Raw genomic sequence first — 1,144,326 nt, forward strand, 5'->3', positions numbered from 1 at the left:
TGGAAGACAGACTTGGGTTCAAATGTAGGGTGGGCTTTCTCCCTTGTTTACCATGACAGAACGAGTTTAAGCCTGATGTCCCTTTTATTCTCAAGTGTCCCAAGTTACAGAATACATTACATGGTGACCCAATTTAAATGTCATCTATTACTCACTGTGAGAACCTGGGTGAGTTTCCAAGTCTCAGTTTCTTACTTTTAAAATGGGAATAATGAATAAAATAAAATAAAATGGGAATAATGATATCTAACTCTTAGGCATGTTGAGAGGTTTAAATGAGATAGAACTCAGAAAAGAACCTACTTGGGCCTGACTGGTTAGTTCACACCAAACTATTATTTCCTCATTGCCTGCAGCCTCCTCAGTAAGATAATTAAAGCCCTCAGTGATATGACCCCAGCATGCCTTTTTCCTTCATCTTTCTTAAACTCAAATTTCATCTGCCTGAAATTTCTCAACCTTTTCCATCTCTCAACTTGGGCATGTTATTTCTTAGCCTGAAATGCAATCCCCTTCTTTTCTTTCTCATTATCTTTAAATTCTCTTTACTCTTGATGGCTCACATTTTCTAAATATTTGTAGCTAGAAGTAATCCTACTTTCCTACACATAAGCACCTTTTCAAACTTTACTTTATGGGAGCTATTTTTCTTTTAAGTGATTTAAATATTTGATTAGGTGATAAAGTATTTTATATTATTTGAATCTACCCCAATTGTTTTTATTTAGATATACCACAACTTGTTTAACATATCTCCTACTGAATGATATTTAATTTGTTCCCAGTTTTAAATTATTATATTTTTTATAATTATATATAATTATATTTTAAATTAGTATTATATACAGTGTACATAGACCTATAAATATTTTCTTCATTGCTTTAATTTGTATGTATTTCAAGGCCAGGAAAGTTGAGAATGTTTCATATACTACTTTTTTGTTTTTCTTATGAAGCGTCCCTTTTTGTTCACTTACTATTTTGGGAGGGGCTATTTTTGTATTAGATTGTTCTCTATTTTAAAAATCAATTTCTAAGTTTTTTTTTTCAAAATTGACGAAATTAGTTCCTATCATATGTTTCTAGTTTGTTAAATGTCTTCTGTTCATGATGTTTTAGACCTTGCTGAAAGGTTTTTAAGTGTTGTTTAAATTACCAAATCTATGGTTTCTGAGTTTTGTGTCTGTCTAGAAAGTTCATCCCCATCCCAAGGGAGGAATATATTATTTATTTATTAATAAATTCAGTCACGTTTTCATCCAGTACTTTTATGGCTTCATTGTTTACTTTAAATCATTGATCCATCTGGAGATTATTTTTATGTAAGGAGTGACTTGAAGATGTGGCTTTATTTTTTTTTTCCAAATGACGATATAGTTACCACAGATTTATTAAAAAATTCATCTTTACTCCCACTGGTTTGAGATGCTCTCTTTATATTAATTCCCATAGGTACTTGGGCCTATTTCTGAACTCATTCTTTTCCACTGATATTTCTGTGTACTCCTGGGTGATTATTAAATTTATATAAATTAGAGCTATAGCATATGTTTTACTATCTGGTAGAGCTCTTTATTTTTCTTCTTTGGACTATTTCTAGCTAGTTTTATGTGTTTATTTTCCAGGCTACTCTAGTCACATGGTTTCATTTTGTAAATTTTACAGCATTTTTTGTTTGTTATTGTTTTTGTGTTTTTTTTTTTAATTGCTATCTTAATGATATTGAGTCCTTATTTCTAGTAACAGGATAGGCTGCATTTTAATGAAGGCTTTTATTATGTTTTTCAATTGATAATGAAAAATTTTCACCAGATTCCTTATAAAGTTATTGTTGCTTGGGACTATGATTGAAATATTTTCTTCCATTATGTTTTTATTGGTTATTACTTACATATAAGAATTTATATTTATTGACTATGTAAATATTATATGTCTTCATTTGTAATAACCTCCTAGTTCATTCTCTTGTTTCACATATGGAATCACATTATGTGCAAGTAATAATATTTTACTTCTTCTTTTCAAGTGTTGATACTCTGTTTCAGATTAGTATAATTGCTGATAGTAAACTGCTCATCGGAGTTCAAATGCAAACAGTGTCTAATTCGTTAAATGTTCTAACCCTCAGTTTTCTCATCTATAAAATGCAGAGAATAGCAGTACTTACCCTGTAAGGGCAATTTAAAGATCAAGTTGGTAATGCGTATAAAGCAATTAACAAAATACCTAGAACATAATATGCTCTCAAAAATGTTAATCAGTTTTGTTTTTCCTCAAAGTTATTGAATAATCTCGTATTTTACCATCATTAAATAATATTAATAGCCATTTTAAATGACTTTCAGTAATGACATGTGGAATGGCCTAATGATTTGTTTGCAGTGTATGGATTATAGCATAATAAACATACAGACCAGACTTAATGGGATTACAATATCATGCAATTTTACTATTTTAAATAAAGACTAAATTCTTGTGAAACTAAATGGCACTTAATTTACGTTTTTGGTGAAATATGAGTGAATTCACAGATTAGAGAAAGGGTGAGGGAAGTCTTGCATTATGTTAGATTCCTAAATTCAGTGGAAGTATTTATCACTTTACATTTGTATCATCTGTATTTACTTGTGTTTTCTCTCTTTCTTGATAAAAGAGGTAAGTGCCATGCTCCGCTGAATCATCTGCATGGTCAGTGTGGGCAACTGACAAACACTTTGTGGCACATTCAATAAAATCCTTTGGGTAAGGGCACAAATAAATAGACCATACTGTGAAGAAATAAACGGAATCACAAACCATATATTTTTCTAGGTTCCACAGGGTCCAAGCATATGCAATGGAAACATTGTGCTATCCCATCCTCAGCTGACAAGAGACGGTATCATACTTCATCTGTCCCTAATGCATGCAACATTCTTTAATAGGAGAAAGATATTTAATCAGGAGCCAGTATGTACAAAACATTGACTAGAGGTAAGAACTGTTAAACGCTCTTTCATCAAGGAAGATTTTTTTTCCCCCTTAATACGCATGCGCTACATCCTACTCTAATCAGCTAATTTTTTGTCTTTCACTCATAGTGAAAATTGCAGCGAGCTTGCTTTTACTGTAAAGTCTGATTTATATGCTTCTGCTAAACGCAGGGATTTCATTTATGAATGCTGCTCAGTGATTTATATCATTGTTTTCCTTTTTGGACAAGTCACTACAAAATAATTTTTTTCAAGCAAGGTGGTATTAACCTTCTCTGACTTCAAAGCCACTCTTCTAGCAGTATCAATATTCCTTTGTCATTTCTGTCACTTCATTACATTTGGTAAGCAAATAAATACAGCCCCACGTATCAAAAACTAAAATGACTATGTTGAGGAGTAGCCCTTTGATAATCATCTACAACAGATTACACAGCCTCTATAATATTTCAAAGAATTGGCCTTTTTCCAGTTGATACTGATACTGGGATTTGAGTTAATTGCCGGTGCATCTCCAACAACAGAGCAGGTGTTGGGAGAAAGAACGTTCCCCGTAGTTTCTTTGTTATTTATCGTCAGAGCTCTTTTGCACTAAACCCTTGAGCTGGCTTTTTAGAGCCCACTGTATAACAATTCCATTCACTTTCATGTCAACAAGCTTGGGCTTGATAAATTAAAACAGAAAAATGCTGGCGAAAGCACCACTGCCCTGCACGATTCATTTTGCGGCACGTTGCTGGCAGCTGTCCAAGTATGCCCACTATCTGCCTGGAGTCCTTATCATTTTCCTATCTGGAGAGGGCTGAACCTTACTTACACTGGGGACTTAAAGGCCTGTGCAGGCTGCATCCAAAGGCCATTAACAATCATAACTCTAAAAATCATCACCTTCTTTCAGGCAAGGTTAATGGTAGCCTATAGAATAGATAGGAAGGTCAATATTTTACCTTTATTTAAGTAAATACGAAGCAAATGGCAGGATTTCTTTAACGATGTGGAACGGTATGCTAACCTGAACCATTATATCTTTAGACTTTGTGATCTTCCTCAACATTATCTAAAAGTGATTTCGAAGAGCCCAGCCCAAATTAAGCAACTTCCTGTATTAGTTATCAGTTTACTATTAAGCAAAGTAATTCGTTCATTTATTCTTTCTTTATACAATGAGATTTCTCTTAAAGGGTCTTAGGTACGATGGTTATTTTATTTTTTTAGCAATTAATTATTTAAGCAATTATTTATTTTAGCAATTAACTACCAGGATGCAAAGGTCACTAAGGAAATCAAAATTTAAAAAAAATTAAATCTTTTCTTTGAGAAGAAAGGCTAAATAATAGCAGAACCAGTTTAAACTCTACTATTTAATTTTAGCAAAGTTTTGAAGTGTTTAAGTTGGTTTTCTTAACCAAGACTATACGTAGATTTAAAAGTAAATTAAATTTAAACCTGATACCAATTCAGCATTTATCACCCAAGAAATTTTCGAACGCTAAATATAAGGCCGTGAATTTTAAACAACTACAATCTTTAGAAAATGAAAGCTCCCTTATTACTGGATATTTAAAGTGACAACTTAAAGCTTTCATCAGCTAACTGACGATGCATGTTAGTGATTATTAGCCTTATCTCAGAAACAGAAAAAAATGCAGAGATGACCAGAATTCTTGACTGGTCACCGCTGCTGGGTCTAATGAGCAAGGACTGAGCAGAGTGGGCAAAGCCAGGCAAACGACTCTCTCTTTCAAAAAGGAGACAATATAGAGAGAAGTCAGATGGACTCCCCATCCCCCACCCCCAAATAGACCATTTGTTTAGGAAATGTCACCATTTACAGGGGCTACTTGGTGATGAGAGAAGGTCAGGAGCTTGGCCCTCAGACCCTGCCTAGTGATTGAAAACATTGGAACACCGTGAAGGGAGAGGGAGGAAGAAGCTGCAGTTCCAAAATCTGTTTTGTTGGGGCACCTGGGTAACTAGTCAGTTAAGTGTCCGACTCTTGGTTTTGGCTTGGGTTGTGATCTGAGGGTCGTGGGATTAAGCCTCCGCATGGGGCTCTGCTCTCAGTGTGGAGTCTGCTTAAGACTCTCTTTCTTCTGCCTCTGCCTCTCCCTCCCACATTCTCTTTCACACTCTAAAATAAATAAATCTGGGGCGCCTGGGTGGCTCAGTCGTTAAGCGTCTGCCTTTGGCTCAGGTCATGATCCCAGGGTCCTGGGATCGAGCCCCACGTCGGGCTCCCTGCTCCGCGGGAAGCCTGCTTCTCCCTCTCCCACTCCCCCTGCTTGTGTTCCCTCTCTCGCTGTGTCTCTCTCTGTCAAATAAATAAAATCTTTAAAAAAAAAAAAAAAAGAATAAATAAATAAATCTTTTAAAAAAATTTGTGTTGCTAAAGTTGAAAACTTGAATTCTGCTTAGTAAAATGCTTATATTTGGGAAGAAAAACGCCAAAAGGATTTTGTTTGTACAAAGGTAAAGCCTAGATCTAAACCTGGAATGGAAACTGAGAGTTAAATGCCTGTGAATAACAACACAAGAGGTTATCTTCACTGTGGGTGGATTTGAGCCAGTTGGGATAATAATACACCCTGGATGGCAGGTCTGATAATAGCCTATCAGTCTCTCCGTGAGTGTCAAGACTTTGGGGGTGGGAGCATTAACTCCAGGATAAGAAGAACATAGTCCAAGACTCTCCCATTGCATGGGAGATGGCCTGAATCATGCAACTTTTCTTTCAGTCTTTAAATTAATGTTCATTTGTTGGACACGTATCCTGTGCTGGCATTATCTAATGGGGTAAATTAAAGAAACCTTGAGGTTGGCGGCTCTAGGAGCAAGCATTCTTATATGAGTTTTCTTCCTCCCTTCCTCCCTCCCTCCCTTCCTTCCCTGCTTTCTCTTTTTCATTTACTCATTTGTTCCCCCATCTCTCTCTCTCTCTGTGCGTGTGTGTGTGTGTGTGTGTGTGCTGTAAGTTCCCTCACTATTCTCAAGCCATTACTGAAGTTTTATTAAGCCCCCAAACCACATCTTAGATTGTGATTAGAGATTTCAAGGAATGTTTTTCAGCTTAAAAACAAAGTGACTTGGCCGTATAAAATTGCCAACATTGAGAGAGAAGAGAATCATTTTGCATGATAATAATAGATGGCCTGGATTAATGGGGCAAGATGCCAGCTTGCTAGAGGGACCAACAACCAGAGAATAAAGTTATGGGACATATTATCCTTTCACAGGAAATTCTTAGAAATGCCTCCAGGGTAGTGCCTGATGGCCAATATTACCCTTAGTACCAAGCATGAGGGGTCCCTTGGGTGCCGATAACGCTGTCAGGCTGGGGCACCCTGAGCCTAGAACAGAAAAGCATGAGCTTTCTCTCTGTTTGTTTGTTTTTCTCTTTCAGGATTCTTTCCGACCTGTCTACCTCACCTTACCTTTAACAATGGTTGAGCAGATGCACCAAGAAGCTTCCTGATCCTAACCTATAGAATTTCCCTGGGCCCCGTGGCCAGGACCCAGTTCTCAGTTGGTGGCCTGGGAAGCAGATTATTCCCATGGCAAGCCTGGCATATCTTTGTGGGATCATGTAAAATTGAGCTTCGAGAAGGGTGCTGGCATGCTGACATGTCCCCACTCACGTGAAATACGGGATGATTTCAGGCCTCTGGGCTACTAACCATCTAGTACTGACTTCTGGGCTTGGACTACATGTGAGGGCCTATGGGCTGATTTTCTTCGAGTTTTCACCACCATGCCACCTCAAGTCTACTGAACCCAAGGGTGGCAAGGGGGGCCTATGGGTGTGATTCACTCTGGGTGCATCCCTGCCAGTAGCATCCAGGGTGGTCCCTCCATCTCATCATCAGGCAGTCCAGGGGAAGCAGGCTTATTGCCTCTGTGGGGAGACAGGTGCTGTGCAAAGCCAACAGGCCCTTCTATTGACATATTCCTATCTTCTGACTGATGTGGTTATATTTTAATCTCCATGGTCTGTCTTAAGCTGTGCCAAACAAAAGACAGACACTCCTTGTGAGAATGAGACTATTCTTTTCACTCCACCCAACAGGCCTTTTCCCTATTGTCCCTGTTAGTTGTGGTATAGGAAGTCAAAGGAGCAGTGAACATTGAAAGAAATCACATTATAGGAATGCTGTGATTACAGCCTACAAAGGCATTATGGGAGATGTGTTGTCCTATGTTTTTACACTAAAATTCTATATGGTAAATTTAACATGACCAGAAAACAAAGTGTTGTTTATGTTTCCTTGCATACTCTCGGTGCACATGCATTGGGGTCCTATCGGTGAAGCTCAGCAATAACCTTTGAAATGGTCATTTGGAAGCCACTGTTCATAGGCAGCAGATTGGACGATTCAGTGTCATGTGAAATGGCAGACCCAATAGCAAATAAATAGTATTAGGGAATTACAGAGACAGAAATTTTTCAATATAAACAAGTTCTGAAGAGCACAGCATTGTCTACAGTAACACTGTTGCTATATCTTTTCTCCCAGTGGGAAACAGGAAATTAGACAGGATGGTGCATTTACCAATAGAGGACAGGAAAGGTAGTTCCTGTGACCTATCTTATCTTAGACAACTGGTAGGGCTGAGGATTCTTTTTGTTTGGCTCAAATGGACCACAATCTTTGAATTAAAATCAGTCTCATTTGCATCTTTCCTCAGACCCATTTCTTATCATGGCCTTGAGGCTATCCAGTGGTTAGAAGAGAAGGGGAAGGAGAAGAAGGGAAGAAGTAAATGATGGAGGAGGAGGAGAAGTTGGAGAAGTGAAAAGCATACCAAGGGAAAGAATGGCTCTTCTTTTTTTTTTTTAAAGATTTTATTTATTTGACAGAGAGAGACACAGCGAGAGAGGGAACACAAGCAGGGGGAGTGGGAGAGGGAGAAGCAGGCTCCCTGCTGAGCAGGAAGCCCGATGCGGGGCTCGATCCCAGGACTCTGGGATCACGACCTGAGCCGAAGGTGGACGCTTAACGACTGAGCCACCCAGGCGCCCCAAGAATGGCTCTTCTTAATTCAGGAGTCCAACAACTGAGTGCATCTAAGGGACTTGATAGGTTATATAAATGAGTACAGCTTATGGGCTGAGACAGTCAGTAGTGGTAGAGGCTCTGGTATATGCAAGCCATGTCAACATGGGATAGCCACACTCAGCTCCAGGCAGTTATGACCATAAAAGAAGCTGGGCCCAATTTTGCTGGATCTTCTCATTTTTTGAGAGATGCCCCAAACCTTAAACCTTTATGTGAAATCTCCCTAGTTTTAAGTGTTGGCAATTAAATCAAATGTTAAATGTTCTGTGCAAACCACGGATCTGTGGCTTCCCTATAGTCAGCGTGCCAGCTCAGCTCCAAAACCTGGAGAACAGAATAGGCTGATAAACCAATGACACGTGAGCCTTCCAAGAATAAGAAAGCCCCTACCAAGCAGGAGATAGATCAACTCTGGGGAGAGGAAAGAAGAAATGCTATCAAGAGATGGAGTCCAAAGGGTATTGGAAATCAAACACTCTTGGTTAGTACTCTCATCTATTCTAAAACTCTGCTCCCCGGAACTGTTGCCCTAATCTGATGGCTCTTTGCTGCTTTCTGAAAGTAAAGTGGGAGAAGGGTGTGCTAGGGTTGGTCTCTTCCTGGATAGTAAAGATCAGCCTGTGACCTTCAGGATATGGATTGACGTGATATCATTAAGATAGTGACATATCTGGGTGGCTCAGTGGTTAAGCGTCTGCCTTCGGCTCAGGTCATGATCCCAGGGTCCTGGGATCGAGCCCCGCATCGGGCTCCCTGCTCCGCGGGAAGCCTGCTTCTCCCTCTCCCACTCCCCCTGCTTGTGTTCCCTCTCTCGCTCTCTATCTGTCAGATAAATAAATAAAATCTTAAAAAAAAAAAAAAGATAGTGACATAGGTCATTCTCAGTTTTAGCTCCCCTCAGAAGAAGAACAACTAGCAACAGTCTATGGACAAGACACCATTGTGAAAATCCCAGAACCTAGGGGTGAGGTTAGGCACCCTTCCAGACAACAAAGACTGAGAATGGCTGCATTCGAAGGGTAAGAAGAACAGCTACATTTTGGCTGCATCACCTCACCCCTCACCCTCTAAGCCATCATAGCACTACACCAAGAGGACCCCTCTGAGACTATGGTTTCTCCAGTGGGATTAAGAGAGTCCCAGGTGGACATCCAGCTCCCCTATTATGCAGGATGTGTCTAAGGAGGACTACGCAGATTTTGCCTCCTGAAAATTAATGAGAGAATTGGTGGGGCTCAATCACTAGGGATCAGATGGAGACAGAGAAAGGGGACAAGTCTTAGAGCACCCAGCAGTCAGATCTTGGTGCACTGCATTCCTGCTTGCAATGGAACCCAAACAGAGATCCCAGCCAGTGGATCTGCCTATCTGCAGAGCCAACTGGTGGCCATACCTGGCCAGGGAGCCCAGTTAGCAGCTCTACCTGACTGAGTCTCTGGTCAACGGACCTTATCCTCTGTGGAGACCATTCCACCTCCTCCCTAGGCAGAGACACAAGTTCAAAGCCCTACCCAACTTACGAGTGTAACCTACAGACCCAACCAGATAAGAAAGTTGCAGGATACAAAACCAACCTACAAAAATCAGTTGCATTTCTATACACTACCATCAAATTATCGGAAAACAAAATAAAGAAAACAACCCCATTTATGTTAGCATCAAATACTTAGGAATAAATTTAGCCAAGGAAGTTAAAGATCTCTATACTGAAAACTATAAGACTTTGATGAAAGAAATTGAAGATATCACAAACAAATGGAAAGATATCCCATGTTCATAGGTTGGAAGAATTAATATTGTTACAATGTCAACACTACCCAAAGTCATGTAGAGATTCAATGCAATCCCTATCAAGAGTCCAGTGGCACTTTTTTTTTTTTTTACAGAACTGGAAAAAACAATTCTAAAATTTGTAAGGAACCACAAAGGCCCCAAAGAGCCAAAACAATCCTGAAAAAGAAGGAAAAAGCTGGAGGCAACACACTTCCTAAATTCGAACTGTCTATAAAGGTATAATAATCAAAACATTATGATGTTGGCACAAAAACAGACACACAGACCAATGGAACAGAACTGAGAGTTCAGAAATAAACCTTCACATATATAGTCAAATAATATTTGACAAGGAGTACAGACAATTGGGAAGAGATGATCTCTTCAATAAATGGTAATAGGAAAACTGGATATTCATTGCAAACAAATGAAACTGGATCTCTATTTCATTAACAAAAATTAATTTAAAATAGATGAAGACTGAAATGTAAGACCTGAAACTATAAAACTCCTAGAACAAAACAGGGAAAAAGCTCCTTGACACTTGGTAATAATTTTTTTGGATATGGCACCAAAAGCACAAGCAATAAAAGCAAAAAGAAATAAACAGGGTGACATCAAATAAAAAGCTTCTGCACAGCAAAAGATATGATCCAACAAAATGAAAAGGCAACCAATGGAATGGGAGAAATATTTGCAAACCATATATCTGATAAGGGGTTAATATCCAGAATACATAAGGAACTCATACAACTCAGTAGCAAAAAGCCAAGAATAACCCAGTTAAAAATGGGCAAAGGACTTGAATAGACATTTTTCCAAAAAGATATTCAATTGACCAGCAGGAACATGTAAAGGTGCACAACAGAACTCATCATCAGGGAAATGCAAACCAAAACTACCATGGGATCTCACTTCACACCTGCTAGGATGGCTATTTCTAAAAAAGACAAGAAATAACAAGTGCTGGTGAGGATATGGAGTAAAGGGAATGCTTATAAACTGTTGGTGGGAATGTAAATGGTAGAGCCATTAGGGAAAATAACATAGAGATTCCTCAAAAAATTAAAAATAGAATGACTAAAATGATCCAGCAATCCCACTTCTGTTACATCTAAAGCAAATGAAATCACTATCTAGAAGAGACATCTGTACCCACATGTTCTTTGAAGCATTATTTACAATAGCCCAAGCATGAAAACAACCTAAGTGTCCACAGATGGACAGAACATGGTTTGGCCATAAAAAAGAAGAAAATCTTGTCATTTTCAATAACACTGATATCCTTGGAGTCATTATGCTAAGTGAAATAAGTCAGACAAATACTGTATGTTCTCACTCATGTGGAATCTAAAAAAAACAAACAAAAACACAAAAAAATCCCCAAACTGAACTCATAGCAACAGCAGATTGGTGGTTGCCAGGGTGGGGATGGTATGCAGGAAAACTGATGAAGATAGTCAAAGGGTACAAACTTCCAATTTTAAGAGAAAAACTTCTGGGGATATAATGTACAGACCGTGTGGTGACCATAGTTAACAATACTGACTTGTATATTTGAAAGTTGCTAAGAGAGTAGGTCTTGAAATTCTCTCTCTCTCTCTCTCTCTCTCTCACACACACACACACACACACACTGTAACTAAGTGAGGTGACAGCATGTTTGTTAACTAACCTTACTGTAATAATCATTTCACAATATACACATACATGAAATCATCACATTGCAACTCTTAAACTTATATGTTATATGCCAATTATATATCAATAAAACTGGAAAAAGAAAAGAGATATAGATTGAATTTTATTGCAAAGACATTATTTGGGCTTTTGGGGTGAAGAGGGATTGAGGAGAAAGCCCCCAAGGCAACCAGCCCAATGAAGAAAGAGACAGTTGAAGAATCACCCCTCTCCAAGCACATTCACTTTGTAGGTCCAGGCTGGCCGTGGAGACGGATGAAGGATTCAATTGCATTGCCAAGACTAAGTCAGCCAGGGCGCCTGGGTGGCTCAGTTGGTTAAGCGACTGCCTTCGGCTCAGGTCATGATCCTGGAGTCCCTGGATCGAGTCCCGCATCGGGCTCCCTGCTCGGCGGGGAGTCTGCTTCTCCCTCTGACCCTCCCCCCTCTCATGTGCTCTCTCTCATTCTCTCTCTCTCAAATAAATAAATAAAATCTTTAAAAAAAAAAAAAACACTAAGTCAGCCAGCTTAACTACACACCCTAATAGTTGAATATATATATAAAATAATATATTATATATATTGAACAAATTTCATAGTTATACATATATATATGTATGTATATATATATATATATATATATATATATATATATATATATATACTGTGAAATTAGTTCAATGGAACTCTCTTGGCAAATTATAGCCAACACTTACATGGCATTTACTATATGTTCTATGTTCTATGCTCTTTTGATATATTAACCCATTTAATTTTCACCACAATTCTAAAGGGTAGGTGCTATTTTTATACTTCTTTTTCAGGTAAGGCAAGTGAGGAAGAGAGAAATTAATCATTCATCCACAATCACACAGCCAACAAACAGGGAACCCAGGAGACCGAGGGTGGTTGGCTGCAGTGGGAGAGCTTATCTGGAAGAGTACATCTTTTCTTTCACTATTGATTTATCTATGTTGTAAAGTAAAATCAACTGCTAATCAAGAGTGAAGAATATTGACTGAGGTATGGTAATCAGAAGGAAAATAAGGTCACCAATTTTCTTTCTTGGATTCAGATTTTTAGCCAGGAGGCAGAAACACTGTGTAGGAGCTGAGAGGAAGACTAGTATGATTCTTGTTGTGGGAGATAATGCAGTCTTTCCTGTGCTGGGGAACAGTTCAAGGAAACGGTCACTTAGAGGTGTTCGATTGGCAGAGAGAATTGAACTCTTCCCTCTTCTAAGCAAAGAAGAACAAGCCAATAGATTGGAGTTAAGAAAAAGTTTAGGACAAGAAAGAGAGAGAAAGTCAATACTAGATAAGTAGATTTTGTATGCTTGGGATTAACATTTTCCTCTTGAGATCTCTTCTCTTCCATAGCACACTGTGATAAAAACTAAAAAAATACATATGTTTAGTTTACCAGAATAACTGTTTATTGGCAACTTCTGCACTGACTTTGCAAGTATTTTGCCCGCCCTCATATTATCATCCATCCATCTGACTGATGAGAAAGCTGACTCAATTTACATGACTTGTTTAAGATCATATAGCTAATAAGGAGCTGAGTTAGAACTTGCAACTCCTTCTTGCTTCCAAATCGGTACTCTTTCCACTGTACTCTTTCCAACCAACTCTTATTTATATGAAATGCACGGAGCAGATCAGCTTGCTCCAAAGTTATTCTTTAGATTCCTTTCTTTATGGCTGTAATTACTGGGCCCATTTATTTGTATTATGATCCTAAATTTTGTAGTGATAGGACGATTCCCCATCAAAATAACAGGTTGGGGGGGGGGTGACCTGGGGTTTAGATAGGGAATGAGACCTACCACTATCGAAGCTTTTATTTAGCAAGTCAGAATAATGGTTTTATAGTGGAAAACGACAGCAGATTTTTAAAAATTATTTTAAGATTGCAATTTCCCTCCTCTTGTCTATAAGAGATCAGCAGTTCCCTAAACATGGTGGCACTCAGAATCTCTCTTCCTTGGGCATTGACCAGCATGCCAAGCAATATGTAATAATATTTTTCTTAAAAATGATAGAATGAATATTTTAAAAGGGTACACACACAAAAAAACCTCTACCCAAACAAATAACTGCTGTGTTAAGAGACTTTACCTGTAGTGTCATACAGAGGAGATACTCTACCTAGAGTATCTTTACCTTTTGATTCTAAGATACTGTTTTATGCAATGGCTTTTTAGTGATTCTTCCAAGTAAAGCAAAGCTTAAGGCTCAGGGTTGTCTGTGAACTGATCCAACCCCCTAGAGAAATTTCCTGACTGCACAGAGTTGAAAACCCATTATGTCTGCTCCACAGCCAAACATTTGAGGGACCGATCAATGCTGGAAGTGCAAGAGAGGGAGAGCTGAGGGGTCTTAACACTGCCATGTGTTTTTCACCTCAATTCAGCTTTATCCGCATTAAAATAAATTTTAAAAAAAGAGGAAAAGAAAACATTGAGCCCCAAATTGAAAAACATACCTTTCCCCACAGCACTACCTCATCTGTCAGTAACCCATTTAGTTATTCTTCTTCTATACTTTTTTAAGATTTTATTTACTCATTGGAGATAGAGAGCAAGAGCAGGGGGCAGAGGTAGAAGCAGGCTCCCCGCTGAGCAGGGAACACCATTCGGGGCTTGATCCCAGGACCCTGGGATCATGATCTGAGCTGAAGGCAGACGCTTAACTGACTGAGGCTCCCAGGCGCCCCCCACCCCCACCCCGCCGTCCTGATTTAGTTCTTCTAAACTAACACATCAGAATAGCCTTGTGGATACAACCTATAGGTTCCTAGGGACAAATTATATGCCTTTAACTCTTTAAGGAAAAGAATGCTGCCTTGTAATTGTTACTGTGTGTCAGTTTTGTTATGAAGGAACACAAACCATCTTGCTTCCCACAAGGCACCTGGAAGATTAAGGCTCTCGGCCACCAAGGACAGGACAGAAGAGAAGGAAGAATCGGAGTTTTAAACAAAACAGAGACATCAGTATTTATTATCTGTGCATCGCTGAGATTTACAATTCTTAAAATATGCAAGCAAAAACATTTGTGAAGCAGATGAAGACTACAAAGCATCCGAAGAGATTGCTAATATTAGCATATAAAAGAAATATCACACCGAAGCACGTTAACGTTAATGATTTAAAATACTGCTTACGCTCTAAGTGGCTGGCCTATGAGGTATTTTCTCACAACCAGGGACAATTACTATAATTTTTTTTAAGCCCTTGTTAAATATGCAGTGTCAAGGGTTATGGAAACAGCACCAGGAATTTAATACCTTGCATACATTTAAGAATCTGAATTGAAAATACTTGGTATTTGGGATAAGGCTAATATAACACGAAGCTTAGGAAAAGCATGTTTGAAACAAAGAATGAACACCAACTGAAGCCACTGGAGGTACAAAAAAAGCCAAGGAGCAGGAAAAATAAAATAAAACACAGTAGGAGAAGTGTGCCTCACAAAAATACTAACACATGGGTTATTTTTCAGCTTTACTTATTTATTTATTTTTTGGCGGACCAAAATGTGAATATTTTGATTTTAAATTAAAGGAGATGCTAGTGGAGTGGTTACAAAAGGGAAAACAAATCTGGATACCTTTTCTTCCATGTAAAGCCTTACTGAAGTTTTTAATGCTGGTTTTTTAAAAAAGATTTTATTTCTTTATTTGAGAGAGAGAGAGAGCATGTGTGTGAGCGCACGAGCAGTGGGGAGGAGCAGAAGGAGAGGGAGAAGCGGACTCCCTGCTGAGCAGGAAGCCCAACGTGGGGCTCGATCCCAGGACCCTGGGATCTTGACCCGAGCCGAAGGTGGACGCTTAACCGACTGAGCCATCCAGGCACTCCAGTGCTGTTTTTTAAAGGATTTAATCAACTTCCAATTGTTCTTGTGCCGATTCTACCCAATCATCCAACCCGTGGCTTTGGGAGAAACTCCTTTGGAGAGAGATGATCTGCAGATCTATCACCGAAAGCAAGCTTGTTCTTCTTTCTCATGATTTGCTCTCCTTTCTCATGAGTTAGAGCGCTCTGGGATTGTCCAAAGGACAGAAGGAAGAACAGAGCACTGTTGAGCTGGCAGCAGACAGGTGGCAACCTACAGGAACAAAAATGGAAACCTTGCCGATAACAGGTTTGGTTTCCGGTGTGAGTTTCCAAGAAAGATAAGGATATAGATTCTTCTACTCTGGGGAGGGTTATTTTCCCACTTATTCAAAGATTCTCTATTATTGTCCAGATTCATAGTGCCAAGGTCAGGACTCTCTTTCCATGTGAGCACCACCCTACAGACAGACAATGCTTGCAGAAGTTATTGGCAGCCATTATTTTTCGGGACAAACTCTTATTTATTAGGAGGCAGGTACAGTGCCAGGGACTTCATGTGTTGTAGCAGTCAGGATCCTAAAAACAAACGGATGCCCTGCTCAAACAGGGCTAATTGAGCAAAACTGAGCAAAGGGGTAAGTTACAAAGAGGTCTTTAGCATTACAGAGAAACAAGCATGAGATGTTGCAGTGTATCAGGACTAGCAACAGTGGAGAGCCTTTCCCACCCCTACACTTAGAGCATCACAGTAGGGAGCCCCTCGCAGAACCCAGAGGGAAAAGGGGCTACTTAACTGAACTGCAGCCTTCAATAGATTGATGCAATTTGCCCCAGTGACGGAGCAGGGAGCCCAGCAGGGAGAAATGAGTACCCTGACCTCACTCTCTCATTTTCCTAAATTTTCTTTTGCTGCCTTCTATCCACCAAGCTAAGCCAGAAGGCAGAGGGCAAGGCTGTCCATAGATTTAGTTGATAAACGTCAACCAGGGCACAGAAAGGTGGGAAAGGTGGGAAAGTGGATGTGGAGGAGCAAATGGAGAATAGCCAACACACATCACATCTCTCTCACCTGCACCGCATCCTAATAAGCAATACATTACCAACATCTGCAATTTATGGTTAGGGAAAGTTCAGCTCAGAAGGTCAGGGGATTTTCACAAGAACGCACAGATAATAAATGACAGCACGAAGATAGAAACCTAGATCTTCTCAATCCAAACCTACTTTTTTTTTTTTTTTTAACAAGGAATAGGAGAACAAGAGCAGTGAAAGAAAGTAGCAGATGCCTACTGCGCACCTGCTATGTCCCAGCCATTGTTTCAAGCTTTAAAAAAAAATGTGCAGGATCCCATTAACTGTCTCATCAGCTTTATGAATGAGGTATTCTCATCTTATTTCTCAGAGGAGGAGGCAGACCCATAGGAGGACCAAGGAAGTTACCAGGATCGGCCAGCCAGCAAGTAGTAGAATTTTAACTTAGGCAGACTCTGGGCTCAAACTTTCAGCAATGAAACCAGAGGAATGGGGGTGGGGGTGGTGCAGGCAGAAATCAAGATGGAAGGAGTCCGAGTGTCTGGCATGATTGCCCCAAACTCTCAGGTGTCCTAAATGCTTTATCAGGATACAGGCAAATCACCTTTTTTGTTCTTGTCTCTTTTGCAATTCAAGTGCTCTAATGTCAAGGGTGATGACGGGGCATTTATGCCATTTATGATTTGGGGGACCCCTATGCAAATCTGACAGACACAGTCAGACCTGAGTTCACCACATCCCCTCTTCTTTTATATGCTCTCTCATTTAATGGCACAATCTTCTTTTCAAGATCTACAAAAACCAGGGCATCCTCCCGTACTATTGCCACTGTTAGTTACTGGCCTCCTCCTTGAGGGATTCTTGAAATTTCTATATGTTCTGTTCTCTGTGTCATTCTAAAAGCACTGCATCCTTTTTTTTGGAATATCTATTGCACTCCTTTGAAATCATGGAAATATGCATAAGTATATCTGTATAGATACAGAGATACGTGATACCTATTGTCCGCCCGTGTGCACAACGTATCTGTGTGTATGTATCAGTGATCAGGTACCTCTTTTGCACCTCTGTCCCAGTCTTCTGCGCTGGGTACATAGTGTGCCTCGATAAATGGTTCTTGAATGACCACATGGAAATCAGGCTTCCCTAACTTCTCGGTTGTGTATGAAAGCATCTGACCTGCTATGAACGTACTGAGAAATGGATGCCTCAGATTTTCCAGGTTTCCTTTCCAAGCAAAGGCCAGGTAAGGCTGCAATTGCCTGACTTCCTTTTTTGTTTTCTCTGATATCACACTTGATGTCAGCCCTGCTGTTCTTCAAATGTCAGCCTGACTTGGAGCCGATCCTTTGATTCGCTGTTTCATGGGGTTTGCAGCTACGGAGTTAGGTGCATTTGGGTTCTCTTTGTTTCTGTTTTCATGAACTCTTTTAGAGGATAGCAGTCAGAAAGTCCTCAAGGTTAACTGACACCTAAATGGCACTTTTCAACCAACAGGACTGTATTTTCAAACTCTCAAATGTTTGGGACACCCAGTCAAATGTTTTGACACTTGTCCCGATCATTAATGATTTCAAACCAGAGTGGCTGGCCAAGAATTCTCGAATCAAAGGTACCAAAGTGGAGTTTCTTTAAGGTCACCGAACATAAAGCAGTATCTTTCAGCTTCCAAAGGAGGTGGGCACAGCTTGCTCTGAAGGAAAAAAAAAAAAAAAAAAAAAAAAAGGCAGCATGTAGGCTCCACTCCTCGGGTTCGGAATGCTCCGTGCCATGTGTCTCTGGCCCGGGGACAGCAGCGGCCTCCACCCATCTCCCGCCCTCCCCGCACCCCCTTCGTCTCTCCTGTTCTGTCTCAGCAAAGCCAGCTCGCTGAGAGAAGCAGCTGGGTGCTAGGGCATCTGTGCACCCTTGGGGCGGCCTTTCCCCCTGCACGGTCCCTCCGCCGCACGTGGTCCCGGTGCCACCCACGCCCTCTGGCTGCGAAGGCTTCGGCGTCCTGCCTGGCGCACTGCTTCTGGCTGCGAAGGCTCCGTGCTCGCCTTGAAAGCGCCATTCCTCCGCCCCCCTCCATGTGCAGGCTCGCTCGGCAGGCAGTTCGTTTCCAGCTGCCCTCAAATGTATTCAGAATAAATGGTGCACGAAGGACGGTTGAAACTCCGCGAAGCGGTGGCATCTCCGTCCGTGTCCGCACCGGGCTGTTCTTCCCTAACAACCATGTCACGTTGTCATGTAAATGCGTTTCTGGCACAGGAGACCCTTGGCTGTGGCTCTGCTTTGGCGACTGAAGAAATGTCCCGTGGTTGCCAGGCAAAGAGAGGAGGGAAGAGTAGACGAAGAAGCGTAGACTCACCGGTTAAGGCAGGCTGCTTTCCCTTTGTTTTTCAGTCTCACCGCCCATCGTCAAGCTGGGCTTTACCAAGGCAAAAAAAAGCCTAGTAACGTCTCTCTTCCCTGCCCGGGTCTCTCTAAGGCATCCTTGCACCATGACCACGTTCGGTCTTGCTTGAGATTCTCAGGTTCGGTATTTGATCATTTTGGAAATGAGACTACCATAAAGCCATCGTTAGAGTGCGTGTGTGTGTGTGAGAAATACGAGTTAGCATGCAGGAAGCACACAAGCACCTCACCTAGAATTTCACTCTTACAATTCAAATATGGGCTCTTCCCCAGGCAGAAGAATAATGTAGCTCAATTTAGAATTTTTAAAGCATTAAATTCACTTATTAAAATGACATCACTGCCTCGCTGCCATTAGGGCATGACTTTGAATTATTTTTCTAGGGGCTAAATGATGAGTAATGCAGATCGGTTTCCACTGTGTGGTCGGCCTCCTTCATGATCCATTTGCCTCCTGGTTAGCGAGGGCCGAAGGCTCTGTCTGTGGCCAAGAGCAGGGTGAATCCGCGCGACCCACTTAGGCATTAAACCTATCACTTCAACCTCATTAGAAATAACTAACCACAAACATGGTCATTAGGAAGTAAAGTTTCCATCCTGTTAAGTTCAGTCCTAATTTTTGAGATTAAGAGAAACAAAAATCATTTTTTAAAGCCTAAATCACTCCATAAAAATTGTCCTTCTTCATTAGCTTCACTCACATGAGAAAATACTAGCCTGCTTTTTTATTGCTATAATCACAATAAACACTGTAAAGTTCTGGTTATGTTACTAACAGGTTTATTTAAAAATGGTAAATGGAGTGCCTGGGTGGCTCAGTCAGTTAAGTGTTCAACTCTTGGTTTTGGCTCAGGTCATGATCTCAGGGTCATGATCTCAGGGTCATCGGGTCCAACCCCATGTTAAGCCCCATAACAAGCCCCACTTTGGGCTCCACACTCAGTGGGGGATCTGCTTGAAGGTTTCTCTCTCTCCCTCTCCCTCTTCCCTTCCCCCTGCTCATGTTCTCTCTCCCTCTCTCTCTAAAATAAAAAAAAAAAAAAAGAAATCTTTTTAGAAAGTAGTAAATGTTGGGCACCTGGGTGGCTCAGTTGGTTAAGCATCTGCCTTCAGCTCAGGTCATGATCCTGGAGTCCCAGGATTGAGTCCCACATCGGGCTCCCTGCTCAGCAGGGAGTCTGCTTTTCCCTCTGACCCTCCCTGCTCTCTCTCTCATTCTCTCTCTCTCTCAAATAAATAAAATCTTTTAAAAAGTAGTAAATGTTAAATTAAAATTTAATCCTTCCCAAACTCTATGAAACAGCTGTTATTCTAGTATTACAGGTGGGGAAACTGAGGCACACAGTGATTACGTAGACTGCCCATTGACAGACGGTGAGTGGTAGAACTGGGATTTAAGCTGAGGCTGCAGGTGCAGAAACCATGCTCTTGAGCATCATGCTATCCTGTCTCTCCCCACCCCCCTGCCATGGATCTTGAACTACCAACAGGGGCAACAACAAACAATACAAGCTGTCTCTGACTTTTTGTTTTTGTTGTGATTCTAAGCATGTGTGGTCCAACTCAAATGTTAGCTTTTTCAATTCACTTTGCCTGACACCTTCACCCAAATAATAATTACTGCCTGTAGATCAGTATTTCTGTAGCACTTTATTCATGCTCTTATTTTGAAACTATATACTAATATAAGTATTTGTTTCTGTCTCTTTCTTTCTTCCTAGGCTTGGACCTTGCTGGGTTCATATTTGTATTTGTAGATTCTAAACAGATTCTAGCCTACAGTTAGAGCTCAATATTGATTTATTAAATTAATTGGATCTAAACAAAATAGTTAATACTGTGCCTTCATACGAATCTGGAAATTAAAAAAAATATTAAAGGAATTGATATATATATAGCTGAGTATTCCTGTATTGCAATACATAAACTATTTCTTTGGCTTATTTAATATATATTTAGTACCGAAATTTGAACAGGTATAAACATTAAGGGTCGGGGTGGCAAAAACTTCAAATCTTGATCTAAAAGGAATCTCGGGGGGCACGGAAGTGTCACTTTCTGCTAAAGGTGTTCTTGTAAAATATCCGCAAACTTTATTAAAACTTACTCCATTCTACTTTGCCAAATGCCAGTCTGGGTGCAAGCTGATATAGTTAGGTCATATAGTTTAAAGTTTAAAGTAAAATGATTATTTGCCCTCCCTGATTGTGGCTGCCTTACGAAACTGCTATGAAAAAGGCAGAGAGGGGCGCCTGGGTGGCTCAGATGGTTAAGTATCTGCCTTCAGCTCAGGTCATGATCCCAGGGTTCTGGGATTGAGCCCTGCTCAGTGGGGAGCCTGTTTCTCCCTCTTCTTCTGCCTCTCTCCCAAGCTTGTGCTCTCTCTCACTTTCAAATAAATAAATAAAATATTTAAAAAAGAAGAAGAAGAAAAAGGCAGAAAGTATGCTTTTAGGCTGGCCTCTCTCCTTCAATGCAGCACCATCATGTGCATAAAATGGATCATGATATTTTCTTTTCCGTATTGCTGGTATGCCTTGGGCATGGATCCGTACCATCTGGCGATCCATCATTATATCCTCACACGTCCCCCAGGGGGATCGACAATGAAGAAAACTAGCAAATCCTTCTCCTTAAAGAGAAGGCTGAGTTTACATTTGTGGATGTAATTGACAGTTACTCTATACTGGTCAATGATGAGTTTTCAATATTCTCTCTTTTCCTCATTTTCCACATACGTTCCACTAGCCAGCAAAACCCTCAAAATATATCCTAAACCCGATCACGATTTTACAACTATCACCCTGGTCCATCCCTTGCCTGAGCTTAGATTTACTATACAGTAACTACTCTAACTTGCCTTCTGGCTTTCACTTTTGAACGCTCTCCTCCAACTGCAGCCAAGTGTTAACTTAAAATTGTAAATCAAATCACGTCACTCCTCGGTTTTCATTGACTTTCTTCACTGGCTTCTTCACCCTTAGAATAAAATCCAAATTCATTACTATAGGCTTATATGATTTGAACCTGGCTGTCCCTTCAAACTCTTTTTTTTATCTCTCCAACTCTTAGTCTCTTAGTCTCTGCCCTGGAATTACACTACCTTCCTTGGTGTTCCTTGAATATGCCAGACACATCTTATTCCAGGGCCTCTGAACTTGCTTCCCAGATTCCTCTCTGCTTGGGATCCTCTTGCCCCATATATTCACGATGTTCATTCCGGTTTAATTCATCACCATGACAGAAAGCACCTTTTCTAAAAATACTCTACCCCAGTCACACTCTATTCCCTTACTCGCTTCATTTTTCTTGACAGTATTTTGATTTATTTGTTTATTGTATGTCTTCTACTGGAATGTAAGTTCTGAGATTAAGAACTGATGTTCATCATTTTATCTCTCACAGATAAATATGGTACATAGTAGGTTGTCAATACATATTTGTGGAATGAATGAAATTCAGTTTAGTTCTTGGCCTCAGATAAGAGTTTTTAGGAAGCATCTCTGAAATTTGAATGGTTCAATATCAATAACTACTAGTAACCTTTTAGGAAAATTCATGAAAACATTAATTTCTTTAGTCTTTGAGAACATTATTGATATAGAATAGAATAAAAATGATGTAGATATGGATTTAGAGACACAGCAATAGAAAGATAGCAACTGAAAGAGAGACAGAACTGAAGGATGGGGTCCTTCCAGTTTCCAACAACTTAAATGTGAATCCTGTATTGATACACTTGGCATGTCAAGATCTACCAAAAATCTTGTTAGTGTGACAGACATGAATGAGAAGATTAGATATTTAGATCTTTTTAAGCCTTATTTGGAAGTCAACAGATTTGCGGTAATGCTTTAGACTTCAAGCTCTGACAAGGTTTGCCAAACTGCAATCCTTCGGGTAAATGCCAGCCGAGCCTGGGCATCTGAGACAGAGCTATGGAAGAAGTTGAATGCTATGGGTAGGAGGAGTTCATTGCATTATCTGCGGGTTGCTACTGTGGTGTGCTGGAAGTTGGAGGTTCTCTAGTGTCTTTGACTTTAAAAACTGGGCTGCATTTAAACTCCATATGAACTGATTTGTACAAAAGTAACCAATGCTGATACAGCTTACACTCACAGAGCTCCAACCTTTATTCTGAATGATTTAATGAATGACTACTCAGTGATTTCCCAAAGGAACCTCTTCGGAATGCTTCTCTTACGGTACATTCCTAGGGTTATCTATCGTAAAAGCACAGCTCGTGGATAGGTTGGCAGCACCCTGATGATCGCACTGACAATAATAGTTCAGCACTTGGCTGAAAAAAATACAAGATGCATTTTGCACCACAGATCTGATAATCTTTCACTACTGGAGAAACAGAGTTATATAATTTTGGAGCAATGAGAGACTTTACATGGCATCTACTCAGACTCCTTCACGTTAAAATTACAAGAAACCAGTCCCTAAACAGGGCAGTGGCTACCCATCGACAAATTAGCTGACAGTAGAGAGGAAATTGGAACATGGTCTCCTGATTGTTACCCCAAAGATCTTTTTTGGGGGGAAGGGCTTTATTGCAAGATTATGAGTGGGGCAGGCAGAATTCTGGCCCCCATGACCTTATCCTCCTGGTATTATACACGTAAGTATGTTCTCTCACATAGCAAAAGAGTCTTTCCAGATGTAATTAAGGTTACTAATTCTCTGAAATTAACATAGGGACATTACCCTGGATTATCCAGTTGTGCCCAGTGTAAAAGGAGCCTTCAAAAGGAGAAGAGAATGTGGAGAGATTGAGAAGCTCAAGAAGGCTTAGATGTGCCATGAGGGGAGACACCTTGGAGATGGGGGGAGGTCATGAGTCAGAGCATGTGGACAGTAACTAGAAGTCTTAGCCAATAGCCAGCAAGGAAATGGGACCTCAATTCCTCCACCACACAGAACTACATTTAGCCAACAACCTGAAAGAGCCTGGAAGTGGATTTTCCCCAGAGCCTCCAGAAAGGAATGTAGTTCTGACAGCACCATGATTTCAGAACCTAGCCAAGTCATGGAACTAAAATAACAAATGAGTGTTATTTTAAGCCATAAGTTTTTTATAAAGCAGCAATAGAAAACTAATACATCCAGTTTGTCAAAATGCTTCTCCCAGTTTCTCAGTCTTTTGTAGAGTTTATAAGGTGCCCTCAATTCCGCTCTTTCTTTCTTTTTTTTTTTTTTTTTGTTCAATTCCTCAATTCCTTCTCTAAGCAGGAAATGTTTATGCAAATGTCCACTTGCAGTGTGACTTCTGCCCACACACTACGAGGCTTTCACCCATCTGAGTAAAAGCCCTCAGATCTTTGTGGAGGCGTCTAGTGGGACGGATCTCTTATGTCCTCAAAAAGTTGCCTCTAGCTCTTCTTCTCTGGCCCTGCTTGCTTGCCCATCTCCATTGCTTTGCCAATGCTGCAGCATATTCTGAGATCACTCATATCTAACATAAGGGAGGTTCTGCAAGATGCTCCCAAAGCTTTGACTCTCAGGAAGCAGGAGCTCTGCTGGTTCTGCACGGAAGCAGAGAGAATGGCTTGCTCAGTATCACCATTCCACTCATGGTTGCTGGGCTACAGAGCAGCTTTCTCTGGGCACGGGGGATTCACGAGGTCCTTTTCACTGGGTGTGAGGAATCACATGACCATTCATAGCCTCTGCTTTGTATCATCTCTTCTTAGAAGTAGAATGGAAACCACTCCATGGGAGGTGATAGAGCAATTCCACCCCCTTCCCCTTTACCTTGGCTTCTCACCCAGTGAAACATGTTTTCTCCCAATGACAAAAATAAAAACTCCTTCCCACTCTAATGGAGAAAAGCTGGTGGGTGGGCACATATGCATGTAATATTCCCTATAAACTTATCAATTACTTGCCCTTGGTTAAAATAAAATAGACAACTTTTATAATCATTCTCAGCATATTTTGGTAATAGACACTGCATGGGCTGAGTAGTATCCTTCAAAAAGATATGCCCACCTCTTAATCCCAGAACCTATGAGTCATACCTTACACGGCAAAAGACATGATTAAGCTAAGGGTTTTGAGAAGAGCTTATCCTAGATTATCCAGGTGGCCCTAAATCCAATGACAAGTATCCTAAGGAGAGCAAGGCGGGGGGGGGGGGGGGCGGATTTGACAGACAGACATACAGAGAGGAGGAGGCAGTATGGCTTTGGAGTCAGAGGCTGGAGTGAGGCCCTCACAAGCCAAAGAATGCCTGGAGCCAGCAGAAGCTGGAAGAGCAAGAAATAGGTTCTCCCCAAGCACGCCTTGAGAGAGTATGGCCCTCTTGGGATGTTGGTTTCAGTCTTGTTGGATTCCAGAACTAGGAGAAGATAAATTGCTGTTGTTTGAAGTCAAGGCTGTGGTCATTTGTCACAGCAGCTGTAAGAAACTAATACAGAAAACAAACCCTTAGATTCTAAAATCGTGTAGAATATGCAAAAGTCTGTCCATTCTCCATGCTTGCTTGTAAACAGAGGAGCTCCACTGCAGATAAATTAGTGTTCACTGTCATTTTGGTAGATGTTGAACTTATGGGAATATTTGCTCAAAGTATTTGTCAATGAACTAGTCCTCCCTGAATGCCTATAACATTGCACTGTACATTATTAATTTGTATTTACTGAAAGCTGACTCTGAATAAGTTAAATCAATATTCCAGGAACTCAGGGGGAAAGGGGAAACAGTACAGAAAATGAAATAGCAGTATAATAATAATTAATAATAATAACAATAGTACCTGACCCTTCTGGGCACTCACTATGTGTCAGACACTGTTCTAAGTATCCAGCATGTAATACATTTATATATTATGATATCTAACATCCCCACACGGCTTCAACTTTTATTTATCCCACCATATAGAGAATACTGAGGCAATGACAAGAGTCGGGTGATTTGCCCAAGGTCCCAGAGGAGGTGAGTGGCAGAGCTGGGATTCAAAGTCTGTGCTCAATGACTGCCTTAGGTGATGGAGAGAGTCATACCTCAGGGCCCGACAAACTGACGAGACAAAATTTCAGTTGCTGTGGAGCTCAGCTACAAATAAACTTCAACAAACATCACTACCATCTGATTATTTACTTCGATTTAGGATGATTTCCACGAGATGAGTTCAGCTTCTTATCAGACCTTGTAATGATAGCTTGCCCTAAGTATCCATGTTTCTCCTCAGGGCTGAATTCAGTCTCACCACTGGTGAGAGTGGGGAATACTACATCTACGTTCTTTTTTATTTTTATTTTTAAATTGATTTATTTATTTTAGAGAGGGAGAGACAGCATGAGTGGGAGGGGCAGAGGGAGAGAGAAAGAGGATCTCAAGCTCCACGCTGAGCGCAGAGCCCAATGTGGGGCTCGATCCCACGACCCTCACCTGAGCCAAAACCAAGAGTCAGACGCTTAACCGACTGTGGCTCCCAGGCACCCCTACAACATCTAAGTTCTAGTTGTTGTTTCTTTCCTTTTTTTTTTTTTTTTTTTAATTTGGTAAGCCCAGGCCCCAAAGTTCTCCACCCTTACTTAGGTCTCGTCTCTGACAATCAAGGCTCTGTTTCTACTAAATGGACTGCATGAAAGAGTCACACCCAGAACAAGATCTTTTTCACTGGAAGGATCCCTGGCCTGGGAGGTGCAGGGGGGAGGGCATGCTAAGAACTGTTTGTTTTACTTCCAGAGGCCCCTTATTTGGAGTGGTTTAGAATTTCCTGCCTGGGCTACACCATCACAGGCAGATGTTCGAAGCCCTTGTGCTCCATGGAGGTGAAGCTAACAAGTAGCCCCTTCGAGAGGCTTCTCTCTTTCATGGAGTTGATGGACAAGAGGCTGTGAACTTTGATAGACCCAACAGTCCTTGTGGGGGTTGAAACTGTGCCAAACAGCTGTCTCCTTTGAGAGAGGCAGGGAGCAGAGACGCCCCGCTGTCGGGGGGAAGGGGGGAAAGGGGAGGTGTGTGTGTGAAAGAAGGTGTGCCAAAACAGTGAACAGAAACCACGGAGAAATTTCAATTTATGTTGTTGCAGAAAGAGGAGGGAACCGCGGAAATTGAACTTTCACTGAAGTCGGATAATTAAACTCAGGAGTACTGACAGGGTAGCTGAACACAACAGATAAATAAGTACTTTCCCGTAATTATAAGCCAGGATGGTAACGTATTAGACAAGCTGGTTCACTTGGTATTTTCAAGTCTGACATTTCGATTCTAGGGGCTATTTGGATCTGTGCTAACAGATTTCTTTCTTTTTCTCCGCTCACTTTCCCTTTCCCACTCCCCATTGCCTGCTGAAAATGAAATATGATTCTAGGGCAGCACTTTCCAGCACATTCCAAACATACGCCTTATACGACAAAGCACACCTCAAAGAAAGCCCACTGGTCTGGGCACAGTTGCTGAGATGGTGCCTGCTTTTCTAAACATCATAAAATATTATGAAAAAGAGCCCAGGCGTCCCCTAATAGAAAAACATGCTGCAAATTACACATTCTATTTATAGGCTGTCCTTCATTAATCATAGACTGTGTAAGCTTTTAACAAATCATCTCATAGTACAAACACTTCATTTCACAAAGAAGAAACCGAGGCAAAGAGTTCTTTTCTAAGATGCACTGTTTTCAAATGGAATAAAACAGACACTTAAGTCAAGGGAACAAAACCATTCTCTTTTATGAATAGAAATGACACGGAGACACAATTTTCCTCCTCTCCTTGAGAGGAATGTTGGAATACTTTTAACAGCTGAATTTACATAATAGGATAAAGATTTTGTCCTTTTCTGTGTGTGGTGTGTGGACTGGATGGGTGCCACGGTCCCCAGGCAGAAATGAAAATGAATGCTTTTTCTGTGCGGGTCCCATCAGGAAACCACCCATGAAGAACTAAGAGGTGTCCCTGCGCACCTCCAGCTTGAGTGATCCGAAGTGTCCCGAGTCCAACTCCGGATGGTATAGATTTGACTTTGTTGAGCCTCAACCGCATGTTTTCTTTGCTTTTTTTAATTCACAGAGGCAGTGTCCTCATTTATTAATGTCTGTGGGGAAATCAAGTCCCAACAACGGCCCTCTAGCCTGGCAGGGAGACACTTCCCAGCTCTGTTTGAGAAGACTGTCCACCCCGCTTGGCACTTGAACAGGCTGAAAGGGAATGTCTTTTGTTGTAAACACCTAATTTGTTTATTTTGAACTGTCTGAGTAACTAGATCAAAGACCAATGTCAAATGCCCAAAGCAGTGTTTGTCAGCAGTGGGCTTTTTTTTTTTTTTTTTTTTTTTTTTTTTTTATTTCTCCTTGTCCTAAAGCAACTGAAAGGGGAAAAAAGACTCATACTGCATTTCCACAAAAGCGTAGGAAAAGTTCGCTTTGGCAGCCTCTTGGCAACAGCATGAATACATGCTACTGAGTATAGACCATTTGTCTCCTGATTACAACAGACCCCAGGGGACCTGGTGTTTAAGCTTTGAATTCCACCCCTCTTTCTCTGAGAGCCTCCTCGCTGGGACAGTCCCACCCCCAACCCTCACAGCCCCCCGAGCACGAGGGAGTCAGACCCCCTCTTCCCTGTGTGTTTTAGTCTGCTTTCTACATTAAAATAGGGCTTTCTTTTTGGCAACGTGTTGACTTGTCTTGAAAAAAACATATTTTTAAACCCTTCTCATTTAGAATTCATGAATGCAGTTTGTGTTCGTGTGAGTTTCCCACGCATGGCAACAAGGGTTACAATGTAGAGACCCCAAACACAGAAGCGGGGCCTGAAAAGGGCATCCGGTCCCTAATAAGAAACATGGCGGTAGCTAGAGATGCTTGAGCCCATTTGGACTGCTTGCTTGTTGGTTTATAAAGACTCAGGTTACGTTTTTCTCCTTGCAGGATTATTGTTTTAAAAGGGGACAGAATGTATCTTTATTATCCTCAAAGTGCAGTTTTATTGTTAGACAGCCCAGAGGGTGGCCAGGAATGCATTCCCCTCGGTGATACCCGTTTTCACCGATATCCCATAAGCCGGGCTCAGGCCACCACTGGGAGGTAGAGCTTAGGCAGAACTGTTCAGTTCACACTTAGCAGCACTTGCTGCTATTGGCATTTTTTTTTTTCCTTTTTCCTTTGGTTTTGTTGCTCATTTCCTTAAAAAGAAAAGTAAACCACAAAATATTTGCAAAGGCTTCCTCCATTTCAGATTATATAAATTTGGTTGATCCACGCGTCTCTGTCTTCTTTTATATTCCTACTCACTTTATTTTTCCCCCTTTGCAATTATTTTTCATATTATATATGCAATTATTTTTCATATATATATGAAGTATATACATATATATGTGCCATATATATATAATACATAGCAGCAGCAGAGAGCTGTCATTTGGCAATTTCTTCTCCATTATGTTTTCACTGCTGGGAAATGCTGGAACAAAGGCATCCAAAGTGTTACTGAATGGGGATCAACACACAGCCCTGCTGGTGAGGCTGTAATCAGCCTGTCTTGGATGAAAATGCAAGCTTTTCAGCGCTGGTTGGAGATTTTTGTATTTATCTTTGAAACGCACGCTTGGTCCATGTAGGCAAGCGATGTGTTGTTGCCATGTCCTTATGCAGCCCACCACTTCTCGGAGTGGGATGGAAGAAACGGAATGTGACCTGTCAACCCTCAGTTAGCATGAAGTGGTCCAACAGGCACTTTTAAAACACAAAGAGAGGCCCAGCTCATGTCAGTGTCAATTTCAAAAACACATTTTTATCAGCAACTTCGTTCCTGTCCTGTTCGGGCCAGATATGCATGTGGGGAAGCCGTGCAGCTGCTGCTGACGTGTGACTCATGAACAGTTCTGGAAGGGGGTCAGGAGCGAGTAGCAAGAATAGGAAGAACTGAGAAGGTAGTGGGCATCCTCAGCACTGGAGAAGGCACGGGAGTAGGGTGGGGGAGGGATGGTATCTAGGTCACACCCCAATCCCTATACCATGTACACCCCAATCTGGAGTAAGAGCACTTCTACGACCCAAAATAGTTCTCTTGTGCCCCTTTGGAGTCAACCCCCTCCCCAGCCCACCCACCGGTCACCACTCTTCTGATTTCTATCCCCATAGATTGGGTTTCCACATTGGCTTTCGAATGGCCAAGCCATAGAACATAATACGATGTATCAGAAAAACAAATCATGCTGCTTTGAGAGTTAAGTCTTATGTATAATTTATGTAATCCTTGGATTCATCTGACACTGTAAAATGTAATCTCTGCGTATGAAAGATTTGTTGAGAAATGTTCTGTAATTTCCCCCCTAAACTATTTAGTATTAATGATGCTTCCTGAAAAAGAGAGATTCCATGAATGATAGAAGTATTTGATTTACAAACTAAAGACACAGATCTCTCAAGTTCAAGTTTGAAATAGCACAAAGCCTCCAAGTATCTTAGGATGACAACTTCTCAGTAGAGTAGCAACTCTTTAACCTCTGGATTAGGCAAAGTTCTCATTCTCTCTGTGAAATATAGTGACGAATGCCCACTGTATTCTGCAAGCAGCTGGTTTCTGGGCTATTCTCAGGTGGGTCTGTTGACTTGCCCACACTTGCTGAATTGGTGCCCACCAAGCCCTTACTGTGTTTATACCACACAAGGTTTAGTTCTTATTGTTACTCTCTCATTTAGTAAGTATCACACCAACTGGCCAAATAATGTAAAGGATTGAGTTTCCACAAAGGGAAATTTTATGCTAAAGAAAGACTTGATAAAGTTGATTTGTTAAAATAACAACAAGAAAGTTGATATCAAATTAAACAGACTAGACCACTGTAAAAAAAGGGGGGGGGAGAAGATCTCTTGAAATTCACAGTCATCTGAAGAAACTAAACTAGAAGTCAAGGCTGATGCATTATAAAAGTTGTTTTGTTTTTATTTATTAAGTAAACACTAATGGCACTTGCAATGCACCAGGAACTGTTCTAAGTGTTCTAGAAATATTAATCCATTTAATCCTCCTAACTCTTCTGGGTGGTAGGTTATATTATGCCATTTGTCATATAAGGAAACTAGGGCACAGAGAGGCTATGCAACTTCCCACTTAGTCACACAGCTGCAAGGAGCAGAGCAGAGATTCAGAAGCCAGGCACTTTGTCCAGAGGCCATTCTCTTCCCACTGTGCTCCTTTAACTCTCTTTATCCATGACAGTTCTCTAATTGGCATATCCACTGGCAGAGGAAACAACAAAACTATAGTCCATCATCAGAAGACTGTGGAGATGAATGTTTAAACCTAATTCATGCTTTAGTTAAACAAAGAAGCTGACATTATCTGGGTTTCTTTCTTTTTGAATATCAGCTTTAACCTATTTTCATTCTTGGTCCAATGGGTTCATAGGCTAAATGGGCTTCTTCTCCTCAACCAATGGCTCAACATACTCATTTTCCATCAAGTCTTAAGAGAGCACAGCTGTTTACTGGATTTGGTAGTAAGCCAATACTACCTGTAAAATGAAACAAAGTTGGACTAAACGACTTATCAGACCCTCTCTAACATTAATGTTTTGTGATCACATGTATCTAGCTTCTGAGTGGCTTTGTTAGCTTTACTTTGTTTTATGAACACAGATGTACACACCCTTGACCTCACCCATCCATTTCGTAACTGAAAAACAGAGAAAGAGGGCGCTTAAGCCCAAACCATTCACTACTATTGGCAAAACAGTTGATAAGTCATTTTCTTATGCGAAGGAACAAAATCTCTGTCTCTCCTCTTTTTGTTCTTATTTTTATTAACTAAGGAGTAATTTACACCCAATGAAATGCTCAGATCATGAGAATACAGTGCTAAGAGTTTTAATAAATATATACACTCATGTAACCTATACTTCAATCAACTTCTAGATAATTTCCATCCCCCCAGGAAGTTCTCTCATTGCCTCTTTCCAGTCAGTACCCTCCCCACCCTACAGGTAACTGCTCTTCTGATTCCTATTGCCACAGATTAGTATTCCTATGAGCATATTTGCTTTTAAATTGCCAGCCAATATAGTTTAATACAACATATCAGAAAAACAAATAGTACTGTTGTCTGAAGTGTTAGGTCCAATTTATACAATACTAGGATTCATCTGACAATATGAAGTGTAATCTAGTAGTCAAATAATACCATGGTGATTTCACCATCTGCTGAAATACTGATTTTTAAGACAATATCTGAGAAAGGTTAAAAAATGAATCTAAAGACCTAAGGTTTCCAAGTTTTATCACTAAGTTTCTCTGAATCTCTGCAAATCATGAAATCTCTTATCCTCCCTTTCTCTTTGATGCTGCATTGTTCATTTAGAGTACTACGTTTATTTTTTAAAGACCTTTTTTTTAAAGATTTCATTTATTTATTTGAGAGAGAGACAGAGAGAGTGAGAGAGAGAGAACACAAGCAGCATGAGGGGCAGAGGGAGAAGAAGACTCTCTGCTGAGCAGAGAGCCCAACGCGGGGCTCCATCCTGGGACTTCGAGATCGTGATCTTAGCCGAAGGAAGATGCTTAACCAACTGAGCCACCCAGGAGCCCCCAGAGTACTACATTTAAAACACATTATAAATGCAAAATAAAGTCATTATTTAAAAAAGAAACTGTCCTGGGTGCCTGGGTGGCTCAGTTGGTTGGGCGACTGCCTTCGCTCAGGTCATGATCCTGGAGTCCCGGGATCGAGTCCCGCATCGGGCTCCCTGCTCGGCGGGGAGTCTGCTTCTCCTTCTGACCCTCCTCCCTCTCATGCTGTCTGTCTCTCATTCTCTCTGTCTCAAATAAATAAAAAAGAAAGAAAGAAAGAAACTGTCCTTTGATTATGTAGAAGTCCATGTCGATGTTGCAGAATGAGGGACCTATGGAAGAACAAACTACTTTCAAAGTCATTAGTAGGGTCAGTATCCATTTATTTATAATATTTTGTATTCCATCACGTCTCTTGAAAAGAATGAGTGTTCCAGTTGTTTATTTCTATGTATGAAACTTCCACAAAACTTGCACGCTTCAAATAATAATTTGTGAATATCTCTTATAGTTCTGTGGGTTGGTTGGATTCCACTGGGCAGTTCTCCCTGGGCTTCTTTCATGTGGTTGCTGTCTAATGGCAGCTCCACTGGAGTCCTCTGAAGGCCCCTTCACTCATGCATCTTGTGTTGGCGTTGGCATGGCTGCCACAGCTGGAGGTGGTTGGGTATCTCTCTCCAGGTAGTGTCTCCACATGGCTTATTTGGTCTTCCTTACGAGCATGGTGGTCTCTGGATACTTTGACTTTTTACTTGGTGGCTGGTTTCCCCCCACAGTGAGTCATGTAATCGGCACAGACAGAAACTTCTAGGTTCTGTAGGTTTAGCTTTGAAACTCATAGAGCATCACTTATCACTTTCTCTATAAGCTATTAGCAATTAAACATTTCACCTATTCGGATTCACTTGGAGGAGAATTAGACATCACTCCTCAATGGGAGCAGTAGGGAAGAATTTGCAGTGATCTATACCATACAGAGGTAAGGTACTTTCTTGGTTATCATTAAATTGATAATGAATCCATTTCTTCTGCAAAACAATGAAACAAAATAAATGTCTTCTTAAAGGTAGCTCAGTTCCCCAAGGCAGTTCTAAATACTTCAGTTTTTTTCCTATTGTCATGAGCACCTGGCTCACAGGGAGTCCTTCTCTGACCTCTGACTCTGTTGACCCTGCTGTATTTTTTTTAATAACATGAATGCTAATCTCCACCCGATATTATATTACACACTCATTCATCTACCGGTCTGGTTTTGTGTCTCCTCTGGAACATGAGTCCCTTGTGGGCAGAAACTCTGTTTCCTCAGTGCTCATAAGTAATTGGCATATATAGATGTCAGACACTTAACAAACATTTGTGGAATAAATGAATGAGCGAGTGAGTAAATGATTGGTGTAAATGACTGAGCAAACTGGCATCCTAGTTTTGAAGTCTCTCTACCTTTATAGCTCTAACAACTATCTATTTATCTATCATACAAACTTTATATGAATAAAGTCCTTCCTAAGTTGTAATATATACATACAATATATTACAGGGGTCATCTTGAAACTAGTCACTTCCTGAAGCAACTCCTTTTCTCCATCTCCCGTCTCTGAATATGGATTCTTACATCTGCGATAAAATCCCAGCAACTCTTTCTGAAATATTTCTCTGGAATATGTTTTATTCTTTCAGTGCTGACGACCATTGTCTCAAACCAGGGATTCATCATGATCTTTTACCTAAAATTTTATAAAAATCTAGCTAGTTTCCTTCTTCATCATTTTGCACAAGCATTAGCATCCTGAAACTTTGGTTTTGTAATGTTATTCTGCTCAGCAGAAAACCTCGGGTGGTCTACCATGCCTCTAGGATGATTTATGGTCTTGGTCTAGTTGGTCTGGTTGTGTCCCCATCTAGTTTCTGTCTACCTTTTTCCAACAGTTTCTGTCTACCTTTTTCCAACAGTCCAACAATGCAAGAGTTCTAAACTGGTAGGTATATTTCACTCTTTCGTGGGCATACAAATAACCTGGGGATACTGTTAAAATACAGATTCTGATTAAAAAAAAAAAAGTACAGATTCTGATTCAGAAGTTCAAGGATGGAGCTTAAGATTCTGCATTTCTAGCCAGCTCCCAGGGGGTCAAACTGCTCTTGGAGTAGCAAGGCTCCATCATGGATTGCATAGATCATGCACTTCCACGTTTCTGTGTCTTATTTTCTTCTCCTGCCCAGAACCTTCTTTCCTTATCTCACTGCCTGGTGAATTCCTCGATTCCAAAGACCTAGATCAAATAGCATTTCTTAAAGCCTTTCTTTCTACCTCGACCGGAAAGAATTAATTGAAATTTCATCTATTATTTTGTTTTGCTTTGATACTTGTTTAGTTGTAGATGTGCTTTTCTTCCTAACTTGTGAGTTCCTTGCAGGCTGTGACAATACCATTATTGCAATTTGGATGGGAATAAAAACTCATACCCAAAGTAATTATTTTGTGATGTATAACATACAGAGTATATAATATATAATGTAGAAAGTAGACAGTGTTCACAAAATCTATGTGAATACAGAGGTGTATGCAATAATTGCTGTGTGTCAGTTATGGGCTAGCCTACTATAAAATGCCACATGCAGGATGCCTGGGTGGCTCAGTTGATTAAGTATCTGCCTTCGGCTCAGGTCATGATCCCAGGGTCCTGGGATCGAGTCCCACGTCCGGCTCCCTGCTGAGCAGGGAGCCTGCTTCTCCCTTGCATGCCGCTCCCCCTGCTTGTGCTCTCCCTCTCTCTCTCTCTGTCAAATAAATAAATAAAATCTTTAAAAAAAATTTAAAATAAATAAATAAATAAATAAATAAATAAATAAATAAAATGCAGCATGCAGCAGGTGCACAATACATATCTCTTACATGGGTTTTAAAGAACGATTTTAAGTTCTAACACTTTACTACAGAAAATGCTGGTCTGGTCATCAGACGTTGTTACTCTCTGCTGGAGAATTTGTTAGCCCATAAATTACCTTCCTGAAAAATGTATAATATTTACTATCTAATTTAATGATCCAAAAATCTGTACTGAATCAGAAATAGAAATGTTAAAGTAATTACATTGAGAAGTCAATTTAATGAATGCCCAATATGTGAAAGCATTATTTCTGTAATCTTTTTTATTGCCCAATTTATCATTTTTATTGTTCATTTACTTATGCTATATAGTTCTAGAATGAATTATAATCTCGACCCCTTCCCATTTTTTTCAAGTAGGATCTCTTAGAAAGTCACAAAAAGCTTCTTTCTATCTGAATAGAATGTTTATCCTTGTTAAAGTGAATCTATTTGATTCTTATGTGCTTTGGATGATTTCCCTAGAGCCTTCCTTATATCATACATGTGTTTAAACAAGCATTTGCTTTTCTCACAGTCTAAATTCTTCCAACTTGATCGGGGTGGCCGCAAGATCCAAATGGTGCTGTTACAATCCCTTAATGGCCGTGGCCTTGTAAGCACAGAATTCTGAGTTAGGAAGGCAAAGGCTTTGCACCGTTTGAGTATATGCATCGCACAAACAGCAGAGGAGTATAACCTCAGGGCTAACACAAGTCATCACACGACTTCGGCCCGTCCCCACACCCACCCTGGTTGCAAAACAGGAAGTAACACACATCATGTCATTATCACAATGAAAGAGTTTTGTTTTGTTTTGTTTTTTCCTGTCAGAATATACAGAGAGGGCGCCTGGGTGGCTCAGATTGTTAAGCGTCTGCCTTCAGCTCAGGTCATGATCCCAGGGTCCTGAGATCGAGTCCCACATCGGGCTCCCGGCTCGGCGGGGAGCCTGCTTCTCCCTCTGACCCTCTCCCCTCTCATGCTGTTTCTCTCTCACTCGCTCTCTAAAAAATAAATAAAATCTTTAAAAAAAAAAAAAAGAATATACAGAGAAAAATCTTGTAAGAATGAAGCATCAGCTTTTTAAAAATCGATTCAGCTTTAGCTTCAGACCCTGTTAAGAATTTCTTGCATGATTTTGGCCTAAATTTTAGTACCTTACATATCTGTTATAAAAAGCTGTAACTGAAACTTTGCAAAATGCTTCCAAAGCATTTCTAGATCCTCTAACAAATCACAACGCAGAGTACTAACCACTATATGATCACGGCGCGCCACCCTCCCGGCGGCTCCTCTAACAGATCAGACATGCCAACAGAATAATGATACTTCTACCTTCAAGTTGATTGTGTTAGAGAACTTTAAGAATCAAACAAATGTAAATTTATAAAAGATACTAACAATTTTCTATTTTGCGTATGAACCAAATATTTTGAAAAGAAATAGAATAGTAATCCAAACATTGCCAGAGGTGTTCTTAAGACTATTAAGAATGATTGATGATGATTAAGAGAAGGGGAGGCTTTTAAAAGGTAAGCTCCAGAGAAGAGTAAAATCAATCATTTGAATTATTTGAGTTTGTTTTATAGCTTGTTTTACCCTAAAATAAATTTATTTTTCTAACAAATTACTATGATAATAAAAACAATACCTGCCATGCTACTTTATTTTAGAATTTGGGGGTGGTTGTGGGACACAGAACAAAGTTCTATGGTTGCCATGTTTTTAATGTGGGGGAAATTTTTCTTGGAGGTTTTAGTTGCCAAACCGATTTTGCTTCTGAAGAGAACTGACAAATGTGTCTTGGCTCATGAGTGCCTTGCTCACTGATACAAATCGCTGATACATCGATTTGGTTGGAATAGATCTAGAAAGGTCAAGCAAACCCTACTTGCTAAGTGTAACAGCTTGATGGTAGCTCAAATTATAGTTTGGACAGTCTTGTGTTTCCATAGGCAAAATGGACATTTTCTTTCATCAATCTGGACAGTGTAGACTAGAGTCATTTCAACCCCATCTGTGTATGGGTAGCTCAGTTTAACTGAAGCATGATTTTCTACGGGCCATAGAGATGGCCACTGTCTATACCATGTGGGTAGCTAGCTAGCTCCGGTGTTTACACAGTAATGAAATACCCCATTCCTGAATAACCATTCTAAAACTGTCCACAGTTGTTCTTTGCCAGGAACCAACAGAAAATTGTGGGCTAATCAGCATAACACAACTAGGCTTCTGTCTCTTGAGACTAAAAGCAATGTGCCATAATGAGGGTGGATTTCAGGCTTTATCTTTGCATCTAACAGGATAGTGATAGTAAACATTATGAGAATTATTCATGGAAATCACTGGAGATTTTGTTTCTCATGTTTAGATCCTTCTTTGGGTAATACATTGGGGGTGAGATACCTTAAAGCAAAGAAGATATATTCCTTCCCCACTAGGCAAAGTAGAGAGGAAAGCTTTACCGACTGCAACCAAAATGAGGTAGATAATTACAGTTTCATCTGGGATTGTGTATGCTGATGAGTGCATGTGACCAGTAACAAAAGAAAGGCTGAAGAGAAAAATGACCTGCCTGGGAGCAGGTTTTTTGTTTGTCTGTTTTATTCACTCATTTAGTAAAATAACCACAATATAGGAGAAAAAAAAAGTGCTGTTTTTCTCTGCTAAGATGACAAGTTTTGAAAGGGAACACTGTAGCTCTCTAAGAAACCGAGGGAAGGGCAGCAAGCAGAAATGCCCACATGAGCTATTACTACGGCACCAAGACAGTGGTCCAAGCCAGAGGGTAGCAGAAAGGTTCACAAGGCAGAAAGTAGCAAGGAGGCATAACTAGTGTAGGACAAGAATGTTCCCTGTTACCTCGAGTCACTCAGAGACCCAAGAAACTGGGACATCATGAGCCATTTACACAGCATATTTGGCCTGCATGGTTAATGCTTGTTGCCCTCTATTAAATTTCTTCCCACGGTACTGCATTGTGCTCTTTTAAATAGGAAGCTTTGGCTTATCTAATAGGAATGGTTTCCCAGTTGCTGAGTGGGACCTCATGTGAAGTGAAAAATCAAAGCCTCTTAAAAAAAGTAACCTAGTCCTCTGGGCCAGGGTCATCTTAACACTAGAATTAAATTATGCAAATATAAATTGAAATTCAAGGTGATTGCTCTGTATAATCCATTCATCATCCCTCTACTTCTCTTTGCCTGCAGAAACAGCTAGACAGTATCTTTTGTTATAGAACAAACTCAAATGGCAGGGTTCACTATAGAGTACTTCAACTCGATTACAGAAGAGATCTCATGATTTATATAAACCATTTGGTCTTAGAAGTTGTCACATTATAAATAGAAATGCTGTAGTCAAATTCCCTTGAGATGGAATTATATTAGATTTGATCTCCTTTTCCTGCCTTCACTTCCCTTCCTTTTCCTTCTCCCCTCCCCCCACCCTATGTATTATTGTAACGTCAAGCATCAAGGTAAACATTAGAGGTACTCCAGGTTATGGTGACTTTTTTTCATGATTTTCATCAATACCAGATGTAAGTGACAAAAGCCTCACATTAATACCTCTAGCTCAAGGTTGTATCAAAAAGCTAGTTCCAAGGCTGGTATGTCCTGGGACTTTGCATGTCCTGGGAGCCTAATACCACTGATGGCCTCCATATGGGTGCAGGGACCGAACTGTGGATCATCTTCAAAATTCCACCATCAATAGCCAGTGTAATCACTGAACACAAAACAATAGTAGATTCTAGCTTAGACTTCTATTTTGGGGGTCTAGTGTTGGAAAAGAGGACAGGATGATTTCTCTCTATACCTACCCTCTTTTCAGAGTAAGTAATAACTGGAAGACATTGCTTAAAGCTATTAAATTAAAAGAACGAAACAACATATAAAACCCCAGAAATATTATGAGTCAGTGGTAGGAATGTTCCTTGTCAATCACAGGATGTTGAGCTTCAACCATTTCAAGTGCATATAAATCCTTAGGGCTCTTTTTTGGGGGGTGGGGGTGGGGTTGCAGTCTCAATCCAAAAAAAAAAAGAACTCAAAACATTAATCCTGCCAGTTTAGATTTTACTAGGGATTTAAAGTCACCACTACCTTCCACAGGGTTCATTCACGCTCAGTTGGGACAAATAATGGCTTAGCAGGAATTGGTTTACAATCCTGGTGGACCCCTGTAGAGTTAATAAGTCCAGAAATACCACTTGGATGGAAACGTATGATAATCATATGATTATCTTTAAAAAAAATCCATTCCATAGTCTCATGTATAAAAATAAAAAATGCACAGGGCTTAGACATCCCTTTATTGTATCAAATTAAATCGGATTTAATGCCTGGTTGTGTGTCATCCAGCTCAGACCCATTTGTACAAGGCTGTGGAGTGACGAGCTGGTTCAGATGAATGAATAGCTTTCTCATTACTTCACCCCCATTCTGCTGTCTCTTTTCCTGTCCTTTGTATTATAATGGAGGACAGCTGTGGCAGTGAAGTGAATATTAAGTAACCCCAATGCCTCAGCAGATTGTGACTTTAATCCCTGCAAATACCGCTAAAATCAAAATTTAATTACACTCAGAGTAGCTCTGTTAATGCCTGAAAAATATTTAACAATTAGTGGTTGGCTTAATTAAGCAAACTGCCTTTCACAAAGCAACCTGAAAAGTCCTTCCAAACCCTTCCCCCATCCTTTTTTTTTTTTATCCCTTAGACTAATTAGTCTGATGTAAGCTCACAGCACTTCATTTACTGTTACTGAGTCTGCTGCTTAGCTGATCTAGGCTCTGAGCTTAACAGCCTGTAATAGAAGGGGAAGTTGTAAAAAGAAAGAAATTAGGTTCACTGCATACAGCTACTTAATAAAAAATAATCCTTTTAATAAACTGCTAATCATTGTTAGTCATTTCCTCATTCATATTCATATCTATATAACATGTATATATGTTAACATGTATGCAAAACAATGGCCATCTCTCATTTATAGTATTAGTTATGGAATACTCAGGAGAAGCCCATTAACAAATAACGCAAAAAAACTTCTTTCAAAAGAATTATTCTCTGTCCATATGAATTGGAAAACTCTACATTTAAATTTAGAAGGAAGGGACAATGTATGCTTCTGTTTGTAAACTAAACAAAGAATGACAGAAGAATGAAGAATGATGAAAAAGCTGTTAAAATGTAAATCCTATTCTCTGATTGATACATGACACTACCTGACCTACTTTGTTACATGTTCGTTCCCTCACCCAAGCATCAAATATTTATTGATGATTTAATGTGACTTGCTGGGGCAATACAAGTATATTATTGTAAATATTTGCATCAAGATTTATCCAATGTTTTAAAATGGCACAGAAGGATGGCCCATACGATCTATATTTAAACTTCATTTTCTACTAGGATTCTTAGGAAAGATCTTGCCACTAAATAATTGAGAGAATAAAATACAATAACACTTCAAAAGGAGATCACTTATTTGTCAAACTAAGAAGAGAACTAGGAATCAGAAAACAACAACAAAAAAAAAATTGTCTTGGAGAAACAAAACAAATCCCAGAACTATCAAAGAGCTTAGAGACCATGGAATCCAATCAACCATGTTCTACAGAAGAGAAAACTGAAATTCAGATTTGAAGTGATCATCCAGGGCCCTATGAAGAACTGTTACAGAGTTACTGTAGAACCTTCCAGACCCCCACTCCAGACCTATTTTCTTTCATCTGATATCAGACACAATTAGAGCAAGGTATATTATATGATTTCCCAAATCACAGCGGATTAGAAGCCACAAATCCGAGGCTGAAGGAGAGTTTCTAGAAGCTGAGAGTTCAGATTATGTGAAACCGTAGAACATATGATAAAATTTGGAAACTGTTAAGTAAAAATTTAAATAATCTGGAAAATATAGTCTCTTGGTAACACTCAAATGCAGGGTACGAATAAACATCACATTTTTAAATTTGATAATGCATATCAGTGCTGCCTCAGCTTATCTCATTTTATTGTGTATGCGTGTGCGTGCGTGCATACGTGTATATGTGTGAGATTCCCTCCTCTGTGGCTTTTAAGACAATACGACACGCACACACAAAAGATTAAGATAATAAGCTGATTTAGTTATTTTCTTTTTGAGAATATCAAAAAGAAAATACTTTCTCTGCTCCTAGTAAATTCCAAGAGTTTCAGCTTCAATGATATGTTAATTTGTCCAACAAGAAAAAAAAAGACCTATAGTCTCATTTTTAAGAGATGCTTTCACCTGTATGGAGTTCTTCCTCTAGGCCTTCCTGTTATTCCTTATTTAAGATGAGTTCCTGCATATTTTGGCTGTTGCTTAATTCAATAATTAAGGGAAAAAAAAGAAAGCAAGTATCATTCCTGTGTAAGTGTCCATATATGTGTTCTGTACATCCACACCTAACTCAGCCAGCCATCTCTAATCCCATACAATTCTGTACATCGCCACATAATTGGCAGGTTATGTTTCAAGTCTCATGGTTGGTTGAGGATGGAGATGAAATCACAGTTTATAATACAGAAGAAGGAGTGCATATGGGTTGTGATTGAGATACTTATATTTTGACTCAAGAATGGTGGAGCATCTGGATTAACCACTATAAATCCTCTAGTAGCAGCAATTTAACTTTTTAACAGCAAAGGAAATGGCATATTATATTTCAAAATTGGTATATTTGAAAAGAGAGTATTAACACGATGATATGAACTGATGGAAAATCTTCTTATGGGTTTTCCAGAAATAACCATGTTTTAATGCAACATGCAACTTGCATTTCAAATTCTTTTGTCTATTAGTCACATACACATATCTTTATTTCTTCTTGAATGTATGCTGCATAACTATTAACCAAATGTTCATTCACCATCAAATTCTGTTTCTTCAGTGTGTTTTCTCATTCAAAAGCACATAATCATTCTCCTTAATGATACAAATAATCCACTTCTAAGGGACTATTATACCTCTTTTCCATTCTTGAAAAGCATTATTGCTTTTAGGTTTTTAGTTAAATGTTATACAATTTCAACATAGTATAATATACTTAATTGAACTTTAAGTTTCTCTGTAAAAGAGCAGCAAGTATTAAAAGGCAAACAGAAAAATTGCCAAAGTCAATTAATTCACTTCATTTCAACTGTCAAAACTTTTCATGTGAGAAATGAATGGAAACATTCTATTTCAAGTAACCATATTTGTGGGTATGGTATTCTCTTTTGACTCTGCAAATCATTTGAAAAATAAAGTAGCCTGTCCGTGCTTGTTTTCAATTTGCAAAATGTCAGCTGTATCTACAAAATGGTCAGTGAGCCTCATCATCTTGACTAATAAGAAAAGAACGGTTCTCTTGGTACATACATTAAATCTTCCATGTTTCCAAAGTATCACTTCATGTTTTTCACCAAGAATTGATCTCACAGTGGGCTGGTGACATAAATATATAACATCACCTCTTCCCTACATCCTACATTGCTGCTCTGGCCACACACCCTCCACCACTGATGTCCTAAGAGAAGAGAAATAAACTCTTAACTAAGTTTAATATTTCTTGTGATTTTGATTTCAAGACAATTATGTTTAAATGTATGGATTTATTTATTCAATCATAACACAGGAGAAAGATCTTAAGCTCATTAAGCCCTGTAGCCTAAATAAAACCTCAACCTCAAATTCTGCCTATTACAAAGATATATAGAAGAATAATTTTGGGGGACACAAGGAGCCCAACCTCCCTCTTTCAGACAGATGGATTTTACTACTCTGAATAAGTAGTTTTCAACTTTTTCTTAAGTATGCCTAGAGCTGAGATTCTACAATTAACTAGCATTGTATCATCCAGATACTTAAATAGTGATTTCTTATTGCCATTTCCACTTCCTTCTATCAGATTTTCCATGGTGGTCAAGAGCTGTTTAGGACACAAATGGTCAAGACGCCATAATACAATAGCAATTGAGTTACCCCTTCCCTCTTGTAGGCTGAACATCTAAGGTTCACTAACTTCTTACTTTTAGAACTTAAATCCTTGAATGTTCTACCTTTAAGCGCTCATCCTTCCCCATAATGGCCAAATAGTATTTTGAGCTCCCATTCCAGGAAATACAAAAAGTCTGGTCTTTTACCAAGTGTTCTTCCCCACTGAGTTTCTGAATTTCTCTGAGGAATGGTTTCATTAACTCATTCTGAGTGATCACTTGTCATTTCTAAAAGCTTCTAGCTTTAGGCCACCGTCCTTCTGGAGTATACTATGCCAATAACTCCATGCTTCTAATCTTCATACAATAGCCCATCACCTTTAAAATAGAATGTATTTCCAAATAGTAGTATTTCCAAATTCCTGACAGACAACAATCTTCAAGATTCTGGAATGAGAAGCCAGAATTCCTGGAAATTCTCAGGCAGTCCTGAAATCGTAAGTTCTCCTATATTTTTATAACATTTTTTCTGTGATAATGAGTGATAATAAACTATAAGTCATTTTTATACTATACTTTCAGAGATTTTATGTAAAAAATGATCTAATAATGAAAGTATGGCTTTACAGGATTGTATCTTTCAATAACATGTAAAAATGATTCTCCATCTGATATGAAAATTTTATGATAGAAAACATTAAAGAAAATAACATTTATATAAAATAAATGACAAATAATTTAATTCACTGAAAGATAATGCCACACATATTCAATAACTAGAAATGATCTTCCTTAAAATGAAATTTTAAAACCCACAAAGCATTAATTGCCCTATTACATGATCTTGCTCTTATATTATGATCTTGCTCTTTTTTCAGTCCAGAAGAATTTCATTTTTCAGTCCAGAAAAATTTCATTTTTCAACAATGTTGATCAAATTGTTACAAATTTGTCCACAAGCTTAAGATTAGTATACCTGTGGTTCTATAAATCTCATTTCCTTTTTCATGATAAAAATAATTTGTTTCCTTACCCTGAATTGAATTTTGTCATTGAAATCAATATTGTTTTTTTAATAGAGATTTTAGACTTGTTTCTGAATTCCTGCTGAAAAACTCTACAATAACATCTTCTATTTACATTTTTCCTGTTCAGATATTTACAAAGAACCACAGCACACATCCAATCCCTGGGAAATGCCAGGGAATATTATTGGGAAGCATTCAAATAACATAACATTCAAATACCGTAGCAAGGTTGACAGCAATACACAGAATGCCATGTCAAAATTACTAACTTGAGGATAAATTTTGGTTCTAAAGCTTATTTCTTAGAACATCGCCTATAGGATTTATATAAAATACACTAATGTAAATAATCTTATTAATATTTATCTGCTGGAAAAAAAAAAAAAAAAACCTCTTAGCAAAAAAAAAATCTGTTTGCAAAATAACCTGTCAGGGTCAGGAACACACAACATGGCAACAACTACAAGTAAAATGGGTTAGATCAGAATTACTTCTCTCCAATGTGCATTTCAACTTTAACCTTTCACTTCTGTGTCCACATTTCCTCCTCTTGCTTTCAACTTGACATTGGCAATTTCTTCTACCAGTAATGTTTGTATGTTGATTGTTAAGCTTTAAATCTTATAGGAAAATTATGCTTTTTCCCTGTTTCCTTGATTTTTTTTTTCTCATGTCAGACAGGTAATAGGCTGAGTAACAAGGTTTGAGGGAAGTGCATGTCATCAAGCTTATGAACTACAGAAGGATCTATTTTCTTGATTTTTTTATTCTTTTTTCCTCAGGATTCAGGAATAGGAAAAATACATTTCCTGAGATATGCTGGGAAAGTATTTCCACATGGGACAGGTAAACCCAAGTTTCTCCCTTAATTCTCCCAGAGCTGTAATACTGTGGTGGTGGAGGTGGTTGCACTTTGCTCATTTTTTTTGTTATCAAAACTATAAAACATATAAATTAGGATGTGTAAAGAACCTCTGTGGATATATCACCCAGGCTCAACAATCACCAATATATGATCAGTGTTATTTAACTTGTATATCTACCCATTTCCATCACTCTCATCTCTTGGATTATTTTGAAGTAAATCCTATATATCATTTTATCTCTAATACACTTCAGTGCAAAACTATAGAACTATAAAAGATGAACACTTAAAAATATATAACTAAGAAAGAGTGGAACTGGACAGAAAGAGTGGAACAGACAAATAGATCAATGAACTAGAACTGAGAGTTTAGGGGAAAATCCCATATACATCTATTGTCACGAGATTTTGATTTTGAAAAAGATGCCAAGTCATTCAAAGGAAAGAGAGAAAAGGCTTTTCAACAAATGGGGTCAGACAACTGAATATCCACATGCAAAAAAATGAAGTTGGACCCTTAACTCACACCATATACAAAAATTTATTCAAAATGGATCAAAGATTTAAGTGTAAAAAAACTTAACACTATAAAACTCTTGGAAGAAAATGTTGTGACCTTAAATGAAATAATGGTTTCTTCATTATGACACCTAAAGCACAAGCAACCAAAGAAAAAATAGACAAACTGGACTTCATCACAATTAAAACTTTTATTCTTCAAAGGATATGCATAAAAAAATGAAAAAAAGTCTACCCATAGAATGGGGAAAAAATTTGCTAATCATTCATCTGATAAGAATCTAGTATCCAGAATATATAAAGAACTTTTTCTACTCAACCATAAAGACAGTACAATTAAAAATAGACAAAGGAGGGGGGCCTGGGTGGCTCAGTCTGTTAAGCAACCAATTTTGGCTCAGGTCATGATCTCAGGGTCCTGGGATCTGCCTGCAGGCCCCCTTTCTCCCTCTGCCCCTCCCCCTGCTTGTGCTCTCTCTCTCTCTCTCTCTAGTAAGTAAATAAAATCTTAAAAAAAATTGACAAAGGAATCAATACTTATCCAAAAAAGATACACAAATGACAAATAAGCCCATGAAAATATGTTCAAAATAATTAGTTATTAGATAAATACAAATCAAAGCCACAGTAAGATGCCACTTCACCTGCACTAGGATGGCTACAATAAAAAAGATGGACAATAGTAAGTGTTGGTGAGCATATGGAGAAATTGAAACCCTCATATATTGCTCTTGGGAATGTAAAATAGAGCAGATGCTTTGGAAAATATTTTGGCAGTTCTTCCAAAGGTTAAAGTAGTGTTACCATAAGATCCAACAATTCTACTCCTAGATATATAGCTGAAAACATATGTTCATCCAAAAACTTGTATATGAATATTCATAGTGACATTATTCGTAAGAGCCAAAAGGTAGAAAGAACCCAAATACCCCCCAACTAATGAATGGATAAATAAAATATGGTATACCTACAACGGAATATTATTCATGCATAAAAATGAGTGAAGCATTAACATACATTGTAATAAAGACAAATCTTCCAAACTTTACACTATGTGAAAAAAGCTATAATAAAAGGCCACATATTGTGTGATTCTGTTTTTATGGAATCCACAGAAACAAAAAGGAGATCAGTGGTCACCAGTGGCTGCAAGGAAGGAGGAATTGGAATTGGAGGGTTATTTGAAAGCAAGAGGTGACACAATGAGCCCATATCCATTTTCTCCTTGGGTCTGCGTATGCCTCCAGGAGCAGAAGAGAGTGAAGGCACCAGTTTCCAATTTCTCTTCGTGCTTCCGGCATGATTTGGTCCATGCCTTTCAGTGGTCTGAGGACCAGCTGTGTCATGCATCTCAGTGACTGAAATACCAGCTGTGCATCCTCCCGTTCCCCGCCTTCCAAAGACCAGCTGTGCCCTCACATGCTGTCTCCATGAGAAAGAGCGTCCCTGGCAAGACATCATCTCAGAAGTGTACATCTGACCTGGAGCACATCCTTCCGTGGTCTGAGCAAGAGCCAGGCCCACAAGAGCTTCTACTTCCACACTTCTCCCATTTAGTTCTCCGACACTGACAAGTGCTGTCTGCTCTCTACAATGTTAATCTCTTCAGATCAGCTTTCCTTCGTTGCTCTTTCAGACTTTCAACCCCTATGCAACTAATGCTCTCCATTAAACGCCCTCTGTTTGTAATACCTGGTGAGGCATCTGCTTCTCTGACTCATATATCTACACTGACTGTTACACTAAATGTTAGTAACAAGTCTGATATGTTGACGTTGAATTATAAATCCAGTTTTCTTTTGTACTTAGCCCACGGTTCTGTATTTTGGGTAATATTTTGGAAAATGGAGCCCTTCTGGTTTACTGTTTTGAACATAATGAAAATGTAAAAGTCATAGAAACCCTTTCTTTTCTCCCTAAATTTTAGTGATTCCAGAAAGCATTATTTTAGCAATATTATCAGGCCAAAAATTAAAATGGAAAGTTTTTGTTAGTCAAAAATATTTTCCTAAATGTCAAGTTAATTTTGTATCTTATCTTGGGGTAAGATAACTTAGAAAGTAGCTATTCCTTCCTTAGATCATGGTTTTAAGAGGTCTTTTTGGTTATTACCTACCAAGTAGACTACACTTTTACTTATACATATGTATGAGGAATGTGCTTTAAAAGTGAGAAAACAAGGTATCTATATGACTTAAATACTATTAAGGAAAATTGCTTTAAGTTTATATGAGAGCAGCTGGAAGATTCATGTGGTATTTTTGGACACAATTCTGGCACAAAGCAGAAACAGAGAAACAGGAAATAGGCCAAAAACTGGACCAAAACGTTAAAACAAAAAAATCATGGGTACTTCACAAATTCTAGTAGTTCTACAGAGGTAAATGACTTGAAATTAAAAGATACATACTATCATATAATCTATTTTTATGTATTCCCTCTGTATCTTAACATATAGATATATTTCCAATCGTGGGCTCAACAGATGTATTAGCATTTTTTGATGACTTATATGAAACATTAAGAAGTAATTAGGAAGGCATCCAAAGCTCATCAGCACATTAATAGGCCCAGAAAGTTCACATTGGATTTCCTTATATTTCCTAGGTACTCTCATTTTCTGGGAATGGGTCAGCTCTTTCAGTAGTTACAAATCAGCTTAATGTGTAAAATAATCACACAGTGTCATGAATACATGCAAAAAAGCACTGGCTTCACTCTTTTATTTTTACACTGTTCTAAGTATAGTCATTCCGTGCCACTTTTTTCATTTATTGACACTTTCACAAATAGGTGATTAATCCCATCAGTTGATTGTTTTAATTTGAGCCCCAATGAGTCCAAAATGATGCATTAATGCCCAAATCTTTTCTCTGTAATATAGGCTTGTGGCTTAAACCAACTTAGTTAACATTTTTTTTTCTACTTTGAATGAAAAACATTATTTTCCCTGGGAAAATGTAGCTATTAATAGACTAACAGTGGACTCTTCATTACACATAATTTGCACTTACTCACAGCACAAAACATGACCTCAGATGATTCCTGATATCATCATGAAACAGAAGGTACAAGACATGGGAGGACTTCTTGAAAATGATCAGTGTTTTAAACCCCTTGAGAGTGAAATGGAGCAATTCTCTGTGACCGCTATATTTATAAAGTCAGGACAATATTTTAAATTTGATTTAATTCTTTGAATTCCTGCTTAAAACCTGAACAAGGTGAAGTTTCAAAACAGGTGAGATAGATGCTGTCGAAAATCCCCATGCCAATCTCTAAATTTGTTGAGAGTGTTAGAGTCAAAATTGCGCATCAATATTAAAGTCACCTAGAACACTCAAGCCGAGTGGCATATTCTTATCATCAAAGTCAGACAGTTCATCAGAAAAACAGTTAAAATTCTGTTAAAATACATATTTTCTTGAGGTTTCTTGCAATTGTTTTACCTCTCAGTTGTTCACCAACTGTAGAGAAGGGTTTGAAAAGACCTGTGGCACCTATCAATTGTCTACAACACTGAAGAGTGAGCAGATCGTGGAACACAAGCGACATTGAGACGTGGTGATTGTCTGGCGGATGGTATCAATGTAGTCTGCACACAGCAATTCAGAAGAGGGGGAAAAAAGCCTTTAGGATTTAATATATTGAGCTTGTCTCTCTATTGATCATATTAATTGGATGATTTCCAAATCTCCACTTTACTGAGTATTTTATTGACATAACCTTTGACCAAGAAGCATATAGATTTCAAAATGTCTTTTCTCATAGACAGGAAATCAATTTGGTTATTTTAATAAATATAATTGTTTGAGCAAAATAGTTGGCTGAGCAATTAAAGGATATCTACTGTCATTACTGTCTACTACATACATTACTTCCCCACATTAGTTGTGGGGAAGGGAAGTGGCATTGAATGTGGAGAACAGAAGAGAAAACAGATTTTCAGCACTGAGAAATGAAGAAAGCTGTGAAAAAAACACTAGGAAGACAATTATCAAGAAATGGTATTGGAGCATCTGGGTGACTAAGTCAGTCGGGCGTCCAACTCTTGGTTTCGGTTTAGGTCATGATCTGAGGGTCATGAGATCACGCCCCGTGTCGGGCTCCAAGTTTAGTGCAGTGTCTGCTTGGGATTCTTTCCCTCTTCCTCTCCCTCCTTCTTTGCCCCTACCCCCTGCTCTTTCTTTCTCTCTCAAATAAATAAGTAAAATACTCAAAAAGACAAAAGAAATGGTATTAAAGCAAAAGAACCATTATGATAATTTTGACTTTATGTGGGAGTGTTGCATTAAAAAAACAGAGCAGACTTGGACATTGCTTATAAATTTTTTTATATAATTCAATCGCAGATAAGATAAAACATGCATTTTAGAATCTTAACTAGAAGAAATTTTGTCTTGAAAATACAATGGATAAATTGTCACTAAAAGATACTTTCGAGTTGGTGCCAACTTCTTAAAGATGAGTTAAGTCAGTCCTTAAGAGCCAGACTTCCACAGTTGGAATCTCAGCTTTTCCTCTTACTAGTCACTTAGCCTCTTGTGCCTCAGTTTCCTCTTTTGAGGAAATTTGGAAGATAATCACACTTCTCTATGAGGTTATTATAAGGATGTAGTAAGTTAACACAGAGGAGTAAATTAATATACAGGAACAAATGCTCAATAAATTTTAGTGATTTTTATGTCTTCATCTTGAAATAACAAATATATACTCCATTTCCTAATGAAATAAAATATCTTAAGATCAACTTTTAGGAAATTATTTTTAAAAGATGTCCATTTCGTGGTTTTGATCACTGTAGTGTTAATTTCTTTTCATTGATTGGAAGACTTTAATAATGACTGCCCCAATTAATGGTGTGATCACATGTGAGAAAAAGATGTATAGGGGTGCCTGGGTGGCTCAGTCGTTAGGTGTTTGCCTTCGGCTCAGGTCATGATCCCAGGGTCCTGGGATTGAGCCCCGCATCAGGCTCCCTGCTCAGTGGGAAGTCTGCTTCTCCCTCTCCCACTCCCCCTGCTTGTGTTCCCTCTCTCGCTCTCTCTCTCTGTCAAAAAATAAATAAAATCTTAAAAAAAAAATGTATAAACATCTCCACACAAGGGTAGAGAAGTAAATGCAATAAAAAAATCTTAAAACCACTCAGATTTAATTTACATTATCACAGCCCTTGAAATTACACTGCACACAGATGATAACAATGAACTATGAACTTACCCAAAAGCTCAACTTCAATTCACATCTTTAAAGGCTGCCTAAAAAGATTTAATGAATTTTCTGATTACTTCTACTCTTTTGTCGGATGTGATTCAACTACATTCAAGGGCAATAAAAAGAATACTTTAAGAGTAATACTTTGAGCAGAATCTGGAAATACTTGCTTCTGAGTGTAATCTGAGCATTCCTAAAATCCACAATTTAAGCATTCATATAAATGTGAACATTTATTTGAAAGCTTCGTTGATTAAAAGCAATAACACTAGAACTAAGCTGATGCTTTTAAAATCCATGTCTCCTCAAGAATATTAAGCATATTCGTTCCAATGATATTTGTTCTGGGTGTTCATATCATCAGGTAATTCTTTTAAAATGACCATATGGGGATAGAGTATAAACTGTTTGCTACTTAGTAATGATATTTTGCATAATTAAGTTTTCCTGACTTCAATCTTTCAACAAAGTAGGGAAAGCATACCTACACTCTGTAACAGATGACCAAACTGTATCAAATTGTGTCTCCAAATAGGCACAGAAGCATTGGTATGTGTACATTTCTAGTAGAACAGAAGTAAATCCAAAATACAATCTCTTGAGTTCAATTATAAAACCCGTATGCTTGAGTGAATGCATGGTAAAAATATGCAACTTCATTACATATTAGAAGCACTACAAATTTCAGCCTTGATTCAAAAAACATTCAGATTGCTAATGTGGTATATACTGCTAAAAGACTAATATCACTGCTGTGTGTAGTAATGGGCAAGTGGAAACATCTGTATTTTCTCTGCTTTAAGAACATGGCCTTTTAATACAAAGGCTTATCTGTGTGAAGGATAAAGGCTGTAATAACGAGGAACACTTCTATCATGGTACCTAGTTAAGAGTAATAGCAAAGAAAAACTACACAGGGCCATTGAAATTAAACAAGTTACACTTTACCACTTCTGCCAATGTAAACTTACTCTAAAGTCATGGAGAAGTATTCTTGCCCACCTTTTTGGATAAATTAAAGATAGAGCTGATCTCTGTATGAGGTTTTTGGGAAAAAAAAAATGTGTACTAAGTGATAAAGATACCTTTGAGTGCCTGCAAAAAAAAAAAAAAAAAAAAAGAGGCAAAGTCCACAAAACCTTTGGGTTTAGAAATGTGAAGACATGGTGATGTATCAAGGTATGTCTGGAAGAAAATGTATTTTAATGCATGCAAATGGAAACTATGGGCTTAATTAATTCTCAGTAATTCATCTTTGCCTAAAAGATATGTGTACTGAGTGATTCTGGTACTTAAAAGCTATCTCAAAAAACAGAAGTTTTAACTTTATAGTATTTCTAGGGGAAGTTACTATTACTGAGGGATCAACTAGATGTTGAAACTTAAGAAGTCCAATTATCTGGCTCTGAAATAGGAAAAAGTTAAAATTCTTGTTTGCTTATTTTCTGGAAAGCAAACACATATTACCTCATAGAGCTACTGAGACTGAGTGATAAATGCAAATTATTTTAAATTCACTAAACTTTTATTCTATATGATAAGTATTATTTTGTATTTTTCTTTATTCTTTTTTTTCTTTTTTTTAGAAGATTTTATTTATTTATTTATTTGACAGAGAGAGACACAGCGAGAGCAGGAACACAAGCAGGGGGAGTGGGAGAGGGAGAGCAGGCTTCCCACTGAGCAGGGAGCTCGATGCAGGACTCGATCCCAGGGCCCTAAGATCATGACCTGAGCTGAAGGCAGATGCTTAACGACTGAACCACCCAGGTACCCCTCTTTATCAATTCTTTAAGACTGACAATGGTAGGCACACTTTAAGATGGCTCCATGATTCTCACCTCCTGCTACTCATACCTTTATGTAATCCCCTCATCTTCATTATGGGCAGGGCATGTGACTTGCTTCTAACCAGTGGAATGCTACAAAGGTGATGGAATGAGTCATTATATGTATGAGATTACATTTCAGGGTAGCACCTGTCTTGTTAGATTTTCTCTCTGTTGCTGGCTTTGAAGAAGCTGGCTCCATGCACCCTACAGCTGCAAAGAAATGAATTCTGCGTGCAACTTTAGGGTTCTTGGAAGTGGATCTTTCCCCTGTTGAATCTCTGAGAAGAACCGAGTCTTGGGTGATGCTGAGTTCAGCTTGGTGAGACTATAAATAGAGAGCCCTGCTAGGTTGTGCCCAGACTCCTGATCCATGGGGACTATGAGATATGTTTTATGCTGTGAAAGTTGTGCTCATTTGTTACACAGCAATAGAAAAATATCTATACACATTGTATACATTTTATATTGGCATATAACACACTTAATGTATTTATTTATTTTGAATTTAGTGGGGTAATTTTAGGTAGTTTCCATACTCCTTTCTTGCATTGTTAAATTTTGCTGGCCATACCACTGTAGGAATGGCCTCCAGGAATGCTCCAGATGCCCACTATGTGAACTCACTCACACAGTATGACTGAAGTGGAAGAGACAGAGGGCTTATCATGATGCCTTGCACCTGAAGCAGAGGAGAAATAAGGTTTGAAATGTATGGAGTCAAAGTTAATCTGTGGAAAGCTCATCAAAATCTCGTATCTCCTATTTGCAATAAGCCTGACAAAAAATTCCTAAATTTGACAATTCTAACAATCTTTGATGAGCTGTTAAGCTGAAAGCAAATTCTCTACACTAAAAATAATAAAAGAGATTTCTTGATCAAAAACTCCAGAAGAGAAGCTAAATTATCTTTCTGTTATGACTACAGAAAATAATGTATCAAGATCATTATTATATGAAGAGGTAATAAAACAGTATGCAGCCAAAGCTATAAGAAAAAAAACCGTAGAGGAGTTGTGTTCTTTTCTGTTCCATTTTTGGTGTTGGTGGCATCTTTGAGTTTTTAACACTTCCACTTTTTTTGTGATTTATTTTTCATTCTAAATAAATACTTACTTTCATATCTAATATTATAATTGTAACTTTAAAATTCTTTTTCTTAAATGAAGTGTCCAAAATTGCATAAGCTTCAAGTCTCACAAAACCTAAATTCACCTCTGCATGTAAACCAAGAAAGGAACAGTATTTTTAAAATGCTGCTAACAGTCACCATAGGATGAAGGTAGATCAGGGTCCATTAGAATGTGTAATGGAAAATCATTGCTGATTTTGACAATAATTCTATTAGGGGAGTGGTGTGGCCAGAACATAGACGAAGGGATTCAAGAATGAGAAGTGCTGTAGCAAGGTGACAGTGGTTACTAAGTCCTGTGAAATGGGGGAAATGAGGTTTGGCAAATGGATTCGCTGGCAGATGGAGGGGAATGTGAGGACACGGGAGTTTTCTTTTTTGATAGAAGCAACTTCATGTGCTGATGGGAATGCTTCAACAAGAGAGATGTACAATTCAGGCTGTACAAGAGTAACCGCATGTGATAGTCATCCTCCAAAATGACTCCCAGTGATCCTACCTCTTGGTATTCACACCCTTGTGTAGACCCATCCGTTTGTATTACAGTTGGTTTATGTGACCAAGAGAAAAACAAAACAGAAGTGATGGGGGTGGTCCCTTCCAAAATTATTTTATAACAGACAACAGTTTCTACTTGGTCTGTCTCTGTCTCTCTCTTATATCACTTGCTCTTGGGGCAGCAAGCTGCCATATTGTGAGCAGCCATATGGTGAGGCCCTACCGGTGGGGAACTGAAGCCTCTAGCAAATAACCAGTGTCCCTATGAATGAGCTTGGAGGTGATCCTGCAGCCCTAGTTAGGCAGTGGGATGACTGCGGTTCCAGAGAGCTCACCAGCCAACTTGTGAGATTTACCTAGCTATGCAGCCACTCTTGGGTTCTTGACCCTCAGAAACTATGAGATAAAAAATGTTTCTTGTTTTTAGTTTCTATGTTTTGGAAGAATTTGTTATGCAACAATCGATAACTAATACACCCCAGTAGCAAAGTCCTTGAGAAGACAAAAGAAGAAGTGATATTCAGCATGAGTAGATACCTTGGCTATTAATAGAAACAGGGATATGTCTATCTTTTTAACAGGAGAAAAGATAAAGCATATGGGTGCAGATGTGCACTGGATTTGTAGATAGGTTTGCTGGACCATTAGGAAATTGTAATTTATTGGCTTTCTTTTCTCAATTAAGAATGAGGCAAGAATTTAATGCAAAGGGGAGGAGGAAGGGATGAGAAGCTTAAGAACCACTGAGAAAACTTAGAAAATAGTCACCTTGGAGAGTGAGAAAGAACACAGTAGGAAAATGTGAAAGAGGCAGGGTTAGTGTTGAATTCTGATGGAAGTTTGTATGTTGTATTTAAAGTGACTGGAGTCAAATTGTGTAATTTTTCTCTAGCAGTATTTAGTTGCTTGGGTTCAGCCACAGAGAAAACAGATGTCTGGGTTTAACCAGAATCAGTGTTTGCTAAGTGAGTGCAATGGAGGGAGAGAGGCCAGGGAATTGAGGGTATTTGCAAAGGAAGTATTTCAGTGAAGGCATCTGGAATCCCATCCAGGGAAGAGGAGTGAGAACAAGAGGTTATCAGCAGAGGAAAAGTGATGATGTAGTTAGTAAGCTGGAGCTCTTGCCTAAGAATGGTTGCACAAGACAGTACTTGAGTAAAAGAGGTGCATGAGGTAAGTTAATAGATAGTTCCTGTGAAGACAGAAAGTTAGGGTGCGGTAATGAAATGCATAGCTGAGGTGAGGTGGGTGGGGAAATGTATTGAGGGTGGCTAGGAAAGGTTGACTAGTGGAGTTAAGTAAATAAGTACAAGGGTGGGGGGGGAAGCCCTGCAAGTTCTTGAACTGAGAATACTTGTAGAACATGTGGGATGATGGACATTATTCAACCCCAAGAATGAAGAAGCCAAGGATATTTTAGTATTCTGAGGAAATGGAGCTCAAGGTCTCCGTGGAGGCCAAACCATGTATAAAATGATTCTGTCTTGGCACTGGAAACCAAACCTTATTTTAATGACCTTTTACTGAGGACACTCACAAACCAGTTAAGCAGAGAGTCTTTGGAGGCTGGGCCACACACTGCTTTCTTAGCTTCCCTTTGAGTGGCAGTGAAGAATGATGTTAGGAAGGGTAAGACTCTGAAGGATATATTCAAGGGTTATCACACGCCTGTGTACTTGAGAGTTCCAGAGGCTGCTGACCAAAGCTTTATCTTTGATTCTGAATAAGTCAGCAGCAGTCCTGAGCCCAGACTAACTTTGAGTTTGGACCAATCTGGCAACCAGCTGGTTAGATTGCTCTCCTGTCCTCTATGATTTCCCAGAAAGTTTGCGCTCCCCTAAAGTTTGGGGGATGAGTGGAAATGGTGGTCAACGCCATAAAGTAGTGTTGGTTAAGCTCATCGCTGACACTTAAAATTATGCTGGGTTATCAAATTAATGTAAGTATGGACTGTCAGAGCAATGATTCTCATTCTCGTTGGGGACATATCAGCGTCTAGGGAGAAAAATGTGGGTCATTGGAAACAACATACTGCATCTCATACTAGAATTTTATCTTTAGAAAATAAAATGGATTACTTTTATTATAAAATATTTAAGTCACACAAAAAAGTATAAACATAATATGACAAGTAACCATGTATACGTTACCCATTTGAGAATGAGAAGCAAGACCAAATTGACACTCTCTGCCTGATGAACCCCACTTGTAAGTTTTGAGTTATATATTCATAAGCAAAATATTCAGCTGTTTCACATGTTTTTAAACCAGTTAAATGGTTTCATACTGTATGTAGCATTCTACAACTTTTTTTTTTCAAGATCTTATTTATTTATTTATTTGAGAGAGAGATAGCATGAGCAGGGAGGAGGGGCAGAGGGGGAGAGAGAAGCAGACTCCCCACTGAGCAGGGAGCCAGATGTGGGGCTCGGTCCCCAGACCCCAAGATCATGACCTGAGCCCAAGTCAGATGCTTAACTGACTGAGCCACCCAGGCGTCCCTTGCAACTTGTTTTTGTTGTCCTTATTATTACACTTTCAGATTTATTCATGTTGTTACATGTGGCTCTGGTTCATTCATTTTGATTGATGAATAGTACTATTTGTCCCTAATCCAGTTCATGTATCTGCTCTTCTGCTGATGAACATTTACATTATTTAGTTTTTCCATATTACTAGTGATGCTACAGTGAACTCTTTTAGAATGAATCTGGGTGCACACGGATGATAGTGAAATTGCCGGGTCCTAAGACACGCATATCTCCTGATTTTCTGATATTTTGATAAATTGCTTTCTAAAGTGGTTGTACAAGTTTACCTTCCCCTCCACCAAGCAATTTATGACAATCTCTGTTGCCTGAAATCCTCCCCAGTACTTTCAAAATTTTAGTGTGATGGTTGTGAAATTGAATCTCATTTTTTTTTTAATTTGAAGTTCCCCGACAGCATGTGATTTTAATAAAAACAAACTCCAGAAAGTAAAGCTCAGCAAACTTTCTTGGCTAGTAGGAAAACTCAGTAGGCTCTCTCTGTGATTCCTGCAGGATGGGGGAAGAGTCGTGGCCCCCCAGGGAGATGTATGGAATCTTCTGCAATGGGACATCAGGTGTTTTTGCTCATCTTAAAGTAGCTTGGTTTTAAATGTGATAAAAAGCTGGGTAGCAGAAGGAAGGCCGAACGGTATTGTATTGGTTCTATCACTACAAGATGAAAAAAGGTCAAGGTTGGTACATTAAAAGTGATTCAGAATGAAAAGGGAGAGATTGAGAAATTTAAAAACTGCAGGAAATTAAGGATATGCCCTCTGTTTTCTTAGAATCTGCTTGTTTGAATCATATTCTTTTAGTTGACCCTCTCACACACCAGAGTCTCTAAATACGTTCTACTTAGAGCAAATAGCTTGTTGATAGTAATCACAGAGAATTACAAAGTGGGTAGAGATTTTAGGCATCATTTTCATTTTATTTTATTTTATTTTTAAAGATTTTATTTATTTATTTGACAGAGAGAGACACAGTGAGAAAGGGAACACAAGCAGGGGGAGTGGGAGAGGGAGAAGCAGGCTTCCCGCCGAGCAGGGAGCCCGATGCGAGGCTCGATCCCAGGACCCTGAGATCATGACTTGAGCCAAAGGCAGACGCTTAATGACTGAGCCACCCAGGCACCCCCATTTTCATTTTACACATGAGAAAAGTGAAGTACTAAAAGTTACACACTCACAATGGATAGATTTTAATGAAATGGTTGAAGAAGGAAACAATGGGGATCCTCTACTTACTTCTTTATGTTTACTGGACTATTAACTTGATCACCAATATAGATAAAACCTATCTCTTTTGTGCTCAACTATAACATGGTGGTTGAGAGTAGAGGCTTGGGATCAGAGGTCTGGGCATGACCCCAGCCCAGCAAATGGTATATGTTATCAACTTGATCAAGTGATTTGACTTCTCTAAGCTGTGTTCTTATTTACAAAATAAGGAAACTTTTAATTCCTACTTTTTCTTGTTTTGTAAGAGTGCAATGAGATAGTATTTTACTCTCTGGCTCATATCAAGCAATTAATGAATGGTATATATTATGGTTCTATTTTAACACCTCAGTGTTTGAGACACAATTTAGTCATTTAGAGTTCTGCCTTGAACTGCCAGTGGAACCGTGGGGAAGGTTTTGCTAGAGCCAAACAGATCAACAACAGTTGGGCTAGATCTCTAGCACAGCACGACATGAGGTGGCTTTGACTATGTTTTTACCTAAATTTAATAATCTTTTAATAATTCAATGCTTTAAAAGTTTATTTGCTGAGTTATGTGTTTTTCTTCTAAGGAATCTATATAACACTTTGGAGACTTCATAGGAAATGGAAATGAGTAGCTCATTTCTCTACTTTTTTAGATTATTTCTTTACAGCTTAATTGAAAAGACCTCTGTTTTCCTTCTATTCAAACCTTTCATTTTCAAATTCCAAAATATGCTCACCTCAAATTCTTCTAGTATTTTTGAAGGAAAAACAATGACCATTTAAAAAATAATTGAGTCTTTCACTTGTATTTCCTATATCTCTTATGTGTCTTTCCCTCCACCACCACATGCCTTGAGTTTAAATAATTTATTTTATCATTACTTTTCTCTTGTTTATATGTCTGTTTTCAGCTCCCATTTCACGATACCTGTCTGAGTACATGTATACACATAAGCTTTCATTTCCCCTCTCCTAAAATCCTACTTGGCAGGGGGCAGGGGGGAGAAAACCCAAAACAAAAAAATAAGACAAAATCTACAGCAATACAGAAAAATATTAAGTTCCATCAAGTGATCAGTAATATTGGGAAACTTGTAAAATCTCTAAAGCTGATAGACGAGACTTTTTTTACTTAACCCAACAAAGCCAAAGAAATGCTCACACAACACAGATATAATATAGAACTGCTGAAATGACAGGTTTTCCTAGAAGGGCTCTGGTCAAAGCTACAACTTCGCTGAGGTGAATGAGGAGTGAGGCAATTGTCCTGAATGCAAAATTTGAAGACACGCCCCAAAAAACTCGATAATTAAAATAAATAATGCCTTAAAAATAAAAATTTATGCAAAAATTCCCTGATTTAGAAGATAGCAGTATCACAGATTTTGTCTTTTTCCAGCATGGCATGTCAGTGATCCTGTCTTTAAAGATTTGATATTTTATCCATTTTAGGTTTTTATATTACTTTTGATTCCTTTTATATTGTACTAAAATACTATTTATCTTGATTATTGCTTCAATTTTGTACCTGAGGCAAGAGCCACATTCAACTTGCATATCTCACCTTAATCTTGTCTGTTCCTGGAGTAACCGTCACAGCAGAGGCAGGAAGGGTGGGCTCTGAGACAGTCTTTGGATATTATCTAAAGTATTGTGACTACTCAGCCCGACCCTACACTTAATATGCTGGCTCTGGTGTTCATCCTCAGAATAAAGCAGAGAGATAAGTTCTTTAAATAATATGGCTACTTTTCCATAGGGAACTTAGAGTAAACTTTAAGGTTAGGGAGGGAAACAGAGCAAGAGTCTAAATGACTTTCACACTATATAAGAATCATCTGTATGCAGAAGATAAGCTCCCAGCTACCTTAAAATAAAACCAATTGAACAATATATTTACTGCTCCCACACATCAGGCCCCTCCTAGTTACGTGACAGTGATTATTTGTTAGAGCCAGATGACCTGCAAACAGAACTTGCATTCCTTGCCTGGGAAACTGTGATATTTACTTGAACTATAATATACAGGTCAGTCACCAGGAACATGAGAAAAGCCAACATGTGATAAACATACACCTAAATTCTTACTGGAGAAAGTAAAGCGGACACCAGAAATAGGAGAAAACTTTAAAATAGGTGTTCATATCCCCAGGGATTTGACAGGATACAAATTTATAGAATAAGAATAGGCTGCTTTGCAAGAGTTTGGGAAATTTAGTGTAAATTCCACATAACTCCAGTATAAAACCAGAAGAGTAGAAGGGTAGGGAAGTCATAACCTGAACATAAATTTCATCAAAATAAGGACAGTTTTGTTTCTTACAGTATTCTTAGCATATAGACGAGTTCAGTAAATGTTGATGTTGTCTTAGAGCAACAGGCTAGTTAGTGTAGTAAAGTGGCCTGTCCTTTCCAGTTATTCTCTACCTTTTCTGTTGCCCTGTGACTTGTACCACCTTATTTGAAAAGCATACATCTCAATCCCCTTCATATCAGGAGCATGTGACATGTTTTGGCCAATGAAAGGTGAGCAGACATGAAATATACCATATCCAACCAGAAGTTTTGAGAGTCTTGAGTGCCTTAGTTCTTTTAATTTATTTTTCTGTTTGCCAAAAGAATGGCATATCCTAAAAAGGGACTGCTCCTTAGCCTAGATTCTGGAATGAGGAAGGTAAATGTCGTAGAGCCTTCACAGAAGACCTGAAATGTAAGAGAGAAATGAGCTTTCTGTGTGGTAAACTACTGAGGTTTGAAGATTGTCACTGAAGCAAAGCTAACACAGTTAACTAATTAATTTTGATGTTAGGAAAATTTATCCAAAATCTTTTTATTGCTAATATATGATAGTAATTAGTAAAATATTATTAAAGTTAGATTTACCTAACTGTTTGAAAAAATATTAGGACCAAATAAAATGTGACAAAGCAAACCGTAATCAAGAAAGAAATAATAAACAAGGAAAATAATAAGAAACAGAAAACACAGTGGAAGAAAAATATAACAGAGGATGGTATAAATAAGTGCACATACTTTAGTGATAACAATTATAATATTATACGTTAAAATCCCCTATTTAAAGACAAATAATTTCAGATTGGGTAATTACTATTGAGAAAGAAAATAATCTGGTAATGTAAGCACTGGATTACTTTGTGTGAGATTATAACTGTCAGTATTCCAAAATTAAATTTTATTCAGCATGTAAAGATATTTATGTAACATTTGAGTATTTAAGAAAGTACTCAACAGAGGCTGGAAAGATGGTGGAGTAGGCTCACCTTGTTTCCCAGGTACAACGAGATAACACTCACATCACTGTAAATAATCCAGATAATAACCTGGGTTGTTAACAACCTGAAGGCTAGCAAAACAAATTCCACAACTAAAGGTAGATAAGAGGCCACACTGAAGAGGGTAGGAAGGTCAGGGATGCAGTAGAGAGCTAAACCCTGTGGGTCTGGCTACTGGAGAGAGGGAGCTGTGGGCTTGTAGAGGAGAGGACACCTGGGAGACTCCACAGGGAATACGAATCCCCATAACATTTACTTTTGAAAAACAGAAGGGACAAATTTTGTGAGTTTTTATAACCAGCAGGACGTAAAACCCGGAATTTAAAAAAAATCAGTAGGCTCTCTTCTGGGAAAGACTGCAGAGCAATAAGAAACTAAGTCCCTGCCCTTAGATAGCAGGACAAACAGCCCATGCAGATATAGCATAGAAGCAGCATTTTGAAAAATGCCTGAGGCATACAGGCGGGAGAGTTATTTATTAATCTCAGAGCAGTTACTATAGAGACAGGGATCACTGGGCGGACTCTGCCAAGAACAAAGGAGCTGGCAGGTGCCATTTTTCTCCCTCACCTCCTAGCATAAACACTCGGCCACCTGTGAGAACCAGTGTGCAGTGCCAACATCCACTACCTAACTTGCTTACCCCAAGCCCTGCCCACCTGGTGACTGAGCACATCTGCCCTTTGTAGTCAGCTTGCCTCAGTCTGGGGTCCCTCCTCCAGAAGACCAACACAAACCTTGCCAACATCACAACTCACATATTTTGAGGGACCTCAGTCCCAGTAGCAGCAGCAGTGGTGGTGGTGCTGGGCCCCCTCCCACAGAAGACCAGTGCACACTCTGTTAAAAATGTGTCCCCGCCCTCTGGCAATCAGGTCTTAGTAATGGCTGCATGTTCCCTCTTGCTAGAATGCAGATTTTGTAAGCCCTGCATGTCCTGCCCCCTCCAATATTCTCTTGGCTGGAGCCCATTCAAAGCACAGCCACAAGCCTGGCAGTGTCCAAGCAGTCAAAACGGGAGCCAGCACCACTCCAAAGTAACTCCTGCCTGGGGAGAGGAGAAGGCAGCTACACCCACCAGTCAGACTGCAGCACCAGCAGGGGGCTGGGGCAGACAATAGGTCCGACTGCAGGCCCGCCCACCAATGAAAGCTTCTCAGGGGACAATACAGGGAAAGCACACTGAAGTTTGGTACTACTTCATTTCTGGCAAATGCCTAGTCTGACTAAATTCAAGCCCAAGTCAGCCCCAGACTGGTCCACTACCACCACGGGGACAGAGCACTGTTCACAACAGCCAAAGAGAGCCACTGCCGATGACTGGACTGAAGGAAAAAGCAGCCAACACTTAACAGTAGGGTGCATGTAACACACATAGGAGACACCCCTGAAGCATCAGGTCCTGGTGAACGGGGGACACTGCACTGTAGGTCACTACAGGACCTGTTCTTCATAAGGCCATTACTTTCAAGAGCAGGAGACGTAGCTGACTCTCCTAACACATAGAAACAGATGCAGAGAGTTAGACAAAATGAGGAGACAGAGGAATATGTTCCAGATGAAAGCAAAGGACAAAATCACAGGAAGAGACCTTAATGAAACAGAGATAAGTAATATTCCTAATAAAGAATTAAAGTAATGGTCATAAAGATACTCACTGGAGTTGAGAAAAGAGTGGAAGACACCATGAAACCTTTAACAAAGAGATGAAAAAAGAACCAATCAGAGATGAAAAATACAATAAATGAAATTAAAATTGCACCCGGGAGAATAAAGAGTAGACTAGAGGAAGCAGAAGAACTAATTAGCATCCTGTTGGACAGAGTAATGGAAAGTAATCAAGCTGAGCAGGTGAGAGAAAAAAAAATTATGCTACATGAGAATAGACTTAGGGAACTCAGCAACTCCATCAAGCATAATAACATTCACATTATAGGGATCCCAGAAGGAGAAGAGAGAGAAAAGGGGGTAGAAATTTTATTTGAAGAAATAATAGCTGAAAACTACCCTAACCTGGGGAAGGAAATGGATATCCACATCCAGGAGGCAGAGTGCTCCCAACAAAATCAATCCAAGGAGGTCCACACCAAGACACATAGTAATTAAAGTTGCAAAAAGTAACAACAAAGAGAATTTTTAAATCAGCAAGAGAAAAGAAGACAGTTACATACAAGGGAAACCCCATAAGCCTATCAGTGGATTTTTCAGCAGAAACTTCACAGGCCAGAAAGGAGTGGCATAATGTATTCAAAGTGCCAAAGGAAAAAATCTGCAGCCAAGAATACTCTATCCAGCAAGGTTATCATTCATAATAGAAGGAGGGATAAAGAGTTTCCCAGACAAACAAAAGCTGAAGGAGCTCATGACCACTAAACCAGCCCTACAAGAAATGTTAGAGGGATCTCTGTGAGTGGAAAGGAAAGACCATAAGTAAGAATAAGAAAAGTAGGAATCACAAAAGCAGTAAAAATAAATATATCTATAAAAATCAGTAAGGGACTTACAAAATAAAAGGATATAGAGTATGACACCATATATCTAAAAGGTGGGGAGTGGGAGTAAAGAATAGTTTCAAACTTAAGTGATCATCAACAATATACACTGCTATATGCAGAATATGTTAGATACAAACCTAATGGTAATTATAAATCAAAAACCAGTAACAGATATGCAAAAAATAAAAAGAAAGGAATCCAAGTATATCACTAAAGAAATCCAACAAACCGAGAAAACAAGAGAAGAAAGGATCAGAGAAGAACTACAAAAAACACAAAACAGGTAACAAAATCACAATGAATACATACCTATCAAAAATTACTTTGCATATAGTGGACTAAAGTCTCCAATTAAAAGACATAGGGTGACAGAATGTATAAAACAAAACAAGACCCATCTATATGCTGCCTACCAGAGACTCATTTCAGACAGAAAGACACATGCATATTGAAAGTGAATGGATGGAAAAGCATTTATCATGTAAACGGATGTAAAAAAAAAGCCAGAGTAGCAACACTTGTATTGGACAAAATAAATTTTAAAACAGACTATAACAAGAGACAAAGAAGGACACTATATAATAATAAATGGGGCAATCCAACAAGGAGATATAATAATTGTAAACATTTATGTACTCAACATAGGAGCAACCAAATACATAAAACAGTTAATAACAAATATAAAGGAACTAATTGATAGTAATGCCATAATAGTAGGAGACATTAACACCCCACTTACATTGATTGACAGATCATCCAAACACAAAATCAACAAGGAAACAGTGGCTTTGAATGATGCACTGGACCAGATGGATTTAACAGATATACTCTAAACATTCCATCCTAAAACAGCAACATACATATCCTGATCAAGTACACATGGAACATTCTCCAGAACAGATCACACATTAAGCCACAAAACAAGTCTCAACAAATTCAAAAAGATGTAAGTCATACCATGCATCTTTTCTGACCATAACACTATGAAACCAGAAGTCAGTCACAAGAAAAAATCGGGAAAGACCACAAATACATGGAGCTTAAGTAACATGCTACTAAACAATGAATGAATCGACCAACTAATCAAAGAAGAAATCAAAAAGTACATGGAAACAAATGAAAATGAAAACACAATGGTCCAAAACTTTGGGGATGCAGCAGAAGCTCTTCTAAGAAGGAAATTTATAGCAATACAGGCCTACATCAAGAAGCAAGAAAAATATCAAATAAACAACCTAAAGTAACACCCAAAGGAGCTAGAAAAAGAAGAACAAACAAAAGCCAAAACCAGCAGAAGGAAGAAAACAATAAAGATTAGGGCAGAAATAAATGATATAGAAACTAAAGAAAAAAAAAATAGAAAGACCAATGAAACCAGGAGCTGGTTCTTTGAAAAGATCAATAAAATGATAAACACCTGATCAGACTTATCAAAAACAAGCAAAAACCAAAAGAGAGGACTCAAATAAACAAAATCACAAGTGAAAGAGGAAAAATACCAATGGACACCACAGAAATACATTAAGATACAACTATGAAAAGTTATATGTCAACAAATTGGATAACCTAGAAGAAATGGATAAATTCCTAGAAACATACAACCTCCCAAAACTGAAGCAGGAATAGAAAATTTGAACACAACAATTACCAGCAATGAAATTGAATCAGTAATCAAAAAACTCCCAACAAACAAAAGTTAAGGACCAGATGGCTTCACAGGTGAATTCCACCAAACATTTAAAGGAGAGTTAATGCCTATTCTTCTCAAACTATTTTAAAAAAATAGAAGAGGAAGGGAAGCTCCCAAATTCATTCTATGAGGTCAGGATTATCCTGATGCCAAAACCAGATAAAGACACTACAAACAAGAACTATAGTATCTCTGATGAACACAGATGCAAAAATCCTCAACAAAGTATACTAAATCCAACAATACATTAAAAAATCATTCACCACGATCTTGTGGGATTTATTCCTGGGATGAAAGCGTGGTTCAGTATTTGTAAATCAGTCAACGTGATACATCACATCAACAAGAGAAAGGACAAAAACCATATGATCATTTCAATAGATGCAGAAAAAGCATTTCACAAAGTACAACATACATTCATGATAAAGACCTTCAACAAATACGTGTAGAGGGAACTTACCTAAACAAAATAAAGGCGATATATGAAAACCCACAGCTAACATCATACTCAATGATGGAAAACTGAGAGCTTTTCCCCTAAGAACAGGAAAAAGACAAAGGTGTCCATTCTCACCACTTTTATTCAACATCGTACTGGAAGTCCTAGCCACAGCAATCAGACAAGAAAAGGAAATGGAAGGCATACAATTTGGTAAGGAAGAAGTAAAAATTTCAGTATTTTCCAATGATATGATACTATATATAGAAAATCCTAAAGACTCCACCAAAAAACTACTAGAACTGATCAATGAATTCAGTAAGGTCACAGGATACAGAATCAATGCACAGAAATCCATTAGATTTCTATACACTAATAATAAAGTAGCAGAAAGAGAAATAAAAATAACAATCCCATTTACAATTGCACCAAAAATAATAAAATACCTAGTAATAAACTTAACCAAACAGGTGTAAGACCTGTACTCTGAAAACGATAAAATTTTGATGAAAGATGACACAAACAAATGGAAAGAGATTCCACACTCATGGATTGGAAAAACAAATATTGTTAAAATGCCTATACTACCCAAAGCAATATACAGATTTCATGCAATCCCTATCAAAATGCTAACAGTGTTTTCCACAGAACTAGAGCAAATAATCCTAAAATTTGTATGGAACCACAAAAAAAACAGAATAGCAAAAGTAATCTTGAAAAAGAAGAACAGTACTGGAGGCATCACAATTCCAGACTCCAAGTTATATTACAAAGTGTAATAATCTAAACAGTATGGTATTGGCACAAAAACAGATACACGGGTCAATGGAAGAGAATAGAAAACTCAGGAAATAAACCCCCAATTACATGGTCAATTAATGTTCAACAAAGGAGGCAAGAATATGCAATGGGAAACCAATAGCCTCTTCAACAAATGGTATTGGGAAAACCAGACAGCTATATGCAAAAGAATGAAACTGGACCACTTCCTTATACCACACACAAAAATAAACTGAAAATGCTTTAAGGATGTAAATATGAGACCTGAAACCATACAAATCCTAGAAGAAAGCACAGGCAGTAATTTCTCTGACAATAACAACATCTTTCTAGATATATCTCCTGAGGCAAGGGAAATAAAAGCAAAAGTAAACTATTGGGACTACATCAAAATAAAAAGCTTCTGCACAGTGAAGGAAAGATTCAAAACTAAAAGACAACCTACTGAATGGGAGAAGATATTTGCAAATGACATATCCAATAAAGGGTTATTATCCAAAATAGATAAACAACTTATACCACTCTATACCCAAAACCCCCCAAATAATCCAACTTAAAAATGGGCAGAAAACATGAACAGACATTTCTTCAAAGAAGACATACAGATGGCCAACAGACACATGAAAAGATGCTTAACATCATTCATCAGGGAAAGGCAAATCAAAACTACAAAGAGATATCACCTCACACCTGCCAGAATGGCTAAAATCAAAAACTTAAGAAACAACAAGTGTTGGTGAGGATGTGGAGAAAATGGAACCCTCATACCATCTTGGTGGTAATGCAATCTGGTGCAGCCACTGTAGGAAGACAGTATGGCAGTTCCTCAAATTAAAAATAGAACTACCCTGTGATCTAGCAATGCACTACTTGTGTATTTTCCCTAAGAATACAAAAACACTCTTCAAAGGGATATAAGCACTCTTATGTTTATTGCAGCATTATTTATTATAGCTAAATTATGGAACCAGCCCAAGTGTTCATGGATAAAGAAGTGGTAAATATATACACAGTGGAATATTATTCAGCCATAAAAAAGAACAAAATCTTGCCATTTGCAACAACATGGATGGATTTAGAGTGTATAATGCTAAATGAAATAAGCCAGTAAGAGAAAGACAAAGACCATATGATTTCATTCCTATGTGGAATTTAAGAAACAAAACAAATGAACAAAGGAAAAAAAAGAGACAAAGCAAAAACAGAGGGGAGGTGGATGGAGGGATGGGGAAATAGGGTGAAGGGGATTAAGAGTACACTTATCACACTGAGTAATGTACAGAATTTTTTAATGACTATATTGTACACCTGAAACTAACATAACAGTGTATGTCAGCTACATTGTAGATTTAAAAAAATTAAAAATTAAGAAAATATACTACTCAAAATTCATTTCCATTATTTCCATCTATCTTCTCAGGATAAGAAAAAAATATATGTGCAAATACATATATATACACACATGCATGCATACATATTCTGGAAAGTCTCTGAAGATAAAAATTTTCTTAATAATTATTATTTTGCATCACTGGCCTAAATATGTCTGACTAACCTGCATAATACCCTCAGATATTTTAAGAAGAGGGAACAAATGTCCCATCCAGATTAAGGGGAGAATTACTCTCCTCAACTACCTCCTACCCTAGCAAAAAATAAAAACCACACAAACAAAGCAAGGAACCAAAAAGCCTCACACACATAAGAAAAGGATTCTCACTCTTGTGGCAAAACCAAAAACTGAAAATTAAAAAAAAAAAAAAATATATATATATATATATATAAACTTTTTTTTGGTCAGTAGTTTTCCATCTGTACTCCTATTTGGAGAGATCACATAAGGTCCCAGCATAATGACTAGTACCATCCCCTTTCATTTCCCAAATTGCCCTGATTTGGTTGATATAAATTTATACTATTCATGTACCAGCCTCACTATGACTGATTACTGTATATATAGTAAATGGAAATATAACTACAAAGATTGCAGCCAGAGAGCTTTACTCCTCTTCATTATAGTGTGGTATGGAATCCTGAGAGATTCAGAAGAAAAATGGCAGGTACACAGGATGACTCATTACCTGCCCTGTAATCTAGATCCACCACCATCATTAAGTTTCTATTTTACTTTAGTCATCTGTAAAGTAGAGATAACACATAATTTTAGTAACTTCATAATATTTCTTTAAGACTTTGATAATACAAGATGGAACCATTTTGAGTGTTATAGAGTGCTTTAAATATCTTAATTATCTTCTTATTGGTAATCTAAACATTATCTACTTAGAGTATTTAGGATTATCTTTTTCCTCCTTGACTATGGTATATAGATTCATGAAGATCATAATATCTTCAGGCCATGATGTAATATACCATTTGAGAAGGATAATATTATCTTTAAAACTAATTTTTGAGCTTAGTTCATTTTTATAGTAGGAGGGATCGTGTGGTATTATTTTATTCCTATAATTTCCTTAGATACCTTTCTTCTGATATAATCTGAAGAAAAGTAAAAAATACCACTTTACTCTCTTCAAGTTCATTTCTCCCAACATGGAAATAGTTCCCAAATTGCTCAAAGTTTAGTTGCAAACAAAAGACATTCAGAAAGATGTCTCTAATTTTCCTGGAAATAAATGATTTATGTTACTCAATGACTTTTTATCATGATGAACTACACCTTGTTTATGAATGACTTAAATAAGAAAGATGCAATAAGTAGCAATGACAATAAGATTTTAGTTTTCCTCTCCCTACCATGACTAATCTCCCAAATCTTTAATTAGTCGTCAAAATTCTTACAGCCTAACTTTCCACCTACCAAAACAGTACGGCTCTCTAACCTGTTTTAGCAAGACTTTTTAATTACTTCTTAAACCCAGAACATTCACATCTGAGGTAAGAGTTGATTTCACTTGGCTGTTTGGCAAGGCCATCTCTTTTCCTCTTACTTTGAAGAGAACAATTCCTTTAGCTGTGTCTGATCCTGGATGACACTAGAAGAAAGTTAACAGGGAATAAATATGCAGAGATGAGGCATGTTTGCCTTGTTCTTGGCCCTGCATAAAGCACTGGTTTTAGTAGTTCCAAAACACTATTTGTATTATACAAAGATGCTACTTTTTCAACACGATTTTGAAGACTTTGATACAACAGTGCACTTTAAAAAATGTAGCAATTGCTGTCATGGTGTGCAACTGTAGGCAAGCTACGGGCATTGATAAAACTCTCCAGAAAGCCTGACTTAACCTTCTTGATTGTTGAGGAATACAGAGAAAGAGAAAAATCTTTCCATGTGGCCTCAGTTCCAAGGAACACAGAGCCAGATGGAAATATTGCTATCACAAGACAGGCATTGGCAACAGAAGGAAGGTCAGAGAAAAGACAACAAACCAGCCACCACCACCACCAAGGGATTCTTTTTAAAAGTAGTTAGCCTGCAAGAATAGTCGTACTGAGCAAACTGTCAAAAAATCTCAAGTCCTTCCCTGGTAGCTCTCTGGCTGAGAAAGAGATCTATACACTCTCTCGGGGAATGCTAGGGATCCCTTTAAACTATGGTAACCTCCACAATGAAGGGCATTATTACCTCATTATTGCTGCAGAGCATGTAATGAAAGGAAGGTAGATGTTACTCCTGAAAGAGTTAATTCTGCACCTCTCCTTACACCTAATTAACACCAGGAAGGCTTTAGGCAAAAGGGTAAATAGGACTCTTGGGATTAGGTAATCTCATCCCTGACTCCAAAGCAAACCCAAGGAATACCTGTCAACCAGATAGAAGGCAGCAGCATTTAGGATTTGCAATCTGATTTTTAAGTCCTTCTGTGGCAAAATAGATGTGGAGGCAGGAAAGGCATTTGCTTCAGCTAAGCTTCAGATTTCTAGAGGGCCATTAAATTAAATTCACAGTCTCTGAGAAATCTAACAAGTATTTGCTTTTGCATTGAGTCGAATCTCACTAATTTGGACTAAGGAAGAGAAAGACAAATTTTGATTTAAAAAGTATCTTTAAGGAAATGCAAATGCCTTGAAAGTAGGTAAATAGAATGTGGCCTCAAGAGATTTAAATAACGACTTATAATTAGAATATCAATTTGTAGTCAATCTACTCCCTGTTTATAAGGGCAAGAAATGACAGCTATCGATGTGAAGGGCTGTCACTCAGTAAAGGGTGCCAACCTGTTTTAAGGCGCTCAAGAGGGCAGAGTTAAGACCCATGGACTGATGTTTCAGAGGGCTGATGGTGGCTTCTTCTGGATATGGATTTACCATTTCCCATGAAGAAGTGAGCCTCCCATCATGCAACACCATCCATCTACGCAATGACCATCTCTAAGGGATGTTGCGTAAAGAATTCCGCACTTCGTAAGATTTTGAATTAGCTCAGTACTTTAAAAAAATTTTTTCTTCCAACCGGAAATTTTGAAAACTTGAAATTGTCCTCAGAATTTCAGTATATACAACAGATGGGAGAGCTGAAATGATTCCTTGGTGAGTCAGAATTTTCACTACTTGGGAAGAACATACCACGGTTCAATTAACTGCTCTAGTACTTTATTGAGGCCTTATGCTTCACAGAGAACAGAGGGAAAGCTTACTCCAAGCAGTGGCTTTCTGATGGAGAATAATGGTTTCGAAATACTAGGGATGATTATTCAATTGAAAACAGAGAAACAAAAAGCCCAGTCCCCCCTGAAAATTTGTACCTTAAATTTAATAGCTTCTTCTTATTTTTTTAACTAAAAGAACTGTTAACTTCAACTTATGAGTGAACTAACAACTATGTCACCAATTAGATTCAGAGATGCGGACATTTTCCAAAGACTTAGTAATTGCAGTAGCCAGCTTCCAAGATGGGCCCAATGAGTTCACCTCCTGGTATTCATTCCCTAGTGTGTGGTTCCCCCCGCCCCGCATTTAATTGAGGCTTGTTAATAGAACGCTGTGGATGGGATCATGTGTGTTATCTGAGGCAAGGTTATAAAAGGAGTCACAGCTTCCAATTTGGCCTGTTGGATCATTTGCTCTGGTGGAAACCAGTGCCATGTCCCGAGGTCACTCGAGCCTCCTTGTGGAGGAGCCCAGCGATGAGGAGCTGAGGCCCCCCACCATCAGTCCCATGTCTGAGAGATCTTGGAAGCAGAGCCTTCAGGCTAGCCTGATCTTCAGAAGACAGTCACCCAGCCAACATCTGACTGCAACTTCGTGACCGACACTGAGTCAGAGCAGCCCAGCAAAGCTGTTCCAAAGTTCCTGATCCAAAGAAATTGTGAGATAGTAACTGATGATTGTTGTTTTCAGGCACGAAATTTTGTGATAATTTGTTGTATAGCAGCAAAACAGAACAACACAGACAAACAAACAGTAATACATTACTCTTTCTTAGAGATTTTCTTCTAGACCCACTCACTGTTGAGGATGGTTAAGAAGATGGCCTCAAACATCTATAAGCATCATGAGAACATGAAACCACATCGATTTCCCACTCCTATATCCCCTATAGCTCCCACAGTTCTTGGAGAAGGTCATGTAGATTCAGTACCATTTTATTGACTAGATGAACAAATAAACAAGATTAAATATTGCCAAAAGTGAAAATGGATGAGATCACACTGAGCCACTGAAGAGCTGTTTTATGACAAATCTCAAATTTCCATTCCAAAAAAGTAAGTAGTTTTTTTGAAGGAGGAGGTAGGGGATTTCCCTAAATTATTAATTCTCTACAAAATATAAATAACATTTGTCTTATAGTCAGGACAGGCATTTCTAACATGGTCTGATTTAAACTCGAAGCTCAAGAACACTGTATGCTCTTCCCTCTGAAATGAATCTCGCGTTCAGGCTTCAGGCTAAATCCCCTTATCCTGCAAGACTCAGCAGAGTTGTAACATCGATCTGCAGGTAGCCTCTCCTGATTCCTTTAGTCTAGGTTTCATGGCACAATGCATTTGAAAGAATGGCACATCCAGTTTTCTTTTTTAAAAAAGCTTTGCTGTTTTTACAAAAAAGAATGCATGCTTATTTAAGCGGAGTAACAATATATGACAATGGCTACTAAATTATTCTCTTCCTGCTACTAAAATATCTAAGTGAGTGATGACCAAATGGTAAGTGCTCACACCAACGGGTCTAAAAGCAGAAGAAGGCACTGCTATATGTTCTTATATAGGTTTATGCAGAATATCACATTCTATATACAGAATAATAGTTTCAAAACCCTTCTAAATGCCAAGCTTCATTTCTTTATTTGTATATTATCATCTTCCCTTCTCCCCTGGCATATTGCTTTAACTCAACTAGTGTATTATTTTAATTGTACTTTAGGGAAATCATCATTTTTGCAATATGAATGACTTTTTAGCCTCTGAACTGGTGTCTAGGCTTAAGCAAATTCACAAACAGAATATTCTGTAAGTAGGAATGACATTTTCATATACATGTGAATTGTACGCACTGATGATTACATGACTTGTGCCTACCACCTTAGAAGAAAGAATGAATATTCAGGGTGCCATTAATTATTTAGGTCAACAAACATTTATTGGATGCTGACTAAAGGTGAGCCATTGTGCTGGGTTTCAGATTCGGAAGATGAGGCCAGTAAATTCTCTACTTTCTGAGAGTTTAGAGTTTAAGTAATTGAAAAGGAACAAATCAATTAAGGCCATGTGACCTTTATCTTAAACATTTTTAAATAGCTGGACATCCTCTGAGATCCAGCTCATGGAGGAGTTCCACCTGCTCAAAAAAGGGTACAGAATATTTTCCAACTAGATTAACTTGGCTAATTGACAATGGCAAGGAAGTTTCAACTCAGGAATGGCTAGATTATGTGTTAGAATATTTGAATTTTTAAAACTCTCTCAGCATAATGATGGGAAAACTTGCTTGAACTCTTGTAGGTTTTTAGGTGCAATAAACATGGAAGCTTGAGAGAGTAAAGGAGACCAAGTCTGTCTTGGTCTAAAGAGCCAGAGACAATAGACACCAGAGACATTTTACCCTCCCCAGTGTGTCAATACGGCCACAGTGAGCTACTCTACACACACTTCAGCTCTGAAGTGACTTCATTAGTCCTCTACACGTCTAGCCTGGAATAAGTGATTCCTTCTTTCAGGTAGAATATTCCTAGACATTGTGTTATAAGGTGGGGAGGTGAAAAGTAAAATCGTGACAGCATAGCTGTCTGTCTGGACAGGGGCAGAAATGGGCAAAGAAAACTGCAAAGCAGTGAGTAGTCAAATAGATATATTTTCTAGGAAGTACTAAATGTGTGGCCGTTGGCAAAGCTGATAAAAAGAGGCATTTGGTCTAACATCTAACATCTAAATTTTAAAATGAACCAACTCCCAAGACCCAGGACTAGCTAGAAAAACAAATTCTTTAAGTATAGTTTTTAAGTGTTTTTTAAATTAAAACATATGTAATTCAAACATATTTCTGTATGTTCTTTGGAACTGCACGTAGAACATATACAGTGGGTAAGAGAAATTTTGTGGGAGCACGTCTGCTTCTTACTTAGAAAACTGTGTTTAGCCCAGCAAAAGAACTGAATCAATCCTGTATTTGTCATTATAATAGAGCTGATAGTAATGGTTTTTAAATGGGCTTTTTGTACTCAAGAATTATAGTACCAATTTGTCATGAGTGATAACTTGAACCAATATCTAGAGAAGGGAAAATTTCAGATGGGGGGAAGCCTTCTGTCTTTATTTTCACAGGAATATATTGATGTGCACATTACTTTCATTATTTCACCTAAATTGAATTTAATATGTAAAGGAGAATATCTCAATAAATAGCTTATTAGGAAGAAAAAGGTAGTCTGAATCCTGATCACTAGAGGAGAGAGTATATTAAAAAAATTGGAAGTAATACGATTACCAACTATTTTAGAACTGAATCGTAGGACTTATGTGGTCTACTCAATGATAATACAGTCATTTATGGCTGCAAAGAATAGTCACTGAAGAAAGTGTACCTAATCTACATTAACTCTACAGAATTGGCAGTTAACAAGGAAACCACAGGTTTCCTTTTTCATATCCAAAATGGAAGGAAATAAAGAGCCTCCTACTTTTATCAACTAAACACCCTGTATTTATTTATAAATGCAAACAAGCAGCTAGAATTATGTACCACACGCATCCCAGAATTTCAGTTTCGGGAGAACAATGATGGTCATGCTGCCTCACGCTGCCAAGTCACAGACAAGGCTCCCAGAGGTTAAATGAAGTGTCCAGAATCACTGAGCTCGTCGGGGACAAATCCAGGGCTAGAACCTGGGGCGTTTTCCATTATCCCAGGCTTGATCTAAGGTCAGTGCTATCTAAGGCAATGCAGTTTTGTAGTTCTAGCAACAGAGCGAGATAAAGCTACAACACTTAACTCTGGTTCACACCAACAAGACCACCTGAGGTCATAATACGTCTAGCTCCAAAGCTTTGCAGATCAGCACATTACGGAAGCTCCATTAAACTGCAAGGGGAGGGAAAACCATAAAAAGCAAATAACTGTTTAGGAAAAAGAAAAAGGAGACAAAGCTCTCTGAGTCAGCTGGAACTTTAATCAGCCCGGGGCCGACTTTGTGAAGGCAAGTCACGTGCCCAGGGAGAGTGCTACATCATTTTCTTTCTGAACTGTGCTTCCTTTGAGGGATACAGAATGTAAAACTGCCTTATCCAAACATGGAGCTGTTCGGCACTGGCAGAAGTCTAAAAAAGGGAGCTGGGAATGAGCTACCTCACCATGTAATCTGCTCCCCTGTAACCGGATGCACCATATTTCCAGCCATTCCTGTGGCTTGAGCAAGGCAAGTGAATTTTTGTCAACCCCCTTTAATTAATCTTGCCGTAAGTCCTATGGTGGGGTGGGCGAACTCCTCACACATTAAACAGTGGCATTACTCACCGGGTGGCTTTTCCCAAACACCCCCAACCCCAATTAAAGAGCTGTATTTGGTTTGGATTTCCTCAAATGGCGCTCTTGTTAACACTCATCAAACACAGGAAAAATAAAACAGCAATTTAACTGCGTTCGCAGTGTGAAAGGCTTGTGCAAATAATCAGCACATTTCTAACTGGTTAGTAATAGGCAGAGTGCAAAAAACAAATGACCAGATTTATACCACTGGGCAGGTCTGAAAGCAACATTACAGCTGAAATATATTCATTGACAATTTAAAGCAAGCCTTTCAGTGAATAATTGTTTACATAATGGTGAAGAGCGCTTGCGCAGCATAACTGGGACCCATTTACAATGTGTTAACCAAATAACGCGTGTTTACAGAAGAGTTTGAGTTCGTTTTTTTTGGAGAAAAGAATCGTGGCGCTCATGCCAACAAAAGCAGAGCGGTATGTACAGTTAGTAAATCTCTTCTTAGCTGCAAAATCGGCGTTAAGATGTTTGGGCCCGTAAACTACGCCAGCCTAAGTCATTCTCATTAAATTGCTGTGTGAAGGTAGCATTCTCAGAGAGCAGGTTGCTCCATTCTCTCTCTCTTTTTTTTTTTTTTTGAAATCAGCCAAATAATGAGCTGGGGGTGAAGTTCCTTAACCAGACCAAGGGAAGAAGAAAGCGGAATCATCTTAAAACGGCCATCCTGGATTTAATAGCCTACCACAAAACCCTAAGCAGGTCAACTTCATGGTTCAGCAATTCCTAAAAGCCTTGTCTACTTCTCCAAAGCTTATCGGTGACGGCTGGTATATAAGAGCTCCCAATGAGGACTGATTTATAGCACGGGAGGGCTTTGCGGTGACAAAGGAGGGCCAGGGTCCTTGAGAGCTTTCTGTACTTTTTTAGATCCCAGAAGATGATGTGTTTCTGTGATAGGAATTTCATACACTTTACTGGTGACATAAACAGGTCACAGCGCCTGCAAAAGCTTATGCGGGAGTCAGGAGCAATCTCTCTCTCTCTCTCTCTCTCTTTTTTTTTTCTGGGTCACAGTCAGATATTATCGAGTCAAACTATCTAATTGAACACAAACCATGTGATAGGACCCAAACAACGTGCATTAAAAATGAAGCGGAATGGGGCCGGGTTTGTCTCAGGCTGGGGCTGTTACAGGGATATGTTTTCGGCGTCACCTGAATACAAATGAATTTTTTTTTTCTGCATTGACAAAAGTCAGGGAGGAAAAAGAAAGTTGAGAATTAAACAAAACAAAAAAACCAAACCACAAATCTAGTTCCATGCTGGATGTATCTGTTGTGAAGCAATATGTTGGCTAAATAGGAAAAGTCAGGTGAGTTAAAGTCTCGTGGCAGCTTGATTTAAACCATGGCTACACAAACCAGAGCCCTGTCCAGATCTCAGGAAAGTGAATTATATATAATAACACTTACAGTTTCCTAGTACTATTAGATTTGCCTTCTTACATAAATGCTTAAGTTATGATAAAAAACAGGGCCATGTCAGTTTCTTTCAGCCTCAGCATATTTGCTATTAGCATAAGAAATGCTGCTTATGGCAGAGCTAGTCGGGCTTGAAATTTCTGAATTAATGGATTTGATTTCCTCTCGAGACAAACCATCAGCCTTGCAGTAATGGAAATAGATATAGTTGGTAAAACAAATAAAAAGCTGGCATGCAGATAAAATGGGTTTCAGTTTAAAATAGTAATGTTGTAATTGAAGTGAACAATTACAGGGTTGCTCCTAGGCACAAAAGAAATACCATGAAAATGAAGTAATGTTTTTGTTAAGTATAGTCATTTCATGAAAATGTAGAGCTGCAGATGTCATTGTCTGCCAAAGGGAAAACTATACTTATTCTTCTATACAAAGAGCATTTAATAACATTGGGCTAATTTTAATAATAATTGCTAATATTAACCCTATATTTCACTGGGAGTTTGAAGACGAAGACTCCCTGCCCCCCACCCCCCCCCCCACCCCGCCGCCCGTTCTTTGCCTTCAATTTGGTAGAGAGCCAACAAGAGCAAGTTCCTGTAAAAAAGCTATTGGCAATGAACTATCAGAAATCCCTGGACCGGTAGCAGCCTTCTCCTTTTTAATGTCTTATTTCTCTTTGTCAAGCATCTGTTATCAGAAATGGAGCCTGTGAGCTAGCAATTGGAGTGGCAGGAGGGACTGAGAATAAAGGAGGGGGGTGGGGTGGGGTTGGGGAGTGGGAACCCAGGACAGGAAAGTCAGCTCTGGAATGTTCAAATCTGATTGAATCCCTTCAGAGAGAGAGAGAGAGAGAGAGAGAGAGTGTTTCAACTTGTCTGTGAACCATATGAAATTCAAAACAGAAACTTCCATTTTTAGAGCTTGAAATCTTTTCATGTTCCGACACACACACACACCCCGAGGCAGCCAAGGCCACAGGATGTCACAAGAAACGTAAGTGTCTCATTGAGCCTGAAAAGGCAGTGACACAAATTCGCTCTAACAAAATGCTCAGCTGGGTCCCAGCCCACCACCGGGCCCTCCCTTCCACTCCTTGGTTTCACTGCAATGCAGGAAGAGACACACACGCACTCTGTTTCCTCCTCAGGTTTTAGTAATTAAAGCAATATTGTAGCTCTGTGAAATTTTATTTGGGAATATGCTGTACTTTGTTCCCTACAATGCTGACTGCCGCACACAGCCTTTTTGGCTCGTTCGGCATCTTCTTTATCGGAAGGGAAGGAAGCCCTTCTCCCGGGGTTGGGTGGGTTTTTTTTTTTTTTGTTTGGTTTGGTTTTTTCTTTTTTCCTCTGTATCGCAATAGAGGAGTGAGAAAATGAAAGGCCCCCTAACAAAGGATTGAGCTGTGACTTCTTAAGAGAAAAGGTTAAATCGCCCGGCTGTGTGTCTTGGAGTGAGACAGCAAGAAGGGCCGCTTCCCTTTTTACTCGGTTAGAATAATTCATTTCCTAACGCAGCCTACCTGTGACAGTCACAGGTGACCTCCCAGCCTGCTAAGCTCGGATGATTCCCCTTTCCCGTTGTCCAAGTACAGCTCCTGCCAGAAGACAAATATACTGCAAGCCGGAGACGTATCTGTAGTGCCGAGGAAAAGGAGCCTGTCTACATATGTCATTTTAAAGCCTCGCGCGGAGATTTTACTGCTTTCTTCACACTCTCACACTTACATAAATACACCCACACAGTACAGGCAAGTCCCCGAGACTCCCGAGCGTTTCTCTTCCATTAGGAGACATTTTCAGACAAATTAGCACCCTCCCCCAAAGCCTATTGGCCTAAATGTGTTTATGACTTTGTTTGCTGTTTTAAAAGCTCTTCCTTTTAAAGGCTTCACAATGAGGCTGGGGAGTTCCTGCCGAATGGAGCACAACCCTGGTGTGTCGAGGAATACACACATCTGACAAAGACCTAAATCTTTCTTCTTCTTCTTTTTTCTTCTTTTTTTTCCTCCTGACACAGCGGCTGGTGACACATAAATGTACTTTTTTCTTTTGACAGAGTAATAAAAATCTCATTATCTCTGAATAGGCAGCAATTTCGTTATCTAATCTTTTTACCGAAAGGTTAGTTAATTAATCAGAAACAAATCCTGATTATTATTTCAATAGAATTAGAAAGACAAATCGCCAGAGTACCGCTAAATAGGGCGGGCCTGCGGTTTCACCTGCCTCATTGACATGCAGGCCCCGGGACTGTCAGGGCTCCGGGAAGCAGACAGCCTTCGGAACAGTAGCCAGCAGATGGCTGCTCTGAGCGGCCAGCCTGCCTCCCCCCTAATGCCGATGATCCCATTACCTCACTGAATCCGTTACCAGGGTAACTGTTAAATTGCTGTGAAAGGCATGGTAATAAAGTAACCTGTCACACTGGCAATAAAAGGAGCAGAATTTTCCTGTTCACTGAACTTTGCAGCTCATCAATACTCACTTGATGGAGAAATTCACCACTACTCCAGGGTCCGCTGCAGGAATCTTTCCATAAGGCTTCTGAAATGCAAACGAAAGTTCATGTAAACACAAGAAAGATATAATTAAAAGCTGGATTCTTAGCTGCACAGAGCCCACGCTTCCCTCTTTTCTGTGCAAGGTAATGGAAGCCCGAAGAACATCAGATCGCTTTCTTTGTTGTTGTTGTTTTAATTTAAAGCATGCTAGACAAAAATAACCTTTGCTGGTGAAAGACAGCTGTGATTAATTCAAGACTGGGAAAACAAAGCACAAAGAAAAAAAAATCCCTTGTTCCTAAAATCTGTCTTTTTCAGATCCTATCTTATTGGCTGTTTTCATTAAAGGGTCATGGTACTTAAAAAATGATTTGGATTTGAGCATTTAACAGTAAGAATGGAGAGCCTCGGTTCTAACAAGCGTGAGGAGTTGAAAACAAGTCTCCCACCTCCTCCCCTGCCCAGCAGTTAGGGTCCATCAGCTGTAGCTGTGAAGAGAGAAATATGCACGCTGAATGGATGCATAGAACTTTGTCCCCACCACCCCCCTCCTTCTGTAAATGCCCTTCAAGGGTTTCTGTGTCAAGGATTCTAGCGGTGGTGACACTATCAGATACAAGATTTGCTACAATTACCTGAGGTTCTTTAAGGTACAAAAAGAGAACAGCAAACACTCAGCATTAAAGAAGAAATAAGCAGAAACCCCCATTTATTTCAATTACATTTTGCAGCCAGCCCTATGAACATACATGGGAAGTGGGATATATCTATCTAGCCCTCATTATTAGCCATTTGCAGACTTCACGCTTTTGGCTCCATTTGGCGTTGTCATTAATTAGGTGGTATTAACCTTAGAATGCGTTAGAGCTTGCCTATTGAAATAACTTTGGGCACGCTTTTTTCTCCCTCCCTCCCTTTGACTTGCAAGTGCTTATAGCTCGCTATTAAAAAACCGACAGTATTTCTTTGACCAGGCGGCAGCAGATGTGAACCGTTCTTCTAGTGGTAGCTACAACCCATGAAGGAGTTGTCCTCCTTACACACAGCCGAACATCTCTGGCTGGCCACGTCAGGTAGGGCCTTGGATTGGTGCCTTAGAAATGATGGTGCTTTTCAGAATGAGGTCGCAATGTGCTGCACATGGAAAAGCAGATGAGATTTCAGCCAGAATCAGGCAAATAAAGGCTCTGGCTTCATGATACCCAAATTTGTTTAAAAAAAAAAAAAATGAAATCTTTTTTGTCCTGTCGAAAATAATTCTCAAACGTGGGGTCACGGCATACACATATACAAACACACACACACACAAACACGCATGACATAACTCGTAAAATGTGTATTTTACTGCTGATGCTAAGCAGGAGAGAGAGTAGAATTGCAGAGGTAACTGCTTGTGAACAACTTCAAGCCCACACACGGTATGCTGTCACCCCTTTGAAGGTTCCCATGGGTGTCAGGACGGGAGAAAGTCTTTTTTACTCCAGGGATTATCTAACTAAGTTTGGAAGAATAAGATATAAGTAATCACCAAATACAAACTAGGCCTTTAGATTAGATTCCATAAATACCAACGGAGCCAGCGCATTGGAAGTAGAAAATGAAAAATGGTAACCTTCTGGTCAACTGGATGATCCAGTCCCTCTCTAAAGATAACAGTATTTCTTACTCAACTGCTTTCCATTATTTCCACAAAGCTGAGGAGAGTTCACTGCTGTCAAAATATTTCAACTTTCAAGAAAATCCCCAATCAGAACTTTCACTAGAAAATTCCTATTTTTGAAATCCAATTGTGGTAGTTTGCTAGGACTGCCATGACAAAGGACCACAGACTTGGGTATTCTAAACAACAGAAATCGATTTTTTTTTTTTCATAATTCCGAAGGCTAGATGTTGGAGATCAAGGTGCCAGCAGAGTTGATTTCTTCTGAGGCCTCTCTCCTTGTTTCGCAAATGTCTGTCTTCTCCCTGTGTTTTCTTCACGTAATGGTTCTGTGTCTGTGTATTCGTGTCCTCTTCTTAAAGGATGACGGTCACATTGGATTAAGGCCCACCCTAATGACTTCATTTTAACTTAATTGTCTCTTTAAAGACCCTCTCTCCAAATACAGTCAAATTCTGAGGTTCTGAGTGTTAGGACTTCAATATATGATTTTTGTGGAGGACACAATTCAGCCCAAAACACCCATGTAGGTCCAAACACAACTTTACTGCAAGATGAATCTTGGCAATGACCATAATTATACAGTGCTTTCAATGGAAAAGGCACACTTATGGGCCATTTCAACTTACTGAATTCTCACAGTATCCCTATGAGGTAGGTAGTATTATGATCTCTCTTTTACAGATGAGACATGAAGGGAGAGAGGTTAACTCACTCATGCAGTACCTAGTGGAGCTAGGGTTGAAATCCAAGCAGTATCTGATGTTTCTGCTTGGACAGTCAGAGGTTTCCTGGTGAGAAATGCCCTACTTGGACTCTGGACCTGTAAAGTAGAAGCAGTTAACTAATAAGAGTCAGAGTCTTGTCACCCCTAGGAATGCAAACCATCCTCATAAGATCAGACTTATATAAATGTCCTATGGATACATACCTATTCTCCTACCAAAGGGTTTTGCCAGGCCTTTCTGTGAAACCACTTGGATTTGAAATAACAAAGCAGGCTTTATCATCTAGAGAAGGTCCAGGGACTGAAGGAAAGCAAAGTTTGAATAACTTCACACACTAGTGCAAAATAGATCAGCATGAGTCTCTGGGGATCTGGGATAATCAGCAAGACAAAGTTGGAAAACTTCTGGAAACACTGTAATTTGTTTGTTTTGGCCATGGTTGCTGTTTGTCCCTTCAGCCACCTTGAGCATGAAAAGTGAAACTGAAAAAAGTCTCAGTCTGTGTATTTTCCAGAGCTCTAAAGAAATGATAACTTGCAGATCACCTCCTATTTGGAAGCTACTCTTGGGAGACCAAGACCATAAGACTCAGTGGTAGCCCTAAGGAGTAAAACTCTGCCCAGGCGCTATACATAAAACTCAGAATTCTGTACGAAAGAAGTGAGGATTTTAGTACTGGTAGCTGAGGCTCAACCAAGGGAAGAAACCTTCGGGCATCTTCCTATTTGTTCTCTCTCTCTCTCTTTCTCTCTGTGGGTGTGAGTATCTCATAGCTTTGTGAAAGGGTAAAGCAATAGAAAAAAATATTTTTTTTTCACATTTTCTCTTCCTGTTCCAATGAAATGAAGTAGTTCCTCCACAGGGCCCATTATGCCTAGTTAATTGATTTTCCTAATCGGGCATTTTTAAAAACAATTGAGCTCTGTGAACTTCTGGATGTTTTTTTCACCGCAGACTTGAGAGGCACACACCCACTGATTTTTGTATTTTTAGGCTATGTTATTTGAACACAGATTAAGGCAATTTTTTTTCATGCCTTCTATTGACATATAATTTTCTACCCTGAGTAATTTTTCTTCACTTCTCATGTACTTGCATTTAGACCTAACGGGGAACTGTGGTTCTTTGTGGAGCATCTGAAACTTAGCAGTGCGAGGCTGTATGTCTAAAACCATTATCACACGTCCAAACTGGAACACCCTAACTGTGATACTTATCAACACAGAGCAAGCTCTCTTCTCCTGAATGTGCGAAAAGACATTTGACCTCCCAAACAGTTATTTGATCATCTAAATCAGCATTTGCTTCAACTTGGCTGAAATCATGTTAGGGCCTGAAGAGGAGGAAGCCTGAGGAAGGTAGGAGAGGACAAGTGGGGCAATTGTGATTTGGCATATTAACCCAAGATACAGAGGTGTTTTCTAAAACTGCATTTCTTCCCCTCAAATGCTCTTTGAAACAAGGTGTCCTTAAAAAAAACCCTTATTTACTAGCACTTAATATAGTGGAATTTTTTTTTTTAACATTTTTTTTATTCTTATGTTAATCCCCATACATTACATCATTAGTTTTAGATGAAGTGTTCCATGATTCATTGTTTGTGCATAACACCCAGTGCTCCATGCAGAATGTGCCCTCCTCAATACCCACCACCAGGTTAACCCATCCTCCCATCCCCCTCCCCTCTAGAACCCTGTTTGTTTTTCAGAGTCCATCGACTCTCATGGTTCGTCTACCCCTCCAATTTCCCCCGCTTCATTCTTCCCCTCCTGCTTTCTTCTTCTTCTTCTTCTTCTTCTTCTTTTTTTCTTAACATATATTGCATTATTTGTTTCAGAGGTACAGATCTGAGATTCAACAGTCTTGCACACTTCACAGCGCTTACCAGAGCACATACCCTCCCCAGTGTCTATCACCCAGTCACCCCATCCCTCCCACCCCACCCCCCACTCCAGCAACCCTCAGTTTGTTTCCTGCAATTAAGAATTCCTCATATCAGTGAGATCATATGATACATGTCTTTCTCTGTTAATATAGTGGAATTTGCATGGGTGTTCTCCTAGTCTATTATTTTTCCTTATCACAATTTGGTCACAAGGTAACAAGTCAATTCTATGGCTTTGGAACATTGCTGATGCTAAAACATCTGTGCTACCGGCTTACAAGTTTTCCAAACAGAATAGTTAGGCATGCAAGTGAGTGGCTGAAAAGCATATTCATGTATGTAGTGAAAAGGCTAGAAATGTATTATTATTATTATTATTATTATTATTATTATTATTATTATTATGTCATTTCTGGGTAGCAGGATTATAAGTAATGTTTTCATTTAATCTAGGTTCATTTCTCATTTTCAAGCAGTAGATATAGATGTGAATGTAGATGACGTCTACATCTGTATTTCCAGCCTCAACATCTTTTAAGTGGTTAGCTGTTTCCATCTCTCATCTAGCTATCCTAACCTGGAAAACTCAAAAGGTTCTAAGCTGGAGTCATTATAGGATCCAAAGATTCCTGTTTCCCTTATTTCTGCTCATCTAACCACATTCCTTTCGGCTACCCAAATCTACAGGCTGGCAAATCTGAGGTCATTGTTGGCTTCTGGTCTCTTGCTTCTCACAAGTGATCAGTCAAGGCTAGTGGGCAGTGTCACTGCGGGATCTATGTATTACAGTCCTGCCTTGTATCATCTGCAGGACTAATACCCCCAGTCTTTGTTGTTTCTTATCTGAACTCCCACATGAGCAATCAATTAGCCAACTGGCTCTATATTTTTTAAAACATATTTTCCCTCTCAAGTTATGATATCTGTAAAGGGTGTTATAAATAGCTCTGTCATAACCTCAATTAAACATATTATATAAAGTGTTCTTCTTAGATGTGCTAAATCATGATGAATAGTGCACCCAATCTATTTTTTTTTTTTGAGAATTATAGGCATTTTGAGCAGTAATCTTGATCCAGGATAATTAATTCTTTATAAAATTTAATTCCAGTTAGTTCTAGTTTCCTGTATCTGGTATTCTAAGACTTTTTTTTTTTTTGATTTCACACTTTTTACTAAAATTTTCTATTAAGATAGTTGAACAAAAGATTAAAGGAAGTTCATTCCATACAAAGTAAGTAACCATAGTAATTGAAATTACTTTAATTTTCAGTGGGTTTGATAAAAGAAGATGAATTTATTGAGAATCAACCACGGACATAAAATGGGTTATAACATGCCAACATGGTCCACATAAATTGTTAAGGCCATCTTGGTAGGAGAGTATCTGCTCAGTGTAAGTTTTATTTATGAAAAATTAAATGAGTAAAGTCATAGATAGCTATTCTTACCTTTAAGGAGTTAAGAACAAGGATTTTTAAAAAAAGTTATTTTATATTTGCCAAGCTGAAAACCTTTCTAATTAAGAAAAATTTTAAATTGTTGAATTATTTATAAGATTTCAATTTCTTATAAATCTTATAAATAATCTTATAAATAATCAAATACAGATATTCTGGTGACTTCCTGTGTCTCTAGGGGCTATTAAGCAGGCAAGGAGAAATATATCCTCCCTGTGGGATGCACGTCCAACTTTCCCAAGGAAAATATCAAAGGAACGTGTATCTATTTTCCTGCCTCGGAATCTGCTGACATCATCTGAATACAATGAAACCACAAAAGGCAGATCTTCTTCCACACTGATTAAAACTTAGCTAAAAAGGAGACTCTGTAATTACTGAATTCCATCCTACCTTAAATTTCCCACACTTTGCATTCGAATTTAAACATAAATATTATTTACAAAACCAGTGAACTGTTCCAATGCAACTTATCCCCCCCAGCCCAAAAACATAAAAACAAAAATCTTCAGAATTCTTCAAAATTCAATCTGGTACTGATTATTGGGTTGAAATCACACTCAGAACAATTTTTCATTGAGAAATGTTTCCTATTTCTACTTGACAATCCAGACGTCCAGAATGGGTGAATAAAACAAGCTGGAGAAAAAGAAAAAAAGCAACTCCGCAAAACATGATGCCGGTTTTGAGAAAATTGCCTCGGTATCCTTATTTATTTATTAAGAATTTTTTAGGGGCGCCTGGGTGGCTCAGTCGTTAAGCGTCTGCCTTCGGCTCAGGTCATGATCCCAGGGTCCTGAGTTTGAGCCCCACATCGGGCTCCCCGCTCTGCGGAAAACCTGCTTCTCCCTCTCCCACTCCCCCTGCTTGTGTTCCTGCTCTCGCTATCTCTCTCTCTGTCAAATAAATAAATAAAATCTTTAAAAAAAAGAATTTTTTAGAAAGAAAATGGTAGGAAACCCTAATTGATCATTTGCTCTTCAGGATGTCAGTGAATTCTGCCCAGACTATTTTCCATTAACTTACATTTTAAGTTGCACCTCTCAGGGATGCTGATAACAAGGCTTTTTATTTTCAGAAATAATGTTCTCTCACAGCAACCTCCCTTTAAAACTTGTGGAGATCCTGGCTGTGTCCAAATAGTTCTTTCTATGTGTTAACTTTGCAAATTATTGTGTGGCAGCTATGTTTTTTACTCTCTTATTTGTAATAAGAGAAGAATAAAAGAAGTAGAAGTCCACGGACATCTAGGCTTAGAGGTATCTCAACCTATATGGAGACATCTCACATATCCCCTCATATCTAAGGGTAACTGGTGTGGATTCTATATGCTAGTAAAGCAGCTTAAACATTATTTTTCTACTTTAGCTACTTTTTTTGAGAAGGTGCTGGAAATAATCAGGAGCAGGATCATAGAAGGAAAAAAAAACTAATAAAGCCTCTAATGGTTTCAAACACAAGTGGTGCCAAGTTTGTGTGTGTGTACAGAAAATTTGTATTTTTAAATCCTACATATATGCAAAAGCATCCATATTCTATGTTCACTATATGGTGTTAATTTATATTTGCATTATGCATTTTAGCAGCTAAAGTACATACAGTGCCTCGGGCTTGAAAGAATCCTGATTCTTAGTGATTCTAAGGGTTGCTCATAATAGTCAACATTGAGCAGAGAGAAAAAAGAAATCTTAGCTTTTTATGGGCTCTTCTGTTTTACATTCGCTTTTGAATGTGAATTCCAGCTCCCTAAAGAAATGAGATGTGTCAAGTAGTACTTTAAACACAGCCTCTTAAAAACATAGGGAATGATTATTTCAGCAAGTTTTACTTTTCAGCGGCAACATATGTAGCAGCAGATGTGTGCGGAGCCTGGAGACCAGGGATCCTTTGGAACCCAACAAGGAAACTGTGACTTGCATGCAAAGTGCAAGAGAATCGCTTTTGCCTCGTTCTAAATTATGCTGAGACTTCAGGGGGATAAAAAAGACAAAGAAACATACTGCAATTTCAATCTGATGATCTTCTACAGAAAGCTAAGCAAATTAAGATGAAATTAATTATATGGAAACTATCCCCCACCCCCACTTCCTGCGAGGATATTGGAAAAGCTTCCTTCCCTGCAGCAGGCTGTAGAGTGTCTAGCGACATTTCTTTGCTCATTAAATAGTATCATTTTTATTGTATCGTTTCAACATTATCAAAAAATTCAAGGCCATGGTGAAAGATCAAGGAGAAAACTTATTCTTCAGGTGTTGACTCTGTTCCAAAGTCACTCAGGCATTGCTCCATCGCTCTGCAGCCGCCTCGGAACATTCTATCCAATTACAGGCTGCGGCCATGGGGGATCGTGTTTTAATCTGTGTATAAACAAAGGGATAAAATAAAAACAGCACATTTACAAATTCTAAAGATGCTGCTTTTATAGTCTGATACCAGGAATTATTGCTGTCATATCACTTGCTTCCCATAATGGGAAGGAGTAGGGCACATATGCATGTAAGGTCAGGCATCCCCATTACAAATGACACACAATTAATGTGAAAATCACCACCCTCTCGTAGCAAAGGGAAGAAATCTACGAATACCATACAGCCGTGTATTTAATGCTAACTTTCATGTATTAAAAGATGCACATTTGCATTTTATTGCCTTTCATTCTGTTGCCTGGAAAGGGAAAAAGAATCAGAAAAAGGTGAGTTCCACTTTTTGCCCTCAGTCTAGTCCCATTTTAGGTAGGCTTCTGGAATCTAAATGAGAGCCTATAATTCAGCATGGTTTGTTTTTTTTTTTCAAAAATGAGAACTGCTTTGGGGAGGGAAGTTCACCACAGTGTGCTAGCATCTAGACACAAACAGGAGCCCATAAAATCCCCTCACAATTCTAATGACTTGTGGTAACCCACCTGCCAGCTACCTGAACCATTTAGCACACCTCAATAAAAACGGTATTACTTTAACATCAAATGTGATTAAGGCTTTATGCTGGCATTTAATTAAAGCTCTCTGCATTTTGTTGCCTTTGCATCTCCCGTGACCATCGGTTTTGCATGTTTTGAAAAGAACAACATGCTAATTTAAAACGTCCAGGAAAGGATACTAGAAATGGTATAACATAGCCTAAGAATGATTTTTTTTTTTCACATTTGTAGGGCAAAACCAAATCTTCTACTGGCCTCTATTTCCTCGCAATGTACCAAATGAAGGAGAATTCTTCCATCAGAAGATTTTCAGTCTCCGGTGTTGGCATACGCGTTTGACTGAAGAAGACTGAAGAGTCTGATTTTTCCATGACCTTTTTTTTTTCCCTCCACCAGGAGTGCTATATTAATTTAAATTCTCGTGAGGAAAAAAAAAAAGTCTATATAACGAGATAGATGCATGATTGGATGACCTTCCTCCCACTGTTCCCCTGGACAGGTCAAAAGCAGTGGTAATTCCTGTTACTGTGAAATAATCAATCAACCAGTTCCTTTGGAATAGGACCACTGTTACTGGGAACTTCCATCTCTAACAGAGAAGTGAGAATGCCTTCAGGTTTGGCAGACAGCTCATCAATGCTTAAATCAACAACTAGACAGATTGGAAGACATCAGCCATGCTGGGTGCAATCTTCCTACCTTTAGTACCCATCCTTTTTGGCTAAAGGAACAGAGGTATGCTGGGCTTAGGTCTCACGTAGGGTCTGTCAGAGTTGGATGATATTTGCTGAAGTCTAACAGGCAAGAAAATGAGATCAATGCATGTCAATACTTCACATGTGGAATGATCGCAGCCCTCACTGTGGCTTGCATTTGGTTCCTTTCCAACTGTAGGGAAGGGAACAGGTGGGGAGATTATCCAGAGATACACTTTGGTGTTCTATGGCCAAAACCTAAAGGGATGTACTTCAGACAACTGTATTGAAAAGAGGAGACAATCCAATTCTGTTCACAGTATACAAATGGAAAACATGTCATCTCAGTATCTATTTCTCTTATATATGTATGAAATAATGCTAATATCTATAGTTGATACATAATATGAATGACATAAATTAGTATAGGCATAAATGAATACTAATGCCTAGGCTGGATAGAGAAAATGAGTGATTTGACTTGCTTTATTGATTGGTTTTACAAATTATGTTTACTGTCGTATAGAGATTGTGACTGCCTTGAACACGGCTAGTTAATTTGCTACATTAATCTGATAGCAACAGAGCTTAATTTCCCTGAGCCCCATCCAAAGTAAATATGCCTGGATTCTCCACCACTGGTAGTTCTAAAATGTTTCCACTTCAGCAAAACTATTAATATCTACTGCCCTAAAACATAATTACTGCAATAACCCCCAACCAGGACATTTAATTAGTATTTCCAGGCAAAGGAGGGTATAACTTTAAGTATAACTTAACCCTTTCAGCATGGCTTTAAAATCTCAAAATTCACTGCTTAAAGAAAACTTGTAATTCAAAAGTACCTATTCAAGCTCTTGCTATAAATAAATTTTCTGTATCTGTCTTATCAGCCGATGGAGTTAGAGCAGAGGCATGTTGCTGGGGAAGTATGGCATAAAACTGACTCAAGTATATAAAAGACCACTTTTAAGAGAAGCTGGAGATAGCCTCCGAAAATCTTTACTTATAAGCAATCAGCAACCTCTGCCCTTCCCACCGAAAACCTCTGTCGTATATGCACCACAAAAGAAATACTGTCATCAAAAACCAAAACCCGTGAGCTTTGCTCCGTAAGTCCAGAAAATGCAATCCAACTTCTTTTGGCTGACGTATTGATAAAAATCGGAAAGTAAACCTTCCGTGAACTTGTAATTAGTTTACCATGCAAAGTGTTGACAAAAGCTTTCGTTCAACACCCTGGATTTCCCCCATGCTTGGCTGAATGACAACAGTTCCTAGTGGCAATCATGCTGGGTCATGAAACTAATTGTGCTTTGTGAGGGTGAAAATTCTCCATTTCCGAGCAGGGGCCACTGCTGCATGACGGATGAATGTTAGAAATGTGGTAAGCTGTGCTCTTTCATCTCTGTCACTGGATATTTATTCTGACTTGGCTTCTAAATTATTCATTTTCTTTAAGCAATCAATATTAATAATCTCATTTGCTCCCTGGCATTTTTAGTCACACTTCTGTTTAACTGACTGTAAATAAAGGTCACTTGGAGGCTTCCAGCTGCTGTTCAGAAGGTCCTTGCCTAATTAATTCCCAACACTTTTTTCCCTATGACTGTGATTAGCAGTTGCAATCAAGTTAGGCAATTAGCTACCTCCTTGCGCTGTGATTTGCTCAGTGCAGCCCCCAAGATGAGGCTCCATTTGGTCATTCAGTCATTACCCTCAAAAGGAACCTGAGTAGGGAGGATTTATCTTTCACTTCAAGGTTTACAAATGTGCAGATAATTATACAGGAGATTATCAAGCCCATCTGCCAGTTGCTTTAGTAACCTCCTTGTTTAGGGTCCTCAAATCCTGAGCACCTTGGGAGCGGCATAACCGGCTGATTCTCTGCAACCAGGAAGGTTGGGGTTCCAACCTGGGCTCCACCACTTCGGAGTTCTTCGATCTTGAGCAAGGTATTTACTACCTCTGTCAGTGAAAAGTAGTACTTCCTTAGGGTTTGTAGTCAAGATTCAAGAACACTAAATTCATGAATGGATTCTACAGATGTCTATTAAGAAATGGAAGAGTTCTAGGTGGACAGTTTTGAATAATGTAAATATGTGGTGGGCAAAGAGAATGCATATATAAACAAACAAGCAAATCCATAAATGTTCACAAGGAAAAGAAGAGGATGCTATGAGAGAGAGGCTTTCACTTTAGATTGGGTGGTCCAGAAAAGCCTTCCTGAGAAGGACATTACGATGTATGTGTTCCAGGGGCAGAACGTGAGCCTGGATGTTAGAGAGAGAAAGCAAAGTCTCCAATACACAGTAAGAGCTCAATAAATATTATTTATCATGACTCTGATCGTTTACTAGTCCACTGATTGCCCTTTTATGTACCTGCACCAGGTAATGACGGGTACTTCCTTAACACATAAGTATAATCATTCATCTAAATTATTAGGTTTAGATGAATTAGTTTACAGTGATCCTCATAGTATCAAATATAAAATAGCAAATGGGTTGTATGGTTATTCGTTTTGAGCAGGTTTCTAAAACTATGCCGGGAGGTAGCCTAAAAGGAATATTCTGTGTGTTATACCAGGTTCTGGCTGACAGTGAGGCAGACCAAAACTAGCAGAGCTGGAAGTGGGTCAGAGTTGGGGAGGTGTCAGGGCTTGACCCATCAAATGTGAGGTCTAAAGTAGCGAGGGACAGTGCTCCGGGTCGCAAGTGGGGCCGGACACATCAAGGTTAGGGGCAGGTAAGGCTGGGGAACCAGAGGGATAGCAAGATGAGGAGCAACCAACTCAAAGCAGTCAGGAGGGAGGACTCATTAATTAATTTACCCATTCACTCAACAATTATATATCAAATGCTTACTATATGTCCATTTACTCTTCTAGGAGCTGGAGCTTCAAAAAAGGGACAAAAATCTGTGGTCTCCTGCAGCTTACATTCCAGAATGGGAAAGCAGATAAATGGATGATAAATCAGTAAAGAATTATATTAGAAGATGATAAGGAAAACACAGAAAAATAAAGTAGGAATGGAGTACTCGCTGATAGCTTTTATATCAGCTCGTGAAATAGAAGCTACTAGAAGTTCCTGAGCAGAGGAATGATGTGATTTGTCTTTTAAAAGGATCCCTCTGGCTCACGATAAAATGTACGGAGCAAAGGAGATCAGTTAGGTGACTACTGCAAAACTGAGAGATGATGGGGACTTGACCGTGAATGGCACAGTGCAGGGGCTGAGAGCACGCTGCAGTCTGGATACGGTTTGCAGGTAGAGCCAACTGGATGGAGTGCTGAGCTAAATGTGATGTGTGAGAGAAAGAGGCAAGTGCCCAGGAGTGGGCCACAGTCCACGCACAGCAGCCTAGGAGAGGCGACTGTGTTATTACTTCTCTTTGCCCACAGTGAAGTCACAATGGTCACATTAAAACCAGCCACGAGGAGAACATTGACACCATGGAACTCAGGAAACTCAACAAAGATGCCCAGCTACACACATACACATATTTACACACTTATATAATACACACACATATGTACATATACATATACATACATATACATGTATACATTTGAATATGTATGTATACATATACAAATACAATTTTTTTTTTCCTGAAGAGTTGATTGTGAGACATTTACCAGCACCTCACTGGATGATGCAAAAATGACTCTACAGCTTTTGGCCCGAGCAATTGGAAGCTGGAGTTGCTATCAGCTGAGATGGGGAATGTTTCGGGTGGACCATGTTTATGTGGGGAACATCTGGAGTTAAATTTTGGATGTCATAAGGGGATGGAGATATGAATTTAGGAATCAGCAGCATATACATGGGACTTAAGGTCACGGGCCTGGATGAGATCACCTGAAGGAGGTGACCACCTGCGGGGAAGCTCAAGGACTGGTCTCCTGAGCATACAGACATTAAGAGATAGCAGATGAGGAGGGGCTGGTAAAAGAGAATGAGACGTAAGTGACTCTGAGGGATGCATGGTTTCAAAGGTGTGTCAATCCGATGATTCAGAACAAAATCATAGTTTGTGTCATCTTTTACAAACTTCTGCTGGGCCTGAGCAGGGGAGTGTACTTTGGGAGTTGGGGGTGGTTTTGAAGGTCATGGTCTTGGTCTGCAGACAGCACAGGAGACAATCACATCCTGATGGAGATACACACATCCACAGGTTGGCCCGAATAGTAAAGGGAGCAACCGTAAGAAGTAGGAGTTTCTGGAAAGCACTTTCTTGTTTAGAAGGGTTTGCGTTTTAACAGAAGCAATTCCAAGGCAAAGCAAATTCTTTTTGGTGAACTCTTCTCTCCAAAGTATGTAAATGGGCATGCCCAAGGAAACTGCCCTTTTCTAAGGAAATCCTGTCACGAAGTAGCTGAAGGAGGAGCTCATTTTTCCTGCTGGCACTGGAGCTCCCTCTCTTCCTGACAGCTGCAAGCCAAAGGGAGTGTGCCCCTGCATGAGCAGATTTCCTTTTGCCTTTCTGTTCTGGTGAGCTTGTTCATTTAATCTCACAGGGGATCTGACAGCTTTCTCCAGCTCCTAAAGCTTTTCTTTAGCACTCCCTGAAAAGCACACTGAGAGAGAAGAAAGATGCTGATGGCGGCTCACATGCAGAGACCTGCTATGGGCTATGTGAGCAAAGTCTGCCTGTTTCCCAAATGTCTAATGCTCAGAATTAGGACTAGAAGTAACAATTCCAGCACTCTGTCTTTATGACAGCTCAGCTAATGAATGCAAATGTTCAGCATAACCCATTTACTGGACAGTGGATGATTCATATCATTGGGATGTGTTATAGAAAATGTCAAGTGCTTTTAATTTATGGACTGCATCTACAGTTCATGTGGCTATATTCGCTTCTTCTTGACATACAGAACAGGTGATAGGTATCTTCCCTAGCATATTCTTTGTGGACGGGGAAGACAACTTGACAATCTACACAATTCTGCCATCAGATAAGCTCATTTTTGTGCTCACTAGATAATCAAAAGATTCTGTTCACCCAAATGGACGTTTTCTCTAGTGACAATGAAAGGCAGAAGACTTGATAGAGAAGTTGCTTCCACACAGCTCTCTGCAACTTAGGGAATTCATCACCTCACGAAGGCTGTCTGCCGAGCTCATCTCCAGGGGGCTCCTCCTCTTCTGTCCTAATAGTCCCAGTCACTGACTGCTCAAGTCTGGCCCCTTTAGCCTCTCCTGCTGGCAGGGATGTGCCAAGGACTTACCTCCCTATCTACTCACTTACCCTTCTTCATGAGACCCAAAACTGTCCAGACGAGCACAGGGAAATAAAAGGCTAACTGGAGATTCTGGATTTTAGGACTAATAGAAGTTCATGGTCCTATAGAATTTTCTGTGAGAAAGAAAATGCTCCATTTGCACTGCCTAATATGATAGCCACTAAGAACACGTGGCTATTGGGCAATTGAAATGTGCATAGTCTATGTGAAGATCTGATTTTTTTCTTTTACTTCATTAAAATTAATTTAAATTTTTAATTACCACATGTGCCTAGTGATTATCCTACTGGGCAACCAAATAGATGCAAAGTCTCCTAGCCCTCTGAGTCTGAAAAGTCAATTTCAGTTCTTAATGGAAAAATCTCAGGATTGAGGTGTCCCCAAATCATCCCCTTAGATAAGGCGTGCTTTGAGAGAGAAATGTGTGGTCCCAGCAGCTGGGCTCTAAGGACTTTGGGCCCAGTCCCTCTCCAAGGTGTCAGACCATTTATGCATCATAGTTGTCCTAATATTAGGTGCTTGGGACTTAAGGTTACATGACCCCAGGGATCCTCATTCTTGTCTTATTTTAGGTCAGTTCACCTCTTGGGGCACAAATCTGTAAAATGTGAATGCATGATGCCCTCTGGAATCATGCAACCTTGGTGTTAAAACATCTAACAAAATTTTCTAGACTCAAGAGAAAGAACTCTGCTGCTTTTTGGGACTCTGCTGTTGTCTCATGCAGTTCTCAGTGAGGGAAAGGGAAGCAGTGCTGGAGGAAGAGAGAAGGTGGGGGACCCAACCTGGACTAGGCCCCCACTTTATTTTGGATGTCACTTTCAAGCTGCTTTCTATGAGCACATCCTGTCTCTCAAGAGAAGACCTAGAAACTAGGTGTCACCTGCTATTTAACTCAGATCTTTTAAACCAGCTCCTCTCCCTCGCTGAGACAGCCTTGGTCCATGAGCTCACAGAAAAGTACATGCCTTGTTCTCTAGTCCCAGCTTTTCCATTTATGACATAACTCAGCTTCTCTGGACTTCAAGTGCAGAGAACCAAATAAAATGATGGGTGTACAATATTAAGGACGTAATTAAGAGCAGAAAAAAAAAATCTTCTTTTTTTCTGCTCATTTAGCCTTTTATTTCCCTGTGGTCATCAGGACAGCACTGGGTCTCATGAAGAAGGCTAAGTGAGGAGATAGGGAGGAGCAAGTCCTTGGCACATCCCTGCCAGCAGGAGAGACTGAAGGGGCCAGGGCAGACTTGGTCATATGCTGTCTCACTCTGTTTAGGAGCTGACGTTTGCTTCAGTAGGTCCATGATATGAGATCTAGGGCAGGATGAAGAGAATGGAAGAGAGCCAGGGTGAACTATACTGCCCTTCTGGGGCACCCTTTTCCCCCTAGAGATCAGCACCGATTTATCAGGTGGCTTTTGTGTCTCTTTTCAGTACAGCTTTCATGGGGACCCTTTCACCTCCTTTGCGTCCTTCTGTCAACCTCTTCCAAATCTTTCTCCACAGCTGTTCCACTTGATCCTTCATCTGCTTTAACTGCTTTGACCCAGATGACATGGGAGTGGTTGAGGATGAAGACTCATTTGGTGGCGTCGGCAACTTAGGCTTCAGTGGGCTGAGTAGAGGCTGAATCTTTGGCACAAGGTAAAGGACTCACCTGGGGAGCATGAGTTGTAGGTATCCCTGAAAGAGATCTGCTGCCCAGTCAATGAAGATCACAATGAGGTACCCCACTCTGATGGTTAAACTGTTTGTATTAAGGATAAAATCTGCACATTATCCTCAAGCAGGGCTGAACAGAAGTCATGTAAATTTCCTTCTCCAGGAAGAGCAATGCCATGCCTGAGGACATCCATGCAGATATTTTCTTTGTGCTCCAGGAAAAGTCCATGACTGCTTTTGCCAAGATGGCACCAATGTGCTCTATCGTGCCCTGATCACACCCAAGGATTTGAGGTTTGAGTCAGGGTTTGTGTATGTCTGTAGAGAAAAGAGGGATGATATGGATTATGGGAACATTTCTATTCCTTCCCACAACCTGGTCCATTCTTTCCTCTTTTCATTCTTTTGCTTTCCTTTCCCACTTACTCTACACCTGGCCTCTTCCTTACTGTTTGCCCTATTTCCCCCCCAGCACTGTGTGTCTTCACAATGAATGTTTCCACTTTTGATGGCTGAGACAATCTTGTGCGCTGCAATGATCTATCAAGGCAGGCCTAATGAAGAGACTCTGTGGAGGGGCTTCCCATCTTCAAGGTACCATGTGGGTGGGAAGAAATAATCGTCTCATTCAATTATTTCCCAGAAAGATTGATACAACAGATCTCTAAGCAGTATCTACCCTGTTCCTAGGCTCTGCCTTAGCTGGCTCAGTGTCCACCAAAGCAATGCCCCACCTCCCAACCTCCAACACATATATACCCCAACCAATGCCTACTCTATTCTATGGCTACTGGCCACTTACACCATTATAAGTATAAAAACTACGATTTTTAGGAGAATGTTTCTGTTCATGATTCTCTTTAGGGCTGGGATATCATGGGATGAGTTATCAAGGCCCTAGAGCTCTTAATCTAGTTGCCATCTACTAGCAAGAGAATAATCTGCATACTACTTGAAGACATAGTCCAGTCAAGTAAATAGCATGTTCTTCCCCTCCCATCTTTGCTAAAATCTTTTCTCTGCTCCTTTGTCCCTTAGGCTTCCCACATCCAGAAAAAGGAAAAGCAGAGAGGAGCCTTTCTTTTTTTTTTTTAAAAGATTTTATTTATTTATTTGAGAGAGAGAATGATAGAGAGAGAGCATGAGAGGGGGGAGGGTCAGAGGGAGAAGCAGGCTCCTCGCTGAGCAGGGAGCCCGAAGCGGGACTCGATCCCGGGACTCCAGGATCATGACCTGAGCCGAAGGCAGTCGCTTAACCAACTGAGCCACCCAGGCACCCGAGGAGGCTTTCTTTGATCCGTACTACCACCCCGGGTCCATAGCATCCAGCGGTCAGACAGGCACCCGGTCAGATGTGCTGCACACATATCCACACACAGAGCTGTCTGTATCCTTTCTGGGGTTGAGATAGCAGGGGAAGGAGAGCCTGTGATGAGGAGCACTGAGCATGAGTCACTTTCATTTGGTGTTGGGAAGTTGTTCACAAGTCCACAGAAGCATACCTAAGAGCTCTTTACCTCTACACACACAGCTCTGGACATTGTGAGCTCTCTACTGCTCTAGAGTACAAGGGTCGAAGACAGGCAAGTGGTAAACTACTGTGTATTTTTATTAAGGCTAGGCCAAGAGGTGGGGAGCAGGACCCATCTCCTAGCTTTGTCAGGAAGCAAAGGAGTTCTTGGGAGGGAGCGGTTATTTCTTACCATGAGATCCAGGGTCGTGGAGTTCTCTCCACCTTTCTGAACCCATGCCTGTCACCCCCAAACTTCTAGTTTCCACCTCTATGATGTGTGAAACTACTTGGTTTCTTACCCTTGCTAGAGTTTGAGTGGGGAATTTCTAACCCTGCCATGTTTATGGAACCCCAGCAACCTTCTAGAGCTGTATGGGAGGAGGGGAAAGATGGTTGAGCCAGGTCTTGGGATTAGGTCTTTTATGATTTTCTCATTTTGTTAAGCCCCTAGACACTTTTTATATTATGCTTTCAAAATAAGCTTTTTGGTGGGGGGGGAGGAATAACAGCATTATGGAAAAAAACTAAGTATTTAAGACATATGACATAACCAAGTGCAAAGAATTCCATGAAGCACATGACTGGGAAGGAAAATTCACAAAACTGTTATAGAGTAGGCAAAGTTCCATCTTAATGTGGAATTAAATGAATTGTGCATTGTAGGTATCACTGTAACTTGTGCTGTTTGCATAAAATATTTAAATCAACACATTTACAATGTTATATCTGGGCATAAAAAAAGAACCATTCACACTGAATCAGTCCACTGACACTGACTAGATCTGACTAGATCGGACTTGATTGGTGATGTATTTATATGTAAAACTAGAAACAAGTCTGACATGCACACCACAATGCCACAATAGCATCTTAAATGAAGCAAATGTTATTAAAAATGTTAAAGTTGCATTTAATAAAAACATATCATTCATCAGTAAAAACCTGTATTATTCCTCGTGCTTCAGTTTTTAAATTTATAAGAAATAAAATTTATAATTCAATTCCTCAGTCACACTGGCCACATTTTAAGTGCTCAGTAACCACCCATATGGCTAGTGGTTACCAAACTGAACAGCACAGGTAGAGAAGAGAGCTTGAAGACTAGATCGCCTCATGTATTCCTCTTCTCTGTGTGAGCTGGCGGGGGTGGTCATGGTGGCCAGATGGGAGAGGAACGATCTCGGAGTTGTGCCCCATGCTTTCATTCGTGATTTCTGATAAAGAGGAGAAAAGAAGAAGCATTCTCTTTGGTATCTAAAGGGATGGATGAGCTGGTGTCTTATTCCTTGGATTTCTTTCCTTCTAGTCACTTTTTTTTTTAAAGATTTTATTTATTTATTAATTTGAGAGAGAGAGAATGAGAGAGAGCACATGAGAGTGGGGAGGGTCAGAGGGAGAAGCAGACTCCCCGCTGAGCAGGGAGCCCGATGCGGGACTCGATCCTGGGACTCCAGGATCATGACCTGAGCCAAAGGCAGTCGCTTAACCAACTGAGCCACCCAGGCGCCCCCTTCTAGTCACTTTCTTATGTCCGATGTGTTTCGGGACTATTGTTAATGAGAAGAACGCTACTGTTAGCATCATTTGATAAGGCAACGAAAACTAGCTTATCAACAACTAATCACTGCAAGCCTTAGCAGCTTACTTGAACTCTCTCTTTCGGTTTGTTTATATGTAAAAATACTAAGCACTTGTCTTACCCACTTCCCAGGGCTGTGTATGTATGAGGTAAAAATTCTTTTAAACATTCAAGCTGCTCTAATTATTTTGGTAATTGTAACAGTAACATTGCACCACGACAGTTTTTATTTCATGGACATCTATCTTATCAGAGATGAAATCCCTTTCTTTCTAAAAGTATTTCAATTCATTGTATATTTTGAATAAATAGAAAATAAGGGAAATTGATATGAGATACTTGAGATAAAGTAAATTTTAATATCATGTCAGATTTGCTATAGGTCTTTCTTCTTCTTTCCTTTTAAGAAATAATATGCTATTCAAAGAATGAAAGTCCTACCAGTATAGCATGACATTGAAGAGCAAAGACTCTGGAGCCAGCTTTGCCATGTTTTAACTGGATGAGCTTAAACAAGTTATTCAAGTTCTCAGTTTCCTCATTTGAAAAATGAGCATAATAATTACAGTCTAACTCATATGGTTATTATGAGAATAAAATGCATCTTAAGAGTTTTATTTTATTTTTTTTTTAAAGATTTTACTTATTTATTTGACCAAGAGATAGAGAGAGCACAAGTAGGCAGAGTGGCAGGCAGAGGGAGAGGGAAAAGCAGGCTCCCTGCTGAGCAAGGAGTCCGAGGCGGGGCTCAATCACAGGACCCTGGGATCATGACCTGAGCTGAAGGCAGACACTTAACCGACTGAGCCACCCAGGCGCCCCGCATCTTAAGTGTTTTAAAGGGCCCATGTTAAGTTGTATATAAATATCAGCTATCATTATCAGTAGTACAAATGTTTGTGCATATGTGTGTGGTCAAGATTTATATAAAAGGTAACAATGTGTTTTTCCCAGTCAATGTGTCTCTGTGATGTGCCCATGAATGAATACATTCAAAGAGAAATGAATTAATTTTCATTTATCTGTACCGTTCCGATGAATGTTGATATCATGGATTATTCATTTTCCATTGACAGCCATTTTTACTGTTTCTATCTCTTTTGTTATTACATCCAGGTAATTCTTGTCCATCTTTCCTGGTATACATGTACATATCCTATTTGTCTTTGTATCACCGGAATTAATGTCATTCTAGACATAGCCGGTTTTAATGAGTTAAAGGGAACTGGCTTTTCAGGTACTCAGATCTTGACTCCCTAACATGACGGTGAACTCCTTGAAGCAAGAGTGATGGGCACATGGCAGACCCTCGGTAAGTTACCTTGGCCCTAGTAGAGTGAGATGGTGCCTGTGGCTAGTACAGCGTATCTCGCACACATCAGAGGTGAACACAGTGAGTGAGGGGCTGACAGCAACTGTTCCAGAAGGTTACGACACTGAGAGTCCACTTCAGAGAGACAGCAAGGGAGGAGTTTTTAAAAGAGAGCCTGCTAGTGAAACTCCTATTCATATGCTACTATCATGGCCTTCTTTAACGTAGGTTTTGATTCTCCAACTCGAAGAAAGGGATCTTCCTCAACCTTTCAGGACAGTTTGGAATCGGCAAGCCTCAGCGCTCAGAAGAAAGAGGGAAGCAAGAGAGGAGGAACTCTGCAGTTGTCCAGTGACCTCATGTCACATCGCCACTGCTTTGCCTGATTCCACCTGCCTAAAATGCCCTTTCGTCTCCCTCCCTCTCCAGCAAACCTCTCAACATCGACAGTGTTATCTCATGAAAGAAGCCTCCCAGCCTGGGTTCAGGCTTCCTCACATCACACTGTACTTTTCATATTATGAGTTAAATATGAGAAGGATTCTGCCTCTGGAATGCTGGACTTGCTCAAATGGAGCCCATTGTCCTATCAAGAACAACTAGAAGAGCTCGATAAAAACCAACCAAACAAAAGAAACTTCTGTTTGAAGGCACCGAGGAGCTCCTGAGGCAGCAAGGACTTCAAGGGTAAAGGTCCTCATGAGAAGGAAAACTCATTAAGGGGAACAAGACATTTTGCACCGCTTTTCCCTTTGGAACATTTGGAGCATTTGCCAATTTACTGTATTGGTAATAAAACTATTCAGAAAAGTAAGTAGATAATAAATACAAAATTCAGGCAACTGGTTACCCTAGAGGAGAAGGCAGGCTGTGTTGAGATAGGATGCATAGGTTTGGTTTTGTTTGTTCTTTTTTTTAAAAGAAACAGGCAGTATCCTATTTCTTAAACTAGAGTGTGGTTACATAGCTAATAAGTTTGTTATTTCTCTTCAAACTTATAGGCACATACAGATACATATTTATATATGTGATCTAGATCACATTATTTTGCATTATTTGCAATATTTATCACCAAAAAAAAAAAAAAAGGAAAGAAACTCCAAACTAATAGCTCTTATCCACAGAGAACATATTCCAGCCCCCAGCATGATTTTGTACTTCAGCAGTTTCCTCAGAGCTGCTAGAAAACCTGCTCTTCTCATCCATCTCTAGTAACTTCTGTTATTCCCAAGTGGTAATAAAAATCTCCAGGGCTGGAAGCTACAAAGCTGTTATTCAGAAATAAGAGTATTAAAGAAAGCTGGATGTGTGGCCTCATTCTAGGAGAGATTAAGAAAGAATACAAAGAAGGCAATGTTTACGTTAGGGGGATAGAAGAAAGTGTGAGAAATCAATTTGTTTACAGACTCAGCAGTATATAAAAATTCTTACACCTGTATACCTTTGTACATATACATATATAATAATGTGTATGAAGTTCAGAAAGAATGGATAAGAATAGGGTAAAATGAGATTAGGAAAAGGAGTAGAGATGGTAGCTACATTTGAGTTCAGAGATACAGTTTGTGAGCTCCTGACAGCAAAAAGAAGAGGATGGAAGCAAGAACAGGTGGGGAAGAAAATGTAAGAGAAGGAAAGAACCAAGGAACCAGTCAAGGTAACATCACTTTAGGTGAAGAAAAACCACAAACAGAGATTTCTACTGGAAATGAGAAGAGGAGAAGCTGTGAATCCACACCCCAAGTTTCATGGTGCTTCCAGATTTCCAAGCGGAGGGTTTCCCTTCATGCCCTGCCTTACAACATCTGTAAAGAATGGCCTTGGGAGAAAAGTATTTCCACAAGGCAATTGCCTTATAAGTGGGCACACACCTTTGCAGCCTCTAAGCTTCAACCAAGAGAAAGAGAAACTTGAAGTGCAAACACATGGCGGAATTCTGGAAATCAGCTCGCGTACAACTGTTAAGAAGGAAGATTGCTTAAACTTAAACAAATGCCTGGAAAAAAGCATACTATCTAATATTTCAGATATCTATCAGCAATCTCTAGGCAATTCAATTGACAAAATAGATATTATTCTCCAGAAAAATATTGTAATAGATCTCAGAAATATAAAAATCACCTGAACTGATTTTTTTTTCCTTGAAAAAAATTGGGGATGGTGGTTCTTTGAAGTGAAAATATCCCTGAGGATAATATAAAATACAACATTAAAATTAATTGTATGAGGGGAAGACAGAAAAGCAATGAGACTTTCTGATCAGTAGTAAAAATACAAGTACCTACAGCATATTTAAAATACACATATATACACACATGTGTATGTAAAGAAGTAGATTTGACATCTAATTTCTAAACAAAGGCAGGTCCACATCAGAAATCATTCTCATTATATTTGCCCCATCAGACCTTGCTGGCATTTTCTATCTGGAGGATTTATTATTACACACTATCATATATGCATTCTCCTTTGTTTCTTAGATACCTTACGCATGGTTGAAGAACTATTACCTACTCAATCAGTAATTCCTTATTTTGTTAATGATTTCAAGAAGTATTATGCATTTCTTTAGCAATCAGAAACAAAATTAATTACATTTGCTTTAATTTTTAAAAGCCTTTAAAATATTCACCATATAATTCTTTAGGCAAAAATAAATAAATAAATAAATCATGGAGTTAAATTATGACAGCAGAGAAAGCCTGTTGGAACCCACTAAACCACCCTCCCATCCCCACTCAGCAGCAATTCCAACAGCTATTTCCTGAATCCATGCGATCCATCCACTTCTCTTCCTATAGATTGCCACAAGCCTAACCCATGTCACGTTTTCTCCAGCCAGAGCTGAGCAAAACCTGCTAACTCATCTTCCTGTTTTTTCCTCCTATTCCCTCCAAAAGTATAAATTTGAATACATATAATTTCTATGAAATATATTTTATATAGTTTTAAAATTCTTCTCCACATAGTAGTGAATGATTGTCTAAAAGTAAAAATCAGATCTTAATACGTATCTGTTCAGAAACCTGGTGGTTATCCCCTGCAGAAGTTTCTTAACCTGCTTCCATCAATAGAATTTTGGGGGTTTTCTTTTTATTTTGTATTGTCTCTATCCATTACAGTTCCAGCTGTCAGTGTTTCTACCAATATAATAATTTTTACTCTGTGGTATACCTGTGAATCACGTTGGAGTTCAAACCTTTAGATAAAATCCACTTCTAGAAACTTCTTTAAGATAAATCTTTCTCTATGTTGGCCTTCCCTGGAGATAGCTGAGGGACAGGATCATTTTTTTTTTTAAGATTTTATTTATTTATTTGACAGAGAGAGACACAGCGAGAGAGGGAACACAAGCAGGGGGAGTGGGAGAGGGAGAAGCAGGCTTCCCGCTGAGCAGGGAGCCCGATGCAGGGCTCGATCCCAGGACCCTGGGATCATGACCTGAGCTGAAGGCAGATGCTTAACGACTGAGCCACCCAGGAGCCCCTGAGGGACAGTATCTTAAGTTTCTTAGAAACCCTACTATTTGATCGAAGGTTCTCTGAGGTGCCATGTTTGTATGGTCTTGACAGCCCTTTATATGGTCTTGACAAATAATCTTTACTGCCACCCCGTCCCCCTGACTATCATTAGACCATGATTTCTTAGCAAGGCTTTGGGTTTTATCTTTGCCTAGAAACCATTTCTTAATTTTAGCATTGTTTGCCAACTAAGAAGCTTAGGATTTTCATTAAGTCCTGTCTCTTTTTGTTTAACAGTGTTTCCTTTAGGTTGTCCCTTACGTCTTTTGTTTTGCTGTAATCAGGCAAATGTTTGGAAATCTTTTTTTTTTTACATTTTTTTAATTTTTATTTTTTATTGTTATGTTAATCCCCATACATTACATCATTAGTTTTAGATGAAGTGTTCCATGATTCATTGTTTGTGCACAACACCCAGTGCTCCATGCAGAATGTGCCCTCCTCAATACCCACCACCAGGCCAACCCATCCTCCCACCCCCCTCCCCTCTAGAACCCTCAGTTTGCTTTTCAGAGTCCATCGTCTCTCATGGTTCATCTCCCCCTCCAATTCCCCCCCCTTCATTCTTCCCCTCCCGCTACCTTCTTCTTCTTCTTTTTTTCTTAACATATATTGCATTATTTGTTTCAGAGGTACAGATCTGAGGTTCAGCAGTCTTGCACAATTCACAGCGCTTACCAGAGCACACACCCTCCCCAGTGTCTATCACCCAGTCCCCCCATCCCTCCCACCCCACCCGGAAATCTCTTTAACTAGATCACTTGATTCGCCACATTTTCTACTTTCCACACGACCGCAGATAACAGCGTTGCTAAACTTTCTGCCATATACACCAAGGATCCCTTTTCCTTCACTCTGCTTTGAGTCCCCACTATGAGCCTTTCAAAAGCCATCAGGCTTCTACCTAAAGTCTGTTCAAGGTACTTGAGGTTTTCACTCTCCTCTTCTCAAAGCCCTTCCATCTTCTCAGTGCCTGGTTCCAAAGCCTATTTAGGTATTTGTTACAGCAGCAGGCCATCTCCATTACCAAACTCATTAGTTACATTAGTGGCCTCTGGCTGTGTAACAAAGTATCCCAAACTTAGTGGTTTAAAACAACAAACACTTATTATTATCTCTCTCTCTTTCCTCTCTCTCTCTCTCTCTCTTTTTTTGGTGGCTCATGAATTTGGGAGTGGCTTAGCTGGTAAGTTCTGGCTTGAGGTCTCTCATGAAGTTGCTGTCAAGGAGTTGGTCTGGGCTGCCAATCATCTGGAAGCTTACCTGGTGGTAGATGATTCATTTCCTCTACAGCTAATTCACATGGCTGATGGCAGAGGGCCTCTCGTACTAACTGGCTCTTAGCAGAATGCATTTGTTCCTCACCACATGTTCCTATCCATGTTTGCATGAGTGTCCTCACAATATGGCAACTGGCTCCCCAAGAATGAGTGTTCCAGGGGAGCAAGATGGAAGCTTTAATATCTCTGATGACCTGGCTTCCTAAGTCACATACCATTATTTCTGAATTGTGTTTCTTATACAAGTTAGCACTATTCATTTGGACAGGATACTATTCAAAGGTATATGTGTCAAAAGAAAGGAATGATTACAGGCTTGTTAGCGCAAGGATATTGCTTTTTTGCTCTTGCTTTTACTTTCTGATTCTACCTGGGTCATTTTCAGATCTTTGCAAGGGTAACACCTAATCCTTTGAGTATCTGATCAAATGCCACCTTCTCAAACCATTCTTCCTTTCCCACCATATCTTGTATTTCCCCATACTTTCTTTCATGCTATTTTCTTCACACATTTTATTTTTTGAAATCATTATTCAAATGTATTTGCCTACTTATTTATTTAATTGTCATTGCTTTTTATTTTCCACTACAAGGATGTAAACTTTCTGAGGGCAGGAACCTTGTCTTTTGTTTTCATTGCTCTATCATCAGTGTTTCCAGTAAGGCTGATACTTAAGATTTATCCAATAAATATTTGTTCAGTCAATAAACAAAGGTATTCCATAAGAGTTATAAATGACTTACTATCTTTTTAGAATGGTCTATTTCAAAAAAGGATTTAAGTCAGTATGGAAAAACTATGGAAATATCCAATAAAGAAAGTATGTAATTAATAAGAAACATATTCTGAGCTTCTTCAGGGTTGAAATGTATCACAGTGTTAGACGATCCTCTGCTTTCAATGAAGAGCTCTCTGTTTTCCAAATGGAGCCACATAAGAAGGGATTTTTTTAGCCAAACAGGATTTAAAAGGCCCTACCTTTTCCTACATGAACACAGGACACATATTAGGGAACTAAGGTACAGAGTGCACAGATTACAAACTAACATGGAACTGCATGGGCAGAGTGACATGGACATGGCAGAAAGCCAACATTGTTCAGAAAATACTAGAAGGCCACCTGAGAGAGCCTCATTGCTTAAAGTAAATGTTTAGCAATTGGAAATGCAAAGGAAATGAAAACACTACAAACTACCACACAGCTGTGTGAAAAGATCAAGGACCTAATGAAGAGGACCAAGAGAACTGAGCAATATAAGTGTGAGAAAAATTCAAAATTGTCTTATTATTTACTTACTCTGCAGTGTGTCAGATAATTTCATTGACCTAGAGGTGGAGTAATTATGCATTAGTCAGGATGTTTTGAATATGAGTCACAGAAATACAATTAAAACTAGATTAAGCACACACACATATATTTTTTGACTATTGTAATCTGGAAAGATACCATGGTAGCTCATTACTGTAAAAAAAAAAAAAAGGAAAAAAGAAAGAAACCCTCAAAAAATACGCCCTTGGACTACACAACTTGAAGCCAAATGTCTCTTACGTCTGTTTGCCTTTCTTCTCTGTTCAATTCTGCTTCTTTTAAGTCGTATTATTCTCTTTCTTTGTTTCTTCAAGTCCCACTACCACTTCTTAGAGCATGTTTTTTTTCAAGTTCCCTGTAATTTAGGTAATAGGCTAAATGATACACCCCGGTGTCAGTGATAACACGCAAGCAACTAAATTTCATCTTGAAAATTTGCAACTGACACACGAAACTTACTTCAATGTTGAGTCTTGAACTTGGAAGTCATGAGGCTCCAGAGAAGCTATTTTCAGCCAAAACTGAGAAAAAGGAAAAAATGTTCATATATAGTGGAAGAGATCATGAAAGACAGGAATTCTGATACTCCTAGTGGTGGTGAATTGAATTGTAGCACACCAATCCTTGTAACAAAAACAACTGCAAAAACTGGACAAAACACAACAGTAATCTGTTTGAAATATTACTAAGCTATTAAACTAGCCAGTGCTTAATGGGTCACCATCTCTGGGAGAAGAGAGACTCACTGTGGTAAGCATGCCACTCCATACTGCTTTTGCCTCAATCCTTTTGCTGATTCATAAGCAGTGTTGGTGACATACTACTAAATCAAGCAGAAGGAGTTGACTAAAAAGGTGGAAGTTGAGTATAGCTGTTCAGTGTCTCATGGAACTGGAAGTAAAATTTAGATGTGCAGGGCTCGCAAGGCAGCTCAAGGTTGAAGGGCCAATATTTTGAAGAGAGGGGAAGCTCAGAGAAGTAAACCTGACATTCTAAGCTGCTTTCCCCAGAAGCATTTGTCATTTATAAATCAAACAGACTGAGACCTTGGGGGACCAAGCAGAAAACAGTTGCCAAGAGGCTGAAAGCCTTGGTTACCAGTAGTCTCATTGTGATGAGAGATAAAAATTGGAGCTAATAGCCTACCAAAGTCAAAAGATCCTAATAAACAGCTCAGCCTTCAGTTGGGACATCCGAACAACTAGATGGATCAGTCCTTTAATAAAGGCTAAAATGCAGTCCCAAACCAATTTAGGGTAAAATTGGATAAAGCTGACCTACTCCATTCTAACATTCTGCAAGAAGCTAAAGAAAATCTTCTCGTGGAGGAAGGCCATATTTGTTTCCAAACCCTCTCAATTTTTCTTAAAAATTCCAGCCTTCAATCAAAATTTACAAGGCACGACAAGAGATAGGACCAACAGAAAAAGCAGATAATAGAGCCATAGATTATCTAGACATTTGGGTTATCTCACAGGGACTTTAAAATAACTTACAAGGGTGCCTGGGTGGCTCAGTCAGTTAAGCATCTGCCTTCGGCTCGGGTCATGATCCTAGGGTCCTGGGATAGAGCCCCACATCCGGCTCCCTGCTCCGTGAGGCACCTGCTTCTCCCTCTCCCTCTGCCTGCCACTCCCCCTGCTTGTTCTCTCTCTGTCAAATAAATAAATAAAATCTTTAAAATAAAATAACTTATAGTTCTTTGCATATTTATCTATATTATGTAAATATTTATATATTTATATTTATAACTAAGGTAAGTTATTTTAAAGTCCAAAAAATAATGATTCAAAAAGTAGATGACAAGATGGAGACTTTCCTCTGAGAAAGGGAATCTGTATCAAAGAAATTAAGTGAAAATTTTGGACCTGAGAAACGCTATACTTAATATACAATATATAATACAATATAATACAATACAATATAATTTTATAGTATAGTAACATGTTATTGTGGTTTTAATTTGTGTTTCTCTTGCTGGGAGAATGTGGAGCAAGTAGAAAAGCCATACACTGTTTGTAGACCTACCTTGTAAATTTGTCTAGCAGGATCTACTAAAGTGGAATATGCACATAGCTTACGATCAAGGATTTCTACTCCAAAGTATATATCCAACAGATATGCACAAGTGTGTGCACTAGAGACAAGTTAAAGATTGTGTACAGGAGCAGTTTTTTTTAATAGGGAAAAATGAAAAACCAAATTTCCAACCACAGTAGAAAAGATAAAGTGTGGCATATTTGTACAAAAGAATACCATGTAGCAATGAAAACAAATGAAACTAAACATAACATTAAGGATGACTCCCACAAATATAATATTGGGTGACAAAGGTCAGGAATAAAAGACTACATATAACATAGTTTCATTTTTAGGACATTCAGAATCAAGCAGAACTAATTTATGATCAAAGTTCACCTTTGGAGAGGACAGCACTGTGGGTACAATCTTATTTACTAGTCTGGATGATGATTTCACTGGTGAGTTCATTTTGTGAAAACTTATTGAACTGTACGCTTAAGACTTTTATATGTCAATAAAATAATTTATATGGTGGGGGGGAGTGAAGATACAAGCCCATGCAAGCCCAGCATGAGATCCAGGGTGCATCCTGAGCTCCAACTGACTCTCCTGTTCATGCTCTGGTTTCTCTGAAGCCTAGTTGTTTTCTCTACCTTTGATTTTGTGAGATTCTTTTCCAATAATTTCCCTCTCCTGCACCACATCTTTTTTTGTAATAAGGTACCTAAATAAACCTTGAAAGTATTTCCTTAACATGGGACTCTTTTGAAAGAAAAATAGTAAAAAAAAAAAAAAAAAAAAAGATTTGCTAAGAATAACTGAACTCACACACTACTGAAATAGAGCCTATATATATTTTAATTCCATCTATTTAGTAACAAGAAGCTGAAAACTCTTTGAGCAAGATTCTGACCTACAATCCCTGAATAACACAATTTGTAAGAAACTTAAATGCAAACAAGCATCGAAATGAAATTTTTATAGAGCAATTTAATTGCTTTTTAAGAGCAGATTAACTAAAGTAAATTTAGTAAAAATGAATACATAATCTGAGCTTTTTTTTTTCATTCAGAGAATGAAAGCAAATGTTCTATTGCCCAAGCTCTAGAAAGAACCTCTGGAAATTCATTTCCAAAATAAAATGATGTTGATCAGAAAAGAGATAAATTAGGTAGAGATTGAAGTGTCTAGACTAATGTGTTCATGATGCAAGGTGATTAGCAATGACCATGAATGGGCCATAGTTCCTAAGGATTTTGAGAATCAAATGATCAACTACATTTGATTCTATTTGGTCCATATGTCCATCTGAAATAGTTTAATTCCAAAGATGTTTTCAACTGATCATGTTTACCTAAGGAGGCTTAACTTATATGGCCTCAATATAGGTGACTTTGTTGGAAACCCCCATTGATTCTTTTGGATGAGATAGTTATACCAATAAAGTAACTCCAGCAAGAAACCAAGGTAAGTGGAAACATTGCTAACTTGAAATTCCTGAACATCAGGTCTTTTACTTTGTAAAGGGATTAGACTGCTGAGTTGTAAGAGGCTTATTGCAGCTTGTTATTAATTTAACATTTCAAATTTAACATTTCAAAGCATCTATTCACGAAATTCTATTTAATTGAATATTAATGTGCAAATGTTTAAGACACCTCCACATAAAATATCTCTATTAACCCTCAAAAAATTGCTGTAAAAAGGGAAGAATAAATGTCAGGCTCATTTTTTCAGATTAAAGTTTGGGTACTTTCTCAAAGGACATGGTGTCCGTAATGGGCAGAACTAGAACTGGACCACAGGTTTCTTCCCTTCTAATAAAGTCTTCTTGTCAGTACTTTGTGTTGATAGGTATCAGCTAGATATTGTACAAATTCAGTTCAATCCAGTCTCTTTATAGGAATTGTCTTCTATGTAACCCACATCTGTAATCACCATTTAAAAAAACAAAACAGGGTGCCTGGGTGACTCAGTCGGTGAAGTACCTGCCTTCAGCTCAGGTCATGATCCATGGGTCCTGGGATCAAGTCCTGCATTAGGCTCCCTCCTCAGTGGGGAGTCTGCTTCTCCCTCTCCCCCTCGTGCTTTCTCTCTCTCTCAAATAAATAAATAAATAAAAACTTTAAAACAAAAAACAACAGTTTATATTAATACAAAAGCAAGTAAGTTGTTATATTAACTCCTTTGTTACTAGAATTTATAATTTCATGTCAATAAACTTACATCATAGATCTTTCCAGCCAGAAGGAGGAAAATTTAATATTTTTCATATCAATAGCGAACAGACGTTCTGTTTGATTTATTTTGGTTCCAACTGTGGAATTTCTGTGCATGTGCGGAATGACAGGACTCTAGGACACCCCTACACTAAGGTTTATGGAGTGAACCACTAGATCTCTGCACTTAGCTTCCATTTTCCATTGTTGGTTTGTCACTGACCTTCCCAGATCTGAGTTTCTCCTCTCCCTGCCTCTCACTGAGCACTTCCTTCCCTGGCCTGCACTGCAGTCTGCACACAACACAGGGAACAAGGAAAAGATGTTAAAAAAAAAAAAAAAAAACCTCATAATAAAGTAAAACCCCGTCTTGAATGCAAGGAACCCAATTTTGAAATCAATGTCTTGCTAAACCTTGCTACCAGTTGGATTTTCCACCTCCTCCAGGAAGTTTTTGACATTCTCTCGGCTAAGCTTGGTCCACCTTATATTTCAGTTATTTATATCCATCCCGTCTCAGTTGCTTGATGGTGCAGTGCCTGATGGCGGAGTTTTGTTTTTGCTCATTTTTATATCTAACAGAGGGCCTAAGAGAGAAGCTTTCACGCGAGCCTCCCTTTAAGCCTATGGCTCCAGGCCTGAGGAGGTAGACTTTGCCGTCCAAACATTTATTGGCCATCACCGCTCACTTTTTCTCATCTCTTTTTCAGGCATCTGGGTCAGTATTTCTCACTGGTCAATCCCAGGGGCTTGAACTCTTACTATTTAATCCTTCTCAACCAAAGAGTCTTCTTCGGGGAACTAGGGGTGGGGCTGGGGGTGGATACTGGCAGACAGAAAGCGTGCATCCAGAAAATGCTAAAAGGCTTGACGTGAACAGGAAATTATAACTATGCCATATTCAAGTGGATTTTTTAACCTCCTAAAATGTGTTTCTCCATTTCCCAATCACAAAAGCCAGTGTGAACTATTTCATTCTGCAATTACAGGATGAAGAACCAAAAACAGCATAGCCTTAGGCAAGAAGTGAGTATCCTCACACTGTACCCTCATTAGTGAGGATAAATGTGCCATCTCTGGGCAACCCATTATGTATCCTCTATTTGTGTATTAATTAAAAAGAAAGCTTGGTGGTATAGCATGAATCTATATGACAGAGAACCATACAATTCTCTACCTCCGAAAAATAGTGTTAAAAAAGCAATTTTAGGGTCTAATTAAAAAGGCCTCTATTTTCCTACTACATTACACAGCACATATGGTCCCCATGCTGCCTCTGGAACACGTTTTGTTTCATTCCGCAAAGATCGCTGCTGTTAAAACACTGGTTTTTGGATGGTGTTTGGAGAGCAGAGAGAGGAAGGGAGGGTTCTCAAGAAGAGGAGGGATTTCCATTGTTTCCAGAAAATCGCTACAATATGTGTATGTAGGTGTATGTTTTCTGAGTATTTCCCACACGTTTTCAAGACTCTTGTTTCCCACCTCTGATTTTTCCCCCCATTTTCTGCCTCGCCTGCTCATCGCTAACGTAAACAGATGGGACCCCCCAAATGTGAGGAACGTGATCAGACAGTGACTCCACAGGAAAAATGGAGAGCTTCTTTGCAAATGGCAGATGAAAGTGTTCCCAAACTCAGTTCAGAAAGCAAAGGCAGAACTTTTTGTTCTGATTTTTTTTTTTTTCAAATGACAGAAACGGACTTAAATACAAAATCTGGCCATGTTTTGTTCCTATGATGATGCATAAAAGATTGACTGACATACGCTTAAAGGAGGCTTTGAGACTGTTGTCCTCAGGACAATTGGAAAAACACTGAAAGGCAATTTGTTTGAAACAGTATATGTTGAAGTTATACTGACACAGATAGGAGGACACCCAGAATATCGGCTGTTGCCCACGGACTCAACTTGGATGCTTTCAGCTCCTCATCATTAATCTGGAAAGGTTTTCACTTTCATAGGGTGGATAGCTGGGCGTTGCGATGTGCGTTCTTTGAGAGACAAAGGACAAAGGGGGCTCCCCTTCTCCAAGTTTTATAAAAGAAACATTTCAAAATAAGATAAAGTGTGAAGTATTTGTCCTTATTCTTCCCAGACCCACTACTCACTTTCATCAGCACAAGCAATTTTGATTATGTCAGGATCTGAACCATTTTTGGCAAAGGAGAACTAAGTGTTTTTTAGGTTTAAGTACTTAAATAAATAAATGGAAATCAGGAAGGCATATTTTCCAAATAGATAAGATCATTTCTTAAAAATGTTGATCAACTCAGAGCTACAGCCTCATCTGTTAAACCTAGGCATTTTCAACTTTATGGCATCTTTTGAGCAAAATCACGTTGCTCGAATGTGCAGCTTGTATAGGTAATTAGAAACTTATCAGTCGGGCGCCTGGGTGGCTCAGTCGTTAAGCGGCTGCCTTCAGCTCAAGTCATGATCCCAGGGTCCTGGAATCAAGCCCCGCATCGGGCTCCCTGCTCAGCGGGAAGCCTGCTTTTCCCTCTCCTACTCCCCCTGCTTGTGTTCCCTCTCTCGCTGTCTCTCTCCCTCTGTTGAAAAATAAATAAAAAATCTTTAAAAAAAAAAAAAAAAGAAACTTAGGGGTCAAGAAATGGTGGTTTGCATCCATGACCTCCTGTTTAAGAATGGCACAGTCCACTCTCCCCGTACTGATTCCGTCTACCGTAGGGTAGAAGTAAAACTGGAACTGCCAGCCATCTTTGAGGTCCACAATTTCTGAGAACCAGCTTAGCTTCCAGTCTACACCAGCCTCAAGATTTTAGTCCCTAAGAAAGGCATTTATATATAATTACGTGTTGCAATTTTTGAAGGCATTCATGACATTTAATCTATATTCCCGGTCTCTTCCATCTAATACTGCTTTCAGACCAGTTATATGTGAATCAGCCACTGTAGATGATTTAGGAGCACGGGTTTTGGGTTCGAAAATAGATAGAAGGCTCGAAAGAAAGAGATTTTTCCCCCCACAAAATTATAGCTATTAGGGATCCTTAACCATGCTCAGCTCCACCTCCTGTACCCGTCCTCCACCCCACTTCCGCCTAAGGTGCTTTAATTTGATCTTTGTTGTACATGCTGCTTGAAAGACGAAGCCCTCTGGTGATAGCAATAATCACGATAAAAGAAAGAGAGAAAACCTGAAACCAGAGTGGGCTCTTTATTGTCCCTGGACCTGTGCAGAGAAAAGAACTATGATGTCAAGTGCACGATTAATCTTTCATATTTTCCTTTCTTTAAAACCCACCCTCATTCCCTTTCTGGAATTTCTTTGTAAGGAAAACACCCATGTCTTCTCAAGTACTGTTTTTAGGTAAACTCTTTTTAATCATAGTTATTAAAAAGAATTTTGCCCCCAGAGAAATGAGACGCTGAGTTTGAGTAGTTACCCTGGGTCCACTGAAACGGAGCCTTCTTTTGGTTCAAAAGATTGCTATGCTTTAAAAAATGGTAAAATCACTTGCTACAGATTGTATGCTGTAAAATAAAAGGTAATCAATACCATAGCCCCCTTCATCTCCGAGGCCCGTGTTGCCATTCTGGAAAAAAAGAACTCTTAGTAAGAGGTACCACATTGCCGTACTGAAAAGCGTGAGAACAGTTATTGTCTTTTTACCATTTATCTTCACTCCCAAAGGCTCTGAAGAACAAGCAGGCCTGATTTGATTTTGTATCTATCACCACATAACTATGGGGAAGGACGAAACTCAGCCACACAGTCTGTTCTTTTCCTTATGTAAGCTGTTTTATTGCCATCATAATCACTGAGAGTGACCCCCCTCTCCCATCTGTTGATTTTTTTTCCTTTGCTGAAACAGTGCTTAGGTTTCAAAAATACTGATCTCAAAATCATTAACCTAGAAAGAACCTGGCCTTCATCCACTCCATTTATGGGATGTTAAAGCAGTCTCAAGGGTTTGCTAAAATAAACTAACAGGCTGTAGAGGAGAGGAACACACCATCTGGCCAAGCCAGTGAGGCTAAGAATATATAGCCTAGGTAATTACTTTAGGTGAATCGATTACAACACATGGAAATGAGAGCAAGTTTGGATTTTTTTTTTTCTTCACCCTGTGAATCTTCTTACAGTCTGAACGATGGACTAATCAGCTGGAAGGAAGAGGAATCCAGAGCTGATGTAAAGAAATGATACGTGAGGGCTGGGACCTTGGTGACTTACGATTCCTAAAGACCTCTACTGTGCAGCGAAGATGGAAATTCTCGTGCTTTATGGACGGACTTGTCGGAGGGGCTGAGGGTAAATAACATTTTCGTACACTGAATCGTTCAGTCCACGAGGGAGTGTGAAAGGAAACCTGCATTGAAATCTCTTTATGCCCCATTCATTTACATTTTGTGAACATGGATAGCTTACTCTCTTTCCCTCTCTCTCAGATTTAAGAAGAAAACTTGCCCTGAGACCTAGATTTTATCAATTAAGAAATATTCCTCAAGGGAAAACAGCTTATAAATGGCCACTTTATTTCCACCGTTCAGAATCAGGACAAATCGCTTCACGTTTTCTTCATTTTCTCATCTCCCAGCTACCGATCAAGCCAAACTGATGGGGTTCTGCCCTTGTCATTCAACGGCAACAGGAGCTTCTTTTTTGCCAAATACAAATTCACACAACTTCACATCGAATTATGTAAGTTCTCAGGATCATCCAACGTCATTGTCTCCTCCTTCTCCTAACATGATCTTACCCTTGCTTTCAGGGCCAGCTTATGGGCCTTTCCATAAGCTAATCATCTTTTTTTTGATGACATTAGAAATCATCACTATGCAAGACAGAGAGGTTAAGTAAAAGCCCGGTGATCAATCTTTCTTTCTTCCTCTCTTCCTTTCTTTCTTCCTTCTTTCTTTGAGTATGCTTGACACACAGTGTTACACTAGTTTCAGGTGTACAACACAGTGATTGAATGACTGTATGTTATGCCATGTTCACCACAAGAGTAGCTACCATCTAAAAGCAAAAACCCAATAATCCTGAATTTAAAAGGACAATACCAGTATGAACATGGGATGCATCTCCTAGCTGTAACCACAGTGCCCAACCCAATAACAATGAGTACCCAGTCTGTGTTCTCTAAATATCATTTTCAACTAAAAGGGACTGGGGTTCCTAAGAGAAATGGTTGATTTCAGGTATAAAGCAAGAAATGTGTCCAAATTACCCAGAAACCAAACTGAAGAGGCTTTTTGCAACATTAAATGAAATAATGGATCTACACAGTGATCATCTGCGATTGTTAATATCAGAAAAAGCAAGACAGCCAGACATTTTGTGCCTCTTGATGGAAATATTGACCACCATGGGTGAAACATTTTGGGCCAAGAAAAAATAAATATTCGAAGTCTAGTAAAAACCTATAGATTCAACTACTAATTTACAGGAAACAACAGGGAAAGAGAAGATAATGGGGTAAATGACACCATGGAGATGCAATCAGAAAAATACAGATTGTGAGAATCTCCGTAAGACCATAAATTTAATTTATCAACAAATAAACTGTAAGGGGCAAAAAGGAGAGGAAAAGGAAAGAAACGTAAGAGAAAAGTCAACTAATTATAAAGTATGGACCTTATTCAGACCTTGATTGGTAACAAATTTATCGATAGGCAAGGAAATTGAAACACTGACTCAATATGGGATAATTTTAGAAATTTCTGTTGTTTTAGTTGTGATAATGGCATTGTGATTATATTTTTAGGAAGAGTTCTCCACTTTTAAAATTCCATATTGAGTAATGATGGAAATTATATGTGATCCGGGGTTTGCTTCGAAATAATCTAGTAGTGGTGGTGGTGGTGGTGGGGAGTGGGGGAGCAGGGAAGGGATGGATATGGTTGAAACAAGACTGGCCAGGAGTTAATGGTTGTAGAAGTTGGGTTAAGGGCACATAGGGATCCACTGTATTAGTCTCTACTTCTGTGCACATTTTAATCCCTAATAAAAAAAAAGTTTTAAAAAATCCATATGCTGATGTTGACCGAATCTGTATTAGCCCTGCCTCTCTTCTGCACAAAGGAGCTATATATCACTATTCATTGACATCTAAGGGCTTATAGGAAACTCAGACTTAATGTACACAAAACACAAGTCAAATACCATAAGTCCCGCTAAAATAATAACAACAACAAGAGCAATAAAGCCTGTTTTCTATTTGTGTTTCCCATCTCAGTAATTTTTGCAGCATACACCCAATTGCTCAACCCAGAAACCTGGGTGGAAGCGTTGAGTCTTCCCTCTTCCAAACCTCTTCATCCAGTCCATTACCACGACTTCTTAGTTCTTCCTCCAGCAATTATTAAAATGAATCCAAATCCATCTCCTCTGCCCCCTTCATAATCTAGGCTACCATCATCTCTCACACAGACTACAGCCACCCATATATTGGTTGTGGTGGATAGAGAAGTCAGTAAAAATAATTAAAAAATGCTCTCATTATCCATCCCTGGCCAGAAGACAGGAAAAGCTCACTGTCCTGGCATTCTTCACGCTGGAGGTGGGTCTTCACGCTGGTGTTAGGCTCTATGCTGTGATCTCCACTAGCCTCTGATTTGTCCAGTGTTGGATTCACATCACTAGTGGCTTGCTTTTCATAAGAGAAGACAAAGACGCTGAATCAGACCTCAAATGTAATCTGAGCAAACAAGATGAGCACTTTTGTGGTTCCATAACTTAACGAGGGCCCAGGGTTCCCACAGTGTCTAGTCCTGGCTCTTCTCCATCAGAATAGACCTTCACCAGTCCCTTCCTTTCACGTTTCATATTCTGAGAAGCAAAAACCCTAGTATTATTGTTTCAACTGCTTTATCTCACTTAAAGAAAATTTCATTTAATTAACACCAGATGTGAAAAAATATTTATGGCCTGATTACATGAACCAGCAAAAAAATTATCTAATTTCTTTATTCAAAAGAGCATATTAAAAACCCAAACCTATTCGACATCTCAACGTGTACAATTAGTACAATTGTAATTTTTTTCTTTTTTCAAGAGAAATAATCATAACTATTCATTAGGAAATTTCTTGTATAAAGAATTAAATAAAATCATGAGCCATTAATCTATAAAGGGCCATCTTGGGATAGTGAGAAGTCTTATAATTCTTAGGACACAGGATTGAAATCCCACTCGACCATCACCAGTTCCATGCATTTAGACAAGTTATATAAATGCTCTCTGCCTCCATTCCCTCATTTGGAAAATAAAAATAATAAAACCAATCCACAGGTTTACAGAGAGGATTAAATGAATTAATAAAAGTAGAATGGTTACAGCAGTGCCTGTCATCTCATGAGCACTCAATAAGTGGAAGCTATTATTAGTTGCAGTACAACCCTAAAAGTATTTAAGAAATTTATTAGAGAACAAACATGACAGTCCATAAACCATCTGTGTTACTGTCAAAGACAAAATAATTGATTGGGCCCAAGGTCTGATACGGTACAGTAACTCATGTGTTACTGAGTTTCCAGACTGGAGGTTTTACATAATTGGAGTGGTCGGGGCTTCTTGTCAAAGCAGAACTTGGTATTGTCCACCTATCTCAACAGCAGATACAGAGGACCCCCTACCTGGAAGACATGATTTGGGGATTTCAGACATAAAGATATCATAGTTTATATCCCTACAGGGACATGAATTCCCCTTTCAGGCCACTCTGATAATAAAGTGATACTTGCAGAAGCACTTTGCATAGCTTCTGATACATAGCAGGTGTAAAATACCACGGGACGCCTCCATTTTCCCACACAGTTAAATTTCTCAAAGCACCAATGCAAAAAAGAGCCTGAAGAGCCACCTGCCAAGAGTTTCCAAAATATGTTCTGTGGACCACTTCTCCTCTATTGCCTCAACCTCCACTTCAACCTTCACCCCTGCCAGCAAAGATTTCCAAGTTTGCTTAGCTTGGGAAGTATTGCATCTTTATGGGTAGGACAGAGTTTACAACACTCAGAAGCATATTAAATGAAGTGGGGAAGGAAACTGCTCCAATTTTAAGTTATCTATTTATCTCTTGGTAAACTGCGCTGTAGTAGTGGGAACCACATTTACAAATCTTCCTTGCCCAAGGGAAGAGCTGCTGGAAACTGGAGGATAGCAAGAGGGGAGAATCCAGTAGGTTCTCACTTCCCTTCCGTGATGTCTGCTTCAGGGGCTGTATCTCCACAGTGATTTCAGGGCCACTGGAAAAACCCTTCCTTTCATGATCCCATCTCTTGAAGACAGCCCCAGAATGGGTCCAGCTCCTGCCGAGTGGCCCAGGCTCTGGAAGTGCCACTTGGTTGGTGGTGGCACTTTCTGTTATATAGCTAATCTCTGCAATACTCCACAGTCCCGGTACATCTCTCAGCTCTTCTACAGCTTTGTTAACAAATCCCTACATTACAGTCCCTCTATTTGTTCTATTTTACTATTAGAACCCTGATAATGCCACGAGTATTTCCCAATGTACGTAACTCTGAAAAAGTTTTGTATTGTAAAAGCTGTTTCCATCCTTACTGGGGATACAGTCTGAGCTTTTGGGGAGTGTCCAAGCCACTCAAAAGGCAAAGCAGATTTGGACAGGTCAGATATTTTGAAAATACATATACCTTTAAATATTTATTGTATTTATTTATTTATTGTATATAATTTATATATAAATGTTTATTAAATATATATATGTGTGTATATATATGTACACCCCCCCCCACACATATATATATTCTGCTGTTCTCCCGTGATGAAATTAAGAAGTTGCTCAATAGATTCCACCCCACTTTGTCCTATGAAGTCAGAACCTTCATCTCATTTCAAATAATGGCTTTTCCCAAAGGAAGTGTCTCCTTTCAGGATATCATAATAAGCTAATGGACTGAGTGATCAATGTTGTGTGCAGTGGAACATTAGAAATGTGCCATAAAATATGGAAAACAATTTAGCCACTCTCTAATGCAGGCAATTCTTGTAAAAACTATACATGAAAAACATGTACCCAACCATTTTTTCATGCCTTACGACAAGATTAGATGCAATAAAAACCTTGTCTTAGCAAATCAGCACGTTAGAGGATGCTGTCAGCAATAACTTTGCAAAGACATGTCCATTACCAAAGAGGGGCATTATCCTAAATTTACTCTCATTGAAGATTGATGTCTGCTATAAGCCACCATCTGTCTCTAGATTCTGTGGTATTACAATGCTGTCACTCCACACCGTGTGAGCAGTTTGTGGCTTCTTGTTTTCTTTCCACTTTTTATCGTTTCAAATTGGAAGATGGACAGGCAATTGTCAGAACAAAACAACAAAGTATGACTGACCATGTGAAGGGTGAGGATCAAGTCCAAACATTTTTTTTCTCATAAGTAAGATGAACAATGCATAAAATGAATTGTTTGAAGGTGATTACCTAACAGTGATCTATCCTAGCGATTATCAGCTATTTTGAGGCAAGAAAGTATATTTTAGCACACTTGGTCAATTTCACAAATTCCCCAAACTAAATACCTGAGTGAGACTTTTACCAAGCAAGTAATAATCTTCTTGATTTGAGTATCTTTTTTTTAAAGGTAAAAGAAGAGATGTTCTTTGTCCCAATGCTGCTTATCTACTGAATACAACAGCTTTTCTATTTTTTGATTCCTCTCCCTTATCAGGAATAAATGTTTTTTGATTCCTTTTTTTTATTCCAACTTTCTTGATTCCTCTCCCTTATCAGGAATAAATGTTTGACTACTCAGTTCCAATAACTACTTATTTTTAAATTATATATAAATCATATACGTAGATATACTACTATACTACTACACTCTACACACTGTAGAATTACACAATATAAATATAAAATGATGGGATAAAAATAAATGTACAAATGACTTCAATTATTTTGACCCACATCCTTAAATCATTTCCACCAGACCACTAGATGAGAGCTCACAGCAGTCAGGCTACATTGAGAATTCAGTTTTGATGCCAACGTTCCACTTAAATCTTGTCTTTTGGAGGTAGGCTTGCCAGACAAAATACTGACCACCAAGTTAAATACTGATGGGATATACTTATACTAAAAAATTATTCATTATTTATTGCAATGCAAATTTAACTAGGCATCCAGAGTTGTTGGTTACTAAATCCTTTACCAATTCATCCAATGGTCTGAGGATCCACGTAATACTTTTCCTGCTTCCTCCTGTCTACGTCTCTCTCCAACTTCCTCACCAGGTCTGTGGTTATTGTCTATTAGCACAGAGCTGACAGGTATAAAGTTGTGTATTTTGCTATGATTTCTTTAAATGATCTGCAGTAGGTTCTATGTTTTCAGGTTTATCCTACACGGTACCTGTCTAAAGAGGACATCACAAAGCCAGTCTTTGTATATCATTTAATTGGTTGTATACGTGTACGTGTAGTGGTGACTAAGTAGGTTCATTCATCAATCATTTATTCAATGCCTAGCATGTTTCAGGCACTGGGCCCAGTACCTGTGGTATTAGGAAGCAAAAGACACGATTCCATTTCCCTCAGAGTAAATGCCAAGATCCTGAAAATGATCTATGTGGCCTTACACGGCTGGCCTTGTGGCAGCTGTGAAAATGTACCTCACAGCTCTGAGGATCTAACATTCTTCCCCAAATATCTCCATGGCCCATTCCCTCACTTCTTTCAGATCTTATTCTCAAATGCCTTTTGTGTGTGTGTGGCAGAGGCGGGCAGGGGAGCTTTAAATTGGCCAACTTCTAAAATTATACTTCTTCCTAAACTTATTATCCCTCTTTATGACTTCATTTTTTCTCCTTAGCATTTACCATTAACACACTCCATTTACATTTACATTACTGTCTTTCTACAGCATGGGTATACAAATTCCGTGACGGTAGGATTTTTGTTTGTTTTGTTCATAGCTAAGAACTGTGCCTGGAACAGACTAAATGCCCAATAAATACTTGTTAAATAAGTGAATCTCTGCTCTCAAGAAGTTAAGAGTCTCATGGGGGAGACATAAGCCAGTAAGATATCTTACTCTAACTTCTTGGGGATGGGAGGGTAGAAATATAAGGTAAGGTGTTACTTGTGCTGAATCATAATAGTTCAGTTTGTCTTAGGTATCCCTGTTCAGGCAGACCTGGGTGCCACAATCAGCAAACAGATCACAAGAGAGCCAAAGGCAGATAGGGAGTGTCAAGAGTAGGAGAAGAATGAAAGGGGGGAGGGACAAAGACTAGGGCAGAGTTTTTCAAAAGAGGAGATAAGAACAAATTGCCTACTAAACAGATTCATGTAGAACTAGTCTAGGTCTCATGGCTGCTGAAAGTATTAACAGCTAATAATAATAATAATAATAATAATAATAATACATATTATTATTTATTTAATGACTACTGTGTTCCAGGTTTATTGCTTTATACATATATCATGTAAGATAGATAAATTATGTAGATAAAATCAAACTTATAGATAAGGAAATTGCAACTTGGACAACCTCAAGACAAAAGCTTTCAAATCAGTGGTGAGGGACAGAAGTGGGATTTAGATCCCGAAATTGTCTGAGTATTTTCCTTTACACTAAGCCTTTTTCCTAGATTCCCACAGCACCTTATATGTACCTTGTTCATAATACCGAGCCCACCTTGTGACCTCTTTTTCACTTGCCCTCTAGGTATAAAATGCTGAAGACTTGAGTTTAGTTCTATAAAAAGCCAGTTGGTATGATTTGCTACAGGTCACCAACCTGGATGAGAACAGCAAAGCATGCTTCTGGAGTCCAACTCACTGGCTTAACTCTAAAAACAAACTGGGCCTCCAGCATCTATACTCAGCAGTGTTTGGGCCACCTCCCTAAGATCCTTCCCTAAAACCATGAGATTAAAAAAAAAATGTTGGCCCTAAGGAGTTTATCTATACGTTCTTTTCTTAATCCTTCTTCCATCCCACCTCTCACCTTGCAATTGGAAGCCATAGATATTAGGCATACCTGACTGGACACTATGGTCCTTGAAGGCTACAAACCACTATCATATCTAACATCTAAGATTTTCTTCAATCTCCAGGCCAATATTCACTCGTTTTGGAGGTGATACAGTCTTCTTTGACAATACGTGGTCTAGGGAAATACATGTTTCTCATAGTTGGCTTTCTAAACCTAAACACATCTTAAGAATACAAAGTCATCTTAGCTACTAATCATTGGTATAGTGGACAAGACTGAAGTCAGGAGCCCTGAGCTCTTGGCCTGGCTGTGCCTCTAACAAGCTATGTAATCTCAAATAATTTACATTTTCTGGTCTTCGGTCACCTTAATTCTAAAAAAAGAGGCTATAGTAAATTAATTCCAAAATTCCTTCCAGTTGAGAAACTTCATAAACTTACGTAATGAATCCTGCTTGTTGGCTATTTTTCCCACTTGCTTTTGGAAGCTATAGAGCTCATGGTGTTAAGATAATATGAATGGTTTCATTTGCTGGTGAGAGACATATAGTACTTTTCTCTTTTGTGTGACCTGCATTTGCCTTGTAGAACAGCAATAGTGGACTTCCATAGATGTCTTGGTGAATATCATAAACTTTTATTGCCTTGAGGGCTTCTGCAATCTCATTGACGGAGGCCTGAATGATATGGCAACATCAGAGAGACGGATTTCCTTCACAGTTCGGCGTCAGAGGTACAAATATTCATGGGATCTTAGCTGTGGCACTACATGAATTAAAATGAAGTAATGAATTTGCACTGTGTTCCATGGCTTTAAGTGAGACATGACCTTCGAATCACATTTAACAGAGTGCAATCATAGGTCACAAATCACAAAGGTTTCAGTAATGTTCTCTTCCATCAAGGAAAACTGATTTAATCAAATTTGATTTTATATGGTGCTCAGAATTTAGAGAACTTTAGAATGTCACTGTGAGTTACAGAAATCTATTAAAATATGGGAATGTTAGAGTTTGGAGTATTTCACAAAATTTTAATGTGCACATACACGCATGAGTTTTATTTGTACACATTATATAACATCCAGCTGTATTTCAGGTATAGCTTATCTTAGGTCCTGAAAATTGCAAGAATTAAATGATCAGAGCATGAATCACCAGGCATTTGTGAAAGCACCAGGGCACTTCTGTATTCAAGCGAACTCTGTTAGAAATTCTGTATAATGATGAATACTTTTGTATTATGAATAATCCTCTTTACTCCATTTATTTGTTTCAAAAATTTGCATTCTATGGCATTAGTTGTTGAAGAGTGGGATTCAAGCTCATATTTTTCCAGTTGTTTCTAACTCCTCCATTCTCTTCTTCACTCCCTGCCTCATTAGGAAGGGCAAGTAGCTTTTCGCAGTATTCGTTGGAGTGAGTTTAGGTTTTTTTAGACTATTTAGAGCAACATATCCATGAAACAAAGAAATCTTTATTTTAAAAATATGGACTATTACATATTTGCATAGTAACAGTCACTGTCTCTTTATTGTGTCTTAGCAAAATCCCCATCTCATCAGAGGTGAGAGGGGAAGGAATTAAGAGTGCAAAAGGCTTCATATCCTTCATTCTGCAACATGAATACAGAGTGATACTCACAATAAGACTATAGTATTTGGGATTAAAAAAAAATTATAGTACATTATTAATATGTTCTGCTCATTGCAGAAAAATTAATAGATTACAAAATATTTTAGAAGTCTATTTAGTCCACTCCCATTCTGCATAGCTGAATTTGGGAAGGAGGGTTACGAGTTATTTAACTGTGACATAAGGACAAAAATTTTCCTAGAAGATTCTTCTTAAACACAAGGAGATTAGACTAGATACATACATTCATCCATTAGATAGTATCAACTTTTTTGTTTTATTTTATATATTAGTTTCTATCAAATCTTAACCCATGCCTACTTTTGGAAATCTGTCAACTACTTGATTTATTTCAAATTCATAAAACAATATGCTAAACAGCACCTTCGCAGCTTATAAAAATTAATGCAAAACACAGATCAATTATACAAATCTACTTAGACAGTTTGACAGAGAAAGATGGCACAAGACTGTGTGGTTGTTTGGAAAGGAGTAAGGAAAAGAGGAGGCTTTATTTAATTTATTTTATTTTATGTGGTATAAGGTAGACCTGAGCAAATTCGTAAAGGAATCGGTACTGTAGAGGGAAGGCAATTAGGGATTCAAGTAAGAAAACAAGCAATAGTTGGATCAAGTCTCTTTACTAACTGTGGAGATGAAATCAAGGTTCAAGGTGGAGGGCTGGTCTTGAAAGGAGGATTCAGAAGGGGAGATAGCTAGATAGTGAAGAGAGGGATTTTGCATAAGTATTCCCAATAATGAGCTGATCTTGAGTGTAAAGGCTCATATTCTGCATAATCACCTAAGTGCTAAAGTAGGATCTATTGCAGAAGCTACAGGACACAGATTTCAGTGAATCCCAAGGAAGCTTTCCCTAGCAATAGGATCTGTCCATGAGTAGAAAGAGTGATCTCAGGAGGTACTGGGTTCCAATCTGTGCCACATGTCTGGGAAACCTACTTGGCAGATTGCTGCAGAGAAGATATAAAAATGGAATGAGGAAGGGACATGCCAAGCTGCATGAATGAAAGCTTTCAACTACCAGTAGAGACATTTGGAAGGCCCCGTTAAGGGGCATCCAGTCTTCTTGTGATGACTTTCTTCAGTCATTTGGAAAAAGGAGCCAGAAAGTAAGTAGAATTATAGGTACTTTAGCTAGAGGAATGACCAAGTGGGTATAGTAGCAATTGGAAGGGACAATAATAAAACTAGAAAGCAAAGGATGGCCTGGAAGAACCAGGTTGGAAGGGTTAAAAGACCATATGTTTCAAGGACAACAAGATCAGTGAAAATTTCCTCTCTAAAAGGATCTTTGTCCTCCCTGCACCTTGCAAGTCCTACTCCAAACCAGTTATTCCTTAACCTACCTAACCAGGTGTTGTCTAAGAACTAGCCTGGAATGACTATCTGGTCATAAACCAAGTCAGCTACATTTTATTTTTAGGAGCAAGGCTTTAGGGACAATGATCTCATAGTAGTATCATTTATAGTGTCAATAAGTTAAAAAGATATACTCCCTCCCATTCAAAAAAACCTTGCTACATTCCTTGATCGGCTCTTTAATTCAGGTTTCTCGTACTTCGCAAGTCAAATGTAAATCTCAAAACAAAACAAATCAAAAACCCAACAATCTAAAATTACTGCTATACTAAGTGGGCAGTTATGTAACACTTAAATTATAAATACACTTTGAACCACCTCCGAGTTTAAGCTCTTTTCCAACTGCCCTCATACCTAATTTTTCTCTTTAACACAAACTTATTAAGTTGGAATTAGAAGAAATGGATAAAAATGAATTTGTGTTGATTTTTTTTCATCATCGATGACCATTAAAAAGTATTTTGCATTTCAACTGAAGGCAAAAAACCATGAAACAAAGTGTGGTCAGGAGGCTGTTCCAAGAACACTCCACCAACACAAAAAGTACATCAAGGACTTTCATCAGAAGACTGTATTCCTCAAAATAGTTGCATGCTGAGTTGAGGTGTAATGTGGAAACAAAACTCAAGAAAAGACACACTCTCATCCGCTTAGATCATTAGTGAGTATTTACGTAGACATCCACCTAAGCGAGCTAGACTTTTACCCTATGGCTCTACAATTTGATGTTATACAGAACCCAAACAGTCAACTTTTGCAAATATAATGCCGTGGTCCATAAAACCCAAAGCTGTAGATAAATCATGCACCCTGTAATATATGACCCTTGCATCCATAGGTTTATAGATATCAATTGTCACTTTCAAAACAAACGCTTTAGAGGTTGGATGAGATAAGAGGAAACCCGATTTCCGTAAGAGCAAATGATTTATAAAACATGAGAGTAGGCAGGAGGGACGCTGCTAATATGTCTTGAAGAGTTGCAGAGATAAGCATGCATTTGAAGTACAAGGTGCCAGGATTTTAGCAAGACTACAAAATCATGGTCTTTCCCTCAGAAAATACACATGCCTGCATAAGAGATGAACATTTTGTAGTAAAAAAGAACAGTTGTCAGGGACATTCGGGTGTCACCCTTATTGAGCATCTTTGTTTCTTCTCTTCTTCTTTGACAATAAACCGTTAATCCAGAAAAAATAAGAGACTATTATTTACCTGATCAACTCAATAATAGGAACTTCCTGTGTTCCTAGGGGTAATGGGGGATTTGGGTGGAAGATGAAGACACAGAAAGGAAGGGAATGGTGCATCCAGGTGGCTTTTGTTCTCACCACATTTATCAGGCATCAGCAAGTGTCCATCTTACTAAATATTGTTTATATTCAATCACTGCCACAGTGATTTAAAGGAAGGCATTCCCTACAGTAAGAATTGACTCTGATAATTTGTCTAGGGGAAGCACACTTTACTTCTTCAACTAGATTATAAACCCTCCAAGGTGGAACATCTAATTATGCATTTCTCCCTATGGCCTAATACAGTCTTGCTTGTAAAAATAAAATTGCTTGAAAAACTCTTGTAAACAAGAATGGGAAAACTGCCAAGCTAAACTCTTCCTCCAGATCACTTCTAGCTCTTCGGTGTCATGTTTTAGTGAAAGTAAAAGCAAACAGTCAGCTTTTTATTTTGAGTAACTCAGATGAATTCTTTCGTTTCTTAGGAGGGATGCTTTATTAAATCCACACATAACCTATGAGCCCAATTTTCAAATGCTCGATGTCCTGCTAGTATGCTCCCTAGCCTGCTGGGTATGCCCATCACAAGTGAGAAACACCATTAAGGATCGTTATCTCTGACAGGGTAGAACAGCACACTTATTACTAAGATGGCTCTTTAGAGCTTCTCTCTCTCTCTCTCTCTTTTTTTTTTAAGATTTTATTTATTTATTTGACAGAGAGAGACAACACAAGCAGGGGGAGTGGGAGAGGGAGAAGCAGGCTCCCCGCTGAGCCGGGAGCCCGATGTGGGACTCGATCCCAGGACCCTGGGATCATGACCTGAGCCGAAGGCAGTTGCTTAACCAACTGAGCCACCCAGGCGCCCTCGAATTAATTTTTAAAATATTCAATCACATTTGGAATTCTTTCGTTAAATGGAGATTCCCACAGTGAATTCAGTAACCGTTCTTTAAGCTGGATATTGTTGTTGTTGTTGTTGTTTTTAAAGATTTTTTATTTATTTATTTGACAGAGAGAGAGACACAGCGAGAGAGGGAACATGAGCAGGGGGAGTGGGAGAGGGAGAAGCAGGCTCCCCGCAGAGCAGGGAGCCTGATGCGGGGCTCGATCCCAGGACCCTGGGATCAGGACCTGAGCCGAAGGCAGTCGCTTAACCGACTGAGCCACCCAGGCGCCCTAGAGCTTCTCTTTATGCTATACTTTCAAGGCCAGCTCTTTGCAATCCATTAGGAAATGCAGCTCCAGAAATCTTGGTATTTACCTTTCAGGTACAAGATCTTGCACGTATGCACAGGGAGTGAGCAGCACAGGTAAATCAGACTGATGTTTATTAATGAGAAAGTGTTTCCTCATCTGACTTAACACAGAGCCACAGTTCTTTCTAATATGTGATGTACTTTTGCATACATATAGACTTATTTTCCTTTCAAATGAATTATTTTCAAAATTCCCTCAGAATTTTTTCTGGTTGAAGGGCAGGCTGCACTGCAGTCTTATTCCTGGATTAAGTCAACGGAGTCATCTGAATTAGCCACTCATAAGAGCACTTCAATATGCTGTTTTTAAATGTATAACATTCTCTGTACTTTCTTCCTATATTATGTACATAATATCACTCTATGATTAACTTAGTTTAAGATGATTAACATATAAAACCATGACTAATTACCTCTTTGAGACCAGGCTAATTTGGGGTAATGAAATTGTTCTGAATTTGAATTTTGGTGAAGTTTGAACAATTTTGTAAAACTTTACTAAAAGTCATTGAATTGTATAATTTAAATGGTGAATTTAAAAATGGTTATGTAAATTCTATCTCAGTAAAAAAAATTTTTTTTAAGCCATTTGGCATTATTTCCTACTTGAATTGGAGATGAATGACGTTTTCCAAGCAGATTTTATGCTGGGCTAAAATACATGCCTGTTTGTAGATGTTCAGTAAGCGCTTCCTATAGCTGAGTTTCCTTTCACATACCTGATTTTATAACAGTTTGGGTAATTCCACCGAACACCCCCCAGAAAAACCAAACAAGTTCATGAGTTATCTGAAGCAACTCACATATCATGGAGAATAAATTAAAAGTTTTCAAATGAACTCTAGCTTTAGTGGTGAGCAGTCTTTCCCTATTTTAGCTGATAACCCCACAAAAGAAAATGAAGGGGAAAAATTAGGGTTTTAAAGGAAAGACTATGGATCATGCTATGTATTAAGATGTACAATCACCCATGCAAGAGGGAACCTAGATCAACAGGGAGACTCCAGTGAGTTGGAAGACCAGCTACAGCTCATAGAGAAACATCTGGACAGTTAGTGATCATGAGTAGAGTCTTGCCACAGGCAATAAGTGGTTAGTGTGAGGGTAGGCCCCAACTTTGGACTCAAAGCAGTACTCTGGGTATTCTGGAAAGAAACTCAAAGACTAACAAGATAGGCTACTAACATAGAGATATGGGCACAAGAATAAAAAATGGGAAGCCATTCCAAGTGGATTCAACTTAGAGGTTGACTACAAGGCACAGTGGCAGAGCCCAGCTTCTAATACTGAGGTAGAAGGTTAAAGTGAGCTAAGCCATAGGCTGACCTGAAGTGGATTTGCCTGAGAGACTTACCTAGACTCCTTAAATTTTCCTTGATTTGTTCCAGAACCCTGACTGGAGATTCAGGTAGGGGCTAAGTGGCCCTAGCTGTAGGGAATAGAGAGCTATAACCCGGGGAGCCCAACACATCATTACAGTGTGTTTAACTGGGATGCGCAACCACTCATTCATAGACTAGTAAAATATTTAGGCTGATTGAGACCTGCTTGTTTCTCTGCCCGCCCCTTTGGGCAGAAATTGCAACTTGACTCTTATCTCCCCTCCCTTCTTACACCTGCACTGTGGAGTCTGGAGAGGATACTTTCTAAGATTGATTTGCCTACAGGAAAATTTGGGTTCAGGGCCACTTGTTTGTAATATCCAACTGAATATGCTAAGATAATTGGAAAGGAACTTTCTAGAACATGGTGTTCCTATTTATGTCTAAAATCTAAATCTTCGGGCGCCTGGGTGGCTCAGTTGGTTAAGCGACTGCCTTCGGCTCAGGTCATGATCCTGGAGTCCCGGGATCGAGTCCCGCATCGGGCTCCCCCTGCTCGGCGAGGAGCCTGCTTCTCCCTCTAACCCTCCCCCCTCTCATGTACTCTCTCTCTCTCATTCTCGCTCTCTCAAATAAATAAATAAATCTTTAAAAAAAAACAGATATTAAAATCTAAATCTTCAACTGATGAATCACTGAACACTACATCAAAAACTAATGACGTACTATATGTTGGCTAATTGGATTTAAATTAAAAAAGAATAAAATCCAAATCTTAAAATTTAGAAAGCTATAACAGGAGGAAATCGTTTGTCAATTTATAGACTAAATTTTTAAAAATCGTCAATCTCTCTCCTTCACTCTGCTCACAAACCTTGGCAAGATGCTGATAATGAACTTCAACCCAGTACCACTTTTCAATCAGCCCTCTTCCTGCATACAACCCCACAGAATCTCATGCTTTCAATCACATTAACATGATGACTTCAATAGTTTACCATCCTACCAAAATAAGAAAAACACAGCAAAAAATAAATCACAGCAGAATGAAAATTCTACTTATTTATAGCCTGTGAGTCCCCCAAACCAGAATGAAAGTATATAGGGTGAGTGTCCAAAAACAATTTTGCAAGTCAATACAATAAATCAGGCCCAGATGTCACAAACACAATAAATCAATTGAAACTGCCAAACCACTTTTCTCAACCTACTGGATTTAATTAAAGCCACCACTCAGTTCATGAGAGGCCTTCTAATAGAGAAGATAATATCACTCAGGCTCAGCCATCCACCCAAACCTGATGTGGGAGATGCAGTATGTTAAATTTTCATCTACAGGCCTGTTGAACGTGGCAGAGTTTACTCCACGTCTGCAGCAATGCACGGCAGTCCCTTTTAGATACTCTTCTCAGCCTCCCAGAGCACTCATGGAGAATGCCATCCATCAGCCTTTGCCAGTGGAACACAGCAAGTGCCACATAAATGCTGCAGGAATATTGACTGTCTGGTCCTTGATTTTGTATTAAAAATACAGCACCATCACTGAAAATTAGACGAACATATTTAATCAAACGTGTAAGACAAGGGGCAACTCGGTGCTTGGTGTTTTAGATTCTTCAGGGAATCTTCCTAAGACAGCCCAACGATAGCTCATTGTCTATACAGATCTGTTCCCAAACAACCAGTAAATGCCACTCAGGAGAAAGGAAGAAGGAGGGGGGAGAAATGAAGCACTCACAAGCGGTTATGAATTCACAAGGCTGACAAAGGGCACAGGTTTCCAGGCATCTTCTAGGACTGGAGGATAGGAATCTCATTGGCCCTTAAATAGAAAAGATCCCTTGAGTTTAGTACAGAGAAGACACAGAGACACTCAACCAAGAGGTTGTTTTAACTTGAAGGCTCACGTTATTTATCAGGAACAATCTCTAAACTCAGTCAGCAGACGCCTTCCTGGCATTTTCCTTGTGTATACTTGGCTCCATTTTATAAAGACAGAACAGACTATGTTTGGCATTTTTGCCTTGAGTTATTGACATGTTTTAAATTATGCTGTTTTATGTCCATTCTTAATAGAACAGAAATCTGCTACAAACGATCTTTATTAACAGACTGCCTCAGGTGCTGAGACTCTCGATTTAACAATGTCTCCAAACAGACAGGCAGGGAGCTTGTTAATAGCCTTTTCCAACCCTTTGGCTTCTGTGAGACGTAAGTGGATTATGGAGGTTTGTTTGTCAGGCTATCTTTTTACATCGCTGTCTGAATAATTGCCACAAAGGCCTATTGCTTTGGCTAATTAACAAAATGTACAAAATCCTGAACATAGAACTTTTATTGATTAGCCATCTCCATGGGAAGCTTTTGAACCCCCATGACTGCTGGCCCCAGACAGATGGTCTTCACGATGTTACACACTGGACCATAGCCTGTTAATATAACAAGGACTTCTCTTAGCACTTTGGGCTGCTCAGAAAGTGCCACAAGAAATCACGTTTATTGGTTATAGCTTAAAAATCAATATCCTTGGGATGAGACAAATTCTTATGTAAATTTCACCATTTGTTTACTATAAAACAATACAATCTGTTCCATTTTTTTTTCATAGAAATGGATCCTTGAAGAGGTGGTTTCATTTATTAAAAAATATATGGTTAAGAAGCAAAGTAAGTTTCATCTGCATGAGGAAAAATAGGAGGATAAAACATGAAGGAAAAGTCAGAAACATGGAGTAGACATGAGTTAGTTTATTGTTTAAACAGTTTTCATTAACTAAATAATTATTTCAACAAATACTTCATGGCTTGTGTTCCAGAGGTCAGTTTTAGGCACTGGGACTAACCTGGGAGCAAGAAGACAGCATCCCTGCTCTTGTGGAACTTTTAATACCGAGGGTAACAGATTTTTTAAAAGCCCGGGTATTGAGGCTCAACAACTATATCCACCTTAGATTACACTTAACTTTTCTTAAAAAAAGCAAAAAATCCCATAAGATAAAAAATTCTGTTTGATGACACAGGAAGTTAGATTGGCCATGGGAAATTAATTAATTACAAGATTTTATGTAATATTCGGTAGGCATATACTGAAAAAGATGCTACAGACATTTTGGGGAGTTTGAAAAGACAAAGAACCCTGTGTTAAGGAAATTTTGGAGAAAAATTTATCCTGGACAAGTTTACATATGTGGTTATAAGCACATGCACATGGGCATTTGTCAACATGAAAGTGAACTGAACAAAAACGAGATGAGCACCTGTCATGCATGCATCAGCCTCTCTGCTCAATGCTAAGTATTAAGATGAGTATTTAAAAAAAAAAAAAATTTTTTTTTTAAAGATTTTATTTATTTGCGAGAGAGAGAATGAGAGACAGAGAGCATGAGAGGGAGGAGGGTCAGAGGGAGAAGCAGACTCCCTGCTGAGCAGGGAGCCCGATGCGGGACTCGATCCAGGGACTCCAGGATCATGACCTGAGCCGAAGGCAGTCGCTTAACCAACTGAGCCACCCAGGCGCCCTTAAGATGAGTATTATAGCAGCTATCTTCAAATATAACAAAAACAAAAACAAAACAAACATCACAGTGGAGGACCAAAAGGTTATGTAGGTCAAGATCAACGTGCTAACAGAATATGATAGCTTGAAAGTTCTTCAGGTGAGGATAGATAATGCCAGGAAATGGCAATCTCTACTGTACCAGCAGCTCCTTCTAAAAGCCACTAGGGGGGCGCCTGGGTGGCTCAGTCAGTTAAGCGTCTGCCTTCGGCTCAGGTCATGATCCCAGGGTCCTGGGATCGAGTCCCACATCAGGCTCCTGGCTCAGCAGGGAGCCTGCTTCTCCCTCTCCCTCTGCCTCTCCCCCTGCTCATGCTCTCTCTCTCTCTCTGTATCCCTGTGTCTCAAATGAATAAATAATATCTTTAAAAAAATAAAAAAATAAAATAAAAGCCACTAGGAAATTGACATAAAAGCAGAGACCTTTTTTTTTTTTAGATCAACTGCAATAATAATAGCAACACCAATAATTAATAGAAACTACAATTTGGGGCACCTGGGTGGCTCAGTCGGTTAAGCGTCCAACTCTTGATTTCGGCTCAGGTCATGATCTCAAGGTCATGAGATCAAGCCCCGAATCGGGCTCAGGCCTGGGCATGGAGCTTGCTTAAGAGTCTCTCTCTCCCTCTCCCTCTGCCCCTCCCCTCTACTCTCTCTCTCTGAAAAAAAAAAAAATTAGAAAGTATAATTTATTAAGAACTTACCCTGTTCCCCATTTACTTTGTTTATGGTTTACATTCATGAACGTCATTAATCTTAACACCACAGAAGTAAGTATTACTATCACTTCTATTTCACATGTGAGGACACAGAGAGCAGCAATTTGCGCAAGATCACAAAGTAAAGAAGAGGTAGAGTCAGTATTTAAACCTAGAACCAACTCCGAAGCCCATTCCTTCCTCTGAGCACTAAATTTGCCAGGGCCTTGATCGATGGATGCACAGGCATTTTTAGTGACTGTGGAGTGGGGTAGGCTGCGATTCATCACCCTGCCCACCCAGTTGTTTTCCCTGTGTTTTGCAAGAGATCATGTTTAAGGTAAACTGGCTGTCACGTGCCTAGACACCAGTGATTTACAATTACTTCTTTATTAAGAAAACGTTCGGCGTGTGAGTGGTCTCTCTCTGAAAAAATGCCAACAAAGAGGCCCTGTCAGTTTTTTGGCAGAGGCACATCTAAACACATAAAAACAAGTTTAAACACTATCATTTATGCATAATTCTTTCTTGGCATCATCTCTCACTTGCCGCAATTTGCAGCCAGAAAACACTTATTTCTACTTTTCTTACTCTAGAAATAATCCAGCCTTAAGTGGATCTAATTCCTCCCCAGAAAAGAAACAGCCCTGTCAGGACTTGGTTGTGTGTGCTGTGTTGGAGACATCAAGGTTCCCGTTTACCGAACAGCTGCAGGGACTCTCCCAAAGCTGGTGCAAAGCCAAAACTCTGTACACACCGAGACCTGGAGTCTGGAATGACAGACACACAGCTGCCTGTGGCCAGGGCCACAGGCATAAGAGATGGCCATGGCTCGACCAGAGTCAGGCAGCACCAACACCAATCCTTAATCCAACTGCTTCTATGTTAAATATCACAAAACGGGTCCAAAATGGCACGCTGTCTCAATGGAAGGCAGTGATGGGGCGGGGGGGGGGGGGAGGTGGCAGCAGTTTGAGGGGACAGGCAAGAGTAAGTGGCTCTAAGTCCTTTGTCAGGTCCTGCTACGGAGCTGATTTACTGCCATGAAGCCCTCTTGCTGCAAATAGTTCATAAAGCCTACGACCTGAGTACTTGCCCATGGGACCACAATAACATTTATCTAGCATAAATTAATGTGTTTCAACCACTAATTCGATTTGGCCGTCTCATTCCTCGGGTTTTGGCAAAGCCTCGCCTTGCTCTGAAGTCACTTGGTGACTCACACAAACGGCTGTGTTTGCTAAGGAGTCACACACACACTAGGAACAAAGCGTGCTATTAGTCGAGCAGTCATAAAAATATACCTCCAGAGCACGTTTGGAGCTGTGCTAATTGAAACTTCCTCTTTAGAGGAGCCTGATCAAAACCAGCTGTAGGAGTCAAGCAGGAGCCGATTTCAACATCACATTAAAAGCCCAGCGGATTCAGAAAGAGCTTCGGGTCTCAAAGAAGAGGGCATTCCGGCCCGGACACGGGTTCTAATGGGCTCCCGACGCGACATGCTTGCAGAGTGAGCTTGTGACCGGACCCTGGCGAGCGGTGGAGAGAAACTTCTCCGTGAGCAAATTCGAAAAAAAAAGAAACCCGTGGTGCAGTTCCCCTCCTAAAGCCAGCCTTCTTGAGGAACATGTGGGAAAAACCACAAAAGCCTAGTCAATTTAGGAAAATGAAGTGAGATATTGTTCGGAAAGGGGAAAAACAAGAAGTTAAGTATCTTCCTTGGCAATAGAGCCTCTTAAGAACATCCCATTTGTATTAAAAAAAAAACAAAAAAAACGCAGAACGTCCAACGCACAGAGGAGCAAACGAACAAAACCCAAATAAAAAGCAAAAACCTGGATGAAACACAAAAACACAGACTATATTTAAAGAGTAAAATGAGAACTATCTCATCCTCTCTGGCTGTATGTGAGTTTCTCATTCCAAGACAGAAGGAGTGCATTCTGCCAATGTGTGTAGAAGCAAAATCCATCCATAGGTTTGCAGAAGATGTGCAATAATCACGCATTTTCTGTGTTTGCTTTACTTGAGGTGGGTTAGCCATTTGTAAAGGGAGCTCTCACTGATACATAAATATAAATAACATATTCTGTCCATCAGATATGGGAATTTTATTTAAGTTAGATGAGTGGAGTGACTGGAAATATTAAAAGCAAGTTTTGTTTTATAACACCTTTAAGTAGCATATAAATTAGGAAGGACTGCTGGTCTTTTTAATTTATTTACTCATCACTTTAATGGAGTGTCTAGTTTGGGAGCTATGTCACAGTGATTTGTAAAGATAGAGGGTGGGGAGGTTTATTTATGTAGACGTGGAAAGGATCATTATGTTTTATGGCACAAAAGGATGAGAGTTAACTATATGTAATATATGAAATATAATGATTTTTCTGGGAGATATAATTATAGCCCCACAAGTAATAAACATAAAAGTTGAAAATTTGCTTCATTTCCACCCTCTTTTTGGAATGGATTAAGTGGCTAACCTCTTCTTATTATTTTTCCCTCTTATCACACATAAAACATATTAAACTGACTCACTGACTTTAAAAACAAAACAACCTCACAAAAGTAGAAGTGAGATAGTTATATAATTCTATCTGCATTCCTTTTTTGTGCGTAAAAATTTGCATCCAGAGTTTAACACTCACTGACATAAAATGTGGCCTCCAGTGTGGGTGATATGGTCTTCTGAATTTGTGCAGGTATGAGTAGAAAATAGTTCTAATGCTTCTTTATTATTCATATGACTTGTCAGATACTGAATCATTCTCAATGCATAATGCAATTCACAGTTGGAATGCTGTGCCCTTGATTTTATTTATCTTGTTTGTCCAAGTACTGTAGACGTTAGGGAGGCTTAAATTTAGTGCTCTTAAGCCTGATGAAGGAGGCTGAAGAATTTGGAAATTTTCCTAAAGATATATCAAGATTAAATGACGAAAAAAAATAGCATGTAAATAAGCCAAACACAACAATATTCAGATTTAAAAGGGGGTCTGGAAAGAAGTTATTGACCCAGCTTATCCCAATTTTCTCACTAAAATATTTTCTTTAAAATTCAGAAAGGATAAATCCTCATGTGTTGTCAGCACAACTCACCTTGAAGTTAACTAACACCAGAATCAAGAAGGTTCCAATTACATAAGAATTAAAACAACACAAAATAAAATGATTTACAGGTTCCGTACAATTAGAAACCGTGGAAGTCCACTCAGCAGTGATTTAAAGCTCCTCATTTCTTTCCTGCTTTTTCACCCCTGGCTCAGAAAACCTGTCTGTAGTAAAACCAAGCCAGGCAGCTCTTCTCAGACTGAGGGCGCTATGTTCTGAGGCCCCACATGCTGTCCTCTCCTTCCCTTCAGGTTAGCTGGCCTTTCTGACTGAAAGCAGAAAGAGACAGTCCACTGAAGCTCACAGAAACGCAGGCAGAGTCGGTGGGTTGCTCTGGGAGGTGGTGTTACCTATTCAAAAGTTAAAACGTAAATGCAGGGTCAGCACCCAGGGAAGGATTCCCCTCAGGCCAGCGGGACTGTAGTAGATAAAAAGCTGCTAAAGTCTGGAAATTAGGCTAGGAGTTGAGCATGCTCTTCTCCCTGAGAGGAGGAAGAGACCAGAAGCCACGAGAGTGTGTAAGGGTAAGCCCAGATAAATCTCTCTTCATTCTAGGATAATTTTTAAAAATTCATTATGAAGCATATGAAAAATAGTACGTAACAAGAAAAAAATATTTTTCGTTGTATATATTCAAATGAAGAGCAGATCTCTGAAATGATGAGTTACAAGAATCAAATATTAATTTAGACTATTATTTGGTAGCCTCATGTGGTAAAGCTGGCCGGTCTCCCATTTTTCCCGGGCTATGCAGCTATAGGTACATTATTTCTCAGACTCCCTTAGGGATGTGTGGTCAAGACTAAGGTTTCCTCAGTGGAAGGTGAGCAAATGGATGTCACTGGATGAAAAAAAAAAAAAAAAAACTAAACTAAAAACACTTGCTCTGAACATCTACTTTTTTCCTAGTGATCAGAAATTGTGATAACTGAGAAGGACAAAAATGGACCACCAAGGATTAGGAGACCCATGCATTTGTGTCAGGACCCTGAAAGCTACACTCCAGGAGTAAGACTGATTTGGATACAGACACTGTTGCAAAGATGGACACCAGCTTCAAGTCACTTTAATTCAGTTTTCGAGACTGAAATGACCCCAGATTGCTAGTGCCCGTAGTTGTCTACTAAAACCAAATGTAAAAATTACATCATATTCATCCTCAATTGACCGATTTTTCTCAAGTGAAGTTCACTGGGTACAATTTACATTCAGTTAAATTCTCTTGTTTTAGTGTATAGTTCTCTGAATTTTGACAAACACATCTGAGTAACTGCCTCCATGATAAGGATATAAAGTTGCCTCATGTCTCTTTGCCATCATTTCTCCCACCAACCCCTTGCCCACAGCAACTGATTTGATTTTTGTCACTGTGGTTTTGTCTTTTCCACAACGCCATATAAATAGAATCATGCAGTATGTTGGCTTTTGAGTCTGGATATTTTCACTTAGCATAATGCATTTGAAATTTATCTCTGTGTTTAAATGAATCATTTTTTTTTCAACTTTATTGCTAAGCAGTATTCCATTGTATGAATGTACCATAGTTTATCATTCATCAGTTCATGGGCATTTTAATGGTTTCCAATTTCTGGCATTTTAAAATAAAGCATATATATATATATATATATCTCCCATTTATATTTATAAATATCTCAAATTTATATTTATACATGGTAAATATACAGGTTTTTGTGTGGACATAAATTTTTATTTTTCCTGGATAAACTCCTAGATGTGGAACTGCATCTGGTAAATATGTATTTAATTTTTAAAGAAGCTACTTTTAATTAGTTTCCCAAAATGGCTGTAACCATTCTGCATTCCCTCCAACAATGTATGAGAATTCCAGTTGCTTCATGTACTACTCACTGCACTTGGTGTGGTCAAGTTTGTTTATCTGTTTGTTTTTCAATTAAAAAAAATTAATGATTCTAGGGCGCCTGGGTGGCTCAGTTGGTTAAGCGACTGCCTTCGGCTCAGGTCACGATCCTGGAGTCCCGGGATCGAGTCCCGCATCGGGCTCCCTGCTCGGCGAGGAGCCTGCTTCTCCCTCTGACCCTCCCCCCTCACATGCTCTCTCTCATTCTCTCTGTCTCAAATAAATAAATAAAAAATCTTAAAAAAAAAAAAATTAGTGATTCTAAATGTACATTGGTTTCTGTTAGTGGTTTTAATTTTTGACTTCTCCTCATGACTAATGATGTTGAATTTCTTTTCACGAGCTTATTTTCCATCACTTTATCTTCTTTGGTGTTCAAATCTTTTGTCCATATTTTTTATGGGTAATTCCTATTGAATTGTGAGAACTTTTCATATATTCTGGATACAAGCCCTTTATCAGATATACATTTTGCAATTATTTTATCTTATTCCATGACTTGTCTCTTCAGCATCTTTCAAAAAGTAGAAATGGTTAATTTTGATCAAGTCCAATCTATCACTTTTCTCTTTTATGGTTTGTGCTTTTTGTGCCCTAAGACATCTTCATCTAACCCAAGGTCAGTAAGACTTCCCCTGTGTTTTTTTAAAAAGTGTTATAGTTTTAGGTTTCACATTCAGGTCTATTCAAGTTATCTTTTGTTTATGGTGTGATGTATGGATTGACTTTCATTTGTTTCATGCGTCTCAATTATTCCAACAACAGTTACTGAAAATACTGATTTTTCCATTGAATTGACTTGAAACCTTTTTGAAAATCAACTGACCATATGTGTGTGGTCCTATCTATAGACTGCTTACTCTATTTCAGTGATACATACGTTGTCCCTTCTCTTTATCTCACTATATTGAGTGCTGTAGGTCTTACAGTTAGGTACCTTCAGTCTTGTAATTGATTTTTTCCCCCACTTTTTGGGGAGCTATTCTAGCTTCTTTGCTTTTTCTAAGTTTTATAATCAGCTTTTCGAATGTCACATGCACAAAAAGTTTCTTGCTATTATGCCTACCACTTTTGGTTTCTCCAAGCTATGAACATTGTTTTGTAGTTCTCAACAGACAAATCTTACACACATTTTGTTAGATTTGCCACAAAGTATTCATATTTTGGTGTTACTGTAAACGGTACTGTTTTATTTAAATTCAGTTTCTCATTTTTCATTACTAGTGTAGTGATAAGTGATTTTTGTATATTGGTTTTGTCCCCAGTGTTCTTGCTCAATTCACCCATTAGTTCCAGTAGCTGTTTTACAGAGTCTTTGTGATTTTTTTATGGCAGGCCATCATGTTATTTGTGAATAGAGACTGTTCTATTTTACATCTACTCGATGTAAATGAAAGGATTCAGAATTTTGGAGAGTGCCGAAGGAGGTGAATCTGTACCATTTCTTTCCATCAGCTCTTTACCCAGTAGGACTTTTGTGCTATCCTATTAATATCCCTCTAATGCAGACAGGGCTATCCTGATTTATATGGAGATGAGATGGCCAAAGACTGTTCTAAGAGAACGTTGGAAAGAGGCAAATGCCTCTCTGACAAATCTACTTCTGGCTGACTTCTACCCCAAGCTGCTCACCCTATCACACCCTGCCCCCATATACATAATCAACACATATAAACCAGTTCACTAATAGTATCCCCAAGGGAGAGCTTCAAGATTCTCAGATTTAGGGTATCTTTAGTTTCTCTTTTCTTTTCATTCAGAATCAGTTTTGGTGGAGATAGACAACAGTCCCTATTAGTACATATCTTGTTAGCACCTACACCTAGAGACTGGAATATTTTTTGTATGCTTTCTCTGAAAGCCAACAGAAGATAATAGATGCTTTATTATTATAATGATTCCTCTTCCCCACCACCCCCAAATCAATATCTTTTATACTTTTTTTTTAAAGATTTTATTTATTAATTCATGAGAGACAGAGAGAGAGACAGAGGCAGAGGGAGAAGCAGGCTCCCCGCGGAGCAGGGAGCCCGATGCGGGACTCGATCCCGGGACCCCAGGATCATGACCTGAGCCGAAGGCAGCCGCTTAACCGACTGAGCCACCCAGGCGTCCCAATATCTTTTATACTTGCAAATTATTTGCTGAGAGTTACTTTTCCATTTAATGAGATTTGGGTCGAATATACCTGATTGTAAGAACTCTATCTGAATGTTTACTTTTTATTTATTTTTACATCCTGAAAAAATTTTTTAAAAGTCTAGTATTTGCTGGTGAGAAAGAAAACAGGTGCTGCATTTATAAAGCTCCAGGAAATGTATAATGAATAAGGTATAGCAATATTAACAATGGATCAAATAGAAGTGAAGATAAAAAGAAATAAAAAGGAAAATGGTGTACCTAATAACCAAATAAAAATTCACTAACTGACTAGGCCAGACAATCAATAATCAGCAACCAGGTAACTAGTAGGGGTGTTAAGAGCAGTTATAACATCAAGTATGATACCAGCCATAGCAAGTACTGTATTCTTTTTTTCTTTTTTTTTTAAGATTTTATTTATTTTAGAGAGAGAGAATGAGAGACAGAGAACATGAGAGGGAGGAGGGTCAGAGGGAGAAGCAGGCTCCCGCAGAGCAGGGAGCCCGATGCGGGACTCGATCCAGGGACTCCAGGATCATGACCTGAGCTGAAGGCAGTCGCTCAACCAACTGAGCCACCCAGGCGTCCAGCAAGTACTGTATTCTATGTGGACAGAGATATGCCAATACTAATGGTAGACAAAATGGAATTTAGTGTCTCGGCAGTCAAGGAGCTGTGCCCCCCACATTTCCTTTTAAGAGCACTTGCTGCCAGGGCAAGCGGAGAGATTACTGGCTGACATCCTGCAGCTGCTGCATCTTCGGATTCCTCACGGGATTTGTTCGAAGGCCGTGCATCCCCTGAACGGCTCGCGGCAGCCTGAGTGTGATGGAGGTCGTGGAGGAGGGCTATTTCTGCCCAGGGCGGGACTCCTGGATACTGTACAGAATGCCACATTAGGCTACTTGGTCAATGACATCATACCCATCAGGGAGGAGGAGCCCGAGGTGGCTGGCACACCTGACGCCAGCTGCAGACACAGAGCTACGGTCTTGCTACTATGGCTCTGGATTTCTCAGTCTCTTTACACTTCTTTGTTTACCTCAGACTTCGAGACCCTGTGGCTTTATGACTAATTATCTAGATGATCTTCTAAGTGGATTCTTTCTTTGCTTAGTTGGCAGTGCCTGCCTTTTGCATTTTTAACGTCTCGATCCTGCGCTGGTACAGACTCCCTGAGAAGTAGATACCAAAACAAAATTTTTGTTGTTGTTGTTAAAGATTTTATTTATTTATTTGAGACAGAGAGAATGAGAGAGAGAGAGAGAGAGCACATGAGAGGGGGCAGGGTCAGAGGGAGAAGCAGACCCCCTGCCGAGCAGGGAGCCCGATGCGGGACTCGATCCAGGGACTCCAGGATCATGACCTGAGCCGAAGGCAGTCGCTTAACCAACTGAGCCACCCAGGTGCCCCCAAAACAAAATTTAACGTGTAAGAAGTTATTGGGGGAAATCTTAGGAAGGAACGAAGGAGGGGAAAGAGGAATAAGCCTGGAATGCCTTCAGTATATGATACTGGTCTGTCTCCTGTGAAAGTGGAGAGAGAAGGAAGGAGGATTAAGTAGACAGAGATTCTGACAACAGTAAAATTCTGAGCAAGTCTCAACCATGTCAAAAGAGAGTCCTTGACTAAAGGTTGACAGGATAATTCCATGCTGAACAGAAATAACTTGTCTCTAGCACTCTCATTGTGTTCCATTCTTGGCTGGGAGTAGTTTGGTTTAAGTGGATCCAAATGTGGCATCTGAAGGCTGTCAGTCAACTGTTTTCCCTGGCAGTTGCTTTTGAAGGAAGATATGAGCCGTATACTTCCTTGACTGCCACAGTCTACCCTACCTCTTAGACCATGCAGGTCTACATCATGTATGTTGAATAGGGACTCCATGGTTACTGTAAGCATCCTTTCCTGAGAAGGAAACTCAGAAGAGGGAGTTCGTGAGACAAACTGTTTAAGCTCAGAGGATTTACACAATATTGTTAACAAACCATTGAGGGACATATAATTCTTGAACAAATTATCTCAGGGACCAGAATAAAAGGAATAAAAATACTGTCAGTACTAATGAGCATTGGGTTCAGATGTGTATGACTGAAAACTTTAAAATAATTGGAGCTTTATAAGATAACATTTTGTCTCACACAGTTACACACACACACACAGACACACACAGTTTTTATGGCTGATATGTCAGGACAACTTCATAGCATCTTCACGAATCTACGTTCTCATCTTTCTCCACCACTATCCTCGGTATGGGGGTTTCCACTTTCAAGGTCATGTTATGATTCAATATGGCTGACAGAGCTCTAATGATCATGTTTTGTGTGCCAGATAGAAGAAAAGAAAAACAGTAAGAGTGCATACCTTTTCTTTTAGGAAAGCTTCCAGAAAATCTCATGTAACACTTCTGTTTGGATCTCCCTGCCTAGACCCAGAGCCATCATATAAGACTTCACTATTGTGCATACATAATACTATGAGAAACATTTCACATAGTAATGTGGCAGATCTACCAGAATTTATTACATGGTCACACCTAGGCAAGAGTGAAAAAGAAATATGCCAGAATATCATTAGACATCTGTTATCAAGGAAAAAAAAAAGAGGATAAGAAAGATTTAGAGAGAGATTGGGAGATAAGTAAATGTTTCTGCTGCACTAATCAAATTATCTTCTGAAACTAGTATATCTTTGATACAAAATCAAAACTGAACACAACAGTATCAGAAAATTACAGATATAGGGGCGCCTGGGTGGCTCAGTTGTTAAGCGTCTGCCTTCAGCTCTGGTCATGGTCCCGGGGTGCTGGGATCGAGCCCCGCATTGGCTCCCTGCTCCACAGGAAGCCTGCTTCTCCCTCTCTCACTCCCCTTGCTTGTGTTCCCTCTCTCACTGTGTCTCTCTCTGTCAAAGAAATAAAATAAAATCTTTTAAAAAAAAATTACAGATATAGTATACTGATGAAAATGCATGTAAATAAAATATTAGAAAAATAAATCTGTCATAGCATAAAAGGCAATAAATAATACAGCTTAACCAATCCAGATTTGTCTCAGGAATTCAAGTAAAAATCATGAAATTCACCATATTATGTGACTAAATGAGATGAAGTGATCATTTCAATACGCATAGAATTTTTTTGATAAAAACAAAACCTGATTAATCTTTATAAAATATTTACAAACTGTAAGTAGGGGATTATTAAAGAGTATCTATTAAAAACTTCAACACACATCATAATGGTTAAACTTGAAAAGCATTCTTATTTAAAAACAGACAAAAATTATATATGTCAATTGACACTATTTGGCATTTTTATGAAGTCCCTAGCCTATGCAAAAATACAAAAAACGTTATCAGGTTTTATAAGAGAAAATGTATGAACATTTGTGGATGATATGATTGCTTTACATATAAAATTCAAGAAGCTTTAGAGATGAACTGTTAGAACTAAAAACGAGGATTTAGTAACTCTGCCGGAATCTAAGACCAACATTCAAAAATTAAAATCATCCCTTTAGTAATCCATGAATACCCAATCTAATAATGTAACAAAGCCAAAATACCATTTATAGAACCAATAAATATTTAAAGATAAATATAAATAAATCTAATTAAGGATGCATAATTATAAGGAAAATTATAATATATTACTAAAAGAAATAATTTTTGAAAGCCTGAATTAATGAGATATATCATGTTCATGACAGCAAGATAATATTTAAAGATGAATATTTTCCCCCAACTTCATCTGTAAGCTTAAAAGCATTTTCAAAGAAAATCCCATATGTTTATTTCATTTTTATTAACATGGCAAGCTAATTCAAAAATTTAGGTGAAGAGTAAAAAGCCAAGAAAACTAAGGCCATTTTGTAGAACAATAAGAAGAGGTAATTTCCCTAGGGGATATCAAGAGTTATCAAAAAGTCATAGCAGTTATAATGTTACAACATAGTGACTTTTTGATACATTGCCATGTAAGTCACCTAGTCTGTGTGTGGTACTGTGTTAGGGAAGCCCTACAAAATGAACATACTGTGATAGAAAGAAAGCTCCCCTGCATTTCCCAGTGCTCCTGGGAGGAGCATCAATCACACCCATTTGAGAAACTCTGCTGTAAAGGATTCCTATCCCAGCACATACATGCGCACTAGCAAGCACGGGGAAGATTCTCACTTCAGCCACTAAAATGAACAAATCTGATTTTAATGGAGAAGTCATCCAAACATAATGTTGAGTAAAAAAATTAAGTTGCAGCAGCATATTATATATAGCATGTTATCATTTATATGACATTTAAACATGTAAAAATACTGGATATGTTGTAAATTTACAAACATCTCGCAAAGTACAAAAACCAGAGTTTTTGTGGAGAGTGTCTATACCAACTCCAGAATTTTGGTTACCTCTGGGGAGAGAGAGAAGAGAATGGGGGAGAGGGTTAGGATGGCTACAAAGGTACCTAATACTGCTTCTGTGAAGTTTTATTGCTTTCAGGAAAATCTACAGCAAATATGGCAACGTAGTGATATTTGTTAAACTTGAGTGGGAGACAATCAAGTATGTTAAATTATTCTCTTTAGTTTTCTAAATGTTTTAAGTCCCCCCCCCCCAAAATGGGTGAGGGGAGGGAGGTAAGGTAATCCTATATTATTATATGATAAAACAAGCCAAATATAGAAGCACAGTTTCCTTACCATCAAGGATTCACTTTTAAATTATAGGTAATAGCTGGTAAATTTTGGGAGCTATTTGGAAGATGCAATTCGTTGCATCTCCCTCATTTACTCCTTCCCCTTTGTATGGACTCCAGCTAATCCCCCAATTCATGTGCTTGCATTCTCTGCAGCTGTGTGCTAATTCTAGACTAAACCCCTCAAATTAGCAATGGATAATAATACACTAATTAAAACTGGAACACAAAGCAATTTTTCTAGAAGCAATGTGAAAAACCTCGTTGATTATTATCTGTATACTATAACAATTTTAGAGGTTCGTTACTGAAGCTTAAAAGAAAAATACACTAAGATAGACATACTCAAAGTTGCTTCTTGAGTAGTGTTGATTTTACTTCTCAGCTTTGGCACATGCACAGACATCACTAATTCTGAATCTCCTTCTTCCTCTTCCCCAAAAAGTTCCATAACAAATTCATCAAAACAACCACCACCACCAAAGCCAAGTAAGATAGCTCATATATTTAGAAAGAATTTTGTTACACTCGTAATACAAAATTACCTGCTCTAGCTATTTACTTTCTCTTTGTAAAGCTATTTGACAATTGCCTGATCCCAGATAGATGAAATAATATTGCTTCCTTTTTAAAATTAAGTAATTCTACATTGTATTATTCCTAAATTATTGAACAAAAAAGATAATTGAGAGGACACTGTTTTTCTCAGTCTTGACTAGATGTGTAACTCTGGAAGTCCTTCAATATTTAGAACTATTTAGGGCTTATAGCTTCATTAAAACAAAATAAAATGATACATAATTTAGCAATATAAATGTTATAATTAGCTACCTAATCATTACAACACAACAGACTTAAAAAGAATTAGAATTAACAGAGTATATGCTAGAGATTATGTTTCATAGAATGATTTCCAGATTCACTCAACTTCAATGAGTACGTAAGGCACTTTTTTATTCTCTGAGCTTGCATAATCTGCAAGATAAAAAATGTTAATATGCCATTTCCACTATTGTCTTTTTCTGTTTAAAGGGAGTTTAGGAAATTCTGACATTGTTCATTATAAAAGATACTCAGAGACTCTTGATTCTAGAAAGAAAGGAGAGGAGTAGGGAGGGAAGGAAAAAGAGTAGGTAGGACCAGACAGGAAGCTACTGAAGGAGTCCAGGTAAAAAAAAAAAAAAAAAAGGCTACAGTTGGCACCACAGTAGTTAGTAGTTAGTAGTAGAAATAAAAGTAGGAAAAAGGCGAGATAGGATGGAGACAGAACCAACAGGTGTGTTTTACGGATACGGTTGTGTCTGTTGGGAGGGCATGAAGAGAGGAAAAAGACTATACAATTATACTGAGATTTTTGCCTAGAATAACTGGATAGTTATTTACTGAATGGGGATGATGAGAAATGAAAAGTTGGGGTAAACTGTAGAGAGTTCTGTTTTGGCTACATTCATTTGAGATGTCTTTTGAGCAGTCAGGTAGGAAGGACAACCAAGAAGTTGGATATTTACATTTGGAGTTACAGGGACAGGAACGACTAGAATTCTAGATTTGGCCATCATGAATCTCAGGTGGTATTAAAGACATGCTACTCATTAGGTGACCCAGAAAGAGCCTGTAGATGGTGAAACGCTCATGCCTTAAAGAACCATTATGTGACTCATGTAGTGCCTACAAGAGAATTGATAAACTGGAAAGGAGTAAGACACTATGGATTATGTGGTGTGGTTTACCTACTTAGCAAGCGTCAGTGTCCAAACATGCTAACTTACTGTGGTTAATTCGAAAAGCATGACCTTTTCATAAGATAATATTTATGGCTTCTCGATACAGATGGAATTTTTTTCCAGTGGATTTTAACTTCCTTGAATCACATAAGACAAAGATTGGTGGTTTCTATCTTCAAATCAATTTTCGGCAATAATTTAGACAGATCTGTACTATTCCCTTTTTTAGCTTGCAGTAGACTTTGTTCCTTTTGAAGCTATATGGTTATTATTCCTCTCTTGTCAAGTGTGCAGTAGGTACTGCCACGCATTAGTGAACCACTAAACCTAACCCATTGTATCTTTTTGTCATATTGGTGCTAATGGCAAATGTGAGCAAGAACCATGAGGAGGACAGGCTTTGGGGACAATTTGGATTAATATGCTGAACTGTCTAAAATAAATACAGACTCCATGTGTACTTTTCATTTCCTAAGCTATGCAACAATTATAGTTATTCCACTCAAATGTCTGTAGCAATGAGATCAGTGACAAAAATAGTGCTTGAAAAACAAGAGAAGAAATGGCAAACATGTTATTTATTTGCTTAAATCTATTATAATGGGGCTGACAGTGTTCGTCTCATTAACAGAGGGACCTTTCTTTCCACAAGCCAGCTGGAATAATAAAGGCAGCTATGTGACATTTAAAATGCAATTGCTCTGCTATCTGTAGATTGTTTCTGATGCTTACTGATCACAGAGGAGAGTGATCTGAGTAGAATGCAAACCATCTTGTTCATCATCTGCATTCTCAACAAAGATAGCATTAGGGTTAAATGCTATAATATGGCAACAAGGATATGCTGAAAAATTATTCATGTCCAAGTGCTTGAACATTTATTTGAAGCATTTATTCAATTGTTCTTTTGCCATGTGACAGTCCAAGAGTTGGTAGAGATACATCTGTTGTGTTTTTCTTAAATAGGCAAAAGGAAATTATAATTAGGGGGATAGTGCCTTATGCATATAAATATACTGCATCTTTTGAAACAAGTTGTTCCAAACAAGTGAGAAGCATGCAGATTTCCCCCTTTGAATGGTTAGTAAACGTAAGCTTGTTTTGGTGCCTTTGTTTTAATGACAAAATAATAATCTTGAATAGAAACATGCCTTTAGATTTTAGGCATCATATGACAAAGTGAGTTTGAAGATAAATGCAAGAATCTGAGTTATGCAAAATTCTTTGCATAAGGATTTGTTTGAAACTTCAAATAGGCAAATATTACTCCGTGATTTTCAATCTCTCCTGAACTGAATTCCAAAATGAAGGGCTTCAGGGGAGGATTCTTGAACCTTCCATTTTCTTGGTCAGATGAAAAGTAGGAAATTCAGAAACAAATAATGGGCTATATAATATATCACTTGGGTGGCCAAGCTTCTCTATACCTCAAAGGTTCAGGCTGGAATTTTAATGGGTTCCAATTTTACTTGACCCAATTCATCCGTTTCCACTAGATATGCTTATCCTTCACACACTAAAACCATAGAATGAACTGTAAATCATCAGATTATAAAATTTTAGTCTGACACTTTTAGGAACTACATTTATTCCAGTTTCTGCCTATGTAATGAGGTCTTGCTACTTCCTTTTTTATTGTCGAGGTGAAGAGCTATGCAATTTTGACTCATTTGCATAGTACCTAAGTGAGAATATAAGTCTAGTTTTTTATTTGAAAATATTCAAGTCTAATACTATTAAGATTGTGGGGACTATATGGTTTTTCAGTCTCTCTCTCTCACACACACAAAACAACAATTATAGTCAGTACTGCTGAAATACAGAGTTTGATAAAATATCTCAAAGGTCGGATAAAAAAAGAAATGGAAAGTACTAAGAAATGAGCAGGAAAAGACTAGCTAAAAAATAAAGGGAAGTTCTCAAAAAATGTGTCTCCCTTCTCCTATTTCCATGTCAACAGTAAGTATAACTATCAGAAATCTTTAGGAAGTCCAGCACATCTCATCACCTTCTATGGACCAATTCCATTAGTCCAGCAAATGACACATATTTGACATTCAGAATAAAAAACAGGAGATGCACAGTACCAGACAAAAGCAGAAAGAGTACATCACTTTTGAATGGCATGATGAAGGAAGTCTTTATGATGGAGATGACATAGAAGTGGGCTTGATTTTAGCTAAGATGGAGTGTCTTCTAGGCCTAGGGCTATAGGAGAATACAGTGGGTACTGGAGGAAAATACTGCTCAGGGCTCATTTAGAATGATAGTAGATGTGAGAGAAGTCTGGAAAAGGAGTTTGATGGCAGTCAGATTGTAAAGAGGCGGTAACGGTCTCAGGAGTATTAGCTAGACAGTGTGGATTTGGTGGAAGATGAGATTTTAGGTCTCCATTGAGATCAATTTGAATACTGAATTTAAATACAGAGATTTATGAGAACTCTGAAGAGCATTCTGAATATAAAGGAGATAGTTATAATATGTGTTAGCACATAATGCTGTTCTTGCTGATTTTAAAGAACAAGCTGAGGAAAAGTTAGAATACTATTATTTTTCTATTCAGGTTTAAATGGTAAGGTTGTGGATTAAATAACCTCTTGAGAATCTTTCCATCTCAATGATCTATGAATAGCTATCTTTCTGATCTGGTTCTTTTTGAGGATGTGAAATGTTTCTGATATAGCAGAGATTAAATGTCCTATGAACATTTCTCTATTAAAAATCTGCATGTATAAAGAAAGAGATGCAATATAGACCTGCTATACTGTAGCAAATGACCAGCTAAGATTCATGCTCTTTAGTTTTAACAGCAATGAAGGGTTATATTATATTCTGTCGATTTTGTTGTAATTTTAGGACTGGATTGTTAATGCACTGAATTCTTTCACTGCCTGAATATAAAATTCAATGATATTCATGATATTCTGATTGTAAGGCCAAGATATAGAGGAAATGCAAAATATAATAAAGCTTGGTAGGAAAACAGAAACAAGGCCATTTACATGAATGAAGACACAGAGCTATAGATGCCCAAATATAAAGTATAATAACTAACTCAGCTGAGTGTACCAAAATTGAGAGTTGGTTAGACTAAACCATTACAAAATACACTGATATTTTTGCCAATAGGACATGACAGTTATAAAATTACAGATTTATTTCTCAGATATTAGCATACATACCTTCTAGATACCAAAAGAAGGCATTTTGCATCCTCTAAAATGAGCTTGTAATATCCTATTAAAATAATACTTATCAATGCAGCTCTAACTAAATGGCCAATAGATTTTAGCTATTGTGCAGTTCACTGTTGAGAAGTTGATTAGGTAATTGCTGAGTAAATCTAATTCCATTGTTGATTGAAATAATAAAATTGTTTCCTGAGCTGGTCATTGTGATCATCCCTTAACCAACCTGACTGGGATATGCATTAATTACAGAGTGGTTAGCATACCAAACTTCTACCCCCACCACATACACACAATAGAAACAATTGATCTTACAGATACAACCCTAATTCTTAGAAAACATGCTTTATCTTGAAAGAAACTTTGGGATAATATTTGAGAATATGGGTGGGCTTTGGAATCCTGCACAGCTAAGTGGGCTAGTGAACGGCACACATTTAGCTCAGTACCCACTACAGATTAAGAGTAATTGTTATTAGCTATTAGTACTAATATTTTCCTTAAAGAAAGTTACGTGACAAAACTATTAGTTGACATATAGAAATCTGATTTTAAGGAACTTTATGATTAGTGGCCAAACTCTAGGAAACCTGATTGGCTTCTTCACATTTATTTTCCTTCCACCTCCTTTTAAGGATACAAATAAGCAAAACTAATATAGGTCAAGATCAAAGAATTTAGCTAACATATCCAACCAGCACAACCAAACACGCTCAGCAAATATTTCTTCTCCTTCTTCGTGCAGTGGGCACTTGGTTAGTTGTTACTGGCTTATTCACAAAGTACTAGTGAGTAATGGGTTAAGGTGTGGACACTGGAATCAGTTTACTTGAAGTTGAACCCTGTCGTCTTTGTTTACCAGAAAATCACCTAATTCTTCTGGGTTTCAATTTGAAATAGAGATAACAAGGGTACCTTACAGGGTGGTGATGAGGATTGAATAAAATAATTCAACTGGAACACTCACGACAGTGCTTGTCCATAATAATCACTGATAAAATGTTATTATTATTACACTTTTTCTTCAGAAAATATATGTTTGTTGGATGTGATGAGATTATGAAACCATAGTATTCATGAATGTTCTCTTTGACCAAATAGGAGCATTTCTTACTCCAACTAGATTCTTCTCAAGGCCAAGGAGAGCTGGGGGACAAGGAAAATCGGTACAATTTTGGTTCCTACAACCCTTTAGAAGTGCTAATGTCAAAGGAATGTTTGAAAATTGGGGAATGAAATAAAAGTATTTTGAGAGGTCTTTATGTGGTATTTATGAAAGTCTCATGAAGGTGAGAAACAAATGACCAAACAAAAGATATGAAATAAATTACCAAATATCTGTAATTCAGAAAAAACAAAGCTTTTCATGACTAAAAAAATTGGCCTTTATTCATATTTTAAGTGTTAGAATAAATGTGATTTCAAAACATATTTTTCTAAGTTTCCTTTCACTCATGTGACTTTGGGGGCAGTTGCTTTGCTATATAGATGTCTGTGAATATAAGGATGATGAGGAGTATTTATCTGTAATAGTATTTGTCTATTTCATGTGGAATTTCAACATCTATGTTCTTTTCCTTTAAAATGCATTGATAAGGACTTCTGGGGAAGATAGCAGAGTGGGAGGATCCTAAACTCCCCTTCTCCCGAGGATACAAATAGATAACAGCCACATGAGTGCAAACAACCTAGAAAATGACCTGAAGATTAGCAGAACAAACTCTCTACAGCTAAATGTAAAGAAGCCCATATCAAAGAGAGTAAGAAGGGCAGAGAAGCAGTCAGGAGATAAACAGACCACAGGACTGTACCTGCGAGGGAGGGACGCTGTGGGCACAGAGAAGGGAAAGAAATAGACTCTCACATCAGGCACCCTAGGCATGGGGAGCCTACAAGGAGAGGATGAATACCCATAACATTTGGCTTTGAAAACCAGAAGGGCCACATTTCAGGAGTTCTTACAATCAGTGAGGTTTAAACCCCAGAACTTTCAAAATCAGCAGACTCATGGGAGAACCAGGGAAGAAACTGTGCTCTCATCCTTAAGGAGACAGCACAAAAAACAGCCCCATGGAGATACAGCATAGAAGCAGCAGTTTGAAAATCATCTGGGGTATATGGGAGAGAGATTTGTTTACTAAATTCAGAACATGTACTGGATCTGAGAATTGGTATTTCTCTCCCCTTCCCCTCAGAATAAACACAAAGACAACAGTAGTAAACAGCACAGCACCAATACTGGCTACTTAACTTGCTAAGAGTACACCTGCCCACGTGTTCTCCTGGAGGCATGCCCCCTTCAGCAGATCCCCACAGACCCTGCTAACACCAGACATCTGTGCATCTGTGCATCTGTGGACCCACCCCCTCCAACTGGCCTGTGGTCCAGCAGCTGCTGTTCCCCTCTGACCACTGCAGATCTTGCTGGCACTGTAAGCCCTGTCCCCACATCCTCCTGCAGTTCACTACTACTGCATCTCTGGCAAATGCCTGGTCTGACTCAACTCAAGCACAAGGCGAGCCCATATTGGCCCACTAACACCACAGGGATGAAATAATGTCCACAACAGGCAAAGACAGTCATTGCACATGACTGGGCTGAAGGCAAAAGTGGCTCACCACAGCAGCAGGGCACATTCAACATACAGGAAACATCATGAAGTGCCTGGTTCTGGTGAATAGGGGATATTGCACTGCAGGAAACTACATGACCCTTTCTTCATAAGGCCACTACCTTCGAGAGCCAGAGACACAGCTGACTTTCCTAACTCATAGAAACAGACACAGAGAGTTAGATGAAATGAGGAGACAGAGGAATATTTTCCAAATGAAAGAAAAGGACAAAATCACAGAAGGAAACCTTAATGAAACAGAGATAAGTAATATGCCTGATGGAGAATTTAAAGTAATGGTCATAAGGATACTCAGTGGATTTGAGAAAATAATGGAAGACCTCAGTAAGACCCTTAACAAAGAGATAGGAAACATGAAAAAGAACCAATCAGAGAAGAAATACTAAAGAAATAAAATTAAAAATATACTAGATGGAATAAACAGTAGACTAGAGAAAGGGGAAGAACAGATCAGTTACCTGGAGGACAGAGTAATAGAGAGCAATCAAGCTGAATGGGAGAAGGAAAAGTAATAATAAAAGTGAGAATAGGGGCACCTGAGTGGCTCAGTCGTTAGGCGTCTGCCTTCGGCTCAGGTCATGATCCCAGGTCCTGGGATAGAGCCCCGCATTGGGCTCCCTGCTTGGTGGGAAGCCTGCTTCTCCCTCTCCCACTCCCCCTGCTGTGTTCCCTCTCTCGCTGTGTCTCTCTCTGTCAAATAAATAAATAAAATCTTTAAAAAAAAAAAAGTGAGAATAGACATAGGAAACTGAGCAACACCATCAAGTGTAATAACATTTGCATTATAGGGATCTCAGAAAGAGAAGAGAGAGAAAAGAGGGCAGAAAATTTATTTAAATGAATAATAGCTAAAAACTTCTCAAGTCTGGAGAAGGAAACAAAAATCCAAAAGGCACAGAAAGCCCCCAACACAATCAACCCAAGGAAATGCACACCAAGACACATAGTAAATAAAATGGCAAAAAGGAGTAATAATAAGAGAATTTTCAAAACAGCAAAGAAAACAGTTACATACAAGGGAAACCCCATAGGCCTATCAGCAGATTTTTCAGCAGAAACTTTCCAGGCCAGAGGAAGTAGCATAATATAGTCAAAGTACTGAAAGAAAAAAAAAAAAAAAAAAACTGCAGCCAAAAACACTCTACCCAGCAAGGCTATTGTTCTGAATAGAAGGAGAGATAAAGAGTTTCCCAGACAAACAAAAGTTTAAAAAACTCATGACCACTAAATGAGCACTATAAGAAATGTAAAAGGGAACTCTTTGAGTGAAAAATAAAGATATAAGTAGGAGAAAGAAAAGTAGAAAACACAAAAGCAGTAAAAATAGGATATCTATAAAAATCAGTCAAAGGACTCACAAAATAAAAGAATGCAAAATATGACACCATACACCTAAAACATGGTGAAGGGAGACAGGAGTAAATTATGGATTCAAACTTACGTAACCATCAACTTAATATAGACTGCTATACGCAGAAGCTGTTATATGCAAACCCAATGGTCACCACAAATCAAAACCCAGTAATAGATATGCAAAATATAAAGAGAAAGGAATCCAAATATATCACTAAAGAGAGCCAACAAACCATGAGAGAGGAGAGCAAGGAAAGAAAGGAACAGAAAATAGCTTCAAAAACAATCATAAAATAAGTAACAAATGGCAATAAGTACATACTTATCAATAACTGCTTTGAATGTAAATGGACTAAGTGCACCAATCAAAAGACATGGGTGATGGAATGGATAAAAAAGGAAGACCCATCCAAATGCTGTCCACAAGAGACTCATTTCAGACCTGAAGATACATACAGATTGAAAGTGAAGGGAAGGAAAAGCCTTTATCATGCAAATGGCAGTGAAAAGAAAGCTGGGGTAGCAATATTTATATCAGACAAAATAGACTTTAAAACAGACTGAAGCAAGAAGCAACGGCATTATATAATCATAAAGGAAACAATCCAACAAGAAAATATAATAATTGTAAATATTTATATACCCAACACGGGAGCACCCAAATACATAAAGCAGCTAATAACAAGTATAAAGGAAGTAATTAATAGTAATATAATAATAGTAGGGGGCTTTAACACTCCACTTACATTGATGGAAAAATCATCCAAACACAAAATCAACAAGGAAACAGTGGCTTTGAATGACGCACTGAACCAGATGGCTCTAACAGATATATTCTAAACATTCCAACCTAAAATAGCAGAATACACATTCTTCTTATGTTCACATGAAACAGTCTCCTGAATAGATCACACATTAAGCCACAAGACAAGTCTCAATGAATTCAAAAAGATGCAAGTCATACCATGCCTCTTTTCTGACCACAATGCTAAGAAACTAGAAATCAACCACAAGGAAAAAAAACCTGGAAAAAAACACAAATGCATGGAGGTTAAATAACATGCTACTAAACAATGAATGGGTCATTTAAGAAATCAAAGAGGAAATCGAAAAATACATACAGACAAATGAAAATGAAAATACAACTGGTCCAAAATCTTTGGGATGCAGCAAAAGCTGTTCTAAGAGGGAAGTTTATAGCAATACAGGTCTATTTCAAGAAGCAAGAAAAGGGGTGCCTGGGTGGCTCAGTCGTTAAGTGTTTGCCTTCGGCTCAGGTCATGATCCCAGGGTCCTGGGATCAAGCCCAGCATTGGGCTCTCTGCTCTGCGGGAAGCCTGCTTCTCCCTCTCCCACTCCCCCTGCTTGTGTCCCTTTCTCGTTGTGTCTCTCTCTGTCAAATAAATAAATAAATAAATAAAAGAAGAAGAAGAAGCAAGAAAAATCTCAAATGAACAACCTAACCTTACACCTAAAGGAGCTAGAAAAAGAAGAACAAATAAAAGCCAAAACCCCCGGTAGAAAGAAAGGAAATAATAAAGATTAGAGCAGAAATAAGTGAAATAGAAACTGAAAAAATCAATAGAACAGACCAATGAAACCAGGAGCTGGTTCTTTGAAAAGATCAACAAAATTGATAAACTTTTAGCCAAACTCATCAAAAATAAAATAAATAAAAAAGAGAGAGAATTCAAATAAAATCATAAATGAAAGAGGAGAAATAACAACCAACAGCAAGAAATACAAAGGATTACAAGAGAATATTATGAAAAATTATATGCCAACAAATTGGACAATCTAGAAGAAATGGATAAATTCCTAGAAACATATAACCTCCCAAAACTGAAGCAGGAAGAAATAGAAAATTTGAACACAACAATTACCAGCAATGAAATTGAATCAGTAACCAAGAACTCCAACAAACAAAAGTTAAGGACCAGACGGCTTCACAGGTGAATTCCACTAAACATTTAGAGGAGAGTTAATTCCTATTCTTCCCAAACTATTCCAAAAAATAGAAGAGAAAGGAAAGCTTCCAAATTCATTTCATGAGGTCAGGATTATCCTGATGCCAAAACCAGATAAAGACACTACAAACAGGGAGAACTACAGGCCAGTATCTCTGATGAACACAGATGCAAAAATCCTCAGCAAACTCTTAGCAAATGAAATCCAACAATACGTTAAAAAATCATTCACCACGATTTAGTGGGATTTATTCCTGGGATGAAATGGTGGTTGAGTATTTGCAAATCAATCAACGTGATACATCACATCAATAAGAGAAAGGACAAAAACCATATGATCAATTCAATAGATGCAGAAAAAGCATTTCACAAAGTACAACATACATTCATGATAAAGACCTTCAACAAAGTGGGTGTAGAGGGAATATACCTAAACAAAATAAAGGTGATAATGAAAACCCATAGCTCATATCATATTCAATGATGGGAAATTGAGAGCTTTTCCCCTAAGATCAGAAACAAGACAAGGATGTCCATTCTCACCACTTTTATTCAACATCGTACTGGAAGTCCTAGCCACAGCAATCAGACATGAAAAAGAAATGGAAGGCATCCAATTTGGTAAGGAAGAAGTAAAAATTTCTGTATTTTCCAATGACATGATACTATATATGGAAAACTCTAAAGACGCCACAAAAAACTGCTAGAACTGATCAATGAATTCAGTAAGGTCACAGGATACAAAATCAATGCACAGAAATCCATTGTATTTCTATACACTAATAATAAAGTAGCAGAAAGAGAAATAAAAACAACAATCCCAATTAACATTGCACCCCCCCAGGGGCACCTGGGTGGCTCAGTCCTTAAGCGTCTGCCTTCAGCTCAGGTCATGATCCCAGGGTCCTGGGATCGAGCCCCACATCAGTCTCCCTGCTCAGCAGGAAGCCTGCTTCTCCCTCTCCCACTCCCCCTGCTTTTGTTTCCTCTCTTGCTGTGTCTCTGTCAAATAAATAAATAAAATCTTTAAAAAAAATTGTTAAAATAAATAAATAAATAAATAAATTTAAAAAAATAAAATTGCACCCCTCAAAAATAAAATACCTAGGAATAAACTTAACCAAGGAGGTGAAAGACCTGTATTAAAAAAACTATAAAATACTGATGAAAGAAACTGAAGTCAACACAAACAAATGGGAAGATAATCCACGTTGATGAATTGTGAGAATATTGTTAAAATGTTAAAACCACCCAAAGCCATCTACAGATTTAATGCAATCCCTGTCAAACTACCAACAGTGTTTTTCACAGAACTAGAGCAAACAATCCTAAAACTTGAATGGAACCACAGAAGACCCCAAATAGCCAAAGCAATCTTAAAAAAGAAGAACCGTACTGGAGGTATCACAATCCTAGATTTCCAGATATACTACAAAGATGTCATAATCAAAACAGTACAGTACTAGGACAAAAAAAGACACATAGATCAAGAGAACAGAATAGAGGTCCCAGAAATAAGCCCATGACCATATCATCAATCAATCTTCAACAAAGGAGGTGAGAATATGCAATGGGAAAAAGACAGTCTTTTCATGAAATGGCATTGGGAAACCTGGACAGCTACATGCAAAAGAATGAAACTGAACCACTTCTTACTCCACACACAAAACAAACTCAAAATGGATCAAGGACCTAAATGTGAGACCTGAAACCATAAAAATCCTAGAAGAAAGTATGGGCAGTAATATCTCTGACATCAGCCATAGCAACATTTTTCTTGATATGCCTCCTGAAGCAAGAGAACCAAAAGCAAAAATAAACTACTGGGACTACATCAAAATAAAAAGCTTCTGCGCAAAGGAAACAATCAATAAAACTAAAAGACAACCTACTGAATGGGAGAAGATATTTGCAAATGACATATCTGATAAAGGGTTAGTATCCAAAATAGATAAAGAACTTATGTAACTCAACACCCAAAAAACAAATAATCCAATTTAAAAATGGGCAGAAAACATGAACAGATATTTCTCCTAAAAAGACATACAGATGGCCAAGAGACATATGAAAAGATCCTCAGCAGCAGTCATTATTAGGGAAATGCAAATCAAAACCAAAATGAGGTATCACCTAACACCTGTCATAATGGCTAAAATAAAAACTCAAAAAACGAGGTGTTGTGAAGATGTGGAGAGAAAGGAACCCTCCTCATGCATTGTTGGTGGAAATGCAAACTGGTGCAGCCACTGTGGAAAACAGTATGGTGGTTCCTCAAACAATTAAAAATATAACTACTCTATAATCCATTAATTTCACTACTGGGTATTGACCCAAAGAATATGAAAACACATATTTGAAGGGATATATGCACCCCTATGTTTACTGCAGCATTATTTACAATAGTCAAATTATGGAAGAAGCCCAAGTATCCATCAGTAGATGAATGGATAAAGAAGAAGTGGTACAGGGCGCCTGGGTGGCTCAGTCGTTAAGCGTCTGCCTTCAGCTCAGGTCATGGTCCCAGGGTCCTGGGATTGAGTCCCACATCGGGCTCCCTGCTCGGCAAGAAGCCTGCTTCTCCCTCTCCCACTCCCCCTGCTTGTGTTCCCTCTTTCACTGTGTCTCTCTGTCAAATAAATAAATAAAATCCTTAAAAAAAAAATAAAGAAGTGGTATATTCACAAAATGGAGTATTACTCAGCCATAAAAAAGAAGGAAATATTACCTTTTGCAACAACATGGGTAAATCTAGAGTGTATAATGCTCAGTGAAATAATTCAGTCAGAAAAAGACAAATATATGATTTCACTCATATGTGGAATTGAATAAATAAAACAAATGAACAAAGAAAAAAAAAAAGCCAAACCAAGAAACACTCTTAACTGTAGAGAACAAACCAGTGGTTACCTGAGGGGAGGTGGGTGGGAGTATGGGTGGAACAGGTGAAGGGGATTAAGAGTACACTTACCACAATGAGCACTGAGTAACATACAGAATTGTTGAATCATGCTATTAAACACTTGAAACTAATATAACACTATATGTGAACTATACTGGAATTAAACTTAAAAAGGAAATAAAACACTGTGATGAAAATACAAGAAAGAAGTGTACAATTTTGTCCTACAAGGCCAGAAAAAAAAACCTACCTGGTGGCATGCTTTAAAATTTCTCGTTATTTTCTTATTTGACAACTAAATCAAACAACCAATACTCTTACTTTCTCCCATCTAAACAATTTTACAGGGACTACCTTGCAAATGTCCCAAGAGATAGGCCTGCTCACAGTGAAAAATGTATTCAGCAGGAAATTCACTTAATGATAATGATTATTCTCTATGTAATGGACATTTCATTGTCAGTAAAGTGTAATATTATTCTGCTGAAAGCTTTACATATGCGGCCAGCTACAAAGACATACTAGCTTAACCTGCATGTCTCACTTTCCAGTTTTATCATTTGTCTTTTTGCATATCAATGAAATCATTTCATGCTTGGTATGTGGACTGCTTTATGCTAGTGTCATTTGCTTTTATTGGGGGAAAAACCTCCATAGTTTGTATGGATACATGGATTCATGAATATATTTCACAAGGTGTCCTCAGATAGAAGTGGGCAGCTATCCTCCCTCCATGCATGAGTGTATAGCTAGAGATTATTTTTCTACTTTCAGTAAAGCAAAGACTTGCTATATATCCACCTTTTACAATAGCAACATTTTAACTTGGTCAGGATTTTCACTCAGTAGAGGTCAAAGTCAAGATATGGTAGTGTATTTGGAGGGCTCACTGAAAGCTCTCCCTTACACAAACACAAAATCTCTGTATAGGTTTCAAAGGGCCTGCAATGTCACAATCAGTTGTGGATTTAGTATTAGTGGCCTGTTTTCTCTTTAAAACATAAATACTTTTTGGACCTAAACTTATGTGACCTCTACTTTGAGATGATGTTCTTCCGAAGTAGGAATTTTGCTCTTCATCAGAGTCAGGGGCAATAAAATGTGGGAAGAGGCCAAAAAAGGACAAAGATGTGTTTGGGACCCCTGAACTCTGAAAATAAACTTAGAATTCTTCCTAACTAAAGTATTAAGCAGATGAAATACACTTAAAGACATATTAATAAATGGATAACTTATTCTTATATAAAGACAGACCAAGGAAAAATAGGCAATATATTAATATGTAAATATGCCACACAAATCAGGATTTTTGTATCAATCCCATCTAGCCTCATGGGAATGTACTTACATCATTCAAAGCAAAAATATGTTGTATGTCCTCACAAAAGCACATATTCTGCTATAACTTAGATATACCTATTTCTCATATTCATGTAATTACATTTAAAATCTCTTTAACATCATGTTATCATGATAGATAGATGATAGATAGATAGATAGATAGATAGATAGATAGATAGATAGATAGATAGATAGATAGATGTAGATGACCTATAAATGGACTATATATAGTCAGACAGATACAAAAAAAACCTTATTAAGCATGCAGTATCTTTTGAAGTATTTTTAATATCTGCTATACCCTAGGATCTAAGAGGGTAGGGTTCAGATGCAATTATTCCCAACTTTATAGGCTAGCATTTAGAACAATGAGTAACCCTAAAAGGTTTTACAACTTACTGATGTTGTATATAGAAGGAGATGGGCTCCATTTTCTAAGACACAGCTACCTAAATGCATTTCACTGTAGAATTACTTTAAAAACGTAATGCGTTGCTAGAATGCTAAAGGAGTTGAGATATAATCTACATTTGGTTCAAGATTGAGAGCAAAATCATGATTTGAGAGATAAATTTATTTCTGTAAGAAATGTCCCAAAGCATTTATTTTGATAACATCAAATATTACCAATATATGCTGACATAAAATAATTCCTATAATAGAGATTAGATCTAACCAATAAGATTAAAAAGTAAATGTTCCCTAAGTCATTAATACATAGATTGACTATCATGTATCATGTGCTTTCTTGTCCAATTTCCTGGCATTTAGGGGTTCAATACAAAATGTGTAAAAGCATAATTCACTACAATATATATAAAAATATAGTTAGTATTGTTCTTAAATTTATTCCAAAATAATGACTATTGTTTTTTTATGAAATGCTATATTATGAAGAATTCGACCAATACAATTAAAAAATAAATCCTCAAACTATGCCACCCAGAAAATGACCATTAGCCCTGAATAAACTTTATTAGTCATCTCTATGTATTTAAACATGAAATGTTAGGTAAATAGGGATAGGAAGACAAACAGAGTTATATAAAAATGATACCACGCTAAAAAAAAAAAAAGATACCATGCTTTTTTTTTTTTTAATTCTTATTAAGATGTAACTTACATAAAATAGAATTTTCCAACTTCATTCAATTGTATGTGCTTTGGCAAATACAAAGAGTGGCATAAACCCCACTACAGTCATGATATTGACTTTTATATACCTTTTATAGCCTAAAAATATTCTCTCATGCTCTTTGTTGCCAATTCTATCCACTGGCTACCATGGATCTGTTTTCTGCCACTAAATTTTTACCTTTATATAAATTCATATAAAAGAAATCAAACAGCATTTTGGCTTTGTGTCTGGGTTTTTCACTTAGCGTAATGCATTTGATAATCAGCCATGTTGTTGTGTGAATCCATAGTTCATTCCTTTGTATTGTGGAATATTGTTCTGAAGTATAGAGGCACCACACATCCATACATGGGCAGTTTGTTTTCAGTTCTTGCAGTTTTTATCAGTTTTAAATTATTATGAATAAAGCTGCATTTGAGAAGATGGTGTGTGTGTGCGCGCGCGTGTGTATGTGTTTGTGTGTGAGTATTGGGGGCATTGGTAATACTGAATATTGCTGAGTTATATGGTTTATATATTTAATTTCATAAGACACTGTCACATTGTTTTTCCAAGTGATTATAACATTTGGCATTTTAACCAGCAATGAGTGAATTCTATTCGCTCCACAGCTTTGATAATATTTAAATTCTTTTATTTTAGTAAGTATATAGTGGTTTCTCGCTGTGGTTTATTTTGTGTTTCCCCAATGACTAATAATTTTTAGCATCTTTACAAGTACTCATTTGTCATATGTATTTTTTTTGGTTGTGGCTATTTTGTTGTTGCTGCTGTTGAGTTGTATATTTGTGTTCTAGGGTTGCCATAACAAAGTACCACTAACTGTGTGGCTTAAAATATCAGAAATGTATGGTCTCACAGTTTGGAGGCTAGAAGTCCAAAATCAGGGTATGGGCAGTCACACTCCCTCTGGTCTGAAGGTGAGAATCCTTCCTTACCTCTTCTTAGCTTCTGATGGTTGGCTTATAGCTGCAACACAGTGGTCTCCACCTCTGTCATCATGGGGTTGCTCCCCACCCAGTGTCTTTGTCTCTTCTTCTTCTCTTAGAAGGATATTAGTAATATTGGATGAAAGACCCTCTCTACTCCAGTATGACTTCATCCTAACCATTCTACAAATAAGACCCTATTTCTTTTTTTAAAAGATTTTATTTGACAGAGAAAGACACAGCGAGAGAGGGAACACAAGCAGGGGGAGTGGGAGAGGGAGAAGCAGGCTTCCCGCCGAGCAGGGAGCCCAATGTGGGGCTCGATCCCAGAACCCTGGGATCATGACCTGAGCCGAAGGCAGTCGCTTAACCAACTGAGCCACCCAGGCGCCCCTATTTATTTATTTTTTAAAGATTTTATTTATTTGACAGAGAGAGAGAGACAGTGAGAGAGGGAACACAAGCAGGGGGAGTGGGAGAGGGAGAAGCAGGCTTCCCGCCGAGTAGGGAGCCCGATGCGGGGCTCGATCCCAGGACCCCGGGATCATGACCCGAGCCGAAGGCAGACGCTTAACGACTGAGCCACCCAGGCGCCCCAATAAGACCCTATTTCTAAATAAGGTTACATTTTGAGGTAGTAGGAGTTAGAACCTCAAAATATCTTTTGAGAAGACATAATTCAACTCATAAGAGTTTGAGGGTTTTTTCTTTTAATTAAGGTGTAGAAATTCTTCATAAATTATACATAAAAGTCCTTAATTCTTTTTTCATTTATCTATACATTTAACTTGACACCTATGGCATATGATCTTATTTACTGCTGCTTTATAGTAAGTCTTGAAATCAAGCACTAAGAGTCACCCAGTTTTGTTCTTCTTTTCGAAATTATTTTGACTATTCTAGAACCTTTGCATTTCTATGTAATTTTTAGAATCAGCTTGTCAGTTTCTATACACACACAACACTTCTTGAATTTTTATTGGGATTGCATTGAATCTATAGATCATTGTGGGAGATTAGATACTGTAACAACACTGACTTTTAAAATTCAAGACCAACATATATTTCTCCATTTATTTAGATCTTTAATCTCTTTCAGAAATATTTTAGCTTTAACGTAAAAGTCCTGCATACTTTTGTTAAACTTATTCCCATATATTTTATGTTCTTTGGTTATAGTCATAGGAGTGCTATTGGATTCAAAATTTCAATTTTCAACTAATTCTTCTGATCCATGAACATGGTATCCATTTCCACTCATTTAGGTCTTCTCTAATTTCTTTCAGCAATATTTTTTAGCTTTCCATTACAAGTATTACATATCTTTTGTTAAATTTGTCCCTTGGTATTTCATTGATGCTATTATAAACTGTATTGTTCTTTAATTTTATTTTCCTTTACTACTGATGTTACTTTTCTATTGCTGATTAACATATTACCACAACACTGGCAACTTAAGACAAAATTTATTGTACTATATTTCTGTAGGTCAGAAGTCCAACACATGTTCTCACAGTGTCAGGCTGTTCTAGGGAAGAATCCATTTTCTTGCCTTTTTTAGCTTTTACAGGTTGGTTGCGTTCTTTTCTTGTCTCCCATCTTCCTTCATCATCAAAGCCAATAATGTTGCATCTCTTTGACCTTTCTTCCATCCTCACGTCTCTCTGACCACAGTCAGGAAAGACTCTTAACTTTTAAAGATTTAGATCTTAATCCCACTTAGAGTGGGATTAGAGTGGGCTAACCCAGACAATCCAGGATAATTTTCCATCACATCTGTGAAGCTGCTTTTGTCATATAAGGTAACATAGTCACAAGTTCCAAGTATTGGGTGTGGTAATTTGGGGGGGAGTATTATTTTGCCTACCACAGAACTAAGATGGAGATGTAAATGGTTTTTGAATATTGAACTTGTACCCTAAGATGTTGTTAAACTCATCTCCTAGTTTCATAGCTCTCTTTTTTATAGATTCCTTAGGATTTCTGCATAGACAATCATATCATCTTCAAATAAACAGTTTTACTTCTTGCTTTCAAATATGTATAGCTTCCATTTCTTTTTCTTGTCTTATAGCACTGACTAGGATCACTATTAAAATGTTGAGTAGAAATGGTAAGAATAGACTTTCTACCCTAGTCTCATTTCCATTTTTAAGATAAAAGCTTTCAGTCCTTCAACATCAAGTACAATGGTAGCTCTAAGTCTGTGTAGATTCCCTTAACCACGTTTAGAAAATTCTCTTCTAATTCTAGTTTGTTGGTATTTTTCCCCTGAATAGATGTTGAATTTTGTGTACTTTTCCTTGTTTACAAAATAAGGACATCTAAAAACACCTTAGAATGGAGATTACAATAAGGTAATATATGTAAAAGAGTCTAACTTTTTTTGTGAGGCAAATAGGGCATAGACGCATATACTATTTGTGCCAATATGGTGTAAAGTAAAATCATACTTGTTATGAGAAAGTAGACAGAGAGACAGCAAAGCACACATATTTTCCTAGCTCTTACCCTAAATAAAGGATTGTTTCAGTGGGAAAATTAGACTGGCCTCACCATGTGAAAGGCTCTAAGAGGGACACTCAGCCTCTATACACCATCAACATACAGAATAATGGAAGGGAAGTGCAGTGTAGAGGATACCTAAATAACTGCCTCACAATGGAGTTTCCTGAGTAAAAAAGTATCCTTGTTGAAAGGGAACATGTCCATAGTTCAATGGCTGTTACCATTCTTTTCTTTTGATCTAACTCAAATGGCTATACCAGCCCCTTGCTAAGTTACTGAGAAAAAGGTGTAAAAAATAAATACCTCTTCCTGGGACACTCAAATTGGCTTCTGACATTTATACTATGCAGTCCATATTAATCTCTTTTTTCTCCCTCTTCATCTACTCCCAGAAGGCCAGGATCTCAAAGTCTACCAATCTTTTTCTTCATTTTTCCAGGATAATTGCAGAAAAACACAGTCAAATAGCGGTGAATGTATGTATAATCATCTTCCTCATATTATTAGTGTAACACCTACATAAAGCTAAGTAAACAGAGCCTTTCTAAAAAACAAAGTTATTTGACTGGTACCTTTTGTGCAATAACAAATGAATATGGCAATTCACAGCAATTAATAAAATTACCTGGTCTCTATACTTCTTTGGTAATGTTCCACACATGGAGCTCATTATTTCATTTTCCCAGTAAAAAGAATGGAGTCATGAAGGTCAAGATTTCATGCAGTTGTTAACTTGAGTTTAAGTTAATTAGGCATTTGGTGTTTATCATTTGACAGATTTCCTTTATCCTCACTCCCTTAATTTGACCTCTCATAGTTTCTTTTCACATGAAGCGCTTCTTTCAAATGAAAACATCTCAGGCAGAGGAGTGATAAATAGGGTGGGAAAGGAACTCTATTTCAGGGTCTCCAGATACCAACATTCTAAGTTTGTAGCCACTGTGATAGTGGAAGTTCATACAGGCTATGATGGTTAATTTTATGTATCAACTTGACTGACCGAAGGGCTGCCCAAATAACTGGTAAAACAGTATTTCTGAGTGTGTCCATAAGGATGATCCAAGAAGAAATTAGCAATTGAGTCAGAAGACTGAATAAAAGCTGCCCTCACCAATGTAGATGGGCATCATCCAATCCATTAAGGGTCCCAATAGAACCAAAATGCTGAGGAAGGGCGTGTTTGTTCTCTGCTTGAGCTGGGACATAGATATCCTGCCCTTGGACATTGACACCTCTGGTTCTCAGCCTTTGGACTATGATCAGCACTTATATCATTGGTCTTCCCAAATCTCAGGCTTTTGTACTCAGACAGGGACTTACATCATTGCTTGCCCTGGTTCTGAGGCCTTTGGACTAGCACTGAAATACATCACCAGCTTGCCTACTTTACCAGGTTTTCTGATTCTCCAGTTTATAGACAGCAGACTGTGGGACTTCTTGGCCTTTGTAATTGTATGCGCCAATCTCCCCATATATATGTATGCAAATACATGTATATACAAACATATACATATAGAGAGAGACAGACAGATAGATATCCTATTGCTTGTGCTTCTCTGGAAAAACTAATACACAGGCAAAATGAATATTACTGTTTAGGAGATACCAATAAAGCAAGAGAACCATCTCAAATCATAACTCTCTAGTTCTGTATCTCCTCAAAATTTCCGGTGGGTGAAAAAATTATTTCTCAACAGATTGAATTTAAAAATCTTTCCTTAGGATTAGGGAAATATTGCAAAGTTCTGTCCTTCCTTCATGCTCCCCTTCCTCCCTCTTCCTTTCTTTCCTCTTTCCTTTCTTTCTTCGTCTTAGCAGCTTTTTATTTTGATATTTAGGAGGACATATATTGTTCTAGTGGCTGTCTTGATACTAATAACCTAATATAATACCTCGGTTCCTTCTGTTATTTCTGAATAAAGCTGACACATACAGAATTAATTATTACCAAAGCATCAGTCACAGAGCATTTTTAAAAGTTATGATAATTGTTAAGCAGTCAAAAGTTTTTCTGAACAGAAGCCAACTTTGGAAATCTTTTTTTAACAGTTTTAAAATGTAATCACCGAAGAGTCATAATTACTATCTCTTGCTTTTTTGATGGATTTTTATGAGATGTTTATACATTGCAACAAACCATGTTAAAAATTATACCATTCTCCCCCTTTTACACTTAACTGCATAAAAATATTTCTTAGAAAAAGAACAACCTAATTTCAGGTATCACTTCACATGCCAAAAGAAACATTCCTGCCTGCCCACGTGATTGCGTATGTGTAGCTCATGTGATCATATTCATCGTGGTATAGCTACTAGCTACTCCCTCAAAGAGTATGTCATACTTTTTTTCATACAGTTTAGTATAAAACAATTTTCTGTATTTGAAGCATTACTTCCTATTGACTGTCTCGAACCATCATTGCAAAACAGAATTTTGTCATCTTAATGAATTAAATCATAATTGAGAGCACAACAATTCTAATTTTACAATCCTTTTATGGTGAATCTAATTAATAGCATTTAAAGGTCCTTGGGCTTGTATTATGCCTTTATTATTGCAATACTCCCAGACAGCAAGAGTAAGCCCCAAAGCTTTTGAAATACGATGGAGATTTCTACTGACCTCAGATTGCCTTAACACTTGTAATTTCATCTGCAAGGTAACTGCTTTCATGCTCTCTTTTTTAAAAGATTTGTTTATTTATTTGAGAGAGCGAGAATGAGAGAGAGAGAGAGAGAGTACATGAGAGGGGGGAGGGTTAGAGAGAGAAGCAGGCTCCTCGCCGAGCAGGGAGCCTGATGCGGGACTCGATCCAGGGACTCCAGGATCATGACCTGAGCCAAAGGCAGTCGCTTAACCGACTGAGCCACCCAGGCGCCCCCTTTTTTCCCTATCTTTAAAAAAAATGGTATTTTCTTTTTTGACCCTAAGGGCCCTGTGTTAGTTATATTTGTGCATGTTGTATATATGTTGTATATAATAGAATAATTCTGTGTGTGGAATAATTCTGTGCCACAAGGACCAAAGACAGGTCTCAGTGTCTTTATCAGGCATGATTCTAACATTTCATTATATCATGGATAATACCACCAAGTACTTTGATGTCATTTTCTAAGACATAAAGTTGAAATCATATTGGCTATCATTATTTGCTCCTTTGGAAATACATATAATCCCATGCAAATATGTTATTGCTTTTTTCTGCCTTTTGTACACTATTGATATTTAAGATAAATCATTTTTTCTTCTGTCTTTCAAAAAACTTGTTATAATCTCTGGGATAAAATTGGTTTGTTTAGTTTTTTGGGGTTTTATTTTGGTTTTCGTTGGTTTAATGTTCTCCCCCAGAAGACACTGTAGCACTGGATACAAAGAAGGTACTCCATGAAAGCTGTGACTTCCTGGGGATCCTAGGGCTCATGATGCTCTCTTAGACATCACAGAATTTGCAGAATTATATTCAAAACTGCTGCAAGAGTGAACATTTTCTTTTCATCCAGGGGTTCAAAACTTTTTAAATAAACTTTTTATGAAGTATAACATAGATAAGTATGCAAATATAAGCATCAAGCTCCACTAACTTTTATAAAGGAGACATACCAGGTAACCAACACTCAAAACTATAATATTATCTGTACAAATCCCTTTATGCCCTTACCAATCACTATCCCCACCAATCAAACCACTCTCCTGGCTTCTAACACTATAGATTTACATAAGTGAATCACGTTGTATATTCTCTTTTGCATCTGGCTTCTTTCACTCGACCCTACTTTTTTTTTGAGATTCATGTATGGTATATGTAGTAGTTTGTTTATTTTCAGTGCTGTGTAACATTCGATCATAATTTATTTATCCATTCCATTATATATGCATATTCAAATTGCTTACACTCTTTGGCTTTTATAAACAGTGGTGCTTTAAACATTTTTCTACATTTCTTTTGGGTATTTACTCTACAGTGAACTCACTGGGTCTTAGGGTATACCAAAGGTTGTCTCAAGTAAATACTGTCAAATTCTCTTCCAGAGTGATTTCATCAATTTACTCACCAGCAGTATAAGGTAATTCAAATTGCTCCACATGCTCACCAACACTTGATACTGGTCACTTTACACACTTTAGCCAATATGTTGTGTCTGCTGGGTTGTTGTCATTTTTACATTTAATTCTCATTTTTTTCAGATATAATTTAGATGCAATACAATTCACCCACTTAAAATGATATCAAATTTTATAAATGTATACATCTGTGTAATTTCCATCTCAATAAAAATAGTAAACATTTCCATCACCCCCAGAAAGTTCCCTTGTGCCCCTTTTCAGTCAATTCCCTCACCAACAGCTACAAGCAAACATGATGTGATTCCTGTCAGTATAGGAGAGTGTTACTTGATGTTGGACATCCTATAAATGCAACCATTGGTATGTACTATTTTGTGTATACTTCTTTTATTAAAACCAATGTTTTCTAGCTGATCTACGTTTTTATTTGTATCAATAATTCATTTCTTTTTATTACTGAACTGTATTTCATTAATACAGATGGATATTACAATTTGTTTCAACTTTTTTTTTTTTTTTGCGAGAGAGAGAATGAGAGACAGAGAGCATGAGAGGGAGGAGGGTCAGAGGGAGAAGCAGACTCCCTGCTGAGCAGGGAGCCCGATGTGGGACTCGATCCCGGGACTCCAGGATCATTACCTGAGCCGAAGGCAGTCGCTTAACCAACTGAGCCACCCAGGCGCCCCTGTTTCAACTTTTGATGAGTAAAGTTGCTTCAGGTTTTTGTTTGTTAGGAATAATGCTGCTGTGAACACTCACAAACAAGTCACTGTATGGTCATTCTTCCCTAGGTGTGTCGTATGACAAGTGAAACAACCTAACTGTCCATCAATACATGAGTGGATTAAAAAGGTGGTGTATATGTGTGTGTGTGTGCGTGTGTGTGTATACTGGAATATTACACAGCCATAAAAAAGAATGAGATCTTGCCATCTGCACCAGCATGGGTGAACCTAGAGTATGTTAGACTAAGTAAAGTCTGTCAAACAAAGAAAGACAAATACCATATGATTTCACTTATCTGTGGGATCTAAAAATCAAAACAAACACACAAACAAACAAAGCAGAAAGAGACCCATAAATGCAGAGAACAATATGGTTGCCAGAAGAGAGATGGGTGGGGGGAATGAGCAAAAAGAGTTGGACTCTTTCAGGTGTGGAATGAATAAGTCACAAGGATAGAAGGCACCCAAAAGGGAATAAAGCCAACAGTGTTGTATGGTGACAGATGGTAGCTACACTTGTGGTGAAAATAACGTGTAGAGCTGTCAAATCACTATGTTGTACATCTAATACTAATGTAACATTCTGTGTCAACTATACTTCAATAAATAAAAATTAAATTAATTAAATAAATAAAATACCTGTGAGGGAAAGGAAGTTTGGGGACTCAAAATAACATAATTTACCATTAATAGGATTACATTTATCAGACATTGGAAATATTCAGATTCCTTTTTGTTTTCAATTATTCAAAATCTTTTCTCCTTTCAGTTATATATGATTAACAATAAAACTATTTCAATATTCCTTCCTACAAAGGGGATATAATAATTTATTAATAATAAAGTCACATCTTGAGCGCCTGGGTGGCTCAGTTGGTTAAGCGACTGCCTTCAGCTCAGGTCATGATCCTGGAGTCCCAGCATCGAGTCCCGCATCGGGCTCCCTGCTCAGCGGGGGGTCTGCTTCTCCCTCTGACCCTCTTCCCTCTCGTGCTGTCTCTCATTCTCTCTCTCAAGTAAATAAATAAAATCTTTAAAAATAATAATAATAATAATAAAGTCACATCTTACCATTTCGTGGATGCCATAGTTTCTTTCCATTCTCACCGTCATGTTATCTGTGCAGACTGATTCCTAAATGGAAAATATTATCTATGAGTATTCATAGTGATAATAAGTTAGTTACATAGAAAAACTCAATAGAAATGAAGATAATAAAACTTCCATGATTGAGAAATGACAAAATATTTATGTCACACTGTGTTATTTCTTGAACAAAAAGGAAATGTAGGATCTTTATTCACACAATACATCCCAAGAATCATAACCACATATTACAAGGTAAATTGTTATTTTTTATTAACTCATATGAAAGTTAACATAAAAGTTCTTTAACTATATATATTACAAATCTTAACTTTAAATGAGGGGGGAAAGTTCTTTAAATATATTAAAGAATTTGTTTACTCTGGTAACTAATAATGGAAGACTATAAGTTATAATTCTGTAAATTTCAGAAGACAAACGATGTGGAAAAAACTGGCATTGTAAGAATATTCCAAGACTTATCTATAAATTAGAACCAGTAGAAATGTAGAGTTTTTGTACATCTTTACAGTGTGCATTATTTTTCATTTCATTTTTTAAAAGATTTCATTTATTTATTTGAGAGGGACAGAGAGAGAGAGAGTGCGCATGAGCAGTGGGAGGGGCAGAGGGAGAAAGAGAGAATCCCAAGCAGACTCTGTGCTGAGTGCAAAGCTCAAGGTGGAGCTAGATCTCACAACCTGGAGATCATGAGCCAAAATCAAGAATTGGACGCTTCACCAGCTGAGCCACCCAGGTGCCCCATTTTTCATTTCATTTTAATAATTCTCCACTACTAGGGCAGGGAAGAAAACAATTGCTGTTAACATCCTTATTAAAGTGCTGGGAAGAAAAGAATCCAATAAACATCTGCTTTTTTCAGTTGTTTTAGTCATGAAAGGTTTTTCCAATTTGTGCTATGCCATCTTAGAATAATTTTTCCTTTACCTACAAATCCTATTCAGCTGGGAAGACAGATGAATTAAAAGAGAAGTAAAGAAAATTTTTGACTCATGATAGTTAAAATTTTAATATTTTTTCTTAGAAAATAATATTTATTAGATATCAATGAATTCCAAACAAAGGTAAAACATTTTTAAAAATTTCAAACATTGCTCACATCCTTTAATAAATATTTTGATTTTTCCCTGTGCTCAGAAGAAAATATCTCTAAAGGTCACATTTGTTCTAACTCTGAAATATGCTACTAGATCTTAAGTCTATACTGCTTCATATCTTGTGGTTGATTGTTATTAAGGCTGTTTTCCTTAACAAGCAAGCAAACTCTCTTTTTATGTTGTCTAAATTGTGGTGCCATAAAGAACTGACATTCCTAAGCATTTTATTCCTTTGGTCTTGGCTTACTACCCCTAAGACATTTTGTCAAAGAAATATCATTTTGAAAACAAGGAAAAAGAGAGAAAAAATCCTGATACCGTTGTCTATTTAGGAATTCACAATGAACTTAATTCGGAAATATCTCACACGAAAACTTCACACACGCAACTTCTAAGGAGTATTTTAGGAGACATATGCAATACGTCCTAAAACTATCGCAGCTGCAAAAAATAGAAAGAATAACTTGGTTTTTAAGATTAAATGAAAGCAAATGCTTGGGCTGATGTTAGGGAAATGAGAGAAGTGTTTTATAATTATGACTCAGGTCTCTTTAGAAGTTAACCTCTTTTTCTAGTGGAGGAAATAATGGGTGTTACATTTACAAAGGACTTAAATGTCCATTCTTACAAGCATAAGCTTGGTATATCCAGTTGAAAGGATAGTCGTAAGTCAAATCACAAAGTTCAAACAAGTTTTAGTCATTCTTCTTGCATAGCTGAAGATCTCAGTAGTTTAATGTCAAGGCAGAAATTAAATTCAGGGGTGTAGAGTAAGATCAACTATATATGATTCTAAAAATTTAGAAAGATATAAACACAGCCTCTTGTTTCCAGTTCTAGGGCCAAAGAATATTTTCTTTCCCTCTGCTTCTTCAAATCTCACCACCAACAAAAACCAACTACTGGATAGAAGAAAACATTCCATCATAAGGGGAATATGAAATTTGTTGTGGCTCAAAGAACTTTTTAAGATCATCTGCTAAATACTCTTAAATGATAATCAAAATGAGAGATCAAGGGCAATGTTTAGATTTACCCATAGTTAAGATGGCATACAAAATGATCATGATTAATTATGAGATCTGGAGTTGTCTAGAAAGATTAAAAAAAAAAAAAAGGCCCAGTAGAGATCCAGTTTGCTATCTCATAATGGTGGAAAGATAGAGATAAAAACCAAAAAAGAAAAAAGAGGTATATACAAAAACATCAAAAACAAAATAGAGGCCATGGGTTACTTCAGATTCTGCTAGATCCTCTAGCCACCATATGCCCAGTTTGACCCCACACGATTTCCATTAGCAGTAATTAACATTCAAAGATAAATAATATCATGCAAGAGGGTCACAGGCACATGCCACAGCATCACGTGATCCCAATATAACATAATTTATTTAGGGAAATTTTATAAGCAGAGAAATAGTAGGGTGAATATAATCCTCCATACTTTCATTTTTCTATAACATAATATGGACAAAAATGTTCCATCTGCATCAAAACCAAAGTTCTAGGATAGAGGGTCTGGCTATCAGCATGTGGGACAGCAAGTAAGAACTCTAAGAGTGAGTATGTGCTTAATACCATGTTACATATTTACAGGTAAGCCTAACATGGGCAATGGGAAACACAGAGTTTCTCTAAGTCAGGGGTATTTTTTCCGTAAAGGGCCAAATAGTATGCATTTTATACAGAAATATGGGCCCTTTGTTCTCTCTTGTAAGGACTCTACTCTGTTTTGACCATACAAAAGCAGACATGGACAGTATATAAACCAGTGAGCAGGGCAGGTTTCAATGAAACTTCACTTATGGATATTAAAATTTGAATTTCATATAACTTTCATGTTTCACTCATTATTCTTCTTTGGATTTTTTCAACTCTATAAAAAAATTCTTAGCTCACAAGCCATTCAGAAACAGGAAGCAAGCTGGATTTGGCCCTTGGGTTGTAGTGTTTGCCACATGAAGCAACAAGAAATACATCAAGCGTTCTCTAGGCCCTGGGACAATGCTAGGGAATATGAATACCAAAGTCAAGATGTGCAAACCAACAGCCCTGGAAACAACCTTACATACCAGGAATGCCGACATGAGCTAAAGACCGTGGCTCTGTGCTGACCAGTTCAGTCCACTGAACCAGCTCGCAGCTAAACTATCAAACGGAGGAAAGCCACCAGGGCCATGTAGTTGTGTCTTTCATTAAGTAACCACAAAAGCTCTACCAGAAAAACCACACATTAAAGCATGCTTTTTATAGAAGATTGAAAACATTTAAAAAGGCCAGTTGAAGAAGAGACATCATAAAAAGAATTATTCAAAGAAACAGGGAATGTCAGGAACAGAAATGATAGATAGTATAATCACTTTAAGTTTTCAAAATGGAAAAAAGGAGTTACAAATGTTCAAATAAAGGAATATAAAAGACAGAAAGGGCTGGAAATTCCTAGAACTTACGGAAAAAAACGCAAGTGAAAAAGAAAAATATAATAGTTCTGCAAGTCACATTAAAAACATATAAAAATGAGCATAACTGAAAACAAAATCAAAAGTGTAGTGGATGGGCTGAAGTAAATCACATAAATAAAATAACAGAAAACAAAACAAAACATGAACAGGACTATGGGAAACATGGATACAACAAAAGATACTAAACTACAGATGTTCCCCACTTAACAATGGTTTGAGTTAGAATTTTTTCACTTTACAATGGTGTAAAAGTGATATGACTTTGATAGAAACTGTACTTCAAATTCTGAATTTTGATCTATTCCCAGGCTAGTGATAAGCGGTATGATCCTCTCTAAGGAAGCCACAGCTCCCAGTCAGCCACACAATCAAGAAGGTAAACAACCAATACACTTAAAACCATTCTGTACCCGTATAAGCATTCTGTTTTTCTACTCCCAGTACAGTCTTTAATAAATTACATGAGATATTCAACACTTCAATATTAAAAAGACTTAGTGTTAGATAATGTCCAACTGTAGGCTAATGTAAGTGTTCTGAGCAAGTTAAAGGTAGACTAAGTTAAGCTATGATGTTTCTGTAGGTGTAATAAAGGCATTTTCAGCTTCATGATCTATTCAACTTACGATGCATTTATCAGTATGTAATCCTATCATAAGTCAAGGGAGATCTGAATATATAAGAGAACAGAGCAAGTAACACAAAATTCAAGTACCCAGTTAACCTGTACTAAAATATGGCACCCTTGAATCTACAGACTGAGTATAACAGTGTTCCCAGGAAAAATGGATACAGAGGGATTGATATAAATACATGAATTCTGGTAAATTCCTCAGTTTTTAGAGATAAAGGAAGAATAATATAGGTATTCATGATTAAATGAAAGAGCAAGTCACATTCAAAGGGGATGTCAGGTAGTCGTTAGAAGTCTCCAAAGAAATATTCAGTTCCAGAAAAAGTGTAGAAATATCTGTAAATATCTAAGAAACACTGATATCCCAATTTTATATGCAGGAAGTTATCTTTTATGTTTAAAGTTAAAGATAGAACTTTTCACTCTTGCACACTGAAATGTAGCCAAACAAGAAATAACACATGATAAAGAGCTTAGGAAAATAGAAACTAGAGAAAAGAATGGTTAGTGAGAGTTACATCCATTTATGCCAAAACTAAAGATTAAAGAGCTAAAGGAATTTTAATTATATAATCTAATGTGAATGTTATACTTCTTAGAAATGTTAAAATGATAACATAATTAGAAATAGGGAAAAATGGAAGCTAAAAGGGCAAATGTGGGAGGGAGTGTGAGTGGTATTTTCCTCATATTTCTTAGCAGGGAGTCAAATATTTTTCAATCTTGAAATATATAGTTAAAAATAACTCTTTTTAGACATGCAAGTATCAAAATATTACCTCTCGAGTACAATTTCTCAGTAAGTATTACTGAGTATGCTCCATGAGAAGGAGGAATAATGAAAAAGGAAATTATGATTATCAGGAAACAAGAGATCTGGAATGGATAACTGTCATATATGGCCACCCAATCCTTCAAAAATGCCAACAACATGATAAAGTCTCATATCGTGAGTCCCATCTTCCTGGAGGTAAGACTAAGAACAGTTGCTTCTCTAGCCACCTTGCAGCTAGTTGCAGGCACATGGCCCAGGATCTGGTTGGCTTTCACATGAGTCTTCAATTTCAAGGCAAGAAATGTAAGAAACCCAGCTTTGTTTAATTTTGTTGTTGGATTTGGTGGGTTGGTTTGATTTGGTTTCCTTTTTGAAATGGCTGGCCAAGTATGTTCAGACTGTAGTAATGCTTGTCAAGCAACATCTCTACCATCTCAGATACGAATGATAGAAGTGGTGGTAGGGATGTCTTAATCACATTGGATCTTCGATGTGGTTCTGCATTTTCCTCACTGTATATTAGTCATGAACATAGTCCTCCAGCCCTCCCACTTACTGTGTAAGCTCCATAGTATTTTTTACTAAATTGGACATTTTCTCTAAAAATAAAAGACTTGATTTTTTAAATTCTCAATTTAAAAGCTATTTTTAGGAGGTATGTCTTACATACACACACAAGCTTCAGTAATTCTGTAAGTCTCACTTCAGGTCCTTTTCTTCAGTTAAAATCAAATAACATTAAGTTTAGTGTTAAGTTTAAAATACTTTGCATGATGCTATGTCACTGTATGAAACTATTCCTATCTTTTACACTGCTTGTGTGTGAATAAAGGGAGATGAAGTTGATAGTCACCAAAACTGATTATTGAGTGAAGAAGGGTGATGAGATTTACAGTAAATTTTTGTTTTCTTTTCTGGAACTTTCCACTTTGCTTCACTTTTTTTTTTTCTTTTTAAATATACAAGTAGGTATTTTTTTTTTAAAGGCCATAAAATAATTATAGCAAAAAATTGGTATAAATGAGTGGCTTCATTCAAAATATTTATTGCAAATTTAAGAAATATTTTTCCCTGTGTAGGCAATGGATCATATATAAGTGTACATAATGTGTGTATGAATGTGTTTGTGTGCATGTGTTATTTAAGGATCATTACAAACTAGTCCAGTTTTTAAATTTTTTTCTATTGTTTATTATGTATTCATACCTCCTTTATTACCTGAATAAAGACTGAGAAATGTAGAAGTCAGAGTTTCATAGAACTATTACTCATTACAGCAAAAATTAATATCTGTGTATACATATGTATTTCTATATGACATATATGCATTTCAGAAGGAAAATAAGACAATTTGACATTCCTTGTTCTAATGTGCCAAAGTTTCCTCTTCACAAAAAAGTCAGAAATAAGAAAAAATATACACACTTATTTTCTTTTCAGATCCAAAAAGTCATGAATATCTACAGAAGCTGATCTCCCGTAGTAATATGCAATGCTAAGTGCTCCATATCCACGAACAACCTGAAAGAGATTGCACTCGACATAATTATGCAAATAGATTTTTTAAGAAAAAGAAAAAAGCAGAAATGACAATATGCTAATACGGCAGCAGCATTGAATATGATGAGGATTATTAAAATACGAAGTGTTTGTTCATGCCCAGAGCCTTTTTTTACTTAATATTTTTTCATGGCACACAAATCTCCAAAGGAAATATTCAAGAAAGAAAGCCCTCAAATCATAATTACCATAATTATACTTTTTCATCTTAAAATCCTCTCCACACCCCTAGAATAAATATTATATGTAGTATATAGTATCATAATTAAAGTAAATGTTCAAAGAAATGATGCTTTAATTGCTGTTTGCTACATATTCTATCTAATGAGACAGAACTACACAGTGTATATGTGTGGTATGTGTCTATTTGTTATTATTATTAGCATGGTGGCTTTGACTAATCTTAATTAAAAATCTGCATAAAATGTTTCTATCCTATTGTATAGAATACACTAGAAATATATAACAAAAATTAATATTGGAAGCAGTGAATAATTTAGACTACTTGCCAAAGAAGTATTTCAAAAGAAAGCTTTCAAATGGAGATAAGCCTTATAAAGAACATCAGACATAAGCAGTAGCTGCAAGCTCTTTGCTCAGCCATGTGAATGTATTGTTTAATTATGGATCAAGTTAGTCTTTAGCTCCTTGACCACTGTGGATTATTCTTCCCATTTTCTTCTAGGAGATCATGCTGAGCTGGGTGATAACATAGATAAAACTTGATATTATTCACCAGACTATATTCTCTAAAGAACATCAAAAACGGGTAAGAGGTGGGGGGAGAGGGTGCAGAGAGGCCTTTAAAAGGCTTTGATTTTTGAGTAAAAAGAGAAATTCAGTTATTATTCTAAAACAAAATACAACTCACTCCAAGCAAAAGATTTAAGAACCAGAGATGATATTCTTTTGTGGGGTTAAGTCCATAAAAAAAAAAAAAAAGTGATCAAAATACAAAAATGAAATTGTCCTTTTGCCACCAGCATTCACAGTTCAAAGACTAGCGGAATATGGCATCTATGTAATGGTAACTAAGGGGCAAATCCCCCCTACCTCTCTGAAAAGGAGAGCGGTAATGAAAAAGGGAAGTGGGAAGTATTTTCCTGGGTTTTCGTCTTTTCCAGAATATCATAACCAAAATAATGGCCAGCTTCTTCTTGGACAAAGCAAAAATATTTTATTCCTAAAGTTCAGAATCTCTGTTTTTAAATAATAAATGGTAATCTACCTTTTTTTGTTCCAGAAGGAGGCAATCTTGTGTGACTGAAGGATATTTAAAATGAGGGTGAGAAAAGTGTGAGTGTTCGCTCCCTCATTGTCACTAACTAGCAATGTCTTTTGGTTAATTTCTTGAAATTTCCATTCCACACCTACAAAATGAAGGGGCTAGCTAAATAAGGTACTGGGGAAACCAAAAATATCACGATTCTAAGATCGCAAGTACTTGTTTGCAATTCATTTCTGAATCTCCCTTAACCTCTAGCCCTCTCACTTCATTAAAAGTGTTCTTGTCAAGATACACAACAATTTCCACATCGCCAGATACAATGATCCATTTTCAGTCCTTGTTTCCTGACTTGTAAACCTGTAAATTCTGTTTTCATTAGAGCAGTCAAGATGATCTTCCTCCCCGTCCTTCGCTTTTCTTTTCTTCTTCCTGTCCTTCTTTAACACTTTCTAAGAATTTTTTTCCCTAAACTTTTTATATTATTTTCAACCAACACTCTACAGATAGGACCTTTCCCACCAAGGGAGTCTGAGTCAGGTCAAATAGAGACAAATCCTTTAAAATGAGCATTTACAGAGAGCTGTCATGTAAGTCAAAGATAACAGTTCTTTAGTGATAGGGATTTTAGTGCGGCCCCAAACAGATTTTGTCCCTCCAGTGGCTGCTAGACTCTGGTTTTCACAGCTATCATGGTTGTGAGGCTAATAATTTTCAAGGCTTCCATGAAGCTGGAAAGAAGCGGATAGATATAAGGCAAGTTCACACACCATTATCTTGCTGTTCATACCAAGATTCATTCAGCCATTTTTCTTGAATAAATGTTCCTTGACTGTTGTAGGATTTTGGTTAATTTGCAGAGCCCAGAAAAATTCGTTGACTTTGGCCATTTTGCACTGTTGTTGGTGCTTTTATGGAGGAAAGGATTTTCAGAGGTTCTTAATCTGCCATTTGAAAGTGTTTCCCTATCACTGACTTTTATGGGATGTATCCCCCCAAACCTGATTTTAGCTCAAGTTTTCTAGATTGCTGAAATGGTGCAGAGAACCCCTAGCAGAAAAAGTAACAAAAGAACTGCACTTTGTTACATCATACTCAAGAAAGTGAAAAATCAAAGATAAAGTTCTAAAGGAAGCCAGAGAGAAAAAAGAAACTTTACCAAAAAAGAAACATTTTTTCATCAGAAAGTACAGTTGACCCATGAATAACACAAGGGTTAGGGGTGCCCACTCCCCCAACACAGTCGAAAATCCACAGATAACTTCTGCCTCCCCAAAAACATAATTATTGTTGACTTGAAATCTTACCGATAACATAAACACTGGATTAACACGTTTTGTACATTACATGTATTATATACTGTATTCTTATAGTAAAATAAGCTCAAGGAAAGAAAACGCTACTAAGAAAACCATAAGGAAGGGAAAATACATTTGTAGTACTCTACTGTAAAAATCTGCGTAGAAGTAGATGCCCACATTTCAAACCCATATTGCTTAAGGGTCAACCGTATACCAGCCAGAAGATGATACGATGACATCTTTAAGGCGGGGGGAAAAAAATCAAAAAGGTCATCCTAGCATTCTATTCCCAGTGAAAACATCCGTGAAAAACAAAGGATAAATAAAATCTTTTTATAACAAATTAAAGGTGAGAAAATGCATTATTAGGACCACTGATGAATATTCTTTCACCTATGAATTTTTTTCACAGTCTTTTTTAATTAAACTCTTTATTTTGAGATACATTCACCATACAGTTATAAGACACACCACAGAGAAATCCTATGTACCCTTTTGCAAGTTTCTCTTAATGGTAACATCTTGAAAACTATACTACATGTGAGATACAGACATGATATAATCAACATTTTAAAAGTTCCATTTCTATTTTTTTAAAAGATTTTATTTATTTATTTGAGAGAGAGAGAGAGATTGAGAGAACGAGTGGGAGGAGGGGCAGAGGGAGAAGCAGACTCCCCGCACAGCAGGGAACCCCATGCCGACCTTGATCCCAGGACCCTGGGATCATGACCTGAGCCGAAGGCAGACACTTAACTGATTGAGCCACCCAGGCACCCTAAAAAGATCCATTTCTAAAAGGATTCCTTATAATTCTATTTATAGCCACAGCCACCTCCTCCCACCATCCCCAACCCCTGATAACAAGTAATTTATTCTCCACTTCTATCATTTGGTCAGTGTAAGAAAGTTACATAAATGGAATCAAAAGACCTTTCAAGATGGCTGAGCATAATTTTCTCAAAATTCATCCAAGTTGTTTCATGTATCAATAGCTCGTATTTTTTTTTTTTTTTTTATCACCGGGTAACATTTCATGCGATAGGTGCATCACAGTTCATTTAACCAGTCATCTGTTGAAAGACATCTGGATTGTTTTCAGTTGGGGCTATGTTGAATAAAGCTGTTAAGAATATTTGTATACAGGCTTTTGTTTGAGCACAGATTTCATTTATCTGTGACAAACACCCAAGAGACTGTTTGCTGCTGCATTATATCGGAGTTGTAAGTCCAGTATTACAGGGTACCATCAAACTGTTTTCCAGATGGATTACCATTTTACATTTCCACTGACATTGTACGACGGACCTAGTTTCTCCAAATTTTACCAACATTTAGTGTTGTCATTATATTTTAGTTTAGCCATCGTCCTGTTCCATTTGGTCAAGGGGAGGAGTGAGCTGGGCTGCTAAATTAAAGGTTGGAATCTGCAAGAGTCACCCTCTTCTGTTGGTTGGTGAAGGGGAGGTCATTATGTTTTTCCTCCAGTTCTGGAGTCCCTAATCAGGTCTCCTTCCTCTTATCTATATTAGTTTCCTACTGAGCTGTAATCAACTACCAGAAATTTGGTGGCTTACAATAACACAAATTTATTCTCCTATAATTCTGGAGGTCAGAAGTCCAAAACTGTTTCATTTGGCTAAAATCCAAGTGTGGGCTGGGCTGGTTTTTTCTGGAAGCTCTCGGGGTGAATTTCTCCTGTCCAGTTTCCAGGGGCTGCCTGCATTCGTTGGCTTGTGGCCCCTTTTTCCATACTCAAAGATGGCAGCACAGCATCTTCAAACTCTTTCTGCTTCCCTCATGACACAGCCTTCCTTTCCTCTGGCCTCATTCTTAGAAGGATCCTTGTGATAACACCGGGCCCTTCTAGACAATCCAGGACAACCTCCTCATCTCCAGATGCTTAATGTAATCACATCTGCAAAATCCCTTTTGCCATGTCAGGCACATTTGGATTCCAGGTATTAGGATGTAGATATTTTGGGGGACATTATTCAGCAACCATACCACCTTTCAACCTATGTTGTTTCTAGCATACATTGTTGACTTAGCAGAAAGGAGAAGGAAGAGATTAGTGTTATGTACTCAAGGTGTGCGTCCTCTCAAATGGAGAAGAGTAAATCCTAACCTCCAAGGTTAATGATATTAGGAGGTGGAGACTTTTGAAGTGATTAAATTATGAGGGCTCTGTCCTCTTGAGTGAGATTAATACCCTACAAAGAGATCCCTGAGTGCTCCCTCACCCCTTTTACCATCAGGAAGAAGATGGCCATCTGCCACCTGGAAGAGAGAGGGTCCTCACCAGAATCTGAATGTGCTGGCACCCTGATCTCAGTCTGGGAGCCTCCAGAACTGTGAGAAATGTCTGTTGTTTATAAACCACCCATTCTATTGTACTTTGTTAACAACAACTTGAATTAAGACAAGCCATCTTGCTTGGACTAGCAGCATACTATTATTTGAGTCCCTAGCTTTGTGTCATATTCAAATTTTATTAAGTACCTTTTCTGTTTGTCTTTTATTCAAACCATCAACCAAAATACTGAACAAGACAAGGCCAAAACATAGAGTTCTATAGCACAGTTTGAGAATGTCTCATTTTGGTCCTATTGGAATACGGTTGGGAATTATGGATCCATTTGTTTGCATCATCACCAAGTTTACTCTTCTCCATCTTTTCTCTAAGTATAAAAAGAAATTTTGCAGGGTGCCCTAAGGAAATCACAATGATGATAGCATTTCTTTCATGAATAGATTAGGGAATCCTATAAAAAAAGAAGTGTACTGGTTTTCAGCACACTTTCCTTATTTAGTAGACTCTAAATATCATTTTTTAATTTAAATCATTCCAAGTTCCCTACTTCATAAGATGTTATAGAATTATGGCAGAAATAGTCCTATCACTGTTCTGAAATACCCCAAATCCATCTCTTTCCTTTTTTGAAATTTTGGATTAGTACTCTGATTGCATCTTTGAAACCTTTATACTTTGATCCTGAACATTGTTAATGACAGTTCTAACATCAGATCTGCAGAGTCTTGCCTTCTTGGGGTGTCATTCTTCTTGGTCTGTAGAGAGATCTCATTTAAAAATAACCAAGTCCCTTGATTAATTTCATGTTTTATCTTGGTATTGAAATCTCCTCTCTAAAACTCCTATTTCTTCCATGACTTTTTGATTTTCAAAATCACTGTTATCACCTGAACTCTTCATCCATCCTTTTCCTCCACATGTGTGGTACACTTGATAGGTGACAGGCACCGCTGTGCTCAGCTTAGGGCATGTAAAGATGAATAAATCAGTTACCTGGTAACATTTCGGTCATCTGTCACCAGTGTAACACTTCCCCCCAGCAGTGATCCTATCTATCCCTTCTCTGCTCACAATGTCTCTGAACATAGCTTGCACAGCCTTTTCTTTTCTTTTTTTTTAATTGACAAATCTGTAAAAGATTAAGTCTTTTTTTTTTTATTAACATATACTGTATTATTTGTTTCCGGGGTACAGGTCTGTGATTCATCAGTCTTACACAATCCGCAGCATACACAGCATTTTCTTATCTTTAGCAGTTCCTCAGGCCTCAGTAACTCTGGCCTCTAACCTCTGGACTGCGCTTCTAAGTCTACCCAGCTCTTTTATTTTCATTCCTTGCTATGTACCCCTCTTTCTCCCTCTTCCACATGTCCGTTTATATTTCCTACTCTTGGGAAACCCTCCTGTGCAGCTAAGGCAGTTCCCTGAGAAATATTTTCTTCTCCACGTGATTGGAAACTGTACAAACTGAAGTTCATTTTCCTACCGCACTCCCTGAGCAACATTCCCTTTTAAGGCTCACACAAAAGTCAAATCTGATTTCTTCCTTTAAGTGCTTTTGAAAACTGTTTTTTAAATATCTTCGTCCCATGTCTGGTTATGGTCAGTATTCATTTCCACTGAAGCACTTCCCAACGTGAATAATTTCTTGTTTCTTGATCAGAATTGCATTCACAGAAGCAGCATCTTAATTTCTTCATTTGTCTTCAGAAAAGTAAAGAGAATATTTTAGATGCTCTTTCTTCCACACAATCCCATTCCCAGATGGTTGAAACTTATCAGAACTCTACCTTAAGAGCGTTTCCCTTTTCTCTGCTGTTTATAGTAAAAAATCATGTTTAATGATAATCTTGATTATTTTCTCAAAATGCCTTCCCTAAACAAAGACATTGAAACCATTCTTCCACCAGTCCCTTCCCGAAATATTATAAAATTTCCACAAAGAGCCGTGTCTTTCTTTCTTTCTTTTTTTTTTTTTTTGGCTCTACTTAGAACAAACCAGCTGTCTGCAGAGCTATCAGCAGGGTTTATTTTTCTTGGCCTAAATGCAAACCTCTAGTTATTAATATGGGCGTGAGTTCTTCTTGCTGACAATTTAAGATAAAGTAAATTGGAAGTGACATAAAGGAGCGCGTGTGTGTTAATGTGCGTCACCGAGGTTCTTTCCTGACATCCTGAAAGGTCTCATCTGGATGGCCCACACCGGCAGCCACTGCAAGCAACCCCATGCTATTAAAGGGTGGGCATTCTCATTGATTTGTAAAAGTGACAGATGCAGCATGTGATTGTAAATTAGCAATGTGAAGTTAGTCCCAGGAGATCTCCCGGCGGGCTCCCCCAACCTCCCACCCCACCCCCCCAGCAATTATTTGGCTGTTTCTCAAGCTTTTTAACATTTCCTCTGACTTGCTGCAGTAAGTCCATTGGGTTTTGGCGTATCTTTTTCTTCCCTCTTTCTCCTTACTCTGCAGTCATTCAAACAAAAATAGTTAAAACATGGACAATTATCTTAGCATTATAATTGTTCTTATCTTTACCTTCTGTGGCTCTGGATAATAATATTGTTTTTGGACACTGTCCATATCATAGGGCTTCACAAACTTCACTGTGCCCAGAAATCACCTAGAGTGCTTATTAAAAATGCAGATTTCTAAGCCCCCTGCCCAGAGATTCTGATTCAGCAGGTCTGGCAGGCAGCCTGTGAGCCTCTATTTACTGCACTCTCCAGGTGTCCTTTAGGCAGGTGGTCCGTGGGCTGCGTTTAAGAAGCATGAGATTCAATCCTTAATCTCTTTTCAAGCTTAAATTAGGTGTTTCTTTCTATTTTTAGCTAGTTTACATTTTCTTTAGGCAATGCTTTTAATAGTGAAGACTGTCATCTTTACTTTCTGGGGTTCAGCTGGTTGAAATGGACTCTCCTGAGACCTGAAGCATTCCACCGTGTCACAGGGTACGAGAAGCCTGGGCCCTGGTTGTAGGCACTGCGCTTCATGCTCTCTCCTGTTCCGTCTCTGCTGGGGCTTGTTGAGAGTGCACCTCAGCCCACCCTTGATAATAGCAACATGTCACTCTTGAGAGATTCCTCGTTTAGGTATTTTATACCAAATTAGATAGTACCTTTATGGAGACACATTTTTTAAAAAAGAGCATGTTCGTATAAAATATTGAAACACTATTAAACTTATAAGGCAACTAATGCTATAGCACCTTAATCAAAAGCAAAATACCACATGATGAAATGTCATGACTTCAAAATGCGTAGGAACAAACTTTGGCCCAGACTAAATGTCAGCAGTAAAATACTTGGTAATGAAATGAGCGAGACCAAAGGTCAGGCTTCCATAAAAATCCCATTCTAGCTCCAGCTTCGTTTTAAATCATCGCAGATCATGTACGGTAAGCTGTCTATATTTTCAAGTGCGATGTCCTTCTCATGAACTTCAGGCTGGGTATTGCTCATGAGAGGAAAAGGGTCCAGCCTGGGAAGCTGTACTTGGCAGGCCTTTCTTTCCCTCTTTCTCTTCTTTTCAACTGGTAGAAGCCCGCCTTGGTGACTAGACCTGTTCTTTAAAGAAGAGCCTGTAGTATTTCATAGAATAAATGAGTAGCTTATGGCCTCTCATGTCCTGGTTTGACCTGGAAAATCTCACTCTATAATCTGTTGTAGATAAATTATAACCATTTTGTAGGACCCTTTTTACTCTCAAAAATGCCCCAATTATAATTGGTCAATTTCTACAAGTCTTAAGATAAATGACCAAGTTAGATCATGATGTCCTTTTGCTTGGAATCACCCATTGCTGTGGTTCTCCACCTTGAACATGCATCAGAACCACTTGGAAAACTGACTAAAACATAGAGTGTGGGGCCCCATCCCCAGAAATTCCGGTGTGGGTGGGATCTAAGAATTCATACTTCTTATAATTCCCCAGACGATGCTGGTGCTTCTGGTCCAGGCACCATGCTTCAAGAACCAATGACCTACCGGCTTCTCATTTTACTCAGAGTAAAAGCCAAAATCCTTAGCATGGCCTAAAAACTCAAATGATCTGGCTGACAGCTACCTTTCTGACCTACAACCTGCTAACCTGCTTTCTCCCTTCCAACCACACTGGCCTCCCTGCTGCAGCAGGAAGAAGCAGGTAGTCTTCTGCCTTGGCACAGTCCCTCCTGCCTGGAGGGGTCTTCCCAGCTATTCCCATGGTGCACTTCTGCAATTCCTGTCAGTATTTACTCAGCTTCTCAGTGAGTTTCCCCTGACCATCTTCGTCAATATTACAACCCAACTACCCAGCTCTCTTAGTTTACTCAAGTGTTCCTTTTTTTCATAGAACATATCAATTTATAACATTTTACTCCATTTACTGTCTACACCTCCACCCCAAATGTAAGCTCTGCGAAGGGACGTTCTCTGCTTTGTGGAATGATCCTGAACACTTTGATGAGAGCTTGGCACATGATAGGCATGTTACACGGGTTTACTGAAAGAAGGAATGCATCCCCAATTTTCGTTGTCCCTTTTTATATAAATTAGTAAAGCCTGTGATGGCTAGAAGACTACCACAGAATCCTAAGATACCATATACACGTAGATAAATGGAGGCATATAGTTTTAGGATCAGAATTTAATGCCCAAGGTTTGGCCTTGTGACTCTCTCATGTCCACCCTTCACTCATCGAGTCTGTAAAGCCTTATGCCACACCTGTGAAATCTTTGTTTTGTTCAATTAGCACATAAATGTCACACATCTTTAACTTTATTTTAACATATCTGCTGGTCATTCATTCCCAAACTACCTTCCTTGTTTTTCCACCTCATACCACTACAGTTTCAAAAGTCCAACACTAACTGTTTCTATGGAAACTATTAGAAAGGTAAAAGCTGTAATGCACGAGAAAAAGAGGTAAGAGGTAATAGGAAAAATTGATCCAAAAGTATCACTTGCATCACGCACTGTTTCAAACCTCGGCAAAAACTGATTCTGCAAACAACACTCTTTCTGAAGGTCAAAGTTAGAAGGTCAGAAAGATCACCATTTCAACAGAGGAAATGATTCACAAGTTTATAATGAATTACACTCTGTTCTCTTATAAGACTCTTCGTAATCGCGATATTTTTAAAAAACCTGTCCTTTGATTTGATTTAAAAATTATTTCTTTTTTATCTCAAAGTCTGTGTGGTGGTGGAGACTCTCATTATCCCACCATCACACCCAACCAACCCTCAGAGGAAAGTTGATCCTCCATCTCTGTTTCTCCTCTATTGTATACCTACATGTTGTATACCTGTTGTATGCCTACGTGTACAGCAAAATTGTGGGCTGGATTTTTTGAACCCAGTTCCGTTAACTTGGCCGCCTTTTTAAAGCATATGATTTTTCTATCCCTTCCATCAAAAACATGTCACTGGAGTTCCTCTTCATGTTTCAGAGGAAAGAAAATATTCCTGTGAGAAACTGTATCCAATCAGAGAAAATAAGCTTTGTAATTAGGGGCATATAGGCTTCCTAGAGGAAAGATACATTTTTCTTTAATAGTTGAGCTGCTGTCATCAATGATTCAAAGCCCAATTTAGATGTTGTTGTTCTTTAAACTCTACTGGTTAACCGATTTGGGATTAATGTGTTAGCACCGGCCATAAGCTCCCTCACCCTGCATTCTCTGTAAACTGCTCTCTGCTCCGTGGAACCGAGTTCCCTTGGCTCTTAATTAACTACTCTGACCATCCTGTAGGGCTGAGCAGACTGATTAGCCCCACAGATAGAGCAGCAAACACACTGATGGCTCATTTTTATTTGACACGGGGGTTTAGGGTTCTGTTTCAGGAGTCTCAGTGGTATTTTTCCCCCAAATCCATTTCGTAACAGTTAGAATGTTTTCTAAATGACTATTTCTCCTGGAAGAATAGAAATACAAATATGTCAAAGCTGTCAAAATCGTTGACTCCTAAGATAATCATTCAATGGGAACAAAACACATTAAAAATGAAACAAAATGGGGGACCTGGGTGGTTCAGTCGGTTAAGCGTCTGTCTTTGGCTCAGGTCATGATCTCAGGGTCCTGGGATCGAGTCCCGTGTCAGGCTCCCTGCTATGTGGCGAGTCTGCTTCTCCCTCTCCCTCTATGATCTCTCTAGCTCAAATAAATAAATAAAATCTTAAAAAAAATAATAAAACAAAATGGAGAGAACCCAAGAAATTCAAGTGACCCATGTCATCTGCACTATTTTGTCAGATTTCATGATTTCATACCTGTAAAGACCTATGCAAGATCTTTGAACTACACTGGGGGCCTGTCTCTAAAACCTTCCTTATTGTTTCACAGTCTTTTTTTTTTTTTTTTTCCCTCCACTTGGCAGCTGTCTGTTGCCTTACCTTAGCCTTTCCATCCAGATGCTGTGCTACCTTCCCAAATAGTAAACAAATTATTTAACTATAGTAATATTTTTTAATTTTTCCATCTGCTATTAAAAGGAAGTATTTTAACACATTCTAGTGGCCAGCACAGTGCCTAACACTACATACTGTGCAATAAGTTTTCAGTGAGTGAATAAAGAATTCTTTACATCTTTGGTCTCTCTTTGAAATTCCTTGTGACAATATAGCAAAATTGAGTATGACTTTTGGAATAAACCAGAGAAAATAATTAGGTTACTTCAATATCAATTATCGTGTGATTCTATGTAATGCTGGCTTGTTGTTTTGGTATAAAATCATTTATTTAAGTGATCCTTCTGATCAAAAAAGTCTTGTCAAAGAAGTCATGAAGAAAACAAATTAGAGGGAATTAAATCAAGTCCCTCCTGTCCAGATGTTTTCTGTAATATGTCCAGAGAAATCACTCTATATTTTCCAGAGAAATTTGGGCCTCACTGGCCTTCACTTTGAAAAGGTCGGCATGTCTCTGGGTTTTCAGTTCCTCACTACTTTCATCCTCTGTCTGCTTTCACTGCCAACATTCTTCCTTGAGTGTTTCATGGTCTAATACGAGTCCTTGACTATTTAGTTTTAGGGAGTACTGGTGATAAAGAGGTATCCACTACTCAGAAAGACATGGGTGATCTGTTCCAAATTAAAACATCTTTGAGAGTTTGAGGAGAAAAAAAAACGATGTGTCTCTTTCTCTTTGTTTTTGCTCTTCCCACCAACCAAGGTGGTATATTGTCCTGGAAACAAGGGATCACTTTTTACTCATTGGGTTGTGTTTTGTTTCATATCTCCACTTTTGAGATTCACCAAGTAGTTGTAGAGTAGTTTTGTTCAGATGATTATCATTATTGCATCTTCAACTCAGGACTCTGAAAGTTTTCTTCTAAACATGACTAGGGTCAACTTTAGTTTTTCTTACCATCTATCTTTCTAAAGGACCACTAGAACATTAATTACGCATTAAGGAACCACACATTTTCTGTTGATAAGCCTCCCAAAGAGGCACATGAGTAACCAAACTCCTCTGCCTTTATCACTTCTAATACTTTTACTCTTTCCCTCATTGAACCAATAAATGGCATGAAAACCAAGATCTTTGTTTCTTAGGTTTGTTTTTGTTTTTGAGAGAGAGTGCGCACACACTAGTGGGGGGAAGGGCAAAGGGAGAGGGAGAAGCAGACTCCCTGCTGAGCGGGGAACCCAAAGCGGGGCTCGATCCTAGGACCCTGAGATCATGACCTGAACCAAAGGCAGCCGCTTAACCGACTGAGCCACACAGGCGCCCTGGTTTGTTTTTTTTTTTTAATGATAGTTTGCGTAAGACAATAGATTTTGGTAAAATGAATTAAAATCCAATATAGGTAAGTAATAACAAACTTTATAAAATCCCTGGATGGGTGTCTTATTTCACTTTCTAAGTTAGAGCCCAGGAGCCAAACAACTCCTATATAATGAACTCAAACCTAAGCAGAAGTAGAGGGTAATCTTAACACAATGATGGGCAGAGAATCGAAATTGATAGGAAATTGAGAGATGTTCCATATCTACAGATGTAGTATAGATAAATCTATATCCTTCATATGGAGAGATGGAGGCCAGTAAGATTAGCTTTAAATTCCGATTACTAATTATCATGTGATTAATGAAATAAAAATTCTGCTCTATGGCTATTTTAAAAAATAAAATTCCCCTAATCTATGCACTGTTTAACTCTTGCTATTTTTAACTCAAATGGCTCAGTATCCAGTACATATTTTGTAGCAGCACTATTCTCAGCTCTCTATATGAACTAATTAATTCAATCTTTATAACACCCAATGTGATATAGGTCTACTCATCTTAAAGATAAGGAAACTTAGTCACAGAGACTCTATTTAAATTGCTCAAGATCACCCTACTGAGCCAAGATTCAAACCCAGACAGGGCAGATCTAGAGTATGTGATCTTAATCCCTACACCTCCCTTAATCATCATTAGTGAATATATTAGCCTCCCATTGTCATTATAACAGGTTACCCACAAACTAGGTGGCCTAAACAACACAGATTTATTATCTTAGAGTTCTAGAGGTCAGAAGTCCAAAATGGCTTTCACTGGGCAAAATCAAGATGTTGGCAAGTCTGCATTCCTTCGAGGCTCTAGGGGAGAAGCTGTTTCTTTGCTTTTACTAGTTTCAAATGGGCCATTTACATTCTTTGGCTTGTGGATTCTTCCTGCATCTTCAAAGTCAGCAGGGTAGCATCTTCAAGAACCTCTTTCTCTGTTTCAGTCATCACACCAGCTTCTTCCAATAACTCTGATTCTCTTTCCTCCCTCTTATAAGGGTGCCCTCAGATAACCCAGGAAAATCTCCCCATCACAAAATATTTAATCACACCTGAGAAGTCCTTCATACCATGTAATGTAACATGTTCACAAGTTCACGTGGACATATTTGGCAGGAAGACATTTTTCACCCTATCGCTGTGAGTCACAATTAATGTTGAAGAAAAGAACCTGAATTGTATATGGGAACTAGAAGTGACTGTTGTGACTCTTGATCCCATTCTCTAATACTTTTTCACATCTCAGTTATGAACTGTTTCTCAAATAAGACTAAATCAATACTAGCTCTTTGTTTCATACAGGACAAAATTGCTTTGAGGTCTTTCTAGTGTGTATATACCTGATGATTATGGCTGTAATTTTAAACAGACTGCTCTTTACTTGCTTCTAGAGACACACAGACACTAAGTCAAAAGGTATACAGCCAAAGGCCTGACTGTATGTGGAGTGTCTCCAATGTGAGAATAATCTGTTACCAGCCTACACTACATTGATATGGACCCAGGTGATGCTTAACTTGTAAACAGCCATGATTACAGAAGGCAGGCGGATAGGCTAAAGATAGCTCAAGACAGAAATTCCCTCTTTATCTCCTTACCATTTTCTTCTATTACATGCAGAAAATTTGAAAGATAAATTTAAGAGATGGGGTAGTGTGCCAAGTACTTAGCAAACGTCTACTGGAGAACAAAACTAAATTCAAATCTAAACCCAATAGATATTATTAGAAATTTCCTCCCTCGTATGTAAATTAAATATGATAATTACTTTCCTTCATGTTTCACTCTGCAGGGAATGGAACTGTAACAATTATCCAAGTGGAGGACGTAGCAAGAGATGACAAAGAGTTGCATTATTAGACATCCTCAGAAACATTTCATCTCAGTGGCTTCCACATAGACTCCTGCAAGCATTCTGTGCAAGAACAAGAGAACCAGGGCCACCTCAATATTACCAAGTCCTCTGCTAAATCTAAATCTGCTAAATCTGCTAACATCTAAAATTGTGCAACGTACTAGGACAAGACTAACTTTATATCTACATACTTAATATATGCACCAATCTCTGTTGTGCTTCCAGAACATCTGTCTGTCTTGCTCGTATACTTAGCATTTCAAAACATTATTTAAAAAAAAAATCGGGGGAGACCAGTCAATCAGTTTACGGAATGGACAATTTGAAATGTCCCCTGAAATCTTAACATGCCCATTTAGGAAACTGTACACAATTGCAATCAGAGCAAACAAAGACAATTTGCTTTTACAATGAAGTAGCTTAATGCTTTCCTTAAAGGTGTAACGTGATTAATTTCTTTTATGAGGCTAAGCAGGATGATCCAAGAAGAAAAATGTCATGTAGCTACAGAGTATTATGATTCATTATAATAAAGGCCAGGATAATAACAACCTAATAATAGAATATGAAAAGACTTTAAAGCAACAATGTAATGGAATTTATAGAAAGCAGCAGGCAGCTCTAAAGAAAACAGGATAGGGACTTCTCATGGCAAACAATGAAATCTTGTTTGTCCCAGGGAAAATGAAATTCAAACTGGCTATCTTTCAGTCTCTCTTCTAGCTTTACATTTACCTTGGCAGGAGAAGCTCCAGTCTACAGAACACCTGTGCCCTTTCCCAATGGATGCAGGAAGAAGTTACTCCTATCAGCTTTTGTTTAATGTTATAAATCTGACTTCTTTGTCAGCATCATGATTCATGACAGCAAACAGAAAGAGTGTGAAGCCCACATTTCTGTGGGTTGGGAATAGATTAGAGTATTTAGACAGCTTTCATGTCCAGTCTCAGCCAGTCTTGCTGGACATAAAAGAAACTTCAGAAAATTCTCTAGATCTACTACAGACTCAGAGTGAGATCCACGGAGATGAATCATTTCTTGCTGAAGGTAAGTGTCATGAATATATCATCGAAGCCTACACTAGCAACCTTAGGGAAAAATCTTGTTCTTGTGTGGGAATAAAAAATGCACATCAATCCTAACTAAAATTAGAGATATGTGTTGAGGAGCTTTTCTATGTCTTTATCCTCATGGGCTGGTGAAAAATTACCTGAAGGAGGGAGCATTTATATGTATGTGCATTATGCTTGCCGGTTGAAGTAGATGGTGGCTTTTCTCTGTTCAACAACAAAAGTCTCCACCGGTGGTATGCATTCCCCTCTTAGTGACCACACTTCATGCCTTAGCCCTTGATTTGCTCTCTCTCTGTGCTGTGTTACAGAGATACATATTTAAAAGACAACCTTAGTTTAAGAAAACTGGGTCAAAAATAATTCAGACATTCTCCCCCAAAAATGTTACCATAGGGTTTTATAAACATGCTTATGGAAAAAAGAAGGCATTTTCTGAGGCGGTCTGATGGTAAGAGTTAGAGGTTATTTCCTGAAGACATAACACATGGATTTAATTTTGTGGGATAATTAAGTACTTGACATTTTGGAGAAAAGGGGGAAAGGAAGAAGTATTTTGGTTAGAAGGAATAGTGTTAAAATCATGGAGCAAAAAAATGAAAATGTTATATTAGAAGAATCACTAGTATATCTAGAGTGTTGGAATATGGGGCTTCTTACTCAAGTGGGGGGGGAGGGCTGATGAACGTAAAAAGGCTGGTTAAATCTGCTACACAGATTTTAAAGTGCATTATGTATTTATTGTGTTTTCTGGTGCATTTAAGTTGGTTTGTGGGTTAGAAATAGAATGTTGGTGGAACATGGCTTGAGGAGATAATAGATGCAGGAAGCATCAATCAAATGAGAGGGAATGAGGGCAGTATGAGAGGGAGATTCAGAGGAGTAGATTGGAGATGAAATTCAAAGTATTTTGTGATATATGTAAACACACACACACACACACAGACCACGTGTTTATCTTGAATCACTGTGTAAACTCAGTCTTTTTAGGGAGGAACATAGTGAAGTAGTAGGAAGAAGGTAAAGAACCTGACCACGAGCAGATTGAGAGAGTATGTCCAGGTGGAGATGTCCAGGACCAAGCTGAACTTGGACTGAATATAAACTCTGGGCTGAATGTAACAGTTTGGGAGTCAGCATGGTGGTGCTGGTGTTTCATGCCAAGGCTATAAAACAGACTCCCTAGAAGGACATGTCGGAAGAGAGGAGTGTGGAACAGACACCAAGGTAATGCTAATGAAATATGTGTTCATTTTGCTCCTCTGAGAAAGTTTCACCTCCAGTGATTGAATGTGGAAAGATGGAGCATATGGATTTGACCCAGAGATGATGCTGAGTCCTCCAACTCTCTTGGGCTCCCCATGTGTCTTCTCCACTTATTCATTATAAAAGTCATACACGTATACCAGGCTTTACTGAGGTGTCCAAAAAAAAAAAAAAGAGAGAGAGATCACAATATGGAAAGACAAGATTTCAAATCTCTCATAATTCAAAGGAAAAGCAGTACAGAAGCTAAACCCCTCATGACATGTCTTCCCACGATTGCCCCCCAGTTCCTAACTTGGCTTCTTATCCTTTCCAAAAATCCAGCCCTAAGTCTGCTGTATGAATCAACAGCCATTTTTTAAGGATACAACACCCACTTCCCAAAGGGTATTCTAGGTTTCTTCCTTCCCCAGCAAAACATTTCTGTACATCTGGATTATTTCATCTAGCATAACATACCACATGGAGCTCTAGATAATGTAATTCAGGGTGGCTGTAAGGACTCCAGGTCTAGTCTCCTTAAGTTCTTCCTTGAGGATGCAAAAATATGTTTTTTGAGTGTCCATTAGATAACTGTTGGAGTACTAGTGCGCTTAATTCTCTACTGTAGTACTATTCATACTATGCCTATGAGAAATTGGTGTTTTTTAAATAAACCTGGTCCACATGGGGTGATTCAGGTTAGGCTCCCTGGATCTGGGGGTTCAGTCAAGCTTCCAACCACTCTAATAAGACTGTCTCTCATCTATAGACACAATCATCAGCAATTGTGTTCCACACAATAGGGAGCCAGAGGACTGCCCTATGTCTATGCCCGTAAATGTTTCTGGTCTTGTCACATATCCCAGTGGCACTGGGACTCCCTTCTGTTTCTGTAGAACAGATTTATCCACGTGGAGTGGGTGCCTTTCATCCACCCCAGCTTCTTGCTGACAATTGTTAATCCAGGGAAAGCCATATTAAATGGGGGTGGAGAGTCACTGGAACATGTAAACATGGGGACAGAAGGTGGCAGTCATGGGGAAGGGAGTGAGGGATACATTCAGGAAAAGGATTTTTAGGAGGAGAAAGATTTGAGAACATTTATGGTCTGAGAGAAAAGCCTAAGTAGGGAGGAAGATATGCGAGACACTTGAAGAGACCATGTAATTGACTGTTCAGGAGCCCAGAGAAGGCAGGAGGGTTTGGAATCAAAGACCAGAGTGGAAATATCTAAGATTGCAGGCTCCTCTTCCCTCAGATGGAAGAAATGGATGAGCATGATGAGAACATTTTTATGTTTGTCTATCACAGGTCCCAGACTAACTGAAAAGCCATGTAAGGACAGAAGCCTATTTTATCCCCCACAGGGTCTGTTGGTCTGTCCCCTTGCTTGCACAAGTGCAAACTGAAAAAAGGTGAATTGCTCGCCAACGAGAAGCCATGCTTCTGTTGGGGAGAGAGGACAGTAAGCAATTATGATAAATTAATATTCATAATGTTATAAGTTATTATAGCAATTTTGTCATCTTGCTCTTGTACTAAAACAGGAAGGGACTGAGAAGTCTCTTACAAATATGACAGCTTTTTATAAGAAAGAAAAATGTTTAACATAAAGAGACAAGAACTAACCTACAATAGGGCAGAATGGAAAACCTAATTTTGTAAGATTATAGAATTAGGAGTGTTTTGTTTCTGCTTTTATTTGGATCACTGCCTATCAACTTCATGAATTTAAGAGTTGTACAAACCAGGAAAAAAAAAAAAACTGCTAGAATGATTCTGAAACAAACTAACCAGTTTCAGAAATGTCTAGTTGGAATTGATTCTAGCATTAAACTCAACGGTAAATATGGCCATCATGCCAAAATCACAACCAGGAATCCATAAAATACCAGCACGTATTGGAGGATAGGTAGGAAGGCAAGAACTTTGAATCTCACATTGAAACTCAGGAGTTGAATCTTATTAATAGACATTGTACACCATCTATTTCTTCCCTCTCTGTCTCTCTCTCCCCCCCACCTCATCCCATCCTCACACACACATACACAGAGCAAGAGGATTTGATACAATTCCTCGCACAGAAAGAGACTGTGGGATGTCTCCCATGGAAGTTTGCATTCTGTTCTAACTGGCTGGAGAAGCTGGATCCCATTCCCAGCTCCAGCAGGACTCTGACTCCAAATTACCACACTGAGGAGTTGCCACCATAAATATTATCTTAAAAAACCCTTAAAGCTCCATGGAGAAGTATTTTATAATTACTCGGTGAGATGTTACTTAAATTGGCAAACCAGGACAGCAGTAATGCCATAAAGTACATAACAGCAAAATAACAAACGAAGGCCAAGAATGACACTGGAATGTTTCTGGGCAGGAATCTTTGTGATTATAGAACTTACTTGAGGGGCAACCACATGACACATTCTGTCTGAGACAAAATAAAGATAACTTTTCCAAATTTTAACCAGAAAATATATGTTTCTCAGATAAAAACAATCTCTATTACTTCCTAAGAGAATAATAACTTTGTACAGAGCAGAAATTGCCTAGCTCTGGTGATGTGATGTATAAGTTATTCATGGCAATTAGGGGTGACCTTGTGACCTGCTTCTAGCCAATGAGATCTGAGCTGAGAAACCTCGCTGAGAAAAGTGGCATCATAGAAACCTTTCTTTGTAAAAGACAACAGATGAGACAGGTTCTGTTTTTTGCTGCTTCTTTCTGTGTCCTTTGCAGATGTAATGGCTGGATCTGCAGCAGACATCTTGTGACCATGAGACAAGCATGGATATGAAAATCAACATTCCAAGATGACAAAGCAGAAAGGAAAAAAGATCCTAATGACATCCTTGAGTGAGGAAACCGACACTACCAACAGGGAAACTCTGGGTATCTTGTTATATAAATAAAGTACATCCCAATGTTAAAGCTAGTTTTTTTTTTTTTTTTAAGTTTATTCTTATGTTAATCCCCATACATTACATCATTAGTTTTAGATGAAGTGTTCCATGATTCATTGTTTGTGCACAACACCCAGTGCTCCATGCAGAATGTGCCCTCCTCAATACCCACCACCAGGCTAACCCATCCTCCCACCCCCCTCCCCTCTAGAACCCTCAGTTTGTTTTTCAGAGTCTATCGTCTCTCATGGTTCGTCTACCCCTCCGATTTCCCCCGCTTCATTCTTCCCCTCCCACTACCTTCTTCTTCTTCTTTTTTTTTTTCCTTAACATATATTGCATTATTTGTTTCAGAGGTACAGATCTGAGATTCAACAGTCTTGCACAATACCATTGGCTTCTCTGATTAGATTGTCCTTACTTTCTGACCACATTCTTGTTTTGTTTTTCTCTGGCATTTGGTTTGACAGAGAAGCCCAACCTAAAGTCCTCAACACATCCTGCCCCAAATCTTTATCCATTTTCTTGTCAATTATCAATATTACATTCTATTGTCTACTGCTTGCCTATGGCTTCTGTCCAAAAAACCAATCTCATCCCCCTTACCTCTGTCTACTCCAAAGTTGGGCATGCTTAAATGAGTCCATCTTCATATTACCTCTACCTCCCACAAAGCTCCCATCACAGAAGAAGGTACTTCTTACCCATGTCTACCACCACAGCCCCACCTCGGAACCCTTCCAACTCTATACCATGACTAATCTCACTTATCAATATTTACTGAGCTCATGCTGCACATACAGGCTGTAAACAGAAAATATCATCATTAAGTGTGTGGACTCCAGAGGTAAAGCATCTGGGTTCAAATCCTGTGACATCAGACAGTTTTTTAAACTCTTTTTTTTTTTAAGATTTTATTTATTTACTTGAGGGGTGGGCACGAGGAGTGGGGGGGTGCAGAGGTAGAGGGAGAAGCAGGCTCCCCACTGAGCAGGGAGCCTGACACGGGGCTCGATCCCAGGACCCCATGACCTGAGGTGAAGGCACACATTTAACCGACTGAGCCACCCAGGTGCCCTGAAAAGGAAATCCTTCTCTGTTATGTTTTAGTACCATGCTTCGATGTTACAGTTCAACCATTTTCATACATAGCCTCCAGCCAGGGAACACAGCGGATTAAGACTTGTTCCAGGATCCACTACAGGCTCCCTTTCTTTTCTATCATTAATCTCCCCATTATAGCTAAAGCTCTCTCTCTATGTATATACACACCCACACATACATGCACATTATATATATATAAAATATACACACACACACGCATTATATATATACACACATTTTATATATATACACACACATTTTACATATATGCATACATTATATATATACATATACACATATATACACACATATATATACACATACACACATACATTAAATATATGTACACACAGTATATATATATACACACATGTATACATACACACATATTTTATATATATACACAAACATACACATTATACATTTATACACACACATTATATACATACACACACTACACATATAGATATTAGCTAAATATTGGCTATGTATCTATCTATTTTTTTAATGTAAATATCCCAAATCTATGCATATGTTAAAGGAATGGTATAATGACTTTCCACATACACATGACCATGCTTCAACAATTATAATCAATAAACTCAAAATACGTTTGTCTTAATAGGCTAACACACATGACAACTTGTTCGATATTTATATAACTATTTAATATCTATGTAAATAAATACTTATAAATATTATAAATACTTAAATATTTGCTCTATATTTACATAAATGAGTGCCCTAGTGACCCTTCACAGAACAAGGAACATCTGTCTTAAGGTCATTTTCTGTCTCCTCCATCATCTAGAATAGGTAGGAACCTCTCCGGTGAGAGGGAACACAGACACACAGACACACACACACAAGGACGAAAATGTCATCTCTGGCAAGGCACCAGATTATGCTTCCATTGTTACTTGATGGCTCATATAGCTTCAGTATCCACCTGTATCCATTGGCTTATTTTACTCTTCAATCTCCTGACCTCTTCCATCATGCTCCTTTCACCTCTCTACCTGTGCTCTCTTTTGGACCCAAAACTGAGAAACTGCTTTCCCTGAGTCCAAGCCTCAGGGCAGCACTGAGTGACTGCGAAGTCTGCTCCCTTCAGTCCTCACCCTCCCTCTGCTCTTTTCCCTGCCCTTGGTCACCTCCTCATGTTAGTTAAGTCTGTATCTCCCACCCCCACAAGAGTGAATGTAGGAACACGACCTGTTCATCCACAAATCATCTAGAACAAGATGCATAGCGATAGTTGCCAATCTGTGTCCTAAAAAGCCTGGTTCAAAGATCCACTCTCCCTGCTGCCCACATTCCTACAGCCAGAGAAGCCTCTCTAGACACAAAATCGTAATTGCTCCCTGTTGTCTAGTATATCCAGTTGACACGCCTCAACTTGGTTATAGAGACCTTCTGCCCAGACTCCTGACTTTCTCACGGATGGCATTGCTTTTCCCACACAGAATCGACATCAGTTAAAACTCAGCCATTCCCTGTTCCTCATCCAGAACACGCCCCTTCCTCTGGCCTTAGCACATTGTGTTCCTGCTCTCCTGTTGTCTCTATCACCAGTCTTTGAGCTCCTTCCAAATACCCCCGCACGAAGAAGAAACCACTCACCTAACTTCCCATTCTCTTCTCAGGAGGGCTTCTGGCCCACACTTCCTTTAACCTTGACTTCTCTTTCTTCAGCAAAGATTTTGCTCGAGAAAGGACTCCCCTTCCTCACCTGCGTTCTTTGTTGCCTTTACTAGACCCAGACCCTTGCAGGCTGTTGCTTTTCCATGATGCCAGCTGAGCCTGGTGCAGGGCTCTTCACCAGGAACATACCTGATAAATGTCACTGATCAACAGCCAGCAATAAAGATTTTGTTTTGTGTTGATGATAGCAACTTCTCCCACAAAAAGAGGACAGACTTCCTAACCCCCAACTTGTTGTTATTGTCGTTGTTAAACATACAGCACAATAACATATCCCTAAGCTTGGTTTCCTCGATGTTTCATACCACTTAGACTAATGGAAAAAAATCATCCTTTAGGTACTTGTTTCAATCATGATATACTAGCAAGTGCTGCAGGAAAACAAAAAAAAAAACAGCAACAACAAAAATCTACGACTATAGGGTGCTTCTTGAAATAAAAATATCTGCCCTTCCTTTATGATGGAAAAACAAAACAGAAAAGAAAACTACTCTGCGCGGGCAAGGGGCAAGCTCAGGCATCTCGTGGATCTTTTTGTCAGCTGTCATTTGTTCCTACCGAGTGCTGCATACCCTTTAGCGGAGATGAATACTGCTCATGTCTACAGAAAGACCCAGGGTGGCTTGGGGTGGGTTGTAGGCATTTCAAAGTCATTCTTCTTCTACATCTCTGCCTATGTTGTTCAAGTGCCTATTTTCAATCTGCAGTGGTGCTGGGAAAACGTTTTGATTCTTGATTTAGAATATGCACTCCCAGAGGTTCCAAGGAGGTTTCAGGCAGAGAGATAAAGCCTGTCTCTTTATGCTTCTTTGCAGCATGTGTTCCGTGGCAATAATACATACCTCACACTGGGCTTAAATCCCTGGTTTTATGAAAGTCAGTCCAATTCCTATTTGGTGGGTCTTTTGACATGCAAGTACTGTTCCCTGAGGAAGGGAGCCAGTTGCAGGGCTTTCTCTCTTCCTTCCTTTGTCTCCCACACTATACACGATTCCTAGGAAAATTGTAGCGTGAGAGGCACAGGAGAAACTGAAACTGCAATGAAAAAGTCAGCTGTAAACATATACCCGACACTGCTGTCGGCAGTAAAAAGACCCTTTTTTTATGAAGATAATAAGGCTCAGGTTCTGTGCTGTGAGCAAGGGTGAGACCAACATTCAGGCACCAGCCAGCCGAGTACCAAATTACCCAAGCCAACTAAGGGCCTGCAAACTCTCTTTCCCAGGTAATATAATCTGCAAATAAATCAAGTCCAAGGAAGCTGAGTGAAAGTTCAAATACATTATAAGCTAAGACTCTTAAGCCAAGAACATACAATCAGACTCTGTCTGTAGCCAGAGGGGTTTGATCTCACCTCAGAAACAGCCTTCCATCTAACAAAATACTAAACAGGCTTCCAAAAATTGTACCGCTCTTGCCAAAATGTGTCTTTCATCGCGTTAGCAAAGTGCTGTAAGCTCCTTGGAGAGGAGAGTCTATATTTATGCAGAATGTTGTCATCTAGATGCTGGTATTTACTAGATTTTATTTCATAACATTTTTTCCCCCCAATCAAACTAGCTGGATTGAATTTCAAAACTGAGCTCTCCTTTTGGTGATGGTGGTGGTAGGGAACGGGGAGGTTGAAGAGCATCAAATCAAAATCTAATGAAGTTTCTAATGATCAAATAAATAATCGTTTGACATTTATTGCCATGCCCGGCAATCTGCAGAAATGGAGTAGAGCAGAGATGCCTAAAGCCCCATTTCCCATAGATTTACATTACGCTACCACACAGAATTAAGCTGACATAAGGTCTTTAAGACCCACTAAAGCAGCAGATTTTACACAACTTGTTTGGATTTTTTTTCCCCCTCCTCCATGATCCCATATTCCCTGAATAACTCTTTCTATCCATTTTCTATTCCTTGTTCTTTTGAGAGGCTTGCTGGAGCCTTCCCTTCATGTCATTTCGGGCTATAACCCTGCAGTTTGAGTTTATCTTTGCTGTAAAATGCAACAGTGATTTATATGCTCCCTTCCTCCAGCCCCATCTGAGGCACTGGCTGCCAGCTATCTAGCCAGCAGTTTAAAGAAAGAGTGGCGGGGGAGGGGCGGCGCCCCATCAGAGCGCTTTATTTCTGCTTCCTGAGCGAGCACTGGATCCACATAAATGGCTTTTCTGGTGCTGACTGACAGCAGCATAACCTCCTTCCTCCCTGGCAGCCCTGCCTCCCCCCTCCTGCCTCACACCAGCCTTATGGGGACAAGTTTGCTTGTTTCTTCCTTTCATTTCTGAGGCAAGGAGAACACAGTGAAAAGATGAGATGAAGCCTGGGGCGGCTGTGATGTGGCGTGGGGTGTGAGTTTTGAGTACAAACCTTGCCCCTCTGTAGCGCGAATATGCTCTTGGAGCTGTAAGACAAAGCTTCCCAGTGGCTTAATGCACTCGACACCGTTAGATTTTAGCTGGACTATTGTGGGGCTATTTTTTGATGTGATGCAGTTGAGGTTTCTTTTCTTTTTTAAAAGAATATTCCAGCAGTAGACTTATTCGCCTTGTATGTTTCATAAAAAATAGAGCACTGTCACTTTTGTCTAAAATTCCAAATCTACCCTCCCATACTCTCTCTCTCCTATTTTGGAGGGGAGGTAAAATATGCCCCCTTTCATGCATGGCAGCATAAAGCAGCCACAAAGGATTTTTCCCTTATACTGCTAAAATCATATGGTTCTCTTTTGCCAGTCCATTGGGGGAAAAAAAAAAAAAATCCCACTCCACAAAAGAGAAAGAAAAGGTTTGAAACTCTGTATATATGTTCAGTATTAAAGCCGCCACTGTGTAGAAGATAGAGATATGCCCTGGCATATCCAATTCCTTTTCTGTGATATTTCTGAATGTGTTGACTATTAACATCTCCAAGGAAGACCCTGTCACTTTAGGGTTCACATCTCTTACATCTCCCTTTAGCTTCATGTAATCTCAATTTTTGTCCAAAACTGATATATCTCGGCAGACACTGGCAAAGCAAAAGCTAGGAGCTGTGTTGAACAAGGCTGAGCTCCACATCAGTGGAGTGCAATATGAAGAAAGTGGGGAAGCAGTACTTAACTCTTGCAGGTGCTGGCCCTTTCTTGATTCAGTCATAACAGAAGGTCTTGTTGTATTATTTGTCTTTCTTTAGTTAAGTCCACTGGCCACAATTGTACTTTCTACTGAGAAATGATTCACCAGTCTGACAAAGACTTCAATATCTTGTGTGTGTGTGTGTGTGTGTGTGTGTGTGTGTGTGTGTGAGAGAGAGAGACTCTCATTATTTAGTCCTCTATAGCTGGAAAGTATAGGAAAGATTTCCATGTTTGGAAAATGTAAATTTCCCTGAGGTTTCAAAGTGAGGATGGGAATAGCTTCTTTCTGGCTGTTTAACATAATAGCTTTGTGATGTTTCATTATAACTATAATTTGGGAGGAACTTATAGAGAGAAAACAAGAGAAAGCTAACTGGAGGTTATTCTCCTTCTCTATGTATCCTTCCATAATTTCAGCAAAATATAAACTGGAGTCTCGCCAACATTTCTTCTTATTTCCCTTCCAAGTGGTACTAGCTTTCTCATGAAGGAAAGTAGATCAGAAAGACCAATGTATTTCCGATGTTTTCTAAATGCGTAACTCACACCCATTTTACTATCAAGGAATCGCAGCGTGAATGTACTTACTGGTTCTAAGGCCTCTGAAAAGTACAAGATTCCCAGAGGCTACTCCTACTATAAGAAGTTCTCCAAGACACAAACACTTTGGAAAGCCCAAAGGAATATACCCTATATCCTACTTATAGATTGGACTGGAATCAGAGCAGCTTTCTAAACCCAAAGCAATATGAAATATAGTGACTAGAAAAAATGTAGGGCAAAGAGAATGCAGACAGGCCAGATCCACTAGCTTTATGAAAATTCTGAGCATAAACCATTAGTCATAGAGCAATCACACCTCCCACTTTTTTGATATTGGTGGAGGTTTGGAGGAGTAAAATGGTAACAGTGGTGGGGAATCACTTCTCATTTAAACTAAGGCAGCAGATGAATCTTGAAGTTTCTGTACATGATGATATATTGCAAGGGGCATTTTAAGAACGCAGTGTTTTGAAACCTGGGATTGGTTGCTGATCCTTCTAAGTCAGCATTTGCTTTCAATGATATTCAAATAGGGCTGATTTACTTGAAAGAAATTATCTTTATACAGAATTAACTGTGCTTTTCAGTATATAAAAAGTTTAATCCACCTTTATATAATAGACTTGGATACACTATAGATTAAAGTATCCCAATTAAACAAAATCAAAACAAACATAAAATCTTCAGCTCCCTATAAAGGTGGAGATTAGCACAATCACTACTACTTCCTAGCAGAAGGACCTTGTGATAAGAACAAAAGTTAAAAAAGGAAAAGGATGCAGGATAAAAGAGCAGAAATGATTTAAAAAGATGTCAGGAGCAGACTCTGCTGGAGAGTGACTAGCAGAAGGCATGAATTTATCGTCTCTGAAGCATGCTCTTTCCTTTGGTTCCAAGCAGGATCCCTAGAGAAACTGAACAGATGAATCAAAGTAAAAGGCGTCAACCCTAGAAAATAATACATAAAGAATTACGGTGTAGAGGTTGGGCAATAATCGAGATGACTCATTTATATATCTTTTTTTTCAAATTCAATGTCCTTTGCCCTAACTGTGGTTTGAGGTTAATCTTAGGGTTTAAAAAGAAACTACCAACAATGTATAACATGGTAGGAGCCAAGTTTTTGCGCATTCCCAATCAGAAATTGCCCTTTGGATTAACAAGTCACTTTTAGCACCTTCTCACTATATTTAGTAGTGAATTACCCATTGTGATAGTTGACATAGTAAATGCTAGCATCTAGACTCAAATTTCACATCACTGAGGCTATTACCACCCTTCCCTAAATTACTAAGTACTAATTTGACCTGATGATGTAGCATTCAGCAAAAGCTTCTTTAAAAAATTCTGCAATTTTATTTTTTTTAAGTGTAATACATACACTCAGACTATTTACACACATACATACACACACAGCCTAACTTTCACCGAAAATGTTCTTCTCTAATATGGAAATTTCATTTTGCACCTGAGGTAACTGAACAGCCACATGGATCAAATGTTTTTCCTCCACACAGAAATGTAGCAGGTAATAAAGCTGTCTTTGTAGTAAACTGAAAACTCACTATGTAAAAAGCACTAATTTGGTGACTATGTTAAACACACATTTATATAAAATAGTTCTGGCCCTGAAGGAGCTTATAACTAGTGAGGAGGGTAAAAAAGCTTACAAACTTTGGAAAATTGCCAGCTACAGTCAGCAATAAGTGCCAAGTGAGTGGTGTAGAGAATAAAGGCTCTCAGATTTCAGAGGAGGAAGCATTGTTTTCCATGGAGGTGGCCTGGGAAGCATTTGTGTAGCTGAAAAGTTATGGGTTTAAGCTTGGAGAAGGAAAGGGTTAGGTGTACAAGAATAATGGGAAAGATTGCCAAGCAGGATAGAAGAGCATGAGAGCAGAGAATGCTATAGATAAAAGCAGGGATATGAACATGGGAGAAAACAATCTGTTAAAGTACATGGATGAACAAATGTTTATGAAGATACCACAGGTACGAAACACTGTCTTATGTGCTGGGGATATGAAAGTGATGAACTCTTTGACACTCATAACAAAGGCCAACCCTCTTGGGCAACGTGATGTAAGAGCCCTGTGTTCCATCCTGGCTGAGTATCAGCCGTAGCTGGTGTTACAACTCATCATGTCTCACAAAATAATAAATACACAACCACATACATCATAGGGACCAAATAAACTCAGTACTAATTCACTGAGTACCTACTATGTCCCAGGCACCATGCTGGGTTAGCTACAGAACTGAGAACATAGCTGGTGATTAGAACAAGGAAAAGTCTATTTTTTTTAAACAGGCCCCATGCGCAATGTGGGGTTTAAACTCATGACCCTGAAAGCAAGAGTTGCATGCTCTGCAGACTGAGGCAGGCAGGTGCCCCAAGAAGGCAGTATAGAAAAGCTCAGAGCTTTGGCCTTGAAAACTTCTGACCTAGGTTCCAGCTCTTTGACTTACTAATTTGCACCCATGGACAATTTAACTTCTTTCAACCTCAATTTCCTCATCTTTAAAATAAGAACGACAATAACACCTACTTCCTGGAGCTCTTGTGAGAAATCGATAATGAAATTCATGAAAAGCACACATAAGTGCTCAAAAAAAAAAAAAATGTTAGCTGTTATTAAGAATGCCCCATGAACCTAAATTCATTCTCTACAATCCATTCCCTCCAGTCTCCTCCCTCCTCTTTTATGGATTGGGCAGGCTGATTTCCATCTCGCTTTCTTGTTTGGAATGAGTAGGGTCTGGGGAGGTAGAGAGCATCAGGTTAATAGTAACAAAATACAACAAGAGTATCTAAAGTTATTAGAGGACACACTGTATGCCAGTCACTGTTCCGAGCACTTTACATGTATGAATTCAAAATAATGAATATATTATTCCAGTAAATTATTTACCGGTACAAACTGTCATTCTAATAAACTGCTATATGTCATTCTAAAAATTTCTAACCCCAAATAATACCGGCATAGAAAAAGTTTGACTGTGTGCAGTAAGGGCAGGGGAAGAAAACAAGAAGTAGAATCTACCTGTATTTTTAAGCTATATTTTTCCTTCTTGTGTGTGCCAGGTGAAAAATAAATAAATTAAATAAATAAATAAGACTGAGATACATATCCTCATTGTAAGAGAAACATTGTTATGCCCAGCAATCTCAGCCAGTGGTTTACCCAACAGACACAGGGAGCGTACAAACCAACAGAGATACCCAGACTCCTACTTTTAACACTGGGCATTCTCCACATTGTGATATGTAATTAGCCATGAGTTAAACAGCAATGAGGAGCGGCACTTTGAAGCTACTGTGGCAACCTTAAACTTGAAATGTTTGATGTGTGTAATGTTTACCTTCTTCAAAAAGTAATCAGAAATAAGGAACTTCATTCAGCAAAGTGCATGACGGCTGATCAAAACCACACAATTTTTTCTGAACTGAAGTTTTTGCAAAATGGAAATAAACACACTGGAGAAAATATTTCATCATATTCGTAAATATATGGTTTGGGGGAAGAGTTTTTTGGATTACCATAATAATTTTACTTAGAAATAACGTAGCATTTTAGATGTTTGAAATTACTTTTTTTTTTAATTTTTTTTTTTTAATTTATTTATTCATGAAAGTCAGAGAGAGAGAGAAAGGCAGAGGCAGAGGGAGAGAAGCAGGCTCCCCGCCGAGCAGGGACCCCGACGCGGGACTCGATCCCGGGACCCCGGGATCATGACCCGAGCCGAAGGCAGACGCTTAACCGTCTGAGCCACCCAGGCGCCCCATGAAATTACTTTTTTTAAAACAACTTTATAAATTTGGACTCACATCCCATACTGATCCTATAACTATTGTGCAAAACGGCAGGACACAATTTCCTATCTCTTGAGCTAGGACTAACGAAACTGTCTGAAATACCTCTGGACCTAAATATTTACCAAACAATCATACAACAAGTTAAAAGCAAATGAATGGGAAGTCTATCATTAGTAGTTTTTTTAAGAATATGGAGAGCTTTAAAAACAAGAACCAATTTGCTTGGAACAATGAGGTTTGCTCCACACCAACACCCTAAATCACAAAAGCTTGTTCTGTGATAATTGTGGAATTTAGAGAGTAATTCTAATTCAATGGTTATGTCATGTAAAGTGACTTTTGGAAAATACACTCATTGAATGATCTAAGTCTTACAGGTCCCAATACATTCCGTGTTTAACCAGTTACTCCTGGCAGCAAAGAAATGTGGTCTCCATTCTCAACAGGGAATTTTCTTTCTTGGACAGAACTTAAGAGTTCAGGGTCCAAACCAGAGAGAAATCAATAAAAGTCTCTACACTAGAATTTTCTTGTTAGAGAAAAAAAGTGGAGAGGAATGAGGTTGGGATTTTATTTCTTTTCTTCTTACAATTCTCTTGTCTTTTCTAGGCTATTCCTTCCTTCTCTTTTTTCTGTTTTCTCAAATTTCCATGTTCAACACCATGTCCAAAAGCCTCTCCGGTTTCATTAATTTCTGCATCATCATATTCTTCTTCAAATTCTCCTTTGAGTCCTCTCCCTTTCTAGATTCCAAGATCCACTTGGGGACTTAATGGATATGTGTATGTGTGTATGGACTTATACACACATAACAGAGATTTGCAATTAAGAGTAACTTTGAATGGCAGGAGTTGGGGCAGGATGACCAAGGGAGAGGGAGGTCATAGTTATGGTACCTCAGAGCTATAGTCTATTGATGAGGAATCAGAGACCCAGAGAGTTCTGTCAGTCTTAAGTCATCTGGGGGCTAATTGCAGACCCGTAAACTGACCCTAGGCCCTTGACTGCAAGGACCTGTCTGCTATTCGAAGCTTCAGAATATTTTCAAAAACATTAAGAAGCATTAGTAGGAAGTTCAACATGAGTTTTCAATGCTGTACTTCTTCCAACAGCAATTCACATGTAGCATGAATGCCTAAAGATATATGAGTTTACAAAGTTTGATGCTCAGAAGAAAAACAAAGTAAAGGAAATGGATACTTCAGAAGGAGTCCGATTATATTACCCTGGATGCTTAGCCTTAGGTTCAAGAAGTGAAGTCAGACAACACAGAGGAACCACTTGGTTTAGAATTCCTCTGAATTCCTTTAGTCCCTTAGGCCAGTTAAAGGGAAATGATCTGACTGTTCTGCATCTGCTAGTGATTGAAGGCAAATGGGAAGCATTGCACGAGTTCCTGCTCGAGAAATATATAGTGCACATGGCTATTGTGAAAGCAAACACTGCAAATCGCAGCGGACCCAGCCTGACTGATGAACGTGAGACACCTCCAACATATGGAAAACTACTGCTTGAACAGAAACAGAAGGAATTACCAAAAATGTGCCAGAGAGAAAAAAACAAAAATAATTTATTGCAAAGATATGTGTGTGTGTGTGTGCTAGTTTCTTATTTTACCCTCAATATTCAGTCTGCTCTAAAGTAGAGAGAGTTGTATTTCCAATGAAATGTTCTCGAGAACACCTCCCCACACCCCCTCTTTAGTTCCCTAAACATTCTTCCCGGGCAGTCTATGTGATGACATAATAGAAGTCTGATTATCTAGGGAAACTTCCCAGGCATTTCAACCAACATTACTGGCACGTAGCATTGGAAAGATTCCTGTATGGATGTAGAATGGTAAAAATAAAGTAAAAGTAAAATTTGTAAATTAAGTAAATTAAAGTGATTAAGTAAAAATAAAATTTGTGTTTATCAAGGGGTGTGATACCTTACAAAAGGAGGTAAAGTAAGGCCAAGCTGTTTGCACTTACCAGAGTAGATTAAAGTATAAATTACGGCAAAATGGCATTTACCCCTTCCCAGCATGCCCATTTTAATAATGCTTGCTCTTGACCTCTGTGAACTAGACATTCAGGGAACAAAAGTATGTAGGCGGCTGTGGTATTTGTTTTGGTCCAGCAGGATTTCTTGGATCCAAAGGTTGAATGGGAATCTTCTTTCTAAGCCAAATGCGTCCTAAGCCAGAAATTTCTCAGGCTCAGCTCAAACTTAACTCCAAACTTAGTTTTGCCAGAAGAGTTAGAAAGAGCCAGAGAGAGACAGAGAGAGCCAGGAGAGAGACAGACCTCCTTTAAGAAAAACAGGTTTAATCTAAAAAGAATGAAGACATAGATTGTAGCTTTTGCATTTCTCACATGCTAGGTAAAAATAACAGATTAACTTAAAATTATTTTGGTGTTGTCTCATTCACATGATTCTTCTCAAACCACCAAGTACCCAGCATACTCAAACAGCCCTCCTAATGTCCAAAGACAGACCAACTCCAACTTTTACTCTATTGGTACTGTTATTATTTTCTCTGTGATTAACCCTAAAAAAGCTTTTTGTTCAGAACAACAACAACAACAAAATTGGCTCATCTTCAACTCTGAACCTAGGAACCTCTGAGAGTTGACTGTTTTTGCACAATAATGCTGCCAGATTATATTTTAGATCATTTAATGAATAATGCCTAAATCACTTTTTTCTGGAAAAATGCTTATATTCTAATGCAAACCCATTCAAGTAATAAATACTTGAATATTAACTGTTCCAAAAATAGTGTTTTCAAAATGAATAGAGTGGATTAACCTTAAAGAGAATATAGAACTCTAGAGTGTTCTGGTGTGTTTTGCATTTTTCCCTAAACAATTTGAAAAACCGTGTCAAGTAAGTGAAGAAAGAGTAATAATAAAGGGATTTGTTGCATTCATGTTCGTGTCACATTCAAGAGCCTGTGAAATTATTTTGCATGGAAATCTAAAATGCTAGACTAATTCTTGGCATAACTCAAAAGCGAGCACTTACTTGTTCACACTCCTTGGTCTCGTCCAAATATAATAAGAGCAGCTTTGAAGATGCTTCTCCAAGCAAAATAGCTTTTGGAGAAAAAAAAATCTTCAATTTAGTTCTAGCTAGAGGACTTAGATTAGTTTGTCGATGTCTGAGTCTATTAGTAACAGTATATTCTTACCTGTGAACTAGAAATTTCACTTTGGAAAAAAGAAACATATGACATAGAAGTTTGTCTTGTTTTTAAGAGGAAGTGTAACAGAACAACCCTCTTCCTTACAATTTAGGATCTCCAATCCATGAGCAGTGAAAAGAACCTCTGTAGCCAAGAAGAACCCAGTTGTACTATACCCAATAAGTGTCAAAGCTAGCTCATTTAACAGTTAATAGTTAATAAGGGTTAACTTGGAGTTAAGAGTAAGACTGATAAGGCTTTGGTCATAATGCCCAAGGAAGCTGGAAAAGACAGTTCCCAGGCTTCAGATTTTGGCGCGGGAATTTCATCAAACATAGGAAGGGTAGTCAAATGGTTCTGGGCAACCAGCAAACATAACAAATATCAACTAGAGCCTAGGCTTTGGCTTTGCCAACATTAATATATTCCATCTTAAACATCCCAACATCATGCTAGTGCTTAACACAAATATGCTCTTCCTCTCCCGCAGAGGAACAAAATTCTCATCAGTTACCGCATCCAGCACTCTTCCTCCAGCTCTATCACTATGTAATGACAGACTTGCAACTGAGAGCTATTGTGATATTAATCATCTCCAATATACCCTGCATAAGACAGTGAGGAAATAAGAGAAAAGAGGTTGGGGGGCGGGGGTTGTTGGAGAATCACAGCGGTAAAAACAACCACCTTTGTTTCTGAAATTATTTGGGGCTTATAGCTGGCACTAATAAGTTCCCTCTTCCACTATCCATTCTATACTCATCTTCCTTCAGTAGCACCTCAGCTAATTTGGGAGTCTTTGCCCGGTGGGGTTATTTAAAACTTCATTCATAAGGAATCTTCCTGCATTGGATATTATATAATTTCTATAGCAGAGGCAGTCCCTGCCCAAGGAGATGTTCCCCTTTACCATTGTTTAGCAGTTAACCTATTTTTCTTGATAACTAGGAAAAAGAACCCCAGTAATTACAGGAACCCCCTTTTTTGCCGATTTATTCAATGGCATGAGGTACCTATAATGGCCAGGAGCAAGCAGACTCAGCTTCTAATTTGATGGAACCATTGTCCCCTGGTGGAAGCATGCGTACATTCAGTCTTAATATCTCCATATCAGTAGAGTCTAGGGAAAAGGTGATGCAGAACAAAAATGTGGAAAGTGTATCATTGATGGTAAGAGCGAAGAAGTCACTCTTGCTTCTTCTGTCCCTTCGTTGCCCAGACCCATGTTTTCCGGCCATGGGAGAATGATCACAAAATATCAGCCACTTGTTTGTTCTATACCAGATTCTATAGAACAGATGCCAAACTCACAAGGCCCTCCAGAAATTGCAGAAATTAAAGCTTCAAAAGATCTATCATCTTTTCTTCGGGGTCCCTGGGTGGCTCAGTCGGTTAAGCGTCTGCCTTTGGCTCAGGTCATGATCCCAGGGTCTTGGGATCAAGCCCCGCATTGGGCTCCCTGCTCTGCAGGGAGCCTACTTCTCCCTCTGCCTCTGCCTTTTTCTCTCTCTGCCTCTCATGAATAAATAAAAAAATTAAAATCTTAAAAAAAAGATCTATTATCTTTTCATAAGGCCAAATACTTCATATATGATGATAAACAAGGCATTTAATAAGTCCACAGACAGGTTCTTTGGCAGACAAGGAAAGGGAATTGAAATACAGATAGTCATCTATTCCAGAAGAAGAACTAGTGTCATGTGGCTGGGACTGACTATCTAAGGTATAGGACCATACCCAGTCTCAGTGCTGGTCCTTGTGGCTAGTAAACTAGTTCCCTGTGAATGATGGTAATCAGGTTAGCCTCAGTGAGAGTAAATAATCTCTTGGTGAGCTCATGCAAAATTTTGTCCTTCATACCATGGCTACATTGTTGATGACCCTACAAGAACACACTGAAGTGACTTCTCTGCCAGGGAAGGAAGCTGACCGATCGCCACACAGTAGAGTTGTGTGGATGTCACTCTCTACCTGAGTGTTGAAATTCTCTTCCACACCAGAGCCTCATCATGATCACTCACCTGGAAAAGACATATTTTCAAACTCAGAAGCTCACCCAGATAATTCTTATGCAACCTTCTTTTTCACAAAACAATACCCCTCCACCCCCCCAAATTCTTCTCCTCCCACAATTACACAATTAGCTGCTACTTCTGTATCAGTGAAGATCTGTAGCTGCACACATCTCTTTACCAGACAATGTGGATAATGAGATTCACCACCTGGAATTATGCCCACAGGGAGGATGACCCTTTCCAGTGTTCTTCAGACCTCCACAGCTACAAAAGTCACAGCAAGCTGCCTCTGGCTGCCAGCACGTAGTGCGACATTTTCTGTTATCCAAGTTCCAGCGACATCCCCTTCAGGTCATGGAAACCTACCTATGAAGCCTTAGGTATTGACTGGAGTAGGGATGGCAATCTGAGAGAAGTGTGCCCATTGGGAATGCTCACATTATTTATCTGTGCTTTCAAGCTGGGTCTCTGTATATCACTATAATTCATAATAACTGTTGCCAGCCCTCTGACTTTATAGCTTCCCGGAAAGTTCAAAATGGATACCTGAGATTACACAGGCAGCTGCAGGCTGATGACCAGGTATTCGGGCTATACGTGTGACCAGGGCAAAGCTAAGAGCTGTTTCTCAAAAGGAGAAGAGTTATAGGTGAAGATGCACGGCTTTGCTCCAAAATCATTGGGTGTCCATGGTAATTATCCTGCTGTGTCTTTCTACCAGTTCAAACAGCTTCCTCATCTGCTATAAACACTCCAGCACCATCGAGTCACTGGCAAAAAGGAGACAGTCCCTTGCTACTTGCCTTGCAGCCCAGGCCAGTGGGAAGCGTTTCCCAGACTCTGTTCATCTATCAGGTATAAACTGTTCCCAAACATCAAACAGGTCTACCAAACATTCTATTGTTTGCTTGTTTGCTTGAAAGGTAGAGGGCATAAGATGGAGCAACTACCTTTCACTTTAGAAAATGCAATTTTGACATAATCAGAGTCCAGAAACATCATCGAGGCCCCAGAACTCTGTATTACTTTAGTGGAATTTTCTACTCTCTGGCAGCCATGTTATCTTTCATGGCTTCTGGAAGACTCACTACTTTCTAGGTCCTATATGACTATACATATCACTACAGCTATCATGGCCTTAATGTAATTGACAAATCTAAATAGCCATTTGTCAGGTAAAAGCCAAGGCTTCTGATGTTCTCTCCTTATTGACATAAGTTTTAAAAAAGAAAAAAGATTTTCCAGCCCAGCAGCTGCATAACAGTTACCAGGGCCTGGGCTGATTTGCCCACATATATAATAATGGCTAGAAGCAGTGGAAGATAACACCTAATTAAGCTCACCATAACCACAGATGCACGTGTCTTTTGCACAGGTCCACCGTGTGAGTTAGATAGGCTTTTGATAGAAATCCTGACTCAGGCAAGCAAATCACTGCCTACACATAAGCCAGGACACAATCTATTCCATGATCTACTTTACGTGTACTTTCCAAAAACTTGACACTGATAGAAATCATGGTCCCCCTTCCCTCGGCCCATGTCCTCAGCACTCCTTGCCAAACACATTTTTCCAAATTTTTGCTGATGTCCGGAAGAGCAATCTCTCAATGGCTTTGATGTGCAAGCTATCTTCTCCCAAATTTGCACTGTGCCTGGTGTTACAAATTACAATCCCTCTAGAGCACTCTGTGTGATGTGACTTTTGATACCAGTCTGGAGGCAGTGAGGACTGGTGGAGGCGGCACCTGAGAAGTATTGGTTTTTACTTGAAAGGTCATGACCCCAGGTAAGGTCAATTCAAGGGCTTTAGGCACAAAAGGGACAGCCAGAGAGAGAGATGAGGGGAGTAGAGGGGGAGAGTTACTGCTACTTCTGACGAGGGATCATCAGTGGGATCCGAGGGCTTGGGGTATCCAATGGTCCCCTTATACGCTTTCATCCATTATTTAGGTTATATCATATCTCATTATTCAATTAATAGTGGCATTTCAGAGAGAAGAAGAAAAGAGTTAGCCACTTTTATCACTGAAGAAAGGGGTAACAAACAGTAAAAGTGACTAGTATCAGAAAACTCAGTTCTACTGAATGAAAAATTATTCCTCTACACACCTGACAATTTTTAAAAAAACATTTATGTAGTAGGCAAAACCCTCCTTTACTTTTCTGTTTCTATTTATGTAGCAAGTGTAGAAATATATAATATATTCACACCATGGAAGTTAAATGCTGCTGACTTTTTCCCCCTTGTATGGCAAATTAATTTGAAAAAGGATCCAACTGTAAGAACTATTTCATGCAGTGGAAGAATACAGAGTGTAAATTCACTGGAAAATAAGGTTTAAAAATAAAATTCCAAATTAAATAACCATTTTATAATGACACTAGGTGACTCTAGGGCATGCTTTACTAGGCTATTAATACATGCCTCAAGCAGTTGAAGGCACCCAAGGCGTGCATTAATAGACACTAAAACACGCCCTGTCATGCTTTAATGCTAAATTAATTAAGCAATAATGTGACCTGTATGAAGGTCTTTCTTGGTCCAGCAATTACTGAATGGAAAGAGATAAAGGTATTTTCAGACACTACTTGGCCAAACAATTGTTAGTTTGCATACACAAACAGAATAATGTTTTTATAAATTACAGTTTGTGGGGGTTTTTTGTCCTCAAAATAATTTCAAAGTTATATTTAGGACAAAGAAAGGCAATTTTTAGCTCTTTAAAGCCATAGCCCTATCTGTTGATTAAAGTATTTTCTTTGAGCTTACAAATACAAATACATATCTAATGACTTTGGTTTCACGTATTTCTTGTTTGAATATCATTTGATCAGTGAGTCATAAAAATAAAAACTTAACAGAAGCATATTCAAAGGCACATATCCTTGCTATAGGAAGCAAGTTTACAGTCAAGAGTTTCTCACTTCACTTACAAATTCTATCAAGCATTGTTTTCATCTAATTCCTTTGATGCCGGATTTTTCTTTTTTTTTATGCTGAATTTTTCTAAATTTAACTTCGGAATTACTACTAGTGAGAAAAAGCTCTTAAAACATTTTAAATGATAATTGCTTTGTAAATACAGATGCCACCGTTCACATGAAAAGAAGATAGGAAAATTATACATCAGGAAATACATTTAGCATATGGTACGGTATAATTCAGCTTTTCCCCTGATTGTGAACAGGGACTTTTGTCTATTTTGTACACTGATGTATCTCAAGTGCATAGAAAAATATTTGGTACACAGTAGATCTCAGTAGGCATTTGTTGTGTGAATGAATAAATGAAAGAATGTTTGCTCTACACCATGTAGTATATTAAGGAAACCAAAGCAAAAACATGTGGTTCTTCCTCTCAAATTGTTCACAACCTCTCAAGGAAAAAAAAGAATGCTTTTTAACTAGCTATGACGTAATTCTGGTTTTTTATCTTTATGTTTAAAAAGTCATCTTGAAGGCTATTTGGAAAGGGTTCACAGTGGCCATTTTGAAAGTACATGTTTTTACTAGGCTGGATGGGGAGCTGCTTCAGGCAGAAACACATGAATGGAAGTGCATTGTAACAGCAGTGTTAGGGCTGGAATGTGGATGGGGTGCCAGGGAATGCAGAGGAGGACAGACTGGAAGCTTGGACATGGATGGTAGAAGACCTTGAACACTTGCCAAGAGTTTCTTTTAAGAAGAAGAGAGCAGTCAACTTGTATTCAATGTCATTAGGGGTTCAATTAAGAAAATATAAAAAAAAAATCCATATTATCTAATAGGGATTCCTTGATGATTACTGCAAAAATGTGTTTAAAAAAATAATGGCTGGGTGCCTGGGTGGCTTAGTCGGTTAAGCGTCTGCCTTCAGCTCAAGTCATGATCCCAGGGTCCTGGGATCAAGCCCCACATCGGGGTCCCTGCTCAGTGGGGAGTCTGCTTCTCCCTCTCCTCCCTGCTTGTGCTCTCTGTTGCTATCTCTGTCTCTCTCTCTCAAATAAATGAAATCTTCAAAAAAATAAATAAATAATGGCCAAAGAAACAAGATCAGAGTGAATCAAAGAGTAAATGTAATGGCACAGATAATTTTTAAGAAGGAAAAGGATGATGGACCACTCCCTCATAATTAAAATCACAAAGCTATACCAATCAACTCAGTGAGGTATGTAGAATTAAAATGGAACTGGATTAAGGGCCAAGAAACAGACACACATATCATATAACAAAAAGTGATATATGAAGGAAATGGCATTCCAAATCATTTGGAAAGAATGGACAATTCAGTAAGTAATGCTGGAATAATATAAAGCCATAACCATATTTCACTCTATAAACACAAACACACATACACACAAATCTTAAAGGGATTAAAAGCTTAATGCTAACAAGTAAAACTTTTAGAGTAAAATGTATTTATTATATTGCTAAAGAAAAGTATTTCTTAAACAAGACATATAAACTGCAAATCCAAAGAAAAAATTATTTTACATTACAAATTAAAATTTAAAAATTCCTCATAACAAAGACACTATAAACCAAGTTCATTGACAAGTCAAAGTTACTTGCAATACAACTGATTTAGAGCTATACTCAGAATATATAAACAAATCCAAAAATCAATATAAAGAATCCAGTAGAAAAGAAGGATACTACATGAAAAGGTAGTTTATAGAAGAAGTAACCTAGATATGCCAATGATCATAAAGAGTGATTCATCCTGTGGATTTTCAGTACAAATTAAAACAAGGAAATACCATTTCATATTGATTTGATTGGAAAAACTGAATGTGTCCAATTGCCTATGGATATGTACAGCCACATGCAAAAGAAATTTGACAATACCTATTGAATTCAAGATGCACAAACCATAGTTCTCAGCAATTATACTTCTACTTCAATGTGGAAAATCCAACACAAGTACACAATGAATCATATGTAAGGAAGATAATTTTAGCACACATTTCAAGCAAAAAACTGGGAAGAATTGTTCATTTATAGAGAAATGAATAAATAAGCTACTGCTGATGCTTATGCAAAGGGGAATACTTTAGCGTAATTAAAATATATCAACATGGGGAAACCCAAAACATAACACTGAATGAACAGAGTAACTCATCAAAGACTATGGACAGGATGATATTATTTATGAAAAATTGTAACTGTAAGCAAACACCCTATATTTTTATGACTACATATGTGGTTAAAGTATATAATCACATTAGAATATAAAACACTCTAGATTTAGGACAGTAGTTATCGCCAAGAGAGGCAATAGTAATGGGAATGTAGAAAAATAGCTAAGACTACCGTTTTATGAATCAATAATGTCAAAATGATAACGTTTTACATCTACAAAAAGAGTACATGAGAAGTTGTCACAACATTTTTGAGTTAAATAATTCAGAAATAAAAATTAAAAATTAAATATACATAATTAGAGTTTAAAGTAATAAGTGGTATGTCAGATGTCAGCAAAATATTTGTAAGTAAGCATTTCATGATGTATTTTACATTATAGATATTTTATTTTTTTAATTTTACTTATTTATTTATTTTTTAGAGAGAGTGCACTCTTGGGGGCAGGGGGAGGAGAGGGGCTGAGAGAGAGAGAGAGAGAGGGACAAAGAGAATCTTAAGCCGACTCCATGCCCAGTGTGGAGCCTGACTCAGGGCTCTATCTCACAACGCTGAGATCATGACCTGAGCCAAAAACAAGAGTCAGATGCTTAACTGACTGAGCCACATGGGTATGCCAAAAATACAGATATTTTAAATTCCATGAAGGAAAGGGTCACTCTCTTAGATTACAGAGTAGATAGTACTTTTGTGCAGCTATGTGTGGATTCATGGCAGACCTGGCCAGACAAGTATACTTGCTCAATAGATAATTAGGGAAAAGATTTTATCTCATTATTCACTCATTTAACAATTACTTATTGAATATGTACCATGTTCTAAGCAACAATCCAGATGCTGAAGTTCTAAACAGACAAAAATGTTTGCCTTCATGGAACTTACCTATTAGTAGGTGGAGACAGAAAATAAGTATAATCAATAAGTAAATAGAAAATAATATGTGCAAGGAGAAGAAAGAAGAGTTGGACAAGTGGTCAGGTCTACCAGTGTTAGGGAACAGTGGTGGAAGAAAGTGTGGTATTAAAGAGGGAGTGGTAAGGTCAGTCTTGCTGAGAAGCTTATTTCTGAGCAAAAACTTAAAAAGTTGAATGGGAGAAGATACATAGGTATATGGAGGACTGTGCAGGGGAAACAGTCAGTTCAAATGGCAGGAATGTATCTGGTAAATTCAAGAAATAGTAAGGAAGCCAAAGTGGCTGAAGTAAGTGGAGTAGAGGGCAAAAACTGGGAGATGATGTGAAAGAGGAAACAGATGCAGACCATGTCTTCACAGACTTTTGTAAGGATTTTGGTTTAGTTTGGATGATTTTGAGCAGAAGAATGATGACTTTCATGTAAAAAGACATACTGGCTACTGTGTTGAGAAAACAAAGTATGGAGAGGACAGAATCAGGGATATCCTTTAGGAGGCTATTATAAAAATCCAGGCAGGAGATGATAATGGCTCAGATACATAGAAAGATAGATTGTGGATATATTTTGAATTTGGAACCAACAAGATTTGCTGAGGAAATACATGTGGGGAGTAAAATCAGGGTAAGAGTCAAGAATGACTGCAAGTTTTGTGGCCTGAGCAACAGAAAGGAGGAGAAACAGAAATTTACAGAGTTGGGGTTGAACAGGTAGAGCACATTTGTGAAGAAAGAAAAGTAGTTCAGTGTGTGACACAGAAATTCAAAATTATACCAAGAAAAAGGGGCTCAAGATTATGTGTTGCTTGGAAGTCAAAAGACAGTCTGTCAAGGAGGAAAAAGTGACACAGTGATCTCTGTTCAATAGATGTGGGTTCAAAGCCTGACTGGACTGTATTTAAGAGGTTAAGTGGTAATGAAGATTTGGAGAGGCTTCACATAGAGAACTATTTCAAAGAGTTGTGGGGTTTTGTTGTTGTAATTTTAAAAACTTTCTGCAAAGAGAAGCAGAGAAATGGAGAGATAGGCGGGGGGCGGGGAGGTGCAAGGGGAATCCACCCCCTAGTGACCTCTATTTGCTCAAGTCAAGAAAAGAAGATTTTAATAATGAGGGAAACTGGTTTGTTTATATGTCGATAGGAAGGATGGGAAGAGAGAGACAAAGAGAGAAGGAGAAAGGGAAAGAGAGAAAGATTGAGAGGAGACTGTGAATCCTAGTGGAGTGTCTGGCTTTGGATAAGAGAAGGCTGGTCTACCATAGTAACAGGAAAGGTGAAACGTGTAGGTGCATCTTCTGCTAAGAACGTAGTAGATGGGAAGATGGGACTTAGGCAAGTTCTCTTTCAAGTGCTTTATTTTCTTAATGAAATAGGATATGAAATCATTTCTCAACTGTGAATAAGAACAGGAAGATCTGAGATGAGAGGAAATTATGTGAATTATTCGCTTAGGAGAGTGGGTGAATGAATGCACTATGGAAATGTAAGATTGCTGGGCATTATTAGGGATCAACTGTTGAGTTGCTGATCATGAATTTAAAGTGAAACTATAGCTATGCATTATCCTCCAGTCACGCTCAGTTGTATGGGTGATGTTTATTTATTTAGGGTTGGTTTTGCTAAGAGGTTATGATGAAACAAAATACAGGAAATAGAATTGTAGATGTCTGCAAGAAAGTAGTTAAGATGATTGTGGAATTTAAGATGGCTAAGTGAGAAAGAGAAAATGAGATAGACACGGGATATTGAAAAGATGATAGGATCACAAGTTGTAGACACCAGTAGTCGGTATTGCTCAAGTTGGAGGATTAGAAATAGAGAAAGAATGAACTGGAAAGATGGAAGGTTTTAGATGGGGAGTAGATACTTGAGATTGTGAAGGGGAGTCAGTTATTAGCAATAACATGGCTAAGATATTGACATGAGAATTATTAGCATGTAGATTGAACACAAAACTATGACAATAAGGTACCCAAGAACAGCAAAGAGAAAGAGAAGTGCAGAAAAATGTTTGCTTCTGGGACACCTGGGTGGCACAGTCGGTTAAGCGCTTGGCTCTTGCTTTCGGCTCAGGTCATGATCTTGGGGTCATGAGATCGAGTGCCATGTTGAGCCCCAAATCAGGCTCTGTGCTCAGAGCAGAGTCTGCTTAAGATTCTCTCTCCCTCTCCCTCTGCCCCTACCCCCCATGTGCACGCTCTCTCTCACTCTCTCTCTCAAATAAATAAATAAATCTTTAAAAAAAGAAAAAGGAAAATGTTTGCTTCCTTTCATGTTTCTTCTGGGAAAATAGAAGTTCCTCTACTCATCCAACACTGTTTCTGATAGTTCTCTGTTCACATTTTCCTCTCTTTGATGGAGGTACAAAATAAAAGAAATGAAGCTTTCATACCCAAGAGAAGGGAGAGGCACAACAGTTGGAAGAATCAAAGTCAAAAGAACACTATTGCCTTATTTGTAATTTTTTCTTCCTGCCCTATCACTTCTGATGCCACAACTGTGCTAATTTTATAGCTATTGTAAAGGGCTGGTAAAATTGGGCTTGATCCATAAAATGTCCCTTCACAGGTGTCTTTTCAAGCACATGTATGTTAAAGTGGCCATAAAAAGAAAACTTTGGAATTTGTGTACTGGGAAGAGATCATTGCTTCATCCTTTAAAGAAACACTGTTTGATTTGGGGAACTTCAGACAAGCTCTTTTGAAATGACATGGCAACAACATTTCATGCTAGCTGATTAATCCGCATTCTTTTCTGCTCAGATACCAGTACCTTGAAGCTTCTGAAAAGGAAGATTGTAGTTCTGTCTGATATGACCACTACATTGGTGCACAAGCTTTAACCTTCCAATTTAAACTTTAGTTATAACTCCACTTTCTACAAGCATAGAAATGTCGGGTGCTGGGTTTTTGTTCACCTCTCTAGCATGCTCATTGAAGAGGCACTTGGGTACATTTTGTTCAAAGTCAATGGGACTTCCATCAGTGAAAGATTTCAGCAGAGTCTACAGAATGAACATTTGGTCTGATGTGGCGTGCTGTGACCCAGAGCCGTAACAACCAGCTGTGTCTGTTCAGACTTCAGCCATCAGCCAGCTCCATCGTGTGATGGAATCTCCGTCACAGAATGGCCACATAACAATGGGTTTCACAAGGTCATTCTATAAGAAAAACTATGGTTAGTATGAACAGTTGCTAAAAATACAAGGTTACAAGTATAACAAACACAAGAGATACAACTGATGTTTTACATAGACCGAACGCGTATGAAGCATAAAAAGGTAACCTTGCCTTGCAGTTTAATCAAATACTATTTTAAAAACATAATATGTAATTTTAATACATATTGCATTAATTGTGGTCTAGCAAATGGAATCACAATGGACCCAGGGAATAAAGATCAGGACTATAAAAAATAATGATATTCATATAGACTCCATTGGTTGGGAATCTCAAAATCTCACAAAGTGGATGAGATTTGTCACCTAAAGAAACTTCCAAGGATATGACCAAATAAGACAAAATTTGGCAATATGTTGAAAATGAAGATTTAATTCGTCTTAGAAAATATGATTATAAAGTCACTAAACACTAAACATAATATAATCTTTATATTTATAACATAATAACTATAATAAAGTATGAAGTAACTATGTTAATAAAAAAAGGTTTTGATGAGTAATGGGTAACCCTAAAAGAGAACCAGAGAGTACAAATTATTCAATATACAAAGGAGAGAGTGCTCTAATTCTAAATTACTAGTCCTGGTTTTTATGAAAAATATCCCAGAACTGGAGATATAATTTTTCATTGAAGGACCACACCTTACCAGCCTGGATATACAATAGCCTATTGAAACTGACCAAAGCTAATTTGTTCATTTTCCATTATTAGGTTCTTTTTGGTAGATAGCAGATTCTATAGTAGTAAGAGATAGCTAGGTGCTATAGGCCTCTCCCCCCACCACCTTGATGCCGAGTGAAGGGACTCAAGGAAAGTAAGTCTCAGTCCAAGTTTGGTATTCATGTAAACACTTATTAGTAAACAAAACAACAAAACAACAACAACACAGTCATATGGCAAGTTCCAGACGCTCAATGACATTTTTAAACTCTCTGATAGCAACTCTCAGGAAAGATTTAGAGGAGGCAGATTTGTCCTGTTTATTGCTGATGCCGTAGATCGATGCATTCTGCAGGATATCCAGATGGTCCTGATCTCTTTGGATTATGTTATGGCAGAGGGTGGGAGAGTTAACAGCACTAGGGCAAATCTACAATTGCATATTGTTTGCCTCTTCCAATGTAAACACAAATTGTAATCCTACTTTCCAATTGGAATAGATAAAAGAATTCATCAAATTATTATCCTCAGACCATGGACTTGAGGCCATGTTAAATGGCTCTACAAAAATAATACATCTGGAATAGCAGCTGCAATTACAGATACCACTTAGCTGAGTGTTTCATTTTTTAGGACACAACAGGGGGTTTTTTGTTGTTGTTTTTGTGGGGGTTTTTTGGTTTTTTGGTTTTTTTGAGAGAGAGAGAGAGCACACAAGGTGCGGGGGACAGAAGGAGAGAGAGAGAATGTTAAGCAGGCTCCACGCCCAGTGCAGAGCCCGATGTGGGGCTCGATCTCATGACCCTGAAAATAAGACCTGAACGGAAATCAAGAGCCAGAGGCTTAACTGACTGAGCCACCCAGGTGCCCCGGACTCAACAGGTTTTTTTCAGTGGCCAAACCAGTGAATTAAATAGAAACAAGATGAGACCTCCATCCTGTATCCCTTAAATCTGTGCTGTTCAATAAGATGGCCACTAAGTACATGTAGCTATTTACATTTGATTCAGCTAATTTACATTAAATGAATTTACAAATTCATTTTCATAGTCACCCTAACCATGTTTCAAGGGCTCAGTAACCATTTCTCATCATTACAGAAAGTTCTGTCAGACAGCACTGCTTTAGATCCTTAAAGGTAGCACTACTCTAATCCCCGCCGCCCCCACTCTGGGATGCTTGGTTTTGATTTACTATTTTGACAGGGGAAGGGGAGTAAAATTTCACAGGCTTCTATTTGGACTTCCCCACAATTAAGAGTCATATGTCACAGGCCAAGAACTCAATGTGAATATTAAGCCAACTATGACATATGTCAATCTCAATTGAATATTAAAGGCCAGGAAAATGACCACTGGATAGGTCAGCTGACCTAATGGACCCACTGTAAGCCAGACATTGGTCAAGAATGCTGCTATTACTTGGCCCCTAAATGCTACCACTCTTACAGGGGAGCCATGATACTTCATTTTTCAAGGTACTGATGTCAACTTGGACATGAAGCCCAACACTCTTAGAAATGTTTCGGTTCTTCCCTTTCCTCAGTGTGTAGTCAGCCAAGTAACTGAATGTAGATCTCTTTAAGAAATGGTTGAGGGGATTACCACAGTATATTCGTGCTACAGTGTTAGAGCATCCTTTCTTCGGTTCCCTGTCTGAAAACCAGTTTGATTCAGAAACTGAACAAGGGACCATGATTCCTTCTTAAGACAAGAACCCTCAAGTCTCTATCTTGCCTTTCTTCTGATGGTTCAAGCTGAGGAGTGCCCACGTTAGCTACACATATATTTTGTCTCTAGGGATGTTCCAAAGCATCTCTATAATTCTCGACGAATCAGGTCCCCTTGGCTGTCACTCCAATCTTGCAACTAGTCACAATAATTGCATTCACTTGGTTTTCTACATGTAAGAATTGCCCCTTGGCCTTTGCTATTTCAGGGTCCTATCTGTTCTGTAATGCCTAATCCTACTAGCAGTCTAACAAAAGAGAGCCACCATTAAGCTTTTTACTGGTATTTGTGCTCCTCTCACATATGGATTCCCTATGGACTTTTCCTGAAACATAATCATCTGATAGGTCTTCCAACTTTACATACCTCTAGTGTACCCACCTTCTTGAGTCTTTCCTTTCTTCACCATCTGTCAAGGCACTTCGGCATTTCCATAGCACTTAGTCTGGGCTATCATTTTTTTATGTTTTTAGGAATCATCCTAATCACTAGTTCACTACCCATCTCTTGGGATCTTCCTCAGGATATTTAAATCCTATGTATCTCAGAAGAGTGCGCCCATATAAACACTCCCCTACCCAATCTTATGATCTTGTCTCCTTAACCAAGGACCCTTAGAATATAATCCTTTCCATTATATGTTGGCTAATTATGACAGCTCCTTTGGGATATCGTCCCTTTCTTTCCTTATTAGACTCACATGACCCTCGCTGGATTATACAGTGACTTAATCCATGTTATAAGCCTATTAACCAAGAGACAGTCAGGAGACGGATCCTGAGATTGGTGTTGTCCTCAAGGAAGGGGGAGAGTGCTAGGGATTCCTCTCAGCCACAGAGAACTTCCTTGCCCAAAGGACTGCCCTCTTCTTGCATTCAAGAACTGGTTAAGTAAGGAATATCTGTAAAGAATCCTCATAACTGCAGAGCTTCTTGTGATCTTCTGAAGTCTCAGGGGCAGCTGTCTTGCAGTTTAACTTCTCTCTGTATAACCTGGCTCCCTTACACTGTCATAGACACTGTTCCCCAGGGCACTCTCCAGTAACCTTCCTACATGCATATTTTTGCCTCAGAGTCTGTTTTCCCAGGGAAACCTGAGCTAAGAAAGTGTGTGAATTTGATTTGTACTCTTATTGTCCATTGTGTACCCCTTTCATATAATCCCACCCAAATTACAGGCAAAAATGTTGGAATTCATTTGCAAGAAGTAACGTCAGAGGCCAAATAGGGGGAAAAATAATGCATGTTTAAAATACTGAAAGTGAGAAAAAAGAGTTATATAATGTTTCCAAGGAGATTAACACTAGCAGGCTGTGTTTCTTTGCAAAAAAGATGAAGGAGGGAGTTGGGGGCAGATAGTGCAGGAATGGAGGAGAGGAATATGGGAGGAGATTTGCCATCAAAAAGGTTTATGTGGGGTGCCTGGGTGGCTCAGTCGTTAAGCATCTGCCTTCGGCTCAGGTCATGATCCCAGGGTCCTGGGATCGAGTCCCACATCCGGCTTTCTGCTCTGCGGGAAGCCTGCTTCTTCCTCTCCCACTCCCCCTGCTTGTGTTCCTGCTCTCGCTGTGTCTCTCTCTGTCAAATAAATAAATAAAATCTTGGAGTGGGGGGTGGGGTGGGAGGGATGGGGTGACTGGGTGATAGACACTGGGGAGGGTATGTGCTCTGGTAAGCGCTGTGAATTGTGCAAGACTGTTGAATCTCAGATCTGTACCTCTGAAACAAATAATGCAATATATGTTAAGAAAAAAAAAAGAAGAAGGTAGCAGGAGGGGAAGAATGAAGGGGGGGAAATCGGAGGGGTAGACGAACCACGAGAGAAGATGGACTCTGAAAAACAAACTGAGGGTTCTAGAGGGGAGGGGGGTGGGAGGATGGGTTAGCCTGGTGGTGGGTATTGAGGAGGGCACGTTCTGCACGGAGCACTGGGTGTTGTGCCCAAACAATGAATCATGGAACACTTCATCTAAAACTAATGATGTAATGTATGGGGATTAACATAACAATAAAAAATTTTTAAAAAAAAGGTTTATGTGAAAGAACAACAGTAAAACTGAAGAGAATGCAATGGGAAGTACAATTAGAGGAGTAACACCCTATTCGAGGTCACCTGGGTGGCAACATGGTAGGACACTGTCAGTCAGGAAAGCTTATAGGTGTTGCACCATGGTATACTCCGCCGAGATGGGAGTGGACGGAACACCTGGTGCTTTATACTCTTGGCTGAGCTACATCACACCTCATTAATGGTGTATCTATTCCCTTTCTTCCCTCAGGAAAACATTAAAAACTTGAGATGAAAGCGTGTCATTCTAAAACATATTTGGCTCAAAGAAAAAGATGCTTCCCAGGACTACAAAAGATCTTTCTTTAATGAAACTTTAATTAAACTTTGCTTTAATTTGGATTACAATGAAGAAAATAAGGGACTTTTCATCTTGCCCCACATGGAAAATGTCAGTGTCTCCCATGAATACAATGCTGGCATTTAAATCCCTTGCAATCTTTTAGCAATTTTAGCTCCACTGCTAACTAACCATGACAACAAAACCAATGGTTCCCAATTTCATCTATAAATAGATATATCTTTAGGAGAGATGCAATATCAGAACTGTATTTTTGCATGCCCTCTAGCGTCATAAGAACAATGGTAATAAGATGGAACAAAGGCCAGGAGATAAAATTTGGAGGAAGCCACAGCTCCATCCTCTAGGGTTAATGAAATAATAATTGGCATCATTGACCCCTCTCAAAAGCAGCAGCCAAATGGCAACATACAGTTAGCATGAACAAATACTCTTCAGAAGAGTTCTTAGGTGATAGGTATTTTAAGTTATCTATAAAGAATACATACTGGAAAAATGTCAACTTCAGAAAAGACTCAAGCTCGGCGTTTGAATGTGTCATGTCTAGAATCTGGTCTGTTTCATAAAGAATGTTCTAACTGTCCATACTGGTGTCTGTCACCTCTCCACTGAAAAGGACTCCGTATGTCTCAGATCCACTCTTGACCACAGACACTTGCCAAAAAGAGGCAGGAAATGTGTCCTCCTTTGTACCAAGTCAAAGAAAGTTCATAATTTGGGGGGAAAAAAACTTAAATGCCTCCTATGTACTAAGCATTCTGCCAGGTATGTGAATTACAAAGTGAAACGAGAAATGAAGCCTGGTCCTGAGAAATGAGAAGTGTCATTAGCGGGTTCTCCCCAAACACACCTTGCTTAATCATTTTGCTACAGCAGGACAAAAACTGGGAAAGGACTGCTTTCACATCTAGGGCAGAGGTCTGCAAACCATAGTCACTGGGCCAGTGGCAGCCCTCTGTTTTTGTAAATAAAGTTTTATTGGAACATAGTCAGTTTTCTGTCTGGCCTTTTACAAAACAAGTTTGCAAATCCCTGATCTAGAGGAAGGAAAGCACATTTGAAAATAGATCCTTTCTATCTGCCCAGCACCTTGTACCAGTAGCAAAGCAACATAATAGCCAAAGCAGTTACTAAAAGGCCTGGGCACATGTTGCTTATAATTTAGCTTAAATTTATGCATGCTTTTGCTACGGAGTAATTCCTTCAAATGCATGTCCCATTCCTTTTGGTTTGGTTGTTGCATGTATATGCTGAATGTATAATTATAACGTGCAGTGAGATTAGTGTGCAATCAACTTACTGTCACCATGCTATTAATTTTCCAAACATTCTATTAACTCCCTAATGGCAGCCATGTTGGTTCTCTCCTATGCCCTAAGTAATTTGTTGAGCTTCAATATAATGAGCATCTAGCTGAACAGGAGAAAAAGGAGTTTCTAATAGAAGAGCAGAAGGTAAGGCAAGTTTAGAGTGCTTCTGCTCAGAATTCAAGAGCCATTCTGCTAAGTACAGCCTGTGTTCCCAGAACATCCTAACAACTAGCTTTCACTTAGAATGTTTCCCACTCCTTCCCTAGTTAAGAGGTAGGATCACTGAACTCCTGTCCCACAGACCTATAGCTGCCAGGTTTGGGAAAGAAGGGGCACTGGAACATCAGATGTGTAGTCGACACTGAATGATCAGTTCTTACAGGTGATGCACCTCAAGATGCCTATAGCTCGTAAAAGAGAGGGGATTTCATAGGACAGAGGGTCAAGTCTTAATGGCAAGTTAATTTATCTGCAAGAAATTTAATACCACTCCTCAACAGGATATTATTTTGAGGGATTAATCAATAAAATGCAGAATGTGTGGGCCTCATACTTGAGTAGTGGGAATGCCAGCAGAGAAATGAGGACCAAAAGAGATGAGTTACATCTTATGTAACATCCAGGGATTCAGAGAGTGACTGCGAGCAGCCTCTGCTCTGGAGGCCATGATCCACACAAGCCCCGTCTCCTCTCCCCTCTGAACTCCACTCCCCTCTGGCTGTGGAGGCCGCCACAGACAGAAGGGCCCGGGGGTGGTGGGGGTGGCGGTGGTAATCATGTTGCTGCTGAATATAAGCCCTGAAAAGCTTCTTAAAACTCCGAATTGACTGGATTTAAATGCATGTTTAAGTGAGTCTGAATGAGTGTATGCTTACCCTGAATGGACAAAGTTATGTTTTCCACCATCAGCTGAAACAATCTCAAGAGCTAAATTACATTAGAGAAATTTTGAAAGGTATGTTATTGCACATATGTTTGTGACTAAGACCTTTGTCCCAGCCCAGAGATAATATTCTTAAAGTTCTCTCTACTTTGACACTCTTGGCCCATTATGAGTAGCTCTAACATATGCTGAGCTTAAAGTGAAGCTAAGTCTGGGAGCAGATCTTGTAATGCTGCAGTGGGAAAGTGTTGGCTGAGGCATATGAATCTCAGTCACAGCATCCCTGCCCAACTGGCTAGGGTCCTGGGCCGCTGTGCTCAAGGGGCTCTTCCCTGAGCATGGACAGTAGACATCTTCAAAGGTGCCTCAGCCTAATCTTTTTTTTAAGCTTCCAAGACCCCAAAGTCCCCGAACAGAAAGCCAAGTTACTCAAAGTAACTTGTTAAAGGTATGCAGTGGAATATATATATTTTTAGACAAGGCAAATGTCAAGATGTCTTTTCTCCCATTCAATAGTTTTGTGCTTTCCAAAAGAATAGCCCGCATTAACCTTTTTTTTTAAATTGTCTGTCTTCTGCATACCCCCATGTCCAGTGAAAAATGAACTCCTTGAAGACACAAGTAGAAAACAGTTTCTTTAATCGCTATAGCATCAGTACCAAGCCAGCCCCTGGAATCATGCACAAAAAACAAGTAATTCTTTATGACCCTTCACGAATCCCCCAAAGCAAAGTCAATATGGTTTCTTCTGTCTTTTTCTCCCTCCCTCCCTCCCACCTTTCCATCTCTTTCCCTCTGCCTCTGTCTCTGTGATTTTTTTTTCCCTAGGAGACTGCACAGTCCCAATATGGAACCCACTATTGTAAACAGCATAGAGACAGAAAAATATTGTCCTCCAGTAGGGAAAATAAGTAAATTCATACTCTTACTTCCTTGTGTGAGTGGGGTAAAATGGTTTGACTAAGAAAGTACACAGTTCTGAGGGAGAATGAGCAGTTTTTCTTCACAGGGTAAAAGCTATCATACCAAAGAATAGGAGGCAAACCCTCAGAACATGCTATAGTTTCTGAGCCTAGTAAGATGCTAATATTTGGCAGATGGGCAGCTCATGGATCCTCTCAGCCCTTGGATGCCTGGGCAAGGCCAGAGGTACCTGTAGTCTTTGGATTGGTCTCCTCTGGCGAAGAGTGGCCTTTTCTGTTCAGCCATACAGATATTTTATGTGAGTTAAAATACGGACAAGGATAGGAAGCGCTGAGAGGTGATGGAGTTCCCATGACCTCTGAAGCTGCTTCTACATGGGTTTTCCTCAGCATCTGCGGCCCTTGAGAAACTGAGCTCCTACTCCATTACAACAGTGAGGATCACACACTCCAGCCTGGATAGAGTCTGTGGCCCCATGGAGCATTCCTTCCCTCTGTTCCTCTTTTCCTGTGCAGAAGGGGACATCTCGTGCTGCCACTGAAGAGAGTTCTTGCTCGCTGCAGTGTCCCTGACACACTCAGAGCAGATTGTGAACTGGCTTGTAAAAAAAGTATTCTGTCACTCTTAACACAACCTCACTGGCCCGTACAACCCAAGGGCTCTGATACAAAACAACCTGTGCAGGAAAGGGTTAACACAGCAGGCTTGGGTTGCTCAAACCCCGTACACGCCCCTAAAAAGGACCTGTTTTCACATCTGGCCCCTGGCCAGCTTCTGGGAAATGGGCTCTGAGCCTTGGAACATTCCGCCTTACAACAGCGCTTGTTCGCGGTGTACCTAAGAACTCGGGCCATGCTGCACCAGTTTGATAGCTCGCGCTAGCCGTGTGATTTACAGTGAATGCCTGTCTTGGCTGTGAGTCCTCAACACGGAGGTGAGCATTTCAGGTGAGTACCCTCGTTTGGTACCACTTCCTTTTATTACATTTTAACATAGATTCAACACCTGACTTGACATAACTTGATTTTTCTCCACTATCTCCTTTGCTTACTTCAGCTTTGGGATGATGAGTCTAAGCTTCCTAGATTTATTTATTTATTTATTTATTTATTTATTTATTTATTATTATTATTTATTTGAGACAGAGAGAATGAGAGAGAGAGAGCACATGAGAGGGGGGAGGGTCAGAGGGAGAAGCAGACTCCCCGCCGAGCAGGGAGCCCGATGCGGGACTCGATCCAGGGACTCCAGGATCATGACCTGAGCCGAAAACAGTCGCTTAACCAACTGAGCCACCCAGGCGCCCTTTTTTTTTTTTTTTTTAAAGATTTTATTTATTTGCGAGAGAGAATGAGAGACAGAGAGCATGAGAGGGGGGAGGGCCAGAGGGAGAAGCAGGCTCCCCGCCGAGCAGGGAGCCCGACGCGGGACTCGATCCCGGGACTCCAGGATCATGACCTGAGCCGAAGGCAGTCGCTTAACCAACTGAGCCACCCAGGCGCCCAGCTTCCTAGATTTTTATTTGTAGTTTCTGTTTAAATTCTTCCCCTCAAAGCTACCAAATCAGGCTGAGAGAGCTCATCTTCCTTTGGTTCTGCTCACTCCCTCTTCATCAACCTTTTTGCCTTGGAAATTTCCCCTGCCCAGGCCTTATGCTTGAGCCTCTGAGTCTTTTCTGATTAACTTGCCTCTGACCTGTTAATATGCTCAGTCATCCCTGCATCAAGTTCCAATGTCAAACCAGTGTGTTCCTTTTCTACATCTACCCTCTGTGTAGCTCACTTATTGTCAACCTGGGATGCAGTTTTTATTCTAAAGATATCTGCTTTTCTACCATAAAGATACAAACAAAAACTAACCGCAAGATCCTGAAAACCTAAATATAGTTCAGAATAAAGTTTCTATATAATTCCCAAGACCGTGGCTACTTTATACTCAAAATAAAACCTGATGTGTTTTCTTCCAATGTTGCAATATATTTGGGTCTAAAAATAATATATTCATCAAGACATTTTCATTTGTAACAGTAAAAAAATCCTACTTAGTAACTCTGTTGGTTTTCTATTGTTGCTGTAACAAGTGACCACAAATTTAGCAGCTTAAACAAACATGTTTCTGCATGTCAGAAGGTTGGGTTGTCTTGTCTAATTTCTCTGCTCTAGGTTTCACAGGCCAAACTCTTAGCCAGCTGGAATCGAACTGCAAGGCTCCAGAGGAGAATCACTTCAAGGCTGAGTCAGACTGTTGGCAGAATATTCCTTTTGGTTGTAGGACTGAGGTCCTTGCTTTTTTGGTAGATCTCAGCTGAGGGCCACTCTTACTTCCTAGAGGCCTCTCTCTCTGGTTCTTCCATGTGGGCATTCCAGCCACTGAATCCTTCTCACTCTTGGAATCCCTCTGACTTTCCCCTTCTGCTCCGTGAATCTTCTAACTGCAACCAGAGAAGTTTCTCTGTTTTTAAGAGCTCACGGGATTAGATTAGGTTCACATATTAAATGCAGGATAATCTCCCTATTTTAAGGTGTGAACTCTTAAATACATCTGCAAAGTCCCTTTTGCCACATAATATGTTCACAGGTCTGAGAATTAGGATGTGGGCCTCTGGAAGGGCCATTAATCTACCTTTGATGGTAAACATAACTCAACCCACGTAACTACTGAGTGGAGTGAACTTTAGGGGCAGCTAAATCTGTCAGCTCAAAAATATCCACAGGACTCTGTGACTCTCCCTCTTGTTAACACCCTTTTTTGATTTGGCCTCATTCCTAGGTCTTCCCCATGCAGCGGGGAAGTTGGCCACCATAAGCTCTTTGCTTATACAAGCTACGAGGTACATGTGGTGAGTGTTTGTGAGAGGAACATGGGCATCTTGTTTTTAGAAATATTCCCAGCAGGATGTGATTTCCTATCAAAGGAGTTTGAAACATCTATCTCATTACCACAGGCCTAGAAGCAACAGACCTGGATACCTGATATTAGAGCTAAAATTCTGTAAGAAGACAGGAGTTGGAAGAGTTTATAAAGTGGTACATGTGTAGCTGGAAACAAAACAGAGCACAGGTATGATATTAAAAGTGATCCATCTTGTTATTTACATTCTACTCAACCTAGGAAGGGAACACTTATGACAGGCATGTAGTCTCAGTTCTTACGCTGATATCAAATGATCAAAGTAAAAATATATTTCTTCCAAGTTCAAAGTTGGGTTGATTAAATCTTAGTCATGACATTCATTACACTTTAAAATCTCAAATATCTTTAAAGAAAGGTATGTGACTTGGCATATATTTTGACTCCTGTCAAAACATAACAGAAAACATAGCAAGCAAAGTAAACAGTAAGTGTATGTTGTATTATCTCATCTAACAAAATGTGTGGAAGTCGGGTAATTCCAGGGCTGAGTAAGCAAACGTATCTTCAAAGACACAGGTTCTCCTATGTCTTATTTAATTCTCCAGAGTTTGGGCATGTCTTAGGTTTGTTCTCTTCAAGGTCCTCAGATGCATATCTCAGTTCTGGGAATCATATGCTGGGAACAATGTCAAGAAAAAGAAAAGGAAATAGCCCTCTCATTTGTTTCTTTAACAAATCTGGAAAATCTTTCCAGAATTACCCTAACATTTCATTGGCCAGGATTATGTCACATGACCATACCTTGATCAATCAATTATCATGGGAAACAAGGCCATTAATTGGCTTGGACCAATCAAGATTCTCCCCCCGAGCTGCTTGTCCAGAGGTACACAGAGACTCATAAAATGGTGAATGAAACCTAAGGTTTGTCAGCAAGAAAGAAGAAGGAAATGACCACTGGCAAGATGACAAATAGGCCTTCACAGAGTGGGAGAAATAGGTATGCTTTCAAATGTCCTTGGATAATAAAATATTGAAAAACAATGGAAAAGCGAAATAGAGCAGCCGGTATTGGCCTGTCAACAATCACCCAGCAGTTTTAAATGTATTGGAAGAATTAATGCCTTTCTCTGCAATCAAATGACAAAGCCTTAGTTTAAACAAATGCAAAGAATGAAGCAGATCAAATGAGACCCTGGAGCAAGAATGATCATCCTAACAAAATAGGATGGGATGAGAGGGGTAGACCCACAAGATCCAAACAGCAAAGACATTATTGCCTGACGTGTTCCACCCAGGTCCACAGGGAGAATAAACTGCATATGAATATCAGAATGCATGTGCTTGGGTCTTTCCAAAAGGAAGAATAGTAAAATATATGTATTGTTCTCTTGGCAAAGTCTGGTTTAGTCGTGTTCCACACATTTTTAGAGTCCATATAAATTTTTTGGTTAAAGAATCCTTCCAAGTAATGTTCTCTACATGTATAATCACCTTCACTATGGGTAAATACTTAGAAACGATGAGACCATAAATTCAAGAAGCACAGAGGTGGCATATGTGTCAGTCAGTATTTTAATTCAGAGCCTAAATCAGAGCCTGGCCCTTATTGAAGAAATGCAGGGAGGGAGGGAGGGAAAAAGGGAGGGAGAGAGGAAGAGAGGGAGGGAGGGAAGGAGAAGAGAAGAGAAGAGAAGAGAAGAGAAGAGAAGAGAAGAGAAGAGAAGAGAAGAGAAGAGAAGAGAAGAGAAGAAAGAAGGAAAGAAAAAGCAATTCTTTTGCTCAAAGAGGATAAAAAACAAGAAGCATACCCATATACAGTTGACTTAACAAACATCTCTCTGAAGGGGAATGTTTTAACTTGTCCTTTTAACACACCAGTGAGGAACACATTGTCAAGACTAACATTCATCTTGCCTCAACTGATAAATGACTGATCCGATTGCAGATAGTTCTAGAAAATAGTTTAAGCCGTATTTTCATTACAACAGCACAAATCTTAGATTTGCATCTTTGCATATATCCCCGACTCAAGGTTTTTCACGGTAAAAGTTCTTTGACAGAAAAAACAAAAATACCCTTCAGTCACCGTGAACCACTGTTATTTTCCACGCGCTATGCGTGAATTCATTCAGTAAAAGTTGAGATTAAAAAAAAAAAACCCATAAGCATATGTAAGATCCAACCAACATAATAAAATCAATGCAATTCCAAGCATGTCTGCGGCTGCATCCTGAATTCATCTCAGATCCCAAGTGATACAATACAAATGAAATGGAACACTTCACCCCATTCTACAAATTCCCTCTGCAGCCTTTACAGCAGGGATGAGTTACGGTGCAGCTGAAAGACTCCAAAGCCCAGTGCTTTTGTGTGGTGCTTGTTTTGTTACACGTGACACGTTGGGTCTGCGAGAGTCTGGACTAAATTATGGTTTGCTCTAGGTTCGAAACAGCAAGCATTTTACATAGATCAGTCCTTCGTTGGGATGGGGTGGGGGTGGGGCAGACTGAATCTTTCCAGGAGCGATATAGCTTCCTACCAGGACCGAGGCTGAAACCACACTATGCATGTTGATACGCTGGGCACGTTGCCCACATCCATTCCGTAAATGTTCTCTTGGCCCCCTTCCTCACAAGCTGAATGCCAGGAAGTGACAGGTGCATGAGTAGACCAGGCTGGCTCAGTGTCTGACTGCTGGAACGGCTGGGACTTTCTGTCTGACAGGATTTACCCAGTCATGATGGATGGTGGCTCGAGCGCAGGAAAGAGAAAGGGAAGCAGGAAAGGAAACTAACTGTATTACACCATGGGGGTCTGGAAAATGCCCACCTATGAAATGATATGAGGAGCTCGGTATCTGACAAGAGTTGAGGGAATTAAGAGTAATTTGATTACAGGTGCTCAACTGGCATTCATTTTCCTCTTATTATCTGAGAACCCTCCCTCGAGAGAGAGCACTAACCTTCAAAAGGAGCAGATGAATGGCTCTATTAAAAGCACTATAGTTTGTTCATGGCTCTGTAGCAACTGACCATTTTATGAACCCAGTGGAATTGTAAATAGGAAACAGGAGAGAGGAAATGTCTTCCTCAAACAGTGTACAGACGACTCTATCTGTCTTTAGCCATTTGTAATCCTGAAAGAGAGTTCGCACATGGACAGGATGATGCAGCATAGTGCTATCTGCTCCCACCCCCTTCAGCCCCACTCTGAGTATATCTCTTAAAGGTCAGACATTTCAAACATTATGTTTTGTCAAACTGTGATGGTGTCTTATAAAAAATAAATAAACAAGATACCTAAGGTAGATGTGCTTGGCTTTAAATAATTTGCTGCTGGTATTATATTTACATTTAATCACAGTTAAGAATAAATCTGTAGCTATTTTTTTGATATCTTCTTGCAAGCACAATGTGTGTAACAGTAACATCTATGAATAAACCATATTTGACCCAAATAATTCATAAATAAATAAACCTCAGTGGTTTATCTCTTATGAAACCATACAACATCGACTTTTCTTCTGCTAGTAAAAAGCAGGATGAATAAAATTCATTACATTTTAGTATTACTCTTGACTCATTTAATCTTAGAAAAATAAACTAAATATTTCATTGGTGTTATGACTTGTTTAATAGCTTACTTCTAGTGTATCACTGAGGAAGATACACTCATACCTATAATCTTACCAAGAGGACTAAGAATTTGGATACCAATCTGTAACATGCAGAAGAATGTTCAAAGATTGGAGAAATTCAGGAACAAAAGTTTATGTGAGATATAAATAATTGTGTAAGCTCATTTATTCTTTTAAAGAAATCTGGGCTGGGGATAAAAACTAATGCATTAAATTCCTGATAATAGGAGTCTGAAGCTTTCTCTCTTTTATCAAAATGTATTAACTGTACATAAACTATAAAACATCACTTAAGTATATGAATTACAAAACCTGCTCTACATGTGTACCTTTATACACACCAAAAGTAGTAATACCAAAAGGTGGCAACTATATCAAAAATATTCAGCTTAAGTCTACTCAGTAAATTTTACTACTCCAAAAACAACTTTTGAAACTTCCTGGAACTTCTTAAGAATTTGTAATATTCCATTCAAAACATTATGGAAATATCCAAAAGCCAAAAATTAATAATTTTTTTACTCTAAGAATGAAATACGTCGCTTAGGAATAGGATCTGAATTCAATTTTGAAACAGCGGTAATGACACTATCTTTCATTAAGAATAATCTGTGTTGGGGCGCCTGGGTGGCTCAGTTGGTTGGGCGACTGCCTTCGGCTCAGGTCATGATCCTGGAGTCCCGGGATCGAGTCCCGCGTCGGGCTCCCTGCTCGGCAGGGAGTCTGCTCCTCCCTCTGACCCTCCTCCCTCTCATGCTCTCTGTCTCTCATTCTCTCTCTCAAATAAATAAATAAAATCTTTGAAAAAAAAAAAGAAATTGTTTTAGGGGCGCCTGGGTGGCTCAGTCGGTTAAGCGTCTGCCTTCAGCTCAGGTCATGATCCTGGAGTCCCGGGATCGAGTCCCGCGTGGGGCTCCCTGCTCGGCGGGGAGTCTGCTTCTCCCTCTGACTCTCCCCCCTCTCATGTGCTCTCTTTCATTCTCTCTCTCTCAAATAAATAAATAAAATCTTTAAAAAAAAAAAAAGGATAATCTGTGTTAACATATGAATCCAAAAGTATTTTCATCATTTAATAAAATCACAAACTACATAATAACCTTTAAATAATCATTACTTGTCACATTTGTATGACACACACATGTGAGTTTTCATGGTAACAAATACATAGTTAACTTTTTGATTCACACTAATAGGAGATTATAAGATAAATAGATAATTATTTAATTCAATAGGTCACATGATCTCAAAACTGTAAGTGTTAGATTATTTTTCCAGGCTAATGAAACATTTACTACCATAAATTCTAGCATAGAAATTTACTATGAACCAAATGGTGGTATTAGCCCTATATCTTCTTTACCATAACCACTCCTAATAAAAGTTAACTCACATTTAGTGATTATGTACTGCTGTGTCCGGCACCAGAGAATGGTTTTCCTCTCATTATCATATTTACTTCTCATAATATACTATCAATGCCTTCATTTTACAAGTGAAAAAAACGAGGCTTAAGAGATTAAGAAACTTGCCCAAGGGTTTAGGAGACTCTTTAACAACCATAAAGGCACTTCATCCTCACTGTACAACTGATGGTTCTCCATTTCTCATGGGAAACAAATGAAATTAATGCATGTGACTAGTCTTCTATTCTAAAGAAAGTTACACTAAGATCTGCATCTTTCTTAGAAGAGTAAATTTTCATTTTCATGACTGTGAATGGAACTTCTAAAGCTTGCAAATTTTCTGTAGAGGAAAAAAATCTCTGTTCCGAAAAAGCGGTAGTTTGTGGTTTAAGATTTTACTAAAAATTAGTGACTTGTCCATTAAACCTGCCTCAAATGAGGAAAAGGAGTGATTTGTTGTTATCACCACCATTCAGTTCAGTCCCAGGGGAGGTTTCAAAAGCGCCAGCAGGGGTGCCTGGGTGGCTCAGATGGTTAAGCGTCTGCCTTCAGCTCAGGTTGTGATCTCAGAGTCCTGGGATCGAGTCCCGCATCGGGCTCTCTGCTCCTTGGGAGCCTGCTTCTCCCTCTGCCTCTCTCTCTCTCTCTGTCTCTCATGAATAAATAAATAAAATCTTTAAAAAAAAAAAAAGCGCCAGCAGACCCTCTTCCTTGAAAGCAAGTGACCTACTGCAGGCAACATTCTGCATGTCCTCAAACCCCTAAGAGGTTGGTGGCACACACAAAATTGAAATGACTTCTCTCACAAGCACAGAGCTGAACCTAGAGGAGAAATATCTGAATGTTGCAGTGTATTTGGTGGTGGTGGTGGTGGTTGGCCCGAGGCAGGGGGCGGGGGGTGGAGGTGGCAAATAAAGTCTTGGTGTTCCAGAATGTCTACTTTGTTGCTCATTTAAAGGAAAGAAAGTAAAACCTTGCCCCCAGATGGAATCTCCCCACCTTAGTCCAGAACCTAAAAATCCAAGGTCATCGACAAGTTGGATGGCACATTTGGATGTGAACTTTGTAGTCTGACTCCAGGGCCACATTCCCCACGCCTCTGCTCCAGTGACTCTTCCCTGAGAGTATAGTCAGCCAGCCACTACTGTTCCAATTTCAGAGTAATACATGACATTTAGAAATACCAAATAACTTGTTATTCGTATCCATTCATTAAATGAGGAAACACGGATTCCAGACCAGTTCTTGAGGACTCTTTCTAATCTACCACACAGCAGTCTCTGGTTAGCAATCTGATAATAGAGAATTGACATTACTTTAGTGCCTATTATACATTAAGCTTTGTGTTATATATTATATATAGGTTACTGGTACCTGTTTAAAGCAAACAAATAAAACCATGGGGGGTGCCTGGGTGGCTCAGTTGGTTAAGCAACTGCCTTCGGCTCAGGTCATGATCCTGGAGTCCCGGGATCGAGTCCCGCATCGGGCTCCCTGCTTGGCGAGGAGCCTGTTTCTCCCTCTGACCCTGCCCCCTCTCATGTACTCTCTCTCATTCTCATTCTCTCAAATGAATAAATAAATTTAAAAAAAAAAAAAAACATGGGAAAGTTATTATAAATTCTTACATAAAAGAAAACTGAAAATCAAACATAAGAAAATTTTCAAGGTCACCCAACTAAAGTTACGAGGCCACATTACAAAAATAATACACAGAACAACACAGAGCAGTATCTGGTTACCCACAATCTTTGCTTTGCTTTATTACTCACCACAACTCCTGGCACATACTTGCAGAATGAAAAACAAAACTAAACAAAAGTTTTATACAAAAAAGAAAGGCTAATATAACAGTAAAGCCCCACAATAGTAAAACATTCCAGAGTAAGGAAGTAAAAATTTTAAAAATTAGCAAGATCTATAGAATTTTCAAGAATAAGAAAATTCAAGGAAATGTAACAAGATACCAAACAGTTGATAAAATTATGATCACTCTGATATGACCCTTGGAAAATTTCAGTTAGGCAAAACATAAGAGACCTAAGTTTGGAAATTAGTTTTTTGTTTTTTAAGATTTTATTTAGTTATTTGAGAGAGCAAGAGACAGAGATAGCAAGAGAGAGAGAGAGCACAAGCGAGGAGGAGAGGGGGAAGCAGGATCCCCGCTGAGCAGGGAGCCCCATGCGAGGCTCAATCCCAGGACCCTGGGATCATTACCTGACCAGAAGGCAGATGCTTAACCAACTGAGCCACCCAGATGCCCCTGGAAATTAGTTTTATCTACATTTTAGTGTCTTGTTCTGGAAGGAAAGTCAGTAAGTAGAGTATTAGTTTGTATCTGCATACACAGATACAGAGTAGATGAGCACTCAAGTTCATGTATACATTCCATTATACTTTGCTTACTATTTACTTGAAACATCTAAATTTAAATGATCAGTGAATAATTTACTTTAAGAATGAATACTGTGGCAGGGATAGTTGCTGCTCACCAAATATCCCTAGATCTCAAGCAGTTATGTGGACTTGTGTGGCTAGACTCAGCCAGTGAACTCTGAGCAGAATAAATGGGTGCCACTTCTAAGTCAAAGCATGGAAGAGTTGGTATGATTCCTGTATGCACTCTCTTCTCCTGCCATAGCCACTGGTAAAGGTACCAGGTGACAGATTTTCAGTCAGAGCACCCTGAAAATTAGTCTGGGCTTAGATTCTAATAGAAAATACAAGCTTTGCTGAAAAGGATGAAGCTCAGCATACTATTCTTTCTGTTTCTTGGAGGTGCCTAGTTGACTATAAGGTATTTTTGTCTAGATAGTCATTTTTACCAGAAGTTTTCTGTCAGCACTGACGACTTAAAGAGGTATGCTTAGGCTGACTTGAGTTTTGGTGAATTGGTAATGCCATGGAAGTAACACCATGATTTTGGACTCATGGAGAAGGAGATATAATCCTACCATACTACTTGGCCATTCCATGTACAAAATCGACATCATTTTAATAATGTAAATACTATTTGTGTTTTTAAGTTTTAAGAATATATCACCTAGAGATGTATAAACTACCAAAACTGAACCAGGAAGAAATATGAAACCTGAACTAGACCCATAACCACTAAGGAAATTGAAGCAGTCATCAAAAATCTCCCAATAAACAAAAGCCCAGGGCCAGATGGCTTCCAGGGGAATTCTAAAGAAGAAGAATGAATTTAAAGAAGAATGAATACCTATTCTTCTGAAACTGTTCCAAAAAATAGAAATGGAAGGAAAACTTACAAACTCATTTTATGAGGCCAGCATTACCTTGATCCCAAAACCAGACAAAGACCCCATCAAAAAGGAGAATGACAGACCAATATCCCTGATGAACATGGATGCAAAAATTCTCACCAAAATACTAGCCAATAGGATCCAACAGTACATTAAAAGGATTATTCACCACGACTAAGTGGGATTTATCCCTGGGCTGCAAGGTTGGTTCAACATCCGCAAATCAATCAACGTGATACAATACATTAACAAAAGAAAGAACAAGAACCATATGATCCTCTCAATAGATGCAGAAAAAGCATTTGACAAAGTACAGCATCCTTTCTTGATCAAAACTCTTCAGTGTATAGGGATAGATGGTACACACCTCAATATCATAAAAGCCATCTATGAAAAACCCACAGCGAATATCATTCTCCATGGGAAAAACTGAGAGTTTTCCCCCTAAGGTCAGGAACACGGCAGGGATGTCCACTATCACCACTGCTATTCAAGATAGTATTAGAAGTCCTAGCCACAGCAATCAGACAACAAAAAGAAATGAAAGGCATCAGAATCGGCAAAGAAGAAGTCAAACTCTCACTCTTTGTAGATGAAATGATACTTTATGTGGAAAACCCCAAAGACTCCACCCCAAAACTCCTAGAACTCATACAGGAATTCAGTAAAGTGGAAGGATATAAAATCAATGCACAGAAATCATTTCTAGACACCATCAACAAGACAGAAGAAAGAGAAATTAAGGAGTCGATCCCACTTACAACTGCACCCCAAACCATAAGATACCTAGGCATAAATCTAACCAAAGAGGCAAAGGATCTGTACACAGAAAACTACAAAATACTCATGAAAGAAATGGAGGAAGACACAAAGAAATGGAAAAACATTCCATGCTCATGGATTGGAAGAACAAATATTGTGAAGATGTCAATGCTACCTAGAGCAATCTACACATTCAATGCAATCCCCATCAAAATATCATCCACTTTTGTCAAAGAAATGGAACAAATAATCCTAAAATTTGTATGGAACCAGAAAAGACCCCGCATAGCCAGAAGAATGTTGAAAAAGAAAAGCAAAACTGGTGGCATCACAATTCCGGACTTCCAGCTCTATTACAAAGCTGTCATCATCAAGACAGTATGGTACTGGCACAAAAACAGACACATAGATCAATGGAACAGAATAGAGAGCCCAGAAATGGACCCTCAACTCTATGGTCAACTAATCTTTGACAAAGCAGGAAAGAATGTCCAATGGAAAAAAGACAGTCTCTTCAACAAATGGTGTTGGGAAAATTGGACAGCCACATGCAGAATGAAACTGGACCATTTCCTTACACCACACACAAAAATAGACTCAAAATGGATGAAAGACCTAAATGTGAGACAGGAACCCATCAAAATCCTAGAGGAGAACACAGGCAGCAACCTCTTCGACCTCAGCTGCAGCAACCTAGAAACATAGCCAAAGGCAAGGGAAGCAAGGGCAAAAATGAACTATTGGGACTTCATCAAGATAAAAAAGACAATCGACAGAATGGGAGAAGATATTTGCAAATGACATATCAGATAAAGGGCTAGTATCTAAAATCTATAAAGAACTTATCAAACTCAACACCCAAAGAACAAAGAATCCAATCAAGAAATGGGCAGAAGACATGAACAGACATTTTTCCAAAGAAGACATCCAAATGGCCAACAGACACATGAAAAAGTGCTCAATATCGCTCAGCATCAGGGAAATCCAAATCAAAACCTCAATGAGATACCACCTCACACCAGTCAGAATGGCTAAAATCAACAAGTTAGGAAACAATAGATGTTGGTGAAGATGTGGAGAAAGGGGAACCCTCCTATACTGTTGGTGGGAATGCAAGCTGGTGCAGCCACTCTGGAAAACAGTATGGAGATTCCTCGAAAAGTTGAAAATAGAGCTCCCGTACCACCCAGCAATTGCACTACTGGGTATTTACCCCAAAGATACAAATGTAGGGATCTGAGTATGTGCACCCCAATGTTTATAGCAGCAATGTCCACAATAGCCAAACTGTGGAAAGAGCCAAGATGTCCATCAACAGATGAATGGATAAAGAAGATGTGGTGTATACACACACACACACACACACACACACACTGGAATATTATGCAGCCATCAAAAAAACCAAAATCTTGCCATTTGCAATGACGTGGATGGAACTAGAGGGTATTATGCTAAGCGAAATAAGTCAATCAGAGAAAGACAAGTATCATATGACCTCACTGATATGAGGAATTCTTAATCTCAGGAAACAAACAGGGTTGCTGGAGTGGGGGGTGGGGTAGGAAGGATGGGGTGGCTGGGTGATAGACATTGGGGAGGGTATGTGCCATGGGGAGTGCTGTGAATTGTGTAAGACTAATGAATCACAGACCTGTACCTCTGAAACAAATAATACGTTATACGTTAAAAAAAGAAAAAAAAAAAAAAAGAAGAAGATAGTAGGAAAGGAAAAATGAAGAGGGGTGGAATCGGACAGGGAGACAAACCATGAGAGACTATGGACTCTGAGAAACAAACTGAGGGTTGTAGAATGGAGGCGGGTGAGGGGATGGGTCAGCCTGGTGATAGGTATTATAGAGGACATGTATTGAATGGAGCACTGGGTGTTATAGGCAAACAATGAATCATGGAACACTACATCAAAAACAAATGATGTAATGTATGGTGATTAACATAGCATAATAAAATAAAATTTAAAAAAAAGAATATATCACCAAAACATATATGACATAATTATGAGAATGTGAAAGTTATCAACTTTGATAATGAAGAAGACAGGAGATCTTATGTAGACACAGGAGGTAAAAGGGAAGGTACATGTTACAGTGTGGAGAGTAAGTAAATAATACCAGAATTTGTGCCTCAAGAGTCAGAGTCAATATATACAGATACAAATGGGATCATCAAAACATGTATCTATCAAAATAGGGTGGGTGGAGACAGAGTACTCAAGTCAAGATGAAGTTCTCCCATTCCATTCTGGACAGTCATTTTAAAAAAAAAAAACTAAGAAATTACATTTTGCATTTTATTTGAAATTCTCAAAGTAACCTGAAGCACCACAAACTGAAGTGGTTAAGATTGTTGACGGGAAAGAGACAAGAGCTGGGAAGTGACAGGACAGGGATTGTTTTCTTTCATTCTTGTCCTTTCATATAATTTGGGTTTTGCCATGTGCAGCAAGTATATTTTGATTAAATGACAAAACAACAAATATAAACTCCACCAGTGATTTTGAGTTTCACCCCCTCATTTAGGTATGCTTCACACCTCAAGAGGAGAATAAGTCAGAGAGTATGCAACAGATATGAGTAAATTAAGCTCTTTTTCATGGGGTACAGTTGTGTCCATGGGTCTCCAGAGCTGTGAAAAGGTAGCCCAGAGAAGGTGATGTCAAAAGTCAGAGAAACAGCAAGGACTATAGCATCAGTCTCCGAACCTCTCCTCCTTATGCTATCCACACATACACTTAAATCTCACAAATTCTTGGCTGTACATGTTAAGAAAACTACATTATTGAAAACTGCATAATTGTCTTGGTTTTGGCTCCCCAGAATGCAGAGCCTGAGACAGTCTATCCTGGAGGCAGGAGTAAGGAGGTGGAGGGGCCGGAGGTACAGAAGGGAGGAAAGGCCACCACTCACATGCACTCCTGAGCCTGCCATAGTGGACAACAAGGGCTCAGATCCAGTAGCTCTTCCCTGGACGTGAACCAAATGCTTTCCAGAATTGTTGGCCTCAAGTTCAGGGAGCTAGAGAATCTGTCCTCAGCTGACCTCTCTGATAATTGAGGGTTGTCGTGAGGCACTAACTCCCTTACTCCTCAGGGATGAGCTTGCACACTCAGGGCTGTGCTTGCACACTCAGGAAACTCCAGAGAAGGCCCTAGGTCAGAAATCACAAGGACAGATGGTGAATGTTTGGTGGGACTCTTGTCAGAGCACTGGAGAGTCCACGGTAGCTTTGGCTGAAATCAGAGGCTCAAGAGAGGGTGTAATGTGACATGGGGCAACAGAGACATCTGCTAGAGCACCATAGTAAATAAAAGCACTTGCCTTTGGCATGATTTAGAATGATTTATAGCCAATTCTGCCACATCTCTAGTCCAGCATATATGTCACAAAATAAATTGTCAGACATTTAAATTGCTCTTACATTTAAGTACTCCATTATAAGAAGAGGTGGCATCAGTCTTATGTTTGTCTACTAGTAATTTGAAATCTCTTGAGATATTACTTTTATACGTATATTGTAAACTGAATTTCACCTGCATGCCCATTACAGACATATGGCTATCCTGAAGACAAGCACACAAATTTCACAAGCTCGTATTTCTTTTTTGACACTCTACTCTTCCCACAGGCTATGTTAGTCTAGTAATAAAGCAAACAGTGCTTTACTAAATGTTATTCACACTGATTATATAGCTATCCACTAAGCGGCCTTTGACACACATTTTCGTACCTTTTATATTCATTGCATAGAATGTCACACACACACACACACATCACATATTTTATGGGCCAGTTTAATATGCTCACATAAGTGGATGTTCATATGGAAGTTAAACCTATCTGCAAATAGACCATAAAGCTATATATCGCACTCATATACAGGGCATTTTTTTAAAGCTTTTAGGAATTTTTTGTAAAGTCTGGGAGTGAATATGTTCTTTATCAGAAATAAATTCCTACGAAAGAAAATACCATTTCAATGAATATCTCTATATTTAAAAAAGTCCTTTTTGTGTATGTAGCAGGGGCAGGAGGAAGGCTACAATTACTGTGCTTTAGAAGTGTAATTAACAGATAATGAAGCCTGCTCTCCTGAATAGATGAGGCCATCAGTCATCAGTCTTTGCTATGTTTTCCTTTCTTCCTTCCTCACTCGTGCTGACACAAGGGCCAGATTTACCCAGCTCAGCTTCCTTTCCTATGACCAATAGCAAAAGCCACTGTCAGATAAGTGGGACCCTAAGCTCCTTTCCAGACTTAACATCCTATCCTTCAATTTTAGATTGATGAGGTGGTTGGAGAGCATCAGAGGCAAAACTCATGCTAACTGAATAGAGAAATATCAGTAGCCTACATAGTAACTGTATTTGTTACCTCGATACCATCACATCACCAACAACACAGAGTATCACAATAAAAGTTTTCAGTGGCTTCCCTGATTAACAGAACTTACTGGGTACCAAAGGGGGAAACATGAAAAACTTCCTCTTACTTATTTATTTGTACTTTAAGTATTTTGACATCAAATGTTATAGGAGTTTCATGTGTACAACATAGCAATCTGACGATCCTATACATTCCGCAATGCTCACCACAATAAGTATAGTTACTGTCTATCCCCATACAACATTATTACAATATTTTTGTATTACAATATTGCAATAATATTACAATATTATTGACTACATTCCCTTCGTAGGTTATTTGTTCTGCCACAGAGCCATCCGGACTCTTTCTCCAGTATGATTTGGGCAAATATAAGTTTCAAGTAGAGCAATATCATATGCTTATTTATCCTACCTAACTGTAATAATTTTGACTATAAAGTTTTAGTTTTCTTAGTTTTTTTTTTTAATTGTCACTTGTATTTGAAAATATTTATTGAATGTTGTGTAATGTAAGCTGCCACATACCAACTGTGGACTGACATGAAAATTAAATAAGTAAGTAAATAATAAATAAGAGAAAGAAATCTAGTGAGAAAGAAAGAGGGAGAGAGAAACAGAGGAAGGAAGGAAGGAAGGAAGGAAGGAAGGAAGGAAGGAAGGAAGGAAGGAGAAAGAAGAAAGAAAGAAAGAAAGAAAGAAAGAAAGAAAGAAAGAAAGAAAGAAAGAAAGAAAGAAAGAAAGAAAGAAAGAGAAAAGGAAGAAAGAAAAAGAAAGAAAAGGAAGAAAGAAAAAGAAAGAAAAAAGGAGAAAAGACACCACCACCAAAACTTCACTGCAGATCGCCCAAATGCTTAGAAAATATTACAACATCTTGGGATGCCTGGGTGGCTCAGTCAGTTAAGTGTCTGCCTTCAGCTCAGGTCATGATCCCAGGGTCCTGGGATTGAGCCCCATGTCCGGCTCCCTGCTCAGTGGGGAGCCTGCTTCTCCCTCTCCCTCTGCTCCTTCCCAACTCGTGCTCTCTCTCTCTCTCTCTCTGACAAATAAATAAATAAGATCTTAAAAAAAAAAAGAAAATATTACAAAATCCTATTAATGTAACAAAAGATAAAGAGAGTCAGGAGAAGAAATGGATAAAAACCTGGGATGGTAGACATCAAAGAAAGATTTCAGAACAACGAAAAGAGACTCCTTCTCTTCCTATAGACTAAAATGATGGGTTGTTTCTAGAGAAACTCTGCACACTGAAGAAACTGCACTGTAACAAACCATCATTTCTCTGTGAAGGCTATTATCATTAGATTTGACATGTATTACCAAAACGGACCTAGAGAAATGACGCCCACATTTAAATTCGGTTTCGAGAAATGGGACAGAAAGAGGAGAGGAGAAATAGTCCAGGGAAGACCACGTTGTGTCATGGGAAATGGCCCCAAAGAGCACTATGATCTCCCAGGCACCTGGGGAAAGTTTCCGGTAGGTTTGGGGTTTCAACTATCATTTCAGAGAACAGCCGGCCCCACGCTCTGCTCCTGCTCAGTAAGCACTCACCTGGGCCCTGGGGGCCAGAGCTACCTAAAGCACTGGGAAGGGGTGCTGCCCACCTACCCTCACTGCATTGCAGGCTGGAGTCCATGGCATCCATACAGCTGCACACTCTTTGAAAAGTACTTTCCTATCTGCAACCAGTGACTGTAAACTTAATAAGAGCCCCTGCTGCCCTTGTACTTATTAGTTAATTCATAGTGATCTGCCTGGACTAAAAAAAAAAAAAAATTTCCAGGAGAGCCTCTGTTCTTCAGTAATAAATTATCAGTCTCTACTTTGGCCTGAAGGGTCTTTGATTCATGTCATTTTACACTTAAACTAAGCACTGATGACAGTGGACACATTTAGTTTCTCTAAGTAGTGTTGGGGCTGGGGAAAAGGAAATGGCTACTAAGGTTAAATAAAATGAGAAGATCAATTGTCTGCCTGAATATTGACAACTGGGGGACTAGTCATCCTTGACCTCACACTGGAGGCATTTATTCACTGAGGAGTAAAAGCACCAGCAAATAAAATTTTTGCCATAGTGACTGGCAGAGTGAAAAAAGAAAAAAAAAGTTAACATCATTTATTTCTAAAAAATAATTTAAAGCATTACAATAGAGCAAAGGTAGTCTTTTCAACAAATGGTGCTGGAGCAACTGGACATGCACATGCGAAAAAATTCACCTAGATACAGACCTTACACACTTCACAAAGATGAACTCAAAATGGATTATAGATTGAAATGTACAATATAAGACCATAAAACTCCTACATGATAACATAGCAGAAAATCTAGAAAACCATGGCTTTAGGAGTGACTTTTTATATAAAACACCAAAGGCATAATCCATGGAAGAAATGATAAAACAGACTTTATTAAAATGAAAAATTCAGCTCTGTGAAGGACACTGTCAAGAAAATGAAAAGACAAATGACAGACTAGGAGAAAATATTTTCAAGAGACACTTCTGATAAAGGGTGTTTATCCAAAATACACAAATAACTCTTAAAACCCAACAATAAGAAACTGAACAACCCACTTAAAGAATAGGTCAAAGACCTTTAACAGACAGGTCATCAAAGAAGATACACAGATGGCAAATAAACATATGAAAAGATGCTCTAAAAAAAAGAAAGGAAGAAAGAAAAAGAAAAAGAAAGAAAGCAATGCTCCATGTCATATGTTAGTAGTGAAATGAAAATTAAAACAATGAGATATCACTACCCACCTATTAGAATAGCCCAAATGCAGAACACTGACAACACCAAATGCTGGAGAGGATGTAGAACAAGGACTCTCAGTACAAACTGGTACAGCCACTTTGGAATACAGTTTGGTGGTTTCCTATAAACTAAATATACTCCTACCATACAATCTAGCATTCATGCTCCTCGGTATTTATCTAAAGAGGCTGAAAACTTAACTCTACACAAAAGCCTGTGCACTGATGTTCCCAGCAGCTTTGGTCATAATTGCCAAAACGTAAAAGCAACCAAGATGTCCTTCAGTAGGTAAATGGATTAATAAACTGGGTTCATCCAGACAATGAAATACTTTTTAAAAAGAAGAAGTGAGCTATCAGGCCATGAAAAAACATGGAGGAAAAGTAAACACATATTACTAAATGAAAGAAGCCAGTTTGAAAAGGCTACATACTATGCGACTCCAACTATATGATATTCTGGAAAAGGCAAAACCATGGTGACAGTAAAAAGATGAGCAGGAGTGAGGGGTTGGAGGGTGGGGTGGCAAAGGAGTGAATAAGCAGAGCACAGAAGATTGTCAGGGCAGTGAAACTCTTTTGTATGAAGTTATAATAATGGATAAATGTCATTATAAATCTGACCAATCACACAGAAAGTACAACACCTAGAGTAAATCTTCATGTAACCTGTGCACTCTGGGTAATAAGCAGGTGTCAATGTAATTGATTCATTGATTATAACAATACACCACTTTGGTAGAGGATGTTAATAATGGGGGAGGCTATGTTCGTGTGCGGCTGAGGAATATTTGGGAATCTCTGTACCTTCCATTCAATTTTCCCGTTAATTTAAAACTGCTGTAAAAAAAAAAAAAAGTCTCTTTTTTTAAAAATTATGATTTATTGCTTCAAATTTCTTCTACTTTCCAAATAACTTTCTATAAGCTAAATATATTTATTTTTGCTTATCATGCTATCTTATCTCAGTATATTTGGACATGGTAAACAAGAATCATAAAAAATTACAGTTACATGTAGATACCACTTTTGTGCCTGTCAAAATATGCACTGAATGGAATCTTCAGCAAAAGTTGCACTAAACCTATCAGATTGAACCCATGTACTAGACTGTGGTTCTCAATATGAACTGTTACATTAAAAGGCCATTCAAAAATTCACACTAGGCACATGATACCCTTGCAGAGGTTTCATGGATACTGTATGTAGGATGCTTCCCAGAATTATTCTTTTCTCTTTTAACAGTGAGTGACTCATTAAAAACTTTATGAAAACTAGTAAGACAATGAGGAAAGGAGGTCAAGCTCAGTCATAGATCTTTATTTTATCCTTTCTTATTCAATTTTATTGAGATGTAATTTGCCCCTAAAACATAACTCAACCATTTATAGTGCATAGTTTGATAAGCTGTGATGCCCACATAATTACCTAGAAATCTAGAAATTCTAGAAAATCTATCCAGAAAAAGAACATTTTTCTCACTCCTAAAAGTTTCCTTTTGCTCTATCCCAGCTAATTCTTCCCCACCTGTACCCAAAGCACCAGCTGCCGGGCAACAACTGATCTGCTTTCTGTCATTATAGTCTCATTTTGCCTATTCTAGAATTTCATTTAAATGGATTATACACTACATATTCTTCATGTCTGGCTTCTTTCATTCACCATGTTTTTGAGATTCATCCATGTTGCTTCTTTACCAATACTTCATTCTTTTTTATTGCTATATAGCATTCCATTACATGGATATATCACAGTACATTTATCCATTCACTTGTTGATAACTACTTGGGCTGTTTATTGGTTTTCTTTTTTTCAGATTTATTTTTTAATTTTTTAATTTTTATTTATTTTTTTATTTAAATTCAAGTTAGCTAACCTACAGTGTAGTATTGGTTTCAGGAGTAGAATTTAGGGATTCATCACTTACATATAACACCAGTGTTCATTACGACAAGTGCCCTCCTTAATGGCCATCACCCATTCAGCCCATCCCTTCACCCATCTCCCCTCCAGCAACATTCTGTTCATTCTCTATAGTTAAGAGTCCCTTATGGTTTGCCTCCCTCTGTTTTTATCTTATTTTATTTTTCCTTCCATTCCCCTATGTTTATCTGCTTTGTTTCTTAAATTCCACATATAAGTGAAATCATACAGTATTTGTCTTTCTCTGACTGACTTATTTTGCTCAGCATAATACCCTCTAGTTCCATCCACGTCATTGCAGATGGCAGGATTTCATTCTTTTTAATGGCTGAGTAATATTCCACTGTAATATTCCACTGTATATATATATACCACTTCTTTATCCATTCATTAGTCAATGAACATTTGTGATCTTTCCATAATTTGGCTATTGTTGTGAGTGCTGCTATAAACACTGGGATGTGTGTGCCCCTTCAAACCAGCATTTTTTTATCCTTTGGATAAATACCTACTAGTGCAATTGCTGGATCATAGGGTAGTTCTATTTTTAACTTTTCTGAGAAACCTCCACACCATTTTCCAGTTTGGGAATGCACCAGTTTGCATTCCCACCAAAAGTGCAAAAGGGTTTCCCTTTCTCCACATCCTTGCCAACATCTGTTGTTTCCTGAGTTGTCAATTTTAGCCATTCTGACAGGTGTGAGGTGGTATCTCATTGTGGTTTTGATTTGTATCTCCAAGATGATGAGTGATATTGAGCATTTTTTCATGCGTCTATTAGCCCCTTGTATGTCTTCTTTGGAGAAATGTCTGTTCAAGTCTTCTGTCCATTTATTAACTGGATTATTTATTTTGGGGGTATTGAGTTTGATGAGTTCTTTATAGATTATGGATACTAGCTCTTTATCTGATATGTCATTTGCAGATATCTTCTCTGTTTCCATTGATTGCCTTTCCGTTTTGTTGTTTCCTTTGCTTGTGCAGAAGCTTTTCATCTTGATGAAGTCCCAATAGTTCATTTTTTCTTTTGTTTCCCTTGCCTCAGGAGATGTGTCTAACAAGAAGATGTTGAGGTCAAGGTCAAGCAGGCTGCTGTGTTCTTCTCTAGGATTTTGATGGTTTCCTGTGTCACATTTATGTCTTTCATCCATTTGGAATTTACTTTTCTGTATGGTGTAAGCAAATGGTCCAGTTTCATTCTTCTGCATGTTACTGTCCAGTTTTCCCAACACCATTTGTTGAAGAGACTACCTTTTTTCCATTGGATATTCTTTCCTGTTTTGTCAAAGATTAGTTGACCATAGAATTGAGGGTCCATTTCTGGGTTCTCTATTCTGTTCCATCAATCTATGTGTCTGTTTTTGTGCCAGTACCATACTGTCTTGATGGCTACAGCTTTGTAATACAGCTTGAAGTCTGGGATTGGGATTCCTCCCACTTTGCTTTTCTTTTTCAGTACTACTTTGTCTATTTGGGGTCTTTTCTGGTTCCATACAAATGTTAGGATTGTTTCTTCTAGCTCTGGGAAAAATGCTGGTGTTATTTTGATCAGGATTGCACTGACTATGTAGACTGCTTTGGGTAGTATAGACATTTTAACAATATTTGTTCTTCCAATCCATGAGCATGGACTGTTTTTCTTTCATAAGAATTCTATCAGCACACAGATCTTTTACTTCTTTGGTTAAGTTTATTCCTAGGTATCTTATGGTTTTTCGTGCAATTGTAAATGGGACCAATTCTTTGATTTATCCTTCTGCTACTTCATTATTGGTGTATAGAAATGCAGCTGATTTCTGTATGTTGATTTTATATCCTGCAAATTGCTGAATGCATGCATCAGTTCTAGCAATTTTTTGGTGGAGTCTTTTGGATTCTCTACATAGAGTATCATGCCATCTGTGAATAGTAAAAGTTTGACTTCTTTGAGTCTTTTGGATTTTCTACATACGGTATCATGCCATCTGTGAATAGTAAAAGTTTGACTTCTTCCTTGCCGATAAGGATGCCTTTTATTTCTTTTTGTTGTCTGATTGCTGCGGCTAGGGCTTCCAGCACTATGTTAAACAACAGTGATGAACATGGACGTCCCTGTCATGTTCCTGACCTTAGGGGAAAAGCTCTCAGTTTTTCCCCACTGAGGATGATATTAGCTGTGGGTCTTTTATATATGACCTTTATGATGTTGAGGTATGTTCCTTCTATCCTTACTTTCTTGAGGGATTTGTATCAAGAAAGTATGCTATATTTTGTAAGATGCTTTTTCATCTGTTGAGAGGATCATATAGTTCTTATCCTTTATTAATGTGATGTATCATGTTGATTGATTGGTGGATATTGAACCACCCCTGCAGCTCAGGAATAAATCCCACTTGATCATGCTGAATAACTCTTTTAATGTACTATTGGATTTAATATCCAGTATCTTGTTAAGAATTTTTGCATCCATGTCATCAGAGATATTCATCTGTAATTCTCCTTTTTATTGGGGTCTTTGTCTGGTTTTGGAATCAAGGTAATGCTAGCCTCATAGGATGAGTTTGGAAGTTTTCATTCCATTTCTATTTTTTGGAACAGTTTCAGAAAGATAGGTATTAACTCTTCTTTAAATGTCTGGTTGAATTCCCCTGGAAGGGCATCCAGCACTGGACTCTTGTTTGTTTGGAGATTTTTCATTACTGATTCAATTTCTTTGCTGGTTGTGGGTCTGTTCACATTTTCTATTTCTTCCTGTTTCAGTTTTGGTAGTTTATATGTTTCTAGGAATTTATCCATTTTTTCCCAGATTGCCCAATTTGTTGGCATGCAATTGCTCAAAATATTCTCTTATAATTGTTTGTATTTCTGCAGTGTTGGTTATGATCTCTCCTCTTTCTTTCATAATTTTATATATTTGGGTCCTTTCTCTTTTCATTTTGATAAGTCTGACTAGGGGTTTATTAATTTTCTTAATTCTTTCATAGAACCAGCTCCTAGTTTCATTGATCTGTTCTACTGTGTTTTTTTTTTAATTTCTATATCATTTATTTCTGCTCTAATCTTTATTATTTCCTTTCTTCTGCTGGTTTTAGGCTTTTTTCTTTTTCCAGCTCCTTTAGGTGTAAAGTTAGGTTGTATACTTGAGATTTTTCTTGCTTCTTGAGGAAGGCCTGTATTGCTATATACTTCCCTTTTATGACCACCTTTGCTGCATCCCAAAGGTTTTGGACTGTTGTGTTTTCGTTTTCATTTGCTTCTAGGTGTGTGTGGGGGGGTGGGGGGTTGCTTGGTGTTTTTTGTTTTGTTTTGTTTTGTTTTTTAGAGAGGGAGAGAGGTGGGGAGCAGAAGTACAGGGACAGAGAGAATTCCAAGCAGGCTCTACACCCAGCACAGAGCCCAAAGTGAGGCTCAGTCTCACAACCCTGATATCATGACCTGAGCTGATTATCAAGAGTTGGACATTTAACCAACTAAGCCACCCAGATGCCCTTGTTTCCATGTATTTTTTTTTTTTAACTTCTTCTTTAATTTTCTGGTTAACCCATTCATTCTTAAACAGGATGTTCTTTAACTTCCATGTATTTGTGGTCTTTCCAAATTTTTCTTGTGGTTGACTTCAAGTTTCATAGTGTTGTGGTCTGAAAATATGCATGGTATGATCTCAATCGTTTTGAACTGGTTGAGGCCTGATTTGTGACCCAGTATGTGATCTATCCTAGAGAATGTTCCATGTGCACTCGAAAAGAATGTGTATTCTGCTGCTTCAGGATGAAATGTTCTGAATATATCTGTGACGTCAATCTGGTCCAGTGTGTCATTCAAAGCTAATGTTTCCTTATTGATTTTCTGTTTAGATGATCTGTCCATTGCTGTAAGTGGGGTGTTAAAGACCCCTACTATTATTGTATTATTATCAGTGTATTTCTTTAAGTTTGCTATTAATTGATTTATATATTTGGCTGCTCCCAAGTTGGGGGCATAAATATTTACAATTGTTAGATCTTCTTGTTGGATAGACCCTTTCTTGTTTTTTGATATTATGAATAAAGTTACCATGAACATTTCTCTTGGGTAAATATCTAGAAGTGGAAATGTTAGATCATACTGTTAAGTCTTTTAAAAAAAATAATTGGCAAATTACACAAAATGTTTATATCACCATGAGTGTATGACAGGTCCAGTTGTTATACAATATCTCAAATATTTCATATCATCAAACTTTTTAATTTAAGCACTCTTGTGGATTTATAGATATGCTTCACTTTGATTTTAACTGTGATTTCCTGGATGACTAATAATGTTAAACATCTTTTTGAGTGCTTATGGGCCATCCTTATGAATTTTTTTGTGAATTAACAGCTCATATCCTTTGCCTATCTTTAAATTAGGCTGTCTTCTTATGATCTATTGCAATAGTTTTAAAAATATATTCTGGGTACAAGTACTTTGTTAGATATATGTTTTAAGAAAATATGCTTCCAGTCTATGGCTTGTCTGTGTATGTCTTTAACGGTGTCCTACGATGAAAGTTTTTAATTTGATAAAGTCAAATTTCTCCTTTTTTTCCCTTTATGATCTGTGTTTTTGTGTCTTCTGCAATGACACAAAGATTTTATCATAGGATTTTCTCTAGCATTTTTACAAATTTGTCTTTTGAGGTTAGGTCTAAAATCTATTTTGAGTTTCATTTTTTTCCATATGGAAATCAAATTGCTCAGCACAATTTGTAAAAAAAAAAAAAAAACAACCATACTTTTTCATTTGAATTACTTTGGTGGATGTATTAAAAATTAATTGACCATATGGTTGTAGTGAATTTCTGGACCCTATATAGCTGCATATAGCTTTTATATCCAGTCTGATTATCAATGACTATTAGTTAGACTTTTTAGATATGTACATTTAATGTAATTATTGATATGCCTGTGTTTAAGTCAACCATTTTGCTGTTTATTAAAAATATTTTCCCTGTTAGTTCTTTGATCCTTTTATTCCTCTTTTCCTGTTTTGTTTTAGAACATCTGAGTTCTTACTTTTCTATTTTCTCTATAGAATTGTCCTAGTAGCTATATTTTTAGATTTTATTTAGTAAGTCATTGTTCAAAAGTTTACAGTATGCATCTTTAACTTATCACAATATGCTTTCTAAGAATATTATACTAATTTAGATGTTATTTAAGAATCTTACAACATTATACTCTTCCCTTCCCTTCTTCTGTAGTATATAGTCATGCATTTAGCATAAGCCAGTATAAGTCAATAACATTTTTGTTTACAAAGATTTAGAATCACTTTTCAAAATTGTCCTTCTCTACATCAGTATAAACAAGTGTTCATCTCCAAAATAAAAGGGAAGAAAATATGATAAAAGATGCACTATTTAAAACTACAGAGTAACTCATCACATACTTTCTTACACTGAAAAATAATCTTTATATTTTTTAACAAAAAATTTTATTTATTTATTTATTTATTCATTCATTCATTTATTTATTTATTTATAATAAGTGGGACCAAGATATTACGGAAGATACAAAGATAAATCAAATATAAACCCTGCTTTCAAATAATTTATATCCAATTTTGAATGGAAAAAGACATGATTTTTTAAAAAGATTTCATTTATTTATTTGATATATATAGAGAGAGCAAGCACAGCAGGGGAAGCAGCAGGCAGAGGGAGAAGCAGACTCCCTGCTGAGCAGGGAGCCCGACGCGGGGCTCGATCCCAGGACCCTGAGATCATGACCCGAGCCGAAGGCAGATGCTTAACCGACTGAGTCACCCAGGCAAAAAGACAGGATTTTCAAAAGGGTACAACATAATTCAATATTTATAATAGACTCATGAGAGGACAAAATGCTTTGGTAACTCAAGTAACGGAGAAAAAAATGGTAGATAAGTCTAGAAGGGACCACTGACTTGCCTGTGGGGAAACTACTAACCATTTTAATCACATAAGAACTATGATTAGAATTTTCTTTCAAATATAAAACTGATAAATGCATCCAATGGCCAAGACAGACAAATTAGGAGACTTCAGCAATCCAGAGGAGAGAGTCAATGGAAAGCTGAAGCAAGATGGCAAAGGAAACAGGACAAAAATGTAAAGGATCAAGCAACTGATTTGATGAAAGAAATAACAAAAATGGCTGTAAAGTGATTGTACCCAAATATAAACTGAAGTAACTGAGAAGAAGGAAATTTTCATAGAAAGGTAACAGTGGGAACCATAGGGATTTGACAAGTTTAAGATGCCACTGAAGCATCCATATGAATATTGATCAGGCAGCAGGTGAATCTATAGGATTGAATTTTAGAGAAAGTTGGGATTTTATATGTAATTTTACCCAGAGGTCTGTACAGAGATGACAGTGGAAGTAGTTGGATAGGAGGAGATATTTAATGGAGAAAATGTAAGAAGAGAGTGGGCCAAGACAAACTTTGATGACAGGAATGATAACTTTAGGATATAAGAACAGAAAGAGAAGCTTAAGAAGAAGACATACGAGAAATCATTAAAGAGCTGGGAAGACATCCAGAATAGTGATTTTATAGTAAGTGGAGGGAAAAAAGATCTAAAAGAGGGAAAGGTCACCAGCAGTAATGTGACGTCAAAAGAATGAGAATTAAGAAAAAACCCTTGATTTGGAGACTGAGAGGCCACTTGGACCTGTATGACAGCAATCTCAGCTAAAGTATTTGAGGAAGTCAAATTGCACAGTGTTAGAAAATGAAACTATCTATAAACACAAAACAATTTTAAAAAAATGAAGTCTGGTAAGCAAAAAACAAAGAAACAAAAAGAACTGTAAGCTTAGCTTGAACACACAACTAGGCAAAGAAAAAATAATTATTGGTAAGAGAAGAGAAGGAGAAGGAAGTTGAAAGTCCAGGTTTTTCCAAAAGGAGAAGAGAAGCGGAAGAGGGAGTTTCATACTGAAAACATGTCATTATTCTGCAATAAGAGGGAAGAAAATGAGGAGTAAAGACAAAAGAAAATTAAATGTGACGAGAGAAAGCTTAATAGAGTTCTTGTCTGTTCTCCGTCTATTCTGTAAAGCAGGAATGTGAAAAGTGGGGAGAGCAAAAACGACAGAGGAGCAGGAAGGAGTGGTTATCACACCTGGGAGGATAAGGACCAGCAGGCAGATTGGACCGTCAGGCAGCGGTGAGGACAGCCAAGGTCAGATAGCATGCAAATAACTGGAACTCCATTTGGAGTAAAACTTTTGGATATCTATCTTGCAAAACTACCTCTTTTTTTTTTTAAGATTTTATTTTATTTATTTATTTGAGAGAGAGAGAATGAGAGAGAGAGAGAGAGAGGGTCAGAGGGAGAAGCAGACTCCCTGCCGAGCAGGGAGCCCGATGTGGGACTCGATCTCAGGACTCCAGGATCATGACCTGAGCCGAAGGCAGTCGCTTAACCAACTGAGCCACCCAGGCGCCCACTATCTACCTCTTTGAAGCTTTGCTAAAATGATGCTAACGCCTGCCCAGTAAATGAAGAAACTTAAATATCCTTTACTGGAGAAAACTATATTCCAAAGTGCCATTTTGCTGAAGTCATTCTAAACCTTCTTGCTTTTTGACCAGCATGCTTAAATCCTTACCTCATTCAAAATAAACATCCTCTTGTATTTTAAATATTGTTTTCCCTCATGCAAAGGAAATCATCTGGAATATTCAAAAGAAGTTGTTACAATAAAGGAGTTAAATTTACACGGATAAGGTTATATGTCTGTGTTTGGCAAAACCTTAATTTCTTGGATTATACAAAGTCTTTGTCCTGTCAAAACTTAGAATTTACTTCCCACTAAAATTTACATTTTACAAGAAATCAGAAAATATGTATTAAGCCTTCTGAACAAATGCTTACCAGAGATAGTTAACCTGCCGAACCTGTGAATAAACATTTCTTTGGGAGCACATGTTGGTATTCACACAACAATTGGGTTCCAAAATATGTTTCTTCAGTGTTATTTAAAAACATCCAGTTTGTGTAATGAACAACAATAGTGCCAGTAATCAAAGAAAATCAGGATTGTCAACAATGAGAAATAATGTCGCCTAGCAACCAAGTTTCAATTACTCTTTGTTTGCTAACAAGCCCTGAGATATTTTATGCTGGTAGCTTTATTCCAGAGAGTAATGTATCATCAAAGAGTGTAAGAGAGAGCTCCTGTTTTAACCAGCTCTGGTTTCCAATCAAACATCTTGCAATTAATTTTATTAGTGTTTTAGACATAATTTACTTTGAATAAGCCATAACTATGATTTGTTATTGTCATGTTCTAAAAGAAACTGTAATGTGGAATAATTATTTGTTTAAATAATGGAATCATTGGCATACAGATGATACTCCAACAAAGTAAAAATTTATTATCATTAATAATAAGATTAAACAAAATCATATCCCAGAATAGATCCCAGGAGGACCCTTTAGCTATTTTAGTTGAACTAGAAATACTACTACTAATTAAGATATAACACTGACTGTCATAGCAGTAATCACAAAGACCACTTATTAGTGCCTAATAAAAACCCTCTACTGCAACACGGATATAGTACGAAAGTACACCCTTAGCTGAAATCAATCCGCATTATGAACACCACCTATCAAACTCTGGGAACAGTTTTATTCAAGGCATCTGTACTAACCTCTTCATACTATTTAAATTTGGCAAATGACCATTGAAACTGAGCTGTTTCAGCTGTACCCCCTCTGCATTTGGTGGGTGGGACTTTTACCACTTGCTTCTTTACATAGAGACAATCCAGACCAAGGAGCTCAGTCTGTGAGTGGGGCTATGGTTGCCCCGCTGGTGCTACAACTATTCTCTCCCTGCTGGATTTTAGCAACTCATCTCATCTGAACTTGTTGTAGGCAAGAGACTCATGGGAAATACCACCCCCCAACACACACACACAAGCACACGCTGCTGAGGCCAGGAAGATAATTAGTCAAAATCTTTATCAAAGTAACCACAGCTACAGTTGTATAGCCACTTAAAAAATGTATCCAGACTGGTCCTCAGGAGACATATTTCTGCTTAATAATATCTCACTTTTTACTGAGTGGTATTGGTATTATTTAGGAAAAGACATTCTATGTTTTCAGTTTGATTCTAGGGCTATTTGGTGCTATTCAAATTAACTTTTGTAAATATTTTGAAGTAATCTACCTGTCTATTATTTGTATTATCATTTAGCTAAAACTGAAGAATGAGTGATCTGATTTAAACCTACCTCAATAAATAAAATTATTTATGTAAATGAGTAAAACTATCAAATTGAAACGCAATAATTTCTGCCTAAATGTTTCTTCAGTTTATCATAATTATAGTAAAAGAAATTTTTAAGACTTTTTTCATACTCTGCTTTCTTTGGCTAAAAATATCAAAATCTCTCCTATTTTGTAGACTTCCAAATATAAATATGTTCATCCATGTCTTAACAATATCTTTGGTTTTTGGCTTCTTATTACTTTGCAAATAAGAGCGACAAATCATAGATCTTATGGCAGTATTTTAGCCTGCTCTTAGCACTAAGTTACACACAAACGCCAAGACAGAAGTCTTACATATAGAGTCACATAAGCACACAAATAAGTGAGGCTACTTGTAGAAAATCATGAGATTGTCTATGTACTAGGAAGTCAACTCTTTTTTAAAATTATTATTATGGAATATAATGAACACTACCATGCAGAATACATGTTTTCAAAACAAATACGTGTTCTGGCAAACAAAATTATTTTTCTATCATCAGTAAAGAAGATTTAATTAATGAGAAAACAAGGATTTCAATAAAAAGTCCATTTTCAAAAGAAAGTCATAATTTACCACGTTCATTCAAATGTCCCTGTGGCAGGGGATACTGAAAAAAGATCAACTACAGTCTGCATTTGAACAATGAGTCAGAGTGAGAGTCTGAGCGTGCAAAGGCATCCTCTTTCAGAGGCAATTCCATAGCCACCATTTTTACGGTTTTAATATGACACTTTGCAAAAATATTTGCCAGCTGACCATGACAAATACAAAATGATTTGTCTCCCCATCCTTGAAACAGTAAACAAATGTGAAAAGAAACTTTTCTTTTAATACTTACACAAAACAGGAAAACACTAGTCATAAGAATGAAAATCAAGAGACTTGTATTCTAAACCCAGTAGAATGGAGTCTTAGGTAAACTGTATAACTTTTTTGGGTCTTGATTTTCATATTAGTGAGGGGTGTGTGTTGTGTGTTTATTTAAAACTAGATTTTCAAAGAATGCCTTTAAATTTCTCACAGACATGGAAATAATGTTTGAAGATAGGGGATAGGGACAGAAGCACGTTGTGACAGTGAATGCTGAATATCCTGCCGGCAGAAGTAGGGTGCTCATAAATGCGTCCCTGAGTAAGACAGAAATGCCTTGAGTGGTAATCTTTTCTTTCCACTGGGAATTCTGGTAAATATGGAAATCACTACTCTAGGTACTCCATTGGCCTGAAAGTTTTTTTACTCTCAGTATAAACCGACAAGTTCCTAATTGCACAGATTTATACATAAATATGTGCACAGGCCAGAGTGTAAAACAAATTTCTGCTGGGGAACTAGTACCTAGCATAGACTCAGCACACCAGGCTTCTTTCCAGAATCCCACTGTTCTGCTTTGAACCATTACCCATGCCTTTCAGCAGCGCTGTCAACAGAACTCAGATAGGGTCCTGAACTCCGGAGAATGAATGAGATGTGCCAAATGAAGCATAATTACTTTATTGACGTCATTCAGCTTTCAACTCACATTTAATGGGGGAGCTTCTACTGCTGGAAACAGTGGGCCGTTTGTAGCACATTATGCAAATGATAAGACTAATCTTTTGCATTATACATGAGAGCTGCTTATTGTGCATTAACTAATTTATCTGACTACACAGGGGCTATGAATGCTGATTTTTATTAAGCTCTTCATTAAGTGAAAACGTAGGCATGGCAAGTGCATATATTAGCATGTGCCTGTGTTGTGTGGATGAATAAATACATACACACATCTAGTTACCAAATGACGTTCTTTTGGTGGTAGAAGCCATCGAGTATGATATTCTGTTCAATCAAATCAGTAAGATGAGAAAGTGAGAATTAAGTAATCAGAGGCAAAGACTCCTGGATTGTTAATATTCATCATACTTATTTTTATCATGGTCATGAAATTATTTTAAAAAAGACAGAATGTGTAGTCTAAAGTCAATAGTTTCAATCTTACGTAAGTATCCTAGTGACTATTTTTGTGATTAGCATAAAAAGCAAATGAAGAACAAGTGAACACAAAGTCTAATTAAAGCAGTCACTCCAGTTTTAAGCTAAGTTTATTCATTTGAGAACAGAGGGAAAAGGATCAAAATGGTATTTTATTAAATATGCACTAATTAATTTGGTTCCAATCTAGGCACAGGCATGTCTAGACAGATATGTGAATAATGTTTTCTATAACACTCCAATAAGAAGCACATTTCATTAAGGCACACGTCTGAAACCAACACAGACTCTCCACACAGACCCTGCTCTTCTCAGCAAGTTGTTTAGAATGTGATCACGGAGTTGCACAAGAGATACCAAAAATGTCACACATTTTATTTTCCTGACGAAATGTATACAAATTTGATTTACTTTAATCAGCAATGTATACTGGGTAAACTACTGCAAATTAATACAAGTATTTTGAGCTTATTACTTTAAAAATATTTTAACAATGCAATTAACAGCTCGCTAATGGGTGAGTCAGTGATTACTTTTGTAACTAATTTTCAAGGTGAAAAGGTTAGAGGAAATGAAATGAGCCTCTTACTTTGAAGATACTAAATAGCAACAGTGACCAGTTCAACAGATGTGGAGGAGCAGAGAAACCTGGTACACCCTTCTGACTTCAAAATTGAGTTGTGAGTTTTAGTTCATTAAAATTAATGACCGATCACTGTGTATCATGCTTGAAAACAGCTCATTCCTTTATCAGCCAGGTAAACTAAAACACGTATTACTATACATGACACAAAACCAGCCCTGGGATTTGGCCATGAGCCCAACTTAACTGCAGAACGTTTATTAAATTATTAAAATTTATGGGTTGATAGCACTCTCAAGCAATTTATTACAGCTGTAAACCATTTTTAAGTTTTGAAAACACAATAAAGTTGATTTAATAATCCCCCTAATCTTATACACAACTTCCTCCAGAATTTTCTTCAATTATGGCTCATAAATTACAATTTATTGTGTATTAGAGAAACACTAAAAAACAAATACTTCATGAGAATTTCATCAGATTCATTTATTCTGAAACATTTGCCAGGAAGCATAACAAATTCACATGTGACCCCTGCACTCAGAAGAGCTGAAGTTCAAATCAAAGCCACAATGGAGAGTTCCTTTGCCAAAGATAATAACGAAAATCTTCCCTTAACTTAAGCCAGGAACTTGACTTTAATGAATGCAAGGGTGAGGGGGGTCAGGAAAGGGAGAGAGAGGCAGTTCTAGGGAAATTCTCACCACTCTAAAAACAGCTTGAATTGCAAAGCACAGATAGTCACATCACCTCTTTGTAGGACTTTGTTAGAGAACAAGCAACTGAAAAGAGGGACCACAAAGAGACAGTAATTATGAACACACACTGTGTTTTTCTCGGGGGCAGTAGGTCATCAGTGTAGACAAATTCACTTAGATTTAATGACTTTTAAGTGAACATTCCATACTTTTTAAAAATAGAATTGACAGTAGTTTAGGAAGAGCAATCCCTAATGGTGGAATAATCCCTAATGGTGGAATATTTTATAGTGACTTGATTAAGGCAGAATTTTTCTGCTGGATCGAGTGGGTCCTGTGACTTCTGTAACTGTGTTTTCAAAACTGAAATGAAATTCAGGGGGAAGTATCAGGGCCTCTTTCAATGGAACAAAATAATAATTTCCCTGGTTATATGGGGAAGGAGGGACATTACTATGCCCAGAGGATAGGCAACGTGCAATGAGAAGAAATACTGCATTGACATTCCTTAAAAATTTAGGTTTCTGTCCTCATGCTCACTTTAGGGGGCTGGAGGCTGAAACTCCTCTTCAAGCAATCACTGATCACTGATCACATCACTGATATAAAGTATGATAAATCTGCAGCAAGTAATTTCCTTGGCTTGCAGAACCAGACACTAGAGTGGAGCTGGCCCTGGGAAAACCTCTGAGGGGCAGAGGATTTCTTATAAAATGGTATTTCTTTCTACTTGGGACTTCCACAGAATCAATCTTCTTTAAAATGAGCAAGATCCTTCATGGGATTCAAGGGCAATGAGGAATGAGAGATGACACGACCGATGACTTAGTCATACTAAAGAGGCCTTAACATGATGAAGACCATGGTGGGCCATCAGTGTCAGTTTAAAGTCAGAACTCCATGGAAGACTCATTTGGGTTCTCATTTCCCTCTTTTCCTCTTTTTCTGCTCTAGGGGCCTGGTACTGTAAACATGTGACCATGATAAATATCATTAGAAGAGCATTCTCTATTCTCTTATGTGTGCATGTGGGTGTCTGTGTCTCTATTAAATGACTCACCCCCACCCCTGCCCATCTTGGCCACAGTAATGTCAGGTAGACACCTAGTCGAGTTTGGGCCAATCAAATTCCTCTCCCTGAAATATTAAGCCAATTGGGTCTACAGAGCTGAGCTGAAAGATCCTGCAGACCAGACTGAGGGTACTGTTTTGTAGTGACTATGATGTCCAAGAGCACAGGAAGATAATTCACAGAGGAAGAAGCACAGAATGGAGTTATAGAGACAAGCAGAGATAGGAAAATATAAGGCCACATAGAGAGTTAAAGAAGTTGTTGCCTTCTTTTTTCCCTATGACTTTAACACTTCCTGTGAGGTCTACATGTATTTCTAACTCTAGAATCCTTTATATGCTCCAGCTCCAACTACCCCATTTTAATTTGAGCTAGTGTACCTAGGCTTCTGTTCTTTAAACACCAACAACACCGGGTGCACATATGGGGAAGCAGAGTACTCTGTCTTCATTCTACTCGCAAATCTGCCATAAGCACTGACACCAGAGCAAACTCTTGCACAACCAACAGCATGCTGACCTCTGACCTCCGACCTCCATGTCCACTCACCCAGCAAGCCCCAGGCAACACTGCTGCACTCACTGTCAGAGACATCCTGGACTCCCAATGGTTCATGTCCTGCCCACATTCACCCCTCTACACTGCCCACGAGAGCACCTCTACACTCTCTTCCTCCAGGCTCTTCAAGTCCTTCTCGCATGTGGAGCTGAGTCAGAGGTTTTAAGTGGTCTACCTGGAAGCACTGTGTCATTTGTACTTTATCCAAGAAGATCAAATTAATGGATTGTCCACAAGTAAAGGCGGTAAGTCGTGGAGCATGTTCCAGAAGATTCATAAATGACCATAAAGTATTTTCAGATGGGTAACTATATAAATGTGGCAGTAATAATCACCAGTTTGGGGCGCCTGGGTGGCTCAGTTAGTTGGGCGGCTGCCTTCGGCTCAGGTCATGATCCTGGAGTCCCTGGATCGAGTCCCGTGTCGGGCTACCTGCTTGGCGAGGAGTCTGCTTCTCCCTCTGACCCTCCCCCCTCTCATGTGCTCTCTCTCATTCTCTCTCTCTCTCAAATAAATAAATAAAATCTAAAATAATAATAATAATAATAATCACCAGTTTGAGTTCAGGTCACTTTGGCCAAAATATCATATAGGTTCCACCTATTATGGAGTAACAAAGGCCAGATTTATCTTCTCACGTTGACAACTAAAAAACTAGAGTAAATATATCAACCAGTAGGTTTCAGACATGGGATCCTATGAAACACAGGGCAAAAATCATTGAGAAAAGGGAAACAGGTCATCCTTATAATTGTTCCAGCTTACTGCCAGAAGAAAGTATCCCAGCCATGCAAAGGGACAGGACACCCCAACAGACCCCTATGGTGTCTGTGAATAGAGAAGACAAAATTGAAAATTTGGGGAGTTTCTATGGGCTAGAATTTTCAGAGCAGAGTACCAGAGTCAAGAGAACTGCAAAGAAAGCTCCAGACATTTGCACAGGTTTTGTCTTTAGTCTTTTATTGAGGACTAAAAACTGCATTAATATAAGAAATTACCTGAGGCTGGGGAAACGATCACCATAAAGGAGCAGGAGGAAAAACCTCTGGGATCACACAAGGCCAGGAGTAGTTCATGTTCCTACCAGTCACAGTAGAAGTCCTTTGCAATACTTGAGACGTCAAGGAGAACACCCAGAAGGTTATAGTCTCACCACTAGGGAAAATTTGCCCTAGCATAAAGCCACTTAACAAAGCTTAAAAGCAACTCTTTTATAAAGAATAAAACTGTTTCCCAGTAACTTAACTGTATCCCAGAATACAGTTGAAAAATGTTTAAAGGAATTATAAAATATACCTAATACAGTAAAATTAAAATCCTGATATGTGATAAAAAACATATGAGCATGCAAAAAAAGAAAGAAAAGGATAAATATAAATCAATAGAAACAGACTCAGAAATTATACAAGTGATAGAATTAGCAGGCAAGGACATTAAAACAATTATAAATATATTCTATATGTTCAAAAACATAGAGCAAGAAATCATATTCATGTTAAAGAGATCATAATACAAATAAGAAATTATTTAAAAATCTTTAAAAATCAAACTTTCAGCTATATGTAAAATATACAATATATTATACATATATTATAATCTGTTTGTTTTTTTTAAGATTTTATTTATTTATTTGACAGAGAAAGACACAGCGAGAGAGGGAACACAAACGGGGAGTGGGAGAGGGTGAAGCAGACCCCCCGCTGAGCAGGGAGCCCGATGTGGGACTTGATCCCGGGACTCCAGGATCATGACCTGAGCCGAAGGCAGTCGCTTAACCAACTGAGCCACCCAGGCACCCTATATTGTAATCTTATAATGAATCTTATTGCCTTCATTGGCGATCTTTTCTTTCCATTGGGAAATATGATATGTACTTCAGATTATACACTGCAGAAAAACAGATTAGTGAATTTAAAAACAACAATAAAAACTATAAAAAAGGAAACACAGAAAAAAACTTTGGAAAAAATGATCATAACATCAGTGAGCTCTGAGATAAATTTAAGCAGCCTAATATTTGTATGATTGGAGTCCTTAAAAAGAGAGAAAAGTGAGACAGAATCAAATACTTGGAGTAAATGCTGAAATGCTCCAAATTTGGTAAAAACTACAAACCAACAGATCCAGGAAACACAATAAAGAAGTGCAAGATACATGAAGAAAACCACACCAGTGCAAAACATCATCAAAGTGCTTAAAACCAGTGATAAAGGGAAAATCTTAAAAGCAGCTAAAGAAGATGTGGTATATATATATATATATATATATATATATATATATATATACACAATGGAATATTATGCAGCCATCAAAAGGAATGAAATCTTGCCATTTGCAACGACGTGGATGGAACTGGAGGGTATTATGTTGAGTGAAATAAGTCAAAAAGAGAAAGACATGTATCATATGATCTCACTGATATGAAGAATTCTTAATCGCAGGAAACAAACTGAGGGTTGCTGGAGTGGGGGGTGGGGTGGGAGGGATGGGGTGACTGGGTGATAGACACTGGGGAGGGTATGTGCTCTGGTAAGCGCTGTGAATTGTGCAAGACTGTTGAATCTCAGATCTGTACCTCTGAAACAAATAATGCAATATATGTTAAGAAAAAAAAGAAGAAGAAGAAGAAAGCAGGAGGGGAAGAATGAAGGGGGGAAAATCGGAGGGGTAGACGAACCATGAGAGACAATGGACTCTGAAAAACAAACAGGGTTCTAGAGGGGAGGGGGGGGTCGGAGGACGGGTTAGCCTGGTGATGGGTATTGAGGAGGGCACGTTCTGCATGGAGCACGGGGTGTTATGCACAAACAATGAATCATGGAACACTACATCTAAAACTAATGATGTAATGTATGGTGATTAACATAACAATAAAAAATTTTTTTAAAAAAGCAGCTAAAGAATCCATCACTTACATAGAAACAAAGATAAGAATGACAGCTGATGCCCCTCAGAAACAATGCAAGTCAGAAGATCATAGAGCAACATCCATGAGAGGACTGCAAGAAAAAGTGGCAGCACAAGATTCTATAACCAGGGATAATATCTTTGAAAAACGAAAGTGAAATAAAAACTTTTGCAGACATAAAAAAAAAAAAACTGATAAAACTGATGATACACAGACCTACAATAAATATTAAAGGAAGTCCATCAGGCAGAAGAAACAATAACACCAAGCTGAAATTCTGCACTGACATGAGGGAAAGAAGAGAACAGACATGTTAAATAAGTCAGTGTAAAAAAGAATTTTTCTTAGATATCTTTTAAAAATAGCTAACTGTTTCAAGCAAAAATTATAAAACTGTATTGTGGGGGTTATAGCATGTAGAAAGGAAGTGAATAACAACAGCATAAAGTCTGGGAGAGTAGAACGAGAATATGTACTGTTGTAATATTCTTACAGAGTACCTGAAGGGGTGTAATAGTACTTGAATATATGTGATAGGTTAAATATAGTATACTAGAAAATTTAAAACAAACACATTTAAATTTAAATACACACACAATAAGAGTTATAGCTAATAAGTCAATAAGGGAGTACCTGGGTGACTTGGTCAGTTAAGCATCCACCTCTTGGTTTAGGCTCAGGTCATGATCTCAGGGTCATGAGATTGAGCCTCGCACAGGGATCCATGCCCTGCAAGAAGTCTGCTTGAGATTCTCTCTCTCCCTCTGCCCCTCTTCCCACTCGTGTGCACACACACACACATGCTCTCTCTCTCTTTCTATAAAATAAATAAATCTAAAAAAAAAAACAACAAGAAAGAAGCAAGGCAAGGATTACCATTCTCACTATTTCTATTCAACATTGAACTGGAAGGTTCTTAATCAGCACAACAAGGCAAGAACAAGGGAAACCATAAGGCACATTAGTTGGATATGTATATGTATGTACACACATGTGCAAACACACAAACACATTTTACAGTTCAATAATAGGAACCGATCATTGAATAACTGCATTTATCTGATTGTCCAAAATAGGCAAATCTATAGAAACTAACAGTAGATGACTGGTTGCCAGGGGCTGGGTGGGGAAGGAATGGGCAGTGAGGAAAGGGGAGAGACTGTTAAGAAGCACAGAATTTCTTTGGGGGTGATGAAGCATTTTAAAATGAGGCAGTCACGGTGGTTGCACAGCTCTGCAAATATAGCAAAAGCACTGAATTGTACACTGAATTTTATGCTGTGTAAATTATATCTTAAAAAGCTTCTATAAAAAAAATAAGTTACAGGGCGCCTGGGTGGCTCATTTGGTTGGGCGACTGCCTTCGGCTCGGGTCATGATCCTGGAGTCCCAGGATCGAGTCCCGCATCGGGCTACCTGCTCAGCGGGGAGTCTGCTTCTCCCTCTGACCCTCCCCCCTCTCATGCTCTCTCTCTATCTCATTCTCTCTCAAATGAATAAATAAAATCTTTAAAAAAAAAAAATAATAAGTTACAAACTCACGTTTAAACAAATTATATTAACAGCAAAGGTAAAAATACTCAAAACTCATCACTTCCTTATTCCTTCACCACATTTCAATATTATTTATGATCTTGTAGCTATTTATATCTTTTATCTGTGGGGTAGTAACACAGTATAATAGTGTTCTACTGCACACATCTTCTAAGCTCTGAATTCACTGTCATCATGTTGGCAGACTGAAATTGGACACTGGAGAATACTGACACCACGAAAATGGGCAACCACTACAAATCGGAGCTTACATCCTCCAGACAGCTGGCTGTTAATCTTTCATAAGTACATCACTGCCTGCTTCACTCCAGCCTCTGCAGCCCAGTGCCATGGGGACCAGAGAAGGTAGCCAGGAGTGACAAAATCCTGAGGGGAAATGCTTGAGACAATAAATTTCTGTTTGACCTTGTAATTATAGAATGATGTCCCTGAAAGGAAAGGAAGGAAGCTTGGTAAATACCTGGTTTGTACATGTGATTTGGGAAACATTACGTTTCAGGCTGGAAGCTATAGTCCAAGTGTACATTGTTGGTAGATTACATAGTACTTCGTTTCTCTTAAGTGGTCGCTCATAAAAAACGGCAGGCAAATAAGAACTACAACTTTTCTATTTATGTAGATACATACCTAGGTGTCTAACTACTACTTGCTCTGTAGCAAAGGCATGAGGTAATTAGGTCTACAATGACCTTTTTTTTTCCCTTTCCCTCAATGTTGCATTGAGTAAATGGTGGTATTTGTTCATTTTGAAACTTTAATATAAATAACACCACTTATAAAAGGTTTTCTGAGTCTGGAGGAAAAAAAATGTAAGGTATTTATTTCTATTACTGGAAGAGTTTATTTTAGGGGCGCCTGGGTGGCTCAGCCAGTTAAGCGTCTGCCTTCGGCTCAGGTCATGATCCCGGGGTCCTGGGACTGGGCCCGACATTGGGCTCCCCGCTCAGCAGGCAAGTCTGCTTCTCCCTCTCCCTCTGCTCCTCCCCCTGGTGTGCTCTCTCTCTCAAATAAATAAATAAAATCTTTTTTTAAAAAGAGTTTATTTTAGGGCGCCTGGGTGGCTCAGTTGGTTAAGCGACTGCCTTCGGCTCAGGTCATGATCCTGGAGTCCCAGGATCGAGTCCCGCATTGGGCTCCCTACTCGGCAGGGAGTCTGCTTCTCCCTCTGACCCTCCTCCCTCTCATGCTCTCTGTCTCTCATTCTCTCTCTCTCAAATAAATAAATAAAATCTTTTAAAAAAAAAGAGTTTATTTTAATAATTACAATATCTACTTGTATATACTGGAAAGGATTAGGAAATTTAAAAATAAGTATTAAATATGTGGTTCCATCAGTCACTAACAGTGAAAATAGAGTGTCCTAGCTATTTATACTTTCCGATTCTCATCTTCTCCATCTGTAAAATGGGGTTAATAATGGAACCTACCTTTCAGAATTATTTTGGAGAGTAAATGAGATGATCTGTCATAAAAAAAAAAAAAATTGCAGTACACTTCCTGGCACTTAATCAGCACTTAATAAATGTTTGCTCTTTACATATTTTACGGTCAAGATGTAAGTAGGCAATCATAATATTTACTGTGGAAATTCTTGGTGGGTTTCATTCCAGAAGTACATATCATATTTATTACCTAAGATTCATTATGTTAGTTTTCCCCCATGCAGTTTATTTGCACGTCTTGTGCATGTGTAGGCCGTATATTCAGACACGAGACCGTTGCATAACTAGGGGATTATTTGTACTTTAAGGCGTACTGAAAGGGACGGCTGTCCTACGAGGTGTATTTCCTCAAACGCTGTAAAATTGCAAAGGAAGCAGCTCTTCCTCTAGCAGGCTGCCTTTTATCTTCAGCTGCTTACAAGCCCTCAGAACTCTTCTGGGGTAATTGCAATGTAATGTGTTACAGATGCTTGCTAGGTAATTTACTCAGCTGCCACGACCTGGGGAGATTACACGGGATTTCCTCTCCTGACATGGGGCCCCAGGAATTTAGAGTCTTTTCCCTTTCTCTTCTCTGGTGGTATCACTCTTTCCCCCCACGGTTCACTAGGAAGTCAGCCATTTTAAAAGTATACAAGTAGTTTGCCTATATAAGGAAATACCAGCAAACAAACTATTCAGTCTGGGTAAATTTTAGAGCACAGTCCCTATTTCACCAGCCCAGCTAAACCTGAAATATTATCAGACTCCTCTGGACCTACCCAGCTTTAAAGCAGTGCCCTTATCTTTTTGTGTGCCATAGACACTTGGGAAGTGTTATGGGGTGAATTATGTCCTTGCAAGAATAGATGTTGAAGTCCTAAGTCCCATATATCAGAATATGACCTTTTTTGGAGATAGCATCTTTACAGAGGTAATCCAGATGAGGTCATTATGGTGGGCTCTCGTCCTTATAAAAAGGGGAAATTTGGAGACAGACATGCACACAGGAAGAACACTACATGAGGATGAAGGTAGAGATCAGAATGGTTCATCTAGAAGTCAAAGAATGGTAAAGATTTCCAGTAAACCACTAGAAGTTATGAGAGAGGGAACATCGAACAGTCTCCCTTATAGCCCACAAAAGAAACCAACCCTTCCAAGGTGTGGGACTTCTAGCCTCCAGAACTATGAGACAATAAATGTCTGCTGTTTAAGCCACCAAGTTTGTGATACTACATTATGGCAGCCCTAGCAAATAACTTTGGAAGCCTATGACAGCCTCTGGACCCCTTCTCAAATTAACCTTTTAAATGCATAAAATAATGTATACAAGATAACAAAGGAAATCAAACTACAATACTGTTTTTAATTTTTTTATTCAAAAATAACTCTGGGGTGTATTCAAATACGTACTTATCTATTAATGTGTTAAATACGAGATCTAGTGGTGGGTCAAAAACCCAGTGCAATTCTCAACTATGGTGAACATAAACGGTATTTTGAGGTCTGTAACATATCTAATGTGCAGATATCAAACCTCACCTGCAAAAATCTGTTCTTTTATTGGTTCATCCCATTCCCATATCCTTCCATGTACACTCAATCCCCTGTTCAGCAAGCCATGAGCCCCCTGTGATTTGGACATACCCCTACTCCAGCCAGAACAATGTATGAGGTCTCCAAGCTGAAGAAGATCTTGGCCTCACAGTCGAGGTATCTGGGGACACCATAAGAGCGTTCTTGACACCCATCTATCCAGTAATCTGACTTTGCTGTTCTTCTTTACCCTTTACTTCTGGGTATGTCCTACCATTATACTGTCCATGTGGCCTCTGTCCAAGCTCCTTCCTGTTCCCTTCCCTCAGGAATCTCCTCCAACCGGCATGCTGGCCTCCCTGGCATGACCCATTGACTTGCCCTGAATTATCACCGTCAAGTGCTCTGATTCCCGACTGCCTCTCTGACATAGCACTTCTGTAGCATATGATAGATTGGTCAGGGTAATTTCTTGGGCTCCTCATCTCCAGCGTTGCTCAATTACCAACTTCAAGATGCTGCTGTATTTCTATGTGCACATTTTCGGACTCTACGCATTCCTTCTGGTCGCGCCTCCGGCTTTGGACCCCAGGTGCTGCCTACGTACTACATGCACCTCATAAACACAATAAAAATCTCACGTTTGTATCTTGTCCCATCCATCCGTCCCCATATACCTAACGAATACGGTAAATTTAAAAAAAAATACACATACACGCACACAGATGAATTTAAAGAGGAGCAATTTGGTGTCAGTGTTTGGAATCACTGTGTTTGAGATCTACTATTCATTTTGATTTATATTCTTCCCTATACTATGCTGAACCTTTAAGTGGTGTTTAGTCATTCCTAAAGAATATGTCTCAGCTTTCCTGTTCTTGGATTATTCACATTTGTCCCTGCCAAATTTCCTACTCATGGGAGTCAAAATAACATAATTTTAATCTGTTATTTGTAACACAGTAAGGGCTCTCTTACTTACGTGTGCCCAAAACACCAGATCCATGGCTGCACTGGGAACTCTTATTTTCATTCTACCAGACACCATGCAGTTTTCTCTTCATTTTCTGCTTAATCCAGATTATATAAGATGTTTCTTCAACCTCTGGCTGTTTTAACAACATCCTTTTTCCTGTGCCCCTTCATCTACCCACCCACCTATGGAAGGCCCAACACAGAGTATCTATCTGCAAAGCCTATGCCAGCCTGATGTATTAATGCCTCTAGAGAAAAACCAAAATGATAATGACTGTTCTCAATGTGTCCTATAAAACTGCCCAGCAATTCAGTTTTGTTTTTATTATTTTGTTAGCTCTTTCCCTTCTCTGTAGCAGCTTTTAAAAATATTCTAATCTCCTCAAATCTTGAATATTCTTCTTCCCATGCTTTCACCATATTACATGAATATCTTTTCAAGGAGAAAGCAAAAATATCAGTTGACCTGACATCAAACCTATAAATGTGTCTGTATCTTCAGGAAGACTGCACTATTTAACTTTTGTTAACAATGTAAGAAACAGGGGCGCCTGGGTGGCTCAGTTGGTTAAGCGACTGCCTTCGGCTCAGGTCATGATCCTGGAGTCCCGGGATCGAGTCCCGCATCGGGCTCCCTGCTCGGCAGGGCGTCTGCTTCTCCCTCTGACCCTCCTCCCTCTCATGCTCTCTGTCTCTCATTGTCTCTCTCTCTCAAATAAATAAATAAAATCTTAAAAAAAAAAAAACAAAGAAACAACTGCTCCATGTAAAGATGATGCATTTATCTGTGTTCTGAAGGACTCTTCTCTTTCATCTCTTCATGGTTCTTGCTTCACCAATACCCTTGCTTAGAGCACACACTGTCCGTTTCCTATGCCTATCCCATTACCACGACTGCTTCTCATGGGAAGTACCTGGGACTCTGCCTGCATGTAGGTAGGTAGGTGGTCCTGGGGAGTTACCTTATGAGCAACCCTCATCCAATGGCTGCATGGCTTTATGCATAAATAGCCCATCTTCCACCCCACCCCTAGGGTGGGATAACTTTGAGGCAGTTTCTACAGAGAACCCTATAAAATGTAGTGTAATTGAGCCTCAAACAGCTATAGTGATAGCATGCTCAATAACATTCTTTGATTGGCTTCTTTGCCTTACTTTTTTATCTACCTACTGGTGGATTCTAATATTATCTCCCAGATAAAACACTTGCACTGAACTACTTGGCTCAGGGTCAGTGCTGGGGCCCAACTTAAGAAAGCTTAGATTCTAGGAAGCCGTCCTACAGAATAGGATTCTAGAATCGGATTAATTGCAAGCCAGGTCACTGCTAGTATTAAGTGGTAGGATGAGATAGCCTGGGGTCCTGCCGCATGATAACCTGTAGTGGTGTCAGATCGGGTATGAGTGGAAGGGGGTACAATGATGTATATACAGTAGCTCTAGAGCCTGATCCTTGACAACAGAGAGTTATTGGCTTTTGTTAATAGACATAGAAGCTCTAATGGAAGAATACAGATCAGCCAACTATGAACTCAGATTACAGTGTAAAAACTAAAGTCATCCATAGCAGTGTTTAAAGAGACCTTTATTCACACTAGTCAGAGGACAGGCTGAAAGTCAGGAATCAGATTTGATTGTGAGAGTTTTGGATTTAAAAGGGGTGCTTTTGGTAAAAAGACAGGGCCCAAATAGGAAGGCGCTGAGATTCCGAGACTGGAGTTGGGGACATAAGAGAGACTACAGTTAAAAGCATGAAATCTTCTGATTCCCCTACGCTCTCTGTGCTGGGTAAAAGTGGCCTCTTCTTCATAGAACACCTGCCCCCACAGCCTAGAGATTTTGCAAAGCTCTCAGCTGAATCAAATGCTTTGTAATATGGCACTTGTCTTCTCAAGATATGTCCCTATCTCTCCTCTTTGCTTTTAGAGCAATAAGAACAATCATGCCTCAACAGTGTTCAAGCAGGGGGGAACTGTCCTGAATACTCAAAGAAAGGAATTATTCAGCATACATAATGTACACTGGCAGAACCAGCCAAAAATACCTGGGGAGAATCTTGAGGGTGCTGGGGCAGGGAAGGTGGGATATAAGACTGGGCTGGACAGTTAAAGACAAGGAGTATGGGGTAGAAGAACATGGGTGCATCTATGGGAACAGAAGCTAAGTGTGCCGGTATGTGTCACGTCAAGTCAACTCTCAGCAGAGACCATCAACCAACAGGTGGCTCTGTACAACGGATGACTCATGCAGTGGGTATCAGCCACCCTGGGGTTGGCACAAGAGTTCTTGAAGAGAAAGATCATAATGGCAGGGACAGAGGCTATGCACATGTCCAGAATCACGGGTGCTTCTCATCACCACTAATCTAGCTGCTGCCACTGCTGAATGTCTCACGTATCAGCAGTAGAGACCAACACTGAGCCCTTGGTATAGTTCTATCCCTTGAGGAGACCAACTAGCCACTCGGTGGCAAAATGTTTGGAACAAACCTACTCCACCTGGGAGACACCAAGGATTCATACATATCTCCGGTATGAGTTTTCCTTCCCTGTCCACAGTAGATCAGCTGGCAGAATTGTCCAAGAGCTCACAGAACGTCTTGATTGAACAACACAGGCTCCCACCTAATATATTAAACCTCCTAGACTGTAAACACAGGTAAGAAAGGGATCAGGACTGCCATGGACACCATTCTGCTCCCCATGCCTTATAGAGTTCTAGACAGTATGTAGATATTTGACTGATAACTATTAAAAGAAAAGCATTTTGAAAAAAATCTCTCTTCAAGGACACGTAAAAGTATATCTCATGTCCTTCTGTATGAACTAACTATACACTAACTCCAGTGACAAACACACTAAATCTTTTAGATTATATTTTCCAAGAATAAGTAAAACAAGAATATTAGTGAACTTCCTTTAATTCTCAGACACACGAGTTAAAGCAACAGAGTTTTAACACAAACAGGTGAGAAAAAAATTGATTGTGAAAGAATTTATATCTTAAAAGAGAAAACAAGGACTTTAATTTCATCTTCTTAATTATGTATTTAGCTGGGTAATTCATAAAAGTGTGAGCTGATGCTAAGTTCAAGCAAGGAGTCAAGCTTAGGTATGCCACAATGGATTGTATTATAAAGTCTTACTATTTTTAATTTTTAAAAAAAGCCATTAAGAAGACTTTGGAGCTCAAAGGAATTGTACCCATTTAAGCAAAGCAATGTATAACTTCAAATCATTTTGCTACACATAGAAATTCAAGAAGCTCATGAAACACTGGATATTATGAACTACATTTTATCAGAAGAAAGTTCTGTTGTGGCAATTTATAAAGACAGTGCTTACTGATGACCCTCAAAGATATTTATAAAAATCTGGTCATATAAATTTATTAGAGCAACATAATTTCCATTATTTTAAATTCTATAATAAAACTAATTAGCTTTAGTAGTATGGCTATGACAAGCATTTTTCTTGTAGGCTGACCAGTCTTCAACTGCAATGGTGCTGCACCTACACAATCAGCCTGTCTGCATGTCATGGTCAAATGGCCAGAAATGGAAACATGCATGGACATACTAACTTGCTAGGTGATCCAAAAGTCATTCAGTAAACTGATTATCTGCAGGTTGGTATGGATACTTCTGAAAGCATGATTTTATAAATCACACGTGTAAACAATAATATATAAACAATATTCTGAAGACATTGCCAGTGAAAACAGTGTAAATGTATATAGTTGGAACACTGCCAGGCAGTTGGTACTCTGATTTTTCTAAATCTATAGACTCCCTTCTGAGAGTCTTCCCTTATTTTTTATCCAGCCTAGATCCCATAGACCATCAGTTCTACCACTCCTTACTTCCCTGTCCCTTGGCTGGGCCCACTTAACAAAACTATGTACATTCTCTGCTGGAAAAAAGATCACATGATCTGACAGATTACCATGAGCACAATTTGATGGTATTTGACATCCAATGGAGTCTTATTACTACCAGATTTCCTTCACAATCCACACTCAGCTCTCTTCTTTTCCTCAGAGTTGCTATTTCAAATAGTCTTCATTCTCCTCAAAACCGTATGGCATCTCCTCCATCCTTAGTTAGGCACAAAGCTCTGCCTCTACTTCAGAGAAATTAGAAAGTATAGGAAAGGGGCGAAGGGAGGTTAAGAGATAGACAAAATGGTCCCTCGGTTTTCTTGACCCAGTCCATAAACTGTGTCTTCATTTTTACAATCTCAGTTAACCTGGGTTTAGGTTGGGAATTGAAGAGTACCTTTAGATTCTAATTTCTATATGTTTGTATTTAAATTTTCTAAAGAAGGCAAAATAACATTTATAACCAGAAAAACATTTTTTTTTTTCATTTGTAAAAGTCTAAGGATAAAATTCTACTCTGAGGTTATGGTGGAAACCCTCAGCAATATTAGTTTATAAATTATGCCCTTTCTTTCCAAATTCACTATTGGTTGTTTACTCTTTCCAATTAGCAGCTAGACGTGCTCTAGTCTCTTTCATGTTATCCTTCTACAATTCCTTACACTTATAAGAACCCCGCATCCCACCTCAGCTTCACAGTCTGACATCCCGTTTCTATGTCCTCACTGCTCTCTTATTCAACAATCCACAGTGATGTGCTTTGCTTCTAGAAAACCGCAGACTTCGCTCTCACCAAAGTCAGCAAAGGCCTCCTTGTGGATAAACCCAACAGATAATTTTCTGTTGTCTTATTTGAATTTTCTGTGGTGCTTGCCTCTGTTAACTGCGTGAATTTCTTTTTTTCTATTAAATTTCATGATTTTAGTTTTCCTCTACCAATATAGCTCCTCCTTATCATCAACTTTCAGGGATTCCTTTCATCTGCCTGTCCCTTAAATGAATTTCATCTTCAACTTAACTACTTTTATCTTCGAAGAGAGCAAAATGGATGGAGAATATATTCTTGAATTAGGAAAAACCTGGGTTTGCCTCTTGGCTCCCTCACAAGCTTATTAGGGGACCCACAGAAAGCAGCTTAGTCCTCCAGGCCCTTGAGTTCTCTGTAATAAAATGGGAAGCAGTTTTCTTGTAAGGCTGTTTTTAGCATTAAACACTCACAACTAGGAATGGCACATAATAAATATTTAATAGCTGGTAGCTGTTATTACTCTGCTTTTATAATCTCTCCAGGGAAATTTCTACTCTCCAATTTTGACATATAAACTAATGACCACCACCTCTTTTCTCTCCAGCCCAAACTCTCTCCTAAATTTCTAATCCAAACTGACGATTGGACATTTCAACTAGATACCTCGTGTCATAAAAACCAACATCCAAATTTAATCTCCTTTAGCTCTCTGCCACTCCTCTTAAAAACCTGTGTTTCTCTTTGAGAATGCATGGTGTCACAGATACTCAGTTCTCTAAAATCAAAACCTGGAAGCCATCTCTCCTATTCCCCTTTTTATCTTTTACATGCCTAGTCACTAAACCTTACCAATTCTTCCTCCCAAATATTTGTCACCCATTCACCCACTTAGGCCTTTTCACCATCTCAGCTTATGACATGATCAACCCGTATGTTGGTGACAGCAAGAGGCTTTTAATTGATCTTTTCTACGTCCAGGTTCACATTTTTCCTTCTCGTTGCTCTTTTTCTTCGTCATCTATTCATATACTGGAGCTAGTAACTGTCCTTATGTGCCTAACTCTTTTGACAACTCCTACATTTTGGCCTCATCTGTTACCACTATGGTCCTTACTGCCTCCTCACTGCCAACCCCATCTCTGCTGCATCCATACCAAACGCTGCAAAATTTCTCCAACGAGTTGTATTATCTCCAACCTGCAATTGACTACTTCCTCTCTTCAGTCTACTTGCTGGACTTCTTCCTTGGCTGAATTGCACTTGCCTTTGAAACCTTACCACCTAAGGAAAGATCCATTCCCAAATCTTAGCTGGTTCCCCCCAACATCATTTGCTCCCATAGCAACCTATACACCTCTATGAAAGCACTTATTTCGGAAAACAGAATTTTCTGTTTCATGTCTATCGTTTTTCTCTGAACCAGTATTTCCCAATTCATGTCTGTTTCTCCTTTGAAGCAATTTTTTCAAACAAATGTGAAACGGAACCACCTAGGATGCTTATTAATTATCCATATTCCTGAGTCCCACTTCCAGTTTAATGTTGCAAAGGCATCGAAGATGTCAAGGGATCCCATCTTTTCTTCCCCCACAAGACCTAATAAAAAAGTAATATAATAATAAACAATGGCATTGTTAACATTATAAGTCAACAAGGACAGAAAAACAATAGAGAGGAAAATGGAAGATGAACTTATTTCGACCAATTTGCAGAAGATGGGAAGCAAATGGTGAAGTGGTAACTATCTTAGCACAGTGAAAGAACTTAACATTTTAGTGCCCGGAGAAGGAGAACACTGACCATAAATGACCCAGTTTTCTCTAAAAACTGCCTGAGAAGTCTAGCACTCTGACCATTAGACTGAGCTGAAAAGAGAGAATATTGGGAAACCTACAATAAAAGTAGTTGAATAAGTCTAACCCATTTGCACAGGGATAGATAACTAAGTTCTTTTCTCCTAATTCCACATGTTCCTCTTGAGTGGGGTACTGAGATTGGAGAATGTGAAAAGAGGAAGTTGGAGATTTAAGAACATCGTGCACCTTACAAAGAGGTTTTGGCATGTGGCTGAAAATAAGGATTAAATAAACATGTACGTATTATTTTACAGAGAGAATTCTGAGAAGATGGTAGAGTAGGAAACATGAGGAGTCTGTCTCCCCACCTAGACAGCAAGTGCGCTGGCAGAGTTGACCTAATGTGACTATTTTAGAACTCGGGAGTCTATAGAAGCCTTGTAACTTCCAAGGGGAAACTTGGGGATAAAGCTCCTCCATCAGCCCATTGCAGGCAAACTTGGTACATGTTGTGCTCAAACCCCACCCTCCTTTCCCCCCACCCCCCACCCCTTGGCTGAAGCAGCTTTGAGGGGATTTAAATGGGTGGCACCTTTCCCTACCCCCTACCCCCGCCTTGATTCTTTCCCCCTTTTCCTCCTTTTAGAAGCCAGATATTAATGACTAGGACATTCAAAAGCAATTGCATATACAGAGGAAATTAGAAAGTCACTGTGCACACTCTGGGAAAGGCACGGTCTCAGGAAAAAACCTGAGAAGATCTTAAGCTCACACCTCAGACTGATCCTTAGAATGCAGCTAGCCTACAACAACCGAATCAAAACAGAAACGAAACCCAGCAAGCCCTAGGGAAGGGGAGAGTCTGATTACCACAGCTAACCATGTTATTAGATGCAAATGACCAGTTATTGACCAAAAAGCAAAACAAAAATGAACAAATAAACAAAAGATATACAAAGAAATGAGAAAGTATGTCCCATCCAAAGGAAAAAAATAAATAAACAAACAATGCAAATCATCTGTAGGAAAGACCAGATAGAGGACCTCCTACACAAAGACTTTAAAATATCTATTGTAAATATCTTCAAAGAACTAAAGAAAGATGTGGAAAAAGTAAATGATGTATGAACAAAACTGAAATATCAATAGAGAGAAAACTTAAAAAGAAACCAAGAAACTCTAGAACTAAAAAATACAATAACAAATAAAAATTTTACTAGAGGGATTTAAAGGTAGCTTTAAGCAGTCAGAAGAAAGAACCCATGAACTTGAGGATATGACAATTGAAATTATTGAGTGTGAGGAACAAAAAGAAAGAAGATTTAAGAAAAGTGAATAGAGTGTAAAGGACTCATAGTAAGTACACTATCAAGAAGACCAACATATGCACTGTGGAAGCTCAGAAGAAGAGAGAGACATGGTCAGAGAAATTATTCAAAGAAATAATAACCAAAAATTTCCCATATGTGATGAAGGCATGAATATAAACACCTTGCCTTAATCCAAGAAGCTCAACAAGATTTAATTTTTTAAAGCTATAATAAATATCCTGAGTGAGAAAAAAATTGCATTAATAAAAAAAGAGCAAAAAAAAAAAAAAGCCACACAAAGAAATGTGAATCAGATTTTGAACAGCATCACAAAAGCTAGAAGATAGTAGAGCTGTGCTTTCAAAATTTTGTGAGAAAATTTTTTTTATCCTACAATTCTAAGCCATATCAAACTTTCAGTCAAGTACGCCTGGGTGGCTCAGTTGGTTGGGCGACTGACTTCAGCTCAGGTCATGATCCTGGAGTCCCAGGATCGAGTCCCGCATCGGGCTCCCTGCTCGGTGGGGAGCCTGCTTCTCCCTCTGACCCTCCTCCCTCTCATGCTCTCTGTCTCTCATTCTCTCTCTCCCAAATAAATAAATAAAAAAAATCTTAAAAAAAAAATACTATGAATGGGGCGCCTGGGTGGCTCAGTCAGTTAGGCGGCTGCCTTCGGCTCAGGTCATGATCCTGGAGTCCCGGGATGGAGTCCCACATCGGGCTCCCTGCTCGTCAGGGAGTCTGCTTCTCCCTCTGACCCTCCCCCCTCTCATGCTCTCTCTCTCTCAAATAAATAAAATCTTAAAAAAAAAAAAAAAGAAAGAAAAAACTTTTAATCAAGTGTGAAGGTAGAACAAAGATGCCTTTCAGCATACTAAGAATTCTTTGTCAGGAAGTTACTGAAAAATATACTTCAATAAAATAAGCATACAAACCAAGAAAGAGAAAAATCTCCTTCTCCGAAGCAAGAATCCGATTGACTCAGCTTGAGTCAGGAATGTACTTCTACTTCCATCACCCATGAAAATGGGAGGCAGGGTACACAATTTAGAGCAGAGTCCCTCACATGGATTTTTGGACAGAGAGTGTAAAAGAAAAAGCAGCTCTTTCTGGCCTAAGCAGGCACAACGACATCATTTTTAAGCAAAGAATCTGAATCCCAGAAATGGTAACTAACTTGGTCAAGGTATACAATTTGATAGTCGTGAAAACAGGGCTGGAATTCAAATTCTCTAATTCTTAATTCAATCTTCTTCCCACTTTGCTAGCAATGGAACAAGGAACTCCACCCAGTTGGAATTTGCAGCTACCAGTTAACACTGGTCCCACGTGGTACTAGGTAAGATACTAAGGAAATAAAACAGTACAAATTCAGCTATAACAAATGTTTGCCATGCCCTGTAGTATGACTCTTTCATGTACATTTGATCTAGAATATCATTATAACCTGGATACTATCCAGGACCAGATTAGGTAAACACAAGAGATAACGTAATCAGGGGCACCTGGGTGGCTCAGTCGGTTAAGCGTCTGCCTTCGGCTCAGGTCATGATCCCAGGGTCCTGGGATCGAGCCCCACGTCAGGCTTTCTGCTCAGCAGGAAGCCTGCTTCTCCCTCTCCCACTCCCCCTGCTTGTGTTCCCTCTCTTGCTGTGTCTCTCTCTGTCAAATAAATAAATAAAATCTTTAAAAAGAGAGAGATAGCGTAATTAAAAGTTAATGTTTATAGTGCTTACTTTACCATTAGAAGAATATAAAAGGAAAAATCACCAAGGACCAGAACAGTTTCACTGAGCTCCAGGGAGTAACTTAAAATTTGATTTAAGCTGTGAAGTGTGGGTAAGTTAGTGTAGCAAAAGAGGAAAGTGAGGGCATTCTAGGCAAGGAAATGTTCTAAAGCAACAGGAGAGAGATGGGGATTGGTGTATTTTGGGCTTCGGTGGGCGGAAATTTTGTAAATTATAATTGGATGAAGCAGAGAGATTCTGTCATAAATTTTTGGCTTAAGGGTAACAATTTAAAGTTATAAAATAGGTAACACACACTTTAGAATTCTTGGTGTTTAGCTAAATCATACTGCATTCAAGTCATGGTGATACGTGTTTTTCCCAGCTCCTTGTGGTTTTTCTAAAGTTTTGAACAGAATAAAAGGTCAAAATTTTCTAAAAGCTCCAAGATGTTATTGGAAACATATGGCAACATAAATGGCTGGAGCTACAAAGCATATTACCCTTTTCAACCTATTTATGGGTTAAAAATAGCAGAATCTGATTTTCAGATGAAGCAATAATCTTTACCAGGAAAGTAAGGAGGAGTAAGCACATCCTTATATGCCAGCTGTGTAAATTATTTCTGTGAAGATAGACCTTCAGTCTTGGACAAGAGGGAAAAAAAAATCAATTTTAATCCACTCATTCTTGTAATGGAAGGATGTGGTCATATAAAGTAATACTGGCTAGGCGGAGGATCACAGTCTGAATTCGAAGACAGATGCTATATGTTTGCTGTGGAAACAATAGACCGTAACATTGTATTTGATATGGAAAAATCAATCACAATGTTACCAGCTAGAAACTGCTCCCCTTCAAGGCAAGAATACAAAGGACCTCAAGCCCTTGTTAAACAAGAGGTTTCATGATTATTTAATCACTTGAGAGGCCAAACCAATTAAAATATCATCTGTCAATACTTTTTTCTAGGATTTGATTTCAGGAATAATAAATGTTTTCTCAACATCTATTGTCCTGAACTAAATGATGACATAGAGAAATAAAAACCATCAGGACCAGGTTCATATTTTCCAGCGGGAAGTGGTTTCAGATTTTACTTGGATATGGAAAAGGCCAGAGTTCCTTAAGGCATTTTTCTGGAATCTATCAGGTAAAACTCAGGGCTTACAAAGGTCTGGCAGCATGAATCTGAATCATCAAACAACAACCAGAGTGTACAAAGCCTTCAGGCTTCAGGGATCTGGTATGAATTCCTCTCCGGCTGTGACCACACACATGTGGTGAAGTGGTACTCTACCAGCAGGATTCAGACATTTAATTCCCAATTGCTCATGGACACGCCATTGCACAGCTTCAGTATGCCTGGAAAATGGGTGGCGTCAGCAGAGAAAGGTGGGAGTTTAGGCTGGACGGATACACTGAGGCAGTGAATTCCTTCCTAACTAGTCTAAACTCAGTCTAAGGAGGCTAAGAAGATCCTCCTAAGACTCTAAAATATGCAAATGATACAATCAAATGCATATTTTAGAAAAATAGCCATGGTGGCCATATGGATGATGAATTATAGAGGGAAGATTCTGGAAAGAGGAACCATGTTGGAGACTATAAAAATTTCTAAAGAATTTGAATTTAAGTAAGAGCAGTAAGTAAGAGAGAAGGCAAGTTTGGGGGTATGGAAAAAAGTAAACTAGAAAGTTAATTCTAGTAATTGAAAATGATGTTGAGGTTTTGTTCTTTGGCAGCCTGGTTAAATATTAAGGTCTTTTGTAGATTTGGAGAAGGCACAACACATTTCAAGACAAATAAAATTTAGGGTTCTTATAATGCTTATTGATTAGCACTGAATGAAGAAAGTTTAAGTTTCATTTGAATTTTGCATTAAATTCCTACTCATCTCTTATAGGCCTTTAAATGTAGGGAATATTACTTAATGTAACGGAACTCCATTCCTTCAGCAATTTTTAAAAGGGAGAAATGATTTCTGAAATTGTTACAGTGAAAACCAAGTGACACCACTAGTCACATGGCTGCCTTGTATTGAAGTAGAAGTTAAATAAATAGTACTAATACTCTTAGTATTTTTAAACCCCCAATTTAAAAAGTGAGTAAGGTACTGAATGCAACCTTTAAAAAAATGACGTAATTTTAAAATCCTGTAAATAGCATAACTTATTTTATTTTTATTTTTTTTTATTCTTATGTTAATCTCCATACATTACATCATTAGTTTTAGATGAAGTGTTCCATGATTCATTGTTTGTGCATAACACCCAGTGCTCCATGCAGAATGTGCCCTCCTCAATACCCACCACCAGGCTAAACCATCCTCCCAACACCCTCCCCTCTAGAACCCTGTTTGTTTTTCAGAGTCCATCGTCTCTCATGGTTCGTCTACCCCTCTGATTTCCCCCGCTTCATTCTTCCCCTCCCGCTACCTTCTTCTTTTTTTTTTTCTTAACATATATTGCATTATTTGTTTCAGAGGTACAGATCTGAGATTCAACAGTCTTGCACAATTCACAGCGCTTACCAGAGCACATACCCTCCCCAGTGTCTATCACCCAGTCACCCCATCCCTCCCACCCCAACCCTACTCCAACAACACTCAGTTGGTTTCCTGCGATTAAGAATTCCTCATATCAGTGAGATCATATGATACATGTCTTTCTCTGTTTGACTTATTTCACTCAACATAATACCCTCCAGTTCCATCCACATCGTTGCAAATGACAAGATTTCATTCCTTTTCATGGCTGCATAATATTCCATTGTATATATATACCACTCTTCTTTATCCATTCATCTGTCGATGGACATCTTGGCTCTTTCCACAGTTTGGCTATTGTGGACATTGCTGCTATAAACATCGGGGTGCACGTACCTCTTCGGATCCCTACTTTTGTATCTTTGGGGTAAATACCCAGTAGTGCAATTGCTGGATCATAGGGTAGCTCTATTTTCAACTTTTTGAGGAACCTCCATACAATTTTCCAGAGTGGCTGCACCAGCTTGCATTCCCACCAACAGTGTAGGAGGGTTCCCCTTTCTCCGCATCCCCGCCAACATCTGTCATTTCCTGACTTGTTAATTTTAGTCATTCTGACTGGTGTGAGGTGGTATCTCATTGAGGTTTTGATTTGGATTTCCCTGATGCCGAGCGATATTGAGCACTTTTTCATGTGTCTGTTGGCCATTTGGATGTCTTCTTTGGAAAAATGTCTGTTTATGTCTTCTGCCCATTTCTTGATTGGATTCTTTGTTCTTTGGGTGTTGAGTTTGATGAGTTCTTTATAGATTTTGGATACTAGTCCTTTATCTGATATGTCATTTGCAAATATCTTCTCCCATTCTGTCGGTTGTCTTTTGGTTTTGTTGACTGTTTCCTTTGCTTTGCAAAAGCTTTTTATCTTGATGAAGTCCCAATAGTTCATTTTTGCCCTTGCTTCCCTTGCCTTTGGCGATGTTTCTAGGAAGAAGTTGCTTTGGCTGAGGTCAAAGAGGTTGCTGCCTGTGTTCTCCTTTAGGATTTGGATGGACTCCTATCTCACATTGAGGTCTTTCAACCATTTGGGGTCTATTTTTGTGTGTGGTGTAAGGAAATGGTCCAGTTTCATTCTTCTGCATGTGGCTATCCAATTTTCCCAACACCATTTGTTGAGGAGACTGTCTTTGTTCCACTGGACATTCTTTCCTGCTTTGTCGAAGATTAGTTGACCATAGAGTTGAGGGTCCATTTCTGGGCTCTCTATTCTGTTCCATTGATCTATGTGTCTGTTTTTGTGCCAGTACCATGCTGTCTTGATGATGACAGCTTTGTAATAGAGCTTGAAGTCCGGAATTGTGATGCCGCCGGTTTTGCTTTTCTTTTTCAACATTCCTCTGGCTATGCAGGGTCTTTTCTGGTTCCATACAAATTTTAGGATTATTTGTTCCATTTCTTTGACAAAAGTGGATGGTATTTTGATGGGGATTGCATTGAATGTGTAGATTGCTCTAGGTAGCATTGACATCTTCACAATATTTGTTCTTCCAATCCATGAGCATGAAACGTTTTTCCATTTCTTTGTGTCTTCCTCAATTTCTTTCATGAGTATTTTATAGTTTTCTGAGTACAGATCCTTTGCCTCTTTGGTTAGATTTATTCCTAGGTATCTTATGGTTTTGGGTGCAATTGTAAATGGGATCGACTCCTTAATTTCTCTTTCTTCTGTCTTGTTGTTGGTGTATAGGAATACCACTGATTTCTGTGCATTGATTTTATATCCTGCCACTTGACTGAATTCCTGTATGAGTTCTAGCAGTTTTGGGGTGGAGTCTTTGGGGTTTTCCACATAAAGTATCATATCATCTGCAAACAGTGACAGTTTGACTTCTTCTTTGCCAATTTGGATGCCTTTGATTTCTTTTTGTTGTCTGATTGCTGTGGCTAGGACTTCTAGTACTATGTTGAATAGCAGTGGTGATAGTGGACATCCCTGCCGTGTTCCTGACCTTAGGGGGAAAGCTCTCAGTTTTTCCCCATTGAGAATGATATTCTCTGTAGGTTTTTCATAGATGGCTTTTATGATATTGAGGTATGTACCCTCTATCCCTATACTCTGAAGAGTTTTGATCAAGAAAGGATGCTGTACTTTGTCAAAAGCTTTTTCTGCATCTATTGAGAGGATCATATGATTCTTGTTCTTTCTTTTGTTAATGTATTGTATCACATTGATTGATTTGCGGATGTTGAACCAACCTTGCAGCCCAGGGATAAATCCCACTTGGTCGTGGTAAATAATCCTTTTAATGTACTGTTGGATCCTATTGGCTAGTATTTTGGTGAGAATTTTTGCATCCATGTTCATCAGGGATATTGGTCTGTAATTCTCCTTTTTGATGGGGTCTTTGTCTGGTTTTGGGATCAAGGTAATGCTGGCCTCATAAAATGAGTTTGGAAGTTCTCCTTCCGTTTCTATTTTTTGGAACAGTTTCAGAAGAATAGGTGTTAATTCTTCTTGAAATGTTTGGTAGAATTCCCCTGGGAAGCCATCTGGCCCTGGGCTTTTGTTTTTGGGGAGATTTTTGATGACTGCTTCAATTTCCTTAGTGGTTATAGGTCTGTTCAGGTTTTCTATTTCATCCTGGTTCAGTTTTGGTAGTTGATACATCTCTAGGAATGCATCCATCTCTTCCAGGTTATCTAATTTGCTGGCATAGAGTTGCTCATAATATGTTCTTATAATTGTTTGTATTTCTTTGGTGTTGGTTGTGATCTCTCCTCTTTCATTCATGATTTTGTTGATTTGGGTCATTTCTCTTCTCTTTTTGATGAGTCTGGCCAGGGGTTTATCAATCTTGTTAATTCTTTCAAAGAACCAGCTCCTAGTTTCGTTGATCTGTTTTACTGTTCTTTCAGTTTCTATTTCATTGATTTCTGCTCTGATCTTTATGATTTCTCTTCTCCTGCTGGGTTTAGGCTTTATTTGCTGTTCTTTCTCCAGCTCCTTTAGGTGGAGGGTTAGGTTGTCTACTTGAGACCTTTCTTGCTTCTTGAGAAAGGCTTGTATTGCTATATACTTTCCTCTTAGGACTGCCTTTGCTGCATCCCAAAGATTTTGAACAGTTGTGTTTTCATTTTCATTGGTTTCCATGAATTTTTTTAATTCTTCTTTAATTTCCTGGTTGACCCATTCATTCTTCAGTAGGATGCTCTTTAGCCTCCATGTATTTGAGTTCTTTCCGACTTTCCTCTTGTGATTGAGTTCTAGTTTCAAAGCATTGTGGTCTGAAAATAGGCAGGGAATGATCCCAATCTTTTGGTACCGGTTGAGACCTGATTTATGACCTAGGATGTGATCTATTCTGGAGAATGTTCCATGGGCACTAGAGAAGAATGTGTATTCCATTGCTTTGGGGTGGAATGTTCTGAATATGTCTGTGAAGTCCATTTGGTCCATTGTGTCATTTAAAGTCTTTATTTCCTTGTTGATCTTTTGCTTAGACGATCTGTCCATTTCAGTGAGGGGGGTGTTAAAGTCCCCCACTATTATTGTATTGTTGTTGATGTGTTTCTTTGCTTTTGTTATTAATTGCCTTATATAATTGGCTGCTCCCATGTTAGGGGCATAGATATTTACAATTGTTAGATCTTCTTGTTGGATAGACCCTTTAAGTAGGATATAGTGTCCTTCCTCATCTCTTATTACAGTCTTTGGTTTAAAATCTAATTTGTCTGATATAAGGATTGCCACCCCAGCTTCCTTTTGGTGTCCATTAGCATGGTAAATGGTTTTCCACCCCCTCACTTTCCATCTGGGGGTGTCTTTGGGTCTAAAATGAGTCTCTTGCAAACAGCATATCGATGGGTCTTGTTTTTTAATTCAGTCTGTTAGCCTGTGTCTTTTGATTGGGGCATTGAGCCCATTTACATTCAGGGTAACTATTGAAAGATAGCAATTTAGTGCCATTGTATTGCCTGTAAGGTGACTGTTACCGTATATTGTCTGTGTTCCTTTCTGGCCTATGTTGCTTTTAGGGTCTCTCTTTGCTTAGAGGACCCGTTTCAAGATTTCCTGTAGGGCTGGTTTTGTGTTTGCAAATTCCTTTAGTTTTTGTTTGTCCTGGAAGCTTTTTATCTCTCCTTCAATTTTCAATGACAGCGTAGCTGGATAGAGTATTCTTGGCTGCATATTTTTCTCATTTAGTGCTCTGAAGATATCCTGCCAGTCCTTTCTGGCCTGCCCGGTCTCTGTGGATAGGTCTGTTGCCAATCTAATGTTTCTACCCTTGTAGGTTACATATCTCTTCTCCCGAGCTGCTTTCAGGATTTTCTCTGTCTATGAGACTCGTAAGTTTTACTATTAGATGTCGGGGAGTTGACCTATTTTTATTGATTTTGAGAGGGGTTCTCTGTGCCTCCTGGATTTTCATGCCTGTTTCCTTCCCCAGATTAGGGAAGTTCTCTGCTATAATTTACCCCAATATACCTTCTGCCCCTCTCTCTCTTTCTTCTTCTTCTGGGATCCCAATTATTCTAATGTTGTTTCGTCTTATGGTATCGCTTATCTCTCGAATTCTGCCCTCGTGATCCAGTAGTTGTTTATCTCTCTTTTTCTCAGCTTCTTTATTTTCCATCATTTCATCTTCTATATTACTGATTCTCTCTTCTGCCTCATTTATTCTAGCAGTTAGCGCCCCCATATTTTATTGCACCTCATTAATAGCCTTTTTGATTTCTACTTGGTTGGATTTTAGCTCTTTTACTTCTCCAGAAAGGGTTTCTCTAATAACTTCCATATTTTTTTCAAGCCCAGCTAGTATCTTTAAAGTGATGATTCTGAACTCTAGATCTGACATCGTACTAATGTCGGTATTGAGTAGGTCCCTGGCAGTCGGTACTACCTCTTGTTGTTTTTGTTGAGGTGATTTTTTCCGTCTTGTCATTTTGTGCAGAGGAGAATAGATTAATGAGAGAACAAAATGCTAGCAGAGTAACCACGTCCCCAGAAAATATACTCTAAACAAATCAGAAAAGACCTGAAGCAGTCGGATAAGAAAGGGAAAGAGAGAAAGAAGAAAAAAAAGAAAAAGATAAAGATAAAAACAAAAACAAACAGGGGTGCCTGGGTGGCTCAGTTGGTTAAGCAACTGCCTTTGGCTCAGGTCATGATCCTGGAGTTCCAGGATCGAGTCCCGCATCGGGCTCCCTGCTCGGCAGGGAGTCTGCTTCTCCCTCTTATCCTCCCCCTCTCATGCTCTCTGTCTCCCATTCTCTCTCTCAGATAAATAAATAAATAAATAAATAAATAAATAAATAAATAAAACAAAAAAAAACCCACAAAAACAAAAACAAACAAAACAAAACAACAACAACAACAAAAAAAAAAAAACAGAATGTGATCAAATATGATCAGGCTGGTATATAGATCAGTGCCACACATAGATTTGGGGTGTATTTTGGTCTTTTAGAAGAAAGTGCCTCCCAAAATTTTAAAGAAAGAATAACTTATATATGTACAAAAATAAGGGTTGATATGATGAAGGGATGGAATATGACTATAAAGATGGAAATTATAAAAAATTTTATAAAAGGAATTGATAAGAAGTTGTTTGAAAAAAGAAAGAAGAGGATTTAAAAAAAGAAAAAAAAAGGGAGAGGATGTGATCAGGCAGGGGAGTAGAAAAAACCATACACTAGAGATTTAGGGTATATTTTGATCTGTTAGAAGAAACTATCTCAAAATTTTAAAGAGAGAACAACTTATATATATATATATGCCAAAAATACGGGTAACTACTATGAAAGAATAGAATATGACTCTAAAAATGAAAAATAAAAATGTTTTTTAAAAAAGGGATTGATAAGATGTTGGTTGAAAAAGGGAAAAAGAAAAATTCAAAAAAAAAAAAAGAAAAGAAAGAAAGACAGTTAAAAAAAATTAACTTTGAAAGACTAAAGAGTCATGGTAAAAAAGCCGTGAATTCTATGTGCAGTAGTCCCCTAGCGCTGGAGCTCTGCCGTTCTCATTGATCGGTAAACTTGGTCTTGGCCGGCTGTTCTCGCTGATCTTCAGGGGAGGGGCCTGTTGCCGTGGTTTCCAAATGTCTCTGCCGGAGGCGGAATTGCCCCGCCCTTGCCCCCTCCCGGCTAAGTCATCTGCTCGGGTTTGCTCTCTGGGGCTTTTGTTCCCTGCGAGCTTTCCGTACAGCTTTGGAGGCAGAGAGTGAAAACGGCGGCCTCCCAATCTCTGCCCCGGCGGAGCCGAGAACTCGGGGCCCCGCTCCCCAGTGAGCCCCAGAGAAAAGCCGTCAGCCACTCCCGTCTCCCCGGTCTCCGGCCACACTCCGTGCTCACCCGGCCTGTGACTGCGCGCCTCTATCTCTGGCACCCGACCCCGGGTGGAGTCTCCAAACCCAGCAGAGCCCTGCGGTGCACTCCCGCGCGGCTCCTCCCGGGGGAGGAAGGGGAGTCTCCCCGGATCTGCCGCTTGTGGGGTCCCTGCTGGAGGAGCAGGGGCCCGACTGTGCCGCGGATCCCGGTTTAGGGCGACCCCGAGCTGAGAGCCCGCGCCTGGGCTCCGCCTCTGCAGCCGGCTTCCCTGCTCCGTTACCTGGGAGCTCTGCCGCCCTCAGGCACCCCCGGTCTTTCTGTGACCCCGAGGGTCCTGAGACCACACTGTCCCGGAGGGTTCCACCCCCCGCTTAGCCACCAGAGTGACGTCCCTCGGCGGAGCAGACTTTTAAAAGTTCCGATTTTGTGCTCCGTGGTTCTATCACTTGCCAGAAGCGGCCGTCGGAGGCCCCCCCCCCCGCCGTCTATCCTCCCGAATATCGCCTCGGATTCACTTCTCCGCACGTCCTACCTTCCAGAAAGTGGTCGCTTTTCTGATGAGAGAGTTGTTGCTCTTCTTTTCTTCGATCTCCTGTTGAGTTTGTAGGTGTTCAGCATGTTTTGATCCCTATCCAGCTGAATTCCTGAGAGGAGACGAAATCCAGGTCTCCGACTCCTCCGCCATCTTGCTCCGCCCCCTCATCATAACTTATTTTAAAGAGGATGATTCTGACCTCCTAACTAATAAAAAAAAAAATCTTTCGTTAACGAATGAATTGTATAAACATGAACCAAAAATAAATACAAATGCACACAAAATAAACAATTTCATAGCAGCTATTTTCAACAGAATAAAGTTGAAAAATGGAACCATCTTCCTGCATGTGAAATTTTTTACAAGATGTAAAATGAGTCCAGTTGTTCCACACATCCTGCCCACGCACCACCCACCCCTGCCCCCCCCCCCAGAAGATCTCCTATTGTTCAGATGCTCATGAGATCTTATAGAAATAACCAGGCCTTAAAATTCAAGAATGTTCAGGTATCTCAAAACAGTTTCTTATGTTATCTTCCTTATTTTTTGTTCATGTTTTACAGTTGGCAGAAAATCAATTAAAAAAAGAAAAGTATTTTCCCTCTATTCCTTTACCTCCTCTCTTTTTACTACTTTGACTAAGAAACTTCTTTGGCCAATTAGTAAGCAGTCTTTTCTAATATTATTGTTAAGAGTTGTCACCTCTCACAGGTGGTATAAGGAGATAGTTAACAACAAGTCTTCATTCACCTCTCTGCCTAATTTGCTCATTCTCTCTGTCTCTCTCATTCTCTCTCTCTCCTCCTTTTCTTGATTCTGATTTTCCTCTTAACTTGACATGGCTGAGAAGAAGTATACTGTGTTCCACAAAATACTTCCAGTTCTGTGGGAAATGTAAGAGTTCTCTAGTTCTACAACTCCTATCCAAATCTCCCCAAACGAAGACAAACAGACTTTAAACCTTACATTTGAAATCAGAGTTCACTCTAAATTCAGTACTACTTGTCAATCTCTTTCATATAATGTCTTCTCTTCAAACTTTTCACAAATACAGATGCATTTAAATTATTTCCTGCCATGGAACATTAGGAATTTCCATGAGCACTTCAGTACTTTATCTACTAAAACCTAATACACCTAATTAAATAGAGTTTGCAAAAATTTATTTGGCATCTTTAATCCTTCCAAATCCACCCGCAGTTGCACTATACATATCAGAGAGTAATTAATTACAGTGCGTTACCCATGGATAGCACCGTGTCTTACACACAGTGGTGTGCAGTCAAAAATAATTAATTACTGAAGAAGAGTGAAATATTTTTATATAGTTGCATAATCTTTCCTAAACTTCCTTGTCTACAGAGAGGTAACAATAACATCTATCTCAATGAGATTATTAGATTACGCGAGATAATACATATCATGTATTTGGTTACAGCACACGTCATACAGCAAATTCTTAATAAATAGGGAATTTTACTGTTACCTAAAATAATACTTCCAATAGAGAGATAATGTGAGACACATATGTAATTTTAAATTTTCTAGTAGCTACACTTAAAAATCTTTTAATCATGTAAGATCATTTTTAATAATATATTTAACCCAATATATCAAATATACTAAACATGTAATCGATATAAAAAGTTATTACTGAGATATTTTATATTCTATTTTTCATAATACATCTATAAAAATCCAGTGTGTATTTCACACTTCCAGCACATCTCAATTCAGACTGACTACATTTCAAGTGTTCAATTGCTAGATGTAGTTAGTTAATGGACCCTGATTTAGATGCATAGATCTAGATGCTCATTAACTTTGGATGTGAGTGATCTATAACTCTGGCTGAATCACTTCTTTATAAATGGGTCCAAAACCTCACAAAATGGAGAAAAAGAAACAAAAAAAGCTCTAAGTATTGATGATTTTACTATTTTCTTACTAAGTGACCTTAATAAATACTGTATTTCAAGGAGCTAATAATAAGGACAGTACTCTTTGAATTTAGAAAAAATAATCACATCTTTTTAAGAAGTGTCGGAAGTCTGTCCTTGCTTTAGAAAAAACATATTTTGAAACTGGTAAACCTACACAGAATTCTGTAGTAAGCATGGTTATCACAGAGGCAAAAAGACCCACAGTGTTTAAAACGTTCTTAAAATATTTTAAAGAACGTTTCCATTCTCACTGTGCTAAAAGCACAAAAGCTCTCCTGGGGCCCACCCTAGGCTTGCCAGCTCAATGTACCATCTTTGGCAGTTAAAAAAAAAAAAAAAGAAAGTCCCTCCACCTTCTCCTCCCTTTACTACTTGAGCTGATTTCACAAGATCTTTACATGCTTTATTTACTATTCATTTTCATCCTTGGGAGAGAAACTTGAAATATTTATTCACAAGACATAATTCTTTAAAAATATTTCATAAGGCAAGGATTTGGTAAATGGCAGGAAAAAAAAGTGTCTGCAACAATCAGTGTAATTATTATCCCTGAAATTGCATTTTTAAATATTTTAATAAGTAAAAGAGTTTTCTGCAAAACCAGGCAAAGAACTAAGAGAATAAAAAGGCTCAAAAATCCCAGGTAAATAAGCCTCTCAGGCTGTGTGTGTGTGTATACATGCTTAATTCTTACATAAAACCCAACAACATTAATCATGTCTATAAAATGATAACCAAAACAACAGCTCTCGCTCTGCAGTCAGCCGTACAAGCAAGCATTTTCTAGCCATAACCCACCACTCTGAGCAAACAACTGATGGGCAGCGGTCCTTTTGTCAGATTCTGACAAGTGAATCAATAAAAAGACACAGCAAAAGTTCAATCAGAACAGACACCACTAATACGGCTGGCCTTTTGGGACCCACATAAGCGTGGAACTGCTTTTCCATGTTAATTTCTCTTCACTACCCCTTGGGGTTATCACCTTCTCTGGCCCCTGTTAATTAAAAACTGCCTCCTTCTAAAGTTCCTTGGCAGGCATTTCCCTCGTGTCAGACTATTCTGCTGACTGCTAAAAGAAATGGAGGAAGGCGTGTTCCCAAGCAGAGAATGCTAGGATGCCAGAAATCTGCTCCTTCCCCCCACCAAAAGACTGTGTATAATCAAATAATCTGATTGGATGGCATTCTTTATATTGCAATTAACTAACAAAAAACACATAGGAACAATTAAAAATAACACTCTGATTATCAAACAGTGAAATAAATAGCTAGGTAGGCAAATTAATACATCAGTAGACAGTCTTGGCATACTATTTTTTTGATTAGCCTTATTTTTGAACTTGCTGATTTAAAAATTTTAATTATGTACACATTTCTATTTGTTGGTTCTCCCTTGCACTTAGTTCTTGCATTCTTTCTTCTCCTATAACAGAGACAAATTTATTTCTACCTATTTGCTAATCTTCAATTAATATCAGGATTGACCCTAACAACCAGGTTACTTTGTGTTTGCGCCAAAATCTCTAAGAAAAAAAAAATGTTTAGATTTAAAAAATGGTAGCTAGGTCCTCTTAGCTGTGTTAATGACAAATATAAATTACCTATGTGGCTAGGTGGTCAGATTATTCCAAATTGATTGTTTGGTTAAACATGCTTTTATTTATTTTACACCAAAAAATATGGCAGTACATCCAAAAAGAAGCATATATACTAAAAGTGAGTCTCTCGGTTCACCGAGACCAACCCAATCGTATTCCTATCATTAACTATTAGTATAATTTAGATTTTCCCATGAATTTACAAATACATATACAAATACGTGATACTGTCTTGTTACTTATACAACAAATCATAATGTATACCTTTCCACTACTTGTGGGTTTTTTTTTACTTAATAATGCATCCTGGAGCAGTTTCTATGCCAATTGATCTTATTCTATTAAGCTGCTAAACAGTATTTCACAATATGCATTCACTAAAATCCAAAACAATTCATGTAATAGACATACAAGTCTCCTTTTATTTTTCACTTTACAAAAAAATATTTTAATAAAATATTCATATGTCTTTTTAGATAAAATATTAGGTACTTTTTACAAAAGTAGAATTGTTAGGCAAAAATTTACATATTTTAAAATTAGATAAATATTGCAAAATCATTCTCCAGAAAGACTTTAGCAATACCACTTTTACTAATAATATATAAGGTCACTGGTTTCACTTACCTTCTCCAACACTGAATATTACCATTTGTTTTAATATTCTGCTGGTTGTAATTTATATAGGATTTTTCTTGGAATCTGTGCTTGTAAACTCAATTATATAATCCCAGCCATATAATCTCTGCCAGACATATAAGCTTTTGTTATCAAAACCTACAATAAATTGCATCCACCATCCTGAACAACAAAACAATATGACAAGCCATCACTTTTCTCTGTTGCTCCAGTCTTCTTTGCAATCAACCACTAGAATTATTTTGAATTTTTATCCTAAATTATTGTTTTTCATTACTTATCAATATTTTAAAAAGAGTCATATGAGTCATATGTTTTCTGTTTTTTATTAATTTATGACTACTCTTTCATTTCTATTCCCCGAACAAGAGTAATAATAATAATAATAATAATATTTAAAGTTAGTATTAAAATTTTGTTGCAGTGTTTTTGATTTTTTTTTTCAGGAAGAAACTATGACTGGTAAACCTACTGAGTCTTTGGATGCCCAAAAGAGATTTCATTTTAAACTCACAATTAAATGTTTATTACACTACATATAAAGTATAAAGTTAAAATACCTTTCTTGGGGTGATGATAACAAGATGGCTGACTAGGAAGCTCCAGGCTCTCATCACCCTCTGGGAACATCAAGTAAACAGCTAGAGACTAACTAAAATAGCTTTGTAGGTGGTCTGAAAACCAGTTAAAAATCTGTAGCAACCTACAAACAGCTGATCATGAAAAAGCCACACTCAGAATGGTAGGAAATTTCATGGTGTTTTTGCCGGCCCTTACTACACTCCCTCCTTAAAGTGGCATGACACAATCAGGAGGAAATTGCCCATTTACAAGTTTCTTCCTTTAGGAAGGAAGGAAAAAAATGGAATTTGTGTGCAACATTGTGGCCTTTCTGTGGGCTATATGAAGGAAATGATTTCTATATTGCTTGACTCAGAGCTCAGAAAGGAATGGCAGCATATGTTGGATGTCAGGTTGAAAGCCATGGACAGCTGTGGCAGGCACTATGAGACATGAAAACTTCAGGGAGAATGAAGACCTGCAGATGTGTGGGGGTAAGAAATTATGAACAGAGAAATGCACTGGAACATCTAAGTCCCCAAAAAGTAGAAGGAATAAGACACGTAGGGAAATTAAAACACTTAAAAACAGAATTTGTATAGAATAATTGGAAGAATATACACACAGAGGCCCAGAGGAGACGCATACTCAGAAAAGGTCTGAGAAGACCTTAAGTCTTCATGCTGGGCTGATAAGTGAGGCTTCTCCCCTGCCAGTCTGCAAATAAAGAAGGAAACATGTCCAATTCAAAGGAACAAAATAAATCTCTGAAAACAAAACTAAAGAAACAGAGACCTCTGACTAGACAAAAATTTAAAACAAAAGTCTTAAATATGTTCAATGAGCTAAAAGACATGCTCAAATAGCAATTTATGTAAAATCAGGAAAATGATTTATGAACAGATATCAACAAAAAGTTAAGTGTGTCTGTGTGTATTAGAATTAAAGAATTTCCAGAGCTGAAAAATACAATTGAAACAAAAAACTCACTAGAGGGGTTCAAAAGTAGACTTAATCAGGCAGAAGAATCACTGAATATGAAGACAGGTCATCGGAAATCATTGAGTCTGAGGAGTAAAAAAAAACCCCACAAAATTATAAAGAAAAATTGGCAAAGCATAAGGGATTTATGGGACCCCAAAAAGTAGACCAGGATAGCATTTTGGAATTCCTGGAAGAAGTGAGAGAGAAAAGGGCACAGAGCTTATTGGAAGAAATAATGGCTGAAAACATCACAGACTTGAGGGGGATAAATGGATATACAAATACAAGAAGTTCAGTGAATTCCGAGTAGGATAAACCCAAAGTGACCTACACTGAGACACATTATAATCAAACTGTTGAAAGTCAAGGACAAAGAGAGAATCATGAAAGTGGCAAGAGAAAGTCAATACCAGAAAGTAATTTGAAACCATATGAAAATACAAATTTCTCTAATCAAAGTAAATATATGGACAAATGTACAAACCTGTAGTATTGTCATTTTAGCTCATAACTCCATTTCTAATTCTTTATAGCATTTAAAAGATATAAAAAGGTATAAAAATAATTTAAATCCATGTTAATAGATACATAATATGTAAAGGTGAAATTTATGACAATAATATAAAGAGGGGCTAAGGTAAAGAAAGGTTTTGGCATGAGATTGATGTTAAATTCGTATTAGTTTAAAATAGATGATTATAATTCTAAGATACTGTATGTGATATTCATGGTAAACACAAAGAAAATATCTATAGAATATAAGAATATACACAAGGAAGATGTTCTGCGTGTAGATGGTGTCAGCCGGAGCACAATGGCCAAGAACAAACTAAGAGGGCAGAAGTCCAGGAATGTATTTCATATAGCCAGCCAAAAAAACTTTAAGTCTAAAAACAAAGCAAAACCAGTTACTACTAATCTTAAGAAGATAAACATTGTGAATGATGAAAAAGTTAACAGAGTGAATAAAGCTTTTGTACATATACAAAAGGAACTTGCCCCTTTCTCAAAAGGCCTTTCCCTTGAACCTTTGCAGAAACAGCTGATTCCTCAGCAGTGTCATGAAAACGAACCAGTTAATGTTGATGAAGCGACAAGATTAATGGCTCAGTTGTAATACACTGGAGATACAGCAGATACCCCAAAAAGACCAATAAATTAAATGTTTTATACAGTTTTATTTTAAAAAAAAAAAGAATATACACAAAAGGAAATGAGAAGGGAATTAGAGTATCAACACAAAAAAATCAGCTAAACACAAAGGAAGGCAGTAAGGAAGGAAATGAAGGACAAAAAAGCTATAAGAAACAAAGGAAACAATTTTCAAAATGGAAATAGTATATCCTTCCCTATCAGTAATTACAGTAAATATAAATGGAATACCTTCCCCCTTCAATCAAAAGACATATATTGGCTGAATGAATTAAAAAAAAACATAATTCAACTATAGACTGTGTATAAGAAACTAACTTTAGATCTAAGGACATGCATAGCTTGAAAGTAAAAGGATAAAAAAGATATTCCAGGGGCGCCTGGGTGGCTCAGTTGTTAAGCGTCTGCCTTGGCTCAGATCCTGATCCCAGGGTCCTGGCATGGAGCCCCGCATCGGGCTCCCTGCTCCGCAGGAAGCCTGCCTCTCCCTCTCCCACTCCCCCTGCTTGTGTTCCCTCTCTTGCTGTGTCTCTCTCTGTCAAGAGAGAGTAGTAGTAGTAACCAAAAGAGAGCACGGGATAGTTATCCTCTTAACAGACAAAATAGGCTTTAAGTCAAAAATTTGTTACAAAATACAGAGAAGGGCATTCTGTAACGATAAATGGATCAATTCACCAAGATATAACAATTATAAACAAAGATGCACCAAACATAAGAGCCTCTAAATATACAAAGCAAATATCAACAGAATCAAAGAAAGAAATAAAAAGATCCACAGTAATAGTGGGATACTTCACTACCCCCACTTTCAATAAAGGAAAGAAAACCAAACAGAAGATTAATATGGAAATAGAGGACTTAACACTATAAACCAAATGGACCTACCAGACATAAACAGAACATTATATCCATCAACAGCTGAATATACATTTTTCTCAAGTTCATATGGAACATTCTCCAGGATAGATCATATATGTTAGGCCACAAAACAAGTCTTAATAAATTAAAAAAGGTTGAAATCATACAGAGTATCTTTTCACAAAAAATTAAACTAGAAATCAATAGAAGGAAAACTACAAGATCCACAAATATGTGAAAATTATACAACACATTCTTAAACAACCAAAGGGTCAAAGAAGAAATTTCAAGGAAAATTACAAAATATTTTAGGACAAATGAAAATTAAAATACAACAAAACAAAATTTGCGCAATGCTATTATGAAAACAGTTCTAAGAGGGAAATTCATAGCTCTAAACGCTTACATTAAAAAAGAAGCTCTCCAGTCAACAACCTAATTTTACAACTTAAATACATTGGGGGGGGGGTGGAAAGAATCTAAACACAAATCTACAAAGCAAAAACTAAACACAAAACTAGAAGAAGGAAGCAAACAATACAGATTAGAATAAAAATAAACAAAAAACACCTTTCTTGAACTTATTCTAGGATGTCTCCCATTATTTTCTATATATGGTATTGTATAAAAAGCATCTGATAATCACGTTGATTTATGTTTCTTTGTAAGTAAACTTAATTTCCTTTTCTCATTTCTATGAAAGCATTTAGGATTTTTTATTTATTGATGGAGTTCTGAAAAGTTCCAGGATATGTTTGATTTTCTTTCTTTTGCAGATTTTGCTAAACCACCCAGCAGACCCTTTTAAATGAAAGCTCAGAGTTTTGTTTTGTTTGTTTTTTTATCTTTGAAAAGTTTCCTTTTATTTTTATGTTTGATTATGTCTCTTCTTCAATTACTGTTGTATCCTTTTAAAACTGCTGTTACAAGGATCCTGGCCCTCACAGTTTCCATCATTTTGTCTTCTTGCTGCATACCTTGGGAGATTTCCTGAATTTCATTTTCTGCATTACTAATAAAAGTCTCCAGTAATATCAAATACTTTATTCAGCCCTTCTGTTGAATTGTATTTGCACTCATATGTTTGTTTTCCAACAAATATATTCTTTGATTTTTTTTGTTTTGCAAATTCCTGTTCCTGTTTTTAAATGGCATACCCTCTTGAATTTTTATGAGTTTACTTATTAGAATGTTCAGTTTTTGTTTCTTAAATTTTGTTCGTTTGCTCCAAACTAATTTGATCTCATTGCTTATCTTGGTGTTTTGATTCCATGTTGTTGATTTTCCTCAAATACCGTGGTAGTACATTTATATACGTGAAAGATGTTTGAGGTTAATTCGTGTAATAGCTGGTGTGGATTTTCTCTGCAAATGATTTTTATTTCCCCAGCATGCCTCTGCTATGTTCAGGATAGCAGTCTGCAAATGTGTTCAATGTGGTTTGACTTACTGATTGCTAACATTCACTGTAAAGTCAAGGGGCTTGTAGCAAGCAGACAATTTTTCTCCCCACTAGCTGCCAAAATAAGGAGAGATTGCCTCTGACACTGAGGAAATTGAGTCTTTTGCTTTTCCAAGGAAGTGCCTGGTTTTTGTTTATTTGTTTTTCCAATGTCAAGTCTTCATTGACTGTCCTGAGTTACCTCAAACTGCTCTGCTTCTCTGCTAGAATCTAATGCTAATACTAGGCATTCTTGTCAGTGAGGAAAGTCACCTCTGAAATGTGTGGTTCTCAAGTTTCAACCTGAAGTCCAATATTCAGTGTAGGATCGATGATAGGGCTGGCCATGGTTTTTCTCAATACCTGTAAGGCATTTAAATGATTATTCTGTCAAATGCTCTAGAGGCAGCTTTTGCTCCTTGTATTTATTCCTTTTTCTGATCTCTCCTGTAGTCTTCTTCTGAAGATACTTTCAGCTATAATTTTCTTATCATTGTCATCTCATTTGCTTAATGAGCCTGGTCCACTGATGGCACTGGAAAATAAATTCCAGTACTGAAGAAAATGTATGCCTTTGTTATTTGCCATTTGCAGGAATTTGGAGGTAACAATGGAGGTAAATGCACAGTCCTGACAAACTGGCTGTCTGGGAAGATGCTATGAATTGGAAGAGAAAAACTAGTGGATTCAAAATCATATTTAGCTCCAAACATCATGTGTCTAGTCAAATGCCTTACACATTTTATTGAATAGCAGAGTACTTTATATGGTGTGGGTGTGTGATCATGATCTAGCTAAAATATCTAGGATTACTGTTCTCTTTCCTACTAATAAATACTTCCAACAATTTTCTGTAATTAAACTATAATTCTTTGGTAAGATACAGATGGAAACAGAAGAGCTTAGGTTCATATTAATAGCTTATCAGCATTGATAATAAAAATGTGGATAGACTTAAAATACATAGACACAATTAGACAGGAAGAAAAACAACTTTATTTTTATTTTAGAAAGAGAAAGAGAGAGAGAGCATGCATGGTGGGGAGGGGCAAAGGGTAAGAGAATCTCAAGCAGACTCCCTGCTGAGTGCTGAGCCCCACGCAGGGCTGGATCTCACGACCCGGAGATCACAAACTGAGCCGAAACCAAGAGTCGGACGCTCAACAGACTGCACCACCCATGTGCCCCCAAAGCAACTTTATTTTGATACAGTTTAGCTTGCATGTGAGCCCCAACTTCTGGTCTGTGGAGAGAAGGCAGAAGTGTGTTTGCACGTCAGAGTGCGGGTGGACTATTAATTTCACACGTTAAAAACAACCTGGTTACTTCAGTTTTATTCAGTCATTTAATTCTTTTGGTAGATAACCAGCTTATCAAGATTTCTACTCATTCTGCTTCCTTTCTTCCAGGACATATCTTTGTGCAAGAATTCATCTATTCATTCATAGAGCCATTCAAGCAATATTAATTGAAACCTGTTATACGCTAGGTACTGGAGATATAAACATGAAGGAGACCTGCATCACTCTTGCCCTCATAGTCTGACATTCTAGTTGAGACACATACACACACACACACACACACACAATATGCACATAAATTATAATATAACTTTAGATAGTCATAAGCACTCTAAAGAAAATAAAGCAGGATAAAGGGACAGCAAGGAAGGTAGAGGAGGCTATTTTTGGAAAAGCAATCTGGGTAAAGTCTTTAAGACTAGAACCTTTGAGCTTTGAAGAAAAATTTGAATGAAGATTTGAGACCTGAATAGAATAAATTTGTGCAGATCTGAATGAAGAACATTTTCAGAAGAAAGAACACCCTGCCAAGGTGTGAGTCGGAATAACCTTCTTGTGTTTTAAGAAGAGTAAGGAAACTACAGGGCTAGAGTAGACTCAGGTGGGTAGTAGCAGATGGGGTTGGAGAACTTACTAGGAGCTCAGTCATACAGAGCTGAAAGTAACATGAGTAGTGGAGGACAGGTTCAGGATTCAAGCTGTCTTGACCTTCCTTGTGCTGGAGGGATGCAGCTTATGGCTCTGCCCTTAGTTCCTCTCCCTCTGGAACACTGGAACACAGATTACACATGGTAACAGGCTCCCACATCAGTTCTCACCTGCACTGCCGATCCTCTGAGACTCAACCACATCTGCCATATTTTCACAGACTCTGCTCTGGGAAAACCTGACTTCAGATACTGGCGACCAGCTAGGGATTTCTTCCCCTTCCCTGACAGCCATAGGTAGTTTTTTCTTAGTTCCTCTTAACTGCACTAAAACAAAGACTTAGTGGTTATCTCAGGCCCTCTTGTTCTGGAGGCCATTTACTCTCTTCTGAAGACTCCCATGGTGGTGCTGCTAGGAGCCACACAATTTTGGGTCCTCAGAGGGTTACAGTCAGGAAGCAGACCTCTGAGGCAGAGGCTCAAAACCCTTTTTCCTCAAATCACCCCCACCCCACTGCCTGCTAGGATGTCAATTCCAAGGAAAAGTATAGTTGAGATCTCTCAAACGTCCTAAGCTCTGTCTGATCCCGATGTTGCCCTCTCTAACTTTCCCTCTTAACATCTCTTCCAATTCTTACCTCATTCTAGGAGAGAAAAAAAAAATGAAGTGCTCTCTTGTCCTGTCCTACTTCCTTAATACTATATGCTTAATTTTCATAAGCTCTATATTCTTAGTACAGCAGACTTTGGTTCTTAGTATCAGAGATGATTTTGATATTTTATTTTTGGAATGTAGAAAGTTTCTCTCAAATTCCTGATTCTTAAGACTGAAAAGTATGGATTTCAAGACTTCTTTTTGTTTGTATGTTTACCCTGCTATACTAGAAGGAAAAGACTCTCCTGAAATCCAAAGCTGAGCTAGAGCAATGACTGACTTTTTTTTTTTTTTTTCAATTGTGCCAATCCTTTTTTTGAAGACAATGTGTAGAGAAAGCTGTCACTGATCCATAAGTGTTGGGGGAGAAACACATAATCCAAACATTAGTTAGGCACATGTACAAACTTCCTAGTGGGTGTTTTCCTCTCAACGGATAGACAGATAAGACAGCAACAGCTAGTCAGATTATAACAGAAATGGCAAAAGGAAGGAGGGGGATAAAACTCAAATTTTCTAGCATTTATACCAACAAAAATACTAGTGGATAGTTATCACTACCTTTATGTCTTAGTTGAAAATTGACGTTCAGAGATGTGTAGACAATTTGCTCACAGTCACACAGGAAATAAATGAGAGTTAAGATCAAAGCCCTTTGTCTTTCTCAGTTTGCTATATCACAATATGCATCAAATTAAGCCATTTTTGTTGAGTACTCAGGAAAATATTAGAAACAGGTGGTAGCTAAATGTAAATATTTCAGGTACTGAGGGGATTTTTAAAAATAATGTAAGTACTATTTTTATTTATAAAATTTATCAACTGGAAGACATCTGTGAAGAAGAATAATATTTGCCTATTGATAATAGCCAAAATTTGATACTTGGTCTTGACATACATAAATCGTCATCAAATTTTTGTATGCTTAAGTAAACTAACTTCCTACTCTTAATGAATCAGAGGCTCTCATGCAGCCTTGTCCTTAGCCCTAGATCTGATATCCAAATGGTCCTTTACGGGATATCACTGTGGACTTGTCAGGTCTCAGTGGCCTAGCACGATGGTGCTGGGGATCAGTGTCTTCCCCAAGAAAGAGTATGGTGCCTCAAGAGGCAAAGGAATTAGGAAAGGCAAGTCCTTTGAGGCAGAGTTTAGGCTGACCAAACATAAAGCCCAAATCCAAAGGGCAGGAGAAATCTGGAAATAGGAATTAGGGTTAAGCTGGGAAATGGGCAGAAACATGATTGAAAGTCAGCTTCGTTACTCCCAAAGGATGGGCTCTGGTTAAGGTAACTACAGGTTCTGATTTCATATTTTTTGCCTATTGTGTCAGTAGGATTATTAAGGGTGCCCCTTTTGCTCTCTCTGTGTTCTGGTTTAGGGAAATCTCAGTGGCAACTGATTTAAAGGCAAATTATATGGTCACCCTACCCCTGTTGAGAGCCAGAAGCCATGCAGAAGCATCTGCAAATATTCTACTTGATTGTAGTTTCAGGTTGAGTAGGCAAGCTTAATGACATGACCTAACGTGCATGACCATGTTGGACTCCCAGATAATATTAATACTGACTACTTGGATAGAAGTAAAAACAGGCAAAACAATTATCTGAATCCATTATATAGAAGTTAGATTATTCCATACTCAGCTGTTACTCAGTATCTCTCTCATTTATTAAATTGTTTATGTACATAGCTGTCTACACTACTAAATTAAATGGTTCTTGAGGTCAATGATGTTGACTTATTCATCTTTGTCTCTCTTAATTCCTAGCATGAAAGTTTAAACATTGTAGGTATTCGATAACAATTATAAAAATTTACCATAATTATGATAAAATAGCCTAGGGCTTGTCTTAGCCCTTTATATTCATCACATAACTGTGGTAGAAAAATAATAAGCAACCTATAATTACTGTTTAGGAGTTGATATTACCGACCTTATTTTATAGATGAGGAAACTGAGACTCAGAGATGTTATATGATTTTGCTCATGACAACCCAGATACTTACGAACAGATCTGAGATCCAACCTCCTAATATTCTATTGTAGACTTAAAATTTTATCTAGTGCACTGCCAATAAGTACTGAGATATTCATATATATGACTTTTTCTTTGTGTTTTGGGAAATCTGATGATTAATTTCATACATTCTCAACTTCCTAGCTCCAATTTCCATACTGTCTCTATCCATGAAATTTCTGCTAGGCTCTCTTCATTAAAGCACTATGTGTTCAAAAGCATTTTAGAATGGACACAACAATAAATCATTCATTCAGCATTGTGTGCTACTTTACAAGTTAAAAATGAACATTAGTTGGGCGCCTGGGTGGCTCAGTCGTTAAGCATCTGCCTTCAGCTCAGGTCATGATCCCAGGGTGCTGGGATCGAGCCCCGCATCGGGCTCCCTGCTCAGCAGGAAGCCTGCTTCTCCCTCTCCCACTCCTCCTGCTTGTGTTCCTGCCCTCGCTATCTCTCTCTCTGTCAAATAAACAAATAAAATCTTAAAAAAAAAAAGAACATTAGTTGATTTAAATATTTCACACCAACGTATGAGCCATGTAGGACTCTCCCTAGATATTTCTATGAATATCAGTCTCTTGAAGTTGATACAGACACAACACTGAATTCTTACAGACTCTGATATCTGTGTGTTATTAAAGCCTTACGTACTGGATGATATACTTAGTGAATCAGTCATTTCGCAAGAACAACAACACAGTATGTGTCATTAATAAAATAACACATTGAATGTTTACTTTTATAAAGAATTATACTAGATATTTGATTCTAAAATATGCAAGTATATACAAGGGACTGAAAAGAATAGTTGTACATACATCAATGAATGTAGATTTTATTTAATCAGTTTGATTTTATCCTCACTAATTTGGGGTCATGAAATAAATAAAGGAAGGAATAAAATAAATAAATAAATTATAAATAAATTCTCAGTTGGCTAGAGGCTACAGAAATTTGAAAAATACATTGCCCCTAATACTGTCTTTCGAAAATTACATCACCCAATAAACAACCCTATTGCATAACAAAATCTTAGAGGCTTTTGTTGTATGTAGACCCATGTAGGTGTCTGGATGTCTGACATGAGTCCTTCAATGACCCTTGTTGATTAGCCACATCTTTTTTTAACATACATTCAATTAGATTTAAATAACATTGGTTCAGGCAACCAATTCAGTGTATTTTAACAAGTGTCCAGTCAATTTAGTAAAATTAAGTAATCAGTCAATGTCAGTCAATTCAGACAACAGCTTATCTGGTAAACATTTTCCAAACCCTACCCAATTTCTGGATCCCTAACAGACACAGTCAAAACTCAGCCTGATTATTAATTTAGTTGGAAAATTTCTCAGGAAACCTCCCTTTCTAGGAAACTCATTTTCAAATACCTTTTGGATGCAATTGTATTTAACACTTCTAGGCCAGCTGGCATTAAAAATTTAACATCACAATTTTACTAAAGAAATCATACCACAAATTTCTCTTTGTTTTAAATATGGATTTCTAGTCCCTTAAATGTTTAATGAAGTTCTGAAAATCAAAGATTAAAAGGAAACACTTTCCGAAACAACATATCACAGCAACCAAGTCAAACCTTTGATGTTATACTTCATGTCACCCCATGAACGGTAAATTACGCTTGACATGAACAATTGTATAAAAGACTATTTTTACCAAAATACCTTTACCTACAGGAAAATAAAGCATATTGTTTAACCTTTAGGTGTTTAGAATTATTATAATGCCAAACAGTAACGTGTTATCTTGGCTAAAGTTTCATATTTTTAGGTAGGATGGGAAAACAAAATTCATTTGTCCTTCTATGACAACTAGCTTCTTTGTCTCATTTCCATTTGTTTCTTTGGCAGCTAAAACACCTTGAAATTACCTTCTCCAGCATAGAATTTTTTTTTTCTATTTCTAGCTGTCAGGGTGATTAGAATTTTAATTAGCCAGGTAGAGTGCAGAACGGAAAATGGATGAAAAAAAAAAGCACACAAAAGAACCCAAACTGGGCACCTGGGTGGCTCAGTTGGTTAAGCGACTGCCTTCAGCTCAGGTCATGATCCTGGAGTCCCAGGATCGAGTCCCGCATCAGGCTCCCTGCTCGGCGGGGGGTCTGCTTCTCCCTCTGACCCTCCCCCCTCTCATGTGCTCTCTCTCATTCTCTCTCTCAAATAAATAAATAAAATCTTTAAAAAAAAAAAAAAGAACCCAAACTGAAGGAGAAACAAAGGAGCAACCAACGCTGCCTCGCAGCTTGACGGTTACATCGTGATTTCCCTCTTTCTGGATTCCCTATGACTTGGCAGGGCACTGCCCTGCATCCCCACACCAGTGCAGGGTGGTCCATGCACTACTAACCATTATCCCTAGTTGACATTAAAAGTAAAGCAAGTCTCTTAAGGCACAGGAGCGGCTCTATCTCAATGCCAACGTCTGCCTCTTTAATTTACTCTTGGAAACCTACTGAGTCCAACCACAAAAGACGGAATCCACCAAGAATTCAGGGAATAAACACTCTCAGGATGGTGAGAACACTCTCAAGTTTCAGAGGACTTCACTCCTTCCTGGGTAATGTGAGGCACAGCGGGCACCTTTCATCAAGAAGGCATCAGGAAACATAGAAAATATGTTAGTTGTTAAATGGGCCATTAATGGGCTAAGAGTCAGAATATTTCTGAAAAGTCTAAAACAAACCAAGGTAATCTGAGTTTACTTCATAATAGTTATATCTATCATCTATCTATTATCTATATTGCTGTGTAGTACCGGATGTATGCATATGTATGGATACCTATCACCCAATTCTGTTATGGAAGTAGCTATGGAAAGCCCCACAATATCAGGGCCCTGTGGCTTTAGAGTCACCCAATGTAGCTTTGACCCTGGCTCTGTCAGTGCTGGCTATGTGACCTTGGGAAGCTATTTGAATTCTCAGTCTCAATTTATTATCTGTTTAAAATGGGAACATAAAATATATGCCATGGAGATAATAATAATAATAAATGCATACTAATAACTGGTAGTAGATTATAAGTAATATGATTTAACTGTTATGCAGGAAAGTAAGGCTAAACACTTAAAATGAGTCGTGAAATAAAGGAAAGATTTTAATGGGCAAAAATGGGAGCTGGTAATCTCAGAAACAAGCAAAACCACAAAACAGGAGCGCCTAACTTCAGGGTGATGAGTAACCTAAGCAATGCAAGAATCATGAGACTCAGTGGTTGGAAGAGAAATGTGGGATAATAGGCTGGAATGAGTATGCAGTATACCCTGAATTTATGCCAGGGTACTTGGGATTCCAGGCTCTGTGCAAAAGAATGTCGTGAGAAACGGCATGACAGGAATAGTCCTATGTCCCAGTAATCATATCTGATATGAACACGTATTGTGGACTGAAGGCAGGAAAAACCAGTTAATAGTCAAAATAAGAGAAAATAGAGCTCTGCTGTTGGTGAGTGGCATAAAACAGATGACAATGATGGGAGAGCCACCACCAGAGAAGTAGGACCTTGACATCACGTTGCATAATGGACAAGAAGAGGGAAGTCAATAATAGTACCATTTCAACTCCAGGAGAACAAAAATGGGACGTTATTTTTAGACAAAGGAGACAAAGGGGTTATTGTGGTTTTCAAAAGAGAACAAGAAAAATTTAAGGGAAGGACAAAAAGTCTTTGAGTTCACATTTGCAGAATGGAGTGATATCAAAATCATTTGATGAATATTGTTCCAAACAAGCTGCTGCCTGACAGGATATAGGTTTCGCCTTTGAAACTTAATTAGTTCATTTGTGCCATTTAAATCCCATCTTATTAGATTCATTTTTAATTGATTATAAGGGCCACTCAAGACACTGAGAGAATTCAGCTTAATTTTCAAGTTGCATAATGTGTAATATTTCATTATTTTAAGATAACAATAAGCTATTAGTATTCCTTTTACTAAACTTATAATTTAATATGATAAAATTAGCTTTTACACTGACAGGATTAATTTGGAATTGATATATTTGGGGATGTTGCAAAGTATCCTGTATTTATTCTCCCATCACAGAAAATTGAATTAAAAATTAATGTGTTACACTCAAAAACCAGTTTACCACTGCCTATTCAAAAATATGTAATTTTCCAGCTATTGTGGGTAACAGTGATTTAAATTCCATTCTACATACAATTTGTGTTTCAGTTGAAATCCAATCGAAAGAGTTAAAACTAGAAGGCTTTCAACAAACGGATCATTGTCCAAGCTCTAGTAAATGTGCTATTGGTGTAACAAATTGGTTTGCTGACCTTTTGTCTAGTAACATAACGCATGACATATTTGTAATTTATGGAAATCAATCCATTGAGAATTTTTAGTTTCATGTAATTATAGACCAGTGCAGGATCTAAATAAAGGTGAAGAAAAGGTCCTTAGGAAAGTAATGGTACACTGTTGATAAAAACTAAAAAGCAAAGTTCAAAGCACTGATCCATGCACTGCATCTTTAAATACTGGTAAGAGGCCAATAATTATAGTTAAAGTCAGTTACCAGCTGTGTTTTACTGCATACACTTTAAGGCACCCTTGAAACTGCAACCCTATACTCAAGAACATGGCAGGGGGTGCGGATCACAAGACCGAATCTTTCACCTAGTTACGAACTGTAATAGTGCTTGGCAATTTCCATCTGGTTTTCTTAAATGCTATTTTTAACAGGTAGTCACCAACCCATTTAGACCATCCCTTTCTAGCAGTAAGCCCAACCTCCCCCTGACTGAATAGTGCCACCTCTGCTTTCAGCAGATCTCTGTTCAAAGCCTGGCTCCATCACATAATAAAAATGCCACATTGGGCCAATGACTCAAATTCTGTGTGTACATTAGGATTTTGAGGTGTTCTGAGGACTAAATGTGGTAATAAGTTTAAGATGCTCAGAATGGTACCTGAGGCATACTAAGCTCTCAAAAAACGTTAGCATGCTTATCATCATCATGATCAGCATCTTTTATTTCAGAGGGAGAAATAGGAAGGGAATCTATTCACGTCCCTCTTCTTTCCTGTCTCCCACTCGCTAAAGTTTGTCCTGCAGTGAGTTAACTCCCTTGCACTTTGCACTTCTAGGTCAATTACTCAACCCCTCAGGCAGACTCTAGAAAGCCAGATTTTGTAGTCTGTAGTATGGCTAAAAGAGCCATGTTACACTTTTTTCTAGTTCCTAAGAAATGTCCACCTCTCTCCACTTATGGACCATCATCTTATGTCTAGCAGACCCCTCCTTCTCTTTGCTTAGCTAACTCCTAGAACTCCTGTCTCAGCCCAGACATTCTCTCTTCCAGAAATCCTTCATTGGTGCTACCATTTAAGATTAGACACCCTTGTCTACCTGATCCTTCCTTTATCCCCAGCACTTACTATTCTTCGGTGTAATTGCCTGTTGCCTTTCCTGCATGCTCCTAGGTGAGTCCTCTGAGTGTAGGGATCTTGTTTATTTTGCTTTCTGCTATCCCCTCGGCATCCAGCATAATGCCTAGCACACAGAAGGTACTCCACAGATATTTTTAGAGTGACTGTTTTGCAGGATTATTACGACTCTTCAATGTTATTAAAAGGTTTGCCACAGTCCAACATATATTAGCTCCCCAACTTTTCTGTCCCAATACCCAAAGTCGGTAGGGACTTAGTTACAAAGTATCCTCATTTTCTAATTCTCAGTAATTCTTCCTGTCACCAATTTGGCATCTATTTGTGCAACATGTTTCCAAATATAACTCCTTTATCTCACTGGCCATAACTTTACTCTTTTTTGCCCTATTCAAAAAAAGTATATGAAGACTCAAATCAATAAAACTAATTCCATTATTAAGCATAATCAAACTTGAATAAGGTATATCTTAATATGTGATATGGACTGAATGTTTGTGTCCCCTCCCCTCAAAATTCATATGCTGAAGCCCTAACCCCCAGTGTAATGGTATTTGGAGGGAGAGCCTTTGGGAAACAGTTAGGTTTAGATGAAGTCATGAGGGTGGGCCTCAATGATAGAATTATTATCTTTGTAAGAAGAGGAACAGAGACCAGAGCTTTCTCTCTCTTCCCACCATTGTGAGGACAGAGTGAGGAGGTAACCACCCACAAACCAGGAAGAGGGTTTTCACCAGGAAGTGAAGTTGCCAGCACCCTAATTTTGGACTTCCAACCTCCAGAACTGTGACAAGAAAATATCTATTGTTTAAGCCACCCAGTCTAGAGTATTTTGTTATGGCAGCCTGAGCTGGTTAGTACAGCATAAACTGATTAGGATAGCTTAAAACAAAAAACTTCTTACTCCCACTACATGAAATAAAAGTTGTTCAAAACTCCAATCCAGGTCATCTTTATTCTGGGACTTGGGTTGATGCATCAGGCACCATATGTAAATTTCTGATTATTGTTGTAAACTGAAAGAACTCTGAAGGATCCTCCACTGGCATTAAATGAGCCAGCCCCAATGGGACATCATCACTTCTGCTCACAAATTATTGAGCAGAAATAGTCACATTACCCCCTCCAATCACACGGGAACAAAATATAGAGTGGAAAAATAGAAAGTAGATCAGGAGAGGCAACCAGAAGACAGGCACAGCTTGTTAATTCTGTACCTCAATTACCAAAAAGGGACTCCCTTCACCTGCTATCCAGCTTCTAAAGTTCAGTATAGATGATTCATTTGGCATGAAAATTTGATGTCACATGGGTCTCAAAATATTTTTCTTGAGAACAAGAGGGTTCCTTTCAGGTGATATCTCCCTTGATTTCATAGCATTGCTTCTTGAGGTAGACCTCAATTTTCTAGATATATGTGACATTGATGTTGCCATTTTCAGTGATAAGGGGTGATGTTTTGTCAATAAATATCATTACTAAAAAAGGCAAACGTGCTATTATTCCCCATCTTTGCCAATAACAGAGAAAAAGAAGTTCGCCAACTCCCAACTGAAAATCTGGATCTGTAATAACTTGGCTCACTGAATTGGTCTGGTGGGCTTAAAGGCATAAGCCAACCTGGAGAGCCTACTTAGTCACAAACTAACTCAATAGCAAATAAAAATAACAGTGGTTGGAAGGAATTCAGTGCCAGGAAGTTGCAGCAGAAATGGATAAATAGCAAATAAATAATTCTTGCATAAATTTAAACCCTAGCCCCACCGCCAATAAAAAGTGGTTATAGATGCTACAGGCAGTCAGGAAGAGAACTCTAAATGACGAAACAAGTCCTTTACATTGTTGGGAAGAAAAGACATAATATTTTAAGACCAAATGATACCAACTTTGATTTTCTAAAATCTGAAAGGCCTTCCATGTTGCTAGTCCTACCCCACATTTCTTAACTGGGGAAAAAGATGCAGACAGATCTGACACATCTTCTGAGCATATCAATTAGGAAGAATGGTGTGCTGATAAGCCCATGTGCAAATACATAAAGATACAATCAGTTTGCTTTTCCAAGAAGACAGAAAATCTATATAATTTTTACTATAGTTGAGAAAGAAATGTGGAGAACTAGAACTCATGCATTTTATGCCAATATATAGCACAAGTTTTGAACCCTGACCGTTTTTAGAATTGCAATGAAAACCTTTAAAAATGCCCATGTCCTGGCTCGACTTCCAGAGATTCTGATGAAAATGGTGTAGTGTATGATCAGCCACTGGTATTTTCTAAAAGCTTTCCAGGTGATGCTAAAGTCATTCAAGCTTGCAAATCACTACATGGAGGAATGGGATTCTATCAAGTTCATTGGACTATTCTTTAGGTATTTGTTAAGAAGGCAAAGAGGAAGGCAAAGCTATTCACTAAGCAAGAGCCACGTCAAGGCTTGAAAAGATCTTCTAAAGAGGTGAATCCTGAAAAAGTTTCACAATGATTTATAGAAGGCAATAAAGGATAATGTTTAAGAGCATGTACTTTGGAATTAGAACAATTTGACTGTGATTTTCATCTTTGCTATTTACTAGCTTGGTAATTTGAGAAACTGTCCACATCTGTGAGAATGGATATAATACTACCTACCTTGTGGAGTGTCTGTGAGCTTGTGTATGAGCATTAAATGGAGTCAAGTATGTACATCATCATCATGTAGCCTTTGCTCAGTAACTGACATTTTCTTTTCACATCTAACCATACTCCAAGCCCAGTTCCTTTACAGAGATACCTGCATAATCCTGACCACCACCTAAAAACAAAAACAAAAAAAGTCCTAAAATAACCCAGGGGGCTTACCTAGAACTAAGACAAAAAAAAAAAAATTGTGATCTAAACAGAAAATTCCAGCCGAATTCATGCTATCATTTTCAAGATGCACTCAGTTCAAAAGCAAGTTTAGTCACCAACTTACATATTCCTAGAATATAGCACTTTGGTCTAGATTGAATTGCATATAGAGAAAAAAAGTTCAGAGAATTTACTGCAGTCTGGAAGTGTTAAAATAAGCCCACCCTGAAAGAAATGCAAAAGAAATACAAACCTCATCTAATGTATTGAAAGATTATCCCTGATCTGATTTTCACAATTTGAGTAGTTCAAAAAACTCTCAGGAGCAACTTCTTCCAAAGAAAAACATTCATTTTATAACCGTCCTTCCACAAACTAAATCCAAAGAGGCAGGGTCAAACTTTATTAAAACTGCGCTGCATGGGGATTCTTGCATAGAACTTGAGCCCTGCATATCAAACGAATAGTTTTTGTTATGTCAATAAAAGATCTCCTTGGCCATCGTCTTTCAAAAGTTACAGCTGGAGTGGGAGGCATGCTATCCATGTCTCCAGCCTCTAAAAATATTTCCTTACAGAACAGTCTCTCTGTAAGACAGATCAGTTTGCTTCAGTCCCCCCCTGCTCTATGCCTCACGTGGGAGTACTTGCAAATAGAGCGCCTGGAGGGATCAACACAGTTTTCTAAAGCAAACATAACACAAGTGCTATTCATGGGTTACACACTCCACAGCTGTAATATGAAATGTGTAGGAGCAACCCCTAATGGCATTCAAATCATGTACTAACAGTTCTCAAGTGTCAGGTGTTTTTCATTTTCTAGCAAGGGGAAGAGATATTCACGTGCTGATTTCCTACACTGAATAGCTTTGTAACCCCCCGCAGAGTGAAGGCGCACTGTGTTTCTGAGTCTCTATTATGTCAGATGAATGCCACAGTTAGAGTCCAGAAAGGACATGTGATCCCAGTTTAGATTCTTTTTTTTTTTTTCTCCCCCAGCCATCTCTCAGCATTTCAGTGGCATGGATTTTGTGTGTATGCAGGAAGAAAACTTACAGAGCATGTATCAATGTTAAATTTCACATAAAAGAATGAGGACACATATTTTTCTATCTGGGTATAATTTAATACTTCTGTATACACTTTGATCTTATTGAAGGTTTGCATTTTCAAAATGGCCTCTTGCAGGGCCCCAGATGGCTGCCTGTCAAACCCAAGCATCAAGCTCACTATAAATAGTGTGGGTTCTCACTACAACAATGAAGTTCACGTTATACATGCTGAGGGAATTAAGATACATTTTACTTATTTAAATATTTTCTCTTTTTTTCTTTACTTTAAATGTGACTGGGTCATAGAACATAACAAAGAATATTATAACATTTTAAGAACATGAAAAGGCACATTTTTTATATATGATGCGTCAATAATTTCAACTTAGGCAAGAATGTATGAAAAACTGGAGTATTCACCATTATAATATTATCTAAATATGTGAAATTCAATGAAATCTAAAACACATTTTACCACTTTTTCTATTACATTTGAAGCTGCGTGTTTCAAACTTGTTCACTCCATTTGTTGCAAAATCATTTACATTAACCTCATTAGGACAGTGTTTTGTAAACAAAAATCTTGATGTGTAAGAAGACTTATGGTCTCTTTTTTTTTTTTTTTTAAAGATTTTATTTATTTATTTGACAGAGAAAGACACAGCGAGAGGGAACACAAGCAGGGGGAGTGGGAGAGGGAGAAGCAGGCTCCCCAACGAGCAAGAAGCCAGATGGGGGGCTGAATCCCAAGACCCCGGGATCATGACCTGAGCTGAAGGCAGTCGCTTAACCAACTGAGCCACCCAGGCGCCCCAAAGACTTATGGTCTCTTTAAAACCATTTATCTAAACTTCTGAAGGTGACTGGAACTTTAGGTTAAAATAGAGTTCTCTTCCATGCTGAATTTTAAACATCTCCTTTAAGAGGAAATGGAAAAAAAAATCCTTTGTTGTCTGAATACAACATATGGGTATATATGTACTACAAAGTACATACAAATACCCGAATTCAATTAAACATATATGAAAGAAAGCATTTAACAGGATTTTGGAAAATTGCTGAGGCAAGCATGTGAAAAGTAGCTATAGAAAGATGCTGTGTCCACAATTTCAGTTAAAAATTATTTATTCAGATGGCAAAATAACCTACTTTCCAGGGTAAATGAAGAACTTGGCTTGTGATATTTTTTCTCTATAATCAATGTCACTGTCTTGTAGTTGTGTTCTCTAGGCTTAAGGAAGTTGGATCCCTGAGGAGTAGCCTAGAAATAAAACCTGTACTAAATAATCAACAGCTCTGCAAATGATATCTACATAAATACCTGCATCTTATAAACAGCTTCAGTCAAAGAGGTAGTAAAAATCTGAATGAGAGGGAAAAATAATATGTAAGTGCATTTAGGTGTCTTCATACAACTAAAATCCATATTCTGGGGCGAGAGAAACAGTGAATTTGGGGAGGACTGGCATACAATATGCCTGATATTTAAATAAGGACATAGATGCCAGTATGAGGAGAAACAGCAAGGGGTCCTCTTTTTTTTTTTAAGATTTATTTATTTATTTGAGAGAGAGAGAGAGAGAGACAGAGCATGAGCACAGCGGGAAGGGGCAGATAGGGAAAAAGAGAATCTCAGATTCCCCGCTGAGCGCGGAGCCCAACTTGGGACTTTATCTCATGACCCCGAGGTCATAACCTGAGCCTAAATCAAGAGTTGGACTCTTAACCAACTGAGTCATCCAGGATACCTGCGAGGGGTCCTCTTCTCTGCTGTGTCCCCATCCCAGGCCCACTTAACCCTGGCCCTCAAGAATAGAGAGGATACAGGATATCATAGAATCTCCAACCCCTGCCCTTTCCTAGCTTTGAAATCTCAAGCAAGTTAACTTTTTGAGCTGTTTCTTCCCACTTCAAGATAATAAGGTACATACCTACCTTTGCCACTTGATTGCAAAGATTGACATGGTGTATGCTTAAAGAGTCGAAAAAAATACATGGATATTATTATTATGAATTTAATAAGTCTGCCTCTCGGCAGTTACTTTACACATTATCACAGAATGTATCAGAAAGGAGGTAATCAGAGTCACCCATAAAGACATACTTGAGTGTAACTTTACTAAAGACAGTGACTTATTGAATAAAATAACACGTTAACATAAGGGAGATTGGTCAGAAGTGAACACTGTTCAAAGGGGATGAATTTTATTCAGCAGAAATTCCTCATAAGGAAACCTGGCTTTGAAAGCAGGAAGAGTACCACACACTTCCTTCTCTGAGAGCAAAGATGGACAGACAAGTGTGATTTAGCATGCTTTAGGACTTCAGGCAACCACAGGGTTCTAGTCAAGATCTGACTGCATTATGTACACTAATATGCACACTGCCATGTATCCGTGAATTACATTCTAAAACAACGTGCAATCATTTCCATCAGTACCGTGAATAATTTCCAACCACCACCAAAATCCCAAAGTACTTTCCAAAAAAACTGCTGAGTCAACAAGTCTTACTAGGACTGATATAAATACAGAACTAATTAATGTATTAGGGATGATCTAACTGGGTTCCAAGAAAACACATGAGGGACTGCTTTGGGAATAAGAAGAACTCAAAATCAATGGAGCTGAAAGTCTTTAATTCCCCTCTCCCACCCAACCAGAACATATATTGGAATTTGCGTAGGAGTGTATTCGATAAATTGGTTTTCATCTACAAAAAGAGTTTAAAAACCATCCACCTAATCCCACGTTTCATGCTACAGATGCCTAAACTGACCCTGGAGGTTAGGCGGTATCCTCAAACTCCTAGAGACAGTGAGTGGCAGACAGGATCCAATCCTGGTCTCATGCACTGGATTCAATCATCCTTGGTCTATACCACAATGTCTCTTTATCTCTTCCCTCCATATAGGAGCAAATATCTACATTTCTCTTAATAGCATTGAAATTATCCTGCCAGGCACCCAAGCTTAAAGCCTTAACTTCAATTCACCAAAGTTTTCTAACATTTCTTAGTAGTCTATTTTCACCCCAAATGTCAGATATGAATTAAACAAAAAGTAAATAAAGACTAAGAATGGTGGCTTCCTAAGAGGTGTTATTGCTTCTCCCTCCTCTTTCCATCCCTCAGACTCAAAGATATGAAAAGGGTAGGGGCATTCAAGAAGCAAAATGATATCTGTTGGTTCTCTGCTGGTTTACTTGATGCTAGGCTGGGGAAAAGTCCCTTTTAGAAGAGAGACATGTCCAAGAAACTTTGGGCTCACAATTCAAAGACGACTTCACACAAGCAATTTATTCATTATTTAGGAGGTTCATGGAAGTGGTAAGACAGCCAGAAGTTTGGACCACTGGTCCCAGATAGCAGACCCTCCACCCAGGCTGGAGGTCTTATTCCATATATGTCTACTGCGCCCCTCCTACCTACTATCTCTTTTCTTTGATTTCCTTGCGTTAACAGATGGTTCTTATGTACACTCTGGATTTTCTCTGGGTGCCATCTCAGTCTTCAACTTACGCTTCAAACTCATAACACATTTAACTAAAGACCTAGCTGTCTGGCTTAAATATTTCAGACATAAACGTATTTTCCTTTCTTATGTATGTGTGCTCTGATCACTATAGAGAGCTTCCTACTTTATACCCTTTGCCCATATCACTGTCCGTACTACTAACAAATACGATCACAGGGCCTATAAAAGAATGATGGAGCAGCTCATAATATTATACATATTTGAGGGTGGTGGGATATGAAGAGAAACTGACAAGAAAGCATCTCTTCCCAAATGCCTCACTACCTCCCCCTTTTCTCTCCTTCCCTGTACACATCCAGGCCCTGTGTACCTCAATGGCAGAGGCTCTCTCCACATATCCTTGTCTTTCTGTGCGTGGATGACCCCTCAACCAGAGCTTATCACAGTTTATCAGAACTAGTGCAACAGCTTCCTGCTTCCTCTCCTTCTTTTCTCTCTTCTAACAGTCATTTCCCAAATACCTCCATCATCTTTGTGAAGCTCAGTCTGACCTACCTTCCAGGCCAAACACAAATACGCTTCCTTCTTCCTAAAAGTAGCCCTTGTTCTCTTGGGCACCCGCAGCAATCTGCCTGCATTTCTGCTCTGACACTTGTGGGGAGTTGAATGAAAGCCATCTCAGGCACACTACCTGAAAAAAGCCTCCCTGATAGGCAATGCCCACGTCTAGAGTATAGTCTGTTATGGACTGAATTGTGCCCACCCCACCATGCACTCATATTTTGAAGTTTTCATCCCCAGTAGCTCAGAATGGGACCTCATTTGGAAATAGGGCTTTTGAAGATGTAACTAAGTACAGATGAAGTCATTAGAGCGGGCACTAATGCAGTAGGCCTGATACCATTATAAGGGGAAATTTGGACTCAGAGACATGCATAAAGGGAAGATGATGTGAAAAAAAAAAAAAATACAGGGAGAAAAAAGTCACCTGTGAGGCAAGCAGAGAAGCCTGGAATAGATCCTGGCCACAGAGCCCTCAGAAGGAATCAAGGTGGCCAACACTCTGACTCCAGAAGTCTAGCATCCAGAGCTGTGAGACAATAAATTTCTATTTTTTAAACCACCCAGTCTGTGTTACTTTGTTACTGCAGTCCTAGCAAACTAATATAGCCCTCATTCTTGCAGACTCAGAAGTTACATTTTTTTTTCAGGGTCTTTCATGTATTCAGATTCAGGGATGCGGACTCACATTAAAAAACAAAACAAAACACAAAACAAAAACCAAGAGACTAATGTATAAAGCCAAAATCTTAGTTCTTTGATTACACTAATAGCTAAAACTGTTAATGGGACCACATGCTTTCATCCGCTGGCCAGCACATACTCTTTGAGCCATCATACCACTAGGAATGCCTAATCCCAATCACTAAATTATACAGTAAACATCAACTCACAGCAAGTGCAATAAGCAATAGGATTCCAGAATTTAAGACGTTAAATTGCCACGCCCACTGCCTACACTCAAATGACATGCTTGTGGGCAAGAACAATCAAATTAAATCATTAAACTATGTTAACCTTCCCTTTATCCAGTGTTTCAAAAGGATACAACAGCCATCGATGTAGGAAATACAGTTGGCTCTCTGCCTAGCCCCCACTTCCCCCTTCCTCCTTTCTGATTTTGTTTTGGGGCCTGGGCTTTTCTCTGCACCAGGATAGTAACCATGCCGTCTCACTCTTCAGAGGTAGGCTCAATAATACAGACAGGTCAGTCCACCCGGGGTCGTTCCCAGGCTCCCTGGGAAAGTGAGCACCTTCCTCAGTGAGGCCAAACCAGTTGAAGGGAAGGATTGGAAGGAATGTATTCTTTGCTCTCTCTCCCACTGAATGTGAACAAGTAAGCATGCTACCCTCATTGTTCATGGGAACCTGATTTAAAATATACTGATATTGTAATAGGCAAAGATTATAAATAGAAAGAATCTGAGTCTCTGATGACATCACTGAAGCAATGAATCAACCAACTCTGCCCAATACCTTCTTTTGAGTTGAGATTTATGCTTCTTGCCATCAAAAGTATCCTAATTCCTAAAGAACCTTTTTTTTCCCGATACTTTCGGGAACTCTTCTAAAGTTTATACTTTCTTTCCTTGGTTTGCTAACATAACCAGGAAGTTTTATAGATCAGGAAACCATTCTTTTTATGGCGATTTTGCTCATCCTTGATCTCATCTGTTTTGTGGGGATTTATAGTAGAAATCTCACTAGGAAAATTGCTATGTGGGAGAAAACGTGCTGGAAATTTGACAGAAAAAGACAAGTAAGTTAAACTCATGGACTGTGCATCCTGAGATGATATATGAAAACACATAAGCCCATAAGCAAAATAGTAGATTGTAATTTATGGTATGGAGAAAATAAACATGGTGCTGGTATAGAGAATGAGGATAGATCTTCTCTAGACAGAGTGGTCACAAAGGCCTCTTGGAAAGACATTAAGCTAAAATCTTAAGTTTATAGAAACCACCGCAGTGTGACCCCCAGGAGCCACTCACGGACCTTTTGCTTTTTATCATGTATCATTTACAGAGTGTAGTGATACCTGTCATTATTTTAGATAATCCGAATTATGAACTCATCTACTCATTGTAATGGTTGAGGAGCTCCTCTTTTTAGGAAACGTAATGGTGGCTGCCACCCATCACAGAACCCCAAAACATTAGAAATCAACTCTCCCAAACTCCTATGCAGCTCTGCCAAATGACCCAGAATCCATGAATCAGAGGCACACACTTTGACCTGGAAGCTCATAGAGGAGCAACTTCTCTTTGGCAGTGGTGACTGCTCCAGTGTTAGGGCCAAAGGATTCCTTGATCACAAGAACACGGTGTTAAGGGAAACATCCAGTCCTGTTTCACACCAGGCCACTTATATGGTGTTAGAGGCATTATTTCCAGATAGTCCATCTCTATTCTGGTTCTTCAATTCCACCAAGGTTTCTATGAACTCCATAATATCCTTTAAGAAGACTCCTTTTCTCTTTAAAAGTTGGATTCTGTGGCTTGCAGTTAAGAGCCCTGACTGATACATAGGTCTTATTTCATATAGCTTAAATACCCATGTCACATTCACGAGAGCACTGTTTGAACTAGACTTTTCTTATTATTGTTTATCAAGCAGTCACACTGCCGGACATACTCTAGCTATTGAGTGCTTACTGAATGAATGACTTCTTGCATTTCAGTGTCCCTTTTAACATGAGGGGTAAAATATAAAGAGTGTTGATTGCATATTCCTTATCTTCTAGATATGGCTTTAATTGCTTCATGTGAACCTCAAAGAGTTAAACAGAATTATTTTTAAATAAGCCTTTTTGTATGTGCCTCAAAATCATATTTGGCAAAGTATCTCGGTCTCCTTGGAGAACACTATTGATACGTGTCTTTCTTTTTTTTTTTTTTTAATTTTTTTTTTTAATTTATTTATTTGAGACAGAGAGATACAGAGAGAGAGAGAGAGTAGGAGCAGTGGGGAGAGGCAGAGGGAGAGGGAGAAGCAGACTCCCCACTGAGCGGGGAGCCCGATGCGGGGCTCGATCCCAGGACCTGGAGATCAGGACCTGAGCCGAAGGCAGACGCTTAACGACTGAGCCACCCAGGCGCCCCTTGATACGTGTCTTTCTAAGAAAGAAATCTCTCTTGCATTCTTTGGTTCCCAGTGTAGAAACTTTTGAGCCGCTATTGCCTATCATCTGATAACCGTTCCTTTTTTCCTTCACTTAGGTGGAGAAGACCTGCAAACCGTACCAAGGGAACAGTAACCTATAGCATAAAAAAAAAAAACAATAAAATGGCATTCTGGACTTGAAAGTTCAGAAGTTAACTTAATTGAAAGTTAGCTTCATTAATGATATACATAATGAAAGTTAGAATCATTAGTGATAGAAAAGACGTAACACTAATTTTCGTCCAGCAATAGAATCTTTAGGTAAAAACTGACACGTTGGGGGCACACAATACATGCAGGCACTTGACATTTTATAATATCTCAGTTCTCACAACAGTCATGCAAATAGGAATTAGTATGGACATTTTACTACTGAATAGAGTTCCAGAGAAGCTAAGGATCTTGCCCAAGGTTATACTGTCAGAAGGTTACTGAGCAAGGATTTGAAAAATGGATTTATCTTAATCCATTCTCTACTACTACACTGCCTCCTTAGAGCAGCGGCAGGTAAAAACGGCATTTCTTTCACGAAAGCCCTCCCCCTTCCACAGACAGGGAAATAAAGCCGAGAGGGCCAGAGTCCTATCCCTCTCTTAGAACAATGCCAGGTACAAGGAAGAGAGCATTATGAATGGCTTGCTAGAAGATGATTACTGTTTTTATCATTTTAGTGTTCAAATTAATTATATATGTTTACAGCTGCTATTCCTATTCAGTTGTTTCTCAAGCTCCTAGCACAGTCCTCAATCATAAGTTCTTGATAATAATTCAGCACTATAACATACCATAGTGCAAACATTACTACTCCACAGCCATTAGCCTAAACAAATTGTAAGGTAATAAATATCTGAATGAAACACAAAATTAATTATTGGGCACACGTGGCAGAAGAGGCCATAGAACTCAAAGCCATGTGAAAGGTAAAAATAAACAAAAGCAAGTTACATATTTTATCTAACAATTTTTTTCTTTAAGATTTTATTTGTTTATTTGACAGAGAGAGACAGCGAGAGAGGGAACACAAGCAGGGGGAGCCGGAGAGGGAGAAGCAGGCTCCCCGCTGAGCAGGGAGCCCGATGTGGGGCTCAATCCCAGGACCCTGGGATCATGACCTGAGCCAAAGGCAGACGCTTAACGACTGAGCCACCCAGGTGCCCCTTATCTAACAATTTTGGGTGATGTTAACAGGAATGAAAATGTAAAGACTGGAAAGTGACAACTTGCACTCATTTACAGATCATGCCTCAAGATTATTATATCAGGATTATTTATTAAATCAGGATTTAATTTATCTAAGTCTGAGAGGATTTGGAAAAGCTAGACAGTCCAGAGAAGGAAACCAGAATGATTAAAAATAAAAAATATCCAGGGGCGCCTGGGTGGCTCAGACAGTTAAGCATCCGACTCTTGATCTCAGCTCAGGTCTTGATTTCATGGTTGAGTTTAAGCCCCGCATTGGGCTCCATGCTGGGCATGGAGACTACTTAAAAAAAAAAATTAAAAATATTCAGAGGAGGTGAAGTTGTATATCCAGAGGGAAATTAAGCTATGAAAGCGACTTTAAATACAGAAACCTTTACTAGGTGGCTGGTGTTGGCCAATTCAGAACACCCATCAGAGCAAAACCACCATGAACAATAGGAAGTAAGGGCCTGACTGATGACAAAAGTGACCCCTCTTCCCAGAAGTTTCCTTCATGCCTTTTACTATCCAGTCCCCCAAAAGGTAATCATTTCCAATGCCACAGATTGGTTTGTGTGTTCTTAAACTTCATGTAAATAGAATTACACATTATGTATACATAATGTGCCGTTTTTATCTTCGGATATAAAGCAGATTGTATTCATCAGCCTATCATAAGATGGATCTCCCATTCTACAATTCAGAATTCTCAGAACTTTCATGGTACTTAGAAGACCTGATTGCAGCTGGACTGCTAGCCATCAGCCTGAAAATCAAGGTCCTACACAGACACCAAGAGTTTACCATGTTGGAGCCAGAGCGCCATGCTGTCTGCAGGATCTAAGCAATTGGTTATGAAATCAGAACATGGCTCTTCACAGCCTAACTGCTGGGTTCAAATTCCATCTCTTTCTCTTACTGGCTGTGTGACCCTGGGCAACTGTCATGACTTTTCTGTTTGCCCTTCCAGTTCTACTCTCTACCCTGCTCCCCACTCTTTTTTTCCCCTGAGAAAACTGACCTTTATGCAAGGTGTGTGCTCAGGTTTGGCACTGGGTTCAGCCAATGGGGAATGTAGGACTGCAGAGGACAGAGAGAGAGTAGGGTCCAGATATTCACTCTTCTTCTAGCTCACTACACTAGGGTCTACCTTAGCTGGCTGTCACTGCTGAAATCATTCTACCTGAGCTCCTCCCTGGTAATACTCCTGCTCAGTGATTTTAGGCCCAGGCTACTGCACTACCCTTTATGATTCCGCTACTCTCCCTTCACACTTTTGTAAATCGTTGTTTGTTAAAAAACAAACTCACCTAAAACAGAAACAAAAGAAGAAGAAGAAGAAAGACAGTAACAACAATAGACTCAAATTATCCCAATTTGAGTGTGCTCTCTGTTTCTAATTTCTTCATCTGAAACAGTTTTTAATTCCTATTTTACTTATGAACATGAAACGGGTTAGTACACACGGTGCTTAGCGTGCCATTGGGTGGGAAGTAAATGCTCAGGGAGTGTTGGTAGTTTAGGCAGAGGAAAGCTGGAGAATGTCCTGCGGCCTCCGCCTTCCCACCACCGTTAAGGTCGGCCGCCCTGCCCAAGCGATGTCATCCCGCAGAAGCAGAGCCACACCTTCACTGCTGGTCTGGAAATAGTTCCTTTGGATAAAGCAGGAGAGAGAAAGGACTCCTCTCCCCAATATTATGCTAAGTTATGGCTACCTAAGGCCAATGTAGACCCTTACTCTCACTCTTGAGCACAGTGACTCCCTCCAAAGATACTCATTGTGCTTAGCATGACTGAGTCCAAGGACCTCGCCAGCATCAGCTATATGACTTGTCTTCAAACGGTGCGAAGTCAAGTGTGGCTAGCTGCACTGACTCCAGACCATTATTTAAGCTCTGTGTTAGTTTACTAAGGCTGCCATAACAAAGTACCCGACTGGGTGCCTTAAACAGCACAAATATGTCCTCTCACATCCAAGATCAAAGAGTTGACAGGTTTGGTTTCCCCTGAGGCCTCTCTCCTTGGCTTGCACATGGCTGCCTTCCCGTGCCTTCACCATGGTCTTCTCTCTGTAATTGTCTGTATACAAATTTCCTCTTCTTAAAAGGACACCAGTTATATTAGATTAGGACCTAACCTAATGACCCCCATTCTGACTTAATTACCTCTTTAAAGACTCTATCTCCAAATATGGCCATATTCTGGGACACTGAGTGTTATGAATGAATGAATTTGAAGCGGGCAGATGCAACTCAGCCCATAATAGGCTCTCTCCCTGTGCCCATGGCAATTTCTGTGCGGTGTGGAAAGACTATTTATTTCTGCCACCTGATCTCACTTGGGAAGATATGAATCTACCGGGAGTATTCCAATTACTGCTATTACTCCTACAAAAAACAAAAGTGAAGCAAGGCACCATGTGGTTCCCTTTTCAGCAGGTAGCTTCTCTGTTCCCTATGCATGGTTTCTCACTGCCACCAAGCAATGTGGGCAATACGTAAAGGACAACCAGTGCCTTATATTTACACAACTAAAGGGACCATTCAAATTCTTCTTCTTGATACTGGGAGATCCTCCCAGGCTGTGTGTGGTTGCCTCTCGGGATGGAGACAGACAAGACTAGCAACTCCTGAAAGGCAACTTTTCTGCCTTATAACTGAAACAATGATAACACCAACAGCAACAAAACAAAACAAAACAAAATTTAAAAACCCCAAAAACCTAAGAAACAAAATAAACAAACAAAAGATGCAATTTCCTTTACCAATCATCCTAGGCCACTACAATTACAAGACTTATTAAACACTGAAGCTGGCTACAAACTGGGATTACTATCCCACTAGCTATTTTTAAATGTAACAGAAACTCATTCACCTTCAACAGTTAACTATTGGTATGCCTGAGAGCAGGAGCCTGAACCAGGTGACCTCTGGAGATGACTTTGTTGTCCAATGATGTCATGAAATTAAATGGCCAGAAGCCTGGAGGAATACAAAATAAGTTCAACTCCAATCCTTAGGATGACATGGCGAGAGCAGGTGCAACTGTATTAATCAGCATGTGGCAAAGATGCTCATGCCTGCTAATGAGATGACAGTGCTGTGTTGTGCAAACTGTCAGGGTGAAGGCATCCCTGCCTGGCACCTATGCCCTGGGGCACTTGTCCAATCATCATGTGAACAGCAGCTGCTGAGCAGGCTGTAGAGACAGAATTCATGTGCATAAAAATCTCTCTCCACGACTATTACTTCCACTTGCTGACACACTAATTCTGCTAAACATACTAACGGAGAAAATTCCAGTTCATATTGAAATAACATTAAAACATTAAAAATGAGGACTTGCTTCTGTAGCCACAGAAGGGCTCCATTACAGTAGCCAAGAGAAAAAGAAATTAATGCTCAAGCCATCTCTTCCCTGCGGTGTTCTGTGACTTACAAAGCTTGGGCTGAGAGTTTTAAAATATTGCATATTAAATCTCACTGAACATTAGGAATAAAGTAATGGAAAGAGAACGCTGTATTTTATATCTATGATTTCTTTTCATAGAATACTGTCTTACTGATTTAGGAAGAAAGGGCAGAATAATCCTATAATGAAACTATTTATTACACCATTCTGTTTTCATAACATCCTTGTTCTCACTGCATTTTATATAAATGAGAACCAAATAAAATGCTAGTTAAAATATATATTTTGCTTTAATATATAAACAGATGAAACCATTCAATTCAATGAAGTAGGATGGAGCATTAACCTTAGGGGAACTAGGGTTCATGACTAAGGATTGATGGAATGATTCTATGTTTTATCAAATCACTTAAGTCAAAATGGAGTGTAAGTTAATTGTCTATTTCAAAGCACTGCAAAGACAGTTTCATGGTTTAAAAAGCATCCGTTCCCATTATCATCAATGCAATAAGTGTAAAGACATTTTACATTGTTTCTACATGCTTTTATTGTATAGAAAGGGAAATGCATTATATTATGTCAAGGTAGGTGGATTTTTTTTCTCAGCATTGCTTCTTAGTGAAAATTTACAACTTAGGGTAAATATTCCAAAAAAAAAAATTGCTCTAAAGAGTCATACAGATGAAATGATGCTGCTCTACTTTCATTGTAGGAAAAAATACAACTAAATAAGCCAAAATTCCATTTGTGCATATGATGAAAACAAGAATAACATAAAGAAAAAATGATGTGTAAGCATATGTAAGTAATAAGGCAAACTGATTTCTTTTATTAAAGTAACTTTTAAAAATTTACTAAATAAGTAATATCAATATAGAAATTTTAAAAAGTAGAATACAAAAGGGCTTACAATTACAAAGAGAAGTAATTCTGTTTCCCACACTTATCCCCCAGGTACTCTGCCCCTCTTACTATAACCAAATAGTCTCATTAGTTGTCTTTATCTTTACAAAGAAGTATATCATATGTACATAAAGATATATGTTTTTCCCAAGTTAAAGAATAATATACAGCTGTTTATACTCTGTTTTTGTTTTTTTACTGAGTAATATATCTAGGCAATAATTTTAGAGTAGCACACACATGCATGCATGCACACATAGACACACACACACATATATACCATTTTTTAATAGCTACATAATATCCCCTCTGGGAGTGGATCACTTTTTAGCCAGTCTTCTGCTGAAAGGCATTTGGTTTTTTGGGTTTTTTTTTTTAAGTCTGAGATGGAATTTTTTTTCACATTTTAACATCACATTAGGGTACATCTAACAATTGATAGCATGTCACAGTTTGATTGGCAGCTTTTCTTCTTTTTCATTTGTGCATAAAATAATGGTACATCTTAAATTGTTGATCCTTAGATTTGCTGAAATATTGTAACATATGGCATTATGTATACAATGTATATATACAGTGTATTAGAAAGTATATTAGAAAATATATGCAGTGTGTTATAAAGCATAGTCAAGTAGTTTTTAATGCGTTGTTCTTATAAACAATTACCGCAACAACTCTTGTAACTATACCAAATCTACATGTAGAAATAAATTCAATCCTAGATGTGGAATTAAGAATCAAGTTCAAGAACATTATCTACTTATACAAAAATTGAAAAGCTCTGCTGATGAAGGGATTTGGGGGGGATATTAACAATTTCCTATCTAATTAGGTTATATCAATTTATACTCCTTCCAACAATGTATGAGTTGGCCACTTTGCCCCATCAGAAAAAGGTGCATGGTATGATCTCAATCTTTTTATATTTCTTGAGGTCTGATTTGTGACCTAATATGTGATCTACTCTGGAGTATATTCCATGTGCACTTGAAAAGAATGTGTATTCTGCTGTTTTAGGAGGGAATGTCTAAATATATTTGTTAAATCCATCTGGTCCAATGTGTCATTCAAAGCCACTGTATCCTTGTTTATTTTCTGTTTAGAGGATGTGTCCATTGATATAAGTGTAGCGTTAAAGTATTCTACTATTATTGTATTATTATTACTTCCTCTATGTTTGTTATTGTTTTACATATTTGGGTGCTCCTCTGTTGGGTGCATAAATATTGTTAGATCTTCTTGTTAGATTGCCCCTTTATGGTTATATAATGCCCTTGTCTGTCTCTTTTTACAGTCTTTGTTTTAAAATCTAGGTTATCCAGTATATGTACTACTACTCCAGCTTTCTTTTGACATCCATTTGCATGATAAATGTTTCTCCACCCCTCATGTTCAATCTACAGGTGGCTTTAGGTCTAAAATGATCTCCTGCAAGCAGCATATGATGGGGGGGAAGGGGGATCTTGTTTTTTTCCATTCTGACACCCTGTATCTTTTGAATGGAGCATTGAGTCCATTTGTATTCAAAGTAATTATTGACAGATATGTATTTATTGCCATTTTATTATTCGTTTTGTCACTGTTTCTGGAGATTTTCTCTGATCCTTTATTGTCTTTGTCACTTTTGGTCTCTCCTTTGCACTTAAAGAGTCCCCTTTAATATTTCTTACAAAACTGGTTTACTGATCACAAACTACTTTAGTGTTTGTCTGGGATACTCTTTATCTCTCCTTCTATTCTGAATGATAGCCTTGCTGGATAGTGTAATCTTGGCTGCAGATATTTCCCCTTCAGCACTTTGAATATATTATGCCACTCCTTCTGGCTTGCTAAGTTTCTGTTGAGAAATCTCCAGCTAGTTTTATGGGTTTTCCCCTGTAAGTTAAGGACTTCTTTTGTCTTGGTGCCTTTAAGACTTTTTTCTTTATGGGGTGCCTGGGTAGCTCAGTCCATTAAGCATCTGCCTTCTGCTCAGGTCATGATCCCAGGTTCCTGGGATCGAGCCCCATGTCAGGCTCTCTGCTCAGCAGGAGCTTGCTTCTCCCTTTCCCTGCCACTCCCCCGCTTGTACTCTCCCTCTGTCAAATAAATAAATAAAATCTTTTTTTTTAAAGTCTTTATTTTATTTTATTTTTTTATTTGACAGAGAGAGACACAGCAAGAGAGGGAACACAAGCAGGGGGAGTGGGAGAGGGAGAAGCAGGCTTCCCGCCAAGCAGGGAGCCCGATGTGGGGCTCAATCCCAGGACCCTGAGATCATGACCTGAGCCGAAGGCAGACACTTAATGACTGAGCCACCCAGACGCCCCAAAAGTCTTTTTTTCTTTATCACTATATTTTCCAAATGTAATTACAATATGTCCTGGTGTTGGCCTGCTTTTATTGATTTTTGATGGGAGTTCTCTGTGCCTCCTGGATCTGGATGTCTGTTTCCTTCCCCAAATTAGGGAAGTTTTCTGCTATTATCTCTTGAAATGAATTTTCTGCCCCCTTTGCTCTCTTTTCTTCTTCTGGGACTCCTACAATACAAATGTTATTACATTGGATGGAGTCAATGAGTTCCCTAAATCTATTCTCATGTTCCATAATTCTTTTTTGCTTTTTGCCTCATCTTCTCCAATACTAAAAAGCTATTACACATTGATTCAAGGACAGAGAGTGCCTGCCCCATGCCAAGTCCCTGTTAGGTGGTGGAGCTACTGAAGGGAAGGACAGAAACATCAAACTCTGTGGAGTTTATGCATTCTTCATATTATATGAAAAAAACAACTCAACAATTACTAGAAAAGGGAACAGAGCATTGGGGTTGGGCTTCCTAATAGAATAGTCAAGGGAGGTCTGAGAAGATGATACTGCAGCTGATGCTGAATGAAATAAGGAAACAAAAAGATTTAGAAATGGCCATCTAGATGGAGGGAAAACACATAGAAAGGTCTAGAGATTCTTTGCAGGATGTGTTCAAGGCAAAGCAAGAAGACCAGTGGGCAAGAGCAGAGGGGAGGGCAGCTGCTTTTAAGAACATATCCTAATAGCTATAACATGACCACTTCTGCTTTACATCTTATCAGCCAGAACGTAGTCACATAGCCAAAACCAGCCGTAAAAAGGTACGGACAATAAAGCTTTGTGGATAGCCATGCATCTAGCTAAAAATTTGGGATCCTATTATCAAAAAAGCAGGAATTCTGCTAGTGGGCATAGGAAATATTGGTATCTGCTGTATATTTCTAATTTTCTCAGTATTAGAGGTTATTTTCTATTCTCATTAATTTTTTCTCTTTTCTTGTTATTAATTTTTACAAAGAACTAACTTCAGAGTATTCATTAATTATAATCTGTTTCTGTTTCTTAACCTATTCATTTTTTATATCATTAATATTACTTTCCACTTCTTAGGTAGTTATGGTTTTATTTATATGGTTATGGTTTTACAGACACTTGAATAACTTCCTATTACATTCCTTTGAGGGCAATATTGTGAGTATATCAATTGGAACCAACTTCTTAATTATGTTATTCTGTCCTGTATAGCCTTAGTAATTGGATCTGATCAGTTACTTTCAGTTATTTGAAGTGTTTACTACTTTTTCTTTCCCATGAAGTATAACCAGTTCAATTTTCTTCTCCATGTTCAGTTTTGTCATATCTTCTTTGAATCTCTGTACCATTTATTTTCCAATTTTTGGTCCCAGAGTGCGTATTTTCTTGAATTTCATTTATTTCTTAGAGAATTCTTTGTTCCTATTTACCTACATAATGGCATAATTGTGTTCTTACTCTGTCTTTTGAAGTCCGTATTTTCTTCCTCTCTTTTTCTTACAGCATCTTTGCTGGGTGTACAATTAATTTTTGAGCTGAGCAAGAAGCCACTTTGAATAGCAAGCAGTTGGAGTTTTTTGCCTTCAGTAATTTTCTCACCAACGTTTTGTCTATAGGTACAAATTTCTTTCAGACTACAGAGAGATCTTTAGCAAGAGGTGTTGGGTTTGTGTGTATGTGTGTGTCTTAATTTAGCCATTACTCATCCTTAAGGCTGACCAATATCAGTAGCCTCAGGGATGCTTGTCATCATGTTTTCTTTCTTCTAACACCTGTAGTATGCATGGCTCTTTGCTCAGCCCCAACATCCTTAACATTCCATCTGGTTCCCCAGATTTTAGGGAGCCTCCCACTTCTACTCCTCATACCTAAACATTGTTTCTAAGCGCCCCCCCCCCCAATTTGGAGAGCTCTTTATTTTGCAGAAAATCTACATATACAGCTATCCACCCCATGCTATCTATCATCCTGGTCCAATTACTAAGCATTTTCTTAATATATTGGTGTTTGGGGTTATGGGCGGTTCCTATTTTCCTGGAAGATTCATTCACCTTTATGTTTCTCAATCTCTTTTCATTGGGTTTGGCTTCAGAAAAAAGGGTAATTAGATCAAAGATAATTGTACCTTGCTTTCCTAGACTGGAAGTCCTAAATTTTTTTTCCTTAATGGGGCCCTGCCACACTGAGTGTAAAATTGGAGGAATCATGGTTCTCTCTGGCAGTTGGCATATTCATTAAAATATCTATAGGTATATCACATGATCAGTAAAAAAAAGGGGGGGGCATGATGTGCTTAAGTATGAAGGCAAATCTTGATCTAATTTGACAAAAAAATGACAAACAGTTCAACACGGAAAAGAAATGATTTTTTTCATGTGAGGAAATTCTATAGAATTTCTATAGGAAATTTATCATGTATTATACTCTAATACCCCAAAGATCATTTAGTGACCTAGCTATTCACACATACAGTCCTGTAGCCAAAATTTCACAGCTACTTAGGGCTTCAAATAAATTCAATTTAAGAATAAGCTGCTGCCTTAAACTACATTTCCATTTCATTTAAATAAATCTAATTCTTTAGACAGGTCATCTGATTTTGTTTTTACTGTGATATCATTGTTATCAGTGATAGTAGGTCTTACCAAGGGTGAAAAGGAATGCATAATCATTTTCATCTGAGCATACAGAGATCATTTATAAGCTTTGCCCCTATTATTGTCAATGAGAGTTAAAGATTTAAATAGCCATACCTAAAGTGCAGACTGTATTCCTATGTTTCTGAACTCGATATGACCTATATATGTAGGTGTACTGACACCACATAATTATGAGGAACAACACCATTATAATACAAGGAAGGCTAACTGGGGGGCTGCCTCTTTTATTCTTTAGCAACTCTCTCTCCAATTTCAAATGAAAAAAGGTCTTGCTTCAACTAAATTATTAATGTTGTAATAATCTGTCATTAGAATCAATAACTGCTTTATTATTCATAGTGCATATAGTGCTAAAATGGACCCTCTCTGAAATAAATTTAGTGCCTTGTCACAATACAATATGATTTTACAATATTGTTAATGTGCACAAAGCATTCAAATATAGAATATCGACATGTCAGAGATTTATGACAAATGTGAGGAGAAGAGGAATCTAGGTTAAGCTTTCATGTCACCTGACTGAGGTCAAAAAAAATCAATACTATTCATAATGTATCTTTCACCCACAGTTAAATGAAAAACCTTCAGAGCATAGAGAGACTTTTTTTTATTTATCCTTCATCTTAGCAGTAGAAATATTCCAGAATTGGAGTTAAAAGAGAAAATGAATGAAAACTAATTCTCAGGAAAGTAAGTCAATCACGTTTTTCCAAAGTACAGGACCAGGGAGCTGGATATATACCCAATATGTTTTCCCCATCTTGATCCTTACTTTTAACTGCAGGTATGTTTAATGTTTGTGAAATCTAAGAATGATGCAGGTAATAATCACACCTCTCTTCTTGACTTTGGCTTTTATGGATTTTATAACATAAAAATAGCCAGCAACTGTATTTTGATTTACTTTATAAATTTACTGTTTCCTAATTCCTTCAATGCAACATGGTTTTTAGGTATACACTGACCACAATGTTTGGATCTTCAAATCATTTCCATCCTTAACAACTAGAGCAAACCAAATGTTGGCACTCCCTTTCCCAGGTCACTGAGTGGTTTAGGAATGGGCAAATCACCACTACTCGTCAATGATACATAATGGGAAGTCAGTTAGGAGGTTTTGGGAAAAGACTCTTCCTTCTTCAAAAGAACACTCAGAAGTAAGAATGCCATTCTTCCTCCTCTGAATTTTATCTTGTGATTCAGGGAACTGCTCCAACCATCTTGCAGCTCAGAGGGAAGTCAGACTAGCTGATTTGCAAAGGATGCAGAGCAAAGAGATGAAAGAACCTGATTGCTTCATGAGGTGTCTTCAAATAAGTCTGGAGATCACTTTACCTTTAGGTTAATTTTATTTAAGATAAATGTCCTATTTTAAGCCAGTATGAGGCACAGTTCTATGTTGCAATCAAAACTACCTTAACTGATGCTGTCAGTCATCATTAGAAATTAAAGATTATTTTTCTTTTTTCATATTCTTCTTTGATGTGAAGAGACTGTAATCTGTAACTATCTCATTAATGGAATTAAAATGGCTAATAAACCTGATCACAAATAACTGAATCCATTTTTACTCAAAGAAATGATAGTAGTCCTGATTTTTGGATTCAATCTAAGTTAAATATTTCTAAAAAGTCTGTTTTTATCTCTGAAAGGCTTTCAAGTGTTGGGATAATTTCAAATCATTCTATTAATCAGCTGGTCTTAAGCAATGGTTTTCCTTGCGTCCTTTAACAAACATTTACTCACTGCATAGTAAGAAAGGCAGACACATACAGTTTGACAAGTACAGTGACAGACATTATCCTCAGGATATTCTGGGAACATGAAAGGCAAGTACTACCTAATCTAGCCTGAAAACAGAGGAAGTATCAGGAAAGGTTTTCTGGAAAACATTACGCCTGAGCCCAATCTTGAACAATGATCAGGGGCTTGCCAGATGAAAGAAAGATATAATGTGGGGATATAAAGAACAGAAAAGCAAACAGACCAATAAAAATGGCAAGGCATGTGTGTTAGAATTATGAGTCTAGGGACTGATGCAAGGAGTGACAAAAGATGAGGCTAAAGAAAGCAACATAATATAGTGGTTAAAAGCAAGGATTTTGGAATCACAAGGTTCTGAATGTTGATCACTCATTCAATCATTAATTACCAAGTTCCAATTATATATCTAGCTCTGTGATAAACATTAGTCATACAACAACAATTTCATTTTCATGGAGCGGACACTCTAGAGAACACCAATGACAAAACAAAACAAAGAGATAAAAACCTCCTTTAAATAGGATGGTCAGGGTTCATCTTGTAGGGAAGGTGGACAGGTTGAACTCAAAAGCTCACAAGGAGGGGGCGCCTGGCTGGTGCAGTTGATTAAGCATCCAACGCCTGGTTTCAGCTCAGGTTGTGATCTCGGAGTTGTGGAATTGAGCCCCATGTCAGGCTCCTGGATCAGCAGAGAGTCTGCTTGAGATTCTCTCCCTCTCCCTCTGCCCCTCCTACTCATGTTCTTGCTCTAAAATAAATAAGTAAATCTTAAAAAAAAAAAAAACTCACAAGGACACAGCTTTGTAAGAAGTAAGAATAAGCCTTTTCCAGGCATCTCAGAAGACTGTGCATGTATACCATCCAGTCACAAACCCCTCTCTCCACCAAAGGAAACTACTTTCCAAAGAGAAGAGGAATCATTTCCTTGATTTTCTTTATAACTGGATCACCCAAGTGTGCACCCCAAATCCTGTAGTTAAATTTTGCCCATTTCTTCTTTTTAGTTTATATTACTCGTTTCTTTTAATTTACAATTTTACCCTCAATCCAATATTTTTTTTCTTGCATTTAGCTATCAAAGAATCTTGGTCATTTAATCTATAAAGTGACCCATCAGGAGAGAAAAGGAAATAACTTTTTTTGTAAGATTTTACTTATTTATTTGTCAGAGAGAGAGAACACAAGCAGGGGGAAGCAGCAGGTGGAGAGAGAAGTAGGTTCCCCACTGAGCAAGAAGCCCAATGCAGGACTTGATCCCAGGACCCTGGGATCATGACCTGAGCCAAAGGCAGATGTTTAACCAACTGAGCCACCCAGGCATCCAAAGGAAGTCACTTTTATCAGTCTTCTTTTGAACAGCTCTTTTGTACATACTACTTATCTCCTCCTTTGCCCTTTTAGAAAGTTTAAAAATAATAATCTTAGAGGGCCCACTCATAATTTCCACAAGGAAAGATTTTCTCTCAATACATTCCCCTTTTCAGGGTGGAATGCCTTATTTGATTTGTGAACTAAGTAAGAAAAATTTGTGAGAGTGGGCTCAACTTCCTTTCTTCCTCTTGAGAGTAACTGGTCATAGAGAGTCAGTATCTACTTCTTCTGGGCATCTGCCAATAGGCAGGGGCTGGGCAGTGCAACTGGTGGAGATGTCTGCCCCAGTCCAGCCTAACTCTGATGAGCAATTCTAATAAGCCCACATTGCTGACTTCAAGCCCTGTCTTCCACTGAGCCTCCCCTAATAATAGTGGTTTTTTGGCCCCACTGCACTCCTTTGCTTCATTTTTCAAATTGTTCAAAGCTCTGCAGAAGACAAGTAGTGTTCACTTTCTCTCAAGATTCACTGTGTAAGCATGTGGAAATCATTATGAATTGTATCTTATTTGAATAACAAGCACATTTCTAAAAAATTGAGTTGAAATACAGACTTTGTAATTTGAGTCATTTAATATTTAAAAGGTATTAAAGTTGAGTAACACTTTTTAAAGTAATCCTTTAGGGAAATTATTTGTTACATTTCAGTGTATCTTATCAGGTTTGTTTGCTGAAATATTCACAGAGATTTCATGAGCACAAAGTCAGAGATCCAAAATGAACTCTTAAATGACAACAGTGAGTTCTGGAAACCAGCATTGCATATGGGGTTTTGGCAGGAATTCCACAGAATGTTGGAAACTTGAAATGTAGGAACACTGTATAGATAAGATACACCATTAAGGTACAATGTCTCCAGCACCCTATATTTCTACATGAATGAAGAACTCTACTGTGAGATGGATATCTCAGTCCAATATTAATGTGCAGCAAATAGAAACTGTCTTTCTTACTGTCTTTCCATGGTATGGTCATAATATGAAGCTTTATCAAAAAATTTTCAGGTATACTAAAATATGCTAAAGTTTAGCCAGAAAAGTCTCTATAATCCCATAAAATGAATTCAGAATAAATTTATCTTCATAGAAGTCCTATTATTTGCTGCTCTTTTCTTTTAGAGGTTTTAGATATTCAGAGTTTTATTCCCATGAATAGTGATTTATTTAATTTGAGAATTAAAAAAACAAAAGTTCTTTTAACTAAAGACCATTATGTAATCTATCACTTTATTACTTATCATATATAACTGTGAAGAATATTGCCACTCATAAATTTATAGGTAAGAAGAAATTATTTTACTTTTAACTACATTTATTGAAAATCTATGTTTCATAGTTGCAATGTAATCCCCTTGCTGGTAATTATAATTTAGAAAGTTCAAATCTAACTCTGTATATCATTACTTCTGCCAAAAATGCTTTGGTAAATCTTTGCTCTTTGACCTGAATATCCATAGTTAATCCTTAGAAGTCTTCAGCAGCCTCATAGGTTAAAAGCCTAATATCTCATCCTCATTTATAGATCTACCTCTCTGTTCTTAAGTATAACTATTTTACTTAACAAATTGAAGCATGATCCTTTAATGAAAAAAGAGGGTCTTATTTTTGTCAGTATCACAGTTCACCTCAATAGTTAGAAAAGTGATAGTATTAACAGTATATCTTTATCTGGAAGAGACAAAAAGCCCTATAGATTTCTCCTATATGATTATTACAAAGTAAAATGTGAAACTGGCAGACACAAATGCATTAGTGATTTTTCAGTGAAAAGAGCATTAGAAAGATGAGTAAAAAGAGCTTTATTCATTGCAATTCTATTTTTAGACAACATGTCAATTGCATTAACAGAAATAGTATCACCATGTCAACCGGCTTTCAAATTGCCCCTTGACCAGATAAAATAAATGGTTTGCATGGCAACCAGGTTGCTAAGCATAATTGATATGAATTCATAGACTGTTGGACATTTTTTAGCCAATCTGTATTAAATGTATTTTTACCTCAATATGAACATAGGAACTGACACATTCCTTTGAAATGTCATCAGGAAAACTACAAAGATAAAAGACATATATATATATGTATGTATATACATAGTGAAAGAGAGAGAAAGAGAAGAAGGAAAGGAGAGAGGAGAGAGAGATTGAGGGAGAGAGACAGACAGACACCAAAGTGAATTTTAAAAGAATTAATTATGGACGTTATTTTGTATACATTATTGATACCATCAACATGATCTTGGCTTTCAACCTTTTTTTCCCACTAGTAAGAGTGAATTTTGCAATAGACAAATCCATGATTATACTCAGAGATTTAAGTACTCATCTTTCAATAACTGATGGAACAAGTAGACAGAAAATCAGTAAACACGAGAAGATACACAATCAACTAACTTGCCCTGACTAATATTTACAGAACATTCCATCCAACAACAGCCAAATACACATTTTATTCAAATGCATCATAACATTTGCCAATATAGACCATATGCTGGACCAGAAAGCAAGTCTCAATAAACTAAAGTGGATTCAAGTCATACAGTCTATGTTCATTGACTATAATGGAATTAAAGCAAAAGTCAGTAACATACATATTTCTGGATAATTCCCAAATATTTGAAAATAATAATAATAATAATTAATAATCCATGGGTCAAATAAGAAATCAAAAGGGAAATAACAAAACATTTTTAATTCAATAAATATAAGAACACAAAATATCAAAATGCGTGGGAAGGTGATACACCAGCACTTAGGGATAAGAACACGGTCCTAACTGCCTACAGTAGAATAAAAATAAAGTTTTATATCAATGACCTCAGCTTCAACCTTAAGAGACTTTAAAAAAAAAAAAAAGAGTCTCAAAATAAGCAGAAGGAAGCAAATAATAAAGATCAGATCAATGAACTAGAAAACAAAAGACAATAGAGAAAATCAATGAAACCAAAAGTTGGTTCATTGAGAAAACACAACTGATAAACCTGCCAGATTGGCCTGGGAAGAGAGAGAGAGAGAGAGAGAGAGAGAGGAAGCATGTGAGCACAAGACACTAGTTATCAGCATCAAAAATGAGAACGTTGATACTTCTGAAACTAATATTACACTGTTAACTAACAAGAATTTAAATAAAAAGTTGAAACATAAAGAAATGAGAGAATCGATATGAACTGCAACTATTTAAAAACTACTTGATCACTTAATTTTCCTTACATTTTTCTGTCCTGCCCCCAAGTCTCTATGCAGTTTCTCAGAGCCTATTGCCATCCAGTTGCTTTCAAATTAGCCTTCATTCTTCCAATTTTGCTTCCATTTAAAAAATATGGTTTCTATGAAGATTTCATTGCTTTTCATTTTCCTTCTTGAATATTGTTTTTGGGCTTTGATCTCTTATTTTGTACAGAAAATTGCCCCTTCTGTCTCTGCACTCCTTCACCGACAGTTTACTTCCTGCAAATATGGCTGCAGGTGTTTTTTTCCTTCACTACTTGCCTCCCTGCTCCTTAAGATTTTGTGACAATCCTGGTTGAAAAAAGCTTTCAACATCAGCCCATGAAAACATTCTTACCGGTTTAAATAACTGAAGGTTAATTTTGAACCAAAGTGCCTCTTACTAGGTAGGCTTTGTCTAAATTCTATACCCAGGAGCATCCTGTTTCAGTAGACTTACTAATCTGTATTTGACCTTCACTGTATTTGGTAACTACTCCTCATATCTCCTCTTCTGGGGCTACTTACATCTCCTAACTTCACTGAAAATGGAGTCCAGATTTCTGGTTTGTGCTCACCTAGCTACTTTCAATAATCTTCAAGTGAAGAAATCATTTTAAAATGTGGTATTTCAAGTCAATCAGAGAAAGACATGTATCATATGACCTCACTGATATGAGGAATTCTTAATCTCAGGAAACAAACTGAGGATTGCTGGAGTGGTGGGGGGTGGGAGGGATGGGGTGGCTGGGTGATAGACACTGGGGAGGGTATGTGCTATGGTGAGGGCTGTGAATTGTGCAAGACTGTTGAATCACAGATCTATACCCCGGAAACAAATAATGCAATATACGCTAAGAAAAAAAAAAAAGAAGAAGGTAGCAGGAGGGGAAGAATGAAGGGGGAGAAATCGGAGGGGGAGATGAACCATGAGAGACGATGGACTCTGAAAAACAAACTGAGGGTTCTAGAGGGGAGGGGGGTGGGGGGATGGGTTAGCCTGGTGGTGGGTATTGAGGAGGGCACATTCTGCATGGAGCACTGGGTGTTATGCACAAACAATGAATCATGAAACACTATATCAAAAACTAATGATGTAATGTATGGTGATTAACATAACAATAAAAAATAAAAAATAAAATGTGTTATTTCATTTATTTTAAACTATCTTTTTAGTAAGAAATGTATAAAGAATATTAGTGTTATAAGAATAACATAGTTTATTTTGGAAGTATTATTGTAGTTTTTTTTAGATTTTATTTATCTGTTTGAGAGAGAGAGCGAGAGAGAGCATGAGCTGGCAGAGGGAGAAAAAGAAGCAGGCTTCCTGCTGAGCAAGGAGCCCAATGCAGGGCTCGACGCCAGGACCCTGAGATCATGACCTGAGCCGAAGGCAGACGCTTCACCGACTGAGCCACCCAGGCACCCCTGTAGTTTTAATCATAAAGAATTTAGAGATTAAAAAACCGTACAAGTTAATTGGCATTTCAGAAAAAATTTGGTGACACTTTGCTACACTACCACACTAGCAAATACAATTAATACAAATAGTCCCGAGAGTTAATTTTATTGTCCTATCATTTATTCCAATATGTAGTATTAAAGAGACATTTTATCATCCTATCAGAAAATGAACATAGGAAAAGTATGGATGTCTGGACTCTAAACACAACCTAAACAGAAGAAAAATAAAAGTTATATAGCACTATTCAGAAAATATATAAAATTCTAGACATAAAGCTTCACTCTAGAAAGCAATTAACCATTATAAACCAAAATTATTTACATTCTAGAAATCAATTGAAAATTTAACCACAATCTTGATCAAATATAAGTTTATTTTGCCATTCCCTCCCAATTCAGGGTAATCAGGGTTAAACTCATGGGTGTTCTGACTTGGTGACAGAACCCAGAGAATGGACATCAGCTTTTAGAATTCTCTCTTTTCCTATGTGAGCCTCAGCGAAAATTCTCAAACCAAATACATACTTCTGTGAGCTCCAGGAAATTCATTTTCACACTTACTTTAATCATTTCAGTATACTGGTACTCTTTTCTGTTTCAGCTGTAATTCAAAGAATGCTTTTAAAATTTGTATGAAAGCACCAAAGACCCTGAATAACCAAAGGGATATTGAGAAAGAAGAACAAAGCTGGAGGCAACATGCTCCCTGACTTCAAACTACATTACAAAGGTATAGTAATCAAAATAGTATAGTATTGGCATGAAAACAGACACACAGATCAATGGATCAGAACAGAGAGCCCAGAGATAACCACCCCCCCCACACACAAAGTCAATTACTTTATGACAAAGGAACCAAGAATATGCAATGGAAAAGGACAGTCTGTTCAATAAACGATGTTGGGAAAACTAGACAAGCACATGCAAAAAAAAAAAAAAAAAAAAAAACAACTGGACTACTAACTTACACAATACAAACAAAATTAACTCAAAAAGGATTCAACAACATGGATGGACTTCTTCGACATTATGCTTAGTGAAGTAAGTCAGACAGAGAAAAACAAAAACCATGTGATCTCATTTATATGTAGAATATAAGAGAAAAAAAACAGAAAACAAAAAGCAAACTCATAAATACAGAGAAAAGAGGGTGGTTGCCAGAGGTGGGGGGCAGGAGGGAGGGCAAAATGAGTGAAGGAGGTCAAAAGGTACAAACTTACAGCTGGGAAATGAGTAAGTACATCTTGGGGATGTAATGTACATCATAGTAACTACAGTTGATAATACTGTATTACATAATTAAAAGTCATTAAGAGAATAAATATTAAAAATCCTCATGACAAGAAGAAAAATATTGTAACTATATATGGTGGCGTTTGTTACGTAGACTTATTGTGGTGATCATTATATCAATATATATGCAAACAGCAAGTCATTATGTTGTATACCTAAAACTAATGTCATTTACACCTCAATAAAAAACAATACTTTAAATTTCAAATGGTTCCAAGATTTTTTTTTAAATAAAGGAACATTTTTATATAAAATGTTGAAACTTTTATACCGAATATTAAGTTTTATAAATATAAATTACTTAGGAATATTAGAAAGTCAAGTGGGGGCACCTGGGTGGCTCAGTCGGTTAAGCATCTGCCTCTGGCTCAGGTCATGATCCCAGGGTGCTGGGATCCAGGCCCGCATCAGGCTCCCTCCCTGCTCAGTGGGGGGTCTGTTTCTCCCTCTCCCTCTGCCCCTCTATCCACTTGGACTCCCTCCATGTCTACCTCTCTCTCTCTCTCTCTCACATAAATTAAAATCTTTAAAAAAAAAAAAAGTCATTTCAATTTACTATTATAATATAGCCTCTCTGATACTTAGCTAGCATGTTTGATTACATTATCTTTGTTCTTTCTGTATAATTCACTAAGAATAAATTTTAAAAGTGTTTTGGTTTTAAGTAAATAATGCAGGCTCAAGATACAAAATTCAAATGAAAGGGAAGATAATCAGTTCAACTCAACCTCTCAGTCACTTCATCTACCTTTCTAGAGACAACTCACTATCTCCAATGTGTCATAAAGGTTCCAGAGGTGATATACGTATATAAACTACACACACACATACACACACTTCCTTTTAAACACAAATGGTAGAAAGCTATATACATTTTTCTGTACATTTTCTTTTTTTTATTTAAATGCAATTAGCCAACATATAGTACATCTTTAGTTTCAGATGTAGTTCAGTAATTCATCAGTTGCATATAATACCCAGTGCCCACTCCAGAACAAATGGAAATGCCTTATCCTGCTGAATAGATGCAGAGTATTTTATTTTATGAGTGTGTCATGACTCAAATAACAGTACATTTAGATTGTTGTTCATTTAGATGATTTCTAATCATTTGCTAGTACTAGCATTATTGACATTAATCTTTTATACTTCACACATGTATGAGTATATTTGTAAGATAAACTACAAGTAAAACTGGGTAAGAGTTTGTTACAAATTTTGATAGGTATTAGGAAATGGCTTTCTTAGAAATACAGAGGATGTGTCAAATTTGACTTAAGATCAGGGCAAGCGAGTGCTTATTTCCCCTCCAAATCTCACCAATTTATTTTCAAATATCCTGAATTCTGTCTACCTAAAAGGTGAGAAAATATAGTTTTTTAATTTTAACTTGAATGTCACTTTTAAATAGAAGTAAATATAGTTTCCAGTGACTGCTCCCTTTACCCTTCACTTACATGAGGCACCCACCTCAACCTCAAAGACACCCTACCAACAATTTCTATGCTCTTTCTTATTTTTCATTATCCTCATATAATCTTACATAGAAATACATATGCACCTAAACATACGTCGGTATATGTACACATATGTATATGTTTTTGTCACTTTTGTTTTATAAAATTGTGATCATACTATTTATTTCTCTGTCTTGCTTTTCTTACCCAATTATAAACCTCAAGAAAATTAATCTAGCTTTAATTTATATTTTTTGCTTGCTATATAAAATATAAATATATTCTATTATCCCTCTATTGTTGAATATTTACTTTTTATATATTTATATGAATATTTACATTAATAATGATATACTAGTTCATATATTTTACATACTAAAGCAATTTTATTTATTACAACTTTGTAATATATAATTCACTTATATTGGGATCTATGCCTTAACTCTCTGTTTTGTTTAGGTGGATTACCTAATCATTTTTCTATACTACACTGATGTTAGCATCAGGGACCTTAGATTATATTCTAATTTTTGGGTAAGACAAGTCCTTCCTCCTGTTCTTTTACCTGTATTACTTGGTTTTTGGGGGGTATGTATTATTTCATATATATTCTATAATTTTATCTAGTTACAAAAAAATCCTATTAAAATTCTACTAAGAATTACTTTACATTTATATGATAATTTTAGGAAGGTTAAATCTTACACTGTGTCTTTTCATCAAAAACTGGGTTATGAATTTCCATTTGTTCAGATCTTGTTTTATGTTCTTTAACACACGTCATAATTTTAATCATAAAGGCCCCGTGACCTTCTAACCAAATTCGTCACAATCAATTTTATATCATGGTATTATTACATATAAAATATTTTAATTTAGATTTTCTACGTGCTAATTGCAAGAATAGAAAGTAAATATTGAGTTTTGTATATTTATCTTGTAGCCAGTCACTTTACTATATTGCTTATTAATGCTAAACTGAAACAAAAATAAAAACAACCTCCACAGAAACGCTCCAGTTTTGATGTGTAGCCACATGTCATAAAGAACTGAATTTGCCAACAAACATATGAGCTTAGATTAGAAGTCTTTGCTTCCCTAGCTGAGCCACTGCAGCATTGTCGAAGACCTAGATACTACCCACATTGCCTACTTTTGGAAATTTCCTGGTGTTTCCTTTGTGTCTTGATAAGCACACAACAAAAGTCATTTTCTTTAATATTCTATGAACATTTGAAAAAATATTTTTAAGATACAGATGTCACTGTATGCCAATTAGATGTAGGATGTTCATTATACTATTAAGGTTTTCTCTATGTTTACATATCTTTTTATCCACTTAGTTTACTGGACTGAAGGGGGTAAGTTAAAATCTGTTACTCAATATGGGTTTCTACTTTCTGTTGCATTTGATTTATGAATTTTCATGACATGCTATTTGCTGCAAGAATATTTATAACAGAAAAGCTTTATGTTGTCTTTCCTTTTATCATTATAAAGTTTCCTTTTTCTATTTTTTTAGAGATTTTTTATTTATTTATTGGTCAGAGAGAGAGAGCCCCAGCACCGGGAGCGGCAGGCAGAGCAGGTAGAACAGGCAGAGGGAGAAGCAGGCTCCCATTGAGCAGCCCCACAGGGGGCTCCATCCCAGGACCCAGCATCCTGACCTGAGCTGAAAGCAGTTGCTTAACCAACTGAGCCACCCAAGCATCCCTTTTTCTATTTTAATATTTTTGCTTCAACTTTCCAAATTTGTTATCTATTTAAATATGATTCTTGTCTTTTTAAGTATCCCTAGAATGCCCTTGCACATATTTTGCATATATTTCAGAGTTACTTTGAGATCAGTCACTTATGTGTGTGTATGTTTCTGAACACATGTATGTGTGTATACATGCATGTATGTGTACAACTTTTCGATTAATTTTTCTTTTAATAGAAGAATTTAGCTCATTTACACTTACTTGATACAGAAAGTAGGTTTGATCTTACAACTCGCAACTTATTTTCTTATATACTTCTGTTTTTATTGTATTCAGAAACAGTCTACTGCTAAATGACATTAATTTCCTATGGATTCTTTGTATATGTTTGTTCTGTAAAGGATAAACTTATAATCAATATTTTTTCATGATTCTGACATCCATTCCTAAACTAATCAAATGTAATTCTTCTTTTACTCTTATGGAAAAGAGGATTATAAAATTCAAGCAGATCCCACAGCATTTTTTAAATTAGAAATTAAGGATGACAATATAAACCAATAATATATAAATATAAGTAGTTTCCTTTTATGACACATGGATAATTCCATTTATGGAACGCTGGATCATTGATATTCCCAAAAAACAAACCACCCACTCTAAATAACTTCCTCTTCAGAGAGCAATAAACATATGTTTTCCTTTTGATCTCTTAGTATTTACTCACTTTATTTCTATACCTTTTAAAACTTTCTATGCATACTAACAATGTTCCACACTTTCAAACTCTAGGATCATATTTCTTTATCTCCAGAAAGTTTTCAATTACTTCTCTAATTAGACGTCAAAGTAGTCTTGATTTTTAATCTATATTGATATATTTCACATGGAATCAGATTTGTTCTTTAATTTCTTCACCACTTTAACAAGTACTCTTGAAGTTTTACTCTGTGCTCAGAATTGTGCTAGGATTTGAGGACAACAAGATAAAATATAACATAGTTACTGGCCTTGAAGAGCTCATATCAAATAGAATTTCTTAAGTAAGTTTAACTCCACTGCAAAAACCCCATTTTGAAGTGAATGTCAAATTGAAATCAGTTACAACATTTTACAATGACAGTTTTCTTGGCATTGCAAATAACACTCTTTGGTTACATTTCACATTACAGAAAGTGGGAAGAAAATATCAGCAAAAAAAACCCCTCTTAAATTCTTTAAAATTAAAAAAAAACCCTAAATTTCCAGTGTTTTTTTTTTTTTGAAAATAAAATCAATGAATATTCATCTTCATTCTCCTTTTCATACCAAAGATAATCTAAATTTTTAATGTTTTCATTGCAGCAGTAGCTCACCCTTCTCCCACTTCTCTTAAGAGCTGCTTGAGTGATTAGGAGTGACAAAGACAGACAGGCAGTACCTGTGTGCATAACAGGTGACTGACAGAAAAGGGGTAGTGTCACTGGTGTCACCCCTTCCTTTTATTTTTTCCAGAAAGTGGGGAGAGAGCAGTGATAAACAAGATAGTTCAGTTCATTCATACATTGGCTGACCACTTACCTAGGTTTGCCCAAATAGTCTCTGTTCACATCTGTTGGCTCAGCACAATTATTAGTAGTGTTCCATTTTGTTCTCCCAAGTGTCCCTATTTGGGCAACAAATTACACTGTTGCCCCATTAATATAGGGGTATATTAAGTTAATTATCTAGACTACATAGATTTTGACATTCATTAAGTATGCTAACGACTTTGAATAGCTTTTCAAAGAAACAAGTTCTAAATTAGAAAGAGAAATTCCTAAAGATCAAATTTGTCCACCAACTCCTAGCACTCATTTAATAGGGAAGCAGATAAGAGCCAAGAAAATTCCAGGCCAATTACACGCTAGTCCAATTCACTCTTATCTTAATGGAAGAATCCTGGATTCCATGTAATCCAGTGACAGCCCAGATGAGAGGTGGTTAATGAGGGCAATGTTAAATAGGAAAGTAAAAATAAAATCAGAATCTATCCCTTAAACCATTAATTCTAGCCATGACAAAAAATATCTGAGAAGCACTCACATTTGATCACTACCAGAGAAAAAAAAAATGATTCTTATTGACTATCAGATGGAATACACACTTTTTTTTTTGAATCATAAGAGTTGATACCAAGATTTGACAACAAGTTCCAGGTAGTACAGAATAAAGCCCAAATCTTTAACTTATTTTCACTGTTTCATTTAACTTTAGAATCCAATATAAACCTTCTTCTGTAGTCAGGATTCCCCATAGGCCACCCTCAAATGCCACTGCATTTATCAGCTTTCACTAGGCTATGCCACATAAGGAATGATCTCAAAATCTTAATAGCTTAAAACAATAAATGTTTATTTCTTGCTTGTTACATTTTGCTGCAGCTCCACTGTGGCTATTCTCTGGGCCAGGGGTCAGATAATGCAACTACCTATTTATTTCAGGGAAGAGCCAGAGATCAAACTGAACTGGTTACATTTAAAATTTTTGCTCAGGTGAAACATATGTCACACAAGTCATATTCCACTAGCCAAAATAAATCAGACAGGCAAGCCTAACATCAGCAGGGCAGAGAAATGTAATCTGACCACAAAATGAAGATAGAGAAGTATTTCACAAAAATCATAAAGTATATCACAGTCATGCTCGAACATTATTTCAGTAATGTGTGTGTGTGTGTGTGTGTGTGTGTGTGATCCTGGTTACTTGAAATGGTGTTCCTATGTTCCTAATCTTTTTACTGCCAAATTCTCCCACCTTTCAATTCTCACTTATGATTTAAGTCCATTCCTGTTGGTTTCTGTCCACCATATTTTTACCTCATTCACTCTTCTGTGCATTTATCACTTATTTTGACATAAAACTATGGCTTGTATCATAATACATTTCTTTCATGTCCTTATGCCTTATGTTAAGAACAGGCACCATACCCTCTTTTGATTAACTTATGTACTATGCACATATAAAATACAACAAAAACACTTGTTGAATTCATCATTCACTACTATTTGCCCCCCTTTCATTTCATTATAGGTTCTGAAGAGTAAAAGGCCAAGTGCCATTGATATTATTTCAATATTGATGTCATTTATTTATTCAACAGGCATTTATTTGAACATATATCTGTAACAGGTATAATCTCATATATGAAGATACTCTGCTGACTCAACAATAGTGCTCTATCAGCACTGATGATATTTGCAGTTTGGTTTAAAAGGGGAAAAAAAACATAGGATTTGGAAGCTTGCCTACTATGCCTTTGAGAAAGTAACTTAAACTCTCTCAGTCTTATGTATAAAATATGAGTAAAGAATTATGTGGTATATGTAACGTGCCCAGGACAATACCTAGCCCAAAACAGCCCAAAATAGGTGCTCAAAAAATAGTGGCTATCATTATTTCTAATACTGGCAGTGAGTTTTATGAATCTTGGCTCATTCTCCATTTGATCATTTGTATAATGCGAATTGGGGCTAGTATCAGTCTGCACCTGTGAACAGAATCAGTTAATTCTCCCGCAATATAATTTGTGCTGACATCCTCAAATGACAGAGGTCAAACCCAGTAAGAAAGGTTTTGTTTCCATAAAAGCTAGCAGATTCATTTCTAAAAATAATCTCAAGAGGTAAGAATAAAGGCAAGTAATAATAGCTTAGAGAATGGTAGGAATTCACATAACTGTATGCATAGAAAAAACATGAAAATTATCAAACCTTTCAAAATGACTATTTCATTACTTTACTAAGATGGAACATTTATCGTATGTCTTCTTGGGGAGTTTCATGACACCAATAAAATAAGAAATAATTTCTACCCAAACTGAGGGACCAAAAGAGCCTTGTATTTACTAATTATGGGACATATATAGAAATAACATTCAGATGCACAAACTCCTTAAGCTGTGTACCTATCTTTGTCCACTGGGATCAATCTCTCCCTCTAAAACATTTCAACTCCTTGAAACTAACATTAAAACACTCTGAAAATACTACAAATGACAATTTACCATATCCAACTTATGTTTGTATCTCTAAGTCTATAAGAAAGTTGTATCACATTGTGAGTATCAATAACTATGAGGTATATGGGGGAAAAACAGTAAATCAATGGATCAATACTGCTACCACCATAAAAATACTTTCCTATCCTTGCCTTATCCTGACATTTCCTCTGCCTTATCTTCACAGGCAATGAAGGAGAAGTCTGAAAGTCATTTAATAATATATTGTATGTGTGTGTGGGTGGGGGTGTTTGTGTGTGTGTGTGTTTGTATTTGCAGGCTGTTATCAGAGACTCCTCGGCAAAAATTATTTGGGGGGAAGGCTGAGATTCAGACATCATGTTAAAATAACATATTGTTCTCACAGAAACAGAAGTTTTTAATAAGCTATGACCAATATTCCAAAACAAGTTGTGCCAGGAATTTTGTACTCCTTCAGTAAAGGTTAAGACAGTATGACATCTGCAAAACATTTACTTTAAATTTCTTTTCCTTTAGAAATCACGACTCTTGCTTTTTATGTTTTGTAAAAGCCCAGGACTGTCTCTAAGTTAGTAGGAGAACTGTGATTTAATATCACCATGATCTCACAATTTCTGCCTTGAGCAGAGAAGTCTAAAGGTAGATAACTGTCTTAAAAGGTTTTCAAGATTTAATTATTGCTCATATCTTCATTCACAACAGGTTACTATAGCCATGGCAACAGTTTTAGAAAAGCACCATAGCCAAGTAAAGCCAAGTAACTCGATAAAAGTTTCTAATGGGTTTATAAACTAAAAGGCATTACCAAAGGGTCTGGCACCCTTTAGTGAGTAAAACTTCCTCCCAGCTGCTTGAAGTTATTTATGCCAGCATTATCAATGAAAATTTTGAGATTATAGGTACAGAAACAAAAATAAGATTTAAACAAAGGTACAAATCATTCTACGGAAACTAGGATTTACGCAATTTCAGTATCATCATGGTAGAGAGCAAGAGAGCGTGGTGCCCTCCTAGAGGTATAGCTAAGAAAAATTCTACTTCTTTGATGTTATTTTTTTTTCTTCTGGCAGCTTTTTTATTATTCAGGCCATATTAGACATTTTGAAGAAGACTGTGAATAGACTTAGTTCCAATAAGAAATGATCATCATTTCTGACTTTCAAAACACAATGGATGGTCCTACAGCATCCACTGGTATACTATTCAGACGTGCGTCTCTTTAGTAATAATAACTTGACACATCAGAGTTTCATTCTACTAATGCTCAATCAACAAATACCAAAGCACTGTTAATTTTATTGCTCACCACCTCCCATTCGGCCATGAGGATAACAGTCCCCTGTTATCTGTGGTTAAATTACATCTATTTTTCCCATTTGTTGGAAGCCTATATTCATACAAAAGTTCAAAATTAAATTCTAAAATGCCAAAAATTGATTGATAAGGTTAAAACTAAGCATCATAAATAATTGATGGGAAAATGTGGTAACAAGTAATTACCCACATCAATGGATGAGATTAGTCCTGAAGATGCCAGAAATTTTACTTTCGTTACTAAATTGATTCCGACCTTCCAATGCCAATACGTGGGAGTTTTTGCCCCACACCACCAAGCAATTCTCTGACATCAGCTGGGTGTCCTACAGTCAACTCAATTTTGAGACTATCTACATGGAGACAGCATCAGATCTCACAGGTTAAGGGCTGAGTCATACAAGCTGCCTCATACATGCACTCTTCAAATACCAGCTACAAATCCCGATTATTCAGCTGTGCTTCTGACCAAGTGCCTATAGGTGGGAGACTCCAACAACCCCCTTCTTGGGTTCACAGAACTCAGAGCAACATTTTACTTACTAGATCACCAGTTTATTGTAAAAGGATGTAACACAGAAACAGCCAGATGGAAGAGATACACAGATCGAGGTGTGAGGAAAGAGCATGCACTTCCATGCCCTCCCCATGTGTACCATTTTCCCTGTATCTTCACATGTTCAACATCCAAAAACTCTCCAAAACCTGTCTTTTCAGATTTTTATGGAGGCTGCATTACATAGGCAAGACTGATTAAATCACTGGCCACTGGTGATGGATTAACCTCCAGCTCGTCTCCCCCATCCCACCCACCACCCCAGTTCAGGGGTTTGGAAATTTCAGTTGGTTTCCCATGGTTTATTCTCTTGGCAACCAGCCACCATCCTTAGGTGGAGTACAGAAGTCACCGTGTTAACATAACAAAAGACACCTTTATTGTTCTCATCCCTTAGGAAATTCCAAGGGTTTTAGGAGCTCTGTGCCAGAAATGAAGACAAAGACCAAATATATATTTATTTATAAATCATAATATTACAGTTTCTAACATCAATAATTAGGTCTATATTTACATCAATTTTAGGCATTAATTAAAATAAATTTCTTTGCCAAAATAGATTTTTAATAGTTTTTTCAATAGTTTTTTTCCTAATCAAACTGACATCCCATTTCGAATCTTATAGCCGTACAGAAATTACATAGACTTGACAAAGGCAAAATTTTTTAATTGTTCATTCATTCATTCACACTTCTACTTATTGAATGCTTGTATACATCAATGTATTAGTTTCCTCTTTTCACTATAAAACAAATTATGACAAACTTAGTGGCTTAAAATAGAAATTTATTCTCAGACTTCTGCATATCAGAAGTCCAAAATGAGCCTTAAGGAATGAAAAGCAAGTATCAGCAGGTTGGTTCCTTCCAGAGCATCTCTTCCGCTTCTAAAGGCTGCTCCCATTCTGTGGCTCCTGGTCACATCACTCCCATCTCTGCTTCAATTTTCACATCATCTTCTCCACTGTAGCCAAATTTCCCTTTGCCTCCCTCTTATAAAGAGGTGGTATATATACACAGTGGAATATTACTCAGCCATAAAGAAGAATGAAATTTTGCCATCTGCAACCACATGGATAGAACTAGAGAGTATCATGCTAAGCAAAATAAGTCAGTCAGAACAAGACAAATAGCGTATGATCTCACGAATTTGTGGAATTTAAGAAACAAAACAAACGAACAAAAGAAAAGAAAAAGGGAGAGAGAGACAGACCGAGAAACAGACTCTTAGGTACAGAGAACAAACTGAGCTGAGGTGAGCAGAGGGATGGGTGAAATAGGGGAGGGGGATTAAGAGTACTCTCATCTGGATGAGCACTGAGTATATATGGAATTGTTGAATTACTGTTTTGTACACCTGAAACTACTGTACACCTGAAACATTGTATGTCAACTACATTAGAATTAAAATTAAAAACGTAATAAAAATGAAAAATAAATAAATAAAATGAAGTTAACAACAACAAAATCCATCTGGGCAAACTCCAACAGTTTTCCAAGCCTGGAAATAATTTGTGGCTCAGGGCTTCCTCTGGGCCAAAGGCTCTGCCCTTGGAGTCATCTTTCCTTTTTCTTAAAGGGTAGTACGTATTTTCAGCTCAGTAGTTTTATCAGTTTGTTTTATGCCTGTAGGGCTTTGGTAGTCTGAAAACTTTTCTTTCATTTTATCTGTCTGTGACCCTTTTAGTCCAGGCGAGCAGTATTTCTGCTGATTAAACAATCTCAACAACTTTGTGGGTCTCCTGTGTTTGTCTCAAGGATTCACTCTATTAGACAAGAAGCTCCTCCACAGATCTTTACGGAATAATCTAACCTCTATACCTGGCTTCTGCTGACATGCTGAGGGGATCAATGAGTCATGCACCCAACCCTTTTAGCACTAGCAAAACTTTGTCCAAACACACTCTTTGATCTTCTCTCCAGAGCACAAATTCCTGACAGTGAATCTTCTAATTTTAGCACCTTTTGCAATCCAGATAAGTTAGGAATTTCCTAAATGATCAAAGCTTAGTTCTCTTTTGCATAACCATTCTTCCCTCTATTTATCTCTTCCTCTCACATTTTACTATGAGCAGCAATTGGAAACCAGGCCGCACCTTCAACACTTTCTTCGAACTATGCTCAGCGAAATACCCAAATTCATTACTTGCAAGTCCCGCTGCCTACATAACTATAAGACAAATTCAGCTAAGCTTTCTGCCCCTATATAACAAGGTTCCTCTTTCCTCCAGTTTCTAGTAAGATGTTCCTCATTTCTTATGAGCCCTCGCCAGCATATTTTACTAACACTTTACTAATATTTGAATGCCATATTTCTAACAATCTGTTCAAGGAAATCTAGGCTTTTTCTATCATGTTCCCCAGAATTCTTGCAGATTCTATTCAATGCCCAATTTCAAAGTCACTTCCACATTTTTAGATACTTGTTACAGCAACAATCCACCTACAGGTACCAAAATCTGTGTTAGTTTTTTGCTGCAACTGTAACAAATCAGCACAAATGCAGTGGCCTGAAAAAACACAAATTTCTTCTCTTTCAGTTCTTCTGGCCAGAAGTCCAAAATTAACATTATGGGGCAAAAATTGAGGTGTCATCAGGAGTGGTTCCTTCTGGAGGCTTCAGAGAAGAGTCTGTTCTTTACCTCTTCCATTTGTAGAGCCTAATGCCATTCTTTGGATCCTGGCCATAACACTCCAATCTCAACTTCTGAGTCATATCACCTACTTCTATACTGTAGTCAAATCTCTTCTGCAACATTTTTATGAGAATACTTGTGATTACATTTGGGGTTAACTTGGATAATCCAGGGTAATTTTGCCATCTCAAGATACTTAACCATATTCATAAAGTTCCTTTGCCATAAAACATAACACATTCATAGTTCCACAGGTTATAATGATTAAGGCACAAATGCACTTAAGGGCCATTATTTTGCTTAGCACACTAAGCATTACTCTACATGTTTGTAAATAGCTAAGAACAAGATGGCCCTGAAACCAATTAATTTTCAAACTAATCCTAATTTTTTTTTTCTCTTCTAAACGTATTTCTCTTAAGGTTGCTCAGACAAAAAGAATGCCAAGTACAGGTGAGGCTGGGGCTGGAAGAAATAATCAGGACGTAAGCCAAACAAAAGCAAGCAGAAAGTATACAAACGTAGCCTGGTGTAAATATCCACATTGGTAATGAGGACCCTGAAATAGCAAAAAGCCAAAGACACAAGCAAGCACAGGAGTCAGAAGGTCAAGCAATAGGAGCCAGAAACAAGAAGACCCTGAAAGTGAAGAAATTTTATCAGGCAGCTAAACCTCTCATTGTTTTCCTCCCCGTAGCAGATGTAAATCCTAGTAACAATAAAGTCAACCACTGGATCAACAGCTGAAATGGAGAGTGCAAGCTTAGAAATTTAAAACAGGGGCACCTGGGTGGCTCAGTCGTTAAGCGTCTGCCTTCAGTTCAGGTCATGATCCCAGGGTGCTGGGATCGAGCCCCGCATCGGGCTCCCTGCTCCGCGGGAAGCCTACTTCTCCCTCTCCCACTCCCCCTGCTTGTGTTCCCTCTCTCACTGTGTCTCTCTGTCAAATAAATAAATAAATAAATAAATAAATAAATAAATGCATGAATGAAATTTAAAACAAATGAACAAAGACTATACTGCTTCATGCCTAAACTTTTAGAATATCAAAGATTTATTAACTTTCTTTTTGACCATTCTCTCAATTTACTTTCTTCTTGACTCAATGATAATAAAATTCTAGTTCTTACAGACCTCTACAAAGTACTACTTACCTGATTTAATAATCTCTAAACAAGATTCTATTTATAATTTGATAAAAATGTATAATCCCTTTTCTCCATCTGTACAACCTCTCTCCCTCTGCTTTTGAAGGGTTTTTGGATCTTGCATTTATATCTGATGGATTTCTATTTGAACATGAATTCTTAGTACTTTATGAGTGTTCCATCTTGGCTTTCCATATATGAATACAGATAGGCCATATTGTTTCTCAGAACAGATACTCACTCTCTTTATGTGAACATTTAGCATCTGTCTAGTGATGAGAGTACAATCTTTATGTGTCAGCCATAAAAACTTCAAACTGATGGAAAGTATCTGCCTATTCAAAATAGGTATTTTTACTACTTCTCCCCAAATCCCAAAGCACATATCTAAACAGTTTTGTAAACACTAACACTGTACCTCCATGGATTTTAAACTTGTAGAATTTGGGCATCATCTTATCATTCTATATTCTATTATAACATTATTGTGTGACTCCACGAGAATTAGCCAATACAGGGCCAGTCGTTGTCTGAGTTAATAGATTACTCTCATTGTTCAGCACAGCTATCAATTAGCACGGAGCACCATGAGGACTGAATCACTTCTAATACTGTTCTTGGGAGAGTATGAACTTTTGGGGTCAGCAGAGAATAAGAACAAAAACAAAACTTTGGTAGGGGTGGTGTGCGTGTGCGTGTGCATGTGCTTATGTATGTTCATGAAAGACAATTCTGCGGGAATTCATTTCTAGCATAAAAATTGATTGCAAGTAATAAAATATTTTCCAAAAGGAAAATGATGGCTAAATAACCTCAGGAGATACCCCAAGTGTATCACTCTGTCGTTCTCCAATTTCACCTTGATGATTTCACCCTGTATCAAAACCCTGAAAATGCAGACAAGGTTAAAATTACTAGGGAACTGGAAAGTTGCAATTTCCATTGCATACTTTTCTTTTTTCCCCTGAACTGCAGTCAGCTGAATAATACATATAATCTTTCATTTTTTATGAAAAGCCACAGCTGGCAAATTGTTAAACTGTTTGGAAAATTCTGGCAAAGTAATGTTAGTTTAAGACAACGTTAGCTGACATAAACTTGTCGCGTTAGGACAGATTAAAAAGACTAATGGAAATGTAAGGAAAGAAATAAAAAAGGTCATTGCACCACAGTAAGATCTTGCCCTGGGCCTGGACTCTAGACGACAGATCTGAAACTGCTGCTGACTGATGCCATTAAAAAGGGAAAAAAGAATCCATCTACATGGATCCATACGAATGCATCGCCCGACTTGTCATTCTATGGAACATCAGCACATATAGCTGTAAAAATGCAATTACTTCCTGTTTTCTCCAGTCACAATTGGAAATGTCAATCTACATAGACTGCAGAGCAAGCATAGCTTAGAGCATGCTTTTCAGCGCATTTTCATCATATCCCTTTGAGTTTATCCCATCATTTATATCACAGATGGCTTTTTTCCCCATTATTATGAGTGTATGTGTATCCTACCCAATAACCAGAATACCACTGCTGTTTCGATACATACAAATGAAAGGGATTTGTGAGATTTTCTTCATGTATATTATACACAGACTGCCTTTACACGAAAATATACACATATCAGAATTTAATGAACTTAAGATCAACAGCAGTTTTCGGTTAACCAGGGCATTTCATATAACATTAATTCCTATGGAAACACAATTCTTATTTACTTATTTGCCCAAATAAAACTGATATAATCATCTGGAATAAAACCATTTAGAATCTGCAAAAAACAAAAACAAAAAACTACTATCAAACCATAAATATCAGACTCTTCAATCTGTATTTGCAATAAATGATTCTAAATCACTATCGTTCACAACTAAATGTCCATGCAAAATTATTTTTTGTCATCCAGAGTGACTCCCTCTCTTCTGCGTTCTCTTTCTTGCTCCCTCTGTCATGCTGAAGTAAGTGTGTGTGCACGTGCACATGTATGTATGCATCCTTTCCCCCAAAGCTTTCCTGGTTACGTGTGTTTAATTCTGAATTTAAACTAAGTCAATTCCAGATTATCTCCTCCCCTGCCCCTTTTTCCCTTCCTCCTGAAGTTGGCTGAAGATTTTGAGAGCTTGCCACTGTCATTACTTGGGGAGGAAAGATCTGATTTAACCCAAATTCCCTCTCTTCCATGATGTATTTCATGCCATCTGTGCCTCCTCAGGATAAGCCAGCAATGTTGTCGGACGTCCACAGTCCTACCCTGTCCTACGGTGGCTAGGGTCACAGGCCATCTTCTCCATCTTCCTCTAAACAACCTACCAATCATTCCTCTGAGCCTTTCCACATTCCTTCTACAGGGTTTGGGAATACAGAGTTGTTTCCCACACTGCAATCACATCCTCACTTGGAATTTGCGAGGCTGCACTTGAGTCCCTACTGAATCGTATTTTGCACACTCAACTGCCTGCAACTGAAAGTCATGATGTTAAAAATTATCTTGTAGCTACAAATTTATAAACCATGCACTAATTATGGGGGCAAAACCTGGTATGTTCAAAATTAAATATGTATACCCACTCACATATACATATGCATAACTGTTTACTTGAAATACAGAAATAATTCAATCATATTAACAACCAAAGAGTATAGAAGTGCCTAAAATAACACTAGTAGTCTCTCATACCTCACTGCAAAACTCCCTTCCTTAGGTAACCAATAATGTGCATTTTTTTGTAATATTTTGTACATTTCTATTATTTACATATGTTATTCTATTACATGTATTCTTCAGTAATAAAAGTTGGTTGTTTAAATTAATAATATAACATTTATCCTCAAAATCAATATGGATCTGCCTGTGATTTTTTAAAAAAGGTTAACTGTTTCAGCCTTTTCCTTTTTCTGCCAGTGGCAACTTTTTTCTTACAGTCATCTTTGGTTCCTTTCTCCTATACACCTTATGCAATCCATCACCAAATCATCTGGTCTCAACCTTTTAAAAGCAAAGAGATTCCCTCTGCCTGTCCCCACTGTCACTCTTGTCTAAGCTACCACTGTAATAGTCTCTTATTGATTCCTCCTGCCTCCTGCCTTGGCACTGCAAAGAGTCTTATTTTCCACAGGGCAGACATAGTGATGTTTTAAAAATATTTCCAGCCATAATTTTTTTTAAAACTTATGTCAAAAAATTTTAAATAGGGGTGCCTGGGTGGCTCAGTTGGTTAAGCGACTGCCTTCGGCTCAGGTCATGATCCTGGAGTCCCGCATCGGGCTCCCTGCTTGGCGGGGAGTCTGCTTCTCCCTCTGACCCTCCTCCCTCTCATGCTCTCTGTCTCTCATTCTCTCTCTCTCAAATAAATAAATAAAATCTTTAAAAAAATTTTTTTAAATGGGAAACTAAACCATGATGTTTATGGGAAACCATGAAAAACACAAGAAGGTGATCACTCTAAAAAGCCAAGATAGTGGTTACTGTTACAAAATGGGATGGACGTATGGCAGGGCTTCTATGGTGGTTGACAAAGTTTGACTTCTTGACCTGGGTTCAAGGGTATCTCCATCATAATATTTCAGTAAGATATGCATTTTTTTGTGGAGCTGTTTTTGTGTTTAGTTGTTTATTATTAACTGACATTTTTTAACTGATATTATGTTTTTTAAGATTTATTCATTTATATCAGAAAGAGAGAGCATGCACAGGCAGGGGGAGGAGAAGATCTAGAGGGAAAGAGAGAGAATCTCCAGCAGACTCTCTGCTGAGCCCAGAGCTGGACCCCAGACTTGATATTAGGACCCTAAGGTCATGACTGAACCGATATTAAGAGTCATATGCCTAACCAACTGAGCCACCCAGGTACCCCTGACATCATTTTTTCAGAGCAGTTTTAGGTTTACAGAAAATTCACCAAAGAGCATAGAGAGAGTGCCCATTTATCTGCTCTCTTCCAGCCCAGGTTCCTCTACTATTAACATCTTGAGTTAGTGCGGGACATTGTTACAAATGATTAACCAATGTTGATGGATTATTATTAATTAAACTAAAGTTCATACAGTACACAGGGTCCACTCTGTGTTGTGCATTCTATGGGTTTTGACAAATTCATAATGCCAGGTATCCACCATTCAGTATCATACATAATAGATTCACTGCCCTAAGAATTCCCTGCATTTCACCTATTTATTCCTTCCTTCCCATTAACTCCCAACACCTACTGATCTTTTTTACTATCTCCATAACTTTGCCCTTTCCAAAATGTCACAAAGTTAGAATCGTACACCATGTAGGCTTTTCACACTGGCTTCTTTCATTTAGAAATATGTATTTAAGTTTGCTTCATGTCTTTTCTGAAGCCTAGTACCTAACAGTACTCAATAAATGCTTCTCAAATCTATAAATTCTCAGAATCTATTAATAAATTAATAAATTCAGAGTATTCCATGCCATTTCCATAATGCATTTAATCCTTTTATTATTAAGGGACACCGAGGTACATCCATTTTGCACTATTACAATCTGTACAGTAAGCCATATGTTTGAATCTGCAATTCTATAATTTCATTGTGTAAGGAAGTAAAACACAAAAATATGAACTAATGAAACCATCACTTCTAAAGATAGTCCTCTCTCAGATTTTCCTCACTATGCAGTACTGTCATCTTTCCCTTCCCACTACATCTTTATTGTCTGTCTCCTGTTCATTACTGGATGCTGCATTTGAATCTGTTCTTTTGGCATAGTATGTAATATTAATGCAAATTGATTTTTAACATGATATCACAAATTTCACAGAAGAAAGTGTGTTTCATGCTGTGAGATTGGGGAAATGCTAAAGTCACACAAATGATTACAATGGAGATATGGCATAGTTAAACCAGTTCACATGGGCAGAAGAGGAAAGTGACAACTATGATTGCATGATAGTTGTTTCAAAATAATTACTTTATTATTAAAGTAAGTAGAGAGGTTTTTAGAATGAATGAGGTTTTCTTAATGCTTTTGTTGCAAAAGTCATAAATGGGGGACTCAGTAACATGCTATCATAAAATATTATTGAAAATGCTACATGAAAAATGTCAAGTCTTGATCCACATTCTGTGCCAAGATGGCCAACAGAAGTAATTACAATCTAAATTTTATTATATACATTTCTTTTTATAATATTTAGCTTTATTTCTCAAGGAAACTTCCTGTATAAATTACATTTTGCCATTTTCTATGAAATTTGGTCCCCCATTTAAAATGGATTAACTTAGATACTTACTAGTTATTCTCAGATAATGAGGATTCTCTCATACGAACCGACCACTTTAAGAAACCAGCACTAATGTTTACAGTGTAAACTCATAAAACTAGAAACTCTAATAGTAGGAACATTTTAAGTTTTGACAGATATTAACAAGTATCTCAACAAAAACTCTTTATCAAACTACACTCTCATCAATAGTTTATAAGAACATATTTTTTTTCCTTTGCCAAAATCTTAGACCACAGATTTTTAAATCTTTTGTTAATATGTCACCAAAAAGAAAGATTTCATTTTGATTTGTATTTCCTTCACAACAAATGAAGCTGAATGTATTTTCTTATTTTTTTTATTCTTGTGAATCACTTCTTCCTCTTTTTTGGCTTCTGCTTTTTTTCCCAAATGGCTTCTCATTTTAAAGGTTGATTTGCATACATATTTTGTTAACTTGACCTCTGCCTCATATTGAGGATGCAAAAATATTGTATTAGTCATTCCTTCATCTTTCAATTTTGCTGATGGTGATTTTATTTTTTATCCCATGGAAAATTTGAATTTCTCCATAGTCAAATCTGTCAGTCTTTCAGTATAACTCTTGGGGTTAAAGATCCCATCCTATGTAAACACATTTTAGATCAAGATTACAAAACATTAATATCATGAGATTATTCCTCCATATTTCTTTCTAAAATCTTCATAAATTTCTTTGCTTATTTAGCTCTTAAAACAATCTGAATTTCATGTGAGTGTGTGTATTTGTGTGTTAGTGTGTATGTGGGATGAAATTTTCCTACTACTTCATTTTCAACTGTCCCAATACTGTTGTTTAAACAGTATAACATTTTTCATTAATTGGAGAAGCCACCTTTATTTCAAATGAAATTGTTACACATATATGGCACTATTTTGGGGGGTCTTCTATTTCAATGATCTGTTACTGCACCAATGTCATATTCTCTTAACTTAAACTAAGTTTTGTGGTTTATTTTATATCTGGAATGGCAAGGTCTGTCAAGTATTTTTGTTCCTTTTTTCTATTTTCAAAAACTAACTGGTTACTCTTCATGTTTTCCTTTTCAGATGCCAAATTCCATACAGTCCCACTGGGATTTTTATTAAGTGTCATTAAATTTATGGATTAAATTTTAGATTACTGGCATCTTTACAATGTATTTTTCCTAATTAAAAAATATTATGCATTTTTTATACTCAGGTCTTCCTTTACATCTGTCTTTTTTGAGTATTAAATGGTAGGGTTTTCAATATTTTACCATGAGGTATGATGTTTTCTATAGACTTTTAGGGATTCCCCTTCATTATGTTAATGGAAGCTCTTTCTATTTTTAGTTACTAGGAGTCAGGGATATAACCAAGATATCACTGACTTGAGTTTTGTGTTCTGTTTTCAATTTTTAAAAGGAGCTGAAATTATCTCATTTATTTACCTTTTTTTCCATTAAACTATAAGTTCAATGAGAAGAAAGACCTTGTCTTTATTAACTTTCACAATCCAGCACCAAGGACAGAGGCTCTCACTAAATGGTGAATGAATGAAACTACATTTGGGGAATTACCCAAGATTCCTAAGCTACTATAAGCATATGGTTCTCGGTTTTGGTGGAAAATCTTTGAGCTTTAGAGGCAGATCCATTTAATTTGAACCCTGGCTCTGCCTCTTAATATCAGTGTGACTGTGGACAATTTATTAACCCCTCTGAGTTTCTTCAGCTGAAACTGGAGGGGTTGAAATATAGAATCATTATGTTCTAGACATAGAACCATTTAATTCTCATTAAATAAAATGATGATAAAGTTCTTAATACAGTGTCAGATACATAATAAACAAAAGTAAATACTGCTGTCATTTTTCTTTCATCATAAGGTAAGAATACGATTTAAAATAACTGTCCAGTCGCCTGGGTGGCTCAGTCGTTAAGCGTCTGCCTTCGGCTCAGGTCATGATCCCAGGGTCTGGGGATCGAGCCCTACATCAGGCTCTCTGCTCCACGGGAAGCCAGCTTCTCCCTCTCCCACTCCCCTTGCTTGTGTTCCCTCTCTTGCTGTGTCTCTCTCTGTCAAATAAATAAATAAAATCTTAAAAAAAATATAACTGTCCAGCTATTATATATGCTATTGGTTTATATATGTTATTGAAATAGTCGAATGAATGTTTCATGTTTTATAATGGCTTTAGAGAATGAACATAGCTTGTGATTTTTTTAAGTTTTTTTTTTTTTTTTTGAGAGACAGAGACAGATTTGGGGGTAGGAGCTGAGTCTTAAGCAGATTCTGTACTAACTGCGGAGCCCAACAAGGGGCTTGATCTCATGACCTTGAGATCACAACCTGAGCCACCTGAGCCGAAACCAAGAGTCTGAGGCTTAACTGACTGCACCATCCAGGTGGCCCAGCTTGTGATTTATTTTATGACTGAGTCCATATATATGTCCAGTACCAAAGAAATCCCACCTTCAGTAAATATTTTCATAAGTAACCAACATGTGACACCTCTCATAATCCTTCTAGTTATACAGAATATTCAATCTGATTCCCCAAATGTTTAACACCTACTATAAAAGTATTTCCCCAGCAACCATGACACAAAACCCTCCCAATCCTTCTAGTGATAAAAATATACATTTCAATCCCACAGTGTTTGTTTAACATCCATTATATGACATATCGTAGGAAATAAAACATGAGTAGAATAGGACCACTGTCTCCAAAGGAATTCATATTATGAGCAGTTGATGAGAAATGGATTTCAGGTAAACATATAAGTAGATGTATATAATCTGCAGGACATCATAATATTGCTTTTGTATCTATTTGATGCTGAATATATGTCCATCAAACTTTTACAGACCTGGAACTAGTTATTTTTACTGCATAACCTTCTGAGAATAAACTGAATAAAATCATAGACTGAAAAATTTTGAGAGACTCATATCAGGTGAGAAATCTGAGAAACAGAGAAATTAAAGGAAGTCCAATGTTATCAAACAGGTACAAGTTAAAGACAGATTTCCTAATTGCCAACTAGTTACCTCTTTCACATAGAACATGTGATATATATTGAGAGGTTGCATTAATTCACTTACATAGTTATGCTGTTATTTAACTTTCTGGCATGGCAATTTATTTGGAAATCCTTACCTTAATGCCAAAACTATGTGCTAATTATAAAGCGTTTCTTCCAATTCTGCATAATCAATTCATTCATCCACTCATTCGAGAATCTGATAAAATAACTTTTAAATTGCCTGTCTCATTCCCAGAAGCTAGTTATTGCCTAAGAGCATATTCATTTTGAGTAATTGCGTTTTCTTAATCTACATTGTAAAATGCTCCTATTTTCCTAATTTTAAGACTCTAGACCTGCTTTTTTGTTAACTTTTTAAAAAGTGTCTCCAAATAATACAAAAGTTTCCATTTATCATTTGAAAAATCTTCAGAACTGTTACTACAAATTTAGTTTTTTTAAAGAAGAATTCTTAAGAGTCAAAAGCAGTTTTAAAATATGCAAGTCAGCTATTTTTTCCAAGTGGTCATGATTTATAAGATGAAATCAATGACCCAATTAAGCTAAATATAGCAGAGTCAAGACCACATATGACCCAATCCAGTCTAGTCTAGGTTCTTTGACATGGATCTCACTTCAAACAGAATATAATTAAGTCCTAAAATCTTGGGGTGAGTGGTGAACAAATTAATTTCAAATCAGGGGCACCTGGGTGGCTCAGTCGGTTAAGCGGCTGCCTTTGGCTCAGGTCATGATCCCAGGGTCCCCGGCGATCGAGCCCCGCATCGGGCTCCCTTCTCGGCGGGGAGCCTGCCTCTCCCTGTCCCTCTGCCTGCCTCTCTGCCTACCTGTTCTATCTCTCTGTCAAATAAATAAATAAATAATCTTTAAAAAAAATTTCAAATCAGTTTTGAGGATTTGGCTCTTCCTTCTGAGAGCCTCGGGTTATCAGAGCTGCCCTGGTTATCTATTAAACTTAGGTTGATATATATATCAGTTTAGGTCCTAAGAAGCAGGTACCAAGAGATGTATTAGGAGAAATGCCCACTAAGGGCAGAGGAGTAATCAGCAAGAGCAGGCTCAATCCATGGGAAAGGAATAAGGATGGAGGAATACTGGGGTGCAAGAGCACCAGACAGCAGTGCAGTCTGAGAAGATCTTCTCCAGGCCGATGAGCTGTCTGCAAGCAAAAGTTGCCTAGCAGAGAACCCTGAGCAGGAATGTTTGCAAGAGTGCCCACAATGTACTTTGTCAACAGGGGGGAATGGCCCAGGTGAGACTGCTCTCAACGCAGTGGTGGATTCAGGAGTGCAGCTGAGGCTGTCAGTCAAGCTGCTTCTTAAGGTAGGTTTCTCTTGCAAGAAATCTGAGTGGCACATTTCCACGGCTGCCACATTATGTGGACATAGTAGCGTATGATAAAACTCAGAAAAAAAAAATATCTCAAACAAATTTTCTTCCCTACTATCACTTTATCATGCTTAGTTACATTCTGAAGAAAAACGACATCCATAAGACTATGTTTTATGGATAAGAAAAACCAGGGGGGCGGGGAGAAGCATCTGTTTTTATACTTGCACTTCTACTTTGTCACCCTGCTTCCAGGGACAAGGAGAAATCTTGCTGATCTCCTGTCTCTCACAGAACTTTTTTGCCAGCTTTTCCAATCCCTCTCCCTGCTCTGCAAATGTGTATACTTCCCAAGGTCAGATTTCAGTCTCTCCTTCTCTGTCCACATCTCTCCTCAGTTAACTCTCATGCCATTCACATCTGTGCCTATGTGACCACTTCTTAAATCTATTTCCCACAGCTCTGACCATAAGGTACAATCCCAACTACCTCCTAGGAATACTGACTTTGATAGTTTAACATGACTTTGGCCATGTTAAAAAACAAAATAGCAAAAATCTCACTAATTCCATCTCCCAGCCGGCTCCCCCTTTGACTTCCTTAATGTCATCAGGAAACCATGCTTGAAAGATCTGAGTCACCTCTCCCTGCATCCAGAATTATCAACGTTTGTCAATTCCTTTTCACGGAAAAGCTTTTTAAATCCTTCATGTCTACCCATAGTACCATAGTCAACATCCTTATCATCCTAACACTGGTATTATTATAATAGTGTCCTGCCATTTACCTCACTCCCTGAAATAAGAAGTGTCAGAGCATCAGCTGGGGTCAGTGTCTTAGGGAGGGAGAAAAAAAAGGGGAGGGGGGATATGTGTGGCTCAGAGGCTAGGCAGCATTCAAGGGGCCAGGAGTTAGTCACCTGTCAGGAAGAAGGGAGTTCAGTTTCCATGTGTATAATAACATCCTCTGGATGGTGTTAGGAGTGGTGAGCAGTAGGGAGAAGCAGTTTGTTTTTTTTTTTAAAGATTTTATTTATTTGACAGAGACAGACATAGTAAGAGAGGGAACACAAGCAGGGGGAGTGGAAGAGGGAGAAGCAGGCTTCCCACAGAGCAGGGAGCCCAGATGCGGGGCTCGATCCCAGGACCCTGGCCGGGATCATGACCTGAGCCAAAGGCAGACGCTTAACGACTGAGCCACCCAGGTGCCCCAGGAGAAGCAGTTTAAACCTTTTGTGAGACAGTGGTTGCATTTTTTTTTTTTTTAATCCATGGGTAACTTCTACACAGAAAAAAAAAAAAATCCCTGCTATTGTTCTTATTATTGGGCTTTCATAGCTTTGAAATATAGCATGGGATTTTTGGATCACTTTGTATGTAATCACCTCCACATATAAGAGGGCACAGCTAGAAATTAAGTCGAAATTTCCATGTGTGAAACAAGGCCTAATCCTTTCTTCCATTTAAGGGAAACAGAACAAATTTAAAATATGGAATCCAACATCCCCCAGAGAACTGTTAAAAATATCACAACATACTTTCAGGGTCACATACAGATGACAACACTGGAACCACAGATACTCTTTTTGGATTAGGTAAAGCAATATTTCTCATTGCCAGCAGCCCAACAGGGTCGAGCCAGGGTTAGAACCATAGTCTTAGGGCTGCCACCTAAAAGTTATAGGCTCCAGAGTCAAATCAAAGAAAAACAAATAGATCCCCTCGCAGTCACATTCTTTTTCCTCTCCTCTGAGAATGTCCTTGCTTCTCCCTTAGAAGTAAATATAAGCAGGGCACATACCTGTCCACACAGCAAAAGAAATGAGCTGAGAATGCCTCCAAGGGACAAGTTTTTACCCTGAGAGAGCAGAGTGTAAGCCTTCCCTTTGGAATCTGCCTGTTACCCATATCAGACATCCTCCTCCCTCCCTGAGAAGGATGTCAACCTTCTCAGTTCTGTGTTGTATAAAACATACCTTCAACCCAAACACTAGGGACTTTACCTTCACCTGGCCCTTATCCTAGGAAAAGCAAGCACTGCCTCCAAAGAGATGGCGTGCTTCTCCACTCAGCCTGGTACTAAAAATGGTCTCTTCACTCTTCCTTCCAAAATTAGTGTGCAGCAATTTTTATTAAACATTTAGATATTTGGTGCTATAGAACTGCACATAGTGAAGCGGAGACAAAAAAAAGAATAGGCTTCCCTGTGCTTCTGTGTCTTGTTGTATCAAGCTGCCCAGAGTCCAGCTCCCCAAAAGAAATGCAACATAGGTCCTTAATTTTTTGTTGTTGTAATTTAGAAACATGTTGACAATTAAGCACAGGAGTGATCTGCTCTAAGCTTTTTGTCCTACTGTGACCCTCTGTCTACTGATGTGACCAAATCAGAACATCACTGCAATACATACCTTTTCCTCAGAACTTCCCCTCATCCTCTTGACCCATATTATCATTCCTTTAAGTGATAGTATCACATATTCTTTTTTGTTTATCCATTTAGCCATATGTCTTCTTTCTATCACATTGCTTTATAATAGCTGTGTCAGAGATTTTTGGTTTCTCATTTTGATAATTATTTTTGGCTCCACTCCTGTCTAAAAAGTTTTTAGAAAGATGTTTTCTTTCAAGCGACTCCTAATGTTTAGTAACAGGCTCCATTTAAAGTAAATATAATCTGGGTGCCTGGGTGGCTCAGTTGGTTAGGCGACTGCCTTCGGCTCAGGTCACGATCCTGGAGTCCCGGGATCGAGTCCCACATTGGGCTCCCTGCTCGGCAGGGGTCTGCTTCTCCCTCTGACCCTCCCCCTTCTCATGTGCTCTCTCTCTCATTCTCTCTCTCAAATAAATAAATAAAATCTTTAAAAAAAATAGATAAAGTAAATATAATCTTCTCTCCACAAGCACATGAAGGAAAACATGAGCAAAATATAGTTTACTGGTATAAAGCAAGTAGAAAAGCTCAGTGGTAAAGGTGGTGGCATACCCTGAGTTACAACAGAAATTTTTTTCCAGGTAGTTCCTCTAGCAAAATAAAATTTTCCTCAATACTTCTTTCTTTTATTGTATACGACAAAAATATTTACTAAGAATTGATTTTTTTAATATTGTACAGTGCTTTGTTTTGCATCTGAGAGACCGGTAGACAGTCATAAGAAATTAAAAATGATACACAAAATTATTTGTTTTAAAATCAAACATAATAAATTTTCTCCTTTTATTATCACTGAAACCAAATGCATTACTTAAAATATTCAACCAAATTAAATGGGCTGCTATACTATGAGCTGGTGTTAATTTTACCTCATTTATATTAATGTAAAGCAAATCATCAGAGCAGAAGTGAAAACCTAACAGCATTTGTTAGTAAATTCCACTTCATGCTCTAGCAGTGTTATAGACATATCATTAATTACACTGTGCTAGACACAGCACTCAATCACTTATTGAAAATCGTCTTCTTAATGTAGCCCTTAATTTCGGCCACTATCAAAAGAATGCTTCATCTTGAAGAACTATCAAAATATTGATCTGAAACTCCAAGTCTAATTGGATATTTCACAATTATATTGTCTCGGAAAAAAATAGTTGGCAACGTTTGTCATTTCTGGACAATTACTCTTATAAGAATAAAGAAGATAAAGCTGCAGATCAATTACCTGCTGGATATCCTGAGTACTGAGTGACTACCTGTTTTATCAACAATTTATTTTCCCCTCAGTAATGGTGTAAAGTTAATTCTTATGCCATACATATGTGATCACAATTGATAAGGGATTTATGATGGCAATCATAAATCAATTTTTGTATTCACTCTTCTCCTAAGATATATAATGAAAGAGAATACATCATTTGTAACACATCTTCAGTACCAAAAGTGTAGCTATATTGCTGTTTTATTATTGAACTTGGTATGTTAAAATATGCTAGGATTTGGGGAAAAGACTATGTTTTTGTGTTTTTCCTTCATTCCATATGGGACAGAAGTACTGTTTAAATAAATTCATAGCCTATTTGAAAGTTCAAATCAACCTGATTAAAATGAACACTTAATTATTAACCTTTTGAAATCCATATTAAGGTTTTTCCTTATACAGAACTATCTTCTTATGAAGAAATAGAGATGGCATTTGAACACAGGAGTACTCAAGGTGACAAAACAAAGCCAAAAATACTTACATGGTAAATTTGCAACTCATCCTATATAGATTAGCTGATAAGGGACAGGTAGGACAGGGTTTAGAGTGCAAAAATTGCGTTATCAGAGCTAACTGATCAATCCCTAGCTTTGGACTAATAGAGATGTTGTCTAAAGCAGATGGGAAAAGCCCGGTGAAGAAGACTCCAGTTTTCTTTTGTTATATGTATACTGGGATTTAGTGTCCTTGGGGGATACCACTGCTACTGTTTCCTTAGAGAATAAACATATGAGTATATCATCTCATAACTAACTTGCTTTTCTGAGTACACTGGGAGACAGAATCATGAGACTTGCCTCACAGCCTGTGAATTTTCTGACTGGAAAGTAATTTCCTGTTCATGACTCTCCACTAGCATAACAAAAATAAAAGAATTCTTATAGTGTTTATCCGGGGCTTGCCCTTTTAATGAGTGCAGGGACAATTCCTTAGCTGAGGTTTAGTTAACTCTAAATGAGTTCCTAAACAAACAATTAAGAGATTTTTAGTTTGTTGTTTGTAAAAGTATGAGTTAGAAGTGGGTTTGGCTACTTACAAATATATCTGTGTGTTTAAAAACCAAATAGAAATCTATTTCTTTCTCACATAAATGAAGCCTGATGTTTCTGATCCCAGACTTCCATAGGGTCTCCATCGCATGCATCAAGGTGCCCTCTAGCTCACTGCTGTGCTACCAGAGCATTACCTTTATTTACATGGTCCAAAACGGCTGCTTGAGCTCCAGCTGCTACATCTGCACTCCAGGTAGCAGGATGGAAGAAAAGGTGCAGAAATGCACACAACCTCTTTTAAGGAGACATCTTAGAAGTCCCACAGGGTAGTTCTCCTTGCTTCTCATTGTCCAGAACTTATCACATGACCATATCTAGATATAAGATGGGCTAGGAAATACAGTTTTAAAATGCTGTATTTAATGTGCCTAGCTAAACTTTAGGGTTCTGCTGGGGGAGAACTAATATTGAATGTCAACAAGTTCACTCTGCCACAATACCAATTTTTCCTTTAAAAAAAAAATTCCCAATAGGATGGAAAAAGGAGAACATGTCAAGACTGAAATTTAACACTGCTTCTCAGATGATGTATTAGAACTTAATGTTTGCCACTAAATAAGTATACAGTTGTAAGAAATACAACCATTGTATTTCTTCCTCATCACTACTTGCTGCAAATCAGGAATCAGGACTTCAAGCTCCTTAAGGACAGGGACTATACCTAGTTGACTTGAATGCTCAGTGCTTATTCATTATAAATGCAATGAATGCATACGAACATTTGAGTGGACAACTCGTTTAAGTAACTGACCCAAATAATGAAAAGAAAAATGTCAAACCTACCAAACACCTGGACATTAGATTGAGCTGTGACATGCAACTTCATAACTAGGGATGCCATGCAAGTCATCCAGACTTTCTAAGGCCAAGCTTCCTTCCTTCTGGAATGGAACCCATAATCATCCATGGATAACACTAAATCGTAAAATTGATCTAATAGTAATTAATGTGTCCAAAATTTGTAAATTGCACCACCATTCTCCTAGATGCCCTGGTAGGAATCTAGGTGCCATAAATGACTGGTTTTCCTTATTCAGCGCTCCCATTATAATTAACTACCAAATCCTCTGAAGTTTTACCTTCTGTCTCTGAATTTGTCCCAATCATTCCATCCATATTGCTACAATGCCAGCCTAAGGCACCATCATACCATTGTATCTTATGTGGATTACCACAAAAGATTGGTCAGTGCGCTCATTTCCTATAGCCTTGCTTCTTCCCAGCATATTTTCAATGCACAAACCTACTAAAGACAACACCTAATGAAACCATCCAGTGGCTTTCCATTCCCCTTAGGATCAAGTTTAAATACATTAAGGTGGCTATGAAGTCCTTCATTATCTGGTCTTGAACAGCTTGTGGTTTTGCTCCTGCTCTTCCCTAACTCACACCTTTCATCTAGCCATGGTTAACCACTTTCAGCCTTCTTGAATGTGTAATGCTCTCTCCTACAGGATTTGCACACGCTCTTTTCCCTATTTGAAACAATGTTCTTTCTCTTTCTACCTGTCTCAACTTTTCTATCTAGCTCCTTTTTTCATTTATTTATACACTAATCATTTCCTCTTAAACCTCACTGCACTTCCAGACTCAGTGACGTGCCCCTGCATTTATCAGTCTCTTTTTTAACTGGCTATTTAATAATCAGTCTCTTTTTTCCTGACTGCTAATTCCATCAGTGAATTAACCATGGTATGTTTTCACATTTATCACAGTACCTACTTGGTATATAGTAAGAACTTATTAAATATGAATGGTATATATTTCAATTAATCTCAATCAATAGATATAATTTCAGCTCTGAAATACAGACCAAGAGCAAAATAATGTAAACATCTATATAATTACAATAAAGATTTTTACATTAAACTTTACTTATTTTAGTAGATTTATATTTTGCTATAAACTGACATCTTTAGATTTCTATCCTATAAACTTTAGGGTCCAGATGTCACAGTCCTGGATCTGTTCCTGCTTCCCCTAAACCATAGATATGTGGTATGTTCTGGTCTCTTTGAACCTGTAGATCGGAACCAAAGTCTCAATTTTCAGTCTCCCATTTATAAAAGAAGGGCTTAGCTCTGGAGAACTCTGTTGACGTAACTCACAATTTTTGCTGAACCTTCTAATCATTTATTTCGACAGTCAACTGGCTTTCTCGATACGTGGATTTCTAAGAAATGTGTGACTTACTTCTGAAATGCTCTTTAGTTTTTCTCATTAGCTCTTCCTTTCATGGGAAATAAAGGAGAAAAAGTGCCAGAGGGTGATCAATGAAGTTTTTATCAAGTCTGATGATAATATCTATCCAATAAAAAAGTGATTCTTGTGACAACTGTACTTACCATCATTTCACTCTCCCTTTAATTTTCCTCTTCAATCACTATATTATTTAGATAGGAAAAACCTCACTGGGATGAGCCTTCCAGCAGTTTTTGTTTATAACTGAGGCTTTTATAAAAGATATCTTAAAATATTATTTTCTGCTTCAACATTTTAAAGATATTTTAAACACTTCAACATTAGTCCTTAAAATATAATTATATGTTATTTATCATACAAGAATTAAGCAATTCATTGGACAGGTTCATTTTTCCATGGAAAGAGCTCCAGAAAATTGAAGTGAAGGTAATTCTGAGAGCACGGGTTTTTAAAATTTACAGCTCAGAATGAAAACATAAACAGTACAAACTCATAGACATATAGTCACACAGATACAGCAAGGGATCATCTACATACACGAAAAATATGAAAACACTGCCATATCCAAACAGACATCCATATTTAACCTGAATAGTGTCTGAAATCGATGGAGGCAAGGAGTATGTATTTCAATATTTTTTATTAGCTTTATAAATAAATATCTTAGATATAATAGTTACAGCCAGGAATGATAGCTTAACTGTGACAATCAAAGTATATAATCTATCCTCCTCTCTCACCCTCTGCTGCCCCCCCAAAACACACACACACACACACACACACACAGAGGTACAAACACATTTACATTTACACATTTAAGCACACAGATAATATTCATTCCTATAGTAGGATATATGGAATAATATACACAGAAAACACAATCTTCATATAAGTCCACAGATAGATGCATAATAGTTTTTTATTAGAAACTATTTATTATTTATTATTAAACTGTATGTTTAAAATTGTTTGTAAGGCATATGAGGAATTCTTAATCTCAGGAAACAAATTGAGGGTTGCTGGAGTTGGGGGGTGGCTGGGTGATAGACATTGGGGAGGGTATGTGCTATGGTGAGCACTGTGAATTGTGCAAGACTATTGAATCACCGATCTATACCTCTGAAACAAATAATGCAATATATGCTAAGAAAAAAAAAAAGAAGAAGAAGATAGCAGGAGGGGGGGAATGGGGGGGAATCGGAGTGGGAGATGAAGCATGAGAGACGATGGACTCTGAGAAGCAAACTGAGGGTTCTAGAGGGGAGGGAGGGGAGGATGGGTTAGCCTGGTAATGGGTATTGAGGAGGGCACGTTCTGCATGGAGCACTGGGTATTGTGCACAGGCAGTGAATCATGGAACACTACATCTAAAACTAATGATGTATGGTGATTAACAATAAAAAAAAATTTTTAACAATTGTTTGTAAGGCATATTTGTATCAACATGGTGAACTGAAAAGACTTAGGTCTTACTTACAGAATGTCCCAACTAAAATCTAATAAAAAGTCTTTTAAGAAAATTAAGACATAACGGAGTTGACAAAACAGAAATAGGCATAAAGGGACCAGAAATGATAAGAAATTCCTGAAGAGGGGCACTGAGTGGCTCAGTTGGTTAAGCATCTGCCTTTGGCTCAGGTCATGATCTCAGGGTCCTGGGATTGAGCCCTGAATCAGGCTCCCTGCTCAGTGGAGAGCTTGCTTTTCCCTCTCTGTCTGCCTGCTCCCCCTGCTTATACTCTCCTTCTCTCTGTGTGTCAAATAAATAAATAAATAAAATCTTAAAAAAAAAAAAAAAGAAATTCCTGAAGACTAGATACAATCAAATTGAAATATGAGTACAAAAGGCTGCTAATAGCAGTAGAAGCAATCCAAGATTGTAAGTAATGGATAAAATGAATAGAAATGGGCACTGAGGAAAACACTGAGCAATTAATAGAGAACCCAAAGTCAGAGCCACTGGGTTGTTCTCCCTATTCCCTATTCTACTTGGACTGTGGAGATGACCACAATATTAATTACCAAAAACCTAGGTAAGAGAGAGAAAATCTTGACACTCTGAGCATTTCCCCAAGGAGTTACTGGACCCCTAGAATATACCAGAAGACCAAAACCAAAAAGAAAACAATGTCACATACAACCAATATACTTTTCCTCCAAAATTAATAGAGGGTAGATTCTGTCCTGAGGAGCTATATCCACAAAGAATAGTGTAAGAGTTCTGAAAACATAGTTCCCTGACCATACCATCCCAAAAAATCACCAAACTTTTGGAGAAAATTTTTAAAAACACCATGAAAGAAAGGCACTAAGTTACACTTCCAGAGAAATTCCCCATTGAGGAGACAATAAAGGATATGAAATCTATATATGAAAAGCTAGAGAGCCCATCATAAATCTTGGAAATTAAAAACCTCAAGTATTAATTTTTTTTTAAAGATTTTATTTATTTATTTGAGACAGAGAGAATGAGAGACAGAGGGCATGAAAGGGAGGAGGGTCAGAGGGAGAAGCAGACTCCCTGCTGAGCAGGGAGCCCGATGCGGGACTCGATCCTGGGACTCCAGGATCATGACCTGAGCTGAAGGCAGTCGCTTAACCAACTGAGCCACCCAGGTGCCCAAGTATTAATTTTTTAAATAGTATGGCATTTAATAGCACAAGAGAAATAACTGAGGGGTAAATAAAACACCTGGGATACTAAAAGGAGATAATCTCTTATCACACACAAAAAAGCAAAGGGATAGAGAGTATGAACAGAGAAAAATGTAAAGACATGAAAGATAAACCCATCTATTCCTAATGAATTGAGAATTCAGAAGCTACTTAACAGGGATTCCAAAAAGAGAAACAGAGTCAACAAAGTAAAGAAATAATAAAATAAAATACTAAGAAAAATTAATGGTTAAATAAAATGAAGAAATTGACAGACTGATCCTAAAATTCATTTGAAATTGTAAGGGACTCAGAATAATCTAGAAAAGGGAGAGGGAACTTTGAGTGATCACACTCTTGATTTGAAAACTTACTGCAAAGTTACACTTACTAAGACAGTGTGATACTGGCATATAAATAGGCAAATAGGTCAATGGAACAAAATTAAAATTCCAGAAATAAAACTTGACATTTATTTTTTTTATTATTTTTTATTTTTTTAAAGATTTTTCTTATCTATTTGACAGAGACAGAGATAGCGACAGCAGGAACACAAGCAGGGGGAGTGGGAGAGGGAGAAGCAGGCTTCCTGTGGAGCAGGGGGCCCGATGCAGGGCTCGATCCCAGGACCCTGGGATCATGACCTGAGCCGAAGGCAGACGCTTAACGACTGAGCCACCCAGGCGCCCCTAAACCTTGACATTTATGATCATTGATTTGCATCTAGAATGTCAAGACAGTTCAATGGAGGAAAGAACAGTCTTTCCAACAAATGGTGCTAGATATCTACATGCAAAACAATTAGTACTTATTCTTACCTCACACAATGCACAAAAATTAATTCAGTGTGAATTTCAAACCTAAAACGAAGAATTAAAACTACAGAACCAGCTCAACAACAATAACAACAGCAAAAAACAGAACCAACCAAATTTAAAAATGGGCAAATGACTTGAATAGACATTACTCCAATAAGATATACAAACGGTCAATAAGCACATCAAAATCAAAGCCATAGTGAGATACCACTTTGCATCCACTAAGGTGGTCATAATAAAACAAAAGCAAAAACTAGAAAATAACCAGTGTTGTCGAGAATGTGGAGATTGGAACACCCATGCACAGCTAGTGAGAATGTAAAATGGTACAGCCAATGAGGAAATCATCCTAATGTGTCCTCAAAACACTAAACACAGAATTACCACATGACCCAGCAATCCTACTCCTAGATATATAACCAAAAAAAAAAAAAAGAAAGAAAGAAAGAAAAAGTATGTTCAAAAAACTTTCATGCAAATGTTCAGCAGCACTATTCACAATAGCCAAAGACGGGTACAACCCAAGTACATCAATGGATGAACCGATAAACAAAATATGGTAACACCCATATGTAGAGGTTCAAGGGATTTGGAGGCTGATCTAGATAAAAGATACGGCCACAGGTTGGCAGAAACACACACAAGTATTATTAGGTGATGCTTTAACAGATTTTCTTGGAGGAAAGTCTCTCAGGGTAGTAGTCTGTCCAGAGGCTATCACATAGGTGTGGCCATTGATAAGGGAAGGAGGGAGAGGGAACTTTCAGGGGACAGAGTGGCTGGGGAGGGGGGCTTATTTATCTATATGATGTCAATAAACAGCACAGCAAGGAGTATCTGGGTCAGAGAACCATAAAATGGGGAGCAGCTTGGGGCCTTATGGTGACAAGGCCTTATCTTATCAATGAGAGTCAGCTTTCAGTGAGGTTTTGTGGAGCATATAAAACAGGTAGGCTCTACGTGTCCAAAAATCTGCCTGTTTAGATGATTTAGATGTAAAAATTTGAGTTTGGCTCTGGTAGGCTTTTGAGCTAACAGATTTCAGCCTGCTATAAAAAAAAATAAACACAAAGGATGTGTTTGGCTCTTTTGAGTAACACCATACAATGGAATATTATTCACACATAAAAAGGAATGAAATACTGACATGCCACAATATGGGTGTATCTTTAAAACATTATTCTAACAATGAATCATGGAACACCTCATCTAAAACTAATGATGTAATGTATGGGGATTAACATAAGAATAAAAAAAATAATAATAATAAAAAAATAAAACATTATTCTATGTGAAAGAAGCTAGATACAAAGGCCTCATCTTGTATGATTCCACTTATATAAAATATCCAGAATAGGCAAATCTATAGAGACAGAAAGTAGATATGTGGTTGCAATAGGAGAAGGGAATAGGGGAATGACTCTCTAATGAGTATGGGGCTCATGTTTGGAGTGATAAAAATGTTGTGGAACTAGATAGTGGTGATAGCTGCAGAACACTGTGATCGTAATTAATGTCATTGCCTTACTTTAATAAAATGGTTACAATGGTCAATTTTATATTATGTGTATTTTACCACACATGCACACACACACACACAACTATACAACTTTTAGATAAGAAATAGGAGTACCTCTATAATCTTGAGTTACACAATTTCTTAGATACAATACCAAAAGCACAAGTAACAAAAAAGAAGACTGAAAAAGTGGACTTCATCAAAATCAAAAATTTTGTCAGAGGACACCATTAAAAAATGGAAAGACAGCTCACAGAAGGGGAGAAAATAAGTGCAAATCACTTATTTGATAAGAGACTTGTTTCCAGGATATATAAAGAATTTTTGTAACTCAAAAATGAAAACAAATAATCCAATAAAATGGGCAAAAGATTTCAAAAGACATTTCTCCAAGAAGATATATGAATGGCTAATAAACACATGCATCAGTCATTAACGAAACAAAAATCAAAATCAAATAAATGACCACTACTTCATACCAACTAGGATGGCTATAATCAAAAAGAGATAAAAACCAGTGTCAGCAAGGATGTGGGGACATTTGAACCCTTGTACACTGCTAGTGATATGCAAAATTGTGCATCCACTTAGTGTGAAGTTCCTCAAAAAGTTAAATATAAAGTTACCATGTAACACAGCAATGTAATCCTAGGTAGATACCCAAGAGATCTGAAAACATATCAATGCAAACCTTACAAACAAATGTTCATAGCAGCACTATTCATAATAGCCAAAAGGTGGAAACAATCAAAATGTCTATCAATGGTTGGATGGATAGACAAAATGTGGTGTATCCCTACAATGGAATATTATTCAGCAATAAAAATAAATGACATACCAATACATGCTACAGCATGGATAAACTTCAAAAACATTATGATAAATGAAAGCAGCCAGTTACAAAAGACCACGCATTGCATGACCTTTTTTTACATGAAATGTGCAGGACAGGCAAATCTATAGGTACAGAAAGTGGATTACCAATTGCCTAAGGCTAGGGCCAGGGCATAGATGTGAATGAAGAGTGACTACTAATGGGTACAAGGGAAGATAAAAATATTCTAAAATTAGATAATTTTACAACTCTGTAAATATGTTTAAAATGAAGAGACATATTAAATGAGTGAGCTTTATGTATATGCATTAGATCTCAATAAACATTAAAAATGAGAGAATTCATATTAAAAAGACCAAATAATGACAAGCTATATCAGTGAAAACGATCCAAACCTAGACACAATATGGTGAAACTTAAAATGCTAGGAGGATTAAAAAATTATCCAATTTAGATGAAAAATTAAATAGCTACAACCACCACAGGTTTGTCACAACACAATGAGGATTAGATCAGAAGCAGATGTCTCATAATAAGATGCTTGAATGTAATTAAGCAATATAAACTAAGTGCTAAGGGGAAGTTATTTGGAATGTGTAAGTCCATTTGCCGTAAAAGGCAAGTTCAAGAGATAGAGCAAAAGTCAGAAGTCTTCAGACATGTGAAAACTGGGACAGTTTATCATCCATTTACTCTATGAGAAAAACATGTTGTTAGAAGATATGGAAGTAACCGTATGTATTTTGCCCTCACTAAAACCTATGAAATCTTGATCTTTTAGCTTCCCTTGTAGCTAGAATTCACCGTGTTACATAATTGTAACCAATGAAACTCAGGTGGAGTCTCTTCCACTGCCTCTTCCTGGAGTGCAGACACAAAGGCTACTCACAGAAGCAGAAAAGCTACATAGTAAAGGTGACAGAACAGGAAGAGGAGGCTAGATCCTTGAGGCACTGGCTAGTCGTTATAGCTATGAAATTTTTCTATTTTTAAGCAATCCCTACACCCAACACGGGGCTTGAACTCACAAGCCCCAGATCAAGAGTCGCACACTCCACCAACTGAGCCAGCCAGGCACCCCTAGCTGTAAAAATTTTAATGTACATGTATCCTCATGTCATTAAAGTACAATTAGATATTTGTTTTCTTATTTGCAGCCATCTGCATTCCAGAATGAGATATTCCTGCAAATGAAAATAAATTAATATAAAAAAAGAGATAATATGGAATACAAGTTATAACTACAATGGAAAATTCAACAAATGTGAAGAAATTTAGAATTAACTAAAGGAATATCCAAGGGATTGAATGCTTGGTAGATGACGATTGACAAAACTTATATGGCTCAAAGCACAATGTCGATAGGTCAAGTATAGCACATGACTTAATGGAGTATAAACCACTAGAAGAAAGTAAAATTATAATTATAAACCAGCCAGAAATTGGATAATGGGGAGAGGGAGGATACAGGAAGCTGTATGTGTTAAATTCCTCATCTTTTCCAAAGAACAGGTAATGCATATTTTCCAGAGTACATAAATCAAGAAAAAGAGCAAGTATGTAAATAATATAAATACAGCAAGTGAATTATATATACCATACACAGTATATAATTATAGTATATATAGTAGTATAATAATATATATAATTATATAATATATATAATACATAATAAATACATAAATTCTATAAAGCACATTATGGTAAGTACAGGCAACTAAAAAGAGAAGCTGCTGTGCTATTTGCCTAAAGGGAAATTTTTTCAGAAATAGGGAAATTACTTTCATTTTGTTTTGTTTTCTTTAAAAACATTTTTTACCACATACATCATTTTATAGAATTAAACACAAATCGATGAAGTACGTATTTTGGAAAAAGAAAACTCCAACTTCGTTTTGCATGAATAACAACAGGACAGAGTCCAGTTGTGACCATCAGTCTTGCCATAAATAGGCGTTCACGGAGCAACAAACATAAGTACATGGAAAATACCCCTACAAATTCAACTTCTTTTAGTAATTGCCCAAAGCTCATTCCTCAGTAACACTGTTTCTGAAGCTGATACTTCAGGGAGATGATTAAAAAATATGTTATGATAAATGTCCTTAAATAAGTGCATTTTAAACAATGGCATTTGTTTGAAGAGGACACTTGCGGCCCTTCCAGGCTTCCTTTCTGCAAGCTACTGAGGTTTAGTCTCATTTTTTTATGCATGTAATTCTACAAGAAAATTGAAACGCCAAACCAAAATGCACAGACTTCTAGAAAGAAGCCTGAGAAGCTCAGCACCTAAGTGCAATACTTGAAAAAATGACAAAGAAAAGCACTCAGACTTATAAAGAACAAGAGGCAGAACAAAACCAAACACACACAGAAGGCTGGACAACCACAAGCATTAAAAAAAAAAAAAAAAAAAGAGGTCTGAAAGAGTTGGATGGTGTTATCTTCAGATAACAAAAGTAAAGCCAAGAGGGTGTCAAACTGGACAGAAAACTTAAGACAAGCGCCAACAGTGATGAAATAATGGGCTAAAACTAATGAGCACGATTTGACAAGTCAACAGAAGGAATGATAAAAGAGAAAGAAACAAAATCAGCAATAAATACTAAAGTATAAATCAAGTCTAAAATTCAGAAATAAAAGTTAATACTATTACAAAGGGAAAAAGAAATGTGGATAGTAATGGAAAGATTTTCATGCTGATGCCAAAGACAAGCTTGAGGAGATTTTGAGCAAATGGCAATCCAACAAGTCAAGGAATTATAGGTAACACTAAACACAAATTCAATCTTGTTTATCAAGTCTAAAGGCATTAGTAGATTTACTTCCATATGCACAATTTTAATCTTGATTGTGGAAAGACAAAATTTCTTTGTTACACAATGCCATGTAATGTCTTGATATTTAGAACATGTTTATTATAGTCTTCAATATGCAAGACTATGTAGAATGCTAAACAGTTCAGGCCAGGATTTAAACATCTTAACAATACTGAAAGATCTAGAAAATATCCCATTTCTAAGGATTCTTGTCACCATGTCCCTCTTTTCCTGAATTTGTCATCTAAGAGTGAAACTGAGCTCCATGATAATTAATTCTCTGACAGTTTTATACTGAAAGAGAAAGATCATAATGATGAAGACTAATATAAATGTTGACATTTAACAAAATGCTGTAAAGGAAAATTTTATTATACTACAGTGGCTACTTACCAATTGATTTCTTAATAATCCAAAAGATTAAATGGACCTAACAAAAGTCCCTAAACTACTCTTAGAGAATAGCTTCCTTGGATATATCATGCTTTTAAAAATGATGAAATTGCTCAACTGCTATCCTTGGCTTCCCATGGATCATGGAAAATCATGAATTCAAGTTTCTCAAGCCCTTTATCCTTGGGTCAAAGGAGATTGAACAGGCTCCTGAGGTCATTACCACTTGCTCATTGTTAAGGTTAAAATATATTCAGAATATGAACAGAGTTCAGCTCAGATAAAAGAACATAAATGTATCTACAGAGCTTGTAATTTTAAATGCTTTAAAATCATTTAAAGATGCAACATTTGACTTAAATATTTTTCACACTTAGAATAAAAATCTAACTGTACAGCATTTTATTTTTGTAAGTGTAATCATGTCAAAATGATTCCTTAGATGTGTTGACCTATGAAATTCTCTTGACATGTGGTGGTATTCATTAACTGTAATGATTAAGTCTATAGTAAATAATCCATTTCTGCAGTTATTTTAAAAAGACATCCTGATAAAGCCTATAAAAGAATTATTCTGCCTGTATCTTGCACTAGAATAAGATATGCAATTAAAATTACCACTCAACAGTAATGACATCTTTATGAAGATGGTTTGATAAGAAATTCAGGTCAAGAAGGCTAGCCAGAAGAGCATTCCATTTGCTTTAGCTAGCATCCTTTTCAGACATTCTTTGCTACAAAAAGACAATAGATGAAAGAAGAAAAGGGGAAACAAAGATTCTTTGTAAATATTGGTGCTTAACTCTGGGCAGGAGATGACTAGTGACCCTGAGTACCCTGTAATTTCCTTGTTCAACATTCTGCCCCTTATAGCCTTGACAGGTTGTAAAATCAAAAGGTTCTCCAGGGTTGCTCTGAACATAAGTTTCTATGCTTGTTTGTACATGAATACTGAGCCAGTATTTCTTTGTAATCTATCCAGTTTTAGTTTGTCTTTTTCTGTTTACTTAACGTACTGCAATATTAAAGACTGAGGGAAAAAAATATCTGTGCTATCATTTTCATACTTTCCAAAATATTAAGAGCCACATTATCCCAATTTTTTTAATATACCATATCCAAGATAGCTTTGTTATTTTAAAACATATCTTTAAGGAAATCAACACGATTAACACACAGTTATGTTTTGGGATGCTGGGTACTGTTGCATTATTATCCAAGCTCATTTTTAAAATAACTTATCTACCTTTCACATAATTTTGTCTCTGCAGAGTGACCTAAGAATTAGACAAATTTATTTCACCCATCGTATGCTTGGTATTGATGTTTGGTTTCAAATGTTATAAAAATCAGCACCGAGCATGAGTAAGTTATTCATAATACAGCTTCTAATGAAGTATGGCTCTGACTTGAATAATAAATATCCTAGTCCTTTTAATAAGGTTCATCTCAGGCTCATAATAAAACTGTACTTTGTTTCTATAATCCAGGGGAATTTTACCAAAGTCAAATTAAGACACATAAGAGCACATTCTTAGAGTGTGAGTCATAATCCTTAGGAAATGACGATAATTGATTTACAACAAACCAGCTGTACTGAGAACTCAGCAACCCCAAGTGATTATAGCAGTTGTGCTTGGGTAAACCTGCATGCACAACACGCTATTCTGGAACTTTTTATTTGTCAGATTGTAAAATCCAAAGATAAAACACATGGTTAATGGAGAGAATAATCTTGCTTAGGTAAACACTGGCTTAAACACGTTAATAAAAATGTCAGACACATTTAAAAATCACAGAGATGTATAAAGCTACCGTGTGTTTCTAAAAAGGAAGAAGTTGGCTTTTTTTTTTTTCTCTTTCATCTTACAGATTCTGCCTCGTTCAAGCTTTCTCCTTTTTAGAAAACTCTGGCATATGCAGTGGACTGTATCTGAAAATGACAGAGTGTGCGTCTCTGGTACAGTCTTGTCAATTACATGTGCCTTGTTTCATTAGCTACAGCTAATTATTAGCCACAGTGTTCTAGGCTATGAATTTAAATTGAGTAAAATGAGTGGTCATTTTTTATGATTTCCTTCTCGTCATTTCAAATTCATCAGACTATTTTTATTACATATGAAAATACTAAAAGTATAATAATCCAAATCTTTCGTCGCCTTATTCAGTAACTGAGTAAGTGTACGTATTAAAGGTGACAGAGATAGATGGGATTAACTCCTTTTTTTGTTTGACAGCTTTTGCCCACAACATATGTTCAGTGCTATCAGGGTTATTACAAAGAACACGAACTAATCAGGTGGACAGTTTCACAAACAGTGCCTAGAACACATGGTGTCCTCCCAGTGTTAACAAGGAATGTCCCAATCACTTGCAAACATGGTCAAATAATGTGAAGATTTGTCATTTTTATTGTGGTTCTTAAAACTGTCATTAAAATAATCATGCTGTCTATGAGCTTCCGGATTGGAAGGTGAGATGCTAGGCCTTGACCTTATTTGTTGTTGAGTCATGAAAGGGGAAAATATTATGGGCTCTGTAATTTAATCTCTCATATTTATTCAACCATCTACCTATTTCACCTTTAAAAATAATTTGCGGTTGAGGTTTATTTTTGAGGCTCAATTTAAGGGGAATTAATATCAGACACCATCTGATCACAGAGATCATTTAGGAATTCTAATTCTAAGGTATTTGATGATTTTGCTCATCTAATTTTATAAGTATTGAAGTTTACTTGAAAACTGTCTCTAGTCTCCCATGCAGTAGCACATCTATAAATGTCTGGGTGTGTGTATTCTTCTTGTCTCATTTTTAATTATCACATATTTTCTGTAAATATGTCACTGAAAGTGGTCCCCTGGACAACTAACTGAAGAACATCATTCTTTGCTTGGGAAGAAAATCAGTATGGAAAAATTATAGCTAAATGTCGAGTTAAATGAAGTATTCTGGGAAATTACACAGAGAATGTTGCTGGAAAAAGAACTCAGAATTATAAGATTTCCAAGTAAAGAGTCCCATTAAGAAACTGGAGCAGTATGTAAGGGCAACAGCCAAATAGTAAGCCCTTCGGGCTCGGCATTTAATTCCACTGACTTCCCTCAGGTTTTAAAAAAGAAGAGACTTCTCTATTAAAAGTGTGTATCCTCAGGCTTATAGCTTTCTCTCACATTATTTTTTCCTCCACTTAGCCTTCTTCCCTCAACCTGTTTATCACACTCAGCGCCACAGGTCATCATTACTGAAGTATGAAAAAAATCTTAAAAATTAGAATTATATGAATTTGAAGTTAAAATAAATACTATCATATTACCCAATTAGCTTGGACAAAGTTTATAATACATGGTCTTCCCAGATAAAACAGATACTACTCAAAAGAACAGGTTTTGGAGACACAGGTGCTATTCTGGAAATGTTGACTATAATAATACTTCATAGATGTGTGAATTTGGGCAACTCATTTAACTATAATGAGCCTCAATTTTCTCATCAGGAAAACATAGTTAAAAAGACCTATTAAATAGGGTTTTTATGAGGACTAGAACAAAACCCATTTTGGCAAAGCATTTTGGAGAGTGGATGACACACAGAAAGTGCTTAGTTAAGTGGCCTCCATTCTATTTATGAGACAATAATCTTGGTTACTTCTATGTTGAGTTTTCAGGCCAAGCTCTGGGCTCCAACCTTGGGGGAAACTGTTCCTATTAGTTCTCTGTATTTCCATCAACTAGGTTAAGTTTCTTTTTCATCTCCTTAATAAGAAATACTGACCTTCTCTTTCTGGGACATTTCTTCTCTTCGACTGGTATCAATCACTTGAGTAGAGAACTACATCAACCCTCTACCATTTTCCCCAGCCCCGTTTCAAATTACCAACATAACTGCATTCAAATTCATACTTGCCCACCACAGAGAAGAGGTATCCTTCCCTTGGTGGGTAGTAACTTTCTCAAACTATCTTATGGACCCTACTTTATCCCACTTCTAAGTAAGTGCTCACTCCTTCAATTATCTTTTCCCCTTTATCTAGATTGTCTTTTATCTCCATCAGTCTATGTTTCAATGTATACCATCTTAAGAAAAAAAAAAATCCTCCTTCAACCCAAAACTTCCTTTTTTCCATTCATATTTAAGAGTCTTGAAAGTAAACACCCTGCTGTTCCTATTTATTCATTTTATTCATTCATTAAGTATTAAAACCTTGCTTTTGACCCTACCACTCCATTGAAAACATTGTTCCCCTGATCAACAATGAACTCTTATTTATAAAGCCCAGGGGGCACTTCGCAGTCTTTATTTGTAGCATTTGAAAATGCTGATCATCCCCTCCTGGAAGTTCTCCTCTCTGAGTTTCTAACAGCATCACTCTTCCTAGTTCTCCTCCTTCCTCTCTGGCTGTGTATTAAAATCCATGAGATCTTCTGACTGTTTCTGCATCTTAACTATTCTATTTTTAGTTCTCTTTCATTCAATAAAAGAACATCCGTTGGTCTGATATACACCCTGATCAAGTAGGATTTATCCCTGGAATGCAAGAATGCTTCAATATATGCGATCAATAAATGTGATATACCACATTAATAGAATGAAAGATAAAAATATGATTATCTCATTAGGTGCAGAAAAAAACAAACTTCCTCTCATGATAAACACTCTCAATAAATTAAGTAAAGAATCATTTAACAACATAATAAAGGAATAATAGGACAAATTCACAGCTTATCTCATACTCAACATCATAAGCCTAAAAGTTTTTCTTCTAAGATGAAAAACAAGGAAAGAATTCCCACTCTCACCACTACTATCCAACATAGTACCAGAAGTCCTAGCCAAAGCAATCAGACAAGAAAGAGGAATAAAAGACATTCAAAGCAAAAAGAGTTTTCAGGTGACATGATCTTATATACAGAAAATTATAAACACTCCACCAAAAACTATTAGAACTAACCAACAAATTCAGTAAAGTTGCAGGATATAAAACCAACAAACAGAAATTAGTTGCATTTCCATATTCTAACAACAAAATATGTGAAAAAAATAAAGAAAATAATCCCATTCAAATAGCATAAAAAACAGTAAAGTACTCAGGAATAAATTTAACTGAGGAACTGAAAGATCTATACACTGAAAACTGTAAGATTTGGATGAAAGACACTGAAGAAGACACAAATAAAGAAAAAGATATTCTGTGTTCATGGATCCAGAGAATTAATATTAAAATGTCCATTCTACATTAAGCAATTTACAGATTCATTGCCATTTGCAACAACATTGACAGATCTTGAGGACACAATTCTAAATGTAATAAATCAGAGAAAGACAAATATGGTTTGATACCACTTATTTGTGGAAACTAAAAAAACAAACTCATAGAAACAAAGAGTAAAATGGAGATGCTGGTTAAAGGGTACAAATTCCCAGTTATAAGATGAATAAGTTCTGGGGATCTAATGTACTGCATGGTAACTATGGTTAACCATACTGTATTATATACTTGAAAGTTGTTAATAGAGTCAATCTTAAATGTTCTCTCCTCACAAATGAAATGGTAATTATGTAAGGTGATGGAGGTGTTAACTAACCTTACTGCAGTAATTGTTTTACAATATTCAAATATATCAAATCATATTATATAACTTAAACATACACAATGTTATGTGTCACTTATATCCCAATAAAGCTGAAAAGAAAATGAACCATTTTTCCTTTGAGATATGGAAATAACAGGCATTTTGTTTAGATCAATGTGTTCTAAAAGGCAAGTATGCATTTTTTTCTTTATGTGAGGCCATTCTTTATGTAGACCTGAGATCTACAGTTAATCAGTACAAATTGTCATCATTTTCTAAATTATAGCTAAATGACTACATTCTTTTATATGTTTATGGTGACTTTAAAATGACATGTTTGATTTTTAAAGATCTATCCTTTTTACATAATCATAGAAAAAAGTCATTTTGCCAAATAAAGAGGTCATTCTTGATACTACTTAATTAATTATGGCTGTTCTTCGTGTGTGTGTGTGCGTGCGTGTGTGTGTGTAAATATACAGATATACATAACATGGAGAACTGCAAAAAAAATTACAATACAATTGAGGGAAAGGTAAAAATTGCATAAATATCATATATGTTGTCTACTCAATGTTCCCCCAAAAGTTGGATGTTTGCTTTATCCTTCATCCATCACAAATTGCCCAATTTCACTATATCATTTAGACCTTTTCCCTACAACTAAGAGAAATATACTACATGGAAATCATAGCTTAAAATTTATTGTATTGTCCAAAGAGTAAAACTACCTTCAGAGGTGTTACCTCCACCATTGCTCTAAATAGCCCTTCAAGATACTTCACAAAGGTATTACCTGTGTTTTATAATCATAGCATACTATAAATTACAGCAGACATATTTTTTGGTCAAGGTCATGAGACTAGAGAGTGTTTCATGGGTAAGCCTTTGTCAGATATAACTTGGTTTTGCAATTTCCACTAAAATAAATTAAAAGATCATAGTTCCGCAAAATCATAAACTAAATTATTTAGCCATAAGAAACTTAATACATATTATAACTTGAAAATCTATTCTTTTTTCCTGGAAGAGTATGCCATAACAGCACAACATATGAATATTTTCAAAATATATTTTAACCTCTAAACTAAGAACTGGGCAAAGAATATATATAGCAATTAATAAAGGAATATAAATAGCTTACTAGCATTAGAAAAATAATCAACTTCACAAAATAATCAAAGAAATGCCAATCTAAATCTAAAGAGCCAACATGTTGCTAAGATTTGGGGAAATATGCAATCCTTTACAAGACTGATGTAATTTAAATTGGTAAGAACTTTCATGCAGAGGAATTTGACAATAATTCAAAGAAAAGCATAAAAACATGTATTCTTTTTGATTATGAAATGCAGCGTATTAGAATCGATCCCAAGAAAAACAATCATATGTTTGCAAAATTTTACTTTCAAATACTTTCAGTCAAATTAAGTTTCAAGTAATATAGCATTACACCCATTTAAAAAAATGTTACAGGAGAATAAATAATGCCACGGGAAACATTCATGGTATGTTTTTAGGGTAAAAGGGAAGACTGAAATTGTATGTGTAATATGGTACTAGTGTGGAGGCAATATTCCATTTGTTCATCTATAAAATAGAGTGAAACATCCAAATTTGCAGGGCTTTTGCAAGACTTCAATGAGATAATCCATATTAAGCTTTTAGCACAATCCATGAGTATTATAAGTATTCAGGATATGTTACTTATTATCATAATTCTTATTATATAAGGTGTACATTTTGTGTGATATTTTATATGTATATAATATTTATACAGTAAATCAAATATGTTTATGACCAGACATTCATCAAAATTTTTCAAGGGACAGCTTCTCAGTGGTGGGATTGTAAACAGTTATTTTGTATATTGCTGGATTTTTCTTCAGTGAATTAACATAACTTTAATAATAAGAACAAAATAAAATTGCATAGGTCAGGTTAGGCTAGGCATTGCAGTAGTTATATCCAAATCCCAAAAGCTCAGGGACTTCTCACTTCTGCAGAGCCTGCATGCATCACAGGGCCCTCCAGGAAAGCAGATGCCAAGCAGTGATGACAGTCTACCTACATCATGAAGGTACGTGTGCCTTCCAGTGCATCACAGAGGGGAAGTGAGCTGGAGAGCTCTCTGGGGATTTTTAAGGTCTCTGCCCAAGGTGATACAGGTCTCTTCTACTCCTAATCCACTGGTCAAACCAATTATTTGGCCCTTCCAATCTGCAAAAGGGCTGGAAAGCATGGGGAAACACATAGATATGGGACAAAAAATTAAATGGCTCTCCCACAAAAAGTGTAACCACATGAAAAGTAAATAACAGATTTTACTAAATTTCGAAGTACATTTCATGAGTTCACTTGGCAACTTTGATTTTTCTAATCTCCAAAGAGAATACGAATTTCAGCATCTCTTTAACTTTTTCCCTAGATAGGCCTTCCTTAACAGCTCCAAAGGAAGATACCCAAGTTAGTTAAACTGGCACCCAAGAGAGACTTTTCTACGACTGGCCTCCCACTAACTTGTGGTATGACGCGAAAATAGAAGTCAATAAACATCTCTGGCCTCAGTTTCCTTATCTGTAAAATGAGTGAGTGAATACTCTTCTTTCAAATGTCCTATCCAGCTAAAACTATGCTGCCTTCTTAAATCAACACTCCTGTCAGCTGACAGCTTTGTTTTTACTCTGAGTTCAAATTATTTAAGCCATCACATCATTTCATTGCTAATATTAAGTGTCATAAACCTAAATTAACCATCATGTGATATTTATTTCTGTAGCTTTCTCGAGGAATTCTTGGTACCATAAAGACAAATACATCCACAGGATGAATTACAATTCCATGTCAACTCAGCGAATCATGCCTCTTAGAATGTGTGCGTGGCAGGAGTGTGTTTCAGTAGCTGATACTTAGAGATACCTTCCAAGACAAATATGGCTGTAGTCATTCTAGAGATAGAGATGAGACTTACCCAAGTTCACAGTTAGTAATTATACTAGGTTTTGAACTAACTCAGGTTCTCAATGTTCTTTTTGTACACAACCTTCCCACAACAAAGCTGGGGCTACAGAGGACCCACACTTTTACTTTTACCCTCTCAGGGTTCTTTTTGGTTGGACCTGAGAATTAATTCGACATAAGACAGGTCCGTATGACCTGTCAACAGGAGAAAAGCACACAAATGTATTTAATACAAGCTTTACTTGACATCAGAGCCTTCATAAGGAATTGAGACCCAAAGACATGGCAAAACCTACTTGCTTATAGATTAGGTTGAACAAGGAAACACAACTCAACTATGTGGATAAGCTACAGGAAGATAACAATTATTTTAACAAGTTCTTTTGTATAAAATGCTCTCAGTCTCAACTTCTTGTCCTTGATCATTAGAATGTTATTTGCTCTCTGGTACATGGAAGGCATCTGTCATATAGGAACTTCATCTTCTGCTTTTAAGAAGGAGAAAGTTGTTTTTCTTTCATTTGCTGTTTTTCCAGTGCCTTTAACTCAAAATAATCAATAAGCCAGATTGACATATTTGGGGGTGGCATGTTCCGAACTCCTTGTGGACCAGGTCAGGACAGCTGTTTCATTTTAATTAAAACAGAGATTTGGGAGCTCCTTTAACCGTTCTGGGAAAAACAGCCATGTTACTGCAGACAGTCTCACTCAGAAAAAAACTAAGAAAAATGCAATGTGGGAGTAACTGCAAAGGGAAAGAGTAACAATTCCTGCTCCTCCAGTTTATTTTACTTTTCAGCAAATGGGTTTATTATAAAAAGTGCAGTATTATATATATCTTCTCCAAGAACAGTGGCCGTTATCGATATCACTCGCTCTCACAAGCAATTAGTGTTTAGCATCTTAAGACCCATTTGAAGGAATGAAATCATGTAGGCTTTCCTCCAAATTCTCCCAGCATAACACAGCGTACTTTCTAGTAAACAGCTGAATTTTTACATAATAAATCCTAAGTATAGCTTTCTAGTGTGAAATGTATGACTTCTGTCACTAAAGGCAGAGAGAAAAATTAAAACTAGGGAGGCATCGTGCAAAGTTGTACCACTCTTAAGCATATAAAAAAGCAAAGCCATCCACTAATTAAATGAAAAATATCCTCCTCTGAGGGAAAGCAGATTGTAATATTGGCAAAGACTCCTATGTTAAATGATTATGGGATGTCACATAACATCACTGTTTTTGGAATGTTGAAAATCATACTCCTAGATACCCTCCTTTACATTTGGACAGAACTAATGTTCATATTATAAATAGCTCTGGGTTTAAGCGTGGTAGATAAGGGTAAGAAATACCTGGTAAACATCACTTTTGACACTTCCAAAAGCACATACCATGGAAGAAGACTTTTTCTTTAAGCTACCTGTTACTGTGAGTCAGGATACAGACTATGAAATGTACCCTGCAGTCAGCATCAATGAGGGGGTTACCTGCTAACAAAGCCAGGTGTTCTCCAGTAAATTATAAAGGGTTATGTCTAACATCAATCCTTACGCTATTTTATTGTTTTAGACAACAACATTCACCTTCTGGTATTAGTTTAGTATTGAACAAATGATGAAATTCAGAAGATGATAAAACCAAAGCCATTTAACCTACATTGTTTAGGAACTATGCAAAGCAACAACTGGCAGCAGCAATTGACATTTAAGAGTGTTTGGGATGAGCAGTAAATGATGAAAGCATTTCTTCATGATCATGATCATTCTGGTACCATTTCCATAATTTCAGTCGGCTGGATCAAGTGATGGGGATCAGCAATACAGTGGTATCTAACATGGTTTCAACGTGTAAGTTAAGTGCTAGAGCAAAACCTTTAATTTAATATGTAAGATTACAAGGTTCCTTAAGAAGATTGATCTGTGATGTAAATGTTTCAGTCATCTAGGGTTTGAATCCCAAGAATCCCAATATGAGCAATTTTCTCCACTTATCAGTGATGGAAATTAATAATAGTTTTGGGCAATATACAAACTACATTCGGCACATGAAGGAGTATGTTTCTAAGTGGTCTGTAACTGAGAAGTAAATCGAGAATCCATTTGCTGCTATTTTTCAAGTTAATAATATTCAACTTTCCATGTTTTTAATGTGGTATGAATGCTGAACTTAATATCTTTAGTGAGAAATCTCTTCATAATTTCAGATTAATGGCTTAATCTAAAAATATACATAAATGCCTTATAGAGTCACGATGCCTTTGCTGACAGTCTCAATGGCCTAGGAAAATGAATCACAATTTTCTAAGTTAAAAGAAATAACTTAAGAAAAAACAACATCTGGATTTGGGACTGAATCAAGCTATATATCATCAAGCAGAACATACATCAGTGAAAGCTTGCATATCATTTCATCCCTCTTCATGATTTATCACTTTTAAAGATTACATTTTATTTCACTAAATTGTGATAAACTTTGCTTTTCCCTGAACTTTATGTAAAACTGGGAGTCCCCATAACATATCAAAAACCCAAATTTGGAGGAAAAGAGAAATGCAAGTAGTTTGGTTGAAGTACTACAATGTGTCTTTGGCTTTTTTAAAAAAGTGTTATTTTTAGCAAAACGTAGTGAAATGCCCTTTCTAACTCATCACTCTGGTGACTAACTTTCCGCATTTAACGTGTTCACTCAATTCCCTGAGCTTGAGTTTACCAATTCTCTTAGATTCTTCTTGAAACTTCCATTCACCTCCTGATAAGCTTAAGACAGTAATCAGAATCTGATTAATGTTTCTTTGTGGGGAAAAAACAAGGATAGCATGCTGCTCAAGGTGGCAGAATCATTTCTTGTGAGAAGATAGTCAGGTTTGAAAAGAAAAGAGAAAATAGCAGAATCTCCGTCTCTAGTCTATGAAGTATTTCCTCCCTGTTAATTAGCCCAAAGTGTGTTCAATTTAATCTTTTCAAGGTGTGTTGACAATATGAATTATTTTAATGGTGAAGAGGAATACTTCCACAAAACATACCATTTCTAATTCAATAAACAGCCATTCACAGAAAACAAGTTTTATCAAATCAAATAATCCTCACATGATCTAACAACCCAAAAAGCAACACTGGGCATGTTATTATTAATGATGTTAATATATCAAAAGACCCTCCAGGCTGCTGCTGGGATAACGTTTTGTGACTACAGCTTCCATTTTTCTCCTACTAGGACAGCTAACTGAACTGTTTATGTAAGTCAATGCCAAGGAAGTGCTCATCTTATCACATTACCTTTTATTCTCGGACCTCACCAAATGGTCCCAGGGATTTTTTATAACGAAGAGGGATTTTCAACTGAAGCAGGCTGCACCAATGACTCTGACTGGGAAGACAAAGACCACAGCCACACAAACACCATAGGACCAACTATGCTGGATCACCACAACTTCCATATTTTCAAAGAATATGTTCCCATTATAATAAGTGGACAATGAGTTGGATTTCTGGTGGTCAAATATATTCAACTTCCTTCTCAAGGAAAAAACAAAACAAAACAAAAACCCAAACACTTTGTTTTATTACTTGAAAAAGGAAACATAGGAAAGAAAAAAGAAAAAATTGAACTAAAATTCATTTTCCTTATTTAACTTTCTTCTAACAGTCAAAACAAGTCGAAAGCTTTTCTGTTCAAAATGAGAATGCTTTTGGGGCGCCTGGGTGGCTCAGATGGTTAAGCATCTGCCTTCGGCTCGGGTCGTGATCCCAGGGTCCTGGGATGGAGCCCCACATCGGGCTCCTGGCTCGGCGGGGAGTCTGCTTCTCCCTCTCCTTCTGCCTCTCCCACTGCTCATGCTCTCTCTCTCTCTGTATCTGTGTCTCAAATGAATAAATAAAATCTTTAAAAAAAAAAAATTGAGAATGCTTTTGCTCCTAATACTGAGAAGGATTTTCTTGCTCTTTTTTTCCCTCCTCCCTTTACAGGACACTGACTCTGGGCCACTTCTCAGCTTCTGCTTGGTGTGCTCAGGCAATGACCTACACAAATCCAAGGTTAGGCTAGCAGGCTGGACAGAGGCTAAACTCCTACCCAACCACATAACGGGATTCCCCATTGTTTCATACAACCCCAGGCCATTCCATCTGGCCCCGCTCAGAGTTACATTCTTTCAGATCAACATAATCTGTTTCTAGGACTTTTATTTTCTTATATCTTAACCTTCTCTCCTCTTGACTTTGACACAGAGTTACAACCTTCACTCACTGCTTATTCTCTTCCCATCCTCAGAAGAAAGCAGTAGAGTCCCCCCAGATTCCAGAGCTGAAAGAGAGGACAGAAGAAAAGGGAACAGGCAGGATCCCACTTAGCCCTTAAAGCCCATGCGGTGTTCACAAGACAAAGAGAATGGAAGTCTCTTGCTACAAGCAGGCGTCCCTTCCCTCAGGCACTTTGGCAAAAAAAAAATGAAGAAACAAATAGACTATGAAAAATCTTTGTGGAGGAGAGGAAGTGAGGAAAATCTTTTGCATTTGTGTTATCCACATATTTCATGGCAATTGATTTGGCTTTGTCCCTGAAAAAGCTTTCTGTATAGCAGACAAGAAGCTTTTGGTGTTTTCTTTGTTCAAGGTTAACTTTTTACAAGTCTGATTTCCTCCCACTCACCTAGCTCTGCCACAGGCTTTGGCATATAAAGCATTCCAGAGCAAAATAAAATGAAATGAAATAAAGCTTCCATTGTCTGCTCCCAAGCTTGCCTTATTGGCATTTTAAAGCAGTATTCAACTCTTCTATACATGTAATTTTCCATCAGTTATTCTGCCCCAGGGTAGAACACCAAGTGCAGAGGAAAGAAAGGGGAAAAGCCTGCCTGCAATCATCTCTACCAGTATCAGTCAAGGTGCACTTATGAGCGTCCCTTCCTCCTTATACTGTGAGTACTTTTTTTTCTCCTTCTGCAAACCTGACATGAAGCCAAAAACTCCCAGTGAGGAAATATTTTCATTTAACTGTGCAAAGGTCAGACAAAAAATGTGCTAAGGGCATTTTATTTTTCAACGCATATTAATCTCAGTTTTGCTCCCCCACAGAGACTCCTGAAAAGCAGTGGGAGTCAGTGCAGTGCCTTAATGCGGATTTCTGGCAGGCACAGTTCAAGGTTCTGCGGGGCTGCAATGACTCGGGTGGCCAAGGATGGAATTGCACAGCTCTGAGACCTTAACTAGCTTCCTTGCTGCTATTTCCCTCTTAAGGTGTACTCTCAGTTTGGAAGGAATCTGTTAAGTGGTTAAGTTTCAGTTAGAAGCTACCTCTAATGTTAGCCCAGTATGAATGCTCCAAAACAACTCTATAGCTTGTATCAGTGACACCCGATGAAAATTAATGAACATAAGAATGATGGATGAAATGTCCAGGGAAGATGATGTTTATGGTTTTTCTCAGTTTAAAAAAAAAAAAAAAAACACCTTTTTAAAGCCATTTTCTCTTTCTTTTCTGGGATAAGAACAAGGATGTGCCATAATCTTTTGACAAAAATGCCACTAATTGTGGCATTTTCTGTTTTTCGTGCTTGCCTCAGATACATCTTACTAAAAAGCTTCTAAAGATATCCTTACTTTCCTAATTACAGCAAAAATCTACTTGGCGTTTTCCATATCAGACCTATTACTGTGTCTTCTCTGTTTTACCTTTATTATATGAAGGGTTCTTTCATTTAAAACCAGTTACTTCCTTTATTATGGGCAAAAGGGAATTTGGTTATACACTCCAGTGATTAAAGTACCAACCCCAAAGAACAGTCTCCAATCACCACTGGCTGAACATGCGTCCTGGGCAGAAATCAAACAATAAAGGACTTAAGCAAATTAAAAGGTTGTGCAGGTATTTGACAACAGAAGAATCACTTCAGTGCTGCTACAAAACAGTTTGTTTGCAATGTATTTTTTTTCTTTTTTTTTTATTCTTACGTTAATCCCCATACATTACATCATTAGTTTTAGATGAAGTGTTCCATGATTCATTGTTTGTGCATAACACCCAGTGCTCCATGCAGAATGTGCCCTCCTAAATACCCACCACCAGGCTAACCCATCCTCCCACCCCCTCCCCTCTAGAACCCTGTTTGTTTTTCCGAGTCCATCGTCTCTCATGGTTCGTCTACCCCTCTGATTTCCCCCACTTCACTCTTCCCCTCCCGCTACCTTCTTCTTCTTTTTTTTTTTCTTAACATATATTGCATTATTTGTTTCAGAGGTACAGATCTGAGATTCAACAGTCTTGCACACTTCACAGCGCTTACCAGAGCACATACCCTCCCCAGTTGTCTATCACCCAGTCACCCCATCCCTCCCACCCCACCCCCCACTCCACCAACACTCAGTTTGTTTCCTGCGATTAAGAATTCCTCATATCAGTGAGGTCATATGATACATGTCTTTCTCTGTTTGACTTATTTCGCTCAACATAATACCCTCCAGTTCCATCCACATCGTTGCAAATGGCAAGATCTCATTCCTTTTGATGGCTGCATAATATTCCATTGTATATATATACCACATCTTCTTTATCCATTCATCTGTCGATGGACATCTTGGCTCTTTCCACAGTTTGGCTATTGTGGACATTGCTGCTATAAACATCGGGGTTGTTTGCAATGTACTTTTAAGCAAACACTCTCCCAACACCCTCCAGCTACTTCAAGCAAATCCACCCACGTGGTGCTGGGAGTGGGGTAGGGACAGACGTTAGTATTAAGATGCACACACACTTATGTGGCCACTAAAGACTCAAGATACATTTGTAGAAGAATTCTGCTTTCTGTGAGCTACATTCTCATAGAGAAAATGGAAATCCGTTTTAGTGCTTTGAGGTTATGCTATTTTCAGATCACATGCAAAGCTGCTTTTTCAAAATCTTAGATAAAACTTTTCGATTAACGGCTACCATGTACAGTCTGGCCCTAAGGCAAAGAAGGATGGGAAGATTAGGATTTCTTTTTTATTTAAATCTTGCTGTTAAATCATGGAAGGCAACTGAGCTCTAGGGGGAAAAGTCAGGAAACAGTAGAGCAAGAAAAGTAAACACTTTAAATTGATATCCCTTCAAAAATTTCCCTAAACCTGCTTTTATCAGACATCAAAAGTAGTTGAAGTGCATTTACTAAGTTGTTTTTATTCTAGGATTTGGAGTATACTGAAGTCTTTCAAATGGCAGTTGAATCAAAGATACTTAAAGTAAGTTGCCAGGGTGCATATTTGAAAAAGAAAAAAGGCTTCTGAAATAAGGTAAGTAATGTTGAACTATTACACATCACTTCTACTTTATCTTAAAAAACACTTTAAATTCACAGCTCAATTTTGTCCCTAGGACAAAAACATGAAACGCTACTTATTATCTGTGGATTTTAAGTTTTGATTATGTCCTTATAGAAGAAATTTCGTATTTCATTATCATTATCAGCTATAGCAATAAATACATATTGAGAAATGACGGTTTTCTAAATTCTTTTCTTGCCTTCTAAGTGCTAATATAAAAAGGAAAAAAATACATAAGTGAGACTAGTCTTCCCTAGTTAAAATGAAATGTTCAAGTGTGACATGTTACATAGACAGGCTTCTTTCCATGCTTCCCACCCTCCAGAACTGGAAATGACTTTGTAGAAGAGCAAGATCTGAAGTCTACCATGATTTCTTTTTTAAATGACTCCCTTTTTTGTTATAACATTTAATTTATAAAGAAAGATGATGCTTGCTATCTTAGAATAAATTGTATCTTTCAATATTTATTTATGTATGTATTTATTTATGCCTTTCAAAGTTAAATTTTAAGAATTGATTCATGATCTTTAGAAGTCAGAGATTTGTAAGAAAAATACAAAAATTTAAGCAAACCTCATGCATTGAAACAATTAGCTTATTTAATAATCTTGAATTATTGCTATTGTTATCAACATAATACCAGGTTATCTTTTTTTTTTTTTTTGCTATCTTTAATTTTTAATGTTGAATGAATGTGTCCAATGACTAGAATAACAGGAGTTTTTTTGAACCATAGATATGGAAACTTTTTTCTATCCATTCTCTATCAACAGAAACCAGAAGTGATTTTAGCATGTATAATTTTTTATGTAGCACAAGGATTTTCCCCAATGTTTTGCAGCAGACCGCTAAGTTGCTTGACCTGCCTGAATGTGTCTCACTTGGCTAGAGATGGCCTGTGCAATCCATCACATACTGATTGGAGTAGATGACTGAGTTGATGGAGCACCAGGATTAGGCCCATCTTTCTGCAAGAGACTCTGTAATCACGATGAGAGGTTATCATTGCCTGTGAGCTCAAAAGAGACAAACCACACGGCAAGCAAGGATCAACTTGAGCTTTTTGTTATGCAACAGATACTGAAACACAATACTAGTCCAGGTCTGTGCCACCAAGCCCAGTGAACATCAGAATGGTATTTCAGCCTCATAAAAAGTACAGTCAGAACATATTAACAAAAATAATAAATTTACTTGGAAGGCTTCCAAATAAATTGTATCTCTTCTTGAAATGATGGGTCTGCTTAATTGAAATTCAATGTTTTATTTCTGGCTTCGCACAGAGAACATGGTATCTTTTAAGGCAATTTTCTAATTTGATTTAAAATATAAATTATATTATTCTACTCACAAAAAATAAATACATAAATATAGGAAAGTATATTATATAACTATATAATTATGTGAATTTGGGCTTGGGAAAACCAATATTCTTGGGAGTTCACTGGGTTAAAAAAACAATGACAGAAGCTTTTCATAAAACCAGGCTTCTTGAATGTTTTAATACAGGATGCAGATATAGTTCCCTTTAAGGATATATTGCTTGTATAAACTGTACCAACACTAAAATGCATGACATGGAGGATTTAAAATACACTTTCACTGAGTTATCTATCATTAATGTGGCATTTTTTTTTCTTTGACCTTTACTAAACTGATGTATCTGTTTTCTTTCAGTTCATAAATGAAGCAGGACCACTTTTTAAAATAAATTCAGGGGGCGCCTGGGTGGCTCAGATGGTTAAGCGCCTGCCTTCGGCTCAGGTCATGATCCCAGGGTCCTGGGATCGAGTCCCGCATCGGGCTCCCTGCTGGGCGGGGAGCCTGCTTCTCCCTCTGCCTCTGCCTCTCTCTTTCTCTCTCTCTCTAACTCTCATGAATAAATAAATAAAACATTTAAAAAATAAATAAATAAATAAATTCAGTTATACAGCAAGCCCTGTGTACGCTAATTAAATAGGTGAAATATGGTAAGTTTATATAGACATCTGATCTCTGAAAGGTATAGAGCATTACTAGTAAGTAACATCTCCTTGCCCAGTGTATTCTGATGACAGAAAAGCAAAGACGTTATTTTCCATACTGTCAGAACCACGGCATACACTAATAGAAAAGGTTCTCCTAAGCACAGGATTACATAACTGCATTTACCTTTAACACAAGAACCCTGATTTTCCTACTCATTCAAAGAACATCCACTTTTCTTGTGGAGCAGAAATCTGAGAGATTTGAGCATTATAAAAATGAAATATATTTTTTACAATCACCCACGGTCTGCAATTTCTAAATTTTAACATCTTGACATCATGGATAATGTGAAGTATAATAAACAGTACCTAGTTTGGAGTCTGTTAAATATATTCTAGGAGCTTTACATATATGTTTTCAAAATTATTCTTCCTAAAGTTTTTTTTTGAGGTAGACACATTATCTTTATTTCATAAATTGGGCAAACGAGGCTCAGAACACTTGTCTACAATCACAACTGATACAAAGGAGCCAAATTCAACCCCAAATCAGTGCAATTGAATTTAATTGGAAGAAAAGAGCCAGATTAGAAAAGTTACAGTGCTTCTCCTCAATGCACTCAGAGCCACTGCTTTCGTATGTGGCTAGATGTGACTGTCCAATAGACATTATTGAAAAAAAGAGAATGACATTATCCTTAGCTAAAGTTCTGGTCCTGCCCCACTTTGTACATATCATACTATATTGTGACTGACTTCATGTTAATTGCCCCCTTAAAATCTAAGACTAAACTATGCTTTTCAAAAGACTGGGTTATGTCTTATTCATTTTTGTATCTCCAGCACCTAACCGAATGCCTGGTTTACAGGAAAAAAAAAAGAAGTTATGCAAGTACATAAATGATTCATTGCATAAAAAATGACTGCTTCATCTTAGAAGACTGCAAAAGAGAACCTCAACAAAAATCCAATCCAAAGTTACGTATAAATATTGTTTATTTTTATAATAAAAATCCAATTTTATTTCTATAGCTATTAATAAGAAATCAGCCACAGACCAGTGACCACAGTGCTTGTTGGCTTGCCAGGTTCACTCAGCTCTCCTCTGTTCTTGCCAGGTATATATGTCACCTCTACTCTGATATACACACCAAGTAGTGTTCTATCACTGAATTTTGTTTCCTGGGATTATCTCTGAAGAATATAACTGAAATAACAATCATTTGAGGACCTTCATGGGTTCAAGAATTCATTTATTCACTCACTTCACACACACATACTTACTGGATACTCCCTGGGTAACAGGTGCTAAGGATACAAATACAAATAAACTATGGCTCTTACTAATTATATGCTCACAGTTTAACCACTGGTTGTCAAAAGATAAGGGAAGATTACGATATTCTAGGAAAGAAGTTAATGACATTTATGGCTACCCTCACAGGTGGGTACAGGAGCCTGACTGATAGGTGTGGACACGTCCCAACATGGATGGGACGACACTGTCTGCTATTTGTATGAACTAGTCCAGGCCATACTCCAATGCTTGATGCCTGTCTGCTCCTTCTGCTTCTTACCTTGCTTTCCTCTAGATTTCAAAACTTTATTTTCTCTTAGACCAGCTTCTGATTCTGTCAACTCTCATTACTGATGTCTCTGCAATTCTACTGTGTCAAAATCTCCTTGATTATGGATAAAAACTGGCCCATTGCCATGCAAGTCAGAAGCGTGTACAACACTCTGCTGGACAAAGTCTTTGTTCAAGTCCATGTAAAAGGCAGCAGATCTCAACTGGTCTTAGATAAACCATGTACTTTTCTGGACCTTCATTTCATTATCTTAAAAATCATTTGTTCCAACTCTTTGCTCAAATGTTACCTTTTCAATGAGCCTTATCCTGAACACTATATTCAGAAAGGCAAACTGTCCTTGCCCTCCCCTCTCGACACACACACTCCCGATTCCCCTTACCTTGCTTTATTTTTGAAAAAAAGTTTCCCTAGCACCTATTATCTTTTAGCATTCAATACTCAATAGAATTTACTTACATATTATGGTGTACTAAAGAATTTATCCTTGCCCAAAGAGAGATCTGGCCTTTGGCCTCAGTTCCTGGGAAATAATCTCTAAACCCTTGGAGTATCCTGCCTAATAAGTGTCTTTGTTTACCTGGGGTCTCTGTGCCATGCTAGAAAGTATAACAATGTGATTTACAGTGGGGACTTTGAGTCACACAGTACCAGTTCAGTCTCTATAGGGGCCAGAGACTGAGGTGAGCCATGTGGGCAGTTGACCATGTCTACGTGATGGAACTCCCTTAAAGACTCTGAACACCAAGTCTCAAATGAGCTTCCCTGGTTGGAAATACTCTGTGCTTATTACTACAGATCGCTGCCAGGAGGAGTTAACCCTGTCCATGACTCCACTGGGAGAGGCAACTAGAAGGTCCACATATAGAACCCTCCTGGACTCTGCCCAATGCATCATCTTCCCTTGGCTGATTTTAATTTTTTTTAAAGATTTTATATATTTATTTATTTATTTGAGAGAGAGGACAGAAGTAGGACGAGTGGCAGAGGGTGAGGGAGAGCAGGGAGCCTGACACAGGTCTCAATCCCAGGACCCTGGGATCGTGACCTCAGTCGAAGGCAGATGCTTAACCCACTGAACCACCCAAGGTGCCCCCCCCCTTGGCTAATTTAAATCTGTAATGAACCATAACCATGAGTATAACAGCTTTCAGTGAGTTCTGTGAGCTCTTCTAGTGACTTATCAAATCTGAGGGTATCATGATTCCCCCAAACCTGCAATTGGCATCAGAGGTGAGGGTGGTCTTGTGAACTGCTCTCTCACGTGACAGTGAGGTTCATCTGTTATGATCAGTGCCCCTCACTAGAATGTAAACTACATAAAGGCAGGGATCTTTGTATGTTTTGTTCACTCATCTACCCAAACAATTAGAAGAGGGCTTGCAGAGAATAGTTGCTCTACAAATATTTGTTGAATGACTGAATTGAATGTATTGTACCAGCTGACTTCTGCCCTAACTTTTACTCTATTATTAAATGACACAGAATTTTATGATACTGGCACATTACATCATCCAGTTTCCCATTTGAATCTTATTTTAAAATAGAGAAATGCAAAATGGATAAGAGACTTCTTCAAATATTTTTGGAGAATGTAGGCAGTTATAAAGAAGGCTTCTGAATTTTCCAATATTTATAGAAGCTGGACAAAAACAGTGGGCTTGAGAGAAGGCTTAATGCTCTTCGAGTCACCTTTGTCTGACTTGTTGCTAGGTCAATCTTTTTCCACATCTGGATCATAATGAATGAGCATAAATAAATACATAATTGTCAATAGGCAGAAAGATCTGCAAAAAGAGAATCAGAGAAAAGTAAGCAGGCATGGGCAGGACCATGTCACTCCAGCACCTAAACAAATGTTACTACCCAGAGAGACCACCGAGAATTTTTCCCAAGGAAGGCAGATGCTTTGGGCCTTTTGATAGTTTTAAATTGCCTTTCTTTGTGCAGGGATTTAGCTAAGCAGCTCTATAGAATTTCAAAAGAGGAAATGTGAACTTAAAGCCCAAATCAAAGATGCTTCACTTGTCTTGGTCTATTGATTTCATATGTTCATAGAAAGGAGATTTTTTTTAAAGCTGTTAATCTTGTTCATATTACATCAATAGTGTAAAGGCTGAGAGAGCACCAGGGATGTTTAGAAGCCAATTCTATGACTTCTAAATTACTCTGCCTTATAAAATGTCATAACATGTGTGCTTCTATGTGACCCCTGACCTCACCACTGCTGAGTCCATCTGTTTTCAGGTACATTTAAAACAATTTCCAAGCATCTATGCTCTCAATAATAATTTTAATGAGTTACTTAGATAGCTTATAGAGATGGAAGCATTCTAATTTGGCTTTTGCCACTATCTACACATGACTATGGTCCACAACTACCAACAGTGCATCTTTCTCTCATCTGACACATACCTACTCATACTTTGTGTTCCACTTCTTTGGTAATAATACTAATTTACACCTTATCAGTGAGGCTAAAAAAAAAATATATATATATATATATATATATACTTTTTTTTAAAAAGTCAACTTTCTATCTCATTATTCCTAGCCAATAAAAATCCTTCTGATTTTATCTTCTACTATTCCTTCTATTTCCATGCCCTCTACTCAATTTACACTGCCATTGTATTTTCTCTGGAAATCTTTCATTCACATCTGCCTGGATTATTGCCACAGAATCACATTATTGTGACACAGATGTTTTGAGCCTGGTCCTTTCAATGTAGCTATTTTGGCAGCTGTGAAGTTCTACTGTTACCACTCAGATATGGAGGTTTGGACATAAAACATTTTAGGTCTTCTCAGTAAACACAAGTAGCCAACAAGTGGAAATCGACTCGCAATGGGAGATGCAATGGCTAGGAACATAGCATGCAGCACTCTGGCAGAAATGTGGCATACCCAACCATAGGAGACTACTGAAATTACTGCTTATCCTGATACTCCTGAGCCCAACTGGAAGGCAACAAGGCAGGCAGTGGGCAATGAACCAGAAAGTGAAGAAAGGACACGGTAACACAGTTGACAGGGCAATCAGCCATTTCTTCCACACCCGAAGATCTGCAAACCATTTTACCCGCCATTAAACCCAATGAGGCTTTGGAGACGGGCTGGGGGCATGGACTGCTAGATAATTCTCTTTGAGGGCAGTTATTAACAATGCAGGTTGGGGGGAGGAGTTTTTCACTCGAAAAGAGTTCTGGTTGAAGTAAAGAAACTTCCAGAAGATCAAATGCAAAAATATACATGGAAAACTCGCTGATGCACACTGCTTCTGGAGTGTCAGAAGATGGAGCCTTATGCAAAACACAGGGCTGCAGTATATTAGAGTAAAAATCCCAATGTATTTAAAAGTCCTCTATTTTTCTTGTCAAGAAAGAACTATTGGACAATAGTGAGAGGTAAATACTACAAAGACTTCAGTGAGAGATTTCCATAAAATGGAACTGCCTTCTAGAAATAAAACTTTTTTTTTTTAAAGATTTTATTTATTTATTTGAGAAAGTCAGAGATAGTGACAGAGAGCATGAGTGAGGAGGAGAGGGAGAAGCAGGCTCCCCGCCGAGCAGGGAGCCCCATGTGGGACTCGATCCCAGGACCCTGGGATCACAACCCGAGCCGAAGGCAGACGCTTAACCGACTGAGCCACCCAGGTGCCCCTAGAAATAAGACTTTATGTCAATAATTGGGATTTGTACATTTAAGGACCTGAGGGCCATATTCCTTGTGCAGAAGAGAGGAAGCAGTCCTGAGTGAGCAGAGGGAGCAGCCCACAAAATAGCAGCAGCCCAAGAAAGCTTGGTCATGCCAAGAAAGAGTGGAGGCATCTAGAAAGCAGTCACTGAGGGGGTACAGGAGGTGGAGGTTAGTTTGCCAAGATCACAGTCATGTCATGAGGGGGTTAATGGTCCACTACATGGCCATTTCTACTTCAGAGCCCTTCTGCTTTCTCAATCACTACCTGGAAAATGAAGCATAGGCCCTCTCTGTACTTGCATTTTCCAATCTATCTGGAATTGCTGTTAATCTCAGTGCCAAGAGAGAGCCTAGGTGAGTGAAAGGCTCCCTTTCTCAAGAACCCTTGTCTGGGGCGCCTGGGTGGCTCAGTCATTAAGCGTCTGCCTTCAGCTCAGGTCATGATCCCAGGGCCCTGGGATAGAGCCCTGCATCGGGCTCCCTGCTCGGCAGAAGGCCTGCTTCTCCCTCTCCCACTCCCCCTGCTTGTGTTCCTTCTCTCGCTGGGTCTCTGTCAAATAAATAAAATCTTTAAAAAAAAAAAAAAAAAAAGAACCCTTGTCACCTATTCCCCGTTGGGTCTGCCTCTGACCCTCCAACTTCCCATAACCCAGGGAATCTATGGCACCTACAAGGGAAGGAAACCTTGCTCTGAGTTACCACATGTTTTCATAGCTTTGAGTTCCCTTGGGTCCTGTGATTTTGAAACCTAAACCTTCATTCCTCTTTTCAGCCACAACAAACCTTTCCTAAGGCATGGATGTGGCAAGTTCTGGCTCCTGACCAAGTGGGAAATAGGTCAGGTTTATAGAAAATACAAAAAGAACACATGCCTGGGTGGCTCAGTCAGTTAAGCATCTGTCTTTGGCTCAGGTCATGATCTCAGGGTCCTGGGATCGAGCCCCACATCAAGCTCCTTGCTCAGCAGAGGAGTCTGTTTGTCCCTCTCTCTTTGCCCTCCCCCACGCTCGCTCTCTTTCTCTCTCAAATAAGTAAAATCTTAAAAAAAAAAAAAAAAAGAAAAGAAAATACAGAGAGAAAAGCCACCAGTTACTATTTCAAAAATATTATCCCATCACAGTTAATGAACTCTTTCTGTCAAAGGGAAATTAAAGTACCTTTCCTATTATCATAAATTATCAGTAATTGTTATAATAAAAGAAAACTGGGGATAACTCAGCTGCCATTGAGAAAAAAAAGAATATGCACAGATTAGAAAGAAAGAGGCCTATATCATCTCATTGCACACCAAATTCTGTTATTTATTCATTCATTCCACAAATTGAGCACCTGAGTGCCTGCTCTGTATCAGGTTACAGAGTCTGAGGATACAGCAATGTGTAAAATAGACAAAATACTCCCTGCCCTCATAGAGCTCACATTATTGCAGTAGGAGACAAAAATTAAGCAATAAAAGTAAATGAAATGCAGTATAACAATGTTAAATATTATGGGGGAAAAAAGCGGGGAAGGGAAATAAAAAACTAAGAAATATTAAAGTTTTAAATAGGCAGCCAAAAAAAGGCTGCGACAAAAGTGAGGGAGACAGTCACATGGATTATAACAGTGATGACAACTCTGGGTCACAATTACTGATCATTTATTTACTACTCAATTATGCATTGTGCTGTAATTCTTACATACCTTGTGTACTTTGTATGACCCAAGTATTACTATTAATTCCATTTACAGATGAGAAAAAATTGAGAACACATTTTTAATTTCACAAAGCTAGCTCATGGCAGACTTTGTGAACACAATACAATCTGATATGAAGTCTCTGATCTTGACTGCAAAGCTCTGGACACAAATAGTAGTTATGCCACACAGATTCTAACAAATGTTCAGTCAATTCCTATATCGTGGTCCTTATACTATTCACTAACTTGCTTGAATTCAGATGACTGTGCTAAATGTCTTTATTGCTCTGTTGATTCACCTTTCAGTTTATACAAAGTATACCTAAAATCAGTATCCCAAAGTCCTTTATTTTGGCCTCCTTCTATTCTTGCTATTTTTAACTTAATGTGTAACAAGGGCCTTGATTTAACCTGCTACTACCTACTATTTTGAGGGCCAGACAGCTCCTTGACCTCCTTGTAATGAAAGATAAGAAAAACGTAGCATCGCTCTTTTACTCATACTGATCTGTTATAGCATAACTTCAGTTTATGATCAGAAGATTCCCTTTATGAATAAAGAGGCAATTATAGAAAGAACAAAGAGAAGAAAGGGGTCAAAGAACTAGATTTTTCCATATAGTGTAGGCAGCTAGCAATTTGACAAAAAACTGGAGGAAGTCAACACTGTCTATAAACAGGAAGTACCTTAACTACATTACAAACACCTAACATAGATTGTTGAATTGAATTCTATCCTTATTTGCTTCACATAGCCATGGCTTGGCTACCATCAATCCAAAACTTCTCTCTCTAGACCTAGGCTTCTCAATCTTGCCCTTATGGACATTTGGATCAGCTAATTCCTTATTCTGAGATCACTGTGCACACTGAAGCATGTTTACCAGCACCCCTGATATCTACCGACCAGATGCCAGTAACTCACCTCCTCTGACTCATGACAACAAAACAATCTCTGACATTGCCAAATGCTGCCTCACGGAAAAAATCTTCCTGGTTGAGAACCGCTGCTCTAGACTAAGAAAAGCACTGAGATTTGTAAACACAACAGTTTTGTGTGTGTGCGTGTGTGTGTGTGTGTGCATGTGACAAAAGGCCTTAAAGATGGAAAAGTTTTTAAAATAAGTTCATCTGAAAGCTATAATGACAAAATGCTTAGAGAAAAATCCTGTCATCACCATGTTTGGCAAATGGGTGATTTTGCCAACCTTCATAGCAGCTTTTTCATGTGTTAATTCATTTTATTTTATTAATTGCTATCAAACTAACCAGTCTAGAAGGGCAGGTCAATCATCAAATCCCCCGTTACCGTTAAAGTATTCATCCAGACTTATCCTGAACAGGAGTGTTGCTTGTCCACCAGCACTTACGTATAAAAACTCAGCAGGTAGGAGTAAGAGATTTATAAGACAGAGAGGAACTTCAGAGACCAAGTCCACTTCTTTTTTTTTTTTTTTAAGATTTATTTTATGTATTTATTTTTAGAGAGAGAGAAAGAGACAACACGCAAGCTTTGGGGGGGGGGGGCGGCAGGGAGAGTTACTAGGAGAGGAATTCAAGCCGACTCCGCACTGAGCATGGAGCCTGACACAGGGCTCGATCTCACAACACTGAGATCATAACCTGAGCCGAAATCAAAGTCGAACACTTAACCAACCGAGCTGCCAGGTGCCCCCAAGTCCACTTCCCATGGTTTACAGGACAAGACACTGAGGTCCAGAAAATAGAGTCTCAACACAATTTATTATGATAAACCTCAGTGATTCAGACACTAGCCTGAAATTTTCAACAATGTAAGTATAGAACAATACAGGCACAGACATTATTGAGTAAAATGTTAAAAGTATACTCATCAGTCAATTTTCAAGGCCTTAAAAATTAAGTAAGAGAAACCAGGGAAAAAATTTAAAATGTTTTTCAAATTGAATGCACAAAAAATTAAAGCTACTATCAATGTACCTTTTGCTTCAGAATTCAAAAATTTACATTTGTTTTCTCTTTATAATACATGATTACTTAATATCAACCAAATGGGAATGGTAGATTTCTATTAATCTGCCTTATCATACTTATAAACTACTACATAAATTACTTGGAACTTGAAAAAATAAATTGTTAAAAAGTATTCTGACTATATTACAAACAACCTAAAATATACTGTTGAATTGAATGGGCTCAAAGTAGGAACAACCAGATTGCCGTAACCACCTCCAGAATTCTGTTTTAACAAAGCTCACTCCTGAGACCAGTGCATGTTTCATTTTCACATGTATTATTTTAGATCCTCACAAGTCAATAAATATGATGTACATAGTACATTAAATAGTCCGAAGCAGCAGGGCAGAAATTTGGACTTGATATATTTTAATTCAATCACTGCTTTCTCGTGTCCTATTCCTTTTCATGTACAAATAGCCCAGAGACAGATCAGGCAATTCTACCTCCTAAGGAAATACCCAACCGAAGAATGAGTTACCAGTTTTTACTGTGTGTAGCCACTCCCAATCTCTGAGTGGTTCTTTTGAAATTTTCCTCCTTGATTGAAGAGTTATGCTACCCATATTAGGTCTGGTGAACATATGAAGATTATTTAGCATACACTGTCCTCAAGTTGGGAACTTTAACCACAATTCTGAGGCAACAGTAAAAATTCCATTCAAAATTCTATAACAAAAATATTAAAATTGTTCTGGTTTCAGGTAATGGCAGAGTAGCTTGTATCAGAAAACTCCCCTACCAAGAGCAACTTTAAATGCTATACAAAATATTACCAAACTACTGTTTGAAAGCACTGGAGACTAGGTTGTAACTACAGGTGTTAGGATACCTGAAAAAAGGGAACTATATAAGATGAGACCCAGATTTACATCCCTCCCCACCCCCTTGTGGGAAGTCTCCAGGTCTGCTGAGATAGGTAACAGAGCTTCTTCAGAACACACTAGTTTTACCAGGATGAGTAGTACAATGTCGGAGTTCAAGGCATCCAAAACAGAAGGAAATTAAAGGGGAAATCCTATAAAGAAGGGATCCACAGGGAAGATCCCAAAATCTGAGTACATACTCTGCTAAAATTATTAGCGGACTCTTGAACTCCACAGACCTGTAGAGAAATTCTAAGAGGTCCAGGAAAAACAACAGCTGAGAGTTTAAAGAAACTAGCTGGTGATTTCAGAAGCTGCCCACTACTTGGGACACAGAGTTAGGAATTCAATCCGTCAGGGTGATATAAAGGCTTGAGAAACACCTTGAGATATACACTGAAATCCTATTAAGACTAAACTTACAAGTGAAGATCATGTCCCAGAATTAAGGAATATATCCCAGTGGTAAAGGCAAAACTGAAATGAACAACATCTGTGACCAAGTGATCTACCAGTAACTTAACTGCCTGTCAAAACGAAATGTAGCATTCTTCAAAAAAAGATAAAGGAAAAACAACAGGTCTCTACAATGTATTATCCACAATGTCTATTAATCAGCTATTATAAGACATGAAGAGAAACAAAAAATATTATAATAGTTAAAAGAATACATAATAGAAACAGATCTAGAGATGACCCATATTTTGAAATTAATAGGCAAAAACATTAAAACAACTGTGATACATCTGCTAAAGAAAGCATAGGAAAATGAGATGTAAGAAGTGAAGAGATGAAAATTTAGGACAGAAATTAAAAATTTAAGAAAAAGAAAACAGTGGAAATCCTTGAACTGGAAAATGAAATATTTGAAATAAAAAATTCATTAGATACGATCAATAGTAGATTGGACACAAGAGGAAAAGAATCAATAAAGGTAGGATAATAGTAGTTATACAAATTGAAGCATAGTGAAAAAAAGCATTGAAAAGAAATAAAAAGTTCTCAATGGCTTATGGATAGTGACAAGTGATCTATCCTATGTGTAACTGAAGTCTCACAAAGAGGAAAGAGAGAATGAAGCAGAAAAACATATTTGAAGAAACATCAGCCAGGATTTTTCTATATATGACCAGAAGAGCAGACCACATATTTGGAGGAACTCATCAAAACCCAAAAACAAACACAGAGAAATACAATTAAGCTCTTCATAGTCAAATTGTGGAAACCTAAAAAAAGACAAAAAACATAAAAGCCCTGGAAAGGAGAAACATTATATTCAAGAGAAACACAATAAGAATAATAACTGATGTCATCACAAATAATGGAAGCCAGTGAACAATGAAATGACACCTTTAAAGTTCTGGAAATAAAATAAAACTGTCAACAAGAATTTTGTATCTAGTGAAAATATCTTTGACAAAATGAAAGCAAAGTCCTTTTTCAGGTAACAGAAGGCTAAGAATTCATCAGCAGACTCCTAAGAGATGCTAAGAAAATGTGTCATGGTGAAGGGAAATAATATCGGATGAGAATTCATTTGAACAAAAATGAATCAAGAAAACAAGGAACAGCAAATATATGGGTAAACTTAAAAGACTACATTTCTTTCTTATTTTTTAAAGAAAACGCACAAAACAAAGCTAACAATATGTTGTAGAGTTCATAGCATATATGACAACAGTGGATTAGAGAATGGGTGACAGTAAATAGAATTATTTTATTACAATATTCTTACATTATATGTGAGGAGGTAAAATATTCAACTAACTTGAAAAATTAAAGATAAATTTTAATACTCCAGCGATCATAAAGGAGAACACAGTTCACCCTTGAACATGATGTGAACTACATAGGTCCACTTATACACAGATTTATTTCAGTAAATATGATACTATACTGTAAATGTATTTTCCTTATGATTTTCTTATAACATTTTCTTTTCTCTAGCTTACTTTATTGTAAGAATACAGTATATAATGCATGTAACACAAAATATGTGTTAATCCACTGTTTATTTTACCAGGAAACCTTCTGGTCAACAGTAATTACATTTTGGGGAAGTCAAAATTATATGTAGATTTTTGACTTTGCAGGGGGTCAACACCTCTAACCCTCTCATTTTCAAGGGTCAACTATAAGAGGTGCTATGATTTAAAAAGCCACTAGAGAAGAGAGAATGAAATACTAAAATGTGTGTGTGTACTTATATGTGTGTATATATACATATATAGAGATAAAAGATGACAGGGAAAAGTAAATAAAAGAGCAGGAACAAAGGCATAAATAGAAAACAAATATTAACATTACAGATAAAGCCAATTATATACATCGTGAGTTTATTTATTAGTATGAATGGATTAAACACTCTAACTAAGAGGAAAAATTGATTTAAAAAGTTCGGGGCACCTGGATCGTGCAGTCGGTTGAGCGCCAGATTCTTGGTTTTGGCTCAGTTGTAATCTCAGGGTCCTGAGATAGAGCCCCCTTGTAAGGAGTCTGTTTGAGACTCTCTCTCTCTCTCCCTCAGCGCCCCCCCTCCATGCTCTCTTTCTAAAATAAATCTTTAAAAAAATCAATATCCAATTACATTTTTTTCCCAAATATGCACTTTAAGTATAAGCACAGAAATAGATTTAAAGTGAGTTGTGGGAAAAAGACATACCATGCAAGCAGTAAGCACAAGTAAACTCGTGTGTATCTACTAATCTCACAAAAGTATACTTCAAGACAAAAGAGTGATTACGACAGATAAAAAAAGGTTTACTTTATAATAACTTGTCAATTCATCAAGAAGATAGTAACTAGCTAAATGCTATTTACCTAATAAAAGAACTTCAAAATAAGAAAACTTTACAGAACCAAAGGGGGAAATAGATAAACCCACAATCATTACTGTAGATTTTAACACCCTTCTATCAGTGATATCTTGATATCTTGACCAAGTATCTTGATAGAAGTGGGAAAAAAATTAAGCTAGAATATCAAAGTTTTGAGTAAGACTATCATTAACTTGAACTAAGTGACATTTTATAGCACACAAAACTTTTATAATTCACACTTTTTACAACATACGTAACATCCACCAGGAGAAACTGTGCACTGAGCCATAAAACAAGTTTCAAAGGACTGCAATCACACAGAGGAGACTCTCTCACTAAAATGAGATTAAATTATAAATCAGTAATAAGACAGCTAGAAAATGGCCAAATATTTGGAAACCTATGGGTAAAGGAATAAATTGCAAAGAAAATCATACATATATCTAAATGAATGTTAATAACATACAATTTTTCAAAATTTGGGGAATGTTGTGAAAGCAATATTAGGAGAGAAATTCATATCTTTAAATGCTTATATTAAGAAAGAATAAAGCTACGTTCACAAGAAACTAGCAAAAGAAGAGTAAGTTAAAAATAAATAAATAGCAATAAGCAGAAAAATTAATCAAAAATGTCAAAATCACTAAAATAGAAAACATACTAAAAATAAAGGAAAAACAATAAAGCCAAAATCTGGTTCTTTTAAAAATAAAACAAAATTGATGAATTCCTAGGTAGATGTGATATATGACGTGTGTGTGTGTGTGTGTGTATCTATACACATAATCTGTAAAATTCAAAGTTACTTACAATGACCAAAACAAAACAAAATAAACTGGTATTTCCTAGAGCCACTCAGCATACTGAGATTTATCTGTGTTACTAGGTTCATCAGTAATTCATTTGTTTTTATTATTGAACAGTGCATGGAGAGCTCACATTTTGGTTAACCATTTACTTGCTTATGGATTTTTTTAAAAAGATTTTATTTATTTGACAGAGAGAGAGAGAGAGAGTGCCCACAAGCAGGGGGAGTGGCAGGCAGAGGGAGAAGCAGACTCCCCACTGAGCAGGGAGTCTGATACGGGACTCCATCCCAGGACTCTGGGATCATGAACTGAGCCGAAGGCAGAGGCTTAAGCAACTGCATGACCCAGGCACCCTACTTATGGATATTTGAGTTGTTTCAAGTTTTAGGCTATTATAGATAAAGGTATTATAAACATTTGTGCACAAGTATTTCTGGGAACTTTAATAAATACCTAGGAGTTGAATGGCTGAGTCCCAAAACTAGGTGTGTATTTAACTTCCCAAGAAATTGCAAAACAATTTAATGGAGTAACTATAGATGTTTATCCCCATGAGGAGTATGTAAGAGTCCCAGTTATGCCACATCTTTACCAACACTCACTTGAAACAGTTTTAAGATTTTAACCATTCTAGTGAGTGTACAGTGATATCTAATTGTGACTTTTTCTCTGGTGGATGATTTGAGCATCTTCTCTTATATAAATTGGCCATGTGTATATTTGCTTTTGTGAAGGGTCTGCTCAAATTTTTTGCCCATTTTTAATTTTTTTTTTTTTTGGTATTATTACTGAGTCATACAAGTTCTTTTTATGCTCTGGATAGGATTTCTTTGTAAAATATATGTAGAGCTAATATTGCTCCCTTTATATAGCTTTACCTTCATTTTTTAAGGGTTTTCTTTGAAGAACAAAAGTGTTTAATGACAGGGCAACTTTTTTTTTTTTTTTTTGGTAGTTAAGACTTGTGAGTTTGTACCTAGGAAATCTTTGCCTGTTACTCCAAGACAGCACAGATTTTTCTCCTACATATTTTCTTCATTTGTTACATTTAAATCTTGGTCCATTTCAAGGTAGTATTTTTTTTTTTAATATGAGGTAAATGTTAGTGTTATTTATTTTTATTCTGGTAAAATAAAAATATACAGCTGTTTAGCACTACTTGTGAAGAACTTTTTTTCTGATAGAATTGCCTTGGTATTTTCGTCAAAAATTAACTGATTTTTATCTGTGTCATTCTATTTCTAGATTCTCTATTTTGTTCTACTGACCCATATCTATGCTTTTACCAAAACTGTACTGTCTTAACTATTATAACTTTATAGTAATCTTTATTTTTTTTCTTCCAAGTTTTTATTTAAATTCAAGTTAGTTAACATATTGTGTAGTACTGGTTGCAAGAGGAGAATTCAGGGATTCATCACTTACATACAACACCCAGTGCTCATCACAAGTGCCCTCCTTAATACTCATCACCCACTTAGCCCATCCCCCCACACACCTCCCCTCCAGCAACCCTCAGTTTCTTCTCTATAGTTAAGAATCTCTTACTGTTTACCTCCCTGTTTTAATCTTATTTTATTTCCTTATCTTCCCCTATGTTCATTTGTTTGGTTTCTTAAATTCCACATGAGTGAAACCATATGGTATTTGTCTTTCTCTGACTTATTTTGCTTAGCATAATACACTCTAGTTCCATCCACGTCATTGCAAATGGCAAGATTTCATTCTTTTTTGATGGCTGAGTAATGGTAATATATATATAGAAGTAATTTATATACAGTATATATATAGTATATATAGAGAGAAGTGTATATATAGTATATATAGAGAAGTAATATATATATAGAAGTGGTGTACATGTGTGCATATATATATATGAACATATATATATATATATTCTTATTTATCTATTCATCAAGTCATTGGACATTTGGGCTCTTTCCATAATTTGGCTATTGCTGATAGTGCTGCTATAAACATTGGGGCACATGTGCCCCTTCAAATCAGCATTTTTATATCTTTTGGATAAATACTTACTAATGCAATTGCTGGGTTGTAAGGTAGTTCTATTTTTAACTTTATGAGGAACCGCCACACTGTTTTCCAGAGTGGCTGCACCAGTTTGCATTCCCACCAAAAGTGCAAAAGTGTTTCCCTTTCTCCACATCCTTGCCAACATCTGTTGTTTCTGGAGTTGTTAATTTTAGCCATGCTGACAGGCTTGAGGGGGTATCTCATTGTGGTTTTGATTTGTATCTCCAAGATGATGAGTGATATTGAGCATTTTTTTCATGTGTCTGTTAGCTTATTTGTATGTCTTCTTTGGAGAAATGTCTGTTCATGTCTTCTGCCCATTTATTAACTGGATTATTTATTTGATGAGTTCTTTATAGATTCTGGATACTAGCCCTTTTTCTGATATGTCATTTGCAGATATCTTCTCCCATTCCATTGGTTGCCTTTCCGTTCTGTTGTTTCCTTTGCTGTGCAGAAGCTTTTCACCTTGTTGAAGTCCCAATAGTTCATTGTTGGCTTTTGTTTCCTTTGCCTCAGGAGACATGTCTAACAAGAAGTTGTTGCGGCCAAGGTCAAAGAGGTTGCTGCCTGTGTTCTCTAGGATTTTGATGGTTTCCTGTCTCACATTTATGTCCTTCATCCATTTGGAATTTACTTCCGTGTATGGTGTAAGCAAATGGTCCAGTTTCATTCTTCTGTGTGTTACTGTCATTTTCACCTTGTTGAAGGTGAAACACCTTCACCATTTGTTGAAGAGACTTTTTTCCATTAGATACTTCCCTGTTTTGTCAAAGATTAGTTGACCATAGAGTTGAGGGTCCATTTCTGGGTTCTCTATTCTGTTCCCTCAATCTGTGTTTTTGTGCCAGTACCATATACTGTCTTGATGGTTACAGCTTTGTAATACAGCTTGAAGTCTGGGATTGTGATGCCTCCCACTTTGCTTTTTTTTTTTCAGTATTACTTTGTCTATCTGAGATCTTTTCTGGTTCCATACAAATGTTAGGATTGTTTCTTCTAGCTCTGTGAAAAACGCTGATGTTATTTTGATAAGGATTGTATTGAATGTGCAGATTGCTTTGGGTAGTATAAATATTTTAACAATATTTGTTCTTCTAATCCATGAGCATGGAATGTTTTTCCATTTCTTTGTGCCTTCATAAGTGTTCTATCATTTCTACAAATTTCAGTGTACAGATTTTTACCTCTTTGGTTAGGTTTATTCCTTAGGTATCTTACGGTTTTTGGTGCAGTTGTAAATGGGATCAATTCCTTGATTTCTCTTTCTGCTGCTTCATTATTGTGTAGAGAAATGCAACAGATTTCTGTACATTGATTTATATCTTGCAACTTTGCTGAATGCATGTATCAGTTCTAGCAATTTTTTGGTGAAATCTTTTGGATTTTCTACATAGAGTATCATGCCATCTGTGAATAGTAAAAGTTTCACTTCTTCCTTGCCGATACGGATGCCTTTTATTTCTTATTGTAGTCTGAATGCTGAGGCTCAGACTTCCAATACTGTTAAATAGTAATGGTGAGAGTGGACATCCCTGTCTTGCTCCTGACCTTGGAGGAAAAGCTCTCAGTTTTTCCCCACTGAGAATGATATTAGCTGTGTGTCTGTCACAATGCCCTTACGATGTTGAGGTACATTCCTTCTATCCCTACCTTCTTGAGGATTTTTATCAAGAATAGATGCTGTATTTTGTCAAATGCTTTTTCTGCATCTATTGAGAGGAACATTTGATTCTTATCCCTTCTTTTATTAATGTGGTGTATCATGTTGATTGATTGGAGGATATTGAACCACCCCTGCAACCCAGCAATAAATCCCACTTGATCATGGTGAATAATTCTTTTAATGTACTGTTGGATTTGATTTGTTGGTATCTTGTTGAGAATTTTTGTATCCATGTTCATCAGGAATATTGCTCTGTAGTTCTCCTTTTTAGTGGGGTCTCTGTCTGGTTTTGGAATCAAGGTAATGCTGGCCTCATATAGCAATCTTTAATTCGGGCAATGCAAATCTTCCTACTTTGTTGTTTTAAAAAGTTATTTGATTATTCTAGGTCACTTGCATTCCCATATAAATTTTAGAATTATCAAATTCTACCAGAAAATCTATGAGAATTTTCATTGGGATTGCATTTAATCTACAGATCAATTTGGGAAACTTGACATCTAATTCTTTTAATTTTCTGTAGTCTTCAATGAAAAGCTCTTGTACATCTTCTGTTAAATTGAAACCTACTTTATAATTTTAGTGTTATTTTGCATATAATTTTTTTTCATTTTCCAATTCTTCGCTTATAGTATGTAATAATACAATGGATTTTTATAACCTTTTATTTCTTTTGACAGTGCTAATTTCACTACTTCATGTAATTGTTTTTTAGATACCTTAGGTTTTTTCACTTAACCATCAGGTCATCTTCAAATAAAACTTTTCTCCTTCCTTCTTGACTTTTAAGGATTTTATTATTTACCGTATTTCAATAGCTAGGACCACTAGAGTACAATGTTGAATAGTAATATGACAGTGGGCATCCTTGCCTGGTTCCCCATCTTTGGAGGAAAGCATTCAACATTTCCTCATTGAGTATAATGCTAGCTATAGGTTTTTGAAATGCCTTTCATCTAGTTGCTGTTTGGTTTTTGGTGTTGTTTACCATAAATGAATGCTGAATTCTACCAAATGCTTTTTCTTCATTTTCTCCATACAGTATATAAACTCTTCATAAAATATTTTAACAGCTTGCCAACTTCTAGGGGAAAAAAAATTCTGTTGAAATCTTTATTGTGATTGCATTGGATGAATAGATAAATTTGTGAAGAACAATCATCTTAACAATACTGAGTGTTCCATTCTATGAATATATATTTCCACTGAGTGGAGAAGGCTTCCTTAATTCTTTTCTTCAGTGCTATAAATATGTGTGAAACTTATCAAATAATTTAATTGAAATTAGTAACTTCATAGTATGTAAATTCTATCTGTATTTAAATAATAAAAAAATATTACCTCTTTTCTTTTCATTTAGGAAATGAAGCCTCAGAGAGAATGATTAACCAAATACCTAACTCAAGGTTTTGAGTGTTTGGGTTTTTTAATACGTTTTTAAGACAAACTAAAATACAAAGTTAAGTTCTGTAGCTCTAAATAATAAGAGCATCCTTTCTACTACTGTCTCTTAATTATTTCTGAATGCTATGTAAAATGGTAAAATAAGCCTGGTGCAAGATGATCATTAAATATTCTGAAAGTAAGTACATACATGTGGGCTGATACAGGAATTTTTACAAGTTGAAAAAATCACTTTCCAAATTCTTATTCCCTTTATTGCAATTTTTGAAGTGCTTGCAAGAACACATTAATCAACACTTAATGCAGATCCTAATCCCATTAGCAACCTATTCATACAATATTTTTAAAGTAGCATGTTAATCTTAAAATATTAAGAGTATGCCATAGGAACAATATTGAAACAAACAATTTGAAAACTAAACTTTGATCTAGGTGTACTGGCAATATTTTGCTGAATACTATTCCTTGTAGCAGCCTGTAAATATGTGTTGAATAAAATAAATATAGAAGAGTTAAAATGCTTTCTTTTTATCATAAATTTTATGAAGCATTGTGGGGTTATAAAGTAAGAAGCAGCAATTACAATCCTGCATCTGAAACATAAAATTCTGACTATGCTTCCTCTAGTGCACACAGACCAGATGCATTACTAAAGCAAGGCTGATGCAGCACTCCACATCCTGAATGAGACTGAAAGTTAACGTATTTGAAGAACAAAGATGTTCTTCCAAGACTTTTTTTAAGATTTTTTTTTTTTAATTTATTTGACAGAGAGAGAGAGAGAGAGAGACAGGGGAGAGGGAACCCAAGCAGGGGCAAAGGGAGAGGGAGAAGCAGGCTCCCTGCTGAGTGAGGAGCCCGACGTGGGGCTCGATCCCAGGACCCCGGGATCATGACCTGAGCCAAAGGCAGCTGCTTAACCGACTGAGCCACCCAGGTGCCCCTTCTCCCAAGACATTTCAGAAATTATGAAGAGCAGTGGGATCATTTCAACCTTATTTTCAATATGAATCAGTAAATTAATACCAGGCTTATTTCTAAGGATAGAATGAGGGGCTCTGTCCTCAATTATATGAATTTCAAGAACCAGGGGGTAAATGAAGAAGTCTTACCTATTACCTATTACCTATGATACTTCCATGCGATCTCTCAGTCACCCTCTCTACAGCAAAGATCTTAATTTGCAGAAAGAAGAAATACATACATTCCAGTGGAAGAGACAGATAAGAAACAAGTATGTAAAATGCATAGATGATGATAAATACTTGGCAGAAAAAGAAAGCCCAGAAGGCCAGGAAGCTATTTATGATTTTTTTTAATGCTCCATAAATCTCAGTTTTTATATGAAATCTCCTGAATTTTGAGTACTGACAAGTGATTTTTTTTTAAAGTAAGCAAAATGGTAGGGGCCAGTACTGCACAAGCCAAACAAAACAAGGCATCTCAGGGCCAGATCTTGGCAAGCGCACCAGGGTGCAAATTCTACGGTGGCTGACAAGTCACATGACTTCACATTCTAAAGATTTACAGTACTATTAATTGGCCAAAAGAAGGAAATTCAACTTAAAATATTAAAAACAACACCACCACCACCAACAACAACAGTAGAGTTTGGAATTAGAGCAATCCTAGTTTAAAGTAACATAAAGAATCACAGATTCATGCTCAAGTGCTCAGAGAGTTGACTCGGGGTATGGGTGGCAGATATTCAACAATATATGGAACTTAAAGGGTACAAGCATTAACAATTTTACAAAAGGTTGAACGGTAGCAGAATACGCCACTCCAAATTATGCCACTTCGCATGTTGATTATTTTGAGATATAGGCACTTGAAAAACAGCAAATGCAAGGAGAAGCTTTCTCTGAACTCCTCTTACCCCCTTATGTTTGGAAGAGAAACCATCTAAGAGGAACCTAACTGTCATACATGTGCTCCCTGGTAGGTTCCTCACCAGGGAGGTTTGACTTCTCACAGAAGAGGAGACACACCTCAACTTCATCACAAATGATCACACCTCCCATCTGTTCTTCTAAGGGCCCATTTACCTTCCCTAAAACTCTCCCCTGGGAGGCCTACATGCCCCTTCCCTTTCCCTTGATAAGATGGTATTTAATGCTGACTTCTAAAGCCACCTCTTCGAGTCATTCATTTCTCCCGGGGTATCTCCCCTGCATATATGAGGTACACACGCTGCTCAACTTTTGTTTTTCTCATTAATCTGTCCATTAAGGGCTCTTAACCAAGAATTCAGGAGAGTAGAAGGAAAATTACTTTTCCTCCCCTACAAGGCCAAAGGAAGGATAAATTATATTGAGTCCACCTAAAGAAAAAGAAAGTCTTCACCTTTACCCAAATTATATCCTTGTTCACAGGGAAAATTAAAAAAAAAAAAAAATGGACTAAGAAAAAAGTAGGATGGTACTGGGATGTTAGTCCAACTACAGTTTAAATGGGTACACTTTAACAGGAATTTACCATCCATGGACTCTCCCTGTAGCTTCTTATTTATGTAAGAGCCAATATACTATTATTTTATCATTTTTGCCTATAAGTTTTTTTTTTTCATCATTTACATGTCTTAACTGTTAAATAAATACTGGGATTCATATCCATCAGAACTCAACCTAATCATCTGTCTCATCCACAAAGTTTTTCCAAAACTATTGCCTTCACCATGAAGATCCTCAAGTTTTACCATTTCACAGTTTACTTTTCTAATCAATGTGTCATGAAGAGGATAGATTACCAGCCAATGGTGTGTCATCCCCAATACCATTTGGAGTCACCACATTGACTACTTACTTCTTCAAGTCATTTGCTGCCTTCTCAGGTCATGATTTCCATCACCTTTTTCTGGATTTGGCAGACCTCTTGGGGAGCTCATCACAACTGGTTTTCTGGATTGGGTTGTTGAAGTTTTTTTATTAAAAAGCTACAGAGACTTCCTTTTTCTCCACATCCTCACCAACACTGTTATTCTTGTGCTTTTTATTTTAGCCATTCTGATAGGTGTAAGGTGGAGGTTCCTCAGGAAATTAAAAATAGAATTACCACATGATCCAGTAATATTGTGTATTTAACCAAAGAAAATGAAAACACAAATTTGAAAAGATATATGTATTCCTATGTTTCTTGAAGCATTATTTACAATTGCCAAATCATGGAAGCAACCCAAGTTTTCATCAACAGATGAATGGATAAGGAAGATGTGCTATACATATATATATACACACACACACATACATACACACACACAATGGAATATTACTCAGCCATAAAAAAGAATGAGATCTTGCCATTTGCAATGAATGGATGGAGCTAGAGTGTACTGAGCTAAGGAAAATAAGTCAGTCAGAGAAAGACAAATACTATATGGTTTCACTCACATGCGGAATTTAAGAAACAAACGAACAAAGAAAAAAGAGACAGACTTTTTTTTTTTTTAAGATTTTATTTATTTATTTGACAGAGAGAGACACAGCGAGAGAGGGAACACAAGCAGGGGGAGTGGGAGAGGGAGAAGCAGGCTTCCCGCGGAGCAGGGAGCCCGATGTGGGGCTCGATCCCAGGACCCTGGGATCATGACCTGAGCCAAAGGCAAACGCTCAACAACTGAGCTACCCAGGCACCCCCAAACAGACTCTTAAATACAGAGAACAGACAAGTGGTTGCTTGTGGAGGGAGGTAGGATGGGGGATTAGCAAAACAGATAAAAGGAATTAAGAGCACACTTATCTTGGTGAGCATGGAGTAATGTATACGATTGTTGAATCATTACACTGTACACCTGAAACTAATATAACACTGTATATTAATTATACTTCAGTTAAAAAAAAACATACACACAAAAAAGAAAAACCAAGTGGCCATCAGTAGTTTTGACAAAAGAAACTTCAAATACGGTCTTCCATTTTTTTCAATACTTTGGAATACTTCTGGTCAACAGCGAAATTCATTCAGTAGGAGTTATACAAGAGGTTTTTACCCAGAACATTAGCAATTATTTTCCATTTTCTAAAGGCAATTTGATTGTTCTGCAGATCAGTAAGGTTCACTTCAGAAATACAATCTTCAAGTCATCATTTATAATTTTGTTTCTCAAGTCCTTGTGACTAGTGTCTTCCCAACATCCCAGTATTTTTTCTATTGAACATAGCTGGTATTTCCCATCATCATATCAATCTTCCTGAGAAAATAAGTTTACCACTTCGGTCTTGGCTTCCTTTCTGTGATCTTTCCAGAAGTTGCTTTTCCTTCCCAACTGTCACAGTGCTGCTCAGAGACCCGAAGGGCTGCAAATGTATTTAAAAATAATTGTAGATATCCCAGCTACCAGAAAAACCATACCCAAAAAATAAAATGTGCTTGAAGAAAATAACATTTAAAATGTTCTCCTGAAGTGGTAGCACTTATGTTAAAACAGGATTTTTTTTTCCCCCTTTCTTAATCTCACTTGAAAATGTTATCCTTTTCAAATTTGATTTATGTGGCTGCTAAATGAAGGAGCTCTCTTAAATAATTGCCAAGAGAACAAAATAGGAATCAAAGTGTCAAATTCCCTTACGTTATTTTGTAGGTAGCCTTAAATACTTCTTTAATGCCTGTGAGAAATCAAATATTGGTAATCTGTCTGTCCATTTCTCTCTTCCCAGATAGCTAATGACATGCATTATACTTCCCTGACTGTGTGTACCTTTCATTTCACGCAAAGCCTTTAATCCTTCTCTTTTTAGATAAAATGCCATAACCATAGTGTAGTAGGTTAAGATTGATCGACAAGTGCATATAATTATGGCTTCAATAGTGGAGTATGTTTTACAGTTGAAAAAAAAATGCACAACCTTGAAAATAAAGAAGTTGTGCCCTTTCTCTGGGATAAAAGGATCATATCAAATTGGTTCATTTCTTTGCTGGAATGAAATAAAAGATGTCTTGTAACAAAGAACACCACCCAAAAGGCTGCTGGAGGATGTCTTTCTTGACTATATAACGCTCTGCCAATAAGAAAATCAAAAGAGATAAAAGTAGAATTTTAGGAATTTGTCCCTTTTACTTCATTTCCCATTCACAGTTCATACATAATTGGGAACAAAGAGAGACAATAGCAGAAAAATGTAACATTCAAAAATATAAATTTATAAAATGTATAAAAGGATAAAGTTTGTGAATTAAAACCAGGGGTTATACTAGTTAAACAAGCTTCCCTTATTTTGCTTCTGGCCTTAGATTCTACTAAAACCCACAATAAATTCATGTTCTATTCCTCTAGTTTTGGTATTCTGTTTCAAACAATTAAATACAAAAGTACTTATAGGTTTAGGATTTTGTTTTAAAATGGAAATGAATTCACCATTTGGGAACCTGAGATCTGGGCTATTGGTGGGAAAAGAGAAACGTCACCCACCCAACAGTGGGCATGGTAATTGTGTGTAGATTTGCAGGCAGGTGTGGTATTTGTTTATCTACCTTACTGAAGCATTACTTGAGCACCTACTATAGGCCAAGCATCACAAGACTGCCCTTCACCTCTCTGCACTCAGCAAACAAAACCTCATCATTTCTTCTTTTTGCCGGGCTAAGCACCGGGGTTTCACCGATAATATAATTTTAGATGATTCACCATTTTGAACCCCTGGATGTTGTCTGCCAAGCAAAGAATATATTAGGCCCAGGAGCACTTTTATCTTGGATACCATTCTTTTATCCATAATGTCTCAAAACCCATGAAAATGTAACTTAGCCACGTCCTGCCCTAAGAATTCTTTCAAGAAACAGGGAGCCTTCCATATAATAAGAGAAGGGGATGTGGGGATTGTAACAGAGGGAGAGAATCAGTAAAAATATTCGCAATTTCTAATACTTTAAGGATAATCTTATCAAAATACTTAGCTATCACTTTCAAAATAAAAAAAAAAAAAACAGCATTCAGAAGCAACTGGACACTGCTCAGGTTAATTTGAAAGGAGCAAAAGAAGAGCCCAGAACCGCAGACATAATCCCAGACAGTGAGGTCAAGACTTGGTAAAATCTATCAAGAAGATGTAGAGGACAGCTAGAGGTAAGAGGGAGGTCAGGGGAGTGGAGGATTTTGTTCATCCCTCTGGCATGAAATGTTTGCATGGAGAGACAGCCCAGGTAATGGGGAAAAGAGAAAGAATGTATTTAAAGACAAGAGAAAATAAATGTTGAATACGGCTCTAAGAAATGTATGAGCCACAACAGCAACGAAAGAAAAGATGACTTGGTATCCGTGGTTTTTTTTTTTTTTTTTTTTTTTTTTTTTTTGCATTAGCTTTCAGTATGTAATGGTGAAGAATACAATGCCTGCCAGTACAATATGGCACTGCTGCCTTGATTTAGCCAATGAGGGAGCAACCTCACCACCACTGCTTTTGTAAAATTAGTGCAAACCTCAACATAGTGAAAAAGACAAATGATGCCTTGGTATTTTTATTTTAAAAAGCTTTGGTATTTAAGATCCCCTCGAAGGGTCTCTCAGGCATTCCCAGGAGTCTGCAGACCTCACTTTGAGATGTACTGCACATACTTTACTTGATGACCCATAGAATAATCACCTTTTCAGTCTTCATTCAAAGATGGGATTTCTCACTCTCCCTCAATTATGGCCTGACACTAGGGTGAAAATGGCGAAGCAAGGGCCCATGGTGTCTTCCACGTTCTAGCTCACTACTTATCCCACTGAATAACAATTGTATCTGATACCTCCGGGGTTGGAGGTAGTTTAAGTGCTTTCTGGACCTGTTACAGATTTAAGGTTTTCATAGATGAGTGCAAGATTCCTCAGAGACCCAGGCCCCGTAGCCAAGGATTATTCATCCAGAGTTCCTTTGATGAACTGGATATGTCTCCATTCTTGCATATCATTTCTTCCTACTGCAATCTGTAAGATTCCAGTTAGTGTCAGCTTATCTCTGACCAGGATGTTTACCCCAGGAGGCAGTGACATTCCAGTCTGTTCCCTCTCCTAAAAAATCTATCTGTATTTCTGAAAATTTCCTCAATTATTGTATCCCACTGAAAGAGTTCTGAGTTACACAGTATAATTATTTAGCAAACCAAATGTCCATAATACCAATTACAAACTATGTAAGAACAATATCACTATGCTGAGCAAGAGATATTTTATTTAATCAATATAAGCACTCTCAGAGTAACCATGTTTATATGCAACCTCTGACCTGGCCTACAACATTATCAATTATTTTGACCATCTTTATAATCAATACAACTAATTATGACCAAATTAACCAGAGGGTAATCAAACTTGTTGTTACAGTGGCCAAAGTATTTCATGACTGTGTATGTTCTACTGTATTATAACAAAGCTTATTTACATTTACATGTGTGTGTATACATACATATATATACATGCATATACATATATGTTTTATCATAAGATTATATTTATAACTATACACCTATATATATTTCATGTTTCAGATTTTATGTTTGAAAGCCAAAAGATTTAGCCTATTTTCACAAAGTCTTCTCAAAAAAATTATCTATGTATTCAACTTGTACCAGAATAGCAAATAAATACTTTAGCAAGCTATAGGTAGGCAGTGATTTTACATATTTAAAGTGGATTAACCAACAATGTATATTCAATGAAGTTTAGCAACAATGTAGTATCTTTTATATTTCCAAATTTCAATGAAGAGTTTTAAATAATTAATTTTACTTTAATTTCTATAAATAACGCTGTTAATAAATTTAATTTTATGCCTACTTAAGATTTAATTTAAAGTACTGCCCTCTAAACTGTGTAGCCTGACCATACAAATGTTCTTCATGCCAGAAATGATTTGTACTTTAAAATCCTCAGGGAAAAAACAGATAAAAAGAAAAATGGATCAGCACATCCTTAGTAGCTAAACCATTATTTACTTACCAGGTTTAGTACAGGAGAGGGATATTGTCAGAGTGCTCACTGCTGCGATAAAATTAAATCACGTCAGCATTTTTCACACCCAACAAAAGAAATATGTAGTATATAGAGAATTGTACTTCCTTTTAAAGAAAAAAAATCACCTTCTCGGCTCAATAGCTACCTTAATCTGGTGATTAAATTCCAAGGATGAGTGATCTTGAGCTGCCATAAAAATACAAAGTGTATCCATATATTGGATTTTATTAATCTCCTGATTTTGACTGCCTTGGTTTCATTCTTGGAACAAACTAGCAAATTCCGTTTACGCTTATATTCTAAAGCATAATTACTATGATTAAAAAGTTGCAGTAACTTATGAGCTGTAAAACTAGTAAATTATATCCAGCCTGTAAGTAGAACTAATTATAAAGCTGTTGCTTGATTAAGGTGTTTATACTAAAGAGTATTAAAGGGATTAGTCCAAAGCTTTACATCCTGCAGCACAGAATTAATATGCAAGATTTAAACACTCAAATTAATTCAGGTACAGCAAACAATTATATGGAATAGGAACACTCGACCCAGCTAATGACCACACTAGTCCACCAAGCTAATTTATAATCATGCACTTATTGACCTCTCTGCATGTTCACAAAAGGACTGTTCTCATGCTAATTCCTGCCTGCAAGCCACCGTCACAGCCCTGTGTCTAGTCATCATAGTGATTAGTGCCCGACAGGAAGCACAGACTCTAGTCCCTACGATCATTGCGAGTTTTGTCGTAATGGAACATCTCCTCTTGCAAGAAGTTACATGTAAATGATAAACTCTATCATCACCACCATCAGGAAGAAGCACTTAGTAATAACTTACGGCAAACATTTCTAGTGTCTCCACTGAACAGTGTAGTTGTACTCCAAACTTGACCTCTGGGAGTTTGTCAGCTAATTGAAATAGATATATTGAAAGAAGGAAAGACTATGTCACAATAATAGGTAGTCTGGTTTAGGGTTTAGGATTTCTGTATTCAACAAGTAAGCTAGTCAAACCAAAGTGAAGTCCACTGCTAAGCCTTCTTCAGGATTTGTTCTGAGATAAATAAGTGCCATCCAGGTCCCCTCTGGTTCATTCATTCAAATTTTTTGGGAAACAATTATTTAACTCTACCTTGTGAAGTATGAAGGTTTTTTAAAAAGAAGAAATTGATAATACAGCCCTTGCTCCAAGAAATTAAGGAGTACACATTTTAGTAGAAAAAAATATAAACACACTATTAACAGATTAGAAAGAGTATCAGAATAAGAGGCACAAAGAATTACCTGAGCTCATACACAGGTAGTACCTGATCCCACACATAGTGCTAGTGTCCTATAAAAACACTAGACGGAGAGCCCAAAGACATGGGTTAGACATACAGTCTTGCTTGTCTTACTAGCTGCGTGGGTTTCAAAAAGTGCTTTAATGTACCTGTGCCTCATTGATGAAAAACTTTATACAGATATAACAGAATTGTTGAATTGGGATGAAAGATAGTATCTTGTATGCATGTAAAGGATCATTCCTGCTAACACTAAGTATCCCACCAAAGACATGGCTGGCAAAGGTGATCCACCAAGAGAGAATACAACTTGTCTCATTTCTTTTTTTTTTTTTTAAGATTTTATTTATTTGAGAGAGAGAGAATGAGAGAGAGCACATGAGAGGGGGGAGGGTCAGAGGGAGAAGCAGACTCCCTGCCGAGCAGGGAGCCTGATGCGGGACTCGATCCAGGGACTCCAGGATCATGACCTGAGCCGAAGGCAGTCACTTAACCAACTGAGCCACCCAGGTGCCCACTTGTCTCATTTCTTAATGTTTTTTCCTTAATATCTATAGATTTATCTATTTGTCTATTCATTCATTTCTTCATTCATTCATGGCTGCTTTGGTAAGAAACTCTTCTGAGTGAGAGTAACTCAGCAAGCAAGAATGAAACATTTATGTTCTCTCAGCATAATTTTTTTTTAATCATTAGGCTTTCTTTATTCTCCAGGAAGGGCAAAAAAGTATAGCAAAACCACAGAGGCTGTTTCTGATGAGTCATAAAAGTTCTGTTTGATGGGCCATATTGAAGTAACAAAATAAAAAATAATTTTTAAAAAGGCATAAAATAAGGATTTTGAGGATGTAGCCCTAAAGGGAGATTGGAGTAGATGTGAAAATGTAATGAGGGGAAGCAATAGAAACTAATTCTGCCTGGCAATGTTCAACAGACTAGAGGCAAAGAACATTTAGAAAAGATTCAGTAGATGTTTGAATTTCCTACCTGGAGAATGATTGCAAGATGTTAAGAAACCCTACATAGCTGATAAGGAAGATACACTTTTGTTGGTAGGAGATAAGGGGATTTTTATTTAACTTTTCAGAGGCTATTAAAACTAAAAATAATTGGGCAGCTGTTCTAATGAATAAAGGTTCTCTGAGAAAACCCTACAAGATGTGGGTTGTGCCAGAGTCACTCAGGAATTGAGCTGTCTGATGAACAACATGGCCCTGTGTATACTGCCTAACTTAATAAGTGATATGGAAACAAGAATTTACTTTTTTTAATATACCAAAAGTTTTCAATGAACAAGAGAGAAGCATAGAATTGTACTGATTATAAAAATGGGGAAGGAGAGTCTGATGATTTTAAAACTATATGCTTCTCAGAGCAGAAATGGAATTTTCTGATTTTCAAGGATCCTAAAACCTAGCATGAAATCTTGGGCATAGTCAACTACTAAATAATTACTTGTTTCTAATAAAACTGGTTATGACAATCAGTTGGAGAAGAGAAGACAAAATTTCAGGATATCTTTGAATGAAGGCAGAACCTGATATGAGAAGTGTGCGCTCAGGAGAATCCTGCAGGGGAAAGAGAAAAGCAGAACAGGGCAGGAGAAAAGGTAGTCAAAGTGGTGCCGCAAGAGAAGTCTATTCTTCACTTATTCCAATGGGGAGCTTTGGGGTGTAAATTTTAGCACTGAGGTTGTCCCACCAGAATCAAGGGAATGGGCTCTTACCTCCCACATCATTCAAGCGTTACCCAGGACCTGCTTTTGTGGGAGGAGGCATGACTAAAGACATCTCAAAATGACTCAGTCAAGGGCAAATGTAAAAAAAAAAAAAAAAAAAAAAAAAGGCTACAGGTGTGACCCAGCAGCAGTCAACACCCAATACAGATGGGGCATAGGCGCACCAGCCTAATCACAGGCTCTATTAGCAACCGCTGCAAAGCTACGTAAGCTATTCATTCTGTATCCCAGCTTGAACGGCATCTTAGAAAAAGAGATGAAATTGCTGGGCCAAGGGAAAGAAAAAAATTTTACCGCAAGTGTATGATTAAAAAAAATAGTTACAAAAAAACAAAGTTTTTCAACCACATTTGCCAACTCTGTGGCAGGCACTAGACTATACAGTTTATATAAGTTGTTTCTTTTAACCCTTATAAAAAAGCAATGAAGGAGATACCATTATCCCCATTTTGCAGATAAAAAATTGAGACTTATAAAAATCACATACTGTTAAGTTGTGGATGTGAGAGTCAAACTCAGGTCTGCCTGATTCCAAAATCCATTCCCTAAACATTAAGCCATTCTAACAGAGTGTTTTTTTATCAACGTTAAATATCATTACACCTATTATTATTACATTATTACATAAAATTCTGGTGAGTTCCCTCAATGAATATGAAATAATTTCCCTCTAAATATATTTATTTTTTGTATTTCAAGAAGATAGAAAAGAAACCCACAAAGGACCCAGAGATTGAGTTTTAATTAATGTAATGCCCACTGAAATTATAAAGTGTTTTCAGGATGTAATACTGTAAAACAATTGTTGTTCCCTAGAAAAGAGAGAATTCTCAAACTAATATATGAATTAGACACTATTAGAAGATTTCCCCGAAATGTGCACTATAGAAAACTGGGATCCTTAAATATTCCTCACAAAGAATTTTTAAGTGAAATAATCATGCCACTCGAGGCACAGCACATGAACCCACTAAATGTTCCAAGGAGTCCTGAATCAAAAATTCTGTTTAACTTTATCAGTGCAAGCTTTCCAAGCTGATGCCTACACAAAATTCTGTTTTGAAAAATCATGAAACACTTACTAACATTTCACAGAGTACTAGTAGTTCATAGACTATGTTTGAGGGACCGTCAGTATACTGTGTATGAGTGGATCTAAGAGCATCACAAAGAGGAAACCATAATAAAATGCATAAGGAGACTACCATTAGGAAGTGTTAGCAAAAAGAGCAAAGAGGCTGGACAGTAACCATTTCCATTCTGATGGGGGTGCTAGACAGAGGAAAAGACATTGAAAACATTTGGACAGCCCCTCCCTATGCACACTGACATGCCCATAATTTAGGGAGAATCTGTGCCTTGCACATACTAGGTATATATCAAATGTTTACTTAACAAATAGTCCAAAGGAGAAAATCAGGAGAATTACACAGAGATAGATGAAGTAAACAAATTTAACTATCATCACAAGAAAAAATTAAACCCATAGCACAGGGTCAAAAGTCTTTGGGTAAATCCTAACCCTATCACTCATTGAAATGTGACATTCTTTCCACTGTGCTTCTTTACATGCATGCTAAAAGAACTTGTCCTTATTCTACTCTTAGTGGATGTTTGGCAAATCATCTACATGAAAGTGATTTGAATACAAGTAAATGGTTTTATAAATATTAGGTCCTTATAAAAAGAAATGTTGTAAACTCTTTTTGGGAAAACATCAGAATGCCACTTTGTCTCCTAAAGGCATTTCTTCTTTACACTAATGAGCACAGGTGGGCAATCTTCAATGGACTATGAGATTCAGTTTAGGTAAGTATTATGTGAGCTCAAGTTATACAGTACTTTCAAGATGATATATCACCAACTTATGTATTGCTTTAACTTATTTTTTCCCCCGAGGAATGGATTCTCTGAGCATTTGTGTCTCCGTGAGTTGGTGTGTTTAAGGATAAATGTTCCTGGCTGGCCAGGATCCTGCCTATAAATATCTCTTTGAGTTAGGCATACTTTAGCAAAAGATCAAACCTTTAGGTTAGATAAGCAGGGTCAGTCATATATCAAGAAGATACACATCAGTGTGGAAGTTAATGAACTTGAAGGTGGACGTGCAGGATACAGCATTTGGATGAATATAAAATGAGTGCCGAACTTCAACAACATTCTTGTGAAACTAGTCAAATGTGCACCTGTACTTTAGAAATATAAACAGTGACTCCAGATTATCCAGACAGATGTGAGAAAAGTACATAGATTCCAAAGTACTCCCAGAAGTACAGTTTAGTAATTATAAAAAACTTTACCTTTTTTTTTTTTTCACAGCTAAACTCAAGCAAGGATGCTGTGTACAGAAATACAGATTTCTTTAGATTAGGCACCTTATCTTCTTTTTGTTTGCTTAAACCAGACCCTTGCCCAGCCATGGAATGGGACTACCACAATGACTGCTATGTGAGGGTATGTATATAGGAGCATGTTGAGGTGTTAGGCAATAGTGTCTTGGACTTGAACTGACTTTCATGATCTTTGACAAAGAGATTTAGGAATCACTGTGAAGGCTTCATATATTTATCATAATTTGGTTATTAAAGGAGTTCAAAGTTTATAATTAGGGACCAAGAGACCAAGATTTATCACGTTACATCCTAAGCAAAGGAATTATTTCAGACCCTGTATGTTTTCTCCCTTTTGTGTGTTTTCTCACTAAGTTTTGGATTATGTTGGCTATTATCTTTTGCTATTATTTTATACTTGTAAAATAGTGTGTTACTAGAATGTCTATTATGTCCATTATACACATGGTTTCTCTTATTACCCTTCTGAAACAATAAGATGGGCAAAAGACTTTTGTTTTATATTAATTGTACTGTCTTTTAAGAGTGTGTTTATACACACAATAAATAGGTTGTACCTAACATAAACCAGAGTCACAGCCAAAATACTCAAAATAAAACATACAGACAGCATTAATAGTTAAATGTGGATAAAATGAATAAAAAAAATAAAAGTATAGGGAACACTTCTAGGCAAAGAAAATGTCACTTGACAAGATTCCAGAAGAAAAAAAAACCAGAAAACTTTTCTGGCCTGTTGGGGACTTTTGCTTCCATACATTTCAAGCAGCCATCAGGCACTGGCTACAACTCCTGTGTTGAGCCCAGAGCACTGATCCTTGGCATTTTTCAGACACACAGAACTTGCTGTTGGATAAAATGTACTTCTGGACCGCTTGTCTTAATAGGCTGTAAGGTAAAATCATAGTTGCACATGACAGATCATGCATGACAAAATGAACATCGCATTTTATTTCAGTCATCTGTTAACATTTTCCCATAAATGACAGGGTTTCCCCCCTCCCCCAATATTTAAACTAAAAAATGAAGCCTTCTTAAGGTAGCTTGGGTTTCAAAGTACTTTATTCAGCCAGTAACTACACGGGACAGATGCGTTTATGAACCTAACTAGAAATGACGTTATTGCGAGAGTTAATGGCCACATATACTCTTCTGGCTGGCTGTCCTTCACAGGGTTGTCTGCTTTACTACTATTCATGAACCAGAAAGGGGGAGTGTGAATGGACAAGACAGAGCAAAAGGTTCTGTGGGTCAGCAGATAATCCCAGAATGATCAGTCTTGTAAATCTCTCTCTTGAACTCATTATTTGTGAAAAGGTCTCCTTTTGGCAATTTCTGTATATAAATACGTAAGGATCTTTTAGGCTATCTCAGTGAAACAAAGATGAACAAATCAGAGTCTCTTGCTCTAAGAATCACAAAACATACTGAGTTGGACCATCATATATATAATTATCTAAAAACAAAGAAGCGCCATAGAAGAAATACACAAAAACCTAGAGTAGAGAGAAAGGTGAGATTAAATTTCAACAAGAGAAGCTGGGATAGGTTTCATGCAAAAGATGACCTCCAGCTGAGTTTTGAGCAAGGGGAGGATTATAATAAGCAGCAAGAATGTAGAACATACTAGATAAAACCATGTAAGCAAATCTGCACTTGGATATTCTGAGGTAGGAGTATTTTAATGAAATTAGGAGTAACTCTGTGCAGTGTGCGGTGGGAGGCGGAGGAGGGATGGGAAACGGGATGTTTAAGACCAGCAAAACAGTTTAGACTACATCAGGAAGTAACTTGAATATCTGACAGTTTCAACTTTATTGTGCAGGCCACTGGGAATGTAGCAGGGCTTTGAGCAGGAGAATGTCTTGATTTCAAAAGGAAGACAAAAATATAGGCCAATGCAACTTTTTTTTTAATTAAGAAAACAAAAATACTATGGCCAACACTTAAGAAAATATGTTGTCTTTCTGCTTACAAGTAGATTACAATTAAAGTTTATATTCTTCCTCATTGAAGTAGAAGCAGTTTCTCTAAAGAATAAGTAAACCTTTCTCAGAGGATATCAATGATGCTTTTTATAGAGTAGTCTTTTTTTTTTTTAAGATTTTATTTATTTATTTTGACACCGAGAGAGAGACAGCGAGAGAGGGAACACAAGCAGGGGGAGTGGGAGAGGGAGAAGCAGGCTTCCTGCTGAGCAGAAAGCCCGACACGGGGGCTCAATCCCAGGACCTGGGATCCTGACCTGAGCCAAAGGCAGACGCTCAACTACTGAGCCACCCAGGCGCCCCAAGAGTAGTCTTTTTTTTTTTAATTTCAAATTCCAGTATAGCTACCGTACAGCGTTATATTAGTTTCAGGTGTACAATACAGTGATTCCGTAATTCTTATAGTCTTTGAAATGAACACCCTTGATTTCTAATCTATTCTTGAGGTGCTACCTAGTGAAAAAAACTACATACACTAGAGTTTCCCGGCAAAAGATTTTTCTATGCTAAAAACTTGTCATTTTCAAAGAAGGCTTAGGTTTCTAGCTCATCAAGTGTACCTTCTATGAACTTATCATTCGTATAAAAATTCATCAGCAGAGGATAGGAGATGGGATTGGGAGGGGAGGGGAAACTGACAGATTTAAAAATGGAGACACTTGGCCAAATGCTTGGCCCAGGAGACCCTATTTTATTAAAATAAAATGATTCCATTGTCACCTCTTCTGCGTGACAAACTGGCAAGAGCCAATGCATGATTTTTTTTCTATGTAAAGAACTGAACAGGCATATCTAGGACACAGAGGTTAGTGGTGGGGGCAGCTGGAGATGGAATTTGGAGACTGCACAGCTAAGGACTTTCAGGTGTGCAGGTCCCCCACTTGAGAGGTCTTTGGAATGGAGCCTCTATGTGCTTAATTTCTTACACTAGAGAGGATACCCTCAAAGTCTGTGTGTACTCATAGCTGTTCTTTTTCCTGAGAGTGGTTAATTTACTTCTTATTTGAGACACAGTTCTTTTTAAATCCTATACTGATTGCTAATAATATTCAAGGAAAGAGAGTTGGGAAGAGTATGCATCTACAGATCAAATACTAACTTGAGTAAGATTCTTTACTGATTCCTACAAAACCTTCTTGAGCCCACCTGTTTGGGGAGTGAGATTACATTTCTGTGGAAGTTTTACCTTTATCATGGGTTTTATCACCATTGTTTTATCTTCCTAGCAATATAGTCAAGTCAAAAGGGAAGGTGCTCTCACTCCCAATTTCCTCTGCTTGGTAAACTGGAGCTGAGATGTTCAGTAACTTCTCAGAAGTCACACCATAATAGAGCCATAGAAAGAACTTAAATCTTTTAACTGTAATCCTGTGTTTTCTCATTATAAGGATGTGTGATTAGCTGCATTTGATTTCTTCAGATATTATCATGTGAATAGTCCTCTCTGTCTGGTCCTTCATCTCCCTCCTTGTCTGCTGGCCTGAGACTAAAATGCAGTCTTTCCATATAGGACAAAAACTAGTGTCATTCCTTTAGTTTCTGATGTGGAGCATTGAGTTATGGTGTCCTACTCGTATATTTATCAGATTTGTAAGATGCAGAATCTGTATGAATGATGGTCTTTCTGGGGAATTATTTCCTTGCAATGATTTTCAACAATGTCAGAGGTTCCCTAGGGGACTAATAAAGATCACTGAATCAATGCGCCTGGACTCTCAGTTATGCATTAGTTACTGCGTTTAGGTGTTTCAACTGGGTCCTCCTGAGGCCACTGAATAGCTCTCAAAGGAAAAAAATATGCTCCCGATTTGTCCCTTGGGGCCAGTATGAAAGGCTCACCCTTTTAGCAGATGTGGTGGTTTTTCCTCAAATGATTTCATTCTTCTAAAATGTCTATTTTTGTCTATTATTACAATATGTATAGAGGTAGTTAACCTATTCTATAGTAAATGTGGAACAATTCACTACTTCCAGGATTAAGTTGGACAATAATACTTACTTTGGGTTGGACTTGGGCCTGAATCTTGGGAAGATTTACATTTAATTCACACAAATTAACTTTGGCTAGGAAACTGGGATGCATGCTATTTTTAATGACCACTCAAAGATCATCATTTCGTGCAGTTTGGTTGGAAATGCAGCTAATGAATATTAAAAAATAAAAGGTGGGGGGGTGTCTAGCTGCCTCAGTGGGTAGAGCCTGCAATTCTCCATCTCAAGGTTATAAGTTTGAGCCCCATGTTGGGCATGGCACCTACTTTAAAAAATTCTTTTTTAAATACTAAAATAGAAACGGTGGGTTTTTTTCCTAAAATAAACTTAATGGCATACAAGGGCAATAATGGTCACTGTGCTTGTTGGAATGTGTGGCTTATGAACTAGGGACAGTACAAAATGAGAGAAACAGCTACTCATATACAATACAGTACAGTAAACTTGGATATTAATAGTCATTCTTGCAATCTATGACCTTAGATTACCAGTTTAAATAAGATGAGGGGCACCTGGGTGGCTCAGTCGTTAAGCGTCTGCCTTCGGCTCAGGTCATGGTCCCAGGGTCCTGGGATCGAGCCCCACATCGGGCTCCCTGCTCAGTGGGAAGCCTGCCTCTCCCTCTCCCACTCCCCCTGCTTGTGTTCCCTCTCTCGCTGTGTCTCTCTCTGTCAAATAAATAAATAAAATCTTTAATAAATAAATAAATAAATAAATAAATAAATAAATAAATAAATAAATTTTAAAAATGAGGAATATAAAAGGAAAACATCTTAATCAAATATTCTCTCTGCATCTGTGCTTTTTCTTTGGGTTTTCTTATCTCTTCAATTTATTCTTCATCTGCACTGGGTATTACGGAAGTCTTATTGATAGAGTGTGAAACAGCTGTTAGATCCTATTTTTTACATGTCTTATAATGGTTTTGATATCTGTGCTTCTAGTTACTGCCTTCAAAAGTAGAAACATACACTGGCACAATGACATTTTAAATGCCCTAACAATGCACCTGCCCTAGCCAGCACAGGCCTTGGGCTGCACTCACTGTCAGGGGCTATTCAGAACTTCCCTGCTAAATAACCTTAGACAAATCCTGACTTGTTGACCCAGGTAAGCTTCTGAGAATGCTTTCCCTGTAGTCAGAAGTTGTATGAAACTTGGAGACACAAGTGCTCTTTCAATATCACTTATTATACAATGAAATTATTTTATTTTTTAACTAATGTGTCTCTCTTCCTACTAGAATGTAAACTCCACAGAAGCATCTTAAAAAGTGCCTGCCACAGTCGTCCTTATGCATATATGCTGGATGACACAACGGATACACGAACAAGTAACAGAACAAATCTTGCCATATTTCTGGACATTCTCAATCATCACAGAAGAATGAATGGAAAAGGGAAACGCAGCTGTTTTAAGTGAGTTACTCATTACTATTGGTCAATTTCCTTTGACAGTATCTTATGTTCTGCTTCAATTTTTATAATTTTTCCTTAACACTGCACCAATTATGTCTTATTTCCACCTGTCCTAGAATGTCTGCCTTATGTTTTTATTGTTTTTTAGTAATGCTATTTTTTTTTTACCTTTAATTGTTCTAAATAAAAATATTTTAAATCTTGGCCTGACTCTTCTTTATCAATAACTTTATCTGGAGTGAACTTAAGTCCCAATTGTTATTTCTTCTTTCTTTCTTAGCATTACATGATTTAATGGATTTTGGAATTTGGGTTTACAGACTCGTTTTGAAGAGGGAAATTTTGTTTGGTTGTTCTATTTTTGGTTTTTATTGTTATGTCTTGGGTGATGATTTTTTTCCTATCTTTTTAAATTTTTAAGGCCTTTTTATGGCATACCATATGGTCTAGAGAATGTTTCATGTGCACTTGAGAAGATACGTATTCTGCTGTGGTTGGAACAGATCATTCTTTAGATGTCAAATAGGTCAAGTATTTTTCAAGACTTCTACATCCTTGCTGTTTTTCTGTCTAGCTGTTCTTTCCATTACTAAGAATGGGTATCAAAACTTCTATTATTGTTGAATAGTCTATTTCTCCTTTCAATTCCTTCACTTTTTGCTCCACGTATTATGACTCTGGTGCTAAGTGCTGTATACATCCATAATTGCTACATATTCCTGATGTGCTGATACTCTTATCACTGTGAAATGGCTCTCCTTGTTTCAAGTAGTATTTCTCGTCTCAAAACCATTTTTGTCCAGATTAATGCAGCCAGTATACCTACTACAGTACCACACAGAAAACATTTTAAGAAAATGTTTAAAACATTTAAAACTGTTAAACAGTTTACCCAAAATATTTTCTCTACTTTTGTTCTGGGGTTCTTTATAAGAAGCTGCCATCAAACACTTGACCAGTACATGGATTCAGGGATGTAAATACTCTAAAGAAAAGAACTGCACAGCCCATACTTTGACACAAGGCTACTATAGTAATATATGTAAGTAATTAATCTTCCCATCTGAAAATCTCTGAAGATCATTTTTAATATCTCCCTGTGATAAAGCTTAACTCTCTGAAATCAGTTACAGTGTTCATGAAAATAAAGTCTCATATAAGCTTCTATTAGGTCAGTCACTTTCACAGGCAAATCCATAACAATTCCTTCAATTAGGTAGTAGCATTACACAGTAAAGTATTTAACTTTATTATTCTTTGGCAAAGCCTCTAAGCTCAGAAAAATAACTATTTTGGTGAAAATTTTAAATATATAGAGTAAAGACCATTCAGCAGATTTTTTTCCCATGTAATCAACTAACTGGTCAGATCCTTGAAAAGAAACTCTATTAAACACTATAGCAAATCTAGAATAAAATACTTAATGTATCTTCCCTTACTACTTCTAAGATATATCTATGCTAAACTACAATAAACATTAGAATAGAATCTACTTCTTTTTTGACAATATTAGGACTGGAGATATTTTTTGCCAAAATAATATTTCATTGGCTTTGGATGCAATAACATAGAAACTGAGAATATTAGCCTTCTTTAAAAATATAACAAATATTTACTAAGTGTCTACTATGTGCAAGACCCTGTACAAAGCACAGGATATATATGGATGTATTCAAAGAGCTTTCTGGCTGGTGAGGCTATCTGCAGGTAAAACATGCCGTAAGTGTTGTGATGGGAACATGCACAAGGAGGAAATGTCACCCTTGGGGGGCGTCTGAGAAGGCCTCCTGAATGACTAGTAATAGAAGTACTGAACGGTAAATGGCAGCTTTTCAGGTGAAGAAAAAGAAACACAAAAGCCATCCCAGGCAGCAATAATAGCATACATAAAACATTTTAAGACAAAGAAGGTATCTTCTAAGTTTCTAAATAAAGTTTACTTTATTGCACAGTGGCAAACTGGTGTAAAGAGAGGTAATAAAAATCTTACCATAAACCAAAGTGAGAAGGAAGATGGCTTGTTTTTAAGTAGTGTGAAGGGAGATAAAGAGAGACGGGTAAATTACATAGCTTTAGAGGGAAAAATTGACATGAATGTGCAGACAGAAAGAGAGGGAAGTGAGAATTATTTCTAGAGAAGTGGCTTGAGTAAGAAGGTGAATACAGTGCCACTTACTGAAATCAAAACTCAAGAATCGTATGTAGTTAAATTGGGTTAGGAGAGAACAGCAGGGGTGTTCAGGTTGAGCCCATACAACAAGGTAATAAATCTGGTTGTTAACATGTTTAAGTGGAGATACCTAGATGTCAGATAAATTCATTCTAAATCTTAGGAGAGGGATCCCTGGTAATTTTTACATCATCAGATTATTGCCTAAACCTATGGACTTATCCATAGACAGCATATAGGAGAGTCAATGACACCTTGAAAAATCTATTGGCAGTCTTATGGAGAGGATCCAGTCATGACATTCTAAGTATAGAAAATCAGGAAGGGCTAATATCCCAGAACAAAAATGAGTTAGCTACCAACTCTGGGAAAATAAACTCTGTGCTTTGTCTTTAGATATTTTGGTGACTAATAAAAACAGAATCCTTGGAGGGATTCTGACTACTACCATCCTGCACATGGGGAATTGAGAGGTCACACAAAGCTGGCATAGGAATTTCTCCTTCCTGTTTGAAATAACAATACAGAGTAAAATAACTGAATATGGAAAAGTAGTGGAATATGCCACCCCAATATAAGCCACTTTGGCATACTGATTATTTCCAGCTGTACATACTTGAAAAACAGCAAAGGCAAGGAAAGGCTTTCTTGGAACTCCCCTCATCTGCCTAAAGACAGATCCTCCAGAAGGAACTCAGTTGTCATAAGTTCTTCCCCAGAACTTTCATCGAACAAGAAAGATTGATTCTTAATCACAGGAAGGAAGACTAGAAGTCAACATCACTCCAATACACTTTGTTACAAACTATCCTATATCCCATCAATTCTCTAAGGGCCCATTCACCTTTCCTAAAAATCATTTACTCTCCCCTGAGAGGCCCATGTCTTCTCTCCCCTCTCCCTATTAAGATGGTATGTAAGCCTGAATTCTAAAGCCATTTCTTTGAGTTACTCATTTTCCCCTTGGTATCTCCTATGTATACATGAAGTATACATGCTATTTGTTTTTCTCTTCTATTTGTTTTTCTGTTGTTAATCTGTGTTTTATCACAGGAGGTCTCAGCTAAGAACTCAGAATGGTAGAGGAAATAATTTTTCCGCTCCTACAACAACAAATTTAAATATATGGCCAAACTTTCAAAAACAAAAAAATCTTTATGTGCCAAGACTGAAGGGGCAACTCAAAGGCAGAGAGAAGAATGCTCCCACTCTAAATGCAAGTAAGGAGTCTAAAGGGATACTGGAAACCAAGATGCAAAATAAAGGCTGCTACTTTAATGCCTGCTGGAGAATGTGAGACAAGGCGTTAGGCCCACACATAATGTGGTTATTTATTATGAACAGAACTTTCTGCATAAATCCATTACCACCCATCACTGGATGGAAATTCACTGTCCGGAAGTAAAACTTCACTGGACTGTGAATTTCTTAAAAGTGACATAAAGAATTGTAATACCAAACCTGCAACATATGCAAAATGAGAATTGCACAATCTATCAGATAATTCCTGAAACCCAAAATAGGTCTTGCTTTTCAGAAGCTCTTAGGTTCCCAGGAGAGAAGAAGGTAAATCTACCCTCTAAAGATGCTTCCATAACTCAGTGTACTTACGATGAAAACATACTTCACTGAAGAAGAGTATCCTCTAAAAATTATGAACCACACGAGGACATGAGCCATTGTAGTGGGATTCAGGAGATAATAAATAATAACACTATTTTTAAGAGTGTGAAGTAAATTCTTCATCTGCTTTATGAAGCTGGGCTGTGAAGCGAAGGGGAAAAAAGGATATAAAATGTACTGCAATATGGATTTAAGAATGAGAGGAATTTAATGATATTTATGTGCTGATAAGAAGCAGCAGCTTTTAGGGGCGCCTGGGTGACTCAGTTGGTTAAATACTGCCTTGAGCTCAGGTTATGATTTCAGGGTCCTGGGACAGAACTCCGCATCGGGCTCCCTGCTCAGCGGGGAGTCTGCTTCTCCCTCTCCCTCTGCTGCTCCCCCTGCTTGTGCTCGCTCTCTCTCTGACATATAAATAAATAAAAATCTTTAAAAAGAAAACCTTTAAAAAAAGGCTTTTAGAAAAGTGAAATTAAAATCATTGAAAATTGGAAAATAGTCATTTGCTAAAATGTTTCTGAAGAAATACTTAAGCATAGAGAAATTAGCCTTAAACAACAGAAGAACAATTATTTTAAAAAGAAAGGAAATAACATGTAAGAGAGTAAGACTAAATTTGTAGGAAAGAGGAACAAAAAGTAGAGAAGTTTTAAATTTCATAAAACTGGAGTGCCTGGGTGGCTCAGTCGTTAAGCGTCTGCCTTCAGCTCAGGTCATGATCCCAGGGTCCTGGGATCAAGTCCCACATCAGGGTCCCGGCTCATTGGGTAGCCCGCTTCTCCCTCTGACCCTCTCCCTTCTCATGCTGTTTCTCACTCTCTCTCTCTGTCTCAAATAAATAAATAAAATCTTTAAAAAAATAAATTTCATAACATTATCTTACTTAATTCTTGCAACAATGGTGAGATTCTGATATTGTTACTATTCTCAGAGAAAATGTAACATTGCATTATTTGCTCAATTTTTCTGCTATTAAGAGCAAAGCTGTGATTCAAATCCAGGTACTTTGTCTTCATAATACTATGCAAGCCTCGTACAATAAAAATTTTAGTGAAGCTCAAACACTACAGAGATGACAATAACATCCTAGGAAGAAAAAGACCGGTTCTTTCCGAATCCCTTATTTCAAAGATGAGGGCATTATCATGCCCTTTTCCCAAGATGGGCCAGTGTGCTGCAAAAGCCATAAAATAAAAGCAATCCACTAAAAATACATAGATTGTACTTACAGGATAGTACAACTACATAAACTAAAATCACTAATTTACACATTAACTGTTTAACAGCAAGTTGAATAATGTGTCATTGAACTGACCATTTGTATTGAATCATCTGAAGATATACAATTGTACATGTACACACAGTCTAGTTTATAAAAATTACATGGGTTCCTATCTCTTCCTTTAGCTTTCAGTTTAAGCTCTCTTAGAGAGACCCACCTTTACATCCAATTGAAAATGGGTTCCCTGTGTACGTGCACCCCGATGTTTATAGCAGCAATGTCCACAATAGCCAAACTGTGGAAAGAGCCAAGATGTCCATCGACAGATGAATGGATAAAGAAGAGGTGGTATATATATACAATGGAATATTATGCAGCCATCAAAAAAAATGAAATCTTGCCATTTGCAACAACGTGGATGGAACTGGAGGGTGTTATGCTGAGCGAAATAAGTCAATCAGAGAAAGACATGTATCATATGACCTCACTGATATGAGGAATTCTTAATCTCAGGAAACAAACTGAGCGTTGCTAGAGTTTGGGGGGGGGAGGGATGGGGTGGCTGGGTAATAGACATTGGGGAGGGTATGTGCTATGGTGAGCGCTGTGAATTGTGTAAGACTATTGAATCACAGACCTGTGATTTCTCTGAAACAAATAATACATTATATGTTAAAAAAAAAAAAAAGATAGCAGGAGGGGAAGAATGAAGGGGGGGAAATCGGAGGGGTAGACGAACCATGAGAGACGATGGACTCTGAAAAACAAACTGAGGATTCTAGAAGGGGGTGGGAGGATGGGTTAGCCTGGTGATGGGTATTAAAGAGGGCACTTTCTGCACTAACTGGGTGTTATAGGCAAACAATGAATCATGGAACACTGCATCAAAAACTAATGATGTAATGTATGGTGATTAACATAACATAATAATAAAAAGAAAGAAAGAAAATGGGTTCCCCTTGTTAAATTCTGTCACTGTATCTCTTTCCATAATATCTACCAGATGAAACCTTTTAATCTTCCAGAACAACTTCTAACACACTTATATTTATAAAGCACAAATTTAATATATCAAAAATTAGCTCAGGACATTCATTAAATAACTAAACAAATATTTATTTGAGTGCCTACTATCAACTAGATATTGTTAGAGGCATAAGGAAACAGCAATGAATATGGGCACTAAGTCTCTGCGTACACAGAGCTTCATTCTAGAGGAAAATAAAATGAGTATAATGTAATATTACAAATATTATAAATATATTATTTTAATAGAAAAAGCAGAAGAATTTGTGGAAATTCCTCATGTTCCCAGCAACCAGAGTTGAGAAACCTTATAGTATATGGGTTTGAGTACTCAGAGTGTATTTCCTCAACACTGGACCCAAATATTCCCAAAATAAATGTTGCTCTAGTTCCACCTAACCAAGATTTAAGGTAATATTTTAAAGAATCAAAATGTTTCCAAGTAATTAAACTGCATCTCTGATAAAAACACAAAAATATATAAAGAAGTACAAAAAAATACCCAGAACCAACTTCATAAAACTAACAATGCTTGTATCAAATAAAATGTTACCAGGCATGTAAAGAAGCATAAAGATGTCACCTGTAATAAGGAAAAAATCAATGAACAGAAACAGACTTAGAAATCAGAAATGATAGAGATAATAGAATCAGGAACAACAAGATTATAAACAAATATTACAAATATATTTCCTATGTTTAAAAAGATAGAGAAAAGCATGAGCATACTAAGAAGATTCGTTAAAAAATAACTGAGATATGCATGAGATAGGATTAGCAGCCAATTAGTATTGCAGAAGATAAGATTAGTGACCTTAAAGATATAAAATAGAAAACACCCAAAATAAAATACAGAAAAAGAAGAATGAAAAAAAATAAACACAGTAGAATGAGCTTCGAAATGATATTGAGAGTACTGTATGTGCAACTCAAAAAAAAAAAATGGCTGAAATTTTTCCAAATTCAATGAATAATAAACCCACAGATTCTAGAAGCTGAAGAAACATCAAGCCCAATAACATATTTTTTTTAAAAATACCAAAACATCTTATAATCAAATTGTTTAAATTAGCCATAAAGAGAAAACACTGAAAAGAGTTACAGGGGTGGGAGTGGAGAGGAAAGACACACTACATACAGAAGAACAAAGAATTATATCACACATCTTGGCAGAAACAATGCAAGCCAGAAAACAATGGATTTTCCTAATTTATTTAAAGGAAATTATTATCAACTTGGAATTCTATATACAAATAAATTTTTCTCAAACTCAAGGCAAGTTAAAGATTATTTCAGGCTTTCCAAAAATTAAAGAATTCATTAACAGTGTATCTGTACTACAAGGAATGTTAACTGAACTCCTTCAGGCAGAAGGAAAATGATGGAAATCTGGATCTACACAAAAGAATGAAGAACACCTTTGTAACTCTGTGGGTAATTACAAAACACCTTTTCTCACAGGTGTAAAACTCTTTAAAATGATTTATTATTTGAAGCAAAAATATTAGCAGTATATTGTATAGTTGAGTTAACAGCACATGTAGAAGTAAAATGCATGACAACAGTGGCCTACAGGGCAGAAGTGAAATGGAAACTCAATATTGTTAGCTTTCTTTACTATTTTTGAAATGGTATAATAGTATAATATTCCTTGAAGTTACACTGTGATTAGAGATGCATTATACAAACCTTAAAGAATTACACTCAAAAAACATAGCTAATAAACTAATAAAATAGGTAAAATGGGTCATAAAAAATACCTAATTATCTCAAAAGAAAGTAAAGTAAGGAGAAAAAATGAGCAAAGAACAGATGCACCAAATAGAAAACAAACAGCAAGATGGAAGATTTACATGCAACTATATCAATAATCATATTAAGTATAAATGGTCCAAATGCCTCAATTAAAAAGCAGAAATCATCAGGTTGCATTAAAAAGCCAGAGACAGCTATATGCTGCCTATAAGAAACCCACTTTAAATATAAAGACACAAATATATATATATATATATATATATATATATATATATATATATATATATATTTATAAAGACACAACGAAGTAAAAAGTAAAAGAATGTAAGTACATACATGAAAAATGGATCTCACCCAGAATTTGGCGAATCTCAAAATTGCAAATATCAAGATAGAAAGCCAAATAGCTAAGAATATCTAAGATAAGACCTCTAAAGCAGGTCTATAAAGCAATCAGTTTAAATTATAAGAGGAAACCAGAGAGCTCTAAGAAGACTTCCATTTTTAAGAATGGAATAGACTCTAAAGAATATACAGAACCAAAAAATATGCTAGAAGCTACAGTATTAGGTATATGATGATGAAAACAAATGTAACTTCTCCTCTCAGTAAGGGAAAATACAAAGCATCAATAAAATCTAAAATCTGTTCAAGAAAGTATTATTTAAACAGAAAAAAATAAAATAAAATGTAACATGAGTTTGAGTAATTGTATATAAGAAAATACAACCCAATTAGGAACTGCTCTTTCCATTGGCCTACGGGCTGGGGCACTGGAATTGTAGGCAAGGTAATACAATACTAGCACAATTGCAACTTCATCCATGATGAATGTTTGCATGGTGGTAATTTAAATTCCACAAATTGGTTTTCACACTTTAGATTGCACATGATTGCACATGATATTCAACAGGAGAAAGATCCAAATTTGGTTAAAGAACAGAATATAATGTTTCCAATCTTGATAATGTTAGAAGGCATAAAGCGGATAGAAAAAAGTAAAGAGGAAAATAAAGACGTTAGTAGTAGGAAATCAAGAAGTAGAATTCTAGACATATTTATAATAATAGAAGTAAATAATGAGTTAAATTAACAATATACATATAATTAATTGGGAGAGTAATCATGTAAGTAAAATATACATTTTTGTAACATGCAATCAATAGACATTATCATTGACAAATCAGTCAATAAATCTATAAACACATATAGTTATGGAGGTAATATAAAAAGAACTGAAAACCAAAACAGTTTTAAAAGAAGCTTCTGAGGAGTGGGATTTGAAGAAGAGGGTGGAAGAAATGAACACTGATAGTTTGTCAACATAAGCTCTTCTGTACGATGTGATTTTCCAGAAATGCCTAAATATTAATTTTATTTATGTTAGCTAATAAACAAAGTTTGCAAAATATCATCCAACATGTCCATTCCATATGATTGCCACAATGTCTTTTTTGGTTTCTCTATCTTATCATGTAAGAGTCTGTACCTTTCAAGACAATGAAATATAATATTAATTTTCTATTCTTACAAACTCCCACAAATAATTAGTTATAAATAATGCAGATTCATTCCTTTTGGCAATTTTTATTATGGATACTGCATTAAAAAAGAGTGCCTAGAATAGGGAGGAAGAAAAAAGTTGTTTTCAGAATTTAAGGGCCTCTCCATTATGACCCAACTGAATTTTCAACTTTATCTTCCCCTGCACTCCTCCATAAACCATTTCTCACTGCCATACTAAAGCCACATGCATCTGTCCATCATCCACACACACATTCAAAGTAATACTAAGAACCTGCAATGTGCCAGTCACTGCAGGCCATAGGTTACAAGAATATGTTAAACAGAGTCAATCATGGGACACACAATAGAGAAGATTTAATATTCAAGAAGAATAACTCATTCAAGGTCCTCCTGATTTCCAAATTGACAAATGCCACCATAGAGAATGAGAAAGCTAAAATGAAATGAAGATGGATGTTAGGGGGATTTCAGCCACTCTCCCTCCCTACATCAACTTTATAAGCTACACAACAGAATCTTTCCTCAGCTAAAGTACAAATCCACATACAGGGGTCTTTGGGGTGTTGTCTGAAATGAGTAGAAACTGAAAATGTTAAAACAATGAATTTCAAGGGTATACTTTATAGCAGAGCTCTTGTCCGAAATTTTTTTCCTGAAACTCCTGCCTGATAGTTACCTCCTTTTAATTCATGAATATTTACTCATATTGCTCATTCACTCATACAGCTCATTTAGTCATACTATCTCATAGAAATACCTGTTAATCTCTACTCTTGTTATTTAGCCTTCACATATGTGTGTGCTCTATATTTTCAATATGCAGATAGCATCGTGTGTTCTTTGTACCCCACACTGTCCAGAGTGGCAAATCTGTCCACAGAATCAAAGATGAATAGCTAGGTATAAAGGGATTAAATTCATATTAATGACAACAAATTGCTAAAAATGAATAACTAAATAGATTACTCTTTTAATTACTTATTTGAAACCATAATGCAAGTTGCTAATTGAAGCTTTCAAAATTATTGGCCAGTTACTTGCTGCCATATAGACAGTTACCAAAAAAATTACAGAAAGCTGGGGCGGAGGAAGATGGCAGAGGAGTGGAAGACCTGGATTTCATCTGGTCTCAGGATTTCACCTGGATACGGAACAAACCATTCTGAACACCTACAAACTCAACAGGAGACCGAAGAAAAGAATAGCAACAATTCTCTGAAGAGAAAAGTGACCACTTTCTGGAAGGTAGGACGTGTGGAGAAGTAAATCCGAGGCGATATTCGAGAGGATAGACGGCGGGGGAGGGGGCCTCCGATGGCCGCTTCTGGCAAGTGATAGAGCTGCGGGGCACAAAATCGGAACTTTTAGAGTCTGCTCCGCTGAAGGGCGTCGCTCCAGTGGCTAAGCGGGGGGGGGGGGGGGGGGGGAACACTCGCGGGACAGTTGCAGCAGAGCTCCCAGGTATCGGAGCGGGGAAGCAGGCTGCAGAGATGGAGCCGAGGCGTGGGCTCTCAGCTCAGGGTTGCCATAAACTGTGATCCGTGGCACAGTCGGGCCACTGCTCCTCCAGCAGGGACCCAACAAGCGGCAGATCCAGGGAGACTCACCCTCCTCCCCTGGGAGGAGCGGCGCAGGAGCGCACGACAGGGATCTGCTGGGTTTGGAGACTCCACACAGGGTCGTGTGCCAGAGATAGAAACACTCGGTCACAGGCCGGGTGAGCACAGAGTGAGGCCGGACACTGGGGAGATGGGAGTGACTGACTGCTTTTCTCTGGGGCGCACTTAGGAGCGGGGCCCCGAGTTCTCGGCTCCTCCAGGGTAGAGATTGGGAGGCCGCCATTTTCACTCTCGTCCTCCAAAGCTGTAGGGAAAGGTGCAGGGAACAAAAGCTCCCAAGAGCAAACCCGAACAGATTACTTAGCCCGGACCAGGCAAGGGCGGGGCAATTCCACCTCCAGCAAAGACATTTGGGAACCACGGCAACAGGCCCCTCCCCCAGAAGATCAGCGAGAACAGCCAGCCAAGACCAAGTTTACCGATCAATGAGAACGGCAGAACTCCAGCGGTAGGGGAATAATGCACATAAAATCCATGGCTTTTTTACCATGATTCTTTAGTCTTTCAAAGTTAATTTTTTTTAACTTTTTTTGTTTAATTTTTCTTTTTCCCTTTTTCAACCAACATCTTATCAATCCCTTTTTTAAAAAACATTTTTATTTTTCATTTTTAGAGTCATATTCTATCCCTTCATAAGAGTTACCCTTATTTTTGGCATATATATAAGTTGTTTTCTCTTTAAAATTTTGAGATACAGTTTCTTAGGGTATGGCTTTGTTCTACCCCCCTGCCTGATCACATTCTCTCCCTTTTTCTTTTTTTTTTTTTAAGTCCTCTTCTTTCTTTTCTCAAACAACGTCTCATCAATTCCTTTTATAAAATTTTTTATAATTTTCATCTTTACAGTCATATTCCAACCCCTCACCATATCAACCCTTATTTTTGTACATATATAAATTTTCCTTCTTTAAAATTTTGGGAGGCACTTTCTTCTAACAGACCAAAATACACCCAAAACCTAGTGTGTGGCACTGATCTATGCACCAGCCTGATCACACTTGATCATATTCTGGTTTTTTTTGTTTTGTTCTGTTTTTGTTTTTGTTTTTCTTTTTCTTTTTTCTTTCTTTCCCTTTCTTTTCCCCCAGCTTCAGGTCTTTTCTGATTTGTTTAGAGTATATTTTCTGGGGACATTGCTATCCTGTTAGCATTTTATTCTCTTATTCATCTATTCTCCTCTGGACAAAATGACAAGATGGAAAAAATCACCTCAACAAAAAGAACAAGAGGTAGTACCGACTGCCAGGGAACTACTCAATATGGACATTAGTACGATGTCGGATCTAGAGTTCAGAAACATGACTTTAAAGGTACTAGCTGGGCTTGAAAAAAGCATGGAAATTATTAGAGAAACCCTTTCTGGAGAAATAAAAGAACTAAAATCTAACCAAGCTGAAATCAAAAAGGCTATTAATGAGGTGCAATCAAAAATGGGGGCGCTGACTGCTAGGATAAATGAGCCAGAAGAGAGAATCGGTGATATAGAAGACCAAATGATTGAAAATAAAGAAGCTGAGAAAAAGAGAGATAAACAACTTCTGGATCACGAGGGCAGAATTCAAGAGATAAGCGATACCATAAGACAAAACAACACTGGAATAATTAGGATCCCAGAAGAAGAAGAAAGAGAGAGAGGGGCAGAAGGTATATTGGGGTAAATTATAGCAGAGAACTTCCCTAATCTGGGGAAGGAAACAGGCATCAAAATCCAGGAGGCACAGAGAACCCCTCTCAAAATCAATAAAAATAGGTCAACACCCCGACATCTAATAGTAAAACTTACGAGTCTCAGAAACAAAGAGAAAATCCTGAAAGCAGCTCGGGAGAAGAGATATGTAACCTACAAGGGTAGAAACATTAGATTGGCAAGAGACCTGTCCACAGAGACCTGGCAGGCCAGAAAGGAATGGCAGGATATATTCAGAGCACTAAATGAGAAAAATATGCAGCCAAAAATACTATATCCAGCTAGGCTGTCACTGAAAATAGAAGGAGAGATAAAAAGCTTCCAGGACAAACAAAAACTAAAGGAATTTGCAAACACAAAACCAGCCCTACAAGAAATCTTGAAAGGGGTCCTCTAAGCAAAGAGAGAGCCTGAAAGTAACATAGACCAGAAAGGAACACAGACAATATACAATAACAGTCACCTTACAGGCAATACAATGGTGCTAAATTCCTATCTTTCAATAGTTACCCTGAAGGTAAATGGGCTCAATGCCCCAATCAAAAGACACAGGCTATCAGATTGGATTAAAAAACAAGACCCATCGATATGCTGTCTGCAAGAGACTCATTTTAGACCCAAAGACACCACCAGATGGAAAGTGAGGGGGTGGAAAACCATTTACCATGCTAATGGACACCAAAAGGAAGCTGGGGTGGCAATCCTTATATCAGACAAATTAGATTTTAAACCAAAGACTGTAATAAGAGATGAGGAAGGACACTACATCCTACTTAAAGGGTCTATCCAACAAGAAGATCTAACAATTGTAAATATCTATGCCCCTAACATGGGAGCAGCCAATTATATAAGGCAATTAATAACAAAAGCAAAGAAACACACGGACAACAATACAACAATAGTGGGGGACTTTAACAACCCCCCTCACTAAAATGGACAGATCGTCTAAGCAAAAGATCAACAAGGAAATAAATGACACACTGGACCAAATGGACTTCACAGACATATTCAGAACATTCCATCCCAAAGCAATGGAATACACATTCTTCTCTAGTGCCCATGGAACGTTCTCCAGAATAGATCACATCCTAGGTCATAAATCAGGTCTCAACTGGTACCAAAAGACTGGGATCATTCCCTGCCCATTTTCAGACCACACACCACAATGCTTTGAAACTAGAACTCAATCACAAGAGGAAAGTCAGAAAGAACTCAAATACATGGAGGCTAAAGAGCATCCTACTGAAGAATGAATGGGTCAACCAGGAAATTAAAGAAGAATTAAAAAAATTCATGGAAACCAATGAAAATGAAAACACAACTATTCAAAATCTTTGGGATGCAGCAAAGGCAGTCCTAAGAGGAAAGTATATAGCAATACAAGCCTTTCTCAAGAAACAAGAAAGGTCTCAAGTACACAACCTAACCCTACACCTAAAGGAGCTGGAGAAAGAACAGCAAATAAAGCCTAAACCCAGCAGGAGAAGAGAAATCATAGAGATCAGAGCAGAAATCAATGAAATAGAAACTAAAAGAACAGTAGAACAGATCAACGAAACTAGGAGCTGGTTCTTTGAAAGAATTAACAAGATTGATAGACCCCTGGCCAGACTTATCAAAAAGAAAAGAGAAATGACCCAAATCAACAAAATCATGAATGAAAGAGGAGAGATCACAACCAACACCAAAGAAATACAAACAATTATAAGAACATATTATGAGCAACTCTATGCCAGCAAATTTGATAACCTGGAAGAAATGGATGCATTCCTAGAGATGTATCAACTACCAAAACTGAACCAGGAAGAAATAGAAAACTGGAACAGACCTATAAACACTAAGGAAATTGAAGAAGTCATCAAAAATCTCCCAATAAACAAAAGCCCAGGGCCAGATGGCTTCCCAGGGGAATTCTACCAAACATTTCAAGAAGAATTAATACCTATTCCTCTGAAACTGTTCCAAAAAATAGAAATGGAAGGAAAACTTCCAAACTCATTTTATGAGGCCACCATTACCTTGATCCCAAAACCAGACAAAGACCCCATCAAAAAGGAGAATTACAGACCAATATCCTTGATGAACATGGATGCAAAAATTCTCACCAAAATACTAGCCAATAGGATCCACCAGTACATTAAAAGGATTATTCACCACGACCAAGTGGGATTTATCCCTGGCCTGCAAGGTTGGTTCAACATCTGCAAATCAATCAACGTGATATAATACATTATCAAAAGAAAGAACAAGAACCATATGATCCTCTCAATAGATGCAGAAAAAGCATTTGACAAAGTACAGCATCCTTTCTTGATCAAAACTCTTCAGAGTATAGGCATAGAGGGTACATACCTCAATATCATAAAAGCCATCTATGAAAAACCTACAGCGAATATCATTCTCAATGAGGAAAAACTGAGAGCTTTCCCCATAAGGTCAGGAACGCAGCAGGGATGTCCACTATCACCACTGCTATTCAACATAGTATTAGAAGTCCTAGCCACAACAATCAGACAGCAAAAAGAAATCAAAGGCATCCGAATTGGCAAAGAAGAAGTCAAACTCTTATTCTTTGCAGATGATATGATACTTTATGTGGAAAACCCCAAAGACTCCACCCCAAAACTGCTAGAACTCATACAGGAATTCAGTCAAGTGGCAGGATATAAAATCAATGCACAGAAATCAGTGGCATTCCTATACACCAACAACAAGACAGAAGAAAGAGAAATTAGGGAGTCGATCCCATTTACAATTGCACCCAAAACCATAAGATACCTAGGCATAAATCTAACCAAAGAGGCAAAGGATCTAGACTCAGAAAACTATAAAATACTCATGAAAGAAATGGAGGAAGACACAAAGAAATGGAAAAACGTTCCATGCTCATGGATTGGAAGAACAAATATTGTGAAGATGTCAATGCTACCCAGAGCAATCTACACATTCAATGCAATTCCCATGAAAATACCATCCACTTTTGTCAAAGAAATGGAACAAATAATCCTAAAATTTGTATGGAACCAGAAAAGACCCCGAATAGCCAGAGGAATGTTGAAAAAGAAAAGCAAAGCTGGCGGCATCACAATTCCGGACTTCCAGCCCTATTACAAAGCTGTCATCAAGACAGTATGCGACTGGCACAAAAACAGACACATAGATCAATGGAACAGAATAGAGAGCCCAGAAATGGACCCTCAACTCTATGGTCAACTAATCTTCGACAAAGCAGGAAAGAATGTCGAGTGGAAAAAAGACAGTCTCTTCAACAAATGGTGTTGGGAAAATTGGACAGTCACATGCAGAAGAATGAAATTGGACCATTTCCTTACACCACACACAAAAACAGACTCCAAATGGTTGAAAGACCTCAATGTGAGACAGGAGTCCATCAAAATCCTAAAGGAGAACACAGGCAGCAACCTCTTCGACTTCAGCCGCAGCAAATTCTTCCTAGAAACATCGCCAAAGGCAAGGGAAGCGAAGCAAGGGCAAAAATGAACTATTGGGACTTCATCAAGATAAAAAGCTTTTGCACAGCAAAAGAAACAGTCAACAAAACCAAAAGACAACCGACAGAATGGGAGAAGATATTTGCAAATGACATATCAGATAAAGGGCTAGTATCCAAAATCTATAAAGAACTTATCAAACTCAACACCCAAAGAACAAAGAATCCAATCGAGAAATGGGCAGAAGACGTGAACAGACATTTTTCCAAAGAAGGCATCCAAATGGCCAACAGACACATGAAAAAGTGCTCAACATCACTTGGCATCAGGGAAATCCAAATCAAAACCTCAATGAGATACCACCTCACACCAGTCAGAATGGTTAAAATTAACAAGTCAGGAAATGACAGATTTTGGCGGGGATGCGGAGAAAGGGGAACCCTCCTACACTGTTGGTGGGAATGCAAGCTGGTGCGGCCACTCTGGAAAACAGTATGGAGGTTCCTCAAAAAGTTGAAAATAGAGCTACCATACGATCCAGCAATTGCACTACTGGGTATTTACCCCAAAGATACAAATGTAGGGATCCGAAGGGGTACGTGCACCCTGATGTTTATAGCAGCAATGTCCACAATAGCCAAACTGTGGAAAGAGCCAAGACGTTCATCAACAGATGAATGGATAAAGAAGATGTGGTATATATATACAATGGAATATTATGCAGCCATCAAAAGGAATGAGATCTTGCCATTTGCAACGACGTGGATGGAACTGGAAGGTGTTATGCTGAGCGAAATAAGTCAATCAGAGAAAGACATGTATCATATGACCTCACTGATATGAGGAATTCTTAATCTCAGGAAACAAATTGAGCGTTGCTGGAGTGGTGGGTGGGGTGGGAGGGATGGGGTGGCTGGGTGATAGACACTGGGGAGGGTATGTGCTCTGGTGAGCACTGTGAATTGTGTAAGACTGTTGAATCACAGATCTGTACCTCTGAAACAAATAATGCAATATATGTTAAGAAAAAAAAAGAAGAAGAAGAAGAAGATAGTAGGAGGGGAAGAATGAAGGGGGGAAATTGGAGGGTGAGATGAACCATGAGAGACGATGGACTCTGAAAAACTGAGGGTTCTAGAGGGGATGGGGGTGGGAGGATGGGTTAGCCTGATGATGGGGTTAAAGAGGGCACGTTCTACATGGAGCACTGGGTGTTATGCACAATGAATCATGGAACACTACATCAAAAACTAATGATGTAATGTATGGTGATTAACATAACAATACAAAAGTAAAAAAAAATTACAGAAAGCTTACCATTTCGTTGAACTAACAAATAATATTTAAAAACAGAGCCTAATAGATATGTCTGCCAATCATATGAGATCTTTTTAACGTTTGACAGATTATTCTATCTATGATAAGGATTTAGAAATTATAAGCCTAAAAACAGTTATTCTTGTGAGGAATAATTTGTATCATCAGAGATATGATCCTCTTCACTTTATGAACCTAGTATTTGAAAGATGGATGGTAACATTTTATTTCATAAGGCAAATGTTAATATCACCCTTCATTCCTAGCCAATCTTTGTAAGAGAGTAAGTGCCAAGAGCCTCAGGGCATCATGTTGCATCTAATTACAATATAGGAATCCATGCATCAGAGATTTAAACATTAAATACCCACAACTATTATATGTGTTATATGCATTACTAAAATGCAAAAAGTTATAACTAAATAATCTCTACCTTTTAGAAGCTGCAAATTTAAAGCAGGCAGTATTTGGGTTTCTAAATACAAGAGAACACACAATACTATAAAGAGCACAAGATACTGAGAGAATGCACATTTCTTTAAGCAGAGAATTGGAGGTGCATCTCAGAGAAATGATTAGTGCTTGTAAAGGAGGCAAGGATGTTCAAATATAGCACCACTCTGATTCCAAAACCACCCTAGAAGAATAATAGTGTTTCAAGCAGCTTAACAGTAATTCAGTTACATAACAAATGAAATATTTATCATATTAACACACAACATGATTGTAGCACAAGGAGAAAAGATACTCTAGTAGAAATATGTCCAGAACAACTAAGTCTTTAAGAAGAGGGCTTACAATCTTCTGAAAAAAAAAAAAAATAACAAATTCAACTATCAGTTACTATACACCTGGAACTCTGTGGCATCTTCAGGGAATGTGAAAGAGGTAAAAAGGTATTATTCTTAACCTGAAGTGTAAGTCCAGTTGAGGAAGTATGAATAACCCTCAAGGAATCACCAGAACACTACTTAAAGGAACTTAAATGGGATATATAGTATTGTTGTAAGTCTATAGGAAATTCAAAATAACAGAAAGTCAATGTAGAAAGGAATTCACCACAGCAAGTCTCAGGCATCAGGTGACTTTTCAACTGGCTTTTAAGCCATGTATTAATCATATGCACTCCTCACAGCATAGCGAGTGGTTGCACTTGGGTTTGATGAGTATCCAAGTTATGGAGAAGAAGAGGGATAAAGACAGGAGATGAGTCTGTAAGTAGAAAACAGAAAGAGGACAAAAATTTGTATAAATAAATTTCTGAGAAAGATCAGAAGGACAGTCAGAAAAGCGTGCTACTGTCCTCAAAGGACAAGGAGGCGTGACAGGATTTAGAACCTAACGGAATTGAGGAGATGGAATTTGAAAAAGAATAATCCAACAAAGATGTGTGGGGTAAAATCTAATCCACAGAAACTTTCAGCAGGAAAGAGACCATTTATATCATCTTGGCCTCTGGGGATAAAAAAGGCAATTAGGGTCCTGACAAATGAACAGAAGAACCATCGCATTGTGGGGAATTCTCCTACACAGCAATCTCCCCACTTTGCAGATCATCCAATCTCTACCTATATCAGGAAGCAATGTCTTGAAGGTCTTATAACCAATGTCCAGTGACAACATGGCATTTGGAAAAACTATCCTTGCACAGGCTACATTAGGCAGCTGAGCTTTCTGGGACTCCAGGTATCATGGTGCAGACAGACACTGCTTTTACCACAGTAGAAAGAGATTAAGGTCACCCGTTGTGCCAGTTCTCAGGGCATGGTAGAAAGTCAATATTCTGTTACCAAGGTAAAGAGCTGTGAGTTGAAAATGAAATGAAAGCAGTAGACCGGCTGTGTTTTGTTTAGTCACCCAGAGAAGACTTGCATAAAACACTTATTTATACTTCTTTCCATTGTTAACCCAAGTTAACCAAATTGACAGGCTTTTTTAAACTTTAGACTACTATTACCTTTACTATTGTTTTTCCTTTGTTATTATTAATGCAATTAGTTTTATTATTGGAAACGGATGAAAATAATAAAAATAACCTGACAGAGAGTCCCTAAGCCATATTTGACTAAGTTATAAAGTTGGTTCCTACTCAGTAACTTAGGAAATTAAAAACACTAAATCTAGGATTTTTCTCCACTGGGACCTAATCCAGTCCAATTTAGAAGTTGAGGATTTATAAAGGCTTTTCTGAAAGAAATGGGAAAATGTCAGCTACAATTTCTTGCTAGACTTGAACTGAATCTATTAACCTTGCCCAGAGAATATAATGTTACAGTTATCTCATTTACAATGTTATTGTATATGATTTATGGCCACAGTATCAAGCCTCAAACTAGGTTTCGTAGTTTTAAGTTAAATTTACATGTCTGTAATACAAATGATTTTTTTCTTGTTCAGATAAAAAGATATTAAAAAGTGATTTATAATATTTCAGTTGGATGGAAAATACACAGAACGCCTTAGTGTAGTGAAGGGAAAAAAAACATTAGTTAGACAGCTATTATGAATATGCACATTCACACTGCTTAATGCTTCCAATCTTTTAATGTATGCCTGGTTATCAACCACTAGACATCTTTTGAATTACATTATATTTAGAATACAATGAGACACAACTCTATATGAAAATCAGATTAAAAAGAAAAACCAAAAGGATAAGGAAAAAAAATGTATCATCTATGCAGTTCACCTAAGATCATGAATGCTAAAACTAACTTAGGTACTACTGTTTTTGCAAATGTCCTCTACCTAACAGCATAAAATATAATGCTCTTTAAATATGTCACACAATAGTCTTTCTAACATTATCACCATTATTGAAACTCAAGAGAATTTGCTTTCCCATAAACTGTAAGAGTTTGAGATTTGATTTTGGGGTATTGTATTTTATTGGAAATGGCTAATGTAACACCACTTGAAAGATACCATGACGGGGCGCCTGGGTGGCTCAGTTGGTTAAGCGACTGCCTTCGGCTCAGGTCATGGTCCCGGGGTCCTGGGATCGAGTCCCGCGTCGGGCTCCCTGCTCTGCGGGGAGCCTGCTTCTCCCTCTCCCACTCCCCCTGCTTGTGTTCCCTCTCTCGCTGTGTCTCTCTGTCAAATAAATAAATAAAATCTTTAAAAAAAAAAAAAAAGAAAGATACCATGACGTACAACTATAAAGTCAGTTCCAGTTAACAGACTAAAGACTTAGTAACACCTTTACTAGCAAACAACACCCAATGTCCTATAAACTTAAATTAAAATAAAAAATTTCCAATGTGTTATCTATATAGGTCATACATCACACACAAATATTTCAAAATTATACAATGCCAGATAAATTTCATAATTTAAAAGTACAATTAAAAATAAAAGCCCACTGGGTGCGTGGGTGGCTCAGTCGGTTAAGCATCTGCCTTCAGCGCAGGTCATGATCCTGGAGTCCTGGGATCTAGCCCCGCATCAGGCTCCCTGCGGAGCCTCCCTCTCACCTCCTTCTCCCTCTCCCTCTGCCTGCCACTCCCCCTACTTGTGCTCTGTCAAATAAATAAATAAAATCTTTTTTTTAAAAAAATGTCAACACTAGGAGTTGGTTTTTCTCTAAGATTTATTTTCTTTAGAGGAAAATTTCCAGTATCTTGCTCAGTAGATAAAAGTCAAAGTGTTTTCATTCATAGGGCAGAGACGGGGTGGCTGGAACCTGATTGTTGGGCATATAGCTTGCAGTATTTTCCCTTTTTATTCCTGTGCCTAACCTATGCTTCCTTCCATGACTACCATCTCTGAGCCCCAATCTTCTTCTTCTCAAATTCTCCAGAGAGGAAAGCTCTGTATCACCCACAAATCTTCGTTTTCCTTATTTGAATTAAGGCAAGAAGTAGCTAGTAGCGAACATCTCTAGGAATAGGGAACTAGTGAATTCACCTCAAATTCAAATTATTAAAAATTATTTATAATTACTTTGCTGTTATTCAGCAAAAATCTCTTTATAACTTTAGAAAACGATGTTACTTTATTCAAAGTGTACATATATAGGACTATCATTAACTTTACAGAAATGGCTTACTTGGACTACAAAGGTGCACTGTATCACAAGAATATGTCAAGATTTGACTATCTGTATATTTTCTTTCCAAAGATAATTTTCATCATCAATGAAAATTTGGATGAATCAAGTTTGAAAACTAAGTTTTCCTGGATTACCTTTAACTCTATTCAAGTGTTTCTTTATGCCTACTCCTAATACCACAAGGGAAACAGTTCTTTGACTTGAACTGGAAATATAAGATTTAAATGGATCCTTAGTTCTTAAAAAAAAAAAAAAGTGTTTGTATGTCAATGCTCATAGCTGGAAAAGTCAACCACTTCCAATTTCATGGTCAAATAGACAAAAGGGTGAGCAGAGATCAATGTCATTTGAAGCTTTGAGTTTGCTAGCTGCCTCTGATTTACCACAATCAATTTTAGTGACTAGGATTTATCCTACCTTGACTAAACAAGTATCCATTTAATCAAAAGGTCATTAAGCTCCAACAGGGGGATGGGGGAAACAAAGAATAAGGTTGGTATTATGTGTTAATATTTTAATTATTTTATGAAGCATAGTTACCTATAACCTACAAAAATAGGATATTTTTGTATCTTTTTCTTTCTAAGTGACTCAAGATGGAGCAACATGCTACAATGTAATGCTTTTAATTATTAATATATTGGGTACCAATGATCTTACTCTATTTAAATGATAAACCAGTACATGGTTAACACTAAAAGATAAATTTCTGCTTTGGATCTAAAAGTCCCCTCTTTTTTGTGTGCCTCCTAATTGGGTAAGCCATTTTAAGAGCTTCTTAGGAGAGCTTAGTGAACTATTCTTCTTCAGCCTGCCTACACCAAATCTGAAGTCAAAGCACTTGACATGTTGTCATGTTCATTCTAAGGAAACATACACGAAAATGATAATTGGGGAAACTGCATCAAGAGAACTAAATACTTTTTAAAACCCTTACTTTCAGAAAAGTAGTTGTGTTATCCCAACTACTTATGTTAATGAATTACAAATAATATTTAGAAGAAACCCTTTAAAAACTCACTAGACCAAAAAAGACATACACCATCAAATACAATGGTGGAAATTTCAAAATATTTTTTGTAATTTTTCTACTTATATTTAAACACAGAACTGTTTTATGATTGCATTTGCTCCCAAATACAAACCTATATAATTATAAAGTTGAAATTTCATTAAGATGACTGAAACATAAAGACAGAGTAATTCCACTAAAGCACAGACTAGTAATTGATGCTGAAAGAAATTGGAGTATAAGTTAGCATAATGATTTGCTTCAGATCATTCATTTCTTTGAATCATATACTTTTATGTCAGAAATGTCAACTAAGCCTAGAAATACTAGCAATATTAAAATATTTTCTATGACCAGTATATTGTGTCAAATAAAACTAATCTCTGCTTCTTTGGAGGAAAAAAAATGTTTAGAAGAAAAGAATTAGAGAGGTACAGAAGAAATAATGTAAAATATATGGATTTACATTCTGCCAAACACTATGCATATGTTATTCTGCTTAATACTGATAAATAATACAAGAGACCCGTTTTGATAAATGGGAATATTAAAATTAGAAAAACTATCTAAAAAACAACTAATAATTAGTTGAACCAAGATTAAATAACAGGTTTGTCTGATTCCCAAATCCTGCTAAATTTCACTAGGTATGGAAATATAACTAGTGGATATTAAACACAATGGAAAGAGAAAAAAGAAATTTACGTTATGTGATTTAAATCCCATTTGGCTGCTTTCTGTGCTGTGATTCTCCCAAAAGCAGTATCTATATGAAATTTATGCTGAGAATTTTCTGCAAAAAAAAATCAGATGGGATAAATGCATGGGGAACTTTGTGGCAAATGCTGGTCAACTACTATAAACTAAGAGTAGTATTTGCAGTCGTATTTACATTATCATTTCCTTACATAATTTTAAACCACCCCTTTCCTCATTTTTTAACAGGAACAGATTTTTTAAAAACAAAATAAAACTGAAGTGCTCATAAGGTAAAGGCCCAATGTCAAGCAATACCCTTCATATCTCAAGTCCCACTTTCTAAATATGAGTACTTTTCACTTTTTCAGAATTTTAGCTGCTCTTGGATACATTTCTGACAAGTATTGTTATGATGCTATTACCTGACAAATTTGAGAAATTATAAACTGAATCTCCGCATTGAAAGGTAAGTATGAGATTACAACATCTCATGTTTCCTATGATAATTTTGGTGAGTTACTATTTTGTCTAATGATTATTTAGTATACATAAATATGTTAATCTCAGTTTATCATTGCATTAACTTTTGAAAGTTGTCTTAAGTATCCCTTAATCCTCATATTATATAAAGATACAAGCTTTCTTTCTTTCTTTCTTTTTTTAGAGAGAAAGAAAGCGGGGGCAGGGGGTGGGGGAAATAAGGGCAGAGGGAGAAAGACTCCCAAGTGGACTTTGCATTGAGTGCAGAGCTGACACAGGGCTCAATCTCATGACAACCCTGAGATTACCACCCAAGCCAAAACCAGTCACTCAACCAATTGTGCCACCCAGGTGTCCCATAAAGATACAAACATTCTTATCTTGCCTCCTACTCTCCCTTCCTCTTTACATCTTTTTTCATCTATTAATACATTGCAAAAGTTAAGAACTTACTTATAACCATAAATAAAAATTCCACTATAAAAAGTTATAGTTTGATTCTAAAAGTTGAAAACACCCAGTGTTTATGTTACTAGGACTATATAAATATCATATACACACAAAAATCAGATAACAAACTAGGAATTAATTTGTCTGTAGGTTAAATATCACAATTGTTCTATTCAAATGAAAATGTTCCCAGTACACAGAAAAATGTCTGACATTCCTCACGTCCCATAAATTTCTCAAAATGAAACCGTATTTTGAGAAGCTCCATATAAAAAACAAGATTATATGAGTTTTTCCCCATGAATTTTATGATTGCCTTTCTTTTTTCTTGTTGAAAGAAGAAAAAAAATCCAATCCTCTTTTTCCTTATCATTAACATCATTCAGCATCCTAATTTTATGGCAACCTTTCCATTCAATGAGAAGGCGGTCTCTTTGAAGCCAACTGATTTCTTCTTCAGACTGCTTGAATGTCCCATTGTAGGTGTTTATTTTTGTAATATGAAGATATTATGTTTCTACAGAACCTCCATATCTTTGCTCCTCCCATTCCATCTCCTAATTTATGTTGATTGTATCATTAGTTTTATTTATCTAAGGTTGAATACACTTGCCTTCATTCAGTGATAATGAAAGGATAACATATTTATAACATTTGTAGCATTATACTTCAGAATCTATAATTAACAAAAATATTTTAGTTTTCAGTAGGACTTTTCCGTGGGTTTAGAAAAAATATCCAGAAGGACAAGGTGTAAAATCTCAAGTATTAATTCCACTATAGCTGTATTTCTACCAAACTTATTCTCAAAGATATAACCATTGTAAATTCTAGAAAACATCAAAAAACAGCCACCTGAAAGCATTAGAGAGTGAAAAAAAATCAGACAAATTCTAGACAGAAGTCAAAACTTGGAAAAAGGTACGGCATGGTATGAGTTTCCTGTTAAGACTTTTTTTTTTTTAAGATTTTATTTATTATTTAACAGAGAGATATAGTGAGAGAGGGAACAACAAGCAGAGGGAGTGAGAGAGGGAGAAGCAGGCTTCCCGCCGAGCAGGGAGCCCGATGCGGGGCTCGATCCCAGGACCCGGGGATCATGACCTGAGCTGAAGGCAGACGCCTAATGACTGAGCCACCCTGTTTTTAAGATTTTTACACTAAAGGCAGGATATAGTTGATGCTACGTATGGTGCATAAAATCCCAATAGAAAACATGCAGTCTTACAGAGAACAGAGTGTGAGTCAACTACAGTCTCTGGAATGTGAGCGGGGAGGATACCATAGAAAAAGAGAGTCAAGAGAGCCCTAAATTGTTTTATATAAACTCTGCCCAAATCTCTAACTGATCCTTGATATACACAGCATGTGGCAGACACAAAATGATGCAGTTAAAGCGAAAAGGGATGAACTGATATTTCAGCTGCAGCCCCAGAGAAACAGTTTACAGTTTTTGTCTGACCCAGATAATTGCCTCCTAAAACAAACTAGCAAACTAAAAACCAACATTCTTCAGAGGGATATAAAAGAATGCAGAATTTCTACAACTAACATTTAAAATGTCCAGGAAAAATAATCCAAAAGACTAAATACACAAAGCAACAGCAACATTGGGCCAATTCTTAATAAAAGGACAATTACTTAAAACCCCTCTAAAGATGACCAAGATATTAGAAACAGCAGACAAGAATTTAAGCCAGCTATTTATAATTGTGCTCAATGATGTAAAAGAAAATACGTTTGCAATTCATAAAAGATAGGAAATCACAGCAGAGAGGTAAAAACTACATAATAAGATCTAAATGAAAATTCTGCAACTGAAAAATACAATAAAAAAATTTTTTTGAAAAACTGTTGGGTAAATTTTTCCCCAATTTGGAGAAAGTTGTGCATATACAAAAGATGCTCAACAAACTCCATGCAGAATAAATGGTGCATCACAGTTAAACTGCTGAAAACAAAGATAAAGGTAAAATCTTTTTTTTTTTTAAGATTTTATTTATTTATTTGACAGAGAGAGAGAACGCAAGTAGGCAGAGTGGCAGGCAGAGAGAGAAGGAGAAGCAGGCTCCCCGCTGAGCAGGGAGCCCGATGCGGGGCTGGATCCCAGGACCCTGGGATCATGACCTGCGCCGAAGGCAGACGCTTAACTGACTGAGCCACCCAGGCACCCCTAAAGGTGAAATCTTATAAGCAGTCAAAGAAAAACAACACATTACATACAGGGAACAATGATTCAAAAACCACTCACCTCATTAGAAGCAGATAAGGCCAGATGATAGTGGAAAATCATCCATAAAATGCTAAAAGATAGAACTATCAATTCAGAATTCTATTTCAAGTGAAACAATTTTTTTAAAAAATAAGGAAATTTCAGAATAAAGAAAACTAAGTGAATGTGTTTGTCAGAAGACTTGTACTATATGAAATACTAAAAGAAGTTATTCAGGTGAAAGTAAAATTATACCAGAGGGAAACTCAGATCATAAGGAAGGGATGAACAGCATCAGAAATTATAAATATTCACATAAATATAAAACCTTCTTCTTCCCCATATTTCTTTTTAAATGCATGAGTGATGAGGAAAAATTGTAACATTGTCTTATAGGTTTTACAGGTACACAGATACATGTAATGTCTGCAGAATAAGGATACTAAATGGGTGCCAAGTTTCTACATTTCATGTGAAGTGGTAGAACGGCAACTTTGAGTAGAATGAAAAGTTAAGGATTTATATTGTAATTTCTAGAGCAACCACTAAAACACTAACGGAGGTATGTAAAGCTAAAAATCCAATAGCAAGAGTAAGACATGCATCCTGTGAATATTCAAATAATCCAAATAAAAGCAGGAAAGGAAGAACAGAGGAATGACAACAAAACAACAAAAAACAAAGGTGACAAACAAAAAATAAAAGAGACCTATATACAATTATATCAGTAATTTTACTAAATGTTAATGTAGCACATGTATTAATGTATTCAACATGGGAGAGCTATTTTAATATCTATTAAAACAGACCTCAAGAAAAGTATTATTATAGATAGTAACGGACAATTAAAATAATAAAATGATCAATACAGCAAGAATACAGAACTATCTTAAAAGGACCTTAAAACACAGCTTCAGAATAGAAGAGAAAGAATTAAAGGAGAAATAGATAAAATCACAATTACATTTCAATACCTCTTTTATCAGATCAAAAGATCAGTAAAGACAATTATCTAAAAAAAATACTATCAACCACCTTGACCTAACTGGCATTTAGAGAACACTACACTCAATAACTCCAGAATATACTCATTTTTATTATACATAGTACATTGGCTAGAAAGTAACATATTCTGGGTTCGAAAGCAAGTACCAATTGTCATATGATTTAACATACTATAAATAAATCATTATTGAATATATAGGAAGGGAGGGAAGGAGAGAGAGAGCAAGGAAGAAAAGAAGGAAGGAAAGATGATTATACACAGATCATTTCTGATGTATTTGCCCCCCCTTTTTTTTCACCCTAGCCTTTTCCAACCTCTCCACCCTTGTTTTTATTCTAAAATAATTGTTGAAAACAGCAGACTGGATGATGAGCACCGGGTAATGCATGGAATTTCTGAATAACTATATTGTACATCTGAAACTAATATTACACTGTATGTTAACTAACTGGAATTAAAACAAAAACTTGAAAAAAAAAAACCAGCAGACTGCTGTGTCTTCCCCATTCTCATTGCTTTTTCTAGAAATAAAGACCCAAGGTTTATAAATTTTGCAAATAGAACACCAGACCCTAGTCAGGCTATAATGTATTTGCCATGTCATTTTCAGATATTAAACTCTTCTATGGAGAACAAGATAAACAAATAACATGGGTGAAATGTACAAGGTCTACTAACAATAGTTACAAAATTGCTAACCTATAAAGACAGTTGGGCATAGAATATAGTCCATGTACCCTGCACACGGATAAAATTATGAAAAATGAGAGCTAACATTAGCTCAATCATATACATATACAGAGATGAGAAGACTGCTTAAACCGTAAATATTCAGAAATCATGGATCATATGGCTCCCAGTTGCCAGTAATGTGATCCCTAGTGTGACACTGTCACCCACTGGTGACACCCATTTTGGTCCCATGTGACCTCTGCCAGAGACATACAGATAAAATCCACGGCTGCTCAGCAAGTCGTCAGTGATCTACAGCTATTGGCCAGGCATACCTGCCCCTGTGTCTCTCTAATCGAACAAGCAAGTGATAGGTCAGAGGACCTTCTATCTGCTGAGTGCCCTTTCTAAACCTCAACTCTGCTTCTTGTAACTACACTGTCAGCAGAGCAGGCTGATGAGGCAGAAGGAGAGAGAAACGAGCATATGAACACTGTTTTAACACAGGATCAGGTAGTGTGTTCTTTGCATTCCAGATGCATCCCACTATTTTTTTTTAAAGATTGTATTTATATATGTGAGAGAAAGAGAATACAAGTGGGGGATATGGGAGGGGGCAGAGGGACAGGGAGAAGCAGACCCTCTCTGAGCAGGGAGCCTGACACTGGACTCGATCCCAGGACCCTGAGATCATGACCTGAGCCCAAGGCAGATGCTTAACTGACTGAGCCACCCAGGTGCCCTGCATCTCACTATTTTCAGAGTATAAACCAACACCAATATTTTGCTTCTTTCTGCATTTTGGAAATTGATTAAAGAAACCATTCGATTTTAGCCTTTAATTTGGTCTATGGGTCTCTCCGTTCTGCAACCTCTGGGACAGCTTCTATAAATGCTACTGTTGCCAAAGATGATTTTCCAATGTGGCAGTATGTTTAGGTGACCAACTGCCTAAGGAAGTTAACTCAAAGACTGTAGTTAAAAATGTGACTGGCAGCTGTTAATTAAGTTTAGACTGAAAGGCTGAATATACTTTAAGCCCTGAGTCCTTAAGAATAAAATATATATTCACAGAGAAGCCTGGGGGGAAAAAAATCAAAGTTTAGTGACTTAAGCACACTGTGTCGATTTTAAAAGAGATCTCAGAATTTAAGACGTTGAATGATTTTAAGTCATACCAAATAAACTAACAGCAGAAGAAACACACAGCCTAGCAACAACATCAACAAATGTTTTATGTTCTTTATGCAAAAACAAGTACTGGACAAAGCACTAAATTTGGTGGCAGAGAACCCTCAAGTCTGTGGTTCACTGATTTTAAATAATTAACTTGACCTGTCTGTTTTTCTGATTATCTCTCTTCTGCATAGAACTGTGGTCCAGATTAAACACTTGAAGCTTCTCAGATTACAATGATTCAAAGAACCAAAAATAACAGGATATATTACATTTTTTAAATGAATACATTTTTCCTCTAATATAAACTATTAGTCTAAAATACTGAGTAGTCTGTCAGGAGGTTGATTGTTTTTTGGTTAGAATATCTTTAATTTTTCATGATCCCAGGGTCCTGGGATTGAGCCCCACATGGGGCTCCCTGCTCTCCGTCTCCCACTCCCCCTATTTGTGTTCCCTCTCTCGCTGTCTCTCTCTCTCTGTCAAATAAATAAATAAAATCTTTTTTTTAAGATATCTTTAATTTGTCCCATAAAATTTTGTAAGTCAACCATTCTTTCTCCTGATTGTGCACCAAGCCATATGGGAAAATTTCTCATAAAAAATACATGAATTTCATGCTAAAGGCTTTAAGTTTTATTTTTAATTAAATTGGCCAGCATTGAGATACCATATACATATAAGATTTTGATATATTGGGTCTCCAAATTGGTATAAAATTTGACAGAATTCATCATCTGGCATTATTAGAATAATACAATAAATGTAAATGGAGATAATCGTTTTGAGGGATTTTAAATAGCATTTTAAAATACCAGGTACATGAGAAAATTCTAACAAACCTGACTGAAGACCAAACCAGGCTAGATGTTACATATTTACTACCACTGAGTACACAGAATGACTAAAACTCACCCTAACCAAATGTTGCCAGGTAAAATTCCTTGATACAAACTGATGAAATGAGTAGATAAATATGATTAATGTTTATAGGCTGGCAATGATAAGAAAGCGTACAAAACACCCAAGTTTCTGGGAGTCAGAAACTTGGGTTTCCACTAAGTAGGAATAATTTCAAGTATGTCTCTTAACCTGTCACTGGAGTGCTATTTTCTGAAGATCTTTCTGGCTAGTAGAGTCTTCTTTTACAATCACTCATTAATAATCATAAACCACCCTGCTGCTCTGCCCTTTTCTTCTTTCTCCCACAGCTCCCCTAAATCCAAAACTGGTGGCACTACAGGAGTCTTTATTGAAAGAATTTGGAGCTTTCAGAAAAATCTGTGGGTTTTGAATGGAAGAAAACAACTATAAAGAATAGCTTAAGGCAAAATGATGTACCAGTGGACTCCCAGGGAGGATGGGCTGATGCCTCTGTCCTAAAATTTCTTCTTGCATCTGTCTGAAATGGTCTCTTCATCCTGCTTTCTGAAATCTCATCTTTTGAAGAGTCTCAATTTCACTGTGGGCCAATGTGAATTTCATTGTTAGTCACTAACTTGGAATCCTAAAGTAGCCCAAATAGGCATTGTCACTGCAAATTCCAGACTCAATGTTGAAAGGTTTGGTAAACGTGAGACAGGTCATATATGCTTGCCCCACACCACTTTTTGCTTCTTCTCAATACCACAATACACATGTAAATGAGAATTTGCTGAAGAGAGAGAATTCAAGTGAAATATAAATGTAGACAATTGAAAAATAATCTCCATTAGTGAAGAAAAAAAAGTATTAAAATGTTAAATCTCTCACAGCAGGTCCCCTTGAGGGTACACACATTACAGACTTGGTCTTGTACTCATCTCAATAGCTCCTCCTTCAAATATCCATCGCACAAACCACACTCCACCTAGGGAACACAACCCATTCATAACAATCCCCTACTCATGGAAATCCCATCCTTCCCCCTGCAACAACTCACCCTCCCAGTGATCCACAACACAGAGCGATCCCAAATAATTCATATCCAATCAGTAAATCAGTCTACAATAACATGGACAAATGAAAGATTCCGTTGGGAGTAGGACTATCCTCCAATGAGAAACATCTGACTCAATAAACCAATCACTCCTTCCCTCCTGAGTTCTCTGTCTTTCCCTACAACCTCAAGAAAGTATATTTTTTCCCTCTAAGAAACAGTGCAAAAAGAGCAATCATTCACTGCCTAGGTTCATTATGGAGAACAGCAGAAGTTTCTTTTTGTCACTTTCAACAATTCTGGGTCAAGGGTTGGGAGTGGGGATTCACTTCACTGTTTCCAATTACACATACTGAATTTATATGATTCCAGGATAACAGCATTTTTCCAGGATAAACAAAAACACCACCACATTAAATATACATGTTAATAATAAGATGCATTAAAACTCCAAAGGTTAAAATGGGAAACAAATGTGCATCTTAGAGTTTTTCAAGTATTACACATACAGATATATAGTTGCTAAAAATTCTTAGGCAATCAAATTTTATACACCTGGCCCCAGAATTTGTCTTTTTTATCCTCAGAAGACACTCAAGGGAAACTTGAAGTGCATTCAACATAATTATCTAAGCCTCCCAGCTTTCCAAGCACCTGGAGAATGCTATTGAAGGCAGAGACTTTGGCTTTATCAAAACCTCATGTTAACACATCCAACATGGGAAATTTATTTTCATTTTCCATAGAATCGGCCCTTACAGACCCATCACTGAAGTGCTATTTCAAACATCAGAGCAAGGAAGAAAGCTGCCCCCATACCACCTTAGTATAACTTCAGTCCCTGCCAATTTTAAGAAATCCTGGGACCATGAGTGTTGCTGGTAGACTGCATTGTTCCACCCCATGAATCCCAGCTTGCTAGATGCACACCGACTTCATCATAGAGATGGCAGCTTGATTTGTTTGAACGCTGGTCTCTATACTGTCCTCAGTTTATTCTTCTTTCATAAGGCTTTTACTCTCTCCCTCTGTCCAAGTTTTGTTTTGTTTTGTTTTTTTAACTTTGGGGCACCCTTGAATTACTCTAGCCATCCCACCTTGAGGGCCCTCACCCTGTATCCCATACCTTTAACAACACAATCATTGTAGAATCTTAGCTGCTGCCTCCTGTTCAACAATGGTTTATAAAGCACTCAAGATGGGCACCTGGGTGCTTTAGTTGGTTGAGCATCAATTCTTGGTTTTGGCTGGGTCATGATCTCAGGGTCATAGGATCCAGCCCCGGGTGGAGCTTTGCTCAAAGCAGAGTCTGCTGGAGATTCTCTCTCTCCCTCCACATATGCTCTCCCCTCTCCCCCCTGCCCCCATGCACATTCATACTCTCTAAATAAATAAATAAATAAATAAATAAATAAATAAATAAATAAATAAAATCTTATAAAGCACCCAAGAACCACTGGAAGTGTTGCTCAGTTATCTCCTGTCATTTCATATCATAGTTCCATTGCTTCTTTGTGTGTATTTGTGTGTTTAAAATAAGCTTATTACCACCCTAACCAAGAAGTCCTCCCAATGCTCGTACTTTTCAAACTCTCTGAAAACAAATTAAGAAAAAATAATCAAGACCACGAAAGGCAATGCTAATGCTTGGGGACCCAGAATCTGGTTGAAGATAAAAGTCACGAGTTTATAATTAAAAGTGAAATTGGCTCCCTTACCTGCCAAGTAAAACCAAAAATAACAAAGGAAGTCCAGATTTTATTAGCCATCTCAGCACCTATGGGGGTGCAACCACTCTCCCTCCAAAAATCTGTTTTTTTCTTCTGAATTGAAAAAAGAAAGAGGGAAGGCTTCCTGTGATATTGACTGAGCCTTCCATTCAGGGAAGGGTTCATCATCTGTTGCTCAGCATTTAGCACTGTTAACACTGGCATGACAGCTAACATCATGATCATGATCTCTTTCTCAACATACATGAAAGTATTCCAATTCCTGCTTGTTCTTTCAGATTTCTTTCACATAGACTACTATTCATGAATATTTGGTTTCCTTTTTCTGGCTTTGTGTGTGCTCTCACTCTCTTTCTCTCTCTCTCTCTCTCTCTCTCTGGCTTTGTGTGCACTCTCACTCTCTCTTTCTCTCTCTCTCTCTCTCGGTAAAGATTTACTTATTTATTTTAGAGAAAGAAGGAGAGCACACAGTGGGACAGGGGCAGAGGGAGGAGACTCAGACTCCTACCTGAGCAGGGACCCCAACGTGGGGCTCAATCTCATGACCCTGAGATCACGACCTGAGCCAAAAATCAAGAGTTAGACACTCAACCGACTGAGCCACCCAGGCACCTCTCTCTCTCTTTTAAGCATATTTCCTAATTCTTTTGGGGGTTCATCTTTACCAATACAACCATGCCAGCAATGAGAAAGTTCTTAGTGTTAAACCTTTACTTATTGCCATATCCAAATATATGACATCTACATAGCAAGACTGAACATTTGAATTTCCTGTTTTCATCCAGATATTTGGACACTGTGTAGATATAATTTTTACTCCTTGAAGAAGCTATGTAAGAATAATGTTTATGTACATATATGGAATTTAAGGTAACTATCATTTGGGGGGATATCTGTTTCTGTCATAGCACATTTTTCTATAAACTAGGTGGCAGAAGATATATTGATTCTCTTTGCATAAAAGTAGTTCATCAGTAAACATATAAAATTTATATTTGTTTGTGATACATATCCTTTATTCACAAAGAGAAACTGATTTTGAAATGGTAAATGAGTTTGGTCCAAATAATAACCCTTTAAATCCACTGAAAACTAATAATTCCAAAACTGTGATCTGATTTCAGCAAACATACTAAAAAAAAAAAAAAATTTAACTAAAATACACATAAATTTCAGTTTTTATAAAGGCAACTTACTCCTGAGAAGTTGGTCAGCTGGATATGCAATGAAAACACAATAAATAACAATGGGAACATGCTGAACTTTTTTCTCTATGAAAAGACTGAAGCTGCTTAATTTTGCACAGTGGAAAAGTGGTACTGATGTACACTATAAAAATTTTCAGAAAAAAGTCATCAAGTTAATCCTATCTTAATAAAATTATTAGGTGACCAGGAGAATTCTTTAATCTGATTAATTGATGTACAACCTCTTAAATAAGACAGATTTCATAAGAAAAACTGTTAAGTAACACAGTTGGTAACTCAAGATTATTTTTTTAAAGATTTCATTTATTCACTTGAGAGACAGAACCAGAGAACCAGAGAGAGAGAGAGAGAGCGCACAAGCAGGGGAAGGAGCAGAGGGAGAAGCAGGCTCCCCGCTGAGCAAGGAGCCTAATGCAGGGCTTGATCTTGGGACTCAGGATCATGACCTGAGCTGACGGCAGATGCTTAACCAACTGAGCCACCCAGGCGCCCCAAGAATTCAAGACTATTTTAACTGTCAAGGTATTTCTGGAGATTTGACCAAGAAATTTAATTTCATGTTTTGATTTCTATTAATATATCCATATACTCAAACTCAGAAAAATTTATTAACTTACCTAAAAATATCTTTCTAAATACATATTCCTTAAAAGTTTTAAATGTTTTAAGCTCATCCTCTCTTAGCATCTCAAGTTAAATTCACAAGTAAACATTATCTTAAATGTGACCTCACTTTACTCTTGTGCTTCTGAAGGAATTATTGAAAATAAAGTGTTCTCCAGGGGCGCCTGGGTGGCTGTCTGCCTTCGGCTCAGGTCATGATCCCCAGGTCCTGGGATCGAGCCCCGCATCGGGCTCCCTGCTTAGGGGGAAGCCTGCTTCTCCCTCTCCCACTCCCCCTGCTTGTGTTCCCTCTCTGTCTCTGTCAAATAAATAAATAAAATCTTTAAAAAAAAAAAAAAAAGAAAAGAAAGTGTTCTCTAACAAAAAAACATTGACACCTGCTGTTACAGAGAGTACTAACACACCTTGGGAAAAAAACAGAAATACCATCATTAAGAAGCGCATAAAAATATTTAAAAAAAAGAAAAAGCAGGGCACCTGGGTGGCTCAGATGGTTAAGCGTTTGCCTTCGGCTCAGGTCATGATCTCGGGGTCCTGGGATCGAGTCCCACATCGGGCTCCCTGCTCCTTGGGAGCCTGCTTCTCCCTCTGCCTCTCTCTCTCTCTCTGTCTCTCATGAATAAATAAATAAAATCTTAAAAAAAAAAAAATTTTTTTTAAAAAGAAAAAACAGCATAAAGTATATTTGGGAAATAATTTATATATACCCAAATGAAAAGACAAATTATTATGCAAGTGATTATAAAATTTCCAAATAAAATCTAATGAAGTAAGAAAAGGGTAGAACACTCTGGTTTGAATAGTATTGTGTTTGGTACGATTTGTAAGTTTTTTTTCTTTTCTCTTTCTGCCTGGTTTTTGTGTGTTTAATTTCTATAACTGAATGCAATTTAGTGTAGTATGAGATAATTTTGCAACAATAAATTACTATTTTACTCCTTCATTGCACACTTTTAGTACTTTATTAATTGGTTTACTGATTTACTTATGTTATTTCCCTGTTTGTATGTTTTCTCTTTTATTTGTTTTTATTAATTCAACAATACCACCATTAAAAAATCAAAATGTAGACAAAGAATTGGTCCACAGTAGTAACACTGTAATACACTCACTTCTTCTAAATGGGTCTTGGCTCTCTTCTGGGCTTTGTCCAGATAATCCTAAGGTTAGGAGGTATACAGCACATTGCATTTACTTCATCACTGTTTGGATCTGGCAAGAGATTACAATGAATTTATGAGCGTGAACTGTTAAATTGTAATCCTGGATAACCTATAGCTTGATGTTTTTTAAAGTTCATGTAAATCTGCCATATATGAGGACAAGAAACAGACTTTGCATTGGCTAACATTGTATTTTCTCAAATTAGATGCTGATGGAAAGTGCGAAATCTGAAGTCCTCTTCCAAGATGACAAATGTGCCAACCTCTTAGAAGCCCTGGTAGGGACTCTCAAAGTGAAACCCAAGACAGTGAAATGTGCCATGTCAGGGGCTTCTGGAAATGAGGGACTCCTAACCAGAGAGCTTCAGAATAGCTTCAGTAGGTTTTCAACATTGCAGTACTCCAGAGATGTTGATTCAGTAGATCCGGAAGGGGCCCAAGGATTTCCATGAGGAAGTATCTCCCAGGCTGATTCCAATGGGCAGCTCTCTGTGTGCATGTTTTTTATGTGCTTTAACTGATACCCATAACAATAGCAGATGAGAAAAACTTCATAGGAAAATAATTTGTGCTGAACCTTCAAAGATGTATAAGGTTGTGATATATTAGATATGATAATTTTATTTATAATCAATGCAGAATGTTGAATAAAGCATTTATGCTCTGCCATCACATTTTTAAAAATAGGAAAATTTTTTTACAAACACAATATTAATGGAAAAATGTCTTATTCACCTCCACGTCCACATCTTAAGTAAAAGAGAGATTCCCAAACTCTAAATCCACAACATAAATTAGTCCTAATATACAGAAGGAATTAAAATCTAGAGCATTAAAAATGTATACTTTCTATTTAATAATTTGCAGATAAAACTTTATTAATTTTGGACATTTGTACAGTGTAAATACAATTTCTTGGTAAGTTAAATTTCATGTAAAAAACTAGTATACAGCATAATGAAAATAAAAACAAAAGCTGCTAGTCAGATTTAAGTTTATTTTACTTCGACTTTTCCAAGCTCAGGCAAATTAAGCATAAAGGCAAATATCTACAAACATTTAACTTTTTTAAAGAATACAAATTGCAACTACATAAAATATTTAAATATATCTTATTTTGCAAAGATAAGAGCAAGTAAAAGTTTGCCATTTTCCTTATGACCTGGTAGGGTATTCAAACTGTTTTCAGTTATTTGCAATTATTATTTGCAGTTGTTGTTTCTTTTCTTCTGCTTACTTTGAATTTAATTTGCTCTCCTTTTTCCAGTTACCTAAGATGGAAACTTAGATTTTAAATCCTTCCTCTTTTCTAATGTATGCATTCAGCACAATACATTTTCTTCCACACACTGCTTTCACTGTATCCCACTAATTTGAATAAGATGTATTTTCATTCAATTAAAAATATTTTTAGGGCGCCTGGGTAGCTCAGTTGGTTAAGCGACTGCCTTCGGCTCTGGTCATGATCCTGGAGTCCTGGGATAGAGTCCCGCATCGGGCTCCCTGCTCAGCAGGGAGTCTGCTTCTCCCTCTGACCCTCCTCCCTCTCATGCTGTCTCTCATTCTCTCTCTCTCAAATAAATAAATAAAATCTTTAAAAAATATATATATTTTTTTTTAATTTCTCTTAAGATTTTTTCTTTGGCCCATCTGTTATTTGGAGGCATGTTGTTTCATCTACATGTATTTGGAGATTTTCCCAGTTATCTATTATTGATTTCTATTTAATCCTATGGTGGTCTTTTAAATGTGTTAAGGTGTGTTTTATGGCCCAGGATGTGGTCCATTTTGGTAAATGTTCCATGTGAGCTTGAGAAGCATATGTATTCTGTCATTGTTGGACGAAGTAGTTCTATAGATGTCAATCATATCCACAAGATTGATTACCATCATGACTGAACACCATCACTGAGTTCAGCGACATCCTTATTGATATTCTGCCTGCTAGATCTGTCCACTTCTGATACTGTTGAAGCCTCCAACTCTTACAGTGAATACATCTACTTCTCCTTGCCTTTGTATTACTTTTTACTTCATGTGCTTTGATACTATGGTGTTGGGCATATACACATTAAGGACTGTTCCCAGAGGTTCATCTTAGAATACTAACAGTGCCTCCCGTGACTGCATCCCCCTTCAGTTTTTAACTCTCACAGTTAAAAACTATGCACTGAGCCTCCAGCAATTCACCAAACACAGTTCCATTTTTCCTACACTGGCACTGGTTCCTACTCATGAATCTCTGCTCTAGTAAGCCATCAGTCCCTGTATTCGCTTGTCTCCCATCTTCAAGGCAGCTGTTTGCCCTGTATCCTCCCATCTCTTATGGAGCCGAAAAGAATTGCTGATTTTTCATTCTGTTCAGGTTTTTACATATTACTAGGATGAAGTGATGACTTCCAAGTTCCTTATATTTATTTTTTTTAATGGAAAAAAGTCATCTTTTCTAATAGACTTGAAAAGCAAGCTACTTAGTGCTGAGTTCATGACATTCTCATTTACAATCTAGTTTGCAAAGAATCATTTCTTAAACTGTAATTATCTTCTCCAGGTGGCAAAGTTAGTTAAGGCTGTTTCTTTGTAACTCTTGATAGATCTTATACGAATCCTCATTATGACATAAGAAGAAGAGATCAGACTTTGCTCAGATTTGGATTGTTTCACAGATTATATAATTAGGTTATTTCTATAACTGTATTTCCAAAACTTATAAGCTTTTCATCTTCAGTAAATCTTATATGTAATATAATGTACTGCATTAAAATATAAATCCCTTAGTTATTAGCCTCCTTTTTGAACTGTTGAAACGCAAATGCTGTTTCTCAGTAAAGAATGTTGGTACATTTAACAACGGTTCCCAAATACATAAAGCAAATTCTGACAGAACTGAAAAGAGAAATAGCTAAATCCACAAACATATTCAGAGACCTCAAAACTCCTTAGTACTGAACACAATTAGTAAACAGAAAATCAACACTAATATAGAAGAACTGAGAAAATAACAGGGTGCCTGGATGGCTCGGTCAGTTAAGCATCCAACTCTTGATTTCAGCTCAGGTCATGATCTCAGGGTCGTGAAATGGAGCCCCATGTGGGGCTCCATGCTGGGCCTGGAGCCTACTTAAGTTTCTCTTTCTCCCTCTCCCTCTGTTGCCCCTTGCCCGTTGGGCATGCACTCACATGTGTTCTCTTCATCTCTAAAAAAATAAAAGAAAAAAGAAAAGAAAATACCATCCACCAACAGTATCTAATTGACATTTATAGAACTCTATACCCAACCAGAGCAGAACACAACATTCTTTTCAAGGGCACATTGAACATTCATCAAGATAAATCATGAAACAAACGTTTGGCTTGTTGTCCTAAGTTATAAGAGAAACCTTACCAATTTAAAAGAATTGAAATCCTGTGAAATATGTTCTTTTACTCTAATTAAATTAAACTAGAAATCAATAACAGAAAAACAACAGGAAAATAGCCAAACACCTAAAAATTAAATAATATATTTTTAAATAATCCATGGTCAAAGAAGAAGTTTCAAGATAAATTAGAAAGTATTTTGAAGTGAAGAGAAATGAAAATACAACATAGCAAAATTTGTGACACACAGTTAAAGCAGTACTTACGGGAAATTTGTAACATTTAATGCTAATATTAGAATGGAAGAAAGGTCTCAACTCAAAATTCAAGCTTCTACTTTAAGAAACCAGGAAAATCATACGATGGTGAGCACTGTGAATTGTGGAAGACTGATTAATCACAGACCTGTACCCCTGAAACAAATATATATATAACACTATATGTTACTATAAATAAATAAATAAATAGAAACCAGGAAAATCAAATCAAAATAAACCCAAATCAAGCAGAAGGCAAAAAATAATAAAAAGCAGCAATCAATAAATTTTAAAACAAAAATAGTAAAAATGAAACCAAAAATCTGGTGCTTTGAAAAGATCAATGAAATTGATAAATCTCTAGCAGGACACAAAAAAAGAGAGAGAGAAATCAAAAATTATCAGGAATGAAAGACAGCATATTACTTTAGAATTCACAGATATTAAGGGGATAATAAGAAAATATTACCAACAACTAACCCTATCCCCATAAATCTGACAACTAAGATAATGGTCCAATTCTTCAAAAAGCACAAACTATTATTAATATTCACCCATAATGAAGCAGATAACCTATGCAGTCCTATAACTATTAAAGAAATTTAAGTCATAGCTTAAAACCCTTCTGGGGGCACCTGGGTGGCGCAGTCCTTTGGCGTCTGCCTTCGGCTCAGGTCATGATCCCAGGGTCCTGGGATTGAGCCCCGCATCGGGCTCCCTGCTCCGCGGGAGGCCTGCTTCTCCCTCTCCCACTCCCCCTGCTTGTGTTCCCTCTCTCGCTGTGTCTCTCTCTGTCAGATAAATAAAATCTTTAAAAAAAAACCTTCTAAAAGACACATTTTCAGACGCAGATTGTTTTACTGGCAAATTCTACAAAATATATAATTATAGAAGAAATATCATTAATTCTATAGAAAAAAAATCTCCAGAAAAAAAAAATCTATGTTTTTCTAAGATTCTTTTGAAAGTGATTTCTGAATGATCACATCCAATGTCAATACCCCGAAATTACATGAAAAGCTCACATTCTCATGTATAAATGTTGAAAACGCAGAGACGACAGAATCAATGTAGCTAAGTTTTATTTACTGTACTCATATGAACATGAATTTGAAATTTTTATAATCTCAAAGTTGAAATCTTGCTGTGTTGGAATTAACTCAATGCATAAAATAATTCACACATTCATTTCAGTAAATCATCCTATATTGCACATATGTGCATTTTTTTTTATGTATCCAGGAGAAGGGGAGGACGAAAACACAATCAGTGAGACACACACAAAGAGAAAAAACAGTGTATTTGATTCCCAAATATTCCACTCATTGACAGGACTGAGTATTAGATAGGAAACATGACTGCTCTTTCTTCAGTTGGCCTCAGTTCTTGGGTGTCTCCCATAAAGTGAGTAATTCTTTTTATATACATACTGAATATAATATGTATACTGTCTATATGTATTAAATATGTATGTGTATTAAATACATGCACATACACACATATATAAAATATAAGATTTAAGCCAATTAACTCAATGGCTAAATTAAACTAACCTGAAGAAGCAATAATCTATTCCAAACAAACACCAGGTATACTGCATTTTGTGGGTGATTTAAGAAAATTTTCAGAAATAATTTTTATTATAGATGATTTTTTTTCTTATGCATCAACTTCTTACGTGTAACCTGAGCAAAAGACTTAACTCTATTCAACATGATTCTGAGAGGTTACATTACCCAAGAAACAACTACACACTTATTTGAGTATTTATATAGACACATTTTTAGGAAACGAAAAATGACAACATAATGTATAAGAACTATGAGAAACAGGGGAAATACTAATATGACATTAAAGAATGATCAAGTATACTAAGTTACATGATAATGAATATGGCTGAGAACAGTGAAGAATGAGAAAGGCTTTGGGAAAGACAAAGCCAAAGAGAGTAGGACAAACAAATGTAAGCTGTGGTGGACATAGAACAAGTGCATACAGGGAAATTCACTGGTGAAAAGCAACCATGCTGAAAGAAAACATTAAATATTCTCACGATGAAATTTTCAATCTACCCACTACCTGAGATTGCTTGTCTATTACACAAGCTACCTCAACAAAATATGAGAGTATATGGTATTTCCACCAATGGAGGTTCTAATTAAATCACTGTTTAAAGTATGCACTACACCATGTTTCTAAGAGTTTAAAAGTTACACTGATTACTGATTAATCATCAACATTTTAATCAATATTTTGCTTACTAACAGGTGCCCAGGTGACAGCTGTTGAGGCTATTGTTTTAGGGATTTTGCAGAACTGAAGATCACATAGAGGTCCTGAGAATTTTCTTGCCTCTTCATACTCTGTTCATTTATTTCCCTTGAAAAACCAATTTGACATAGTGCATTACTTCTTCCCCTTTGAAAACTCTCCTTTTCATTTACATAAGACTTTAAATAACATATTGACTTGAAAAGTATATTTTTCATACTAGAAGTATTCACAAGATTTCAATCAAAAATACCCTCCAGTTAATGGCATAATATTATTAGCAGAACAGATATGGTCCCAAATTTTTTTGTGTGCATTTCTTTTATTATCCCCAATCTCATCCCTATACCCGCCAAAGATATTTAATGCCATAAATTAATACCTTCTAAGCTTCCTTTCACTGTTATATTCTTATATACCTACCAACAGATAAAAAATTGTATTTGGGGAAATAATTTATACCCAGTTGGAAAAGCAAATTATTATGCAAGCTATTATTTCCAAATAATATCTGAGTTCATAAAGAGGTAGAAAACTTAGTAGGTTGAGTAGTAGTATGTATGTAGTTAGTTTATGGGCTTTTTTCTTTGTTAGACTATCTCTGTCAGTTCTATGGTTTTAGCTCCTGTAAATGCAAGCAATGACTTAAAGTAGGATTTTACCTATATTAAACAACTATTTTATTCCTTTCTTAAACATTTATGTATGCATAAAAATACATCTAATTATTTGTGCATGCCTGAAAAATATATAAATCTATGCATTTCACGGTACTTGCTCATTTTATTCACTGTTGTATTTTGGAAATCCTACCTATGCGGATAAATGTAGATCTGTTTAATTCTATGTACACTCTGTGCAGTACTCTATCATATAACCACCTATTTTGTCTGTCCATTCAATCACTGATCATCCTTTAAGATACTCTGGACTCTTGCTATTACAAGTAATGCCCCAATGACATCCAATATACATGGTGCCTTTATAATTCTCAATTTGTCTTATGAGTCAAATACTGGACTCATTCCTGTTGGTTTCTGACTTTTCTCAGGTCTTATTCCTTTAATTTTTCACTGCCTTATAGCTCTCTACTGCCTTGAAGGCCATAGTGTTAAGATTTTGTCCAAAACCTTCAGTTACTCTCAATGAAATCAGTGGTGGTTACTCTCGCACAGTTACCTAAAACCCTTTATTTGTCACACTATCAATTCTTCCCCCTACCTCATGTTTTACTGATTGTCTTGCTCCCTCTCAATTTCTCAAGTACAGACTGAAAGTATTAGACATTATACGTGAGGAAACGTGATTCACAAAGTCCTCACTTATGTGCCCTGACCAAGTCATGGAAAAGTTCTCTTCAGTATCCAACAAGTTCTTAAGTGGTCAGGCTTGCTACAGACCCTTTTACCTCTAATCCAGACTACAGCCCATGATGATCTCTTCTTTCTTTCCCAAATCCAGCCCCAGTCTTCCTCCAAAGTGAAACTACCTAGACCACAGTTGCTCAGCTCATAATAAAACCACTATTTCATTTGCTCGCATTATTCTGTTTCCCTATAGTATTTTGCCAACTTGTGCATATTCTCCTGAATTTACTGTAATATGTTATTACTTTACTCTTAAACTCATACATTTTCCTCTTTTAATACAATAGATTTCTGATCCCTACTCCCCAATATTTCACTATTTTCCCATAATTCCAATTTGTCTCCTTCCTACAGTTATCACAACTTATAATGGTATTTTGTTCTATTATTTATCTATCTTCCCTACTAGAATGTAAACTCCATGAAGTCAGGAATCATGTCTGTCTAGGCACACCTTTGTATATCTAGCATCTAAAAAAATTACCCGAGGGATGCCTGGGTGGCTCAGTCGGTTAAGCATCTGCCTTTGGCTCAGGTCATGATCCCAGGGTCCTGGGACTGAGTCCTGCATCCAGCTCCCTGTTCACCAGGGAGCCTGCTTTTTCCTCTGCCTGCCACTCCCCCAGCTTGTGCTCTCTCTCTGACAAATAAGTAAAATCTTTTAAAAAAATTATCTGGTGACTCTCAGTAAGTATTTCTTGAATTATTAAATAACTGGGTTGTTTTCATGTGTCAGTGCTATGGATTACTATGTAAATTTTAAGATCCATGAAATAAATAAAGCTGTATTTACAACAGCCAAGATATGGAAGCAGCCCAACTGTCCACTAGTGATGAATAAAGATGATGTGGTTTATATATAATGGAATTTTATTCAGCCATAAAAAAGAATGAAATCTTGCCATTTGCAAAGACATGGATGGAGCCAGAGAGTATAATGCTAAGCAAAGGAGGTCAGTCAGAGAAAGACAAACACCATATGATTCTACTCATATGTAAAATATAAGAAACAAAGCAAATGAGCGAAGGGAAAAGAGAGAAAAAAATCAAGACATAAACTTTTAATTATAGAGAATAAAATGATGGTTACCAGAGGGGAGGAGGATGGGAGGATGGCTGAAATAGGTGATGGGAATTAAGGAGTGCACTAGTTATGATGAACACAGAGGGAGGTATGGAAGTGTTGAATTACTATATTGTACACCTGAAGCTAATATAACACTGTATGTTAACTAATAGGAATTAAAATAAAAACCTAAAAAAAAATTTTTAAATGAAACCAAAACTAAAGGGCCTTTTTAAAGTACCTACTATGTACCAAATACTTAAGGTGGTTTATTAATTTATCATAAAATCATGTAATTTTTATGGTATTATGATTCCCATTTTATAGATGAAGAAATTTAAATGCAAGGAAATTAAGTAAATTTCTTAAAGTTCAGTTGTTAATAGCAGAGTTGAATTTTAATCCCATTTCCATCTGATTCTGAACTCAGACCTATCTAGTGTACCACACTGCCCTACGGTAAGCACTTTTGATGGATAGCTTCAGATAATCTTCATAAGCCCTGCAATTAAAATTCTTTGAACTCTAGTGTGTTTCTCGGCCTCTTCTTTCTATGTGCTAGAACACACATTCAGGAAACAAGCAATTCCTGTTGGATGTACTGCATTCATATTATTTGTTTCAATTTCCTTGTCACAAAACTGTCTGGAATTACAATTATATATCATTATCCTTAAAGACATCTCATCTCCATAAATCTTAGGCCTGAATTATCGGGGTACAACCAATCTGCAGATGTCACCCTCCATACATATAAAATTAATGTTTTCCTGGATTAGTCACTGAAACTGAGAATACCATTTTCTACTTTCTGAAGCAAGAACATATGACAAAGAGAAAAGTGTAACCATGGCGTAAAATAACAGATGGGACCTAAGCTGTTGGAGGGCCAACACGTTTAACACTCAGAGGCAGAACCTAAGGTCCAAAGACGTTAAATAACTGGCCCAATGCTAAGCAGCTTGCTAATGGCAGAGCTGGCGGCATGCTAATCACTTTATAACATACATACCACTTCTTAGTTACTATTTCCCAGATGAATGGCTCATAAATAATAAATTGTAATGTTTCATCCTAAGAGTTTTATGACTTCTTTGTTCCTTTGTCTAATTCTCTTTTTCCAATGCCCATATTTTCATTAGGTGCTTGGTTCTGTAACCCTTTTGCTTTCACTACAACATTCATTAGTTACACTAATTGGACAATAAATTACTTCTCTACAAGGGGCAAACTCTTTCTCATTTCAAAGGCTATGAAAATGGAAACCCCAAGTAAATTTATTGGATTTTTCATGATAAAAGTTGGGACGTAGGATTTACACAGCCCAGGAATCTTAAGAACACTCGTATTTGGTGATCTCAAATTTACCCTAGCATTTATGCATGGATTCCACAAAACATTTATTGAGCATCTACCATGCTGCAAGAATTTGCTCATATGAAGATGATTAATTTGTATTCCTTGCCCACAATGAGTTCACTCACAGGTTAGTGGAATAAATATATACCACTACTGACTATTAAAATGTTATGTAATAATATATATGATAAGAACTTCTGGGAAAAGTGTATAGCCCAAATGATGTGCACCATTTCTTCTTTTTTCAGCATTATTGTGATATAACAAATACAAATTGTATATATTTAAGGTACACCACTTGATGTTTTGACATAGGTTTGTCAAACCTTAGGTTTGACATGATTTCCTAATGTTTTGACATAGGAAATAATCACCACCATCAAGCTATTTTGAAGGGACAGTTCTTTCCCCATTGTATGTTCCTGGCACTCTTGTCAAAGTTCACTTGACCATAAAGTTGTAAGTGTATTTCTGGGCTCTCTGTTCCGTTCCCACTGCTCTATGTGTCTCTTTTTATGCTAGGGCCATTCTGTTTTGATTACTAAAGCTTTGCAGTACAGTTGGAAATCAGAAAACATGATGCCTCCAGCTTTGTTCTTCTTGCTCAAGATTGCTTTATTTGGATTCTTTCGTGGTTCCATTTGAATTTTAAGACTTTTTCCCGTATTTTTGAAAAGAATGCCTTTGGAATTCTGATAGGGATTGAAATGAATATACAGATCACATTGGGTAGTATGGACACTTTAACAATATTAATTCTTCCAATCCATGAACTTTCCATTTATCCCTATCGTCTTTCATTTCCTTTACTAATGCTTTATAATTTTCAGTGCACAAGTCTTTAAGCAATTTGGTTAAGTTTATTCCTGTTTCGGATATTTGCATCTACCTTCACCATTGAATTTTACTTTTAATTACCTTTCTCATGTAGGCATTTTTTCATTTGATCAGACTACTTACTGGTCCCATAACATGAGTTAAAGTTTATTTTTTTCTATGTGTATACTCTTGAAGATTTTCAGCAATATTGGTAATGTTTCTCAAATGGTTGGTAGAAGGCACCTGAAAAGCTTGCTTTTATATTTGTTATAAGACTTCACCCATTGGGTTACATTTCCCTAAGAGTTATAGGTTTATTCTTGCTGACTATTTCCCCTTGAATATAGAAATTTTTTGGATTTTTATTATTTATTGTTTCAAATTTACTGAAATAGATTTGCTTATGAAATTCTCTACACTTTTACTATATATTTGAATCTGTACTTCCTTCTTCATTCTTAGTTTATTTGTGCCGTTAGTCTTGTTTTTTTCCTTTAAGTTGATCAATATTGTCAGGGACTTGCCACTTTAATGAGCTTTTCAGCAAGTCACTTATAGCCTTTTTGATCCTCTTCATTAGAAGTGTTTTCTACCTTATTGATATTTGATTTTTTTCTTCATTACCTTATTTCTCTGAATTCATTCCTTCTCATTTTCTGGTCTCCTAAGTGCTTACCTCATTAATTTTTAGTCTTTCTTTTTTTCCACTATAAACACCTCAGGATATAAATTGTTCTCAAATAGCATTTTAGTTGTATCCTATTATAAGTTTTATATGCAGTTTTTGTCATTCAGGTTTATGTATTTCTGATTTCCATAATGATTTCTCATTTGACCAATAAATGATTTGTTCTTTTTTTAAGTTTCAAAATGGCTGGCTTTTTTCTTTTTAGTAATGACTGTATTGTCAATTCTTGCATGCTTTCTAATTAAGTTTTATTGTTCTGAGTTTTATTGACACTGTGCCCTTTTTCATTGGTCTCTTCTTTTATCTGTTGATTAAGAACTTACAACAAAAACAAAACCAAATCTTTCTTAAAAGGTTTCCAAAAGATTAACAACTAAAGAATAGAAAAGATCCTCAAGAAAGAACCAAAAGCTGAGCTTTACAAATAGAAAAATGTGGTTTCATTGCTACTTTGTGACAAGAAGAGATAGGAGACAGTAGTTATGGATAAGTTCCTTCCCCCCCCCCAAGAAAAAAATAGAAATAGTTCTCTATAAATACCCAATGAGAGAGTCCCTCCATTGTAAGTATCACAATATTCCTTAGATTCAAGCATGGCCTATGGTTGGCAATTAGAATGAAGGTCTACAAAACATAATGAGTTTTAGGAATACCGTTTTTTATCCAGCAAAATTACTACAATAGCTGAGGAGTGGTATATTGTAAATTTTACGAATGTGACGCTAGTGGTAAGATATTATGTATCTTCCTAGATTTTGGAACTTTAGAAACACCGGACTAATTGATGAATGAGTACAATTTTGGAGATCATGAAGGATCTACACTAGATACAGCGGACAGAGGACAGCTCAAGCTATAGCTGCTGAAGAAGGAATTTGGTCATGAATTAGGTACATGGGTGAGTAGTCTCTGTTTGGGACTTCACAAAAGAGAAACATTGGATAAGGAATATTTTCAGACTTGAACTTTACTAAACAATTTCTACAAGATGAGTGATTCCATTTGTGGGCTTTAATTTCTTTATGGAAAACTAATAATAGAAAATACTGTATTCATCTTGTTTGAATTTGGGTCTTTTTGAATTGATGGTAATGAGTGAGGAGTGTAACATCGTGAACTGCCCATTGTATAACATGTACAAATGTGCTAGGTTAGACGACATCATTAAGTGTAAAACACAACAGGAAAGAAAAAGAATATTCAATCAAAATATGATATAACTTTGCAGTTAACTTAATGGATATCTTAATATGACCGTTTTAGAGATTCTATTGTATGACAGCAGACAAGCATCCCTGGCAAGCCTGAACTCCCCAGTTTCTCACTGATCCCAGACAACTGTGTAAAAGCTGTGTACCCTGGAAAGCAATTACACATAGGGAGGTGAAGGACTTTCTGATGCCCTACTGGTCCCCTGCAAAGAGCGACCATATCTCTAGTTAATAATAGGTTTGGCTTTTAGCCTAATTGCTTAAAAGAAAAAAAAAAAATTACACACACACACCTACATATCTATTTACCTATCCACACTTTAGGGAGAAAAGTGGGAAAATTCTTCTAACCAACTGTGACATTAAAATTTACAATAAAAATATATATATTTGATCTTGGTCCCTATCCATTCCTGGCACAGAGCTTCTAAAAACCCTTGGAATCTCCTAAGGAGAGAGATAAAGGGATCTTTCGTTATGTTAACAAAATGGCTTTTGGAATGTGACAGTAGAGCCAACAAGATTAGAAGACTGGAACTTTCATTGCCACCCCAGACCTCCAGAGAAGGGAGTGGCTGGAAATTGAATCAATTGCCAGTGGCCAATGAGTTATATCAGTCATACTTAGGTAATAAAGTCTCCGTAAAAACTCAAAAGGACAAGATTTGGAGAGCTTCCTGGTTGGTGACCATATGGAGATGTGTGGAGAGTGGTACTCTCCGAGAGAGCATGGAAGCTCCATGACCCTTCCCACATACCTTGCCCTATGCATTCCTTTCAATTGACTATTCCTGAGTTATATCCTTTTATACTAGACTAGTAACTTATTAAGTAAAATGTTTCTCTGAGTTCTGTGAGCCATTCCAACAAATAAATTGAACCCAAAGAGGGTGTCCTTGGACTCTCCAATCTATAGCCAGTGAGGAGAAGCATGGGTCACAACTCTGGATTTGTGGCTAGCATCTGGAGTGGGACTGGGAGAGGGCGCTCTTGATGGATTGAACCCTTAACCTGTGGGATCTGATGGCTATCTCCAAGTAGACAGTGTCTGAGAATTACTTGGTACTGAGAGAAAAAAAAAAAAACAACACATCACATACATTAGAACTGATACCAGACACTGGGTGTTAATACACAACTAACGAATCATTGAACACTACATCAAAAACTAATGATGTACTATATGGTGGCTAACTGAACATAATTAAAAAAAAAAAAGAACTGGTATCAGAATTGTACCACCCCAACTTAGCTGTTCCTGAGGTGATACCAATCTAACTAGATCAATTCCCTGTCACTAAAAGAACTACACTTACAAATGGACACGCCTAGAGTCAAAGTAAAAGTCAAGTGTTAAGTATGTGGCTTTCACTACCATTTTCTTCTCAGGACATAAGAAAAAATAAGAGCCAGGTCCTGCCTCATCTGGGTGAGTCCCAGATAATCTCTCTTTCTTCATCTGTCCTCTATGGTAACTTTGTGTCAATTTGGCCAGACTAGAGCTCCCTATTGTTCAATCTAACACTAAACTACGCATTGCTACGAAGGTATTTTGATTAAAGAGCATAATCAGTTGACTTTAAGTAAGGGAAATTATCCCAGATAATCTGGGGAGGTTTCATTCAATCAGTTGAAAGGCCTTAAGAGTTGAGTCGAGACTTCTGTAAAGTAAAAGGAATTTGCTTGTGGACAGCACCCGCAGTTCACACCAAAGGTTTCCAGCCTGCCCTTCCTGACAGTCCTGAAGGACTTCAGACTTGCCTTGCCAGCCCGCACAATCATGTCAACCTACTCCTTTCAGTGAATCTTTTTTTTATATATAGGGAATATATACATGGACTATAATCATCCTCATTCACCCATAATCATCCTTTCAAGCCCCATGACTAAAAAAGTAGTAGGACTTTTGTGTAAGGTTAGAAAGAGGTGCCACTCAGGATTTAAGCTAAAGTCATGAGTTCCAGCCCAATATTCCAGAGAGCTCTGCACTGGGGAGAAATTTATGTTTATATCTTGTTCAGGAAGCTCTATGATGAGGGCAGATTGGCTAAGGCAGAATCCTGGCATTTCTGGATATAGTCCCTATTCACAACGACATCTTAAATATATGAGGTCATCAAAACCTCACTGAAATCTGGACACACACACACACAGTCATATGCACACATGCACTATTACACATTCCTTCAGCCTACCTCAGAGTTTACCTGCAGCAACATGGCATAGTTCCCAGCACACATACAGCCTCCCCGCTGAAAAGCTACCTCTGAGATTCTCTGCCAGCAAGCTTCATTCATTGTCACCGGAGCTTGCTCAAACATGTGCTAGACAGCCTGCAATGCGTGGGGATTTAATGACCCTGGCATCCTTCAACCAATGGGGGATAGGAGTCAGAGAAGAGGTATCTCAGACTTCCCATTACAAAGTGCAAAAATTCTCAGGAGTTTTCCACACGGTTCGTCACAGGGGTGCAGTCAGGACTAGTTCTTTAACTTCAATTTATTCTATGGGTAAAGCAAGGTCCCATGCCCTTAAACAGACCTTAGGAATCTCTCTGTTTTGTTATTATAAATATTTTTCTCAAAAGACTGTATTCAAGTGTCTGTTAGGAGGCCACAGGAAGTCTTTTCGCCCCATGGCAATAGAGTGTAGTAAGATTCAGGATGGATGAGAATCATGCCTCTCTTTTGTCAAGCAGGGAAAGGTCCACTGTGGAAAAAGAGACGGGGAAAAAAAGAACACTCAACATTTCGGGATTCTTTCAGGCAATCAAGAAGGAAATATAGGAAAACCAAGGCTTCAACAGAAGAAAAATAACATTAATAGATTTGTAAAGAACCACAACAAATTCGTCTCCCACTATCCCAGGACTGGAGTTAGAAAACCATATTTAAATATTAGATTCACCACTCACCAGATACTTGATACTAATAAAACGAGAAGATATTCCTGAGCCTCACATTTTCATCTATAAAATGGAGATAATCAACTGTGGTGATGACTGAAAGAAATAATTTATGTAAAATGCCATGAACTTTTAAAATTTATGCAAATGTGTTAGAAATTATTATTATAAAAGATCTAACTTTAGACACGCAAGAAAATAATAATTTGTTTTAAAAACTACAATAATACAAAAAAACTAAATAAAGTTTTAAATCCCCATGTTTAACCAACTCAGCATTTCTAAGAAGACAGGCGTGCTACATCACTGTTAGCAGCAGGTCTGCTCTATAAATCCCATTATTTGGTTCTAAGTTTGCCTATTCAACTAGGCATTGCACTTTTATAATCATACAATACATATCAAAGGCTTCTGTTAGCTAAGAGGTCATAGAGAGCACATTCAACAGAAAGATAAAAGCACAGAATGAACTGAGCATTTAACAGAAAATAATTTCTTTGAACAAAGAAACAATAATATTTGCCCTTTATCTGGAAATGATTTCATGTCCAAAGGGTCTTTTTCCTTAAATAAAATGCAGGTATATTTTATGTTTTCTTTTATTGGACATTATATACCAGTAAACAAATAAACCAAAGAAGTGATGGGGGTTGGGGTGGGGGCACCTAAAATAAAAACAATAACAAACCAGTTGGGTTGATTTTCCCTTTTTTAGGGGCCTAAAAATGATGCGGGAGAGCGAGGTTCTTGTCTCACGGAGTTGAAGAATGACTCTCACAGACAAAGGAGAGTGACTAAAGGGATAGAAGTTTATTAAGCAAGGGTACTGAAAAAGCTCTCAGGAGTGAGAGGAGTCCAAAAGGGTTGCCACTGAGGGCTTTTAGGGATGGTCTTTTATAGAAAGCTAACCAGGGAACTTAAATCTGTTTAACATCTCTATTGATAGCACCATTGATTAAGGACTAGTGATAACACCTTCAATGGCTTACTTCCTTTTTTAGGGTCCGGTAATTCTTGGTTGGTCACAAGTAGCTGTTATAACAAGACCTCACCTCTGACACCTAGGACAGGATGGTCTGGTTTGTTCCCTTATCTCTGGTTTCCTTTCATCTCCCACATTTTGAATTGTGTGAGCCTGATCCCATGGCCCCCTACCTATCTCTCCCTGCCTACCCCTGCCTGTCCCTTATTCAAAAACATTCATTGTTTGCCCAGAGAGAATCCTTCTCACTTCCTGATCAAAGGCATTAAGAGTGCTTTGGCTAGCAATCTTGTCTAATTTTAAAACTATCATGTCAAATGAAATCCGTTAATAACTACCAATATAACACAGCATGAAAATGAAGGTCAAATGCTATAGATTGAATGTTAAATAAGGTTCAGAGTATAAGTAGCTTTTAAGAGGGTAAATTTTGCTTATTTTAAAGAAATTTACTCTAAAAATGTGCTCCTAAACCGCATGACAGCCCATATGTTCTTTCCCACTGTTCAGTAAGAGTAGTTTTCCTGTCATCATTGTGTTCCTTTTCTCCTAGCTGACAATGCCGTGGGGTTCAGGACATTGCACTCTATCCTTACAAAATCAAACCTGAATGAATGCCTTCTCAGCTTCATCCCCAAAAATCCAGTAATGAATTTTCCACAAGAGGTCAAAATCTTTACTAATGATAAAATTTTCTAGTGCTGGTATTCTGCCTACACAATCAAAGAAGGAACCTAGAGTATTCCTATTAAAAGGTCCCATTCCAGAAGACTGCACCTGGGCGGCCTAAGAAGGTCATTTTTGAATGTCATTTGCACTACAGTGTACTGGGCTCTGCTGTAGTTTTACCTTCTTCATTAGCTTGATTCTGATTGTGGGAAAGACTGCTGACCCCTGACCCCAAAGACTTTTCCTCATCAACCGTTTTGTATTTATAATTCTATCATTAGTGATAATAATGCGTCTGTGTATTGTGGTTGTGGATGTAACAGGTACTTGTAAGCTACTTTATGCAATTAGGGAGCAGTGCCTCACTAAGCTAGGACATCTCGATTTTGATGGAAGAAGCTGATGGGCTAGGATCTGGAGGAAAAGACTAGTTCAAGAGGACACAGGTGTAAGGTCTGAGTGATCAAAAGACTTTGGACAATTAGATACAAGAGCTCTACTGAAGGATAAGACACAAATTGCAAGAGGAAGTCAGAAGAAACACTACCTCATAGCTGCTCCCTGAATCTAAGTGTACCCCCAACCTGTGTCTGATACAAGCAACTTCCTCAAAGCTCAAATATCCCTGCATATCGACTTTGAAAGGGACCTTCGCAGCCGTGGCCAAACACTTGTTCCTCAGGGAAACCAAAATTCTGTCTTCAAGAGTGTTGAGAAGGAGCAGTTCCCATGTCACGAGAGGGAGGGAATGAAAGCCATGTAATACACCCATTCAGGGATCCATGGGTCCAGCTCACAAGAGAAGCTAGCCTTTGCTGAAGTAACCTTCCTCTTTTATAGATGAGTGAAGTTCATAAAAAGGATAAAACAGCAAGCCCAGGACCCCCGCGTCTGAAATCCGAGGCCAGTGACTTTCTCAGGCACCACACTGCCCTTTAGGGTTTGGATACTCATCCCAACCTTGTTTCCCTACAAATCCCGACTTGGGTGGAAATGGAAAAAAGAGAAATCTGCCAAATGACTTCTACATGCACAGAACGCCTATGTGACTTCACAGAAATTACCGTCGCTCCAGCTATCTCTAAATATCATGGTGTGCTTTAGATTTACAATACCGAAATGAAAATAGTTGTAATAAGCTTGGTGATTCGTAATAGCACCTGCCTCATAAATCAGTGTAATAAGGGGAACCTGGGTTAAACCATCACTGTAAGGAGTCAACATGTTCTAACTGCTTCATTCCTTTGCAGTGTATTTACTACTCTTTTAGAAAAGGTCACAGCCTTGGTGAAAAATAGAATTATACACCCAGAAGAAACCATAATAAGGCCTTTAATTTACCCCCCACACTCCAACGGACTTCATCCTAGATGGATTATCTACTGCCTATCATCTATGTCCTTTCTAAAAAAAAAAAAAAACAGCCTCATAAAATGGGCTCAAAAAGTTCTTTTATTTGACAGCACTTTAAAAAGTACTAAGGCATTGTACAGATGTAAGGGATTATCATTCTTTATATTAAGGATAAAGAGTTCAAAATCTCCATCAGGAAAAAGAGTACAATGTTTCTTTCACATTTTTTTCAAGCAGTTCTTTCTCATGACCACCCTAAATCTCTCCTTATTCTTTTTTTTTTTTTTTAAGATTTTATTTATTTATTTGACAGAGACACAGTGAGAAGGAACACAAGCAGGGGGAGTGGTGGAGGGAGAAGCAGGCCCCCCCCATTTTCCCCTTCTCTGCATATATAAAAAGACATTGAAAATAGAATCACAGGGGGCGCCTGGGTGGCTCAGTTGGTTAAGCGACTGCCTTCGGCTCGGGTCATGATCCTGGAGTCCCGGGATCGAGTCCCGCATCGGGCTCCCTGCTCGGCGGGGAGTCTGCTTCTCCCTCTGACCCTCCTCCCTCTCGTGCTCTCTGTCTCTCATTCTCTCTCTCGCAAATAAATAAAATCTTAAAAAAAAAAAAAGAAAAAAAAGAAAATAGAATCACAGGATCTTAAGTTTTTGTTTTTGTTTTTTTTTAAGATTTTATTTATTTATTTGAGACAGAGAGAATGAGAGAGAGAGAGCACATGAGAGGGGGGAGGGTCAGAGGCAGAAGCAGGCTCCCTGCAGAGCGGGGAGCCCGATGCGGGACTCGATCCCGGGACTCCAGGATCATGACCTGAGCTGAAGGCAGTCGCTTAACCGACTGAGCCACCCAGGCGCCCCTAGACAAGATAATTCTTTTTTTTTTTTTTTAAGATTTTATTTATTTATTTGAGAGACAGAGAATGAGAGACAGAGAGCACGAGAGGGAGGAGGGTCAGAGGGAGAAGCAGGCTCCCCGCCGAGCAGGGAGCCCGATGCGGGACTCGATCCCGGGACTCCAGGATCATGACCTGAGCCGAAGGCAGTCGCTCAACCGACTGAGCCACCCAGGCGCCCCACAGGATCTTACGTTTGAAAAATACATCTCCCAGCTTATCTTTCTGATTTCATTAACGAAGATACTATGAACAGTTGTGGCCATTAACATAAATATGGCCTATAAGGGCTGAACAGTAACATAAGTAAGGAAATCAGTGCAGTAAGAAAAGTTTCTTGGGTCTAAAAACAACAAACAGTGCAAGCAGCATGATAAATAGCAGCCAATGCACAGGCTGAGCGGAAGAGGCAGCAGAGGGTAAGGAGGGGGGAGACCAGGACCGTGTCAGCCCACCGGAGGGTAGCACGTCCCCAATTGCGACCAGTAGAAATGCAGGCGCCCTGCTGGCCGATTTCTCAAACGGCTGAAATCCACATCGTTCCAGGAAAATCTCCGGGCTTTAGAATTGGGGTACTAATTTTTTTTAATTGATCAATCAATCAATCACCCGCAAGCCTGTTCCAGGCTTCACCTAGCTGGTTCGTGCCATGATTCAGTGACATGATTCTGAACCCTCTCGCTGGTTTGTGTTCGGATGAAGCGCCTCTGGAAGAATAGCTGGAGGCCACGCCAGCGGTCGTTCCTACCTATTCCGCGGCCTGAGCGCGGGCGCTCCGGTCGGGTCCTCGGTGGCCCGGGGCTCCGGTCTTCCGCGGAGAAGTGCTGAGTAGGTGCAGAGGGCACGCCCCGCCTCCAGACCAGGCTGCCGCCTCGGGCGGAGTAGCAGTAAATCTGGGAGCTGGAGCAGTCCACACACCCCAAAGTACCGCCGCGTCACAGCCTTTTCAAGAAGGGACCGGCTCTTCCTCCTCAACCTCGCCAGAACCTGCGCAGAGGGCGAGATCCGGCGTGACTTCCGCGGGTGCTCACGGGAAGTGGAGCTGCGCGTGCGCAGAACTTCCCAGGGGGCATCCGCCGTCTCAAAAGGGCTGAGTGAGCCCTTGTTGCTCCACACCGTGGCGCTGAGGAGGTAGCACGTGTTCCGCAGAGCCGTGGTAGGCAGGTTAACGGAAAACACCTCTGTGAGTAGCTGGTGGTGGGCCCTGCGATCAGTAACCACGGGCAGTCGTAGCTCTTGAAGGTTCAGGAGTGAGGTGGCCAGTTAACAGGAACAGATCTGGTGGCAGCAGGAAATTTCAGCAAAGCGCCCTGGCCAGTGTTCCTGGAGGCTATGACACTGACGTCAGCCAGATGTTCGATGGCAACAATGTCATCAGTCACCGAAAGAGCTCCTCCCGCGTCTTCTGAAGACTTAGGATGTAGATGCCATGAACTGTTCACTTGAAGTCAAGATTGGTGCCACCCAACCGAGTTTCTGCTGCATAGTGCTCAAGAACATCTTCCTCCTTCATCTGCAGGACATCAGGGCTCTGGGCATTGAAAATTTCCCTTTAAATTACAATGGAGGGCGCCTGGGTGGCTCAGTTGGTTGAGCGACTGCCTTCGGCTCAGGTCATGATCCTGGAGTCCCGGGATCGAGTCCCGCATCGGGCTCCCTGCTCGGCAGGAAGCCTGCTTCTCCCTCTGACCCGCTTCCCTCTCATGCTGTCTGTCTCTCATTCTCTCTCTCTGTCTCAAATAAATAAATAAAATCTTTAAAAAAAAAAAAAAAAAGAGGGCGCCTGGGTGGCTCAGTTGGTTGAGCGACTGCCTTCGGCTCAGGTCATGATCCTGGAGTCCCGGGATCGAGTCCCATATCGGGCTCCTTGCTCGGCAGGGGGTCTGCTTCTCCCTCTGACCCTCTTCCCTCTCGTGCTCTCTGTCTCTCATTCTCTCTCTCAAATAAATAAATAAAAATCTTTTAAAATGAGTTTGGTTGGGCGCCTGGGTGGCTCAGTTGGTTGAGCGACTGCCTTCGGCTCAGGTCATGATCCTGGAGTCCCGGGATCGAGTCCCGCATCGGGCTCCCTGCTTGGCGGGGAGTCTGCTTCTTCCTCTGACCCTCCTCCCTCTCATGCTGTCTGTCTCTCATTCTCTCTCTCTGTCTCAAATAAATAAATAAAATCTTTAAAAAAAAAAAAAAAAAAGAGGGCGCCTGGGTGGCTCAGTTGGTTGAGCGACTGCCTTCCGCTCAGGTCATGATCCTGGAGTCCCGGGATCGAGTCCCGCATCGGGCTCCCTGCTCGGCGGGCAGTCTCCTTCTTCCTCTGACCCTCCTCCCTCTCATGCTCTCTGTCTCTCATTCTCTCTCTCAAATAAAATAAATAAAATCTTTAAAAAAATAAAAATTACAATGGAAATCCAGGACAGTACTGTTTGGACCCCACTCTGGGTAGCACAGAAAGACTGCCACCTTGTGAAATAAATTCTGTCCATGGGTTCACAATATGACCTATCTGCACATACCCTTGGACATTTGTTTTTGTCTTACAGAAACGTGACTGTAATGTTTCTGTTCACCCTCATGCTCCTCTCAACTTCACCTAGAGTTGAAGGTGGGAGGTTTCTCTTCGGAGGTCTGGGATTAAGGATACAGATGGCAACAACACAACAGCAGGAAAGAGACTCAAGAGGCAATGGTGTGTGTGATGCTGATTTCTTTAAGACCATGAACGTCAGAAACATCTAAGATTTTTCACACAGGCGGGTCAGCTTTTAAATCACCTGTCAGATCTCTCTTTCCTAGGCAGAATACACCAATTAGGCTCCCTTTCCTTATTTGTTTCTGTTTTTCCACCTTTATGTTGTTTGGCTTATTCTCCTGTGAGTCCTTTCAAGCTTGTTAAATTTGTCAAAACCCATACTTGACAAAATGCTAGACTACTGCTAACTCCACAAAATAACTACCGAGCACCTTTTCCTTCTGAAAGGAAATGATATGCTTGCTTAAATCAAATATTGATTTTTTTTTTTAAAGCAAACATTAACAGCACACTGTTAGCCCTGGCACCGGATTAGGATAGAATGTGGCCTTTTAGATGGACTTTGATGCTTTGTTCCCTACTGCAAATGTGTTTCCCCTCTCAAAAAACAGAAATTGGGGGGGTAGGGGGACAGGACACACTATCTGCATAGAAATAAAAACAACGCTCTAATATTAAAGAGAAAACACAATGATAGAAAGAGTCAGGAAGCAGCTCCGCGAAGCCATTACCATGCTTATTGCCGTTTGAAGGCAGAATGATTGAAGTTATTGTCTTAATGTAAGATTACTAAATAATGCATCCCATAAAGGAAAGACATTGTATTGGCCATAAAACGTGTGTAACTGCAACAGAATTCATACTTATTTAATGGCACTTTAGAATCCGATGGTAATTAAAATGAAGTAGGAATTTTTAAAAGGCAAGAGAAATTCGAACACACCAGTATATAAATTGAAACATTCTCTTTGTTTTGCAAGCACATAAAGAAGTAAGTTTCACATGGGTTTTTGGCTTCTTTTTTTCTTTTTTGGCCCACTGGGAACAACACAATTTTGACTCCTCAGTATTTCCACTTCTAATTGCTCGGAGGGTTCATTATCAGCTGTCTAAAGTGCAATACATCAACCTTGCAAAGCTGAGTTACAAAAGACGTTCACACATTTGATGGGCTGCTGTGCTAAATACATCTTAATTTGTGCTGCATCTGCTGTTTTCTCATTTGTTTGTCACGCTGTGAATGCTGCAGACTTTGTTAGAGCAGCTCCCAGATTTTTTTTTCTTTACAAATGCATCAATTCTTCATTTAAAAAAAAAAAAATGGCTGTCTTCCATCATTGTTCATCTGTGTCTTGGAATGCCATAAACTCAATTCTGTTATGCACATATATGTATGAAAAAATCCTGTGCATTTGAATATGTCTATGTATTATATTAGAATAAATGCACATATTTTTGCATGTGCATCAAGCAAAACATTCAGTTTAATCACATAAAGCAAAACAAACTTTTTTCAGCCAGCACTGAATGAGCAAGGTGACAAACATTCCAGTTTCCTAACTCTGGCAGGGATAAAAGAGCTTCAAGTCACCCAGGTCTGGTTTAGGTTTCCCTGCTATGCAGAAGACGTGCATCAGGGTGGGGCTCTCAGTTCCTACCAACTAAGCAGCAGCTCAAGTGGGTAACAAGCAAAGGCAATTCCGCAGGATCCAGAATAAACCAGTCTCACATTAGGGAAGTTTAAAGTCTATCTGGGAAGGAAGACAAATACCACCACCTCAGTCTTCACAAAACACAGGGTCCAAGGTAAAGGCAGGGCCTACTTCCTGGCACGTGACGATGCAGGCACACAAAGCCTGATGCTTACAAGAGCTGGGCTAGGTTTAATGCTCTGCTGTCACCAGTTAGAAATTTTTAATAATTGATAAACAAGCGACCCCGCATCTTCATTGTGCCCTGGACCCCACAAATCATGTAGCTGGTCTTGGGTGCAGAATGCATTTAAGAAACGCTGCTGGAACCGCTGATGGATTAACTCAGTAGCATTTCAGGCTGCCAGTTCTTTTATCTTTAACATCACAAAAATGTGGGGCGTCTGGGTGGCTCAGTCGTTAAGCGGCTGCCTTTGGCTCAGGTCATGATCCCAGGGTTCTGGGATCGAGTCCCACATTGGGCTCCCTGCTCCGTGGGGAGCCTGCTTCTTCCTCTCCCACTCCCCCTGCTTGTGTTCCCTCTCTCACTGTGTCTCTCTCTGTCAAATAAATGAATAAAATCTTAAAAAAAAAAAAATCACAAAAATGTACCCCTTGAAACGAAGAATAAAAGGTTAGAAGGAAGAAAGTGGAGAGAGAAGGAAGCCTGAAGGGAAGGAAAACCAAATAGTATTTACTTTGTATTCATATAGTTTGATGGGCCATGAGGGATGGAAGGCAGCCATTTCTATGTGATATTTATTCTGAGCACAGAGACTCTTTGAATGAAACAGGTTAAAGGAATATGCCTTTTGTCATAGGTTTTGGGATCACCAGCCAAATTTAGGCACTCAAAATCAGTCTATAACGTTGCAAAAAATAATAATAATAATAAGCTAAATAGAGTTCTATTTTTGGGTTTTTTTTGACAATTTCCCACCACCCCTTCCCTCACAGTCATACACGAAATCCAAATTATTTCAGGAAACCCGAAATAAAAGCCAGGGAATACAGGGGAAAAGTCTGCAGCTCTTTTCACCCTATAGGCTGTTTATTTGGAGCAAGGCAGTATGGACTGAGGGGCAGTGAGAGGCTGTCATCCTTTGTGTCTGTGCTGGGAGATGGGGACGCAGGGAGGCAGGTCTGCGCCTTCTCTTCTCCCGCCCTGTACACCTCTCCTTCTCCAAGAGGGTGACAAGGACTCCATTTACATAATGCCAATCAGTCTACCGCGTCAAGCTTTCCCAAGAACACGCAGAAGTGATTACCAAGGCAGGCGTTATGACTGGTGGAGTCACAAACAAATCAGCGCTTCCATAAAGGAGTATGTTGAATCAATAAGGCGTACTGTTCAACCAGGGCTGAGAAAAACACCTCATAAAGTAACAACATTTGTAAAGGTTAATCAATTCAGCTAATTGTAAATGCTCTCAATTGTCAGTCCCTAAGCAGTCCCTTCTCTTTGTAGCTAGTAATTCACTGTGGGATGCAGCAACTCTAAAGCAGGAAGCGGAGAAAGAGGGGAAAGCAGTCAAATTTCTCATTACTCTCTCCATATTGTACTCTGTTGGTGTCTGTAAATGTCAATACATTTACCACAGGGAGATACCCTTTTTTCCCTACTAGCACTACGTTGCCTCCTTCATTATATACAAAACAAAGTAAAGAGCCTAATTATCTCGGTCTAGGCAGATGGAGAGGAAATCAGGGTATTGATCTTTGGGGCAATATCTTAGGGCAATGCATACGACTAATAAGCTGGGCAGTTAAAGGGATGGTCTTTTATTGACATTGGTAAGAAAAACACATCTTATTCACTGCCCAGAATTGACTCAGGGAAAAAAAAAAAAAAAAACACTCCTCTTTTTTCCTTCCCACTGCCTCCATGTCCCAGTAAGAACAAAACCAGTGGGGAGGGTTTTTAAGTAAGTGTCTCTGGAGATGTGAGAAGTAGAAATGAATCATGTCAGATAGAAAATGATGAGATAATTCTACCCTAAAATTATAACTAGTCTCTGGCAGTGAAAGCAAACCACTGACTTCCATGGAACCAGGCAACTCTTGTCTTTCTACAAGGCTTCATGATCAGAAGAGCCCATACTTCCAGGCCACTAATGGGTGTCCTAGGCGGGACACAGAATGCAATTTGTTTTAGTGATGCTGCAAGAGTCTTAGAAAATGGTAGTATGGGTATGGGATGAATGATAAATTATTTTAAGAAGAGTCACTTTCTTTTTTAAGCTTTCAGATACAACCTTTCTGCCCATTACCATGTATATGTGCATGGTATTACATTTCAGAAAGTCTTGTTTCCCTGGGGTTAGAGAAATTAATCTTCTATATTTAGAAAATATAGGAGGATAGTTATTTTCAAGGAGTATTTGTATAAGCCCAAAATGGAGATAAGAACTATTTCAAATGTTTGGGTGCATGGTAATATTTACAGCAATGTGTGTAATAATAACTAACATTCACCCATTTATTATACCCTAGAAGCCAATGATGTATATAATTTCCCTTATTGAAACATGAACTGCTGAAGCACGCAGTCAATTTCCCTTTATTTCATCTGCAACTTAGTAAAATGTAAATGTCTTCTCCTTAAAAGTAAGGCTGTGGGGTTTTATGAAATTTGGAAACATACTAAGAATCACAATATGGGGTGCTTGGGTGGCTCAGTTGGATAAAGTCATGATCCCAGATCCTGGGATAGAGCCCTCCATGGCGGGGCGGGGGTGGGGGGGGGGAGAGGCAGGGGCTCCCTGCTCAGCGAGGAGCCTGCTTCTCCCTCTCCCTCTGCCCCTCCCCCTCCTTGTGCGCATGCCCGTGTGCTCTTGCTCAAATAAATAAATAAAACCTTTAAACTGATAAGAACAGATACTACACTTGATCTTAGCCAAAAGGCCAAGAAGCAATATTAAATAAAACCTTTAAAAAAAAATCACAATATATTATAAATCCTAAGCCTTCAACATTTTGACAAAAGAACATCCTTGTCTTTTACATATCTCACTTTAATGTTATTAATCAAAGACATCATAAAAGTATACTTAAATCTATGAAAGGCCTCGTGTCCCTGTCAAATAGTTTGACATTTCAGATTGTGTAATGCACTCGGACAAAACCAGTGACACAGTCAACACGTACCACCCTGTTGACCTGAAGAGCACTGAAAATAAGCTGGGGGAGCTTCTTGGCAGCTGGTACATCACAAGAGCTTTTATCCCCAAACACGTGGGATAATGCTAGATCTGTGTAGGAAGGTGGCGTGTTTAAAGTAAAATTAAGTGGTGCATTATAATAATAATGGAGCGTAGTCAGAAAACAAAATCTCAGTGCTCCTCTAGAGTGAACAGAACCATTGGTTTACAGAAGGAATTCTGTCCTCAGTAAAAACAACTGCGTTCATGCATGAGTACAATTTAAAACATGCTATGTTTACCTCTGAAAAATGAGAAATTAACTAGTCAGTGATGTCCCAAAGCTATCTTACTGACAAGTGAGGGAAGACTCGCCGCTCTCCCACCTGCCCCTCCCTTCCCCTGTCCTCCCTCTCTATTCCTCCCCCTCCCTCTTTCTCTAAGATAGACTCCTTTCATCTCACAATGCCATTTTCCCACAATTTCAGGAGAAATTTCCTGACATCTTTGAAAATGCCGAGAATGGAAAGTGAAGTTCTCTAAATGCAATTTTTCACCTTAAAGGAATTGAAATACCCGTTAGAGTTTCAAGAACCATGGCCCCAGGCAAACAGTGAGCAAAATTAACAAAACAACCCCCTCCCCACCTCAGGACCCTATTATCTCATTTCATTTACTGATTGTTCCTGAGCATTTGGTACCTTCATCCTCATATATATTCATTTGAAGTCTCGCCCTTTTATACATAATGTAAATTTCTTTCCAGAGGATAAATTTTTCTATCAGTTTAATAATTTCTTGAAGTTATACTGGAGTATCGCTCAACTCAGTTCTAAATTAAAGCACTTATTAAAAAACTTTGAAGCATTCTCACAATTTTAAATCACTGTGCACATAGCAATTTAAAATTATGGGAGCAGTTTTATAAGCACTTGAATTTGGAGGTGATCAGAGACCTGAAAATGTGCAATATAGAGTAATTTAAAATTATTAGAGTACTTCACATTTTTTATAAGCTCTTCAGCTGGGAAGAGACCGGGTTCTAACATCTCAGCCCATGCAGTGCAAAGTGAAGTAGTCCTCAGCCTGAGAAGATTCACTCTATTAAATCAAACTACTTTAATAATTTTAAAGTAATGTACAGTGAGCATGCTCAAATCTCTAAATTCACTTTTAAATTAAAAATATTTTTCACTTCCAACCTACAAAAGACACTTAAGCGATAAAGCAGCAATTTACCCTTTCAATTTTAGACATCAAACTGCCCTCTCGCTTTTAGAGTAGTCTTGGGAAAAACAAACACCAAAATATTAAAATATTAAAAGTATTTGTTCCATTTCTTTTAAAAAAAAACGGAAAAGTATCATGTTATGAAAATCCAACAACCTAATTGTATCTGAAAATATTTCCATTTCAAAGTAAACTTTAGTGTACTATCTTTTGGGATATAACACTTTTACAGCCCAAAAAAATGGCAAACTAATATTGATGAAGGATAACTGGAAGAGAGGCAGGCAGGGACAACAGGGGTCCCCCCCCTACCCTACGAGGAAACCACCCTTAAAAGGATTTTACAGCACCCTGGAAGGAGCCTTCAACACTTTTCCACGTGATAGATGATGACAAAAGCCTGATTGGATGACAGACGCAGGGAGGGTTAATGAGATTAAAATAGTCCTCCAACAAGCCCTTAAAAACCCCTAGACTTAGAAACCTCGATGACAACCCTCTTGGGTCCCCTCCTTCCTTGGGAGCTTTGTACTATCACTCAGTAAACCTTGCTTTGCTGCCCACCACTCTGTTTGGTCTACCTCTTCATTCTTAGAAGCAGCATGACCAAGAACCGAGGGCATCAACGGAAAAAAAAAAAAAAAAATCCTGTAACAATATCTCCATAGGGTTTTTAAGGTTAAACAAATAGCTAATTATCTTATGGAAGAATGACCTCTATCCCACTGAGACGTATGGATGATTCTTCACAATCAGGCAGCTGTGTTGCAACCTGGGAGGATATATATGGACCCTACCATGTCTTCTGAAGAAAACTGCTGAGCTGGACGAAAGTACACAGTTCCATAACATTCCCCCAATCCACTCTGGAGTTCGGAGAAAGGACAACGTAACAGAAGCATGATACGTACTATACTAAATGTACATTTGGCAAACATGCCTTTCCAGTCATTCAGATCCACTGATGTGATTTTGTTCTTGTGAATTCTTATACTTTCTATAGCCAGGTTGGAAGGTAGAATTCTGGTCTGGATTAATTATTCCTATTAATAAAGAAGATTATTAACCTGTTGAAAGGAATTCTAATCTCACAGCAAAATGATTTAATTTCTGTTATTTTATTGAGGTATAATTAACCTACAGTGCTATATTAGTTTCAGTTGGACAATGTAATGATTCAAGAATTCTATATGTTGCTCAGTGCTCATCAGGATAAGTGTACTCTTAATCCCCTTTATCTATTTCACCCATCCCTCCACCCACCTCCCCCCACTACCAGTTTATTCTCTGTATTTAAGAGGTTTTTTGTTTGTTTCTGCTTTTTTTTCTTTGTTCACTTGTTCTTTAAATTCCACAAATGAGTGAATGCAAATGGTACTTGACTTTCTCTAATTTATTTCACTTAGCATTATACCCTCAGGTCTATTTTTGTTGTTGCAAATCGCAAGCTTTCATTCTTTTTTATGGCTGAGTAATATTCCATCATCTTTATCTATTCTGTATGGATGGACACTTGGGTTGTTTCCATATCTTAGCTATTATAAATAATGCCACAATAAACAGGGGGTTGCATATATCTTTTCGAGTTAGTGTTTTCATTTTTCTTCAGTTAAATATGAATAAATTACCCAGTAATGGAATCATTTAATCATATGCTAATTCCATTTTTAATTTTCTGAGGAACCTCCATAGTGTTTTCCACAGTGGTTGCACCAGTTCGCATCCCCCATCCCCCCCAATAGCAGTGCACGAGGGTTGCTTTTTTCCCACATCCTCACCAACACTTGTTATTACTGGTGTTTTTTATTTTAGCCATTCTGATAGGTGTGAGGTGAGATCTCATTGTAGTTTTGATTTACATTTCCCTGATGATGAGTGATATTGAGCATCTTTTCATGTGTCTGTTGGCCATCTGGATGTCTTTGCAGAAGTCTATTCAGGTCTATTCAGGTCCTCTGTACTTTCTGGTATTTTAAATGTGGTTACTGAGAGACTATTGATATTTGCATCAGGAATGAGAGGATTAAAAATCTATTTGGGTAGTTTATTCACTCCATTTAAACATAATGACCGATCTACCTACTTCTAATAAGTAGGTAGACATCTATAAAACCATTTTGAAAGCTTAAAAAAATTTTTTTCTCTTAACTATCAAGTAAGTGCTAGGAGGTTACCTTTCCCTGCCTTCCCTTCCCTTGCATCTCGCCCCTCCCACCTCCCCTTCTGTCTCTCCCCATCCTTTTTCTTATATTCTCTCTCTCCCTCCCTCAAAGGTCCTATTCATCTGAAATTTTTTTTTTTAAGATTTTATTTATTTATTTGACAGAGAGACACACAGCGAAAGAGGGAACACAAGGAGAGGGAGTGGGAGAGGGAGAACTTTAAGTGTAGTCACACTGGACCTACTGGAAGGTAATCACTTAGTACCTCCTTGTTCTTTGATAATACTTGGAATTTTAACCTATAGCAGAATTGATCCTAACTAATGTGTTTAGAACCCACATGTGAACTGGCGTGGTTCCCAATAGCAGTTTGCCACTGGTGGAGAGTATGCTTTAACTGTTACAGCTCATCAGGGAATAAGGCTACAATATATACAAGCACTGCTCTATTGAAATGTCCTTCTCGTTTGTCACAGAAACTTCCAGAGCCACTTCATCTCACACTACTGATGCTGCCTGAAAATTAAAGTCTCCTGGAGGCGGAGTTTGGAGTTAGTAATGTCTTTGAAAGTGCTCTCTCTTGGAATAGGCTCTTTCATTGAGAGATATGCCAAGGACATCCTTAAAGTCAGAGAAGGAGACTTATTTGGAGGGTTGTTGCAATGAGTTTTTAAACTTCATTTCAAAGGCCAGGCACTGAACACTAAAGACGAAATTGGGAAATATGGCTCCATAGCCCTTTATAGGAAGAAAATGAGATTCTGGATTTTGGATTCTAATCCAATGACAGAACTCATTGAAGGCAGGGTACACATATTGCCCAAACTCTCTAAATCTTCCCACAGAGAAATACGTGGATGCAACGAGCATCCAATGTCTCAGTGATAATGACAGTAATGGACTCAGCGGATTTTTCATTTTAAAATATTCATGTGTATCATGAAATCAGAAATATTATCTCTATGAAAACGTTTCTGCATGTGATGTAATGAGCACTGGGTGTTACATAAGACCGATGAATCACTGACCTCTACCTCTGAAACCAATAATACATTATATGTTAATTGAATTCAAATTAAATTTTTAAAAAAGAAAATGTTTCTGAACTTAACCTATAAAATCTTTCTAACTAGCGTACTGAAAACTTCCAGAAGTTATATGATACCTGCTTCTACACAAAAGCATTTTGAATTCTACCGGATTTGCATTTGTCTTTATATGATGCTCAAACTGCCTTGGTTTTCATGTTATATCCAACAAAAATTGTTCTGGAAGAAGACCAAAAGAAAGCTGTTCTTGAAATAGAAATGTATAGTATTTAGATGGTTTGTAGGTATTCAATGGGATCAGTTCTTTGTCTGTAGCATCCTAAGAGCATGTAACTACCCAAGTATTCAGGGGTAATAACACAAAATCCTCTATTTGTGCCTGCAAACTAAAATAGTCTTTCAAGAAGCTAAAAAAATCTAAATAAGTGATCATTAACCAGAAGTTAGAAAGAGATGATGAATTTGTGTGTGCCTCAATTGAGGGAGAAATTTGAGTATAAATAGTAGAAAAAAATCATAAGAGCACATCTATGGATTCTTGTATGTTGGAAGCAGAGAAGATAGTTAAAGGAAGCTCGAAGAATTTTTTTTCTCTAATATATGGGTTAACAGAACACCTCTAAACAAAATTTTTACTATAATGAATAGGTAAAAAGTAAGTCAGGCAATTTTAATACAAAGAATTTGAAAATCAATGTGGATATTTCTAAAGAAGTAGCTATTGAAAGCAAAAATGTACTTGTATGCCTAAAATAAAGCAGGGATTTAGATGAAAATATAATACTCATACACACTTGGACTATGCAAACATAGTGAAACATGATGCACCTGGAACATTCGTCAACAGTTGCACTCAGGATCTGTCATTACATCTCTCTGTAACCACCGCTTTTAGGATCCTTACATAAAAGGTGAGAGAAGCAATATTGGATGATACCAATCTATGAGTCTCTCCTGTGTGCAACATTGACTTTAGGACCGAAATCAGGGAGATAATACTCAAAACCCCTTGTTCATATGTTGTAAAGACGGATGTGTACTTTTAAGATAAAACTTTTTAATTCCTTTGCATTTTCCTATAGCAGTACCCTATGCTCATTGACATGAGTGTATTTAGTGCTATTTTATCAGAAAGCATTGCTAAATAAACAAAAATTTCATTAACACCGTGGCAACTTTAAGTAAATCTTTGCCTAATGATAGGTCCTTTAATTCCTGGTGCCTACTGCATGAGTTAGTCCATTTAAGTGAGAAAACATGTTTTGTCAGATTGTGTGAGTCTGACAATTTTTTGAACCAAACTAAAGCCTTTTGAGAATTGAATTCCATTTGCTTCAGGGGGGAAAAGAAGTGACTTTCTGGTTCAAAGGAAAAATGCTTAGAAGCCATATTTGAAAGGTTCATAAGGGGTCTTACACATCAAATAGCTCTTAGAAAACAACATTCTGATGAGTTAAGTGTAAATTAATTAGAAACATACAGATTGCTTTTCCCTGGCTATACACATGGGTTTCAAGGTTTAAGAAAGAGTGTTTGACGAGGTATGTTTGGAGCTTTCATGACCCAAAAAGCATAGTAAAGTAGTTCAAGATGTTTCCGTGAAACAGAGATACCTGTTTCCTCGCAGGGATCTTTCCAAACAAATACCTAATGAGCTCTTACTTAAAAACATGCAGAGGCAGGCAGGTACTCCATTTTGTATTCATCAAGTCTATCTAAAAGAGGATTTTTCCCTGCTAAGAAGCTGATTAAATCATTATAAATGAATTCCAGCCTTGCAGTGCTTCTGAAAGGGGAAACATAAGTGAAATATCATGAAGACATGCTCACTGCAAATCTGTCCTGTACTAGGAGTAGGAGACCATTTGTGGGTGGAATCCCTGAGATACTAAGACTGCAGACCCAGGAGTAGTATTTCCAAAAAGTTTCCTGGATAATATCAGATTATGAGAATTTGGTCCAGGTAGTCTGGCTATATGTCCATCAAGTGTTTATATCCAATTAACAAGGAAATACAACTTGTCAAAGATATAAAAGCAAACGAACAATCATGGAAATGTTTGCAGACCCTCGTTCCCTAGTACCACCGCTACAGAAAGTACTTTAAAATGTTATCATTAGCAAATAGTTATTGCACATCACTTATGGTGCTGAAACTTAATGCCATTAGAATGCCCAGAATGCATATCTTCAAACCCACCACTAAGGGGGAAAAAAAAAAAAGAATGGAAAAAGAAAGAGGGAGAAAAAAGAGACTTAAAGTGTATAAAACATTACCCTTATATGTTTTGCTAAGTGATTTATTTTCTCTTAATTCTGTTTCCAATTAGCTAAAATAAAATTAGGACACCCCTCTTAAAGTTCAACACACATGAAGCACCAAGGCCATCCAAGAAGAAGTAACCAAGCTCAACTTCTCCAAACCCCTTAATTCTCATCTTAATATAAGGATTACTCGGTTCATAGTTTTAATTTACTATAATAAGCGGTTCTTACATTTCTGCCTCCCCCCCAGGGTCCTTAAAAACTTAGAAATATCCCCCAATGATAAATTTTTGAAGAATTCTGAAGTTAAGTTTTATATAAAAATTATACTATTACAGGGCGCCCGGGTAGCTCAGTCAGTTAAGCATCCAACTCCCAATTTTTGGCTCCGGTCATGATCTCAGGGTCATGAAATCGAGCCCGGCCATCAAACTCCTCACTCAGTGGGGAGTCTGCTTGAGATTCTCTCTCTCTCCTTGTCCCTCTGCTCATCCCCCTCCTCTCTAAATAAATAAATAAATAAATTAATTAATTAATTAATTAAAATCTTTTAAAAAATGATGCTATCAAAATTTCAAATAACTGATAGGGCTGCTCAAAAAAAGTCCCCACTAAGATAGCTGTACTATTTGGTTTAAGTTCCCTGGAGCCCCTTGAATAGAAAAGCCTCCAAAAGAGTTTTTTTTTTAGGTCTCCATTCTAAAGTTGACTTCGGAGTACCATTTCTTCGGTTAACACGAGGGCATGCTGCATTCCAGGGGAGACGTGGCAGCTCAGAGATATCTAAGATGTAATATCCATGCTATAATCAGGTAGCACTGTCACACATCTATTTTCCTGGCACTTAATTGCTCTAAAGTTCCACTTTGGGTTGTGGGAGATTTCAAGAGAGAACTAACCATGAGCGTTTGCTTTCTGGGCCCTAGAGGCAATGTATGTCCAAGTGGATGTATTCCATCATACAGCCTTACCTCAGAAAAATGAATTCAGTGGTTCACGGCCAGAATTTTCAAAAAAATATTTGTTGAAGATGATTGCCCCTTTGCAGGACATATATAAGGAGGCTTGCCATTTGTAATTCAAATTCAGTAATGCATTGCGTTAGAAATGTTCTCATGCTTACATTTTTCTTTTCATCTTACATCGTCCCTTCCTATTGCTAAAATATTTCTTTGTTCTTAAAGAGATTTCAAATCTATTGACTCTCCAAACCTTAAGGTAAAAAATTAGTACCACCAACTCCCAATTTGCTGGCTGGTTATCTTTTAAGCATTTAATATGAAGTAGATAGATTTGCAACTCAGAACAAGCTCTCCTATAGAAGTACACAAAATGCATTGTACATTTTTGGTAGATTACTAATGGTACTAATTCAGTTGGGCATAGCCACGTGGATAACATAGCTTCCATCAGAAAATCTACTCTGTCCTCCAGTTAAGGACACGAGATCAACCTCTGCTTGGTGGGTACCCAGAACAAGTGGTATGGGAAGAAGAAAGCGAGGTAGGCATTGGTGGACATCAGAAGTGTGGTGATCCTCTGTAGATACTTAAGAGATGGATTTTCTCTTAGTTCATATTTCCCAAATGTTGTCCTGCCCTAACAGAAGTGTCCTAGGACTCATTCAAATATGTTCTTTCATAAAAGTTTTCTATGGATAATGAACTTGAAGAAATGTTGGACTAAACATAATTAAACAGGTTTCCATCCTCTGGGATTTGGGGGATGGGAGACATCCTCTGAGAATCTCCAAGTTGGGGCTGAAGTGTGCAAGATGCCCTTGATTTATGAGATTTTGGAATCTCTGAACAAGGACCTAGGTCTCCCTGAACTAGTACCCAGGAAATGCTCTGGTTATTCTTTGTTTAAGTATTCTCAACTGAAAGGCGGGTGGTTGCCACAAGAACCTCCCTCCACAGAGACCTGGTGTAGTGCCTCCCAACTGGAAGCTCTCCTATCTCTTTATTATCTACCTAAATCATTCGTAAATTGGAGACTGACAAGATCCTTTTTTATTAGGCAAAATAATTTATAGGAATATGTCAGCACCTCCTAATGTGGAGCAATGTCAAAACCAAAACAAACAAAAAAAAAATTGAAAGGGAGATTACAATTACACAATCTGACCAATACAGTTTTTTTTTTTTTTAAGATTTTATTTATTTATTCATGAGAGACAGAGAGAGAGAGAGAGAAGCAGGCTTCCCGCCGAGCAGGGAGCCCGATGCGGGACTCGATCCCAGGACCCTGGGATCATGACCTGAGCCGAAGGCAGACGCTTAACCATCTGAGCCACCCAGGCGCCCCTGACCAATACAGTTCTATTGGCTTAAAAATAGGATTAAATCCATTGCAGAGAATACTGTCAGCTGTATTGATATCATTAGTACATCAATATTATTCCAAATAGATCTGCCTAGAGACTTGACTAACACATACCAAAGCAATCTCCCTTTCAAGGCTAACACAGTTGAAAGAAAAGAAAAATACTTGAATGGGAAGGCAAAATAAGGGACACCTGGTTTAGAGTATCTCTTTGTGTTTATAAGGTGCTTTACACATTTTGTACTAGACTTTATAGACTAGACCATGGCGTGTGGTCAGAGGGCAATGCCGAGGCTCTGGATTGCAGCAACCAGGTATGTGTTAGGAACTTATATATAAGGAGGCTATAGAGTCCATTACTTCTGCAGAGCCTGCCGTTACTGCAGTTCAGACATCCCTGGAAGTGATTTCCTTTCAGCCAAAACGTCAGTATTATACAATCCGTCCATTGCTTCCATGCAACCCTTAACGAGGCAGCACAAGGTGAGCGAGTTGCATCACAGGGCACATAGAGAAGGGGCACGTTTGGGCATTTGGCAGATTACACAAATGAGAGAAAATAAGGCTTACAGATAGAGGGGCTGAATGAACTATTTTTGCATTTGCTGTAACATCTCTGTTACGAGGAAGCAACGGTTCCAACACAGGTCAAAATGATCCACAGAGAACCTAAAGAGAAGGTAGAAGGACCACTCTGACAATGAAGCTTTAGAGCCAGCAAACAAATACTTCCTAGAGAAAAACCAACGCTGCCAGGTCTTTAATGAAGAGAGAATCTGAGTATAATCTAAATCAGAGGTTCTCAAACTCTTTATTTTTTGTATCTCATTTTTTTTTTTAAGATTTTATTTTTAAGTAACCTCTACACCCACTGTGGGGCTTGAACTCACAACCCCAAGGTCAAGAGTCACGTGCTCTACCAACTGAGCCAGCCAGGTGCCCCGGTTCTCAAACTTTTTAGTCTCAGGGATACATCCCCTCTTAAAAATCACTGAAGATCTGGGCGCCTGGGTGGCTCAGTTGGTTAAGTGACTGCCTTCGGCTCAGGTTGTGATCCTGGAGTCCCTGGATCAAGTCCCGCATCGGGCTCTCTGCTCAGCAGGGAGCCTGCTTCTCCCTCTGACCCTCTCCCCTCTCATGTGCTCTCTCTCATTCTCTCTGTCTCAAATAAATAAATAAAATCTTTAAAAAAAAAAATCACTGAAGATCTCAAAAGGCTTTATGTGGCTTGTATTTCCTGGTGTTTACTGTATTAGAAATTAAAAGTAAGATATTTTTTGATATGTGTATAAATTTAGTGAGAAGAGTGATATTGTTTTACATTTTGCAATTCCTGATGCTTAGCAAAAGAATCAGCTGCGATGTCACGTGCTCTCTGGAAAATGCCTCTACTCGTAGAGAGAAAGCAAAGTTGTCAACCAAGTACATAAGGTCTTGGTACTATTATAAGAAAAGTTCCATCTTGCAGACAACCTGAAAGACGGACAGGGGCCCAGAGGAGAACCCATACTCTACTTTGCGAACCAGTGAGCTAAAAACACTGCATAGTACGAATATTTACACATATAGATATACTATGTATAGAATAAAATTCTCATGTTAAGGACTTACTAACCTGTAGATGGATTATTTCATAGTGTAAGTTCAAACATCCTTAACTGTTCATTTCTTCCAATGGTATAAAGCCTGCAATACAAATTGCAAGTCAGAATGGCAATAAAGATAAAAAAGGAAATCATACCAAACAGAGGCCTAACAAGATGCATTCCGTTTTGTTTTTTTTTTTTTAAAGATTTTATTTATTTGACAGAGAGAGACACAGCAAGAGAAGGAACACAAGCAGGGGGAGTGTGAGAGGGAGAAGCAGGCTTCCCGCTGAGCAGGGAGCCCGATGCGGGGCTCGATCCCAGGACCCTGGGACCATGACCTGAGCCGAAGGCAGACACTTAACGACTGAGCCACCCAGGCGCCCTAACAAGATGCATTCCTGACTGTCAGTACCAAATATCATATTTTCACATGTGGTACTATTGTGTCCCAATAATGAGGTAGATGGAGTGAGCATTATCCTATTTTATAGATGAGAAAAGTGCACAGAGAGGGGGTAAGTGACTTATCCAAGCACCATAACTAATCCGTGACAGAGCCAGGAATCGATCCAGCCCAGTGCTGCTTTGGGCTTATCGCTAGGCCAACACACAATGCCAAAACACATGTTTGGAAAGTGAAGATTATTACTGGGGTGTTGTGTTGCCTGATTTGTGTCTTTATAATTCTTCACTTACTTGGCCAAATAGCTGTTCCGGTAGATACATAGTTGGTGCTTTAGTATTATTTTGCTAAATGTTCCACTTTAACATTTTGAAAATGTGTAATTACTCCCTCTGACCTTAATTTTCCTTACATGTAAAATTTGGACCTAATTACGGCAAAGTCTCCAGCAACAATGACATCTTAATAACTAATAAAACAAGGCAGATCAGAATCTGCAATTTAATTTAAACAAAACAAACCAGTCGCCTCAAATTGGGAAAATGTGCAAGGACGCTTGCGGTTTACTCCAGGATAGCGGATGGTATCGGAATGTTCTGGAAGCCAGGCGTCAGGGATGCTTACATCCTGCAAGCCTCCAGAGAACATGCACAATACTTACTCTCTCAGTGGCCCACGTGAATTTGCAATGTTTTGTGGACAGCCACATGGGTGAACATGTTTGTCATTTTCGGAACCTGGGTACTAGCTCTGTTGATGGAAAACCTTTCTGCTGTGTTTTGGTAAGTATTGATTTTTCCAAAGATGAAGCTACCATCTAAAGTGAAGGAAGATTGTTGGGGGGGCCTGGGCGGCTCAGCTGGTTAAGCGTCTGCCTTCGGCTCAGGTCATGATCGCAGGGTCCTGCGATCGAGTCCCGCATCGGGCTGCCTGCTCAGTGGGGAGTCTGCTTCTCCCTCTCCCCCTGCTCCATCCCCCTCCCACTTGTGCATGCTCTCTCTGTCAAATAAATGAATAAAAAGTCTTTAAAAAATAAATACATAAATAAAGTGAAGGAAGATTGTACTTTGTTTTATCCGGAGATTTACCAAAAGTGGCCCACTGATTCAGAAAAGCGTGTTGTGGTACTGGACTCGTCACAGCTACCCACACTCAGAGCTGTGATACTCACACTTGGTGTGAGCATCTGACTACACCACCAGATCTACTATAGAGAGACAGCAGCACCTACAAACATATCGGAATAGTTGACTGTAAATCGATTTCCAATAGTTCTCCTTTATATTATAATGAAGATGTTTTGTCAATACTTTAATCAGGTATGTATAGGTAGGTTATATTATTTGTGCTTTCCATTGTCGGATAATAAAGGGGCACTTCCTAATTTTTTTTTTTTAAGTAGAATGCTGTCCCTGCTAAGATCAAGAACCACTAGATTAATTTCCTTTAGAAAATTCCCATTTTTTTTCCTGCTCAAAAATTTAGTTTTAGATTCAGTATTAATAGGTATTTCTCAAATTTCAATCCCCTTTGAAAAACACACTTACGGTTACTCCGTTTGTGTTAATAAAACAGTGTGAAAATAGCCTGCAAAGTATCTGGCTAAAGGGTTTGACACGTTGGGGTTTGGGGTGAGAAGAAGAGGATGATGTATTGGATTAACTTCAAAAGAAGCAAATTAAAGGTATTTTGGGTTATCTAATTTATGCAGCTTCGCGCTCCTCTAAATTCAAAACCCACAACTGCCTCCACCACAACCATCAGCACCAACACCAAAGACATACATACTTGAGAGAAGACAACCTTCTCTCCGCTTTACCTACTCACATAGAGAAAAGACGACGTAGTTCAGAACATTATTGATTAAATGAGGGAAGCTGCAGGGACTACTGGTACTCAAACATTCTCCTGAAAATTATTCCTTGCAATGTATACCATAGGTTCAAAGTGAGTGTTCTTTTCAAACACGAATGATCTTCATTTATAATTAAATACTGAAAACAATTTCAGTGACAAATGAGTGCCGTTTGCCAAAATTAGATAAAAGTCATTGCCAAGTTTTAAAATCCCAGTGAAGTTTTGATCAATGCATTCTACACAACAAATAATTGTGATATTTATTTTGCTACCTGTACATTAAGTTTTTCCTTGACTGCTTTCCTGAACCACACAATTATGTGAAGATGTATTTTCCACGCTTTCTGCAGTCTGAGATACATTTTTTTGAAAATTGAAGATGAAATGACTTCTTAATCACGTCATTTTTTCCCCTCTGGAAGACACTGCCTTTTTTACTTACTGGTTTAAAAACTGCCCAAATCAGTACAACTTTCATGGTTGGGAACCAGCCTACTTGATTATGTTGGGGAAATACATAGAGTGCTGGGAATAGCATTTACTTCTCTGGCTCAATTAGTTTTGTAGCAATGGTTCATTAACAGCATACACCATTAATTTAGAATAAGCCCTCCACTAATAATGACAATTGATTTCTTTGTTTAATTTCTCTACAACCAAACGACACACTTTACAATGAACCCCAATTTAAAGTCCTTCGGGAATTTGGATTACATGACACCTTTTCAAAAGGTTATATTTGATGACCTAACCCACCTGATATTTTTCTCTTTGCCACATTTAAAATATAAAAGTGCATCTAATTAAACGATTATAATTTGAGTCATTAACTTTTAGTAAAAAATTAATAAACATTTCTAAAAAGAAAAAGAAAACTTCCCCACATAAATTTCCCTTTCAACTTACGCTAACATCCATTTTATAATGAACTACAACGCATGGCGTCTTTCCAGGTTTAAAGACATTACCTCCATCATTCTCTGTGGCCTGAAAGTCAACGTTTTAAGGTACCAGCAACTGCTCTCTCTGAATACACTGACCTCGAGCCAGTCAGACATTCTTTTCTGCTTCAATTTCTCAGCTATAAAACAGATTGATGATATCTAGAAATATATGTTTTACATACACAGTAATGGCAGCCTTTCTTGTCGACCAATCCTACTGACTACTATTCTTACAATGCTATAAAAAATAAACTCTTGTTGGCATAAGTATAAATCCCAAGTGCAGAGTCCCTGAATTCAAGTGCTGACTTTGCCGCTTATAAAGCAGATCGTGTTGGCCATGCCATTTCACCTTACTGAGCATCTATTTCTGCATACATCAGAAGTGATTAATGATACATATTCTGCTTCACTTCATGCACTTATGAACATCAAATAAGAAAACTCGTATGATTTTCAAATCACAGTGGGAAGATGACGAAGAGAAGGAACAAATATATTTCAAAGACCGTGATGTGTTTTCTGCTCTCTGGAATCCTGAATCCACCAGCGTGTATTTCTACCAAGCCAAAATAGTGTGATCTGAATGGAACATTGTAATCTAAACAAAGGCACATCTATATGACTACTCTGAGCCGAAACAAAGATAAGCGGCATGGTCTACCTAACTATAGTTGAGCCCCAAATTCAATCTCATTGCATCAGCCATAAACAAAGTAAGGACTTACAACGATAGGTATATCACATCAAATCTACTATTGCGTTAGAACTTCCTTTCTTGAATGAGATCTTGCCATTTGCAACGATGTGGATGGAACTGGAGGGTATTATGTTGAGCGAAATAAGTCAATCAGAGAAAGACATGTATTATGAGCCTCACTGATATGAGGAATTCTTAATCGCAGGAAACAAACTGAGGGTTGCTGGAGTGGGGGGTGGGGTGGGAGGGATGGGGTGACTGGGTGATAGACACTGGGGAGGGTATGTGCTCTGGTAAGCACTGTGAATTGTGCAAGACTGTTGACTCTCAGATCTGTACCTCTGAAACAAATAATGCAATATATGTCAAGAAAAAAAAAGAAGAAGAAGAAGGTAGCAGGAGGGGAAGAATGAAGGGGGGAAATCGGAGGGGGAGACGAACCATGAGAGACGATGGACTCTGAAAAACAAACTGAGGGTTCTAGAGGGGAGGGGGTGGGGGGATGGGTTAGCCTGGTAATGGGTATTAAAGAGGGCACGTTCTGCATGGAGCACTGGGTGTTATGCACAAACAATGAATCATGGAACACGTCATCTAAAACTAATGATGTAATGTATGGGGATTAACATAAGAATAAAAAAAAAAAAGAACGTCCTTTCTTATTTTTAATGCCTGGAATCATTTGCTGGTGATTGAAGGCAAAGGTAGGACCTGTACCTATAAACGTGATATAAACATTAGTCAGAATGGCGGTTTTGAGTTTTATGCTATAGGCCATTTCCCAACATGGGTTTCCAGTCCCAACTTTTATCCAGAGTTACAAATGAATATTTTTTCCCTATGTGCTGTGCATCTCAAATAGTACATCCAAAATCATATACTTCCGTTTCGCACTTACATGCATCGGTTAGAGACTTTTTGCTTACTTTTTCCGTATACTTCTTTTTTTTTTTTTAAAGATTTTATTTATTTATTTGAGAGAGAGAGAATGAGAGACAGAGAGCATGAGAGGGAGGAGGGTCAGAGGGAGAAGCAGACTCCCCGCCGAGCAGGGAGCCCGATGCGGGACTTGATCCCGGGACTCCAGGATCATGACCTGAGCCGAAGGCAGTCGCTTAACCAACTGAGCCACCCAGGCGCCCCATTTTTTCCGTATATTTCTTAAATAGTTTGTGCCAATGTTGTATAGAAGCACATATAACAGCAAAAGTGAAATAAAATAATAAATTTCTATATTTCACTAATTCTTAGTAAATGGGTACATGCATAAAGATGAACTCATGCCGAAACTTTACCTATCTCCTGAAAGTCAAGCCTTGACAAGGAAAATATAATTGTAAGGGAATATTATTAACACCCGTTCCTCACAAAGTGTACACCCGATGCAACCCTCAGAATTTGAAACAGAGAGAACAAAATGAAATCCACTTTCTAATGACTCAACTCAAATCAACTTCACCCCCCACTGAGAAAAAGCTCACTGAGAAATAGTTATGCAGCATATTTCCAAAGTCCAAACAGCACTGCAAAGAGACACTGGTTACGAAATGTTTTGATAAGTGTGATGTGAATAATTAATAGATGAGAACATTTTTATTCCTTTCTAAGGGCAGCAGGAGATTAAGTTAACAATTTACGATGGCATGAGTGATTACTTCGTTTCCGTATAAAAATGAGCTGCTTAAAATCTAATCCTCACGGTAACAGGTAACACGTATAGCTCCTTGAGAAAAGCAGCAACGTGTTCAGGACAAGTGACAAAAACAAGTAGATCGGCAGCAGTTTTTGAAAACAGCTGTGATGAACTGTCAAGAAAGAGAACAGACAGAATCAGTCTCTGACAGTGGTCCAGGCCCTGAACCACAGCAAAGGCAAATTTCCTATTATTTTTTCTGACTTCTATACTCTCTAACTTTAGAAATATTTAGATGAGATGCTTATATTAGAACAGAAATGAAAAAGGATAAGGAAATCGACAAATTTATATTGACTTCGTAGATATTTGCAGACGAAAGGGAAATGAAAACTTTTCCATTTTACTTAAGGAAGGAGGACATAATATTGCTTTATGACTCATAAAACTTTTAGAATTTATTCTCAAAAAGGCACACATCAGTGTTAGATCCTAACACAGGATGGCTAAAACCAGATGGGAATCTATGAAAAAAATATGTAATGTATTACCATCTAAAGGCCATGAACCATATTTTATTTCTTAGATTGGGTGGTGGTTACAAGGGTTTGCATTTTGTAATTATTTACCTTGCTGTGTACTTATATTTTGTAAACTTTTAGAGAAATGGGTTGTGTTTCATAATTTTTAAAATATTATTTTAAAATGTTACAAGCTGGGGTGCCTGGGTGACTCAGTTGGTTAAGCGTCCGACTCTTGATTTCGGCTCAGGTCAGATCTCAGGGTCGTGGGATGGAGCCCCACGTCTGGCTCCGTGCTCAGCTCAGAGTCTCCTTGTCCCTCTCCCTCTGCTCTTCCCCCCACTTGTGCACTCTTTCTCTCAAATAAATAAATAAAATCTTTCAAAAAATGAAATAAAATAAAATGTTATAAGCTAAGGGATGTCTGGGTGGCTCAGTTGATTAAGTGACCAACTCTTGGCTTCACCTCAGGTCACGATCTCAGGGTCATGATCTCAGAGTCATGAGATTGAGCCCCACACTCAGCACAGAGTCTGCTGAGATTCTCTCCCTTTGCCCCTTCTCTTGCTCATGCTTGCTCTCTCTCTAAAATAAAAGTAAATAGGGCGCCTGGGTGGCTCAGTTGGTTAAGTGACTGCCTTCAGCTCAGGTCATGATCCTGGAGTCCCGGGATCGAGTCCCGTATCGGGCTCCTTGCTCAGCAGAGGGTCTGCTTCTCCCTCTGACCCTCCCCCCTCTCATGTGCGCTCTCTCTCTCTCATTCTCTCTCTCAAATAAATAAATAAAATAAAATAAAATAAAATAAAAGTAAATAAATAAAATCTTTTTTAAAAAAAAACATTACAAGCTGAGGAATCAGCAAAGTCCTAGTTGTAGTTAATCTGTGGCTATGTCTGCCCTATCTGAAAATACACTTCAGCCAGTTCAGTAGGGGCTAGAAGCATTCGTCAGGCAAGGCTTTTGGCATCATGCAGATAAGATAACCATGCAGACCAAATAATGAATTTTATATATTTCACTAATTCTTAGCAAATGGCCTGGGGGCAGGTATGACAATGAACTCATGCTGAAATGTATCTATTTCCTAAAAAAGAAAAAAAAAAAGCCTTGACAAAGACAAAAGAATTCTAAATGAATTACTAATACCGGTTGTTGTTTTTTTTAAAGCTTTTATTTATTTGACAGAGAGAGACACAATGAGAGAGGGAACACAAGCAGGGGGAGTGGGTGAGGGAGAAGCAGGCTTCCCGCTGAGCAGGGAGCCCAATGCGGGGCTCGATCCCAGGACCCCGGGACCATGACCCAAGCTGAAGGCAGACACTTAATGGCTGAGCCACCCAGGAGCCCCACTAATACCAGTTTATAGCAAACACCAGGATGCACATCCAGTATAATAATCCTCTTACTTGAAACAAAGACAATAAATGAAACCTAATTTACTGGTGGTTACTATGATTTCCTTACCCTAAGTGGAAGCCAACTGTTGTGGGTTATGCCATCTACATAGCAACTCACTTCTCTGTCCTTCAAATTCACCCCTGGAGATGTTACTTCAGACATGCTCATGGTAGATAAATGTAGTCCTGATTTACATTGCTAGGTCATGGAGCATGAAATCTCAGTGCGCTCCAATCTGTGTATAAATATGAAAAGGTAAACAAATGCACTCACCTGTGTAGGGATAAGAGAGAGTGCTTACTGCATTAAAGAGCGTGCAAAAAAAAAAAAAAAAAAAGCAGGGGGGGCGGCTGGTGGCACAGTCGATTAAGCATCTACCTCAGGTCGTGATCCCAGGGTTGTGAGATCGAGCCCTGAGTTGGGCTCTGCGCTTAGCGAGGAGTCTGCTTCGCTCTCCCTCTCCCTCTGCCCCTCCTGCTTGTGCTCTTTCTCTCTCTCTCTCTCTCTGAAAATAAATAAATAAACCTTAAAAAAAAAAAAAGAGTGCATATTACAAAGTTCTGTGAAACCAATGAGTGTCCAAAATGTATTGATATATAGTTGCAAATGCAGGAATGAAGATATGGCATCTAAAATCGTGTCCAATAATGAAGCACAGTGGGTTACATATAAGAGTTGGTAATACAGGTTTTTAAATCTCAGTCTATAAATATTCTTTTCTAACCTACACTGAAAAATGTCTGAAGGAAACAGGAGTGTTAACACACACACATACAATCATTTGAATTGAAAAACTGTGGCAGCAACTAAAATTTAATGAGTAACCTATTTCCTTTTAGACCGTGAGTCCACCATCCCACGTTAATTGGATTGTCTGGCATTCATAGCCACCAGATGGAAAAACTCAACATCGTGCAAAGAGCTACCGACCTTGGCTGTTTGTGGATCATGCAATGTGATTCACTTTGAATATTTTAGGAGACGATTGCCTTGTGGATTCTCATCATCTTTTTTATTCCTCGGTCTTCTATCTTTAATTACAGAATCACAGATTTGGGGGATGTTACAAGGCACAGGATGAGTCAGCAAAATACACATTTGTGCTTATTTTGAACTTGCCCTGTTTTCGGTAAAATTTCTTGTATGAAAAAAGTATGAAAACCGCATGTCAAATAAAAAGAATTTTGACTCTGCAAACATATTTCAGAAATAATGGAAATAAATTTAGGAGAAAAATAAGAGGAGGTCAGTGTTTTTCTTTGTGAAAGGGCTCATTAGGCTGGGGCAGTCAGGGACTGCCCAATTAGGACCTTTCAACTAAGAATACCATTCTGGTTCGATAAGTTTCTATATTCCAGCTAGGCTCAATTCCTTTTATTGTAAGATATTATATTAGCAAGGTAACGATAGGTACTATAACAGATAAACCCTAAAATCTCAGTAGCTTGGGGCGCCTGGGTGGCTCAGTTGGTTAAGCGACTGCCTTCGGCTCAGGTCATGATCCTGGAGTCCCGGGATCGAGTCTCACATCAGGCTCCCTGCTCGGCAGGGAGTCTGCTTCTCCCTCTGACCCTCCTCCCTCTCATGCTCTCTGTCTCTCATTGTCTCTCTCGCAAATAAATAAAATCCTAAAAAAAAAAAATTTTTTTAAAAATCTCAGTAGCTTAACACAAATCTCAATGGCTTAACACAAGCTTATTTTTCGCTCCTGCAGATTCCAAACACTTTCTTCTTCAAGGGTGTCTCTCTGCCAGAGGTTAATTCAACAGTTCTCACCATTGGAAGGAGGGCATGAATTTCCGGCAGACAGCTAGCTGTCTCTTCCATGGAAATTGTGCTTTTAGGAAATCTCACCTTACCAGGAAAACTCAAGTCGTGAGTCCATACCCCCCTGACTTGGGAAGGCTCTTTCTTCTTGGTCGTGAGATAGCCACAAAGCAGAATCATAATAAAGTACAGAAGAGTTTGGAAAGATTGCCATCCTATAGTCAATGGAACACTCCAGAAGAGAAGTACCTATGGTGTACACAGAAGGATAAATGTTAGACACAGATTTTACACACCAAAAGGAATTCTGATAGCTTTCATAATAGATGTGAGGTAAATTATGCTGTAAATGTATTAATACATGAACCTCATTCTATGACGGCCCTAAGGGATCATCTACATTCATTTTGCTGATGTTTGCATTTTAACACATGAGATTGAAAAGTTCAACCATGGGCGCCTGGGTGGCTCAGTTGGTTGGGCGACTGCTTTCGGCTCAGGTCATGATCCTGGAGTCCCGGGATCGAGTCCCGCGTCGGGCTGCTTCTGCCTCTGACCCTCCCCCCTCTCATGTGCTCTCTCTCTCTCATTCTCTCTGTCTCAAATAAATAAATAAATAAATCTTAAAAAAAAAAAAGAAAAGTTCAACCATGTAGAGTGGAGGATGTCTTCAATAGAAACAAGGAAGTTTCACTGGATTCTTTATGAAAGTGGCAGCAAAGGTCTGATGGTGAAGCTTCTGTCCTATTTCTCTCCACTTGCTCTCACAGATTAGACAATGTGCTGTCTAGTTTATAATTGTTATCCTATATCCCTTAGATATAAACTGGACTATGGGTCATTGCATATCCTTTCTGTCATAAAACATTTCACTGTGACCCTGTTAGGTCAAATCTAAGTAATTCAGGTATATGACTGATATATTGATTCTGGCCCATTTGGTACCGTCATTGCTACAATGTGGTATTAAACCCTAAGATTTCAATGTTGATGGGGCAGAGGATTTTTTGCACAGAAGACTAGAGACCTCTGAGGATGAACATCTCTGTACTAGGAACAAAGATCACAGTGGTAGGCTGGCTCTTTCCCCAGGGGTGTCATGGCTACTGGATGCTGATGTTGAGAAATAACTGTGACAAAGCATTCAAAAGGTATCCCCCTGAGGAAGGGGGATTCATTCATCTGCAACAGAACTCTCACGATGAGGCAAATATCTAAAATCTTCAGATTCTACCATCAGATCAATCTCTGTCTTCATTATACCTTCCCAGGATGCCAAGTTATCACGAATTTTATAAGTGAAATGCTGGTACATGTTAGAGTCAGCTACCTTTCTAGTCACTGCTGGGAAAACAAAAGGGACTGGTTCTCATCTTGATTCTTCCATTTAGTTAAACCTATTGCAATTGTTCACCATTCCATTTAATCAAAAACTATTTATTCAGTGTCAACTATGAGCTAGCTTCTACTTGGTTCTACAGAGATGATACTTAAAAACACACTAAAACTCTAAAATAACACCTCTTCCTTTATGGAACTGATAATCTAGGGGAGGGGACAGATAAACAAATATTCCCATAAATATAGAAAGAAGTCCAAGGAAAACAATGCATGCAGCCATGAGAACACATCAGACCCTGGGGGCCAGTGAAGAACTCCTTGAGGTGGTTGGTTTCACCGTGAGATGGAAGGATATGTCAGAGTAACCTACACAGTGGCAGTTGGAAGCAGAAAGCTGGGGTGTGTAGACCACAAGACATAAAATGATGTCAAATTGAATAAAATTATATGACTGACAGAAGGCTGATCACACACAGGCTTAGAAGCCACTTCGGGTGATCCCCATCTTTGCACTAAGTCGGCAATGGGAGGACACTGACTTCATTGGACTTGTATTTTACCAAGGTCAACCTTGAATCCAGGGGATGTCGAGAAACCACAGGGGAAGCTATCTCCTTCACTCTAACAGGTTCTCCTAGTTTTCAAGCCAGCTCAACTTAATTATGCAGTGGAAAACAACTTATTTATAAAAAAGAGTTGAATTTCACATGCCACAAATTTTGCTGATGTTATTAGGCAGCATTACATTACAGACAAGGCTTGTACTAAAAAAAAAATGTTGCTATCTGTCTCTATATTAAACACCACATGTATACTGGAATATACCCACAATCTCTTGCCTGGGTGTGTTTCCAGTTAAAGAAAATAAGTCCTCCATTCCCCCTGCTTCCCTGTCCTTTCTGCTTATTCCCAAGACCAAATTTTCATAAAAAATTATGGACCACTAGTTTATGTCTTCTCTTAACTTTGAAATCCTTCTAGCAAGTAAGCCTTTGAAATTGAAATTCGTCACAACAAAGCACCTGGTGTCATACTCATGACGGGGAGCCCTCAACAGTTGTTGAGCCAGGAATTTTCTCTCCACTGGCAAATTCCCTCTTTCACGAATGCTTTACTCATTTCATAAATAAAGTATTTTAGGAAATAGGGACCAGCACTTAGCCTGTCCACATTTCGGTGGATTACTTACATTTCAGAAATTAAAAGGATTCTATAATTGTGAGTTCTGATGGTTATCAGCGATATTACAATACCAGATCTTCTGTTAAGCATTTGTGTGAAAATTAAACATGATTTAAATTCTAGCTTCTAAGATTTATTTCTCCCTGCTACTATTACACAAAACCACTATTAATATGCTGTGAAATGAGACATCTACAGCATCGCTAGTAAAAGCCTTTAAGTGGTAATCCTTCTGAATCCTTTCTTGTAATAGCCGAACATTTGCTGTACAAAACCAATGAAATTCACACATGCTGCTATGGAGTGGTGGAGTGATTATTACAGCATTTTTTTCCCCCCAAAGTACCTTAGGCATTAGATGATTAGAGAATAGTCTTATGTTTTAAACTTCCTGCCAACAATGTGGCTTTTAGTTGCATTGGATTGAGGACAAATTGTAGTATAATGTATGTTGACAGTTTAATGACACGGGTTACTATCCTTGGTGTACTTTATGATGTAATACATCCTTACAGGTGTCTCCAGAGAATTGTGCTATGATTTTCAAGGCACAGAAAATTCAATAAACTAAAACAGTCTGAGTAAGATTTCTGCCTTCTGTATACTTTGGACATTTTCCTAAAAAATAAATAGGTGCTACCCTTCTAAAATATTTTTCTGACATGCCTTTTCTGTTTTTCTTCTCAAGCTGTAGATTTTAAGACTGGCATGGTACAATTCTTATTAAATTATACATTAAAAATATAAAAGTCTCTTTCTTTATTTAAAAAACAGTCTTTTCCAGGTCTTGAAGGTAAAGTTCCTCTTCTATAAAAAGCTGTAATTGTGGTTTTCAAAAATCTCATTAAATATTTAGATCTTTTAGAGCCACAAGTGTTTTCTGTTGAAGTTTAAACACATTTAGGCTAATTATTTCTAATGTTTTGACCATTGTACAAATACTTAGAGTATTAAATAGCTAATAGCATAAAACAAAATAGCAAGTCTTATGTGCAGAATTCATATAATTACTCCTGGATTTTCTTTTCATCAAGATACTTCTGGGTGAAACAAAAATGGCAATACAATGTATTTTTTAAAGTGATATGAAACATTAGTATTAAACGAATGCAAGTCTAAATACAGATGTGACTTTATGTAGCCTTATTCCCATTTACACAACTATAAACACAAAAAAATATTCAAGCTCTTAAGCACGCTAAACCCACTGTGATTTCACAATGGACAATTGTCTGGTATTTCAGTGATTTGCAGAAAAGAAAACATACCCTATAGTCCTCTCTTAAAAAAAAAAAAAAAAAAAAAAAACATGGGGTGCCTGGGTGGCTCAGTCGGTTAAGTGGCTGCCTTCGGCTTGGGTCATGATCCCAGGGTGCTGGGTTGGAGCCCCGGCATTGGGCTCCCTGCTCAGTGGGGAGCCTGCTTCTCCCTCTCCCTCTGCCTGCCTCTCTGCCTACTTGTTCTCTCTTTCTATCTCTCTGTCAAATAAATAAATAAAATCTTAAAAAACAAAACAAAACAAAAAACTAGACAGTATGGGAATACAGAGGAACATACAGCAAGTTTCCCATCCTAAAGGTAAGATAGTCACTTTCTAGGAAGTGCTTCCTTTGTTGCAGATACTGTGTAAAATATTTGACATACATTATTTTCTCTACTGCTCCAAGCTACCCCAGAGGATAGGTTCCTTATTATTATCTTCATTTTACAGATGAGGAAAGAGCATCCAGAAAGGTCAGTGGTTGACCTCAGATTTTAGAGCACATACATGGTGGAATTAGGATTCTCAATCTAGCATTCAGAATTCAGACCCTGGAACATACTGCCTTCCTCACTGGCCAGGCAATTGATTTAGATTTTTTTAAAAAGGCACATGTGGGTATTTTCATTAAAAACAACACAAGCTAATATAAAGAATACTAAACGGACATAGATTGTGGCTTTTGTTTGTTCGAGGACTAAGAAACTCAATCGCTTGGGAAATCCATTTGGAGATCCCTTCATCTCAGTGCTCACCCAACAACTCAATGTTAGTGCTCTTGAAACTCATGCTACTTAAATTATCTCATTGTTATCGTTATTATTGCATTTTCTGTGTGTTCAAAGCAAACATATACAAAGTAATCAAGTCTTTTGTGAAGCTCCTGAGAGCTGAGACAGGGTGATGTGAAAAACAAATTGCAGTAGAGTATGAGGCGCAAAGAAAAAAAAAAAATTCATGCCCTTGAATTCTAGCCTACAAGAACTTTTTCAGTTCCAGTGTCTTTGTTGCTTTTTCTAATTTTTTTGGCCCAGGGTTTGTGCGCTTTCCTCCTCCCAGGGGTTCCACCAGGCAGGCCTGGTTGGAAGAGGTCCCAGCAGAGAGCAGAGGTCTGAGGATTATTGAAGTGGTTTTCTTTTTAATCACTTATAAAAACAGAGACAAAGCCAATCACCAGCCATGTGATTTACTCCAAGTCTCCGGGTCTCTAAATCCCCTGAAGAAAGCTAGAATCAGCACTTTTCCAACAGCGTGGTATTTTGAGCTTCAGTCAAGTTTGAGTACCATACTGCTCTGGGAAGGGGAGAGAGGCAGAGGAAAAAAAAAAAAAAAACATATATATATATATCACTTGAACGTCTTAATAAAATGGAGACCGTACTTAAACTACCATGCTCAAGCACAGGGTATGTGCTTGTGTCTAGTCTCTCCTAGCACTTTGAAAATGGATTCTCGCTTTATTTCCTGGTTGATGAAGCTTAACACAATCTCTGTTCCTTCCTCTCATAGCCTCTGATTTTTCTTTCTTGGGGTTTGCAATCAGAAAGTACTCCTTAAAAGCTAAATTAGGAACAGAAGATGAAGAGACTGAGATAAATCTGATTGCATTGGTCCTCACTAAAACGTAATTAAGCAGCATTTAAGTAAACACTCCCTAGGCAATTGCAGAGAAAGGGGCAAAGCCCTGAAAGAGGAGTCACCATTTTAACACCCTAGTGGCCAAGCAGTCTTGGGAATGGTCGGCGGTTTCACATGAAATCCCCACCCCCCAAAAAGCAACAACAGAAATCCTAAGGATGAGCACAAAGGATTAATTTCATTTTATTGTGTATTTGCAAGTCTCAAGGCTGGGTTAACCAGGCAACAGCATGCATTCCCCCCCATCCCAACCACCCCACCCCCACTTTAGAAAAGAAAGCAATCTGTAAACTCAAACCAAATGTTTTCCATTTCTTTTCCTCTCTCAGAAACGTCAGCGGACTTAGTCAAGCACAGGCAAAGTGCCAGCCGCAGCTAGATTACGCTAACCCTGAGATGCGGGAGTTGGCTGTGTTCCTCTGAGGCTTGCACAGGATGGTATGAAAAGTAATGAACACACAGAGAGACCCTGCAGGGCATGATGTGGTTTGTGTTTACGCCTCATTGGAACACTGTGGGTATTAGCTATTATTCCAAATCTTCACGTGTATGGTGTCCTCTGGTTTTGCACATGTACTGACTCACTTCTCAACATATTTAGGCTTCTTTCCCTTGCAAATGCCCACTCCTCACACTCCAAGCCTGCATCTCTTTCCCTTCACCCCTTCCCTCAAACTATACTCTAGTCAATTTGGTGGAGGCTTTCCGGCCCCTTTCTAAACAAGATCCCTGTTTCCTTGGAGCAGATGATGCCTAGTGTTACATCCTGAGGAGATGTGGACAACTTGAAAATTTTCAAATTCCATTGCATAAATTAGAGTATATGGAGGATCTAAACTAAAGGTTTATTAATTAATGTATAAAATGCAGCTTAATTTTATAAATAATAAGTACCTAATATTTTGGTTAGAATATTCACAGTCATTAAGAACATTAAAGAAATGTTGCACACGTAGCTTTACCTTCAAAGATATACGTAGGGACTAGGTATACTAAGAGAATTTGAAACCAGAGAGAATCGACAGTCCAACATTTACTATTCATTGAAACATAATGATTTTTGTCCAATAATGAAACTGACGTGACTGTTAACTTTATGAAGAAAAGAAACAAAATTAAAATGGCCCTGTGGTAATTTGCTTGGTCTCTTTCATCTAGTGTTGTTTTATTTGTACTTGCATTCTGTAGGAGGCACAGGAAACACATTCTTTTAAATAGTTTGTAAAATAACAAGACAATACCATAATGATTGTATTAACAGCAAGATAACAATACAATCCAGAAATCCAGAGCAACATGATACAACTTTCCCTAATAAGTGACTAGTGATTCAAGTCAATTGAGGGGACCTTCCGAATAAAACTAGAATACATATGCATCTACCAAAGCCCATGGCTAAATGATTTCCAAGTGAAATACAATCTGTTACTGGAAGAAAAGGAGTCACTAGCAAATCCCTGGTCATTACATGGTTAATATTAGTCACGTAATAGGAAGGTTACTTCCCATTAAGTCCAGAAGGTGAGGCCACGATGATCTCCTTACACATAATAGCAATGTACCAAAGAAGGAACTGATTAGATTACAATTAGAAGAGCTATTGCAAAGCCCTAAATATATAATTGGCAAGGTTCCTCCAAGTGGGAAGTGCTGATATCCAATACACATCAGCTCTGGCTTGGCTTGTCTTGTTAGGTAAACAAAATGTGTCTTGCCTGTCATTGTCATAAAATATTAATGCACTGGAAGTCTCTAAACCTTGCTAAGCATAAGGCCTATTATCACACTTAAGAGCAAAGCAATCTAATAAATCGCTGGCTGTGTAAAAACCAAGTCAGCTGGCAGAGACAGCAATCTCCCTTAGGGATGGTAAGAGCCTCATCTTCAACTCCAGCAGCTGCAGTTCCAGAGAAATTATGTTTCTTCTGCTTAGTAAAAATACATTTGTGCTGAATTCTGTTATTTAAATTCTAATGGAATCATTAGGAATATCCATACATTATGAGTAATAGAAAATTAACTAAGAAAATCATCTACAGTACTGTCATATAATAGGCACGGTATTTTTATTAGGCTTGAGTTTTAGGCAGTGAAATCTGATGTCAAATCACGCTGCTTATTTCTAAAACCCATTCCGAAAGATTAGGAACCCCCAACTCATACATAAATAATCATGTGTAAACACTGAGCACTGAACTACTGTCCCTAATTGAAAGCAACTCACTTGTTTTGCCCTGGTAGGAGGTCCTTCAGGCAGTAAGTAAACAGAAAAGCAATATTGTTGCTATGTACCTTAAAAACTGTTATGAAATTGCTGGTATGTTGTATTTTATGCAACACTTAACCACTCTCTGAAAACCCGAAGAAAGATATATTTCAGAATGAACCAAGCCTTTACTTGCCTCCACCCCCCCAAATATATACACACTTTAAATTAGTCAAATCAACATATTCCCAGTAAGAGAGAAAAGGTAAGCCGATAGATTTTTAAAATAGTAATGACAAGTGATATTAAGTGCTTGCACATATATTATTTCATTTTAACTTCATAATAACCCAGTAAGGTAAGCACAACTGTCACATCCATGTCCAAAATAAAGGAACAGATCATTCTCCCCGAGTCAATCATTTCACGGGAGGCACCATTAGTTTATAAATGCTACTCAACTGACTTTGAACGCCACACCTCTCAAGGCAGCCCAGTTTTTGTTGTTGCTGTCATTTTATTTTCTACTTACAACTCCATCTTGACAAAGACGGTGTTTCAAGCTCTGAAAAGCATTTAGCCTACCAATATGTAATCGCGACCAAGGGATGGTAATTTGAGGTTACACGATTAATGGATGGTGTGTCCCTTTCATAGGACATTCGGTAACAAAATGTTGATGACCCACACGTGTGGAAAACATGAACTAAAAAAGCCTGCCATACTTAGAAGGAATATTAGGAGCTGAAAATATATTTAAGTCAAAAGGGGAAATAAGCCCTTTCTTACGTGGCACAGGGATCATAGGCTTTACACTTACGCGGAGACTAATGTGGGCACTTAACAAGCATCCCTCGTCCGTAGGATGATGGTGCTTCAGGAAAGGAACACAGTCCTCCCCGGTGTTTGGTATATGGTGATAACATTCTCCACAAGGTCATGCCGTTCCCCCATAAGTTGACAGTAACGTTTATGTCAGAGAAACTAGAGAATTATCACTAGAATAGAGTGTGCATTATTTCCTCACTTAGGAAAAACTACATCATGATCAATCTGAAGCACAAGGATCTCTAGTGGTGTGAAAAGCGGGTCTGGAAGCTACACATTTACTGAGTAAATGCTGATAAGATCACCACCAGCCGACAGCGAGATCACCTCTCTGAATTCCTCACGCTTAGGTCATTTATTCAGTCAGCCCGTAACTGTTGATAACCTGCTCTGTGTGTAGCGTAACGGGAGCTGCTGAAGTCAAAGGCGATTACGATTCAATGGCTGTCCTCAAGGTGTCCATACTTTTGTTAAGAAAAATTAAATTACATTAAATTACACACTCAGATATGTTAATAAAGGGACAAAGTGCTCAGTGACACAGAGGATGCAAAAAAAAAAATTCAACTTCTTAATTTTCTGAAATCAAATCTAATCTGAAATCAAATCAAATCTAAGACTTTATTTGCCCCTGGTGGCAAGAAGGGTATTAGCGGCCACACAGGCTCCTTTCTTCTTTGCTTTATTTGGTCCCTGGACAATGGCAGATCACCTTAAGCCTTAGCGCATGGTGGCCATTCTCCATGTCACTGTTCATTCTGTGGCAGTCGGCTGATCAGGCAGTGCCCCCTCAGAGCTGAGTCCTCTCTCCATATTCCTCCTCCTCAGATCTTGGTCAAAGCTTCCAGGGAACAACCACCACTTAGTGGCCAGTTTTCGAGCACTCTTCACAATGTCTCACATTAAGGCGTGACATCCAAATGACTTTCCTTTTTCTACCTCACCCAAACCTACAACAGGATGTTTGCCCCTCTCCTTTCTTCTTTATTGAGAATTAGCCTCTCACTGGCACTTCCTGCTCATTCTTCTCACTGCGTAAAAGATCCAATAGTTCTCCCTTGGTTGCTTCCTGTAACAGTTGAGTGTTATAGTACAGAGAAGTGCTGAATGACTCATCAAGTCAGGCTCCGTACCCTCAAACTAGAAAATACCTGTTTACCTCTTCTGAGGCAAAAAGAAAACATAAAATTCAATTCAAAAAAAGCAGTAGTACTCTCCTCTTCCCCCAAGGATGAAGCCCATTCCTTTATAGGCAGCAAAATAAACACCATGGTTGATTCGGTGCATCCTGCAATTTAAGTTCTCAATATCTCACCCTGTTACACCTCAACCACAAGCACACAAAAAGCATGTAGATGAATTTCTAGCTAAATTCTTCAACTACACCATGCTCTTTCATGATCTCATTTCCATATCTGTACATGACATTTTCTCTCCTGGAATGAAAATGCTGCATTTTCAAGGCTCAGTTCATATGTCAACATTTCTATTAATTAATTACTAACTTCTCTAAGCAAAGAGACTTACTCTCTTCACTTCTATAGCATTTTAATATTACTACTATAATATACTTGAGATTATATTATAATTACCTGTTTACTTGACGGTCTCTACCCATAGATCATTATGTCCTAGAGGATATGCACTATTTCTATTTTTTAAAGATTTTATTTATTTATTTGAGAGAGATTGAGCAAGAGAGAGAGAGCAGGAGTGGTGGGGACGGGGGGAAGAGAGAAGCAGAGGGAGTGAGAGAAGCGGACTCCTTGCTGAACAACGAGCCAGATGCAGGGCTTAATCCCAGGACCCCAGGATCATAACCTGAGCCAAAAGTAGATGTTTAACCAACTGAGCCACCCAGGCGCCCCCACTATTTCTATTTTATAAATATGTTTCCAGTAGGACACAGGTCTCAACTTTGGAACACCTCGGATGACAATAACAGGATGGCAAAGAGGATGTGAAGGCAAAAAATAGTTAAGATCAAGACTATACCTGGGTCCAATACCCCAAAATACTGACTAATCATTTGAGTAATCTATTTCAGTATTGTGGGAATACTGGAATCACTGGGCAGTGATGAAACTTGGCATCAAGCTAATGGCAGTATTCAGATCTAAAGGGTTCTCATTGAATCACATTGAATCTAGACACCAGCTGGTGGCTTATAGTTCAGGGATTGATGTGTAGTGAGGGCAGTTAGTGCTCCAGCCAGGTAAACCAGAGAAAGGAGTAGGAGAAGAGCCAAAAAAAAAGAGCTCAGCCCTAGGGCCAAAAGAGATTTTCCTTTGCATCCCTTTATAACACTAATCATCAGTTATAGTGGTAATTGTAGTAACAGTTATTAGTATTATTGCTAATATCAGGAGTAGTAAAGAAAAATATCTCCCAAAGTCCCCAACATACTTCCCTCATATCCTATTAGCCAGAAGTAGCTAAATGAAATAATGCACTGAAAGATGTTAATACTGGAAATGAAATGCTCTGTAACTCACAAAATGTAAAAATATTATATTTCTTAATTTTCCTAAAAACATCTAGTCTGAACTCTGAGAATCCATTTAACAGTGGAGGCATGTTGGCTCCTTCTCTCTTGCTTTCTTTGGTCCCAGGAAAATGGCAGCCTTAAAAATTAAGCCTAAGCCTTAATGCACGGTATTCATTCTTAGAGTCATCTGATCACTTCTAGATGCCCATGGTCAACTGGGCTTTCTGGATTGCCTCAAATCAATAATGATACATTCCCTGCCTCTGGGTACATCGTCATACAAAGTTGGCAAGAAAGAAGTGAAAATGGCTGATGGGTAGGCCACAAATAGTATCTACCATAATCAGACAGAAAACATATCCCCAAAATCACTTCTTGGCAATTTGGCTAAGATCAAGTGAAAACAGATGCCGTAAAACACCAAGAAGAGATAAAGAGATGGTAAGAATGAAAGATAAGTTATAAACATATTGAGCATAGAAATAGAAATGTCAACATAAGTTAACAGACAAATTTTATAGGAAATGAATAAATAGAGGGAAAGACATTTTAGAAAAGGTAATGACTTAGAATTCTCAGAATTGAAGAAAAATGTAAGACCTTGAATTGAAAGAACACATAGCGGCAAACTGGATAAATTAGGCTAACCTACATTGACACATGCTCTGGTGACAATTAAGAACATCAAGTAAAAATAAAAGGTTCTTTAAAGTTCCCGGGAGGAAAATCCAATCACTCATAGAGGAGTTAGAATTAAACGGACATTGAAATTTTCAAGGACATCATAGTCAAGAAGGTAAACAGTTACATTTTCAGAGTGTTGAAATAAAAGCACATGATGCTGGAATTCTATATCCTATTAAACATTTTCTTTAAATGTAAGTGTGAAATAAAAATATTACCAGGCAAAAAGGACTTCAAAAAGTTAATCACACAAAAACCTATCTGTGTTCTTCAGCAAATAAAGAATTAGATCCAGGAGGATGCTGCAAATACATGAGAAGTAAGGGTGAATAAATAACTTAAGGAATAATTTCATTATCTAAACGAGCAATGACCACAAGAAAAAAAATCTAAAAAGTAAGAAAATGTCCCTAACAGTCAAGAATTAAAACTCTAGATGTTGTATAAATGGAGTGTTTCCTAAAGGGTTTAACTTATTGAAATAGAATTTATAGATATTTATAAGCTAAAAAAACAAATTAGAAAAAAATAAACTGTAGCATAAGTCATTTTTTTAAGATTTATTTACTTATTTGAGAGAGACAGAGAGGGGAGGGAGAGGGGCAGAGGAAAGAGAATCTCAAACAGACTCCCTGTTGAGCACAGAGCTCAACGCAGGGCTTGATCCCACAACCCTGAGATAATGACCTGAGCCAAAATCAAGAGTCAGATACTTAACTGACTGAGCCACCCAAGTGCCCCTAGCATAAGTCTTACTAAAAGATAATCACTTTTCAGACCAGCAGGAGAAAATTCACCATTTTCAGTGGATATTAGGAAAATAGGGGAAGTAAGGTGGGGGTGGGGAGGATAAACAAACTTTTAATAAACTGAAAAAACAAAATATATGTCAGAAGTCCCAATATAATAGTAATTAAAAGAAATAGAAATGGCCTTTACCACTGACCAAAAATCTCTGGTGGATTTTTTAAAAGATTCACACATATGAAAATGCAAAATACATGAAGTTTACAAATCAAGGGAGAGAAAAAAATGACTGCACACAATCATGGACCAAAATAAAGCCAGGATCAGACAAAATAATTTAAAATAAAAATGATCATGAGGAGGGGCACCTGGGTGACTCAGTTGGTTAAGTGTCTGACTCTTGGTTTTGGTTTGGATCATGATCTCAGGATCATGATATCAAGCCCCGGGTCAGGCTCTGCATTCAGTGGGGAGTCTGGTTGAGATTTCTCTCTCTCTCTCTCTCCCTGCCCCTCCCCCTGCTCACATGCTCTCTCTCTCTAAAATAAAATAAATAAAATATTTTAAAAATGATCATGAGGAAAAAATAGAGTTATTATATGCTGGCTATGTATAATCATCATGAATCTATCTTCATATAACAGTGCAGTCAAAAATATTATATAACAGCTCTGATAGACCTAAAGGAGGAAATGGATACATCAACAATTATAATTGGAGATTATTAACTAATTACTGCCAATAAATCAAGCAGACCATGAAAAAGCAAATATATTCCTTACTGATTAAAAAAAAAAGCTCTAATTAATAAACCTTACATCAATAGAAACTATGCATTTGCTTCAAGCAAAATTTAAAAATTTAGAAAAATTAACCTTGTACAAAGCCACAAAATCTCAATAAATCCCTCCTAATCAATATTATATAGACTTTATCTGTAAAGCAATAAAATTATATATCAGTTGGTAGTTAAAAAAATTAGTGTCTAGAAGAAAATATTTCTTAATAACCCTTGGATTCAAGAAGGGAGATTATATAAGTTTTGAAGTAGAAAAATAGTAGTAGTACCCTATTTCAAAATCTGATCATCCATATGAAACAGATTTAAAGCTATGTTGGGGTTTTTGTTGACCATAAACTCAATATGGACCAACAGCTGAAAAAAAAATTGAACAAACAATAAATGAGATCCAGCACCTTTTTTAGTGCAAGTACAGTATCCAAAACACAAAAAGTTAGAATTCATCCTGAATGTTGTATTCTGTATGAGATGATACAATATAAGGAGAATTATGAGGAAAAACAGGAAAAATGGGAGGGGAGGGCCCCAGGATGGAAGGCTCAACACCTTATTCAGATGGTTGGGATTTCAGGACAGTCAAGTAGTGCAAGCACATGAATCCTCAAGTATCAGGAGTTACCATCTGTACAGTGGTGGAGTGTGTAGATGGATAATTCATGTGATTCAAAAGGGCAAAAGTAAGACCAACACCTGGGAATTCCAGTAGGCAGAAATTGAAAGAAGGTAAAAAAGAAATTTCTAACAGTTAGAGTTAATTAAAAACAATTGCTCAGAACAGCAAGTTAGGACAAAAGAATATTCTAGCAGAGGTGGCCTCCTGATGCAGTAAAAGGAATTTCTACAAAGAACAGGTCATTGGAGAGCAATCCATCTATGTCCATCTATGTCCCAAGTTGTAGAACAGGACATCTATGCATCTTGGGACTCAAAAATGTCTGAAGTTCTTTATTTTCACAATAAAAATATCAACTCTTTGAAAAAGAATAAATTCTCTTAATGGTACCTTTGTGTTGTCCATGCAAAAAGTGGTGATTGCTACTGAATTTTACCTTTTCATGTTCCTGGTCAAATTTCCATTAGTATGCAGCCCTAGTGATGGAAAATAATTTTGCCTAGAATTCGGTTTATTTTTCAGCCCTGATTTACCCCTCTGAATTACAAAAAGAGTGCTAAAAACTTGCATGTGTTTAAAGTTCTATAGAGTTTACTGTGCCTTTTCCTTTGATGAATAATAACATTGGAAAATATTTCTTTCACAAGAGCTAGAGACTGTGAATTTTTGTTTCTATTATAAGCAAGGACAACTTGTTACAAAATGTTAAGAAGAGTTTTTTGAGTTTGCAACGATGAAGACTGGTGTCTTCTGTTACGCTGCCAATAATATGAGTTTGAGCAGCAAGGGATGAGGTATCCCTCACCGAAAAATGGAAGAGAAACTTCCAGTGCAATTCCTGTAGGATGGCCAAACAGAGGACAATATTTTCATTCATCTGTTAACTAGTTCATTCATTCACATACTATATGAGTGACACTCTGTGTCGCAGTGAAGAGCATGGACAATGGAGCCAGCCTGTATGGAGGCAACACCTATCTTCACCAAATGAGAAGTATGAAAGTCTAAGCAAGTAGCCTGATTTTCTTGTCTTCAGTTCCTGCATTTGTAAAGGATGATAATGATGACTACTTCCTAGGTTTTTGTGAGGATTAAATGATGATAGAGATGATAGATAGATAGATGGATAGATTAGATAGATAAAGACGGATGGATAGATGGATGGATGGATGGAGGGAGGGAGGGAGAGAGATAGAGAAGGATGGATAGATAGATGGAGGAAGGGAAGGCGAGAGAGAGAGAGAGAGAAGGATGGATGGATGGATGGAAGATAGAAAGATAGATTAGATAGGTAAAGACGGGTGGATGGATGGATGGATAGATGGATGGATGGAGGGAGGGAGAAAGGGAGGGAAAGAGAGAGATAGAGAAGGATGGATGGATAGAGGATAGATGGAGGGAGGGAGGGAAGGAGATGGATGGATGGATTGATGGATGGAAGATAGATAGATAGATAAATAGATAGATAGATAGATAGATAGATAGATAGATAGATAGATAGATAGATAGATAGATAGATAAAGATGGATGGATGGATGGATGGATGGATAGATGGAGGGAGGGAGGGGTAGATGGATGGAAGATAGATAGGAGGATAGATAGATAATAGAGATCGATAATTACAGATGACAACACACGTACAGATATATAGTACCTAGAACAAAGACTGACCTTTGGGCCATCTAAGTGTTAGCTGTTACTACCATGTCCCAGAGTCTGGGCTGGACGCTAGGGATACAATATTGAGAAAATGAAAGGTACTTTAATAAAATACAATACAGTATGATAGGTCAAATTATGGAGTTCTACTTAATCCTAAAAATACAGGGAAGTTGTTGAAAGCTTTGAAATGGGCAAGCTAGGGTCCATTTTGCTTGTTTTAAAGATTATTCTGGCCTCACTGAGACGAATGGATTGACCAAGGAAGAGGGGAAGGTTTCCAAAGAATGGACACAGAGAGACGAGTGCAATGTTATTACATGCCAAAAGCAAGTGCAAAGGAAGGCCGAAATCTTCTAATTTTCTTTTTCTGAAAATGTGGTGGGCTTGCGTTCGTGCGTGCACGTGCATGTCTGTTGGGGGGGGTGAGGCTGCGGTCTGCCTAATCATTGGCGAACGCCACTCTGCCTTTGGAGTTGCAGTAAGTAACACTCCGACCTTTACAAAGTTCCTAAACCTCTCTAAGACTTAATTTCCTCTTTTTGTAAAACATGGATTCACAGCATTTTGGAAAGAACTGAATAAGAAACTGTGTGTGAAAGGAATTCTTAACCATAAGGCACAATATAAATGTTGCAGTTGTGATTATGTCCGGGATGTGGAAATCTCAAGGTCTCTTCTAGGATGTTTATTTTACCAAAGGAGAGGCATAAAGATGGAAATGGGATGTCACAAGGCAAGAAAAAGTGGTGATTAATATCTGTGGTTACAAATCAAGCTTTTCATGTAACAACGTCCTTCATCTAGAATGATGTTTCACGGGGCCTCATCTCTGACCAACTGCTCCAATATCTAACTCCCTCCCTCAGGATTTTGATTTCCACAGGTTTTCCCCTCACTGGGACAGTGATCAGAACATTTTTTTTAGCCTCCCACTATCTTCTTACCCTCACATCCCTCTTGAACCCAACTCAAATTCCGTGTTCAGTCAGTACCATCATTCCTGCTCACATACCACCATACACACAATGCCCCTCCTTCATCATACTCCCCTGGAAAAATCCCAACCCCAGTTAAATTCAACTATCCACATGGGCTGCTTCTGCCCCCTGAGAGGTGACTATATGAAGGAAAACAAAACCACACTGACCAGATTCATATTATAATCATGACAACTAACTACGGTCCTACTATACTTCTCTCATTCTTCTAGATGACTGACTAATGCTCTCCGTTGTGCTAAATCCAATAGCCACTTTGCATATTTCTATATAAGCAGCCCTTTACATTTTTATATTGAGCAATCTGATCAGCCTGGAAAGTTTAGGCTTGGTCCTAGTTTGGGATTTCTTCTCTTACGGTGAGCTTGTCCTACGGACCACCTGTTTTGTGATGCAACAACCTCCTTCCAACATAAACATATACACACACAGGCACATGAATCCACGTAAGTGTGTACCTACAGACTCATAAGGGAGGTCTGATCTCCCTTATCCTACTTGATTCCCCCCCCATAGCTATACCACCGTTTGTCATACTATATATTTACTCGTTTGTTGATATTCATCTCATACCATTCAAATATACATTTCACAAGGACAGGGACTTTGTTTTATTCATCATTAAATCCCCAAAGCCTCCAGCAGCGCTCAACATTTAGTAGGTACTCAACAAGTTTTATTTGAATGAATGAATAAATGAGGGAAATCAATATTTAAATTTAGGGAATTTCCCAGAAGATAAAAATAGTTGTTTAATTAGCAATGACAAATCAAACGTGTTAACAAGCTATGATATAAATATTCCATATATGTATTTATTCATTATTCAGTAGTATTTATGACTTGCTTGTTCCCAAAAATGATGAGGCAACTGATATGTGTACAGTATTGCTATTTATTAACTGAGTATAGAATATTCTCTCTGTCTCTTATGAAGGAAAAAAAACGTGGTCTAATTGCTTTTATAAAGTATGAGTGAACCTTCATTAAAAGGGCAAAGGGAACAGAGTAATAAGGCTTTCTTCAAACAGTAACTGATGGAAAATTTGTTGGGTTTTTTTTGTATATAATTAAAAAAACACAGATGGGCAGTGCCAAAGTTAGGGGATCTTTGAGTTACTAGAAACCGAGAGGATTTTTTTTTTTTTTTTTCATTTCAAGAGTGAAGATGTCAACTGAGCCTCTACTCTCTTTTTTTTCTTTTTAAAGATTTTATTTATTTATCTTAGAGAGAGAGAGGGACAACAAGAGCAGAAGCGGCAAAGGGGGAGGGAGAGAGAGAAATCTCAAGCAGACTCCATGCTCAGCGCAGAGCCCAACACAGGGCTTGATCCCAGGACCCTGAGATCATGACCTGAGCTGCAACCAAGAGTCAGACACTTAACTGCCTGTGCCACCCAGGCGCCCTTTAAAAAGAAAAAAAAAAAAAAAAAGATTTTATTTACTCTCTTCTTTGACATACCTATGCTTCTTTCCAGTTTTACTAACTCAAAAGACGATTCCTCATATGCCAAATATACTATTGAAATTTGCATCTTGTAAAAAAAAAAGTCATTCTCAAATATTTACTATTATCATTTTGGCATAAAAACAGGTTTGCCCCAATTCTAAAATGTCTAAATTGGTCAAGACATGTTAAGTCTCTCTACCTACTTTTGTATGTCTAATATAAGTTCTTGCCAAAAAAAAAAAAAATAGAGATATCTTTTCAATTCTATTAAGAAAGTAATTTCCATGATGAGATTGGCTAGAGTTTGGAACGAGTTTTACATAGAAGTAGAGAAGGCTTCGAGGCCATTAAAATAAAACCATACAAAACAGTGGGGAATGTACTCTACTAGGAGGGAAAATGCTGTCCAGATCCCTGGAGGCTGCCGCGGAGAGCTGAATAGGCCTTTTCAATCTCCAGCCTTTATGATTCCAGGTAACTATTCTGAGAATAGATGAAAGGAGTGGGTTTTTATTCTATCCATGTTGAGCTCCTATTAGCCTCTTGAGGAAATAGGGGTTTTGCAGAAAGTGTGAGTTTTCTGAGTGTTACTGAAATGTCCTTGTTTAATTTCCTTATGAAAAGGCACTCTAATAATAGCTACATCTTCTAATATTAACAAAGCTGCAAAGTTACACAAGTCAGAATAATTTTCCTCTGCTTGGATGACAAAATCCTTCAATGTCCTTGTCTCTCTTCTCCCAATGTGCCACCCCCTTTATAGTCGATGTTTGCTCTTTAATATTTGATTTCACATTTGATTCCAGGCATCCTGAGACAGAGCTGCAGTGTGAAGTGGGAATATTCAAAAGGGAGAGAAGATATGGCTGCCACCCTACCATGAGCAAGCCCACTGAACTGTAAATCTACCCTACATTTAATTACTCAACTAGACGGTGCATGGATAAGGTCTCCCGAATGTTGGCTATTGGAAGTGATTGAGTCAGCTTGCAGTAATAAGCTTTTCTACAGCTAAAGCCAAAGGTTGAAAGTAGACATAGAACTTCAAGGCAAGGATTGTTTTTAAAGAGCTGCAAAACTCAAAGAATAACAGAACCTTCTTTTGTATGGATTCCTAAGTTTCAAAACCTTAAATTGAAATGGGGGAGTTCTGTGGAAAGGACTGAGTCCCCTCAAGCAAATTTACAAGTATTTGGGCCAGTAATGGGGGTGGAAGCCCACCCTCCCCATGCCAACTTCTACCACATGCGCGGCATCATTAGCTCATGTTCATATAATGAATAGCAAAGATAATTGCACTTGTGAGATGAATCAGCAAGTCCCCATTAGAGCAGCAAAATAACACTGTTTTCTTTCTGAATCATTGTGGAAGGCAAATGGAAAAGTGACAAATAGACTTTGTTCTCCATCAGTGATGGAAGGAGAATTCGTGTTGGGAGCCAAATTTCCAAAGTAAGGCATACAGGGCTTGCCAGCAAAACTGTTCACACCCCCACAGAGACCACAAAGCCTGCAGCTGTAATTTCAGAAACACACGTGTGTATAAATCAAATAATTGCACACCTAACTATCCACTTGAGCCTGTGTGCCTGGGTTTTTTGCAGGTGCCCGGGGCACGTGTGCTACTTGGCTTCGAAAACAAGGTTTAGTCTAATTGACAGGATATTATCAAATTCAGGCTGACTTGTATGGACAAATCTCAAAATATGAGGGTGGCATGAGGTATCCAGCAGCACCTCTGAACATTCTGTATGTGTGTTCTGCAAGGTCCTTGCAGCTGACTGAATTCTAAACAACAGAAAGAGACAAAATGAAAATGTCAGTTTCGTTCTAATTCACGAAACTATGTTTCCAGAGCAGTCAATGAAGCAACATCATTTTGAAACATTCTTGCCATTTACAGAAAGAGAGGAAAAATTGAGCAAGTATTACTTTGCTTTATATAATGATGCTTTTAAAGGGGATGAGGGGATGCTTTGGGTCTATTGGCCAGAAGAGCAAGCCGATCTGTGTTTCCATGTTCCAGCTGGCAGAAGCCCCAGCAGACAATCAGGGAGCAGGCTGCCGGCTGCCCAGGAAAGCGAAACTCACTACAACATGGAATCTGCCTGCAGGTTGAGCTTGTGCTCTCATTTTTCCAGGAAAAATTCAGGTCTTTGGGCCTTCAGAACAGGTGCAGTTACTACTCGTCCTCTACAACGACTTTACATGTTCTAGTAAAATAAGATGAATGGAGGACCAGTTCCTCCAAAAATTCTGCTGCGATTCAACAAAAAGCATTTCTGCAATTTTTACCTTGAGACAAAGAAAACCATGACATCTATTTCACAGATGATATTTGAACCACCAACTTCTCCTTTACCGCCCACCCCCCACCAGAAGTTTACAGATTTAGCTTTGTTGACTACACACATATACACGTGAGTATGCAACACACAAACACACACACACACACACATACATATCATACAGCCAGAAAATTCTGAATGAAACGATGCCAAAACTCACCTGCAAATAATAAGATGCTGCAAACAGTGTTTCTCATGTGTTAGACTATTTTTTTATTGTTATGTTAATCCCCATATATTACATCATTAGTTTTTGATGTAGTGTTCCATGATTCATTGTTTGTGCATAACACCCAGTGCTCCATGCAGAAACTGCCCTCCTCAATACCCATCACCAGGCTAACCCATCCTCCCATCACCCTCCCCTCTAGAACCCTCAGTTTGTTTTTCAGAGTCCATCATCTCTCATGGTTCGTCTACCCCTCCAATTTCCCCCCCTTCATTCTTCCCCTCCTGGTATCTTCTTCTTCTTCTTCTTTTTTTTTTCCTTAACATATATTGCATTATTTGTTTCAGAGGTACAGATCTGAGATTCAACAGTCTTGCACAATTCACAGCGCTTACCAGAGCACATACCCTCCCCAGTGTCTATCACCCAGTCACCCCATCCCTCCCACCCCACCCCCCACTCCAACAACCCTCAGTTTGTTTCCTGCGATTAAGAATTCCTCATATCAGTGAGGTCATGATACATGTCTTTCTCTGTTTGACTTATTTCACTCAACATAATACCCTCCAGTTCCATCCACGTCGTTGCAAATGGCAAGGTCTCATTCCTTTTGATGGCTGCATAATATTCCATTGTATATATATACCACTCTTCTTTATCCATTCTTCTGTTGATGGAAATCTTAGCTCTTTCCACAGTTTGGCTATTGTGGACATTGCTGCTATAAACATCGGAGTGCACGTACCCTTTCAGATCCCTACTTTTGTATCTTTGGGGTAAATACCCAATACTGCAATTGCTGGATCGTATGGTAGCTCTATTTTCAACTTTTTGAGGGACCTCCATACTGTTTTCCAGAGTGGCTGCACCAGCTTGCATTCCCACCAACAGTGTAGGAAGGTTCCCCTTTCTACTCATCCCCGCCAACATCTGTCATTTCCTGACTTGTTCATTTTAGCCATTCTGACTGGTGTGAGGTGGTATCTCATTGAGGTTTTGATTTGGATTTCCCTGATGTCGAGTGATATTGAGCTCTTTTTCATGTGTCTGTTGGCCATTTGGATGTCTTCTTTGGAAAAATGTCTGTTCACGTCTACTGCCCATTTCTCGATTGGATTCTTTGTTCTTTGGGTGTTGAGTTTGCTAAGTTCTTTATAGATTATGGATACTAGCCCTTTATCTGATATGTCATTTGCAAATATCTTCTTCCATTCTGTCGGTTGTCTTTTGGTTTTATTGACTGTTTCCTTTGCTTTGCAAAAGCTTTTTATCTTCATGAAGTCCCAATAGTTCATTTTTGCCCTTGCTTCCCTTGCCTTTGGCGATGTTTCTAGGAAGAAGTTGCTGCGGCTGAGGTCGAAGAGGTTGCTGCCTGTGTTCTCCTTTAGGATTTTGATGGACTCCTGTCTCATATTGAGGTCTTTCAACCATTTGGAGTCTGTTTTTGTGTGTGGTGTAAGGAAATGGTCCAGTTTCATTCTTCTGCATGTGGCTGTCCAATTTTCCCAACACGATTTGTTGAAGAGACTGTCTTTTTTCCACTCGACATTCTTTCCTGCTTTGTCGAAGATTAGTTGACCATAGAGTTGAGGGTCCATTTCTGGGCTCTCTATTCTGTTCCATTGATCTATGTGTCTGTTTTTGTGCCAGTCGCATACTGTCTTGATGATGACAGCTTTGTAATAGGGCTGGAAGTCCGGAATTGTGATGTCGCCAGCTTTGCTTTTCTTTTTCAACATTCCTCTGGCTATTCGGGGTCTTTTCTGGTTCCATACAAATTTTAGGATTATTTGTTCCATTTCTTTAACAAAAGTGGATGGTATTTTGATGGGGATTGCATTGAATGTGTAGATTGCTCTAGGTAGCATTGACATCTTCACAATATTTGTTCTTCCAATCCATGAGCATGGAACGTTTTTCCATTTCTTTGTGTCTTCCTCAATTTCTTTCATGAGTATTTTATAGTTTTCTGAGTACAGATCCTTTGTCTCTTTGGTTAGATTTATGCCTAGGTATCTTGTGGTTTTGGGTGCAATTGTAAATGGGATCGACTCCTTAATTTCTCTTTCTTCTGTCTTGTTGTTGGTGTATAGGAATGCCACTGATTTCTGTGCATTGATTTTATATCCTGCCACTTGACTGAATTCCTGTATGAGTTCTAGCAGTTTTGGGGTGGAGTCTTTGGGGTTTTCCACATAAAGTATCATATCATCTGCAAAGAGTGAGAGTTTGACTTCTTCTTTGCCAATTTGGATGCCTTTCATTTCTTTTTGTTGTCTGCTTGCTGCAGCTAGGACTTCCAATACTATGTTGAATAGCAGTGGTGATAGTGGACATCCCTGCTGCGTTCCTGACCTTATGGGGAAAGCTCTCAGTTTTCCCCATTGAGAATGATATTCTCTGTAGGTTTTTCATAGATGGCTTTTATGATATTGAGGTATGTACCCTCTATGCCTATACTCTGAAGAGTTTTGATCAAGAAAGGATGCTGTACTTTGTCAAATGCTTTTTCTGCATCTATTGAGAGGATCATATGGTTCTTGTTCTTTCTTTTGTTAATGTATTATATCACGTTGATTGATTTGCGGATGTTGAACCAACCTTGCAGCCCAGGGATAAATCCCACTTGGTCATGGTGAATAATCCTTTTAATGTACTGTTGGATCCTATTGGCTAGTATTTTGGTGAGAATTTTTGCATCCATGTTCATCAGGGATATTGGTCTGTAGTTCTCCTTTTTGATGGGGTCTTTGTCTGGTTTGGGGATAAAGGTAATGCTGGCCTCATAAAATGAGTTTGGAAGTTTTCCTTCCATTTCTATTTTTTGGAACAGTTTCAGAAGAATAGGTATTAATTCTTCTTGAAATGTTTGGTAGAATTCCCCTGGGAAGCCATCTGGCCCTGGGCTTTTGTTTTTTGGGAGATTTTTGATGACTGCTTCAATTTCCTTAGTGTTTATAGGTCTGTTCCAGTATTCTATTTCTTCCTGGTTCAGTTTTGGTAGTTGATACATCTCTAGGAATGCATCCATTTCTTCCAGGTTATCAAATTTCCTGGCATAGAGTTGCTCATAATATGTTCTTAAAATTGTTTGTATTTCTTTGGTGTTGGTTGTGATCTCTCCTCTTTCATTCATGATTTTGTTGATTTGGGTCATTTCTCTTTTCTTTTTGATAAGTCTGGCCAGGGGTTTATCCATCTTGTTAATTCTTTCAAAGAACCAGCTCCTAGTTTCACTGATCTGTTCTACTGTTCTTTTAGTTTCTATTTCATTGATTTCTGCTCTGATCTTTATTATTTCTCTTCTCCTGCTGGGTTTAGGCTTTATTTGCTGTTCTTTCTCCAGCTCCTTTAGGTGGAGGGTTAGGTTGTGTACTTGAGACCTTTCTTGTTTCTTGAGAAAGGCTTGTATTGCTATATACTTTCCTCTTAGGACTGCCTTTGCTGCATCCCAAAGATTTTGAATAGTTGTGTTTTCATTTTCATGGGTTTCCATGAATTTTTTTAATTTTTCTTTAATTTCCTGGTTGACCCATTCATTCTTTAGTAGGATGCTCTTTAGCCTCCATGTATTTGAGTTCTTTCCGACATTCCTCTTGTGATTGAGTTCTAGTTTCAAAGTACTGTGGTCTGAAAATAGGCAGGGAATGATCCCAATCTTTTGGTACTGGTTGAGACCTGATTTATGACCTAGGATGTGATCTATTCTGGAGAATGTTCCATGGGCAGTAGAGAAGAATGTGTATTCCGTTGCTTTGGGGTGGAATGTTCTGAATATGTCTGTGAAGTCCATTTGGTCCAGTGTGTCATTTAAAGTCTTTATTTCCTTGTTGATCTTTTGCTTAGACGATCTGTCCATTTCAGTGAGGGGGGTGTTAAAGTCCCCCACTATTATTGTATTGTTGTCGATGTGTTTCTTTGCTTTTGTTATTAATTGCCTTATATAATTGGCTGCTCCCATGTTAGGGGCATAGATATTTACAATTGTTAGATCTTCTTGTTGGATAGACCCTTTAAGTAGGATATAGTGTCCTTCCTCATCTCTTATTACAGTCTTTGGTTTAAAATCTAATTTGTCTGATATAAGGATTGCCACCCCAGCTTTCTTTTGGTGTCCATTAGCATGGTAAATGGTTTTCCACCCCCTCACTTTCCATCTGGGGGTGTCTTTGGGTCTAAAATGAGTCTCTTGCAGACAGCATATCGATGGGTCTTGTTTTTTAATCCAATCTGATAGCCTTTGTCTTTTGATTGGGGCATTTAGCCCATTTACCTTCAGGGTAACTATTGAAAGATAGGAATTTAGTACCATTGTATTGCCTGTAAGGTGACTGTTATTGTATATTGCCTGTGTTCCTTTATGGTCTATGTTACTTTTAGGCTCTCTCTTTGCTTAGAGGACCCCTTTCAAGATTTCTTGTAGGGCTGGTTTTGTGTTTGCAAATTCCTTTAGTTTTTGTTTGTCCTGGAAGCTTTTTATCTCTCCTTCTATTTTCAATGACAGCCTAGCTGGATATAGTATTCTTGGCTGCATATTTTTCTCATTTAGTGCTCTGAATATATCCTGCCAGTCCTTTCTGGCCTGCCAGGTCTCTGTGGACAGGTCTGTTGCCAGTCTAATGTTTCTACCATTGTAGGTTACAGATCTCTTCTCCCGAGCTGCTTTCAGGATTTTCTCTTTGTCTCTGAGACTCATAAGTTTTACTATTAAATGTCAGGGTGTTGACCTATTTTTATTGATTTTGAGAGGGGTTCTCTGTGCCTCCTGGATTTTGATGCCTGTTTCCTTCCCCAGATTAGGGAAGTTCTCTGCTATAATTTACCCCAATATACCTTCTGCCCCTCTCTCTCTTTCTTCTTCTTCTGGGATCCCAATTATTCTAATGTTGTTTTGTCTTATGGTATCGCTTATCTCTCGAATTCTGCCCTCGTGATCCGGTAGTTATTTATCTCTCTTTTTCTCAGCTTCTTTATTTTCAATCATTTGGTCTTCTATATCACTGATTCTCTCTTCTGGCTCATTTATCCTAGCAGTTAGCACCCCCATATTTGATTGCACCTCATTAATAGCCTTTTTTATTTCAATTTGGTTAGATTTTAGTTCTTTTACTTCTCCAGAAAGGGTTTCTCTAATAACTTCCATGCTTTTTTCAAGCCCAGCTAGTATATTTAAAGTGATGATTCTGAACTCTAGATCTGACATCGTACTAATGTCCGTATTGAGTAGGTCGCTGGCAGTCGGTACTACCTCTTGTTCTTTTTGTTGAGGTGATTTTTTCCATCTTGTCATTTTGTGCAGAGGAGAATAGATTAATGAGAGAACAAAATGCTAACAGGATAACAACATTCCCAGGAAATATACTCTAAACAAATCAGAAAAGACCTGAAGCAGTGGGAAAAGAAAGGGAAAGAGAGAAAAAAGAAAAAGAAAATGATAAGGATAAAAACAAACAAAAACAGAACAAAACAAAAAAAAAACAGAATGTGATCAAATATGATCAGGCTGGTATATAGATCAGTGCCACACACTAGATTTGGGGTGTATTTTGGTCTTTTAGAAGAAAGTGCCTCCCAAAATTTTAAAGAAAGAAAAACTTATATATGTACAAAAATAAGGGTTGATATGATGAAGGGATGGAATATGACTGTAAAGATGGAAATTATAAAAAATTTTATAAAAGGAATTGATAAGAAGTTGTTTGAAAAAAGAAAGAAGAGGATTTAAAAAAAGAGAAAAAAAAGGTAGAGAATGTGATCAGGCTGGGGAGTAGCAAAAAACCATACACTAGAGATTTAGGGTATGTTTTGATCTGTTAGAAGAACCTATCTCAAAATTTTAAAGAGAGAACAACTTATATATATATGCCAAAAATACGGGTAACTACTATGAAGGGATAGAATATGACTCTAAAAATGAAAAGTAAAAATGAAAAATAAAAATGTTCTTTTTAAAAAAGGGATTGATAAGATGTTGGTTGAAAAAGGGAAAAAGAAAAATTCAAAAAGAAATAAAAAGACAAAAAGACAGTTAAAAAAAATTAAAAGACTAAAGAATCATGGTAAAAAAGCCGTCAATTCTATGTGCAGTAGTCCCCTAGCGCTGGAGTTCCGCCGTTCTCATTGATCGGTAAACTTGGTCTTGGCCGGCTGTTCTCGCTGATCTTCAGGGGAGGGGCCTGTTGCCGTGGTTTCCAAATGTCTCTGCCGGAGGCGGAATTGCCCCGCCCTCGCCCCCTCCCGGCTAAGTCATCTGCTCGGGTTTGCTCTCCGGGGCTTTTGTTCCCTGCGAGCTTTCCGTCCAGCTTTGGAGGCAGAGAGTGAAAATGGCGGCCTCCCAATCTCCGCCCCGGAGGAGCGAGAACTCGGGGCCCCGCTCCTCAGTGCGCCCCCAGAGCAAAGCCGCCAGTCACTCCCATCTCCCCGGTCTCAGGCTGCAGTCCGTGCTCGCCCGGCCTGTGACCGCGCGCCTCTGTCTCTGGCCCCCGACCCCGGGTGGAGTCTCCAAACCCAGCAGATCCCTGCGGTGCCCTCCCGCGCGGCTCCTCCCGGGGGAGGAAGGGGAGTCTCCCCGGATCTGCCGCTTGTGGGGTCCCTGCTGGAGGAGCAGGGGCCCGACGGTCCCGCGGATCCCGGTTTATGGCCACCCCGAGCTGAGAGCCCGCGCCTGGGCTCCGCCTCTGCAGCCGGCTTCCCTGCTCCGTTACCTGGGAGCTCTGCCGCCCTCAGGCACCCCCGGTCTTTCTGTGACCCCGAGGGTCCTGAGGCCACACTGTCCCGGGGGGTTCCACCCCCCGCGTAGCCACCAGAGTGACGTCCCTCGGCGGAGCAGACTTTTAAAAGTTCCGATTTTGTGCTCCGCGGCTCTATCACTTGCCAGAAGCGGCCGACGGAGGCCCCTCCCCCGCCATCTATCCTCCCGAATATCGCCTTGGATTCACTTCTCCGCACGTCCTACCTTCCAGAAAGTGGTCGCTTTTCTGTTCAGAAAGTTGTTGCTCTTCTTTTCTTTGATCTCCTGTTGGGTTTGTAGGTGTTCAGAATGGTTTGATCCCTATCCAGCTGAATTCCTGAGAGGAGACGAAATCCAGGTCTCCTACTCCTCCGCCATCTTGCTCCGCCCCCTGTTAGACTATTTCTAAAGCACCAAACATTCCCACTGCCACACAACAGGTAATTAATGGAGGTTCTCAAAGGAGCATGAGAAATTCCACCTCTGCATTCCTTTGCATCTGGTTCATATTTTACTATTTAAAACAAACAAATGGAATCAGAGGTAACATGGTGACTACAGGTAACATGGTGACTTAAAATAGAGTGTGCCATAAGGATGATCTTTCTTGAGACAAAGTCAGTAGTCATCCAGAGCAAGAAAAGAGAACTCCATGCAAAAGTTTTCCCCCCAAATGTGCACCAAGTGCCACTGGTCCATTTGAGCAAAATTTCCAGTAAGTCTTGTTTTCATAAAGTAATCATTAAAGAAACCCATTATATTTGCAGGTAATGTTAGCCAAAAATAACATTTTGATATGACAACAAAATTTAACCCTTCGTCTTCTTTTTTTTTAACGACTTACAGATTTTTTTATTAACACTTTATCAAAGGCCTGGTTTTGAGACTTTTAGAACTGGCATGCCCCTTTTGCTTGTTATCAGGGAACCTGAAAATGTATGAGGTGTTTATGGCCTATTAAAGGACAATTAGGCCATAAAAATAATCTGCCTGTAAAAACAGTGAGGGAAGGTGAAATGTGCAATGTATAAACTACAATCTGATCACCGTACAAAGGCCGAGTAGGAAAAGCTATTGATTTCTTTCCCATCAAACAAATACAATACATTTCAGATGTATTTATAGGCTAAAAATAAACTTCAATCTTATACAAAGGAAAGAGTGGAAGCAATATAAGAAAAAGAATGTCAATAACCTAGTCTACATTTGAAATGATGGCTGTGTGTATCATGGGAGGGGGGAAGCATGTGGGATTATGATCATCCAAATTCCTTGTTTACTTAGACTCAGCTACTTTCATAAGGACATCTTCTGGACAGCATAAGGATTTATAAGTCAGATTTTTCACATTCCAACAAAGTGTAGCACTTGTACACCACAAAGTATAATTTCTGAAATTGGATTGTAGTTTTTGAACATCCCATGGGAGAGAGTTTGGAGACAACAGGGTGCTACACTGGGAATAAGGAGAGGACATGGGATGGGGGCCTCAGCCTTGGGCAGAGACTCACTACCAGTACCAACCACCTGTGTGATATTGGGAAAGACTCTCACCTATTCTGCATCCAAGTCTCCACATCTTCAGAGTGGAGGATATTATTAAACTATCAAAATGTAAGTATTAAATAAAATAATACATCTAAAGGATTCTGCCTGACACAAAGGAAGTACTTGATATATTTCATCAGTTTTTATTATGCTATTGCTTGGGTCCTTAGACAACTGTGACCTTGGGCATGTCCCTTTAGCCTCTCTGGCCTGTTTCTTTTTTCTTTTTTTTAAAGATTTTATTTATTTATTTGACAGAGAGAGACACAGCGAGAGAGGGAACACAAGCAGGGGGAGTGGGAGAGGGAGAAGCAGGCTTCCCACTAAGCAGGCAGCCCGATGCGGGGCTCGATCCCAGGACGCTGGGATCATGACCTGAGCCGAAGGCAGATGCTTAACAACTGAGCCACCCAGGCGCCCCGGCCTGTTTCTTCTTAATGATGGGATTGCACTATGGTCCTTCCCAGTCCTAACCATTTCTGACTATATAAAATCCTATACCCTAAATTGGATCAGACCTTAAAGTTTTTCAGGGCCAAATGCCAGACCAATTTCCTACATCCACTGAGGGTTGACAACTTCTCTGTGTGGTGATAACAGATCCAGTCCTTGGGACGGTTGGGCTATTCACTGTTCAAACATAAAACATCTCCAAAGTAATAATTCCCACCTTTGGGGTACAAACATTGGCATATTGTCAAGATATGAGGAGCATAAGAAGTTTTTTTGGCAGTAGCAGTTAAATGAACGTAATAATTGCAGTTAAATAATTGTTATTAATAATATAACTATATTACTATATGATATTATAAACTAGTTCAGTAATGATTATATGTTATAGACCTAGAACTTGAAAATGACTTGCTTTAAAATATATAAATTGGAGCTGAATCAAGTTTACTCCTATAATAATGTCACTTTATTTAATTTGTATTCCCACAACTTTCTCAAGAGAATCTTGGAAAAACCAAGAATACTTTGCTCATGCTAATGTATGTATTAAATGTTTTGTGTCAAGGAAACAGGTAGTTCCTAAGAGGAAACTTATGACATTATTTTAATAATTTTAAAGGGCAAATGAATCAATGAATAGACCTAATAAAATATTGATAGAGTCCATTCAATATGATTGAAAGTTAACTGAAAATGTTTGTCTGCCCAATTAGAGTCATAGAGACAAAACAGAGACGTTCTAAATTCCTCCAATGTCTCTGCATTCCACACCCACTAAAACATTCTGTTAATATGTTTTATCAAGTTTATACTTCAAGATACTTCTTTAAAAGCCATGGTTTGTTTGTAATAAGATTATAACCCTATTACTCTCAAGCTATTTTTCCTACAAATAATTCACAGGAGTTTCCTAAGTGTCCTTAAAGAACGTGTAAAATTATTACCTACCAGAAAATTGTGCCTAGGGAAATAGAAAAAAACTCATGAATGCCCTACACAGTGAGATAAATTCACAGATAAGCATCCTAATCTCATTATTACTAATTTGCTTTACTCATATTATTCTTTTTATTGTCCAGGCCAGTTCTCCAAGAAGGTCCTGGGAATAACTATCAGCAGTACATTGGGACTTGTTAGAAACACAAATTCTTGTGAGGTCCAGAAATCTGAATTTAACAAGCCCTCTGAGTGCCTTAGATAAATGTGAGTTTGAAAACCACTGGTAAAGCCCACAAATTAAATCATAGTATTTTAAAATATTGAACAAAGTGGCTCACTGGGAATTTGAATACAAATTTGGAGTAAAATTTTTAAAAAATACATTGAACAAAGGAAACAAAAAAATAATTTTGCATCCTAATTATTTAATCTACATTGTAAGAAGTTTTTACTATTAATTGTTATATATTATATTAGCAAAAACTGTGAAAAGCAATGTCATTCAGTGTTAAGATTAAAGAAAAACAGGCACTCCTGTATTTCTGAGGAATGTGTGAAAAGCTTAAAATAATTTTCATAAAGTAGTCCAGAAATCCCTACTTAAATAAAGACACATAAATCCTTTGACCCATGCAGCTCGTTTTGGGAAAATTACACTACAAAAAATAAAAGTGTCTGTATGTAAAGCTATCTGTGTAAAAGTATTTATGGCAACATGGTTTGTGGAGGCAAAACCATACTGGAGTAAAAATTGTAAGCAATCTGAAATCCCAGCAGTAAGGAAATGGTGAAATAAGTTGAGTGTGAAGGAGTAAAATGGTTTGTAGATGGATCAGAGTCTGAAGTAATGGTTGTAAAGGATGGAAAACAAGTTGGTCATACTTGTTTAGTATAGTCATACTATAGGATATGATTCAACTTTCAGAAAAGATGGATAAGTTCTAGTAATACTGTTAAGTTAAAAAAAGAAAGAAATGTACAGAATAATATGTCGAGTGTATACCCATATACATCACAAGGTACTACACCAGAAAACCTTGGGCGCCTGGGTGGCTCAGTTGGTTGAGCAACTGCCTTCGGCTCAGGTCATGATCCTGGAGTCCCTGGATCGAGTCCTGCATCGGGCTCCCTGCTCGGCAGGGAGTCTGCTTCTCCCTCTGACCCTCTTCCCTCTCATGCTCTCTGTATCTCATTCTCTCTGTCTCAAATAAATAAATAAAATCTTTAAAAAAAAAAAAAAGAAAACCTTGAAAGTTCTATAGATTAACACAGTAAAGGCTTGTATCTTTCTCACACAAAACCCATTCTGATCAGGAGGCCTCCTCCATCTCGAAGTTGTGTCACCCAGAACCTGGAGCCTCTAAGATTGCCCCAGCAGGGCCTGAGCCCCAAAGTGACTTATCATTTCCACTCAGACTTCATTGGCCAGCCTTTATCACATGAACCTTGCTGACAGCAAAGGAGAGACTGGCAAATGCAGAGGATAGTCACCGAGCACTGAGTGCCTCTTCTACCGTATATATTTGTATAGCTTAGGATGAACACATCAAATTATTAAAATAGTTGCTCTTGAACAGTGATAATAGGAAGATAAAGATTATGAACATTTCTATGTATAATATTTAACCTGTAACAATAAGCATATACCACTTTTATAAATGAAATAAAATTGTACTAAAATCAGGGATGTTTGTATACACAACCACCTTGACACCATACACACATGAATCTACAGATCAAACCTGCTAGGCCACCAGCGAAGAGGGAGAGTTTGAATGTAAGGGCAGGAAAAGGAAAAGTCAGCCCCTGTGTTTCAGGTTCCTGGGATGATAAGAGGGAATGGGACACAATATACAAACAGAAGAACTGATCTTTTTTTTTTTTTAAGATTTTATTTATTTGACAGAGAGAGCCACAGCGAGAGAGGGAACACAAGCAGGGGAGTGGGAGAGGGAGAAGCAGGCTTCCCGCGGAGCAGGGAGCCCAATGCGGGGCTCGATCCCATGACCCTGGGATCCTGACCTGAGCCAAAGGCAGACACTTAACGACTGAGCCACCCAGGCGCCCCAAGAACTGATCTTAATAAAAGAAAAGAAAATTCTTCTATGGTAATAAGAGGAACCAAATATAGAAGGGCCACAGTCAGAGGTGGTTTGCATCATTGATGTCTCCACCATGAGAAGTATCGCTCTCATTGCTCCTATAGTCTCTGTAAAAGAGAAGCCAAGGTTTTCTGTTGAGTGTGAAGGAGTAAAATGGTTTGTAGATGGATCAGACAGAGTCTGAAGTAATGGTTGTTAAGGATGGAAAACAAGTTGGTCAGAGAAGTATATCAGTGCTACCAGTGTAATCGACACAAATGTACCTCCCCAAATTTCATCAACAGCTTTCTTCTTTCAGAACTTTCCACTTGCCTCCAAGACCCCTACTCCACTCTCACTGTCATGGCTGCAGAGCCTCTGAGCTGGCTATTGTTCACATTGAAACCCAAGGTCAACTCCATGGTTGGTACACCTCACACACTGTGTAGTCCATGCTCTTACCCCACATTTTCTAGATTTGGGTAAAATAATATACTGCAAGGGTAGGATTTGGCTTCCAGAACATCCACCAAGGAGCTAGGTGGACAAGCCAAAGTTCAAGGTAATGATCTCTTGTCACGTGAAACCTGACCAATGGGAAACAAAAGATGGGATGGGGTCAGGCAGATGAGTCTCACTTCTCTATTTCTGCCATTTACCACTAAATGTGTAGTTCCTAGTCAAAGCACGGATCAAGAAAACATGCCTGCTGAGTGCCCTGATGTGTCTCTTCAAAACTTATCATGAAGTGGGACCCAGTGTGATGGTACATCACATTTTATTGCCCTATACGTATTTCCTTTGTTGGCTTTTCTTTTTGTTGACCCTTTATACCTCAGCTTGACTAGCACACACACACAAAAACAACAACAACAACAACAACAACAAAAAAAAAACCCTGCACCTTTACTTAGGCTCAGCTTTGAAAAAGAAGTGGATTAAAACAATTGGTACAGGAACTGTCTCCAGAAAAGGGATGCTCAGGATGGGAACTTGGCATTGAATTGTTCATTTGTGTAAAACCAACAGAGACCCTATTGGTGGGAATTGGGGTGATACTTAAGCTTTCGCCTGTGATTAATAGGAATGAAGAGTGTATAAAAAGCAAGGCATTGGGAAATCAGTGGCTGTGGCACTTAATCAGTATGGGAAATACACTAATATAAAAATGTGCATTACAGTAACAACCCTAAAGACCATGCAAGAAGAAGTGGTAGGCATAGAGATATCCCGCCCACTCCCCTCCAAAATGGAGCATGTTTTAAAAGCCAAATTACCTGAGTGGTAGCTTTAAAGGAGACACTTACCTTTGTATCTGCAGCAGACCGTACTGAGAATCAATCCCAGGATCTGGTGAATGGGTGACAGCTCTGCAATGGATAAGAAACGTGCAGCTTTCAGATGTCTTACGTTAGAGTCAAGATATCGGGGAAGAAAGAGTGGGACACTGAGATCTGCAGTGGGATATGTTGGCAAGAGAACCCAGTAATCTTGAAAGCCCAAATAATACTGAGCCATCTTTGCTAGGAAAAGCAACGCCTTCCCTAGAAACTGAAGAATGAACTCACCTGAAGAGGGTGTGTTGCATCATGAGGGAGGTTATCTCAGAGCATGGCCCCAGCATCCCTTTTTTTGCCAACTCTGGAGACTAGAGCTTTTTTCACTGACTCTCTTGGCTTAGTCATCCAGGACGTGAAGACTAAACACCACCTTGGAGAGGTCTCTGAGGCTGATTGGACTCTTCAAGAGACAAGCAAGGGCATCTCCAGTCTTAACACACAAAATAGAAGAGACCTGGATTTAAGAGAGGATCTAAGAAGGTCATGGAGGTACAAGTGGGAGACTGTAGTGTCCAAAACCTTGTTCCCCTCTGCATCAGTCAGGGGTTTGTAAGGAAATAACTGCGAGGTAATATTTGACATTATGCAATTATGGAGGCTGGTAAAACACTGTAAAATGGTTGTCTTCATGTCTGATGTTGGAACTGGAGGGCAGGCAGTAGAGAAGGAAGATGGATGCAAAATGGAGAGTGTGGGAAGCAACTGAAACCCGTGAGGACAATCTAAACCCCAACCTGGATGGAGCAAGTGTCCTTAAGGAAAAGCCGGTGCCTTTCATCATGGAACTAAACACACTTGGCCCAGAAGTGGAAGTGAAAGAAAATGCATAGGACAGTGGAATACTTGTAGGCAGGGAGTTGAGCCAGCAGATAAGCAACAACATATGTGAGCTATAAAAGCTCTTGCCCCAACCTTCTGTGTGTAAAATATAAAATGGCTGGTGCTTTACTTCTGTCTTTTTATATCTCACGTGAAAATGTCCTTTGTGGCCCATCTAAAAGGAAATCGAAAGGAAGAGGGATTCTGGGAAACGTATTCAAACGAGTGAAGCTGACACATTGCGATACCACCATACCCTCCTTAAATTCCTTGGATTATTACCTTTTCAAGAAAGGACTACTTGTCTCCAGTATGGTGCCGTACTCACCACTGCTGCCTTTGGCAGGTTTCCCAGGGTAGATGCTGGATACTGGGCCTATGTGGTTCCCCACCACATATACTGAGCTATCCATTCGAAGCCACCTTTCCACTTCCAGCCTTGAGTCAAATGCCACACCTTAGGGCTTCCTGAACATCCACTGAAGGGCAAGCAAATGCACCCCAAAAGGGCATGGGGAATGGGATATAAAAAGGAACTGGATGTTACATTTCCCCTGTTTTCTCCTTTCCACGGACTACTCTGAGATACAGATCTTTAGAACCCAACCATGGAAATTCCCTGCCTGCTGAGAGAACACGCCTGCTGGGTGACAAGACTGTGTCACCTCACAGCCTGTATGAAGCAGGCAGCGAACATGATAACTCATTACATTACGTTGTTTCACATTTGTTCACACTTCACTTCCCAACTTTTATATCCTCACCATCATCCCCATTAAGAACAATATATTAATCCTTGCCTCAAGCTCTGTGCTCTACAGAATCTGGGAAAAAAAAAAAAAAATCCAGGAAATTTGAAGACCCATATGAGGCTGTGGGTAATGAGTAAAAAACCATCTACTTTACTTTGGTGGTTCCTACGTTCTACCTTCTTGTTCAAGTGTAAACACAGAAAAAGAAGACTGGTTTATCCAGAGCTGAGTTTTGTCAAAAGCCTTCATGAAAAGACAAATATGCCACATCCCATACTTGGTATCAGTGAATGACATTTTAGACAGATTTTTTTTTCCTTCATCCTTTCCAAATGTTCTGCAGTAAAAACAAGTTTTGATGGAGGAAGAAGAGAAGAGTGTTCTGGCCTTCATCAGAATCTAGGGAACAACATGGACATAACGGACCCTTAGTAAAGAGAAGGAAACACCGTTCCAGGGGGTTCTCATGATGAAATGAAAGGTTTTTTTTTTTAAACTTTCTGCTTCCTCATTGTTTTGCCCAGGGTAGATTTGCATGTTAGCACAAGCATATTACGGACTTTTATTGTTTTCTGAAGAGTTAACCTACCTCCTGATTATAAGCAGAACACTTCTGGAAGATTCACTAGGATTTTCAGTTCCAAAAACGCCATTGTGATATGTAACTGCTATATGAGACAAAGAGGGCCTATATACAGACAATAGGAGAAAGAGCGGAAGCACTTTTCTCTACATTTTAATTAAACCAACGTTTATGGAGCATTCCTTATAGGCACATATAACGGATAGCACTGCTTATATAAAAATGAATTAGGACTGTAATTTCAATATAATGTGATGAGTGCTGTGAATGGGGAAAATATGAAGGGTTATGACATGCAAAGCATCTACTCCCAGGACTTCGAGAGTACTTCCAGAAGAAATGACAACTACCTGAGGTTTGAAGGGTAATTAGGGGTTATCCAGGCAAAGGAGAGGGGGAGGAGGGTTTCACAATGACCTTTGATGTGTGTTTATCACATCACGTACTAAGTAGTTAAATACGCTCCCAGAAAAAAAGTCTTATACATCATCTCTCAACCCCTCATTTCTTTACCTGCTTTACCCCTCAAAACAGAAGGACAAAAGAGAACAATGCCTTCATTTGACTTGAACATAAAGATGCTGTCACAGAGCAAAAGGTAACCAAACTTGAAGCTTTTCAAAACCTGGAATGGATTTTAAATTTAAATAAATGTATTTATATTCTAGTTGGAGCTGCTTTTCACAGATGCAGGGGTTTGTTGTTTTTTTGGTTTTTTTCAAGTACACTTATTTGTAGCCCAAGTAATTTCAGTAGCTAAATGTACATCTGGAACCTCATGAGGTGGTATGAAAGACAGAGAAACAGTGACAAAGAGTGAATGATTTGCACTTATTTACATATTGAAAAGAGTTTGCTTCAGGATTGCCGGTATATTATCAGCACTAAGTTTTGTTTTTTTTCTCTCTCTGAGAAGAATGAGGTCTCCTTCTGAGTAAGATAATAACATCACCTAGGCCGTTGTTCAAGACAACAAGGCACTTCCCACAATGCAACTGGAATTTCACCTGCCCCAGTACTTGCGCGTGGTTAATGACAGAGACACAAAGGAAGCCAGCCATGTGCTATCTTCTGTTCCTGAAAGCTGATTATTACAAGTTATATAAAACCAACGTGGTGAGATATGTCTTTTGTCTATTATTTTTGCCCATTTTCATTTTCTTTTCAAGTCTTCATTTGAGTCTTGAAGATGAACTATTAACAAACCACATTCTTCCATTCAATTTTGCAGTATTTTTCTAATTCCTGCCTGAGCATCCACACGGGCAGTTAAATGAATACCTTTTAACCTTTTTTGAAATACATCTGAACTATGCAGAAAGGTAAACAAACAAACAAACAAACCCTTAAACCACAGCAGGTTACAACCTTAGGGCAAGTCCTTGACGCAGGAAAGATTATTCTCATTTCATTTTTATGTGGTCTACACATTAAATCATTCCTCCTCCTGTCTCTTTCTCCTTATGTTTGGTATATTTTTCCAGTGACCCTTTGAAGTATCTAGTCTAGGACAAGATGATAATGGTTAGCGGATGCAGGCTACTCTTGGAAGGGCAAGAGGGTAGAGAGTGTGCCCTGCATCTTCTCAGATTCCACACCTTGTGATCAATAGTTAAATGGGAACCTCAGGCTTTGGGACAGTCCTGCCAAACTCCTTCCTCACCTCAACACCAAATTCTTTCCACCATTATACTCATCAGACACTTTAATATTGTTCACATCGATAACAGGCAACACCAGCTTAAAACCCATCCCATCAGACTATCCACTGCCCCTCATTCTTCTGATAACCCCAAGGTCACTCTTTCTGTCCCCTGAAGATTTTATCTACTGCTCACTGGCACTCCCTCCATTACTACCTCTTAAGCCATTATGGTCCCAATTTCACTTGTTGTCCTTTAGTAATTTTAAATAGACCCACATTTTACTCTTAAAAGTGTTCCCATTTGGTCAATAAATTATAGTCACCTTGGTCATGGTCATAATTACTGGTGTTTGTGACAGGCAAATAGATGATTCTTTCAATCCCCAAACTCTTCATTTTTTATTTCTTCTCCTTTGATGATATTGCCCTACAGCCTACCTTGATTCTTCATTCCCACGAGACCACCCTAAATCTTGTCATTACCAAACACTAACCCCCCTCCTCCCAAATCTTAATTTCAGTCTTCCCAATCTCTAACCTTTCCGATCTTTTCAAGTCTCACATATTATTACACCAAGCACAACAATTCTTTCTCCCCATTCCTGCTCACAGTTCTTTCCTTCTAAATTTTTCCTTTTCCCTCACTCCTGCACGTCCTCATTTCTCAACATATGCGGCTTACCCTAGTAGGTCATTAAAATCCCTCCACTACATATGCCCACTCTGGTTTCACGCACCCTTTTTCTTATTCCCTTGGTGAAACCAAAACCTTAGTTTCATCTTAGTTGAATTACACTCAACCTTAGTTAAGTTCCATTTTCTGCCCACTTTACGCTTGTACCTAAGTAGGTGAGTGAGATAAGAAGTTGAGAACAGACAGACACACACATACATACACAGGCTCACACACCCTCACACATCACTAATGGAACCATGCTGACTGTACTTACTTGAATTTGTCATCGCTCTAAGTGCGCCCATAATGCTATTCGGCAATTTTACTCTATTTCCCCAGACCATTTACTCTCCTGCTCACCTAGATGATTCCATGCAGTCTCCCCTGTACTCAAATTTTGAAACGCTCTTCCCTCTTCCTCTCTCTCAGCTGATGAACTTGCTTCCTATTTCAGTGAGAGAAAAGAAGCAATCAGAAGTGAACTACTGCAAGTTCTCTCGGCTCCCCGCATTTGTGTCCACATGGTCCACCACCTTCTCTCTCTCTCTCTCTCTCTGTCTCTTTTTAACTTTATAAGCTCTAGAAAAGGCCAACCCTTTCAATCATCTGTTCGATCTCACCCAATGACCAGTAATACCAGATCTCACCTTTTCTCCTAAGTAGAGATGAGACACGGGAAAAAATAATATTTTAAGAAATACAGGGTACACTGAGAGAATGTGACAGAAGTCACAAGAAGCGGGGCACCTGGGTGGCTCAGTCATTAAGCGTCTGCCTTCGGCTCAGGTCATGATCCCAGGGCCCTGGGATCGAGCCCCGCATCAGGCTCCCTGCTTGTCGGGAAGCCTGCTTCTCCCTCTCCCTCTCCCACTCCCCCTGCTTGTGTTCCCTCTCTCGCTGTGTCTCTCTCTGTCAAATAAATAAAATCTTAAAAAAAAAAAAAAAAAGAAGAAGTCACAAGAAGCATCTGCTGCAGTCGTGATTCCTGCTCTGTACTCAGAAATGAGAGAACTATCCACAAGATGAGTTTGGGATCCAACTGGATCTCCTGGAGATAGAATCAATCCAAAAGAGTAGGCTCTGGTGGTTACGATATTGTTTGTTAGTTTGTATTCATCTAGATTTCCCATGATCAATTAAGTACTACTAAAGATTCATGTGGCTTAGATTATTTAGTTTACCAGATTGGTTTTGCTGTCTATTACGGTGACTAGCTCTCTTTGCTTTTAATAGTCAAGCTATTAACTTACCTATTAACTAAATTGCTTCTTGGCCTTTGCCGTCCCCTGGGTATTTACTTTCCATCAAAATCACAGAGCCCATTTAAACTGCAGTGTTCCCGCCAGCATTCCCATAGTAGAGCGAAGAGCCAACAAAGCTCTTCATAAAGATGCTGGTGCTGTCATTATCTACATACTTATCAAGGCTCTCATGCAGGAAATGCTGCAAGGCCCACTCAGCAATGAGCAATGATAAATCCACACCAGTAATTCTTTCTTCCACAACATATCAAAGTAGAAGAACAAAATCTTATATGGTGTTATAAAGCTAAACTATTAGTCATGTATCAATTTTATTTTCAAAAATAAAAGAATGCATTATCAGTACGTATTAGTTCAATTAATGATCACAGGTAGGGAAGTCATATTTAGCAGGTTAATTTTCACAAAGTTAATGAGCAAATTTAATCTACTCTAGTAGATTAAATCTTTTTCACTTCTAGTAGAGAAGTGAAAAAACCATAATTCTTTACAACACACATTTTAACAAATGTAGTTTTCCATAACAAATGTAAGATATTTATAAATTAATAAGTTAGCAGTCCTGGGAAAGCAACCATTCCACCAGTTTCCAAATATTATAGGAAAATCATTTTGCTCTTTTTAGTAAACAAGTATAGAAATTCAACTTCATGATGACTAGAAACAGATTAAGTGTGAATTTAACTCAAGCTTTATAATGAATGGTTGGTAAGCAATCTCTAAATTTCTCCCTCACCAAAAGTAACGACTTTTCCATTCTCAAAAGCACCTGCGTCAATGCCATCACTACATGTTTTTCATTAAGTATCCTTGAAATGTGTGGTCGAAGTTTCCAATTAGAATTTTAACCATAGCGGGGCGCCTGGGTGGCTCAGCTGGTTAAGCAACTGCCTTCGGCTCAGGTCATGATCCCGGAGTCCTGGGATAGAGTCCCACATCGGGCTCCCGGCTCAGCGAGGAGCCTGCTTCTCCCTCTGACCCTATCCCCCCTCATGCTGTTTCTCTCTCTCTCCCTCTCTCAAATAAAAAAAAAAAAAAAAAAAAAAAAAAAGCTTTAGAATTTTAACCATAGCTAAATAAAATGATTTATGGTTTTTAATATTTTATTTTACAAAAATTAATTTCTGACGATTTCCCTTAGAGTGGGGCCCCAGTGTTCCATCAGCCAGAGGAGCAAATGGCTCCTTGAGCTACCTATCCAGTCACAACTCTGGTAGGTGTATACACATGGCTAAATTCAGCCCGAGCATTTTAAAATGTCTCTTTCTTTTTGGATATGAAACTTCAGAATTCATTTCCCCATAGATTCCTTAGATTTTTGTTCCTATACATTACCAGAGTTGTACGATTGTTAGTTTCTCACTTCTCCCCAGATTTGATTTTATAGTTGGACCCATAGGTCCTGTTAGGATTTGATTGTACCTAATGGTTGTTCAGAGGGAAGGAGGCACATGGAGAACTGAACTGTCCTCCTTTTGCGAGGCAGCTCCCATAGATGAGGGAGGTGTAATATCTTCAAGCAAGAGAGGATATCTTTCATCAAACAGGGGGAGAGATGTGCTGAAGTGATCAAAAAAGGCTCAGTGGGGGATGAGAGTCCTTCAGTTACTCTAATTGGTCCCCATCTAAATGGCTGAGGACTACTCTTACCTAATGAATACTCTAACATTCACAAAAGTGACTTGGTGAAGCTGTGATTCAAATAACAATATATTTCAGCAATATGCTACATCAAATTTTTAGCTTCAGTTTAGTCACCTTAGCTCTGTAACTAACAGATCAAAAGCTCCTATTGACAGAGTCATGGTAAATCCCTTGTTTTCAGTGTATCCCTGTGACAAGAACTTCTGGATGTGAGTTTGGTTATTCTTACTTTAAGCTGTGCAGCCTTATTGGAAGTAGCTATTGCCATTTATAGGGCAATATGGCAAAATACCACGATCCCTCCAAACCTTGACCTCAGTAAGCACTTCTCTCAAGATGACTGCTGATGATAATTTAATTAACTTCCTGGCCACTGCTGGGAGTGAGCTTCCAGAGTATCACCACTGGATGTTAATGGGATTTTCACGACCTGTACCAAACCCAGAATGGATGACCCATCCCGGATTCCCTACGGCCTTATTTTCCTGAGGGAATTTCACCTGAAACCCACTCTTTTGTGCCAAAATCTATCCATTCCGTGTTCTTAAGTGCAAGAGAGACAACAAACTCTGGTGAATTTAAATAGAAAAGGAATTTGTTATAAGGGAACGGGTAGGTCGTGGGATCAGTGAGATGCCCGGAAAACACAGGCTTAGATGGCAGGCAGGCCAGTGTCTCAGGAAGGCTAGCTGGTGGGACACAGCCAAGGTGACACACAGAATAATCACAGCTATGCCTCTGGTTGAACCACCACTTGACACACGCCACCACAGCTGCTTGAACTTCGTGCTCCCTTTATGAACTCCTCAACTTTCCTTAAATATTTGAATTGTTCTCTTAGGAGACAAAAGTCCTGGGTGGGAGCATCCAATTTGATAAGCCCACCCCATGTCCTCTTCTGTGGCTGAAAAGGATCATCCCTTAAATACAAGGTATATGGACATTGTCTTGCCATGAGAAGGCAAATTTGTACTTACACAATAAGCAGAAACAAAATAAATTAGGTACTACCTTGTCCCGTATACAGTGAAAAACTAAAATATGTTTAAATAAATATAACAGGGGCGCCTGGGTGGCTCAGTTGGTTAAGCGACTGCCTTCGGCTCAGGTCATGATCCCGGAGTCCCTGGATCGAGTCCCGCATCGGGCTCCCTGCTCGGCGGGGAGTCTGCTTCTCCTTCTGACCCTCCCCCCTCTCATGTGCTCTCTCTCTCTCTCTCATTCTCTCTCTCAAATAAATAAATAAAATCTTTAAAAATAATAATAAATAAATAAATAAATAAATAAATATAACATAAAATATAGAGATCTTTTGTGAGAAAAAAAACCACAACATTTTACTGAATGACATAAAATAAGATCTGAATAAATGGTGAGATATATCATGCCCTTAGAAGGGAAAATCACCAGAATAAAAATCCCTAAATTCTTATGAAATTTTATCATTAAATCCAAATAAAGCACAATAATTTTTTTCAGTTTTTTTTCCATTGACCTTAGTAAGCTAATTCTGTAATTATACAAAGACATGTGGAAGAATTACCAGGATAATTTTGAAAAATAAAATGGTGGCAAGGGAATCACACTACCAAATACTAAAAGTAATTATAAAGGTATAGAAATTAAAATAGTATCATATTAGCCAAAAATATAAAGTTAATAGCAAGCAAATGAATGGAACAGAATACAAGTCCTGAAATTCTTTTGTACATACGGAAATATAAGGTCTAAGAAGAGTATTATTTCAAATCAATGGGAAAGAATAAATACTTGATAAATTTTGGGGGCAATCTGCTGACAATTTGGGAAAAGATCCCTATCTCACACCATTTATAAAAATAAATTCTACTTAAATAAAACATTGTAAAATGATATAGAAAAAATAAATATATTTTTACATGTCTTAGGAAGTTCTTAAACAAGCATAGCAAAAACAAATGTAAAAAGACTGAAATATTTGATAACCAAATTAAAACTTTTTGATGCAAGACACCGCCATTCATGTTAAGGGAAGGGCTGGCCCGGGAAAACAAGATTTTCCATCCAAAATATTGAAAATATATAAAGTGCAGACATAAAGAACAATGAACCCAGAAGGCAAATGGGAAAAGCTTATGAGCAGGCAATTCAAAGAGAGAAAAAAGTCAAATGATTAATAGAGCATATGAAAGATGCTTCATCTCCTTAAAAACAAAATAAGATAACAACAGGATACCATTTCTCACCTACTACTTTGCAAAAATTAAAATGTTGTTAAGGATGTGGGTAATGGGGACCCTCACATCACCCTCACACTATTATAAGTATAGGCAGCAGTATGAAGACCAATTTGAGAGTGTCTATTGAACGTAAAATGTGTAAACCTCCAGAAAACCTACTTTGTGGGGCGCCTGGGTGGCTCAGTCGGTTAAGCGACTGCCTTCGGCTCAGGTCATGATCCTGGAGTCCCGGGATCGAGTCCCACATCGGGCTCCTTGCTCACTGGGGAGCCTGCTTCTCCCTCTGACCCTCTCCCCTCTCATGCTGTTTCTCTCTCGCTCGCTCTCAAATAAATAAATAAAATCTTAAAAAAAAAAAAAAAAGAAAACCTACTTTGTGGTATCAGATCTAGTGAAACACTGATTTATATGCACAAAGGAATATAAACAAAGTTATTTATTACAGCAATGTTTTGTAATAGCAAAAAAAAAAATGAAAGCAATCTCAATGCTTTCTTCAACAAAATTACTAAATATGCTTGGTAACACTAAACAGTAGCAGATAAGCTATTGTGTGAAAAAGGCAAACTGCAAAGGAATTCATATAGTATTAAAATATTGATACTGAAACCATATATTACACAAAAGCCATATTTCCATGTATCAGTTCATATAAGATGTTGAGAAACTATTTATTGAGTTGATGGAACGATTGCTTCAAGGGAGGACAATGGAATTATGTATGATAGTTAAGAAGTGCTTTCAATTTATTTCTGATGCTTTAATATTCTTAAAATGATAATATATTCACTTCCGGCTTACAGAATTAAAAATAACATTAAATTTTAAAGGTTTTCCTGTTGATTTAATTGCTGAAGAAAATAGCAAAATTTTTTAATAGTTACACTGCAGTCACCAAGGTCATCTGCTTTTATACGTGTAAAGAAATGAGCCATGTATACAAGATTAATTTTCCCAGTGAAGCTGAGTCAACTTTTCCCTAACAGTTGAGGGAAAGAGTCTCACATGAATCTTCGAAATATGGGATGTGATAATATTTCTTCTTATAATTGACACTGTCAATTAAAGACCATTTCTATCATGTTAAGCCGTTAACTCAAGCAGCAGATCTCAACAATCTATCAACTATCTTTCAGGACAAAAATTGCATAATATTTAATATCCCTGATAAGATGTCAGGATTTTTTTTTTTTTTTTACCAAGACCAACAAGGCTGCAAATGGCTTTATCCCCCAGGAATCTGACATTTCCCATTTGATTATTTTTTTTATTCATTGAAGAAATAAATTTATGATAAATTTTGGACCAAATTTTAAAAACCATATCCAAATGACAACATGGGATGTAATGAAACACATTGCGGAGCTGAATGCAACAGAAACTGAAAGAAGGGGTCCACCCACTGGGTTTCCACAGAGAAAGATTTGCCATGGGAGCATCCGAGTGAATTCTGAAAGCTGTTTTCAGTAAGAACTCGCTTTATCATTCCTGTGTCCACATTTGATCCAAATATTCATAACCGTCTGCTGTAACTACCAAACACTCGCTACCATTTCAACGCCATTCTTTACTTTAAGCTTTCTTGATTTAGTAGAAATAAAAAGTTAATAAACTATCCTCATGTGCAATGAGACTTGAAGTTTAAGCTCACCAGCGTCAAGCCCAACAGACAAACTGTGATAAAAGGTTTGGAATACATTATCTCTCTAAATCTGGGGTTGGAATGTATTTTCTGTAAAGAGCCAGATAGTTGACTTAGGTTTTGTGGATCATATGGTTTCTGTCACATTTACTAAATTCTACTAAATTCTGCCATTGTAGCACAAAAAGAGCATACATATACCACACCTAAATAAATGTAACTGTGTTTCAGTAAAACTTTATTAATAGACACCAAAATTTGAATTTCCAATAATTTTCATGGGTCACAAAGTAATACTAGTACTTTTTTGCAGCCATTTAAAAATGTAAAAGCCACTCGTAGCTTGAAGGTCATGTGAAAAAACAGGAGGCAGGTGGTATTTGGCCTTGGGGTACAGTTTGAGCACCCTTGCTCTGAACTGCAGAAAATGATATTTAAAGTTTAAACCATGATTTACTTCCATTTATTACATTGTGATAATAATTTTTCAATCTGTCTAAAATGGGTAGTTCCCGTGTGGGTCAATTAATACAGCGTCAGTAAAACACAAAAATAAATGCTGCTTGAATTGTGTGACCTTGGGTGAGTTTAATTGTAAAAAGAGGATAATCACTGTATTTCTTTTCACAGAACTTTGTGATGAATAAATAAGCCAGAGCATGGAAATCGTCTAGGACAGGGGACTGGTACATAGTAAGAGTTCAATAAATGATAGGTTATTAATAGGCTGCATGGGAGTCTGATCCCATGGGCAAGCACATCCTTAATGTGAAAAAGATGCTGGTAGCTACAAACAGCAGATTCCTAATATTCCCATCCCATTGGCAAGATCATCCCAATGGTGAAAACGATGCAATTAAACATTCAGTTCATCCAACTCCCCTGATTCTGGCTCTCTACTCATCAGAAAATATTCTCTAATAATGATGTGGCTGCATGTAGTCAATTTTCAGATAATCTCAGCCTCTACAGTACTATCGTAGTATTGCAAATACTCATGTTTGCAACTAGTAGTTAGCCTAGCTCATGAAAGACCATCCCAAAAGTTGGAAAATTCACCAAGGTAATGAGAGACGGTCATGAAGACCTCTTATCATCATCCTGGCATCATTGTCCCCGCGTGGGTGCTGAATAAGCTGTTCTAGCTATAGGATCTCCCTCCGGGTCTGGGCTCTTCTGCACTCCAGGTCCTCTGCCTGGGTACTAGAAGTTCTCATATAAGTGTCTGCAAAGTGTTAGGCGATGAGGTATGGTGAGTCTTTTGGTAATCACATCACATTACAAGACAGCTAAAATAATATTTTAACTGGAAAGAATGAATTTTTAAGGGGACGATAAAAGAAAATAAGTAGGCAAGAGGGAAAGCTACTATCTTCACACCAACATTATTAATTCTGCTTTGGTCAGAAATAGGCACTCAAACACCAGTAAACTCCTGCTATATAAGATTTTTTAAAAATACACATTGTATCCGAGTAGGTAACAACAAACTATCCCAGGATGTTATTGGCTGGTGGCTGTCAACATGAACATCAGCTGTCTTTTGTGGGGGGGGGGGGGTCCTTCTAGACTGTGGGAAATTGCACTGCACTGACTAATGACCAATTTGTGGTAGAACGTGGAAGGCTGTGCCTGACTCACAGAAATTCTCATTAATGCCTTGATCTTTCTCCTGCAACCTGATTGCAGCTGTAGGCCTTCTTATCTAATGTACTTCTAACCTAATGAGCGGGCAGCGATGATTTTTGGAGAGGTTTTCATGATAAATGTGTGTCTAATTTTTTCCTTTAACATATATATATATTTTTTCTTTTTCTATGCAAGACAAAGCATTTAGCCTGCAAGGAGAGCTAAACACTCTCAGAGTAACTGACTCATTTAGCGGTGCTTGGCTTCCTGGGCTTGTCAGCGGCAGGTGACATTTAGCGCAGGCTTTATCTCAGTTGCGGTAATTACTGAGCTAACACGAGCTCTCATACGCAGCACAGATTGTTTTCAGCAGATGTAACCAAGCAACTCTGCTTTCTCTGGAGCAGTTATCCGGGTTTTAAATTGTGGCGGTCCACACACACACACACACACACAGAGTTTAATGTCATTTTTATGGCAATACTCACTCTTTGTTGTTTTGACTATACTGATTTATGCCAGGAGGTGCTTGAATGGGATATCCCCATTGTAGGTAACTTCTGCACACTGGCAGCGAATCCTACTAACAGAAAGGTTACTGTTATTATAATGTATCTCAGCAGTGTACCAAATGTTACTTTAATGATGTAATTAATATGCTTGGATTTACCGTTTGATGTTCTGAGGCACCAATTGTGTTACTGATGGGATAGCAATGATTATGTTTTTTAAAAAATGGTGAGAACAGCATTTTTTTTTCCTCAGAGAAGTTGGAATGGGAAAAAAAAAGTTTTAATAAAGGAAGTCACGTTCCCTAACTACCCTTAATTATTTGTGTCAGACATAATCTTAGTGGTGCAGCAACCTTCCAGATCATTCTTAAATTCAAACAACTTAATATTATTTATACTTAATCAAACCACTTATCCTGAATACCTAGATAAGAGAAAAATAATAGCCTGGCCCTTTAATATTTTCAGTTTAAATTGATATTCTCATATTTCCAGACTCTAAGATTACTCTGGCCAGTTAGCAATTATATTACCAAAAATACATAATTGTCCGAACCATAACTCAAAACATGTCAGTTACATTAGCTTTGCTATAAACTCAAACTATATAAATGTTCAACTTTCATTTACCCGAATTGCATGACCAGACATCATGCTGTTTAATGGATCGAAACAAGAGGTAGAATTACTAATAATAAATTACTACATTGCAGATTGTGAAATATATGCAGGCTTCAGCCCAAGAATTTTGAGTGAAGTGATACATTGAGAGCATAAGTTTGAAAGAGGCTTGGGTCAGGTCGGGGCTAAAGGAGAAATGATGAATGAGAACCTAGCTCATCAGAGGAGAGTTGCCCAGTGCTGTTGTGACCGAAAGACAGAGAGAGAGAGAGAGAGAGAGAGACAAACTTGGGTATATGACTTATGAAAATCATTCCATTTGTTAAAAAAGGAAAAAGGAAAAAACATCTCAGAGGTATTTCTGAGAACTTTATTTTTATTTATTTATTTTTTTAAAGATTTTATTTGACAGAGAGAGAGACACAGTGAGAGAGGGAACACAAGCAGGGGGAGTGGGAGAGGGAGAAGCAGGCTTCCCGCCGAGCAGGGAGCCCAATGTGGGGATCGATCCCAGGACCCTGGGATCATGACCTGAGCCAAAGGCAGATGCTTAACGACTGAGCCACCCAGGCACCCCTTTCTGAGACCTTTAAATGTTATAATAAATGTTGGATGATTTGAGGTTGAGCCAGATTGTAATTATGCAGAATAAAGCTTTCTGTTAAGTAGAATTTCCATAAGAAATTTTAACCTCTGGCATTCAAGCAGGAAGGCAAGGGATGAGGTGCCATCATGAATAAATGTTAAACCTGAGCAAGATAGGGACTTATCAAAAAAACTGAAAAGAACTTTCTACCCTGCCCTCCAATTCCATCAAGGGATTAAATGTATTGTATGAAAGTACCTGCCACTTAGTATGCTGAGCAGGGATGCGAAATAAAAATACTGACAGTTAACCTCATAGAGTACTTTTAGTTCATTAAGAGGGAAGCTGTTTTTTGATGGAATTTACCTATGTTATGTAAGTCACTTTATTTTTTTTTAATATTTTATTTATTTATTTGACAGAGAGAGACACAGCGAGAGAGGGAACACAAGCAGGGGGAGTGGGAGAGGGAGAAGCGGGCGCGGGGCTCGATCCCAGGACCCTGGGATCATGACCTGAGCTGAAAGGCAGACGCTTAACGACTGAGCCACCCAGGCATCCCTGTAAGTAACTTTATTTTTTTTTATTTTTTTTATTTTTTATTCTTATGTTAATCCCCATACATTACATCATTGGTTTTAGATGAAGTGTTCCATGATCCCTGTAAGTAACTTTAAATGGCAGCTGTCTTTTAAGTTTGCACTTGCTCATAATATCGTTTTTCAAACAACTGAATGTTGTTTGGAATTAAAATTCCATTCACTTGACACAGGACTCTGCATCTATGCATCTAGCAGCAGGTTATTTCAAATTCTTGTGTCAAATGATAATTGACCTCATGATTACAAGTGATGCCCTGGCCTCACATTTCTATCCCAATGCACAATCCACAGAGAGGGAGAATTTTTGTACTCTTTCTCTCAGTGTTTCCTCTGCCTACAACGGAAGGAAAAGGGATGGGCTGAACAATGAAGAGAGAAAGATTTTGAATAGTAAGAAAACCTAGATTCCGATGCTGGCTGGCATTCTATCACCCACCTTCCCAGTCTCGGGCTCCTTCATTCTAGAAAGTCATTGATATTTGCCACTTCCCTCCCCTGCAGAGTGGTTAGCAAATAATCATGCTGATGTGTCTGAAATCTTTACAGGGAAGCCTTGTTATTACTCTCAAGAGTTATCACTGAAGCTGAATCTCAGAAAATCTCCTTACAACCATTCCCCTTATAAAATATCTCCCGTCTTTGAAAAGTGAATTTCAAGCTGAAGCAAAAACCACCATAATAACAGGGCTGAAAACGGAATCTTTCCACTTCCTTATAGACCACAAGCGAGAAGCAAACCATGCTGTAAGTGTCCTCCCCTTGAGATGAAAGAGAACAGACCCATTACACAGCGTCCACAAGACCACGGACATGAGCTATCAAGGCACAGCTGTGGGCTGGCTTTGGAGAGAGACCCTGTCTCACCACCCGTCACTTAGAGGTCATAATATTTTAGTGGCTCCTCTCTCTGAACAGAATAAAATGTGCAGATAGTTAAAGAGAATGAAAGTTCAGTTTAAAGCAATGGAGTGGAAGGGAAGGGTAAAAGGGAATTGATGAGAACCAAATGTCTCCCATATGGTTCTCCACTGAGCTGCTGGAGGGCCATATAAAAAATTAATCCGACTCATATAATTTTGCTCAAAGCCAAGTATGTGCACCTAATGAAAATGCAACTCAAACATGACACATCTGGGTTTTCTGACAACATTGTGGGATGCAGCATTAATCTGCCTTAATAATTGATTCTTTGGCTTGCAATTTATTGTGTTTTATTCCCTTTCGTTTTAGGACCTGACATAGTTGGGAATAGATGTCTCTTCCTATCTTAGAAAATAAAAGGATTATGAAAATTTACCATCCCTCCAAGTGGTATCACTTTCTTATATACGTGTACTCAGTGATTACTATTTTTGCATGTTAAGAGAAGAGACGAATTCTTCTAGGAGGTAACAAAGCTTTGTAATCCATTGATGGAACATTCAGGATGTTCAAGCTCTGTTTTCTGCCCTCCATTTTCACCTAAATAGTTGGGAATGGCAAGATTTTAAAGAGACGTGCTTACAGATAATTTTAGCAAAAACAAATGATGGCGAGAATGGGCTTGAACACATCAGATGTGGAAGCAGGACCATTCTGGACTGCACACTGATCCCAATTCCATTTGTCTTTCTCTGCAAAACATGCAGAAGGAAATGAATCAAGTCGTGGTGTGAACAAAGTGAATAACTCAAGGCCCATATGCCGAACTAGAGACTACACAGAGGCACATGCTGATATGGGCTGGTTGAACACTAAGGTTTGCGCCAATCTGTTCCACAGATTTATTGTATTCATCTTTACTTCCTCATAAGGCAGTACGATGTTTAAGACGCTGTGGCACTTGATGAGGTAATCCTCTACCTCGAGTGCCCACCATTTCAAACTTAGCCCCTGGGTACTGGAGATTCAGAATTGAGGAGACCCAAGCCCTGCCTTCAGAGAGCTCATAGTTCAGAGCGGGTATGTCTGGGCTAACAAGCAAGCGCAAAACACTGCCTAGAAGTTTCCATTAGTCCACTTCTAAGATTCCCATAGGGTCTACGGGCAACAGGGGCCATTTGGGACATCTTCCATTCCTAACTCCCGATGCGCTGATAATAAGTGGATGCTGTGACTGAGGTGGGGCAGAAAGACCCTTTCATTTGGGGACACCTGGGTGGCTCAGTCAGTTAAGCATCTGCCTTCAGCTCGGGTCATGTTCCCGGAGTCCTGGGGTTGAGTCCCACATCGGGCTCCCAGCTTGGCGGGGAGTCTGCTTCTCCCTCACACCACTCATGTTCTCTCTCTCTCTCTCTCTCTCTCTCCCTTTCTCCCAAATAAATAAATAAAATCTTAAAAAATAAAAAAGAACCTTTCATTTGGCTCTGGGCTCTGATGAAGCTAGTCCCTCAAAAGGGCCCAGCAGGAGTATAAGAACTAATGGAACACTTGAACAGCTTTACGTCAGAAACAAATTAATTAGTAAACAACAAATAAAAAGTGTGAGAGCCCGGGAGTGAGAAAAAATAGGGAGCAGCGCTGCCTAGACATTAGGCTGAGAACACAGTTGGTAAAGAACCAATGAGAGACCAGGAAGCTACAGACTCGTGAGGTTAGAGATGGGGAAATTAAACAGCCTCTGAGTGGGTCTGCAAGCATGATTTCTAGAAAGATATAAGGTCAAAAACAATCTACAAGTAGCTGTGATCAGTCACGGGCTAAGCGGTCAAGATGCGGAGCAAGCAACTTGGTCCAGCAGCTTTTGGGTTCCTCCGGACAGCCCCTCGTTCACATCTCTGCAGACCTGCATCCTGTCTGAGCCCAGACCTGGAGGCAGACATCTCTCCCCTGATTATAGAAGCTCTGGCTGGGGAACCTCGGGGGTATTTAGGTACATGTGTTGCCATCTACGGAGACTTTGTAAACAATTCTCTTACACTTACTTTGTTCTATTCCTGAGGCACAAGACCTGACATGGGGACAATGAAGAGGACATGCAGACGAGGAGGGCGCTGCACGCTTTGCAGAGTTAGTTCATCTAGAGAAGGCAGGGGCCAGGCTGAGGGCGTTTTCGTCCTAAGAGTATTTATGAGAACTGAGCGGTGACTGGCTAGCCAATGGGTTTGTGAGTCCCTAGGAGGCAACTGTGGGTCCCCAGAAATAGTTCAGGGTATTTTCAAGGGACATGAAGTTTGCATTAACAGGACGCAACAAGAACAAGGGTTACTCATGTCACTGTACCTTCAGGTTTTTGTTGGGTTTTTTTTTTTTTTTTTTAATTTATTTGACAGAGCCCCACTGTGGCTTCAGTTTTATAAAAAGCTTGCTGATTGGGGCGCCTGGGTGGCTCAGTCAGTTAAGCGTCTGCCTTCGGCTCGGGTCATGATCCCAGGGTCCTGGGATCGAGCCCCACATGGGGCTCCCTGCTCCTCGGGGAGCCTGCTTCTCCCTCTGCCTCTGTCTCTCTCTCTGTCTCTCATGAATAAATAAAATCCTTTTTTTTTTTTTTTTAAGCTAGCTGGTAAAAACTGGTGACATTTGGGTACATTGTGATATCACCAATAATATCTTTTTCTGTGGTCATGCTTCTTCATTCCCATTGAACCTGACTTCCTTGCTTCCTCTCTGACTCTCATTTCCTCCCAAAGCTATTGGGATTTTCATCAATTCTTTGGCAGGTGGGAATATTTCACTCTGGTGGATCTCTACACTCTTAGGCGCATTTTATTTAAGTCAGGCCTCGACTCATTTTTTTCGTTATAAAACATTTCCATTCTCTTGATGTTTTTGAAATTATCCAATTGGTATGTGCTTATTGTAACAAATCAAATAATACAACAAAAGATGTAAAAAGGTAATGCTAATCATCTCCTGCATAGGCTCCAAACCTCTAATCCCACTCCATTAACATATATGTACCTTGCAACTTCTTTCACCTAACAGTGTAATTTGTATGTCCTTACAAATCAGCACTCATAAGTCTAAATTTATTTCTTTAATCTAATCATACACCATAAAGTACATTTTCTATAAATAGGTTCACACCATTCATGGTGACTTTAGAACTGTTTCATTGAATATTTATTCAGAAGAGGGTTCACCTTATAAATGTTATGTGGCTTAATATATTTTCCCATAGTGAGCACATCTATTTCACGTTCAACCACATGAAAAACCGAATACAAACAGCACCCTTAGAAGCTCCTTGCCTCCTCACAATCACTACCCTCCGGACCAATACTTACTATCCTGACTTCTAACATCATAGTTGTCCCTTTTTAAAAATTTATATAAAGGAAATCATCAGTATGTATGCTACTGTGTCTGAATTCTTCCATTCAACAGTATGATTATGAGTTTCATCCATATTTCTGCATATAATGTGTTCCTTTTCCTTAGTGTACAGGAGGCTAGGAAACAAATATAACACAATTTGGGTTGTATTCAGTTTTAAGATATTAATAGGGAAGCCTCCCCAAAACTAGTCTCTTACGTATCAAAAAGAAAAACCTCTTTCAAAGTTCTTGTTTCTGCTGCTAACATCAGGGGTCTGATTTGAAATTCAAAGGTGAAGTTTGATTAACTTATATATCTCAGCATTTCTGAAATACCAAGGACGGGGTGGGTGGAATATTCTAGCTGCCTGGACTGAGAACTAGAGCCTCATGTTTCAAGAAGTGCAAGTGTAGGCCGATGGAAGGCCCTGGAAGACACTGGCTAAACCTCCAATACCGTTCTACAGCAAAAATGTCTCAGCAACAAAGAACAGCAAGAATTAACTATCGCTCTGTGTATCAGGATCCAATCTAGAGGCCAGGAAGCCAGTAGAGGTGATAGCCAGAAAGACCTAGAAAGAATTAATGAAGAATTTCAATTTGTTCCATAAAAGATTAAAAAAAAAAAGAATACACGAGTTGGTAGGAAAGAAAGACAAAGTATAGGAAGGAAGAATGGAGCAGAAAACTTAGGCGAAGAAAGATGAAAGGAAGGAAATAGCTAACAGATTTTTCAAGAATAGCAATGGATGTAGGTATAGGCGGTCAAAAGGTACAAACTTCCAGTTATAAGATAAGTAAGTCCTGGGGGTATAATGTACAACATGCTGACTACTTAACAATACTATGCTGTATATTCAAAAGTTACTAAGAGTAGATCTTAAAAGTTTTCAATATAAGAAAAAAATTTTAACTACATGAGGGGATAAATATTAATTAAACTTGTGGTGATCATGTCACAATATATATATATATCAAATAATGATGTTGTACTTTTAAAATTAATACAATGTTGGGCGCCTGGGTGGCTCAGTTGGTTAAGCGACTGCCTTTGGCTCAGGTCATGATCCTGGAGCCCCGGGATTGAGTCCCGCATCAGGCTCCCTGCTCAGCAGGGAGTCTGCTTCTCCCTCTGACTCTCCCCACCTCATGTGCTCTCTCTCAAATAAATAAATCAAATCTTAAAAAAAATTAACACAATGTTATATGTAAAAAAAAAAAAAGGAATGCATCAATCTAACTTTCAGCAGTTCCCATGGCTTTGGGTTTTTTTTTTTTTTTCAAGATATTATTTATTTATTTGACAGAGAGAGTGAGAGAGCATAAGCAGGGGGAGCAGCAGAGGGAGAGGGAGAAGCAGACTCTCCAAAGAGCAGGGAGCCTGAGGCAGGGATCGATTCCAGGACCCTGGGATCATGACCTGAGCCGAAGGCAAACACTTCACCAACTGAGCCACCCAGGCACCCCACTGCTTGCTTTGATTATGCTATTTTTCGTATCACTGAATACAGTTGATCTTCATTATTCAGAGATTCCATATTTGGCAGTCTCCTACTTGCTAAAATCTATTCATAACCCCAAAGTGAGCAATAGAGGTATTTTCACAGTCATTGGTAAATATTCGTACAGTAATGAAGACCTGGAGTAGCAGGAAGCCCACATTCTCGGCTGAGGTCGAACAAAGCAATGGCGTTTTTATGTTAGCTCTCACTGTAAGCAAGTGTCCTTTTCACCAACTATTTAGTGCCACATTTTCTCATTTTTGTGCCTTTTGCTGAGTCCACTGTTTAAAATGGCTCCCAAGCAGAGCACGAAGTACCGTCTAGTGCCCCTAAACACGCGAAGGCTATGATGTGCCTTACAGAGGGAAATACTGTTCTGGATAAGCTTCGTTCAGGCATGAGTTAGAGTGTGGTTGGCCATGAGTGCAATGTTAATGAGTCAAAATATATATTAAATATTATCTTTTGTGTGTTTTATAAATATTATCGCTATAGATTAAATAAAACATAGATTAAACAGAAACACACATAAAACAAGGTTATGTATCATCTGTTGGTGAAAATGTTAGGGCCAATCAAAGGCTTGCAGGAATGGAACCCTATTATTTTTCCGAGAAACAATAATCCAGTTTTTGCTAATTCAGTGTTCACAGTGACTGTATACAACATAACTACTAAAAAAAAAAATTAAAAAAAAAAAACACAAGAATTGGCTAGATTTAATATTACCTGCTGCATGCGAGGATCTTAGAGAAATTTCATACATCTCTGAACAGAGACACAAGTATAAATTAGGAAGAGATGAGGTTGCACGTCTAGATCACACAGGTATCAGTTCTGTATGCGTAGGAAAGCAGCTAGGCCAGAACTTGACACTGACAAGCAGTTAAAACATGCTTTTCTGTGCTCAAACAACCTCTTCAGTATGATCACGTCTTTATCTAGAAGATGAATGGTGTGCCAGCTATCAATCTTGAGGGAATGTTATCAGCATAAGAGTGACAATATCTAGAAAGTGTTAAGAATGTTTTTAAAAGAATTGTATTTTCATGGGACTTGTTCATTATGGCCAAATAGAATACAATAAAATAATATCCAATTAAAATTAGAACATAACATATTATATATATATGTATATAGATATATATCCCATCTTTGAAACCAATTATGTGATTTATATCCATCCATCCCTGAGAAATACATAATTAAGAACAAATGTTTATCTTTTTTACTTTTAAAATGCACAACGGGAATACACAAATAGCCAAGCACACATTATTTATATCAGGTTCTGCAGAAGCACAGAATCTAGTGATGATGCCATGAGTCTTACAGCCTCATCAAATATAAAATGAAGGTCAAAAATGAAATGAAAAGAATATAATGTATAGGGGCGCCTGGGTGGCTCAGTTGGTTAAGCGACTGCCTTCGGCTCAGGTCATGATCCTGGAGTCCCGGGATCGAGTCCCGCATCGGGCTCCCTGCTCGGCGGGGAGTCTGCTTCTCCCTCTGACCCTCCCCCCTCTCATGTGCTCTCTCTCTCATTCTCTCTCTCAAATAAATAAATAAATAAATAAATCTTTAAAAAAAAAAAGAATATAATGTATAAATGAAACTTCAGCATATGACCCGTTCTGCCTCTGAAGAATTCATTATAGTAGTATGCTCTGATTTTTTTTTTGCTTTTTTTTTGCATTAAAATCAGACTTTAAAAGAAACCCACAAAATAATATGCTAAGATACTATTCAAGGGATGACATTGCCCATTGAATACCATTTAGCGTGAATCAGTGGTAGTACTATTAATTTCTCCTATTTGAATGCACACTTTAGCTAGCACATGACCCATACCACGAACATCAGTTACACCCCAGGGACCAGACATTAACAGCATGTGCTACGAGTAGTTTATTTTACAATTGCTGTGAAATAAAAGCTGATGGAAATGAGCCACTGGTGAATTACTTGCTAGCAAAAACAATATTTGTATCACTACTGAAAAACTCCCTCCCAAAAGCCGGGCGGGGGGGTTGCAGGCAGAGGTTTTATTGTATCGTTCACACAGAAACATAGAGATAGAGGAGGTGCGGGGAAGTAAACAATTAAGAGTCTGGAGTTTTTTATCTGCAGTTAAACAGAATACATTTTAGTAGCTGAGATCCTGTACCACAGTTAATTAAAGCACGATCTGGACACATGGACACACGGACACAGAGACACACAGAGATAGACACAGAGACAGACACACAACATGATCACGCAAAAAAAAAAACAATAAAATAAAGAATTATTTCCAGATAAACTACAGTCAGTTAGGTCTTTCCTCTCATAAAAGAAACATTAATATGACTTCAATCTTTTGATGTACGTGATCTTTCCAGAGCTATATGGGAAAGAAAATTAAAATCTCACAGCAGGTTTTTCACAGAACTAATTTATTCCTGGTTGTTGTTGTTGTTTAATTTAAGAATATCGCTTCTTCTTGCATATCGCTTTTCTATAAAACTCAGTCAATATCGGAAATATTTATGTTCTCATAGAAGATATGCAAATAGACTCATATTTTACTATACTTATAAAATATATAATGCTAACTCAGTGTAATCCATACACAAAGACCTTGTCTGCATTGAAAAGATGCACTTGATTTATTTAAATACAATGCTCACATATAATATCAATTACTCCCAGCTCCTTGTTCTAAATTGGATTTAATCTGTTAACCTCTCACCTTCCTTTAAAGAGAGTCAGAAGGAAGGATCGACATGAAAGAAGATGGAGTTTGCAAGAATAAAATGGCACAATGGGATACACTGAAAGCAAGTGGACCTGTTAATTATCCTGCTTACAGGTTTACACACACACACACTTTTGTCTATGATTAACTGGATTGTACAGCTGTTGTTCCTTTTGCTGAAAGGTTTGACCTTTTGCTTAAGTCCAATCTAACACAAGGAAATCATTATTCATTTCTCTCCCACTCAAAGTATAGATGCAGATTTGAAAATGTTATTTATTGTCTGGCTGTTAGTCTTTAACGGGCAGCAGTTAGACTAAACGAGACAGCTGGTTGCATCGACCTATCCTTTACTGCCCCCAAGGCCACGCATACCTAATTCAAGGATATCAGATAATGGTATGTGGCATGATTTACATGTAGAGAATTCCGAATTCATTGTGAGCCTATTTATAACTACAGCACCTTCGATAGCGAAGATGATTTAATAGAGGTTGTAAGGGTTTTCTGACAAGAGGCATTAATATTAGAACCTTTTTGCAAGCGCTGCAAACAGTGGTGTGGGAGTGGGGCTCGCCTGCCTTATTTTTCATGGGCAACCCTTTTTCTGTTCATTAGCACTTACACTCCTGGGGTTGGGAAGTCACTGTTTTAACTCTAATTTGTATGTAATGAGCATATTCAAGGCAAGGAGACTCTCCTTCATTAACAAAGCTGAAAAAAGGCTGGTAACTCTGATGAAAAAGGACATCCAATCTCATGGAAATTTAACCAGTCCAGTTTTGCAGATGGTATTTGGAAAACCAAGGGTCTGCTCTCTAGAGATGGTCAAGGTGGATGATCAAGATTCTGTAATGTCTTTTCCAAAAGAGTTAGAAACAGGCTGATGTCTTAGCCAATACGCCTCCCTTCAATAAAACTAACTCTAATGGATGAGGCTGCCTCTGGGTATTGCTAAGAACATACAGGCAAGTCTATCTGCTTACCCAGATGCTGCACTGCCAATTACTTCAGACGGCATTTTGCGATGGTTCAAGTATTAAAAACAAAAACAAAACAAACATGATACCGTTTACCGAACGGTCTTGAGAATTAACCACACATTTGAAAATGCAGTTTAATGAAGCATGTTATCAAAGAAGGCTTCTTTATTAACAAGACTTCTGGTTTACAATAGATGAAACAAATCAGCACCTTTGGTGGGGCATTATATTTTTAATTTGAAATGTAAAACCTGTGTTCTATTTCAAATAGCAATTCTCACATAAAATATATCTCTAAAGACTGGAACTGGTTGGCATTTACTTTGAAAAGCCTGTATGCTATAGCTTTCAGGGGCAAGTTTCATTTGGGGATAAAATACTTCCTCTAGATTACTATCAATTCAAATTCAATCTTTAGAAACCTCTAGATGACATAATGAATGGCTTTTACGTACCAGGTTGGATTTTGTTATTTGTTTATTACATTAAAAAAAAAAAGACTCTGATGTCCAAATTGGAATCAACACCTTATTTTTATTTAGTTTCTCAGATTAATCATTCTAACCTGTCTAGAATTACTAAGAAATTAATTAATTAAAAAAATTCATGCATCATTTATAACAAAAAGTAACATCTTCCAAGAAGTCCTATAATAAAAATAAAAGTAATCAGTGGAGAATAATGTCCCTAGTACATCCATTATCCAAAATCCAAGAACATCCTAGCGCTATCTCTGTTCATCGTGCCTTTTCTTGTTGTTACCGCACTTAATGCATATTTGAAGATCTTCATTCATTGCCTGGAATTATAGCAATGCAGATAAAGCGCAGAACTCTTGACTATGCAAGCCCTGTTCTGTATGAATCAAAGGGAAATAAGACACTCCCATTTCATTTGGCTCACAACAATTGGTGACAATATGCTCTTCCTGAAAATCCAGGCTTGGATCTATTTCATGTTGTTTATAAACTATCCTTTCAGTTGTATTTTTTTTTTTTTTGGAAGTGGCTAAAACACAAACACAACAAAGACTATCAAAACTAAGGCAGATGGTATGATCCTATATTCTTGGACTTACATTAAACCAAATGAAATCAGAATTAAATTATTTTGAAGGATACAAATCCTATGGTGCAGATGAGTGAATGATTTCTTGCTTCCTCTTATTAGCTTGCCATTAATCAAGTTACACTCAGTATGTAGGACAGTGCATTCTCTCTTCAGGTTATGTCAGTGGGGAGGGGAGGTCGACAATGGACTGTCAGCATTTGCAATGAAGTTAAGAGAGAATTGTCGAAGTGTGTGCTGAAATTTGGGATGAACATGTCATGAATTGAAAATAACAACTACTGACAGAAATATAGAGATAAATAACATTGTAACTGGGGGTTTATTTTCATTAGAGTGCAGAAATTTGGAGTGTTTTCCTTGATGGTTTAAATAGGTAGCCTGGTAATTAATACTTATTGAGCAACTCCCATGTTCCATGTACTTCCTAAACTCATCTCAAATGATATACATGAAGTAATTTAGAAAACCACATATAGCAATAAACCATAAACAAGGAAGTACCAATTACATTTCTTCCAAATTTAACAAAGAAATGTACAATTCCAAATCAATAACTAAATCTGGGGGTCTGAAATATATACATTCTGAGACTTAATATACAGCCCAAGGAACAACCCTCTCAGAGTCACAGAAGGTACATGTTTCCAAAGCAAAATAAGAAGGCATGTACTATATTCTTGAATGAAGACTGGAAAATAATTTTCATGATGTTTAGAAAAATGTTTTATGCTTCACATTACAAGAGCCATATTTTCAATTCTCTAAAAAGATGACAAGTGGGTTTATTCTTCTCAAAGCTTGACACGCTAGTTTGATATATGCTGTCAAGTAAAATAATTATTTTCAAAATTCTATTATTTGGCATTTAAAAGATCAAATAGCTATTCATTGAAGGACCAAATATTTAGAAGAGTGGCTATTTCTATTACAGGATAAAATCACACATGGAGAGAAGCCACTACACTGTTTCTTCAGGCATTAAAGATGTATAGTGTGTTGGGTGCCTAGGTGGCTCAGTCAGTTAAGTATCCGACTCTCAGTTTCAGCTCAGGTCGTGATCTCATAGGTCCTGATCTCATGGGTCATGAGATCAAGCCCCATGTGGGGCTCCGTACTCAGCGGGGAGTCTGCTTGAAGATTCTCTCCCTCTGCCCCTCCTCCCACTCTCTCTCTCTCTCTCTCAGATAAATAAAATAAGTCTTTAACAACAACAACAAAAAGGCAGCAAGACTTCACATACACAGTCTTAGAACCTTACATATGTCAGGACCCAATAATTCGGTAGTTCTAATTCTGTAGTTCTCACATGGGGAAAAAAGGAGAGGTGCAGGGCAGGGATTTTGCTCCCCAAGAACATGTACCAATATCTGGAGACATTTTTGGATGTCACAATTTGGGGAGGGAAGTTCTATCAGTTGTCACAGGTGGGAGGGGTAAGTTCTACTACCATCTAGAGGGTAGAATCTAGTGGGTAGTGGGTAGGAATTGTGATAACCATCCTACAGTCTCAGGACAGCCTCAACAACAAAGAACTGTTCAGCCCTAAAGATCAATAGGGTCAAGATTGAGAAACTCTCCTCTAATTGCTTATAATACACCAAAAATTAAACTTACAACCTTAAATTTTAATTAATTCTTATAAAATTAGAGAGTATACCCCTTAACATTATGTCCCACTTAAGAAAAAAAAAAAAAACTAGCAACATAAAAATACTTATACTCACCTCTGGGGCAGATGCTCCTTCAGGGAATTATAATAGAAGAAAGGACACTGGCCAATACTCGCTAGTGCTGAGAAAAATGCTATCACTCTTGGAGGGAGATACTGGGTAGGCTGGATGCTTAAATGGCAAAGATCTTGAGTGATCATTAGTGTGTTTAAATTTGAGGTTATAATCATGTTTAGAATAGTTAATGCCTGCATGAAGTAAAAACTTCAAAAAGTACAAGAGGGTATTCAGTAAAAATGAATTCTCTCTCCCACTCCTGTCCCACAGCCACCCTTTTTATCTTCCTAGAAACAAATTTCTTAGGTTCTTTTCCCAACACATTCTGTGATTTCTTTTGGGTGCATCCAAGAGTTTTTCCTTTGCATCTAGGCAGTGAATACACACAGATGTATAGATACATATAAATGACAGTAGACCATGCAACTGTTCTGAATCATATTTTGCCTTCCAATGAAATATCTTGCAGATCTATTACTCCTGACTCATTTTTTAATTGCTACATAGCTTGAATTATGAATGAAAATAATATAAAATATGAAATGGAATATGAAATAAATGAAAATAACCATATGAAAATAACCATTTTAACCAGTTTCCTGTTAAAGGCATTTAAGTTGTTTTCAACCTTTTGTTATTATCAATATTCCCACAGTATTGGCACTGTACATAGGGCATCTCTTGCTTTTGTGATTATAACCATTACTTCTTTTTTTTAAGATTTATTTATTTATTTTAGAGAGAGAGAGTGATGGGGGAGGGACAGAGGGAGGGGAAGAGAATCCTCAAGCAGACTCCCCACTGAGCATGGAGCCCAAGGTGGGACTCGATGCCGGGCTCAATCCCAGGACCCCAAGATCATGGCCTGAGCCAAAATCAAGAGTTGGACACCCAATTGACTGAGCCACCTATGCGCCCCTAACCATTTTTATTTCCATACAAAGGTGGCATTGCTTGTTAAAAGGATATATGTATTTTATATTTTAATAGATACTATCAAATTGCTGATTATATATATATATACATAAGCCCATTTCATATATATATCTATATATATGAGCCTACTTCTTTGTATTTTAATAGATACTATCAAATTGCTGATCATATATATATATGAGCTTATTTATTTACACCCATGTCAATACCATTTGCTGACAAGCCCTTTGCAAATCTACTCTCCCCCCAAAATTGTAGTTTTATTTGAGGATATGGAGAAAAGGCAACCCTTGTACACTGTTGGTAGGAATGTAAATTGGTGCAGCCACTATGGAAAACAGTATGGAGTTTCCTCAAAAAATTAAAAATAGAATTACCATACAATCTAATAATTCCATGACTGGATATTTACCCAAAGAAAAGAAAAACACTAATTCCAAAATATATATGCACCCCTATGTTTATTGCAACAGTATTTACAATAGCCAAGACATGAAAGCAGTCCAAGTGTCTACTGATAGATGAATGGATAAAGAAGATTAGCTACACACACACACACACACACACACACACACACACACACTAGAATACTACTCAGCCATAAAAAAAAGAATGAGATTGCGCATTTGCAACAACGTGGAGGGACCTAGAGGATATTACGCTAAGTAAAGTAAGTCAGACTGAGAAAAACAAATACCATGTGATTTCACTCATATGTGGAATCTAAAAACATGAATAAACAAATAAACCAAAAGCAGAATCAGACTTACAAATACAGAGAACAAACTGATGGTTGCCAGAGGGGCAGGGGGTAGAGAGATTGGGCAAAATAGACGAAGGGAAGTGGGATGTATGGCTTCTGATTATGAAATGAATAAGTCATGGAAATAAAAGACATAGCAGAGGGAATATAGTCACTGGTATTGTAATGCATTGTATGGTGAGAGATGGGAACTACGCTTGTGGGGAGCACAGCATAGCATACGGAGTTGTCGAATCACTATGTTGTGTGCCTGAAACTAATGTAACATTGTATGTCAACTACACTCAAATTAAAAAATTATACTTTTAATTTTCATTTCTCTTATTATGAAGGCAGTTTTATATATTTACATGGTTTAGATACATTTATACTTTCATACCTGATTATAATCTTGGCCCATTTTTTGGTTAGGTTATTGGCTTTTTTCTGTTAGATGTTGACAAACTCAAAAATATTAACAAAACCATCCCTTTGTCTGTAATATGAATTGCAAATATTTCCCCCCTTTTCCCTTTGACCATGTTGTTGGTTTTTTTTTTAAGATCTTATTTATTTATTTGTCAGAGGGAGAGAGAGAGAGAGAGCACAAGCAGGGGGATCGGCAGGCAGAGGGAGAAGCAGACTCCCCACTGAGCAGGGAGCCTGATGCGGGACTTGAGCCCAGGACCCTGGGATCATGACCTGAACCAAAGGCACACGCTTAACTGACTGAGCCACGCAGCCATCCCTATTTCTTTGTTTTTGGTGCAGGGTGTTCCTTCAGAATTCTTTTTTTTTTTTTGAACTTACATCAATCTTATTTTATGGCCTCAGGATTTTTTAAATCATATTTAGAATTACATTTAAAAAACATCTCAGGGATGCCTGGGTGGCTTAGTCGGTTAAACGTCTGCCTTCGGCTCAGGTCATGATCCTGGGATCAAATGGGCTCCCTGCTCAGCGGAGAGTTTGCTTCTCCCTCTGCCTGCCCCTCCCCCTGCTTGTGCTCTTTCCCTCTCTCGCTCGCTCTGACAAATAAATAAATAAAATCTTTAAAAAAAATAAATAAAAATAGGGGCACCTGGGTGGCTCAGTCGCTGGGCGTCTGCCTTCAGCTGGGGTCATGATCCCAGGGTCCTGGGATCGAGCCCCGTATCGGGCTCCCTGCTCAGCGGGAGGCCTGCTTCTCCCTCCCCCACTTCCCCTGCTTGTGTTCCCTCTCTCGCTGTGTCTCTCTCTGTCAAATAAATAAAATCTAAAAAATAAATAAATAAATAAATAAATAAATAAATAAATAAATAAAAATAAAAAACATCTCACATCTTCTTCTACTACTCTTGTGGTTTTCTGTTTGTTTTTAACCTTGGATCCATTAGAACTTATCCTCACTTAAAGAGTCTAGTTTTATTTTTCTTTAAGATAACAGCTACCCTGTTATGCTAACAATATCCACATTTTTCCCCATTAATTTAAAATTCTATTTGATTCTTATATTACTTGGCTCTACTGCTGGGTTTTCTATTCTGTTCCATAGAACTCTTTGTCTAGTCTTAGGCCAGCATTATATTGTTTAAATTATTGTAGTATAAAATGTTTTAATATTCAGCAGGAAGCAAACACATTCTTTCGGGACATTTTTGCCTTTAGGTAATTAATACAGGAAAGTTAAGCTAATACATGTGTGTGAGAGATGAATATGACCGCAAGCAGCCTTTCTCCCTTAGGTTAAGAGATTGTATTCCCTCTGGAATTTCTCACTGAAAACGGGGCAACCAGCATCTCAAACCTATACATTTTTACTCCAAAGGAATTCTCTCTCTTTCTACTCTTGTCTTTCTAAGCCAACTTCAAGAATGAATGTGAAGATAAAAGCTAGGTAAGGAAATACTTGGCAAAGAATGGAAACCTATTTCCCTCCTCTTTCATGTGAATGGATTGACTTTTCAAAGTCATTCACAGGACTTACTTGCTTAGTAGGATGGAGGACGTTGTTGGAGGCAGAAATGGATGCAAATCAAATGTGCTCTTGACTCATGCACATCAGACCCGTACATTGAGTCAAGTCTTTCTCATCTATGAAGGCAGACACTTGACCCAATCACTGCTTTCTTGCCATTGTGTGTGCAGTGAATAAAATCTGTTCAAACCTGCGGTCTGTGAATTTATCTGCTGATACTCTTTTATGTAAATGGAATGAAAGCATTTGAAAATCAACGCAAGAATGTATACAGGAATAATTGCTTAAGTGGCCAAATTTGATTAGACTCAACCTTGTGCTTTGTATTATATTGTATGAAACATTTACCACATACTGCCCCCAGGCTTGAAAATAATGTAATTCTGGCCAAAATTATTATTTTCATGTGGTTATCATACTATTATTTTTTTTGAATGTAAGTTATAATGTCTGTAAATATCCCTAATGATCAGACTGACTAAACGTAATCAAATGTAAGCATTAACCTAACGGGCCACCAGTGTTATTGTGGTTTAGGACCCCTTCCTTTAAGTATTCCTGGGTCTGCCCCAGAGGGATTTCACATGTGCTCAAGAACAATCCCCCATCCCCATGCAGCCATGCTACCTTATGAGACTCAGCAGTACTTGCCCGTGGCCCCAGTTAGTCTACTGGGCAAAGAAGACAGTTTCCCATCTTTATTATTTTCTAGGTCCCTGGATTTACTCTGTGTTATTCCAGTGGGCTCCACAGCCCTCCTGCCCCTGTCTCAGCAACCGCTGCTTCTCCCACATTCTTCTGGTCTAGTGTTTGGTCTGAGCCCTTAGAATGCAAGAGTTTTGGGAACATCTGAGATGAAATAAGAAACAGTATCTCTTGGTTTTGACCTTTTACCCTATTAGTGGGCACCCTGAGAAAACTTGGTCTTCCATAGGTTTCATAGTTCCTTAAAACACTCTTCTTCCTTTTTACTTTACTTTTATAGTCTTTATTTTTTACTTTAACCTGTATCTCTCCGCAGAACCTAATCACACCTCTATAGAGTTAGCCAGGAGATAGATTAATGTAACAGAACAATGCTGTAATCACAGTCATACTTGCCTCCAGGAAAGAAAGGATGAGGCAGTAGGTCAAGTTCATGAAGCTAGATCCCTCTTCCCTCAGGATATGTCCTTACCTGGGAGCCTCTTCAGCTCCCCCTTCAAACAGACTTTTGTCAGGCCACCCAATAACTCATCAGCTTTGCCCAGATAGTTCTAAATTCCAGCATCAGACATAGTGCATTGTCTTTTCTAGGAGGCTATGCAGCTGACACAAAAAAGAACTTCCCAAGATTGTCTTAACAGTTTCCAAACACGGTCAGTTGTGCCTGAACCCCGAATACAAACAAAAGGTAGTTAGGGTTCTGGATATGCAGCCTGGTACAATCAAATAGAAAGAAAACAAGAAAGATAGGGGAAAAAATCCAAAATATGCTCTGAGGCTTTCCCCCTATTTGTAGTAGGATTTTGATGTGTAGAGATACTGGCCTTAATCTCAGATATGACAGAGGAAGAAGTTTCAAAGGAGAAAACCGGGACAGAATATACCAAAGGCATTTTGTTGTTTTAAAAGAGACAGTCTTCCCAGTGGCCCTCTGATCAGAAGTCGTATCTACCAGCCCCAAACAGATGTAAAAACAAAGCCTTCAAATCATGTAGATTGGCAAAACAGCAAGAGAAGATCATGAGTTTGTTGTTTGAAGAGAGACAGTCTTCCTCGTGGTGCCCTGATCAGAAGTAATATCTACCAGCCCCAAACAGGTTCTCTTTTATACTACCTTCAAATGCTATGGATTGGCAAAACAGCAGTAGAAGATCCTGAATGATAATCACACTGGAAAGTCAAATTATTAATGCAAAGCCACCTATGGCCATGGAAAGAATGTTCAGGTGTGGCTACTGATGAGTACAAACAAAGCAGCCAGGAGTGCTCGGCAGGATTAGCATATGAAAGATGACCCTGATGTCACAGACCCTATCCATGGCAATGCATTTACAGAAGCTGATCGGTGAATATAGTGACACTCTAGCTATGTGCTCAGGATGGAAGTGCTTCTTTAAAGAAACAGGAGAAATGTGAATTGGTTAACAAAACAGTGCTCTGCTAAGGCAAATGCAACATGCTGCAGAAAAAAATGTGCTCAAGGAAGAGAATAAATACAGTGTAATGCATGGTACTGTGTGAGCCCATTCCCCACTTGCCCTTTGCCTTTGTTATTGCCACACAGTGCTGGTGTTAAAGATGGGCCCTGTGAATTATGAGGCTCACTGGACACACTATGACACCATTCTTACATACCAACCTACACTGTAGTGGGGCTTCTTGTCTAGACATTCCCCACTTCATAACTATTCATACTTATACGTTCATCTATGACTCCTACTGTGCAAAGCCTCAGTCTCAGTGAACTCTCAGGCCCAAACACATGCCACGATGAAACCAGCCTCCCTCTCCTGATAATCTAGACCCTGATGTTAATCCTGAAACACCAGTCCAGACATACCTGCCCTCATGGTACTACCAAACACAGTAACTCTGGAAGGAGGCAGAAGAGGTTAGAAAGTGAAAATGAGGAAAGAGAAGTAGAGACACCAAAAAATGGAGACTAAAGGCCCTGGTGTAAGAAATTCTATGATATGGAGAGGAGTAGAGAGGAAGCCAATACAGAGGAAGCCTGGAGAAGGAGGACTCTGAAAGTTAAGATAGCATCCCAGAGAGAAATGATAAGAATGAAGAAATTCATAAAAATAGACACAGAAAGGACAGGAGACGCCTACAAGATGCGTCAATAGCACAAAACACTTGGTGACCAATGAGATGTGGTGTGAAAGATAAGATCAGTTGAAGGTAAGTCTCATCTTTAAACTTAGGCTCTCAGGTGGGTGGTAAGGCCATAAATGTGATGGGAAATTCAGAAAGAGATGCACGTATAAGGATGGAAATAAAGGGGCACTTGGGTGGCACAGTTGTTGAAGCAACCAACTCTTGGTTTCAGCTCAGGGTCCTGAGATCCAGCCCCACGTCAGGCTCTGCACTCAGCATGGAGTCTGCTTGAGATTTTCTCTCCCTCTCCCTCTGCCACTCCCCCTGCTTGCACTCTCTCTCTCTCTCTCTCTCTGAAATAAATAAATAAGTCCTTAAAAAAAAAAAAAGGATGGAAATAAAAATTTTAAAAAGATATTATCTGCATGACATGCATGTAAAAAGATTTTCTTTCTTCTGAGGCATAAGGGTAGATAAAATACAAAATACAAGGTAGAAAAAAATAAAATACAAGATGCACCATTAAAATTGAATTTCAGATAAACAACAAATAACTGTTTAGTATAAGTATGCCCCATGCAATATGTGGGGCATACATAAACTAAAAAATTCCTTGCTGCTTTCCTGAAATTCAGACTTAACTGGGCATTCTGTTTTTTGTTTTTGTTTTTTTTTTGCTAAATCTGCCAACTCCACTCAAGAGAGAAGGGGTTAAGATTAAAGATGTGTTATTCCAGTATGTATTAAAATTTATACAGAAAGACAAAGGAACTAGAACAGCTAAACACCACTGAAAAAAAGAATAAAGTGGAAAGAATCACACTACTCAGTTTCAAGACTTACTATATAGCGCAGTAATCAAGACCATGTGGTATTGGCAGAGTAATAGACACAGGTAGGTCAATGGAGCAAAATAGAGAACCCAGAATAGATCCACACAAATGTGTCCAATTGATGTTTGACAAGAGTAAAAAAGCAATCCAGTAGATGAAGGATTGTCTTTTCAACAAATGGTGCTACCACTATTGGACATCCATAGCAGCCCCCGCCAAGCTATCCTTGAATAAAACCTTACACCTCATACAAAAATTAACTCAAAGCTGGTCATAGATCTAAATGCAGAATGTAAAACTATAAAACTTTTAGAAGAGAACACAGGAGGAAATCTTTGCAATGGACTTAGGCAAAGAGCTCTTAGATACGACACCAAAAGCACTGTCCATAAAAAAAAATATTGATAAGTTGGATCCCATCAAAATTAAAAGAAAAAAACAAAGCATTTACTCTTTTTTTTTTAAAGATTTTATTTATTTATTCATGACAGACAGACACAGAGAGAGAGAGAGAGAGGCAGAGGGAGAAGCAGGCTCCCCGCAGAGCAGGGAGCCTGATGCGGGACTCGATCCCGGGACCCTGGGATCATGACCTGAGCCGAAGGCAGACACTTAACCATCTGAGCCACCCAGGCGCCCCAAGCATTTACTCTTAAAAGTCTATGTCAAGAAGTTGAAAAGGTAAGTCACCAACTGGGAGAAAATATTTGCAAATCACATATCCATCAGAAGACTCATGTCCAGAGTATACAAAGAACTACCTAAATCCAACAGTAAAAAAACAGATAAATTGAACAGTTCACCAAAGAAGATATATGGATGGCGAATGAACACATGCAAAGGTCTTCAATATTGCTAGGCATTAAGGAAAAGCCAGTTAAAAATACAGGATACCATGGCACATCTATAACATGGTAATTAAAATAGTGGTACCATCAAACGCTAGTGGAGATGTATAGAAACTGAATCACTCACACATTGCTGATGGGACCTAGCAATGTCATTGCTGGGCATTCATTCTAGAGAAGTGAAAACTTAGACTCACACGAAAACTATGCATGAATGATCATAGCAGCTTTTATTTGTAAGAGCTAAAATCTACCAAATGTCCTTCGATGGATAAATGATGAAGCAATCTGTGGTACATTCATACAGTGGACTACTATTCAGCAGTATAAGAGAAAAAAATAAAACTACTGACACACACAGCAACTTGGATGGATCGTAAAGATATTCTGCTAAGTGAAAAAGCCAATCGAAAAAAGTTGCATACTGTACAATTCCATTTATATGGAATCTGTTAAATGACAAAATTATACCAATGGAGGGTAGACATGTGATTGCCAAAGGTTAGGGAAGAGTAGGGAGAGTGTGAGTATAAAGAGGCAGCAGAAGAGAGTTCTTTGTGATGAAGGAATATTTCTGCATCTTAATTATAATGGCAGTCATATGAATCCATATATGTGATAAAATATGATAAAATTATACACAAAGACATGCAAAAAAAAAAAAAATGAGTGCATGAAAAAGGTGGTGAAGTCCCAGTAAGATATATAGTCTAATTAATCATTTGTGTCATTCATTTTCCTGGTTTTGATAATGCACTAAAATTATGTAAGATGAGGCCAATGGAGAAGCTGGGTGATGGGTACGTGGAACTTCTCTATCTTTGCAATTTCTTGTAAGTCCATAATTATTTTTTTAAAGATTTTTTTAAGTTGTGTTAGTCAGATAGAAGTGAGAGCACTAAGAGTGGATGAACTTATTCCAGGAGAGTGGTGTTTATGATGAGAAGAGTTCTGTGAACAGACTCCTGGCCGACAATACACAGAGCCAGCAAAAATATCACAGAGGAAGAAGTCCCATCAGAGGAGAGTGGGAGTCATGGCATGAAAGCCAAAGGAAAATAGATTTTCACACGCACGCACACGAGTGCGCTCACACACACACAGGGGCAATCAACAGTGTTGAGAAGCCTGGTGTTGCAAATGAACACTGAACTAGGAGTAGAGGGACAAAAGGCAACAGAAGCAGCTAGTGAACTCTTCCAGGAAATTCAACAGGCGAGAGAAAGAAAAAGACACACCTACAGAGTCAGTGGACATGAAGAAAGATTAAACTTGACTTCGGGAGGAGAAAGATGGAATACTTAAAACTGAGGAGTCCTGTAGAGAGGAAAAGAGTTTGCCTATTCAAGAAAAGGAGGAAAATAAATGACGGAGAGCACACCCAAGAAGGGCCAAGGAGGTGGGACCAAGTGCTCAGATCAAAGGATCAGCCTCCTGGAAACAAAGTCTGGTTCTAGTTCACAGGGACGTATGACTAAAGGAGACCAAATCAGAGACACAGATATTTGAATTTTGAAAATCATCACAGCAGGAAGCGTTGCTAGTAGGTTTTACAATTAATAACATACTTTACAAAACAATACAAACCTAGATTTCATGAATCAGAACTAAAACTGGCCATTAGAATTATGTTTTGCCTGAAGGCATGCAATTCTTATTTAGGAATCTGGTGAAGGCAGTTCCCTCATGATGACACGGGCTTGTTGAACATGTGCTGATTTATAATCCTAAAACAAAATAATGCTATGAACAATTTTGCTTTCCTCTATGTGCTTCGTTAGTCTGAAATTTTTGAATACTTCTATACATAAGAATGTTAAGGTAAAACTCATTTTATATGTAAATCACATTAAAAATAAATAGATTATGTATTAAAGTCTCAGAAAGCTCAGAATCAGTTTTTTCTAAGGGAGTTATTTAACACTAAGACTTGTTCAGTAATTAAGTGATGATAAGTTGCACTTACATATGATGGCAAACTTTTTGACATTACTCTTGTTTGAAATACTCCATTGGTCACCTACGCTCTGACATGCCTTAGAGACCAATGACAGTGATGAAACAAAATAGTCTCTAGGGACCAGAAACCGTGTTGTAGGTTGAAGCATCTGAAAGTCATCAAAGGAATGTAGAACAGCTAACAATATTTTACTGATGAAAGGGAAGAAACGTGAATAAGTGGTGAAGGGGAGGCTTTCTTACTTTCATTTGTTTGGATCATAGCTTTGAACCACATTTTCTTTGAATCCACATTTTCTGCCTAACTGCATCTGGCACCAAAGGTATCAGGGTCAAGTGGGCTATGGTAGCAAATACACAGACATGAGAGTTCTAGAAGGATACCCACTAGATTAATGACCATGTTCATCTCTGAGAAAAGATATACATTTCTTTTTTTTTTTTTTTTAGAGAGAGAGAAAGAGCTCAGGAGTGGGGGTGGGGGAGGGCATGGGAAGAGGCAGAGGGAGAGGGAGAGAGAGAATCTTAAGCAGCCTCCATGCCCAGTGCACAGACCCAGTGATGCTCGATCTCATGACCCTGAGATCATGACCTGAGTCAAAATCAAGAGTCGAACGCTTAACCCACTGAGCCACCCAGGCACTCCAAGATATAAATTTCTATAAATTTCTAATCAGTTTAGCTTTTTCTCTAATAAGCATGTGTTCATGTTTACTTGTATAATTAAATACAGTTGACTCTCAAGCAACATGGGTTTCAATTACACAGGTCCACTTACATGTGGATTCTTTTTGATAAATACAGTACAGAACTGTAAACGTATTTTCCTTATGATTTTCTTAATAACAAATTCTTTTCCCTAGCTTACTTTGTTGTAAGAATATAGTAAATAATACATATAACATACAAAATACATGTTAATCAACTGTTTATGCTATCAGTAAGGCTTCCAGTCAACAGTAGGCTAGTAGTAGTTAAGTTTTTGAGGAGTCAAAAGTTATGTGTAAATTTTTGACTGTGTGAAGGTCGGCACTCCTAACCCCTGCCTTGTTCAAGGGTCAACTATAAATAGATGTATAAAATAAAATAAAATTCTAATGAAAACATTTCATATATTCATAGGTCCTCACCTCAGCATTATAGTAATGACTAAGTGAAGCAAAACACAATGTGTTTTGAGCAAACTCAACGCATGTTAGCTATCATTATTATTCTGTTTCGCCAAGATACTGCAAACGATTCTCTGAATGGACCACAGCAGATAAAAGATGTCTGCAAATTAACATTCTTCCCATTGAGAAGTAGAGCCTATTTCCACTGTTGTTGAACCTGTTGAACCTGACCTGGTCCATGGCCACTTTGACCAATAGAATATGATGAAAACAATGTCATCCTGGTTCTCATGCCAGCTTTTAAGAGGATCGACATCCTTTTTTGCAGTCTCAGAAGCCCTGAGTCACTAAATAAGAAGATCACCTACCTTTAGGCCACCACACTATGAAAAACCCTGGAGGATAAGACACCATGTGGCGAGAAAAACAGAGCAAGTCTCCCCAAGCACCAGCCACATGAATGAGGATGCCATCTTGAAAATGATACCTGGTAAAATGGATACAAAGTAGTCAACTGAACATTATCAGACCTACAAAACTGTGAGTAAAACTAAAACGATTTTTAAACCTCTTAGATTTGAAGTCGTTTGTTACACAGCTACAGATAACCACAACAGCATCTTTAATGTCTTCCTCTCTGCATTTTCCAATTTTCTACAGTAATCGTGAAATTCCTTGGCATACAAATAAATTCTAAACTGCAGAAATTCTTTTAGTTTAAATGAAAATTCGGAGAGAAGATGGAGTAGGTTCCAATGGAAAAGCACTCCACAAAAACAACTAATTAAGGTTGGCTCTGACTATATATGTTAAATGACCCCTCATGTAGCTGTGGAAGCAATGAGATTTCGAGAGCTAAAAGTTTGTTCAAGGGGGAAACTCTCGATGTTGAGCTAATGAGCTGCAATTGTCTGTCCCCTGAGGAAACTGTTGACATTCAGCATATGCTAGGGGCTGACAGTCCAGGCTTGGCCCAGATAGAGGGTCACTGCTTGGGGACAGTGAAATCAGCAGAGCTTTTGGTGGTGCTACGGGAAAGCAGTAATAGAACTGGAGGCTTTGAAGGACCTCAACACACAGCTACGTTCCCCCTCAAGCCATCTGCCAAATGTTGAAGTAGACAGAGTAGGGTTGGTTGCTTTATAGCTATACTGAAAATTTCTGAAAAACAGAGGAAAATTTTAAGCAGTTTTCTGGTATACAGAAGAAGAAAGCTCACCAAGGTGACAGAGCTCAGATACACACCAGCTGAAAACCCTGGGGGAGACCAGAAACAGACTATCTGTGGCTGCATTTCCCCTGGAGGTCTTTCTCAATTCTGGGCATAGGACAGAATCTGAGACTCAAAAACAGAGAAATGGTGGTGGTCTCAGTAAACCTAAAGTAAAAGAAATTGAAGACTAGATAATTCCAAGTAAAAGGCTAAATTTATCAGGGTGGTTAAAAATAAAATGCAAGCCACATGCTGCTTATAAGAAACGTGCCTTAAATATGAGGACAACAAAATGGTAAGCCAAAATGGAAAAATACACCATGCATATGCTAGCCAAAAGAAAGCTGGAGCAACCATACCAATGCAGACAGAGTTGACAATAGGCAAGAAGAATAACTAAAGAAACAGAATATTTCACGATGATTCACCATGTGCCCAGTACAACAGGAAGATGATAATTCAAAATCTGTATGTTCACGATAAAATATCTTCAAAATACAATATAAAGCAGGGGTGCCTAGGTGGCTCAGTCAGTTAAGCATCCGACTAGTGATTTCAGCTCAGGTTATGATCTCATGGGTTGTGAGATTAATCCCAACAGCGGGCTCCGTGCTCAGTAGGGAGTCTGCTTGGGATTTTCTCTCCTTCTGCCCCTCCCCCCACTCACCTTCCCGCTCTCCCTCTCTCTCTAAAATAAATAAATGAAATCTTTAAAATAAATAAATATATATATTTAAATATATATTATATATATATATGTATATATTAAATTCTGTTTAGATTCCCCTGTCAGAACCATACAAACTCAGCAACAACAACAAAAAATCATGCCTTCCCTTTCTTTCAAAGAAAGGCCCAATAAAAATTGAAGAAAGTAAATTCCATACCAACTTCCATCCAGGTTTCGTCCTTGCAATAAGCCCTGACTTCCTCTCTTTGATTTATGGGCACATCGGTTTCTCTCAGGAATCTTTAAGGGACAGTTAGTTGGCCCAAATTCAAGTCAGTCACACTGCTTGCCAAATAAAAACAGTCTCCAGTGTGTCTTCTCATGTTCTGATGCATATCTTCTTTTGAATATGATTCTTCAAGTCCTGGAAAAATGCCCATCCCTTGTGTACTGTCTAGTTACTCTTCACCCCTAAAAGATCCTTGGTTTGCCAATTAAATCAGTTAATTTCTAGGCCAATTAAATTAGATCAATCTGTCAGTTTTCTTAAATTAATCAAATAGGTTGTTGAGTATCATGTAGGACCAACATGGAATAGGATAAACCCAAAATTTTAGGCCCATAAGTAGGAAGTAGCTGAAGAAATCAACCATCAGAATATATCTTCCTATAAAACAATAAAATGCTATGAAGAAGGACTAAATCAGAGACAACTGATGCTTTTTCCTCAATTTCTGGTGCCTCTCCCCACCATAAATATTTGGGATTATACGAAATACTTCAGTATAAACAGAAATTCCTCAAGGAACAGTGGCATATTCCCTTTTATAAGTTCCCCACATAAAAATACTAAAGAATTAAACTGCCCATAAAGTGAACTGTGAAACTTATCAATCACAAAGCCGCAGTCAACTATTCATCAACATTTTTAAAGGATTTATAGAAGTGGATACTTCTCAGACTTAGAAAGCTCTCATGTTTGCTTGGAGAAAACTTCAGAATTCTCTTTGCATTATGGTTTAATAATCCCTCTCCCACCCCCTCTGCTTGTGTTCCCTCTCTCACTGTGACTCTCTCGGTCAAATAAATAAAATCTTTAAAAAAAAAAAAAAGAGAGAAGGAAGAAAACAATAGGAAGTCTCTTTGAATAAGATCCCTATTAATATTTCCACCACAACCTCATTTTATTTATTTAAAAAAAAAAAAATTTTTTTTTTTTTAAGATTTTATCCATTTGCGAGAGAGAGAATGAGAGAGAACACATGAGAGGGGATAGGGTCAGAGGGAGAAGCAGACTCCCCGCCGAGCAGGGAGCCCGATGTGGGACTCGATCCCAGGACTCCAGGATCATGACCCAAGCCAAAGGCAGTTGCCCAACCAACTGAGCCACCCAGGCGCCCCACAACCTCATTTTAAGTCTGAGTCTTTTTTTTTTTCCATTTATTCATCTCATGGTCAAATCAAATAACCATAAGAGTTTTATATACTCATCATTGTACAACGCAACTAATTATTAAACTAGAGAATAAAAAGGAACAGATTTTTGACCAACAAAAAAACCATGACACTCGGGCATTGCTTAATCATATCCGTGACAGAATCCTTCTCTTCCCCCACCCACCACCCACCACCAAACCATTCTACATACTGTGCTGGCTCAAGAAAACAAGGGGATAAAAAAGCTCTTTCTGTCAGGATGTGAGATAACTTAGGACTCACAGTGATCAGTGATAATATATCGCCTTGAATGTTAAGGGAGGCCCATGACAGAGATGAAGCAAACAATGTATTTCATAAAGCTGCAAAGGCGTAAATTAAGACTTCAGGTAATAGGGACAATAAAAGTCATCATGCAGGTCTGAAATGTAAGCGTGATGGTTCTTACAAAATGCGCTGTAATAGCCAGCAGGGTAGTGACAGATGATGCACCACTCGTGCCCAGCATGGCAGGCAGAGGGCACCTCGCCCACCACACTCCTCGCTACAGCCAGGTAAAAGGCATGTTCCTACCACGTCCCGTAAATTAGTTTAATAGACTATGGTCTGCAGTGTCCTTGCTGGAGGGGGCTAGGAAGCATGGTGGAGTGCTACTCACCACTTTGCTGAACTGTTATTGATCTAGGGTAAATGTTCGCTCGCTCATGTGTGAAGTGAAGTGCAAACCTTTGTTCAATTCTGAGCAGATTTTTCAACTCATTACTCCATACTTCCCCAGCTGCAAAAGGCAGGGGTGACTGTGTTTTTGGCTATTTCGTTGTAACAGCAGGATTTGCAGGGTTGTCTTCCCATGCTGCGGAAAGGACAGACCCGTGGATCACCTTCCTCTGACAGATCTAGGGTCTGTCTGTGCTGCTTCATTCTCAGAGAGAGTCACAGAAAATGAGAACTTGGAACATGAGCTTCTCCTTTTATGCTCATTTGCTGCTTATGGTATTGGCGAGTACTCAGACATCATACATGATCCTCAGAGATGCTTTTCAGAGACAAACAACATACACACACACACACACACACACACGATAAATAGATAGATAGATAGATAGATAGATAGATAGATAGATAGATAGATAGACAGATAGATAGACAGACAGACAGACAGACAGATAGATAGATAGATAGAACCTTACAGAGAAAGATTATACATATAGAGATATGTCTGCAGATATAGATTACTACACAGCTGTAAAATTACTCACTATTCCTTTATAATCAGAACCCTGAACTATATCTAACTTAATTCATCCACCAAGTTGCCATCCATTTTTTAAAAATTATTCACATCAATACTCAGTTTCCTCTGATCTGGTCTTAAGAATAGTAGGATCCTAATAATGGTATGGTTTCAGGGACACAGAGGAGGTGCTCACCTCACTCCTTCCAAAATTCCTCCAGCCAAATGACTGATTCTTGAAATGCCACAATTAGTAATAATTGATTCATTTAATGTCTATTTCCCCATGGTATGTAAATTTCAAAATAAGTAACAGTTAAGCCTTACCGGTCATTTTCAACTTAAGATAAACAGGTTGATAAAAATGCATTCTTGACATTAAGGAGGGCACGTGATGTAAGGAGCACTGGGTGTTATATAAGACTGATGAATCACTGATCTCTACCTATGAAACCAATAATACATTATATGTTAATTAATTGAGTTTAAAAGGAAAAGAAAAAAAAATGCATTCTTGAGCACAGGTACAAAGCAGGGCATAGAAAGGTTATATGTAACATACTGCTTGGAGGACACTAGTTTTGGGGAGGAGCAGAAATACCTAAAGGGGAGAGTATTTTTGTAGGTGGAAGAAATAATGGTAGGGGAATGTGCATCTCATGGATTCTGAACACAGTTTCTCCATGATCCCAGGTCCCCTTTTGCAGACCCAATCATTTATTCCCTGGTTAACGCTGTGTATTAAGAGCATCTCTGAAGATTCTGGCAGGCCTCACAGGCGGCTAAGAGAACTAACTTAAGGAATGAGTTTGCTGGATTTCCTCAACTTTTAGCAAGACTGTGCCCAAAGCTAGAGCTCAACAGGAGGAAATTTTATATGTATATGTTAACATATATATATATGCATGCATATGTATATAAATACATGATATATATTATATAAAATATATCTATAATATAATGTATTATATAAGTATAATATAATGTTATATATAATGACAGATCATATTTCTATTTCTACCTAATAACACTAACAGGTGAAACCTACAAGGTACACATCCATAGTTCCTCCTCCCAAATCCTCAGAGACAGACATGTTTCAGCATTCTGAATTACTTGGGGATTTTGAAAACATAATATGGCATGGATATCAGAAATGCATCACACCACCACCAATAGGGTGACTATTCATTATCAAACAGTATAATTTCTACCATGAAACATACAAATGTTCACACAAATTTGGTTTTACAAATTAAAAAAAAAATGATAAATATCCTTACAAGAATTCAGGTCTGATTTTACCACCAAATAAGTTTGCCATAATTCTATGAAAAAAAAAAAGTTTTGTTGTGTAACGATCAAGGATAATTGATAAATGTTTCTCTCATCAATTTTGGACTGAGATGATCAAGAATTCTTCTATAGCACTTTTTAGTAGCACAGTCCCTAGTTTATAATGTGTGTGTCAAAAGTACCCATCAAGGGAGGAGGTGGTGTGAATGGATGATGTTCAAGTAAGTACTGTAAGCCTCATTCAAAGTCTTGTAGCCAAGTGCTCCCAAAGCCAGAGTGAAGGAGGCTGGGTAGACAGCTTTTCCTCCACTGCTCTTTTCTGATCAGTATCTCTACCAGAGCTGCACTGCCCCTGAGTTAAGATACCATCATCATTCAAGTGTGGTTGAGTGAGGAGGCTTAAAAGGGAACGATGGACAGCACCAGCTTGCCACCTTCTGTTTCCACGCTAATTGCCTTCAGGATCCTGACTCTTTTACGTCGAGATATAATTTTCTTCCTCCCTGCTGTGCACAGACATCATCATCTTTTAAGTCCCTGGGCACAGGAGCTTATGAAGAGAGTAAAAGAGCTGCCCACATTCCTTCGATTCCAGCCTTTTGTTCAGAATATCTATTCCCATTTCATCTGACTGGTGGTGGAGGTAGTGTGTGCACCCATCCTCCACATCCTCCAGCCACACATCCTTAATTTCCTTCTTGATGTTTCTCCTTGGATAATGCACCCTCACTTTAAACTATAGCTGTGCTGATAATGTTCTCCCTGAAATGTGCTGCCCTCTGGACTGCTCTCTCCCACAGCCAACTGGGCTTGAAACCCTGGAGACATCAATGATGCCTACTTTGTCTCCAAAACAGGGGGCAGTGAGCAAGGCCCACCAGTTCTGTATTTGGAAAACACCTCCCTGCTTTACCAACCAATTCATATCCTTCTCCATCTGTGCCTGATCAGTTGCACCCCATTGTGTCTTCACCAGGCCAAATAACACACCAGAGTCAAATGAATCTTACTGGAGTAACTTTCCATTTAACTTTGCTCCATTTAGAATATTTCCAAGATTAGAATATATTTATATTCCTATGGATAGTTTATATATATATGTATATATAAAGAATATATATATATTCTTTAATCTGCTTTCGGAGCCCCTATAATACAAACGCAATTTGCTTTTCCACTTTCATCTTTCAACCCTCTGTTACAACTTTTCGACAGATACACTAGCCTTGACATATCATATGAACTTGTCAGCATCTTTCCCATCCCTTGCACATTTCCATGCTGTTCACTTGGTTCAACCCTGACTCCACTCAATCATCAAAGCCCAAGCGTTACATGTCCAGTAGGGGTTCTCTTACCATCTACAGCCATAATAATTGTGGAGCAGACTACCTGTCATCCTCCAATATCCATTCTCCCCTTCCTTCCCGTGACAACAGAACTCCCTGTTTCTAGCTGAGCACATGAATACCCAGGTGAAAGACTACACTGTCCAACCTCCCTTGCAGGTAGGTGTGACGTGGGACTAAGATGTGACAGGTGGAATGTGAATGGAAATGATGTATTTAACTTCTGTGTCACACACTCTTGAGGAGGGGCATACCCTTTTGGACCACATGGACTAGAGCAAAACCATTAGAATGGCAGAGCATGAAAAGAGATGACCAAACAGCTGATGACTTTACAGAGCAGAGTTGCCATTGGAGCTTATATAAGAGATCTAAATTCTATCTTGCTTCCGCCATTATTGTTTTAGACCTCTATTACAGCAGCCAAATCTGTCTCCTAACTAATCTTACATCATTTATTATTTGTATGACTCAACTGCTTATATTCCTATAGTCATCCTAAAATTAGTAGTTATCTCTGTGCTTATATCCATCTCCTTCGCCCAGTGTGAAGAGGGACAAGGAACTTTTCTACACACAACGAACTCCAATACAGCACTTCTTCACACCCTGGTCAAGCACAGGACACTAAGAATTTAATGAATACAATCATACTCTATTTATCCATGATCAATGGAGAATGAACTCTTTTGTGTAAGCACATTCACAAAATAAAATAAAAATATACTTTAAATCTCAAAAATATTTAAAGAAACTTCTCTTGCATAAAACATCTGAAAATATATTTCACTCTTTGCTGGCATATTTACACAGAAGGTAATAAATGTAACTCTGTTGATGCTTAATGTCTCAAGATCATAATTGTCAATGTTCATTTTGTATTATTCTCTATATATCTCAATAACAACTAAAGGATATATTCCCAAATATAAAGTACCAGGGAAGCCTTTGGAGAAGACTTTTATAATACCTTTTTTATGGGTATAAAACTAATACCTATTTATTGCAGAGTATTTAGAACACGTAGAAAGCCTATGGAAAACAGCCTGAATTCTTAATTTGTATTAGCAATATTTTTCTTGTTTATTACCAGAAGAGTATGAGTCGTTTTCCTCCATTTCCCTCATGCCATTAGTGTGTTGTTGTTTCTAATATTCTGTGAACTAGAATATCAGATGTTCAAGTGTCCTGGAACTATGTAAAGATCTGTGGGAGAACTAAAATGTTCTGCTCTAAGCAAAAAGAACAAGTTTCTGGTATGAACCCAGTACTTCACCCCTGACTTTGGGGTAGTGGATATTAAGTCAGTCTTATAATATTTTCCTGGAGAGGAAGCTGTGAGTTGGGGAGGAGCTGGGAGTACTAAGATTGCTGAACTCTGGGTTCCTTCATACTCCTCGGGTACTAAGAATTCTAAACCAGCCAGGCTAATAGTTATAGGGACAGAGGTAAAAATTTTATGAATCACCAAGTGTAATAGTGAGACATGTGGCTTACACTCACACCACTTGGGTCATGCTTCTACATATTTTTGACGTGGAGATATAGAACACACATTGGTCATTGGTGCAATGTACTTGACTGGTCATCTTAATCACCTGCCTGCCTCCTGAGTCTCCGGGTTAGTGGGCTAGTGTCTCCTGCTAGCATAGGGGCACAAGGGCAAGAACACCCAAATGTTAAACCCATGCATAGCCACTGTGAAAAAAATCAAAGTTTGGAAATTACAGTGGGTGATTGTGCAAACTTTATCTGCTAAAATCAAGATGCAGCCTGTTTACTAGATTAAATGAGCACATGCCCTGGAACATGGTAGACAGTGATTGATTTAGAAGGGATATAGATAAAGGGACAATGATACGTGATTATGGTCTTATGTCAAGGTTGATCAGTTCTCTGGCTTTATGTCATAATTCAGTTTGCAAAAACTTCAACCACCTCATTTCTCATACAATATTATATCGCTCCACCATATGGATAGCATCACATTGATAGGACTTGGAGAGCATGCAGCAACAAACACTCTAGATATCTTGGATTGACACTTAGGTTCTGGAATCCAAGACATAATTTGAAAGAAAAGTCAAGGCCTGCCATCACTGAAGCTCCGATGTATCCAGAAGTGACATATTTTACTGTCTACTTCTAAATGGCACAGAAATGTAAGGCCCTCTTTGGGTTTTAGGAACAACATAAGCCAGAGTCAAGGACGCTGTTTGATACTGTTTTCTGAGTAACCAGGAGAGCTGTGAATATGGAGAATATCCTATATGAAGAGAAATCTATCTAGGGCACGTAGGTTTGCCAGTTGCTCCTTATGACCAGAGAGCCCCGCTGTGCTTAAAGTCTCTGAGGCAGACAGGAATACTGCATGGAGTCAGTTGCACAACTGGATAGGGGAATCACAGCAGTGACACCTGGGTTTTGAACCAGTTACACATTTACGAGCAAATCATTTTTAAAAATGCCTGGCTGCTCATAGTTCTACTACGGAGTGAACACATGCCCACAGGACATGAACAAGCGGTAGCTGATGATCTGCACCACTCCTAATGAACTTGGTATCGTCTGATGCTTCAATCCACAAAACTTTGAACGCCCAGCAGTTTCTCATTACCAAGTAGAAGTAACAGGCACAAGGTGGGGCCTGAGAAGGTCATGAAGGCATAAATGTTTTGCATAACAGATGGATCCATTTCCCATTGTGCCTGTCACACAGCCATCTTTCCCCAAATCCACACACAGGGCCTTGGGGGAAACTCTATGACTGGGAAGAAAATCATTCAAGCCTTGTTTGCAGATGGCACTTTATTAAATGTTGGCATCAGCTGGATATACATTCTTGCAGTAATTATAGCCCCACTCACGGATCGTCTTGAATGATAGTGAAAAAGGGAGAAATCCCAGTGGACAGAATTCATTTTTAAATCAACCTTATTAAGGTATAATTCGCATGCAATAAATCCCACAGATTTTAAGTATACAGGTTGATGAGTTTTAACAAATGTCCATGTTAACCAACATCTCAATCAAGATACATAACATGCCTATATTCCAAAGAAGTTCTTTGTACTTCATAGCCCATCTCCCCAAGACCACTCCCTACCACAAGGAACCACTACTGTGACTTCTATTACTTTAGATTAGTTTTGCTTGTTCTAGCACTTCACATAAATGAAATCATACGGTATACCTTCTTTTCTGTCTGGTTTTATGCCAACATAACATCTGTGTTGTTCGTCTATGTTGCTGTATGAATCAGCAGTTCATTCATTTGTGTTACTCAGTAGTATTTCATAGCATGCATACATCATAATTTGTTTATGTCTTCCCTATCAATGGACATTGGGTTGTTTCCAGTTTTTGGCTATTATGAATAAAGTTACTCAGAACACTCATGCACAAATCATTGCATTGGCATGTGCTTCCAGATGTCTTGGGTAGATACTTAGGAGTGGAATTATTGGGCCATTTTGTAAGCGTATGTTTAACATAGTGAGAAATGAGGGGGCTAATCTTTGAGCAGTAGAGTTTTTGGTTGACTTTGCCTGAAAGGAGATGTGGCCTGAGGCAGAGAGCTATAGCAATAATTGGAGATATAGTGGCTAATAGGTTGCCTATAAATAGCCAAAGGCCTTTCAAAAACAAGATAGAAAATGGATTAAAGAAGATTTGGAGAAGTAGATGGAAAAGCCTATATGTGAGACTACCGATGCTTAGACGTTAATCACTCTTCAAACCCCTCACTAAGCAGGATGCTCCCGGTAAACACGTAGATGTGAGATGACCTTTGTATGGCTATCCCAGTGCTTGCTAAATGTGTTACGAAGTAGCCATGTTGGGGGCGCCTGGGTGGCTCAGTTGGTTAAGCGACTGCCTTCGGCTCAGGTCATGATCCTGGAGTCCCTGGATCGAGTCCCGCATTGGGCTCCCTGCTCGGCGGGGAGTCTGCTTCTCCCTCTGACCCTCCCCCCTCTCATGCTCTCTCTCACTCTCTCTCTCTCAAATAAATAAAATCTTAAAAAAAAAACAAAAAACAAAGTAGCCATGTTGGCAAGTCAGAGTTCATGTATAGGATTAGCATTGGGACTTTCCCTCACAAAACTAGACCTGGCTAATGTACGTCTCATACGCCAGGAGCAGAGAAAAACATGAGCCATAGGCGTCTGTCAGGGGACCTACGTAGCCAAGTCGATTACACTGAACCCTTTCTATTATGGGGGGGTAGCAATTTTCCCTCTTGAGAATGATTCTTGTTCTGAACTGTGAATAGCAGCAGCATTCATGAACTTACTAAATGGTATTTCAAAAACCATTTTCCTTTTGGACAAAGAACAATTTACCCATTTTACTGGAAGAAATGAGGGGATCAGCAGATACTCATTGATCCTTCCATGCTCAACATCACCCAGAGGCAGGCAGACAGTATCTTATAAATTTGGGCAATACTCTTACATGGTGGTAAATATGCTCTGAATTATTGTCAAATGTATGTTCTGGATCTCATACCCATAAAACATAGGACCATGATTGCTATGGGCTGAATTTTGTCCACCAAAATTCATATATTGAAGTTCTAACCCCCTGTACCTCAGATTGCAACTGTATTTGGAAGTAGGGCCTTAAAGAAGTATTAAGGTAAAATATAGTCATATGGACAGGCTGTAATTCAATATGGCCAGGATCCCTATAAGAAAAGGCAATCAGGACACAGATACACACAGAGGGGAAAAGCATGCAAAGACACAGGAAGATAGCCATCGACCAGCCAATGAGAGAGGCCTCAGAAGAAACCAACCATGCTGACACCTTCATTTTGGACTTCTAGCCTCCAAAACTGGGAGAAAATCGATTTCTGTTGCTTAAGCCACCAAGTCTGTGGTACCTTGCTATGGCAGCCCTAGTAGACTACAACAATGACTCATATGATATGTCACATATCTCTATTGCATTTAATGACTCACAGAAATTTTGTTTCTTTCTCCATGACTATTGGCTTTGCTGGTTTTTTGAGCTTAAGTACCCAAGGAGTGTAAAAAATCAGGAGTTTGGCAATCTCAGACTCCTGTCCTTCCATAATATGGCATACATCCTGCCTCTCCCATGGGGTCATCTTGCAGAAGTGTTGGAGAAGCACAAAAGACAGAGATATCTGAAATACTTCCTGAAATTACCAAAGAGATTGATTAAATTATTAGATTCAAGCTTAATAATAAATTCAAAATTGTTACATTTATTTTCTTACTCACCAGCAGGTGGAGGTTGATGAGAAAGATTGTTCATTAATATATAAAATAAAATATGTATTATCTCTGTGTATATAACTTGTAGTCTGAGTTATATTTTGCAACTGCAATACTATTCGTAGGAGCACACTTCAGAGGTGATGACTTCTGTTTAGGAAGAGTCCATTGTCAATAGGGCAGGTAGAGGAACCTCTGAAAAGATACAAGGACTTCCTTTTTAAGTAATCTCTACACCCAACATGGGGCTTGAACTCATGACCTGGAGATCAAGAGTCACATGCTCTACTGACTAAGCCAGCCAAACCACCCCAAAGATATATAGATTTTTAACTCAAATTTAATCAATGATTGAACACAATAACACATTATAGGTTCAATGACTATTTATCCAACCTTAAAAACTCATCTGAGGCGCCTGGGTAGCTCAGTCAGTTAAGCATCCAACTCTTGATTTTGGCTCAGGTCATGATCTCAGGATTGTGAAATCAAGCCCCGCATGGGGCTCCACACTGGGCATGGAGCTTGCTTAAGATTCTCTCCTTCTCTCTCTGCCCCTCCTCCTCCTCTCTCTCTTAAAACAAAACCAACAAACAAACAAATTAGAAAGTAACAAAAAACACTCATGCTTTTATTTACTATGCCATATTATACCATATATAATAGTTTTGCTTTTGTGGATGTTACATAACTAACTTGATCAATTCTCTATTATTCAAACTTCAGATCACTTCTAATTTTTTAAAAAATTATACATAATATTATTTTATGTTTCATGCATAATTATTTTTCATACTTCTGGTTGTTTCCTTGGGCTAAATCCTAGAAGTTGGAATATTTCTTTAGGCTTTTGGTATTTCTGGCCTGTCTTTGAAATTACTGTACTAATGTGTACTTCAACCTTGAATATATAACAGTGTCTATTTATTTAAACCCTAACATACGTTGGATTTTATATTTTTCATCTTAATCATTTGGTATGAGGAAAGCTATATTGATATTTCAATTTAAATTATTTTTGTGATTATGTAAGTAAAATGTTTTGCATGTGAAATTTGAGCATTCTCCCCTTGGTGATTTCAGGCACTAGACTTTAATTGAACTGGGCCAAGTCTAGTTTCAATGACAAAGTCAACATAGAAATGCATAATAATGATGACTATCATCCCTCTTAGATAATTGAGATTGTGATATGAGTGAAATTATCCAATAATTAATTAATACATAATTAATGTATGGATATGTGTGGACTCAGGGCAGGTTATTGGCATGGCAACCAAACACACACACACACACACACACACACACACACCCCATCAACAGCACTAAAGTTCCAGCCTGATACTTGAATATAAATAAGTTTTGTTTTTGTTTTTAACAACTAAGTCTGACATCCTCTTTGAAATGGAAACTCACATGTGGTATTATTCTTTCTTGGGATATTTTCAATATTAGTTAAGCATCATCTTCAAACAATACCATTTTTTTTTTTTCACATGAAAAGCAAATGAGTAGCTTGGGGAGAAGGTTACAATTTAGTTTTTCAAAAAAAAAGTTAAAATTTTTCTCTTATTTTTCTAAGGCTTTCTTAAAATCCTCAATGGTTAACAATCTGAGATAGAGCTAAGATTTGTTTCCCATGTCAAAAGCAATTAAAATGGAAGAACAAATATTCTTTCCATTTCTCTCTGTAATATGGGCCATCTTTTCAATAGTTTAACTACTTTCCTGACTCTGATTCAGCCTTTGGTCACATTCAAGCCTATAGAATCAATACTTAGCATGAATTGTATTCGGATATCACAGAGCTAATTGCCAAGCTCTTTATTCTAAAGCAGAAATCCTCACATATATTCTTAGTCTTTGACTTGGCTGTGTTTGCTCTGCAACCCAGTTTTTATTTTAACCAAATACTGTATGATTTGGGGCAAGTAGGCTCTAAACTACCAAAGTAACATGTGTACAAACTCATGTACAGGAATTCATCATAGTCGTCAGACAAACTCATTAAACTGTAACTCTACGGGAATTCTGAAACATTCTATCACAATTAGAAACTTTTTATTGATAGAGGATCTAAAAGAGCACAGCTGGGTTTAGTTACATGATGATAAGATTTATCCATATACCACAAATAGCTATCAATTTGAAATGTAGGCAGGATGGAGTTCAGAGGCCAACTTTAGTTGGTATGAGGAAAGCTATATTGATATTTCAATTTAAATTATTTTTGTGATTATGTAAGTAAAATGTTTTGCATGTGAAATTTGAAATGTAGGCAGGATGGAGTTCCTCTCATCAAGAAAATCACAGTGTAAATAGCACAAATAGCAACACTAAATGCCAAGTTATTGAATCCTGCCAATAACTGCAGAAAAAAGAATGCCAATGTGTTTAACCTGAGAAACATAAGCAACAGGAAGGCTTGAGGTCCTTGAAGGCTCTTACTCAAACAGGAAGTTAAAACGAAAAGAGGTAGGGTTGGGGATGAGAAAACAATTGGTTTAGGCTCATCAGAGTAGATTCCTGAGTTACACTGAGGTGAGGTGGATGCCTGAAATTGTGAACTCGGGTAGGTAGAGCTAATAAGTACAGAAGAAGTAAATCAGTTTGGCTTTTTGGTTGTTTAGTAGGAGATTAAGAACTCTCTGATTTAGGGGCGCCTGGGTGGCTCAGTCGTTAAGCGTCTGCCTTCGGCTCAGGTCATGATCCCAGGGTCCTGGGATCGAGCCCCGCATCAGGCTCTCTGTTCAAAAGGGAGCCTGCTTCTCCCTCTCCCACTCTGCCAGCTTGTGTTCCCTCTCTCACTGTCTCTCTCTGTCAAATAAATAAATAAAATCTTTAAAAAAAAAAAAGAACTCTCTGATTTCTGTCTTGGATAGTCATTTGTTGATTTGTCATTCAACAAAATAGGGAATACAGGAAGAGGTGCTACTTTCATAAAGTAGCTGGATGGAGATGGAGCTGAGAAATGAGACTATGTTTCAATCAACCAATGAGACATCTATGTTGTGAGCCCAGAAGGCAGGGATCTTAAATTCTAAAATTAATCTCTGGTTAACAGCAGGCTTTGGGTGTCATCAGAAATCATGGCATTGCTGAAGCTATGGCAACAGGTAAACTCATTCAAAAACGGTTTGAAAAATAAGGACATGCGAGGAGTAATAAAGATGCTTGACAAATAACAGTATTATGGGGATGGAAAGCATTGTCAATACAAGATTAAAATGTAGCCACAGGCGGACAGGAAGTTAAGCAGAAATAAGAATTGTTACAGAAGCCAAAAGATATAAAGAGTTAAAAAGATAAGGGTAATCAAAACTCTCCGATGCCATTAAGAGTGAAATAAAATAAGCACTAAAATTGTCCACAGACTTAGTGATAGGAAGCCATTGAATGTGACTTGGGGAAAGGAGAGCACTAGTTTCGTAGAGGCAGGAAGCCTCAGTGGAACACTGAATTGATCAGTAAACAGGAGCAGAGAAAGAACCCGATGTGCACGTGCCCTGCTTTCTCTCACCTGCTCAAAAATTCCTGTTTCCATAGGTTTTAGCAATGAGAAAATTCACCTGTATTTCTCAGGGACATGCGGAGCGTATTCTTATAGAACAGTCACAAATAAAACATCTAGGGTCACTCCCCATCTGCCTTGGACAACACTTTTAAGGGATATTTAGGATGGAGTAGGATTTAGGGATAAGAATGGCTTTTTTAAACATTTCCAGCACACTGGACACTTTTCTAAACTGGTTTACATAAATTATCTCATTTAATCCACACAATAGCACCTCTAAGTTGGATAACTGTACTTGAAATTTGTAAGTCAGGATTTAGGCTCATAAATGTTAAGTTCTAGAAGTCCATGAAGAAGCAAAGTGAAGGCCTGGTCCACCATGAATTGCTTCTCATTTTGTACTGTGTCCTTCTGCTATGGCCCAAAGCACCGACAAATTCACACACTGGCCCTGGGCTGATACGTTTTCATATTTCCTAAAGGCCATCCTCCCAAAGCTGTCTTTAGGGCAGAACCCCAGATCCCCCTCCTTGAAAAGTCTGCACTCAGGTTCTAGAGGATTTGCCAATATTCTCCTTTTCCTGTGTTTCACTTTCCCAAAATTCAGAGGTAAAAATATGTCAAATGAGTCCTAGGAACATGAGGTAATCTCACAGTTTCAAAATTTAGAGAATTCTCTCAAATAATCATTTTTAAAATGGCTTTTACTTGTATTATTAATGTTCTTGTTGCTAAGAATATAAACTTTACATAATGTAAATGTTTGCTTTTTCTGATTGGCAAATTATTTGATCAATGTGAAAATCGGAAAAGTTTAGTAGAATTCTCTTAACTGATATCCACTTAACAGACTTGCTAAATTATTCAACATTCTCCATTTTCTCTGTTAAAAATGCTGCCCAGGACATACCTAATTTGCTTGTGGTCAGTAGGTCTATCTCTGACATATTCGCAACGTCTCCCCTCATAGGTAGATTTGTATGCTTGCCAGAATAAGTTATTTATTCATAAACTCATTTATGTCAGTTGTACCTATTAATGTGTTTATAAAGTATAATTAAACATCACATAAACCAAGAAAATATGAGTACGAAAAGAGAGCTATTGAGTCTATAAAGATAATTTGAATTCTTAGGAAAGACTCGATAAAGATAAGTCATTAAAATTTGCTGTTGAATTAAGTGTGGGTATAATAACTTTTTTTAATCATAATAATCTGCACTCAGATTGTTTCCAAAACCTCTTTAAGCCTTACTAAAGAAGTCAAAATGGGACCGTTTTTATAAGAAAAAAAAATGTGGCGTCCAATTAGCAAAACTTCACTGAAAAAAATCAATCAATAAATTAAAAAGGCCTGTATCCTTCAGGAAAAGTCCAGGAAATAAATAAATATTTATTGCTTGAAAATCTAAATAAAATATTTATGATACGTATGTATTTTTCTTTTGATTCTCTGCTTCAACAGAGTTTAAATTAACTGATCAACTACTTGTCATAACGATGCTTAGTAACAATCATCCATAACCCTACCAGGAACATTGTTAATCATGGTTGTTAACAGTGCAGTGAATTTCCTCTAGACTCATTTCTTCCATGCATTTTACATAGATTAGGTAGGATTAGATCATACCCTACACACAAATTTGTAGCTCTCTTATTTATTGACAGTAAGTATATAGCAAACATTTCCCCTTCTATAAATCATTTTTCTTTTCCAAATCTACTTTATTTTAGTTTATTGCACTCTATTACTATAATGGACTATTTCATATACAATAAAAAGGCACACCTCAGTGACTTTTGCTATTTTTATATACTCATATACCGAAAATGTAAATCAAAATACAGAAAGTTCCCTTATGCCTGTTTCCACTCAATTACCACCACTACTGCCTCAGAGGTATCACCCTTCTGATTTTTATGACTATAGAATACATTCACCTGAACTTGGATTTCACATAAACAGAATCATAGAGCATGCATTCTTTTGTGTCTTGCTTCCTTAGTTCAACCTGTTTGGGGTTTTTTTAAGATTTTATTTATTTGAGAGAGAGAGAGAGGAGCATGAGCAGGGGGAGGGGGGAGGGGTAAAGGGAGAAGTAGGCTCCTGGTTGAGCAGGGAGCCTGATGTGGGACTCCATCCTAAGACCCTGGGATCATGACCTGAGCCAAAGACAGACGCTTAACCGACTGAGCCACCCAGGCACCCAGTTCAACCTGTTTTTAAGATTCATTCATGTTGTTGAAATCATAGTTCCGTTTTATAAGTAAGGAGTATTCCCTTGTATGGATATACTAAAGTTAATTTGCACTTTCTTCTGTTGGTGGACACATGTCTGTTTCTAATTTTTAAGGATGTTATGAAAATTGTTTTTAAAGATGTATTTATTTACATTAGAGAGAAAGTAGGTGTGTACATGTGTGAGTTAGGGGGGAAGGGCAAGGGGAAAGGGAGAGAGAGAATCCCAAACAGACTTCCTGCTGAGCCTGGAGCCCCATATGGGGCTCGATCCCAGGGCCCGGAGATCATGACCTGAGTCAAAACCAAGAGTTCAAAGTTCAATTGACTGAGCCACCCAGGGGCCCTGGACGCTATGGACATTTTTGTACCAGTCTTATTGTGGACATATTTTCTTATTTCTGACTCATTGGGCAGGTATACATTTAGCTTTATAGCAACCTGCCAGTTTTTCAAAGTGGATATATCACTGTACAACCTCCCCCCCAACAAAACATGACACATTCCAGTAATTTCAGATCCTCACTGACATTAGGTATTCTCAATATTTCTTATTTTATCCATTCTTTTGGATATGAAATGGTATCTCATTATAGTTTGGATTTGTATTTCACTGAAGAGCAATGATGTTACACCTCTTTTAATGTTCTATAAACATCCTTTCAATAGCTGAGTTTATTCTATGCTGTAGATAAACCGTATTCACCCTCTCAGCTAGGTCCTTCCCAATTACCCTTTCTCTGGAACAGTAACTCTGTCTTATCTTAAATGATAACATCTCTGTATTTACTTACATGTTTTCATGTTGTTTATATATTTGTTAGTATGTAAATGCCACAAGATTAGGAATTTAGCCTATCTTATTTACCACTATATCCCCAGTGCCAAGATCAGTACTTAACACATAAGCTTAGCACAGTATTTGTTGAACGAATTCTTTAAGCAATAAAATACTATCTGATATTTCCCCTGGCATTTCCGGCTGCCTCTTCACACACTTATTCCCATTCTGAATCTTCCTTCCCACATCAATTTGGGCAAATAAGCTGCAGGATTTAGTTCCTCAGAGATGAAAGACAGAGCAGAAATGCTGATGAGAATCCTCCTGGATTTCAGGATTCAAGGTAGATATATTTTTTTAACCCTCAGCAAGAGAAAACCGGTTTGAGAGTTTGTCTCTTCATTAGTGTTTTCTTATTGGTATTTATCAAGGACACTTCACAAACACACAGGCGTGTATAACTGGCTCCACAGAAGCAGGGCCAGGGGGCATATTTCTCTGCTGAAATACTAAATCACGATGCCGTCCATGGATTGCTTTAGGTTATCTGGACCACCTGGGGCTTAGAAGCACAGTAGGACTAGAGAAAAGGTCAGAAATAGAGGTGGAGTCAAAACGGTGAACACAAACAGGGAGTAGAAACCTGATTAGACCTTAAGTCAAAAGTTCCTGAAATTCCGATTATTTCAGATGCCACACGACTCATGAATACTAACTAGTTCCCCAGTCCTTTCTAACTGTAACGAGCTTAAATAGATCTCATGAACATAGTCCAACTCCCGAGAAGTGACTCATCAAATTGTTTACTTTCTATTCCTATAAATGGATGATTGCACCTCAAATATATATATTTCACATCCAGCCGATTTTCTCCATTTCTACTATGGCCATCAGCCTTCGCCAGATCTCCTCTTACCCAAACCACCACAGTAACCTCCCATTATGTCTCTCTCTTGTCTTCTGTTACCCCAGTACAATGTGTTCTGAACATACCCACACAAATGAACTCAAGGTGTCATTCCGATCATGTCACTCCCCTGCTTAAAATCCTTCCAGGGTTTCCCACTGCACTGAGAACAAACTTCAGATTCTTTACTCTCACCTCTAAAGTGTGGGCATCAACAAAGATGACCAACCAACCCTGTGAGCAAAGTAGGGCTATTTATTCTGACCTTGCTCCAGCAAGGGAGTCAGCCGCCATCACTTGCATTTTGGTAGAGCCTCCAACTGGCGGAGGAGTGGGAAGGCTTTATGATGGAAAAAGGGAGGGTTTCTGTGCCTTCTTGTAGACTGTGGGCATGGGGACGCTACAGGGAGTCTAACTAGAAGGGAGGCATCCTATTTAATTGGTTGGGGGTACCTGTTTGGCTTTCTCTGGTTGGCCCTAAGTTGGAAGTGAGAACAAAAGTTAGGAGAGCTGCCAGTTAAAGTCCTGGACATTTGGGGCCAATCATTACAGAAGTTATCATTGAGCTTCTGGGATTGTCTCTGGAGATAGCAATCTGGCTTCCTGCAAGTCTGATTGGTAGCAGGCTGACTTCCTGGGGTGTTTATTATAGATAAGGGGTCAGTTGTAGGGTCAAAGTTCTATTTTTATATATGATCTGGCCATTGTCCATTTGTATATTCAGCCTCTCCAAACCCTGTGTCATGTATTCCCTCCCCTCTGCAGTGATTTTAACCCCTCCTTTTTTCCCTCTTTGCTCATATGTACGAACCAAAACAGCTTCTAAGAAGTCCACTAAAATTTCAAACTCAGCCCTGTCTCCCCACCTTTGCATTTGCCTCTCACCTAGCTGACTGCTTCTCAACCTTCGTATCTCAGCTTCAATCTGATTTCTTTATAGTCCTTTGCAGATCACTCTATATTTAAAAATCAGCTTACACCATCACTACTTTACCAAGTATTAACCGTTATTTGTTTTCTTCATTTCATTTACATGTTGTGGCTATTCTTACTCATTTTCCTAGTTCTATTTCATCTGTCTGCTCCACTGAACTGTAACTTTTTGGAAGCAGGATCCGGTGTTTGCCTTTATATTTTCAGTACCTACCAGAGTGCCTAGACCAAGGGAGGCCTTCAATAGAAATTTGTCAAATGAATATATTAGTCTGCCACTCTCACTCTGTTCTCTTGCTTTGCAGACCCCCTAAATTAGAAAGTTACACATATGCTTTGGACTTTTGCAAGAATTAAAAATGTCATGATAAATATATTTATTGACTATTATCAAACCAACAAGTCGCATATTTTAAATTGAAGATATTCTCATCCTTGTGTATGGATAGATCATTATTTTTAAATTTGGTTCTTCAAATGCTGTGTCTCCAACAAGATTATAACTCAAATCTATGTTACAGGCTGAAATTATTCTCTATAATTTATGTTACTTAAAAAAACGAATCCAAGATTTCTAATGGAACCACAACACACAATGACAAGAAAAACACTATAAAGAAGGAACAGAGAGAAGGCATTAAAATTTAGTTCTGATTCATTACCCTCTGATAAACTAACAAATGCCAACAATGCCATAAATTGATAACAGATCTCAAATAATCTAGTGCTAAGCTGTACAAATACAATGGTAAAATATACCTAGAGTGTTCTTTGGTAGTTTTTTGACAACTCAGAAGGTACATCAACAACTTCCAGTGATCTCTTTCATGATGGCAGAGAACGGAAGCTCCAGCTTCATACATGTAAGTTTATGAATGGAGAAAGGGGGAGCCATTTTAATTATTTGGACACTGACCAAATAGGAGTATCGCTTATCACTTTAGTTAATTAGAAACTCAAAAATCATCCTTCCCCTAAATTGTACTTTCATATCAAACTGTCATTCTGACTCAGAGAGGATTAAAAAAAAAATGAGATTTCCCCCTCACGTACAAATCGCAATTAGGATACTGTCCATACTGAAGTCCAGAAATCAGGACCCTCATTGATGGACCACAGAGGCATTGAAAATGAGAATACTGTAGAAATATGTTCCCATCGTTTCTTCTTCCTACCAGGACCAACTGTGGACACACAGTAGGGGGGCATATTATCCTTGCCATTATCCAATTGACCCAAGTGACAAGAAATCAAAATGTCTTTTGTAGTCTTTCAAGGGGATGGGGATTAGAGAGGGGAGGGGTGAACGCTGCCGCCTTTATCTTGACACCTTTTAAAACTAGGGAATCCATTTAATGTTGCGTGCATTATTCCAAAATGGTAATTACCCTGAAAATATATGATAAACACATGCTAATGAGATAAGCCAACAAGGGCAAAAAATCCACTTTAATAATGCAATCATAAGAGAAAGAGTTTTAAGTAGATATGGGGAAATTATCATAAATGTCAAGGCTCACAAAATACAATAAAAAGGATTGATGTGTTTTATACATGCTAAATCACTGATGGGGATTTATTATCTACACAAGACTCCCAGCTGACAGAAAAACAGGCTCACCACATAATAATAACTTTTGTAAATCATTACCATTTAATTTTACATTTTTCTCTCCTTTTACACTGAACTCATAAATCAAAAATATTCCCATGCACTACAAGGATATCAAATCTTTTGCAGGAGGGGTGAAAATATTTTGTTAGAATTTTCATGAAAAAAGAAACAATTAGAAAAGGTGCTGGTTGTCTTCCTAACCATCACATCTATTTCCCTCTCAAGAGTGAATACCAATATCTCTATTATCAAGACACTGTGAAAATGCACATGAAGTCAGTGTCTTCCAAGGTAAAATTAAGTGCGGGGAAGAAAGGGTTTCAGTTTGTATTAGGAAATTAAAACAAACATATAAATAGACATGACTTCAGCTTCCTAAAAAGATGCCAGAAGAAACAACCTCAAGGGAATATAAGAGGGAATTAAACCCAGCAAGGGGAGAGGATTAGTTTGGGTGGAGGACCAAAGCCTGTTAGGGAGTTCCACAAATTTCTGGAAGATAGAACTGGGGAGAAGCATGTTGAGAGTGAAGGAAGTGAGGAATATGTCTCGGTGCAGGCTGTCGGGGGGCGGGTGGCAAAATTCAGTCTTCTTGCTACTCTCTAGACACCCCAGGCTCCAAAGCAGGGGCAGAAGCAGGAGTTTAAACAGGTAGACTAAAAAAGTAAAACCTATGCAATTTTCCGTCCCTCCCCATATGCAGAGCAGTAGCAACCCATGGTGGTAATTTGCAGTCCAAGCAAATGTGTCAGAGAGATGTTCTCTAAAGAGATCGAAATAAACTGACGGGGGAAAGTTAAACTTGTTGGTGTGAGTGTGGACTCTGCATCATGTTTTTCTGGGGAGGAAAAAAGGAAGAAAAATGAACCATGATAAGTCATGCGTCTTTGGACTCACGGGGACTTCTGAGTGCCAAGCAGATTTGGAAGACACACGTACATCTTTTGTTTTTAGATTAAAAACTAAAATGTATTCCAGGCTTGAGAAGAATAAATAGGGGTGCCTGGGTGGCTCAGTCGTTAAGCCTCTGCCTCCGGCTCAGGTCATGATCCCAGGGTCCTGGGATCGAGTCCCACATCGGGCTCCCTGCTCTGCGGGAAGCCTGCTTCTCCCTCTCCCACTCCCCCTGCTTGTGTTCCTGCTCTCGCTATGTCTCTCTGTCAAAAAAATAAATAAAATCTTTAAAAAAAAAAAAGAAGAAGAAATAAAATTATGACACATTTGAGGCCTGGCTACACAAAAAAGACTGGATCAGCGGTTGGTTCTGGCTCTCGCAGCTTGGGTCAAGGTGGAGGTTCATTCTGCTGCTGACCTTGTAAGGCTGTAATTGACCTTCCTTGACTGGTCTTCTCCAGCGTGGCGCTATAAGATCCATGTTGAGTAAAAGTACCCAAGCAAGAACGAGTTCATGGACAAACGTTATCCAGGCTTCAGTCGAAGTTACTATTCCAAAAGTAACTATCAAAAATAGGACTGCAAAGAGTTCACAGTGCCAAGCATAGAAATTCCCTCGGTACTACATCATTTATAACGTGGTATTTAAATTAGGAGCCCATAGGATCCAAGCCACAGTGGATTCTGGCTGATATAAAAGGAAGTTTTCAAGCAAAGATCAAAAACAGATTCATGAACAAGTGTCCTATTACAAAGAGCAGCTCTTGGGCAATGAATTAGAAGATGTTTTGTTTTTAAATGTTCAGAAATACAGGGGTAAAGAAATAGAAGATCCTAAAAGTTTCCACGGTAGAGGCTGGGGGAAGAGATTTCATGCAGAAACAAACGAACAAACAAAAAACCACCAAGAATTAGAGTAGCATTAGACCTCTCACTTAGAAAACGTGATGCATGAAGACAATGGGGCAGTACTTTCAAAGAACTGAGGAAAATTATTTTGAACTAGATTTTCAGACAAGCTATATCATCAATCAAATATGAGTGCAAAAAATACATTTTTAGATGTCTAAGACATTTAAGAATTCTTGCCAAGACTATTTCTGAGTTCTTTGAGAACATATTGAAACAAGCAAACTCAGTCAAAATCAAGAAAGGGAAAATAGGAGATCCATGAAATTCTTGATGTAACATAGAAGTACAGTAAATACAATCTCAAAATCTTCAAAGTGGACTAAGGATAAAACATAATTGGTCAAAATTACATCAAGAAAACAGCACTGATGGGGCGCCTGGGTGGCTCAGTTGTTAAGTGTCTGCCTTCAGCTCAGTTCATGATCCCGGGGTCCTGGGATCGAGCCCCGCGTCGGGCTCCCTGCTCCACAGGAAGCCTGCTTCTCCCTCTCCCACTCCCCCTGCTTGTGTTCCCTCTCTCGCTGTCTCTCTCCCTGTCAAATAAATAAAAATTAAAAAAAAAAAAAAGAAAAGAAAACAGCACTGAAAAGGTCTTCAAAAAGAAAACATAAGGAATAAACACCATTCCATAGATAGAATGATTAAGAGATTGGAAGTGATATGGTGAATAAGACATTTTTTTCTTTCCACAGAAAGAAATGAAAGGCAATTAGAAACTCCAGAGAAATATACATACACACACATGCACATGCATGGAGTGAAGTCCACATGGCATGATTTTCAGATTCTGATAGCATGTAAGAAAGATACTCATTTGAACCTTAACGCTAGAAACATTCTTTCTCAGGTCACACAAGGGTCATGATTTTGGATCGATTGAGAAAAATATGATCCTAGAATATCACTCAGCTTTGCACAGAGTGACATTTATATAGGCAAAATAGTTAAAGGCTGTTTATTAGCAACTCTTAAAATCAAACTGCAGAAAGAGCACAGATAACTTAAGGGCATAGAATGGAATCTAAAGGTTATCATCCTTGATCCTGTAAACAATAAAAAGCATACTTCTTAACTGCAGGAGGCAAATATGCAGTGAGACAGATGAAGGCAACGGTAGCAGTAAAAAAAATTTCAACTTATTACAAAGTCAAAATGAACTGTTGAAATTTAATAAAATAAGAAATCACTAAAAAAGAAAGAAATCATGCATTTCAGTAAATTATTTAAAACTACAAAGTCACCAGTAAAATAACTGAAGATAACAACAACTTAGAGGAAGGTATGGAAGTAGTGTAAAGTTGATCCATTGAGAAATAGTGAAATATTTATATGATTTAGAATTATATGATATACCGTCCACCATAAGACTGAAGACCAAAATAGCCAAAAGGAGCACTGTCGTTCTTATTTTCAAGATCTTGCATCAGACACCTCTTGTGCAGAGCCTAACAGAGCCTAACACATTTGTTTCCAGCCATGCCTAGGCTGATTTTTTTTTAATTTTATTTTAATTAATTTATTTATTTTAGAGAGTGAGAGTGGGAGGGACAGAGGGAGAGGGAGAGAGAGAATCTCAAGCAGACTCCGTGGAGTACGGGTTCAATCAATCAACCAATGACCTGAGCCAAAACCAAGAGTCAGATGTTCAACCAACGAGCCCACCTAGGGTGAACATTTTGTGCAGGCTTCAAGTCACTTCACACATGGTTCCTTACCTTAAAGGCACATCATCTTCAATGACTTGCCCTTCATACTCTGGGCTTGTCTGATGCATGGATGTGCAACCTATAGAGTGTGGAGGTCATTGGGCAAATGCTTCTCCAGACAATCCTTGGTCAGATCATTCTAAGAGACATTATATAGACTCCTCACAAAATCTTTGTGTGATTGGGCTGCAGCTGCCCAAGGTGGGGACCAACTCAATAATATCCTTATTACATTAATTTCTCTTCTTTCCCTTTTAATGTTTTCTATCTCTCCCTTCTCTGTACAATCACCTCCCAAATAAACTACCTTCCCAGAAGCCGTTACATTAGAATCAACTGACAAGAAGAACTCAGACCAAGACATCTCTTCTGCATCCCTTGTTTTTTTTGTTGTTGTTCATTTTTTTGCCATACACACACATTAATTTTATTTTAAAATTCTTATGAATATTCACCTTGTTTGTGATAGATCGTGCATTCCTCTCATAATTATCACATGCGAAGACGAGCCTTAATTTATCTTCTCTGGTTCATTGACAATTGTTACTATGCACTAGGCATTCACTATATGCTTAAAATGATTTCTCTTGTCAAGGAAGATGCTACATTTAGAATCACAGCAGAGAGTAACAATAAACATATAAAATTCTAGCCAGTGGAGTATCAAACTGGGAAATACAAAGACAAGAAATACAATTTGAAACTGACAACATTCCCCAATGATTGAACCTGAGTCCCTTTCTTCCTTTTATAAAATAGCACAATAATGTTTACTTCCCAGGAAACGGAAGTAAGTTTTTAATGATTTCCAAGCAGGGCTTGAGTGCTAAGATTTCACAATATATTATATATTTAAACTATTCACAGTTCTCCAAAGACTGAAGTGAGTAAGAAGTGTCCTGAGCAGGGTGTCAGAAGCTATGAATCCATGATACACTTCTGCCTCATTTTGTTACAATATTTAGGCAAGTCATTTAAACCTTGTTAGTTTCAGTTTCCTCATCTTGAAAGTAAAGATAATGTTAGCTCTGCCAAATCTCAGGGTTATTGTTAAAGGTTAATAAGAAATTATGTGCAAAAGCTCTTAGGGAACTATCAAGCACACAGTAAAATCAGGGCACTATTATATACATGGGATGTGCATGGCAACAGTCACTAAGAGAGAGAAAGCCCTCCATTAGGAGAATGCCCAAATTGGACAATTTTGAAGCTCAGTCCCCTCGGGTAGTGCCTGGATATTCTAAAGCCACATCTGTAAAACAGCTGCCCCAGGGCAGCCAGCAAAATTTCACTGTTGGCTGCCATACTGTTTTGGAAAATATATGAATCGCTTGCTAACACTTAAATAGAAAGTTAACCTGAAAATCCAGACTTTCAGCTCCCCTGTAAAAGCCAGGAGATGTGGCCCCACCTTGGCTATGTTCTGAAATGTCACTCTTCCTGAGGTGAGCAGGCTCTTTTCCCCAAAAATGGGGCATGCACCCTCTAATCTGCCACAGTCCCCACTACTCCATTCTACCTTACACCTGGCCCACTTCACTTCTTTCATTTATCAGTTTGGTCACTGTAACAGTTGAGTTTGAAGCCATTGTTCTAGCATTGGGCACAGAGATAGATAAATGCATCCTAATTACATGAAAAAGAAAACTTTGTAGGTTGAAAGAAAAGGATGCAAAGCTAAAGAACAGAGGAGAAGAGGAATGTAACACTTTCTGCAACATGGTTGGATGCCAAAGATGGAATAGAATAGAAGATCAGAGAGAATGCCCTGCTACATGGAATACTATAAGGAATGTCAAGACTCAGCATTACTAATATTAATTTTCACATTGCTTTTTCTGCTGTGCCATGCTATGCTATGATGTGGCGCAACCCTGTGCCAAAAATGGTGTCTAAAGAGGACACTGCTAACTATTCCTCCTATCATTTCCTCCTCTAACATTAAAAAGAACTCTTATTAGAGTTGGGGTTTTTTTCTTTTTTTTCTTTTCCAGCTTTATTGAGATTTGATTGACCAATAACATTGTGTACTTTTAAGGTGTACAATGTGATGACTTATGTGTGTATACCTTGTGAAATGTTTACCACAACAAGGTTAGTTAACACATCTTTCACCTCACACAATCACCTTTTGGTTATTGTTGCTATGGTAAAAATATTTAAGATCTACTCTTATAGCAACTTTTAAGTATACAATATAGTATTGTTTTTTTTTTTAAAGATTTTATTTATTTATTTGAGAGAGAGAGAATGAGAGAGAGCACAAGAGGGGGGAGGGTCAGAGGGAGAAGCAGGCTCCTCGCTGAGCAGGGAGCCCGATGCAGGACTCGATCCAGGGACTCCAGGATCATGACCTGAGCCGAAGGCAGTCGCTTAACCAACTGAGCCACCCAGCCGCCCTACAATATAGTATTGTTAACTATAGTCACCAGGCTCTATGTTGTATCTCGAGAACTTATTCTTCTCATAGCTGGAAATTTGTACCCTTTACCAACATCTCCCATTTCCATCACTCCCCAGTCCCTGGCACCCACCACTCTACTCTCTGTTTCTATGCCTTTGGGTTTTTTGGATTCCACATGTAAGGGAAATTATACAGTATTTTTTTTCCTGTCTCATTTCTCTTAGCATAATACCCTCAAGGCCCATCCATGTTGTCACAATGGCAGGATTTCCTTCTTTTTTCATGGCTGAATAATATCCCTTTGTAGTGGTGTGTTTGTGGTGTGTATATACACATACATATGTATACCACCTCTTTATCCATTCTTCTGTTGATGGTCATTTGTGTTGTCTTCATTTCTTCACTAACGTGCAAACAATATTACAAAGAACACAAGAGTGCAGATATCTCTTTAAGATCCTGATTTCAACCTCCTTTGGAGATATACCCAGAAGTAGGATTGCTAGATCATAGAGTAGCTCTATTTTTAATTTTTTCAGGAACCTCCACAATGTTTTCCACAGTGGCTGCACCAGTTACGTGCCCACCAACAGTACACAAATGTTCCCTTTTCTCCATATCTTCCCCAACACTTGTTATCTCTTATCTATTTTGATCACAGCTATTCTAACAGATGTGAGATGGTATCTCATTCTTGTTTTGATTTGCATTTCTCTGATGATTAGTGATGGTGAATGCCTTTTCCGGGGTCTGTTGACCATCTATATGTCTTCTTTGGAAAATGTCTATTTAGGTCCTTTGCCCATTTTGTAATCATATTGGGTTTGTTTGTTTTTTCTATTGAGTTGCATGAACTCTCTGTATATTTTGGATATTAACCCATTACCACATATATGGTTTGCAAATGTTTTCTCCCTTCCCGTAGGTTGCTTTATCATTTTGTTGACTGTTTCTTTTGCTGTGCAGATTTTTAGTTGAAGGAAGTCCCACACTGATATTTGCTCTTGTTGCTTGTGCAAGATATGCTCTTGTCATATCCAAAAAATTATTGTCAAGACAAACGTCAAGGAGCTTTCTCCCCTACGTCTTCTTCTAAGAGTTTTGTGGCTTCCAATCTTAATTTATCTCTAGTTAATTTTTGTGAGTGGTGTAACATAGGGGTCCAAAAATTTCTTTTTTTCATATGAATATTCCGTTTTTATAACCATTTATTGAAGAGGTTATCTTTCCCCACTGAGTATTCTTGGTTCCCTTGTCAAATATTAGTTGACTACATTTTTGAAAGTTTATTTATAGCCTCCTGATTTTGTTCCACTGATCGCTATGTCTGTCTTAATACTAGTACCATACTGTTTTATTTACTATACAGCTTTGTAATACAGCTTAAAATCAGGAATTGTGATACCTCCATCTTTGTTCATTATCAAGATTGCTTTGGATATTCAAGGTCTTTTGCGGTTCCACATGAATATAGATTGTTCATTCTACTTCTGTGAAAAATACCATTCGAATTTTGATAGGCATTGCATTGAATCTATAGATGGCTTTTGGGTAGTATGAACATTTCAATAATTAATTATTCCAATACATTACCACAAGGTATCTTTCCATTTACTTGTGTCTTTTCCAATTTCTTTTACCAATGTTTTATAATTTTTGTGTATAGATCCTTCACTTCCATGGTTAAATTTATTCCTAAGTATTTTATTGTTTTTGATGCTATTGTGAATAGGATAGTTTTCTTCATTTTTCTTGTTGATACTTTATTATTAGTGTATACAGATGCAACTGATTTTTGTACATTGATTTTGTATCCTGGAACTGTACTGAATTTATTTATTAGTTCTAACAGTTTTTTGGTGAGGTCTTTAGGATTTTTCTATATATAATACCATGTCAATTGCAAATAAAGACGATTTTACTTCTTTCCTGATTTGGATGTCTTTTATTTATTTTTTCTTGGAATACTACCCTGACTAGGACTTCCAGTACTATGTTGAATAAGAATGGTATGAGTATATACCCTTGTCTTGTTCCTGATCTTAGAGGAAAAGCTTTCAACCTTTTGCCATTGAGCATAATGTTAGTCGTGGGCTTGTCATACATGGCCTTTATTATGTTGAGGTACATTCCTTCTAAACCCATTTTGTTGAGAGTTTGTATCATGAAAGTATGTTGAATTTTGTCAAATGCTTTTTATGTGCCTATTGAGATGATCATATGATTTTTATCCTTCATTTTGTTAATGTAGTATATCATTTATTGATTTGTGAATGTTGAACCATACTTGCATCCCAATGATAATTCCCACTTGATCACAGTGTATGATCCTTTTAATATGCTGTTGAATTCAGTTTGCTAGTATTTTGTCAAGAGATACTGGCCTGTAATTTTTCTTTCTTGTAGTATCCTTATGTAGCTTTGTTATCATAAAATGCTGCCCTCATAAAATGAGTTTGGGAGTGTGCTCTCCTCTTCAATTTTTTTATAAGAGTCTGAGAATGTTTGGTGTTAATTCTTCTTTAAATGTTTAGTAGAACTTACCTGTGAAGCCATCTGGCCCTTGGCTTTTCTTTTTTGGGAGTTTTCTGATTATTGATTCAACTCTCATTCATTATTAATCTGTTCAGATATTCTATTTCTTTATGATTCTGTCATTAGGGTGTATGTTACTAGAGATCTATCCATTTCTTCTAAGTTGTCCAATTTGTTGGAGTGTAATTGTTCAGAGTAGTCTCAAGATTCTTAGTATTTCTGTGATATCGTTGAATCATCTCCTCTTTCATTTATAATTTTATTTATTTGAGTCTTCTTTCTTTTTTTCTCAGTAAGTCTAGCTAGAATTTTGTCAGTTTTATTTATCTCTTCAAAAACCAGTGTCGTTTTGTTAATCTTTTCTATTATATTTTATTCTCTATTTCATCTGTTTCGGTCCTGATCTTTATTATCACCTTCTCTCTGCTAACTTTAGGCTTTGTTTAATTATTCTTTTTTCTAGTTCCTTGAGGTATAAAGTTAGATTGTCTAATTGAGATCTTTCTCTTTTTCTTAATGTAGGCGTTTATCACTATAAACTTCCCTCTTTGAACTGTTCTTGTTATATCCCATTAGTTTTGGTATGTTTTGTTTCCATTTTTATTTGTTTCAAGATATATTTTTATTTCCCTTTTGATTTCTTCTCTGACCCACTGGTTGTTCAGGAGTGTGTTTTTTAATTCCCACATATTTTCCATTTTTCCTCCTGTTATTGATTTCTAGTTTCATACCATTGTGGTTAAAAACTATAATTGGTATGATTTCAACCTTCTTGAATTTGTTAGGACTTGTTTTGTGGCCTAACATATGATCTAACTTGGAGAATGTTCTGTACACACTTGAGAAGAATGTGTATTTTGCTGTTGCTGGATAAAACAGAACTCCAGTTTTTAACTTAGTGCAGGGCCACCCGGAAGAGATATTTCCCAGTTATACTTGCAGCCAGGTATGGGCATAGGCCTAATTTTTAGCCAACAGAATTTGAGAAAAGTAATATGTGTCACTTTGGGGATGTACCTTTATTATATATATTTTTTTAAGATTTTATTTATTTGACAGAGCGAGACACAGGGAGAGAGGAAACACAAGCAGGGGGAGTGGGAGAGGGAGAAGCAGGCTTCCCGCCCAGCAGGGAGCCTGATGCAGGGCTCGGTCCCAGGACCCTGGGACCATGACCTGAGCCGAAGGCAGACACTTAACCGACTGAGCCACCCAGGTGCCCATAACCTGGATTTTTTTAAATAAAAATCCTTTTTTTTTTTTTTTAAAGATTTTATTTATTTGACAGAGAGAGTGAGAAAGCACAAGCAGGGGGAAGCAGTAGAAGGAGAGGGAGAAGCAGGCTTCCCGCTGAGCAAGGAGCCCGATGCGGGGCTCGATCCCAGGACCCTGGGATCATGACCTGAGCCGAAGGCAGACGCTTAACAACTGAGCCACCCAGGTGCCCCATTGGGGATGTACCTTTAAAGGGAAGGAAGCTATCTCATTTCCCCACTCTTCCTCAATCCTGATGACCAGGATGTGGAGGTTATAGTGAGTTATCATCAACCATGACAATAAGGCCAACATATTATGGATGGTGGAGTCACAAGATAGAAGGAAACCTGGCCCCTGGTTGACCTTTTGAAGCAAAGCCAACATACCAGACTCAGGTCATCAGCCTCCAGGTTATTACAAAGCAAGCAAAATAAGCTTTTATAATATTTAGGACATCATTAATGTGGGTCTCTCTCATACACACTGAAACCTATACCTTAACTAATATATTCTGAAAGTCTTCAATAAAGTCTGGTTGCACCATAGGCTTGACTTGGTGACCATTATGGAAGGATAGGATTGAAGACATACCAAGCAGGACCCTCTGAAGCATATCAGATACTTTAGCTCTTGCATCAGTAAAAGCAAACTGACAGGCAGAGTTGAGAGGAATGTAAACCTCTTTGTTCCTAAGGCCTATAAGTGCTGGATGTTCTACTACCTTTTAGAGGGGAGTTTGAATCAAAATTATTTAAGTGGTTCAGCATACTAGATGCGTGGGCAGAGCACACCTGCATACTACAGACACACATATGCACACACACACACGTGCTCAGCTGTTCGTGCACACATAAAGTTACATCCATTCATAACAGAAAACAATACCTGCTTCACAACTGGAACTTTTTCTCAATAGGGAATAGTCTCAGGAAAAAAATTCTGGCCACAAATTACATTACAACTTCCCTATGTAGTGACATTATTTTTAAAAACTAAGCCATCATTTGAATTCTATATTGAAATACAACTTTAGTGAGTTCCAAAGCAAAAGGGAGCATCATAGCTCTGGGGACAGAGAATGCTACTTAATTTTTCTATGTTTTATTGAAGATAATAGTCCAGGGACTTTCAAGAGAAAACACTTAAAAATAATAAATTGAAGTTCACTGCATCTTGTTCATTTGTTTTGCAAGGACAGTGGGATCTGTTGCATTAAATTATTCATTAAATACAAATTACTTTGCTCACTTTGATTTGTATATATATTATTTCTTAGGATATTATCCCTTTAATTATTAAAATATCCCCTGGGAGGTTCATAGTAATTATTATTACCCTGGAATCATTATACAGAATGAAAAAAAATTACAGGTAAATAGAAGATGATAACTCTTCTTGTAACATCAAGACAACAGCTCAGTAACAGTAATCACTCAAGATTGGGACATTCCACTAAAAACCTGGACAGTTTTTCAGACCATCAAAAAACCGCATGATGAAGTACAGTGGAGCTAGGTTGGGGCACAGACCAGTTAGCCTGTGGACTCTGAAAATCCACATTTCTTGTTCTATATTCTTTTATAGACACTCCTATTTTCTCTTTGCTGGCATGCCATCCACTCTGTCTCCAACACCACTATTTCACAGACACAGGTATACCTGAAGGGTACCTTTGACAGTGGAGAGCTTGAAGATTAGTCTAGAGGGAGCAAAAGAAGAGAATCAGCTGCTTAGGAGATGTTCTAGGTTTGAAATTCCCATAAGGGGGCGCCTGGGTGGCTCAGTTGGTTAAGCAACTGCCTTCGGCTCAGGTCATGATCCTGGAGTCCCTGGATCGAGTCCCGCATCGGGCTCCCTGCTCGGCGGGCAGTCTGCTTCTCCCTCTGACCCTCCCCCCTCTCATGTGTTCTCTCTCAAATAAATAAATAAAATCTTAAAAAAAAAAGAGAGAGAGAAATTCCCATAAGGTATAGACAAAGGGTACCTAAGATTTTCATTGCAGTTGCCCTGCCAAAGGCAGAAAATGAGATAAACTTCTAGAAAGCAGTCTATCCAAGACTGGGGAAGAGTTCACCTGACAAGAACATCCCTTTGCCAACCCTTATGTACTATTGATAGGAACACAGATTGCTATAGCAACTATGGGAAACAGTATAGGGCCTCCTCAAAATGAAAAATAGACCTACCATATGAACGAGCAATCCTACTTCTGGGTATAGATGCAAAGAAAATGATATCAAGAGCTCAAAGACATATGTGCATTCCCATGTTCATTGCAGCATTATTCACAACAATCAAGATATGTAAACAGCCCAAGTGCCCATCAACGGATGAATGGATAAAGAAGACGTGGCATATACATAGAGAGAGATATATATAGGCATAATATATGAAATAAGTGAAATACTGTATGCTATCACTTATATGTAGAATCTAAAAATGCTGAGCTGGTAGAAATACAAAGTAGAATGGTGGTTACCAGGGGTTAGGGGTAGGGGGATAAGGTAAATGTTGGGCAAAGGGTATAAAGTTGCAGTGAGAGATGAATAAGGTCTCAGGATCTAACACACAGTATTGTGATTTTAGTGAACAGTTACCTATTGTATATTTGAAAATGCTAAGAAAGTAAATCTTAAATGTTCTTGCTACAAAAAAGAAATGGTGACCTGTGATGTGATGGAGGTATTAGCTAATGCTACAGTGATAATCGTATTGTAATACATCAGTGTATGCAAACCTTAAACTTATACAATGTTATATGTCAATTACATTTTAACAAAGCAAGTTGGGGGGGAGGGGACATCCCATTGCCACTTTTCCTTTATGGAAACAAAGTTAAGTGGAAGGTACAAGATCAATAAATCCCAGTATTCAGTGATTTTAGGGTTTCCAACACACTACCTCTTTATACCAATCCAACCTTACTGAAATTCATTTTCACATCAATGTTACAGACATTTTAGTTAAAACAGGAAATTATATACATTGGGTAAGAAACAATTAAAGGATCTCATTGATATCTATAATGATAACAGAATATGGTCACATAAGAAAAGGGAGATCCTAAAATACTTCCCCAATAATTTTATACAAAGCTGGAGTGCTGGTGGTTGCAAGATAGAAAAGGTTATTTCCAATTTTCCATTCTTTACCTCTATTATGTTTTCAATTTTTTGACTTCTAAATAAGCTTTCAAAACTTTTACTTTCATCCAGTCAATTCAATTTCTCAAAATCAATTCATGTACCATTTCAAAATAAGAAAAAGATTAATATGACAGATTCTATTTTACACCTCAGCTATTTGTTGTAATTTTAGCTTATCTGTGAAGGAAGCAATATCTAGACAACCTTACTAATAACCACACATAAAATTTATTAGCTTTTAAATATGCACACTTTGGGGCACCTGGCTGCCTCAGTCAGTGGAGCGTGCAACCCTTGATCTCAGAGTTGTGAGTTCGAGCCCCACATTGGACATAGAGATTATTTAGAATTAAAATCATAAATAAATAAATACATAAACATGTACAGTTTTCTCTCCCTCCTGAAAGGAGCTGATGAACAATTAAACAACACCCATGGAGATAGAGGATATGGTCACTTTGGGAGGAACGTTGATGCTGGGTATCCAGGGATGAGTGTAATGTTTCTGACTCAGGGAAAGTGGACACAGGGACTTGACACTGAAACAAATATTAACTCTCTACGATTCATGTAGTGAATATAGTGAATAGAGACAGTCTGAACTCTTCATTAGCCCATTCTTCACTGCTCATCTCTGAAGCAATATTTTGATATTTTCCTTAATGCTAATTCTCCCCAGAGGAGAATTTTTTAAATAATTGTAATTCATTTAGTGCTCCTCTGTCCAGAAAGGTGCAAAGGGAAAACGCCATAGGAAAGCACAGCCTAGATTTTCAGTGAGAGTCACATCTTTTCTTAATTTCCCGTTAGGTCATAAATTCCTTGAGAACAGGAAAAAGATCTTTTCCATTCCTGTAAAATCCCTCGGGTAATAACACAATGTCTTCCTCTCAGTGGATACATTTCTTCTAGTTTAGGGATTTTTCTCAGAATCTTAAAAACATTTTCTTTTACTACAACTATAATCATTCCTTCTCTTGAATGTTGAGAAACAAATGTCATTTTAAGGCTTCTTTCACGGGGATTTTAAGAGAAAATGAAAGATAAACAATGCAGAAACAATCGTATAATACTATGTAGAATCATCCAGCCTCTTCTTTGTGATTCTCAGGTAGAATCCTAGACTTTTTATTCCTTCCCTCCCCACCCCACCCCCCAAAAAAAAGAAAAAGAGAAAAGGAAGGGGGGGGGAAGGAAGAGATTATTTCCACTTATGTCTTTTGTGTTTGAGTGAAAAGGGCCGATGAAGCCAGAAGGAGGACATCTTGTAACTGTTAACAGAACTCTTTCATGGATCTAACATTTGACTTGCTGCTGGATCCAGAGTCCGTTCCTGGGGAGGTCTGTATATATTTGTAAGGAACTAAAATACCCTCAGATAGAACAAGCTGAATAAACATTCCCACCTTAAGAAAATGTACACATGAAGAACTAAAGCAAAACGTTTGAATTAAAAACTCAGTAGCATGATTTATTTTGAATTCATTAGCTGAAAAGACTACATCATCCTGTCAACAATGTAACTGATGTATTTTGTAACCAAGATCTAGAATTTTGAGTAAGAAAAAAACCAAACACGTATTTTCCTTTTTTTCTATTCATACGTTATCTTTGAAAATAATAAGGATTAAAAAGAACTTCATTGACATAAACCCTAAAATAATTATTTATCTTGGTATTTGAATTTCTCATTTGTATTTAATGAAATGAGTAGGGTATGGTAATCCCAAGAACGAAATTTTAAATTATTTGACATGTTACGATGTAGAAAACTTAAGATTGCCAAAAAAAAAGAGCAATATACAAGAAAGATTTCATATCAGAAAAAGCATGCAGAATATAAATGGGACATAGAAGGACATCTGGCACAGCAAACCATGATAAAGCACTTAGAAATACACGCGCACTTGACCATTAGCTACAGACAATGAAGCCCTCAGTATGACAGACTTACTGCATCTAGAATCACTCATCAAGCTAAGAAGTAGCTCATTCTGGTCATAAAATCCTTTACAGTGGGAACAACGTCTTTTTCACGTCACATAAAATCCCCCGAAGAATAACATCAACCTCTGATAATATCATTATTGTTGTCAATAACTTTATGTGAATTATCTCATTCAATTTCACAAGAACTCCATAAGGTTATTACTTAAACCCACTTTAGAAATGAGGAAATACACTTCAAGAGGTGAACTAATTTCTCCAAGATAACACACAGTGTCAGGGCTGGGATTCTCATTCAGACGTTGTGAGTCCCAAGCCCCCATTGTTTGAACTAAGTATATTTCATTCATCAAATATGAGAGCTCTCTTCTTGGTTTGCAGACTGCTTGCCACCTTCTTGCTGCATCCTCACATTGTGGGAGATGAGGAGAGAGAATGAGTGAGAGAGAGAAACAAAGAGAGATTTGTGTTTCTTCCTCTTTTTATAAGGCATTAATGCCATCACGAAGGCCCCACCCTCATGAACATGAACGAATCTAACTCTAATCACCTCTCAAAGGCCTCACCTCCAAATACCAACACACTGGGGATTCGGGCTTCAACAAATGAATTTTGGGGAGACATATTCAGTCTATAATACTCTCCTTGTTCATTCCAAACACGAAGAAGGGATCTGATCCACACAGAAAAGGGGGGGTAAGAAAAAATGGGTTAAAAGCCACTATTTATTGAATACCTAGATAGTGTACTAAGCACTTCACAGACATTATCCTTAATCCTCTTGCCAGCTCTGAAAGGTAAGACTTTTATGTTTATTTTATGGAAGAGGAAACTGAGTTTCCAGCACATTAAACCTTTTGTTAAGGCCCCTCATCTAGTAAGCAGTGGGTCTTGCATTCAAATATAAATCTGACTGATTAACTCCTGGGTTTTCTGGTAGAGATGGCTGTGAGTTAGGTGAGCCTTCCTCAAACTCCTCAAATCCACTCCACAGGCTTGACCCCTACCCTTATCGACCCTCCCACACTGAACTTACACTGAATGAATATTCTCAAGACAGTTAAAACTCCTGGTCAGTAGGAAGTTGATGGTCTAGGACCTCATGGTGAGTTAGCTGAAAGAGCCTAAAGAACTTCCGTTGTGGGGCAAACACTCACAACTCGCAAGTGGAACATTCCATGGGTCAGGAGAACTGTGATTCCACTTGCTTGAAGGACTGCCCTGAGGTAGCTGGCCCTCACACGTGAGCAACTGTCTGTAGGGAGGCTGAACACTGGGCAGCCAAGCCCCAGCCTCACCTAATGTTCCCAAGTTCCAGACCAGCACAGAAGCAACAGAGCCTCGAGGGTTTGAACACTGTCCCCTGGTGTCAGTGTGAGTCAAAGGTCAGAGGAGACATTCAGAAGAAAGTACATCAGTCATTTCCCAGGTATAAATATACTCCTATAGTTGCATATAAGGGTTAGATTTAAGAAAAAGAAAGAAAGGAAAAAAGAAAGAAAGAAGAAAGAAAGAAAAGAAAGAAAGAAAGAAAGAAAGAAAGAAAGAAAGAAAGAAAGAAAGAAAGAAAGAAAGTAAGTTTAAACATAACCCATTTGTCAGACTCTCGACCACCAGCCACAGTATTCAGCTACCCTGATGGGAGAGTGGTAGATCTACAAAGCAGAGGGTAACAAGGCTTGCCTAGGCTCTCACTGACTTTCCATGTATGTCTTGCAGCTTCCGTACATCAGTTTATAGATTTATGGGATCTCATATAGGGAATCTTTCCATGTAGTGGAATGAGATGGTGTGTGACCATCCTTTATTTAATGTTATCTAATGGCAAAGTATTTAAGAGGAGTATTTAAGAGTCTGTCAAATTTAAAGATAAGTCACATATATATAATTTTTATTAAAATTAAATTAAATGCATTAATTAAATTAAAAAATGCATTTCAAATTTGTCTACCTTCCTGTGATAATAAGTGAATGTCGATGCTAAAGCACCCAGAAGATTAAAAAACAAACAAACAAACAAACAAAAAACAACAAAGCAGGGCTACTGGGTGGTGTAGTCAGTTAAGCATCTGACTCTTGATTCTGGCTCAAGTCATGATCTCAGGGTTGTGAGATCGAGCCTCAGGCTCAACATTGAGCGTGGAGTCCGCTTGAGATTCTCTCTCCCAAAAAAAAACCCCCAAAGAACAAAAAAAAACCTCACCCTTATTTGCTCCCTCAAGGTAAAGGTGACATTTTAAACATGAGTGGAAAGAAATGACTACATGATGAAAGAATTTTAAGGTAGAGACATAGCATTTTGAAAACAGATCTTTGGAAATGGAAACGTGACTTTGCTGCCAAAATTAAGTAAGCATATTATCTATTTTTTTAAGCCTCATTTCTTACACTTTTAAAAACTTAGAAATACAGTTTTCTAGGCTGTTTTAAAATCATCTACGCAGAGTTTCACTGAATTTAAACCAGTAAAAATGTAACAAAGGAAAACCTTTGTGTTAATGGATAAGAACCACTAACTCAATGACATCATGGAACATGGAAATGTACCAGGTAAATTTCAACAAAACCTTTCTATTTTAGATACGAAAAAAATTATAATTTCACAAGTGGAGTCAAGTTTGCACTTCATCCATATGAATCTACTTATCTTTATTAGATATCTTTTTCAGCTTTGTTTTCATTAAAACCAAGTGTGAAATTAAACTGGACTTACGAGCCAACATTGCATCACGATAAAAGGAATATTTTCAAAACAAAAGCACACTCACTCAAGTTTTGCTAGATAGTAATTATAAATAACAATATGACAAAGATGTATTCCATTAATATTAAAACTTAAATACTTAAAAAATAATTGTTGCAGAAGTCTCTGTATTTCTATTTTTGTATATTCTATAATAAATATATTAATAGAACACCACATGCACAGATTTTTTTTTTAGAGATTACTTTTTTAATCTATGTAAGACCATTTGAACACAAGTCCATTTCTGGAAGAATGGAAGTAATTGACTGAGTTTAGGATTCTTGCCACCCTCGTGTGAGGGGGCTCTGGGTCAGATTTAATCGGATTTAGAGAGTTCTGGAGGAAATTCACATACTTTAATCTGTTACCTCTGCTCCGAATAGTTTTCCTTTAACTTTTGGAACCGAAATCCACAAATCAAATCCATTCATATTTTAATAACAGAAAGTCCTGTCTTCCACAAACCCAGATTAAACCCAGCATATTTTTAATACTATTCTCCCCAACTCCTCATTTAAAACACCCGAACTGGCCATCTTGCTGAACATGGGGAAGAAGGACTCTCAAAAACGGTTCGACTCCTCTAAGATGGAATAAATACAATCTGTATCTTAAAGAGATGTTTTCATTTAAAATAAACTTATGAAGAAATTAAAACTCAACAGTCAAAGGAATGGACTTCTCAAAGAGGAGGACAAACATCGTGAGGTCAGCCTCCTCTGCAGTATCTCCAAGGGGTCCTTTTGCTCTGAGTAAAGTTTCCGATCACTCCATCACTTGCCTAGTTCACTGCCCATGGCCACCAACATGTGATAATATCAAAGAAGAGCCTCCCCGCCCATCCACCACCGAACGTTAGCCAAATGCGTCACACAGTTACTCACCCACAGTGTCGTTAACAGAGAAAATTGGGGAAAGAAGAATTTCCTTCCTCTCATCTGCAGATAATCATCTTCTGTCCTAAAGCATAAATTTTGATTACCCAGATTATTTTAGCTTTCAGAGTCACACGGGTTATTAGTGGTAATAAAATCATTCAGCCTTATAAAAATTTTTTTAAAAATTTCCAACCACAGTGTTTAAGAATCTGACCTCACAGCACATTATCCACCCACTATGGTAAAGTAATTTTCTCTTTGCTGTCAGTGTGATCCTTTTTTCATTTCTCTAGCTACAATTCAAAAAGAAAACAAAGTGATGTGACTGAACTCATGAGGGCACACATGTTTGCAGCCAAGGAATGGGGTTTTTTGTTTGGGTTTGTTTCATTTGTTTTTCCATAGAAATCTAACTAGCCTACATGGATGCCAAAATCAAGAGCTTATGCACACTGTCCTTAAACCCAGTGGAGGCGATCACCTACTGGAGAGGTGAAATCCTCCCAGCCCAGCTAACTTTGTCCTTACCACCCCGATGACTATGGCTTTGAGACATAGCTCAAGGACTATGCCCTGACTGTCCTAACGAAACTTCTAGAAACTTTCCTTCCCTCAACTATCCCTGCTAAAATGTGCATTAAAGTTTATGTTTATTTTTAATACTTGTTCATTTCTAATACCTAAGCCTTCACAAACCAGTAGGCAAAAATTACTATTTTCAACAAGTGTCTCACATTTCAAGGAAAATGCATGTTGGCAAAGCTATGAAACAGCAGTATTCTTTGTGGATCCATGTCTATCTCTGGAGCGAGGAATCAAGTTTTCAAAGAGCCCAGTGAGGCATGCAGGAATCCAAGCAGGCACTTGGAAAAGCACTGTGTTCTAAAAAGCTACAGAAGTGTATATATAATATGATTCTGTTTTGTTTTTTTTTTTAATTCCACATACTGAGACTGGGAAGCAGCAAAAAAAATACTTCTAAATGTTACGAGTAGTAGAATCACATTTTTTTCTTTTTTTCCTATACGTCCCTATGTTTTCCAAAATAGCTGCCATAAACTTCTATTTTTATAACCACATTGTTTTAAAGAATATAAAGTAGAGGAGAAGAATTTTCTTTCCATTACTGCTGGTCTGAAGCATATATTATCTGAATTTTAGAGCATTTGGTTATGAGAAAGATTCCTCCCAACTATATTTGTGCTATATCCAAGAGACAAATTATGTCTGCTTTATATAAAGATTTCTTTTAATAAACCATATTGCAAATTGTTTGCTTTTACAGTCACTAAATCACCACTCTGTTTGAATTCCTCTTGGTCATACCTAGTCGATAATTTAACAAAACGGGAATGCTTAACAAAGAATTACCATATAGCAATTGCTTTGGAGATCTTGTTCAATAGTTTTTACGGATCGTGACTCTATTTTTCATAATTAAATAACTCTCTACTTACTACACACTTTCACCGGTTCTGCTGCTGAGAACAAGTAGGTAATGCTAATATGTTTTCTTCAAGTAAATATGTTAGGAATTTTGCAGGGTTGAGTAGAGTGGGAACCAAAAGAAGACAGAGAGAGCTAATCATTGGTTATATATAGCACATACATCAAGGACGAAGGTATGAAAAATGTTGGCTTGAATAAGAAAACCAAGAAGAAGAAATTTTCAGAAGTGTTTTGTTTAAAAAAAAAAAAATAGTCTATTCAACAGCTGAATTTGAAACGGAGTTTACCAGTTGTTACAGTAAATATATTCAAAGTGAATCATATAACCACTAATTAGGTTTGAATCACTCAAGTGTACATTTGCTGTGACAACAGTTTTCCCTTTACAGATCATCCCTCTATTTATAAAAGAGCTGAAAATTAACATTTCCTGCTTTTGTCAAACTGAAGCATCTTTCAATGTTCCCAGCAAACATCTGAAGGATTCTTGCATCCTGAGATCATCTGGCCATTATGTTTTCAAGTGTTGTCTCTTTTCAAGAACTGGGTGAGACACACAGAATAAGCGATTGCAGATTCTCTGTAAAATAGCAACAAGAAGACAACAAAAATACCTGGTGTAGGAAAGATCATGGGTTACCATTCATGGCAGATGGGAAGCAACATAAATTGACAGTGGACGTTTTCCTTCTGTTTTGCACATGACTAACCACATGTGAAGCCTGAACCCCAGAGAAATAAAAAAAAACAAGGTTGTGTAGCTGTGTTTTTAATACTGTGATTAGTAGTATATCCAGATTTAAACAGATTTTTTTTTCCTCCTAATTGAAATCGTTTCTTAAATAACATCATTTCAAGAGCATGTGCTGGTTCCAATACCAAATACAGCCTAACGCCCACTCATTTTCACAAGTATTCATCTCAAAGGGGGACAGTTTTCTAGGTAATTTTAATATAGCATCCCCTAATCAAATCAGCCACACTGAGACACTGCTGTCAGGAAGGAAGCAGTGTTTTTCTCCAGGCCTGACAGCTGCAAGTGCTAAATAGAGGAAGAATATTCTCATTCTACTGTGGACTGGGTGCTCTCTAATCTCTGAAAAATAAAAGTGCTGTTCAGGCCCTGAAATTCACTGCACATTAGAGGACATCTTAAGATCTGTAGCGTAGTCTCAGGTCTTAAAGGAGTGAATAAAATCATGCTTTGTCATGGGATTTACCCAATTCCCCAAGTGGCACACCCACAGTCAATTGCATAAAGGTCAATTACCTAGAAGATGTTTCCAACTTATTTTTCTGAGCACATTCTTATCTTCAACATCTTTCTCATATCTTACTCTTTTAAGTTTTCTTTCCATTTCTTTTTTTTCTTAAAATCTCTATACTTCCTCATGCTCCCTATAAGCTTTTTGTGATTAAGTAATTCCCCAAGTTGAATTCTTGGCAACACATTATTCTGAAATCCACTCAAAACTGATATACTGAGGTCACTTTTTAAGAGATGAATGATCCCACTCTTTCTAATCTACTGCTATAGTCATGCCCTGTCATTCCCTAATAATTTTGCCTTCTGCAATACCCTTTGTATTTTATTGTCAAGCCCATGCTGTTTCTCATCTATGAAATGCCTTTCACATACCCATGTTCATCCTTCACTGTCAAAATGGCACTCATCTTTCAAGGACTCATACAAATAACACCTTTTCCCTGTAGCTTTCCCCTGAGTGTTTTATTTATAATTACACTATGCTTTGGCTAATAAGTAGCCCTTTCTCACCTGGAAAGTTTTCCTCTTTGACAAGATCCTACAGACACATGGACAGAGAGGTAAAGAAGAAAGAGATATGCACCTAGCTAGCCAAGTCAACTAAACCAAACTTACTAATCAATAAGATGGTCGGTGTCAGAGCTAAAGAACCCTCACAATCAATACCTCTCCCCAGGCACCCATTAGTCAGCATTATACTCTGTAGTTCTGGGGCTGCTCTCTTATCACCATAAACATCTTGAAGGCTTATTTATATTTGTAACTCAGCATCTGGTCAATATCTACTGCTACTCAAGGCTTAACAAATGTATGTTGAAACTGGCTGAATTTTTCTTTTTTTTTTTTTTTTAAGATTTTATTTATTTATTTGAGAGAAAGAATGAGATAGAGAGAGCATGAGAGGGTCAGAGGGAGAAGCAGACTCCCTGCTGAGCAGGGAGCCCGATGCGGGACTCGATCCCAGGACTCCAGGATCATGACCCGAGCCGCAGGCAGTTGCTTAACCAACTGAGCCACCCAGGCGCCTGAAACTGGCTGAATTTTTCAACTCTAGTTTTTCTTGTTTGTTTCTTTCGGGGTTTTTCATTTGCTTGTTTTTGGTTCTGGTTTTGGTTTTTTTAGTACACATAGGAACATTTCACTGCAAGAATGATTACAAACAGTAAAACAGGCTTTCAAGAGGGTAGACGAACCCCCTCAATGGAAATTATTTTCAGTGGCATTGACCATCAATCATTACTACAGAATTTAAGTAAGAGCACTGCTGATAAAGGAATTTAATTATGGAAGATTCTTTTTTGACTTCCAAAGCAACAGAAGAATAAGAATGAAGTTTAAGATGCTATACAGACAAAAATGGTGAGTTTACAAAGGCAAAAGCAATTTGGTCTAAAAATTAAACAAGCTCTCACAGACTGTGATTCTAAACATCTCCCCCCGCCAAGACTTTACATTTCATTTAAAGATGAGTGTCATGACATTCAGCTTTCCTGGACTGAGGTTCAGAGTTGTACTCAATTGAAAAGCAGTCTGTTTAGGAAATGGTCCTCATTCTGATGTTGCTCTTTGAATGATCAGTTTGATCTCATGTTTCACACAGTAGCAACATGAACACAACCAATATTTCTGAGTTTTTTAACCACATGAATTTGAGAAAAGAATCTTTCAAATGACAACTTCTTGATATGTCTTTAATTAAGCAATCAAACAGACCACCCAAGAAAACATAGTTTTGTGTAATAAAACCTGCCCTTCAGAGTTATATTTTTGAATCAAAGCAACTCGAGCACATGGGGAAAAAAAGAATTATTTTTCTACAGAAACTATGCATATGATTTTCCTATTCAATTACCCCTCTGTCTAGTACAGTTGCATAAACAATACCATTCATTCATTCGAAAACTAGTTATTGCCCTTATGGGCACTGTGAGTACATACAACTCAAGATAGTCAACCACACAAAATAGCCAAGTTTTGCTTTGGCCTCATGTAAAGAGTTAAGTGTTATTGTTTTATGATTAAAAAAAGAGGCAGATGAGGAATAGGAAAGAAGGAAGAGGAAGAGGAAAAATTAGGAGGAAAAGAAGTAAGGAAGAGAAGGAAGGGGACACCTGGTTAGCTCAGTCAGAGGAACATGAGACTCTTGATCTCAACCCACATAGGAGGTAGAGTAAAATAAAAAACAGGGGCACCTGGGTGGCTCAGTCGTTAAGCGTCTGCCTTCAGCTCGGGTCATGATCCTGGGGTCCTGGGATCGAGCCCCGCGTTGGGCTCCCTGCCCAGCAGGAGGCCTGCTTCTCCCTCTCCCGCTGCTTGTCTTCCCTCTCTCACTGTGTCTCTCTTTGTCAAATAAACAAATAAAATCTTTAAAAAAAAATAAATAAAAATAAAAACAAAAAACAAAAAACAACAAAACAAAAAGTAAAAAAAGATACTTAAAAAAGGGATGAGAAGAAATAATAATATTTCAAAGAAGTTATCCATAAAAAAGAAGTTATCTGTCTTGCTGTTGAGCATCATTGATAATTTGTTTTAGAATTGATTAAAGCAATACACACACACACACAGACACACACACACACATCTTTTCCCGCAGCTTTGTTAAAAATTACATAAAACTACAGAAAATCAAAAATAAAGGAAAAAACCTCAAAGAAGCCAAAGGGAAAAAAAAATACCACACCTATAGAAGAACAAAGATAAGAATTACATCCGACATGTCTTCAAAAACCATGCAAGCAAGGAGAGTAGAGTGAAATAGCAAAAGTGTTGACAGAAAAAACCACCAACCTAGAATTCTATACCCTACAAAAAAATCCTTCAAAAATAAAAAAGAAATAGAGACTTTCTTAGACAAACAAAAACTGAAGGAATTTGTTGCCTGCCTTGTAAGAAATGTTAAAAGAAGTTATTTAGAGTGAAGGGAAGTGATATAGGTCTGAAACTCAGATCTACATAAAACGAGCAAGAGCATCAAAGGAGGAATAAGTGAAGGTAAAATGAAATATCGAAGATGTTGGTTTTTGCCAGCAGGGATGATCTGAGACAATACTCTTCTAGACATATGGCATAAAGTACAAATGAAAAAGAAATACATGCATATAGGAAAGTAAAATCATGCTATAGAAATAAAGGGATGGGGTTTTTTTATTTTTTATTTTTATTTTTATTTTTATTTTTTTAAAGATTTTATTTATTTGAGAGAGAGAGCACATGAGAGGGGGGAGGGTCAGAGGGAGAAGCAGACTCCCTGCCGAGCAGGGAGCCCAATGCGGGACTCGATCCAGGGACTCCAGGATCATGGCCTGAGCCGAAGGCAGTTGCTTAACCAACTGAGCCACCCAGGCGCCCAGGATGGGCTTTTTTTAATAGGATGTTTACCTATGGCTTTCCATTAGACTGAATATAGAAGTGGAAAGAAATTTTAAATGTCTCTCAAGAGTTAAATTTCCATTAATATGTGAATAATCAGAAAGCATTATGATTACTTGAAAGAGACAGAAAAAGACATCAGGGACCTACTTCCCCAACATGCATCTTGGATTTTTTATTTTGTTTTGTTGTTGTTGTTATTGTTTGGCTGGGTACAGTATACTTTACTGATGGTACATGACAAGGTAGGGCTCTCCCAAATCTTCCCTTTTTCATGGGGTCTGGGATGGAAACTGTGTTGAGGTTGGGAGATTCTCAGTGTGTTGGGGGACGGATCGGGGTGAGGTCTCCCCAGCAGCTGAGGGCCTCTCTCTTCATCTTGCTCTCACTGGACCTGGTGGTCCAGAGGGCTCTTACTCCTTGGAGGCCATCTGGACCATAAGGCCAAATTCATTGTCATACCAGGAAATGAGCTTGACAAAGCAGCCACTGAGGGCGTTTCCAGGCCCATCATCAAAGGTGGAAGAATGGGTGTCGCTGCTAAAGTCACAGGAGATGACCTAGTCCTCAGTGTGCCCCAGGATGCCCTTGAGGGGGAACCTCTGATGCCTGTTTCACAACACTCTTGATGTCATGTATTTGGCAGCTTTCTCTAGGCAGCAGGTCAGATCCATGACTGACATGCTGAGGGTGGGGACACAGAAGGCCATACCAGTGAGCTTCCCACTCAGCTCAGGGATTACCTTGCCTACAGCCTTGGTGACACCAGAAGAAGCAGGAATGATGTTCTGGGCAGCCTCTTGGCCATCACACCATAGCTTCCCAGAAGGGCTATCCATGGTCTTCTGGGCGACAATGATGGTGTGGACTGTTGTGATGAGTCCCTTCATGATGCCAGTTGTCATGGATGACCTTGGCCAGAGGGGCCAAGCAATTGGTGGTGCAGGAGGCATTGCTGACAATTTCGAGGGAGTTGTCATACTTCTCATGATCCACACCCATCACAAACATGGGGGCATTAGCAGAAGGGGGGAAAGATGATGACCCTCTTGGCCCCACCCTTCAAGTGAGCCCCAGCCTTCTCCATGGTGGCGAAGACCCTAGTGGACTCTACAACATACTCAGCACCAGCATTACCCCATTTGATGTTGGTGGGATGTCACTCCTAGAAGATGGAGATGGCTATCAATTGATAACAAGTTTCCCATTCTCAGCCTTGACTATGCTGTTGAATTTGTCATAGGTGGAATCACACTGGAACATGTTGACCATGTAGCTGAGGTCAATGAAGGGGTCATTGATGGTGACAATATCCACTTTGCCAGAGTTAAAAGCAGCCCTGGTGACCGGGTGCCCAGTATGGCCAAATCCGTTTACTCTGACCTTCACCATCATGTCTTGGGGACACCAGCTGAGACTGCACCAGAAGATGCATCTGTCTGTCGAATGGGGAGGAGCAGAGACCCCAATTTTGTTGATTATGGTTATACTCAGTGGTGCACAGTTTAGTATTTAACAACCCCTTCTGTGGGCCAATATGAGCTGTTCCCACACACTTTCCCCCACTTTAAGACAAAGATGTTCAGCTTTCATTGTTATCATTTTGCCTATTGTTACTGACAAAGCCAAAGTTTTTCCAACAACATTTTCACCAAGAAAATTTCCAGCTTTGATGAACCCCCTTACCAAGTGTAATTTAATTAGAAATTAGAAAGTAAGTCAATAATGTTACTCTACTAAAACAACGGGTAAGTCCTTGGCATTTTAGACACTCAGACTGAAATCTGATCAACTCTTAGAAGACATGATTTTGAGCTTGCCAAGTAACCTCTGTAAACCTTTTTTCCACATCTCTAAATTGAATATAATACCAAGCCTGCCTTACTGTTGCATAAAAATTAAACTAAATAATCCATGTAACAAATATCCAGTAATGATTATATGTGGGATAACACACAGGCCAAAAAAATCACTCAAATTCCATCAGCTACTCTTATTCTTTGAGAAGAACAAGAGTATTTACAGTTATAAACTTCCAAACTAATAGTCTCTCTCGTGTAAAGTTATTTATAGTGGCACTTTAAATTTATTTTCAAAAATGAACAAGTACATTTAATTTAAAATTAATAAGACCATTATTGTGTATTCATTAAAATTTCATGTGATTATTGGAAGCATTTATAAGGTATGCAGTGGACTCATTACATAGAGAGATAGTAATTAAGCCTCAATAAATGGAATTTGAAATAATCATTTATAAAAAGATATTATTGAATTTGAGACCTCTTGTTTTAAAATCTATCTATAATATCTATTTTCTAGAGGCAAAGTGAGAAATTACATGTTTTGTGAATATTTAAACAAATAGAATTAATTTATGAACAGATGACAAAGGGTAACTCTTCCAGTCAGAAACAATCTGTTGCCTGCTAGAAAACCATAATGCATTCAGAAGATTCTTCTGACTTGCTTCTCTGCATCTCCTCCTTTTTCAATAATCAAGGTCATTACTTAATGATGTCAACAGAGCCTCCCCTTGCTTCTTGCAAACACAATAAATGGCAGGCTTGTTCATGTGTTGTCACAAAGGTCAGTGTGTAATTGGCATCGCTAATAATACCTGTGTGATTTAATTTGATCTGTAGATAATTTCTCTGGTTTTCTTTTTTTTCCCTTGTGGTTTTGCAAGGGAAATGGCAATGTTTAATTCCACTTCTTTAAAACATTTGGGCACTTCCATAGCTAAATCATAAATTTCAAGAAGGCATCATGAGTATTTCATTTACAATTTTTTCCCCAGCTGCCATGCTAGCACAGTACCCAGAATATAACTAGGGAAGATTTAATAAAGTTTTCTCAAGTGAATGAATGAGTGAGTGAATAAATGAATAAAGGAAATAGTGCAAAAATGTCTTCAGAAATTACTAGAATTGTTCAGAGCAGTGCTTTCTGATCTCACATGTGAGCTCCTTTAATTTTTCTTCATACTACTTCTTATAGTTTGAAAATACATGTACATATGTATTTAATTAATTTGTTTAATTAATTGATGACTGCATCCCCCACTAGATTATTCTACTTACAGTAATACTCCCAACTTCTAGGATAGGACCAAGCACATAGTAGCATTCAGTAAACACTGATCAAGGAATAAGTGCTTCCTGTTTTGGTAGCTCTGTGAATTAGTAGACACCAAAGCTCTATTTTAAGATTCTATGTCCCACTTTATATGAGAAAACTCTGCAATAAAAAAGCAGTTTAGGGCGCCTGGGTGGCTCAGTCGTTAAGCGTCTGCCTTCGGCTCAGGTCATGATCTCAGGGTCCTGGGATCGAGTCCCGCATCGGGGTCCCTGCTCCTTGGGAGCCTGCTTCTCCCTCTGCCTCTCTCTCTCCGTCTCTAATGAATAAATAAATAAAATCTTAAAAAAAAAAAAAGCAGTTTATTTGATAATATTTATTACATGATGGCATATGCCCCAAGATTTTCAGTTGGCCTTTATATATGGGAAATCTTTAGAGATGGAGTTTCATCTCATTTTCTCCAAATAACCATGACGTGCAGACCAGCATTTGCATCCAAAAACACTTTTAAAATATGTAATATATATTCTAAAATATACAACATATTTTAAATTATATTTTAAATGCTCTATTTCTCTCCAGCCAAATGAGTTCCAGTTATTGGTCCAACTGTTTTATCTTACTTTTGAAGGTGGGACTAGTAACGTTATAAAAACAAACAAACAAACATGTATCTGGTCAGGTCTCAGTGAGCACCACAAAGTTGTCTGCATTTGTGGTCCATATTAAGCTAAAATATATTCAATATATAGCCCTACATACTGTCAATGTAACCTTTGGGTCTCTTTTTCTGCTCCAAGGGAAAATGCTGTGGAAAACTCCCCATACACGAGTTAATAGGCTTTTTCACCTTTTCCCCTCTCTCTTCTCAAAGGCGAGATGATTTCAATTTCAACATTAAGGAGTCTCCTATAAATATGTAAATTAATACAATACAAAGCAACAGTAGCAATAATAATAGCTACCAATTATTAAGGGTCTATTACTTCCTAGCACTACACTAAACTAAACATAAGGCTCATTTTAATATTTTTCTCAAGATCACATAGGTAACAGGGGACACAGCTAATATTTGAACCCACATCCATAAGAATACAGCAGAGATTCTCAACCTTGACATTGTTGACATTTTAGGCGAAATAATTCTTTGGTGTGAGTGGGCTGTCCTATGCCCCTACCCAATGAATGCTAGTGAAACCCCCTCCCCGTTGTGACAACCAGAAATTACTCCAGATATTGTCAGATGTCCCATAGGAGGGTAAAATCTCCCCCACTCCTTGCCCTTTAATGCCCCAACCCATCATCCCCACTCCCATGGAGAAACACTGGAACACAAGGCCCAGCTTCTTTACTATCATTCACTTCCTCCGTGAAGGAGAAGACTAAGAGTCCAGCATTCAAATTTAACCTATTTTAGTATTATTAAAATTGTAAAAACCAGTTAAGCACTCATATGTCAATTTAATCAAGCAGACTTCTACCTTAACAAGATATTCTAGGCAAACCAAACTTCACAAAGGAAGGTATTAAGTTATTGTGAAACTGATTTTCCTGGGCATTGTTTGGAAATGCTTCAATTTTAGAAAACCAAAGGAAAAAAAAAATGGACAAAAGCCAGAGTAGAGTGAACTTTTCATTTGCAAGCTGCATATCTTTAAGGAATTCAAGTAGTTTCCTAGAATTAAATCTATGAATTAAAATAGGATTCCATTTGTTGTTTATTTTCCAGTGATCTTTTCTGAAGTGGGGTTTACCTGAAATAAGAGTCAGAAATGTTTCTTTAAGTCACATACTGATGAAAGACAATTAGAAGGCAGTCAGGCAGGGACAAGGGGCCCCCGCCTTAAGAGGAAACCACCCTTGGGCGCCTGGATGGCTCTGTCAGTTAAGCGTCTGCCCTCAGTTCAGGTCATGATCTCCAGGTCCTGGGATCAAGTCCCACATCAGGCTCCCTGTTCAGCGGGGAGCCTGCTTCTCCCTCTCCCTCTGCTGCTTCCCCTGCTTGTGCTCTCTCACTCTCTCTCTGTCAAATAAATTCATAAAATCTAAAAAAAAAAAAAAAAAAGAGGAAACCACCCTTAAAAAGACTTCACACTACCCTGGAAGGAGCCCACCACCCTTTCCCACGTGATAGATAGATAACAAAAGCCTGATTGGATGACAGGTGCAGGGAGGCTTAATCAGATTAAAAGAGCACCGCCAACAAGCCCATAAAACCGCCTACACTTAGAAACTCCGGTAGCAACTCTCTCGGGTCTCTGCCCTCTTTGGGATCTTTGTACTATCACTCAATAAACCTTGCTTTGCTGCTTACCACTTCTATCTCTTCATTCTTCGAAGTGGCATGACCAAGAACCATGGGCATGGAAGAAAAAAATCCTTTAACAATATCTTCTATCACTTTTACCTAAAATCAGAGGATCAAAATTCCAAATGATTTTTCTAATTGAAGAAATCAATTAAAATGACATCTTGGAATTTTCAATAGTAATTCTTCCATCTTTAATAAAAAAAATCAACTTTGTTTCTCACGCACAGAATTACACTGCTGTGTTTTGTTTTTGCTTTTTTTTTTGGCACTCTTCATTCCAAGTTTCACTGTAGGTATAAAGATGGATAGTACTGCATAGTCATTTGCTTTAAACCACAATTCAATCACTCGGTATCAGAGACGAAGTAAATTTACCTGCTAACAGAAGTCACTGTAGTCACTTTGTTCCTAAAGACAGTTTATTTATTCTCCTGCTCAATAAAACAAGTTATATGTAAACATCTTCTATCTTCACAACACCAAGACTGATAAAACATTCCTCTAGAGTAAATGAACTTTAAAAATTAAATATCAATAACAGTGAGACTTTTGCTTCCAACCATGATGACGTAACTGGTATCAATTAACCCTTCTGGGAAAACAACTCCAAAACTGGACAGCGTATCTGAGACAACTATTTTTGAGAATTGAACATGTTGAGAAAAGGAGGACACATGAAACTGGTTCCATGTTTGTTGTAGCTTTCTGCCTACAGACACTTTTTGGATGATGCACAGAAAAGTAGCCCCCAAGCACAGAGTGGTGAGCAAGACAATCTGAGTGGAGGAGAAAAGGTCAGAGTCTGGGTCTGCAGAAACAGCTGACTTTATAAGACAGAGGAGCAAAAAAAGAGAAGGAAGCACACATCCAAGGACCCAGATGTCAGTATGATAGTTCACCTCAGGCCCTTGGCCAAGAGCAGGGCTGTGCGTGTAAACAATGACATGTCACAGGTGGAAGGTGCAGGGAGACACTGGAAGAGGCAGTCTCCAAACCAGAGGCAGGAATGTCACCATGCACATTGGCCATTCTGCAGAGATCCCAAAAGGTCATGCCTTACAACTCAGGACTATGCCCTAGATGGAAGGCCATGACCAAGGTCTAAGGACAAAATGGAAATAAGTCTAAAACCAAGCTCAACAAGTACAAGAGGATTCACTAATAACTGCCTGCCAAGAGAAGAAAAAGAAAGAAAAAAACACCAACGCTCCAAGGAAGACAACATAATCTACTGGCAGGAGGGGTAAGGAATTCGGAATGTGTATAAACCTACCAACAAAGCTCAAAAACACAAAAAGAAAAAATGGACAGAATCAAATCCAAAACATTGATGGACATGTTTCAAATAATTAAAGTATAATAAAATACAGAGTTTAGACGTTCATTTGAATTTTGATAATTATGTATACCTACCCCCATGCCTGCTACACATATACACACAAAAAACAAGATACAGCACATTTTCATCACCCTAAAAATTTCCTAATACCCTTTTCCAGTCAAACAGCTACCTCAGTCCCAAGCAACCACTCTGATGTCTTTACCATTGTTTAGTTTTGTCTCTGGAGTTTGTGTAAATAGAATCATGTAGCATGTACTCTTTCCGTGTTCAGTTTTGTTTGCTTAATATAATGATTAAACATTCAGATTCAAACACCTTGTTGCATATATCCATCGCTTTATTGCTGTATATACTTTTCCATGGGTGAACATATCACAGTTTATCCATATTCCTTTTGAAAGACATTTGGGTTGTATCCAGTTTTTGCCTATTATGAACAAGGTCACTATAAACATTCTTCTACAAGTCTTTCTTTTATTTCTCTTAAAAAATACCTAAGAATGAAATTGCTGGGTCATAGATTTATGTTTAACTTTATAAGAAACTGACAAATACTGTTCCAAAGTTGTATTGCTTTAATCTTCCAATAAAAAAATGTAGGAGAATTTCAGGAGCTCCACATGTTCACCAATATTGGGCATTTTTAGATAAAGATACAGTTATAGACATAGATACAGGTTTAAATATACGTTGTTGTTAGATATATAGGTATCTTTTTTTGCTATTCTAATTAATGTGAAACAGTATCTCACTGTGGTTTGAGTTTTTTATTTCCTTGGTGAGAAATTATGATAAACATTATGTGTTTAATGAATGTTCATATATCATCTTTTGTGAAATGTCTATTCAAGCAATTTGCTCATTTTTAAAATCTGGGACATTCATGTTCCTATTATTGAATGTGAAGTGTTCCTTGTACTTTTTTATGCAAGTCAAATGTATGTGTTCTGTTTTTCCCAGTTTCTGGCTTTTATATTAGATTTTTCTTGATACTAGTTTTACATTTTATATTTATTTATTTCATGAGATCTTTTGATGAAACCCACTTTATCAATAATTTCATTGAAGGTTTGTGCTTTTTATGCATCAAGCAAGAAATCTTTGACTCCACCAAACTCACAAAGATATTCTCTCTTATTTTCTTTTTCTAGCATAAGCTTTATAATTCAATAAATTTAATTTCAATAAATTTCCATCACAAATTATTTTATTATTTTATTGAAATATAGTTAACATATTACATTAGTTTCAGGTATACAATATAATGATTCAACAATTCTATAAATTGCCCAGTGTTCATCCAGATAAGTAAGTGTATGCTTAATCTCCTTTATCTGTTTCAGTCTTCCCCCACCCACCTCCTCTCTGGCAACCACCAGTTTGTTCTCTTTATTTCAGAATCTGTTTGTTTGTCTCTTTTTTTCTTTGTTCATTTGAAAGTTTCTTAAATTCCATGTGAGTGAAATCATATGGTATTTGTCTTTCTCTGACTGACTTATTTTGCTTACCTTTATACTCTCTAGCTCTGTCCATGTTGTTACAAATGGCAAGATTTCATTCTTTTCTATGGTTGAGCAATATTCCACTGTGTATATATACACATCTTCTTTATCCATTCACCTATGAATGGACGCCTAGGTTACTTCCACAGCTTGGCTTTTATAAATATGCTACTATAAACATAGGGGTGCACATATTATTTTGAATTGCTGTTTTTGTTGTCTTTGGGTAAATACCCAATAGTGGAATTACTAGATCATATGGTTATTCTACTTTTAGTTTTTTGAGGAACCTCCATATTGTTTTCCACATTAACTGCACCAATTTACATTTCCAACTGTGCACAGGGTTTTCTCCACATCCTTGCCAACACTTGTTATTTCTTGTTCTTTGATTCAAGCCATTCTGACAAATGTAATGTGATATCTCACTGTGGTTTTGATTTGCCTTTCTCTGATGGTTAGAGATGCTGAATATCTTTTCATGTGTGTGTTGGTCATCTGTATGTCTTTTTGGAAAAATGTCTATTCAGATCCTTTGCCCATTTTTTAAATATTTTTTAAAAATTGTATTTATTTATTTGAGAGAGAGAGAGCACGGGGGGAGGGGCAGTGGGAGAGGAAGAGAGAGAATCTCAAGCGGACTCCCCACCAAGTGGGGATCCCCATATGAGTCTCAATCCCACAACCCATGAGATCACAACCTGAGCCAAGATCATGAGTCAGCACCCAACAAACTGAGCCACCCAAGAGCCCAAGTTGTATAAGTTCTTTATATATTTTGAATACTAACCCCTTATCAGATAAATCATTTTCAAATATCTTCTCCCATTCAGTAGATTGTCTTGTCATTTTGTTAATGGTTTCCTTTGTTGTGCAAAAGATTTTTCTTTTTGTGTAGTCCTAATAGCTTGTTTTTGCTTTTATTTCCCTTGCCTGCCTGAGGAGACATATCTAGAAAAATGTTGCTAAAGCTGATGTCAAAGAAATTACTGCCTATGTCTTCTAGGAGTTTTATGGTTTCAGGTCTCACATATGGGTCTTTAATCTATTTTGAGTTTATTTTTATGTATGGTGTCAGAAAGCGGTCCAATTTTATTCTTTTGCATGTAGCTCTCCCACAGATTATTTTTGTGTAAAAATTTGAGATAGAGGTAAAGACTTCTTCTTCTCATTGATATCCAGGCGTTCCAGTGATGTTTTTGACAAAGACTTTGCTTTTTCACTGATTTAACTAAACACTTTGATCAAATATCAATTCGCAATGCATGTACTTGCACACGTACTCATATTGTTCTATTTCTAGATCTACTCTTCTGTTTCATTGCCTTAATGTATTCTATCCTCATTTATATAGAAATGTGCATTTCTATATTTTATTAAACATATATGGGAATATGTGTATACATCACATACATATATTTTCTGGACTCTCTATTCTCTTCTGTTAATTTATTCATCTGAACACACTAATCACGCATTGTCTTATCTCCTGTAGATTTATAGTAAATCTTGAGGCCAAGTACAGTTAAGTCCTCCAACTTTGTTCTTTTTTGAGATTGTTTGGGCTATTCTAAGTTGTTTACATTTCCATACATATTTTGGAATCACCTTATTATTTCTTCAAAATAGCCTGTTGGGATTTTGATAGAAATTGGATCTATAAATCAGTTTAAGTACAACACAGAACTTAACAATATAACTCCTCCAATTCATGAACATGATATTATATATTTATTTAGGACTTCTGTAATTTCTCTCAGCTGCATATCATAGTTTTCCATCTGGAGATCTAACATATCTTTCATTAGATCTACTCCTTGGCATTTGATGTTTTTAAATACTATTATGATGGTATTGGTTTTTAACTTAATTTTCAAATGGTTTGTTGAATGTATATAGAAATGTAATTGATTTATATGTTAATGTTATATTCTCGATCTTTCAAAATACACTTTTGAATTTAATCATTTTTCTTATAAATATCACGGTTTTCTAAGACCACAATCATGTCATCCACAAATAATGACAGTTTTACTTCTTGTTTATCAATCCATATTTTGCTTATCTTGTTTTTCTGTACTATTTGAATTGGTGTGGATTTCTAGCAAAAGTTGAATAGAAATAGTGAGAATAGATATTTTTGCTTTTTCCAAAATTTAAGGGAAAAGGGAAAACATTATGTATGATAGTAGCCATAGATTTCTCATAGATGAATGTTTGATATTCAAATGACAAATCAACATCATTGATTCCTGGGATGAACTCATTGGTCATGTTGTATTATCCTTTTTATGTGTCAGTAGATTTGATTTGCTAATTTTTTTTAAAGATTTTATTTATTTATTTGAGAGAGAGAGAATGAGAGAGAGCACATGAGAGGGGGAGGGTCAGAGGGAGAAGCAGACTCCCTGCCAAGCAGGGAGCCTGATGTGGGACTCGATCCAGGGACTCCAGGATCATGGCCTGAGCTGAAGGCAGTCACTTAACCAACTGAGCCACCCAGGCACCCCTGATTTGCTAATTTTTAAAGAGAATTTTGTGTCTATATTCATAACAGATATTTGTCTGAAATTTTACTGTTGTGGTTTTTTTTTTTTGTCTATTAGAAGTTTTAGTATTTAGGTTATGCTGGCCAAAAAAAAAAAAAAAAAACACCAAAGAGAATTATGAAGTCTGCCTCTGCTGCTATTTTTCTGAAAGAGCTTACATATATTGTAATTATATATAAATTAAAAATATTTGTTAGAATGCTTGGGGAAAGACATCAAGGATGGAGAGTGACCTATAGGGAAGAGAGGGATTTAGTCTTCAAGAATTCAGCTCCTTGAGTGAGTAAATATAGCACTATTAATATTTTTTATTTCTTTTTATGTTAATTTTGGCAATATCTGTCTTTCAAGAAACTTGCCCATTCATCCAAATTGTAGAATTTATTGGCAGAGAGCTATCCATAATATCTTATTGTTTTCATTTTGACATCTATAGTCTATATACCTATTGATGCCCTCTTTCTGATTCCTGATGTTGATAATTTGTGTGCCTCCTTTTTTTTCCCCCTTGACGAATCTTGCTAGGGATTTAAAAGTTTTTTTAATCTTTTTTTAAAACCAACTTTTTATTTTGTTAGAAACACAAGACTAAATTAAACTTGAAATAAGTAGAATGAAGTAAACAGCAAAGACAACAAATGGAAATCATTGACAAAGAAAAGACCATATAGAAAACCCTAATAAAGCCAAATATTAATACTTTGAAAATTTTTTAAAAATTAAAAAGTATCTAGTAAGACTGAAGAAGGAAAAAGGACAAAAATCCAAATCACCTGTATCAGGATTATCACTACATAGACTACATATGTTAAAAAGTACCTTTATACCAATAAAATGGACAACTAAGGTAAAATGGACAATTCTGCAAAATACACAAATTACCAAAGTGACACAAGAACAAAGAAAATTTTTAAATAGCCATATACCCATTAAAAATTGAGTGTTGGGCGCCTGGGTGGCTCAGATGGTTAAGCGTCTGCCTTCGGCTCAGGTCATGATCCCAGGGTCCTGGGATTGAGTCCCACATCGGGCTCCCGGCTCAGCGGGGAGCCTGCTTCTCCCTCTGACCCTCTCCCCTCTCATGCTGTTTCTCTCTCGCTCGCTCTCTAAAAAATAAATAAAATCTAAAAAAAAAAAAAAAAAATTGAGTGTTCACGTACAACCTTTCCAGGTTCAAATGTTTTCATTTGTGAATACTATCAGATATTTAAGGAGAAAAAAAGTTAATTTAAGTGGTTTCTCTAATGAATTCTGTCAAATATTTGAAAAAAATAATCTTTATACATACTTGAAAAAAATATAGGTGGACATAACATTTCCTAACATTTTTGTGAGGTTGACATAACCCTGACACCAAACCTAATGGTTATAAGAAAAATAATTACAGATCAACATCTCTCATGAATGCAAAAATCCTCAACAAAATATCAGCAAATCATATCTGGAAATATATAAAAAGAATAACATAACAAGACCAAGTGAGATTTATCCCAGGGATGCAAAATTAATTTACCATTTGTATAAATTGATGTCATTCACCACATTAACTGAATGAAAGGGAATACATGAGTACCTCAATATATACAGACCATTTTTTTAGCAAAATTTGGCACCCCGTTATGATAAAACAAAAATCCTTTATCAAACCAGAAAATAAAGGAACTGCCATAATCTCATAGAGGGCACCTTTTTCTTAAAAACATCTACAGCTACCATTATACTTAATGGTGAAACAGTGAATTCTTTCTTCCTTAATATTGTGAATAACGCCAGGATATTAACTTTTAACAAGTCTGTGTGGCATTGTACTAGAGGTCTTAGACAACAGTTAAGGCAAGAAACATAAATGAAAGTTATAAAGATTGAAAAAGAAGAAGTAAAACTATACTTTATCCAAATTTTTGTTGTGGGATGTTGGCGTAATATATTTATAATGGGAAATACTTACTATCCATCAACAGAAAAACCAAACTGATTATACAAACAACATAAATAAATCTCAAAAAACATTATGATGAGCAAAGAGAAGCCAGATACAAGAGTATGTACTATACGATTGCATTTATGTGAATTTTAAGAAGAAGCAATGTATAGCAAAAGATTTCAGAGAAGTGGTTGCTTTCAGGAAAAGGGTTGCTTTCTCTTTTTGGCTGGAGAAACAATAAGGAAATCTGGGGTGATGGGAATGTTTTCTATTTTGATAGAGTTTTGGTTATGTGGTTGGGTGCATATCCCAGAACTCATTAAACTGTACCATTTAAGATTTATTTCACTGAACGTAAGTTACACCTCCACGAAAAAATATAAAGAAAATGCACCAAAAGTCAATAAATCAGGCAAAATGAATCTGTTGCGATGAAAGTCCAGATAGTGGTTACACAATGTATGGAATTGGGATGTGAGAGAGAAACGAAGCAGCCTCTCCAGGATTAATAATGTTCTGAGTCTCAATGTGGGTACTGCTCGTGCTGATCTGTTTACTTTGTAGAATTTCGAGTACACTGATGATTCTGGCATTTTTTAGTAGGTTCAATATAATTAGCATTTCAAATTTTTGCCGCTAGACATCACAAAAGGCCTCTCCATCAATTCCTAGTTGGAAATGCACATACTGTGTCAGTGGTACAATTGCAATGTAAAGAGGCTGCTAGGTGTACCACCCTGTTGTGCATAACAACCTCCTAGTGGAAACGCTTTAACCTGTTACTATGACAGCATGCTTTAACTATGGCATTCACAGAGAATAAATCTTTTCAATCTAATCTGTCCAGTCGCTTTGTTATTAAAGATGACAAGGAGGAAACAGCGAGCATCACTAGAGAAATCACAGCAATATACATCTGTCACATTATAATACAGTGGGATCGGAGAGCATTCAGGAGTGTCATCATTGTAATTTCAGAAAACCAAATACTATTTATGTGATAACATCCACCTGTATCTCTTTAACTTGTATTTTCAATTTGCTGCCTGTTTACATCTATTCAAAACTTGAAGTGCTGCCTGTCATTAAATGCTATGTAAATAAGTTAGGCCTAACTGTGAAGCTAACAGGGAAACTTCAGCATCTGGGGCCAGAAGATTCTATTTTAACAACACGCATATGGTCCTTGAAGCATAGCTCAAGCATTTTGGTAGACATGCCAAGATTCAGCGGAGGAGACAGACTTTTGCCGCAGATGAAACTATCTTGCAGTGAAAGAGAACAGATTAATGGAAGTGTCAGGGTTCTTTGGTTGCAATCTACAGAAACTTGTTCTGGCTAACACATACAAAAAAAAAGAGAGAATTCATCATAAGTAGATTTGGGAATTGTTCATGGGATTAAGGTGAGGAAGGACAGCAAGGAATCTGTGAGGCCTTGAGAAAGGGCACTGAGGGAAATGTACATTAGACACTGCTTGGTCCCACCTCATATCCTCTTGGGTCAACTTTTAATTCCAGCCATTGCTACAGAATACAGCTACACACATATAATGTAACAGCCCCTTCTGTAGGGGGGTTTCTCTGCTCCATAGTATGTGTGTGAGAACTCACTCAGGCACATACACAAAAATAAGGAGATGTGAAGGAGTAGCAACTCACGTGGCAATTAGTGGGACATGAGCTGCTGGAAAAATATTACCCTCCTCCATCCCCCAACTGGGTAATTTTGAGCCACTTTCCACATGGCTCCACATATGGTCCCTGGCAAGATTAAATCTCAATCGCCTAGGGCAGTGATCAGCTAGAAGATGCAGCTCTGACTGAATTCTCCTTCCTTCCCTGTTTTACCCTCTGTCCTCTGCAACTTTTGCTTGGAATCACTTCCCAAGACATACTTCCTGTCCACAAGCCCTGTGCTAGACTCTACTCTTTCAGGGGAAATCTCAGCTAAAACAAAAGTCATATCATGCTAGACTCTACTCTTTCAGGGAAATCTCAGCTAAAACAAAAGTCATATGCAGGGCCCTGTGGCTATCACAGGAGATAAATTTCTAAATCTCTTCGGTCATTTTTGCTTCTCTGCTCATGATTCAAATTCTGAGGGTCATATATTTGGAAGGAAGGAAGGAAGGAAGGAAGGAAGGAAGGAAGGAAGGAAGGAAGGAAGGAAGGAAGGAAGGAAGGAGGGAGGGAGGGAGGGAGGGAGGGAGGGAGGGAGGAGGGAGGGGGGAGGGAGGAGGGAGGGGGGAGGGAGGGAGGAGGGAGGGAGGGAGGGAGGGAGGAGGGTCATATATTTGGCTTTGCTTGAAAAATCTCAATACCTGGCCATCAGGGCCTGAATTCTCACAGTGCAAAACAATGGTCTTGAGGCAGAGAGAGCTGCTGTCTTTAGATGACACATGCATTCCCTATATTCTCTATTTACCAGAACGGCCCTGGGTACTATTTCCACCATCTATCCTACTTGCCTGGCTGTTGCAGGCTTTAGGTTTATGAAATCCAGATTATTAGCTCTAAAGTTTTCTAGAGACTCTATTAAAGGCTATTTATCCCCAGAAAGGAACCCATACAAAGTAATTTTGCATTTACTTTCAAAGGTCATCAACCCTCATGTTCCTAAGATTCTCCAGACTCCACTTTCAGAACCGATTTCAAACAGCTCATGTACTATTCTCTTTGCATACATATTGAGAGTAGTTCTGCATTAGTGTTATTTAGAAATGTCTCTTATATTGTCATATGTGTTTGCTGCATTATGTAGGAATATTCAGTTCTGCCATAGAGAATAAGACAAACAAGGAAGATAAATGAAACTAAATATAAAAGCAAGTACCTTGTAAAACGTATTAGACATAGACAAAATAGGTAGAGCCTACATAGAAAGAGTAGAAGGACCAAGTAGCTACCTAAATATTCATGAGGCACCCAACAGTTTCTGGCACATAATTTATAGAATGAATGAATGAATGAATGAATGAATGCAAGGCTCAGTTTCTCTAGTACATTATATCTCTCCTTCTATCTCTAATATATTACTATTTTTTCCTTATTCATTAGTGCATCTCTACTAGGTAATAAATTATTGGAGATAAGAGCCATAAATTACGTGCACATGGCAGAAGTTAATAAGTATCTGAAAGCAGTGTCACACATAAAGCAGTTATTCTCAGAGTCAAGGGCATAAGACTTAGAAACTTGTTTAAAACACAGATATCGAGGAGCTACTCCCAGCAGTTTTGATTCAGTAATTTACAGATGTGATATAAAAATGTGCATTTTTACCCAAACTCCCACTGCTCTTGATGTAGGGGCTCCATCCACAACATATTGAAAACTACTGAATAGGGAATGTGGGAAGGCTAGGGTAAATGGTAATCTCTACTTTCTCACTTATTATGAATATTATAAAATAGATTAAAATAAACATCAGAGCAGCCTGAAAGACATTGAGGGAAAGGTGGACCCAGCCCCTTCCCCTTAGGTGCTGTGATTTGGGGGGGTAGGGAGGTAGGGATGGAGAATTTACTGCTATCTGTATATGAAAGAGAAAGAGAGCAACCACTACAGAGAAAGAGTACAAGGATATTTTTCTCCTTCTCCTTATTTTTTTACCAGTTGGCAGAGCTCCTGCCCAGTCAGCTGCCTCCTTGTTATCATTGTCCCTGGCCAGAAGATGAGGAGAAGCAAGACCCATAGCTTAGTTCCTGGGGCAACTGTTCTATTTTGTCACCCCAAGGGTTAAATGGTTCTGCTTCTTGTTTGATTTCATAATACTCATTCTTTCAACAGGCATTTACTGCAGGCTTAATTAAACTTAAGAGCCAATGTAAAATTTTAAATTAGTATTTAGATTTTTTCTTTTAAGAATTACCTTTAGACAGCCACAGACTGAGGACATACATTAAGATCATCAGAGGATGAAGGCTTGAAAAAGTAGGAAGACTTCTCAAGTTGAGCAATTATTTTATGTGTGGGCTTGTAGTAGTTGAAACAAGTAGGCTGTTGGATTGTCTTCCCTTCTGTTTTACTTTATGAAAATCTTGCATAGTGCTTTTCAAGCCTGTGACCACCTAACAATGAGTTCAAATTCACTTATATATTCTAGTCCCCAACTTTCTCAAAAGTTGCCAATCTAAATACTCAAGTTTTAATTTCTGGAACAAGTAATGGTTAATTTGGAATTCTGGATAATATATGTAATAATGCAATGTATCAGTCCTAGGAAGAACCTTTTACATATCTGGAAAAATGTGTATTTACTGTTCTGTTGAATCTGCATGAAGTTGGATTGGAATTCCAAGCTTTTTGAAATGCAAAGAAATCCACAACTAATCAAAAGTACCACAAACATTTGTATGCTAAGTAAAGGCAACAGTCTTCTTGCCCAAACTCTTGTTTTTCCCAATTTAAAACAGCAGTTTGCAAAGAAACGAATAGCTAACCTTATGATAAAACAGATGGAGCATTTACTGCCTCCTTCCATGACATGATATGACCAAGGAAATAAGAGGTGAGTTCAGGACTAAGGGTCATTAAAATAGCAATAGGAATATATAATAGGTATAATTCTCTATTAACTGGCTGGACCTTACTTGAATAACATAGGTGATGACTCCAATATTTGATTTTCCACCCAATAAGAGAGTATACATGAAGAAAGAGAGGTAAAAATTATAGTATTATTTAATGCTGTACTGAGCCAGACCCAGGCAGCCATACAAAAAACAAACAAATAAACCACTGATCTAATACAATAAATCAGCTCTGGGCTATATTGGGTAATGCACAGGAAGCTCGCCCCCACCAGGAAATACTAACCTCCTACCTTATAAGAATCATTCAAAGATAATTACACACTGACATAACCCCTTCAAGGTTTAGTCAATGTTTTTACCTTGGCTTCGTACTACTTTTCTTCTTTTATATTTAGATAAAAGCTAGGGAAAAAAAATACTAAGTTTCTTTCAGGTTTGCTACTAAAATATGACATGAGAAGCATTTTCCTGATTTCACTGTTGATTGCTTAATGAATTTACTATCATCCTCATTGTGTGAGAGTTTTATCCCATGAGAAGGGGTATTTGTCTTTTCAAATGTCTAAAGGCCACAATTCAGAATCTTTATTAAAGAATTTTTTACTTTGTAAGACATTTTCAGATTATTTTATATTAAAAGAATTTATATATATACCTTCAGTCACGAGGTCTCTCTGACCCTGAGTTGTGTAACATCTGACCAAAACTTTAACAGCTCTTTTTTTAAATGTTGTTCTTCAGAAGGAAATAAAGAGCCTAATGAGAAGACTGGATATTGTAGGATTCTTATCTAGAGAAAGTTAATCCTGTTAGACAAAAGACCTCCAGAAAAATATATTTTAGTGTCCTCAACAAGACAGCTAGCCACCCCATCATCCTACAGTGAAACAGACCCAACCACACCCATGGGACTTTTAGTCTCTCAAGATTAAGAACTCATGGAAAAGATCACTACACATGTGAAGGAAACTCCCTCATGAAAGTAAGCAAAACAACAAAAAGAACTAAGAGAAAACAGACAAGGTAGGAAGTGATAAGGTTCATTCTGTGTCAAGACTACAATGTGGAGGCAGCCCAGCCCACATCACAAAATCTATACTTAAATCAGGCTGCACTTACGGGAAAACTCTGTCAAGAAAACCTAACATACACCAAGCACAGTCCTCTGACTCAGGTCTTGCTAGCTTTTTTTTTTTTTTAAGATTTTATTTATTTATTTATTTGAGAGAGAGAGAACGAGCAGTGGGGAGGGGCAGAGGGAGAGAGAGAGAGAAGCAAACTCCCCACTGAGCAGGGAGCCCGATGTGGGACTCAATCCCAAGATCCGAAGATCACAACCTGAACCAAAGGCAGACACTTAACCTACTGAGCCACCCAGGCGCCCAGGTCTTGCTAGCTTACCTTACCCTGGAAAATAAGACCTGCTAGGCTTATCAGGAAATCCTCGATCTCCTAGCCAATCAAGCCGTGTTTCTACATTGCTTCTTCCGACATCCTAGAAAACTCACTCTTGCCCCAAATCTCTTGGGAACAGTGTTCCTCTGCCCCCAAGGGACTATAGTCCCCCAATCCATGGACGATTTTCCCTCAAATAAAGGGCATCAAACTCGTTACTAAATAGTTTTAGTTTTGTCATTGGCAGTTTTGGCAGCCCAAATGGGACCAAAGACAGCTGCTGAAGATTCCAGGGATGGGCTCCTAAATGCAGGTAAAGGCGCCCCCAGAGCCTTGTTGGTTGGCTGACTCTTCTGGCACTCTCCCAGATATTTGGTAAGCTTCTCTCACATGGAGCTCAGCTTATTTTGCTTTCTTCAAGTTTGCTTGTTCTGATCCTTCCAGGTGGAAAACTGGGGTATAAGAGGGTCAAGATTTTTCTGGGTGAGACTTAGTAGGCTGCAACATGTGGATCTGTGGCCAACCTCATCTATAAAGTAAACACCTTTGGGCAGTCCTGACAGGCCTCAAGAGCTGTGCACAGGCATCTAGAACAGTAAGTCTGGTTGAATTAGGGAGGACTATTTCAACAAGGGAAAATAATGGGTACACTTCAGTCTAAGAAAACAAGATGGCAGCACTTGGGACTTACAAAGCCTCAAGGTAAGTCCATGGCATAAACTGTTAGGGGACTTGGGGAAATAAATTAAGACAAGAAATTTGGACTATTTTGATCAATGGCACATCAAAATCTAAGTAGGCACAATTCAGACTAGTAAAAGCCATTAGAGCGCTGTAAATTTGTAAGATTGATGAATCACAGACCTGTACCTCTGAAACGAATAATACGTTATATGTTAAAAAAAAAAAGAAGAAGAAGAAGAAGAAGAAGATAGTAGGAAGGGAAAAATGAAGCAGGGGAAATCGGAGGGGGAGACGAACCATGAGAGACTATGGACTCTGAGAAACAAACTGAGGGTTCTAGAGGGGAGAGCGTGGGGGAATGGGTTAGCCTGGTGATAGGTATTAAAGAGGGCACGTACTGAATGGAGCACTGGGTGTTATACGCAAACAATGAATCATGGAACACTACATCAAAAACTAATGATGTAATGTATGGTGATTAACATAACATAATAAAATTAAATTAAAAAAAAAAACAAATAAAAGCCATTAGGGCATCCACCACAATAAAGAAACCTTCTCAAAAGAATAATAGATCTATTGCTTATGAGACTCTCCGAAACCAAAGCCACAAAATTAGTGGGACCAATTGAGCACTTAAAAGCAGTTAAAGTACTGACCACCTAACTCCAAGACACCCATGCTAGGCTAAGTTGGTCATGGAATAGGTTAGATTAATAATAGGCCACCCACCAATCTCAAGAAAATATTTGTGCGATGAGGTACACTGTAAAACACAAAATCCTCAACTTACTGGCACATCCCTCTTAGGTATTAATTTGATTCCAAGAGACCCATGGCTTAGCTAAAGAAATGGAATCCTCAGGTCTCAAAGAATTAAGTGTGCCACCTTCCCAGCATCTTTTTTATGTCTAAGAACTGTGATCCTGGAGGATGTAGATATTTACAAAAATGGCAAAATCTTACTAAGAAAACCTAGAATTACAGTGACCATTATGGGGAATGTTCCAATTTGATAAGCTTGGTCACTTAGGAAGTGTACCTGAAAGCAAGTGCTCCCAAATCAAACACACAGAATAGGGTATCTATTTTCATTGGCATGCAGGACCCTCCAAAAGGCCATAAAATGTGAAAATATTTTCATTGAAAGATTCACCACAACAGGCTAATGAAAAATTAAAGACCTAGAGGTACCTAAAATAAAAGACTGTAAGACTGATGTGACTCCTATTACTCCCGTCTGTCCCCCCTTAGTAGACTAAGTACTAAGAGTACTTAGTCTACTGATCTTCTGTTCGAACTTTCCACTCTGAAGAGATCACAAGACCATAAACAAAAGGCCACCAAGTTAGTGGACTTATACACCCTTATATGAGCCCCTTCCAGGATTGTCGAGACTCTGAAGAACTCTCCAGTAAACTGCTACCATTATTCCCTTAAACAGCCAAGGTGAAATTAAAATTAATGGAAACCCTAAGCAAATTCTGGGAGCTACACTCTACTTGAAAGCTCACTTGCTCAGGGCCCTGCAGATGGGATCCTGGAAAAATGGGCAGAAGCCAGCAAAGGGTGAGGATTCTTAACAGAGTCAGCTCTCCCAGATCACTGTCTGTAGTGCCCAACTGAGAGAGGAAGATAAAATGTCACATGGTCCTTTCCTTTCCAAACCCAGGGCCATAGGTTTTTTTCCCATTCTTTTTCTCCCAGGGAGAGCAACTGCCTTCTTTTTTGTCTCATTTTGTGTCCTGAGAACTTGGCTTGGCAATTGTCGGTTTGGAGACCCCCAAAATATGACTGGACAGAAAGGTGGATTGAACCCCATTTGTGGCTACTACATGTGGCCAGACTATGTGAGTTCACATCATAAAAATGGAGCAGTTGGATTAATTAATTTTAAGTGTCCCTTTCATCTTTAAAATTATTTAATCAGATGAATTGAGTGATTTCCCATAGTCCAATTATTAAGATCAATCCAGAAGCAGCCTAAACTGTTGAATTGGACAGAAACTCTAGTTTGAACAAGCTTAAGAAGAAAAAAAAATTATTGATTCACTTAATTGAGAAGGCCAGAAATAATGCTGGCTCCATACATGATTGGATTCAGAGGTCCAGTGATGTCATTAGAACTTGGTTTCTCTCCAGCTCTTGACATTATCTTCCACTGAGTTGGCTTCTTTCTCTGGCTTTACATAATGATCCCTGATAGCTCCAGGATCATAATCTCCTAGGATTATCTCCAACTGGGCTATTTTGGCTGCCACATATAACCCTGAATCACTGAAGCCTGAGGCTGATGCTCAGCCCTGATGAATTGTGGCTTGCACGCCCACTGCAAAATTTCTGTATTTTCAGCTGAGAGCATTTTAACTAACATAGATCTTGATACTAGGAAATGAGGCACTACAGAAAACATACTAGTTTAATAGACGATGAAGGATAAAGAACAGAGAATACCCTACTATTTACGATTACTTTCTGGCAATTTTATCATACCATTTTGAACGTGTCAGTTAAACTATGGTCTCTATTGTGTTGAAACTCAGACAATGCACCTATCAAGTCTATAGCAATGAGGGACTCGGTAAGAAATGTGTTTAGAGTATTTTTAACAGTTCTTGAGGAAATCAAGGAAGTCTTACAGGAAAGGGACCAACAGGCTGAATGTGGCCCACTATAAACACAGAAGGAAGAAAAAGAAATAGCTTCATTAAGAAGGGCATGTTCTGTATTCCAAAATCATGGAATTTTGTAGGTTGGAAAAACTGAATTAACTACCTTAAATATAAATGCTGGTAAAGACTGGGAGGTAAGTGATTTGGAAGAATATAAGATTGAAGCACAAGAAAAATATGAGATTCCAACAACTCCTATTGAGTAACTGTGCCTGAAAAAGAATGCAACATATTGGTGTCCATTGACCCAAGGCTATGGCCTCAAATCTCTTCCAAGGACAAGCCAAATGTAGACTGGAGGCATTAAAATAAGATTCTAGGAAACAGAGACTTGTTACTAGGAGTCCAAAGTCCCACACTTAAAAACCACGACCATGGGGTGCCTCGGGGGCTCAGATGGTTAAGTGTCTGCCTTTGGCTCAGGTCATGATCTCCCGGTCCTGGAATCAAGTCCTGCATCAGGCTCCTGGCTGGCTCAGCAGGGAGTCTGTTTCTCTCCCTCCCTCTGCCTCTCCACCTGCTTGTGTGCTCTCTCTCTCTCTCAAATGAATAAATAAAATCTTTAAAAAAAAACAAACACACTCACACTAAAATCTCCTGATATGGCGTCACAGAGTGAAAATTACTGAGTTTGCCCATCAAGAGCTACGACTTAAATCTTATACAGGGAGTCACCTAAAGTTGTGCAGCCCCACAAAGAGCATCATACCCAATGTTTACCTCATATGAAAGACAATGAAAAGAGTGATCTTCCTGGGGCACAACAAGGAGTGATAGAAGAGGACTGACAAGTGAGTTTATTGAGGAGAGAAGAATAAGAGGCTGCTGTATGTAACAACAGAAGTCACTACATTCCCATGTCAGAAAGCTCTCACCGTTCCCAATCAGCAGGCTAGGGTTTATGCTGGGCACCAGTGAGCTGTGTGTGTTACTGCCCTTTTCCAAATAGAATTTTCATTGTGCTTATCCTGTTCTTTCTCCACTGCTTTATACTAAATGTGCTGAAGATCGGTAATAACTGTGTTTTAGCACTAATCCAATGAGAAGCTACATTGGCTAAGACCAAGTGTAGACGTGATGGGAGAAACAGCAACTCAACCACAGCCCTGGAATCAAAACACTGGAGACTTCGAGCTGTCCCATTTTGGGGAAGGCTGAATGTAGTCCATGCTGGTGTGAGCATTTTTATGGTGCATATTTATTTGAGAAGGAGCTAAGTTTGAATGTTGAGCAGTTAAAGGGGAACTATATTTAACATTTGCTGAAATCCTCCACATCCATCCCAATCCTTCCCCATTATATGATAGCAATAGAGTTTGATTATTGACCCTGTTTCAGAAATAATTCCTGAATTGTCCAAGTCAATGAGGGTAATCTCTTCTCCCTTGCTGGTGATTAGTTCAAAACGCAGGGTCAAGCCAATCAGCAAATTCCTCTTATGCCATTGATTTGGGATGAGAGTGAAACCTAAATTGTCTCCATGGAGCAAAGGTATGGATTCATGTTGACTTTTTCATGGAAAGTTGTTTACTCTCCCACTGAACATGAATATGAAGTCAATGGGATGAAACCAAAACAAAAGATGATAGAGTAAGAATAGGAAAAGTACACCTGTTTCTGATACCCTCATTGAGTCCTAGAACAACTAATCTTGGAATCTCTTAGAACTGGAAATCTGGAATTTCCAGTTATACAAGATTAAAAATGTTATTGTTTAAGTCATATTTCTCTTACTTACAGCCCCAAACACCCTGACTAATATGCTGTCTCTATGCTAATGACACCCTGTATCAGTTAATAATTGCAGCCAGCTGCAAGGGACACAAACCTGATTAATGCTAGCTTAAACACGTGAGAGGTTTGGCTTCTCTCCTGGGGATACATAGTCCTGGGTTGATACAGTAACTATACTCCAGTCTTGCTCAATCATTTTGTTCAGCCTTCTTTAACAAGTACTTTCCGTCTTATTATCAGAAGTTAGCTGTGTTAGTATTTCAATCAGGAAGAAAGGGAAAGGCAAATAATAAAAGGCCAATGAATCCGCTGCTCTTTTAAATAGTTTTCATCTAACTACCTCACAACAATTGCCACATACATTTTATTGGCCAGAACTGCCATGTGACCATCCTCTGTGCAAGGGAAAGTGGGTAATACAGTTTTCACAGCTGGACCTATTTCCACCACCAAACAAGTAAGAATTGTATTCATAAGGTAGAAGGGAAAAATGTTGTTAGGTAGGCAAATTAACCATCACCATCACATTGCCAAATTTATGTCTCCAGCTCAGACCTCACCTCCAATCTCGACTCATATATCAAACATGTAATTTAAAATCTCCATACTTGTGGATTCTAGACACCTCAAGCTGAATATATATATAAACAAAGCTAGGAATGTCCACACACAATCTGTCCCTCTACGAAGGTTATATTTTTGTTTGTTTCTTTTATTTTTTTCTGTTTTTTCGTGGGGGAGGCTGGCCAGGTTGGTTTTGATCTGATAAATGCATGCATCTCAAACCTCCCCCACCCCTCCACTTTGAGGGGTATCAGCACCTGTCAGCCTGCATTACCTCTTATGATGGTTAATTTTATGTGTCAGCTTGACTGGGCAATAAGGTGCTCAGACATTTGGTCAAACATTGTTCTGAGTGCTTCTGTGAGAGTATTTCTGGATGAGATTAACATGTGAATTGACAGACTAAATAAAGCAGGCTGTCCCCCCTAATGAGGGTGGGACTTGTCCAAATCAATTTGAGATCTGAATAGAACAGAAAGTCGGAGTAAGAAGGAATTCCTCTTGCTGGCTGCTTGGCTGGGACCTCAGTCTTCTGCCCTTAGACTAGAACTTTTACACCATCAGCTCTCCTCGGTCTCTGGCTTGCTGACTCTGGGACTTGGTACTTCTCAGCTTCCATAGTTAAATGAGCCCATTCCTTAAAATCAATCTCTCCTTCCCCTCCCACTGCCCTCCCTCTCCGTATATATGGTTCTCCGGAGAACCCTCCTCAAGTCATTGCCATCTCAATGAATGGTACCACCCCTTAGTCGCTGAATGGCCCTACCATTTACCTAAGTGTACCTGTAGAAACCTAGAAATCATTCTTCATTCAATTTTTACATATCCCCTCCATGCACTGAATTTATCACCAGATTGAGTCGGTACTTCCTTCCGGTGTATTTCAAATCACTCTGCTTCGCTCCTTCTCCAACACCACCACTTTAGCAAAGTCACTGGACTCTGGAAATTTATAACTGGCTCCCCTGTTTCCACTTGGTCCTTTCCAATACAATTTGCATGTAGCTTTCAGAATGATCTTTAAAACCATAAATCAGATGTCACTCTCCAGCTCAAAACCCTCCAACCACTTATCGTTGCAGTTTATCGTACCATGGTCCAGGGGGTCTCATAAAGTGGTTCACCCTACACCTCTGCAACTTCATCGCTTTCCCTCCTTGCTTACTTGGAGTCCTATCAGTCTTCTCTCTGTTCCTCAGATATACCAAGCCCTTTCCCCTCTGCAATTTTGTACTATCTGAATGATCGACCTTTCTCTTTCCGTATGGCTAATTTATTCTCATCACTTAGATCTCCCCGATTTGGCTTTGCCATCCAGGTAATTTTTCATCATTTAATCAAATAGCCCTTCATAATGGTCAATCATAATCTATAATCCCAGTGTGTAATTATTTTTCATTTACTGTGTCTCACGCCCCAACTAAAATATATGCTCTCTCACGACAAGGAATTAGTCTTTAGAGTTAGCTGATACTTCCAGGTGCAAGCACAATACTAGTTCTTAATGCTCAAAATATTTACTGAGTGATTTCATTAATTCACTCAACAAATATTTATTGAGGTCTTAGAAGGAATTGTTCCAGGTACTAGGGATACAGCAGTAAATGAAAGGACCAGAGTTACCACCTTCATGACACTCACCCTCTGTGGGGGGAAGCCAGAGACTAAACAAATAGTATGTCAGAAGGAGAATATTTTTCATGAAAAGCCCATTGGGCATTTGTTCAGAATATTTTCTCTTTCTTAGGACTTAGACAAGAACTAGATGCCAAGAAAACATTAGGAAGTTTGGTATACACCAGCCTTTCCAAATAAGCCCTTAGAACGTGCAAACGCTGTTAGAGACATCCTGGGAAACTGACTTTTGTGTCAGTTACCCTGACATATATACAAGAGGCTAATGGCATCCATGGACTACGTGGCGGGGGCAGGGGGTGGGGTGGGGTAGGGTGGGGTGGGGAGGGGAGTGCTAATCACTTATTGACGGAGATAGTGATCAGACATGCAAATAGACACTAGCCAAACTCACTGTGAAGATTTGCAATCTTAATTATTCCAAGGCCATAAAGTCAACAAGATGGAATGTGATGTCCTGAATACAGTGCCAAAATGCTAAACCAAAGGGAAGGTGAAGAGAGAAAGAGAATAAATGGGATAGCAGATTAGATTACTGCCTGTCAGCAACGCTCATGACAGCTGTGGACCCGCTGTAAACGAATGGCACACCATCCCAAACCATCACGCCCGGTCCTTGCCAAGGCTCCTGTCAACACACAGCTGGGCCTCTCTTGGCACAGTGGCTGATGTTCTCTCTCAATTTATTAACAATTGCTTCATTTTCGTGGATTCTAAGGACGAGATAATTCTCACATTTTTCACAGATGATGAAATTAATTGCTGAATTCAGATGTTGGGGATTATTTTGCCAATAATTTCTTGCCCAGATTGAAGATAATATCCATTTCCAGTGTGACTGTTCCCAGATTCTAATGATGACTGGGAGTCACACATTTCGGCCTCAGCGTGTTACATGCTCTAAGAGGTACTACTTCGCACTGAGTGAGTGGAAGCCAAAGCAAACGGAGGAAAAGCATAGCAAATGTTACAAGTAAACAATAACAATAATGATAACAATGTTTAAAAAACTAACAGTGATTAAGCCAGGAACTTTAGTAAGCTCTTTACTATGTCTTATCGCAGGCAGCCCTCACAACAGTCTTGCGATAGGTAACAATTTTCCCTATTGTACAAAAACAGGAAAGAGGCAAGGAGGAGACACGGCTCTCTGAAATGTGTACCTGTTGTTGTTTTGTAGAAGGCAGCAAAGCCAAGTGTTCCCATGTTCACAGCATCCTTATTTGAAATTGCGAAAAACTGGAGATCATCCACATGCCCATCAACAGAAGAACATATATCCCGCTGTGCTATCTACATACAATGGAATACTAGTCAGCAGTAAAAGGTTCGGAATGACTGATGTTACAGACAACATGAGTGAATCACACTAAACACGCGGGATGAAAGGAGACAAACAAAAAAAAAAGAGTACATAAAACATAATTCTGTTTCTATAAAATTTTAGGAAATTCCGACTAAAGTCTCCTGACAAAAAAACAGATCAGGTGCTGCTCGTGAATGGGAGAAGGATTGCCAAGGACACAAAGAAAATTTTGAAAGTGGTGAGTGTGTTCATTGTCTTGATTGTAGTGGTGATTTTGCAGGTAGATTCACATACTAAAACATCAAATTGTGCACTAGAATGTGAGTAGTTTACTGTGGTCTATTATACATCAGTAAAACTGTTTCTTTTTTTTTTTAAGATTTTATTTATTTATTTGACAGAAAGAGACACAGCGAGAGAGGGAACACAAGCAGGGGGAGTGGGAGAGGGAGAAGCAGGCTTCCTGCCGAACAGGGAGACCCATGCGGGGCTCGATCCCAGGACCCTGAGATCACGACCTGAGCCAAAGACAAATGCTCAATGACTGAGCCACCCAGGCACGCTGGTAAAACTGTTTCTTAAAAATAAGCAAAAACTGCCATGAGATGTTCCCGTGCTTCGTGCTTCACATTTCCCTTTGGCTTTGGATGACTCAAGACAAAAGACATGACCCTGTTCTAATATGGCTGGCGCCTAGTGACTCTCCAAGAAATTCTGGCAGAGACACTGAAAGGCACGGCGTCTCAGCATCATCAGATTTCACCCGGGAGAGCCATAGGAAGAGACTAATGGCACAGAGTACCGATGCTAAGCCGAATTGTTCTAAGAGATGCTTTGCTGGGATGATCTGGGTAATTTGTTTTGCTCCTTGCTTCCCTTGGATGGTAGACGTGTGTCTTCATTGATTCTCACTGAATGCACAGTTCCCGATTCATCCCATACCAGAAAACCACATGCCTCTCAATTAAGTGCAATTTCCTTCATGAGATATGTGGAAAGTCAAATTTTAAGAGTCATAAAATCATCATCTTCTAACGTTATCACACTATATAGCTCCCTTGATTGCCACTGAATGTGTAAAAAGAAAATCAGGAGATCTACGTCTCGTACCAATTTGCAGTGCATTTCCAAAATGGCATATGCTGTGTCACTCTGACACCAAAGAGAAAAGAGGGAGGAATGAGCCACAGAGAGGGACCTGCACAGCATTCGGTTTGCTGAGTCAGGGGCTGTTGAACAGCAAGTGTTCTGGGACCCATCTGAACACACTACAGGGATCTGGAGTGGGGTTAGCTTGGAGGCATTTTATAGTAACCAAGTACCTGCTTGTTTAAACCCTGTTCATTACTGCTCTGCTTTTTTCCTAGGTAATACAGCATAATGAGCCTGAAAGTCAGTCCTTAGAGCCTGGAGGAGCACAGGAGATGCACAGAAATGTTGAAATAAGACAGGATTCCTCCAAAGGAGCTGGAAAAAGGGGGTAGCCCTCCCCCACTCCTCTCCACAAAGGAAAGCTCACGCAAAGGTTACTTTCCTTGTGATTAAGAGTCTACACAATTAAAATTTTTAAGTGGCTGATTGAAGGATAATGTAGCAGGTTTTATTCAGCCAAGTGTACCTCAAGGGAAATTCAGCTTTCCTTTATTACTTTTACTGCATGCACACATTTTCCCTTAGAAATAAAAATTAAACGTTTGCACAATTGCTTCCAAATGCATTTTCTCTTTACTCTAATAATGGTTTTCATGAGACATCTGTAGCAAATTTAAATGCTCCTTTTAAAAAATGCATAGAGTTATCAAGAAACTGATGTAAAATATGAATATATGTAAGGCTGAATAAACGTCTGTTGCTAACCCTCCAGCCTCTAAGTACCAAAGTGTGCCCACTCCTCCTTGCTATTTGTTTACCTTTCAGGTGATTACCACTGTCAAAAGCATTCCAGGATATTCAGAGGGAGGGGGTATAACAACCTCCAAAAGAAATTTATTCTCTCTCTTTTCCACATTTTCAGCTCTTTACAGCACTGAGGATAATGAGAAATTAAGATGATTTGCTGAAATCCTTAACTTCCTATCTTTCGAGGAGCTTCATTTCTTTTCGGAGGCTTTGAAATGTAAAGTAGGTAGGAGTAAGCGGAGGACTGAACGGCTGCTGGGAGGTGTGGTTAGACATAGGGACAATGACCAGAATGGCTAAAATTAACAAGTCAGGAAACGACAGATGTTGGCGGGGATGCGGAGAAAGGGGAACCCTCCTACACTGTTGGTGGGAATGCAAGCTGGTGCAGCCACTCAGGAAAACAGTACAGAGTTTCCTCAAAAAGTTGAAAATAGAGCTACCATACAATCCAGCAATTGCACTACTGGGTATTTACCCCAAAGATACAAAAGTAGGGATCCGAAAGGGTACATGCACCCCGATGTTTATAGCAGCAATGTCCACAATAGCCAAACTGTGGAAAAAGCCAAGATGTCCATCGACAGATGAATGGATAAAGAAGATGTGGTATATATATACAATGGAATATTATGCAGCCATCAAAAGGAATGAGATCTTGCCATTTGCAACAACGTGGATGGAACTGGAGGGTATTATGTTGAGCGAAATAAGTCAAACAGAGAAAGACATGTATCATATGATCTCACTGATATGAGGAATTCTTAATCGCAGGAAACAAACTGAGGGTTGCTGGAGTGGGGGGTGGGGTGGGAGGGATGGGGTGACTGGGTGATAGACACTGGGGAGGGTATGTGCTCTGGTAAGCGCTGTGAATTGTGCAAGACTGTTGAATCTCAGATCTGTACCTCTGAAACAAATAATGCAATATATGTTAAGAAAAAAAAAAAGAAGAAGAAGGTAGCAGGAGGGGAAGAATGAAGCGGGGGAAATCGGAGGGGTAGACGAACCATGAGAGACGATGGACTCTGAAAAACAAACAGGGTTCTAGAGGGGAGGGGGGTGGGAGGATGGGTTAGCCTGGTGGTGGGTATTGAGGAGGGCACATTCTGCATGGAGCACTGGGTGTTATGCACAAACAATGAATCATGGAACACTACATCTAAAACTAATGATGTAATGTATGGGGATTAACATAAGAATAAAAAAGAAAAAAGAAAAAGACGTAGGGACAATGACAAGGGGACAATGACAAGAGCTAAAGTTTGGCACCAGCCTCCTGCTTCCCAGGGAGTCCACCCTTTTAATACTGCCCTCCCCTTGCAGCTGGCATTTGATTCTTGCCATTTCACAGATACCAAAATTGGGGTTTAGCAAGGGCAAGCTGCTTGCCCACAGCCCGACTATTAGTAAGTGACAGAGTCACGAACCAAAGCCAGGTCTTCCCGAAAGAAGCTCAGGTTATTTTCTAAGTGAGAGAAAAAAAAAGTAAATTACAGAATATTGAACTGAAGCATTTGAACACATTGTCCACTTGTAGAGAGAAAAATAAGCTTGATTTATCTCAGTGAGTCCAACTTCAAAAAAAAACATGGCTCTCTAAGAATATTTCTATGCCTCAGTTGCATCTAAATTCTGCCAATCTACGTAGGGACAGCTTGTCTTTTTCACAGTTGATGAGGAGCCTACTTGTCACTTTCCTTGCCATTGTATCCCTGGAAATGGAATTTGAGAATTTGATTTTAGTCTTTTATTCTGTCTCCTCTTCCACTGTGGATCTGAAAACAATACGTGGGATATTCAGATTTTGAATAGGAATATGGAGATCTAAGAAGATGTCAGCAAGAAAAAGGCTACAACAGTGTACTTAATGACATACAAAACCTCTTCAATAAAGTTCTAATCCCAAGTCATTAGCCTTTTGGGTGGACTTCCTTATCCACCTACACACATTTAATTTCATATCCTCACTGCATAATATATTCATTTATTACACATACCCACTGCACATTTTCCCATTCGATGAAAAATACAGTACTTTATTGTTTGGCTCTTCTTCAAATCGGATTACTGAAGGATGTTTCAAAGTTAATAACTCTAACTATCTGAAATAAAACCTGCTTACTCACCCAGAAGAAGAAAAAATCATACATGCATGCACAAACACATTCACTCATATATTCCCCAACTTTTGGACCCAAGTCCTGATAGTATCATGAAGAAGAAAAAAGTTACAAGGTTAGAAAATTTAAAAGCCCAAAAACTATCACCAACATACAGGAATAATACCGCTAATATTATGTCAACTATAGACTTACCATTCTTCCAGGTGCTTCAACCTGTATTTAATCCTCACAAAAATCCAACAACATAATTCTTATTATTTTCCCTATTTTGCTGATGACGGAACAGAAGTGCAGTAATTAGCACAAGACCATATGTAGAAAATACAGAAACCAGATCCAAACTGAAAGGGACTAGTTCGAGAGTACTAGGGTGTTTTGGGGGGGGGGGGGTTTGTTTTTGTTTTTTTTGTTGTTGTTTGTTTTTGCTGTTCCTGTAACTTTCTTCCTTTCTCACCCACTGGTACAAATATAATCTAAAACTAGTGAGGGCCGCCAATTTTTATAATAACTAACATTTTTGATGAAGTGGTCTGTGGCATTCGAAATTACCACAACCAACTTAGCTTTCAATTACCACCAGTACCCTCTGGAGTGGAATAGTGAATTAAGACCTCCTCCCAACAGCATAAAAAGTATTAAAGACAAAAAGATACAAAAATCTGTCTCCTTTATGTCTCTGTCTACTCAGTAGATTTCATTTTATTCTTTGGAAAGGCGCACACCTACTGGACCCAGATAGAAAAGGCAGTAAGAAAAATTCTCCTGTGCATTGAAAGGAAATGTGAATATGAAAACATTGTTACTAAGGAAGTGTTACTTTAGTGGGAGAAAAAAAAGAGCTTCCTTGGGTCAGTCCACCTGCATTTCAATCCACCTCAGAAAGATGGTGAACAACTTGAGCATTTACTTGCTCTGGGTAAGCTGAATTCTTTCAGAGGTTAAGTATTGCCCATAGACTCTTGATGAGATCTGTATATTCTGAGCAAAACCCAATGGATCCTTTGTGCTCCAGAAAAGAAACTGGTCATCAGACTTGAGAACACACGTGGCAATGTTGTCTTCCTGGACCGTCGTTCCCCTGAGAAACTATGGCTGTGAAATGTTCCATATGTCATGTTTTTTTGCCTGTAATATTTTGCCTCATTGAAGGCTGTCCCATCTGAAAAGCTTTATTTTCAAAAAGGTTGTTTCTGTCTTGGCCCTCCCACCATTCATTCAATAAAAATTCTGAGCACTCACTAGGTGCAAGGTATTACATTACACACTTAGAAATAATAAATAACAAGAATATAGCAATAAACCAAACACAGCTTCTATTGAAGAACCCTAAAATGACATAATTCAGGATAAGAGGAACATTTACATATTAAATATTCGAGCTGGGAGTGATTTTTAAAATTTAATTATCATAGATAAAGAAGTAAGTTTAGGGGCGCCTGGGTGGCTCAGTCGTTAAGCGTCTGCCTTTGGCTCAGGTCATGATCTCAGGGTCCTGGGATCGAGCTCCGCATCGGGCTCCCTGCTCGGAGGGAAGCCTGCTTCTCCCTCTCTTGCTCCCCCTGCTTGTGTTCCCTCTCTCGCTGTGTCTCTCTCTGGCAAATAAATAAAATCTTTAAAAAAAAGAAGTAAGTTTAACTAGATTGGGAAAAAAAGAAACTTGACCTAACAGTCTGCCCACTTCTGCCCGACATGGTGCTAGCCACTGTCCTGAGTCACTGCATTTATTCCTAACAACACACATATGAACTAACTCTTGTTATTTCCATCTTACAAAGACAAAGTTACATGAGCTGCCCCTGGTTGCAGGCTGATCACAACATTAAAGTCGGTGGTCCGTCTCCCGGCCCCCAGGTCATGCGACTTTTCACATCCCCTACATGAAGAAATCTCTGGGACTGAGAAATGGGAGAAGAGACACCTAGGCTTGAGCATGATACCCAGCAAGACCCAGCATCCCACAGATAGGGGCTGGTGATCATGACAACGGCGGCAGCAGCTCCAGAAGTAGATCAAGCCAGCATCTGATTCCTCCGCTGCACAAAAAGCCACCACTAGGAAGCATCAGCCAACCTCTCTACACCACACGTCTACTCCCTTTGCCACCCAAATGCTGGAGGTCAGACTTCCCACTGCCACCTGCCTTTTCTTCATTCGTCCCTCTCTTCCTTACCGCGTTATTTGCACACCATGATTCTCATTCCTTTCTTCTTTCTGCTTCATCTCCTCCCAACCCCCCTGATAACTTCTGCCAGGAACAACCGAGATACCCTTCCCGAGTATGACAAATGGAGAATTTCACAATTACCTAGGGCTCAACAGAGCTGGGGCTGTTCTGGGACTTGCCTCCACCTAAATTATTTTCCAAATTCAGCTCCTGAACACAGGACTAAGTTTTAACAGCACTGGGCCCACCTTGAGGTTATTTATTCAGTCATACAGAAATTACTGTTCACAAGACAGAGAAGTAAAATAATTTATTTTTTTATGACGTCTTCCTGATAGCTTGGCTGCTAGAAAAAGCAAACAATTTTCCTAACAAAGTCTAGCTGTTGTACATATGAAATATCCCCTACAAAATAACTCCTCTTCCCCAGGATGCTAAAACACAGATTTTATACCTGAATAGTAACTACTGACTTCAAGAAAGGGATTCTTTCCTGCTTTAGCTTTCATACTCTCTCAAGGTCTGTAATCCAAGAAGACAGTATTCTATCTATTCAAAATGTAATCTGGACCTCTTATGACCATGAACTTTTACCTCCTTGTATAAACAGGGGATTCAGATCCAGGAAGTCAATACATAAAGCAGCGTTCGACCATGGCAGTCCGTGGCAATCACTCAATTCATTGAATGAAGCAATTTGTGTCAGATTCATATGGCTTCGATGTATTTACACAGATTGAACCATTGAGGGTCATTTGATGTTCAAGCCTTATTCCGAGGATAGCACATAATTCAGGAATGCTGAATCAGAAGAGCTATCCCCGGGGACTAATTCTCAAGAACCAGGATAACATGTATCTGCTTTGTCAATTTCCATTTAAGCAGAATTAAAGGTTACCCTACCAGATGCTCTAGATACTAGTCATGAACATGCATTTCCCCCTGTGAGTATTATAATAAATTCAGAAAAGGTCCAGTTCTGACACCCAAAAGGCAGCAACATTATATCGCTGACAACATGCTATTAGCAGTCATTTTCACTTATTACTGTTCTTCAGGCTTATACTGGGCTGGATTATGTTTTGTTTCATTGTGTCTTCATAGCATTTTCCAATTGGAGCTAGAGAGCTGGATTTCTTTTTTGTACACAGTGTAATTTTTCACACAAAGTATAATAATAACTTCTCATGGATTCTGTGCATTAAGGGACTCAAAATCACACTGGAGTTTTGTCTCCCCAACCAGTTTCTAGACAGAACAACAATATTCTTAGAGTCTAATGGAACTGAATGTAACCTTCACCCTCTTTTTCAAAGAGCTTGCCAACACACCCCCTCATCCCCATGTCACTCACATTCACAATTCTACCCAATGTACACCTGGACAATTTTTTCCAATATTCCCTTGTCTAAGCCTTCCATTCCCACTTCTGAATCTTCTGCCTGTGGTATTTGTAATAAATAACATTTCTTAAATCAACATAGATGCCTGAGTACTCTCTTATGCAGGTAATTCACAGATACCATGTTTTGATTTAAGGCTTAAAAGTTACAAGTCAGTTGGCAGTTGGCCAAGGAGAAATAATTATCTGATTTGTTTATCCCAAAGAGTAGTGAAGAAGAAAAAAGAAGGATAGATAGGAGGGAGGGCTAGAGGGAAGGAGGGAAAGAGGAGAGAAAAAGAGATTGTTTGGGTAGAAACTAGAGGTAAGGAGGGCGGAGCAAGATGGCAGAGGAGTAGGAGACCTGGATTTCGTCTGGTCTCAGGAATTCAGCTGGATAGGGGTCAAACCATTCTGAACACCTACAAACTCAACAGGAGATGGAAGAAAAGAAGAGCAACAACTCTCTGAACAGAAAAGCGACCACTTTCTGGAAGGTAGGACATGCGGAGAAGTGAATCTGAGGCGATATTTGGGAGGATAGATGGCAGGGGAGGGGGCCTCCGTGGGCTGCTTCTGGCAAGTGATAGAGCCCCAGAGCAAAAATCGGAACTTTTAGAGTCAGCTCTGCTGAGGGACGTCACTCCAGTGGCTAAGCAGGGGGTGAAACCCTCGTGGGGCAGTGTGGTCTCAGGACCCTTGGGGTCACAGAAAGTCCGGGGGTGCCTGAGTGCGGCAAAGCTCCCCGGTATCGGAGCAGGGAAGCCGGCTGCAGAGGCGGAGCCCAGGCGCGGGCTCTCAGCTCGGGGTGGCCATTGACCGTGATCCGCGGCACAGTCGGGCCCCTGCTCCTCCAGCAGGGACCCAACAAGCGGCAGATCCGGGGAGACTCACCTTCTTCCCCGGGAGGAGCCTCGCGGGAGTGCACCGCAGGGATCTGCTGGGTTTGGAGACTCCACCCGGGGTCGGGTACCAGAGATAGAAACGCGCGGTCACAGGCCAGGTGAGCACGGAGTGCGGCCGGAGACCAGAGAGACGGGAGTGACTGACAGCTTTTCTCTGGGGGCGCACTGAGGAGCGGGGCCCCGAGTTCTCGGCTCCTCCGGGGTGGAGATTGGGAGGCCGCCATCTCACTCTTGGCCTCCAAAATTTTGAGATAGTTTCTTCTAACAGATCAAAATATACCCTAAATCTCTAGTGTATGGTTTTTTTCTACTCCCCTGCCTGATCACATTCTCTCCCTTTTTTTTCTTTTTTTTTAAATCCTCTTCTTTCTTTTTTCAAACAACTTCTTATCAATTCCTTTTATAGAATTTTTTAAAATTTTCATATTTACAGTCATATTCCATCCCTTCATCATATCAACCCTTATTTTTCTACATATATAAGTTTTTCTTTCTTTAAAATTTTGGGAGGCACTTTCTTCTAATAGACCAAAATACACCCAAAATCTAGTGTGTGGCACTGATCTATATCCCAGCCTGATCATATTTGATCATATTCTGTTTTTTTTTTGTTTTGTTCTGTTTTTGTTTGTTTTTATCTTTATCTTTTTTTCTTTTTCTTTTTCTTTTTTCTCTCTTTCCCTTTCTTTTCCCACTGCTTCAGGTTTTCTCTGATTTGTTTAGAGTATATTTTCTGGGGACGTTGTTACCCTGTTAGCATTTTGTTCTCTCATTAATCTATTCTCCTCTGGGCAAAATGACAAGACGGAAAACATCACCTCAACAAAAAGAACAAGAGGTAGTACCGACTGCCAGGGACCTACTCAATGCGGACATTAGTACGATGTCGGATCTAGAGTTCAGAATCATCACTTTAAAAATACTAGCTGGGCTTGAAAAAAATATGGAAGTTATTAGAGAAACCTTTCTCGAGAAGTAAAAGAACTAAAATCTAACCAAGTCAAAATAAAAAAGGCTATTAATGAGGTGCAATCAAATATGGGGGCGCTAACTGCTGGGATAAATGAGGCAGAAGAAAGAATCAGTGAGATGGAAGACCAAATGATGGAAAATAAAGAAGCTGAGAAAAAGAGAGACAAACAACTACTGGATCACGAGGGCAGAATTCGAGAGATAAGCGATACCATAAGACGAAACAACATTAGAATAATTAGGATCCCAGAAGAAGAAGAAAGAGAGAGAGGGGCAGAAGGTATAATGGAGCAAATTATAGCAGAGAATTTCCCTAATTTGGGGAAGGAAACAGGCATCAAAATCCAGGAGGCACAGAGAACCCCTCTCAAAAACAATAAAAATAGGTCAACACCCTGACATCTAATAGTAAAACTTATGAGTCTCAGAGACAAAGAGAAAATCCTGAAAGCAGCTCGGGAGAAGAGATCTGTAACCTACAATGGTAGAAACATTAGATTGGCAACACACCTATCCACAGAGACCTGGCAGGCCAGAAAGGGCTGGCATGATATATTCAGAGCACTAAATAAGAAAAATATGCCGCCAAGAATACTACATCCAGCTAGGCTGTCAGTGAAAATAGAAGGAGAGATAAAAAGCTTCCAGGACAAACAAAAACTAAAGGAATTTGCAAACACAAAACCAGCCCTACAGGAAATCTTGAAAGGGGTCCTCTAAGTAAAGAGAGAGCCTGAAAGCAACATAGACCAGAAAGGAACACAGACAATATACAGTAACAGTCACCTTACAGGCAATACAATGGCACTAAATTCCTATCTTTCAATAGTTACCCTGAATATAAATGGCTAAATACCCCAATCAAAAGACACAGGCTATCAGATTGGATTAAAAAACAAGACCCATCGATATGCTGTCTGCAAGAGACTCATTTTAGACCCAAAGACACCCCCAGATGGAAAGTAAGGGGGTGGAAAACCACTTACCATGCTAATGGACACCAAAAGAAAGCTGGGGTGGCAATCCTTATATCAGACAAATTAGATTTTAAGCCAAAGACTGTAATAAGAGATGAGGAAGGACACTATATCCTACTTAAAGGGTCTATCCAACAAGAAGATCTAACAATTATAAATATCTACGCCCCTAACCTGGGAGCAGTCAATTATATAAGGCAATTAATAACAAAAGCAAAGAAACACATCGACAACAATACAATAATAGTGGGGGACTTTAACACCCCCCTCACTGAAATGGACAGATCATCTAAGCAAAAGATCAACAAGGAAATAAAGGCTTTAAATGACACACTGGACCAAATGGACTTCATAGACATATTCAGAACATTCCATCCCAAAGCAATGGAATACACATTCTTCTCTAGTGCCCATGGAACATTCTCCAGAATAGATCACATCCTAGGTCATAAATCAGGTCTCAACTGGTACCAAAAGATTGGGATCATTCCCTGCCCATTTTCAGACCACACACCACAATGCTTTGAAACTAGAACTCAATCACAAGAGGAAAGTCGGAAAGAACTCAAATACATGGAGGCTAAAGAGCATCCTACTGAAGAATGAATGGGTCAACCAGGAAATTAAAGAAGAATTTAAAAAATTCATGGAAACCAATGAAAATGAAAACACAACTATTCAAAATCTTTGGGATGCAGCAAAGGCAGTCCTAAGAGGAAAGTATATAGCAATACAAGCCTTTCTCAAGAAACAAGAAAGGTCTCAAGTACACAACCTAACCCTACACCTAAAGGAGCTGGAGAAAGAACAGCAAATAAAGCCTAAACCCAGCAGGAGAAGAGAAATCATAAAGATCAGAGCAGAAATCAATGAAATAGAAACTAAAAGAACAGTAGAACAGATCAACGAAACTAGGAGCTGGTTCTTTGAAAGAATTAACAAGATGGATAAACCCCTGGCCAGACTTATCAAAAAGAAAATGACCCAAATCAACAAAATCATGAATGAAAGAGGAGAGATCACAACCAACACCAAAGAAATACAAACAATTATAAGAACATATTATGAGCAACTCTATGCCAGCAAATTCGATAACCTGGAAGAAATGGATGCATTCCTAGAGATGTATCAACTACCAAAACTGAACCAGGAAGAAATAGAAAACCTGAACAGACCTATAACCACTAAGGAAATTGAAGCAGTCATCAAAAATCTCCCCAAAAACAAAAGCCCAGGCCAGATGGCTTCCCAGGGGAATTCTACCAAACATTTCAAGAAGAATTAATACCTATTCTTCTGAAACTGTTCCAAAAAATAGAAATGGAAGGAAAACTTCCAAACTCATTTTATGAGGCCACCATTACCTTGATCCCAAAACCAGACAAAGACCCCATCAAAAAGGAGAATGACAGACCAATATCCCTGATGAACATGGATGCAAAAATTCTCACCAAAATACTAGCCAATAGGATCCAACAGTACATTAAAAGGATTATTCACCATGACCAAGTGGGATTTATCCCTGGGCTGCAAGGTTGGTTCAACATCTGCAAATCAATCAACGTGATACAATACATTAACAAAAGAAAGAACAAGAATCATATGATCCTCTCAATAGATACAGAAAAAGCATTTGACAAAGTACAGCATCCTTTCTTGATCAAAACTCTTCAGAGTATAGGCATAGAGGGTACATACCTCAATATCATAAAAGCCATCTATGAAAAACCTACAGCGAATATCATTCTCAATGGGGAAAAACTGAGAGCTTTCCCCATAAGGTCAGGAACGCGGCAGGGATGTCCACTATCACCACTGCTATTCAACATAGTATTAGAAGTCCTAGCCACAGCAATCAGACAACAAAAAGAAATCAAAGGCATCCAAATCAGCAAAGAAGAAGTCAAACTCTCACTCTTTGCAGATGATATGATACTTTATGTGGAAAATCCCAAAGACTCCACCCCAAAACTGCTAGAACTCATACAGGAATTCAGTCAAGTGGCAGGATATAAAATCAATGCACAGAAATCAGTGGTATTCCTATACACCAACAACAAGACAGAAGAAAGAGAAATTAAGGAGTCGATCCCATTTACAATTGCACCCAAAACCATAAGATACCTAGGAATAAATCTAACCAAAGAGGCAAAGGATCTGTACTCAGAAAACTATAAAATACTCATGAAAGAAATTGAGGAAGACACAAAGAAATGGAAAAACGTTCCATGCTCATGGATTGGAAGAACAAATATTGTGAAGATGTCAATGCTACCTAGAGCAATCTACACATTCAATGCAATCCCCATCAAAATACCATCCACTTTTGTCAAAGAAATGGAACAAATAATCCTAAAATTTGTATGGAACCAGAAAAGACCCCGCATAGCCAGAGGAATGTTGAAAAAGAAAAGCAAAGCTGGCGGCATCACAATTCCGGACTTCTAGCTCTATTACAAAGCTGTCGTCATCAAGACAGTATGGTACTGGCACAAAAACAGACACATAGATCAATGGAATGGAATAGAGAGCCCAGAAATGGACCCTCAACTCTATGGTCAACTAATCTTTGACAAAGCAGGAAAGAATGTCCAATGGAAAAAAGACTCTTCAACAAATGGTGTTGGGAAAACTGGACAGCCACATGCAGAAGAATGAAACTAGACCATTTCCTTACACCACACACAAAAATAGACTCCAAATGGTTGAAAGACCTCAATGTGAGACAGGAGTCCATCAAAATCCTAAAGGAGAACACAGGCAGCAACCTCTTCGACCTCAGCCGAAGCAACTTCTTCCTGGAAACATCGTCAAAGGCAAGGGAAACAAGGGCAAAAATGAACTACTGGGACTTCATCAAGATAAAAAGCTTTTGCACAGCAAAAGAAGCAGTCAACAAAACCAAAAGACAATCGACAGAATGGGAGAAGATATTTGCAAATGACATATCAGATAAAGGGCTAGTATCCAAAATCTATAAAGAACTCATCAAACTCAACACCCAAAGAACAAAGAATCCAATCAAGAAATGGGCAGAAGACATGAACAGACATTTTTCCAAAGAAGACATCCAAATGGCCAACAGACACATGAAAAAGTGCTCAACATCACTTGGCATCAGGGAAATCCAAATCAAAACCTCAATGAGATACCACCTCACACCAGTCAGAATGGCTAAAATGAACAAGTCAGGAAATGACAGATGTTGGCGGGGATGAGGAGAAAGGGGAACCCTCCTACACTGTTGGTGGGAATGCAAGCTGGTGCAGCCACTCTGGAAAACAGTATGGAGGTTCCTCAAAAAGTTGAAAATAGAGCTACCGTACAACCCAGCAATTGCACTACTGGGTATTTACCCCAAAGATACAAAAGTAGGGATCCGAAAGGGTACGTGCACCCCGATGTTTATAGCAGCAATGTCCACAATAGCCAAACTGTGGAAAGAGCCAAGATGTCCATCAACAGAAGAATGGATAAAGAAGAGGTGGTATATATATACAATGGAATATTATGCAGCCATCAAAAAGAATGAGATCTTGCCATTTGCAACGACGTGGATGGAACTGTAACGTATTATGCTGAGCGAAATAAGTCAAACAGAGAAAGACATGTATCATATGACCTCACTGATATGAGGAATTCTTAATCTCAGGAAACAAACTGAGGGTTGCTGGAGTGGGGGGTGGGGTGGGAGGGATGGGGTGACTGGGTGATAGACACTGGGGAGGGTATGTGCTCTGGTAAGCGCTGTGAATTGTGCAAGACTGTTGAATCTCAGATCTGTACCTCTGAAACAAATAATGCAATATATGTTAAGAAAAAAAAAAGAAGAAGAAGAAGGTAGCGGGAGGGGAAGAATGAAGCGGGGGAAATCGGAGGGGTAGATGAACCATGAGAGACGATAGACTCTGAAAAACAAACTGAGGGTTCTAGAGGGGAGGGGGGTGGGGGGGTGGGTTAGCCTGGTGATGGGTATTAAAGAGGGCACGTTCTGCATGGAGCACTGGGTGTTATGCACAAACAATGAATCATGGAACACTACATCTAAAACTAATGATGTAATGTATGGGGATTAACATAACAATAAAAAATTTTTTAAAAAAAGAAATTAGAGGTAAGAGAGAAATGGCTTTAATCGCCTGGGAAGGAGGAAGGCAATATTAACAAGGAAGAGATACACAGACTTCTGAGAGTGCTTTAACCTGGGACAGGCTGAATTCCTGCACTTCAACAGAGAAATTCTCCAACTCCGAATAGAGTGTTTGTCTACTAAACTGCATAAAGATGGTACGGCAGATACTTGCCAATTTTCAGAATCCTTGCTTACATTTGGGGAATTCCCCATATTATAAGTCCCCATAGGAGACAGGAGCAAATTCCAGACAGATGCTGAAAATTCTAGAAACTCACTGCTTGGGGCTTCTCCAGCAGGTAGGGTATGGGCATGTGCCCTGGGCCACAGCCTTTACATTGGAAGGCAGCGTGCAAAGATGCAGAGACTGTGGGGAATTCCCACTGGTGGAGAAGGGGCGTGAATGGACCAGCTCCTCAGGCAACAGAGGCAGGGGGACACACTGCGGGTTTAACGTAGAGGTAGTGGCGCCCATGTTCTTCCACAATCTTCTCACCACGCCGGCTCTGTGACACCATCTTGGGCATTTTTTTCCCTAGCTACAGAGCCCCAAACTGGTTTTCAAGCCCTCCTATTGATTCTGTAACCTACCCAATATTCTTTTATGAAATTACTTTTCTGCCTAAAACAGTCAAACTGAGGGAATATATAACCTCACACATGATGTATATGAAATATACATATGAAACTATAATAGGAAATATATACGTACATATGAAATTCCGTGCTCCAGTGCAACAGATTTCTGTCAAATTCCCATAATCTTACAACTCGATAGAAGGAATAACACCATTACCTCTATTCAAACCCACTATTTGACAGATGGGTTTCCTCTGTCGAGGGTTTAAGAGATCACCAAGGGTCGGGGCGCCTGGGTGGCTCAGTTGGTTAAGTGGCTGCCTTCGGCTTAGGTCATGATCCTGGGGTCCTGGGATCGAGCCCCCTGTCCGGCTCCCTGCTCAGCGGAGAGCCTGCTTTTCCCTCTCCCTCTGCCTGCCACTCTGCCTACTTGTGCTCTCTCTGTCAAATAAATAAATAAAATCTTTAAAAAAAAAAAAAAAAAGAGATCAGCAAGGGTCAACCAACTCAGAGAGCAGAGTGAGGATGAGAATGATTTCTAGTTAAATGCCCTTCCCACCACACCATGTTGATAGCAACCTTGGTTATTGGGTGCAGTATTTCAGTTATAGATTGCTTTTGTATTGACTGGATTTCATTTTGTCTTAAGAAAGATCATTCTAGGTTTGTATTTGATTGAGTCATCTATATTTGGTTATCTATTAATTTATTAGTGTTAAGACAGACAAGACCATGATGGGGACCTCAGAAAAAGGTAGTTAACAAGAGAAAGGACTCAATGGAGTAAGAATAGGAGGAATGAGGATATGGCAAGCAAGTTTGTGCTATAACTCTCCCTGGTTTGGAAAAAATACTTAATTAAAGCAGCATCCTTTTGTGTGGTGCTTCTTAGTTGGTTTTGCTGCTCTGGAGCCCAGAATATGAATGGAACCCAGTTCACAGATACATAGAACAGAATATTTCCTCAACTCTGGACCATGTGAGGAAAACAAAAGGATGGGTGAAAAGAAATGAACTCCGTATACAATGAGAATTATCTACATGTACAACTAACTTAAACACAACAATACATAGTAAACAAAGTTTTCCATCACGTTCAAGTGTCAATTTCTGATTCCTTGATGCTTTGCAACAACTTACAGTTTAACCTCTAGCTTAGATCAGTTGGAAGACTTTGACTTCTTGAATTGTCCAGTGCTGTAGATATTCATCTATATGTGAATGCATTTTTGTCCCATGCTACCTTGGCTTTATGTTACCTTCATATATCAGGGCCGTAACTTTTTTGTGAAGTGAACTGTTCCTCTCTACACCCAGTAATTGCTGAAATCCTTTGTAAAATACTGATATCCCAACAGGATTCCTCGGGAGAACTGCTTCTCTCCAACACACTTTGCAAAATGCCTGGCACTGATATACCACCTACTTTCTCCGGAATGGCTTCACTGACCTGAGCATTTTGTGCTCTAACTAATCTACACCTTACATTTTTTATTTTTCATTTTCTGGCATGACAGGAAAATGGAAAGTCTTGCTTTTAATCATTCTTTGACAAGTAGCCTGCCTTTCTTGTTAGGATCCAAGTTGAAATCAGATTCACCATTGTGTAGAAATGTGGACTTCACACACTCTCACACACACACACACACACACACACCGCACACACCATACACACCAGTTCACATCCAGGATTAAGAGGCTTGCAAAGCCCAAAGAGGGAGCCTACGGGATTGCCATATCCTTTATCTCAAGACACTCCTGAAACTCAAATCTTTTCCCTGAGCAGAAGGTATTTAGTCCTACCTCCTTGAGAAATCCAATTTTAATAACTTCCCCTTCTCTTCCAAAATGAAGCTGAACCGACAGCTCCCTTCTAACATCCTTTAAAAGTACCACAAATTATCTACAGGATAGAGGATCCATTGTATGGGTTATCCAAACTATAATTAATCTAAAAATGACACATCCTGGGATGTATAATGCATTACCTTTCTGAAACCAAATTACAGCATTAATTATATTTGGCTTCAGCAAATATTAACATTTCTTTACATGCCCTAAGCCCAAACATCTAATGAAGAGACTAGAGTATAAGCTGGAATCACACTGTTCCCCAGAGAAAGCCAAACTTACCATTTAAACCACTAACAATAACCTACAGAGCAGTTCATCCCCACAGGACAGGTCAGTTTTAAGCCAACATTTGTTCTGTCCTCTAGAAACAGCGGGTCTGTCCCTTCCACCTGGACTTAGATTATCTTAGCTAGCCTTGCTGGTGGCAGAGTCCTTGATACACAGGGGCACCTAAACTGTTTTTAATGATATATTTGCAGCTCTCAAAGTGGATAATCGAGGTCCGGAAATGCTATTATTGTAACAGCTCCCACAGTAACCCTCTATGAGAAGTTCACTTGCTATCTGCCTGGAGTCTAAGGGTCCAAATGTTTCAAGTCTGGAAGGTGGGAGTGGGGGTCGAAGGGAGGCAAAATGACGTTCACAGCAGGATTCCTGAAAACATCAAAACACTGTGTTCTTGCCTTTTGTGAAGTCAGCCCTTGAGCTATTTGTTCAGGTTTCCCTACCAACTTCATGACGAATGAGGTTTTTCCAAGGGCTTTTCCACACAGCGCTGTTATTTCACTGGGCTTCAGTGAGTACTTTAAACAGATGAAGACAAAGAAAGCCAGCCATATAATTCAGTGTCTGATTGCTTTTCCACATGTCAGTAGTGAGAAGTACAACTCTGCCTTGAGCAGCTCTGAGTGGCTGCCTGATTGAATCCAGTAAAGGCTGATAAATTTTGGAATGCTCTTTCAGCACAAGAAAAATAGCATCTCTATGGAATATGGTACTGCAGTACTTTGTGCCTTGCAAGAGACACCTCGAAATCGGGGCTTTTCATCATGGGGCATGACGAAGGAGAAGCAAAAGGGCATTTTCCAACCCCCACCCCCATCACATCATCAACATCTGGAGGATGAGAGCTGACCCACATTTTTTTTTAACTTCAAATGATTTTTTTTTTTTTTTGGAAGCACTAAGTGCAATTATAGTACATAAGCGATGGGTTACTAATTTAGAAGCTAATTAATTTCAATAGTGAGTGTTTCCAGAAACAAAATCTTGAAAGATACAGGGAGGAATAAACAGAGAGTTTATTCTACTTATATAACACATTTTCTACCATCTGGGGAATGGAAAGGGTTTTCTCCCACCCGGGATGGGATGAGAAAAGAGACCCAGTACTGAGATCCATATGGGCTAGACCTTTGGAGCCTAAGTAGCCTCTCTGTCTCTACAAAGAAGAAAATCTGATCATACTGGAGCGAGTCGACCAAAAACAAGGGATAAAGAACAGGATCAAACTTTGGGGTACAAGTTAGTGCAAGGGGGAAGCAGGAAGCCCTGAGTTAAGCACCAAGTCACCTCCATGACTCAGCTGCAGAAACATCACCACTTGGTGCCTCAAAACCTTCCCTTGAGGGTAATTTTTGCTCATATATGCCTTTGAAAGAGTTGATGTAAAAGGCTCTAAGTAACACATCCATGAGGAGAAGCGTTCCCTGGGACTCCGGGCACAGTATATTCTGCACAGCGACATAACAACAGCTCTCAGTAAAATTACACATAATCAATAGTCTGTCCACTGATCCAAACGCCCCAGGGCCCCATCTTGGAAGATTTTATAGTATATATATTCCAGGCATGCGTATGGTGGAGCCTACTGATTCCCACACAGCTGTTTTTCTCCTGTTAGCGCATGATGATTTTCAAGTGTTTTACTAGAACAGATGTTTTAAGAGCATGCTGAGTACACGTCTTTCCTCAACTTTTTTATTTACATACACAGCAGATTGCCATGCTGCTGTCCTTTCGATACTGTGGGGGTAGGGGTGCGACCAGCCAACAATGTCGGTTTTCTTCAACATTCTTAAGCAGAGGCACTTCTGACTTGTTCCCGTCCCATGGTCATTGCTCGCAGAGACCCTCTCAGTCTCTGTCTATCTGTCACTTGCTCTTCCTCTGATCCTTTCTCCCAACACACTGTTTGAACTCGGTTTCTGCACATGGAGACTTTTTAAGCTGGAGCAAACTGAATACACCCATGTCCTATACAGAATGCAATTTTCTCTGTTGGGTTTGTACCTGCCCCAAATAGTTGAATTTAGATAACAGCTTATTTCCTGAGAGTCAACACGTACTTCTGCTTGAACCTACTGCAAAGTCAATCCCCTATTCGTGCCACAAAAATCTGTTACCATGGAAAATAATATTCTGCCACACGTTCATCAAAAGAGGCTGCCAAACTTGTCGATTTTGCATCAGCAGAATGTACACAGCCTTAAATGGAAAAGTTTTCCCACCTAAAGAACATGATTTCAGGTCTTTAAAGCAGGGACTACAGATGGATTTGTGCCTTCAATAGTATGTTAAGTGATTCTCCGAAGTATCTTAGTAGGTAAGTAAAGGTATTTTCCCGGCCCTCACTCCTTGCCAGTTTATAAACTGCTTCTTTCAGGATTAACACAATTGTCCAAGGGACTTTAGAATTTTTCTAAATTTAGAAGATTTGAGGAAGCGAACTAGAGGTGGGGAGAGAGTGATTATCCTTTTGAATTCCTCTCTGCCCATAGAGACAGGGCCTTCCTCTTCACAGTACTTAAATTCAGGACAGCTTTATTCTTCCCACAAATGCATCTTCAATTCAGAGCTTTAGGAATTGTCAAATTCAAATGGCCATTTCATGTCAAGCTCCCCTTCACAGCAAACCAATCAGCTCACAGTCAATTGTTCAACCAACATTAACAGAGTCCCAGTTATAATTTATGTTCTCTGCTATGTGCTGGGGATCTTGGTGGGAGGAGACATGGCCATTTTCTGGTAGAGAAGAAACACACTATACACAGTAAATAGCCCCTTGTGCAGAGGACAGCACCAAGGACACTAGGGAAATACTCACCTCTCCACACGAATGAATGAACTCACTTTGAGGTAGAATTTCTATAGAAGGGAACTTCTCTTTCCCCCCTTCCATTCCATTGACTACTTCTGACTGAGAAAGAAGGACTAGCGTTGGTGAAAACAAATGTTAATGATCAAAGCGGTGTAACAAGATGCTAAATGGGACTTTTTTTCCCTGCAATTGTGCCATGTTGGCTGAAGCATCAGATCTGAAGACACTAGAAGAGGAGAAAGTGCTCTTTCTAAGCAGAAATGTTAGAGTATTCTCATAAGACTTATTAAAGGTGGCAGAACTTGCCTATCAGTGTCCATCTCCCACTTCCAGCCCACATAAGAGAAGGCTAGAGATTCATGAAGGAGTTTATTTAAAGGGAATTTATAGAAGTGGAGAAGGTGGTGACATAATGCTCCCCCCTTCTACCTCCCATAGGTCCTTGGCCCGTGGGAAGGGAAGTGGCTTCTCACCAGCAGATGGCTTCCTGGTGAGTATATAAGAGACCAGGCTTATGCCACCACTGAAGCTGAGTGCAAGAAAATTCTTGGCAGAAATTAGCACTAATTCCTAGATTTGGGGGAAATTCAACAGGCAGCCTCTTGCCTATTGAGGGACATGCCATGAGGGACATGCCATGGCAGGGACAATCATTACAGGGCAAGAAGGGAGCACGGCATTTGTTCAGACTTGAGTAGAAATAAATTAGAAATTTCTGTGGCCAGGCGACACCTTGGGGAGTAGTAACCAGGCATGAAATGCCTGAAGGGGCCTCACCTGAGAAAACTGACTGTAACCAAGTGCTCCCAGCAGGAAGCACCTACAGTGGGGTCCGGGGTATCTGAGGAAAGGGCCACAATGCTCATTAACCCGCATGAGGGAAGAGTAGAGGGTGGAAGAGGGGAATGGAAGGCACTAGTTAGTCAATGTCTATGCAACAGAAGGGAATAGAGATGTAGAAAACAACTCAGAACCCTGGCAGGCTCTGTGTTGGTCAGCGTGGGCCATCATAACAAAACTCCATACCTTGGGTGGCTTAAATAAGAGAAATTTATTTCTCACCGTTCTGGAGGCTAGGAAGTCCAAGATCAAGGTGCCAACCAGTTCGGTTACTGGGAAAAGCTCTCTTCCTGGTTTGCAAATGACCATCTGGTCACAGTGTCCTCACATGGTAGAAAGGGAGAGGGAGCTCTCCGATGTCTCTTCTTATGCAGGCACGAATCCTCTCATATCAGGGCCCCACCCTTACAACTTCATTTAACCTTAATGACTTCTGCAAAGGCACTGCTCCGAATACAGTCACACTGAGGGGTAGGCCTTCCACCTTTGAGTTCTGGGAGGAAACAGTTCCGTCCACAGCAGTGGCATTTAAAAACAAACAAACAAGCAAGCAAACAAACAAAACAAATAAATGGACTGTAGGAAGGCATCTGATGAAAATAAAATCATAGGTGCACTCTCTATCCACACACAACATGTCTTAAAGATAAGAGGTTGGGAGAAAAAGTGTCTGATTTCCCGCTTAACTCTTCTCTGAGGAAAAGAAATGGGAAATGATCTGTAAGTACAAAAACATGCCAGAAGGGAAGTTCATTAGAAAAGCAAATCACCATGAGGAAAAGAAGAAAAGGACACAGGGAGCATGAGCCTATTGTGTTCATAAGAAACTATATAACTAATTGAATGCATATGGAGTCTATGGTTGATTTATGGTGGGAAATAAATTTAAATACAAATGCCATGTTAAAAATGATGTAGGATCTTAAACTTCAAAACTCTGAGTTTATAGAATACATAAGTATGTAGAAAAGTTTAAAATAAAACTGACTTGAAGAAAGAGAAATTATAGAAAGGAAAAATTCAACTGTGCATTTACTGCATTTATAAGAACCTGATTTATAACCAAATCTTTGAGGAAAATTTGTTGGCCTGCTTGAAAGAATAAAAGAAAATGTAAATATGCCAGATAAATGGGTGGGTTATTTATTATAAACTCTAAAATAGTCCATGCTTCTTAAAGGAAAGAAAAAACTACAGTGAGATATGAATTTAAAGTAATAAAGTTCAAGATGGTAGACTCTGCATATGCCTTTGCCTCTTCTCCTCTGAAACTCATTAAAATGGCAGTTAAAAAAGACACAAGGAAGTAAATTCATAAAAGTGCTGAGAACATATGGGACATCAATGGACCAGATATTTTTGCAGATTTCTGGATGACAGAGTAGGGAATGAATGGTTCTACGTATACATGGAAGCAGAGGGAGCCATCACTCAAACCATGATCAGAAGGGAGGGCTGAAGCAGGAAGTTAATCGTGGAATTCTCCAGAAAGCACAAGTAAAAAGAGCAGGAGGACCAATTGCCAAAATTTTTAAATGCCATAAAATGGATAGAAAATAAAGTTGAGACATCCTTTGGACGATAGAGCAGAAAGGACGAAGACACTGAAAATGGGAGCAAAAAGATAAGGGACATATAAAATCAATCCAGGTTGGCCAGAGTCTGATTAACAGAAATCCTATAAAAAGACACAGAGATACAAAGGAAGATTCCATTTCACCCTGATGAGGGGCCTGGGGGCATGTAATAGAATCCAGAAGAAAAGAAATGGAATCCTAGCACACTACATGTCTCGGCAGTAAAAAATAATTACATACTTATAGTAATATAAGAGATTGATTATTTTTAGCCTCCAAGGCAACAAACATAGTCAGAGAGCACAGAAAGTACGGTTGTAATTGCAGGACAGAATGTAAATGTTATCAACCTTGACAATATAAAAGCCAAAATTAAATTGAAGGAACGTGGGAAGAAAAAAAAATGTAAAGAAGAGGCAGGCGAGAGAGTGAAAGGACTTAACGTTTTCATCCCAGAGCAAAATCAAGTCAATTGACTAACGTAGAGGGAACAAGAGATAGGATTATTGATACATTTTCTAAAGTTATGAAAAGAACCGAAAGGAAAACTGAGAATACTAATGTAACCACCGAAGTTAAGGAAAAGGGTGAGGGAGTCAAAGCATCATCTCTCACAGCAGGGAGTAAGGGGAAATTGTCCAAGGTCATTAAATTAAGAAATAGAGGTGGGTGGATTTTTTTCAGTAACTACCAGAATTTCTTTTTAATGATTCAAAGAGATGCTGGTGGAAATGAGCCTGGGAATGTGAGGAAGAAGGCAGGACGGTTTCCCTCCTCATCATAAGCTCGTCTGTATTCCTGATTTCTTACCTTGGGTCTATATTACTTGGACAAAAACAAATACATAAGAACAAATTCACCAAAACTTAAATATTAAGCCAAGCCAACTGTCTCCTTTTTCCAAATGCTGAGTGAAGTCAGGGCCATAATCAGGAGCGGGCAGCAGATTTAAATCTTGCAAGAAACTGACTGAAGAGTAAAACAGCCAATGTAAATAACTCAAAAGAAATGTATAGGAACTGAAACAAACAAACCAACAAAAAACATCTTTTATCCTGTTTCCTTTCTCTCTCTCTCTCTCTCACACACACACCCCATAGAATTTGCACATATGATTATACCCCTCTATCTGTTGAGAAATGCAACACATTGTAATGACTATTTCTTCATAGATTCAAATAATAAATCCTTGGATAAAAATTAACTCATTCTAAAAATAAATTGTGTGTTCCAAGACACAAAATGTGGAGCAAATGGTAAACATCTTTTCACCAGCTTTCCCAAATAAATGATCAAAAGAGGCAAATACCCCAGCCAGGCTACTACACCCCGAAGATGCTTGATTCAATCCAAGCGTGGGTTAGCGAACTTTCTCTATAAAGGACCGGAGGGTAAATATTTTCAGCTGTGTGGATCATACTCCCCTCTGCCATTGTAGCATGAAAACTACCAGAGACAATACACAAATGAATGGGCGTGGGTGTGTTCCAATAAAACGTATCTACAAAACAGGCTGTGGGCAGTATTTGGCCCAGGGGATACAGTTTGCCCACCCCTGAACGAAAGGATCCAGAACATTAAGGCAATTGCTAATTAGTAAAAGGAAAGCACATACTCCACAACCTAAATCACTTTTGGCTAATATTACCATAACAAACAATATCCCATCGAGTAGTGTTCTATGTAATTCCTGATGTTCAAGTGCCTTTTGAATAAGCTCTGGTCAAAAAAGAGCTAAAACATATCCATTCCATTCCCCTTCCCTTCCCATCATTCACACAACAATAAAAGAAAAACAATGATCAAGTCAGCTGTCTCTGGTTAAGGGCCCCTTTTAGACAGCTAACATATTCGAGCTCCTATTTCTCCATCAAAATGAGAAGCCCAAGGGCTTCAACTTCAGTTACATTTGAAAATATCGTTGGGGCGCCTGGGTGGCTCAGTTGGTTAAGCGACTGCCTTCGGCTCAGGTCATGATCCTGGAGTCCCAGGATCGAGTCCCGCATCGGGCTCCCTGCTCGGCAGGGAGTCTGCTTCTCCCTCTGACCCTCCCCCCTCTCATGTGCTCTCTCTCTCTCTCATTCTCTCTCTTTCAAATAAATAAATAAAAAATCTTAAAAAAGAAAATATCGTTAAAGGAAAAACCGTGCCCCTCTCTCAATGACATCTAGCTTTAAATGGCTCACAAGGGATGTTTAGTGCTTGAAAGAGCCGACATTGGGTAAACATAGAGATGAGCACCTGACCAGGACAGAGAGGGCTCGCTGAATCTGTAACCTTAATCACAATCAAATCACATTAGTGAAGCAAGTTGGTGTTCCAGGGGCCTAACTGAACACTAAGTTTGTTTGTTTGTTTAATGAATGGGCAGTGTGGATAAAAAGCGAGATTCAAATATCCAATCAGCTTCCACACGAAAATCCTGATTATATTTGTGATGGCTGTGAGCGAAATAGGGTCCTAAATAGAATTTTAGATAGCATTAATGATATGACCAAAAAGGATGAAAAATCACAAGTGACAAGGAAAAGCACATTTGTTAGGTGACAAAAAAAAAAAAAAAAGAGTAACAAGGGATATCAGGATATCCTCTAACCACACAAAGGAATCCTCACAACTGACTTGGGCAGCTCCTGTCAGATACTACATGATTATAATTACAATGCCCAAGTGCAAAGGGGAAAGACGCCCAAACCTTACAAATCACAGTGTATCCAAGCTTGAAGGAGACTGACAACAATAACTCTTGGCACGTGTACAAAAGATTTAATTCTAACTAAAATGAATGTCGTATAACAGTAGAAGACAGGTTTGGGGAAAGCGTATTTTGTTTTGTGTTTTGTTTGGTTTTGTGTTGGTAGCTTTAGAGAAAAATAAGCTCATGAACATACCCAGTGAATACACTCCTGGGTACACACTAGCATGGATAAGAACAAAGCTGGGGAGGCAATTTGAGATTCAGTAAGATTTTTTAAATGATCAATTCTCTCTGCAACTACTCCAAATCCTTCACAGACAAAGGATATTTCCCAATTCTTACCAGAAGAAAAATATATGACCTACACACAAAGCTTATTTGTTCAAATCCCGCCCCAATCTTCACAGATACTTTTTAATCAACATGCAAATGAGGCATGCTTCCCTGCAAAATTACTGGTTCCTTATTTAATTTTAGCATTAAAATAATAATTGTCACCTAAAGACTCTTCCTTAGCCCAAAAGCTTTCAACATTTGAAAACTGTATGAGCACTACTCAGCCGAACATACACATTCATTAAAAGAAATAGGAGAGTCCACCATTATAAATGAAGGCTTCTTTTCCCTAGGGAAAAAAACTGCAAAATAAAAGTAGGTCTAGAGGAATACCCAATCCCCTTTCTTGTCAGTCCTGCCTTTGCTCACTGTGTTCAGGTACACACAGCGTCCTATGAAATGACCCACATTCTTGATATTTCTTGGTCCCTATTTTGTCAAAACTGCCCATTACCCCAAGTCTGGGGTGACCAGCTAAAGATCTGAGAAAGTATTTCAGCCAAAGCTATCGCTGACTGGAAAGGAGAGTTTAGCCCTTCCCAAATAGCAGATGCATTTAACAGGAACCCTCCACACTGTGGGCATCCCTGGGTCCTGTGACTGAGTCAATGGGACAAACAGCTCAGGGCCAAGAGGCCTTAAGCACCTCTGGAGTCACACCATCTGTTCCGTCTTCGAGCTGACCTACACATACACCAGCAATGTCCAGTGGACTAATCGATGTGGACTGTGTTTGGTAACTTGGGAGTTCATGATAAAAGCCAGAGAGAAGAGTTCTCCATGACAGAGGGAGATGTGAAGCAGATAAACCCAGTCTGTGGACAGAGTGGTCGAGATCACTGGTGAACTGGCATCTTTAAGCAAGACATCTCTTATCTCTTACACAGTGTCAGTTTGAAGTTCATTTTTAAATCTCCATGAGGCTATAAGCTTGTATTTTCTTTTATTTATTTATTTATTTATTTATTTATTTATTTATTTATTTGAGACAGAGAGAATGAGAGACAGAGAGCATGAGAGGGAGGAGGGTCAGAGGGAGAAGCAGACTCCCTGCCGAGCAGGGAGCCCGATGCGGGACTCGATCCCGGGACTCCAGGATCATAACCTGAGCCAAAGGCAGTCGCTTAACCAACTGAGCCACCCAGGCGCCCGAATCTTTTTTTTAAACAAAGTTAATATGTTCAACATAGATTGGTGATGGACAGATGATGGACACATTTCATACACTTATGTATTTATCCCATTATATTATAGAGAACAGAATTAATATTTCTCAAAATGGATCCAAGAACCACATGTATCGGAATCACTGGCTATGTCTTTTAAAACACATATTCCTGGGCCCCACCATAAAGTTTCTGATACAGAATGTCTGGACGAGCCAAAAGATCTTCACTTTTAGTAGATTCCCTAAATGATTGTAATGACAGTATTTCCAGGGAATGCTATGTTATACTGCTTCCAGGTCATATTTTGTTTATTGATGCCCAACATCATCGCAACATGCAAAATGTCTTAAGAAATAAGATAAGAGTTTCAAAACCAACACTCTGAAAACAGTAGTCATCCCCTCCTAAGGCCACCAGGACGCTTGTCTTGGTGACAATGATAGCACAAGAAACAAATGAAAACATCCAGTCCTCTTGATTGCCTAGACTGGAATCTGGTATATGGTCATTTCTCCCTCATCTTAGTGGTTAAAGCAGCCACAGGGCCAAACCCAAAGTCACACACAGAGCCCTATCTATTTGATAAGGATGGATACCTGAAGACACATGTCAAATATGATCAAGTAAGTGTTGACAGGGTAGGCAGAAATGGGGTGGGGCTCTGAGATAAGGAGTAATTAAATGAGTAATGAAAACAAGAAGGAGCCTTATAAAGCCCAATGAAAATAATGTTCAATAAATCAAGTAATGTAACTCAATATTCAATCAAGTAACTTAATATTCTGCAAATGAATTTTGCATGTACTCCCCAAAAAAGGGAAAAAAGAAAAAGAAAAACAACATCTTCAGACTGTTGCAGTAACTTACTCAGGTGACTGACTTCTCTAGGTGAAGTTACTGACCTACTAATGATGTCTGAGCTCAGGCCAGAAATCATTCCTCTCCCAGCCCTGCCCTGTGGGTTCTCCTCTCTGAAATAACATCCACCAGTCCTGCAACTAACACTGAAATTATTATAGTCTATTTTTAAAACAAGTTAATTTTTTTAACAAGAAATTAAGTGAGTGCTTAAAATATATCCCATCTTTGAGTCTGATTTGATGAGCCTTCAAGAAACTTATGATAGGAACTTAAATAGGCAAGATAAACCAACTATGTAAAATAGAGAAAGAACACATCATTCATATTTCATGTAATTCATCAACTATCCTTTTCTTTCAGCCTGGGTACTAGGCTCTGCAAAGGCAGGGGAAGGGGTCACACAGCAAGGACCCAGAAGAGATACAAAGTATAAACGATTTCAAAGAAAGGAAAAATCACCTAAAGGAAATCAGAAAAGCTTTTGTAGAGTAAACAGCACAGACGAGCCTTGAAAGATAGGTAAAATTTCAACGGGTTCTGATCTAGAGAATAAAAAGGGGGAGAAATCCAGGCGGTAAGAACACCATGAACAAGAAGATATACAAGTAGAGATTAGAAATAAATTGTGCACATCACAGCATAGAGGTTGAAACAATCAACATATCAAACATCCCATATGAGTTAACCACAGCATCAGAGGCTAGAAATACAAAAATTAATAGAACCTGAGCCCCCCTCTTGAAGAACTCACAGTATGAAGAGAAGCACGTTGAGTTCTTGATGGATGAGCTCAGAGGATAATCAGCAATGTGACAGCAGAGCCATGAAACAAGGCTGCACATTGGAAGGAGAAGAAGGAAAAGCCAAGGGGAGAAGGTTACACAGGAAGGACCTGGGAAAAAACACTTGCAACTTTCAATTACACCACACTCAAAGATCAAACAGTCCTCTTAAAGTTAAAACTACACCAAGATGCTATTTCTCACTGGTTAGGCTGACAGAAAACCCCATGCCTGGCAGTTGAGAGTACTGTTTGCAAGGCTCTAAGGAAATCAGGGCTCTCACATGTTGCTGGGGGAAATGCAAAAATGGTACAATCCCTTGGAGCGGGAGGATTTAGCAATATCTAAAATACCTTTTTTTAAAAGATTTATTTATTGGTTTTAGAGAGAGAGCGAGAGAGCGAGAGTGGGGGCAGGGACAGAGGGAGAGGGAAAGAGAGAATCTCAAGCAGACTCTTGGCTGAGCACAGAGCCTAACTCGGGGCTCGATCCCATGACCCTGAGATCATGACCTGAGCCAAAATCAAGAGTCAGATGCTTAACTGACTGAGCCACCCAGGCGCCCTAGAATACCTTAAATTACATCTGTGGTTTGAATTGTACTCCAGGGGAGAGTGCTCCTCTATATATAATTTGGAGGAGAGAAGGAAGGACATATTGAAAACACCCAAGGATACAATTAGCCAGATTCAGTATGAGTAAAATTCTAACATACAAATGATTCCTATTCCAAAATAGACGGCATGAATAGGGGAACTGAATTCAGACTGATTCCTGAGTAATTCTAAGGAATTATCATTAATGCTTAGATGTGCTAATGCCATCAGGGTTGTTGTTTTTTTTTTTTTTTTTAGGTTTTTTACATTAGAGATACACACTGAATTATTTATAATTCAAATAATATGCAGTCTGAGATTTGCTTTAATCCCCTTAAAAATAAAGTATGGGGAGATAAGAAAATCAAAGCAGCAAAGTGTTGACCATTATTGAAACTGGCTGATAGGTAAACAGGGATTTATTATACCATTTTTGCTTCTCCTGTAGATATTTGAAATGTTTTAGAGTTGAAAAGTTTTTTTTAAAAAGGAATTACTGAAATATAACAGTATCATCTGGAGAGTGCCATGTCTTTGATGTTACCAGAAGGGAAAAGTGAACATCAGCTTCTAGGACTGCAGAAAGATCCAGGAAGAGAGCTCTCAGGAAAACCACTGGGCTTATCCATTTCTGGGACAATTACAGTCTGACAAAAGGTGATAGAAAAGCCAGATTGCAAAAGCCTGGAAGAAGAGGTCAAGGGGATGAAATGGCAAAAATATAGAGAGACAATTCTTATAAGTTTTCCAGCCATTATTGAAAAGAGAGAAATTGGATATAGAATACAATCAAGTGTCAGGATGACTAATAATTAAATACCACATTATCACTGAGTCAGTTGCATATTTCTGAAAGTCACTAAATCTTCAAAAGTATTATAATATGGAAATGGCACTAGGTTAGGAATCAGAATATCTAGATTCTTTTTTTTTTTAAAGATTTCATTTATTTATTTGAAAGAGATAGAGAGAGAGAGCACAAGTAGGCAGAGAGGCAGGCAGAGGGAGAGGGAGAAGCAGGCTCTCCGCCGAGCAGGGAGCCTGATGCGGGACTCAATCCCAGGACCCTGGGATCATGACCTGAGCTGAAGGCAGCCGCTTAACCAACTGAGCCACCCACGCACCCCAGAATATCTAGATTCTAATTGCAAACATTAACTGGAAGAGCATATCCATCAGTGGGGGAAAAAAAAAAAAAAGGAGTAGTTTTGAAGATGTAAAACTCTAGGAATGTGGTTTGGGATCATCCTTCCTTCAAGGTACCTAAGAAGTGGGGAGGTTGTGGGCCATAACAAAGAACCAAGAGAGTGAAATTCAATGTCTTGTTCAACCAGCGGGCTCAACCACCATCTCTGCTTTGTACGTGAGCAGAGATGGAGGGATCCCTCAAACAAGAAACAGAAACAAGGAACCAGGCCCAGACTGGAGTATGAGTCTGCCTCTGGTTACCACAAGGAAATAATTTATTACCACCAGGCTATGGGGAAAGTTGGCTCTGACTTGGACCACATGTCCCCTACCATCTCCAGATGTTAGCTAGAACTGCTATGCATCATCAAAAAGTTAAACAAGTCTGAAACATCTCATGAATAAGCTCCAGGCAAGTTTGAGGGAAAAGGTCAAGTGTGAGGACAGGAATTCCTGGGGCCCACAGCTCTAACCTGTTAGCTCTTTCATCTGACTCCAAATAAATACCTTGTATATCGTCAATTCATTTATTCAACAAACATTTCTTGAGGCCCTAATATGCATGAGACGCCACGCTAGGTGTTAGAGATGGAAAAGTAAATGTTCTTCACCGTAATAGCACTAACACTCATGACAGTATCAGTACAGTTTTGAATGCAAGGGAGATTTACTTACAGGTGAGGAGGACCGGGAGAAGAATCATGATGAGCCAACATGAAAATATCTTCCTGACTCAGAAGGAGCTGATCTGTTTACCTGTGGGTAAGGAACAGGTTGGGAGAAAAAAGGGTTAGGAGAAAACCAGGAAGCACGTTCTAGCAGAAAGCGATTACAAACAAAGCAACCGCAACCTATAAAGGAATACAGAGGAAATAATTAATTTCATAGAAAACTGAGAGAATTGGTGGGGGAGGGGGGATGCCCACAGAGAAATACAAAGGAAAGCGACTGCACAAAAGATAATGCACTTTATCAACACTTCCCATTTTGAGTAGATAACGACTTCCCCTGGTCCTGGCAAGAGACTTCGCATAGGATTTAGAATGTGGAAGTAGTTAAAACACCCATCTACTTCAGGCTAGAAGGAGCATTGCCAAATTTCATCTGTAACTAGACAGAGCAGAGTGTGGATCAGAAAATTACAAATGTGCTCAAGTCTAGGCTCTTGTAAGTTCTAGGATACCTTCCCTTGGCTTTTTTCAGAAAATACACTACACTTTATCTTGATTAGACGGGGCAAGTATGTTCTCACCTTGGTCAAAATCGCAAAAGGAACATAGGATGGGGGTTCCTACCTCTTCTCCAAAGTAAGGTCCTGGAACTGGACTAGCTCAGAAACTGGCAAGAGTGACGTATTTTATGTAGCAGAAGAGTTAAATCAAAGATGGAAAAAGTTGGATTCTGCTTGCAAAGTAGGCAATTTCCATAGAAATTCACCGTATAATCAACTTGAGGAAGAAGATCCTTGCTCAACTGCTCCTTGATCTCCACTTCACAGAACAACTCCATCACACAGGTACATAACTCTTGCATCCTTCACTAGGTACTCACCCAGGTTCCACCTTACTTGGCGTGATTGGTTTGATGGGCAATTCCCCTATCTGACAGAAGAGGGCAATGTGGGGCTCTTGGCTTGCACAGGTTCAGCCCCCTGTTAAGCTCAGCGTTAACAATTCTGAGCATAAACACACAAATGTATGTTCTATCACCCAGAAGTGCAAAATCAGAAAAACGTTTGGCATATAAAGAAGACAAAGATGGGGAGCACTCATGTAAAAAAGAAATAAGAAAGGGAAAAAAAAAAAAGCATCGGAAAGGGTTATAAGTCGGGGGGTGGGAGTGTGAATGACCAGACCCATGCAGATAATATTCTGTCTCAGTTAATCACATGCTCATGTGCTTCCTTCTTCGAACTCGCTATGACAATGTCATTTGTCCATCTTTTGTTTATTTCACTTCATGAGCTCCTTGTCATTTAATTAATGCTTTTAAATGAAACACGAAATTTCTTTATCAATTCATTTGAAAATATATTCTGACTTGTTAATGTCTCTCTTCTTTAAGATTTCTATAGCTTACATTACAAGAAATGACAAGGGCAATTATCATTAAAAACCGAGCAGAACAAAGCTATGGTAATGAGGAGTGCTACAATTCATTCACCAAGATGTTAGGTGATAAAAGGATAAAATGAACCTACCTCTGTCTTTCTGATAACAAAGCAATTACAACTTGTAAAGTATTACAGAGAAAATAATAATTCAATAGAAAACTGAAAGAATGGTAGGCACAGAAAAATACAAAGGAAAACAACTCTGCACAAAAGATAATTCATTTTATCAAAACTTTCCATTAGGAGTCGAAAAAGACTTGCCAAAAATGTCAGGATGCACGGCAATATTTTTCCCAGGAAAAATAATTTTCTCTTATTAGTATTCAGAAGGGTGCTAGCAGAATGATACAGTGAAAAAAGTTCAATCTGTCTTTGGAAGTAGTAAGCAGTAAAGCATAAGGAGAGGTAAAGCAAGGATAGTATAATACACACACACACACACACGCAGATGCACACACATACAGACATACACAGATTTATACACACATACACATAACATCAACATACGAAGGCTTAAGTTAGCATTCTAAGAATCACAGACCAGAGACCCCAGGATTAACATTCTGAGCAAACAAATGACATTTGGACAAAGTGAGAGACGGCGGTCCTTATGACCTTCAAAGATGCATGGGAGTCCTCCAGCTGCCCGGATGGGATCAGCAGTCCCAGCGCGGGGCCAGACACACCCCGTTGGCAGAGCACCCCTCTGGGGACCAGTGCCACTTAAGACCTGCTGCTTGAAAAGTGTTAATCAAGGAACTTCAGCATCAAACCGACAACCAAGGCATCCAAGCTTCTGGTTGTAGCCCTGAAACTCCCAGAGTCTTCAATCACCCCCATTGTTTTGTGTCTAAATTGGGGGTGGCACAGCTTACCTGTCAGGGAGGCCGTGCAGATCGGGTAATGATTACAAAGTACTCTGGAGCTCGGTATTAAATGTTACAGAACACAACACAGGCCAGACTCTGGCCTACCCATCTGACGCGGGCTCCATCCCTCTCCCGTCACAAATCATGTCACTCTCCCAGGTGTTCTGATTGCCAAAGAGGAAGCCTGGCAATCAGGCTTTCCTTCCCACATTTAGGGAAGGTTGTGTCTTCCCACAATAGCTGTGAGAGCGGTGCTAAAGCGGATACAAAGAATGTACGTCCTTTATGAATGAAGAACGAAAGCAGAAAGCTGAAGTGTTTTTCTGTTCCCTGCATGAAGAATGCATTTCTCTCTTCCTCTCAATCTCTCTCTCTCTCTCTGTCTCTCTCTACCTCCTCTCCACTCCCTTTCCCATGCTCTCTTTTTCTCATTCCTGCTTTTTCAGGCTCTTTCACGCATACACTTATTCTTAACGGTAGCTTCTCAACTTTACTATGAAATAAAGTTCATGTCCTATGTATGCATAGCATAACATGTCAGCCCTTCCCAAAGCCCCCACAGTCCGGGAATGGCCCATCACCATGACAACCTGTAAACTTAGACATGATGAACATGCGGTAATTCAGTGTGGTCCCTCATCAGATGCCTGAATCCCCTCCGTGACACGCTTACATGCCTCCAGTGATGATGAACTCTACTCGCAGCCTGTCCCACTGACAAAATTCTTACTTGACAGTTGTTTTGTATATTGATCTAAAATCTGGTTCCCGATCGTTTTCATCCTTGTTTTAGTTCTGCACTTTGGAGTCACACAAATATCTAATCCCTTGTCTCTTTAAATATCTAATAGCAATTACCTGCCCTGTCAAAACTCTACAAAGCCTGGCTCGGAATTCTTCAAAGCTTTGCCATTACCAGCACAGATATAGCTTACTTGATCTTCGCAAAGGACAGCCCTCTTTGACAGCCACAGAGTCATTTTTTTTTTAAGATTGATTGATTGATTGATTTTAGAGAGAGAAAGAGGGAGCTGGTCAAGGGGCAGAGGCAGAGGGAGAGAGAGAATCCACACGCAGACTCTCCGCCCTACACAGACTCCGCATCGAGTCCGGAGCCAGACCTGGGGCTCGATCCAAGACCATGACCTGAGCTGAAACCGACTCAACCAACTGAGCCACCCAGGGGCCCCTCAGGATCATTTTTAGTGGAATCAGGATCTTCAATATTAAGGGCTTTAGCAATGCGTGCTTCTTTCTGGGAGCACAGCCAGATAAGTGAGGAGAGCAGAAGTGGGCAGGAGTTTCCAGAGGTGTCATGGACAGGTGGGGATGCGTTGGTGTGGCCACATAGCTAGCCAGCAAGTTTGCTTGGCTTGAGAAGAGGGTCTGCTCTCTGGGAAAAGAGCTGCAGGCTGGTGGGCAGGAGGCGGATACACGTCAAGGAGAATGCAAAGCTCAAGAATGGTTTGAAATTGATGACATGAGCAATAAAAGTTGCAAATGTCTGCTGTATTTGGCTATCGCTAATTTTCTAAGGTTTGGGGAGACTATAAAAGTCATTATTTGCCCAAATATTTAAGGAGTATTTGTTAAGCACCTATTGCTGCATGGGCACTTTTCCAGGCACTGGGAACTCCGTGGTGAATAAGACAGACCTTCAAAGTCCTTGCCCTCATGGAATTTACATTCTAGTGAAGGACACGGACAGCATACAAGCAAATACACACAGATTACCGTAGAGTGCACTCTAGAAAAAGAAAGCCATTTCTTTTTAGCCTCTTTTATCTTTACGCTTCTTATCCCTAAAATGAGCATAACCATCCTTAAAACATAATGCTATTGGAAGAATTAAATTAGGTAACATAACTAGCACCTGGCACAAAGTAGTTGCTCAACTAATCACTAAGGTTATTACGTGACTTTGGCCACCCACTTTTTTTCCCTGCCCCACACAGGGTTTGTCCCCAGCAATCTGTGGGGAGGAAGAAGTTGGGGAGCTACATGTTGCCGGCTCCCCAGTTCTGCCTATTCTGTAGCCAGATGAGTCTTGTGCCATGTAATCCACACCAAGAGATAGGCTGCTAACGGTCATGTCTCCGCAGAAGAGTATGATGGGTATTAATGTTTCCTCCTGCCCTGCATCCACATCCTGACTTCACCTTGGGAAACTATCCTTCCTCACACTCAGTTCACACTTGGCTCACTCGGCTTACCAGTGAAGAGAGTCTGATCCAAGAGCCAAATCTCCCACCCTCCGTGATTGTTTGGGGGTAAGCCCAGTGACCAGGGATGGCCCCCCAGATAAAACCCTAGATCCTGCTGTGCAACTATCAGGAAGTGGTACATTTTTTCCACGGAACTTAAAATAGGGTGAATGTGAACTTGGATCTTCGAGGGGCCCTTTGTTCTGACAACACAGTGGGAAGAAGAACCAAAAGAGGGCAGGAGACTGGGTCTGGAGAGAGATGTGGGCCCACTAAAGTCACACTTGAAGCCAATGAATATATGAAACAATACATCCCATTTTTATGTAAGCTAGTTTGAATTTCAACTGGAGCTTCTGGCAGTTGAGGCTGAAAAAGTGCTTCTTCTATGTTTAGCTACAAGCTTATCAAATTTTCCTACAGCAAACATGGCCCGGACGTGGATGGAAGAAAGGTTAAGTGGTTCTTCAAGGACTTTTCAGTGACTGTTCCAAAGCCATACGAAGTTCAGTGTAGGGTGGCTAGGGTAGTAGGGGGATATCGGGTGCTGGCTTCCAATCAGCTACTTTACCCTCTCAATACCAACCAGGGCAGACTTCCTGGGCTGGGCTTTTCCATTCAACACAGATGTCCTCCATGTACTCTGCATGCACCGTGCTCATTCTCTCCCTCCTCCTTTTGCTTCTGTTCTTCCCACAACCATTCATCCACCTCCCAAAGCTAACACCAGGAGTATCCACCCCACTCCTCACTCCTTCTTTCCCAGAACGCTCCACAACTCTCTGTGCCAGGGTCCTCCTCTCCCTCCTGCCATGCAAGTCTATCACTCCCAGCTTCAAATGTCAGCGGCTTTTCTTAATTTCTTGGGTTAGTGAAACTCTATGGAAAGTAAGGTCTCTCTAACCCAATATCCAGTAAGGAGAGAAGCTACAGCTGCTTTCCCCAGAGGATCTAAAATCTAAAAACAGGGCGCCTGGGTGGCTCAGTCGTTAAGCGTCTGCCTTCGGCTCAGGTCATGATCCCAGGGTCCTGGGATCGAGTCCCACATCGGGCTCCCTGCTCAGCGGGAAGCCTGCTTCTCCCTCTCCCACTCCCCCTTCTTGTGTTCCTGTTCTCACTGTCTCTCTCTGCCATATAAATAAATAAAATCTTTAAAAAAATAAAATAATAAAATAAAATCTAAAATCTAAAAACATTTGACTCTATAAGATAGCTAAGAAACCAACATCTTGACCTCATCATGGGGAAAGGCATTCCTGCACACCCAGGGCGAAGTGTGCGTTCACTGGTGACAAGAAGTAGGCTGGACAGAGAAGCCATTCAGTAGTGAAGTAAAATTAGAAGAACAGAAGGAGCAAAGATAAGAGTTTAGGCATGTACATAGGGTATATGGGCAGAGGGAGACCAGTGTACTAGTGAGACTTCTCAACTGGTTCAGACGGTTCATTTTTTAATAAGTGGAGATTGTGTTGGATTACCAAAGCAAAATGAGATCACAGAAGCTCTGAAAGCTAGATTGAAATGTATACTCCACCATCATAGGCGATAGGAACTAACCGTGGGTTCTTGAGAAAAAGAATCAACAAATTGCAGCTAGAAATAGGAATCAGGCAACAATAAACAGGAAAGGTTTGGAAAGAATGGGCCTAAAGTAGAAAAGACACTCCAAGAGCTGTTGTAGTAATTCAGATCCTCATGTGATTTTTTTTTTAATATTAAAAATAAGTAAGTGTACAATGTTCAACTATCTATAAGAAGAAATCAAAGTTTATCCTGGTGATTTAACCTAAAACACCAGATGAATATCCAGTACCACACATCTCTACCACCACCAGCAAACATCACCAACGAGGGGACCATAGATGTTTGCCAGCATGCAACTTCTCACGTTAGTTCTTTGCAGCATTCACGCCCAGGCAAGAATCAATGAAGATATCTCAGCATCTCTAATCTTTAAGTGTTTTCTATGTTGTGCTCATAAAGAATGTACTCTCAGATAGACATGGATGGTAAGGAAATTAAGGGGTTTTGGGTTTTTTTCCTCTCCATACATGGAGCATTTCATTTGTTCTTTTTAAATGACAAATCTACTTAGGGACAATGAGATCAATGTGTTAGTGCAGCTACAAATAGAGTAAGTAAAGTCTATAGGTTCTCTGTATAATCAAATGGGGGTAAGGGTGATTTCCTATGTACCATTTAAACATTTTCCCTATGTCATCTCTGGAGCAATTTTTTGGACTCATCTCAAAAAAAAAAAAAACTGCTTAAAAAGTAACATTTCACTAAAAGGCACGTTTTTCCTTCTTCTTCTTGTCAAGAGTGTTAAGATAAACACTGTACTTTCAGCAGATAAATAATCATTCCAAGAGACAGAAAATACTCTTGACATTTTTACAATAACAGGTTATTAATATAATTCACTGTGGCTGAAAGCCTGCAGAATACATTTATAATGCAGGCTGAATAAAGGTTAAGTGTATTTTCTGTTTTATTCTGCATCAAACATAAATACCTGTCATACCAAAACCTAGAGTAGACATAAGAACTTTCTTAGAAATCTATGAATCCCAGAGGAAGATGAGCCATTGAAAAAAATTCCTCTTCTCTAGATAAATTCCATATCAAGTAGACCTAGAAGCCAAGACTAAAACAAGAAAAAAAAAAAATCACAATCAATCTCCAAGGTAATGTCTGTCAAAAATCACCCTGGATGCCCCAACAACACAATCCCACATCAGAATCACATTGCCTTAATGCTCTCACATCAACCGCCTGAGAATGAGTCATCAAGGAAATCTGTGCTGTCTCTTTCCACAAAGACACTGCTCTTGGTTTGATTTTGTTTTGTTTTTTTCTGGGCAGCTCCTCAAGAAGAACATGAACAAACAAAAGTGCATATCTTGAAACATACAGACATCTGCCCCATTCTTCTGAAAATACCTCTTTAGGATTCTCAAGAAGTTGTGATCTTCAATTAAAATGAAACCAGAGATTATTTATATCCGTGAGCGCTCTAAAAATAAGCCAGATGACGGAGAGATTGGGTCTTCTACTAAAATATTTACAGGCCAAAGAATTTGAAGGGAAGCGGCTCTTGTTTTTCAAAGAACTTCTTTGCTCATTGTCGAATCCTGAGTATATATGAATATACATGGCTCTCAGCAGAGTAGCATACTCTTCCCATCCACTAAAGGAGAGATTTACAAAACACATTTGTTTTCCAAAAAGATTCTGTACTTTATAAAAGGAGGCACCATAGGTTTCCTTTAAAAAGCGTACTCCCTGCTGTGTTTAAAATTAGTCAATTTACAAAAATGTGAATTAGCCACAGTTCTCCAGAAATACATTTGTTGCCCCAAACAAGGCGCCCTTACTGAAAACTGCAGGTCTGAATATTAGTTCTCAGGAAACATTTATTTCAAGCTCTTCAGTAAAATAAAACAGCATTTAGAGTTAATAATCACTGGCTTGTATTATTAACCTGGCATAGGACAAAAACAACTCCTGAAATCTGCAATTTTCCTTCCGCATGTGCTGGCAGCTCCCTGCCATTCACACCCATCATCTGCCTTTTTAATCCACCCTAGAACACAAAAAAGGCAGGCCTCCCCTTAACGCTAGACTTTTTGGGGCACCTATATCAGGTCATGCATGTCCAGCCCCAACCCCGCCTCCTGCCAACTACCCGCCCACTCCGGACTCTTCCACTCGGCTTCTCCCACCCCCACTCTTTCCTTTCAGCTCTCAGCTCATTTCTTCAGGATGCATTCCTTGACCCCACCTCAGACTAGATCTCTCTCCTCGTCTCTCATAGCCACCTGTATTTTTTCTTCACAGCACTTGTCCAGAGTTTGCATTTAAATAACTGGACTTCTTGATGTGGTATATATACACAATGGAATATTATGCAGCCATCAAAAGGAATGAGATCTTGCCATTTGCAACGACGTGGATGGAACTGGAGGGTATTATGTTGAGCGAAATAAGTCAAACAGAGAAAGACATGTATCATATGATCTCACTGATATGAGGAATTCTTAATCGCAGGAAACAAACTGAGGGTTGCTGGAGTTGGGGGGGGTGGGAGGGATGGGGTGACTGGGTGATAGACACTGGGGAGGGTATGTGCTCTGGTAAGCGCTGTGAATTGTGCAAGACTGTTGAATCTCAGATCTGTACCTATGAAACAATGCAATATATGTTAAGAAAAAAAAAAGAAGAAGAAGAAGGTAGCGGGAGGGGAAGAATGAAGCGGGGGAAATCGGAGGGGTAGACGAACCATGAGAGACGATGGGCTCTGAAAAACAAACAGGGTTCTAGAGGGGCGGGGGGTGGGAGGATGGGTTGGCCTGGTGGTGGGTATTGAGGAAGGCACGTTCTGCATGGAGCACTGGGTATTATGCACAAACAATGAATCATGGAACACTTCATCTAGAACTAATGATATAATGTATGGGATTTAACATAAGAATAAAAAATAAATAAATAAATAACTGGACTTCTTTGACAAATATCTGTCTTCCCCATTCCTGGTTTCCTGAGGCAGAGACCGTCTGTTTTGCTGATCATTTCGTCTCACTGCCTGGTGGCAGGCATAGCACACTTTCATCCCTTACTTTATCAGTAAACTTTACTAAAAACATACACACATTATCAATCACACTTCTTCAAAGAAGTGTACTGCCTACACCCATTCTTTTCCGCTCTTCTCAGTGTCCTTCTACACCTAGGGCTGCAATGAAACCAGTCTCCCAAGGTTTGCCAATGACCTTCTCCTAATGAACAAATTCAGTGGCCACCTCGAGCTCAACCCCATTCACGTTCCTTCAATGGATGTTGATGTCCTGCCCTCCTTCCCTTGATTTCTCCCTACCCATCTCTTTCTCGACCCTTTCCCTCTTCCTCTTGGCATCTCCTTGGGATCACCTTCCCTTTCATCCCAGCCTTTCCTTCTGGCTGACCTCTCTATCTCTGTTAATGATTTTATCATTCTCCCAGTCCCCAAGTTTTAGAGCTGGCCTCCCAGATATTCATTTAATCAATGCCAGGGGTTCCCTCGGGAAGATTCCTACTGTCCAAGTTCCAGTTCAGGTTCTTCTTAAGACTCTTGCACCACTTCAACCTGCCTCCCCACTTTTGTCTGTTCTGGGCACCACACAACCTTTTTCAAACACAGCTCAGCCACATCGTCCGTCCCTCCTTAACACGGCATCAAAAACTAAATAACAAAGCCTCAGTTTGATTCTAATGGACAACATGACATTGCCCCCCTAGAAAAACTGAATGATTCCTAAGCATGTCTAGCCGTTTTCTACTTTCTCACTGTTGGTCACACACAAACTCGTAACTACATCCATCCCATTCACTCCAGGCTAGCTAAGTTTTATCCATATTTCAAGAACATTGTAAATACCTCCTCCTCTCTGGAAGTTTTTCTGATGTCTTAAATGAATGGGATCTCTCACTCTTTCACCTCTCGTAAGCCTCTGTATTGGCTTGGTATCATAATTATTCATGCTCCAGAGATACCATCCTCATAAAGTCTTTAAGAATAAGAAGAATCACAGGCTTGTACCTCTGAAACAAATAATACATTATATGTTAAAAAAAAAAAAAAAAAAAGAAGAAGATAGTAGGAAGGGAAAAATGAAGGGGGGGAATCGGAGGGGGAGACGAACCAGGAGAGACTATGGACTCTGAGAAACAAACTGAGGGTTCTAGAGGGGAGGGGGGTGGGGGGATGGGTCAGCCTGGTGATGGGTATTAAAGAGGGCACGTACTCAATGGAGCACTGGGTGTTATACGCAAACAGTGAGTCATGGAACACTACATCAAAAACTAATGATGTACTGTATGGTGATTAACATAACATAATAAAAAAAAAAAAAAGAAGAAGAGAGAGGTAGGCAAAAAAAAGACTCTTAACTATGGAAAACAAACTGATGGTCACCAGAGGGGAAGTGGGTCGGGGGAAGGGTGATGGGAGTTAAGGAGTACACTTGCTGTGTGATAAGCACCAGGTGATGCATGGAAGTGTTGAATCACTATACTGTACACCTGAAAGTAATATTACACTGTATGTTGACTAGCTGGAATTTAAATAAAAACTTTTAAAAATATTTTTAAAAAAAAGAATAAGAAGTATGTCTTAACTTGGAAAACGAGCACAGTGCCTTGAAATCCCAGATTATACTGGAAATCCTCCTTTAAGGACTATATTTTCCCTAGTAAAAAGATTCTCTGAGGGATTTGTTTTAAGAGTTTATTTTACTAGGGCTCTTAATTGTAAATAAATTATTTTGGAGAAATTATTGAAATTGTCAATTGGCATAAATCGAATTTTCAAGGGTATTTATTTCGATGGCTTCTAAGAGCATATGATGTTTTTGAAAGTGAGGCAATAATTAATAAGGCAAACAGATGAAGGGGTTCAGAACATATCACCCCCAAAATATGCCACTTTGGTAGAAAGCTCCTGAGAAACAGCCGGTGCAGAAAGAGTTCTATGACGTCTTCCTTCTACCTAAAAACAAGTCATGAAATTTCCCATGAGAAAAATGTCCTCCCTGTATCAGGAGGTGAAGAATATTTTCATCACAGACTGACAGTTGATGCCAAAATAGAGCTATCTAAACAAATCTACTAAAAATAACCCTTATCTCTATTAGTTTCCTAGTCTCACTGTCCCACAATTTACTGCCCTCCAACAAAATTCCTTTGTCTCGTCACTTCTCCACAAATGTAACATTTCATTGTTTTAAAAAAGTATATAAGCTCTTAGTTCTACCTGCTTCTTCAACTCTTCATTTCTTTTATGAGGACTCTTGTGTGCATGTAAGATATTAAATGAAATTTGTGTGCCTCTCTCCTGTTAATTTAACTTTCAGGCCCAGGCACAGACCTAAGAGGGCAAAACAAAGTTTAATCCCCCTTTCACAGGATGGAAGAATTTAAAGTTTTGAAGATTTAGTACTGGTACATTCAATACAAGTGCATTAAAAAAAAATGTTTTTTAACCCATCAGGAACACCTTTCTTAATTAACAAAGTATAAGCCAAAGGCTCTCATAGGAGAACATTCTTCATTTATTCAAAAGAAAGGAGCAGTCACTTGAAGAGAGTTGCTGGAGCCTTTGGAGTCTTGTTACTAGAGAAATACCAGTGGGGTCTAAGGTCTCCCAAGCTAAAAGTTAACGGCCAGAACCTCCCTCTCAATCATTTTTCTACACCTACTACACAGATGAATAGGTAAAAGTCTGTTGTGAGTTGTGCTAAGACCTCCCACACAATCACTGAGGCTCGTTTATTTAGAACTGGTGGGCGTAAGCAATACAGAGTACATGTGTTTGAATGTCTTTTTCCTATATACATAAGGTATTGCTAATCAGTTACATGATACCCAGGAGCAAGAACATGGGGTTTCATCAAGAAGAATTATACCCTGAGGAAGAATGAAGCGGGGGAAATCGGAGGGGTAGACGAACCATGAGAGACGATGGACTCTGAAAAACAAACTGAGGGTTCTAGAGGGGAGGGGGGTGGGAGGATGGGTTAGCCTGGTGGTGGGTATTGAGGAGGGCACATTCTGCATGGAGCACTGGGTGTTATGCACAAACAATGAATCATGGAACACTTCATCTAAAACTAATTATGTAATGTATGGGGATTAACATAAGAATAATAAATAAATAAATAAATAAATAAATAAATAAATAAATAAATAAGAAGAATTATACCCTGAGTCTTCTGTTTGCAACAAAAGCTAAAACATTAACGCAGAGTAAAAATAAGTTTGTTGCATCTTAAAGTTTACAAATGGCTGGGAAACATCCACAAATTAAAAATGAACATTCTAAGAGTTATAGAAGTTTCTGGAGGATCTGAAGACTGAGATTGGTTTATGGCAATCAGTACAATTCCCAAAAGAACTTGATCTTTGTTATGATTGTTTTGTGAAGTCATTTTTTGGTGAGAAAAGTTTGCAGCACTACATCTGAGATGCCCAACAGATCCAGAATATTTACACACACACACACACACACACACTAACTTTAAAGAAAAGAAAATTTGTTTTAATTTCTATTAGACTATTTCTTATGGACTCGAAGCTGTCAGACGTAGAAACATTAGCTTTTGTTGTGCCCAACTTTCTTGTGATACTATGCCTTTAAATTATTAATTTTTAAGGGAGGGACAAGGACATTGCTCCAAGCATTTTCCTAAATCGGCGTACTCTCCAGGATGACTGGAACAATGACAATGGCCAGGAGCCCATTGTTCAGTGTGACCTGCCTTACTGCAATGACCCAGGATGCCTGAACACGGATCTAAGGTTGTCTTTCTGGTTTCAGTTGCCCTGTTCTGTGGGCATTGTTGCTGCTTTAATTCAAGTATTGTCGAATCTAGTACCTTCAGTTCCTTTGATAATTTGCACGCGTTTTTTTTCTCAGAACAATGAAAGAATCGTCACAACTGTATCATTTTTCATAGGAGCCAAGTAGTCATTTGCTCGGGGACAAGGGTGCAGAATTGGGAAATCAGTTCTATCTTCCATTTTACAGTCGGCCATCTGAGCGTCGCGACCTCTCTGCCTTACGACATCAGTCAAGTATCTTACGTGCTCTTTGAAGCTGGTTGACTGTCATTGCTCTGAGATTTTCCAAACATGAAACCTCTGTAGGGGGGCATAGCTGGTGTGCACCATGGTTTCTCTGAGGCAATGACCCTGAGCTTTGGCGATGGGGAAATCCAAATCCTTTCCCTAGGGAGCCCTCAAGCTCTCTCTCTTTCTTCTCTCTGAGCCAGAGATTCTCAAACTGCCCTATCCTCCACAATCACCAGAGAAGCTGATAAAAATCAATCCACCCAGGCCTGACCCAGGCCTGCTAAAGCCAACTCTGAGAAGACCTGGAGAGAAAGCCCCTCCCCTTCGTCCCTGGAATGGGGCACCTTGAGGAGCTGTGGTTTGGAAAGCCTCCCCAAGGTCAAGAGAGACCCACAGATTGCTGCTAGTGTCTGAGATCCCAAGTATGCTGAAAAAGGGACAAATGTGAAAACGAGATTTCAAAAACGGTAAGATATTTTTAAAACTTGAACTAACACCTGCAAAATATACGTGCGTGTATACATTTGCATATATTGTCATATGTATATATTTATATATATACATATAGGCATACTACACGTAAATACTTATGCTGTTCGTATGACAATTTCAGGATGTATTAAAAAATTCCTTCAAATTTCACTCCAGACAGTATGGCCTATTGATGGACCAAACATATAAAATCACATTTTGAGTACATTCTTAGATTCTCCTAATGTATCCGTGTGCCTGTAAGTACAACCTAATTTGCAGAAAACATCAAAAGTCAGAATTTGAGATTTTATGAATGGGAGTGAAAGAGGGCTAAATGGTGCCAACCCCCAACACAGGCCTGCACTTAGAGACAATGAACAGAAAGCACCACAATACCTAGAACAGAATAAATGTTGGCTGTTATATAATTAGTTCCTACTCACTTCCCAAAATGCCATGGGGGCAAATGTGTAAATTAAGAGACAAACTCTTGTGTTCATACATAAAAGTCCCAAGGTGATCTCTCCATCCGCCAACTTCTAATAACTCTTGTTTTGTTAAACATGAAACATGATATTTGATATCTTTTCTTGTTTTTTGAGAGTGAAATTCTTTTGAGAGGAATTCTTAACTTCGTACCATAAATCCCCTAGAGAGATTGTGAACGCCATAAAATTCAATGTAAAGTGTTATATGTCTAGGTGTGCACTCCCCTTGCTTTGAAAGTGGCACCTATAAGATTTTCAAAGGGATTCATGACCTCCCAAATTTAAGATTTTCAACATAAACTATTGGTATGGCTCGCACCCATTTCAAGTTGAGCACACAAGGCAGCATCCCAGTCCCAGATTCTCAAGGTGCTTGATGACCAAGCACAAGCCAGGATCTGAGCCAGGATCTGATCTAGAATGCCTTGGACAGCCAGGTCCCCTTGGACTCTGTATGTGTTTCCTAGGCCTGCCATGACAAGGTATCCCAAACTGGGTGGCTTAAAACAACAGAATTTTGTCTCTCACAGATCTGGAGGCCAAAATTCTGAAATTAAAGTGTCGGCAAGAACACGCCCCTCCCAAAGCCTCTAGGGGAGGGTTCTTCTTGTCAATTTCAGCTTCTGGTAACAAGCGTCAAGCACTCCTTATCTACAGGAGCAACTCCAGGCTTGGCCTCAAGTCTTCATATGGCCACTTGCTCTATGTGTCTTCTTTTTTTTTTTTTTTTTAAGATTTTATTTATTTATTTGAGAGAGAGATAATGAGAGACAGAGAGCATGAGAGGGAGGAGGGTCAGAGGGAGAAGCAGACTCCCTGCTGAGCAGGGAGCCCGATGTGGGACTCGATCCCGGGACTCCAGGATCATGACCTGAGCCGAAGGCAGTCGCTTAACCAACTGAGCCACCCAGGCGCCCCTCTGTGTGTCTTCTTATAAGGACATCAGTCATACTGGATTAAAGGTCCACCGTACTCTGGTATGACCTCATCTTAACTGATTATACCTGCAACAACCCTACTTCCAAATAAGGTCACATTCTGAGGTATAGCGGGTTAGGACGTCAACATGTCTTTTGGGAAGGACAGATTTCAACCCATGGCAGGCTCTATTCTTCCATTGACTTTGCTGATAGACATGAAGGAAGCAAGGACAACCAGCAGGTACTGAGATTTTTCTCTGTCCTCCACCTGTGCTTGATACTTTAATCTTCACACACTCCATTTTTATCAACAAGGACACTGAGACTCAAGAAATCGGGTAACCTATTTAGTGATAAGGACCCATAAAAGGCCAAGTTTGAAAATGAATACAAGTTCCTGTGATGACATAGTGTCATTCATGTGTAGTTTTAGATAAAATTCATGCAGTATACAATAACAGATCCCTGAGCAAATACGCTCCCTGGGCAAATATAATTGTATTGCATGTTATAATGTGTTTTAGAAATAGAATAAAGTGACACCAATAAATTAAACTAAACACTTAGCATCTGGGTGAGAGATAATCACAAGTAGAGCAATATTAAAATAAAAAAGCTTACCATTAAAGGTCCTACAACTAGTATACTTATTATGGCTTATTCAGAATTCTGTAAGATAGCATTCCTTTCAAGTTTTATATTCTACTTTTTGGTTATTATGGTGTTTTACAGCAGAAAATTTGTTAGAAACATAAAAGGGGATGCTTTGCCATCATTTTTGTCCCTGGGAAAAAATATGTGTATGTTTATATATTTATAATATATTATATTGTAATATATTATAGAATGAGCATAAAACGAAACATGGTAAAGAGGATTCTGTTATATGAAATCAATATTAGTAATTTACGACATAACAAAGTATTAAATAGCTAAGCTTTTGAACAACTCCATAAGGATTAGAAAATTCTTACACATCATTCATATGTGGTATTTAAGAAACAAAACAAATGAACAAAGGCAAAAAGAGTGATACAAACCAAGAAACAGACTCTTTTTTTTTTTTTAAGAGAGAGAGCACGTGGATGGGAGAGGGAGGAGTGGCAAAGGTAAAGGGAGAAAAAGAATCTTAAGCAGACTCCATGCTCAGCAGGTAGCCCAACACAGCCCTTGATCTCATGACCCTGAGATCATGACCTGAGCCAAAATCAAGAGTCAGTCTCTTAATCAACTGAGCCACCCAGGTGCCCCTGCACTAAGAAACAGACTCTTAACTACAGAGAACAAACTGACGGCTATCAGAGGGGAGGTGGGTGGTTGGATGGGTGAAATAGGTGATGTGGATTAAAGAGTACACTTATGATGAGCACTGAGTCATGTATGGGATTGTTGAATCACTATATTGTACACCTGAAACTAATGTAGCACTGAATGTTAACTATACTGAAATTAAAATTAAAAACTTAATTTAAAAAAGAGAGAGAAAAAGAGGGGGCACCTGGGTGACTCAGTCGGTTGGGTGTCCAACCTTGATTTTGGCTCAGGTCATGATCTCAGGGTCCTGGGATCAAGCCCCACGTTGGGCTCCATGATCAGTGGGGAGTCTGCTTGTGGATTCTCTCTCCCTCTCCCTCTGCCCGGTCCCCCATTCGCTCACACTCTCTCTCTCTCTCAAATAAATAAATAAATCTTTAAAAAAAAAAATAAGAGAAAGAAAAGAAAGAAAATTCTTACACAGCTACTCTTGAAAAAAGCCATTTGACTTTTTACTGAAAGAGAGCATCTGGATGTATTAATTATCTTGATCTTGGTAATCATTCCACAATGCACATGTATATCAATCATCGTGTTGTACACTGTAAATACAAACCATGATATTTTTCAATTATTCCTCAATAAAGTTGGGAAAAAAGAGTATCTCAACACATTGGAAATCAAAATGACATGAGTTTCTCGGCCTTTAGGCTAAGATTAAGTGTAGTATCTGTTCTTATCAGTTTCTCATTTTCCAGACAAGGCACAGGGACAGTAGAATTATAATCCTCAATGATGTCCATGAAAATGCTAAAATTGGAGGATTTTAATAAAATGTAATTTTACTTTATTACATTTTATGCATAATGTTTTCTTAGTTCAAAATCTACACAGGCCAGTCTTTCATAATTCATAAAAGAAGCTGTGGGGAACAGCAGAAAGGGCATTAATCTGAGTGGGGAATGCAAGTGAAAGGTCAGGCTTGAGCAGGAAGGGGAGCAGAGAAAAGTAAAAAAGAAACCACAACACAGATCAGGAGACATGGGTGTCTGGCCCACACAAACAAAGCTCTCCATCAGACCTTCAAATAGGGGCGCCTGGGTGGCTCAGTAGGTTAAGCATCTGCCTTTGGCTCAGGTCATGATCCCAGGGTCCTGGGATTGAGCCCTGCGACAGGCTCCCTCCCTGCTTAGTGGGGAGTCTGCTTCTCCCTCTCCCTCTGCCCCTCCCTGCTTCTGTTCTCTCTCTCTCATGCTCACTCTCTCTCTCTGTCTCAAACAAATAAATAAATGAAATCTTAAAAAAAAAAAAGCCTTCAAATATTCAGATTCTGTCCTGAGTAAACCATCAGGGGAACAACCAGCACCCCAAGTTGCTCGATCACAATGAAGACTTGGTTCAAGTCTACTAGACTCCTTAAGGGATACAACCCACCCAAGTTGTCCCCAGAATTCATCCTTAATTTGTTTAAAAGATAAGAAAAAATATTTTGGATTGATGTGGATTATAGTCAGCATGTTGATTTCCAATAGGACTAAAAGAACAATAAGCTTCATCTCCAATACGTATATGACATTTCATGTGACTGTATGTTCACTTCATAGGACATGTACAGAAGAAGCTCTTTTGTGCCACAGAAAGAGCATAAACCTGAGGATAAATAGCCAAGCTTAGGTCTTCCATCCACCAGATATGTGAACCCTCATTTAACCCTCTGAGCTCTGTCTTTCCAATAGGTATCTTTCTTCCGACCCTTTTGCTTTATATTGTTTATGACAATTTCACTATCTTAAAATACATTTTTTTTTCTTAAATTAGTAATATCTTTACTTTTAAAAAGGTTGGGATGTGAAAAGGCATGGCCAAAAATTAATATTTAATGGGCTCCGCACTGGGTGAAGAAGCCTACTTAAAAAAAAAAAAAAAAGTCATATATTCAAAAAATCAGTGACCAGTCTTTCATCAAAACATGGTGAGTTGGGGGGCACCTGGGTGGCTCAGTCATTAAGCATCTGCCTTCGGCTCAGGTCATGATCTCAGGGTCCTGGGATCGAGCCCCACATCAGGCTCCCTGCTCCGTAGGAAGCCTGCTTCTCCCTCCCCCACTCCCCCTGCTTGTGTTCCCTCTCTTGCTGTGTCTCTCTCTCTGTCAAATAAATAAATAAAATCTTTAAAAAAAAAAAAAACATGGTGAGCTGGCAGACTCAATTAAGACCAAAAATAATATACTCTATCCCTTAACAAATTCCACCTTTAAAATTGCTGTAAATTTATCAAAAATGGAGGCCTAAAGAGAAAACAAATAAATTAGCATAAAATAATCTTTATTTTAAAAGGGCTATTAAGTCATCGTGGCATATAATCAAAGAACTAAACTGGTTTTATGACCAAAAAACTGATCAAATTCCAGAAATGTGCTACCTGCCACGCTTAAACACCTCTTCGCTGAAATAGAGAAATGGCATGGGATTTAGAGTCAGTTGTATGACCCGTATGCAATAAATACTGCTTTGAATTAGATGTGATTTAATTTGCCATGACTTCTGCATCTCCAGAAACCCACTAGGAGCTTAGCTGTTAAGATGAACTCAAGCATATAGTGCTTTTGTTAATCATTAATGGCCCTGTTCCACCAAAATTAAATTTCCACAGCTGCCCACCACAAAAGTTTGGTTGTCTCCTGAAGGCTAGAGTTAGAGTCTGATCCAATAACGGACAATGTAGCTCACCTTCAGTTATAAGCAATCACTCTGTAACCCTTAACCCTGCAGGTAAATGGATCCAACCCACTAACCAAGCATAATGTCATCAAGAAAACTACTCACAGTTTTCCAGTTACAGCAACAGATTATCAAACATACTGATTACTAAATTTCTAAAGAAAATTCAAGAAAAACAATCCGTCTCTCCTGACCCCATTACCTCAACCCCAATTCATTCTCTTAATTCAACTTGTAAGACCAGTCAAAATACAGTCATATTTGATGATAGGGAAATTATAATAGTTAGCATTTATGCAATGCTCCTATGTCTTTGATGTTTTACAAGCACTATTTTATTTAATCATCACAACATACCCATAAAGGAGGTAGTGGATGTTAAATCCATTTTATAGATAAAATTACTGAGGCTTAGTAAGAGTAAGTGTTTTCCCAAGTTCACACAACTGGAAGAGGGATTTCAATTGGTCAGACTCCAGAGCCCATGGTTAAGAATACATGCTCCAGAGCATCTATTATCAACATGAGAAGGTTTCCTTTATTTCTTTTTGGTGAAAAAAGAATTTTTTTTAACAGCAAGATTGTATGTTTTTAAATAGGTATGTGTGCATAAAGTAAAATCCACATTTATCCATAGAAGAATACCTGAAATGACATACTGGAGGCGTTAATGGTTCTCATTCTGAGGGATAGAGTCATGAGGGAGAATTCATTTTTTTATCTGTATTTTCTACATATTTTTTTCATAGGCTCCATAGGCTTGAACTCAAGACCCTGAGATAAAAAATCAAATGTTCTACCCACTGAGCCAGTCAGGCACCCATGTATTTGCTAATTTTTCTACAACAATCGATAATAAAAAAGAACAAAGTTATTTTGGTTATAAAAATAACACGCCAGAGTTTACATTGTCAGAGAAGGAAATCACAGATTAGGCTCATTTTAATGATGAGTTTAACAGAAAACAGAAAAACTGAAGGCCTCGATGAAAATTAAATGACTGTAAAATAGCATGAAAAGATGCTTAACAGCACTCACCCTCAGGGAAATGCAAATCAAAACCACAATGAGATCTCACCCCACACCTGTCACAATGGCCAGTATCAAAAAGACAAGAAAGAACAAGGGTTCGTGAGGATGTAGAGAAAAAGGAACCCTCTTACAATGCTGGTAGGAATGCAAACTGGTGCAGCCACTGTGGAAAACAGCATGGAGGTTCTTCACAAAATTAAAAATAGAACTACCCTATGATCCAGTAATTCCACCATTGAGTACTTACCCAAAGAAAATAGAAACACCAATTCAAAAGATATTTGCACCCCTATGTTTATTGCAGCATTATTTACAATAAACAAGATATGAAAACAACCTAAGTGTCCACTGACAGATGAATAGTTAAAAAAATGTGGTCTATATAGAGAGAGAGAATAATAGCCATTTGCAACACATATGGATCTGGAGGGTACTATGCTAAGTGAAATAAGTTAGACAGAAAGAAAAATGCCATATGATTTTACTTGTATGCCAAATCTAAAAAAACAAACAAGCAAACAAAACAGAAACAAACTCATAGATACAGAGGACTAGTGGTCACCAGAAGGGGAGGGTATAGAGAAGTGGGTGAAAAAGGTGAAGGGGATTAAGAGGTACAAACTCCCAGTTATAAGATAAGTAAGTCTCAGGGATGAAAAGTACAGCATGGGAAATACAGTCGATAATATTGTAATACTGTTGTATTACAATGTTAAGAGACGGTGACCATACTTACTGTAGTGAGCACTGAGTAATGTATAGAATTGTCGAATCACTATGTTGTACACCTGAAACTAATAACATTGTATGTCAGCTATACTTCAATAATAAAAAAAAGTTTTTAAAAGACTATGAAATCGGTATGGATTAATAGAAGTTATATTAGGAAAGTCTTGTAGTTATATTTGAAATAGCTAAACATACCAATCTGGGAATCCAGTATTTTCTGAGGAGCACTTTACGAATCAATTTCTTTATAAATTTCTTTATAAATTACGAATCAATTTCTTGTCTTTAAAAGACAAGAAGTATCATAATGCTAGCCATGCTAAGAGGAGACTTCATTCATCTTAACAAGAAATTAACATTCTTGAGCAAAAATGATCATAGCATCTGACCTCTGATCTCCTTGTGGAAGGAAATTATATGTTCCAAATTCCTCTGTCTCTGGATAACATAACATTAAATCAAACAGTTGGAAATAGGGAAAGACTTAATATCTCTGATTGGAAACTATGAATCCAAGAGTAAATCTCCCTGGTTCCACAAACACGTCAATTTCAAGCTATGTTCCTGAACCCTCTATTAACTGCTTGATTTTATTACTGATTGAAATTTATATCAGGGATGATCATTATAGATATCGCATATTGTGATTTATTTATAATTTTAATAATTCAGCCTACACCATTCCCCATATGCAATAACTTCCTAAAATAGAGTAAGGGAGTGAAAATCAGGGATACTACATTTTTGTGTGTAGGCACAGACCTGGGTGCACTAATCATTTTTTTCTGAGCATGCCACCTCTCAGAGTGGGCCCTTGGGCAGCGAATCCTTGTTCCTTTGCCTTTCTGTCTGAAGTGTGAGAGACTGAGGATACAGTCAGTGTCCGTGGGTGAGGGTTAGAGGTAGAAATCATTCAGTGTCTCCCACAAGACGGGAATTTGGTACTAAAGAAAAGAAGGGGGGCACCCAGGTGGCTCAGTTGGTTAAGGGTCTGCCTTCGGCTCAGGTCATGATCCCTGGGTCCTGGGATCGAGCCCTACATCAGGCTCCTTGCTCGGCGGGGAGTCTGCTTCTCCCTCTACCCTTTCCCCTGCCTCTTGCTTTCTCTTGGTTGCTCTCTCTCATAAATAAATAAATAAATAAAATCTTTTTAAAAAAGAAAAGAAGGGGTCAGGAACTCAGTCATTTGAAATATCAGCATGATCTATATCGGCTCTGAAGAAATTTGTGTCAAAAGATAGTTTTTAAATAGGTAGAATCATGATTTTCATACAAATACCAAATGAATACATGTCAAGATTTTATTTAACTCATTAATTAATGAGAGAATCAGTAAGATGTCAAAAAAGAACTCTAATGAGTATCCGAAGAATTTCCTATATGGGCAATGCTGAAATGAATTTTGCTAAAAGATGTGGTCAATATCCAAGGCAATAAGATGTAATATTTGGAATTATCTCGGGGGAGGCATCAATTACATCCCACATACTTGACAGAACTTGTTTGCATCTCCCAGGGACCAACTGCTTTATTCTGAACATCAAACCTCTACACCACCCAGTAATTTTTGTGCCCGGTTACAAGTACTTCACAATTTTTCCTATAACACTAGTACAATCTAGATGTCCCCTAGGCCACTCTTCTGGGTGTACATTCTTCTTTAATATCCAATTTAATATCCAAGCCCTGGCCCCGACACAGTAGGCAGTCCTGCACCCTCCCCGATGTAAATAACAGTTCCCCTTTTGTCACTCCCTAAAGCACCACTAACAGAAGGGCTGTAGGTTTTAACAGATTCCTCCCAAGGGTTGGGGAATAACAGAGAGGAAATGACAACACAGCATAAAACAAGATTTTAACATTCTTAATTTTTTTAAAGATTTTATTTATTTATTTGAGAGAGTGAAAGAGTACAAGCAGGACAAGGGGCAGAGGGAGAGGGAGAGAAAGAATCCTCAAGCAGATGACCCGCTGAGCACGGAGCCTGTCACAGGCTCAATCCCCCAGGACCCTGAGATCATGACCTGAGCCGAAATCAAAAGTCAGCAACCCAACCAACTGAGCCACCCAGGCACGCCAAGATCTTAACATTCTTAAAGTTTATTTGGCTATCCCCACTCGGGGGAATTTCTCCTGCTTTACTCCATAGATCTCATCCAGTTGCTGAAACTCCACAAACCTTAGTTTCAGGGCATGTACAGCAGCAGAAGAACACCAAAATTTGACAGAACACTCTAGCGCTTTTCAGTCAAGGGCCTTCTTCCAGCTAAGGTCACAGTGGTGGTGGTGGTGGTGGTGGTCAGAGAGCTTGAGTTTCACAACCCAAAAAAGCCACTGTTAGGCTTTTCTAAATAACTCAGCCTGAATTCCCATCCTTAAGAGGGGAAGAACCAGCCAGAGCTTTGAAATTATAATTTTCCTTAACATGCTCCAGATCAAATCCTCAAACAGTGCTCCATCCACCACAAAAGTATCCAAGAGAAGGAAGAAATCGTAAAATGTACGTGTTCTCCATTTCTTTTTTTAAAAAAAAAAAGATTTTATTTATTTATTTGACAGAGAGAGACACAGCAAGAGAGGGAACACAAGTAGGCAGAGTGGGAGAGGGAGAAGCAGGCTTCCCGCCGAGCAGGGAGCCCGATGTGGGGCTCGATCCCAGGCCCCTGAGATCATGACCTGAGCTGAAGGCAGATGCCCAATGACTGAGCCACCCAGGTGCCCCAAATCTTCGGGTTTCTTAATTCATTCTTATTTTGGTAGGCCAGCCATGAATCCTTTCTTTAATCCAAGTGCTCTTAGAATATTCAGGATTAGAAAAAAAAATCAGCATCTGTCATTGACTAACCCAGGAAAAAAACATGCAATGTGTCCTAGTTTAAATTTTAATGTGTTTTAAAATGAGCTTTAAATTTCTGAAGTTGTTGATTAAAAGAGATGAAGCAGACCCAAAATGCTTTGTTTGAATTTTTTTCACTCAATGAACTTCGTGTCTTTTCCGGTAACACAAGTCTTGTTCTAAATTCAAAGTCTGAAAAAAAAAAAAAATGGGAACAAATAGAAAATCATGTGTAATCTTTCTTGATTTCCAGAAAGAACCTCTATTACATGGTGGCTTGTGTCCATCTCCTGTGACACATCCCCAGAGCACCAGCTATTGCCCCTTTTATAATAGTCATCATGCTTTTGTTAGTTTAATGCTTGCTTTTCCCTAAAGGCTGCAATTTTCTGGAAGCAGAATTATCTCTGCCCTAGGCCCTGTCATATCCAGAGTGCCTAGTGTGGTGCATGTCTCGTAACAGGCACTCAACAGGTATCGGCTGTGGAAAGAGGACTGTTCTCTATGCATTTTTATACATATAATTTTTTTTAAAAGATTTTATTTATTTGACAGAGAGAGACACAGCGAGAGAGGGAACACAAGCAGGGGGAGTGGGAGAGGGAGAAGCAGGCTCCCCGCTGAGCAGGGAGCCCGATGCGGGGCTCGATCCCGGGACCCTGGGACCATGACCTGAGCCGAAGGCAGACGTTTAACGACTGAGCCACCCAGTGGCTCCATTTCCAAGCGAACCGCATGAGTCATGTCACTTTTGCTCCGTGATAGGACAAGTAGTGTCCATAAATCAGGCTCTAAGTACTTTTAAAGTTTAGAGATAAAAAATAAACTATTAATACGTAAATCAAATTTCACAATGTTATTAAATCGCCAGTTAGAGACATATTTCTTCTGAATATTTCTAGAAGTTAAAATTACGGACTTTAGAACTTCTAAGATGTGGACAATAATAAAAGTGGCTCATTTTTAAATGTATTATGTACACTTCGGAGCTAAGACGGCTTAAATCAGTGACACCTCTTCGGCGAATGACACAAATCATCAAAACCAAGGATGAAAGGACAAAAACAATACAGTAAAGGAAAATGCAAGGAAGGAAATCTCCCTTGTTTATTGTTGTTATTTCAAAACTCTCTTAAGGGCAGCACGTCTTGATTCTCATGCCCTCATGTAGAGAACGTAGGAGCCATTTTATAGACAAAATAACTCGGGCATACGGAGGCTACATGGGATTTGTCCCCCATAGAGAGTTTGAAGTAGGAGGTCCAAGTCTGGAAATTACATCATCTGACTCCAAACTCAAAGCTTATTCTTTTCCACCATGCCATTTTAGGTTACAGAACATAATTTTAATTATTGCAATATAGGTGTAACCAACCACATAATTTTGGAATTGTCTAGCAAATTCAATACCCTTACTACTAACACCCTAAATTTCAAGTTGACTAGAAATTTGCAATAAAACCTCAGCACCCCAGAGAAATACCCTAGAACTGTAAGACCCACAGCTGACAGAAGCAAATATTCCCATAATTGCTATCAGCCCTCTAATCATTGTCCCTGACTCCTCAAATCTTTTACCACTTGGTTGTACTTCTAAATGCTTGGTCTTGAATTACCTACCTACTATAGAGTTGGGGAACCTGAAGTACCTTGTTCAGGGGACTGTGATTGTTACATCATCCTTCCCATTCAAATCACTGCACAGAAGAAATGTTGAGGGCAATGATTAAGCCCTCCAGCGACTACCTTGATAATCTGACTGCTAAATCCTTTCAATTGCACTGATCTTCAACACAAGAACATCCTTACTTGCAGCCAGGCTATCATCCCAGGCCATTTCCCTTTCTAGATTGCTGCTACATTTTCCCCCACATGCCTGCCTATGCAGGATCAGCTCATAGTAAATCTATACGCAGCACAGGAAACATCCCACAGATAATGAATTTTACTGATATCACACAAGAATGGTCAATCATCACAGCTCCATTACCCTCATGCTGGCAGCATAAAATAAATTACCACATTTGCTAATGTTCTTATAGTATGTGCTCTTTGGACGCTTTGTGTTATTTTTATCCTGGCTGTTCTTTGGAGATACTTAGTTATTCCAAGAGAGTGGGAGAAACAGAGGAAGCTAGCACATGTCAGCTTCTCCCATGGTGCGATCTATCTACCTGACCCAAGATAATATTCTTTTTTTTTTTTTTTTAAGTAGGCTCCACACTGGGTGTGGAGCCAAATGTGGGGCTTGAACTCACCACCCTGAGATCAAGACCTGAGTTGAGATCAAGAGTCCGACGCTTAACCGACTGAGCCACCTAGGCGCCCCCCAAGTCTTGAAAAAATAACTTTTCCTGAATCATTTGGAGCTTGCTGTTGGAAAAAGAATCTATTCTAGAAGAAGCTAGTACTTAATGCTTTGGAAAGAAATTGCCTGTTAACAATTTCAAAAGGAAGAAGGAATTTTCTGAAGCATCAATTCTGCTTAAAAAAATTATTCTTTTCTAGTGTCACCCACTCAAAAAATCATAATAGGAAAGTAAATTCAACTCTCACTTAAAGTCAGCATGAAAAACTAGCTATGTATTTTTTCAAACTTCTTTTAAATCTCTCAAAATTACTGAATTCCAAACTCTCAATAAGAGCCGCTTTTATGGTCTTGCCATATTTCTTCAAATATCGAAATCTCATAGATTTGAGACTGAGATTAGACATACTAATAGAGACCAGTTTTACATCAATTTATGAAACTTCTTTCTGTGTCTTAGTAGATGGAAGCAAGAATAATTTATTTCATGAAATCAAACATCTTCAAAAGTAATTACATTTAAAAACATTTGCATATCTGAACCATGAACCACAAGTAAGGGGCCCTTATGGGCTGTGCCTTCGCTTTTCCCATGCAACTGCTTCCCCAGTGAAAAAGTATTTAATTAAATAAGTACTTAAAAGATTGAGATTTATGTGTGTCAATTCACCAAAAATACGGTTTTTCAAATGAGATAAGTAGTTGGGATTCTTTCCTTTAGCGAATAAGAATGTGGTCCATTCTGGGGCGCCTGGGTGGCTCAGTCTGTTAAGCGTCTGCCTTCGGCTCAGGTCATGATCCCAGTGTGGGATCGAGTCCCGCATCAGGCTCCCCACTCCACGGGAAGCCTGCTTCTCCCTCTTCCACTCCTCCTGCTTGTGTTCCCGCTCTCGCTATCTCTCTGTCAAATAAATACATAAAATGTTAAAAAAAAAAAAATGTGGCCCATTCTTTCTTTAAAATTTATCAGGAGTAGTACATGTGTGTGTATATATAATATATATGTGCAATATATAATATACACATGTATATATATATGTAATATATGTGCATGTGTAACATATGCACATATATGTACATGTGTGTACATATGTATTGTGTTATATGTATGTACATGTGTGGTGTGTGTATATGTAATATGTGGTGTGTGTAATATATATGTGCATATACATATATGTAATATAAAATATATGTGTAATAATATATATGTATATATAATACACAATAAGGGAAGAATAGGCAAAGGTAGAAACAGAGAGGAAGGAACAGCAATTTTGCCAGAAATGTTAGCACAATTTTACTAGGTAGGATTCACCCAGAATGAAAGAAAAACAGACGTAGTGGTAGGTCCAGAGTGGTTAAGACCAGCACTTCGCATGTGTATTCCTGAAGGTAACAGTGGCATCCATTGCCCATAGACATATACTGAAATAATCAACCCTCTACACCGTAAGCCCTGAAGTCCCTTTCCCCCAGCACACAAGGGATCCAGGACTCTGCTGGGGCCCACCAGCTATTCTTAAGGCATCCTTGGGAAGCATCTTCATTGAGTGTCCAAAGAAAGAGAGAGCTACATTTGTAAGCCCAAGTCATACCCCTAAATGACTTCTGGGCAGGCTGCAAATGAGAGGACACAGAGCAAGCACAGCAAAATTCCCACTCACATGAAGATTGACAGCCAATGGAAACTGGTCTAGACCCTGTCAGCTCCAGGGCACTCAGCCAAGCCCATCGAAGACAGTCCTCTCTGCCTCAGGCCACTCAGGTTCGCATGTTGTTACCCCAGCTCTGGAGCCCCGGCACTCAGCCTTCTCCCTGCTCTCCACCACATGGCCAGCTTCACATCTGTGTTCTCTTTATCCAGGTGCGCCAGAAGGCTGCTCTTGTTTCCCTTCAGGACACCCTGAACGACTAGTCGGGAAGAGTTTCAAATACCCATAAAGTAAGACTGCAATCATAAGCAATTAAAAAAAAAAAAAAAAAAAAGACTCCTGGGGCATCTGGCTGGCTCAGTCAGTAGAACATCCATCTCTTGATCTCGGGGTTGTGAGTTCCAGCCCCATGTTGAGTGTGGAGTCTACTTAAAAAAAAAAAAATTTACTCCCAATCCATGAAGGGCTGGGGAGTGGGGGTGGGGTGTGAAGAGAGACTTGCATGGCCCTGTTGTCAGAAGACAGAACCACTTGATTCTTTCCCCTCTTCCACTTACAGAAAGAATCACAGAGAAAGGATAAAAATCACTATTGCCATCCAAATCACTATTGCAGCCACGCCATGAAACTCCAAAGAGAAAAAAAAAAAAAAAAAGAATCTACTCTTACTCAGGCAAGCTGGCAAGAGACAGAGGAGGAGGAGGAGGAGGGCCGGAGGTCTCTGTGTGAGGGGAAGAAAGCAGCTTTTCTCTTTGAAACGCAGATGAAGGTTAAGTCCTTGGGGAATTCTGACTGACGATTCTCTTTCATGAACCAGCACATCTTAAACACATTTCCCTTGAGAAGTGGCATCATCATTTCATTTCATGGTCAAGGTCACTAAAATACTCCAAAAATAAGTTTGAAGCAGGGAGCAAAAGGAAGAAAGCAAAAAAAAAAAAAAAAAAGGAGCTTTGACAACAAAATGATAATGTGAACCGGTACGTTGTACAGCGGCCCGAGGCTCCTAGACTGACAGGTCATTGAGCCCCCACGGATGTGGTCTTGTGTGTCTCTTTCTTCCCCTAATGACTCAGCCTCTTTTCCGTGGCTGCATACTCATGGGAAGAAAGATGGCAGAGGACATGCACAGTAATCAGAACAATTAGTTTGGGAAGATCACATAACACGGATCCTAATACAAAGGGATACAGTTCAAAGAAAAATTCCAAGTCTGACATTTCTTCAGGGTCACTGTCAGAAGCGCTGGACGCATGTGTGACAGTGAGCCTGGGCTGTTTTAGGGAGTCTGGCAGAAATGGGCCCAGCATGTCAAATGCACCACATCACCCAAGCCAAGCTCGGTGACTTCTTGGATGTTTATTTTTCAACCTTTAATCCAATACCAAGTCCTGTTCCTCCTTCTCCAGAAGCCTCACTGATAACTCTCTTTATCCCCCTTTATTCGATTTCTGTCTAGGCTGTGGTTCTCCGACACCTCCCCGGGCTGCCTGAAACAGCTCCCTGTCATCTGGGCACTTCCAAACTTCAGTCCAGTCCGCAGTTCATTGTCAGATCCCTGTTCCTAACCCACCATCTCCTCTAGTTCTTTCCCACCAATGTAAAACATGTTTTAGTTGCCCTTTCTTCTAACAGCAATAACCAAGGACAATAATAATAGTAGATCTCTTAAGCATATTGTCCTCTCCAGCCCACCACCATACTCAGCTCTTTTCTTCATCATCATGTATTTGGAAAGCACGCTCTTCATTCAACATCTTCATGTCTGCAAACCCTCTTCTTCACCCCATTGTACATTGGCTTCTGCCCCCTCCACCCCATTCCATAAGGCTCTGCCTAACACATCCATCCACATGCTTCCACCTGTTAAACCAACAGCAAGATCCCATCCTTCCCCTTCAGGATCTTAGTGCAACTCGTAACAATAACCAAACTCTCAGGGAAACTCCCCTTGCCAACTTTTAAGATCACACTCTTACACATCCTTCCTTAGATCTTTGTTTTCTCTCTTCTTTTCCAACCCCTCCTGTCCTAACCCTCAAACTGTCATGTTCACCAGGTTCCATCCTAAGTGATACTTTCACCTTTCTAACCCAAGTGCCCAGCCCAATAGTGGCCCTTAATTAATGCAGGTTACTGGCTTATAGACTTTTTCAGATTGATGGTGTCATTTATCTATCCCAGAGCTCCCCATTGCATGCCAAGTAAAGTTCAAGGTCCTCAACCTAGAATTATAAGCTCTCTACCATCTATTCGTTCCTCCCTTTACACCTCCCTATTTCCCTTCTCCAACATAAACCTTTCCCCAGAAATCCCACCACACTCCCCACTGAGACTTTGCTCAAGTGGTTTCTTTGCTCTGATAGACCCTTACCCTCTATCCTTTTATGCCTACACAAGCCATGCCCATCTTCTATGATCTGGCTCAAATTCCATCTCTTCTCCAAGTGCTGCCTGACCACTCAAGAGAACAGCCATCTTGCCCTCCTCGTACCTTCCATCAGTTCTTCTCTATTATATATTTGGATATATGTTTTCATGGTTACTCGCCTGTTTGGGAAGGGATCTGGGAGGGATAGAAAGTTGTATGTGTCTGTAGTGGGGATGGTGACTGGGAGAGTGAAGGCGTGTAAGGATGTGCATGCGTGAGCTCTGGGGTAAATTTCCCTAGAAGGCACTGTACTCCATTATCTGCTAATGGACATGCCTCCTGTCAAATACAGCAACAGACCTCTACTTGGGGCTCAATAAATACTTGGTGGAAACCGAATTTAAACTGCCAGTCTTTATATGGTCCATTATGAAGGATCTCGTTGTTATGGACTGAGTGTTTGTGCCCTCCCCCCAAATTCATACATCGAAATCCTAACCCCCAATATTATGGTATTAGGAGATAGGTCTTTGGGACATAATTAGGTCATGAAGGTGAAGTCATCATGAGTAGGATTAATGTCCCTATAAGAAGAGACACAAGAGGGGCGCCTGGGCAGCTCAGTCGTTAAGCATCTGCCTTCGGCCCAGGTCATGATCTCAAGGTCCTGGGATCAAGTCCCGCATCGGGCTCCCTGCTCAGCGGGGAGCCTGCTTCTCCCTCTCCCTCTGCCTCTCCCCGTGCTTGTGCTCTGTCTCTCTCTCAAATAAATAAAATCCTTATAAAAAAGAGAGAGACAAGAGCGCTTGCTTCCTCTCTCTCTGCTCTCCACCATGTGACAATATGAGAAGTCAGCAGCCTCCAAATCAGAAGACTCTCACCAGACCCCAACAGTGCTGGCACTCTGATCACAGACTTCCTGCCTCCAGAACTATGAGAAATATATTTCTGTTGTTTATAAGCCCCCCAGTCTATGGTATTTTGCAACGGTAGCCCAAACTGACTAAGACACCATGAACCACTACATACTCTCCAAAAGAAAACCCTGGGTATGCAGCATGGGGCGTGAGGTCCCTGAGGACTTGGGAAAAGAAATCATCCAATGACTCCCTCCCAAAAAACAACCCAGGCCCATCAACAGATGAATGGCTAAATAAACTGTGATACAGACATACAAGGGGTTATTATTCAGTCATAAAAAGGAACTGAATTTTTATATATGCTAGAATATGGATCGACCTTGAAAGCATGCTTAGGGAAATAAGCCAGACACAAAAGGACAAACACTGTGTGATACCACGTATATGAAATACGGAGGATGGGCAAATTCATGGAGTCAGAAAGAAGAAAAGAGGGCAGGGGGCGGGGAGGGCTGGAGGAGGAGGTAAGAGTTGCTATTTAATGGGTACGGTGCTTTTGTTAAGGACGATGAAAAAAGTTCTGAGTAGAGGATGGTTACACAACACTGTAAATGTATTTAATGCCACAGAATTGTACACTTACAAATGGTTCAAATGATGACTATTATGTTATGTATATTTTAAAGATTTTATTTATTTATTTGACAGAGAGATAGAGAGAGAGCACAAGTAGGCAGAGAGTGAGGGAGAAGCAGACTCTCCACTGAGCAGGGAGCCCGACGCGGGGCTCGATCCCAGGAACCTGGGATCATGACCTGAGCCGAAGGCAGCCGCTCAACCGACTGAGCCACCCAGGCGCCCCGCTGTTATGTATATTTTACCATTTAAAAAAAAAAAGCACAAGAGGCCGCCCGACGAGCAGATTGTGGAGAAGGCAGGGAGCCCCCTGGCCTTGCCTGGCAAACACTTGACGTCTTCCCCAGCAGACTGCACACTTGCAGATGACGCAAGCCAGCTGAGACACAGAAAGTCTCACACATCTCACAGTGTGCTGACACGTCCTTTGGCATCTCCATCAGGGGGCAGTTCCTCCCCGAAACAGAACGTACCAGAAATTCCAAACGCACAGAAGCATCTCAGCAGCTAAGCTTCTCCGCAGGGGGAGGAGAGGATTTAGTCACCAGAAGGTGACTTTACCTCTCTCTTGAGGAGTCTGCCATGTTGAGCAAGAATCTACCTCCCTCTGAGCTTCAGCCCACTTAAGGTAAAGTGGGAGGAATAACACCTACCTTGCAGTGTCATTGTGCTATTTTGTAGCTCAACAGACCTATGATACCTAAAACACTTGTTATGGTGTCTGGCCCACAGCAGACTCTCAACAACGGTAGCTAATAATATTAGTCATTCTTATTTGTAGTCTAATATTCTCTCTATTTTACCAGCACTATGCCTCCCAGAAATGGAGTCCAGCAAATTCTTTCACACATCATCATGAAAACCGACACCTGTTCTTACTTGCTGAATCCCCAAGAAGGAATCATCTATTTCTCAGAGATTTGACAGTTCTGTATCAGAAAGAACACATTGCAAACTACTGACTGGTGTTGGCAGCTGCAGAGAGTGACAAAGGGACAGAGCTGGAGAGAAAATGTTCAGGACTGCTGAACCTGTAGACTCACTGAGGGACAAACTTCCCGAGGCCCCCCCAGGCTGTGCCTGTCTCAGCATTTCTGAAGAGCACAACCAGCCTTGCTACTGCAGTCAGCGAGACCACATCTAAATCTAAAACAGCCTACCTGACAAACGCCCCCAGAAAATGAGGAACAAACATTCGCCATGCACTTGAGACTCGGCTCTCCGGAGATCCGAGCCTTTCCTGTAAGAGGGGGATCTGTGTCCTTCACACGCATCCTCTGGCCGAGGTGTGCGTGTGAGGGAACTTCAAGCAGAGATAATGATGGAAATTAGGGATGAAAGAATTATTAGGTCAGCAGGCCCACTGCAATATTCAAGAGAAGGTAATTGGATCTTTAAAATGAAAAAAGTAAAACAGGGAGAGTAGATACTGCTCCATGCTGAGCACTCACAGAGGAAAGTCAAGTGACTCAGACAGTCAATCTTCAGTCCAGAACATTTTCCATCTTTGGGAGGAAAGGACTACCGGACTTCCCCGTACTGATCTTCGATTCGCCCTTCACCCGCACCACGTCTATGATCACGCTCCAAGGTAAGTGCAGACAAAGAGAAACACCAGAACCTTGGGAAGACTGTGGCAGACAGCATGGCATGTGAAGGAATGGTGAAAAAAACTCATTTACTGGCATCTCCAAGGAACATCGATTGAAGAGGCAAAAGTTACCAGATAGAAGGAAAACCACTTTCTTCATAAGGGGAAAGAACAGAAATGTTGTGTTAAGTCTTTTGCTCGATATCCACATGGAATCGCCACAGAGAAATGCCCACACACCATGAATTACATAAACACATCTGGAAGATTCTGGATGGATCATTCCAGCAACGTAAATGCTCTCTAGACTTACAAAATATGTAAAAAATATTTGAGGATAAGATGAGAGAAAAGGGGTAAGTGAAAAACCTTGAAAGCATCCAGCTTCGTATATGTCTTTATGTCTTCGATGAAGAGCCTAGTTTAGTATTTTGTTATTTAACACATATTTGGAAATATAGCAATTTTCATATAACCAACGATGGGAATAGCAATGAGACATGAGAAGGAACACTGAAGATATTTTAGGTTTTATCGATGTCTATTTCTACTACATATTGTTTGCACACATGTATCCACACACACACACAAGTGTATACATATACATACATACTCACATATACCATATTTATACACATACACACATATGTAATAGAAGATAATACCTATCACAGATCCCCTATAAGGCAAACATTTCAAAATTCTCTTTTTTTAAAGATTTATTTATTTATTTTTAGATGGAGAGAGAGCATGCAAGTGGGGGAGAGCAGAGGAGAGAGAATCTCCAGCAGACTCCCCGCTGAGCGCAGAACCTGACATGGGGCTCAATCCCAGGACCCTGAGATCATGACCTGAGCCAAAACCAAGTCAGTCACTCAACTGACTGAGCTACCCAAGCACCCCTCAAAATTCTTTAAAGGTACTAACTTACTTAATCCTCCTAACTCCCCATGAAGTAGGCACTATTAGCATCCATATTCATACAGACAAAGAAACCAAAACAAAAGAAATTTAGTAACTTGCCCAACATTTCCTGCAGAGCCCATTTGGAAGACCGACAGACTCCTGAATCCATGTCCTTAACCAACAAGAAAAAGGACACATACAAACACAAGGTATAGATAGCACCTGGACCTGGGCTTTCCCATGTCTAAATTAAGCACTGACTGCACCTTTTGTTATTCACAGAACACACTGAAATAATCACAATAAATGCTCAAAAAAACAATTGGAAAAAAAAATGTTTGAAACTTAAACTAGTTTGGAAAATCTGGAACAAGGTAATCCACTGAGATTTGAACATATTGTGTTAAATATTTTTTCTTCCACTTGTCTTTAAAACTGTTTGGAGTTTTCATGAGCTGTAAAGACCCAAGGGAACCAGTCAAAGTATCCTTGGAGAAATTCTGAATACTACTAAAACTAGCTGTCAACCACAAATCAGTATCTAGCTATTTTCCAACCTATTTATAGAAGTGTGGTTGTGAAATACATCTAAAATACAAAACTGAGCACATTTATCTGAAGATGGTACTTTTAGCAACAACCTTTTCAAACAAACAAATGCTGACTATCTAAAGCAAAATAATTGCATTTTGTCAAAATGTTGGGAGTGGACTATTTAAGTCACCCATAAAGCTGGTATGATAAATAGTGGAATTTCACCAGATGGCAGCTTCATTCCAGCTACCCGAGGGCTTAACGCTAGCACCAGCCCAGATCTGATTTTTATTGAAAGAAAAAGAAATGTGTCAGAAGCAGACAACATTTCTGGATTTCCAGTGAATAGTCTCAGAGGTACTAACATTTCATGCTCACGACGAATTCAAGACTTTGAGATTCACTCTAGCATGTGTTCTATATCATATTCTGAATCAATTTTCTTTTCAGAGGTATTATTGTCCTGGAAATTAGACAAATGCCACATGGTTCCAAAGCCCCTTCTATGTTCATTCTCAATGTCTGCACATTAGCTTTATTCAACAAAATCAACCAGGAAAAATCAATACAAAAAGAATTTTCAGCCTCTTTGAAGCTCAAGATTTATAGAAAAGTAGATACATGCCAGGACCTTATGAGGTTCTGAGCAAATGCAGATGTCACTTACTGATACTGTTTCATTTGACAACAATTTTTTGGTCACTGGTTCATTGTCATCTATGTTCAACTGGAAAGCTCTGGGCATTTTGTTTAATTATAGCTGACAACCTGAAACACATAGAGAAGTCTGATCTCCATTACAATTCATAGCTCTTAAGTAGAAACTTGGGATAATCTAAAATATAGATTTCTGAACTGCTTTGGGGGGGGGGCACATTTTGTTCTAATTTCTAAGTACATAGAAATTCTCTTGATTTCTCTACCAACAAGAAAATATAGCATTTAAAAACAATAGCATTGCAAGTTCTGCTCGATCATTTAAGCTAAACAAAGTCTTGATTTCAAGCAATATATATAATATAATATAATATATATATGATAAGAAATCTAAGTGGACAATAGTCTTCTTTTAAGAAGGCGATTTGGGCACCTGGGTGGCTAAGTCAGTTAAGCGTCTGACTCTTGGTTTCGGCTCAGGTTCTGGTTCTCATGGGTCCTAAGATCGACCCCCATGTTGGACTCTGTGCTCAGCAGGGAGTCTACTTAAAGATTCTCTCCCTCTGCCCCTCCCTGTGGGTGCTTTCTCTCTCAAATAAATAATCTTTTTTTAAAAAGGCAATTCAACATCCACATAGATTGGTAAAGATAACTACCAATTTTGCCATCATGCTAGATTCCAAAGGCAAAAATAAATAAATAAATAAATAAATAAATAAAAGCCATTATTTTCTGTTATAAGTGAAACCAAAAAAAGGCCAAAAGGCACACAACCTCATTCTATGAGTTATGGTTTTATGTTACCGTGGTTTTTCAAAATGCACTTTATAGAAAGGAGTTAAAGTATAATTCATGAGCTTTTGGGTACTCTGACTTTATGCACACTGTGTGTAGTAGAAGTCCAAAGGGTTCAGCACAAACCTATATCTATAATTAGTATTGTCAGGTTCCATCTACTGGGTCCTTCTATGCAGTGTACTGGGTGCTTTGTATATTGGGTGTAATCTTAATAACAACCTTTTCAGATTAACAAACTAAGGCAAAGAATTGTATACACTTGCCCCAGAGACACATGACACCATGTGAAAAATGTTCACTGGCCCCAAACTTAGATCTTCCTACAAAGCTGGCCTCTTTCTTCTAAATCACATTCCTCCCAGATGTTAATCCACAGTACCCATCCTACCGCAAATCACTCAATACACCTTGCATCTTCATTTTTAAAAGCCACAATAAGGGGTGACGAGGATGTTAACTAGACTTATTGTGGTGATCATTTCAAAATATATACAAAAATCAAATCATTATGTTGTACACCTAGAAACGAATATAATGTTACATGTTAATTATAGCTCAATAAAAAAGTGATAAAATTATATTACAGGTAATTGCAAATTCCTGGCAAAAATAATAAATTTAATTTAAAAATAAATAACTTCAGGGCGCCTGGGTGGCTCAGTTGGTTAAGCGACTGCCTTCGGCTCAGGTCATGATCCTGGAGTCCCGGGATCGAGTCCCGCATCGGGCTCCCTGCTCGGCAGGGAGTCTGCTTCTCCCTCTGACCCTCCTCCCTCTCATGCTCTCTGTCTCTCATTCTCTCTGTCTCAAATAAATAAATAAAATCTTAAAAAATAAATAAATAAATAACTTCAAAGAACTAAGGCAAAATCTTATGCCTTATGGCTGCTGACCATATTAAAATTAAAGCTGTTTTAGTAAAAATCTCATTTATTTTAGATTCCTTCCTCTTAGCTTAACTGGGAATTTCCAGGAAGAGAACTGTATGAAAGAGAGGTGATATATTTTCTAAAACTGATACAACTTCCTCTCTGTTACTACAGTCAGTATACCAATAACTTGACTGCTATAAATGATTGGTTTGTTTTAAAAATACATGGGCCTTGGAAGGCAGAAAAATACATTTAGTAGATCTATGCAGCAATGTGAACATGTGTATATGTTTAGAGAGATGGGGGTCTATAGATCTATACATAAGGTAGTTGTATAAGTATACAATTTGAGATTTTAATAATGGAAAGGTGTTAGTACTTATGTTCATTTTATTCAATATCTGGTCTCAGTAAAATGTGAGTTATTGATCCTCTTGTATAAAATATATACACACTTTATATGGTATTACTTTGAGATGTTATGAAACAGTCCCCTAAATTAGGACAATTTCATTATTTTGGATTGTACTTCCTGTCTGCATGATCTTATTTCAAATAGTTAATGGCTCATCCATGACATCCTTTTCACAAAATGTACTGGCAGACCAGGACAAACTATCTGGCTACTTTCTATCACCCCTCCCCTTTTCAGACTTCTTTTTTTTCATGAGACCTGTATAAACCTGCCTCCTCATCAAAACCACACACTTTGAAGAAATTTAGGGTTGTGCTCAGAGAGGCAGTTCATGAAATTACTCAGCACCAAATAGAGAATGTTTTCAACAGCTTAGGAAATCCAAATGAACAACGCATCCCTAAAGATGGTCCTTGGGCTGGAGTCTTGATATTTGAATTGGAGAGTGTTGAAAACTCCCCAAAATTGGTTTGCAGGAGATGCTTATCGTGTGCTTCTGTGATATGCAAGTTATCAAATTTTAAAATTGCATGAGGAATTCATAAACACCCTGTACTTATAAAAAAAACAAAAACAAAAAAACCCCACCAAACCCCACAGAGGATCTCATTCACAGGATGAAAAGCATGTCACAGGGCGCCTGGGTGGCTCAGCTGGTTAAGCGACTGCCTTCGGCTCAGGTCATGACCCTGGAGTCCCGGGATCGAGTCCCACATCGGGCTCCCTGCTTAGCAGGGAGTCTGCTTCTCCTCTGACCCTCCCCCCTCTCATGTGCTCTCTCTCTCAAATAAATGAATAAATAAAATCTCTTAAAAATAAATTAATTAATTAAAAAAAAGAAAAGCATGTCACAGCTGTGATGTTCGCCATGAAGCAGGACCTCCTCCAAGGGAGATGCATGGCAGTAGAGTTACAACTCACAGGCTTACTATTTAGGAGTGAACAAAAAGCTCAATAAATGGAAAGCCTTTATATTATTATGTTGTGGGTTTTAGATGAGTTTGAGATTTCACCAGCTATGTAGAGATCTGGGAGGCTGTATGATATAAAGGGAGACAGACAGATCCAAAGTCAGAAAAATTTGTGTCCACGCCCTACGTAGATCTAACTCTAAGCCCATTGGATAGGAAATCACATACTTTATTCAGGAAAGTTATAGATATTTTATTAAGAGATATACTTAAGGGGCACCTGGGTGGCTCAGTAGGTTAAGCATCTGCCTTCAGCTCAGGTCATGATCCCAGGGTCCTGGGATCAAGCCCCACATGGGGCTCTCTGCTCGGTAGGGAGCCTGCTTCTCCCTCTAGCCCTCCCCCCACTCATGGTCTCTCTCTCTCTCTCAAATAAATAAGTAAAATATTAAAAAAAGAGAAATATCCTTAAAAATTAAGTAAAGCTAGTTTATACTTTCCTGATTGTTTTCTTTTCTACACGCATTTAGGAAGTCTCGTTTGAACATGGGCTTTGAATAGTGAGGTTAGCCCGTCTAAGAGGGTTAAGATTAGGAAGATCGATAATAGCCAGTTACTCTAAATAACTAAATGTATATAGTTATAATAATAATTTTTAAAAACCTGTACCACACGCCATGAACTGTTTTAATCACTTAATATATATTATTTTATATAATACTGACACAATCCCTGAAAGGTCATATTCTTAACCCCATTTTACTGGTGAGGAAACTAAGTCTTAATGCAGCAAAATTACTTTCCTAAAAGGATATACTCTCAAATGGCAGAGCCAGAATCCAGGCCTAGTTCTCTTTTACTCTATGCTTTATGGCTTCTCAAAAATATCCTAAGGTACATCTCATCAAGTCCCCAGTCACATTTTTTCACCTATATAAGACATTTAAGTTGAAGAGATCCAGTAGAATTTTACCCAACCTCCAACATTAGCCAGCTTAGGGACTAGAACTTGACCATAAGCTATAAGGAAAATCTGTAATTTAACTTCAAACCATAAACGCCAGACAGGAATACAAATCTGTTCATAGCCCAAACTGAAACTGAGACCTTGCTTTCTTAGAAAAAGGGGGAAAAAATCTCCACCTGTTAACCATGAGTCAACAAACCACATCTTGTTGTGAAGCCACTCAGGTAATAGTAAGCTCAGATAATGGAACAGGTTGGGACAAGAATACAATGTCTGAGGTGAGTACGTGAAGAGACATACAACTCACTTGGAGCAAACTTCGTTCCCTCAGTGGCATCTCCAGAGGAGGACCATTCACTGAGCCTGCCCTTCAGGAGGGAGGAGAACTACACCAGGGTTGCGCCTAGAAAATTCTGACACAGGGCAGTGATAGCATCCACCCCAAAACACCCTTCCGTCCTCCATCCTCCGCGATAAACTCTCTCTCCTCCTTGGGACATGTGGGGCCCAGGGCATAGGGGAAATTCCAAGAGAGACGGCAGACCACTGAAACAGCACAGAGCCTTCAAGCACGGGGCTCGGGGAGACCAGAGAGGCCGTGTTCCCGTGAAGCCAGCTCTGCTTCTCCTTCACGCACATGCCTACGAACACACACAAAGCCTGTCGGGCTTGGGTGACTTTTATTCCTTTTCAACACTATCTTCCATGTGTCCTTGGTGTTTTTGAACTGGGTGAAGTTGTTGGTGAGCATGGGCCTCCTAAGAGCAAGGCTGGGCCCCACTCAGTGGCAGCCCGCGTGGCTTGGTCGGCCATCCCTCCAAGGGCAAGGCCAAGAGCTCATTCTGGCATCACAAGCAAGGTGTAACACATTATTCAGAAGTCGAAGATCTGATGTAACTCTCTCAACTCAGATTTTCAGACTGAGCCCTTGAAGATAACATGGTGTTTCTTAAGGCCCTAATATGACTTTAAACAAAGCTAACTCACAAGCATGCCTTTTGTTTGCTTGTTTTCTCAAAATGAAACACATCTGTGTTTCAACACAAAAGGTGTCAATGCAATGTGTCCATTAATTCTCTGCCTTTCCTAAATCCAAAAAAAAAAAAAGGTCACGGCACACACTTCAACTGTTTAGTCCTCTTTTTGTGTTTCAAAGGCTCCCCATCAGTTGAGCGGTATGATCATTTGCACCATCTGTGCAAGGGCGAGAAGTGCATTATTATCCAAGCGAAGGCTAAGGGTATTCTAGCAAGAAAGGCATCCACTCGTCAGAGAAAGGTTATGCAGAAAAGCTCCTGCCAGAAAACTCACTGTTTCCTTCTCTTTCTCTCTCTCGCTCTCATTTGAAATTCATGAGAATGAAGTGCAGCTTTTGTTTCCCATCAATGAGATGAGCCTTAATACACTCTTGCCAAAAGCAAGCTTACACAGAGTAATTGTTTTTCATCTAAATTGCATGTCCAACCTGCTTAGTCTTCAAAGAACATAGATGCTGTGGCTTTGATACCCAAATGCAGAATGACAAAGGAGAGGGTACAAGGCACACAGGCACGATGAGAATTTTTAATCACCCCCTATCTATCAGCAGGCTCTGGAACTCTGGGGCAGTGAGAGGGGAGAAAAAAGAGATTATTCATAAGGTAGATAAGGTTCCATATTTCATTCGAGACCAACTCCTTTTTTTTTTTTTTTAAGGGGGAAAAAGGTGATTTAGAAGGAATTAAGATTCCCCAAGGTGTTTTTAATCTCTTTTCACTCCAGGGCCAGGTGCCTCATGTAGCACTTAAAAGGTTTCAAAAATGAAAGTAAATGCCTAGAACACAGGAAAGAGATATCCATCTACACAAAGCATCTGCCTTTGTTTAAGAAAAAAAGTAGTTTTGGCTTTATGAACTTCACATCCAGACGTTTTATAATTTTGATGTGTTAGTTCTTAAAGACTTTTGCCCTGTGTACACTACAGTCAATATATAAAAAGAGGCAAAAAATCATCAATACCTAATATTTTTTTTAGATATCAAACCTCCTTTACGTCAATGAGTGAGGTCATTTAGTTGCAAGTAACTGGAGAGTGTTTGCAAGGAGATCTATGTGATGTGAATAAAAACCACCCAAGGAGACGGAACACTCCAGTCTGCTACCTATTTACCACTTTTAGCAGGTAGAGATGCCGTCGCAAAGCTGGGTGGATTTTGTCATTGATCCCTGTGCTTCACTGAGTCACCAGGTGCTGAGACAAAAGATTCGATTCTGTTTATTGCGTTTGTTCCAGTTAGTTTAATTCTTCTTGCCTGGTTTAAACTTCTATTTTTCTAATTACCTTGCTAAGCTCTACCAGAACTGGAGCGCTGCTAGACCTTGCTTGCACTCAGAGAACGTGGGCACAAACAAACTCGCATCTGCGGCTATCTGTAACTATGGCTACTGTCCTATATCATGTCAACATGACAAGTTTTTTACCCTAGACAGCCAATAATAGAAAATATCTCCCAGCATACTGGCAAACAAGAGATGGGGTACTAGCAAGTGCATGAGGCTGCAGAAGGCAGAGCAGGGGAAAGGATGTGGTTAGAGATGTGGGCATTAGGGTCGGCTTCGCAGTCAAATGCGCTATACAGCATCACCTAAACCCTCTGTATTCTGGGGTAACCGGCCAATTGAGAGCCGTGGCCAATCTCCGAAATGACGCCTCCCGTACTGACAGTCTGTCCTTTCCATTTCGGCGCTTTCCTTTCTTACTGGAGAATCCATTTCAGATTTGGAATAGAAAACGGCATTTTTACCTTACGATTATTAGGATGTTATTAAACACTAGAAAGCGCTGGCATTATGCGAGGGGCTTGAAAATATAATGTCAGTTTACAATGTTTATACTGCAGGTCCGGGTTTGTCTAGACACAATACGAAGACAGAGAGAGATGTTAGATACAGACGTTTACCGGAGACCCATCATCACCTGGCCTTTTATGACACAGGTAGAAATGCTCTAAGAAATTTCTGTGAAACTATCTTATGATTTAGAAACTGGACACTATACCCATCAAGGTCCAGGTATTTTTCAAATACCCAACCCACTTATGTATTAGCCAGGAAGTTGAGACTCTTGGTTATGGTTTTCAAAAAACCAAACCAAACAAAAAAAACAACTTAAGAAAATAAGGGCATTTGGGGCACCTCGGTGGCTCAGTCGGTTAAGCATCTGATTCTTGGTTTTGGCTCAGGTCATGATCTTGGGGTTGTGAGATAGAGCCCTGCGGCATCTGCTTAGGATCCTCTCCCTCTCCCTTTGCCCCTCCCCTTGTTCGCGAGCATACGCGCACACGCACTCTCTCTTTCTCTCAAATAAATAAATAAATAAAAATCTTTAAAAAAAAGAAAATAAAGGAAATTGTTGATTTATATAACCTAAATTTTCAGGGGTATCACTAGCTTCAGGCATGGCTGGATCCAGACACTGATGTCACCAGGGCTTGGTCTCTGTTTTAATTTCTTGGCTCTGTTTCCTCGAATGCTTCCTGCATTCTTAGGCAGGCTTTTAGTATACGGTAGCAAACATGTTACCTCTAAGCTTAAATGGAGGCTAGGCAGGAAAAGAACATCTATCAGCTTCAGATCATGATCTCAAAATTAGAGTTTATTCTTCTATCTTTATGTTAAATTAGAAGAAGTCAAGCCATTGGTACTGTGTTGTGATTAGAGACCCAAACTGAAAATTTCCGAAAAAGGCAGTATCACTATGGCCGTTCTTTAGGGATAGAATCTCTATTTGGTCTTTGCTAAAATAAATTATTTCATTTTACACCAAGCTCTCTTTGGCCGGATGCAATGGTGTCTTTAATGAACATGATCACGAAAGTCCTTTATTTTGCCCCAGTTTACTGAAGGACAAATGTACCAGAGGTCAAGAAGTACAATGAAAAGAAAAATGGGGAAGACAAGGATTCTAGTTCTGACCCCAGCAGTTTGAAAAACTCTTAAACCTTCGGTTTCGTGAGCCATAAAACAAGAGAGCTGAATGAAGTAATTGTAAGGCTTGTTTCGGGTTCTAAAATGTTATGAATCCATGTAGTGCTGACCTTGCTGTTATAATGTTGCACGTTTTGTTTTTTGCTTTCTTGATAATATTTTTCCCTTAACCAGGGAAACCTAGGGTTCAGAACCCTAAGAAATACTGACCATGAAGTAGGTCAGAAACATCCTGCAAGAGATGAAAGCATTCCGAAGTTTTGCAGGAATTAAGTAGCTAAGCCAGTGGCGCATTCTCCTGAACACTTAGCCTTCCACGGGAAAATAAGCAAGCACAGAAAGCAGTCTGCCCAGCCTCAATGCAAGCTGAGTACCCACATATTGATCTTCTGTCTGACTGGGTCACGGGGTTGCTGGTATACATTTAGTAGGGAAAGGGCTGAAAATTACATTAATTCAAATGGCTAAATCAATATTTAACAATGCAGTTAGTGGTAGTTGACCTTAAATGCACCTTTAATAAAACAAAGGTGATTCGGGCCAGCCTCCAGCATATGCCATTCAGAAATATGAATTAATGCAGAACAGATACGTTAAAGAGTCCTATGAACACAGACACCTTTGCAGATCAGGCTGACTGAAAGAAGGTTGAACCTGCTCTCTTAATAAAGGCAACTTGAATTTTATTCATGTGATGCTATGTCTTCATTCATCACCTCCCTCCCTTGTCTCAAGGCTTGGGCAGCCTTGATTTCAGCATATTTAAAAAGTAGGAAAAGGATTTCTACAACTATTTCCCCAGGAAATTATTACAAATCTTTAGCAATAGCTTTGTAACCTTGAGCACTCTCTTCCCGAGCAAACGTAGATATTACCAGTTGTTACTCCAGGAAGCCTGTCTTACTATAACCTGATTTGCATGTATTTGCATATAACCCTATCAGTTTGGACTGGGCTTGGCTTGTGTTAAGGGTGACTGAAGGAAGTTTGCTTATGTTAAAAGGGCTACAAAAAAGAAAAAAACAATTAAGGAACAGATCGAGGCGATCTCTTCAAGACGTCAGAGAACAATCTCAGATGTTTATTAGCTGTCAGGCTCACAGATGTGAGACTTTTCCAAATGGCCTTCCTGCCTGCAAACTACCTTAAGCTGTAGAGCGTTCTAGTTATCGCTACTAAGGACTTGGTGATAACTCCAAGGAAAAGGTCAATCTAAGAATCTATTTCAATATACCTTAAGGCCGCAGGAGGCTCTAGGGAATTGCCGCAGGAGCAGAGGAAAGTTTCCATGATTTTCTGACCCGAAGATGCCAGGCCCAGCGGCGCCATTTCCTTCGCACTCCGGTTTGGTGGCAAGGACAAATGTGTGATAATTAGAAATCTCTCCTGAGACATTTCCCTTTGATCTGTTGCTTGGTGAGGACTACAGTTCCTCTGCAGCCTGGCTGCGCTCAGGTTTGTCTGCTGGTTACCATGGCAACGCGGCTCTGCGCAGCCGAGGAGCTAAATCAGCATTCTGCCTCCTGCAAGCTGCCGGCAGTAGAACTTCAGTAGGCATCAGGCAGTAAGTTTCGACGCTGAATGTAAAACCAAATGCCGAAAATACGATCCGTACACTTGAAAGGGTGGAGAACATTCCCCAGAACGAGATCACAGTTTCTTTGTCATCAAGGACAGAGAACAAATATGTGATCTCTCCTAGGCCCAGCCACAGGCCCTCTGGTCGGGGTGGGAGGGGAGTGCAGGGCACTGGCAATAAATGTGAGCATCCCCAGCTAATGCGGAGACACGAACAAAAGTTGCTTGTGACACCAAGAAAGGCCAGCAACGGCTTAGCTCCTGGGGATTTCCTTTGCCCGGGGCATCCCACATACCAACCACTAGGCACATCCACCTTTTCACATCATCTTGATGTCCAAATATTCACTAAATTTAAAAATATTGCAGGACAAATGATCCAATCAAGAAATGGGCAGAAGACATGAACAGACATTTTTCCAAAGAAGACATCCAAATGGCCAGCAGACACATGAAAAAGTGCTCAATATCGCTCGGCATCAGGGAAATCCAAATCAAAACCTCAATGAGATACCACCTCACACCAGTCAGAATGGCTAAAATTAACAAGTCAGGAAATGACAGATGTTGGCGGGGATGTGGAGAAAGGGGAACCCTCCTACACTGTTGGTGGGACTGCTGGTGCAGCCACTCTGGAAAACAGTATGGAGGTTCCTCAAAAAGTTGAAAATAGAGCTACCGTACAACCCAGCAATTGCACTACTGGGTATTTACCCCAAAGATACAAATGTAGGGATCCGAAGTTTATAGCCTGATGTTTATAGCAGCAATGTCCACAATAGCCAAACTATGGAAAGAGCCAAGATGTCCTTCGACAGATGGATGGATAAAGAAGATGTGGTATATATATACAATGGAATATTATGCAGCCATCAAAAGGAATGAGATCTTGCCATTTGCAACAACGTGGATAGAACTGGAGGGTATTTGCTGAGTGAAATAAGTCAATCAGAGAAAGACATGTATCATATGATCTCCCTGATATGAGGAATTCTTAATCTCAGGAAACAAACTGAGGGTTGCTGGATTGGGGGGTGGGGTGGGAGGGATGGGGTGACTGGGTGATAGACACTGGGGAGGGTATGTGCTATGGTAAGCGTTGTGAATTGTGTAAGACTGTTGAATCACAGACCTGCACCTCTGAAACAAATAATATATTATATGTCAAAAAAAAAAAAGAAGAAGAAGATAGCAGGAAGGGAAAAATGAAGGGGGGGAAATTGGAGGGGGAGAGAAACCCTGAGAGACTACAGACTCTGAAAAACAAACTGAGGGTTCTAGAGGGGAGGGGGTTGGGGGGATGTGTTAGCGTGGTAATGGGTATTAAAGAGGGCATGTAATGAATGGTGGGTGGGTGTAATACGCAAACAATGAATCATGAACACTACATCAAAAACTAATGATGTAACGTATGGTGATTAACATAACAATAAAATAAAACAAAAATGAAAAAAAATTATAGGAAATTCATAGTGATAAGTGCATAAAGCTCATTGTGATAAATGCTTACATCAAGAAATAAGAAAGATCTCAAATAAATAACCTAACTTTGCATCTCAAGGAACTAGAAAAAGAAGAATAAGCAAAGCCCAAAGTTAGAAGAAGGAAGGACACAGTGAAGATTAGCGTGGAACTAAATGAAATAGAGACTAAAAAGACAATAGAAAAGATCCATGAAACGAAGAGCTGGTTTTTTAAGATAACACAATATTGACAAAACTTCAGCTAGACTGGGCAAGAAAAAAGGAGAGAGGACTCAATAAATAAAATCAGAAATGAAAGAGAAGATACTACAACTGATACCACAGAAATATAAAGGATCATAAGAGACTACTGTAAGCAGTTATACCCCAACAAGTTGGACAACCTAGAAAAAATGGATGATTTCCTAGAAACAGACAACCTGCCAAGACTGAATCATGAAGAAATAGGGAAGCTGAACAGACCAATTACTAGGAACGAGACTGAATTAATCAAAAACCTCCCAAGAAACCAATGTTCAGGACCAGATGGCTTCACTGGTGAATTCTACCAAATATTTAAAGATTTAATACTAATCCTTCTCAAACTCTTCCACAAAATAGAAAAGAAGGGAATACTTCCAAACTCACTTGATGAGATCAGCATTACCTCGATACCAAAACCAGACAAGGACACCAAAACAAAAGAAAATATAGGCCAATATGCCTGATGAACATAGATGCAAAAATCTTCAACAAAATACTAGCAAACCAAATTCAACAGTATAATCAAAGGATCACACACCATGATCAAGTGGGATTTACTCCAGGCATACAGGATTATGCAACATCTACAAATCAATTAGTGCAATACACTGCATTAACCACATGAAGGAAAAAAATCGTGATCATCTCAATAGATGCAGAAAAACATTTGACAGCATGTTTTTTTTTTTTAAAGATTTTTATTTATTTATATGTCAGAGAGAGAGAGAGCATGAGCAGGGGGAGAGGCAGAGGGAGAGGGAGAAGCAGGCTCCCCGCTGAGCAGGGAGCCCGACGTGGGACTCGATCCCAGAACCCTGGGATCGTGACCTGAGCTGAAGGCAGACGCTTAACCGACTGAGCCACCCAGGCGTCCCCATTTGACAGAATGTTAAAATCAGTTATATTTTTTTTAAAAGGTCTAGATGAAAATTAAACGGAGTGTTTAAAATGATCAAGATTAACTTACTTTGTACTTTTCCCTATAGATTGGTTTATAATTAGACAAATCTGAACTCAAAAAAACATTGATTACTATATTTCTCATCTCCCAGGCTATGATGTTTAAAACAGCTATAAATTCACATTTCTGATAAACCTAGCTAAACATTCAGGCAAAGAAGTCACAGAGATAACAGGGTCATGTAAATTATCTATGCAAATTATGAACTGCATGTAAATATTTATTTTTTCCTTTATCAAAACTATGCCAATAACCTGATAACATCTATCAAAGGCCTTATAAGGGAGTCCTTGGTCCCTAGGAGGCTAAGGAGAAATAGATTATTGCAAACCAAACGATCTCATTGAAAAACAACTCAAAATTCAGGCCTTATCATTTTTTTTTAAAGATTTTATTTATTGGGGCACCTGGGTGGCTCAGTCATTAAGCATCTGCCTTTGGCTCGGGTCATGATGCATGGGGCTCTCTGCTCAGTGGAGGGCCTGCTTCTCCCTCTCCCACTCCCCCTGCTTGTGCTCCCTATTTGACAGAGAGAGACACAGCGAGAGAGGGAACACAAGCAGGGGGAGTGGGAGAGGGAGAAGCAGGCTTCCCGCAGAGCAGGGAGCCCATGCAGGGCTCAATCCCAGGACCCTGGGATCATGACCCGAGCCTAAGGCAGACGCTTAACTGACTGAGCCACCCAGGTGCCCCAGGCCTTATCATTTTTATTAGCAGACACACCACTTTTTAAAAAAGATTTGATTTATTTATTTGAGAGAAAGAGCATGAGCAGGTGGGAAGGGTAGAGGGAGAGGGAAAAGCAGACACCCCGCTGAGCAGGGAGCCCAATGCACGACTCGATCCCAGCACTCTGGGATCATGACCCAAGCCAAAGGCAGATGCTTAACTAACTGAGCCATGCAGGGGCCCTGCAAACACACCATTTTTCAAGACGAAGACCTAACATTTGCCAAACGAATATCTGGATCTGAGATTCTGGTTAATTAAACACAAAACATGTGCACTAGTAAAAAAAAAAAATCAGTAATGTGTAATACAAAGAACAGACATTCTCACTTCTAACCCATAAACACGATCGGTCTCCTTCAAAGCACGGAATTTCATTCCAGAATGCAACAAAATTTTAGAAGTGTCAAGGGGACTTCTGCTTCCCCTGAAGATGTGGAATGAGTGTTGGCCAAATTTTTCTGTAAAAGGCTAGATGGTAAATAATTTTTGCTTTACAGGCCATATGGTCTCTGTCACAACTACTCAATTTTTAGTCACAGAAAAGATGTAAACACAATGAGCATGGCTGTGTTTAAGTGAAACTGTATTTATGGAAACAGGTGATGGCCCACAGATCAAAGTTTGCCAACACTGAGTACAGAAAGTCACAAGTGAATGGTACTCTCACCCCAACAATGAGAGCAAGCTGAAAGATATGCAAAGAATACTTTTCGAGCCCATCAGAGAGCCAAAGTCCCTGGGTAAACTAACGAACTAAAAGCCAGAGTGACAAACTGCCATGGATGGGAATAAGGAAAAAAAGTTATAAATCAAACAAAAATCCTGAAAGCCAAGTAGGGTTGGTAGAACAAGTTAGGGTCCCTGGGAGCTCCAGACACAGAGTCTACACTTACTCATCGACTTTTTCCTAGGCCTAAACCAAGCTGTCCTAAGAAAAAAGCAGCAGAACGGAGAGAGATCTGCTCTGTGCCACAAACATACAGGGCTTGTCTAAGTCTGATGGCGGAGAGGCGAACCCGAGAAACCGTCCAGCCCTGGGAATCCTGCATGAGTCCCAGGTCTCCCACTGAGGAGGGACAGAAATGCTGAGAGATACCCAGCCCTGATGCATAGGCACACTGGACGTGCTGAAGTCGCAGGGCAGGATATTTGAAGGAAACCCTCTGAGAGCCCAGGCCTCACGCTGAGTAGGAAGCAGTATTGAACCACGGGGGATCTTTGAAGTCTGTGGCACACTGATCATAACTAACTGACTAAGTAACTAACTAACTGACTAACGCAACGACAAAGCCCAAACTCAACTCACTATGGACTAGATTGTTCCAACCCACCACCTTCACGGCCTGAGAGAAGAAGGTGTATTTCTTCCAAAAAATAAGCATTAATTGACCTCAGTCTCCCTGTTCTTACACTCAAAAAAACAAGAACAAAAACAACAAGAAAATATGACCCATCATCAAGAAATAATAAAACCAGAGGCAGCAATGGCAAAGATGTTTGAATTATGAGTCTTGGACTTTAACACAATTGTCAAAATACTAGAAAATAACATTACTTATTTCTGCCATATCTGAAAAAACAATCCAGTCTTATTTAAAGGAGCAATATAACAGAACGGCATATAATCTTAACACATTGCCCATAATTACAACAAAGAATAGATAAGATGCTACTGAATGAGGAAGCATACTAGAAACATTAAGCTTTTTAGGGAGAAGCTTAATTAAGTGGGTAATGCAATACACCGTTAAGACTAGGGCAATCTTGATAACAAAAAGGGTACTAAAAATCACTTCATAATTATTGAAATAATTACTGGCCAAAAAGAAGCTTCATTGCATTAATGGCTCTATAAAATATTGCTATCAAAAATTATTCTCAAACATAAAATTTCTTTCTAAAAAATTACATCTATGTATATTAAGTCACCTAGTACATATCCACTTTGTTCAACTTCTTGGCCATATCTGTTTGCAATGCCATGTTACTTTTTTTCTAAAGAGTGTATATGCTAGGGCGCCTGGGTGGCTCAGTTGGTTGGGCAACTGCCTTCGGCTCAGGTCATGATCCTGGAGTCCCGGGATCGAGTCCCGCATCGGGCTCCCTGCTCAGCAGGGAGTCTGCTTCTCCCTCTGACCCTCCCCCCTCTCATGTGCTTGCTCTCTCTCATTCTCTCTCTCGCAAATAAATAAATAAAATCTTTAAAAAAAAAAAAAGAGTGTATATGCTAAAGTGAGCTTATTGGTATTAATTTTTCACAAAATTACCAGCAAATCTTTGTTAAATTTGCATTGCTGGCTAATCAATTTAAACTTGTTGACACGTTCAAATGACTCTTCTATATAGACGGTAATATTTTTAAATTAAGACTATATTCTCTCTAAAGAGGCTGAGATACCTGATAAGCTCAGAGCAAACTCTGTTAAATGGAAGATAGTCTGAACTCTAAACTTTTTCCTATTTCAATGTGCTCTCTCTCTCTCATTCTCTCTGTCTCAAATAAATAAATAAAATCTTTTAAAAATAATAAAAAAAAAAAAGAGGGAAACAGCATGAGAGGGGAGAGGGTCAGAGGGAGAAGCAGGCTCCCCGCTGAGCCAGGAGCCCGATGTGGGACTCGATCCCAGGACGCTGGGATCATGACCTGAGCCGAAGGCAGACGCTTAACCAACTGAGCCACCCAGGCGCCGAAACCACTGCATTTGATTAAGTAGTTTGGTTATGCTCTTGCTTTTTAAGGATAACTTTCAATGTCTTCTTGTTTATAAGTGTTGTTTTCGGTTATTGAAATTTGCTAAAAACATAAGTTTTGGTGTTAAGTTTGTTGAATTGTTTGCTTGAAGATTTTTAGCTCATTTTGAATAACATGCACTAAGATATTGAGTGTTTATTTATAAAAATGTTTAATGTTATTGTGAGACACTTAGGTCGGCTTAAAAGTCAATGTTTGAAGGCTCAAACATTTCCACAGTCTGATTGATGATGGGCAGTAGAGAGAGAAGGAGCTTACTGACAGTCTGGTGCCTTATTGTGCTTTGTGTACATCAGCTTTGCTATAAAATTTTTGTTATTTTCTTATCTTTGTGTGATAATGACAGCTTTTTTAAGGTTCTCTATTTTCACGTTGACCTTTGTTACTGAATCTTACAGTATCACTGACAAGGTCATTCGTGTCACTTTCAACAAAATGAAGCCACAGTACCTTCTTTTTAATTCCATAAATCGAAAGAACAAAAATTGAATGACTATTAGAATTACTGATCTCTGTTGGCAGCATCTGATGACACTTACAAAATATTGGCGTATATCACTGTTTGCACAGTTCTTCTGCTAACAGAGCCAACGCTGTAAGAGCCGTGGCTTCACTTTTGTATGTGCCCAGGAAAACTTGAAGTTGAAAAGGAGCACAATTAATTTAGAGGAAGACTCATCTGATCTGAAGAAACATCCTACATCACAGAGTAAATATACCTTCTACAGGGGCTCATGTTAAATTACTGCCTTCAGGCAGTCTTTAAAACTACTAACTCTCGAAGTAGTTCCTGATGGTCCTTTAGCAAATCAGTGTCTTCTGGTTTTGTTGTGGCTTTTTAATAGACTATTTTTGAGAGTCGTGTTAGGTTCACAGCAAAGTTGAGCAGGAGGTACAGAGATTTCCCATACACCGTCTGTCCCCACAAATGCACAGCCTCCCCTTTAATCAACATTCACCACCAGAGTGCTGCATCTGCTAAAATCAGTGAGCCTACCTTGCCAGAGCATTATCAAAGTCCATAGTTACATTAGGATTCACTCTTGGTTTTCCACAATCTGTGGGTTTGGATAATGTATCTTGACATATATTCACTATTACAGTTGAACACAGAGTAGGTTCACTGCCCTAAAAATCTTTTGTGTTCTATCTATTTATCCCTCTCCCCTCTCCGTCCCGAGCTATGCCTGATCTTTTTACTGTCTTCATAGTTTTGCCTTTTCCAAAATGTCATAGAGTTGGTATCAAACAGTATGTAGCCTTTTCAAATTGACTTCTTTGACTTAGTAATATGCATGTAAGTTTCCCCCATGGTTATTCATGGCTTGACAGCTCATTTCTTTTTAGTGCTGAATAACAGCCCAGTGTCTAGATGTATCACAGTTTATTTACCCATTTACATACTGAAGGACATCTTGATTGCTTCTAAATTTGGGCCATTATGAATAAAACTGCTACAAACATCCATTTGCAGGGTTTTGTGTGGACCTAAGTTTTCAACTCCTTTGGGTAAATACCAAGAAACACGATTGTGGAATCATATAGTAAGAGTATGTTTAGTAGTGTAAGAAACTGCCAAAGGGACTTCCAAAGTGGTTGTACCATTTTGCATTCCCACCAGCAATGAATGAGAGTCCCTGTTGCTCTACATTCGCTCCAGCATTTGGTGTTACCAGTGGTCTGAAGTTCGGACGTTCTAATAGGTGTATAGTGGTACCTACTGTTGTTTTAACGTGCATTTCCCTGTCTTCTGCTTTTCGTGTGGTCGGTGGTACCATTATGGTATTCATGGTGAATGGTAAATATTACCCATTCATTATCTAATTTATTAAGAAAATTCTTAGTATTTAATTTTTATTATACATCTACTTCCATTTTTGAGGTCATTGCAGACTAAAAGCCGTGCTGCAACCCCCAGCTAACAATTCTCTAGAGTAGGTATAGAAAGACCTCCCAGTGCTGTGCCCCTTCAGTGGAATAATTTTAAATGTGTGTTTTGCGCCACTCCCGGAGTTTCTCTGCAGAACTAAGCTCCAGCCATGTACTATGGAAAATGGTTTAACTCTGAACCCTTTACTGGCCTCCTTCCTTTCTGATTCCCTTCCCCTCTACCCTACCAATATTACCTGCACTCCATAAATAAAGCACTTGCACTCTAATCCTTGTCTCAAGTTTGCCAAAACTAAGATATTTGTAGATTTATACCATAAAATGAATAGTGAAATCTCTCTATGCAAGAGCAGTCAGACTATTCTCTCTGTGCACTTCTATTTCAGCTCCCATTTCATGAACACCTAACCCAGAATTTCCCACTGATCCCACCTTATGTCAAACTCATGGCTTCAACAGCTTCGGGCTGAAGCAGTGGCCTCGGGGTAACTGGCTAGTCGACCAGGTGACCTGAAGGGGCAACAGCGCCAAATATGTCTACCACTGCTCCAAAGTGGAAGAAGTTAGGTGCCTCTCATCATTATTGACCAAGAACACTTTATTCTTATCGTTGAGCACCCTGCATGCTGGTCTTGAAAGGGAGATATTGGTTACATTGCCAACACACCATACTTCTAGACGAGACCACGGAAGAATCCAGAAACACAAAATGGAGGTCTACTTAACACTTCCCAGCTTCCTTCAAGGCAACTAACAGTAATAATATTTTGTTTTTAAGTGGAAAAAGAAACAGTACAAATGCTGAACTAGATGGGGCACCAGGATGTGAGAAATAAACCAGGTCTATCTCAGGCAAACTTAATGAGATTGCAAAGTCACAGGGGCAGACACTGAGTGTAGACTACACAAAAGCCATTCACAGAACCCTTCTCCCATTACTCTCTCAACCTCACCACTGGAACACTAGAGCACCTTCTCAGGCTCCCTGCACCTACGCGTAGCCTCATGACCCAGTTATGGCCAGGGATTTGTATGGAGATACTACTGGTGGGACTTTGGAGAAAGCTTCTCAGAAGAGGCAGACTGGCATGCCCCTTCAGCCCTTGGCCACTCAGACTTCCCCTTTCTATTTTCTTATATTCAAAAATGATGGGTTGAGGTCCAGTAGCCATCTTCCAACAGTGAAGAACAAGGAAAGATGGCAAGAAAGATGCCTGAATGCTTGATGATATTGTTGACACTGTGGAGTAGCTGCACCAGTCTCTGGACCTCTGATTATATACATATAAAATCCTTCTCTGTTCAGGTGGCTGCAATAGGGTTTACTTCTAGTCACAGTGAAACACTTTCTTAATCAAAATGCATCCAAGTTTGGGCGCCTGGGTGGCTCACTTGGTTGGGCGACTGCCTTCAGCTCGGGTCATGATCCCGGAGTCCCTGGATCGAGTCCCTCGTTGGGCTCCCTGCTCAGAGGGGAGTCTGCTTCTCCCTCTGACCCTCCCCCCTCTTGTGCTCTCTCTCTCACTGTCTCTCTCAAATAAATAAAAAATAAAATCTTTTAAAAAAATGCATTCCAAGTTCTTTCAATAAAAATACCTAACACTCATTATACCTATAGAAGTGCTTCTCTCCCCACTAGTCTTTGTTAATTCTACCTAACTTGCCCTAAAATAGAGTGGTGATGACTTACGACTGGTACATGTCAGATCTAAAGTGTCATTTGAATTCAACAATTTTTTTAAAAAAAATACTACCAAACAATCTTAATATACTTACTTTCTTTTTAATTATTCAGCATTTTTTAGAGGTTACCTGATATTTCGTTTTTATGCATATAAGTCATCACAACTTCATTGAAAACTCCTTGAGGGCAGATGTAGGATCATACACTTGGGCTTATCTTATGAAATTTATCAGTAATTAAATGGAAGTACTTTGCACGTCCTTTTAATTTTTCTAGTATCAGGAACTGTTAGAAATGTTTTCTTAAAGCTTTGTGTTCTAAATGTTTTAAAAGCTCGAAAAACTTTCTCTGATTCAAGTTATCCCCAAAATTAGCTTGAAAAGTAGATTCCTTCTTTCTTAGATTAGTTTTAGGTGAACTGATTTTTATATCCCCTTAAAATTGTTTTAAGTTGATTGGCAAGAAGCCAGCTCTCAAAACTGCACAAATTAGCCACCTGACTTAGTTATAAAAAAAAGCAAATAATTCATTTGAATCCCTCCCCACAAAAAGCTATTTTTTACTTCCCTTAGAGTTGATCTGCTTTTAAATGAGAAGATGATTGTAAATCACTGTGAATTGCTCATAGACTGTGTTATATTGTTCCCCAAGATGAACTTTAAGAGGCAATTTGTGATTTATGTATTTGTGATCAAAATAGAGACAGCTTTTTGCCGTGGGAGCAATCTGTATTCCATTTTACATGCTTAGTCAAATGCTAGGTGTACGACTGAGGTAGAGGGATGAAGAGGACTAGCAGGTCTCAGTGCTGGAATCCACCTGGTTTTGTAAGATCTACACATGAATCACTTGATGGGTCACAAGCTGGTCTGCAGGATCTACTTGATAATTTCTATGTATGGATCAGTCTTTTTCTCCCAACTACACAGGGTTACTGGCAGGCAGGAAATGTGCCTTGTATACATCATTTTCTATCTTCACTGCATGATGTGCTCCTGGGCACATCGTTGAAATGGAATGAATACCATTCAAATGATTGTCTGACATCTCATAAATGGATAGCTTTTTTGGGAGACTAAGCCCTTCCAGTAATTACTAAAGAAAGAAGAAGAGAGTGTCCTTGATTCCCAGTATTTGTAAGCACATATTTAATAAGACAGCTTCTCAAGGGCATTTCTTTCCACTTTGAAAATCACTTGGAAAATACTTAGCACCTGTTCTTAGAATCAGTATTGACTTGAAGGAAAATGCTTATAAATTCTTCACGAGTTATTTCTTCTGTAGTCTTCCTCTTCCTTATTGTATTCTCTTACTGCCAAAACCAAAAAAAACCAAATAAACAAAACTTCAACAATCTCAGTTCTGTAGTAAAGTAAGCAGCCCTTCACCTTGATTTTAAAGCCTCCCCGTTTGCCCTTCTGATTTTATCTGCTATGACAATTACTTGTTCCAGCCAAGTAACCTATACAGTCCCTAGATATAAATCATGTATCCCTGCTTCTACCTTGTCTTGCCATTCTCTCTACCTAGGACACCTTCCTACGGCCTTTGCCTGTCCTGATTCTACTCATCTGTGAAGACATCTTCCAAATGTTACATCCTCCATGATCTTCCCAAAGGGAAATGAGCTCTTCCATCCTTAAGCCTCCCTGGTCTCTCGTAAGGTTTCCCAGGGTTCTCGTTTGATTTTGTCATATAAAATGATGAGGTCTCCTTTACATAGTTTTGTCAGCCTGTCACACAGAACTAGAAAACACCATTTATTTGGTGGTAACTGTGCCTGGGACGGCCAGCTCTCTGAATGTTGGCACCAGGTCCTCACTGTGACCCGTATCACTATCCCCATTTTACAGATGAAGAAAAGCTAAGCAGAGTGGGGACTCAGATTTGGGCTTACGTATGGGGTGACCAACAGTTCTGATTTGCCTGGCATGCAGGATTTTCTGAGATGCAGGACTTTCAGCACTGAAACTGGGACAGTCCTAGGCAAAATGGGATGGTTGGTGGTTCTACTTCCAGAACCCATGTTCTCTCAGGAACCCCTTCAGTGCACTCAGAGGTGGGAGAGGGTGGCTATTACCCTCCAGCAGGCAGGAGCTTCCACTCCCACGCACACACCCCATCCTGCCCCAGTCATGGGCACAGCTGGGTCACAGTGAGTGAGCTGGTGGTTCTACTTCCAGAACCCATGTTCTCTCAGGAACCCCTTCAGTGCACTCAGAGGTGGGAGAGGGTGGCTATTACCCTCCAGCAGGCAGGAGCTTCCACTCCCACGCACACACCCCATCCTGCCCCAGTCATGGGCACAGCTGGGTCACAGTGAGTGAGCTGGTGGTTCTACTTCCAGAACCCATGTTCTCTCAGGAACCCCTTCAGTGCACTCAGAGGTGGGAGAGGGTGGCTATTACCCTCCAGCAGGCAGGAGCTTCCACTCCCACGCACACACCCCATCCTGCCCCAGTCATGGGCACAGCTGGGTCACAGTGAGTGAGCTGCTGACAGGAAGGGAAGCCCAGACTGGGGTGTGGGCTAAAGGAGGTCCCCCCACGTCTAGCCCTGTCCCAACTCCTCCCCCTAAGCTTAAGCTGGCTTCTCTCAGAGGCCTAACTGCCAAGTTTTGAGGACTTTGATGGGTTAGTGGGTATTAGTTCAATACCTACACTCTCGCTCCCTGTGGGGGAAACACAACAAAACGCAGGGCTTTGCAGAGTGGCAAGAAGATGCTGGAAAAAATACATTTACTCAAACACCTGATTGACCAAATCACTCAATCCCTTCAAACACGTCAAGGGAAGGCCCAACACCTCTGGGAACCCTGAGTGCTCCAAACATACGAACACAGCCAAGGCTAACAAACCCGTCCTTCCAGACAAGCACAAACAAAAACCGTTTGGCGTAACCTGGTCATCCAAGACTATCTGCCCCAGAGAAACAGACACCACCCTGAAGCATCCTGGACAGACAACTTGTGCAGAAGCAGGCCGGACTCACATTTCTTGCACCTTCAAGTCTCGGGGGTAGAGATCCCCGTGGCTTATTTGGGCCTGACCATGCTGTGATCCCTCAGGCTCAAAGGTTCCAATCCTGAGGCGCCTGGGTGGCTCAGTTGGTTAAGCAACTGCCTTCGGCTCAGGTCATGATCCCAGGGTCCTGGGATTGAGCCCCGCGTCAGGCTCCCTGCTCGGCGGGGAGTCTGCTTCTCCCTCTCCCTACTGCTCCCCCTGCTTGTGCGCTCTCTCTGAGAAATAAATAAAATCTTAAAAAAAAAAAAAAAAGGTTCCGGGCGCCTGGGTGGCTCAGTTGGTTAAGCGACTGCCTTCGGCTCAGGTCATGATCCCGGGGTCCTGGGACCGAGGCCCGTGTGGGGCTCCCTGCTCAGCGGGGAGTCTGCTTCTCCCTCTCCCTGCTGCTCCCCCTGCTTGTGCTCTCTCTCTGACAAATAAATAAAATCTTAAAAAAAAAAAAGGTTCCGGGCGCCCGGGTGGCTCAGTTGGTTAAGCGACTGCCTTCGGCTCAGGTCATGATCCCAGGGTCCTGGGATCGAGCCCCGCGTCGGGCTCCCTGCTCCGCGGGGAGTCTGCTTCTCCCTCTCCCTGCTGCTCCCCCTGCTTGTGCTCGCTCTCTGACAAATAAATAAAATCTTAAAAAAAAAAAAAGGTTCCGGGCGCCTGGGTGGCTCAGTTGGTTAAGCGACTGCCTTCGGCTCAGGTCATGATCCTGGAGTCCCGGGATCGAGTCCCGCATCGGGCTCCCTGCTCGGCGGGGGGTCTGCTTCTCCCTCTGACCCTCCTCCCTCTCATGCTCTCTCTATCTCATTCTCTCTCTCAAATAAATAAATAAAATCTTTAAAAAAAAAAAAAAAGGTTCCAATCCTGTCTGCTCACTTGTGAGGATTTTAAACCTATGGATGACCTGACCTTTCCCCAGACCAATTAAACCAGAGAGTCCAGAGCACTACACAGATGAAAACGATGTGCACACAGGGTTCAGAACCATTGCTCTAGAACAATGACTCACTGCACTGCCCCTGGGCTGGCATCACTGGCAATTTGTTCTTAGGCTAACAGGGAAACTATGCTATAAGATCCAACAAATTCTGTGTTTCCCTTGACTCTCCCTACAACGAGAGGTGTTTCTGTCCGTGGGAAAACGACCTGAGCGGCAGAGCTTGGGCAAGAAAGATTTAATAAGCTATGTATGTGAAGATGTTTAACACAGAAATATGACTCTGTGATACTTAAGCCACAGGATTTCCCCTCCCTGTCTCCATTTTCCTTCACTGGATCCAGCTCTGTCTTTGCTGTTTTTGCAAGCATTTTCCCTAAAGTTGAAAGTCTCTTGAGAGAGCACTCCCAGGTCTCAGAGTTAGCTTCCCACCGTGATCTGGAGAGTTGCCTCTCCTGGAGCTATCATGGTTCCATCCACCCTATTGTAGATGTTTTTATGTCCCAATCTAAGTCATGCTAGAGCTGCTCAGTCTTCAGTTAAGTATCAGCCTCCTGTTTACACTCGTTAATTTGGACTCCAGAAGTGGGTAAAAAATTTCAGGACATTGCTTTGTTAATTTCAAATAATTTATAGAAAAAAATTATTGGAATGATACTCTGAAAATGTTGTGATCCGAATTTTCTAACATTTACTTCTTAAAATTATCCTAATCACAGTAATTATTTTTCTAATGTTACATTAAAAGTGGCAGTTTAAAATGTTGGACAGGAAGAAGATGTGATTTAATGAAGGGCATCTTTCTCCACAATTGACAGGGATGTTAAATCTTTTTTTTTTTTTTAAGATTCTAATGTGGTCTAATTACTTTAATTTAAAATTCTGGGTATGCATGTTTTATTCATGACTTTCTAGATGATTGAGAAAGTTTTTGCTGCTCCTTTGAAGCTCTAACTTTGGAAATATAACAAATAATGAAGCCATCATATTTTCAAAATGCTCAGATAGAGGAGACTTTTGAAAGACAGTGTAATTGTGAATCAAAGCTTAATCAGCTGCTGTGAAATGAGTTTTTAATTATTGCATTGCCCCTGATATGCTGGAGTTCAGCAAGGTTAGGAGAATGACCTCAGACATATTTCCTCTGGAAGGGCAGAATGTATTTTCTTCTGCAGCATATTACCTTGAATATTCAGAAACTAAGTCGTTCTGCTTCCCATGAAAATTCTTCTCAGAAACAATTTTCACGCTAACCCTTGGTTAATCTCACACAAAAATTAAGAAGTGTCACTCATTTTTCTCTTACTAAAATGCATTATTTTTGCAGCAGACATAATGGCTTCTGAGTCAGAATACTCACCTACTCCCCCCTGAAAACTCCACAGTTTCCAAAGCAGTTTGTAAGTTCCTTAAAGAGGATATGAGAAAGGGTGCTCAAAGCAAAAATCTTTAGATTTCAAAATTCTGATCAAAATAACTGGTTTTGGGGCACCTGAGTGGCTCAGTTGGTTAAGCGACTGCCTTCGGCTCAGGTCATGATCCTGGAGTCCCGGGATCGAGTCCCGCATCGGGCTCCCTGCTCAGCAGGGAGTCTGCTTCTCCCTCTGACCCTCCTCCTTCTCATGCTCTCTGTCTCTCATTCTCTCTGTCTCAAATGAATAAATAAAATCTTTAAAAAAATAATAATAACTGGTTTTAATTCAAGTGGCCAAAGATAACACATTTTCCAAACGAGGGAAGTGTGGGTTTGCAAAAAGAAGCTCTCTGGACAGCCAATGCCTGACATCTCTTGAGGTCAAGTTCAACTCAAATTTCCATTTTTAGCAAGTGGTAATCTGCGTGAGTTGAGAGTGGATGAAACACGATCTGCCTCCAGTGTAGATATCTATACTACATACATTCTAATTTCAGGTCACTAAATAAAACTGAGAGATCTGAACTTAAACATTTAAACATTTAAGAATCTTAAGAAAATTAGTACATCATCACATGCCCAAAGTAAAATCAAAAGACTTGATTTCAATTCCATTATCATGTTTTTCCTTTAGATTGTAAAAAACAAAAACACACACACAAAACAAAACAAAACAAAAAACCAACTTTTGCCAAATGAAAATCTAGGTTCTACCAAGAAATTGGCACTCACATCTTGACCTCTTCTAAAGCTCTCTTTGAACTGAACTTCCAGTGCAATTTTTAAGGAAGGGTGTTTAACTTACTTATGTGAAAGTCAAAATCTCTCCATTGCCTTAAATATATATATTCAATCAAATCAAAGACACAGGTGTAGATGTTGCATGAAGCATGACTCAGAGTTCCTACTGACAGTTTTCCTTTTTGAGGAATGCAAACAACCTGAGGCTCATTTAACAAGAATAAGTAGGATCCTGAAATAAGTCCTACTTGGAGAAGAGTCGTCATTAAAATGCTGCACGGAGGTCTGATTTGCATCAGATCTGATTACATTTGCTAGCTGTTCACGTATCTGTGCTGAATCGATGTCACTTCATCAACATACAGGTTATCTCTTCTGATCACTTTAGAATGGCCTCAAATTCTAATTGAGAAATACAGCACTGCACTCGCCACACGTCCCTCTGTCACAGGCTTTGTGTGCTACTGCTTGGCTGAACAGGGAGATCCGTCAAATCTTATCCAGCATTTCTAACGTTGAGCAAACCTGCGGAATTTATTTCTTGAAAATGCCACCTATGAAATGATCAGACATCTCTGCCACTGGAAATGGGGATGATAAGAGCCAGCAGACGTACTAGAAAGAATAGTTAGCATTTATTGAGCAATTACTAACTGCCCGATCCTAAGCTAAGTGCTGCCCAAGCATTAAATCTATCATTGAAACTTCTGGTAGCTCCTGTTAATAATCTCATGCTTACTGGTGAGAAAACCAAGCCTTAAAGAGGTTAATGCGCCCAGTATCACAGGCTCCTCGGTGGTGGAGCCAAGACTCAAACCCTGAAGTCCATGCTCTTCAATAGATGTTTCCCAGGAGCTGAATGATCAATGTCCTCTAATTATGCAGACCCAACCAAAGTTAAATCAAAGATCTGCTCTGTTGAAAATTGAAACTTCCGAAGCAATTCCACCTCATTGAGACAAAAATCCTTCCAAGGTGTCAGCAAAGAACACTGACCTTTCAATGACACTGAGCCCAGAATAGGGCCTGAATCCCCCTCCACCTACACACACACACACACACACACACGCACACACACACACACACCTGCATGTTGGCTCTTCACATCTCAGGCACTACCTCCTCCAGCCCTTAACTTCCAACCACAGGAAAGGAAAATTGACAGGAAATCAAAACGATGCTTTCCATAATGCACTGAAGCTCCGTTTCTGTTTAGGATTTCTTCTGTAGGCACTGCAAACATAGTCAGGAATTGGTGAGAATATGGTAAGCAAGTAACAATAATAGAACTAAAGAAATTCCCCAAATTATTATGGAGCCATAGTGACCACCTGTGCAACAGTACGGCTAGCACTAAACACAAACGTATGTCCTCACCACACACAGAGATACACCCATCTACGAACATGTGAACATGAGGCTGAAGGAGGGCTGTGGAATTAGATATCCACCAACGTGCAAATGGAGGACTTCTGTTGCACATGGCCAAGGTCCCAGTTCCACCTACACTCTCTTGGAATACAAGCAAGGCATTTGTGCATAATTCCACTTCTCCAAAAAAGACTTGAAAACTCAAAGACCGTGAGCCCTAGCCCTTATCAGAATGTTGGGGCTTCCCTTGCCACATATACTGAATATGGAAGTAATTTAAATTGCTAGAAGCCTTGCCCTGCTGAAACACACCTGTGGAAACAACAAAAAAATCCAGATTAAAATAAGGGATCATTTTATGTAATTAAGAGATCTTTGTGTGGCTGAATTAGAAACATATCAGCTCCTTAAGTACCATATACGATATTCCACAATGAAGACTATCGCTTCTGGATGTATTTGCCAAGTCCCAGTGATTCAATCAGTAAATATTTATTGAGTACCTACTATGAGCAAGGCACAAGGACAGACACGAGGGAATATAAAATAACTGAGGCTTGTGCTCCTGCAGTCCTTACCCTCCCCGCCCACCAAAATCATCAGAGGAAGCAGAACCCGGACAGGGAGCAGAGCAGGCTCTGACCACTAGTGTGGTCCGCATTATGTATGCAAGGATTTTAATCAATTGAGTGGAGACTGTGTCTGAATACAGGATGCACAGTGTTGCCAATCCTGGAAACAGTCTTTCTTTTTTCCTAAGATATGTGAATGAAGACTTGCTGTCTTCACTGGGAGGTGGCACCTAGGGTTCTGAGGAAGTAAATGCATGAGCCTTGTGCATGGACCTGTGAACAAACAGCTTCTGCACAGACATACAGGACAGCTTTTTTTAACTTACACAGCTGTACCCAGAAGTAGCTCCTGTTAGTTAAGTCTGTCAACTGCTTGGATTTTTTTTTTTTTTTACTTGTACATCTAAGGTTTTTTCTTTTGGTTCATTAAAGTATGAAAGTTGCATTCGCTGGGGCGCCTGGATGGCTCAGTCGGTTGAGCCACCGACTCTTGATTTCAGCCAGGTCAAAATCTCAGGGTTGTGAGATTGAGCCCCGCGTAGGGATTTGCGCTCAGTGCAGAGTCTGCTTGAGATCCTCTCTCTCCCTCTCCCTCTGCCCCTACCCCCACTCACACTCGCTCTTCTCTCTCTCAAATAAATAAATAAATCCTTAAATAAAAAGAGAAAGCTGCATACGCTAAGTGTGAATGGGGAAAGAAAGCACAAAGAAGGCAATTACTCTCTAGAAAAAAATATTACTGGATGTGCTCTTAAAACTAAGCTGAATTAATCACGAATCTATCTAAATCCCTGAGAGAAGACAAAAGGTTTCCAAATTATTCCATCTCATCTGCTGTTCACTGAACTGCCAGAATTCACACGAAAGTAATATGTGTAAAAACAACAACAACAGCAACAAAGCAGTGTTTTTCTATTTCAACTGAAATACCTAGACTCCAGATTAGTTTCCAGAACACTGCGAATCACTTTTTAGCATCTCTGAGTGGCTCCTGTACCTGTCCTCCTTGTCAGAGAAATCACTAATACATTTTACTCTTTCACTTAGGACCAGTATTTAACTTACTTTGGCCTGGGGAAAGGAGACATCTGAACCAAATTTGGATCAGTTTTACGCGCTGATTAAAGAACAGAAGGTTTCCATGCACAGTCAGAACAAGAGCCTAATGAGCATCAGACAGATAAGGTAGGTTGGCGTGAGGACCTCCTCACTGGGCTCTGTGCCTGATGTTAGCTAAGCGGCTTCTCCCCTCTTTCGCGCCCACAAATATGGAAAAACATCCCTTTCTCTCCCCTCACAAATGCTGTGGAATGGATGTGAAGAAGCTGTAACCAACTTTCCCTTTCCACTCCCATTTTTTAAAAGATTTGATTTATTTATTTGAGAGAGAGAGAGAGCGCGCATGAGAAGGGGGAGGGGCAGAGGGAGAAGCAGACTTCCCGCTGAGCAGGGAGCCCCATACGGGGCTCGATCTGGGGACTCCGGGATCATGACCTGAGCCAAAGGCAGACGTTTAACCGACTGAGCCACCCAGGTGCCCCTTCACTCCCACATTCTATTAGAATTCCAGGTTTCTCTGCTTCTATCGGTTATTGTAAAATCTTTTACCTGGTGCCTGACCTCCAGCCTCGACCACTGAAAGTCACCCTAAATCACGCCCTGATTAATCTCTTCTCCATGATGACTTCAGCCCTCACTGCTTGCAGAGTAAAATACAAAACTCCTTAACACGGCGTTAAACCTCTCCACGTCGAGGCCCCTGGGGAAGTACATGTCAGCCGTGCCCCCATCAAGGTCATGGTGACAACTGAAACATGTCCCCACACACTTCCAAACACACCTAGGGAGACAGTATGTCCCTGGGGACACACAGACAAGCCTCGTGTCGCTCTGTAGATGCACACAAGCAGCCCCGAGTCTGTTTCTAACCTTGAATACACTTTTCTGGGAGACATCTCCCCTAACGTAAGCTGTTAGACTCCTCCATTAAATACTTTTTTTTTCCTCAAGGCACATACATTAACAGGAAAAAAACACATAAGCATTAAACAATTTGAAAAATGTCAGGATGACATAGGTTTCCCTAAAGTGCTTAGAGATTTGTAGAAGAGGATTCTCATGTGAAATGTGCATGACTAGTCCTATTTCCCCTAAAGCCAAAGGAGGAATCATTGTCCTATAAAAATGTAAGTAGAGCAAATCCTGGCTCTGCCTTCCCCAAATTTCCCAAATTTGATTCTCAGTTTTCTCTCCTACTCATATCTTTATTGCCCAGATTCTGCAAAAGCTTGAGGATATTTTAGCTTTGGCATTTTTTTGAAAAATAACAACACGACTTCCTGGAGCACAATACAGTAGAAGACACTAAATTCGGAACTCCTTGAGAGTAAACACTGTTTTAATTATATCTGTGGCTTTATTTTCTAGCCAACTGCCTGGTCATTATTAGGGTAAGAACACGATGGGGAAAGCAAATGATGGAAGGCAGGGATTTCAGCCCTTAATCTGTCACCTACTGTGATTTGGAGTGAAGCCCTTAACCTAACTCAGTCTGAGTTCAGCTGCTAAAGGGAGGTAGTAATACCAGCCATTCCACAGGATGTTGTTATGAGGACTAAATGTGATAATGTATTATAATGTGGTTTGTAAATCATAAACACTCCATGATATTAGTTATTATCACTCCCAAGTACAGGCTTGAAATCATAAAATGAGTAGAAAATAAGACAAAGCTGAGCTCCTGCAAAACAAAAAAATCATGAGCGACAATGTCAAAACCTGAAAAATGTCTTGTCCATCTGAAAGTCTTCCAGTAACAGATCTCTACAAGAGAAGGGGGAATAAAAGAAGAAAATGCCTTTGAAATGTGGCAAATTGGATTTGGTTTCTGTTCCCCCAGTTGAATTGGCCAAATCCAACAATAAATGGAAACAAAAACTTTTGTTTTAAAATGATGTGGTTTATATGTCAACATCATTTGTATTAGACTGACCTGCCAAATGAAAACAAGTATAAAAGATGGATAAGATACACAAAACAGATATTTGGAGTCCATAGAGATCAAGTAGATTAGCCAGAACTTGAAGGACTAAATCCCAGAGAGAAAACAAGCAGTGTGTGCATCAGAGGTAATCTTGATATTAGCCTCCACGTTTTCCCTCCATACCATTTTCTGACTCATTGCACAAGAAAAGAGCCAAACTGAAAGCAGTAGCTTGGAATTTAAAGCAGTCTCACTGAAGATGACTGACTGACTGATTAGTTGATTGATTGATAGCCAAATTTAAGGATTTCGCAGACCAATTTGATAGCATATTTAAAAAGAAAATGAAAAAGATCACTGACAAACTGGAAGATAGGTCTGCAGAAATGTCCAGCTTGAATCTTAAACAGAAAAATGGAAGGACAATACAGAAGAAAGCATCAGATACTGAGTAACACATGATTAAATGCTCTAACATACATATAATTAGAATCTCAGAAGGAGAGGGGAAAGAATGGGACACAGCAACATGGAAGGCACAAATTACCAGCATGGGAACTGAAATGGAGATGTTCCTACAGGTATTACAGAGCCTTAAAAAAACGAGAGGATAGTATGGATACATAATGTTCATGGATTAGTCTCAATGTTGTACAGATATCATTTGTCCCCAAATTGATCTAAAGACTCAATGCAATCAGAATCAAAATTCCAGAAAGAGGGGCACCTGGGTGGCTCAGTTAGTTAAGCCTCCGATTCTTGGTTTCGGCTCAGGTCATGATCTTGGGATCGTGGGATCCAGGCCCACGTTGAGCTGTGCTCAGTGTGGAGTCTGCTTGAGATTTTCTTTCTCCCTCTTCTTCTGCCCCTTCCCCCCAAAAATAAATAAATCTTTTTTTAAAAATTCCAGAAAGACATATTGTGGAAACTTAATAAGGTGTTTAAGACAGATATAGAAAAACAAGGGAACAAGAGCAGCAAAGACAATTTTAGAGAAGAAAACAACAATGTTGGAGGACTTAGAGTAGGAGATATAGGACATACAAAGACTAACTATAAAATTATAATAACTGGTGTGCCTGGCTGGCTCAATCAGTAGAGCACGTGACTTTTTTTTTTTTTTTTAAGATTTTATTTATTTATTTGAGAGAGAGAGAATGAGAGACAGAGAGCACGAGAGGGAAGAGGGCAGAGGGAGAAGCAGACCCCCCGCCAAGCAGGGACCCCGATGCGGGACTCGATCCCGGGACTCCAGGATCATGACCTGAGCCGAAGGCAGTCGCCCAACCAACTGAGCCACCCAGGCGCCCGAGCACGTGACTTTTGATCTTGGGGTTCTGAGTTCGAGCCCCACGTTGGGCATAGAGTTTACTTAAGAAAAAAACAAAAAGCAAAAAAAATAGAAAAATTTTTAAGTAAGTGGTAAAATTATAACAATTAAAATAGTGCATTATTGGCACAAAGACAACAGATCAACAAAACTGAGTCCAGAAACCAGTGCATACATATATGGTTATGAAAGTGCCATCACATTGCAATGTAGTTTAAACAAGTGTTTAGAATAAATGATGTTGGATCATTGGCTATCCATATGGAAAAATGTTACCGTTGATCCCTACCTTATACCATAATACCAAAAAGAAAAAAATCAGTTCCTGTTAGATCATAAATAATAATAAAGCTTCTAGAGGTTAATACAGAATATATTTAGAATCTCAGTGTAAAGAAAGATTTCTCACATAGGACATGGAAGGAACATAAAGAAAAACATTCACAAATTGAATTTCATTACAGTTAAGAAAATCTATACATCAAAAAATACCATTATAAGAGTGAAAGAGACAAGCCGCCAAGTAGAAAAAGATATTTGCAATATTCATTTCCAAGAACTCATATCCAGAATATATAAGGAAAATTACAAATCCACCAGAAAACACAGGGAACCCAATTTTTAAAAATGGACAAAAATTCTTGTATGGGTATTTTGGGTTGTATGTATATAATGTGTTTGTGTGTGTGTGTGGTATATATATATATATATATATATATATATATATATATATATATATAGTCCAAATTGCCTAATCAGTATATGAAAAGATGTTTAACATAACTCATCATAAGGAAAATGAGATATCACTACATAATCACATTTTTTAAATGACAATACCAAGTGTTAGCAAAAATTTCAATCATCTGGAACACTAGCAATAGGAGGATACGCTAGTAAAACCGCTTACTGTCAGTATCTGCCAAAGCTAAACATATGAATCCCTATTATCTGACAATTTTACAACATAAAAGCATACATGATGCACAAAAGACACAGATAAGAATGTTCACAACAGCATATATGCATTAAGTTCTCAAAGCCAAAACCAACCCAAACGTGCATCAACAATGGATAAATTGTTGGAACAATTCATAATAAATGGTGGAACAGTCTTTGAATAAAATGCTATGCAGCAGGGGTCAGCAAACTCTCCAGCCTGTGGATCGAATCCACCCCTGCCCATTGACAGCATCGTCTAAGGCTGCAGAGTCCAAGAGCTGCAACACATAGCATATGGCCTACAGAGCTGGAAATACTGCCTACCACAACCTTTACAGAAGACGTTTGCCAACCTCCGCTACACGGCAACGAAAAGCAATGAGCTACTACTTCTACAGCTACACACAACAAGACAAACCCGAGAGATCTCATACTGGCGGGGGAAAGCCAGACATGAAAGGATGCATGTTAGCATTTAGTTTATACGAAGTTCAAAAAAGTAAAAGTAATAGAAGTGACAGAAGCCGCAATGCTGGTTACATTCTAGGAAACGTCATAACTTGGTTAGAGGGCAATGGAACAGCTGACCACTGTCTTTAAACGTGACCCTGTCGTTTATTTATTTATTTTAGATTTTATTTATTTGTTTGTTTGTTTGTTTATTTATTTAACAGAGAGAGAGAGAGCATGAGTAGGGGGAGCAGGAGAGGGAGAGGCAGGCTCCACACTAAGCAGGGACCCCGATGTGGGACTCTATCCCAGGACCCTGGGATCATGACCTGAGCCGAAGGCAGATGCTTAACTGACTGAGCCACTAAGGCACCCCTGGCCCTGTCATTTAAAAGTGAGGATGAAGCAAGCAGAACTGGAGAGAAGTACCCACACCCGACTACACCTTCCCTGCCAAACCACGGAGGTCACTGACAAATCTCTTAGAGCATCAGATCCCACGATGGCTTCCCAAGTTGGGAAGACAAAAGGAAGCAAAATCAATTATTCAATAGCTCCTGGGCAGTTAAGATAAAATCTTGTCTCAGATCTCCTCTGATCCCCATAGGTTTTAACTTCTTTTTATTTGAATAGTAGAAACACACACACACACACATACACACACACATGCAACATGAACTATAATAATCTACACTAAATAGTGTCTCAGTATCGGCTAAAAGACTATATCCATCCTAAATCCACCTCCTTATTCAGATGCATGAATGAAATTGCCTGAAGCTCGTAAGAGTATTGATTTTGGAACAATAATTAAAATCTAATGGAGTTAATCAGTTTCACATAGAACTATAAGTTTCATCTAAAGACATGATAAATTGCTAAATAAGAATATCTGACTGCTCATCTACTCAATTTTTAAAAATTCAGATTTCATTTTCTGACAATGTTATTCATTTTAACTGAGAGAACTATTCAGACCATCTGAAGTGCTGGACGTTTTATTCTAAGAACGGGAGGGAAAAGAGAATCATTTGGTTCTTTATAGGGGTCAAATTATACATCAAATAAAGTATGAAGTTCCTTCACCAGATACATTTCATAAAGTTAAATGGTTCTTTCAAGATTATGCTGACAATAGAGTCTTTAGTCTTTGTTATAATATAGTCTACGACCTCACTAATAAGGATAATAATGTATCATCAAAAAATGCTGTTAATTGAAAACTGCAAGTCTAATTAACCAGGGATGTGACCATGCATAATATATTATTAATAGAATAAAAAGACTGCATTACACCAACACTACACAGAGAAAAACTACAAGGACAGTCCACAGTTCAAAGACTCTTCACATCCATTTTGGCAAAAGTTACTGATGGTATTTTCCTTTCATTAAACGGTAGGCTTCATAGCAAAATGACTTAAAACCAGAAGAAGAAAGTCGAGCCAGATTTAAAAGATGGGTCACAGGGCAGCTGCTTGGGATCCAGTCTATAAAGGGTCCCCACACATGGCTGGATGACATCAGAAATATGGTGCCAATTAGCTCATGTTTCCATGTGAAACTCTTTACATAACGGCTAAAATGTAAATGGGTCCCACTCCCAATGAATTAGTTCCCTCTAATGAAAAATATAAATACTCTGTCCTTGCACTCATTTCTTTCCATTGAGTATTTTGTGATATACACATGCACATTCACTACTCTGGGGGTCACGACTATGTCTGGAACCAAACCTGGAAAGAGCCAGCTGAGAGTTACCGGAAGTCAGCAGTTATAGGTAATTAAATTTCAACACTAAAAGAACATGTGGTACAAGACTGTCTCTAGAGAAAAATGGATTTATTTTATTAACTAAATTTTAAATTCTATGCCTCTTAGGATGTTCCCTTATAACAGGAAAGGCCTTTTTAAGGATCTAACAAGTCAACTGTGTTATGGGAAAATGGAACTCATTTTGCCAACATTGAAAGAGAGAATCCAGATCAAGATGACTTATTGACAGGGGCGCCTGGGTGGCTCAGTTGGTTAAGCGACTGCCTTCGGCTCAGGTCATGATCCTGGAGTCCCGGGATCGAGTCCCACGTCTGGCTCCCTGCTTGGCGGGGAGTCTGCTTCTCCCTCTGACCCTCCCCCCTCTCATGCTCTATCTCAGTCTTTCTCTCAAATAAATAAATAAAATCTTTAAAAAAAAAAAAAAGATGACTTATTGACAGCATGTTAAAATCTCCCCGTTAACAGCAGCTAGTACTTAAAAACGGTAGGTTAAAGAGCATGGATAAAGATACAGATATGTAAACACATTTATTTGTTGAAGAAAAGAAAGTAAAGCCTCCAAGCGTTAGAAATAGAGAGGAACTCACTGATCGATACGAAAGACTCCGGGATCGAAGGAATTTGGATGTGAGTTTGGGATACTGAGACTGGGACCTCAAAGGTCTCACAGGATCGCTTTCAAATATACCTCATACAAGACAGGTGGCTCACGCCAGGCTCTCCTGCTGTTCAAGCTGGGAGCTGCTTGTCCAAAAATACTCTGCCCACCTGTACACAGATGTGGCTGGGGGAAAAGTAGAATCTCCCACAGGAAACAGAACCCAGGCCTACCCCATGTAGAGTACAGAGCCCAGGGTCACCCCAACCGCACAAAGCGAGAGCCCACACTAAACTCCATTCCAAAGGGCTGGGATGGAGGGGTTTTAAGGACTTCCTAAAATCCAAGGAGTCTCTGTTGATTGAGCAAGAGCTAACTTTGATTCTTTTGAAATAGAGAATAATAATGAAATAAAAGAAAATAATAATAAACGAGGCAGAATTTCGGAATACAGGGAAACCAAAAGGCTAATCCAAAAGTACTTCAGGTGCCCTTTATTTTCTATCATCAATATTTAAGCAATAATCAGATATTACCATAGTATCGCATCACTTTAGCCCTCTGTGAGACGTATTTTGCTTTAGATAATAAAGCAGAAGTGGGGGCGCCTGGATGGCTCAGTCGTTAAGCGTCTGCCTTCGGCTCAGGTCATGATCCCGGGTCCTGGGATCGAGCCCCGCGTCGGGCTCCCTGCTCCCCAGGGACCCTGCTTCTCCCTCTCCCACTCTCCCTGCTTGTGTTCCCTCTCTCGCTGTGTCTCTCTCTGTCAAATAAATAAATAAAATCCATAAATAAATAAATCTTAAAAAAACAAAAGAGAGAAAAGCAGAAGTGGACCCCCATATCTATCACTTTACATTTACAGAGAATAGACAAAAGAGTTTTGCTACAACCAGGAAATGGCGCCAAATTGGGGTAGTGTTCTAATTCATTTTGTCTGACATGTCTTCATCTGAGCATGTTCAGTGAGCATGGTTCTCTCTGTTTCATAGTATGAAAACTAAATAGGAAGCTGGAACTATTTTTCCAGAGAGAGAGTTCTTAATGGGAATTCTGAACTCACTACATGTTTCTTCTGCTGCAATATTTTAAAATTTTATTTCTGGTAAAGGTGCGTATAAATCTTAGTGTGATTAGCACCAATAAAAGAAACAACTACACCAATTGCTACATTCATTTGCTTCCTACAAGGAAAACATATGGGAAGGGTTAGTAGGCTTCAGACCTTTAAATAAAAATTTGACCGAGGATCGACTGAGACAATCCACTTTTTGATGTATTGTTTTGATAAGTTCATTTTTTTATTTTGTTCAACAAATGAACAAGATTTGAAGCTATAGATATATAGATACATAGATATAGATATATAAAATAAAAATAATAGTGGGTGATGTGCTGAAAAGAACTTTAAAATAAGTGTTCAAGATCTTTAAAGATGGGTAGTAAGGAGGGCACTTGTTGTGATGAGCACTGAATTCTACACCTGAAACCAATATTGAACTGTATGTGAACCAACATTTAAACAGAATTTAAACTAGAAATTAAATAAAAACTTGGGGGGTGGGGAATAAAGATCTTTAAGAATGTAAAAGTGGTATTATGGTTCATAAAATAGAAACAGGTGTAATGAAGCAAGAGGTACCTAGAAATGAACATTGTAATCACTGGAATCTAAACATTGGAAAAATAGACCATATCATGCATTGGGCACAGCCAAAGAGAAAAATTGCAAAAGTGGAAGACGGAATTGAGGAAATCTCTCAAAGCATACTATAAGGAGATAAGACACAGATACACAGAAGTAGATCTAGAAGTCCCAAATGCACTGAACAACGCCAGAGGGAGAGAATGGTGGAAAAGCAACATTCAAGGAGATAATTGCAGAGAATTATATAAAATTGAAGAAAGACATAAAACCTCAAGTTGAAAAGTCCACTGAGTGCTACACAAAATAAATTTATTTTAAAAAATCCATGCCTAGGCATATTGTTACTAAAACAAATAAACAAAAAGTTTAAGAAAGTAAAATTCTTAAAAGCTTCCAAAGGGAAAAGGCATTAACTGCCAAAACTGGCAGATTGGTGGTAGACATCTTGTAATAGCAACATCAGAAAAACATTTCAGGAATAGAAGTCAGTGGACAAATATTTTCAAAGGTGTACAGGAAAATAACTATGAACAAATTGTCATCTTAAAGTGATAGCAAAAATAACACTTCAGACTCAGAACTGAAAAAAAACTATCCACAGACCTTCATTGGACTGTGCTATTAGCAAAAAGAAGAAACTTCTAGAAGCAGAAATGGGAAATAGGTACAGTCAGCAAAGACAAGGATAAAACGTACCAGCAAATTTAAATGTGTCAATTTTTCAAATAACAACAATATTATGTAATTTTTTTTAAGTGTTAGAACTTAAATTCTGTGCAATAATCATACAACACTGTCAACCAGTGGCCTGTGAAAGGCAGCTGAAGCTTTTCATTTTGTTCAGCAGTAGCTGGAGATATTTATTCATTTTAGAATTTGTCAGGAAAAAAAAATACTATTATCAACTAATTCAAATTTAAAATAAAAATAGAGGGGCACCTGGGTGGCTCAGTCGATTAAGCATCTGCCTTCAGTTCAGGTCATGATCTCCAGGTCTTGGAATCGAGTCCCACATAGGGCTCCCTGTTCAGTGGGGAGCCTGCTTCTCCCTCTCCCTCTGCACCCCCCCCCACCTGGACTTTCTCTCTCTCTCTCTCTCAAATAAATAAATAAAATCTTAAAAAAAATAAAATAAAAATAAAGAAGGTAAAGAGGGAAAAGTCATACCGAAAAAGAAGAATTTTCCTCTATAGGATACAGAAGAAGAGAATTTTCAAACATATCTTGGGGACGCCTGGGTGGCTCAGTCGTTAAGCGTCTGCCTTCGGCTCAGGTCATGATCCCAGGGTCCTGGGATCGAGCCCCACATTGGGCTCCCTGCTCCACGGGGAGCCTGCTTCTCCCTCTCCCACTCTCCCTGCTTGTGTTCCCTCTCTCACTGTCTCTCTGTCAAATAAATAAAATCTTTAAAAAAAAAAAACATATCTTGGATTATGCAAGTATTTTCTACATGTCCTGAGTATACCAGCCAGTTAAAAGTTAATTTCACGGTCATGAGTCAAAGGTAGTTCTGAATAAAGTACAATATTATATTTATTCTACATACCAAATCTCTAATTTTTTTTAAAGATTTTATTTATTTATTTATTTATTTATTTATTTATTTATTTATTTGAGAGAGAGCGAGAGCATGAGTGGGGGCAGGGAGCAGAGGGAGAAGCAGGCTCCCCGTTGAGCAAGGAGCCCAACATGGGACTCTCGATCCCAGGACCCTCAGATCATGACCTGAGCTGAAGGCATATGCTTAACCAACTGAATTACCCAGGTACCCCTCAAATCTCTATTTTGAATATGTGGAAATATTTTAAACAATTTTTAATGAAATATAATTTGCCAATATTCATATTAAAGCATTTCTAGGTACCCTAGGCCACAGGTGATTCCCTGTTGTTAATATGCTCAGCATCAGCATCACTGAAATATCTCTACTAAGACGAATGAAAAACACAATTCTCCTTTTTCAGTTGTCAATTGAAATATTTTTCTTGTTCAGCATAATGAGGTAAGACTTATTTTTGGTAAAGCCCCTTGTAAAAAATATGCATAATGAGTTTCCTTTTAGAAAATACGTATAATAGGGGCGCCTGGGTGGCTCAGCTGGTTAAGCGACTGCCTTCGGCTCAGGTCATGATCCTGGAGTCCCGGGATCGAGTCCCGCGTCGGGCTCCCTGCTCGGCGGGGAGTCTGCTTCTCCCTCTCCCGCTCCCCCCTCTTGTGCTCTGTCTCTAAAATAAATAAATAAAATCTTAAAAAAAAAAAAAAAAGAGAAGAAAATACGTATAATAGATTTGTATACCAGGATACAGCCACAGAAAAGGGGGGGGGAATCTTACTTGATACAGTACAAAGTTCCTCAGTTAGCAATATCAACACTCAACTAACATTACTGTCCTATTGCTCAAAATGTAAAAAGCACTGTTGGTTTTTTTTTTAAGATTTTTAAAATTTATTTGACAGAGAGAGACACAGAGAGAGAGGGAACACAAGCAGGAGGAGTGGGAGAGGGAGAAGCAGGCTTCCCGCGGAGCAGGGAGCCCAATTCAGGGCTCGATCCCAGGACCCTGGGATCATGACCTGAGCTGAAGGCAGACGCTTAACGACTGAGCCACCCAGGCACCCCAAAAAGCACTGTTTGATCTACCTTTCAACCAGTGTCCTCACATCTTAGCCTTCTTACTAAACTTACTTTCTTAGTAAATTTACTAAGCTTACTACAGGTTTTCATTTCAAGGCCAGAGCGCCTGACGATGAGCTGCCGAAATTGTAATTACTATTCCCACATAAGCACGGTCATACATAAGAAGAATTCAAAGCTCTTTCAAGTCATGAATATTGCCATTCTCTGTTGGGATGAATTTTTCCATTCTATAAAACAAAGATGTGAATGTAGGAGAAATAAAATGAATGTCTATTTCCCACATCACACACTGAGACAAAGAACAAAAGGAAGCTCAAGGCTTTTGCACATTAAGTGTCTTGTTATACTGGATACCATAATAGTACACAGAGATTTCAATGCCATATAGAATATTCTAAATAAAACTAAGTTAAAAAAAAAAAAACATAGAAAAGCAAAGAACCTTTCCAACTTCTTGTATAAAGCAATGTTAACAGAACAGCTCAGCAAAGACAGTTTTCCACCTTGAAGAGAAAAGTTGTAATTCTAATTTTTACTTTTGAATAAGCTCTTGCTGCCTGTATTGAACGTGCTTCAGTCTAATTGAAAATGAAAACGCTCCAAGTTGGAGAAACACAGTGACATTCAGAGCCTCAGGCTTGACTCACAAGTAATATTTTTATGGTTGCAGAAAGTGGAAAAACAGATACTTTGGCTTGTAGTATTAAATTTAATTCATAAAGTTTAGTAGCAATACTTCTGAGGACAGAGAAAACTCAGCTTTCAATATAGTTAGTCCAGAAAAAGAAAGATATATTGCTGGTGCAAAATTGCCTGCTCAAAATTTCAAAGTATAGGCTTTAGGGTTCTGAAACAGGGGGAGATATAAATAGTTTATTATACATCTCAGATTGCAAAAGTATCAAAAAGATTCCCTTGGGTTAATATAGCTACCTAAAATCAAAGAACAAAATAACAAAGAATGGAGTTCTTTAATTTTTGTCAGTTCTCTTGTCATTCATAATAAATTAATAGAATTCTGGTTTTTCTAGTTTCCTGCATAGATATTATGAGGACCATATGAAACAGCTTAGAAACTAGCTTATTTTTACAAAGAAATTATACATTTTTAAGAAAATCAAGGGAAGGAAATTCTTGGTTTGTGAGTATATGCACAGAAGAGAAACCACTTCCAAAGATCGAACCACATTCTTTCATTGTTATCTGCCTATAGATCATTGTGCCGACCCATTTGAGACTGTTATGCCCAATGAGTAAGTATAAAAATGAAGAAAATTTTTCCCAAAGAGTAAATGCACCATCTTGTTCATTTCAGGATTTTATCTATATGGTGTGGGGGAGGGGCAGGGAATGCCAACAACTCCAAATATTCAAGTAATGACTTCAAAAGTGCTTTTCAGTTTACATTATAATGTACACCTGTAATAAAACAACAAAGCCCTTTAAAAATACATTGAGAGGAAAACAATTACATTTATAATTTAAATGAAATTCTGCAATTCTTCATTTTTAAGGGAGTATAATTTTTCCATCATCTACCTGATTCAAATCCTATTTCATCTTAAGAAAGAAAAAAAAAAGACCCTGTTCCATCTTTTCAGAAGGCCAGCAAACATTTTACTTTATTAATGGTATCTAATTTTCAGTCAACAGAAATAGATCGTACCAGAACATTTTTCCCTCACTGTCACCATCCCAAAATTCCTTATTTTTTCTGGTGCCCTCAGTGAACGCAAGATTTGATTAACACCAGTTGCTACATTTTTGTTCTACCAGAATATTAAAAATATAATGTGGCTTCCTCAAATAAATTTGCAGAGGCATAAACCTTCTTACAGCATACATAGCACAAAGACAGAAGTGTAAACATTAAAAACAACTGAAAAGAACTCATACAACACTGTTAACTACGCTGGAATGAAAATTAAATTAAATTTAAAAAGAATATTCTACATTTTGGTGTCAGTGGTGGCTCAAAAGAAGCAGATGTGTAAAATTTTGTCAAACTATACACACAAATATTTTAAAACCACAATTAAGGAAACGTGTGTTTACAAAGACTATCTGATTATAGACTTATTAGTGATTTTTTTTCTTTTTTCTATATCTCTTTTCCAAATTTTCTACAAAGAATGAATGTTTTCTGTAATGAGAAAAAAATGATCAAATTAATAAAACATATCTCTGAAAAAATCCATTGAAGGGATATCCAACAAGAGTTGGTTTCATGGGCGGAGCAAGATGGCGGAGGAGTAGGAGACCTGGATTTCGTCTCCTTTCAGGAATTCAGCTGGATGGGGATCAAACCATTCTGAACACCTACAAACTCAACAGGAGATCGAAGAAAAGAAGAGCAACAACTCTCTCATCAGAAAAGCGACCACTTTCTGGAAGGTAGGACGTGCGGAGAAGTGAATCCGAGGCGATATTCGGGAGGATAGACGGCGGGGGAGGGGCCTCCGTCGGCCGCTTCTGGCAAGTGATAGAGCCGCGGAGCACAAAATCGGAACTTTTAAAAGTCAGCTCCGCCGAGGGACGTCACTCTGGTGGCTCAGCGGGGGGTGGAACCCTCCGGGACAGTGTGGTCTCAGGACCCTCGGGGTCACAGAAAGACCGGGGGTGCCTGAGTGTGGCCGAGCTCCCAGGTAACGGAGCAGGGAAGCCAGCTGCAGAGGCGGAGCCCAGGCGCGGGCTCTCAGCTCGGGGTCGCCATAAACCGGGATCCGCGGCACAGTCGGGCCCCTGCTCCTCCAGCAGGGACCCCACAAGCGGCAGATCCGGGGAGACTCACCTTCCTCCCCCGGGAGGAGCCGCGCGGGAGTGCACCGCAGGGATCTGCTGGGTTTGGAGACTCCAGCTGGGGTCAGGTGCCAGAGATAGAAACGCGTGGTCACAGACCGGTTGAGCACGGAGTGCAGCTGCAGACCGGGGAGACGGGAGTGACTGACGGCTTTTCTCTGGGGGCTCACTGAGGAGCGGGGCCCCGAGTTCTCGGCTCCTCCGGGGCGGAGATTGGGAGGCCGCCATTTTCACTCTCCGCCTCCAAAGCTGTACGGAAAGCTCGCAGGGAACAAAAGCCCCGGAGAGCAAACCTGAGCAGATTACATAGCTGGGAGGGGGCAAGGGCGGGGCTATTCCGCCTCCGGCAGAGACATTTGGAAACCACGGCAACAGGCCCCTCCCCAGAAGATCAGCGAGACCAGCCAGCCAAGACCAAGTTTACCGATCAATGAGAACGGCAGAACTCCAGCGCTAGGGGAATACTGCACATAGAATTCACGGCTTTTTTACCATGATTCCTTAGTCTTTTAAAGTTAATTTTTTTTTTAACTGTCTTTTTGTCTTTTTATTTCTTTTTGAATTTTTCTTTTTCCCTTTTTCAAACAACATCTTATCAATCCCTTTTTTTAAAAAAAACATTTTTATTTTTCATTTTTAGAGTCATATTCTATCCCTTCATAGTAGTTACCCATATTTTTGGCTTATATATATAAGTTGTTCTCTCTTTAAAATTTTGAGATAGTTTCTTCTAAAAGATTAAAATATACCCTAAATCTCTAGTATATGGTGTTCTCTATTCCCCTGCCTGATCACATCCTCTCCCTTTTTTTTTCTTTTTCTTTTTTCTTTTTTTAAATCCTCTTTCTTTTTTCAAACAACTTCTTATCAATTCCTTTTATAAAATTTTTTATAATTTCCATTTTTACAGTCATTTTCCATCCCTTCATCATATCAACCCTTATTTTTGTACATATATAAGTTTTTCTTTCTTTAAAATTTTGGGAGACACTTTCTTCTAAAAGACCAAAACACACCCCAAATCTAGTGTGTGGCACTGATCTATATACCATATAGATCATATTTGATCACATTCTGGTTTTTCTTTTGTTGTTGTTCTTTTGTTTTGTTTGTTGTTGTTTTTATCTTTATCTTTTTCTTTTTTTTTTTTTCTCTCTTTCCCCTTCTTATCCCACTGCTTCAGGTCTTTTCTGATTTGTTTAGAGTATATTTTCTGGGGACGTGATTACTCTGCTAGCATTTTGTTCTCTCATTAATCTATTCTCCTCTGCACAAAATGACGAGACGGAAAAAATCACCTCAACAAAAAGAACAAGAGGCAGTACCGACTGCCAGGGACCTACTCAATACGGACATTAGTACGATGTCAGATCTAGAGTTCAGAATCATCACTTTAAAGATACTAGCTGGGCTTGAAAAAAATATGGAAGTTATTAGAGAAACTCTTTCTGGAGAAGTAAAAGAGCTAAAATCCAACCAAGTAGAAATCAAAAAGGCTATTAATGAGGTGCAATCAAAAATGGGGGCACTAACTGCTAGAATAAATGAGGCAGAAGAGAGAATCAGTAATATAGAAGATGAAATGCTGGAAAATAAAGAAGCTGAGAAAAAGAGAGATAAACAACTACTGGATCATGAGGGCAGAATTCGAGAGATAAGTGATACCATAAGACGAAACAACATTAGAATAATTGGGATCCCAGAAGAAGAAGAAAGAGAGAGGGGGGCAGAAGGTATAATGGAGCAAATTATAGCAGAGAACTTCCCTAATTTGGGGAAAGAAACAGGCATGAAAATCCAGGAAGCACAGAGAACCCCTCTCAAAATCAATAAAAATAGGTCAACTCCCCGACATCTAATAGTAAAACTTACAAGTCTCACAGACAAAGAGAAAATCCTGAAAGCAGCTCGGGAGAAGAGATATGTAACCTACAATGGTAGAAACATTAGATTGGCAACAGACCTATCCACAGAGACCTGGCAGGCCAGAAAGGACTGGCAGGATATATTCAGAGCACTAAATGAGAAAAATATGCAGCCAAGAATACTCTATCCAGCTAGGCTGTCATTGAAAATTGAAGGAGAGATAAAAAGTTTCCAGGACAAAAAAAAACTAAAGGAATTTGCAAACACAAAACCAGCCCTACAGGAAATCTTGAAAGGGGTCCTCTAAGCAAAGAGAGACCCTAAAAGCAACATAGACCAGAAAGGAACACAGACAATATATGGTAACAGTCACCTTACAGGCAATACAATGGCACTAAATTCCTATCTTTCAATAGTTACCTTGAATGTAAATGGGCTAAATGCCCCAATCAAAAGACACAGGCTAACAGACTGGATTAAAAAACAAGATCCATCGATATGCTGTCTGCAAGAGACTCATTTTAGACCCAAAGACACCCCCAGATTGAAAGTGAGGGGGTGGAAAACCATTTACCATGCTAATGGACACCAAAAGAAAGCTGCGGTGGCAATCCTTATATCAGACAAATTAGATTTTAAACCAAAGACTGTAATAAGAGATGAGGAAGGACACTATATCATACTTAAAGGATCTATCCAACAAGAAGATCTAACAATTGTAAATATCTATGCCCCTAACATGGGAGCAGCCAATTATATAAGGCAATTAATAACAAAAGCAAAGAAACACATCAACAACAATACAATAATAGTGGGGGACTTTAACATCCCCCTCACTGAAATGGACAGATCATCTAAGCAAAAGATCAACAAGGAAATAAAGACTTTAAATGACACACTGGACCAAATGGACTTCACAGACATATTCAGAACATTCCACCCCAAAGCAACGGAATACACATTCTTCTCTACTGCCAATGGAACATTCTCCAGAATCGACCACATCCTAGGTCATAAATCAGGTCTCAACCGGTACCAAAAGATTGGGATCATTCCCTGCCTATTTTCAGACCACAATGCTTTGAAACTAGAACTCAATCCCAAGAGGAAAGTCAGAAAGAACTCAAATACATGGAGGCTAAAGAGCATCCTACTGAAGAATGAATGGGTCAACCAGGAAATTAAAGAAGAATTAAAAAAATACATGGAAACTAATGAAAATGAAAACACAACTGTTCAAAATCTTTGGGATGCAGCAAAGGCAGTCCTAAGAGGAAAGTATATAGCAATACAAGCCTTTCTCAAGAAACAAGAAAGGTCTCAAGTACACAACCTAACCCTACACCTAAAGGAGCTGGAGAAAGAACAGCAAATAAAGCCTAAACCCAGCAGGAGAAGAGAAATCATAAAGATCAGAGCAGAAATCAATGAAATAGAAACTAAAAGAACAGTAGAACAGATCAACGAAACTAGGAGCTGGTTCTTTGAAAGAATTAACAAGATTGATAAACCCCTGGCCAGACTTATCAAAAAGAGAAGAGAAATGACCCAAATCAACAAAATCATGAATGAAAGAGGAGAGATCACAACCAACACCAAAGAAATACAAACAATTATAAGAACATATTATGAGCAACTCTATGCCAGCAAATTAGATAACCTGGAAGAGATGGATGCATTCCTAGAGATGTATCAACTACCAAAACTGAACCAGGATGAAATAGAAAACCTGAACAGACCTATAACCACTAAGGAAATTGAAGCAGTCATCAAAAATCTCCCAAAAAACAAAAGCCCAGGGCCAGATGGCTTCCCAGGGGAATTCTACCAAACATTTCAAGAAGAATTAATACCTATTCTTCTGAAACTGTTCCAAAAAATTGAAACGGAAGGAAAACTTCCAAACTCATTTTATGAGGCCAGCATTACCTTGATCCCCAAACCAGACAAAGACCCCATCAAAAAGGAGAATTACAGACCAATATCCCTGATGAACATGGATGCAAAAATTCTCACCAAAATACTAGCCAATAGGATCCAACAGTACATTAAAAGGATTATTCACCATGACCAAGTGGGATTTATCCCTGGGCTGCAAGGTTGGTTCAACATCCGCAAATCAATCAATGTGATACAGTACATTAACAAAGGAAAGAACAAGAATCATATGATCCTCTCGATAGATGCCGAAAAAGCTTTTGACAAAGTACAGCATCCTTTCTTGATCAAAACTCTTCAGAGTATAGGCATAGAGGGTACATACCTCAATATCATAAAAGCCATCTATGAAAAACCTACAGCAAATATTATTCTCAATGGGGAAAAACTGAGAGCTTTCCCCCTAAGGTCAGGAACGCGGCAGGGATGTCCACTATCACCACTGCTATTCAACATAGTATTGGAAGTCCTAGCCACAGCAATCAGACAACAAAAAGAAATCAAAGGCATCCAAATTGGCAAAGAAGAAGTCAAACTCTCACTCTTTGCAGATGATATGATACTTTATGTGGAAAACCCAAAAGACTCCACCCCAAAACTGCTAGAACTCATACAGGAATTCAGTAAAGTGGCAGGATATAAAATCAATGCACAGAAGTCAGTGGCATTCCTATACACCAACAACAAGACAGAAGAAAGAGAAATTAAGGAGTCGATCCCATTTACAATTGCACCCAAAACCACAAGATACCTAGGCATAAATCTAACCAAAGAGACAAAGGATCTGTACTCAGAAAACTATAAAATACTCATGAAAGAAATTGAGGAAGACACAAAGAAATGGAAAAACGTTCCATGCTCATGGATTGGAAGAACAAATATTGTGAAGATGTCAATGCTACCTAGAGCAATCTACACATTCAATGCAATCCCCATCAAAATACCATCCACTTTTTTCAAAGAAATGGAACAAATAATCCTAAAATTTGTATGGAACCAGAAAAGACCCCGCATAGCCAGAGGAATATTGAAAAAGAAAAGCAAAGCCGGTGGCATCACAATTCCGGACTTCAAGCTCTATTACAAAGCTGTCATCATCAAGACAGCATGGTACTGGCACAAAAACAGACACATCGATCAATGGAACAGAATAGAGAGCCCAGAAATGGACCCTCAACTCTATGGTCAACTAATCTTCGACAAAGCGGGAAAGAATGTCCAATGGAACAAAGACAGTCTCTTCAACAAATGGTGTTGGGAAAATTGGATAGACACATGCAGAAGAATGAAACTGGACCACTTCCTTACACCACACACAAAAATAGACTCCAAATGGTTGAAAGACCTCAATGTGAGACAGGAGTCCATCAAAATCCTAAAGGAGAACACAGGCAACAACCTCTTTGACCTCAGCCGAAGCAACTTCTTCCTAGAAACATCGCCAAAGGCAAGGGAAGCAAGGGCAAAAATGAACTATTGGGACTTCATCAAGATAAGAAGCTTTTGCAAAGCAAAGGAAACAGTTAACAAAACCAAAAGACAACCGACAGAATGGGAGAAGATATTTGCAAATGACATATCAGATAAAGGGCTAGTATCCAAAATCTATAAAGAACTCATCAAACTCAACACCCAAAGAACAAAGAATCCAATTAAGAAATGGGCAGAAGACATGAACAGACATTTTTCCAAAGAAGACATCCAAATGGCCAACAGACACATGAAAAAGTGCTCAATATCGCTCGGCATCAGGGAAATCCAAATCAAAACCTCAATGAGATATCACCTCACACCAGTCAGAATGGCTAAAATTAACAAGTTAGGAAACGACAGATGTTGGCGGGGATGCGGAGAAAGGGGAACCCTCCTACACTGTTGGTGGGAATGCAAGCTGGTGCAGCCACTCTGGAAAACTGTATGGAGGTTCCTCAAAAAGTTGAAAATAGAGCTACCATATGATCCAGCAATTGCACTACTGGGTATTTACCCCAAAGATACAAAAGTAGGGATCCGAAGGGCTACGTGCACCCCGATGTTTATAGCAGCAATGTCCACAATAGCCAAACTGTGGAAAGAGCCAAGATGTCCATCGACAGATGAATGGATAAAGAAGATGTGGTATATATATACAATGGAATATTATGCAGCCATCAAAAGTAATGAGATCTTGCCATTTGCAACGACGTGGATGGAACTGGAGGGTATTATGTTGAGTGAAATAAGTCAAACAGAGAAAGACATGTATCATATGATCTCACTGATATGAGGAATTCTTAATCGCAGGAAACAAACTGAGTGTTGTTGGAGTGGGGGGTGGGGTGGGAGGGATGGGGGGACTGGGTGATAGACACTGGGGAGTGTATGTGCTCTGGTAAGCGCTGTGAATTGTGCAAGACTGTTGAATCTCAGATCTGTACCTCTGAAACAAATAATGCAATATATGTTAAGAAAAAAAAAAAAGAAGAAGAAGAAGAAGGTAGCGGGAGGGGAAGAATGAAGCGGGGGAAATCGGAGGGGTAGACGAACCATGAGAGACGATGGACTCTGAAAAACAAACAGGGTTCTAGAGGGGAGGGGGGTGGGAGGATGGGTTAGCCTGGTGGTGGGTATTTAGGAGGGCACATTCTGCATGGAGCACTGGGTGTTGTGCACAAACAATGAATCATGGAACACTTCATCTAAAACTAATTTTGTAATGTAAGGGGATTAACATAAGAATAAAAAAATTTAAAAAAAAAAAAAAAAAAAAGAGTTGGTTTCATGGATGAATTTTTTCAAACCTTTAATAAATAAGCAGATATTTTGATCCTGCTTATACTTTCCCAGGCCATAAAAAAAATTTTACAGAGCTATCGTAAAAATGATATTAAACTTAATAAATACAGCATGAAAAACTACCAACCAATCTTTTCCTGATTATATATGTACAGCTGCTAAATTAAATATTAGCATATAGACTCAAGGAGTTTTATTAACAGATTATTATGCCATGACCAAATAATATTATCAGGAATAAGAGGATGGTTGAATATTAGAAGACTGTTGGATGTAACACTTAATTTTTGTAAAATACATGATTATAGATGTGAAAACTCAAAGATATTTTCTTTAAAAAGCTATTAAAATCATGTGAAAAGATGCAAACTGATTAAAAATCAGTTGCATAAAAAGCAGATTTTCTATGTAAAAAAATCATAAAATGTACTTTAAAAACTTTCAGAAAGGAAAAGAAGACAGTATAAATTAATAAATGAGTAGAAACTACATTTTTTAAGGTTTAATTGGGGATAGTGGGAGATAAAAGTAATCTTAAATGGGAAGACCTATTTTTAGGGGTGATTAGGGAATTATGAAGCCTCTTGAAATTAATCTAAGATTCAATGTAATATAACCAAAATTCCTACAGATTTCTTTTTCTTTTCTTCCTTTCTCTCTTTTTTGTCTTTTTTTTTTGTTTTTTTTTTTACCGCAACAGGAAAAAAAAAAAAAAAAGCCATTCTGAAGTTTACATGAAAGACTAAATGTTTTTAAATGACCAGGAAAAAGTCTTAACAACTAAATCTAATGACAGGGGAGTAGCTCTGCCAAATATAAATATACATGTGACCCTGGAACAACACAGGTTTGAACTGCCCAGATCCACTTATACACAGATTTTTTTAAATATAAATAAAGCACAGTATTGTAAACCTATTTTCTCTTCCTTACGATTTTTTTTTTTTTTAAAGATTTTATTTATTTATTTGAGAGAGAGAATGAGAGACAGCACGAGAGGGAAGCGGGTCAGAGGGAGAAGCAGACCCCCTGCTGAGCAGGGAGCCCGATGCGGGACTTGATCCCGGGACTCCAGGATCATGACCTGAGCCGAAGGCAGTCGCTTAACCAACTGAGCCACCCAGGCGCCCCCCTTACGATTTTCTTGATAACATTTTCTTAAATCCTTTTTTTATTTTTTAAAATTTATTCATTTGAGAGAGAGAGAGAGAGAACAAGCAGGGGAAGGGGCAGAGGGAGAGGGAGAAGCAGGCTCCCCCCTGAGCAGGGAGCCTGAGGCAGGACTCGATCCCAGGACCCTGGGATCATGACCTGAAGGCAGATGCTTAACCGACTGAGCCACCCAGGTGCCCCCTTAATAATATTTTCTTGGGGCACCTGGTGGCTCAGTCGGTTAAGCATCTGCCTTCAGGTCAAGTCATGATCCCGGGATCCTGGGATCAAGCCCCATGTCGGGGAACCTGCTTCTTCCTCTCCCCCCTCCCCCTGCTTGTGCTCTATCTCTCTCTCTCTTTCTTAAATAAATAAAAATCTTTAAAAAAAATTTTTTTCTTTTCTCTAGCTTACTTTATTGTAAGAATGCAGTATATAATACATATAACAAATATATGTTAATCTTTTGTTGTCAGTAAGGTTTCTGGTCAACAGTAGACTGTAAGTGGTAAGTTTTGGGGGAGCCTAGAGTTACAGGCAGATTTCAACCTCACAGGGGGTTGGTGCCCAACCCCCACATTGTTCAAGGAAGGATCAACTGTGTATTATGAAACTATAATAATTAAAACAATATGGTATTGCACCAAGAGAGAAATGGATCAATAGAACAGAATTTTAAAATGTAGAAAAAGACCTAGGTATTATTGCTCATTTATCATCTGATAAAGGAGATATCTCCATTAGAAAATGCTAGACCAGAAAAAGTGTGCAGACAACTTATTAGTTATTTAAAAGAAAAAAAGAATTGGAAGTGAGACACCTACCTTGCTGTTTACTCCAAATTAGTCCCAAATGGATCACACATTTGGAATGCTTTAAAAAAAATAGAAATACCACACAAATCCATGGATTTAATAGGGTATTGGAATGAAGAAAGCCTTTCCAAACATGTCACAACTCCAGAATCCATAAATAAAAAGATAAATAAATTTGGTCACCTATTTGGTAAAAATAAATTTATACAGAAAAAAAGTTTAATAGACACTTAAAGTCAAAACACAGAGAAAACTTGGAAGAATGATTTGCTGCACTGTAATGAAAAAAATTTTCAACTACAAAGAGCACTTACACATCAACAATAAAAAGGCTAAGAACCAGAATGAAAAAGAGGCAAACATATGACCTACAAATGACCAAACAGTCACATAAATATTCAACTTGCCACCTAAAGAGATGTTAATTAAAACAAATATCTACCAGTTTGGCAAAAATTAAAAATCCTTAATACCCAGTGTTAGGAATATTGTGGGCAAAGGGAGGTATAAATGTATTTACTTTTTGGAAGATAACAGGTCATATATATCAAAATATATCAAAATGTTTAGGATACAAACCCTTAGATTCAAAAATTCTATATCCAGGAATTTAACCCACTAATACGTTCACACAAGAGTGCAATTGTATATAAATACATAAATACAAACACACACAAATTTCTTTACTGGAATATTTATAATAATAAAAGATAAGTACATTACTTATCTATTACAGAAATACATAACAAAATTTCTGAAAATGTAGCTGCTTAAAACCACAGTAAACATTTACTATCTTCCATGGTTTCTACAGGTCAGAAATTTAGGAAAACTGCAACAGGATAGTTTGTCTCTGGTTCCTTCATGGGGCTGCAGTCATCTGAAGGCTTTACTAGAGCTGAAGGGTCCACATCCAAGGTGACATGGTGGTTCTGGCTTTTGGTGAAAGACTGGCTTCCTCTCCAGAGGATTGCTTGAGTGCCCTTACAACATGGCGGCTGATGTCCTACATAGAACATGTAGACCATGATCCAAGTTCCAGGGCAAAGCCACAATGTCTTATACGACTGTCTCAGAAGTCACACACTGCCATTTCTACCATATTCTGTTCTTTGGAAGTGAATCACCAAATCTAGCCCACACTCAAGGGGACAGAAATTAGGCTCCATCTTGGAGAAAAGGAATGTCAAAGAATGTGTGGATGTATTTTAAAATCACTACAGCAAAAACCTTAAATGTCTATTAATGAAAGGCTGGTTAAAGGAAGTATGGCCATCATTTCCAAACATTTTTTACAGCAAACTCCTTCAGTTAAAAAAAAAAAGAGAGAGAGAGAATTTAAACACACATGTCTGATATGAAAACATAAATTATATTTTCCAATTATATACATAACATGAATTATAAACTTGATAATATCGTGTGTATGTTACAAAATAGGCACCAGAAATTTTGACTTTTCAATAAGATAAGCATAAGTGGAAGAGCTAATAATATTTTCTTCCCATGATCCAATGAATCATCTTGAGGGGAATGTACATACTTAAGAGACCAAGGAAAGATATGTAGTCACTGAAAAAAGAAATGATTCTATGAATACAAATGAGAAAATGCATCCAAATAAGAAAAGCAAAATGGTAAACATTAGGTATCGGTTGATGTGTATATTCTTTGTTAAATAAAGAATATACACATAAATGCTCACACACACACATAAAATTTATGCAAAACTATAAAAGAAACTTAATAATGGTTATCTCTAGGAAGCAGATTTCATCAGACGGGAGATGAGAAAAAAAGTTGTATTTATCTTTTTATTCCCTTCCATAACCTTTGAACTTAATATGTACATGTTTTCATTTTGATAATTACTTTTAATGTTTAAAAAAAATATATGCAGGGTGCCTGGGTGGCTCAGATGGTTAAGCGTCTGCCTTCGGCTCAGGTCATGATCCCAAGGTCCTGGGATCAAGTCCCGCATCAGGTTCCCTGCTCAGCGGGGAGCCTGCTTCTCCCTCTGTCTCTCTCTCTCTGTCTCTTATGAATAAATAAAACCTAAAAAAAAATAAAAAATAAAAAATAAAAAAATTTTTTAAATATATGCAAATTCGTATAAAATGAAAGCAATGCAACAAAAAATGAGTGAAGGACATGGGAAAATAGTTCTCAGGGGAAAAAAATTAGTAAAAATGTCTCTTAAACATTTTTTTCATGTTCATTTTCACTTATAGTAAGAGAAATGTAAATCAAAACTACACAGAAACAACACTTTTCCTTTATCAGAAAGGCAAATACCCTGAAGTTTGATAATACACTGCCTTGGCAGGGGAGAAAGTCACTTTCATTCAGTGCTGTGAAGGCTCTAAATGGATACAACCCCCGTGGAGGGCCATTTGGCAATACCTGCCAAAATTTAAAATGCACATACCCTTTAACCCAGCAATGCCACTTCTAGAAATTAATCCTACAGACATATGCAAATAACATATGTCCAAGGTTCTTTATTGCAGGATGGTTAATAATAGCAGAAGATGAGTATTAACTTAAATGTCCATGAACAGGCATCAAGTAAGATAAATTACAGTAAATCCTTTCCATGTAGTATGACAAAGAGATTGGAGTAAGGTCCTCCTTACATATATCAGCTCAAACACATTATTAAATAAGGGGCACCTGGGTGGCTCAGTTGGTTAAGCGTCTGCCTTTGGCTCAGGTCATAATCCCAGGGTCCTGGGATCAAGCCCCACATGGGGCTCCTTGCTCAGTGGGGAGTCTGCTTCTCCCTCTCTCTGCTACTCCCCCTGCTTGTGCTCTCAATCTCTCTCTGTCAAATAAATAAATAAAACCTTTAAAAATAAAATTAAAAAAAAAAACATTATTAAGTAAAATTTTTAAAGAAGCGGGCGCCTGGGTGGCTCAGTTGGTTAAGCGACTGCCTTCGGCTCAGGTCATGATCCTGGAGTCCCGGGATCGAGTCCCGCATCAAGCAGGGAGCCCGCTTCTCCCTCTGACCCTCCCCCCTCTCATGTGCTCTCTCTCATTCTCTCTCTCTCAAATAAATAAATAAAATCTTTAAAAAAAAAAAAAAAAAAGAAGCAAGGGCAGGGGCGCCTGGTGGCACAGTCGGTTGAGCGTGTGACTCTTGGTTTCAGCTCAGGTCATGATCTGAGGGCCGTGGGATTGAGCCCCCCATGGGGCTCTGTGCTCCATGGGGAATCTGCTTGAGATTGTCTCTCCCTCTCCCTCTACCCTTCCCGCTTATACACTCTCTCTCTCAAATAAATAAATCAATCTTAAAAAAAAAACAAGGGCAGAACATGGTGTATAGTGTGCTACCATTTGGAAAACAAAGTGGGGAGGATATATATTCATATTTGCTTATTTACATATAAATTCACTGGAAGGAGACAGAAGAAAAATAAATGCCAGTTGTCGGGGGGGATCTGAATGTGGGGCAGACAGAGCAGGAAGGCAGACTTTTCACTCTCTACACTTTTATACCTTCTGATCTTTGATCCATTAAAATAAATAAATAACATAGTATAGGTCAATGATATCGGCTAACACCTAATAGTCACGTGCCTTGTGCTAGACAATCTACTGTTTTACATGTTATTTTATTTAGTTCACACATTTTACAGATGAGGACACTGAAGCCCAGGGAGATGAAGAAGGAGCCAAAGACCTACCATGAATTAGTCAGGGGGTAGGCCTGGTCTATTATCCCCAGGAGATCTGGGCTAGATGCCATGCCACCTCTCGCAACTAAAAGGTGTCAACAGTAACACTTTGTTAGAAGGCACAGTTGTGATCACTTGTTCTTCATACCAGTCAATAATTATCAATACAGAAGTGATTTTTTTCAGTGATATTATCTTAAGACTTTATGGAGAATATTCAAACGGAGTCACCAGAAATGCACTAAAAACAGCAATCAGGAAATGTAGATCTTAGCACAACTCTGCCATAACTTTAATTTCTCTTGGCCTTCATTTCTACCTAGAGAAGATGGACTGAGGAAATATCTAAGTTTCCTTTCAAAATCCAAACCCATTACGGGACCCAAGTCACCTGCACGATCACAAATCTGCCACCATTTTGGGGGAGTCACCCTTTCCTGTAAAGCCAAGTCAAATAATTTATGTGCTTACCCCAAGTCATAACAGACAGAACCTCCCCACCTCTTCCCCCTTCCAGGAGTCATATTTCCAATGTGTATACGGCAACAGGAGTTGTTGCCAGACCGTAAGCCAGATCACAAGGAAGCCTGCTTCTCTGCAGCTGCCAAACACCTGCCCATCCTGCAATCTGCTTCCGTCCCTTACTCATGGTCACTGCCAAGGTCATAAGCTTAATAAGAAGGAGAAAACAGCTTTGCTGTTTCTCCTAATTAAAACATCAGCTCTGTAATAGGTGAAAGCAAAGCCTTCACGTTTCCAAGTGATTTAAAAATCCCTTCCTTCAACAGTGTGACAGAGAGCAAGAAAATTTACACACCCTTGGGGCAAGACAGTGAAAGTGTATGACTGTCCTACGCAGGTAGATGCAAATCACTGGTGGGGATGCACTGGTCAAATCTGTTAACAAATATTACAGGGCACACTGTATATCTTTTCCAGAAACAAAATGACCTCAGATCCTGTATTAACAACAGTAGGAGGAGTTTCATTATGTCAGTGGCAACCTATAGTTAGTCTCTCAAAATCATTTAAAATGATCACATGGAGAAGACACTGTATATCTCTTCCAGAAACAAAATGACCTCAGATCCTGTATTAACAACAGTAGGAGGAGTTTCATTATGTCAGTGGCAACCTATAGTTAGTCCCTCAAAATCATTTAAAATGATCACATGGAGAAGACAAAGGGCAAAATACCTGGCATCTTTCAGGTCTTTAATGATGCTAGAGGCCTCTCAGATTACATCCAGCAATCTGTATGATTTTGCATTAACTCTCCAGATGAGCACCCAAGTCGTGGGAAGCAGTGTCCTTTTAGAATTTCCATCTACAGCTGTTTTAAATTACTCGAGTCCATTCTTCTATGGCAGTTGGCATCCTCCTTGACTCAAACAGATGAAAAGATAATTATGTCAGGGAAACGGATGGCTCTGTTTTTCCTACTTCAGGCATGAGAAGCACCTCTTTTCCTGGGCTCACCGCCTCACCCTCCAAACCGCAAACGAAGATATTCGATGGTATCTCCTTCAGAATGGGCTGGGCTTTTCCTGGTGAGTTCCAAGTGGGTCTAATCCTGCGTCTAGTAATTTTCCAAAGGAGAGCACGCTATATTGTTCCATGCCCAGTGGATTCCAACATGGGTATGAAGTCCAGTGTCCTAGCAAGGATGGGCATGGGCAAGATCCCCTGAAGTCAAGCCTGGGGTTAAGGCACTCCCCAGCCCCTCACCTCAGGGCCGTGGCAAGACAGCGGTCACCTTGAAGTCATTGCTTTGTCAGCAGCTGGTGGACCTTTCGTTAGTTGGGGGGGGGGGTCCAAGATGCTGTGACTGAGCAACCTCTGGGGCCACAGAGTGTACAGCAAGGCAATCAGAACTGATGCCGTGGAAGAAGTATTCTGACTCACACTGACATTCTATGGGGCCAGTGCCATGAACTCTCTGGGGCCAATGCCAGGATTGGATGATATGGTCTTCATTTGCAGATCTCATTTAAAACAGGCAGCAGGCAGGTGGGTGTGGGGAGTGTAGTTACGTACCCATACAAGCCAGGTATGGTATAAGAGCCATGCGTTTCTTCCTTAGCTACTTGTCTAATTCCATGCCAGATGGTTTTCTAAGAATGGGGACATTCGACCATTCTTCGAACTGCAGCTGCTACCCTTTCTTTGCTCCCGTCATCCCAATCAGCAGTTTGGATGGACAGAGAGGGAGCGCAATACCACAGACTCTCCACGAAGTCCGCTCAGGATGCAAAGAGATGCTTTCTTTCTGTCAACTCTGCTCTTCACTTCCAGAGCCTTGCTGGGGAGCAGAGTAGGAGCTCCTTCTTAATGAATACGGAAAGGGGTGGAGGTCTGGCTCTTCCTTGTAAACCTCTGATGGAACATGGGGCCACCCAGTGCCAAATGCCCTCAGCTTGGGGCTTCTAGATCAAAATCATGAGAATTAGCAACTGTTACATTGATACCTGTTTTTTCTGGTGACTTCTTTACCTCTAAATGCATTTGGAAGCTCCAGGTGACCTGCAAAATGTCAGTGAAGCTATACACAATGTCAGAAAGAGCCATGAAGAGTCCCTTTCGGGGTCAGTCAGCAGGGGAAATAGTATAGCATTGAGCGTTAAGAATGGCCGCTGATCAAATTTCACCAAAGGCAAGTTGGCTTGACTCAGAACTTCCCAAAAAGAGTAAATAAGAAATAAATTTGACTCGATTCATTTTGGCAGCCAACAGATAGAATTCGGTTTATTTCCTTTTATCTGACAGAATAATGTTCTTTGGGGTTTTTTTTAAGCAAAGAAAAAAAAAAAAACTAGATGAAAGGAACATGGCAAATTACAGATCGATTTTTAAATAAATTCTCTGCTTCATCCAAAAGCAGTACCGAGTTCACATCAGGCATAAGAAAACCAGGATAAACACTAGACAATTGAAAATTTAATCAATTGTCGATGCCCTTGAAGGCCACGAGGTACTGAGTAACAGCCTGCAGGACTTCGTGAAAAGCAAGTCAAGTCAGAACGCAAACATCCTGTCCTCTAATGGGGACACGCGCTCCAAAGAGAGATGATGCATATTTACTCTGGATTTGCGACAGGTTTTTTTTTTATTCCGTCACACACAAGGTAATAAGGTAGCGATCCAGGCTGCCTCCAGCCTTAGGGTTTAAAATACACCTAAGCTCCCACAGTACACTAAGGAGTTGATTATCAACCATTATTTTAGAAAATATAATGTCTTATGTCTTGAATGTGGGGTTTATACATTTATCATTTCCTACACCAGATACACTGACAACTCTCCCCTCTACGGATAATTAAAAGAAATTATAAATGTCTTATATGTGCAGCATAATTATCACTTTTACCTTACAAAATACAATTTGCTGCCCACACATTACCATCTTATCTGGCCATTTAACTGCAGATAATGATCCTTTATGAATCTAGCCCACAACCTGGAGATTTTCTATCTCATGTTCCTTTGGACCCTTGCAAAAACAATATAGAACGCCTGCAGTGTAAAATTAGGCCTAAACTTAATTATCTTGCAGCCTATTTCCTGAGTTTAATTAACTTTTCTGAGTGGTTTCTCCTGCAACGAGGACTAGGCCCATTTGGTATTATTTAGTGTCATAATTTCTCTTCCTTCTCAGTTCCAAGGACACCACAAGCTTCCTCCAGCCCTAATTGCCATGGCAAATGCAGAGATAGGAGAACTGAAAAACAGCCATAACCAAAATTAAGAATGAGCTGCTGTGCATACTAATAGACGGACGGAAATCTGTGAGTGTGCTATCTATAATCCCTTCTGGCCCCTAAATGAACAGACTTTAAATATTTAATTATCTTGTTAAGTAAATTCAGATTATAGATTCAAATCCTTGTCATTGCAGATCATCGGGCTATTTCAGAAGTAGAATAAACTGGAGCCACACCAACAGCCTTTTATAAAGTAGAATATGACACACAGTTTACAACAGAAGCTGTTCTCCTTCTCCATAGCTGATGGACTCCGAGAAGACTAGACATGGCTAAGACAATTGGCCTCTAGAAAGTGTCTGAACCCTTCCCCATGAGTAATAGAGCGGCCTTCAGAGCCCAGCAGAAAGCAATGCAGACCGTTCCATCATTAGCTCTGCAGGCATGGGCCAGTTACTCATCTCTAGTAGCCTAGGTTGGTCGGCTGTTGAATGCAGAGAATGGTAAGTGCCCCCCTTGTGGGTTTCAATGATTAAAGAGATAACCAGTAGGCTTCCTCTACCTCTCCCCACACCCTCGTATAAAATGTCTTAGGGAAGAAAACAGTTTCCCTCCAGGGAATTTGTGAGTTGACCTTTTTTTTTTTTTAAGATTTCATTTATTTATTTATTTGAGAAAAAGAGAGCCAGCAGAGGGGAAGAGCCAATGGAGAGGGACAAGCAGACTCCCACTGACCAGGAGCCCGCCAAGGCGGGGCTCCATCTCATGACCCTGAGATCATTCCCTGGGCAGAAATCAAGAGTTGGCCGCTTAACTGATTGAGCCACCCAGGGGCCCCATGTGGGTTGACTTTTAACATGCCAATATGTTTTGTGAATGGCTGAGAGGAGATGTGAACAGGAAAATAGACTTGAAAGGGGAGGAGGCCTCTGGTGAGACAGGTAAGAATAAAAAATAAATAAAAAACAAAAAACTAGAGGAAAGGTTGGAGAGACCTAAATGGTATTTGTAACAACAACAACAATAACAACAAATTGATAAACAGAAAAGGCAGTACAGGGAGGAGGAAAAAGAGAACATAAAAAACCTGGATATTCTGACGTAAAGTGCAAGAAAGAAGGCCACTATTTCTAGGATGGTCTGTGACAAAAACCAAGGAGAATTCAGGAAGAACACAGGAGGTCAGTCTAGGTCAGTCTCTAGCATCCATGTCATTCCTCCAAACTTACCCAAGATTTTGGTGTTGCTCTGCCCAGAGCCTCTCTTCACTTTAGCTAGGGCTAGGGAGCCGCTGAAGGCTGGGATTGAGAGATGCTTTAAACCTTTCAGATGCTACCAGGTACTTCACACCTAACCCCCTCTCCACTCATTCACTCATTCTTGCTGCTGGTCCTGTAGTATAACTGAGATTTTCCTTGTTTTATGCTCATTTTGCATCCTTAGTTCTATAATGAGGAAGAATGTCTCACCACTGTCCTGGCTCAGAAGGATGCCTTGACCTGGCTCCATTCAGTGGCTCCTTGGTCCCTCCTTGGCTAGCCATGGGGAATTTCCATCCCACACCGACATTCATCTTTTAACTGTCCAGTCTAGGTACAAGGGGAGGTAAAATGAGGTATGCCTACGATTATTCTGAGCCACGGAAAGGGGCATGTCTACTCACGGAAGATGGGAGACAGACTGACATCAATAGTCATGGGCAGGCATTGGTCACATGAGACACCCCCCCACCAACAGGAGAGCAAAGAAAAGGACAATCACTGTGGATCTTTGGCTCAGGTGACACGAGATGTGACAACTTTGGCTAACACCAATGCTAACAGGTGATGCTTGCGATGATCCTCCCTAAGCTTTCAAGGGTTTTTGTTCAGTCTCTAAAATACTAAGTGTCTCTGGAACCATTCTCTTCCCCTGTGCTCCATGTCCATATCTGAGGATGTCGGGGTTGAACTAGGCAATGACATGGACTGAGATCCTGGTGGTTTTAGTATTGCTACTGTGCTCTTTTCACATCCTCTCATAGACCAGGAAGAATTCTCCTCCACACATTCAACTTCTTGCCACTTTCATTCAGAATTTTCAAATCTACCTTGTCCAGGGAAACAATCCTGAAGAATTAGTCCAATATCTGATTCCACCCTTCAAAAGCAGAGACTCCTGGATAAGAGAGGGCCCCCATTTTTCTCACATTCAGTCCATATCAATGGCTACCAAAGGCCCTCACAATCTACATACTCGTTCCTACTTTACCATAAATTAAAATGCTTTGTCTTGAGATCAGACTGATGCACGGAGGACTTCGGACCTGCCGTGTTCCCGCCCGTGTCTCTTTCCCCAGCCTCCCACACACTGCGCTGCACAGGCCTTCAATCATCCTGCACAACCTGCTCCTGTACCTGCTGACACCATCCACTGTCTAAATGCAGCTAGCGGCTGTTTATTTACAATTAGATCTGTCAGCTGGAAAGCAAACATTCCACGTTACCGAATCAATCAATGTTACAGGGAGAGAAAAAATCAGGTACAGCATGAAATGGAGGACAGGAACATGACCTTATATTGCAGCTGTCCTTGCCCAATGCCATTAGATGTTCTCAGCACCAAGAATTAATATAACCACCATCTATGATCAGCTGTCTTCTAGGCATGGATTGGACACCTGAGAAATACAGCCTACCAGAGGAGCCTACCCACGGACGCCTACCCATGGATGCCCATGACCTTCATCTGATGACATGAGCAATACTGACCTCCAGGCTGGTTCTCTATCATGGAACCAGGGCTTCTGCCCTCAACTAGGTTTATCGATTGTATTTCCTCTTTGATTCCAGTAACTGCCACTGAACCACACATAGTGATACTGGGACTTAAAAACAGTATCATACCACCATGTTGTGTATTTGGAGGCACTCTCTCATTTTGCAAACCTCAGACAATGATGAGTAACTTCTCTTCATCATAAAGTGGATCAGCCTAAATAATCCTCCCATTTTTCTATTGATTTATGTAGTTACTGATGTTCAAGACCCTGATTTGAGTTTGGCTGTTAATTCACCAGCATATGCTTGGTGGATGCACACATTTGCCCGGTTTAGTCCTCAAAATTAGTAAAGCAAAAGGCAGCAACACTTTAGTAGGAATATAGCAACAAAAGCTTAACAGTATGATTGATGAGGTTCTTCACTTACCTGTAGGATTTCTGTTTGGTTTGTTGTGCCATTTTTTTTTTAATAGTAATTGATGGGAATCAAGATGGGGAAGGAAGGGATACTAATTATAAAACTGGAGGGTCGCTAAACATGAGACTCCAGTACACAACCCAATATTTGTAACCCACAAAAATTCCTTATGAATGCATGCATACTGGTCCGCACCCCCTGAAACTCAGTGCACTTTGATTGTGCAGCATTTCAGATAAGCCCCATAAATGTCCCCCTGGTGCGCTGTGAATTTGAAGGTTTCCCCTCTCTGTGCTCTGGCTCCTAACAGGAAACTCCACCACACTCTGTGCAAACACAGAAACATCTGCAGTAGCCAACTGCAGCTTATTGAAAAGGCACAGCCAAGGATACTACAAGACCCCCTCTGCCCTCGTTAGAAAATATGCTGGCAATCAACAGAAATACAATAAAACTCAGAGGGCGTAAGGAATCAGGAAAAGACAGTGAAGGCCTTCGGGACAAAAAATAAAACACTCCCAGCCAACCAGTGGAATTAGGAGTACGGGGATTAGCATTAGTACGTGAAGAGCCCCCCATTTTCTGAATCTGGGATTGCTTAAAACCGCAGGCCGAGAATCCACCCTTTGCATTTCAATACCTCGACCCCAAGGACATTAATCTCCTTTTATACAATCTGGTTCACGTAATGCTCCAAAGCAGCCTTATGAATCCTGGGCTTCCCAGAGTACACAGACGAGGACGTGGTTTTAAATGCTCAGCAAATGCTGGTGGATAGTTACATTGGAGGTACATGTAGGTAAACTCTATGAAGGATCAGACTGAAGGGAAAGCATTTAGACCATTGCAGACCTCTCTGGGTATGAGGGGATAAGGACTTGAACTAAAATGAGATCAATACAAGTTAAGAGAATGGGTCCGGTGCTAGGGTATCAGCCAGAGGGTGCAAAGTATGGGGCAGCCATTCTCCCTGTTCCTAGGACCAAATATGAACATTATGGATTGAAATGAATCCTTTTCCTCTCTCACAACAGCTCACCACATACAAATTTTGTACCATCTACTCAAAGTCACTGTGTTCTTTTTATTTTTTTTAAGTTTTTTTTTTTTTAATTTATTTAAGTAATCTCTACACCCAATGTGGGGCTCGAACTCACAACCCCAAGACCAAGAGTCAAATGCTCTTCCTACTGAGTCAGCCAGGCACCCCTCAAACTCACTGTGTTCTTATGGTTTCCTTCATTCTTTTTGTTTTGTTTTGCTCCTGGAAGAATCCCTCTTTTCCCACCCACCCTATAAACCCACTTCCATCCACCATGACAGCCAAGTAACAACATCATGTTGGTTTGGATTATTTGGGTCAATGTAACAAAAATGGGTTCTGGCTAATATTAGCAAAGAAAAAAAATTAGGTTTGTGGAAGGAAACAAAACAGTATATGAAATGGAAGGGCAAGAAAGATGAGCAACTGGATCTCAGAAAAGGATGAAAAGCAGGGTAATGATGGGAAAGAACAGACAGTCCCTCCACAATCACCAAAAGCATGAGTCAAATCCAACTCTTCCCAGTATTATGTTGTTTTGCTCGGGATGCAATTTCCTAGGTTGAGATCCCCATGGAAACTGCATGGAAGGTCCCCGTTGCCGGTACCAAGGGAGGGTGGAGGGAACCCAGGCAGGCGTTACCAGTGGCTGTCCAAGACAACCATGTGCGGAAGTACTTACACATGGGCAAACTCGTACCCGCAGCAACGGCGTGAAGCTTAGAGAAATGACCTGTCAGGCTCAGCTCTTAAAACGTCAAGTCTACCCAACTGGTCCTCATTTCAGGGCGAAGCATATCTTGCTCCACCATCTGCATTTGATGCATTTTATTCCTTTCTTTAACACAGAAATTTCTTATTTCACCGAACATTCCCTAGTTTTAATTCCCCACCCTTGCCCACTAAGTAATGCTGATTAATTCTGTTTATCACAGAGAGCAAGATAAGGCTACAGGAATGGTCTCAAAAGAAAAAAAAGAAAAGAAAAGAAAAGAAAAGAAGGTGCGCCCGGGAGGCTCAGTCCGTTAGGTGTCTGACTCTTGACTTCGGCTCAGGTCATGATCTCACGTTCATGGAATGGAGCCTGCATCCAGCTCCAGGATCAGCGGGGAGTCTGCTGGAGATTCTCTCCCTTCCTCTCCCTCTGCCCCTCCCCGCTGCTAGCTCTCTCTCTCTCAAATAAATAAATAAATCCTTAAAAAAAAGAAAGAAAAGACATCTTTAACCATATCAATGCTGTCCAACAGAACTTTCTACGATACTGGAAATGTTCTAAATCGAGGCTGTCCAGTACAGTAGTTACTACATGTGTCTATTGAGCCCTTGAATGTGACCAGTGAGCCAAAGAAACTGAATTGTATTTAATTTCAACTAATTTAAATATAAATCTAAATAGCCAAATGTGGGTAGGATCTACCATACTGGACAGTACAGAACAGATGCAGAATAGCCAAGAAATTCCTTGTTCCATTTATTTGGAGACTGTATGGCTTTTATGTCCTACTGTACTCATGTTTGCCGTGCATGTGGAATGTTAAAACCTACATTAAGTATTTTTCCAAGAAAGTTAAAGGCAGCTCTATAACCTTTGTACAAATTCAGCAAGTAAGGCACCTTCTGGGTCAATAACTCACCTGAAATCTAAACCACCCCCAAGGGATGCCTGGGTGGCTCAGTCGTTAAGCGTCTGCCTTCGGCTCAGGTCATGATCTCAGGATCCTGGGATCCAGCCCCACATCGGGCTCCCTGCTCAGCGGGAAGCCTGCTTCTCCCTCTCCCACTCCCCCTGCTTGTGTTCCCTCTCTAGCTGTCTCTCTCTATATATCAAATAAATAAATAAAATCTTTAAAAATAAATAAACAAATAAACCATCCCCAAGTAAATACACAGACTTGCAACAAGTCCTCTAGCTCTGGTTTTCCCTAAGTAGAGACCTTGGGCAAGTTGGGCTTTCTTTTTCATTTCTTGAAAAGAGGAGACCAGACTAGATGTTTTCAAGTCTCTTTTCCAGCACCAACAGCTTTCATTTTTATCTTCTCCCACCAAAATCTAGAAGCTGTAGGGCAGAAGCTACAAACAGAGACGGCCCCAGGGTCCGGGCTGGTACGTGAGTGAAACTTACCCAGTGGGACCGGGAGCCAACGGAACACCACACACCCCCACCAATCCTACAGCTGGGCACATCAGCCCATCCTCTGGAGATTCTGTTTCCCAAAAGACCTCAGAAATCCTTTTTTATTGTTGGAGTCTAACGCAATTTTTAAGAAAATCTCTGTTGGCTACACGAATCTCATCCGTGGACAAGGCGTGACAGAGATTGCTTCAGATACATGACAGCTAAAAATCTGGAGCACTCAGATTCTATTCCCATAAGTGACCCCCCCTTCAGAATTTTCTGACCTCCTCCGTCACCCCAGATTGGTCTCAGTTTAAATTTATAGTTCCAAGCTCCCCTTCTAAGCTCCAAACGCAATTAAAATGTTAGCCAAGCCACAACACCACATGGTTGTGAAAGTGGCTTTGTCTCTAATAACTGGGACAGAAAAGTCAGCCTAATGTGCCAGTGATAAGTGACAGATGCCCCAACTCTCAGTTTTCATTCGTGATGCTATGCGGGGAATTCAAGGATTCTGCGAGCCATTAAAATCTGTGTTTTATGGTAAATACATTCAACTTATGCTCCAATAAAATTGCAAATAATTACTGTCTAGAAAATTCTAACCGTTCACTGAAGCAGTTACTTGTCAAAGCCACAAATATTGCTGCACTAACAGGGCATAAGCACTAGGTGGCAGCATTATATCATTAAACATTCTCCCTACTTGAGATTGAGGTAATGTTTTTTAAAAATCGTCTTGGCACAATTCAAATCAAGCTACATGCCTTCTAGATCTCTTCTTAGCTGATTCATGTCTTTAGGTTTTTTTTTTAAGATTTTATTTATTTGACAGAGAGAGACAGTGAGAATGGGAACACAAGCAGGGGGAGTGGGAGCAGGAGAAGCAGGTTCCCCACTGAGCAGGGAGCCCGATGCGGGGCTCGATCCCAGAACCCTGGGATCATGACCCGAGCCGAAGGCAGACGCTTAACGACTGAGCCACTCAGGCGCCCCTCATGTCTTTAGAATTTATTTTTAATCAATTATGATTATTCAAAGTCTATTATTATCGTGGCTTAAGTCACTCAACCCAAATTAGGCCTTAAAGTTTTAGAAAGTTCAGTTACCTATACCTTCAGGGTTAAATGGCATAAAATTGCATAAGGGGAATGTTTTTTAACAAAAGCCCTTGCTTATTATTAATCTATTTGTGTCAGAAGCCCTTGGGAGTGATGAATGCTGCATTTTCTAAGAGAAATCCTGGAGGGTTAGGATTCATGTTTTAGAGTCCAAGAAGTACCAAACAGTAGTGCAGAAGACAGAGTAGAAAATAAACAAAGAATCTGTTTTAAAGTCCAGGAATCACACCTCTGTGTGCTCTGGAAATAAAACCCATCTTCAGGTCTCAACCGTAGTGCTTAAAAACCTGGCCCCCCAGCCACTCGAGAGTCAGACCGTCCCTTCCCATCCCCCCTTCACCCACTCATCCTCAACTCTGTTTTCAGTTTGCCACTGGACACTGCTCTCTCCTTGCAAATTCAAAACAGAACATATAATTTACCACAATAAAAGTGTGTGTGTGTGTGTGTGTGTGTATGGAGATAGATGGATATTCATTATGCCATAATATCAACAAATATCCAGAAAGGATTCTTTATTTTTTTAAAGATTTATTTATTTATTCATCTATTTATTTATTTATTTAGTGAGCAGGGGGAGGGGCAAAGGGAGAGGGAGAGAATCTCAAGCAGACTACCCACTGAGCATGGAGCCCAAAGTGGGGGGGATTGATCTCATGACCCTGAGATCATGACTTGAGTTGAAATAAAAAATTGGACTCTTAACCGACTGAGCCACCCAGGAACCCCCCAGGAAGGATTCTCATAATTTTCAATTATTTCATAAATGTCCTCAATTCTTTATTTTTTTTTTTAAGATTTTATTTATTTATTTAAGAGAGAGAGCAAGAGTGGCATGAGGAGCAGAGGGAAAAGCAGACTCCCCGCTGAGCAAGAAGCCCGAAGCGGGGCTCCATCCCAGGACCCTGGGATCATGACCTGAGCCGAAGGCGGACGCTTAACTGACTGAGCCACACAGGCGCCCCTGTCCTTAATTCTTTAAAAAAACAAAACAATCGTGCGTTCTTTTTGTGATCGCGGGCCCTCTCTTACACAATTACATCTGGCTAACGTCTACATTTGGACCTGGGGATCCACTGCTGGGAGAAGCCATGCTAAGGCCAATAGGCAGGTTTTTGACCTGGGCCACTGACCGGGAGGGCTCACTCTCTTAGTAACCCCTCCCAAAATGGAGGACAAAGCTGCCCCGTCCCCATTCCTAGAGGAGGCACAGAAGCAAATGCCTGGTCATTTCAGAAGAACCATTTTTATCCCGGATTTCAGGAATCATGAGTTCAAAAATAACACAGCAATTCTCAGAGCAGCCTGATACAAGCTGAGCAATATTTTCATTGTAAAGGAAAAAGATCTCTTTTGCTTTCCTTCCTTTTTTTCTCTTTTCATTTCAGGAGACAAGAAGCCGATATATTGAATCATTCCTTTCATGAGGGACACCTGTCAGCCCTAGAGGACCTTCAGAAAACCTGAAGGAAGTTACAGACACTCTCCGTAAAAAGCTTGCATGCGCTGAAGCTAAAAGTACACATTTTCAGAGGAGTGGGGGATCAGGGACCCACCGTGGCCCCCGTGTGAAGAACCTTTGGCACGTTCAACCTTCATTGTCTGTGAGAGCCGTGCTGTGCACAGATGGAAGATACTAGAACACACTCAGCCGAGCAGAATGCACCCGACCATCTCCCTCTCCTCAACCTAAATACCCACTTCCTAATGCGTTTGTTTGCTGCTTGCCTGGCATTTTATTTTCTATTGTTTGGCCTTCACCACACAAGGCCTGGAGGGGATCTGTAGTGTGTCTCTCAGAGAACCAGCGCCGAAAGCCACATCCATGTAAGTCACAGGGATGAAAGGTACAGCACAGGGGAGTCAACAGTGTTGTGTGGTGAGAGATGGGTCTACAGACTTGTGGAATCACTCTGTTGTACTTCATCTGAAACTAAGTAGCCTTGTGTGTCAACCATAGTCAATAAAAAAACTAAACTAAACAAACGACAAACAAATAAATAAAAGGAAGCTGAGGGGACTAAAAAAAGACAATCGACGCCAAGGCAAAGCGCCAGACTCTGGAGCTTGGCTGGTGGGCGAATAAATTGGGCCACACAGTCTACAGGGCAATTTGGCGATCTACCAGGTGACTTAAAATTCTGCACATGTCTTGACCTAGCACTCCTGCTCCTGGAAATTTATCCTGAGGAAATAATCATGTGGGTGGTGCAGCCAAAAGGGTAGAGTCATAACAGTGGTTCTATAATGGAAAAATTAGAAATAAACTGTCTGACCATGTTGGAAATGTTAAACCAGCTCTGGGACTGCCATTACACAAAATAATATTCAGCCTTTATATCAGGTCGATAAAGGTTAGTGGTACTATTGGGATATATTTAATATATTAAGCAGGAAAAGCAGAGTCTGAAAGAGTTTCTAAATGATTCTATTTTGATAATATCTATTTTGCTAACATACCCTGAAATACTCTGCACAAAGTGGTTAACAATAATGCCTTGGATTCTATAATTATGGTTGGTTTTATATTTTGTCCCTTCTTCCCTTTGATTCTTATTATTTCTATCTGTATTTTTCTACAATTCATACATATTGCTTATACAATAAAGAAAAATAAGTGTGTTACAAACATGAGTACAGTCTGAGGATCCTCGATCATTCAGGTCAGTGGCCCAAAAAGACAGGAAAATTGGAAAGCAAGAGAGGTAGGCACCTGTCAAAATGAGCATCAACAGGAAAACTGAAACCAAGACACTTATCGCCACAGAGCAAAGCTTCAAGGTAGCAGCCAGTCCCCAAAAGGAGAAATTCCATGACGCACAGCGTCCATGGCAAGAACCAGAGAAGCCTGAGGTAACACTAACACCCACCAGTCCCCTCATTTTCTCCTTCTACTAAAGTGATTCTTGATATGGAAGATTTTCATACAAAGCTGATCATGAAATAAACCCAAGTTTCTAGAGCTTTATAAAAAGTGGCTCTAAAAGTCTTAGCCTGGCAAAAAGAAAATTTTTTATGTGCTCAGGCACATCCCTGCCCTAGTCCAAAGAAAACTGTCTCATGTGTAGATGAGAAATCTGTACCTTTTACCCTTTCCTACCTAAAGAAGATTAATAGCAGGATCCAACTTCTCTGTCAATGGTGCTTTTGAAAAAGGGACTTTGTTTCACATAAGAACATTTGAACTTGTTCCGTTGTAAGTGTGAGCACTTTTAACTCAGACACATGTTAAAATCTCAGAATAGGTTCCTTAGATTTGTGAGCCTCCATGATTTTTCCTACTATTATCTATGCTCCCAGTCTTATCTGCCTTTCCACAATCTAAGACCCATCTCCAAAGCATGGAATTCTTCAGGGATAAACCACAAACTCATCAATGACACTCTCATTTTTAAAAAAAAAATCCCAATTCTCTATTTGCATGACTCAAAGACTATCCTTTGTGACTGTATTAGCTGAGACCAAAACCTCAATGTTAAAATTACGGGTAGAATAATTTGACTTATATTTGGAGTTCCCATTTGACAAAAGTAATAAAAACTCAACTTTCATTTATTTGGAATTCCCTCCTTTTCATTGGTTGTATCTAAGTTTGGGGGGGGTTTATGTAAAGCCAAGGTCTTGAGAGGTGTGTTCCATGGTTCTTGGGTCATCATCCATAATGGTATCCCCCAGGCTACACCCAGCTGCCCCCCAAAGGCTGAGATCCGGAGTCACACCTGTGTGCATGCGTGGAAGTTCATCAACTTTGTGCCAATGGTTGTTTTCTCAAACCAAACACCAAGAGGTCTATCCAAATGGGATGAGTTCAGCGTGCTTTGGTGGTAGAGATGAGCATGGCTGCCTTCCAAACGTGATGAGTTCCGTGAATGAAAGAATCTCTAGCCTAGATGGAAAAAAAAAAAATCATTCCACAGATTCTACAACTGGAAACTAATTTTCTTTATCCAAGTATTTTTCCTAGGTCTTTTTATATTAAAGAAAAAAAGCTAGTTATAACTCATCTTCATTCAACTCTCTTAAACCTTCCAATTTTTTTTACATTTTAATGATTCTAAATTACATATTCTGGAGGATAATTAATTTAGACCTAGCATGTACTTATGTGGCATTAAATCACCCTGGTACAATATGCCACCTTCCCCAATGGATGCATTATCCCAGGGTTAACACTATCCTCTTCATAGGGTAATATTGTGCCTCTTTCCTCCTGTCAATCCAAGCTGTAGTAGGTGCTCCATAAACACAGGCCATCCTGTATCCCCTTGTGATGATGGCACATCCCTCCAAGAGCATGGGCACTGAACTGAGTGTTAGATTTGAAAACCAGCTCTGCCACTTAGTAACAAGGTAATCTTGACCAAATTACTTGTGTTCTCTACATCTTAATTTCCTCTTCTGTAGAATAGGGTAATAATAGTACCTGTCACATGGAGTTGTTTAAAGAATTAAATGATAGGGCACCTCGGTGGCTCAGTTGGTTAAGCGACTGCCTTCGGCTCAGGTCATGATCCTGGAGTCCCAGGATAGAGTCCCGCATCAGGCTCCCTGCTCAGCAGGGAGTCTGCTTCTCCCTCTGATCCTCCTCCCTCTCATGCTGTCTCTCATTCTCTCTCTCAAATAAATAAATAAAATCTTAAAAAAAAAAAGAATTAAATGATATAATGTACATCAAGCACACAGAAAAGTGTGTGATATGAATATAGGCCATTTTTAAGATTTCCATGAAATCAGGTCATAAATCAGATCATTCTGAAGTGAATCACGTTTTCTCACGCTACTGTCTGCAAGAGTGCTATGTACTTGTGTCGTTTTCTTAGGTTTTCGGTGGGGAAGGGGGTCATGTTTGTTTGTCTGCTTAGCGTCAAATGCCTAGTGGCTAAACCAGCAAAATCAAAATCAAAACAAAAATAAATTATGAAAATGTAAAAACCTTGTAATTAGACTCAAATTCTAGACTAGTACATCAACAAAACCTCTAATTCTGTAGATAAATAAAACTTCATCTTAAGAAATCTTACCACCAACATCCACTCTCCCAAGATAGCAATGCCCATATATACCAAGAGTGTCTAAATAGAGGCACCTGGGTGGCTCCATCGGTTGAGCATCGGACTCTTGACTTAGGCTCAGGTCATGATCCCAGGGTCCTGGGATCGGGCCCCACGTTGGGTTCTGCTCTCACGAGGAGTCTGCTGGTCCCTCTCCTTCCCTCTCTGTTCCTCCCTCTGTTTGCATTTTCTCTCTCTCTCAAATAAATAAATAAAATCCTTAAAAAAAAAAAAGTGTCTAAATATAAAAAGACCCATATAAAGGAAAAGTCAAAGAATTGTGCATGCCCTCACTTAATGGCACACTTCCAGAGGACAAGCCTCATGTATTCTGTAGACAGTGCAGGCAAAGAGAGCTTACCCTTCCAACAAAGACTCTAAGGAATTATAATTTGCAAGATATATTCCTTTGATACTGTGGATATTGACTCTTTCACAAATGCAAGTTACAATATTGGGGTTTTGTTCTTCTCAAACATCCCATGAAAAGGTCACCGATCAAGTACTCCTTAGCCAGGTAGCTAGATGCGTGTTGATTTAAAAATCCTTCTAAAGATAACTCTCTCTGCCGTGAAGAGGCCTTCTTAGCCCTGGGCGTTTCATTCATCATCCTTAGCTTTTGCTGAAAAAAAGTTGGCTTTTCACCTCTCTCTAAAGATCAAATCTACTGTGCTCAAGACAAATTGCTTCCTTCTTCGAGCCTTAAAAATATATGTTTACTTCTAAGTCCTAATGAAGATACATTACTTCAAAAGCCAAAAAGTAGAGGTCCCAGATACGCCTTCTGAGTGAATCCCAAGAAAGGTTGTTAGGTTGTGGGCGTAAGAGGTTTCTGCTGCCTTGAATCAATCCCTTAAAGTGTTCCTCCAAGGTCTCTGCAGTCGGTGCTAACCAGCAGCCTCAGAGGGTCAGAGAAGGGCCAGCTACTGGAAATGACTTGGACCCCTGACACAGCAACCGAACAATGAAATGATTCTTTTTCCCTTAAAGGAGGATAATCCTCCACTCTTTTCATACAATACGCTCAGAGGGGAAGACCAAAATAGAAGCGGAAAAATCTTTCCACAAAAGATGTAATAACAATTTTCTTTACTTGAGCCCATAGAAGGCAAGTGGTTAAGAGTATTCTACTGAACTAGGAGATACTCAGAGAGACATCAAGGTCCAGAAGAGTTCAAACGTCCTCCACTCAACTGAGAACAAACACATGACTTTGAAGGACAGACACCAGCTTCTTCTTTTCCCAGAACCTCAAAATGATGCACATTGCAGTCAGAGGTCTTTATGGAAAAACGAGGGGGGAATGAGGTGTGATGATCTTGAGCAATTTTCAAAAGAGCACTCAGCAAGACAGTGGCAGGTCAGGAAAACTGCTGTCCTGCCTCTGAGAGCTACATTTCATTTTCTCCAACACAAGAACTGATCCTGGGTGCCCAACTACTAGAGGACCACAGTTATACAAATGTTTCCTGTTAAGAAAACCAGCTGAAAATGTAATGTGGAAAAGCAAAATATCATCTCCACACACGTCTTAACTGTTCCTAAGATACTCCAGGCCACAACAACCTCTCCTGACTCTGGGATGCACAGATTCAGGTCCAGTGGTTTCCGACCTGGCTCCGTGGATGACCCTTTGGGGAGAACTTGGGAGAGTAAGAAGAGCCAGGTTAACTCTGCCTTTCTACCACAACTTCAACCAGCAAAGCTCTAAGCTTACCTGCTTCAAGGGGTCCATGATATTTAATTTTTTTAAACAATCGAAGCTAACCCTATACCTTCAAAAATGAAGGAACCAAAGCAAAGAGAAGTTACATAACCAGAAAGAAGTACTGTTGAAAGAATGAGTGGCAGAGGGGGGCGGAGCAAGATGACGGAGGAGTAGGAGTTCTGGATTTCGTCTCCTCTCGGGAATTCAGCTGGAGAGGGATCAAACCATTCTGAACACCTACAAACTCAACAGGAGATCGAAGAAAAGAAGAGCAACGACTCTCTCATCAGAAAAGCGACCACTTTCTGGAAGGTAGGACGTGCGGAGAAGTGAATCCGAGGCGATATTCGGGAGGATAGACGGCGGGGGAGGGGCCTCCGTCGGCCGCTTCTGGCAAGTGATAGAACCACGGAGCACAAAGTCGGAACTTTTAAAAGTCTGCTCCGCCGAGGGACGTCACTCTGGTGGCTAAGCGGGGGGTGGAACACTCCGGGACAGTGTGGTCTCAGGACCCTCGGGGTCACAGAAAGACCGGGGGTGCCTGAGTCTGACAGGGCTCCCAGGTAACGGAGCAGGGAAGCCGGCTGCAGAGACGGAGCCAAGGAGTGGGCTCTCAGCTTGGGGTGGCCATAAACCGTGATCCGCGGCCCAGTCGGGCCACTGCTCCTCCAGCAGGGACCCCACAAGCGGCAGATCCGGGGAGACTCCCCTTCCTCCCCCGGGAGGAGCCGCGTGGGAGTGCACCGCAGGGATCTGCTGGGTTTGGGGACTCCACCCGGGGTCGGGTGCCAGAGATAGAGGCGCGCGGTCACAGGCCAGGTGAGCACGGAGTGAAGCCGGAGACTGGGGAGACGGGAGTGACTGGCGGCTTTGCTCTGGGGGCTCACTGAGGAGTGGGGCCCCGAGTTCTCGGCTCCTCCGGGGCGGAGATTGGGAGGCCGCCGTTTTCACTCTCTGCCTCCAAAGCTGGACGGAAAGCTCGCAGGGAACAAAAGCCCCGGAGAGCAAACCCGAGCAGATGACTTAGCCGGGAGGGGGCAAGGGCGGGGCAATTCCGCCTCCGGCAGAGACATTTGGAAACCACGGCAACAGGCCCCTCCCCAGAAGATCAGCGAGAACAGCCAGCCAAGACCAAGTTTACCGATCAATGAGAACGGCAGAGCTCCAGCGCTAGGGGACTACTGCACATAGAATTCACGGCTTTTTTACCATGACTCTTTAGTCTTTCAAAGTTAATTTTTTTTAACTGTCTTTTTTTCTTTTCTTTTTTTTTTTTTGAATTTTTCTTTTTCCCTTTTTCAACCAATATCTTATTAATCCCTTTTTTAAAAAACATTTTTATTTTTCATTTTTAGAGTCATATTCTATTCCTTCATAGTAGTTCCCGTATTTTTGGCATATATATATATAAGTTGTTCTCTCTTTAAATTTTTGAGATAGTTTCTTCTAACAGATCAAAATATACCCTAAATCTCTAGTATATGGTTTTTTCTACTCCCCTGCCTGATCACATTCTATCCCTTTTTTTTCTTCTTTCTTTTTTTAAATCTTCTTCTTTCTTTTTTCAAACAACTTCTTATCAATTCCTTTTATAAAATTTTTTATAATTTCCATCTTTACAGTCATATTCCATCGCTTCATCATATCAACCCTTATTTTTGTACATATATAAGTTTTTCTTTCTTTAAAATTTTGGGAGGCACTTTCTTCTAACAGACCAAAATACACCCCAAATCTAGTGTGTGGCACTGATCTATATACCAGGCTGATCATATTTGATCACATTCTGGTTTTTTTTGTTGTTGTTGTTTATTTTTGTTTGTTTTTGTTTGTTTTTATCCTTATCTTTTTCTTTTTCTTTTTTTTCTTTTTCTTTTTTCTCTCTTTCCCTTTCTTTTCCCACTGCTTCAGGTCTTTTCTGATTTGTTTAGAGTATATTTTCTGGGGACGTTGTTACTCTGCTAGCATTTATTCTCTCATTAATCTATTCTCCTCTGCACAAAATGACAAGACAGAAAAAATCACCTCAACAAAAAGAACAAGAGGTAGTACCGACTGCCAGGGACCTACTCAATACCGACATTAGTACGATGTCAGATCTAGAGTTCAGAATCATCACTTTAAAGATACTAGCTGGGCTTGAAAAAAATATGGAAGTTATTAGAGAAGCCCTTTCTGGAGAAGTAAAAGAACTAAAATCTAACCAAGTCGAAATCAAAAAGGCTATTAATGAGGTGCAATCAAATATGAGGGCGCTAATGGATAAATGAGGCAGAAGAGAGAATCAGTGAGATAGAAGACCAAATGATGGAAAATAAAGAAGCTGAGAAAAAGAGAGATAAACTACTGGATCACGAGGGCAGAATTAGAGAGATAAGTGATACCATAAGACGAAACAACATTAGAGTAATTGGGATCCCAGAAGAAGAAGAAAGAGAGAGAGGGGCAGAAGGTATAATGGAGCAAATTATAGCAGAGAACTTCCCTAATTTGGGGAAGGAAACAGGTATCAAAATCCAGGAAGCACAGAACCCCTCTCAAAATCAATAAAAATAGGTCAACACCCCGACATCTAATAGTAAAACCTACGAGTCTCGGGCGCCTGGGTGGCTCAGTTGGTTGGGCGACTGCCTTCGGCTCGGGTCGTGATCCTGGAGTCCCAGGATAGAGTCCCGCATCGGGCTCCCTGCTCGGCGGGGAGTCTGCTTCTCCCTCTCCCGCTCCCCGCTCTTGTTCTCTCTCTCTCATTCTCTCTCTCAAATAAATAAATAAAATCTTAAAAAAAAAAAAACAAAAATTTACGAGTCTCATAGACAAAGAGAAAATCCTGAAAGCAGCTTGGAAGAAGAGATATGTAACCTAAAATGGTAGAAACATTAGATTGGCAACAGACCTATCCACAGAGACCTGGCAGGCCAGAAAGGACTGGCAGGATATATTCAGAGCACTAAATGAGAAAAGTATGCAGCCAAGAATACTATATCCAGCTAGGCTGTCATTGAAAATTGAAGGAGAGATAAAAAGCTTCCAGGACAAACAAAAACTAAAGGAATTTGCAAACACGAAACCAGCCCTACAAGAAATCTTGAAAGGAGTCCTCTAAGCAAAGAGAGACCCTAAAAGCAACATAGACCAGAAAGGAACACAGACAATATACGGTAACAGTCACCTTACAGGCAATACAATGGCACTAAATTCCTATCTTTTAATAGTTACCCTGAATGTAAATGGGCTAAATGCCCCAATCAAAAGACACAGGCTATCAGACTGGATTAAAAAACAAGATCCATCGATATGCTGTCTGCAAGAGATTCATTTTAGAACAAAAGACACCCCCAGATTGAAAGTAAGGGGGTGGAAACCATTTACCATGCTAATGGACACCAAAAGAAAGCTGGGGTGGCAATCCTTATATCAGACAAATTAGATTTTAAACCAAAGACTGTAATAAGAGATGAGGAAGGACATTATATCCTACTTAAAGGGTCTATCCAACAAGAAGATCTAACATTTGTAAATATCTATGCCCCTAACATGGGAGCAGCCAGTTATATAAGGCAATTAATAACAAAAGCAAAGAAACACATTGACAACAATACAATAATAGTGGGGGACTTTAACACCTCCCTCACTGAAATGGACAGATCGTCTAAGCAAAAGATCAACAAGGAAATAAAGACTTTAAATGACACACTGGACCAAATGGACTTCACAGACATATTCAGAACATTCCATCCCAAAGCAACGGAATACACATTCTTCTCTAGTCCCCATGGAACATTCTCCAGAATAGATCACATCCTAGGTCATAAATCAGGTCTCAACCGGTACCAAAAGATTGGGATCATTCCCTGCCTATTTTCAGACCACAGTGCTTTGAAACTAGAACTCAATCACAAGAGGAAAGTCAGAAAGAACTCAAATACATGGAGGCTAAAGAGCATCCTACTGAAGAATGAATGGGTCACCAGGAAATTAAAGAAGAATTTAAAAAATACATGGAAACCAATGAAAATGAAAACACAACTATTCAAAATCTTTGGGATGCAGCAGAGCAGTCCTAAGAGGAAAGTATATAGCAATACAAGCCTTTCTCAAGAAACAAGAAAGGTCTCAAGTAGACAACCTAACCCTACACCTAAAGGAGCTGGAGAAAGAACAGCAAATAAAGCCTAAACCCAGCAGGAGAAGAGAAATAATAAAGATCAGAGCGGAAATCAATGAAATAGAAACTAAAAGAACAGTAGAACAGATCAACGAAACTAGGAGCTGATTCTTTGAAAGAATTAACAAGATGGATAAACCCCTGGCCAGACTTATCAAAAAGAAAAGAGAAATGACCCAAATCAACAAAATCATGAATGAAAGAGGAGAGATCACAACCAACACCAAAGAAATACAAACAATTCTAAGAACATATTATGAGCAACTCTATGCCAGCAAATTCGATAACCTGGAAGAAATGGATGCATTCCTAGAGATGTATCAACTACCAAAACTGAACCAGGAAGAAATAGAAAACCTGAACAGACCTATAACCACTAAGGAAATTGAAGCAGTCATCAAAAATCTCCCAAAAAACAAAAGCCCAGGGCCAGATGGCTTCCCAGGGGAATTCTACCAAACATTTCAAGAAGAATTAATACCTATTCCTCTGAAACTGTTCCAAAAAATAGAAATGGAAGGAAAGCTTCCAAACTCATTTTATGAGGCCAGCATTACCTTGATCCCAAAACCAAAGACCCCATCAAAAAGGAGAATTACAGACCAATATCCCTGATGAACATGGATGCAAAAATTCTCACCAAAATACTAGCCAATAGGATCCAACAGTACATTAAAAGGATTATTCACCACGACCAAGTGGGATTTATCCCTGGGCTGCAAGGTTGGTTCAACATCTGCAAATCAATCAATGTGATACAATACATTAACAAAAGAAAGAACAAGAATCATATGATCCTCTCAATAGATGCAGAAAAAGCATGTGACAAAGTACAGCATCCTTTCTTGATCAAAACTCTTCAGAGTATAGGCATAGAGGGTACATACCTCAATATCATAAAAGCCATCTATGAAAAACCTACAGCGAATATCATTCTCAATGGGGAAAAACTGAGAGCTTTCCCCCTAAGGTCAGGAACATGGCGGGGATGTCCACTATCACCACTGCTATTCAACATAGTATTGGAAGTCCTAGCCACAGCAATCAGACAACAAAAAGAAATCAAAGGCATCCAAATCGGCAAAGAAGAAGTCAAACTCTCACTCTTTGCAGATGATATGTTACTTTATGTGGAAAACCCCAAAGACTCCACCCCAAAACTGCTAGAACTCATACAGGAATTCAGTAAAGTGGCAGGTTATAAAATCAATGCACAGAAGTCAGTGGCATTCCTATACACCAACAAGACAGAAGAAAGAGAAATTAAGGAGTCGATCCCATTTACAATTGCACCCAAAACCATAAGGTACCTAGGAATAAATCCAACCAAAGAGACAAAGGATCTGTACTCAGAAAACTATAAAATACTCATGAAAGAAATTGAGGAAGACACAAAGAAATGGAAAAACGTTCCATGCTCATGGATTGGAAGAACAAATATTGTGAAGATGTCAATGCTACCTAGAGCAATCTACACATTCAATGCAATCCCCATCAAAATACCATCCACTTTTTTCAAAGAAATGGAACAAATAATCCTAAAATTTGTATGGAACCAGGAAAGACCCCGCATAGCCAGAGGAATGTTGAAAAAGAAAAGCAAAGCTGGCGGCATCAGAATTCCAGACTTCCAGCTCTATTACAAAGCTGTCATCATCAAGACAGTATGGTACTGGCACAAAAACAGACACATAGATCAATGGAACAGAATAGAGAGCCCAGAAATGAACCCTCAACTCTATGGTCAACTAATCTTTGACAAAGCAGGAAAGAATGTCCAATGGAAAAAAGACAGTCTCTTCAACAAATGGTGTTGGGAAAATTGGATAGCCACATGCAGAAGAATGAAACTGGACCATTTCCTTACACCACACACAAAAACAGACTCCAAATGGTTGAAAGCCCTCAATGTGAGACAGGAGTCCATCAAAATCCTAAAGGAGAACACAGGCAGCAACCTCTTCGACCTCAGCCGAAGCAACTTCTTCCTAGAAAGTGATATGATACTTTATGTGGAAAACCCCAAAGGCAAGGCCAAAGGCAAGGGAAGCAAGGGCAAAAATGAACTATTGGGACTTCATCAAGATAAAAAGCTTTTGCAAAGCAAAGGGAACAGTCAACAAAACCAAAAGACAACTGACAGAATGGAAGAAGATATTTGCAAATGACATATCGGATAAAGGGCTAGTATCCAAAATCTATAAAGAACTCATCAAACTCAACACCCAAAGAACAAAGAATCCAATCAAGAAATGGGCAGAAGACATGAACAGACATTTTTCCAAAGAAGACATCCAAATGGTCATCCAAAAGACATATGAAAAAGTGCTCAATATTGCTCGGCATCAGGGAAATCCAAATCAAAACCTCAATGAGATACCACCTCACACCAGTCAGAATGGCTAAAATTAACAAGTCAGGAAATGACAGATGTTGGCGGGGATGTGGAGAAAGGGGAACCCTCCTACACTGTTGGTGGGAATGCAAGCTGGTGCAGCCACTCTGGAAAACAGTATGGAGGTTCCTCAAAAAGTTGAAAATAGAGCTACCATATGATCCAGCAATTGCACTACTGGGTATTTACCCCAAAGATACAAAAGTAGGGATCCAAAAGGGTACGTGCACCCCGATGTTTATAGCAGCAATGTCCACAATAGCCAAACTGTGGAAAGAGCCAAGATGTCTATCGACAGATGAATGGATAAAGATGATTTGGTATATATATACAATGGAATATTATGCAGCCATCAAAAAGAATGATATCTTGCCATTTGCAACGACGTGGATGGAACTGGAGGGTATTATGTTGAGCGAAATAAGTCAAACAGAGAAAGACATGTATCATATGACCTCACTGATATGAGGAATTCTTAATCTCTGGAAACAAACTGAGGGTTGCTGGAGTGGGAGGTGGGGTGGGAGGGATGGGGTGACTGGGTGATAGACACTGGGGAGGGTATGTGCTCTGGTAAGCGCTGTGAATTGTGCAAGACTGTTGAATCTCAGATCTGTACCTCTGAAACAAATAATGCAATATATGTTAAGAAAAAAAAAAAGAAGAAGAAGAAGAAGGTAGCAGGAGGGGAAGAATGAAGGGGGGGAAATCGGAGGGGTAGACGAACCATGAGAGACGATGGACTCTGAAAAACAAACTGAGGGTTCTAGAGGGGAGGGGGCTGGCAGGATGGGTTAGCCTGGTGATGGGTATTGAGGAGGGCACATTCTGCATGGAGCACTGGGTATTATGCACAAACAATGAATCATGGAACACTACATCTAAAACTAATGATGTAATGTATGGGGATTAACATAAGAATTAAAAAAAAAAAAAGTAGAGAAGAACGTTAGGGACCTCAGAGAGGGTCCAGTAAAAAACCCTGCTGAGGGGCGCCTGGGTGGCTCAGTCAGTTAAGCGTCTGCCTTCTGCTCAGGTCATGATCCCACGGTCCTGGGATCAAGCCCTGCCATCAGGCTCCCTGCTCCGTGGGAAGCCTGCTTCTCTTCCCTCTCTTGTCGTGTCTCTGTCAAATAAATAAAATCTTAAAAAAAAAAAAAAAAGAATGAGTAGCAGAGATCAATATGTAAACCAAGGCCTGAGATCTAAAAAACCAAAGGAGGTGAATTTAGTTCATCCAAGGACCCAGGAGGATGAGCACTTTCAAGAAATGATTCCTCATAAACACATATTACAAACCCAAGGTGGGCTTGGTTGACTTAATTTAATATTGGTCCCTCTTCCTTTGAACCTCATTTTCTTGTAACAGGAAATACAAAATGGCAGCATGACTACTAACCTTTTTCATCACAAATACATTTATCCCCCTGCAAATTACCTCAGTGATTGATTCTATTCCTTTTTTCTCTTTCTGTCCTAAATCCCTCCTCCTTCCCATAGCTACCTCTTCAAACCCCTACCCTTCTATGAGGTTTTCTTCTGAATCAGTAAAACCAGCTTGGCCCCACACAACGCCATGTAAGGTGTCTTATCCAAAAGCATCAATTCTATCAATCTTGCATCTGTGGGCAATTTTATTTTGTGAAACACACAGAAAAAGAATACTTACAAGGGGTAATATAAGACTATTAGTCCCCTTCATATAGTGGTAACAGTGGAACCAGACGACACAAGGAATCCTACAGCTGGAGGATTTAAGGACTGAAGAGTCCTTAAACAGGCCATTCAAACCACCACCACCACCTTCACAGAGCAACCTCCTTAGGCTCTGACAACAAGAAACAATTCGAAAAGCATCCAGAGATAAACTTTAACATGAACTTTAAATAAAACTGTTTGCATGTCTTCTCTTGTCAGTTCAGTAACCCCATTTCCACAGTCTGTGCTTGTATTTTTATTTTTCTATTTCTGTTTCTATTTTATTTGTGTCTTTTGACCCTTCTATATACTCCTCTTGGTTCTGCAAATCCCCCTCTCCTGAAATGCCAGACTATCCACTAGGTTTCAATAGGGTCTGAATAAGAAAAAGAAAACATTTTTCTAAGCTCCTCCATACTATATTCTTAATTGGGCATCTGAGTTGCTTTTTATCAAATTACCCAAAAGCCTACTAGCAAGTAAATATTATTGTTAATATTTTCATACAGTATATTCTCTGTCTTCTTTCTCTGTAGAGGTATGGATGGATCAATAGGGGGAGGGGGGTTTTCTGAATCGCATTGCTTGTATTTTTGTAAACTTTTTTACTCAACAATATCTTCTGAACATCTTTCTATATCATTAAAATTGATCAACATTATTGTTCTCATGCTCTTACGGTATTCCATCATCTACATGCCATAATTTATTTAAATCCAGGATGAATCCTGCCTTCTGAGAGGTTGCTTCTTTAGTCTGGTTCAAAGTGTTGATTATTCCAACAGTTCCTAAGTGGCCTTCCTGTCTGTTTTTCCCCCTATGGTGCATTATCCACATCACAGCTGACCTTACCCCCTCCTAAAACACAGGGAGGATCGTGCTACTCCCCTTTTTACAACCCTTCTACTACTCTTTAGTAAAATCCAAACTCCTTCCCAGGGCATCCAAGACCCTCCCAGAACCTAACCTGGGATTCTTGCTCCATTCCCAGCATCCCCATCTCTCCCAGCCCGTAACGTAACAGACTTCTCACCACTTCCTGCTCACTCTATGGAAACTCAAGCCTCTGTGCCTTCCTGTAATGTCCTTCCCCACCTGGTCCACATGGCTAATTCTCACTCCTCTTTTAAGATTCTCCTCCACAGCCTTTCGTGCCAAGAGCAGAGTTAGCTGCTTTCTTTTCTCTATGAAGCCATTTCTATATTTCTATACAATGGCATTCATCATATTGTATTATAATTTTTTATGTAAATATTTACCTCTCTCACAATCCTGGCTTTATCCCTAATGTTTTGTACGTTAACCTTCCTCAATAAATGTTTGTTGAGGTGAATTCAATCCCTCAACCTGTGGACCAGGCATACAATTGGATGGGATCAAACATTCAGTGCAGCTGAAGTTCTGAGTCCCAAGGATGAAGTGCATTTCCACCCCTACAGCTGTAGCCCTGACATCAGCAGCAATTGACATTGCTAATATACGTTTTCTCCACTAACTTCCAGCTTGTATGCAAGGGACAGAGTCTAAAGGATGGTATCACTAATAACATTTGAACTCTTTCTATTATAAGGAGGGAATGATGAATTCAGGCATTGTGTCCAACATCCCATGATAATCGAAAACTCTTGGAAGAGGTACACAATTCAGAGAGCCATCAATACTGTTACAGAAAACAATAAAAGTCAGGAAACAATATAGAGGTAACATTTAAATGTGAATACTGGCAAATGTGAAACATTTCATTAACTTTACCAGTCTTTATGACTTCCTTTTCTTTTCGTCTTCCAAGAAATAACACAGAACTTTCTGCTGAACAATCCACCAAGAAATATCAAATGACTTAGTCTTAGACGGTGTTTTCAGGAAACAAAAGAGAGAGAGAGAGATGTCTAGACAACATTGGTTTCGGTGATATCAATATTTAGTTTCTAGTTTCCTCTTAGGCTTAGTGAAGCATGACAATTGTTTTTTCAATAAAATACAGTCCTACAGCACTGCAATACTAATCGTGTGGTGTTCTGCGTTGCTTTGTTCCGTTCTCGTGCTGTTCCTAATTGCCACTGATTTATTGGATGCTTGGCCTCCTAAGCATGTTCATATGGACACTGAAACCCAATGAAATCAAAATCAACGCTGTGATAACGTGAGTCTGAAAAACATATAAATGTTGCCAACTTAATGATCCTTTCCTTAACAAACCACTAGACATACCCAAACTCAGACTTCCCCTAAGTCAGTGAGAAGAACCGTGTTTCGTTTACTGTTCCACTTTTTAAAGAACTGTAACAAAGAAATCGAGACGTGCACAAATCCTAAGTGCACAGCGCAGTAAATGTGCACAAAGGAAGCCCACCAACGTAACCAGGACGTAAATCATACACAACACCCCCAAAGCTGCTCTTGCCTGCTCTCTCCAGCCCACCTACTTAAGTAACTCATATTCTGGTACATTAGCTTTGCGGTTTTCTGAACTTTACATAAAGGGACTCAATACAGCATACACTCTTGTGTCTGGTTTCTTTTGGTCCAAATGATCTTGCTGAGATGCATCTTTGTTTTTGCGTGTGCCAAGAGTTTGCTTCTTGTCATTCCTCCATAGAAGCCCTCTTTTTTTTCTTTTTCTTTCTTTCTTTCTTTTTTGTTTTTTGGGGTTTGTTTTGGTTTGGTTTGGTTTTGGGGGTTTTGGGTTTTTTGTTTGTCTGTTTCGGGAGCATCTACACAAAGAAGCCAGCCTACTGAGGAAAACATTTTGAGACACGTGGCACTCGGTGTTAGAATATAAAAGTTTTTGCCAAAAGAGGAAACAGTGAATAAGATGACCTTTTGAAATAACCCAAAGTCAACTGTTAAGAAGCAACTGTTTGAGACGAGAGATGGAACAGCAAAAAGAGCCCTGTGACATAAGCCAGAAAAATGGTCTTCGAAAGAAATGCCCAGAACTGGAACATCTATCTTGGTTCAAAAGCAAATAAAATTGGCCCTTTGGAAAAGATTTTGATTCAGGCTGTCTTTGCTCTCATCTCTTTCACAAATTCTCGCTTTTTTTCCTGCTTCTGCCGTTCTGCAACTGTTCTGAAGGCCACACCTCCGCGGGCAACCAGGTTTTGCCACACCTTTTCTCACACTGTATGGTACATGACCAACAATTCCTCACATAAAAAGGCATTTTCATTCTGTTTCCTCCTCTTTTATTTTATCTTATTTTTTTCAAGATACTTTCATTTTTAAGTAATCTCTACACCCAACGTGGGGCTTGAACCTGCAACCCTGAGATCAAGAGTCACACACGCTACCGACCAAGCCATCCAGGGGCCCTCTGTTTCTGTTTCTTTTTAAACACAGGTTATTAAAAGCTTTTTTCTTTAAACATAGGTTATCAAAGGCTTTCTTTCTATAAAAAAGTAAATTTTTGTATTTCCATTACAGTGAGCTACCATGTCATAGAAGTTTATAAAATTAATAAACTGTTGCTACCAGCTAATTCTAATATTTAAGATACAGAAATTTTTACTAGTGCTTCATAAAATTACATGCATTTAAAACATAAATTATTTTTATTCCATTATGATAATGTTTATTAGGGCAATTATCAAAATAATCTCATAAATATCAGTGCCATATACCGAATATAAAAATACCCTTTTCTTCTCCCTTACAAAAAATCCAAATTCACGAAAAAAAACTTTCACTAGTTTTAATACAACTCATTTGAGGTACATTTACTATAGTTTTTAAAATAGATTAATTGGGGCACCTGGGTGGCTCAGTCGTTAAGCGCCTGCCTTCGGCTCAGGTCATGATCCCAGGGTCCTGGGATCGAGCCCCGCATCGGGCTCCCTGCTCGGCGGGAAGCCTGCTTCTCCCTCTCCCACTCCCCCTGCTTGTGTTCCTGCTCTCACTATCTCCCTGTCTGTCAAATAAATAAAATCTTTTAAAAATAAATAAATAAATAAGATTAGTTGATTCCAGTGAATCTGGGGAAATTTTTTTTTTAATCTAAGCTTTTCCCTAAACCATTCCACTTAGAGAAGGTTAACTCAAGTTGTCACAGATTTAAACTATTTATCAGGAACGGGAATAGGCATGTTGGGATATTTACCACAGAAGAGAGACGGTAGGTGTGATTGGTCACCACAGGAGTAGTCTGATTTCTGGTTTGTTTGCTTTTATTTCTGGTTTTAAAACCAAATCCAGATATAAGAGGGCATCCAAAGTTCACTTCATTGGCTACCCAAATATACGGTAGTAAATTAAAAGTGGTCTTAAATTATTTTAGCTCTTTCCATCAGGAGAGTCTACTTCCCCACAAGTGAGTCACCTTGTGATTGCTTTGACCAACAGACTGAGGCAGATGGGATGAATGTGGCTCTGAGTTCAGGCTTCAAGAGCCTTGCCACTTTCAGGCCACCCCCCTGGATCTGCTGCTTCCACAGGAGAAAGCTTCTGCTAGCCTCCTGGGGGAAGACAGCATGTGGAGCAAAGACAAGCTCTCTGGGCTACAGTCCCTGATGGGTAATTGTTTGTATCAACCTGACCGACCTCACAGACGCCCAGATAGCTAGTAAAACATGTCTTGGTGTGTCTGTGAGGATGTTTCTGGAAGAGATTAGCATCTGACTCGGTAGATTGAGTGAAGAGATCTGAGCTCACCACTGGGTGCAGGCAGCGTCCAATCTGTTGGAACAAAAAGGGGAAGAAAGGACAGCTTCTCCTTCTTTTTCAGCTGGGACAACCATTCTCCTGCCCTCAGACACTGGAGCTCCTGGTTCTCAGCCTTCAGGCTTGGACTGATTTATACCACCAGCCTCCCTGGCTCTCCAGCTTGAAGATGGCAGACTGTGGGGCTTCTCAGCCTCCGTAACTGCCTGAGCCAATCCCTATAATAAATCTCCTCATGTATATCTACATGTATTCTATTGGTTCTGTTTCTCTGGAGAACCCTGACTGATACACCAACCAACAAGCATGCAGAAGACAACAACTATGTGCATATGCCCCAGGTAAGCAGCAGAAGAAAATGCCCAGCTGAGTTCAGCCTAACTTTATGAAGAACAACAACAAATTTCTCATGTAAGCCCCTAAATTTGAGGGAGGTTTGTGACACATCAACAAGTCAATGAGAGAGGCACCCAGAACCCATTTCATGATGTAACATACCCATTCAGTGAGGAAAACAGCTAGTATAGTTGGGGTTTCACTATCTGGTCTCCTAGCTCACATTTCTACTTCAGTTTTCTGCCTAATTTAGTCCCAATTTATTTCAAATTGGAGCAACTATACTTAACTCCTAGTATCTGCCTCTCCCCCCATTTACTTCCCAAATCAATCCTGCTTCCATGTTACCACCTAAGACAAATACACCTAAGATCCTAATTAAACTTCTCCCTGCCACCACTCTTCCTTTCAACCACACTTCTGCAAATGGGATAGAGTCCTGAGCCTACCCTTCATAACCCTTCATGAGACCCTACCCCAAAGCAGAAAAGGCAGGAGTATTGACCCATTGGTCCCCTTTCCCACTGATCTAGAGTTGCTCCCAGATGTGTTAACCTCCCCTGTGCTTCCAAGCTGGGCATATGCCATAACCTAGAAAGTTCCTTACAGCACCTATAGCCCCAAGGAAATCCTGGGGCATTAGGTGAAGCACTTGAAGGGGAACCTTATCACCTTGAAAGGAGTGGAAGCCTGCATGGAACTGTCCAGGACGGCTACAGCTGAAATCTGAGGGCAGCCAAGCACACGTGAATCACTGTGCCAGCCACACCTGCTATTCTGAGTCTGCAGTCTTATATAAAAGATCTCCTGGGACATCGATGGAGCCCCTGAGGTGGTCATGCAAACTTTGGATCTCCATGAATTACTGAAGCTTCTGCTTTCAGACACTGTTACCTCAATTAAACTGATCTGTGGCCAGGTTGCTCTTTCTAGGACAAACTTACTGCAAGACAACCAGAAACATCTCCATGGAGAGCCACTTGATGTATGGTTATATTTTTTAAAAGAGCAAACCAAAAATTGGGACAGAATCACCTGTCGTTTTCAGAACTTCTTTTCAGAACTCTGATGCCCAAGCCCCGCATCAAACCTGTAGAATTCTGAAATCTATAGGAGTGAGGGTATTTGTACAAGCTCACAGTGTGGTTCAGAGAGCAGAAAGCTTGAGGACAACCCATTAAGAAAATGACTCTAAAACAGGATTCATTCACCACTGGGTGGCACCAGAATTTCAAAGATGAAAATTTCTACTCCGGCATAGTTTGCTTTGAGAGTACAGTAAGCATATTTCCCTTTTCTCTCTATCCTCCACATCTCCCCAATTTTTTGAAAAGGGGTATATCACACCAACATAAATATTCCACTCAATATCAGTGTGGCACTTTCTCCTTGAATTTATTTAGGTTATAACAGTCTTGTTCTGCAGGGACCTTGGAGGGGGCTATTTCAGCACTGTCCCCCCTCTTTCCCTTCTCATCTTCCCTTCCAAGTGCAATGTCTGGAAGAAGAAAATCCACTGTGAGTACCGGCCTCAACAGCAAGGAGTGATTGGACAAAAAACAATTATATGACAAGTCCTGAAAGCCATATTTAGCCATTTGTAGTTTTCAATCCCTGCCCTTTCCCAAAAACCCTAACTTCAAAACTACACCAGAATCACATTTATCCTTTCCAAACTCCCACTGCCTCAGTGCAAAAGTATTTGACAACTTTTTAACAGCTTGGTCCTCTCTTCTTTCTCAGAGCTTTGGCACATTAAAAAATCCCATACAGATAATAATGTCATTTAAAAATTTCTCTGAATAGTCCATTTGTTTGAAATCTGCTTGAGGTCACTGTATGTAGCCTTGCATGCATTTATTTTTAAATGTGCACCGAACAGAAATGGCTGGAAAATATAACAAGACAAATAACATTTATTTTATCAATCCTATAAATATCTACTGAGCAACTGTATGTACCAGGCACTTTGATACATACTAGTGGGGAGATACGGGGTTGAACACAACAAGAAGATGGAAAGTCTCCTGGACTTATATTTCTAGTTGAGAGAAATATGGAGGGGGGTAGCAAATAAACAAATAAAATAATGAGAGTGACAACTCTTCCAAAAAGTAAAGCAGAATGAGGTGATAGTTTCGGCACAAGCTGGGATTAGTGTTGACAAGGTGGTCAGGGAAGGCATCCCTGAGGAGGTAGCATGTGGACCAAGAATAAATGATGATAAGAAGAGCCATCTAGGCAGAGAGTACGGCAAGGGCAGCAATCTGGGGTTGGACAAGCCTGGTACACGGCAGGTCAGGAAGGAAGCCAAGGTAGAGAAGCATCAGCCACATGAGGTTGGAGACATGAGCGAAGAAGACCTTGTCAAGGCCAGAGACCGCAATCTCCATATATATGAAATGGGAAATCACCAGAAGGTTTTAAGGAGGAAAGCAACATGGTCTTATTCATTTATTTATTTATGGTAACAGAACATTTAATTACATCAGTTTCCCATCAACACACTAGTCATTTAATGATGATTACACTGGCCATTTCTACTGGTTGACAGGAGGCTCTTCCACCAAAGGCTCCCGTGGTTTCCAGTGTATCATTTTTCTTGCCAGACTTACTTCATTTGCAGCCTCAAGTATCCCCTCTGGCCACCCTGAAGTTGGTCTTCTAATTTCTTTTTTTTTTTTTTTTAGATTTTATTTATTTGACAGAGAGAGACACAGTGAGAGAAAGAACACAAGCAGGGGGAGTAGGAGAGGGAGAAGCAGGCTTCCCACTGAGCAGGGAGCCCGATACGGGGCTCGATCCCAGGACCCTAGGATCATGACCTGAGCCGACGGCAGACGCTTAACAGCTGAGCCACCCAGGCGCCCCTGGTCTTCTAATTTCTTAACATCTGGCTCCACTTTAACCAGACTCCACTTCTCATTTGCAATCTGTTTTGCATGCGAGCCATAGGCTGCATTTTTAGGAATTTGCTCAAGAACATCAAGAGTCTTTGTGTACAACATTGTTAGCCATTTGTGTGGACTCTCACATATAACCAATCGCACCAGGCAGGCGGTCTTCCTCAGCAAACCCACCGTGACAGCACCTACATATTTATTTTTTAGATCATCTCAGCTCCTGATTGCAAAGGGGACACAAATGGAAGCCGAGAGAACAACATGGCAGTAATTGTCTGCATGGGAGGTGATGGTAGCTTGACTAGAAATAGGCATAGCCATGGAGAGAAGTGGTCACATTCTGGAGTGTTCTGGCAGGACAGACTTGCTGATGGACTGCATATGGGGAATGAGGGCATGAGAGAAATCAGCAACACCTCAATTCCTGTTTGATCAATGAAGTAGATGGGGAGACCAATTATGAAGGGTAAAACAGGCAAGAAAAGTCTAGAGGAAAACTCTCAATTTAAAACACTGGTTTGGGGCGCCTGGGTGGCTCAGTTGGTTAAGTGACTGCCTTCGGCTCAGGTCATGATCCTGGAGTCCCGGGATCGAGTCCCGCATCGGGCTCCCTGCTCAGCAGGGGGTCTGCTTCTCCCTCTGCCCTCTGCCCTCTCGTGGTCTCTGTCTCTCATTCTCTCTCTCTCAAATAAATAAATAAAATCTTTAAAAAAATAAAAAATAAAAAAAAATAAAACACTGGTTTGGTCACACAAAGTTTGAGATGTTTATTTAGTATGGGAACAGTCAGAGGGGAATTGTGAGAGTTAACAGTCATCAGCATATGATACTATTTAAAGCCTGGATAATATCCTATCATATCCTATAAATATCATATCATATAAATATTATTTAACAGCTGGATAATATCACCTAGAGAATGTGTACAGATAGAAAAGAGTATCAGGGACTGAGCCCACTGACTCTACATTGATGCTGTCCTGTTCCTCTCTCAATAAGACTGTACTGGTTATGGAAAAAAATGATGTCATTAAGATCAATATTGGTGAGAATAATAATATTCCATATGGTATTGCAAAAAATAAATAAGGGGGTGGCTGGGTGGCTCAGTTGGTTAAGCGACAGACTCTTGATTTTGGCTCAGGTCATGATCTGGGGGTCATGAGATCGAGCCCCACATCAGGCTCTGCACTGGGGTGGAGTCTGCTTAAGATTCTCTCTCACTCTCCCTGTGCCCCTCCGCCCTCCCACTCACACGCAAGATTTCTCTCTCTCTCTCAAAAAGAAAAGAAAGAAAGAAGGACTACATAAAATATCTAAGTGTCTGACAGTGTAGACAATCAAGAAAATATGATTTTTTTTTTCCTATTTCCTTCCTGGGTAAAAAATGGACTTGGCAGTAAATTGCAATAGAATCAAAATCTTTCTATTAGTTCAGATGTCTTTGCAGCCATAGGAAGTCATGGTAATCATCTGCCTCCACATTTCCAAAATGAGATTCTTCCTATAGGGTCTTAAGAGGTTTCCAGGATCTCTATTAAGCCTGAGTTAATAAAGTTGAACAGATTTCTCGAATGCAGACCTTCACAAAGGTCTTTAAGGGACAGACCTTGTATGCAGCATTTCCTGACTTTCACAAAGGCCAGAGAAATCGTCCACAGAGCACAGTTTAGGAAAACACTGACTGGCTCCATGCACGTATTTTATAGATGAGAAAACTGAGCACAAAGGGGATAAAGTCACCTGGCCTGGAGCTTGTTATAAAACCTACCGTTACTATGAAACTGCTTGCCCCAACTTTCCCATCTGAGTGCCTATTCCTGCTATTTTCCTTAAAGATGAATCAATGAGTTAATGAGGGGTCAACAATAGGCTTCCCAGGTTGATAAGATGCCCCTGGTAGGCCTCAGGTTCCTTCCTGGGTCTGAAGGGCTCACGTGTGATTTATGAGGACCGGCCTAAGAATCACTATGTTACATATCCCTACCAAGAAAAGGGAGACAGATTTTCCATTTTTTTCTAAAGTACAAACTATTACTATATTTATGGCTTTGCTTCCAGTCATGTGTGTGACTTTGGATCCATCCACATCATGTCAAATCTCTGAACTTCCATTTATCTGGCTGTTAACAATAAGGGCAGTAAAATGAGAGTTAATATTTGCTAAAGCTTTGGCCCATAACACAAAGTTTCTAAATCAGCAGAAACTATCTCTACCAGTGATCAAAAGAACCGTGGACTAACTTTCTTAAAAGCCTTATCTTCCCCATCACCGTTTTGCAGAAAAGAAAACTAGAGTACACAAATACTAAACCCTTAGTGGGTCAGAGGGCCTAGTGCCTGAGGCATGAGCAGGGTTGGAGGTCAGATTTGTTGGTGCAGCCCCTTCAATGCAAAGCCCTCCAGTGTAGCTCATGGAGCGGTCAGAAGAAGGACTTCCGTAAAAAGACCTGAGAAGTGGCACCTGGGTGGCTCAGTCGTTAAGCGTCTGCCTTTGGCTCAGGTCATGATCCCGGGGTCCTGGGATCGAGCCCCACGTGGGGCTCCCTGCTCCGCAGGAAGCCTGCTTCTCCCTCTCCCACTCCCCCTGCTTGTGTTCCCTCTCTTGCTGTGTCTCTCTGTCAAATAAATAAAATCTTCAAAAAAAAAAAAGACCTGAGAAGAGCTAGCGGTGGGTACAGCCAAACAGGGGAGTGGGAGCACTACCCGAGAGGGTGGGTATGATGGTTTGGGGATGTCATGTCAACAGTTTGTAGGTCCACCAACTACAGCTTTGAGATCTTTAATACATGTCATCTACCTGATTTTAAAACTGTTTTTTCTTATTTCTAATGATAATCGGCTTCTGAAGTATATGGGACTATTATCCCACGAAGATTCCACTGCACTCCCTAAGTTCCCCATCGTCACTTACTGAAACTGATGACACTCTCAAAGTACATTCATTTAGCTCAAACGGCTGACAACAGTTAAAAAATAATAGCCTATGGGAGGAGCTTCTATCATCTTATCCTATTAGTATTATGAATATAGGATGTGAAGTAGTTAGCTATGACTGCATAACCATCTCAGAACATATGGGTTTAAAAAGCTATTGTTTCGGGACGCCTGGGTGATGCAGTCGGTTAAGTGCCTGACTCCTGGTTTCGGCTCAAGTCGTGATCTCAGGGTCCTGGGATCGAGCCCAGCTTCTGGTTCCGCACTCAGCGTGGAGTCTGTTTGAGATTCTCTCTCCCTCTCCCTCTGCCCCTTCTGCTCATGCACTCTCTTTCTAAAGTAAATAAATAAATCTTTTTTAAAAAATAACTTGTTTCTCAGGAGGCTACGGGTTGGCAGGTAGTTCTACTGATCTAGTTTAGCCAGATTTTTGCAGGCTCAGGCTGTGGCAGATGGCAGGTCCACTGGGAGCCGAGTGCTCCATGATGGCTAAAATGACTCAGCTCTCCTCCATGTGGCCTCACATGGAGCATGCCCCAAACTCAGACATGTTGTCATGGTGACCAGAGGGAAGCCAGAGAGGAAGCAGAAACATGCAAGGCTTCTTGCGGTCTACACTAAGAATCATCACATCATCACTTCTACCGCACTGTACTGGCCAAATCAAGTCACAAGACCAGCCCAAGTTAGGGTGGGCAGGAACTACAAGGTTACTGGACAGGGATATGGATAGAGGACATTAAATTAATTGAGATCATCGATGCCTTCAATCTAACACAGGGTGGAAGGGCAAAATTTGATTCAAAGAGTAGAAAAGGGAGGATAGAGAATAAAAGTTATCTGCATTCTTAATAATCTCATGCCTGGAAATCTCATTCTGTTATCGAGGCCTCAAACTCAAGCAAACTGGACTCTTCGTATGTAAATCTTCGTCTCAGTTTTTTCTATGCAAGTAAATCATCTACAGAGATGATTGTGTTTTACAATGGTCTCAGATTAAAATTCACGAAATACTTAAAATATTTTATCACTTGAGTTCAGCCCAATAATTGTTTGGATTTTTGTTTGATACAGAATTAAAAAAAAAAACTTTAACGTCCTTTTTTTATTCTTCTAATTAATGAGCAACTGTAGTATTTGCATTAGTGATATGGTGGAACACCTAAAAAGAAAGAAAAATAAAAAAGATTAACTTCACTGTGAAAGAGCCTTCTCTAGTATGACAGATTTATCATCAGTCAATATTTATATTTGAACCCCCACTGTGAGCAAAGAACCATGACGAATACAGTACAAAACACATTTCTTTAAAAATATACTCTGAAAAAAACAAATAAAATAAAAATAAAAGTATCTTCTGATTATAGAAAGTGCAGATGAGGCAGGGGTGATAAAAAACACTGCTAATATCATTTAACAATGAATATCAAAGCTGTTGTGTTGGGCATATTTTTTTTAAGATTTAATTTTTTATTTGGCAGAGAGAGAGAGAGAAGCACAGCAGGGGGAGGGGCAGAGGGAGAAGCAGGCTCCCCACTGAGCAGAGAGCCCAAGGTGGGGCTCCATCCCAGGACCCCAGGATCATGACCTGAACCGAAGGCAGATGCTTAATTGACTGAGCCATCCAGGAGCCCCGGGCATGTTTAATTTAAAGAAGGTCTAGTCATGCAAACAGGAGGAAGCTGAAGCCCATTTAGGGAGAATGAGGGAGGAATCTCTGAGGTAGCACATACTCAATATCTTCTAAAAGGAGGAAAGACAACAAGATTGGAATAAGACCTAGGTCCCCATGAGTAAGGGGTCAGTGTAAGTGACCCACACCAGCATCAACATAAGATGAAGTTCTTGAGGCGAGAAGGTAATGTGATCTTAGGAATCACAAAGAATGTCGCTGTGGTCATTTACTGAACCACACATGTGTGTTTCAGGTGTGGCTGATCACGTCTGTCTGAGCAGAGTCTGAAAGAGAAACCTTCTGTTGGAGCTCTTAGTATAGTGAGGGAAGAACAGGCCACTTGGCTGAAAGGGCTGTCACTGGCCAGATCAGGAGTAAACTCCAAGTTCCTTCCTGGTACTCCCCAGAGTTTCTTGGAGATCAGGTGGCCTCTAAAAGATGTGGAAAAGGGAGCAGGCCCTGCCAACAAGGAGGATCATCCAGCAGAACTTTCGAGCACAGATCATTTTCTACAAGAGCCTGCTCCAGAAGAGGGAAGTGAAGCCAACGGACCCAGACCAGGAATTGTAAGTGTCAGGTCTCAGACCTAGGGCGGGGGGAAAAACAGACGAGAAGGGACTGCTGCCTCTTTGTATAGAAAAGGTCTCTTTAGCATCTCAAGGACAGGAAGCCTCCATGTGACCGGAGGTCTGTGGTTGCCCACCTTTATCATCAAGGGCTGGAGAAAAAACAAGAGTGATCCCACACACTTTAGGAACCTAGGACATATTAACTTATGACACAAGTGTATTTTGCTTATAGGGTTATTGCATAGAAGAACTGGCAGGGTTTGAGGGTTTTCATGTTATTCAAGCTGAAAAAAGAAAACTCAAGCAGAGGGGGACAAGAAGCAATGCTAGGAAAGCCTTGAAAAGCATAGTTGCAATCCAGGACTCAGTTTGTTCAAGAGAACTCAGGATTTTCCAGTGAAGGGAAAATGGGATAGAAGGAAAGAAGGAAGGAAGGAAGGAAGGAAGGAAGGAAGGAAGGAAGGAAGGAAGGAAGGAAGGAAGGAAGGAAAGAAAGAAAGAAAGAAAGAAAGAAAGAAAGAAAGAAAGAAAGAAAGAAAGGAAAGAAAGAAAGAAAGAAAGAAAGAAAGGAAAGAAAGAAAGAAAGAAAGAAAAAGAAAGAAAGAGAAGAAAGGAAAGAAAAGAAAGAAAAGAAAGAAAAGAAAGGGGAGGGAGAGCACCAAATCCTAACCACTAGACCACCAGGGAGCATCAGAAGGAAGGAAGGAAGGAAGGGAGGGAGGGAGGGAGGAAGGAAGGAAGGAAAAAATACAATTAAGAAAAAAGAAAGAAAATGGGATTATAACACACTTGCACTGTCCTGTCACACTTACCGTGTCGACCTGTAAGTTTTGGTTTTAAGTTCCTTTTAATCTAGAAAGATAGGTTTGGTTTTAGGTTAGATTTCTTTGACTTCCTTATAAGCAGGCACGATGGTTGGGGCTTTTGGTCTTTTGACTTCTGCTTTGTTTTCTACTTTAGATTTAGCAAAACTGCTAGCAGAGTACCAATTATATGTAGAGGAATTTAATTTTTTAAAAATTCCTCAGGAGTTCCAACTATAATTGCTCCAAGAGTCCTGTCTTAAAAAGAAAGAGAATTTTATAGGCAGGTTGTTAGGCTCAGCCCAGACCTAGAGCAATCAAGAGAAAGCCTCCAGAAACCCATTTAAAGGCATCACCATGGGTACACACAAACACTGTGAAGACACTGTCCATGACACGCGACGGGGGAACAGAAAATATAATGTAAAATGTAAATGGATTGAGGGGACAAGGAACCATGTGCTTTACTTTACTTCCAGGAGACTGTGTGTAAATAATTGAAAGACACAGGGCTTTGGATTCCACAATCCTGCCCTGAATCCCAGCTCTGCAGCCGTTTCACTGAATGTGTGGACTAGGAAAAAGAGACAATGTATTTTGAGTTTGGTTATCTTATCTTCAAAATGGTGAGAAACATACCTATTCCCTAGCGTTATTAAGAGGATTAAGTAAGTTTCTCTGTGTAAAGTGCCAGGCATATAGAAATTTAACAATGATTAAATTCCCTTCCAGTCTTTATCCTCTGCCCCTAGAAACCCAACAAAAACACTAGAACACAGTTTCACAGATAAACAGCCTATGTCTCCGCAGCCATCAAGAGATGGTTCAGTCCAATCACCAAACTCCACCTTAATTTACAGCGTTTTCATGGGTGTGTCAAGCAGAGGTAGAATTCAAACTCTGGTTTACCAGAAATCTCAAAATGACATCTGAGCTGTCTGGGCTAAATGCTCACTGTGCCTGTGGGGGAGATGGTAAGCATCTGGATCTGTATTTGAGTCTCAGCCTTGTCACTCACAAGCTAGGAGACACGGGATGAGTTCATTAAACTCTCTGAGCCTCAGCCTTCTCCTCTGCAAAATGAGGACGATACCTCTCTTCCAGACTCACCTCCGGTACTGCACACAAGCGTGTTAGGAAGCCAACCACCATCACCACAAACATGGTGGCCTTTCAAAAATTCTGCCCCAAAAAACAAAAAACAAAAAAACGAAACAAAACCTGCCCATTGGCCACCCGACTGGGTCGTCTTCTGCATTGTTTGATAACTAGTAGAGAATATTTTTTGTTTATTAGCCATGTGCATTTTTTCTTCCACAAATTAATTGCACGCTTATGACCCAACTCGTATCTTAAAAGATCCTATGAGCTCAATTCTCAAGACCAAACCATTACAGATAACACTGTCTCTGTCCCCTTCCGAAGTCAGCCCAGCTGCTCTTCACTGTTTTAAAACCTTGGGGGATGAATGGCAAATTGAAGACATGTAATCAACAGTAACACAGAAATGCATTAGTATATGAATCTCTATCTCTCTGCCTGTCCTTAAGTGATGGTAATTCATGCTCTTCTAAATGCCTTGGAGATTCTGTAGAGAGGCATCATTATTAGTGTTCTTTGTTATTACCATTGTTACAAACAGGTGAAATAAACAACCATCTAAAAAACAGAATGTCAAGGGGCACCTGGGTGGCTCAATTGTTAAGCCTCTGCCTTGGCTCAGGTCATGATCCCAGGGTCCTGGGATCGAGCCCCACGTTGGGCTCCCTGCTCAGGGGGGAGTCTGCTTCTCCCTCTTCCACTCCACCTGCTCTCCCTCTCTCTCTTTTTCTCTCTCTGTGTCAAATAAATAAATCTTTAAAAAATAAAAATAAAAAACATGATGTTGGGATTATCAAGAATGATAGAGGGAAAATACTAAAAACTCTGGCCCTGGATTTACATAGAGATGCATAAAAAAGATAAAAGTCCATGTCTTCAAAAGGAACAGTGATGTAGAATAAGTCGCTAATTATATTGTTAAAAGTAATCAGTTAGCCAGAGACAAATCCTAACATTTGTGGTCAATTCATTTTCAACAAAGGGGACAAGACAATTCAATAAGAAAAGAACAGTCTTTTCAACAAGAGTGCCAGCAAAAACTGGCAAAGGAGTCAAGTACCAGGACAATGTACAAAAGAATGAAGCTGGACCCCTACCTCACAACACACATAAGAATCAACACAAAATAGATCCAAGACCTTCTGCTTACATAAATGTTAAAACTATAGTACTCTCAGAAGAAAACATAGGAGGAAAGCTTCGTGAGCTCAGGTTAGGCAATTATTTCTTAGGTCTGACACCAAAAGCACAAGTGATAAAAGAGAAGACTGATAAATTGGACTTCATCAAATTTAAAAACTTTGTGCCTCACTATCACCAAAGTGAACAGACAAAACCTATAGAATGGGAGAAAATATTTGCAAATCACATTTCTGAACAGAGACTTATATCCAGAACACATAAAGCATACAGCTCAATAATAAAAAGACAACCCAGTTTGAAAATGGGCAAAGTATTTGAATCAGTTTTTCTCTAAAACAGGTATGCAAATGGCCAATAAGCACAGAAAAGATGCTCAACATCATTAGTCATTAGGAAAATGCAAATCAAAAACATAATGAGATACCAGTTCACATCCACCAGAAGGGCTATAAGCAAAAAGAAAAAAAAATAGTAAATGTTGGCAAGGCATACGGAGCAATTGGGACCCTCATCTATTGCTGATTGGAATGCAAAATAGTGCAGCCACTTTGGAAAACAGTTTGGCAGTTCCTCAAATAGTTAAACATAGCAATTTCACTCCTAGTTATGTAACCAAGACAACTGTGCATACAAAACGTGTATACACATTTCCATAGCAGCATTATTCATAATAGCTAAAAACTGGAAACAATCCAAATATGCACCGACTGAAACATGGATCCATAAAATGTGGCATATCCATACAATGGAATACTATTTGATCATCAAAGGGAAGTACTGATACATATTACAACAGGATAAAACTTGAAAACACGGTAGGCGAGGGATGCCTGGCTGGCTCAGGAAGTAAAGCATGCAACTCTTGATCTTGGGGTCATGAGTTCAAGCCCCACATTGGGTGTGGAGCCTACTTAAAAAACAAAACAAACAAAAACAAAAAACCAAAAGTATGCTAGGTAAAGGAAGCCAGTTACAAAAGATCACATATAGTATGATCCCATTTAGATGAAATATCCAGAATAGATACTTTCTGTCTCTATATGAAGTGTTTCATCCATAGACACAGGAAACAGTGATTGCCCAGAGCAGAGAAGCAGGGAGGTAGGAGGATGGAGAGTTACTGCCAATGGGTACAAGGTTTCTTTTTGAAGCAATGAAAATATTCTAAAATGAGAGGATGGTAGTGGTTGCATACCTCTGTAAATATGCTAAACATCACTAAGTTACATACATTAAACAGGTGGACTTTATGTTATATAAATTCTATCTTAAGCTATTTTTTAAATCCTCAAAAACAGTTACTTTAACTGAGACCCTCTGATTTTATTCTAAATGCTGGTAACAATAATTATAACAGCTTACTGAGTGCTTATTATGTGCCAGGCAATATTCAAAATCTTTACAAGGACTAATTCACTTTTCTGAAAACCTGTTAGGCAAATACCATTATTATTCCCATTTTACAGATTAGAACACTAAAGCTATTAAGTAGCATCCTAAGAATTCAAACATAGAGAGTCTGTGTTTTTAAATAAAATATGGACCTGGCCCTGTAATCCAACAGCAAAATATGGGGAAGAAATCCCTGAAATTCAGAGAGTTGGGGAAATCTTAAAATATTATAACAAACAGGGGCGCCTGGCTGGCTCAGTGGGTGCAGCGTGCAATTCTTGATCTCAGGGCTGTGAGTTCAAAGCTCACGTTGGGTGTAAAGATTACTTAAAAATTTTTAAAAATCTTTAAGGGACACCTGGGTGGCTCAGTCTGTTAAGTGGCTGCCTTCAGCTCAGGTCATGATCCCAGGGTCCTGGGATCGAGCCCCGCATCGGGCTCCCTGCTCAGCGGGAAGCCTGCTTCTCCCTCTCCCAATCCCCCTGCTTGTGTCCCCTCTCTCACTGTGTCTCTGTCAAATAAATAAATAAAATCTTCAAAAAAAAAAAACCACACATATTGAGTAAATGTTGGTTATATTTCCAGGATTACCAAGCTATTCTGACAATCCTTTAGAGTAAGACATAATTTTGATAATGCTAACAGTGTCAGTGGTGCTTATCTCTGGAGACTGAAGATTATAGGGGCTTGCTTAATTTTCTTTTTTATATTTTGTGTATTTTGTTTTATAAAAAGTGTATTTTAAAAAACTATGGCCCAACATTATGAATGTAGTTAATGGAACTAAGCTGTGCACTCTAAAACAATTAAGATATTATGTATATTTTGCCACAATAAAAAATACCAAAAAAATCCATTATGGAGACACTAAAAATAATACAATGTTCATATAGATATTTCTCTGGAAATAATTGTCAATTTGTATAAAATCAAACAAAGGCAGAATAGACGAGAACTATGCAGGAGGTCTAAAGATACTGATACTTAAATCAAAGAACACAGTTTCTTCAATCTGGTAACTCTGGAGCTAAATTCATACATTTTGCCAAATACTGCAGCTGGGATGTCTGAATGTCTGAAGTGCTGTGAGGAAGTCAGCTCCTACAACCTCACAAGAATTAACTGTCAGCATCTCTTCCCAAAGCCACATTCAATGGCACCACGTTGGTAGCTTAAAACCAGCCATGGTGGGAGCATTTACACTCTGGCAAATGCTACAAATCAAAGCTTTGCTTTTCCTCGAAAATCAGCTGACCAGCACATTGCTGTTTAAATTATAAAAATGTAAATTGACAGAAATGTATACTAACAGAATGCCTAAAATCAATGATCTCAACTCATTTTGTAAATTTAAATACAGTGAGGAGCAGTGAAAAACATACCCAAGTGAGTGGCGGAGCAGGAATAGGAACCTGGGTTTCCAAATTTCCTTCCCTTACATCATAAAGACCAAATGCCCAAAGACAAAGGTTCCCCACCCTTTACCTAACCGAACACCAGCAGGCATATCAGGTCCATATTTCTGGACTTCAGAACGGCTGGATATAATAACCAAAGATTATCATCATTGCACAAGACTAATTTCTGGAACTACGGACCTTGTTTCACTGAAGAAAGAAAAACATTCTGGGGCACCTGGGTGGCTCAGTCAGTTAAGCATCTGCCTTGGGCTCAGGTCATGATCCCAGGGTCCTGGGATCTAGCCCTGCATTGGGCTCCCTGCTCAGCAGGGAGCCTGCTTCTCCCTCTCCCTCTGCCTGCCACTCTGCCTACTTGTGCTCTCTCTCTCAAATAAATAAATAAAATCTTTAAAAAAATTTTTTTAAAAAGAAAAAAATTCTTACAGTGAAAATTCAGTGAGTCGAGTTTAAGGAGCTAGAGCTAGAGAAGACTTTCAACATTATGTAGGCTGGGGGTTTAGAACCCAAAAGCATATTTTGAGAACCCAGTGAATCAAAGCAGGCAGAATGAGCAATTGGGGAGAGCTGAGGACAGAGGCAGACTGCAGAGATCAGCCCCACCACAAGGGGACACTATTACTTAGTATCTGTCAACTATTACCACACGGATCCTATTTTTTAGGCAAGGTCAGATAACAATGTTCTATATGAAATGTTTAAAAAACTTCTAATTATGAAACATGGCAAAGGCCAAAGAGAAGCTGTCAGCAGGCCAAATCTAGCCTAATATCTTTCATTCGGTAGAAGAGAAAGAAGTCCAGAGATGTTAACTCAACTTACCAAGTGAGAGAGCCCAAATTCATTGTTCTGTTTTCTAGTTCACAAGCTCTTCACAATCTCTACTGATAAAGATATAACATGTGACTTATTGGAGAGCATCAGCAAAATAAGACATTTGAATCACTGGTGGTCTTGCTTCAAACTGCTTGCTAATTGTCAGTTTCTGTGTCTTGTTAGGTTTCCATAATCTCAGTTTCCATGGGAGGAGATAATAAAGTCTCTGCTATCTTTATTTTAGTTGTATTCTACTTACTATCATTTTTTTTGCCAGTGTGTATGCTCTTTTTATAGCTATATTTATATAAATGTCCTACACCAGTTGTTTATCTTTGATCGCCTGGCCTTTGTTTTAATCTTCACACACAAAAATGAAAGCTGAGGCAAAGGCTAGGAATGCCTTGAGCAGAGGCCATGTCTAAACAATTGAAGGGGTCAAACGGTGGTAGTTCGGTGCCTGCTGATGTGGATTACTATCCAGCAGTCAACTACCATTAATCTTAAAAATAAGGCATCAGAAGTCACATTTTTCTCTCTGTGGTCGTATGCCTTCAGAACCTCATTCCTGTTTGAACATAAGGTCCAAACATAATCTGGATGTCTTCTTTGGAGAAATGTTTGTTCCTGTCTCCTGCCCATGTTTTATTTGGATTATTTGGTTTTTTGGTGTTGAGTTATGTAAGTTCTTTATAACCAGTGGTTACCAGAGGGGAGTTAAGTGGGGGAATGGAAGAAATGGGTGAAGGAGATTAAGAATATACTTATGATTGGGGCGCCTGGGTGGCTCAGTCGTTAAGCGTCTGCCTTCGGCTCAGGTCATGATCCCAGGGTCCTGGGATCGAGCCCCGCATCGGGCTCCCTGCTCGGCGGGAAGCCTGCTTCTCCCTCTCCCCTTCCCCCTGCTAGTGTTCCTGCTCTCGCTCTCTCTCTGTCAAATAAATAAATAAAATCTTTAAAAAAAAAAAAAAAAAGAATATACTTACGATGTCGAGCACTGAGTAAGGTAAAAAATCACTGAATCTCTATATTGTACACCTGAAACCAATGCAACACTGTATGTTAACTATACTGGAATTTAAAAGAACAAAAACAACAACTTGAATGTCTCTGGGGAGAACATGCACACCGCCCCTTTCTACCACTTTCTGCTTGCTTCCATCCCCACCTCACAGTCTTACCTTTCTGGTTCTTGAAGGTATTTGAGTTTGTGACCCCTGGGTTCTAGACTTTCAGCACACCCCATCTTTGACACAATTTCTTATGATTAGGAATCAACTCAACATCTTACATAAGAGTTCAGCCAGTACTGTTTCAATGACTTCAGAGTTGCCTCCCATAGACTGGTAGCTGCCGCCTAAGTGAAATAACCTATCATCAGATGATTGCAGTCATTTTCAACTTTCAAAGCTTCATCTACGTGGCCATGAAATTCAGCATTCATCTGTTTATTCCTATTACCTGTAAGATAAAGCTTGACCTAGCCACTGGCATGCGAGGTCCTTCATCATTCAGCCTCTACCTAAGTGTTCAAAGCTACTACCTTCTTCACCAACACAGTCTCCCCTTACACACACACACACACACACACACACACACACACACAGCTGGCCCGTGTACTTACTCGCTGGCTTCTCTCTCTGCTTTTCCAACCTCTCCTCACTCTTCAGAGTTTAACACAAACTCCACCTATTCCTGTAGGCTTTTCTAAATCATCCCAGATTCGAAAGATCTTGCCTCCTTTTAAATGTAAATAAACATAGTCTCACTTCCATTTAAATGCTCAATAAACATTTGGTAAATGAATGAATGAATTCCAGCACGACCACATTCTTAGGGCCACTTAATCATGGCCAAGTTGCTTAACGTTTTTAAGATACAGTTTCATCATCTGTAAAAATGTGGTTTGGACAAGAAGAGACTGAGATATTGTTTTGAAATTATCTAGCAGAGATGCTACAGAGACTCAAAAGATATTAGGCAGTATCAGCCTGATTTACTGCCTCCCTCCCTCCTGAGTTAATTAACTTTTCCACTATGTATGGTGTCTCTCCCTAGTTACATTATTGGATCAAGAACCCATTTCTTATAATTTTTTTCTGTCATTCACAGTGGCTAGCATGGAGTTTTGCTAATAAAATATTGTTGATGAGTCAATAGCTTCTCTCTTGAAAAATATGTCCAAAGATTGGTGACACTGGAATTCCCTCCTTTAGAGACATTCTCTCACAAGTTAAGCATTGCCCCACCTAAAATCCAAACCTGCCTGGGAGACAGTAACAAATAATGTTGCATTAACATATAGTTATTAATATATGCACTGGTGATACTTTTTAGTTTACAAGGAGCAGAAACCAGCTTGCAGATTGTTGCTAGTATGCGAAGTATGATACGGGCTTGTTTAACCCAACACCTTAGTAGAACTTACTTTATTTGATGTCTTTCCAACACAACTGCAACACAGAAATAAGGGGGACAAGAACAATACAGATACGGCACTATAGAGGAGGACAAGGAGCGAAGCGGGATGCAGGTAGCATCAGAATTGCAGCAAGATGGCACCAGGAACCACGGTGACCAGCTGTCATGGTTTGCCTCGCTGGTTATCAGCTGGTTAGGGCAAAGAGCTCACAAGGCCAAGGCTAAAGGTGTGATTTCCTAGGAAACTTTGCTCTCTTCCACGGTCAGAGTCCGTGTGCTTCACTTGAGCCAGCCGTCCTCCAATGTCACTGACCAATCACAAGGGGAATAAGGAGAGAGAAAGCGCAGCTACTTTGGACCAGATCCTTCGCCGCTGCTAGGAATGTTGGTGGAGGGACGCTGATGTTCTCCTTGGGCACGAACACTGAGTGAGGGAATAATGTCACACAAAAAAACTCTCCTTGTGAGCTTCCTGCTTTATATGGGTCTGAAATAACAATAATATGTAGCAGAATCTCCTCGATTTCATTCTAATATTGTGAGGCAGGCCTGGCAGAGAGCAAGCTCAGCAGGTCTGGTCTGGGATCCCCTACGGTTCCAGAGCCAGAAAGCAGCAGAAATGCTGCTGGAACCCTCACGTCCTAGCGATTCTCTGTCTTTGTGGTGGTGGCGGCGGCGGCCGTGATAGAGGTCACAGCTGCCTGTGACCCAGCAAAATACACAGCCTGAATGTTGAGCTTGACTTTGTACGTTTTCCTTCCATCTGAATTCCAGAACTCTTCAGGTCCCAAGAACCACGCGGGGCAGCCCGAAAGCTCTCGTGCATCTTCCCAAACATCAGCTGTGGCATGCTTGTGGGCTGATTATTTCCTGCATGTGTAAAGGCTTTACAAAGCTCATCCACATTCTCCACCCTGTTGCTCAGGCCCAGGGGATCCAAGAAAAGCATCCCCACTTTAAATGTTTAGATGCTGCAAGATTCTGCACCTCACTCTTTCACGTCTTTACCTTCCCGTGGACTTTTCTGCCTAAATCCACAGTTGTGCGGTGTTCATATTGGTAAACTGAAAGGTGCATTTCTCAAACACATTTATTTTTCCTTTAGAACAAGTGTGGGTAGGATGAAAACCACTCTGTGTCATACTTACATGTTACTCATTAACTGACTTAAAAAAAAAAACAGCCTCAGCTAGATTAGGAGTCATGTGAAGAAAGAGTTTCCTGCAATGTGGGAACGGAGCAAAGCTAAAACGCAGAGTTTTTCACATGATTGGGGGGATTCAGAAATGAGCCCTTGAGCTTGTTTCCTGACTTGGTGATCAACACGCGCACAATGGTGAAGAAAATTCTGTTTCCCAGCGACCCAGTATTCCAGTTTGACATTCCAGGCAGCCCAAGAAAGGCAAGCACCGAGGCCCCACACAGCTCTACAGACAGCCCCGGCTCTGTGTTTCTCAGGTGGGTACATCCTATGGGTCGCCCCGGTGGCCTCAGCCACCCGACAGGTGTTCCTTGGAGAGCTCCGTCCCCATCCCCAGAGGCCGCAATCTGCCGAGGGGAAGGAGAAAGCACAGCCTAGGCATTTGGGCCAGGGGAGAGAGGGGGTACAGAGCAAAGAATGTGACTTGCTAAGCAAACAGAACTATTACCACTACTAAGGGAAAATAATGGTTAGTGCCTTATTTAGGACGTCTTTAGTACTGGGTGACTGGCCAACTCTGCCCTTTTTTAATTCTTGATCACTTTCAGGTTCATAGGAAATGAAGTCAAATAGTTGAGCCAAAAACTTACTTGGGTGTCAGAATTACCTGTTATTATCAAAAGAGTAAATGTGGGGGCTTTCTAAATTAATTATCAAAATAGTATTAGCTGTACTGTGGGTTCAACTACTTATTCTACAGTGATTTAGAGCAGCTTTGGCCTGATTGAGAACACACTCTTTTTTAGCTATAAATATTAATATCTATATAAACGTCACTCTGATTACATATTTTTTAAATTTTTATTTATTTATTTGAGAGAGAGAGAGAGCACAAGCAGGGGGAGCGGCAGAGGGAGAGGGAGCAGCAGGCTCCCCGCTGAGCAAGGAGCCCGGTGGGGCTCGATCCCAGGACCCCGGGATCATGACCTGAGCCGAAGGCAGACGCTTAACCGACTGAGCCACCCAGGTGCCCCGATAATTACATATTTTTAATAAATTCAGGTTATCAACTCTTTATTCATTTTGGCCTCCTAATAATTCTCTAGGAACTTACAAAATGTAGAAATCAAATCCAAATGGAAATCAATTACAAGGAAAAGTTTCTCACCCAACTTTGATGTAAACTTTAATGTTACTTCCATGTGAACCTCCCAAGTGAAGCCAGAAAAATGACCTCCACCCTGGAAGTTTACTTTTACACAACACCGTAGCCAGAAAGTTGACCATTTCTTTTGTTTTTTCACCATTTTAAATCATTTATACAAAAAGGTGCTCCTCAAAATTACAGCTTTTAAAAATTAAATGGAAACCAAGAAATCCCATTTCATTTAATGGTGTTTGCATATCAGAATGTCAGGTTACAAAAATAAGTGAAATAATTTTAAAAAGAAGTTTTGGGGACAAAGAGCCTGAATTTATGCTAAATGTTGCATAATACCTCTATTTTTAGGTTAGCTTAGCTTTTCCATACATTATGAAAATGAATCTGACTTGCACTGTCTGAGCAAGAGCACCACTCCTGTGATTGAGAATGTAAAACCTCTGTATTATTTCCATATTTTGCTGAATTTCGAATGTTTCTCAAATCATTTTGTCTGCTTAATCCACCTCTTCTGTAGATAATGCCAACTCTTCTAGGAACTCAAGGTGTAATCAGGAAAAACAAAATTAAACTGCAAAACAAAAAAATATTTAAAATATATAAAATACAGAAAGTATAATTTAAATAAACATACATATTATTTCAATAAATTTAAATAAATAGAATAAAAATAAAATAAAAACCTGCATCAACCTAAATTCAAGCCTCTTTCAAAAACAGCCCAGGCCTATTTTACCTACATATTAGAATACTCGATATCAAATGTCTATATTAGTATCTATAAATGGTTTTTTTTTAATGTGTATTGGAACCCATCTAAAAACATTACATGTATCTCCAAACAGTTTGGGCACTGAAGGACTTTCTTTTTGGTTGAAAAATCTACTTAATGTATTATATATTAAATCATTCAAAATATATCGTGGAAGCATTTAGACACATGTTGGTTAATTATTTGAGGTAAAAAATAACACCAGGTAAACACTTCCCTTTACCTTCTAAAGAAATACTAAGAATTTATGTGGCTGATGTGGTATCCCATTATCATCTCCCAAACCAGAAGTAATAAAATGTACTCTGAGATCAACAAACCACTTCAAATAGGTACAATTTATGCAGTGCTCTTATTCAATCATTCAACAAAGATTTATTAAGTGACTATCATATGCCAGGCTATGTGGAACATACAATGGACAATCATAAGCCAGACAAACCTACTGTCTACTTTCAAAGAGGTTATTAGTTTAATGTCAAAGAAAGGCTAAAAAATTATGAATGCATGAATGCATACACCCATATATACATAATTCTTATATTAACATTTATTATCATAGGCAACAAGTACAGGGCTGAGAAAGAGAAGCAGATAGGGTAAAACTAACTTAATGGGATGGCAAGTGAAGGACTCTTTAAGGAAGTGATAATTCAGCTGTCTTAGAGGATGAGAAAAGAGCCAACCATGGAATGACCGTGGAAAGGACATGTTGCCCTGAGTGGGGGAGGGAAGATCTTAGGTCTTGAGAAACCCCGGGAGAGTGGCATCTGATGAAACTGGAGAAGGGGTTTAGAATTCTCTTTTAACTGCAGTGGGAAACCACTGGGTGGTTTAGAATAGGGGAGTATCGCAACGTGTTATTCCCTTTAGAAGGGCATTCTGGCCCTGCTCTGGGTGATTTCCAGGTTTCTGCTCAGCCAAGCAATACTGCATCTCACCCACGTCTCCATGTGTGCTTGGGTAAGAGTGTCTGTAAGCTATGGACCCAGCAGATTACAGGCACAATTAACCCTGCTCATGATGTCAATTTGTGTCCCGAAGTGTTGTGTCATTTATGCTCCTACCTGCAACAATTCTGCTGTCCACACAACATTGGCAGTGTCTGACTTTTTAATTTTTTCTAGTCCAGAAGCTGTGAAATAGCATCTCGATGGGGTTTTAATGTTCATTTCCCTTATTAATACAAAAGGAGCATCTTTTCAACATGTTTATTGATTATTTTCATTTCCTCCTCTATAAAACATCTGCTTATGGATTTATGACCCTTTGGGGCAGAAGGCAGGCTGGAAGATGCATTATTATCTTTTTCTTATTTTTAGATAGTTTTAAAAACACTCCAGATACTAATTTTCTGTTATATGTGGTGTAAACATTTTATTCCAGCATATGATTTGTCTGTTTGCATTCTCTATCATATCCAAGTTCTTATTTTTAATTTATCAATGCCTTATTTTTTTAATGATTTGCACTTTGTGACTTGTTTACGAAATCCTGCCCAACCCTGACTGAGGTCATTAGAATGTTCTTACATATTGTCTGTTAAAAGTATGTTTTCTTACTCTGTCACACATTGCTCTCTTAATTAATATGACTTTATAATAAAAGCTTTGCTGTCTGATAAGACAGGACTCCTTACCTAGTTCAAAAATGACTGGCTATTCTTGACCCTTTCACTTTTCCATTTAAATTTTAGAATCAGTTTATCAAATGAAGACTTATTCTTAGTTGAAATTGTATTAAGTCTACTACTCAATTTGAAGAAATTACTTTAAGACTACTGATCACTTTATTGTGTTAAATATACCTATTCATGCACATGGTATGTCCCTCCATTTATTTAAGCCTTCATTAATATTCTTTGATAGGGGTGCCTCGATGGCTCAGTCGTTAAGCGTCTGCCTTCGGCTCAGGTCATGATCCCAGGGTCCTGGGATCGAGCCCCACATCAGGCTCCCTGCTCTGCGGGAAGCCTGCTTCTCCCTCTCCCACTCCCCCTGCTTGTGTTAACCTCTCTCGCTGTGTCTCTGTCAAATAAATAAATAAAATCTTAAAAAAATATATCCTTTGATAAAGTTTTAGAATATTCTATGCAAAGACCTTACACATTTGTAGATTTATTCCTAGGTACTTTATACCTTTTTTGCCATTGGAAATAGCATTTTCTTTTGTTGATGTTACATAGAAATGTAACTAAATTTTGGGAGTTGATCTTATATTCAACATTCTTGCTAAATTATTATTAATTTTAACAATCTGTAGACTAAGAGATTTTCTTTGTAGACAGTAACATTATTTGAAATAATAAAAATTTTGTTTTTACATTTTCATTCCTTACTCCTTTTAAATCTTTACCACACAAGGACGAAACTCCATGATAATGTTGAGTATAAGTAGTAATTCCAGACATTCTTGTTTTTTTTTTTTTTTTCTGATTTTAAATGGAATGCTTTTAACATTTCAGGTTTTATCAGTCCTTCTCTCCCAGATTAAAAAAGGTCCCTTCCAATTGAGGTTTTCCAAGATGTTGTTGAAACTACTGAGTGTTTTCCTGGCCTCCATTAAGATGATCCTCATTTGAAAATCTTTGACATTCACAATGCGCATAATACCTCAACGTTCAAAACCACAAGAAATCATCATTTCCCAAAATATAAAAAACATTGGGCAGCCTTGAAAAATATAAATTACCCTAACCTCTTCTTTTTTTCCTGGGAAGAGGTTTGTTTGTTTATTTTTAATGAAGAATAACTGACAGACAATACTGTATTAGTTTCAGGTATACAACATAGTGATATTTTTATACATAATGAAATGGTCACCATAATAAGTCTAGTTACCACCTGTCACCATACAAAGTGGTTACAATATTACTGACTATAGTCCTTATGCTGTACATTACATCCCCATGTATATCTTATTTATTTTATAACTGGAAGTCTATACCTCTTTTTTTTTAAAGATTTACTTATTTATTTTTAGAGAGTGTGTATGCACACACGTGCAGGGGCAGAGGGAGAGGGAGAGAGAAAGAAGCAGAGTTCCCATGGAGCCCAATGGCAGGGCTCCACACGGGGCTCCACACAATCCCAGGACCCTGAAATCAGGCTCAATCCCAGGACCCTGAAATCATTCTTGATCCAAAATCAAGAATCCACTGCTAACCACACAGGTACCCCTGGAAGTCTATGCCTCTTAATCCCCTTTACCAATTGCATCCATTTCCCTACCTCCCTCCCCTCTGGCAACTATCAGTTTGTTCTCTGATTCTATAAGTCCGTTTCTGTTTTGTTTTTTAGAATGCACATATAAGTGAAATCATATGGTATTTGTCTTTCTCTGTCAGACTTATCTCACTTAGCATAATACCCTCTAAGTCCATCCATATTGCCACAAATGGCAAGATTTCTTTTTTTTTTAATGGCTAAGTAATATTCTGCTCTGTGTGTGTGTATGTGTGTGTAACCTCCATACTGTTTTCAATAGTGGCTGCACCAATTTACATTCCTACCAACAGTGCACAAGGGTTCCCTTTTTGCCACAGCCTTGCTAACACCTGTTATTTCTCATCTTTTTGATACTAGCCATTCTAACAGACATGAGGTGGTACCTCATTGTGGCTTTGATTTACATTTCCCTGATGATGAGTGATGTTGAGCATCTTTTCAAGTGTCTGTTGGCCATCTGGATGTTTTCTTTAGAAAGATGTCTATTCAGGTCCTCTGTCCATTTTTCAATGGGGTTGTGTGTTCTTTCTGCTATTGAGTTGTATGAGTTCTTTATATATGTTGGATGTTAACCTCTTGTCAGATATATCATTTGTGAATGTCTTCTCCTATTCAGTAGGTTGCCTTTTCATTTTGCTGATGGTTTCCTTTGATGTGCAGAAGCTTTTTAGTTTGATGTAGTCCCATTTGTCAATTTTTGCTTTTGTTGTCCTTGCCTGAGGAAACAAATCAAAGGAAAAAAAAAAAACCAGAAAGATGAGGCAGCACTAAGCTGGAATGTGGGACCAGGGTGGGACCAGCCCAGGCCTCCTCAGACTCCTTCAGCGCTGGCTTGGGGATCACCCCAGGCTGCAGTCAACAATGACCACAGCAGGTCCAAGGTAGCCCTGCAGTCACATTCATGATGCTTCCACCCAGTGGCCCCACTAATTCTGTTTCTGTTCATCTACTGTCCCAGCTGCCACCAGTAAATGGCAGAGGAAATGTTGGTCCTTCTCTCCTCTCCCAATAGCCTTGATTTTTCTTAGCAACACCCACTTCTCCTGCTAGTAGGGAAAGAACAAGAGCACTTTTGGTACCTGAAGAAGAGGAACACTATAGACATCATATTATGACCCATTTTCACTCGATGAGCCCATCATCCCAGCTCCTGTTTGATGGAGTTGTAGAGATAAGGGTATATTTAGAACCTGGAGGAAGCTGAATTCTGAGAAATGGGTTTCCTTCTCCAGGAGAAGGGATGAGGAGGTAACAATCAAAGAAATCAGGACTGTGTTAAGATCATAGATTAGAGGGGCACCTGGGTGGCTCAGTCGTTAAGTGTCTGCCTTTGGCTCGGGTCATGATCCTGGAGTCCCAGGATCGAGTCCTGCCATCAGGCTCCCTGCTCAGCAGGAAGCCTGCTTCTCCCTCTCCCTCTCCCCCTGCTTGTGTTCCCTCTCTTGCTCTCTCTCTCTCTGTCAAATAAATAAATAAAATCTTAAAAAAGAAAGGAAGAAGATAGAGTAGTAGTAGTCGTAGTGTCAGAAGCGTGGAGTGAGTATTTCAGTGAATGGCATACCTCTATTCTTAGTGGGCAAGGTTCATCGGCAGGACCTGGGAACTCTGCTGAGTCTCAGAGAGTGAAAGACAGGTTTCAGAAAGCAAAGAGATGATGAAATATGCCAGGATGTAGTGAAATGGGGCTGTGGAAGTTAGAATGAGGAGGTAAAGTACACAGGAACAGGCATCTCTGACAGGAGGGTTACAATTTTCCAAGCAGGAGAGAACAGAACTCCCCAGCAGCTAACCTGGCCAGGAGACACAGACCTGCAGTCTCCTTCCCAAACTTTGCCAGACACTTACCCACAGTCTTCATATACCAAGCACTCAATATTCTCTCAATACACATGTTCTATCCTCGCACCAGGCTTTTGAACATGCTGGGAGCCCTCCCCTGACCGTCTCAAAAATTCCTATTCATCTTTCATGTTGTACCTCCAGAACGGTCTACTCTAACATCTGGGAAGACTTTCTATCTCCAACCCTCAGAAGTAGTCACCTTTTTTATTTGTTGGCACCATATCCAATATTAACCACTTATCAGAATCAGGAGGGTGTATTTATTACAAAATCAATGAAGCTTAAGCTTCCACCCTCACACAAGCCCCTTCCAAGGCCCTGGGAGTGTCTGTAGCAAGCTCTTCACATAGCATACCTTTCTGTAAGCCTTCCGGACAATACTTTAACTACAATTATGAGTGCAATTTTCTCTTTACAGCAATTTTCTGTCACACTTGCCCTCCCGTCAGGTGGGCAAGGGCTTTTTTGACATTACGGACTAAGAGGAAGTTGTTTGGAGATACATTTAGTTTGGGATTGCTGGAATTTGTTTATGCAATTTGTCGTGTGTACGTTAAGTTGTTCCTAGCCAACCTGGCTTCCTGGAATATTCCCACCACCCACTAAGGGCCAGAGATAATATCATGATAGGAATACGTCCTCCCGGTACGGTTTATCAGCAGTATGTAGGCAGTGAAAGAGAAACAAGACTGGAAATGCATAAGACCAGAAGCTAGTTTCTGGTAGATTCTTCCAGTCATCAGATGTATAAATTTTAAGTGGTGGACTCTGTCCTCATTAATGCCAATACGAAACAGAAGTTCTCTCCTGTTAGGACCATAAACTCGATAATGCAGCTGCTATCATTACAAGTTCACCAAACCTTTTTTTTTTTTCTTCCTTGGTGGTAATCACATGATTTATCAGAATTTCTGGTTTATGGGATACAAACCCAAGGTAATACTAAAAACAGTCACTGCCTTTCTCTGTGTGTCACATAATAGATCACATCTTAGTATGACATTATTAAGAGGGGGCTAGAATCCAAAAGAAAATGTCTAGCTTATCAATAAAAATTAAGGTTTTTCTAGAGAAAAGACTAAACTATCTCTTTATTGAAAAATATTACAAAACTGTTGCCATGTGAAGACACCAATGAGTATCATCTAAAAATTATAAATATCATATAGCACATCAGGCAGTTAGTTCATAAGAGTGTTAAATTACTTTTCTGAATTGGGAGCTCTTCATGGAATTTGTTGGCTTTTTCAAATTAATAATTTGATTTCTTTCTGCAGTCTAAATATTCACTTTCATATCTAATTTTTTATTCATAATGTTTCTTAAAGAAGACCCTAAAGTTGTTATTAGCTTCAGGACCACAAAACCTGGATCTGCCCCTGATTCTAACTACCTCTGTATCTGTGTTCTCCAACAGATCTGAGCTTTTTATATCTGTAGATGTTGACACAGACTATGTACTTATAGTCTGCTGAGCAAAGGAATGGATGTGATTCCCCGGGAGTGAATCCCTGAGTGGAACTCAGGCTGGCTTATAAGTGACCACCTGTTAGAAGTTTCTCATTTGGGGTGATCTTAAACATATTTATAGGAAAACTAAGTTTATAAAAATGTTTCTCGTCAGTGTTCACTTCATTAAATTTTTCACAACACCTAAACTTGTTTTTAAAAAACAATTTAAAAAATTAATAACCTATGCTTTAAGCCTTGACTTACTTTTTAAATAACGTTTTCAAATGTCATGAAAATCTATTTTGGATGAGCATATCTTTAAGTCCCTACTTTGATTGAAAGCTTTTTATTGTAACAGTTTTTTTTAATAATCAGTCAGGTTCATTTACATCCCTTCCTGTCTGTCTGTCTGTCTCTCTCCCCCATGTCTAACGTGAAGCCAGGGAAGTGTGCCTGAGTTGCAAGTTCTAGGAGTTGCCTCCACGGGTAACTATGTGGAGTTACAAGAGGGCAAACTGGCCAGCCCTGCCAAGAAGTACAGGAGTGATGATGAATGAGGGCTTCTTTACAGCCAATAGCATGAAAATAACCTCTACTATTTGCATACTGACTTACTCACGGGAACTTTTTACAGATGGGACTTTACTAACCTTAGTGGCTTTTTGCTATGGTGGAGGGATTATGGTAGTTGCTGCCTACAGTGCTTAGATAATGAAGAAAGGAACAGAAAAAGGGAAAGAAGTTTTCTCCTGTGGCTGTTTGGCAAAATTAAGCTCATGAAATTAGGTCAGGTAGTGAATGCACAGCCAGAGAGGTGGCCAAAATGGCATTATCCAATGTCATTGACCAATTTATTCACTCGACACAGCTTCAAATTATGTGGGCTCTTTCAAAAAAACCAAATCCATCCTCAAGGGTCATCTAATTCAGTTTCTTTAGCCCACCCAAGGTGATTTTTATAACCTCAGAGGGGACACTGGTTTCAAAAGTATGTAGGCGACTCTCTTTGAAAGAACAAAGTTAAGGAGACCTACCTGGAATTCTCTATTCTCTACTGACCCATGATGTGATTCTCTGGGTTTCGGTTCAATTTATTGGTAAAAAAGACAAGGGTACTTGTCCTAGATACTTTTCAGGAGTGGTGAAAGAACCAGTATGGTGGGTAATTTCATTTAACAAACAGTTATGGGATACTTTCTATAATCCCTGTGTAGGGATATTTTACATGGAAGACTTCCTGGTGTATACGTGGTTTCGACACTCACTAGCGGTGAAAACTCTCTGTGCCTCACTTTCCTTAATGGTAAAATGGGGACAATCATAGGACTGTAGATAATATTAAACAAGATAATACATGAAGTGCTTGGGGGCATAGCAAATGTTCTAACAAGGTTATTATAAGGCATTAGGGATGATCCACAGAGGAATAATGGTATATTCACTCACTACCTAGAACTCTTAAAGGCTAGAAATACAACCTTTCCTCTCTATCTACAGCATCTGGTACAGAGAAGAAACTCTATAATGAGAAGGGAGCCTTGCAAAGTAAATAAATGGCTACAAACCCAGCTCCTGATTTTAGGCTCCGATTTCTGTGGGTGACGGACACACCGGCAGGCTCCCATACAGACAGGCAATGTGCATGCACTATGAAGATGAAATTATTAGCCTAACTCTCCCATCTATAATTTCCCTCTGCATGTTTACGGCTGATCCCCATGTTGCAAAACTTACATCTAGAAATAACTGCACATTTCAAATGCTTAGCGCCACAAAATAAACCTTACCTAATGTGAAAAACTAATGGCTGTTGGGACTCTCCTGGGGGGGGGGGGGGGAGGGAAGAAAAAACAAACCTATTTTATTAGTTCCAATAAATGCATAGGAGCAGAACAATGTGCCATGAATAAGCCTCACTCCAAACACGCTCCTGTGAAAGGGAAATAAAGCCAGAAGCAGGAATGGTGAAGTCATACCAGTGCATGCATTTATCTCCCAGACTTGTCCTTTGGACCCTGGGAAATACTGGCTTCCTTGGTCCTCCATCTTGCTCCAGAGAAGCCTCCACCCCAGGCATGCACGCGAGTCCTGCCTTTGCACGTTCTCATTTGGCACAACGCTCCGGCAGAGTGAATTCTGTGCGGTCCTTCAAGAGTGGACCAGACATCCCTGCCTTCAGAGAGACTCCCTTGACACCCTCTCCTGGGCTACGTGATATCTTTTGCTTACTTCCATGACAGCATTTATCACACGCTGCATTCCTTACTCTTGTTATGTTTGTCTTTCTTCCTCACTTGGCTGCCTTGTTTCTAACCAACCGTTCCGCACAGTTCCTGGCACAAAATAGACAACAAAAAATGTCAGATGGTGGTGGGCGACAGAGCAGTGAAGAGCTCCCCTGAGATGACAGGCAAAGCTGGTCCTTGCTCGGGGGCTGCTGGCCTGGCCCCAGGAAGGCTGAGGCTCAGCAGAACAGTGAAGGCACACAAGGGAGGAATCGGCTCAGTGCGGGAGAGCAGCTAAAGGCAAAGCCAAAGGATGGAGCAGACCCTCTGACTCACCGTCCCGGACCCTCTCGCTGTTCCACAGTGATTTATTATTAGATCTGAACTAGCATTTGCCTATACCGTGGTCCCAAATGTTTTATCCTTGCAACGGGGAAAAGGGAGAGGAAGAATTACAAGGAGCCATAGAGGCTGAGATTTCTATCTTCATAAACTGAAGTGCAAACTTGATTGTAACTTATTTTCACACCGAATTCAGTTCACAAATAAACTTAAGGACTGTGAAATTGAATTAAACTCGATATAAGTGAAAAAAAGAATGTAACAAAACATCGGTTCTTAATTTAATGAATAATCCCTCACATATGCCACACGCTTTCCTACCTTTGCGCCTCTGCACTTGCTTTCTCTGCCCCGGAATAACATCTCCCCCCAACGACACTAAATCGACAAGTGTTTCTTGTGCCATATGTCACTAGAAATCCAGTGGTGAACACAAGGGCGCTCTATGTTCCTACACTACGCTCATCAGAGGAAGTCCCACATGAACAGGGTTTTGAGCGTCTTGCATAGAGGAGGATAGGGCACAGGTAAATGGAGAACAGGGTATCGACCCAGCCTCCAGGCTGTAAATCGATGGCAGAGGAGATGCGGTTCCCAGCACGAAAAAGAAATGGTCATTCTGTGACATGATAAAGGTGTCAGCTGACTCTACTGAGGTAATCACATTGCAATACAGAAATGTCTCAGGTGAACAGATCACACACTTCCAACTTACACAATGTTACCTGTCAGTCATATCTCCATAAAAATAATAATACCTTATTTAAAAAGAAATGAAACGTAAGAGGGGAGCTGAGTGTGAGGTGAGGGAGCGGCAAAGAAAGAGCTAGAACCTGAGCGCCTGGGTGGCTCAGTTGGTTAAGCGACTGCCTTCGGCTCAGGTCATGATCCTGGAGTCCCGGGATCGAGTCTCACATCAGGCTCCCTGCTCGGCAGGGAGTCTGCTTCTCCCTCTGACCCTCCATCCTCTCATGCTCTCTGTCTCTCATTCTCTCTCTCGCAAATAAATAAAAAAAAAAAATTAAAAAAGAAAGAGCTAGAACCCAACATTGAAGAAATAGCATCTTAACTATTCTCTGTGGAAGGGAAGAACACGTTTCAAACTACTGACAGGGTGGGACAATCAGAGGAAAGGACACCGAGCTCAGACACACTTTCCTCAAAGAGTAAAAATGAAACTCAGAGAAGCTTAATTTTGTCCCAAGTTCCAACAAAATAAAACACCCTCCAGAAATAATATCATCCCTATTTCTCCCCCTGTCAGAGGGAGTATCCAGTTGATGCAAACCCTGAGTTAGCAGTTACTCTCTCCACATGCCACCTTTGGAGAACAAGAGATACTCACTTCTCCCTTATGGCTGTGCCTCATCAGCAGCACTCAAGCTCTGCCCGCGGACCCCTGCATGATTCCACAGCACCCAACATCCAAAGGCAAATCCAATTCCAAGCCAGCCATTTACGTGAACATGAAGTCAACCAGGAGGCTCACTCCAAAGTGAGGAAGAATGGCCAACAAAGGCTGTATGAGTTACCAACTGCCTCCCATCCCAGTTTTATACCAAAAACTCTGCCTCTTAAAACCATAAGCATTTACTATCTCACCCAGTATGTGTGTGCTCTGAATCTGGAAGTGAAGAGCTTGGTGGTTCTAGCTCAGGGACTCTTGTGAGCTTGCAGCCAGCTATCAACCACGGCTGCAATTACCCAAAGGCTTGACTGGGGCTGGGGGTGCGTTTCCGAGTGACTCCCTCGCACACTTGGTGCATCAGTGCTGGTGTCTGCAGGAGGCTTCAGTTCCTCTCCAGCTGGAGAGAGGGTTATTTACAACATGGCAGCTGCCTTCCCCCAGAGCGAGTGATTCATGAGACAGGACCGGGAAAGGCACAGTGTCCTTTATGCCCCAGTTTCTGAACTACACCACCGTTTTTGCAATGTGTTGTTGGTGAAACAGGTCAGCCCTGTGTGTTCAGTATGGAAGGGGACAATACAAGGGTGAGAATGCCAAGAAAGGAGGATCATCTGGAGCCGTCTTGGAGGCTGGTGACCACAAGAGCTGTGGGGGTGACACCAAGGCTGCCACATAGTTCTAATGTGAAGGTAGCAGGTGCCGAAAGAACAGCCGGCTTAGAGTTGCACAGGCCTGTGTTTGTGTTTTGTTTTGTTTTGTTGGCCCAGGCCTGTATTTGATCACAATGCAGGCGCATGCTGTGTCACCTCAGTCCAGTTACCTGAACTTTCTAAACCTCAGCTTTCTCATTTGTAAGATGGAAAAATAACACCCACGTCTGAGGACTGTTTTGAGGATTAGGTATGGAGAACCTATACGGATGAATACCGAGCACTCAGCGCTCGAGAACGGTGAAGTATTATAGTTTTAGGCTAAATGTTACTATAGCAACACAGTTGGAAGTCCTTACCCACACAACCCTGTGTCAACTCTAAGGGTTTGTTTCGATTCGTTTCTTTATCCTCATATATTCTTTTGTAACTTACAAATGACTTAAAGCTAAACATGGGGTGGAGGCGGTATATAAAGCTAAAAAACACTTATTTCTGTTTATATATTTGAATAGAAGTAGAAACCATGAAAACTTTAAGATCTAAACTTGAACCAAACGGCTGTCAGGCTATTGCATTTTTCCCATATGACCTTAAAGAAACACGGAAATTAGGTAAGGGGTAGGGGGAAATGTACTGTGCTCAGGAGTTTTCTCAAAATCACAGTTTTTCTGTAAAAAAAATGTGATTGTCTCTAGAGAAAAACACAAGTCCAGTGGTCAAGTTGTGTCTCATGTCAAAATGAAACATTTTTTCAACAGGGCTACTGGTTTATAAGGTTCAAGTATGTTCTTTACTCAGAAATTTGAGTTTGGGCTTTGCCTTTGATGCAAATTTCTCCACCCTTAGCTTCTTCCCCAGTAAAATAAGAGTAAGGACACTATGCGAAGAAGCTTCTTCATGTGTGTACTCAGAATATTAACTCTCTAAATTCATGCGCCGAAAGTTTAAGTGGAAAAAGCCCAGGCTTGGCCCTGACAGCCCTCTGTGACCGGGAACAGATCACTGACCCTCTCCTTTTCCTCATCTCACAAAATGGAGAAATCTACCAGTAAGAGGATTTTTCCAGACAATGGAGAAGTTAAGGGGGGGGGGGGGATGAAATGAGATGAGATAAATAGATTAATATATAGAGATAGATAGATATATAGATATTTAATTATAAGCTCCTTCTGGGAAAAAAAAAATGAATTCTTTTCAGGGATTACTTTATTCTTACAGTATCTAAGATTTATTTTAGTTGCTATCTGAAGTGGTGGATTTACCACAAAGCTAATGAAGCTGAACTTTCAGGGCTGATCACCTGAATTAACCTCTTCTAATTCAATATTCTCTGTCTGCACCTAATTTTCTTTTTTTTTTCTTAAAGAAGTCCCCCATATCATATAAGCTGCAGGCCCTACAAAATTGAATCTGCCGCAGTCGCTGCTGTTAAACAAATACACATTTTTCAACCAAGATCAATTTTCTAATATTATCACTGGTGTCTCATCATTATCAGTAAATGAGATAATATCCTACCAACAGCTTAACAAATCTATACAAGAAGCTATTACTACAGTATGAATGGGTATTTCCAAAATGACTGATTCCTGGAATAGATGGAAATGAAACTTATCCCCTCCACGCATGTATTATTTTTCAGAACATTCATATCGTCATTTATACAGGATGGTCACATTACATAAACCATATAATTCATGAACCACATATACTAGAGTATATAACATATTTAATGTAGAACTTAATTTTAGTGTAAAACATAGATAAAGGTGGTAGTATCTTTATTTTCCTTCTCAAAAGAGAAGAAAAATATTACCGAATCTTTTATTTATCTGTATTATTATAGCCCACATTTTGGGGAGTTTGAAGAAATACAGATTCCAGAAATTCAAAAGTTGCTGTACCGATAATAATTCCTTTCTGAGCTGAGAAGTAGCATAGAAGAGTAGTTAAGAAGAGCAGCTCCTTGGGGCGCCTGGGTGGCTCAGCTGGTGAGTTTGAGTGTTCCATTCTGGGTTTTAGCTCAGGTCGTGATCTCAGGTCCTGAGATCCAGCCCCACTTTGGGCTCCGCTCAGCTCAGTGCAGGGCAGGCTTGTCTCTCTCCCTCCCCCCACTTGCACGCACATGCACTCTCTGTCTCTAAAATAAAGAAATAAATAAAATACGAAAGAAAGAGAGAGAGGGGGAGGGAGGGAGGAAGGGAGGGAGGGAGGGAGGGAGGAAAGAAAAGAAAAAGAAAAAAGAAAAGGGAGGGGAGGGGAGGGAGGGAGAAAAGAACAGCAAGTAGACTGACATGGGGTCCCATCTCACTGAAGTGGTTTGAAAGTCTGAACTTCAGTTTCTGCTCCTCTTAAAGGGGGAGTGATAGCTTCTACTTCATGAGGTTCTCACAGGGATTGAATGAGTTACCCTACTTGTGAAGTGCTGAGAAACCTACCTAGGATAGGCAAGCACTGAGTAAGTGTTATTTAAAAACACTTTAGGCTGATTTCTGCCTTAGACTGTAGTCTCACAAACTGCCTTAGCACCCTGGGCAATGACTGAAAATTTCTCATCTTATTCCACTGTCATTCTCCCACTAGTGATAACACCATGCTTCTAGATCACGCACTGAATTGCCTCATTTCTACTGGAAAAGACTATATGATTCATCTTGGTATCTCCCAAAGGTATTATTTAGTCTTCTGTCCTTAGCAAGGACAGGAGTAATCCCTGAGAGTATTTCTGGATTGCAAATTAATCTAGAATTAGCTAAAACAGAAAACCATGTAGCTTCATTTAAATGTTTCACGGCATAGGATTATTATGTGTTTTTATTTCAAAAGGGTTTTTAATATTTGCTGAATTGTCCACACTAGGAAATATAATTATGAATTAATAAGCATATCTCTACTGGAAGTTGCCTCCTTTGTCAGCCTGTAGGAGCAGCTTACTGAGAGGCTGACTTGACTTTGAACTTCCAACAATATCTGGATTTACAATAATAAAACACAGTGTGTTTTATTGTGGCCCTAAACCATGATGTACCTGTAAACACTAAATGATTGGGCCAATAATATGTAAATTCTGAGGTAATGCTATAAAGCATGGTAAATATTTAACTGAAATATCAAACCACCTTCCTTAAAATCTTCTATCTGAATGACAGGGAAGGAGTTTGGTTAATTTCCTTGTAATTCTATCAGTGGCCCTTAATTAATGATAAATAAGAGAAAACACACATTGTGCTGAAACATTCAATCATGCTGATCCCAGTTTTTCATCTCTTCTTTGGATACCAAAAAGCAAAAGCATTGTTTATTCCTGAATTCAAAAGAAATAAAATCTTCCTACTATGTGCCTATTAGGTTTTTCCATGGTGTCAGAGGCTATATAACCATAAGCAAACCTATAGCTTTATGTAACCCTTGCAGCCTTTCAAAAAAGCATGGTTAAGAGCAGAGTGATGACCCATAGTTCTGCGAGGTAATTCTTAATATGGCCCAGCCTTGATTCCATAATCTTGTCACAAAAATGACAACAACTTAACATTTATTATATGCTTCCTATGTGCCAGGTACAATACTAAGCCCTTTTCACAGATTAGCTAATTCAAACTTCACCTTAACCTCATGAAATAGGAACTATTATTACTGCATTTCCCAGATAGAAAACTGAAGTTAAAAAAAAAAAAATGAGGGGCGCCTGGGTGGCTCAGTCGTTAAGCATCTGCCTTCGGCTCAGGTCATGATCCCAGGGTCCTGGGATTGAGCCCTGCATTGGGCTCCCTGCTCAGCGGGAAGCCTGCTTCTCCCTCTCCCACTCCTCCTGCTTGTGTTTCCTCTCTCGCTGTCTCTCTGTCAGATAAATAAATAAAATCTTTAAAAAAAAAAAAAAATGAAGTACTTAATTCGCACGATGTAAGAGTTGGACTCAATCATAAGACTCTAAATCCCATGTTTTTCCTACTTCACTGTACTCCAGATCTTGTAACCTTTAATCTCCTTCCAATGTGGAGTAACAGAATTGGGCTAATGGATGTAGACCTTCTAAAGTAAGTGCGGTGCTTAACATCTGATGTGAGAGTTAGATGTGACACCAAAAGCATAAGCTACAAAAGAAATAATAAATATATTGGACCTCATCAAAGTTAAATACAAAGACACCAACAACAAAGTGAAAGCCAATTCACAGAATGGACAAAAATATTTGCAAATCATGTATCTGATAAAGGTCTAGTATCCAGAATATATAAAGATTTCTTACAACTCGATAATGAAAACAACACATTTAAAACTAAGCAAAGGTGGGGACACCTGGGGGGCTCAGTCAGTTTAAGCCTCTGACTCTTGATCTCAGCTCAGGTCTTGATCTCAGGGTCATGAGTTCAAGCCCTGCACTGGGCGCCACACTGGGTGTGGAGCCTACTTTAAACAAACAAACAAATAAATAAATGCAAAGGATATGAATAGGGTTTTTTTCTCCAAAGATATGTAAATGGCCAATAAGATGCAATATGGTGCTCCACATTAGTCATAAGGAAAAAGAAAAGTAAAACAACAATGAGAGAAAAAATCCCATAATGAGGTAGGTACCACTTCACACTTACGAGAATGACTATACTCAAAAAGACAGAAAATGACAAGCGTTGGCAAGCATGCAGAGGAATCAGAACACTTCTACAAAAGTTGGTGGAAATGTAAAATGGTAGGACCACTTTAGAAAATAGTTTAGTGGTTCCTCAACAGGTTAAACATAGAGTTTAACAATATGACCCAGCAATTCCACTCCTTAGTATATAACCAAGAGAATTAAAAACCCATGTCTATGCGAAAAACCTGTACATGGATATCATAATAGCCATCTGGAAACAACCCAAATGTCCATCTACTGATGAATAAAATGTGGCTTGGCCACAGAATGGAATATTAATTGGATAAAAGAAAAAGGAATGAAGTACTATTCTATGCCACAACGTAAATGAAAGAAACTAGTCACAAAAGGCCACATGATTCCATTTTTCAAGAAAGATTTTATGAATTAATTTGAGAGAGAGAGCACGCACAAGCAGCAGGGAGGGGCTGAGGGAGAAGCAGACTCCGTGCTGAGCAGGGAGCCCGCCCGATGCAGGGCTCGATCCCAGGACCCTGGGATCACGACCTGAGCTGAAGGCTGACACTTAACCCACTGAGCCACCCAGGTGCCCCAACATGATTCCATTTAAATAAAATGTCTAAAATAGGTAAAGCCACAGAGATAAAAGATTTATGGTTCCCAGGGGCTAGAAGAAAGTATAATGGGATTGACTACTAATGGTTACAGGGTTTCTTTTTGTCATGATGAAAATGTTCTGGAATTATTGGTGATAGCTGCACAACCTGAACCATTGAACTGGAGACTTTGAAAGAGTAAATTTCATGGTATATGTCAAAAAGCTGTTATTGAAAAAAAAGCTAATGAAAGATTTTAAAAAATCATTCTTTTTTTTTTTTTAAAACTCATGCTCTGTAAGTACAAAGCATAAATGTAATTTTTCCATGACAGACAAACTGGCCTCTTGATTTTCAAAAGGAATGACACATTTTTATTAAACTAGATATTATAGATCAGTATTTTCTTTATTTGCCATTTAACTTTTTTTTAAAAAGATTTTATTTATTCATCAGAAGGGGGTGCTGTGTGTGCATGCTGGGTGAGGGGCAGAGGGAGAGGGAAAGAGAGAACCTCAAGCAGACTCCCTGCTGAGCACAGAGCCCAACACAGGGCTCGGTCTCACCACCCTGAGATCATGACCTGAGCCAAAATCAAGAGTCAGATGCTTAACTGACTGAGCCACAGGTGCCCCTAGGATTTTATTTTTTTAAGTAATCTCTACTCCCAACGTGTGACTCGAACTCACAATCCCGAGATCAGGAATTGCACACGCCATTTAACTTTTTGAAAACATTTCCCTTTCATCTTTTCCCTGAAACTCTGCCAGGTTAAGGTAAAGATGTGGGAGAATAAGTTAATAATAAGAAAGGGTTTGAGCCAGGGGCCCATAAGACCGCCCCACACTGAGAGATTCACTAGATGCACTCACAGAACTCAGCATACAGTAGTACACAAGGGTAAGATTTACTACAGTGACATAGTAAACTGGGTCATAATGGGAAAAGATGCAGGTGGAGTCTGGGGGAATCCATGTATAAGCTTCCTTATGCCCTTTCCCTACCATGAAGGGTCACAGAGAATAAATAACCCTCTTCCCCAAGCAAGGAAAATGTAACAACAGGTATATAATGTTTCTGACCAGGGAAGCCCTGCAGCGAGGTGGGATCCACAGTTTTTATTGGAGGCCGGTCACATAGGCACCCTCTGCCTAGACATGCTCCAAATGGAATCTCCCAGAAGGAAAGCAGATGTTGAGCATAAATCATATTGCTTGCACAGCCTAGGCCCAGTGAGCCACTTTTATCAGCCTGGGAAAAGTGGGAACACCCCCAAAACCTAAGTTCCCAAGGATCAAGTTAAACCTAAGTTCCCAAGGATCAAGCTTGCAAATACGCCTTTCTAAGAAGACCTGTCCCAGGTTTGCTACAGTAACTCTATTCTGCAGAGGGGTGGAAAACCAGGACCTCAAAACCACCGTCCAATGAAACACAGATTCTTGAGGGAAAGACAAAGAGGACTAAGAAGCTCTGGAAGGGTTAGCAGGGATTCAAGGCCAAGGAGACACCATAAGGTTTGGCTCCTAGATCTAAAGTCTACCCATATCCATGACCTGGGAAAAGCTGGACTGGTTCAAGGAATAGCCTTAGGGTCAGTTAGGCCTGATCACTTTGAAGTGATCCCAGGATTTTCTAGCTTCACTCCTAGTTCCTACCACCATCCTCACCTTCCACTCTCTAGTCCTCCAGGTGAAGGCACCCCACCCCCCCTTAGTGCTTTCCTGGAATTGGTGTGTCTTTCACAGGAGAGATAAAATGACAGAGAGACGAAGTGCAAAGGTCTCTGACCTTTACCTTCCACCTGTGGTATTCAAGAAAGAATCCTCACAGATGTACAGATGTTGAAACAGTTTATCACCAAGAACAGAGTTCATGAAACACTTACCAGCCCAGGTGCCCCTGTAGCCCAGATGTAAAGGTCACAGGGACAACCCTGAGAAATAAACCCTAAGCAGGGGGGACCTCGTGTCATCCTTTTCTCTCCTGCAAATGCTTAGTAAGAATTTATCTCATGGAAGACTGGAAGGATTTACTTGCTGCCTGAACTCTTTTGGGAGTCGGTAACCACCACAAATCAAGTAGAATATATTTGAAAAATAAAGTGGAAGAGGTATCTTTTTTTTCCCCCTGGAATATATTTCTGTTACATAAGAATTATTTAATTTTGACCAGTGAGTTACAAAATGCATCATTACAGGGCAGGACTCAAAGCGCATGCCATGCGCGAGACCAGTTTAGGTTTCTGCGGCTGCTTGGAATCGCTAAGACTTTCTACTTTCTCTGTATCTTTTTCTTTTATCACGGGTTCATCATTTTCCTTCTACTTCTTTCTTTCTTTCTTTCTTTCTTTCTTTCTTTCTTTCTTTCTTTCTTTCTTTCTTTCTTTCTTTCCTTTCTTTCTTCCTTTCTTTCTTTCTTTCTTTCTTTCTTTATTAAAATATTTATTCCACCTCTTTTTATAGTAGTAAAAGACAAGAAAGGACCAAGTGCCTTAGAACTAGATATGCCCTAAGTTTGGTATATCCAAACAATGGAATAACACGTAGCTTTCACCCATCAGCCTCCTCCACTTTCCCCCTTTCCCTCACTCTCATCTCCCCCAAACAATTAGAAACTGACTGGAATTTCAAAGCATTCAAATATCTGCAGCCAATTGTTTTCTTTGACAATTTCGTTTCTCCGATTACCCAGATATAAGATGGTATCTCACTAACAGATGATTTCTAATAAAAATTCCTGCATGTTAGCATATGCGTGTACCTGTGTCTTCCACATGAATAGTTTTTTTTAAATGGTCCCTTCCATAAATATTAAAGTTCATGAAAATCAGTAAATTCTTTTTTGCTAAGTTGTACTTTTAGCCCTATGAAAAAATAGACAGTAAATTCTTATTTAGCAGCCACCTTTCAAAATCTTCAAAGCTCTGCCTTCAAGATCAGGCAGCTATATAGGAAAATCAGAGTTTCCCAGAATCAGACTTGGTAGCCCCCATGATTGGCTTGACAGAAGGGAGGAGACATTCCTGGCAGAGATCAGTCACCCAGGGAGGGACCCTGCATCTAACTATCCACGTTTAATCTACACAGAAAGTCAAACTGTCTTGAATCTAAGAAAGTCAACTTAGATAACAAGACACAACAGATGAACCATTAGCAGGTAAGCCTGTCCCCAAGATAATAATAGCCTTCCATTTCATTTGCCTTCCAGTGAGGCAGGGTTTTACTAGGACTAAAAGAGAAGTTTTCTCTGAAAAGCTGAAAAAATTGCTTCCTCCAGAAAATTAAAAAGTTAATTTGATATCAAATAGCATTAAGTAGACTTTAAAATAGGTAACAATCCTATGTCTCTCAGGCCTTCCCTGAACCATCGTGGGTTCTATGGAAAGGTGATAATCTGGAGTGTACTCAGAGATCTGAGAGCATGAGTGAACATGCAGATCTCTGTCGGCTGTGCAAGAACCAGGGCTATTAGTCTGCAGAAGCAAAGCTCAGAAGCCAGGTGGGGAGAATAGGGCATTGGAGGGTCAACTCAGATATTTAAAGGTTTGTCATGTGGTAGAGTCAGTGTATATGGCCCAAAGGGCTAAAAAGGAACAACTAAGAGAGAAGAGATGACATTCCAATCATCGTAAAAGAGAACTTGGAACAATCAGAATTCCCAAGGATGAACTGGACTGCTATGAATGATAATGAGTTCCCTGTAACCAGAGGCATTCAAGCTTTTGATAAATTCGTTCAACTTCTGCATTCCTTTATCAAGTGTTCACTCTAGAGGCTCAACACTGGCTACACAGAGGTGAATGAAATGGTTATGATTCCTGCTCTTATCCAACTGAGAGTCTGGTGAGGTGATTTGCTCAGAGGTAGACTCTGAGGGAATCGCTAGAGAGGACTCAAAACATACAACCAGACAGGACCTGTCAAGTTTTTCTGAATCTCAGGAAACATCCCATGAAACAAAGCCATGGGTTTTTCTACATTTGGAGAGCCCCAAATGTGGAATGAGCCAGCCAGATTAATAACTCTTAGCTATGGAACAGCTTTCAGCTAGCTTAGAGAATATTTGGGAGACTGTTGGGATTAGGGCTTTAAACTTTTAACTGTGGGTCTCCAAAGTACCTTAAGGAAGAAGCCTCAAATCCATTTTCCTAAAGTGAACTCAGAATCATCCTTTTGCTCTTGGTGACAGTTCTTGTAACTTAGAGTTACATATGCTTTATGGTTAGAAGATATTTGGCCTTTGGAAAAATGGAATGACAGTATTTTATAATTAGGAACATCACATAAGGCTGGTACACACTGAAGAAACAGACGAAAAATGATTCTTTTTAATGGTTTGCATTTATTCTCACAATTAATTCCTTAACACACAATGCTGATTAAGTACAATCTAGTCTTGCCTATTAGTTATAATTAGTGAAGTTCATTTTCTAATCACTTTGGTAATCAGCACATTTCAAGATATGATCATTTTACCTTAATCTTAATTTCACAACTGTGATCTTGGACTGGATCACCTGATGATTTGGAAAGATCACCTGTTGTAAGTACAAGGCCCCTTCGGGTTTGCCTAACTTGACCAGGGGGCAGAGGTGAGAAGCTTTGGGAAAATTCCAGGAAGTTCGCTTTAGTGAACCTCCCAGAATAGCTCCAGGCAACACAGAATTCACAAACATGTCTTCATGGAAAATAAACTGGCACTAACAAAAGCTCCTTTCACTTTTATTTTAAAGCATATTTTAAATACTAAGACTAATCAAAAAAAAATCTATTAGCAAATTATGTATTAATCAATGCTAGAATGCTAAAAGCTTAAAAAACAAGAAAAAGAACAAGGTCAGGGACTAAAAAGTCATAAGCAGCAGGAGAGACCTTGTCACTCAGTTTCCAGAACAAGAAGGAATGCTTTATAGAAACTTCTAGATACAGACCTGTTTTACCTAGTACTTAAAGAGAAAGGTTTACTATCAAATAGAACAGTGATACTTTACATTATTATACAGTTTTCTAACCATATTCTTGAGCAGACCATATCTCTGCTGCTGGTTAGGCTCAGACAATTAAATACTGAGATAACCCTATGACCCCTAGTCATACACACGCACAGGATCACAAACTAATAAATCACAGAAGTAAGATAATAAGGATCACAGGGCTAACAGTAAATTGGCAAGTTTTCAGTTCATTGTTAGGCTTTCAAAATCTAACAAAACACACTGTTTGGCATACTTAGCCGAGGGTCACTATTTCCTAACAGTGGAACCAGCCAGAGAGAAAATCAAAAGTGTAGGTGTGGGTCCTTGAATCAGGTTTCAGGCCCAACCCTGTCCCAGTATTAGCCCTCTCCTCTGGCGTATTCCCTTGCATCTTGCCTTTTCCTCTGTCTGTGGGGCTTCTGCCAACATGCCCAGTGGGGCTCCAGGCCATCCATGTGCCTTCCGATCGCCCCACCCCAAGTGGAAAGAAGTCTTCTCTCCAAGTATGACAGTTCTTTCAGCCAACTCAGAAAGCCTGGCTTCATGAGTGAAGAGGCCCACCAATAAGAAATTTACAGCTAACGAATCTAAGAACTGGCAGAACCAGGAAGTACTGATAAATACCAGCGAGACAGATATTCTCAGCCTTCTGGTCCAAGGAGGTGATTCTCCTCTCTCTAGGTGGGATCCCTGCTGCTCAAGAACACATCCAGCATGCTGAGACTAGGACAACCTTCAGTGGTTTCTTCTCTGAGGCATAATCTCTATGGTACTACAGGCCCACAATCTACTACCAGTGAATCTGAGGTAGAAAGAGCCTGACACCACACAACTTTTATAACTTTGCTAGCAGAACCTGAAGTGAAGTGATGTGAGACCCAAAGCAACATCTATTTATCTCACTCAGTGGGAATATTCACACGTTTAGCTGAAGAAATCTTATCTGATTGAATCACAAGCTGGGGATATTTTGTAACACACAGCATACGTGTTTCCTAAAATCCAAAAATCCCTCTGTATCCAAAACAGATCTGGCCCCACGGGTTTTGGATCAAGGCCTGGGCATCTGTAGTAGCTTCAAAATTAATTCCAGAGTTTTCCTTCACTATTTCCCTCGGGGGGCTGAATGAATTATACAGGATATTGTGGCTAAAAGGAAAAGGTCACATACAGAAACTAGAAGTCCTCATAATTTAGTGGGGAATTTAATGGGAGGGGAGTACTTTTAGAGTGCCAGGGGTTAGGGCAGAGTCTCCCCCAAAGCCCTAGAGAAGACAATATTTACCCCTTAGCAGTCTCATCTCTTTGTCTACCTTTGGCTAATACTCACCCAGGAAGGAAGAGTACAGAGAGGGAAATCCATTCCTGAATTCAGTGGGGAGCTCACCATAGGGTAAGAACTGCCTTCACCATACAAACAAGTTTTTAAATGATGATTTGATTCCCTCACTAAGCCAGAAAAGTTTGCTTATGGAGTAGCAAAAGCAATAGAATCCACAATATGGAATAAGCTCACTTTTATGAGCCAGCCTTGGAATCCAAATTCTTTTTACATTACTCTTTTACACGAGAAAATATATTCTGCATACAAATGCCATGTGGAACACGATGCATTTCCAAGTTGGATGCTAGCTGTAATATGTAGTGTTCTTCTAAGCATCATCACTTATTGTCCAAGAAATATTTATTGGGCACTTTTATTAACAGGTTCTAGGAACAGAAGGTTCAACAAGAGACAATGAACCAGTCTTCACACTGTTGAGACATGAGGGAGAAAGATGAGAGGGGGAGAAATGTAATACAGATTAAAGTAAACATCTCTCGATGTAAAATCAAGTACTCAATAAAGTCACAGTTTTCTAGTTATAATTCTATACATCCAAAGTCTCCTAAGATGAGTTTCATCTTTTTTTTTTTTTTAAGATTTTATTTATTTATTTGAGACAGAGAGAATGAGAGACAGAGAGCATGAGAGGAAGGAGAGTCAGAGGGAGAAGCAGACTCCCTGCTGAGCAGGGAGCCCGATGCGGGACTTGATCCCGGGACTCCAGGATCATGACCTGAGCTGAAGGCAGTCGCTTAACCAACTGAGCCACCCAGGCGCCCCAAGATGAGTTTCATCTTACTTAAAAGCAGCTGCATATTTTCTGATCCAGAGTTTGACATGCTAAAAGTTTCACAGTGATTAACATAAAAGCCTCCAAATCTTCACAAGTGTAAGAAACTTTCTAATTACATATATTTATCCTCCAAGTTCTGCTAGTAAGAAGGAAGCTACCCAGGGGCACCTGGGTGGCTCAGTCATTAAGCGTCTGCCTTCGGCTCAGGTCATGATCCCGGGGTCCTGGGATCGAGCCCCGCATCGGGCTCCCTCCTCAGCGGGGAGTCTGCTTCTCCCTCTCCCACTCCCCCTGCTTGTGTTCCTGCTCTCGCTGTCTCTCTGTCAAATAAATAAATAAAATCTTCAAAAAAAAGAAAGAAAGAAGCTACCTGGAAAAGAACAATTTACAAAGTCTCAGTAGAATAAAAGCATCATTTTCCCAAAAGTGAGACATGGAGCACTATTTGAATCTTAAAACAACAGTGCTGAAGTTCATCATTAAAAAAAAAAAATTCCAACTTGCCAAAAGAAGATGGAATGTTAATGTCTGATCAGATAGCTGCAGTCCACATTTTTAGAAAACCTGTCTCAACATTCTACATACCAACCTTCCAAAAACAATAGTCTAGTGCTATTGAAATGCCAAGGTTAAATTTTCTAAGTGGAAACCAAAAAAATAACAGCTACCTTCCCTGAAATCAGGAAATCCCAGTATCCCACAACACAACCCAAGGAAACAAAGCCTTGGACTTACACGCATCCTTTTTTTTTTTTTAAAGGATTTTATTTATTCATTTGTCAGAGAGAGAGAGTGTGAGCACAAGCAGGGGAAGTGGCAGGCAGAGGGAAAAGCAGACTCCCCGCTGAGCAGGGAGCCTGATGCAGGACTCGATCCCAGGACCCTGGGATCATGACCTGAGCCGAAGGCAGATGCTCAACTGACTGAGCCACCCAGGCATCCCAGGCATCCTTTTCACGATAGTAGTATTTGGTAGAAGGGAAGCAAAAAGAGCAAAGGCCTTACTTCTCCACAAGGCAGCTCTCAGGAGGGTAGTTGAAGGCACCAGGGTCAACAGAAATGGGAAGCTGTATGTAGAAAGCACATAGAAGAATTACGTGCTTGTTACCTTAGCCCAGATTGCATCAACCATTAATGCCAAGGACAGAAAGTCAGTCCATACTTAATGTTACTCCCCTGAAGGAACAACAAAGAAATAACCAAGTTTTGAAATGAATCATGGGCATATGCAACTCCCTCTCTACTTCGAGATTTCTAAATGCAATGACAAATCCCCAGGGATAGAAATGCCAGCCTGGAAAGCAATAATCAGGATCCTCAAGAGTAGCAGAATAAGGTCTGGGAGGTGTGGATTCTGTACTTGATGAGGTCTTTCACTGGGGAAATTTGGACAATGTGGAAAATTTGGAAGGTCATTAACTAGGAAAGTGAAATCAATCCAGTAGGCCTTTGTTCAGTGTCTCGAATTATGAGACACTAATTTGGCACTGAAGGGAGAATTACAAAGATGTCCAACACATCACCTCCATCTCTTTGGGGAGGTAAGCCTCTACACATATAACCATAAATTGAGTATTGTGTGTTATAATAACAAAAGCTAATTGCTAATACTCATGAGACATCCATTACATGCCACACTCCATTCTAAAGGGGTTTCCATGTTTTATCTAATTATCACAACCACTCCATGAGACAGATACTATTATTCTGCTATTTTACAGTGAGAAAACTGAAGCTCAGAGACATTGAGTAACTTACCTAATGTCACACAGCTCCTAAGTGGTATATCAGCGATCTAAACCCAGGCTCCAGAGGCCATTTACCCCTGCCCACTACACAGTAGAGCATGCAAAGGATTCTAATTCTGTCTGTGGTAAATTATGGGGGCAGGATGAGGTAGAGAGGTGGGGAGAGAAGAGGGACCTTCCAGAAAGTAAGGGCAATTGAGGTGTGTGGTGCCTCAATGAACACAATATAACCTCCCACAAAATAACTGGGTCCCCTAGACCTAGTTTCCTTATCGCCGAGCAAGACTCATGAGTTTCTCTCTCAGGTCCCTTTGAATCTTTTAATCACTTCAGAACTCAATGTCACCTCTTGGGACATCACCAGAGACAGTACAAAAAGAGCTTGGAAGAAAACAAGTGAATAACAGCTATGTGACATTAGGAGAGTTGTGTACCTTTTCTGAATCTTAGTTTTCTTCATTGACTCGATGGAATAATCTTCATAAGGTTGTTGTAGAGATTCAGTAGTCTACACAGTGCCTGGCAGATAGGGGGCACTCGATTAAATTTAATCTCTACTTGCCCCCTTCCTTTTGCTTTAATTGCAAAAAAATCTCACAAGTTATTGAACTCCCCTGAACCTTAGATGAGGGACTTGGATGTGTGACTGGCTACACATTAGTAGAATACCCTTTGGAGGGAGATTAAAAAATAAAAGATAGGATATTTGAGGCCATCAAATATTTTCTAAAATATCTGCAAGGTTTAAATTTGCAAATGCATCCATTTTATATTAAAACACTTTGTCCTTCTCCTGATCTCCTTCATTACCCAACTCAACTACCTTACTGAAGTCACGTGATAAACTGGAAACCAAGAGGTGAAGACTTGTACTATTTATAAGCCATGATTCATATGGCCTAGGAAGCTTTCAACATTCCTTAAGTCATGCAAAAATACATAGTTTAATTAAAAGAATGAAGAACTTTGTAATGTTACATACTGAAATAAATGTGAATGGAAGTGGACAATAAAGTCCTATCCAAAAACACCTGCCATAATTTGAAATTTTATTACCAAAGATTAAGTAAAGATAGAGATCATGACACATACCCATAGAAAAGAGTAGACAGATGTCATATTGATATCCAAGAGAAAAAAAGAGTATACAAACAGAGGTTTTGTTTCTTCTTTCATTAACTCAGAATACATTTTTTTAATTAGCGCTGGCTCAAGAGATTTGAGACTTTTCGTCCCTTTTTACTTCTTTTTAACTAAGGTTTAACTTACATACATTAAAGTACGCCAATCTTAAGTGTACATTCAGTTAATTTTTACATATGCATTCACCTATGTAACCATCTCCCAGATCAATATATAGAACATTTCCAGCACCCCTGAACATTCTCTATCCCCTTTTCAGATACGAAAAGGTAACTTCTATCCACACTTTTAAATACAGCACTGTAACAAAAATAGGCAATGGTCAATGAGAAAGTAAAGGAGCCCTAAACCTAACTTGTGTCTTCTGGTGTGTGCTAGAGTTTTTCATTACAAAGAATACTCATGGGCAGTTTAGTAACCAAGAGATACCCAAGACTCTAACGATTTTGCTCACTGGATGATAAACTGAAAGCCACAGCCTGGGACATTCTTACTCTGGAAGAGTCAAATGACCCATTTCTTTCTTCTAGAGGAAAATGATTAAAGAACGCATTGGGAGAATTAAGCCAGACTGTTTGCAAACTCCGTGTCAATATGAATGACTCATAAGTGACTCAAATTCTGCTTTGTGGTTAGCCAAGCCAAGATAGGTAATAACCATGAGTCAGTTAGGGCCAAACTCTTGATTGGATCATGAAGCCATCAATTGTGCACAGAGATGCCTCTGATTTGACATCAATGGAGCATGAACTTTGAGTTGTTTTCTAACTGTGATAATTTGACATTCTTGCATACATTTCTTTTTTGCAATACATTTCTTTTCAAATTTTTTATTTAAATCCTAGTTAGTTAACATACAGTGCAATGTTGGTTTCAGGAACAGAATTCAGTTGTTCATCACTTACATATAATACTCAGTGCTCATCATAAGTGCCCGTCTTACTACCCATCACTCATTTAACCTATCCTCCCACCCATCTCCCCTCTAGCTATCCTCAGTTTGTTCTCTATTGTTAAGAGTCTCTCTCTCTTTTTTTTAAGATTTTATTTATTTGACAGAGAGAGAGAACGTGACAGAAGGAACACAAGCAGGGGGGGAGGGGGAGAGGGAGAAGCAGGCTTTCCGCTGAGCAGGGAGCCCGATGCGGGGCTCCATCCCAGGACCCTGGGATCATGACTTGAGCGAAGGCAGACGCACTCAACGACTGAGCCATCCAGGCGCCCGAAGAGTCTCTTATGGTTAATTTCCCTCTCACCTTTTCTTCTTTCCCCCTGCCCAAATGTTCACCTGTTTTGTTTCTTAAGTTCCACATATGAATGAAATCATATGGTGTTTGTCTTTCACTGATGGACTTATTTCACTTAGCATAATACAGTCTAGCTCCATCCATGTCATTGCAAGTGGCAAGATTTCATTCTTTTTGATGGGTGAGTAACAGTCCATTGTGTGTGTGTGTGTGTGTGTGTGTATACACACATACCACATCTACTTTATACATCAGTCGATGGACATTTAGGCTCTTTCCATAGTTTGGCTAATGTTGATGATGCTGTTATAAACATTGGAATGCATGTACCCCTTCAAATCTGTATTTTTTTTATCTTTTGGATAAATACCTAGTGGTGTAATTCCAGGAACATGGGGTAGTTCTACTTTCAACTTTTTGAGGAACCTCAATACTGTGTTCCAGAATGGCTGCCCCAGTTTGCATTCAATAGGTGCAAGAGGGTTCCCCTTTCTCCACATCCTCACCAACACCTGTTGTTTCTTGTGTTGTTAATTTTAGCCATTCTGACATGTGTGAGGTGGTATCTCATTGTGGTTTTGATTTGTATTTCCCCGATGATAAGTGATGCTGAACATCGTTTCATGTGTCTGTTAGCCATCTGGATGTCTTCTTAGGGAAAATGTCTATTCATATCTTCTGCCCATTTCTTAACTGGATTATCTGGTTTGAAGATGTTGAGTTTGGTAAGTTCTTTATAGATTTTGGATACTAACCCTTTATTAGATATGTCATTTACAAATATCTTCTCTCATTCCCTAGTCTTTTAGTTTTGTTCATTATTTCCTTCACTGTGCAGAAGGTTTTTATCTTGATAAAGTCCCAACAGTTCATTTTTGCTTTTGTTTCCCTTGCCTCCAGTGACATGTCTAGTAAGTTGCTATGGCCAAGGTCAAAGAGGTTGCTGTCTGTGTTCTCCTCTAGGATTTTAATGCTTTCCTGTCTCACATTTAGGTCTTTCATCCATTTTGAATTTTTGTGCATGGCATAACAAAGTGGTCCAGTTTCATTCTTCTGCATGTGGCTGTCCAGTTTTCCCAATACCATTTGTTGAAGAGACTGTTTTTCCATTGGATATTCTTTCCTGCTTTGTCAGAGATTAGGTGGCCATATAGTTATGGGTCCAACTTCTGGGTTTTCTATTCTGTTCCATTGATCTATATGTCTGTTTTTGTGCCAGTACCATCTGTCTTGATCACTACAGCTTCGTAATGTAGCTGGAAGCCCAGAATCGTGATGCCTCCAGCTTTTTTTTTTCCAGGATTGCTTTGGCTATTCAGGGTCTTTCGTGGTGCCATGCAAATTTTAGGATTGTTTGTTCTAGGGCTGCGAAAAACTCTGGTGGTACTTTGATAGGGATTGCATTAAATGTGTAGATTGCTTTGGTTGCCTAGACATCTTAACAATGTTTGTTCTTCCGATATATGAGCATGGAATGCTTTTCCATTTCTTCGTGTCCTCTTCAATTTCTTTTATAAACGTTCAATAGTTTTCAGTGTACAGATCTTTTACCTCTTTGGTTAGATTTATTCCTAGGTATCTTATGGTTTTTGGTGCAATTGTAAATAGGGTTGATTCCTTCATTTCTTTTTCTGCTGCTTCGTTATTGTTGTATAGAAATGCAACATATTTCTGTACGCTGATTTTAAATCCTGTGACTTTGAATTCACATATTAGTTCTAGCAATTTTTGGGTGGAGTCTTTCATGTTTTCTACATAGAGTATCATGTCCTCTGGAAATAGCGAAGAGTTGACTTCTTCCTTGCAATTGGGATGCCTCTTATTTCTTTTTGTTGTCTGACTGCTGAAGCTAAGACTTCTAGTACTCTGTTAAATAGTAATGGTGAGAGTGGATATCGCTGTCTTGTTCCTGACCTTGGAGGAAAAGCTCTCAGTTTTTCCCCACTGATGGTGATACTAGCTGTGGGTCTTTCATATTTGGCCTTTATGATGTTGACTTATGTTCCATCTATCCCTACTTTGTTGAAGGTTTTTTTATCAAGAATGGATGCTATATTTTTTTTGCATCTATTGAGAGGATTATACGGTCCTTATCCTTTCTTTTGTTAATGTGGTGTATCATGTTGATTGATTTGTGAATATTGAACCACCTGTGTAACCCAGGAATAAATCCCACTTGACTATGGTGAATAATTCTTTTAATGTATTGTTAGATCGGATTTGCTAGTATCTTGTTGAGAATTTTTGCACCCATGTTCGTCAGGGATATTGGCCTGTAATTCTCCTTTTTAGTGGGGTCTGTGTCTGGTTTTGGAATCAAAGCAATGCTGGATTCATATGACTTTGAAAGTTTTCCTTCCATTTCTATTTTTTGGAACAGTTTGAGAAGAATAGGTATTAAGTCTTCTTGAAATGTCTGGTAGAATTCCCCTGGGAGGCCATGTGGCCCTGGACTTTTGTTTGTTGGGAGATTTTTAATTACTGATTCAATTTCTTTGCTGGTTATGGGTCTGTTCAAATTTTCTATTTCATCCTGTTTCAGCTTTGGTAGTTTGTAGGTTCCTAGGAATTTGTCCATTTCTTCCAGATTGCACAGTCTGCTGACATTTGAGACTTTTCTTGCTCCTTGAGGTAGACCTGTATTGCTATATGCTTCCCTCTTAGGACCACCTTTGCTGCATCCTAAAGGTTTTGGACCGTTATGTTTTCATTTTCATTTGCTCCCATTTACTTTTTTATTTCTTCCTTAATGCCCTGGTTAACCAATGCATTCTTTAGTAGGATGTTCTTTAAACTCCATGTATTTGTGGTCTTTCCAAATTTTTTCTTGTATTTGACTTCAAGTTTCATAGAGTTGTGGTCTGAAAATATTTTTCTGCAACACATTTTTTTCTGGTAACTTTCAGGTCATTTAGTAAAAGTTGGGAATACAATGAGTGACAGAGCGTGGTCTACTGGGCAGCAAGGCAATCAGATCCAAGAGTTTGGTTCATGCTTAATCTAAACACCTGAGCTAATACAATATTTTAGTTTGGTCAAACCTTAGATTGACTGTCAGTAAGTTTTCCAAACAGGGACACCTTTAAAAGGGGACCCTACTGTAAATAAGCCATAATAGTGTGACTAAACCAGGACTCTCTCAAGCAAATGAGAATGTACAGTCACCCTAGCTATCATAAGCCTTCACAAGCCTCAGAGTTCATATTGATTACCTCTTAATTCCAATGACTTCTTTACTATTAAACTAAGGCTTTTATGGTGGCAAAGACATTTGAGAGAGGAAAAAACCTAGGACACATGAGAGATTACAGATGAGATCTAGCAAGTTAAACATATCAATGTCACTGATCTAAGGATGGAGCCTTAGCTTCTGATACAAGGATATCAGCCTGAAGAGGGTTGAGGACTCAGAGGGGAATAGATGTTACACCTTCTACCGCTTTAGTAATACCTTCTCGCACATGACATAATACTCCACACACTGTGGGTTGTCATTAAATAATGAGGGCTGATGATCTAAGGGAGGGCAGTAGCCTCCATTTGTCAAAATACTATTCTGGTCAAGAATAACATGATGATGATAATCAACAGTTTAAATGAATTGAGTGTTTACTAGGTACCTGGCATGCTTTACTAATTCCTTTACATACATTAGCTTTCTAAATTCCCCAGCGATCCTATAACATAGATACTGCTGCTATTCCTATTTCTTCTCCCAGATGAGGAAATGGAGTTTTACAGGAGGTAAGCCAGGTGTCCAAGGTGGTCAAGTGTGTATTAGGACTCTTAGATCAGTCCGAATCTCAATCACTTCACCTCACTTCATCCCTGCCCCTCCCCTGCCGGGACTCTTTTGCTGCAGGGCAAATTCCCTGAAGGAGCTTCCACAAGGGGGGTTGTTTACTGAAAGGACACCATGGACAATCCCTCAGACTCAGAAGGGGCAGAAGAACAAATACTGTAGGACTGCATGAACAGTGCATAGCACCTACTACTAATTTATACATTTTTTCGAAATCTGGAGGCTTGGGATTCTATAGGACCAAGCATTTCCAATGTCTGAATCTCCCTCTAATGTGTGTTTTACTAACGAGCTTATTATTTATCTTTTTGATAAAAAGGAAAGTTGAACTTTTGTTTCTTGGACTACTACTAAAAACAGAAAATAAATTCTGATTTGAATCAGCCTGGGATCAAAACACACAGGGAAACATTCTGTTTTCACCTGGTAGGCTTTTAAAGGTAGAAGTCTGTAAAAAGAAGCAAAAAGCCGTATAGGAAGGAGGTAAATGCACTTACGTTTCCCCAGTGAATAGATCTGAATAGCTACTCTTGCCTCATGAAATTTATTTAAAACTGTCATTTCACAATAGGTACTTCCAACATTTCTGTGTAAAGCAGTTTCTTCCCCCTTCCCTCTTTTAGTCTCCATAAGATAGAAAGTGATACAGCTGTAACCATGAAGTATACAGCCCTTTCCTTGAGGCCAGCATTCTCTTACTTCAGTGCTGTGTTCCATTAATAGATGCACATTCCAGCACAAAGCACAGTACCTGGACCAGAGCCCAGTGCTGACTTCCAGCCTAGAGCCTTTTCAACAAGTTGTGCGGATATGTAAGGGGGCTAGGTAGGGAGTGGGTATGACTTATGTGTAACCCAAAACAGAAGAACGTGAAGCATCCCATAGCCATCCCCTGCCCCTTCCCACCACCTGATACCCAAGTGTCTGGTCCACGTGTCTGGTTGTGATATACAATTGTGATAGGTTTTGACTCAGGTTCTGTGTATGTACATTTTGTAAATAACCATTTACTGAACTCTTTCCCAGTGGACTATGAACTCACTTACAGCATGTAGGGGCTTATTTATGTTTACATCTCCATCACGCAGAATATAGCTTGGCACATCAAAGGCACCAGAAAAATATTGGTTGGAAGTAAAGAAGGCAGGAAGGCAGGCAGGCAGGCAGGCAGGAAGGAAAGAACGGACGGACAGACCGCAAAATCTACCTCAAATGAAGGGTCTATTTATAAAATTCAAACAAAAGCAAAGTAAAGCTGTGGTTACTTGAAAATAGAAAAACTTTCTTACTTGCTTGAGGTGTTTTCTGCATTCACTCCTCCCCTGTTCCTCTTTTGCTCTCTTTTTTTGTTAAATAATTCTTAAAAAGGAATGCTACTAGAAAACAAATTGGAAGAAAAGATAACAAAATGCTAATAGGAATTGTCAGAAAGGAATAATAACAAGAAAGTATGTAAAAAGGAATGAAAATTAAAAAAAAACAATAGAAAGTACACAGTAGGTGATATAAAGAAAAAAACGTAACCTGCAGAAACTCCTTGAATAATTAAGTATTAACTGCTTCCAAACCGTGTATTAATTGCACAGTGCAGACTGCATCGTCAGAACATTTCCCAGGGAGGAAAAGAGAGCACGCAAAACCTAGACGCAAGGGAAGAGAAGGGCCAGTCCTCATAAGCATGGCATGATTAGTTCCCAAAACAAGCAAAGGAAGTTGCTGTATGGATGTTTCTCTAAGAAAACATGAAAGATTCCCTAACTTTAAATCACTGCCTGTGGATTATAAACAGTGATTCTTGGACTTATTTCAGAGCCAGACCATCTGGGAGTCATGGGACCTCTCTGACCTGTTTGAAACACTTGCAGTCAACTAGCAGACAACTGATAAGTAGCATGAGCTACTTTTTTTTTTTTTAGTTGGAGGTCTGAGGTGGGAGGAATTTGAGTTAAATTTCTTTTTTTCATTCATTCTCTTTTTCCCCTGCAAATTGCAAAAAAAAAAAGAAGAGGAAGGAAGGAAGGAAGGAAGGAAGGAAGGAAGGAAGGAAGGAAGGAAGGAAGACTAATACTACTCAACATTAGAACATCCCAGGTCACCTAGAGTTCCAGAAGATCATGGCTGAGCAACACTGGTTGGAAACAACCACCCAATGATTCCTTCACTCATTCAACACATATTTATTGAGCATCTAATAAGAACCAGGCATTGTGGATAGAATGGCAGACACAACACACGAGTCCCTTGTTTTGGGGAAGATTCCAATCTTATGGGAGTAGACAGATAACAAATGGACAGAGAAGATAGTATCTCTATAAGACCATCTCCTGCCAACCTCCTCTTCCCTCCTTTTACTCCAGGCACAGTAGAGGACAGGAGACTTCTTGCCGTCCCTAGAATGTGCTGAGCTCAGAGTTGCCTCGACACTTTACCCATGCTCTCCCCACTGGCTGCCAAGCTTTGCACCCAGACTTCACACGCTCCCTCCTTCCCCTCCTTCAATTCAGACACATCACCTGTCAAAGGGGCTTCCTCCGGCCTCCTATGTAAAATAGGCCTCCCTCACTCTCCACCGTTTTCTATTTTATTTTGTTTGTATCTCCCATCTGTTGAAACTGTGTTCTTTATATGCTTACTTTTCTCATTTTCAGTTCCTCCACTAGAATGCAAGACTCACAAACACCATGGGTTTTGCCTGTATTGTTCACTTGTATATCACATGCATTTAGAACAGTGCTGTTAGAAATGCTCACTTATTCACATCCACATTGACCAAGTATCTAAAGTCAGAGGGCCTCATCTATTATTACCATCTGCACTACGGTAGCCAGTCTTCAGAGACGGTCCCCAGTGAACTGTATTCCTGCTATTCACACCTTGAATGTGGGCTGGCCCTGTGGCTCACTCTTGACCATGAGAAAGCAGCAGAGGTGAAGCCGCCTGACGTCCAAGGTTATCACATAAGAAGCCTTGCAGATTCCCCCTTAGCATTATAGAACACGTGCTCTGGAGGAAGCCAGGCACCAAGTAAGAAGTCTAAGGATACTGAGATGGCCGTGTTGTACGGAAGCCCAGACTAGCCATGTGGTGGGCCATGGAGGGAGACGAAATGCTCAGCTAGTCCCCACCTGCTCCAGCCATCCCAGCCGAAGCACCAGACATGGGAGCGCACCTGTAGTTCAACTGAGTCTTCAGATGGTGCTCCAACCCTGGGCACCATCTGACAGCGACTGCATGAGACACCCCTAGTGAGGACCATCTAGCTGAGAACCCTGTCAGCCCACTGTACCATGAGCAGAAATAATAAATTACTGTTTTAGGCCACAAGCTTTGAGGTAGTTAGTTATGCAGCAATAGATAACTACAAAGTGCAGCCACCAAAGATAGCTCTAGATTCGCACATTTCCTTCCCGACGGACATTACGGATGTGTCAGGGTCCTTGGGCTTTCCCTCACACAAGCTCTCCAGTAAGCGTGCGTCTCTGCGATTAATGAACTTTCCTTTTGCCCTGTCCACTCTCCTGCACCCCGACAACCACCCAGTTGAAGTCAGGAAAGCTGAATCTTCATCCTCAGGGGATCGCTGTCATCTTGGCCAAGCCCCTACACCCTCTGAAGCTCAGGCTCTTCTCTGAAAAATGACTGTAGATTTTATTTTTCGATTTTGTTTAGTGTGTGGCAGGCAGCCCTCTCCCCCTCCCTGAAATAGAACCCAATACAGAACATAAATGCACAAGAGAGATGAAGTGGAAGCGGTCTAGCAGAGGCAGGAGAGGCCGTGTGTCTGAGTGGCGGGATGAGGGAGGCTGGCGTTTTAAGACCTACATTCAAACACCAGCTCCTTCTCTCTCTGGTTCAAAGCACCCCGACTCCCCCGGAACCTGGTGTGAAAACCGCGATACTGGATGGTCTCAGAGGCCTCCTTACATCACATGTGATCCGTGACATTAACCATGTAGAAAACACATCTACTTTAAAACTTCAGGATTGATTTTAATGTCTTACTTATGGGGCATGGTGTATTTTAATTTTTAAATAATACTGGACTGGAAGAGTTTTTTATTGCTTCTGCTTTCTCACAGAACCAGATTTTATGCTAATGTGTGCCAACTACCTATTCCTAGACCAGTAAACCCTTACCACCTTGTCCATTTCTCCAAACACGGGTGCTAAGCTTGGATGGTGCTTCATCCCTAGAGAGGAAGAGAGTACTTCAAATTTCTCCATCTGCAGTATAACCTGACTTGGGAAATACTGGTTTACAACCATTCTATATAGTTTTTCTTTATATTATTTTCAAAAGCTACAGAGTAGCAGATTCCATGCCCTACTATAGATTCCCATTGCAATGTTTAATGGCTGTACTCATCAGGAATGCCCTTCATCTCAGTAAAGGTCCCCTTCACATAATGCTTCTCAACTTTCATTCTTAAAACTCTATTTAGAAGTCTGAAAATCAAATTCTTCAGTGTCACTGTATGGCTCGCTTCTGAACTCTGTGTTTTTCCATTTTCTCCTTTGAATATTGAACTTAAATTGAAAACAGGAATGGTCTGATGAGTGCTCATGAAATTCTTTGACTTAGGACACTGATACATTGAATATTATGCATAGTTAAATTATTACAGGTTATACCTTGATAAGAGCATCAACCACCTTCTTAAACATGTCATCACACAACAGGCACAAAATCCCAGGTATGTGATGATACTTGATATGTACCTACATTGGCTAATAAGTACATAGCCTGCCGTGTGTTATAAATTAGGTAATTACTGGACCCATACATTGCACCATTATCTTCACTCAAATCTCCAAGCTCATATTTGAACTCTGCCTCTGAGACTATGGACAGATGTACAGTGTATCTGATCAACGTGAAAAAGAAACCAATTTTGATCGATATTCCAAGCAGTTAGGTAGAACTCTCCTACCTCCTGAAAAGTGATGGATTAGGCATTTTCTACTGGACCTGGTTCGGTAACTGGAAAAAGTAACAGCCAGAACTCCTCCCCTAATGTTTGCCAATACTGCCTTTTAAATACTGCATTCCATTTTATTGTATAATAACCCTATGAATAATCAAATTAGGAAGCTGTTTGACAATGTCTTTTAAACACAGGCAAATGTTACTAAGTAAAATAATAGTTTACTTGCTCCTTTCTTTTTTTTTTTTAATTTTATTTATTTGACAGAGAGGGAGAGCACAGGCAGGGGAGTGGCAGGCAGAGGGAGAGGTAGACTCCCCTCTGAGCAAGCAGCCCGATGTGGGATCAGATCCCAGGACCCTGGGATCATGACCTCAGCTGAAGGCCCATGCTTAACGGACTGAGCCACCCAGTTGCTCCTTACTTGCTCCTTTCTAATTCCTCCCCACTCTAGGAAAGGACTATGTGCTATTTTTTCCACCTGCCCCTACACCCATCCCCCTCCCCTCCTTTCTCATTTAAGACCACATTATTGTAAGTCTTCATCCCACACACTACAGAGTAAGTTTTAGGGTACTCACGTGCTCATTAATTGAGCTGTAAGCCCATGCTGAGGAAGTTTTGAGCACTTGCCCTTATTCATGCATCCAAAGGGGCCTGACTGAGGTTTCTCAAAAGGTTAAACATGTAACTACCATCTGACCAGCAATTCCACTCCTAGGTATTTACCGAAAAGAATTCAAAGCAGGGACTCAAACAGGTATTTGTACATCAATGTTCACAGCGGCATATTCACAAGAACCACAAGGCAGTAAACTCAGCCCAAGTGTTCATCATCAGGTGAACGGATCAACAAATGGGGAATATACATACACTGGAATATTATCCAGCCATAAAAAAGAATGAAGTACTGAGATATGCTACAGCTTGGATGGACCTTGAAAACATTATATATAGCGATTATGAGTCAAACACAGCAGGACAAATATATGACTGCACTTTCATGAAGTATCCAGAACAGACAAATTCATAGACACAGGAAGTAGAATAGAGGTTACCAGAGACAGGGAAGAGGGGAGGAGGGGGTATTGTTGAATGGGTATAGAGTTGATATTGGGTATGACAAGACGTTTTGGGTATAGACAGTGGTAATTGTTACACACACTGTGATTATATTTAAAGCCACTGAATTGTTCAGTGGCATTAACTGTATACTTAACAAAGGCTAAAATGATAAATATTATGTATATTTTACTGCAATCAAAAAAAATATTTGGGGGCAAAAACTGAGCTCTCCTTTGAGCTGTAGCAGACACGTGAGATTTAGGGAAAGAGTCACTACCCAGAAGTTAGGAGGATGATAACCTCACCTACATTTCAGGCCCACACCTATCCCCTAGTAGGAGGGGTAGCTAGAGAAGGGACCTGGAGGCTGAAGGTGTAATGTCCCCAGGAAAAGCCAGCTAAGGACACCTAAGAGACAGCTTGCAACCTTCAGGTCACCCAGAGCCTTCCCCACCACACCCAGCCAGGCTTCCACAGGGGTCACTGGTCAGGAGCTCCCCCCCCAAAAAATGGGGGGGCACCTGGGTGGCGCAGTCGGTTGACTTTCTGACTCTTGGTTTCCCCTCAGGTAGTGATCTCAGGATGGTGAGGTTCAGCCCTGCCTCCAGCTCCATGCCGAGCCAGGAGTCTGCTTGAGATTCTTTACCCCTTTCCCTCTGCCCCTCCCACTCCTGCCCTCTCTCTCTCTCTCTCTCTCCCCCCTCACCAAAATAAAGAAATAAATCCTTTTTTCAACTAACATCTTCTTTAATTTAAAATCAATTAATTAACCTATAGTGTATTATTAGTTTCAGAGGTAGTTTAGTAATTCATCAGTTGCATATAACACCCAGTCCTCATTACATCAAGTGCCCTCCCTGATGCCCATCCCCCAGTTACCCCATCCCCCCACCCACCTCCCCTCCAGCAACCCTCAATCTGTTTTCTACAGTTAAGAGTCTCTTACGGTTTGTCTCCCTCTCTGATTTTGTCTTATTTTATTTTTCCTTCCCTTCCCCTATGTTCATGTTTTGTTTCTTAAATTCCACATATGAGTGAAATCCTATGATATTTGTCCTTCTCTGACTGACTTATTTCGCTTAGCGTAATACCCTCTTGTTCCATCCATGTCATTGCAAATGGCAAGATTTCATTCTTTTTGATGGCTGAGTAATATTCCCTTGTTTATATGTATACACCCCCTCTTCTTTATCCATTCATCTGTAGATGGACATTTGGGCTCTTTCCATATTTGGCTATTGTGGCCATTGCTGCTACATACATTGGGGTGCATTTGTGTCAATAAATAAATCTTTTTAAAAAAATAGGGGGTAGGGAGAGAGAGAGAGAGAGAGAGCACGCACAACCTATCAGGCCAACTCTCATGGAATCTACATAAACATTTTTCTTCTACTTTTATTTTTCAAGTGTCAAGAGAATCCATTTTGGAGCAGGCAGGCTACAAAAAGATGCTTTTGTTCTCTCAGCCTAATCACACAGCTACTAAATGCAGAGGGAAAAAGAAAGCTTTGGACGGGAACTGATCCCCAAAATGTACGCAATCATCTGAAAGGGTTGGTGTTTTCTTTTACACACACCATACATACACACATATACATACACACACGTAAACACTAGGATTCTGTAGTCTTTGTACTTATTCTGAAACCTAAAATCAATTTTAAAAGAAAAACGAAGGACGTGCCGTCCCGGCCAGAGCAGAGTTAGTGATTTTTTTCCCCCAGCCACGTCACGAGCTACTGTCGCCACTTGTCATTGTTTTAAAGTAAATGCGGGCTTCCAACAAGTAGGTTTTACACTACTCTTCTTCTCAACTACTCCGCAGAGAAGTAGAAAACCACCAACACATACTTTACTTGGTATCCTAAGGGCATGCGTCGAATGATACCTGGAACGTGGTGGTTCTCAAAAATCTGTGAGATAAATGATGTCTGAAATGCAAAACTTCAGGGCGCCTGGGTGGCTCAGTTGGTTGAGCGACTGCCTTCGGCTCAGGTCATGATCCTGGAGTCCCGGGATCGAGTCCCGCATCGGGCTCCCTGCTCGGCGGGGAGTCTGCTCCTCCCTCTGACCCTCCTCCCTCTCGTGCTCTCTGTCTCTCATTCTCTCTCTCAAAAATAAATAAATTAAAAAAATCTTAAAAAAAAACAATACTATGAATGGGGCGCCTGGGTGGCTCAGTTGGTTGGGCGACTGCCTTCGGCTCAGGTCACGATCCTGGAGTCCCGGGATCGAGTCCCGCATCGGGCTCCCTGCTCGGCGAGGAGCCTGCTTCTCCCTCTGACCCTCCCCCCTCACATGCTCTCTCTCATTCTCTCTCTCTCAAATAAATAAATAAAAAATCTTAAAAAAAAAAAAAAAACTAAAATGTATTCCAGGCTTGAGAAGAATAAATAGGGGTGCCTGGGTGGCTCAGTCGTTAAGCGTCTGCCTCCGGCTCAGGTCATGATCCCAGGGTCCCGGGATCGAGTCCCGCATCGGGCTCCCTGCTCGGCGGGGAGCCTGCTTCTCCCTCTGACCCTCCCCCGTCTCATGTGCTCTCTCTCTCTCATTCTCTCAAATAAATAAATAAAATCTTAAAAAAAAAAAAAATGCAAAACTTCAGACGGCCCCACCACGTCCAAACCTCACCAAACAGCTGGAAGAAGAGGCATTCGTGTCCGTGGGCGGGGGCGCAGTCCGAGCCGAGCGGCTAAGGAGGTTGTGATGAACGCCTCCCCGCCCCCACCCCGCCCCCGCCCCCGCCCCCGCCCGGGGCAGGGTTAACCAGACAACCACCAGGGACCACCACGTCTCGCGACCTATCGTTGAAGCCCCGACGGAGCAGGCCCCAATGAGGCAACATCCTGTTTGAATCATTTAGGCCGGGCCCCAGGCCAGCCCACACGGCGCATCCGTGTGAGAGAGCGCCTCGCTCAGGCGTAACCATTTCCTGGCGCTGCAGCCAGGCCGCCCGTTTCTCAAACACCCCCCCATCCCCCCCCCCCCCCGGTTACAGTCGGGGAGGGCAAACAGCCCCACTTACCAGGAGGCTAAGTCTACGGAGCCTAGTTAGGCCACTGTTTCACCTGCACGGCCAATGAGCTTCCTTCCCCGAGCCAGACTCGTTCAACAGGTTTCCTCGCACGCGGCCGGGGCCTCCCGGGTTGGGGCGGGAGCCCGTCACTTGGCTTCGGCCCGCCCCCTCCCTCCCCCGGCTCGCGCGCCGGCGCCGACCAATCGCCGCCGGCCGGACGTGTCCAGGTAGGCGGCGCCGCCGGGCCGCGCCGCGCCGCGCCGGGCCGGCCTGGAAGCGCCGAGCGCCTGAGCGCGCGGGGAAGGCGCGGGGAAGGCGCGGGGAAGGCGCGGTTCGCAGGGCCTGCGCGCCGGGCGCTGGCAGCCGCTGGGGGGGGACGCCTGAAGGTGCCCTCCGCGCGCGGCCCCGATGACCGAGCTCCAGCAAGATGTGGAAGACCCAAAGCCTGCCAAAGTGCTCGCGAAGAGAGAGAGCAAAGTTGGCGCAGCCCAGTAAGTATTCTCCGCAGGGACCCGGCCCCGGCGGCCGAGAGCGCGCAGCCCAAGCGTCTCTGCCAGGGACCGGTTTCGAGTGGGTCTTGAGCGTGGACGGACGGCCCTGTGGCTGGAATTCTTTCGGGGGCGCCCGGTCGCTTTTTTTTTTTTTTTTTTTTTTTCCCCCTCCTTCTCTCCGATGCTGTGTTAGAGGAAAAGGCACGGCAGCCCTTTAGGAATGAACTGCAGCTTGCAGTCCGGTGGGGATGTGAAGGATTGGAGCTTCATCATTCCCAAGGGAGGTCTGGGGCAGGCGGTCAGACCTCTGAAGCAGGTCAGGAAACAGCGCTAAGCTTTATTTCTGTTGCCCTACTTCTGCGTGACGTGTGTGAAGATGAAGTTGCCACCTGGATGTCATCCGGTCGTTACCTTCACGGTGATGGGTGTTTTGTCATTTGATTCAGAGCTTCAGGGTGTCTTTCTCCCATCCCTTCACTGTTTCCCCTCAAGAGAGGGGAAACGTGGTGGAAAACATGAAATATGATTTATCTTTCCCCTTAAAGACTGACTTTGCTTGGGAACTTGATACAAAGTTGTTAAACATTCTTTTTTTGTTTGAGAGAGAGGGGGGGTTTAGGAGTGGGGTGGGGGAGCACAATGAATATATAATAATATCAAACACTTCAAATATTGGGTTGTGACTATCCTCTTAACAGATTCATGTTCATAATAGGATTTGCACATTGTTGGGCCTATAAACTCTTCTGGTTTCGGAAACTGAAAACTGAAATATTTGGATCACAAGGATTAGCTTCCTGTAATAAAACTTATTTATCTTCCCCTGTACTACTTTTTTTTAATCCAAAAGTAGTATTTCCATGATTGTTATTCCCAAACATTCTTGTTTGAAACAGGAAAAGAATCTTTTGGTATTCGCTTCTTTTCTATATACTGTAACTTTAAGTGGTACTAAGATAAATATATAAATTGTTAAGATGAATAAATAAGCCCAATTTTTTTTTTTTTTGGTACCAACCTGTTGGGGTACCTAAAAAATAGTTAAAATTCTATCTGCTTCATTTCAACATGTACTCATTTTTTATGACACAGCCTGGTTCCACTTAAAGACTGGTGTTTATAAAAGCATCTTCCATCTGTGTATCAGAGTTTGGGCTGAAGTTTTGGAAGAAGACTAGCTTTTTTTTTTTTTTTAATTCTTATGTTAATCCCCATACATTACATCATTAGTTTTAGATGTAGTGTTCCATGATTCATTGTTTGTGCATAACGCCCAGTGCTCCATGCAGAATGTGCCCTCCTCAATACCCATCACCAGGCTAACCCATCCTCCCACCCCCCTGCCCTCTAGAACCCTCAGTTTGTTTTTCAGAGTCCATCGGGAAGAAGACTAGCTTTTATTAGCTGCTTTGATTTATTATTTCAGAGGCTTTGGTCATATTCTCTTCCAGTGTCTGCTTTCCTTGGCTACCCTTTCTTCTGCCCCTCAAGCTTTGTCAACTTAAGCTGATACTCTTTGCTCTTCAATGATAGATAACACATGATTGAGGAAAAAAATCCCATAGGTATAACCCTCACAAAATGTTTTTGTTTTCTTAGCCCAAAATAAAATCCTAACTCTATTCTAATCATTCAAGCCCAAGAAAAAGGTAAACTAGCAAAGGACATCTCTCTCCTTTGCACTTAATCATTCTTTTATAATCTTCTCTTAAAAAGAGGTATTGTGGCATTCTTAAGCAGCCCTTGATAGATGTTTGAGGTGACAGGAGTGTTAAGGGGCACAAACAACGCTGGAGCCCAGGACTGTGAACCCCTAGTCCAGAAGTCAGCCCCAAGCAGTGTTAAGTTCCAGTTACACAAAGCAGAATGAGTCAAGTACACCCAACAGCTCCTAAGTTTTTACATCTTCACATTCCCAGTAGTCTGCTCAGTTAAGGAGATCACGTTTTAGTAGATGGAGAAAGTCTGTTACCTGTTTAGATGAATTCTCTTAACTTAAAACTCTTCAGGGGCGCCTGGGTGGCTCAGACGGTTAAGCGTCTGCCTTCGGCTCAGGTCATGATCCCAGGGTCCTGGGATCGAGCCCCGCATCGGGCTCCCTGCTCGGCGGGGAGCCTGCTTCTCCCTCTCCCACTCCCCCTGCTTGTGTTCCCTCTCTCGCTGTGTCTCTCTCTGTCAAATAAATAAATAAAATCTTTAAAAAAAAAAAAAAAGTTTGGCTTATAACTGAATCTTCTCCACAGTTAGGATGTTTGCCCATTTGGCAGTCTTCAGTAAATTTTTCTTGATTTATGGAGATTTTGTTTGTTTTGTTTGTTACAAAGTGGTAATTTGCAAGCCTGCTAAAGTCACTTCTGAGTCAATCGAAGACTTAGACACTCTCTACTTCCTGAGCTTTTGAACTCTTGCTTTGGTAACAGAATAAGAGTGATTTTAAGAGGGAGGTAGATACATTATCAGTGTTATATGTATTGTGATAATTGCATGTTTGAAATCATTTGAGGAGCACAATTTTGATGCTTAGAAACCCAGTCTAACTTCTTTGTTTTGAACTTTGTAACTTAGATTATCACTAAGCTCAGAGTCGTTGGGAGTCCGAGTGTCCCAATGGACGTTTTCTTCTCGAGTGTTAGAATGACTTGCTCTTCCTACACAGCCCTCATCACCTAGAACCCAGACTCGTAATGAATAATAGCTGGCCTTTACTGAGAATCCTCGCTTTACTGAAAGGCAGTGTGCTCAACACTTAACGTTCATTTTCGTACAGGATTAGGCAGATACTGTCATCTCCATTTTACAAATAAGAACATGGAAGGTCTGAGAAGTTAAGCTACTAGGCAGAGACCCAGTGAATAGAGGACAGCTCAAATTCAAGGCCAGGACTGCTTGCTCTAGAGCCTGAACTTGAATACTTTATCCCTACTGTACTCCACAATCTATGATGGCCCTCCTGACCTCCTCTCCTCTGCCAAGAAGTTCAGACCTTTCATGATCTGAGCACACGTAGACCATTTCAACCTCAATCCTAATATTAGCATGCACATCTTTTATAGCTAAACACTTGTGCTGTCGGCCCTCTACTTAGGAGGTTAGGACGCAGAAGAATAAGGAACAGGTATGCCAAATGTACTTCTGAGTAAGGTTCCCTTCATTCTCTCCTTCTCACCTCTATTCCTTTGCTCAAGCAATTCCCTCTCTTCTTTGTCTCAGTATACTTCTACAGATCAGCTCAAAATTCCCTTCCTTTAAAGCCTTTCCTTGTCACTGGCCATACTTAGCTCTTCCTTATCTGGGCTCACCTTGCATGTTTGTGATCTATCCCAGAGAATTTAGCTGCCACTATTATTGCTGTTAATTAACAGTAATGTTTATTGAACATTTACTATGTACAAAGTACTGTTTTAAGTTGTTAACAGATATGAACTCACACACTAGTCCAGAGTATATTAGTTAACCTTAAATTGATTGCAGACTCTGATCACATTTTTTCTTACTGAATTTCTCAGAGGGCCCAATGAATAATCTCTTCCAATAACCATCTGTTGGTGAGCAAGGGAGGCTGAGACCCCAGCCCCCTAATTAAGGTATATAATATACTTAGAGCTGACATTCCGCTTGACTGTCTCCGGGGAAATGTTACTCTTTGAGAATTTCTTAATCAAATTTTCTATCAGTAGCATTTTGAATTTTTAGATACATTGACTTGCCCGAGAATTTTGACTTAGTTATTCATCTTTATGTTAGCAGTGAGGTGAGGCTGCCCATTTACTCATCACCAAAATGCATATTTGATTTAAAAATACTCCCTTCCTTACCAAGAACTGTTAATTTAGCTGTATATTTCCTTTTGAGATCCTAGTTTTCCCCTTTCAGTACTTTTTTCATTCTGAATGTTATGTTCCCCATATATAGACATTTCTAACAAACCCTTTTTTTTTTTTTTTTAGGTTTTATTTATTTGAGAGAGAGAGAATGAGAGACAGAGAGCATGAGAGGGAGGAGGGTCAGAGGGAGAAGCAGGGGACTCCAGGATCATGACTTGAGCCGAAGGCAGTTGCTTAATCAACTGAGCCACCCAGGCGCCCCAAACCCTAACTTTTTTGACACACATTTTCTGAGATACACTTTTATTTCATAAACTCTCTTGTGGATCTGACTTATTAATAGCTAAGTTATTTTCAGTGAATTGCAAAAAGTATCTAAAATGACTGATATATTTCTGGACAAAAGTTATCTTGATTCATATTTCAAATAATGAATTTTATCACATGTAACATATTTATAATGAAATTTTAATTTTTAACATACTTTAATAATTTGAGACGTAAGAATTCTAGACATTTATTCAACTCGATATATATGGAGAAAGAGAGGATGGATGTAGACAACATAAACATTTACCTTAAAAGGAAACTCTCTTGTATTAGCAAGAAGAAATAATGATTTTAGGGACATGTCTGACATTAGTGAATTCAAATAAAACTAAGTGACCGTGAAAGCATTTATCATGCAAACACAATAAGGGTTGAAGTTAAGAATTGGTCTTGCATTGGAAACAAGAGGAGCAAAGACAAATAATGTTTGAGGATAGCTTGATTTCTTAGTGCTTGCTTAATTCCAAACTTCCAAAGTGCTCATTTAGGAAGAAAATCTCCATATTGTATATTACCCACATATTATCTGTCTTTCCGAGTGTGTATGTGTGGGTATGTCCACATTTTTCTAAAATTCTAATTTCCAGGTCACCAGTTCTGACAGGTTATCCGGTGTACTTTTTAATAGAAACTTTGGAATAGGAAGAAAAATTTGTAACATTAGAAACTATTAAAATTTTATTAAAGTGAAACAATTGGAAGAGTTTGAAAAGATGGAGAAAAATTAAATAGTGTGCTTATCTAAAATGTTTTTGGAGAGGAATTTAATGAATCAAATGAGTCCTCTAGCTAGAGGGTACTATCCTAGGAAATCGCTGATTTAAGGTAGGTCATAAAGATGTTTTGAATGCAGGCTTGGACCTACTTTACAATAAAAAAATAAAGCAATGATTTTTTTTTTTTTAAAGATTTTATTTATTTGAGAGCGAGAGAATGAGAGAGAGCAAGCACATGAGAGGGGGGAGGGTCAGAGGGAGAAGCAGACTCCCTGCCGAGCAGGGAGCCCGATGCAGGAGTCGATCCAGGGACTCCAGGATCATGACCTGAGCCGAAGGCAGTCGCTTAACCAACTGAGCCACCCAGGCGCCCCTAGAGCAATGATTTTTTAAAAAAATCCTAGTGCAACCCACATATGTATCACAATTAAAAAAAAAAATTTTTTTAACTGATGCCAAAAAAAAAAAGACTCTAGGAGACAAGGATTTGAAATCTAACTTTCCTGTCTCCTGAAGTGTGATCCTGGCCAGTTACTTAACACCACTAAGTCTCCCTTTCGTCATCTGTAAAGGGGAATACTTAAGTCAGCTGTTTCGTAGATGCTTGCTTTCATGTTTAAATGAGAAATGTAAGAAATTCACTTCACCTAGTGCCTGACATCGTGAGCTCTCAATAACGGTAGCTCTGTTCACCTTCGCTGTTGAAGGTCTGGGACTTGCTGTGGAGTGGGGGGTGGGGGACGGAGGCTGACATAAAAGGTAATTAAATTAGTCAAAATTCAACAGGTCTGATTCTGACAGTCGCATGCCCTCCATGTTGTAGTCAGTGAGCCTCTGTTACATCAGCTAGACCTTGAGGACACTCGGGACGGTACCCAGGCATTTCCATGAAACCAACATGGCACCTTGGTTTTTAGTTTATGCCAAGAGGATCTCCTATTGTAACTGTTTAGTGACCTACCAGCTTATTTAAATATTGCTTACTGCTTTGGTGTTATCCCATCTGTGGTCCAGGACTGTTATCTATGAGCCATTGATTTTCACATCCTGCTTCCTGGCACTGAGTTTTATCTCATGGCTCCTCATCTTTAAACTGCTGATTGTTTTTCATTTGCTACACTCCAGTAGAACTCTCCCTCACCGTCTTTCTAATTCTTTAAATGCTCAGCTCTAGGCATTTCACACATTTTCAAATGGTGTAAAGCAGAGGTCCTCGAGAGAGATTCCTCCACAGTCACTTTAATGACTGTTCTTTCTCCTTAAAGGAAAGCGGGTGTTTTTATCTGAACTTCAATTTGATTATTTACTCCTAGCAGAGAAGCCGAACCAACTTAAACTGCATTCCATAAGGGAGACTAATTTGTGTGCTGTCATTGGTCATTCTGTCCCATTCAGGATGGGACATGATGTCTCAAGAGGCAGATTATTTTTAACAAATTCATTGAGATACATATAACATATCATAAAATTTACCCATTTCCAGTGTACAATTCAGTAACGTTACTGAGTGGTGTGCCATTGGCATACCTGGTTTTAGAACATTTTCACCTCCCCCCCAGTAAGATTCCTTACACCCATTTATATTTAATCCTCATTCCCACCCAGCCCCAGGTAACCACTTGTCTACTTTCTGTTTCTAGAAATTTGCCTTTTCTGGGCATTTCATATAAATGGAATCATATAATATGTCCTTTTTTTTTTTTTTTTAAGATTTATCTATCTATCTATTTAATTATTTATTTATTTGAGAGAGAGAGTGTGTGTGAGTGAGAGGGAGAAGCAGGCTCCCCACTGAGCAGGGAGCCCGATACAGGGCTCGACCCCAGGACCCTGAGATCATGACCTGAGCCGAAGGCAGATGTTTAACTGACTGAGCCACCCAGGTGCCCCAATACCTGGTTTCTTGTATCTGCCTTCCTTCACTTAACACTGGGTTTTTGAAGTTCGTCTGTGAAGTAGCATGTCAGCAGTTCATTCCTTTTTATTGCTGAATAGTATTCTGCTATGTGGATATACCACATTTTGTCTGTCTCTTCATTTGTTCATGAACATTTAGCGTGTCTCCACTTGTTGGTTATTATGAATAATGCTATGAATATTTGCATGCAAGCCTTTGTGTGGACATATACTATTAATTCTCTTGAGTATATATCTAGAAGTGGAATTCCTGGGTCATACCGTAATTCTGTGTTTAACTTTTGGAGGAACTGGCAGAGTTTTTCCAAAGCAGCTATACCATTCGATGTTTCTCCTAGCAATGTGTGAGGGCCCATGGTGTAGATTTAAGAGAAAATGCTTTCACAGTGCAGGGAAACAAGATTGTAAGCACTTTAAATGTAGATGGGTGGCTTATACTTTGTAACATAATGAATATCTGTTGATTGCTGACTAAGCAACATTCATACTTAAAATTTTGAAAACTCCTCCAAACTGCAGTGTTATCGAAGATGTGCACAGATGTTACAATGTTAGCAAAGATAACTCTGGCTGTCATACTTGGGTACATTTTTTTTACAACCTCTTAAAATTTTGCATGTAACATTTATCACTGTTTTTTAATGACAGAATAATATAAAGAAGAAATTTAAAAATCGGACCATAATCTCCCCCATCTGGGTTGACCTATTTTAAAGCAATATGTGTATAAGGTTAGAAAAATAAAACCATGTAAGCTGTGTACAAAATGAAAAATGAGAGCTTTATTTCTGTCTCCCATGTTCACGTCCTTGTCTCAAAGGTAACCACTTGCTGAGGTTCTTGTTTTGTACTTTTGCTGTTGGCACTTATGGCCAGAATCAAGTTTTTTGTTGGTTTGATTTGTTCTAGACTATCCACCTCCCAGTATGCATGTAAGTATGTTGGACTTGGTAAAACGAAAAACTGTGGGAGCATTACGAGTGATCATACTCTACTTGGACAGCATACCGTAGGAGAGCTCAATAAATGGCAGACGGTATTCTCATAAAGCACGGTTTTCTCAAACTTCTTTGCAAAATAGTCATCTACCAGTAAAGTGGCCTTCTCGGTTTTAGCATTGAAGGATAAATAAATCCCATCAGAACATGACTTTCTTGAGTGGACCTTAGGAACATGGCATTAAGTGGAGGGTCAGATTTCTGACTGCATCATCCTCCAGTTATCAGTTCATTTTCTCATCTCTTCTGTTCCCCTCTCCTAAATGAGGGACCCTAGACAGGCCCCTGATGACATGAGGTAGCAATACCTGGGCTGCCTTGTGAACAACTAGATGGAGGTCACAGTAGTGATGAGATGGGTTTAAAAAAGAAGTAATGGAGCGGAGAAGTGGAAATGTGAAGGTGGCGACAATGAGTAAGGAGATGAGGAGCGAAGAAAGTCAGAAAAACTCAGGAGGGATATCAAGTTACATGGAAAAGAGAAAAAAAAAGTTAATTTACCATTAATGTGTGCGATCTTCCATTTGTTTCCTAGCAGATGTTTCTTGTCTTCTCTGCATATGCTGTTCGGTAGCCTGTTGGTGAAGTCTCTGGCACTGTGATGGGGAGCAGACATGCCTCTTCTTCCCTCATGGAAATACTGAGCTGTGTATAAATGTTGTTGTTTTCTTTAAGTCCCTATATATCAGGTTTATTATTATACCCATTTTTGTTATCCTCTAGATTTTTTGAATTATGTCTTCCATCTTATGCAGTGAGTTAAAAACTGGGAAGAACCTTAGAAATTGGCTAAATTTTGTGTCATTTACTATTAAGAATTATTACCTGAAAGACAGTGATCTTGGGATCCTACAAATTATTTTTTTTTTAAGATTTTATTTATTTATTTGACAGAGACACAGCAAGAGAGGGAACGCAAGCAGAGGGACTGGGAGAGGGAGAAGCAGGCTTCCCACTGAGCAGGGAGCCCAATGCAGGGCTCGATCCCAGGACCCTGGGATCCTGACCTGAGCTGAAGGCAGATGCTTAATGACTGAGCCACCCAGGCATCCCATACAAATTATTTTGAAACCCCTAGGATGTAGTGCTATAAAGGGTGTATTGCGAGTTGAGTTGCCATAGGTTAACAGTGATGAAAAACGAATTCATCATGGCAGCTTTTATTATCACAGTATTGTTTCTATAATTCTTTGGAAAATAGCACCTCATTTGATCCTAACAACTTAAATTTTATGCTACATAACATATAATGTGGTCTTCTGAGAGCTTAACATCAAGAATATTTTCCTTTCCTCTTATAATAAAGTTCCGTAGTATATAAAGTTAAACTAGTTTTCACAGGAAGTTGGTAGATTTCTTACATTTGTTTTTTATTTGATCAGAATCTTTTCTGAAAATTTTACAAAGAATCACAACACCTTTGTAGAAATCTGATACTAAAATCACAGAAGATCAGACTTTTCATCAATACCTGAAATGAGAGAATAATCAGTGGCAAATGAACTAGGAGAAAGGCAATATTTAATAACTGAGAATGACCAGAAAGATTTGCTCATGTACTCAGCTGACATTGACTAAGTAATTCTGTATGTTGGGCACCATGTTGGGTGTCATGGCAGTCCCCAGTTGAAGAATATAAGGCCTTTGCCCATAAGGAAAATAAGAGCAGAGGAAAGGAATATTTTGAGATCAGATCTTTTTTTTCAAAGAAGAGACAAGGTAGCTTCAGAAAATATATTAAAGCTTAGATGAGGTGTGATATCATTGTTATGTACTAGACACCATTCAGAGTGCTTTTATATATATACATGCTATGAGGTAGGTACAGTTCTCATCACAATTTTATGCCTAATAGAGACTCAGCGACTTGCCCAGGATCATAACAGCTTGTGAAGTGTTGAAGCCAAAATTCAAATGCCCAAGCATTCTAATCTGAACCAGCCCCTCAAGATCATTACTTACACAAACAACCTCAGTAGATTTAGGAGGGTAAAGACACAGAAGGCAGAGTACCTCCATGAAGTGTCTCTGATCCCTGAGTAGATCTCTTAGCTTTGATTGGTCTGTTTCCTCAACTATAAACCAAGATTCCTTTCCATTCAACATTTCTAACATTGAAAGGATTTCTAATGTTATGTAGAGGACAGGGTAGAGGGAGCACCTTTAGCTAACTTTGGGGCACTGGGACTTTCTCTGTGTGTTGTCAGACACAGGTCTGACTCTCTGGCTCCTTCTGCTCAGACCTGACCACAGGGAACTTAATCATAGCAGTTTCAGCTTTATACTGTGATCTGTGCGACAGTCATTCATAGATTCCAGTTTTTAAAAACTGTGGTTGGGTTCTTCTTTGCATAAGCACAGAGTGTTTCTACAAAGTAATGTGACTGCTTTGTTATAAAAACATGTGAATGTTGTCTCTTTAAAAGTAGTCACCAAAGGAACCCAAGAACTTTTCCAAAAATGCTGCAATTGCACAAAACCTTTTTGAAACTCTTCTTACAGAGTTACTTTCAAAGCTTGGAACCCATTCTTTGAATAGTCATAAGGTTGGCAAATCCTCGTCCTTTGGGAATGAATTCAATTTCTGGAAACAACCTGAAGCCAAATGTGGTGAATACGGTGGATAAGAATAAATTAAATACCTTTAAACCACTCTTGGATAGGATCATTTTTGATCCAAAACCAAGTTGTGACTATAAAATAATAAGACCGAGTTTCTAGTGATATTTACAAACTAGTTTCTATATGTCCAACTTCAGGTTATTACTTTGTAACCTCATTATGAAAACAGGAAAATGTTACAGTTTTTATTCTGTCCTAAAATCATTTTTCAGTGTTTATAATATACCCAGGTAGGTGTTAGACATATCATAAGCATTAAAAAAATACATTGAGTATGCAAATGTAACATGTGATATCTTTTCATTGAAGTGTATTCCCTATGTATTAGGGAAAACAATTTGTGAAAAACTTGCCCTGAGTTTAGTTTAAAGTAAGTGAAATTCAGCTGTCACAATCTTCTTGTATTATCTTGTCCTTCATTACAGATTAAGGGAATATGTATGCTAATTACATTTTTTCAGGCCCTCTCTCCATATCAGAACTTTACACCAGATGAACTTTTTTCATGTATTCAAGGCATCACTCCTGACTTTTCCACAGGATGGCTATCAGTTCTCAGCATGAAACTTTCCACTTTTGTCCAAGTGTCCCCTGTTAGTTAATATCTGTGAGATGATTGATCTACTACTACCTGTTAAGTCCTAGAGCATTAAAGATAAAATAAAGATAAAGAGCATTAAGTCCTAGAGCATTAAAGATAAGCATCTTTTCTTGTTCCCAATTTTTGGTCCAAATGGGTTTATTAGCATAGCAGTTTTATCTGAGATCTGATTTTAGTGCTGTAGTGTTTGGTAACTTGTATGTGCTTTGTCTCCACTCTTCTGTAATCCACTGGAATTCAACAGACATTTCCCTACTGCTTACTCTCTGCTGGGCATACTAGGCTAAAGGACATGTGTGCACTAGCCTCAGGAGCTCACAGGCTGGGGAGAGGAGAGTGGGGATATGGGCACACACACATATAACTAATACCATGTGATAAAAATTTCACAGTAGTTGTCTGCTGCTAATGGGAACAGAGATGTAGGCAATTTGTTTTCCTTGAGGTGAGCTGAGGTAAGAAGTGATGTTGAAACATGGTTGAGGGGCAGTAGAGAATTTGGCCTCAGCTGAAGGGAGAAAGTTATTCCAGGCAGAAGGAAGAACAAAGATAGGTTGCTTGAGAGTTCAAAATCATGTTTTTGACACATATGTAAAGGTTTCCTGTGGCTGGAATGGTGGGGGCCAGGAGAACTAGGAAGAGCAGACTGGGGGCAGACCTGGAGCCCCCATTTAGAATGCTCTTCCTTGCTTTGTTCTCTTTCTTCACTTCCGGCTTTGGCTCTGCTACTGATTCTTTGAAACTTTAGGGAAGTCATTCGCTCTGGTCTTCACTTTCCTCCTCTGTAAAGAAGGAGAGCTGAATGACCTGATTTGTTAGATTCCTTCCAATCTGAAGAGGAAGAGTCTTTGAAGAAACTGCCCTACTTCTCTGCACTCTTCTGTAGCCTTTGTGTAAAGAATTCTATCAGACTGCAACAAACCAAGGAAAGCTTTTTGAGTATGACTAGAATCCTTGCTTTCTTACTTGGTGTTGTGCTCTTTTATTTTTTTCTTTCCTTTCCCTAGGTAAACTTACACCTGGTTAAGGCAGACCTGCCACTGGAACATACCTAAACTGTCCTCTCACAAATTTGTAGATACTTATCAGCATTCATGTTGCATTTAGACATCCCTGCTTTGCCCTTTGGCTGCAGCTGACAGGGTCACAATGCCTTCTGGACCAGTCATAGTAGAAATGTCAAATCAAGTAACTTAATGTCAAACCTATAGCACACATGGAGACCAAACTTCTTACCAATAGAATTGCAAGCTTCTCAGCTATTGTTCGGGTCTGAAAATAATGGTATATTGCACTGGAATACAGATGACAATTTAAGGTTAAAAGACCTTTTTGCCTCAGAAATGAAGTCAGGGATATTTGCTTACCACTTCAACTTAATAATTATTTTAGCATTTAAAAGCACTTTATATTTTTTAAAGTACTTTCATTTACACCAGTAGTTGAATTTAACACACATATTCTGAGAACTTACTCTTGTTAGGTACTGTGCTGTCCATCTTAAAAGTAAAACAACCAGGGCGCCTGGGTGGCTCAGATGGTTAAGCGTCTGCCTTCGGCTCAGGTCATGATCCCAGGGTCCTGGGATCGAGTCCCACATCAGGCTCCTGGCTCAGCGGGGAGCCTGCTTCTCCCTCTGACCCTCTCCCTTCTCATGCTGTTTCTCTCTCGCTCGCTCTCTAAAAAATAAATAAAATCTAAAAAAAAAAAAAAGCTAATGGGCGCCTGGATGGCTCAGTTGGTTAAGCGACTGCCTTCAGCTCAGGTCATGATCCCAGGGTCCTAGGATCGAGTCCCGCATCGGGCTCCCTGCTCTGCGGGGAGCCTGCTTCTCCCTCTCCCACTCCCCCTGCTTGTGTTCCCTCTCTCGCTGTGTCTCTCTCTGTCAAATAAATAAATAAATAAAAATCTTTAAAAAAAAAAAAAAAAGTAAAACAACCAGTTATTTTTACCATCAGAATGGGTTTACTCGGGAACAGCAGAGGAATTGCAGTCTGGCACGAGCAAGCGATAGCAAAAGCCACTGGCAGGTCCACAGAACAAAGGAAAGGAATGCTTCTTTATAGAGAAAAAGGAGAAGTTGGGAGGGGCTGTTATAAACAAAAAGGCCATTGGTGTAAACTGGGAATTTGAAGCGTAGTGGCTTTTCGTTGGCTGATTGGCAACAGTCTCTCATTGGCTGGGCTGTTGCCAGGCCAGGAGAAAATCTAGGTTTTCCTTTTGGGAATGCAAGGTCTGTCTCTTTCTGTTGAGTCTGCAAAGTGGGGCAACTAGTGGTACAACTTGGGCTCCCCGCCTTCTGGCCTCCTGACTCCATTTTCCATGAAGTTTCCTTTATTAAGTTTCACAATACTATGTTATAAGGATATTAAGTTGTATTAGACATGGACCCTGCCCTCTAGAGCAAATTTCTCTATAATTTGAGCACTATCTTACTATGACATTAAGTATGAATTTCAATCTATTGTGATAAATAAGAATACGTACAAATTCTTTTTAAGAGAATAGCGGAAGAGAAAGTAGCCCAGTGTGGGGACTGAGTAAATAAAGTAAATCATGAGAATGGTTGGAATTTTCCAATGGAGAGAAGAGTAGAGTCCCAAAGAGAGAACCTAGGAATGATTTTATGTTGGAATGAAGGACAAAAGAAGAGGCCACAAAGGTGATGGAAAATAAATGGCACAGCAGAAAAAAAGCAATAATAATATTAAATGCTTGAAATAGAATCATGAAAAAAATGACCAAGGGAAGGAGACTCTCAAGACATAGCAAGGGCAGATGCTGCCAATAGCCGCATTAAGAGAACCCCTGAAGGGCCCTTGGCATTTAGCAATACAGAGATCACCAGGGAACTCTGCCAGTGAAATTTTAGTGGAGCATTGAAAATGGAGGCCAGACTTTAGTGAATTGGGTTAATGGGAAATGAAGAAGCAGACACAGCATGGGTAGGCTATAGCTTCAAGAGATGCCACTGAGAAATGAAGGAAGGGGAGGGAGGTCACTGGAGGAAGTGAGGTCAAAGGAAAGTGTTGTGCTTTATTTATTTATTTTTTTAATTTAAATTCTAGTTAATATACATTGCAAGGTTTGTTTTGTTTTGTTTTTTCCCCACACGCAAAGACATTAGAACTTTATTTTGAAAAAATTAGGAAGATAATGACCGTCCTTGAGCAGTGACATGATCAAAACTGGGCTTTTATCCCCACAGCTGTGCATGACTGAAGCTCAACCAAGAGTGAGTGTTGAAGAATCATGGTAGATTCAGCAGCAGGACCTGTGATTGGGAGCTGAGGGTTTAAAGTGATGGGCTCAGAGATGAGCCTTTCTTTATCTCAGCTTCATCATGGGTGATAGATCCATTTTTTAAATTTAAATCCAATTAATTAACATATAGTGTAGTATTAGTTTCAGAGGTAGAGTTCAGTGATTCATCAGTCTTATATAATACCCAGTGCTCATTATAGCACATGCCCTCCTTAATGTCCATCACCCAGTTACCCCATGCCTCCACCCCTCTCTCCTCCAGCAACCCTCTGTTTGTTTCCTGTGAGTCAGAGTCTCTTATGGTTTGTCTCCCTCTCTGGTTTCCTCTTGTTTTATTTCTCCCTCCCTTCCCCTATGATCCTCTGTTTCATATCTTAAATTACACATATGAGTGAGATCATAGGATAATTGTCTTTCTCTGACTGGCTTATTTAGCTTAGCATAATACCCTCTAGTTCCATTCACATCATTGCAAATGGCAAGATTTCATTTTTTTTGATGGCTGAGTAGTATTCCATTGTCTATATATATGTACATTGCATCTTCTTTATCCATTCTTCTGTTGATGGACATCTAGGCTCTTTCCATAGTTTGGCTGTTGTGGACATTGCTGCTATAAACATTGGGGTGCAGGTGCCCCTTCGGATCACTACATTTGTATCTTTGGGGTAAATACCTAATAGTGCAATTGCTAGGTCATAGGGTAGCTCTGTTTTCAACTTTTTGAGGAACCTCCATACTGTTTTCCAGAGTGGCTGCACCAGCTTGCATTCCCACCAACAGTGTAGGAGGGTTCCCCTTTCTCCACATCCTCGCCAACATCTGTCGTTTCCTGACTTGTTAATTTTAGCCATTCTGACCGGTGTGAGGTGGTGTCTCATTGAGGTTTTGATTTGTATTTCCCTGATGCTGAGTGATGTTGAGCACTTTTTCATGTGTCTGTTGGCCATTTCAGTGTTTTCTTTGGAGAAATGTCTGTTCATGTCTTCTGCCCATTTCTTAGTTGGATTATTTGTTCTTTGGGTGTTGAGTTTGATAAGTTCTTTATAGATTTTGGATACTAGCCCTTTATCTGATATGTCATTTGCAAATATCTTCTCCCACTCTGTTGGTTGTCTTTTGGTTTTGTCGACTGTTTCCTTTGCTGTGCAGAAGTTTTTTATCTTGATGAAGTCCCAATAGTTCATTTTTGCCTTTGTTTCCCTTGCCTTGGGAGACGTGTCTAGCAAGAAGTTGCTAAGACCAAGGTCACAGAGGTTGCTGCCTGTGTTCTCCTCCAGGATTTTGATGGATTCCTGTCTCACATTGAGGTCTTTCATCCATTTTGAGTCTATTTTTGTTTGTGGTATAAGGAAATGGTCCAGTTTCATTCTTTTGCATGTGGCTATCCAACTTTCCCAACACCATTTGTTGAAGAGACTGTCGTTTTTCCATGGGATATTCTTTCCTGCTATATCAAAGATTAGTTGACCATAGAGTTGAGGGTCCATTTCTGGGCTCTCTATTCTGTTCCATTGATCTATGTGTCTTTTTTGTGCCAGTACCTTCTTGTCTTGATGATTACAGCTTTGTCTTAGAGCTTGAAGTCCGGAATTGTGATGCTACCAGCTTTGGTTTTCTTTTTCAGCATTCCTTTGGCTATTCGGGGTCTTTTCTGATTCTATACAAATTTTAGGATTATTTGTATCCAAATTTTAGGATTTTTATTCCAAAAATAAAACAAGAGGAAACCAGAGAGGGAGACAAACCATAAGAGACTCTGAATCATAGGAAACAAACTGAGGGTTGCTGGAGGAGAAAGGGGTGGTGGCATGGGATAACTGGGTGATGACCTAGCAATTGCACTACTAGGTATTTACCCCAAAGATACAAATGTAGTGAAAAAAGTTGATGGTATTTTGATGGGGATTGCATTGAATGTGTAGATTGCTCTAGGTAGCATAGACATTTTAACAATGTTTGTTCTTCCAATCCATGAGCATGGAACATGTTTCCATTTCTTTGTGTCTTCCTCAATTTCTTTCATGAGTATTCTGTAGTTTTCTGAGTACAGATCCTTTGCCTCTGGTTAGATTTATTCCTAGGTATCTTAATGGTTTTGGGTGCAATTGTAAATTGGATTGACTCCTTAATTTCTCTTTCTTCTGTCTCATTGTTAGCGTATGGAAATGCAGTTGATTTCTGTGCATTGATTTTGTATTCTGCCACATTGCTGAATTCCAGTATGAGTTCTAGCAGTTTTGGGGTGGAGTATCATGTCATCTGCAAAGAGTGAGAGTTTAACTTCTTCTTCGCTAATTCGGATACCTTTTATTTCTTTTTGTTGTCTGATTGCTGAGGCTAGAACTTCTAGTACTATGTTGAACAAAAGTGGTGATAGTGGACATCCCTGTTGCGTTCCTGACCTTAGGGGAAAGCCTCTCAGTTTTTCCCCATTGAGAATGGTATTTGCTGCAGGTCTTTCGTATATGGCTTTTGTGATATTGAGGTATGTTCCCTCTATCCCTACACCGTGAAGAGTTTTAATCAAGAAAGGATGCTGTACATTGTCAAATGCTTTTTCTGCATCAATTGAGAGATTATATGGTTCTTGTCTTTTTTTTTTTTTAAGATTTTAGTTTTTATTTATTTGAGAGAGAGTGTGAGAGAGAGAGCACAAGAGGGGGTAGGGCCAGAGGGGGGAGCAGACTCCCTGCTGAGCAGGGAGCCCGATGCGGGACTCGATCCCAGGACTCCGGGCTCATAACCTGAACCAAAGGCAGTCGCTTAATCAACTGAGCCACACAGACACCCTGTCTTTTCTTTTATTAATGTGATCTATCATGTTGATTGATTTGTGAATGTTAAACCACCCTTGCAGCCCAGGAATAAATCCCACTTGGTCGTGGTGAATAATCCTTTTAATGTACTGTTGGATCCTATTGGCTAGTATCTTGGTGAGGATTTTGGCATCCATGTTCAACAGGGATATTGGTCTGTATTTCTTTTTGGTGGAGTCCTTGTCTGGTTTTGGGATCAAGGTAATGCTGGCCTCATAGAATGAGTTTGGAAGTTTTCCTTCCATTTTGTGTTAAAACAGATTCTGAAGAATAGGTATTAATTCTTCTTTAAATGTTTGGTAGAATTCCCTTGGGAAGCCATCTGGCCCTGGACTCTTATTTGTTGGAGATTTTTGATGACTGCTTCAATTTCCTTAGTGGTTATAGGTCTGTTCAGGTTTTCTATTTCTTCCTGGTTCAGTTTTGGTAGTTTATATGTCTCTAGGAATGCATCCATTTCTTGCAGATTGCCTAATTTGTTGCCATATAGTTGCCCATAATATGTTCTTATGATTGTATTTCTTTGGTGTTGGTTGTGGTCTCTCCCCTTTCATTCATGATTTTATTTATTTGGGTCCTTTCTCTTTTCTTTTTGATAAGTCTGGCCAGGAGTTTATCAATATTATTAATTCTTTAAAAGAACCAGCTCCTATTTTTGTTGATCTGTTCTACTGTTCTTTTGGTTTCTGTTTCATTGATTTCTCCTCTAATCTTTATTAATTCTCTCCTGCTGGGCTTAGGCTTTATTTGCTGTTCCTTCTCTAGCTCCTTTAGGTGTAAAGTTAGGTTGTGTATTTGAGACCTTTCTTGTTTCTTGAGAAAGGCTTGTATTGCTAAGTACTTCCCTCTTAGGACCACCTTTGCTGCATCCTAAAGGTTTTGAACCGTTGTGTTTTCATTTTCATTTGTTTCCATGATTTTTTAAAATTCTCCTTTAATTTCCTGGTTGACTCATTCGTTCTTTAGTAGGATGCTCTTTAACCTCCATGTATTTGAGTTCTTTCCAAATTTCCTCTTGTGATTGAGTTCAAGTTTCAAGGCACTGTGGTCTGAAAATACGCAGGGAATGTTCCCAGTCTTTTGGTACCAGTTGAGACCTGATTTGTGACCCAGTATGTGATCTATTCTGGAGAATGTTCCATGTGCACTCTAGAAGAATGTGTATTCTGTTGCTTTGGGATGGAATGTTCCGAATATATCTGTGAAGTCCATCTGGTCCAGGGTGTTATTCAAAGCCCTTGTTTCCTTGTTGATCTTCTGCTTAGATGATCTGTCCATTGCAGTGAGTGGGGTGTTGAAGTCCCCTACTTTTATTGTCTTATTGTCAATGTGTTTCTTTGATTTTGTTATTAATTGTTGTATATAATTGGCTGCTCCCATGTTAGGGGCATAAATATTTATAATTGTTAGATCTTCTTGTTGGATGGACCCTTTAATTATGATATAGTGTCCTTCCTCATCTCCTATTACAGTTGTGGTTTAAAATCTAATTTGTCTGATGTAAGGATTGCTATCCCCTTTTCTTTTTGATGTCCATTTGCATGAAAAATGGTTTTCCACCCCCTCACTTCCAATCTGGAGGTGTCTTTAGTCTAAAATGAGTCTCTTGCAGACAGCATATTGATAGATCTTGCTTTTTTATCCAATCTGATACCCTATGTCTTTTGATTGGGGCATTTAGCCCACTTACATTCAGAGTAACTATTGAAATATATGAATTTATTGCCATTGTATTACCTGTAAAGTCACTGTTTTTGTATATTGTCTCTGTTCCTTTCTGGTCTGTGTTACTTTTGGGCTCTCTCTTCGCTTAAAGGATCCCCTTTAATATTTCTTGCAGGGCTGGTTTAGTGATCACAAATTCTTTCAGTTTCTGTTTGTCTTGGAAGCTTTTTATCTATTTTGAAAGACAGCCTTGCTGGATAAAGCTTTCTTGGCTGCATATTTTTCTCATTTAGCACCCTGAATATATCATGCCAGTTCTTTCTGGCCTGCTAGGTCTCTGTGGGTAGGTCTGCTGCCAGTCTAATGTTTCAACCCTTGTAGGTTACAGACCTCTTGTCCTGAGCTGCTTTCAGGATTTTCTGTTTGTCCCTGAGATTTGTAAGCCTCACTATTATATGTCAAGGTGTTGACCTATTTTTATTGATTTTGAGAGGGATTCTCTGTGCCTCCTGGACTTGAATGCCTGTTTCCTTCTCCAGATTAGGGAAGTTCTCCACTATAATTTGCCCCAGTATACCTTCTGCCTCTCTCTCTCTCTCTCCCCTTCCTCTTCTTCTGGGATCCTACGTATTCTAAAATTGTTTCACTTTATGGTATCACTAATCTCTCAGATTTTCCCCTCATGATACAATAGTTGTTTATCTGTCTTTTTCTCAGTTTCTTTATTCTTCATCATTTTGTCTTCTATATCACTAATTCTCTCTTCGGCCTCATTTATCCTAGCAGTTAGAGCCTCCATTTTTTATTGCCTCTCATTAATAGCCTTTTTGATTTTGACTTGATTAGATTTTAGTTCTTTTATTTCTCCAGAAAGGGATCCTGTAGCATCTTCTCTGCTTTTATCAAGCTCAGCTAGTATCTTTATATTCGTTATTCTGAACTCTAGTTCCGGCATCTTACTTATGTCCATACTGATTAGGTCCCTGGCAGTCAGTAGTGCCTCTTGTTCTCTTTTTTGAGGTGAGTTTTTCCATCTTGTCATTCTTGCAGACAGTGGTCATTTTTCTATTTGTAGAGGTGCATCTGTTCTTACCTTAGATCTCTGGTTGAGTTCACAGGTGTTCAGAATGATTTGATAGCTATCTAGCTGGATTCCCGGGACCAGACAAAACTAGGGTCTTCACCACCTCGGACTCTTCTTACAGTATTGGTGTTGTTTTTTTTTTTTAAGATTTATTTATTTATTTGACAGAGAGAGGCACGGTGAGAGAGGGAACACAAGCAGGGGGAGTGGGAGAGGGAGAAGCAGGCTTCCCGCAGAGCAGGGAGCCCGATGCGGGGCTCGATCCCAGGACCCTGGGATCATGACCTGAGCCGAAGGCAGACGCTTAACGACTGAGCCACCCAGGTGCCCCGACAGTATTGGTTTTTAAATGAGAGAGCTTTGTGAGGTTGTACATAAACTCCCAGAAAGCAAGCAGAGAGGGGAAAGATGAAGATGTACCACAAAGGTGGACTGATAGAACAAGCCCAGAGGTGTGGGAACATGGGCTTGAACGTCAATAGGAGAGAGCCCTTGTCTTCTGAAACTGGGGGAACGCACAGATGCAGTAGATGCAAATACACGCCATTGTAGATCAGGGGAACACACATGGCTGCACTCCTGTGAATACTTCAGTTTTCTGTTTTCCTAACTAAGTCATGATGTGGCCCCTTTCTTCCAGAGGGATGGGTTGTGTGTGGCTAGGGTCTTGGCAGCATGGAGGGTGTTTAGAAAGCAAGCTGAGGGAATAGGAAGGGAGGATGGCGAAGGGCTGCCAATGGGCCTGTGACAACAGCATCAATCCACAGTAAGGGCTAATTTTCCCCCTTCAGCAGTGCTCACCATTTAGGGTTGAGAAAGTAAAAAGGCTGATGTTGAGCTGATCTTGTGGTGTTGATGCTGGCAGAAGGACTGGCATACCTGGAAACTGAGGGTGAATCTGTCACAGAGGTTGTCTGAGCTGCTTCAGGAAATAAGTCCAGAAGGCATTGGTCAGCTTAGGAGAACATGGAATATCAAAGACTGTTATCTGTATCTGAGGCCAAAAAGTACCTGGGCGGGAGTGGTGAGGGGCAGGAACTGGGGTGATAGAAGATTACAGGCAGACAGCAAGAGAGAGCATTTTTATATGGAGCAATCTGAGCAATGACTTAATGGAGTTAATACCAAGTGGGCAGATGGCATTCACGTGGACACTGAAGGATCCAAGTTTCAGAGTTCTCCAGGAAAGGGAAGTGGTCCATATGTTGGAGGATGCAGGCAATAAGGAACATTAAATGCAGCTCTGTCAAGACTAACCCACAGGAGGTTGGACTTTTTGTATGCCAAGTAGAGGTGAAAATTGACTTCATTTTTTAAACACAAGTGAACTAACACAATCAGAAACAAGAGTAGTCAATACATTAACTGGTCATCAGAAAGTATTTTAAAATCAATTACCTTCTTACCAACAGTAACAAATTTAAAAAACAAATTGGAAGAAAATGTACAAACAACAAGAAATATGAAATAGCCAGAAATAAGTTTAAGAGGAGTTAAAAATAATATAGCTACTACAGGAGACAACTTAATTAATGGAGAGATTTACCTTCTTTGAAAGGAAAGAAAAACTTAACATCATAAAGATAGTGTGTTCCTTAAATTTTAAGTTCAAACAGAATTTCAGTGACTCTGCAACGTTACAACTGAATCGAAAATTCCTCTGAAAGAATAAGCATGTAAGAATATGCAGGCTAAATCTAAATGATAGAAGGTAGACTTGTGGTTTGTCATGATGGATTCTCAAGCTCTAAGATTGATTTAACTTTAACACATCTAATCCGTTAGCTCCTGATCTCATCACCAACCACCTTCTTTCATTTTTTTTTTTCATTCATTTGAGAGAGAGAAGGGGAGAGCAAGCACAAGTGGGGGGAAGGAGAGGGAGAAGCAGACTCCCTGCTGAGCAGGGAGCCTGATGCAGGGCTCGATCCTAGGACCCTGGAGATCATGACCTGAGCCAAAGGCAGACGCTCAACTGACTGAGCTTCCCAGGCGCCCCTAGGATTTAACTTTAGCACATCTAATCTGTTAGCTCCTGATCTCATTGCCAAACACCTTCTTTAACTGAATATATCACTCATAATTTTGAAACAAACCATTCAAAACCCTATTTAAAATGTATTTTCCAAGGTGTATTCAAATTTATGCATTATAAAACTTAGAGATTTTCCTGTGAGCCTCATGTGTAAAATTCCTCCCTAAACATTTACTTGAAATATGCTCTGGTTTAAGACATTGAGCATACCTAGTGTCCCAAAATACAATGTTATCCCTTCTCTTTCTTCTTTTTTTAAAAGATGTTTTAAACAAATTAACATATGTGATTAGAACAAGCACACAGTAGTAACCTTGACCACCACAGGTCATAGCAAAAAATAAAACAAAAATCACTAGTAATTTTATCTCCAAAAGAAAATTCAAACATGGTTTGTATTTTGATTTTGGATAGTGCATTTAACTAATATTGGAACTTCATTCCTGAAGGTAGCATTACATACTCATCATTAATGGGGACTATTTTTCCTTTTTCTTTTTCTCCTTTTTTTTTTTTTTTTAAAGATTTTTATTTATTTGACAGAGAGCACACAAGCAGGGGAGCAGCAGAGGGAGAGAGAGAAGGGGAGCCCGATGCGAGACTCGATCCCAGGACCCTGGGATCATGACCTGAGCCGAAGGCAGACACTTAACTGACTGAGCCACCCAGGCGCCCTAATGGGGATTATTTTTCCAGAAGTACTAGTTTGTGCTGATAAATTTACCCTTCTTTGCCAGCCCACATTGTAAGATCACTGCAAGAAAGAATCAAAATTGACCAATTTGCTTCTCACTTGGCCTAATAATCTTTGGCTTGGTTTCTATTCACCTCAGTAGTTCCAAGATTTTAGTGGGCACAAGACTTAAGTCTTAAAACAGTTTGAAATAGGGGCACCTGGGTGGCCCAGTTGGTTAGGCATCCAACTCTTGATTTCGGCTCAGGTCATGATCTTAGGGTGGTGAGATCGAGCTCCATAGCAGGCTCCACATTCAATGTGGAACCTGCTTAAGATCCTCTCTCTCCCTCTTCCACTGCCCCTCCCCCCACCTCCTCCCTCTTTTAAAAAGAAAAACGGTTTAGTAGGTTTAAGTGTGTTCATTTTTACAGGCCACCCACCATCTCCCAGGTGGTTCTGATATAGAAAGTGCTTAGGCCCCACTTTCAGAACCACTCATTTATGGAGTTCACAGACAGATTTTACCAGAAACCATATGGCTTAAGCCTACCCAAAATGATCTGTCATGGAAGAGAGGAAAGTGCTTCAGCTTTTTTTTTTTTTTTAAAGATTTTATTTATTTATTTGACAGAGAGAGATACAGCGAGAGAGGGAACACAAGCAGGGGGAGAGGGAGAGGGAGAAGCAGGCCTCCCGCCGAGCAGGGACCCCGATGTGGGGCTCGATCCCAGGACCCCGGGATCATGACCTGGGCTGAAGGCAGACGCTTAACGACTGAGCCACCCAGGCGCCCCAGTGCTTCAGCTTTTATTTGTATTCTCTGTCCTGGTTTTGGTTAAGTATTGTCTCATTCTGTGTGTTCATGTCTTAAGCCCGGCTTCCATTAGTTAGTAAGAAAACAGGGCCCCCCAGGCAAAAGCTTTGAGGCTTCAGAGCCTGCTCACACCCTTTTCCACATCTTCCTCCTTCTCTGTCTCCAAAGACACCCTTTACCTGGTCACCTACTGCTGTGCCCCCTCTGTAAAACCAGCTTTCTCTCAGCTATGGTGGGAAGACGCCACCAGTGACTTCATGAGTTGGTGGTGTTACTTCATAACAGTAAAAGAGAGAGATGCCTTCCAGTACCCCCTTCCCGGTTCTGGCTTACCTTTACAGAGATTGCTGCAAAGAAATATAGGGGAGCGTAATGGGGTGGGGGTCGGAGGAGCAAGCAGGGATGGTGGGAAGGGGATTCAGGTATACTACAAAAGACAGGCTTCCCATTATCTGCCATGATTGAGCCAACAAGTCTCTGCAGGTAGCTGCCCTTCGAACAAGCTAGGCTTCAGCTTAGAAAAGACATTGCCTCAGCATTCTTTCTAAGATAACCTGACAGCTTGGTATCTGGAGCTGTTCAAGGAGAGGAATTACTGTTACATTAAAGCTCTTTTTCATGGACAGGATTCTAGGGTTTTTGTTCTAAGAATTGGCAAGAACTTCTTGTAAAGATAAGGAGGCAGCTGGCATTTGTGGCCTGTATTTATAATGGGACAAAGTCTGAGAACCGAATACTTTTTTTTTTTTTTAAGATTTTTATTTATTTATTTGACAGAGAGAGAGACAGTGAGAGAGGGAACACAAGCAGGGGGAGTGGGAGAGGGAGAAGCAGGCTTCCTGCGGAGCGAGGAGCCTGATGCGGGGCTCGATCCCAGGACCCTGGGATCATGACCTGAGCCGAAGGCAGACGCTTAACGACTGAGCCACCCAGGCGCCCCATGAGAACCGAATACTTTTGAGAGGGAGCTGATCTTTGCACCTAGAAGGCCATGTTTTGTTTCAGACGCACGTACTGCTTGCTTTTCAGATGCTTACTTTCCATCCCTTCCCTGTGCCCAGGAGGGCTGACCTAACCCTGCAAATTCTCAAAGGCCAATGAGCGCATCTATGGGAAAGCCCAGACGACCTCGAGTACCAGCACAGCCCAAGGCCTCACTGACAAATCATATTGATGGGCCAGAGGAAATGGGTGGCTGCGCTGTCACATCACCATGTGTGTCTGCTGAGCAGCATGTTTCTCTCAAGAATATCCCTTGGGTTTTGAAAGGCAGGGTTTGGGTGGGCGGGTAGGGTGGAGAGAAGCAGGTGCAGCATGAGCCGCAAGCAGGATACAGGTGTGGCACCTACTGTCGTGGGGGCTCATCCATTTAGATATATTCTGCTCTCAATGACAACCAGCTTCTTGTTGACCCATGTAATTGCAAATCTCTTTTCCTTCATCCCCAAGAAGACCTAATTTGGCCCAGGTGTTGAGATTAGGGGCTATTTCTGTTTCTTCTCCCCAGAGTAGCCAGATCAGCTAGGCCCTCAAGAAAAGAGACCCCAGTGGGCGCCTGGGTGGCTCAGTTGGTTAAGCGACTGCCTTCGGCTCAGGTCATGATCCTGGAGTCCCGGGATCGAGTCCCGCATCGGGCTCCCTGCTCGGCGGGGAGTCTGCTTCTCCCTCTGGCCCTCCCCCCTCTCATGTGTGCTCTCTCTCATTCTCTCTCTCTCAAATAAATAAATAAAATCTTAAAAAAAAAAAAAAAGAAAAGAGACTCCAGCACATGGAAATACCAAAGGGTTACCTCCTACTGCCAAGCTGGTAACAGCCATGGGGATTAATGCAGGGAATGTGAACTCTTCCAAGTCCCATATGGATACTCAGAAAATCCAGCATGTGCCCGGAGATGATTTAGTTCATTCTAACCCTAAGTACTGCAGAGGGGGGAAATAATTTTCCCTTTACTCTTCTGAGTTCTTAGCTGAGAGTCCCATGATAAAAGGTAGATTCACAAGAGAAGAATATTATTAACTTGTTTGTGTTATGTATATGTGGGAGATACCCAGGGAAAAATGAGTAACTTAAAGAGGTGGCTTTAGAACTCAGTATTAAATTCCATCTTTATAGGGAGAGGGGAGGGAGGATGTGGGCCTCTCAGGGGAGAGTAAGTGATTTTTATGGAAGATGAAGGGCCTGAAGAAGAATAGGCAGGGGACGCCTGGGTGGCTCAGTTGGTTAAGCGGCTGCCTTCGGCTCAGGGCATGATCCCAGGGTCCTGGGATCCAGTCCCACATCGGGCTCCTTGCCCAGCAGGGAGCCTGCTTCTCCCTCTGCCTGCCTCTCCCCCTGCTTGTGTTCTGTCTCTCTGACAAATAAATAAATAAAATCTTTTTTTTTTTTTAATTTTTAATTTATTTATTTGAGAGAGAGAGAGAGAGAGAAACAGCATGAGAGGGGATAGGGTCAGAGGGAGAAGCAAGCTCCCCGCTGAGCCGGGAGCCCGATGCGGGACTCGATCCCAGGACTCCGGGATCATGACCTGAGCCGAAGGCAGTCGCTTAACCAACTGAGCCACCCAGGCGCCCAATAAATAAAATCTTAAAAAAAAAAAAAAAAGAAGAAGAATAGGCAGGAGGTATGACATTTTCTGACAGTTTATCTGGGTGGGTGTGGTGTGAACTTCTAGTCTACTCTTTTGTGATGAGTCAATCCTTCATGGTTGATGAAACTCCCAGGGAATTCCTTCTGGAGAATCTGTCTTTAGGCAGGGAAGGGGAGTTCAGAGAAAGCCTCTCCATGCATTTCCTCTCCTTCAAATGCCTACAGCTCAAAATAGTCCACACACTGAAGCCACATCTTTTGGGATGACGTCTCCTGCTACTCTTCAATAATAATACATAATGTTAATACCTTCCCTGAACAAGAGCTAGATTTCACTTTTTTTTTTTTAAGATTTTTATTTATTTATTTGTGAGAGCTAGAGAGAGCATGAGTGGGGGGAGGGGCAGAGGGAGAGGGGGAGAAGCAGACATTCCGCTGAGCAGAGAGCCCATGCAGGGCTCCGTCCCAGGACTCCCAAGATCATGAGCTGAGCCAAAGTCAGACGCTTCACCGACTGAGCCACCCAGGTACCCCTCACTTATTTTTTTAATCAGTTATAATTGTTAATCCTTTTTGGGTTTGATGTTGGTATTATGTTTATCTTTTTTTTTTTTTATTCAACTTCTAGCATGCATACTGCAGTGATTACAGATGCAGTGATAATGTAGGGATTTGCTTCAAAATAAATGGGAGTTGGGAGAAGAAGGGGAGAGAGAGATGAAACGAGATTGGCCATGAGTAAATAATCATTCTTTTGTCTACTTTGTGTATATCATAAAACTCAGAGTAAATAGTTGGAAATTTTTTCTAATTATTTATGAAAATAAATAGGAACTTTTACTCAATTAGCTGTGATGTAAACTAAGTATTAATCCCCAAAAGTAGGCCAGCCTGAGTTTTTCTAACAAGATCTTTGACTGATCTTCAAACATTGTCACTATTCTATGAACACCACTTAGGTTCACTGGTCAAATAGAAAATGCATACACTACCCTAAGCTCCTTTACCCCAGATTTTTAAAAATGGGGAAAAATTTTTCTAAATTCAAGTGTGATAGGACAGAGAACAGCTCTGTGCAGTGCAGCTCTGTAGTACATGCTGTGGGAGTGGAGACCTGATGTGGAGGCAAGAAAGCCAGAGTCTCATTCAGACACTGAAATGTGATAAACAACCCTTATATGAAGATGCCCCTCCCAGAAACCACGTGTTGGGCTGCTCTTAAGAAGCCACAGATCCAGGAATAGATTCTTTTCCTTGAGCCTCATTTTCAGAGGTATAAAATGAAGACAGGCAATCTTGTGTTCTTCAGGTTTCTTGGAATCTGCAATATCTAAGCATTGCCCTTTAGACTCTTAAAAAAATAAAACCAATTAAGGTGTGATGGCCCCTCCCAGTAGCAGTGATGAGCTCATGCGGGCTTAGTAAGGCCAACTCTCCTACATTTCACCCAGTTGCCTGAGAAGAAACAGTAAAGCTTCCTCAACGGAAATATTCCTTCTTGACCCACAGTATTTGCTGTATCCTTTTGTCAGATCTTTTCCTGGGAAAATTGCAAGGGCAGACCATCACCTCACTAAAACGCCCCTGACCAGTTTGGTCCAAGTTTGCCAGAACAGGATCCACCCTCCAGTAGAAAATTTCTCTGGCCTTTCCCATGCCAGTCTTCCCAGGTCCAGGAATCCCCAGTGAAATACATCCCTTCCTGTTGCTATTTATGCTGTCTGGTGTAGCCAGAAAGGGCTCTGGGCTGAAATCAGAATGCCCAGCCTCTAGTGCTGATTTGAGGAACATGAAGTACTTAAGGGAAATGAGTAGAGCCCTTTTCCCCAAGGGATACAGAAAACCCTGGACCCTGCCCTCCAGGGGCTTATGATCCAAGGAGGGAAAACACAAGCAAACTGTAGGCATTCATAATTTTAAAACAAACCCCCCGTTAGGGCATGCAGTTGCCGTGGCAGTCATACCTTATAGAGTACTGGGAAGGAGCATTCTGAAAAGGAGGGTCAGCCCTCAGGGCACACAAGGCACTGGGCAAGATTCCCTATAGGACGAAGGCCAGCCAGAGCTAAATCTTTGAAGATAATCAGTGCTTGCCGGGGCCAGGAAAGATGTCTTAGGCTGCCTAAGTGCACGACTGGGGTAACATGATGGGAGGTTAAAAGCCAAAGAGGGAGGTTCCAAATTGCAGAGGGCCTCCTTAATTCATCTTCAGCTGCATCCTGTAGGTACTGGAGAATCGGAAGTGTTTCAGTGGGGTGGGGGTGAGGAGATGATGTAACTCTCCTATCATATTTGGGTTTTTCCAAGATCACAGGGTAAAGTGATCTTCCATATAGACAGAAGGCATGAGATGGAGGAAGGGTCTCTCAGAGCTCACATGAGGTAGGGAGGTACAGTGGTCCAGGCAGAAGACCTTGAGGACCCTGGCGAAGCCAGCAGACCTGGGAAAGAACAGGAGGGAGCGTAACTGGAGAATATTAAGTAGATAAATTCCACAGGTCTTGGTGTCTGAATGAGTTTGGCACGAAACAGGTAGTCAATGTTTGGGAGTAATGGAGGTTCTAGGCACTCAGATTATTGTGTAGTCAGTCCCTCAGTGCTCTTATTTAGCTTCCTTATTTGTGAAGTGGATAATAGGTGTGGCACACACTCGCCTTGTCCAAGTTTCATGAGCACTGGTATGGTATCATGCACAGTATGGTTATGCGTGCTCTTTGCAAACAGCAATGCAAATTTAAAGTCATTTGGAAAATCCAGTACAAAGGGGTGGCAAGAGGGAGGAGGCAGAGAACAGGTGTTTGGCCAACCAGTGTATTTTTAGCACAGGTAGAGAAAATGCATATTTGGTGTGGGAGAAATTAAGAACAGGAAATAAAGATGTCAAATGTAAGATCTGTTAAAATGTATTTAGGGGAACCTGGATGGCTCCGTTGGTCGAGTGTCCAACTCTTGATCTCAGCTCAGGTCTGGATCTCAGATGCTTGAGTTAAAAAAAAAAAAAAAATCTATTTAGGCTTACTGCTTATATTTTCTTGAAAGAGGTACTAATTTTCATTTGTAAATTACACTAATTCTAATTCTTCCATCCTGTGCAAGTTAGTTATCTTTAAAATACTGGGATAAACATTTCTTCTCAACAGCAGTGAGGAGTTACTCTATAATTATTACATATGTTAATACATATAATATGATATATATTTGATTATATCATGATATTAACAAAATATGATATATGCTATATTGCTGTGTCCTATATGATATATAATGATATAAATAGCAAATAATTCTCTGACAATAATACATATAAAACACAGGGATAGATTCCAGGGGAGAAAAACACAGATAAGAGACAGTTAATGGGTTTACTTTCATGAGCAGGTTACATTAATACTTTTGAATCTTACAACTAAAAATAATCCAAAAAAGTACTCTTTTATAATTTTTTGCCATAGAGATAGCATGAACTGTTCTTTGCTTAAGTATCTTGTTTGGAAGTGTTTTAGTTAAACCAAGGCTTCTTAGAGGAAACTGTTCTCTCTACTGTATGGATATTGCATTTTTAAAAAGTGAGAGGGGAGCTTGGCTGGTGCAGTCGGTTAAGTGTCCAAATCTTGATTTCCGCTCAGGTTATGATCTGAGGGCCATGAGATAGAGCCCTGCGTTGGGCTCCATGCTCAGCGGGGAGTCTGCTTTTCTCCCTCTCCCCGGCCCTCCCATCACTCGCACGCTCTCTCTCGCTCTCTCAAATAAATAAATAAATCTTTTAAAAATATTAATTTATAATAAAATAAAAAATACAAAGCGACAGCGCCCTTCTTGTCTAGTGGTTGAGTCGCATTGATTTTGATTAGAAAGAATCCTGAGCCTCAGTAATATAGAGCACTTAAGCAAAGAGAATTTTCTCATGCCCTGATGACCTCCAAAGGGCCCGTGCCCATTTCGATCACTGGGGGTGATGTGGCAGGAAGTCTGGAGCCGACTTCTGGAAATTCCTGTATGGCACAGCCCGGTGAACATGCTGAGCTGTCCTCACACACACGCGGCTCTGAGCCGTGAGATCAGAGTAAAGAAGGCTGAGCAAGTAGTACAACTGAGCTCGAGTAGGGGAAACGACGGAGGGACAGTGTGCCCGAGCTCTCGCCAGTGCTATTTTGGAGTCTTGCGGCAACTTTTAACTGCTGCAATGCCCATGTACGTGGGTCTTTTAGCTCTTGGGCTTTTGATGTTTTGGGGGGGGTTTTTTGCTTTTTTGTTTTAACCTGTCTAGAACAGAAAGAGTCCCAGGAAATGAAGGGTGTCAGAGGAAAGAAAGCACTTTAGTCATCACAGATGACAGCCAGGGTGCGAGCAGGCAGCCCCATCTCCTGTCTCCGGCGTTTCCAGTCCAAATGCCTCCTCCAGCAGCTGAGGACCAAAGCAGCACAGCACGTTTCCACGGACACAGTGGGGGCTCCACAAAACAAGAACAAACATTGCTCTTTAAGTCGGCTTCCAGTGGCCCTGGGTCAGGGTGGGGTGTTGTGTGTGTGTGTGTGTGTGTGTGTGTATGTTTTGTTTTGTTTAATTTTAAATGTAACTGTGCTATTAATAGGTAAAATATTCCCTTCTAGTTAAGTACATGTATTTCTGGCATGGTACATTCCCTCTCTCTCCGGAATAAACGTCACTCTCATGCATGGTAACAAGAGAAATGAAACTTAATTCAGGAGGCATTCATTTGTATTAACACAAAGTCATGTTCTGCCCACGTCATTTATTAGGGATGTCCTGCTTGGGGGCGGCGGTGGGGGGGGGGTCTGCCTTGTCCCCTTTCTCTCTTACCACCTAGTCCTCTGCCTTCTCTTTGCTGGAAGAGTACCTATAAATCCCGACTCCCTCACATTCCTCTCGTCCAGTACCCATCTATCAGAGGAGATGAACGTCATTTTCTCAGGAGTATCATTTTTCTTAAAGATTTTATTTATTTATTTTAGAGAGAAAGAGCGTGTGTGTGCGAGCAGGAGGGAGAGGGAGAGAGAGAGAGAATCTCAAGCAGACTCCTCGCTGAGCACAGAGCTGATCTCGCGGGGCTTGATCTTGCAACCCTGAGATCGTGACCGGAGCCAAAAGTAAGAGTCAGGCGCTCAACCGACTGAGCCACCCAGGCGGCCCTCATGAGTAGCATTTTAAGAAAGTTGTGCCTCGTCTTAGGGCAGGGCCCTCTTATTTTCTCAAAATCTTGAGGCTCCTCTGCTCAGCAGCACCTTTCTACCTCAGCCACTTGATTTTTTATGATTCTACTCACCTCTCAGGCTCTTCCACTAAAAACACCTTCTCTTTAGAGCTCCATGTTAATTATTCCTTTCTCTTTCCTTGCACGCTGTAACGTTTTAGGACTTCTGCCTGAAGCCTTTGTCCTCCCAATTTTGTACTATCCTTGGTCCTCTTTTCCTTTAAAATGCAGTTCCAAATTGATATTTTTTGATGGAACCCCACATAGGCATTAACATCTTTATTTGGGTTTTAATGAGGTTGATAGAACAGTGGGTTTGGTTTTTTTTTTTAATGTGTGCCAGTTGTCTTTATTTCAAATGTAAATCTGTTCAGAGCAGGGACAGTCCTTACATATTTGTTCTTTCCTTCTTCCTTGCCATGTTCGGGATGTGGTAGGTTCAAAGACTATGCATGTGGCTATTTATCTTGGATATCAGATCTCTTTTGGTGTAGAGGTGTTTAAAAATTGTGGCCCTCCCCAAAGCTAGTTGAAAGAACTTAATTTTCCTTAAATTCTAGCATTCCTGCTCTGGGCAATAGGCACATTTATGAATTTGAGCAGTTCCAAGTCCAACGTATGTAAAACAGCTTTGCTTTTATCATTCAGAATTGCCTGTAATTGCAAATGGCTATTTTATTTTAGGACATATTCTTTTTCTATACCGTGTCCTGTAAATATATTCCCAGTGATCCAGTTGCTCTCCATAATCTAGGTTTTAATTTATAGTTGTTTCTCAAGTACCTCAGGTACTTTCTGATCTTATTTAATATTTATGATGTTTTTGAGTATTTTCCATAATAGCTAAAGATTTGTTAATATTGTACGTAATCTAAGTATTTTTTCCCTGGATTTCATGCCCTTTTCTTTTGTATTCCTATCTTTCTGTTTTGCTAAGTGTTTCATTCTGCTTTTAAAATTTATTTCTTCCCCAAACACATCCTTCAGGCCAAAGTTTTCATAAATGTCCTCGAATGTATCTTAGGTACATGAAAATGGCTTATTCTGACATTGAGCAATTGCTGGTAAAAAACAACCTCAAAAAAGGAGTGGAGATAGAAATACAAAAACTATTTAAAGTCCTTGCCCTGAGAAAATTATATTCTTGTTGAAAGGAGCTGTATTAAACATATTTTTAGAAATTTTGTTAGCACTGAGCAATGCAACATACAAAATACTATTTACATGCCAAGGGCGTAAATAACAGGGAATTCACCGTCAGCAACATCAATTTGCCTTTTCTGGAAATTGGAAAAGTCAGTTGCTGTCTCCTTGATGTATTTTCTTGTCATTTTATTTTGTTGTTTTCCATTTGTGCTTGGCCTCAGAGTACCATCACTGAGAAGTTACTTAGTTTGATTATAATTTTGCTTGCGATCATCGTTTCTTCCAACAATGAAGACAGTCTGTTTGAGTTGTCACAGGGATTCAAATTATCGCTCACCTAACTAATGATCAGTGTGAGGATTAAGTCCGTACACAATGCTGATTCATTGTAAGGGAAAGTGGGAAGACAACCTTTTTCTCCCTTCTTGCACATTCAGCATGGCCCCCTTCCAATAGAAGTTGTACGGCACGCCTGGGAAGGGGGGTTTACCATGTAGGTTGAAAGAAAATGTAAATCCAGGCCCTTCTTAAAATGCTGATTGTTGGGGCATCTGGCTGGCTCAGTCAGTAGAGCATGGGACTCCAGATCGGATTGAGATGAAGCCCCATGTTGGGTGTAGAGATTACTTAAAAAAAAAAAAAAAAAAATGCTGATTTTTTTTTTTTTTTTTTTTGGCCTGTGCTACAAATATACTCAAAGTTGTCTGGTCAGTAAGTATTAATTGCACAATATCTTATATCTAGACACTGGAGCTAAAGAGATGGGGGCCAGTATCAGAAGGGTCTATAATTAGACATGCCCCGGGCATGGAACAGTGTGTGGTTGTGGGGAGTTGGGAAGGAGCAGAGAGGATAGCCCAGGCTGGAGCCGAGGCCCAGAGGGAGGATGGAACACGATGTAAGCGAGGCCGCGGGGAGAAGACCAACATGGCTGGAACACAGAACTCTTTTTGAAAAGTGGAGGAACATGGCAAAACTCCGGCAGTGCTTGGCTCATATCCAGATGCCACAATCCGATGCCCAACAGAAAGCCATTGTGGGTTCTGGAGCGGCAGCCTGATGCAACGGAGGTGGTGTCTCAGGAGGATGAATCGGGCATTGATGGCCCAGGCGACTTGCAGAGGGGGATCCCGGAGATGACTGCTGTGTGTTCAGAGGTTGAAGGGAAAGGTCCGCAGCTGCAGCTCGTCTGCACTGGTGACTTCATCTTGAAGCAGGGACAAAATCCCTCTCGGGTTGGTTGGGTTTTTTTTTTCCTTTTCTTGTAAACATAAGCTAGTTTGAGTTGGGTTTCTGTCCCTTTGGAACCAGAATCCTGATGATCAAATGCTTTTTGGAATTGAGTCGCCTTAGGCTTTGGAAGCAAAGCAGTGATGTGGGCAAACAGAATTAGGAGAAGGTAGAAAGGCGGGAGTGACTCCCGTGATGGCTCCTGGGACAGAGACTTGTCCATTTGAATGCGAGCAGAGGGGAGCTCTGTGGGACCAGTTTAAAGAGGTGTGTTGGGGCCAGTTGGTGGCCCGTGGTGAGCCATTCCTCCATGCCTGGGATTGCAGCTGAGCTCGAGCTGTCGCTCTTGGCTATGGCCATGTGCTTGGGACTCAGCAGAAAGAGTTTCCAGCTGGCAGAACCTCTCCTCTGCAGTCAGATACTCCTTTTGCTGTTGTTCTTTTGGGTTCTCTTGGTTTCTTAGATACAGCTTTTTCACGATATGTTAGACGTCTATTGGTAACAATGGATATCTGTTATATCTAAAACTAGGTTTGCAAAATCCCTCCCACCCAACTACATTTCCTCTTGCATTCCCTGTATTTGTTGGTGGCAGTCCTATCTTCTCCATCCCCCAGATAACCTTGGGGTTATCTTGGATGTTGCTCTCTTCTCTCTTTTGGTGTTATCTCTGGATTCATTCTCCGTGCAGTCTCCTGCCTCTTGCCTTCACCCTCAGCCCCCCACCCCCACCCCCTGCTTGGCCACTGATGTAGTATAATCCCCCCAAAGTCCATAGCTCTTTAGACCCTCACGATGGCTGTGTGGGAAAAGATGGGCACTTCACACCCTGCCGCTTCATTCCTTCTGCTTAAAAATGTTTCATTTATCCCTGCTGCCAACGAAATGAAGTCTAAAAGCAGCCCGCTCTCATTAGGAATCAAACTTTCCAAGGATGTAATTGCCACTTCTGTCTGCCCCCTATACTCCAGAGAAAACCAGACTGCTCGATTTCCTTGTGCATGTGTGACTCTTCCTTGTCTGCCTGTTTTTGCTACTGCCTTCCCTTGTATTTCTGGTGCCCTTTTGGTATCTCGACGAGTCTAAGTTGTATGTACTCAGCTCAAACGTCAATCCTTCCCCCGTGACGGTTGCACAAATACAATGTCTCCCCGGACAGAGAGGTGGCAGAGATGAGTACAGTGTCGTAATGGGAGGGTTTGATTTTCTCCATCCACAGGAATGGATTTATTTTTTTAGTTATTTTTATGTATTTATTTAAAGCACAAATAGAAATATCATTTACACTTCTGGTTTCTTGTCCTGAAATGTATTTCTGACAGCTAATGAGAAAAATATTGCCTCCCTCATACATAACACACAATGTCATGCTGATTTCCTCCACAAATCTTCTCTGATTTTCCTCTTCACAACTAGATTTCTTTTTTTTTTTTTTAAGATTTTATTTATTTGACAGAGAGAGAGACAGCGAGAGAGGGAACGCAAGCAGGGGGAGTGGGAGAGGGAGAAACAGGCTTCCCGCCGAGCAGGGAGCCCGATGTGGGGCTCGATCCCAGGACCTGGGATCACGACCTGAGCCGAAGGCAGACGCTTAACGACTGAGCCACCCAGGCACCCCTCTTGCTTATTAATTTTCAACCTTATCTCTCCACTTCCTGTTTTGATGGAACATAAGAGTCAAATCAAACTAACTCCCTGCCTCTGTCTACCTACTTCTGATGTTACGTAGGCATACCTCTCTTTCTAAGTCCTACTTTCTCTTTTATCTCTTTAAAGAATACATCAACCTACACTTGATGAACAGCCAGTGCACAGGTTTTCTTGTGAGAACTTGGGGCTGTGGTTGGAAGGATATGAGTGAGGGGGTCAGGAGCTGAGGAGGGGTGAACAGGGCAGGTCACCAAATGTCTGGAAGGCCACTGAGGACTTGGACTCAAGGAGAACTGAGGAGTCCAGGGAGGTTTTCCCTTGCCATAATACTGTGATCCATTTCATGGGTGCCATCTTCTCTCTCTGAAGATGGGTTTTGCTTTTCTTGTTCACTTATTTAAGTTTTCTTCTGTTCTCTGAAGTCAGTTTCCTAAGGAGTTTACTTTCCTGTTGGTTTATCTCAGTCTTGTCGTTAAGACTTCAGGTTTTCAAGGGTCTGGCAATCCTTTGTTGTCGTATCATATTTCAGAAAGAGGGACTAGAGAGCTCTTCTGGGATCTATGGACATAGATACGGGTAGTGGACATGGGTAGTGGATTGGCACCTAGCCTGGGGACTACTGATTCCACATGGAGAATGAGAAGGATTTATTGTAGGGCTCCACCCTCCATACTAGGTACCCTGGCTTTCTGCAACTAAGTTTGCTCTGTGTTTTCACTGACTCCCCTTCTGATGTTTGACCTCCATAGCTAAGTGTCTGTCTGCCTACCTGACGATGGGTCTGACAATGGGGGCTAGGGTCAAGAGGAGGCAGTCAAAGATCTCTTACACACACCTTTAATTTAATATAATGTATTCATCAACTTCTTAGTCCTCCTCCTATAGCATCTCATTGGACTTTGACGGACCAGATTACTGTTCTCTTACCTTCCACTGATGCCCATATTCTAACTACAGCTTCCTTACTTTGCTGCACGAGTTAATACTGTACTTTCTACTTCCCATATTCCAGAAATTTGGGAACTTACTCAAAGTAAGTTGATGGTTTCCCTCCATGATTATAAGCAGGAGTATTATTTGTTTTATACTTATTTTAACGGGCCTCAGAAAGGAGAGGCAAACATTTGCGCTCCATTCCTCCCTTTTGAACTAGAAGCCGGTCAGGTTTCATTAAAGGTTTTGCTGAAACCAAAGAATACTATGTTTTTGGCATTTTTTTTCTCCCTGCCTGTAAGCCTATCATAAAAAGGTTAATTTGTCATCGACATCTTATTTTAATGTTAGGCCAACCCCTAATATCCACTTAACTTCTGATTGTTTAATATCAGTTATTTAAAAAGTCAATTCTGGAATATTGCAAGAATCCGTGATATAGTTGTGATAGGAAGTGTTGCTCCTGAATGTTTTGATCAACAGCCCAATAGAAAAATTGGCAAAATGTACATACAAACAGCTAAATCACAAAACAGGAAATTTCAAAATACATGAAAATACACTCAACCTTACTCATAGAGAATGGTAAATCAAAACTATAATGGAATTTTTTTTTACCTCTCATATTTTCAAAGATCAAAAATTTAACACTCGTCTTCATTAAAATTATTCTCATTATCATATGTGCCAGGTACTCTGCTAGGGACTTGGAAAAAAAATTTTTTTTTTTGTTTAACACTTTATTATTAAGAATGTGTAAACAGGGGCGCCTGGGTGTCTCAGTTGGTTAAGCGACTGCCTTCGGCTCAGGTCATGATCCTGGAGTCCCGGGATTGAGTCCCGCATCGGGCTCTCTGCTCAGCAGGGGGTCTGCTTCTCCCTCTGCCCTCTTCCTTCTCGTGTTCTCTGTCTCTCATTCTCTCTCTCTCAAATAAATAAATAAAATCTTTAAAAAAAAAAAAAAGAATGTGTAAACACTGCTTTGTTTTGTGGGTGTGGGTTACAGAACCTCTACTGAAGGCAGTTTGGCAATAACTATACGTTTTTTAAATTGTGTGTGTTTTGACACAGGTATTTAATTTCCAGGAAGTTATCCTATGGATATACTGACACACAATAAACATACACAGACATTTGTTGCAGTGTTACTTGTATTTGTAGTAATTCTGACATCCACCTAAATGTCCGTCAATAAGGAACTGGTTAAATTATAATTTATCCATTGCGGTGGAACTCTATGCAGTCATTGAAAAGAATGCGGAAAGCTCTGTGTCTACTCACAGGGAAAGAGAGCCAAGATACATAGTAAATAAAAAGGAAACAAAAGCAAGCTGTGAGAGCACGCTCTCATTTGTGCTTAGACAATACATAACCTCATTTATGTTCACAGACTCTTGCTGGAAAGACACACAGGAGCTAGGAACAGTAGTGGGTGCCTCTTGGGAGACAAACAGGGCCACCATGAAACAGGGATAGAAGGGAGATTTGGTTTCTGATTTGTAAATTTTTAATTGAAGTGGAGTTGATACACAATGTTACATGAGTTGCAGGTGTACAACATAGTAATTCTACAGGTCTATACATTATGCTGCGATCACCACAAGCATAGTTCCCTGTGCTGTACCTTTCATCCCCCTGCCTTATTGACTCCATAGCTAAAAGCCTGTATCTCCCACTCCCCTACCTCCATTGTGCCCATCCTCCTGCCCCTACCCTCTGGCAGCTATCAGTTTGTTCCCTGTATTTATGGGTCTCTTTCTGCTTTTTATTTGTATTTATTCATTTGTTTTGTTCTTTAGATTCCAAATATAAGTGAAATCATAAGGTATTTGTCTTTCTCTGTCTGACTTATTTCACTTAGCAGAACACCCTCTGGGCCCATCCATGTTGTGACAAATAGCAAAGTCTCGTTCTTTTTAATGGCTGTGTAATATTCCATTGTGTGTATATACTGCATCTTTTTTTTTTTACCATTAAATTCTTTTTTTCCCCACTGTAGTATCTTTTTATTTTATTTATTTTTTATTATTATGTTAATCACCATACATTACATCATTAGTTTTAGATGAAGTGTTCCATGATTCATTGTTTGCGCACAACACCCAGTGCTCCATGCAGAACGTGCCCTTCCCAATACCCATCACCAGGCTAACCCATCCTCCCGCCCCCTCCCCTCTAGAACCCTCAGTTTGTTTTTCAGAGTCCATTGTCTCTCATGGTCCATCTCCCCCTCCCGATCCCCCCCCCTTCATTCTTTCCCTCCTGCTATCTTCTTCTTTTTTTTTTTTTTTAACATATAATGTATTATTTGTTTCAGAGGTACAGGTCTGTGATTCAATAGTCTTACACAATTCACAGCGCTCACCATAACACATACCCTCCCCAAAGTTCTTTATTCATTCATTTATCAGTAGATGCTTGGGTAGTGCTACCATAACTTGGCTCTTGTCAATAACACTGCAGTGAACATAGGGGTGCCTATATCTTTTCAGATTGGTATTTTTGTTTTCTTTGGGTAAATACCCAGAAGTGGAATTACTGGGTTGTGTGGTATTTCTATTTTTAATTTTTTGAGGAACCTCTACACTGTTTTCCACAGCGGCTGTCCCAAATTACATCCCACCAGCAGTGCATGAGGGTTCCCCTTTCTCCACATCCTCACCAGCATTTGTTATTTCTTGTCTTTTTGAGTCTTAGCCATTCTGACAGGTATGAGATGGTATCTCATTGTGGTTTTGATTTGCATTTCCCCAATGAGTGCTGATGATTAGACACATCTTTTCATGTGTCTGTTGGCCATCTCTGTATCTTCTTTGGAAAAATGTTTATTCGGGTCCTCTGCCCATTTTCTAGTCAGATTATTTGTTTTTTGGTGTTATGTGAGTTCTTTATATATTTTGGTTATTAACCCCTTATTGGATATATCATTTGCAAATAGCTTCTTGCATTCAGTAGGTTGCCTTTTTGTTTTGTTAATGTTTCCTACACTGTGTAAAGGCTTTTTTATTTTGGTGTAGTCCCAATAGTTTGCTTTTGCTTTTGTTTCCTTTGCCTAAGGAGACATACCTAGAAGAATGTTTCTAAGGTCAATGTCACAGAGATTATTCACTGTGTTTTCTTCTACTAGCATTATGGTTTCAGGTCTCACATTTAAGTCTTTAATCCATTTTGAGTTTATTTTTGTGTATGGTGTAAGAAAGTGGTCCAGTTTCCTTTTTTCACATGCAGCCGTCCAGTTTTTCCAGCACCATTTATTGAAGAGACTGTCTTTTCCCCATTGTACATTCTTGCTTCCTTTGTCATAGATTAATTGACCATCTAAGTGCGGGTTTCTTTCTGGGCTCTCTTTTCTGTTCCATTGATCTATGTGCCTGTTTTGGGGCCAGTTACCATACTCTCTTGATGACTACAGCGTCGTAGTATATCTTGAAATCTGGGATTACCATACCTCCAGCTTTGTTCTTCTTTGTCAAGGTTGCTTTGGGTATTTGGAGTCTTTTGTGGTTCCATACAAATTTTAGGATTATTTGTTCTAGTTTTGTGAAAAACGCTCTTGGTATTTTGATAGGGACTACACTGTGTAGATTGCTTTGTCCATACCATTGTGGACATTGTAACAGTATTCTTTCAGTCCATGAGCACAGGCTCTCTTTCCATTTGTTTGTGTCATCTTTGATTTCTTTCATCAGTGGTTTATGGTTTTCAGAGTTCCATTTGTAACTTTTGAATTGTGTACTTCTGTTTCTAGTACTTATTCAGAAATGAATATGGAGACAGATACATAAAATTTAAAGTTTCTAGACAAAGATCTACTGTATCAAAATTGTAAATGAAAGACTTTTTTCCTGGCTTACAAAATCTAGTTTGGGAGATTTTGCATTTACTTTGCAGTTGGAGAGGCCGAGGGGTCTTAGAGAGGCCCTGCTCTGCACCCTTCTTACGGTTACCATGATGTCTCGATCTGTACTACAGCTGCTGCCCAGCCACCCCCAGAGCCCTCCTCTCTCCTTGTAGTCCATCTTGTTCCCACATAGTGCCGCCCTCGTCTGCCAGCCAGCCTTAAAGCCACTAAGCAAGCAACACACCCAAAACAGGGGTTTGGTGGGGCGCCTGGGTGGTTCAGTTGGTTAGGCGTCTGACCCGTGATTTGGGCCCAGGTCATGATCTCTGGGTTGTGAGACCGAGCCCCACGTTGGGCTCCATACTCAGCAGAGAGTCGTCTGCTTGAGATTCTCTCTCTCCCTTTTCCCCGCCACCCCCCCAAATAAATAAATCTTAAAAAACAAACAAACAGGGCGCCTGGGTGGCTCAGTTGTTAAGCATCTGCCTTCGGCTCAGGTCATGGTCCCAGGGTCCCGGGATCGAGTCCCGCATCGGGCTCCCTGCTCCTCGGGAAGCCTGCTTCTCCCTCTCCCACTCCCCGTTTGTGTTCCCTCTCTCGCTGTGTCTTTCTCTGTCAAATAAATAAATAAAATCTTTAAAAAACAAACAAACAAACAAACAAACAAGTGTTTGGTGCCCTCCCCAGGTGTACCCTAGTTTCCAGTCTAGGGTTTCAGCACAACACTGTATTGTGACAGACCTGGCCTTAATCACAAGAGTCCCACTTCCAGGATTTTATCCATTTAAGATCCTCTGGTGAAACATAGCCTATCTTCAAGTCACTTCCAGACCTTGTTGGTCAAGACTGTGGTTTCAGCATATGGTGATCAGGGATTTTTTTTTTAAGTGACAATGGATCTGAAACTACCCTCATCCATGCTACCATAAGGGAATTGATGACATTTTGTATGCTTTAGCTTAGACTGATTTAACTTGAAGGTAGATTCGAACACAGGGATTCACCACTGTGATCAGAAAGGAACACAACTGCCTGGACTGAACCATAGGAGGTACTTGTTTACCTGAGACGCCACTTAATCACTCACCTGAGATGCAACTTAACCATCATTCTGCCCAATAGCTACTTACCTTGACTTGCTTGGGATGATGGCCGAGTACAGCTCCTTCTCAGCATGAGGGACAAAGGGCCTGGGAGATTAATGGGACAGGAGAAAGGAGAGCTGAGTTTACCTTAAACTCAGAGAGGACTCTTTCCAGGAGGAATGGAAGAATTCCAGTTCTGAAAGAAAAAAAAAAAGAATTCCGGTTCTGAAAAATTGTGAAATCTGAATCGTCTCATCATCAGATTAATAAGGTCTGGAAATTGACTCATACTACAATCTCAATAGGGACTGACTGTCCAACCCGTTTTTTATTTATAGATTGTGTGACAGTATGGGGCAGTGTCTTATTGAAACCAGCACTTCCTAGCTGGTAATAAAAATGCATTCCCCCAAAGGGTAACATCAGGCTTGGTTGGTACAAGCAGGACTGTCTCAGTGCCCTGGAATTCCCACTGAAAAGCTTTCAGGGCCCACAAGTGATACTTACATTGGGTTGGAGATGGGAGAAGAAAAAACTTGCCAAGGCCGAGTGAAGGTTGATCGTGTGTTTCCAGCATCTGGTTCTTCTGAGGCTACTTAAAACTGTCAGTCACTTATCTGTGTCACCTGCCCAGCTCAGCATCCTGCCCTGCCAGCAGGGACCCTTCGAGTAAACATTTGTTGAAAGAGGAAGGTTGGAACACCTGCCATTAGGGTCACCTCTAGGGCCATGTCCAGTGATCCCTGAGAGACTCAGCACATTTTGCAAGTACTCAGTCGATGGTTGGGCAGAAAAGAGGCTTTGCCATCCCTGCAGTTAAGGGTGTGGGGCAGAGACAGGCCCACGTGGTGCTGTGGCAAGTAGACACGGACCTCACCAGGAAGGCAGGAGAACTCACGGAGGAGGAGGTGGGATGGGTGATCACCATTATACAGAATCCTTACAGGGTAAGATCGCAGACTGGTTCTTTTTTTTTTAAGATTTTATTTATTTATTTGACAGAGAGAGAGACAGCGAGAGAGGGAACACAAGCAGGGGGAGTGGGAGAGGGAGAAGCAGGCTTCCCGCCGGGCAGGGAGCCCGATGCGGGGCTCGATCCCAGGACCCTGGGATCATGACCTGAGCCGAAGGCAGACGCTTAACAACTGAGCCACCCAGGCGCCCCGCAGACTGGTTCTTGAACAGACTAAAGCATGTCAAGCATGGAAAAAAATACAGCCAGGTCCTGGCTCATGGTCTGGACAACAAACTCCGGGAAGACCTGGAGCAACTGAAGAAGATTTGGGCTCACAGCGGGCTGCGCCACTCATGGGGACTTCGTGTCCGAGGCCAGCACACCAAGACCACAGGCTGCGGTGGCCGCACCGTGGGTGTGTCCAAGAAGAAATAAACCTTTAGGCCTTGTCTATTAGTAAATCAAGAGAGAGACAGAGAGAGAGAGAGAAAGGAAAAAAGAGGAAGATTGTTCTTTTGGTTTGGTTTTTGTCTTGTTTTTTAGTTGACTCTTGTGGTCAGTGTCCCTGAAAGGCCTTGTCTTCTTGGTTATAAAAAAAAGAAAGAAAAATACCTGGTTTCTTCTTTTTCATGACTTAAACAAGACCTGTTATTTCATCTCCCTTGCCGGTGAGTTCAGCTTTACCGACAGTAACTTTAAAGTTACAGAGGGGCCTTGCAGAACCATCTCATTGCCCTCCCACACCTGGCCAGTCTTTGCTGTTTGGATTCTATTATAGTTTCAGTCTGCTGCCACAACACCTCAGCGGGGAGGGGTGCTTGTGGGAGTGAGCTCTCCTGTGTTAGGAATTCACTTGCTTGAGTTTCCATAGCATCTTTTTTTTTTTTAAGCTTTTATTTATTTGAGAGAGAGAGCACTAGCAGGGCATGGCAGGGGTTGGAGGGGCAGAGGGAGAAGCAGGCTCCCCGCTGAGCAGGGAGCCCCACATGGGGGGACAGGGACTGGGTAACAGGACCCTGGGATCTTGACCTGAGCCAAAGGCAGATGCTTAACCGACTGAGCCACCCAGCCACCCCTGTGGCATCTTTAAGTCAACAAAACTCTAAAATTGAATGGGCCCCTACATGAATTTCACTTCCTCTGTGAGACACTGCAGAACGAATCCCACATCAGTCAACACGTATAAATGACCACTAGGAGCATCAAATGCTGAGCTGAGCACCGTGGAAAAACTCAGACGTTCCCTGTTCGTAAGGAATTTAGTCTAGGAGGTGGATAAATAAGACATTTGCCCAGAGCTAGGGGTACCTTGGATCTGCCAGGCCATGCAGCAATAGGGCTACCTCCAAACAGAGGGGCAGCTTTTGGTGAGTGCCTCTTGGGGGTAGGGTCCTTTCTCAGTACGCAGAGGTGCTGTGCAGGAGAACAGCGGCTCTGGCTCGTGCATAAAATGCAGCAAATACATAAATAAATGCCAAGTGGATGATTGAGGTTCCACACACACTCATTCTCCCTACTTAAAGAGGGCCTCACAAGTGGATTACCGTCTGATGCTTTTGAAGAACTCGAATAATGTGTGTGTTTTGGGGAGGGCGGGTGGGCAGAGGTATGCTGTAAAGCCCCTTAACCGTTCTACGAATTCAGCTTGATGCTAAAATTAAATAGAACCCTCTATTCCAAACCGAAGCAGTGTTTTCCTGTTAATATTGCAAAGACTTCCATGTGTCTTTTGTCACATCACACAATTCAATTACAGACTGAGCTCTTCGAACGTACCTAAGTGCTTTTGAGCACTTTGAGAACTGAAGAAGTGGAAGGTGGGGGAATGCCGACGTACTTAGCAATGCTAACTACCATGTAAGAGCATCCACTGTCTGTAGGGATTGTTAACTGGCTACGTTGTCAGATACACTCGGTCTTGATTTTGACCCTACTGCAGTCTTACTGGAATGGGCTGGAACTGGTACACACTGTGAAAAGTGGTAAGCAAGCAACCACAAAGCTTCAACTAACCGCTCACATTTCCTGCCCGTGCGTGCGGTCCTGTGCAGGTGAAGACACCAAATGGTGGTAAATTAGGATTCAAAGTAGCCGAACTGTCATTGCAATGCTATCTTAATATGTTTTCCTTTATGTTCAGCCTCCCTGGAGCTCTCACATTCCCAGAAATGTGTCTTGTAAATTCTGTGCTTTGCAGGCTGGCACGGAAGAAGGCCTGGCCCATGTAAAACACCACATATTCTCCCTTCCCACGTTCCTCGCCCTCCTCTTTCTTTCCCAAATTGGAATTCGTGTCCCCGGTCCCTAAGATTGAGGGAGCTCAACTCCTGCATCCACCCCACTGGTTACCTCCATTTGTTAGTGGTGTCGTGTGCAAACCCTCCTAACTTGTTTTCCCCTCTAATCCTTCTTTCACCAAAGTCAGCCTTAGTTTTCTAAAAGCCTGTTGATGATGATTAGATACCAGCACTCACCTAGACCCTGTGGTCAGTATAAAAATCATTAAGATCCTCACCCTGCCGTGGAGACCTCTCGCACTGAAGAGCTAATGAGGGGGCTAGATGGAAGGACAAGTGGTTGGGGGCGGGAGGTGGGTGGATGGCAAGCGAAAGAGAGAGAGGATCTGAGGATGGGTGTGTACCCAGAGGCCTCCTCGATGGACAGACCTAAGCTTGACAGATGCCGGTTCTGTGAACTTGGGCAAGGTGGATGATATCTGAGAGTTTCAGATTCCAGATCTCTGAAGAGGGGGTTGTCATAATTCCTACCCAGCCTGGGTGACTGTGTAGATTAGAGACTGCAAACGGCTTAGAGAAGTAAGTGCTTGGTTAAAATACCAACAACCCGAAGTGGAACCTATATATAACTACAACAGTGGGTGGTAAATGACACAAGAGAAATGCAAACAAAGGGGTGGGGGCTCGAAGCAGGAAGGCTCACACCTGGCAGAAGGCCACGCGTGAGCGTGTGCGCCGAGCACGTGTGTACATAGGCCCTCCCAGCCTCCGGGTGATCTGTCGCCCCGGCACGCAGTTAGCAGGGCAGAGCTGAGCAGTGCGGGGCCCACGGGCGCACATCTGGGAGCCACCCAGTTCCCACAAAGTCGGACATTTAGCTGCCACAGCAGGCATGACCTGGAGCTCATGCCCTTGAGGGGCCAGCCGAGAGGCGGCAGAATGGAGATCTGGAAAGGGCACGGCCGTCCAGGTTGACTTCAGCCTGCTATGGGGATTGAACATCATTCCCTTCTCCAGAAAGCAAGGTGTTTTCATCGTTTTTCTTTCCACCCCCTTCCCTGGATGTCTAAGGCCAAGCGTTCTTCTCTCTTCTCCAGCTCAGAGGCTGAGAATGGTGTGGAGGAGAAAAAGAAGATCTGTAAGTCGCCAGCAATCCAGTCCCCAACCCCGTCCAGCGAGGCCGAGTCCCCAGACCAGAAGAGAATCCTTTCCTTGTGGTGAGTTCTGGCAGTGACAGTTTGTTCTTTGGGGCCTTTGGGGACAAGGGGTTGCTGGGAGGAGCCCGTGTTTCTAGGTTGGTGGTGGTGGTGAAGAGTCAGGATCTACTGTAGGCAAATAAACCCCTGACAAAGAAGTGGGGTGCCTGTCTTTGAAGCTGAAGCTTGCCTTCCTGCCTCGTCTCTTGCTGGCAGCATCCTTCCTCCTCCCTGCCCCAGCCCACGGCAGAACATCTGCCCCTTTCTTCAGGGACAGCTCTTGCTACCCGATAAAGCCAGGACAGCCCCCTGTCTGGCACAGACCTCGGAAGCACCTGCAAAGGTGGCCAGGGAGCCCGTGAGACCTGCCCAGGTGGGAGTGCCCATTCCACCTGTGTGAGTGCTCACCTGCTGCCTCGCCTTCCCGGCAGCCACCCGCTTGGGATCCCAGGCCGGGCTGTGCCTGTCTCGGGGGGCCGCTGCTTCCTGGGGGCTGGTGCTGGGAGCCAGCAGCAGTCTGGTCATGAGCCTGAGAGGAGCCACGCTCCCCGGCACTCCCAGAGCCTCCACTTACATGCTTGCTTTCCCACAGAAGGAAGAAGTAGGAACTTCACATTGCCTTTTTTTTTTTTTTTTTTTTTTTTGCCCTGAAAAGAGAATGGCTATCCCCGTGGTCAGTTACGGGGCAGTGTGGCCGGGAGTCCTTACCGAGCGGTGGAGGGATTGCTCTCCTTTCTCCTCCCTGATCCGGGAACTGTCAGAACTGCACCTTTCGGGGTCTCCTGGCCTCTGCCAAAGGGTAATTAAGTAACTCCTGCCTTTCCCTTTCCTTCCTGGCTACCCAACCCATTCCTTCTCTCCACATCCTTACTTCATTCAAGACCAAGCGTAAGTCTCATCTCTCTCTCCCCCAGATTTTTTCCTTTCTGTCGCTTCCAGTTCTCTCGTCTCCGGTTCTGCATGGCTGGCTTGACAGCTCCCGTTCGACCCTCTTTTCTCTAGTTTCCTGTCCGCGCAGCTGGCCGCGCTCACCGCACGAGTCTCTGGGCAAAGGCACAAAGCATGTGGTTTCTTGAATCTTGCACCATTACTGGCCGGCTCCTGCGGGAGCCTGAAAAGGGTGCCTTGCGCCGCCCCCAGGCTTGGGATGGGAATGGCGCACCCAGCACCCACCGTGAGAGCATGCTTGTTAACCGGCGCGGGCGGGGCCTCGGTGTGGTCGCAGAGAGCCCCACGCTGGCTTTACTGTTCCGCTCTGGCCGGCTGGAAATTCCTGATTTTTGAATAAGAGGCCCGACATTTTCATTTTGCACTGGGCTTTCCGTCCAGCTCATAGTCACCTGTGAGAAACGAGAGTACCACAGCTCAGGAGACACAAAGACAGCAGCACTATGTAAATCAGCACCCCGTTCACAGAGCGCCGTGCTCTGCAGACGAGTCCATCCTGCTGTGGCTATTGAATCCGTCAAGGGTACAGCTGCCCTCCTGGTCGCATTTGCTGCCGGTCCTTCGAGAGGCCGTTGCCTTGGCAATTCCGTTAACGTTTGCAAACGTGAATCCGTAGAGGTGATTGAATCAGATCAGTGGATAGTATAAGTAGTAGGTAACCTGACATTTGTAAAAATAGTTTTATTTTTGAGTTCAGTGTTTACTCGTAATTTCAAAGAAAAAACAAGTGATTCCTAGAATTCAAAAGGAACTTGTATCTGTGAATAGGGTCACTGATCTGTAGCTAAGTCCAAATCTTCACCTGTGGTTAGAGCAACATGGACCCAAACTGTTGGGGCTGGCAGGGACCCGGAACATCAGATAGCCCGTCTTTTCACAGCTAGAGAAACCCAGAGTCTAAAATCTGACTTCAGTCATTTCTGTCTCTGAGTCATACCCTCATACCACCTGAATTACTCAAGATTCTTACATTTGCTTTGAACCAAGTGGTAGTTGTAACTGAGCCTCTTTGTAAGGAATCATATTGTGGAATCATGGATTTCATGTGTCATTTTTCCCAATAATAATATAAAAAAAAAAAACCTATATAATTGTATCCTAAAACTTGGTCCTATGTAGACCTCTGAAAAATCACACATATATAGACCACGTGCATTCCACTTTGAAATGATTCTGTGTGTCTGCAGGGCTGAAGACATGTGTAAATTCACACATGTACTCAAATGGAGAGCCAGGACCAGAATCCCCTTAGAAACACAAGCTGGAGCTCTGCCCTTACTAGAACAAAGGAAGACTTCACTTGCAAACACAGTCTTCATTTTTATCCTGATTTCACTTCTGTTTTCCCTACTCTGGGATGTTTTGTCTCTCTTTCCCTCATACCCACCTCCTGCTCATCTTCTGAGTCCCAGTGTATTAAACCCAAATTGCACTATTGATCTCCTCTTACCTCCTGATGGACTTAGTGCCTCTTTAGTTCCTCCTAACACCCATGGTATGTATTATTTGGTGCTAAGTCCTTGTACTGCCCTTTTAAAAAGTTGTTTGATGAATTCACAGGCTCCTTAAGGAAAAAGACCATCTTGTGTGCCTAATGGCCTTTAATACAGTGCCCTCCTCAATTAACACATGTTAAATATTAATAGAATTCTGAAACAAAAATATTCTTTGATTGAACTGTAGCTGTAGTTTTGCTTAATAATTTGCCTATACTACCCCTCTTTTATTGCTTAGAATGCTTTTGAGATGGTATTCATGACCTTCATAATTCAGTTGATATTTCTCCCTTCTACAAGTCCACATTTCTCTGCAGTCTGAGATTTGTAGGCTGGTGAAACCATCCTGGTCTCCTACACACTGTACTGTGTAAATGCTCCTAGAGTATTATGAGTGATCACTGAGGTTGAGAAAAGAAAAACGAATGTCAGGTTTTCTCGTGAGATGGTATAACAATCAAGATTTATTACAATACAATTAATGAGTAGCGTACAAAATTCATCTTACCAACTCCCTTGATTCTCTTTCCTCAGGTCAAAATCCAGTTTTGATGGTGCCTCTTTAGCAAGTGATAAGAATGACTGTAAAACAGAAAGCAAAAATGAATCTAAGATGGGCAGGAAGAAGTATTCGTCTTCCAGCCAGGTAACTTGGGAAGGCGGTGTGCGTCATGTCAAGGCAGGGCACTAAACCCAAATGTGCATCTTCCTGCTGGCCAGGACTCACGTAGGCAGAGATGGCAGAGAATCTGGAAGAAAGAACGGGATGCAGTTCCTTCGGTTGATTTTTTAATCAATATCGTTATTTCACCACTGACCTTTCGGTATATTCTGGGCAGTGGTGAGTTCCATGCCATGACCCCTAACTCTGACAAGCGCCCTGAGAGCAGGGACCCACACAGTCATGTGCTGGTCTAATAATTAGCCGAGATCAGGAGAGCTGTGATAGCCTTGCATTAAAATTAGAGTCTGATACAACACCCGTATGAATAGAAGGCTACCCAGCTGCACGCGGAGGGGGGAAACCTGTGAACAGGGTCATGATCCTCGTCCAGGAGTAGTTTAGTTCTGCTCTAAAACACACCCAGATGGGTGTCAGAGCCCAGTTCTGTGTCTTAGAGTGTGGCATACTTACTGGGGTCAATGGGTTGAGGTGGTTATTGACACTTCACCCCTAAATACTTGAATACGTGTTTCCTAAGAACTAGAACAAAAACAACAACAAAAACCCACTGGCACACACGAGAAATGTAACTAAATAGTAAATATACCAAAATATTATTAATGTAAAATCCATTTTGGATTTCCATAATTGTCCCAGTACTGGATGCCTTTATAAATGTTTTTTGCTCGTCTATCTCTAGAATCCAGTCAGGAGGCACGTATTACATTTATCTGTCACTTTTAATATAGATCATTCCCACCACCCCCTTTTTTTTTTTTTTGCATTTTACGTTCACATTTTTGAAGACTCCATGTTCTAGGTTTTTTGTATTATGGATTTTTTTTTTCTTTTGGGCCCAGGTTTTGTTGTTGTTGTTGTTGTTTTAAGATTATTTATTTACTTATTTGTCAGATTGAGAGAGAGAGTATAAGTGAGGGAGGGGCAGAGGCAGAGGGAGAAACAGGCTCCCTGCTGAGCAGGGAGCCCCATGTGGGACTCGATCCCAGGACCCTGGGATCATGACCTGAGCCGAAGGCAGACGCTCAACTGACTGAACTACCCAGGCGTCTCTGGCCCAGATTATTTTTAAACCAAGTTATGCAGCCGATTCTCACTGTAGCCATTAAAAACAAAACAAAACAAAACAACAAAAAATCTCAGGAAAGCGCTCCTGGAATACCTAGCTTTAATCCAGGTAATGTTCTAGATTCAGACTGTACTTTTAGGACGCAGCATGAGGAGACCTACTTTACATGAGGTGTTTATAAAATAGCTGACTTGTGGGGACCACCTTTCATCTGCAGACCTCTCTAAACTCTTCCTCGGAGCAATACTAGGGCCAGTCCTGCCATTGAGACCACTCCCAGTTTGGATAATAAAACATGAAGGGCCTGCTTGTACTCTCTGTTCTGCTCACAAGACTTTTTTTTTTTTTTTTATCAAAAGTGTCCTGTCAGGCAGAGGTCCAGTGGAAGGAGGACCAGTTCCACCTCTTAGCTGTGTGGCGCCAGTTCAGTGACTCAGTTTCCCTCAGGCACACTGTCCAGACCCATGGAATGGGAACATCAGCTCCCCGGGTTATTTTGGGGATGGTATTTGTGAAGGCAGGTGACCAGATGGAAATTGCTGGCTGTCTATTGTTGTTACAGCTGTGTAAACACATGCCTTCTACCACCCTAGAGAGTCATCTCCCCCTGACACTGGCTAAGGAAATGCCCTTACAACAAAAGTAGAGGGAGTGACAATACCAGGTGGTGGGTCTTTCGGATGAATTGTCCCATTTAAGCCTTATGGCAGCCCTCTGAGGCAGGGAGTGGATTTGCCCTCAGGCACAGAAGAAGAATCTGAGGCTCAGCAAGCCTCCCTCACTTGGCCACACACACCCAAGGAGAGGTGTAGCCAAAACTTGAACTCAGGTTTATGTGACCGTTTAACCACTGCCCTCCTCTGAGAGTCCTTGTATCTGTAGTGCCCTGGGATCTCCTGCCTTCTTTGGTGAGATCCCTTGGAGCTTCAGGTCATTTTTTTATTAGGGACATCCTTGTCGAGCCTCCTGGGCAGAACAGTGACCACCAGCTGCAGCGTGGTCCCAGATGTCTGTCCAACCGGCAAGTCACTAATCCTGTTGGAAAATGAAACCTTTGTGCCCTGCCCCCTCTGAAGGCTTGTGCTGAAGACTGTAAGATCAGACAGAAGGAATTCCTAAAGAGACTGTATCAAAGGAGGGGAAATTTGTTATGTAATTTATTTATTTATTCTAAAATTTATTTATTTATTAGAGAGAGAGAGCGGGGCAGGGGCAGAGGCAGAGGGAGAGAGAATCCACAAGCGGACTCCCTGATGAACGCAGAGCCCTCCGCGGGGCTCGAACCCAGGACCCTGAGATCATGACCTGAGCCGAAATCAAGAGTCGGACTCTTAACGGGGCCGAGCCACCCAGGCGCCCCTTGTTATGTAATTTCAATTGAAGTTCAGATTTACGATGTTTCACCAAGAAATGCGAGCAGTAACGCCTGTATTGTGTTCTCACCGTAGTACAAGGCGAATATGCACTTCCACAAGTTGTTCCTTGATGTCCCAACTGAGGAACCACTGAGGCAAAGTAAGTCCCGGCCTGTCTGACTAATTTGACAGGATGCTAATTGGTTTGGGGGAAGAAAGCGGGCTCTGTCTGGGGCCTGAAGCACCCAGGCAAACAGGTCTTTTGAAAGTCACGATGCAACGGGGGTGCCAGCATTCAGCTGTCACCCAGCTCCTTGAAGGACAGTGGAAGGGGAAACCGAATCCCTCCCCATGACAGGGAACCCTCCAAGGTGATTCTGGAATGATCTCCTCACCTTCTGTATTGACTGCTGAAATGCACTGTGTGGGGGTGGTCCTGAGATTTGGGATAACAAGACTGGAGGAAGAGGGGCCGCTGAAAGAAGGCTGAAAGGAAGCGCAGATCCTAGTGCACAGACGTGTGTCCAAGCCTATACGGTGCGGGGCGCTGTGATCACCCCCAGACATCCTGCCCGGCATGCCAGTGAAGACCTCCTCTGCTCCTCTTAGGTTCGTTAGGACCAGGGTTCCATTGTGGCCTCTCAGTGTACCCATGTTAAGCAGGAGGCTGGATTCCTGCCATGATGCCCACACATGTGGGTCACATGCTCTTCCCACACTGAGACCATCAATTTCAAAAGGAGTCATTAGTGACAGTCCCAGGGAAGGAGGGGCAGGAGTGCCACCACGAGCTCAAGGTGACACGCCTTCCTCAACAGAGGAGATTTTGAAACTCCATTCTGGAACTCTCGTTTGTAGTGATAGACTTGCCTGGCCATTTTGACTTCCATACTAAGGCATGTAAAGACTTTGAATTAAATAACAAACTCTCATCCCCATAGCTTTATGCCCTGAAAGATGGCTGACGAACAGGTGAAAGATCTTTTGAGTATGAGTGTATTATCTCTGCCAATCCTGGGGAACCAACATACTTACATAATTTTTATTTCATATGGAAATTCTAAGTGCTCTTATACCTGTGTCTATTTTCCCAGGTTTTACCTGTGCTCTCCAGAAAGAGATACTATACCAGGGGAAGCTCTTTGTATCAGAAAACTGGATTTGTTTCCATTCCAAGGTCTTTGGAAAAGACACTAAGGTTGGTATAATTTTTTAAAAAGGAAGCTATGCACTTTATTATATGTTGTGAATATCAATTGTTTTAAGCATAGCAATGTTGATAAATATTTACTCTTAATTAGACCTTTATATCTTTATTTCCTTTATCATGGTTCCAAATATTACAGGTTCTAAATGCCTCTAAATGACACTAACTTCCCTTTTTTCCTAAAGACCACTCTCCGTTTATTTCCTTATGTACATAGATCTCTCCCACAACCCTGCACTAAATCCGTTCTACCCAGATGGCACCAGAGAACTCTCAAAGTTGTCCATTTGGAGAGCATGCCACGATTTGTTTCAAAGACCTATATTAAACCCAAGACCATTTTTTTTAAATAAATATCGATTTTTACACCGTGTTCCTATCAGTTACATCAGACATGTAGAAGAACAGGCTTAAAAATAGGCCACTTACTGGAGCTCACTTTGTACCATCACCAGCACCAAATGAGCAGGAATTGGAACGCTTAAGGCCTGGTCTGAGAGACTCACACATCCACATTCCCCAGGGGACAATGACTGAAAGTTCTCATTCTCATTAAATTGATTTGGGGGAACACAGGCCCAAGATACCTGAGCTGTTCAGGAGGATAGCCCAGAGGAACTGGCAGTTTTCCCAAGCCACTGCCTTCCAAAGCGAGGACCCTGGGACTGTGTCATAAGAAGGGAAAAGATAATTCCATCCCACTGACATTCTTTCCCTTTGTCCTCCAATGTCACACCACAGTTCATTCAGGCCACCAGAACAAGGAGTCCGAGAAAGTCCTTTTTAGGTTCGCGTGACCTAATGAGTTCTTAATCCTTCTGATTCCTGATTATTATTAAGCAGCTTTTATATTCATGAAGTCGCTGACTGAAAACTTTTTGTTTTGAGTGGTAGTTATGTTTTATTTAAATATTCTCCCTAAAGCCCCTGGCAATCTTTTAGATAATGACTATGTAACAAACAATGGAAATTCTTGATTTTGTTGGTGTTGGGTCAGCCGACTAGCACACTGTTCTTTAGGTCAGACATGTTATTTTAATGTTGTTTTGTAATTATGTAGAGTTGTGTTTAGACAAACATATTTTGATAAATAGTATCACCTGAATCAGTATAATGCAAAGCAATGTTAAGCAGTATTCCACTGTATTTCTAGATTTCTCAGTTACAAGAACTTGTTCATGGAATAGGGAAGGGGTTGGGTAGAAGGGATCTCCAGTTCAATGGGATAAGATAATTCTCAGGAATTTAGAGCCAACGCCTCTGACCAAAGCAGCAGGGTTGGAGATATTAGTGAATGAAGAATGAGTCTTTGTTAAAGGATGAGGGAGTTCTAAAACTCAGGAAGTATACTTTGAAGCCAATATGATTCTAGCAGTGGTTTTAAAATCCAACATGTACCTAAGAGAGAACTGACTGGCATTAACACACTGGTTTTCTAAAGACATAACATGGTGGATCTTGGTAGACCTTACTTTTTTCCCCCAAAGTTATCCCAGTGTATAACTTCTGAGTTACCTCCTACACTTCAACATTTGGGGCAGTAGAGTTCTTTGGCAATTTTAGGAAATGTCTTATTAAGATTAGCCCCTCATTCTTCCCTGGTCTTCCCATCTGGAACTTGGAGGGGTAGTAGAACATTTCTGTCTCATGAACCTAAATACGGGAATGCAAGTGTTCAGAATTAAAAGCTTGTTTTTCTTCCTCCAAGCTGGCAGCTCTAACCTAAGGCCCTCCTCTTCCCCACCGACCCTGTTCTTTTAGAACCTGCAAAGCGTTTTTACAAAATAAATGTTCAAGTTAGCGTGGGTACCTGTGGAGGGAGTCAAGTCATTTTACCGTGGATGTGTGTGACTCTGTTTTCCAGGATCAAAGTGATATGATCCTTTTCTCTTTGAAACAAGACTGGCTTGGGGGGATATAACATAAAACTATTGGAACATCTATTCTTCATGTTATCTGGTACATGCTTGTAATACATTGTATGAAAAAGAACCCACATTTTGGATTGGATTGGTTCAAATTCCATTGTTGTAACCTATTATTTTTATGACCTTGGACAAGCACCTACCTCTGAACACGTCCTAATCTCTTAGAATATGTACTTCATAAGACTGTCCTAATTAAATGACTTTCTCATCTGTTGTAATTCTCTATTGTTTGAACCAGAAAATAAAGTTAGAGTTCATTTCACCCATCCTCTTTTTATGAGACGAATGAGGAAATGAATGACTTTTTTTTTTTTAATATGGAACACTTCATGAATTTGCACTCATCCTCGTGCAGGGGCCCTGCTAATCTTCTCTGTATCATTCCAATTTTACTATATTTCCTGCCGAAGTAAGCAGAATACATCACTTTCTTAATGAGTGCTAGGCATTTTCCATATATTACCTCACTTAATCCACAGAAAATCCTGGGAAGCAGGGCAGATTATCTCCATTTTACAAATCAGGAAACTGAGGCTTAGAAAGGGTAGCTTGTAAGGTCGAGTAGGTCACGTAGAGTGGACCGTGAAAAGTAAAATAGCCACTTGTTTTATCAGCAAAACGAGTTTATTCAGGAATAGGAGAGAAATCACAATTTGAGCCATGCAAGCTACCGCAAACCGTAGGCAAACCACAGGCAAGTCGAGATCAAAGGAGAGAAATGTTAAATTACAGAGAAAAGAAGGAAGTTGGGAGGGGTCGCTTTAGACAAAAGTCCATTGGAGAGAAATGAGTGTTCAGGCCTTCTCATTGACGGAGCTTGTTGCTGGGCAAGGAGAATCCGTCCTTCCTCCTGCTGGGTTGGGTAGTCAAGTGGGCTTATTCCTGTTGGGGTCTGCAACTGAGGAGCAGAGGTGGTGCATGAGAGTGCCCCCTCCTCTAGCCTCCAGGCTGCATTTTGTTTTATTTTTTTATTTTTTTAGATGAAGAGGTTCTTTTTTTTTTTTTTTTAAGATCTTATTTTTATTTATTTGACCGAGAGAGACACACGAGAGGGAACACAAGCAGGGGGAGCGGGAGAGGGAGAAGGAGGCTTCCTGCCGAGCAGGGAGCCTGATGCGGGGCTCGATCCCAGGACTTTGGGATCATGACCTGAGCCGAAGGCAGATGCTTATGGACTGAGCCACCCAGGCGCCCCTCCAGGCTGCATTTTAAATGAGGTTTCCTTTATTCAGTGTCATGAAAGTAACATAGCTGAGAATTGAGGTCCCAAGGTTTTCCCTACCCGCACGTACCTAAAGGTAGAGGAGAGCCAGGAGTGTGCGGAGATTAGCCCTAAGTGGACGACCACAAACACACAATTTCTTTAGAGCCCTGGGCCTATCTTTAAGATGACTGTGCATTTTGCATTCATTCCCTCACCTCAAGACAAAGGTTTCTCGCCCAGCAAGTAAAATTAATGATGCAGATTTACCCTCTGGCTTTGTAAACAGAACTTTGAGGAGACTCGCTTTTCATCCTGGAGGCTGGAGAGCTCCCTGGTGGTTTTGATTTCTTTGTTAAACTTCAAAAAAAATTTTTTTTCCTTCAACATAAAGATTTGAAGTCGTGTTCAGTGAAGCCTGAACCAGTCTTAACTGATTCTGTTTCAGATCTCTATTCCGGCATTCTCAGTCACCCTAATAAAGAAAACCAAAACTGCCCTCCTGGTGCCAAATGCCCTGATTATAGCAACAGTCACAGACCGGGTGAGTAGGCCTTGGAGCGAGGGCACCTTCGCTTTGTCCTGTTTGTGTATTGTCTCCCCTCACAAGGTGCTTTATTCTAATATAATTGTTGACAATTTTGATTTTCCTGCTGACTTAATTCTGCTTGCTTGACCAAGGTCGAAAACATAAAATTCTTTCCCAACTTCCCTTGCCCTAATATCTCTTAGAAGAGGCTAAGCTGATATATTGAGTTTCTTTAATATTTAAAACAGCCATAGCCACCACATGGTTGAGGGGGTGAGGTAGGCTGAGACTGAGGAGTCTCTGGGGTGGGGTGGCCACCCTCCCCAAAACCTTACTTGGTCCCTCTCCAGAGCCGTCCCAGATACGTCAACCCAGTGCTTGCCCTGCACGGTCAGCTTCAGGACCAGTTTCTAGTCCCCCTGTGCTTCCAGGTTGCTTCAGGTACTGTTCTGTATAGAAATTCTAGAGCTACTCCTGACTTGGGCTGCCCCACACACGTGCAACCAGAAGTATTTGCATTGAGAGTGGTGTTCATTTCAGTTTGGCCAGAAAGAGGGAGTGGAATAGTTCGCCTACTCATTTCTCACTTGAAATTATTTTTTTAAGATTTTACCTACTATTTCAATGAAAGCAAAAAAGCTGCATTCCATTTCTAACCCTACTGGGTAACTTGAAGAGGGAAGGTGGGCGGAGAAAAGACAAGAGAGCCTAATCTGATGAGGTGGGAAATAGGTTAATATTTTGAGGGAAAAAAAAAAAAAAAGGTGTTTTAATACTAATGGCTAATGAGCATCAAGTACTTCTCGTCAGGCACACTAAATGCTTTCCTTCTGTTTTTACATTGATTCCACACTGCCACCTAGGAGGGGTAGGTGTTGTTAAAACTGGAGCCAAGGGTCGCTTGAGTATCAGACTCGATTTCGGCTCAGGTCACGATCTCAGGGTCATGGGATCGAGCCCCGCACTGGGCTCCGCAGTCAGTGTGGAGTCGGCTTGAGATTCTCTCTCTCCCTCTGCGCCCCCATCCGCATACTCTGTGTAAATAAATAAATAAAATCTTCAAAAGAAAAGAAAAAGTGAAGCCAAGAGTGGTTTTAGCAGTTTGCCCAGTACCCTCTTGAAAGTGGGAGAGCCAGACCTAGCAACTAGGTCTAACAGCAGAATCCACAGTGTTAACTCCTTTGGAATACGTGCTTGCTGGGAAAGCCTATCACGTGCTCTCGTCGATGAGTGACAGGGATAATCACAAACTTGTGGAAAGGGGCTCTGAAAAGATTCTGTGGCCCAAACAGACAGAGGAAGACTGAGTTTTAGTATTTTCTTAACATCCTGTTCTTGCTAAAATCGTTTTTCCTTATGTCCTGTGTCTCCAAATTCCTTGTCTCGTCTGATTTCACTTCTTTCCCATCGCTTACGTATACACATCCACTCGAAAATCTCCGTATTTGTACAAGGGAGAATCTGGAAGTGGCTTGAAAAAGAACAAGCCTGTGAGAGCCTCTGGGAAATTGTTAGTGGAAATCTAGGTCAGAACAGAGAGGACCCTTGGGACTTGTTAAATACCTTAAAAGAAAGGGGGCGGGGAACAAGCTTTAAAGAGGATCTAGCAAATATCACTAGCCTTTTTTTTTAATTATCATTATTATTTTTAAGCCTGCCTGGGCGTGTTTGGGGCATCCATGTTAGCGTATTAGAACCTTCATGATGCTTTATTACTTAAATGAGGTTTGACGGTTTTGTTGCTGTTGTGGGGGAAGAGGTTTGGTTTATTACAGAAAATGGAATAAAAAAAAAATGTGTGGGTGCATGAGAGTGTAGACCAAAGAACAGTCTCCATCATTTGAAAAGGAAAAAAATTATATACAGATAAATTGTTTGCACTCTGAACCCTCACATCTTTCCAGGCAGTATTTGTTAATAATGACTCTGTCTTGTTTTTCAGTACATATTTGTCTCCCTACTCTCCAGAGATTCTACTTACAAGCTACTAAAATCTGTGTGTGGACACTTAGAAGTGAGTACAACATTCCTGAGCCTCGGTTGCTGTCTCTCTTTTCTATTTCCTCTGGTTTCCTAGTTGATCTGGTTTTTCATTTTGTTTCATTAATTTCAGAACACGAGCGTCGGGAACAGTCCCAACCCGTCTTCTCTTGAAAACAGTTTCCGGGCAGACCGCCCTTCATCTCTGCCTCTGGTGAGTTGCCTCCGTAACTATCTAAATCCAACAGAAAGGGCATGTGTCCCACAATGACACTTCTCCTTACACCAGGATCAGGGGATGGAAGGAGTGTAGACCTTAATATCTGAGGGAAAATGTGAAGACACAGGGCATTTCTGTGCTGAAGTAAAGGGGGGCCATAGGAGGCTATAAACTTTTTTCAAGTAACTAAAGAGCCGTCCTATGAAGGAAACAGGATAATGGACTGTCTGGGCGAGTGAGTGGTCGGTGGAGGTGTTTGTAAAATCTTGCTGTCTTTGTTTGTCAGTGTTGTTTTAGAGGGATTCGCCAGTCTCTTAGGGTAGGGGCATGATTCATCCCCACAAATCGTTGATTGTCTTCTATGTTCCAGGCACTGTGCTAGTGTAAGGACACCAAGAAAAATCAAAACTAGTTCTTGCCTTTGAAGACTTTATAGCTTAGTAGAAAAGATGAGGAACATCCAGAAATAACTGTGAAAGAACTCTGTAGTGACCAAGTGAAAGAGGTTTTTTTTTCCGCCTTTAGATTTCGTTGACTATATAGTAAATCTCCAGCGGAAAGTAATTCCCCCCATTTGTACAAGATTTATACCTATGATGGTATAATGTCGGCCCAAGAGAGTCCTCGCCATATTTATTCAAGTGCTTATTACCAAAATAATTACTGTTAAATGCTGGAATACCCGGGCACCTGGGTGGCTCAGTTGGTTAAGCGACTGCCTTCAGCTCAGGTCATGATCCTGGAGTCCCGGGATCGAGTCCCGCATCGGGCTCCCTGCTCTAGCAGGGAGTCTGCTTCTCCCTCTCCCTCTCTGAGCTCTCTCTCTCTTGCTCTCTGTCAGATGAATGGATAAAATCTTCAAAAAAAAAAGAATGTTCACAACTGCACTGTTCGTAATAGCCTAAAAATAGAAACAATTCTAATGTCCATCATCTGCTGGATGGATCAATAAAATGTAGTATGTCCATACAGTAGAATATTATTTGACCATATAAAGGAAGGAGTACTGACATATACAACATGGAAGAACCTAGAAAACATGATGCTAAGCAAGAGAAGCCAGACACGAAAGGCCACATATGGTATGATTCCATTTATATGAAATGTCCCAAACAGACAAACTGATAGGAAAAGTAGATCAGTGGTTGCTGAGGGATGGGGGAGGGAGAAATTAGGAGTGGCTGCTACTAGGTAAAGGGTTTCACTTTGGGGGTGGTGGAAATGTTCTGAAATAAGCTGCTTGATGTTGTGATTATTCTAAAAACCACTAAATTATATGCTTTGAATGATGACTTTTATATTACATAAATTTTTATCTCAATTAAAAAAAAAAAAAAACACCTTGGGCGGGGGAAAGGAGTGGGAAGTAGTACAAAATAAAAGCCAACACATATGATTTGGAATCCACCAAACTTGGGCTCCACCCAGCTGAGTTATGCCATCAGACAAGCTCTTTAACTGCTCTGACTCAGTTTCTTCATCCAGCAAAATGCCAACCTCATGATATTGGGGGTGAAGATTAAGTGCAGTCACCTGTCTAACAAGGTCTGCATCCTGCCTGATACATGATAGGCATTCAGTCAGTAATTATTAAATCGAAGAGACTTGAATTCTTCAACTTTCTATCCCCTATATATTCTTGCATGAAATTGAAATGAATTTTTGAAATGACCAAAAGATAGCTAGTATAAGACACCTGTGGTCCCTTCAGTTCTTAAGCATTTGGGGGATATAAAGTAAAACATCCCTGCTTTTTCCCAACTGCTCACCCTTCTATCCTCCCTCTATAATTCAAAAGTGATAGCACAGACTCTCTTTTAATTTGGTTGAGGGGGGTAAGAAAAGCTAAAAATTTGCTTTCAGTGTCTAAGTTGTTAAAGCCATTTTTTCTTCATTTCCAATACCTTTTTTTAAACTATGATTTAAAGAATACCTTCACATTTAGAACATGGATTTAGAAAACTGTGCGTCTATTTTTTTCTCGTATACGTCTGCGTCATTCACTTTTTCTCATGACAGAGTGCTAATGAGACTTTTCCAGTTTGACTCTGGAAACTTTACAATCATCAGCAGTTCTTTTTCTAGACATTTGTTGTTTTCAAACAAGTTGACCACTGCTGACAAGATTTTAACTGCCCAGAAAAATCTGTTTTGGTCATCAAATACTCTGATCTGTTGGGGAAATCCCAGCGGTATGGAATAATCCTCTCTTCTCTTTCAGTATTTTATAAGTGAGGCCTAAGTGAAAGGGCTGGTGGTTACAGAGGCCTGCCTGTTTACTGAGGGGAATTGGACTCTGTACACTTCCTTGTTTCCCTTCAGGATTTCAACGATGAATTCTCAGATCTGGATGGAGTGGTTCAACAAAGAAGGCAAGACATGGAAGGATACAGCAGCTCTGGGTCTCAGACTCCTGAATCCGAGAACTCGCGAGGTCTGAGAAATTTCTGTATGTTAACTAAAATGTAATGCTCCACCAAACATCCTCATCTCCCCCCTTTAAAACAAAAACAACACCAACAAAAACCACCTTGTCAATTAATTAAGGGACTAATTAGCAATTAATTAACAATTGAGAAGGGACTCTGGAGAAAGGGTAGTTCAAAAGTTTTAGGGAAAGGACGTGTCTACATGGTAAAAATCCATTTCTTTATACACATTTAATAAATGTCTCTTAAATCGACACAATATTAGAGTGATTGAAAAACACAAAATGTCTTTTTTACCTCTTCTTTCAGTCATATTATTCACTGTTCTAGCTGCACGGTCCCCATGAGTCAGTGGGCTAAGGACAGACTGTCCTTATATAATTTTCTGACTTCCTTAAGCATTGAATTTCAATACCTAACCATTAAACCAACTTGTGAGAAGATCCATTTATATTCTCAGCCATTATGCATGTTGTGAGATTGATTTGCTTCGTGGTTGATGCTGTGTTTTTAAATGCATTGGGAAGAAAACTTAGCCAGCCCCATTTTGGCTTGATAGATTTCCATGTGACAGAATCCCAGACAGTTCTGAATGTCTCCAAGGGAGAAACAAAACCAACTCGGGCAGATGCCCATGTGAATAGAGTGCCTGAAGGAAAAGCCAAGAATCTCCCTGTACATGGTAAGGAACAGAATGTCTTGGGTAAAGGGGGTGGTGGCGGTCATCTGCTTGTAACTTTTAAAGGGCCCTCAGAGGTCAGGGATACCTGGGTGGCTCAGTTGGTTAAGCACCCCACTCTTGGTTTTGGCTCAGGTCATGATCTCAGGGTTCCTGGGATCAATCCCCCTGCATCGTGCTCCCTGCTCTATGGGGAGTCTACTTCTCCCTCTCCCTCTGCCCTTCCCTCTACTCGTGCTCTCTCTTCACTAAAGAAATAAATAAAATCTTCAATAAAAAATAAAAGGCCCTCATATTTCACTTTATGACTGCCTTTCATATCCCCTCCCTTCTTGCTGTAGGTCTTTGTTCTGTGCATATTAATTCATATACTCATTCACCAAATAGTATCCAGTTCTGTGCTTTATTGTGAGGGATACAAAGGTGAATAGCCTTCCTGGAGGTCCCTTCATTATTTTTAGTATTTTGAGAATGTTATCCAAAAATTGGTGATAAAACTCAAATTATTAAATTATTGCTTATTTAGTAAGTATTCTAATAGCTGTTTACCGATTATATTGATATGAGAGCAAGGATAGACACCTGGAAGGCTTCAGTCAGCGTTTTCTTCAGTGTCTGTTATCCGGGAATAATTGCCTCTTTCAAGTACCTCTTCCCCATAGGGACTTTGCTGGATGAAGGAGGTGTGTTGTAGTTTCAAAACTGTCTTGTTTTTTTGTTTCTTCCCCCACAACAGGTCAGTCAGAAACCATTGGAGACTTACACAAAGTCAGGTCTCAGACATGTATGACTCTCCACCATATTCTTATATTTTACGCAATCATGTAAGTAGATGAATTTACTATGAGTGACTTAAAATCATTCATTTCTCTAAAAGAATAATCTCACACTTCCAAGAGTCATTGTAAATCTCTCATGTGACCCACATCTTTCCTTTGACAATTTTTATCTCCTATTCCAGCATTTTGTTTTCCTTAGGCTTAGGTCACATTTTCCTATTCATCCCCTTATTTAAATAAATAGAAGGGGGGAGGGAAGACCAAATTGGGTCAATTCCAGCAGAGGACTACATTCTGAGTGGATACTATTACTACGGAAATTGTTCTGTGGATGATGAAGCATCTTTGGCCTTACTATTTATTTTCTCATCTATCCCATGTTCTCTGGATGGAGACCAAAACAATGTCAAAATGCCATCATCCCTTTTACTGTGAAAACTCAGGCATAGACTTTAAGACATTTCCCCTCAGCTTCCAGCCTTTCACCAGTTGTTTTTCTGAAAATAGGCTGACCCAGTTCTAGGCTGTTCCTTACTACCAAGGAGGATGTGCCCAGTTTTGTTTGCAGATAATGAAGGGAACTTGTGAGTCACTAGAGAGTAAGACTGGGCACTCACTGGCCAGGCCCTCCTGGTAAGGGACACAGCACCACAGGGGAGAAGGAGCACAGCTCGGTCATCCACCTTGGGCAAGGCTTTGCGAGACCCTAGTAGAATGGCCATTGTTTGTAAGTTGAGGAACCTGGGCCAGAAGATTTTAAATCCCGTTCTAGCTCTCAAGTTTTTGACAAGCATCAGCCTGTTGAAAAAAGACCTTTTTCAAGTCTCTGTGGCAAGTTAATTTTGGAGAATATCTTGCCTTAAAGGTACCACACTGGCTCTGAGTTGATGGTTTCAGGTCAGGTCATGAGCCTATTGAGAATTTCTCTTTTATCCCTTTGCAGTGTGTGTGCACTAATCATCTCGACCTTCTACATGAGATACAGAATTAATACTCTGGAGGAGAGGCTGGGGTCACTGACCTCCATTGTGGACACTCATCATCATGAGTAAGACGATTCCCTCCCGTGCTGTCGTCTGCTTGCTCCTGAGACTAGCATAACGTGGGGCGCTTACTATCCTTCTTAGCAAACATGAGTCGAGGTTACATTCTGTATGGGACATTTTGTTAAGCGTATCTGTGGGAAGTAAAGGGGTAGGTGGGAGGGTCCTAGAGATGAATGCCCTGACTCTGAACTGTTCTTGCTAGAGTGTTGCCAGTTTATCAAGAAACAAGCCTGACTTTACATTATCTTGTTCTGGTAGCCTAAGACTCAGTTGTGACCTTGGCCCATTTATTAAAATATACCAGTTTATCTTAGTAAAATGGCAGTGGGTGAAGACATTAATAGGAAAGAAGCAGTTGAAGTAACTCAGCTCATTTATCATGCATTAACTCTTTATATTGACGAAACTCTTGACCACTTTTAAGATCTCTGTGACTAGTAATTAGCTGAATGCATCTGTGAAGATTTTCCATCACTGTCATTTTTAACACGTCTGACCTAATTAAACCTTTCAGACATAGAGCTCTTTCCTTCAAATCCATATACATAAGAATTTTGATCCATTACCTAAAAAGTGAAATAAATTACCCCATGTTAGAAAGCATACTTTTAACCCAAGTTCTTTTTTTTTTTTTAACTGTTGGGTTTTTGGGGGGGTTTTTTAGTTTATTTATTTATTTTAAGTAATCTCTACACCCAGCGTGGGGCTCAAACTCGTGACCCAGAGATCAAGAGTCATGTGCTCTTCTGAGCCAGCCAGGTGCCTAACTTAAGTTCTAAAAGTAGAGATACTCATTACAGAGTTTATACCATGTGCTAGAGACTCTGTTAGAATAGATATATATATGCACAATTTTCTCTCATTTTATTTACCGTAACCTTTTAAGATAACTTTTATTCCCATTTTACAGACGAGGACAATGAGACCAAATAAATAATTTAATGTCATACAGTTTGTAATAAAATCAGGATTCAGATGCACATCTCTCTGACTACACGGAGGACAGGCTTTCCAGTCTACCAGTGACTTGGTTGTAAAGTCAAAGCCTAGGAATTGGATTAGGCTGTTTAGAGTGTGCTTCGGAATCATCTGGATAGCTTGTTAAAACAGATTGCAGGGCCCATCCCCAGAGTTTCTGATGAACTAGAACTGAGGACCCGAGAATTTGCATTTCTGTCAAGTTCCCAGGTGATGCTGATGGTGCCAGCCTGGTTCTACACTTGGAGAACTATTAGACTATACCATTCTAGGGCCTCTTTATGCTCAAACAACTACCTAAAAGTCTTGTCCCGTGGCTTACACGTCTGCTGGCATACAGGTTCTTTTTGAACCATAATGTATACCTTTGAGCCAATAATACGGAAACATAAAGAACAGTCTAGAACAGATTTATACCCTTACTCTCTCCCATCTTGTTCAAGATGTTAACATACAGGGGCGCCTAGGTGGCTCAGATGGTTAAGCATCTGCCTTCGGCTCAGGTCATGATCTCAGGGTCCTGGGATCGAGCCCCATGTCAGGTTCCCAGCTCAGCGGGGAGTCCGCTTCTCCCTCTCCCTCTGCCTCTCTCTCAAATGAATAAATAAAATCTTAAAGAAAAAATGTTAACATACTTTTTCTACACTAATCTAGCATGCCCTCCTAGTTCACTATCATATATAGGGTTGTTGTTTTTTTTTTTTACACAAAAATGTACCTCATGTCCTGTTATCATATGTTAACTTGGTGATGATGAGGGGGGAAACTCCACGAACAAGGACAAAAGGAATATTCAGTCCACTCTTTAAATAATCAACTTAGGGAGAAGTACAGTCTGAAAAATTATCATTTGAAGGAAAAATCACAAGGATTATTTTTGACACGAGACCAGGAACACCCATGACAGGAAGATGTTCATAAAGTAATTTATAGGACCTGAGCTTCTCCCATGTCTCTCTCTCTCTGCCAAGGTGATCCAGCCATGCTGCCCAGTAGCTAGACCCGCACTTGTAAGTGGGTTGGTTAGTTGTCGCAGAATCCGTACCTTTTACGGGCTTTGTTAGTGTGTCCGTAGCTTGTATGCTGTCAGAATTACATGTTGACCCATCAGCTCTGTGGGTCTCCGTTCTTGCCTCTAGACACCGAAAGATTCCCCTTCAGGTTCCTGTTTGGGATCTAAGATTTTGATGGTGTGGCTCAGGGATAAAGAAGGAATTGTTTATTTTTAGTAAGGGTAAACAGAAAAACATCTGATTGCTTTCTTAATGTTTAGACGATCATCAGTCATTCACCAAGTACCTGTGTAAAATAATTAGACCCATCACTGCCACCCAAAAACTTAATGGCTAAATAAATTACAGCCAAGAAATATGGAGAAGATAGAGACCAGGGTTGTTAACCTTAACATGAAAATCTGATCAACGGCTTTTTAGACCATCTCTCCAGGAAAATGTACATACAGCTCTCAATTTCCTACAGTTTCAGCTGGTATAGGACCCCACTGGGCCCTGGGGAAGAGCTCATGCCGTAAATAGTTCAAGTGGTGCACAATGAATACATGTTCCATTATAAGACAAGGGCAGTTACATGGGCATGGCAAGTCTCAAAAAAAAACTACAAAAGTCTCACACTTGAGCAGCAATTTGACTAAAATTCCTATACATTCTGAAAGCTCCTGTGTAAAGGGTCCCTCCTCCCATGAGAAATAAGCCTGTGACTGAGAAGAGCAATAATTCTTGCCCATTTCTGCTCCGGTGGGGACAGCGAGGATCCGAGGGGACCAAGAGGTCTAAGAAACTATGTGCTTGAGCAGAATCGCCTGATTTTTTTGTTCGGAAGCCAGGGCATAACACTGCCACTTCAACGAAAACAGCTCAAGAGACATCCAGCTGAGCTTTTAAGATGCAGTCCCCTCCACGTCCAGTCAGCCTTGGGGGATTACGACAGGGCCTTCCCGACGTTAACAAGTGAAAGGCTCATGCTCGACTACTGTAACCGAGTTTTCTGTTCAGATAAATTTAAAATGTGTTCATTCTACTTCTTCCTTTGCCATCCGCTGCCCACAATCATTTTTCTCTTTGTTCTTGCAGACAGACAGCACCATCTGGCCTGGGGTCACAAGTACAGTTAAATGTGGAGGTCCTCTGCCAACAGCTGACGGCTAACATAATGAAATTAGAAAAGGTGACTCATTTATTTCCTGGGTTGGGGCGGGAGCCGTAAGTGCCTCTTGACGGCCAGAGAGCAGGGGTTACGCACGCAAACACCTTCGGGGCGTAGCAAGCAGCCTGTGTGACCAAAAACCCAGCCAGGGGATGTCACGGTAAATAGGAAAGAGTATTTTATTTTTTTATTTCCACCAAGAAATTGGTTTCAGTCTCATTCTCCTTGTGGGTGTGTCTTTGGCTTTTCCTCCTTAGTTAGAAAGATTTCTGTCCACCACAAGCGCCCGCCAGCCAGTGACCGCTGACACAGGGCTCAGTGGAGGGACACAGCCGGCCCCACCCAGGCTGATGGTTGCCATACGTGAAATACTGTGTTCAGTCTCTGTTAGAACCCTGCCAGATGGATGTCACTCTTCTGACAGACGAAGAGTCCAAGTTTCCAAGTAACTGGCTCAAGGAGACACGCGGAGAAAGTTGGCAGATCTGGAATTTGAACCAGGTCGGATTCCAAAGTTGTGTTTGGGGCTCCTCACAGTCCAACCTGAGGCCTTGCCAGGAAAGCCACCGATGTACCTTTACCCTCTAGAAGTATCTAACAGAAGGGCAGTTCTCGAGCAAATCTGTCCTGAAGCCTCTGTCATTCTTCAAAGCCAGGAGGAGGGTGGACAGGAAGATGGGCACAGGAGAAAGGGCCCAGAGTTAAACCTAATTAACATTTCTTCACTTCTCCTTCCAGTATATGTCTATCTCTTCCATCTGGTGGTTTGTTTCTGCCCTAAACCTTAAGGACAGGTTTCAAGTGCAGGGTTCAGTTCAAACTGTTACTACAAATGCCCAGCATGTGGTGGGTTCCCCTAACAGTGTAGTCATGATTACTCGGTAAGAACCATGAAATACAGGGGCGCCTGGGTGGCTCAGTCGTTAAGCGTCTGCCTTCGGCTCGGGTCATGATCCCAGGGTTCTGGGATCGAGCCCCTCATCGAGCTCCCTGCTCAGTGGGGAGCCTGCTTCTCCCTCTCCCACTCCCCCTGCTTGTGTTTCCTCTCTCACTGTGCCTCTCTTTCTCTGTCAAATAAATAAATAAAATCTTTTTTAAAAAATGTGAAATACAAATGAGCCAAATGAGGTTGGTTTTGCTAGACTAAATGGTAGTTAGCATTCAGCTACTGAAGTATTGAGCGCGAAGGAGTTTCCAAAGTTCAGTTCTAAACCAAAGGATGACCTAGAATTCCTATTGAACCTGTGGACAAACTTGGAAACTTTTTTTTTTAACCCAAAATCATCCTAGAGAAGGTCGGGTGTAGCCACCCAAAGTGTTTTCTTTTCTAAAATGTGAGTTGCTGAGAATTGAAGAGAATTTCTTTATGTTTCATGACATGCTTACCGATGTGTGGTTTCTGGGGCATCTGTGTGGCTCAGTCTGTTAAGGGTCTGCCTTTTTGCTCAGGTCATGATCTCAGGGTCCTGAGATCGAGCCCCGCATTGGGTTCCACCCTTAGTGGGGAGCCTGCTTGAGATTCTCTCGCTCCCTCTGCCCCTTCCCCAACTCATGCTTGTGCCCTCTCAAATAAAAATATATATATAATCTTTCTTTTCTTCCGTGGGGTTCCTCACTCCCATCACAGTATTGCTTGTTGAGAATTCCTTGCTCAGAATTCTTGAAAGTTCACTTACCCAACAAACATCTACTGAGCACGTTTTTGATGCCCAACACTGTACTGTAGTCTCGAGATCCAAAGATACGTCACGGACCCTGGGCCTTGAAACTCAGTCTTCTGGGAAATGGGTAATATCTAAATGGAGTGTTAAACATTGATGGTTTGAATCAGACACCACATGACACACAGGCTCTGTAAGGATCGGTTTCCCATTATCTCTGCATTTAGGTCACCCTTGGTGTTGCCAAGGCTTTGTTCTTTTCCTTCCATCTGATTTCTCTTGGTCTTTCCTGACACTTTCATCTTTGTGCCACTCTTCATTTTTAGCCCTCTTTTTTTTTTTTTTTTTCATTTTAAAGTGGATTATCAACGGAGTTGGAATCCATTAAGCAGTATTTGCCTGATCTAAATTGAACCCAGGGGGTTGCTTTTTTTTTTTTTTTTTTTTTAAGATTTCATTTATTTGACAGAGAGAGAGCAGGAACACAAGCAGGGGGAGTGGGAGAGGGAGAAGCAGGCTTCCCGCGGAGCAGGGGCGGGACCCAGGGGATCCCAGGACCCTGGGACCATGACCTGAGCTGAAGGCAGACGCTTAAGGACTGAGCCACCCAGGCGCCCCAGTGGCTTTTTATTCAAGGTAGAATAGATTCATCTCGAACATTACACAGGTCATGGCAAACGGGCCCTTGATAGACTCCATTCTATTTAGTAACAGGAACTTCTCTTCTCATTATTTCCAGATACAAAACAACCTACAGAAGCTGCTTGAGAATGGTGACTGACAGACCGGATTGTTCAGGCCAACATGATACCTCGAGCTTCCCTTTGAAGAAGGTGTTCCCCTCGGCATTCTGGCGGAGCGCTCCCTGCTGGCCAGAGGAGCGGGCAGACCGGCATCCCCAGCCATGTTTGCACTTGAAGGTCTCCAGCTCAGCAAGGGGTGGGGGCGGGATAATTCTGGTTCCTGTGCAATAAACATTGACCCTCTGTCTCTGAGGAAGTTCTCAGTGCTGCCACCTGAACACAGACCCATCTCTGGAGGTCTCAGGACGGGCCTGGTGGACACTCTCTCGGATGATCGTGGTTCCACGGTTCTCCTGTGTCAGCAAACACACTCCACTCCGTGCCTTCTTAGTCCTTTCTGTGCTCCTTTTCTCTCCTTTACACCCCTCTGAACCAGCCTTCGAACTAAGGGATAGATCATGTGCCAAAAACCTGATACGGTCCTTTCAAGAATTAGCCCTGACTCTTCCAAAACAGACTTGCCTCAAACAAACACCAGCATTTTTTCTTTTCCGCTCTTCTGTTGTTCTGTTCTGCTTGAAATCACCCTGTGTATCTTCTCAATTCAGGATGGGCAGGAATACCACAAAGCAGATTAAAAATAATCCTGTTTATGTTTTGTTTTGTTCCTGTAACTAATACTTAATTGGACTGATCATCACCCACCCCAGATCAAGAATCTATGACCACATGTGACTGAAGTACTAAATTAAACTTACTCTGAAACCAAAACTAATCTTTAAACCAAAAAGTACAATATGATTTGATACTGGATGAAAAACACTGAATTTTTAAGTTTATAGGTGGACTATGTTATAGTTTTGAAACAGGATGCCTATATGGAATGCTGAAACCCCTCTCAGCATGACAAATGCATGCTTCTCTCTTTTGCTGACTAAAAGAAGTAACTGGTGGTTTCCTAACTTCTATTTACGATATGGGATGGCTGGTTTTTATTAATAATTATTTAGGTACCATAAGATCTGTAATATAAATGATATTCTGTTTCTATTGGCAATGCATTTTATAATCATTTCTATGAAATGTATTTTGTTTAATCAGATAAGCTAATAAATGAATAGGTTACATCTTTTGTTATTTGTTAGCCTGCTGGACAAGAACTGTGCCTGGTGCACCCCCCTGGCTTTTAATAAATCCTCACTGGTTAAAATACCCTGCTAACACTGTGTTTTGTCAGTTTGTAAACTCTTTTAACTAAGACAACATGGCCTTTTTAACTGCTTCTCACCTCCTCTCTACTATTTCCAACTCACCCATACTTCTCTCCTCCCAAGTATCCATTTCAAAACTCAAAAATGATCTAAATTCTGGGGTGGCATTGATATAGGGGAAAGAAAATGAACTTTGAAATCAGAAAAATAATGCTTTATTCCTGGGTCCACATTTTATGAGTTATGTCACCTGAAGATTTTTGGCCATTTTCCCCCATTTTATTTATGTGACTAAAAGTACCAACAAGGGCGCCTGGGAGGCTCAGTCATTAAGCGTCTGCCTTCGGCTCAGGTCATGATCCCAGGGTCCCGGGATCGAGTCCCGCATCGGGCTCCCTGCTCGGCAGGAAGCCTGCTTCTCGCTCTCCCACTCCCCCTGCTTGTGTTCCTTCTCTCGCTGTCTCTCTCTCTGTCAAATAAGTTAAAAAAAAAAAAAAGTACCAACAAAAAATGTCATTGGGAGGATCAAACGTGATGATGTCTCTAGAGCACATCAGGGTCACGCGAATAGTACACTCTCATAACAAGGGCCATATTCGTTATTTTTAGAAATGTTGTCTGACATTCCAGTTCCATAAAAGTTCTGTGTCAGTATAGTCCAAACCCATTAGGGATTCAAGAATGGGTAAGCCACCCATACAGAGAAATTTTACAACCTATGAAAAGCTTTAAAAGGTTCAAATTTCACAGCAAAGGGAACAAAACTAAAAGGCAACCTTCAGTATAGGAGAAGATATTTGCAAATGACACATCCGATAAAGAGTTAGTATCTAAAAAATATAAAGAACTTATACCAAAGTTCTTATAAGGAACTTTGTCCCAAAAACAAATAATCCAATTAAATGGGCAAAAGAGACATGAACAGAAGTGTCTCCAAAGAAGACATGCAGATGGCCAACAGACACATGAAAAGATGTTCATCATCACCACTTAACCATCAGGGAAATGCAAATCAAAACCACAATGAGCTGTTACCTCACACCTGTCAGAATGGCTAAAATCAAAAACAAGAAACAACAAATGTTGACGAGGATGTGAAGGAAAAAGAACCCTCGTGCACTGTTGGTGGGGATGCAAACTGATGCAGCCATTCTGGAAGACAGTATGGAGGTTCCTCAGTTAAAAATAGAACTACCCTATGATTCAGGAATCGCACTACTGCATGTTTACCCAAAGGATACAAAAACACTAATTCAAAGGGATATATGCACCTGTTTGTAGCAGCATTATTTACAATAGCCAAATTACGGCAGTAGCCCAAGTGTCCACTGAAAGATGAAGAAGTGATATATAGGCAAATAGTGATATATATGAGATTATATATATAATTGTGTGTATACATAACAATGGAATATTATTCCGTCATAAAGAAGAATGAAACCTTGCCATTTGCGATGACATGGATGGAGCTAGAGGGTATTATGCTAAGCAAAATAAGTCAGAGAAAGACAAAACTGGATGATTTCGCTCATATATGGAATTAAAGAAATAAAAGAACAAAGGGGAAAAAAACAGACAGACCAAGAAAAAGACTCTTTTAACTCTAGAGAACAAACTGATGGTTACCAGTGGGAGGGAGATGGGTGACATAGGAGACGAGGATTAAAGAGTACACTTACCAAAAAAATAAAATGTTTGAATTTCAGGAATTAGTAATCTGCTCTCTAGAAATTTATCCTGAAGCAATAAGCAGAAATCTAGTCTAAGATTTATATGCAAGAATATTCTTTGAAGAATTATGACAGCAAAATATTCGAGATTCTAAATATTCAATAACAACAATTAAATAATACAACTATTTAGAACTGTATTGTCAAAGAATGGCATTAAAAATACCATTAAAAGGGCGCCTGGGTGGCTCAGTCATTAAGCGTCTGCCTTTGGCTCAGGTCATGATCCCGGGGTCCTGGGATCGAGCCCCGCATCGGGCTCCCTCCTCAGCGGGGAGCCTGTTTCTCCCTCTCCTACTCCCCCTGCTTGTGTTCCTGTTCTCGCTGTCTCTCTGTCAAATGAATAAATAAAAATCTTTAAAAAAAAATACTATTAAAAAGGGAAGCACAAAAACTATATGATATGATCCCAATTTTGTGAAGAAATTCCTACATATATGTGTATATACACCTATATATACACATGGAAGCACACACACACACATTGACCTTTTCTATATTCTCTAAAGTTGGTAGAATGAGCAGTTACTACCTTTTTTTAATCAGAGAAGTTGATTAAAAACATTAAGTGACTCTCAGCAGGGAATGAGGTCTTACAATTGTGCCCACCCTGCCCAATAACACTGACACTAGTTCTGTACCAGGAGCGACTTCATCAGTGGCTTTTCCAACATCCACTACAGTGTTTTCCAAAGAGAGAGAACACACATCATCATTTCTAAATTTCGTGACTATTTTTGCTCTGGGTATGCTGTTACTTGGTTTTGTTTTGTTTTGTTTCTCGTTAGTAGCTCCTAAGTCTAAATCTGGTACAGATGAATCTGAATGATGATGTCTGGTCATATGTCCGCATATTAACTCCAAAGCAGCATGGGAAAGCAAGCATCTGGAGTTTTTCAGCCTCTACCACCTAGATTAAAAAAGCAGGGAATTCTAAAGTAGAAAAGAGTTTCAGATGTTGAGTGGTCAAAATAACAGCAAATGTCCACCATATGCCTTGCCCTTTAAAAACTTTAGCATTACCTTTCTAGAATCAGAAAAAAAAAAAATCTTTTCTTTTTTTTTATAATTTTTTTTTAAATGTTTTATTTATTTATTCATGAAAGTCAGAGAGAGAGAGAGAGGCAGAGGGAGAAGCAGGCTCCCCGCCTAGCAGGGAGCCCGATGTGGGACTCGATCCCAGAACCCTGGGATCATGACCTGAGCCGAAGGCAGACGCTTAACCATCTGAGCCACCCAGGCGCCCCCAGGAAAAAAAAAATCTTAAGAAGAGATTAACTGGTTGAAATTCTATTTCTGTGCATCCTAACATTTTCATCTATGATGAAATATATACTATTTGGATGAATGGAAATCATCAGTCTCACATAAACTGAAAATGCTATTATTATTGACCTCTCAAGCTTTGTGAATATTTAAGATACTTTCCTACATAGACTCTACAACACTCCAAGGCATTTCCCAGGTATTCATTTATGCAATTCTTTGAAACCCTCCCGGACACATTTTTCTTTAAGATTTTATTTTTACATAATCTCTACACCCATGGTGGACCCCAAGAGTCTCATGCTCCTCCAACTAAGCCAGCCAGGCACATCTTTTTTTGTCTTCCACAACTCATGCTAATTCATAAATTCATGGCATCAGATTGAAAATTTTCCAACTTAAATGTGAATTTTCTCTTCTTAGGTGGTTTCGTTTTATGTATCCTAATAGTGAAATTCAGGTGATGCTCTCCTTGTTTATCTGTTTGTTTCTGGTGATCTAAAGGTCATGGACACTAACAGACCAGGTAAGTTTTGCTCTCAAGCATTTTTTTTCAAGATTTTATTTTTAAGTAAAAATACACCCAACATGGGGCTTGAACTCACAACCCTAAGATAAGGAGTCATATGCTCCACCCACTGAGCCAGCCAGGCACCCCTCAAGCATTTTTTTAAGTCAAAATTCTACATACTGGTAATAGTTATGCTGTCATTTGGGATCCATAAGCTGATCTTCTCACAAAGAAGCCCAGTGGTATAATATTCTTTTTATGTGCTTCTTTTAAGCCTATCCCTACCAATAATGATAATTTTACCAGTTCTTGATTAAACCAAAAAATTAGAGACATTAAATGAAGCATCTTTGACCACTGAGTTTCTATCATTCTTTGTTTTTTAGAAATGTTAAGCCTTACCAGAGCAATCTGCAGGTTCAATGCAATCCCCATCAAAATTCCAATGCCATTTTTCACAGAAATAGAACAGTCCTAATATTTGCATGAAATCACACACACACACAAAACACAACCAAACAGCCAAACAAAGCATCCTGAGAAAGAACAAAGATGGAAGCATCATGCTCCCTGATTTCAAACTATATTATGAAACTATAGTAATCAACACAGTATGCTATTAGAATAAAAACAGACATATAGATGAATGGAAAAGAATAGAGAGCTCAGGGCGCCTGAGTGGCTCAGTCGTTAAGCGTCTGCCTTCGGCTCAGGTCATGATCCCAGGGTCCTGGGATCGAGTCCCACATCGGGCTCCTTGCTCGGCAGGAAGCCTGCTTCTCCCTCTCCCACTCCCCCTGCTTGTGTTCCTGCTCTAGCTATCTCTCTCTCTGTCAAATAAATAAATAAAATCTTTAAAAAAAAAAAAAAAGAATAGAGAGCTCAAAAATAAATCCATGCATATATGGTCAACTAATTTATGACAAAGGAGCCAAAAATTTATCATGAAGAAAGCACAGTGTTTTCAATAAATGGTGTTGGAAAAACGGGACAGCCCCATGCAAAAGAATGGAAATGGACCTCTATCTTACATTGTACACAAAAATCAACTCAAAATAGATTAAAGACTTGAATGTAGGAACTGAAACCTAAAATTTCCAGAAGAAAACATAGGCGGTGTGCTCCTTGACATTAGTCTTGGCGATGCTTTTTAGGATCTGACATCAAAAACAAATACCATAAAAGAACAAACAAGTGAGACTCCATCAAACTAAAAAGCTTCTACACAGCAAAGGAAACCATCAACAAAATGAAAAGGCAACCTACTGAATAAGAGAAAATATTTGCTACTCATATATCTGAGAAGGGATTAATAGTCAAACTCTATAAACTCACACAACTGAATAGCAAAACAAACAATGTGATTAATAAATGGACCGAATAACTGAACAGACATTTTTCCAAAGACATACAGATGACCAACAGGGTATGTGAAAAGATTCTCAATATCACTCATCATCTGGTAAATGCAAATCAATATCACAATGAGCTACCACCTCTGCCTGTTAGAATGGCTATTATCAAAATGACAAGAGATAGTAAATGCTGGCTAGGACATGGAGAAGAGTGAGCCCTCCTACACCGGTGGTGACAATGTAAATTGGTGCAACCACTATAGAAAACCCATGAAGGTTCCTCAACAAATTAAAAAGAGAGCTACCATAGGATCCAGTAACTCCACTGCTGTATATTTATCCAAGAAAACCCAAAAACACTAACTCAAAAATATATATGCACTCCCACGTTAATGGGGCATTGCAGCATTATTTACAATAGCCAAGATACGTAAACAACCTAAGTGTATACTGATGAATGGATAAAGAAAGCGTAGTGTATATATTACAATGAAATATTACTATATGACATTAAATATCTATTATTTCACTAAATATGTGTATTATTCAATAAAAAAAAGGAAATCTTGGGAGTTCCAATCCAAGAAGGCAGTGTAAGAACACCCCGAACTCACCTTCACCATGGACACACCAAATCGACACCTATTTATAGATCAATTTCTCCTAAAGAACTAACTGCTGACTGAACAGCTTCCACACACCGAAAGATGGAGAAACCACATAGAGAATGGTGACAGATGGGGACCTAGTTACAAAGGGAAGTCACCCTTGATGATGCAAACTGCAGTGGGGAGGGATAGTGCTGAGGGACCCTGAGCAGATTCATCTGCCTTAGGGGACAGAAAAAAAAAAAAAAAGCCACAGTTTATAAGAGCAACATAAAAGATCCAGCCCTAAGGGTGCCTGGGTGGCTCAGTTGGTTAAGCGACTGCCTTCGGCTCAGGTCATGATCCTGGAGTCCCGGGATCAAGTCCCACATCGGGCTCCCTGCTCGGCAGGGGGTCTGCTTCTCCCTCTGACCCTCCCCCCTCTCATGCTCTCTCTGTGCCTCATTCTTTCTCTCTCAAATAAATAAATAAAATCTTTAAAAAAAAAAAAAAAAGATCCAGCCCTAAAGCCCTACCAAACAGCAGGAGAGCTGTTGGAACTCTCCGTGGGTCGAAAGGGCTGGTGAGCACCACAGTTCATGTTTCCTCTCTACCCTGATGGCATGGACAGGAGCAGAGTGTGGGCACCCTAATCGGCCTGCTGCCTCACCGAGCCCCTGGCTCCTAATGCACACCAGCCTCAGCATGGTCCACAACAGGACTTCCCTGGTCAGGGCTCACTATAGCTCCAGCCTTTCACCAAGGTGACACCCGTGCAAAGCACCCCAGAAGACTCCAGGCCCACACTACTTTGGCTCCAAACAACTTGCAGGGGGCATGGAGCACCCCAGAATATCCTGGTTTTTACCCAGTTCAACTTCGGCTGGCCTCACAGGATGCCCTCAGCACAGAGCCTGGAACTAACTCAGCCCATACACACTTCAGCTTCAGCTGTCCTGCCAAGGTTCCCTCTAAACAGAGAGCCTCAGGACCCCAAAGTATGCACCCACTTCAGCCCACGCTCTCCTGCAGAGGTGCCCTCTGCGCAGAGAGCCCTGGGACTTCCCCACCCATGCGCATGTCAGCTCTAGCCATCCCACCAGGGCAGCCCGAGTACAAAGTGTCCCAGGACTCCCAGTCCATACCAGTCACAGCTCTAGCCAGCCAACCACAGTTAGTGGGCACACACAGTCTCCACAAGGGATGACCACACACAAGGTCATTCCTTCAAGTTTCGGAGCAGTAGCTGTTCCACCTAAATCATAGATACAAAGAAATGCAAACAAAGTGGGGAGAGAGAGGAACGTGCTCCAAATGAAAGAAGGCAAAACCTCAGAAAAAGAACTAATTGAAACAGAGATAACCAATCCATGTGATAAAGAGCCCAAAGTAATGGTTATAAAGATCCTCCCCAGAGGAGAGAGAAGAGTGGATGAACTCAGGGAGAACTGCAACAAACAGAAAATACAACAAAGAACCAGTCAGACTGAAGAATACAACAACTGAAATGACAAATACGCTAGAGGGAATCAACAGTAGATTAAAGGATACGGAAGAAAAGGTCAGCAAATGGAAGACAGCCAAAGGAAAAAAGAATTTTTTTAAATGACGACAGGTATGGGATATCTTGGATAACATCCATATCTTGGATATCTGGGAAAAAACATTTGTATTACAGAGATCCCACAAGGAGAAGACAGAGAAAAGTGGGGCAGAAAACTTGCTTGAAAAAATAATGGCTAAAAACTTCCCTAACCAGGGAAAGTAAACAGACATCCAGGTTCAGGAGGCACAAGGAGTGCCAAACAAGTTGAACTCAAGGACATCCACACCACAACATACAATAATTAAAATGTCAAAGCAGGGCTTCTGGGTGACGGGGTCAGTTAAGCATCCAACTCTTGATTTCAACTTAGGTAATGATCTCAGGGTCATGGGATCAAGCCCTGCATCCAGCTCCACGCTCACATGGAATCTGCCTGAGACTCTCTCTCTCCCCCTCTTCCTTTGCCCCTCCTCCCACTCGCTCTCTAAAATAAATAAATAAATATTCAAATACAATAAAATGTCAAAAATTGAAGATAAAAAGAGAATTATAAAAGCAGCAAGAGAGAAGCAACTGTTTATGTACAAGGGAAACCCCAAAAGGCTATCAGCTGATGTTGCAAAAGAAACTGGGGGGATCAGAAAAGAGTGGCATGATATATTCAAAGTGCTGAAAGGAAGAAACTTACAACCAAAAATACTCTACCTGGCAAGATTATCATTCACAATGGAAGGAGAGATACAGTTTCCCAGAAAAGAGAAGTTAAAGGAGCTCATCACCACTAAACTGGCCTTATAGGAAATGCTAAAAGAACTTGTTTAAGTGGAAAAGAAGAAAATTATGAAAGGAAAAAAATTCATGAGTAAAAGCAAACACACAGTAAAAGTAATAGACCAATCACTTATAAAGCTAGTATGACTGTTAAAAGACAAAAGTAGTAAAATCAAATATATCTAAAAAAATTACTTAAGGGATTCACAAAATAAAAGATGTAAAATATGAGGGGGGAATATAAATGAAGTTCTTTTAGAACATGTCTGGGGGCACCTGGGTGGCTCAGTCAGTTGTGTCCAACTCTTGATTTCGGCTCAGGTCATGATCTTAGGTCGTGAGATTGAGCCCCTCGTTTAGGTTGACCTCCACGTGAGTGGAGCCTGCTTAAGATTGTCTCTCTCCCCCTCCCTGTGCCCCTCCCCACTCATGCACCTCTCTCTCTCACAAAAAAAAAGTGTCGGAATTTAAGTGACCATCAACTTAATATAGACTGCTATATACTTGAGATGTTATATATGAACTTCATGGTAACCAAAAACCAAAGACCTATAATACACACACACACACACACACAAAAGAAAGAAAAAGAAAGCCAAACATAACAAAATAGAAAGTTGATCACAAGGAAAGAGAGCAAGAGAAGAAAGGAATAGAGAAGAACTATAAAAGCAACCAGAAAACAATTAACAATAAAATGGCTATAATACCTATCAATGATTACTTTAAATGTAAATGGTCTAAATGCTCTAATCAAAAGAAATGAAATGGACAAAAAACAAGACCCATCTATATGCTGCCTACAAGAAATTCACTTCAGACCTAAAGACACATACAGACTGAAAGTGAAGGGATGGAAGAAAATATTCCATACAAATGGAAGGAAAAAAAAAAAGGACAGCAATACTTATATCAGATGAGACAGATTTTAAAACAAATGCTATAATAAGAGAAAGAAGGGCAATGCATAATGATAAAGGGATCATTCTAACAAGAGAATATAACAATTATAAATATCTATACACCCACCACTGGAGCACCTAAATACATAAAGCAAATAATAACAGACATAAAGGGAGACATTTACAGTAATACAATAATAGTAGGGGACTTTAACATCCTGCTTATATCAATGGATACATCATCCAGGCAGAAAATCAATAAGGAAACAGTGTCTCTGAACAACACATTAGACCAAATAAACTTAACAGATATATACAGAACATTCCTTCCCAACCCAACAGAATATACATTCTTTTCAAGTGTATATGGAACTTTCTCCAGGACAGATCACATGTTAGGCCACAAAACAAGTCTCAATAAATTTAATGAGACTGAAATCATATCAAGCATTATTTGACCACAACATTATGAAACCAGAAATCAATTACAAGAAAAATTGGAAACTGGAAAAAAACCCACAAAACCCATTTAACAGCATGTTAAATGACTAATGGATCAATAAAGAAATTAAAGAGGAAACAAAATATATGGACAGAAATGAAAACACAATGGTCCAAAATCTTGGGGGCACAGCTAAAACAGTTCTTTTTGGGGGGGGGATCTTTTTATTTATTTGACAGAGAGCACAAGTAGGGGGAGCGGCAGGCAGAGGGAGGGAGAAGCAGGCTTCCCCATGGAGCAGAGAGCCCAATGCGGGGCTCTATCCCAAGACCCTGAGATCATGACCTGAGCTGAAGGCAGTTGCCTAACCAACTGAGGCACCCAGGCCACCCAGGCGCCCCTAAAGCAGTTCTAAGAAGAAAACTTATAGCAATAGAGGCCCTTCTCAAGAAACAAAAAAAGTCTCAACCAATTTAACCTCACATGTAAAGGAATTAGAAAAGGAAGAACAAAAAAAGCACAAAGTTAGTAGAAGAAAGGAAATAACAGAGTAGAGCAGAAATAAATAACATAGAGACTAAAAAAGCAATAGAAAAGATCAATGAAACCAAGAGCTAGTTCTTTGAAAAGATAAAATTTATAAACCTTTAGCTAGACTACCAAGAAAAAAGGAGAGGGGACTCAAATAAATAAAATCAGGCAAAAGAGGAGCAGTAACAACCAAACCAAAGAAATACAAAAGATTATGGGTGTACTATGAAAAATTATATGCCAACAAATTGGACAATCTAGAAGAGATGGATAAATTCCTAGAGACATACCATCTTTTAAAATTGAATCTGGAAGAAATAGAAAATCTGAACAGACCAATTTCTAGTACTGAACTTGAATCAGTAATAAAAAACTCCCAAAAAACAAAAGTCCAAGACTAGATGGATTCACAGGTGAATTCTACCAAACATTTAAAGAAGAGTTAACAGCATTCTCAAGCTATTCCAAAATGCAGACGAGGAAGGAAAGCTTCCAAACACATTATAAGAAGCCAGCATTATCTTCATACCAAAACCAGACAAAGACACTACAAAAACAGTAAACCATAGCCAAAATTCCTGATGAATACAGATGCAAAATCTTCAACAAAATATTAGCAAACTGCATAAAATAATACATTAGAAGTATCATTCACACAATCAAGTGGGATTTATTCTGGTGATGTAAGGATAGTTCACTACCTGTAAATCAATCAATAAGATATGCCACATTAACAAAATGAAGGATAGAAATCATAAGATCATCTCAATAAATGCAGAAAAAGCATTTGACAAAAATCTGACATCATTCATGATAAAAAAAACTCTCAAAAAATTGGGTTTTGAGGAAATATACCTCAACCATATATGAAAAACCCACAGCTAACATCATACTCAGTGATGAAAAACTGAGAGCTTTTCCCCTAAAGTCAGCAATAAGACAAGGATGTCCACTTCACCACTTCTATTCAACATAGCACTGGAAGTCCAAGCCACAGCAATCAGACAAGATAAAGAAATAAAAGGCATCCAAATTGGTAAGGAAAAAGTAAAAGTGTCATTATTTTCAGGTGACATGATAATATACATAGAAAACCCTAAAAACTCCACCAAAAAACTGCTAAAAGTAAATTTAGTAAAGTTGCAGAATACAAAATCAATATACCGAAATCTACTGTATTTCTATACACTAATAATGAAGCAGCAGAAAGAAAAATTAAGGAAATAATTACATTTAAAATTACACCAACAAGAATAAAATACCTGGGAATAAACTTAAACACACAGGTGAAAGTCTTGTACTCTAAAAATTATAAAACACTGATGAAAGAAATTAAAGACAACATAAACAAATGGAAAGATATCCCACGCTCATGGATTGGAAGAATTAATTCTGTTAAAATATCAACACTACCCAAAGCTATGTACATATTCAAGGCAATCCCTATCAAAATACCAACAGCATTTTTCTCAGGACTAGAATAACCCTAAAATTTGTACAGAACCACAAAAGAACCCATATATAACCAAATCAATCTTGAGAAAGAACAACAAAACCGGAGGTATCACAATTCCAAACTTTAAGATTATTATAATATTATAATACTGTAATTATCAAAACAGTATGGCACAGGGACAAAAATAGACTCATAAAGCAATGGAACAGAATAGAGAGCCCACAAATAAACATACACTCTATGATTAAGGTGGCCAGAATGTACAATGGGGAAAAGATGGTCTCTTCAATAAATGGTGCTGGGAGAACCAGATGGCTACATGTGAAAGAATAAAACTAGACCACTTTCTAACACCATACACAAAAACAAACTCAAAATGGATTAAAGACCTAGATGTGAAACTTGAAACCATAAAATTCCTAGGAGAAAATAATAGTCAATAATCTCTTTGGCACTGATCTTAGCAACATGTTTCTAGATAATGGTTCCTCAGGCAAGGGAAGCAAAAGCAAAAACAAACTATTGGGACTCCATCGACATGAAAAGCATTTGCACAGTGAAGGAAACCAACAACAAAACAAAAAGGCAACCTACGGAAGCTATTTCCAAATGACATACTGGATAAAGGGTTGATATCCAAAATATATAAAGACCTTACACAACTCAACACCAAAAACTCCCACATAATCTGATTTAAAATGAGCAAGGACCTGAACGGACATTTTTCTTTTTTTCTTTTTTTTTTTTTAAAGATTTTATTTATTCATTTATTTGAGAGAGTGAGAGAGAGAGAGAGAGCACATGAGAGGGGGGAGGGTCAGAGGGAGAAGCAGGACTGCGGGACTCGATCCCGGGACTCCAGGATCATGACCTGAGCTGAAGGCAGTCGCTTAACCAACTGAGCCACCCAGGCGCCCCTGAACGGACATTTTTCTTTCTTTTTTTTTTTTTTAAAGATTTTATTTATTCATTTGAGACACAGAGATACACAGAGAGAGAGAGCATGAGCAGGGAGAGAGGCAGAGGGAGAGGGAGAAGCAGGCTTCCCGCTGAGCAGGGAGCCCAATGAGGGGCTCGATCCCAGGACCCTGAGATCATGACCTGAGCCGAAGGCAGACGCTTAACCATCTGAGCCACCCAGGCGCCCCGCGAACGGACATTTTCCTAAAGAAGACATACAAACAGCCAATGGACACATGAGAAGATGTCTCATCATCATTAGTCATCAGGGAATTACCAATCAAAACCACAATGAGGTATCACTTGACACCTGTCAGAATGACTACTATCAAAACCACAGGAGACAACAAGCGTTGGCGAGGATGTGGACAAAAGGGAACCCTCACGCACTGTTGCTGCGAATATAAATTGGAGCAGCCCCTGTGGAATAGTATGGAGGTTCCCCCCCAAAAAAGGAAAAACAGACATAGCATACATTCCAGCAATTCCACTACTGAGTTTTACCCAAAGAGCACTAAAACACTAATTTGACTGGATACGTGCACCCCTATGCTTACTGCAGCATTATTGACAATAGCCAAGACAGGGAGGCCACCCAAGTAATCACTGACAGATGAACGGATAAAGAACACGGATGGACCTAGATGGCATTATGCTAAGTGAAGTACATCAGAGAAAGACAAATACTATGATTTTACTTATATGGGGAATCTAAACAACAAAACAAATCAACAAAAGAAGCAGAAAGAAGCCCACCGGGCAAACTGGTGGTTGCCAAAGAGGAGAGGTGTGGGGAGATGAGCAAAAAAGGGTGAAGGGCAGTGAGAGGTACGGACTTCTAGTTATGGAATGAGTAAATCACAGGAGGAGAGGTATGAGCACAGGGAATGAAGTCACTGGTATTGCCATTGTATGGGGACAGAGGGCAGCTGCACCTGTGGTGAGCAAAGCCTAAGTTAGTGTCTGCTTTTCATCTCCTAAATAGCGGTTACAGGTCTAATTCTACCTTCTACGGAAGTGTATTTCTTCAAAGAACATTTTTTTTTTCCCTCCAAGAACATTTTTAAAAAGCAACAAAGAGATGTTTGATGTTAAAATGTTTAGTGAAAAAAATGGGGGTGTGAAATCACATGACAACATCCAGGTAAAAATACTCAGCCATGTGGACAAATCCTTGGAAGGGAATACCAAGAAAATACTAATTCTTATAGTTTCTCGGGTGCCTGGGTGGCTCAGTTGGTTGGGCGACTGCCTTCGGCTCAGGTCATGATCCTGGAGTCCCGGGATCGAGTCCCGCATCAGGCTCCCCACTCAGACAAAACCACTATCTCAACGGGTCTTGGTGAACCACGTAGCCCGTTCTCCTTCAGTCTTTAAAAATTTCTTATATATTCCTCCAGAAAGTCACTTTCACTGTTCTTTCTGAAACTGATGGACTATAAAAATCCTTCTGAGACACAAAAGTGACAGAGTATGTCACACAGGGAAGCATGTCTATCCCTCTGTCCAGCCGCCACAGCACTGATTTGGGGACACGTTAGTAAGCTCCTTTCTGTCTCTAGAAAGCTACAATTATGCATTTTCCTTATTCTGTTTCTAATTGTCCTTAAGCTACATGTGCATAAATAAATTCAATCCTGTATTTTTTTCATTTTCCCTCCCCATATGATAATGGAATAGACCAGACAAAACATCTAGACCTAAGCAATGTAGGCTCTTGCCCTCCCCCACTCTTATGCCCTGGTCAGGCAGTGATCTGATTACCCCTTTGCAATTTTTCCACTTCAAGATTATGAGTGTGGACTCTATTCCTTGTTATCTGCACATACGTGGACCACAGAAGAAACAAAATTCTTCCCCAGGACCTAGAGCTGAGCTATCCCAGCGTGAGCTACCCTAGTGAGAAGGCATTCCAAAGCAGTGGAAACAGGAGAGAAATAGCTTTGTTAGCTGCCAAAAGGAATGTGTGTGCAGTTTTATCTCACCAGAATCACTGGCAAATCACTCTAATTTGTTTTATTTCTAATTTTTAATACCTCTATTGAGGTATAATTTATATCCAGTATACTATGCATGTCTAAAGTGTAGAATTTAAGTTTTAACCTAAGTACATGCTTGCAAGACTGTCACCACAATCAAGATAATAAACATACCCATCACCCCCAAATTCCTTTGCAACTGCTCTGTTGTGCCCCCCTCTACAATGCCCACCCCCAAGCAACCACCGATATGCGTTCTGTCTCCATATATTTGTGTTTTCTAGAATTTTATATAAATGAACCATACTGGTATGTACTCTTTTGCCTCTTCATTCAGACTATTTTAACATTCACCAACTTTTTGCATGTTGCAATAATTGATCCTTTTTTATTGCTGAATAATTTGTGTGTGTGTATGCACACATACATGTGTATGTATGCACCACATATCGTTTATCAGCCTGAGGATGGCTATTTGGGATGTTTCTAGTTTTTGTTTGTTACAAACAAAACGGCTATGAATATTCCTGTACAAGCCTCCGCATGGACATCCACTTTATTTCTCTTGGCTAAGCACCTGGCAGTGGAATGGCTGGGCCATAGAGAAGGTAGATGCTTAACTTGTTGGGAAACTGCCAAACTTGCTCCGAAGTGAACAATTTGATATTCCCACCAGCAGTGTATGAAAGGGCCAGTGTATGAAGGATCCTCTGCATCCTCACCAACACGTGACATGACCCGTCTTTGCAACTGTAGACCTTCCAGTATCACTGTACTGTGGTACCTCGTTGCAGCTCTGATTGGCATTTCCCTAATGACTACAGATGCTGTACGTCTTCTCATGTGTTACTTGAAAACATCTGTGCATCTTCTTTGGTGAAGTCTGTTCAAATCTTTTGTCCATTTCTACAGAACCGTTTTCTTATTATTGAGCTTTGACGTTTCATTACGTATTTTTGATTCAGGTCCTTTATGAGATACGTGATTTGCAACTATTTTCTTCCAGACTGTGGTTCATCTTTTCCTTCTCTTTTTTTTAAATATTTTATTTGTTTATTTGAGAGAGAGAGAGAGAGAGCGTGCACAAGCAGGGGGAGCAGGCAGGCAGAGGGAGAGGGAGAAGCGACACCCCGCTGAGCAGGAAGCCCACCTTGGGGCTTGATCCTGGGACTCTGGGATCATGACCCAAGCCAAGGGCAGACACCCAACCGACTGAGCCACCCAGGCGCCCCTACCTTTTCCTTCTCTGATGTCTTTTTTTTTATTATGTTACGTTAATCACCATATATTACATCATTAGTTTTTGATGTAGTGTTCCATGATTCATTGTTTGTGTATAACACCCAGTGCTCCATGCAGAACGTGCCCTCTTTAATACCCATCATCAGGCTAACCCATCCCCCCACCCCCCTCCCCTCTAGAACCCTCAGTTTATTTCTCAGAGTCCACAGTCTCTCATGGTTTGTCTCCCCCTCCGATCCCCCCCCTTCATTTTTCCCTTCCTGCTATCTTCTTCTTCTTTTTTTTAAACATATAACGTATTATTTGTTTCAGAGGTTCAGGTCTGTGATTCAACAGACTTACACAATTCACAGCGCTCACCATAGCACATACCCTCCCCAATGTCCATCACCCAGCCACCCCATCCCTCCCACCCCCTACCACTTCAGCAACCCTCTCTTAATGTCTTTTAAAGAGAGAGTCTCTTCCCGCCAGGGCTCTGCTCTGTGAACTCTAGCCACCTGGGCTGACTCCCAGAACCATTTTGGCAGCTCATTTCTGGCCAGGTTCTCCTCCCGCCACCACAGCCTGACAACTGTCTCCAAGCAGTCAGCCCGAGCAATCGAGCTCCCTTGTCTCCCTCCTCTCAGGCATGACTGTCCTTCATCACCTGATTTCCAGAGTCTTCAAAACCATCGTTCTTATAATTTGTCAGGATTATTTGGTTGTTTCAAGTGTTAAAATAAAAAACAAATGGAGACCAGCCCTGAGTCAACAAAACCAGTTTAGTCATACAGACAAAGCTTAACTGAACTTATTTTGCAAGACTAACTTCACCTGGATCACTTCTTGTTTATACCTCCGAAAAATCAGAGGCAAAACTTGACCTGTTTCCCAAGGTTGATAAGAGGTAAAGCACTGACCAATTCCCTCTCACTTAAGAAAATTCTAATATTGGGGCGCCTGGGTGGCTCAGTTGGTTAAGCGACTGCCTTCGGCTCAGGTCATGATCCTGGAGTCCCGGGATCGAGTCCCGCATCGGGCTCCCTGCTCGGCGGGGAGCCTGCTTCTCCCTCTGACCCTCCTCCCTCTCATGCTCTCTGTCTCTCATTCTCTCTCTCTCAAATAAATAAATAAAATCTTTAAAAAAAAAAAAAAAGAAAATTCTAATATTATAACCGTTCACGGTGAAGAATAAACAGTCACTGCCTTTTCACTATATAACTTTATATACTTTATAACCATACACACCTGAGCCCCCTTCCACGTTTGGTACGAGTGCTCCAGGTTTCTGAACTGTCTTTATGGTGTATGCACGATACATTTGTGCTTGTGATACAGTGGGTTTTACTTCGGCCACTGCTCAACTTTGGACACTCCTGAGCAGTCAGATCTCGTCCCTGTTAACTCCATCTTGGAAAGAAATGGAAGCCCCACACCAGAGAACATGCTATGCCGAGGACTATGAAGTGGGTTGAGAGAATTGTCAACTTGGTAACAGAAAAGGGAAACAGAACGCTAAGACAGCACACAGGTAGCAAACCTAGGCTTTGGGGAACAAGAGGCAAGTGGCTGAGACTATCATAAAGCTTGGATGCTCGGGAGGGGCTCCAGGGAGCTGAAGGTCAACCGTCTTAGGGGCACACAGGTGGCGCTCGTGTCCCAGAGGGGCACAGTGAGGCTGGTTCTGCGAATGCGGGGTAAGTTCCAAGCGGATTCAGCGGCTGCTGCAGAAATCAACTGCCACCGTCCGGGTGAAGAAATGAGAATGGGGTGACACTCACCGGCACAGAAAAGTCCAGAAGGTCTCACGAGCAAACAGGAGCGGTCCCTTCTTCAGGCCTCGGGGCTCTCGCTAGCGCCCCCTAGTAGCTGAGTCTAACACGGAGCGGCGGGAGACACAGAAACATGGTTTCTAGAAGTTTCGACACTAGCACCACAAAGCGGAGTCTAGAAGGGCGGGCCTCGAGCTGAAGGCTGACAGCTTCATGACTGGCTCCGAGCCACCCCTCTGGCTCCTCAGGAGCCACGCACGCTCTTCTATACCTATGTGAGCTCCCGCACAAGAAACCGAACTGGAGGTTCCCGGCCGACAAGACGCAACTGTACTTTGCATAGAGAAGCCATCCTTGCCCTTACCTGAAAACGATGCCACGCCAAGTCCCAACCTGCGCGGGGTCCGTGTCTGCGGTACCGCGACTTGGGTGAGCTGCGGGCAGGCCCGGCCTCCAGCCACCACCGGGAGCCTCCTGCAACCTGGTGCCCAGGTGTGGACGATCCCAAGCGTCGGTGATCAAAGATTGGAAAGGGGGCCCTGGCTCTGCTCTTTGTGGGAGCACAGAGGTGCCCAGTTCCAATGCCCTGCTACCTGAGGCCGAGCTTGGCCTCTTTGACCTCTTCTCCAAGGAAGATGGTGCAGGCTCCAGTCGGACCCCACGTAGGTGAGCGGGCAGCGATGCGGGCAGAGTCCGAGAGGCTGGAGCAGGCGTCTCGGGGGGCTGAGAAGGCAGGAGGAGGAAGAGGAGGGCCCTCCTGCTCTTGCACTTCTGTGCCAAGCCTCAGAGCCCATCAGCCAGGCCCTGCCACTCTGCAGGGCTATGGGGACAGGTGGCATGCACTTCGTGCCTCAGGAATTCCCAGTGACACATACAACGCCTGCCGGGACATGCAAACGGTGGCCATGCACCTGAAGCGGGCAGAGGAAATCCCGCACCTGCGCCTCCCCAACTCCTGCCCTGAGCCCGCCTGGGCCCTTCCCCACGACTCCAGCGCCCCCACAGCCCGCCACTGCCCTGCCCTCTGTCTCCTGGTCTTATCGCTCCAGGGGGACATTTGTGTGTGTTAACTAGACCACGACTGGGAAAAATAATGAATTCAAAGCTCCCTTTCAACAATAATGAGTTCCTTTTAAATAATTCAAAGTAATTAATAATATTATTCTTGTTAATTATTCCTCACATTTGGTCACAGCCCCATCAGAACAGTCTGTTCCTTAATGACTATATTCTAAAGTTAGCCTCCAGCAAAACTGGAATAAAATATTAAAGGGAAGGATGAGAGAAAAGAAAACTGTTACTCTACACACATTTATGCTGATATAGCATACAGATATGTTTGTACACACACAAAGAAAGAAAATATGCATACCTGCTTGCCTTCATTTCTGTAAATAATCACAAAGATATCTAACCTCCTTTCACTGCCCATTTCATTTTTTCTTTGCCCTCACAAAGAACTACAGCTGTTCACTATTCTTTATGAGGTTAGGTGATCCAAATCTCTATTCCTGAAGGATCTCAATTCCCAGAACATTTTTTTTTCCTTCATTTTCTGTTGTTGTTGCTCTGTTGGTTGCCTGTTGGTTCCATGGTGTTAGTAGACCAAAATGGGTATTTGGCAGTGTTCACTTCCAGTTCAATGGAAACAAGTGTCCACTGGGCATCACAATCTCTAAACCAGCAGAGCTCACCATTGGAAATAAAAAGCGAGGATTCCATACGTGAGTTACTGTAATAGTGAAAGGAGCCACTCCTACCTCCAACCTTGGCTGGGAGGCTATGGGAGAGACACACATATATGGACTTCTGTTTCATAGCATCTGCTGCATCCTCTAAGATAAAATCCCATGCTTTCAGGGTGTCTCTCCTAATGGGGAGCCTAACAGGTCTTCAGGAAGGCCACACCATTGCTTATTAGCCAGCAGCTCTGACTAATGGGAGTATGTGGTAAAACAAAACAAACAACAACAACAACAAAAAAACCAGTGGACTCAATGGACACTAGCCCTCTGCTGAAAGTCTTTGATGTGAAATGAGCTTCCCAATCAGAAGCACTATGGTGTGGAATTACCGGGACGGTGAATTAACGCAGAAACATTATGGGCAAGGAAGGCAGGTCAATGGTGAGAACATCTATCTGTTCCAAAGAAGACAAACCTCTTGGCCCTCTGAGCAGGAAGAGTTTTGCCAGCAAGGGGCTGGCTGGTCTGCAGGGGAACGAGGCTCTACCCAAGGCTGGTGCCACATGAGGTCCACCGCTGTGTCAGCCGTGGTGAAGGGAAATTCATGTGACTGAACCCGGAAAAAGAACTTAACAATAATCAATATTCTCTATTTTTATTTTTATTTATTTTTTTAAAGATTTTATTTATTTGCGAGAGAGAGAATGAGAGACAGAGAGCACGAGAGGGAGGAGGGTCAGAGGGAGGAGCAGACTCCCTGCCAAGCAGGGAGCCCGATGCGGGACTCGATCCCGGGACTCCAGGATCATGGCCTGAGCCGAAGGCAGTCGCTTAACCAACTGAGCCACCCAGGCGCCCCCAATATTCTCTATTTTTAAAGATTAAAATTGGAATGGGTTATTTTAGCAACCCCCCCCCCCCGTCTCCATCCAGGGGCTCGTGAGCAGAATCCTACTGGCCATCTTGGTAAAAGTCCATAAAGCTTTGGGTCAGCACACACCTCATTTTGCTGCCACTGTTTAACCCTTGAAAAACCTTCAGAGAGAATTTCAGTTGTATTTTACATCCTTTTGTAGGCTCAGGGAGTCGTGTACGATTTTCAGGCTTTCGAACTCGAACACTTATTTTTCTGTGATGCCGCCGCACGAAATCCAGCTTAAGGCCGGTCTGTCTGGAAGGCCTGTGGCCCTACTGCACAAACAGACTTGTGAATGACGTTTGGGGCGAAAGTAACACTATGGATGGGCTTTCTGAGGGGCTTGAGCCCCCTCCGGGCTCCTGAGTTTTTTCCTTGTGCTTTCAGTGTCAGGAATAATTCATTTCCAAGAGTAAACGACATGAAAACAGGTCTGTAGCAACCAGAAACCCTCTCAAAGCAATTGAATTGTTTCTCCTTTTAAAGGGCAGAATGTGAAATTCGGTGGGAATCCAAATGCCATGTCAAGCTGTCCTCGCCAGAAGATGATTCTTTGCAACATACCGTCCCCTGACTTAGCCAGGGAAGGAAAGAACGTGACTGGGTCCGATCAGAACTAGAGTCTTCCGCACCCCCCAGAAAAAAGAACTGGAGTCGCCCATTTTTACATGGAGCCTAAGGGAAGGTTAAAAGTTCTAAATACCGTCTGTGGACGTGGTGGTGAATAGGAAGTAAGGGCACCTGAGGAGCCCTTGAAGCTATAAAATAGCACAGAACTACAATATGATGATGACATTAAGGGGAGCTGCATTAGCTCTAAGATGAGAACCCATGATGGCTTGAATAGATTTGTGGGAAAGGCCGTCCGCTTTCTATCTGGTTCTGTTCCAAGTTAATATTCCCATGTTACCACACCTGCTATTGAGGTGAACACAGAGAACCAGGAACATGGTCTTCCTGGAAAAAGAGGAGGTGCATCTCTACCTAATTCAATATTTTTACAGTCTTTTGTTTGGGTACCATTAGGCTTTTTACAAATGAAAGACTTCCTGACATGTGGGTAAATATTAATAAATCAACCCATGACGTTTATAAAGGACAAAATACGTCGCTCCCATCCTCTGCTTCCAACTTCGCAAACAGGACCTGAGGCGGTGAGGTTAAATAATTTTCCGGAGGCCAAGCAGCCAGAACTGAGCAAAGGGGACCTGCTGTAGATGGTTTTGCTTCCTTTCAAATCTGGGAGCTTACCGTGTGGATGTGTTTGTTCATACACATCTGTACTGGTCTGAGGAGATGAGTGGGTAGAAGTTAGTTCTTCCTCCCAGGAATATGGTTTTCGTGACAGAGTTAGGATCTTATAGGCTTGCATTGAATGCTCATTTCACATTTGCTGATATTATTTATATTTGGTATTTCACACTAGTAATAAACACACACCCCAAACAGTACAACTAGACACTGTAATTCCCTGATGAGACCCTAATTTAATCACCGAGGACACAAACACTGCCCCAGGTTGAAACACTTGAAATATTAGCTGCTCATTTTCCTATCTACCTTTCAAGCTGTCACGGGGACCCTGCTCTCCTAACTTTGTCTGGTCCTGGGGAAAACACAGGCCTGCCTCAACACACCTTCCTGAATTTGATGCTGCTGAGACCATGGGCCCCACTCTGAGGAGGGATTTCTTGATTTGACTGTTCCAGTCAGTAACTATGCACTTCCCCAGGGATTAACTCACAGGGATTTTTAACAGCATCAGCCCCCCACCCCCACCCCAAAGCAGTGCGGTCCAAGGAATGCCTATGACAGAACCCTTGGGAGGGGGATGTTTGTTGAAACAGATCCTGAGATCTTTATCAAATCTCCTGAATTAAAATCTCTAGAGCTGGGTGGGGGGACTCTAGTACTTCTCACTTCCTCCAGTCATATATTAAATCTATCCTGACCCTGGCTGGACACCATGAGGTCCTTTAGGATGTGCAGGAGCATTCAATGCAAGCAAAATCCAAGTCCATGGGTTCTAAGAAGTAGGACGTAGCCAACATTGCATTCAGCTCAGGTCAGCCCCTGAATTCCTTTAGGCCATCCTACATTCCTTTTTAGGGCTGAGGATGTGACCTAGAACTTGCCTTTACAGTTACACAATACACTGGTTATGCCTATTCTTGATTGATTTATGGCAAGACAGATATCTAAACCACCATCAGTACAGAGCATGAAAAAAAAAAAAACGTTCATTGAGGGATGTCAGAGGACATTTAAACCACAAATTTCCCTGATGTAAACTCAACTGTGCATGTCGAAAGCAGATTATGAACTGAGAGCACCTCCAGAGGTAAGGAGATGTTGTGTTCCCAAACCAAAGGAAGAAGTCCTTGAAATACCACATGGTTGGCTCCCAGAATGGGGAGCCTCTCAGAGCCTAGATGGTGAACCCCATCAATTTGTCCTACTTTGTACTCCTCAGGAAATACAAATATGGTGGTGGTGAAATTTAAATTTAAATATGCTACTCTGCAATAAGGAAATTTCTTGGTGTATCTAAGTGTTAGGAATCCTGAGATGTGGGCTCTTCTGAACAGAAATGAGAATGCATGGAAACAGAAGTCAGCCTCACAATGGAGAGGGGCTTCAGAGAAAGAGGACTCAAACTTTTTTGACCGTACTCCATTTGCGGGTACAAAGTCCCCCAGAGCCTGCCCACCTCAGCCTTTCCAACTTTCACATGGGGGGAGAAAAGCTTGATAACAAAGAATGAAGAGAGAAACAAATCAGTCAAAATGGCAATAATGGAACAATTGCACAAGACAATTACCAAGAGAAAACCATAATGATGATTTTACAAATGCGTTATTTAATATAGAAATATCAACATCTCCAGATCACGGCCATCATTCACACCATGACACTTCTGAGAGTAAACGGTTGGTTTCACCAGGAGAGCAGGTATAAACAGCACCTGTCCCAGGACATCCAGGATTTATAGTACCCAAGTGACCATACACCAACAACATCTCCTTCCAGAAAAGTGGGAGTATTCCCAGTATCTAGGTGTATACTTACTCAGTAGAGACTTTGCAACATTATTGGTGGTAAAATACTGAAAGTAAGGCCTCGCGAATTCTCCAGCAATAGGCTGATTCTAGTGCCCAAACACATGACAGTTTTGGTCTTCTTGCACCTTAGAGATTTGTCAACCTGACTTTAGTCCATGAGGGTCTGTATCTGCAGCTATCTCATCCCCCATGTCATTCGGTTCCAAATATTTCTTAATTTTGTTTTTTTTTTTAAATTTGAGTTGTTTATTTTTTTAATTTATTTTTAAGTTTCTTTTTTTCCTTCCAAATTTTTATTTAAATTCTAGTGAGTTAACATGGAGTGTAATATTGGTTTCTGGAGTAGATTCAGTGATTCATCACTTTCATACAACACCCAGTGCTCATCACAAGTGCCTTCCTTAATGCCCAACCCCCATCTAGCCCATCCCCCACCCACATCCCTCCATCAACCCTCTCTTTGTTCTCTATCGTTAAGAGTCTCTTACTGGGAGCACCTGGGTGGCTCAGTTGGTTAAGCGACTGCCTTCGGCTCAGGTCATGATCCTGGAGTCCCGGGATTGAGTCCCGCATCGGGCTCCCTGCTCGGCAGGGCGTCTGCTTCTCCCTCTGACCCTCCTCCCTCTCATGCTCTCTGTCTCTCATTCTGTCTCAAATAAATAAATAAAATCTTAAAAAAAAAAAAAAAGAGTCTCTTACTGTTTGCCTCCCCATCTCTTTTCATCTGTTTTGTTTCCTAAATTCCACACAGGAATGAAATCATATGGTATTTGTCTTTCTCTAAATTTGAGTTCTTTTTAAATCTAAGATTTATTTAGTGATGTTACTTGGTTTCCAACATATGAGATGTTTCAGTTTTTCTTCTGTTACTGATTTCTAATTTTATTGACCAGTATAGTCAGATAACATATTCTGGATGATATTGTTCCTTTTGGAATTAAGGTACCATATATGGTGTAGTGTATTATATTAGAATTTCCCATAGAAACTGAACCGATAGGATATACAGAGATATATAAGTAGAGATTAATTATAGGAATTGGCTCACGCAATTATAGAGGCTGTGAAGCCTCATAATATGCCATCTGCAAGCTGGAAATCCAGAAAAGCCCGAAGTATACTTCAGTCTGAGCTCAAAAGCCTGGGAATATGAACTCTGATGTCCAAGGACAGCAGCAAATGGCTGTCAGCTCAAAAAGAGAGAACAACTTTGCCCCTTCTCCACCTTTTGGTTCTATTGGGTCCCACAGGGTTCGATGTCCACCCACACTGGTGAAGGTGATCTTTACTTGAATCTCCTGACTCCAATGCTAACCAATTCCCAAGACACTGTCACAGACACACCCAGGTCTTTGGGCAGCTCTTAGCCTATTCAAACGGACACATAAAATTAACCATTATATGTGTGGTTTGTTGTGTTTTCCTTTAATATTAGTTTTTACTCTAAAAGTGCATTTTTTTGTTCAATAGGTTTACTGCCCCCATTTTTTTACTTCTCTATGGTACTTGGGTTGCCAGTTCTAGGACCTGGACACCACTGTCTTCATCAGTTTCCTCAAAAGATCCAATATAAGTTCCTAAATATAGAGATTTACCTGTGATGTGAGAAGTCCAGGGGACAGCGTTTATCATGCACTGTCCAGCCTTGGACCATCACACTGCTCTCTCCCTCCTGCCCCACCCAATTGCTCTGAGTCTGCCTTTTTCCAAGGTCCTGGCTCACACCATGTGACCTTCCCTGAGCATGCACCACAGGGAGCAACCCCTCCAGCCAGTCAGCGTCCCCAGCCTGGAGGCCGACCTTCTGTCCCTGAGGGGGCTTCTCCATGCACTGCCTCCACAAAGATGAAGCGCTCCCCACAAAGGATTTGCTTACCAGCTGCAAAGGGAGTAAGTAAGATTGTCTTCATAGATTGCACCAAGTGACAGTGACTCTAAATTTCACATTTGTATGATAACTTGAGAACTTAGTTCTCAAACAGACTAAAAGAGATTACCATATGCCATCCCAAAATATGTCATTTGGGCATAAGAATCATTTTGAGCTGAAGGCCCTGGAGTCCCTAAAATGCCTTATCTACCTAAAAGCAGAGCTTCCCAAAAGAACTGTTTGTCATTAATACCCACCCTGAGAAGATCTCTAAATTATCACACCCAAATAGACATTGTCACAGAAGAGCACATCTCTATCTCGTTTCCTAAGGGCCCCTTTATCTTTCCAGAAAGTCATTTGCTTTCCCACAACTGCCTTTTCTCCCACTCCTTTTTTTCCTACTAAGTTAGGTATATAAGCCTCCAGTCTAACTGCTGCTTTGGGATTTTCATTTCTTTTCTGTGAAGTCTTTCATACATGTAAAATTATTAACATAGTATATTATCATTAATTATAGTATAATTATATATGATATATAATTATATATGTAATGTAATTGCATATATAATTATAATTAATATCTGTATTTTTTTCTCTTGTTAATCTGCTCTTTGTCAATTTAATTCACATGCCACAGCTACCGAACCTAAGAGGGTAGAGGAAAAATTTTCCCTCCTCTTAAAGTCCATAAAAATTTGTGTTTATCCATTAGAATGACAATAAAAAGAATTTTCCACTTTTAGATCAGACCTGGCCCAGCTAAAGGACCTCAATATTCTTGATACTCCCAGGAGTTCTGGGAGAAGAGATGCACCCATGAAGACAATATTCCCAAACCTAGTGACTTGTGAATTCAAAGGCAAAGTTATCAAGTGTTGAGAGTATGGATTCTGGAACCCAAAATCTCTAGACTCAATTTTTCTTCTGCTTACTAATAGTGAGTTTCGGCAAAGTCCCCTATCTTTCTAAGCATTAGTCACATCACCTGCAATGGGGATAATGACTCACAATTCTGTGGATTTTGGGGGAGGATTCAATGAGATAATGAGCACAATGATGCAATTACAGTGTCACCAAGGGCTCAGTGCTGCTGTGTTGATGGCATAATGGGAAGAGAGCCTGAGCCTCACCCACCAGGAATGTTGTGCATATACTTCTCCCTTTTTTATTTTTTTACTTGTTTAAGGCTCGCCTGTCTCGGTGATGAACACATCACAAATGAATGGAATTAACAAATCTGCAGTTTCTCCTTGTGAGAGACAAATCATAGGAACACTCCTCCTCATACAATAGTAATAGGAACTTGTTACACAGTCCTTTTTTATACAATTTGCCTTCAAGCTACACACACACAAAAATTGGTTAAAAAAACTGAGGCACGGGGCGCCTGGGTGGCTCAGTCGGTTAAGCGTCTGCCTTCGGCTCAGGTCATGATCCCAGGGTCCTGGGATCGAGCCCCGCATCGGGCTCCCTGCTCAGTGGGAAGCCTGCTTCTCCCTCTCCCGCTCCCCCTGCTTGTGTTCCCTCTCTCGCTGTGTCTGTCAAATAAATAAATAAAATCTTTAAAAAAAAAAAAAAACCGGAGGCACTTATTAGTATTACCACGTTACAGATGAGGAAGGAAAAGTCCAAGCTAAGGGACTTGCCCAAGGGATTAAATGGCCGGGAAAAGCACTTGAATTAGTTCTAATTCAAAATCCCCAGAAACTTTGAAATATATTTGATTTTGATCTTGTTGGACCAACCTGCTTTTGCTTAAGAGCAGAATGTTTTGCTCAGTTGCCTTTCAAAACCCGTTTAGCACTATGATCCTAAGACTTTCATGGAGACGTGAAGTTTAGGTTCAATTTTAAGACCAGTATTTGTGATTGTAAGGGCCAGAGGCAGGCTGCCCCAACAGGTGCTACTCTGGCATATTATTATTATTTTTTTAAGATTTTATTTATTTATTTGACAGAGAGAGACACCGAGAGAGCAGGAACACAAGCAGGGGGAGTGGGAGAGGGAGAAGCAGGCTTCCTGTGGAGTAGGGAGCCCTATGAGGGGCTCGATCCCAGAGCCCTGGGATCACGACCTGAGCCGAAGGCAGACGCCCAATGACTGAGCCACCCAGGCGCCCCTCTGGCATATTATTTTAAATAAAATTTATACAACAAGGACACTGAGAACCTCCTCTATCCCCCTGAAAGCAGGAAATAAATCTCCCACATGAAAGGTACCTTCCTGTACTAAGAGGTAAAGAGACATGCTTATCACCAGAGATGGGAAATTCAGAACCAAGAAGGCTGTTTAAAGAACCCTGGTTATTTTTTTTTTTTTTACTGACTTACTACCACAGCCCAAATTCTGTTTAGAGTTCCTTACTAACTGAAGCTCTCAAAGCTAAGTTTTTTCTGTCCTGTCAACTCCTCACAGATTTATTGTCTCTTTGTCTAAAAAATATAAAAACTGCCCGCCTGCCTTGGTCATTTCTTTAGGTCTCCATTTCATTACTGGGCCTCTGTGAGCAAATAATAAAACCGTGGGTTTTGCTCATGTTAATCTGTCTCACATCAATTTAATTCCTAGTCCACCCAGAAGACCTTGAAGGGTAGAGAGTGATTTTTCCTTCGCTTCCAATTATATTTTTGCCACTTGTAATTTGTGTTGGAGAGGAAAAATTTTTCTCTATGTTCAAGGTTCTTCTGGCTAGCCTAAGAATTAAATTGACATAAGACGGATAAACAGGCAAAAATCAAATCTAATTTTACACACACAGGGAATCCACATAAACATAGGAGATTCCAAAGGTAGTCAGGCAAAATGAGGTTTATATGTCATTCTGGACTAAGTAAGAGCAGGTATGGGTCTGGTGCTATAAAAGAAAGGCAATTCACAGGAATGATGTAAAGAGTAAATGTTTAGTAAACAAATATTTACGGGGCCATCCAAAAACAATGGGAAAGAGAGGACTTTGATCAAACAGACACTGCTAGGTTCCTTCTGTCTACCATACCTAATTCATATTATACTATAGTTAACTGTGGTGATAGCTTCTTTCCTGGAGAAGGTTCTCTATCTAGGTTCTTTTATGCAGTTATGGGGGAAGCGAAAGGTTCTTCCTGAGCCTGCTCTCTCTTAAAAAGAATCAGCTTAAAATAATCCATGTGCCAAAGAGACACATTTTGAAGTGGCAAATTTTGCTCCCCTACATTTGCATCATTGTAGGAAGTTTAATGCACATGCAAGTTTGCTATTATTAAGGGTGGTAGTTGGGGGGCGGGGGGCAAATTCATTACAAAGTCATCTTTGCTAAGAGTTAATTGATGTTCACATAGTGTTTCTGAAATTACTATTTTCTGAATCTTAGGGAAATGTATATCAATTAAAGTATTACTGCTACTGAATTTCTCATATGACTCTGGTCCTATCACATAAGATTTAAACATCCAGATTCTATTCCAAGTGTCCAAGGCATTTTGTTTTGATCTTAAAAGTCCTCTCCTCCCCAGTAACAATGAAACTCCTCATCTGTTCCATTGGTCTCTACTCCTACATAATTCATTTACATCACCTCTGTTGTGCAGATCACAAACCTCAGAATTCTCAAGCAACCAGACTACTTCAGAACCTAATAGTTCAAAGGAAAAGCAAGTAAGAACTAGTGATAAAAAAGCATAGGAAAACAATTAAAAAGAGAAATAGCCCAAAGAATAACTTGAACCACAACTTTTGGAGGCTTGCCAGAGGGAAAAGAGCATTCTGGTTTTCTGAAGACCAGGCCTGGCTCTTTGTATGAGGCCATAACACAACGGGGAAACAGAAGATGGTAAGAAATAAAGCAGAGGAGGGGCGCCTTGGTGGTTCAGTTGGTTAAGCATCTGCCTTAGGCTCAGCTCATGATCTTGGGAACTGGGATACAGCCCCAGTCGGGGGCGGGGGGGGTTCCCACTCAGCAGGGATCCTGCTTCTCCCTCTCCCGCTGCCTCTCCTCCCCCACTTGTGTGTGCACTCTCTCTCAAATAAATAAATAAAATCTTAAAAAAGAAATAAACCAGAGGAAAGAAAAAACAGGCAGTAAAGAAGAAAGAGTGATGCGCAGGGAGCCAAGAGAGCAGAGCCGCTTTGCTGTCAGGATCACTCTCTCTGCATGGGTGACTCATGCTCCATCACCCTGCAACAGATCACCCTGCAACAGATCACCCTGCAACAGATCACTCTGTATCAGGGAGATGACCTGCACCTGACACACACAGCCTGGAGCCCAACCGGTCCCCACGGCCACCTTGAGAGCAAGGCTACGGGACCCAAGGAGAGCACATTCAGTATCCATCACACCCTCTGACTTTGATTAAAAAAAAAAAACTAATTACAAAGCACTTTGTATGTGCCAAGTTCAGCTCTAATTACATCTTTTTTTTTTTAAGATTTATTTATTTATTTGTTTATTTGTTAGAGAGAGAGCACAAGCAGGGGGAGTAGTAGGCAGAGGGAGAGGGAGAAGCAGGCTCCCTGCTGAGCAAGGAGTCCAATGCGGGGCTCAATCACAGGACCCTGGGATCATGACCCGAGCTGAAGGCAGACGCTTAACCAGCTGAGCCACCCAGGCGTCCCTCTAATTACATCTTTTAGTGATTCAATTCTACCTCTGAGGTGGGTACAATTATTGGCACCCTCAGAAGCCAAGATGGGAATTGAATTTCCCCAAATTTTTGGCCAAATATGAGTCCACTAAAAGCTAAAGTATACTTTTCAAAAAAAAAAAAAAAAAAAGATTGGTCGCTTATCTTAAGTTCACATCTAACTGGACACTCTGATGTTTATTTGTTGCTTACTTAACCTGACAACCCTATATTAGGGGTACTACTTGTATGAGGGATAAGAGGGAGGGAGCTGGACTAGGCTGGGAGAGGCCTGAGACCATGATGCCATGTGAGGCCAGGGAGGAGACAGGCAGCAGGCTGCCTGGAAACATCATAAAGGGACAGTTAGGCAAAGCCACCAAAGAGTCTACAAGCCACAGTGGTAAATACAGGAGCTTCGTGTGGCCCAGGATTGGATCTATCTTAATATCCCTGCCACACTCAGTAAGCTAGGAGCAGCCACAGGGAACCCCAGGGATAGATGTCAGAGCACAGGGGCTGGGGCCCTCGGTCAGTTACAGTTGAAGGTTAGCAAAGCACATGCTAATGGCCACCACACCCCCACACCCCCATTTTATAGGCAGCGAAACTGAGTCACGGAGAAGTAAAGGAATTTATTGGAAGTCAGAGCTAATTAGTACAGGAGCCAGGATTTGATGCTCTGATTCCAGAAGCCTTACTCGAGATTACTATGCTAGGCTCTTCCTAAGTCCACACTTTTTGCATGTTTAGAAATCACCTGAAGCTTGGGTGCCTGGGTAGCTCAGTTGGTTAAGCATCTGTCTTTGGCTCGGGTCATGATCCCAGAGTCCCGGGATTGAGTCCCACGTTGGGCTCCCTGCTTAGTGGGGACTCTGCTTCTCCCTCTGCCCTTCATCCCACTTATGCTCTCTCAGATAAATAAAATCTTTAAAAAAAAAAAAAAGTTCAGTAGAAACTACCTGAAGCTCATGACGGTGTATTTAACAAAGAGCCACACGTTCACATGGTATACAGTGTTCAAGAAACAGAAGGCTAGGATAGTTTAAATAGATGTCCACCAAAGCATAGTATGTTTACAGACTACCAAAACTAGGAGATCCATTCCGAAGCCTGGTTAAGTACAGAGCAATCTGAGAAAGTGGCTCAGTCCGTTAAGTGTCTCAGGGTCATTATCTCAGGGTTGTGAGATCCAGCCCCAGGCTCCGTGCTCAGCAGGGTGTCTGCCTCTTTCGCTCTCTCCCTCTCCCTTTGCCCCTCCCCCCTGACTCGTGCTCTTTGAAATAAGTAAATAAATCTTCTTTAAAAAATTACATAGCCAGAATGATTCTTGGGCCCATAATGTCTGGTCATTAAGATTATTACTATTTCTTTTTAACAGCACCACATTAGTGAACTCTACTATTTCATTAAGTCCCTCAAATCTTAGAATACCTGCAATATGTTTCCATTATCTGGCACCAAGTAAGGCCAAAGTGTGAATGAGATGCCAGGTAAACCATCCTGTATCACTGGTTGAGGCCTTAACAGGCTTGGAAATATGTCTGAACACCTTAAGTTTAATTTCCTAAAAAGAAACATTTCCAGAAAACATTTCCTTTTTCAGAGAAGGGACTAGAGAATTGAAAGCCTAGAGAACAAAAGCTACCCAAGGCCATCCAAAGGGTCTCAGAGGCTGACCAGCGTCCATTGACCACTTGCCTTCTGGAAGCAGGTGGAGGTTCTGTGGCGGGACTCCTAGCCCCTGCAGGAAGACAGTGACCTCAGCTAATTCTCAAAGACGCCAGGACCTGGGCAGGCAGCACGTGCTGTCCTGGAACTGAAGACACAAGGGACCACTTCTCATCTCATCACTGCACACAGGAATGTCAGGGACCCAAACTTCCTGTTTCTCAATAATCTCCTAGGAGTAAATCCATCAAATTACTCAAGATTCCTAAGACCGGTCAAAAACACGCTGGATTTTTGTAATGATGACTTTCAGTGAACTGGCCATGGCTTCTAAATTATCCCTACTAAATAGAGTCTCCTACGCTTCAAGAAGCCCCTTAGGGAAGAAAATCCACATGCCGACTTCCATCCATCCATTCAAATGGTGCACCAAAATGACCCATGTGGGAATCTTACAGCTTCCCTACATCCTCAGTCATAGAGGGTAGTTTTCTTGTCCTCTTTCTGGGAATTAGACGTGCTTAATAAAACACATTTCATGTGTCTTCCTCCCTTCCCAGGTGACAGAGGACCAGGAAACAGGTTGCGTGTGAAGAAAATCCATTAATAGCAATAACCTATTTGTATAAGATTTTTCTCCCCCTCATGACAATTTAGGAAAACAATTGCCAAGTATAATGGTCCCAAATCTCCCAAATATCAGGCTGGTCTGAATTGGCAATGTATGTTCCACACACACACACACCATGGAATGTTCTAGGCACATGGGATGAGAGCTGGGACCATTTGTCACATCTCGTATTTGAGTTTTACCAAAAAGTGGATGGAGTGGGGAATTCCAGCTGGGTGGGGACTGAAGGTGGTTTTTCCCTCAGATTGGGTGTGTCAGGATGTGGAGGTGTTTTTTTCTTTAAATCAGTCTCATCAAGCAAAGTTTTCCAGTGCACAAACCTTTTGAAAAGAAGTTTCTCTTCTCTGGGGCCTGTGCAAACTCTGGGAAAGTACCCAAGCATAAAATGGCCCCTGGCTTGTTTTCTTTCTTTGCTTTGTCTTGGGGAAGCCTGTCATCAAGAACCACCCAAAATATGCCAAACCATGTTTGTTGTACTTGTTTCTCCAAACCTTGTCTTTTTCACTTGAGCTTAGGAAGGTGGATCTGTCAGGACCAGATATGGTGATTTTCAGTGTTGCAACTACAAACAACTCAAGTCCCAGCCCTGGCATGTGCCACGTTCCCTCAGTGGTTATCAAGAGAAATACTGATGGTGGCCAAAAATAGCACAGTGATTAAAAACAAACAATCTCCCCAAATGCCACACAGAAGGGCAGAGGAGCATATAAATTTCTTGGGAGAAATCAGAATGTGGCTCTGGTTGAACACCGAGTTTTGTGAGATTCGGAAGAAATTAAGAGTAGATAGATGATGTGATTTTAAGGTGTTACAATTTAATGATATTAACACTGTGCACAAATCTGATTTATATCCTCTTTCTGGGCAGAAGAAAGGCTAGTAATAAAAAAATATTTTTCTGGAAGGAAAAGGTCCATTTGTGGGTTTTACTCAGTCCCAGGGACCTACTTTCATAGCTGTGTATACAAGGAAGTGGCAGTTTTTCCTTTTCCTAATTTATATTACGTCAGTAGGAACAGATAGCCTAGTTTTCTCTCCCACAAAGGCAATGGGAGAGCAAGGAACAGGCAGGGTTACCCAGGTAAGGACACTCGTGTGTCACAGACAATACACCCCAAATCTATGTGTTGATCATGAAAAAAAAAAGTGACAATGACCATGTACACAGAATTATTCCATTGTTGTTTCTAAAGTTACATGTATAATAATCACATGGGACACAATTCCAGCTCTCTTCCACACCCTATGAAAATGTGGGCCTCTCTCCAGGCCAGACACCTCCTATGCCTCCTCCTGGAAAGTCTGTCAAATGTGCCAGCCTCCTTCCTGCTGCAGGGGAGGAGAGACTTTTCCTCGACCCTCTTAGGTTCTGTGGCTAGGGCCTAGGAATTGAACTGACAGGAGAAAAAGTATATAGATTTTTCTGATGTTACTATTTTTCCAAGGCATGGGTGGTTTCCTACATAGAAGTGAAAATCCCAAAGAAGCAGTTAGACCCAAGGGCTCGTATACCACATTAGCAAAGAGCAATAAATTGTGGCGATGTGACAAGGCAAAGGAAAGGTGGCTTGGGGCTGAACGCAGTGATGTGTGGCAAGGTGACTAGTATATACATGGGGGAAACTAACACCAAATAAGGGTTGTTTTCATAAGGTATTTCTGTGCAGACTCATCTCATGTTGACTCCCTGTGTGTAATGATAAGAATGTGCTCCTCCTTCCTGGTGCCGGGAGGGCACTCTACTTTTAGGCACAAGGGGGGAGATCAGAGAGCCCTTCCTGCATCTGCTATTTCTCAAGTGCATCCAGCTCCAAATATTCAATATGCCAAAGAGGCCTTTTTTGGGGTCGCATGTTCTGATCTCCCTCACTGTGTTGACTATACCTCTGCCAAGATACTCAGTGATTTGTATCACTGACTACTTAACCATTCTCATCTCCGTGGAAGTGTCTTCTCCTCAACAAGGCCATTCCTGACCTCCCTGTCTAAATGAGCATATTCCTCATTCCTCTCTCACTCCAGAACTCTACCCTCTCTTTTTTTAATGGCATTTTATTTCAAATATCTCAGTATGTGGACAAAGTATTTGTTGGTGTACTTGTTTATTGACTTTGGCCTCCTCTACACTGAGGGCAAAGACTACATCTACTTGTTGTCCAAACCAGCCTACCACTTAGTACAGTGCCTGGCACGGAGTGGGTGCTCCATCAATATTTGTTAAATAAATGAGCACAGAGATAAGGACAAATATCCAAGTATTAACACTGCTTGTCTCCAGTTGCTGAAATCATGGCTGCCAGACTTTTTTTCTTCTGCTTATGTGTACTTTCTGGTTTGTTTTTTTCCCCAACGCCTTGCTTCCATCTTGGTTTTTTTTCCCCCCCAATGTCTTGCTTCCATCATAAGAAAATAATGTATTCGTCCATTTTTAAAAGATGGTTCTTAATAACATACTGAGATGCTTTTTTAATTTCAAGTAGCCACGTAATTATATACAAGCTCAAGGCTTTTCAACAGCTCCACAACAAAAGAAGGTTCATTTGTGCAGTGATTATTTGCTTCCCAAACTGACCAAGGAGGTTACCACACTGAATACAAGTGAAGGGGCAGTGAGTATTCATGAAAAGATCATTGGCTTCAAGTTAAGCAAGATCCAGGTTCCCATAATGACTCCTCTAGTTCCCAGCTCTGGACACGTGGACAAATGATCTCTACTCCCTGAGCCTCATTTCCTTATTTACAAATTATTCATTAAAAAAAAATCCATTTTCAGCCTTGCATTATATATAATGTTTCGCTTCTCATGACATTCATGGTCACTGTTCTAAATTAACACTTCACTTGGGCGCCTGGGTGGCTCAGTTGGTTAAGCGACTGCCTTCGGCTCAGGTCATGATCCCAGGGTCCTGGGATCGAGTCCCACATCGGGCTCCCGGCTCAGCAGGAAGCCTGCTTCTCCCTCTCCCACTCCCCCTACTTGTGTTCCTGCTCTCGCTGTCTCTGTCTCTGTCAAATAAATAAATAAAATCTTTAAAAAAAATTAATTAATTAATTAATTAACTTCACGAAAACTGAAAACTCACGTGTAGGTTGATCCAAATAAACTTCCAATATTTTACCATTTTTTTAAACTTAAAAACAAAATGGCAATTTCTTATGATTCAACGTAATAGGTGTTTTTCAACCTGAGGGTTCAGGAGGACACCTAACACTTTGGACTGTGCAGCCAGCTGAGACATTGCCCAAACCACTGAAGTTCCCCAAATGGCCCAGCCTGACAGGACCTTCTGCTTTTTGACCCCTACTAGTTCAAAGTGCAGGGGCATTCGAGAGCAAAATTTCTTATTTTAATGTCCCCTGACTCCAATTAGAACTTTATTAAGTTCCCAATTCCATAACTGCCTAAGCTTAGTGAGAATTCCTACAGAAAAAAAAAAAAAAAAAGGTATTATTCACTTGAAAATGAAGGCAAAGGATTTTCTCATAAAGCCGTGGCGCAGACTTGAGGAACAGCTCATCAACTGCCCCCCACCCCTCCGTCTGCACGTACTCATAGCCACCACTCCTTTGAAAAAGACAGCATTCCTTGCTCCTTTATGGCTACGAAGGTAAGCGGAACAAGGTTTAGATACCCAACGTGTATAGGAAAGAACTGGTTGAAGAAAGAAATGTGCCACTGTAGAGGAAGTGCTTATACATACGAGCTGAGTTCAACAAGACAATAAAGAAATGTAAATCCTTTAAAGGAAACAGGAAAAAGAAACTGGCTCCAGTGACATAAAAATAATAGGGGAGGGGCGGCTGGGTGGCTCCGTGGGTAGAGCATGCAACTCTCGATCACGAGGTTTTGAGCTCAAGCCCCACGTTGGGTATGAAGCCTACTTTAAAAAAATACTAGTAGTAATAGGGGAAAGTCTTTTTTAAAAAATGCAATTGGTTGCCTTTTCCTTATGTCTAAAAGCAAAACAAAATACCAAGTTGGGCACAACAAACTTCCTGCTTCATTGCCAGTTACAGGTACACAGGTACCTTCCACCTACCGGGACATATTAAATACACCAATGTGGGGGGTTTTTGTTTTCTTAAAAGATTTTGTTCATTTATTTGAGAGAGAGAGAGCACAAGCAGGGGGAGCAGCCTGCGGCAGAGGGAGAGGGAGAAGATTTCCTGCTGAGCAGGGAGCCCCACATGGGGCTCGATCCCAGGACCCTGGGATCATGACCTGAGCCAAACGCAGACACTTAACCAACTGAGCCACCCAGGCGCCCCACATCAACATTTTGATGTACTAATTTATTAACACTTCTAAGTCATGGGGTGAGACAGGAAGAGGGGACATGTTCCCCATTTGTGAGCAGGTAGATATGAAATAAATTAGCCAAGAAAAGCACCTGAGCTAAGGCTGTCTTAAGATTCTGAACACCTGAAAGTGGCATCGTTTTCTATGGTCATCCCAGCTAGATTAAGATTTTTTTTTTTAAGATTTTATTTATTTATTTGACAGAGAGAGACACAGCAAGAGAGGGAACAGAAGCAGGGCGAGTGGGAGAGGGAGAAGCAGGCTCCCCGCGGAGCAGGGAAGCCCGATGCGGGGCTCGATCCCAGGACCCTGGGATCGTGACCTGAGCCAAAGGCAGACGCTTAACGACTGAGCCACCCAGGAGCCCCTACATTTAGATTTTTAATCCCACTCTCCCCCTGGTCCTCAAAAACGCAAATGTTAAACCAACGTATCTGTTATGATTAGGTGGGGCTACATGTAACAAACAAAAACACCAAAATTAGAGTAGCATGAACAAGATAGAAGGTTATCTCTCCACCTCAGAAAAGCCCAAGGGCTGGCAATCCAGAGGTGGTAATCTGGTCCTAGAAGTCCTCAGAAACCCAGCCTGTTTTTTTCACAAACCACACCTCACAGCAAAGAGCTGGGAAGATGCTGTCTTTATTCCAGGAAGCCATATACCTACTTGAAGAGGGAGAGAATGGATGGTGGAGTGGCAAATGAGGCTTCTCTACCACAACCAAATTTTACCAAACACATGAAAGGGATGAGAATATGTCACCCCAAAATATGCCACTTCAGCAGAAAAATGATTCTGAACTGAATGCAAGTGAGAAAAAGTAGACACAGGGAAAGCTCTCCAACTTCCCCCAATCTGCCTAAAAGTATGAACTTCCCTTGTAAGGGTATCCCCCTCTCTTGTACCTGGAAGAGAACAAACTTTATAACCAGCCATGGAGAAAGTGTTGAGTCTGCATATACCTTACTAGATAACTTTATCTTCCATTAGTTTCCCCCATATATTCACCTTTCCACAGCCTACCATCCCGAAAAGCCCAAGCCCCTTTTCCTTTGTCTTGTCATTTCTCTACAATTTACCACCCTTTGGTAAAATAGTATGTAAGCCCCCAAGTTCAACCACTTCTTTGAGTCTTCATTTTTATGAAGGCATTTGTGCACATAAAAATTAAAAGATTAATAACAAATATAATTTATATTCCTTTTCTCTTGTCAATCTATCTTTTTCTCAGTTTAATTCACAGGTCCCAATTAATGAATCTAAGAGGGTAGAGTAAAATTTTTTTCTTCCCCTATACATACAAAAAGAAGCCAAAACCTCTGCAAAGCATCCATTTATTTGCTTATTCAAGAAACATTTACTGATTCCATACTGTATACCATGCATCTCATTAGATACAGGAGAGAAAGAGCTACACAAGGTCTTGAATAAGCTAGAGAAGGTCTTGACCTCAGAGAACTTTCATTTACTGAGGGAAACAGACAGTTGAAAATAATGATGCACTGTAACTGCTGGGGGCAAAGAGAGAGAGAGAAGTCAATATGACTTTGGAGTGAAGATGCTCTAAAAAGTTCTCTGTAACCTTCCTTATTGTTAAGGGATACTCACACGACAGAAGAAATAACAATGAACCAGAAGTAGACCTTGTAAGTCCAAGAAGAATCCTAAAGCGAGTTTCCTGTAATGATTATCGAAGTATGAGTCACAGTGTGGTTGGCACTATACTGCTTGATGGTGAAGAGAGGTCAGCCAGAGAGTCTTCACTGGAGAGAACAGTTGTACCAGTGAGAAAGCCCCTTTTCTTTCTGTAAGCTACTGAAAATTCAAGCCCTTCAAGTCATTTAGGCAACTTTGAGGGAACAATTGGGCTCTTGCCCACTTCAGAGAAATCATGTTACAGAGAAGCTTCCTGTTGGGGGAAAGAGCAAATGACACACTGACAAGGTTATTTATAAAGATGCAAGGCAATGATGACTCCAGCCACTTAGCCTGAGAGGCATGTAGGCGGTAAAATCTCAATGGTGGGGCACCTGCCCTCTAGTGGTGTGGAAGTTCTGGAAGGCCAAACCACCTGCAGCCAGTGTGGCTCTGTGATTTCTGTGGGCAAGAATAAAACGAAATCCTTCAAGGAGGAATGGAGGCGGTGTGATCATGAGAAAGCCATTGTTAAATGTGTAGAGGTCAAAAAATACAAATGGGGAATGAGGCTGGGAGACCCTCAGCTTACCTGAGCTCAGAGACAATACGAGAATGATCTGTTATTTACTTGGCAGCTGAGAGGAATGGCAGAGGGAGGCAGAGGTACAAAAACATCTTTCTTTGACTCCTTACAGAGAGCAAATTATGAGAATAAAAATTCACTAAGTCATTTGATGCAGAGTCCACAGCCCCGAAGCTATAGAAAATGTCCTAATACTTTTTTCTTTAAAGGTTCTTTTCCATCTCAGGAGATTAAAATCATTTCATCACTCTGCTTTGGGTATCTGGAGTCAGGATTTAAAACACCACTGAAACACTACAATGGTTATGCCTAATTTTGTACGTTGGAACAGGACATCAAGGCAAGAAAAAAAAATTTTCGGTGAATCATCTTGATTATTTCTAAAATAGTTTGTCATATTTTAACATTAATACTGAGGGATACAATATAAAATGAACACCTGATTCTCCAAGCTGCAATACAAAATACAACAAGATGCATCCCTGGGAGGCGGTCCACCTCATAGCATCCCCAGAAAAGGTAAGGCAATGTGACACTTCGGCTCTGAAAAAGGACGGACGCAAAGCTTCTCTCACGTGCGGTTTGAGATTGTAAGCAAAGCTCACGTTCCTAGCTCACAGTGGAATGTCCTCAGGTTGACCTCACACTCAGATGACACACTATTAAATACAAAATAGCTCCTCATTCCACACAGGAAATTTTCACAGCTAAAAGCCAACCAAGTGAATGAGTTCACCAGCTCAAACCAGGTCAAAAGCAGAGACGGTCAGTTCTATGGCTATTTGGCTCAGAGGAATCCAACATCTGATGAGTTCAAGCCACGTCCCTTGGGCCGCAGCACCCATTAGAGGCAGCTCTGGAGATCCTACCACAACCCCATGGCCCAGCCTAAGATGTTTCTGACTATAAAAAACCTGAGACGTGCTCATCTTCTTCATCTCTCCAGACAGGTAACTACTCTGAAGCCCAGGTCCCGAACCTGACAAAGAGGGCCCCAGCCCCCCAGACCATGCGCTCTCCCCTAGACCCTGGCTGCTGCAGGAATGACCTTTCAACCAGGGTGACCCCGTATTAACTAAATCCATAACCCTGGGTCAGCCCAGGCCTAGACGAATTCTGCACAGAACAGAGAGAGTTCTACCACATCTATCAATATCATCTTTCTATTAGACTTTGTACACACAATTTTCCTATTTGACACTGTATTTGTATTTCATGGTAGTGTTGGGAAAAGAAGCCTGGTAGGAAGATCATGCCCATTTTACGGAGGACAGTGGGTCTTAGAAGAGATCTGGATTTCCCAGCATCACATAGCACAGAGCTGGGGAACTGAATCCAGCCATTCTGAAAGCCCCAGTGTGACAGGTTACAAATCCACTGAGCCACAGAGCAGAAATTGGAGCAAAGAGGCCACACTAGTGGAAGCTCACGTCCTGGGTTCTCTTGGATTTCCCACTTCTCTTTTACCAGCACTACCTTCTCCCAGGATTTGCTCTTTCCCTTCAGCCTGGTGTTCCCACAGGGTTTCCCACCCACCTCTGCCAACCCTGACTCCACTGTCCCACCTCCTGCTCTTTCCTAACCAACATTGAAAGTTCCCTCATCTGCTGCTTTGGGAAGCTCACCGCCTCCATTTTTTACTAAGGGATAAATGACAGAAAGCCCTCCGGGATGAAGACAGAATCTAGATGCATTCTTAATTGGCAGATTATCCGCATGGAGAAGCAAAATGACATGAGACAGAGGATATTCCAGATAGTGGGCAGAGGGGAGTATTTTTAACACATACAGAGTTGGAAGGTGTTAATTTTCCAATATCCCTTCTGTCCTCTCAACATAACGCCACACTCAGGTTTTGACTGGATACATGGCTCCCAAGAATAAAGGTCTGGGGGCGCCTGGCTGTCTCAGTCCGTACAGCATGCAACCTTTGATCTCAGGGCTGTGAGTTCAAGCCCCATGATGAGTGTAGCGATTACTTTAAAAAAAAAAAAAGATTAAAGGTTTATTTCTTACCTCTCATGGGTTGTGTCTGCTGTGTGATTAAGTTCCGCTTAGGTGACATGTGCAACTTCTGGGTCACATGCTTCAACAGAAGAGTGCCTTCCCAACTATATCCGAGCTGAAATGCGGAGCGGCAGTGACCCACCTTTTACTATGCGGAACAAAGCCTGAGGCCTGGACACCGTGGGTCACTGACCCACCCTGGACTATTTACACCTGAGCTCTTAAATCAGAAAAACTAGTTTGTTTAGCCTTTCTTCTTTGTAGTCTCTGCCCAAGCAGCTAAAATAATATCCTAAATAATGCCAGGGTCCCGACGTGGCACAGCCGACTGTTCCACTCTCGGTAGAAAACCTGTACTTAGCCAAGAGGGCTTTTTGAAGTACGCCTAACTCATCAGAGCTAAAGAATAAAGCCACGGAGCTCCTGGGCTGGAAGGAAATGCATGAAGCTGGGTAAGATCACAGTTGTGACCAACTGTGGCAAATTAAAGTACACCGCCTATGCTTTCAGAAATTTTAATTTGATTTTTATAAAAGCTAAATTCCAAACAAAACAGGCACCCAGGCCAATTTTGGCCCACAAGGGACCAGCTTTTGAGAGCAGATTTGGTCCAGCCTATTCACTTCACACACAAGAGTTAGGGCCAGAGAGATCAGGGGATTCCTCAGAGCCTTCACCCCACTTGAAACGGAGCTGTGCCTAGACGCGGGTGTTAAACCTCCCAGACCTGCACCTCCCTGTACAGCCAGCTGAAGCCCCAGACATCTCAGCTCCCTGGCAGGCAGGCAGGGTGGGGGGCACCTAAATGCCATTTGGAATCAGACTCGAAACTGCACATGTAAGGAAAGGTCAGGTCCTCTGTCTCTCTTCCTCAACAATGCAATCCTAAAGCCATTAGATGGGTAAGAAGGATGTCCCCATGTGGGAGTAGCTGTGGGTGGGTGTCTGAGGCTGAGCTGGGTGAGGAAGACGTCCATGGTAAGGGCGAGCCCAACACCCTGAGAACCAGGATGAGGTGAGCAGGGCGTCCTTGGGAGAATGGGATATTGGTGAAACCAACCAGAACAAGTATCGAGGGTACTGGGAGGCAGGTTTCTGACGGTCAGAGACAAGAGAAGCAAATCCTGGAAAGGCAAACACTGAACAAGCACTATGATGTTGGACTGGATGTGAAGTTCTGATATGGCCTCATGGTTGTCCATATGTAGAAAGGTTGTATGTATGTGTATTTCCCAACTCTTGTCTGCTGTGAGGACCTCGCAGCACTGAAATTTTCATGTTCACATGTCTCGGCTTCTCAATAGGATTCTTGACTAACAGGAATCAGGGCTCTTCAGAGAAAATGGCTGATTCCAAGGCTGGGGCAGGTAAGTACAAGAACCACCCAGAACATCTTGCTCCAAAAAGTAAATAGGAAAACATAAGAACATACAAACACAAGTAAATAAATAGAAAGTCTAAGAGAAAACAGGCCATATAGGTAGTTTCAAAGCACCTCTCCGTGAAAGACATTCATTTACAAAGGGGAAAAGAAATGTTTTACAATGCAGAAAGCCAGCAGACACCTCCTTATGAGAGTGACATTAACATCCTCAGTAATGGACAAATGGCAACAAGCCAGAGCCTGGTAAGATGCAGCGAGGCGAACACAGCATCACTTCTGTGATTGTACTGCTCTACCACAAAAAAAATTTTTTTAAAGATTTTATATATTTGAGACAGCACAAGCATGAGCAGGGGGGAGAGGCAGAGGGAGAAGCAGACTCTCTGCTGAGCAGGGAGCCCAATACAGGGCTCCATACCAGGACCCTGAGATCATGACCTGAGCCAAAGGCAAACGCTTAACCCACTGAGCCACCCAGGCGCTCCTTAAAACACAAATCTTAAACCCGAATCTACTCATGAGCAAACACCAAGTTCAGGGGCACTCTACCAAGTAAGTTGTAATTTCCAAAGTGTCATGGTCAGGGCGCCTAGGTGGCTCAGTCAGTTAAGTGTCTGCCTTCCGCTCCAGTCATGATTTCAGGGTCCCAAGGTCAAGCCCCATGTGGGGCTCTCTGCTCAGTGGGGAGTCTGCTTCTCCCTCTGTGCTCTCCCTCTCTCAAATAAATAAAAATCTTAAAAAATATATATAAAGTGTCATGGTCATAAAAGTCAAGAAAAAAAATAGAACAACACAGCTCCTTTTGGTATAAAGGACATTACTGATACAAGGGGTTAAAGTTGAATGGGATCTGAGAATAAGATGTATCAATAATTTCCTGATCTTGATGGCATACGACAGTTACGTAGGAAAATGTCCTCGTTTGTAGAAATACATATTCAAGGATTTGGAGTGTTGGGAGAGGTCAATACATACTCTCAAATAGTGAAGGGGAAAGAAGTTCTTTGTACTGTACTCCAATTTTGAAGTTTGTGATTATATAAAAACAAAAAATTAAATTACAGAAGAAAAAAATGAAGAGACAGCGATTCAAAAGAGGTAGGCAAGGAAGGAGAACACTAATTTTAGGTGACTCATCACTAGAGCACTAACTCTGGAGCCAGACTGCTTGGGTTCAAATTTCAGCCATTTCCACCATTTATCAGCTGGTTGACTTGGGAAAAGTTACTCAACCTCTCTCTTCCTCCATTTCCTCGTTAATAAAGTGAGCATTACAATAGTATCTACTTCACAACTTGTTACGAGAATTAAATGGGTTTCCATTTGTTAAGTGCTTTGAAAAGTGCCTGGAACATAGTAAGTACCATAGAAGTATGAGTGAAACAAATAAAATGTCCCCTGGGGTTGTTCAAACTGGAGTAACCTCACCCATATGCTCCACAAGGAACAGGGGTAGTGGACAGAAAATAAACCAACTTACTAACATTTCTTAACTTAAAAGACACTCATCTGCAATTACAGCCCAATACTATTTTTTCACTGACATTCTGGGGCTTAGATTTTACCCAAAAGTTAAGTCACCCACAGAAGCTCAGGTGATCTGTGTCGTTAGCAGACCAGAAGTAGGAAATGCAGGTTACCAATGGCGCTGGAATGTAAAGCATTCCATAAAAGCAGGGCATGGTGCTTAGCACATCTGTCTGCAGAGTAGAAAACCTTTTCCATGGTGACCTCCTGGATACCACAGTCAACACAACGCCCTTCCCTGCCAAACTCAGACGTTTGCTCTGAGCAGCAGTGCCGCCTACAGCTCAACACCGTAAAGACAACTCCATATTATCTGAATCCTGGCCAAATTTCCCCAACTGTAGAATTGACAGGGCTAAAATTGACCTTCAACCAGCCAAGAGCAAATGTAGAGTGTTGATAGATATGTGTTTCCATTTTCTTTTTTTTTTTTTAATAAAGACTTATTTATTTGACACAGAGAGGGAGAGAGCACACAAGCAGGGGGAAGGACAGAGGGAGAGGGAGAAGATTCCCCACTGAGCAGGGAGCCCAATGTGGGACTTGATCCCAGGACCCTGGAATTATGACCTGAGCTGAAGGCAGACCGACTGAGCCACCCAGGTACCCCCTGTTTCCATTTTCAAACCTAATCCACCTTAGAAAGTGAAGTCTACGTAATAACTTATACATAAGGAAGGGGAAATCTCATTTATAACTCAAATCTTAAAATATATAGGAATAAACTTAAAAGACACATGAAATGCACTACAAAATTTTGTGGAGTCATAAATACCTGAACAAATCAACATATACATAATGAGATCAAAAAAATCTGACTACTATGAATTAGCTCTTTCCTAATTTATTTATAAATTTAATGTAATTCCAATGAAAATACCCCAAAACTTCCCGTTTCAAAAAGCTGAAACGTGCTTCTACATTTCTTTTAGGAAAATATAGAAAACACTCTAACAGCAATAGCCAGTACCTACGGAGCCCTCACCATGTGCCAGGCAGTTACTTTTATAATTTTTCTTCTTTAAAATTGTGGCAGGTATTATTACTGCCCTGAGGAATGCAATGTATTGTTTTAGCAGACCAGCACCCACATTTCATTCCCAGGATAATATCACTATTTCCAAATCCAGGGAATTACGTTCCCTTGACTTCAGCATTCGAGTATTAATACAGTGGTCTTGCTCTTCCTCGAAACAATGAGCAGGTCACATACTGGACAGGCAAAGGATCCACACCAGGCCAACCACTGGCTGCTTCAAGATTTTAATTTTTAGGGCGCCTGGGTGGCTCAGTTGGTTGGGCGACTGCCTTCGGCTCAGGTCATGATCCCGGAGACCCAGGATCGAGTCCCGCATCGGGCTCCCTGCTCGGCAGGGAGTCTGCTTCTCCCTCTGACCCTCCTCCCTCTCGTGCTCTCTGTCTCTCATTCTCTCTCTCTCAAATAAATAAAAATCTTAAAAAAAAAAAAATTTTTTTTAAAGATTTTAATTTTTAGTAAAGAAAATAAAAGGCCTAAAAATAGTTGAAGTTCATTCATTCTAGCAGAACAAGGTAGTTCATTATTACCTGCTTTCTAGCTAGTCCGGGGAATAAGGAATCGAGGAAGGTGACAAACCCAGGAAGCATCAACACCATGCCATTTGCACTTGGAGAATGAAGGGCAAGAAAAGGGAATGGTGTTGGCAGAATCCTGTGTTACCACAGCAGAGGGGGCACCTGACAAGCTCTGCAGTCACAGAACAAAGATTAAAACCACTGACAGTAACTGCCAAAGGCTGGCAGGGAGGGAGTGGGGAAGTGGATACTCTGACCTCTGTGCTTTGATTTTCTGCACAATCAAAAACCAGAACACAAAGAAAGCTCAGGTGAAGGAGTCCAGAGGTCAGCCCTGAAAGACACACTGCGGGAGAATGTTGGAGAATGAACCCGCAGGAGCAAAGTGAGTGCGACCACCGTTCTTTCCAATTTTTGCTAAAGGCAAAATTGTTTTCTGCAGCTTACAACAAAGCAGCCAAACTGGTAGACCCCAGATTACAGTTAAGAAAATGAAGTTCAAATAGGTTAGCTGTTTTCTGAAGGTCACACAGGTAATCTGAATAGGACTCTAAAAAGAAAACAAAAAAACTTTAGTAACAGGAATTTAAAGACCTGGGCCATAGCAAGAATTGGGCTCCTGGATGGCTCAGTCGGTTAAGCGTCCGACTCTTGATTTCAGCTCAGGTCATGATCTCAGGGTTGAGATCAAGCCTCACCTGGTCTCTGCACTGGGTGGGGAGCCTGCTTGAGATTCTCTCTCCCTCTAAAAATAGATAAAGGCCACAAGAATTAAATCAGTCCAATACACGTGTATGTATGTATACACAACCACATATATACACTAATCACTGAATCAGAATATACAACCTACAAACAGATCTTGGTATCCACAAGAATGCAACGTATTATAAAAGGCTCAGTGAGGAAAGGGAAATCCATTCATCAAATCTGGGCTGGGGGGGTGGAGTATTAAATATGTGAAGGGGATATCAATTTATATCAAATCATAGCTTACACCTTGAGGCCAAACGGATTAAAGACCAATAGGCCAATCCCACAAAACACTTACAGGCCTTTCCAGTGGAAAAAAAAAAATAGTCTCTATATTTTTAATCCAGAACCCTATACCGAATTTTCCATTCAATGTGGAGACAAAGCCCTTTCCTTTAGAAGACTCTGCAAAAACTACCTCCAAAACCACCAGTCAGGAAGCTTCTGCAGGATGTGCTCCAGCAAGACTAGAGTATAAAGCAATCAGACAAAATGCATGGGAGCCAGGAAGCAAGAGTCTCTAATGCAGAAGACCAGCAAAGGAAAGGGAAATTCACCGAGGTCACTCGTATGCTAGTCCCGAGCAGACCATCTCATTGAAGCAGAACACAAAGAGCACTGGGACAGGTGATCCCTGGAAAAATAAAAACAGCTTCCTGAGTAACTGGAAAATCTTAACAGGCATGTGACAGAATCCAGGCATTTAGAAATAATTAGTAACGGTCTATTTTTATGAAATATCCAGAATAGGCAAATCCAGAGACAGAAAGCAGACTGGTGGTTGCCAAGGACTGGGGAATAGGGTGAAAAAGCGAGTACTGCTCAGTGGGTATGGGGTTTCTTCTGGGGGTGATAAAAATGTTCTGGAACTAGTCAGTGGTGATCGCTGCACCAGTGAGTCAATGTACCAAATGCCAGTGAGATGCACACTTTAAAATGGTTATGTTGTAGTTTACCACAATAAGAAAAAAAATAGATGTAGAGCAAATTAAGCAATAAGGGCAATTACAAACTCCAGGAAAAAGACAAGAAAGCAGGCATGATTTGTTGCCCTTTGCAAGTCATAATTAAGTCATGACTACAGACTTAACCAGATGCTGTGGTGTAAAGAGATGAGGGGAATGGAGGGAAAGAGGCTTTATGTTTGGGGAAGTACTAATAAGAAAGTTAATCCTCACCTACAGCATTGAGAACTCTGCATTCAATATCTAAACTGATTTACTGAAAAATAGCAGTAGGAGCTTATTAGGAATAATGTGGTCAGCAACAGTAGAAAAGGTGAGGGTGGTCACTCCAGTAAGGGGCGGGGGCAGATCAGGGGGAACAGTGTTTTAAGCATTATAGGCCCACTGTATTTTGAACTGTGTACAAGTATTTAAAAATACACTTAAAAAAAAAAAAAGCAGAGGAAAAAATTTATAACCTAACTTTCTAAGCTTAAATTGGAAAAACTGTAAAAGATCAATAGATTTGGGGCATCTGGCTGGCTCAGTGGGTAGAGCATGTGTCTCTTGTTCTTGGGGTTGTGAAGGTCGAGCGAGCCCCATGTTGGGTGTGTAGACTACTTAAAATCTTAAAAGAAAAAAAAAAAACAATAGATTTGATTGCATGAAAAGTCCAAAACTTCAGGACATCAGAATGTATCAAAACTTTCTGGGACTGAAAAATAACATCCTGGCACCTAATGTCTTCACACTTCCCCTTAAATTTCCCTTTAAGGCCAACAAACATCTCAAAACCCAACATGAGCACTTACGTGCAAGAGGGGAGAAGTACAGAAAGGGCAGAAGTTGCAGACAATCACCAGCGCAAACGCCTACAGCAAACAGGCAGATAAGTAAAGTTACACTGCAGGCAAGAGGAGACAGATCTGAAGTGCTAGGAGGGCAGAAGAGCAAGGACATGGCCTCCTCTGTCCCCTCAGCATTCCTAGGGACAGAGAATGCCACGAGAATGATCTCTGGTTGCACAGCAGGGAAGAGAGGAGTGAAAAAAGTAACCGCATCCCTATTTCCTTTGAGAAAACTGCCTCAACTCCATTCTGTGAGCTCTTCCTCATGAGTGCCTGCCTCCCAAAACGGAGGTCAGGACAATCAAGTCTTCCAATGCCTGCCTATGGAACTACAAGAGTCAGGATCCCAGGGTCAGACGGTGGGATGCTGTCTCCAGAGACTGGAGAAGTACAGCAAGATGCCAAGACACTTAGGGTTCACAGCAGTGGTGGAAACTGGCACGCTGACCGCAAGCCCTCTTGTCCACAATGGGGGCCAGGAGATGGCAGTATTGTGACAGCACCAGATGCAAGCAGGCAGGAGGGGCTCAACGGAAACAGTAATCACACGAAGCGGTACAGGGCCCCTAGCACCTTAAAATACACAACCCTAACAACACACACAAAGGTGTACCTCAACTCCCTTGGTTAAAAACACTAACAAGTGACATTTATTTGTTGAGTCACTAAAAAAGGACAAAGAGGGACAATTTAAGCACAAATTTTTTTTTTTTTAAGATTTTATTTATTTATTTGAGAGAGAGCAAGCACATGAGAGGAGAGAGGGTCAGAGGGAGAAGCAGGCTCCCCGCCGAGCAGGGAGCCCGATGCGGGACTCGATCCCGGGACTCCAGGATCATGACCTGAGCCGAAGGCAGTCGCTCAACCAACTGAGCCACCCAGGCGCCCCAAGCACAAAATTTTTTAATAAGCATTATAACAAAAATATGTGCTCATAATTGTTAGAAACATGTGTAGAAAAATTATGAAGAATTAGTTTCCAAAAAAGCGTTCAGAATCAGTTTTACTTGATTTCTATACGTAAGACTAGATCTGCCAGTCACCCCAGCATGCTAGAAAATTGGCCACCATATCATGGCTTTAACAGATACACAGGAGGATGGAGAGCCTCCTTAAAAACCTAAAAGAGAGAAATTATAAATGTAAAAAATTTTAAGGTAAAACAAACACTGATACAGTTTATATCTTAGAACATTTGTTTAAAAATATCATCCTGGGAAAACCCAGGACATAAGAAAATATTTCAATCAAAAATCACCTTGCACAATTTCACAAAATAACAATGGCCTGTCAGCATGTGATTCCTAAAAGTGTTTTAAATGGTGCTTTACTTTCTTCAGATAGTAATACAGTCCCTAAGACAGGGCTAAAACACTTAAACATTGTGACCTAAAATAAAAAAGGCAAAACAAAGCCATAGCAAGATTTTTAAAGTTAATGCCCAAATTGCATGATTTTCTTAAGCAACTACTTATTTTAAAAAGTACAGATAATCTCAATATAGCATAATCCAGTCTATGATGAACTTTAAAAAATGGAGAAAATTTGGCTTTCAGCAGGATCATTTCATGAGATGTTTCAAGGTGAACTAGTCAATACGGAGCATACAAGTGTGTGTGTGCATGTGTGTGTGTGTGCTGGAAATGCATGATTCCAAGCACCTCATTCTCCAACATCATTTTCTTTTTTGTGGGTTTTAATTTTTATCAAAGTTATACATTCTCTTGACTTAAAGACTCAAACAGTTCTCTAAGACATGTTCTGAGAAACAGCCATCCCCTCCCATCTCCACACCTGACCTCCCATTTATCCCCCTAGACAACACTTCTTTCAGAATTTACCTCCCTATCTCCATCAACCTTTCTTTTTTTTTTTTTTAAGATTTTATTTATTTATTTGAGAGAGAGAGAATGAAAGAGAGCACATGAGAGGGGGGAGGGCCAGAGGGAGAAGCAGACTCCCTGCCGAGCAGGGAGCCCGATGCGGGACTCGATCCAGGGACTCCAGGATCATGACCTGAGCCGAAGGCAGTCGCTCAACCAACTGAGCCACCCAGGCGCCCTCCATCAACCTTTCTTAAGTCTTTCTTACGTCTGTAATTTTAGGCATTGCTGATTTTCCACTAGAGAACAGGAACTGTCCACCTCTTTGATGTAACCCCAACTTCTTCCTGCCCATATGCTCTCAACAGGTATCTATGACCAGCATTTCACTTAATTAATATTCAAGGTTGACAACAGCATGCCTTGGTAAGCCCTAGTCCCAGCTACGCCATGGGACATATTATGAATACCTTTCCCACCCTGATAAATTTTTAATTGCTTCGTTTTTTCATTTGCTTACTTCTCTGTCATAACTCAACCCACTCTTTGCCAGTCATCCAAATCTCTCCATACACCCTGATGCATTAGGTTATCTACAAATGTCATCTTCTTGGAAGGCTTCTGCCCAGGTCTAACCCAGCCGGGCAGGATAGACTGCCAGGAAGACAGAAGACCTTCAAGAGCCAAAGTGGGCTCCACAGGCAACTTTGGGCTGAACCACTCCAAAGGCTCAGTTTCCCAAGAGAAGGAGGCAGATTCTCAGCCACGAATAAACTAACTTTCCTTTCACAAAAAAACCACATGCTGCCACACACAGAGTGGTCATTCTCCCGGAACAAATCCAAGGGCAACTGCACAAATGTAATAGCTATAAAAATGGTCTAAGGCTGCATAAGAAACCCAGACACGCTTTCCACAGACATGGGCAGAGTCCTTGGCAGGTGCAAAACCTATGTCCACCATGCATATCTTTTTTGTGGTGACACAAGCCAATATGAGCAAGAGAAGTCATAATGGTGATAAAGACCCTTAGTCATTTCATACAGAGCAAGTCATTCCACACGGGCGCTGTGCCGTGCTAACCCACATGCAAGGAACACGAACACACTCCCTGCAAACACGCTAGAGGCTAATGTGAGTCAATACTCACTACGGCAATCTTTATTCACACTCAGCAGATGTTCCTGCATCTACCCAGAAGACTTCTAGTTTCTTCTCCATTCTATTCTGTTTTTCCAATTTCCTCCTATTGCATCTACTCCCTTTTTTCCTAAATTATAATAAAAAATTCTTAAACTCGGGGCGCCTGGGTGGCTCAGTCGTTGAACATCTGCCTTCGGCTCAGGTCATGATCCCAGAGTCCTGGGATCGAGCCCTGCATGGGGCTCCCTGCTCCGCGGGAAGACTGCTTCTCCCTCTCCCATTCCCCCTGCTTGTGTTCCCTCTCTCGCTGTGTCTCTCTCTTTCAAATAAATAAATAAAAAATCTTAAAAAAAAAAAATCTTAAAAAAAAAAAATTCTTAAACTCACAAACTACTTGTAACAAAAAATTCATCCTTTTACTAAATATGGCTATGTCATGACAATTTAGTTTTATTTTTAAAAAATAAGTCTCTTGATTTAGCTGGGGCCTGAGGGTTAGACTAGCCACTGCTGTAATCAAAATGATGCATTTATTCAGGGCAAATCTTAATTTTCTTCATCTTCAGAAGAAATGCCTATAAATCTGAAGTAACGTCAATTTACTGTCACCTTCACTGAAACTTGATTCCTTGAGCCAGAGGAAGGTCCTTACTGTAGTTGATGGTACTAGAGGGGAAAAAAAAATGAACAAATTCAATGAAGGGTAGTACATACATAATATAGAATGTTTTATACCATTAAGAAAATCTAGCATTTCTATACACATAACAAGGTGAAATGTCCAAGATACAAGTTGGTAAAGAAAAAAAATTAGGATACGAAACAAGGTTAGTACAGATCCAGTTTTATAAAAGAGAAAAGACAAAGGAGAGAAACACAGAAATCTGGAAAAACACGTATCCAATATGTTATTCATAGTCTTCAGGGCACAAGAATATGGGGATCCACTCTAGATGTCGGGTGCACAAGGAAAGTAAAAGGAACGTAATTGATTTCAAAGAACAGGAACCAGGAAACAAACAAACAAAAATAAACAAAACCCCACAACAACAAAGAATGGGAACCAGGACAGCGTGCATGTGTCTGGGACTTAAGGCACAGCCAAAAGCACCTCAGAATTTCCAGACAGACATCAAGTCACTGAGGCTCTAAGGGGCTAAGTTTGGGAATCCACCTGAGGTTACAGGGCTAGTGAGAAGCAATAAATTGAGACTTAAGATGAGCATCCTTGGATCCTCAACTTGTGTTCTTTCTATAACATAACATCACATGGGCCTGACCCACATATTGTTTTAATACAGTTGGGTAAAAATATTTCCATCTAAGGGAAAGGAAAAACAGCATACAAGTGGGGCGCCTGGGTGGCTCAGTCAGTTACGTGTCCGACTATGGATTTCGGCTCAGGCCATGATCTCGGGGTCATGAGATCCAGCCCTGCATCAGGCTCTGCGCTCAGCGTGAGTCTGCTCGAGATTCTCTCTCTCCTTCTCCCTCTGCTCGTCCCCCGGCTCGTGTACCTTCCCAATAAATAAAGTATTAAAAAAAAAAAAAAAACCAACCCCAAAATAGCATACAAGTAGAACAACCAACTCCTAGTAAAATTCTCCCTAGTAAAATTCTCCCTCACTAGCCACCGGTGTGCTGGGTAAACGAGCTAATGCACCATCACGAGCCATGCTCACTCCTGTGGCCTGCAGGGGCCCTGCACACCTCCCCTCTGCTATTGCTCCTACCATCTGCAAGGGTGGTGGCCCCACCCAAGGAGAAAACTGAAAGTACAGCTTCTCCCACTCTCTCCTACTGGTTGACCTTCCAATGTCCTGCTCCTCTGGTGTCTCCAGACAGAAACCACCACCGAGACAGTTTCACAGTCGAGCCCTGGGCACTAGCTGAAGTGGGACAAGAAAGGGAGACAAGTAACAGTACAGGATGGATGCCCTGGGAGGGGACAGCTGCAATTCGTTACAAAACCAAACTGAAGTGAAGCCGCACGGAAAAGCACATTCCAATGGCTCGAAGCTCAAACCCACCCTCTCCCAAAGCCTTTTCTTACCAAGTGGATCTTCTCATGTACTGTTTCCAGGCATCGCTACCAGACTCCCGGCCACCTCCAGTGTGCTTTTCTCCTCCTAGACAAATACACAGGAAGTTCACAGGTCGTGAGCAGTTTCTCCGGGTGCAGCCTCTTCTTGGGAGCACGGAGAGAAACACACCGAAAGGAGACCAGAGCTACCTGACCAACGAGCTCCCATTTAGCTCAGAGTATCTCCTCTACAAACAAAAGACAGAGACCAAATAAACAGGAAAAAAGAACTAAGAGGGGGGAAAAAAAAAACCCAAAAGGAATAAAGAGGCAACAAATTTGCCAGAAACAAAAGAAAACCAACCTTACCATTAGACCAGATATTAAGATGGGAAACTTCTGGACAGTGGAAATATAATTTTCTCATTTAAGCTTAGCTATACACAATTTTCAACAACATATATACACTGCTTTTATAATATTCTGAAATATAACATGAATGTCCTTATATCATAAGAAGGTAATGAGTCCATAAAACAAGAAAAGGATACTATGTACAACGTGCCATCAAAGCACAAGTCTTGGTGGTGTTTTTAGTAACAGCACAGGAGAAAACACTCAACAGAAGAGCTAGAAGAAAAATCTGAGCAGGTGTCTGGCTGGCTCAGTCAGTGCAGTGTGCGACTCCTGATCTCGGGATTGTGAGTTTGAGCCCCACGCTGGGGATAGAGATTACTTAAAAATAAAATCCTAGGGGCACCTGGGTGGCTCAGCCGATTAAGCGTCTGACTCTTGATTATGGCTCAGGTCAAGATCTCAGGGTCATGGGATCGAGCCCTGTGTTGAGCTCTGCACTCATCGGGGAGTCTCCTTGAAATTCTCTCTCTCCCTCTCCCTCTGCCCCTCACCCAGCACGCAGGCACTCTCTCTCTTCTCTCTAAAGTAAATAGATCTTTAAAATAAATTAAATTTTAAAATTTTTTTTTAAAAAATGAGGAAATCGCCCATATAAAAAAAAAAGATGGAAAATAGGAGGGAAAAGATAACAAAAATAGACAATGCTTCAAGAGATAACATTCGAGTAATAGTTCCAGTGATTAGAAAAATTGGGGTGCCTGGCTGGCTCAGTCAGTAGAGCATGCAACTCTTGATCTCAGGGTTTTAAATTCAAGCTGCATACTGCGTGCAGAGATTACTTTAAAAAGCAAGGGCACCTCGGTGGCTCAGTCGATTAAGTGTCTGACTGTTGGTTTCAGCTCAGGTCACGATCTCAGGGTCGTGAGATGGAGCCCCAAGTCAGGCTCAGCATGGAGTCTGAGATTCTCGCCCTCCCTATCCCTATGCCCCTCCCCCTCAACATTCTCTCTCTAAATAAAACCTTAAAAAAAGAGAAAAAGTGGAAGGGAATAAATTTGTCAAAAATACTACGAAAACAGAACTAGCAAAAACACCCCAGCCCTGAAAATTATGAGCCCCAATACGCTAAAGCTAATCACTGGCCCAATGTCCAAGAAAAATTTGTACAAAGACCTCCACTGACATAAATAGGAAAAAATAAAAAAAGAGAGATTGGAAATCAAACTGGACCGGGCTCTTCATCCACGATACCAGAAATCATAATGCAAATGAATAACAACTGCAAAAGTCTGAGGGAAAATTATTGAAAACTGTGCAGGAAAGACACAGCAGGTCTGTTTGCAATGTTGCTGCCTGTGGGAACCTGGCTGCTAAACAGTTCCCTACACGGACATAAAACTTCTCCTAAATGATAAAAGTGTCTCACGGGGCCTCAGCTGTTTTGGAACAATGTGGTTTATGTTACAACCCCTGCTTTTCTCCTTCAGGGAGTCTGGAGTTTCGGTATATGCCAGGGAAAGGAGGCCTGGGTGACCAGCCCCCAACAAAAGCCTTGGGTGCTGAGTCTCTCATGAGTTTTCCTGGTAGATGACATGTCACATTTGTCGTCCCGATCCATTGCTGGAAGAAGGGAGCACATCCTGTGTAACTTTGAGGGGGAGAACACGGAGAAGCATGGTTGGTTCCTCTGGTTTCCTCCTGACCTCACCGAACATGATAACATCATGCCACACACACAGAAGAGGAAGGTTTAAGAAAGTTCATCTATGCTAACAGAGGGTCAACAAATAACGTCTAAAGTGGAGAAAGAGTAAACAGTTAAAGCACCCTACTTTGAAAAACTGAAGTAGGGGCACCTGGCTGGCTCACTTGGTGGAACACACCGCTCTGGATCTAAGGGCTGTGAGTTCCAGCCCCACGATGGATAGAGAGATTGCTTATAACTAATAAATAAAAAGTAAAAAAAGTAAGGGGAAAAAAAAGTAAATTTACTCAAAGTAGTTGCTGCTGGGAATGAAGCCGGAATAGAAAAGTGGGAGAACCCCCTTTCCCATTTAAAAATTTTAACTTGCGCAAGCTCCAAGGAAGAAGAGTCAGGTGCACAAAGAAGTGTGGGCTACAAACGGAATAAAGACCTGCAGGGGGAGAGACGGACACTGATGCACGCAGGCCACCAGGGCCGAGCCTGAAGGAAAGCAGGAGCCTTTCATCAAAGTCGGCACACTGAATAGCAAGGGCAGCAAACACTGGGCTAAAACATTAAAAACTGCCTTGAACGATTTAAACTGTTGGAGATATTAATGCATGTGTGTTTTCCTCTACACATATATAGACATATATGTAAGTGTAAACAAGGTAATCTGTTTTCACTATACTTCCCCTCATTTTTGGTTGTAATGCTTAACACACGATTGTTAGTTGGAATGGCTTTTAAAAAAAAAACAAAAAAAACGATTAACCACGAGAAAATACAAGCAGAACCCAGTGTAAAAACACAAGTTGGTATTTTATCTAAAATAAAAGCTAATGTTTAACACTTACCACATCCCTTTGCAACCAAAAACCAGAGCTCTTCGTGTGACGGAATCTGGCTTATCTCTAAAGCCAGGGGTTCTTAATGTTCTTTGGGTCATAGACCATCTCCCCAAAAAAGAGATGCCACCATTTCAAGGGGTCACATATCCTAAGCTAAGGGCCCCGGCTCCAGTGTGATGCTGTGTTTGAGAATAAAAAGTCGGATCTTGGACAATCACTCTGAATGTGGCACGTAAGCTCCTCTTAAGCATGTTAGAACAGATTCTTACCAGGTTCTATTATTTCGGTTTCTTGGTCAAACTTTTCTAAAAGCTACGACTGGTTTTCCCTTGCTGCCCAAATTGTATCCCCTCCCCAAATCCCTATGTTAAAAACCTAACTTCCAATACTTTGCAGTATTTGGCAAAAGGACTTTCAAGGAGGTAATTAAGGTAGAAGTCGTAAGCCCAAAAAAGAAGTCATAAAGGTACGGCCCTATAACAATAGGACTGGTATCCTAGGAAGGGAAGAGGCACCAGGGATGTACGGGCAGGCACAGAGAAAAGGCCACATAAGGACTGAAGAGAGGCCTCAGGAGAAACCAGCCCCGCCAACATCTTAACCTTGGACTTGAGAACGTCAGTTTCTGTTGTCCAAGCCACCAATGCCATGGTGCTCTGTTATGATACCCCGACCACCTAACATACTGCCCCCAGCATGGAAAAGGATTCTCTACATACCGAATGCACCTCCAATCTCAGCCCCACTCGTGGGGATGTTGACGTTCACAATGCCACAGTCTGATCCTTTCGGTCTGTGTGTAGAAAGGGAAGCATGGTTGAGAGCAACATATAGGAAATTAAGAAACAAAACAAACAAAAAACCCAAACAAAACCTCTAAGACGCTCGATGCTCAAAAATGGTCTTTCAACTACGATGGTTTTGTTTTCTTTTTTTGTAAGCCCATTCACCACACAAATTAGGCTTATGTAAATTCCCAAAATAGACAAATTATACCCAAGCCAGCGAAAGATTCTGCCCAAATCCTTGGTAAAGATGCTACTTGAAAGTCCCTGTTTCACTTCATTATTCCAAGCAAAGACTTCTTCTTCATTCTGAAAGGACAGACAATGGAAGATGTTAGAGGACGCAGTGTTCAGGTCAAAGTTCACGATGGTATATTTCATGAGATGTACCAGTATAATTTCAGTGCATAAAAGTAAACCAAAATCTCCATCTCTTACTAATTGTTTCTCTTATACACAGCTTTGCGGGGTTTTCCCTTAACTGTACTCTGAGAAACAGAGATGAGGACATGCTTCCATTCAAGCTGCTACATCTAGGAGCCAATATTTACTGAGCTCCTACTATATGCAACCCACTGACCTAAGCACTTTGCATGCATTTAGGTATTTAATCCTCATCCAATGATACAGGTTTTATATTATCCCCAATTTACAGATTAGGCAAGATACACTAAATAATTTACTCAAGAATTCACTCACATACACACAGTACAAAACATAAAATTATCCTCTCTAGTCACATGACATGAAACAATACTAAGACGATTTAAATCAAGGTTTTTAAAAAGCAGTCCTGGGGCGCCTGGGTGGCTCAGTCGTTCAGCGTCTGCCCTCGGCTCAGGTCATGATCCCAGGGTCCTGGGATCGAGCCCTGCATCGGGCCCCCTACTCAGTGAGAAGCCTGCTTCTCCCTCTCCCTCTGCCTGCCGCTCTGCCTACTTGTGCTCTCTCTCGCTCTGTCAAAATAAATAAATAAAATCTTTTAAAAATAAAAAGCAATACTATAATTGCAAAAAGATGTGATTCTCATTATTATAGTTTAACTATTAATCATGGCACATTCAAACCTTGATTCGATTGCCAAATACCTGCTGGCATGGCTTGGGCCTGTCTCACGGTGGGAAAGGAGACCCTCTAGCTCTTTCCGTCTACTAAAACCCCCAGGCTCTCCATGGATACAGGTTACAATTGTAAGTCTTAGATCGCTCATGTAGCTTCTCATTTGTCTGCTGATACTCAGCACTCAGGCTATGGGACTATCTGGTCCCTTCCGTGTGGAAGCTGACCATTAGGCCTACACAGCTCAGAACGGGTGACACGTGAAGGAGAGCCAGTCTCCATAAATTCCAATCCGGTCCTCAGCCTGCCTTGGTTTCCCTGACAGCGAGCCCGACATGTTCCACAGTATATAGTGTTCATCTCATCACGGTTTAGCCTTCACCTTCAAACTCCTACTATCACAGTGACTTCCTAAAACCTCCCGAAAGGCTAACCGAGTGCAATTTCATATACCTTCATTTTCTTTCGTCTTCGCAGTTGTTTCAACATCAAACTCAAGAAAAGGGAAACAGAATCCATTTTTACCTTGAATTTAAAGACGTAAAGAATCGGAGCAAACGTCTCTGTGTGTGCAATGGATGCGTTGTGGGCCAGACCTGTCACAATTGTCGGTTCTACGTAATTGCCAGGGCGATCCATGACCTTCAGTAGAGAAATAAAGTAATGAGAATGAAGGCATTTTGCTTTCTGGTACTTTGGGTCAGAGGACACAAGCTTTCCCTCTACTTAGAGGAGAGAAAAAAATAAACACCATTTATACAGATAAATTGTTTCCCCAAAGTAACTTCCCACCATGAACAAAAATCTTCTCTGTCTCCTGTTGATACTAACTTAGTTGGTCAAAGAAAAATAGAAAAAGGAGTGAAGGAGCAAAAGCTGTGACATGTGACGTGAGCAAGTGACACTGAAAAAAGTGACAGGTGGTTTTTTAAAAAGTTTATATAATGTAAAAACAGGTCATCTATACTGTCTGAAGACTGTATTATACCCCATCTCCAAATTCCTACGTGGAAGCCTTAACCCCCCCAGTGTGACTGAAATTGGAGACAGACCTTTAAGCAAGTAATTAAAGTTAAATGAGGTCACATGGGTGGGGCCCAAATCTGACAGAATAGAGTCCTTACAAAAAGAGAAAGAGATACCAGAGACTTATTCTCTCCACACTCAATGCATGGACACTGAGAAGGAGGCCATGTGCATGGTCTGTGTGCCAGGAACAAAGGCCTCACCAGAAACCAACCCTGCCAGCACCCTGACTTTAGACTCAGTCCCAAGAACTGTGAGCAAAGTGAATTTCTATTGTTTTAATGACCCAGTGGAGCATCTGGGTGGCTCAGTTAGTGAAGCGTCTGCCTTTGGCTCAGGTTATGATCTCAGCGTCCTGGGATCAAGCCCCGCGTGGGGGGCTCCCTGCTCTGTGGGGAGTCTGCTTCTCCCTCTCCCTTTGCCCCTCCCCCACCCCGCTCATGCTCTCTCTGAAATAAATTCTTAAAAAAAAAAAAAAACCTGTAGGTTAGTCAATACTGTCCAAATAACTGATTTTGTGGATTGTACTTAATTACTTGTCTTCAAAATCTCATTTATAGTATTACACATTTTCTTGCTTATTGATTTGACTCCTCGTTTTTCTTTTTTTTGCTGAAATTTCTTCCTTTGTTAAAAGAGGTTATCAGTTTCTAAATACCAGGGTGCATATTTCTAACTGAGCTTTGTATTGCGCTGTGAAAGTCTTCTACACCGTTGTTTGTCCTTGGCATGTTCTCACGTATCCGTTGACAGACACTTCAAAGTTCTATGGGAAATGCAAAGTCCATGGTTCTGTGGGAAAGGAGTTCAAAACTCTGCACCACTGCATAGACCATCATGAGGGCTAAGATTTATATAGTATAAAAATGGGAATACTACATCAATGGAGAAATGAAACCCAACTGTCAATCCACTGATTAGACTAACATACTGACCAAACAAACAGCCAACCAGTTATGCTCATTATTCTCATTACCCTTTATGCCAAAATTGCCTTTATAACCAATTAGTTATGCAACAATAATGTTTTTGGTAAAAATGCTGGCAGCAAAGATGCCTATTATGGCCAAACTACCTAGGATCCCGTTTTTGATACCCTGCCTTTAAAAACAACCACTAAATACGGATTCTGACTGCTCTGAACACAAAGTCTTTACTGTCCCAGGAAAAGGAGGTCCCCCTTCCATACAAATTCCCAGGGACTCAATTCAACAACCACGGCTCTGAGTTTCCTGTGCGTCCTTCCAGAAGTGTTCCATGCATTTTATGTTCTCAGTCACCAAAACACTGATTTCCCCCTTATAAAAGGGATGGAGAAAAGACAAGACAGCAGGAGACCCTTCACCCATCTGCCCAGAGCCCTGCTTGTGCCTAAGGAAGCAAAAATGTGTCACTACTAAGCTCAGGTGTCATTACCTTGCCACCATAGACCACGGTGCCACCTTCTTTCTTTGCTTCCCCCACTGCTTCCAGAAACATGTTCACTGCCTGTTTGGTGTGGAGTGGCCCATAGAGAACATTAGCTGCACAGAAAAAGGAATGCTCTTAATCTCACCCTGAATGGCATCATTTTATTGTTAGACGAGCTCTCCCAATGAACAGCCCCATCTCTTCATACAGCCCTCCAGTGTAGGGCAGGAGTCCGCAACCTTTCCCAGTAAAAGGACAGGAAATACTGAATCCTCTGCAGGACATAGGGTCTCTACCACAACCACTCATCTCTGCGAGGGGGGCAAAAGTAGCCACAGAAGACACGGAAACCAGGGGGTGGGGCTGTGTCCTGACAAAGTTTCTCTACATGAACAGGGGGCAGGCCAAATCTGTCAACCCCTGGGTTAAAGGAATGGCTACCCAAGAATCAGAGCACTGCATTAAAATTTAAGATTCGGGGGGCCTGGGTGGCTCAGTCAGTGAAGCGTCTGCCTTCGGCTCAGGTCATGATCCCAGGGTCCTGGGATCAAGCCCCGCATCGGGCTCCCTGCTCAGTGGGAAGCCTGCTTCTCCCTCTCCCACTCCCCCTGCTTGTGTTCCCTCCCTCTCTCTGTCAAATAAATAAAATCTTTAAAAAAAAACAAAAACGTAAGCTCCATTTATTCATGACCATGAGATCATTCTCTAAAAACTTCACAGGCTCAGAAGCTGCTGTGGAATTCAATGGGAAGAGACGGATGCTGTTGGAATGCAGAGCCTTAAAGGGGACCAGGGGACAGAGGAAGAAGGGGATTCAGGTACGCCTCAGTGAGGAGGTGGCACCTTAAGAGCACTAGGCATGGGAAAAGCGGGGTGAAGAGCATTTCCAATGGAAAGGGCAGCAGGATGGAGCTTGGGACACTCGGGAGCTCCGCGAGAAGGATGGAGAAGCTGGAGCTCAGGGAGCAAAGGAGCAAATGGTACACAGGAGTCAGGGTGGGTAAGAGGGGGAGGCAGAGGTCCCATCATGAGAGACTGTGAGCCGGATCCAGAGGGACTGGGAAGGAATCCAGGTTTTAGCTGGAGCAGTTAGCAGTCACTGGAATGTAGGAAGCAGGAATGTGATTTGTCATCTAATTACATTAAAAAAAAAAAAATCACTCTGGCTTCTCTGGAAGGCAGAAGTGGAAGCAGGCAAGTCAGCTAGGTGACTCCTGCAGCCTTCCACGAGGATGCTCATGGCTTGCACGGGAGTTTTAAAAGTGAAGAGAGAAAAGCTCATCCGAGTCATCCCATCAGAACACCACATCCTAAGCTCACCCACCAGCTGACATCAAGCACTGAGGATCCTAAGCTAAGAGCGGACGTGACACCCCAAGTGCCCAATAACCCTGCTTCTTAAGTCCTCAGGCCTCTCAGGAAAGGAAAAACAGCAAGTATGAGATCAGAAACACTGGTAAGACCAGTTGTTAAAAACGAACATCTTTGAAATAAACCAGATACTCACAGTCCCATGGGTTCCCCACACGGATCTGCGCATAGGCCTTTTTAAGTCTATTTACAACTTCATCATGGATGCTTTCGTGTAAAAACTAAGTGAAAAAAGAAACATTCAGGAGAATAGTCAAACGTACAAATTTGTTAACAATGTGAAACTTTCCATAATTGTACTGATTTACAACTCATAATGGTTTTTAAACACTATGACCTCTGAAAACATAAGCAAATAAAGTATTAGATAATTTCTAATTCTAATATTAACTACATTAAGGCAAAATAATTTCCACTTGGTGGATGTTAGAAAAAAATTTTAGGCGATGTCTTCATCAAGTTTCTAAGGACCCATCTGGCCAAGCTTCACACATCAATTAAGCCTGTTTTGGTTCTAGAGTGTTTGACATCTTAATTACCAGAGAACCTCAGGTTTACCTGTCCCTGTGGTGACTCGACATCATAGCAGAATAGTCGGCCTACTGATGCTGTGTAACACGCCCTTAGCCTCAGGCCAAGTAGGGCTCAGGAGGGAGGCCTCAACCAGGAGGACTGCCCTTGGACTCACTCGAGGTAAGATGTTAAGTTCCATGCTCTGCTCCCACCGACAGAGATGAACTTGTCAAGCCATCCATTCTCTGGGTTGGTCTCCATGTAACAAATGGATTGACAGTCATGGAGAGGTCCACAGTACTGGAATGGATTTTTCTACATACCATTAACTGTCCCTATGGAAACCAATCTGGGCAGTGACTAATAACATCCTCTAACATTTAACACTAAATATAAAGCCTGATTATGTACACTTGCCCCAACACACAAAGGAAAGTAAAACTCAGCCGAATAGACAAATGCTTGACTTCCATCTCATTTCAAATTTTACCATGCTTATCTTTTGGAGTACCGATTTCTGTCTTAGCGTTAGCGTAGTAAATGTTTAAAGCAAACAAATTCAATACATTGTAAATGTTCTATGAACATCTATCTCAGATTTTTTTTGAGAGTTTCAACTATGGAACAACGAAGGAAATACAGATAATCAATTGTTGTAAAATACATGAAAAATGAATATGAAAAGTTACAGAAAAAGGAGATTTACTTTCCAGGTATCTTTTATTCTAATTTACATTATGTCAACCTTATAAAGAATTGGTTCATTCTCACTATGGGTGAGAATAAAAACAGAAAGTCATGAACATCAGGGTTGTATCCCACACAAAACTGAAATTTAGCTCAAATCTAAGTATGGAGATTAAACCTTCCAAACCCCACACACGGATGCTAAACCACATCCTCCCTGTATGCTCTTAATACTGATGTGTTCTATACATTTGTGTGCAGACTACATATTCATCCAGAGACAACAAACAAAGTCGTCTGCTTTTCAATAAACCATGCCATATCAAGTCTAGATCTAATACCAGACTTACAGGCCCAAAATTAAAATCTTAATAATATTTTACTACTTAAAGTGTTTTTATGAAAAAACCAAGGCTATCTTTCAGCAAATGATTTGCAAATTCTCCAAACTTTTAGCTGATTTTATTCTCTAAGTGACATTGGACTTTGTCCATATTGTTCTAGGTTTAAGACTGAAAACAGGTCTCATTCCCCAGTCGAACTCCAATCAATGAGCGTGAGTCCACTTTTAGTTTGGGGTGGAGGGGGAGGCAGAGTCCCTGGTTGATCAGCACCATCTGCCTTGAGCAAGGAAGAGAGTAACAGGACCACAGATGTGCCAACCACGTCTGCAGAATACATTTTTCTAGCAGTACTTCCTAACAGTACAATGTGATCCTAAGTGGGGTTTGAAGACAACGTCATCTGACGTCATGTGCCCTCGCAGACACACTCACCAGGCGCCTCACGGTGGTACACCTCTGCCCAGCTGTCCCCACTGCTGCGAAGAGAGCCGATGGAACAACTAAGCTGAGGTCCGCATCCTCAAAGGCTTAGAGAGACAAAGCAGATACCCATCAGTGTCACCAAGTAGACTTGCTAACTGGTACTAAGTGATGTCCTCGAAAGCTCAGTAATAGACTATCAGCATTTCCCTTGTGCTAGAAGCATGCTCACATCACGGGGGCAACTTTTCTTCCAGGGAGGATTACATAAGAGCAGAATAATGAGCTCTAAGGTCTTTACCCCAGTACAGATGTCAAAGGAGATTAATAATGGTAGGTACCTCATGGGATTACTGTGGGGATTAAAGGAAATAACTCAGATGAAAGAGCTGAACACAGTATCTGTGAAACCCAGCGCTCGCTAAATGCTAACTATATTTTTGAATGAACGCTCTTTAACCAGATGGGTTCAACCAGAATAAAGCCATCACCACAGTCTTTTTAAATTTCTGGTGCACACCACAAATCTATAGGCATTTACACATGACGATGATGACGGCAATATGCAAATTACCAAATTTTGCTTTTTATCACAAAATCCATGCTTCTATCAAGCAATCACCCTACTGATGTCCATTATCCAGAATAGGCTGGTAGCCTCTTTCCTTCTGTGCCCAACAACCGAAAAAGACAATCAAGTCAACTCCAAGCCTACAGGTAAACGATGCAATGCTTTAAGGAAGGACTCCTTCCCAGTATAAAAGCACTCAATATTTCATTACAGACAAGCTAATTTTTTAAAATATAAAGGAATCAGGAAGTTGTGTAAGAATTACTTATTCTTAGAGAAACATGTGGGCAGTTTTCAGAAAGCAGGAGAAGGAAAAGAAAGAAACCATGCCGCACCAGAAAGTCTCGGGCACAAGCTCTAAGCCCCAAGTAGCGTTTTCCAACATGAATACCTGTCCCTCCTAGTTATCTCTGCCCTCAAACCTTTGTGTCCTGTCTCACAAGTAAATCCTGAAAGCCAAAGTTATGTCTTAGAAGGACACAACAGAGGAAGGATGAGTTTCTATGTGAGTTCTTTATGTTCACCATGGCTACCAAAGCTATTCTGAAGAGAAAATAAATGAAAGGCAGCCTTACCAATAATGGCATTGTTTCCTCCAAGTTCTAACAAACTTCTCCCTTTAAAAACACAAACACACATTAAAGCCCATTTCAGTATTTAACACACACTGCAAGACAGCCTGAAATCACAGCCTATTTCAATTACGTTCTTAATTTATTTTCAGATTCCAAATGTAGCATGAGCATTGCATCCATGTCAAACTTCTTGATTTTCATACTGTACCAAGCTTATATGGCACAATGTCCGTACTCCTAAGATATACACTAAAATATTTAGTGGTAAAGAAACACAATGTTTCCAGCATTTCTTCAAAGGTTAAAAATAAACCAATAAGCACCGACAGTTTATGTGCGTGCGTGCATGTTGGAGAGAGAAAATGATAAATGGGGCAACACAGAAGCCATTGGGTGAATTTCATTTAAGGTATACAGGAATTCCTTGTGTTAGTTAGTCTTGTAACTTTTCTCTCATTGTGAAATTATACCCCCTGAAACTGTAAGTCTGGGAAATTGTGTAATTTGCCAAGATATTAAACAGAGAATTACCATATGACCTAGCAATCTACTTCTGGGTCCTTAACCAATAGCTAAAAGGTGGAAACAACCCAAGGGTCCATCAGAAAATGAGCAAATAAACAAAAATATTATCCAGCTCTAAAAAGGAAGATTATGACACATGCCACCACCTTTAAGACATGCTATGTAAAGCCAGCCAGCCACAGAAGGACAAATACCAGGTGGTGACGCTACTCATAGGAGGTTCTCAGACTGGTCAAATCCATGGAGAAAGAAAGCAGAATGATGGTTGCCAAGGGCTGGAGGATGGCAGAACTGGGGAGTTCGTTTTTAATCAGGATAAAATTGGGAAAACAAAAAAGTTCTGGAGAGGGATGGTGGGTTGCCCAGCAATGAAAATGTACTTAATGACACAGAAGTATACACTTAAAATAGTTTAAATGATAAATTTTGTTATATACTATATATATAAATATATATACACACACACGTTTCTTTTACCACAATAAAAAAAGTTAAGGGGCGCCTGGGTGGCTCAGTTGGTTAAGCGACTGCCTTCGGCTCAGGTCATGATCCTGGAGTCCCGGGATCGAGTCCCGCATCGGGCTCCCTGCTCGGCGAGGAGCCTGCTTCTCCCTCTGACCCTCCCCCCTCTCATGTGCTCTCTCTCTCTCATTCTCTCTGTCTCAAATAAATAAATAAAATCTTTAAAAAAAAAAAAAAGTTAAGAATTTTTTAAAAAATTTAAATCAGAAAGTATCAAATAGGCAGAAAGCTATGGCTCCTGAGTTACCATGAAATGTCTCCTCATCATCTGATACAGCGCCTTCAAATCTCTCTCCTGTTCATTTATATTTTCTTGACATCATAGGAACTAATTTGCTCTTACACCTTCTCCCTAAGTTGTTAAGAGCTGTTTAAAAATATCACTGCATACTATGGAACAAATTTTACTTAGCTCCTGCTCCCGTGTTGGATAATATTGATTACTGATCATCAACCTCTTGATTATCTAGTTCAGTCAGGGCCAAAGGGTAGGTCTATTAGAGCTCCTGATAAACATGCCAACTTACATTCCAGGAAAGTTACACAGCAGCCTACGAACGTCTACAAACACCATTCTTACCTTAGACACCTCAGCAATAAAGAACAGAGATGTGCCTCGACTTTAGGGCTGTGTTTACTGCTGATCTTTTGAATATCTTTCCTTAAATGCCCTTTAAAATCCGCTTCTACGTAAGTAAACACTACTTATTTGATATCAGGAGCACATGGGGCAGCAGGAGAATATGTTCTCTCTCCAATGCTCTGGAACAGTTAAGCACCCAGGGGACATTATAAGGAGATGGGGCTGTCATGACCAGAAGTCACTGCTACTTATCAGCCGTAGTCTTTACTACAACAGAGGATTTAATGATAGCTTGGCTGGCTACAGAGGAGGACGATGCTACCTAAGAAAAGGAAGGCAACAGCGGAATCTGCACCTAACGTGGGATCCTGCGGCCCGGCTTCAACGGACACACCGCAGAGAAGGGACCTATACATTCCGTATCCTCCTACTTCTCTGCGTGTTCCCTAATTAGACTCATAACCACCAACCCTCTCCAAGGAAAGAACCTATAACTGACGGCAGACGGATACGTGTTTCTAAAGACTGTAATCCTTCTACTGAACTACTACTTAAGAGAGAATAACCAACTATAGCTTTGAGTAAGAAGAAGGGGAAAGGAGAAGAGATGAATCTGCTCATGGAAGCAGAAGGATTAATGATCTTGAGCACGCCGGGACAAGCTTCTTGGGCCAGGTGTGGATCTTCGAACAAGTTATCTATTCAAAAGCTTTGCCCATTTTTTAATTGGGTTGTGCTTTATATTGTTGAGTTTTAAGAGTTCTTCACTTATTCTAGATACGAATCTCTCATCAAAAAAGGATTTGCAAATATCTTCTCCCATTCTGTAGGTTTCTCTTTCCACCTTTTTGTTAAGTTTCTTTGGAAGCACCGAAGTTTTATTTTTGATGATGTCTACTTAATCTTTTGTTGCTTGTGCTTTAGGTATCATATCCAAGAAACCACTGCCTTGACTATTCCTCTATTTTTTTTCTATAAGTTTGACAGTTCTGGCCCCTACGTTCAGGTCTTCGGAATATTATTTTTTGTGTGTAAGATGAAGTAGGGGTCTCATTTCATACCTATGTATATGGATATCTAGTTGTCCCAGCACCCTTTGTTGAAAAGACTACTCTTTCTCCGTTGAAATGTCTTGGCACCCTTATCAAAAATCAAATGACCATAACTGGAAGGGTTTATTTCTGGACTCTCACTGTTATTCCACTTATCTTGACGTCTATCCTTATGCCAATACATCATCTTGATTACTGTATTTTTGTACCAAGTTGTGTTATCAGGAAGTATGGGTCCTCAAAATTTGTTCTTTTTCAAGACTGTTTCAGCTGCTTTGAGTCCTCCACAGTTCATCTAAATTTCAGGATCAGCCTGTTGATTTCTGCACAGAAGCCAGGTGACATTTTGAAAGGGACTGCAACCAATCTGTAGATTACTTGGGCAGTATTGCTCTTAGGCTGTAACAATACTAAGTTTTCCAGAAAGTGAAAATGGGATGTCTTTACATCTACTTAGATCTTTAATTTCCTTCAACGATACTTTGTAGTATTCTGTGTGAAAGACTTCACCTCCTTTTGTTAATTTTTTTTTTTAAGATTTTATTTTTAAGTAACCTCCACACCAATGTGGGGCTCCACCTCACAACTCAGAGATGAAAGAGTTGCATGCTCTACCTACTGAGTCAGCCAGGTGCCCCTGTTTAATTGATGATTAGGTATTTTATTCTTTTACGGGTACCTGGGTGTTCAGTCAGCTGAGCGTCTGCCTTCGGCTTGGGCTGTAAACTCAGCCCGCATCAGGCTCCCCGCTCAACAGGGAATCTGCTTCTCCCCCTGCTCCTGCCCTCTGCTTGTGCTCTTTCTCCCAAATAAATAATAAAATCTTTCTTAAAAAAAGGTATTTTATTCTTTCTGACACTACTGTAAACGCAACTGTCTTCAGAATTTCACTTCCAGGTTATTCATTGCTAAGATATAGGAATACAAGTGATTTTTGTATAGTGATCTTGAATCCTGCAACCTGACCTTACTTAATGGCTCTAATGGTTTGTAAACTTCCTGTTTAAAAGCAACACCTGGAGTGCCTGGGTGGCTCAGTTGGTTAAGCATCTGACTCTTCATCTTAGGGTCTTGAGTTCAAGCCCTGCACTGGGCTCCATGCTGGGCATGGAGCCTACTTATATATATATATATAAATAAAATCTTAAGAAAAAAAAAGAATTAAAAGTGTGAACACTATAGGGAAACATCCTAAGTATCTCTCATGGAAGCTCACTTTAAATAAAGACTGTGCTAGGATTTCCAGTTACCTCTAAGAAATATAGACCAGACACTATAGATCCGAATCTCTTGGCTCTGGGTTCTGGGCTTCAAAGGGCTTGGTATGGGCCAAGCAGATCAGCCACAGCATGAGACTAACCGTAGGGCTGGGACAGCTTGATGGGATAATGCATGCAGATGTCCCCAGGTTCAGCCCAGCATATATATATATATATATATATATATATATATATATATATAAAAATAAATGGCAATGCCTTCGGGATGGAGAAAATAAACAAATAAAAGCAACACCTTTATAGCAAAACACCTGGCAGATTTAGTAGTCAAGTCTCATTTTAGGCTAGGGTTAGTCAAAATTCAGCAAAATCGCCAAAAACCGACAGTCAATATTATCTCTGAAAACTTCTTTAAGAAGCCGTAAAGTGGAGCACGCAAAATTCTGTGCCTACAACCCTTGTCAGTCATATATACGTAAAATGTGAAAGGAGAAGAACAGACTTAAGTCTTCCATTCCATATTCACTCTAGGTCCTGTCAATCCCTGCACCTATTTAAAGTGTGACTTTTGGGGCGCCTGGGTGGCTCAGTCGTTAAGCGTCTGCCTTCGGCTCGGGTCGTGATCCCAGGGTTCTGGGATCGAGCCCCACATCGGGCTCCCTGCTCCGCGGGGAAGCCTGCTTCTCCCTCTCCTACTCCCCCTGCTTGTGTTCCCTCTCTCACTATGTCTCTCACTGTCAAATAAATAAATAAAATCTTTAAAAAAAATAAAATAAAATAAAAAATAAAATAAAATAAAAAATAAAAAAAATAAAGTGTGACTTTTCTGTTTTTAATTTGCCAAACACTTCCGATAGAAATCAAGAAATGTATTATCTTGATAGGATTTCGCTTTGGTCATTTAGGGGGAAAATGACATGCTTTTCCAAATTATGCTCTTAAGTTTGCAGTCTCCCCATTCATAACTGTATCCCTTTTCTCTTTTACTTGGACATTCAAATAAACATGGCTGGTGTCCCCACCGAAAGGAGAAAAACCCAACTTTGAGATTTCATATCCATAGAGGAGGGAATAGCAATGCTCATGAGAAAGCCAACACTTACCAAACCTCTCCTGCACCATAAGGGCCACCTGTTTTCCCACCTGGGTGCTCCCGGTGAAGGACAGCAGGTTCACCCGCTCATCTTTGGCCATTGCTGTGCTGCAGGGGAATAAACAAGGTCACCCAGGCAGAGAAGCCCAGCAATGGCGCCACCTACTGGCACCAGGCCAGAGCACTCTGACACGATTCCTCATCACAATACAGTAAGTCTATCCCAAGAGTGCGAGGGAAGGTCTTCATGAAAATGAACTAGATTTTCACAAGCAGAACCATACAGTCCAACAGGCTAACCTGGTTTGGGAGCTCTGTGTAAACAGAAATCACCTTGAGGACACTGTTAAGGAGGAAAGTCCTGGGGCACCTGGGTGGCTCAGTTCGTTAAGCTGCCGACTCTTGGTTTCGTCTCAGGTCATGATCTCAGGGTCCTGGGATCTAGCCCTACATCGGGCTCCACACTCAGTGGGGTGTCTGCTTCAGGATTCTCCCTCCTTCTGTCCCTTCTCCCACTCACTCTTGAATGCTCGCTCTTTCTCAAATATTTAAAAAAATAAAGGATGAAAGTCTTTCCTATACATCATAACCTTAGTATTTCCTTGGTGAGCACCCGAATTATGTTGCAGACTCCTAAACTATTAATTCCTTTAAGAATTAAAAGTCTGAAGGGCGCCTGGGTGGCTCAGTCGTTGGGCAGCTGCCTTCGGCTCAGGTCATGATCCCAGGGTCCTGGGATCGAGTCCCGCATCGGGCTCCCTGCTCAGTGGGGAGCCTGCTTCTCCCTCTCCCTCTGCCTGCCACTCCCCTGCTTGTGCTCTTTCTGTGTCAAATAAATAAATAAAATCTTAAGAAAAAAAAAAGAATTAAAAGTCTGAACACTATAGGGAAACATCCTAAGTATCTCTCATGGAAGCTCACTTTAAATAAAGACTGTGCTAGGATTTCCAGTTACCTCTAAGAAATATAGACCAGACACTATAGATCCGAATCTCTTGGCTCTGGGTTCTGGGCTTCAAAGGGCTTGGTATGGGCCAAGCAGATCAGCCACAGCATGAGACTAACCGTAGGGCTGGGACAGCTTGATGGGATAATGCATGCAGATGTCCCCAGGTTCAGCCCAGCAAACATGAGTGCTGATACTCAGAGAGGCTGTTACTTAAGGCACGCCTGCAAACACTCCTCCATCTGAGCTGGTCCAAGACCCATGTGAAGGACTGGATGCTCAAAGAGCACAAAAGACTAGGTCTTTTGTTACAATGTTGTAAATGACATGTAGATGATATTTCACTAGGTACTCTACATGTAGAAGTTGTATTTCCTAATATCTTCTCATTTCTATCAAAAGGACCAATGTATTATTCCTTTTTGAGACTGACCAGTAAGTGGAGAAGCATGGTAAGTGAAGGAGGGAGACCAACGTGTCAACCAAACCAGGCCTGACTCCAATGAGAGCACACCTAATTGAAGTCTAGGCCAGTAGTAGTAACTTCAACTTTCATCATGGATCAGGGCAATTATAGGTCCCGGCATAAGAAGAGGCTCAGATACCATGCTAAGTTAAAGAAACCAGACACAAAGCCCACCTGTTGTAGGATTCCATTTACATGACATGTCCTCCAAAAGGCACATCTATAGAGACAGAAAGTAGATGAGTGGTTGCTAGGGCGAAGGGAGGGGATGCCAAGTGAGCGCTAATGGGGAGGAGGTTCCTTTTTGGTATAATGAAAATGTTCTCGAAGACAATAACGGTGACGGTTGCACAACACTGTGAATATTCTTTTTTTTTTTTTTAAGATTTTTTTATTTATTTAATTGACACAGAGAGAGAGAGACAGCGTGAGAGGGAACACAAGTAGGGGGAGTGGGAGAGGGAGAAGCAGGCTTCCAGCTGAGCAGAGAGCCTGATGCGGAGCTCGATCCCAGACCCTAGGATCATGACCTGAGCTGAAGGCAGTCGCTTAACCAACTGAGCCACCCAGGTGCCCCAACACTGTGAATATTCTAAAAACCGCTCAATTGTCCCTTTTTAAAGAGAGAATTTTATGGTATGTGAATTATATAGCCATTTTCTAAAAACAATACATATTTTAAAAGATGCCATATCCCCGAAGAGGTCCCTTTTTTGTTCAGCTGAGGGACCTAGACAACAGGACAGGTTCTCAGCTGAAGGAGTGAGACACCAGACTCCAATTCCACAGTTTCGTTTTCTAAGTAAGCAACTCTACGAACTAAGTGGCAGGAAGCCACAGACTTCCCAAAGTTACAGGGGTTTCTTATTTTAGGCTATAAACACCTCACAAAACTAGCTCTGGGCAATTAAAAAGATAATTCTTACTCATCCTCCAATAAAGCAAAGCCCAATGAGGTATGTGATAATAACGACCAAAAAAACCCCTCTCCCCTCCTCAGCTGTCCTGGATTTCATTACTCTAATAAAGATGATCCTAACCAATCGACCCGGAGTCCTTCAACAGAAAGCTGCTCTGGGCCCACTGACCTACCCGATGTCCACTCCACCACAGGTCAGGGAACAGATCGCACCAGGCAGCTGGTTGTCCTCCAGGACCTTGGCTATTATCCTAGAAAGGGAAAAACAATTTCTAAGAAAGGGAACAATTTCATTTCTAAGGGTTTTTTTAAACTAGGAATAATTTCCCACCACCTGACTTTCCTGTTGCGACTCTCTCCCCCATCCCTTACCTCCCGCCCCAAACACGCAGGCCTGGATGTCACCTGACATATTAGACGCAAGATTTTCCAACACCTTAAAAGTACAACTTATTTTCCCTAAAATCTTAAGAAGAAAAATACATGGGGCACCTGGGTGACTCAGTCGGTAAAGCGTCCAACTCCTGATTTCAGCTCAGGTAATGATCTCAGGGTCGGGAGATCCAGCCCTGCATCAGGCTCCACACTGGGTGTGGGGCCTGCTTAAGATTCTCTCTCCCCTCTCTGTCCCTCCCTGCCCCCCACCACTTCTCTCTTAAAAGAAAAAAGAAAAATACATGCAAAAAAGTAAAAGACACAATGCACTGATCAGGTAGCTCAAGTGTTCATTGTTTGCAAAGATTTTCTGCCCAACTCTGAACACATGGCTGGATTCAAGATGGCAGACTGATCATAGGGCATTTTTTTGGTCTCTTGCCCCAAGTCCATTAAAATGAGGGAAAGACATAAAAAGGAATAAGGACCATAACCTAGAAAAACGAAGAAAAGGAAAGGTGGTCCCCATCAGCAAATGAGAAGGTTCAACAGATCGCTGCAAAGAGATACCACAGCCAGGGAAGTGGTTGAGGATGAAACAGGGAACAGGCCCCAAACTTAGAGGAGCCACTGAGGAGATAGAGCAGAGGGGACTGGACTTGCCGGCAGCACCTAAGCAAGTTCAAGACTAGTGCCCACTGGCCTCGCACCAAATCCTTGAGTCCAGAAATATCAGCAGCCTCCAGGCTAGAGCACTGTGGGCCAGCAGAGCTTTTTCTTAAACATTATCCTACAACTTAACGTTATTTGAGTTAAACACAGTTCAATGCCACTTAAATCTGACAATGAGCTGTAAAAAAGGGCTCCAGTGATCCTGGTTTCTCTGACGTTGGGTTCTTTCATTCATTTTGAGCGTCCTGAGGCATTCGGGCCCAGAGAGAGCCAAGGCTCTTTTCATCCATCACCCTAACCTTCCAGCAACTTTCTAATTTAAATTGCACAAAAAAATCTAAACCCTATACCCACTTCCATAAAAAAGATCTGTTATACATATATTCTCCAATTGTCCCCCAAAATGTCCCTGATAGCAATACTCTTTTTTCCTGTCCATCAAGGATCACACATGCAGTAGTCGTGTTTGAGATCAGATGTCAGGTTGTACAATTTCTTCCAGGGACTTAGAGTGTATCTACTGTCTGCACAAGGAGACAAACTATTCTTCAAGGGTGGGGATTCTGCTTTGCACCTAGGCGTTCACCAAACCATCTCCCATACTGCATGAGCCTCTCTGACGAGGGTTAACTCTCTGGTTCTGCTGCCCTGGTTGCCTGGTAAATGTTGGAATATCAACAAGGCTCCAGGGACACAGCATGACTTACGCTAGACATGACCCCTGAACAGGTCAACTCCACCTGGACTGGGATGACAATGTGAGAACTGGAAATGGGAACCTCAGGCTTTTTGGTCATCGCTGAGCACAGGGACTCTTGTAACTTCATGTCCCTTGTGGGTAGCTAAAAGCTCTGCCTACGGAATTGTCCCAAGACATTTTGGGTCCTGTGGGTCAGCTGTCTGTCAAATAAATAAAATCTTAAAAAAAAAAAAATTATCTAAAGAGTGGCCATGTTCCCATATGAACATTTCAAATCCTCAGACTGTTTATTTTTTATTTTTATTTTTTTTTTAAAGATTTTATTTATTTATTAGACAGAGACACAGCGAGAGAGGGAACACAAGCAGGGGGAGTGGGAGAGGGAGAAGCAGGCTCCCCGCAGAGCAGGGAGCCAGATGTGGGACTCGATCCCAGGACGCTGGGATCATGACCTGAGCCGAAGGCAGACGCTTAATGACCGAGCCACCCAGGCGCCCCCCTCAGACTAGCACAAACACAAAAATAAGCTCAAAGCAGGCGCCTGGGTGGCTCAGTTGGTTAAGCGACTGCCTTCGGCTCAGGCCATGATCCCAGAGTCCCTGGATCGAATCCCGCATCGGGCTCCCTGCTCGGCAGGGAGTCTGCTTCTCCCTCTGGCCCTCCCCCTTCTCATGTGCTCTCTCTCATTCTCTTTCTCACAAATAAATAAATAAAATCTTAAAAAAAAAAAAAAGCTCAAAGCAGCAATCACCTAGAACATTTGGAACTGTTATCAAAATAGGTATTTTAAACCAGCTGCTTAATAACAACTGGCAAGTCTGTTCACTATATCGAGAGTAACTGTTTTGAGTTTTTTGTTTTTTAAACTGCCTGGGAGGCAGCCCTTTCTGCCCACAGGTCCTGCCCCCGTGCTTTAATAAAACCTTACCTTTCTGCACCCAGGAAAAAACAAAAACAAACAAACAAACAAAAACCCTGTAACAAAAAACCCCAAAAATAAAACAACTGCCTAGGAACCTCATCATTTTTATAGCTGTGTCCTGTATCATGTGTTTTGCAGATTACAGTTGTCTGTAATACTTAATTATAATTTAAGTATAACTATAATAAATTTTAATTATAAGTCAATAATTATTTAATTATTCAATTTAATCATCTTGCCTTGGAGGATAAAGTTTCCTCAATATCACATATTCCTTTCAAGTAAACACTAACACACACTACTCTCTTTTTCAGCCCACGTTTCAATTCCTAAGCCACTGCCCCTAAATGAACTTCTAACATTAAGGACTCTCTTCCATAGAGACTCCACATGCTTCCTATGAGCAATCCTTCTATCAGAGAAGGCAGACCATGCAACCGATGGGACATCAAGGACTGTCAACAATCATCACTCTACATGGGAAGGTATCCTCTTCTATACAGACTCTAAATTCCACAATGACAGATGAGTAACACTGATTTTATGACCTAATCAGAATTGTCAAGTTCTCAAAAATGAACTAAAAATATTTTATAATCCAAGAATGAAGTACATTTTAGACATTGTTAGAATCAGTAGAACAGTATTATCATTTCTTTCTGTTTTGCTAACCACTTATTAAACAAAAGCAATAAACGCAGTAGCTGGGTAGAAGTCAAAACCATGAACACGTTCAGCATTTACTAAATACAGCTCCTAAATTGCACGACTTCCTTTCCACTGGATTTGTTTTTATTTCCCAAGTGACATAAAGGTTTATAAGAGCTCAATTTCAACATGTTAATCAATATCTGGCATGTTTCCAAAGAGTTCAATGATACGGCTCTGAAAGAGCTCCGTATGCTGTAAAATGATTATCAAAATGTTATTACAATCAAAGGAGAAAGAGGCTACCCAAGTTCCATGCTTAAGTAAATGTGACCCTTCCACACTGAATTAAAAATCAGGGCCTACTAATCACTCTTTGAGATTACTCAACACTCAGGAAAAAGAAAGCCACACATACTTACTTTGTGACGGCTACACTAATGAGCGAAGTTGTTGGAGCTCCTTTCCTTGACAGGGTTAAAAAAAAAAAAAAAGGCAACTTAATTTGGTGGAAATCATAAGTACCTTTTACGGTCAAGCAGAACCAAAAGTCTTTGTGACAAGTTCTGTCCAATTAGACCACGGAGCCTAGTAACTGAAATCAGAATCTGTCCTTCTTCAGCTTTGTGTCTCTGGGACCCAAGGGACTATAAAATTTCGAAAAACATGAAAATGACAATTTTGAACCTGCTTGCTGCACTGAACACAGGAACTGTTACATTAACCTTTGTCACAGGAACTGTTACATTAACCTTTGTCAATTATGGAAATGTTAATCTATCAACATGAACTTCAGAAGTTCCCCAGAAGAAGGCTCACAGGGCTGAGAAAAGCCATACGACTAGTCTTTATGCATTCAAATACCGGAAAGCGTGGGTCTCTTTGGCAACATGGTGCCAAATCATTAATCTCCCAACGATGCCTGGCTTTTGTAGACAGTCTGTGAATATATTCAACTGAACACAACATTACAGTTAAGGCAATAAGTGGGATAGACGCCAAACAAGCCAAGACAACTCTCCTGGCTTTCCTGATCTCACCATGGAAGCTAAAAACAGGGAAGTGTTTTGCCATCTACGAAATAGACATTTCCCAACTAACTTCTACTATCACATATTTTATAAAGATGTAAAAGTTAATTATCAATGGGAACACTGGCCAAGGGCTGCACAATCACTTCGAGATTCACTATGAAATTTTTATGGGGGGGGGGGGGAGTCAAATTTCACAAAGAAGGTTGTGACTCTTTTCACCAACTTTTTAACTTAGTTTTGTTCCTAGAGTGGGGTATAAAGAATACATCTGGGTCTTTGTTCCCAGTTTCTGAAATAGCATCAGAACCCCTCGGAATTTCCCGGAGTGTCTTTGTTATGCTAACGAGGTGACTTGATGGGGGGTGGTTGTTAGCCAGCTGCCAGATGGGGGTGGGGGTGGGGGTCTGGTCACCATAAAATCCAGTGATGTGATTAGAGGGTTGTAGAGGGTTGGAACTTCAGCCCTCCCTGACTCCACCTATGGGGAAGGGAGGAGGGCTGAGAGAGTCCAATCACATGTCCAACGATTTAATCAACTGTGCCTTTTTAAGGAAATCCCAAGAAAACCTGTAGACACCAAGATCAGTGCAGCTTCTTTGGTAGGTAGGGTGACATGCCCCAGCTAAACTGGGAGAAGGCATAGAAGCTCTGCATCTGGGACCCTTCTACACCTTACCCTATGTGTATCCTTTAAAATCAGACTATAATCAAGTGCCTGGTTAGCTCAGTTGGTAGAGTATGAGACTTTTAAAATAAAACTGTAATCATTAAACATAGCATTGTCTTGAGTTCCGTGGGTCATTCTAGTGAATTATTGAAATTGAGGATTCGTGGGGACCTCCTAATTTATACAAGGCTGGCCAGAACTGCAGGTGACCTGGGGACACTTGTGGCTTTAACCTGAAGTGGAAACAGCCTTGTGGTGAGCCCTGAAACCTATAGATCCTGACACTAACTCTTACAGTATACTCACTTGGGGTGGAAAGAGCTGGAAACAAGAGTGGGCACAAGCCTTTGCCAAAAAAAAAAAAATAAGGCAAAAAAATTAATTCTACCAATGGCAAAATACATAATAATAAAAACTCAGCACTGTACAACTAGCAGGTGTGACTTACATGTTCATCGAAGAGTCGGCTATTAGAAAACATTTCAATACATTTAAAATCCTTTGAGCAGTACCTGAAAATGGCTACTTTTATCATTTTACCACTGCGTAAGAAGGTGAGGTCTTACCAAAGGCAGACGTTCCCACAGATCATTGCGATGGCATTGTTCCAGCCATATACTGCCACCGGGAAGTTGAACGCAGTGATGATGCCAACCAGGCCCAAAGGATTCCACTGTTCAATGAGCGCGTGGCCAGGTCCTGAGGACACGGGATGGGGCAGAACATGCTTAAGCACATCATCTTAATGCATTTGATGGTAATAATAACAACAGAGTCTGAAATCATTCAGAGAAAGAAAGTGCACCAGACCCAGTGGGGATTCCAGAGGCCTTGCAATGGATCACTTTACACAGGTACATTAATTAGCATACAATAAAGCTGTTACTACTATGCTAGGTTATACACTGTACGGATACCTTTATGCCTCTGATCCTCACAGGAGCTCTGTGTGGAGCAGGGCAGCATCAGCACCATCTGGGAGACAACAAAACTTCAAAGAGGCGATGAGAGGTGCCCTGGATGATGTGCATGCCAAGGGCACGACCCAGGACCTGTGACTCCTGTTCTTTACATTGCCTGTAAAGCCCTTGGCCAACCTCTCCAAAGAGAGACAAGGTGGCTCATTTGTAAGAAAAAAGAACAGCTCTAAGAATTACATGTACGTTAAATGAAGTGCACAAGTCTTTACGTTCATATAAGAAAACGAGAAATACAAAGAAAAATATGTATCTTATGGGGCGCCTGGGTGGCTCAGTCGTTAAGCGTCTGCCTTTGGCTCAGGTCATGATCCTAGGGTCCTGGGATCGAGCCCTGCATCGGGCTCCCTGCTCAGTGGGAAGCCTGCCTCTCCCTCTCCCACTCCCCCTGCTTGTATTCCCTCTCTCGCTGTGTCTCTCTCTGTCAAATAAATAAAATCTTAAAAAAAAAATCTATTAGAAAAATATGTATCTTATATACAAATTTTAAATGTAACATCACCCACCATCCCACAAGGGGCATATTTTAATCAAAGGCAGCCGGAGCAGTGAACTGGAACAGTAAGGTGACAGCTCACAGAGTTAAAACCACAGACTGACGGGGAAGGTGGGGCTCCCAGCCGTCCATCTCTCTGGCCACACTCTCGCTGTGGGAACACAGAACCCAGTAGTAGCTGCCCTCCCTCCCAGGCCCCCCTTTAGCTGAGCTCAATCCCCCTAGAGATCATGTGCTGACACAGCCTCTTCCTGTCCCCTCCCGTCATCCTCCTCCCCACGGAGGCCAGCACAGCCCTGATGCCCTCCGTCCCCTGCTTACAAGCCTGTGGTGTCTGGATGGCTATTGTAGCTGTCCTCAGGACAAAGTCCAAGTCCCTCAGCAGGACAGGTTCCTTCCCGGGGCTCCATCACCACCCAGTCTCTCCCCTCACACAGTGCCCTCAAGCTGTGCTAAAGCAAGGCAGTTGCCCAAATAAGCCACGTCCTCCCATCTTAAATCACAGACTTCTTCCCAGTGTCAGAGCTACCCCTGCCCAAGCACCCCACCCATCTCCTCCTTGAGGCCTGACCTTGCATTACTGTCTCCTAGGGGCGTTTCCTGCCTGCCTCACAAGGCTGGCTCAGGGTCACCACCCTCCCCTGTACCCCATCACAGTACCTACCATGCTCTGTTACAATTATCCCATTACTTGTCTCCCACTTGCCTCGCACTCTAAAACATAAGGTACCTTGAAGCGTACAAATTCCTTCAGGACAGGGCACCTGGGTGGCTCCGTGATTAAGCCTCTGACTCTTGATTTCGGCTCAGGTCATAATCTCAGGGTGGTGAGATCAAGCCCCATGTAAGGCTCTGCACTGGGCGTGAAGTCTGCTTAAGATCCTCTCTCTCCCTCTCCCCCCTACCCATGCCCCACTAATATGCACACTTGCTTCCTCTCTCAGTCAATCAATTAATTAATTCCTTCAGGACAAGGACAATGCCTTACTGATCAAGTATCACTATCAGTTCACCTGGCACTTGGTACACACTCAGTAAGCATTTACTACATTAATGAAATCAAAGTTACCCGCAAAGCCTCTGCATAGATAGATGAATAACCTACTCTTCTAAAAAATGTCCCAACAACTGAAAAAGATTTTAATTGGTGAGGCAGACATCTCAGTAGGTATAAGTCAAAGAAGTTCCTTGTTTGCTCATGTGTACTTCTCCAAACTGCCAATTTACTTTTTTAACTAGAAAAGCGTATTGAAAATGATTAGTAACGGGGCACCCAGGTGGCTCAGTCGGTTGGGTATCTGCCTTCGGCTTAGGTCATGACCCCCAGGGTCCTGGGATTCAACACCACATGGGGCTCCCTGCTCAGCAGGGAGTCTTGTTCTCCCTCTCCTTTTGTCCCTCCTCCCCACTTATGCTCTCTTTCTCACTCTCTCTCAAATAAATAAGATCTTAAAAAAAAAAAGAAAAAATGATCAGTAACATAAAATTCATCTTGGATAATAGGAATCATTGTTATATACCTAATTAAGGACAGTAAAAAAAAAAAATTGCAATTCTTTCCACCATTAGGAATTTGCCAAATATGCCAAGAAAAAACAGGAAAATGTGCTCTTTAAAAAAATATATTACTTTTCCTGATTATAAATGTAATATAATTTCCATCACGGAAATTTTTGAAAATAGAGAAAAACAGACAGTAACAACCATCAATAATTCTGCTACACACAGATAACCAGTCACTGCTCTGGCTGACTTGCACCCCTTGATACTTTCTTTTTTTTTTTTTTAAGATTTTATTTATTTATTTGACCAAGAGATAGAGAGCCAGAGAGCACAAGTGGCAGGGGGAGAATGGCAGAGGGAGAGGGAGAAGCAGGCTCCCTGATGAGAGTGAGCCCAATGCGGGGCTTGATCCCAGGACCTCGGGATCATGACCCGAGCTGAAGGCAGACGCTTAACCGACTGAGCCACCCAGGCGCCCCGCCTTGGTACTTTCTCTGCAGAAATGCAGTCGCCTGTTTTGCTCCATTAACATCGCCAACATTACAGATCACAAAAACCCTTATCCTCACTGTTGAAACCTCCTCTGAGTACAAGGTCAGTCCCTGCAACATAGAGTACAGCAAAAAATTGGAAATGCCCTACATATATCCATCCTTTGGGAACTGGCTTAAAAAATTAGCGTCCTCACAACCAATAGAAAGGCATAAAAAAAGATGAAGTCCCTTACTGGAATAATAAGCAACAATCTCTAAGACACACTAAGTAAAAAATTAGTACAGAACAGACCATATAGCTTGCTAATGTTGGTGTTCCTAAAGGACATGTGTTTGCCTGCAAAACCTCTAAAAAGATAAAGAAGAAACCAGAAACATTCACTATTTCCATGGGACTAGTAGGGAGTATCCAGGGAGGTAGGAAGAAAATTTTTTCATCCTTTACCTTTTTATTCCTTTCCAATTTTGTGATATGAATTTATCACCTCTTAAAAAAAATTAAAATAATTTAAGTAAATACAACTTTCTCGGGGTGCCTGGGTGGCTCAGTCAGTTAAGTGCCTGCCTGCGGCTCGGGTCATGATCCCAGGGTCCCATGTCGGGCTCCCTGCTCAGCGGGAAGCCTGCTTCTCCCTCTCCCGCTCCCCCTGCTTGTGTTCCCTTTCTCGCTGTGTCTCTCTCTGTCAAAATAAATAAAATCTTAAAAAAAAAAAAAAACTTTCTCATAAAGTGTGGGGTTAGGGGCACCTGGGTAACTCAGTTGGTTAAACATCTGCCTTCAGCTCAGATCATGATCCCAGGTGCTTTCTCTGGGATCAAGCCCCATGTTAGCTCCCTGCTCAGTGGAGATCCTGCTTCTCCCTCTGCCTCTCCCTCTGCCGCTCCCCCCTGCTTGTGCTCTGTCAAATAAATACATAAAATCTTAAAAAAAGAAAAAGAAACAAAGTGTGGGGTTAGGGGAGGGCAATCTCCATTAAGTATGACTTTTAAAATGTATTACTAGACTACCAAAATTAGCTTAACATTTGTCATATGATAAGGCATTTAGGTCATTTCAAATTTTTCCTATTGATACTATAATGAACACCTTTATATATAAACCTTTGTCATATTTCAGAGTATTTACTCAAATTAGTCTTGAAACTGGTATTAAACATTTTGGGTCCTTCGGATTTATTTTCAAATTGTTTTCCTGATGGACCGGTGATTCATGTTACCAAAAGTCCCCATAAAAGAGTGGCTATCTCACCCACGGACTTCCCAAAATGGAGTCTTACCTTTAAAAACAGAAAAATTTAACAGGTATCTTGATCTGCTATTTTCACCTATTTGTTAGTACAGATATTAAAGACATTTTCATATATTTACATGCTACATGCAATTCCTCCTCTGAAAATCATTCACAGCCAGGGCATTTTTTTGGAGTATGGCCGAAGAGGACAGAAGTCTTAGCTTAACTGACTTCACTGCTTACTTTCAGAAGGGAAGATGGGTCCTCCAATCATCCTCGATAAGCCAACAGCATAATCACAGACATCCACGTACTCTTGAACTTCTCCCACACCTTCCACTAAGATTTTCCCCATCTCCAAAGACACCTAAAAAACCAAAAAGCCAAGAAGCAATTTTGCAACACAATTCATGTTTTAAATACTAAATTTATGAGGCAGGGGTTGGGGGGGCTGGTGCAGAAGGAAGCAAACTGTATTTCTTGTCTATTTTGTGAAGGTATAAACTACAGAAAGTCTGCTATTATCTTAATTTAAAAATCCATAAATTGTCTTTACTCTTCCCAGTTCATCTTGTTCATCTTTAAAGACATTTTTTAAATGTATGAACTGTTCTTATAATCTTAAACACAAATGCATAGCAGCCTTATTCTGCAACTCAAAGGAATGTCTATTCACTATGAAAATACTTTACCAAACTTCCTAGTATTTGGATCTTCTCCCGCAAAGCATCCCCAATCTGTCTCACTATTTCTCCTCGCTTCGGAGCAGGAACCTAAGAAGAGAATGGAATCTTAGCATCTGATTCAAAGTGTAAACTTGTATCTGCAACACAGTATTAGACAAACATGCTCTAAGAGAGCTAAATACAAACCAACAGATGACTTTCTGATCACATCCAAACTGTAATTATGGCATATCCCTAACACCAATCCCAGAGCCCCAGAAAACATCATCCAGATGATAGGTTTTTGGAGAGTAAGGGTCTGTGCCACGTACAGAGAGAAATTCCATGACTGAACACAATGACTCTAAAAAAGCTTAAAATACCTTAAATACCGGGGCGCCTGGGTGGCTCAGTTGGTTGAGCGACTGCCTTCGGCTCAGGTCATGATCCCTGGATCAAGTCCCGCATCGGGCTCCCTGCTCAGCAGGGAGCCCGCTTCTCCCTCTGACCCTCCCCCCTCTCATGTGCTCTCTCTCTCTTTCTCTCTGTCTCAAATAAATAAATAAAATCTTTAAAAAAAAAAAAAAAACCTTAAATACCAGTAAACCTTTGATTCCCAATGACATTTTCTTATGGGTCAAACTGACTGCATAGCCAAACCCTAGAAGAGTATTCCATAACCTATTCAAATTATGATTCACTCACTATTTTCTGAGCACCTACTATATGACAGGAATAATGCCAGGCACTGGGGCAAAAATAAACGAGGCGTTCGTGGAGCTAATAATCTTACTGAATCTTACTGTAAGTGCAATGGGAAGTCTTTAATGGTTTTTAAGGAGATGACTTGCTTTACCTTTTTTTTCCCCCAAAGATTTTTTTTTTTTAAAAATTTTATTTATTTATTTGAGACAGAGAGAATGAGAGAGAGCACATGAGAGGGGAGAGGGTCAGAGGGAGAAGCAGACTCCCCGCCGAGCAGGGAGCCCAATGCGGGACTCGATCCAGGGACTCCAGGATCATGACCTGAGCCGAAGGCAGTCGCTTAAACAACTGAGCCACCCAGGCGCCCCCATTCCTACCCTAGGTAATTCCACTCCTGGATATCAAGCATATACGTAAGTGTACAACCCAGCAAAGGTACAACACTTAATCACAACGCCGTTTTCTAGCGGAGACAAACCAACCATCTTAATGCCCATCAACACATGACCGGTTAATTACGGAACATCTATAAAATGGGATACTTCACAGTAAGGTAGATTCATACGGGAAAACTTTAAAGAGTTGTAACTGGAGAACAGAAAATAGCAAAATAATGCATACGATAACTAAACTTTTGCTTATATTTGAAGAAATATACAAGATGTTAAGAATGGTCATTTCTGTGGGCGCCTGGGTGGCTCAGTTGGTTGAGCGACTGCCTTCGGCTCAGGTCATGATCCCAGGGTCCTGGGATCGAGTCCCACATCGGGCTCCCTGCTCTGCGGGGAGCCTGCTTCTCCTCTCCCTCTCCCCCTGCTTGTGTTCCCTCTCTCGCTGTGTCTCTCTCTGTCAAATAAATAAATAAAATCTTGGGCGCCTGGGTGGCTCAGTTGGTTAAGCGACTGCCTTCGGCTCAGGTCATGATCCTGGAGTCCCTGGATCGAGTCCCGCATCAGGCTTCCTGCTCGGCAGGGAGTCTGCTTCGTCCTCTGACCCTATCCCCTCTCAGGTGTTCTCTCTCTCTCATTCTCTCTCTCTCAAATAAATAAATAAAATCTTAAAAAAAAAAATAAATAAATAAATAAATAAATAAATAAATAAAATCTTTAAAAAAAAAAAAAAAAGAATGGTCATTTCTGGGGAATGGGACTTTTTGGGGGGATGGAATTATAACAGACTTCTGTTCCCCACATTTCCTATGTCTACATTTGCCATTTTTACAATATATGCACTTTTGAAAACAAGAAACAAAAATTGCAATGTTACCTGAATTAGCACAGATCCTACACACTTCCTAGAGCCATGGGATGGGCTCAAGTGAGTTTAGCATACAGGTTTCTAAGTTTAGCAAACTGGTTAACATCAACCAGAATGGCCAATACACATGGCCCTTTACATTGTATTCTGTGTATGTATTATTCGGTCTCTAACCAATCATTATTACACACTTTCTATGTGCCAAATATTCTGTTCTTCCCCAGGGATACCAGGGAAGACAGCTACAATTCTAGCCCACTAGAAACCAACTCCCCAATGGGGTGGTGGAGGCAAGAAACAGGTGATTTCAATCTCATGTGGTGAGTGCTGTGCTGGAGAAGCCAGATTGTACAAGGGGAGAACCTAGCAATGTTAACTTAGTGGTGCTTGGGGTTAGTGAGTGGGGAAGGAGGCGGCTTTCTGAAGTTTAAAGTTGAGATCTAAGACCTCAAGCATGATTGGTCCTTGCCAGGTAAAGAGGTAGAGAAAGTAGAGGAAAATTATGGGCAACAGGAAACTTAGCATATGCAAAGGCGAAAAGGCAAGAGAAAATATGGAGGATTTTTGGAAAATTCAAAGGGTTGTTAAAAGAAGGAGAGAAAATTAGGGGCCACAATGCAAAGGACCTTATAAAGGATCCTCCAAAAAATACTGGGAAAATCACTAGAGGGTGTTAAATGGTAGGGGGGAAAGCACAGTGCATTTTAAAGTATCACTCCAGGGTCACCTGGCTGGCTCAGTGCATACAGCGTGCAACTCTTGATCTTGGGGTCATGAGTTCGAGTTCCACGTTGGGCTTAGAGCTTACTTAAAAAAATCACTCCAGTTATGGTCTAGTAAAGCGATCAGAGGGAGACAAGATTCACGAGGAAGACCATTAGGCAAGATAAGGATGGTGACTTGTCTCAATTACAAAAACAGCAATAGAGATAAACGTAATTTTAAAACATTCAAGACTTGCTCACTGACAAATGGTAATTGACAGATTCTCAACCCTGGGTAGATAGGAGAAACACCACCCCTGAAACTTTTGGGCTAGATTCCATCCAAGACCATTCAAATGTAGAGCCTCTTCGTTTTTGTTCCAGCCTCCCAAATGACAGGATAGAGTAGTAAGAATTGAGAAAGCCAGGAGTAGGTCTGGGGGGAGGGAAATGAAGGCAGAGCAGGCAACAAGATAGCCCCACCTCCCAGGTGAGCTTGACTGGTCCCACCACAACAGACCATTCATAACCTCATGCCCTCCCGAGATGGGCAACCAGAGTCCTCATCCCTGCACACTGCACCTGTGAAGTTTTATTTAGAAAGAGCATCCCGGACAGCCACGAGGAAGGAATTATCAGCGCTGAGAGAATCATCAGCTGAGCCTTTGGGGTAATAATACGAGGAAACCCATGTTGAAGAGCTTCCATGTAAATGGTATTCCTTTATTCACTTACAGATGGCCCATTAACAGCTGCCTGTCCTCACTCTGGCTCTTCCTCACCAGAGATGGATGGGAAAAATGACACACTGGGGATGCAGAGGAGCCTTAATCGGTGGCATTCTGGGCTGAAACCAGTTCCTGAGAGAGAGCAGCAGAACCAGTATTCCCGTCCAGATTCTCTGTGCTTAGGTAGTGAGGAGAAAGAAATCAGCGTATATAATCTATCCTCCTATAATTTTGTACTTTTTCCTTAAAGAGAAACATTCCCGTTGAGAAATTCCAGGCCTAACGCAAATGAACTCATGGAAACGGTGGTTTATCCTCACATAGGCAAGGCCAGCCAAAACCCATCAGGGCGAAGCAGAAGCAGCCCCATGCGAGTAAGGAGCCCGGAGGGTAAGTGCATAGACCAGGAGGGGATGAGCTTTGCTCTGTTCTTGTTTGAGGCACCAGCAGCCTCTGAGTCATTGCCCCATTGGCAGGAGCCCCGGAGGCGCAGTTAGGAAAGGCTCTGCCACTTCACTCAACTTTGAACTCAATTGCTTAACTCAAATTCTAACAAGTGGGATCCCCTACTGACTCCACCATCACCCAGGACAACAACCCGTTCCCACTTGGCAACCTCACTCTACTGGGAGATCTGAACAGTCCAGGAAGTAGGAGAAAGCATGGTAGGTGCAGAGGTGGGCACTGTTCAGTGAGAGCAGACTGCCAAATGCAATCCTCAACAGGAAAATAGCAGTAACAAAAAAGTACAGCACCCTATTAAGGGAAGCATCACGATGTCAGCTGCCAGCCCTAGGGCAGAGCCAAGACTTGATTTAAAAACCAGTTCGGGAAAGGCAAGATCCTGAATCACACACACCTATGAGAGCCGTTTCTGGTCACAGGTTTCCCTGGCATTCAAAACAGTGTATGCAAACAGCGAATCCTAACACAAATTATGGACTTTAATTGATCAGCATTGGCTCTCCCATTGTAACCAATGCATGGCACTAATGTAAGATGATGGTAAGAGGGAAACATGCTAAGTGTGATGAGGAGGTACAGGGACCCCGTTTGCTGCTCATCGCTCTGCTGACAGGGCTCAGACTGAGCCAGAACGTGCCACTTTGGCATGAGGATTATTTTGATCTGAAGGCAACCAAGGCCACCAGACTCAGGAAAAGCTTTTCTCCTCCCCCTTAACTGCCTAAAAGAACTTAAAAAGGGGATCTGTGCCAAGAAGTGAGTTATTACCAGAGATCACTTTTATAAGGAGACCTAAGCTGCATGGCAGGAAAACATTTGCGTACCAAACATTTGTTCCTCTCACCTTCCTGTGAATTGTCTTCCTCCCCCCACCAAGGAGCCCCAGAGCTTTGGATGCATGGAAGCCTAGGAGTCTGGCTGCCCTTAGATCTTGGATCTTTCCTCACTGCCACCCCTCCCCGCCCCACAGGAGAAATTAACATGTTTTTCTCCTGTGAATCTGTTTTATGCCAATTATTGGACCAGCCACAGAACAGAAGAGTGAAAAGCAAAAGATTTTTCCTCTCCTATACCATAAACCTAAAACTGCTCAAAAAAATAGTGTAATGAACTTTTCTGTAAATACCTCAGGCTGGATGCAGTGCTACGATAGGTCACAAAATTCTACACATGCCTCGTGTAATAATCACAACTATGAAACACATAAAAGACTGTAAGGAAATCCACAAAATCTAACTCCCAATACCCATTTTATATAGAAGAGAATGAGGTAAGGGGATTCAATGTGATTATCTTAGTGTCTCATCCAATTTTGAGTAAATATGTATTACTTTTTTTTTAGGATTGTATTTATTTATTTGAGAGTGCATGAGGGGGCGACGGGGCGGGGGGGAACAGAGGGAGAAGCAGACTCCCCACTGAGCAGGGAGCCCACCGCAAGATCATGACCTGAGCAGAAGGTAGCCGCTTAACCAACTGAGCCACCCAGGTGCCTCAAATATGTATCACTTTTATGATCAAAAAGAAAACAAAAATTATTTTGCAAACAATAAATGACACTGCTTTAGACGTTTTTCTCTAAGTAGGATGAACTTTATTTACTTAGCACACAATTTACTTTTGGAAGTGGCGTTTTTTGGGTTTTTTTTTTTTTTTGGAAGATTTTACTTATTTGAGAGAGACACAGCGAGAGAGGGAACACAAGCAGGGGGAGTGGGAGAGGGAGAAGCAGGCTTCCCGCTGAGCAAGGAGCCTGATGCGGGGCTTGATCCCAGGACCCTGAGATCATGACCTGAGCCCAAGGCAGACGCTTAACGACTGAGCCACCCAGGCGTCCCTGGAAGTGGCGTTTTACTGCTCAAGGATATTTTTCTTGTGCTATGCCAACTTACAGCCAGATCTGGTTCAAGTACAGGAATGATGTTCCTCTTGGTTTGCACAGAGGCAGCCTCCTGGCTGACAAGTAAGGGGCATCCAACTCAGGGCTCTCTGGGAGAGCCTGCCCCTCCCCAAGTCACCCTAGCAATCTTTGATTCAGAGAAAACACTGGCTCAGCAGTCCCAAACTGAGCAGCACGTGGGTGCCTAGCTCAGGTATGGAGGTTTGCAATGGCCAGGTTCGGCAGCAGTTCGAATGATTAACTCATTTAACCCTCACCATAACCCCAGGAGGCTGGCAGGCCTGGTCTCCTCTATTTACAAGACAAAGCACACAGAAGGGAAGTCATTTACCCAAGGGTAGAACTGGGTTAAACCTTCAGGATGTTCTTCTACCCTCAGGCCTGTAATCCTCGGTGGTAGATCGAATGGGATATTCGGAGTGGGGGAGGGGACGGAGGCTTGGGAAATGCAGGCTACCCCAGTTCTTCCCTCTCTTCTCCAGAGCCCAGTCCTCACCTAGGGACAGCTCCCTGTGGCCCAGCCCAGCTCCAGTCACAGCTCCTACACTGGCTCATATTACCCAAGGTGGAGATGATGTGGAAAACGAAGGCAGAAGAAAAATTATTAAATTTCCTTACTACCTAGAGCCCACTCACAAGTTCTTGAAACAGGCAGAGTGACATTCCTCTAGGGTCTCAACTGCCTCGATGTTAATACTTTGCTAAAGGCAAAAGGCAATCCTAGCCCGACCCTCCTCCCATCCAGGATCCTATAAGTCTAACGTGTAAAAATTCCTTTGGAAACTTCCTTTATCTCTAAACGCCCCCAAGATACGTGTTGGTAATCATTCCCCAAGCACACGGCCCACCGATATACACCTGAAGGGTCTCATGACTAAGGTTTTATTAGACGGTAATAAATGACCTTTTCCCAACAATAGGAGCCCACTCAAGGTCCTGGAAACCTTGCTTCCAAAATTCCTTCGAGACTTAACGCTATCCGAAACCCCCTCCCAACCTGAAAGTATATAATGGGCTACTCCTCATGACCTCGGTGCAGCTCTTTCTGCCCACGGGTCCTGTCCCCGTGCTTTAATAAAACCACCTTTTCGCACCAGAGACGTCTCACGAGTTCTTTCTTGGCCGTGGGCTTCGAACCCTAACGTTCTTTCCTACATCAGAGACAGACGGGGGACGGGACACACCACCCGCTCCCCATGCCTGATCGGACTGCAGGAACTCAACACCCTGCCCTTTGAACCAGGACTATCAACCAACTGCAGAGATACTCCCTCCCACACCCCCAGCCCCCAGCCCTGCATAAAGCTGGCTGGAAGGAGCGGGGAGAAGCAGCAAAAGGGTGTTTGCAGCATAGACAGTCCAATTAGGAACTTAAGAAACTCCACTTGGAAATAGCGTTCATAGCTGAGGTGTATGCTACTTCAGGACAGCCTTTCAATCCACTTAAAATCACCCTTTACTGAAGGCCAAATGTGGAAAAAGCATACCTGGGACTACTGCAGCAGCAGATTATCACAGCCCCCAGCAACTCCTACTGCGGAGAGCACTGACTGCTCTTTAGATTTTTCTCTTCTCTCCCTGCAGTTACCAGAGGTCATCGTGCCATGACCTTCACACTCACCTCTGCCCAGACTTTCCAAGCCTCCCTCGCTTTCTTCACCGTTTCTTCATAGTCAGCCACACTGGCCTAAATTAGCAAGTAGTGGGGAGACAAAGGGAAAAACAAAGGGCAGTGAGGATCCCCTTCTGAGAACACCCAAGATTTTTGGAGAATTGGAGTATCTCTAGGTGACCCTCAGATTTGTAGTTTAGGACAAATTTCACAGCCTATGCTTCCCAAACACTTGTGAGAATCCAGTAAAACAGCTTAGAATCCAGCTGTGCTTTTTAAAACATTGCTCCTAGAAGCAAGGTCCATCAGCCTCATCTGGGGACAACACCATGGGCTCCAACCCAGACTTCACAGGTTAGAACCTTCACTCAAAAACAGGTGATTCAGAAACATGGCCTTAAATGGACCCCCCCCCCCACGACTTTTCTGTTGCACCTTTTCTAGAACACCCCAACCCAAAGAGTGAGCAGTTTCTCCCAGATATTCTTAAATGTCCTATGAAAAGGAAACACTTAATTCTTGGACTGGGAGACTCCATACTGCTCTTCATCACAGGCACAAACTCCATGGGCAGTTTGTATTAAAAAAAGCAAAACCAAAAAACTTACCTGTCGGACTCTTGCTATCGGTTCATTGTTAGCAGGACAATAGGTCGTGACAACCTTCAAACAAACAAAAAAAAATGAATGCTATCTATAGAAAATGAAATCCCTTCCAAAATGGGTGAACAGACCAAATGGGAAAACAGAGGAAGAAATTAAACTTAGAGACCATATCCAAACTTGGAATCTTTACATTAACTTCTATTACAAATAGGTCACTTACAGCGCTTTCATTTTTGACCTAAACATTCAAAACCACTTTTTGCAAAACGCAGCTTGCCATCTAAACATTAGGTGTAAAAGCAGTAGTCTAACGTAACCCGTTACTTCACCTCTTTTTCCACAAATAACGGACCAAACTGACGAGTTTTACTTACTCTTCTGGCTCTTACCCTGCCCTGGTCAGAAGGTGAAAGAGCCAACAGTGGACAACTATGGGAAAGGCCCATCCCCACACAAACGGCAGAGATTAGAAAGAAAAAGAAAAAAAAAAAAATCAAGGCATAGCTAGATTTTCAGGAGAGAGTAATGTATCCAGGAACCTAATGACATGGCACAGGAAAAACAGGATCAAAGTGCCAGCAGAAGAGGGGATTTAGAGAATAATTAAAAGCACCTGCATCTCCTACAGTCACAGATAACCCAAAGGACTGTTTCCTCTAACAAAGCAATCTCATTATATCACACTCGACAAACTTTGTGGCATGTTATGTAACATTTCCTTTTTGTGTTTTTCTGTAACATCTTCTCATAAAAGCTTTCTTTTGTATGCAGCTTTCACAAAAATCTGAGCGGTAATCACCTTACCTTTCCATCCTATTCTGTAAAACACTTAATTGAGCTTTCACCGAGTGCCAGTCATGGTGCGTGGCTCTGGAAGTAAAGAAAGGCTGAAAATCCTGTCCTCGAGGAAGCTCAGCACCCAACAATTTTAACAGGATTTCAGCAAGCCCGGGCTTGCAAACTCCAACGAAAGATTTCAGAAAAGACAGTATACAACTAAGGCAGAACATCACCTGTGGACACGTCACATCAGAAGAGCCAGAGTCAAGCACAAAATTGAGATAATTTCCCAACGCTAAGCGTGTGGCACGTCTTCACTACCCATCGGAGAACTCCGCCGTAAGGCTGTAAGCGTGTGCGGGAAGTTCAAGCCCTACCAGCTCCAAAATGACACCGATTTCTCCATAGCACACAAAGACCTAATAATCTAAACGCGTTTTTTAAGGCACCCTACACAAGCACACGTTTACTACGTGGCTTCCCTTGCCACCCAGGACGACCGTGCACAGCGGCCGCGGGTGGGGGGCGGGGGTCGGGTTGGGCAGGGACCGCACGGAGGCCGCACAGGTTTCCCGCACGCCCGCATACCTCTCCCCGGCCTCCCCAGCTTCCATTATACACGCCCTCGTTTTCCTCGCGGAGCCCGAGCTCCTTCAGCCAAGCGTACTGGGCCTGATTGATGAGCAGAGAGGACATGAAGGCGGCAGGCCTACTCCAAGGGCCCGAGAGCTGGCTTCCCCTCGCAAAGTGCACGCACAGCTGGCGGGGCACGCGCCACATACTGAGCCCGGGACGTGCGGCGTGCGCGCGCCCCCGGGAGCGGCTGAAATAGCGCCCCGCCCCCCGCCCGGGAGAGCCCATTGGGCAGGCCAGGCCCCGCCCCCCGGAGCACTTCCCCGCCCCCGCCCCGGCCCAAGCCGGCCGGGGTCTTCCGGAGGCGCGCGGAGCTCGCCCCCGCCTGGAACCTTCCGCTAGGAGGAAGCGAGAGGGCTACTGCCATCTGCTGCAAGAGGCCGCGAAGCGCGGCTCCGGCTAGAAATTCTTTTCAGCAGAACGCTGGTTCTAAAGTACCCTAGCTTAGAGCGGGGCTTTTCGGGCTGTCTCGTGCATGTAATCACCTGACCATCCTTCTGCTTCGATGGCTCTGGTCTGGGGTCTGGCAATCGCCGTTTCTAACCAGCTCCCAGGTGATGCTGACGCGGTTGTGTACGTGGGGTAGCGAAGGGAGGTTTCTTCGTGGAGGGAGGGAGAGGGTTGTTTTCACTGCTTTGTTAAATTACAAATTCGAGTTTTCTAATTAATGAAAAATGTTAAATGATGATACTGCCTTCTCAATATCCTACCAGGGTATATTCTTTTTTTTTTTTTTTTAAGATTTTATTTATTTATTTGACAGAGAGAGACACAGCGAGAGAGGGAACACAAGCAGGAGGGGTGGGAGAGGGAGAAGCAGGGAGCAGGGAGCCCGATGCGGGGCTCGATCCTGGATCATGACCTGAGCTGAAGGCAGTCGCTTAACCAACTGAGCCACCCAGGCGCCCACTACCAGGGTATATTCTTGCTTTTGAAGAATAAAGACAGTTTTGATCAATTCCCCCTTCATTCCCCACTACTTCAATTTTCCTCTAATAGCCTTTCCACTCACTCCTCCCCCCCTCCACGCTTAACCATTCCATCTCCCATCTCATTCCACAGTAACTAGGCCTACCCTATATAAGGGAAATACTAACATCTCTATCAGCATGATTTGGATGTGGGTCAAAAATATATAGGCAGGGGCGCCTGGGTGGCTGAGTCCACTGAGCATCTGACTTTTGATTTCGGCTCACATCCTGATCTGGGAGCCCTGAGATCATGTGGGGCTCCCCGCTGGTCCAGAGAGGGGGTGGTTGTCTGCTTGGGATTCTCTCTCCCTCTGCTCCTCCCCCTGCACAAGTAAGTACTCTCTCTCCCAAATAAATATTTAAATATACACACACACACACACACACACACACACTCTCTCTCTCTCTCTGGGGGGTGCAGTTGGTTGAACCTCGGACTCTTGGCTTTGGGATCTGGGGTTGTGGGATGGATGGAGCCCCATGTCAGGCTCTGCACTCAGCGTGGAGTGGGGTTGGGACTCTGTCTCCCTCTCCCTCTACCCCTCCTCCCCCCTCAAATAAATAAATTAAAAAATACACACACACACACACACACACACCACTCTGGAATCGGGTTAATAGGTCTCTCAGTGATTCCCAACATACCTTTTAAAAATATTCCTCCTAATTGCTGGTGGCTTTCCACATTGCAGCCAGACACACTAAGTCACTTTGTTTCTATGCAAAGCCTGTTTTCTTCCCACTGTGCTTTTGTCCTTTGCTATTCTCTCCACCTGTGAAACGTCCATCTCTGCATTCAAGCTTGAGCTTTATCTGTTCCATCCTTATGGCTCAAATAATTTCAACAAATACTCTGGCATATCAAACACCTACCAGAAAGTATAGTATGGGCTGGATATACAGGAATGATGTTTCTGTTTGTAAATGTTACATTTTTACCTGTTCATCCTTGCAAGGCCCCACAACTCTCAGCATTGTAGCAGGCTCACTGTGCACTTACATGAATGAATGAACAAATGAACCTACGAATACACCTGAGGAGCAGAAGGCGTAGACACCTTGTCCAGCACTGATAATCTACCAACAGCCCAGCTACTATCTTCATCACCCCTAGGACTGAAGCCCTAATTTCCATAGTTCTAAGTCTCAGACTCTTTTTTCCCCCTCAGACATTTAACTGAGAATTTAATTCTTCTCACTTTCTGGCTGCTAGCAAGATTCCTTATACATATATCCCACCACCACAGTCTTCCTTCTCCTCCGTTTAATTCAGAAGACATTTACAGATGCACTAAATTTTAGGAGCAATACATAATGCCCTTGAGGAAGGTTAGATACCTTCTCTTCGCTATGTCAAGTAGAGAAGTTCATGGCTGTCTCTCTAAACCAGTTCTAGCAAAAATTGACACCAGTAATTGCCTATGTTGAAAATGGAGATTACATCTCTCTTCTACCTCCGTTTTTCAAAACTACTTATCCCTGCCCAGTAGGAGGTCAGGAAAAAATTATAAGCAATGAATTTTGATGGGGCAGAGCAGGAAGAGATAGAATTAAATGATTCATGAGAGCACATTTCATATATGAAAAAGAATTAAGTGAATCATATATAAAAGCATATATAAAAACTGCAAAGCCTCAGAGAAATGCCAATGTACTGACTGAACCCAGGGCACCTTGAAAGTATTGTATTAGAAGTGGCAAGTCTGCAAAGAGCCAATCCTGCTTTCCAAATGACTTATCAAAGGCATCATAGCATGGTGATTAAAGCAAGGACTCTGGAGTCACAGCACTGTAACAAATGAACAGTGCTTATGATGTGATGTCCTCAATGAATGCTAGAAGTCTTCATTCTTCAAAGATAGCTACCAGGAGGCAGAGGGATGTGACCTGAACACGCATGCTTGCCCCAAGGCAGCAATACATTAGAGAAACCACCACAACCCAGGATACAATTTCATTTTTGCAAATGCGAAACCTGATTTGTCAGAGCATGGGGAAGTGACTCTATTGCTCTGGGCAAACTCATTAATCAAGCTCACAAAGAAATGATGCTACAACTACAATGCTGGCATATTATTTTATAGTGAAAATTATCTTCAGAAAGACCAACAATTCACATCCTATAATCACTGCATTCTCTCTCAGGATACAAACTACCTATCTGGTTGTTTAATGAGCCCAGCATCAGGAGAGTTATTGATTAATAATATACGGTTCCAGCTTTTTTTATTTTTTTTATTTTTTAAAGATTTTATTTATTTATTTGAAGAGAGAATGAGATAGAGAGAGAGCGCAAGAAGGGGTAGGGTTAGAGGGAGAAACAGACTCCCCGCCGAGCAGGGAGCCCGATGCGGGACTCGATCCCGGGACTCCAGGATCATGACCTGAGCCGAAGGCAGTCGCTTAACCAACTGAGCCACCCAGGCGCCCGGTTCCAGCTTTTTTAAAAAATTTTTTTAAGAATTTTATTTATTTGAGAGAGAGAGAAGAGGCAGAGGGAGAGTGAGAATCCCAAGCTGACTCCACGCTGAGCACAGAACCTGTCGCTGGGCTCGATACCAGGACCTTGAGATCATGACGTGAGCTGAAACCAAGAGTCAGCCACTCAACCGACTGAGTCACCCAAGAGCCCCCGATTCCAGCTTTTTATAGCATCAGTCTAAGATAGTCTCCCCAGTGTCTGAATTAAATGATAGATTCAATGCAATCCCAATCAAACACCAGAATTGGCTAGCAGATCTCAAGTTTAAACGGAAATGCAAAGGATCTAGAATAGCCAAGAGAATTTTGGGAAAAATGAACAAATTTACATTACCTAATTTTAACAATTATTATACAATTGTACAACTATTATAAACCTAAGTAATCAAGAGTGTCACATTGGTGTAAAGACAGACATAAAGATTAATGGAACAGAATAGAGAACCCAGAAATAGATTCTCACATACATAGTCAATTTTCAATAAAGGTGACAAGGAAATTCAATGGGGAAAGTATAGCCTTTTCAAGAAAAGGTACTATATTAATCGGATATTCACATGCTAAAAAAAATGAACCTTGACTTTCACTTCACATTACATATAATAATTAACTCGAAATGGACCATGGACCTAAAAGTAAGAACAAAAACTCTAAAACTTCTAGAGGAAAACAATGGAGAAATTCTTTAGGATGGGGAGCTGTTCTCTGCATTTTATAACATTTAGCTGCACCCCATACCACATAGTAAAATGTTAATTATAGCCTGAAATTTGACTCCTACCTCACACCATACAGGATCAGCTCCAAGGGGATTGCAATTCTATGTAGGAAAGATAAAACAATAAAGTTGTGTAAGAGTTAGAAGACCTGGAGTCAAGACTCAGTTTAAATAGCTTAGCTGTGTAATCTCTTTTCATTGTCAAAAAGGGATTGGACTAGGTCTTAGATCTTAAACTCACATTTCAAAAATCTATATGCATTCTTTTCCACGCAGTCTAGAAACTTATCCCAAGGAAATAATAAAACAAGTCTGTGAAAAATACGTGCTAATTGCAAAACTGACTACAGCCTAAATGGACACCATCAGAGACTAAATAAGTGATGGTATCTCTAGGCAACCGAATGCTAGGTAGTCATTAAAAAGGAGCTAGAGCTTTCTATTTTGGTACAGAAAGGTGTCCAGGATAAATTGTTTCTTTTTAAGATTTTTTAAGTTTTGTTTTTTTTTTTAAATAAGTACAACCTACCCCCTCAAAGTGGGGCTGGAACTCACAACCCCAAGATCCAGTCGCATGTTCTATGGACTGAGCCAGCCAGGCACCCCTATTGTTTTGTTTTGTTTTGTTTTAATGAGATTACAGGAGCGCCTGGGTGGCTCAGTCGGTTAAGCGTCTGCCTTCGGCTCAGGTCATGGTCCCAGGGTCCTGGGATCCAGCCCCCTATCGGGCTCCCTGTTCAGTGGGGAGCCTGCTTCTCCCTCTCCCTCTGCCCCTCCCCCTGCTTGTGCTCTCTCTCTCTCTCTCTCTCTCTCTCAAATAAATAAACTCTTTAAAAAAATAAAATCAGATTATAGAATAGTAAAAGGTAAAAATAAGTAAGATCCCCTTTATGTAAAAAAAAAAAGAATCCCTAAATATTTATTGATCGCCTGTCATATACAATGTCATTGGGCTGAACACTGGGGACAAACGACAGTCAATGAAACAGACATTCCAGGGGAGAACGAAGACCAAAAAATAAAACAAATGCAGATATGACTATTGATGTCATGAAGCAAAATAAGCGTTCGAGAGTGACAGTAGAGGATCTTGTTCTAGTTAGGGTGGTCGAAGAAGGACTCTGCTGGAAGGTGGCATTCAATCGGAAAATCTAATCATGTAGGAGAACAACCCGCGCGCAAAGAGTGAGGTGTCGAGGCTCCTCCAGGCAGAGGCAAGGGCAACTGCAAAGGCCGTGAACCCGTGAAGAACAAAGGATGCGTGAGGGACTGTCTGAGCAGCGCCAGGGCGACTTCAGAGCTAGAGAGGACACAGATCGGCCATGCTGAGAACTCCGAACTCACTGGGTGGAGTGAAGTCCTTGGAAGGTCTGAGCTGGGTAATGACCTCCGGTGCTGCCCGAAAGGCTCTGCAAGAAGCTACAATTACAGGGGGTTGTGCCGGAGCAAGAATGGGAGCAGGAAGGCCCGTGCAGAGCACCTCGGTGAGGAACGTGAGGCCACGGGAGGAATCCCCGACGGCCGCTGTCCAGGCACAACTTTAGGTTTGCACGAAAACAGAGCTCGGGAGGAAACGCGCCCAAGTGCTGGGGAACAGGAGATTCGTTTCCCCGGAAGGGCAAGCGGTGCACAGTTTGTCACGACGAGGCATATTCGTCAACGTTCGCCCGGCGGGCGGAGGAGGCGCCGCGCGCGCCGTCGGGGCGGGAGCGGCCCCCTGGCGGGGGCGCCCGAGCACCGCAGCCCGCCGGACCTCCCCGCCGCGCCGCCGGAAGTGCTCTCCTGAGCCGCCGCGCCACGCCGCGGGAAGATGGCGCAGGACGCCGGCGACATGGAAGACGGGCAGCTTTCCGACTCGGATTCCGACATGACGGTCGCACCCAGCGACAGGCCGCTGCAGGTGCCGGTGAGCGTAGAGGGCAGGCGGGTCGTTCGGAGCCGGGAGCGCGCGGCCCGGGCTGCGAGGAGGGGCGGGCGTGCGGAGCGGGCGTGCGGAAGGGGGCGGGCGGCTGTGTGCATGGGCAGCGGGCCGGCCGGCTTCCCGGGCCGGGCGGAGGCACGCGGGCGCCGGGCGGGGACGCGAGCGCGGGCCGGCCGAACCCGGACCCGGCATCTCGTTGCCCAGCGGGGCGGCGAGGCTTGCGGCCTCCTGCTGACGGGCGTGCGGCCGGCTCTTCCCCGCCTGCGGTGTGCCGCTCTGGGTTTTCTGATCTTAACGGAGTGTCCCCGCCCGGCACCTGGGGACGGCGGGCAGAAACATCCCCTGGCGCTCCGTCTTCGCCTTGATCACAGAGGGAGCCTGAAAACCGGGAACGAGGTTCATCACTTGCTTAAGGGCCTGGTTTTCCCCGTCCCCGTCGGACCTGGTTTCGCCACGCAATCCTGTGGCACCGGGTTTTGTATTAACCTCCCCGTTTTCTAAATGGGAGTTTGTCTCGACTGCCTGCTAAGTAGCGGACGCTTTTGAGCGGGCTTGGTGCCCGGCTGCCCGCGTTCGAAAACTGGCGCCTCCGCCGTGTGACCAGTGGCAGGTTATTTAGCCTAGTGCCCCAGTTTGTATAATGGGAATGGTAAGAGCACGCCCGCGATAGGGTGTGTGTAAGGATTCAGTGAACAGTAACGCCTGACAAATTTTAGATGCTGTTGTTATTTGAAGATGGGACGACTGTCTCTTTATTGACTTAAATCACCCCCTCCTGCCGCCATTTCGAGCCCATAATAGCACAAATAACGTCCCCTTTATGTAAAAAACAAAAAAAACCCAAAACCATAAATATTTCTTGGTCACCTGTCATATATAATAAGTCATCGGGGCTGAACACTGGGGAGCTCAGCAAATACTTCGTTTAGTACAAAACACAAAGGTGTTCTTTTTTTTTTTTTTTAAAGATTTTATTTATTTTAGGGAGAGATGGGGGTGGGGCAGAGAGAATCCCAAGCTGGGTGCTGAGGTGCTGAGGTGGAGCCCACGGTGGGGCTTGATTTCACGACTCTGAGATCATAACCTGAGCCCAAAGCAAGAGTCAGCTGCTTAACTGACTGAGCCATCCAGACGCCCCCAAGGTGGTCCCTTTTGTATATAGATGTCTTAGGAAATTCATATGAAGGTTTCAGTTTAGGTTTTCAATCTTTTCCGGGTGGTTTTACATAGATTGACCCATGACTTGGTAAACTTAATGCCATGGACTGTGCAGTTTTAATAGTATGTCAGGGATTCTTACCCATAGGAGTTTACTATCTAATCTCAAAAGAGTGTGGTCACTAAACCATATAAAAGAAGTTGGATGTGTCCAAATGCAAAAAAAAAACATGTTTGAAAAGAAAGAGAACATACTCTGTTTTAACTGTGTTAAGCTTTAAAATAAAACTTGCCAGTTATCTTACCAGCAAAAAAGGGTTTATTCTGGAACAGCAGAGAATCACAACTCTGAACAAGCAAGCTAGGGCAAAACCATAGGCAAGTGGGAAACAGAGAGGAATGCTCTTTTATAGAGGAAGGGGAGAAGTTGAGAGGGGCTGTAAAAAAGTCCACTGGAGTAAACTGGGAATTAAAAGCGGTTTTTTGGGTGCCTGGGTGGCTCATTCGGTTAAGCATTTGCCTTCAGCTCAGGTCATGATCCCAGGGTCCTGGGATCAAGCCCTATATCAGGCTCCCTGCTCCATGGGGAGTCTGCTTCTCCCTCTGCCCCTCCCCCTGCTTGTTTGTCTCTCTCTCTCTCATAAATAAATAAAATTTAAAAAAAAAAGTATAGTGGCTTTTCATTGGCTGAGTTGGGACAGTCTCATTGGCTGGGCTGTTGCCAGGCAAGAAAAAAATCTTCCTCTGGCTGTGTTAGTAAGGTGTAGGCTGCTTCCTGTGGGAGGTGAAACCTCATGTCTTTTCCTTTGATAGGACATGAGAACTTCCCCTTCAAGCCCCCTGACTCCAGTTTAGTGAGCTTTCCTTTTAATTTTCACAACTGCTACTAACAGTTATTGTGCATGTCATTTTCAAACATTCTGACAATAACTGAAAATACTGAAAATCTTCTAACGTGGGAATTAAAGAGCTTTTTATTTATTTATTTTTTATTATTTATTTATTCATGAGAAAGAGAGAGGGAGGGAGGGAGAAGCAAGCTCCCCACGGAGCAGGGAGCCTGATGCGGGGCTCGATCCCAGAACCCTGAGATCCTGACCTGAGCCGAAGGCAGACACTTAACCCGTCGACGGAGCCACCCAGGTGCCTCTAAAGAGCTTTTTAGGGGCGCCTGGGTGGCTCAGTCGTTGGGCATCTGCGTTTGGCTCAGGTCGTGATCCCGGGGTCCTGGGATCGAGACCCACATCGGGCTCCCTGCTTGGCGGGAAGCCTGATTCTCCCTCTCCCACTCCCCCTGCTTGTGTTCCCTCTCTCGCTGTGTCTCTCTCTGTCAAATAAATAAAATCTTTTAAAAAAATAAATAAATAAAGAGCTTTTTAGAAATAGGCTTTAGAACTAAATTCTGTATTGGCTTTAGAAATAACGAGTTTGTGGTTTTAAAATTGGCAAATTCCATGTGGAACTTTAGAAAAGTAGGGACTGGATTGGTTTCAGAGATTCATTGAAGATTGTTCTGCTTCAGTGGTCCAACTGAATCCCTAAATAAATTTTTTTTTTAAATAGCACATGCTGGGTAGATTTAATGTGTTTGGTGGAATTGATGGTATTTCCTTTCACTGCAGAAAACACTAGGTGGGGACAGCACAGTGAGGCCCTTCCAGGGTCCTGCAACACCGTGTGCGCCAGTATCACATTATCGGACTGTTAAAAGTGTGGATTCAAGTGAAGAGAGTTTTTCTGATTCAGATGATGACAGCTCCCTTTGGAAACGCAAACGACAGAAATGTTTTAACCCTCCTCCGAAGCCAGAGCCCTTTCAGTTTGGCCAGAGCAGCCAGAAACCACCCGTTCCTGGAGGAAAGAAGGTTAACAACATATGGGGTGCTGTGCTACAAGAACAGAATCAAGACGCAGTGGCCACTGAACTTGGTATCTTGGGAATGGAGGGTACCATTGACAAGAGCAGACAATCCGAGACTTACAATTACTTACTTGCTAAGAAACTTAAGAGGGAATCCCAAGAACATACGAAGGAATTAGACAAAGAGCTAGATGAATATATGCATGGTGGCAAAAAAATGGGATCAAAGGAAGAGGAAAATGGGCAAGGTCATCTCAAACGGAAACGACCTATCAAAGACAGACTGGGGGACAGACTAGAAATGAACTATAAAGGCCGGTATGAGATCACAGAGGACGATTCGCAAGAGAAAGTAGCTGATGAAATTTCTTTCAGGTGAGCATTAAAATGTGGCCTGCAAATGAGCACTTGACCAATTACTGTCTTCCATTTATAGGAAATAATTCCAATGCATTAAGGATGATGTTTCTTTTGAGATTTTTTAATTTTAGGAGTGGGTTTACTTGGTTATAGGAATATATCTGTGTTTCCTTAAATGGACAGGCCTGATAAAGAGTTTTGTAAACTTTTATGAACTTTTTTATTTGCTTTTATGAACTCTTAATGACTTTTGTCATTTAGTGCTTTGGAGCTCTTTTTTTTAATTTTATTTTTTTAAGATTTTTTTTTTTAACGTATTTATTTGACAGAGATAGAGAGCACAAGTAGGCAGAGGGAAAGGGAGAAGCAGGCTCTCTGCTGGGCAGGGAGCCCGATGCGGGGCTCGATATCAGGACCCCGGGATCATGACCTGAGACGGAAGCAGATGCATAACCAGCTGAGCCACCCAGGCTCCTCTGAAGTAATGCTTTGTTCCTACCCCAGATAACTGCTGATTACTGTCTGTTGGCATAAATTTGCATTTTCTGGACATTTCATAATAATGGAATCATACAGTGTATGGTCTGTATGTGTAATGTTTTTGAGATTTGTCCATTTTGTAGTAGGCATCAACACTTAATTTTTTAATTTCTATACATATACAGACATCCATATTGCTATTCCACTTTTTGACTATCATGAATAATGCTCTATGAGCTTTGACCTGCAGATATTAGGACATGTATTTTAACTTTTACTGGTAAATACCTAGAAGTAGAATTTCTTGGTGTATGGTAAACTGATACTTCATTTTATTTTCAACAAGTTCAGATTTTGTTTAACTTTTTCTTAGCTCTAAGTGATTAATGAACAGTGTCACAAATTTGAAAACAGATATGGTTCAAGAGTAATAATGCTAATACTGGACTTTTAACCTACAGAGTGAGTTTGGAATTTGACTGTTGGAAAGGAATTTAGAGATTTTGTAAACCAAAGCCTTCATTTTATGGATAAGGAAACTGAGACCTAGTAGTTAAAATGGCTTGTCCAAAGTCACAGTTTTAAGTGTCAGATTTGGAACTAAACCTTGGTTGCTTTGTTCCTAGTCCAGTGCTCTTTCTCCAATAATGCACTGCCCCTTGTTGAGAAGGAGCAAGAAAACCAGGTCTAGTTAGAGAACTTCCATGTTAATCCTCATTGATCTCTATAGAGTGTGGACTCTGACGTGAGAAGTGTTAGTTAGGCTTCCTATGTTTTTACCTCTCAGTGGTAAGATGAAAATAAGTACCTACTTCATAAGGTTGTTGAGGTAATTAACTGATATAATGCATACAAAGTTTTTAGGATTGTGCTCATCCCATAGTAAGTCATCAGTAAATATTAGCTGTGGCCTTTGTTCTGAGGCAGAGAGACTGAGAGGAAGATCCTATCCACTTTAAAGCTCCCAAGCATCTCTGGAGTTAGGAGAACTAACTTGTAGGCGTGATAATTGAAAGCAGTATATGTTACTTATTTTGACAAGAGTTTAGGCTTGCTGCTGCATGTGCACATTTATTTTGAAATTCACCATAATCCATTAAGGCAAAATGAAGAGGCCAGTTCTGAGACTTGAGATGGAACCTTGAGTTTATTGTCTCTTTGGGTGACCCAAGGTGGTAGTGTTGGTATGTCCGTGATTCTAAGGTTAAATATTGAAGATTGCCAAAAGCAGATATTACCAGAAGAGGATTTTGATTCTACTTGGGCATTAAACTGGAGACAAAGGTACATTTCTTCAACTTTATACAGCAAATATTTACTCTGTTTGTTCCTTATCAGGTTGCAGGAACCAAAGAAAGATCTGATAGCACGAGTAGTGAGGATAATTGGGAACAAAAAGGCAATTGAACTTCTGATGGAAACTGCTGAAGTTGAACAAAATGGTGGCCTTTTTATAATGGTAAGACTTACTGCTCTGTTGTTTCTATTTTATATTGTGTTTCATGTGATTTTTTTTTTTTTTTTTTTTTTTTTACAAAATAAACTTGTCTCTGATTGTTGGATTTCTTATTTATCAGTATATTACAGTGTGGCTCAGATTTTAAAAAACTGAATTTAAAAATTATGTGTAGTTAGTTTTTGCAATTACTACTTTCCTTACAAAAACCATACATAGGGGCCCCTGGGTGGCTCAGTCGTTGAGCGTCTGCCTTCGGCTCAGGTCATGATCCCAGGGTCCTGGGATCAGGCCCCATATCGGGCTCCCTGCTCAGTGGGAAGCCTGCCTCTCCCTCTCCCACTCCCCCTGCTTGTGTTCCCTCTCTCGCTGTGTCTCTCTCTGTCAGATAAATAAATAAAATCTTAAAAAAAAAAAAAAAACATACATAAATTGTATCCTGTTAGTGTGCAGTCAACAGTGTATCTCTTACAGGATTCATTGAGAGTAGGGGCTGAAATTTTAAGAAAACAATCTAGAGAGAACTTGGAAACTCAGATTTTAAGAATATAGGTTTTAGAATTTGGGATACTTTGTTTTGAATTCTGGGTCTGCAACTTAATCGGCGTGAGATGTGGCTAAATTATTTGACTTTTCAGAGCCTCTTTCTCCCAGGTGCAGATTGGGGACTAATCCTGTGTTACAAGGACTGGACAAGATGATGCACGTAAAATACTTACCACAGTATGCCCAGCCCTTAGTTGGCAGTGATGAGCAGACATGTTGTTTTGGGTTTGTTTAATTCATGCATTCTTAAAAATTGGTTTTTGGGACCAAAAAACAAAAAAACAAAAACCCACATATATAGGTATAAAACACAGGTAGATAGATATACAGTGTATCAGTGAGTATTAAAGTTCCATGGTTGGTGGGGTAGGGGAAGCAACAGTGAACAAAAACTTGAGAAACACTTTAGTATTTGTTTTTCTTTACACTTTTCTGTTTTCTGTTGTTTTAACTGAAGTATAGCTGACATACAAAAATAATTTTAGCTGTACAACATAGTGATTTGACAATTACAAACAGAATGCTCACCACAATGAGCGTAGTTATCAGCTATTGCTGATATTTATCTCTATACAAAGTTATTACGATATATTTTTTTAAGATTTTATTTATTTATTAGAGAGAGAGAACATGAGCGGTGGGGAGGGGCAGAGGGAGAAGCAGACTCCCTGGTAGGCAGGAAGCCCAACTGAGGACTCTCTCCCAGGACCCTGGGATCATGACTTGAGCCGAAGGCAGATGCTTAACCAACTGAGCCACCCAGGCGCCCCAAAGTTATTACAATATTATTGATTATATTGCCCACGCTGTACTTTCCATCCCTGTGACTTTATAGTGTCACTGGAAGTTTGTACCTGTTAATCCCCTTCACCTATTTTGCCCATTCCCCACCCCCTGCCCCTCTAGCAAGCACATTTGTTCTCTGTATTTATGAGTCTCTTTCTGGTTTTTTGGTAAACAAGTTTGTTTTGGTTTTTAGATTCCACATATAAGTGAAGTCATCTGGCATTTGGCTTGTTCTTTCTGACTCACTTAGCATGATATCCTCTCTGTCCATCCATGATGTGAGTGGCAAGACTTCATACTTTCTTATAGCCAAGTGATATTTCATCATATATATAGAGATACAGATAGAGATATATATCATCTTTACCCATCATTGGACATTTAAGTTGCTTTCATATTTTGGTTATTTTAAATAATACTGTAGTAAACATAGGGGTCCATATGTCTTTTCAAATTCATGTTTTTGTTTTCTTTGGTTGAATACCCAGCAGTGGAATTGCTGAATCATACGGTATTTCTATTTTGAATTTTTTGAGGAACCTCCATACCGTCTTCCATACTGGCTGTACCAGTTTACATTCCTACTAGCAGTGCACAGAAATACCCTTTTCTCCACATTCTCACCAACATTTGTTATTTCCTGTTGTCTTGATATTAGCCATTCTGACTGATGTGAAGTGAGAAACACTTTACTGCTTGAGAATGGCAAAAAGTGCACTAGTCTGGTTAAGGGCCCAATCATAGGCAGTGGTACTTTTTTTAAATTTTTTTTATTTTTTTAAAGATTTTATTTATTTATTTGACAGAGAGAGACACAGCGAGAGAGGGAACACAGGCAGGGGGAGTGGGAGAGGGAGAAGCAGGCTTCCCGCTGAGCAGGGAGCCCGATGCGGGGCTTGATCCCAGGACCCTGGGATCACGACCTGAGCCGAAGGCAGACGCTTAACGACTGAGCCACCCAGGCGCCCCAGTAGGCAGTGGTACTTTATCCCATATGGTTTTGGAGATTTCATTTAATTCAGCTTTCACCGCAGGGTGAGGATGAAGTTTGAATGGCTCCTTATTTGCTCCTCATGAATCTGAATGGTAACATCACATGAGAGTGAATCAATATTATGCTGTGGAAATGGAGAGAAAAACCAGTTAGAACTGATAGCATTGGCTGAGGAAATAGCATGTGAATATAGATTATGGAAGTCAAAACAGAACTTGACAACAAAACAAATTACAATAATCATGAATGTACTGGCACCCTTGTTTGTCACTGCTGAGGTACTTGGATTTTTGTTTAGTTGAGCCCAAAGTTATAGATTCATTAATATCTTAGTACTGTAGTAATAAAAGTTTATATCATAGTGAGCTAGTGAAAATCTGGTTGTTGGAAAGATGCAAGTCCAAATTCACTTTCTTTTAATGGACAGTTTTCTTTTTTTTGTTCTTTTAAAGATTTTATTTAATTATTAGAGAGCACAAGTGAGGTGAGGGATAGAGGGAGAGGGAGAAGCAGACTCCCCGCTGAGCAGGGAGCCCAATGTAGGGCTCGATCCCAGGACCCTGAGATCATGACCTGGGCCGAAGGCAGACGCTTAAATGACTAGCCACCCAGGTGCCCTAATGGACATTTTTCTTGTACGATTATTTATTGCTGTGTACTAGGCACTGTTGTAGACACAGCAATCTTACATTGTAGGTAGGGGTGGGAGGGAGACAATATGTAAAGAATAAATATATCTTCAGGTGTGTTAGAAAGTGATAAATGCTATGGTAAAAGAAATAGAGGTATGGAGGTATGGAGAAGAGAGGAGGACATTGCAGTTAAACTGTGGTGATCAGGGTAGACCTTTTTATTTCTTTAGGTACCTTTCTGTTTAAAAGATGCTTTAGGCCATTCATAGGAACAGTCTATACAGTATCATTTTTCTCTTTCTTTTTGTAGAATGGTAGTCGAAGAAGAACACCAGGTGGAGTTTTCCTGAATCTCCTGAAAAATACTCCTAGTATCAGTGAGGAACAAATTAAGGTAAAAATTATAGTGTCCTTGACTTTTAAGATCTATCATAATTTCACTTCTACTTGGGTTCTAGCTTCATATTCTCTTAATCTCCATCACCTGTTCTGCCTTAACTTGACCAGTTTTGTCAGTGTCTCATTTCAAGTAAAACATGTGCCTTTATAAACATGTGCCTCTTCTTCTTCCCTTTCCAAGCCAAGGTCACAATTTCCGTTATGTCATTTTCCTGGTCTTTTAGCACGTAATTATTTTTTCTACCTTCCTACAACTTTTTATTAATGAAAAGTTTCAGACGTGCAGAATAGATGAAAGAATAATAGGATGAATTTCCTACACTTAGATTTAGGGGTTTTTAATATTTTGAGATTCTTACCTTACAGTTGTTTTTCTCTACCATTTGGTAATAAGTAGTGAACATCGTGACACTCAGCTCTAATTATTTCAATAAGCATCTGTCAATAATAAGGACAGTTTCCTACATAGCTTTACCTTAGAGAAGGAAAAACAACTTCATAGTATCATCTAGTATCTTGACCTTATTCCAATTTCCTGAATTGTCCCAAGAATGTATTGTCTACCTTCCACCCCCCCCAAACCAGGATCCTGTCTAGATTTCCATTGTATCTCTTTTGCTCATTTTAACTCCACGTTTTCTTTTGTGATTTAGACCTTTTGAAGAGTCTGAATGGTTATCTAATAGAACATACCACATTCTGGTCATTGTCTCCTCATGAGTTTGTTTCATTCAATCCTCTGTCTCCAGTAGTTCTTATAAACTAGAATCTAGGCTCTTCAGTATTAATCATTTTTGCATTACTAGAATGTCCTATATGGGAAGTTCTTTTACCATGTGAGATTTTCACAGCTCAGAATTTATCTTTTCATCTGTTAATTAAGGAACATGATTACATTTAGCAGATCTGATCAAGATGGAGAACTTGCTTCTTGAATAGGAAAGAGGTGGTAGGTACACAGGCAACGCAGATACTGTATTTGAGCAGCTCTATACTCTCTTTACCATAACAATGGGTAATACAGGTCGGAGGAATGTGGTTGAGCCATTTATAATGCTAATGAAGACAGATAAATAAAAGCCACTTCCCTTGAGCTGCCGCTCCTTGTGAGTTTATTTTATAAATGCTCAGTGTTAGATTTTTTTTCCTCAAGTTTTCTGGCTGTCCACTTCCAGTTATTTTTTTAAAATCTATTGTTGAAATTCCTACAGGAAACGTTACTGTTATCGCACATTTGAAATCTCTTGTCCATAACTGCCTTTTTTCCTCATTGGAACAATGACTTTGATAAATTTGTAATGATGTAATTTTCCTTACGCCTGTTAGTAGAGCAGAGCTTTTGTTTATGTTCTCCCTCCTCCCCCACAGTGATCCCTGACAAAAGGTGTACACTGAGAAGGAACATCCTTCTAAGGAACATTAAACATTGTTTGATAGTAGAATGTCAGAGGAATAGCACAATGTGATAAAAAGAATTCCCTAACATTCAAAATCTGGGTTTTAATCTTAATTTTGCCATTTAGTAATTATATGACGGAGCAGATCACTTACTCTCCCTCAGCCTTAATTTTCTCAATTATAAAGTGGGGACTTTTTAGTAAGTGTCCTGCCCATTGAATAGAGCTCTAAAAGAATTAAATAAAGTGGTATCTGGAAAAACTTCTTGTAGGTAACTAAACTTTGGACAATTTCCACAAGCAGAAGAGAAGAAAATAACATTTATTCACCATGTCCCCAGCACTAGGCCAAATATTTATAGGACTTAATCTGTACCAGGTTCTATCAAAGTGGATGTTACCATGGTATGCACATGAAAAGTAATAAAAATGATCCCCCTGGGATCGTGCAGAATACTGACTTGAAACTGGTTGTTTTCACTGAATCACGTCTTTGAACTTCAGTTCTAACCCATTGTGGAGAAAGAGATTTTAATGTTAGTAGGTTACGTTAAGCTACCAGAAACATTGCATTATAACAACAAACAAACATTTGAAATACCTAATAATAGAAGAGTGTTAACCAAGAGGGACATTTTTAAAGTAACTATGCTGTAGCTTCTATTTTTGTGAAGCAGTTTTTTTTTTTTTTTTTAAGATTTTTTATTTATTTATTTGAGACAGAGAGAATGAGAGACAGAGAGCATGAGAGGGAGGAGGGTCAGAGGGAGAAGCAGACGCCCTGCCGAGCAGGGAGCCCGAAGCGGGACTCGATCCCGGGACTCCAGGATCATGATCTGAGCCGAAGGCAGTCGCTTAACCAACTGAGCCACCCAGGCGCCCCTTTGTGAAGCAGTTTTAAGAAAAGGAGAAAAATGAAGTAATACCTAATTTTTTAAAAAGGCAAACTACAAATTTAGAACAAAAAAGAGGCATGGGACAATTAATTGATATGTAAAACACCAAAGAGTTACCAATGATTTGGTCTGCTCCAGAGGATTATAAATGTTTTGGCTTTTAAGATATTTCTGTGTTTGGGCGCCTGGGTGGCTCAGTTGGTTAAGCGACTGCCTTCCGCTCAGGTCATGATCCTGGAGTCCCGGGATCGAGTCCCGCATTGGGCTCCCTGCTTGGCAGGGAGTCTGCTTCTCCCTCTGACCCTCCCCCCTCTCATGTACTCGCTCTCTCTCATTCTCTCTCTCTCAAATAAATAAATAAATAAATCTTTAAAAAAAAAAAAAAGATAGTTCTGTGTTTTTCCAAATTTTCTGCATGTGCATGGATTGAGTCCTTTTATCAGAGGAAAAAGCCTAAAGCAAATAGAATTTCATCATAGGTAATTTCAAATCATCTAAATGATCATGTTATAATTACTGTTTTGATCACTATAATGCTAATAATCAGTCTGTAGAACTTGGAAGCCAGAACTGAACTGAGTGGGCTTGTTTGCGGTTTTTTTATTTGATTTCGTTTTGGTATATGACATACCATTTTGTTTTGGTTTGTAGTTGTTTAAGTTTTGTTTTGGAAAATACAAAGTTTGTGAGAGGAAAAAAAGATTAGGAGTAGTTAAAAAGTTAATTTGCTGTATTTTTTAAAAAGCTCAGCTGTACTGGTCTCCCTCTGCAAATAGTGTACCATTTAGGTTCTTGTAAAATGAATTCTATGCAGGTAGATAGGGAAGGGAGGACAGAAAGCTCCTGGCAGATTATCCCTTGTCTGCATTTTTGTAACAACATGAACAACAGTTTACAGCGGCATTTCTCTGGGCCATTGCCCTGTTGGTTCTGCCACATTCGTAACCTATGGAATGTCATTCCTTTTTCATGTGTTTGGAGGCAAAAGGGAAACTATGATTTTACTTGGTGTTGCCAAGCACTGTACTCCTCAGACTTGTTTTTTTCGAGATGCTTGGATGAGCTTTCCCATGAAATGGGACTCCTTCCCCTCACAGCTGCTCTTTATCTCTGCCCTTGGCGGGTAAGCAGACCCTTGAAAAAATTGTGAGTTGTCACACTTCTGTGAAGGCAACACCATGGGTTTTAAGAATGCGAATATGGAAAACTAATATACGAGCTTACACTTGATACCTTCACATGTTGGCTCTGCAGTCTTGTGCCTTCTCTCCTCCTCTGATTTTAGTGTATGTGCTGCCGAAGCGGGCACTCTCGCTTTCCTCATCTGAAGAGAAGGATAATACCCACTTCATAAGGTTCCGCTGACAATGAAAAATCCTAACACAATACCTGGCATATAAAGGTGCTCATTCAGTAAATGGTGCCTATCTGAAGTCACTTTTTTTGGTCCTTCTTCCACTTCTTACACCTGTACCCTCCTTCTCCACCCCCAATCTTGTCATTCCTTTAGCAGGTACTTTTATTCCTTCTTCCCATCAAAGCTTTCACCTTCTGAAGCCTTCCCTTGTTGCCTTAATTTCAGGGCTCCTTACTCCTTCCTCTGCTAGTTCTCTGTGCTGCTTGTAACTATTTAGCATAAATATTAGGAGAGGGCCTCCTTTATTTCACCATTGTACATAGTACTTTTTATAAACAAGAGGGGATTTGTAATTTGTGCACTTTAAGAATATAATAGGGAGTGACTTGGTTATAGCTTTTAGTAGTCCCTTCCCAGAAGATCATAGGGTGTCAGAAGTGTGTCCTGCCTATCCTAACTTCTCTTTTAGACCTTGGAACCTTCTCTGTTTTAGCATAGTCATTTTTGGCCTTCTCTTTAGATCCCTGGCCTACTTTTCTTTTTGTAGCCTCTGAAACTACACTTCTCTATCTGCATCAAGGTTCCCAGGTGCTATTTTATGTTTTCCCATGTAGTAGTTGAATGAAACACATTTTCTCCTTTGGCAGCTCTCATCCGCTGGCGATTTTGCCTCTTGGAGGACATTGGGCAGTGCCTGGAGATGTGTTTGGTTGTCTCAGTTTGGGGATGGAGGGGTTCTATGCTGATGGGGCGAGGCCAGGTATGCTGCTAACCCTCCTGCAGTGCACACAGCAGGGATCGAGCTGGACGTTTCGGATTGCCCGGGTGGAGAAGCCCTGTACTAACAATCTCATGTTTTTCTGTTAAAAATCCCTCTTCTAACATCCTGGAATATATCCCAGTGCTGATTGCATTATTTTTATGCCTCATGGTATAAGTTTTTGACAGGTTTACATTCTCTACGCTAATTACAGTAACATTTTTTTAAGGGATGGATTTTTTCCCTTGTGTAGGTTACGTGATCATACTTAGTCACACCCTTCAGGCATGGCTTGGTTTCTTAGCATGTGCAGTCACGTATGATTATGATGCCATTTCAAAGTTAGTAAACCCTTATTCCAAAGACTTCTGTTTTGTTGGGACAAAATAGATTTTAATTTAAATCCTAAGCAACATGATTTTTCTACCATATCTTCCCATTTTGGAAGCCTGTGGCTGTAGAGATGGTATGTGATGGTTGAATAAGCGTGCGCCCCGGAGCTAACATGAGGTTAAGTTTGAATTACAGCTTCATCCTCTGGTTGCAGTGGGGGCTTCCTTACTATCTTGGACTCTGTGTCCTATTAGAGTCTAATAATATTTGCTTGTTTTTTGTGAGAAATGAAGATAACGTAAAGGAAGCCTTCTAATAAACGTTCAGTAAATGGCAGGCTTTACTTCGAGTCGTTCCTTTATTGTAGGACATTTTCTACATTGAAAATCAAAAGGAGTATGAAAATAAAAAGGCTGCTAGAAAGAGGAGAACACAAGTATTGGGGAAAAAAATGAAACAAGCTATTAAAAATCTAAATTTTCAAGAAGATGACGATACATCACGAGAAACTTTTGCAAGTGATACGAACGAGGCTCTGGCCTCTCTTGACGAGCCGCAGGAAGGCCACGGAGAGACAAAGCTGGATGCAGAGGAAGCCATCGAGGTGGATCATTCGCACGATTTGGACATCTTTTAGTACATTTAGGGGAATAAGCCTTTTTAGAATAACCTTGTAATAAGCCATTTCTACTGAAGTTGCTTTGTTTTACTTTGCACTGATACATGTAAAAATCCGGAGAGAAAGAACTGTTTACTTGTTTAAAATAAAGTTGAATCTGTGGGGAGATGAATGTTATTGATAGAAACATTTCTCATGTCTGACAAAATACTTACAAGTATATATAGCAGAGGATTTAATTTCTCAATCTGTTGCATGTGTTAGTTATTACTAGTTGATAATTACTTTTGTCCAGGTCATTGTAACATGCAATTCAAAAATTTGTTTTCTTTTTCTGATTTATCCTTGCAGTGAATTATGATTGGTTTCAAAACATTCCATTAAAAGATTCTAATAAGGCACATAAATTATTAAGCTGTTACAAATGCATTCAAATTTAGTTTTTCTATGTTCTAAGAACTTTTAGGCAGTTTGAAGGACAGAGACTAAAAATAGGTTTATACTGATGGTTCTTAACCACTTATTTGTCCAGAAGTAAATTAACAAGCTTTTCAAAGAAATATTGGTTCTTAACTTTAACTTTGTTTTTTACTTCTTTCTAATTACTCGATCATACGCTAAATACTGAATGTGATCCATACCTGTGTAATTACTTTGGACATTTAAAAAATTCACAGTGGTTGCCTGCCTAAGACTGTTTTACCTTATGTTAAGGAAGTTGGGTATTAAAAATGTTACATCTGCCTGAAGTGTCAAATTACTCATTTTTATTGAAGGAAATAAGGGGAGTTAAGGTGTTCTAAGGGTTGACTATGGTTTACCAAATAAACAAAAATCTGTAGGAAGCAATTATAAACTATTCTTTACGGACAGTACTTAAAATCTTTCTGTAGTTCCTGGAATACATAGTCACTGAAGTTGGATCTAAGAATATTATAAGTGGGAAAAGAAGAGGAAAGTGGTTATTGGTTGCTTTTTATTCATAAAGAATGCAAAAATAAAATTAGATTTTGGGCAGTCCTTAATGCGATTCAAGTGACTTTTTTTTTTTTTTTTAAGATTTTATTTATTTATCTGACAGAGAGAGACACAGCGAGAGGGGGAACACAAGCGGGGGGAGTGGGAGAGGGAGAAGCAGGCTTCTCGCTGAGCAGGGAGCCCGACGCGGGGCTCAATCCCAGGACCCTGGGATCATGACCTGAGCCAAAGGCAGACGCTTAACGGCTGAGCCACCCAGGCACCCCGTGACTTTTTTTTTTAAGATTTATTTATTTAAGTAATCTCTACACCCAGCCTGGGGCTCGAACTCAAGACTCCAAGATCACGAGTCTCATGCTCCTCTGACTGATTCAGCCAGGTGACCCTCAAGGGACTATTTTTTTAAATCTCAGATATTCTTGCATAAAATTGCTATAATCAAGGGAAGAAAGTATTTTAAATAGGTAACTGAATATTGTTCCTGAGATTATTCATGAGAGGTGATTTTAAAAGTGTAATACATTGGGAAAGATAACATTCAGTTAACTGCCACTTTCGTTTTTTTGTGTTTGTTTTTTTTTTAAAGATTTTATCTATTTATTTGACAGAGACACAGTGAAAATGGGAGCACAAGCAGGGGGAAGTGGGAGAGAGAGAAGCAGGCTTCCCACCGAGCAGGGAGCCCGATGCGGGGCTCGATGCAGGGCTCCATCCCAGGACCCTGGGATCATGACCTGAGCCGAAGGCAGACGCTTAATGACTGAGCCACCCAGGCGCCCCTTTACTTTTTTTTTTTTAAATAAAATTTTATTTGAGAGAGCGAGAGTGAGTGAGAGAGTGGAAGCCAGGGTGGGGAGGTGGTGGGTGGTGGGGGTAGGGGACACGGAGAGGGAGAAGCAGAACTTGAAGTGGGACTGCCTCTCAGGACCCTGATCATGACCTGAGCCAAAGGCAGATGCTTAACCGACTGAGCCACCCAGGCGTCCCTGCCACCTTAAATGCCATACGTTTGTGTAAATATTGCTAAATTTTCTAGTGAAAGTTAAGGTTTTTTTGAAGGGTATTAACATCTGAGGTTACTTCATCTTCACTAAATGGTCTGTCCTGGTTCTTTTTCTTTTTTCTTTTTTTTAAAGATTTTTATCTATCTATTAGAGAGCAGGAGTGGAGAGGGAGAAGCAGGCTTCCCACCAAGCAGGGAGCCCGAAGCAGGGGCTTGCTCCCAGGACCCCGGGATCATGACCTGAGCCGAAGGCAGACCCTTCACGGGCTGAGCCACCCAGCCGCTCCCTGGTTCATTGTCACCAGTAGTTGTTACCATTTGGAAACCATGGATTTCTGAATTACATTAGGATTACATCCTAATGTTAAATAGAAACCAACACTTGAGGTGTTTTGTTTTGTTTCTTAGTAATCCATGACATTTTATTATCACTACATCTTGGATACTTATCCTGCATTTTTACCGAAAGGTACTCAAGTTTTGAAAATACCTAAATAATAAACACCAATCAAAATAGTTCTGCAGAGGGCGCCTGGGTGGCTCAGTTGGTTAAGCGACTGCCTTCGGCTCAGGTCATGATCCTGGAGTCCCGGGATCGAGTCCCGCATCGGGCTCCCTGCTTGGCGGGGAGTCTGCTTCTCCCTCTGACCCTCCTCCCTCTCATGCTCTCTGTCTCTCATTCTCTCTCTCACAAAAAAATAAAAAAAAAGATTTTATTTATTTATTTGAGAGAGAGAGAGAATGAGAGAGAGCACATGAGAGGGAGGAGGGACTCCAGGATCATGACCTGAGCCGAAGGCAGTCGCTTAACCAACTGAGCCACCCAGGTGCCCCTAAATAAATAAAATCTTAAAAAAAAAAAAATAGTTCTGCAGAGCAGCACCTCTTGCAGGCATATGCTGTGGTGATTGATGCAAAATGCTTAGCAGGATTTTCGATGTGTCCCGGATGGCTTTAATCATTAGTGTGAAAGAACTGCCTTAACCTCACAGAAAAGATCCAATTCAGGGTCAGGATCTTGAGGTGGCAATTCCAGAGTAGGGAGCAAAGGCACTTCACGGAGCCCCATGAGATCGACCAAGAGCAGCCTCTGCAAAGAGAAGCACCGAGACATGGGTACTGCTCTTGGCTGATGGCTTTAGCTGCCCCATTAGCCTGCCTTCAACGTCCAGGCCACACCAGGGCTAGGAGTAGATGTATGAAAAAGAATCTCACTGTGATGTTTCCTCTTTAAAATAGCATCTTGGCCACTACCTCCGCTGAGGACCTACCCATCTGCTCCTTGGGCTACTCAAAGCACCTGCAGGTGACTTGGCCGCCTTGCGTCCTCACTCACCATCAGCTCTCCATAGAGGTGTGTGCCCATGGCCAGATCCCCTGAAGGAATTTCGCCACATCTCTACACTTTTCTGTACTTTTGCTTAAAAACAATTCACGTGACCAATGGCGAACCTCTGCATCCTACTGGGGGAGTTGGCATGTCCTCTCAAGACTTTGCGGAGTTTGGGGGTTCATGGTCTTCTGCTCCAAGACATGCTCCAGAAGCAAGATAACCTGGTCTGAATGGAGTGAGGGTCCCAATGGGGCACAGACCAGAGCCTGGAGTCCTCCCCAACACTTCAATTTTTAAGGTTCTTTACTTTTTATCCATTAAAATTACTCTTCTTTCTGCCCATCTAAATCTAGAAATCTCTATCCAGGGACGCCTGGCTGGCTCAGCTGGTAGAGCATGCGACTCTCGATCCTGGGATCCATGAGTTCAAGCCCCACGTTGGGCGAGGAGATTACGTAAAGAAAAAAAAATGTCTATCCAAACTATTGTCAGGTCTATATTCAGTTAATACTCTCACCAAACTATCTGGCAATAATTCTTGCTGCTCAGCCTGACTTCTTTGTACTTGCTGAATATGGGATTGACACGACTAGCCCTCCACTTCTCGTGGTAACTTGCAAGACACACTCCCTGTATTAAAATGAGTTTTTATAATCTCAAATACTCTGCAATAGAACTCACATCCTAGGGGATAAAATGGGTTGGGATGGTTTTGGGTTTAAACATTTCATTTCCACTCTTAAAGGGTGTGTCTAAGCAATAGATGGTGAAACATAAAAGAGACACATCCACCATGGGCAGTATATAAATAGGACAATCAGCTAAGGACAAATACAGAATGTTAATATGAAGGGCTACTTCGTGAATAACAGTTGCATAGTCCAAAATGTTACCTAGGATGTTTGTGTCAAATTTGTAATATGTCTGCAAGCATTCTCAGTTTTTTAATTGTTCATGATAAGAATGATGTTTTATCCCTATCAAAATACCATCCACTTTTTTCAAAGAAATGGAACGAATAATCCTAAAATTTGTATGGAACCAGAAAAGACCCCGCATAGCCAGAGGAATGTTGAAAAAAAAAAAGCAAAGCTGGTGGCATCACAATTCCGGACTTCAAGCTCTATTACAAAGCTGTCATCATCAAGACAGTATGGTACTGGCACAAAAACAGGCACATAGATCAATGGAACAGAATAGAGAGCCCAGAAATGGACCCTCAACTCTATGGTCAACTAATCTTTGACAAAGCAGGAAAGAATGTCCAGTGGAAAAAAGACAGTCTCTTCAACAAATGGTGTTGGGAAAATTGGACAGCCACATGCAGAGGAATGAAACTGGACCATTTCCTTACACCACACACAAAAATAGACTCCAAATGGGTGAAAGACCTCAATGTGAGACAGGAGTCCATCAAAATCCTAAAGGAGAACACAGGCAGCAACCTCTTCGACCTCAGCCGAAGCAACTTCCTCCTAGAAACATCGCCAAAGGCAAGGGAAGCAAGGGCAAAAATGAACTATTGGGACTTCATCAAGATAAAAAGCTTTTGCAAAGCAAAGGAAACAGTCAAGAAAACCAAAAGACAACCGACAGAATGGGAGAAGATATTTGCAAATGACATATCAGATAAAGGGCTAGTATCCAAAATCTATAAAGAACTCATCAAACTCAACACCCAAAGAACAAAGAATCCAATCAAGAAATGGGCAGAAGACATGAACAGACATTTTTCCAAAGAAGACATCCAAATGGCCAACAGACACATGAAAAAGTGCTCAATATCGCTCAGCATCAGGGAAATCCAAATCAAAACCTCAATGAGATACCACCTCACACCAGTCAGAATGGCTAAAATTAACAAGTCAGGAAACGACAGATGTTGGCGGGGATGCGGAGAAAGGGGAACCCTCCTACACTGTTGATGGGAATGCAAGCTGGTGCAGCCACTCTGGAAAACTGTATGGAGGTTCCTCAAAAAGTTGAAAATAGAGCTACCATACAATCCAGCAATTGCACTACTGGGTATTTACCCCAAAGATACAAAAGTAGGGATCTGAAAGGGTACATGCACCCCGATGTTTATAGCAGCAATGTCCACAATAGCCAAACTGTGGAAAGAGCCAAGATGTCCATCAACAGATGAATGGATAAAGAAGATGTGGTATATATACACAATGGAATATTATGCAGCCATCAAAAGGAATGAGATCTTGCCATTTGCAATGACGTGGATGGAACTGGAGGGTATTATGTTGAGTGAAATAAGTCAAACAGAGAAAGACATGTATCATATGACCTCACTGATATGAGGAATTCTTTTTTTTTTTAAAGATTTTATTTATTTGAGAGAGAGAGAATGAGAGAGAGCACATGAGAGGGGGGAGGGGCAGAGGAGAAGCAGACTCCCTGCCGAGCAGGGAGCCCGATGCGGGACTCGATCCAGGGACTCCAGGATCATGACCTGAGCCGAAGGCAGTCGCCTAACCAACTGAGCCACCCAGGCGCCCGATATGAGGAATTCTTAATCGCAGGAAACAAACTGAGGGTTGCTGGAGTGGGGGGTGGGGTGGGAGGGATGGGGTGACTGGGTGATAGACACTGGGGAGGGTATGTGCTCTGGTAAGTGCTGTGAATTGTGCAAGACTGTTGAATCTCAGATCTGTACCTCTGAAACAAATAATGCAATATATGTTAAGAAAAAAAAAAAGAAGAAGGTAGCAGGAGGGGAAGAATGAAGGGGGGGAAATCGGAGGGGTAGACGAACCATGAGAGACGACGGACTCTGAAAAACAAACAGGGTTCTAGAAGGGAGGGGGGTGGGAGGATGGGTTAGCCTGGTGATGGGTATTGAGGAGGGCACATTCTGCATGGAGCACTGGGTGTTAGACGCAAACAATGAATCATGGAACACTACATCAAAAACTAATGATGTAATGTATGGTGATTAACATAAGAATAAAAAAATTTAAAAAAAAAAGAATGATGTTTTAGTCATAGGGATATTAAAAAAAAAACCAAACACTAAAAATAGCCCTAATCTCCACATTTTTAAAAACTACGTTTTCAAGTTTTGTTTATTTACTGTCTACAGCCCACGTGGGGGCTTGAATTCACGACCCCAAGATCAAGAATCATGCGCTCTTTCAACTGAGCCAGCCAGCATCCTTTAAGCTCTACATTCTTTTTTTTGTTTTGTTTTAAGATTTTATTTATTTGACAGAGGGAGAGTGTGTGCACAAGCAGGGGGAGAAGCAGACAGAGGGAGAAGGAGAAGCAGGCTCCGCACTAAGCAGGGAGCCCGATGTGGGGCTTGATCCCAGGACCCTGGGATCATGACCTGAGCCGAAGGCAGACGCTTAACCGCCTGAGCCACCCAGGCGCCCCTAAGCTCTCTATGTTCTTAATCACCTGCTAATGTAACTGCTCTGAGTTGCTGTGAAGTTAGCAAGACAGTGTTCTGTCTGAGGCAACAATGTCATCATAATTAGAGGAGTGAGTTAGTGAAGTTCTAGAAGAGAAGTCTCTCCCTACTGGCCGTGATGGCCTCAGGGAAAGACACTTGTCCTATCTTACCTAAGCTTGCCAACAGCTGTTGTGAGGAGAGTTCATATAAGCCTTCTAATAAGTGAGGACTTGAGGGTTCCGGGTTTGGGGGTTTTGTGTTCGGTTTTGTTTTGTTTGCCCTCCGGGAGTGACACACAGATGAGGACAAACATTTTGTGCTTCCCTTGGCATCTGTCTAGAAAGCTTGATGTTTCAGAGGGAAACAGTGGGTGGGCAGGGAAAGCAAGTCTGCCCTGAGCATAAAGCCGGTACTAAATTCCGAAGCTGTTGTTTGTGGCTGGTCAGAGACATATTTAGGCCACGGGCGGGCCTGGGGCAAATCATGGTGTACTGCCTTCTCCCTTAGTATCAGGTTAAAGGAACACTGCAAGCAAGATGTAAAAGACAGCATGCAGTTGGAGGTACAGATATTCAGGCCGGACTCCTGATCTTGGTGATACTTGGAGTTTTAATGGGTTCAGTATTAGATGAGCCTCAAACAATGCCGTAGCTCTCTGTCCTGCAGCTGGGGGGGTTCAAACATCATGGACACAACACATGAATAACGCTAAAACGAGTGTATTGAACTCACCAGATATCCTTCCTTCCTGCCTTCCTAATCTTCAGGTGTAATGAGGTTCATTTACCACGGTTTTCATTAAAGCAAGGGATGATCCCAAGACGTTACATTATGCCTTGGAAAGAAAACATGAAATTCAGGAATGTGAATCTGCAGGTATTTTCCTATAAATGTTCATAATAAAAAATTCATAGTTAAATAATATACTTTAATATACCTATGAATAAATATGTAACTATACAAAAGCTATTTTTAAATTTATATTTATTTTTTCCAGCTTTATTGGGAATAATAAATATATGTATTTAAAGTAGACAACATGATGACTTGATAACATACACACTGTAGAATAATTACCAGGATCAAGATAATTAACACATTCATCACCTCACAGTGTTAACTCATTTTTTCTTCTGATGAGCTTAAGGTCTACTCTCTGCAACTTTCGAGGATACAATACTGTATTATTAACTATTGTTACTAAGCTGAACATTAGATCTTCAGAACTTGGTCTTAATAATGAAAGTTTGTGCCCTTTGACCTATGTCTCCCCATTTCTCCCTCCTCTAGGCCCTGGTAACCACCATTCTATTGTCCGACAAAAACTATAAGCTATTTGATGTACTTTCACATAAACTTGCAAGGAACAGTTAAATAGCAACATCTATTCAAATATTTGAGGCCAAAGACAAACTTAAAATAGATACACCCAAAGCTTTCAGAACTCTCTGTCTACCTTTCTCCACATAATGGCAACTTGCAATTATGAATTAACTCAGGGGCGCCTGGGTGGCTCAGTCAGTTAAGTGTCTGCCTTCAGCTCAGGTCATGATCCCACTGGGATCATGCCCTGCATCAGGCTCCCTGCTCAGTGCAGATTTGTTTGGGAGTCTCTCTCCCTCTGCCCCTCCCCTTGCTCATGAGATCTCTCTCTCTAATACAATAAATAAAATCTTAAAAAAAAAAAAAAAAGAGTAAAATAGGAGCACCTGGGTGGCTCAGCTTGTTAAGCATCTGCCTTCAGCTCAAGTCATGATCCCAGGGTGCTGGGATCGAGCCCCGCATCGGGCTCCCTGCTCAGCCGGGATCCTGCTTCTCCCTCTCCCTCTGCTACTCCCCCTGCTTGTGTTCACTCACTCACTCTGTCAAATAAATAAATAAAATATTTTTTAAAAAAGTAGAATAGAATCTATTGTAATAGACTATAATAGGAGATTTCAAGTTAGGATTCCTAGAAAGAAAAGGGTTTGCATAAATTTGTAAGTTTCTAACAGCTAAGCAATTAAGCTTGAATAAGAATATACTTTACCGGGTGCCTGGGTGGCTCAGTTGGTTAAGCGACTGCCTTCGGCTCAGGTCATGATCCTGGAGTCCCGGGATCGAGTCCCGCATCGGGCTCCCTGCTCGGCAGGGAGTCTGCTTCTCCCTCTGACCCTCCTCCCTCTCATGCTCAAACTGTCTCTCATTCTCTCTGTCTCAAATAAATAAATAAAATCTTAAAAAAAAAAAAAAAGAATATACTTTACCAAGAGATAACATAATAAAATATGAATATATGATATATAAAATATATCAAAAATACAGCTTAATTATTTTTTTTACAAACTACAAACAATATAGTAAATGAAGCTGCCATTAGCCCTGAAATGATTATTTTGTATGTATTTTTATCTGATATTTTGGAAACAAATATAAAATGGAGGAAATCTAGACTCAACATATCAAATTTACCTGTATTAAGACTTCTCTGTGGTCTTAATATTGGACTGTATTTCTTTTTTTCTTATGATTTTTATTTATTTATTCATGAGAGACAGAGAGAGAGAGAGAGGCAGAGGGAGAAGCAGGCTCCCAAGGAGCAGGGAGCCCGATGCGGGACTCGATCCCAGGGCCCTGGGATCATGACCTGAGCCGAAGGCAGACGCTTAACCCTCTGAGCCACCCAGGCGCCCTGGACTGTATTTCTTATAATTCAGTGGCTTGTCAAGTCATTTTTCGTGTCGCAAATAGCTTGAGCATGGTGAAAATATTAGTGCTGACTTTATCTTTTCCATTTGCCAGAATTACGGGGTGTATAAACTTTGAGCTGAAGTCAACAACGAAAAGCTGTTTTGAATATGTCTTGACCTCCCTCTTGAGAGCTACAATCCAGCGTAATTTTCTCTTCACTGTTTCACTTGTGCAATTAAGTTGACAGCACTCCTGACAATTTAAAAAATAATATTAGTGACTGGTGTAGAGGAAATTCTCCCTGACAGAGTAAAAATGAAAATTAAGTGAGGGGCGCCTCCTTGGCGTCCGTCTTCAGCTCAGGTCATGATCCTGGGGTCCTGGGATCCTTGCTCAGCCGGGACCCTGCTTCTCCCTCTCCCTCTCCCTCTGCACCCCCCCCCCCACTCATGCACACGCACGCACGCACTTGCTCTCTCTTGCAAATAAATACAAACTCTTTTTTTAAAGATCTTATTTATTTATTTGAGAGAGAGAGGTGGGGAAGGACAGAGCAAGAGGGAGAAGCAGACTCCCCTCTAAGCAGGGAGCCCGACTCCGGGCTCCATCCCAGGACCCTGGGATCATGACCCGAGCTGAAGACAGACTGAGCCATGAAGGCGCCCCTAAATACAAACACTTAAAAAGAAAAAAAAAAAGAAAATTGAGAACTGAATGAAATGAATGTAGCCTGGGTGAATGCCAGCTATGTTTTCCTTCCTTCCATTTACCTTCACCATTTTTCCCGCTGGAGAGGATGTAACTATGCAACACCACAGTGAGAACACAGCCTAGTGGAGATGGGGCTGCACCCCAAGACCCCCCCAGAGTGCGATTCAGCGCAGAAGTAGATGCATAGGTAAGACAGTGGCTCAAGTGCCTGCTATTTTCTCCAGGCCTAGGGCCGCAGCAGAGTGAATATTGATCTCATACTTCGAAGTTGGCCAACGTCTTTTCATTCACATATAATGTTTTATTCAACACTCAAAGAATCCTTGACTAATACCCATTTCATATTTGAGAAAACCGAGTCTCACAGCGGGATAAGTGACTTGTACAAGGTCCCACAATCAGTGAAGGACTACATGATTAGTCAGCAGCCCACACCACTCTTCCTGGTGATCCAGACACGAGCTAGAGATCATCGCCTTAAAGAGAAAAAAAAAAAAAGGATGTTGGGGCACCTGGGTGGCTCAGTCATTTAAGCGTCTGCCTTCGGCTCAGGTCATGATCTCAGGGTCATGGGATCGAGCCCCACATCGGGCTCCCTGCTCAGCGGAGAGTCTGCATCTCCCTCTCCCTCTGCTCCTCCCCCTGCTTGTGCTCTTTCTCTTTCTCAAATAAATAATAAACAAAAATCTAAAAAAAAATAAAAATTAAAAAGGGATGTTATAGTGCTCTGTCCACTAGACCTTCCTTAATTTTTAAAAAAGATTTTATTTATTTATTAGAGAGAGTCCGCTCAGGGGATGGAGCACAGGGAGAGGGACAAGCAGACTCCGCGTTGCATTCTTGAGTGCAGAGCCCATCGCGGGGCTGAACCCCAAGACCCTGAGCTGAAAACCAGGAGTTGGGTGCTTAACTGACAGCCATCCAGGCACCCCTAGACCTTCCCTAGTTAGGAAAAACCATTGAGGAATCTCCATCCTCCTCTAATCAAGTGCTGTTTGGTGTGATTTACAGTGGGATCTTTTTCCCCCCCTTAGCACGCAGAAGCGTGTGGGATCCATGCTGGCCCTTTAGAAGACTCTCTGTTTTTGAATCACAGCGAAAGGCTTTGCCATGGGGAAGACCGGAAAGTTGTCTTGAAGAAAGGCCCCCCAGAAATAAAAATTGCCGATATGCCTCTGCATTCACCACTCTCCAGATACCAAAGCACTGTGATCTCCCACGGCTTCAGGAGGCGACTGGTCTGAGGCTGGAAGAATAAAGTGTCGCAGTATTTCAATCTCAATCTCTTTCTCTCGCCACAAATTTAAGCCCATTGTACCATTGTGTTTCCCCTACAGTTTCAACTTGTTTAAAGGCTACAAGTCAGTTGTACTCTTGATCCATTATACAAGTTTTTGAAAGCAAACGGGCTCTGAGAACATCGGAGTTGAAGAGGGTGGGGGGTGGGGCAAGGCAGACTCTCAGTGAAACTAATTTCATACCCAATAGTTAAGACTTTTAACTGATGGATCCCATCCAACCATCTATCCTCACTGTGTTCTTCTTTCCCTTCTCCTCACTCCTTTGCTGTTCATCATCCTCCAAAACTCTGGGTCAGAGGAGCCTCACTGAGAAAGAGTGGCAGGATGTGGAGTTATTTCTACTGCTTTTCTGCCTGCCCCAGCACCACCTTTCTGCCCCACCTCACCAACACACCTCCCCCCACCAAGGCCGTGGGTCCTGGCAATGATTTCACATGGTAATTTGAAGTGTTTGGCAGATACCTCTATGATACACCGCACGATTTCAGCTGGAGCGTATTTTTTTGTATTGGTTCAGTGTATCCAAGCACTGTATTCCTGCAGCAAAAAATGGATGAGTGTAATTTAACAACCTAAAAATGACCATATGCAAAATGGTGCACCACCTGGGAGGAGGGTGTAGTGGTTTCTCAAGCAATTAAACATAGAATTACGTTATGATCCAGGACTTCCCCTTCTAGGTATAGAATTGAAGGCGGAAGGGGGGGAGGGTGCAACTGGCTGGCTCAGGCGGTAGAACGTCCAGCTTCTGATCTCAGGGTTATTGTGGGTTCGAGTCCCACACTGGGTGTAGAGATTACTTTAAAAAAAATCTTAAAAAAAAAAAAGATCTGAAAGCAGGGACTCGAGCAGATATTTGTGTGTCAATGTTCCTAATAACATTTTCACAAGACCCAAGATGTAGAAACAACTCAAGTGTCCACCGACAGATGAATACATAAGCAAAATGCAGTATATGCATGCAATGGAATATTATTCAGCCATAAATTGCCCTGAAATTCTGATACATGCTGCAACATGGAGGAATCTTGAAAATATTGTGCTAAATTTGTCCACAAAAGGACAAAAATTGTATAATTCCTCTTAGATACCTAGAATAATCAAATTCCTAGGGAAAGAAAGAGTAATAGTTACCAAAAGCAGCAGAGGAGGGGAGAATAGGGTTTCTGTTTAATGGGTACAGGGTTTCAGTTTGAAATAAGAAAATTCTGGAGAAGTTGCAGGACAAGGTAAATGTACTTATAGCCACTGAATTGTACATTCAAAAAGGGTTAAAGTGAATTTTATGTCATGTATATTTTACCACAATTTTCTTAAAGATTCTTTTTATTTTTTAAGTAATTTCTACACCCAAATGGGGCTTGAACTCAAAACCCCAAGATCAAGAGTCGCCCGCTCTACTGACTGAGCCAGCCAGGCGTCCCTTACCACAGTTTAAAAAAGATCATAGTCGGTCTAAGCCATACTTCACCCAGCCAGGTGTTCATATATGATTACCACATGAAGGAAACTGTTATAAAAAAGGACAAAGATGTCCATCTGACATCAACTTAAAGATCACTAAAGTATAAATAAAGTAAAAAAAAAAAAGTGTATATATACAGGGTGTTAAAAATTATTAAGACAGTTTAGGTGATACAAACTTTATTTAACACTTTAAGTGGATTGCTTCTACTAGGAAAACTACAGAATGGAGTGGAAGGCAAGAAGCTTTTATAGGATAAAGAATAAGAAACAGGGACACCTGGGTGGCTCAGCCAGTTAAGCGTCTGCCTTCGGCTCAGGTCATGATCTCAGAATCCTGGGATCAAGTCCCACGTCGGGCTCCCTGCTCAGCAGGGAGTGTGCTTCTCCCTCTGCCCCTCCCCCTGCTTGTGCTCTCTCTCTCTCTCTCTCTCTCTCTGACAAATAAATAAAGTCTTAAAAAAAAAAAATAAGAAACAAGGGAGGAAGTACACAATCCATAGTTGGCTTGGGATATACTGCATTTCTGATCAGGCAGAGCATTTTCAGGGACCTGACAGTTATCTAAGCTTTGTTTTGCTGACATGACATCCTGGGCTGGAGCAGCTCCATCTTGGGCCTAGAAATCTCTGGGATTTCCAAGGTCAAAAAAGCCAATTGATGTGTTTTTCACACACCGAGAACATTGGTGATCATATTTGACTTTACTAGTTAGCTTCCTGACAAGCTGAGGGGCCGCCAAGTGCAGGTCTGGCAGAGAAAGGGAGTCTGGCTGAGAAGATGAGCAGGAGTTGGAATGTAGCCAGCAATCCACTCACCATGCTGTGTGCATCTCCGTGCATTAATGGGGGTCCTGGCAATATGGAGACCATATAAAAGTATTCATTGAAACTCCTCTGGCTTTTACATGATTTACCAAGAGAAGCCTGGCTATCAGAATACATCTTTTTCTTCTTTTTTTTTTTAAGATTTTATTTATTTATTTGACAGAGAGAGACACAGCGAGAGAGGGAACACAAGCAGGGGGAGTGGGAGAGGGAGAAGCAGGCTTCCCGCAGAGCAGGGAGCCCGATGCGGGGCTCGATCCCAGGACCCTGGGATCATGACCTGGGCCGAAGGCAGACGCTTAACGACTGAGCCACCCAGGCGCCCCATCTTTTTCTTCTTTTAAGAATATGGAAAGGGGCAACTGGGTGGCTCAGTTGGTTAAGCGTCTGACTCTTGAGCTCAGCTCAGGTCTTGATATCAGGGTCATGAGTTCAACCCCATGTCAGGCTCCATGCCCAGTGGAGCCTACTTAAAAAAAAAAAAAAAAAAGAATATGGAGAAATAGGTGTGATAAAACACTGAATGAAAAATCAGGGGTGCCTGGGTGGCTCAGTCATTAAGCATCTGCCTTCAGCTCAGGTCATGATCCCAGGGTCCTGGGATCGAGCCCTACATCGGGCTCCCTGCTCCGCGGGAAACCTGCTTCTCCCTCTCCCACTCCCCCTGCTTGTGTTCCCTCTCTCGCTGTCTCTCTCTCTCTGTCAAATAAAAAAAAAAAAAATCTTATTAAAAAAAAAGAAAAGAAAAATCAGGATTTATGCAGTTTTGTGGACAAAAAAGAATATATGTCACCAGAAAACAATGCAGAAAGCCATGCACCAGAATATTTATATAGTATAATTTCTGGATGGTAGAGTTATGAATGATTCTTATATCCTGTATCTTTATAAATTATCTACAGTAAATATGTATTTTATCATCAGAAAAGAAAGAACACTTCCACTCCTGTACACACTGCTCCCTATGTGTGGGATCATCCCTCTCTCTGTTCTGCTTGTCAGAGTTCAGCCCCAAAGTCAATGTCAACTCTTAGACGAAACCTGTTTCGTGTTTCATCTTGCCGCCTTCACTTTCCCCACGTTGGTTCTCCGCCTAAGACTTCTGCTTCTTGACCAGAAGAGGTCTCTGTTGCATTGCTAAAGAAAAACAAATTTTTTTAAAAAAATGTTTATTTAATGAATGAAAACTGTCTTTGCTGTTGGAGAGATTATAATATTATAGAAGTCGAGAGAAAAATTCTTCAGTGCCTCCATAACTAAAAAATTTCCAAACTATTTTATCAACAAAGGGTAGCTTGAACCCTGAGGATTAACTCCATTAGTACCTAGCTCTTTGTAGAGTCACAGAAGAATTTTATTTCATCTGTAAAAAATTGAAAGTAGAAAAAGAGAGAACAAGGGAGTACGCATTTAAACAGGAAATCGTATGTTTTCTAGGGACTAATTAAAAACCATCAGGGAAGTGCTTCGGAGGGTATGGGCTTTATAGTTAGGCTGACCTGGGCCAAATTCTGACTCTGGTACTTACTGTGTGGCTTGAAGTGAGCTAATGGGGCTAGTGATAGTTATTCAGAGGGTTGTTGTAAATAGTCTATCAGATTACCTGTAAAGTCCTTAGCATGACGCAAAATACCACTTATATATTTTTCTTAGGCCTATGGATGGGCATATGGGTTAGATTGCCAGTTATATTTTATTTATTTTATTTTTATTTTTTTAATGATTTTATTTATTTTTTTGACAGAGAGAGACATAGCGAGAGCAGGAACACAAGCAGGGGGAGTGGGAGAGGGAGAAGCAGGCTTCCCGCAGAGCAGGGAGCCCGATGTGGGGCTCAATCCCAGGACCCTGGGACCATGACCTGAGCCTGAGCCGAAGGCAGATGCTTAACGACTGAGCCACCCAGGCGCCTGCCAGTTACATTTTAGCAACTATGGCTGATTTAGTTGCAAAGTAGCTTTTTCTGGGAGGAAGAATATAGTGAATTCAGGAAGTAGAAATTCCCTGAAAAGGAGAACAGGAACATTTTCCTTTTCTTCCCCCCGACCCCCGGCCAAGAAGAGGAACATATTTCACATGCCATTTTGGCTTCAAATATTCTCGCCTCAGAGAAAACCAAAAAATTCACACCTCTAATCTCTTTTGCAGGCTAAGCTGGAATTCCTACTCCAAGCTGCATGTTTCAAATAATTGTCTCACCGAGAGTCTCAGATTCATCAGAGGAGCTTCTCATCTTCCCTGCTCTTTTATTCTTGGACCTACTTTTTTCTCCCAGCCTTGCCTATTTCTGAAATTAGCTAATATTGATAAATACCATCAATAAATAATACACCCATATTCTCAGTTTTCTGGGTCTCAGAAATCACTTTAGAGTCCTGCTCCCCTCCCCGACCAAACCGTTCAGTCTCTTCTGTCCTTGTAGGTGGAGAGTGGTGTACACATGGCTATCCCCTCTTTCTTTCCCAGGGAGGATCTACTCTCCTCCTCGCACCAAGTGACTTGCAATAACCTCCTCACATGTTCCCTGTCCTCTCTCTCACCTTCCCCGTAAGCATGTGAGGACAGCTCAGGTGGTCCTGCAAGCTGCTACTAGTCATTTTGCTAATGCCCTCTGTGATTCCTTCATGCTCCTGCTCAAAAATCATTCATGGAAAGTTCTGGAGCTGGCTGGTGGTGATGGCTGCACAGCAGTGTGAATGTACTCAATGTCACTGGACCTATACACTTTATTTTATTTATTTATTTATTTATTTATTTATTTATTTATTTATTTGAGAGAGAGAGAGAGAAACAACATGAGAGGGGAGAGGGCCACAGGGAGAAGCAGGCTCCCTGCTGAGCCAGGAACCCAATGTGGGACTCGATCCCGGGACTCCAGGATCATGACCTGAGCCAAAGGCAGTTGCCCAACCAACTGAGCCACCCAGGCACCCTGGACCTACACCACTTTAAAAGGGTTGAAATGGGGGTCACCTGGGTGGCTCAGTCGTTAAGCGTCTGCCTTCGGCTCAGGTCATGATCCCAGGGTCCTGGGATCGAGCCCCGCATCGGGCTCCCTGCTCGGCGGGAAGCCTGCTTCTCCCTCTCCCACTCCCCCTGCTTGTGTTCCCTCTCTTTCAAAAAAAAAAAAAAGGGTTGAAATGGTAAGCTTTCTGATATGTCTACTTGACCACACACACACACACACACACACACACACACACTCATAAAACCATTAATGATTTGAACACCAGAGCATGATGTTATATAAGGACCAGCACCATCCAAGCCCGGTCATTTTAATGGGTAGAGTGTCTGGCATCCAGGACAGTGAAAGGAGCGATGGTGGTTATCTTATTGCCCATGACACATGCACTACCACCCCACACGCTTGTATTCACTGTCCTTTCTCTGAGGTCGCTTCCCTCCACCGTTGCTGGGAATGGTCTGTGCTTTGTCCTGGGTATAGCCTCTCCCCGTCCCCACCCTATCTAGTATAACCATGTACTGATCTATCCATTCAAAGTCCAGCTCAACTGTATTTTGTCCATGAAGCCTTCACTCTTATAACTCTCCCTTGCTCTGGGCTTCCATGGCTCTTTATATTACTATTCTGCCTGCATAAATGTCCTGAAGGATGGAGACCAATCCTTAATCCTCCTGGTATTTCCCCTTGCTTTTACTTTAGTGCTTTGCACAGAGCAGACTTTCAGTGAATGTTTATTGAATGGCTGAAGTGAGAGACCTAAGGAGGCCCTGAAAGGGTACCTTGGATCTTGGGAGAGCCTTGCATCACACCTGACTCTAAGGCCCCCAACCCCCACCCCCATCCCCACCAGTATTCAAAGGGCTTTATGTGCTTTCATGCAACACATTTTATTTTGCCCCTTTTTTGGGAATATGAGTTTTCCTGCTTCATTTCATTAATCATTAAATTCCAAATTATGAAATTGCATGTTAATTGTGGGGCCAAAATGTAATGGATTCACAGTCCATCTTCCTTAGATTCCCATAACAACCTGTAGCAAAGGAATATTCTGTATCTCTAACTCGATATATATATTGGGTGCCCTGGCAGTGTTTTGCTGTTGGGTGGTCTAAGGACATAATTTTTAAGATAATCAATTAATCTTGATAAAACTGTACATGGGTATGCACCATTATCTTTTGAGTAAGTTGTTGCTAAGCAAAAATTTACCTTCCAGGAAAGTAACCTTGGAAGAATGTGTGGTTGTCCTTGATATAACTTCGCCTGCAGCATTGCCAGAAGTTAATATTATGTCAACATCTCCATTATAAAGATATAACTTTGTTGTCAATGATTTGTCTGGGTTAACAGTGGACTCTGGACTTCCTAACCATAGCGGAAAAGAAAGTTTTTTTTTTAAGAGAGGGAGTTGGGGGAGGGGCAGAGGGAGTGGAAGAGAGAGAATCCTAAGCAGGCTCCATGCCCAGCACGGAACCTGACGGGGGCTCAATGTGGGGCTCAATGTGGGGCTCGATCTCACCACCCTGAGATCCTGACCTGAGCTGAAATCAAGAGTTGGATGCTTAACCGACTGAGCTACCCAGGTGCTCCTAAAAGGCCATTTTTACATGAGGAAAAAATTTAACTCTTAAATAGTAGAAAACAAAACCACAAGACCAAGAGCCTCAGTTCACTTTATTTTTCTTGTATAAAACTATGTGGTGGCCACCGCTGGAGCCTGGGTCCTCTGCACGGAGACTCTGGTGTGGGTCTTTACAAGATGGTCAGTAAATCCCTGATAGGGAGACTTGGTGAACACCGTCTCTTTCCAGAGGTCAGGGGTGAGCTAGGCGTAGGTCTTGGAGATGGCATCCAAAGTAGCCTTGGCAAAGTCGTCCCTGGCTGAGATGTAGAGTTGTCAATACCAGCCATCCTCAGGAGCTTCTTGGGCACAGGGGCTGAGACCATGTCCGTGCCTCTGGGGGCAGCACAGAGCGTGGGGCTTGCTGATCTTGTTCCCCCAGTAGCCTCCCCACACAGGGCGATGGCAAGCTCGACCAGGGTGGCAGTGGCTATCTCCCTGGAGCACTTGACATCCAGACCGACGTGTCCATGGTAATCTCTGATGACAACAAATGCTCTGAACCTGGTCTGCTGGCCGGCATGGGTCTGCTTTTGCACAGGCATGATCTTCAAAACCTCCTCCTTGAGGGACGCCCCCAGGAAGAAGTCAATGATCTCAGATGGCTTGACGGGCAGGGAGCAGAGATAGAGCTCCTCCAGGGACTTGATCTTCCTGTCCTTGGCCAGGCGGCCCAGCTTGGTGACAGGGATTCACTCCTCGTCCTCGGCCTTGTCTCCGAAAGCTCTGTGGCCTTGCCCAAGCCCCGACCACCAGCCCTCCTGCAGCACGCGGGGCCATCTGCCACCTGCTGTTCTCTCGGATGAAGCAGCACAAGACAAAGAACTTTCTTTGAGGACTGGACTTTTTGTCTAATATAAATGTGAATTCTCTGTTTCAGAAAATGGCATTCTTCTCACAAAGACCTTAAAATATTCCAACCAATTATCACACTTTAAATCTGTAATTTCTTTTTTTTTTTTTAAGGATTAATTACAAGTGAGCTAGACTTGCTTTTTTCACAGACCTTTGCTTTACGCTTAATGACTGGAGACTGGGAGCCCACGTTGGCAAGTTAGCGTATATGAATAGCAGGAAGATTAAATGTGGTTGCTGTCTTTAATTCGGGCTCTTGGTTTCGTTCATACACTCTTGTTTTTGTTCATCAAACGTTTCTTGAGCCTACATTAGGCTGCCAGGTACTTAATTTGGGGGATAAATGTCAAGTTGCTGGCTGATTTCTATAAGAAATTTTATTCTGCCATGGTTCCTAAAATTTAGCATTCCTCAGAATTGCCTGGAAATTCTATTAAAGCGCAGATTTATGGGCCCCACATCCAGAGATTCTGATTCAGACGATCTGAGATGGGGCCCACGAATTTGCGTTTCTAACAAGCTTCCCGGTGAGGCTTATGTTGCGTGGACCACGCTCTAAATAACACTGCATCTTTGTAGAAAGGGCTGCTATGCAAGAAGCCTGCTATAGCCAGTCCGTCCTTCAACATGCTAGTTGGTCCAAAGGTAATCAAAGCCACCGTCCACACAGCTGAAACAGACTTAGAGAATCTGGATTACGGGTAAATGACGTTCACTCCCTACAAGCAGGGATGATGCTTCTGCTATCACTAGTTCAGGCTGTTCACTGTCAGGGCCCATTCTGATGGATGGGTGTTAGTGCTATACAGTGTGTTAATGAGTCTTTACCATCCCTTCCTAAAGCCTTCAGACCTATCTTTTGAAAACAGAATGTACTAACAACAGTGAGAGAAGAGCCATTCTGCACCACCAAATATGGAGTGCTGAGTCTTCAGTGCTGGACTAGAAACTGGTCGTGGAGAGTATATTTTGGGGCAAACAGAGACAACTTTGACTTGAAGAACGTGGAGTGAGCAAAGATTGCTTAAACTGGATATAAAAGCACTAACCATAAAGGAACGATTGAAATGTTGGACTTCATTAAAATTAAAAACTTATTTTCATCATAAGACTCCATTAAGAGAGTGGACAAGGAAAGAGTCACAGATTGGTAGAAGATGAAATACATAAATCTGAAGACTTCCATTCAGAATATATAAAGAGCTTCTTCAAATCAATAAGAAAAAGATGAGGGTAGGGAAGGAAATTTTTAACTTTTTTCACACATCTTCCCAGGATTTTCTTCTGGACCCATGTAAATTAGACTGACAAAGGACTGATTAACAAGAGAAAAACAAACAGAAGTTTATTAACACATGCTTTATGCATACAAATGGGAGTACCCGGTGATGAGTAACTCAAAACAGTTAGAACTTGGATCTTACAGCATCTTAACGGAAGAACAATAATAATAATTTTGTACAGAATTGACAAAACAAATAAAAGGACTTAGAACTTATACAAGTTGCAGATTGGGGGAGAGAATATATGGAGAAATCAGTGGTAGATAAAGGCTAGTTTAAGCAAGGTTTGTTCTAGAGATTCTTCTGCGCTGATAAGCGTGTAGAGATGTCTCTGATGATCAGCTTCTGTCCCCTGGTAGAGAGGAGAGATGGGGACACCTCTCCAAATGGATTTCCTGTTTTAGGCAAGTGGAAGGAAGGTGGAGAGCTTTTCCTGTATTCACATCTTCTCAATTGCCTTTAGCTCAAAATAATCCTTATGCCAAAGTGACGTATTTGGGGATGGCATATTCTGCTACCCTTAATTAGCGATTCAATTTTAAAAATGAACAAAAGACAAACAGGTGTTAAACAAAAGGGAGTCCTCTCTGCTCTCTGGCAGCATGAGGAGAAAGTATGCTGTTTATTCTCTACAGACTTCTCGTCTCCTCTGGCAAGGTTGGGCAAATACACACACACACACACACACACACACACTCTCTCTCTCTTTCTTTCTCTCTCTCTCTCTCTTCTGTTAATACGTTTATATTTTGACATTATCTCAGACTCACAAGAATTTGTAAAAACAGTACAGAGAGTTCTCATGCACTCTTCACTCAGCTTTCACAATGATAATATCTTACATAACCATAGTAATTGGTCAAAACCAGGAAACTGATTTTGTTAAAACACTATTAATTTAGGTATGGAGATACAGAATTTATTAGGATTTCACCACTTTTTACATGCACTCCTTTTGGGAGGGGACAAGGAGGAGTATAGAGTTCTGTGAAATCAATTAACCATCATGACCATCAGCATGCAGAACTGTTCCATCACCACAAAGAAACTCTCTCATGTCACCTCTTGATAGTTGCACCTTTCCCCTGGATCCACTACTACTGGTCCATGTCCCAACATTATAATTTTGTCACTTTACGAATGTCATAGTAATAGAATCCTATAGTTTGCAACCCTTTGACTTTGGCTTTTCTGAGTGTAATGCCATTGAGATCCAACCAATTCATTGCATGTATCAGTAGTTTATGGCTCTTTATTGCTGAGTGCTTGTCCAGCATATGGACGCACCACAATTTCTTTATCCATTCCTCCACTAACGGTCCTTTGGCTTGCATGAAGAGTCCCCAGGACCACCTCCAAGTTCGGTAATTCATTAGGAAGACTCATAAAACAGTGTATAGTTATACTCATGGTTGTAATTTATTACAACGGAATACAGAGCAAAATCAGTGAAGGGAAATGGCACATGGGGTGAAGTCCAGGGATAGTGGGCACAAGTTTCCAAGAGTCTTCTTGCTGTGGAGTCACATAGGACATGCTTAATTCCCCCAGCAATGAGTTGTGACAACTCTGCTCTTTGTTTGCTGAGGATAACAAACTTGTTCATCCTTTGGTGTTCCTGGGGAGTTAAAAGAATTCTTTGCAAGTACAGCAAGGCTCGTTGCCATCCTGATATTGGAAGACAAAGATCATGGTCTTGTTCTATGTTTCTCAAACAATTACATGTGCATTGTATCCTAAGTGATTGCTAGGTGACCAGTCCTTGACTGGTGCCACCTATCAGAGGAGTAATAAGTTTTATAGAATGAAAGAAATCAGGACAAATTCCAGGACTGTTACCCAAAACTGGGTTTGCCTCTTGGTGCGTGTAGAGCCAAAAGATAGAACCATGCCAAAAAATAGGAAAAGGAAGGATTTTAGTTGCAACAAGTAAAGGAGAACACCAGAGATCTTTCCCAAAGCAGGGTCTCTCCAAACAACAAAATCAGGGAAGTTTTAAGCTAAGGGTGCATACATATTCATGAAGGAACTTGCACAATGGGGAATGCAGCATGGATTTGGGGCAAAAGTCATCTTAAGGTGACTGAGTCCAAGTCAAGGTCACGGTTCTTACATTCTTTCACAAGATGGCTGGTGGCCTAAAATGACTTTCCTTATGTCAAAAAAGCTTCTTTTTTTCTGGGGACCCCTAACTCTCTCTGCTTACAGGAGTTGCAAGGTTTGAATAATGGGTGAGATGTGAGCAGAGAAGAACCAGAGAGAACTTTCCACATGCGGGGAATGTATGAACAGAGGCAGCGAGGAAAGAAAAAGCCATTGTGTTTACAGGATGGTGAGAATGTCCTGGGCAGAGCAATATTCTGTTAGGGAATTTAAAAAAAAGGGAATCTTAGGAAAAGGGATTCAGCTTATTGAGGACTTTAAATGCTAAAACAAATGATTAAAATAGATAACTCTGGAGAGTTATGTTAATGATCAAAATAGGGTTTCAGAAAAATGTATCTGTCAATAATTCAAAGGATGGATTGGAGATTAAGAGATGGGGACGCTTGTTTGGAAAAACATCCAGGTGAGAAGGCCCAGATTAGGATCAAAGCCATGCGAATGGAGACTAGGGAGCTGCCTCTCCACAGTTTATATTGGAGTAGATGAGGTGCGCAAGAGAGGCCGTGCATGCAGAGACAGGATCTACCTGTACTGGAACTACCTTTGTTGTACTTGGTAGTTACCTTTATAAATGAGGTCAGTAAGGCACTATTAGAGAGAGAGCCATCATAACCTCCAAGAAAAGTTATAAAACTAAAAAACGTGATAATACAGAGAGGGGGAAAAAAATCAATGTGCAGTAGAGAAAGTAGCAAGAGGTGCGGTGCTTTTTTTTATTTTTATGGTGAAGTATTTTAAGAAAGCCATTCTGCGTGACTATAATCTATTTGCCCTTTCAGAGATGGTTCATTTAAGCACAGCCTAATTAGGAAGGAATAGATAAGGCACCCAAGGCCAAGATCGGACCTGCTTGGTTACCTTATGAAAATGCCTGAATGTGGCGATACCTCAGATCTGATGCGTTCCGAACAGGCTCCGAGCCAATGTGTGGCTGCGCGCTTTTCATGGAAGCAGGAGTAACATTGCTAACCGTGTCACTAACTCACATTTCCTCATGGTGAATCACTCCAGTTCCTGTTTCTCCAATGATTAAAAAGGAAGTCATTCCTGGAGTGCACTATTTATTTATTTAGAAAACAACGTTATCGCCAAGCTTTAAAGATAGGGGGTCTTAAGGAAGCGGTAATCAGAGTAAAAACCCTTGTCCTGCTGCGCTGGCTGAATCCCAAACACCGTCTCTCGCCTCCCCTCCTCTGTCATCACATTCCACTCACGTGGGGCTTCTTTCTGTACTTCAAACATGCTGCCCCGTCTCACAACTACCTGGGATGCTCTTCCCAAGAGCTGCACACGGTTCACTCCTTCTCCTCATTCAGTTTTTTAAAGTGACTGTCTGCCTTCTCAGGGAGGTGCGGTGGATGCTGTTGGGAGCCCTGCCCACATCCCCCTTAAGAGGCTGTGTGCTCAGCAGCCCCCCTTCCGGTGCTGTGGGTGTTTGGCTGCTCAAGGCTCAGGGCTTTGTCCTTTTATGGAGGATTGCCCTTGGCTGACCGGAACCTCCTTGATTGGCGGTGGTCCTAGAGACAGTGGCTGACGGTTATGTCCCCCACCCAGGGGAGGGCCATGGCCAAAGACGAAGTGATGAGGGGATCTAGCAGCCTCCTCTCCTCTGGGTGGGACAACTTCTTGGTGCAATTTATTTATTTATTTATTTATTTATTTATTTATTTATTTATTTATTTATTTATAGTTTTTATTGTCATGTTAATCCCCATACATTACATCATTAGTTTTAGATGTAGTGTTCCATGATTCATTGTTTGCGCACAACACCCAGTGCTCCATGCAGAATGTGCCCTCCTAAATACCCACCACCAGGCTAACCCATCCTCCCACCCCCCTCCCCTCTAGAACCCTCAGTTTGTTTTTCAGAGTCCATCATCTCTCATGGTTCGTCTACCCCTCCGATTTCCCCCCTTCATTCTTCCCCTCCTGCTACCTTCTTTTTTTTTTTCTTAACATATATTGCATTATTTGTTTCAGAGGTACAGATCTGTGATTCAACAGTCTTGCACAATTCACAGCGCTCACCATAGCACATACCCTCCCCAATGTCTATCACCCCAGCCACCCCATCCCTCCCACCCCCCACCACTCCAGCAACCCTCAGTTTGTTTCCTGAGATTAATTTTTAAGGATTTATTTATTCATTTAAGGGAGGAGAGGCAGAGGGAGAGGGCGAATTCTGAAGCAGACTCCCTGCTGAATGTGGAGTCTGATGCGAGGCTTGATCCCAGGACCCCGAGATCATGCCCCGAGCTGAAACCAAGAGTTGGCCACTCAACCAACTGAGCCACCCAGGTGCAATTTATGATTCAGGGCTTCCCATGGGATCAGGCTGAGACTAGACTTCTAAGGAGTATAATTGCCAGACTTCATCCCTTGCTGTCTGCTACTTTTTTTTTTTAAGACTTTATTTATTTAGAGAGTACATGTACGAGTGGAGGAGGGGCAGAGGTAGAGGGTGAGAGGGAGAGAACCTCAAGCAGACTCCCTGCTGAGTGGGGAGCCTGATGCAGGGCTTAGTCTTATGACCCTGAGACTATGACCTGAGACCGTGACCTGAGACAAAACCAAGAGTTGGTTGCTCAACCGACTGAGCCACCCAGGCATCCCTGTCTGCTACCTTTTTCACACTCCTTAAGATCACTGAAGCAGGGGGCGCCTGGGTGGCTCAGTCGTTAGGCATCTGCCTTTGGCTCAGATCATGATCCCAGGGTCCCGGGATCGAGCCCCGCATTGGGCTCCCTGCTCAGCGGGAAGCCTGCTTCTGCCTCTCCCACTCCCCCTGCTTGTTCTCTCTCTCTCTCTCACTGTGTCTTTCTCTGTCAAACAAATAAATAAAATCTTTAAAAAAATAAAATAAAAGATTTTATTTATTCATTTAGCGAGCACATGCACAAGTGGAGGAGGGGCAGAGGGAGAGAGAGAGAGAATTTCAAGCAGACTCCGCGCTGAGCGGGGAGCCTGATGCAGGGCTCAGGCTTATGACCCTGAGACCATAACCTGAGACAAAACCAAGAGTCGGTCACTCAACAGACTGAGCCACGCAGGCGTCCCTGTCTGCTACTTTTTCCACTCTCCTTAAGATCACGGAAGCAGGGATTTCCTCCTGAGGTTCTGTTCACAGGGAGCATATTGTAAGATAGTTGGTGCAGCAATGGTCCTAGGAAGCCGAGTAGATCTAGAATTCGGGATTGGATAAATCAACCACTAGATGGCAATGTGAACCTCATCATTGTCAGACGGTAAAATGTTAGTCTGACTTCTTGGAGGGATGCGCTCGCTGAGATTGTCACCTGTGGTGACTGGGACAAAATACAGGTAGAAGAAACTGCGTTAAGGGGCACCTGGGTGGCTCAGTCGTTAAGCGTCTGCCTTCAGCTCAGGTCATGATGCCAGCTCAGGTCATGATCCCAGGGTCCTGGGATCGAGCCCCACGTCAGGCTCCCTGCTCCACGGGAAGCCTGCTTCTCCCTCTCCCACTCCCCCCTCTCTCGCTGTGTCTCTCTCTCTGTCAAATAAATAAATAAAATCTTAAAAAAATAAAAAGGAGAGCGAGACTGCGTTAAATCATGCAATGACTCTGGCATTTCACACGTTTCGGGCAAACAGGAAGCTTGGTACACAGGACTGCTTGTACTATTTTTGCAATTTCTTGTGTCTGTAGTTACTTCAAAATAAAAAGTTAAAAATAAAGACAAGCAAATGAACAGCTATAGTGTGAAAACATTATATCCTAGGGGAAATGGTAGGCATTAGCAGCGTCCTCAAGGACTTACGGGATTCAGAGAATAGTTCCCACGCAGTTGCCATTAATTCAATAGCTTGTCCTTTGCAAAAACTAGATGAATTGTGGCAGATGATAGGGACTCCCAGAAACTCAAGCAATTAGGAGCCCCAACCAAAGTTGCTTGCCTGAGCGTGGTATCGTCACTAAAACAGATTCATATAGCCTTTGGAATGTAGCGTGCAGCTGTAACTGGCAAGCCCTGCTTTTCTAGACCCATCGGAAAGGTGAATCAGAAACAGCTGGCTTTCACATGGAAGGGATCATAGAACATATTCACGACTTGGCCCCGGGGCTACTTTACTTGTCCTCTGCTCTATCATAATGTAGTCCAAAGGGACCTGGATTGTGTGAATGTTCCACAGAACTTCACACTAGTCAACCGTATTGATGTCACACTAAGTGAATCTGGGAAGGAGGAACTGGCAAGTGCTCTGGGAGGCTGGCAAGACACGTGCACTTCAGAAGGTGGAAGATAAAAAAGATGAAGGAGCCTGCCACCATGTAAACATTTTGGGGGGCACAGTGTTCTGGGACATGCCAGGACATCTCTTCTCTGCCAAAGGACAAGTAACTGTGCCTTGGGTTTCCTGCCATTAAAAAAGGCACAGAACCTGCAAGCACTTCGGAGGTAGTATTTATCACATTTGCGAAACCCTGCTCTGACCTGCTTATGGGGGATGAGGAAGGATGAGACTCAGAGCAGAAGAGGGCTCTGTCGTGGATCTGGGTGACCGTACAAGAAACACTGCTGTTTGGGTCATATGACTCGAAGGTTTCTAGGGTACCAGACTGATCTGTGGTGGATAAAAATGCTGTGTGAAATATTCAGGATGCCCAAATGGGACAGTTGCAGGATAGACTTGTAGGGTACTTGGGCAACGCCATGCCATCTGCAGCCAAGAACTATACACCATTCACATAAGAGCTTCTGACACACTCTTGGGACCTGGAAGGGACTCTCTGAGTATGAGACATCAAGCAGTTACGCAATTAGAGCTGCCCGCCATGAACTGGGCTTGTTCAAATACACCTCGTCGTAAGACTGGGAACACCAGCAGCATTCCATCATCAGATGGAAACAGTATGTCAGAGACTGGGCTCACGCAGGTCCCCCGGTTGTGAGTAAGCTGTACAAACAAGTACTTCCAGTGATATGTCTCTCACATCTCTTTCATGAACTTTTCCTTGAGCTCATAGCTTCTTGAGGGTTCCCTAAGACCAGCTGATGGAGGAGGACGAATCCTCAGGTTAATAGCCTGCTACCACACTACAGCCCACTTGGGCTCAAAGATGGTGATGGAAACAAATTCTGCCAGTGGGTATCTACTTTGGTGCTCCAGGGTATCTACTCTGTGTGGAGAGAAAATGGTCCCCCCAAAAAGGTTACGTGGAGATTCACGGGCAGTGGCAAATGGCCTGACTGGTCAGGTAGTGGGCTGGCAAAGAGCAAGATTAGAAAATCATGAAGAAGTAGGTCTAGAGAAGCATGTGAGCAGATTAGTGGATGTGGGCAAGAGCATTTGTTAATGTCTGCCAGATTCTATCTATTACAGACAAGGCACTGACCAACGAGGGGACAGGAAGAGTCACTGAGCAGATTCCAGCTAGTTTCCGTCCTCAGCCACACAAGCCCTTGCACAACTGGCTTCTGAACAGAGTAGCTGTGGTGGCCACGATGGGGATTATGGGTGAGTTCAATAGTACGCACTACCCCTCCTCAAAGCTGATCTAGCTACTGCCGCCGCCACATTTCCAACCACCAGGAATGAAGAGCAATGGAGGTCTCCAGACACAACCCCTTGAGAAAACCAACCAGCTACTTGGTGGCTAAGTGATTATATCAGACCCCCTTCATGCTGGAAAGAGCAACAATTCATCCTGGGCATAATTGTATTTCTCATAACCTCAGGGCCCCCCCTGTTACAGTCAGGGTTGTAGTTTGTTCCAGAAACCCTCCTCTTATAAGAAATTGCACCAGCCAGAATCCTGGAGGACCTGCAACCAGATGGATTGACGGGAACATGAGGAACCATCAGCTCTGAGTGGTACCAAGGGTACAGACTGGAGCAGATGCTTTTGATGTCTTGCTATATCCCCTTTATAGGCTGCCAATGGTTCACACCTATGCTAATCTTAAAAAATACCTATGCTATTCCCCAGAGGCTTGCATTTGGCTGAAGGAAACTGCCTAAGTCACAGATGGCTGGGCCACTTCCCACTCGAGGTATTGCCTGGGATCAGCGACTGACTGACTGGTGCAGGAATATAGACCCAGCCCTTTTGCTTCAGAGAGAGTTCACTAAACATTTGTACTCCTTTCTCTATAGTGTCCAGCCCCTGACTGCATTTCTCAGCCTGTCTTGCAACTAGAGGGGGCCATGGGAACAGTCCTCACCAATGGAATGTGAGAGGAGATAAGGTATATTCTCTTAAGGCCAAGATTAAGAAGTCTGTTCTACTTATTTCTTTCCCCCATCCTCCTTCTGCACATAGATGATCCTACAACAGGGTGGGCCATCAGATGAAAGGAGCCTGGGCTCTGAGTTACCTCGTGAAAGGCTACCAATCAGTAATACTTGTGTTGGTAAATGACTGAGAAGTAAACTTTAATTGTGTTTAGTCATTCAAGTTTGGGGTTTGTTTTCTTACAGCGTCTGGCATTCTCTAATATACTCTCTGCCTGTGAACTCTAAGGGGATTTCTGAAATACTAGCAAGTTGAGCAGGATGTTTCCAAAGGTCCCTTCTGATACAGATTCTCTGGTGCTTTTCCTCTGAAAAATGGCTGAATGATGAATTATTGTGCTTGTAGTTTATTCTGTTAAACAGTGTAAATTATTCTGTTGTAAACATGGTAAAGGTCAAAACCACTGGATCAGATGAACTGGATTCCAGTTCCAGGCTCCTCTCCAGCCTGTTATAGAGTCCTATAAAATATGACCTTATCTCTGTGTGTCTCAGTCTCACCATCTGAAAAATGCAAATAAAATGGACAATAGGACCTCTTAGGTCCTTTCTAGCTTTTGTATTTAGTGATACTCTATTGTATTAAAATCAAATCTCTTCAAGGGAATATACAGCATCAACTCTTTATAAGCTGGGAGAAGTGGGAGCACAGGACTCTAGTGCTTTAAATAGTTCACTAAACTTAACCTATAATAAACCCTTTAATCGGGGCGCCTGGGTGGCTCAGTCATTAAGCGTCTGCCTTGGGCTCAGGCCATGATCTCAGGATCCTGGGATCGAGCCCCGCATCCAGCTCCCTGCTCGGCGAGAAGCCTGCTTCTCCCTCTCCCACTCCCTCTGCTTGTGTTCCCTCTCTCGCTGTGTCTCTCTACCAAATAAATAAATAAAATCTTTAAAAAAAAAATAAAATAAACCCTTTAATCATAAAGTGTCTTTTATTATTGGACTTCAAAATTTGGAGATGAGTCAAAGACACTAAGTTCTTTGCTTTTGGCTCTAGATACAGTCAAGTTGTCTCAAACAGCTCAAATATTCCATTCAATTAAGGCATAATTGGGGATGATTTGTTTCAGAGGAGTGGGAGAAGCGGCCAAGTGAGTCCAGTGGGAAATGGCTGTTTTGGCAATGCCCAGAAACACTCCGGGGTACCCGGCTATGACCATGACAGTGATACAGCCCATGAGGAGAATGAATCCAACATTAAGCTATAGGCTGAATTAAGTTTGGTTTCCTTTATAAACAAATAGGCATGGCTATGTTCCAACAAGATTTTGCTTACTGGTTTTGGTAATCTTTTTGAAAAAGTTAACACACCTAAAAAAAGTCATTTAGAAGGTACAAAATTATTAAAGAAATATTTCCATAAGCTACTACAGATAAATCTTTTATCCTGGTAAATATAAAGTCGACTGACATTCTGTGTCTCTGAATCACACAGATTGTCTTTTTCTTTCTTTCTCTTTTTTGGGGAGGGGCTGGGCAGGACGTTTAATTAATCTCTTGATGTTTGCATAAGAAACCTAGGTGAAGCGTAGATAAAGAAGGTGTCAGAAAGTATCTGGGACTTTGACCTTTTACGGGCTACCTTTGACCCATTGTACAATATGCAAATTCAATCTGGGCTGATTTTTCCCACAGGTGAGGATGATGACCAATCCTCGGAGGCTAAAGAACTGCCGGATTCAATTCAGGCAGCATACAGTTGGCTTTCCTGAAGAGCCATGCAAATTTTTGTCAAATTCTAGAGGTTAGCTGCAGCTTGAGCAATGACATTCCATAGAACACTTCAAGGGAGAGAAAAGGCAGGTGATCTTCTCAGCCTCTTTACCCAGGTTTTGGCTCCATTCAGCTCCCCACAAACCTGTCTCCCTGGGGTTGTGCTGTTTATTCCTTGTAGTCCTGTTACTATTGTAAAGGGCACAAGTACTTCCTTAAGCAGCTAGAGCCAACGCATTGCTGGCTTTCTCCACTGAGGGTCTCTGGAGTAATCACAAGTCTCCTTACACACAAATACATCAAAGCACCAGAGGACGTGTTGAAGGATCCAAGACCCAGTTACATAAGGCGTCTTTATGCTTTAAGGGTTACCTACACTTCAAATTTTAGCACCACTTGACCCCCCGCCCCCTTTTGCCTTCTATAGCCAATCATATGCTAGCTTATGTTTATTCAACATACACGGGATTTTTCATGTGACTCCTTTCTAAGGCCACTATCGCTGACCTCAAGCTCTCTCACTGACACGGTAAGCATTAGGCTCTAAGCTGCCTTTCCAGCCCCACTGCCTCCTAGACATACTGGGGGATGAAGCATTTAAAACTCATTTCCCACCATATCAAATTCTGCTCAAGTCTTGTCCTGGTTTCCTACTGCATGTATAATTTGGTGTAACCTAACCCCAGAATCTCTTAAAACTAAGAAAATTTGCATTTTCCAGGTTTAATTTCCTAGTATCTATTTCATACATCCACCTCTAATATAACTACCTGGAAAAGCTTAAGCTTTCCTACATATGTGCTTTAAAAAAAAAAAAAAAGAGTTTATTTATTTATTTATTTAAGAGAGAGAGAGAGAGAGAGAGAGAGAGAGGGAGAGCAGGGGTAGGAACAGGGAGAGGACAAGCAGACTCCGTGCTGAGCATGGAGCCCAACGCCTGGCTCAATCTCATGACCCTGAGATCACGACCTGAGCCAACATCAAGAGTCGGAGCCTTAACTGACTGAGTCACCCAGGCATCCCATGTGTGTCTTTTTTAATACTCTGCCTCAGTTCTTCTTTGAAACTTTTTCCATATGAAAAATATGTCTGGTGGGTTTTTTCCCCCTCCTAATGCTCCAAGTGCAGAGCCATTCACAGCTACTTTTCAGTACACTGTCGTGGAATCAAATTAAGAAATGAAATCCCTCAGGTAAAATTCAAAATCCATTCCATCCTAGTTATCTGACAGGCACTGTTCTAGGGCTAAGGATATAAAAGTGAACACAACAGGAATAGATTTCTGCCCTCATGGAACTTAAATGAGTGATGGCAGGGCTAGGGTATGAAGATATTAAATAAATAAGCAACATATTCAGAATGTCATATGATATGTGAGCTATAGAGTAGGAAGGGGGACAAGGAGTACCAGAAAATGTTGACATGGGGGGTGGAGTTCTAAATATGGTGATCACAGAGGGACCCACTGAAAAAGTGACATTTGAGCAAAATACTAAAAGGGGGGAGAAAATGAGCTGTGGCTACTGAGCTTCTAAAGATAGGCACCAGACTTGCAAAGGCCCTGAGGCAGAAACTTTTAGCATTCTAGGAGTAAATAGCAAAGACAACAGAGTGAGCCAGGCAGTGTGTGGTAAGAGATGAGGTTGGAGGAACTTAGTGGACCCTAAGCCATTGGGAAGACTTTGGCTTTTACCCTAAACCAAATAGCTGGAGACTTTGCAGGTTGCTGAGTAGAGGAGTTCAGTGATCTGTATTATATTTTCAAAGGATCTCTCTAAGTGCTTGAAAGTAAACTGTATAGGCCAGAGTAGAAGCAGGGAAACCATTTAGGTGCCTCTATGATAATCCATGATGGTGACCTGGACTAGGGTGATAGTGAAAGTTTTGGAAAGAGGTCAGATTCTACAGATGTTTTAATAATAGAGCTGATTAGAAGTGCTGATGGGTTGAATGTGAGATGTGAGAGAAAGAGAGAGCCAAGGAGAATTCCTAGGCCATCCTTGAGCAAATAGAAGGATAAAGTTGGCACTTACTGAAATGGGGCAGACTATGAGAGGAATGAGTTTTAGAGGGCGAGGTAGAGGGAAGATCAAGATTTTTATTAGGTTACTGGTGATAATTTGTTTTATGTTTTTATTTTAATTCCAGTTAGTAGACATACAGTGTAATATTAGTTTCAGGCGTACAATATAGTGATTCAACAACTCCATACATCACCCGATGCTCATCACAATAAGTGCTCTCCTTAATCCCCATCACCTATTTCACCCATCCCCCCTGGTAACCATCAGTGTGTTCTCTATAGTTCAGAATCTCTCTCTCTTTTTCCCTTTCCTAATTTGTTTTGTTTCTTAAATTCCACATGAGTGAAATCATACGGTATTTGTCTTTCTCTAACTTACTTCTCTTAGGATTATACTCTCTAGCTCCATCCATGTCATTGCAAATGGCAAGATTTCATTATTTTTTATGGCTGAGTACTATTCTATTGTATACATGTCACATCTTCTTTATCCATTCATCTATTAATGGACACTTGGGTTGCTTCCATAGTTTGGCTATTGTAGATAATGCTGCTATAAACATCGGGGTGCGTGTATCCCTTAGAATTAGTGTTTTGTATTCTTTGGGTAAATACCTGGTAGTGCAATTGCAGGATTATCGGGTAGCTCAATTTTTAACTTTTTTTTTTAATGGGATTTTTTAAAAAGATTTTATTTTTTTTTTTATTTATTTGAGAGAGCGAGAGGGCGAGAGAGAGAGAGAGCATGAGCAGATGCGGGGCTCGCTCCCAGGACCCTGGGATCATGACCTGAGCCAAAGGTAAATGCTTAACAGACTGAGCCACCCAGGCACCCCTATTTTTAACCTTTTGAAGAAACTCCATACCGTTTTCCACAGTGGTTGCCCCAGTTTGCATTCCCACCAACAGTGCACAAGTGTTCCTTTTTCTCCACATCCTGGCCAAAACCTGTTTCTTCTTGTGTTGTTGATTTTAGCCTTTCTGACAGGTTTGAGGTGATGCCTCATTGCAGTTTTGATTTGCATTTCCCTGATGGTAAGAAATGATGATCATCTTTTCATGTGTCTGTTGGCCATCTGCATGTCTTCTTTGGAGAAATATCAGTGATAATTGCAAATAGTTTTGGTCTTATCCACAGTTTTAATTAGAATGTTCCTTTCTAGCACATCCTGGGTTTTATCTCAAAGTCTTTTTCTCCTAGTACTCTTTAACACAAATCTCAGAAACCAGAGACAAGTGATAAATTAAACTACATTTTAAAAATTAGCATGACAGAAACTACCAAAAGCAAAGTCTAAATACAAATGACAAACCATGAAACAGTATTTGTAGCTCATACTATAATATTGCATTTCCTAATACATAAAGAGCTTCTACAAAAAGATAAGAAAACAATAAAAACCCAATAGAAAAATCAACAATGGATATGAACAGACGGTTCATGAAAAAAAGCTCATTATAAATGTTTTTTAAACACAAGACCCTCACTATGACTCAGTAGAAAGTTAACGCTATCATTAGATGATTTCCTCCTTATCAGATTGATAAAGATAAAAAATATGAATAACTCAGGCCATTGGCTAGGATATAGCATGATACACATTCTCATCAACTTCCATGAAGGGCAAATTTGGCAATATCAAGCGATATTTTATTTATTTATTTATGAGAGAGAGAGAGACATGGGTCGGGGAGGGGGGGCAGAAGCAGAGGGAGAGGAGAATCTTTTGGTTTTTTTTTTAAAGATTTTATTTATTTATTTGACAGAGAGAGACATAGCGAGAGAGGGAACACAAGCAGGGGGAGTGGGAGAGGGAGAAGCAGGCTTCCCGCGGAGCAGGGAGCCCCATGTGGGGCTCGATCCCAGAACCCTGGGATCATGACCTGAGCGGAAGGCAGACGCCCAACGACTGAGCCACCCAGGCGCCTCGGGAGAGGAGAATCTTAAGCAGGCTCCACACCCAGAGCAGAGCTCAACGTGGGGGTGGATCTCACGACCCTGAGATCATGACCTGAGCTGAAATCAAGAGTCAGCCGCTTAACCGACTGAGCCACGCAGGCGCCCCAACATCAATCAGCATTTTAAATGCATATTCTCTGACCCAGCAATTTGACTTCTAGCTCTGTGTGTTAGAGATGTAATCATGTATTTGTGAAAAGATACATGCCCAGTGATATTTTACAGCATGGCATGTAATAAAAAAAAATCAGACTCAATTTATATATGCAGTAATAATAGAGTAATGGTTAAATAAATTGTGGTAACGCTATAGTGAACATCCAACAAAAATAATAAGGCAGTCTTGCAAAGCATACTATTAAGAGATAAATATATTATTAAAAGAATAAAGCAAAGCAAAGAATGGTTGAAAGCTGGTGTATGTTTAAAAAACATATGCGAGGGACAGAATATGTACATGTCTGTTTAGAACCACACGAAATGTCTCTGCAAGTCTGTATGACGAACTGATACATATGATTGCCTCTGGAAAGCAATCAAGTGGCTGAAGAATAACTGTGGGAAGAAGCTTCTTTAACCAACCATTTTAGACAGGGTTTGCTGGAAACAGACCAAGACAAAACTGAGTACAGAAGGTTTATTAGGGAGTGCTCTCAGGAGAGCACCTCTCTCAGGAGATTCACCTGCCGGGATGAAGAAGGCGGTGCTGGCCAGAGGGAGAGGTTGACCCATGATGTAAGTTGCTGCTGAGGCCTTGGGCTGTCCTCCAGTCTGTGGTGAACTCCAGAGCTGGTTGGGTCCTTCAGCATTAGCCCCAGCTGAAGCAAGGAAACCAGGACTTTGTATCCCGGCCTCAACTGGTAATTGGCCTGGGGCTGCCCTCTGGGAGGGATGTAATTTTGGGAGAGGCAGCTCCCAGCGGCTGACGCCAATTGCCACCAATGTTCCCAACAGCAGGGCTGTGGGGTCCTCAGCCCTGAAGGGGGAATCAGGGCAGAATACCTTTGAATTTGTTCCAAAATAACTAAATAGAATAGTTTGAGTGGGGTAAGCAAGGACCCAGTACTCTATTCTGACAGTACAGGAGGCTGGGACCGAAAGCAGCCTCATCTGAAGCTGTCTTTGGAGGCCGGAAGCACTCTAAGTAGACGACTCTGACATTGGTTTAACCTCCTGGAGCTCCTGTCTCATCCCAGAGGGTCCTTGCATTCCCTCAGCACCCCCATTCTCCTTCAGGCAACAGAGGAAGAAAGAGAACCAAGCAAAATAACTGTGACTTGAGAAAGTAATTTGCCACTCTATTTTAAATGAAAAAAAGCCATATCTCATCCCCCCCTAATTTTAGTTAAAAATTGTTAGCTATATCAAATTTGAATTAATTACATTTTTAAAAAGATTTTATTTATTTATTTATTTATTTATTTATTTATTTATTTATTTACCAGAGAGAGAGAGAGAGAGCACAAGCAGGGGGAGGGGCAGGCAGAGGGAGAAGCAAGCTGCCCGCTGAGCCAGGAGCCCGATGCGGGCCTCAATCCCAGGACCCTGGGATCATGACCTGAGCCAAGGTAGACGCTTAACAACTGAGCCACCCAGGCGTCCCTTGAATTAATTACATTTAAAAAAATATTTTATTTATTTATTTGAGTGAGAGGAGAGAGCGAGAGAGCACGAGTAGCGGAGGGCCAGAGGGAGAAGCAGACTCCCCGCTGAGCCAGGAGCCCGATGAGGGGCTCCATCCCAGGTCCCTGGGATCATGACCTGAGTGGAAGGCGTCTACACTTAACTGACTGAGCCACCCAGGTGCCCCTTTGTGCCTCTCTACTTAATGATGAAATTAAAATATTTATTTTAATTACCTGGATTCTTCAACAAACAAATGAGATTGAGAGAGATTTAAGAGACAAAGAAAATCAGGGGAACTGATTTGAATCTCAAGGAAAAAGGGGTGGGGGAGGCCACTGCGAATGAAAGTTTTGAGATAATCAGGGAAATTTGCACATGGACTAGGTATTAGATTACTGTGTACCAAGAAAGTATTGACCATTTTATTAGATAGAATTTTAAAAGTCTTTATTACCAAGTCATGTTGAATTATTTATGAGTGAAGTAGTATAATGTCTGGGATTTTTAAAATTGAGGTATGGTTGACATAAATTACATTAGTTTCAAGTGTACAACATAGCGATTTGACGTTTATACACCTTACAAAGTGCTCACCATGATAAGTGTAGTTACCATCTGTCACCATACAACGTTATTACAATAACATTGACTACGTTTCCCAGGCTGAACTGGGATTTGTTTTGAATACTGCCGCTAAAAAGTGGGGTTGTGGGGTGATGGATAGATAAGACAACATTGATAAAACTGTTAGTGACTGCTGAAACAGAGGATGGACACACAGGATGTAATGTACTATGCTCTCGTCTTTGTTGTATTTAATTTTCATAATGAAAATGTCAAAAATTCATGTATCTAAATACATCTATTAACTGTGTCATCTCCCTAAATTGTATCATTAAAAAAAGAAAAAAAAAGAAAACCAACACTTGTCCAAATGAGAATTTTCCTTTGGCTTGATATAGTTGGTGGATCATCAGACCTTTGAGTGTTCACGCACCATTGGCTGTCTTGGACCCTTCTTGACATTCGATCATTGCAATTTCCTGCACACAAGCATTTCATAGATGACAGTCTAGGCTAATGATTGTAGCCATGAAAAAAAAAAAATGAGTTTCGTGTTTCCCAGTACTTGTCAGAGTGAAGCCACATGATAGATTTTTTATTTGGTGGCAGAGTCCCGCGTGTTGGCATATAAACTGTCCTACTACATTATTTTATTAATTAATTTGGGCAAGTTGAGGCCGCAGGAATGTGTGCCCATGTTATACTGGTCTGTTTCTTCCATGAGCAAAACAAAACACTTCCTGAAGCCCATTTCCAACAATAATTATGTTCACATGTTAAGCCCTCTGTGCTTTCTGAGTTCAGATCGATTATACCGTACGAAATGGTGCTTCTCAAGCTTTTTGGTCTGTAGAACCCATTACGTTCTTTTTTTGTTTGTCTGTTTCAAGTTTTTATCTAAATTCCAATTAGTTAACATACAGTGTAATATTAGTTTCAGGAGTAGAATTTCGTGATTCATCCCTTACATACAACACCCGGTGCTCATCACAGCAAGTGCCCTCCTTAATCTCCATTATCGATTTAACCCATCCCCCACCCACGTCCCCCCTGGTAACCAGCAGTTTGTTTTCTAGAGGTAAGAGTCTTTTTCTTGGTTTTTCTCTTTTTCCCCCCCTCTATTTGTTTTTTCTTAAATTCCCAATATGAGTGAAATCACGTGGTATTTGTCTTTCTCTGACTAACTTATTTCTCTTAGCATTATACTCTCTAGTTCCATCCACATTGTTGTGAACGGCAAGATTTCATTCCATTGTGTATATATTACCACCTCTTCTTTATCCATTCACCAGTTGGTGGATATCTGGGCTCTTTCCACAATTTGGCTATTATAAATAATGTTGCTATAAACATAGGGTGCATGCATCCCTTGGAATTGGTATTTTTTGTATCCTTTGCGTAAATACTTAGGAGTGCAATTGCTGGATGATAGGGTAGTTCTATTTTTAACTTTTTGAGGAATCTCCATACTGTCATTCAGAGTGGCTGCATCAGTTTGCATTTCCACCAACAGTGTAAGAGGTAGAACCCTTTACATTCTTGGGGCACCTGGGTGGCTCAGTCGTTGAACATCTGCCTTTGGCTTGGGTCATGATCCCAGGGTCCTGGGATGGAGCCCCACATTGGGCTCCCTGCTCCACGGGAAGCCTGCTTCTCCCTCTCCTACTCTCCCTGCTTGTGTTCCCTCTCTCGCTGTCTCTCTCTGTGTCAAAAACAACAACAACAACAAAAAAATGCTTTACATTCTTAAAAATTATTGAAGACCTTAAAAGAGTTTTTGTTTATGTGGGTTCTGCTGATACTATATTAGACATTAAAACCAAAATGAATAATTTATTTGAGAGAGAAAGTGCATGAGTTGGGGGAAGGGGAAGGGGGAGGGGGAGAGAGAGAATCCCAAGCAGACACCCCGCTGAGTGGGGAGCCCCATACAGGGCTCAATCCCATAACGCATGAAATCATAACTGGACCTGAAACCAAGAGTCGGACACTCAATTGACTGAGCCACATAATTTATTTATTTATTTGAGACAGAGAGAATGAGAGACAGAGAGCATGAGAGGGAGGAGGGTCAGAGGGAGAAGCAGACTCCCTGCCGAGCAGGGAGCCCGATGCGGGACTCGATCCTGGGACTCCAGGATCATGACCTGAGCCGAAGGCAGTCGCTTAACGAACTGAGCCACCCAGGCGCCCTCTGCACTTCTTTTTATAGGGTGCTATTTATTTCCATTCAGGAAGACATGTTTAAACAACATGTTTTGGTCAACATTCTGCTAGTAATGCATTATATTTTTAAAAATAACTTATTCATTTATTTCTGATTATAAAAGTAAAATATACTTAGTGAAAAAATTTTAGAAAATAACTCAGCAAGGGGCACTTGTGTGGTTCAGTCAACTGAGCGACAGACTCTTTGGTTTCAGCTCAGGTCACGATCTCAGGGTTGTGAGATCGAGCTCCATTTCGGATTCCTTCCTGGGCATGGAGCCTGTTTAAGATCTTCTCTCTCTCCCTCTCCCTCTGCCCCTCCCTCACCCCTCTACTTGCATACACACACTCTCTCTCTCTAAAAAAAAAAAAAACAGAAAAAAAGAAAAGAAAAAACCCCAGCAAAATATAAAGAAGAAAATAAAGATTATATATAATCCCAGCTTCTAGAGACAAGCACCATCAATGTATTGTGGCTTAGTCCCCCAGATTTTTTTTTTAAGATTTTTTTATTTATTTGAGAGAGAGAGTGAGCAAGAGAGAAAGAGAGAGAGAGAGCACAAGCAGAGGGAGCAGTAGGAAAAGAGAGAAGGAGAAGCAAACTCACCATTGAGCAGGGAGCCCGATGTGGGGCTCGATCCTAGGACCCTGGGATCGTGACCTGAGCCGAAGGCAGAGGCTTAACCATCTGAGCCACCCAGGCGCCCCAGCTTTGACTTTTATTAAAAGAGCCTTTTATGAATCTAGGAAGTTACTGTTAAACTATTTTTTTCATAATTTACTAAGGCTGTGAAGGGTTAATTTATTGCTGCTACTAATCCATCTAGATTTTGAGCTCAGGGGCAAATAAGCCAGAGTTTACCAATTTGTTGGCAAGACTATAACTTTGCAAATGATAGGGCCTGATACACACATCACATAATTTTATACAGATGCTATGCTAAGAGAAGTGTCTGATGAAATCTTGCAAATGAACCACATATGGTTTTGTAGGTTTTCTTGTTGTTTAGCTTATCACATTAATTATCCTTTCACATGTTTTCTCTCAAGTGTTCATCCAGTTATTTTCTGAACAGATGGTCCCCTGAAGTCACCTCATTCAGGGTAGGGTAATTAAGCATGAAAATTATGATATGAAATATGGCCCTGTCTTCCATAAGAGACGCTACAAAGTTTTGCAGGTGGGGTGAATTTAAAGTGTCTTCAGGTATTTTGTGTTTGAACAGAGTGAAAGAGGCTCATACTTGCGTAAAACAGGTTATAAAAACAATAGAAGCAGTTGTTCCTGTATTTCCGGTTAGTAAGGGAAGAACTTTCAGAGCTCACTGGCTATCCAACCACCTGTGGTTTTCCGCAACAAATCCTGAGTGAGTATGTCAGATTTTTCTAGGGCTTGACCTTTCTGCATGGAACTTTTGGATTATAAAACAGTTGTGAAGCATTTACTGTTTTGGTATATTTACTATCTTGGTTCTTTATTTTATTTTTTAAGATTTTATTTATTATTTGACAGAGAGAGAGAGAGGGAGTGCAAGCAGAGGGAGAAGCAGACTCCCCACTGAGCAGGGAGCCCGATGCGGGGCTTGATCCCAGGACCCTGGGACCATGACCTGAGCCGAAGGCAGACCCTTAACTGACTTAACCTCCCAGGTGCCCCAACGATCTTGGTTTTTAAGTCAGGCATTTGCAAGTTGCATTGAATCTTCAAGATGGAAAGTTTAGTCTAGTCTAGTTGACGATCTGTGCAGTGATGGTCAACATCCTAAAGTGTATTTTGGTATTTGTAGGGATCTTTTTATGCCTCATAAGGATTGGGGGCTGCAGTACTAGTATTTAATGAGTGGGAACCAGGAATGCTAAACCACCTGCAGCGCGTGGAAATGTCTCACACAAGAAAGAATGACCCTCATTTTGTACAATTTCCTGTGTTCCATCAGAGTTAACCCACTATAAATATAAATTAATGGTAATTTGGTAGATTTTAATAATGCAGAGTTTATTGTTGTTTTACAGGAAGTTACCAAAAAACCCTGTAATTTGGGGCACCTGGGTGGCCCAGTTGGTTAAGCGACTGCCTTCGGCTCAGGTCATGATCCTGGAGTCCCTGGATCGAGTCCCGCATCGGGCTCCCTGCTCGGCGGGGGGTCTGCTTCTCCCTCTGACCCTCCTCCCTCTCATGCTCTCTGTCTCTCATTCTCTCTGTCTCAAATAAATAAATAAAATCTTTAAAAAAAAAAAAAAAAACCCTGTAATTTAGGGGAAGGTGGTATGGACAAGGAAACCCAAATGAATGAAAGACATAGTCTTTGGGGAGCGCCTGGGTGGCTCAGTTGGTTAAGCCTTCCGCTCAGGTCGTGATCTCAGAGTCCTGGGATCAAGCTCCTCATAGGGCTCCCTGCTCAGCGGGGAGTCTGCTTCTCCCTCTACCTCTTCCCCCTACTCCTGTGTGTGTGCGCTCTCTCTCTCTCAAATAAATAAGATCTTAAAAAAAAAAAGACATAGTCTTTGAATAATTTACTAAATCTGAGCTTCTTCCTTATGTGATGTATGATTATAATACTAAAAAAAATTGGCAATAAATAAACCGGAAAGGGGGCTATTAGTGCTGATTGAATCATATCCCATTTTAAAAACACCGTATTTGCTATCACTGAGGATACATGGTGGGCATCCCATTGTGTCACCTGCAGTAGTGTTGAAATTATGCAGTGGCATGAAAAAGTGTTTTGCAAATTTGCAGTTTGGAAAATGCGACAGCGCTTTTTCATTGGGGTAAATTAACGCTCTTCACTTACTCACTTTGGGTGGCGGGATGTGCTACCTCATCATTTTCTCCACTAAGATGGTATGTTGTCTTGGCATGGTATCCTTACTTCATTTGAATTTCTTTCTCTTATCATTTACAAGTATGAATCACATTTGTTCCCCTGCTGTTTCATTTTTCTGTTTTTCTTGTGTGGAATATCTTCTGATGCAGTTATTTTTCAAATCCAAACCTTTTGATGACAAGCAGGTGCAAGGATCGGACTACTTCATATCTTGTTGTGCTTCACTACTACCTAGAGTGGCGTCCCCGGGGGCAGAGCCTCAGCCTTGCTTGGAGCTGGATAGTCTTACAGTTCTGGCCCTCCCAGAACTACTGAATCACAATCTGCATTTTTGACAAGATCCGAAGGGTATTCATAAGTGCATCTAAAGCTGGAGAAGCACTGTGATAATGTAGCCATGCCCTAGGGTTCCTATATGGAAATATTGAAAAATTACATAATATTTTTAAATTTTATTTAAATTCAATTAATTAACATATACTGTATCATTAGTTTCAGAAGTAGAGTTTAGTGATTGATTAGTTGCATAGAACACCCAGTGCTCATCATATCACGTGCCCTCCGTAATGCCCATCACCCAGTGACCCCATCCCCCCACCCCTCTCCCCTCCCCTCCAGCAACCCTCAGTTTGTTTCCTAAGAGTCTCTTACGGTTTGTCTCCCATATAATATTTTAGTATAAATTTTGTTACAGGCTGAAATGTGTCCCGTCGAAATTCATATATTGAAGCCCGGATGCCCTGGACCCCAGAATGTGACTGTGTTTGGAGACAGAACCTTTACAGAGGTGATTAAGTTAAAATGAGGCCCTTAGGGTGGGACTTAATCCAATCTGGGAACAAAACAGTCGTACTGGCAAAAAAAAAACCCAAAACAAAAACAAAAAAACAGACACATCTATCATTGGAACAGAATAGAGAGCCCAGAAATAAGCCCACACTTATATGGCTAATTAATCTATGACAGGGGAGCCAAGGATCTACAATGGGGAAGGGACAGTCTGTTCAAAAAACGGTGTTGGGAAAACTGGACAGCCACACACAGAAGAATGAAACTGAACCCCTAACCTACACCATACACAGAAATAAACTCAAACTGGATTAAAGACGCAAACCTAAGACTCGAAACCATAAAACTCCTAGAAGAAAACATAGGGGGTAAGCTCTTTGTCATTGGTCCTTATTGCTCCTTTCCCTTGTACTGTTTTAGAAAGTAGAACTGCCATTTATTTTTCTCACTGGTAATCCCTAAAATGTAAATATTTATTTATTATTTGACAAAATAAAAAATTGATGATTTTGACTGATGCACAATTCAAGAACATGGGTGGTTGCCTAGTATTCCAGTATATCCCTCTTGATCCAAGATATAAGAGAATTTGTTTTCTTTACATGTTTGGGTAGAAAGGCCTTTATTTTGTGATAATGTTAGTAAGTCTTGCTTTATTGTATTGTGATTAAAGAATGTGGTCTGGGGCGCCTGGGTGGCTCAGTTGTTAAGCGTCTGCCTTCAGCTCAGGTCATGATCCCGGGGTCCTGGGGTTGAGTCCCACATCGGGCTCCCTGCTCCGCGGGAAGCCTGCTTCTCCCTCTCCCACTCCCCCTGCTTGTGTTCCCTCTCTCACTGTCTGTCTCTCTCTCTGTTAAAAAATAAATAAAATCTTTAAAAAAAAAAAAAAAGAATGTGGTCTGTATTATGTCTACTGCCTGGAAATGTGTTCAGGTTCTTTTGTGGACTCGTATATGGTCAGGTTTCAATGGGCACTTGAAATGCAGATGTATTACCAACTCTGAGGGAACAAAATATACCACATTTTATTGAATCTAAGTCACAATGTCTTAATTTTACATTTTAAAACCCCTGATTGAGATTCATCTTTCCATTTTGGCATCTTCTAATTACTCTTGGCCAGATGGCACTCGAGTGTGGTTGTTACTGCTGGCGCATGGACAGACTTGGTCCCAGCTGTGTATGCCATTGACTCTTCGACTGAGTTATGTTTGCTTTGCTGCCTCTGTACATGTTGGGTTTAATTACCATTTTGAATGTGGGTGAAAAGATTATAGTATGTTTTGGCACTGAAACTAAAAGTAGCTGGGCACAGAGAAAAGCTTGGAAATAAAGGCAGAAAGGTATAAACTTGATGTTGGTAAGGCAAATATTGTCGATGGAAGAATTGCTGTAATTCTACATTTTCTTGCAAAAACAACCAAAGACTTTCTAGAACCTTAAAACAGGATGGTAACTATGAGTAGATGGATCTGTGTGGCATTTCATTCTTGAGATACATACAGGAGTATACATACTTATTGTACACCAAACAGAGCGACCGATTTTAGGAGAAATTGCCAAATCCCTCAAAGGAGGTGAAAGAGATTTCACAATGAGCAGAGGATAGTGAGACTTGTTCATGTATTTTGCAGGTCTACAATTAAGGCATTGTGTCATACTTTGATAGCATTTATTCTCTCCGTGCTACTTAAAAAGTGTTATGTTTCACAATTGATGGCATCTTACATTTAAAGAAATGTGATGCATTGACCAGTTCTACCTTATCATGTTATTTACATCCTCATATCCTTTTTAAAAAATCTATTTGATCCGCTTTCGACTTACAGGTGCAATTAAAGTCTCCTAAGGTAGGTGTGTCTAATTCTGTCTGTATCTCCTGTGCTATCTGCTCTTTGTAGATATTACCACATTTTTGCGGCATCTCTATCCATGACTGTTATATCATTATTGTAGATTCCATCAATTAATATTGTCAGTCGCCCTACTTGGTCTCATTTCATGTGTTTTTGGCATAAATTCCTATTCTCTGACATTAAGATTGCAATTCCTGCTTTCTTTTACTTTGCATTTGCCTGGTTTACTTTTGCCCATCCTTTTATTTTCAACCTTGGTGAATCACTTTGTTTCAGGTGTGTTTCTCATACAAACTACAGAGTTTGGGTTTTGCTTTGTGATCTAATCTGAAAAACTGTTTATTTGTAAAAGGTGAGTAAGCACATTTGCATTTTTTTTTTGATGTGACAGGCATATTTTATTTTTCAATGTCCTTCTTTATATTTTCTGTTTTTGGAGTTTTAAAATTCTTTTGTGATGTAATTTGTTTTCTTCGCTGTTTTGATAATTCTGATATTTGGTGAAGTTTGCATTTTTGGTGACTTTTCTTTTTTTAAGATTTTTTTTAAGATTTTATTTATTTGACAGAGAGACAGAGAGCACAAGTAGGCAGAGAGGCAGGGAGAGGGAGAAGCAGGCTCCCTGCCAAGCAGGGAGCCCAATGCGGGACTCGATCCCAGAACCCTGGGATCATGACCTGAGCTGAAGGCAGCCGCTTAACCGACTGAGCCACCCAGGCGCCCCTAAGATTTTATTTTTAGGTAATCTTTACACCCAACATGAGTCTCAAACTTAGATCCGTGAGATCAAGAGTCACGTGTTCTACTGTTGGGGCTAGCAGGTGCCTCCATTTTTTCATGACTTTTATAATGTAAAATGTTTAGTTTAGAAAATATATGATTTAGCAAATCATATATCTGATAAAGGAATTATATCCAGAATATATAAAAAACTCTCACAATTCAATTATAGAAGACAAAAACCCAATTTAAAAATGGACAAAGGATTTGAATGAACATATCCCTAAAAAAGATACATGAATGGATAATAAAACACATGAAAAGATGCTCAAGTAATTACTATCAGACAAATGCAAATCAAACCCACAATGAGATACTACTTTATATTTTCTATGTTATGGACTAAATGTTTGCCTCCTTCCAAAATTCATGTGTTGAAGCCCTAACCTCCTATGAGACTGTATTTGGAGACAGTGGCTTTATGGAAGTAATTAAGTTAAATGAAGTCATAAGGGCAGGGCCCTAATCTAATAGGATTAGTGTCCTTATAAGGAGAGGAGAGACCATAGCTCGCTCTCTTTACACACACAAAGAAGTCACATGAGCCCACGGCAAGATGGTGCCCACCTACATGCCAGAAATAGAGTCTCACCAGGAACCAAATTGGCCACCACCTTGATCTTGGACTTCCCACCCTCTAGAACTATAAGAAATCTTTCTGGTATTTAAGCCATTCGGTCTATGGTATTGCATATGGCAGCCCAACATCATACATCCTTGAATAGCTATAGTCACAAGGTTAAATCATTACGTGTGTTGTTGAAGATGTAGAGGAATTAAAATTCTCATACAGTGCTGGTGGGACTGCAAAATGATGCAAGCTGCTTAGAGAACAGTTCATCTGTTCCTCGAAATGTTAAGCCTACACTTCCTTTAAGACTCAGCAATTCCCTTCCTAGGCATCTACCCAAAAGAAACGTACATGTGGAAAGCACATGTCCATACAAAACTTGCTCATGAATGTTCATAATGGCATTATTCACAATAACTAAAAAATGGAAGTCACCCAGACATCCATCACCTGACGAATGTATAAACAAATGTGATATGTGCAGACAATGAAATATTCATCAGTGGAAAGGAATGAAGTATGTATTACAACCTTGAAAATATTACGCTAAGTGAAATGAGGCAGACCCCAAAGGACAAATACCATATGATTCCATTTATGTGAGATCCCTGGGAGAGTCAAATTCATAGAGAAGGAAAGTAGATTATTGGTTACCAGCGTCTGAGGGAGGGAGGGGGGACAGGCAGAAAATGCAGAGTGATTGGTGATGTGTGTGGTCTTTCGGAGTGACAAAAATGTTCTAACATTGTGGTGATGGTAGCACAGCTCTGTGAAGACCACTGAATTGTATACTTTGAGTGGGTGGCCTTCATGGTATATAAATCGTATCTCAATAAAACTGTTAAAAACCAGGGGCGTCTGGGTGGCTCAGTCAGTTAAGCATCTGACTCTGGATTTTGGCTCAGGTCATGAAATCGGGGTTGTAAGATTGAGCCCCCAGTCGAGCTCCATGCTGGGTGTGGAGCCTGATTGGGATTCTCTCTCTCCCTCTGCCCCTCCCCCACTGCTCACATGCATGTCCACACATGTGTACACGTATGCTTTCTCTCTCTCTCAAAAACATAATAAAACAAAACTGTCAAAAATCAAAAAGAAACGTTTTTTCTTTATATATATGTATGTATGTTTAGTGTTAGGGTTAGCATATATACATACATATGTTATACACATACATATATATGTGCATGTGTATGTTTTTTTTTTTTAAGTAAACTTGAGCCCCAGGGTGGGGCTCAAACTCACAACCCTGATATCAAGAGTCACATGTTCCTAGTGACTGAGCCAGCCAGCCACCCCGAAAATTTTTTTCCAATAAAAGACATGATGACGTAATTTAAAGTTCCATGCATTTCAAACATGGGAAAAATATATACAAATAATATGTAAAAGGGAGAAAGGCATAGTAGTATCAGGCTATAGGAATAAGCTATAAGGGAAAAAACCATTACTAGAGTTAAAAAGGATCACTACATATTAATATAAGGCTCAATTCAGATAGAAGATATACAAATTCTGAAGTTTTATCCATTTACTAACATAGCAACAAATATAGAAAGCAAAATTTATTAGCACTTTGAGAGGAAATGGGATAATTCCCTATGCAAGAAGGAGATTTTATTTATTTATTTATTTTTAAGATTTTATTTATTTATTTGACAGAGAGAGAGAGCGGAAGAGGGAACACAAGCAGGGGGAGTGGGAGAGGGAGAAGCAGGCTTCCCGCCGAGCAGAGAGCCCAATGCGGGGCTCCATCCCAGGACCCTGGGATCCTGACCCAAGCCAAAGGCAGATGCTTAACAACTGAGCCACCCAGGCACCCCAGGAAGGAGATTTTAATATATCTCTCTCACTAAATGATCTTTCAAGCAGAAAAAAATCATCGGGGTATTAAAGACTTAACACGATTAACAAGCTAGATCTAAAGGATGTATAATCAGATACATTCTTGTCAAGCACATATGGAATTTTTAAGATTTGCTTATGTGGTAGCCACAAAATAAAACACACCCAAAACTATCCAAAAAAAGGTCACAATCTCTGTAACACATATAAATTTTACTGCAATATTTTAAAAACTAACAAATTTCTAAGCTTAAAAGTTAAATCTTGAAGACGGTTCTTTGGAAGGAACAAAAATTTGACTACCATCTACAAGATCAAGAAAGAAAAGGAAGACAATATTATGAATGATAAGGGAGACCTCAGTATAGATGCAGGACAGATTAATAAGAAAGGACAAATTAGGGATGATATTATCCTAATATATTTGAAAACTTTCATGAAATAGATAAATTTATGTAAAATATGACTTAATAGAATAGTTCAAGGTGAAAGAAAGAATCCATATAGTCTTCTATTAAATAAATTGAATTAGTAAGTTTAAAAGCTTTCCCTACAGGGCGCCTGGGTGGCTCAGTCGGTTAAGTGTCTGCCTTCAGCTCAGGTCATGATTCCAGGGTCCTCGGATTGAGTCCCGCATCGGGCTCCCTGCTCAGCAGGAAGTCTGCTTCTCCCTCACCTCCCCACTCATGCTCTCCCTCGCTATCTCTGTCTCTCTCTCTCAAATAAATAAATAACATCTTAAAAAAAAAAACTTTCCCTACAAAATAAACCTAATAATTTGGTTCAAATAATTTGATAAGCAAGTTTTACCATAAATTCAAATGCCAGATAGTTGTAATCTTATTACTGAGCATAGAAAAAGAATAAACCCTTCCCAAGTCATTTTAATAAACTGGTATAACCTTGATACCAAAAAGAAGTATAAGAGAAAAATACAATTTAGCCTCACTCATTAACATAAAGATAATAAAAATTCTAAGCAAAATATTTACAAATTGAATTCAGCAGTATATAACAAATATCTCACAGTGGATTTGGGTTAGACTCCAGATATGCAAGGATGAGCCAACAGGAGACAATGTGTTAGAGTACTTCACCATGCTGAAACATTTGAACATGTACAGAAAATTTTTTCCAGATGCAATTCCAGATGAAAAGTAAAACAATAAAGCTTTTAGAGGAAAACATATGAGAATATCTTCTTGATCTTGGAAGAGGGCAAGATTTCTTAAACAGGACATAAAATACACTAACCATAAAAGAAAAAATTATAAAATGGACTATATTGGGGCACCTGGGTGGCTCAGTTGGTTAAGCAACTGCCTTCGGCTCAGGTCATGATCCTGGAGTCCCGGGATCCAGTCCCACATCGGGCTCCCTGCTCAGCAGGGAGTCCGCTTCTCCCTCTGACCCTCCCCCCTCTCGTGCTCTCTGTCTCTCATTGTCTCTCTCGCAAATAAATAAAATCTTAAAAAAAAAATGGACTATATTAATATCTGAAATTTTAGTTCATCAGTAGATATCGTTAAGAGATGATGGAAGCACTTCACAGAGAGAAGATATTTAGTAAACATATATCTGATAAAGGACTTATATCTAGAATATATAATAACTCCTACAGATCAATAGGAAAAAGACAAACAATCCTAGTAGAAAAAATAGGGACATGATGTAAACGGTGACACCACATAGGAGGATGTCCAAATAGACAACAAGCATAGAAAAGACATTCAACTTTATTAGTAGTCAGGAAAATGCAAACTCAAACCATAGTAAGATACCATTACAAACCCACAAAAAAGGCTAATATTAACGAGGCAGAAAACACCAAATGTTGGCAAGGCTGTAGAAGGACAGGAATTCTCAGACATTCCTGGCAAGACTATGTAAGTCAGGGAGACTGGGTGGCTCAGTTGGTTAAGCGTCTGCCTTCGGCTCAGGTCATGATCCCAGGGTCCTGGGATCAAGTCCCACATCGGGCTCCCTGCTCAGTGGGTAGCCTGCTTCTCCCTCTCCCTCTGCCTGCCACTCTCCCTGCTTGTGCTCTCTCTGTCAAATAAATAAGTAAAATCTTAAAAAAAAAAAAAGAAAAAAGAAGACTATGTAAGTCAGTCCAACAAATACTGGAAAATGTTTTGATGATACCTATTTTCTCTGAACACATTGCATCTCCTATACCAGAAATTTCACCCCGAAGTGTATATGCAACAAAGATTCTTACATAAGTCACCAAAAACCATGCACTAGAATTTTCATGGCAGTGCTATTTGCAATAGTCCCCAGCTGGAAGTAATCCAAAAGCCTGTCAACAGTAAAATGAAAAAACAAACTGTGATATGTTTACACAGTAGACAACCATACAGCGCTAAAAAAGATGAATCACTCACATACCCTTTCTCAGGAGGCTACCAGACAATGTGGCTCTAATGAAGGGGGTAAACCAAGATAAAGATATGGCTCCAGAGCAATGGACAGATGAAAGGATTCTCCAGAAAAATGTTGACGAGACATCCCGGAGCAAGGGCCAGTCGGCAGACATGGAGAGCCCCCTGCCCTGACTGGAGCCCACTGGGATAGTCCAGGAGGTAGTGCTACACAGAAGATGGACTGAATACCTTATATATCTGAACTTATTGAGAAAAGAATTTCAAAACTGAGGGAAAGGTTTTTTTTTCTTTTTTTTTTAAATTTTATTATGTTTTTTTTTATTCTTATGTTAATCCCCATACATTACAACATTAGTTTTAGATGAAGTGTTCCATGATTCATTGTTTGTGCATAACACCCAGTGCTCCATGCAGAATGTGCCCTCCTCAATACCCATCACCACCAGGCTAACCCATCCTCCCACCCCCTCCTCTCTAGAACCCTCAGTTTGTTTTTCAGAGTCCATCGTCTGTCATGGTTCATCTCCCCCTCTGATTTCCCCCCCTTCGTTCTTCCCCTCCTGCTATCTTCTTCTTCTTTTTTTTTCTCTTAACATATATTGCATTATTTGCTTCAGAGGTACAGATCTGGGCAAGACTGTTGAATCCCAGATCTGTACATCATTAGTTTTAGATGAAGTGTTCCATGATTCATTGTTTGTGCACAACACCCAGTGCTCCATGCAGAATGTGCCCTCCTCAATACCCACCACCAGGCTAACCCATCCTCCCACCCCCCTCCCCTCTAGAACCCTGTTTGTTTTTCAGAGTCCATCGTCTCTCATGGTTCGTCTCCCCCTCCGATTTCCCCCCCTTCATTCTTCCCCTCCTGCTACCTTCTTCTTTTTTTTTTTTCCTCTTAACATATATTGCATTATTTGTTTCAGAGGTACAGATCTGGGCAAGACTGTTGAATCCCAGATCTGTACATCATTAGTTTTAGATGAAGTGTTCCATGATTCATTGTTTGTGCACAACACCCAGTGCTCCATGCAGAACGTGCCCTCCTCAATACCCATCACCAGGCTAACCCATCCTCCCACCCCCCTCCCCTCTAGAACCCTGTTTGTTTTTCAGAGTCCATCGCCTCTCATGGTTCGTCTACCCCTCCGATTTCCCCCGCTTCATTCTTCCCCTCCTGCTACCTTCTTCTTAACATATATTGCATTATTTGTTTCAGAGGTACAGATCTGAGATTCAACAGTCTTGCACACTTCACAGCGCTTACCAGAGCACATACCCTCCCCAGTGTCCATCACCCAGTCCCCCCATCCCTCCCACCCCACCCCCCACTCCAACAACTCTCAGTTTGTTTCCTGCGATTAAGAACTCCAAAACTGAGGGAAAGTTTAGGGTTTGCTGTGACCTGAATATGTGTGTTCCCCCCTCCCCGCACCCCGAGTTTGAAATTTCCTTGTTGAAATCCTAACTCCCAAAGGTGATGGTATCATTAGGCTCGGGCTTTGGAAGTGATTAGGTTATGAAGGTGGAACCCTCACGAATGGGATTAGTGCCTTTATGAGGAGAGACCCCACAGAGCTTCCCAGCTTCTTCACCAGGAGAGGATGCGATGAGAAGTCTACAGTCCAGAAGGGGGCCCCACCAGGCTGGTGCTCCAGTCTCGGACTTCCAGTCTCCAGAACTATGAGAAATACGTATCTGTGGTTTATAAGCTGCCCAGTCTGTGGTATTTTGTGATAGCAGGCCTAAATGCACTGAGACCGGGTTGAACTAGTAAGAAGCTCTACACAGAGAAGATTGAGCAAATGGGGGGGTAAGTAATTATTAAATCTAGGTAGGGTAGGGAAATAGAGATGAGGCAGGGAGATATGATATACAGAAAAGAGGGAATATTTAAGTATACCACGTGGCTAGCGTTTACATAGTCATAACAAGGAAGTACTGGATATTTAAGTACTTTTTTATTTTTATTTTTTTAAAGATTTTATTTATTTATTTGAGAGAGAGAGAGAATGAGAGACAGAGAGCATGAGAGGGAGGAGGGTCAGAGGGAGAAGCAGACTCCCCGCCGAGCAGGGAGCCCGATGCGGGGCTCGATCCCGGGACTCCAGGATCATGACCTGGGCCGAAGGCAGTCGCTTAACCAACTGAGCCACCCAGGCGCCCTAAGTACTTTTTTAAAAAGGATTTTATTTATTTGAGAGAGAGAGCGCGCACGCGAGAGAGCACAGGCAGGGGGAGGGGCAGAGGGAGAAGCAGGCTCCTCGCTGAGCAGGGAGCCCGATGGAGGGCTCGAACTCAGGACCCTGGGATCATGACCTGAGCTGAAGGCAGATGCTTAGCCAACTGAGCTACCCAGGTGTCCCTTAAGTGCTTTTATAATATAACTCTATTTGGAGTCAAGGGGATGAGAAATATGCTTATTGCCAAGTGCAGTGTATATGGGGTTTGTGTGTGTGTGTGTGTGTGTGTAAGAGAGAGGATAGACAAACTGACAGACTTACCAAATCCATATTAATTCCTCATCACCCATAGTGTGAAATCAGTAGATAGTGTCTAAAATGGGAAATTCAAGAAGAGGTGTTATATGCACATTAGAGACTTGGAGCTCAGTATCAAAAGAATGAGCAAAAATAGTTCAAAGCTCTGGGAAATGGGAAATGGAGGCAGTATGTGAGTGGGGTGACAGGTTGGGAGGTAGGCAGAGCAGGGGTTGAAAAAAAAATTTTTAATTTGAATTCAATTAGCCAACATATATGCCTCATTAGTTTCAGATGTAGAGTTCAATAATTCATAAGTTGCATGTAACACCCAGTGCTCATCACATCACGTGCCCTCCTTAATGCCCATCACCCAATTAGCCCATCCCCCCACCCACCTCCCCTGAAAAAAATTTTTTAATTTAACTTTAAAAATAAACCTTATGGGGCTCCTGGGTGGCTCAGTTGGTTAAGCAACTGCCTTCGGCTCAGGTCATGATCCCGGAGTCCCGGGATCAAGTCCCGCATCGGGCTCCCTGCTCGGCAGGAAGTCTGCTTCTCCCTCTGACCCTCCTCCCTCTCATGCTCTCTGCATCTCATGGTCTGTCTCGCAAATAAATAAAATCTTAAAAAATAAATAAATAAATAAAAATAAACCTTATGGAATCATTTGACTCTTTATACCATGTATATATCATTTTTGGTAAAAAACAAAACAAAACGTGTGGTCAACTGTGTTGAATGCCCCCTTACGCACACAGAAAACAGAAAAGAAGTGATTTTTTGGCAACATGGGTTCATTGATGACCCCTGGAAAGAACAATTTAATTTTACTGCAGAAGTTAAGGATAGATCTGGGTGCCTGGCTGGCTCAGTCAGTGAACATGTGGCTCCTGATCTCAGGGTTGTGAGTTTGAGCCCCACGCTGGGGGTAGAGGTTCCTTAAAAATAAAATCTTTTAGGGGCGCCTGGGTGGCTCAGTCGTTAAGCGTCTGCCTTCAGCTCAGGTCATGATCCCAGGATCCGGGGATCGAGCCCCACATCGGGTTCCCTGCTCAGCAGGAAGCCTGCTTCTCCCTCTCCCACTCCCCCTGCTTGTATTTCCTCTCTCACTGTGTCTCTCTGTCAAATAAATAAATAAAATCTTAAAAATAAATAAATAAATAAAATCTTTTAAACCGTAGGTAAAGATAAACACTGAAAATACTTAGCCAACATTACTTTTCCGAAGAATGGCACATATTCTCATTAAGGATGTTATTTTTATTTTTATGGGTTTTCTCTCATCTCACTTACGTGCAGAACCTAGAGGAATTACCCACATAAATTACCCACATACTTTTAGTTTGTTATTAATTACAGGTTATCCATTGCCTTTCTCTCTAAAGTCATTTGGTTGTAGAAAACTTCAAAGGGAAAATCATGTGTAACCTTCACGTCTTCCCGCCCACCCCGTGCTCACCATGATGCTTTCCTTGCACCTGAGGGCTTCTTCCAGGTGAACTAGTTATGAGTCATTCTTTGCTTTCCGGGATGGGTTCCACTATTGGCCTGTGGAAGTTATGAAGCCACCGGTCTAGGTGAAGGCTGAATAATTAAGATACACAGTTACAGTTTCCCGCCCTCTTCTCTGCACCAACCCCTTCTTACCTTCCAACCAAGTTAGAATTCCACTGGAGAAGAGGAGAGAAGGAGGGGAGAGACCACACAGGAAGAAGTGGGTGGAAAAAGGCCTCGGTGTTCAGTCTGAGCAAGGAGGGCCAGTGTCTTGGCAGGTCGGCTCCTAGAGGCCCTCCAGGCTCCAGCCAAGTGAGGATGCTTCACTGCTCTGCTGCGTGGTTCACAGGGCACCATCTAAATGCAATCTCCACCTCTGGAAATTCCATCCAGAACCCTGGACTCTGGGGATGGTGGAGAGGGAGGGCCAGTCCTGAAGGTAACTTTGTCCATCTGCACGCCGGGGAGTAAAACACTTACCTTTTTGTAGGGTGACGACATTAATGTCAATAGTTTTATTCTTTTATTCAGCATTTTTTCAGTGAGTTTGCAAATGAAACCCATTATTTTTCTCTGCTTTTAGAAAAATAACATATTTCCAGAATATCAACACCAAAGTTTGCCAAAAATATTTCGTACTCTTCTCTTTACGGCATTACACGTTGGATAAGGTCGTGAATGGCACGAGGCCAAATGTGATTTAAAATACATACAATTCCAAGGAATGATGAAGTAGGAAGTAATTTATTTTGAACTAATAAACTAGTTTCAGCTGAAGTATTTGTAAGATTTTTTTTTAAATGACCCAACTATTGTTTTTGAAAAACCTGGAAATGCGCATACTTATAAAGAACTTGGCAAACTCCACGTGCTCGGCTAGACAGATGTGAAGACCTGGCAGTTCCAAGCACCGTAATCTTGCTCTGACACTCTGCTTGTGTAAAAATGATTTCTGAGGTTTTAAGTACTTACCTAAGCTAACCGTAGATAAAAGGGGCAACAATCTTGTGTTGAAAAATCCTGTAAGGTTTCCTAAATATTGCTAACACTGACTTTCATTTTAATCTTTTTTCTAACCCTTGGAGAGACTAAAAAGTGAATTCTCATTTTACATTTCAAAGAGTTGGGCTTTATGATGATAAAAGTCGCCATTTCCCTGACAGTCTGAAAGATGGGTCTCTAAGCTTCATCCAAACGCTAGTACATTTTCCTAAGACTCCATTGTTTCAGAACTGAAAGAGTAAAGATATTTCTAAATTAAACCTACATTTTATCTGGAACCAAAAAATGCCTATCATCCTTAGGCCGTTTCCACATTTGCATAGCGAAGCATAATGGCTAAAACATTAGGGAATCAGGCACCCTCTCCGGCATTTTAAAAGATGCTAAATCATTTTTTTAGAAGAAGATACGAAATGTGACTGAATGCATGAGATTGTCTTGCATCTGGAAACACAGATTTAGTAATAATGGATGGACTCTTCCTTCTGTTGCTGGAACATCCCCCTGAGGGCATTTGAGTGTCCCAAGAGTACAGCAGTTGCCTTCAGCAAAGCAAAAGCAGGGTTTAGAAACAACTCATGAGAGCATGATTTAGGGATTGTGGGCAGCAGTTATATCAATTTCCACCCATTTTGGGGTTTCCACCAAAAAAAAAAAGAAGAAGAAGAAGAAGCCGGCATGCTCTTGGTCTGCATTAATAGCAGAGCATAGTGGACAGTTGCTCCCTACTTCAGAAACGTGACATTTAATTCTGGATGTTGTGTTTTGGAAGAAAAAGAGACAACTGCCAAGTCCTCGAGCAGAGAGATCAGGAGCATGAAGCGCCTGGACCCGAGTCACATAAGGAACAGTGAAACAAATTAACCTGAGCGTGGTTAGCTTTGAAAAATGTTATCTCCCTTATGTTGGCTGCCTTCACGTTTTTGAAAGGTGTTTTGTGGAAGATTGATGAGACCTAGCCCATATTGCCTCCGGGTGTAGAACCCAGACCAAAGAATGAATGTTACAGGGAGACGGATTTTGGCAAAATTTTCAAAGACCATTTTTATTAATGTTTTCCAAACACGGGAGGAGGTACTTCAAAAAATACTGAATTGCAGTCTTGAGATCTGTCGAAAGAGGCCGGACAACTCTTGGCAAGGAGATTCAAATACCGGGGGAGGTTGCTAATGAGGCCATCTTTAAAGCCAATGCCAGTGCCCAATATAAGATTTCAGAACTTGGAGTAACAGTGCAGATGTTCTGTTCTCTTCAAGACGTAACTGCGGTATCCCGTATGATAATTTGCAGCGCAATGTTTCCCCTGTGCACATCCTCAGATGATCCCGCACCCCCACACCCGATGTGATTAGGACTCTCTCAAGGTGCTTCTTCGTTCCAAGGAGTGGTCCTCGTTCGTGTCTCACCACTGGAGCCAAAAATCAGAGGCGCAACCTCCACCCTTCTCACTCCTGCCTTAGGGACATCCACGTCTAAAGACATGGCTCTAGATTAGAAGGAACTTCCATACTGTTATTGCTGCAGCCAGAAGGAGGGAGTCTGGGATCCAGCTGAAACCGGGAAAATCAAAGCAATTCTCGACTCACATCTGTTGCCGTCACGTGGCTTTGCTCATCCTGTCCAAGGCTCCGAGGCTGAAACTGTATCACTAACACAGACCCATCTCTCACTCTGGGCAGTTCTGCAAGACGTTTCAAAGAGCCATGAAGAGCAGTACCTGTCCTGGTCAGTCACAGGGCCTGGACTCCCAGTGGGACAACCTTTCAGACTCAGTCACGCAGCCAGCCCCCCAGGATGCAGGCTAAGCTCTTGTCTATTGTCCCCAGAGCTTACCCTCTATGCAGTACACTGGGTAGGCAGGAGAGAGAGAGAGAGTTCGGAAATGTGGGAAGACTTGATGCATCCCCATGAAGTTCGGCCAGTAAAAAGGACAAGGATTTCCATAACATATTACCAAACCAAGTTAGGAGAATGGGAGCCACTTTGACCCAAATAACTAATTTTTAAGTGTCCTCTAGATTTCCTAGCCAACTGGGATATTGCCACTTAGTGGTTAGGGGCGTGGGGGCTTCTGGTTCCTGTCTGCCTGGATTCACATCCCAGTCATGACTTCTCGAAGCCTCTGCTCCTCATCTTCCTATTCAGGATCATAGGAGCATCTGTCTCATTGGGCAGTTGTGCAAATTAAATCAAGTGATCCACATAAGAAAAAGATTTTAGAAAATAATGAGCATTCAGTAAATTCTGGCTATAAGCCGGATGCCTCTCACCAAGGTCCAGGGTGCTAAAAACCCTAAGATTCCCGGTGCAACGGGGAACACCTGCACAGAGGGCTTTATGCTAAAATCACATAATAAGTTAGTATAAGTTAGTATAAATCCAGTGATTTAGGGGCTAGTTTTCCATAGCATCTAGTTTTCTCCTTTTTCTTTCTTTTTTTTAAGATTTTACTTTTTTATTTGAGAGAGAGAGAAGTCACAAGGAAGGGGGAAGGAGCAGAGGAAGAGGGAGAAGCAGACTCCCTGCTGAACAGGGAGCCCCACACAGGGCTGGATCCCAGGACTCTGGGATCATGACCTGAGCTGAAGGCAGACACTTAACCAACTGAGCCACCCAGGTGCCCCTCCTTTTTCTTTATAAATATCTTTAGGATTCTATTTTTTTTTTCTCTCATACTTCAGTGTATCTGTCCTCAGAAGCACTAAGCCTCCTTTTTTTTTCCAACCTACTCCTTTCGACTGGCCCAGTACCTTCTCTCTTATGACTGAGAGGCACATGAAGGTATGAGGAAGTTAAGGAGAGACAGAAAGGAGGAAAGGGAGGAGGAAGAGGAGAAAGAACTGGAGGGGTCAGAGGGCGAAGGTGGAGGAGAAGAAAGTAGAAAGGAGGGAAAGAGGAGTGAGGAGGGGAAGGAGAAAAAGAAAGCAGTTTCCTACTTAAAAGAGAGACTGCTTGTCATCTGTTTTGGCCAGGTGCAAATTTTCTGCCTTCACACACAAGTCTTTGTTCCCAGCCCTGATTATTTTCTTAGGCTGAATCCCCAGAAGTAAACTGCTGAGAGAGTGAATGAACACGTTAAGCTTTTTCGGACATATTATCAAGTTTCCCTGCCGCAACTCCTTTGGTCTGGCTTCTGGAAATCTCTCCTTGACTGACTGGATTTAGGCATTCTACTGGCCACTCAGCTCGCCTTGCCCACACTTGTGTTTGCAAGGTTTGGGTGGTATAAAAGTTGTTCCCTGCCACCCACTACTTAAACTTTAAAAAAATCTAGAGACTTCTACGGTGGATGATCATAGAGATCACATTTGCTTATTGCTGGCGTGCAGGGGTTTCTGGTGTTTCACCATTAAATATAATGTTGGCATTTGGCTTAAGGTAGACACTCTTAAAATCAGGTCAAGAAAATATTCATCTTGCACTAGTCAAAATTCTTGGTTTCAAGGTTCTTTCCCATCAGAAACAGAATCTGGATGACTTACTGGAAGAAAATTTTGCAAGGCTATTTGATCACTCATGGACTCTCTGGGAAGACTGAAGATCCAAACTCAACCTGTAAAAACAAGAAAGGCTGGGAATCATGAAATTGGGGATTCCCTTGAAGTTTGGGAGTTTTGCTTATTCCTTGAATATCCTATGGGAAGTGTCCATTAATAAATATCAGGCTTGCAAATCAAATCACCTGAAATCATCTAGTTTAAGGACACATCTGATATTTGCACTTGATCTTAGCCAAAAGGCCGAGAAGCGAAGACGCATCTGATATTTGAGTCTTTGATGCAACATTCTTACCAAGTGGTGACCCATCCATCTCTGCAAATGCCAGTCATGGTCTTGCCAAGTTTCTTTGACTTCCTGTAGCATTTACCCATTGTTTCCCTTTTTATCCCTTAGGTCATCAGAAAACATCTAATGCATTCTGTTTCCTCTGCCTACAATGCTTTTTTACTGCTTTTATAAGATGCAATCTTACTGATCTTTTAAAAGTAAATTCAAATTTTATCTCTTATAGGGGCACCTGGGTGGCTCAGTCGTTAAGCGTCTGCCTTCGGCTCAGGTCATGATCCCAGGGTCCTGGGATCGAGCCCCGCATCGGGCTTCCTGCTCAGCAGGAAGCCTGCTTCTCCCTCTCCCACTCCCCCTGCTTGTGTTCCCTCTCTCGCTATCTCTCTCTGTCAAATAAATAAATAAAATCTTAACAAAAAAAAATTTTATCTCTTATAAAAGATAAAAAGCTGGGAAGCTTGATTGCAGCCAAAATCGTTCCCCAAAACTAGTTAGGTTTAGATGCCTCTGCCACCCCTTTGCAGATTCTACCATCTCTGCTGTCCCCAGAGGAAGTTCTAACTCACCCCTGCTTCTTTGCATTACCCACTCCTGACTCAGAGTCCTGGGTGAGGGTCTCTGGTTGATCAGGTTTGGTTGGTGTTTGTCCTGTGGATCCCAGGGTCAGGAAAACAAGTGACTGGCTTTTTAAGTGGTTCCCCTTATCCCACCAAGATTCAAGAAACTCCATACCCCATAATAGGATGCTGATGCCGGATAGTCAAAAACAGAAATGTCAAAGTCTGCTACCCATCTATTCTGACTTTACTAAACTATTTTACCGGGAGTCAATAATGATTAGCCTTCCAGCATTTGAAATGACCATATGATTTTTTGCTTCAGACCTATTGCTGCAGTAACTACATTTGTAGATTTAGTTGAATCATCTTCCCATTCTTGGAATAAAAGCCACTTGGTTTTGACATTGCATTCTTTGAATGTACAGCTGGATTCTATTTGCTACTATTTTATTTGGGGTTTTCATGGTTGGTTAATTCATCGGTGACATAGGTGTGCATGATCCTTTTTAGGGTTTGATACTGATATTTTGATTCCATTATAAAATACTTTGGATGATTTCCCTCTCTATTTCTTGAGCAGTTTTTTTTTTTTAATATTTTTATTTATTTATTTGACAGAGAGAGACACAGCGAGAGAAGGAACACAAGCAGGGAGAGTGGGAGAGGGAGAAGCAGGCTTCCCGCTGAGCAGGGAGCCCGATGCGGGGCTGGATCCCAGGACCCTGGGACCATGACCTGAGCCGAAGGCAGACGCTTAACGACTGAGCCACCCAGGCGCCCCTCTTGGAGCAGTTTAAACATTTGCAAACGCTTCTATATTGTATATTATGTACTTCTAAGTGTAAGGTAGTATATGTATGCAGTGTAGTGTATTATGTATATTAATTAACTCATTTGATCTCTGCAACAACCAAATGAAGTTAGTACCATTATTTTCCATTTTACACAAGAAAAAATTGGCAAAGTGGTTAAGTAACTTGCCCAAGGCCACAATGTTAATCAGCATCAGAATGATATGTTCCTGAACATTAGAAAACTTACCTGTGAAATATATCCAGGAATGGTATTTATTTGGATAAGATGCTCTTTGACAATTAAAAAATGAAATCCCAGAACAGTGGTTCTCAAAGTATGGTCTTCCCACCAGCAGCAGCAGCATCACTTGGAAAAAGACCTAGTGAATCAGAAACTCTGGGGTGAGTCCCAACGATCTGTGTTTTTGATGTTTCTGATGCTAGCTGAAGTTGAAGAACCACGAAGCCGGAAATATAACCATATTAGTCAAACATTCAATGGAACACTGCTGAACCAAGAGGTAAGGGCAGATTCAAAGTTTAGGATTGGAATCTTCAGGAATGTCTTTTGATGTTGTTTGCATAGCTCATCTTCCTTTGGGGAACTGGCTGTCCCCTACAGCAATGCAACTGTGTGATTTTTGGTGGGGTTGCTCAACCAGGACTCTGCTCCGTGGGCACAGAACATTCCAGACATTCCTAATATCCTATTTATCTGGTTTTGGTAGGCAAAGGCATGCAACCCAAGTCAGGCCAACAAAAATCCCTTCTGGGCTTTACATTTAGAGCTGTTTTGCTTTTTGCATTATGGAGGTGAGGGCAGATGATAACTGGGGATATTGTCTGATGATTTCCCTGTCATGTGGAGAAGGTCCACCTGCGTAGAAAAGAATAGCTTCAGAACAGTGGGAAAAAAAAAAGTTGAGAGAGAAACCTGACAAGCTTATCTGAGACCCTGGATGTGTCATTCTGAAACCAGCCCTACCCTGCATTTACCAGTTACACAAGCCAATAAACTCTCATACGCTCGGGCTAGTTTGAGTTGGGTTTCTGTCACTTGCAACAAACGGAAAGCTTGCTGGCACTAGAAGTTAGGAAGTATAGAGAGAGTGTTAACCTATTTCATCATGGCAATATGTTAACTTTCAAATTGACTAGGATTTTGACAACACCAAAGGGCTTACCTAAATTATACTTTTGTACTCCTTTGTACCTTACACATTGTATAGCCGGTTGAAGTAATTTGGCCTTTTTATGCTGTTGGCCCATAAACTTGCATTTTGTTTGAACCCAAACCATTGCTTCCATCTGTCCCCAGTCATCTATGACACTTTTGTTCCCCCCCACAGCGGGTAGCTGCCACAGAAAATATCAATTCTAACCTGCAGACTCCTTTGGGAGTTTGCTCACTTGGGAAAAAACTCAAAAGGGCAAACCTTGGCGGCTCTCTTTCCTCTGTTTGGCTTAACCGTAAGGGAAACCCTAACACATAGGAAGCACTCAAGAAATATTTGTTGAGGGCGCCTGGGTGGCTCAGTTGGTTAAGCAACTGCCTTTGGCTCAGGTCATGATCCCGGAGTCCTGGGATAGAGTCCCACATCGGGCTCCCGGCTCAGCGGGGAGCCTACTTCTCCCTCTGACCCTATCCCCTCTCATGCTGTTTCTCTCTCTCTCTCTCTCTCAAAGAAATAAATAAATAAAATCTTAAAAAAAAAAAAAAAAGGAATATTTGTTGAATACGTGAAATGAAACCCAGGAGAAAATTTTATTAAAATAGTAACTTCTAGAAAATCGAGGATTTTATTTCAGCAGCTCAATTCAGCCTCCATGCATCAACGTGGGGAATGTATTCACTTTGGCAAATCTTAAGTATTTTTGCACTCGGGGCCGAGTGCAATTACGGTAATGGAGGCTGGATCACGGAGCATTTAAGCCTTAGGCCCACACACCCAGGGCACCTGCGCCTCACGGCCCTGGGCCTGTGGGCTTTGTCAGGTGGTAGGTGAGCTGAGAGCCTTCAGCCAGGCTACTTATCTCTGACCCAACCTTACCTCCTCAGCTGTCCAAGTGGATTACTGTATTGTCTTGGCTCCTAGCCAAAGCTGGCTTAGATGTGTATTTCTGAAATGTTTATGGCCAGTGAGATTCCTGCCTGAGTTGTGCTCAGCACGTTATTCTGCTGAGATATCCCTAATGGGATGTAAATTCCAATGAAAAATAACCTCAGGGAGACCTGTTCATTCCAGTTGGAGTACTGGAAGAATCCCTGCAAACATTGTTGTGGTTTTCTTTGTGATTCTGGCTTTTTTTTTTTTTTTTAATTGGTCTTGTTAAGAAGAAAACAATTAGGTCCCCCGGTAGATCATTTTTATTTTTTTTTTCCAAAAGCAAATTTGTTTAACCTCCAAACGTAAGTATCCTTTGGCTACCCGAGTCCAAAAAGTATATACTTTAAAGAATGAACTCGATGGTTTTTTAATTTTTTTTTTATCATTTTAAAAAAGATTTTATTTATTTATTTGAGAGAGAGAGAGAGAGCACAAGCAGGAGGGGCAGCAGAGGGAGAGGGAGAAACAGGCTTCTCACTGAATGGGGAGCCCGACGTGGGGCTCGATCCCAGGACCCCAGGATCATGGGCAGAAGGCAGACACCCAACCGACTGAGCCACCTAGGTGCCCCCAGAATGAATTCTTTGAAAAAAATCCATAGAATTGCAAATTTCATATATTCCAGCTATCGTTCACTAATCCTTTCTGGGTATTCTCGACATTCATAGAACAGAAAAATACGTCTCATGTTTAAAATCAATAGTCTAGGGGCGCCTGGGTGGCTCAGATGGTTAAGCATCTGCCTTCGGCTCAGGTCGTGATCCCAGGGTCCTGGGATGGAGCCCTGCATCGGGCTCCTGGCTCAGTGGAGAGCCTGCTTCTGCCTCTCCCCCTACTCATGCTCTCTCTCTGTATCTCTCTGTCTCAAATGAATACAATCTTCAAAAAACAAAAGAGTCTGTTTTAAAAAAAATCAATAGTCTATTTTTTAAAAGATTTATTTGAGAGAGAGAGAGAGCATGTGAGTGGGGGGAGGGGCAGAGGGAGAGAGAGAAGGGCAGACTCCCCACCGAATGTGGAATCTGATGAGGGGCTGGATCTCACAACCTTGAGATCTTGACCTGAGCTGAAATCAAGAGTCCAGTGCTTAACTGACTGAGCCTCCCAGGCTCCCCTTTGTTTGAGTTTTGAAAGGACACAATTCCACCTCCCTTGAGTGGTTGAGAAATAAACAGAATCACATTGTTTAATATGGAAATATACAAGTTCCAGTTTGCCAAAACAAAGTGTCTGACACACACCTGGGAGGTTTTGGCATGCCCTAAAGATGTGGTTTCTCTTGTCATTATACATTTACCAAATGATTGTGGGGTTTGATTAATGCAGCAGACACTCCCACTTGGGCATGGAAAGCTGTGAGAATGTCAACTAAAAAAATTAAAACAGCACCTTCTCTTAGAGAGTATTTTATACGGGTATGGACTCTTACAAAATAGAAGTCAGTTCCTTTAAAAACCCAAGTCACATAATACCAAGGATGAGGATGATGAAAAAAGTTCAAAGATGTTTAAGAGCAAAACAATATATACTTTAAATACAAACATCCCAATATCCTTACCTCTTTACTCCTGTAAACCAGCTGTCAAGCAAAGGTCAAGAGTTTAAAACCACATAAACAGTATTTTCCAAAACTTGCTGACCCAATTAGCTCTCCCAAGTAGTTGAATCTAATTTGGGGGGTGGCGGATTGTCAGAGCCACCTGGCTCCCTCTGCTCAATCATATCCTATGTTTTGTGACGTTGACCTAAACCCTCGTTTAAACTTTCTTGTTCCTTCCATGTGCTCCATTCTGGAAGAGTCCAAAGCATCCAGCCTGATGAAGCAACATTCTATTAATAAAATGTAAAGCTCAACTTTAGGCAATAACTAAAACCTCCGAAATTGCTGTTCTTCTGCTCTCTTGGACGTTCTTTATTCTTATCTTCTCTGGCTCTGCACCTTCTCCTATTATCTGCCTCGGGACACTTGCACACTCTGATCATTCATTTTGGACACACCTCCCTGGTTGATGCTCTCTAGGAGAGATTGGATCTGTGCACTCTCTCTGAGGTTGAAAGATGCTCCAGTCCCCAACCTGACCCCAGGAACCCGCAGAACCAGAAAGCCAACCACTTGTGGTCAGCAGGCCAGCCCTGCCCAGCTCTTTCGGGGGCTCCACCTCTGCTCTTAGTCGTGTCTAATTAACCTTTTCAGGCTTTCCATGAGTGACAGACTCCGATCCTCCCCTTTAAAAAGTAAGGCTGAGGCGCCTGGATGGCCTAGTCAGTTAAAGAGTCTGACTCTTGGTTTTGGCTCAGGTGTAATCTCGGGGTTGTGATCTCAGGGTCTTGGGATTGAGCCCCATGTGGGGCTCTGCGCTCATGGTGGATTCTGCTTGGGTTTCTCCCTCTCCCTCTGCCCCCCCACACACACCATGTGTGTGCGTGGGTCTCTCTCTCTCAAATAAATAAATCTTAAAAACAAAAACAAGGCCAAAGAAATCACTGTATTTAACGCAAAAAATAACAATTTAAATATAGATTTCCTTAAAATACTTTTTACTGTGTCAAAAAGAGCTAAACGCTATTCCAAAAGGTGTTTAGTGTATGTTGATGACAGTAACGTAAAAAAATTTTAATCTCTGAATTTCTTCAGATTTTTTTTATTCACCAGGCTCTTATAAAGCACCAAATGGCAAAAGGGACTCTCTGTCCTGTGCACACACATCTCCATTATGCCTCTCCCGCAATTTTTTAACATGATATGACCCTAGAAGTTATGTCATCAAAAGCAAACCATTTTAGCAAGAGAAAAGGTAGTTTTCTGCTTGGGGAGGCATCTGCAAGCCAAGGAGAGAGGTCTCAGAAGAAACCAAACTTGCCAACACCTTGATTTTGGCCTCCTAGTCTCCAACACTATGAGAAAATAAATTTCTGTTGGTTAAGCCACTGGATCTCTGGTATTTTGCTATGGCAACAGTTGCAAGCTAGTAGAGTATGTGTTCCAGCAGTTTCACTCCTAGTCATGTCGCCAAGAGAATTAAAAGCATATGACCACACAAAAAATTTGTAAATAAATGTTCACAACAACATTATTCATAATCATCCAAACCCCAAATATCCATCAAATGATGAATAGATAAAATGTGGCATATCCATACAGTGAAATATTATTCAGTAATTAAACAGAATGAACTACTGATAAATGTTACAACACAGGGGAATCTTAAAAATATTAGGCTAAATGAAAGCAGCCAGACACAAAAGGCTACCTATTACATGATTCCATTTATTTTTTATTTTTTTAATTAAAAGAATTTTTTTTTTTATTAGAGGGAGAGACAGAGAGAGGGAGGCAGATGGAAAGGGAAAGAGAATCTTAAGCAGGTTCCATGCCCAGCCTGGAGCCAGACCTGGGGCTCGATCTCATGACCCTGAGATCCTGACCTGAGCTAAAACCAAGAGTGGGATGCTCAAGTGACTGAGTGACCCAGGTGTCCCTATATAATTCCATTTAAATGCAATGTCCAGAATAGGCACATTTATAGTGACAGAAAGTCATTGCCAAGGGGCGCCTGGATGGCTCAGTCGGTTAAGCATCTGACTCTTGATTTTGACTAAGATGATGATCTCAGGGTCTTGAGATCAAGCCTCCTGTTGGTCTCTGCACTGGCTGTGGAGCCTGCTTAAGATTGTCTCTCTTCCTCTCCTTCTGCCTCTCCCCTGCCACACATGTACTCTCTCTCTAAAATTAAAAAAAAAGCCCTTGCCAAAGATTGGAGATAGGAGGGAATGGTGGCTGATGAGTAGGTTTCTTTCTTTCTTTTTTTTTTTTTTTAAAGATTTTATTTATTTATTTGAGAGAGAGAGAATGAGAGAGAGCACATGAGAGGGGGGAGGGTCAGAGGGAGAAGCGGACTCCCTGCCGAGCAGGGAGCCCGATGCGGGACTCGATCCAGGGACTCCAGGATCATGACCTGAGCCGAAGGCAGTCGCTTAACCAACTGAGCCACCCAGGCGCCCGAGTAGTTTTCTTTTAGGGGGGATGAAAATGTTTTGGAATTAGTGGTGATGGTTGCATAACTAAAAACCACTGAATTGTACATTTAAAAAGACAATTTTATAGTATGTAAGTTATACTCAGTGAGAAATCCAATTTGTCCCATCTTATTATAAATATTATTTATTATTCATCCAATATGTCACCTAGAGAGGAGGTAAATAGCCAATGGTCAAACACATGGTCAGACAAATTTGGGTTTGTATTTTAGCATCAGGAGGCTCAAATTCTTTTTTTTTCCCCACTATTTATGTTGGTATAAAATCAGAATTACAAGTAAGTTTCAGTAATAGCACACAGAATCCCCAAATATATTTCACCCAGATTTCACAAATGTTAACATTTGTATCACATTTGTTTTATCCCTTTTTCTTTGCATTTGTATATGTACTAGTATAACATAATACATAATATAGATAAAAATATAACAATATGGATATACACACACTTTCTAAATTTTTTGAGAATAAGTTGCAGATATGATGCCCCTTTATTCCTTTTTTTTTTTTAAAGATTTTATTCATTTGAGACACAGATACAGAAAGAGAGAGAGAGCATGAGCAGGGGGAGAGGCAGAGGGAGAGGGAGAAGCAGACTCCCCGCCGAGCAGGAAACCTGACGCGGGCCTCGATCCCAGGACCCCGGGATCATGACCCGAGCCGAAGGCAGACACCCAACCATCTGAGCCACCCAGGTGCCCCGATGCCCCTTTATTCTTAAGTACTCCAGTGTCTACTTCCTAAAAATAAGAGCATTCCTTTACATAACCACAAAATCAGGAAATTGTCATTGATACAATACTACTATTTAACCTGCAGATCTTATTCAGATCTTTCCAGTTATCTGCATAATGTCCTTTATAGCAAGAGAAGATCCTAGAACAAATGCTACATTCAGTTTTCTGTCTCTTTAGTCTCAGTCGGTGGGGAACAGTTCCTCTGTCTTTTTGGTGTTTCCTTATGGTTAAAGTGAGATTAGGCATTTTTGGCAGAAATTCCACAGAATGCTCAGTGCATTATATCAAGAAGCACTTTATATCAATTTGTTATTTATCTGGTGACTTTGGCTTTGACCCTTGGATGAGGAGGTCTACCCATTTCCTCCCTAGGAGGGTAACTATTTTTCTCTTGGTAGTTAAGAACACTGTGGGGAGCTGCATGTCAAAAGCCGCCTCATCTGCCCGGTGATGGTAAGGGTGCCGAGGGACTGTTCCCGCCAATGCCAGCTCACCTTCTCATCTGCCGTGCCCCAGGCTTTGCCTGAGCTCTCTGCCCGGCTGGTGGGTCTGCCCCACTTGCCCCATCCTCTGGATCCAGTTCCTTCCTAGCCCTGATCACTAGGGACACTTTCTGGGCTGTGTTGTGATTTGCCCTTTAGTAAATGCTTACCTAATGGTCAGTAGACTGCATACTTTTTGGGGGCAAGATTGGGTTTCATTCACAGTTGTGTCTTGGAAGGTGGTAAATTGTGGTTTTCTTCAATGAATAAGTTCTGGGTGAGGAGACAGCCAGTGAAAATGATTTGCTTGGGGTTTCATGTTTTGTCCCTTCCCTGGGCCTTTAGACTTAACTCATATGGAAAAAAGCCCTTTTGAAAGATAAAGATGTAAATCCCTCTTGCTTCAAAATCAAACAGTTTGCTTTGGGAAGAGACCTGGGTGACCACATATTCCAATCTTGGTAATTTATAAAAGAAATTGTAAAGATTCCCTGAGATGAACCCGAGCTGGGACCAAAATTCAGGTCCCTGTCCAGGATTTCTTCACAGGGCTAAATTACCTTTAGTCTTGGTCCAATGCTTATATACACAAAGTAGTGTGGACAAATTTCATGACCTTGGCAAATTAAAGTGGCAAAGTCAGTTTGCTCCATTCTTTTTTTTTTTTTAAATCGAGGTAAAATTCATGTAACATAAAATTAACTGTTAACCATTTTAAAGTGTACAATTCAATGGCATTTGTTGCATTAGATTTTAATTTCTTCCTTCCTTGTTAAAAAAATGTTTTAATCTCACATGTGATGTTCCACTAGACCCTTGTTCCACTTAAACTCCAGATAAAGTTATTTTCAGAGGCAGGATGGGCGAAAGTTTGAGCAAAGAAGGGATGAAATCAGTCCTTCTCCCCATCCCCCACTTCCTACCCCATATACTCCAGCAAGGGAGATGCTTATTTAACCTTTTAGTGGACACTTATAAAGAAAATAAATAAGTCACTCCTTCAAGTGCACTATTTTATTTATTATAGGTTTTTGTTGTCTTTTTATTTTCCCTCTTATGCTTTGGGTACAAACAAACAAACAAAAACAAAACGGTGGCGGGGGGGAGGCCTAGCTGCTTTGATGACAACGTTGGTTTGACTCATCATCCAACTGAAAAGAGCGGGGTGGTGACTATTTAGGAACCCCTGAGGAGGTGGGAGTGGTGGCTTTGTCTCTTTGTCTCTCACCCAGTCTTTATAGCCCAAATGGGCTCCACCTCTCACATGAGTCTTTCCCCCAATTTCCAGCCCACTGTGGTTCCCCCACTCTGGAGCTTGCTTTTGGGGCTACTCATCTGCTTCCAAGAGCAAAGCCCTGAGTTTTTTGAGTGGTCTTTCGATATATCTTGCTCAGTCTCTACAATTTGACTGAAGACTCTTTATATTTGAAATCTCTTTGTATTTACTGCTTTGCTTTAATTGGATAAATATGTATTAAGATATAACTGAAGTTCTTTGCCCGTGCATGCAATTTGTCAGACTTGTGTGGCACCTAAAGTTTAAATCCACATGGCTTTTACTCTCTCTGAGAACTAAATTCGAATAGGAAAGATAAATAAGATATGCTTATTTGACAAAGGTTTTTGGAGCTTGCATGATGGTAGGTGCTAAGGGTGCAAAGATGAATTGGACAAGGTTTTGGCACTCGGGGACTTACAGTGTCGTGAGAATTGTTACTGTGGGCTCACACGAACACTCATTCACTGAACTCCACCGAGAAACCCCTAGGAAATGTTTTAAATTCTCATTTAGATCAGGGGAAGTTGGTCTTATAAGACATCCTTAGGAAAAGGTAAGCCTATGAATTCTTTTTTCTTTTTATTTTTTAATTTATTTTTGAGAGAGAGAGAGAGAGCACAATCAGGGGGAGAGGCAGAGGGAGAAGCAGGCTTCCCGCTGAGCAGGGAGCCAATTCGGACTCAATCCCAGGACCCTGGGATCATGACCTGAGCCAAAGGCAGATGCTTAACCAACTGAGCCACCCAGGCGCCCCCTATGAATTCTTTTAATATCTTCTCTTGTAAATAATTCCTTGAAGGATAAAGAACACTAATTAATTGGTGGGAGGGGGTAAGAATCAATAAAAGGATGTTCTAGTTTGGTACAGATTGGAACTCTAACCAAGTCAACACATTTAATCTTCCCCAACACTGCCCCCGGTTTTAGGCCATTTCTTTTGGGGCACAGAAAAGATCAGACACGGGACGCCTGGGTGGCTCAGTTGGTTAAGCGACTGCCTTTGGCTCAGGTCATGATCCTGGAGTCCCGGGATCGAGTCCCGCGTCGGGCTCCCTGCTCAGCAGGGGGTCTGCTTCTCCCTCTGACCCTCCGCCCTCTCATGCTCTCTCTATCTCATTCTCTCTCAAATAAATAAATAAAATCTTTAAAAAAAAAAAAAAAAAGAAAAGATCAGACACATTCTACCCGTGCCCTGGATGGAGATTTTCAGGTACAGCTAGATATTGCTGTTTCCAGAAGAAAAGGAGGGGCAAAACCTTCAATTCATTTTCATGAGCGAGATCGTGAAGAAAACACCCCAGGTGCTTACTAGGATTTTAGTTTAATGGGAAACACACCCTGAGTGTTAGACAAAAACAGGATTGCTGCTTTCATCTGAAGTTGAGAAGCTGGAGAGTCTCTGGGTATAATGACGCTGCCCTTCCTCACACTAGACAATATGCACCTGTTAAGTCCTTCCAGCGGTAACTGGGTCTGTGAGACAACATCAGCCAGCCCAGCGAAGGTGGTACAACAGGATACCGCATACTCTCTGGCTTCTACTGCAGTCTGCATGTGTTGCTGAGAGTTCTGCTCCATTTCCTGCTGTCTACAGTTTTTTGAAATCTCACTACCATCTAATGACTTAGGACTTTTACATCCTGAGTAGGTCAGCATGAGCATTTGTATCTGGTGCTCAACTGGAGAGAAGTCTCTCATTTGGTTATGAGAAACTGAATGGTAACTTTTAGGGACAGTTCACAGTCTCCTGTGTGATGTTGGGATTCTGAAAGGAAGTCGAACAGACATTCTTTTTTTTTTTTTTTAGCCATTCTTTACTCAAAAAAAAAAAAAAAGTTTAGTGTTTAAGTTAACAGGCCCCACATTTTCCTGCAAATTCCTTAAATCATTTTCTAACAGACAGCTTTAACTTACCTTCAAATTCCAAGCACATCAGTTGTGGTTATTTAGAGTTCTTGTACTCCAGCAAGGACACAATTAGCCAGAACATTGACCCTGTGACCTTCAGTTAACCAGAAACCATAAATTCCATGTTAGCACTGAAGTAACATCCTATTAGACATGTGTATCCTTTTATGTTGAATTGAGTTTCCTCTGGTTACAGGTGACCAAAAAAGGGGGGGGGGGGGAGAAAAAGAATAAAAAGAAGATATATATATAGAGAGAGAGTTTAAGCCAAAAACCAAGGGGTTGAGGCCCCGTGGGAGAACTTTAGAGCATCTCGTCAGTACAGGGAAGGGGGGCCCCAGGCCTTGAGAGGGCAGAAGCAGGGCGTCTCTGTTGACCTCGCTGAGCATGAGCACATTCAGAGACTTTCTCCAAAGAGTGCTTTCTGCCTCAAACATTTCTAGATCAAAATGTCTGCTTCCTCGGAGAGAGACACTGACTGTTCTTTGCTCAGGACTCAGCTCTGGACCAGTCAGTCTTGATGACAGGGTAGAACCAGACCACAGAAGCAAGACTTAGAAGAATCAAGAATCCACTCTTGTGGGCTCCGTGGAAGCTCTCAGAGAGAAGGGGCAGTTCACTGCCATCCACACGCCGACTTTTTTTTTTTTTTTTTAAGATTTTATTTATTTTTTAGAGAGCGAGCGAGCGAGAAACAGCATGAGAGGGGAGAGGGTCAGAGGGAGAAGCAGGCTCCCCGCTGAGCCGGGAGCCCGATGTGGGACTCGATCCCAGGACCCCGGGATCATGACCTGAGCCGAAGGCAGACGCTTAACCATCTGAGCCACCCAGGCGCCCCACACGCCGACTTTAATACCATAACCACATATTACGGTTTAAAGGCAAACTTTGGTTATTTTCCATTGTAGAGTGATGAATGCATTAAATGATACATCCTTTCCTAATATTTTATTTTTGTGACTTTTTTTTTTTTTTTTTTTTTTTGCATTAAATGAGGACTGGTGCAGTAATAAGAGGCAGAGGTGTGACCAGTGGAAAATCCAGGATGAATCTGGCATCTCGGTATGCGATGGGAGATATGTGAGAGGCAAAAAACTGGCAATTATTATGAACACACAGTCAAGGACAAATCTCTTTTTTTTTTTTTTTAAAGATTTTATTTATTTATTTGAGAGAGAATGAGAGCGAGAGCACATGAGAGGGGGGAGGGTCAGAGGGAGGAGCAGACTCCCCGCAGAGCAGGGAGCCCGATGCGGGACTCGATCCCGGGACTCCAGGATCATGACCTGAGCCGAAGGCAGTCGCTTAACCAACTGAGCCACCCAGGTGCCCAAGGACAAATCTCTTATTTAGTTAGCTTTTTAAGTAGAATTTAACTTTTGGGGCACCTGGGCAGCTTAAATGACTGACTCTTGGTTTTGGCTCAGGTTGTGATCTCAGGGTCATGGGATCGAGGCCTGTGTTGGGCTCCGTGCTCAGCGGGGAGTTTGCTTGAGATTCTCTCTCTCCCTCCCCTCCCCCCGCTTGCACATGCCCTCTCTCTCTTTCTAAAATAAAAATAAAGAAAGAAAATCTTAAATAGAATTTAACTTTTAAAAAAGGTCCAAAAATATATCATTATTGTGATGGGTCACAGGTGTTAATTGGCTTCTAGTCTTAAATATGTGTATAAACACAGGCACAGATTTGTTTGATATCATCATACTTCATCCCATCCAAACGTTATGCTCTACAGTCTTTCTAAATATGTAGATGGAAAACCGTAATTAACTATGTCTAAGTTATGTACATGTAATTATAACTGTTGGAGTCACTATTTTGGTAGTCTGTCTTTATTTGAAGTCCCATTTCTTTGTCTCCTACTAATGTCCTAAGTCTCTTCCCCATGATATATTGGACCTCCTACAGCTAATGCAAGACCCAAGCTGGAAAGATGGTAGAAATGCTTTTCTGGAAGTCCATAGGACAACTCAGTATGCCCGTGGTGACCCCAGAGTGGACAAACACTCCATTACCAGGAAGGGGCTTATGTCAGTCCCTCCCTGTCCTCAGCTCATGGTGTTGTCGGAAAACTACGAAATGCAGACCAAGCATGCACAGATCAGTTTTCTGCCTGGTTAATATATTATGTTCATCTCTAGAGAAGCATATGAGCAAATGTTTCTTCCTCTTCCAGAACTTGATATATATGGAAATCCTGAAAATTCTCATTCTAGACTGCAGCAAACATTGACATTTCCTATGAATCAATGAAGATGTCATCTCTTGAATTATTTATCTCCTTATCATCCCATAGGCTGGTTTTTTTTTTTTTTTTTAACAGTTCTCTAAAAAATAAACTCTTGGGGATATTTTCCTTCTTTTCATTATTCAGGAATGGAAAAGATGCCTATTTTACTCCCTCTGTCAACCTCAGCCCACAGACTGTGAAAACACATTAGTCACTCAATTTACACTTCTGAAGGAAAACAAAACAGCAAAAAAAAAAAACCACAACACACAAAAAAAACCCTAACAAAGCAAGCTCTATGGTTCTCAGATCATCAGATGTTTCCAAATAAAGTTTTATCAGTTTGCATCTCAACTGCCACACTGAAATTCCTAAAAACCCAAGGTAACAAAGCAAAAGAAACGGACTTCTGCTCCCGTTGGAATCCTGGTGACGTTCCTGGGGGCAGCCTGGGTGTGCAGCCCTTAGCTCAGCTCTTCCGAGTTCCCCCAAGGAAGCAAGGCTAGTATCTTGTGCAGCCTTTCTTTCTGCCCCTTGTTCTTGAAATACTTTCCGGGAAAGCATAGAAGGAGATCATGGTTTGCAGTCAAGCCGTCCCGGATTCCACTTACTCCTCAGACCCTCGGTTGTGAGACCTTGACCAGTTCTGTCCTCATTTGCTTCTTCCTTAAGTGGAAAGAAGCAGTATTTGCTCCCAGGACTGTGGCAGAATGGTCAGCAATAAGCTACTGTTCCTGGTGGAAGAGAGATTACAAAAGGGACACCCTGTGAAATTGACCGGTGCTCTCCCTGGTTCCACACACACCTGAGACTTGAGTCGTTTTTTCAGAGGATAGTAGCCATGGGGAGGGGGTCCTACTCCGGCATTCCTTCTCTGTGTTGTGACACGGAGAAATGCCTTGGGAAGTGAGCTTACATTCTGCCTCTGGGAGGCTGGAGGACCTGAGGCTGCCAGAATCCAGGGCCTGCTTTCCTTATCTTTTCACCCTGATGTGCTGTACAAATACTCTCATCTCCATGCCAAGTGTGAGGGTGGTTGTCGGCCTGTCGGAAAACTTATCCACAGCGTTTAGACTAGTGAAGGCAGCCGTCCGGGGAGCAGTGGCTGGTACTTCTTCACGATAAATGTCTGTATCTCCTATGATCTAACAGATCCTTCCCAGGTCCAAGAAGGGGCACGTACAAGGGTGTTCACCATGGCGGCCAACGCAGAGGCAGGCACTGGGTGGGTGCCAGACACGGTGTCCACCATGAAGTCCTGCGTAATAGACTAGATGTAGACACAGCAAGACCTTGCTCAGGGAATAAAGGAAGAAAGTGAATGAGATCTACAACATGATATCACTTATACAAGTGTATCAATGTATACAAAATGTTTACATTTTATAACTACACAGTAGACCAAATAATATACATTAAATATTCAAAATGGTTGCCTGTGGGAACTGGAAATAAGAGTGGAGAATGGAAGTTACAAGGAATGGATGAATGGGTAGATAGATAAATGAATGAAAACAAATGAATGAATGGATGAATGAGTGAATGAATGAATGAGCTGGGGATATGCTACAGAGGAATTGGGGTTATGATTGACTTAGCCCAGGGGCGCCTGGGTGGTTCAGTCGATTAAGCATCCGATTCTTGATTTCGGCTCAGATCATGATCTCGGGATCGTGAGATTGAGCCCCACGGACGGCTCTGCACTCAGCACAGAGTCTGCTTGGGGTTCTCCCTCCCTCTCTCTCTTGCCCTTCCCCCCCACTCAGGCGTGCATGGACTCTCTCTCTCTCAAATAAATAAATGAAATCTTTTAAAAAAATGATTCACTTAGCCCGTTGCTTCTGTATTCCTAAATGAAAAATAATTATCATTTTTTTTCTGTGTGTGACTTTTAAAAAATTGGGAGGCAACTGTTCCGGGCAATGCAAACATTTCCTTGGAAGCCACCGAAAGTGGGAACGAATAGCAATTTAACAAAAGTTAAATGTCAAACCAGGAGAGAAAAAATATGTATGTAGCCTGTTTTTCCCATAATAATTATAGGAGGCTGATTTTTGTAAAGAGAGACCATTACTTTGAATTAAGATGTTAAAATCACTAGGTGTATTACATTAATAGTTTTAAAGAAATGCGTTCTTCCATATTGTAAGAAGATCACTGGGTGATCTAGGAGGTCTAAACTTGTAGTTTCCACACGGATTCGTGAGAATGGTAGGGGTTAGGAGGGAGGATATTTTCCCTTAGCCAATTCTGTTTTGCTTGCCTTACCCCTGCCAACAATGCGAGCCTGTTAGACCCTTCTGATTTCCATCCCCTATTCTCTTCCTGGTCAAAAATATCCGAGAATGGTGTCTACAGTCATTCTGATAACAGTTTGGCTTGTCTTGAAGGTGGCTCTCCAGCGGGGCACTAGGAACCTTGAGGCCTAGGTGGGATTCCGACATGTGCTGACAAGTGGAAAGGACATTGCAGGTGGAGGGAGCAGCATGACTGACGGCCTGGGGATAGAAATGTGCGGGACAAATTCAGGCACCTGTCTAGAAAGGAAGAGACCGTACCCTGCCCAGCTGCGGGCTTGACCAGGCTCCCAGGACAGCTCAGATCCTGCGGCTGCTGGTGATGGAGCACGGGGAGGGTGCTGTCTTACACGGGGAGGGCCCGGAGCCCGCAGCTTCTCATTGAAATCGCATAGATTAAAACAAAAAGTCCATTATAGCCAAGCACGGTTTTCATTTTCACTAGATAATTCTTTTTTTTTTTTTAATTTTTTTTTAGGATTTTTATTTATTTATTTATTTGAGACAGAGAGAATGAGAGACAGAGAGCATGAGAGGGAGGAGGGTCAGAGGGAGAAGCAGACGCCCTGCCGAGCAGGGAGCCTGATGTGAGACTCGATCCCGGGACTCCAGGATCATGACCTGAGCCGAAGGCAGTCGCCTAACCGACTGAGCCACCCAGGCACCCTCTTTTTTTTTTTTTTTTTTAAAGATTTTATTTATTTATTTGAGAGAGAGAGAGCACAGGAGAGGGGGAGGGCCAGAGGGAGAAGCAGACTCCCTGCCGAGCAGGGAGCCCGATGCGGGACTCGATCCCGGGACTCCAGGATCATGACCTGAGCCGAAGGCAGTCGCCTAACCGACTGAGCCACCCAGGCACCCTCTTTTTTTTTTTTTTTTTAAAGATTTTATTTATTTATTTGAGAGAGAGAGAGCACAGGAGAGGGGGAGGGCCAGAGGGAGAAGCAGACTCCCTGCCGAGCAGGGAGCCCGATGCGGGACTCGATCCCGGGACTCCAGGATCATGACCTGAGCCGAAGGCAGTCGCTTAACCAACTGAGCCACCCAGGCGCCCCGGTATTAGTTTTAAAATTAAAAAATCAATGAGTATAACTTTGTAAATAATTATCAGTTAACTGCACTAAATTTCTCACATTACTTTTTTTTTTTTTAAAGATTTTATTTATCTATTTGACAGAGAGAGACACAGCAAGAGAGGGAACACAAGCAGGGGGAGGGTCAGAGGGAGAAGCAGGCTCCCCGCTGAGCCGGGAGCCCGATGCGGGACTCGATCCCGGGACTCCAGGATCATGACCTGAGCCGAAGGCAGTCGCTTAACCGACTGAGCCACCCAGGCGCCCCTTCACTAGATAATTCTTAACTTCCTTCTGGCAGGGCTGCCAATTTCTAGGTGAGGGTGTCCATCTCTGCCAGGTTCTTCTTACTTGTTCCCTTCTGTTTCTTTTCAATGATGAACCTCTGATGGATTTCAAAACCGGGGGGTGTTTCTGTTTCTATTGTCCCTGATATACCTGTCTAATGTGCTATGAAAGGAAGTGGCTAGTTATCCATTAGACAAGAGGAACAATTTCTCGGTTCCCAAAAGGTTGTATTGTTTAGCACCAAGTGCCAAATTCTTAAAAGCGAAAATCCTAAATGCTTTGAAAAATTTGTAACAGTTTTGTTGAAATATCAGTCACATACAATTCACCCATCCAAAGTGTATACACTTCCAAAGGGTTTTGGTATATTACATTCTTAATTTTTTTTTTAAGATTTTATTCATTTATTTGACAGAGAGAGACACAGCGAGAGAGGGAACACAAGCAGGGGGAGTGGGAGAGGGAGAAGCAGGCTTCCCGCCGAGCAGGGAGCCCGATGCAGGGCTCGATCTCAGGATCCTGAGATCATGACCTGAGCCGCAGGCAGACGCTTAATGACTGAGCCACCCAGGTGCCCCAACATTCTTAATATTTTTTAATTGTGATAAAATATATATAAAAAACCTTGGCATTTTCCCCCATTTTTATTAAAATTCAAGTTAGTTAACATACACTGTAATATTAGTTTCAGGTGTAGAATTTAGTGATTCAACACTTACATATAACACCAGTGCTCATCACAAGTGCCTTCCTTACTACCCATCACCTATTTAACCCATGCCCCCACCTACCTCCCCTCTGGTAACCATCAGCTTGTTCTCTACAGTTAAGTATCTGTTTCTTGGTTTGCCTCTCCCCACCCCATATTCATTTATTTTGTTTCTTAAATTCTACATAGGAGTGGGGTGTCTGGGGGGCTCAGTCGGTTAAATGTCCAACTCTTGATCTCAGCTCAGGTCTTGACCTCAGCTCAGGTCTTGATTTCAGGGTCGTAAGTTCAAGCCCCTCACTGGGCTCCATGTTGGGCGTGGAGCCTACTTAAAAAAAAAAATTCCACATATGAGTGAAATAATATGCTATTTGTCTTTCTCTGACTGACTTATTTCGCTTAGCATAATACTCTCTAGCTCCATCGACATCATTGCAAATGGCAAGATTTCATTCTTATGGCTGAGTAATATTCCATTGTGTATACATGTGTATACACACACACACACACACACCATATCTTCTTTATCCATTCATCAGTCATGGACATTTGGGCTCTTTCCATAATTTGGCTATTGTTGATAATGCTGCTATAAATATCGGGGTGCATGTGTCCTTTGGAATCAATCTTTTTGTATCCTCTGTTAGGTAAATACCTAGTAGTGCAAATGCTAGATCATAGGATAGTTCTATTTTTAACTTTTTGAGGAACTGCCATGCTGACAAACCTTGGCATTTTATGTGTACAATTCAGTGCTGTTAGTTACTTTCATGATGTTGTGCAATCATCATCACCACAATCTACTACCAACTCTTTCATCACCCCCAAACATGATGCTGAGAATGTGGTTATGCTATAATTAGGCCTAGATGGAGAGAGTTTTGTTTATAAAAGAGGGTGTTTAACATCATCATCCTCTGCCCATGGGTCCCCATTGCAGGTAATCTGCCAACCCCCTGCTGCCTATCTACACCTGGGCTGGGGGCAGCATCCTGGGGGTCAGTCCCTACCTGCAGGCTGCTTTCTGCTTTGCTCATCTCCACGCCCAAAGGTTGGACAGCTGGAGAGTTTCTTTCTCTTCTGGAGATCACAGGGGTGGAGGAAACGTCACCAGGCACAAGGGCCAGAGGCCTTAAGATACAAGCCCTGCATTTTGCACCCGAGTTGAGGCAACCATTCCCTCCATCTCTGTCCCCCGGTTCCTATTCCCAACTCCCCCACTTACCCATTTTCATGTGTTTAATGTACTTTATTTTATCTATTTTGTCTTACATAATGGTGAGATGCATCAGTTAATTTGTACTCCTGCCATTTTAACTATATAAGTCATCTTTACCTGGACCCAGATAAAAGGATAGGGTTTCCCTTCCTTGTTTCTAGATTATCACTGAAACTGGCCTTTTCCCCATATATCCCCCTGGATACACCTCTCTGACTTACCTTAAGGAAAAATACACACATGGCTTTTTACTAATGCTCTTCCCTTCAACTACATGTCTTTTGTGAGCAGTATGTAGTTTATAAGAGAAACTGTATTCCCTGGTTCCTCTCTTTTTAATTCTAAGTCACTTTTCCAGAGGCTCTGTATCCCTTAGGGTTCCTGGTTGCAAGTACAGAAGCCGATTCTGACTTACGTAGAAAAGGAAGGGACTGACGACTACCAGGTAGCTCACAGGATCATGGGACGGCTAGAGCCCTAGATCAAAAGAAGCTACCTGCCGAGGGTCCCAGAACGTCTCTGGGAAGGTCATTGTTGCTGCCAAGGAAGGGAAGATTCTGTAGCTGCCACCCCCACCAACACTGCATCTAGGCTGGTGCTCTGTCCCAGCTGCCTTTGGAAACTGGATGTAGCTACAGGAACAAATCTGCTACTCGTCCATGGCTTTGAGTCAAGTTCTGGGGCTGGTGCCTCTGCTTGGCCAAACTTGGCCTACAAAAGAAATGGCTGGTTGGTTGGCTTTTTTGGCATCTAGAGCAGGAGGCAGACCCTGTCTCTTTGCTAAGACTCCTAGGGTGAGGAATTCCCCAAACGGAGGAAGACAGTTCAGAGCATGAGCAGCCAAAAAAGTCACAGGTGTCCCCTACAGGTAGGAAGCATTTGGAGTTCTGTACGGGTCTGAGTCATAGCTTAATTTTATCTACTTCAGGAGAATTCTCTAAACCGAAGTTTGTTGGTCTCCCTTTCCTCCGGTTAGGAAAATGAAAAGATACACTTGGGTAATTTCTTTCAGCAAGTTTGTTTAGTAAGGCAAAAATTTTGACATCGAAACCTCACGGTATTTTTTTTTTTTTTTTTCAAATCTACACTGCTGTGTTTGAAATACAGTTCTGGAGCAAGTCTTTTTCATAGTAAGCTTAACTGAAGCTTATCTCCAATATTCTAATCATCTTCTTATTCTGAGCCAGTGTTCACAGTTTTATAATTTTCAAAGTTTGTTTTCTACCGCCTTTCATCCTTTAAGCGGGCACTGTTAGATTTTCTTTAAAAAAGTATATTGCTTATATTACTATAAGGTAGGAAGAAAGAAAAAAATAAGTCAGAGCAAGAACAAAATACAGAAAAAAGTACTGTTGTATTTGTAACCAAATCCAAGTACCCTAGTAACAAAGATTTTTGTTAGTGAAACATCAGTTTATCCACATTGCATTATTTTTCAGGTACATAGGAAAATCATAATTCTTGTCTGTTAATAGCTTGTCTGTATTTGTTTACTAGTTAGAAGTTTCACTCTTTTTATTCCATGAAGTCTCAAAATCTTAATCTGCTTCACCGATGTCCTATTTTTCTGACATCTTTAGTAAGTGATGACATCTGAGTTGTCATTGCTGCCTCATATCAAAGGTACTTCTCACCATTTCCTGTGGCTTTATGCTGAAATGTACTATATTTACTTAATGATCTTATATCCCACTGCTGTCCCCAAAACCCCAGTCAAAGTGGTGGCAGAGACTCAGTGCAGGAACTAGGTGCTTGCCTATCCTTAGACAATTGTCAATTACAAAACAAATTGGATTCCAGACCTAACGATTTTCCTGGGCAGAGATGTTTCCAGTAAGATAACAGGCACCAGTGACAGAGAGCATTGCTGGTGGGAGGGGAGGGGAAGTGATTTGTGCAATTTCCTTCAAAATTTTAGAAATTCGTGGTCCAGGCTGCTGCTGAAGCCTGTTCTTATCTCCTGCTAGGAGAGGCAAAGGATTCTGACCTCCCCAAGCCATAGGATGCAGAAAGAAGCTGGTGCAGTAGAGGAAAGGGAGGCCAGCCAGATGGTGGAGGCATGGAGAGCGGGGAGGAGTTAAGGGTGAGGGTTGGGGTGCTAATTAGCTTTTCTTGTCTCACCAGCCGTCTATGGCAAGCAGATGGCTACGCCCTTAATACTACCCTTTTCCTGGCCAGCACGCAGTAGTGGTTGATCCTGTGGTCATGCAGAGAGTGTGCATTTTTTTTTTCCCTCTTCAAAACGTGGAAGTGGTAGAGGGACACAAAAAGCCAAAATCTACGTTTAAGCATTATATGCTCTAAGAAAAACAGATCTTATCTCCTTTTATCTTTTGCAAGATGCCCATTAACTAGGTGCCAATTGATGTTCATTAACATTAGCTGAAAAACATGTATTCTTTCTGTTATAAAAATCAATCCAAACCAATCAGACTGTGCCTGAATATCTAAACAATAATCAATAAAATGGTGAAAGCCGGCTAAGAAGTCTAAACTCAACAGAAATAGCATGTTGTGTTTGGAGAGAGGTTGGCTTAGAGATAATTATAAAAAGATTCAGGAGCGCACATGTCAGAGGGCCTAACATTGGCTTTTCCTTACATAGTCCGTCACTTTCTGTGGGGTGGGAACTGTGTCTTGATTACTTCGTAATTTCTCTAGAGCTGGCCATACTGGTACTCACTGAAAGTTTGTGAAATGGAATCAAATTCTAGTAAGTCGATCGCTACACGTACTATGCAATATTTGTATAGATATTGACGCTCTACCAGGATAAACATTAGTGAGCATGACAAAGTAAAACAGTTAACATTTTGAAAATGCAGTAAGAGGCATCGATTTTTCTCAGTACTGGTATAATGTTCTAATATGCTAAGCGGAATAGAAGCTTTTAAAATTGGGAAGTAAAAATTCTTTTTCTTTTTTTTTTTTTAAAGATTTTATTTATTTATTTGAGAGAGAGAGAATGAGAGAGAACACATGAGAGGGGATAGGGTCAGAGGGCAAAGCAGACTCCCTGCTGAGCAGGGAGCCTGATGCGGGTCTCCAGGATCATGACCTGAGCCGAAGGCAGTCGCTTAACCAACTGAGCCACCCAGGCGCCCGGGAAGTAAAAATTCTAATATCTCTTTTTTTTTTTTTTTTTTAAAGATTTTATTTATTTATTTGAGACAGAGAATGAGAGAGAGAGAGCACATGAGAGGGGGGAGGGTCAGAGGGAGAAGCAGACTCCCCGCAGAGCAGGGAGCCCGATGCGGGACTCGATCCCAGGACCCTGGGATCACGACCTGAGCCGAAGGCAGTCGCTTAACCAACTGAGCCACCCAGGCGCCCTAAAAGAATTTTTTTTTTAAAGATTTATTTATTTATTTATCTGAGAGAGAGAGAATGAGAGAGAGAGAGCACATGAGAGGGGGGAGGGTCAGAGGGAGAAGCAGACTCCCCGCAGAGCAGGGAGCCCGATGCGGGACTCGATCCAGGAACTCCAGGATCATGACCTGAGCCGAAGGCAGTCGCTTAACCAACTGAGCCACCCAGGCGCCCTCTAATATCTCTTTTTGTAGAGGAAAGGAATAAGTACTTACTTAGCCCTGAATAGGTACCACATACGCTGTGTGTACATTAATGTTTTCAATCCTATCAACATCCCTGTGAGGCAGTTCTTCCTCTGGTTTTTACAAATGAGGAAATGGAGCTTCACAGATGTTAAGTAACTTGCTAGGAGTCACACAGCATGTGACTATGCAAGGTTCACACTTGGATATTCCTGATTCTAAAGCTTGTACTGTCCTTCCTTTATGCTACCTGAACCCTAACATATCTCCATTGGTTTCCCCAAATATTCTCAGTTTTCTTTGTCTAGCGATTGGTCAAATCAGCCTCTGAAGCGTTCTCGGTGTTCTTTCTCTTTGCCTGTCCCAATGGCAGAAAGAGATCGGGCATCCAGCTCTTCGACTGCTTAATCTCCTAACTCAAATCATTTGGGGAGTTTAAGAGACAAATGGGAGGAGAGATAGTGTATTTCTGGTGATCCAGAACAGAGCACTGATTCTGATCCTAACATGCAATTCTGTAACTCCCTTCCACCGAATTTCCAAGCTTTCACATTCACTTATGCTTGCTAATACATGATACATGTATCTTATTGTAATATGTGATATTTATCCTATTGGCTGAACATCTTTTAGATGTCCCAGCATATCTGATGTTAACCAGATTCCATTTGGGGTGGATGATATATCTATGGTTTGCTTTCTCATTGCTTTAGCATGCACATTCAATTTTTAAAACATGCATTTTTTTAAAAAATATGCATTTTTAAACAAGTGGTTCATTTCCTGAAATTTCTTCATCAACAATCGTGACCAAATTTGGAAGAAGCATGTGCGATGACATAGTAAACCTGAAACTGAAATAGGCTATTTGTATTTAAGGAGAAAAACCTTTCCATTATATCTTATTATTTATGACTCTTAGTACTATTTTATCAATAATAGGGACTAAAATAAATGTTACAGATCACATTCTTACTTTCAGACAAGAATAATAAAAAAGTAAGTTTTCCAAATGGAATTCTTACAAAGTCTTTAAATCATTGTTTTGAGATGTTTTAAGTGTATCTCTTGACTCATGACTACCAGAGTCCTTTGCTCAAAGGAAGTATGCAGAAGTATCGCTTAGATAAGGCAGACTCATGAAAAATGAGAGATTGGTGAAGGCCAGGGTACTTAGATCATCCCTTGTTGTATATTGCTCTACTCAAATAAGGGGGCCCATGAACAGAAAAGTAACTGTATTTCATCATCTGCAGTGTCTCCCAAGGACATTCATCTGCCTTATAGAGTCTTATGATTTGGTTGAAATGACAGACCCAAAAGCAATATGCTAGGTTCCAAATGACTGCTCTAGATGATAATGCCATAGGAGTTCATAGAAGGAATGACGTTTTAAATATTTGGGGGTGAAGCCCACATTTTGGATCCCTTATACTTTTGAAAAGAAAAGAGCTGGGCTCACTCCTGTGACTTCCCTATGACAATTGAGACCTCTTTTCTCCATTGCTCACTCTGAGTTCAGCCCAATTTAAATCTCTTTCAGGAAGTATATAGTAAATGACAAAAAACTCAGAGGTTAAGCTTAGAGAAATGAAACCAGTTTCTTTTAAATGACAAAGGGTTTCTGAAAACCTCGTGTAGGAGGGGATTCAAGTCACCGCAGGGTGATTTTTCCAAGGGGATGTCACCTCGGAACTTTTCTGCAGTCACGGCTGACATGGTGGGCTGTCTGACCCAGTTACTTCTGGTAGGTAATTGTATACTCGCTTATATGGTTCTGGCTGTAACTCAAGAGCCCCAGCGAGACCAAGGGCAGGAGCCGTGTGCTCTACTTCCTGTCTGTTCTCCACGGGCAGTGTCTCCTAACGTTGTCGTCCCGTGAGCTCCTGTGATAAACACAAAATTCTCATCTGCCCCCTCAAATAGAAAAAAGCCCCTTAGAGGCAGGAGGATTTCTGTCTTCCCCCACCACAGCCAGTTTTAAAAAAAAACAATTATTTTCAAACAAAGCCTGTTTGGCTGAGAAAATTTAGTCAAAGATTTAAAATAGGTATTATTGAAATGACAGGTACGTTTTTGGCTTTTTAAATATAAAATATAAAATTATAATATTAAATACCCTTTATAAGTCTCCCTTCTCCTCATCCCCCTCTTAAAAAGTACTTTTTCACTCTTACTGAATTAAACTTACAGTGTGCCTTCAGTTGTTTGGAAAGTTATGTTATTAAAAGAATTCAGGTCCCTGGATTGCTAGAGATCAGTATTTGTATGTGATCAATAGAATGATCAGTGTCCAAATATGTAATCTTACAAAGTAAAATGAATATAATAGTGAAAAGCAGAATTTCATAGGTAGAAACTGCTTTTTTAGATTTCTTTCTTTTTTCTTTATGAAGTTCTCAGTTTTGTAGTATTCATATTCCCACATATTCCAATCTTTCCAAGACCAAAATGGGAAAGTTCTCTTTAAGTCACTGGTTTCAGCCTGAACACCTGTGTCTTCATTACTCAAATACATCTTATATTATTTTCTTATTTAAAAGCTTTTTAAAAGATTTTATTTATTTGTTTATTTGAGAGAGAGAGAAAATACAAGTGGGGGGAGGGGCAGAGGCAAATAATCTCAAGCAGACTCTCTGCTGAGCGCTAAACCCGACATGGGGTTTGATCTCATGACCCTGAGATCACGACCTGAACTGAAATCAAGAGTGAGATGCTTAATTGACTGAGCCGCCCAGGCGCCCCTTATTTAAAATTTTTTTTAATTGAAAAAATAATAAAAAATTTAATTGAAGTATAATTAACATACAGCATTATATTAGTTTAAATTCATCTTTTAAATCTGATCAAGTCACTTCTTAAAAAAATGACTGTGTACAATTTCTGTCTCCTGAAGAAATCCCACAGGTATTAGAGTCCACAGAATATTTAGAACTCAAGCAACAAGTAAAGTGGAAACTTGTCTATTTACAAAAAATTTACAAAGTACATCTCAGGAGTTTTACAATCTAATCTGTAAGAGACCAGAATATGTTTATTTTTACTGTGGTAAAATTTACATATAGTGAAATGCACATGTTAAGTGTATAATCTAGTGAGCTCTGATAATTTTGTCCATATACCCATGAGCTTATCATTCCAGAAAGTTCTTTAATGCCCCCTTCCAATCAATTCTCCCCCCTTGGACATCCACTGTTCTGATTTCTTTTACAAAGATTATACTTATTTGTTCTTGAATTTCATGTAAATGAATCATATAAAATGTACTTTTTCTATTGCTCAATATAATGTTCATGAGATTTATCCACATTGTTGAAGTTATCTGTAACTCATTCTTTTTAATTGCTGAGTGGTACTTATACCATGATTTATTTGTCTATTCTCTTGATGGGCATTTGGATTGTTTCCAGTTTGGGCTATTATAAATAATGCTAGTATAAACTTCTGCAAGTCTTTCAGTAGCCATGTGCTTTCATTTGTCTTGGGAGCAGAATTGCTGGCCTGCAGGGTAGGTGCATTTTTAACTTTATAAGGAACAGTTTCTGAAGTGGTTGTACTCTCATAAGCAATATAGGAGAGTTTTAGTTGCTCCTTTACTCAACATATATGCAAATCAGAGAGGTCTCTAATTACTTTTCTATGTCTTGTCTTTCAGAGACTTTAACAGAATACTTTTGGTAGCATTAAATCCCAGGTGTGCCTACTCAACATTCATTAATACATATACTTTATACAAAATATAGAGTCATCTAGTTCTATCGCTGAAAAATTGGGTGTGTAAAGCTAATTTTTTGGTAAATCAGATCACTTCCTGAAGTAAGTCTTCCCCTACTTTGATGTCTAGTTCAAATTCTCTTTTTCCACAACATCCTCTCATGCTGCCCTGGACTGTGGGGATTTATTCATTCTCCAGATTTGAGCAGCCCCAGTGATTTGAACTTGTCATCAACGTCACTCCTTTGGACCTACATCATTCATAGCTTGATTGATTCACCTACTTATTCTGTGTATATATTTCATTTCTTTTTTTTTTTTTCAAGATTTTATTTATTTATTTGAGAGAGAGAGAGCATGCGCGGGGGAATGGGCAGAGGGAGAGGGAGAAGCGGACTCCCTGCTGAGCAGGGAGCCCCGCGTGGGGCTGGATCCCAGGACTCTGGGATCATGACCTGAGCTGAAGGCAGACACTTAACCGACTGAGAACCAGGCACCCCTACATATTTCATTTTTACACACACAATACCTTTATTGAGGGAACGAATCACATTTCACACTTAAAGAAATATTTCTTTCATAGGCTACAGTGTAATGCCTTGCATACAGGAGTTACTCAACAAAATTTCCTGCTTAATTGGTTTTCTACCTTAGGTTTGCCTTAGGCAAGGCATCAACGCAGTTTAAGTAATTTACTTCTTTTAATTGTATGACAATTTCCTTAATTCTCCATTTTTCTTGACCACCGGAAGCTGGGCCTAAAGTTAATTGTTGATGAAAATCTGCCTCCTTTACCACCTTACTAACTCCTAGTTTAAAGCACCCTCTCCACAGCGTGGTCTGAAATAAAAAGCACACCATAGGAGATTAGGGAGTCCGTCTGGGGTTTCCCTCTAATTCTCCCTGGGGCCTGTGGTTTGCCATTTACAGGTCTGCACAAAGTACTGATTCATCTTCCAGTCCCTGGAGGCTGAAATTCTTCCAAGCCCAGCTCAGAGATCATCTGTTTCCAAGTGGGGTCTTCCTTCTCTGGTACAGAGGCCTGTCTGGTCCTTGATGCACCTGCATCTCTTTCTTCACACCTCCTTTTTAGTACCTGGCACTTTGAGGCAGAATTTATTTATGTTTGCCCGTCCTCAACTGGACTGTTGGGCTCCTCAGAGCAGGGATCATGTACCTCCGTCACCCGCGCTCTGCATGTAGTAAAT

The 1,144,326-nt window shown here is 39.6% G+C and overlaps 5 protein-coding genes, 2 long non-coding RNA genes, 1 other non-coding gene and 4 pseudogenes across 31 annotated transcripts; 5 read left to right on the plus strand and 7 right to left on the minus strand.

The window, feature by feature from the left end:
* Window positions 1-44,786: 44,786 nt before the first annotated feature.
* On the minus strand, window positions 44,787-44,862 carry LOC123836835 (small nucleolar RNA U13; annotated as a pseudogene).
* A 253,655-nt stretch (window positions 44,863-298,517) lies between these two features.
* Window positions 298,518-298,910, plus strand: LOC123855853 (ribosomal biogenesis factor-like). Its single transcript, XM_045891916.2, has one exon. The coding sequence runs from the start codon at window positions 298,551-298,553 to the stop codon at window positions 298,851-298,853; it is 303 nt and encodes a 100-aa protein (XP_045747872.1). The 5' UTR covers window positions 298,518-298,550; the 3' UTR covers window positions 298,854-298,910.
* Window positions 298,911-419,587: 120,677 nt separating this feature from the next.
* On the minus strand, window positions 419,588-876,431 carry LOC123855860 (uncharacterized). Of its 17 annotated transcripts, XR_010412974.1 has the most exons (12): window positions 876,272-876,431; window positions 799,337-799,503; window positions 694,687-694,767; window positions 630,558-630,633; window positions 590,064-590,182; window positions 555,892-555,976; window positions 552,204-552,354; window positions 551,285-551,486; window positions 551,024-551,086; window positions 517,636-517,797; window positions 508,352-508,422; window positions 471,202-474,342 (listed from the first exon to the last, which is right to left on the minus strand). It is a non-coding gene; the product is annotated as an uncharacterized LOC123855860 (long non-coding RNA). The 17 variants fall into 17 exon arrangements; XR_010412971.1 differs by lacking the exons at window positions 552,204-552,354; window positions 590,064-590,182 and adding an exon at window positions 474,772-474,918 and having other exon boundaries at window positions 876,272-876,429; XR_010412968.1 differs by lacking the exon at window positions 552,204-552,354 and having other exon boundaries at window positions 876,272-876,429.
* Window positions 497,392-497,481, minus strand: LOC123836954 (U2 spliceosomal RNA; annotated as a pseudogene).
* LOC123836994 (U2 spliceosomal RNA) lies at window positions 711,632-711,807 on the plus strand (annotated as a pseudogene).
* On the minus strand, window positions 818,495-876,221 carry LOC129046293 (uncharacterized). Its single transcript, XR_010412983.1, has 4 exons — window positions 875,878-876,221; window positions 831,373-831,424; window positions 830,393-830,454; window positions 818,495-822,631 (listed from the first exon to the last, which is right to left on the minus strand). It is a non-coding gene; the product is annotated as an uncharacterized LOC129046293 (long non-coding RNA).
* An 84-nt stretch (window positions 876,432-876,515) lies between the features above and the next one.
* GRAMD2B (GRAM domain containing 2B) lies at window positions 876,516-946,503 on the plus strand. Of its 4 annotated transcripts, none has more exons than XM_064595838.1 (15): window positions 876,516-876,753; window positions 922,091-922,210; window positions 925,168-925,279; window positions 927,833-927,899; window positions 928,834-928,937; window positions 932,524-932,619; window positions 934,547-934,618; window positions 934,718-934,798; window positions 937,127-937,253; window positions 937,793-937,915; window positions 938,649-938,736; window positions 939,635-939,739; window positions 942,806-942,899; window positions 943,260-943,379; window positions 945,279-946,503. In XM_064595838.1, exons 1-15 carry the CDS (start codon window positions 876,671-876,673, stop codon window positions 945,318-945,320), a joined length of 1,434 nt encoding a protein of 477 aa, XP_064451908.1. In that variant the 5' UTR covers window positions 876,516-876,670; the 3' UTR covers window positions 945,321-946,503. The 4 variants fall into 4 exon arrangements, with proteins under 4 accessions (XP_064451908.1, XP_054367274.1, XP_045747844.1 ...); XM_054511299.2 differs by having other exon boundaries at window positions 937,127-937,238; XM_045891888.3 differs by lacking the exon at window positions 943,260-943,379 and having other exon boundaries at window positions 937,127-937,238.
* LOC123836402 (U6 spliceosomal RNA) lies at window positions 931,186-931,293 on the minus strand. Its single transcript, XR_006788962.1, has one exon. It is a non-coding gene; the product is annotated as a U6 spliceosomal RNA (small nuclear RNA).
* Window positions 946,504-994,204: 47,701 nt separating the features above from the next.
* On the minus strand, window positions 994,205-1,037,420 carry ALDH7A1 (aldehyde dehydrogenase 7 family member A1). Its single transcript, XM_064595840.1, has 19 exons — window positions 1,037,200-1,037,420; window positions 1,035,835-1,035,888; window positions 1,035,236-1,035,301; window positions 1,027,883-1,027,963; window positions 1,027,434-1,027,557; window positions 1,023,056-1,023,188; window positions 1,021,211-1,021,255; window positions 1,017,645-1,017,722; window positions 1,015,151-1,015,248; window positions 1,010,146-1,010,187; window positions 1,009,012-1,009,106; window positions 1,007,172-1,007,256; window positions 1,005,671-1,005,777; window positions 1,003,754-1,003,870; window positions 1,002,381-1,002,478; window positions 1,002,104-1,002,177; window positions 998,523-998,598; window positions 997,079-997,135; window positions 994,205-994,623 (listed from the first exon to the last, which is right to left on the minus strand). Exons 1-18 carry the CDS (start codon window positions 1,037,389-1,037,391, stop codon window positions 997,081-997,083), a joined length of 1,620 nt encoding a protein of 539 aa, XP_064451910.1. The 5' UTR covers window positions 1,037,392-1,037,420; the 3' UTR covers window positions 994,205-994,623; window positions 997,079-997,080.
* Window positions 1,037,421-1,043,161: 5,741 nt separating this feature from the next.
* Window positions 1,043,162-1,100,633, plus strand: PHAX (phosphorylated adaptor for RNA export). 5 transcript variants are annotated; one of them, XM_064595842.1, is made up of 6 exons: window positions 1,043,162-1,043,320; window positions 1,046,116-1,046,729; window positions 1,048,533-1,048,653; window positions 1,051,919-1,052,002; window positions 1,099,833-1,099,925; window positions 1,100,105-1,100,633. In XM_064595842.1, the coding sequence occupies exons 1-6, from the start codon at window positions 1,043,225-1,043,227 to the stop codon at window positions 1,100,240-1,100,242; spliced, it is 1,146 nt and encodes a 381-aa protein (XP_064451912.1). In that variant the 5' UTR covers window positions 1,043,162-1,043,224; the 3' UTR covers window positions 1,100,243-1,100,633. The 5 variants fall into 5 exon arrangements, with proteins under 5 accessions (XP_064451912.1, XP_054367279.1, XP_045747910.1 ...); XM_054511304.2 differs by lacking the exons at window positions 1,099,833-1,099,925; window positions 1,100,105-1,100,633 and adding an exon at window positions 1,073,211-1,073,405; XM_045891954.3 differs by lacking the exons at window positions 1,099,833-1,099,925; window positions 1,100,105-1,100,633 and adding an exon at window positions 1,057,118-1,058,112.
* Window positions 1,063,301-1,071,168, plus strand: SPMIP10 (sperm microtubule inner protein 10). Its single transcript, XM_054511306.2, has 3 exons — window positions 1,063,301-1,064,311; window positions 1,064,857-1,064,965; window positions 1,068,505-1,071,168. Exons 1-3 carry the CDS (start codon window positions 1,064,226-1,064,228, stop codon window positions 1,068,712-1,068,714), a joined length of 405 nt encoding a protein of 134 aa, XP_054367281.1. The 5' UTR covers window positions 1,063,301-1,064,225; the 3' UTR covers window positions 1,068,715-1,071,168.
* LOC123854089 (small ribosomal subunit protein uS5-like) lies at window positions 1,075,724-1,077,286 on the minus strand (annotated as a pseudogene).
* Window positions 1,100,634-1,144,326: the final 43,693 nt, after the last annotated feature.

This window comes from Mirounga angustirostris, unplaced genomic scaffold (genome assembly GCF_029215605.1).
Source record: "Mirounga angustirostris isolate CCGP_5_RB_7025 unplaced genomic scaffold, mMirAng1.0.hap1 SCAF_7, whole genome shotgun sequence".
Taxonomy (NCBI): domain Eukaryota; kingdom Metazoa; phylum Chordata; class Mammalia; order Carnivora; family Phocidae; genus Mirounga; species Mirounga angustirostris.

Bases quoted from the DNA above. Each gene is read 5' to 3' on its own strand.
- LOC123855853 (XM_045891916.2), top strand. From the start codon at position 298,551: ATGGCCAAGAACAAACTAAGAGGGCAGAAGTCCAGGAATGTATTTCAT.
- GRAMD2B (XM_064595838.1), top strand. From the start codon at position 876,671: ATGACCGAGCTCCAGCAAGATGTGGAAGACCCAAAGCCTGCCAAAGTG. The intron at 932,620-934,546 runs GTGAGTAGGCCT...CTTGTTTTTCAG, and splicing joins TAGCAACAGTCACAGACCGG to TACATATTTGTCTCCCTACT. The intron at 938,737-939,634 runs GTAAGTAGATGA...ATCCCTTTGCAG, and splicing joins CTTATATTTTACGCAATCAT to TGTGTGTGCACTAATCATCT.
- ALDH7A1 (XM_064595840.1), bottom strand. From the start codon at position 1,037,391: ATGTGGCGCGTGCCCCGCCAGCTGTGCGTGCACTTTGCGAGGGGAAGC. The intron at 1,035,302-1,035,834 runs GTAAGTTTTTTG...TTGCTAATTTAG, and splicing joins CGATAGCAAGAGTCCGACAG to GCCAGTGTGGCTGACTATGA. The intron at 1,021,256-1,023,055 runs GTAAGACCTCAC...AACCCTGTCAAG, and splicing joins TGTGGGAACGTCTGCCTTTG to GAAAGGAGCTCCAACAACTT.
- PHAX (XM_045891954.3), top strand. From the start codon at position 1,043,225: ATGGCGCAGGACGCCGGCGACATGGAAGACGGGCAGCTTTCCGACTCG. The intron at 1,043,321-1,046,115 runs GTGAGCGTAGAG...CTTTCACTGCAG, and splicing joins ACAGGCCGCTGCAGGTGCCG to AAAACACTAGGTGGGGACAG. The intron at 1,052,003-1,057,117 runs GTAAAAATTATA...CCTTTATTGTAG, and splicing joins TCAGTGAGGAACAAATTAAG to GACATTTTCTACATTGAAAA.
- SPMIP10 (XM_054511306.2), top strand. From the start codon at position 1,064,226: ATGGCCTCAGGGAAAGACACTTGTCCTATCTTACCTAAGCTTGCCAAC. The intron at 1,064,312-1,064,856 runs GTGAGGACTTGA...CCTAATCTTCAG, and splicing joins TCATATAAGCCTTCTAATAA to GTGTAATGAGGTTCATTTAC. The intron at 1,064,966-1,068,504 runs GTATTTTCCTAT...TCCCCCCCTTAG, and splicing joins TCAGGAATGTGAATCTGCAG to CACGCAGAAGCGTGTGGGAT.